This window comes from Schistocerca serialis, chromosome 1 (genome assembly GCF_023864345.2).
Source record: "Schistocerca serialis cubense isolate TAMUIC-IGC-003099 chromosome 1, iqSchSeri2.2, whole genome shotgun sequence".
In the NCBI taxonomy this organism is placed as follows: Eukaryota; Metazoa; Arthropoda; class Insecta; order Orthoptera; family Acrididae; genus Schistocerca; species Schistocerca serialis.
The window spans coordinates 527189899-528029652 of record NC_064638.1 but is presented as its reverse complement, the minus strand read 5'-3'; the positions used below and the strand labels follow the sequence as shown (position 1 = coordinate 528029652).

The window sequence follows — 839754 nt, the reverse complement described above, 5'->3', positions numbered from 1 at the left end:
AAGTAGTAGGTGAGTTTTGCTATTTGAGGAGCAAGATAATTGATGATGGTCGAAGTAGAGAGGATATAAAATGTAGACTGGCAATGGCAAGGAAAGTATTTCTGGAGAAGAAAAATTTGTTTACATCAAGTATAGATTTGTTAGGAAGTCTTTTCTGAAAGTATTTGTATGGAGTATAGTTATGTATGGAAGTGAAACATGGACAATAAGAAGTTTAGACAAGAAGAGAATGGACGCTTTCGAAATGTGCAGCATCAGAAGAATGCTGAAGATTAGATAGGTAGATCACACAACTAATGAGGAGGTACTGAATAGAATTGGGAAGAAGAGGAATTTGTGGCACAACGTGACTAAAAGAAGGGATCGGTTGGTAGGACACATTCTGAGGCATCAAGGGATCACCAATTTAGTATTGGAGGGCAGCGTGGAGGGTAAAAATCGTAGAGGGAGACCAAGAGATGAATAAACTAAGCAGATTCAGAAGGATGTAGGTTGCCTTAGTTACTCGGAGATGAAGAAGCTTGCACAGGATAGAGTAGCACGGAGAGCTGCATCAAACCAGACTCTGGACTGAAGACGACAACAACATCAACAACAGCTGGGTACGGAATGGATCGTCTTTTTGCCTCTGTACAATGACCAGCAAACAGTATTTTACAAATGCTCCACAGTACTCTGTCCCAATCGCTTCCATGTATTACCTTTTAATGAATAACTTACAGAACAGTTGCTGCATGGTGTTTAACTGTACTCTGCATTTTGTCTACTTGGGTGTAAGTCCTTAAGTATCGTTATGTGTTATGTGTAACCATTCATTGGAGTACTGATGGAAAATGTCGAAATCGAAACCATTTACTGCACTGAGGGACACACAAAGAAATCTACTTATAAAGCTCCATTCACATCTGGAGCTACTTAAAAAGCATGCCTATTTTGCGTCTAAATGTGGTACACTAGATTAGTACAGTTAGCAACATAAAATCCGTTTGCAAAATTTAAAACCTATGAAATAACGGCTTTAATTCGTCAGCAGAAAATTTGTTAATTTAAGGTTCTACATGGTCATATAGTGTTGGAAATGGAAGCAGTCCACAACAGCAGGTTTTAGTATGTGGTTTGATGTACACACCTGAATTCGAAAGTGTACTTTTTTTTCCTAGTCTCCATGCTCTGTGCTAGCAGATGCGAGCACATGCCACGTGTTTAACATGTGAGGTAATGGGCGAATTGTGGCGCCCCAAAAAAATATTCTAAGTTCAGAGTTTGCATGGTCGCACGGCTGCTCGGTGGCCGCGGGCCGCTCGGCAGGCGGACCACTTGCTGCCGGACGTTGGCCGAAGCAGGAGGGGCCCAGCTCGATCGCGTGGCTGGGAATTCTACGCTGACGCTGTGACGAGGACGGTGATTTGTGTCGATGAAGGAGATGTCTATGCCGGGAGTGCCAAAGATGGCGGACTTGTGAAACCATAATAGCAAACATTTCACAGTTTGTATAGAAATTAATGGTAACTGGATGAATGGAATGATGATACCTCAAAAAGAAACATGAACATTACCTTTAGCCGGCCGAAGTGGCCGTGTGGTTAAAGGCGCTGCAGTCTGGAACCGCAAGACCGCTACGGTCGCAGGTTCGAATCCTGCCTCGGGCATGGATGTTTGTGTTGTCCTTAGGTTAGTTAGGTTTAACTAGTTCTAAGTTCTAGGGGACTAATGACCTCAGCAGTTGAGTCCCATAGTGCTCAGAGCCATTACCTTTATTTGCACGACGATTCTGTAGGTGTAATAAGATTTTCTGTATCTTTATTAATTTAAAGTTTAATATCCGACTGTAAATTATACAAGTAACACGGAGCAACGAATTTCCAAAATCTAAACGCTTGATCCGATTTCGTCGATCGATGTGTCTTTAGAAAGCTATTAGTGTACACCAAAATAGGTATGAATTACAGGCACGTAACTTCAATAGTACATGAGTTATCGGATGTCAAAGTGGATGATTACTATCGATCGCGTCAGGCCATAAGTACTCCACAGCTACACGAAAAAGCGGTAGCAGCATGCTTATAAGTATATATACAGGATGTTACAAAAAGGTACGGCCAGACTTTCAGGAAACATTCCTCACACACAAATAAAGAAAAGATGTTATGTGGACATGTGTCCAGAAACGCTTAATTTCCATGTTAGAGCTCATTTTAGTTTCGTCAGTATGTACTGTACTTCCTCGATTCACCGCCAGTTGGCCCAGTTGAAGGAAGGTAATGTTGACTTCGGTGCTTGTGTTGACATGCGACTCATTGCTCTACAGTACTAGCATCAAGCACATCAGTACGTAGCATCAACAGGTTAGTGTTCATCACGAACGTGGTTTTGCAGTCAGTGCAATGTTTACAAATGCGGAGTTGGCAGATGCCCATTTGATGTATGGATTAGCACGGGGCAATAGCCGTGGCGCGGTACGTTTGTATCGAAACACATTTCCAGAACGAAGGTGTCCCGACAGGAAGACGTTCGAAGCAATTGATCGGCGTCTTAGGGAGCACGGAATATTCCAGCCTATGACTCACGACTGGGGAAGACCTAGAACGACGAGGACAGCTGCAATGGACGAGGCAATTCTTCGTGCAGTTGACGATAACCTTAATGTCAGCGTCAGAGAAGTTGCTGCTGTACAACGTAACGTTGACCACGTCACTGTATGGAGAGTGCTACGGGAGAACCAGTTGTTTCCGTACCATGTACAGCGTGTGCAGGCACTATCAGCAGCTGATTGGCCTCCACGGGTACACTTCTGCGAATGGTTCATCCAACAATGTGTCAATCCTGATTTAAATGCAAATGTTCTCTTTACGGATGAGGCTTCATTCCAACGTGATCAAACTGTAAATTTTCACAATCAACATGTGTGGGCTGACGAGAATCCGCACGCATTTGTGCAATCACATCATCAACACAGATTTTCTGTGAACGTTTGGGCAGGCATTGTTGGTAATGTCTTGATTGGGCCCCATGTTCTTCCACCTACGCTCAATGGAGCACGTTATCATGATTTCATACGGGATACTCTACTTGTGCTGCTAGAACATGTGCCTTTACAAGTACGACACAACATGTGGTTGATGCTCGATGGAGCTCCTGCACATTTCAGTCGAAGTGTTCGTACGCTTCTCAACAACAGATTCGGTGACCGATGGATTGGTAGAGGCGGACCAATTCCATGGCCTCCACACTCTCCTGACCTCAACCCTCTTGACTTTCATTTATGGGGGCATTTGAAAGCTCGTGTCTACGCAACCCCGGTACCAAATGTAGAGACTGTTCGTGCTCGTATTGTGGACGGCTGTGATACAATACGCCATTCTCCAGGGGTGCATCAGCGCATCAGGGATTCCATGCGACGGAGGGTGGATGCATGTATCCTCGCCAACGGAGGACATTTTGAACATTTCCTGTAACAAAGTGTTTGAAGTCACGCTGGTACGCTCTGTTGCTGTGTGTTTCCATTCCATGATTAATGTGATTTGAAGAGAAGTAATAAAATGAGCTCTAACATGGAAAGTAAGCGTTTCCAGACATATGTCCACATAACATATTTTCTTTCTTTGTGTGTGAGGAATGTATCCTGAAAGTTTGGCCGTACCTTTTTGTAACACCCTGTATTCATCTATGTCTTCGTTTATTATATCCGATATATGCTATTCATGAAGAAATTGGTCAGTTATTTACTGTGTTTTAGAAAGCACAGAGATATTAGGCTACTGACCTACTTTTGCTTGCTATTCCTTTGATATATGTCTATTTGATTTATTTATGTATTTAACAACGTATGTTAGAGCGTGTTTATGGTCCAGCAGTAGGAATATTTATTTAATTTCAAGTTTTTAAAATGTAAATCCAGCATCTGGTATATGTTTGTGAGTATGCTTTGGCTTGGAGACATGACGGAAGCGCTATCGCCAATCACAGCGCTCGTTACTAAGGGAGGCGACTACCAAAGTGAATGGAGGGGGAGTTCGGAGGAGTACGGCACAGGACACGGAGAGTGCTGGACGTGAAGGTGCGATGGACAGTCGCGGGAAAGACTTGGACAGTGGAGCAATTTGCGCGTGATCGCAGAAGGTAGAAATATTTCGGAGTGCCGACTTGTGCCGTTGTGATATTTCAGTGGCTTCTGCAGTTTGCTATGTAGTTGTTCATAACTAATTACGTGCAGTAGTAATCTATTGTTTGACTGTTATCCAACTTATATTTTATTTAATTTCTGGACCATCGACACCAATAAGTGTTTTGCAGAAATGTATGGCACTCTGAAAATTACTTCTGCTATCGTACTCATCATTTAAAGTCGTTAAGATAGTACCTGCAGATTTTATTTAACTGCAATCTTTCATTTATCAATTTATATGTTACTTTCATAGCTCGCAATTGCCGAGTGATAGAAACTTTCGACCATTCGATTCATGTGTGTATTCTTATCGTATACTGTAGACTCAGCAGTATTTGGCCTGTAATGCAGCAACTACACGTCCCAGCCCCCAGACAACGAAAGCTGCCAAAACTTTTAATATTTGCAACTCTGAGTCGGAGGGTACGTAGTTGGGGCCACCATCATTTCATTCTATTTTTGAAAGCCCGCAAGCATGAATGCTGATGACCGACTATGCCCAGGCCAGCTTTTGCACAATAATGTATATATTGTGAGAAGGCACATGCTAATGTTGTGGTGTGATTGAGTTCTGAAATTATGTGTATGCACGCTAGTGGCTGACTGGGTCCTCCAAAAAATACAACTGCATGATGGTGTTTCACAGAGTGGAAGCAGCCAGCCTGCCAGTAGAGCATATACACGTAATTTTGGGAACATGATCACGCCACAGTGTTCACACAAGCACTCTCACAATATATGAACAATGTATGTTGTGCAAAAGTGGGCCAGGGGATAGTCAACGATCGCCATTTGTGCTTAACACATTGCTTGTGCTTGCATTGCCAGCGCAGAACATGGAGGCCAGAAAAAAGGAGCATTCATTTCAGATGAGGTGCGCGCATCAAATCACATATCAAAATTTACAGCTGTGGACAGCTCCTTCTTCCAATTTTGTATGGTTGCATAGAATTTTAACTTAACAATTTTTCGTTAAACGAATTATCGATGAGAGCTGTTACTCTATACAGGCAGCGTGGACCAGTTTTAAACACTGAAAAGGGCTCTTATGTTGCCAAGAGTACAACATCTAGTCCGCCACATTTAAATACAATGTAGCTGCGCTTTTTAAGCAGATTCAGATGTGAATGGAGCTTTATAAAAACGTTTTCATCAGCTTCTTCGTAACACATTAATTGTGCTTAGGGATTATTACCCCAGCAGGCAAACTGCAGAACACTGTTACACAGCTCTCAGCAGCTGTTCCAAATACCAGTTATTAACTGATACTGGGTGGACTGATTGTCCTAATGTACATTGTTTGTCTTTGCACAAGGACAAACACACGATCCAGTTTGTTCCCAGCTACAAGATTTTATTTTGGGACAAACTGGTAGACCTCTATTCGCTTTCAAAACTGCTGCTACCATCCATAGGACTAGATATCCAGCACCTAGTCCGCCACATTTAGATGGAATCTAGCCATCCTTTTGAAGCAGATCCAGTTGCGAATGCACTTCATAAACAGACTTTTCGTGTGCCGCTTAACACAGTAAACTGTCTCCTTTCTGACGCTTTCGACCACTATTCCAATATATTGGTATTTGCGCCTACACCTGAGGTGACAAAACTCATGGTACAGCGATATGCAGATGTACAGATGGAAATAGTATCACGTGCACATGGTATAAAAGGGCAATGCATTTGCGGAGCTGTCATTTGTACTCAGGTGATTCATGTGACAAGGTTTTCGACTTGAGTTTGGTCACATGACAAGATTTAACAGACTATGAACATGGAACGGTAGTTAGCTCTAGATGCACGGGAATTCCATTTCGAAAATAACTGGGGATGGCTTGGTTCAAATGGCTCTGAGCACTATGGGACTCAACTGCTGTGGTCATCAGTCCCCTAGAACTTAGAACTACTTAAACCTAACTAACCTAAGGACATCACACACATCCATGCCCGAGGCAGGATTCGAACCTGCGACCGTAGCAGTCGCACGGTTCCGGACTGCGCGCCTAGAACCGCGAGACCACCGCGGCCGGCAATAACTGGGGAATTCAGCATTCCGAGATCCACAGTGCCAAGAGTGTGCGGAGAATACCAGGTTTTGGGCACTACCTCTCACTGTGAACAACACACTGACTTCACTTAATGACCGAGAACACCAGCGTTTGCATAGAGTTGTCAGTGCTAACAGACAAGCAGAACTACTTGAAATAATTGCAGAAATCTATATGGAATGTGCGACGAACGTATCCCTTAGGACAAAGCGGCGACATAATAAGCTATGGCAGCAGACTACTGACACCAGTGCCTGTGCTAACAGCGCAACATGGCCTGCACCTTGGCTTGTGAGCATATCAGTGATCCCCTAGACGAGTGGAAAACCATGGCCCGGTCGGACGAGTCCAGATTTCAGTTGTTAAGAGCCGATGGTAGGCTTTCAGTGTGGCGCAGACCCCAAGAAGCCACAAACCCAAGTAGTCGACAAGGCACTGTACAGGCTGGCGGTGGTCTACAATGGTATGGTCTGTATTTCCATGAATGGACTGGGTCTTCTGGTCCAAGTGAACCGATCGTTGACTGGAAATGGCTATGTTCGGCTACTTGATCATTTGCACCCATTTCGTGGACTTCATGTTTGCACGATGATGGACCATGTCTCTGACCCCAATTGTTCACAATTAGTTTGAAGAACACTGTATAGTCTGAGCGAATGGTTTTGGCACCCAAATAGCCAGACATGAATCCCATCGAACATTCGTGGGACATAACCGAGAGGCCAGTTCGTGTACAAAATCGCGCACTGGCAACACTTTCGCAATTATGTATCGCTATACAAGCAACGTGTACAATATTTCTACAGGGGACTTCCAACGACGTGTTGAGTACATTTCATGTCTAGTTGGGGGAAAAAGAAGGTCTGGTGTGATATTAGGAGGTGACTTGTGACTTTTGTCACCTCAGTTTATTATGGTTGGCAAAAACACCGGCTTCCCAGTGCTTTCCTTAGCCCGTATTAAGAAGGACAAACTATAGAAAAAATCAATATCTCCATGACAGTAACTATGGGAATGAAGAGAAGAGCTTTACATCTCTAGAAATCTGACTGTCTTGCTAACGAAGGTATATATACCTAAAGAGTCAATGAGCTGCACAGAGTTTACACATTACCTATTAAGAGCTTATGAACTGATGACATCAGCATGACATAGCTTTTCCGTGTGTTACGTTGGTGCCCATAACACTGCAACAGATAATACACTGAAGAGCCAAAGAAAGTGGTACACGTGCCTAATATCGTGTAGGGCCCCCGCAAGCATGTAGAAGTGCCGCAGCACGACGTAGCACGGACTCGACTAATGCCTGAAGTAGTGCTGGAGGGAACTGACACCATGAATTCTTCCGGGCTGCCCATAAATCCGTAAGAGTACGACGGGGTGTAGATCTCTTCTGAGCAGCGCGTTGCAAGGTATCCCAGATATGCTCAATGATGTTCATGTCTGGACAGTTTGGTGCGCAGCGGCAGTGTTTTACTCAGAAGATTGTTTTTGAAGCCACTCTGTGGCAATTCTGGATGTTTCGGGTGTTGCATTGTCCCACTGTAATTGCCAAAGTTCGTCGGAATGCACAATGGATATGAATGGATGCAGGTGATCAGACAGGATGCTCAAGTACGTGTCACTTGTCAGAGCCATATCTAAGAGTATCAGGGGTCCCATATCACTTCAACTGCACCATCATAGGGCCTCTACCAGACTGAACAGTCTCCTGCTGACATTCGAGGTCCACGGATTCATGAGGTTGTCTCCATGCCCGTACTCGTCAATCCACTCGATACAATTTGAAACGAGACTCGTCCGATTAGGCAACATGTTTCCAGTCATCAACAGTCCAATCTCGGTGTTGACGGGCCCAGGCGAGATGTAAAGCTTTGTGTCGTGCAGTTATCAAGGGTTCGGCTCCAAAAGCCCATATTGATGTTTTTTCGCTGAATTGTTCACACGCTAACACTTGTAAGTGGCCAAGCATTGAAATCTGCTGCAATTTGCGGAAGGGTTAGACTTCTGTCACGTTGAATGATTCTCTCCAGTCTTCATTGGTCTCGTTCTTGCAGGATCTTTTTCTGGCCGCAGCGGTGTCAGAGATTTGATGTTTTACTAGATTTCTGATATTTACAGTACACACGTGAAATGGTCGTATGCGAAATTCCCCACTTCATCGCTAGCTCGGAGACGCTGCGTCCCATCGCTCGTGCGCCGACTATAACACCACTTTCACACTCACTTAAACCTTGGTAAACTGCCATTGCAGGAGCAGTAACCGATCTAACAATGGCTCCCGACACTTGTTGTCTTATATAGGTGCTGCCGACCGCAACACCGAATTCTGCCTGTTTCCATATCTCCTTATTTCAATACGATGATGATGATGTTTGGTTTGTGCGGCGCTCAATTGCGCGGTCATCAGTGTCCGTATGAAGACCCAACTCTTACACAATCCAAGCTTGAAACAGTCCAATCTAGCCACTATCATGAATGATGATGATGATGAGGACAACACAAATACCCAGCCTCAAGCAGAGAAAATCCCCAACCCGGGCAGTAATCGAGCCTGGCACTCCGTGATCCAGAGGCAGCAACACTAGTATTTGAATATGCTTGCCTATACCAGTTTCTTTGGCGCTTCAGTGAATTATATGTGTAAATCTCCTACAGGTCAAAGATGCTACATTACTATCAATACTCTCTCGTAAAAGTACCCATGATTACCCATCATGTTCGATCTGATCTATAGTTAATAATCTTCGGCAGTATAGATTTCACATTTTTGTGGAGTGTTATTTGCAAAATACAGGATTTCATCTTCAGCCTGGGACAATTATCAGGTTGTACTAATAGATGTAAAGAGTAATTACCACAACAAAATATCATGAAAGCTCATTTTATGGTGGAGATGGTTACCAGTCAAATCGTTTACAATACATCTGTCCAAGTAGCTATCAGACTGAAACGCTAGCTAATTCTCCATACATACTGCAGATTCTTTTTGTTTTACTTGGATTGTGATGCAGCACAATCAGAACAGAAAACTGTGAACTACTATTCTGCACTTTGTGTGTATTTCAAACGCTTTCTAATTAGAGCAATAGATTTAGTTCTGATATACTGTAGATGTCTTGATACTTATAATTTATGTGATTTGCTTATATCTAAACTGGAATGAGAGTGCACTGCATCAAGGCACAAGCCAGCCATGCACGTTACCTGATGCACTTCATCAAGGGTAGTGACGTTTCTGTGTGCATGTGGTGCAGATGGCGAGCTGAGAAACAGGCTGGAGGAGTGGGGGGGAGGGGATGAAACGTCTCATGAAATGCATTCAGTGTAGAGCTGGCCTGCTGTGTGACACCCTGAGTATTGGAACAAGGCAAGCACCTGCCCAAACTACCGTTATCCAAGATGGCGGAGATGACGTCATCCAAAATGGAGCCGATGACGTCAATCAAGATGGCGGATTTTGGCGGGAAGTGCCACGCCCACTCGCCCAGAAAAATGTGGCGAAGTTCAAATTCCAACGGGATAATGCATCACACCATGCTTATCTTTACTAAGCAAAGAAAATGCCGGAAAAAAGTACTTTTTATTATTTAACCAATTTCAAGCACATGTGTTCTCCACTGGATCTGGACTCTAACTGGCTTAGTTCATATCATCACCACCAGAGGACGCCGCTGTGATGTCAGGTGATGATGCAAGTAGCATTATTCAAGATTGCCATACCCAGTGTGTTCACCACGAGCTCCAGAGCCCAACTGGCTTAGTTCATATCAGTGCCACCAGAGGGCGCTCTCCTGACGTCAGATCATGACGCAAGAACCGGTATTCATGATGATGGCACCCAGTGTGTTCACCGCAAGCTCCAGAGCCCAACTGACTTGTTCATATCGTGGCCACCAGAGGGCGTTACCATGAAGCCGGGTGATTTCAAGATCGTCTGATCTTTCTCTTGCGCGAATTATAACTGGACACGAGGCCCGTCAGCGGTCTGTGAGCGACCACTTACATCACAGCCTCAAGCCCACACCTTTATACTCACACCTGACATAGTCTTCTGTAAATATGATAACGAATTTAACTGAACACAAGTGACACCAACATCGCTCATCTAACCTAACAATTACCGAAGTACTTAATTCCATTTCAATTTTAATCATATTCAATAAGCCAATTTACAATTTCAATATTCAATGATCAAATGATAACTTCCAAATTTTCCCACTATCAGCACGGTGTTCATTCATGACCTAGCAACCCCCCCCCCCCCACCCCACCCCTAGAATGCTGCACTGCTATTGGCTACTGCATTAGTCAAGTGATTCGACTTCACAGAACCTAGGACTTGGAACCAATTTTCACCAATGCCGCACCCACTTCGACTTGGAATCAAATAGTTAAAGTCTCCACCACGATCCTCAACCCTGCAACACGATCTCTTATCGACCCATGTTGGCGGGCTAACATGTACAAACTTGCACTAATCTGTACTGACGTGTACCAATATGCACAGCACATGACGTCATCCAAGATGGTGGGGTGAAATGGGAAAACAGATCTGAACACAAGTCTTTATTTTGCAGGCAGTGTCACCACTACAAGATTTAATGTCCAACTGACCTAGTACACATTACTGCCATCAGGTCGTACTGTCAGCCCTCCTATGACCTAATCCCAAATGGTGGTCTGTAGGGGCGAGAATGGTGCCAAAAGGACAGGTTGCGCTGGGCTGCTGGGGAGAGTAAAGAAGGAGTGCACTCTATTTATTTTGGAACATCTTATTTAGGGATCGAATATGTTTATCACACTGAGGCAAAACACTCACCGCCCGGTGTGGCCGAGCGGTTCTTGGCGCTTCAGTCTGGAACCACGTGACCGCAACGGTCGCAGGTTCGAGTCCTGCCTCGGGCTTGGATGTATGTGACGTCCTTAGGTTAGTTAGGTTTACGTAGTTCTAAGTTCTAGGGGACTGATGACCTCAGATATTAAGTCCCATAGTGCTCAGAGCCATTTGAACCATTTGAACCAAAACACTCGGCATCTTATGCTTGCGCTCACAATACACAGTCATCAGACACCCAAACAACTTCTAATTTACGTAAATAATTTAATTACAGACATTTAGACTCCTCCTAAATAATGCTGCACAGTCAGGTGTAGACACGCTCAGTACTCATAAACTGTCCAAATAACGCATAGCACAGCCTACAGACCTCCTCGCACAATAATTCAATCAACTCACGCAAGCACAGTCCTCTGCCCCCTGTCCAGTAGAGTATACAGTATAGTATACAGGAGGTAGTGATGAGTGACGCATCCATCAGATGTCAAACCGCGCACAGGCCCCCGCTCATGTTCCGCAAGCGGCCACATTCCTTTCATACTTCACACGTGAGAAATTGCTATCGCCTAGTCGCAGACGATGACGCGATCAAACGGGAGCGCAGCCGCGAGCTGCAGCCGAACACAGGCGAAAGTTGTATGTAGGCACCGTTGATGACGCGATCGGACAGGGGGCTTATTTACAGAGCGCGCCCTCCAAGCCGAGCCGCCCGCATGGGGCGTTCCTCGCTACCCTCACTCTAACTGCGGCCCGACGAAGACGCTGCAGAATTCCATTCCACAATAGCAGAACCTGCTTTCTCCTTAGCGATTCTAACGGACCATGCGTCACGTTTGACTGAAGCTGCACCATGCATAGCTACATACCATCACAAACGCATCTTAGCAAGTATGTGTACAAGAATGTGTACAGTTATTTTGCAGGATGATTAATTTGTGTATTTTTTGTTCTTAGATGAAATGTCGCGATTCTAAGTTGATATTTAGCAGGATGAATAATCGGTAAAGTGAATGTAAAGGTAAGCCGATGGAGAGAGGTGCCAGAGTGAAAGGACGAATTCGGAGACTGGAATGCTATCTCCGAAACAACTTCATGTGTTATGTGGTTGAGTATAAGGGAGCAAATGCATGGTATGTTGTCGTGAGTGTGGTGGTGTTAAGGTTAGCTGACTTCTAGACCTATTCTGTTGGTGTATTAATGGATTGAATGAGAAGGAAAATGTGATGTCTGGTGAGTGAGAGTTGTAGAGTAGTGTGATCAATGCGCACACTCCTGTAAAGGGGATGCTACCGATCCATAACTAAAACATTATTGTGTTTTACCGTTTGATTTGGATGAACCTCGATGGCAGGTCAGGATATGACGTCATGTGGATGGTACATACATGTCCTAGAAATGTTGTAATATATAATAAAAGGTAAAATATATAAAGAGATACTATTTTCTGTCTGTCACAAGCACAAAGGTGCATTGTATGTTGTAGATTTAGACTCATCAGTTTCTAAAATGTTTATTGTGTTAGGATGTTAAAGTAGCTTACTATTTAACATTATGTGGTAGGTAATCGTGAGCTGTATAGATTGTTTCTTATTTTTTGTTAGAACACTTTCAAGGGGTATTAATTTCAGTCTGTCACAAGCACAAAGGTGCGTAGTATATTGTAGTTTTAGAATCAACAGTTTATAATATTTTCACTGTGATAGGGTATTAAAGCAGTTTACTATTTGATATTGTAATTATGAGCTGTGTAGATTGTTTCTTATTCCTTTTTTTAACACTTTCATGTTTTGTATGAGGGACGACAGGTACAATCAATAGCACAAGTGTGGGTTTTATATAGAAAAGGGATAAATGTTGATGTTGTATGTGTAGAAAACTAGGGTGTATGATTTTATGTTTTTTAGAGCAAAGATTCTTTTATTACCAATGTATCTAATAGATCATACATGTAATCAATGAGTATTTAAATACTGTAAGAATATCCTTTTGTCTGTAATGTTGCGAGATGCACGGAAGGGTCTGACTGATTGGATGTCGTAGCGCTGAGGTGCCCACGCAGAATGCACCTGTACCTACATAAAAATGGGGGAGGCCAAGCTGACGTCGCCATGGGAGAGGCGACAGAGCCGCTGCGCTCCCCACTCCACTGCCGGTCAGGGTACACTCCACGCGCCCACTACAACAGGTCAACGGCCTGGGGCGACACGCACTTACCACCGGCCATTCATAAGTTGCGCCATGCTTACGACTGGAGACAGTATCCCGCAGAGGCAACAGCGGGTGGTTTTCTGCTCAAAGGCTCGCGTGGCGGCGGCAGAATGAACGACGCGCGGTAGAGTCCGGTGGGCATTTTTTAACAGCAATTATTAACTAGTACTGGGCTGTGGAGCCGTGAAACAAGATGACTGCTCGTATGTCTCAATAAGGTGAAAGACTGGTGTTTCCACGTTGTGAGTGGTGGAAAAGATTTTGTCTTTAGCAGACAGGACGATTGTTTTGTTTTGTCTTGACCACTGAACAGTGGGATCCATAAACTTTTGGCAGTGACTTGTTAAGTGCGCTTTGTAAATTGCATGTGGGATGCTTGTTATACTTAAAGAGGACAGTTGTCGTATGGTGACTAATTATTGTATGAATGCAAGAAACTAAAATGGGACATTGACATTTGCATTTGTAGTAGGAGACATTTCTTTAATTGGTGTGAGAATAAGTGCTGTTTGTTGGAACTTAAGACTTAGTTACACCATGAACTGAAAGGGCAGGACCGTGGATAATAGTAGTTGCAGGGCCATTTCTGGGCGACCAGATTCGTGTGGGTGGTACGCTGAAAGTGACTATGACATTTGTGTTTAATGTGAGATGCACTTTACTGTTCAGTGCATGTTTAAAATGCCGATTTGAGTGACTTAAAGACTTTCGTCCGGGTAACTATGGGAGAGCTTTGACACCAAGACAGTGTTTCTAGGAAAACTATCAGCAACTTTTTGACCCCAAGAAAATCACAGAATGAAATGATTCCATGTGACTCGCAAGACAGGGAATAATGTATTTGTGTTTGTAATTGTGTACATTTTTTTTGTATGTTTTATTCCTGAAGGGACAGCAAGTGTAATTGTGTTTCATTAACGTATGTGTTTAGAATAGTTAGTGAGTTTTTTTTGTTTGTTCTGGGTTATCAAGTTCACGTAGCATGTCTATTAGAATATTTGGCACAAGGATGCTTTAATTATTAGCCAGTGGCGTAATACTACCATAGCAGCTCTTGTTGCATTGGTCAGTAAGGCTGTCACAGGGGACAAGAGTTTGCATTGCACAACAAATATCGGAATTAACTGAGGCATTTTGATGTCGTGTACAGTAATAATCTTGTTGGTGTGTTGACTGAAGCCACTTATTTTCATTATCACAGTGGTGATATTTCACATTAAAGTGTAACGGAGGCTAGTCGAAATGCAAGTTCTTGTCGTCTAAATATGTAACAACAGAGAAATGAGCAGTAGAGTAAAATACGAGAGCTACTGGTGGATTCAAGCACTTATTGCTAACTATTTACTGTGTGTATTGATCAAAGTTGATGGACTGACTAGCTCAGCAGCAGGTATTTGTACTGGTGGACAAGGATAAGGTTAAACTCACAGTCGAGTAGTGGTGGTAATTGGTTAAGTGATGATAGTTAATGAGGTATGACATGATGTCTTAGACAGACTATATTACGTAACCAGTATGTAACTTGCGGTATATTTAATTGTTTTTTTCTCAGTTTAATTTCTCAGTAGGTTTGACGTACATTTTAGAGTAATGATATGGAGCCTGACATTCTCCATGTAACTAGTGCACGCAATTTTTTTTCTTTTGTTGATTTTGTTTTGTATTCAGACATTGCCTTGTAAAGATTATTACAACGCAATTTATGAATGTCAGATTACTTGCTCTGTGTTTGGACGGTGAGCTATTTAAAATTTTATGAGTACGATTAGTATTTTTTTATTTTGTTATAGAATTAGTGAGCTTTGGATTACTCCTAAAAATAACGGAGATCCTGATAACTAAGCAAATTTTTATCTCACCATTATTTTGTATTTGTATGATGTAATGTTTTATTTGTCATTTGGATTGTTGTAAATTTGTATGTGTACATTACTCCGGATTGTGGAGAGTACAATACTACAACAAAAGTGTCAATAGTTTGGCAAAGTAACAGCATTTGGTCGTCTATTTGAGGTCACCAGGGGCTAAGGTCTCCTCCTAGTTATTATGATGACTTGCTATGTTTGCTCGAATACAGTTTTCTTAAAAAAATGTTTGGAACTACTCTCGCATTGCAAGGATAGTACCGTGCCGTTTTTTTCTGCATGGGTAGCCGGTGGTGAAAGGGTACAGTACCGCACGACATTGAAAATAGGTACAACATTCTTCGTTATTCCTGTCATAACAACATATTTTTTCTAATAACAACTCAATTTCAATTAATACAGTGAAACCGGATACCAGTGTAGGAAAGAATGACAATTTATTTATTTAACTGATTATATGTGCACTCACACAAAATAAATCCCTACATCCAATTTGGTGAGATCTGCGAAATGAATGAATGTATGGTCGTCTGCTAACCACAGATAGTGAATGTGCAATATATGATCATCTTTGAGATGGTCCTTTGGTCACCTTTGGTCAGTGTGCGATTTGCAGGGGGGGATGGGGGGGATTTCCCCCCCTCTGCATCAGACCATCCCCTCCTCTGGTTTTAGTTTATGCATCCCAACCTGGGATGTTTATTTCCCAAGCACTGGAGTAAAACTTTACATATAATTTAAATTTGTGGAGCCAAACACTGAAAGTTTTTAATAAGTCTTACTATTAATATTATTAATATGTTTCAGTTTTCTATCATCAGAATAAGTACAACTTTTCACAAATGTGCCTCTACATTTTGAATTCCCCTCGCATATCTGTACCTGTATGTAGATGATTTTGTAAATAAGCTTTACCTATAATGTACTTTTAAAGATATAACAAGGGATGGCTTTTCTGATAGTGCATACGCAGCAATAGTGAGTTTCGGCATTAACATCTATTTATAAATAGCTGTTTAACCATGCGTAACGCCACAGTCCAAGCTAGTAACATATTTAATTCTACTAACCCCTTAAGACATCCCCCCCCCCCCCCCCCCCCACTGGTAAATGCACAAATCGCACCTTGCCTTTGGTGGAACAAAAGAGATGAAATCTACCTGAACTTTGAGCCCCTGAAATGTGGCTGACCAATACGGTAACATGGTGCTCCCCCACCTCGACAGAGGTGCGAGATGACCTGAAGAACGGCCATGTTTCGGCACTCTGCCGCTGGATCTAGTGCTGGTAAGACCTGTCTTAGGTGTGCTCCATAAAGACAAAAGAGTGGAGACATGGTATGCATGTGAAATACTTAAGAGTAGTTTGAAATAATAATTTCTCTATTTCAGGAACTTTTGTGGGGAGAATTAAATGTCAGGCGGGTAATATTAAGGGGATCGTAGTAATCTTCGGAAGTGACCAACGGTCACAATGAAACCACGTGTAGCAATAAGTTGAAATACTTCCGAGTGCTTAAGTTAAGCTGAATTACTAGCGTGAGTACTATAAGTTGAAATATTTAAGAAATGGCGTGTGCAGGACTTGAAATTAGAGACGAGTACTTCCACGTGGTGAGTACTGTGTGAGTCTCAATCTGTGTATGAGACAAAGGATAAAGAGAAGTACTCGTCCATGGTATCAGTTGAGGACTCGCGTGTGTGATGAATATGTTCTTAATATTACTTTGCGTGTTATGTTTCCGTGTGACGCTTGATTCAAACTATAATACTCTGAGAGAGAAGCAAGGTGAGTCAGCCGTCTATCCAGCAACGCCACTTGGCTTGCATTGCACAGGAAGATGTGCATATATCCTCCAGAGTTCATAGTAGGAAAGAAAAGTTACGAAGTGGGGCAGTGTCGTGTGAAACTGGGATAAATACTAATTGAAGTGGGAAAGCTGAAAGTGATGTGATTATAACGTTGTGACTATTCTTTGTATTGTATGTTGCCAGTGTGATGTATTTAATGAAATTTAAGTATGTGTGGTTGGCATGGGCGAGCAACAAGATAGTTTCAGAGTTCAGAGGTTATGCATGTTCCTTTTTGTACCACTCGGTCTGGAGGAAATTTTCGTGATGATGGGTGTGAGAGTCGAAGTGTGAGATATAGCAAAAGATCCACCATCCTATCCAGAAAGTGTACTGTAGCGTTAAATAATTACGAGACCATAAGATAGAAAATCACCAATGTAAAGCCATGCCCACTGGGCGGAATTTCTCATGTGTTATTGTTGTAGGTTATAGAATTTGTGTGTTTAGGATATAGAATTTCTCAGAATAAATAGGATAGTGAAAAGTAAAAGACTGGTGGCCTTTTCCTTCGAATAGAACGTTGTCATGATACACAGAATTTATAATGTGTGCGCCATTCATATTCAGTGCGATGGCCACGTGTTGATCAAAGCCGTTACATAAGAAAGAAAATGTGTTATTGCCAGTGCGTAGTGAACAGTCAGAGTTGTGTAAATTACTAATAGTTAGATGTGCGTTTCCGTTTCCTTTGCGTAATATTCAAACTGGAGAATAACTTGTAACTTAATTGTGAGTACTAGAGCTCATGTTACTCGATAAATAAAAATGAATCCACTCGCTTGGCAGACCAGTAATCTTGCAGGCCTGACTGCTTGATGCCACAGTATGAGCAAGGCATGTGGGTGCCTCTCATCTTTTATAACTATACAGAACCCGAAAAATTATCGTACGCCTACACTCACACCGTCTATATGTTACGACCCCCCCGCCCAGTCCTAGAAAAGCACCGTCAGCCTTTTCTTTCTTTCTACAGACGCGACATTCAGCGGTAATAAACTACTTTACACTGATCACCTCACAAATATTGTCTACAGATCATCAAATACACAAGGCTCGCAAAAATATTGGAGCGTGAAACTGATCACCATCCCAGCAGTATATCACCGAGTAACGTGTCGATCTAGTAAACGTACAGTTCACATCCCCCACCATACAAAATCACCCCTTTTACATCAGCAATCCGAAGTCACTCTCAGAACTGCTCTACAAATTCGCGATCGTTTCCTCTCGACGCAAACGCGTTACTGTCTCTGCTTCCTTGCCTGCTCGCTTGTCTGTGCACATCTCCAGACTTGGGGATTACAAGAACACACGTATTTTCGCCATAATATTATACCATTTTCGCTATACTTCTCGATATCAAATACACAGCAGTAGCCTCCCGATCGCTAACGCAACATAATTCCCGACATATAGACTCGAAATCATTTCTCTACAAACACGAAACTTTAGCTACGTGGAACGTCCTCTAGACCACTGAGTAACTAGAAACAAACACATGAAAAATCATATTTCCACTCGCGAATACCGATCTCGCAGATCTAACATACTCCAAATCATCCCTATAATTTACAAGCCAACTAAGATATTTCCCATGTCTGGAGAACAGGCAAACGTATCTTCCACACACAACATTCGATCTTCTCTCAACTAAATAAAGACCCGAAATGTGCACAAACAGTCAACTGAACAATTTACATGGGAGTGAATAACACTCCACCGAAATCATACCATCTTCTCAAAGTTCCACTTGATCACGAAAGCGCTCAACACATACTAAGTATTAGTTCGCTATCTTGCCGTATAGACAAGGGCAAAGTTAACTCATATACACTACTGGCCATAAAAAATTCTACACCACGGAGATGATGTGCTACAGACGCGAAATTCAACCGACAGGAAGAAGATACTGTGATATGTAAATGATTAGATTTTCAGAGCATTCACACAATGTTTGGCGCCGGTGGAGACACCTACAACGTGCTGACATGAGGAAAGTTTCCAACCGATTTCTTATACACAAACAGCAGTTGACCGGCGTTGCCTAGTGAAACGTTGTTGTGATGCCTCGTGTAAGGACGGGAAATGCGTACCATCACGTTTCCGACCTTGATAAAGGTCGGATTGTAGCCTATCGCAATTGCGGTTTATCGTACCGCGACACTGCTGCTCGCGTTGGTCGAGATCCAATGACTGTTAGCACAATATGGAATCGGTGGGTTCAGGAGGCTAATACGGAACGCCGTGCTGGATCCCAACGGCCTCGTATCACTAGCAGTCGAGATGACAGGCATCTTATCTGCATGGCTGTAACGGGTCGTGCAGCCACGTATCGATCCCTGAGTCAACAGATGGGGACGTTTGCAAGACAACAACCATCTGCACGAACAGTTCGACGACGTTTGCAGCAGCATGGACTACCAGCTCGGAGACCAAGGGTGCGGTTACCCTTGACGCTGCATCACAGACAGGAGCGCCTGCGATGGTGTACTCAACGAAGAACCTGGGTTCACGAATGGCAAAACGTCATTTTTTGCATGAATCCAGGTTCTGTTTACAGCATCACGATGGTCGCATCCGTGTTTGGCGACATTGCGGTAAACGCACATTGGAAGCGTGTATTCGTCATCGCCGTACTGGCGTATCGCCCAGCGTGATGGTATGGGGTGCCATTGGTTACACGTCTCGGTCACCTCTTGTTCGTATTGACGGCTCTTTGAACAGTGGACGTTACATTTCAGATGTGTTACGACCCGTGGCTCTACCCTTCATTCGATCCCTGCGAAACCCTACATTTCAGCAGGATAATGCACTACCGCATGTTGCAGGTCCTGTACGGGCCTTTCTGGATACAGAAAATGTTCGACTGCTGCCCTGGCCAGCACATTTTCCAGGTCTCTCACCAATTGAAAAGTCTGGTCAATGGTGGCCGAGCAACTGGCTCGTCAAAATACGCCAGTCACTACTCTTGATGAACTGTGGTATCATGTTGAAGCTGCATGGCCAGCTGTATCTGTACATGCCATCCAAGCTCTGTTTGACTCAATGCCCAGGCGTATCAAGGCCGTTATTACGGCCAGAGGTGGTTGTTCTGGGTACCGATTTCTCGGGATCCTTGCACACAAATGGCGTGAAAATGTAATCAAATGTCAGTTCTAGTACAATATATTTGTCCAATGAATACCCATTCATCATCTGCATTTCTTCTTGGTGTAGCAATTTTAATGGCCAGTAGCGTACATTCATACAATCCAACAGGCCTCCGCATTCGCATGGATGCTGCTGTTAACAGGGGACGTGCATCATTACCACCATGGACTTTGCATACACGGTATCATTCCGGAAAACCGGTCGCATGTATGTTTATCATTATACTTACAATTAAATGTTACGATAGATCTCTCAATTGAACAGCATTCGAGAATGAGCGAAATATCGGAAATACACCCGCTTGTGGGCATTGGCTCTGGAAATAGCTGTACCTTCCTTACATCTGAACATACTCCCCCCATTGCTATCACAGTACTCCAAGTCATATCCTTATGTTCCCTGCAACATGGCGTAGTCATCTCCTTTCCACAAACACACATACTGTATAGACCTGATGCTCAAATGCGAACATATCACGCACCCACCAATGCTACTAAGGATATTACTTCGTCAATAACTCATTGCATACCATACCAAATGATTCTGATCGAAAATCAGCGTTGGGCATGCATGTCTCTTAAGTTCTTCTTTCGAGTCCTACCACTGTGTCCTAGATAGAGACACGTAATCGGTGAGATGTTAAAGAAAAAAACCGATGCCAGCGACTACCGCATGTTATTGTCACAGTCAGTCTTGGTTCTACAGGTGCGCACAAGTATCCATGTTAAAACCTATACCCGCATTACGAATCAAGGTACGACATTACTTCTGAATGAGGTAGTTTTTTCTGGACAAATACCGTGACGGTGATTGTAGGAATACGTATTATCAGCCAATGACGCAGCCTAGGGATAAAATCACTGAACTTTGAAAGTGATTCGAATACGGAACGTGGTATGTACGCGGTATTTGCGAATCCCTCACACTCCCCCCCCGCCCCGCCTGCCCCCAACTAGATAATTCTTTAGTATTTGTGACGCACTCTGTCTCGACATCATATCAGAGGTTCCGCGATGTATCCACCAAGTTATAGGCGATGATTGATTGAGAAGGAACACATATTAACAGTAGTAGTAGATGATGTGCTGACTGAGGTCGTAAGAAGAAAAATGTACACTAGCTTCTCAGATCTCTAGCGTGACGCTATATGTTCGAAATGATGTCAATCATTTGGAATCACCTCTCTCCATTCAAACACATACCTCCATCGGATTACAACCACTACTCAATCATATTTGCGGCACTCTCATATCTCGAAACGAGTCACCTTTCCCGAACCTAGCTTCTACAGTAAAATTCCAACGTTGTTTTAGTCACCCCGTACACATCGTGCAACTGATCCCATTTCTACAGCTCGCGCATGTGGTCGGTCTAATTTAAGTCTGAACTGAGCAGCAGTCGGAGAAAAACATATTTACAACCTTCAACAATCTCTATAGAAAGAGAACGACCTGAACTACGGCAACGGGACCGTGTTTTGACCATTCAGTGGAAATGCACGCAATGTGATACATCCCCAAACTAGATAAAGTACTAAAGATCCACGTACATTCAAATCAATCAGCCCAACAGATAAAACTTAAGAACTATTAAAAGTTCATACGAATTAGAAGTCACCACGGTACCGATGCAGGCGCAATGACGCATAGCTGCGGTCGGCCTCCAGCGCGGGAAAACGGATTTCACAATACTTCCCACAATAGTGTAGCGTGCAGCCATCCAAGCATTCCTAGCCATATAACCCCTTCCTCACCGTCTCTCATCTCCAACTGCTACTGCTACTGCAGCTATATGTATGACACGATTCTGTTACATATACAGACACCGCCAAGGCCACTTTAAAGTTTGGTCACCTATACTCTAGGCGAATTATCGTACGACACGCTCCCTCTGGTCCTGTCTAGTTGTCTCAAGCACTGATTTCTAACATGCTTTTGTACAACGCCAAACATTTCGTTTTTCTGCCACGAGTTCGATGCCTGCCTCATGTTCTAAACTAACATTAAGACGCCTGGATATATAGCCTCTCACAGAAAACTATACACCGCACCGTGTAAATCATTTTGTTATTGCAGCTACCATAACACGCCACACATCTGCTTATTTTAAATAAAAACCCACCTACAACATAACCAAAGTAGAAGACTTTTACGGCCTTGGTGTAGGTCTCCAAACTGATGTTCGAAAGCGAATGACGACCTATACATTTAGACTCGTCTCTCACACTGACGGAATAGCTGACGACTATGGGTTCCTCATATTGCACTCATGTACGCGATCACTGTTTCGCTGCTAGCAACCCCCAGAAGTTGCAATCCATCCACGAAAACTTTTCACCCAACTCAAAAAAGCCATATCAGTCAATCATTATCTGCTAACTAATGCAGGGATGGGATGTAAAAGACACCATCCATGTACTCTAATAATAAACATGAAACTTGATAGCGCAAACAATTTTACACTAACTCCAACACTGGCCAATGATGTGACAGCATGTTTCCCCAATTTCAGTATCACAGCTAAACCATTCCCTTTCCACATTGCGAGTATCATTGGGAACATGGATAGATGACTGAGCAGTACGTCCATTCAGTCTTAATTTTCGAACACATAAATCATCAAAGTATACCAGACAGCGCTACACATATTTCGACCACCTCGAGCATAGTGTTTAATTTACCATCTATCTCTCTGTGTGTGGGGGGCACAGAGCATTCTCGCTGTCTTAGGGTAAAATTAGAGAGTGAAAGACCGTCATCAAAATGTCACTGACCAACCAGCCCTGCAGCACAGGTAGCGAATTAATCTGCAACCGTCCAGAAGAAGACTGCTACACTCCACGTCTCGTGAATGAATTGAGCTTTCCGAGTCCTAACACGTCCAAGTGCACGAGATTTCTCGACATGTGGCCATGTCGAGGAGCTTAGGATCCTTCTTCACGGTTTCTCTACGCTGAACTATCTCATCGAATCGCAAAACGAAAAAACTACTTCCATAAAACATTTTCTTTGCATGATGCAAGCACAATATAGCTTTGCGGCGTTGTATAGTGTACACTGTTCACATCCAATCACGATTCAGAAATTATACGATGCTCGCGTCAGGTCTATATAAAATGATAGTTAGTAGTGGTGGATACCTCCTACAAGGAAACAAATAAACGTATAGCAGCAATGTGCGACATGTGAAAATTACAAGTCATTCCGTCACTAACTTTGTACACAGCACATCTGTCGGGCAAATGTGTACAAGGGGTTGCAGCGCCTCACAAGCTCCTACCGCTAACTTAGTTATTACGCTGAAGTTTCCCAAGATGCGACATGTGGGGGGGGAAATCACATAAATCAAAGTTCGTTATAGGAATGTGTCAAGCTTCATTACACATTAGATGGAAGTCCTCTGATGATAGACATGTTACACATGCCCCATGTTTCATTGAGGTTTCCTGACAGGGATACATCAATGAAATATCAATAACACCTATGTGGTGTCGAGCAGTCGAAAAAAAGTTTATTAATTCAACCTGAGTAGGTCATAAAAATGTCACAAAATACATTAAAATACAATATACTTTATACACATAATCATCAAAACAAGACATAAACATCAATATTCAATCCTTTTGTAACACATCGTCAAAGTTTTCTGGACTATATACTTCTCAAAAAAATGCTTCAAATGGTTCTGAGCACTATGGGACCTAATATCTTAGGTCATCAGTCCCCTAGAACTTAGAACTACTTAAACCTAACTAACCTAAGGACATCACACACAACCATGCCCGAGGCAGGATTTGAACCTGCGACCGTAGCAGTCCCGCGGTTCCGGACCGAAGCGCCTAGAACCGCACGGCCACCGCGGCCGGCATACTTCTCATTTAACAACTTTATTCAGACTTCGTGCCTCCATCCTTGTTATTCACAATAATTAGAGGGGTATTATATTCACTAGTACTCCTTTCTATAACCCCCCATTCGATCATTTTATCTATTTCGGCCTGCACGGCTTCTCTCTTAGCTAGTGGTGCTGGGTAAAGTCTCACGAAAAATGATTCATGTTCTACTGCATCAATATATTTATCAGTGTAACTACAATTAAATATTAGGATTGCTGCCACAGTCTGACACTGATCAGTGTACTGGAAAGGCCTCCTTTTGATGGCAAGGGTTCTGGAACGAATCTCAGTATCTATAACACACTTAATTTTCCATGTAAAAAAAAAAAAATCTTTCATCCCCCTTACAGCTATCGAAGGCTGTTGTACAAAGGCTGCATCGGTTCCCCTCAGCATAAAGGTATTACCGTTTCTGGTCCCAACCTACTTGCTTGCTTTCTACACCAATAACCAGACTCTGGGATTGCAAGAACAGATGTATTTTCGTATGGTTTGCCAGAAAATTATACCATTTACGCGATACTTCTCGATATCAAGCGCATAACAATATCGCTTGCATAGCAGTATTGCTCTCGCAACATAGTTCCAAAGATATAGACTGGAAATTATTTATCTATAAATCCGAAACTTTAGCGCGGTGGAGCGTGCTGTAAACCCCTCGGTAACTAGAAACTTATCCCGTCTGTGAAGACCTTTAGATGAAAACTCGAAAAAATAGAGGATACTGACATTTCCACTCGCGAATACCGATGTCGGTGATGTAACCGATCCCAAATCTTATCTATAATTTACAAAGTCGACTAAGGTGTTTCTCACGTCTAGAGAACCATCAAAAATGTCTTCCACCTATTTTTCAACTGCTAGATGCACACACCACATGTTCCCTCAACTAAATAAAGATGTAAAATGTGCAGAAGCAGTCAAACATGGTAGGGAATACTGGTCCAGCGCAAACACATTGTAAGTAGGCTGTTTAGGTTTTTTTATTGGTAACGCCACCTCTGTATGAAAATCACTGGCTGTGCTGTGGGCAGTCTGTGTCTGCTTTGCATTGTTGTAATACTCGCCATTGTAGTGTTAGGCAGCTGGCTGTGAACAGCGCGTAGCGTTGGGCAGTTGGAGATGAGCCGCCAGCAGTGGTGGATGTGGGGAGAGAGATGGCGGAGTTTTGAAATTTGTCATGAACTGCTATATTTATATATGATGATATCAAGGTAAATACATTGTTTGTTCTCTATTAATATCTTTCATTTGCTAACTATCCCTATCAGTAGTTAGTGCCTTCCATAGTTTGAATCTTTTATTTAGCTGGCAGTAGTGGCGCTCGCTGTATTGCAGTAGCTTGAGCAGCGAAGATTTTTGTGAGGTAAGTGATTTGTGAAAGGTATAGTTTAATGTTAGTCAGGGCCATTCTATTGTAGGGTTATTGAAAGTCAGATTGCGTTGCGCTAAAAATATTGTGCGTCAGGTTAAGGACAGTCTTGTATAAATTTTTCTAAGGGGACGTTTCATAACATGTCAATATTGAATCTTCTCAAATTTCCATGCGATCACGACAGATGTCCAACACATACTAGGTATTAGTTCGCTATTCGGCCGTCTAGAGGACGATATGGTTAAGTCATATACATTCCTGCATCCCAACAGGACTCTCCATTTGGACAGCTGCTACCATTAGCCAGAAACATGAATCATTCTGGCCACAGGTCACTGCCGGCCCGCCATGCACGCATAGGCAGTGTCATCATTCTAGGAAGCCGGCCACGTATATATATTTTATCATTTTAGTTACAATTAAATATTACGATCGCGGTCTCAATTGGACGACATTGGACAATGAGCAAAGCATCGGAAATACACCCTACTGACGGCTCTGGCTCTGGAAGTAGAAACATCTGTACCGTTCTTATTACTTGACATACTTTCCCCTTTGCTATCACAGTATTCCACGTCAAATCCATAGCTTCCTTACGACTCGGCATAGTCATTTCTTTTGCACGTGTCAGCCTGCTACTAAAAATAATACTCTGCCAATAACTGATTGCTGGGGTTACGAAATAATACTGACCCAAAATCAGCGATGGGTGGACATGTCTCATATGTTATCCAGCGAGTGTCTTAGAAAGAGAGGCCTAATCGCCTTACAAACCGCTATATGTTAAAAAAAACATGACAATATTACTATCTCAATCGGTCTTGGTTCTACAGGTGCACACAAGTATACATGTTAAAATCTGTATCCGCTTTATAAATCGACTCATGGCGTTACCTCCGAATTAATTGGTTTATGTAGACAAATACCACGACACTGAATATAGATGGTGATCACAGGAGTGTATATTATCAGACCAGGAGTGCAGTTACACGTAGCGCATGGTGCAACCTCGTGATAAAATCACTGAATTTTGAAAGGGATTCGGCTAAGGAACATGGTATGAAACTGGTATTTGCAACTCCCTCTTCCTGCCGCTAGATATTTCTCCAGTGTTTCTAATGAATTCTGTCTCGATGCCATGTCAGAGGTTCTGCAATATACAGGATGGTCCATTGATAGTGACTGGGCCAAATATCTCACGAAATAAGCATCAAACAAGGAACTACAAAGAATGAAACTCGTCTAGCTTGAAGGGGGAAACCAGATGGCGCTATGGTTGGCCCGCTAGATGGCGCTGCCATAGGTCAAACGGATATCAACTGCGTTTTTTAAAATAGGAACTCCCGTTTTTTATTACATATTCGTGTAGTACGTAAAGAAATATGAATGTTTTGGTTGGACCACCTTTTTCGCTTTGTGATCTTTGTGATAAATGGCGCTGTAATAGTCACAAACGTATAAGTACGTGGTATCACGTAACATTCCGCCAGTGCGGACCGTATTTGCTTGGTGATACATTACCCGTGTTAAAATGGACCGTTTACCAATTGCGGAAAAGGTCGATATCGTGCTGATGTATGGCTACTGTGATCAAAATGCCCAACGGGCGTGTGCTGTGTATGCTGCTCGGTATCCTGGACGACATCATCCAAGTGTCCGGACCGTTAGCCGGATAGTTACGTTATTTGAGGAAACAGGAAGTGTTCAGCCACATGTGAAACCTCAACCACGACCTGAAACAAATGAAGATGCCCAAGTAGGTGTTTTAGCTTCTGTCGCGGCTAATCCGCACATCAGTAGCAGACAAATTACGCGAGAATCGGAAATCTCAAAAACGTCGGTGTTGAGAATACTACATCAACATCGATTGCACCCGTACCATATTTCTATGCACCAGGAATTGCATGGCGACGACTTTGAACGTCGTGTACAGGCACAAGAGAAATTACGGGACGATGACAGATTTTTTGCACGCGTTCTACTTAGCGACGAAGCGTCATTCACCAACAGCGGTAACGTAAACCGGCATAATATGCACTATTGGGCAACGGAAAACCCACGATGGTTGCGACAAGTGGAACATCAGCAACCTTGGCGGGTTAGTGGTTCAAATGGCTCTGAGCACTATGGGACTTAACTTCTGAGGTCATCCGTCTCCTAGAACTTGGAGCTACTTAAACCTAACTAACCTAAGGACATCACACACATCCATGCCCGATGCAGGATTCAAACCTGCGACCGTAGCGGTCGCACGGTTCCAGACTGTAGCGCCTAGAGCCGGCCGGTGTGGCCGTGCGGTTCTAGGCGCTTCAGCCTGGAACCGCGTGACCGCTACGGTCGCAGGTTCGAATCCTGCCTCGGGCATGGATGTGTGTGATGTCCTTAGGTTAGTTAGGTTTAATTAGTTCTAAGTTCTAGGGGACTGATGACCACAGATGCTAAGTCCCATAGTGCTCAGAGCCATTTGAACCATTTGTAGCGCCTAGAACCGCTCGGGCACCCCGCTGGCTTGGCGGGTTAATGTATGGTGCGGCATTAAGCCAGGAAGGATAATTGGTCCCTATTTTATCGATGGCAATCTGAATGGTGCAATGTATGCTGATTTCCTACGTAATGTTCTACGGATGTTACTACAAGATGTTTCACTGCATGACAGAATGGCGATGTACTTCCAACATGATGGATGTCCGGCACATAGCTCGCGTGCGGTTGAAGCGCTACTGAATAGCATATTTCATGACAGGTGGATTGTTCGTCAAAGCACCATACCATGGCCCGCACGTTCACCGGATCTGACGTCCCCAGTTTCTTTCTGTGGGGAAAGTTGAAGGATATTTGCTATCGTGATCCACCAACAACGCCTGACAACATGCGTCAGCGCATTGTCAATGCATGTGCGAACATTACGGAAGGCGAACTACTCGCTGTTGAGAGGAATGTCGTTACACGTATCGCCAAATACATTGAGGTTGACGGACTTCATTTTGAGCATTTATTGTATTAATGTGGTATTTACAGATAATCACGCTGTAACAGCATGCGTTCTCAGAAATGATAAGTTCAAAAGAGGGACACGTATCACATTGGAACAACCGAAATAAAATGTTCAAATGTACCTACGTTCTGTATTTTAATTTAAAAAACCTACCTGTTACCAACTGTTCGTCTAAAATTGTGATCCATATGTTTGTGACTATTGCAGCGCCATCTATCACAAACCGAGAAAAGTGGTCCAACTAAAACATTCATATTTCTTTACGTACTACACGAATATGTAATAAAAATGGGGGTTCCTATTTAAAAAAAAAAAAAAACGCACTTGATATCCGTTTGACCTATGGCAGCGCCATCTAGCGGGCCAACCATAGCGCCATCTGGTTTCCCCCTTCAAGCTAGACAAGTTTCGTTCTTTGTAGTTTTTTCGTATGACTCTTATTTCGTGAGATATTTGGCCCAGTCACGATCAATGGACCACCCTGTATACACTGGGCTATAGGTGAAGGTTGATTGAGAAGGATCACAACAGAAGATGGTGTGCTGATTGAGGTCATAGGAAATGTACACTAGGTTTTCAGTTCTCTAGTGTTACGCTCTCTGGTAGAAATGCTGTGTGGGATCTGGAATCAAGTCTTTCCATTCAACTACATACCTGCGTTGGATCCTATGGAGAAGACCCTTAATGGTTACAGCCCCTAGTGAATCATGTTTCTGGCACTAGCATATCTCGAAACGAGTCAACTTTTTCGGACCTACCAGCTACAGAAAAAATTTAGATAGTCCCTTTGCCTTTTGAAACTGCTCCTATTTATGCAGCTTTGTGCATGTGATCGTTCAAATTTCAGCAGGAACTGAGCAGAAGTCGGGGAGAGCTGTATCTACCACCTTCTGCAACCAGTGTAAAAACAGAGTGACCTGAGTTAGTGCGACGGATCGTGTTTTGACCATTCGGTAGAAATGTGAACATGTTGTCGTAGCTCCGCCAACTGTGTACGTTGTGTGAGATCAGCGCCAAGCGAAGCCTGCTCCCGCACCACAACGTAGTATAAAAGACAGTATGGGAACTGGAGGAAGGACAAGGATTTTGCTACTGCACTGTGGTGCTCCCGCAAGCTACATACAAGCACTGTTGTCCGAAGCAGATCCGCATCCCTCAGGGCCCATTCATGTCTATCAGCCCAACATGCTATCTTCGCTATTCTGTACCATCCATCAGAGAAAAATTACGAACTATACAAGCTCCACTAACTTCATCCAATAGAGAACTCAGTAAGATTTTTACCGCATCTCTCTCCTCTCATATATCGGAAACAAATACCGTCTGTGTGCTGGCATCGATCACATGTGACGATCCTATTAAATTTAAAGCTATTGATCCAATGCGCGGACCAGTGTAAAGTTGCATCACTTGTACTCTAGGATATCCCACAAACTATACTATAAGTCGAAGAGTTGCTCCCTGTGACCCTGTGTCGTTGTTTGAAACATTGTTTTCTTTCTGCTGTAACACACTTCATACACTACCATACATTTTGTTTTTTCCGCCATGACTTCGAGGTCTGTGTCAGGTTCTAAACTGACATTAACGCGTTGTGATCCATTGCTTCGCACAGAAAACTAGACATTGCACGATATAAGTCACGTTGTTACTGCTACCATAACACACCACACACACTGTATGATTTTAAATAAAAGATACTGGAAGGGTTTCGTGGCGTTGTGGAGAGTTTCCAAAAAAAATGGTTCAAATGGCTCTGAGCACTATGGGACTCAACTGCTGAGGTCATTAGTCCCCTAGAACTTAGAACTAGTTAAACCTAACTAACCTAAGGACATCACAAACATCCATGCCCGAGGCAGGATTCGAACCTGCGACCGTAGCGGTCTTGCGGTTCCAGACTGCAGCGCCTTTAACCGCACGGCCACTTCGGCCGGCGAGAGTTTCCAAATTGCTGTCCAAAGGTGACTGACGACCTCTACATTTAAACTCATCTGTCACAGTGACGAATAGCTCTGCGTTCTTTTTCGACTGATTTCCCATATTGTCACCATGTACGCGATCACTGTTTCGGTGCTAGTCATCCCCAGGAGGTGTTGCCCCTCCACGAAAACTTTTTCTCCGTCTCAAACATGCAATGTCAGTCAATCACTATGTGGTAACCAACAGCGTACCAGTGGATGTATGAGATAGAAAAGACACCATGGATGTACTGTAGTAATAAGCATCACAGTTGATAGTGCGAACAATTTTAGCAATTTTATAGAAATTTCAACACCGACCAAGGATGCTATAGCATGCTTACCAATTACAGTGTCATTACTAAACCACCCCTCTTCTACTTTGCTAGTGCCATTGCGGATGTGGATAGATGTCTGTGTAGTACGTCCATTCATTGTTAATTCTCGAACACATACATCATCAAAGTTTACCAGACAGTGCTCTACATATTTCTAGCACCTCGAGCATAGTGCTTAATTTACGATCTATCTCTATGTAGATGGGAGCCACAGATCATTCTCGCAGTCTTAGGATAAAATTAGAGACTGGAAGACGCCCTCGCGCTCTCTTTGACCGACCTGCCCTGCAGCACCGTTACCTATTTCATCTGCAGCCAACCAGAAGTAGACTGCTACATTCCACGTCTCGTGAATGAATGGAGCTTGCTGAGTCCTCGCCCATTTAAGTGAACAAGATTTCTCTCGATGTGCCCATGTCGAGGAGGTTATCACCCCTTATCGATGTATAGTAACAGATTTGAAAGTGTTGTGATGTAATAGCAGACTGTTAAGAAGACCAAGAAACGGACGATTTTTACGCATGATGGAGCTCCACGCAGATGGAGTTCGAAGCATTTTACGTGAATCAACTTTGCTATCAATTTTAAAGTATTGTTCTAGTGTCTGTGATCAGTACCAGGAGGGCATTGGTAAGAGAGTACATAAACACACGCACTCCTAAGGCTACACGGTTCTGCATTAAAACAGGCTATAATGTTAGATCCCTTGAGTTTCCAACCAATCAGTCGTGTGGAATGCAGCGCTGTTAATATTCCAATGTAAGAAATATATTTCCAGCGCATGACATACATCCTTCTTGCAAGTTTCCCTACGATAAACTATGGTAACAGACTATAAAACGTAAAAACTATTTCCTTAAAAAAGATTCTCTGTGTGATACATGCGCAATATAGCTTTCCAGAGATGTACAAAGTCTACTGCTCACATCCGAACATGGTTCAGAAATTATAAAATGATAGTTAGTAACGGAGAATAGCTCTTACAAGGAAACAGATAAGCGTATAGCAGCAGTGTCTGACATGTGAAATTCTAAATGGTGCAAATGGCTCTGAGCACTATGGGACTTAACTGCTGAGGTCATCAGTCCCCTAGAACCTAGAACTACTGAAACCTAAATAACCTAAGGACATCACACACATCCATGCCCGAGGCAGGATTCGAACCTGCGACCGTAGCGGCCGCGCGGTTCCAGACTGTAGCGCTTAGAACCACTCGGCCACCTTGGCCGGCTGAAATTACAAGTCATGCCATCACAGCACATCTGTCAAGCGTATGTATACACAGGGATTGCAGTGTCTCACAAACACCTATCGCTGACTAGTTATGAAACTGAAGTATCGATTTTACACCCAAAATACGACAGGGAAATAGAGTACATCGCATAAATCTTCGTTCATTTAGAGGAATGTGTCACGTTTGATCACACATGAGACGGAAGTCCTCTGATGACCGAGAGGATTACTGTTAGCGATCGCAAATAGACAATGCTCTAAGAACCACACAGAACATGTGGTTTTATAAGAGTCGTACGCAAGCTATGTCACACAACTGATGCATCCTGACAGAACATGAGGAAAAAATTGTCTAATTACCTGCAGCAACTTCTTTCTCTCTCTCTCTCTCTCTCTCTCTAGAATGCATCATCAGTCTACCATTAAATCGTACCTCATTACAGCTCTATCACAACCAGCCACTACATCCACTCTATGACATCCTTTAACGTAGATGCAAGTAAGTTTATAGGCAGATGGTTCTTTGTCTTCCTGAAAAGCATCAAGTACAGTAATCAACTCGCATGTATCACTGTTACCTTAATTGACATACAGTAGAATGCAGCCTTGATGGAATAAAATGCCTCTTGATGTCTGTACATCAATGTACTGCATTATTTCGACAGTTTATGAGTAGTTTGCAGGTCTTCAGACTCTTTACTGCGACCCCAAGCACATCAGGGCGAGTGTTTTGTAACAGTGTAATAAATAAACTACATGAAGTTTGTCCTTAAATAAATTGTTCCAAAAATAAATAAAGTACACTCCTTCCTCTCTCTAGCAGCCTAGCACTGGCTGTGTCCTTTTCCCGCCATTCCCCCCCCCCCCCCCAGACCGCCATCTTGGATTACATCATGGGAGGGTCGATGGCGCCTGTGCTGACGGTACTGTGTATGAGGTTAGTTGGACTCCGGACGTTGTGGTGAACACACTGGATGGAGGCACTGCCTCTAATCGTTTAAATAAAGAATGCCTGCAAAATAAAGAGGAGGAGAGTGGGGAGGGTGCTAGGTTAGTGGAGGTCGCCCATTTGACCTATTTTCCCGTTAAAATTTGATCTTCCACCCATGACATCATTGCGATGTTGCCATATCTATCGCCGCCATCTTGGATCCTCCATCTTAAAGACATTTATTTGGCAACAATGGAGAGTGGGATCGCGCTGCCCTTGTTCTACTACTGTCAGAGGCCTATCCGCACTCTGGTTTCTCAGTTATGAACAGTTTTCTCCGCCTCTCCATTTCTCATCAGTAATATAACGCCTTGGAGTGGCGGAACTCGAAAATTGCATATTATTAATCCGTATTTTAGAGTTTTCAGAATGACGTTCTACATACTGTCATACTACACTGTTTGTGCTCCTAGTGATGTCTCTGCTCGCTCTGCTCACCCTAGAAACTTCATATACATGGCTTATATTTGGATATGTTTACATTTAGCAATTATTGTTTGACAACTCACGAGAGGAGGTTTTACTGCTCATTACCACTCTGTTCCTTAAAATGGAGCTTTAATCCCTAGTTGCCATAGCCCAATAAGAAGTATTACGATAACCAAGTCTAGTTCTTATTGTTTATAAATGGTGTCAAGCTGTTCTATGGAGGTCTGATGTGATGGTTAATCTGATGGACTGGCAGCTTAACACATCATGGGTAGGTAAAGCATAGTATTTTCTATGAGAAACACAGCTTTGCTAGCAGTAGAAACACAGGTGGTAGTAACATTCTGATGTTTTTTCTCGAAAATTTTGAATATGGCTGAACATCGGTTCTGTTGTAATACGTCCATTTTCTTCTGTGATTAGCTCATCGATGGAATGTAGGTGTACTGGATTCAAGGTGTCGTTAAGAAATGTTAGAGTCCGGGTACATAGGATACTCAAAGGTTTGTCTGACCAATACAATATCGGTGTTGACAACTTAATGAAGGTCGTACTAGTAATGGTTGCAGCTAAACGATAGTTATGCCCTGCTATATAATTTATCGTATCATTGATCAAGACCGCATTGTTCTGTAGTTCCATCCTTTCCATGCCACTAGGTTTCCTATCCTCACAAAAGTTGATTATTACAATTTCAGGTGAATGGCGTGATAGGCGGCTTCCTATTTTCTGAAAATGTAGTTTAGGTTACAACACTTCTCTGTGATACTGTGTGGCGTTATGTTCCCCTCTGAACAATTGTACCTCGCGAGAACGTGTGTCCATCCATACCACGCTATAAGGACACATAGTGACACACCTTGTTTTAGTCTCCTGCAAATCCTATCTTGTCATGAGAGTATGTGCATCGCCTCCTCATTCTGTTATTATTAATACTTCTTTTGTCTATAGCTGCACCCATTTACTGATGGTTTCCCGCTTTATCAGGTAAGGATGAATGGTGTGTCATTGCGAATGTGAATTTCGGTTTACTGCCGTAAATAGGATCGGTATGAGCAATCTCGCCTTATCTGTTGTAGCCTCGATGGTGGCTGTGCTAAATAATAATGCTAAATTCCTTTGAATCAATTCGATTTCATGCTGACGTTCTGCCGGATAAACTCTCTGCACTTGACGTAACCCTTCCAAAATTGTTGCAGTGGCATCAACGCCGCCGTACTGCATGATGTATGGCTTCTTGCATTCCTTCAACTTGCGTCGTTATTCTACCTACTAGAACCTGTAACAGCCTATAAATTGTCATATTCTCGTATAAGGTACTTAATCGTTTCTGAATGACTGCCAGGTTATTATTACCTATTGCTACTTATTGCGCACACATTCCGCGAGTCCTGCCGTATTGTTCAGTCCATTACGTTCCAAATCGCTGGTTGAGTGATACATCACTCTACCGTGGTTTGCACACTTTTTGCTGCATCCTGCACCTGACTTATCGTCATAGATAGTTATTGTACATATTCTTCGTTTACTGTCTCAAATAAATCAAATAAGGTTATTAACAAGGTCCCAGCTGCGTTGATCCATCTCCCCTCTCTACTTATAGCTGCCTGCGGTACCGTATCTGTCACTTGCGTCATACTACAGATCAAAGAGGGAAAAAATGACATGGAAAAGAACACTGTAAACTAGTTCCTCGAACTAAGTTCATACGATGTCCTATGTGTCGCACAAGTATCTGATGGCACATTCTTTTTAACCTTCCTCATTTTTTTACTTCACTGTGGTACTGTTACTGAAATTTGCGGTAAACCTTTTTTAGCTAGTTACATGTTCTGTACCTCATTTGAACGAATCTTTTATCGAAATGATGGGGAAAGTGTCAATTAACAGGATATGTATACATCAGTAGTGTTGATATTAATGAACTATTATTATTTTTAGCCCAATTCATGCAACTATTCTTAATTTCAATTTTTCCTACTGGCTACCAGTTTTTAACTAGAAATTTGTCAGTGGAATAGAAGGAGTTGTCCAGGAGAAATGATTTTAAGTTGGATTTAAAACTTCCTTCGCTACCTGTCAGACGTTTAATGATCACAAATTTTTGTTGCTGCATATTGAACTCCTTTCTGAGCCACTGACAGCTTTAACAATCGGTAATGAAGGTCGTTTTACCCTCTTGTGTTGTAAGTATGGATATCACTGTTATTTTCAACTTGTGATTGATTATTTATGATGAATTTCATTAGTGAATATGTGTTTTGTGATGGTGCAGTTAAAATGCCTTGCCCCTTGAAGATGTATCTACACAATGACTGTGGTGAGCACCATTACATGCTTTTGTGCAATCAATACTTTCTTTCTAACAGTAATGAGGCTACCTCAGAAAATTATTCCGTAAGCCATTATTGAGTAGAAACATGAAAATTATGTCAGGATGTTGATACGTTAGTTTCCAAGATTAGCAATTATACCAAGAGTAGAAGTAGCTGAACTTAATTTTTTTGAGGAGCTAGGTAACATGCTTCTTCCAATTCAGGTTTTCATCAGCATGTACTTCCAAACATTTGGTGCATCCTAACCTACTCCCTGACACCTGTTCATGTGCTAGATCGGTTGCTGGCGTGACTATTTGTTGACGAGAACTGCATGTAGTGTGTGTTGAAACGTTTGGAGGATTCCATGTTCAGAATTCTCAGGAAAATACCATCTGACAACTCTTTTGTTGCTTTCTCTGCAATGGGGTTTATTATAACACTAGTATCACCTGCAAAAAGCACCAATATTGCTTGTTGAATGTTAAGTGGAGGGTTATCCACATATATAAGGAATAAGATTGCGCCCAAAATTGAACCCTGTGGGACCCTGTTTGTATTTTCAACCCAGTTACTAAAATGTTCTATATTTTTTGACTTTATCTGTATTTTTCAGCACAGACTTTTGCATCCTGTTTGTTAAGTATGATTCAAACCAGCTGTTGTAAAACCATTGTTTCCACAAAACTTGAGTTTTTCTAAGAGAGTGATATGATGTACACACTCTAACACCTTGGATAAATCACAAAAATACCAATAGTGATATATTATTATTTAAGGCTTTTACTATGTGATGAGTGAAAGTATAAATAGCATTCTCAAATTCAAACTGTCATATGCTAAGTAAATTGTTTCTGCTTAAGTGTGCAACCACTCTTGAATGTGTTACTTTTGCAAATATTCTGGAAAAAGACATCAGTAAGGAAACTGGATGGTAGTTGGTTAAGTCTGTCTTGTCACCTTACTTATGAAGTGATTTAGTAATAACAAATTTTAATCTGTCTGGAAAAATTCCCTGTGCCTATGATGCATTGTATATATCACTAAGGACATTATTTAATACATTGGCACAACTCTTCAAAAATATGTTTCAAATTTCATCATCTCTGCAAGCGCTTTTATTTTTTGGAATTTTATTGTTGTGTTAATTTCTTTCAAGGACGCTGATGCTACTTTCAGTTGCTTAAAGTTTTGTGGAATGACGTTTTTAATATATTTTCTTGCTTCTTCCACTGAACCATTCAGTCCTACATTTGCTGATATGTTTGGAAAATGGTTGATGAAAGTACTTGCAGCTTGTGAATTATTAGCCACAACATTGTCCTTTAGTTTAATTGTTTTGAAATATCGTACACTGTCCTGTCTCTCTTTTCACAATGTTTAGTATAGTTTTAATCTTATTACCTGCTTTATTTCTGTCAGTACATGCATACTTCTGGACATTGTTAATAACTTTCCTTAAAATACTGCAGCATTTTTTGTAGTATGCAAGCAATGTCAAACCTTGACTTACTCTGGCCTTCACATAAGTTTTCCTCTTCCTGTGACATCTTAATTATCCACAGTTTCTTTATTTTTTAAATAGATATTCTGGATAATTTTTCTAGGGATGCAGATTTCAAGTATTTACAGAAATTTACTATGGAATAATTTGAATCTGACATTAGCATCTCTTCCTACATGTACCTTATCCCATACCACCCCTTTAACTTAGTCTTAAAACGTGGTATCCTGTTTTCATTAACAAAACTCATGGCTTTGTATGAACCTGTCTCAGGGTTGGCAACTGTTTATTTCCACTAACTGTGCACCATAACCAGGTAGTCCATTACCAATTGGGTACACATTAACTGTTTCAGCCTGACCAGTGTCTATATAAATATTGTCAATCAGCATCCTACTATTTTGCTGCACAAGAGTTGGAAAATTGAATACCAAAAGTAGATATAAACACCCAAATTCATTTTCTCTGTGTGTACATTTTAAGAAATCTACATTGAAATCCCCACAAACTACTATTTCTTCTTGTGTGACAGGCAACTAAATAATACACCTAGATTTCGAATAAATAGCTGAAAATTTGGTAGAGGATATCTGTAGACTGTTAAAATTATCACAGAAGTATTCTGCAGTAACAGTTCACAAGCACATTCTTCTACGTTCTGATCAACAAAAAAACTGTTCCATAAAATGTTGGGTGTGCAGCCGTATAAATTCAGCTTCTTCTTCTAATATTTAGCTGAATATCGTCCAGCCATCTTCAGAGTGATCCAAGGTGACATGCTCCAACACTTTCTCCGTCCTTTTTAAATTCGAGCACCGAACCACTGCGTATGTGGCCAAAGATATACAAGGCGCCAGAGACGTTGATAGGTGGCAAAGAGGTGTAAAATATGCATGGAAATTAATTTTGTGGCTGCACAGTCGATCCACAAGATTATATTGTATCGATGTGTCATGGAGAGTTGCACCATCACAACGTCTTTGTGATTTAATTACAGATATTGCCAGATTCCGTGTTGTGTCCAAGCTGAAGCCGCTGTCTCTATTGATTATATTCATCGCCAACCAAATATCAATTGCTTCTTTCACTACTGTCCCAGAAAGATGAATTTGAGGCTAAAATTTCGACATTATCAAACACAATAGAGTGTCCAGTGTCAACACAGTGCTCTGCCATCACAGGTTTATTAGGTTGTAAGACACGGGTGTACCTGCGGAGGTACATAAAAAGGATGGAGCAAGGGCTGGAGCGTTAGTCACCTAGGCTCACTCTGAAGATGGCTGGAACTATTAGAAGAAGAAGCTGAATTTATGCGGCTGCATGCCTGAAATCTTGTGGAACAGTCTTAACGCCTAGAAAATATGAAGAAACACAAAAACTATTTGTTTCGATATTTTTGACTTTTTGTACAACTTCTACATATGTGACAGCTCCTGCTTTTTCCATGTTAACTCTACACAAAAATGATGCATGTCTATAATCCCTGCAGTTATGCGCTGCTCAGAGAGGCACAGAACTTCTGTCACTTCACAATTTTCCACATCATCTAGGCATACAGTAAGCTCATCTGTCTTGTTTTTCAATCTTCTGATGAAACAAATTAATTTTATTTTCCTGAAAACTGTTACATGTATAATGAACTTGTACTGCTCTAATTTCATTCAATACTTTGTGTTTGTAACGCAACTCTAACCTAAAAAATATACCCCTTCGATTCCAGTAATCGCAGGGATTTTATCTTGTGTGCTTGTGGTCCCCTTACACATTTTATAAAATGCTCAGCTAAGCTTTCCTTCCACCTCCTATGCAGGCGCAGACCATGATTAGTGTATCCCCATCTACCAATTGCAGCGACAGGCACAGCAGAGATATGAGACTTTGTTTCAATCAAAAGCTATTCCCTCAGCTCTTTCTTAATATGGCCGACAGCCATGTTAACCCAGGGATGCTCATGTTGCAAAACCTCAACAAACTCCACACAGGTTTGTGATGTTGACGCTTCCATTTCCTACAGGTTACCTTTGATGTTATATTATAAGTTGCTAGATAGACTGCTTCCTGCTTCTCCTACTGTGAGTACCTTATCCTCACCATCAAAATCACTGCACAAGACCCCTACATTCTCTATTGCCTGGTTTAGCTTGGCGCTAGGACTCCTGATGCGTGTGAGCTGGTATTCTACACCTATCTTTTCCCGTAGCAATTGGCCTACATATCGCCTGTCACTGCTCTCTAGTAGCAAAACTCTTTTCTTCCTAGCCTTAAAGTAATTTCTACGAGTCTGCTACACCCTTAAAGCTCAAAAATTGGTTGAGACAATTCTCCTACATCATATAAAAAGTCAGACTGATTGCTAACCGGAATTTGAAATGCGATCTCTAAGGTTTCTCCTTTTGGCTATAACTTGTCATCTTCTCCCACCTCCCATTGTCCAGTTCCTCCTTCAACCTATCAAGTTCAAAATGTGCCATTTCTAATATTCTGCCTAGAGGGCAAAAATCTTTCTTCCCTGTTCCACTATTTTCTTGTCTCGACTACATGAACTATAACTCCATGGAAGAGTCTCATATGACACTTGTTTTATCTTCCCCACTGCATTCTCCACTGTGAAACACCAATCCACAGTCCTGAAATATTACTTCTATACCAGTTAACCCATGGCAACATTCACATTTGTCACACGTAATGCTACTATTACACTAAATCAAAAGCACTACAACGTTCTTAAGCTGTAATAAAGTAACAATCACTAAAACTCATCTTCAGGTGAGATGTGCAGCTAATTTCCAGTATCGAGCAGCTGTAGAATAACATGACTGAAGTTGGTTGAACGTAAGTAGTACAAGATATGATGTGAATGAAAACTGTAAAGGCATGATATTTTCTATCAACAGTCTAAAAGTATCACTATGAGGAAATTATGTAAGACGCTGTAATGGATCCAAAATAACATGTAACGATTAGACAGCGAGCAGAAGGTAACACTAGCCTGTAAACATACCACCGATTTTCAGTTAATGTAGATTTTAAATCACAGAAGGCATTAAACGAATGGAAACCCTAAAGAGCGCAATATATATGACAACAGTACTAACGAGACACAATCCAGAAATTGTGGAGACCACTGCACTACACTGAGAACAACTCGTAAAACTATGCCGCTGCTGTTGTTTATATTCAAGCACTTCACTGCCTATGTCCACCACAGATGCCAACTGCCAACTCTGTCATACCATTGAACGGCTTTACTCTACTGATATATACAGTGGAAGTTTTGGTAGGTAATTGAATCTTGAAATTGAAGAGGAGACCATCTCTACAACCTGATATGCACCTTCATACATCGTTAAAAATTCCTTGGTTTGCCCCTTTGGCCTGTATTGATTAGTAACCACCACTCGCTGGTCAACTCTGAAATGAGTAAGCTTATTTACGCACTGTCCCACACGTTCTTACCTTCTTCTTACCTTTCCAGTCACTCTGTATTGGCTCTTTGAACTTTTTGTAATACCTCATGTATTCTTTCAGTAAATTTTATTTGCTTCGATTTTAGCACATCACAGGAACATCGCATTCTTCATCTGTAGACTACCTCATAGGGCCAGAGACTAGTGTTAGTATGGACTTTAAAATTTTATGCACTGATGACATACCCAAGATTTGTTTCCCAATCTGCATGTTGTCTATTCGATATCGTTTGGTGAATGCGCTCCATACACCTACTTGCTTGCAGCTGAAATGGACTCATTCATAGCTTGTGTACATGCAGTACACACCATACATGTTTCATTAAACCAGATGAGAAGTTAGTACTGTGATTATTTAGTAATATTTCTGAACCTCTAATTTAAGAATCCGAGTATTCACTAATGCCCTGGTAACTGTAGCAGCTTGCTGGTTAGGAATAGCTGTCATAGATATAAACATTGAATAATGGTCAATTATTGTTAACATGTATTTATTTACCTGCCAGACTTCTGTTGAATGGAAAAAAATCAAGCCATATTATTTCAAAGTGTTTGGATGGCTCTGGCAACCTTTAAAGAGGAATTTTTATGCCTGAGATCTACCTGCTGTGCACTTGTACACATGTTGATCCATATAACATTTCCTTGTACACCGTCATAAGTTTTTGGCTACACTCCTCTCAGTCACTTTTCGGCCCCCATGACCTAAAAAAAACATTGTCATATGCCTGTTGTAACACTTTGTTCCTCTGTGAGAACAGAACCACTATGCACAGTCTGTATTTCACAGATCTGCAGAGTAAGCCTTCGTGGGTTCTGAATTGCAGCTGCGACCTGAAGTCTTGACAGTCCACATCAGCTGCCTATTCTCTTTGCCAGTAACTCACACTTTTCTCAAGCGTTTGCAAACATTACAATCTTGTGGCTCAAAGCATCCCCTTCTTTAACAAACGAGTTATTCGTTGAGAAATTTGTGTAAAGTTGTTGTGTACATAGTTCCGCATAGTCAGTGCTTACACAACTTTCCCACTAGAGCGCGCCCCACTAAGCACAACAGCGCAGCCACAGCGCTCATCTGTCTCCGCACTACGAGATGGCGCGGTCTTAGAGACGGACCAAACTCTGCTTCCGCCGATCCGCATATTAATATATCACGCAGCCAATGAGATTGCTGCTAACGTAGAACCTTTTCTCCTTGCGGATCACACTCGTGCAGTGATACCTGAACTCTCGAGGTATTATAACGAGTGTACAGACCTCCAATCAGTTAGTCTGCATTAGTCTGTAGTCAAGTTTCAGTCTGCGCCTAATAAGATTATCATATTCCTGTACATAGCCATGAAGAGAAATGTATAGACACTTTTGTCAAGTATCAGAGATATGTGAGAATAAGATTAACGTACCAAGACCAAAGGAACTTCAGATTGTCAATTGTAAACAGCATCCAGAACCAAGTTACGTAATGTCTATCCTTTTTATTATTTTAAAAAATGTGTGTGAAAATTAATCAAGTTCTGTTTAAAGTTGGTCACCGTCAATCTGCTACTCTAAGCGTGCAAGTGCCATTTCTATCGTCTGACCTAACGGCAGAAGGTAAACACGCCACTATAAGACCACGAGACATACTGCTGACACTCGCCTACTTCGTTAGAGCAACAAGTCAAATAATCTGATGGTGTGTGTACCGAAGGTCTTACAGTACACACACCACATTGGTGACGAGGTGCTAAGGAAACAGATGATTTCAGCACAATTCAGGATGACCATGTGTGAGCCCAAAATAAAATAGAATTACAGTGGACTTCGGGAAGATACATACTTGACTGTTAACCCGCTCTCTTGCAGCTAAAATATCATTATTGCAGTAATCTAGTCACACTTGGAATTTTCAGATAACCATGGACCTCACGGCGCAGATCGTAAATCTCATGGCACAAATACAACAGACGCAACAGGCGTTGCTTACAAGGGTGGAACGTTTGGAGTCGCAGCCTGCCGTAGCGTCTCCGCTACAAATTTAACTTCCGCCACCACCTTTCGCAGTTTACAACAACAAGGAAGAAGCACGGACTATGCACCACGCCTGGAACAGCACTTCCTCACACACCAGATATCAGGCGATGTAGAAAAAAGATCTTATTTTTTGGCGAATTGCGGCGTAGCTATCTACAATCTTCTCTTAAAACTGAGTCCAACTTGTGAACCGATAAATTTGTCATTCCCAGCTCTTAAAGACTTGCTCGAAAAATACTTCGACAAGCAAACGCATGTCGCTGCTGCAAGGCATAAATTTTACTTATGCAAGAAAAAGGCACAGCAGACATACACGGAATGGATTACACAGTTACAAGGATTAACTAGGAACTGCAAATTTATTTGTGAAAACGAAAAATATAAAAAGTCCTATGCAGATTCTTTAATGCGTGATATGCTCATAATGCATTCACCAGACGAGAAATGAAAGAAAGAGCTCCTTAGTTTCATCAATGCGTCCTTGCAAGATTGTTTACAAATCATTCGAGCACACGAGCAAAGCCAAGCTTCTGTGAGTGTGGCACAAGACGACGGCTGTGAAGTGTTCGCGACACAGGCACGCGAAACGGGGCAACGCGGCCCGCGTCCCGAAGGCCGTAAACACGACAGCAAGGCTAGGCTCACGCGATATAAGAACGGATCACACACCCAAACTAAAAGACTAAAGTTGAAATCATGTCTTAAATGTGAAATCAATCATCACAGAGACAATTGTTACTATCGTAACGCACATTGTGACTTTTGCCAACGTAAAGGGCACAAATCAGAAGTGTGTAATAAGAAAAGTGTACAGTCTAGAAATAAGTTTAGCAATAAGAAAGTGCTTAATTTTAAGAAGTATACCTCCAATGCGTGTGACGATATGGATAGGCAAGACTATATTCAGGTTTCAAAAGTTAAACATAAAGTTAATGCTATTGTACAAAACAGGAACAAATCTTTGAATGTCACATTACTGGTGAACAAAATACCCATCAAATTCCAGATTGACACAGGATCGTCGATCTCTATCATAAATCTGCACGCGCATAAACGGCTAGGTTCTCCTAAATTTCTAGTCAAAGGTGCACTGACGACGGAAGTAACTTACAAACAGTTTACCAAGACAGCTACTTTAGCAGTAGTTAACACCCATAAGGCATCAAACTTGCTGGGTCTGGATCTCTTTAACGAATTACGCTTCACATCCATGAAGCGAATCAGATCACACATGAAGTTCCGAAAGGGAAATTACAAACTGTGTTGAAGAAGTACGAAGATATTTTTTCCTCCGCGACAGGCAGTGTAACTGATTACCAGGCACACATTACGCTGACACCGAATGCAGTGCCGAAGTTTTGCAAAGCTAGAACTGTTCCTTACGCAATGACAGAACGCGTAAAGCAAGAACTTGACCATTTAGAAGGCAATGGTATTATCGAACCAGTCACCAGCAGAAAAACTGCATGGGCGACAACACAGGACTTTGATGTCTATCTTAAAAACCACAATGCATCCAGACAATGATCAACGAACGTCGAAAGGACGACGATTCCACGTAAACGACAAAGTCCTCGTAACTGTCTACAGCCGAGGAAAGCGTACTTGGACACAAGGAATCATTGTAGAATGAATTGGAAATGTCATGTATAGAATAAGACCGCAAAGCGGCATAGTTATTCGCCATACTAATCAATTACGGCAGCAAAGACAGCAGTCACATATAGGCAGAACTCCTAGGCTGTTTCATTTTGCAGACTCAGAAGCAGATGTCAACCCCGAGCAGCTCGCAGGATTCCAGACGCCGTCATCGGCAGCCGACACCGCCGCCGCCGCCGCAGCCAACGCAGCCACCGCTGCCGACGCCCACACAGAACCTTCAGGGGCAGCCGACTACACTAGCCATCCACAGCCGACAACCCCAGAAAAGATGGACGTCGAAGAAGAATTAGATTTAAGCTATGACCAAAGTACCGATGTTGAAATGCAATTATGCAACAAAATTTTTGCTTCTCCGGTTCCCTGTTCCGTAGGTTTTGAGTGGGTTTTCCTAGCGGACCGCAGGCGAATGCTACAGGGAACAACATGTGTGCACCCACAGACATACGCACGCCGGAAAGCAAGGAAGCAGAAAAAAAGGCTTTTCAAGCAAACTTCAAAAGCTTTCTTTCTTCCCCCGGAAGGGAGGGATGTTGTGTACATAGTTCCTCGTAGTCAGCGCGTACACAACTTTCCCACTAGAGAGCGCCCCACTAAGCACAACAGCGCAGGCGCAGCACTCGTCCATCTCCGCACTACGAGATGGCGTGGCCTTAGAGACGGACCGAATTCTGCTTCCGCCGATCCGCGTATTAATATATCACGCAGCCAATGAGATTGCCGCTAATGTAGAACCTTTTCTCCTTGCGGACCACACTCGCGCAGTGATACCTGAACGCTCGAGGTATTATAACGAATGTACAGACCTCCGATCAGTTAGTCTGCATTAGTCTGTAGTCAAGTTTCAGTCTGCGCCTAACAATATTATATTCTTGTACATAACCATGAAGAGAAATGTATAGACACTTTTGTCAAGTATCAGAGATATGTGAGAATAAGATTAACGTACCAAGACCAAAGGAACTTCAGATTGTCAATTGTAAACAGCATCCAGAACCAAGTTACGTAATGTCTATCCTTTTTATTATTTTAATAAATGTGTGTGAAAATTAATCAAGTTCTGTTTAAAGTTGGTCACCGTCAATCTGCTACTCTAAGCGTGCAAGTGCCATTTCTATCGTCTGACCTAACGACAGAAGATAAACACGCCACGATAAGACCACGAGACATATTGCTGACACTTGCCTACTTCGCTAGAGCGACAAGTCAAATAATCTGATGGTGTGTGTACCAAAGGTCTTTCAGTACGCACACCACAAGAGTCTTTAATAAATTTTCCGTAACACACACAAACACCCAAAAAATATTATCAATGTTTTGTTATTTGTGGAGCTGCAAATTCAGAAACTACTGATACTAAGTAGGAATCGCTTTGTACATCCTCCTCACTAATGAAATGGCCTAAGTACTTGACTTGAGGCTGTGCAAAATTACTTTTGCCAATAATTAGTTTAAGGAACACTTCTCTTGGTCTACCATGTACTTTTTCCAACTGTTTCACATGTTCGTTCACATCATCTAAAAAACTGTAATATCTCTGAGATATACCATGCACTTCCTATGTTTCAGACCAGGCTGAACTCCATCTAGCAATCTCTGAAATGTGGCTGGTGCAGAATGATGTCTGGCAATATTGAAAATGACCCCATCAGACCATAAATGCCATTTTAGGTCTATCTTCTGGTGGTCCTCTGACTTCTGGTACTTTCATCTGATAGTACCTACTAAGCACATCCCACTGTAAAAAAGCACTTACATCTGGCTAAATTGTCGAGCAGCTCTGTGATATTTGGTGTAGGATAGGTGTCAAAGATGGTTCGGACTTTCAGATATCTGTAGCCGTAAAAATTGCGATATTTCATGGTGGCCATCCATCGACCTTGCCGGAACGAGGGCCACAGGTGCTCCCCTCAGACTATCTGTTGTTTCTTCAGCCCTTCTGCGAGTTATTGGTGGATAAATTCTTCCATGAATGGTTGTAAGCAGTTGGGTATGCAATGTAGCTTCTGACGAACTGGACAATTACTCCTTGTGGGTGGACGATATTGGGTAATAGTAGCCACAATTAATGAACCCTGTGCATTAAACAAATCCTTAAGCTGTAACAATAGTGCTTCCATAAATTGCTGGGCAATGCCTTGCAGACAACTCTGCTTTGTAACACAGGATCACTTATGGTATGCTTGTGTTTGTGGTTGTATATGACCTATCTATATCCTCTTCCTCCAAAATATCTAATGTGGCGATCATTAAGCCCTTTGGTAGCTCCAGTTGTCAGTAACGAACTTACACAGCATAATTGTGACAATATGTTCTGCATTAATGTTACTTGAGTGCACTACACTTCTACATACAAAACAGGGCATTGTATCTAAATGTTCATTATTCTCCAGCGGTTCAACGATTCATAACATTTGCTTTCATAAGTCCGTACCCATGGATACCCAAACTAATTTCCTAGTGCTTGATGGCACATTATCATGAAAAACCATGTTCAACATGTGTGTATGCAATGTTGTTGGCAACATTTCCATGAGTGGTGTGCCTTGCGGCATTGCCTCGCTTATTGTGGTGTTATGTGGTGGAAACACAATTCCTCTATGCTCAACAGTATGCTATGAAAGACTGATTTTGGCATGATGTTTTAGTAAGAGAATTAAAAATCACAGAATACTCTTGCTGCACTTCATCCTCGCTCAGAAGCAGTATGCATGTTGTAATTGTCCCAGTTTCTTGTTGGAAGCAGTGCTACTAAAGATGTGGACCAACAGAATTTTTGAAAATGCAAATGGCACATTGTAATCTGATAACTGATTCATGCCATGTGATTATTGAAAATTCTCGGACCTCTTCCTTGAATGACTACAGTTTCAGGTTGTATAATGTTTCGTATTTCCTATGGCTTTTTGTATTTATGGATTCTCTGTATGAATCATTTTATCTACTAATTTTTATAACGAGTCACAAATTTTTACAGATTTCACTCTGCCTGTTATCGGTCTTTGAAATACCCTGCAGAATCTGGGTACAGCATTCGTATATTATGAAGTAAATATTGCATTTACTTATATACATATAAAAGTCAGACCAGAGAAAAATCACTACAACACACCACCATCTACAGTATGTGAGTGCAAAATAGAAAATTAACTATTGTTAGAAAAGATTCAAGTACAAAACAAACAGACACTCACCCAAAAAGAGCAGAGGAAAAACCTCCAGCTACAAGTTTCATGTCAGCAGTACACTACCATTGATGTTGCTTAGTAGTATTTTGTGTGAGTGCACCACTGATGTTTACTTTATGAACAGACAAGTACATTATGTCTTTGGATGTGACTGTGATGTATTCAGATAGTACATAGCAGATGGTACAGTGCATCTGTATGAAACTTTTCACTTATTCACAGGTCATCATGCTGTGGCACTTTACTACAGTTTTATAGGTTTATAACCATCTTTTACTCTCTTCACAAAATAAATGTCGTAGTGCTATAATACATTAAGAATAGCGGATATTCAGAAATGTGTAAGATTGAGTGCACCTCTGCCCTCAGAAAAAACCTTATACCTATACAGGTGGAAATACTTAGGATTATAATAACTTAGAGAAAACATAGATAAAAGTGAGTCAGTACTGTAGTACATCTTCCTCAAATTAATAGTTTTGTGTACATATACAAATAGATAAATATAATTTCAGTTAGTGTGGCTTCTGAATCACTGATACGAGTCCATACAGATGTTGTAAATATAATGCTCACCCCAAAACGAAGTCAGGATACATGAAGTTTCATGTGTTTTAGTTCATTTTGGTCGATCAGTATGTGGAATATTCTCTTACATTTCATAATGTTCATTTACTGGTTTTCTGTACGTTCAAACTTCTTCAGATCTTCGTGTGGGTACAATCCTTGAATTTTATAGTTTCTAGCATTTGTGAGCAAATAATAACCTGGATGTGGAATGCGTGTGTTTATATATGACGCTTCACAAAGTAACGCCCACTTGCTGTTTCTTCGTGAGCTCTTAGTAAAACATAATTTCCTACTTCATAATTCTGCATGTTTTTGAGATTCTTTTCATGTTGCAGTTTTCTAAGTCGCACTTGATGAGTGAGTGCAGTTAACAAAGATCTTATCTTTTCTTCATGAGATTCTGCTTGCCTTGGAAATTTCAGAAGAGGATCACCTACTCGTTTCTTTCTTTGGAACTTAAAATCAAATCTGCAGGAATGTACTGTGTGTCATAAATACGAAAATGGTTAAATATTGGTTCAAACAAATCAAGATACTGCGCCCAGAATGTGTGTTGAATATGAGTATAAGTGCGTTGAATCTGTTTAATTCGTGAAACACTCGTTTACACAGATTGACTTGCAGGTAGAAGTGTACTATTAGAATTATTTGTATACCATTTTGGCGCAAAAACTCTCTCCATTTGTACCCAGCGAAGTAAGACACATTGCCTGCTAGCAATGTAATGAGTTTTCCTACTGTGGGAATGTAATTATTTGAATTTTTTTCTAATTACTCCATCCATAGTGGACTTAGAGCCATATACCTTTACAGACTGGAAAACGTATAATATAACGCAATAAAGTATTTGATATCGCCTTGGACTGTCAACAGCTACGATTCCAGATCGTTCGCTAGGAAAAATAGAATGCAACTCGGTCTTACTTGGTTTGCGATGGATTTTGCTTTCTGGCGTATGGCACTAGTGCATAGTAATCGATGTACTTTTCGTTGCATATTGGGTAGTAACAGAATAAGTTAAGTTTTCTTACACACTCTGTGGTACCATAGTGCCCCTAGGCGTGATGTGTGTACCAAATAAATTTATCTGTGCTTTCTGACAGCATTCATACACACCAAGAGTTTGTGTTGGGACACCATCTATAAAACAATACGTTATTGTATAGAGTGTAACATAGTTCCAGTCTGCTTGCATTATCCAGTTACAGCTGTGTTCTCACTTTGTGCCATTGTGGATCTGCTTCTCATAATGTGCTTCCTGTGCATATCAACATAGTATTGTTGGTAGTGTTTGTCTTCCATGAGAAAAATGCAGTAGTATGTTACTTGTTTTAGCGTTCCTGCTGTTATATCCTAGCCAGTAATGCCACCCGAGCCCGCTGCCAAAAGGTTGGCAGCATCAAAGTCCGGACGCCGTCCGCATAAGCAGCGCCAGCGAGACCGGAAATCGCCGCAAGTCTGCGCGCGCCACCGCTGGCTTCTGGTTTCTTAAGCGCTGGAGTCGCGAGCGCTAGGACAGTTCTGTATTCGCCGCTCAGTTGTATACTCGCCACCGAATTGTGTACTTGCTAGTCAGTTGTGTGTTCATCGCAGCAGAGTTGTTGTTTGTCGTCAGCCGACGCTGACCTAGCCGCTCCGACTCGAACTAGACAGATTTCTGTAGACACCGAGTTCACTACTGTGTTACTGTATCTTCGTTAATAAAGATAAGTACCGACTTTTATTTAATCAGAGTGTTTGGGTTTTCATCTTTCTGTTCACTGTTCCAGCGGACCGGTCGGCCCGCTATTAAAAGTGTGGCGGTGACTTCGTAAGCCGTTTCCACAGCGAATTGTTTGTGGCTACGAACGCCGCCACAAAACCTGCATTTTCAGTTAAGCCTTGTGGCAGTCTAGACAATACATCAACTACAATGTTTTGTTTTCCTGTTGTATGAATTATTTCATTTGAATATTCCTGTAAGAACAATACCCATCACAATAGGCATGGGTGTAATAATCTACATAACATCAGAATACTCCAAGTTAGGTGATCAGTGTATACCTTTATGTTTCTAGCATAAATGTAGTAATTGAATTTTTTGAATGTCCATACAACTGCTAATGTTCCCACCTCTGTCACTGAATAAGAATGCTCGTATTCAGTGAGCGTTCTATATGTAAAGCTAATAACTTTTACTTCATACTTACTGTGTTCTTGATCAGTTTGGAACAGACACGAGCATAAAAGTATGTATGAGACGTCTGTAGCGACACAAAAATCTTTGCGCATCTCACGATTATATAAGATATCTGAATTAACTAATGCTTCTTTGATTGCGATAAAATGATTGGTGTGTTCCTATCCTCAAAGCTATAATGCGTTCTTCTGAAGCAAACCTAGTAATACTGTGCTATTTAGTAATTGGTTTCGTACACAACTGCCAAAAGTAAGAGCAGAGACCGAAAAATGCTTTTGACTGCTTCTTAGTTTTTGGATATGGGTTATTCTTGATTGCGCCAAGTTTATCAGGATCTGGTCATATTTTTTGTGAGGATATTATATGACCTAAAAACATTATCTCCTCTCTTGCAAACCTAGATTTTTGTGCATTTGCCGTTACTCCTGCTTGTAGAAACTTCTCTAGTTTTTTTTCTAGCATGTGTAGGTATTCTTCCCAAATATTTGTTGGCATCAAAATTTCCTCAGCGTGCAGTGTTATACTTTCTAGCAATTCTAGGCAAAGTACAATGTCTAAAACTGTTCTGAAAACTGCAGAACTAATATTATGCCACAAAGGTAGGATGCAAAACTGACAAATCCTACCACCAAAAAAAAAAAGACTGCATATTTTCTAGATTATGGAGTTAATTATACTTGCAATTGGAACTTTTTTATTCAGTTCTTGTAAGGTATTTGACACCATGAATTTTCTGTAATGGCTCATCGAGGTTTCCAGGTCTTGGCATACAGCTATAATTATTTTATTTATGGCTTGTGCAGCTAACACGAATTGAATACTTCCATTACTGTATACTGGGTAGCAACAGATTTTGGGTCTTTGTTCTTTCTTTCCTTATCAGGCAAATTCGGTCCATAGTTCTGAGGAGGCGGATTCGTGTTTGGCAGCTGATTTACCAATACTACTTAGTGTTACTTAACAAAGCTGCGCGAGTTAGGTTGGCTATACAGCTGCGGCTGTGTGTTGTGGGCTGTCTGTCCATTGTTATTTCCTGGATTAAGTTCAGTGATTTGATTACAGACATAAAGAATTCTATATCTATCTCTGGAACATGTACAAGTTGTCACACGAGTCAAATGGTAATTTTGCTTTTAGAAGCTGCAACACATCACGTCTGGAGACATGATCGTCCCAGTAGTACGTCATATTTAGATACTTTTCAAAATAGCTTCGCTACTTTGACGTGGATTAAAGAATTCTTGTTCGAAAATCTATTTTCTCAGCCTCTCTGAACCGAGCCTGACCAAAATTTGTTTAGAAAAGCATGTTCAAACTGTTTGCTGTCGGTACAGTTGAGCACAGTTTCTGTTGTCCATACAGTGACCTACCTCTGTATATAACTTACTATATAATTAATCTTTTGATAGTCAGTCGAGTCCTAGTCAAAGCCATTTTGAATTATTTAAGAAAAACGACAAAGTGTACACTCATTTTCTCTCGAATGTATACCTGGAATTGACGATGTTTTAGTAAATTCTACTCCAATAATACGGTTGACAAGTTAGATACTGCCCCAGATTATACAATAGATCTTTAGTGGGGAGCTGAGCACTCTACACATTTTCATTACCAAAACTTTGTGCAGTTTGCATGTGACTGAAACTTTCATGGATGGATGTAACTGTGGATGAGGACTGTGTTACAGTCTCCCATACTTGTTTTAGTTCCTTTTACAAATTAGGCAACTGTGTAGACACATTTTGTTTCCAAACCGGCACATCTTTGCGAAAAATTCAAATTCAGATGTGTGTGAATTCCTAAGGATGAAACTGCTGAGGTCATCAGTCTCTAGGGTCATGCACTACTTAAACTAACTTATACTAAGAACAATACACACACCCATGCCTGAGGAAGGACTCGAACCTCAGGCGATAGGGGGGGGGGGGGAGGGGGGGGGCTGGGGGCTGCCTTGTGAAAAGCTTAAGTTATTTAAACTTATGGATCTGGTTAAATTTTGAAATCTTATTGCTTGCAAAATATTCATTGAGTGACAGTTGCACCGCTTGTGGTAACTCTTCACTAATACATTTGTCAGTGTGCTTATTTTTGTTATCTATGTTACTGCTGAAAGTATGCCCGTTCATCGAACTGTACCTCTAAATTACTTTTTCTGTTCAATAGCGAAATGTGCTACTTAGGCTCAAATGTTTGTGTACCAACACTTATACTAAGAACATATTTTCACCACTGAGCATATCTATATTAGCAGACCAAGTCTGACAAACCTTTGATAGTTTTGTTATGCAGCTAGCTAACGTCTCTCGCTCTGTTCTCTTGGGACATCTAAAGAAATGTTACTAAACTGTGACTGCAAATAAGATACAGTCTATGAAAGTCCTTAAATTTTTATTGTAACATCAAACTTCAAGGTCGTTTTATCTAATATCATTGTAGCAAATTCTTTTTTAAATGTGGTCATTCCAGCTTTAATGGTCATATTAGTTAACATCTTTTGCAACTTTTGTTGTATATAGTGTTCACTAGAAGCTTGTACACGTGAGAACACAAGATCAGCTGAAGGTCAAATCAGTGCATTCACAAACTGTTGATCAAATATCTGACTGAAATGCGCCGCTTTCAGACTGCATATTGGTTCCACCTACAGCAGCATTAATATTCTCCATGTCTGTATTAATTTCTATTTAATTATTTTCTTCTTCTGCAGATACAGTACCAGGATTTATTTGTCTCATTTTTTGTTTCTTACCAATTTGGACCAAAATATATACGATTAATAAATCGCAATAAACCGTTTTTATAATAAATAACATCAACTGATAATGAAAATACTAACACAGTTGCTAAATGACCACAATACTGATTGTATTTACTTTTATAATGGAGTATGCCATTATGCACAACATCCCACAAGATCATCCATCTTGGACCAGCTAAGCTAGATATTGCTAGAATTGTTACTATCAACTGTATTGTACTGTATGAAAGTATGTGGCTAACTAAGACGGAAAAGTAATGTACTGCAGAGATATTTAAATAAATAGCAAAATGTCACAGTGTTGTTCTCACTATTCCAAATGATAAAGTGGAATAATGAATTCCATCTTACATTAAATATTTTCTTTCTGGTCTTCAGCTTGATAATTTTAGCATTACAGATTTCTTTCCTTATCGTATTTCATATTAAATCTTTCACACAGTTTTGGTTTCCATTTACTTTGTATGTCCATACAATAATGCTTTTAGAAATTGCTCTATCATGAAATAAAAACAGAAAATTAGAACAATCAACATAATTACAAATTTATACAGAGGACATTACTTAACAATCAATTGGTGCAGTCGCTAGTGTGAGTTTGCTTCCATCTCCACTCACTTTCTGAACTCTGAAGCAATTTAAGTATGCATGTTGTAATTGTCTCTGGTTGGTATTGGGAGCAGTGCAACTAAATATTGCAACTATGGAATTTTTGTAAACAAAAGTTGCATATCATGATCTAATAACAGCTCTTTGCGATGTGATAAGTGAAAATTCTTGGACTTCTTCTTTGAATGATTGCAGGTTGGTGTTGTATGGCAAGAGAAAAAGATATCGAAAATTAGTAACAAAGTTGTGCCAATGGCAGATCAGTGCATACTGAAGCATCGCATCCTTTCCACAAAAAAAATCTGTAATTCAAAATAGTAACAAAATGCTTCTTAATATAAATATGTGGACTAGTATTGTAATAAAGCATCTGAATACATTTCGAATGAAAATACGCTTAATATATTAGAAATTATTCAGAATTACAGACAATGATGCTTACATGACAAGATCAGGATTGTAAAAGACAAAATCTAACTGCAATTCATACCCAAAATGCCCTCGGAGAAAAAATTGAAAGCCACACTATCGCTTCCTTGTAGAGATAATATAGATATTACCATATTGATCCTTTGATCCCTAATCGATATATGAATCATACCTTCGCTTGCACAAGCATAAACAAAATTTTACAAACAAAAAGTGATTTACCGGAAAGGTCTCTTACAAATTACCAAAAGATGTGTCCCTGCAGCAGTTACTAATCTATGTTCCTCGTCATTAACTAAAAACCATAACCAGCATACCATCTTTGTATCTATCTGTGCAGTGTCGCATTTTATTGGGAACCTCTTCCAACAGCAGATATGTTAAACTGGAAATAGGTGGAAATTTAAAGAGATGGGATCTGGATAAACTGAATGAACTAGAGGTTGTAGAGAGTTTCAGAGAGAGCATTAAGACACAATTGACAAATATGAGGGAAAGAAATACAGTAGAAGAAGAATGGGCAGCTTTGAGAGATGAAATTGTGATGACAGCAGAGGATCAAGTAGGTAAAAAGGCGAGGTCTAATATAAATCCTTAGGTAACAGAAGAGATATTGAATTTAATTGATGAAAGGAGAAAATATAAAAATATGGTAAATGAAACTAGACTAGAGGACAAATGTAAGGATGTAGATGCATATATCACAAGGGGTAAGGTAGCTACTGCCTACAGGAAAATGAAAGAGAGGTTTGGAGAAAAGAGAACCACCTGTATGGATAACGAGAGCTCATATGGAAAACCAGTCGAATCAAAGAAGGGAAAGTAGAAAGGTGGAAGAAATATATAGAGGGTCTGTACAAGGACGACATTCTTGAGGTCAGTATTATGGAAATGGAAGAGAATGTAGATGAAGATGAAATGGGATATTTGATATTGCTTAAAGAGTTTTACAGAGCACTGAAAGACATTAAGGCCCCAGGAGTAGACAAGATTCCGTTAGAGCTACTGATAGCATTGGGAGAGCCAGCCCTGACAAAACTCTTCCATCTGAAGAGCAAGATGTATGAGACAGGTGAAATACCCTCAGACTTCAAGAAGAATATAATAATTCCAATCCCAAAGAAAGCAGGTGCCGACAGATGTGAAAATTACCGAACAATCAGTTTCATAAGTCACGGATGCAAAATACTAATACGAATTCTTAACAGACGAATGGAAAACTAGTAGAAGCCGACTTTGGGGAAGGTCAGTTTGGATTCCATAGAAATGTTGGAACACGCGAGGCAATACTGACCATACGACTTATCTTAGAAGATAGATTAAGGAAAGGTAAGTCTATGTTTCTAGCTTTGGTAGACTTAGAGAAAGCTTTTGACAATATTGGCTGGAATACTCTCTTTCAAATTCTGAAAGTGGCAGGAGTGAAACACAGGGAGCGAAAAGCTATTTACGATTTGTACAGAAACTAGATGGCAGTTATACATGTCGAGGAGCACGAAAGAGAAGCAGTGGTTGGGAAGGAAGTGAGACTGGGTTGTACCCTATCTCTGATGTTATTCAGTCCGTACGTTGAGTAAGCAGTAAATGAAACAAAAGAAAAATTTGGAGTAGGAATTAAGGTCCAGGGAGAAGAAATAAAAACTTTGAGGTTTGCGGATGACATTGTACTTCTGTCAGAGACAGCAAGGGACCTGGAAGAGCAGTTGAACAGAATGGATGGTGTCTTGAAAGGATATAAGACGAACATCTACAAAAGCAAAACAAGGATACTGGAACGTAGTCGAATTAAATCAGGTGATGCTGTGGGAATTAGATTAGGAAATGAGACACTTAAAGTAGTAGATGAGTTTTACTATTTGGAGAGCAAAATAACTGAAGATGGTGGAAGTAGAGAGGATATAAAATGTAGACTGGCAAATGAAAGGAAAGCGCTTTTGAAGAAGAGAAATTTGTTGACATTCGAGTGTAGATTTAACTGTCAGGAAGTCTTCTCTGAAAGTACTTGTATGGAGTGTAGCTCTGTATGGAAATGAAACATGTACGATAAATAGTTTAGACAAGAAGAAAATAGAAGCTTTCGAAATGTGGTGCTACAGTTGAATGCTGAAGTTTAGATGGATAAATCACGTAACTAATGAGGGGGTACTGAATAGAGTTGGGAAGAAGAGAAATTTGTGGCACAATTTGACTAGCAGAAGAGATCGGTTGATAGAACATGTTCTGAGGCATCAATGGATCACCAATTTAGTACTGGAGAAGAGCGTGGAGGGTAAAAATCTTAGAGGGAGACCAGGAGATGAATACACTATGCAGATTCAAAAGGATGTAAGTTGCAGTAGGTACTTGGAGATGAAGAAGCTTGCACAGGATTTAGTAGCATGAAGAGCTCCATCAAACCAGTCTCTGGACTGGAGACCACAACAGCAACATAGTTGCTATACAAGCAATATAAATTGTTTTGCTCGCTGATAGCTTCAGAGTTGCAAAGAGTGGGTTCCATTAAAAACCCAGATCTTTTAAATCTACAAAAGCTGTAAATGTGACTTTCTCTTTCTTAAGTCTGTCTTCTTAGGTCAGCTATAGGACCAATATTGACTCATGTCTTCCTTTATTTCTCTGGAACATACATTGATCTTCCTGCAGGTGAGCCTCTATCAGCCATTTCATTCTTCTATTCATTATTTGTGTTAATATACCTTAACATTGACATATTAAACTGATTGCTTGGTAATATTCATAGCTGTCAGCAATTACTTTCTTAGGAATTGTATTTATTTTGTTATTCTTCAGGTCGAAATTTCACTTCTCTCATATATTCTGCATACCAGATGGAACAGTTTTGTCATGTTTGGTTCTTCCAAGGACATTAATAATTCTGATAGGAATGTTGTCTACTCCAGATGCCTTGTTTCAACTGAATTATTTCAGTGCTTTATGAAATTTTTCTCACAATTTAACATGTCCTGTCTAAACCTCATCCAATTTTTCTTCCCTTCTCATACTGTGATCCTCAACTTACTTTATTTTATACAGCTCTGCAATATCTTCCTTTCATCTATCACTTTCAGCCTTTCTTTCTTTGCTTAGTACTGGATTTCCACCTGATCTCACGGTTTTCAAGCAGCCAGTTGCCTTTTTCTCCAAAAGCTTCTTTATGTTGACTATATGGAACATCCATTTTTTATAGTTGTTACAGTTCTTCAACTTTGAATTGTCCTCTGCCCGTCCCTGATATGCAACTTTGCAACTTCTATGAATCTCAGTTTTAGACTACAGTATTCTCTTATACCACTTTGTTAGCTACATTTTATATCTTCTCCTTTCAGTTAAATTTAGTATCTTGTGTGTTACCCAAATATTCCTAATTGGCCTTGTCTCTGTAGCCTTTATCACAAATTATCTCTTTCATTACTCATGGAGGTACTAGACACCTCCACTTATTGTCTATGATACATTTTATATCTTCTCCTTTCAGTTAAATTTAGTATCTTGTGTGTTACCCAAATATTCCTAATTGGCCTTGTCTCTGTAGCCTTTATCACAAATTATCTCTTTCATTACTCATGGAGGTACTAGACACCTCCACTTATTGTCTATGATGGCTACAAGAATGTATTTACTTTGTTGTTCATAGCAATTGTCCACATTCCTGTTTATTATTAGACCTACTTCTGTATTACACATACTTAATTTTGTGTTCATAACCATGTGTTGATCTGATGACAAATCTTGTTGACTCTACTGACACTACTTTCGAGTTGTCTATCCTACCCACCTGGTTAAGGTATCTAAAATTCCACATTCCAGCTCACAGGATACCAAATTTGGTTTTCTGGCAATATTGTCCCCAGCTGTAAATACAAATGCAAGACTATTTTATCTCTGAGATATTTCATCCAGAAAGATACCATCCTCGTTAAACCACACAGTAGAGCTTCGTGTCCCCAGCAGATATAATGGGTGTAGTTTCTCCTTGCTCCCAGTTGTCAGCAATACTACACTGGCTAATGTTATTGGTGATTTTCAGGAACCATATGTTGGTTTAGCTACACTTCATGAATTGGGTTGTCTCTGAAGTAATGTACAGGCACGCGATCTAAGCAACCCTAGAAAATTATCTTTAGTCTATTTCTATAATTTGCATTATAAGATATACTCACAAATACAAGGTTTGAAAAATAGAGCTGTGAAACAAATAAACTTATTTTACAAAAACTTTATGTTAGCTGAGACCTCCAATGGCTGAGAGGGAAAAAGGTGGATTCACACTTGACTGGCTGTCAAAACATCCCACATTTCATTCCCACATAGACTCAAAGAGGACTTGGATAGTTTTCCTATGAATCTTCTTCCACAAAAAGGCCAATACCTGAAAGTTAAAAATTATTGAGGCTTCACAGTATGTGTATGAAGAAAAGGTCTGAATTGTGCATAAACAACAACAGATTGAGAAAGTTTCTCCTTGACAATTCCTTCCTTTCCAAAGAAGAATTTCTGTCACCATAATGTGTAAAAAATGGTGGGTAGGACTCATTAACTCACAATGTCAGTATAAGTTTTTTTTCTTTTTGAAAAAAAACCTCAGAAATGTTCAGAATGTAACCCTATATACAAATTAATTTGCAATGTGAAAGTAAAATGAGTCATTCCATTTCATTACGATCGATGATGCAAGATGATCCATTGAACATGAAACTAACTAACAGCTAACACATATTGATGAAACAATTTTCATTAAATAACATTTTTTAACATTCATGAAGTCGACGTTATTGAAGGAGTCAAAATGGGTAGTTAATGACGTTAAGTGGTGCATAGAAATAAGGTGGATAAGGTAAAAAGTTTTATGTAGTGCCCTCTAAATATTATTTCATGTTTTGAAATGCTGGACGACCCTTTCCCTATCATTCACTTCACAGCAATTCATCACATAAATTTTTCGAAGAAGTACCATTCTGAATTCTACTATGGCCATTAATGATTGTTATCTTCGGTAGTTTCTTAAATTATGATAGTGTATTGCTACTTTGTATAACACTTTCGACATTGGGTATTGGGCTAAGCATAATGACGCTGTGATAACATTCAAGCTATTCCAAGTAAGCCCCATGGGGCATGGAAGCCTGCAGGTTCTCACGGTCTCACCAAGGTAGCAGGCACTAAAGGGTAGGCCACCAGGAAGAGTTGGGTTGTTGGGGGTTGTTTGGGGGAGGAGAACAAACAGTGAGGTCATCGGTCACATAGGATTAGGGAAGGATGGGAAAAGGAGTCGACCATGCCCTTTCAAAAGAACCATCCTGGCATTTGCCTGGAGCTATTTAGGGAAATCACGGAAAACCTAAATCAGGATGGCCGGATGTGGGATTGAGCCATCGGCCTCCCGAATGCAAGTCCAGTGTGCTAACCACTGCACCACCTCGCTCAGTCAGCAAGAGTCCATTGCAATGTACATCAACAGTGGTGAGTTACGTGCCTGTCGCTTAGTCATGTCTTGTGCTTTGTAGTGGATGTAGTGACGACAATGAGTTCTAGAAACAGTCTGTTGGCGTTTTCGCAAAGTTGAGAAGAACAGTTTTCATTTGTTGAGAAAGATGGGTTGCCTCAGTGTATTGCGTGTCATAAAGTTCTGAATAAGACAAAGAAGGGTCATATGCAGCATCTCGATGTGTCTCTTCATGTGACGCAGTACGATGAGCTGGACGGCAATGCAATAAATTAACTCATTGTCGCACTGAATGGCGAAGTTCAGCAACAGGTAAATCCAACTCAAAATAAATAAATAAATATAACCAACGAATATGTGCTTCTTCTACATGCTCTGTACACATATTAAACTAAAACTAAACTCCGTCCGAACAGGCCTTGGAAGGTCCAATTGTTCTGACAGGCCGCCATGTCATCCTCAGCCCACAGGCATCACTGCATGTGGCTATGGAGGGGCATGTGGTCAGCACACTGCTCTCGCGACCGTATGTTAGTTCATGAGACCGGAGTCACTACTTCTCAATCAAGCAGGTCCTCAGTTTGCCTCACAAGGACTAAGTGCACCCCGCTTGCCAACAGTGCTCGGCAGACTGGATGGTCACCCATCCAAGTGCTAGCCCGGCCCGACAGTGCTTAACTTCAGTGATCTGATGGGAACCGGTGTTACCACTGTGGCAAGGCCGTTGGCTCTGTACATATATTGATTTCGTTTATTACTTACGTTTTATGCAACTATTGTAGACTGCTGACGTCAACGAAGATTCAACTGATGCGGCACTTGGAGCATGCTAAAGCGGTACACACACCATTACAACAACTGGAGCACAGTTCTCATGGGATCCCATGGTGAAATCATTCCAGCTCGCTGTTGTCGAAGGAGCTTGCCTCTCCAACCAAATGGTATCTCGTTGGATCTGCCATATGGGCATAGATTTCGAAAATCATCTGAAGCAGAAGTGCCAGACTTTTGTAGCTTTTTCGTTAGACCTTCATGTCACAGACGTTTCTCAGCATGCTATGTTTGTGAGGGGCGTTAATTTGGAACTACAGGTTTTTAATGAGCTGCTAGACGTGATAATGATGGAGTACACAACTACATGTCACGTCATATTTGAGGTTATCTTGAGTCTGTAGAAAACATGTGCTTGCCATGGGCGGCCTTTGTTCTGTGGCAACAAACGGTGCACTGCAAATGGTTGGGAGCCAGGAAGGTTTTGTGAGTCGTTTGAAGGAAAAAATCAAGACGGAATTTCGGAAAGAAATATGAAGAATACACTGTTTGGATGAGCAGGAAACACTTTGTGCTAAGAGTGTGCAATGCACCACCATCATGAAGGTCGTGGTGAAGTGTGTAAATTTTGTAAGGCGCCATGATGCCAATCACCGCCAGTTCAAATGCGTTTTGCACTACTAGGAAGCAACCTATGGTGATATTCCATATCACTGTATAGCGCAGTGGCTTAGCAGAGGCAAGGTTCTCGATGTATTTTTCGCTGTTCAGGAAGAAATTGCACTGTTTGCAAAAATGAAAGGAGAGAGGCAACTATCACTCAGTGACGAGACTTGGGTAGCAGACCTGGCCTTCCTAACTGACATTGCAAGACATTTAAACAGCTTAAATACGTCATTTCCAGGAAATGATCTATTAATTGTTGATGTTGTACGATAAAAATAATATATATATTGACAAACTTCATCTATTGGAAAGGCAACTTGATAGCAGAAACTTAACTTTTTCGTGTTTTTTATCCCTTCAATTGCCTGAAGAAACAAGTTTTAGAGATAATCAGCAAATTATCATACTTTATCAAAGTTTTGAGGCGAGCTTGCAGAGTATGTGATGCCAACAAAACGAGTCAAAACTTTAGTTGCACCAGATACTGTTCCTTCAGAACTGGACCTAGAACTAATAGATTTATTAAACAGCCCACTGCTCAAGGCCAGATATTACAACACCACGAATTTGGCAATATGGTGTTGCGATCTTCACGCAGAAGACTTTCCATACTTTTTTTTATTTAATCGTGTCTGAGCTACATCTGTAATTAATTAATATGCTATATATACTAGATTACAAATACAAGTAAATGATAGTTATTCATTCATATATACATTCATGATCTTCACATATTGTAAGTCGTCATTATTGTCTAAAGCAAGGCTCATATCTCTCTCCAGTGTTCGGCACACTTCACTGCAGCGTCGTTGGCCAACCACAGGTCTTGGAAAGTGCATGGGGCCAGCAAAGATGGACAGGTCAGCAGGTATGTCATGGTTTGTTTTCCTCCACATTGGCAGGGCTCTTCTTCGGCGTATCCCCACTTGATCGGGTTATCCTGTGATCTTCCCATTTGACACCTAAGTCTATTTAGGCTCTTCCAGACTCTCCATTCCAATTGTGATCCAGCAGGAAGTTTTTCTTTCATGTTCCAACTTTTCAGACTGCCTTTATCCAATTTCTGTTTCGACACTGATTCTCTAGTTGTAGACTGACTTTCGATTAGTGGACGTTCAACTTTTATGAAGTCTTTCCTAGATTTAAGTCTTGCCTCCGCTGGCTGATGTGTGTACAGGGGATGTCTTCTATCTTCGGACTGCCTGCTTCGTTCGGCCATCGCCAACGTTTGCCGTCTGATCTGTGGGGGGGCTATTCCAGAACACATATAAAGGAGATCACAGTTTGTAGGCTTCAGGCATCCTGTCATTAATCGACATGAGGCATTCAGTGCTGCGTCTAGCTTCTGAGCATGTGTCGATCTTCTCCAGACGGGGCATGCATATTCAGCAAAGCACAATGCCGGGGATGATGCACGTAGAATTTCAGGGTTTGCTCCCCAGTGTGAGTTGGTAAGTTTACGGATTATGCCGTTCCGTGTGTTGACTTTCGCGCTAGTTTTCTCTACATGTTTCTTGTAAGACAATGTTCGATCTAATGTGACTCCAAGATAAACTGGGTTTGGGTAGTGTTGAAGTTTAACTGAGTTCCATTCCAATTGTAATTCCCTGTTTGCTTCTTTGTTGTTTAGATGAAATAAACAAGTCTGTGTCTTTGCTGGATTAGGTCGAAGCTGGTTCCCGTTGTAATATTCTGTTAGTTCTTCTAAGGCATCTGTTAGGTTTCTCTCAATCTGTTTGATTAATCTAGATTGGCATGCAGTGGCTACATCATCAGCATTGATAAAGCTTCTTGTCGTTGGTCCAACTGGTTGGTCATTTGTATACAGATTAAAAAGTAGGGGGGACAAAACACTACCTTGTGGAAGCCCGTTCTTCTGGTTCCTCCAGCGACTTCTTTGTTCTTGGAATTCCACATAGTATCTTCTGTTGGAGATCAGTGATCTCACAACTTCAGTAAGGTGGTAGTTTCCCGTCATTTTGAAAATTTTTTCCAGGAGGATTTTGTGGTTTATCGTGTCGTAAGCTGCTGATAAGTCGACAAACACCACGCCAGTTTTTTCTCCCTTCTCAAAACCGTCCTCTATGTATTGTGTTAGGCAGAGGACCTGGCCAGTGCAAGATTTACCTGGTCTGAATCCTGCTTATTGTGGAATGATTTGCCTTTCTAGTTTTGGTGCTATTTTATTCAAGATAAGACGTTCATATAGCTTGAAAGGGCAGCACAGCAGCGATATTGGACGATAGTTCTTAGCATCATATCTTGGTTTACCTGGCTGTGGGAGAGCTACTACCTTGGCCTTCAACCATAGCTTAGATATCGTCTTGTTTGACCAGCAGAGATTATAGAGTTCTAAAAGCCATTCCTTAGCTATGGGCCCTAGGTTCTGTATAAATTCATTAATGACGTCGTCGGGACCCGCGGTCTTCCAGGGTTTCAAGGAACTGATAGCAGCTTCCAGTTCTATTGAAGTGAAGTATGGCTCAGGTGGTATTTCAGTCACTTGTGGCCTCTTATATGAGGTGGCAGTCTTACTGTTCCTGGTTGGTTTACCATTCAAAAGGAGCTGATGTGCGATTTGGTTAGCTGTTACGGAAACCTGATCCTTGGGGGCTGCCGGGTCGCTGGACAATCGCTTTATGAGGTTCCAAGCTCTTCTGCTACTGTGCTTCATGTCAAGACTCTCCAACGTATGTTTCCAGGACTCTTGTCTGTCTTTGCTTATAGTTTCAATTAGCTGATCCCCAAGTTTTATGGTTTCTTCACTGAAAGGGTCCATGCTGTACTGCTCCAGGTATTCGTTATATATTTGTTTCATGTCGTTGGAAACTCCAGGAATGTAGAGTGTTCTCCAGCCTCTAGGTATGCTGAGCCCTGCTGATCTTTTAACAGCTTGGACGAACTTTCCGTAGTTTTCAGTGTTTGATGGTAAATTTACGATTTCCATGTCTAAGGTGTCCGCAAATTTTTTCCAGTTGGCCCTTTTGAAGTTAAAACGTCTTTTAAAGGGTACTTTTTGTGGCAGTATTACTGGTCTAAACTTTAGCATGAGTGGTCTGTGTTGAGTCTTTGGGATAGGGTTGAGAACGAATTTGTTGCATGACCCGGACAAGGTTTTGGAAGCAAATATGAGGTCTGAGTTATACCCTCTCTTCCATCTTGCACTGTTGAATGACGCTGGCTGTTTCTGATCATGGATGAGATTCAGCTCGTGTTCTTCTGCCCAGCTTTCCAGTAGTTCTCCATCCTCATTTGTGTCTTGATAGCCCCACACTCTATTGTGACAGTTAAAGTCTCCCATTATAGCTGTGGGTGACAGACATGTTGACTGAAAGCAAACCTTTCCCCTGACAGTTTATATATTGATGACACCATAATGCTTCCGATAGTAACAGAAATAATTCTCGTGTTGTTAACAGTGTAAACTTGAATGTTGGATACTTTGATTCCAGGCCGAATAAACAGAGCACTTCCATATTGGTCGTGAGGGCACTCCTTCACCAAGGTCATCCCAGGAATATTTGGACGGCGTTGTGATGGCCCTCTATGTGTCTCCTGGAGGCACAGGACGTCGCAGGAATGAAGTTTACATGTGTTGGATATAAGTTCTTTTTCAGATGATATGCCCTCGATGTTGAGAGATATGACTGTCAAACGTGGCTCTGAAAAGGGCCTTTCCTTCGTTTTAGATTCTGAATACATGTCGTTTTAGACGTAGCTCAGTGTGTGGAAGGATCTGCCGGTATTTACCGTTGCCCAGGGGACGCCCGACTGTACTTATACAATCTTCTGGGAGGTTCCTTCCTTGTCCCCCACTTTCCATACTTACACAGGAACACAGCTGACATCATATCTATGTTTGGCTCAGCATATGGTTGTGAACAATTGTTTTATGTAATGAAGAGAGTGAACTCGGCAGAAAGGTACCAGCTGCATGACCCAACACTTAAGAGTATTCTTCATCCTGTGGCAGCTCGAAGACAGACACCCAATATTTCATTACTCGAGAATAAATGGAAATGTATTTCTCAGACTACATAAAATGTTCGTATGAGTGGCTTATGTTAATGTTTTTTGTTAATTGTGAACAAGCACCGTGTTCTGTGCACAGTGCTGCATGTAAGCTGCTTGCCCAGCACTGTCCACCTGTGACATTGCGCACAAGCTGTTTACTCACACCTGCCCGTCTTTGCGCACCTGGTTGTCCACAGCTGAGCTCTCGAGCTAGAATAGCCTGTATGTGAATGCTGTTATGTGGTGTCAGGTACATAATACGAAAAGAACTGCCTCATTGTAGAGAAAAGACGTCTCATCCGCTACAGCAAACCAACAAACCAAAAACCTGACTCTGAATGCTTCTGTACAACGAAAAATGTTTTATAAAACTGAATTTCAGAAACCTGCAGAGAAAGAAAAACCAATATCTCAAGCAGCTGCCATCGTATCAGTCAGAAATTCAGGTGCCAGTGACGGAAAAAATGTGATAATCGCCACTAGTGATGATCAATGAATGTTATATGGATAGAAAAAGGCGTGGTTCCATTTAGGAAAAGTGAAAAATGCCACTACAACTGAAAATGTAATCAAAATCCTCAAGAAAACCTTTCCAAATTCAGAAACTAGAAATTAAGGGTGTAAAAAACAGCTTCAAGATTGTGTCAACTTTTTTCTAAAGGACAAGCTAATAGATACTGTGCCATATGGCCCAAGAATATAGTAATAAGGTGTTTTATGTTCTGGAGATAGAGCAATGCCCCAATAAAATAGAGTTTGAAAATATAAAATAGGACCACAAATTATCATACAGAAAGAACAATAGTGGTTACAGTGGTGTGCCTATTGTTATAGCAATTGTTAATGTCCAGTTTTTAAGAACCAAGGTGGACCTTTTGCCATTTCTTTCTAGAAGAAGTGAGACTGATGTTTATGTATCAGTGAGTCAGGTTGGCTGAAGCAGACGGTAACTATTACAGATCTACTGAGTATTTGGCTATGGTAAATGCATGATATCGAGCTACTACAATTCCTGGTCATGTATCTGTGTATGGAAACAAAAATCTCACTGCAAAGGAACCACTGTTATCACTGTGTGCAATTCACCAGATGGTAACTTTGAGAACTTTACTGTACAGATGGAAAACTGGTTCCTTACCTTACATGCCTTACATCTAAAATTGCATTGTGTTATAAGTTAAACATATTTATAGGTGATTGTAGTACTAAAGAGAGAGTCTTCATGAGCTTAATAAACAGCTATTGACTGTCTGTAGCAAACAAATTCCCAATAAGGGGTAATGCCTGTCTAGACACAATTACCACCAACCTCAGTATATGGGATTTTAATATCAGTATAATTGAACCACTGATTGCAGACCACAGTAATGGAACTCAGCGTGAAGAGTAAAAGTAATTGAAATGAAGCAAATGGCTTGCAAACTGTGCCTTCAGTAGAAGGGTTATTAAAAAAAGAGAGATTAACTGACTTTAAAGCAGCACTAGCTGGTGTGAATTGGCTGCATAAAATTGCAAAATGTGGGCCAGTGCCTCATTTGAATGTCTGTTTCAAACCCTGAACAGAAAATTTGATGACATATTCCCAAAAGTCCTGAAGAAATATCCTGCATGCAAATCACAAGGAAGGGAAAAACTTATTAAAGGGAAGATGTTGTATACAACTGAGCTAGATAAATTAAAATTCGTTGTATTAATGTTTAGGGACTGTATGATGGCAGCTTTTGATCTATGATCTTCCAACTAAAAACCTGCTTCATTGTAACGACTTAAGAGCCAAGAGGATCTATAGAAAGGGAGTGGAAGATGCAAAGAAGAAATACAGTGACCAGTTAATTATAGAGTCTCATAATCCTTGTAAAGCAGCTTGGAATCTGGTAAGTGAGCACAGGAGGAAGCCCATCTCTGCCTTAAATTCATGTAGTCCTGATGCCTTCAGCCAATATTTCGGAAGTATAGTGGGAAATACTGTAAATTAAATTCCAGGCTCAGACTTAGATCCCACAGCTAGCATAGTAAATGTAAGCTGCTACACTTTTAAATACTGGAAGGAAGTTTACCCTAAGGACATTATAAAAATAGTGAATACATATTAACATTCAGAGAGTGCACATATCTATGGCATATGTTGCACAGCCTTGAAGAAGAGTATTTCAGAGCTTGCTCAACCAGTAGCCATCGTAATCAACAAATGTGTATCCTTTTGTGTCTTCCCAGAGTCCCTAAACTGACACAGACAGTACCAGCCTACAAAACAGGTGATCCATTAGAAATGTCCTGTTTCAGACCAGTTTCTATAATCCCCGTCCTAACTAAAGTTATGGAGTTTTTAATGAAATACCAGTTACAAAATTACTTCAAAGACAATAAAATCTTTCAGGACACACAGCATGATTTTCACAAGGGAAAGTCAATGATTACAGCAACAATGGACTTAATTAGGGAGATAAGGGTAGGTTTTGAAGACAGGTAGAGTGTGGCACCGCCACTCTGTGACCTCAGCAAGGCATTTGACAGCATCTTGCATAAAATATTGCTTTGTTAATTAAAGTGTTATGGTATTTGAGATGTTATGATGGCTACTCTTCAAGCCTGTCTTGAAAACCGAAAGCAGGTAGTATCAGTTCATGGTGCAATCTGCCAAGAACAGAAACTGGAGTATGACTTATTCCAGGGTCTGTCATAGGACCTCTCCTATTCCTTATTTACATCAACGACCTGGGTTGTAGAGACCACATGAAACAGTTTGCTAATGACACCACTCTTTTGCGAAAGGAAAAGCTGCTGCACAAGCTCTGCAAGCAGCAAATGTGCTCTTTGAAAACGTCAAAGAATGGTTTATTGACAATCAAATGGAAATGAATGAAGAAAGAACGCAACATCTGACATGAAACCTTAGCAACGTTGCATACCACGATAAACTGCTAGGATTCATGACTGACACCAATCTATCAATGAATGAACACACAGTATATATGTGCTCCAAAGTCTCCCACGTTGAACACCTTCTGGGAAAATTAAAAAGGGTATTAACTGACCCATACCTTAAAATATAGTATTACGTACTATTTCTCAGACACATAAATTATAGCCTACTGTTATGGCAAGACTTTGCAGGTTGCATAGGTTTATTAATTCTATAAAAGAAAGCAGTCAGAGTCATTGCATCAAGTGAAAGACTAGAGCAGTGCAAGCCTATATTCAACTGGTTAGAAATAATGACAATCTTCAGAAAGTATATCCTTTTATTTTTTTATTTACTTATTCATTAATTCATCCACAGACAAATTTCTGTGTATGGATGTCGCCATTATACACACACACACACACACACACACACACACACACACACACACACACACATATATATATATATATATATATATATATACATATATATATATATATATATATACTCCTGGAAATGGAAAAAAGAACACATTGACACCGGTGTGTAAGACCCACCATACTTGCTCCGGACACTGCGAGAGGGCTGTACAAGCAATGATCACACGCACGACACGGCGGACGTACCAGGAACCGCGGTGTTGGCCGTCGAATGGCGCTAGCTGCGCAGCATTTCTGCACCGCCGCCGTCAGTGTCAGCCAGTTTGCCGTGGCATACAGAGCTCCATCGCAGTCTTTAACACTGGTAGCATGCCGCGACAGCGTGGACGTGAACTGTATGTGCAGTTGACGGACTTTGAGCGAGGGCGTATAGTGGGCATGCGGGAGGCCGGGTGGACGTACCGCCAAATTGCTCAACACGTGGGGCGTGAGGTCTCTACAGTACATCGATGTTGTCGCCAGTGGTCGGCGGAAGGTGCACGTGCCCGTCGACCTGGGACCGGACAGCAGCGACGCACGGATGCACGCCAAGACCGTAGGATCCTACGCAGTGCCATAGGGGACCACACCGCCACTTTCCAGCAAATTAGGGACACTGTTGCTCCTGGGGTATCGGCGAGGACCATTCGCAACCGTCTCCATGAAGCTGGGCTACGGTCCCACACACCGTTAGGCCGTCTTCCGCTCACGCCCCAACATCGTGCAGCCCGCCTCCAGTGGTGTCGCGACAGGCGTGAATGGAGGGACGAATGGAGACGTGTCGTCTTCAGCGATGAGAGTCACTTCTGCCTTAGTGCCAATGATGGTCGTATGCGTGTTTGGCGCCGTGCAGGTGAGCGCCACAATCAGGACTGCATACGACCGAGGCACACAGGGCCAACACCCGGCATCATGGTGTGGGGAGCGATCTCCTACACTGGCCGTACACCACTGGTGATCGTCGAGGGGACACTGAATAGTGCACGGTACATCCAAACCATCATCGAACCCTTCGTTCTACCATTCCTAGGCCGGCAAGGGAACTTGCTGTTCCAACAGGACAATGCACGTCCGCATGTATCCCGTGCCACCCAACATGCTCTAGAAGGTGTAAGTCAACTACCCTGGCCAGCAAGATCTCCGGATCTGTCCCCCATTGAGCATGTTTGGGACTGGATGAAGCGTCGTCTTACGCGGTCTGCACATCCAGCACGAACGCTGGTCCAACTGAGGCGCCAGGTGGAAATGGCATGGCAAGCCGTTCCACAGGACTACATCCAGCATCTCTACGATCGTCTCCATGGGAGAATAGCAGCCTGCATTGCTGCGAAAGGTGGATATACACTGTACTAGTGCCGACATTGTGCATGCCCTGTTGCCTGTGTCTATGTGCCTGTGGTTCTGTCAGTGTGATCATGTGATGTATCTGACCCCAGGAATGTGTCAATAAAGTTTCACCTTCCTGGGACAATGAATTCACGGTGTTCTTATTTCAATTTCCAGGAGTGTATATATATATATATATATATATATATATATATATATATATATATATATATATATAGTAGAGATACATGAATTAATGGAAAAACACAGTGTGCATAAGAAAATCATAATAGAAATATATACATACACAGTTTATCACTGCATTATGTAAGGCAGAAAATCTGGCTTCAAACAAGAGTAATGAATCATAAGACTCATCCTATAATACACCTTGGCTTTGTACTGTGTGGAATGAATTACAAACTACTATGTATCGTGTTGCTTACAAGTATACTCCATTCTCTTTATCTAATTTGTCATTGGTCAACCTGCCTATTTATTTCTAAAAATTTTGTCTTGCATGAACTATTTAATGAGTAAAATCTATTGTTTCACAAAAATTCTTCAAGATATGCTTTAAATTTATAAATTTCCTTTATGTTTTTGTTCTATGTTGGCAGTTCATTACATATTTTGACTCCTTTGGAAACCATAGTGGTTCGGGTCTTTGCTCTATTCATTCTATCCAGATACAAGTAATCACTGTATCTGGTTTGATGATCACTATTTGGAGCTGTTTGCTTTATATTGCTCAATTTTTTTTTGTATGAAAACTGCAGTTTGGAATATGTTTTCCCTTGGAACTGTCAGAATATCCCTCTTTTGAATAGCTCAATACAATGGGCCCTTTTGTGACTTTTAGTCATTATTCTGATAGCTCGTTTTTGCAGTTCGAAAACATTTTCAACATTCTCACATTTGCAACCCAGAATACTATGCCATAACTTAAAATTTCAGAAAGCATTCTGTAATTAGAGCAAAGCAGCGATCGGTATAAAATGGTAAAAATCAAATGAAAATAGTACCGACCCCATTTTCAGATTTTTATTCGTTAGCAACCGGCTTCAGCCCTTTCATCAGACAACCTACAGGCTTTTCCTCGCCATTGTGGCTGCTGATGGCAGCTGACAGAGATAGATCTGTAGAAGTAAGGAAGTCACTTCTCATGTGATTGAGAATGTTTTTGTTTGATTTGTATGCCATAACTGCTGTTAGAATGTATGTGTGCATAGTATATTGATTTTAGGCGTGAGCTATTACACACTGTGGTTAATATCCATAAGGAATAGCATGCTGTTTTCGTTTTTCATGTACCCTGATATGTCCATCCCATTTTAATCGTCAACAAATGTATGTAAAAATTTTTTGCTAGCCACATCGTCTATGGTTTCATTAAGTACTTTATATTTTGTTATATTAGGTTTTCTGTTTATTTAGAAGTTCATGTTATTAGGCTTTTCTACATTTACAGTTACTTTATTGTTAATTGACCAATTGTAGACTGCCATAAGTGCCTTTTCAAGTTTTACTACTAACATTTCTGGTGTCCTGTCCATAATTATTGTATTGCTGTCATCAGCAAATAACACAATTTCTGTAACCCACAGTGGAAAGTCATTAATGTAAATAAGAAACAGGATTGGGCTTAACACACTCCCTTGACGGATTCCAATGTTCAAATATTCTGGGTCTGTAACATGTTTCGTCATATAATTAGAGCCACCTGAAATTAGCAACATCTGTACTCTCTGTGCTCTGTCTGTTAGGTAAGACCTAAACCACTTATTTACCACCCCCTTATTCCTGATCTACAAGTTTAACTAAAAGTGTTCCTTGAATCAGCTGTGTCAGCTGCATTACTGAGATGTCGGAAAATTCCTGTTACTTGTTCTCCTTTACATATAGCTTGTGAAACTACTTTGTAAATTTTGCTATAGCGGCTTCTGTTCCCTTTCCAGACATGAAGGCAAATTGTTCTCTGCACAGAAGCTGGTAACTATTTAAATAATCCATAAGCCTGTTTTTCATAATAGTTTCTATTCTTTTTGAAAAGCAAGACAGTAATGGCACTGGTCTATAATTCTCTATATTTTCTTTATCACCTTGTTATGTATGGCAGAATTTTAGCCTGCTTTAGGTAATCAGAGAAGCAACCTGATGAGAATGACTTATTTATAATGTTTTTAGGGGTACTTTTATGTTTCTTGTGCATTGTTTTAGTAGCCACATTGGAACTTTATCTAGACCTATGTCCATTTTACTCTTAAATGTGTGGAAAATTGTTCTGATTTCCTCCCCTGTGATGGGTAGTAGCAACATTGTGAAAGGTACATAGTTAACTGCAGCTGTATCTTGTATTATTGGAAGCTTTTCTTGGAGTTTGGTAACTGCATTACTGAAGTAGCTGTTTGCAAACATTGCCAGGTCCTTAGAATTATTCATTAAACGACTTTCCTTTCTAATTTTCATAATCATCTGCTTTGGCCTTGCATTACCAGTTTCTTGTTTCAGTATGTTCCAAATGGCTTTGCTTTTACCGTCCGAGTGCTGCATGGTCACATCATTTTGGATTCTTTTTACTTCCTACAGCAGTTTTCTCTACGTTCTTTTGTATCTGAGAAAGAACTGTAAGAAGGCTGGATCACTCTTCTTTTCTTCAATGGAACTGAGATATTTGAGAGTTTCAGAAGATTTTCTGATCAATTTTATTACCCGGTTTTTTCTACTAAATTCTCTAACAGAATTTACTATCTTACAAAATGCCTCCTCAAATTTTAATTTTAATATGTTTGTGAATTTGTTAATTTTTTTATTTGCATGTGTTCCTGAATATACTTCTGATCATGTCTGGCTGTTCATCTGCATTGCAAATTCACACTCATTTGATTTCGGAAACACCCTTCTGTAGGTAACCACTTTTGCTTTTTTTTTTTGCAGGTGTTTTCAGTTCTGTAATTTGCCTAAGATGGTATGATATCCCAAAGTTTTTGACAGCTATATTACAATATTTGTGGTTGATATCTTTTAGAATATGGTCAATAACTGAGAGTGAATGATTTGTTATTGTTGTGACGTTTGTTCCCCATTGTGAGATACAATAGCTGTGCATGAGATTCAAGAATCTGTTGCTGACTTCATTCACTTTCTCATCACATAGATATTTAAATCTCTACAAATAACTATCTGTCCTTTAGGATTACATAATTTGTCCAAGACTTGTATTATTTAGTGAAAAATTTCGATATCACCATCAGGAGACGTATAGAAGCGCAGTAGACAGAGATTTTAAGTTTTTATGCTCTTTTAACTCTATCACTGCAAGATCAAAATGTTTTTCTTCACTTAAAGGAATCATATCACTTCTAACTGTGAATTAGAGTCCTCTTTTTACTTAAATACATGAGCCTCTGCCCCTCTTCAATGTTATGCTATAGTAAGAAGGTAATTCAAAAGAAGGTAAAACTATGTATTCAATTTCAGATCCTTTATGCCAGTGTTCAGTAATACAAACAACCAATCTGTCTATGACTTCCAGTTCACTTTACAATTATTGCATTTTGTTTCTTATTGACTGCCCGTTGTAGTGAAATACTGTTAAATAATTAAATTTACTCATCTTGGGAGCTTCTCCTTCCTTCCTACTCTTACGAAGTCTTTGAGATGAGAAGGAGTCATTGTCCTCCTTTTACTTGAACTGCTACATGTTGGTTCTCCAATTGCTGCTACTGCTACTGTTGATTCCTACCCTGCTTGTAGTAATGATTGTTCTTCTCCTTTTGTCTGCTTCACTGTATCCTAGATTTTCTGTTACTAGCTGTTTTACATACCTTGTTGTTACTGTTGTTGTTGAAACTGTAGATGCTGACACTAATTTCTCCTCTGCCAATGTCATCACAGCCGCTTCAGTTGCAACTGTTGTTTCTGTGTCATCTGCATGTACGAGGGAAGCCTGTTGCTGGCTCCATTCTTGAGTGGAACCGTTTCTGTCTGAGTATTGCTTTGTCTCCAATGGAACTGGTCCATATATCTCGCTATTTATGTATAGTTTTCAGTACCTCGCCAAGTTTTTTACCTAAATAGTATTTGTCTTTCTTGTTTAAGAGCATTTCATGTTTTGTGAATCCATGCCTTCAAAATCAATTGTATCAAGAAAGAAAACGTTATCCATCGATCTGCAGATTTTATGAAGGTCCTGTTGGTTTTCTGGATTTCCTCGTGTACACAAGATCATACCGTTAGATCATGCCTATGAGTTAAGCGTATTACAATAACTTTTTGATCTTTTATTCTCCCTCATTAGTGTAAAAGAGAACCAATAGTTTTCAGCATGAGGCAAGACTACATAATCATGAACCCACAATAAGAGGAACATTGATCTACCAAACTGTCGACTGGCTGGAACACAAAATAGTTTCCCAATGGTCGCTTTAGAAACGCTCATCTTTGTCCCGAGAAGAGCAATCCCTACTATCGTGACCATTCAAAAGGAAAATTGCACAGGACCTGAAATGAAATTTTGTAAAGAACTGGTATGTATGTACGTAAACTTGGCGCAGTCTGTCCAGTCAAGACTGGTAAGTGCCTCAGATCTAGCAATAAAGTAATACAATACTATTTGGTCATTGACGGCGCCTTCAATTCTTTTCCAGCCCTTTGATGTCCATTGGAATCGACTTTTAACAGTTATCTGTCTGCCATTTTGTTTTAATCTCCTCTGGCTCTGCATATAGAAGGCCACGCGTTGTTCTCCGAATTTCTCTGCATGACGTGGTTGTGACGTCAGAGTGTCGTAAAGTTCGTGTGACTGAGTGGTGTTTCAGCAAGTGGTGTGGAAAACTTGGGTCTAAAATTGCAGATATGGGGGTTTCACTGCAATTTAGGGACGTCGGATTAAAGAAGCTGCAGACAGAGGAACTTGTCGAGTGGATAAGTAAAGTCCGCTCTAAGAAATCTACAATGAAGAGAAAGCGTAGGAGGGATCTAAGAGTGGAGGCGATTTTGTCAAGCGCATTGCTTAGGGCGGAACACGAACTTAAAAGCAAGCAGCAAGAACGCTACAGGCGTTGGCAGCGAGTGAAAGTGGAGCTTTGCAAGAATTTGGAAACTTCTAGACAAAAGGTCACCAATTCAGATTGGGATTATCAGGCATGCGATGATATCAACAGCTTTAATAGTTTTATGTCTATGTTGAAAGAAGTGAAGATATCGCCGCAGAGATGATCATAGGTAAGGTTTGCAATATTTGAATGTTTTAATAGGGGAGACATTTCATGGTCACGGGTTCATGAAGCCATTTCCGTGTTGCAGGAGATTTCATCATGGCGTCTCGTGTGACAGACGGTCCTGTGGTCTGTCGTGGCGGTAGATCGCAACTTGAAGCAAATGGCGTTGCGGTTTGTAATGACGGGACTACTGTAATTTCATTGGTTGAAATACTATTGTGATTCATATTGAATTGTACATGCATTCTACGAATGTCTGTAACATCGGTTGCATATTGAGTTTTTGTTAACTCTTAAATGAATGTTCCTTCAAAATAAAATTTGTAAAAATTTTAATTTTTGTGTATGTAAATTATTCTTATTTATTAAAAAATGGTTCTTTTGTCAGATTACACAGGCCAACATGGTAAATGAAATGCGGGCAGTTCAGCTACTTATTGGCGGAAATGGTCGTGGAGTGTTTTTGCCGACGAAGTTTCAGCATAAATGGTTGGTTAATACGTTTAAACTTTAGAGTGAGTTTTATATTATTAACCAAATGTTAATGAAGTAGTATTTTGATGACGAGTGATACGTTGTCGGGGGGGAAGTGGCAGCTAGTGGTACTCACATTCGAATTTTTTATGCTCTGGCTTTCGTTGAGCAGAATTTGATATGCACAGTTCAGATGAGTTAAAGCTGCGTCTTGAGTGGTCTTCTGTGTAAAGTACTCTTCTACATAAATTGTATTAGTAGTGTACGTATTCATTTTACGTAAAAGAATCATTAAATGTACTTTTTCATGGTGTTAACATAGAACCAGAAATTTTAGTTCAGGTATGTGTAACTGAATTATTTTTAGTGTACAATAACCTGTTAGTTTCCAGGGTTGCTGTAATGTTCTGTTGTCAGAACTCGTGAAGAGGGGAGTCATTAAAAAATCCCTTTATCTGCCAGATATGGCTCTTAGATGAAAACACCATTTGAATTTAATTCCAGTGTTCAGCGATTAGGATTAATTTTTATAGATTTGTCTGTTATGGGTGGTTGATAATTTACTGACAACATTATGGTTTCTGTAAATTTTGTGGAAGTATTTTCTGTGTATTAACTAATAATTGAATTCACGGCACTGTCTCATCGCCTTAAAGTGCAATGAGATGTAGAATTTCAAGAAGATTGTCCCATGGAATGAGGTTGTGTGTGTTTGACTGTGTGCAAATTGAAATTGTTTAGGTTGAATTCCTGATATCTACTAGGATTCTATATTTTATCCAGCAAACAGCCACTTTGCTGTTTTTATGTATATCAATATGTTTTTTGTGTTACGCCAACTGAAGAAAAGCAAAAGCCCAAAACATGTATTGTTATAATAATTAAGAATACATTTCTTAAGGTAATACAGTCCACAGCCATGGAGCTAAACAATTAGTAAAATGGTGTAACGTAATATTCTGTGTTTATTTCTGAGGGCTGTTCTTGTAAATGATTTGGTGTTTGTTGTATAGTCTAGTCTTCAGCATTGCTGTCCATTGTAAACATTAATAAATTGTGTGGCTTGATCACAATACGACTGCAGTTCTGTGGGTGATTCTAATTGCAATTTCAAGTGGTAGAAAGTTTCAGAATTGGCAGGGTTGTGTAGTTTGTCCATATGTAAAGTTTAATTTACAGGTTAATTGATAAATGAAAGTATAAACTTTCTAACTTGTCATCCCAGCTATCATTGAAAATTTCTCTGACCATTCTACTCTACAGTGACATACTCTTTGCTCATTTGCAGATGTGTGACTAACCTGCATTTTAGTTTGCTCCGCAAGTGGCATCAGACTATGTGGCTTACTCCACCATTTCAATGTTTTGAGTTCCTTATCTGAAACTGTTTAGATGTGCTGGTGTGTCATTAGGTGTGGAAAAATGTTGCTTGTAGGGAGCAGGAAGGTGTGCCTGGTTATTGAAAACCAATTAAAAGTGGTTTATCACATGCTTAAGTTACTGTTGGAGTTATGGTAGCAGCTAAAAAGGCTGTCACTTGCATGATGAAAACTGTACTGCACTCCATAGAAATGACTTAATAGAATAAAATTTTTGTACACACACACACACACACACACACAAACAAATACATTTTGCTACCCTAAGGACAAGAACGTTGTCTAGCCAGCTATTCAATTCTGACAAATAGTGCTATTGCAATTTGGTTGTGAAATATTGTTAAAGAAATTTAAGTACTTTGCCAATCTGTTGCAGCTGTTAATTTTTGGTGGGTTTTCATGGTACACATGTCATTACTGATTGCTTGAAGACAAGCAACTGGACATTATCTTCCAAAGTTATTAACTAGTTGGTTGTTGGTAATGTAATTTTATTACATGTTGTGTTGTGAAAATGTTTACAAGATATTTCGAAAATGACAGATGTACTGTGGAATTTTGTTGCATCTTTTCTTTGTAACTTGATGCGTAAACTTTAAAGTTGATAACAAAGTTACATAATACCTTTTTCAATTGGCAAATAGTTTGTTTATCCTGTGGATTCATGTAAAATGGAATGTTTGAATGTGTAGTCTAATTCCTGTTTATGGTTGACAGTTAATCAGAGTTAAATGGCATCTTGACATCTTCTGTATGATGAAGACGTGCTCTATGGCCATTGCTCCTTAATGGGTATATATGACTTCTGGCAGTACTGGCTCACTGAAAGCAACGTTATTGGTGCCTTGTGGATGAAGTGAGGTGGAGTGTGAAACTGCACCAGCATCATGTACATCTACAAGCACAAATGTAAGATGATTTTTGAGTATTGTGCAAGTGTGTTGCTTGCAGAATCATTTAAAAATATAGGTTACTTAAGTTTTTATTTAAACATGCAGGAACAACCAATGTATGTTAACAAATGAGCTACTGATCATATTTGCCGCAATGGCTGCCATAATGTATTTAAATGTCAAATATTGGATTTAAATTACTACTGTCCAAACTGAAGTGCTGTTGGCAGTATTGGGTCAATCTGTGTGAGTAATTGTAGCAACAATAATTCTTAATTTATACTGGTGGGAATTTGTGCTTTCTTTATTTCCTCAGTTTAAAACTTTGAAAAGGTAGTCTTTAAGAAGACTTAATTTATCAGGACAGCTATATTGGTGTGAGATAATAGTATTGCATATTGTAAGAAATGTCAGATCATTAACTATAGGAATTTTCCCAGGCAAAGTATGTTTGAAGTACATCAAACAAGAATGAAGTACGTTAGTAGTGTCTTATGTGAAAAGTTGCATAACTTGTGTAACTGATGTCATTAGTGTGCCATATGCTTGATACATGAAATGGTGTAAAATCCCTTACACATCAGAATTGAAGCATAAAAATTAAGAATAACAGGAATTTGATAGTTTATAAAATTAGGGAAGTGGAAAAGGCATTCCATATTTGTCTTACAACTAAAATCTTTGCTAGTTTTAGTAAACATTGATTTGAAAGTATTAATTTCATAACACATTACTGTTCAAACGATATCAGAGGGTGTAAACTTTTTTTTTAGAGGTAACTCATAATTTACTTTGTTTGATGTGCAATCATAGATACACTCATGTCCATTACAGATTTAATGTACAGTAGTTTCTTCTGCCCCCCTGCTTTCCAGCATTTTTTTCTACATAGTTTGAGGGATTGTCCAAACATCTGAATAAATTATTTATTCCCATTTTCGTACATGGTGGTGAGGCTTTTAGTGATACTAAACATTATTGACAAAGGTTGTGTATAACATGATTATCAAAAGTTTCCATGCTAAAGCTGTGAGTGAAAACATTTAAGTTATTTAATAGCCAGATAAAATTCATCAGTCTGATAATTTATATTTGACATAAAGGCAGTGGGCAATTGTTCAACTGCAGGTGAACTTTGTATTCCAGTCAGGCAAAATTTAGTATTTGCTTTCTGTAAGCATATGTAGCTTTTATGGCTTTGTGTGAGATTGATCAGAGTAACTGGTTTAAAAATTACTTGAGCAAATGATAATTAATTAGTGTAATTGCTGTAACTTTGTGGTTTGTTTAGGGTATACATGCAGTATGTAACTGCTTAAAAAAAATTCAGCAGTAGTTGAGATATAATTACCATAATTCAAAGACTTACAGAACACTGATTTTGTTGTCAAATGGTCACTTGAAATAAATACTCAACATGGTTTTGGAAAGATGTAAAAAAGTTCTTGATTGTGTAATTATTGTGTTAATGGTTAGGCAATAGTTGTAACATTTGTGTTAATGCATTCCAGATTCTCCAGTTTGTGGATCGTTTATTGATGGCTATAGGATTTTTGTCACATTTTTTCCAGTGAATCGTGTAAGTATTATAGTTAACTTCAATGACTTATGATTAGTTTTCAGTTGGTTTTTGAGAAAGTTTTGCTTATTTCTTTTGTGGACCACTGAAGAAAACCCAGGCATGAGTTGGTAGTTAAAATACTTACTGGTACTGCTTAAGTGAATTGCTGCAGATTAAGCCTTATATGGCAGTGAAAAGTGAAACTGACTGGAAGAGAATAGAAATTTTTGAAATACGTTTCACATGCTGATATAGTATTTAAGAGGCATTGAATGGTTGTTGAGCAGAGCTTTGTGCCACAAATGCACTGAATCAATAGGATCCCACATGCTGTTGTCAAAGATGCAATTATTTGGTAATGGAGAGAAGTGAGGTGAGGGTAGGGAATTGTAAGACACAAAAATAATAAGGTTCAGATGAATAAGGGTTGCAGTAGTTAAACATGAAGACAATTACACAAGAGGTTAGTGGGAAGAGTTGCAGCAAACAAATCTTCAGGCTGGTGATCACAACTACTTTGGTAGAAATATTTTTAAAAAGATTACATGCATACTGCTTAAAGTTAGCTGAATAGTTAACACTTGTTTCTTTTCCCCGCTACATGTAGCAGCTGAAAAGGAAAGGAGGTCTTGAATTGGTTTTGCATAAATGCTGAACTTACAACTTGCCTTAATCAAAAATGTTAATAAAAAGATGCCTGTGTTTATAAAAATTGGTATATTTAACTGATGTTTAAAAACAGTTGATCAGATCTGTAAGTTTGCTGAGAAATATTTATATTGGTGAATTGAACTGATAAGGTTCAAATTGGGATTGTTGAGAGTTGATAAATATCCCAGTTGTTGTACCTGTTCATTTTCTACTCAAGAGGGTGTGAAATGTCCAGAAAATTTATTTAATGTATCATTTTCTGGTTTCTATGAATACATTGAGACAAAATTGCCTTAGATGTTTTGATTATGGAATTTGCTAAAAGTCACTGGAAGTTATTGCCAGCCATGTTTTAAAGTACAGTCCACATTTGATTTTCAAAAAGTCTGGCAAATCATGCATACAATGTTGTCTGATATAGCCTCATTAAAAGGAAGTTTCATATGCAAAGCCTCTGCATAAGGTGAAATTCCTCTTTTCCATGATAAATTTTTGCGGACTGATTCTTCGCGTTCACTGATCCCAACTTGCAGTCATCGTATTGTTAGCTGCATCTGGCCATTGCTAGGACCATATGTTAGTGGAGTGCAGGAGCCATCAACTTATTAAATAACCATTGGCTGGTGCAGACAATTTTAGAGTGATATTTGGACCACAAAATTGAAAATCACCTTCGGTCATTTATGGGCTTAGCTGGCAATACAGGATGTACCATACTCGGGCATTCACAGAGAAAAAGGAGCTGGAAGTACTTTCAGTAGTTATTAGGTAGTGCCACTGAGGGCACTGCTTTCCCCAGTCTGCATGTATAAATGGCAGGAAGAAAGTTTCCAAATAGTATGTAAATTGTGCACCTTTTCCTTATTATGAACCATTTATCTGATCTCCTGTGCCGATTTTAGAAAAATGTGGACAGCCTGCAGTCCATGGAGACAAAATTGCTCCAGTAAAAAAGTAATTTTAATGCTAAGTGTCACAGCTGTAAACCCCAAACAAATCAGCCAGCCAAGAGCTATCTGAACTCCAGACACAAAGTACATTTTGCTGAGAAATCAGTATACCCATCGTTTGTTAGACCTGCCGCACTTGTCGAGGAAAAGTTCACAAAGAGTTTTGCACGATTTGAAGCTTATGCCATTCAATGCATAGTGTATTCACACGTTGAATGAGGATGACTTCGACAGATGACTCAAATTTGCAGAGGTGAAGCTGGAAGGTTCTGACCTCATGTGGAATATTGTATGGTGACGGTCAAATTCAACCCAACTGTTTATTTGGGGTCCATAACATCCCCAGTGTCACCATTAAGATTAAGTCTCCAGGAGTGATGATTTGGGGTGTCATGATGCACAGAGGACTGATTGGCACTTTCTTCCTGGAAGGTTGCAGGATGGGGACTCTGACCATGTTAGGTCAGAACTTCAAAATAGATGAACTTTGAATTGTAGTGTCAGTGAGACGACGCTTTGCTACACTTTGCAAATAACTGTTCGGGCGTTGTTACATGAAGTGCTTCCTGAGCATTGGACTGGCTGGTGAGGACTTGTGAAGTGGCCAGCCTGATCTCTAGACTCCTCCTCTCCACTCCAACTGTTGCCCCCCCCCCCCCCCCCCCCCATTTCCCAGAACTTGAGGATAAGGTGTTTTCTAATCCCGTTACCCAAGAGCAACATCTGTGAGGTGATTATCCAGGAGTTCAACAACGTTCCAGGGGTCATGTGCAGGGAGGAGTGAAAAATGTTAATTTATAGACCTGTGTTTACATAGAATGTGGCTAGTTGACCACTACTTGAAAATTGATGACTGTCATAATAATTACTAACATGTATATGTTATCCCCGTTTTTTTGTAATCCTGGCTAGCATGTAGCAATAAAAATATTAAAAACTGAGTCTCTCCAGCCCTGATTATTAATTTTCAACATATTTTTAATGTTAGTGACCAGTGTTGAATCATTTTTACAGTAAGTAATATTTAACATTACCAAATAAGTGTTTTGCTTAATTGCTAGCCTCCCACTAAGGGGTAACTGACAGTTTATTCGGGATTTTCACTAACTGAAAGAATGTTCATATGTACAAAAACTTCTGCAATGTACAAAAACTTTTAATACTACAATGCTACTGCAGTTGTTAGACGTCTACTTATCCAGGTTTAACTAGTTTTTGCATAGGTTTTGTAATCACTGCTTCCTGCCTACGTATGAGGCATATCGCTAGACTTAAATGTTGTATTGTTCATATTTCATCTAGCACATACAGGTGTTGCAGTTATTTTTACAAAAGTCTTTCTTCTCACAGTAAAGTTGCAAATTTGAAGCAAGTTTTTAAAATTAGACCACATTTAAAAAATTGTCCAGTTTTTGGAATATGGACATTCTTCATGAACTTTGTAAGGCACTTCGTTTACCTTCCATTTAACTATTGATAAATTTGGGTTAGATGCTGCTAAAGTGCTTAAAATTGGGAGGAATGAGTTGGGACTCAGTGTCTAAAAAAACAGCTTCTGTTAAGTGCAATATTGCCTTGGAGTGGGCCATGTTGGGTTTTTCTTTGTTCAACTGATCTTGTGTAGATCATTCTGTTGGCAGGTCATTAAATTTGAAACTCCATTCCTTCTGGATCTGCATTTTATTTCTCAAGTGGCTTCATCTGATTTCTGATAATCCAATTCTTAAGCGGTATCACTCGTGGAAATAAACTTCATACAAATGTGCTTAACATTTACAATGTTGCTACAAAACTAAATTATGATCTGTGTGTTTTGTCATCTTGAGATCTTAGTGCTGAAATGAGTGGAAGGTAGATTTGCTCATGCAGCTGACATCAGTCCAAATGTGCAGTGTAACTCATGGTATTGGATGGGCAGGTTATTTTAGTATCTCATAAACTGGTAACAATATGTATGTTACATTAGACACACTTTGATATCAAGCCAATAGTGTGTTGATTAAAACGCCAAACTTATATTGGGAACACTTTTGCCCTTGTAAATTACAGTGGAAAGGATTTTGAACATCATAAGAGGGAAAATGTACTACTGAATAATATCTGTTTTGCTAATGATTTGATGTTTGCATCAGTCAAAATGTGGAATTACAGGCACCATACATGGGGTAATGCTGGGTCTCGTAATGTTATGCTTCCGGACATGTTGTGGCAATAAATTGGCGTTACGGAAGCACCTGATTCCACATGCTTGCTTTGACCCATGACGTCAATATGGCAAACAGCCAGTTCTAGCAAATACCATAGGTGACAATGATGCCACTACATACATAAGCCAACAAACGCAGTCAAAAGTAAGTGGCAATAGTGTTTCATTCCAAAAATAAAAGAAAACTAATGGAGCAGCTACAGGAAATTGGATGTTTACAGTGGGGCAAGCAAAATATAATGAAGAAACACTACACCACCCTAAAACAAATAATATCTAAAACAATTTAAATTACAACAAAACAGCAGGTATCTGACATTTCTCTTGACCTATATAGCTCAACCACAACTATCGATACCAAAAAGCCAGTACCAATAAGCCCGTAAAGTGGTATTGGACATTTCCTTTTACTTGTGTAGCTCAACTGCAGCTATTGATGTAAGAAAACAAACACCTACAACTCCAAAAAGGGAAACCAAAACAAAGATACCACGTATTCACTATGGCATACCATAAATATAAAACCGACAAATATCACAATTACTGTAGAATAAAACCAAAACAAAAATTACTTGCCAATAAAAGCCTCCAGCAATACCACTTGGGTTTGGTTCATTCTTGTCTTCACTGTCCTCATGTTCCTCAGCCATTTGTTTCTGCAACACTTCATCAGTTGTCATGGACTGACAACAGGGCAACACCTTCATCACAATCAACATGTTTATTGAAGCTGCAGTAATCAAGGTTTTCTTCTTGCTCTGTTTTTTTTCCTGTCATTATTCAGCTGCAGTTACTTCATTTCCTGCCAGGTTGTCTTCTGTAGGTACCAGGTATCCGATGGAAACAAGCTGCCTTGGAGCAGTTTGAGATTTTGCTTTTGTGCACAGAATCCCAGGCACTTCTTACAAAATGCGTAGCATCCAAGATGTAATCTTTCTCATTGTAGAATGAAGATGAGCCAGACTCCTCTATACAAGAATCGGGGGAATTATTTTTCTATTTCTAACGCCTAGTCTTGCATCCCAGGCATGCATGAATTTTATTCATAGTTGTCGCTACCCATGCACTTGCATTACACATATAAAACATGCATGAATAATGCTGTATGGCACATTTTGCAGTTTTCTGGAAATCAGTAAAAACTGTTAATTCCATAGAACTATTGCAAAATAATAATTTAATCAGATATGTATTGTGAGACCTGAGTTTCTCCTGGCGTATACAACTTTCAAATAACTTCCGGGAATTCAGCCAGGTAACACTTTCAGCGACCGCCGATATTTCGGCGGGAGAACACCCCGCCATTTTCAAGGCATCTCATGAATGGTCAGTTTTGAAGAATCTACAAAGTCCTTACCAATGACATGCTTTCATTTTGAAGGAATCATAACTTAGACACTTCCTTTCTTTTCTTTCTCAGTCAGTGCAGAGTCCTTATCACAAGATAGATAACTTCAACCTAAACATAAAAAAAAAATTGATATAGTTCTGTAAGTACTTGCAGCTGACCAGATGTAAGTTAATGTGCTACAACTCTTAAAAGTTACTGTTCTACCTGACAATGTTAAGACCATACAATCAGTTTGCATTCCATACCGTCAGGTGTATTGTAATTGTTTGTCACCTGTGTATTGTAATTGTTTGTCACAAATTTAAACAGACAGGAAACTACTTTAGGTGAACCTCTACTTGTGATTGTTTCATCACACAAATTTACTGTTATGTTCCCAGCACTAACATGAAGGCTGTGTCTGGTAGAAAACAATGGAATGCATCAAGGAAGGACAAAATAAAACCTGTTGTAGATCAACACACACGTCTTGTTTCTTTGAGCCATTTCTGTATTGCTATTTAGTGCTTTGTATGCTTGGTCTGCTTTTGCACGATGCAACTGACTCTAAAGTTTGATATTGTGCAGTTAATATTTCATCTGAAGCTGCATCCATTTTGTTAAACAACAAATCCCACTGTTTGGAAGTATCTGACGTAGGTATTCGGAAACAAATTAAAATCTGTCTGAAGCATACGTTGATAGTATGACCTGCATATTAATTTAGTGGTTAACTTTCCAGTAAGCAATAGATACATTCTGCAGAGGTTGAGGCTGGTGAGCACACGTTCTTGTGGGGGTTTGTCCCTGCTGTAATAGCTCATCTGCTTTGGGAAACTCATTTTCCTTGACTGTCTTTAGGAGTGGTCATTGCACCTTTTAGTTTACTTTGAAGGGTCTGTATTTGTCACTGGGTGATACAAAGTATGTCAATCAATGTCTTTTGGTGAACTTCTTTTGACAGGACGTTGTATTTTAAAGTAGCTTGTTTCTGTGAAGTGTGTCTTACCTTTCTTTTGTCTGTCCAGCACACCTGTTTCCATGGATTTTTCAAGTAAATGGACTGCTCATTGTACAGTAAGGCATGAAATTCTTTGTACAGCTTTAAATTAATTTCTGGGTTTATGTCCTTGCAGCATTCTTTTGAGCACACTTCTCCATTGCATACATGATCCTGTATCAAACTGCGAGTGTTACTGGCTTACATTCAGCTGGGTTATAATACTTCATTCTCTTTTAGTTGTATAAGTGTTCAGATTGTGTTTGTTGATACTTACAGAACTGTAGTTAGTTGTATTCATGTTACATTTTTACTGTAATGTTTTGAGGAAATGCACATAACATATGTTAGTGCCATGTACTATACGGGGCACATGGGCCTCTGTACAGGGCACATTTGATACTTTCTAGCTGTACACATACAGCATTATTCTGCTCACTGGTGTTGGAGGTTGTATGGCAGAACTACCTTCCCTTCTCTTGATTTATGTTCCAGTCCAGCTTCACAAAGCCTTTTCCTTGTAATATCTTCCCAGTTACAGATGTTAATTTTCCTTTTCTGTGCATTATTTGCATGTTTTAAGCCACTTGTGGTAAGCAGTACCTCTCTACAATCTGCCATTCTTAAAACATACAGCAGAGGTACAATAACTGCATAAGTCTCCTTGCTGTTTATTGCTGCCCACGGAAGGTAAACAGGTTAACTATTACAGCAGGTGATACAGACTGCCATATACAACATTATTCCACTCAATTCTACAAAAAGTCAAAATATGCCATACAGCATTGCTTGTGCACTTGCTTCATATAGTGACATGGTGGGAAGTGTCCACATATATTTGAAGCATTGTGGGCTCTTCATGCTTTAAGTAATAGTGGCACCAACTTTCCTGTTCTGATTTCATTACAACATAATAAAAAAAGTTGCCCTCTACTAAATTTTCTACTGTTGTATTCTTCTCCACTGAACTAGTTTTGTCAGGCAGAAGGTGGAAAAAAATAAGTCCATTTCATCTATCTTATAAATATCATTGGGACTATACTTTCTGAAGATTGATTGGAAGAGTGTTTTTTCCAGACTGTACAGTGTCAATGTTCACGCCTGCAGCCTTGCCTCGAACATATTTATATACTAAATTCAGTTCTTGAATCTTTTGTTCTATTGGATGCCTTGAAATCTGCAAATCCCAACTTCGGTGCCAAATAGCTTGGTTTAGCACAAACTACAATACCATCAGTTGGTGTGTTCAAAGCATGAACTTGCTTAATCCACTTTTGTAGCATGTTTTCCATTTCTGGACACTTATGCGTTCATTTTTGTTTGCCATTTCCTCCTTTCCAAACATGATGCTTCAATTTTTTTTTTTTTTTTTTTTTTTTTTTTTTTTTTTTTTTTTTTTTTTTTTTTTTTTTTGCCAATGTTGATTGAGGAATGTCTGGTTTTTCTGCGCTATTAGCATGCATAGTGTGTGGAGTTTTGCCCACTTCCTGAAAGTATCTTCTTGTTGTTTGTAAACTCTCAATGTCTTATGTATTACAAACCAGTACACTGTTTAACCTACAAAACACCATGGGCTGAGTGTCAGTCGAATGTCAAATGCTAACAAAAACCAATGACTGAATAACCTGCTACTCAGTTTGTTTGGCTGTTGCAGAAGTTATTGGAGGTGCTATCAGCCTAATTGACTTACTTCCGTGCATCTTTTCTGTCATAACGAATGATCTGTAGGATTTGGAAGAGTTGCTGACACTGAATAGCGCTGTCTCCTTGAATATTTCCACAGTGCTCTTCACAACTTGGGGCAGCAAAAATTGCAGCTGATAAACAGTATGAATACTTAGAAGTTTGAACACGCAAATGAGTTGATTTAACATGTGTTTAATGCAGGAACATGTGCTTTAAAAAATTGATGTGCTGTGTGGGGAAAATGTGGTTAATGAGATTCCACTGTACAGCATGTCTGTTCACATTGAACATGAGTTATTTATGGAGTAATGTAACTCTTACATGGCAGCAAATTTTAATAGTGAAGCATGTTTTTGATACAATAATGCAAGTTTCATAATGGTCTGAAACTCTGTAAAGTTTGTGGAAATTGCTAAGTGCTATCATTCTTAAGGATGAATATATTGTGTGGGGCAAGTTTTGCTGCCTCAAAACATACCACAGTTTCTAACTTTTATACTTGGCTTACTTTGTGAAAGCTTTAACATACTGTACCTCTGAATGAGTAGATTGACATCTCAAATATTTGTTGCGCCCCCCCCCCCCCTCCCCATGGAAGTTACAAGGCCTGCAATTGTACCTGGCACTGTGAACTATAAACTGAGAGAGCTGTTCAGTAACATAGATTGCTATAGTCTTAAATGTAATTCACAGTATTTGAAACATAAGGCAAAAACGTGTGCATGGTTAGTACAGTGGATGCAGTATTGAAAAAATAGCTACACTAGTAAGCCTATATTAAAATTTGTTAGGAAACTCGTGGGTCACACCTTGAAAACTCACAACCTTTACTAGTGCATTAAACTGGTTTATGCTGATAATGGGTTCAAATTTGACACTGGATTTGCTGTTGATGCACTCAGAAATGATAGTTTTTGCATCTGCAGTAAAAGTAATAAAATTTTTTAGTTTTAAGAAATATGTCAGATATGAGGCACAATTTAATTGCTGCAGTTTTGACAAGTGCTTTGACAAACCTTAATGTGTTTAGTCCTGTTCAGTGTGATTCTGTGAAGTGATGTACTCTCCAACTTGGTTCAGTTGTTGGTGGAATACAGGGGTGGTAGCAAGTGGGGGGGGGGGGGGCGGCTATAGACTCCCCCCCCCCCCCCCCCCCTTCATAGAGTATCATGTTGTTGTTGTGGTCTTCAGTCCTGAGACTGGTTTGATGCAGCTCTCCATGCTACCCTATCCTGTGCAAGCTTCATCATCACCCAGTACTTACTGCAACCCACATCCTTCTGAATCTGCTTAGTGTATTCATCCCTAGGTCTCCCTCTGATTTTTACCCTCCATGCTGCCCTCCAATGCTAAATTAGTGATCCCTTGATGCCTCAGATTATGTCCTACTAACCAGTCCCTTCTTTTTGTCAAGTTGTGCCTAAAACTCCTCTTCTCCCCAATTCTATTCAATACTTCATCATTAGTTATGTGGTCTACCCATCTAATCTTCAGCATTCTTCTGTAGCACCACATTTCGAAAGCTTCTATTCTCTTCTTGTCCAAACTAGTTATCGTCCATGTTTCACTTCCATACATGGCTACACTCCATACAAATACTTTCAGAGAAGACTTCCTGACATTTAAATCTATACTCGATGTTAACAAATTTCTCTTCTTCAGAAACACTTTCCTTGCCGTTGCCAGTCTACATTTTATATCTTCTCTACTTCGACCATCATCAGTTATTTTGCTCCCCAAATAGCAAAACTCCTTTTCTACTTAGTGTCTTATTTCCTAATCTAATTCCCTCAGCATCACCCGACTTAATTCGACTACATTCCATTATCCTCGTTTTGCTTTTGTTGATGTTCATCTTATATCCTCCTTTCAAGTCACTGTCCATTCCGTTCAACTGCTCTTCCAAGTCTTTTGCTATCTCTGACAGAATTACAGTGTCATCGGCGAACCTCAAAGTTTTTATTTCTTCTCCATGGATTTTAAACCTACTCCGAATTTTTCTTTTCTTTCCTTTACTGCTTGCTCAATATACCCCACTGCTTCCATTTCATGCCCCTCGACTCTTATAACTGCCATCTGGTTTTTGTACAAATTGTAAATAGCCTTTCGCTCCCTGTGTTTTACCCCTGCCACCTTCAGAATTTGAAAGTGAGTATTCCAGTCAACATTGTCATAAGCTTTCTCTAAGTCTACAAATGCTAGAAACGTAGGTTTTCCTTTCCTTAATCTTTCTTCTAAGATAAGTCGTAGGGTCAGTATTGCCTCACGTGTTCCAACATTTCTACGGAATCGAAACTGATCTTCCCCGAGGTCGGCTTCTACCAGTTTTTCCATTCGTCTGTAAAGAATTCGCGTTAGTATTTTGCAGCTGTGACTTATTAAACTGATAGTTCGGGAATTTTCACATCTGTCAACACCTGCTTTCTTTGGGAATGGAATTATTATATTATTCTTGAAGTCTGAGGGTATTTCGCTTGTCTCGTACATCTTGCTCACCAGATGGTACAGTTTTGTCAGGACTGGCTCTCCCAAGGCCATCAGTAGTTCTAATGGAATGTTGTTTACTCCCGGGGCCTTGTTTCGACTCAGGTCTTTCAGTGCTCTGTCAGACTCTTCACGCAGTCCCCCCTGCAGGTCCGGGGATTAGAATAGGCCCGAGGTATTCCTGCCTGTCGTAAGAGGCGACTAAAAGGAGTCCCTCCCCCTCAAGGGGGTAGTTACCGCCTGTGTCCGGAGACGGACGGTTCCACGACCTCTATTTGCGGTCATTTTGCTTTTTCACCTCTTGTTTCTTCCTTCCTTTGGTTGGTTCCTTTCTTTGCTCTTCTCCGTCTCACTGTCTTCCTCACTTTCCCTTGCTTGCCGAACATCTTGCCATTCACCGGCGGAGGGAGCTCCTCCTCCCGGCCATCTTAACGAGATGGCCGATGAACCTATAGAACCGATGGATGATGACTGTCCGCCTACTGATAGCGGCGGCAGTACTCGCTCGAAGCCAGGCCCTCAGCGGCCTTCGAGGTGACCCCTTCATTCATCTTCCTTTTCTTCTCACGATGGCACTTATTCACTGGAATATTCGCAGCATTCGCTCCAACCGAGAGGACTTGAAGTTGCTGCTCCGCTTGCACCGTCCGCTCGTCGTAGCCCTCCAGGAAACGGAGCTCCGCCCATGCGATCAAATTGCCTTGGCACACTACACCTCTGTGCGTTTTGACCTACCCCCTGTGGTAGGTATTCTGGCTCATGGAGGGGTTATGTTGCTGGTCCGGGATGATATTTACTACGATCCCATCACATTGCACACTGGCCTGCAGGCAGTTGCCATCCGAATTACATTTTCCATTTGTACCGTTTACACTCCATCCTCGTCTGCCGTTACCAGGGCAGACATGATGCAACTTATTGCTCAGCTACCTGCACCATTTTTGTTAACTGGAGACTTCAATGCCCACCATCCCCTTTGGGGCTCTCCAGCATCCTGCCCAAGGGGCTCCCTGTTAACAGACTTTTTCAACCAGCTCAATCTTGTCTGCCTCAATACTGGCGCCCCTACTTTTCTTTCGGACACATCTCACACCTATTCCCATTTAGACCTCTCTATATGTACTACCCAACTTGCATGCCGGTTTGAGTGGTATGCCCTTTCTGATACATATTCGAGCGACCACTTCCCGTGTGTCATCCATCTCCTGCATCATACCCCCTCTCCGTGCTCCACTAGTTGGAACATCTCCAAAGCCGAATGGGGGCTCTTCTCTTCCAGGGCGACCTTTCAGGATCAAACCTTCACAAGCTGCGTAGTCAGGTTGCACACCTCACGGAAGTCATTCTCACTGCTGCTGAATATTCCATCCCTCACACCACTTCTTCTCCACGTCGCGTACCAGTCCCCTGGTGGACCGCAGCATGTAGAGACGCTTTACGTGCTGGTCGATGTGCTTTACGCACCTTTAAACGCCACCCTACAGTGGCGAATTGTATCAATTATAAACGATTACGTGCGCAGTGCCGTCGTATTATTAAAGAAAGCAAGAAAGCCAGCTGGGCTGCTTTCACAAGCACCTTCAACAGTTTTACTCCTTCTTCTGTTATCTGGGGTAGCCTGCGCCGTCTATCTGGCACTAAGGTCCACTCACCAGTTTCTGGCTTGAAGGTCGCGAATGATGTCCTTGTGGCCCCTGAGGATATCTCCAATGCCTTCGGCCGCTTTTTCGCAGAGGTTTCGAGCTCCGCTCATTACCACCCTGCCTTCCTTCCCCGAAAACAGGCAGAGGAGGCTAGGCCACCTAAGTTCCACTCCTCGAATCGTGAAAGTTATAATGCCCCTTTCACCATGCGGGAACTCGAAAATGCACTTGCCCCGTCACGGTCCTCCGCTCCAGGGCCTGATTGTATTCATATTCAGATGCTGAAGAACCTTTCTCCTGCAGGTAAAAGTTTCCTTCTTCGTACTTATAATCGCATCTGGATTGAGGGACATGTTCCCGCATGCTGGCACGAGTCTATTGTTGTACCGATTCCTAAGCTGGGGAAGGACAAGCACTTGCCTTCCAGTTATCGACCCATCTCGCTTACCAGCTGTGTCTGTAAGGTGATGGAGCGCATGGTTCAATCTCGTTTGGTTTGGCTGCTCGAATCTCTGCGCCTACTTACCAATGTACAATGTGGATTTCGTAGGCGCCGCTCTGCTGTTGACCATCTGGTTACCTTGTCAACCTTCATTATGAATAACTTCTTGTGGAAGCGCCCAACCGCGGCTGTGTTCTTTGATTTGGAGAAGGCTTACGACACCCGTTAGAGGGCGGGCATTCTCCGCACCATGCATACATGGAGCCTTCGCGGTCGCCTCCCTCTTTTTATTCGTTCCTTTTTAATGGATCGACAGTTCAGGGTACGTGTGGGTTCTGTCCTGTCGGACACCTTTCGCCAGGAGAATGGGGTGCCACAGGGCTCAGTTTTGAGCGTCGCTCTCTTCGCCATAGCGATCAATCCAATAATGGATTGCCTCCCAGCTGATGTATCAGGCTCCCTTTTCGTGGACGATTTTACCATCTATTGCAGCGCGCAGCGTACATGTTTCCTGGAGCGCTGTCTTCAGCGTTCTCTTGACCATCTTTACTCCTGGAGTGTCGCCAATGGCTTCCGTTTTTCTGCCGAGGAGAGGGTCTGTATTAACTTCTGGCGCTACAAACAGTTTCTCCCACCGTCCTTACGACTCGGTCCCGTTGCTCTCCCATTCGTGGAGACAACAAAATTTTTAGGTCTTACATTTGACAGGAAACTTAGCTGGTCTCCACACGTGTCTTATTTGGCTGCCCGTTGTACCCGTTCTCTAAATGTCCTCCGTGTTCTCAGTGGTATATCGTGGGGAGCGGATCGAACCGTCCTACTTCGCCTATATCGGTCGATCGTCCGCTCCAAGCTGGATTATGGGAGCTTCGTATACTCCTCTGCACGGCCGTCCATCTTACGCCACCTCAACTCCATACAACATCGGGGTTTACGTCTTGCGATCGGAGCATTTTATACTAGTCCCGTCGAGAGTCTTCATGCTGAAGCCGGTGAATTGCCACTGCCCTACCGGCGCGATATACTGCTTTGTCGGTATGCCTGTCGGCTACTGTCAATGCCCGACCACCCGTCTTATCGTTCCTTTTTTTGACGACTCCCTCGATCGTCAATACGGGTTGTATGTCACTGCCCTGCTTCCCCCTGGAGTTTACTTTCGTCGCCTCCTTCAACACCTTGATTTTTCACTCCCTGCAACCTTTAGAGTTGGCGAGAGCCACACGCCACCTTGGCTACTGGCTCAGGTTCGCGTTTACCTTGACCTCAGCTCGCTCCCAAAGGAGGTTACCCCCGGTTCGGTATACCGCTCCCTTTTTGTCGAACCTTCATTTATACAGATGGCTCTAAGACCAATGACGGGGTCGGTTGTTCTTTTATTGTCGGGGCACAAAGTTTCAAATACCGGCTCCATGGCCATTGTTCGGTCTTCACAGCTGAGCTCTTTGCCCTCTACCAGGCTGTTCTTTACATCTGCCACCACCGACATTCTGCTTATGTCATCTGCTCTGATTCCCTGAGCGCCATCCAGAGCCTCAGTGATCCGTATCGGGTTCACCCTTTCGTGCACCGGATCCAACGCTCTCTTCAGCAGCTGGTGGTGGGAACGAAGCTGCAGATGCCGCGGCCAAGGCTGCGGTCCTCCAGCCTCGGACAGCTTCTTGTTGTGTCCCTTCATCAGATTGTAGCAGGGTCATTTGTTGGCGCAATTTATCGCTGTGGCATGCCGATTGGGCTGCACTTACGGACAACAAGCTTTGGGACTTGAAACCTCTTCCCACGGCTTGGACGTCCTCCTCACGCCCCTCTCGGCGGGAGGAGGTAGTTTTGGCCCGGTTACGAATTGGACACTGCCGGTTCAGCCATCGCCATCTGCTGACGGCTGCGCCGGCGCCGTTCTGCCCATGTGGGCACTTGCTGACAGTCCGCCACATTTTAACGTCCTGTCCGGATTTTACTCCACTGCGTCTTGATCTTGGCCTGCCATGTACTCTCGATGCCATTTTAGCGGATGACCCAGGAGCAGCTGCTCGCGTTCTTCATTTTATCAAATTGACCAACCTGTCTAAGGACATTTAATTATGCTGTTTTTTTAATCCTATGCCTGTCGATCTTTTATCGTGTTTTCCCTTTTAGTTGCTGTTTTAAACTTGTGCCTCGCGGTGCATTCCTAATGTAGTCTGGGCGCTGATGACCGTTGAAGTTGTGTGCCCTAAAACCACAAAAAAAAAAAATCTTCACGCAGTATTATATCTCTCATTTCATCTTCATCTACATCCTCTTCCATTTCCATAATATTGTCCTCAAGTACATCATCCTTGTATAGACCCTCTATATACTCCTTCCACCTTTCTGCTTTCCCTACTTTGCTTAGAACTGGGTTTCCATCTGAGCTCTTGATATTCATGTAAGTGGTTCTCCTTTCTCCAAAGGTCTCTCTAATTTTCCTGTAGGCAGTATCTATCTTACCCCTAGTGAGATAAGCCTCTACATCCTTACATTTGTCCTTTTTGCCTGCTTCATTTACCGCATTTTTATATTTTCTCCTTTCATAAATTAAATTCAATATTTCTTCTGTTACCCAAGGGTTTCTACTAGCCCTCATCTTTTTATCTACTTGATCCTCTGCTGCCTTCACAATTTCATTCCTCAAAGCTACACATTCTTCTTCTACTGTATTTCTTTCCCCCATTCCTGTCAATTGTTCCCTTATGCTTTCCCTGAAACTCTGTACAACCTCTGGTTTAGTCAGTTTATCCAGGCCCCATCTCCTTAAATTCCCACCTTTTTGCAGTTTCTTCAGTTTTAATCTACAGTTCATAACAAATTGTGGTCAGTCCACATCTGCCCCTGGAAATGTCTTACAATTTAAAACATGGTTCCTAAATCTGTCTTACCGTTATATAATCTACCATATTTACTCGAATCTAAGCCGCACTTTTTTTCCGGTTTTTGTAATCCAAAAAACCGCCTGCGGCTTAGAATCGAGTGCAAAGTAAGTGGAAGTTCTGAAAAATTTTGGTAGGTGCCGCCACAACTAACTTCTGCTGTCGAATATATATAGCGCTACACAGGCATGCTTTACAGGCACAAAGATAAATACTGGCATCAAAACCTCTGCGTCAGTAAATAAATTTAAAAAAAAAAGTGGAAGACAAGCTTTTTTTCTCCGCCCCGAGTTTCGACCACTACATTTTCATACATTATCCAACAAAGTAAATACAGATTCCGTATTGTTCATCTTCGAAAGTAGCAGCATTTCAATGTACTACGACTGGCAAGTCTGTTTGGGATGTGTGTCAATATGGCCAACTCTACGTTCTGAATTTTTTCCTACCTGTGAGAAGAGATGGTTGCTAATAGGAGCTTTTATGAATTGTGAAGCACATGCAGTATTCTCTTCACCATAAGAATAATACGAATATAAACATTTTGCCATGTATTCTTTGCTGTTGCTATCTCATTTAAATCCTGTCTGCCTAATAAACTACGAAACTAGAGTGAGACAACAGCAAATGCGGAAGAATATACATAGCATGTCATGTTTATATTCGTATTATTCTTATGCCTAATAGTGATACAGTCAGAAAGGAAGCACGGCAGTTGACGAGATTTTTTAATCTAAGATGACTCTAATTTCTGTGCAGAATGTAACGTACTAAAGAGGCGTCCGCAGAGATTCTCAAACAGAGAAATTTTTTCGCTAAACTCTCGTTCAGAACATCTTCTATCATACGCAGTATATTATTTGGTGCTTGTCAATCATTATCAGAGAAAGCATCAGTGCATGTAACAACAAATAGCAGTCTCTTGCCATTGTTTCGCTAATGAGACGATTCCTCTTTTTTTTATTGTAAGCAGCAGTAGCGCGCACAAAAACAAGCCATGCCGCGAGCGGCGACGGGTCGTAAACACTCATTATCAGAATGCAACAAACAATGCATGACACAGTACAGTAATGCATTTTCAGCTTAGAGCGACTCAAACACCTATAACAAAGAGAACGGCACTTATCAGAGCAAAGAAAAATAAGCAATCAATTCAAACCAGATGAAGCTCGTGAAAAAGGAAGGGTACCCTGTATCAATACGGATGGAGCGCCTGACCCATAGCAATGGCTACCTGGTAAAGCTTAACTGCTAAGCTTACGACTCGAACCAAACTACTGTAGCTGTATCGTCATTCATTCGACCTAAATTGTCTCGTATTACAATGGACCAACTTTGTTTCGATTTGGAGGTGCGGCCGAAAACTTTTCTCTCCCCTTGAATTTCGAGCCTCAAATTTCAGGTGCGGCTTAGATTCGGGAAAATTTTTTTCCCTTGATTTCGAGTCTCATTTTTCAGGTGCGGCTTAGATTCGAGTAAATACGGTATCTGATAACTTCTAGTATCTCCAGGATTCTTCCATGTATACAACCTTCTTTCATGATTCTTGAACCAAGTGTTAGCTATGATTGTCATGCTCTGTGCAAAACTCAACCAGGCGGCTTCCTCTTTCATTTCTTAGCCCCAATCCATATTCACCTACTATGTTTCCTTCTCTCCCTTTTCCTACTCTCGAATTTGTCACCCATGACTATTAAATTTTTGTCTCCCTTCACTATCTGAATAATTTCTTTTATCTCATCATACATTTCTTCAATTTCTTCGTCATCTGCAGAGCTAGTTGGCATATAAATTTGTACTACTGTAGTAGGCGTGGGCTTTGTGTCTATCTTGGCCACAATAATGCGTTCACTATGCTGTTTTTAGTAACTTACCCGCACTCCTATTTTTGTATTCATTATTAAACCTACTCCTGCATTACCCTTATTTGATTTTGTATTTATAACCCTGTATTCACTTGACCAGAAGTCTTGTTCCTCGTGCCACCGAACTTCACCAATTCCCACTATATCTAACTTTAACGTATCCATTTCCCTTTTTAAAGTTTCTAACCTACCTGCTCGATTAAGGGATCTGACATTCCACGCTCCAATCCGTAGAATGCCAGTTTTCTTTGTCCTGATAACGACGTCCTCTTGAGTAGTCCCTGCCCGGAGATCCGAATGGGGGAATATTTTACATCCGGAATATTTTACCCAAGAGGACGCCATCATCATTTAACCATACAGTAAAGTTGCATGCCCTCGGGAAAAATTACGACTGTAATTTCCCCTTGCTTTCAGCCGTTCGCAGTACCACAACAGCAAGGCCATTTTGGTTAGTGTTACAAGGCCATATCAGTCAATCATCCAGACTGTTGCCCCTGCAACTACTGAAAAGGCTGCTGCCCCTCTTCAGGAACCACACGTTTGTCTGGTCTCTCAACAGATACCTCTTCGTTGTGGTTGCACCTACGGTACGGCCATCTGTATCGCTGAGGCACGCAAGCCTCCCCACCAACGGCGAAGTCCATGGTTCATGGGGAAGGTAAGGAGTATCATATTACAGTGGGTAATATGATATTCAGAAATCAGTGAATATATTACTCCAACAGATTCAATCTTTTTTTTTATAATTATGTAACAACATGGGTTGCAATGCAATCCAAACACATTTTAACAAAAGAATAAGAGTGGCAAATAAGCTTACTACCTATACCAATAAATATCGTTTAACTTTAAAAGTAGGTATCTTATTTATTAATACACATTTTTTACCCCAAACTCCAAAACAGTTACCAAAAACTACTTTAAGCGACACCAAATTTTAACAGTTTGTCGGTAGAGGACCCCAACTCTCTCTCCTTTTGTGAAGCCATATTCCATTGCCCTAATTCCCTACCCCCCCCCCCCCCCCTCCCCTTGACTGTCTTCTAGAATTGCCCTGGGAGGAAATACAAACAGTGTAGGTTTGCTTTATAAAAGGTGTTTTATAAATGGAAGGGCAGTAGAAATAGCTCTGTGTTCTATAATTTGAAGCAAAATTAGGCAGAAGCTGGAAAGTCTCCTTTTTCCCCCCAGGACATTGCTTGCTGTTAATGGAAATATATTTAGAATGTTAGACTGTAAATAAATATTCATTATTTTTGGAATGGATATTGCATTATAATTAAAATATTGTCAATGCATTTAATGCTCTATAGGACAGCACGTGTAAATATTTTTTGTCTTGTTGTATGTAATGTTTTAGCTTTTCTTTTAGTTCACTGCACAGCTGGGACATTATCTTAGAGAATTTAGTTTGTTAGGAACATCAGTTTATATGTTTCATCTTGTCATGGGCAACAGAATGCTGATTGCTGTCAGACTTTTCATCAGATTAGTACTCCTGTGAAATTCGTACTGGTAAATGAAGTGAATGACAATAGTGTGCGTTTGTGCTCAGTTTGAGTCACTGCAGGCATTATTATTGAGACAGTTGTTACCTTTTACATACTAATTGCACCAAATTTTGCTGTCTGTAATTTGCCAGACAAACTTTACTACCTTCACAAACAGATACAATCATGCACACAGCCTACAGAGAATACTCCTTCACACAGGTGATTCTTTATACAGAATAACTTGTCATAAGCTTGTCACAGTGGCAACAGATAAATTGTGTACACTTGCAACATATGTTAGTGTTCTGATATTGTGTGCATTGTACAGATGGTAAGCGAGAAGTTCTGAGTGCTTTACTCGTGAAGCATAAAATAAACTTGCTTATGTCATGACATGGTGCACAAAATATTTTGCTATTCTCTAGCTGAGTTGGCATAAGAAGGTGTTAGATAGTAGCATTGGGCTGGAGCTGAAAGCTTCACGCGCCTGCGTCAACCGGTCACGTAATGTGATTTTGTACACATCTTTGACAATGTCTGTGTTGTAATTCTACAGACAGCTATTGGTTTTTGCCTGCAGTTGAAGTGATGAATGGCAACAGTGATGCCAGTTGACAGGGACCCATGTAACCTTCACTCAGTGTAGCCATTGGATCACAAACTCCTGTGTTGTCGCATACTCTTTTCTATTATCATCACATGGGTTGATGGCATGGATTCAAAATGTTTCACACAACCATCTCCACAGACTGCCATCAGCCAGTGGAATTGTCCTGGGCCTAGAGGAAGCTTGACAGTATGACAGGTTTTTGTGCCACCCTTCTATGCCCTTATGTGTATCTACTTTCTTTTTCATTCTTACCATTTTGAGCTGAATGAACTGCCTTCCGCTCTCCTGTAATGTGTGTGCGCTTGCAGATCTGTAATACCGTACACTGCACAAAAAAGAAATCATGTCACGTGGTTCCTTCCTAGACTGAAATTAGGAAAATTCTATACTGAATAGATAGTGCTTTATAGGTTTGTCCATTGTCAGTTGTTGCTAATGCTTCTGGGTGTTACACTAAGTAGTTTTTGGTGTTTAGTAGTTCTTTCCCTTTTGGGTATAAAATGGGAAAAAACCCTGCTGAACACCTAAAAGAATACCATTGATCACACTGAAAAAACCTGAGATATCTAAGGTTAAATTCCCAGTGACTGTCTTAAATTTTCTGGCCTGAGATAAATCTGGAGTGGAAAATACATCTAATACATATTTGATGTCTACTAAGAGGAAATTGCAGGCCTGGAAGCATGTTTCATGAAAGGAACTACAGTGTTTCAGCTAACAATCATTTATTCAAGCTTTAAATATTAATCTTCACATTATTAATTGCATTTGTGTGTAAACTTTGCCCTCCTAGTTACTTTATCAAGTACAGTAGAGACTCGATTAACTTGACTAATTGTTGTAACAAGTCATTTGGATAACTGAAAATCTAGATAACTGCCTGTATGAAGAAGAGAGATTTTTGTAGAATTACTTCTAGAAAGATAACGTATGCTGCGTGCATATGATTATTTTCAGGTGCATTGCTCTGATTCTTTCTAGGATTAGAACATATTTGTTGTTCATTGAAAACAACAAAAACAAATTAAACTTGTTAAAATAAACCAAAAAGAGAATTTATTAGGAGATTTAGACTCGCACTTCTGTACATACATACATGTTTTCTTAAAATTACTAATTCACAGCAACCTTTCTTATGAAATGCCCAAAAAGTCACATAGGACAGTCGCCGTAGTTCAATTTAGTTTAAATTATTTGGAAATGTCATTTGACGTATACATTTTTTCTCTACATTGCTGCTGCATCATCAGTTCATTTCAATTGTAGTAAACTCACTTATCACACTGTTTGTCAAACAATCTGAAAGTGATTTCTAGGGTTTAAAATGCTTCAAAATGAGTTGGCCCTGTATCGTTTTCTGCACCTACATTTTCTTCTGTTTCATTGTCTTGCATGTATTGCTGGTCCTTTGCTGCAATATGCCTTCAACAATGCCATCATTTCACATGTTTCAAAAACCTTGGTCTCAAGTTAGCCACTCTTTCATATCATTGGCATCACATTTCTGGCACATTTGTATGTTTGTCATTAATTCATCTATATCCTCCAAAACAAATTATCCATATTGGGTATTGAATTTTTGTTTTGAGCATTGTTTGGTCTTATTTTTAATCAAATACCTGCATCTACAACCATGTAACAACACTCCTTTAAATCATTTGACTCAAAAATGATAAAATGACTTCTTAATTTTCTTAAACAGATACCATATTTACTCGAATCAAAGCTGCACTTTTTTTTCTGGTTTTTGTAATCCAAAAAACCTCTTGCGGCTTATAATCGAGTGCAAAGTAAACAGAAGTTCTGAAAAATGTTGGTAGGTGCTGCCAAAACTAACTTCTGCCGTCGAACGTATGTAGCGCTACACAGGCATCACGAAGATAAATACTGACGCCAATACCTCTGCGTCATTAAATAAATTTTTAAAAAAAGTGGAAGAAGAGATTTTTTTTCTCCGCCCCGAGTTTCGACCACTGCATTTTCATACATTATCCAACGAAGTAAATACGAATTCCGTATTGTTCATCTTCGAATGTAGCAGCATTTCAGTGTACTACGAAAATTGGACAGGCAAGACTGTTTGGCGTGTTTGTCAATATGGCCAACTCTACGTTCTGAATTTCTTCCTACCTATGAGAAGAGATGGTTGCTAATAGGAACTTTTATGAATTGTGAAGCACATGCAGTATTCTCGTCACCATAAGAATAATACGAATATAAACATTTTGCCATGTATTTTTTCGTGTTTGCTGCTATCTCATTTAAATCCTGCCTGCCTAACAAACTACGGAACTAGAGTGAGACAACAGCAAATGTGGAAGAATATACATATCATGTCATGTTTATATTTGTATTATTCTTATGCGTAATAGTGATAGTCAGAAATGAAGCACGGCAATTGACTAGATTTTTAAATCTAAGATGACTAATTTCTGTGCAGAATGTAATGTACTAGAGATGTCTGCAAAGATTTTCAAAAGGAGAAAAATTTTCGCTAAACTCTCATTCAGAACATTTTCTATCATACGCAGTCTATTATTTGGTTCTTTTTGATCATTATCAAAGAAAGCAGCAGTGTAAGTAACAACAAATAGCAGTCTCTTGCCATTGTTTCGCTAGTAAGACTATTCCCCTCTCACAAAAGCAAGCCATGCCGCGAGCGGTAACAGGCTGTAAACACTTATTGTCAGAATGTGACAAACAATGCATGACACAGTACAGTAATGCATTTTCAGCTTAGAGTGACGTAAACACCTATAACAAAGAGAACGGCACTTATCAGATCAAGAAAAATAAGCAATCGATTAAACCGGACGGAGCGCCTGACACATAGCAATGGCTACCTGGTAAAGCTTAACTGCTAAGCTTAAGACTCGAACCAAACTACTGTAGCTGTATCGTCATTCATTCGACCTAAATTCTCGTATTACAATGGACCAACTTTGTTTCGATTTGGAAGTGCAGCCTAAAACTTTTATCTCTTCTTGAAATTAGTCTCAAATTTCAGGTGCGGGTTAGATTCGGGAAAATTTTTTTCCCTTGATTTAGTCTCATTTTTCAGGTGCGGCTAAGATTTGAGTGCGGGTTAGATTCGAGTAAATACAGTAATAATCAACATAAAAACTGTTTTCTATAGTTATTTTAATGTTTAAAAAATGTTTGATCCATTGGTTGTAGCAAGGATATGAGGTAATATTTTATTGTGAATAATCAATCTTCTCTATAACAGTTAAGCTGAAGAATGGATTGATGCATTATCTAGTAAAATTAGGACCTTCTCTTGTTTCATTTTGAAAATTTTCGTGCATCAGGGATAAGTTTTCATACCAATGAATGAATAAGCCAGTGAATATTTTGGACTTCAGCCATGTCTGTTTTTTGCTTTTTATAAATTAAGTGCATTGTTGTGATTTGTGTGTCTCAGGTTTTTGGATTTGCTGATGAGGAGCAAAGGGATTTAATGGGTCCCTCTTGCATTTGTGCAAACTAATATTGTCACTTGCTCTCTGCTTTATATCCTTTCTTGCTAAGAAGCTAAGGATTTTTCACAGTAATGATTTACAATGTACTCAAACCTTATCAGTACTTCTTTTCGAAAACCATCTTTAGAACAACTTACTGCCTCTGTCAGCTGACATGTTTTTCACCAAGTAGTTCCAGTTTGCGAATTCCATGACAGGGTTTAAATCTCTAAAACTATTTAAGTTGCCACAAAAGATTCATTGCCACCAAATTTTATAACTGTATGCCTTTTCACAGAGCAAAGGACCAGATATTGGTTGTTCTGGTGATCGTTTTTGTAAAAACCAACAATAGAAAACTTCTATCAAAAGTTGGTTTCTCAATTTCTTCACCACTTTTCAATGGTTATTCCCATGTTCACCATAAAGTTTGCAGGCACACTTCAAAATGAATCGGTATTCTTAATATTGTTGATTGTAGAAGTGCTTACACCATACTTATTGGCTAACTTATGAGCAGATTCTCCATTTTTGGCAGCCGTCTAACTCGTAAAATAATTAAATGCACGCTATCTAACTCAATCAAAAATGTGGAGCACAGATTGTTGGTGGAAAATGCCAGTGAGATGTCTGTGCATGAATGGACTAGACTACTTACTTACTCATGGTTGACAATGTGAATAATTGTGGATCTGTATCACTGAGATATGGATAACAATCTCCACTGTAGTTATAATTGAAAACGCAGGGATTAAAGTAAGATGAAAGTCAAAGAATTAGAAGGGAAAACTCATCACAACTACACTCAGTAAAAGTAATGCCTACTGCTTTTCCTGGTATTGAATATATTTTCTTGATTTTTTTTAATACAGGCATTTCTATTTATATTGGTTTAAGTGAAAGCAATTGTTTTGTGTGGGTGATAGTAAAGAAATGGAAAAATAGACATTTGAAATGATCCAATTGCTACACCCATTAGGCAATATTACTAATCACTGGTTACTGGTTGATTTGATTTGAATATTTTCTCAGAGAGAGCAGCATTATTTACTTGCTACAATGTTTCGAAAATTTTGATTTTTTTCTCGAGCAAGAAAAATTTCCACCTCGAGAAATTATGAAAAGATGTTACCTCTGAGTAGTAAGTATTTTGCCTGACCCTTCGTCTTTTGGCTCTCTTGTTCTGAATTATTAGAATTGGGAATATTTCAGATCAATGATTTTTATATGGAGCTGATAATTATAACCATTTTGGAACTTCATATAGCACTTCAGGAGCCATTAACATATAGATGTAGTGTATTACGGTCCATTTTTTTTTTAAATGAGTACTCAAGCAATTGAGTACTACCTCCAACTCATTGTAACAGCAGGTTATACTCTGTTCCTGTGCATGTGGGTTTTCATCCTTATCCAGCTGAGCTAGTGCTGTACCCCAAAAGACCTCATTATTATGTTATGACCCCGTTTTTATGTCTTGGACAGAGAATTCTGCGTGTTACTGCCGGTGAGATATAATTTGGTGTCATTGTTAAGTCATTGAGTTGTACTAAAGAACTTATATACATCACCTGGCATTTATTGATTCTGTTCCAGATATATTAAATAACTTTGTGGTGCACTTTTCTATTTGAACTCAAAATTCTAGGTGAGAGGCAGGGTTTTGTAATGATCCCATGGATTCTAATGCAGGAAGCCATAATTTCTGTGAAAACTGGTGGATGCTCATTGAATTCTGTAAGGAAACACACATGGTCCTGTTGATTGGCTATTTAAGAAGAATGAGGTAATGAAAACAGCAGCTTGTAGCTCAGATAAAATTTACTCTGTGATTGAATGTTGGTTGCAAGGGCAATGTTGCTGGCTGGTACACAGCATGCCATGTGTCAATGCATTTAATGTAAACCTGTTTGACTCCTTATTCTCTGCACTTTGTAATGTGTTTTGCCTGACAAGGTTTTTCATGTCTCTAAAATGGTGACACAGTGAGTGCACAAAGCACGAGAAAAAACTGAAATTGGCAGATAAGTGGTCCTTTCCATTCAACTTGCTGAAACATCAATCAGTTATTTTAATCGGTGCATAGAAGTTATACTTCTTTAAAGCTGGAGTATTTGTTAATGTAACAACAATAAATATTTATTTCGATAATTTCCTCCACAAGTTTTTATTGTCTTTATTTCTAATTTTCCCGCTGTATTTGAAAAATTTTGAATTGACTTTCATACTTGTGAACTGGCTTTTATTGCATAGTTTTTGTGAATCACTCATTCATTGTCAGGACACCTGTTATTACAAAGTAATCCTTAAAATTTGTGATTTGTAACACTGTTTAGTTGCTAGTGTTAAATCATTGGTGAAATTCTTTGATAACTGAATGACATCAAAATATAATAGCAAATACTTTTTTGCTGTTACCAAATGAAATAAAGAAACTTCATATAATGTAGTGTCTGTTGGAAAGTTAAGTTTAAGGAAACAAGCCATGATTTTTGTACTCTACACTACCCTTAGTAAAACCTTAGATCTTGAACAAGACTTTATTTCGTAGTTTGATAAAAACATATGGTGACAGATATGTTGAAAGCATCAAGATGCTGCTTGTGTTGGTTGTAAAAATTGGAGATGTAATGCATTCGTGGATGCAGCATCTTGTTGTTAGGTAAGTACTTAAAATTGTAATACTGACACTAGTTGGTGAGAGAATTTCAATTGAATAAAGCTTCTTGCAGCATCCCATTTTAAATGTAACAGATCAGCAAAAAATTCTCATTTGTGTTGAATAACTTGCACAAAATTTGCTGGGGAAAGTGAGAGATGGTACAACACAGGAGAGCATGCTATATATTAAAAATGTGAATGGATGAAATGAGGTAATATCTCAAAGCAATTGATGCTGTTCACTATTATGTGCAAAGATACCATCAATGTCACTACGAGGGGAATGATTTCCGTATATTGCTTATGTCTCCATATGCCTGCCGGAGTGCAACCTCATGCTTTTACCGGTAACATACTCTTTGATAAAACATTGGTCTGTTTCTCCATAAACTGATCACTGATGGCATTTGCACCATTAAGAAAGATTAACACATTTTTGTAATAAGTGCCTTCTGGAGAGTTTGGCAGCTGTAAAAGTTTGATCACCTCTTGACAGTTACCAGGGCAGCTAGGGAAATACATTAGGTTTGGCTGAGTCATCAGTAGGTTCTGAGTTCAGCAGCCCCTATTATTTAATTTCTTAGGCATATTGCAGTAATCATTGTTTAGTACCGGTGGAGCATTGGACACATGTGCATTTGGCAGCTTAATAAAAATTATAAAAAAGTTTAGTGAAATGATTTGTCTAAAATCAAGAAATGAAACATTTTATGTGAATTTGAATGATCCTTGAAATCGTGTAGAGCAATTCAAACACTGAACCAAAGATGTGGTTGATATTGCTTTGGAAAATCGTGTATTTCAATATTTAAAATCATAAACAAAGAACTGTAGCAGCTGGAATGTTCATACATTAGATCTTGTCACGTGTGTTCTTTTCTGATATTTGAAAAATTTTCTATTGAAAAATTTGAGAGACTGAGAAGTTGTTGAACTTCATTATTCCTTGGATAGTGATAGAAATGTCAGGGCCACTGAAGACCAGACTGCATAGTCTACATAATCCACCTGAAAATTATCGTTTAGTTCTCTTCAGAATTCTTTGATTCTACGTTGAACTTGGAAGCTTACGTTCTCAATCAGCACCTCATTTGCTGTTCAAGCTTCGTTTAAAGGTCTGATGTGTTTCTAATCTGTTTTATTTCTTACATTTTTGCAAATTATTTCACAGAACAGACTTATCAATTTTTTGCAATTTTTGTGTTTTGTTCAGAAAGCATGAAAAATAAAAAAAAAATTCTGTATAGATCAGTGCTGTATTATTAAAGAGTTTGTAGGTCGAGAGAAGGCAAATGAGGTATTAACTGAAATGTAAAGTTCAATTTTAAGCTTAGTTTTAAAGAGTACTGGAGGATTTTTGTCTGATGGATTTTTAATAATAGATGAAAAGTACCAGTTTGCTTTTGTTCTACAATATTATTTTTATTGCTAACCGGTTTTCGGCTTAAAAGGCCATCTTCAGACATTTACTGATTATTATCACCAAAGAAGTTAAATGTTAGCAGACAACATTGGAAGAGAAGTAACACATCTAGAGTGAAATAGAAACATACAGTGAGTAACATCTTTGCAATGAAATAGTAAAAACTGAACAATACATAAATAACAATGGAGTTTACAGGAAAACCTTTAGCACAAAATAGGAATAGCATGCCTACATAAGTTTCTATTAATAAACAAAACTAATAAAATTAGTACTAGACAAGGCTGCATCAAGAGGTATGAAACATGGAGAGTGATACACAACCAATTAAAAAAGAAGAGACAGTTGTCAATGTAAATACAGAATACATGAGGAACTTAAGCAATATCAATAAGATAAACAGAAATTAGTAAATGCAGGAAAATTGAGGTGTTTGAGGGAACCTACAGTTTGAGAGTGTGATGGTACTGCATTTTAACATTAACATTATAATCAAAGCAGTGGCTGTATACCAGTTTACATTAAATAAATGAGCAAAGTAAAATATGAACAGTGCTTGATGAGACAACTACAAGGGGAGTTAAACATGGACAGTAATACAAGTGCAAGTTAAAAGCAAACCCTTAACTATTGAAACTACAGCATATGTGGAATACAAAGACAACTGCAGTTTCCATTGACAAAGTTGGGCCTTGGTTTCAATGTCATACCCTTATACCCACAGTTAGTTACCTGCTGTAACCTTTAGAATACCGGGATTGTTGTTCACTTCATTCAGCAATACCTGAGTGATGTCTGCAGGGGAGATGTTTCTGGTCGACATATAAAAATTTTGGAACAAACTTTTCTTGCTGCATGTCCAGAACATCTGAAAACATAGCTTTGCATGAGCTGAAGCATATGCTGACATTTTCAGCAGCCTCTCTGATGGTCATTTGATGATTTTCCAGGACCATTATCTTTACTTCTTGCACATTGTAGTCAGTAATTGATTTGCTTCTCAATCACCTTTGAAACATTTGTACCACTGGAAAGCTTTTGTCTTGTAGTACATTCATTGAAAGCCAGTAACATTTCAACTGTGATGCTTAACTTCATTCTATTTTTCAAGCAAAATTTAATGCAAATTCTTTGCTCATTTTTCTAAAGTAAAAATTCAGTGGGCACTCACACACACAACCTTTTTGGCTATCTACAATTAACTAAATATTCAAAGCAGCTGATAATGCAGATATACATCAAGAACAGGTGCACCAACAAAATATTTTAAAAAAATCAAATGTATAAAGCCCGCAAAATTAGATTCCCGTCTCTTTGATCACACCTTGTTTATCTTTTCAGTTAACATGGCAATATATCTATAGATGGCAGTATATCTATAGATAAATAATGATATTCTCATCTTGAGGTTGAAGCTCTTTTGTCTGTGTTCACTTTAACAAAGGTGCTAAAGGTGGACCCCATACAAAAATGTGTCACCATATTCTGTTTGCAGAAAAAAATTGTGCCTTCTTGGAACAGATCTGGAATACTGACATAGTTTCCTGTAGTTTATGAAATTTTTGTGCTGTCAAGTGTACTACATGTCACTGTCAGGAATTCATACAAACCTTGTGTACCTTTTTGTATTGTCAGATTCTAAGATATTCCAATAATAGAACGTTATAAGTAGGAGGCAGATAAATCAATGGCATGTGTTATCAAGTGCCAGAGCAATGATGAAAACTTTCATGCATTCTTTCTGGCTGTAAATAAATATGTGAAAGAATACAACATGACAGAAAATTAAGCACATGTAAGAGGAGCGGGTAACAAAGAAACTTCACAGGTTGACAGGTTATTTGATGTTTCAGTGATTACAAAATCTTGGCAAAGAACTAAGTAGTATGAGCCCACTTATTAGTATGACATTGCACCTCTTCTGGTCTGGGCACATGCATTGATTTGGTTAGGAAAGGTGTCAGAAACAATTGTAACCTCTCCTGAGGTGAACTGATCATTTAATCTCAGATGCTGGCACTGGAAAGATTGATGTATGAGCTAGTCCCAACATAATGCAGACCATTCATAGAATCATGCTGTTGAACACTGGCACCTCATTACTATGGTGTGAGAGTCAGTAACACAGAAGACAGAAGATGGCAGTGATGTACTCTTGTACTGAGAGTTAACTCAGTCACTACCAGTGATGACCTGATGTCATACATAATGTGATGCCAGGAATAACACTGCTGTGCCTTTCCAAAACATTGGAAGAATAGGACTTCTCCACATGTCACCACCATGCTCCCAAATGGTCATCTGGGGTAGTGCAGAACCTCGAATCACCACCACGTCTGCCGAGCTGACTGGACGCTTTTCAGCCAACTGGCTGTTTTGGAACACCGTGCCAGTGTCGACGAATGGGTAGACCATGGTACAGCCGTGATCTCCCATGCTGCTGAATTGTCAATCCCACGGTCATCCCAAGAGGCGTCCTGTCCCTTGGTGGACCACTGAGTGAGTGCCGCTCAGCCATCCGAGCCCGCCGTGCAGCTCTGCGCCGCTTCAAGTGCCATCCCTCAGCTGACAATCTTGCGGCCTTTCGGGTGGCAAGGGCCAAAGCGCAGCGCATGATTAAAGAGAGCAAACGACGGTCATGGCATTCGTTCTTGAACTCCATCTCCCGCTCCACTAATTCTACGAAAGTATGGGAAGCCATCAGGAGGATTTCCGGGAAACGCAGCCAACTACCTGTCACGGCATTGCTGCATCAGGGAAGTCTTCTCACGGCGCCGAGAGACATTGCCCAGACACTGGCCATGCATTTTGCGGAATCTACCGCCACTATTACCTGTGATCCAGATTTCTGCCGCTACCGCACTGCCATCGAGAGGGGTCCCTTGGACTTCCGGTCTCCAAATTCTGAGCCCTACAACTGCCCCTTCACAATGTGGGAACTGGATTCGGCGCTGTCTGTGGCTCATGATACTGCGCCTGGTCATGATCAAATCCGGTACAGCATGCTGCAGCACTTGTTACTGCCTTCCAAGGAAGTTCTCCTGAATTGTTTTAATATGGTATGGTTATCTGGCACGTACCCTGACTCATGGCGGGAGGCGATTTTGATTCCCCTCCTCAAACCTGGGAAGGACCGAACGCATCCCAGTAGTTATCGGAGTATTGCTTTGACAAGCTGTGTCGGGAAGACGTTGGAACGCATGGTCAACCGTCGCCTGGTTTGGCTGCTCGAGACCAGGCAGCTCCTTAGCCCTTCTCAGTGTGGCTTTCGGAGATGTCATTCCACTATAGACAACTTGACCCTGCTTGAGGCGGCCATCCAACAGGCCTTCCTGCGTCACCAGCATTGTCTAGGTGTCTTCTTTGACATTCATAAGGCGTATGACACTACTTGGCGCCGCCATATCCTCAATCAACTCCATGAGTGGGGCTTTTGTGGCCGTCTCCCCATCTTCATTCGGTCCTTTCTTTCCCACCGCCTCTTTCGATATAGGGTTGGTAATGTGCAGGAGAATGGTGTTCCTCAGGGAAGCGTTTTAAGTGTCACCCTCTTTGCCGTCGCCATTAACAGTATCACGTCCACTATCCAGAGTCCTGCCCAATGCTCCTTGTTTGTGGACGATTTTGCTGTTTTCTGTTCTTCCTCCAGTCTTGTCACTGCTAGTCGGCAGTTGCAGCTTACGATACAGCGATTAGAGGCATGGACTGCGAAGACGGGCTTTACCTTTTCTGCAGACAAAAATGTGTGTGTTCATTTTAATCGTTCTCGACGTCTTTTTACCTCCCCTGAATTGCGTCTGAGGGACACCATTCTTCCTTTTAGCGACACTGTGCGGTTCCTGGGCCTCACTTTTGATTCCAAACTTTCGTGGTTGCCTCACCTTAAAGACCTCAAGGTGCGGGCCCTGAAGGCACTGAATATTTTGAAGTGTCTGAGCCATTGGTCCTGGGGAGCAGATCGGGCGCGTCTGCTGCAGTTTTGTAGGGCTTTCGTCCGATCGCGTCTTGAATATGGTTGCACCATGTATGGGTCAGCAAGGCCTTCGTATCTGAAGATACTTGACGCAGTACACCATGAGGGTATCAGGCTGGCCACTGGTGCCTTCCGTACCAATCCCATCCCCAGCCTGTGTGCTGAGGCAGGGGAACCGCCGCTCGCCATCCGGCGGAAACTCCTCATGGTGCGCCGGGTGTGTCAATTCCTTGCCTGTCCTACCTCCCCTGCGTACCCTACCGTTGCCCGACCGCCTATGGAACGTCTCTTTTTCCAGTCGTCCCAGGGCAACGAGACCGTTTGGGATTCGTGCCAAGCATTTCCTTGAGTCCCTTGGTGTGGAGCGTGTGGCCCCCCAACGACAAGGTTTTACTTGCCTGCCTCCCTGGTTGCTCCAAAGGCCCGGCGTCCTTTCAGACTTGTCGGAGTACCGGAGGAGCTGCACTCCTGCGTTTGTTTTTACCTCCTTATTTTATGATATTTTACACTAGCATCCCGACCATGTACCAGTATTTACGGATGGCTCTAAACAGGGGGACTCTGTTGGTTGTGCTGTTGTTTTCCCTGATCGAGTCGTCAAGTTACGGCTTCCTGCGGCGTTTACCATCTTTGATGCCGAATTGTTTGCGATCTTGCGGGCATTGGAGCAGATGAGATGTGTTCCCAGTCTTAAGTTCCTCATCTGTTCTGACTCCCTGAGTGCCCTTCAGACCAAGCAACACTTGTACCCAGCAGATACGGTCGTCCGGAACATCCATGGTGATGCCCTACTCCACCTGCAACAGCAGGGGAAGGAGGTTTCCTTCTGCTGGGTGCCGGGGCACGTGGGTATTAGGGGAAACGAACTGGCAGATGTGGCTGCCAAAGATGCGTGTTCCCTCCCTCACGTTGTTGCATGTGCGGTCCCCCTCCATGCTGTTACCTCCCTCCTGCGTTTTCGCGTTCTGCGTCGGTGGGAAGAGGAGTGGCTGGCAGTCGGTGAAAATAAGCTGCGTCTGGTCAAGGCCACCACGCGGCCATGGCGTACGTCCTACCAGTCATGCAGGGCGGGATGAGGTTCTCCTCACTCGCCTCCGCATCGGGCACAGTCCCTTCACACATGGTTTTTTACTCCGGTGGGAGGATCCCCCAATCTGCAGTGCTTGTGGTATCCAGATTACTGTCCGCCACATTTCACTTGACTGTCTTTTATTCTCTGACCAGACGGCAGTGGTTTCTTTGCCACCGGATTTGCCCTCTATTTTGAAAGACGACACAACGTCTGTGGTTAAGGTTTTACGGTTTTGTGTCCTGTCCAATTTGTTGCCACGGATTTTAGGGAGAGGGTTTTAATGTGCTGCTGGATGACTGGCTCACCCGCCAGTCACGAATACCTCCTTGTTTCCCTTCGGTTTCTGTCCTCCCTTTTTTGTTTCCTTTCCTTTTTTAGTGCACTCCTTCTCTTGTTTTGCCTCTGTATGTGAGGATTTGAAACTGCGTCAGGTCTGTGTCTTTTAGCTGTTCCCCTTGTTCGCTGTTCGTCTTAGCCCCTTCACTACCTGTGTTCCTGTTTTTATGCGTTTGGGCGCTGATGACCCCGCTGTTTAGCGCCCATAAACCTCAAACAAACACAAACACACACACACACACACACACACACACACACACACACACACACACACACACACCTCGAATCATCACAGAATACAGAACTGATGTTCATCAGCTGTCCAAACTTTCTGGTCATGACATCACTCCAAACACAGCCGTTTGTAATGTGGTATTAATGGTGGTATGTGCACGGGGCGAAAAATCTGTCAGACTGCTGCTGGTTTCCAACCAATGATGCAAGATGACACAGAATATTGCAAGGAGTCTATTACTTGTTCTTCGATGCCAGGTGCAAATGTGAAAAGTCAGGATTTGCTTGGTGCGCAATACGGCAATCCTCCTGTGTAATGGCCAGACATAATCAACTGGGTACTTGATAAGTACAGCTGATCACACTTTCCTATGTGGTCAGATATCAGGTCTCTATCACATCCAAATGCCCCAAAAATCTAGATATTGGAAGATTCAACCAGTCAGCCAAATGGAGATCCTTAATAATGACCACTTCACTGTCGAGTGCTGATAATGCTTGCCCACCAAAGTGTGCAGCATCTGTGTAGTTGTATTGATATCAGACCACATCCTGCAAATGCTTCAGTTTTTGTAATGCAGTGTATAATAAAGAGGAAATCTTAGAAGAAACAACAGATAACTAATTGAAGTTATACTTAGAAAATGTGTTCAAAAATTTAATTGTGCATATGTATCACCTATCATTGTTGTAAAAGGGGATATTGTTGTAAAGAAGTGAAAAGTAATTTATTGAAGCAATGTCATCTAGCCTGCTTGTGGTGATGCTTAAGAGGCATAGTTATGGTGTAGTTATATACATTTTCTGAATAATTTTAATGCATCTCCAAATTTGACTAAGCTGTTTAACACTGGTTATAGCCTCATTTACATCTCAATGTGATTTGCAGTTGTCTGATTGAATGAGTTGTGAAAATGCCAGCAAGCATACATGAGACTAAACTTGGGGGTATTGCTCATCCTTGCGTGCAAATCTCATACTTTTGTATCTGGGCTTTGGACCTAACTAGCACTGGCCAAGTTAGAAATACATATTTCTGTTGATAAGTTTGAACTTTTTGCTGCTGCTACTACTACTACTACTACTACTACTACTACTACTTTTATATTTCACAGGAAATCTCCAACCTGAAAATAAATATCCAGCGATGCTCAACAGTGGGCACCTGATTGGTATTCATTTTTTATTTTATATCTGTCATTACTTTATTGAAAGATCTGTACTTTGGTCATAAAGTGCCAGTCTAGAAAGTCAACATTTGACTGCAATTGATTGTGGTAATAAATGTGTGTTTATGTATGACTTCACTCAAAACACATTGTCGAAAATGAAAGAATGGAAATTGATTAGTTGAGTAAGATTTTATAATCCAGCATTTATAAGACTGAAAAGCTTACAAATTGTGGTATATTTTGGAGGGGAGCTCAGTGCACAGTCCTGCATCTTACTTTTTCCCATGGAAAGTAATACCTTTCCTAATTATTTAGTTTTGTACACACAGTGCATCTTCAATATCGTATTCACCATGTTTCTGTATTGAAAAAATTGGGAATTTTATATACCAAATGTTTTAGATCTCTATCACTCCATCTCAGAATACACTAAACATCCTGATTCATTTTGTTGTGTATATTCGTCCCTGCTGATTCTATGGACAACTTCCTCATTTTGTGTCTAATCAGTCTATATAATTTTCAGCATCATTTTATAGCACATCTCGCACTTTCATATCTTTTCTAGTTGTTCCAGAGTCCAAGATTCATACCCGTGCAATGCTGTGCTCTAGATGTACATTCTCGTAAATTGCTTCCTCAAATTAATGCCAGCATTTGATTTCTTTTGGTCAGGAATTCTCTCTTCGCCTATGGTAACTGCTTATGTCTACCTCATTTCTGGTGTTCGGCTTGCTTCCGAGCTAGCAGAACAGCTTTGCTTTATGGTCCCTAGTTTTAATGTTGTGTTTATCACTGATCTCATTTCTCCTACTCCTTGTTACTTTCTGCTTTCTTCAGTTTACTCTCAATCCATAATGCGTGCTCATTAGACTGTTCCAACAGATCCTGCAATTTTTCCACACTTTCACTGAGATTGCAGTGTCAGTGAATTTTATCATTGAATTCCTTTCACCCTGAATTTTAATGCCACTCTTGAGCTTCCCTTTTATTTTCGTATTTGCTTATTTGATGTACAGGTATGTTGATGCATTGCAGTTATTGGGAGGAAACCATTGCAGAGGGTAGTGTTGGAACTGAAAGGAGCCACACAGCTTAGAGGGGTGAAAATTAACAAACCAGAAACTAAATATATGAAATTACTTGGATAATTGGTCAGCAGCAGGTTTTAATTTAGGGCATGTAGCACATTTTGAATACCTAGGAGCTAATGCTAAAAAAGTGAATTCCATGTCAATTGAAATAAAAACTTGCATTTTGGTGTAAAAGGGCAGTGGAATGGCAAAGCTGCCATTTATACTCAGGTGATTCATGTGAAAAGGTTTCTGACATGACTGTGACTGCACAATGGGAATTAAGACTGGACACAGTATGGTAGTGGGAGCTAGACTCTTGGGACATACATTTTGGAAATAGTTTTAGGGAATTCAGTATTCAATGATCCACAGTGTCAAGAGTGTGCTGAGAATACCAAATTTCGGGCATTACCTCCCATCACAACTGAACACAGTGGCAAACAGCCTTCACTAAACAACCAATAGCAGTGGCATTTGCATAGAAATGTCAGTGCTATCAGACAAGCAACACTTCATGAAATAACTGTAGAAATCAGTGTGGGATATATGACGAACGTATCTGTTAGGACAGTGGTGTGAAATTTGGTGTGTATGGGCTATGGCAGCAGATGAGTGATGTGAATGCCTTTGCTAAAGCATGAAACCATCTACAGTGCGTCTTCTGGGCTCAAGACCATGTTGGTTGAACCTAGACAACTGGAAAACCAGGCCTGGTCAGACGAATCCAGATTTCAGCTGGTAAGAGCTGATGATGGGGTTCAAGTGTAGCATGGATCCAAGTAATCAATAAGGCACTGTGCGAGCTGGCAGTGGTTCCATAATGGTGTGGTCTGTGTTTACATTTAATGAACTGACCATTGATTGGAAATGGTTATGTTTGCCAACTTGGTCATTTGCAGCTATTCGTGGACTTCGTGTTCACAAACAATGAAGGAATTGTGGATGCCAGTGCACCACGTCACCAGACTATAGTAGTTCACGATTGGTTTGGAGATCACTGGACAATTCGAGCAAATGATTTGTACATATTGCCTGACACGAATCTCATCAAACATTTATGAGACATAAAAGAGGTGTCAGTTCATGCACAAAGTACTTCACTGGTGACACTTTCGCAGTTATAGGCAACTGTAAAGGCAGCATGGCTCAATATTTCTTCAAGGGACTTCAAACGATTTGTCGATGCCATGTCGAATTACTACACTACACTACACTACACCAGGGGAAAAGGAGGTCCAACATGATATTAGGAAGTATCCCATGGCTTCTGTCACCTCAGTGTATGAGGTTATGATTAGGCCACTTGTTACCTGTAGATGTGAAGCACAGATGCTAATTCAAAATATTAAAAGGAAGACCACAGAATGATGGGTGGATGACATGGGAGAAAACATCTGTCAAATAAGAAAAAACAAGAAAAATGGTATAGATAACCGGAGCATTGATCTTGCATAAGGTTGAGGTGTCCAAAGTTCTTTAGGAGAGTAAGATGGAATTTTGCTAATGAATGATTTCTTCTGATTTAAGTTCATGTATTATATGTGTATTTAAGACAATATCCAAAGCATGGAAAAAGTTTTTTACGCTGTTACCTTAGGATTATCCCTTTAACTGCTCTGGACATGTTAACGCGTACCTGTACCTGTACCTGTGTGCTCTGAACGTGTTTACGCGCGTCACCAGTCCTTCTACCTGGTACTCTGAACGTGTATGCGTAGTACCTGGTGGCGCATGTAAACACGTTCAGAGCACACAGGGACAGGTACAAAGAGGCGCGTATTAACATGTCCAGAGCAGTTTAAGGGTTATGTCAGATTTGTCCATTGCCCATGTACATTCTGTGCAGAATATTGGCAGGATCCAAATTTCTATTTATCGCACCAGTAGGTTGATAGCAAATACAAGACAACCCAAATTGTATGTCTCCTTTCTTCAGCTGTGTTTCATTGCTGGTTGTCACAGCTGTTGTTGCAGACTGTGCCACACACATTTGTGGCTTCCATGCCGCCTCATAATGTTCTATTGAAGTACTAATTGACCACAGGTCAAAGAGAGTAAGTGATCAGGAGGCAGAAAAACTGCAGAATGATCACTGCCCTAAGTGATCATTTAGTCAGTATTATTATGAGGGCATATTTAAAAGTGAGACATTTCTGAAATGGGATGCCTTTGGCATGAGCTAGAATGGCAACTTTGTTCCAGGCCCTGAGCATATAACATTATTACCTCCTCTGGTTTCTGATATTGATGAAGAAAGGACTGCCATTCCTATAGACATCTCATTGAAAGTGTACCCAGCAGAGTTCAGCCATCATAAAGGCAAAAGAATGGAAACACTGTGTATTGAAGTCCACTGATGTGTCCAGATAGTTCTGATCACATAGTGTACGTAAACCAAACCTGCTGGAGGCTTAAAGATTTATATATGAACCCATATTATTGCCTTGCCACAAACATTTGTCTGCTGTACGTGAATCAGCTGTTATCCATCTATATGCATTCCTTCAGATGGAATTTTCTAGAGTTGTAACAGTAGTGTTCAGTTTTATAACATCCAGTCAACAAGAGATCATATACTTGAAGCCCAGAGAAACCCACTTCAAAATTTGGTGGAAATCCAATGAAGCTAAAGCAAAATGGCTGCAGGAAAAATCAAAAGGGAATGGTATTTGCAAAATGGAGGCTCCAGAGCTTTGCTAGGCTTTTCAGACAAGTCAGGTAGCAGATAAATGGGAGGATCTGTTAGGTGACAATCAGTTTAGTACTAAGAAAGGTGAAGGGATGAGGAAGACAATTCTGACACTGCAGTTGATAGCATAGCCAAAATGTAACAAAAATAGACTTCTATAACATTTGCTGTCCGAATTTAAGCACTGACAATATAGTGTGGTGCAAGATATTTGAAATTTTCAAGAAAGTAGGTACATGATATAGTATTAGCTTGTACTCTTTTGGCCGCGTAATATCTCGTCTAAAGGCCTTCAAATTTAGTAATTGTGCATGGAAGGCAGCATGTGAGGTGAGCAATAGACCATTGTACTAAATCATCCTATTCTGCCCCCCAGGAGGCTCACAGTTCTTTTGTGAGTTCATGTGTGGCACACACAGGGCCCTGAGTTATTGCAGCCAATTCTTCCTTGGCTGGCTGCACGTCCTTCACCCTACCCTCCCTCCCTATCCTCGCTCCTTTCCCGTTGCCCCTCCATCCCCTCTCTCGGTGTTCTGATTTATGTCGACCTAGCTATCCATCTGGTTCCCTGTATTGGTTGCAATTTTGTTCCTTTTGCCTGTTCTTTCATCCTTTTTGGCATTTAGGTCCCCATTTGAGGTTTGATCTCCACTTCAAAATTTCCTGTTTTTTGTGTGAGCCATTTGGGGAAGAACTTCCCTGACATCTACAGTGTGTATTGCTCTCTCCCTTTCCTTCTCCTCTCTCCCTGTCCTCTTCTGCCCCCTTTCCTTTTCCTCTCCCTTCCCTGCTGTAGTCCCCTTCCACCTTGCTAGGTTCCAAGCACATGTAGCCAGTCTGTGTGGTGGTACCCATATGGCTGAGCCCTCTGACAACAAAGGGATCACACTACTGATATCTGAGCTGTTCCCTCCCCATGTATGCCAAGGAGTGGTTGCTTATCTTGGAGCATCTGAGCTCCTGCAACGGCCGCAGTGCCAGATGGCCCTTGGTGTGGCTGGGTAGCGCCCATGGGGAGAGCCACTGGTCTGATTGGGTGGTATCAGGACAGATACTTGGTGCAAGAAGTGTATCAAGCTGCAAAAATCAGACTGTTCTCAAACGTTTCTCTCTTTTAATGGTGAAGGATCATTGAATGCTGCTTCACGTGACCTGGCAACTTTCCTTTCTCTGGCTACACCATGGGCCAGGGTTGCTAGGCTCACCATCTTGGGATGAAACTTTCCCTGTTACCTCATCTGCACTTGGGCGGACAGGGACACATTCACCATCACAAACCCATTGTTCTTCGTGGAAAATATCGAGGACAAGTTTGGTGAAGTGGAGTCTCAGTAAGATGTGGTCGGGCTCCCTGTTGATGAAAGCTGCTTCTGCTACCCAATTCGCTGCTCTTCATGCCTGTGAACGTCTTGGCAGTGTCCCAGTTTCTATTACTCCTCATCAACCTCTGAATATGGTCCAGGGAGTGATTTTTTAGAGAGATCTCATCCTGCAAACTGATGAGTAATTCTGCGGTATTTTGGAGCAGTGTGGCGTTCATTTTGTTCGATATGTGCAGAAGGGTCGCAAAGACAACCGCACCGATACTTGTCTTCATTCTGGCTTTCAAGGGTGATACCCTCTCGAGAGAAGGTCAAGGTTATGTGCTACAGATGTGACATGTCCCTCCACCTATGCGGTGCTTTCAGTGGTTGCTTTTTGGGCCATATGTCTTTCCACTGTACTGTGGAGCCTCAGTGTGGTGACTGTGGACACCCACTCCATGAGGGAAGCCCCTGTGTTGTCACCTGTGTGTTTCAATTGTGCTGATCACTACTCCCCTTGCTCACCCGGCTTACAAGAGAGGAAAGGAGATCCAAGAATACAAGTCCCAAGATCACCTGTCTTATGCTGTGGCTTGCCAGAAGTGAGAGACTCCATCCAGTGTCACTATCTTCAACTTTTGCCTCTGTTATTTCACTTTCTCCTCCTACCTCTTCCTTAGCCCAGCTCCATCCCCCTCTCCCCTCCCCCTCCTCCTCTGCAGTTTCCACGACCTTCATTTGGGAGCTGCTCCCCGGCTGAAGTAGTGCCCCCCATCTTCGGCAATTGCCAGTGATTGTGCTCTCACCGGGACCCCTCTCCCAAGCATCTCTGAGGCCGGAAGACTCCTACCACCACTCGGCCACGAGACACACCGTCTGTGCGCCCCAAGGTTGCCTGCTCTTCTGGTTCCCTTGTTGCCCTGCCCTCTTCCACCACTGAAAGGGGAGGGGGAGGATGAGGAGAAGGAACATAAATCCCAAGACAAAGCACCCCTGGCGCCCCCCTGAGGTGCCATCTCTCCTTTCGCAACGTGAACCTGACGTTTTAGTTATAGATGTCACCCCATCCTTGTCAGTGACGACTACTGAGTGACATGACATCGTCTTGGCTTCTGTATGTCTAACTTGGACTCTCGCCATACAGTCATCCAGTGGAATTGCAACAGATACTGTCTTCACCTACCGGAAATGCAATGTCTTGTCTCCTCCTATTCTGCGTTCTTTCTTGCTCTTTAAGAAACGCGTTTTTGTGATAACCACTCGACAACATTTCATCGTTATCGGACATTCTGTTGGAACTGTGCGAGACCCGGGGTAGCATCTGGTGGGGTGTGCACTTTGGTTCGCTCCAATGTCATTAGTGACTGGATCCCCCTACGTACCAACTTGGAAGCAATAGTGGTTCAAGAGCAAACGACTCCAGCAATCATCATTTGCAATGTCTACCTCCCTCCAGGTAGGCTACTTCCTTACATTGAACTGTCAACCTTACTCCAGCAACTCTCGCCTCTGTTTCTCCTCCTTGGCGACTTCAGAGCCCACCATCCACTGTGCTTGAAATGTCACTTAAATGGGGAGGGGTCTCCTAACTGACCAACTTATCACAGACTCCGATTTGTGTCTCCTCAATGATTAAGTTCCCCCACCCCCGGCCCTTGAACCATGGACCTTGCTGTTGGTGGGGAGGCTTCTGTGCCTCAACGATGCAGATAGCCGTACCGTAGGTGCAACCACAACGGATGGGTATCTGTTGAGAGGCCAGACAAACATGTGGTTCCTGAAGAGGGGCAGCAGCTTTTTCAGTAGTTGCAGGAGCAACAGTCTGGATGATTGACTGATCTGGCCTTGTAACACTAACCAAAACGACCTTGCTGTTGTACTGCGAACGGCTGAAATCGAGGGGAAACTACAGCCGTAATTTTACCCTAGGGCATGCAGCTTTACTGTATGGTTAAATTATGATGGCGTCCTCTTGGGTAAAATATTCCGGAGGTAAAATAGTCCCCCATTCGGATCTCCGGGTGGGGACTACTCAAGAGGACACCGTTATCAGGAGAAAGAAAACTGGCATTCTATGGATCGGAGTGTGGAATGTCAGATCCCTTAATCGGGCAAGTAGGTTAGAAAATTTAAAAAGGGAAATGGATAGGTTAAAGTTATAGTTGGAATTAGTGAAGTTCAGTGGCAGGAGGAACAAGACTTCTGGTCAGGTGAATACAGGGTTATAAATACAAAATCAAATAGGGGTAATGCAGGAGTAGGTTTAATAATGAATAAAAAATAGGATTGCGGGTAAGCTACTACAAACAGCATAGTGAATGTATTATAGTGGCCAAGATAGACACGAAGCCCATGCCTACTACAGTAGTACAATTTTATATGCCAACTAGCTCTGCAGATGACGAAGAAATTGATGAAATGTATGATGAGATAAAAGAAATTATTCAGGTAGTGAAGGGAGATGAAAATTTTAGTCATGGGTAACTGGAATTCGAGAGTAGGAAGCGAGAGAGAAGGAAACATAGTGGGTGAATATGGATTGGGGCTAAGAAATGAAAGAGGAAGCCGCCTGGTAGAATTTTGCACAGAGCATAACTTAATCTTATCTAACACTTGGTTCAAGAATCATAAAAGAAGGTTGTATACATGGAAGAATCCTGGAGATACTATAAGGTATCAGATAGATTATATAATGGTAAGACAGAGATTTAGGAACCAGGTTTTAAATTGTAGGACATTTCCAGGGGCAGATGTGGACTGATCACAATTTATTGGTTATGAACTGTAGATCAAAACTGAAGAAACTGCAAAAAGGTGGGAATTTAAGGAGAAGGGATCTGGATAAACTGACTAAACCAGAGGTTGTACAGAGTTTCAGGGAGAGCGTAAGGGAACGAATGGCAGGAATGGGGGAAAGAAATACAGTAGAAGAAGAATGGGTAGCTCTGAGGGATGAAGTAGTGAAGGCTGCAGAGGACCAAGTAGGTAAAAAGACGAGGGCTAGTAGAAACCCTTGGGTAACAGAAGAAATATTGAATTTAATTGATGAAAGGAGAAAATATAAAAATGCATAAATGAAGCAGGCAAAAAGGAATACAAATGTCTCAAAAATGAGATTGACAGGAAGTGCAAAATGCTAAGCAGGCATGGCTAGAGGAGAAATGTAAGGATGTAGAAGCTTATCTCACTAGGGGTAAGATGGATACAGCCTACAGGAAAATTAGAGACCTTTGGAGAAAAGAGAGCCACTTGTATGAATATCAAGAGCTCAGATGGAAACCCAGTTCTAAGCAAAGAGGGGAAAGCAGAAAGATGGAAGGAGTATATAGAGTGTCTATACAGGGGCGATGTTCTTGAGGACAATATTATCGAAATGGAAGAGGAGGTAGATGAAGATGAAATGGGAGATATGATACTGCGTGAAGAGTTTGACAGAGCACTGAAAGACCTGAGTCGAAACAAGGCCCCGGAAGTAGACAACATTCCATTAGAACTACTGATGGCCTTGGGAGAGCCAGTCCTGACAAAACTGTCTCATCTGGTGAGCAAGATGTACGAGACAGGCGAAATACCCTCAGACTTCACGAATAATATAATAATTCCAATCCCAAAGAAAGCAGGTGTTGACAGATGTGAAAATTACCGAACTATCAGTTTAATAAACCACAGCTACAAAATACTAACGCGAATTATTTACAGACGAATGGAAAAACTGGTTGAAGCCGACCTCGGGGAAGATCAGTTTGGATTCCATAGAAATGTTGGAACACGTGAGGCAATACTGACCTTACGACTTATCTTAGAAGCTAGATTAAGGAAAGGCAAACCTATTTTTCTAGCATAGACTTAGAGAAAGCTTTTGACAATGTTGACTGGAATACTCTCTTTCAAATTCTAAAGGTGGCAGGGGTAAAACACAGGGAGTGAAAGGCTATTTACAATTTGTACAAAAACCAGATGGCAGTTATAAGAGTCAAGGGGCATGAAAGGGAAGCAGTGGTTGGGAAGGGAGTGAGACAGGGTTGTAGCCTCCCCCCAATGTTATTCAATCTGTATATTGAGCAAGCAGTAAAGGAAAGAAAAGAAAAATTCGGAGTAGGTTTAAAATCCATGGAGAAGAAATAAAAACTTTGAGGTTCGCCGATGACATTGTAATTCTGTCAGAGACAGCAAAGGACTTGGAAGAGCAGTTGAACGGAATGGACAGTGTCTTGAAAGGAGGATATAAGATGAACATCATCAAAAGAAAAACGAAGATAATGGAATGTAGTTGAATTAAGTCTGGTATCGAGTATTGATTTAACTGTCGGGAAGTCGTTTCTGAAAGTATTTATATGGAGTGTAGCCATGTATGGAAGTTAAATATGGACAATAAATAGTTTGGACAAGAAGAGAATAGAAGCTTTCGAAATGTGGTGCTACAGAAGAATGTTGAAGATTAGGTGGGTAGATCACATAACTAATGGGGAGGTATTGAGTAGGATTGGGGAGAAGAGAAGTTTGTGGCACGGCTTGACTAGAAGAAGGAATCTGTTGGTAGGAGATGTCCTTAGGCATCAAGGGATCACAAATTTAGCATTGGAGGACAGCGTGGAGGGTAAAAATCCTAGAGGGAGACCAAGAGATGAATACACTAAGCAGATTCAGAAGGATGTAGGTTGCAGTAGGTACTGGGAGATGAAGGAGCTTGCACAGGATAGATTAGCATGAGAGCTGCATCAAACCAGTCTCAGGACTGAAGACAACAACGACGAAGACGATTGGTTCCCCTAGGCACTTGATTACTGTTCTCGGCACCTTCTTCTCTATCGATCTCACAATCTTCTCGCCTGCCCTCTTGGTTTCCCTACATTTGTCAGCCAATGATGACCTTTGTGACAGTGGCCACTTTCCGGTGATTCTGTCATTCCCCTGCTGCCACCAGGCAGACGGGTCCCTATGTTGGGCATTCCGCAGAGCCAGTTGGCCTTTACGTAGTCTACTGTCCACTTTTACACCTCCCTCTCGAATTCCATTGATGTGGTCGCACAAGGCATCTCTGCCACTGTTCTTCATGCTGCTGGCACTGCTGTTCTATCCACAGGTCCCAGTCATCGACTGGTACCATGGTGGACCAAGAATGTCGCTGTCCAGGACCGCCAACAGGCACTGCAGCGATTTAAGCGACACCCTTCACAGACCAACCGCCTCGCTTTTAAGCAGAGGCTCATTAACCTATTAAGCAGAGTAAACAGAAATGCTGGGAGCACTATGTGTCCTCCCTGGGGACATATGCCTCTTCATCACAGGTTTGGTCCAAGCTCCGTAGCCTTCTGGGGTGCCAGCAACAGTCAATTTCCCAGGGTCTTGACCTCAAATGTGCTCGGTGCACTGATCCATTGGTGCTAATGGAACATCTCGCGACACACTTTGCGATGGCATTGGCATCCTCTTCCCATCCTACCACCTTTCTCCGACAGAAATGCAGGGTTGAATAGACATCCCTCTGTTTCACTCCGCACAACACTGAGCCCTATAATGCACCCTTCACTGAATAGGAATTCTTGCAGGCTCTTAGCTCTTAAAGAGACAGTCCGGATTCCAACAACAACCAAATGATCCAACACTTGGATGTTCCCCAGAGGCAACATCTGCTCTGGGTCTTCAACCGCATTTGGCTCGTGACTGCTTTCCTGTCACAAGCCCAGTAAGAACTCAATGTATCTCAACAGCTACCACCCAGTTAGCCTGATGAATGTACTTTGTAAACTGCTCGAGAGGATGGTCATCTTCAGATAATGTTGGGTTCTCGAATCTCGGGGCCTTTTGTCCCCGTATCAGTGAGACTTCCAGGCAGGACACTCTTCAACTGACCATTTACTCAGATTAGAATCAGCTGTCCAACAGGCTTTTACTCACCTCCAGCATCTGGTCACTGTTTTCTTTGAGCGACATGGCTTGGTGCCACCACATTTTAGATACCTTCCATGACTGGGACTTCCATGGTCTCCTTCAGATTTTTTCTGCGAGTTTTTGTCTCACCGGCTCTTCTGGATTCCCATTGGCATTTGTCAGCGCCCCCTGGATTCAGAACAGTATCTCTGTGTCAATACTCTATCTCATTGCCATCAATGGGCTTGTGACCACTGTTTGGCCTCTGGGCATTCTATGTCGGCAGATTTTTGCATCTGGTGCAGCTCCCACTCGTTAGCATCTGCTGAGTGCCGACTCGAACGACCACACATCTTGGCGTGCAGATCGTTCCACTCTTTTTCCATCTTTACCGTGCTCTGGTCTTGTCCAGACTAGATTATGGTAGTCAGGTTTATGGTTCAGCAGTTCCTCCACTTTGAAACTGCTTGACCCCTTCCATTATTGTGCAGAGCATCTGTCTATTGGAGGTGAGTAAAAGCCTTTCGCATCGGTAGTCTCCTCACAGAAGTGGGAATTCTCCCTCTATACATCCGACGTAGCCAACTCTTTGTTTCTTACGCAGCCACCATTTGCCAGTTTCCTGACCATCCTGTGTACTCTGTGCTCTTTGCCAGCAAGGGATGTCTCCCTCCTAACACCTGCCCACAGGTGGGATTGCCAGTTGGCATGCGTGTCATTTCCCCCCGTCGGGATATCTATCTCCATTCACTGGATTGCACCTTGTGTCTTTCCTTCCATACTCCCCTTGGATGGTGCCTAGACCACGGATTAGGACCGATGTATTCCAGGGTCTTGAGATCTATGGATTTCTGGCACCTTGTATGTGCCATCCTTACTGAGTTCCAGGGTGCCACCATCTTTTACACTGATGGTTCTAAGACAGTCGATAAGCTGGGATACTCTTTCACGTCTCCTTATGGCTTCGAACACCATTTATGCCAGGATAATGTAATGTGTTCACAGCAGAGCTAGCCATTCACAGGGCCCTCCTTTTTGTTTCTCAGGCCTTCCTCCACAGTGTTCTTAATTTGTTCAGACTAAATGAGCAACCTGCAGGCTATCAACTAATGCTACTTCCATCATCCTTCGGTCTCTGCTATCTATGACCTCCTCTCTACCCTTGAGCATGTCGGCTGTACAGTTATTTTTCTCTGGGTCCCAGTCATGTGGGCGTCCCAGCGCATGAACTGGCTGACAGTTTGGCAAGAGAAGCAGATACATACCCCCATTTCCTTTCGTGATTCCAGCTGCAGACATGCAGATCTACGTCAGATCTATCTTTGCCCAAAAGTGGAATGCCATCTGGAATGCTACTGCTCATAGTAATAAACTCGACATAGTCAGGGAGTCTACTGCAGATTGGCACTTTTCTTTCCACTTCTCTCAGAAGGAGTCCACTGTTTTATGCCATTTACGCGTTTCTCATACCCGGCTCGCCCATTGTTTCCTACTACGTAACGACCCATCCCTGCAATGTGGTTGTGGAGCCAGACTGATGATATCCCAAATACTGGTAGACTGTTCCCTTCTTTCAGCCCTTCATGTTAAGTATAGCCTTCCTGATTCCATATATTTAATATTAGCAGATGATCCATGGATGTTTAAACTGTTTCTCAGTTTCCTCCACGAAAGTGGTTTTTATTTCCAGATATAAGGTTCTACTGTAGTCTTGGAGCAGGGGCAGGTTGGTTGTGGTTGGGACTTCTTCTATAGTCTTCTCGATCTGTGACCCCATGAGGGCCACCCCCCTTTCCAGTTTTTAGATTTGGTCTCACATTTTATGCCATGTACTGTGTGTGTTTAATGTTCATTATTTTATAATTTGACTCCCCTGACTGAATCCAACCACTTTTAGCGGAACATCTTCCTTCTTTGACTAACTTCAGAATCGCTGGACTGATGACGTTGGCGTTTGGTCCCATAACTCACCTCAATCGATCAATCGTCCTATGCTGCCATGATGATGATCTGAAGATATCTCTAGTTCTTCTGTGGGGTTGAGGACTGGGGCAGTAGGAGACTAATAAGAAAAAAATTTTTTTTTTTCCTTTTTTCTACAAACCACCCATACACTTTAGTCGCTCAGAATGTATGTCTGATTCTCTCAGGTTCAGATAATTAGCCATTTTCTGTTAAGAGCTGAGCTCTGAAGCATTCAGAGTACACGAATTTCATCATAACACACGTGGCCACTATGAAGAGAATCTAGGAGAAATCTCTCTTAAGATGGCTGATGATGAATATGAATATTGATTGGGAAATGCTATTTTTGGCTTGGTGAAATTTACAGCCTTTGCAAATTCATTGCAGAGCCATTCTGTGACGACCATGTTTGCTTCGTAACTTGACCTGCCAAAGCTGGGACTGAATGATGTCCACCAATCTACTAATATAGAAGTGTGTTTCAGCTGCACTATGTTTAAAAAGGCCTCCTTTCCATTTCTTATTTGTCTGCAGGATCATCACTTTATCAGTATTGTACTCGCCACCAATGTGCACTATATGCCCATGAAGTGAAGAGACTTGGCTTTCCTTAAGAGCTCACAGCCAAAATCACAAACATAAACACATTTTGACGACAACTGCATTAAGGTATTTAAGCAGTTGTGTGTTTATGCTGTACAGTATTCTGTAAGGATGTAGCTATCTAGAGAAGCGTAAGGAGCATTCCACAGTGGGTTATTAGTAGAGACCTGAAAAATATAGCTGCAAATTCTGCCTCAAAATTTGAAAAGTTAATGTATCTAACAAGCTTTATTTAATAGGGAATTGTATCCAGGTGAACTATTTTATCAGAGATAGTTTGAAATAAGTTAATTTTCTACATGTAAATATCAGAAATGTAACCAATTCTCAGTTACTGGTATTGCACATCATCTAGTGAAGCCCAATTTGGATGATTTGTCTAGTAACTAGTTCAAAAGTTGGTGTAATGTGGATACTGTAATCTGGTAGTTTTAGGTATCTGATGTTTTGAGATTTTGATTGTGTGAAATACTGGTAGATGTTGGGGCCTGAAGTACATCATTTATAATACTGCCAGTATACCCCTGTCAACAAAGGAAAACTAAGATGGAAAAACAGATGCAGAGACAAACTTTGTACAGTGGTAGGGGTATGCCGTGAACAGCTCCTAATAATCTTGACCAGTGGGATGTGATTATGGGGATGAGGCATTTAAAGGTCAAATTCTATGGTTTTCTTAAATAATGCGAAAGCTGCAGCTTCTAATGAAAATGTTTACCAGTAAGAGAAATAAACTACATTAAATTACCAATTTCATTTTTGATCTAGGGCTAATAGTTCCAACATTGAAAGGGATTCAGAAATCAAAATTGTTATAAGTTCTGTTTCAATGGGAAAAAGTTGTTGTTCAGTGAAGTGGTGTAAGAAGAAAATGTGTACCACAGGCTTGTGCACTAGAGCCATATTGAGAGAAGATGTGAAATGAAATGGATTGGGTGGTGGACGCACATGTGACGGAGGGTAGGTCATGCAGTTCCTTCCTTAACAAGTACTCAATCTGAAGACTGAGCAGGCAATCTGCCCCTCCTCCTGGACCCCCGCCCCTCCTCCCGGTGCCCCCCCCCCCCCCCCCCCCCACGCCCATTACGTTCTCAATTTGTACTTCTGTTCATTTACAAACAAAATAAATTTAGATGCAAATTCTGCCATAAATACACAGGTGTCTCTAAAATTAAAGCAACAAACGAAAATTTTGCGGTAAAACATTATAGACTGCTCACAGTAAGTTAGAAATGATGTAAAGAAATCAAAACGTAAACAACTGCCTTACAGTAGATGAAAAGGTTTTTTGTTTTTTCCACCTTAACAGATTTGCACACACATCCCGACAACTGGTTAATGTGGTCACTATAGGATGTGACCACCTCTGGCAGGAATAGAGGCTAAATAGTGTCTGAGCATGCTGTGAATGTCATCAGTGTCATGTTGAGACAATGACGCCCATTTATTGTGCGGAGCTGCTTGCAAGTCTTGGAGAGTGGTTGGAGGATGTTTCATGTGATGCAACCTGTCTGTCTAGTGCATCCCAGACATGCTCAATGGGACTCCATTTGGGAGAGCTAGCAGGCCACACCATGAGTGCAGTATCTTCCATTTCCAAAAAAACCTCTCGTGCTTTATGATGTTGAGCATTATTGTCCATCAATACAAAGTCTGGACACACAGTACCTCTTAACATCTGTACATAAGGTCCCAAAAGCGTGTCACGGTACCAGACAGCGGTTAAACGTTTCTAATTCACCAGTACAACGGCATGAAGAGGTGTTACAATGGTCAACATAATCCCTGCCCACATTGTCAGCGATTCTCCTCAGTATTGCTCAGTTTCCACAGTGTTCGGGTCCCGAAATTGTGTTCCACATTCCATTCGGATGCGAATCTGTTGAGAATCACTCTCCAAACCAAATTGGGAAACATCTGTCAAAAGAACATTGGCCCATTCTTCGACTGTCCAGGTGGTATCTTGATGACTCCACACTTGACGTTTCCTTTGTGAAGATGTGTCAGAGGCACACATTCAGAAGTTCTCTGACAATAAAGGCCACAGTCAAAGCCTTCTCTACACTGTTTGCCTTCTACAACACATCCAGTGGATTCTGTGAGGTCCGATGCCAATTGCTATGCAGCACTAAGGTTGTACCATCATGCCTTTACAGCCAAATAATGGTCCATTCCATCTGATATCATGTGTGATTGGCCCAGCCCTGGTCTCTGTGATAGGTTTCTGGTCTCTCTAAACTGTCGCCATATCCAAGGGACATAACGGTTCATGTTAAGTCATCAGGCCACGTGAGTTTGCAACTGTCCTGCTTCCATTGTTCCTATCGCCCTTCACCACAGAGGATCTAGTAGGTGTCTTCTGTGTGCCATACTGCACCATCTGTGACTGAGAACACAGTGATAGTGGGTGTAGGATTACCCAACAATACTCTGTTTGATAGTGCCCAGATGTCATGGTTTTCTGTTGACAGTTTGTACGATTATATCATGAATTAAACACAGGATAGGGAAAAACCAGTTTGTTGCTTCAGTTTTGGACACGTGTAGTTTCTGTATTTTCTGATCTCTAGTTATATTAGCAGTTCCAAAGACGGTGGGTACCCCTCTATTCCAGTACTTTTTAATTACTCTTCATTTTATTGTGAAGCCTAAACATTACTGCATCTGTCTTGGGTGATTAATTGCACAATAAAATTGAGCAATGTGTGTAATTTTGTAATAGGGAAACTTTGCGTAAGGAAATCAGACATCAAATTGTTTCATCAGGAGAGATCACCAGCAAAAGCTCCCCTCACTCCCTTTTCCTACTTGTTTAGTTACTATATAGTGTATAATCAGAGACAAGGTACATGTTCAAAAGTACTTGTATTTTTGGAATAGTTCTGGACTAATTCCAACATCCTCAATATAAACCTACATGTTGCATTTGATGTAAACGGATGTGTTGCATTTCTTTTGGATTGTTGTTGTACGCTGCTTAAATGTTAGTTGTAACTTTTGCATTACTTCCAGTGCCGTGAAGTGTGCGAGACCGTTACGGATCTCCCGCTGAGGAAAATATTAATAGGGAATGTTATTGCTACATTAGCTTAAAAAATGAACCAAATTTTCAGTTGTAAACATGTAATGAATTAATGCTTGTTAATAGTTTGCAGTTAAAATTTTGGGAGACATCATTACAAGTTATTGACACAAGCCCTGGTGGCTGAATGGACATGACAGTCTGAGGAACCTCTGTGGAAATAACTGTTGTCCAAAAGGTATGTTTACTGAGTCTCTTACAAATTTGTTGCTGTTGTGTCACAGCCTCATTTTGAGACAAAAATCAGTACTTTTATCAGATTAATTTGTTTTTACTTTTGAATACATTGTGGGAGTGAACAATGATCAGTGTTGTTACAGATATTTAATATAAAAAAGTCTTGATCACAAATTATTTATTCTGATGACTGGTTACAACTGTGGTCATCTTCAGACCAATGAGTAAGAATCTCCTTCTGATGGTAAATCACTACTCTCTGATTTACCATCAGAAAGAGGTTCTTAATCATTGGTCTGAAGATGACCACAGTTGTGGTCGAAACCGGTCACCAGAATAAATAATTTGTGATCAAGACTGTTTTTGATAGTAAATAATTTGTTTTTGCCTGCTGCTTTGACAGTTTATTTCATAATTTTTCTGATGAACACATTATTTCGTTGTACTAAAGTGTGCCAATTAATTGGGAAAAGCTCATATTTTACAAGGAATTGAAGTTGGTTACCTGTAACAAAGTTTATCAGCCCAATTGTTGGACTCTTTGTGGACTATTGCTGCCTTGACTGTGAACAGTAGTTGTAGGTCCTCCCTCCAGTTCAGTTGAGTACATGTATGTGTAGCAACATTGTGTGCTATTTCTGTATTCTCGAGAGGAAAACTAAAATGGATATTTCACCCAATAAGTGGGCAAAAATACTTGCCCTTCATGAACAAGCATTTATGATTGTAGGAGTCATTGCTTCTGTTGTTGGTGTGGAGAAAGTCTAGTGTTTAAGGTGTTACTAGGTCATACAGTGGTAGTACCTAATTGTCTCCAAAGAGAAAAGGCAGATGTGGATGAAAACAAAAAACCATTTCTAGAACTGATAAAACTGTACTTGGAAACAGTAGAAGTCATCCTTACAAGACATTTAAGGACTTTCAGGGAGATTTACTGGCTACTGGGGTTGAAACTGAGTCTTTAATGGTACAGCGTAGGCTTCTTGATTGTGGGTCAAACGCGCAAAAGCCAGTAAAGTAGCAGTTGTTAAAACCATGAAGAAGACAATTTTGGCATGGGCCAAATTATAAAACTCTTGGACCTCCAGTAATTGGAAAGTGTAATTTCATTGTTGAACCCCACTTTGTTGAAGGATACAGAGCAAGGGTTGTCAGGTGAAGCACATGTGGGACAATAAGAGCTGAGCATCTGGAACAGACTAAAATACCCTCCCAAAAGAAATGTGTAGGGGTTTCTTCATGGCATGTGGCCCTGGGGCACTGGTTCCAGTTGATAGCATGCTGAAGTCATCCAGGTGCATGGAAATCCTTAGCACAGGATTGTACCATTCCTACTGACCTTCGCAGGTGGTTAAGGAAAATTTCAACATGAGCTAGTGCTGTGTCATACTTGTAAAGCACTCAGGACTTTCATGGAAGAAAACATTAATGGTGTTTCATTGACCTGGTAATTCACTGCACATCAGTCCCATCAACAAGCTGTGGAGTATTGTCAAAGGGCATCTTGGTAAAATAGACTGTACAGCAAAAGTATGCATATTAGTAAATGTAGTGAAAATGTAGTTTCTAGACAGTGTGTACAAAAAATGTACTCTAACCTAGTCAAATCCTTGCTTCAGCAGATTCAGAAGCTCATTAAAACAAAAGGAGCACAAATTAGTTATTAACATTCAGTAAGCTACTACTGCATTACACATATAGTATAAATGGGCACAATTAAGTTTTTCTTGTCCCAATTAATTTGCACACTGTTGTACACTGCCTGACAAGAGTGAACCACATAGAGGGAGAGGAGGAAACAAAATGATGCTTCATGGATTGAGAGGAAATGTGATGCTATTTCAGTGATTACAAAATAAAGTCAAATTTACAAAGAACTGGGCAGTATGAGCCCACCTATTAGTATTGTATTGCCTCTGGACTAGATGCATACACTATTTTGGTTGGGAAGAGTGTCATGAAGCTCCTGAGGCAAGCTGGCCCACAACTGTTGTAGCTGATCCCTGATATACTGGAAACCGGCACTGAGATGGAGGTGATGTCTGAGCTGGTCCAACACTTTTTCTATCGGGAGCAGGGTTGGAGATCTTGGTGGCCATGGGAGTATGTCAGCATCATGCACACAGTTCATGAAGATGTGTTGTGTGTGGATAAACATAGTCCCTTCAATAATGACACCACAATACTGTCCTGAGAGGTAATATGACAAACAAAGCAGGGCATCTCAAGATCACTGGATGAATGGCGCCTCTTTCTGGGATGCCGAGAAATATCATCCGGTTAGGGCACAACCACAATTCATCGCTGAACAGTGCAACACCATTTATCAGCAGTCTGTGCTGGCCAGTCATAACCCCGAGCTCAAATGTTGCCATTTGTGTTGTGTTACCAACAGGCTATACATGGAGTAATAATTCCCTAGTTCACCTGCTACTAGCCTCCGACCAATGGTGCAGGAAAACGTAGAATGTTGCAGGCAGACCACTACTTGTTTTCGTGGACAGGTGGCAAAGGGTTTATGATGTGCCTGGTTCACAATACAGCAGTCCTCCCTTGTGACAGATGTGGTAGATGGTAACTTTGATGACAAATATAGTTGGTCTTTTGTTCTTGTTTGGACATTATTGCACCACTGTCACATCTTGACGCCCCACAAATCTGGCCCAACAGAGACCTACAATGAACCCCTTTCAAACTCTGTCAGTTCTTGATAATGCTGTCTGACATTAGTGTGTGGCATCTGTGCCCTTCATAATGACTACTCAGCATCTGATGCTGTTCAGCTTATATAACCTACCAGGCATGGTAACAGCAGTAAAAATGAACAAAACTAATGCACTCTGAATGTTCTACCTCCCACAGAGAAATCAACTCAAGTCACTTAAATACACTACTGGCCATTAAAATTGGTACACCACGAAGGTGACATGCTACAGACGTGACATTTAACCGACAGGAAGATGATGCTGTGATACGCAAATGATTAGCTTTTCAGGGCATTCACACAAGGCTGACATGAAAGTTTCCAACTGACTTCTCATACAAAACCACCAGTTGACCGGCGTTGCCTGGTGAAACATTGTTGTGATGCCTCATGTAAAGAGGAGAAATTCGTACCATCACGTTTCCGACATTGATAAAGGTCGGATTGTAGCCTATCGTGATTGCGGTTTATCATATCAAGACGTTGCTGCTTGCGTTGGTCGAGATCCAATGACTGTTAGCGGAATATGGAATCGGTGGGTTCAGGAGGGTAATACGGGATGCCATGCTGGATCCCAACGGCCTCGTATCACTAGCAGTCAAGATGACGGGCATCTTATCTGCATGGCTGTAACGGATCGTGCAGCCACGTCTCGATCCCTGAGTCAACAGATGGGGATGTTTGCAAGACAACAGCCATCTGCAAAACAGTTAGATGACGTTTGCAGCAGCATGGACTATCAGCTCGGAGACCAAGGCTGCGGTTGCCCTTGATGCTGCATCACAGACAGGAGCACCTGCGATGGTGTACACGACGACGAACCTGGGTGCACGAATGGCAAAACGTCTATTTTTCCCCAGATAAATCCATGTTCTGTTTACAGCATCATGATGGTCGCATCAGTGTTTGGCGATATCGCGAAGAACACACATTGGAAGCGTTTATTCGTCATCGCCATACTGGCGTATCACCTGGCCTGATGGTATGACACGTCTCGGTCACCACTTGTTCGCATTGATGGCACTTTGAACAGGGGATGTTACATTTCAGATGGGTTAAGACCCATGGCTCTACCCTTCATTCGATCCCTGCGAAACCCTATATTTCAGCAGGATAATGCACGACCGCATGTTGCAGGTCCTGTACGGGCCTTTCTGGATACAGAAAATGTTCGACTGCTGCTCTGGCCAGCACATTTTCCAGATCTCTCACCAATTGAAAACGTCTGGTCAATGGTGGCCGAGCAACTGGCTCGTCACAATACGCCAGTAATTACTCTTGATGAACTGTGGTATGTTGTTGAAGCTGCATGGGCAGCTGTACCTGTACACGCCATCCAAGCTCTGTTTGACTCAATGCCCAGGCGTATCCAGGCCGTTATTACGGCCAGATGTGGTTGTTCTGGGTACTGATTTCTCAGGATCTATGCACCCAAATTGCGTGAAAATATAATCACATGTCAGTTCTAGTATAATATATTTGTCCAATGAATACCCGTTTATCATCTGCATTTCTTCTTGGTGTAGCAATTTTAATGGCCAGTAGTGTACTTGCTGATGATGTCTACATGCAGGAAGTTAGTGCCACTGACCAAGTCTTCCAAATGCTTTTGTTTCCCCTGGCATTGTATATACAAGACCCCATTTAGTCATATAATTATTTTTTATTGATGAGCAACAGCACTTTTGTTACATTTGCAATATGTATATTTGTACTGGTCAATGTTTTGTGATGAATAAAATCTCAATTGAAGAAACTGACGTTGTGTTGCTTTTTCCTCAGTGTCTCTTGTTGTCTAGTAATAATTAGTATTGTAAGTTTAGATAGACTGAAAAATGTCTTATTGAAGAAGAAACGTAAAATACTGAACGAGAAACAACAGTTTCTAGTAAACTGTAAAGCTTCTTTGCTGAGCATAACTTGGTAATGTCTTCACAGTTTGAATTGCATAAATGCTTATTTAGAAAGAACCATTTTTGTTCATGCTGAAATAAGAATAATTGCCTCATTGGTGTTACATGTAAGACGAATTTTGCTGTGGTCACTATTGATATGAAGACACAGTGCATGCTTGGGAGTCATATTCTGTAACAGAGGATTCTAGTACATGACAAATTATGCGAAAATAAAACTAAGAATGGAGGACATAATGCATGTCAGCAAGGATTTTTAAAACTAACTTTTTTCTTAAATGTGTAGTGCAGATGGGAATCCAAGACATTTTGAAAAAGCAGAGAGCTGATGTATTGTGGACAATTTCTTCGAACTACCAAAAAGTCAATTTTAGAATTCTTAGCAACTAAACAGAAATTACTTTCTTGAAATCTACTTCAGTGACTACACACAAAATGTGATGTTACGTTTAATACCTTGTTAATTAAATGGATAGCAAATAAAACTTCAATCAAATACTAAACAAACTGTTTAATAAATGTAGTTCGGTTTTCTGGAGGATTTTTGATTTAAAACACTTGGTCATATTGTTTTACAATCACAAAGTAATCCTCAAGGGAACACAGAAAAAACAGTTGAGCAATAAGAGTAAGCTTTGACTACACATCATACAGACTTCAAAAACCTTAGCATTCCTGATACTCTTGAGCTAATGCATGTACCACACTGTTCTTTTAAAATACAGGTTAACTGGTAGCTGGAAACTGAATGACCATTAATACAGATTAAAAGTATACCTTGTGAACAAGTCCTATGAATTGACGTGGGAGAAAAATGTGCAGGAAGTATTTTTTAATTGCTTTGATAAGTGTCAAACACATCCCTCGCATGAAAACGGATTGCATATAGGTTATAGAAGGTGGTTAAATTTTAACATGCTGGTACAGTGAACTACAGAAAGTAATAGTTTCAAATACTCTGCTGAATATTTTGTGTTTAAAACAGTTTTTAGTGCATTTGTTGCTTTACAAGTAATCAACCACTACAGGCAATGTCGCTAATGCACACTAGTCTGATGTCGGTGGTTTGAATCCTTTTGATGGTATCAAGTTCCCGGTCCTAAGTCTTTGCACTGATGTTTTGGATTAATTCCAAAACTTTGCAGTTCATTTCAGAATGAGTGCATGTAATATGACCCTTGAAAGGGGTGTTGACAATGGCAGCTGTTATGGCACTATTTGAAAGCAAGCACTGCTTTATATTTTCATAATCAACAACAACAATGTAAGCAAAATGCTGTTACGTACATGCAGCACTGCCACCACCAGTCTTGGACACTATATAATTACACATTATACCGTCACACTTCACTGGTTAAAAAATGTTCATGTTGGATGAAGCAGCTATCTTCAATTGTTGAAGCATTAGTGTGAATCTTAAGAAGTAAGTTTTCATTGGTGACAATACAGTTCACAATGCTGCTCAGTTTCAACAAAGACTACACACTTGTAATTTGGGGTAGGTGTTAATTTTGCATCAGCTTAGTGATTGAAATAAATGTTCAACAGTTCTCGATATAAATAAAAATTCTTAAACATATGTTTAGACAAAATAACTTCACCCAAGAACTGTATAAAAGAAATTTTAAATTAATGAATTAATATTAACTAATTGTTTTAGTGATATTAAAAATTACCCAGATGACTTATCACATTAATTGAAGGAGTGTAGTGAAAAATGTGCAATTTCCTCCATTGTACATCCTGAGTGCATACAACGCCATCTGTTTGGGTGAAAAAGTATGTGCAGACTTTCATATTGTAGCATGTCAGTTCTGGTGTAAAACACCCGTGGAAAAGGGACAGTTTATTGCAAACCTTAATAGCTGATTTCTAGTAAACCAGACACAATTAGAGCAGTTAGAAACTGCAGTTTTCATCAGATTAAGGTGTTAAATAATGGTTTTAGATCAAAAAGCGAAATTGAGCCAAAGATTAAGAATCTAAATCTATGAGGCAACATGTAGACTGTAAAATGGCCATTGCCAGCTGCAGCAGAGCTTCGTGCCTGTTGTGGCCTGGCAGTGAAACATGTCACTTTGTGTGCAGCAGTCGAGTTGATGTATACATCTGGAGCACATTCAGAGCTTTGGTCGTTGTGGATAACATACAGATAACTGATTGGGACTCTGATCATGGTGGCCAACACAAGCAAAGGAGTGAGCCAAAATATAAAACACTGGGCTTAAAATAAAATTAATGTCTTACGTATAGTTGGGCTTCAATGGAATCAGAATATTATGCAAAGCCAGGAGAATATTACCTAGCAGGAAGGCGCACAAATGACCGGATTAAATAACATTACAAACTGTACTGTAAAATTCTAAGCAAAGTCAATACAGCATCAAAATATACAAACATTTCAAGAAAAAAATAAGTCTCTAGCAATAAGAGAAATATAAGGAACATAATAAAAGATGAGACAGGAAACTAGAAACAACAGATGGTAAATTTATTTAAAAATAGATAACATGCTAATGAAGATACTACCAAAATGGCAGAAACTTTTAATACCTGCTTTTTTTATAATAGCGGATGATGTTCAAACTCTTAGTAGATAGCTTACAGTTTCTAAGAAAAGCTTCTCCGAGTGTATTGCATGAAGTGTAACTGAGGTGGAAAGTGGGTATCAGCCTCGCATTAAGTTTGATGTGAAAAAGTAGGGTGGTCACTCACCAGTCCTCGTCATTAATTCTAGATGTGGTTTTGGTCTGAGGCTGATATGTGCCTCACTACATCCTGGAAGTGCTGCCCTAGCACACTCAGCTACCTGGCTGAGTTACCTATGTAATGCATATAATCACGTTGATAGTTTCCCAGACATGTAGTTTCCCAGACATGCTTAACACTCATAATAACAAGGGACAAGGGGTTCCTTTATGCCTATCTTTTGAATACATTGTAATGTAATCAGTATATTGTAAAGTTTTGAAGAAGTACTTAAAATGTATTTTCAAGTTTCCAAGTGTGTTATAAAATTTTGAGTAAAACTCAACCAAAAAATGTAAGTCTCACAACTAGCAAGGATTCCAAATGAAAAAGACAAGAACAAAAAATGACTTAGAGAAAAAAGTAGCTACATTCTTTTAAACAACCTTTGATCCGTATGTAAGTGCTGAATGCCTAGCCTATATGCACAAAATTCTGCTGACTCCGTGGAGCTTTTGTTGGTGCCCGCAGCAGCTCTCATTGTGTGCCACGTCTGATATATCCTAAAAACGATGACAAATTTCACTGTTACTTTCTGATTCCTCCAGTCGCCTTTTGTAATGTCCTTTATTGCAGCCATAGTCACTTGTTGGAACGCTGTTGACATTGTTCGATGAAACTTTAAATTTCACATAAGTCCGATTGGATTCAGAACACAGTTGTAGGGTGAAAATTGTAACACTGTTAAGTCCTTTCTCGGATTCTTTTAGTACTCTATCTACTGTACAGTGTGGCTCAGGTTTGTAAGTCCCACAGCTTCCAAGAGCTCGTTGCGTGTTGTAAGGATTTTATTTTTATTTGCTTTCAAAAGTTACTTTATTCGCTTGTTATGATCAAGCCTTAGCCGGCAACGTCGGCTGCCTGTAATTTTCTCGTCCTACGGTCTGGCAACAGCAAGTCAGCAAGCATCTTGATCGCGCACTTCCCCCGTGTGCTGACGAGGTAACGCCGCCCAGGCGACGACGCTGACCAGGCCACGCTCTGGAAATTTTCATGCCGCCCCCGCTGGTTCCTCGGCTTCTGACCAATCAGGGCGGAGGAAGGTGCGTGGTCGTGTTGGATGTACCCGGCCGTCCGCCAATGGGCCGCTCTCTCTCTCTCTCTCTCTCTCTCTCTCTCTCTCTGCCGCGCGCCCTGTAGCTGTGAACACCACCCACCTCTGCCTGTGCTGCGGCACCGTGGACTTTGTTTTCAGTAGCCGCCACGCCGTTGGGACTTGTCCGAATGGTAGACACAAATTTCATGAACTATGTTTCGCCCGCCACTACGCTCTGGCTCACCTTCGCCTCCCTAGGCCTGACTATGTGACCCATTTCAGTGCATTTACTGCCGATAAATGGCCTTTTACCTAAAACTGTCCTAATGGTTTATTCCCATCCACCGCCTTCTTCTCCTAAGTTTGCTCATCCTGTGCAGTGTTAAATCCGTACGGAACGGAATTTTATGCCTAGTCATCCATGATTGTGAGAAGATGTGTTAGGCACTTTATTTTCGTGAACACAATGGTACGGTGCGTTGTCTAAGACCACAATACTTCTACCAGAAATATTGGGCATTAGGCGCTCTTGCATCCATTTTATACAATTTTCACAGTTCATTTCGTTGTGATCTTCCGATGTTGATCTCGAATCAAAGATGAGCTTGGCATCCTCAGTGAACCCCATTTCTCCTCCTGCATGAACCACTATTGCTCTTTGCCCAGATCTTTCATTTTTCCGCACATTTGGTACGTCACTATGCTGCCAACATTTGCTGACAGTATAGTGTTCATGTACCCATGTTTCATCAATATTCATGACTGATATCTCGTTTTCTTTCTAACAAGGGAACCTCCCCATCGCACCCCCCTCAGATTTAGTTATAAGGTGGCAAGGGATAGGCCATGAAGAACTGAACACAGATCAGTCGAGAAAACAGGAAGAAGTTGTGTGGAACTATGAAAAAATAAGCAAAATATACAAACTGAGTAGTCCATGCGCAACGTAGGCAACATCAAGAAGAGTGCCAGCCTACGAGCGCCGTGGTCCAGTGGTTAGCGTGAGCAGCTACGGAACGAGAGGTCCTCGGTTCAAATCTTCTCTCGAGAGAAAAGTTTAATTTTTTGTTTTCAGACAATTATCAATGTTCAGGCTCTCACACATAATCAACTTCGCTCTCCAAAATTCCAGGGCATGTTCAGATTTGCTTGGACATATGCACAATTTTACGGTCTACACACGGAAACATTTGAAAACGTAAAAAACATGTTTTGACAGAGCACAGGGAAAACTGTGCGACTGTGAAACCGTTGCATTCATTTGTTGCAGTTTATGTGACAAACTCTTGTGTTTTCATCACTTTTTTGGGAGTGATTATCACATCCACAAGAAAACCTAAATCGGGCAAGGTAGAAGAATCTTTTCACCCATTCGCCTAGTGTTCAAGTTAGGTGGGTCGACAACGTATTCCTGTCATGTGACGCACATGCCGTCACCAGTGCCGCATAGAATATATCAGACGTGTTTTCCTGTGGAGGAATCTGTTGACCTATGAACTTGCGATCAAATGTTTTCGGTTCCCATTGGAGAGGCACGTCCTTTCGTCTACTAATCGCACGGTTTTGCGGTGCGGTCGCAAAACACACAATAAACTTATTACAGTGAACAGACACGTCAATGAATGAACGGTCAGATCGTAACTTTGTGAAAATAAAGAAAGTAAAATTTTCGCTTGAGGGAGGACTCGAACCAAAGACCTCTCGTTCCGCAGTTGCTCACTCTAACCATGGGACCACGGCACTCTTCAGCTTACATTGTCCCTAATGTTGCATATCTTGCACATGGACTACTCAATTTGTATATTTTGCTTATTTTTTCATAGTTCCACAGAACTTTCTCCTGTTTTCTCGATTGATCTGTGTTCAGTTTTTCAAGGCCTATCCACTGTGTCAATTTATAACTAAATCTGAGGGGGGGGTGCGTTGGGGAGGTTCTCTTGTAAGAAAGCGCGCACGTCATGCAATGTGCCGTCCCTCTCAACCAGAAATGTTCGTCTGTTTCTACATTTTTTAAAACGAAACCTCATATCCTTCAAAATTGTTCCACCCAACTGTAAAGCTTTCGAAGAGTGGCTATTTCTCTTTTAACGTCGTAATATTCCAAGAACATTACTTTCAGTAAACGCTTCTCCAAGTCGTCGAGACACTTCGTTTCTTCCTTCGTCTCTTCTTCCTTGGTGGCACAATTTTATGACCACTCCGTCTGGCTTTCTTAACATCATTTACATTACGCAATGCCCTTAACACACTGCTGCTCTATTCAGAGCTGTTGCTAACGATATTAGCAAAACTTTTACGTTTTTCTTCTCGACAGAACTCATCTATCTAATAATCAATACTTTTCCGCCAGAGCGTATTCTTCGATAACATATATTTGCGCGATCACTGACCATCTCTGCAGATGCTAAGAATGCGCAGCAGTCGTAACGCACTATGACATTATGTGACTGTGCAATGCCGAGCCACAAGCGTCATTCATTTACTGTCGAGTACTGTCTGACACCTTCGGCCCCGTCGGTTCCGTGTTCTGGCGTCGGCAATTAGGAAATGAACAGATAATACCACTTTAAAAATTTTGTTGTCAAAGTAATTCAATAACAAGCAACGAATTTTGTTTTCTAAATTTTTAGGGTGAGCATAAAGCACCCTCCCCCCGTTTGGTAAATGCCATGGTACTGCAAGGATTTTACAGGCTACTGTTATGCCAGTTAGCAAAATAGGAAGCAAAGCATTAGTGAGTGAATTACTGTCATTTTTGTTAGTATTTTCAAAATTTTGTGGGTGGCCATGTGCATTAGAGTTTATAAATACTTTGTCCTCCCCCCATGAACCATGGACCTTGCTGTTGGTGGGGAGGGGGGGGGGGGGGGCTTGCGTGCCTCAACGATACGGATAGCCGTACCGTAGGTGCAACCACAACGGAGGGGTATCTGTTGAGAGACCAGACAAACGTGTGGTTCCTGAAGAGGGGCAGCAGCCTTTTCAGTAGTTGCAGGGGCAACAGTCTGGATGATTGACTGATCTGGCCTTGTAACACTAACCAAAACGGCCATGCTGTTGTGGTACTGCGAACGGCTGAAAGCAAGGGGAAACTACAGTCGTAATTTTTCCCGAGAGCATGCAACTTTACTGTATGGTTAAATGATGATGGCGTCCTCTTGGGTAAAATATTCCGGAGGTAAAATAGTCCCCTATTCGGATCTCCGGGCGGGGACTACGCAAGAGGACATCATTATCAGGAGAAAGAAAACTGGCATTCTACAGATTGGAGCGTGGAATTTCAGATCCCTTAATCGAGCAGGTAGGTTAGAAACTTCAAAAAGGGAAATGGATAGGTTAAAGTTGGATATAGTGGGAATTAGTGAAGTTCGGTGGCAGGAGGAACAAGACTTCTGGTCAGGTGAATACAGGGTTATAAATACAAAATCAAATAGGGGTAATGCAGGAGTAGGTTTAATAATGAATAAAAAAAATGGGAGTGCGGGTAAGCTACTACAAACAGCATAGTGAACGTATTATAGTGGCCAAGATTGACACGAAGCCCATGCCTACTACAGTAGTACAAGTTTATATGCAACTAGCTCTGCAGATGACGAAGAAATTGAAGAAATGTATGATAAGATAAAAGAAATTATTCAGGTAGTGAAGGGAAACGAAAATTTAATAGTCATGGGTGACTGGAATTCGACAGTAGGAAAAGGGAGAGAAGGAAACATAGTAGGTGAATATGGATTGGGGCTAAGAAATGAAAGAGGAAGCCGCCTGGTAGAATTTTGCACAGAGCATAACTTAATCTTATCTAACACTTGGTTCAAGAATCATAAAAGAAGGTTATATACATGGAAGAATCCTGGAGATACTAAAAGGTATCAGATCATATAATAGTAAGACAGATTTAGGAACCAGGTTTTAAATTGTAGGACATTTCCAGGGGCAGATGTGGACTCTGACCACAATCTGTTGGTTATGAACTGTAGATGAAAACTGAAGAAATTGCAAAAAGGTGGGAATTTAAGGAGATGGGACCTGGATAAACTGACTAAACCAGAGGTTGTACAGAGTTTCAAGGACAGCGTAAGGGAACAATTGACAGGAATGGGGGAAATAAATACAGTAGAAGACGAAAGGGTAGCTCTGAGGGATGAAGTAGTGAAGGCAGCAGAGGATCAAGTAGGTAAAAAGACGAGGGCTAGTAGAAATCCTTGGGTAACAGAAGAAATATTGAATTTAATCGATGAAAGGAGAAAATATAAAAATGCATAAATGAAGCAGGCAAAAAGGAATACAAACGTCTCAAAAATGAGATCGACAGGAAGTGCAAAATGGCTAAGCAGGCATGGCTAGAGGACAAATGTAAGGATGTAGAGGCTTATCTCACCAGGGGTAAGATGGATACTGCCTACAGGAAAATTAGAGAGACCTTTGGAGAAAAGAGAGCTACTTGTATGAATATCAAGAGCTTAGATGGAAACCCAGTTCTAAGCAAAGAGGGGAAAGCAGAAAGTTGGAAGGAGTATATAGAGTGTCTATACAAGGGCGATGTACTTGAGGACAATATTATGGAAATGGGAGAAGATGAAATGGGAGATACGATACTGCGTGAAGAGTTTGACAGAGCACTGAGTCGAAACAAGGCCCCGGGAGTAGACAACATTCCATTGGAACTACTGACGGCCTTGGGAGAGCCAGTCCTGACAAAACTCTACCATCTGGTGAGCGAGATGTACGAGACAGGCGAAATACCCTCAGACTTCAAGAAGAATATAATAATTCCAATCCCAAAGAAAGCAGGTGTTGACAGATGTGAAAATTACCGAACTATCAGTTTAATAAGTCACAGCTGCAAAATGCTAACGCTACAATTATTTACAGCCGAATGGAAAAACTGGTAGAAGCCGACCTCGGGGAAGATCAGTTTGGATTCTGTAGAAATGTTGGAACACGTGAGGCAATACTGACTCTATGACTTATCTTAGGAGAAAGATTAAGGAAAGGCAAACCTACGTTTCTAGCATTTGTAGACTTAGAGAAAACTTTTGACAATGTTGACTGGAATACTCTCTTTCAAATTCTAAAGGTGGCAGGGGTAAAATACATGGAGCGAAAGGCTATTTACAATTTGTACAGAAACCAGACTGCAGTTATAAGAGTTGAGGGGCATGAAAGGGAAGCAGTGGTGGGGAAGGTAGTGAGACAGGGTTGTAGCCTCTCCCCGATGTTATTCAATCTGTAGATTGAGCAAGCAATAAAGGAAACAAAAGAAAAATTTGGAGTAGATATTAAAATCCAGGGAGAAGAAATAAAAACTTTGAGGTTCGCCGATGACATTGTAATTCTGTCAGAGACAGCAAAGGGCTTGGAAGAGCAGTTGAACGGAATGGACAGTGTCTTGAAAGGAGGATATAAGATGAACATCAACAAAAGCAAAACGAGGATAATGGAATGTAGTCTAATTAAGTCGGGTGATGCTGAGGGAATTAGATTAGGAAATGAGACACATAAAGTAGTAAAGTGATTTTGCTATTTGGGGAGCAAAATAACTGATGCTGGTCGAAGCAGAGAGGATATAAAATGTAGATTGGCAATGGCAAGGAAAGCGTTTCTGAAGAAGAGAAATTTGTTAACATCAAGTATAGATTTAAATGTCAGGAAGTCGTTTCTGAAAGTATTTGTATGGAGTGTAGCCATGTATGGGAGTGAAACTTGGACAATAAATAGTTTGGACAAGAAGAGAATAGAAGCTTTCGAAATGTGGTGCTACAGAAGAATGTTGAAGGTTAGGTGGGTAGATCATGTAACTAATGAGGAGGTATTGAATAGGATTGGGGAGAAGAGAAGTTTGTGGCACTACTTGACTAGAAGAAGGGATCGGTTGGTAGGACATGTTCTGAGGCATCAAGGGATCACCAATTTAGTATTGGAGGGCAGCGTGGAGGGTAAAAATCGTAGAAGGGAGACCAAGAGATGAATACACTAAGCAGATTCAGAAGGATGTAGGTTGCAGTAGGTACTGGGAGATGAAGGAGCTTGCACAGGATAGATTAGCATGGAGAGCTGCATCAAACCAGTCTCAAGACTGAAGACCACAACAACAACAACAAATACTTTGTACAGGAAAACATACTATGTGGCAAACAGGATTTGAAAAAGGGCTGTCATTTGAGCAGGAGATACTTATCTTGAGATGTGATTTACTGCAATTAATTGCGACAATTTTTCACTTGGTTGGCGCATTTACTGTGGACTAGGATATCCACACACTAATAATATTGAATAATAGGTGCAGCAGGTTCATGGTTCTTATCTTATCTGAATGCCAGGAAACAGTATCGTTTCCATATCAATTTTATAACAAGAGACAAATTTCAACGATGAAACATTGTGATTTCTTAGATTATGTTTCTGGCCGTTCTTGGCTTCTGATATACATAAATGATCTTCCACTTGCAATGTCTCAAGATGCAGTTTTTGCAGATACGAGTATAGGAACAAAAATTAGTCGGCTTAACAGTCCCGTGATTGAAGAAGTATCTCTTGAAACATTTGAAAATATCAACCAATGGTTCAAAGCAGTCGAATTACCTTTTTTTTTTTTTTTTTTTTTTTTTTTTTTTTTTTTTTTTTTTTTTTTTTTTTTTTTTTTTACAAGCTCCAGTATAAACGGTTCAATATGTGCCATAGAACTTTGCAAGCTATAATAAATTTCTCAAACCATGAAGCACAAGAAGTAGAAGGTATTTAATTTTTAGGAACATTGGTAGATCACAGGCTTAATTGGACGACTGTCTACAACTAGTTCAGATATGCCATCTTGGAAAATCGGGTTTTCTGCCAGCCATAGTTGTTGCGACTGCTGTGCGCGTACTTTTTGCTGTTGTCAGTTAATAACTTTGTCGTCTGACAAGTTTTACTGGGCCTTCAATCTTCCGACTGCCGTCATTTAAGCTTTCCTGTGGACAATGCTGTTTTATTACCCTATCCGGCCACGTCAGGTGCTCCGTCTGATATCCGCGTCCACTAGTGGCGGCTATCGGATTACTTTCTGGCTGCTGGTGTTCAAATTGCCATTTGTTCTCGAAATGACCGTCCTTGATTTGCTTTCTGAAGTACCACCGGTCGTGCGCCCTGTGTTGATTGCGCTGGGTTACTTGCTCCGACACCATTTCCAAATCTATATCGCTCGGAGTCTTAAATGCGAATGTGCATGAGATTATAACGTCTCGTCTTGACAATATTTTTCAATATAGCAACTTTTCTTTATGTTCAACCCACGTGGGGTGTACTTTGAGAGACCAGTACCACGTGCTTATACAATTGTTTGACCCATCAGGTGAATAGTAAGACGATAGTAACCAGTTCGAGGTTTTTCTTTTGTAAATTGCGTTTTATGTAATTTATTTTAATAATCAAAATTATTGTGGAGTTACACTCTTTGTGTAAACCAAGTTGACCACGTGAAGCATGTGGTGTAAGCATCAAAGTAGCCCTCAGTTATTCTTTTCGGGAAGATTTCACAGAGAGTTAGTATGAATTTAGTATACCAGTGTATGGTAATTTCATGACGGACAGGATTGTGCTACGAACGTAACTTCTTTGGGTGAAAATTGAATAGGTTGGTTGTGGTTAATTTCCTCTTGGATATGTTTCAACGTTCTTTGTGTGTTATTTTATGAATGCAGCGTTGTGTGCAGTCTCCCAATCTTGGCTCCATATTTGATGTGTTCCGTAAGATTACAAACTCACATTTTCACAATCCTAAATAAGGCACTAGTTTAGTTATGAATCAAGTTTAATATGCTGAAATTTCAATGATCAATGTTAAAATAAATTTCCAAATATAAACTGATTTATTTCTTATTTATATATATATATATATAATCACCAGTTGTATGACTATCAAAAGATTATAATTAATGTTAGTCTTGTTGGGAATTTGGTAAGCTAGACTGGATACCTGGTGAAACAGTTGCGCAGTAATGCAAGGTTAACTTCCCCAGACAGCTCACAGCTTTTAACCCAATTTTATGGTCTTCAATGTTAGCACCGATATCAGAACAAATTAATGCAACAACATTACAGAAGCGGTAATTCCCACCTGCGGAATTGTGAGAAACTGGTGTCTGGGAGAAGAATCCAGATGGAGTGTGTGGTGAAACAGGCACTGAGGTCACGTTTGTCATGTTCTAGAGCATGTTCTGCCCAGGATATTGTGTGTTGCCAGTATACAAATTCTACCTATGCCCACTGATGATAACTGATAATTTAGTGGTAATCGTGGCGATGTAAAAGGCCGAATAGTGTTAACATAACAGCTGGTATATCTCGTGTCATTTCCCAGCTGGCTCTAACTCTGATAGTATAGATGGTGGTAGGAGGGTGCATGGGCAAGTCTTGAGACACCGACGGTCACTGGGGTAGTAGCCATAGGATAGGGAGATAGGTAGGTGCACGAGCAGCATAGGGTCTGCCAAGAATATTTGCGGAGATTGGGAGGGCAACGAAGTGCTATTATAGGAATGGTGGGCAAAATATCAGACAGAATGGAGCTCATTTCAGGGCATGATTTTAAGTTGTGGCCTTGTTGAAGTAGCTGATCAATACATTCCAGACCACGATAATACTGAGAGACTAGTGGTGTGCTCCGAAGATGTGTTTTAGAGGGATCAGCAGTACCAGAATTGGATGTGATGGTCTGGGAAATCTGAATTTGAACTAGGCTGGTGGTGTAATTATATCCAGTGAAGGCTGAGGTGAGAATGGAGGTGTATTGCTGTAAAGAGCGTGCATCCAAAAAGATAAGTTTGCTTCAACTGCCAAGGCTGTATGGGAGGCAATGTTTGACGTGGGTAGCATGGCAACTGTTAAACATAAATAGTGTAGTGTGTTAGTAGGTCTGATGTGGACACAAGTGTGTAGCTGGTGTGGCCTATCTGCTGCTGAACGTTTCTTCAGCCCCTGGTTTAGTTACATTGATGACATCTTTACCAAATGGACACATGGTGAGGATGACCTTTAAAAATTCCTGGAATCTCTGAATACCTTTTCCCAATTAAATTCCATGTGGTCCTATTCCGAATCGTGTGCTACTTTTCTTGCTGTTGAGCTCAACCTCACTGAAGGCCAGCTTCACACTTCCGCCCACATCAAAGTTACTAACATACAACACTACTTATATTTTAACAGTTGCCATCCTTTCCACGTCAAACATTCCCGCCCATACAGCCTTGGCAGTTTTAGCAAACTTACTTTTTCGGATTCAACCCATAGTACAAAGACCTCCCTCCTATATATCAAAGATACCAACCATTTTCTAGATTGTCTGAAACGTGTACCCCTCCAACGCCCACCACAGATCTTGCTTTTCACCATTGATCCCAGCTCCCTCTATGCCAACATCCTCCATGTAGATGGACTGTCTGCTGCTGAACATTTCATCAGTCAATGCCCACGTGATTCCAAGCCTATGACATCCTTTCTGCTCACATTAATCAACTTTATACTTGCAAACACCTACGTCACCTTAGAGGGACAGATATATAAACGGATCAGGGGTACTGCCATGGGAACCAGGATAGCTCCTTCCTATGCCAACCTTTTCGTGGGTGACTTGGAGGGGGCTATCCTGGGAGCCCTTAGCCTTCAGCCCGTGGTTTGGTTTAGGTACATTGATGACATCTTAACCATACGGACACACGGTGAGGCTGAGCTGTTACAATTCCTGGGATCTTCTCCCAATTAAATTTCATGTGATCCTGTTCCAAATCCCGAGCCACTTTCCTTGATGTTAATCACGTCCTTGCCAAAGGCCAGCTACCACTTCTATCCACAGTAAATCTTCTAACACACAACAATACTTACATTTTGACAGTTGCCTTCATATCCATGCCAAATATTCCGTCCCATACAGCCTTTGCATTTGAGGCAGTTCAGATGCAGACTCAGATGCAGACTCTTTACACCAGTACACCACCATTCTCACCTCAGCCTTCATTGGACGTAATTACCCCACTAGCCTAGGCAGATGTCACAGGCCATCACATGCAGTCCTGGTACAGCTGATCCCTCCAAAAAACAACTTTGGAGCACACCACTGGCCTCTCAGTATTATCACGGTCTGGAATGTATCAATCAGCTACTTCGACAAGGCCACGACTTCCTAAAATCATACCCTGAAATGAGATCCATTTTATCTGAGATTTTGCCCACCATACCTAGAATAGCTTTTCGTTGCCCTCCCAATCTGCGCAAATATTCTTGTCAGACCCTAAGATGCTCCTGCACCCAACTACCTACCCTATGGCTCCTACCTCTGTGACCGTCGCCATTGCAAGACTTGCCCCACGCACCCTCCTAGCACACCACCTATACCAGCTCTGTAACTGGCAAAACATATACTATCAAAGGGACCTGTGAAACAACACATCATACACCAGCTGTTATGTAAACACTATTCGGACTTTTACATCACCATGAATACCACCATTTATCAGTTAGGATGAATGGGCATAGGCAGGGGGTGTAGACTGGCAATACACAATATCCTGTTGCAGAGCATGCTCTACAACATGACAATCGTGACCTGGATGCTTGTTTCACCACACACACATCGCCAGGATTCTTCCCCCAGACAGTAGTTTCTCAGAATTCCACAGGTGGGAAGTTGTGCTACAACATGTCTTTGGTTCTCAGCACGTACCCGGCCTTAATTTACGTTAATTCCTTCCACCTCAGCATTTCTTCGCGAAACTACCCCTTTCTTTACTCCATTTTAATTTTAAACATCATTCATTTTCTTACCTATGTATCTTCCACTCTTCCCCTCCCACCTCTGTTATGATAACTTCTTTATAGACCAAGATAAGTTTAACCAGATAAATGCTCAGCCTGTTGAGAATGGTCTTTCTGATCATGGTGCACAGCTAGTTACAATATATGACATAGCTCCATTCAGCAATACTAAACAGTCCTTCAAAGTAGTACGTTCAGTCAGCAATTTAACAATTGCAAATTTCAGGGAAAGCCTACAGCAGTTAGACTGGGATGAGGTGTACCGTGAACCTGATGCCAATTTAAAATATAATTTATTTCATGACATTTTTGTAAATGCATTTGAAAACTGCTTCCCCAAGAAAATAGTTAAATATACTCGTAAGAAACCTTGTAACAAACCATGGCTTACTAAGGGTATAAAAATATCTTGTAACCGGAAAAGGGAAATGTATCTGACAGCAAGAAAGAGTAGTGACCCAGAAACTATCAAAAATTATAAAAACTACTGTGTTATATTAAGAAAAGTTATTAAAAAATCCAGGAGTATGTGTATCATGTCTGAAATCAGCAACTCTGATAATAAAATTAAAACAATTTGGAATATTATTAAAAGAGAAACAGGTCAACCAAGAGCAGAGGAAGACAGTATTACCATCAAATTGAATGAAAACTTTACAAACAAAAAGTCAGAAGTTGAAAATATTTTTAATAATCATTTTCTAAATGTTGTGGATATAGTAGGATCCAGGTGTTCATTAGAAGATGCTAGGCTGTTAATGGAAGAGGCCATACCTATGCAATTTGATACAATTGAAATCTCACCCACTTCTCCCTCTGAAATTAGGAAAATAATAAACTTGCTTAAAAGCAAAAACTCACATGGAATTGATGGCATTTCCAGCAAAATACTAAAAGCTTGTTCTCAACAGATAAGTAAGATTCTCAGCCACCTGTGTAATAGCTCTCTGGAACAGGGCATTTTCCCTGATAGACTGAAATACGCTATTGTTATACCTTTGCATAAAAAGGGGGATAGATCTGATGTCAACAATTACCGTCCAATCTCCCTTCTAACAGCTTTATCCAAAATTTTTGAGAAAGTAATGTATTCAAGAGTAGCTTCACATATCTGTAAAAATGAAGTACTAACAAAATGTCAGTTTGGTTTCCAGAAGGGTTTTTCAACAGAAAATGCCATATATGCTTTCACCAGTCAAATTTTGAATGATCTGAATAACCGAACACCACCCATTGGGATTTTTTGTGAACTCTCAAAGGATTTTGATTGTGTAAATCATGAAATTCTGCTAGACAAGCTCAAGTATTGTGGCATGAGTGGGGCAGTGCACAAATGGTTTAATTCGTACCTAACTGGAAGAGTGCAGAAAGTTGAAATAAGTAGTTCTCGTAACATGCAAAGATCAGCACATTCCTCAAACTGGGGAACTATCAAGAATGGGGTTCCACAAGGGTCAGTCTTGGGTCCTTTGTTGTTCTTATTATATATTAATGACTTGCCATTCTATATTCATGAAGAGGCAAAGTTAGTTCTCTTTGCTGATGATACAAGTATAGTAATCACACCTGAGAAACAAGAATTAACTGATGAAATTGTCAATACTGTCTTTCAGAAAATTACTAAGTGTTTCCTTGTAAACAGACTCTCACTGAATTTTGATAAGACACAGTACATACAATTCCGTACAGTGAATGGTATGACGCCATTAATAAATATAGACCTTAATCAGAAGCATATAGCTAAGGTAGAATATTCCAAATTTTTAGGTATGTCCATTGATGAGAGATTAAATTGGAAGAAACACATTGATGATCTGCTGAAACGTTTGAGTTCAGCTTCTTATGCAATAAGGGTCATTGCAAATTTTGGTGATAAACATCTTAGTAAATTAGCTTACTACGCCTATTTTCACTCATTACTTTCATATGGCATCATATTTTGGGGTAATTCATCACTGAGGAATAAAGTATTTATTGCACAAAAGCGTGTAATCAGAATAATAGCTGGAGTCCACCCAAGATTATCCTGCAGACATTTATTTAAGGATCTAGGGATATTCACAGTAGCTTCTCAGTATATATACTCTCTTATGAAATTTGTTATTAACAACCAAACCCAATTCAAAAGTAATAGGAGTGTGCATAACTACAATACTAGGAGAAAGGACGACCTTCACTATTCAAGATTAAATCTAACTTTGGCACAGAAAGGGGTGAATTATACTGGCACTAAAGTATTTGGTCACTTACCAAATAGTATCAAAAGTCTGACAGATAACCAACAAGTATTTAAGAAGAAATTAAAAGAATTTCTAAATGACAACTCCTTCTACTCCATAGAGGAATTTTTAGATATAAATTAAGAAAAAAAAGAAAAAAAACAAAAATATTAAAAAAAAATAAAAAAAAAAATAAAAATAAAAAATAAAGAAAAACAAAAAACACAAAAAATAAAGTTGTTATATTAACTTAAGTATGTTGTTAAATTAACCTAATTATGTCATGTATTGGAAAATTCGACTCGTTCCACATCATTACGAAATATCGTATTCATGATCCATGGAACTAGAATTAATCTAATCTAATCTAATCTAATCTAATCTAATGTACAAAGCGCTTAGCTTTTCAATCATATTAACTCGTACACAATGTTTTAGCAGTAATCTCTGTCTTGGATGTTACCCTGTCTTCCACCTTGAGGCTCTCAAGTTTCTGTGCGACACAGTGTAGTCCACCTACCATTAGACAGTGACACAGTTATCACTTTTAAGAAAACTGTGCAGAAATTTCGTCCAATGCAGTCTTCAACAATCAGGCTTTCCTTCTCATCCCGTCCAGTAAGTCTCCCCTGACCTACGGTACCGGGTGACTTTTTTAAAAATCTGTTACTACACCTCTCCAGTTCTTTTCCTTCACTCTTCTTCCTTTCCCTTAACTTCAACCTTTCTGCCCGACGAAGGAGACAATGGCACCGAAAACTTTCTTAATTATAACCTCCTTTTGTGTGTGTTCTGCCGCAATTTGGTGACTAGATTTTTTATCTATCCAATTACATTATGTTGCCAAAAACTGATTGTGTTCGTTGTTAAATAAAATATATTGTAATCTTGAACACCATCTTGAGCCTTCAAGGTGTGTGCCATAGGAAAAATTGTGTTCTACTCTAATTCATGAGTCAGTATAATGATCTCTACACCCATTTGAGGAAACATATGTCTGTGAAAGGAAAGTATGGGATGTGCTTTTTCGTTGTACCAGTGGAAGTTATCTTCTTTTGCTTGCAGAACGCGAGGAAGTCAAGCCTTTCCTCGGCTACACGCAGGATTTCAGAGGTACTGAGTAGGAAAACCTCTACTTCAAGAGAATCAACTACAGCGACCGGACTAAAAAGGAAAGTACATCAGGTATTATACCCGGTGACAAATATCATGAAGTGTTCTGGCTGAGCTTCAGTTACAAGAAGCAAGACAGCAGCTATGTAAAATCCTAAACCAACAAGAAAAACATTTCGTTTGGCGACGCGACAATGAGGGGGCGTGGAGCATTGAAGTAAAAGAAAGGAAAAAAGTAGCAAAATCTTGAAATTAAATGAGTGATAAACTATAGTGTTGCTAAGGGCAACAAGGACTAAACAAAAGGAGAAGCTATAAGTGAATGTATGTAGTTATGTTTTCTAAACTCAAGTAACGATCTGTTGGGAAGAAAACAAAAGTAAATATTGGAACACTTCATGAAATCTGAAGACACTGTCACAATTGTGGTACAAATATTACGACAACTTCAATTAAATGTACGTGTCAAGTAAATAACATTGCCACGTGCATAAAAGACTGTTTTAACTACGATGGAGTAATTTCTCGACAGATTCGGAGAAGAGGATTTTGTATCCTGTCATTGGCTGGGACACAGTAATAGCTGAGCAACGCTGCAGGATGTTTCTGTGCGACATAGTGCAGTCCACCTATCATTAAGACAGTGACACAGTGTTTCAGTGTTATCACTTTTAAGAAAACTGTGCAGAAACCCTTTATTAGCATAATAGAGGATACATAACAAAGAATATGTACGTTGTATTCCCGTCATTATTACGAAAATGGCCGCAGAGACTCCAGAATGGTTTAAATGTCAGTTGCAATAAATGTCTGACGAAATGAACTCTAATGTTAAGGAAGTATTTGAGAAAGTATAGTCTAAAAGTCTGTCAAAGTAGAAAATGCGAAAGAAGAACTAAAATTAGAGATAAAAGAACAAATCAGATAGGAAATAAAAACTAAATTAACTAAAACTTCAAATACTTGGACCAAGTTGCCTCAGAAGTAGAAGGATGAGATAAATAACCAGTGCGATTTAGTATGTGAGGAATTAAAAGAGGAGTTCAGAGAATCAGTTGTTAAAATTAACAAAGTAGATCAATTCGCTGTTAGTGTGTTGAACCAGGTTAAAGAGCAAATCTCAGAGGCGATGGGCATGTAACTGTTTTAGAAAATGCAAAGAATTTAGAAAATAGTTAATACACGTGAAATGATATCTAATTTGGAGAAACGATTACACCAATTTGTAAATTCTACTGGACAAGAGAAAGCAGAATCGGTTAATACTAACATTCTTTCTAAGGAAGGTGCTGAAGAACACAAAAAAGAATTAATGGTACTATGGGCGGCTAGGTACTGGGAGATGAAGAAGCTTGCACAGGATAGAGTAGCATGGAGAGCTGTGTCAAACCAGTCTCAGGACTGAAGACCACAACAAACAAACAATGGGCGGCTATTGATAGTGCTAAGCAGGAAGTTTGCAATAAGGCAGGCATAAATAACAGTGCAGTATCAAGTGGTTAGTTAGAGGAGTTACAATTGGGAAGTAATGCGAATTTATCAACGCAGTGTCCGAAATCCATACCTGATGGAGAAGTTAACGTCATCTATTGTCTGAGAGTATTTTCTAGATTTTTCCAAAAAGCTGAGAGGATAGTAGAAAGATTGATTTTGCCTCGAGTTATGTGATAGGAGATGTGGCAAAATGAGGTACTGCTCATTCTGAGGATTTATCGTTGCATGATTGAAATCATAGCGCGAATTTAAAAAATAAAACGATCATTTTTTTCAGTATGATAGTAGACCTTTTCAAGTTAAGAATATACCGTATCCAAAAGCAGTGTATCTAATAAATCCCGGTACAGGGCAAGATAAAGAATTATACAATGTAGGTACAATTAGATGATTTAAGGCCCTGGGAGAGTTCATACCCTTTGAAAATTCGGTGAATTGATGATTACCACTGGCCATCAGAGTTAAACTGTTCCCAAATTTCTATCTTTGTTTTCTCAGGGACAGTTTGTATCTTCTTTGACTATGCTGTTATATTTTATTAATATTATACCGTCTACTACCGCTTCGCCCAGAAATAGAACTATATAAAAAAAACTGGGCCCCAAGAACTGTACATCTAGTGTCTAGTGTTTATTTAAAAGTAATTGCATCAATAATTTTTACGAAGACAGCCAAGTGGTTAGTTCATAAACTCAACTATAAATAAACATTTCAAAGAAAATTTTGTAGATGTACAATACAACTTACATGTAGTAGTACGCGAAAAGCCAAGAATAAGAACAATTTTTGCTCTGTTATCGTATGATGGTAACAGAAAGTGGAAGAGGTTACAGCACTATGACACTTGCAGAGAAATGCTTTCACTCAGAAGGTCTTTGCATAAGTTATGAATATAGCAAGCTAAATATTCTGGAATTAAGAATAAGGAGTCACTGGTTTAGTATATTTTTTAAACATAAAGCAAAAAGTTGGGCTTGTATTTGAATATTTTTATCGGCGTTTAATCATGGGCAGTGATATCACCTCTATCGTTTATTGGCTGACGAATTACACAGACCATTGACGATGATTTATGTGAATATATTTGTATATTTCATTGCACTTCTTAGCAGTTTTTTAAGATCAAATTTTGGGGTGTATGTGATAGTGTAGCCGTGGCAAGCCTGCTCCGTAGGGAATGCCGAACAACTTCTCCCCTCGGCGCCACGTTGAAGTACTGTTTGTCCACGACAAGTTGACGACTGGCGCAGTGGCTGTTAGTAACGGGCATACCCCCGCAGTACGACTGCCGAGAGTGAGGAGCGGTGAGGGGAAGGCGGCGTCGGTTGCTTGCAGCAGTGCTGGCACAACTACCCACGTTTTGTGCTTAACACTAAATTGGAGGCGGCTCTCGCGGAAATATTGTCCTCTTAAGTCACACCTCCATCGGATCGGATATCACCTATAGTCTGTCGGTAAACTGAAGAGCGAGCGAGCGAGTCCCCACTCTGCCTACCCAGCTACTTCACAAGGCGTTTCTACAGGTTCTTTCACAACGTAGTACCGGCACTGCCGCTGCGCGCGCTTTAAATCTTTGGCGGCGCCGTGTGCAGTTACGTGCTGGCAGCGTTTATTTTTAGAGAAATGCGTTAAGATCACAAAGAATACAAAATACGATAGCTTCTTTCGAATCACATTGTAACTGAAACCTTCCCGTCTCCTCTATATCTCTTTTGTTACGCAACGTTCCCTTCTACAATAACCTATGAAACCTTCCCTTAGGATTTCTATCTCTTGCTTAATAATAACAAATGAAATCTTCCCTTTGAATTTAACTCTCTTTCTTAATAATAATAAGTGCAATCTTCGCATACATATTTAAATGCTGCTTATTAAAAGTGATTTGCTGATCATTTCGACGAAACATACAGTCGTTACCTGCAATAACACAAAACGGTTCCTTACCTTTTATGCTGTAACTGGATCGCCATCTGTCTGCTACATCGAACTGCGACATGAATACACCGGGTGATCAAAAAGTCAGTATAAATTTTAAAACTTAATAAACCATGGAATAATGTAGATAGAAAGGTAAAAATTGACGCACATGCTTGGAATGACATGGTCTTTTATTAGAACAAAAAAAAAAAAAGTTCACAGAATTCCGACGGATAGCGCTGGACGGCAAAACTGCTACCGTGACGGATGAGAGGTACGCCGATATGTTACAGAATCGCATCATCCCCAGCCTGGCTGATAAACACCTGCTGGAATGTACGATGTTTATGCAGGATGGCGCTCCACCCCCATATTGCTAGACGCGTGAAAGATCTCTTGCGCGCGTCGTTTGGTGATGATCGTGTGCTCAGCCGCCACTTTCGTCATGCTTGGCCTCCTGGTCCCCAGACCTCAGTCTGTGCGATTATTGGCTTTGGGGTTACCTGAAGTCGCAAGTGTATCGTGATCGACCGACTTCTCTAGGGATGCTGAAAGACAACATCCGACGCCAATGCCTCACCATAACTCCGGACATGCTTTACAGTGCTGTTCACAACATTATTCCTCGACTACAGCTTTTGTTGAGGAATGGTGGTAGACATACTGAGCATTTCCTGTAAAGAACATCATCTTTGCTTTGTCTTACTTTGTTATGCTAATTATTGCTATTCTGATCAGATGACGCACCATCTGTCGGACATTTTTTGAACTTTTGTATTTTTTTGGCTCTAATAAAACCGCATGTCATTCCAAGCATGTGTGTCAATTTGTACCTCTCTATATACATTATTCCGTGATTTATTCAGTTTTCAAATTATACTGACTTTTTGACCACCCGGTACTTCCTCTGGCTTACTATACTCTATTAGCTGCTGGTGGGCTGTCATAATAAGTGGCTGTATTTACTACCAAAGCTGACGTTATTCTTTAACTAATTTGACTGAAGTTACGTGATTCATAGTTAAACTTTTTATTGACAACAATAAAATTTTGCAAAGTTTTACGTTGATGGTTTTGAGATGGATTATAATCAGTAATGCAACATTGCTGGCAAAAATTAATTATATTCTGAAAACGTTTCTTCAAATATTTACTGCTGGTAATGAAATGATTTTTCAAACGTTCAAATGGGACTTACTTTTTATAATAATCTTACAACTAGCATTGCACAAACATACTTTCAGTAGTCTTGAGTTTCTCAAAATAAATAATTCAATAATATTAGTTCCTCTTATGATAATAGTTAGCTGATGTCTCTGTACATCCGTTTATAATCTCTTGTAAATCATAGCTGGTGGCTAGCAGAACACCGCTCCTCTCAACCTCTTGCTTCAGACCTGCTACCAACTCACTTCACATCTCGCTTACTACTGACTTCCTACGAATACTAAAGTGCGGTCTCTCTCGCCAACAATGCTTTCTGGTGCAGTATGTAGCGGGACTTTGAATTTCGCAGCGCTACACTCGTTCCCTCAGATAAAAAATATCCCGTCGCAGCGGTATGAGCGCTCGACGGCAGAGAAACTACTAAAATTGTAACTCTTTTTTTTTTTGTTTTCTATTCGTTTCTTAATTGTCTCTTGATAGCCGAAGCTGAAGGCAGACGTGATCTGATGAAGACGTAAAAAAAACTTATTAGCTAGTCATGATCTGATTTTAATGTGTAGACATATTGTGGAAGTTGTTAAGAAATTCGGAGGATTGAAGTAGCAAAGGAAATTAAATTGCATACAGTATCAAGATGATTTTAATTGGTATAAATTAGTGATCCCTGGACGATTGCAAGATTTCGGAGCAGACTTTTCACGCAGAAATGAAAGAGATTTTTGAAGACCTGGACGCCGCACGAAAGAAGACAAGTTTACCTGGTAAAGGATGAACTCTTATCTACGTCATTTCCCCCTGTCAGTTACATTTTGTTATTCTCTGTTCTTTTTCAATACTTTTTGTAGTGGAAATTGGTTTAACTTTTGTTCAAAAACGCCACAAGGACCACCCCAACAATAGCTTTTCTGTAATACGAAGTCCGATTTGCTTTTCATTCTTTCCCTTTTTTTTTCACGGTCATTTACGATTTTAAAACCCCCTTTTTATTCACGATTTCTTCCCACATTTTCAACCCTTTTCTTTTCTTCTCTCTTTTCTTTTTTTATTAACCACTACAAGGACCATTACAAAATGTATCAATGCTCGGCCTTTCCCGCTCTTTTCTTGAAATGTATCCATAAGCGGTCTCTCCCGCCCTTTTTAAAATTATATCAATGTGCGGTCTCTCCAGCCAACAATACTTTGGTGCAGTCATTCCCTGCTACCACAATTATTTCCAAAATGACAGATATTAATTATTCCTACTTAATCCTATTAATAAAATATAAACATCTTTCATAAATTGTGGTTTGACAATAGACAATAGAAATATACATGTCTTACATAGCATAAATAATATTAACATAAGAACGGAAGTCAGAATTCTACTACAAACATAGAACCGAATGGCTGTTAATGTGAATGTATGTTCGTCTACTGCTGTTCGCAAAACGAACCCCATATAGTGCAGCCAATCTGTAGAATTTAAGGCTTGTTCGTACTTTGCATTTCTACTAGAAAGCAGAAGTTTTCTTCGAAGGACTGCGTTGAAACTTAACAATCCTTGCAAGACGAAGAGTGTTTAAAAATTTACGAGAAATTTATAATTTCGTGTGTTGTGTTAGTCTGATTTTCACTGCTCTTTTTTTCACTGTCTTCGAAAACATGTCTGAAAGCTATCTTTACAGTGTTATGCATACTGGGTATTTATTCTAATGTCAGTTGTCAAAAAGGTAACGTGTTTTGGCAGCAGTAACGATTACTTGTTTTGTATAAAAAAATAGAGAGTTATATTACATTTTGTTACAAGAATGGAATAAAGTGTTTCAAATTTTAGTGGTGTTAAATATTGCTTTTGGTGATTCTGTTATGAGTAAAACAAGGGTATACAAGTGGTATAAGCATTTTAAAGCAGGCCTTAAAGAACAGCGGTTTTACAAGCATGGATGAGATTAAAAATGCACAGTAAGAGACCTATAAACTATCCCAAAGAAACAGTTCTTAAAGTGTTTCGGGAATTGGAAGAATCACTGGCAAAAGTGTATAGTATGTAAAGGGAAATATTTTAGAAAGGATGATATTGCTTTAGACTACCAAAGTTCTTACCAAAAAATAAAAATTAATATGTGAACGTTGCTCATATGTCAAGATTTTTACATAGATGTCCAGAATTGGTGTATGTGTTTCGAAGGAAATTTCAGCAGTTTTTGGAATAGGTATTGCGCACATGTTTTAAGCAATATGTTTTATAATCAGGTGGATAGTAACCGAAATAGAGATTTAGTTACAGAATACGTTCAGATGCTGCTGTTCCATAAGCAGCAAAGGTTTTATGTGATTGAATCACATTCTACTAGCGAAAAATTAATTGATTTTACCATGAAGTTCTTAAATTATGACTGATTTTGTACAATTAGTGATAAAGCTATTTATTGCTTTGGACCATATTTGTTTGTATTTATCTTGGAGAACTGTTTAACACGTTTACTACCATGTAGTATGTTTCTACCTAAAGAAACTTCATAGTATATGAGCAGAGTCAGGCTTGAAAGTACACACAAGGTTTTTTTTTTTAAGAAACTATTTGTTGCCTGTTTACACACATCGTATTTTAGAGGTCATCATCAAAAATGTCACTGTCATTACCGTCGTCGTCGTCACTTTCTAAATTAATAACTATGGCGTTTAGTGTCTTCAATAATCCCATCCTTGACCCAGTACTCTCTTTCAAGTTCCTCCACATGAAGGCAGTATGCACTCCAGTTGTCTTGAGTTATCGTTTCAAAACCTGTAACAATTGAGGCAAGTGTCTGTATATGCTTTTCTGGTTACTGCAAAATTTGGTTTGGAATAAGAAATGGAAGCTCACAAAATTTCTACATACATTCTTTCATCAACTGCAGCACTTCGTCATGCAAATGTCTCCAAGAATATTTCTTCCTCTGACGAAATTTTTGAGTTTTTCCCATACTATTTCAGGTGGATTTAAGTCACAGGTGGAACTCGCAGCACAATTTGTCCATGAGCTTCAATCATTTTATTAATTTCAAATACTTTGTCTTACAGCTTATGTTGTTTAATTAAATCAAATAATTTTGTTTTCTTGTTGACAAATCAGCCTCTATCTTATTTTTTAATAACCATTCAATCATTTCCCTTTTATTCGAGGACTTAGCTGGAGCTTTGTTATGCTCCTTGTTGTGATATGAAACATTGTCCATAATAATAACACAGTTCGGGAGTGGATTCAAAATTATTTTAGTTGGTATTCAATTTGAAAAATTTTCGTACTTCATTTCCCCATGGTAGTCTCCTGTTGCACATCCCGCTTTATAAATCAACTGTGCGTTGGGTAGAAACCCATCTTTTGACCCAATATTGACCACTATAATCTTATTACTTTCGCTAACATTGTCCATAAGTCCATAATACCATCAACGCCAGGGCCTTGCGAACATTTTCTGTAAGTAACGTTGTTCTCCACACAAGTTTCATCAATATAAAAGAATTTTTTGTCTAGCTCTCTTAATTTCCTCAGTTGGGTCAGGTACTTACATCGCCAGTCAATTATATTCGTTCTCTCTACCAGAATCTTTCGTTTACTTATAGATCTTTTCCAGGTAAATCCCATTTCACGCAGTATCTTGTGTAAAACATGTTTCTGCCTAGGAAAATTGATTTTTTTGTCTCGCGGAAGTAAGTAATTTGCGTAATGTCGGCACTAGCTAGTTTTTGGTTTATGTAAAAGTCCTCCATTGTTTGTCGAATGGCCGATTTTGTAAAACTGTCTATAACTATGGGATTCCTCCCAAGATTTTTAGTTTCCCTTCGTGGCGATTCCAGTAGACCATGCGGTTTATTTTCGTGTTCCTTCCTTATGCACCCTATTGTGGCGAGGCCGACGTTTGCATAAATTGCAGCCCTTTGATTGGGGCTGGTAATATTAGCCAATAGTTCTTTTTGTGTCGCTTCCATAACACACTCTGTAATAACAGTAGAAACGTTCGAACGCTCGTTACTACTTGTTGTGTTGTCCTAATCATCATCATTTCATCCCCATCGACGCGCAAGTCGCCGAAGTGGCGTCAAATCGAAAGACTTACACCCGGCGAACGGTCTACCCGACGGGAGGCCCTAGTCACACGACATTTCTTTTTTACTCCGCTAATACACGTCTTAGTATTCTGCACATTTTCCTGCACTGCAGGGCGATTATCCATCACTTCTGGATGCCGAACTGTATCATTGAGTATACAAAGTTAACTGACACTGGCAACTAGGATCCTACGAACAGAAATGGCATATCGTATATCACTACACGCTGATCTACACCGTTAGGCAGGTAAAGAACAACTGATTTTGGGTGTCCCTGCAGGCCAGCGGCAGGGTTCTTCCGGAAAAGACCTCGCTCTTGGGTTTACAGACAGATTATAATTCACTCGCAGTTCGTGGTCTAGTGGCTGCCAGCACGGTAGCTCGATGTGTTCGGTCAGAGGGTTATCTGCCCTCTGTAATAAAAAAACTGACTCAACGGCTCAACACTGAACTTGAACGGGTGTCACGGGACATCCGCACCGAAAAATGCAGCGAACAAAATCAGAACAAAACGCCACACGGTAGCTCAGCATGTTCGGTCAGAGGGTTTAGCTACCCTCTGAACGGGTGTCATCGGACGTCCGCCACGAACAAATTCAACGAACAATATAGAACAAAATAAGATCAACATAGGGTCCTAGGTTCGATTCCCGGCTGGGTTGGGGATTTTCTCTGCCTGGGAACTGGGTGTTTGTGTTGCCCTCATCATTTCATCATCGTTATTCGTGACAGTGACTAGATTGGACTGTATTGAACTGTATAAAAATTGGGACTTTTTATGGGCGCTGATGACCAAGCAGTTGAACGCCCTATTAAAAAAAATCAATAGTTTGTTGGCATTGTCATGCTCGAGCGATTTACCTACAACTTACATATTATTTTTTTATCAGAAATAATGAAAAATTAAAGTAGATGAATGTACAACTTACGACATTATGAATCGAAAGTCCAAACCCGATTTTTGGAAACTGTTTGCATACTGCATTTATTAAATGCAGTGTAGCAGTAATGCTTACAAAGTGTAATTAACTGTGCTGGAAAGAATTGCCAAAATAATGTTCACTAAAGATCACTGTAATTTGTGTTTGATTGAAGATCATCATATTCATCATCATCATCATCATCATCATCATCATCATCATCGTTGTCGTCGTCATCATAGCTTGAGGTCGTGATATTGATGATAACTTAATCGATTTCCGTTATTCAATCTCCTATCCAATACTCTTGCCCCAGCTGCTGCACTTACCTGCAGTAACCTTGACAGTCCTCTGCAGAAACTGAAAGGAAAGCAGTATTAACAAGTTTCTGCAATCTTTCCTTCAATGTGTTAACAGTGACATTGTTCTCCCTGAACTGTGTTTTGTTTTGGTCCATGCCAATTCTATAGGATGTAGGTCGGTAAATAGACTATTTTACGCGTTCTGCTCTCAGCGATTTGATCCACAATGTACACTTGTGAGGCTGGTTTGCTTTCCTTTTCAGGCGGCAGTTCAGTCTTCCTCATTGAGTCGTGTAGTTTACTTGTCTGTCTCGCAATTACTCCAACATCGTAATCCCGAAATAATGTTTATTAGGCTTTCTGTCGAACTTCCTGCTATGGTGTGGTACATTATTTATACAATCACAGAATTGGGTAGAATATAGGAACCACCATATCTGCAAACCTACCTCCCCCCTACCGTCGACACACAGTAGTTTCGCGAACTTCAAGAAATTTGCAAGGTAGTGAAAACAGGTTCTTGTATGAAACCTCCTGACAATCTAAAACTGTGTGTCAGACCGCGTTCACAGGTTCGAGACCCAGTCTGGTACACAGTTTTAATTTGGCAGGAAGTTTCCAACCATCGCACTCCGCTGCAGGATGAAAATTCGTTCTACTTTACAGCATCTTGATGTACGTATTTGCCGAATTTGTCATTTTGTGGAAGTTATTCTCAGACTTACAGAAGTTGTTGGTGTTCATTACCAGTGCGAAAATGTCAGTGTTGAAAATGAGAATGGCACAAAGTCAGATGGGCCTAAACAAACGCATCATTGAATCCCTTGGCACCACTAGTCGAAGAAGTGCGAAATGAGTTTCCTAACCAATTTGTTTCATTAGAAGGGAAAGCAGAAAGGCAGTAAATACGTCTTTAAATTTTAGCTGATTTTTTAAAATTACTGTAAATATAAACATTTATGATAAAATTAGCAAACACTGCTTGCAAAAATCGAAGAGTGATTTAAGGACAGTCTCTTGGTGAGATACCGTGCCGCATTTTTGTTTCCTGTTATCGAATATTGATAACACAATAGACAAGAGATGTTCGAAATTTGCATATGATATCCTCAAAGTTTTTAATCCAAGTGAATTGCTCTGATTTTAGTTAATAGTGTTTCTTGGTAACATCAATATGTACTCCTCTAACATTTTTTTCTAGTTTTTAATTTTTATGCTTTGTCACGATTTTCATTCATTAATAATTATGCAACATCAGTGAAGACTGCTTCGGTTTTTTTAGAATAGCTGCTCTTCTGCAACAAGTACTTGCAGAAAGTTCCTGAAATAAACTTGCCCCAGTGACTTAAACAGGAAAACTTGAGTAAGATTTAGTTCTAATGTTAACACTTCAGCAAGTGCTTACAAAAGTTACTTGCTAGTAAACACAAACCATTCATAAAACTTCACATCTAGGGGCAGCTCGGCGTTGGCAGCGCTGGGAGACAAATAAATCTCTTTCAAGTGGTGCCGATTTTCTCCACTTCTGGCAGCACTAGCGCAATCGTCAAGTTATCGCGGCCAAACAGTACATTAGCGGATGGGGTCCCTTAGGTAGCGGTGTTAAGGCATTCCATCTATTGAGTACTGTCTCCCTTTCTTCTTCGATCCAAACATACCTGTCTTAGTCCGTTTTCTTACTTCTCCATTAGGAATACTAAATCTGTCTTCCATCTTGCCCAAACGCAAATTTCCTGTTGCAGGATCTCTTCTTTCTACGTCTAGGTAGTAGAATTTACAACCTACAACAGTAGGATTGTACTGGAGCTTATTTCATGTATGCCGACGACAATAGATTAAAAGGATTTTTTAAGGGTTAAATCAGTGGCACATGTTACTCACACCATACATTGTACGGGAGAGGAGTACAGGTAGGATATGGCAGGCAAGACAACTGATGGCGTGCTAACATGCGTTGCCGAATAAGAAACACGATCTTAACAGTTAACAGGAGAACAAGAAGGTTGACAAGTGAAATTCAACAAGGAGGAATAAATTTTAATAACAGGAGTCGATGTGCTAATGTTATTCTAGTGTATTCACAAGAGATACATGGACAAAATCGTTTGTATTGTCTAAATCTAGTAATTAGAAGAAAGTAAAAGATAAGCTACAGTAAGTAAAGTAAGAGATATAAGTGTGAGAAGAATATGTAATGACATTATATGTGTTATAAACAAGAGCAAGGGAAAAACGAAGTTAGAAGAGAGGAGGTAAGATATTTAGATATAGAGCAGTAATGTTAGCAGAAAGTAATTATGGGAGAAACTTAATGTTTAGAGTGAGAAAAGATAATAAAAGAGGGCTATGAGCTGTGCATATTGATGAAGTTAAGATGGGTCGTACCCAAACAGTAGCTGAAGTGTAGGAGATGAAAAGGATAGGCAGATCCATAGGAGGAATGGCTTATACCATGGTCAGATGAACCTGTTGAAGGAATGACCTGTACCATTTAAAATAGATATGAGAGAGGTAAGGTTAGATGTACCCACAGAGGGGATGGTCTATATGTTGGTCAGGTGAATCCAGTGAGGGATTGACCTGTACCATCTCCTTTTTTTGTGGGGAAATAAGGGCACCCACATCTATACTTGTATAAAGGTTTGACACAGTGACTGCCCCTAGAAGGAGTGTAAGTGCAGTGCAGACAGAAGTATGGGGCTGAATAATGATAGACTTACCTGATAGTAGAGACGAAAATGGTTGGAGCAGGAATGTTCCACACTTGTTGGCTAAAGCCTCTTGAAATTTGACTCTAGAGAGCGAATAGTAGGCATATACCCAACAAGCAGCTCCTCAGGTAATAATAATGTGAGAAAGAGTAAAAGCCAATTAACTATGTTCATGTACAAGAAGTAAACAAGAATTCTCGAGTACACTGACTTGAAGGCAATGCATTGTTAACTAAATAAATAGATCTAAACACCATAAGTAAGTTGAACAAGATTATATAAGGTGGAATGTGTTACACATATATATTAAAGTGATATCCTGCTATATTGGAAGATTGGTCACTACAGGATAATTTCTTGCATCACAGAGGATGTGAAGTAAATCAGATGGACATACACATGTAGACCAACACTGTTACCAGCCGGAGTGGCCGTGCGGTTCTAGGTGCTACAGACTGGAACAACGCGACCGCTACGGTCGCAGGTTCGAATCCTGCCTCGGGCATGGATGTGTGTGATGTCTGTAGGTTAGTTAGATTTAATTAGTTCTAAGTTCTAGGCGACTGATGATCTCAGAAGTTAAGTCGCATAGTGCTCAGAGCCATTTGAACTAACACTGTTTAGCACAATTTAACTGAAATGAAACAACAAAATTGAAAAGACTTGTTATTAAAAATGAAGTTTTATCTCTTTTTAAGGAATGAAAACATATCGAGTGTTTTTAAGTAATTTGGTTGCTTATAGTTGTTTGTTAATGAGAAAGCAAACTTTCCTTTAAGTGGGGGAAAATGAAGTGTTACATTCCGTTTATGCAAATGAAATTTCTCACTCCTTGTGTAGTACACGGAAGAATAGTCGTGACAGAATAATATTAAGTAGGAAGTAAGTCGCTGGACATATATAGTGTGCGGGTGTTTGTTTTTGTATGTTCAGACATTAGACGGGAGGTGTTATGACAAGTAAATGGCTTCATCTGCTATGGGCGACGCCTTTTACGTTTAGGCGTCGCTGCTTGACCGTCAAGGAGCAACCACACTCTCCAAGAATGAAAACAAAGAGAAGATGGTTTTTTGACAAACGAAATATATTGTAATCAGGAATGTCATTTGAGCCTCTGAGGCGAATGTCGTATGAAAAGTTGTGTTCAACTCTAATTCACGAGTCACTCTAATGGTCTGTACATCCACTCAAGGAACCATTCGTATATGTCTGTAAAAGGAAAGTAATGGACGTGCTTTTTCGTGATATGAGTAGAAGTTATCTTCTCTTGCTCCAGTGACAGCTGCAGAACGTGAAGAAGTCAACCCTTTCCTCGGCTACATGAGGGATTTCAGAGATAGTGATTAGCATGTAACAACACCAACGCTGTACTATTGTACATATAATAAATTTTTCTTCTGATTTTCGGTAAATTAGTGTAATCGATGTTCTGATTTCATTTCTTTTTTTTTTTTGTTTCATGTCATTATGTTAAAGAAATTGTAAACAATTTTCGATGTGAATATTAATATTTTTGTCAAATTTCAAGCAACGTTATAACAGAATTGAAATGTAAGAAACGTTGAAACAATTGTAAGATGTCAAAGTTGTAATTGTGCATCTGGTCCATACGTAGGCAATGTATTAGGATATGTAGAATGCAAAACCTCGGGTGAATACCCTGTCTGTAGGGGAGCGGTAAAAGGTGGATGGCAGGCGAGCGCTGGAAAATGCACACGGGCGCTGCACGGCATAACGGGCTCAGCAGTAGTAGTCGGAATTGGGCATCGGTCTGAGAAACACGTTCTGGATCGAGGAGGCTCTCCTGGGAAACGTGATTTCGTTAAGCCTCGGATGTGCCGTTTCCGACGCCTATACAGCAGGGCAATATTCCATAGGCACTAAACGGAAAAGTATTGCGACGCTAAGAAGAAGCAAAGTGCCGATACATCAAGAGCCATTGCTGTGATTGTATGTGTGCTCTGTGCCTCGCCATCTCGCCGCCCGCCAACCGCCACATCGATACAAACAGGTTGAAACTTTTAGTACTGTATTCGTGTGGACCAGTGTTACTTTTGTTCCATACTGTTCAATAACACCTTAAACTTTACCAGAACTGTCCTATCAGTTAATTATCCTCACAACTAACCTAGACAGGGTCCTTTCCACATGTTGTGCAATCCGAGTGTCCCGAAATGAAGATTTAAAGTTTATGTTAATAATAATTACCTGCAGACCTATCCATGTTAGAATGATGTTTAAAGAACTTTGTTGTTAATGAATATATAGGTAAACAACAAAGGTCTGACAAAGTTGGAAGATAATTTTGAAATTGAATTAGTAATGAAGTTCAATTATTTTGAGGCAGAAATAATGGTAGTTAAATGAGCACTAAATAAGACAAAAAGAGTAGTAACTCATATATTGGAAATCTTGAGTGCTTAATGATGTCAATAATCAAAATTTTCAGTACAGTGATCATAACAGTTTCAGAGTCCCCCCCCCCTTTTTCTTTTCTATTCATTTGACTTCTGAAGTGTACTGAACTGATTTGATCAGCAAAGTTAAAGTCAATATAAAACCAAAATTTATCAGTGTTTTACCTTTTTCGAAATTGACATTGTATGTGTGTTTCGAAAGTGCTGTTTCTAGGGTAACCTATGCCCGATTTTAATCAGATCAATAGACAGTACGAAGTTTGTAGTAAACATTATAATGTTTTGTTGTGTATTTATGGCTTGTCCATGTTAGTACAGAAAGTGAAATTATTAGTTCAGTAGATTTTCTGGTTCTAAAATTTACCATATTATGCGGTGTTATTACGTGTTGTTTTGTATGAATGTACACCAACTTGTACAGGGAAGAAACTCAGTTAATGCCTAATTAGGCTGGCGACCATATTATTAACAATTTGGTAGCATCTGCTGTGTTGTTTCTTGTCCGTCCTAACGTGTGGTTGCACTCCGGAATTGCTTGACGTATCATTGTTATTACTGAGTGGGTGCACATCTGATTTGCCTCCATTCAGGTACACGCGGTCAAAATCTATACAAAAATCCTTTCTCTTAAGGTGAAGCCCGTCAACTTACCATAGTACAGGCTTTAAAGAGTATCGTGTGCATTAGCGCAGTGTTACAAGCAGGACCTCTGTTTCAAGAGAATCAACTACAGCGACCAGATAAACAAAAAAAAAAAAAAAAACTGTAAATGCGTCAGCTGTTGCGTCGGGTGACAGATCTCATGAAGTGTTCTGACTCAGCTTGAACTACAAGGAGCGAGCCAGCTGTTACACAAAACACTAAACTGTCAAGGGAAATACTTCACAGAGACCTACTGTGGTTGAGACTGCAGTGAGAGGTGACCAGACACCCCAGTCCAGGGACAAGCAAGATATTATGTTACCTTGAAGTTAGAGTATACAAGCCACACTGCTGATAAAGTGTAAAAGCAGTCTCAATTCTTGGACATCGTTAGCTCAAATTGAGAATAATGATTCAACTTACTTCAGTATTTATTGTGTTAAACATGGGGCACTCTGTGAAATGCGCTCTACAAATGGTGGAGCGACTTGTTGAAAAATGTATTCATTGGGAAGTCTAGTGTGGCCAATGCAAAGCCAGCAGAGAATTTTAAGTTGGGGGGGTGGGGAGACACATTCTGCATGAATGGTATGTAGCTTATTATGGGTAAGCACAATGTACTATTCTCTTTTCCATGACATTAGATGTTCTTGGAGTAGAGAGTTCCATAGGTCGTGGGCCAGGCCAACATTTTTGATAGTCTCCTTCGCCAAATAATATCCAAGTTCGTTTCATGGTATCCCTATGTTGCTAGGGGTCCATAGAAATACGATTGACCATCTGCTGTTTTAGTGATAAATTGTCAGTTCTTGGGCCATATTGATTTTGGGGTGCAGGTTGGACACCCCTCATGTAGGTTCTAGGATTTAGTTATGCATTGTAAACTGCTGAGTCACTGCAAAATAAGGAAGTCCCAGATGAGCACATGTGTATATATGTATCAGCTCACACAGTGGCTACTTGTTCTGCAGTAAAGAAACTATGTAGGAACTGTTCTTCACTGACACTTGTATATGTGAAGGCTTAGCCATTTTAATTATTGATACATGAGCCAGCTATGTAAATGGTTTCCTAACTCAAGAATTCGACGACCACTGGAGAATATGCAGTTGTGAAAGAGTATGTGATAAGTCTTTTGGCTTACAGCAGGATGAAGTCAATGCTGGACTCAATCATGTTGCAATTGATATGGGCTCCTTGGGGAAGGATCTTGGTAAGCAAGGCCTTATAATAATAATAATAATAATAATAGGTGGTGCTGGGAATAATTTAGATTACAACCACAACCACAGAGTTGAGAGAGACATCTCTAACATTGCTGATAAAGCAAGGTAGTTTCGATAGGCCATGGATGAAACATTCTATGAACCATGTCAATAAGGAGCTCAGCAGAGATTTGTGGAAACTAGGCCAGTTACACATTGAAATGGTTGATGCAATGCTGGTAAGCTGGTATCATCACACTCGCCATGGCTTACATTTAAATAGAGGAGGGAAAAAGCTTATTACAGATTTTATCACCAATAGCACTAGAAAGAACCAAGATGGCATACATCCAACCCCAATACATTCACCATAAATCTTTCTTAGGGTAAATGAAAAAGAAAGACAGAGTGTAAAAGTAGTTCGAGTTGATAATAATCTGACAGATACCAAAATTAGAAGTAAGAGCTCTGACATACATCATTACCTAAAAATATTCCATCAGAATATAAGAAATCTGATAAATAAAAGGGAAGACCTTTTGCTTTCAATTCAAGATTCGACATAATTAGATAAAACTGTTATTGATATACTTTGCTGAACAGAATATCATCTAGGAGCTGTAGAAATTGAGCAGATGCACTTACAAAATTAGATTTCAGTACTGTAGAACCAACATAAGAAAAGGAGTTGTAGCAATTTTTATTTACAGCACTCTTAGGTCTCAGGCCTATCTCTCTGCTGCAGTAAATACTGCACTGAACAAGATTTTGAGTGCTGTGCAGTCAAAAAGCGAACTAGAAAAGCAGTCCATCATAATTATAACTTCCTACAAGACACCAGTATAAAATACCCCAAAATAATTATTTAGGCTTTCCCAGTGATATTTTGACATGTTGAATAATTGGGTTTTCTGCCAGCTGTTCATGTCATTCCCACATTCGCTGTCTTCTCTGAGTGCTTCTGAAGAAGGAGCACCTGAAGAAGATAGCGAGTCACACCATCAAAATATCATGCGAGAACGATGCGAACAACTGGAAGAAGACCCAATTATTCAACAATCCTAAAGTTTCTTGCTCACTTAGAAACGTACTTATAAAATTATACAAGCGCAACAGCAAAATTATTTTATATGGAGATTTTAACGCTGACTTTCTATCAACCAACAGTAACCACAGACGATTTGAAACATCCAATAATCACATCCCCAACATCGGTATATGACTGCAGCAAAGCCAAGATCATGAATGTTTTTCTGAATGTCACAGAATATTATAATGTAAAAATATTGGCTGTAGAAAATTGCCTATCTGACCATGGAGGCCAAATAACAATCCTAAATCTCACTAACATAAAAACAATTAATGTACACACTCAGGTTAGGCATGTTATATTCATAAATGATGAATCAGTAGTGGGACAAAGTTCGTGTCACCCACTCTGCATTGTTGCCAAATTTACTCAAGATGGCAGATCCCAGATGGTGGCAGTAGATATGGCAACATCGCAATGGCGTCATGGCGGGAAGTTCAATTTTGGCAGGAAAAGAGGTCAATTGGGCTACCTCCACTAATCCAACCCACCCCCCTTCCTCCCTCCCCTCCCCAAGAAAATGGCGGGAAGTTCAAATTTTGGTGGAAAAAGGTCACTTGGGCTACCTCCACTAACCTAAGAAAATGGCAGTAAAGTAGCTCACTTGGGCTACATCCACTAACCTGTCATCAGACGGCGACCTCTTCCTTGGAATTGGTGGGCAAAGGACTCAGCATGTGCTGGGCTGCTGGGTGGGATGGACATATATCTTTATTTTGCATGCAGTCTGTATTTAAACAATTTGAGGCAGTAACTCCATCTAGTGTGTTCAGTATGAGGTCCGGAGTACAACTGACCTAGTACACAGTATTGCCACCAGAGGGCGCTGTCGTCCCATGGCGGTCTGGGGGAAAAATGGCAGGAAAAGGACTAAGGCTGTTCTGGGGTGCTGGATAGGAAAAACTGTACTTTGTCTATTTTGGAACAATTTATTTAGGGGTGGATTTCACGTAGTTTATTTGTTACAATGATACAAAACACTCAACCCTGGCGTACCTGGAGTGACACTATATAGCCTACAGACCTGCAAACTACTCCTAATTCACCGAAGTAATGCAGTGCACTGATGTGCAGACATGAAAACAACTCATAAATTGTTAAAATAACGTATGTAAAACGCCCTGCAGACATGCTCACTAATTCTCAACTGAATGCTGTACACTGATCTACAGACACGCAAACAGCTCGAAAATTACCGAAATGATGCAGTATACTGATGTACAGACACACAAACAACTCGTAATTTGTCTAAATAATGCATGTAAAAGGCTCTGCAAACACGCTCACAACGCTTCAAACAGCCGAAAATAATGCAGTGCACTAACACTCAGTGCACGTAAAAATCACTTTAGAACTATAGTCAAGTGCGACGTATCAGCGAACTCTTCCCTACAAAGGTCCCAACAGGTGCACGCACCGACGCCGCCGACTCCGGACGCGAGCCACCACCGAGGAGACGAACACAGAGACGCAAGCCATTGCTCTCAGGCCACTGCTCCTAACGGCAGAGCCCGTCCATCACGTCAACCCGTCACAGAAATCGTAAAGTTTCTTAGAAACAGCTAACGGTCGCTTTTGTAGGAGCTGAATGCATTCCTCCTGATAGTCCTACCGTGGCACCCGACCATCATGTGTTACCCTTCCTAGAAACCGTTAAGTCCTGCTTTCAACAAACATCTCCGAAACGCAAACGTTCTCACCGCTACGTAGAGTCTCCTGTATCCCAGCACAAAGGATGTCTTTGAATGAATGGAGCATTCTGCTTGGCACTCACTGAATTGCTGGTGTGGAAGCACTGTCCGCTTTTTTCTTTCTGCAGACGAGACATTCAGCAGCAAAACTATTTTGTACGGATCGCCATATTGCACTGACAGTTAAACCCTGCAAAAGTGGTCTACACATCATCAGATACGGAAAGACTCTTGCTCAATTACACTGCTCTGCTACTGAGGACAAAAGCTTGAATATTTCAGCGTGAAATATATCTCCAGCTACTATATCGATGTAGTAAACATACAGTTCTATCCTGCACCATACAGAATCGCCCATTTTGCACCATGCATATAGCTGTCGAAAGCCAGATACTCGTGCATATACTGTGAAGACAGACAGCATAAGCACATGCACTGAATATGCTCCTCGCAGCACTAGATATTTCCCGTGAGGTCGGTTGGTCATCCACACAGCCGAAGGTCACAAGTCATCCACTCCCAAGGCGTGACCAGAACGGCCTCAGCGGACCGAAGTGACTCCCCGACATGTTGTACAAAGTCGGCGTCGGTTCTCCTCGCCACAAAGGCGTTACTGTATCTGGCCCGGACCTGCTTGCTTGCTTGCTTTCTACACCCATCTCCAGACTCTGGGATTACAAGAACATATGTAATTTCACATGGTTTGCCAGAATATCATACCATTTACGCGATACTTCCCGATATCGAGTACATAGCAATATCACTTGCATAGCAGTATCGCTTGTACAGTATAATTCCGAAGATGTAGACTGGAAATTATTTCTCTAGAAATCCGTAACTTCAGCGAAATCGAGAGTGCTGTAAACCACTGAGTAACTAGAAACTTATCCTGTCTACGAAGACCTTTGCGTCAAAACTCGAAAAAAATAGAGGAAACTGATATTTCCACTCGCAAATACCAATGTCGGTGATGTAACAGATTCCAAATCATCCCTGTAATTTACAAAGTCAACTAAGGCGTTTCTCATGTCTAGAGAACCAGCAAACGTGTCTTCCACCGTCTTTTACCTGCTACATGCACACACCGCAATAGATGTTCTCTCAACTAAATAAAGGTGCGAAAAGGGCAGAAGCAGTCAACCAGACAATTTACATGGGAGGGAATAATGGCCAGCTCAAACAAACGTCCTTATTGAATCTTCTCAAATTTACACGCAATCATGAAAGCTGTGCAACACAAATTAAGTAACAGTTCACTATTCGGTCGTCTAGAGGATGACACGGTTAAGTCAGCTACATTCCTGCAGCCCAATACGCCTTTCCATTCGGATAACTCCTGTAGTTAGCAGGAAACGTCAATCATCCGCCCCACAGGCCACCGCCACTGCCACGCGCCATGCACTCCTAGACAGAATCGTCCTAGGAAACTTGCCACATACATATTTGATCACTATGCTTACAATTAAATATTACGATCGTGGTCTCAATTGGACAACATTCGATAATGAGCGAAGTATCGGAAATACGCTCTGCTGATGGCTGTGGCCCTGGAAACAGAAATATATATACCATTCTTATGACTTGACATACTTTTCTCTTTGCTATCACAGTACTCCATGTCAAATCCATACCTTACTTACGATTGGACATAGTCATTTCCTTTGCACATGTTGTAACACACACACATACTTTATAAGCCTGATGCTCAGGGTAAACCCATAACGCATCCCCCACTACTAAGTATAATACTTCGCCAATAACTGATTACTGGCGATACGAAATATTACTGACCAAAAATCAGCGATGTGTGGACATGTTTTTCTTGCTGGTGGTACCACTGTGTCTGCGAAAAAGAGGCGTCATCATTTTACAAACCGCCAGGTGTTAAAAAAAAAAAAAAAAAAAGACGCACGCAATGATCAAATTACTATCACAATTGGTCTTTGTTCTACAGTGCACACAAGTATCTATGTTAAAAGCTATACTAGCTTTATAAATCAAGGTATGCCATTACCTCCGAATGAAGTGGTTTTTCCAGACAAATACCACGACACTGAATTTATACAGTGATCGCTGGAGTGTGTATTATCAGACCAATAGCGCAGTTACACCTCGCTGACTATGCAACCTCATGACAAAATCACCAAATTTGGAAAGTGATTCGGCTAACAAACGTGATGTGAAACTGGTATTATCAACTCCTTCACACCGCCGCTAGATATTTCTCCAGTATTTATAATGCATTCTGTCTCATTGCCATGTCAGTGGTTCTGCATTATATCCACCGTGTTACAGGTGAAGGTTGATTGAGAAGGATCACAAACAGTACATGGTGTGCTGATTGAGGTCGTAAGAAATGTATACAGGCTTTTCAAATCTCTTGCGTTAAGCTATCCGGTAGAAATGCTGTCTGGGATTAGAAATCAAGTCTTTCCATTCAACCACATACCTTGGACCCCATGGAGAAGTCCTTTAATGATTACAGCCACTAGTGAATCATATTTCTGGCACCCCATATCTCGAAACAAGTCACCTTTCTCGAACCTATCTGCTACAGTAAAATTCCAATGTGGTTTTAAGTAGTCTCTATGCGTGTTTCAACTGCCCTCAGACTCTGTGCTACCATCCCTGCAGTTTTGCGCATGTGATCGTTCCAATTTAAGTCGGAACTGAGTAGAAGTCAGAGAAAGCTCTATCTACCACCTTCTGTAACTCGTTTAGAAACAGGCTAAACTGAGTTAGTGCAACAGGACTGTGTTTTGACCATTCGATGGAAACGGGAACATGTGGTAGCTCTGCCAACTGTGCATGATGCGTAAGGTAAGCGCCAAACAAAGGCTGCTCCTGCAGCATGACAGACAGTACGGGAACTGGGAGAGGGACGACGATTTTGCTACTGCATTCTGGTGCTTCTTCAAACTACATACAGGTACTGCAGTAAGAAGCAGATTTGGGTCCCTCAGGGCCCATTAACGTCTATCACCCCAACATTCTAACATCGTTATTTTGTACCATTCAACATACACTCCTGGAAATGGAAAAAAGAACACATTGACACCGGTGTGTCAGACCCACCATACTTGCTCCGGACACTGCGAGAGGGCTGTACAAGCAATGATCACACGCACGGCACAGCGGACACACCAGGAACCGCGGTGTTCGCCGTCGAATGGCGCTAGCTGCGCAGCATTTGTGCACCGCCGCCGTCAGTGTCAGCCAGTTTGCCGTGGCATACGGAGCTCCATCGCAGTCTTTAACACTGGTAGCATGCCGCGACAGCGTGGACGTGAACCGTATGTGCAGTTGACGGACTTTGAGCGAGGGCGTATAGTGGGCATGCGGGAGGCCGGGTGGACGTACCGCCGAATTGCTCAACACGTGGGGCGGGAGGTCTCCACAGTACATCGATGTTGTCGCCAGTGGTCGGCGGAAGGTGCACGTGCCCGTCGACCTGGGACCGGACCGCAGCGACGCACGGATGCACGCCAAGACCGTAGGATCCTACGCAGTGCCGTAGGGGACCGCACCGCCACTTCCCAGCAAATTAGGGACACTGTTGCTCCTGGGGTATCGGCGAGGACCATTCGCAACCGTCTCCATGAAGCTGGGCAACGGTCCCGCACACCGTTAGGCAGTCTTCCGCTCACGCCCCAACATCGTGCAGCCCGCCTCCAGTGGTGTCGCGACAGGCATGAATGGAGGGACGAATGGAGACGTGTCGTCTTCAGCGATGAGAGTCGCTTCTTCCTTGGTGCCAATGATGGTCGTATGCGTGTTTGGCGCCGTGCAGGTGAGTGCCACAATCAGGACTGCATACGACCGAGACACACAGGGCCAACACCCGGCATCATGGTGTGGGGAGCGATCTCCTACACTGACCGTACACCACTGGTGATCGTCGAGGGGACACTGAATAGTGCACGGTACATCCAAACCGTCATCGAACCCATCGTCCTACCATTCCTAGACCGGCAAGGGAACTTGCTGTTCCAACAGGACAATGCACGTCCGCATGTATCCCGTGCCACCCAACGTGCTCTAGAAGGTGTAGGTCAACTACCCTGGCCAGCAAGATCTCCGGATCTGTCCCCCATTGAGCATGTTTGGGACTGGATGAAGCGTCGTCTCACGCGGTCTGCACGTCCAGCACGAACTCTGGTCCAACTGAGGCGCCAGGTGGAAATGGCATGGCAAGCCGTTCCACAGGACTACATCCAGCATCTCTACGATCGTCTCCATGGGAGAATAGCAGCCTGCATTGCTGCGAAAGGTGGATATACACTGTACTAGTGCCGACATTGTGCATGCTCTGTTGCCAGTGTCTATGTGCCTGTGGTTCTGTCAGTGTGATCATGTGATGTATCTGACCCCAGGAATGTGTCAATAAAGTTTCCCCTTCCTGGGACAATGAATTCACGGTGTTCTTATTTCAATTTCCAGGAGTGTAGAAAAATTACAAGCTATGAAAGCTCCACTAACTTAATCCGATAGAGAACTCGATAAGATTTTTACCACATCTCTCTCCTCCCATATGTCGAAAACAAATACTGAGCACCTGTGGCGATCCTATTAAATATACAGGTATTGATCCACTGCACAGACCTGTTTAAAGTTTTATCACTTGTATTGTAGGAGGATAACCATTTCCACACCATAAGTCACAAGAGACGCTCCATGCAGCCCTGTGTCATTGTTTGAAACATTGCTTTTCTTCTACTGTAATACACTTTGTACAATGCCATACATTTTGTTTTCCACCATGACTTTGCGGTCTGTGTCAGGTTATAAACTGACATTAACACATTCTGATCTACTGCCTCTCACAGAAGACTAGATATCGCATGGTGTAAATCACACTCTCTGGTGTGACGTCATCAGTGTGTGACTGCGTGTGAGATCACTCTGTAAGTTTTCATATATTTTTAGGTTTCAGATACATATTTTAACGGTTTTTGTGATAATATTTACTATATAAGTGACTTATTAGTGGTTTCTTCATTCACCTCTGCCTTTCTTGTATTGTGACCTGATATTTGTGAGTGTTTCGTATCGAGCAACATAACCTCTTACCCGTGTTTACATTGCACGCTGACCAGTTGCAGGTGTAGCGGCGCATCGAAAGCTAAGTACTAATTAATTGTTTGTGTATAGTAGTTTTTTTAGGAACTTCAGTAGTCTTCCACCGGTGTTCTTGGAGTTTTCCGGTGAAATAACTTCAGAAGAAATTTTTGCGAACTGCTTCCAGTTTCGTTACTGTGTCATTAGACGTTTGATTTTCTTTCTGTGTTAGTATTTTGTTATATTCTCATTTGTTGTTGATTAATACTGTCAATAATACTAGTTACTTCCCTTGTAGAGCAAGTTTGTGATTATTGTAGTCAGTTTTTAACATCTTATTATGGTAGTAGCGGAACTTAGATAAAGTTGTTTTCTTGTTTCAATAACTGTAAAATTTTACCATGTGTGAGAAGTGTGGGCTTTGCCGTAGGTTCGTGAGTAGTGGATTGCGGTGTGAGACTTGTTCGAAGTATTTTCACTGGGGGGGGAATGCAGTGGGGAAGCCAGTGGGCATTCTGGTGAAATCCTCTCCTGGAACTGCAGGTTATGTAGTAAGTGTAAGTTGATAGAGGAGCAGGAGCGTAAGATTTGTGCCCTTCAGGTGCAGTTGAAAAACGCACAGGAGGAGCTAGATAGGATGAGGAGGGGGAAGGGGGTTGGGAAATGGGAGCTGGCTGTTGGCAAGAGATCTGCTAGGAGAAGGAGATTTTCAGATAGTTTTACTATTGGTGTTTGTAATACATATGACCAACTGTCAGAGTCTAGTGGAGAGGAATCTCTAGTAGCTGTAGAAGTAGGAAGTATGCAGCAGACCTCAGCAGTTACGGTGGCTAGGACAGTTGCAAAGTCTAAGAGAAAGAAGAAGGTTCTGCTGTTAGGTAGTTCTCATGGCAGAGGTGTAGGCCAGCAGTTGCAGGAAGTGTTGTGGAGTGAGTACCAGGTCACCAGCATTGTGAAGCCTAATGCAGGATTGGCACAGGTGACTGTTAACGTAGGGGGGTTATGTAGGGATTTTACTAAAGAGGATCAGGTAGTGATTGTGGGTGGGGCTGGTAATAGTATTGACAGTGATGGGGTGTATGACATAGATATTGACCTAGAAAAGATAGCCACTCAGACTGGCAACACGAATGTGCATTTCGTGGAACTGTTTCAGCGTCATGATCAGCCTCATCTTAATACAGCCATCAGGTGTAATAACATGAGACTTGGGGGTGCACTGATGACAGAAGGCATGAGTCACATTTCAGTGGTGTCGGTGGAGTCTATCAGCAGGGAGGGTTTCACTAGACATGGCCTGCACCCCAACAGGTATGGAAAGGGGAGGTTGGCAAAGCTTATAGGTGACAGCATAGGTGGGGGTGGTGGGATCACTCATGGGAAAATTCCGGTAGTTGTGGGTGTTAGAGCTGTACCTTTTTTAGATTGAAGTCAACTGATAGGTATTCCTGCTTAAGGGAAGTCTCTCTAACAAAGAAACCACTTTCGACAAAGCTTAGGTATCCGATTAATGAGGGAATTAGTATATTTCATCAAAATATAAAGGTATTAGAGATAAAGTTAGTGAACTGCTTATAGATGTTGACTCTGAAACTATTGGTATATCTAACACTTCTTAAACAAGGAGATAATTCAGAGGCTTCCTTTACCAGGGTACAGGTTGGCTGGCAGCTTTTCTAGGAGATCTTTGCGGTGTGGGGGAGTAGCCATGTATGTGAAAAATGGTATCCCATTTGAGTCAATTGATGTTTCAAAGTACTGCACTGAAAAGGTGTTTGAATGTTGTGCAGGTTTGGTTAAGTTTAATGGAGCTAAACTTCTTACTGTTGTTATTTATAGATCCCCAGACTCCAATTTCACAACATTTTTGCTAAAGCTAGAGGAGGTTCTTGGTTCACTTTATAGGAAATACAAAAAGTTAGTTATATGTGGTGACTTCAATATTAATTGTACAAGTGATTGTGCAAGGAAAAGGATGCTGGTAGATCTCCTTAATTCATATTCAAACTGTATGCAAACCGTATTCTTTCCAACGAGAGTGCAAGGGAACAATAGAACAACCATAGACAATATTTTTGTTCGTTCCTCATTACTAGAAGGGCTTTCTGTTAGCAAGAAGGTGAATGGCCTTTCAGATCATGATGCACAAATTTTACTTCTAAAGGATTTTTGTGCTGCAACACATGTTAAATATAGTTACCAACTTTTTAGTAAAGCTGATCCAGTTGCTGTAGAGACTTTTGTAAACCTTATCAAGGAACAAGAGTGGAAAGATGTTTATAGTGCAGATACAGTAGACGATAAATATAATGCTTTCCTCAAGACTTTTCTCGTGCTCTTTGAGAGTTGCTTACCGTTAGAACGTTTAAAACAGGGTACTAGCACAAACAGGCAGCCTGGGTGGCTGACTAAAGGAATAAGAATATCTTGTAGAACAAAGTAGCAATTATATCAAAACGTTAGAAACAGTCACAATCTAAATGCATCAGCCCATTACAAACAGTATTGTAAGGTGCTTAAAAAAGTTGTTAGGAAGGCAAAAAGTATGTGGTATGCAGATAGAATAGCTAAGTCTCAGGATAAAATTAAAACCATATGGTCAGTCGTAAAGGAAGTGGGTGGTCTGCAGAGACAGGTCGAGGATATAGAATCAGTGCGTAGTGGGAAGGTCCGTGTTACTGATAAGTCGCATATATGTACAGATTTAATAATCACTTTCTGAATATAGCAGGTGAACTAAATAGAAACCTAGTCCCAGCAGGGAATCATATAGCGCTCGTAGAAAAAAGTGTTCCAAGACTGTTACCTGAAATGCTCCTCCATGATACTGACAAGAGGGAGATTGAGTTAATAAATAAATCAATAAAGACCAAAAACTCTCATGGATATGACGGGGTATCTAGCAGAATACTGAAGTATTGTTCCATGTATGTTAGCCCAGTACTTAGCCATATCTGTAACTTTTCCTTTAGGAGTGGTCGGTTTCCTGACCGATTAAAGTACTCGGTAGTGAAGCCACTTTATAAAAAGGGAGACAGGGATAATGTTGACAATCATATACCTATTTCTATGGCATCGGTATTTGCTAAAGTTATCGAGAGGGTTGTGTATACAAGGTTATTGGAGTATTTAAATTCACGTAATTTGCTGTCAAATATACAGTTTTGACATTGTAATTCTGTCAGAGACAGAAAGGATTTGGAAGAGCAGTTGAACGGAATGGATATTGTCTTGAGAGGAGGATATAAGATGAACATCAACAAAAGCAAAACAAGGATCATGGAATGTAGTCGAATTAAGTCAGGTGATGCTGAGGGAATTAGATTAGGAAATGAGACACTTAAAGTAGTAAAGGAGTTTTGCTATTTGGGGAGCAAAATAACTGATGATGGTCGGGGTAGAGAGGATAAAAAGTGTAGACTGGCAATGGGAAGGAAAGCGTTTCTGAAGAAGAGAAATTTGTTAACATCAAGTATAGATTTAAATGTCAGGAAGTCGTTTCTGAAAGTATTTGTATGGGATGTAGCCATGTATGAAAGTGAAACATGGACGATAAATAGTTTGGACAAGAAGAGAATAGAAGCTTTTGAAATGTGGTGCTACAGAAGAATGCTGAAGATTAGATGGGTAGATCACATAACTAATGAGGAGGTATTGAGTAGGATTGGGGAGAAGAGAAATTTGTGGCACAACTTGACTAGAAGAAGGGATCAGTTGGTAGGACATGTTCTGAGGCATCAAGGGATCACCAATTTAGTATTGGAGGGCAGCGTGGAGGGTAAAAATCGTAGAGGCAGACCAAGAGATGAATACACTAAGCAGATTCAGAAGGATGTAGGTTGCAGTAGTTACTGGGAGATGAAGAAGCTTGCGCAGGATAGAGTAGCATGGAGAGCTGCATCAAACCAGTCTCAGGACTGAAGACCACAACAACAACATGTACAGTTTGGTTTTAGAAATGGCTTAACAACTGAAAATGCTATAGTCTCTTTTCTCTGTGAGGTTTTGGACGGATTAAATAAAAGGTTGCGAACGTTAGGTGTTTTCTTTGATTTTACGAAGGCTTTTGACTGTGTTGACCACAAAATACTACTGCAGAAGTTGGACCATTATGGAGTAAGGGGAGTAGCTTACAATTGGTTCGCCTCTTACTTTAAGAACAGAAAGCAGAAGGTAATTCTCCGCAATATTGATAGTGGTAGTGATGTTCAGTCCCAATGGGGCACTGTTAAATTGGGCGTTCCCCAAGGGTCGGTGCTGGGGCCACTGCTGTTTCTTATTTATATAAATGATATGCCTTCTAGTATTACAAGTGATTCAAAAATATTTCTCTTTGCTGATGACACCAGCTTGGTAGTGAAGGATCTTGTGTGTAATATTGAAACATTATCAAATAATGTAGTTCTTTGAAATAAGTTTGTGGCTTGTGGAAAATAATTTGATGCTAAATCACAGTAAGACTCAGTTTTTACAGTTTCTAACTCACAATTCAACAAAAACTGATATTTTGATCAGACAGAATGGGCATATTATAAGCGAGACGGAACAGTTCAAGTTCCTAGGCGTTCGGATAGACAGTAAGCTGTTGTGGAAAGCCCATGTTCAGGATCTTGTTCAGAAACTAAATGCCGCTTTATTTACCATTAGAACAGTATCTGAAATAAGTGACATTTCAACACGAAAAGTAGTCTACTTCGCATATTTTCATACGCGTATGTCATATGGTATTATTTTTTGGGGTAATTCTTATGATTCAAAAAGGGTATTTTTGGCTCAAAAACGAGCTGTTCGAGCTGTGTGTGGTGTAAGTTCGAAAACCTCTTGTCGACCCCTATTCAATAGTCTGGGAATTTTGACATTGCCCTCACAGTATATATTTTCTTTAATGTCATTTGTTGTTAGCAATATTAGCTTATTCCCAAAAGTTAGCAGCTTTCACTCAGTTAATACTAGGCAGAAATCAAATCTGCATGTGTAATGCACTTCCTTGACTCTTGTGCAGAAAGGAGTGCAGTATTCTGCTGCATCCGCTTTCAATAAGCTACCACAAGAACTCAGAAATCTTAGCAGTAGCCCAAACACTGAAGAGTTTCCTCGTGGCTCACTCCTTCTATTCTGTCGAGGAGCTCCTGGAAGAGCTAAAAAATTAAGCAAATTCCAGTGTTACATCGTTGATTTTCTTTATTTAAACTTACGACTTGTCGCCTGAATGTTTCTCATATTTCATTTTATCTGTTTCTACAATCTACAACTGAATATGTTTCTTATATTTCATTTTATCTGTTTCTACAATCGTGTTATAATTTCATGTATTGACTTGTTCCATTACCATGGAGACTTTTCCTTAATGTGGTCCCACGGAACAATAAATAAATAAATAAATAAATGTTGTTGCTGCTCCTACCATAGCACACACACTGGATGATTTTAAATAAGAGACAGTTTACAACATAAGGAAACTGGAAGAGTTTTGCGGTGTTGTGGAATGTTTCCAAACTGCTGTCCGAAGGTGACTGACAACCTCTACATTTAAACTCATCTGTCACAGTATGGGATAGCTGATGACTCTGTGTTCCATTTCGATTGATTCCAAATATTTTGGTCATGAACATGATCACTGTTTTGGTGCTAGCTGCCCCCAGAAGGTGTTGCCCCACCACCAAGACTCTTTCTCCATCTCAAACAAGCGATGTCAGTCAGTCATTATGTGGCAATCAACAGTGTACCAGTGGAAAGATGGGATGGAGAAGACACAGTCGATGTATTGTAATAATAAGCATCACAGTTGATAGTGCGAACAATTTTAGCGGTTTTACAGTAATTTCAACACTGACCAATGGTTTGACAGCATGCTTCCCAATTTCAGTATCATCTCTGAACCTTCCCTCCTCTACTTTTCGAGTACCATTGCGAATGTAGATAGATAACAGTGTAGTATGTCTGTTCATTGTTAATTCTCGGACATATACATCATCAAAGTACATCAGACAGTGCTCTACATATTTCTAGCATCTCGAGCATAATGCACAATTAACGTTCTGTCTCTACACAGATGGGTGTTACAGAGCTTTCTCGCAGTCTGAGGATAAAAAAAATGGTTCAAATGGCTCTGAGCGCTATGGGACTCAACTGCTGAGGTCATTAGTCCCCTAGAACTTAGAACTAGTTAAACCTAACTAACCTAAGGACATCACAAACATCCATGCCCAAGGCAGGATTCGAACCTGCGACCGTAGCGGCCTTGCGGTTCCAGACTGCAGCGCCTTTAACCGCACGGCCACTTCAGCCGGCTCGTCTGAGGATAAAATTAGAGACTGAAGGACCCCCTCACACTGTCTTTGACCAACCCAATCTGCAGCACTTTTACTGATTTAATCTGCAGCTGACCAGAATTTACCGCTACATTCCACATCTCGTGAATGAATGGAGCTTGCTGAGTCCTCTCCCATGCATGAACGCAAGATTTCTCCAGATGCACCCATGTTGAGGAGATTAGCACCCCGTATCGGTCTAGTATTAAATTTCAAAGTATTGTGATGTAATAGCAGAAAGTTAAGAAGAACAAGAAACAGTTGGTTTTTGTGCATGATGGAGCTCCAGACAGATGCCATCAATTCTAAAGTATTGTACTAATGTCTAGGTTCAGTACCAGGAGGATACTGGTAAGAGAGAACATAAACACACACACTCCTAAGGCTATACAGTTCTGCACTTAAAACAGGCTATAATGTTAGACTGCTTCAGTTTCCGACACATCAGTCATGTGGAATGCAGCACTGTTAATATGCCAATGTAAGAAATATATTTCCAGTTCGTGACATACATTCTTCTTGCACGTTTCTCTACGATAAACTATGGTAACAAACTGTAAAATGTAAAAACTACTTCAAAACAACGATCTATGTGATACATGCACAATATAGCTTTCCAGAGATGTATAGAGTCCACTGTTCACATCTGAACATGGTTCAGAAATTATACTATGCCCACATCAATCCTATATAAAATGATCGTTAGTCATGGAAATTCCCAGATAAACGCATAGCAGCGGCGTCCAACATGTGAAATTACACATGATGCCGCCACTAACTCTGTAAACAGCACATCTGTAAAACAGATGTATACACGGGGATTGCAGTGTCTCACAAACACCTATCGCTAACTTTGAATCATTTTAGTTATGAAACTGAGGTCTTGATTTTATACCCAAGATGCGACAGAGGAATGTCGTACATCGCATAAATCTTCGTTCGTTTAGAGGAATGTGTCGAAACAGGATGGTCAAGTTTCATTACACATGAGATGGAAGCCCTCTGGTGACCGAGAGGTTTGCTGTTATCGATCACAAGTAGACAGTGCTGTAAGCCACATACAGAACATGTTGTTGTATATGAGTCGAACACAGGCTATGTCACACGACTGATGCATCCCACAGAACAACGGAAAGAATGGTCAAATGACCTGCAACAACATCTCCCACTCTAGTCTTCATCATCAGTCTGCCATTAAATCGTACCTCATTACAGCTCCATCTCAATCGATCACCCTGTCCACTCTCTGCTATCCTTTAATGCAAATGCATGCAGATGGTTCTTTGTTTTCCTGAAAAGCGTCAAACACAGTAGTCAACTCGCGTGTATCACTGTTACCTCAATAGATATACAGTAGAATGCTGCCTTTATGGAAAAGAAAAAGTGACTGTTTCCCTGGTTCCCTTCGCTTCCATGTCGGCGTTTTCTCAGATACATCTTGCTGTCGTATACTTGTTCCCATGTACAAGAATTGTTCTGCGCCAACTAGAAGACACACAAGTACTTCCTCAATTTCCCCATATTTCAGTATATTTTCCCTCGAGTTGTGTGTGTTTTCCGTCATTTTCCCCAATTCTATGGATTTTTTAATGTCACTCCTACCCATGTGATCATGACATAACCTCTCGTTCCATGTTCTAAAATTGCTTGTATATGTAGTACAGCTGCCAACACCTACTGCAAATGCACTATTTTTCTGATCAGGAGGCATACTATAAGCACTGTTCTCGATTGCATCCAGTCATCTCCAACCACATATTACACATTTGCAGTGCGTTTACTCTGTAGGAACACAAAAGACTCAGCCACCCTCAGACGCCATAAAAATAATTGAATTCTACCCAACATATACCACTGATAATACTGCACTTCAGTCCACAACACCCAATCAAATTATAAAAAATCATCAGATCCATAAAAAACACAAGTTCTGGATTCAACCAGAGCACTAAAACATATTGTGCTATTTATGTAACCACCCATTAAAAACTGGGATATTCCTATCAGAGTAAAACATACTTCAGTAATACAAATACACAAAGGCGATGAGAGACATGTAATATATGACTATTGACCTATGTCTTTGCTGCCAATTCTTTCAGAAGTATTTGGGAGGTTCTCGTACATCAGGCTATATGAACACTTAACGCAAAATGGCTCACTGACAACCTCCCAGTTTAGATTTCACAGATGGTGTAATATTCAGTCTCACAAAAGAATTTCTAGATGAATTGAACCATAGAAGATTCCCTGTAGGTATTTTCTGTGATTTTGCTAAAGTTTTCAACTATGTAAAAGAGAACATAATAGCACAAAAACTCGCACACTGTGGCATTAAAAACCAGCCATCAGCTAGGCTAGACTGCTGCCTACACGACATGAAACAAAGAGTTGCTCCAACAGGTGCAGGTGAAACAATAAAATCAGAATGGGGAATTATTAAGTAAGATGTTTCCCAAGGCTTGATTCTTGGACCACTGATCTCGTTAATGAATATTAACGATCTACCATCATCAGTAAATAATAATGCAAATACAGTAATATTTGCTGATAGTACTAGTATCTAGATCAATGGCATGAAACCCTCAAGGCCAGTTACAACTGAAACAATAACACAACAAATATACAAATGGTTCACAGTAAATAGTCTTTCATCAAACCTCTAAAAACAAATTAATGCAGTCTCATACAGAAAATAACACGTTTCAAGCCCTTGATGTAGATATTAGTGATTAGAAAATAAATGAAAATTCACATATAAGATTTCTAGGAATATAAATGGATAATAAATTAGGATGGCATCAATATATTGATTACCTACTCAAGAAACTAAGCTCAGCATGCTTTGCAATAACAACTGTATTACCCATTGTTGACAGTGAAATAATAATGTTCTCATGTCTCCACTCCCTGATACCATACATGGTACAATAATCTCGGGAAATACTGTAAAAGTAGAAAAAGTTTTTAAAATACAAAAGCGAACTGCAAGATTTATCTGTGGCGCTACAAACTCGACATCCTGTTGGCCCCTATTCAGGACACTTGGAAGGTTAATACTCACAAGTCAGTGCATATACTTATTAGTGTTATTTTTAATAAACAATAAAAACTTTTATGAACTAACTGTGATATTCACAATCATGATGCAAGGCAGGAGCAAAGATTTTGCAGAGACTCAGTATTTTTCAAAGTAGAACAAAAACGACTTATCCAGGCTGGAATAAGAATTTTCAACAAGATCCAACTGAAAAGGGACACCGACAACTCTCGGCTATTCAAGAGGAAACTCAACACTTCCTTATAAATCGTACTCTACATAATTTAAATGACTCTCTGAAGCAAGAGGATTTCTATAATGTGTATTATATTATGAATAATGTAATTTGATCGCCAATGTTTGTACTATTGTGTATCCTGTATGTATGTTGTCTGCAGTACCATTGTTTGCTTTTATACCTTGAATACAATATTGTATATCGTGTATTTAAATTATTTACAGTACTGTATGATTTTATTCTATTTTTGCAAATCTAATAATCTATTCATTGACATGTCCTACATTACATTATAATCTTTGTACAGACATAATATTAAAGAACCACATAAAAATCAAATCAAATCATCAAAAGCTTCTAATTGAATGCCTCCCACTCCAAGCTCCTCAGTAGCATCACCACTCAGCACTTTCGTACATTGATTCAATTTACGCAGTTTATTTGCGAAACTCTTCAGAATGTCATGTATTTTGTGGTGCCTCAATCTTGATACCAATTGTTTTCTCATTTGTGTTGCAAATTTATGTCATTTATATGCCAGTAGATAAGCTGACAGTGGCTAGTGCTTTATATTTAAAATTTTTTAAATCTTTACAGTTGGGATTATCATTTGTCTCATTTCTGCCTAAAGTTGTATTTGGAATTCTCTTGGAGATTGACAATTATGTTTGCAGTTGTTACACATACAAGTCATACTTGGTATATGGTTTATTTCTGCCATGTTTCTTTACATGCCCATTTTTGATACATTTGGGACACTGAACTGTAGGCTTTTCCTGTTGACTTGCTTTGACAAAGTATTAATTTGGCTTGAAACGAAAACATTTTCCACATTGTTGACTGTTCTGCCTCATTCAGTCTTCCAGATGCAAACGTTCAAATGATGAGTCGAAATTTTTGTTGGCAGCTGCGACATTATCCCATGCAGTATGGAAGCGGTGAGGTTTGATGGTAACATTACAAGGATTCACAATATAATCCAACTGTCTTTCACACCTTCTGCATAGGCCAATATTCTTGAATCTGCATGTGATTTTCAACAGCCAACGTATTAGTATTGCTTATAAGTGAAGAAATTCCTTTGCAAATCTTCAATTGTTAAATATGATTTCTTTCCATAAAAGGTTTTAATGTTTTTAAGCATCTGACAAGTTAACTTGCAATTTACTATTTTCCTGGCTTTGTTCCTGATGATATTCAAATCTATAAAAATTTGCCCCTCGGGATCTTTGTTGCTCCAAATTCCTCTTCTTGGTTTAATTTCCAGTCTGGTTACTACTGAATACAGTTACTTTGCCTTCAGTTTTAGGTCTACTTTAAATCATCAAGAGATATAACTGACATTTCTGTAGTGATGCTCTGACAAAATTTCATGTCTTTCAATGTGAGTTCACTGATAACTGACAAAAATTTACTATTAGTGAAAGCATGTAACTGATCTTTCTGATTGCACTTTGACTGACGACTATGAAGGTATACCTCCTTGTTATTGACAAAATGATTCTGTGACTTTCATCTGCTGATGTTAACTTGCTAATTGGGACTATTTGCTGATTAGCAATGGTTCAATGGCCAGTTTGTCCACATTCTTACAAAAGGTGACAAGTACTTACATATCCAGCTTTCTATTTCCGTGTATGTAGGCCCATAAGCTCTTAAAAGATTCCATTTCATGATGTTTAACACAACATGTTCATGTATAACATTCTTGACAAGAATGGCTGGCAGATCAAAGAGTAATTATTGCAACATTATTTAAAAAAATGAAACATACATATAAACACCAAAAAGAAAAAGAGAGAACATTAACTCTGAACAAGATATCATCATATCTTCAGCGAATAATCAACAGTTGAGGAGCGATAACTAATTGAAATTTAAAATAAGGAGTCATAAGAATTTTGCAGCATATCTAGAATGTAAATATCCATCCACAGAGTACAATCTGTCTGCACAGATATCTATACGAATGTCTGTGCATGCAATAGATCGTTACAAATGTGATCTTGTACTGCCTGGATATTGAACTCCAGCTGCCAGCCATAGATGCTCATATTTCGTTTCTCGACAAACTACAACGTGGCTGTTACAAATGTCACTAGAACACGAAAAGAAAATACTTTTCGATTCCACTGTCACATCAGCCTATTGCATCGCATGTAGACATTAAAGTTCAAAACAAGAAATAAGTACGTAATTATTTGTCATGTGCAGACTGACGGGAATTTGTTTGTCAAACTACAACATGACTCACAATGCAAAGAACGTGAAACCGCTGGCATGCTGCAGTTCTGTACTCAAAGAGCAGTCTTCTACTTGTGTTCACAAAGCCATAGAGCAGAAATATCTCTGCTCTATGTACGTGACCGCAGACATACATTACTAGACTGGCAAAGACGTAGCTTTTACTGAAGCCTGCCGTTTATTATTCGAAGAATATCGTAAGTTCGTGAAAGCAGGTTAAAAGCACACCATTAAGCTACATCTGTCAATACTAGACTATTAAACTCCCTAAAAAGTACATAAATCATTTAAATACTGCCGGTACTTCGGATAAGTCGAAGTGGAATGGAATTATTTAGGCTTACAAACAGTGCAAAAACAAAAATGCGTAAGATGTTTCTGATAATGTTTGCGTTGAGACATGTTCCTTTCTTTGTATCTTCTGTCTGCTGTACGAAAAATAACAACTAAACACGACGCATTTATAGACCATTACGTCAAAACACTAACGGTAACGTAGTTGTATCAGTTTATTCCATTACTTGCGAGTGCTTTGTCAGTAAATAAACTGTTCACACGTCCTTTGCGCTGGTCGCCAAATTGCTATTCTAAACTGTGCGAGAAAGGAAACGACGGGAAACACTAGATTCACCTCGGTAACACTTATCCATGACATCGCAATGACCGCTGGTACATCCATCTAGGTTTGTGGCCATATTGAGTACTGAGAAATGGGAGAAATATTATTTGTAGGGCTATGTTTGAATACGACTTGAACTGTTCGAACAGTTTACGTCACGGTTCGGAAAATCTCTGTTTCAGTTCAATCTTCTGATCGGTCTGCGATCTAGTGACTTTTGTTAGTACTACCACACCAACCTGTCTCGTGTTTTTAATGCGCTATGTGTTTTAACAATAAAAACAACTTAGAAACAGGCACTGAATTATCTTCTAGGGCGCAATTCAGGCATAACAAAGGAAAGTATCAAAGAAATAAAGGACGGCAGTCATGACTCCGTATAATTCTCTAACTTTCGATCGTCCTCTATCTGGTGAGGCCTGATGGTACTCTCGCCAAGACAGGTCATTCCATTATAATTTATTCTCACGATAAAACTTACAGTCACTTCATTGCAATACAGCTCGTTTGTTCAGCATTTAATTCTTGATTAGTTTCCTTGATTGTTTCATCTGAATGTTGCGGTCGTATATTAAAACCAGTTAAAATCTCGTGAAGTTTTTATCTGTCATTGAACTATCTGAACAGTGACTGAATTACTCATTTGCAACCTACTTGTAAAGTCGTTACCATGTCTCATACTCAAATAACATACTGGGTCAGTCAAGCAATATTTTTTGCAGGCCAACATTTTCGTCTTTGTCAGTTACCTTTACTTAAAAATAGAATAAAAGTTTCTTATACTGCCCCATAAACATTGTATGAGTATACAAATTGTAAATGTGTTCACATCCGCCGGCCGTAGTGGCCGACAGGTTCTAGGCGCTACAAGCTGGAACCGCGCGACCGCTACGGTCGCAGGTTCGAATCCTGCCTCAGGCTAAATGTGTGTGGTGTCCTTAGGTCAGTTAGGTTTAAGTAGTTCTAAGTTCTAAGTTCTAGGGGACTGATGACCTCTGCTGTTAAGACCCATAGTGCTCAGAGCCATTTTGTTCACACACAATAGCAGTTTGTGCAGCAGTAGGATTTAATGCTGCCTTCTTCACTGATTCACGAAAGTGAAAAATACAGGGTTAAACTTTCAAAATGTTGTAGAAATAACACTGCTGGTCAGAATGACTCAAATTGCAACGCAATATTATCGGAGGAGGGGGAACATATATGGCAGAAGAAAAAAAATAGTGCGACAATTGATCAATAGATAGCGCTGTCTGTGTCAGAATACGTAAATGAAAACACGCCGGGTACACGAATTTCCCTCCTCTCGCGTCTGCAATGTTCGCCATGACTGCCTCAATGCAGGATCGCGCTCTGCTTATAAACCTGTTTTACGAGAATGATGACTGTGCACAAGTCGCTCTGCAGAAGTTCCGGAAACTGAAGGGTTTCAAAAATGTCATTGGTCTGATGACTCCCGTGATTCTGGAGAAAATGATTCGGAAATTCGAAAAAGCCAGGTTCTTTTGGTGTGCAACCTGGTAGAGGGAGGATACAAATTGATTCGTCATCAGTGGAAGCAGTGGACACAGTACAGCAGGAGACGTGTGGTCATGTGCAAACGTGTAGTGCACGCAGATTTGCCCGAACATTGGACATACCCGTGAACACGGTGCATAAAATCCTATGAAACACCCTTCTTCGCTATCCATTCAAAATTACCCTTGTGCATGATTTGCTTCCTGTTGACCTGCCAGTAACAAAGACCTTCGCATTAGAATTTCTTGCTCGCATGGAAGTGGACAATGATTGCCCACGGATGATTTTGTTTACAGACAAAGCCCCCTTCCATCTGACAGGATATGTCAATACACAGAATTGTCGGATATGGGCACAAGAAAATCCACACGCAAATCAACCAGTACCACTTCATCTGAAAAGGTCATTGTGTGCTGGAGGTTTACAGCATCGTTTATTCTGGTCCTGTTACCTGTACTGTCACTGGTACGCGCTATGAGTGTCTTTCGTGCAACCACGTCATTCTAGCTCTCCAACAGCGTATACATGTGGATAGGATCATTTTTATGCAAGATGGCGCACCTCCATAGATTGAAAATCCAGTTAAACAGCTAGTGAAGCGCCATTTCGGAAATGCTAGAATTATCTGCCGCCATTTACTTACAGTCTGGCCGTCCCGATCATCTAATTTTAATCTGTGTGACTGCTGGCTGGCTGTGGGGCTATCTGAAAGATGTGTTCAGAGTTCTGATTACAGACTTAGCTGCACTGAAGGCGCGCATTGCGCAACACATTCTGAGTGTGACCCCGGAACCACTTTGATGAGTTGTGGAACATGCTGTTTCCTGATTTAACTTGTTGCAGAAAACGATGGGTAGCATATTGAACATGTTTTGCACCAGTCACACGGAAATTAATAACCCGATTTGATTTTGATTGATGCTTTTTATGTGGTTTTTGGCCTCAGAACAATTACAACTGATGTGAGTGATGCTTTTTAACCGGTTTTTGGCCTCAGGACAATTAAAAACCGATTTTTCCCATCCAATGTGAGATGATCTTCCGTGGTGAATGGGCTTACGTAACTAACAGTATCACATCTGTACACCCATGCACACTAAGTAGTACAGTTTGTTTAATGTCAAAAGTACGCCTAAGGCATTGTTGTATGACCCATTTGTCATTTGTAGTTGGCCAGTATTAAATTATGATGCTTACAGCACCATCTATTGCTGCATTTTGTAACTATTTATTTTTCTTCTGCCTTATGTTTTCCTCCTTCTCCGATAATATACCATTGCAATTTGATGTCATTCTGACCAGTGGTTTTATTTCTACACCGGTTTGAAATTTTAAGTTTAATTATAATCACCTTGCATATGCAGATCCATAGCTTATTTTTGTGATTGATTTGTAGTTTCATGTGCATCCCTCGCACTCACGCTGTGCGAGTCAAATGTCACGTGATGGTCCGAACAAGCTTGATACTACATGCTACATTTTTATTTCTCCTTTCTTTTTTTTGTAAAAGATTCTGGGGTCTTATTAATTTAAGGAAAGCATGTTCCATAATATTTGATGTTATGTGCACACAAGAGTGCTATCTCCCAGCAGTCAGTTGCCATTGCCGAAAATTTACAAATTAAGCATGAAACACACAAATTCCGTTAAATGCTCGAAATATGTTGATCATCTGGCAGAACAAAGTAAGTACCACTCAAAATAAAAAGTATATAAAAGACTCATACTTTTCAAAAATAATTAAAACGTAATATAGTCTCAGCTGTCTATAAAGTATAAGAGAATATTTACAAGCTAGTTATTTTATAGGACTTCCAGACAAGAATGTTTTATATGTAGGTAGACGAAATGTAACGGTACAGGAATGTACCTGTAGCTGCTTTATCTCATTGTTTCATTTACTTTCAAAAGTAACTGAAGGATGAAGTTCATTTTTCTCGCAGTGAATATTAATTATTCATACACAGCCAACATACTTTTACCATTGGAGAAGATTATTATTATGGTAAGTACTTTTCACAACACATAATTGTGGTATGTAAATGACTAGTATGATGTCAGTGGGTTTTCACTTTCAAAGACAGAAAAGGCAAGAATAGTTTCAAAAACTGCAGTTGCAACGATATTCTTTATTTACAATCTTTTTACGGTTTCAGAAGAGTGTTATGGTAACAGTACATTTGTTACACTGGTGAGCAAAGCTCATTTAATTTTGTGTTTGTAACGAGACAAAATTACGTTACACATATGGTCCTCAAATGAATAACAAGATCATTTAAAACTAAGTCAATGAACAGGTCAAACCGGATAAGATGAAGGAAGGTATGACTTATTCACTGGTACACAGCCAATAAATCAGTTTCAGTTTTTTAATACTAATAAGGCACACTCACTGATCGGGTATTTGCAGACCATTTCTAAAGATAAAGTAGCTTTGTTATCCACACATTACTTTCATACCTGGAAATAATTAGGTTATAGTCCCAGCTCCCAAATGAAATAGTGATAGTGTACTCACTGCTGTGATGCCTCTCCATAAACACAAGATGGACGGCCATTCCACAGGAGGCTCACCGCACTCAGGCTCAATATGCCCCCAAACGTCGATAGACGTCCCCGGCGATCGAAACTGTTCCAGAACCACGAAATTTAAATGCATGTAAGCTCTCGATAGCACATGAGGTACTTAAGACCTTTAGTGGGTACTTTTTCAGTTACATAATAATTTTCCATAGGCCATACATGGAGCCAAGCTTTCGTGAACTGTGGCCGACAAGCTGGCTGGTGCTACACCACAAGTTCGTTGCAGGGCCCATGTATCTCGTTGGCCCATTTCAAGTCATAGTGACATCATGGAGAAGTGTTACCAAGGTGAATGTTGTGTCTCTCTGGAAAATGACAAAGAGTTTTGCATTATCCGTACCATGTCATCCCAGCTCTAACCAAGTGACCAATAAAAAATCAGGACTGCAAGACCAATTGGAAAGTGCATTGTTTCACCCACATGTATGTAAAAACAACTGATTTTTTGTTCAGCATCTATAGGACTGCTGCTACTTTGAAAATTTATCTACTTATTTGTGAAAAATGTTTCCTCTGAAAATTATATTTATTTCGATAATTATATTTGTTTGTGAAAACAGTGTTGTTTTCTTTGTATTCCTGTTTGAAATAGCGAAATTAGAAAAACGGTGTGTGTATCAAGTGAAATCTGAAGTTTCTAAAATTGTTTCTAGCAGGAGTGTTGGGTATCCTTTACAGAAACAAGCCATATATCGTGAATGGTATCAAATGGGCGCCAAATAAACTATATGAAGTGCAGTTATTTACACAGAGTGTAAATGCATATACGGAAAATTGGTATTTTACATTGTCATGAGTGATACATTATTCACACATAGTATATCTATTGTACTTTGGTGCATTTGTTGTATCAGACATTTTTACATTTTTATTGAGATGTTTAGTTAAAAAATTACTCCATGATGGACTGTAGGCTTTAGTCACGTAAACTGGACCTCATGAAGTTTCTAAAACTGGATTCCTTACTTTTTCATGTTTAAAGTCTTCCCATATTAGCCCACAATCCCATCGTAATTCTCTTATTGATTCCAAGAGGATAATAGGGAGGGTTGATCAAAGAAAGTGAAGTCTGTAAAAATGAGTACAGCAGGCCAGGTGTCCAATGTAAAGTTCAATACATCCAAGGATGCAGAAAAGCAAAATGATGCAGACCTATACTTTTGGGTAAAGATCTTGAAGAAGAGCTGGTTTAGTGTTGTGTTGTTATGGAATCTTCTTTCTTCATGCTTACTTACAATGACTTGTCAAGAATGACTACATAACTAGGAGAGAGAACTAAACTGAACAATCTTCCAAAGACAAAACTGATGGGAAAATGGTAGGGGGGGGGAGGGAGTTCTTAAATGACACAAAAGCAAACTGCCAGAAATAAATCCTACAGGAACAATCTATAGCAGGGCCATTGGGTACAGCAAAGAAAACGCACAGAAATTCTATAACTTTCCGGAATATGTTATATTATACCTACCTTGAAACTGGATTTTTTTCCAATTTAATACTTTCTTCTAATTTTGTTTAGCGTTATTTTGATTATTTGTGCATAGGATCTGATTGTGAGAGTTACTTTTTGGACTTGCCAAGTGTAAAGCCTTATAATTTTTTTCTCATAATAAATTTTCGTTTATTTCGTATCAATAAAATTTAAATGGTAAATAACATTATACAGTAAATATTACATGCTTTTAAAACACTTTTTTAAAATAAAAAAGAAATAGGAGTCCGCTTTCAGGTACTTTCAAAATGTCATTGCTGTACATTCACACAGCAATTTTAGCTGTAAGTCTTCCTGGACAGATACAGAAGCAGCAGTATTATTGTAAGTCAAATTCTCAGTGGTCTTAGATCATGATGGTCAGCTACTTACAGTAAATGATACCAAACTGTATGATAAACCGAAACACTCCTTTAAAACTGTCAGGCCAGTCAATAATGATAACTTATAAATCTGCACCCTACTCTTACAGCAGATCGACTGGATCCCTGTATTTCTGGAGAGGAATATTAATGAAAACTTTAATCTGTTATCTAATGAATTTGTGCGTTGTATGAAACTGTATTTCCAAAAATAATCTTGAGAAACAATCCTCAGGCCGCAAAACGGAAACCCTGGATTACTAAAGAGATCAGAATTTCCTGTAGAACAAAAAGAACCCTAAGGCTACCTAATGATCCCATCAGAAAGGAGGACTATAGACTGTACTGTAATATTTTAAAAAGAATAATAAAAACCAAAACTATGTACATAGCACCTGAAATTGATAACTCAAGCAACAAATCAAAAAATATCTGGCAAATTATAAAAAGGGAGTGTTAAAAAAGTAGAGTACATGACTGACATAGAGTTAATTCAAGATGGAAATATTGTAAAAAATTCTGAGGAAGTAGCTAGTATCTTCAATAAACATTTTTTAACAGCTGCAGGAAAAATTGGCTGTGAAAGCTCAGAGGATGATGAGACAGCTCTTCTGCATATAGCTAACAATGCCAGAGTTTGCCAGAGACAGATAACCCTCATAACAATTAGTGAGATCAAGAAGACACTTGGGGAGAAGAAGACAAAAAACTCTTGTGGGGTTGATAATATTTCAACTAAGATACTCAAGCACTGTCATGGCTATATAAATGCAGTCTTTTTTCACCTTTTTAATGAAGCCCTAAAACAAGATTAGATTAAAATATGCCTATGTGGAACCACTTTACAAGAATGGTGAAAACTGATGTAACAAACTACCACCCAATATACCTGCTCACAAGTTTTTCAAATGTCCTCGAGAAACTGGTATACAAGAGAAATGTTAATCACCTGAAGAGCCATGACATTCTAAGTCAAAGTCAGTTTGGTTTCTGGCAAGGCCTATCAATTACTGATACTAATTTCTCTTTCACTGGTCAAATTCTCGAATCTCTTAAAGGAAAATTGCCACCAATTGGAAACCTGTGTGACCTATCCAAAGCTTTTGACTGTTTCAACCACGAAATTCCGTTAAATAAAGCATACTTCTATGGGTTAAGTGGATTAGTGGGGACATGGATTAAATCTAGCCTTACACATAGGTAGCAAAGGGTAATAATTACTGACAGTAGTGGAATCCCAGCTTTATCCAAGTGGGGCACAGTCAACACTGCAGTGCCTCAAGGCTTGGTACTGGAACTCTTACTCCTTCTTATATTTATGAACGATCTCCCACACTGCACCATGTCAGTGAGTAGGTTTGCCCTATTTGCTGTTGATACTTCTCTTCTAGTTGACAAAGCAACAAGGACAACCGGGAAACATCTGTGAACAACGCATTTGATGACATTGTGAAATGGTTTAATTGTAATGGACTCTCTCTGAAAAAAAACTCATTATGTACAGTTTCACATGGCACATAAAGAACCAGGGGATATAAATATAGAACATAATGAACAACAAATAAACCAAGTCAACTCAGCTACGTTCCTGGGTGTGTACAATGAGTGGAAACTAAATTGTTCCAACCATATCCTAGATCTAGAAAAACGGCTACATTCTACAACATTTGCCTTACACTTAATTGCATCAAACACACATAAGGAAGCCACAAGAGCTGCTTATTTCAGATATTTAATGCACTTATGTCTTACAGAATCATCTTTTTGGGCAAACAGCCCTTGGCAAAAAAAGTTTTTATTGTTCAGAACAGAGTTGTATGTATCATGAGTGGTGTGCAACCAAGGCACTCATGCAGGAATCTGTTTAGGAATCTGCAGGTATTTATAATGACATCTCAGTACATATACTCCCTTGTACGTTTCATTAATAAAAACGACTCTCTCTTTAAAACCAATAGTGAATATCATGATCACAACAGAAGGTCGAAAGAAGACTTTCATAGTAACCAGTCAAACTATAACCTTGTACAGAAAGGCATAAATTATACAGGCATCAAAATTTACAGTACTCTTCCCAGTCTCAGCAAAAGTCTTGCTCCTGAAACACCAAAGTTCAAGAGCACACTGAAGGAATACCTAATATAAAAGTCATTCTATTCAATTAGTGAATTTCTTAATGCATAGGAGATGGAAACCCAGTTCTAAGCAAAGAACGGAAAGCAGAAAGGTGGAAGGAGTATATAGAGCGTCTATACAAGGACGATGTACTTGAGGACAATATTATGGAATGAAAGAGGATGTAGATGAAGATGAAATGGGAGATACGATACTGCGTGAAGAGTTTGACAGAGCACTGAAAGACCTGAGTCGAAACAAGGCCCCAGGAGTAGACAACATTCCATTAGAACTACTGACAGTCTTGGGAGAGCCAGTCCTGACAAAACTCTACCATCTGGTGAGCAAGATGTATGAAACAGGCGAAATACCCTCAGACTTCAAGAAGAATATAATAATACCAATCCCAAAGAAAGCAGGTGCTGACAGATGTGAAAATTACCGAACAATCAGTTTAATAAGCCACAGCTGCAAAATACTAACACGAATTCTTTACAGACGAATGGAAAAACTAGTAGAAGCCAACCTCGGGGAAGATCAGTTTGGATTCCGTAGAAATACTGGAAGACGTGAGGCAATACTGACCTTACGACTTATCTCAGAAGAAAGATTAAGGAAAGGCAAACCTACGTTTCTAGCATTTGTAGACTTAGAGAAAGCTTTTGACAATGTTGATTGGAATACTCTCTTTCAAATTCTAAAGGTGTCAGGGGTAAAATACAGGGAGCGAAAGGCTATTCACAATTTGTACAGAAACCAGATGGCAGTTATAAGAGTCGAGGGACATGAAAGGGAAGCAGTGGTTGGGAAGGGAGTAAGGCAGGGTTGTAGCCTCTCCCCGGTGTTATTCAATCTGTATATTGAGCAAGCAGTAAAGGAAACAAAAGGAAAATTCGGAGTAGGTATTAAAATCCATGGAGAAGAAATAAAAACTTTGAGGTTCGCCGATGACATTGTAATTCTGTCAGAGACAGCAAAGGACTTGGAAGAGCAGTTGAACGGAATGGACAGTGTCTTGAAGGGAGGATATAAGACGAACATCAACAAAAGCAAAACGAGGATAATGGAATGTAGTCGAATTAAGTCGGGTGATGTTGAGGGTATTAGATTAGGAAATGAGACACTTAAAATAGTAAAGGAGTTTTGCTATTTGGGGAGCAAAATAACTGATGATGGTCAAAGTAGAGAGGATATAAAATGTAGACTGGCAATGGCAAGGAAAGCGTTTCTGAAGAAGAGAAATTTGTTAACTTCGAGTATAGATTTAAGTGTCAGGAAGCCATTTCTGAAAGTATTTGTATGGAGTGTAGCCATGTATGGAAGTGAAACATCGACGGTAAATAGTTTGGACAAGAAGAGAATAGAAGCTTTCGAAATGTGGTGCTACAGAAGAATGCTGAATATTAGATGGGTAGATCACATAACTAATGAGGAAGTATTGAATAGGATTGGGGAGAAGAGAAGCTTGTGGCACAACTTGACCAGTAGAAGGGATCGGTTGGTAGGACATGTTCTGAGGCATCAAGGGATCACCAATTTAGTATTGGAGGGCAGTGTGGAGGGTAAAAATCGTAGGGGGAGACCAAGAGATGAATACACTAAGCAGATTCAGAAGGATGTAGGTTGCAGTAGGTACTGGGAGATGAAGAAGCTTGCACAGGATAGAGTAGCATGGAGAGCTGCATCAAACCAGTCTCAGGACTCAAGACCACAACAACAGGAGCAAGTTTCTATTATACAACCGAGTTAGCCACGGAGTGTAAGAATAATGTAAACTATTTGTTGCTGTAATGTTATATTGTTGCTCAAATAGTTTGATATTGTTAATCTGAATGTCTGCACTTAAGTGTTAATTCTGATGTTTGTAATATGTTTTTAATTCTTCTAGTGTCCCACGTTGTTACTGTGAGTCTTATCATGAATTAACCATATTGTGTGCTGTTGTATTTTTAACATTTTAAAAGTACTGACTCGTTCCACATCCTTGCAACTCCATTCCTATCAGGATCAACAGAACTCGCAATAAAATAAAATAAAATAGATTGATGTATAACCAGATGCATGAAAATCGCAACATAGTTTGAAAAACCGTAAAATATTTATAACAAGTAAGGACACAAATATTCAACTGATCTCAGTCAGAATCTGTCAAAAGCATGAAGATGAAAAAACAAGCTGTAAACCTGAGACCTTAGACACAGTAATTTGATACTTCTCACCACATGACCAAACTAAACGTTGGTCTGTATGTATAAAGTTAATTATCATGTTGCGATCTCCTGATGACTTTTTCCATCGAAGTGTCATTACTTGTTATTTAATGATAAGAAATCCTACTAAGGTTGACATTTTTGTGATAAATCGTCAGTAGACCAAAAAGAAATCTTGTAAGAAAACGAATATAAGTCTGCACAAGGGTGAAACGTAGTGCTTTCTAATGGGCCTTCCAGTTCTGGCATTTCGTTGGTCACATGGTTAGAGCTGGCACGACGTGGTGGAGATAGTGCAAGCCCCTGTGCCATTTCCATTCTCGCCTAAACTGCTGGCTTCAGTGACACTAGTGATACTCTATATGTTATTGCCAGTCACAGACATACATGCACGTCTGTGTTGCCAGTCTGGCAAGGATGTGTCCATGCACATGACACGAGTTCTGGTCTACTGCTCGCCTGCCATCCGTTGGTACAAAAAAGAACTTTCAGTGGCAAGCAACTAAATTCTCATACAGTAACCTCGAATCTTATTTCACTTCTTTAGAAAAAGAGGAAATTTCTTATGGTGTTTATTCTCAACTTGTGCTGCAAAGAAATAGAAAGCAAACAAAATGTGAGGAACAGAAAGACAGATAAAAATGGCTACACAGCAGTAGCTGCTTAAGCAAAGGTAGTTTTATTTATTTATTTACCGTACTTATTTATGTATTTGTCCTTGAGATCTTGTTGGTATATATTATATACATAAGATGTTGGAGAGCATTTAACACAATATTGTTTCTACCATTTTAACATCATTAATCCCTTATGGTTACACTACTTATTATTGCTACATTATTTGTGTTTGTTCTGTGATTACAATATTACTATGGTTTCAGTAGATAAGACTGGTGCATTAATAGTTAGCAAAATACTCTTTCAGACTATAGAAGCAGTGATGAATTACATACACCTTTGCTGCAGCTTTGAACTCTGCTATGTTTTTTATTGATTGTGTGTTACTTGGTTGTTTCCTGAATATCGTTTTTGTAAGGTTCAGAACTCCATTTTGGCAGAGCTTAGCTGTTGTATGGTGCATATGGAGATCAATTTTTCGCCTTGTGTTGTGAGGGTACAAATCTTCATTTTCGAAGAAGAGTGCAGGATTTTCAGTCGCTTACTGATATATAAATGCCTTCATATATATGAATGCATGGAAATGGGAGGATCTGCAGTTTTCTGAAGAGTGGCTTCCAAGATTTTCTATGTTTGCACCTTCTATGATTCTTAAAATTCCTCTTTTGGAGTGTAAATATCTTGATGGTGTTTGGAGAAGGTTCCCAGAAAATGACTCCATATTTCAGGATTGATTCGACACTTGCATAGTGCACAATTTTTTGGCAGTCTTTGCTACAGCAGCTTTGAAGGATCTTCGTCGCATAGCAAGATGTGTTCAATTTTTCGCTGAGATCGTCAATATGAGTTCCCCACCTGACATTATCCTTGTTCCAGTTCCTGAGAAACTTTGTCATACCAACTTTATTTACAGCTTTGTTTGACAACTAGATATTTAAATTTTATGGAACATTTTCCTTGACATTGTGGAAATTGATTGCTACAGTTTTTCCTTCATTTATGATTAATTTATTGTATGCTAAATATTCTGCAATTCTATCCATTGTCTTTGTTATATTTTCTTGCAGTAGGTTTTCTGATTTGCAGTAATGAGAAAGCTTGTGTTGTCAGCAAACTGGTGAGCATTTTGACACTGTAGGTTTGTTTGTAGGTCATTTACATACAGGAGGAACAGCACTGGTCCTGGTACTGATCCTAGGGGAACACCATATTTCTTGTCTTGGTAATCTGATTAATGGTTTGTGATAGTGTTGCAATCAGTGTGTTGCATTTGTACTGTATGGTTCCATATGCAAAGGTATGACCTGGTCCAGTCATTAGGTGTGCCTCTGATGCCTAGTTGATATAATTTCTGTAGGAGTGCTTCATGATCTATAACACTGACTGCTTTTGACAAATCAAGGCATACACCAGCATATTTGCTGCTGTCCACTTTCTGGTAAATTTCGCTTAGGAATTCATAGATTGCACTGTTGGTTCAGTGGTTCTTCCTAAACCTGTGTTGTGCTGTGGATAGGATTAAATATTTTTCCATAAAGGCTGTAAGTCTTTTGTGGAAGACTTTCTCTAGAAATTTTGAGCCCCCAGACAGTAATGCAATTGGCTTGTAATTGCCACCTTCTTCTGCATTTCCTTTTTTTGTAGATTGGCTTCAATTTTGAAATTTTTAGACAATAAGGGAAAGTTCCTGATGCCAGTGAACTATTGCATAAATATGTTAGTAGTTTCACTATGAGTTCACTAAATCTTTTTATTATTTTGTCGGGTATACCATCTACTCCTGAGGACTGTTTCGTTTTTAAGGTTTTTATGATGGTCAGAATTTCTTCATCATTCGTTGGGTACAGATAGAATGAGGTAGCAGAGCTGCTGATGTTAACTGTGATACTGTTGTAGTTTGGTTACTTGGAGTAATCTTACTCATTAGTTACCCACTTATGTTTGTAAAATAGCTGTTGAATGTATTCACTTCTTTCCTCTGCTCTGTTATTTTCGCCGGCCGGAGTGGCCGAGCGGTTCTAGGCGCTTCAGTTTGGAACCGCGCGACCGCTACAGTCGCAGCTTCGAATCCTGCCTCGGGCATGGATGTGTGTGATGTCCTTAGGTTAGTTAGGTTTAAGTAGTTCTAAGTTCTAGGGGACTGATGACCTCAGATGTTAGGTTCCATAGTTCTCAGAGCCATTTGAACCAAGCCATCTGTTATTTTCTCTCCATCTTTACATAGCATGATATTGGCATTTCTGGTACTATTATTATCTGTCTGTTGTTCCACAACTTTCCACATGCCTTTGATCTTGATTCTAGCAGACTGAATGTATAGATCATTTATTTTCATTTTTGCTTCCTTGAGAACTTATTTAAGTACTGTCTTGTATTTTATGTAACAACCATGAAATTCATCACCTAATTGCTGTGTCTTTATAAGATCTTATAGTTTTCACTTTTTCTTGCTTCAGATGTTTATTTCAGTTGTTACCCAAGATTTGTTTCTATTATTAGACCTCAGCCTATGTTTCTTTATTGGGAATGCAGTTTCATAGTAACTGCTAAATATTTCCATAAATCTTTTGAACTCTTCACGTAAACTTCCTTATGCATATACTGCATTCCATGTTTCTTTAGCCAGCAGTTCTTCGAAGTTGTCTATATTCTGTTTACTTAGGATTTGACGAATTCTGATGCATTGTGGTTTTAGGTATCCATTATGGTCACTAAACCCTGTTTTTATGGTTGCAGCCTGGAAGTCATTTTTTCTGCATATATGGATATTGAGTCAATAGTGGTTAGATGTAATTTGGGAATTCTAGTGGGAGAGTTTATAGTAGCCTGCAAATTATATGTTGAAAGAAAGGCCATGAGATTTTGTTTTTTGTTTGAGTTTTTCTGGAAATTTATGTTGAAGCCACCGCATAATATTGGTTTTTTCTTGTTAGCTTTAAGTTTGCTGAGTGCACTATCGAGTTTCTGTAGGAACATATGTAAGTTCCCATCTGGGCTTCTGTACAGTCAAATTATTATTATTTTTAATGATACTATTTCTGTAGCTGAAATTTCAAAGTGTTTCTCTTTTCCCAGTACCTCTAAGGATTTTAAGCAGCGATGTTCGGTGTTACATCTAACAAAATGCATATCCCACCATGGGCAGAAGATGTCCTATAGAATCATGAGGATAATGTTAATCTTGGTATGTTTGTGACCGCTAACACGTCACTACTCAACCGATGTTGACTTAAGCATGTAACAGAAGCTTCCTGACAAGAGTATTTCGAATTCATTAATTTTATTCAGAAAAGATTGAGCATTCTGCTAAAGAGCACGAATTTCGTTCTTCTTTCAAGTTCAGGTGTATGTAATTGATCACTGACCTTCTTTTTCACCTGTTCCTTTTCACCACTGGTGTCTGATTGGTCTTCTTTTTCTGGTGAGGCCATGAAAAATCCTCATTCCTTGTTGGTGGACATCTTTTTCAGTTAATTTGTTTTTATGATTGTGGATGTCTTTTCCTGTACCTTTGGATGTATGTCCCGACATTTTTGTTTCGTTGCCTATAGGTATCTCTTTTCTGTGTTTTTTTGTAGTTGCACAAGTTTCATCACAAACAATTCCCAAATTTGATGTTTCAGGTTTGCTCAGACAGTTACTCAGTACGGTTTTCGTAGAAACTGGTTCTATAACAGTTGGTTTTCTTGTAATGAAGTCAACATTCTGTGTTAATTTTGATAGAATTTTACCAGCATTGTTATAGTGTTGTCCATGTTTTGTAAACAGTTCTCTTGATATGGGAAGCTCGAAGAATGTCACATTATGATAGGACTTGAATATTTTTTGGAACTCTTTGTCTCCGAATTTATGACTGAGTTATCCTGCAGGTCGTAAAAGTGTGGAATGGTAGTAACTGTGATGTTGGGCTCTTTGACGTCATGTAATGTAGTTTTTAAGCACTGTGTAACATGTTTACTCTTATTATGGTAGACATTATTGCTTCCACTCATAATTATGATTGTATCATTCTTAGATAACTCTTTTAATATATCGTATTACTGTTTTTTGTTATCTCAATGAAAGATGCAATCGATTTTGTTATTACTCTTGCCGTAAGTGACACACTACAATCATTTATTCTTTTAGCAGCTCTTTTGGTGTGGCTGTCACCAAGCACCACAACTCGCTTTTTTTTAGCTCCACTTGTTTATTATGTACCTACATTATCATCTTAGCCATGTGCACTGAGATAGCTGTTTTTGCATATTTTGTAGATGAGGTTAGGTTTTTTTTTTCTTTTTTTTTTGAAAGTTTATTCTTTGGCTGACAGTTTCTTCTTCGACTAATACACTGCAATTTTTTCCTGTCACAACTGTTGACGATATATTGTCTGTGTTATTTCTGTTCGTTTACCAGTAATTGTTTTTGTGGGCCCATCAGAAGTTTTATGTTTTTCTCCAATCGTGTTTACATTTTCTTTTTCTTGTCCGACGCACACACTCCATTTTTACTATGTGTATTTGCTCTTAATAATTTTAGCTCGTCTTCTGGTCGCAAGGTATCGTTTCCGAGACGAATTTTTCAGTATTACACGCAGAAACGAAGCTGACACTCGGCGATATGGCTGATGGAGCGACCATAAGACATTTCCCGTTTACAGTAGCTTTCATCAGCCACCGCGCCGAGTGTAAACTTCGTTTGCGCGAGTAATATTTATATCGTAAGTTTTTAACATTTCGGCTGTGTGCATTCGCTGTTCACTGTCACAGTAACATAACGAATTTTGTATTGAGTCACTGGATGCAGAGAGAATGAATCCATAGTTGAGTTTCAGCACAAATTCGGAAATTTTTTTATCACTGTTTCACAACATACAGTACATGGCAAGAAACACCCGCATTTTTGTTCTTAGAATGGGAGACTATCCAACAAGCATCTTGATGTGATATCAAGTTTAAGCTATTATTTAAACTTTCAAGACAACATTGTTCTCACTATGAACCACTGGTACTTAGGTAGCTGTATGCGCTAGGATTTAATTTAACACTGTCTTATTCACTATAAATCAACACTTAATTAGGAACCACGTTATGACATGCCTAACACGGCAGCCATCTTTGATCTATCTAAATTTACTTTACGGTTTGAAGAACGATTTCGACGACTGGCGTGATTATTTGAGGATGGCTTTAGAAACGTATGATATCTTTTCACACTCGTAACTCGTAATGTAAGACGGAAAAAACTAGTATTAGGAGACCAGTTTCTCCAAATGAGTAGTTGACGGTGACGTCAAGATTCCTGGCAACAGGAGCTACAAGGGTCTAGAATTTGCTGCTGAATTTTGAAACAAGCATTGAGTAAAATCGTACCCAGAACATATCAATCTCTAATGAACTCGATGTCGGCAGGACGTTAAACCCGATCATCCTTTCTTCCTTCCCAACACACGAGCTATTTACACTGTCCTGAAGGACAAAGTCACGAAGGTAAGTAAACTACTGAACCTCACTTGAATGTGACAGGTTACATATTATATTTCAGTTTAAGACATGTTTGACGCACAGCATATTCTTAAAAGTTACGTACGTGGCCAGTGAGCTATAGTTCAGTTTTCAATCCTCTGCCTGAAATCTGACAGCAGCTTTGTACCAGAATATAAAATATCATTCTGAACTCTAAACAGGCATTCATAGCATATCTGTAAATTTTTACTAGTAGTATTGCGGTAGTGAAATCACTCTTATTATGAACCATATATTATATTAAGAAGTAAAAGACATGTAATAATAACTATGTCCCTTGAGGCACTGTTCTAAGGCCTTCTATTAGCTTAACACCTTATTCTGACTGTAGTCTTGTTTAGAACAAATAGGGCCTACATTTTTTGCTATGTGTTACAACTCACATTAGTTTATGGCATGGATCAGCACCGAGTGAAAGTGTCCAATCCCCTGGCAACAGATCGCATATATTTAGCTCCTTTGCTTAGCTCTTTGCGGTAATCAGTACTCAACGAACTTTTTAAAATAATTTACCGTTCCCTTGTTTGCGCAGGTCAATCGCTCATAATCTCGTTGATAAAGAATTACAAGCAGCTACCTCCTTATCACCATCACTGTGTTCTCTGTTTTTAATTTCCCACAACATGGATGACTCCTACAAATTTCGATAAATTTGGCAATGAACTATCTAGAATGCTGACGTTTACCTCCCATTTTAAAATTCACTCTGCGCACACAGACGAGAAATACCTGACTGAACAAACAGCTGACTCAGACACGTTTACCGTCAGATTTGCGGCGATCTCCTGTCCACACGCTGCAACTTGTATGCCCAGATATGATTTGAACCCACAGATTTGAGTAATTTCGCTTAAATCTCCAATTCCATCCTCTAGGTTTGAACACATCATGTACCCTCACAAATCACCTATTTACACGCAACGATCTGTCTGTACAGATGTGATGTGCGCGGACTTTTGCGCTGACAGATCGTTGCGTGTGGTCGGGCTTTAATGGACAGATACAGGCAGCAATGAAATAGCCTTCTAACATAAAAATGAATATCAGACAGTGTGCAAATTAAATTTAGCCTTGTTCAGTATATATGTAGGTCAGCCTCAATATTGGTCACTATCTATAAAATGTCTCAGTATTCTCTTAACTGACGTTACGGAATTGAGCTATGATTGAATGTAGCGCGTTGAACTTGATTGGCGCATTCATCTTGGTGCACGCCCTCTGTTACGAACCGACTTTGAACGACGTTTAAATTGCGTGGGCGTTGACGTAAAAGGCGGTTTGAGTGAACCGGTTTGAAACCTGTGGAGAGCAGGTACGTAGCGGCTTGTGCTACTTTCATTGGTTGGCATTTACTATGTATGTGTACACGTCAAATAACAAATAATATTTCTGTTTAGGACATAAAGAGGAAAGTTGGTGACATGACTGAGACGCACCATTCGGAGCAACTTCGCGGAGATGATGTGTTTGCCAACAGCAGCAACGAAACAGTTGTAGAAAATGTTGATTATTCGTTAGTATTGAAAGAAGCTGGAGAGTTCCTGAATACCCTATGTACTGGTGATGCATGCAGAAATTCGTTTCCTGTTGCTAGCCCAGTGAAAGATGAAACCGGCAAAGTGGAGTTAGAAACACACAACAGTTCAGTGAATAGATCGTTGTTTCCAGATTACGAGGGCCAGGTGGATGTTAGCTTTACTGTTAATCAACTTATTGTACATTCATCAAATCTACCTCGTCGTTTGTTTTGTCCATTCTGTACACAGCATTACGGCTTTGAATTCCTATTGAAAGAACATATAAAAAAATTTCATACTTTGGAAATTGAAACTTTTGTTATTAATAGCAAGAACTTACAGTTCCATCCATGTCCGATCTGCCAGGCAAAGTTCTACCTTACAGATTTACTGATGAAACACGTTATGTATAGACATCAGGAATGTGTTTTAAACATACTTAGGGAAGCTAGTCCTAATCAGTATGTTAACTGCAGATTTTGCCCGTTTAGAGTGTGGAAAAAGCAGGAGAAAGAACTGCTTATTCACGTCGAAAACAAGCACCTTAAAAGCTTTGAAACAATGTTTATAGAAAAATATTCAGACACTTTAGATCCTGAAAATGATTGTGACGAAAGTACTGCTAAAGAAATTTTTTACTATCCTAAGGCGAGACCTCCACCTACTACATTGCTAATGGATTCCCCATTTGAACACCAACAGGCAAAGAATGGTGTTCAGAAATCAATTTTGAAGAACAGGCTAACTTGTGAAGAAGGCGATCATTTGAAGAAAGGAACAGATGTTCAATATTTTACTGCAAGAAGTGAAGCAGTGAAACGTAGACTGCATTATGAAATAGATTCAGATGCTAAGAGAGAAAGCAATGATACCTGTGCTATAAAATCAATATTAGTTGGTCATCCACAAAAAAGATCAAGGTGGAAAGCTTTATTTAAGAAGATGAGGAGACCTCGCAGTATTCCAAAACGGTGTTTTGTTACAAGCACACCGTATGCCAACAGTGCAAGAAACCAGAGGAATTTTTTTGTAGATGGAGAAAGTGAGGCACATTGTGTATATTCCAGTGCCACGAGTCCTGTAAAAAGAGTTAAATTTAGTCTTATGGAAACAGATAAAAATTTGAATGAGGAACACGGAATTTTATTAAACACTTCCAAGAAACTTCAGTCTAGTAATGAAATAGAACCCATTCTAAAGCAGTTCAAGTGTGCACTTTGTTTGCAAGCATTTATCAGTAACAATGAGTTATTAAATCATACAAGACATAAACACAGTGGACCCTTTAATTTATTGCGGCCACGCTATAGATGTGGAGAATGTGAGGCAAAATTTTACAAAAACAGCTACTTATTGCGGCATTGCAAATTTCATCATACTCCCTTATGTCTGAGAAACAGAAAACATTAATGAACTTCAGCCACAAAAATAGATAGATCCTATGCATGTTACTAAACATAAAACTGCCTGTTTGAGAAAGGCTTTCTATTAATTTTCTGTCTTATTTGTTAGCAATACATATAAATAATATTGTAATTGGACTGTGAAAATATTATGTGCTATTAGAGGTCTTTATGTACCATATAAGCTGATTCTCCTGTAGTGTCTCTCTCACTCTCTACTCACTCCCTTTGATACTTCGGAATTGTCTGTTTCTGGTAACATATTACCATATTCTCACCAACACATATACATTCTCTGCTGTCCACCTTTCCATCAGCCTTTCTTATTCTTTACCCACTTTTTTAAATTTTGAGTTGTGTCGTATTTTCATCTAGTGATCATTACCATATTCAAACATCTGAGTATATTTTGCATACCATTAAAAATCTTCACCCGGTCAGCACTTCTCTTTTGTAGGTTTGCTATGGATCTTTTATTACCACTGTGGAATTGGTGTCCACCAATGAAAACAGTGGGAGGGCCACCTAAAGAGTAGATTGAGAGTGAACTGTATTATTTTTCCCCTGTAATGTTGGCTGACTGGCTGCACATAATTATCATAACTATACAGTTGTAATCTGTTGAAAATATTCATGTTAGCCCACATATTATTGAGGAAAGAACAAATTTACTGTCAGCAGCATGTCGATACAGTAATTTTTAAAATGTGTGTGTTCTTGTTTTCTAATCAGTAATAACTTTTTGGTTACATTTGATTTTAAAGTGTTGTCTGAAACTATTCTAGATCTGAATGAGTGAATTACACACAGATGTTCATCATTGTTGCAGATTTTTAGTTTGGTATGTGATTAAATTAGCATCACATTTTGAATCCATGTGGAAGGACAATAAGACATTCAGTGGAGATTTATGGTGTGCTAAGGAAAAGTTTGTGAAAACTTAAATTTATTTCTAGTGTTGGAATTCCTATTACAGATTAGATTCTTTCTTTTAACTTTGGCACTGGAGAATCCAAAAAGGAATATAAATACCTGTGTTGTGACAAGTGCGTGATCCCTCATTAAATAGGGAAAGTTGTGAGCAACAAGCAAGGATGTAAATGAAGTTGTATGATCAATTTTTTTGTTTTCATTGTTAATTTTTTACCTCTGTGTGGAATATGCCTATCTGTTCATCAGTTATTTGTTTGTTATTCTGAGTATGCATATTCCATTAACAGTTATTTGTTTGCTATTTTGAAACAATGAGCATTTGTTATTGCAACTAAATGCACTGCAGTTAAATATTTTTATCAAAGACAAAAGTTTATTTCTGTTGTTATCCATAAATAATTGTTAATAGTTAAATAAATTGCATGCATGTTTTGCAGGCATCGTAGTTTGTGCATTAGTTGAAATTGTAAATGTGGGAGTAGCTGAAGAATATTTTCAGGTGTAAATGTTTATTTCTGAGATTTTAAGTTAGAATATATTACAATTTTTGTAATGTTATATATATATTTTTTTTACATGTCTGTGAGTTGCAGTGAATGGAGAAAGTATAAATTATCTCTAAAATATTTGTATATAGGTTTGACTGCTGAAGAGGATGTTTTAACCATGGATGCTATTGAGACAGGTACAGTGGCAAAGCTCAAACTTTATGCATATACAAAACATTAGCTAGGCTTATACTAAAGGACTACAGTTCTCCTTAGTATGCTGGTGCTGTGTTAAAATATGTTGTTTGTCGTCAAAAGTTAACTTCCCCTCATTTGCTTTCTTTTGCACAGTGTTACTATAAAGGTACTACCTTAAAGATAACTACTGGTTTGAGTACTTAAATGTTTTCAAAATATTGCCAAATCTATTCATATTTTCACTCACATCAGTCTTTCACGAAGTAACACTCATTCTGTTGCATGTGAAAGTTCACTTTTCTTGAAACATGCACTTTACCTCATTGTCCTCTGAGCAAATTATTGTATCAAAACAGGAAATATATTGGCTAGCATTTCTCCTTCAAAGGATCCCTTTATTATTGGTATTCATTGTTGCTTCATTTACTTTTCCTGATCTCCCTTTTCCGCATATTAGAACTTATTTTCTCCTATTTATAAGACATGCCAATTTCGATTTTCATTATCTTTGTCTGCAAACATAGTTTTATATTTGTCCCATTGAGAAATAGTGAGAAACATTGATTCCAGATGTCAGTACTGGCTTTTAATATTATCATGAACCTCATAGCTGTCCTACACACACTCACATCTGTACATTAATTCAATTGTGTGCTCCTTCTCCTTAGTTAACATTTGTCTGTTAGCTCTGTGCACACTATAAGTTACTCACTTATGGTTTATGAGTCAATAAAAATAAGCAGCCAGAACAGCTATACAAAAGAGGGAAACCTGAAATGCATAATAGGAGAAATTAGTGGGTTACAGTGAAATCTGAGCGAAAAAATAAAGTGGTCCCTAGTGAGAACTCCTGCCAGGTGCTGAATGCTTTATATTAAGACTTGTGCTAGAAAACAGTTCGTCTTTGCAAAAAAATTGTACTTTTTGTGAATGTGCAAGATAAGGTGGCCGTTTTAGTATTACTGCTGTGTTATAACACTACCTTTTTTGTACAACACATCTGCTACTGAATTTCACATTCGGTCTCTACTGAATCTCTCACAAATGTGCCTTTTGCCTTTGAAGGGGAGAATTGAAGCTTCAATTCTCCCAACAAAGCAGTGTCCCAACTGCCCCCCCCCCCAACTCCACCCCCCCCCTCCCCCCTGCGCCCCACACACAAACCTGTACCTCATGTGTGTGACTGTGTGGTGGACTGGGACTGTGGTAGGTTATCTTCATATGACAGTGAAACAAAATTTTCTTCATTGAAATGACAGATAATGAATTTTCACTCAATGAACTAACATAGTCACATTATTGTGGAAAAGGTATGCCATAATGTGAAATTCTGTAAGTTACATTGTAGGAGAATTAGCTTTGCAGTTTGTATTGACAGCAGTTGGTCATAACTGTGTCAAAGGAAGTCATCACTTTTGTACCTCTGATTCAAAAATTTTGAACTTATTGTTGTGTTTGTTCACCCTGTACACAACTTCATTTCTATGTATTATAATTCAAATTAAAGTGCATGCTCTTCCATTCTTTCTTCAACATTTAAATGTTATATATGACCATTGCCTGCAGTCCATAAACCCTATTTTCATTGCTACCCAGCTGGCCTCATTTATCATTCCATTATTTCATATTTGACCTCACCTGTTCATTTGTAAACATTAATGTACTTTTCTTCTCCCCCTCTTCTGCAATTGTCACTGTGCTCTTCTCTTTTTTGACTGATCTGCACAAGGGCAATTGCCGAAGAGGGGAGGATTGACAGATCACCTGTTACAGAACATGCTTTGCAGCCAGGAGACCACTATATTCATTTTGATAGGACCCAAGTACTGGCAGCCACCAGTTGGTACCCTGAAAGGCTGTACAGAGGGGCCATAGAAATTGTAAATCCTCCCAGGTATTTCAATAGAAAGGAGGAGAGTGTGAAACCGAATGACATCCTCCCAGGTATTTCAATAGAAAGGAGGAGAGTGTGAAACCGAATGACATCTGGATGCCAGAGTGATAGCAAAAGCAGACGATGGCAGTCGACAATGGCCAATTGTGCTCAGGTTTTCAAAATATGTTTCATCATGCCACTGCACAGAAGCATGGGTAAGCAGAGTTTTGGTGCAATCAGTAGCGAGCCAGGGTGTGACTTGAACATTCAAAGAAGCTACAAGCCTCTCGAGAATGTTCTTCACAGATGGGGCATAATAGTCCAGAACATTTTATCAATTGTGACATTTCTGGCTGTGAAAGTTTACATTTTACAACTTCCCCATTATACACAAGGACAGCAAGTTCACTGATACTACATGCACTGTGCTTGTGGCTGACTATAGTCATTCCTCACCAGGTGATGCTGCTGTTGCTTGGATGGATTTATGTGGATAGTAGGTCGATGATCATATTGTTCTGGCTCATCAGTATATGCCTGCATTGACAATAATGTTTCAGCAGCATTTTTAAATCAAAGAAATTTTTGTATGCACTAGAGTTACGTGGAATGAGTTCATGGCTTGTGCTGAGTCAACAATCTGTAAATCTTGTGGAACCCTATGTTCCCTTCTTCTACTATGTGTCATCTAGTAATGAACATTTGGCAACAGAGTTCTGAGGACACAATAACACTGAAACGTGTTTTGTTTAAAAAATTGTACTTAGAACATTTCGCATTTCCACACTTTAATTGTGTGTGTGGAGTGCCACATGAGAACTGTGTCGGTAGCCTGCTGTTTAACAAGTTTGCTTTGTGATTATTGAAATGTGTTCATTTCTGTGATATTACTTTAAAAAAGATACATCAAATTTTGTTTACCGTCCTATTTTCCTTAATAGTAAATTTTTGATGTTGTGATTTTCTGTGATACTTGTTCTTGGGATTTTTAAGCAATTTATGATCAGCCTTGGGGGACTATGTCAGTTGATAGTATTTACTAGTTCCTATGTGGTGCTTACAATCTTTAGTTGTGGTACCTCATTCTGTCTGGTCTCAGCCGTTTTTCTTCATTTTCTGTACAAAGTTTCAATACGTTGCAGTTCATTCTTTAGATTATTGTCAGAAAGGTTAATTTTGTTTTTAATTTCTGTCACTACACTTATCACCATCATGTGCTGAATAACACAAATAATGTTGAGAGGGTGGTAAATTCTAGTGAATTGGGAGTTATCACAAAGGGAGTCCCACAGGGTTCAATTTTGGGTCCTCTGCTGTTCCTTATTCATGTGAATGACCTCTCACTTAACATTCAGCAAGCAGATGACACAAGTGTTATAATAAATCCCATTCCAGAAAAAGCAGCTGAAGATATTGTTAAGGATGTCTTCCAAAGAATTATTAAGTGGTTCTCAGAAAATGGACTTTCCCTTAATTTTGAAAAAAACTCACTGTATCTAGTTCTGTATACCGAATAGAGTCATACCGACAGGGCTCAGTTAACAGTGTAGATTTCTCCAAATTTTTGTGTGTTCGCATTGATGACAACTTGAACTGGAAGAAGCATATTACTGAGCTTCTCAAACAATTAAGTTCAGCTTCTTTCACTCTTCGTATAATCGTTAGTCTAGGTAATAAACAGATCAGCCTAACATACTTTGCATATTTCCACTCATTAATGTCATATATAATAGTTTTCTGGGGTAGCTCACCACTTAGACATAAAGTATTGATTGCACAAAAGAGAGCAGTGAGGATAATTAGTGATGTTCACCCAAGGACATCATGTAGGCACCTATTCAAGGAGTTAGGTATTTTAACTGCACCATCAGAGTACATACATTCGCCATTGAAATTCTTTATAAATAATCCATCTCAATTATTGAAAAACAGCGATGTTCATACGTGCAACACTAGAGGGAAAAATGACCTTTCCTATCCGTTATTGAAGCTGTCAGTTGCTCAAAAAGGAGTACATTATTCAGCAACAAAAATCTTTGTTCATTTGCCCAACAACATATAGTGTCTGGCAGGTAGCAGATCGAGTTTTAATTCTAGCTTAAAATCATTTCTTTTGGACAACTCATTCTATTCCATGGACGAGTTTCTGTTTCAGAACTGTTAATAAAATAAAATAAATTAAAAAATTGTACCTCTAAATGTAGTTGCATGTGTAGAACTAAAAATTTCAGTAATATTAATATTAGCACTATTCATGTGTGTGTGTGTGTGTGTGTGTGTGTGTGTGTGTGTGTGTGTGCGTGTACATCTTGTAATGTGACTTGTTCCACATCATATCGATAAAATAATCGTGAAAATGATCTACAGAACATAACTAAACTAAACTAAACCAACCAACCATATGACATCCACTGATCTGTAAAGCCTCTTCTAATCTTTTCCATGCATCACATTCTGGCGGTTTTCTGATATCATTGACACACCTTCCATGAGTTTGTTGTATTGGTCCTCTTATCTGTGAGAATCCACCAAAGAATTTCCTTGTCATATCTACCATCCATTCGCTTGGCTATATGTCTTGATCACATCTGTTTCATTTTCATTATGGTCAAATAACATGTTCCATTCCAATTTTGTCCCTGATCTATTTGTTTTCCTGTGTCTTGCAGTAAATCCCAACATGTATGGCTTCATTACTCTCTGAGTAACTGTCAGGTTTTGAACAGTTTTAGCCTTAAAATTATATGCCTCACTATCACAAGTAAAATTTGATAATAAACACTGGTTGTAAGTAAGCTTTCCCTTTCAGACTTGTCAAAAGTTTGTTTTTGAAGGTATAATTTAATTAATCACAAGCACTCCAACCATTTTAATCTATTGTTTATTTCTTTTGCCATGTGTGTACTTTTTCATCCATGCTCTGCTAAACACAGTGAAGTAGGTATCCAATTGTATCAATTATTAGGGCTTCTCCCCATTCCATTCACATATGGAGCAATGGAAGAATGACTGTTCAGATGCCTCTATGCATGCTATAAACGTAATCTTCTCTTCACAACCCTATGTTAGTGATATGTTGGGATTGTGGTATATTCCTGGAGTCGTTTAAAGCTGGTTCTTGAAACTTTGTAAATAGGCTTTCTTGGGATAGTTTGTATCTATCTTCAAGCACCTGCCAGTTCAGTTTCTTCAGCATCTCTGTGACACTCACCCAGGAGTCAAGTAAACCAGTGATCATTCATACTGCTCTTCTGTGTATACATTCAGTATCCCCTGTTAGTCTTATTTGGAACAGGTCCCACACAATATTCTAGAATGAGTCACATGAGTACTTTGTAAGTAAGTTCCTTTGCAGACTGATTGTATTTCCCAAATATTCTACCAGTAAACTGAAGTCTGCCACCTGCTTTACCTATAACTGAGCCTTTGTGGTCATTTGACTTAATATTTCTATGATGTGTTACATCCAGGTATTTGTGCGAGTTGACCAATTCGAGCTGTGACTCAATTCTGTAATCGTAGTTTGCTACATTTTTTTATTTTTGTATTGCATAGCTTTACTTTTCTGAACATTTAAAGCAAGTTGCCAATCTTTGCACCATTTTGAAATCTTATCAAAATCTGACTAAATATTTGTGCAGCTATTTTCAGACAGTACTTCATTATAGATGACACTGTCTGACGTAACTGTTATTATTGTCTGTAAGGTCATCATTATACAAAATGAACAGCAAGGATCACTATGCACTTTACTGGTGCATACCTGAAGTTGTCCTGTAGCTGACTCTCCATCCAAGATAACATGCCGCATCCTCCCTACCAAAAAATCCTGTCAAAAATTCTGCTTGATACCCTATATGATTGTAATTTTTATAATAAGTGTAGATGGGTTACTGACTTCCTTGACAAATTTTATAAAGTGAAATGAGCACAGGTAGCAGGCCTGTGCTCCTTTGAAGTGCTATAAGGACCAATTCAAGAAGAACCTAAAGAGTCCAAACATTGACCCAAGTAACTGGTGTGCCGCAGCAGAAGATCATTATCATTGGCACACAACTACTTAAATTGTTCTCTCACATTTTGAGTAGGACTGTGGGAGGCAGGAAATGTTTCATGCCAGGATTGGTCTGATAAACCTTCACAAGTATTTCAGCATCTCCATTCCTGAACTGCCATGCAATAATGGAAATGCAGGAGAAAAATGAAATCTCTGATACAAGTATCAGCTGCTGCTGCCGACAACGGTACTGAGTCAAATGCTTTTCGGAAATTGAGGAATGCTGCATTTACCTGACTGCTTTGATTATGGCGTTCAGGATGTCATTTGAAGAGAAGAAAAAAAAAAAAAAAAGATGCTAGTTGAGTTTCACATGATCAATATCTTTGAGATCCATGCTGGTTGGCATCTAGGACGTTCAGTATGAGACAATTTATTACTTTTGAGCTGAGAATATGTTCTGGGATTCTGTAACAAATGGATGTCAGCAGCGTTGGTTGAGTGGTAGTTTCGTGCATCACACTTGCTGCTCTTCTTGTAGATGAGTACAAGTTGCATTCTAACTACTGTACACAGTTTTTTGTTCGAAGGACCTATGGTACAATATATTTAAAAGTGGGGCTAACTCATCCACAAATTTGATACAGAATTAGATAAGTATTCCATGAATATCTGGAGATTTGTTCAGTTTTGGCGATTTCAGCTGTTTCTCTACACTAATGATACTCATATCTTTGTCACTCATCTTTGCAGGTGTGCAAGAATTAAACTGAGGCATACCCCTGAATTTCCATTTCAAAGTGAACATTTGGAAACAGAGTTCAGCATTTCTGTTTTTGCTTTGGTGTGCACGATTTCATTCCTTGTTTGGTTTGCGAATGTCCGAACACTAACTTTAGTACCTTTGTGTGTGACCAAGATTTCTTTTGGTTTTGTTAGAGATCCTTTATTAGTATTTTGTTGCAGCAGTTGTTGAAGACTTTATGCATTGCCCTCTTGACATTGAAATGTGTTACATTCAGCATCTCTCTGTCTCTAGGCCTATATTCTGTGTTACATCTAATATGCAGTAGTCTCCGTTTCTTTAGAAGTTTGTGTACAGTGACTGCATATCCCCCACCCATCATGAACAGCTGTCTTCATTTTCTCAAACTACAAATACTCAACATCCCTGACTTTGTAATTAACTTGTACTGTTTTATTCTTGTTGAGTTGGTTGTGCTTTATTATATTCTTATTATAATTAATTTTATGCCTACTTTCAAACTTACTCTATCTATCTTTCATTAGCTTTTTTTAAGTTTATCTGTACTAGAGGCATCAGCAGAATGATGGCGGTTGTTCATATATGTTATTAAAATATACTCTTTCTTTGTTTTCTCAGTTTAGGGATGTCACAACTTCACTTAGAACTGCTGAGAATAAGTTTGATGTTATGAAATGTCCTTGCCTGACTCCTCTTTCAATTCTAAATTTCTCTCAGAGCTTTTGAAGTCTGATGAAAATTGTACAATTTGGTTGTTCATATTTATTGGTCAGCTCTGTAACTTTGTCCACGACTTTCAAATGGCCCAGTGTGCTGTAAAAGTATAATGCCAGTTTGTTTCTTTGCTTGACTGCAATTCAGTATTTTTCTTGTGTGGTTGGTGACAGTTTCATTGAACATATAGTACCTGGTGATCCAAAAGGCTGGGAGGGGGAGGTATAGTAGTGTAGGGGTGGCACAGGGATGAGGTGGAAAGAGGGTCGGGCAGCTATATGCAGTTGGGAGGGTAGCGGAAAGGTGGGGGCGGGGGGGGGGGGGGGGAGAGAAGTAAGAAGACTGGGTGCGATGGAGGAATGAGGGCTGTGTAGTGCTGGAATGAGAACAGAGAATAGACTGGACAGGAGACGACAATGACTAATGAAGATCGAGGCCAGAAGAGTTCTGGGAACATAGGATATATTGCAGGGAAAGTTCCCACCTGTGCAGTTCAGAAAAGCTGGTATTGGTGGGAAGGATCCATATGGCACAGGCTGTGAAACAGTCATTTAACTGAAGGATGTCATGTTTGGCAGCATGCTCAGCAACAGGGTGGTCCATTTGTAGTCATTGTCCTCTCCCAGCCAGGCCTTTCTCTGTTCCCATCCCAGCACTACACAGCCCTGACTCCTCCATCACACACAGTCCTTCCTTTTCAGCTATCCCTCCCCCCCCCCCCCTCTCCCCACCTCTCTGCTGCCCTCCATCTAACCTCCCGATTGCACATAGCTGCCCTACCCTCTTTCCACGTCATCCTTGCGCGCCTCCCAACAGCACGTCACTGTCTGCCATCCATACCCCTACTATCCCTCCCCCTCCGTACCACAGTTTCCTCCTTACCCCCACCCAGTCGCCACTCTCATCATGCACTGGTGCTGCTGCTTGCAGTGTGGCCTCAGTTGCCTGAGACTTCAGTTGTGTGTGTGAGTTGCGTTTGTGAGAGTGTGTATGTGTGTCTATTTGTAGTCTAATTTTGATGAAGGCCTTACTGGCCAAAAGCATGTTTGTGACAGTCTTTTTGTTGTCCCTATCGCAACTCAGCATCTCCGCTATATGGTGAGTAGCAACTTTCCTTTTCACAATATTGTTACATTCCATCCTGGATTTTCCATAGTTTAAAATAGGATAAATGGACAGAGCAAACTCTGTCCTCCTGATTATGAGGTCATTGTCTTAACAACTGTTCTTCCTCATTTGGTTTTTCCCTATTGTACAATGATATTTGATTTACACACAACTTGTTCGAGATGACATGTAATATATAGTTTTGCATGTCATCACTGCACACACTAAGGACACCTGCTGGCGGCTCTGGATCAAGGACATGCTACTTATTCCCCTGTCTCTTCTGAAAAATGATTCCAGGCCTGTCAGTTTTTCAAAACTGAGTCAGCATCCTTTGATAATGTGTGAGATGTTGAGCTCAGGAGAACAAGAAGACATTACTATGACACACTATTGATCTTGACATATGATTTTCTTGCAGTAGCATTACACTGTGATCATGTATTGTAATGTGGTAGGCTGCTGTATTCATCTCCTTTAATTATTAACAACCACTCTGAGTCCTATAAGTAATCTTTAATTGTGTAGTTTGCATTACTTATGTTGCAATTAACATGTGAGGATATTTGTAAAAAATTATTTCATTCTCTGTAAGGATCAGATGTCAGGTGGTGCACCCAGAAAGCTTGTAGTTGACTCTTATATGGGTGGCAACATCATTTATTTTGGACCTGTAGAAACAGATTTTTATACTTTCAGAGAATCATTTTCAACAAAATGATAACTATCTCAACATAATGATTCTCTGTAACCAGTTTCTCTTCACCTAGCAATAATAGCTTAATTCTGCATTGAAAAAATAAATTGATTCTAAGGTAGAAGCAATGAAAATATATTCATTAATTTTCTTATCACTGACATTTTGCTGTTTGGTACCCCTTTTATATTAATACATGAGTTGTAATTGGTTTACTTGTGGCTAATTATTAGACCACTTTTGTCTTAAATAAATTTAATAGAATCCCTAAACATTTTTTAGATGATAAAAGTTTTCTTATAAATGATTTTTTATGATGATTTATTTTAACTGTTAAGTAATATTTCAGTATATTTGCTTTCAAATTTGATTTGGTAAATTATGAAATTGTGATACCATTTTTATCCTGTTGTTTCTGTCTGTCCATTTTTATAATGGTCTTCAATTACTTATAAACTAGATACGTGGCAACACTATAAAATTTGTAGTGAGTACATATTGTATGCAGCCTTCTAATACAGTATTTCTGTGCAATAACTTCCAGAAATAAAATACAGCTGTCATTGTTTCTGGTTTCCTGATTTAATAATGTTAACAGTACATTGCTTATTCAGTATGTCAAACTGTCACAGCCTACCCCTTTTTTATATAATACAGTATGTAATCATGATCATTTGTAGTGTTGTTTAAGGGACGTCAAATATGACATTGGTTTGTATATTGTAGTACATGTTATTTTAACAATAACTTAAGTTTCCCCTTTTTTGTAATTTAATTCCTTGCTGCATATCAACATTTCATTTTGTATGTGTATAAAATAATTTTTCTTTTTTTCCAGGCATTTACCAATGAAACGGATAAATGTGAAGAGAATTATAGAAGAAAGGAATTCTTCTAGTCATTCTAAAAAATAATTTCAGTAGCTTTAAGATTTGTTATACTTCATATAAAAGATATACTAGTGAAAGGTCATAAATGACACCACAGATTCATGTATAGTTACCGAACAAGATTAAAATCATTTTAACACACTTATATATTGGTTGTATTTCTTAACTGTGTGTAGTTTGATCAAAAACTGTGTTTCCATTTCATTTAGTTAACTATCAGTGAGACATTGAGTCTTATGTTTTTTGCATCTTTCTGGTCCATTGTAAGTAAAACTATTATCATCTCGGATGTTGTGCCGGAGACTGCTTATAACTGTCATTTGATTTCAATTACATGAGTTCAGAAGCATAATTCAGAAATACAAAACATGTTAATAACGAATAAAATTGTGATCTACACAGAATTTTTTTGCTATTTTACTTGTAAAACAAATACAAGAATGAATACAAACGATGTTGATTTTAGACTCATTCTATTTTTCAAAGTAAGTTGTTTCGTAGGAGCAATGAGCATTGTGATGTATAGTACATGGATAGTATATTTAAGACTTATAACCCTAGGTTCGGTGTGGGGTGGTGGAGGGGTGAAGTGGACTACGGTAGTCGTCGTGGGGTTGTGGACCACTGTGGCTGTGGCAGGGACGAAGCCTCTGTCGTTTCTAGGTCCCCGGCTAACATACAATACAATATTTTGGAAGTAGAAAACAAACTGCTACCAGTTTTTAGTTAGCTGTGAATCCGTAAAAGAATAGATACTAAAACAGCCATTGAAATATCTCTCCTGAAACTAATACCGTTTATTGTTCAAAGCAGTTTCTTTTTGCATATGTACTGTAGCAGATGCATACGTGCAAATAGTGTCCTTGCAATCTTGAACTGCAATTGGAATTCTTTTTCATTCCATAACTGTTTTGTGAACTGATTCCATTTTCAAACGCTAAACAATTTTTACGCTGCTTGTAAGATCTTGTGTAATACGTTAAAAACTTGTTGCTGTTTGACTGTATCATCACTGGAATCAAACGGTTTAATATGTGGTGTTTTCATCCAAAGCAGATTAAGGGAGAATGACCACATAAATATAGTTATGGCAAATGTGAATGTCAGACTGAGACCCACTGGAATAATATTAAGGAAGTATTATTCAATGTGAAAGAGATCACTCACAATCTTCTTACCCAACCAGTTCTTGAGTACTGCTTATTGTTCTAGAACTGTTACCAATTGGGACTAGAGGAACAGATAAAAGAGAGGGAGGAAAATCATGGGAACAAGTACAGCAGACAGGAATTAGCCAAATATGAAATAAAGATCAAGAGGGTTCCAGGACTAAGTACTGTGTAAGAGGAACTGTTCCCAACTGTGCAGTTCCAAGAAGGAACAATGGAGGTTGACGTCATTGTGCTGAGCTGCATGCTCTGCAGCTCTATAATCAAACTTACACTACACCAGAGCATGGCATGATGATGCCCGCTTATGATGACTGTGCAATGTTTGAAACATGTGGTGTGGCTGCTTTCATAAGCAGCTCTATCTCTGTTGTGGTACATTATGCTGGTAACAGGAGATGGCAGGTGGATGCATGAGACGAACCTGTATATTGTCCCTTTTGTTCCAAAACAGTGAACATGCATTATACTAGTTCTGAGATACAGGTGACTGAATGTTTTACACAGTCTTATATGTCAAATGTGGTAATTTAATAAATCAGTTTGCATCTGATGTATTGTTACCACATTTAAAAATGTTAGAGTATGAGATTTATAATCATATTTCTCTCCTGTTCTGTAAATACTAAGAAACTGAATTTTTGCAATGTACTAAAAGTAAATCAGATATATCTGACAACAATTCCACTTTTATTACTTTAAAATAAACAAGAGAAACTACAGACAAGAATGTAGTCAAATAATCTAAGCCACAGAAACCTTTAATCTTCATCAGATTCCTCTTCAATATCTCGGGTTCAGACAACATGTCATTTAGACCCTCATCACCTAACAAACTGCAGTAATATTCACAATATTCCTGCATGATTATCTGTTTTTCACATATTTTGAGCGGATCCTTGAGTTTTGTTGTTGCTGTCTGAATTTGACTTGTGTATGCCTTAGGAACAGACGTATTGGCAAAGGTCTTTCCTTTCTTTATAAGGTTTCGTTCCTGAAGGGCATTACAAATTCTGTATGGTAAAACACTGAAAAAGGTTCATTTCTTTCAGAGTGGGGTATCAGAAATTTTGCACTAGGATTCTGGGAATATCTTTTGGGTTGTTTTTAAAGTTTAGAAAATTGCCGTACAGCATGCTGTGGACAATGAAAGGATGAGGATTCTTCCTGCAACTTCAGATGATTTGTGCCCCTCCTTCAGGTTGGTTCTGTGGCACATACTTACTTTTCTTCTCTATCTTGGAATGAATAGAGTCACACTCCATTTATATGAGACATGTTTCAAAAGATTTGTGATCAGCTGACTTTAACTTGGATGGTTCTTACACTGAGTGATACACAGAGACACAAAGTAAAGTTCTCTTGACCCACACAACTATCTTTCACTCATACCATTCAGAGTTGTTACATGCCTTGAAAGAGTAGCAAATTATGTTCACACTTATTCTTGGCTACAGTACATTTTTGACCAGCAGTAACACTCTGTACAACAAACTGAGCTTGTACACGAACAGGTGAAGAGTAATCTGTTACATTGCTACATGTGAGTGATTTAAGTAATGACAAACTGTGTGTTTGTAATCACATGTTAGAAAATTTGTAAGGATGTCTAATAAATATATGTAACAGATTCATGTCTGCACAACACACTGAGGGCTTTTAACAGAGTGCCAAAATCATGAATGTGGTACATATGCTGTTGTGGCATTACAAAACATGCTCATTTTAACTTTTGTGATAATGGAATTTGCATTTTTGTCATACGTTAGCAAGGCAACTCATTTGAAGTTTTGCCATAGTGAAGTACATGAAAAATTAAATTTGCTAAAGCGTGTAAATCAGAATTGTCATTCTTCTACATTTTTAATTTTGGCATAACAAGGATAGTATAGACTATGAGGAAAGTATTATGTCATTGTTCCCTCTCGAAACCTTCTTCCATCATGTGGTGGTTTTATTCTTTTCCCTGCCTATTACTTCAGTTATATCTACAGTCTCATTTTGCACGTATCGCTATCATGCTTGCAGTCTTTCTGTCTCCCTCTCTGGAGCCTTTACACCACATTTTTCAAAATGGTCAACTGTAACTGTGCCTGCATCCTCCCATAGCTTCTGACTCCATATGGGCAATCTGCCATGTGTCCTGCTTTTATCTATGGGAAGTACTCCTTCTCTTCTATTCCTGTCACCTTCTGATGTTTGTCCTTGTCCCTACTTCTTGCCCTTTTGGTAATTATGGCTACCCACCGCACCAGGCTGAAGCTATAAATTTACAGAATCCAAATGAACGTGTGCGCACGCATGTGTGTGTGTGTGTGTGTGTGTGTGTGTGTGTGTGTGTGTGCTCGCGCGCGCACATCCATTTTGACAAAGAATGCAATTGGAAGGATGGCGGTTCAGATCCCCATCGGGCCATCTGGATGTAGGTTTTGTGTCTCCCTAAACCTATTAAGGCAAATACTGGGATGGCTTCTTTGAAAAGAACATGAACAATTTCCTTTCTCATAATTCTCCAATCCAGGGTCATGCTCATTTGTGGGATGTTAAATTCTAATTTTCTTTCCTTCTATGTAGGTTGCAAGTTGGAAAACTGATTGCTAGTTGTAAAGATAGTGATATTGTTACCCTGTGTTCAGTAATTTCTTTATACATTCAATTCTTGTGTTTCTAATGCTGTTGTATCTACTTTAGTTACAGTATTTGTTACAAGAATCATTTCAATATCTTGGTTCACAAGATTACATTTGGACCTACCGTTCACTTTTTTTTTTAGCACAGCAGTAGAGCATTTGCTGCATAACAATGTGATTATCTTTATTTTTCATTTCTGGCTTACCGTTTCCTTGCTTAGCACAGAGAAAGCACTCAGATCTATACTACACACAATTATTATGCATACCTCAGTAAGCAGCTCTCTCTGTAGCTGAGAACTAAGAAAATTAAGATAATTAATTGCGTTCTGTAGGGTGAGTGTTATTGCTTTTTCATTTATGCTGTGTAGACACTGTCTACTATTACTTGCTTAAGATTTTCAAATTTGCAATGGTAGTTGTTAAATGGCAATAATTACCCAAATACTTTGCTAAGGAAGCCTGTTTACAATGAGAATTATCTCTTATAGTCCTCTGAGGCATCAAGGGATCACCAATTTAGTATTGGAAGGCAGCATGGAGGGTAAAAATCGTAGAGGGAGACCAAGAGATGAATACACTAAGCAGATTCAGAAGGATGTAGGTTGCAATAGGCACTGAGAGATGAAGGAACTTGCACAGGATAGAGTAGCATGGAGAGCTGGATCAAACCAGTCTCAGGACTGAAGACCACAACAACATACTAAGTACACTTTACACACTTTATAATTTATATTCAGTCACTACAACAGTTTGACTACTCAGACTTCACTGTTTGTTTTTATCCACTCACTATACTACTTTTCAGTTCCTCCCGTCGTCATTGATGAGAAACTGACAGGTCTTGCTTTATATGCCCCTGCCAATGGGTAGTCCCAACAGAGGCAAATTCCAGCAAAAAGCCTTCGAATGGTCCACAATGTTTCTGAACATTCTACATTTGAGTGTGTTCTGGAATGCTCCACAATTTCTCATTTATAAATTAAATATGGCAGTGGAAGGTCAGGTTCTGGGTGGAATGTGATGAAATTTATATCATCACGGACACTGCTTCCAGGCAACAGACATGAGAAGACTGTAGGAGTGGTGTTGCAAGAAAGAAGTATAGTGGATCATTCTAACAAACTTGACCAGAGTTTAGGCAAAAACCGTGATATGGAGGATGTAGCAATGAATAAGCATATTTATTACTATTTAAAAACAAAATGAGTGCCTCATGTGCTTATTGATCTAGAACAGATTTGCTGAGTAATCACAGATACAGTCTCACTCAAAACATTAAAATGTTGAAATATTGAAAAATTTTCAATAGTTTTCAAAACGAGTGATTAAAGTAGGTAAATGTATGTATTTTGCTGTGCTTGAATAGCTTCTTTTTGGAGGTTTATGATTGAATGACTTACATATGCCTTCCATAATAAATTTTTGCATTGGTACTTGGCATCCCTTTTTGCATGTTTTTCTAACATAATTACATCTAAAATTCCTAGCTCTTCTCATTACTTATTTTCTCTTGAAGCTTTAAATGTTTTGTGATGATGTACATCATAAAGCATGAAGAGGAGAAGAATCGCAAGGTAGTCTAATGAGTCATCAGCACCCACAATGACACTTTTCCAAATGTACGCTACATATTTTGTTCTTACTTTGTGTGGAAAACTCTATCATGTTTGCTGAGAATCAACTTACAGGCCTTCAAAAGCTGACATAGTGTGGTGCACTGAGCCTTGTTTTAACCATAACCAACCAAGGAATAAGTACTAAATTCCAGTTTTATTCTAACTGTAATGATAATTACTCTCATTATGAGAGTTCATTTTCGTTCATACGCACGTGAAGCTACTTTTCTTCAAATACATTAATTTACTTCCCTAATCTTTAGTTTAGAAATACTCTTATAATATTTATCTAGTAAGACAGCAAACTATAAAAGGTCCACAGACAAATGTTTACATGATGATAGTTAAGAAATGAAGAGATCATTAAATGAAATGTAACTTTTAACAAAATTTTACCTGTAAGACAGGTCCCCCTTTCACTTACACTGACACAGGTTGACAGTTCACACAAATAAATAGGGCTAAATGAAAGTTGAGGAGCATAGGAAGAGAAAATCAAGCAGTGATACTATAAATAATCATATCAATATATATTATATAAGTAAGTGTACAATGTGTGTGCTGCTAAAACTCAGAAACAAGTCCCAGTACGATCCAGGGAGTTATATAGTGTGATAACCCTCTATCTCCCATCCATGAAGAAGGTTCCCTGATTTTATCTGAAGGGCATGCTTTCGAAGATATAAGGGCTGAAAAGTTTCATCCTCTAGAAATTTCTAGAACATTTGAGACTATTCGAGAACATACAAGACCATTCCAGGAAGTTCCACAATGATCCGGGATGTTCTGGAATGTTTGGGAATAATCTGGAACATCCAGGAAGATTCCAGGATGTGTGGGAATATCCCAGACCATTGTGGAGCATTCCAGAACACACTCAAATGTGGAATGTTCAGAAACATTGTGGACCATTCGAATGCTGGAATTTGCCTCTGGTGGGACTACGCATTGGCAGGGGCATATAAAGCAAGACCTGTCAGTTTCTCATCAGTGACGATGGGAGGAACTGAAAAATAGTATAGTGAGTGCATAAAAACAAACAGTGAAGTCTGAGTAGTCAAATTGTTGTAGTGACTGAATATAAATTATGAAGTGTGTAAAGTGTACTTAGTATGATGTTGTTGTGGTCTTCAGTCCTGAGACTCTCCATGCTACTCTATCCTGTGCAAGTTCCTTCATCTCCCAGTACCTACTGCAACCTACATCCTTCTGAATCTGCTTAGTGTATTCATCTCTTGGTCTCCCTCTACGATTTTTACCCTCCACGCTGCCCTCCAATACTAAATTGGTGATCCATTGATGCCTCAGAACATGTCCTACCAACTGATCCCTTCTTCTAGTCAAGTTGTGCCACAAACTCCTCTTCTCCCCAATTCTATTCAGTACCTCCTCATTAGTTATGTGATCTATCTATCTGATCTTCAGCATTCTTCTGTAGCACCACATTGCAAAAACTTCTATTCTCTTCTTGTCTATCGTCCATGTTTCACTTTCATACATGGCTACACACCATACAAATACTTTCAGAAACGGCTTCCTGACACTTAAATCTATACTCGATGTTAACAAATTTCTCTTCTTCAGAAACGCTTTCCTTGCCATTGCCAGCCTACATTTTATATTCTCTCTACTTTGACCATCATTAGTTATTTTGCTCCCCAAATAACAAAACTCCTTTACTATTTTAAGTGTCTCATTTCCTAATCTAATTCCCTCAGCATCATCCGACTTAATTCGACTACATTCCATTATCTTTGTTTTGCTTTTGTTGATGTTCATCTTATACCCTCCTTTCAAGACACTGTCCATTCCGTTCAACTGCTCTTCCTAGTCCTTTACTGTCTCTGACAGAATTACAATGTCATCGGCGAACCTCAAAGTTTTTATTTCTTCTCCATGGATTTTAATTCCCATGCCGAATTTTTGTTTTGTTTCCTTTACTGCTTGCTCAATATACAGATTGAATAACATCAGGGATAGGCTGAAAACCTGTCTCACTCCCTTCCCAACCACTGCTTCCCTTTCATGTCCCTCAACTCTTATAACTGCCATCTGGTTTCTGTACAAATTGTAAATAGCCTTTCGCTCCCTGTATTTTACCCCTGCCACCTTTAGAATTTGAAAGAGAGTATTCCAGTAAACATTGTCAAAAGCTTTCTCTAAGTCTACAAATGCTGGAAACGTAGATTTGCCTTTCCTTAATCTTTCTCCTAAGATAAGTCATAGGGTCAGTATTGCCTCACGTGTTCCAACATTTCTACGGTATCCAAACTAATCTTCCCCGAGGTCGGCTTCTACTAGTTTTTCCATTCGTCTGTAAAGAATTCGCGTTAGTATTTTGCAGCTGTGACTTATTAAACTGATAGTTCAGTAATTTTCACATCTGTCAACACCTGCTTTCTTTGGGATTGGAATTATTATATTCTTCTTGAAGTCTGAGGGAATTTCGTCTGTTTCATACATCTTGCTCACCAGATGGTAGAGTTTTGTCAGGACTAGCTCTCCCAAGACTGTCAGTAGTTCTAATGGAATGTTGTCTACTCCCGGGGCCTTGTTTCGACTCAGGTCTTTCAGTGCTCTGTCAAACTCTTCACGCATTACTATATCTCCCATTTCATCTTCATCAATGTCCTCTTCCATTTCCATAATATTGTCCTCAAGTACATCGCCCTTGTATAGACCCTCTATATACTCCTTCCACCTTTCTGCTTTCCCTTCTTTGCTTAGAACTGAGTTTCCATCTAAGCTCTTGATATTCGTACAAGTGGTTCTCTTTTCTCCAAAGGTCTCTTTAATTTTCCTGTAGGTAGTATCTACCTTAGCCCTAGCGAGATAAGCCTCTACATCCTTACATTTGTCCTCTAGCCATCCCTGCTTAGCCATTTTGCACTTCCTGTCGATCTCACTTTTGAGACGTTTGTATTCCTTTTTGCCTGCTTCACTTACTGCATTTTTATATTTTCTCCTTTCATCAATTTAATTCAATATTTCTTCTGTTACCCATGGATTTCTACTAGCCCTCGTCTTTTTACCTACTTGATCCTCTGCTGCCTTCATTACTTCATCTCTCAAAGCTACCCATCCTTCTTCTACTGTATTTCTGTCCCCCATTCCTGTCAATTGTTCCCTTATAGTCTCCCTGAAACTCTGTACAACCTCTGGTTTAGTCAGTTTATCCATCTCCAATCTCCTTAAATTCCCACCTTTTTGCAGTTTCTTCAGTTTTAATCAACAGTTCATAACCAATAGATTGTGGTCAGAGTCCACATCTGCCCCTGGAAATGTCTTACAATTTAAAACCTGGTTCCTAAATCTCTGTCTTACCATTATATAATCTATCTGGTACCTTATAGTATCTCCAGGCTTCTTGCATGTATACAACCTTCTTTTATGGTTCTTGAACCAAGTGTTAGCTACGATTAAGTTGTGCTCTGTGCAAAATCCTACCAGGCGGCTTCCTCTTTCATTTCTTAGCCCCAATCCATATTCACCTTCTACGTTTCCTTCTCTCCCTTTTCCTACTACCGATTTCCAGTCACCCATGACTATTAAATTTTCATCTCCCTTCACTATCTGAATAATTTCTTTTATTTCATCCTACATTTCTTCAATTTCTTCATCATCTGCAGAGCTATTTGGCATATAAACTTGTACTACTGTAGTAGGCTTGGGCTTCGTGTCTATCTGGGCCACAATAATGCATTTACTATACTGCTTGTAGTAGCTTACCCGCATTCCTATTTTTTTTATTCATTATTAAACCGACTCCTGCATTACCCCTTTTTGATTTTGTATTTATAACCCTGTATTCGCCTGACCAAAAGTCTTGTTCCTTCTGCCAGCGAACTTCACTAATTCCTACTATATCTAACTTTAAACTATCCATTTCTCTTTTTAAATTTTGTAACCTACCTGCTTGATTAAGGGATCTGACAATCCACGCTCTGATCCGTAGAACGCCAGTTTTCTTTCTCCTGATAACGACGTCCTCCTGAGTAGTCCCCGCCCAGAGATCCGAATGGGGGACTATTTTACCTCCGGAATATTTTACCCAAGAGGACATCATCATCATTAAACCATACAGTAAAGCTGCATGCCCTCGGGAAAAATTACGGCTGTAGTTTCCCCTTGCTTTCAGCCGTTCACAGTACCAGCACAGCAAGGCCATTTTGTTCTTAGTATATTTGTTAATAAAAAGGAAATTTCATTTATATTTTAGACAATGCCAAAACCTAAAAGAGGAGGATTTCAGACAATGTCTAAATGTGAAAGTGGAGAAGATCTTGCCAGTTCTGAAGCAAAATGGCAAAAACAAAACAGATGATCAATGTTGAAGAAAATATGAAATTCCCTATATTATTTCTAAACTCTTTGCAAGTACCAGGAATGCCATTACTGTTATAACTTCAAGTTCAACAAATATATTTCAAGGAAGAAGCAATACATGAAAGTCACAGATCAAGTTAACAGAGTAAGAAGTGTGTACAATTTAACTGTCAAATCATAACGGAGTCCGAGTCTAGCGGCCGTTGGCTGGCTGGCCGCTTAGGTGGCGCTGCTGCTGCATGGCTGGCAGACAGCGCCGCATGTAGAGGTTGCGCGTAATTGCATGGCGGCACTTTGAAAGATCAGCGAGGCACAACACTTTCCCCCCCTTTGAAGTTTTTGCACAGGTCTTGATGGAGGGGGCCTGTAGATTGCTATCGTCCATAGGTGTTGTTTCACTGGCCGTAAAGTCTCGAGGAGGAGGCTTCCCGTACAGACGGAAGTGTCCCCGACGATAACGGGTCGAGATGACAGGAGACATGGGGGTCGAATCTGCTGGGGCCCCGTGCACCAATCTGCCTGTTGCGGCAAGTCCGGTTGTTATAACAGGAGACGTGGGCGATGTGTCCGCGTCCGTAGGAGAAGGAGGCGAGTAGAGTTGCTCCAACAGATGATGGTCATCTGGTTCCTGCATGGGCACGTCTCCTGGTGGCGTCGGTTCTTGTGCTGGCACTGATATGATGGTGAGAGGCCTGCGTTGTGAGTAATGAGAGATTCCAGTATCCCGAGCGTCAGGTAGAGCCGAAGGTGGTGTAGTGGCATCCGGAACAGGCGTTGCCGGCACACGAGGACGAAACTGGTCCGAATGACGCACTGCAACACCCGTGTCCGTCTGGATTTCATACAGGCGTTGGCCACGGTGTCGTAAGATGCGACCAGGCACTACATTTTGGCCGCCTGCCATATCCCTGTACCCATACAAGGTCGTCGGCGGTGAACCGGCCAAGCGAAGACACCCGTAGCCGTGAGGTGGAAGGCCGCAGAAGATGAAGTAGCCTGCGGGGCTGTCGGCCATGTAATAGCTCAGCCGGGCTGTGGTCACCCATGGGGGGTGAAACGGTAAGAAGCCAGAAATTGGAGAAGTGCATCATCAGCAGCAGAAGAAGTCAGGAGTTTCCTCATCTGAGCCTTAAATGTGCGGACCAGTCGTTCAGCCTCACCATTTGACTGGATGGAACGGAGGGGCTGTGACATGCATGACGCTGTGACGAGCACAAAAATCTGCAAAATCAGAAGAGGCAGAAATTGCGGACCATTATCAGTAACAAGAGTAGAGGGAAGGCCTTCCAAAGAGAAAATGCGAGCTAGAGCATTGGTGGTTGCCGCGGTAGTGGGCGATGTGCGACGGACAATGAAAGGAAAGGTAGAGTAGGCGTCAATAACGAGAAGTCAATAAGTACCTAAAAAAGGTCCTGCAAAGTCAGCATGAGTACGCTCGCAGGGCTTCTCAGGCGAAGGCCCCGGTGACAAAGATGACTTCGGGGCGGCGGCCTGTGACGCATAAGGGCCACAGGCAGCGACCATATGTGTGATTTCAGAGTCAATGCCGGGCCAGTACACATGACAGCGCACCAGAGATTTCGTGCGAGAGACACCCCAGTGCCCTTGATGAAGGAGGCGCAAGACCGAAGCATGAAAAGACGCAGGTACCACAACACATGGCGGAGCATTTTCGGTGGAAAGGAGGATAACACCATCCCTAGCCGTGAAGTGGTAACACAAAGCGTAGTAGTTCCGCAACAGATCATAAGTCTTAGCGGAAGGACGATCTGCCCAACCCTTCTGAATACAGTGTAAAACCTGGGAGAGGGTAGGGTCAGAACCCATAGCAGCTGCCAGCCGGTCTCCGGTGATGGGGAACCTGTCCACAACCCGCTGCTCGGCAACATCCAGGTGGAAACACGAAAGTTCGTCCCTATCGAATGCCGGATCAGGACCCATGGTAAGGCGAGACAGTGCATCAGCATTCGCATGTTGAGCCATCGGCTGGAAATGAATCTCATAATTGAAACAAGACAAGTAAAGAGCCCAATGCTGGAGGCGGTGTGCAGCCTTGTCGGGAAGTGACGTTGATGGATGAAACAAGGAAACAAGTGGTTTGTGATCCGTAAGAAGTTGATATTTGGATCCATAGAGAAAAACACCAAACTTATGAAGAGCATAAATAATGGACAACGCTTCTTTTTTAATTTGAGAATACTTTTGTTGAGCATCCGTGAGTGTTTTGGAGGCATAACCAATGGGTTGTTCAGAACCGTCAGAAAAGTGGTGTGCAAAGACTGCACCGACCCAGTATTGAGAAACGTCCGTGGCAAGAACAAGATGTTGGCCAGGTCGATAAGAAGCCAGGCACGGGGCCTGTTTCAGCATAGTCTTCAATTTCTGTAAAGGCTGCATCACATGACGCGGACCAGTGAAAAGGCACGTTTTTATGCAACAGCTGAGCCGCCGAAGCAGCGGACGGTAAAAACTTGTGATAGTATGCTATTTTCCCCAAGAAGGCTTGCAGTTCCTTAACAGATGTGGGGCGAGGAAGGACATTGATCGCAGCGACAGTTTGCTGAAGCGGACGAATACCATCCCGAGAGAGTTGAAACCCCGAGTACGTGATAGATGCCTGAAAAAATTTTGATTTCTGAAGATTACACTTAAGACCGGCAGTCTGTAAGACATGAAAAAGTGTGCAGAGATTTTGAAGATGTTCGTCAGTGGTGGAGCCAGTGACAACAATGTCGTCCTGGTAATTTATACACCCAGGGACAGTGAGCAATAATTGTTCCAAGAATTGTTGAAAGAAAGCAGGGGCGCTGGCAACCCCGAATGGCAATGGTTGGTATTGATAGAAGCCGAAAGGCGTGTTAAGGACTAGAAACTGCCGGGAAGCAGCGTCGAGAGGAAGTTGATGATAAGTTTCTGACAGGTCAAGTTTAGAAAAATACTGGCCTCCAGCAAGTTTAGTGAACAATTCCTGAGGTCGAGGCATAGGGTAAGTGTTGATAAGGCATTGAGCATTTACAGTGGCTTTGAAATCGCCACAGAGACGAATATCACCATTTGGCTTTGCAACGACAACGACAGGAGAGGACCACTCACTGGAAGTGACAGGAAGCAAGACCGCCAGAGCAGTGAGATGATCCAGCTCCCGTTTGACCTGATCACAAAGGGCCACAGGAATGGGCCGAGCCCGAAAAAACTTAGGCCGAGCAGTGGGTTTGAGCGTGATATGAGCTTCAAAGTTGTTTGCACGGCCTAACCCAGGAGAAAAAAGGGACAAAAATGTCGTTGACAAGGAATCCAATTGAGCATAAGGAATAGCGTCAGAGACGATATTGACAGAGTCATCTATGGAGAACCCAAAAACGCGAAAGTCATTGAAACCAAAAAGATTCTCCACGTTACTATGGTCGACCACAAATATGGGAACAGTGCGAACGACAGATTTGTAAGATACCTCAGCATCAAATTGTCCCAAGAGAGAAATCTTCTGTTTATTGTTAGTCCGTAATTGCCTAGTGACATGTGACAGGTAACAGGATTGGAGAACCCAACTGATGATACGTCTGAGAATTGATGATAGTGGCAGCAGAAGCAGTATCCACCTGCAAGCGAACATCTCGACCAAGTATTTGGACAGTGAGGAATGACTTCCCTGAAAGGGAAGAAGTACAATTGACAGACAACACAGAATCAGCATCATGTTCATGAACATCATGAATGCGGTCGGATTTGCAAACGGATGACACATGATCCTTTTGTTTTTGCATTTGTGACACACGGCCCAACATTGTGGACAATCTTCTCGTGAATGTTTCGTAAAACACCGCGGACATGAAGGAATTTGCCGTGGGTTTTGCTGCAGTTTCTTAGAGGTTTGTTTACGGTTAGGCTCAGACTGCGCTTGGGAGCCTACTGCAGCCACGTCTGCCGGCGGAGACATGCCACACGCTTCGTCAACATCGCACAGAGGTTGTATTTCCCCGATGTCGTCCCATGCCTCTATTTGCGCTCCAGCGGCGCTAGAAATTTCAAAAGACTGAGTGATGGATAGGACTTCATCTAGAGTCAGATTTGCCAACTGAAGGGCACGTTTCCTAACTTCTTTGTCAGGTGCCGATCGGATAATAGCATCGGCGTAGGATTCTTTGTGAACTTCAGTAACAAATTGACACTTTCTACTGAGGCCATGAAGTTCAGCAGCCCAAGCGCGATAGGATTGATTCGGTTGTTTTTGACAATGATAAAAGGCAACATGAGAGGCTACCATATGCGTTTGCTTTTGAAAATAGAGGGACAGAAGTGAGCAGATTTCAGCAAAGAACAAAGATGCAGGATCTTTCAAAGGAGCCAATTGCGACAACAACCGATACATTTGAGGTGAAATCCATGAGAGGAACAGATTTACACGTTTGTTCGTCCGCGACATGAAATGCCAAGAAGTGCTGTTGAAGACGTTTTTTGTAATCATACCAGTCTTCCGCCGTCTCATCGTAAGGAGGTAGGGACAATGACGAGAGACGCCCTGCATTTGATGCCGCGACGAAATCACGAATTGCGTTTGTGAGAAGCGTTTGCTGTTCTATGAGACCTTGCAATAGTTGCTCTAAAGTAGCCAGGGAAACATGTGGTTCAACGATGGAAAAGAAAAATCCCATCCTCGTCGCCAATTGTTATAACTTCAAGTTGAACAAATATATTTCAAGGAAGACGCAATACATGAAAGTCACAGATCAAGTAAACAGAATAAAACATGTGTTCAGTTTAACAGTCAAATCATAACTGAGTCCAAGTCTAGCGGCCGCTGGCTGGCTGGCCGCTTAGGTGGCGCTGCTGCTGCATTGCTGGCAGACAGAGCTGCATGTAGAGGACGTGCGTAAGTGCGCGGTGGCGCTTTGAAAGATCGGTGAGTCACAACAATTACACTGCCTTCAGTTTAAAACTGGATTTTTGATCATACTACTCGCATTCGGGAGGACGACGGTTCAATCCCGCATCCGGCCATCCTGATTTAGGTTTTCCGTGATTTCCCTAAATCGCTCCAGGCAAATGCCAGGATGGTTCCTTTCAAAGGGCACGGCCGACTTCCTTCCCCATCCTTCCCTTTTCCAATGAGACCGAAGACCTCACTGTCTGGTCTTCTTCCCCAAAACAACCCCCCATACTACTAAGAAATCTCAACTCACCAGAGCTGTCTAGTGGAACAAGGATGATCATCAAACAGCTGTCAAATAACATCATTGAAGCCAAACTTATGACTGGAAAGTACGAAGAACACATATTATATATCCCCAGAATACCACTGATTTCTACTGAACTGCCATTCGAATTTAAAAGAGTGCATTTTCCAATCAAATTAACCAACAGTTTTACAGATCGATTATGTGTAGCTTGCTCTCAAGTAGGAAATTATATCTCCAGTTGCTTTCTACTTCACCTTTATCTCTCCCCATATATTTTTATTTTCATTTGAGCCTCATGTTACACTTTCCACAACATCCCCACAACGACCCCATTAAGTTTTATTTACATTCCCTCCACAAACATGCCTTCGCCCTAGCCAGATTGTGCTCCCATATTTTATTTACTCAGGCTTGTCTGACATTTGGCATTACTCCCAAAGGCCTCACACTTAAAGTTCCCATCTCTGGCTGTAACCCGTCTTTCCATCAATCCCTATACCAGTTCCAAACTGAACAATCCATAGCCCTCACCCGCCTAATCCTTCACCTACACATCAACTCAGCCAATGAACACACCCGTCAATTCCTATCCTTAATAAAAGTCCTCAATCTATCCTGTCCCACATCCACACTGGCTGTTCAGAGCATCCTCCTACAGGCCAACCACAAATTAGAACAGCATGCCACCCTACACCTCAAAAAACTATCCAATCTCCTGGTTTCCCACCTCCGGAAAGGCAACTCACTCACCCTCCACAATCTTTCCAGCAAACCTCAACTTCCTCTCATTGCACACAAACCCAGTCTCTCCCATCTACTCAATCTCCCACTTCCAGCTCCACTCCCCCCAAAACCTCAAAATTCTAATCAACACAATCTGGTCCCTTCCCTACAGCCTAGGTCTTCGTGGCAAACGAATCGGCTCCAGTCCCTGAATCCCTGAACCATTACACCAACAACCCGAAAACAGCTTTCGCATCCCGCAACTACCCTCCCGACCTGGTACAGAAGCAAATAACCAGAGCCACTTCCTCGTCCCCCCAAACCCAGAACCTCCCACAGAAGAATCCCAAAAGTGCCCCACTTGTGACAGGATACTTTCCAGGACTGGATCACACTCTGAATGTGGCTCTCCAGCAGGGATACGACTTCCTCAAATCCTGCCCTGAAATGAGATCCATCCTTCACGAAATCCTCCCCACTCCACCAAGAGTGTCTTTCCGCCGTCCACCTAACCTTCGTAACCCCTTGGTTCATCTCTATGAAATCCCCAAACCACCTTCCCTACCCTCTGGCTCCTACCGTTGTAACCGCCGCCTGTGTAAAACCTGTCCCATACACCCTCCCACCACCACCTACTCCAGTCCTGTAACCCGGAAGGTGTACACGATCAAAGGCAGAGCCATGTGTGACAGCACTCACGTGATTTACCAACTGACCTGCCTACACTGTGAAGCTTTCTATGTGGGAATGACCAGCAACAATCTGTCCATTCGCATGAATGGACACAGCCAGACAGTGTTTGTTGGTAATGAGGATCACCCTGTAGCTAAACATGCCTTGGTGCATGGCCAGCACATCTTGGCACAGTGTTACACCGTCTGGATTATCTGGATACTTCCCACTGACACCAACCTATCGGAACTCTGGAGATGGGAACTTGCCCTTCAATATATCCTCTCTTCATGCTACCCACCATGCCTCAACCTCCGCTAATTTCGAGTTTGCGCTGCTCATACCTCACCTGTCATTCAATAACATCTTTGCCTCTGTACTTCTGCCTCGACTGACATCTCTGCCCAAACTCTTTGCCTTTACATAGGTCTGCTTGTGTCTGTTATGTGCAGATGGATATGTGTGTGTGTGCGAGTGTATACCTGTCCCTTTTTTCCCCCCAAGGTAAGTCTTTCCGCTCCCGGGATTGGAATGACTCCTTACCCTTTCCCTTAAAACCCACATCCTTTCGTCTTTCCCTCTCTTTCCCTCTTTCCTGATGAAGCGACCTTGGGTTGCGAAAGCTCGAAATTTGTGTGTGTGTTTGTGTTTGTGTGTTAGAATATGTTTTCAATAAAAAATTTTACCTCAAAGGAGTATTCCATTGCCCACGCAACCTACACAATATCCTGCTCCATCTGTAATGCACTCCTCTCCCAACCCCTTGTCACAGGGGTCATATCTTGTGAAAGGCCCAAGAACAAGACCTGCCTGATTCACTTGCCCAGTACATCCCATTCCAGTTCTGTCAGGGCTTATCCTACACCATCAGAGTCAGGGTAACCTGTGAAAGCAGCCACGTCATACATCAGCTCTGCAGCTATTTCTTAATAACATTTTATGTGGGTAATATCACCAACCAGCTGTTCACCAGAATGAATGTCCACTGCCAAACTGTGGCTAAGAACTGCCTTACAGTCCATGCCATCTGGATCGTTCCCTCCAGCACCAGGTTTTCTAAACTACATACATGGACTTTATCCTTGCAAGACATCCTTCCCTCCTGCAATCCTGCTGACCTCAGTCTGCCTAATGCACTGGCCCCACACTCTTTACCTGACAGTTTCCCCTTCCTCTGTCTGTCACCCCCTGCCACTCCATGTCTCCACGTATTCATTGTGCACTGCTACTCAGTGGCTCATGTGCCTACGTGTCATTTGCCTAGCTGTGCACCTGCCACCCCTCCCTCCCACATTCCTGTCCTACGCACATGCTGCCTTCCTCCAAGCTGATAACTACCTGTCCCCAAAACCACCATCTGCTTCCAGCCTCTTTCTCCTTCCATCCATCCCACCCAACACATCACCATCCCAGACCACCTGCTGAATTACAGTCCCAGTATTGTGGGTGCAACTGGCATGGTGCACAGGGCTGTATGTGTTTGGGGGGAGGGGGGAGGGAATATGTGCATTATGATGTAAAAAATTATATTCAAGAACAGTTACAATGAAGTATTCATATATATGACAGTTTTGTTGTTAGGCGCCACCTTTCAGAAGTGTACACATGTAACCATTGCCAAAGTTTGTTGCTTGTAACTTGTGCATTCATTCACTCTGTTGTGCATTGTCCTCCATAAAGGGTGTTATGAAAGAAACTTCAGATGTGAGAAATGAGGCAAGTACACATTAACACCGAGAAGTAGCCCTAAGGAACTGCCCTGGTGGCTGTATACTGCAGGTCATTAAAACTGCAAGCAGCATGCAACAAATGTCGTATGAGCAGAAGTATACAGCATACTTGGATATGCCAAAGATTAGCATTTCAGTGCTACTGCACACAGTAGCTCAGAGTAACACTGTCTACATTCTGTAAATAAGCAGATATTACGCAAAAGGTTTCTCATTCATAAACTGAATTTTACTGTGATTTGTAGTCCACATGTCGCTGCTTGCATTGGTGGGGCTCTTATGACTGTCACACGAATACAGAATCAATGTGTGAAAGAGGAAGGACCACACTCAAAACAATGCCATGCAGGATCTCAATGGTCACCTGCAACTAGTGCCTGAGAGGACAAAAATATTGTTTGCTCAGTTGTCTGGGATTGTTCCACCAAAGCATGTCCCTTGAGTCAGAAAATAGGTTTTTATACAGCAAGACAAGTATCTCTGCAGATAGTGTACTGATGTTGGGGCACTACAGACAGTCAGCATGGTGATCAGTGCTGCGGCTTTGCGTGCTGCAGAAGTAATGAGCCTGCCAGTGGTAGAGAACTGAACAATAATGTTGGACCCATGATGGCCGCCATAATGTATTTTCAAACAAGTCTCCATTCTGCATACACCACCATGATGTGAGTATGTATGTAGAGGCTCTTGGTTGAACGAACATTGCCAGATTACATTTGTCACCATCACAGATGCCCAGAACCTTACATGATAGTATGGGGTGCCGCTGAATACAGAAAATGGTTGCCTCTGATCTGTATAGCTAGTAAGTTGGACAGTGGGCATTACAAGACCAGTAGCTTTGCCATATCATCGAGATTTCCGTAATGTTATTTTTCAGCAAAATAATTCAATACCATATGTTGCCCCTGCTGTCCTGACCCACCTCAGTCACAGGGTGTCCATCTATTGCCTTGGCCAGCATGCTCCATGTTCTCCAGACCTCTCACCCACTAAAAATAATTGATCATGGGTTGCTGAGAGACCAGCAAGCCATTACATGCCAGGAACCATGAGTGATGAAACGTGGCATGTAGCTGAAGTAGTGTGAAATAATATATCTGCATCTGCCAGCCAAGCTCAGTTCAAGTGATGCCCAGGCAGAGTAGCGCCATTGTTACTGCAAGAACTGTTCTCTGAAAACTGCCTGGAGCAGATAGTTTGGAATCCCACTCATGATGGAAACATATTGGATCCAGTGGCAACAAATAGATGTGACCTCTTTGAGGATGTCTGCATCAAAATTGGTATCAGGGACCATGACGTGATAGTGGCAAGAATAATTACCAAAATTCAAAGGAAGCCTGCTCAGCTAGCCGTGCGGTCTAACACGCTGCTTCCTGAGTGTGAAGGCGTGCCGGCCCCCGGCACGAGTTCGCTTGGCAGATTAGTGTCGGGGTCCGGTGTTCCAGTCAGCCTGTGGATGGTTTTTAAGGTGATTTTCCATCTGCCTCAGTGAGTGTGGGCTGTTTCCCCTTATTCTGCCTACACTATATTGGCGATTGCTGCACAAACACTGTCTCCACATACATGTACACTATAATTACTCTACCACACAAATATACGGGGTTATACTCATCTGGTGTGAGACATTCCTGGGGGAGGGGAGGGGGGGGGGGGTCGAACTGCATAATATTGCTGGGTTCAGTGTGGGGTGGCAGTGGGGTTGGTGGACTGCTGTGGCCTGTTGTGGGGTTATAAACCACTGAGGGCTACAGTGGGACAAAGCCCCTCTGTTGTTTCTAGGCCCCCGGTTTAATATACAATACACACAAAATACAGAGGACAACTAAAACTGGCAGAAAGGTACATATGCTCAGTAAACTAGATAAAATGTCAACAGTGTCATATCTCAGTGAGGAGCTTGAAACTTTCAGCACAGTTAAGGAGGCATTAGAGCAACTATGGTTCAAGTTTATAAGAATAATTGACTATGCTCTGGATAGATAGAACAGTTCCTAATGGGAAGAACCCTCCATGGTATAAAATCTCTGTAAAGAAACTTCTAGAGAAACAGAGATCACTTCATAATAAGTGTAAAACAAAGCTTAGAACTACAGATAGATGTAAAGGCTGTTAGTGGCACCAAAGTTAAGTCCAGTCCCTAACAAATGAGACAGGAACTGAAACTGAGGGTAGCAAAGCAAAAGCTGAAATTCTTAACTGTTTTAAAATGTTCGTTTGCAAAGGAAAACTGAGGAGAATTGCCTCTATTTAATCCTCATACCACAGGAAAGATGAGTGAAATCAGTGTTAGTGTCAGTGGTGTTGAAAAACAGCTGAAATCTTTAAAATTGAACAAAGCTCCTGAGTGCAATGGGATCCCTATCAGAATCTACACTGAATTTATAGCAGAGTTACCCTGTTTCTAACTATAATCTCTCATAGTTTCCTTGAACAGAAAACAGTGCCCAGTAGCTGGAAGAAAGCACAGATCACACCCTTCTAAAACAAAGGTAGTGGAAGTGATCCACAAAACTACTGTCCAATATCCTTGACACTGGTTTGTTGTTGAATCTTAGAAGATATTCTGAGCTCAAACATAGTGACGTATCTTGAATAGAATGACCTCCTCCATGCCAACCAACATGGATTCCAGAAACATCGATCATATGAAACTCAACTCGTACTTTTCTTACATGACATACTGAAAGCTTTGGATCAAGGCAGGCAGGTAGATCCAGTATTTCTTGATTTCTGAAAAGCATTTGCTTGGTACCATACCTACAATTATTGTCAAAAGTTTGATCATATAGGGTATCAAGTGAAATTTGTGGCTGGACTTTTTGGCAGGGAGGACACAGCATGTTATCGTGGATTGAGAACCATCATCAGATGTAGAAGTAAGTTTGGGTGTGCCCCAGAAAAGTGTGTTGGGTCCCTTGCTGTTCACGTTGTATGTTAATGACCTTGCTGGCAATATTAATAGTAACAGACTGCAGATGGTGCAGTTATCTATAATGAAGTACTGTCTGAATGAGGCTGCATAAATATTCAGTCAGATCTTGATAAGATTTCAAAGTGGTGCAAAGATTGGCAACTTGCTTTAAAGGTTCAGAAATGTAAAACTGTGTGCTTCACAAAATGAAAAAAATGGTGTAGTCTGTGACTATATCAGTGTGTCACTGTTGGAGTTGGCCAACTCATACAAATACCTGGTTGTAACACTTTGTAGAGATAGAAAATGGAATGATTACATAGGTTCAGTTGTGGGTAAAGCAGGTGGCAGACTTCAGTTTATTGGTAGACTACAGGGGAAGCGCAAGCAGTCTACAAAGAAGATTGCTTACAAATCACTTGTGTGACCTATTCTAGAATATTGTTCAAGTGTGTGGGACATATACCGAATAGGACTAACAGGGGATATGGAAATATACAGAGAAGGGCAGCATGAATGGTCACAGATTTTGTTACAGAGATGCTGAAATAATTGAACTGACAGACTCTTGCAGACAGACATAAACTATCTCGAGAAAGTCTACTGACAAAGTTTCGAGAATTGCATTTTAATGATGATTCTACAAATAGACTACAACCCCCTATGTACTGATCACACAGGGATCATGAGGACAAGATTAGAATAATTAACGCACGCACAGAGGCATTCAAACAATCATTCCTCCCACACTCCATACATGAATGGAATGGGATGAAACCCTAATAACTGGTACAATAGCTTGTACCCAGTGCCATGCACTTCATGGTGGTTTTCAGAGTATGGATGTAGATGTAGATGAAAAGCTAGCAGGCCTGAGTACAAAATATGACATCCTGCATACTGCCAAATCACCTACAAATTTAATCATGTATTCTTCATCCTATTAATAAAATTTATTTGCTGTCCTTCCTGTTGTCACAGCTTTAATGGCCCACAATGTATTTGTAATAATTAGTTAATGACTACAGCTGTTATCTGAAATTTAAAAAAATGGATATTTTATGCAGATGAAAATATTATATTATTAGCAAAAAATATGCCATATTTACATTAAGCATTGTTGCTCTGGTTCTGGTAACAGGAATTTCTAGTTTCCAAAACAAAATAATATGATTAGTCATAATAGCAGCAACTAATAAAAATTAGTCTTAACTTGATTTTTAATTTGGTAGATTTGCCAGCTTTTAGTCATGTCTAGAGGTAGTTATTACGGATCTCTGTATCCTAATTGCATCTGTCCCTATGGCAGCATTAGCAATTCTTGTGCCCCATTGGTGATAATATTCCAACACACCCCGCAGGAGAACCTCTGGATGTAGTGTTCATGATAGAAGGAACTGCCAATGACAATGAAAGGATTAAAAAGACCGATGGTTATGGCAGCTGCCTGCAGTGAGTAGAAATTCTGGGTTTGAATCCCAGTAGAAAACAAAGTTTCATTTGTAATGACTATGGCCTGGATTTGAAAGTTTTAACCTTGCAGAACCTAAAAATGGCTAAATCAAACAGTGGTAAGGACAGGATTGAATAAAAAATATTATCTTATTTAAATTGTAGGTGGAGGGGGAGAAAGGAACGAATGACATCAGCTGCATTTGGACTTCATGCAAAATCAGCGGTGAGTTAGAATGTGAGTTGGACTGGGACTAAGACCTGGGATCTCCTACTAACTAGGCAGATACATTACCACTGCAACATCCAGACACAGTGTTTATTGTAAATATGAAGACTGTCTCAGTGTGCTCTCCACCTGACCCACACTCCCACCTAGTGCTACCTATCCGCAGTCTCCTTCCAGTCCTCCATGCTCACTAATTTTAGATTCCTTCTGGAGGTTGAATGTAAATGTGAATCTGCACTGAAAGTTGTGAATTCATTGCCCATCAAGCCAAATCAATTATATGAACATGTGGTGTCAGCTCTTTTGGACACGATACATTCATATAAACAATATTATGAAAAGTATAGATTGCTACTCATCATGTAAAGGAGACAGTGATTCACAGACAGGTGCAGTCGAAAGACTTCTATACATTTTAGCTTTTGGCGAAAAGGCCTTCTTCTGAACTATAAAACACACATACATTCACACAAGCGCTGTTCATACACTAGGATTCAATCATTCTTAAAGGACTAAAATAGACTAAACAGGACTTCCATAGAAATACTAAAGTCTAAAGAGGACTTTTGCAGAAAAACAGGTTAGCTAAATAATTTTCTGAATTAGTGGTGAGGAAAATCAATAACGTGAAATCACGCATTTTAAGAAAAGACATAATAAATACATTTATACACTGCACTGAAATAAAAAATATGTATGATGCAAAGGCACTTGTCTTTATAACTCATTCTGTCAGCAAGTTGTTGCATTGGTGACACTTAAGTCCACATATTTTTGTATTTCAGAAAGTATAAGAAATATAATCCACTGTGAAATCAACACTTTACAATGAGAATAAATCAACACACCAATGCGTTGGAACAAACCCAGCCAGCCTTTACTTAAATGCCATCTGAAAATAAAGCTGCTACTCACCATATAGCAGAGATGCTGAGTCACAGATAGGCACAACAAAAAGACTGTCACAAATAAAGCGTTTGGCCAGTAAGGCCTTCATCAAAAATAGATGACACTATGACACACACACACACACACACACACACACACACACACACACACACAACTCACAACACACATGAGTGCAGTCTCAGGCAACTGAAACCACACTGTCAGTGTGGTTTCAGTTGCCTAAACTCCATTAAAAAGGACAATAGTGATCCAGTTTTTTTGCGCTACTACAAAAACTACAAAAGGATCTACAGGAAGGTACTCAACACTGCAAAAAAAAAAAAAAAAAACAACTAATGATAGGTTCATAAATTGAGCCAATAATACAAGTAAAGCTATAGGTTCATAAATTTAGCCAATAATACAAGTAAAGCTATATGGACTGTAGTGAAACAAGAAACAGGAACTGTGAAGCAGAGAGGTACAAACACACAAATCAAGAACAAGGAAAACTTAGAAAGTAACCCTAAAGAATTAGCAAATTATGTGAATACCTACTTTAGCAGCATTGCAATGAACTTACAGAAAATTTTTCCAAAATGTGCTAATCAACCAATACAGAAGCATATAGCAAATTCAATGGTATTGCTTCCAACTACCGAGGAGGAAGTATGCAATGTTGTAAGGCAATTAAAGAACAAAAACTCGGCAGGTTTAGATGAAATCCCAATATGTGTGCCGAAAAAATGCATAAACGGTATCAAAGCTCCACTAACAGAAATCATAAATGAATCCTTCAAAACTGGTTGCTTCCCTGACTATCGGAAGAATGCCAAAATTTTACCAGTTTACATCAAAAGTGATGTAGAAAACGTTGAGAACTACAGACCAATAGCCCTATTGTCATGCTTTTCCAAAGTGATAGAAACAATAATGAAAACGGGCTTTTGAGCTATCTAAGTAAATTCAACCTCCTCTGCAATGACCAGAATGGTTTCAGGCCTGGTAGAGGTACAGAATCTGCAATAGCACAATTTACAAAAACAGTTTTAGAAGCACTAAATGAGAACAGCTATGTAACTGGCCTTTTCCTAGACCTGTCAAAGGCATTTGATACAGTTGACCACCAGAAGCTGTCGCATAAATTAGAGGCACTGGGAGTAAGGGGAATGGTTCTCAAATGATTTCGTTCATATCTAGAAAACAGAGTACAGTCAGTAGAGATCACACATGTCTCCAGTGGATCAAAGTATATTGAGAAACATATATCTGATCCCCAATATATCAATATTGGGGTCCCTCAAGGAAGTGTACTTGGCCCTGTGTTATTTCTGGTGTATATAAATGATTTCCCGCAACATATCGGCCTTGGTGAGAAGATAATGTTTGTGGATGACAGCACCATAGTAATCACCAGGAAGACACCAGCACAAATGTTGGAAAATTGTACTGAAGTGCTGAGGGATGTTCACAAATGGTCTTAGGAAAACAAATTAACTCTCAACGTAAAGAAAACAAATACAATATGCTTTAGAATGGCCAGAAAACAGAGTCCCTTAAATTTAAAACTAGATAACATCTCCATAGATGATGTACCTACAACAAAATTCTTAGGGTTGCACATTGACAGCCAAATGAAGTGAAATGAACATGCTATGAAAGTCTCAAAAAAGATATCCACAATGTGTTATGCACTTAGAGTCCTTGTATCTGCATGCAGTAGTGAATGTTTGAGAACTGTATACTTTAGTTATGTTCATTCAGTAATCAGTTATGGTATTATTTTCTGGGGAAACAGTGCTCAGAATTTACAAACAGTATTTAAAATGCAAAAGAGAGCAGTAAGAATTACAACAAAAAGCAGTAAGTGGGCCCACTGCAGAGAACTTTTCAAAATGTTAGAAATTCTAACTGTTCCTTGTGAATTTATATTCCAAACCATAGTGTACATCAAGAAAAATATAGAAAATTATAGCACAAATAGCAGTTTTCATAACTATAGTACAAGAACAAGTCACTGTCTTCACCTAGGCAGGAATCATGAACATAAGACTCAAAATAGCTTCTTGTATGAAGGTGTAAAACTGTATAATAAACTGCTGCAGAAAATAAAAGAAGCAGGTAAAATGTACCGCTTTAGGAAAAATCTTAAATTGTTTTAGCAGGAACGCTGCTTTTATAAAATGATTGTAAATAGCTTTTGTTTCACAATATATTGATAAGGAGCAAAAATTATTGTAAATAACTTATATGTCACAATGTTTAACTACATGTAACAACAAACAGTATACATATATGAATGTACGCAACTAACAACATCCATACATTTTAAAATGTCCGCGGATGGCTAAATATATAAATCTACCAGTCTTCTAGCTAGTCCTCTTCCCTCAGATTTTCAAATTGAAATTTGAGATTAGTTTACTGACATGCATGTGCTATCCAAGTGAAGTTGAAATTTTACATGATCACGTTCATATTTTTTAGTTATTGCTATCTTCTATCTTGTTTGTTTTAATTTTAGGTAAGACATGAAAAAAAGTCACTTTTCCTTCAACACACAGATTCTGTAGCTTACATTACAAACATCACTAGGAAGAAAAACAAACAATAGATTTAACCAATAATTTGCTGTATGACAAGCAGTGCAGTGAACAGCTCTAACCTAGACTTGTGTGAAGCTTTAGTATCGACTAATATGCCAAGGAATGCATCAAAGGACCCTTCTTTCAAGGACCTTCTGGAGAGTATGAGTAGCCACAGTATACCAGATGAGTTGACCCTGTGCAAAAATTATTTGAAATAGCTGTATGAAAAGGCTATTGCTGATATTAAAACCGACATTGGTGACCACTACATCTGGCTTTTAGTCAACAAGGCCACTGACAGTTATGGCAGACTTATAGCTAATGTCATCATGTGGAATTAGATTCCAAAGCACCAGGAAAACCTTGCCCACTCCTGTGTAAAGAACTGGAGATGATGATGATGATGATGATGTGTGGTTTGTAGGGCACTCAACTGTGTGGTTATCAGTGCCCATACAAAGTCCTAATATTTACACAGTCCAATCTTGCCACGTTCATGAATGATGATGAAATGATGAGGACAGTACAAACACCCAGTCCCAAGTCAGAGAAAATCCCTGAACCGGCTGAGAATTGAACCTGGGACCCCATGATCCAGAGGCAGCAATGCTAGCCACTAGACCACGAGCTGCGGACAGTGGAGAAGGTGAATCACAATACTGTAGCCTACACTGTCAGGGTGCCCTGCATATCTTATGGCCAGGAGAAAAGGATGAGAAATTTTTGCTGTTAATGTCAGACTGTGCTGCCTATATGTTAAAATCAGAAGCATCATGGGAAGAATTCTATCCTAGGGTGATCCATTGCACTGGCCTTGCCCATAGCCCACATCAACTTGCCAAGGAAGTCATAAATAATTTTCCTGGGATTAACAATATCATTTCTTGTAAAGAAAGTGTTTCCGAAAGCATCTACCCAGATTTACTCCTTTAACATGTTGACAACCAGTGACCACAGTAGACCCACAAACCAGACACCGTGTTTTCGCTGGCAGCCAGAGCAGAGCCACATGTGTAACACCATGTGACTGATGTGGTCTGGCAGTGAAGCACCCATCACGAAGCATTTGACAGTCAATAGGTTAGAGAAATAGCTCCAAAAATTCCTTTCCCACTTGAACCCATGGTCACACGTTGGTGTGCTTGGATCTTGATAGCTTTATAGTATGCCAAACACTTAACTATAGTGAATCAATTTTTATTGAAAAGGCTGTGATACTCCTTAAGAATAACTAGAATATCACATCCTCAGCATTTCAGGATCTCACTTCCAACACCTACCTGTTGCAATTCAACATCTAGAGTCCACATCTCTGCCACTGAAAGATGCTGTAGACATGATGTCTGAGGAAATGTCTGGTTCAATGCATACAGCACCTGTTACTAAATTAAGGTATCTTCTTCTGAGGATTCCTGGATATGAAGAAAGCGTCCACCATTATTCGGGGGGAGAAGTTCAAAAGTGAATTGTATTGGGGCCATTAGTAATTGCATTGATAAAATATACACCATTAACCTCTTTTTGCTGTAGAGATATCTTTCTCAGCCTACAAAATGTACTATGAGACAATAGAAAAAGTTTCACTTTACAAAACTTAGTAATAAGGTTACTTGTGGTTTGCAATACCAAAATGTAATATAACATATCTTGTTAGTTGCAATGTTAGCACTGATTGTCATCATACGTAGGTAAACATCTCAAGTGTGTGTTTTTATGTGAGTGACACATGAAAAGAATTTTCAGTTTTCAGTGAGAGACTTCCATTACAATAATATAAAAAGAGAAGACTGTTGGAGCACAGGCAAATATCTCAATTGTTTATGACTTTCTTTGAATGCCAATATAAGGAGTAGTTAATTATTTATTTTCTGCAAAAAACTTGAATAACTGTGTCAAAATTATAATAAAATTATATATATTAATATTGTATTCTTCATTAAAAGTATAGCACTCCTCATTATCTATGTAATTAATTTTGATAAATAACTGTTTCAGGAAAGCTATAACTATATTTGAAAAAGGTGAATCAATTTCATACAAGGAGCAATGTTTTTTAGAAAACAAGGAATAAACAGTGGTCTCTGTTTTCTTCCATGAAAAAACAACATGCACTGTGCACTCAATCTGGTGATGGTGATTCCCGCACAGCCCCCCCTCTCCTCCCCCCTCCTACAGTAGAGCTTCAAGGACATAGGGGTACTTGTATGCTATGTGTCTGCCAGCTTTAGAATGTCTGAGAAGCATCTGCAGCTCCTCCACCAAGGATGCTGGATTTGTTGATGGTAGTGGGCCCTCTACTCACCTTGTCTCTTATTCCTGCCATTCCAGCAGTAGAGGGGCTGTCTCTGTCTGTCATTGCTGTCCTGCCTCTTCTTCAGGCAACAGCATATGGGCAGGTTTCACTCAGTCTGTGGAGATGGTTTGCTGCTTTCTGTGAAACTCTGTCTTCATTGTGTGGTTGTCTCTTGCTAATACCTTGTATGGCCCAGCGTAAGGTGGCTGCAGGTGTGATCGTATTGCATCTGTCCACAACCTCTGTGTGCAAACTGGGTGTCCTCTCCATGCCGAGAACCCAGTGCCAGATGTAGTTTGAAATGTATACTTGCACTTGCTGCAGAACGTAGGGCATGTCTCTCACTGATGGTTCCAATGGCGCAGCAAAAATATCTGCTGTCAGGTGCAGGGCTTTCCTATAAACCAACTCTGCTGTGGAATCTCTTAAATCTGGTTTGCAAGTGGTCCATAATCCCAACAACATCACTGGTAAGGCTGAATTCCAGCTCTCGGCATGGCACATCAATGCAGCCTTCAGGGTCCTGTGTCAACACTTGACCATGCCATTACTTTCAGGGTGGTAGGCTGTTGCTGTTAGTCCCATTGTTATCTTTCTTTTGACCAGGTGAGCTTTTCCTGTACTGCACTGACACTTTTTGTTGTAACATGTCAATTTGGCTTATAGTTTCATGCAGCTGTCTGGCCATATCCCCATACTGGCCCCGCTGTACAGCTGTGGTATCTTGTTGCTCACAACCTTCTGCAACCATGTCATAAATCCATATGTGTATCGTCCCTTGTTGCGTAAACTTTGTCTACTATCATTATCAAAGTCTGGGCATTGTCTTTTGTGCAGGTAAGTACTACCGCCCTGATTGCACCAGACATCTGTGTCAGCCAAATGTGCTGCAGTGTCCTGTCTGGTAGTCTTCTTCTCTGATGATGCCTTGTAGGTGTCTCCAATACTTGGAGGGGATCCTGTCACGCATCTGTTCATTCTTCAACACTTGCATGTGTTGTTCAAGTGGTTTAGACATTCTGATGATAACCAACTTCTTTAAAAATGTTTATTGCAATTCAGTTATGGGCTCAAGTATTATGCCCATGGCTATAGTAACAGCTTTGGCATCTAATGCTTTTACGGCAACCACAAACCTCATGTGTTCATTAGTTATTTCATTTGACCAGTTCAATCATCATGAACTAAAGTTCCAGTTTTTCTGGCAGGAATTGCAGCATTTGTATTTTCATCTGTGGCTTGCTTGTCATTGAACATTGCCACTAACTCTGTGAACTCATCGCTGGTCTATTTTGCTCTTCTATTGCTGATTGTAGCTCCCTGACTTGTCTTTGTAGCTTGTCTCCAATGCCTACTAACTGCTCTTACATATACATTCACATTGTCCTCAGACCCTACAATATCGATCAACTCTGTATTTTCACTTGCATATTTCCACTTGTTTGTGGGGTCACCACTTTATAGTGCTCTTCAGTATCTGTTTAATTAATTTCAAAGAATACTGTTCCAGGGAAGCTATAACTTTATTTGCAAAAGGCTGAATCAATTCCATACAAGTAGCAAAGTTTAAAAAAATGAAGGAACACATATACAACAAAGAAGACAGTCTCTATTCTCTTTCCTGGAATAAACAATAACATGCACTCTGTTCTCGATCTGGTGACAATGATTCCCATAAAAGACTGAAAAAGACTAAAATAGTTTGTTTAAACCTAAAAGGGCTATCCTAAGAAAACAGAGGGCTATAATACATTTTATAAAAACCTAAAAATCTGAGCCCTTGCAATGTCATACATATATATTACATTTCTTTTTCTACACTGCAATGGAAAGGATAGTTGCTTCACTCCATATAGGGGAGATAGCGGAGATGCTTCTGTGCCTATCTGCAACTCAACATCACCACTATATGGTAAGTAGCAATCCTTTACATAATATTGAGAGCATCTACGGAAGCCAGGAGGAAAGGCTCTCTCTCTCTCTCTCTCTCTCTCTCTCTCTCTCTCTCTCTCTCTCATCCCCTCCCTCCCTCACCCCCTTCAGCAGGTATTCTGCATCAACACTAGTAGACATGTGGAAGCAAAGTGAGAAGGATCTGTATTAATTATCATGCATTTTTATTATGTTAGCGCTTGCAGAATAGACACAGATGATAACTGTAAAAGTTGTATTCTTGCAGTCTCTATGTGTGAAAGGAATGGAAGTTTTTCTGTGCTTTTGTCAGAAGAGTGAGCTTTTTGATATTGCAAGTGCAGCACTGTAAGACCTTGTGCTTATTCATCAGTTTCTCTACAATAGTTTGCAACAAATTTTCTTGGTCATCTTCTCTCTGTTTCAGTGACTATCACTGAAATACTTTACTGATTTAAGATGTTTTAACCACAAGATTGTACCATGGTGGAAGCAAGACTGGTTGCTGTGAAATGAGTAACATTGCCACACAGATATGATCTAATGTATCACTCGTGTGTAAACAAAGAAATTCGTAAAACTAACATTAAAATAAAGCAGATATATTCTTTGTTTGGAAAATGTAGCGTCCTTGATATAGGCAAATTGGACAGATGCCAGCATACCAAACATGGAATGCATCTAAATTATAAATGAAAAAACTTTGTATGTAAAATGATAAATGAAATCATTGCGAACAGAAAAATTCCATGTACCGGTATGGGCAAAAGAAAAAGAAGCATCCTCAAAAGCAGCAGAATTGTCAGTGGCGGAACCAACAGCTAAAACAACATATTCAGTGGTAACTATTGCCTATCCTACACGCAACAGAAAACAAATTCAGCGTTTTTTATGGTGAGTAACATGAGAGATGAGGATTCAAAGTTGCCTGAAGCATCTCTCTCGTGTGTTCAATATGAGTTTTCCACACCTCAAGCAATACTATCAACTAATGTACTGAAAAAAGCCACTACTAGCAAACATCATGCGAATGCAGAGGTGAGAAAAAATCAAACTTTGTCTTTATTCCACCAAAATATATGTAGCCTCAAGAATAAAATAGACCAGTTGCTAATAAATTTAAAAGACGAGTGTGAAAGTAAGCCTGATATTCTGTGTTTCTCAGAACATCACGTTATGAATGGGACCCACATGCTACAGATTGAGAACTTTAGTTTAGCTACTCATTACTGTAGATCTGTTATGGAAAAAGGTGGTGTTGCAATATTTATAAAAAATAATATAGTGTATAAATTCCTAGATTTAAGCAAATACTGTGATGAACAACATTTTGAGGTGTTTGGCATTGAGTTAACAGCAGACAGGGCAATTGTTATTGGTCTGGCTGTTTACAGGGCACCTGCTGGAAATGTAAATGTATTTCTAAGACAAACTGAATCACTTCTGGCCCACCTATGTAGGAAAACTAAATCTATCACTGTTATGTGTGACTTCAATGTGGACCTTTTAACAGAAAATAGAAACAAGACAGACTTTAAACATTTAGTGTACTGTTACAATTTAGTACCAGTGGTGGACACTCCAACTAGAGTAACTGCCTGCTCTAGCACTTTAATAGATAATGTATTTGTAGATAAGGATATTTGCAATAATTTAACCATGAAAAATATTATAAATGGTCTCTCTGATCATGAAGGGCAATTCCTCACTCTAAACCAAATGAATGTTCAAAGAAAAGAAAATTTCATTTGGAAAACATTTAGGATTATAAACAGACACACCACTGAAACCTTTAATCAGCAGTTACGGCTTGTGGACTGGTCTCCTGTATATGCTACAGTTGATGTTAATTTAAAATTTAATATATTTATCAATGAAGTTTCAAGCCTTTTTGAAGAAGCATTTCCTAAAAAATCAGTAAGAGAAAACCTGTTCAAATCTGGTAACAAGCCTTGGATTACTAAAGGCACAAAAACTCTTGTAAAACAAGAAGAGAACTATATGCTGCAGCCAGGAGTTCAAATGATAACAGTAGGATTACACTCTATAAAATCTACAATAAAGTTCTGAATAAGACCATTCAGGTGGCAAAGAACATGTGCTTGAAGACAGAAATTGACAACTCGAGCAATAAAGTAAGAACTATCTGGAAATTTGTAAAGAAGGAAACAGGGAAAAATGAAGTTTGTAGCGAAAATATCCAAATCAAAAGTGAGGGTAATCTTGTTAGTGATCCAAAAACAGTTGCAGACACATTCAACAACAATTTTTTAACAGTAACAGAAAAAATAGGTTTACAAGGGTCCATGAAGCAAGCCATCAATCTTTTGAAAGCTAGAGTACCTGGTTCAGTACATCACATGAAGGTAAAAACAGTCACTGTTCAAGAAACTGAAAGAGTTATTAAATCCCTGAAAAATAAAAACTCTGCTGGAATTGACAACATTTCTAACAAATTATTAAAATACTGCTCCAGCCATGTAAGTAAAATCCTTTGCCACATTTTTTATGCGTCACTTAAGCAAGGAATAGTTCCTGAGAGGCTTAAGTATGCAGTTGTAAAACCACTGTATAAGAAGGGGGATAAGACGGATACTGCTGACTATAGGCCAATATCACTACTGACAAGCTTTTCAAAGGTTTTAGAGAAACTAATGCATGCCAGGATGTTGAGTGTTTATGGAAAAAGTTCAAGGCAATCGTAAAATGCGTTTTAGACAGGTACGTGCCGAGTAAAACTGTGAGGGATGGGAAAAACCCACCGTGGTACAACAACATAGTTAGGAAACTACTGCGAAAGCAAAGAGAGCTCCACTCCAAGTTTAAACGCAGCCAAAACCTCTCAGACAAACAGAAGCTAAACGATGTCAAAGTTAGCGTAAGGAGGGCTATGCGTGAAGTGTTCATTGAATTCGAAAGTAAAATTCTGTGTACCGACTTGACAGAAAATCCTAGGAAGTTCTGGTCTTACGTTAAATCAGTAAATGGCTCGAAACAGCATATCCAGACACTACGGGATGATGATGGCATTGAAACAGAGGATGACACGCGTAAAGCTGAAATACTAAACACCTTTTTCCAAAGCTGTTTCACAGAGGAAGACCGCACTGCAGTTCCTTCTCTAAATCCTCGCACAAACGAAAAAATGGCTGACATCGAAATAAGTGTCCAAGGAATAGAAAAGCAACTGGAATCACTCAATAGAGGAAAGTCCACTGGACCTGACGGGATACCAATTCGATTCTACACAGAGTACGCGAAAGAACTTGCCCCCCTTCTAACAGCCGTGTACTGCAAGTCTCTAGAGGAACGGAGAGTTCCAAATGATTGGAAAAGAGCACAGATAGTCCCAGTCTTCAAGAAGGGTCGTCGAGCAGATGCGCAAAACTATAGACCTATATCTCTGGCGTCGATCTCTTGTAGAATTTTAGAACATGTTTTTTGCTCGGGTATCATGTCATTTCTGGAAACCCAGAATCTACTATGTAGGAATCAACATGGATTCTGGAAACAGCGATCGTGTGAGACCCAACTCGCCTTATTTGTTCATGAGACCCAGAAAATATTAGATACAGGCTCCCAGGTAGATGCTATTTTTCTTGACTTCCGGAAGGCATTCGATACAGTTCCGCACTGTCGCCTGATTAACAAAGTAAGAGCCTACGGAATACCAGACCAGCTGTGTGGCTGGATTGAAGAGTTTTTAGCAAACAGAACACAGCATGTTGTTATCAATGGAGAGACGTCTACAGACGTTAAAGTAACGTCTGGCGTGCCACAGGGGAGTGTTATGGGACCATTGCTTTTCACAATATATATAAATGACTTAGTAGATAGTGTCGGAAGTTCCATGCGGCTTTTCGCGGATGATGCTTTAGTATACAGAGAAGTTGCAGCATTAGAAAATTGTAGCGAAATGCAGGAAGATCTGCAGTGGATAGGCACTTGGTGCAGGGAGTGGCAACTGACCCTTAACATAGACAAATGTAATGTATTGCGAATACATAGAAAGAAGGATCCTTTATTGTATAATTATATGATAGGGGAACAAACACTCGTAGCAGTTACGTCTGTAAAATATCTGGGAGTATGCGTGCGGAACGATTTGAAGTGGAATGATCATATAAAATTAATTGTTGGTAAGGCGGGTACCAGGTTGAGATTCATTGGGAGAGTGCTTAGAAAATGTAGTCCATCAACAAAGGAAGTGGCGTACAAAACACTCGTTCAACCTATACTTGAGTATTGCTCATCAGTGTGCGATCCGTACCAGGTCGGGTTGACGGAGGAGATAGAGAAGATCCAAAGAAGAGCGGCGCGTTTCGTCACCGGGTTATTTGGTAACTGTGATAGCGTTACGGAGATGTTTAATAAATTCAAGTGGCAGACTCTGCAAGAGAGGCGCTCTGCATCGCGGTGTAGCTTGCTCGCCAGGTTTCGAGAGGGTGCGTTTCTGGATGAAGTATCGAATATATTGCTTACCCCTACTTATACCTCTCGAGGAGATCACGAATGTAAAATTAGAGAGATTAGAGCGGGCACGGAGGCTTTCAGACAGTCGTTCTTCCCGCGAACCATACGCGACTGGAACAGGAAAGGGAGGTAATGACAGTGGCACGTAAAGTGCCCTCCGCCACACACCGTTGGGTGGCTTGCGGAGTATCAATGTAGATGTAGATGTAGATGTAGTTAAGCATCTCAGTGAACACAATAGCTTCAGCAAAAGTCAGTTTGGATTTCAGAAAGGTTTGCCAACAGGAGATGCAATATTTGCATTTACTGGCAAACTCTTGGAATCTGTCAACAAAAAACTGCAAGTGATCGACATATTTTGTGACCTAACAAAAGCATTTGACTGCGTAAATCACCAAATTCTTTTACAAAAAGCTACACATCTCGGTATAAGTGGTGTAGCAGGGAAATGGCTTGACTCATATCTGTCAAACAGGAAACAAAAAGTTGTAGTAGATAGTCAAGATGGTGTCCCAGTATCTTCAGAATGGGGTACCATCACATGTGGAGTGCTGCAGGGCTCAGTTCTGGGCCCCCTACTTTTTATTACATTTATAAATGATCTCCCTCTCTCTACAGAATATTGTAGATTCACCATTTTCGCAGATGACACTACACTACTTATTGATAATTCAGTAGATAAACTTGAGGTAACTGCAAATAAGGTTTTAAATGAAACGGTGAACTGGTTCAACATTAATGGTCTTTCTTTAAATTACTGTAAAACAAACTACGTTCAGTTCCACAAAACATCCAAAGATGAGGAAATAGTAGTAAAAATAGGTGAGCAGATAATAACCGGGGTAGATTCCTCAAAATACGTAGGCTTGCATATTGATAGCAAACTGAATTGGTCAAACCACATCGTGGATCTATGCAAAAGATTAAGTTCAGCAACATATGTATTGCGCATTGTTTCTTCTTATAGAAATATGGAAACCATGAAGTATTATGTATTATGGTTACTTTCTTGCAATTATGGCCTTTGGAATTATATTTTGGAGAAATCAGCCACTGGCTAAAAAAGTACTGTGTGTACAAAAAAGAGCCATAAGGATCATGTGTGGAGTCCATCCTATAGCCACATGCAGGAATCTTTTTAAGAAGCTTGAAATACTTACATCCACTGCACAATATATATTCTCTTTGATGTGCTTCATGAGGAAAGAAAAATCCATCTTTAAGCTGAATAGTGCACATCACAGTCACAAAACTAGAAGGAAACATGATATCCACTATGAACAGCCAAATCTAAGTATGGCGCAGAAAGGAGTCCATTTCAGTGGCTGCAAGATTTTTAATGCCCTCCCTTCAAGGATTAAGTGTTTGGTAGATGATGATCTCTTGTTTAAAAAAAACCTTAAGGCAGTTCCTATTGCAAGGATCATTTCATACAATAGAAGAGTTCCTGAACTACAGTATTTAACATTTCTTGTATTGTAAATTGCAAATGTTTGCCCAAATTTGTATTTGTAATACTGAATATTTTTATTGTAAATATATATTTTGCAATATTTATTTCTCTGTAACACTTATTATTTTGTAATCTTTATCTATCTCTAAAATGTATTTTTTGCAGTGGGACCTAAGTTATTGTTTACTGTTTTTTGTTTTGAAATCTCTATCTATCTTTAAAATGTATTTTTTGTAGTGGGATCTAAGTTACTGTTTACTGTTTTTGTTTTGTTTTATGTATTACCATAAATTCTGGCCAAGAGCTTGTAAAATTGACATGTTCCATATCCTGTGATAGTGTCACAACATGGATCACCGGAACAAGAGATAAATAAATAAATAAATAAATAAATGTAGCAAGAAACACTGTTTTACTTGCAGTTTCATAGAAAATATATATAATGTGTTATTTATTTTTGCAGTGATGGATTTTATTTGTTGTGTACAATATTTTTCTTCAATATAGCTTATTAATGGAAAATTTTCAATCTATACCAATCACAAGCCACTCGTCGACGGTATTTGTAGTCCAGCTAAAGACCTTCAGCCCAGGCATTTCTGCCATATGAACTACATCTGTTAGCACTCTTCCGATGCATGCTATATCTGTGGAGCAGAGAATGTTGAGGCAGCCTACCTTTCCCGCATCTGCATGCTAACTGCACTGTTGAATCTTGAGGAGCTCGTCTGACTAAAAGTCACCGATGACAATATACAGCAACTAAGATCAGACAATGTTTCTTCACTCTCTGTCCAGCCTCATATACTACCTGGTTCGGGGACCCTGTCCTTTGTGACACCTCTATTGGCACATTTCACCCCCTGGTCCCCGTCGCTCTTCGCAATTGGGTCCCTACCACCTTGCTTGGCTTAGCTCACCCTGGGATATGAACCACGATGTGGTTGGTTATGGAGCGCTTTGTCTGGCCTGGTGTCAAGCACGACTGTCACGCTTGACACTGTGCGTGCATTCTGTGCCAGCACAACAAAGTTGGCAGGCATGCCCAATCTCCTCTGGGAAGTTTCACATCCCTAAGGGGTGTTTCTGGCACATCCATATCGACACCGTTGGTCACCTTTTTCCATCCGAGGGCTACAGATATATCTTGTCAGTCATCAACCATGTGACCCACTTACTGACATCATGGCTGAGACAGTCACCTGTTCCTTCATCTTGCTCACTTTGGCTGTCCCCTATCTCTCAGCACTGAGCAAGGACACCAATTTCAGTCCACACTCTTCGCATGACTCTGTGAACTCTGGGGTGTCGCCATGTTTCATACCACAGCTTCTCACAATCAGTCAAACTGGCCTCGTCAAGCAGTGGCACCGCACACTCAATGCCGCCCTCTAATGTGCCACTGGAGGCCTATAGTCAGAGGCCCTCCTGCGGGTCCTGCTGGGTTTTCACTTGGTTCATAAGGAAGATCTTACTGCCTCGTTTGCCAAGGTTCTGTATGGCTAGCTACTCGTTCTCCCCACCAAATTCGTCAAAGATTCACCTCGCGCCACATCCAAGGATCTCCCCATTCTGGTCGAGCGTGTCCACACACAGGCCACGCACCTCCGCACCCCCCTGTCCTGCTCCATACTACCCTGCTGGCGTTCATGCACAAGGACCTAGCTACGTGTGACTTTGTTATGCTGTGGGACGACGCTGTGTGGGCCGCCCTTCAGCTGCTCTATTCAGGCCCTCACTGTGTGCTATGTCGCATTACCAACACGTTTGTCATCCACCTCCACAACAGCCCCAGACAGTCTCAGTTAGAGGACTTAAACCGGCGTGGTCCCTCAACAATGACCTTCCTCCTGATGCAGCCGCCCTGCCTTTGGCTGACTCATCTCCGCCCGCTGTCACCTCTCACATGCAGCCACTGGTACCACCGGGCTGCAGCACCTCTGACACCCCCCCCCACCCCCCTCCACTTCCCGCGCCCCGGCTGCTGCCTACACCTATCATATTGACACCAAGATTACGACTTCATCCCCACCCTATGAGTCTTCCTGAGTCTTCCGTCCAATTTTGTTTCAGATTCAGTGTTATGACGGACTGTATGTAGCAAGGCATAATAAAATTTTTGAGTAATCTGAAACGGAATCGTGTCATACATCTTCAGCCGCACACCATGTTCCCAGGATCCTAATCATCTCTCTGCGCTTATTTAGTACACAATTATTGATGTTTACAAATATGAGACAATGCAAATAATTTAAATCACTACATTATCATTTCCGTTAATATAGAAAAAAACCAAACATTCTAAAAATTTTGTTTAGGACAGTAGTCACCATATTTCAACTTCATATTAATCAGAGCTGCTTATGAAATTATAAATTTTCTAAAAGTGTATACAAACAAAATTTCAGGAAGATCATGTTAGGGGAGAAGAGAGGCACATAGAGACAATAAAAGATAAAGAAACGTTCTGCACATAATGGGGAAAGTGGGGTGGGAGTAGGGACAGCTTTGACTCTTCTGTCTCAGGGACACAGCATCACCTCAGATCAGTCCCCATTATTTATTTAATCTTGACTCACACACACACATATTGGAATAGAGTTTTATGTAACCCAGCAGAAATGACAGAGAGTTTAAATGAATTCTTCATAAATGTAATGAATGCAGATGTTGATGTAGCAGATTGTCAAAGTAAAGTAAATCTCTTTGGGCCTCATTGAGAAGCTGATCATCTCTCAGATAATAAAAAAAGTTTTAGTAAAGGATGTGGAAAATGTTTTATCATTATTAAAAAACAAAAATTCTGCTGGATAGAATGGGATACCTTCCAAAGTGATTGAAGTAGTATATCACATAATAGCACCTCCACTAATTCAAATAATCAACCAACTTTTGAATGAAGATGCTTTCCTGATAGGTTCAAGTGTGCAGAATCAGACTTCTGGTCAAGAAAGAGTCACGTGAAGACACAGGAAACTATCAACCTACTTTTATTCATCTAGTCCTTTTGAACATTTATTGCATATTTCAAAACCAAAAAATCAAAATGTATGGAGCTTAAAACATGGCATAATAATCAACTTGTGGAAGAAGATGACATGGTCAAATTTCTTGGACTAAATATGGATAACAACTTAAACCAGAATATGTATGCTGATTCCTAATCCCAAAACATTAAACACTTTTGAATTTGCAATTCAAATACTAGCAAATGCTGCTGACGTAAGTACATGAATATCATAGTTATTTTGAATCTTTCATCAGATATGGTATATGCAGTTTTCTGGGAGATAGCATATCTTGGATATTGAAGTTGCAGAAGAAAATTAACAGACATATGATATTGCACTCAAAATGAATCTTGTTTCCCATTATTTTGGAAATGATAGTTGTAAATGTTCCCTTTCAATACATTTACGAAATTATAATGCCATTACAGAGCACACAAAAACTGTTAGAGTAGAATCATTTTAGTAATACATACAACAAAAAAAATGAAGAATTTTATGCATCTCATATACTAGCTGAAATTACAGCAGTCTCCACAGTATGTGAGAATGAAAATATACAGGGTGAAGAAAATTCGTGCACTCGGGCTTCGCAGCGCAACTCCTCACATGCCAGCGATAAATAAATGTCTCTCACAAAATTTTGTTCAGCGAGTACATCCTGGTAGAAAATAGATGTTAAAGAGTTGCAGTCTGGCAACACTGTAACAACATGTATGCTAACTATCTCTGTCAGCACACAGCCTTTGTGCTGTACAGTTGGAGCAGGGGATAGAGTTTTGGGTTAGTATGCAGCAGGTCGATGGTTCGATCCTGGGTTGAGGCCTAGGTTTTTTATTTGGTAAATGTAGTGCAGGTGGTACAGTATCTGGCATCTTAATCATCAACAGTGATTGCATTGGGTCCTCTAGAAAATACTTGCACTTACATAATACAATCGTAGAAATGGAAAATTGGTCAGCTTTGAAAGAAACCCTTTTCATTTCATGGAATTTCACAATTACCTCATCCACTAGATGCGAAACCTGTTTTCTTTGTATCCTCCTCCAATGGTCCCAGAGATTAGTAGCAACTATTATTCTTGCCTCGTTCAGATCCATACATTTTGTTAGGGCCTTATGTTACCAATAAGACTACCAATGTGTTTTGTGAATAATGTCCAAACTCAATTACTATTTGTATGTGTTATCACCGTGGTCCCATGTCTTTCAACACTGAATCTGGTAACCACATGCTTTTTAGTACATATTTCAATGCATTATTATTATTATTCCATCAATGGGGCACAGAGAAATTCAAAACAGAACATTTCACAATTAGCGATGCTGGTATGAATCATGCAGACAGATAACTGTCAGAGAGGTAATTCATGTTACATGGAACAGCCGCATCGTTAGCATCTTGAAACTGATATTGTTTTTGTAGTTATTCTGTCCTATGAGAGGTCATTTGTTTCAACTGTCTATTTCTTATTTGTCTAACCATGTATTTGTTACGTTCAGAGATACAAAATGTTGTAAATTTAGGATACATGTGACCTAAGAAATGGTGTATATTACAGTATGAAGTGTCAGAATGAAATTAGCAAATAATAATAATAATAAAAATTAAGAAAATGCATTCCAACCCAGGATCGAATCCACGACCTCCTGCATGCTAATCCAAAACTCTATTCACTGCACCAACTGTACAGCACAAACAACATTTGCTGATATAGGTAGTTACCATACATGTGGTTACAATGTTGCCAGATTGCCACTCTTTAACATCCATTTTCTGCCAGATGCATGTGCCGGCCAAAATTTTGCAACAAACATTTTTTTTATTCTTGACACGTGAGGAGTTGCACTGCAAAGCCTGAGTGCATGAATTTTGCTTCACCCTGTATGACAAATTATAGTAAATGTGAAGCCAGAGCCTCTAAAAATAAGGTTGCAGAAGATTCTGTTTAAGAAATTCTACTCTTTAGCAGAACAGTTCATACAGAATGAACTAATAATTTGTCTATTTAAGAAATTCTACTCTTTAGTAGAACAGCTCATACAGAATGAACTAATAATTTGAGTGAGGTGAAACTTAATATTAGATTTTTTCTATAAAAAGAACTGTACCTGTACATTACTGTATCTTCACTGCCACTACTGCAGCATGCATCACAAAGTTTGATTAGTGTGCCATACAGCTACTTCAGGGCCCCACCAGAGGTTGCTGCTCATGGTGCAGTGTCTGAGCTTCCTGCAGCCAATAGCCTGATGCCCCTGGTGGGCAAATGCGCTTTACATTGCTGTGAACCGGGTCCAGCTGGCAGTCTGTACCCATCACCAAGCAGTCTGTACCAGTGCTGTACATGTCATTAAACTATATTGTATTAATTATATTTGTGATGTCATGCCAAGACCTAATAAATAGTTGTTGATACCTCACAACTGTGCCTTTTATTGTGTTCAGAGTCAGAATACAGCTACGATGAGTCAAACTTCTATGTCTTCAACTTCAGGACTTTCATGTGATCTACTTCAGAGACTCTTTTTTCATCTACTTCTCCATGGATGTGGTACTTCCATCACTTCTATGGCAATGGCAACTTTTTATGGCTATCTTAGACCTAATCATTGCTATGTTGACAGTATAGGCTCCACTCTCTCTTGGTATACCACTACAGCTTTCTGCCAACTGAAAACTCTATCACAGCTTATCAAGCTTCTGGCTAATGGCTCCACGAACACTTTGTCACATTTCAGGTAGCAGACACAGAAACTTGTCTGGCTTTGTTTTTGTCTTGGACTCCTCCTCACACCTACATTTTGTTCTGCTGAATAGACCCCTTTTCAGGCTCAGCTTCCATCTTTTTTTTGATGTCATGCATAATTTGTTGTCTTCTTATCATCACTTGCACACTCATGCCATTGCTGCTTGTGTCAAATTTTTCCCATGCCATGGGTAGCCGCATCAGTCGCAGTGTTGCTTTCTTTTTTAACCCCATAATGAATCCTAGGCAAATTTGTGGTCATAGATGCAATCCTGCCCCTTAGCACCTGACAGGGTAGCCTTTGCTGTGAGGATCCATCCTTGAATGTTGTTTATCAAATCAAAGTGGAAGGTGGGTGGGGGGATGGGGGGATGTTGATGTATAGCAACAGGCTTGCTAAGAAAAGAGACAGTCACTGCTGCTCACACCAGGAAACCTTGCCGCATTGGACAACTCTGCTGGCTACAACATGAAGGACCACTGAATGGCCCTTCCATCTTGCCACTCTTGTCGAGTGGAATGTGAAACATATGCTTGGCTAAGTTTTCCACCTTTGGCTCCCATCAAACATGATCTGGTAAGCTACAAAAAACAGCATGTTCCTGTTATTGATCAATTTGCCACTGCCATGCCTTACAAATCTGTAGTCCATCCTATCACATATTTGGTTGTTAACAATCCTCATATGGAGTATGGGTTAGACACTTTAGTTGCCTTTGGATTTTCTGCTGTTGCAACATTCTTTTGGTCTTTCTGTCCTACATCATAATATGCAAATACTGATGCATTGTCTCTGCTGCTCCTGGGGCTCAATCTGTTTTTTGCTCAGAGTGAACCATTTTGTTTTCCACTTATCATAGAAGCATGGCAGACTACTGATGGTTTCCCTATTGCTAGCATCAGGATTACATCCCCAACAGCTAAAGACTCAGGCCTTAAATGCACTGATCGCAAGGTGGAATGTTTGGCAGTTACCTGGCGTAAGTGTTCAAATCAACAGGTGGCACCATGTACTGTTTTCCCCCTTGACCAGTGCTCATGCTCCTTGGGAGAGACCTTCCTTAGGCAATTTTTGGTTGTTGGTTGTTGACACCTTTCTCAAATTTGCTGTATTGTTTATTGTCCATGTACCACAGCATATGTGACTAATATGGCACTATCTTCTGGCCTACCTTGTACAGTGTTTTTGGATGAAGTGTTACTACACCTTCACTGCCACAACTGCAGTGTGTGTCACAATTTGAGTAGCACACCATTTGGCTGCTCCAGATCCCACATGACAGTTCCAGTCGAGTTCTATTGGCTCAGCTGCCTGCAGCTCTGGCTGGCGGTCTGCACCTGTCACCAAGTAGTCTGTACCTGTCCTGTACCTGCCACTAAAAGTTTTTGTATTACTTATGTTTATGCTGTCACACCATGACATAATAAATAATTGTATGTTTTTCATTACTGTATCTTTTATGTGTTTGGACTTGGAACAAGGATATTATTATTAAGATCAGCTGGTATTTGGTTGTGGTGAAGTTTTACTACGAATTTTTAACAAATCTTCTTTACTGAAACCAAGTAAGTTTCATAATGTGTGTTATGAGACTAACAAATCACAATTCATAATTCTCACCTATTTATTTGGATCCAGTAATAGAAGATAATTGTTAGTTGTATGACAAACCAAAGTAGTCACTGTAAACAGGCTGCTGTGTTACGAACATTGGTAATTGTTTCCAAGATGAATCTTTCACTCTGCAACAGAGAAGTTTTGAAACTTCCTACCAGATTAAAACTGTTTGTCAGGGCAGGACTCAAACCTAAAACCTTGCTCGTAACCTGCCCTCATAGCTTCATTTATGCCTACTTTCTTAAGTGTTGTTCATCTTTGTAGCTGAGTGATCAGTGCAGCTGACTGCATGCAGGGGACCTGGGTTTGATTCTCAGCCAGGTTGGAGGTTTTCTCCACTTGGGGACTGGGTGTTATGTTCTCCTCATCATCATCTTATCATCATTGATGCACAAGTTACTAAAGTGGCATCAACTCAAAAGACTTGTGCTATGTGGCCAAACAACCCTGGATGGGGTGTCCTGGTCAAAAATGCCATATGATCATTCATTCATTCTAAACCATTATTACACAATAAGTATCAATGCAGTTTTGTTGGTCTTAAGGTAGTAATGGAAAAGAGACAGCATCTATTTATTGTAACAGGTTTTTTTCTTCCAGAGAAGTGATTTTATAATGTTAAACTTAGCTTGAGTAAACACAAGTAGTTAACAGCAATTTAATGATAGTTAATTATTAATGCACTTTCTAGCAACTGCTTGAGTTTTTTAAAATGTACCTTGGCTTGTTCCGCCTCCTTAAAGGTTGTCCTTCATGATGGAGTGTACAGAATACAATAAATAGCTGGCTGAATGAACACTGATATTTGTCATGCAGCTAGCAGAGATCTTCAACCCTTATGAGATGATTTGCAGACAGTGTGTCTGATAGGCAATGTTTTTAATTTTCCTTCGATTCTGTATGCTGAATCCTAGACAAGGAATCAAAGTCTACATGGAAATTAATTTTCTCTGCAATGCTGTTGCTATGAAAAACACAGTTAAACTGCAACTTATTTTTATTGTTATTAACAAATACCATTAATGGATTAACACGTTAGAAAGTGATTGTCAGGATTCCAAGATATTTGAAGATGTCTCTGCAGTATGTACAGTTATTTATTTGATATCATATTCTTACTGCTCACTGTCTCTGAATTGTGAATTTATTTACCTAAATTGTTTTGCCCCAGACAATAATTCCACATGATTAAGAGAGTGAAAATATGCAGTCAGCATCTTGGTTTTTAAGGCAACATATTGAAAGACAGTTCTATATGCAAAACTATGTGAGTGTGATGGAGGGTGGGGGGGGGGGGGGTATGGGAGGGGGGGGGGGGAGGAGAAGTAGGGGGGCTGGGCCATGGGCGCATGCGCGTACATGTGCTTGTCATAATAGAACAATATATAAGAAGCATATACGGCCTGACAGATTCTCAAATGATGCTATAAATCTTTGTAAAATGTGTAAACTCTATAATGAGAAGGGTGCACACATGTGCATGTGCGTGCTATAATAGAATAAAGTAGAGGCAAACATTCCACGTGGGAAAAATATATATAAAAAACAAAGATGCTGTAACTTACCAGACACCATATGTGCAGATGGATATGTGTGTGCGTGCGAGTGTATACCTGTCCTTTTTTCCCCCTGAGGTAAGTCTTTCTGCTCCCGGGATTGGAATGACTCCTTACCCTCTCCCTTAAAACCTACATCCTTTCGTCTTTCCCTCTCCTTCCCTCTTTCCTGATGAAGCAACCTTGGGTTGCAAAAACTTGAAATTTGTGTGTGTCTTTGTGTGTTTTTTATCGTGTCTATCTACCAGCGCTTTCTCATCTGGTAAACTATAATAGAATAATATATATATGAAGCATATATAGCCTGACAGATTTTCAAATGATGCTATAAACATTTGTCAAGTGTGTAAGCTCTGTAATGATATTTTCATTCTGATTTTGTTTATAAAACAGTTGCGGAGTCTTCGTCAGATTCCTGTAAAACCCTTTCCTGTAAGTGCTCTTTTTTGTTTGAACTGCTAGCAGAAGGCAATCATGTTTTTATCACTGTATCATGTAGACCAACAATATTTGCTTGAAAGTTACAATGTTTTTACTTAATATTGTCATTATTCCTTGGGCTAACTTTGATTCTTAAATGTTTTTGCAACCTCTTTGAATGATGAGCATCAAGTTAAGTTGGACTTTACTAGTGTGGTGATGTTACTGGTCGGCCACTATTGCTGCAGCTGTAAATGTGCATTGCATGGTCAGTAAAAGAACCTGCATTTATTCTTAATTCATGTTATGTAGTCCAATACTTTTTAAAGAATCATTGAAATGCAAAGCAAACACTGACTTTGAAATATTGATATTTCATATCAAAGCCATACATCACCCTGTTAGCAGCAGGCCAACCATTACTGATTACGCCGATTTCTGTATCAGCTCCTGTGCCATTAAAATAGTTCCACTTTCTCTACTTGATGTTAATCCTATACAGTAAAATGTAATATTCAGTTCAAGAGAAAGAGGAGTTATATTGTGTGTTGACTACATTTTAGCTTTTTATCAGGTTGGGCGTCATGAAATTTTATGCATAGTATTACATTTAGTGGATGACCCTTAATGTCTGTTCCTTGTCCAGTAGGTCATTTTTACTTGTTTTAAATTATCATCATAATGTGCAATCCCTGCATAATAAGATCGATGAAATTAATGTGCTATTAACACATGAACTTAATGATATCTCAGTGTTATGCATTTCTGAGCACTGGCTTAACCCAGAATTAATCCAGAATACGAAAATAAACAAATTTGTCTTGGCTGCTTACTACTGCAGGAAAAACAGCAAGCAGGGTGGGGTAGCAATTTACACAAAGGATAATGTAGATTTTATTACACTACCTGACTTAACTAGGGCAAATATCGAAAAGGATTATGAAATTGCAGCTATAAAAATTACTCAGTTCAACCTGGTTATTGCTACAGTTTATCGATCACCATCCGGGAATTTTGAACTTTTCTTAAACAAAATGGAGTCATTGCTAAATAAAGTAAATAAAATGGATTGTGAATTGATAATCTGTGGTGACTTCAATATCGACTTCCTCACGAATAGTGGAAATAGGGAGACCATTTTGAACCTTGCAACGTCTTACAATTTAAAAGCTGAAGTAAAAGCAGCTACCCGAGTATCAGAAACTTGCCAAACAGCTCTTGATCAGTTTCTAGTCAAGAAGAGTTTACACTACACCTCACTAAAAATTTTCAATGCAGGTTTTAGAGATCGTCTTGCTCAAATATTAAGCATAAAAGTACAAGGCAGTGTTATTAACAACATGTCTTTCAGAACAGCATATTGAAGTTATAATCAGCATGATGTAAACTACTTCAACAACTTATTACAGAAAGAAAAATGACTAGAAGTGTACAAAATGAACAATATAAATGAAAAATTCAACACTTTCATTGATACATTAACCCATTTCTTTGAACTTGCATTCCCACTGAAAACATTAACCATACGGGGGAACTCTAGAACAAACAGCTGTATCACAAAGGGAATAAGGGTTTCATGCCAGAAGAAAAGATACTTCATGGAATATGTAACTCAAAAAATTCCTCACCTGCAGTACACACATACTATAAAAAAAATACTCCAAAATATTAAGAAAAGTAAGAAAAGCAGCAAAAATAATGCATAATGATGAAATCATTTATAATTCAGCTAATAAATCAAAGGCTATGTGGAGTGTTGTAAAAAAAGAATGTGGAGAATACAGACAACCTTACAAAAATATAACACTATCACATAAAAATAAAAAAGTAACAAATCCCTTAGAAGTAGCCAACACATTTAACAACTTTTTCACAGGTGTTGCTGATAATATGTTACAATCAAACTTTAAGAGCACCCAGGCAAATGAATATAAAATAAGTGCATTTAGAGGATCGATGTACATCAGTTCTGTTTCACAAGATGAAGTAGCTAAGGCAATAAAAGGACTAAAAAATTCCAAATCAGCAGGTATTGATGGTATACCTGCAACAATGTTAAAGAAGAGCGCATCAAACCTAACTGAAGTACTCACACACTTGTGCGACTGCTCTCTTCAGGCAGGCACTTTCCCTGATGTGTTGTAAACATCAAAAGTTATTCCTGTATATAAAAAAGGGGATAAAGACAATGTAAATAACTACAGACCCATCACAATTTCCTCCTGCATCTCTAAAGTACTGGAAAAAGTTATGTATGAGAAACTTATGAAATTTATAAATAAAAACAGCTCCCTATGTAGATAACAACATGGATTCAGAAACAAGAGGTCAACGACAACTGCTGTCTATGAGTGCATCAATTCCATCATAAACCTGATGGACAAAAAACAGGAAACAATAGGAGTCTTTATTGACTTGTCAAAAGCTTTTGACATGGTGGACCATAAAATTCTGCTATCAAAGCTAGAAAGATATGGTATTCGAGGTCTGTCCAACAAGTGGATCAGTTCCTTCCTGACTAATTGTATGCAGGCAGTGTGCATCAAGCACACAAATATTGAACTAAAAACTGTATCTAATCACTTATCTGACTATAAACAAATTAAATGTGGTGTACCCCAAGGATCAGCATTGGGACCCCTTCTGTTTCTTCTGTACATAAATGATCTAAGCTTAAATGTTGATGCACACAAAACAATCATATTTGCAGATGACACCACAATTGTACTAAAAGGAGACGACAATGAACAGTTACAGCAGACAGTAAACACGGTCACGAAACAACTTAGCAGCTGGGCACAGAGTAACCACCTTGTAATAAACAGTAAGAAAACCATTGCTCTAAAATTCCACAATGTTCCTAACAAGGACATGTTTATCCCATCAGCCTCTATCAATGACGAACCAGTTGGTAACAATACTGAAACCAAATTCTTAGGACTTTGGCTGCAGAGTAACATCAGATGGAATAAGCATATTGAATATCTCAATGCAGAACTGAGCAAAACATGTTACCTTCTTTGTTCATTAAAATCATGCTGTAGTGAGAAAACAGTATTGAATGCATATCATGCGTGCTTTCATTCTCGTCTTAGATATGGGGTCACCTTCTGGGGAAACTCTAAAACAGCTAATAGCACTTTTAAACTACAAAAAAGGGCCATTAGAATCTTGTTTGGGTGCAAGCCTAGAGACTCTTGTAAACCCCTGTTTAAGAAATCTGGTATTCCTCCATTACCATGTGTATACATTATGGAAATCCTTTTGTTCTTTAAATTAAATGTAATAGGCAAGGACCGAGACTGCAAAAACACTGTGATATACATGAGCAATTTACCAGACAAAACAGAAACTTACATATGACTCAAATCAGTACAGCACTGTGCCAAAAAGGTACTTTTCACAAGGGGGTTAAGCTTTATGACAAACTTCCTGAAAACGTAAAAGCTATCACTGAGGTCAATACATTTGGAAAATCTCTTAAGTCATGTTTACAGCATTACTGCTTTTACTCCATTAAAGAATATTTAAATTTTGAAATGCGTTATATAAATACTTGTGTAAAGTGTATTATGGTAACCTTAAGTATGTATGCCTTGTAATGACTTTCAGCCTGTATATTTATAACTTGACTTGTCCAATGTCTTATGCATAAGCTGCTATGTAGACAACAGGACCAATAAAAAATACAAATACAATACAATACAATACAATACTCACATTTGTTTCACATTACTCTTACTAAATCGGCACTGCAGTAACAATTTCTTAAAGACTGAACTATGGGTGCCATATAATGGTAGAGATTTTCCCACTGTTCTTCCTGTATAAGTCTATAAATATTTCTAGTGTGTTCATTATTATCCAGTTTCTTCAACAATACTTTCTTTTCCTTCCAAAAACAAAATCAAACAGAATGTGTTAGTGTTTTATCTTGATAACAATGTGTTTGTTAATATGTTGGTATCCAATTCATTAACAATAGTTAGATCTATCTTGAGTTCTCAATGGCCGTTGCAATATGTTGTAGAAATGACTAGTGAAAACAGTAGATTTGAGAAAATAAATCTTGGAAGAAGGCTGTTACCGAAAACATTATGATCCAAGCTGTACTGCTTAGTTCAATCAAATTAAGATTGACAAATCAGTCTTATCCTTGTGAGACATCCCACCTTGTCAAATCTACAATATATTTATGCTTTTTCAGGTATGCTTTGTCCAGGGCTTCTCGTATCAATTAAAAAGTTAAAGCATTTTGAGACTATTGTGAATTGTGTTCTTAATAATGTTCACAATATCATTCTAGCATTAACTGCAGTTTCATTTCAGATTGTTGCTTTCACTTGTAAATATTACGTGATCACCTAAACCAAAATTTCTTTGTAAAGATGGGAGACATTACAGAACCTTACACTAGGCTTCAAGCTATCAGTATTTACTATAAGGATACCTTAGTGTTTTCAGTTTATTCATTTCTTTACCAAGATTATCACATTGCAGTAGAACCAGTGTTTTCTTCTTAATCTCCTGATTACTAACCCTGACTTTTACAGTTCCATCTGTAATGATGAACTGTCTATGAGCTTGATGAGTTGTACTCACAAATTCAGATGACATCATTTGCAAAAATCCTTATCCTAATTTAGCTGGTGTGACCATAATCATCAGGTCTATTCATAATTATATTGATGATATGAATATAATAGAGGGAAACATTCCACATGGGAAAAATATATCTAAAAACAAAGATGATGTAACTTACCAAACGAAAGCGTTGGTATGTTGATAGAGACACTATCAAACACAAACACACACAAACACACACATTTTGTGTGTGTGTTTGTGTTTGTTAGTGTCTCTATCAACATACAAACGCTTTCGTTTGGTAAGTTACATCATCTTTGTTTTTAGATATAATTATATTGATGGATACTCCTGATGTGAACTGCTCTAGTTCTTCAAATTAGCTTCAAGGTTTAAGGTTAGCTGTTCCTTCTGTAACCATGCAATAAAGTGAATAACTCCACAGTCATATTTCAAATACATTCCATCATAACATCCTGCATGGAAAAGCACCTACAAACTTCATATTGGAAACCATTTCATACTACTTTGTGACAATTTCAACACTCAACCAACCTGACAACATTTAATTCACCTAACAGTTCAGCTGATATTAGTCATTTAATGAACAAATTGTGTACATGATTTCCAAAAGCTTCTTACCATTTCAAACATATTTAGTTGAGGATATTTATAGCAAAATGCTCAGTCAATTTATGAATGTTTCACCATTCAGCTGCGTAATTTGGCTAACGAAAGATATTCAACAACAAATGTTATATGCAGCAGTTGGAATACCAAAGAAATAAAATCTTAATTTAGTGAATGTGAATTAGGATCATATGAGATGCTTTCTCAGTATCATTGACACTAGAAAAATTTTACAGTTGTATGTGATGAAATTTTATTATTTTCAGAAAAAGTTTACACATAATAATTTCATACTCAGATTATTGGTTTCCTTTATCATTTGTTCTTAATATTAAACATTATATACAAGATTATTTACAGCATTTAAATAACTCCCACAATTAAATACTGTACTGTAAATGTAGGATTAAAGATTACTTATTTGCTAGAATATTTTGATGAGAATGCAGTTATTCCCATACATTATATGACTTCCTGAATCACTTGTTCACTTTTCTTTGGATCAGCAAATGATGATGTAAAATATACATCAACATTAAAAAAGAAAGTGTACAAGTTTCTTTTACACACACACACACACACACACACACACACACACACACACACACACACACATACATACATACATACATACACACTTTCAGGCATTTGAAAAACAATGCAAAAATGTTCATTGTTAATTTGACTAAGTAATATTGTACTGAGGAATAGCATTTAATAAATGAATGTGATCACAGATATGACCATTAGCACTGAAGAATGCTGCCTATTCAATCAGTCTAAATCTTTGGTAGAGACACACCTCAAACTTTGGATTTTTTTATCACATCTTACAGAAAAGGAACATTCATTCATCCATTCAGACTATATAGTTTAGTATTCTCCTTCTGTTGACTGCTACAAGCAATTTTCATGTAGTTGCACAATAATTTTAATTACTATAATGAAGTCTTGCTCTAATTACATCAAAAACAACATGATTTTCTACTACTGGTCCACCACTTGTCTTTATTACACTGACAACTTTTTATTGTTTATGTACAATTTGAAAGATTACTACTTTTTTCGATGCTTGAGTATCACTTGCCTAATGGCTCTGTATGTCTGTCACAGCTTTTGTTTGTATGGAAAACAATAAGCATCCTAATGCTTAAAAAATAGTCTAAATTAACTTTGTAATGAATCAACAAGTCAACATAATAATGAATTTTGAATCATTCTTCATAAATATCACTTGCTGCAAAGAAAAAAGTATGCACACTGGGAAAACGCACAAGCAAATTGCCTTCTCCATTAAAGAACACACTGGCAGGGATCTTGTTAATGGTAAATCTTAAGTACTGTTTGCTATAGCATTTTCACTGACTTAAAAGCACAATTGAACATGACATTTTAACAGTCTAACATTTATAGGAAACGCTTATAGAAGACTCATCAATAAAGATGGAAATGTAAAGTGAGTACAAGAATGAGTCCTATTTTCTTCTGAATTATGGCCAGATTAACTATAGGCATTTTGCTGTACTGATGAAGTTTCAGTTTGCGAGTATCAACTGGAGCAGAATTAAATAGCAGGAAGTAGAGTTTTGGAAATTTTTAATATGAAAAACATGAAATTGTTTGCTATGCACATTAATGAAAATTGTTTTAGGTGTAGCTGAATGCTCATGACGACATTTTCTGTTTACTGTGAAAAACAAAATTTGGATTTTATTCGCAATCTGAACTTTCTTTTCTATCTGTCTGAATGAAACATGAATAAACATGCACAGCATCTTTCTGTGCCTTTATTATTTTCCTTTCATTTAGGGCATTTATCTGCACTCACTTATCGAACAACATGTTCTGTTATTTAGCTGTCTTATAGGAAAATGATGATATAAAAGCTTTTGCACATAAATTTGTGAAGTATGTTGTAAACTTCAGAAAACTGTAGCTTTAATTTATTCCTATAATTGGGCAGCTCTGTATTATTCTGCCTGAGGACACGCAGAAGACAAGGAAATAAGCCAATACATTTTAGACATCCTGAAAATATCTTATGATCAGATTAGTTTCATGCTAGTTGCCAGACATAAAGGTGCAGATCACAGTGTCCAATGTGCTTAAAATATGTTTTGATGATGCCGCAGAGAACTAGTTGGAGAAAGAACTCAACTTTGTTTCCTCAGCTTTTTACAGCTGATGCAAATAAGCTGACCTTTGCTTAAGTACAGTACAGATCATCTTTGAAGGCACCAAACAGTCTTTGTATTTCCAAATGAACTGGGTTAACACCAGATTTGAAGTTAGTCTACCTATGTTCCAAGTACAGTGCTTTACAAATATTATTTCAGTTAACAGTACATCATAAAATCTGACAAGAATGTACCTCTTCCTTTGTTCTTGTTTAATAAATTCACATAAAAATGAATTAGCTCGACACAAATAAAAATGAATATAGAGAGCTCCATGACTGGAGAGCCTCATGTCTGTTTTTACATCCCATTACCTATACACAAATCCTGCTTTGTGGACTGTTTCATATATGACTAGTATTGTTACAAAAAGAGATAAGCTGGTATGTGAGAAACATTTGTTTCAAACACATGGCTCATGTAGATATTGCCCCTTTTCTACATGAATATACAAACAATGGAGGGATATAATAAATAGTAATGTATTGTAAGCAGAACTATGAGATACCACATTGTCCTTTTGGCTGTGTATAATAGATTACACACTCAGACAGTTAACTTGTTTTGAATCTCATTCAAAAAGTTTCTCAAGTCCACTGAAATGTTTCTTTTCATTTAAAATAAGGGTAAATCCCAGTTTTTTTTTCAAAACAGCCTTTAGACCTCAGTCTGGCTGTTAACTTTTTGTCATAGGTGTGTGATTTCTGCCGTGTTCTCCTGTGGAGCTCGCTGATTGTCAGTCTGGCTGGCTTTGTTTTGTTGTTGTTGATAGACACTGTTCTGTAGCTGTTGTTGTTGTTGTTGTTGCTGCTGCTGCTGATGTTGATATGCTGCTCCTTGTTCCACTGCTGCAGTAGGTGTTGTACTAGGTGACAAACTAGGGAAAAAGCATGCACCACTTCCATCATTCACTGGTGATGTCACATCTAGACAATCACAGCTCAAGCTCGAGTCGGACAATGTGGGGTCTCCTGCATATTTGGGAAGCAAGAGAAGACTCTCCGTAGACTTAGTGGGCTGCACATATCTATGATGGTGGCTGTGATGGTTGTGGTGTTGGCTGTCGTGGCCGTAAGAAGTCTGTGTCATCCCTTGTGCTCGCCGGTCTCCACTGCGGCCCTGCTGTGATGAGCCACCTGCCTGGAACAGGGCAATGACTTGTAATAAGCTAATAACAGCTCCCTATGTTCTTCATTCTATCTGAACTATACGTAATGCAGACAAGCAGGAACCTTGCCAAATACAGAAAATTGAAGTACTTTTGAATCTGCTGTAACAAACAATATTGCAAATTAAGTTTTTGTTTTTAAGATAGGAATGTACATCAAGCACAGACTGAGTCTGCATGACAGATTAACAGTTAACTGCTGTGCATGTTGTTATGTTTGGGTGTGCTCTGCATTGAGGTCATCAGTATGACAAATTCACAGTCTTGCACACTATGCAGTGTACAAATAATCAAAGTTTTATGTCAATATTTAAATGAACATATAGATTTTGCCCTAGATACAGATTTTACATTTCTTTCAAAAAATGGTTCAAATGGCTCTGAGCACTATGGGACTTAACATCTGTGGTCATCAGTCCCCTAGAACTTAGAACTACTTAAACCTAACTAACCTAAGGACATCACACACATCCATGCGCGAGGCAGGATTCGAACCTGCCTAGAACCGCACGGCCACACCGGCTGGCTACATTTCTTTCATAATACATTTGTACCCTCTGCCAACCTACATTGCCCATTGTGATAGAATTCTGCCAAAAAATCAAAGATCAGCAGTTGGCTTTCAAGAGTTCTTTTACATTACGAGGGTGGTTTGAAAAGTTCTCAGAACAGAATAGAAAAAAAGTACTTACATCATTGAAACCTTTTTTATTTTTCAATGTAGTCTTCTTGTAGATTAATGCACTTGGTCCAATGACGTTCCAGTGCCTTGATCTCATCTCGAAAGTGAGTTTCCTCCAAGCCTGCAAAATAGTTGTCAACTCCGGCTATCAATTCTTCTTTTGAAGTGAATCTTCATCCAACAAGAAAAATTTTCAGTTTTGGGAAGAGATGGAAGTCTGACGGAGCCATATCAGGTGCATAAGGTGGGTGTGACAAAACTTCATTCCTTAGTTTGTGTGATATTGTCATGGCGGAGGCACATGTTTTTGATCCAGCGTCAAGAGTTGCAGAACCCATCTTGGAGATAATTTTTTCATTTCTAATTCTTCTGTTAAAATGTGATATACCCTTTCAGATGACATCTGGCAAGCATGAGCAATTTTATGCACTTTCAATCAGCGATCCTCCACGACCATTTTGTACACTTTTGCAATGATTTCTGGAGTAGTGAAACATCTTGGCTGACCACTGCACGGATCATCATCTAAGCTCTCCTGACCAAATTTAAATTCATTTATCCACTTGGCAACAGTTGAATATGTAGGAGCAGAGTCCCCCAGTGTATTGTGGAAATTAGCATGAATGTCCTTTGCTTTCATACCTTTCTTCATGAAATACTTAATCCCTGCTTGAATCTTGATTTTTTCCATCTTCACAAATCACTATGTGATAACAGCAACAGAGCCACATCACCACCACAGCTCTCTTCCAAGAGCACTGAGGTGGCACGTGTTTACTGGCAACAGTCCAATGAATATCACGTGAACAACTTCTTGCACTAGCACTGACCTCTCATGGTGATTCTGAGAACTTTTCAAACCACTCTCTTGCTTTAAATATTCTTCATAGGAATTAGTAATCATCCAGTGTAGGCAGGTTGCTTGATTGCAAATGTTATACGAGGGGCATTTGAAAAGTCCAAGAAAAAATAAAAACTACTTACGTGTTTGAGGTAAACCTTTTTCATTTTTCGACATAGTCTCCTTTTAGACTCATACACTTTGTCCAACACTGTTGGTTGATCCCTTCTGAATAATAGGAATTGTCCAAGTCTGCGAAATAGCTGTTAGTTGCTGCAATCACCTCCTTGTGTGAATAAAATCTTTGTCCCGCCAGACATTTCTTCAAATTGGGGAACAAACAGTAGTCCGAGGGAGCCAAGTCTGGAGAATATGGGGGATTTGAAACGAGTTGGAATCCTATTTCCATTAATTTTGTAACAACAACTGCTGAGGAATGTGCTGGTGCATTGTCATGATGGAAAATGACTTTTTTGCGGTCCAATCGGAGGCGTTTTTCTTGCAGCTCGGTTTTCAGATGGTCCAATAATGATGAATAATATTCACCTGTAATAGTTTTACCCTTTTCCGGATAGTCGATGAAGATTATCCCTTTCGAATCCCAAAAGACAGTCGCCATAACCTTTCCGGCTGAAGGAATGGTCTTCGCCTTTTTTGGTGCAGATTCTCCCTTGGTAACCCATTGTTTAGATTGTTGTTTGGTCTCAGGAGTATAGTAATGTATCCATGTTTCACCCACAGTGATGAAACAATGCTTAAAGTCCTGCAATTCTTCCTGAACAGCTGCAAACCATTCTTGCAACACTTCACACGATTCCATCTTTGTTCAAGCGTGAGCAATTGCGGAACCCATCTTGCAGATAGCTTTCTCATGTCCAACTGTTTATGCAAAATATTATGTACCTGTTCATTCGAGATGCCCACAGCACTAGCAATCTTACGCACCTTAACTTCTCTGTCATCCATCACCATATCGATGATTTCTGGAGTCGTAACCTCTACAGGGTGTCCAGAATGTTCAGCATCACTTGTGCCCATATGGCCATTATGAAATTTTTGAAACCACTTATAAACTGTTCTAATCAAAGGTGCAGAGTCACCACAATGTTTGTCAAGCTTCTCTTTGGTCTCCTGAGGCGTTTTGCCTTTCATAAAGTAATGTTTAATCACCATACGAAATTCTTTTTCGTCCATTTTTTGACAATCACTTGACTTCCTTGATTCACACGAATGCCAAACACAAAGAAATATACCAATATGGCTGAAACTTGGTGCGCGTTCTTTCCAAAGATGCTACTAACTAAACATGACCTTGATACGCTCCGGTGGTGCCATTTCTCAGACTCTGCATGGACTTTTCAAATGCCCCTTGTATAATAGTTCACATTGTTCTAAAGTATTTGCATTTTACATGCATATCAGGACTGAATAATATCTAAAAAAACAATATAACAATATTGAATGTTTGAAGTACTTTATATTCTGGCAACTGCTTAGATGTCAGATCAATGTGATTAAATATTTACAAATAAGCACACAACATTTAACGATACTGTTTAAGTACATGCTTCATACCTTGGTGCTCTGGGTCCTGCTGTGGCCTTTCCCACTACTCTTCACAGATGTAGTGTCTAGGTAACCATAACCAAAGCCATATCCACCAAAGGCTTTTGTTGTTAGGTTGTCCCAAGATTTGGCAGGTTTTGCTGGATTATAAGATGAAAAGTTAGAGTCTTGTTGCTGTGAACTTGATGGATGATGATGATGATGGTGATGGTGATGGTGATAAGAGTTAGATGTTCCTTGCTTACCAGATGCTGTTTTGGTTGAGTGATTTCGGCTTGATGTTCCCTGCTGCTGGAAAAGAAAAAAATGAGATAAAAATAAATTATTATATATTTTCTAAAACTGTCAGACCTGCACAGTTTATAGTGATATTAAATATTGTATTAGATCCATCCTTCATGAAATCCTCCCCACTCCACCAAGAGTGTCTTTCCACCGTCCACCTAACCTTTGTAACCTCTTGGTTCATCCCTATGAAATCCCCAAACCACCTTCCCTACCCTCTTGCTCCTACCCTCGTAACTGCCCCTGGTGTAAAACCTGTCCCACACACCCTCCCACCACCACCTACACCAGTCCTGTAACCCAGAAGGTGTACACGATCAAAGGCAGAGCCACGTGTGAAAGCACCCACGTGATTTACTAACTGACCTGCCTACACTGTGAAGCTTTCTATGTGGGAATGACCAGCAACAATCTGTCCATTCGCATGAATGGACACAGGCAGACAGTGTTTGTTGGTAATGAGGATCACCCTGTGGCTAAACATGCCTTGGTGCACGGCCAGCACATCTTGGCATAGTGTTACACTGTCCGGGTTATCTGGATACTTCCCACTAACACCAACCTATCCGAACTCTGGAGATGGGAACTCGCTCTTCAATATATCCTCTCTTCCCGTTATCCACCAGGCCTCAATCTCCGCTAATTTCAAGTTGCCGCCACTCATACCTCACCTGTCATTCAACAACATCTTTGGCTCTGCACTTCTGCCTCAACTGACATCTCTGCCCAAACTCTTTGTCTTTAAATATGTCTGCTTGTGTCTGTGTATGTGTGGATGGATATGTGTGTGTGTGTGTGTGTGTGCGCGAGTGTATACCTGTCCTTTTTTCCCCCTAAGGTAAGTCTTTCCGCTCTCGGGATTGGAATGACTCCTTACCCTCTCCCTTAAAACCCACATCCTTTCGTCTTTCCCTCTCCTTCCCTCTTTCCTGATGAAGCAACCGTTGGTTGCAAAAGCTTGAATTTTGTGTGTATGTTTGTATTTGTTTGTGTGTCTATCAATATGCCAGCGCTTTCGTTTGGTAAGTTACATCATCTTTGTTTTTAGATAAATATTGTATTAATATGATAAGGAAAGTTCTGACAGAATTCAGAACAGGGTTAGATGGGTTATTAAAGATAATTATTATAAAAAAGACATGCAAACATGGAAAAACACACACACAATTAACATGTAATTATGAATAAAAATACCATATTAAATGATTTTCAGAGTTAAAGAAACGTCACTATTAACTGGAAGGAAGGAGTATGTACTATAAGCAACTTAAGCAACAATTCAGATATGAGCAAATGTGTCATGAGATCTTTAATTTACTTGTGATCTGAACATGACAGGTTGTAAAAAATGCATGTTCATAATCCATTTGTTTTGTGTGCCATATAAAAACAACTGTTGACTTCTGTTAACAAACCTCTTGTGTTGGGGGATCCCAGTAGAGCGTATCTGTACTTAGAGATGTGGTATATGACGCTGCACTGCTCTCACCACCAGTAGCACCAGGCACTGTACAACTGATTTCACTTGATGTACATGAGTGTAGGCTGCACTGGCTGACCAGACCAGCTCCAAAGTTGAAATAGCGATGTGAACGTTGTGGTTGGGTAACTGTAGTTGTCACAGGAGCTGGCTGTGAGCCAGAACGCCCAGTTTTTTCTTTCCACCCTGGTGACAGAAATTAAATTAACTTCTGATTTTTTCCTACATTTGGAAATACTTCTCACAGATGTTTGAAAGCTAACTTGAAATTGATTTCAGATTATCTTTTAAACAGTGAAATTATAAGTAAACTTAATAAAAATGTAGTGACTAGGAAATCAACCTTGAAAGTATTTCACAATTATATACTTCATAAGCAACTGATAAAAATTGAACACAGAGAGAGCATCCTATTTAAGAAGCCTAATACAAAGTACACTATATTTCCAATTAAGTCAACACAATAGGAAAACTGTGCTGATATGAGGTAGCATATATGACGTAACAAACAGAGATACTATAGTGCCTGAATAACCAGTGAATGAATAACAGCTTGATTCATAAGCAACAGAACAAATAACCACTTTGAGAACCCCTCTTCTACCAGGGTGAGATATCTTGTGCACTGATGTTACTGAATGGTCCTAGCTCCCATTATTTTTCTGTTTTACCCTTGACTAGACCATCCCCATTTTTATATGAATGTAATATTTGCTAACATTTAACCCATAGACAATAATTACAACCACTTCTGAATTTCATTGTAGCCAGCTGCACTATACAGCAGAATATTTATTCGTGATCAGCTGCATCACTGAAAGACAGGAATGAGGCTGATCTTGCATGATGGTAGCTGCATTTTTTATGAATCTGGTCAGCAACAAATTGTTCATAAACTCCGTAGTTCAGAAGTATCACTTATGTGATTTCTGGTTGCCAGCTGTGTATGCCTTTATTGAACAACAAAGATTTATTCTTTATATAGACTTCTCAGCATAAATAACATGCTGAGAGCATATGTTTTCAATTTTGAGACATGTTCATTCACAGTATTTGTCACATGAAAAGATAAGAAGAGACTTACAAATACACACAAGGAAAGAAAAATAACAAATTCAAAATGAGAATTTCTGAAAGGGAACTGACACGTCACAGAAACTGCATATGAAGTTATTACAAATGTCATAAATATATACGCATGGGACAGTTCAATGAGAAACATACAGATACACTCTACCTTGTGGTCAATTCCAAAATCAAACAATTTAAGGTATTTATTTTCACTGTCATTTACATGTGTTTATTTGCTGAATAATCATCCACTGAAGTTCAGTTCTGGAGATGCAGTTCTGGAATGGCATTCAGCCAAATGACAGTCAATCTAAATCCAAACACTCAAAACATTTTTATTTTCAGTATTTCAGGAGGTAGCATAAAGTTTTTAGCCATGAGAAATTCATGTTTGACTGTGAAACTTGTATATGGTTAGGGCTCTTCCACAGAACTCAACTTCACACTATTAGTTGATCTGCCCTCCCCCCCCCCCCCCCCCTCCCTCCCAAACCAACTCCTTACTTCATCTGGTGTCTGCTGTCTGCTGTCCTGAATCAGAGATGCAAGGAGATACTTAGCATGTATTTGTCACTGTCACGCAATAAAGTCAAGCTTGAAATGTGTCGCACAGAGTTCAGAGGCCACTGAAAAATGTCATCAAAAGGATCTCATGCAATGTAACAGGGAACAAGACCCACATTGTGCCTCTATAATCATAGAGGCTCTGAGAAGTTTCATTACACATACTTTACCAGTAATCACCGAGTTATTACAATCTGATAAAGATTGTAATTCTGTGTTATATAGAGCATATTATGGAAGCTTACAAGTAATTCTTTGCACTATAGTTTTATAGGTTTTTAACTCACTACATTGATAGAAAAGTCTTGTACATACTGTGAAACAAAAGATACATCAACAATATCATTGCCAGTTTCATATCAGTTGTAAACATATTAGGACTCAGTGGCAGTATAAAGATATTATGTGGACATGAAACTAATCCATCTAAAATCAACATCTGTGGTATGCAAAATTTGTTGTGGATGGTACTTCTAAGTAACATACCAATATTTGGTTGTTTCCCCAATCTATTGTCATATTATGTATAACAAGGAGAAAATGATTACTTATGTTTATTATGTGTATAATCTAGTAATTGTAGTTCTTACATTATGATATCATCTAACATATAACAATGTACCTTTAGACTCAGGAACAGACTTTGAACTGCTCTTACTGCTATGCCCATTGTTTCTATGCTCTTTGTGATGCCGAGATCTTCTTCTTGATGATGGCACACAGTGAGGATCACAGCAAGGGCTGGCAAGATCATAAGCTTCAAGACTTGAGCTATCCTGGTTGCTTGCTTGCATGCATGGATTACACAGATGATGGGATGAATGATGAGTCTGTTGTTGAGCCTGTTGCTGCTGCTGTTGATGTTGTTGTTGTTGTTGTTGTTGTTGTTGTTGCTGCTGCTGCTGCTGTTGCTGTTGCTGTTGCTGTTGTTGCTGCTGCTGCTGCTGTTCCTGACCTTTGCTTGATGACTTCGATGCTTTGGTGCTGCCACCTGAACATTTAATACATATTTGCATCAAAATAAAGCATGAATGAATTACTGAGAGATTACTGGTGTGAAGAAAATAATTTCAATGTAAACAATGAAATTTTTGTAAAAACTTCCTAGTATGCACTAAGTAATTTCATAATCTGGTCTCAATACTACAAGTACAGCTAAGCTCCATAGAAATGTAATATATGATATAAAATTTGAGCTATGATTCAGTTGCACCAAAACTATGGAAAAAATCTTGCATCAACAAAAATGAGAGCATAACTGTTTTAATAAATTGTAAAAGAGACAATGAACCACAGACATTATTGAAATATCAGAGTTTTCTCAATGTTTTCTTGCTGTATTTATTATTTTAACAACACCTGTGACAGAAGAACAATGCCTGTACACCCAGCTTTTGTTGCAAACACTTATAATGTCTTAATGATCCATAGGATTTCAATAAGCAGTCCATAGGATCCCAGTTGTGCAGTTGTAGAAACTCCATTTCTGTCAATCATTCCAGCCATGAGTGAGCCAAGTGGGAGTTGGGCAGAAGATATATACAAAGACATCAATGAAAGAAATGGCACTGCTGCAGTTGCACACCTGATTTTTTTTTCCAATTTCCAGATTGATTTTCTGTATTTCCACATGATTTTTTTGTGCTAGATCTGAAGATGGGCAGCTTGCCCAAAATCAGTCATGTGAAAATAAAGAAAAGTGATCTGGAGACTGATTTTGGACAGTTATCTATACCCAATCCTTTTAAAAATGCACCACCAAATTCCTGCCCCATTGTTACCTAATCTGAGCCTGTGCTCCATCTCTTCCTCATTTGCTTATAATATATTACAGGGTAGATTAAATCTCATAGGAAATGTGCTATTGAAATTCCATTTCCAGTTAACCTATCCTTTTAGCCAACTGATGTGTGGTGCAGAGACACATGCAACAGACAACAGTATTTATTCTAGTTTCACCACAGCCACAGGCATGTGTGTTTAGGTGCCTGTGTGGTTGTGTGCATGAATGTGCACTTCTCCTGGAGAAAGAGCAAGAGCTCAAAAGCTAGTTAACTGCTATTCTGTTACATGTGTCTATGTGCTTCAAATCAGTCAGCTACAGGTGAGTGGTTACCTTTCCTTTATCTTACATATTATTTCATCCAGGTATTTTCATTATTGTTAACCTCAGTGGCATAGTGAGGGTGGGAGGTGGCAAGAGGGGCTGTTATGTCCTGGGCCCACTTGCAGAGGGGCACCAAATGGCCAAATGGGCATCAGGACAAACAAGATTTTCTAGAAAATATACTACTTTTTGAGGAAATTCTATATATTATATTACCGTATGTATTTCTGGGTGGGGGAGAGGGGGTGCCACTAAAGTGTAGTGTCATATTCTGGACGCCGACATGAAGGGGGGGGGGGGGGGTTACGTTAATAAAGTGTCGTACCCCAGGTGTCAGTTATATTCACTACACCACTAGTCAACCTATCTTTTTGATATTCATTTGGATTTATTTTAAGTATTTCTCTGCTACCAATTCCAGTATTTAGCCACATATTAATATGCAATACTTTACTTTCCAGAAGTGATTGCTCACTGGGGCTTAGTGTACTGTTGACACTATGACATCTACATCTCTCAGGGGCTAGTATGAATAGGTTGGGAGCCTTACAAGCTACTTTCGTCTGAAATACATAGACCTAATTCAAAAGAAAGCCTTGAGCACATTCCACACAAGATTAATATATAATTGGTTTAAAAATAATGCAGTACATGATCAATGCTACAGAAACTGAACAAAATTCTACAAATACAAACAGATTTATCCAACCTCAGTCAGTCATAGAAGGGAAAAAAGTCCCTTTGTGTTTTTCTGGCAATTCATCAGAAAGGAAGCTGGAATGATTTGACATTCAAAGCAGTGCTGAGCTCTTCCCCTAAAGGTTTTCAGTTCATTACAATCTTCATCATCATCATCTTCCTTTCAAGGACTGGGCTGTTTCCTGTTACAAACTCACAAACAAAATCACTCCCTTTGAGGTCTTCCAATATCTCTTTTTCGCATTCAGCATATAGTTCATGATCTTTGGAGAATCCTGTTATCTAGCATTCTCAGAAGGTATTGTCTCCAATCTTCATGATATTTTTTAATTTTTTTTTCAGTCATGTTGAAAATTTGTACTTCTGTTCTAATAGCTTCATTTGCAATTGTGTTTTTTCTTGTGAAGCTCTTCGTCCAGAATAACACGGGAACAACCATCACTAAATAAGACTTGTCCTATAACTGAGTCATCCAAAACAATTTTTGATCTGACTGGATATTTTCCTTTGAGTGCCATTATTTTTATTCCATTAGTAGAAATTTTAAAGTTGTATTTACTGCATATTTCATTTGGCTAGCATACTGATCTTTGGAGGGGTTTTTGCAAGGAGGCATCCCCGGGAGGGATCGTCAAATCTGAGTGAATATTTGGGTTTCATTGAACCTAGATTTCACATGTTAAACATGACTAAGAAACAACTCAGAAAATCTTTTGAACAGTGATGATGAATGTCATCTTACCTGGCCCAGCTGCAGCCACACCATTTGTCTGATGGTAACCTTTTGATGAACCATGCCTGACTGGCAATTGGTCTGATGTCTTATGATGATGATGTGACTGATGATGATGGTGGTGATGGTGATGATGATGACTGTGGTTGTGGTGGTGTCCAGAAATGGAACGTTGATGTGGACTAGGCACAGGACCAGGCCAGCTCACAAGGTATTCCCCGCTACTACTTGTTGATGGCTGCTGTAGCATGTAAGCTCGGTAACGGGGATCCAAGTACTGATATGCCATCATGAGTTGTTGTGTCTGTGGCTGCTGCTGCACCTGATTTGGTTGTAGAAGTACATACTTAGTAATATCACAGTGAATTTTGTTTAGAAGCTAAATAATCTCCAATTGTGTATTTTATTAGTCAAGTATCACTCTTATTTGTGTTACATAGAAATACTTTATTAACTCTATGAATGACTTTCACTTGTAGTCAGGTAGAAACATCCAATGTCATATTAACTGAAGTAACAAAATCAATTTAAATGTGTGTAAGAGAAACAATAGAATGAGTCTCCAGAATGGCATCAAGCTGTAACTTTTCAAATTTTACAATATAAGAATAACACTATCAGTAACAATGAAACTAGGAAGTAATGAGAACTACTTATACTTCATGTGTATTCCACATAGTCACAAAAAAGTAAAGGTCTGTAATTAGTAGCACTACAATAAATCTGTATGAAGCATCTAACATGGACTTGGGAAGATACTTGTACATATCATGGTTTTCATTGTGGTGGTGGTGGTCTTCAGTCCAAAGACTGGTTCACTGCTGCTCTCCATGCTAGTCCATCTTGTATAAGCCTCTTCAACCCTGAACAACAACTGCAATCTACACCCAATTGAACCAGCCTACTGTATTCAGACCTTGGTCTGCCTCTAAATTATTCCCCCCTCTCCACCACCACTTCCCACCATTAATGAACAGACTATTCTTTGATGCCCAATCTCTTATTTTAGTGGAGTTATGCCATAAATTTCTTTTTTCCTGAATTCAGTTCAGCACCTCATCATTAGTTATTTGATAGACCCCCCTAGTCTTTGGCATTTTTCTATAGCACCACATTTCAAAAGCTTTTATTCTCTTCTTGTCTGAACCATGTACCATTCACACTTCACTTCTGTACAAGGGTACACACTGTACAAACACCTTCATAAAAGACTTACTAACACTTAAATTTATATTAAATGTTAACAAATTCAGAAATGTTTTTTCTCACCATTGCTAGTCTGTATTTTATATCTTCCGTACTTTGGCCATCACCAGTTGTTCTGCTGTTCAAATATCAAAACTCATGTACTACTTTTGGCATCTCATTTCTTAATCTGATCCCCTCAGCATCACCCAACTTAATTCATTTCATTAACCTTGTTTTACCTTTGTTGATATTCACCTTTCAACCCCTTTTCAAGACTCTATGCATTCCATTCCAGTCTTCTTCCAAGTTCTTTGCTGTGCCTAACAGAACTACAGTGTTATTAGCAAACCTCAAAATTATTATTTCTTCTCCCTGAATTTTAATTCCATTTCCCAATTTCTCCTTCATTTCCTTTACTGCTTGCTCAGTGTACAGAATGAGATAACACTGGGGATAAGCCACAATCTTGACTCACTTTCTTCTCAACTTCTGATGTCTTATGTATCCAAAGTGAACAAGTGACAATAATTATATTATATCATATTTTCATATGAATATATTTGTTTAGTGAGGTAAGTAAAGACCTTAATTGGGTTTGAAATTTAGAGTTTATCATCAAGTACTTTGCATATTTTATTTCACTTCTCTTTACAGAATAAACTACTTCATAGTTTTCTTGTAAAAGCATAAAGAAAGAAAATACTCCAGAGCATGTAAAACTGTTTCTGATGCACTGAATTTCCATAAAATTTGTTGGTATTTATTTCATGACTCTATCCTCTTACTACCAATAATACAATAATAAAATAAAAATACATTTTTGGGTTATCTCTGCTCAATTCCTTTTATGCATAAGTACATCTGTGTCTTTATCTATTCTCTGCAAGCATCCTTTCCTGTTCACTTTATGAATGGTGTTTGGGAATAATGATTGCTGGTAAAGCTCCATATGACAACTAATGTCTCTAGTTTTGCCATAAAAACCATTTTGTGAAACATATGTGGGAGGAAGTTATATATATGTCGCCTGACTCTTCTTGGAACGTAAGGTCTCAGAATTTCAACAGTAAACCTCTCCATGATGCACAACACTCTCTTGTAGCATCTGTCCATGACAAAACACATTGCTCTGTCGCTTCTTTTAATCCTACTTGTTAAGGGTCCCAAATGATGAACAGTGCTGAATAATCAGTCAAATGAATGTTTTGTAAGCTACTCTTTTTTTCATTAATTACATTTCTGTAAGATCTTCCAAATGAATCTCAATACACCATCTGCTTTTCCTGCTGTTTATTGTACATGATCAATACACTTTAGGTTGCTCTAGGTGGTTGCTCCTAGGTATTTTGTTGCAGTTACTGTTTGATTTTTCACCTATAGTGTGATCGAACAGTAGTGGAACCTCTTTACCTGTTTGGGTGTAATACTTTATATTTATTTACATTTAGGGTCGACTACCAGACCCTGTGCATCGTTAATCATCTGTAGGTCTCCATGTATTTCACTACATTCTTTTGGTATTGCAGTCTTATGTAATACAACAGCAATGTATGCAAACACCTTATGGAGCTTTCAAAATTATCCACTAGGTCATTAACATAAATTCTGGTCTTATTCTTTGTTAGGTCATATTTTGTTGACTAAATGACAGTGTGGAACAATTTCGAATGTCTTGTGGAAATCAAGGAACATGGCATCAACTGAGCACCTTCATCTATGGCACTCTTGATCCTGTGGACAATCAGTGTGAGCTGAATTTTGCAAGGTCTCGGTATATGAAATCCATGTTAATTTTGCTCTTGATCTCATGGACAAACAGTGTGAGCTGACTTTAAAAGGTCTCTGTTTATGGGATCCATGTTGATTTTTGTAGAGGAGATTTTAATTTTCCAAGAATGTCATAATGTGTGAGCACAAAACATGTTTCACAATTCTACAACAAATTGGTGTCAGACAATATAGACTGTATTGCAGAATTATATCCACTGTGTAACATGAATGAGATACATTCGGTATGCAAACATATTGTGACTTTGTGTGTAAGCGGCAGAGCAAAAATACATTTGTATGGAGTGTAATTCCTGGTTATTTCTATGGTGTTTTTTTTTCTTTTTTTCACTCATGCAATGCTCTGTATGTACAAAGTAATGAAAAAGTTGTATTGTGGTTTTGATTTGCTGTTGACCTGTATGTTCCTCTATAGCTGTCTGAGTGACCCAGTAAACATGTTGCAAAGTTTGAAAAAGTGAAGGGTATGTCACTTACAGTCAAATGTAACTTCATGTTATTCAAACTAACTTTCACATTAATAACTGCTTTACTTGTAGATCTATTGCATGCCATTTTAGTATATAGAAGCAGAAGTGAAGCAACTTCTCCTTGATACACACTGCATTACGAAATAGTTGCATCGGTCAGGAAATAACTACGCTACCTATACAACTGTTATTGCATTTCAGTCAAATCATATACTTATTAACTGAACCCATTAAAGACAAAAATAAGAGAACAAACATTGAACAAACAGAAAAATATGGAAGTAATTGTGAAGAAGAGGGAGTGAGGAAGAAGCTGAGGAGAGGCAAGAGGGAGGGAATTAGTGGAGTAGGCAGAAACAAGATGGAAAAACACAGATGTAACTCACCCTTGCCACATCTTCAGTTGACACTGTTGGTCGACAGTATCCAAATTCTGAACCTTCAGTCTGTGTCGGTGTGGTAGCATCACCAGATCCAGATGCACTAGCTTTCTTTCTTGCAGGGAGGCTGTGTGTCTTCCATTTGCCCTGTAAGAGTTCTCGCTCTCGCAAGCACAGTCTCTCAAGTTCTGCCATTTTTCCCTGTAGGACACGCTGCAGCTGGATGTATCGCATATGAAGTTCCACCTGTCAACACATTATGGCCTGATCACAACAGTATATTCTCCTTAAGATTACCATTATATGAACAAAAGTAAACCATCAATGCCAATACAAAATAGCTATACATAATAATCTTTTAAAGCAATCAGGAAATAGCTAATATTCTGAACAATTATAGTACATTTATCTGAAAATCACGCTGTTGGTCTTTTAAATATGCAGAATAATAATATAGCTATACATAATAATCTTTTAAAGCAATCAGGAAATAGCTAATATTCTGAACAATTATAGTACATTTATCTGAAAATCACGCTGTTGGTCTTTTAAATATGCAGAATAATTATTTAAAGCATCTTCATAAAATATGAAATGAATTGTATTTAAAAATATATGTGAATATCATTAAACATTTCAGATGATATGTATGTTGGATCATAATTTATGTTACATTTTTATTGGCTGTTTTCTGCCTTTTATTGGTAACCCAAGAGATGTGAGTTCAAAAACAGTAAAAAAAGGATGTCAAACAGATCAAAAACAATACTCAAGTAGGGGAAGCAAATCAAGCCTGGAAGTAAGAACATTAATACTGAATTAGTTGAAAGGTTCCCTTAAAAATCTCTTCATAAGATAGTGAATGAAACTATTTATATAGAGAAGAGAGGGAAGGCTTTTAGTGCTGAAGGGAGGAGAGTCCAAGTGAAAATCTACAGTGACAATGTCCACTCCTTTTTTTTTTTTTTTTTTTAAAAAAAAGCCTTAAACAAAGGTGACATAAGCTGCAAAAATATGTACAGTAAATAATTAGAAAAGTGAAATTAGATGAGAAAATTTTCTTAATACAAGTTCAAAGACAGTTGCTTGATTCCAAACAAAAATTAGAATATGACAAAATACCTATTTGTCGCACCCTCCTGATTTTCATTCATTTGTCTTCTTTTGCCTATTTTTTGTATTTATATCTCTGCATTCACTTTTCTCTGTATTAGGTTTTACACACTTACATCACCATTCATAGTGACTAGTTTTCATTTTAAGTGTTCCTGTTTCATGAAGGTCAATTAAATTTAGCACGCAAGTAACAAGGAAGGAAGTTTACTGAACAAACTGAAATATGGGAGTAAACTGAGCATTACTTGTATAAAGATAAATAATTTTTGTCTGTCAGAACAAGATGATGAACAGGATATTTCCTCTCGCTCTGATAAGCAGGTATTTCATGTAATTTTACTTGACTTTTTAAGTTTCATTGTGGTACATTCTTTCTTGTATGTAGGAGACATACTAGACTGATTATCAAGTAATCAAATGATTAATAAGTAAGTCTGTAATAGACAATTAATGTCTTATTATATTTTAAGTATTACTTACTTTTCGGACACAGTCTTCAAACAGCACCACCATCCGCATCCTTGAATCACAGTTTTTAATGAAATTAACAAGTGTCTTATGGTCTGCTTTTTCCATATCATGCCCATTGATTGAGAGAATGACATCTCCTACAAAAATTACATTGGTAATTACACTTACAACACTGATCATTTATTTATTATTATTGTTTAATGTGTTCTTTAAGTGTTATTCTGTTAATGAGATTTGTTAGCTCAACTGTAATTGTATTAAAGTGCCATCAAATGCATGTTATGTTCTGTAACAAAACTGAAATCAGTAGTGATTTAAGTGTTACTATTGGTAAGCCTGCTCGAAAGGATAAGAAGCTAGAGTAAACATGTCTGAAATAGTGGGTAGAAATTGCCTAACCATAAAGGAACCAATGGCAAAAGGGGATGAAAATACCAAACTAAATTACATCTGCCTGTTGAAAAATTTAAGAAAGGCCTCAAACTGCACTAAAACGGGATTCATCTGAAAGAAAAAATTATGAAATTAATGAGGCTTACTCTACAAAAACTGATATCCAGTCTTGCTGACCGATTTACCCACTCAATGTAAGAATTGCAGTTACACAACATGGCCAAAATAAAGCTGCCTCAAAAAGTCAGACATCAAATAATTTACCCTACTTGATAAACAGGAGAACTGCTCTTTACAGAAGATGGTGGGAATTGTCTTTTTCTTAATTTCTAGTAATGTCTTTGCTGTTTCGATTCCACTGTAAAGAAGTGCTGGAAACACGTTTTGAGCCAGTTTTATTTTGACTACCTTTTCATTGGAGGGAAATAAAGAAAGGTGACTAACAAATTTATTAATGAAATAGCTGTTTACAGTTCAATTGGGCAGTAGCTTAATAAGGAAGGGCAACAAATTAAAAAACGTTTTCTTACATTTTTATGAGATTAAGCTGATGGATATGATCTCAGAGGAAAAAGAACTAATGTAATAGTGTCAAACTTTGACAGAGATATTGTAGATTATAAATGAGTTAAATATATAAATACAAACACAAGGGCTGAGGGCCACTTTGTTTATGAATGATAGAAACAATACATATGTGAATTATAAATAGTTGCATTCAATTCACAGACTCACCTTCTCGCATACCAGCTCGAAAGGCAGCGCCATCGAAATCGACATAATCAACATATGTGATCATTTCAATTTCTTGTTCCTTCTTGTAGTGTATTCCATAGCTCTGCAGACAATCACAAAAAAGGAGTACATCAGTTACAACATATTATTATTTCAGATATTAGTGGGAAACTAATTTTACAGTGACAGTTCTTTTCTGAATGAATGACAAACTATAATAAATTTATTAGGGGGCAGTAATACTAAATGAGCAAATGCCGACAACATTACATGTCGCCACAAACATAAGCTTGCTGTCAGATGATGCTACTTCTCACTCTTTCATATCACTTATTTTATTCCACCTCCCTATCAGTTTTATTTTGATGGGCTGATAGTTCAAAAGTTCAATGACTAAATTCATTTACAATTAAGAAATTTATTGCTATGAAGATCACAAACAATTTTTATGATAAGTTCTGGTTGTTCTTCTTTCTCTGCAAATGCATTAGAGTCCTAAGGCATATATTGTATAAGCACATTCAATGACATGATATGTCAAAACTAGTGTATAATTGAATATGGTTACAATACATGACTTCCAGGACTTTAAAAGAAAGATATGAAGATGATGTGTTGAATTTATCACAAATGGTTATTGCCAATATTTGTTTGCATAAAAAAAATCCTAACTGAAACTGGAGTGACGAAAATTCTCCCTATGAGGTGATGTCATATAATGTAAAATTCATGTATCCATTTCTACTTTCCAGTTTGTAAATGTGAGCTGGCAAAAACTAAATGACACTGTATGCAGAAATCAAACAAACAAGTTTCACATAGTAACTGTTACATGGGTTGGAGTGCACAACAGATTCAGCAGATGGGAGTTTATAAGAGGAACTGGACTGATCTCACCTTTATTTTGCCTATTGACTAATTAAAAAAAATTACAAGAAAGTTCAATGAGTATAGCTGCAAATTTTTATTCACATTGGCCAAGTTTTATTAGTTTCACTGCAGATTATATCAGTACTAATCTCAGATAATATTTTGTCTACTTTATTCATAAATTGGGGCAGGGGGATAAATGCAGAAAAAACCAAGTGCTCCTAATAATCACGTTATAAATTGTAGAGTGAGCATATTCGTGTATTCCTCTGATAGCCATTTGCTTAACTGCAAAATTTCAGCTTCATCACTAAACATTTTGTGACAGGATTTGATTGATGAGGTACACTTCACTATTAAGTATATATTTATGCTATAAATATTGTATTTACCTAGTTGTAATTTGTTCTATTACTATTATCAATTATATGTCATGCTGTTTAAGAAAACTATGAAGCAACATTGAACTGGGGGAAAATGGTTTGTTTTTTACACCAAATGTTATTGGGTGTAACATTATGGATTTTAAAATTTGCCCAAACCTTCCAAAGTAACATTTTATCAGAGGACAAACAGTTTGTTCAGTATAGGGCCAATGAGACAAATGTTCCGTGCAATGAACTTGTGACATAACACTAGTTGGCTTGTCCACCACACTTTGTGAATGTTTGGCTCTGGAATCAGTATTTAATTGAAAAGGTACCCACTAAAGCTCTTAATTTTGTCATGTGCTATCGAGAACTTGGATGACTTTAAACATACAGTCAAGAATTATGAAAACTCATCTGAAATAGTTACTCACTCCTTGCCAGAGATGGCTGCTGGTACTCATAAGACCTGCAGTGTCATGTGCTGTGACATACAAAACATGGCCTGTCTTTCTCCTGGGCCTTGGTTCAGAATGATGTTAAAAAATGATATGAAAAGGAATTTCTTGAAGATTTTGTAAGTGGTGTGTTGCTGTTACAGTGCAACAAGACAAGGTTTAGAGACAATTACTGAAGAATATTTTTACCTTTTGCTTAAAACACCACAGTTGAATAAATGTTGCTGAGACACTGCAGACGTATGTCAGAACAATGGAATATTGTTGTTGTTGTTGGGGTCTTCAGTCCTGAGACTGTTTTGATGCAGCTCTCCATGCTACTCTATCCTGTGCAAGCTTCTTCATCTCCCAGTACCTACTGCAACCTACATCCTTCTGAATCTGTTTAGTGTAGTCATCTCTTGGTCTCCCTCTACGATTTTTACCCTCCATGCTGCCCTCCAATGATAAATTTGTGATTCCTTGATGCCTCAGAACATGTCCTACCAACCGATCCCTTCTTCTAGTCAAGTTGTGCCACAAGCTCCTCTTCTCCCCAATTCTGTTCAATACCTCCTCATTAGTTATGTGATCAACCTATATAATCTTCAGCATTCTCCTGTAGCACCACATTTCGAAAGCTTCTATCCTCTTCATGCCCAAACTATTTATTGTCCATGTTTCATTTCCATACATGGCTACACTCCATACAAATACTTTCAGAAACGACTTCCTGACACTTAAATCTATACTCGATGTTAACAAATTTATCTTCTTCAGAAACACTTTCCTTGCCATTGCTAGTCTACATTTTATATCCTCTCTAATTCAACCATCATCAGTTATTTTGCTCCCCAAATAGCAAAACTCCTTTACTACTTTAAGTGTCTCATTTCCTAATCTAATTCCCTCAGCATCCCCCGACTTATATTCGACTACATTCTATGATCCTCATTTTGCTTTTGTTGATGTTCATCTTATATCCTCCTTTCAAGACACTGTCCATTCCATTCAACTGCTCTTCCAAGTCCTTTGCTGTCTCTGACAGAATTACAATGTCATTGGCGAACCTCAAAGTTTTTATTTCTTCTCCATGGATTTTAATACCTACTCCGAATTTTTCTTTTGTTTCCTTTACTGCTTGCTCACTATGCAGATTGAATAACATCGGGGAGAGGCTACAACCCTATCTCACTCCCTTCCCAACCACTGCTTCCCTTTCATGCCCCTCAACTCTTATAACTGCCATCTGGTTTCTGTACAAATTGTAAATAGCCTTTCGCTCCCTGTATTTTACTCCTGCCACCTTTAGAATTTGAAAGAGAGTATTCCAATCAACATTGTCAAAAGCTTTCTCTAAGTCTACAAATGCTAGAAATGTAGGTTTGCCTTTCCTTAATCTATTTTCTAAGATAAGTCGTAGGGTCAGTATTGCCTCACATGTTCCAACATTGCTACGGAATCCAAACTGATCTTCCCCGAGGTCAGCTTCTACCAGTTTTTCCATTTGTCTGTAAAAAATTCACATTTTGCAGCTGTGACTTATTAAACTGATAGTTTGGTAATTTTCACATCTGTCAACACCTGCTTTCTTTGGGATTGGAATTATTATATTCTTCTTGAAGTCTGAGGGTATTTCGCCTGTCTCATACATCTTGCTCACCAGATGGTAGAGTTTTGTCAGGACTGGCTCTCCCAAGGCCGTCAGTAGTTCCAATGGAATGTTGTCTACTCCTGGAGCCTTGTTTCGACTCAGGTCTTGCAGTGCTCTGTCAAACTCTTCACGCAGTATCGTATCTCCCATTTCATCTTCATCTACATCCTCTTCCATTTCCATAATATTGTCCTCAAGTACATCACCCTTGTATAGACCCTCTATATACTCCTTCCATCTTTCTGCTTTCCCTTCTTTGCTAAGAACTGGGTTTCCATCTGAGCTCTTGATATTCATGCAAGTGGCTCTCTTTTCTCCAAAGGTCTCTTTAATTTTCCTGTAGGCAGTATCTATCTTGCCCCTAGTGAGATAAGCCTCTACATCCTTACATTTGTCCTCTAGCCATCCCTGCTTAGCCATTTTGCACTTCCTGTCGATCTCATTTTTGAGATGTCTGCTTCATTTACTGTGTTTTTATATTTTCTCCTTTCATCAATTAAATTTAATATTTCTTCTGTTATCCCAGGATTTCTACTAGCCCTCGTCTTTTTACCTACTCGATCCTCTGCTGCCTTCACTACTTCATCCCTCAGAGCTACCCATTCTTCTTCTACTGTATTTCTTTCCCCCATTCCTGTCAATTGTTCCCTTATGCTCTCCTTGAAACTCTGTAGAACCTCTGGTTTAGTCAGTTTATCCAGGTCCCATCTCCTTAAATTCCCACCTTTTTGCAGTTTCTTCAGTTTTAATTTACAGTTCATAACCAATAGATTGTGGTCAGAGTCCACATCTGCCCCTGGAAATGTCTTAAAATTTAAAACCTGGTTCCTAAATCTCTGCCTTACCATTATATAGCCTATCTGATACATTCTAGTATCTCCAGGATTCTTCCATGTATACAACCTTCTTTTACGATTCTTGAACCAAATGTTAGCTATGATTAAGTTATGCTCTGTGCAAAATTTTACCAGATGACTTCCTCTTTCATTTCTCTCCCCCAAACCATATTCACCCACTATGTTTCCTTCTCTCCCTCTTCCTACTCTCGAATTCCAGTCACCCATGACTATTAAATTTTCATCTCCCTTCACTACCTGAATAATTTCTTTTATCTCATCATACATTTCATCAATTTCTTCATCATCTGCAGAGCTAGTTGGCATATAAACTTGTACTACTGTAGTAGGCATGGGCTTCATATCTATCTTGGCCACAATAATGCGTTCACTATGCTGTTTGTAGTAGCTTACCCACACTCCTATTTTTTATTCATTATTAAACCCACTCCTGCATTACCCCTACTTGATTTTGTTTTTATAACCCTGTATTCACCTGACCAAAAGTTTTGTTCCTCCTGCCACCGAACTTCACTAATTCCCACTATATCTAACTTTAACCTATCCATTTCCCTTTTTAAATTTTCTAACCTACATGCCCGATTAAGGGATCTGACATTCCACAGACCGATCCGTAGAATGCCAGTTTTCTTTCTCTTGATTACGACGTCCTCTTGAGTAGTCCCCGCCTGGGGATCTGAATGGGGGACTATTTTACCTCCGGAATTTTTTACCCAAGAGGACGCCATCATCATTTAACCATACAGTAAAGCTGCATGCCCTCGGGAAAAATTACGGCTGTAGTTTCCCCTTGCTTTCAGCCGTTCGCAGTACCAGCACAGCAAGGCCGTTTTGGTTAGTGTTACAAGGCCAGATCAGTCAATCATCCAGACTGTTGCCCCTGCAACTACTGAAAAGGCTGCTGCCCCTCTTCAGGAACCACATGTTTGTGTGCCCTCTCAACAGATACCCCTCCATTGTGGTTGCACCTACGGTACAGCCATCTGTATCGCTGAGGCACGCAAGCCTCCCCACCAACGGCAACGTCCATGCTTCATGGGGGGGGGGGGGGGGGGGGGGGAGGACAATGGAATAAGCCACAGTGAAATTGTTAATGTTGGACTAGGAACAATAAAGTGTTGGAAGTCCAGTAACCACAGACTGGATCCACATACCTGATTACCAACTGTCAATCTGGTTTACTGGCCAACAGCAGATTTAGGTGGGTATAAATAGTTGATGGCATACCATTTTGTACTTCAGTACACATCACACAAAAGTTAAAACATGAAAACATATGGAACAAAATTTACAAAGTTCACTGACAGATCATCAACATACTGGACTTGTGTGCCAGAAAACCATAGTTTCAATTCCCATCTAGAATCCTGATTTTCCTACATCATTGTATTAAAATGTAAGGAGGATCCTTTGGACAGGCCATGGCTGATATCTTTCCTCACCTTCCCCCTGCTTGCTCACCACTGTAGAAATGAGCACAAAAGGCTAAGCTAAGTGAGCAGACAGTGGTTTGTAATGCAGAAGAGGTGCAAACTGTGCACTCTCTTTCAAGGAATAACCATTAGTTCTGTTGTAACATTTAACACGAACAAATAAACTCACTCCACTTTGATTAAGGTGTAGATTTTCTTATTTTTATGTTTTGGACTATTTGCTTATTTACTGGAATGGGAACTTAATTGTGAAGGTCAGGCATTTCAGTGTCACTTTACAATACATGTGCAAGATTTGGCTATGTGAATGGAACATCATGATGTTTAACTTAATATATTTTGAGATTTTAAATGCCACGAACAAATTCTGATTTCACTGCCATTACAACACCTTCCAAATAGAAGATTCTGATCTCATAGGATGCAAAGAGCAAAAAGCAGAGTTACAAATATGAAAGAGAACTTTATTGAAAAAGGTCATTAATTTACAAGAAGTAGTCAAAGTCTTTAGAATGATATTATCACTCGGCACCAGAGTGTGCATTGATACGAAACTTCCTGACAAATTGAAACTGTTTGCCAGACTGAGATTCGAACTCGGGACCTTTGCCTTTCTCGGGCGAGTACTCTACCAACTGAGTTTTTCAAGCACAACTCACAATCCATCCTCACAGTCTTACCTCTGTTAGTACTTTATCCTCTATCTTCCAATTTCATAGAAGCTCTCCTGTGAAACTTGCAAAACTAGCACTCCTAGAAGTTATGCAGGATAACTTCTGTGAAGTTTTGAAGATGGGAGATGAGGTATTGGTGGAAGTAAAGCTGTGAGGATGGGTTGTGAGTCATGATGTGTAGCTCAGCTGGTAGAGCACTTGCCAATGAAATGCAAAGATCCCAAATCCCAGTCTGGCACACAGTTTTAATCTACCTGATGTCAGTCTTTCTTTACACATTCATCCTTCAATACGACACATTTTTCCCAAGAATGAATAATTTGGTGGTGACCTTGTTTGCTGACGTCTGCATTTCGGCTGTTCAAAAAATGTTCCATCTCAGAAATCACATCATAGTCATTTGGGAAATACCTGCCATTCACTGTTTTTTCATCTGAGGGAAGAGAAAGAAGCCACTGGGTTGCATACCAGCAGAGATGATGCAAAATTTGATTGCCCAAAGAAGCAACATGTATGAACCGGTTCTGTGTAGAATGTGTTGGGGCATTGTTGTGGAGCGAAAACAACCCCTTGAGCAACTTCCCACAACTCTTCTTGTTGACACCTTGCTGCAAGCTTGTCAGAAGATTTTTGTACTTATCTATTAGCACCACACCATGGCATTCCCAAAAATGTATCACCTTTTCTGATGATGGCTGGGTCCCTTATCTTCTTGGGGAGTGGTGAGCCCACATGTTTCCACCGCTTGCTTTGCTCCTTTGTCTACGAGGTCATAAAGATACACCTATCACTCTTCCATGGTGGTTAGGCAGCTAAAGAAGTCATCTATAGTGGCCTGACACAGTTACAATATTTTCTCTGTTGCCTCATTTTGGCGGGCTTTTGGAATGGGTGTGAGCAGTAGAGATTAGAAACGGAGTGAGTAGGGGTCTTATGTTGCAGGCTGCATACTTCACAAATGAAGACATGCTGTTAAATCAGTGCTAATGGGCTTCCTTCAGTTGTGCTGTACTTCTGTGATCACGACGAGTCTGAGAGCTGACGCACTGTGGTCGCTTCGTACTCGTTGACTCGCTCTCTCTTAGTGAAGCTGGGAAGCAAGCATTAGGGTGTAAGAATAGTGATGACTTATTGTTAATATGGAAGATGAGTACACGATCTTGCTGCTGTAATGTAGCAATGGCAAAGCGAAATGACTGATCGTGGGGATTAGATGGCCTTCAAAATAACTGTGTTTTGCAAGACTATGGTGGGTGTAAGACAAAACTTAACTGATGCAAAGTAGGCTACACTATTGCAAATGTGTTCCATTAGAGAAAGAGTGATAAGTTTGATACTATAGGTCACACTTCAAATGAAAAACATGCAAATTTAGCCCAATGCAAACAAAATGGTTGTGTTCTTGTTTATTCCACCTCCACCATGAGAAAATATATCTGTTGCGTCAAACAAAACCTGGACAAGCGCAACGACACTTTTACATCCCTGCAGCAACAGAGCGCACTATTTCTATATTCATCTAGTCGTGGCAACTTACATTTATGAGATGATAGAGAGTTGTGTAGATTATCATTCATTTCTGTAATTTATTTTAACAATTAATCGTCATTTACAGATTGCACCTCATCTTCACATCTTGTTTATTGGACTGGGTAATGCCTCGAATGTGTGTATGTGCCACTCTAATTGTTAGACGTTCTCTGAATAGATATTAAATATTAAAATAAATTTACAGCAGACTTCGAAACAGTTTATCTACATAAATGTACATATAAACAGAGCAATATTCACTGCTAACTGACTAGGTGTTATGTTGGCGTGTAACCTGCTTCAGTCATTTAGGCAAGTGTACATTTTGTGACATTTCAGCTTGCTTCTCCGCAATGTATGATCTACATGATAAATAAAATTACACTTGAGAATGGCTGCAAAGCCAAAATCATGACTGTATAGAATAAATGAATATTCATTTATAGTTCAATGGTGGAAATCTCTTTTAAAACGGTTTCGTATGCAGCGAGAATGACGCGAGCCTTTGGGTATACTTGCGAATTCGTTTTCTCGCTCTCCTTTCTAAGCGAGTCGGGACCACTCGTGCTCAATAGACTCAGGTGACGAGTGGACTGCAGCAGAGACAGGCAGGTCAAGTCTACGGGCACACGGAGACGGTGAGTTCGGAAATTATGTCACAGGATTCGCTGACGATTTTAAAGCGAGTATGGGAAGCTCATTTCTGATCTCTATTGAGCGGCCAGACAGCGAGAGAACTTTTTCACGTTCGAAATTTTATATAAAGTGTTGAAAATTGATCCACGACTGATTTTCAGTTTCCATCTGTAGTCTCATTTGTGATATGCCAGTCTTTGAGCACCAGGACCTCCAGTTCTCTTGTGATCCCAGTTCTTTGGACCTACCATATCATTCCTCACCATTCAGACATGTCTGACAACACTGGAAGCATCTGCGACAACTAACCACCGTGCGGTACACTGAGATGACAAAAGTCATGGGATAACGATATGCACATGTACAGATGGAGGTAGTATCGCATACAGAGGGTATAAAAGAGAAGTGCATTGGCGGAGCTGTCGTTTGCACGCAGGTGATTCGTGTGAAAAGGTTCCCGACGTGATTGTGGCCGCACGACGGGAATTAACAGACACTGAACGCGGAATGGTAGTTGGAGATTGGCGCAAGGGACAATCCATTTCAAAATGACTAGAGAATTCAATATTCCGAGATCAATAGCGTTATCGTGTGCCAAGCATACCACATTTCAGGCTGTGCGTTTCATTCATCATCTCTTCGTCACGAGTCCCGTGCTTTGTTTTGCATTTATTGTGCAGTAATTGCTGTTTCTTCCCAACTTGACGATGTCATGTCATACACAAAGGCTACACACAGGGTGTCCATAGTTAAAGCACCAGTTTCAATACGCTATAGCGTGAGGACCACTGTTCAGAATGACGTCAAATTTAACCAGCATATTAGTGGTGGAGTGGGAAACGTCATGGAACAAAAAAATTTAACGAAAATTTGACCAACAGCATGAGAATACGCACACTAACAGATGCTTGCACACGGCTGGCCCTCAAGTTTGCTTCCGAGACGCCCAAAATGACTCTCCATGAAGGATCGCTAGCTGTTAATGAAGCTCTTTTTCAAGAATGGTGACCGCGCACAGGTAGCCCAGCAGAAGTTCCGGACACTCAAGAGTATGAAAAAAGGCACTGATGCAATGTCTGCTATGGGTCTGGAGAAAAGATTACTAAATTCGAAAAGACAGAGGGAGGAAAGCAGTCGAACCGACGTCTGTTGAAAATGTGGCCACAGCATTGCAGGAGGGGCCGAGCAGTGGTGTGCAAACATGCGGTACACGGGGAGTTGCCCGAACGTTAAACACGCCTGCGAGCACAGTGCGTAAATTCCTACGAAACATCCTGCATTGCTACCATTCAAGACCACTCATGTTCAAGGAGCTGCTTCCTGCTGACCTGCCAGCAAGACAACGTTCACTTTGGAATACCTGCTCACACGGAAGTGGACAAATGAATGGCCATGGAACATCCTGTGGGCAGATGAAGTCTATTTCCATCTCCAAGAACATGCCAATGCGCAGAATTGCTGAAAATCCGCACGCACATCAACCGGCACTATTCCATCCTGGAAAAGTGATTCTGTGTGGTGCGGGTTAACGGCATCGTTTATCGTAGGGCTATGTATTTTCGAAGATGTGTGTCCTGCGGATTTCCGGACCAAAGTCATTCGGACCCTTCAGCAGCGTGGATGTGTGGGTAGGACCATTTTTATGCGGGATGGAACTCCTCGCCATATTGCACAGCCAGTGAAGCGGCTGCCGCAGAGGAACTTCGGAAGTGCTAGGATTATCAGCCGTCATTTCCCTACAGCCTAGCCATCCAGATCACTGAGCTCAGTCCGTGAGACTTCTGGGTAAGGGGTTGTTATGAGAAAGATATTGTGTTCAGTGCTCCAATTACGAACGTACCTGAATTGAAGGCATGCATTGCGCAACACGTTCTGAACGTGACCTCTGAGACACTATTGATTTAAACTTGTGGCAGAAGGCGGACCGCATAATGATCATGTCTTGCACCAGGCTCATGACAATTAAAACCCGATTTCATTGTTGCTTTTTATGCGGTTTTTGGCCCCAGGACAATTAAAAACCGAGTTTTCCAATCCGATGAGTACGACATTGCTGTGGTGGGTGGGCTTACCTAACTAACAGTGCCACAACTGTTGACTGCCAAAGTTGTGCAATCATGCACAGTGAACAGTACGGATGTTGTAATGTGCAACTCAAACCATAGCCGTCGTTTTGTGATTCACATGTCATTTGTAGCCGACCCTGTTTACGCTAAGACTCTTACACTGCCAGCTATTGCTAAGAATTTCGTGGAAATTTTTTTTTGTTCCATGACGTCTCCCCTTGTGTTAATAATATGCCGTTCAAATTTGACGTGATTCTGAGCAGTTCTGAAACTGGAACTTTAATTATGGACACCTTTGCGTATGGTATGTTATAGTCAAGTTGGGAAGAAATAGCTTCTGCATCATAATAAATGTAAAATAAACCATGGGGCTAAAGACGAAGAGATGCTGATGAAACGCATTTGGCTGTCACGAGCACAGTGCGTGAACCCTCAACTGACTACCGTACATTAATGTAAAATTGTGCACTTCACAAAATGCAGAACTGTTTTATTCTGTGGCTACAACATCAAATGCGTCACAAGTCAACTCACAGATATAGCTGGGTGCACAAATTTGTAGGGATATGAAATAGAATGATCGCATAGGTAAAACAGGTGGTTGACTTTGGTTCATGGGCAGGATACCGGGAAAATGCAATCTCCTACGTAAGAGACGCTTACAAACACTCGTGCGACCCATTCAAGAATACTGCTCAAGTGTATGGGACCTGTAGAATGTAGGACTAACAAGGGATGTTGAACATATACAGAGAAGGGCAGCACGAAAGCCACAGATTTGTCTGAGTCGCTGGAGAGCCTCACGGAAATGTTGAAAAAGCTGAATTGGCAAACCTTTGAAGACAGACGCCAATTATCCCCGTAAAGATTGCTTACAACGTCTCAAGAATCAGCATTAAACGAAGAATCTCGAGACATTCCTCAGTCGCCCACGTATCGCTTCCGTCTGGAGCACGGAGACAAGAGTGTCTTAATTACAGCATGCACCAAGGCACTTCTGCAGACATTCCTCCGGCATTTTACACGCATTTGGTACGGGAAGAAACTCTAACATGTGGTACAGTCTCCAATGTGCCTCTGCCACGAACTTCACGGTGGTTTGCAATGTATACAGGAGCAGACGGAGATCAGATATGATTTTCATGTTCAGACAAACAAATAATTACAATATAAGAATATTTATGAAGACAGTAACTGTTCTCGAAAGAACAGATACCAATGATGACCGTGCAGCTTCTCTAGAATAAATGATAATTAATTGAAACCCTTAGCTGCCGACAGGTGTTGTTGATATACCTCGATGGGGACAGCTGAAAATGTGTACCCCGACCGGGACTCGAACCCGGGATCTCCTGCTTACATGGCAGACGCTCTATCCATCTGAGCCACCGAGGACACATATGAATAGCGCGACTGCAGGGACTTATCCCTTGCACGCTTCCCGTGACACCCACATTCCCAACTGTCCACAATCTACATACGTAATGTACCCAATAGATATTTGCCCATTCACTCATTACTCGCGCACACTAAGGTGACGATTCCCGTAAGAGTTTGGGCAACCTGTGCGCATTCGCACAGACCAATGTCAATGGCTGGGTAGCCTTTAACTATATATATGAAGATAGTAACTGTTCTCGAAAGAACAGATACCATTGATGACCGTGCAGCTTCTCTAGAATAAATGATAATTAATTGAAAGCCTCAGCTACCGACAGGTGTTGTTGATGTACTTCTGTGGGGACAGCTGAAAATGTGTGCCCTGACCGAGACTCTAACCCGGGATCTCCTGCTTACATGGCAGACGCTCTATCCATCTGAGCCACCGAGGACAAAGATGAATAGCGCGACTGCAGTCCCGGTCGGGGCACACATTTTCAGCTGTCCCCATCGAGGTATATCAACAACACCTGTCGGCAGCTGAGGGTTTCAATTAATTATCATTTAATATAAGAATAATTGGGTATTTCATTAAAGAGACACATCTGCACAAATTGAGCAAGTCAATAATGCCTTTGTCCGCCTGTGGCCCTTATACAAGCAGTTATTCGGCTTGACATTGATTGATCGAGTTGTTGGATGTCTTCCTGAGGGATGTCGTCGCAAATTCTGTCCAATTGGCGCGTTAGACATCAAAATCCCGAGCTGGCTAGAGGGCCCCGCCATTAATGCTCCAAACATTCTCTATTGGGGGAGAAATCAGGTGATTTTGCTGGTCAAGGTAGAGTTTGGCAAGAAGGGAAACAAGCAGTAGAAACTCTCACCCTGTGTGTGCGGGCATTATCTTACTGAAATGTAAGTCCAGGTTGGCTTATCACGGAGGGTAACAAAGCGGGTCGTAGAATATCGTCGACGTACCGCTGTGCTGGTAAGTCAGGCTGGTATTCCACCACTGACACATCTTCGTTAGTCATCGGGGCTCAGTACTCCAGTCAACGACATTCCAGCCCCAAGACGTGTCTGGACACTCCCCGAACAGCTGTGAGATACCAACCCGACTGTCGCCGGCCATAAGGCCCGACAGCCAGGAGCGATATAGTCTGGAGGGTCGTTCCTTTCCATAGCAGGACCCCTTTAGTTGTCGTCCGCGGCACCCTTACAGCACAGCGGTACATCGACGATATTCTACGCCCAATTTCGTCGCCCTTGATGGCAAGCCAACCTGGGCTTACATTTCAGCAAGATAACGTCCGCCCGCGCACGGCGAGAGTTTCTACTGCTTGTCTTCGTGCTTACCAGACCCTACCTTGGCGAGTAAGACCGCCAGTCTTTCTCCAATTGAGAACATTTGCAGCATTAACTGCAGGACCCTCCAACCATCCCGAGATTTTGACGACCTAACGCCAAAACTGGACAGAATTTGACACGATGTGCCTCAGGAGGACACCCGACAACTCTGTCAATCAATGACAAACCGAATAACTGCTTGCATAAGAGGCAGAGGTGGACCAGCGGAGCCGGCCGGTGTGGCCGTGCGGTTCTAGGCGCTTCAGTCTGGAACCGCGTGACCGCTACGGTCGCAGGTTCGAATCCTGCCTCGGGCATGGATGTGTGTGATGCCCTTAGGTTAGTTAGGTTTAAGTAGTTCTAAGTCCCATAGTGCTCAGAGCCATTTGAACCATTTTTTTGGACCAGCGGTTATTGACTTGCTCAATTTGTGAAGCTCTATCTTTTGAATAAATCATTCAATTTTCCTGAAATTGCAATCATATGTTTGTCTGTACATGTGCATCATACCTCCCGGCTTACGGCCCATTCGGATAGCTATTCTGTGGAGCGTCCTATTTTTTCAAATGTTCAAATGTGTGTGAAATCTTGTGGGACTTAACTGCTAAGGTCATCAGACCCTAAGCTTACGCACTACTTAACCTAAATTATTCTAAGGACAAACACACACACCCATGCCCGAGGCAGGACTCGAACCTCCGCCAGGACCAGCCCTAGACCGCTCGGCTAATCCAGCGCGGCAATATTTTTTCCTTAGAGATATCTGTATGGTGCGAAAAGTTGTGATAAACGGGCTGTGATGTCATGCGCATTACACTTAAAAGGAATCTGCTACATTTCGGTTACAGGATAAAACACACGAATCTAAAAATGAAAATTCAACTAAATACAGTTACGAATAACTTCAGCTGGAACGATCAGAGATAATGTTGTGGGAAAAGCAAACGAAAGAATGCGATTAACTGGAGAACATTTAGAAAATGCAGCAGGTCTGCTAAAGAGACTACTTACACTACGCTTGTTCGCCCTCTTCTGGAATATTGCTGTGCGTTGTGGGATTCCCATCAGGTAGGATTGGCGGAGGTTCAAAAGGCTCTGAGCACTATGGGACTTAACATCTGTGGTCATCAGTCCCCCAGAACTTAGAACTACTTAAACCTAACTAACCTAAGGACATCACACACATCCATGCCCGTGACAGGATTCGAACCTGCGACCGTAGCGGTCACGCGGTTCCAGACTGAAGCGCCTAGAACCGCACGGCCACACCGGCCGGCGATTGGCGAAGGGCATCGAAAAAGTTCACACAAGGCTCTGAGCACTTTGGGACTTAACATCTGAGGCCATCAGTCCCCTAGAACTTAGAACTGCTTAAACCTAACTAACCTAAGGACATTACACACATCCATGCCCGAGACTGGATTCGAACCTGCGACCGTAGGAGCCGCGCAGTTGCAAACTGAAGCGCCTAGAACCGCTCGGCCACCGCGGGCGGCCGTCCAAACAAGAGCAGCTCCTTTTATACTATCGCGAAGTACGGCAGAGTTCTCCGGATATGATACGCGAATTGGGGTGACAATCATTAAAACTGAAGGCATTTTTCGTTGCGCCCGGATCTTCTCATGAAATTTGAACCTCCTGCTTTCTCCTCAGAGTGTGAAAATATTTTGTTCTATGAACCCTTTGCCAGGCACTTAATTGTGAATTTCATAGTAATGATGTAAATGTAGAGTGTATATTAAAGCCCAGTCTGAACTGAAATCGGGACCGAGTAGGCTACTGTTCGGTTTTTGGGGGACTTAGATTCACGTTCAGTTTCAGAACTGTCAGGTTCGGGTGGCTGAATTCTTCCTGTTTTTGGAGCGGTAAAAAAGTTTTACGGTGTCTGGTTGCTAACTCAGCGCCCAACTCTCCTCTTTTCTCGTCCGGGCTCGGAAAGAGCAGTAGAGGAAGATCTCCCAGCACGGACTTTCGTGAAGGATCTTCAATGCATGGCGAAGAACTGGCAGCCAATCGAGGTCTCTAGAGGAACTAAGCGAGTTTGGGGAACTGGCGAGAGGGCGTCCGAGCGCAGGCAGCAGGCAGCTGGCAGCGGGCGGTGCTGCGCGTTGCAGTCGCGATAGCGGCGGGCGGGCGGAAACAGCTGACGGCGACAGGCGGACAGCGGCCTTGGCGCGCGGCTCGTGTTCCGAGTCCAGGCTAAGCACGAGCGTCCAGCTGCCGTGCACGATCGGGTGTGGACAGACAACCTGATTAAAGAGATCCGTCAGATATCACGTTTTAGATCGCAGATCGACACCTTTTGCTGTGGGTCGGGTTCTTCATGCCTCAATAGTCGGCATATAAAACCGTAACGTAAATAAGAAACATCGGCATCTTTTGTACCTGTACTTGTACAACACAGACATACATTACTAGTCTGGCAAAGATGCAGCTGTTGCTGAAGTGTGACGGTCGGTGAGGTAACATGGCGGCGTCACGAAGTTTGTGAATGGTACTACTACGATTTTCTGAAACGAAATGACGTTGTAAACTTTACGAGGTGGTCTAAACAAGTTCTGCAGTTGAGCAAATATATACGTACTAGTTGAGTTTAACACATACATGTAGAAACGTGTTACGAGAAGTACATCATGTCACATACACACACGCTCAAAGCAGACTGACTATAGTTTTCGTAACACCATTCAAATGAATAAAGACACTTGTAATCAACCACAAATAGCACGTTCTACTTGTAGGAGCATTTTCACAGCGACTATACTATTCGAAGAAAAGCTGAAGTTGATCAAAACTGGTTAAAGGCACATCAATGAGCTACGTCTGTTAACACTATATTAATTAAACATCTTAAAATATACGCGAAGTATTTCAACACTACCGGTTTTTCAAATAAGACCAACTGCAATGTAAGTATTTAGGCCTACATTCAATACAAAATAAAAAACGCGTAAGATGTTTCTAGTTATGCTTGCATTGAGACATGTTTCTTTCCTTGAATCTTCCGTCTGCTGTGCGAAAAATTACAGCCACTCATGACGGATGTATTTACCATTAACTGTAAAAGTAAAGTAGCCATATCAGTGCATCCGCATTTATTGCGACTGTTTTATCGGTAAACAAATAGCTGTTTATACGCCCTTCGCGCTCGCCGCCTTATTACGATTTTAATGTCCTGGCTTCATTGATATCAGGATACCGTATATTTTACACGGTATTGCCAGTCTAGTAATCTATGTCTGTGTTGTACAACACTGTAATGTTCAGCTTATATTCTTACTATTAACGAACAAAATAATGATTTTTAAAGAACCGCAACTATAACGATGTTTTCAACAGGCAAATATTAATAGATGCGAAGCAATTTACGTAAGAATATTACTCGAGCTACTCTGATAATGACCACAGTATTTTTAAGAGACCGAAAAGCCATCGAAACTCTTACAGAATACAAGGTGATACGCAATTTAAGGAAATAGTTAATTTCCAGATTTGCATATTTACAAAAAGTAATTGCCTTTTGACAGTCTATAGTTCACCAGAAAGCTGAGAAGACGTCGCATCCGCAATATATATCATACTTTGTCAGACTCGTTGTATTGGGCCATTATCGAAACATGTAATATTAAAATTGCGTCATAAATCGAAATTCTAAATTTTCACAAAAGTTGATACTAGAATTCCATTCGCATTTGTATAATATTGAAGTAATATACGAAACTGAGATAGTCACTTTCAGAGAAAAGTAAATATTAAAATGTAACTTTTTATTAAAAAGTTTCAGTAAAACTACAAGGGTACATGTTCATTGTAGGCCTACCGTTAAACGAAGTAAGTACAAATTGTATTCTTGTAATTAATTATCATTACGTAAATTTAGCGTTACTAAATGAAAATCATCAACATCTGTTTAGGTTTCATGACAGCAATTTCCTTCATTTATTACCTGCGTAAGGATGCTACAACATAAACAGTGTATTGATACTGGACACTAATTCCGCCATTTTTAGCGCAGACAAGCCAGAGAGCACAATAAGTTGTTTGCACTTGCGGGAGAGCAGATGTAATTTTCGTCATGCGTGTTTATGTCATTGTATTGCACAATAGTGTAAATAAATGGTATATGACCTTGTGTTCATGCGAACCTGCTAATTAAATACACAACACATTTCATTTAGATTTACGGCCAGCGTTTCTATTTATGAGTCATCTTATTTCGAACTTGGAGCAGGAAACTACGCGATTTCAACGCCGACCAGAACATCGAGAACTAAGATAAATTACCCTGAAATTGCTTGGATTGTCTCGCAAAATATGGAATTCATTGTGCATGTCTCACGTAATGCATGACAGTACATGCTAATTCCTGTTGAGATTTCAGAATAAAGTTTCATAGAATAAGCCAATCCCTACCGCTACATCAAGTTACTAAAAAGATTCTTTCCTTAGAAAGGCTATACACATGTGCTCTTTCGGCTCATAATGACCCGGTTTATGGGCATAATATTCTAACATTATCAAAAGTTATAATTTTAAATTTAGGTTCAATTTGCTCATCTACAGCGGCATTAGTGGGAGGGTTTGCACCCACTTTCCCCAAAGAATTCTTATATGTGCTAATCTGAAATTTGCTCTTCGTATTTTTTGATCAGACTTTATCATTAAAGCGCAACACACGTCAGATGTAACAGAATAATTTCGGCGCTGTTATAGTGCGGAAGATGGTCCTACTTGTCTATGGATCCATTGACTCTTTGTTGATTAGCAGTACGATTTATACAAATCATTCAGTGATAATAAACCAACACAGGCTTCAAGTGCAATTTGGTCTAATTTTTCCCCAAGTGTCACCATTTCGACACATATTTTTCATTTCCATCACAGTACTCTGAATATTATAGTGCATTAGTATTTGGAAAGATGATTTTATTTCACCACTCAGGGCCTACAGTCAGTTTAATAAAGCTTGCTATGGATGGTCTTCCAATTTGTGGAAAATGTGCTAAGTTCCACATGATATGTTTCTCCTTTGATCGAACCACTTGTACTGCTTGCGCATTAAGGAGTGAGGTATCAATATCTGAAGAGTCTTTTGATTCAGTGCAGGATGAATGCTATCGTCACTGATGTGACTTTCATCTTCAGAAATATTCTCCTCACTTATCAGATGCGTTTACTTATGCTCCCAGCTGCTCACCAGAAAGAAATCGTTTTATCATGATAACCACACAGAAATTACTGTATTAGATACATGAACCATGTCTGCAACATACAGCCGATAAAACATTACTGGGAGCGATTACGCTTTGTTAATTTGAACGTGATAAGCGACCTGTATTATTGTGTAACTTGACACATTTCATGAATAAGCAAGGAAAGACCTCCCGTGCTATAAAACCTATTATGCATGTATCTCAGACATGTAGAAATAAAATTTTAATACCGACATTTGTACCTTTTGTGAATTTCAAATGCTCAACTCCCTAATCGCAGATCCAAATGACATATATGCAAACTAATTAAGCTACAACAAAGGGAAGAAAACTGTTTTTTTAGCTTTAGCTTTGCAGAATGTATAGAAAAAACAAAGTCACTAAATGTCGACCGTTAGCGTTTAAATGTAAAAAAACAACTTGTAGAAGAGCAAAGTACTTTCCGGGTCACATTGAGCCCAAGATAACAGCATGGTTACTCTTCAATTGACTGCGTTCAGGTCACGATCTTGGATGATCAGCACCGGCACGCTGAGCGGCCTGTGTTGTCCCTCTCGCTGTATATCCTCTCTGACAGTGATATTCCGAAGATGGAAGACATCATGTTGGCACGTTTCACAGACGATAAGATGTACTTCACCAGCGCCGACACCACGACGCAGATATAAACAAACTGAAAGAAACAACTCGATCGCATAGCGAAATGGTACCGTTGCAGCAAGATAAAGGCAAGCCCGTGGAATGTATGGCCACATAATTTGGTAAGAAAAATACCCGACCTACAAATAAGTCGCTGCCTACAAGACAGACGCATCCCCTGGATACCATCGGTTAAGTGCCTAAGAGCAACTCGGGACAAAGGGATGTTCCCCAACCACCACATTCAGGATCTGAGACGTAAGACGATAAGAATGACTAAATACCTGTTCCCCTTTGTCTCAAGTATGGAGCTCTATGTGGTCACTAAACTCAGCAACAGTTCTGGCACAACTACTCTACGGCAGCACCTTGTGGGGAATGGCGAGTGAAGCACATATCTCAAGTGGGTTTTCAGAGCCTTTATGCACACAAGGCTACTGGACTTACATCGTGAAGCCAACTCAGAGACAACAGCAGACGTGATCAAAAACAACAATCTTTATTTAGTGAGTGGCAGCATCTAAAACTTAAAAGACGGCACGACAGAAGTCGACCGGCCACCAATATAAGGTATCTAGGGCGCTAGTAATTGATATGGACAGGATGTAATCTAAATCGGTAGGGGTAAGCTTAAAGACCCTTAGGTCCTTATCAAGCCTCCCCAATGAGATACAAACTGTCCCAACCTAAAGCTCTTACGAGAATCCAAGAAGTACGGATCACCACTGGTGATGATACTTCAGCAGCACACAGACCAAAAAAAGAAAAAAAAGGAACTCCACCTTATGTAGCGCAGACTTCAGTCTCCTTACGAGAACCTGCTGTCATGAGTTTCAGAATGGAGGTTGGTCTACAATGCAACGTAGAGGACTAGACAGAGGTATCCTGAGTGCAGTTGTGCAACGGGGAAGAGCGATCAGATGAATTGGTTGGCATTGGACAGCTAGCGGGATGGTCTGCTTCCGCCATCAATACTCCTATGAGAGCCTGTCATTGTCGGCTCCCACCATGCTGTGAAATGTACTGTGCCTGACTTATCGAGTAAGGAACTTTTCTGAACGCGAAAATTTCGCGTATTCCAAATGGTTCAAATGGCTCTGAGCACTATGGGACTTAACTGCTGTGGTCATCAATCCCCTAGAACTTAGAACTACTTAAACCTAACTAACCTAAGGACATCACACACATCCATGCCCGAGGCAGGATTCGAACCTGCGACCGTGGCGGTCGCGCGGTTCCAGACTGTAGCGCCTAGAACCGCTCGGCCATCCCGGCCAGCTCGCGTATTCCAAGAACAGACATAACTCAGGACATAACTAAAATTAAGAACAGTGTTAAGACGCTTAGAGACATATTAATATCTATACTGTATGTGAATGTCATGTTATTTATTTTTTTGGGGGAGGTAGAAACTTTGAATTTCAGTATTTTATGGATAAACTAGAAAAAAATAAAAAGTTTTCCGAACCTCGTAGACACTAAATGCAATACGAAACGCAACTTCGGGAAGATATGTTTCCGAGAGAGGTAATTCCTTTTCAAGAGACCAATTTTTATTTAAAAACAAGGATGCTGTTATTTTTTTTTAAAGCCAACCTAGCTTTAAGTGTAATCGCAAAATAATATATTCGTTAATGTTAAATTTAGGCCTGTGTGCCATTTAAGAACCTATAACTGGCCAGCATGTAGCCATCGACTGATGTTATAAACAGCTTTATTACTGAGCGACTAATCCGCAACCCAGTATCATTTGGAAGGTTGGTATTCTGACGGCTTCCAGGGGCGACGGAAATTTGATTTTCAATACTTCGCGTAATTATTCACGGGATTCAAAAATTTTAAATGCTGACTTAATCTATTCATTAAGAGGTGTAATATGATGTTAAAAGTTTAACATAGTAAGACAAGTATTACAGTTAGAGACTATGTGTTTGTATTGAGGCAGCGTAATTGACGGCGCGCAAACATCCGGACTATATTAATTTAGTATTTGAGAATGAGAGCTCTTGCGACTTCCAACAAACTTCATACGTAAGTTCAAGTCTTTACGAAATTATTTCTCGCTGATAATCCTCGCAAAACAGTACATCGCTTGCTACATTTTCGCTGTTCGTGCAGAAAACTTCAGCATCAAGCGCGCCGTTTTAATTTATTAGCCTACTTCTTTACAACCAGATCTAGTCGCAACAGTTTGCAGACAGTGTCCACAGCCGGCCCCGGGGGCCGAGCGGTTCTAGACGCTTCAGTCCGGAACCGCGTGGCTGCTGCAATCGCAGGTTCGAATCCTGCCTCGGGCATGGATGCGTGTGATGTCCTTAGGTTAGTTAAGTTTAAGTAGTTCTAAGTTCTAGGGGACTGATGACCTCAGATGTTAAGTCCCATAGTGCTCAGAGCCATTTGAACCATTTTGAACAGTGTCCACATATACCAGTGAATGTATCTGCAAAATTATATCAATGTGCGAGACTTAGTTAAGGACATACGACGTCATGAACATTTAGATGCATTGAAAACTAGTTTTTGTTGAAAATGGAGCATAAATTTCCGAGAGTATATTCATCTAGCGTTTCGTAATGAGAGCACTTAGCAACTACCAACAAACTTTAAGCTTAATTTTAGACTTTTCTAAACCTTTTGTCTCTTATGTGTTTAACGCCAAATATTTAACGCATTTTTCATTTGTTAAGTAATCAGCGTTTGCAGCTAGAGCATAGATCTGAGCTCAATTCTTTTAAGAACCGAGTCTTGACTGGACTATACATATCCTGTAGCGTGACTCATTCCTGATCAGAGTACGGTGACCTTCGTCTATAGGCTCTAATACCACTGTTCCCATTCACTGATATAACTGCCGCGGCGAGGAGCTGCCGCCAAGGAATTCGGCTCCGCATCGTGCGCGAACAACGTAGCAGAAGCGCAGGCAGCAAGCCGGGATGAAAAGGAAGCCAGTGTGGGGGAGCGCGAGTGTGTGGCGCGGTGAGCAGGGCTCGGGGCGCAGGGAGTTCCCCGCACAGGACAGCAGGGCGTTTCAATGACGCAGCGCGATCCCATAGTTACGACCTGCGGCATCCCTGTTACACAAAGGCTGCGTAACTAGCTGTTCTCGATAGAAAGAAAAAGCGCAGATGTTTTGTTCACAGCTCTTTATAAGGGCGACGCTACCGAGCGGTATCTGCCGTGCTAAGCTTTCTACACCTTCGTCTATACTTACAAGCCACCTTACGGTGCGTGGCGGAGAGTACTTCGTGTATTACCGTCACTTCCCTCCTTTCCTGTTGCAATCGCGAATGTTACTTGGGACGAATGATTGTTGGTCTTCTCCGTATGATCTCAGATCTCTTTATTTATATTTTCCTAGTCTTTTCGTAACATATATTATGAGTGGCAGGAGGCAATATGGTGGTTGACTCTTCTAGGAATTTCGACTGTAAGCCACACCATGATGCAGAATGCCTTTTATCGTAGCGGCTGTCACCGGAGTTGGATGCACATCTCCGTGACGCTTTCGCGTTTACTAAACGAACCCATGATGAAGCGAGCAATTTTTCCGCGGGTCTTCTCTACTTTCTCTATCATTCCTGCAGGGATGGAATTCTGTACAGACGAGAAGTACTCCAGCGTCGGTCGCACTAGTGTCTCGCAATCCAGCTCCGTCATCCGTAGACTGCACCTCCTGAGGATTCTTCTACAGAATCTCACTCTGGCACCAGCGTTTCCTACTATTAGTTTTACGTGGTCGTTCCATTTTAAATCGCTCCTGATGCATAGTCCGAGACGTTTCGTGGATAAGACTGTTCCCGGTGAGTTTTCTTAAATTCTGTAACCCAAATACAACGCCTCACTCCACCTGTTAATACGCAATACGTTACATTTGCTTTCATTCATCCGTCACAGGACGTGTTGTACTTACAATTTATTTTATTTTATCGGGGCTCAGTGAGCATATGATATAGCCAGCACCATATTAGTAGCTCATCTGATGATCAAAACAAATTTATGTAAGTACATACGGGAAGCATTGTGTGCTTACATGACTATGAGCCTCCCGACACAATATATGGGCTATTCAGAAAGCAAGTTACGATGGGTCGCGAAATGGAAACCACTGTGAAAATGCAATAGTTTAGTTACACTTTACACACACTTCTCTACTCCGACTTGTACATTCATAGCACCCTTGTATCAACTTCCCAATACCCTCGTCATAAAATGCTGCCGCCTATGCTTTCCGCCAGTTCTCTACGTTCATCTACAGCTCGTTGTCTGTGGCAAAATGTTGTCTTCATAGACAGCGGTTCATGTGAGCAGGGATGAAACTCAGGACGAGCCAACTACAGGCTGTGTTGTGGGTGATCAAATACTTCCCATCGAAAACTCTGCAGGTGCATTCATTGTCCCTGCAGTTATGTTATGTGGGTTGCACGGCATCAGGCGAAATCTCTCACCAGGCTGCCGTACTTGGCGGGAGACGCAATTTCCTAGGCATCTTTAGGTGCCTACTTTGCGCACGGAATTGAAAAGAGCGACGTGACGCTATCGACGGCCATGCTAGCGACACTACCCGGCACATCTGTGAAAAACGTCATCGGATTTTCACAGTGATTTTCACTTCAAGACCGGCCGGAACTTACTTTCCGAATAGCCCTCCTATGTCTTAGCACAGGTCTGAGTAGAAAGTCGTCTGGAGTATGCGTACAATTTAACCTCTGTTCTGAGTGTATTAGCAATGTAGCTGTTTGCAGATTTTAAATCTGCAACTGAGAATTGGGAAAGCACATAAGCTGAAGCACAAAGCAAAATCACTGAGAAGCCACCAGCCGACTAACTCTTTATCGCCGCTAAATGTCAGGGAAGCGCATGGTCTACTTCGTGATGTCTGTGGCTCTTGAAAACAGTTGAGGTATTAGGAAGGTGCGGAACTGCAACTCACTAAGTTGCCTTCCTAGTGTGGTATGCGTCTGCAAGAGGGCATTAGTTGTAGTCATTACATACGCCATGCATCTCTCTCGAAGGGGCAGTCTGCAGAGTAACAAAAACATTCCTTTAGTCAGCACAATAGCTGCGACTTCCAAATACAAGTTATACGAAAACTGCACACGTGTAGAAGTTTTTTTCATGTTTCTTCTTCAAGTACGTAAAAGTAGTGTAGCACATGGGGACAGCCCATTTTTCGGGTTCAAAATCTGCTCAGTAAAGCCACACACCACTACCATAGATTCTACAGTTCTTTGATTTGTCACTTGCTACCTGTTTGGTTCAAGGTCTGTGCCCGCAATGAAATGGCTCAGCTTCCCTCATCAGAAATATTTTGCGGAATGAAATGAAATGGTCGTATGGCTTTCATGGCCGGGAGTCCCCACGTGGGGAAGTTCGGCCGCCGAATTGCAAGTCTTTTCAGTTGATGCCACAGTGGGCGACTCGCCCGTCGGTGGTGATGAGGACAACAGAACTCCCAGTTCCCGAGCGGAGAAAATCTCCGAGCCGGCTGGAGATCGAACCTGGGCTCGCTGCATGGCAGTCAGATGCGCTGACCACTCAACTAAGGAGGCGGACCATTTTGCGCAACTGAAAAAGGAAGACGTGGCCGCCGGGAAGCTGTAAAATGACTTTGCTTTGTTCAACGACTATTTTCCAATGAGGTATCATCAACTAGTCAAACGTGATTAAATGATACTGGTTAAGTATGGCGAACTAATGTCACCACTTACCACGAACCATTAAACATATGCAAACTCTTGTAATGTTTAATGATTCATGGCACATGATAACATTGGCTCTCCATATTTAGCTAGTGTGACTTAGTTACGTTCGATCAGGTAATTATAACACCAGCGAAACTACCCGATGGACAAGTTTTCCGTCGTCCATTTTGTCTTTTTTCAAATATCTGTGCCAGCTTTCCACTGTGGAAACGGTTGCATGTGACAGCTCTTGATGGAAGAATCACCACCCACATCCCTGCCCCATTAAGTTAACCGCTCGCTAAAGGCACGTCCGGGATCACAGTTTCTCACTGAGCATGAATACTTTGCTTTCTACAGAAGAAAGGTCGCTGACAATCTCGTTATGTTGCTTATTATGCACTTCTACTTGCAGGATCAAAATAAGGGCACTGTTACTACCATTACCCAGATTCGACTAATTGATAGTAAACGCTAAGAGTGCAGAATATGAAACGAGTTATCAATAACATGCTTGCTGATTGTAAAGAATTGGATATCGTGACGCGGCAGCCTTTGGAGCTATACTCGTCAAGGGACGTCCTTTCACTTCCGTCGGTCGGAGCTTTCGCTGTGTATGAAGCAGCAGGTGCATAGCTAAGAACCCCTTTTGCGTAGGTCTACGTTTCGCCTTACTATACTCATGCTCATAAATTAAGGATATTTGCAGAATGTGGTGCAACACAACGTGGCACTACACAAAACTGCGCTAATAGCATATGCACATGGGGAACACACACGACACAAATCTGTAAGTCCACGATATTGGTGATAAGTTGGGAAAACCGTCCCGAAACACATGTGCTACAAAACGCCACTGTTCCCTGCGCATGTACTCCTACGTCAATATGGGATATGATCACCACGCACTCGTACACAGGCCGTACAACGGGTTGGTATACTCTGTATCAGGTGGTCGAGCAGCTACTGGGGTATAGCCTCCCATTCTTGCACCAGTGCCTGTCGGAGCTCCTGAAGTGTCCTAGGGGTTTGAAGACGTGCAGCGATACGTCGACCGAGAGCATCCCAGACGTGCTCGATGGGGTTTAGGTCTGGCGATCAGGCAGGCCGCTCCATTCGCCTGATATCTTCTGTTTCAAGGTACTCCTCAACGATGGCAGCTCGGTGGGGCCGTGCGTTATCGTCCATCAGGAGGAAGGTGGAACCCACAGCACCCCTGAAAAGGCGGACATACTGGTGCAAAATGACGTCCCGATGCACCTGACCTGTTGTAGTTCCTCTATCAAAGACATGCAGGGGTGTAGGTGCACCAATTGTAATCCCACCCCACACCATCAAACCACGACCTCCATACAGGTCCCTTTAAAGGACATTAAGGGGTTGGTATCTCGTTCCTGGTTCACGCCAGATGAAAACCCGGCGAGAATTAGTGTTCAGACTATACCTGGACTCGTCCGTGAACATAACCTGGGACCACTGGTCCAATGACCATGTACTGTGTTCTTGACACCAGGTTTTACTGGCTCTCGTGTGACCAGGGGTCAGTGGAATGCACCTTGCAGGTCTCCGGGCGAATAAACCATGTCTGTTCAGTCGTCTGCAAACTGTGTGTCTCGAGACAACTGTTCCAGTGGCTGCGGTAAGGTCCCGAGCAAGGCTACCTCCATTGCTGCATGGCCGTCTGCGGGCACTGATGGGGAGATATCGGACTTCTTGTGGTGTTGCACACTGCGGACGTCCCGTACTGTAGCGCCTGGACACGTTTCCTGTCTGCTGGAATCGTTGCCATAATCTTGAGATCACACTTCGTGGCACACGGAGGGCCCGTGCTACGACCTGCTGTGTTTGACCAGCCTCCAGTCGCCCTAGTATTGTACCCGTCATAACGTCATCAATATGTGTTCTTTGAGCCATTTTCAACACACGGTCACCATTAGCACGTCTGAAAACGTCTGCACACTTACTCGCTGCACCGTACTCTGACATGCACCAACACATCTCCGCGTACGTGGACTGCTGCCAGCAGCACCGTTCGACGACCGCAGGTCAATTGCACCCGAGGTGATTTAAACCGCAAACCCCCCACCAGAGCGTTGTTTCACCATATCTCAGCATTATCCTTAATTTATGAGCCTGAGTGTAGAAGAAGGAAGGAAGATTGGAGTTTAACGTTTTGTCGGGAAAGAGGCCGTTGCAAACGGAGCTCAGGTGGGGAATGTGTAATGGTCCCGTTACATAAGTCGTTTTATTCCACTGTTAAGTAGTGTGGTATGCAGAACTTAAGCACAAAAGCAACTGTCGCATGATGTGTTCCTGCCAAGTAATATAACTCGATGAAACTTGGACCGTACATAGAAAGAACTGATACAGTATATTACAGAAGGTAGATGAAGAAAATGCGCGGTGAGACGAACAGAAATGAGAACTTTTATTCAAATAATTGCAATGAAGTCACTGCGATTCATGATGGTCTGCTGGACATTACAAAATGCGGGATATGGTCCCTAAGAGGATGTGTGATCATCACGGACTGGCAATGCGTGCTCTGCAACGTGCTGCCAGTCTGGCCACAATTTAGTGAGGAGTTTTTGTGGTCGGCTTCCATTCCTCCAACAGAGTGCCTGACAACTGTTGGATGGTCGGTGGTGCGTGTGGATGTGTTGCAATTGTCTTCCGACGCATCCTACATCTCCTCTATTGGAGCAGGCCAATCCGTTCGCCAAATATCCTCTGCTCCTCGCGTTCCAAGAGCTTCTCCCCTCCGCTGTTGGATGCGGAGTACAATTTTACAACAATGTTGACCGGTAGGCGTACCGTGTGTAACGATTTCGAGGTCAATAACGCCCACGAACATTGTGGCTTTGCACAACATAACACATGGACCACCGAAACCATCTTATTCGAAAATGGTCATCGATGCATTACGTGTTAGCCCCCTCTAGCCATAAAAGTGTACGTGATGCATCCAAGAATATTGCTGGACATGGTCTTTTTGGTGGTCGAAGTGGTCCAGATCTAGATGTGGGGAGGCGCATTGTTGCACGGCCGTACTGAGCTCCAAGTCTTTAACCCAGTATTCTCACCGGTCAACGTTTTTGTGACACTGTACTCCGTCACCATGTGCAGCTTTTCTGGGTTGTATTCGGCCATGACTTCACTTTTCTGGATGACAATGCGCGACCGCATCGAACAGCGCAGCCGGAGGAGAGCCTATGCGGCGAATGGACTGGCCTGCCCGCTCTCTCGACTTAAATCCCATCGAGCAGACGTAGAATTCGAGACACAGACCTACTGCATCTCGTCCACAGGCACCAACGACCGTCTAGGAGTTCTGAACCGCACTGATGTAGGAATGGAACGCCTTACCACAACAACACCTTACCAACATTGCTGCCAACACGGGAGCACGTTCCAGAGCATGTACTGCTGTCCCTGGTGATCGTACACCCCATTAGGAACCGTGTTCCGCCTTTTGTAATGTGCTGGGGACCGTTATAAACAGCAAGGACTTCAGTATAATGTCTGTGAATAAGTGTCACTTCAGTATAATGTCTTTGAATAAGTGTCATTTCTGTTCGTCTCATTGCGTATGTATTCTGTACTATACTTTAGCAGTTCTTTCTATGTACCGTTCTAGTTTCATAGAGCTACATTACTTTGTAGTGAAGGATCATGCGAAAGGTACTGTCAAAAATGGTTCAAATGGCTCTGAGCACTATGGGACTTAACATATGAGGTCATCAGTCCCCTATAACTTAGAACTACTTAAACCTAACTAACCTAAGGACATGACACACAGCCATGCCCGAGGCAGGATTCGAACCTGCGACCGAAGCGGTCGCGCGGTTCCAGCCTGAAGCGCCTAGAACTGCTCGGCCACACCGGCCGGCAAAGGTACGTCGTCCTTAAGTTTTGGACACCAGGGTAGTTATCCACTGTCTAGGGGTCGCTTTACCCTTCATCTGGGACTGGCAAGACTGTGCCTCTGCTGCGACAGTGTGATCTGTGCTCTCGAGAGGAACCTATAGCCTGCATGTGCATCACCGTTTACCACGTAAGTCTGACGCCGGCGGTACTGAGAGAGTGTACAACGGTACCTGAAGAAGGCGGCTGTTGGGAATATTTAAAAGACGCGGGGCCCTGGACTGAATGAGGGGAGCCACAATGTGGAGAGCCTGCGACAAAGACGGAGGCACCTGGCAGCGGCCAGCTGTCGCGCCGACCTGTTGCTGGGGTTGCAGGCGCAGCAGCTGCGCCGCTTCCGCACCAATCACGCTCACACTCCACGTGCCCTCCGTGTTACTCATCTCCTCTGCTTACTCCACATTTTGAACTTCACAGTGAGAGGTACTTCCTGACTTCTGAAAAGCGTTTGACTACGCGGTCCACAGCGCTGTAGATTTCGGTGCTCAGGTAGATGCCGTGATCCTGGACTGCAGCAAGGCATTTGATACAACCCCGCACGGTCGTTTAGTGGGAAAAATTACGAGGCTACCGATGATTGGACCAAATTTGGGACTGGATACAAAACTACACTGCAGATGGAGCTCTTAACGGAGCAAACTTTGCATATGTAAAGATAATTTCAGGAGTACTCTATGGAAGTGTGACACAACCGTTACTGTTTGCAGTGTATACACTGGTGCGACAAAAGTCACGAAAGTCATGGAATACCTCCTAATGTCCTGTTGGACCTCGATTTGCCTGGCGTAATGCAGCATCTCGACATGGCCTGAACTGCACAAATCGTTGGAAGTCCTCTGCAGAAATATTGACCCATTTTGCCTCTATAGTCCACCAACAGCGAAATTCGGAAGTGTTTCCGTTGCAGAATTTTGTGCACTCCTGATCTTTCGATTATGCCCCGTACATGTTCGATGGTATTCATGTCGGGCGATATGGATGACCAAATCATTATCTCGAATTGTACAGTATGTCCTTCAAACCAATCGCGAACCATTGGGGCCCGGTGACATGTTTGGGAATATGATATCCATCAATGGCTGCAACTGGTCTCCAAGTGACCGGACATAGTCATTTCCAGTCACTGATCGATTCAGTTGGGCCAGAGAATCCAATCCAATCCATTTCACTAAAACACAGCCCACACCAGTATAGAGCCTAGCACCAGCTTGCATAGGCTTTGTGGGGTCTGCACCACACTCGAGACCTACAATCAGCTCTTACCAACTGAAATCGGGACTCATCTGACCAGGCCGCGGTTTTCAAGCCAGCTAGGGTCCAACTGATATGGTCACGAGCCAGGAGAGGCGCTGCAGGCGATGTCGTCCTGTTACCAAAGGCACTGTCGTTGGCCCTTGGCTACCCTAGCCTATTAACACCAAATTTCGCCGCATTGTCCTAACAAATACGTTCGTCGTAGTCCCACAATGATTTCTGCTGTTATTTCACTAAGTAACATGTTGTTTTGTAGGGCAGGCAACCACAGCCAAACTTCGACAGCAGGCCGCGGTGGCCGTGCGGTTCTAGGCGCTTCAGTCTGAAACCGCGCGACCGCTACGGTCGCAGGTTCGAATCCTGCCTCGGGCATGGATGCGTGTGACGTCCTTATGTTAGTTAGGTTTAAGTAGTTCTAAGTTCTAGGGGACTGATGACCTCAGATGTTAAGTCCCATGGTGCTCAGAGCCATTTGAACCAAACTTCGACATTTTTCGAAAGAAAATTCCGCACTGGCTGTATCAATGATTTTTGTTAAATATGCGTCCGGTTTCGCACCACTTATCGGTGCATCCTCAGGCAATCTGCACAAAAAATAATATAATAAGAGCTGATACAAACTATTCGTTCCCCCAATTCTGAGGTATAAAATGAGCTTTTAAACAACCAGTTTTTTGAATGAGACAAGAAAGTACTCACATACGCTATTCATAACATGGTAACGTTGAACATTGCCCTGTAGCCACTCCCCACCATTCACCACACAAGAGTTCTGAAGAAATCCCCTCGCTCCTCACTTAATGCCCTGACCGATCTGAGGCACAAGGGTCTTTTAGAAAATTTTGATTACTTAAACAGGTAGCCTTACCCCTATAGCTTACTTGTCACTAAGTTCCATCCTATATATTTTTATGCGTACTCCGGGCCTTACGCATTCAGAACCACCACATTTATTATTCTTATGGTTTTAACTAACTGCCATATTTTATATTGGCCACCTAGCATTGTATTAGATTTTTTTAAAAAAAAGTAGACGTAAGGAATTGTTTATCAAGTGTTCAGCACCCCCACTCTTCACCCCTTGTACACGTCATCCGGCCCCTGGCGATCCTCGTGCCACTGCGTGGGCGCTTTCCGGCTTTCGGCCAGTCAGTCAGGCCGTGTCCGCTGCCGCGCGGCTCCTCTCAGCTTGCACGGTATGTTCTGATATGTTTACATGGCCCTAATTCCGCTGTTTGTTCGTGCTAATGTTCTGCTCTCCGTCGTTCGTGCTTAGGGGAGTTTTATCAACATCGTACTTCATTTTTATTTTCAAGGTCATTGCCGCTCCCATCATTTAAAAAATTTTAAAAAAGATTTTTAAATTTCAGCTACGGCTTTCACGAGATGACGGTATATTGGACGTGAAAGATGGGGAGTGGCTACAGGGCAACGTTCAACGTTATTATGTTCTAAACAGCGTATGTGAGTACTTTCTTGTCTCATTCAAAAAACTGGTTGTTTAAAAGTTCATTTTATACCTCAGAATTGGGGGAACGAATAGTTTGTATGAGCTCTTATTATATTATTCTTTGTATATATTGTCTGAGGATGCACCGATAAGTGGTGCGAAACCGGCCGCAGAATTAATAAAAATCATTGATACAGCCAGTGCGGAATTTTCTTTGGAAAAAAATTTCACTAAGTGTTGCGCGTCTGTTAGCACTGACAACGCCGCTGCTCTCGATCGTTATGATGGCCGTCGGCCACTGCGTTATCCTGGTGAGAAGTAATGCCTGAAATCTGGGATACTCGACACTCTCTTAACGCTGTGGATTTCGAAATACTGAATTCACTAATGATTTCCGAAACGGGAATGTCCCACGCGTCTAGCTCCGACTACCATTCCGCGTTCAAAGTCTGTTAACTCTCTTCGTGCGGTCATATCCGCCAATTCACTGCTCTTTTATACCTTGTGTGCGCGTCACTGCCACCATCTGAATTTCTGTATATTGATATCCCATGACTTTTGTCACCTCAGTGTAAATGATCTAGTCGACAACATCGGAAGCTTTGTGAGGCTGTTTCCAGATGATGCCGTTGTTTCTGGCTGGCTCTGAGCACTATGGGACTTAACATCTATGGTCATCAGTCCCTTAGAACTTAGAATTACTTAAACCTAACTAACCTAAGGACATCACACAACACCCAGCCATCACGAGGCAGAGAAAATCCCTGACCCCGCCGGGAATCGAACCCGGGAACCCGGGTGTGGGAAGCGAGAACGCTACCGCACGACCACGAGATGCGGGCCCGTTGTTTCTAAGAGGGTAACAACGTCAAAGGACTGTAGCGAACTTCAGGAAGACGCGCAGAGAATGATGAATGGTGCATGGATCGGCAGCTAATCTTCAACGTAAATAATGTATCGTATTGTGCATACATGGAAGAAGTCCACTACTGTGCAATTAAACTAGTAGTCACAAATTGCTGAAAATAGCAAGCACCGTAACATATGTCGGAGTAACCATCCAGAGCGACAATAACTGGAATGACTATATACAACAAACGTTAGGAAATGCTGATGCAAGACTGAGATGCATAGAAAGAATCTCAGGGAAATATAATTCATCCACGAATGAAGTGACCTACAAAACACTTGTTCGACAGATTATTGAGTATTGTCCGTCTGTCTGGGACTCTTACTAAGCTGTTATAACATCCAACGAAGAGTGGCACGTTTCGTCACGGGATCGTTTAGTCGGCGTGAGAGCATTACGGAGATGCTCAACGGATTCTAGTGCCAGACGCTAAAAGAGAGACGGTGTCCATCGTGAAGAGACTCCTTCTCAAAGTACAAGTCAGTATGTTTCGGGAAGAGTCGGGCAACGTGCTACTTCCATGATAAAGTGATAATGGGAGAAATAACAGCTAATACGGAGGTTCGCCGACAACCATTCTTCCCAAGCGCCTTTCATGGATGGAACAGGAAAGGGGACTGCCAAATAATAGAACCAGAAGTACCCTCCGCTACACACCATTACGTGGCTTGCGAAGTACAGATGTAGATGTAGACTCGGTGTCCTCCCTACCTTGAGTTTATAGCAAATACGAGGAAGTTAATATCAGTGAATGTGCAGGCAATGGATCAGTGTTTGAACTGTCAAACGTAAGGGACAATTCGGCCACACTCATTAACTTTATTCACATTAATGCGGGTTACCAAAAATATTTTCCCCTAAAACATAACACAATACGTGATAAAAGAGCAGTGGATAAGAGAGTGTCAACCACAATTATGTTCCTTCTTTAAGCTATTAACAACAGAAACTGAGTATAAAAATATTGCCATGACATCAACACAAGGCAATAGGGCCTCTTTGGTTGTTGTAAATACTATCACTGCGGATCCAGATGACAGTAGAAAATAATTGGTAAACTGTGTACAATTTTACAGTAACATTAATTTCCAGTACAAGGCAGACATGAATTTTTGAAAACACACAGTAATGTGTAGCTGTATTAGCGTGTATTTCAAGCGCCTTCAATTCAAACTTTGGATCTGTATCGCACCTTCAATTTCTTTAATCCTATTGTTCGTTACTGTGATGTCATCACATTACTTTTTTTTTAAAAGCAAACGTACTGTGCAGCAGTTCACGTAATACAGCACTTCAGCTAGTATTTATTTAATCACTGCACATTATAGCTTCAGACAAATATTTTAGAAAACATTTCTATAATTTGTATTGTCAGTAATTCGGACCAGGATTCACCCCAATTAACTAGCATAAGGGAGATTTCACTGTATTCGCAACTACACTGAGTGACAAAAATAGTGAAGCACCTATAAGACATAGTCGGATGTCAATATAATTTTGTACGCCTCCACAGCATCGGTGTGTGTGTGTGGTCAGAGCTGCAATTCTCTGTGACAGGTAGAACGGCCGCCAGAATGCATTAGTATTGTCCCTATGTAGAGTTGTTACCTGGCCTGGTAGGGTATAAAAGAAGCTTGAACAGCGTGATCACAATGCGGGACATGCATATGTCGCGTACTGGTATGAGACAGCGTTATCAGCACCTCATGGTTCGAAGGGGGGCTCCATTTGGACAGTTGGTCGAATCGTACAATATCCAGGTTTGTGAAGAATTGGGGAGTGACTGGAGCGATATTGGACTGTATGGAAGATAGAGCGCAGCATACTCGTCGTCAAGATTCCGGTCGATCACGTCTGACCACCACAAGGCAACATCGCCGTATAGTGCACCAAGCACATTGTAAGCCTTTCACATCTGCGTCTGCCATCCCAGAACAAGTACTGGGCTTCCTGCAACATTCTTATCATCCAACATCACAGCAGCAGCCGGATCAGGACTTAACCATTCCAAGTGTAAGCTGCCGCAAATATCGCAGCATGCGTTTGGAGTGGTGTCATGACTGGGAAGATGGACTGCGGATGAATGGGGTCACATTGTGTTCCGCAGCAATACTCCGTATGACAATCTTCGGCGAGTACGTCAGTGATCTGAGGAGAGGTTGCAGTTCCCCAACGTTTCGGAGAGGCGCAGCGTAGTAACTCCTGGCGTCTTGGTGTGGGGAACCAGTGGGTACGACTCCAGGTAACGGCCGCTAGTAATTGAAGGACCTCTGACTGCACAGTAGTTCATCTCAGATACACTACTAGCCATTAAAATTGCTACACCACGAAGATGACGTGCTACAGACGCGAAATTTAACCGACAGGAAGAAGATGCTGTGATATGCGAATGATTAGCTTTTCAGAGCATTCACACAAGGTTGGTGCCGGTGGCGACACCTACAACGTGCTGACATGAGGAAAGTTTCCAACCGATTTCTCATACACAAACAGCAGTTGACCGGCGTTGCCTGGTGAAACGTTGTTGTGATGCCTCGTGTAAGGAGGAGAAATGCGTACCGTCAAGCTTCCGACTTTGATAAAGGTCGGATTGTAGCCTATCGCGATTGCGGTTTATTGTATCGCGACATTGCTGCTCGCGTTGGTCGAAATCCAATGACTGTTAGCAGAATATGGAATCGGTGGGTTCAGGAGGATAATACGGAACGCAGTGCTGGATCCCAACGGCCTCGTATCACTAGCAGTCGAGATGACAGGCATCTTATCCGCATGGCTGTAACGGATCGTGCAGCCACGTCTCGATCCCTGAGTCAACAGATGGGGACGTTTGCAAGACAACAACCATCTGCACGAACAGTTCGACGACGTTAGCAGCAGCATGGACTATCAGCTCGGAGACCATGGCTGCGGTTACCCTTGACGCTGCATCACAGTCAGGAGCGCCTCCGATGGTGTACTCAAACGACGAACCTGGGTGCACGAATGGCAAAACGTCATTTTTTCGGATGAATCCAGGTTATGTGTACAGCATCATGATGGTCGCATCCGTGTTTGGCGACATCGCGGTCAACGCACATTGGAAGCGTGTATTCGTCATCGCCATACTGGCGTATCACCCTGAGTGATGGGATGGGGTGGTATTGGTTACACGTCTCGGTCACCCCTTGTTCGCATTGACGGCACTTTGAACAGTGGACGTTACATTTCAGATGTGTAACGACCCGTGGCTCTACCCTTCATTCGATACCTGCGAAACCCTACATTTCAGCAGGATAATGCACGATCGCATGTTGCATGTCCTGTACGGGCCTTTCTGGATACAGAAAATGTTCGACTGCCGCCCTGGCCAGCACATTCTCCAGATCTCTCACCAACTAAAACGTCTGTCAATGGTGGCCGAGCAACTGGCTCGTCACAATACGCCAGTCACTATTCTTGATGAACTGTGGTACCGTGTTGAAGCTGCATGGGCAGCTGTACCTGTACACGCCATCCAAACTCTGTTTGACCCAATGTCCAGGCGTATCAAGGCCGTTATTACGGCCAGAGGTGGTTCTTCTGGGTACTGATTTCTCAGGATCTATGCACGCAAATTGCGTGAAAATGTAATCACATGTCAGTTCTAGTATAATATATTTGTCCAATGGATACCCGTTTATCATCTGCATTTCTTCTTGATGTAGCAATTTTAATGGCCAGTAGTGTATCTTGCGTCCTCGAGAAATATCTCCCATCGTTGTGCCTTTTTCACCATGCAGCGCTGCTCCATACATGGTACGTGTCCCTTTGAACTGTCTGCGTGATGCTGAGATACCTGCGCGGCCATCCATATCCATCCCAGTGGTAGTATCCAGCTGCCACTGGGACATCAAGGAGAGGTTACAACAGTTCGCCAGCTTGCACAACCTGACACCGTTCGTAACCGAATCAGAGCATGAACGCAGGTCCGAGTGCGTGCAACGTCATGCTGATAAGTGGGGTGGTACTAGCATTTCCTTAAAAATTTGACTCGATTTTGTGATCACTGAAGTAACATTACGTACACTCTCAGTCCGTGAATTTTTCCTTTCTGGTTGCATCAGATTTTCTGCCAGGCGGTGTATTGTCCATTGTGCATTATCCGGCGTCGTACGAGACTAACGCGTGGCAGGATGGCGCCGCTGGATATCGCGGGCGGGGGCAGCTTCTCCGATCCGGCGGTGCTGTCCACAGTGGCTCACACTGTGTCGCCTGGAGGGCGACAATACTATCTGAGCAGGTGGTGGGACTGAGTACAGGCGGCGAGGGCGGCAGAGATAGGCTATCAGGCGCGTGGCCGCCCTGATTAGGCAGCAGCTGTCGCCCGAGTCTGCAGGACACGGTGCGGCCACCTGGCATGCCCCCCGTTGTTTGCTGGCGCCATTACCCCTACACGGCACTACCCTTTCTGCAGGTACTGTGGACTAGAAACCGAAGCCTGCCAAGCACGTTCTGAAATTGAAAACTTCATCGAGCGCCCGTAGTACCATTTCGGTCCTTTTTAGAGCTATGTAGCTCAATTGGTAAAAACTGAACCCTAGTAGGATAGCTTTGTTGTCAGTTCGTCTGTCTCTATGTCCAATTGTTAAGACCGCTTTTTCTCACGAGCGGGTAGCGGTATAAAGCTAAAATTTATATCCGCCCTTGGCCCTATTAAGTAAGATCGTGGTCGGGATAATTAGTAGAAAAATTTATTTGACAAAAGCTAAAACATATACACAAAATAAAAATGCAATTGCAATTAATACTACGTCCAGGAACCCGCGGAATCGATATTTGCTTGGCATTTCTGAGGCTGGCTTGAAACCAAGTTTTCCACGTATCCGCGTAAAAGAGACCTCCAAATGCCACGAATTTGCGTTGACAGCTGTTTCAAAGCGAAGATTTTTTTTCCTTGCAACTTATTTCTCACGTAAGACCATACATTTTCAGTAGGATTAGCGTCAGGCGATGGCGAGGGCCAATCCAGTACTTGCACAACCTTCTCCTCTTTCTAGTCGCTGCAAAGCCTGCTGCGGTACTTTGGATCTTTGTCCTCCTGCAGTGTCCAGTCTTCATTTTCTGTCTATGAACCAACGTTTGACAGTCGGCATCGAGCATCTTTGATAAATTTGTAACATCTTCTGTGCACTTAAATTGTCGGTGTTTACGTGCAAATCTCAGTTAAGAATTCAAAGTAAACTAATGCTTTATGAAACTTGCAGGAAGGACAAGATTCCCTCTAGTGCGTAGTGCCGTCCACGCTACTACTTAACAGTTTGCAATTTGGCCTTATAAGTCAATACAATCAAATGATTGTCACACATTTTGAAACTCTCACGCATCAAAACCTATTGATGAACTACCTATACCCTTTCCGGATTTTATGGTATAGCGGTCACCAATGAACATCGCTTCACGTGCGTGTACTCGTCTGACGTTTACCTTCGTGTCACACCTGACGTGACAGAACCTCGGACTCTCCTGTGTCCAGATGACCTCCCCTCGCAAAATATTATGCGCTTACATGGTTCGAGGGAATGACTATCGACTACGTCTTCGGAAAAGGAGTGAGAGTGGAGCTCGAGTACTGCAGGTACCTACAAAACGCTCACAACTCTCTTGAACGCACACTGAGGAACCGTACGCTCTTTGCTAATTATTTCCGCTGCGTTTTTGTTAACTCAGCCCCCCCCCCCCCCCCAAGTTGCGAAGTGCGAAGTGCCAGGCACAGTTTGCGGTTCCGCGCAGCATCACATAGAAGACAGAATTAACCGATTTGCAAGCAGCGAGGAAGGAAAGAAATCGGTTGACTCATGGAAAGCTATGGAGGCATTACTAAAGCAGCAGCATGAGGCTCTTGTAGGTATTTTAGATGACGTTGTTGTAGTTAGGAAACGCCAACTGCAGTGGACAAGAAAACTCCATGTGCACCTTTTCTTGAAGCAAGATTCTTTTAGCTGCAGTAGCACTATTATACAAAGCTGTTTTAGTTTATCCTTTGAATACTTTTTAATATTATGTTTTATAGAATTTTCATTTGTACACATTTACTAATTATAATCATGTAATAAAATAAATAAATGAATAAAAATAATAAAAAAGAAATAAAAAGTCATAGAACCGCGGATCCTGTCGCAATGGGAGAACTTTTGGGAGTCATTAGGGGCAACACCTGAAGAGAGATAGTTCATTTTTTTTATGGCAGGGTAAAAGTGGCGGTGCCAAGCAGGGGTCGATTTGAATTTTCCATTTTTTGGTGAGGATTAAACTTACTTACTTAAGGATACAGGCACAAAAAGAGAGGGAAAGCGCATGCCTGCAAACCGAGAGTTAGCCAGATCGGATCTCGGTCGGACCACAAGTTTTCCAACCTTCGTTTTAAGCTAACATTCATGTTTTATCGATGTGAGTCGTCGCCAGAAACAACACGTGGTTTGGATTCCACGTTAAACTGTAGGTCCCCTTTCTCCATCTCGGCAACTGGGGTAGGTTACGATCTCACCAAGTCATCGAAGTGGCGTCCAATTGAAGGACTTGCACCAGGCCATTCAGCCATGCCAGGAATAATAATAATAATAATAATAATAATAATAATAATAACCATATACATAATAAGTTTGTACGGAACCTTCAGGGAACAAATCCTACTCGGACTTGCGCGGTATTTTTTCCAATAATGCCTATTTTTCATACTACACCGACGAATGGCATTATCATTATCATCACCTAAAGAAAGTTAGCAACGATCTTCCTAAAGGAACCATCCTAGCAACATCTTCAGTCTGCATATCCCTGACAAGCCTGAAAAAACAGATCCTATAAAATTCTAGTACGTCGACAACTGAGCAATAGCTCTCCAACGTAAGTGCAGTGGAACATTGTTTACACGGCCCTCATCAATCCGAGTATTCGGTTACTCCGAACCAGTTCCTTTATTAAGTACACAAACTGTGCGGTATTTTATACTTCGGATTTTAATGGCGGCAACACTCCATGACGGGAATCATTAAATTTCAGTTTAGTCATCTGCCATACACAGATTCTGCCACTGAGCTGCACAGTATTGTATTCTTCTCGTTTGTTGCGAGCGTAAAACAATATCCAACAGAAATAAGCTGGTTGTGGCCATGGACAAAAAGTTAGAGGTTCTGTCTAGGACAGATAGAGGAAGATTGTGGTAAAACATTTCTGGCGAATCTGGTGCTGTGTGCACGCTCAGACACGTGTTATAGACATAAAATGATTGGCTCTGAAATGATAATGACGCTGGTTTCGGTATGCTTACTGATAGCGAAATTATCGCCATTTGTTCCTCTGCTGATATTCACGGTAGCTATGAGGTACTAGCTGAGATAACTGACAGTCAGCTGAAGACATTATGAAGCATACAGAGCCAACAACACAGCTGGACAAAATAATGGTTTATTTGGAACACCAGGCGAAAACGACTTCGGCCGTAGTATTGCTAGAGAAGCGCCTATATGATCGAGCTGCACATAAAAGGCGTACTAATCTGGCACCAATTTACTGGTTATTTCAGTGTATAAAACACTTGTTCAATATCTAGTCAAAATTTATGTGGAAGTCATGTAAATTTGGAGCTTTACGTGAAAGAAAACAAAACGTGTGTGTTTACAGCATTTAACCAATATCATTCTGCTTTTAATGGTTTTCCGGATGTTCGATTATGCGGATTAAAAAAAAAAATTCAAATGGTTCAAATGGCTCTGAGCACTATGGGACTTAATATCTGAGGTCATCAGTCTCCTAGAACTTAGAGCTACTTAAACCTAATTAACCTAAGGACATCACACACATCCATGCCCGAGGCAGGATTCGAACCTGCGATCGTAGCGATTGCGTGGTTCCAGGCTGAAGCGCCTAGAACCGCTCGGCCACTCCGAACGGCAAGGGATTCATAGAATGCAGGAGGGACGGATACTAATGAAGGTTGGTGGCGTTAGACTCTTACAACCGTGAAAGTGAATCTGTTAAGACGGAAGTTGGAGAAACCACTGTGGCGCCTGGAGCTTAAGGTAAGTACGTTTGTATCTTGGAGAATATGTCACACACAGGTGAGGTCTGTTATACATTTTAAGCGAGGCAACGATGGAAAATGGTAGTTTATTTAATCGTGAGAGCAGGAGGACAACTTCTTGGAGAGTGACTAATATGACGGCTGGCTTGATACTTTCCAAGTAATACGACGCAGAAAGATAAGCGAGGAAACCTTACCAGTAATCCAATATTTTGCAGTATTCAGTCATATATTACTAGTCAATGCTACGCCTTTAAAATTGTTACAAAGAAATAATAGTGTCAGTATTGCAGTCTTCAGTCCGAAGACTGGTTTGATGTAGCAATGCACACTATTTTCAAACAATTTCCTGGAATCCAGCAGGCTGACGTCTTCGACAACCTCCGATGTTTCGACATGTGAATATTCCGTCATTTTCAAGGTACAAATGCAACAGAGGACGCTGTGCGAGGAAATTTAAAACATCAGTAGGTGAGGCTATGCCGAACAAGAACAATAATACAGTATATACCTCCCCCCTCCCTCCCTCCCTCCCTCCCTCTCTCTTTCTCTCTCTCTCTCTCTCTCTCTCTCTCTCTCTCTCTCTCCCTCTCACGCACACACACACACACACACACACACACACACACACACACACACACACACACACACACGCTCGCCGTAAGTAACTAGCCCCGCCATACAACCAAGGATGACCAAAGTCAAAATTTATTGATAGTGAAAAGTTATTAGCAACAGATGAGGAAGTAGTATGAACACTGTCCCTTTGTTACGTCATCTGGTCGTATTTCCGTAAGTTTTTTGAACATTTTACATGCCAAAAGAAACTGAAGTTTAACTCTGCATACTATCTATTCTGTTCAGACCACTTCATCTTTGCACCACCAACGTCCATTTGGATCCGTTTACTGTAGTCAAGCCTTGATCTCTCAGTGAAACTTCCCCCACCCTCCTCGATGCTTCAGTATGTATCCTATCAATTAAGTGTGTCACTACTTGTTTATAACTTAATTAAAATACGTTAATCGCGCGGCTCTGTTATTGAGGACGGATTCCGGTACGAGTGTGGTCGCACGGCAGCCGTCGCAGCTTGAACTAAGTGAAGAATAATGGGAAGACGGTGTGGTGGGGAAACGCACAGTGGTCTCGAGGAACGGAAATCCGGTGGGCCGGCCCGGGGACGAGAGCCGTGCAAGGGCGGCTTGGCTTGTCTGCCCTGGTGTGGCGTGGCGTGGCGTGCAGTGCGCTGCAAATAGAACCTGTTTGCCAACCACCGATTCCATTGTGGCGCCTGCCTTGCCGGTATTCCGTTTCCCCAGGTGGACCTCCGCGGCGTGCAGTGGACGCGGGGGCTGCCAGTAATTCCCCCTGCCTCCCATTAGCTGACCCGTGCCTGAGTTACGACGATAGTGATATTCATCTCCGTAGCCGCGAGTGTGTGCCAAGGGATGGAACTCTGCTTAAGAAAGAAACTGTGTTAGCAGGACACACAGGTCTCTAGAGATTAATTCTAAAACAGTGTGTTTCGCAGTTCGCAGTGCACCTTAGTGAGATGAGAAACCTCGAAAGATATAGACAATGACTATACCACAACGTAGTATTCAAAGAAGTTCGGGCTTGCAGCACTGCACTTCACCGTATTTACGGCTGGGCACACGGCAGTTATACTCAGTTGAGCCATCAAAGACTGAACATTTTTTTTTGTTTACTGTTATTTTAGCTCCCTGTGAAAGAGCGGGCAGGCAGCGAATGAAAACCATTCCTCAGCCAAAGGTTACACACATCTAAAAGATTAAAAAAAAATACAGTGTGGATTTAACCAAACTTTCTCTTCCGTTGACGGAAACATATTTAACTTCATACGAATGATGTCCAGACTGTGTGCTGCAGAATTTGCGATGTTTGTAGTTTTAGTGTCTTGACTTGCCATTAGGCGTTGGTTCTGGTACGGCAATGGAGGGTTGAAACACAAGCACTAGTGTGCATTACAGTTGCAACAGTCAGAATAGGTCTGGACAAGATGAGCAGCTGTTTCATCAAACCAACAGCAATAGTGCAGCTGCTCTTCGTGAATATCGACGCATTAAATGGATACGGAGGAGTCCTCTTTCCGTAACGGGGCTGGAGAACATGATTCGGAAGTTCGAATTAACTAGCGATTTGGGAATTGTTCCTGGGAGAGGCCAACGGCCAATTGTTGAAGAACAAACTGTTGAAGAAGTTACTGTTGCGATGGCTTGGATTGCTCGATGAAATATGCGATCTCCAAGCAGTGCACGAACTGCGTCACGATCCCACGTTGAACAACGTTTGCAACCTGAAACGTAAACATGGTCCGCAGTTAACAAATGTTACCCCCTCAAGCGGAAATTGAAACGTGTTTCTTTCAATTTGTTATTTCTCTTCCGCGTGTCCTTAAAAATGTTTCTTCAAAATTTCATTGTCCTATGATCACTCCTTTTCCAAGGGGGCCCTCTCAAGTAGAGAAAGTTTAGTTATAATCACCCTGTACATAAAAAACTGATGAAAATAAACGATGTTTTTAAACACAATGGTGGACAATTCATGATTCAGAAAACTTTTTAGATGTCTTTTATAATACACTTCAAAATATAATCGCTGATGATAATATTAATGCCCGCATCTCGTGGTCGTGCGGTAGCGTTCTCGCTTCCCACGCCCGGGTTCCCGGGTTCGATTCCCGGCGGCGTCAGGGATTTTCTCTGCCTCGTGATGGCTGGGTGTTGTGTGCTGTCCTTAGGTTAGTTAGGTTTAAGTAGTTCTAAGTTCTAGGGGACTGATGACCATAGATGTTAAGAGCCATTTGAACCATTTGATAATATTAATGATGCTATGGTGTAAGTCATGATGGAGGATTAATGATGAGTGTGACTACTGGGGCCTGTGGAACCGTAGATAGCGACTATAATTCAGTTAGTAGGTCGAGGAAAAGGGAGAAAAAAACTAAAGGTTGATGTGTGGTAGAGCGTTGCGACCTGGGTTATAAAGAGGGTTACATATCGGGACGCCAAGCACTTAAGTGTGAATTGCAGAGTATCCATGTAGATGTACATGTAGATGTTTTCATCGTTGGAGAGTGGAAGTTGGCTGAAATTCTGGCGGTGCGGATAGATAAGGCATGAAGGAGCATTGGTGTTGCTTTACTGGTGTAGTTGCGCGGCAGGGCACCTGCAGTGAACTGATGAAAAGCGTGATGGCTTGCAACCCGTCTGTCCGCTGTTACCATCCGCGACAGCAAGCTGCAGCCACGACACCATTAACAACCTACATTAAAGCGGTATGGTTTGAATTCAGAGCGTCTTTTGTCGGACAATAGTGTCTTCATCTTATGGAACTCATTTTCAGCAAGGATTCAAGGAATAGTGTTGATAGTGTCTGGATTGTATTCTCTTCTGTCTTTTGAATACAAGCACCAGTTTCACTTTAAGGAACAACACGTAAGAGAAACTCAGATGCGAACGCTGTAAGCAGTCTCAGGGAGGCGGAGAGCTTGCCGAAAAAAGAATTGCGGAAGAGGGCTGTCTGGAACCTGGCCCAGTATGCATCGCCGACAACGGCGTGGGCGGAAGCCAGCAGTATCACGCTTCGTCCCTCGATTACAGTCTTAGCAGCATTTTGCCACCGAAAAGTAGCGATGAGTTCGATGTCACGTGTATGTCTGTTACACAGGGTGGTCCACTGATAGTGACCGGGCCAAATATCCCACGAAATAAGCGTCAAACGAAAACACTACAAAGAACGAACCTCGTCTAGCTTTAAGGGGGAAACCAGATGGCGCTATGGTTGGCCCGCTAGATGGCGCTGCCATAGGTCAAACGGATATCAACTGCGATTTAAAAATAGGAACCCCCATTTTTATTACATATTCGTGTAGTACGTAAAGAGATATGAATGTTGTAGTTGGACCACTTTTTTCGTTGTGTGATAGATGGCGCTGTAATAGTCACAAACATATGGCTCACAATTTTAGACGAACAGTTGGTAACAGGTAGGTTTTTTTAAATTAAAATACAGAACGTAGGTACGTTTGAACATTTTATTTCGGTTGTTCGAATGTGATACATGTACCTTTGTGAACTTATCATTTCCGAGAACGCATGCTGTTAGAGCGTGATTACCTGTAAATACCATATTAATGTAATACATGCTCAAAATGATGTCCGTCAACCTCAATGCATTTGGCAATACGTCTAACGACATTCCTCTCAACAGCGAGTAGTTCGCCTTCCGTAATGTTCGCACATGCATTGACAATGCGCTGACGCATGTTGTCAGGCGTTGTCGGTGGATCACGATATCAAATATCTTTCAACTTTCCCCACAGAAAGAAATCCGGGGACGTCAGATGCGGTGAACGTGCGGGCACGGTATGGTGCTTTGACGACCAATCCACCTGTCATGAAATATGCTATTCAGTACCGCTTCCACCGCACGCGATCCATGTGCCGGGCATCCATCATGTTGGAAGTACATCGCCATTCTGTCATGCAGTGAAACATCTTGTAGTAACATCGGTAGAACATTACGTAGGAAATCAGTATACATTGCACCATTTAGATTCCCATACATAAAATGGGGGCGAAATATCCTTCTCCCATAATGCCGCATCATACATTAACCAGCCGAGGTCGCTGATGTTACGCTTGTCGCAGCCATCGTGGATTTTCCGTTGCCCAACAGTGCATATTACGCAGGTTTACGTTACCGCTGTTGGTGAATGACGCTTCGTCGCTAAATAGAACGCGTGCAAAGAATCTGTCATCGCCCCGTAATTTCTCTTATGCCCAGTGGCAGAACTGTACACGACGTTCAAAGTCGTCGCCATGCAGTTCCTGGTGCATAGAAATATGGTATGGGTGCAATCGATGTTGATGTAGCATTCCCAACACGGACGTTTTTGAGATTCCCGGTTCTCGCGCAGTTTGTCTGCTACTGATGTGCGGATTAGCCGCGACAGCAGCTAAAACACCTACTTGGGCATCGTCATTTGTTGCAGGTCGTGATTGATTTTCACATGTGGCTGAACACTTCCTGTTTCCTTAAACAACGTAACTATCCGGCGAACGGTCCGGACACTTGGATGATGTCGTCCAGGATACCGAGCAGCATACATAGCACACGCCCGTTGGGCATTTTGATCACAATAGCCATACATCAACACGATATCGACCTTTTCCGCAATTGGTAAACGGTCCATTTTAACACGGGTAATGTATCACGAAGCAAATATCGTCCGCACTGGTGGAATGTTACGTGATACCACGTACTTATACGTTTGTGACTATTACAGCACCATCTATCAGAAAGCGAAAAAAGTGGTCGAACTAAAACATTCATATTTCTTTACGTACTAAAAAATGGGGGTTCCTATTTTTAAAAAAAGTCAGTTGATGTCCGTTTGACCTATGGCAGCGCCATCTAGCGGGCCAACCATAGCGCCATCTGGTTTCCCCCTTCAAGCTAGACGAGGTTCGTTCTGTGTAGTTTTTTCGTTTCATGCTTATTTCGTGGCCCGGTCACTATCAATGGACCACCCTGTATTTTGTTTGAAAAGCTTAAGGACGAGACAGATAAAATAACACAACATATTGACTACTCGGCGGAAATGAACAAAGTGTGTGAGAATGTTGTCGCAGGTCTCCTTGTCGTGCACAAGAAGTTGGACGTCACGTGGCGTGAGGCCAGCGTGACTGTAGCGCCAAATGTGGCTGGCTCCGAAACACGTGGCAGTTGAGAGAACTGGAAAAGACAGGGTGTGTCAATCAGCGACCTATTGCGGAACACTGAGGTGGTGGTCTTCGTTACAAAATGGCCGGAGACAAAATCTGGGTAACTTCACCAGGGGAAGAGTCATTGGGAGACTGGAAGACGGACAATGTGTGACGAGTGTAGCACACGAGTTTGGTATTGCCCACAGTGCATGAAGGGCGTTCTGAACCACAGGCAGTGCTGCCCAAAGGAGAGGAGGTGGTCGCCCACGGTCTACTATAGCAGCAGCTGGCCGACACATTATGCGACTGGCAAGAAGGGATCCACGTCAGACAGCGGCTGCAACTCCAACCACATTTAACAGGACTACAAGGTGCACAATTTGACGCTCCACGATGATTGCACGGGGGGTGGGTGGGTGAAGGATGGTCTGTTTGTACGTTGTGTTCCACTGACAGCCGCACATCGGCGTTAGTACCGAGAACATAGAGACTGGGCCAGTGACGCGTGGGGTGGCGTCGCCTTCTCGGATGAGAGCAGATTCAGTCTGCTAGTGATTCTGGACGAACCTTCAAACAGCGAGAGATGGGAACACACAATGCACCCAGGACCGTTCTCGAACATGACCGCTTTGTAGGTCCAGATATTATGGTGTAGGAGGCTTAATTGTTGCATGGGCGTACTGACCTCCAAATCTTTGAACACGATCCGCTCATCGGTCGCTGTTATTGTCACATTGTACTCCTTCCTCATGTGTATTCGGCCCTGCCTTCATTTCTATGGATGACATGCGCAACTGCATCGAACAACGCAGGAGGAGAAGCTGACGGAAAGAGAGGATGTTCGGCGAATGGACTGCCCTGCCCCTGCGCCATCGAACAGACGTACTGCTGCACGTCCACATACACCGACATCCATCCAGTAGCTGTGAACCACGCTGATGGTGTAATGGAACACCGCACCACAAGAACTCGTTGCCAGTGTTGTGGCCAATCGCAAAGCGTGCAGTGCTGTCCGTGGTAACAAGACACAGTATCAAGAACCACGTCCCGTATGTCGCAATGTCCAGGGCATCGCGATAAATCACGGATATTTCAACGTATTTATTGTCTTTGAATAAAGGCGTAATTTCTGTTTGTACTGTGGAGTCTCGTATACCCAACTACGGCCGCACCCTTTCAAAGGAACCATCCCGGCATTTGCCTGGAGCGACTTAGGGAAATCACGGAAAATCCAAATCTGGATGGCCGGACGCGGGTTTGAACCGTCGTCCTCCCGAATGCGAGGCTAGTGTGCTAACAACTGCGCCACGTCGCGCGGTCGATCACCTTCCAGTCACTGGCATAATTACTATTCACGATAGATATAAATACATTACAGCAGCTTTTGGTGGTTTCGTGGTTCCATTATTTAAATGAAATGGTTTAATTACCATGTAAATACACATTATGTTTATTTTAACGTAAACACACAAATCTACCATATTATTTTCACATGAACTTTGACTAAATATCGCAAAAATTCAATGAGTTTTGTGCTCTGAAGTAAATAGAAACTTCCTTGTGAGCCAGACCAGCGCATCGTCTATGTGCAACACGATCTCGCCAGCCTTTCACCAGCAATATTTGGCAGAAGTTGTTTCCTCCTGGACTTCCAAATAAGCCGTTATTTCGTCCAGCTGCGTTGTGGCCTCTGTGTCATAATGTCCTCAAATTGAACGCCAGCTTGGCGTCTAATCCATCATCACTATCGTCACAGTCTGTAAACGAAAAAATGTCGATAGTTTTGCAGTCAGTCATGCGACACTGTATAAGATCATCCTGCAGTGTTTCAGAAAACTCCAACAAAATTATTTCCAACAGTTCTCCTTTGCCCATCTGATGCAGTGTATTGAACTTTTCGTCCACGGCCCTCTACCATCAACTTTCTTACTGATGACATTTAACACTCGCAACAAACGGGAGCAATAAACACTGGAAATGAATGGTAACTCGTTAACTGATACCGTGCTACGATCGGAGAATGGCAGTTGCTTGTGTTTAAATGTAATGACTGTCGTCATCCATTGTTGCAGCTGTTAGTTCCGGAATATCAACAACTGCAAAGTTACTATATTGTACAAGATGCTGGAGACAGGCGAAATATCCTAGTACTTCAAGAAGTAATAATTCCAATTCCAAAGAACGCAGATGCTGACAGGTGTGAATGTTACCGGAATATCAGTTTAATAAGTCATGGTTGCAAGATACTACCACGAATTATTTACAGAAGAATGGAAAAACTGGTAGAAGCAGACATCGGAGGAGATCAGTTTACATTTCGCGTAAATGTAGACACACGCGAGGGAATACTGGACTTACGACTTATCAAGGAAAGGTAAACCCACTTTTATAGCAGGTGTAGACTTAGAGAAAGCTTTTGACAATGTTGACTGGAATACTCTCTTCGACATTCTGAAGGTAGCAGGGGTAAAATACAGATAGCAAAGACACAACTTGTACAGCATTCAGACGGTAGTTGTAAAAGCCGAGATGCATGAAGAGGAAGCAGTGGTTGAGAAGGGAATGAGACAATTGTAGCCTATCGCCGATGTTATTCAATCTGTACAATGAGCATGCAGAAAAGGAAACCAAAGAAAAATTTGGAATAGGAATGAAAGTTCAGGGAGAAGAAATAAAAACTTTGAGGTTTTCCGATGGCACTGTAATCCTGTAAGCAAAGGACTTGGAAGAACAGCTGAACGAAATGCACAATCTCTTGAAGGGAAGACATTAGATGAACGCCAAGAAAAGCAAAACAAGGATATTGGAATGTAGTCGAATTAAATCAGATGATGCTGGGGGAATTAGATCAGAAAAGGAGACACTTAAAGTAGTAGATGAGTTTTGTTATTTGGGGAGCAAAATGACTGATGATGGTCGAAGTAGAGAGGGTATAAAATGTAGACTGCCAAGAGCAATAAAAGCCTTTCTGAAGAAGACAAAGTCGTTAACACTGAATAGAGGTTTAAGTATTAGTGTGGGTTGTAGCCATGTAGGAAAGTAAAAGGCGGACGATAAACAGTTTAGACGAGACGACAATAGAAGCTATCGAAATGTGGCGCTAGAGAAGAATGCTGAAGATGAGATGGATCGATCACGTATCTAACGAACAGAATAGGGGAGACACGAAATTTGTGGCACAACTTGACCAAAAGAAGGGATCGGTCGATAGGTCACATTCTGAGACATCAAGGGATCCCCAATTTAGTATAAGAGTGAAGTATGGGAGGGAGGGGTAAAAATCGTAGAGGGAGACCAAGAAATGAATACAGTAAGCAGATTCGGAAGGGTGTAAGTTGCAGTAGTCATTCGGAGGTGAAGAGACTTGCACAGATAGAGTAGCATGGAGAGCTGCATCGGACGAGTCTTCGGACTGAAGACCACAACAGCGGCAACAACTACTACTACTGCACGGAGGTCCGGATTAATAAGGACCGGGTAAACGAGCTCCTACTGTGTTAGTAATGAACGCAGCTGTGTTTACAAACAAAATGACGGGGGCTGCCTGAAGCGCACACGAAGCTGTCTCTGTGGACACAGTCGGGACAGTAGATATCAGCAAATATTGGGAAAGCAGTGCCGTGCTCGTCTTCACCTCATTCGCTTATTTTTGTGCGAAGTATTCTTATTATGCGGGGGAGGGGGGGGGGGGTGGAGGGGAATGTGCTGACTAATTTTTGCATTGGAACAATGGTACTGTTTACACTTGTCCGCGTTTCCCTTCAATTGAAAGGCAGTGCTAATGAATACAAAATTAATGAGAACACGATTGCGACAGAGGAAATGACTCAACAGCGAGACTCCGCCGCGCTCGCCGATACGACACCTGAGCCAAGTTTCGTTCCCAGAGAGAGGTTGGAAGCTTTCCCGAGCGGGATTAGTACCCAAGATTTCTCGCGCTCTAGCCGCGACCTAATTGAGCCGATGACTGTGACTAATAATGCATTGTAATCGAATGTAAACTGTAATCTAAACACAAAAATTGTTTGTATTTGTCACTATTCTGCATTTTACACGAAAATTTGGGGGATCATCGGTGAGCTTTGCTATCCAGATTTGAGCATTATAATCTCTGGAAACTATGAGCACATCACAAGAATGCAGAGAGTAGAGGCCGCCCCATTGGCTGAATGGTCAACGAGTCCGACTGCCATGCCATGGGCCCGGGTTTGGTTTAAAAAAAGAAAAAAAGGTTCGATTCCCTGCCGGGTCGCAGAACTTCCCCCGGTGGGGGCTACCGGCCATCAATGCCATATGATCATTTCATTTTTCATTTCATAGAATAGAAGTTGTGTGGTGAAATCAGATCTACGGTTGCTTGGTGGCTTGATCAGTTAATTTAGGAATTTCTGGTGTAGTTGAGATGCAGTGCTTCCTGCAATTTTTTTTCACGCGATTTAACATTTAATTCTGTCCACCTCCGTGGCTGAGTGGTCAGGGCAGTGTAGACGGCTGCCAGTCAGAGGATCTGGGTCGGTTGACGCCCCTTGGCCCTTCGGGACCTGGACGAGGAGCTCGTTAAAAAAAAGGTCTGTGTAATCTCTCAAGTCACGAATAACAGCTGGCTCTAAAGCATACGCAGCATCGCAAAACGTCACTGCGCACTTGAGACTTGAAACTGAAGCTGCTAAGCTGAACTTATAAGCACTGAGGCTAATCCCGCAGTGGGGGATGAGAGGTTTTTGCATCCTTTAGGTAAGATGTATGGGTTATGTTCCTACGGAAACGAAAAGTGTCTAATGCTGACGCAATTACGGGTTAAACCGCTCCCGGACTATACCATAGGAGCTGGTACAAGACTGAAGGAAAGAAGATTTCGATTTAACGTCACGTCGAACACGAGATCTAATGGATGAATCTGAGAGGCTTGGACTGAGGAAGGAAATCGACCGTGACTTTCAAAAATGCCAAAGCGACATTCGCCTTCTGAGGTTTACAGAAGTCACGGAAAACCTAAATCTGAATGGCCAGACGGGGATTTCAACCTATATCCTCTAGAACACGCGGCGAAAGTCTTAGCATTGCGACTGTTATCTCTATCTGGAACAAGAGAACGGAGCAGCAACTGCAGTTTCTCAACAGTTTGAGACTAAGTTTCTCCCGGCGTATACAATGTTCGAATAACTTACGGAAAATGTCGTCGACAACCGCCGATGTTTCGGCAGTACAGCCTGCCATTTTCAAAGCAAAACTGTGGCAATTAAGCGCTGTGCAACCTCAGTTTTCAGAGAAACTCTTTAAAGACAACACACACACACACACACACGCACACGCACACACACACACACACACACACACACACACACACACACACACACACACACACACACCGTATACAATAGCGCCATCGCAAAACTAAGATGAAAGATGTCAGAAGTTACCGATAGTGACATTAATAGTCAACGGATTAGGAAGCACTAACTCTGTGCCTCCGTGTTTTGACAAGTAAGAGAGTAGGATTCCATGCAGAATTTAAACAATAACCACCATCTCTTTTATAAGGTTACTTGCTAATTTAATTCCAACAGCTCCCTAAACAGTACTGTCCCAATAGCTTGAAGTGCATGCAAGAATCTCCGCGTTGTTATATTCCATAGGATGACCGGTGTCAAGACAACCGTTTGCTCCGCGCGGTGCGCGTGCGTCTGTGTGTGTGTGTGTGTGTGTGTGTGTGTGTGTGTTTGAGAGAGAGAGAGAGAGATTATCTTGCTTGTTGGAAACTAGTTTATTGATGTACGAAGCAGATTTTTGGGCCATCGTACTTATTTAAATTAATGTCAGTTAAATGTCTATTTCTAATTACTTTGACATTTGTGAAGAGGCACCTATGTAAGTTTTAGCTGGCTCTATTGGTGTGCCCAATCAATAAAATAAAAAGTTTAGTCTACGGCCGAAACTGAAAAATTAACACACTTGAGTTACCGATAGTACTGATGCCTTAGCTGCTACCGAGCGAGGTGGCGCAGTGGTTAGCTCACTGGACTAGCATTCGGGAGGACGACGGTTCAATCCCGTCTCCGGCCATCCTGATTTAGGTTTTCCGTGATTTCCCTAAATCGCTTCAGGCTAATGCCGGGAGGGTTCCTGTGAAAGGGCACGGCCGATTTCCTTCCCCATCCTTCCCTCACCAGAGCTTGCGCTCCGTCTCTAATGACCTCGTTGCCGACGGGACGTTAAACACTAATCTCCTCCTCCTCCTTAGCTGCTGTTAACAGAACATCAAATCTTGATCGAAGATTTCACGTCATAAACATGACGAGTGGGTACGTTGCTATTACGCCTCTAGTAGTTTAGAAGATTTCACTATGGAATAATAGAACTGGATAGCAGTGGAGTCTACGGAAGACTTTAGGGGACTTCCATTAATTACGCAACCTCAGAATAGCGGCGGGGGGGGGGGGGGGGGGGGAGGCGTCCGGGAAAATCTCACTAAATCTCATTTAAAAACTAAAATTAAATAATAAAAATAAAAAATAAAAATTTAAAAGCGAAAATCTCACGTCAACTTCTTCACTAATTGAATATGTATTATTGTAACGAATAGCATTTTGTTTTGTGTAATTTATCTCCAGCACAGACAACATAAAAGTGCCCACCAGTGCGTATCTGAACTGAACTGAATGCTCTACACGTGTGCATGCCCGGGATTCCCCGCTTTGAAACAAGTGCCGCACAAATGACACATTTCATTCGGGGAATTCTCTGCCGCGATGATCGAAATCACTGCGTGACAGTCAGTGAGTCAGACGTGATTTTGCGAAGAACATAAAGCGGATGGTTTTGTATTCAACACGAATTTCTATAAAAATTTACAATGCCTATGTTAAACACCATGCCGACAAGTCGAAACACACGAGCCAGCCAGAAGTTTATGGAAGGAAGCTAAGCCGAAGTTCACCGACAAAAATTCTCTTAGCGATGATGTAAACATCAACAGATTGAAAAGCTACGCAGTCATACGGTTCAAAGAAAGGTGCAGAAGATGCCGTCTCATCTGCAAAGAATGTAAAGATTCAGTGCCACTTTATGTATGTAACATACCAATAAAAGGTAAATTTTTTAGGGATACGTCAAAACGATTAATACTGTTTCCGTGGAGCTTGTCTATGTCTCTCTGCCCGTCTGAATACTACTCGGGTTTGGCATATTTAAAATAAAAAGGTTTTTAATCAGGTGTGTGGAAACACTGTGTTTTAATCAGTTTTTAAAACTGGATAGCAGTGGAGTCTACGGAAGACTTTAGGGGACTTCCATTAATTACGCAGGATTCACAATCGTAGCAGTGGAAGTTCAAAAAAAAGTAACAAAATAATTTTTTTTACATGTGAAAGTTCATCATTTCTTCACTTCTATTGGCTGCGTTTGTTGCTGTAGGTACACGTTTCTTCATAAGTAAGAGAGATTCTTCGATGAATTTTGCACAGCATACAAACCATACTTACAGGTGTATGAAACCCTACAGATTATTTAATTTATGAAAAAATGAATGTGCTGTTACATTTTAAACTTTGTTTAGAAAAAACTCAAATATTATAATTAATTATCTCAATTTTTACCACAGTTTTTAATATATTTGGAAAATTCTAGAGTTTCATACACCTGCAAGTATGGTTGGTATGCTGTGCAAAATTAACATCCCTTACTTAAGAAGAAAAGTGTACCTATAGCAACAAATGCAGCCAATGGTAAGTGAAAAAAGGTGAAATACAAATGGAAAAAAATAAATCATTTTCTTATATTTTTGAACTTCCACTACTATAAGTGCAAATCCTGAATCCTTTCTGGTTATTCTGACAGAGTTTTATGAATTTATTTTTAAAAGCATAGACAGTGGAACTTAAAACTTCCTGTGGTGTCTTTCCCGCTCCAAGTCGTCCCGTTTGACGTCCTATCCTCCTTAAAGAAAACTCTGGACGTAATTAATGGAAGTGCCGTTGTTACTTAATAGCAAGATGAACACGCGCTCGCGAAACGACGGCAGCCTACCTGCAGCGTGAAGCCGAAGGAGCCGTTCTTCTTCTCGACGATGATGGTGCGGCGCCTGCGGTCCTCCTCGGGCTTGCTGGCGGTGACGCGGTCGGGCTTGACGCGCTCCAGGATCTGCGACTGCACACAGAGCCCGCCATCAGTCCACACGGCACACACGACACCCTCGCCGGCCGCGGGCATCGCAGCTTCTGCCTCTGCCTCTGCCTCTGCCTCTGCCACGGCCAGGTGTAGCAGACTAAGCCGGCCGGCACGCGCCCCAAGCTGGCGCGCACGCGCAATGCACACCTGGCGCGCCGGCGCCGGCAGCGGCAGCGGCAGAGGCAGGGGCAGATGCGCCGCGGCCGGCAGACCCGCCTTACCGCAGGGGCACGACGGGTCGGCAAAAAACACACACATCACACCGGGACACCACATCAGACGCACCCCCAAGAGAAGGTCACAATGACTCCCTCAAAGACAGAGAGAAAGGATAACATGCAAAAATGTTCGAAAACTACTTGTTGGTAATTCTTTCCTGTGTTTAGTGGACTTGAAAGACCTGAAAAGTATAAAGCGCAGGTTGTCACTTATAAGTGTTATTGAAATCACCAGCCAGTTTGGGAAATGAGCTCTGCAGCGAGCCAATAATTTTATCGGTATGTTTCAGGGCCGAATTTCTACAAAAGTACTTCACGGGAGATGCGGAATTGGAGACGGATCGAAGATGTGGCACTATAGCAGCAGTAACGCGTGATGTGCTTTCAATTTTCAAACAATGTTTCACGAACACAACGAGCTCATTTGTTTTTGAAGCATTTTTTGTAAGTTGAAATAAAGGACGCTTCTAAAACAATTCGACTTTTCATTTAAACCCAGATCCCAGCTTTTTATTTTTTTATTTTTTTTATTTTTTTTAAAAAGATCTGTCACTGAATGTGAACAAGTGAGATGCAATACTCACCCTATTAATGAAAAGAAGAGTTTGTTTCATTTTCATACTTTGTTCAACCACAGTCCAACTCTTTCGCATACTTCCTAACCAGGCGTAATTACAAGTTTCCTCAGGATTGAGAATGAAACTCGAGGGTGAAATTCGCTACAGGTGCAGACGAAATATGTCTACAAATGTGGGTGACATACCCCCGAAGAAGAAGAAGAAGAAGAAGAAGAAGAACCCACCACGAAAAAATTATCCGAAGGTCTTTAGAAAAAATTATCCAAAGCAAGCCGATGGTTTACTGTAGTATTTCTCGTTTTACCATCTGAGTGATGCGTACGGAAGATACAATCTCCCTTTCAGGCCTAACTTCGATTCCAAATACAACTCGCCTTCTGAAACGGCGACAAGGAGGTAGTACACTACAGGTATTTCCCTCCGTTCCCTCTCCGGTATCGAACTATTTCTCTCGCTCACGGCACATCGCATCCTTCCGTCCCGAACACGCATCAGCTAGTCCGCATGCTTTCGTTTGGCTGTCTGTAAGTACACTGAAATCATTTTATTCAAGAATTCAGATTTCAGCTCATTACGGAGTGCTTCGTAGATGGAAATGCCTCGAAACTGCTGTCTTCCGTACACCAACAAGGACTCGCAAACTGAACTTTCCAGTTGGAGGTGGTTACGTGTTTATGGCTTTGCAAAAAAATGGCTCTGTGCACTATGGGACTTAACATCTATGGTCATGAGTCCCCTAGAACTTAGAACTACTTAAACCTAACTAACCTAAGGACATCACACAACACCCAGCCATCACGAGGCAGAGAAAATCCCTGACCCCGCCGGGAATCGAACCCGGGAACCCGGCCGTGGGAAGCGAGAACGCTACCGCACGACCACGAGATGCGGGCTATGGCTTTGCAGCCACAGCTGGATTGCTCTTATCTTTGGATTGCATATAGATAATTTCGGTACGGACCATGTGCTGCCTGAAAGTACACGAGACCAATGGTTTGCCGAACGTGACTCATTCGGAGTCTGTCGCCAACTGGAGACGTTGCCTGATATTGGGAAGAATCGATAGATGTGATGTACCGGGTGATCAAAAAGTCAGTATAAATTTGAAAACTTAACAAACCACGGAATAATGTAGATAGAGAGGTAAAAATTGACACACATGCTTGCAATGACATGCGGTTTTATTAGAACCAAAAAAGTTGCGAGAAACGTGAAAGATCTCTTGCGCGCGTCGTTTGGTGATGATCGCGTGCTCAGCCGCCGCTTTCGTCATGCTTGGCCTCCCAGGTCCCCAGACCTCAGTCCGTGCGATTATTGGCTTTGGGGTTACCTGAAGTCGCAAGTGTATCGTGATCGACCGACATCTCTAGTGATGCTGAAAGACAACATCTGACGCCAATGCCTCACCATAACTCCGGACATACTTTACAGCGCTGTTCACAACAGTATTCCTCGACTACAGGTATTGTTGAGGAGTGATGGAGGAAATATTGAGCATTTCCTGTAAAGAACATCATCTTTGCTTTGTCTTACTTTGTTATGCTAATTATTGCTATTCTGATCAGATGAAGCACCATCTGTCGGACATTTTTTGAACTTAAAACCCCATGTCATCCCAAGCATGTGTGTCAATTTGTACCTCTCTAACTTCATTATTCCGCGATTTATTCAGTTTTCAAATTTATAATGACTTTTTGATCACCCGGTACATGCACAGACAAACAAATGATTACAATTTCAGAAAAATTGAATGGTTTACTCAAGAGATAAAGCTTTACAAAATGAACAAGTCAACAGCGCATTGGTCCGCCTCTGGCCTTTATGCAAGCAGTTATTCGGCTTGGCATTGATTGATAGAGTTGTCGAATGTCCACCTGAAGTATATCGTACCACATTCTGTTCAACTGGCACGTTAGATCGCCAAAACCCCGAGGTCGTTGGAGGGCCTCTCCAATAATGGTCCAAACGTTCTCAAATGCGGAGAGACCCAACGACCTTGCCGGACACGGTACATTTTTGCAAGCCCGAGGACAAGCAGTAGAAACTCTCGCCGTCTGAGGGCGGACATAATCTTGCTGGAATGTGATTCGAGGATTGCTTACCGTGAAGGGGAACGAAACGAGGCGTAGAACAGCGCCGACGTTTCGTTATGACGTGAGGGCGCCGCGGATGACAACCAAAGGGGCTGTGCTATGAAAAGAAATGGCACTCCTGACCATAACACGTGGTTGTCGGTCTGTATGGTGGGCGACAGTGAGGCTGGTATCCCACCGCTGTCCGGGGCGTTCCCAGACACGTCTTCGGCCAACAATCGGATTAGCTGGATTAGGATTGTCTTCAATGACAAGTCTCGCTTCGAACCGAGCCCCGATGACCAAGTTAGATTTTACATATAACAAATCCCGTTTATTTGGGTTAATGCGGAACCGAAAAACGCAAATGCAAATTATCCATGTTTTTACCGAAATCTGTCGTCTCCTGCTTTACAAACAAGAAGGTCACATTTACCTGCACTGTGCATTATTTACGCGTTAGTCACCGTTAACTCATGACTACTTATTTACAGAATCCACTTAAGACACACTGCATTTTATATAATTTGCTTTCAGTTCACTTTCATGAAACTAAGCCCAATTTTTCCACTTTCTATTTTTAGATCACATTTTTTATAATGACGTTTCACATTTTCCTGAGAGTCAAAACATGTTGTTGTTCTGGTATTCAGTCCTGAGACTGGTTTGATGCAGCTCTCCATGCTACTCTATCCTGTGCAAGCTTCTTCATCTCCCAGTACCTACTGCAACCTACATCTTTCTGAATTTGCTTGGTGTATTCATCTTTTGGTCTCCCTCTACGTGTTTTATCCTCCACGCCGCTCTCCAATACTAAATTCGTGATCCCTTGATGCCTCAGAACATGTCCTACCAACGGTTTACTTCTTCTAGTCCAGTTGTGCCACAAACTCCTCTTCTCACCAATTCTATTCAATACCTCCTCATTAGTTATGTGAACTACCCATCTAATCTTCAGCATTCTTCTGTAGCACCACATTTCGAAAGCTTCTATTCTCTTCCTGTCCAAACTACTTATCGTCCATGTTTCACTTCCATACATGGCTACACTCCATACAAATACTTTCAGAAACGACTTCCTGACAAATCTATACTCGATGTTAACAAATTTCTCTTCTTCAGAAACGCTTTCCTTGCCATTGCCAGTCTACATTTTATATCCTCTCTACTTCGACCATCATCGGTTATTTTGCTCCCCAAACAGCAAAACTCATTTACTACTTTAAGTGTCTCATTTCCTAATCTAATTCCCTCAGCATCACCCGACTTAATTCGACTACATTCTATGATCCTCGTTTTGCGTTTGTTGATGTTCATCTTATATCCTCCTTTCTAGGCACGGTCCATTCCGTTCAACTGCTCTTCCAAGTCCTTTGCTGTCTCTGACAGAATTACAATGTCATTGGCGAACCTCAAAGTTTTTATTTCTTCTCAATGGATTTTAATACCTACTCCGAATTTTTCTTTTGTTTCCTTTACTGCTTGCTCAATATACGCAAAAGAATTTTTTACCGGATGCGCTAATAACACATGAACGCACCTGAGTGCCTCGGTATGCATGATAACGGGCTACTAGATCACCTCGAATTCGCTCCCTTCCTCTACTGAACACAGCACACTACAGTCCATCAGTTAGTTACTCAAATTTCGGTTCATAATCGCAACTATTTCACCACTCGCAGATGTTTTCATCGTCTGCGTCTTCACAAGCCCAAATTTTCATTCTAACCGAACACACTTCTTTTAATTATAACGGAATATTTCAGGACTTCTTTTTAAAGAAGTGCACGGATAATCGGCATCAGGATAGTCGGGAGATGGCTGTAGATAAATTTCCAGATTTTTCAGCTAACTTTCGGAGAACAGAGTCGCATGAAAATGACAAGAAAGTCTTGAAAATTAAAAGCTGTGTTAAAGACAGGATACTTTTCAGTTTCTTAACCACATGGACTTCCAACCAGGTGACAGTGCTCATTCACGGGCTATCCGTACCTGTGGCCCATATCAAATCCGAGCGATTCGAGAGCCCACTGGTATTGTGAAGGGATTGGACTCTTCTGCCGCATAAGTCGACCATATTGCTTCTTCCCAATACCAGGCAACGTCTCCAGGCGGCGACAGACTCCGAATGAGTCACGTTCGACAAACCATTGGTCTCGTGTACTTTCAGGCAGCACATGGACCGTACCGAAATTATCTATATGCAATCCAAAGATACGAGCAATCCAGGTGTGGCTGCAAAGCCATAAACACGTAACCACCTCCAACTGGAAAGTTCAGTTTGCGAGTCCTTGTTGGTGTACGGAAGACAGCAGTTTCGAGGCATTTCCATCTACGAAGCACTCCGTAATGAGCTGAAATCTGAATTCTTGAATAAAATGATTTCAGTGTACTTACAGACAGCCAAACGATAGCATGCGGTCTAGCTGATGCGTGTTCGGGGCAGAAGGGTGCGACGTACTGTGAGCGAGGGTAATGATTCGATCCCGGAGAGGGAACGGAGGGAAATACCTGTAGCATACTACCTCCTTGTCGCCGTTTTCGAAGGCGAGTTGTATTTGGAATCGAAGTTAAGCCTGAAAGGGAGATTGTACCCTTCGTACCCATCACACAGGTGGTAAAACGGGAAATACTACAGTAAACCGTCGGCTTGCTTTGGAATCTATGAAACTTCTAAAGCTTGTTTCAAAAAGGAACTAGAGGTAGATAACCGTAGCCAGACGATTACCTAAGGATACTCAGCGTCACTCATAGTACTTGACACCTCCTCCACATACTATTATAATAATAACGAACACGTTCATTCTCTGTTTTTTTCTCTTTTATGTTGTTCTTTTCCTTTCCTCTCTCTAACTGCGTTCCAAGCAATGTGTTTTTCTCTATAACCTACAAAATAATAAGCGAAAGGAATTGTTTGTAGATCGATAAACGTAAGAAACATACGCTTTCTGCGGGGTTATATACATGATTTACTTAGTTATTTTCGATAATTACAGCATCTTCCATACACAAAGTTATTTTTTTCTGTCATGTAGCTGATGTTTTTAAATCAACTGTGTACAAATCAATTTAAATCAAGTTTCTATCAAATTTCTATCAATTTTACTTAAAGAGCTTTGATCAGAGTTTTAGGGGTATGCTGCACATAACTGACTGTGTTCAGCTGTATGTTCAGGTGTCGGACTTTCAGTTAATTTGAGTATTCAAATGAGTGCTCATTTTCGTGAATGCGCAACCAAAGGCGCCTTCTAAACGATTTGTGGACGAGTTGTAAAGTTGATGGATCACGGAGGGACAAACTTCCTCGATGCGCTGTTCGAAGTCTTATTTGGTCCGAGTGTTAAAGACTGTAGAACGTGTCCTTACAAGGCATAAATGCGCAAAAAAAAAAGAAAGTTTAGTCTGGCACGGAAGCTGATGTGCATGGCAACGAATACGTAGACATATTGCTGACGCCAATGCAATGAAGCAGCCATGGCCTACGCTGTGAGATATCCCGGGCGAAGAGCTCCTTCAGCCACTAAAACGGCTTCGAGAGACAAATATTTTGAGAAAACACGGCAGTTGTAGACGAACACCAACAAGAAGTGAGGCTAGGAAAGTTTTGTTTTAGCCGGAATAAACCACGATCCATATTTCAGCTTAAGATAAATTTCTGGTATCGGCCTTACATCTGTGTGGCGAATGGTACACTGTCACAAGTTTCATCGGTACCACCTGTCCCTGACATGTGAGCTATCGGAGAGTTACTTTTTCTGACTGGGCACTGAGTAATTCCTCTCTGAACGCCTTATAACGTGTTATGTTCTCTGGCAAATACGTGCTCACAAATTATGGTGCAGTGAATAGGCATAACGTACATTACTGGGCTACAGAAAGTCCTAGTTCGGCAGCTCACTTCGAACGTTAAAGTAGCTGGTTCATTAACGTGCGATATGAAATCCTTGGACATAGAAATCATCATTCCACTTTATTTCGCAGGTACTGACATGTAAGATGCGTCGGGCTTTTATTGTCAGCAATTTAGGTGCTCTCCTTGAAAATTTCTGTCTAAACATTAGAGGCAGTATGTGGAAAAATCACTGTGGTCACCCAGCCCATTCTGCGCATGATGTGTAAGAACTGAACAATGGATTTCCTAGAAGATGGTTAAGACATGATGATCCTCAGGAATGGTCAGCAGGGTTGCAACACCAGTAGATTTTGTTTTGTGGGGATATCTAAAGAATCGTGTTCATGTTACCGGACCGAAAACAAATCCAAATGGTTCAAATGGCTCTGAGCACTATGGACTTAACATCTGAGGTCAACAGTCCCCTAGAACTTAGAACTACTTAAACCTAACTAACCTAAGGACATCACACACATCCATGCCCGAGGTAGGATACGAACCTGCGACCGTAGCAGTCGTCCGGTTCCAGACTGAAGCGCCTGGAACCGCTCGACCACTCCGGCCGGCGAACCGAAAACCCCAAATGACTTTAAACAGTGCTCCGAGGAAGCTCGCCGCTCCGTGACATCAGCAACTTAGTCTCTCATCAGCAGGTCATTTAGATGGCACTCAGGAAAATGGACACTCTTTTGAGTATCTCTCTTGAATGGATATTCTGGCACTAGGACACCCACCTGAACACAGTCAGTAGTGTACAGTTTGTTGCATCCACATCAAAAACTTTTAATGTTCCGAGCTCTCTAGGTAAAATTGATAAAAAATTAATTTAAATTGATTTGTACACGATTTGTCTGCTACACGATAGAAATAAATATTGTTCCTTTTAAAAAACTATAACTCATTGTTGTAATTTTCTGGAAAGTAACGTAATAAACTATGCCCGTAACTCAGCAGAAAGAGTAACGTTTCTTACGTTTACATATCTAAATAAATATTCCTTTCACATATTTTGTAAGTTACAAAAGGAAAAACACCAAGATCTCTCTTTTTTATGTATAAAGGGTCCTCGGTGGTTGAGGCGCGTTAAACAAAATGTGGAGCCCGAGCTTTTGGTGACTACAGAAACCTGGCTACCATTTCCAAACTGACGCAACTAGGACAAGGAGAAGATTTTAGCCATTAAGTCCAGAGCGAAAAACTGCGATGATCTTTAGTGTTGGGAGCAGATGACTATGAAATATTTCACCCTATAACATTGCAGAAGTTACACGAATCCTCTATTTCGTACCTCTTGAAATTACTGTAGCTGAACCTTTAGTCTCACTGAACCATCTTACACCACTAACCGTGTCCTGTGATTCATTGTTACTCGCCTTGCAACTCCTCTTTCTCTCTACCTCAGCTTATATATATATTTTACAGCTGTCCTCAGCCAGAGACTTGGTTTAAATACCACAGTGCTTTTCTAGGAATAATCCAGTTGGAGGTGGTTGCCTTCCTCCGACCTTTGGACTGACTTACCCAGTCAGTTATAGGGGAAACCACAGTTTAACGTGAATTGCTAACAACGATGCAACTCATCGTTTCACACAATAACAAATCACTGTCAGAGATGAAAAAAGCGAAAAGTGCACAATTGATCCTTGTACATTGGGGATCGAGTCCAGAACATTTGGATTCACAGCATGCCAATTGCCGACCGTAGTTGCCGAGCGGTTCTAGACGCTTCAATCTGGACCTCTACGGTCGCAGATTCGAATCCAGCCTCGGGCATGGATGTGTGTGATGTCCTTAGGTTAGTTAGGTTTAAGGAGTTCTAAGGTCTAGGGGACTGATGGCCTCAGATGTTAAGTCCCATAGTGCTCAGAGCCATTTGAACCAAGCACGCCAGTTACCCACTGAACAACCCTGTCACATATTCTTCCACATATACTCCCACGTACTGCCTTAATGGCTTTAATTATCTAAAAATATGTTTGTGTCTGGTGTACTATGTGAGACGTCTTTTCTGAAGTAAGATGGGGCTCGACGTCCTACCCTGGCCAGTATATAAATACCGAATGAAGTTCGTCGCAGAGTTCCATTCCACCACTTTTTCTATGAGAATATGTGAGTATATAGCATAACTTAAGTCACTGACCTCCTTCTTTAGTGATCTTTTAATGTGAAACTTCTCGGCAGAGAAAATCGGGGGTTGTGAATCTGCCTATACAGTATTATAAATTAAGATTCCCCGCAGCGTTTCTCTGTATGTGAAAGCTCATCTGAGGAACTACTGTAGCAACATTGATTCTGTTTTCTCTAATAGGCAGATTGATTCGCGAAGCACGTTTGTCTGTATAATTTATTACCGCTACGCCAGATAAGGCGTGCGGTCATTGATACTTAGTTCTACCTATGCAAAGTTGGGGCGGGTGGCTAATATTTCGTATTTTAAGTGTCTAGCGAAGGATCAGAGCGAATAAAAAATATAAATATTAACGAATTGTGGCATATTTATGGCACAATGAATGATTTGGTCGTTCTCCTAAGTAATTTTGGTTTCAGATTCGATATCAACGCCGCCAGCAAATTACAGATAACACTTTCACAAAATTGAATAAATTTACACGTACAAACACTGTGTTCGATTATCCGAATTAGTCTTGACGATTTTCTTTTTGTTTTGAAACGGTCCTCGTATTTGGACAAGGCTCTTTCGGTTAAGTTTTTGGATCAGTGTTCTAGCGCGCAGATCCTGCACTTATGTCAGTATGCGCAAAAATTACGTTTCAGATGGTGTAAATAACCCTTGAGGTTACCATCTACACGTATTTTGCAGAGAATTTTTCGCATGTTATTCACACACACACACACACACACACACACACACACACACACACACAGAGAGAGAGAGAGAGAGAGAGAGAGAGAGAGAGAGAGAGAGAGAGAGAGAGAGGTAGGTTCAAAAAATGACTCTGAGCACTGTGGGACTTTACATCTGAGGTCATCAGTCCCCTAGACTTAGACCTACTCAAACCTAACTAACCTAAGGACATCTCACACATCCGTGCCCGAGGCAGGATTCGAACCTGCGACCTTAGCAGCAGCGCGGTTCCGGACTGAAGCTCCAAGAACCGCTCGGCCACAACGGCCGGTCAGAGAGAGAGGTGAACGTTGTTATGTCGCCTGGAACCTTGAGGTGGTTTTCTCATACAGTAGCAGTATGGATTATTTCCTCATTTGCTGTGCAAACTTTCGCCTCTTAATGTCAACATACAACCCGCAACACAGCTGGGTGTGACGGGTTGCATGAAACTCAGGCGTACGCTGTAGCGCCTACCACACGGAGAAGCCAACTGCTCGCACATACTCATACGGACATACGCTTTTGACACAATGACTGAAATACATCATGTCTGCCATGAGAAATAAAACCTAAGAGAAAAAGTAGAAACTGCGACATTACACAAGTTACACAATTCCTCAGTGCTGGATGTGTTGAAATAACTGTGGCTCAACCGTTACAACTCACTGTAAACCTCTAATTGCGACCTGTCACACACTATTATCCGTCTTACTTCTCTTTCCCTTGACCTATACATCATCTTTTGTAGCAGTAAACGAGTTGCTGCTGTAAAGACAACTGCTGAACGTCAAATACGTTAGTATACAAAGAAAACAGGAACACATCACAGATGATGTAATTTTTACAGTTCGGAAAAGAGTTTTGTGCGCTGCGTCCAGTCAGTCACAACACGACTGCCGGTGTTATCTCGCGCAGAAGACGAAACGAAGTGTGGCTCATTTACGACGGTGAAAGCCGATCCAAAGACTATTGGAGGTTCTACTGTAATGCAAATAATTAAAGATGATAGAAATGTTGAGTATCTATGTTACTGAACTGCATTTTCGCAAAGTCTGTATAAAGTGAAGATGTAATGGAATGGGTTATTCGACCCTGGTGGCTGTATTTATAGCCACTAAGCCGAGCATCCGGTATCTGCAGGCTCACAGGTCAGTGAGTATTTAAAATTCCTGTGCTTTGCCTAAATTATTTGTGTGAATATCTTTCGGTGCCATGTACACGTGATGCTGACCAAACAACAAGGAGCCCCGGCTATGTGGTTAGATTTGCAAATTTCCTCTTAAGAAGCTCTGTGACATTTATCTACATCAATTGTTCAGCGAGACGCGAATAAAACACACCCCAGTTACATACCCACAAAAGCAGAAGTTGGTAACACTTGTATACACGCACACACACACACACACACACACACACACACACACACACACACACACAGAGAGAGAGAGAGAGAGAGAGAGAGAGAGAGAGAGAGAGAGAAATGAAAACAGAAAAAAATCGAAAATGTGGGAACACAGATTAGTATGAAAAGGACGTACACGACAAAAAATTGAAAAATATAGAGTTTGAAACACATATAAAACGCGGCTAAAGATTATTTCCACATTAAAAGATGGAAGTGCGTGGGAGATAATAAGCAGGAAAGATAAACAAGATGTATATCAAGGATAAAAATGAACTTAAGTACCTATCTCTGGACAAACAAAAGCGATAGTAGCAAGGTCTTTTATCTGTCTAGTGTATTTCGCAATAACGAAACTTTTTCACAAGACGTAATTCGATTTATTGGTACAGCAACGTCAGTGGTAATTTTGCAATCATTTCGTGTACATAGTGCTTCTTTACATTTTGAGTCATGTAGATAACTATGCTTACGAATGTTGCGTGCTGTAGACGTCACGTGCGGCGGTTATTGGTTCAAATGGCTCTGAGCACTATGCGACTTAACTTCTGAGGTCATCAGTCGCCTAGAACTTAGAACTAATTAAACCTAACTAACCTAAGGACATCACAGACATCCATGCCCGAGGCAGGATTCGAACCTGCGACCTTAGCGGTAGCTCGGCTCCAGACTGTAGCGCCTAGAACCGCACGGCCACTCCGGCCGGCGGCGGTTATTGCTCCTTTCTATGTGTTTTGAAGACAACTGGTTATTCCTCTCGTTGTCAGCAGGGGTTGCAGTTGTAAAATGCTGGATCTTACTGTCACTGTCTGTCGAAATCAAAATATAAAAACATATACTCATAGAATACCTGTAGAGACAGAAATGTAATGATCACATAGATCCACTCGTAGGTAAAGGTAACTTCGGTCATTGGTCGGATACTGAGACAATTTAACCAAGTCTACAAAGAAGATTAATTTCAAAACATTTGTGTGAAACATTCTACACTGACGAAAAAAAGGCAACATCCTCAAGGACTGTGTTCAATGGCGCCGGCGTATAATATATGCATACTGAGGGGTTGTAGTGATTCATTTGTCACGGACATCGGCGATCAGGTGGCGTGGCGCTCGCGAGGCCTGTCTGTGCGCCATCTGTTTTGACTCTGCTGGCAGTAACTGTGCCGGGTAAACAGTGTTTGCAACCCTCCTTCTAGGGTCCAACAATGTGCCACTGACGGGTACGTACTTCGCTCGCCCGCCCCCCCCCCCCCCCCCCCCCATGGGAAACTGTACAGACGTATCGACAGACATGTTGGACACGATGTATCGGTGGTGCGTCGCTGTCGCTGTCGCTGTCGCTGCTTTCAGCAGTAGTCTGTGGAACATTTCACACCTGCAGACCTGGTTCTGGACGTCCGCGTAGTATAGACGCACGTCAAGATCGGCGCATTGTACGTGCACCGGTAGCTAACCGAACATCACCCAGGGACGGAATCCGGGCACATGTTGCACCTGCTGTGTTATTAGAGACAACTGGGAACCGTCTGCTTGCAGCAGGATTAAGATCCGTGTGCCTCTGGCCGGACTACTACTGATGCCACGCCCCCGCCAAGCGTGGCTACCCTGTTGTCGTAAAGAGTTGAGTGTAGAGTGAGATGGCACTCTGCTGCCTTTAGTGACGAGAGTAGTGCAGTCTGATTGTGAGTGATACACATATACGTATATGTATATGGCGCAGACCTGGTGAGCTGCCTATTGCAGAGAGCATTCTCCCACGACACACAGATCCCATTCAAGGTTTCATGGTATGATGGGTCATGAACTACGACTCATGGAGCATTTGATGTTCTGCGCGGTAAGACAATCAGTGCACAAGGCAACCGGTGCCCGCTACATTTCACAATTTTTTATCCCCCTTCTACTGCCATTTATTCGACAGGAAGGGGATGTGATTTTTCATCAGGACAACGCACGTCCACGTCCGGCTGCTGTGATGCTGTGGTGTACAGCAACTGCTCTGGCCAGCAAGATCACATCACTCGCCAATTGAACACGTATGGTACAGGATGAAGTGGGAACTTATCCTGCAGGGCCTGCGAGAGCCGGCCGCGGTGGTCTCGCGGTTCTAGGCGCTCAGTCCGGAACCGCGGGACTGCTACGGTCGCAGGTTCGAATCCTGCCTCGGGCATGGATGTGTGTGATGTCCTTAGGTTAGTTAGGTTTAAGTAGTTCTAAGTTCTAGGGGACTGATGACCGCATATGTTAAGTCCCATAGTGCTCAGAGCCAGCCAGCCTGCGAGAACCGTTGCACGTTGCAACAAAAGGCGCAAGATGCCTGGGACACTGTATTACAGGATGTCATTAGGCACCTTTACGATTTACGATTGTTTGCATGCGAGAATACACGCCTGCGTTGCCGCTGGGGGAGGGGGGGGGGGTAGGGAGGGGAGAGGTGTAAAACAGCGAACTGGTGCGCCTGTTTGAGAACACTTTAATATGACAGGTATGTTCTATTTCGTCTGAATTTATTATCACATACTCCTACATTGAGGAACTACGCCGGCCGGAGTGGCCGAGCGGTTCTCGGCGCTACAGTCTGGAACCGCGCGACCGCTACGGTCGCAGGTTCGAATCCTGCCTCGGGCATGGATGTGTGTGATGTCCTTAGGTTAGTTAGGTTTAAGTGGTTCTAAGTTCTAGGGGACTGATGACCTGAGAAGTTAAGTCTCATAGTGCTCACAGCCATTGTGTGTTGAAGTACTTGTCATCTCATTTGTCAATAAAATGATCTTGTCCTTGAAAGCGTCGCATTTTTTGCTGGCAATGTAGAATATTGCCCAATTGGCCTTACCAAATAAGACTAACAGGGTATATTGAACGTATAGAAACAAACTGATCACGAATGATCCCACGTAAGAGTGCCACACAAAAGCTGAAAAACTAAACCTTGTAGAAGTCTGAAGGTAGGTGGTAACTATCCCGCTAAAGTCTAGTTTTAGAGTTACACGAACCGGTATTGAGAAAGCTAGGAATATAACACGGCATCCTACGCACCGCTCTCGTAGTGATCCCGGAGGCAAGATTAGACTGATTACAGAGTGCACAGAGCCATTTATAAAAACAAGTCATTCTTTTCGCTCTCCATATGTGAATGGAAGAGAAGAGAGCCTAACTTTTGGTGCATTGGGAAGTACTCTCAGCCACGCACTTCACAACAGTTTCGGAAGTACGTATGTAGGCGTAGATGTAAATGTTGTGTACGTACAAAATGTTTATTGAATCAACAATGATGTTTCGTTACCAATAATGACGTTTCCTTACCAATAAAAATGCATCTAGTGGAAAACTTTAACAAATTTGTAGTAAGCAGTAAGTTTGGGAAAAACAGCAGCGGGAGGTGAATTTTGTATCTACCACAAGTAGTTGGTCATCTTGACCAGATATGTACTGAATTCTGCTCATGGGTACATCGTCGAATAGTAGGGAACCAGGCTACAAGTAGGTCATGGTTGTCTGTACAGAACCGAAATGCGGTGGTCTAAGCCTTAACCCGAACTGGTGCTGTGCGGAAGCTCAGCAGATACTGCAACATAATGTTAATGATCGCCATTTGTCTGTACAGAGAGGCACAATATTCTCCAATGGGTGAGAGTAAAAAATGAGTGGTAGTGTTTTGAACTGAGTCACCATTCCGCGAAAAAAAGTGATCGAACGTGAGAGAACCTGCAACGAGTGCGCATATCACTTGGATAAAGTCCAGACGTTCAGTACGTCGACATGTACAAACATTACAACTGGTCCGACGTTCATTGAGTCGCTTACTCAATGCTGTGAAGTTTCATCGGTATAAAACGCAGGTGGTTTAGGGCGATATCCTACTTTGGTCATGTGAAGTTGCCAACCCGTTTCCCACATGTAACAGCTCCGGATACGCGCCACCCTTTCCTTGTGGAAGAGTGCCATCTCTTTCGGTATGACTAGCAGCTTACATCGAAAGAAAAGCACGATGAAGAAAATGAAACAGGAATGAGGCGCGACTTGGGACAGAAGCGTGAGACGGCAAGATGGTTGTTAGAAACGGGAGGGGGTGGGGTGAGGGGGGGGGGCAACAGGGGAGAGCGCTCGTCTTATCGGCCCGACAGGACAGGAGCTGAGGGAGCGGCAGGTCGATACCCGAGCACTGTGCGCGCGCTGCCGCCGGCCGCGCGTGGCGTACCGCCACCCACCACGCTGCACGTGTTGACAACGCCGACAAGTGCTCAGCACACAGCGTCTCCGGGCCTGGGTGCCTCAGAGCCGGACTAAGAATCCAAACACACTGGGTGCCGCCCCCGATCTGCTTCACGTTTTTGTTTCGTAATATTTGCTTTCTGATAGAAAAAATACAACCTCGTATTACAGCTTCTTCAGTTACGCTACGCTGAGGTGACAAAAGTCATTGGACAGCGTTATGCAGATATACAGATGACAGTAGTATCGCGTGCGCAAGGTGTAAAAGGACAGACCTGCCATTTGGACTCAGGTGAAAAGATTTCCGACGTATTTATGGCCGCACGACGGCAATTGACAGACCTCGAATGCGAAATCGTTGTTACAGCTAGACGTATTTTGGAAATTGTTATGGAATTCTGTATTCGGACGTTCATAGTGTGCCGAGGACATAAACTTTCGGGCATTACCTCTCACCACGGAGAGAGCAGTGAGCGAAGGCCTTCATTTAACGACCGAGAACAGAGGCGTATGCGTAGAGTTGTCAGTGCTAGCAGACAAGCAACACTGCGTGAAATAACCAGGGAAATCAATGTGGGACGAACGACGAACGTATCCATTAGGTTAGTGTGGCGAAATCTGGCGTTAATGGAATACGGCAGCAGACGATTGACACGAGTGCCTTTGCTGACAGCACGATATCACGTGACCATATCGGTTAGATCCTAGGCGACTGGAAAACCGTGTCCTCGTCAGACGAGCCCCGGTTTCAGTTTGCACGAGCTGATGGAGTGTGGAGCAGACCCCACGAACCCATGGATCCAAGTTGTCAACATGGCACTGTGCAAGCTGGTGGTGGCTCCATAATGGTGTGGGCTGTGTTTACATGGAACTGACTGGGCTCTCTGGTCCAACTGAACCGGTGATTGAAGGAAATGGTTATGTTCGGATACTTGGAGGCCATTTGCAGCCATTCATGGACTTCATGTTAACCAAAAAAGCGATGGAATTTTAATGGATGACAATGTGTCACATGTCACCGGGCCACAATTGTTCGGGATTGGTTTGAAGATTATTCTGGACAGTTCGAGCGAGTGGTTTGACCACACAGATCACCCCACATGAATCCCATCTAGCATATGTGGGATATAATCGAGAGGTCAGTTCGTGCACAAAATCCTGTAACGGCAAAACTTTCGCAATTATGAACGGCCACAGAGGCATACGGCTCAATATTTCCGCAGGGGACCTCCGAGGACTTGCCGGCGTTTAAATAGGCACTCTCTCGTGTTGTGTGATATGGAGGAGGCGTGTTTTCGTTGAATGCTGGTGTCGGTTGCTGAGTTGTGTTGGTGTTGTTTGGGGGAAGAGATCAAACAGCGAGGTCATCGGTCTCATCGGATTAGGGAAGGATAGGGAAGGAAATCCGCCGTGCCCTTTCAAAGGAACCATCCCGACATTTGCCTGGAGCGATTTAGGGAAATCACCTAAATCAGGATGGCCGGACACGGGATTGAACCGTCGTCCTCCCGAATGTGAGTCCAGTGTGCTAACCACTGAGCCACCTCGCTCGGTAGTCGCTGAGTGTTGCTGTATTTTGACACGGTATCCTGTAATTGGATTGCGTATGGAAGTGCACATCTGCAATACGATTTCACTAATCACTCACGACGTGCATGTGTTATACGGTTAACGTTTCGTCGATTAGCGTTACGAAATTGCTAAGGCTTCGGCGTGCTGGATTTGTACCCTACATGTAGTTACTGGTTCTTTGTGTCTTTGTGAAGGTACTGAGTCACGGGTGCAATCAGAATAGTAGTATAGTCAATTTGATCACTTTTCCTATCAATGAAGTCCGCAGCTCGTGGTCGTGCGGTAGCGTTCTCACTTCCCACGCCCGGGTTCCCGGGTTCGTTTCCCGGCGGGGTCAGGGATTTTCTCTGCCTTGTGATGACTGGGTGTTGTGTGATGTCCTTAGGTTAGTTAGGTTTAAGTAGTTCTAAGTTCTAGGGGACTGATGACCATAGATGTTAAGTCCCATAGTGCTCAGAGCCAAGTGAACCTATCAATGAAGCTTTCTAAATGCATTGCGACTTGTACTGAACTCCGTTTATATGTTATTATTACGTACTGGGACTTTACGTGCTGCATGCTACCTATGCACTAACGGTTTGACTAATCTTGTTCTTGCTATTCAGTTTGTCCGGTCGCTTATTTGCTATTTAAACACGTTAACGTGACTTCTGCTCTGCAGCCAGTATACGATCGTACGATTTGAAACGTAATCTGTGGCTTCAGCAATTTATAACATTTTACAACTTTCTCACTGCATTGCATAGCATCTATTATTATGAATATTATACATCCCGTTCTTTGCATGGTTTTCAGCAGATACGGTAGGTCTCGACGCTGATGCAGATTTTAGAGACCCTGTGCTGTGTTCTAGAGCATTACTGCATTACACAGGACTACTGCAAATGATTCATTCGTTTTTTAAGTTCTATACTTTCTAAAGTACTGCATGTACAGACATGACTGATGCATCAAAAGAACATAAACTCACCAAGTTTGCATTGTGCCCACCAACGGTGTTAGGAGTGCACTACCATGACAAAATGGCGACAGAGCAAGAAAGAGCTTTTGAGTGTTGGAATATACGAAATGTGCCTCTGTTATAACGGTGCAGCGTGCATTTAGAAGGAGTCATGGAATAGAGCTGCCTTGTAAGCAGAGAATTGTGCGTTGGTATCGACAATTTAGAGCACAGGTTGTCTTTGAAAACAGGAAAGTACCAAAAGCACCGGTCGACCGTGTGTGCCGGATACAACTGTGGAGAGGGTGGGGGAAAATTTCCTACGCAATTAAAAATAAATAAGTAAACCAATAAAATAAAAGTACAAATAAAAAATAAAGAAATTTAAACAGTCCGCGCGAGACACGAGCTTGCACAGCAAACTTTGTGGAAGATTTTGCGACGGCGGTTACATCTCAAACCATACCGTCCGCAGCTCGTGCAACAATTAATACCTGTTAATACCTGAAGATTATGGCTGACGCCTTCAATTTTGCATCACACTTCAGGAAGAACTCGAGAATGAAAATTTCGCCTCCAAACTGATATTCAGCGACGAAGCAAGCTTCCACTTATCTGGTGAAGATAAACGCCACAATGTCAGAATATAGGTCGCTAAAAATCCTCATGAAATTTTAATGTTTTCTGTGTAATGTCACAACAAATCGATGGGTGTCTTTCTTCTGTGAGAAGGCTATGACAAGTGCCTGTCCCTCGTGTTGTAGTTGTGGTTGTTCCACAACTGATTGTTGATTTCGAGAATTTCATTTTCGAATAAGACGGGGGCACCGCCTATTGGACCATCGATGTTCGTCGCTACCTTAACGACGAACTTCCTCATCGCTGGACTGGGTGTAGTGGCTCTGTTCTTTTGCCCCCCCCCCCTCCCCCCCCCCCAGGTCGCCTGAGCTTACGCCACATGAGTTTTTCCTGTAGTGGTACATTAAGGAGTGTTTACGTGCCCCCACTGCCAAGAACCTTGGAACAGCTCAGAGAAAGCACTAATGCTGCTGCCATGAGCACTGGCAGGATACTGCTACGTAAGATATGAAACGAGATTCACTATTGGACGGATGGCGTCTGACCAGCGGAGCACTCTAGGAACATTTGTAGAGCGTAAAATGCAAACGTGTTGAGTTTACTGTTCAGTTTAGTCGTAATTCATATTTGTGCATGTAACACTTTAGAAAATACAGAGCTTTGAAGGTGAATGAATCGTTTATGGTAGTTCTATATTTGAGTGTTGTTGTCACAGCCTGGGCTTACATCTCCATTTGCACGGCAGTTGTCTACTACAAAGACACGTTGGTTAAACAGTTTCATACTTGTCGGGATACTAGATACGCCATCTCATATTCATTTACATTTAATTATTTCTTGCTATGCCTACTATTAATCGATGTGCTCTTAAGGTAAGTGGTAACTGCCCAGGCAAGTTTCTTTAACCCTCCTGAAGTCAGATAGCGTTCCTAAATTTGATGCATCGGTAAAAACTTTGCGTATGAAGCAGGGCAGTTTTTCCAAATCATGGCATATTGGGATTTACTTACACTGGTAATTCAAGATTAAAAAGAGCAGTAAACTTACAAAGTTACTGTTCCAAATTTTAAAAAAACTATAAACGTATGTCCGGAAGCAAAAACTTGTCGAGATGTTGGCCATTTCGTGCTATGATAGTCACCTGCCTGTCGACGTTACAGGAGCAGCTCGTTGCAACCAGACTTCATTGTTTGCCCTCCTTTTCAAAGAATCACGAACTCGTATCAACACACCTGACTGCTGTCGGAATTGTGGCTACGTGCTTAGGACAGACACTTCTGTGAAATGTCCACATTGTAAGTGCCTTAAAATATTGTCATATCCGTAAAATTTAAGGGATTAATGTCGGATGGATGGAGAGACCATGCTACTTGACCCCGTAGACCAACCCATCACTCATTTAAAGATACATAGCGTGAAATGTCTTACGAGGGATAGACAATGTGGTGGTGCCCTTGTCTTTCTGCAAGTAGGATGTTATTTAGAGATGCTGGTAATTTGACGCGAAGAAATTGGTGGTAAATGTATAGGGTACTTCGTTACCCAAAATATCTGCCCATGTAATGATGCTGTAGCGAAACTGATTTCTTGCTTCCATTATCACTCGAGAATTTACATGTGACCAAAAGTGGTTACTGTGTGTAACTTTTATCTCACTCTGTGTGTGAATCGCACCTGATCCGTAAATAAAATTTAAGCCTAGAACTATGGATCTTCATCACTCCATCTTCGAATCCATTGTCAGAACTGGACTACATAGTGATGGCCTTGCGGCCTGGGAGTTTGCACACGTCGTACGTGATAAACTAACTTTGTGCAGAACTGACCACGCATGAGCGTGATGTACTCATGCAGCAACTCCCATTGCTCGCACACTTGTTTCATGATTGCGGTATCTTCTACAAATCGCAACACCCGCGCTTCCAGATCCAGCGTGCGAGCTGTGAGATGTCTACTGCGGTCTCCTGTCGTCGTCAGGGTCGGAAAAAGAACTGTCATTTTCAGTACCGCTAGAATTTTGGTTTTCGAAAGCGTGTAAGCCCTGACCGTAACTAACTGAAAATAGCAGTTTTTGCTACTACTAAAATTTCAAGGATATAGACAGTACACGTGTTATAATAATTAAGAGAAAATGAAAATAAATCTAGAAATGTTAAACAATTGGCACGGATGTTGAAACAACGGCAGAGGTGCAGGAAGCGCCTTATACACACGTACGGATATAATCCATTTGAGTCGCCAGTAGGTACCAGCGTGGGAGAAGTTAGAATGGAGCCCGACAACGGGACAAGCCAACTGAGATACGCCACTTGGTCAAACGCCGTAGTTTCATCACTCACCGGTAGAGCTGCGATGGTCCAAGAGAAAATGTTGGACCTACTGCTGTTCCTACACTACAGTCTGTGAAAATTGCAACACCCAGAAGAAATGGTCTGAATCATTTCAACGTCAGTTTTTGACGGGGGTCAAGGAGGTTAGGTTAGTTTAGCTTAGGTTAGAATTTGATCTGTGTATGTAGTACGCTAGATTTTAACCTCCCACGGTGGGATAGATACCACAACGTCTCTGTGCTACGAGACGCGAGCTGCATTGCGGCTTTTGCTCTTAAAGAGACACCATATGCATGTGAATGAGCTATGTCTGTCTCTGAGGCAAGTACTGTACACTCTGTTCTCAACTGTCGGCGTAACCAGAGAACTTTTACTAATATATGACATAAAAGGAGACATGTTCTTTTGCTGTATTTATTCGAAGTTCTGCAGACATTACCCTTCAGTGACTTTCATTCAGCATACGTGTGAAAGACAAGCAAAAGCGTAAAATAAGATACTCTGAACACTTAATGCACTGAAAAGTGGAAACACATACACCACATTTGCAAACCACTTCATATAAAAGAATCATCACCCTTATGACATATAAAAATGTCAGTACGCAGTAATAATAATCTGCAGACAGCTTATACCCACCTACTACACTGCGGTAATTATAAGCATAAGATACATCACCCTTCTCACATTAACTAATTACTTTTTGAGGTTATAATTTCCGCCTCAAATTTCCGATAAAGATTTTGCCTGCTTGTGGTTCCCAATTAATCTGTGATTTCAGTCTATAGATTCCGAACTCTCTCCTGATTATGGACTAAACTTATCGGTTTCTCACAGTCTATATTTCGTCCCTGAGAACGTCGGTCGATTTGACCGAAGAAAACAGACTGAATTCCTCCGATCGCCGTCCGAAGTCTGTACATTCGGTCAATGAGATCGGCTACAGAGTATTCGCGTTCGCAGCGGCGTTCTGATTTGAAAAGATCAGCCGTCTGCGGCATGCGTCGGTCGCCGGTGGAATTCACCGACGTGGGTGCCATTATGTCTGCAGCGTGGGTGATTAAGGCTGCAGAGAGATGGCATGCACTCAGGCTCAGCAGCGCCCTCTTTCGTGTAGCCTGACAGGTCAAACGAAGTGGAAACGTACAGGCAAGCGCAAGCATGCATCGAAGGACGCCGTATCAGGATGTCAGTTCGAACAGGGTAGAACGACTGGTCTCTGGGAAACAGGTTTGCCGTAACGTGACATTGCGGCTTGTACAGGACACGCTGGCACTACAGTGATGCATACGAGGCGTGTTTTTTTAAGTAAGTACCGTTTTGAAATTTAAAAAAGACGTGCTAAGATATCGCAATAATTTTATTTTTACATGGAAGTCTGTACCTTAATCTACTTTTCTACGTAATTTCCGACAAAATTGAGGCACTTGTCATAACGTTGTACTAGTTTTGGAATATCCTCCTCATAGAAGTCTGCCGCCTGACTTGTTAACCACTGCGTCACCGCTGTTTTGACTTCGTTATCGTCGTGAAGACGCTGACCGCCCAGGTGTTTCTTCAAATGCAGGAACAGATGGTAGGCACTGGGCGCAAGATCGGGGCTGTACGGAGGTCAGATTCACCCAGAAAAGTGTAGTTCAAGCAAACAATTTCTGCCCGGAAAATCATGTGCACAGCTTTTTGGGACAGAAAAGGAGTATTGCTTGTGGAATTTCTGCCTCGTAATGAGACAATCAATGCAGCAGCTTACTGTAAGACATTGCACAATCTGCGCCTTTCAATTCAGAACAAAAGACTTGGCAAGTTGACCAAGGGCATCGTTTTGCTGCAAGACAATGCCCGTCCACATGTGGCGAATAAGACCAAAGATCTCATCACATCTTTTCGGTGGGAAACTCTAGATCATCTTCCGTACAGCCCCGGTCTTGCACCCAGAGACTACCATCTGTTCTTGCACTTGAAGAAACACCTGGGCGGTCAGCGTCTTCAAGACAATGACGAAGTCAAAACAGCGGTGATGCAGTGGTTAACAAGTCAGACGGCAGACTTCTATGAGAAGGGTATCCTAAAACTGGTACAACTTTATGACAAGTGCCTCAATATTGACGGGAATTATGTAGAAAAGTAGATTAAGGTACAGGCTTTCATGTAAAAATAAAATTATTGAGATATCTTAGCACGTCTTTTTTTAATTTCAAACCGGTACTTACTTAAAAAAACACGCCTCGTATATGGAACCAGTGGACTACACGATGTGACCACAGCACTGGATGACTGCCATTTTGTTCTCAAGGCCGGAACCGACAGGACAGCTTCGTTCACAGTGTTTGCTCGTCGGTCGTGGACTTCTTTGCGTCTTCTGAGCGCTGGAAAAAAATGTTCAAATGTGTGTGAAATCTTATGGGACTTAACTGCTAAGGTCATCAATCCCTAAGCTTACACACTACTTAACCTAAATTATCCTAAGGACAAACACACACACCCATGCCCGAGGGAGGACTCGAACCTCCGCCGTGACCAGCCGCACAGTCCATGACTGCAGCGCCTCAGACCGCACGGCTAACCCCGCGCGGCTGATCGCTGGACCGGTGTCACGCATGACACTGTGTCGCCTTCCATTGACCAGAAACCACCAACGCCTTAGACTGCAGTGGGCACGTAAACGCATTCGCTGGTATGCCTAGTGGCAAAACGTAGTGCTTTCGGACGAGTCTCTTCTACTTGTCCGACGGTGATAGCTGTGTGCGTGATAGACGCTACCGTGGTGGACTCAATCAGGCAAAACTGCATTGTTGAGCGGAATAGCGTACAAACGCCATATTTGATGGTTTGAGGAGCCACTGGCTTCGACATGCCACGTCGCCTTCTGCGTATTGAGGGCAATGTGAACAGCAACCGTTACATCAGGGAGGTTCGAGAGCTCGAGGCAGTGCTCCTCCTGCAGGCTGTTCCACATGCCACATTTCAGCAGGACTGGCCATCCACATGCAGCGATGAAAGTGCTAGCTTTCTTCGAAGAACGATACGGGTGCCACTGTTTCTGTGGCCTACACGATTGCCTGACATTTCGCTCACCGAACAGGTCTGGGGTACGGTTGGACAGTAACTTGTTCCTTTTGGTTCTCCTGCAATCATTGCCGTTGTGCCTGCAAACGGCGTGGCAGTGTGTTCCCACGCAGCATATCCAGGCCCTCCCTGTTTCCTTGCCGCGACGTCTAGAACCCCTCACTACAGCACGTGGCCGCTTCACACCGCACTGAATTCTCGCGTCGAGCTGCATGTACAATTTCGTAACTCTAATCATTTTTGTCTTCTCATGTCGATAATCTGTTAAGTAAATTCAATGTCACGTCTCGTCTCCTAGGTGTTGCAATGTATCCACAAGCCGGGCATGCAGAAGGGCTGCCAATTAATGTCAAGAGCTAGGAAACGCGCTGATTACTGCTGACTAGTGTTGCTCAGTCGAAGGAATTAAGTCCATACCAACTAGCAAGTAAGCCCCAGGAAGGATGACATCAGCGAGTGTCGCCCGCACAAGGCTTTGTGAAGGCGGTACGTATGCGAGGCCACGTGCGTACTGCTCACCGGTCATAGAGGAGGGACGGACTGCTTGCAGCGAGCAGGTCAACATCTATCATGCGCTGCGGATTTGTTAAACAGCAGCACGCTTTAGATTGTCGAGAAAAAAAGTTCGTGTAGGCAGGTTTACTGCTTTAAATTGCCTCTCATGCGCTAACGACTTCGTACTAATGGCGGAATAAGGGGTCAACCTAGAGAAGCGAAATTCTGGAGAAATCTTTTAAAGGCTGTGAATCGAAAATATCAGAGAGAAAAAACAAAAACTATGTTCTTTATTGGGTAAGGCTCTACAATAACAAAAAATTGTTAAGAGCCATCAAATAATAAAGTAAGTTAATCGTTTTATTTACTTGGACTGTGACATTACGTAGCTACTATAAACTTTTAATTACAAACCTAACGAAATTTGGGATTATATGAGGAACAATAACTAGATGCTTGAAAGACAAAATCCAGAAGGAATCAAGGCTGGATATTTACAAGACAATGGCAATACCTTGGTGTTACATGGTAACAAATCATAGATGTACGTCCAGACATTGGAAGTTACGTATCTGCGGACGCTCAAAGGATGTGAAAGGTCAGGCAAATGAATATATAGGGAGATTGGAGAGAGATTGATATCGATAACCTTAGAAATTAAACTCAAGATAAGGGACGAAAATAAACAGCCAGTATAATAAGAATGAAGAATTAAAGATTGCTCCTGGAAGTCACGAATCAGAAACAAAGAAGACGAAGAAATCTAGGCAGACGGAGAAAAAATTAGTATTGCACCAGGTATACGGCTGTAGTTGATGCGAAGAGGAAGAAGAAGCGGGAATGTTTACGCACGGAGTTGTTTTGTATGCGCGGGAGCGTTACGGAGATGCTCCATAAATTTCAGTCGCAGACGGCACAAGAGCAGTTGTGAATCACAGAGAGGTCTACTGTTCATAACTCCAAGAGCGTACATTCCAAGAAGAATAGAGCAGCACATTGCTTGCTCCCATATACTTCTCCTAAACTGATCACAAAAAGATAATCGGACAAATAAGAATCGCGCAAAACTTGGTTCTGTGTAGAGTATGGTAATTACAATAAAACTGTTTGTTCTGTGTTTTCTTTTATTTTAACTAAGATTTCGTCATATTTTCTGAAGACAAGATCGACGGCCAGCACAGCATTTGACTTAACGAACGTGGAAAACTTTCTATAGCCCTCACTCGGTCTGGCCACTGTAGCAGAGTAGCGATCGATAATATGCCGCGCGGATTCGATTCCGGTCTGTCCTTGTCTCGCAGACTAGCGTACTGTGTGTTAAGCTATACTGGCAAGTAGGTTTTTAGCTCTAACCATACGGAATCTTCCAATAAAATCTTCAGCCCTCGTAAGATTCCACCCCATGAGGTAACGAATTTACAGAAGGTGCGCTGTCGTTCTGTGACTTGACACGTGCATTTAATTAATTCTGCTTTACGGAACACCGTAACTTGTCTGTGAATGGATGGACTGACTACGATAGTTAACAACCAGTTTATCATAAACAGACGAGTGCGTCAATTACAAATACAACAGGGCTTCCACTTAGGCTCCTCGCATTTTGATGGAATGTTCAACTGTTAACTGTTCGTATGAACCGTGTTTCTAGTTGTTACATTTAACGACACTGGTCTTATAGTTATTGGCTCTCTCCTATGCTTCACCACTGGAACAGATCTGTAGGCTGGATGCTTTACAGATTCAGGCGTAAAATGTTTTATATTACGCTTCGTAAGCAGTGGAATACTGTTTCCTTTTCTTCTGTCTGTACTTCCTGTTACTCTGTGTATTCTGGTTTCACTTCTGCACTAGAAGTGCAATGACGCATATTTGGGCGGAGCGGAATGGGAATACCTGCTTCGCCTTCCAACTTAATTTTTCTTTATTACGGCGAATTCCGTAATGACTTCTTTGAAAAAGAAGTCCGTTCCAGACAGCATCTTCGTCGATGAGACAAGTCCAAATCTCTCTTCTTTCTTCCGCGTTTTAATGCTGTTCATTGGGCAGAAAAACCACCTGGTCCGAAGTCCGCTCTGCCGACTTCACTGACTGAAAACTTTTTTGTCCGCCTAACAAACAGGAAGCCATTATCTTGCAAGTGCCGAAGGACGCATATTGCGTAATGGCTTCTGTGGGAGTTTCCCATTCATAACAACTCCGTTTTCTTCTCTTTGCCTCCGAAGGGACATTTAAAAAAAAGAAGTATTGCATCCCGGAGTCTTCGCGAGTGTGCCGAAGACTCAAAGCGCTCTTGATTGGGCGTCAAATTCACTGGCCGCAGAGATGACGCTTTCGATACAAGTACTACGCCATTAAACGTGCTCTGTATTGCTCGGGTTTATACGTCGCCAATCTGAGCTATATAGAGTGAGAAATGTAAACACTGCTCCACAGAACTATACTGACCCAGTCGTAATGGGATTTATCAGACAATACGATTTTTCACATCTACCAAAACGTCGCTATCGAAAATAAACAATAAGCAAAGGCAATGCAAGACAATTATAGCAGACTTTTTAAACAGCTGTTTCCCGTTGGCGGCTCAGTTTTATTATGTCTATTACAAGTCTGTATATGTATTCGGCAAATGCGTGCTAATTACCATTATTCACGACAGGAAAATAAAGCATGTTGATTCTAGAATTGATTGGTTCCGACAGATTTATAGAGTGAGCGATTCGATCCACAGTACCACTTGGGATTTTTCCTTGGCGTCAGGATTAGAATGGGGTCCGTTGCGCATTATTAGGGTTTCTGAAAATCTACATGAGTGAGAAAGAGCAACTATAGTTTCTTTTTAAACCAGAAATATGGATATAAATTGTTTTCATATAACTAACTCACTGTGATTCGACTGAAAGTCGAAAACAAAACTTTATTTGCATCTAGTTTAATTAATTTGATTCCTAGCAGTAACTTCGTAGTAATTATTATATATGGGCTATTCCGTCGGTACTTGGATGAACATAGATATATTCAAAACTTAAGTACATAGTAATGATGTTCCACAATAATATTACTTTAATAGTTCGATATGAACCAGCTGTCAGCTCTCTAGGTCACCATCAGATAACTTAATTCTATACAGATAGTCCACACATCAGCGAGAGTTCATAACCGTACAAAGATTTTTTTCCAAAGAAATGTGACGTTTTACGACTACACATCGATACAAAAACAAAAGCCTGATGAAACTGACAAAGAAGCTGTAAACAAATCAATCTTATATTACTTGTACTCAAAGTGATACAAGATATGAGTATAAAGTAATGTAAAACTTATTTGTTCAGGGCTTCTTTGTGAATTTCATCATCCCTTTGTTTTAGTATCGATATATAGCCGTAAAATGTCACATATCTTTGAAAAACAATCTTTGTACGTCTATGAACTCTCGTTGATGCCGTGTGGCCTATCGGTTTAGTATTAAGGATGACCTAGAGGATATATAAGGATGACCTAAAAGTCGAAAGCCGTTTCATAACTAACTATTAAATAAATGTCATTTTAGAACATCAAAACTGCGTATTTACGTTTTTAGTTGTTAATACTGTCGTATTTCTCGTTAAACATTTTCGAAAGGTAAATATTATCGAAAGAGACTTATTAAAGCGAAATGACGGGTAGTTGAAATGATTAAACAAAAATGTGGTGTTTAGGACTGAACAAATTTAAAATACAGTTTTGCTTCAATACGATAAAATTCCTACGTATGGATGTTTTTAGTCGTGCTACTGAATATGGGCGTACTTCTAGACAGTAGACAACACTATAAATAAGTATTCACATTACGCAGCTTCAGTCAATGTAATACCAGGGGGAATTTCTTTAAGTGATGCAACATCTTTTCTCTGTAAGCTGGTTGGTTTTCTTCATGATTCCGATACATGATGTTATCTCCACTCCTTTGGTTATAAAACCCTTTTTTAAACATAAACTCAATATGAAGCTACGGTCTTACGCCTCGTTATTGAGAGGGCCCGTACGTCGTCATGGTATCACTCCACAGGCCGACGTCTGAGCCAACGCCTTGCTCCATCAGCAACGTCCCCGTCATCCGAGTACTGCTTTCCGCGGAGTGCATCTGTCGTTGGGCCAAACAGCTGGAATACGGAAGATGCGAGATCTGGGCCATGGGGTGGATGAGGAATAACAGTTTTGTGAGTTCCTCTAAGGTGCGCAGACTGGTGTGACGTGAAAAACTGGAACGATCAGACTCGTAGCGCGTGAGCAGTACCGCACAGATTCGTTGGTCTTTATGTTCTCTGTTAGGTGGCGAGCAACGCGGCGGGCGTTCACCTTAGAGTTCCCCAACTGGTGCGCGAGTGTATCAGCACTGCCCACAGAGACGTCCAGTTGACGAGCGAGGTGTTTATGATCCATCGATCACGTCGATTGAGAGTGTCCGCACGTTCCAACATTGCAAGAGTCACTGCTGTGTGCGGCTGGCAGGATAGGTTAGACCGATGATGACAGACGCTTCGGCCGACAACTCAGCGTGCTTTTGCTCATTGTTAGGCCACCGTAGACATTCCGCAAGCTCCCACTTAGTATGTAGATCTGCTATGCTCTGGTTTTCTGCCAGAAGAAAGTCAATGACAGTTCTCTGCTTGAAACGCTCCTCCATTACAGGCGTCATTTTGAAGGTTACGTAAAGCGCCGCCACCTATTGGAACTTCATGAAACTACAAGAGGCTCAGGTGGGAATATTCCACGATGTCTCATAACAAAGTCCGTTTTTTTTTTTTTTTTTTTTTTAAAGTATTGCATTACTTATTGGACGCCCCTTGTAGAATTAAAAATGTCTGAATGACTCTAAAAAAAAATGGCTCTGAGCACTATGTGACTTAACATCTGAGGTCATCAGTCCCCTAGAACTTAGAACTACTTAAACCCAACTAACCTAAAGACATCACACACATCCATGCCCCAGGCAGGATTCGAACCTGCGACCGTAGCAGTCGCGCGGTTCCGGACTGCAGCGCCTAGAACCGCACGGCCACACCGGCCGGCGAATGACTCTCGATTAAATGCAGTGATGTCGGATATGACAGATGCTATGCTTGATACTGTGATTAGACATCACCATCGTCGTATACATTTACAGATTGTTACTGCTCTCATGCCGAGTGTAAGTGTTTTCTTGGTTGTCTGCTCGGGCTTTCTGCAGGTACTAAAATCAAACTCGAGGAGGCTACCAACAATTATTGCGCCGGGAAAAGCTATGAAGTTGTGTAGACTAAGAGTTTTCATTATTTAATTCAAATTAACAAATAAGTGTGCTATTTGTTTCCTTAAATCATAAGACTGTGAATACTCTTTTAGTAGCAACAGCAGCGAACCCCATATCCACACTAATTTTCACTGTGTAAAACAGCAGTGTTAGAAGCCGCATCGTACGTAGAGGAATTTCAGTGGGGAAAACCATACATCCTTAGAAGAAGTTAGGTGGGCAGACATCTCTTCCAACAATCTGCACACCACCGAGTGCACATTGCTAGGATTTACTCTACAGTTTATCCAAAATGGCGAACAGCTTACGGAGTTAGCATATTTCGACGCAGAAATGGGCCGCGGCAGGGAACTTTGTTTTCGTCAGCAAGATAGGAATTGCTACAAGTTGAACAACGGTAACAGACATTTTAGGATTAACGTGACTTTAGTGAAGGTGGAGTTCGCTATAAGGACGGGGAAACTGTCAGTGACACGCGGAGTTGGTTAGGGAATGAGGTCGCCGCTGCGTGTATCTGTACAGCGCATCTGTGTTTGGAAAGTAGTGGCCCGCGTTATCAGGGGAATCGGTAGCCGAGGCGGGCAGCTGAAAGCCCTTATTGTACACAGCTTCCGGGAGCAGCCGTGCCCGTGACGTGTGCTGCGCTCGCTGCTGCAGAGGACGGAACTCCTGGTGCTCTTCGGCGCGACGCTTTTTGCAGCCAACTGCAGGTGGCGGAAAATGGACACGCGCTCTTCACGGAAGAAACGCGCCTCTACGGCCTATACTTTACAAAGGGCGCACTTGCACAGCGTTCGTTCACGTTACAAAGCAGTCCAGAGGTAAATGTTCGCAATGCGTCTCCGTGTCAAGCCGGAGGCAGGGAGGATACCATTTGGTAGTCAATGGTTCAAATGGCTCTGAGCACTATGGGACTTAACATGTGAGGTCATCAGTCCGCTAGAACTTAGAACTACTTAAACCTAACTAACCTAAGGACATTACACACATCCATGCCCGAGGCAGGATTCGAACCGGCGACCGTAGCGGACGCGCGGTTCCAGACTGAAGCGCCTAGAACCGCTCGGCCACACTGGTAGGCGGTAGTCAATGAACAGATGTTTTTACACCTTCATGCCACCAACATATGAATCCACTGCATTTTGTGAACGGTCTTTCCCTCAAATTCTACTTTTGCCGCATATAGACGTTTCCACATACTGGGTGTCTGTCCTAGGAGTCGTTCAGATGGATTTTCTCTGGTGTTTCGGTAGATATTTGCAAATTCGTTTTTGCAACGTATAACTGGAGTCAGCCCAAAAAAATCATGCTCATCACGTCTTTCTTGCGTCGGTTTGTTTCCCTTTACAAACGCAATGATTTTTAAAGTGGAATTTTACGTGCTCATTCGACAAAGCGGTCCTAAATTAGTCTAGTGTGATACTCGTTTCATCAATGATAATTAATTGAAACCCTCAGCTGCCGACAGATGTTGTTGATATACCTCGATGGGGACAGTTGAAAATGTGTGCCCCGACCGGGACATGAACCCGGGATCTCCTGCTTAGATGGCAGACGGGTTCGAGTCCCGGTCGGGGCACACATTTTCAGCTGTCCCCATGAAGGTATATCAACAACACCTGTCGGTAGCCGAGGGTTTCAATTAATTATCATTTATTCCAGAAAGATGCACGGTCATCAATGGTATCTGTTCTTCCGAGAACAGTTACTATCTTCATATACTCGTTTCGTCGAAGTGTATTAAAAAGGACAGTAAAACACGAAGAATAATCAGTGCTCCAGCTGCCACAGCGCCGTCCTGGCCCCCGCTGACTGCTACAGTCATGCTGCTGGAGTATTCATTATTCTTCGTGTTTTAGTAGTATATAATCTGGGACCACTATCTAATCGACACATAAAAGTCTGATTTAAAAATCGTCAAAAGTGGTTCGGCTGTAACCGGGAAAAACAGTACACTTGCTTTGAAAAAATACGTTTTCTAGAAAGTGCGGTGCAAAATCTACTACAGACATGGGCGAGAAACACATCGCGAATGAAGAAGAAAAGTTACTGTCGTCTGAAAGTAGTTCATCAAAAAGAGTACACTCAGCTGACGAAAGCCATGGGATACACCCTGATATCGTGCCGGATATCCTTTTGTCCGGGATAGTGTAGCAGCTCGGCGTGGCATGGACTCAGCAAGTCACTGGAAGTCCCCTGCGGAAATATTGAGCCGTTCTGCCTCAATAGCAGCCCATAATTGCGGAAGTGTTGCCGGTGTAGGGTTTTGTGTACGAACTACCCTCTCGATTACGTCCTATAAATATCCGATGGGATTCATGTCGGGCGATATGTTTGACAAAACTACTCACTCGATTGTCCAGAACGTTCTTCAAACCGACCGCGAACAATTGTGGCCTGATGACACGGCGCATTGTCGTCACAAAAATTCCACCGTTGTTTGGGAACATGAAGTATATGGATGGCTGCAAATGGTCTCCAAGTAGCCAAACATTCCTATTTGCAGTCACTGGTCGGTTTAGTTGAACTAGAGGACTCAGGTAATTCCATGTAAACACAGTCCACACCATTGTGGGGCCACCACTGGCATGCATACTGCCTAAAGACAGCTTGGGTCCACGGCTTCGTGGGGAGTGTGCCACACCCGAACGCTACCATCAGCTCTTACCGACTGAAATCGGGACTCATCTGACCAGGCCATGGTTTTCCAGTCGTCTGGGAGTCTACCGACATGATAACGAACCCAGACAGGCGCTGCAGGCGATGCCATGCTGTTGACCAAGGCACTCGAAATTTCGCCGCACTGTCCTACCGGATGCTTTCATTGTGCGCCCCACACTGATTTCTGCGGTTATTTCACGCAGTGCTGCTTGTCCGTTAGCACTGATAACTCTACGGAAACGCCGCTGCTGTCGGTCGTTAAGTGAAGGCCGTCCGAGGTGAGAGGTAATGCCTGAACGCTCTTGACAAAGTCGACCTCGCAATATTGAATTCCGTAACGGTTTCCGAAACTGAATGTTCCATGCGTCCAGGTTGAACTACCACTCAGTGTTCAGTGTCTGTTAATGTGACTCGTGCGGCCATAATGACGTCGGAAACATTTTAACGTGAATCACGGGAGTACAAATGACAGCCCCGCCAATGCACTGCTATTTTATATGTTTTGCACGAGATAGCACCGGAATCTGTATATATATGCATAAAGCTTTTTCATGCCTCGTCAGCGTATAGCACAACCCTTTATATTCTCGTAACGATAGCATAGGATGTACGTGCATCTTTCTCTCCCTTAGCCTTGTCCTTTTAATGGGAAGCACAAGGTGGAGCATAAATGTTCTCCTACTGCCCGACATGTTCCGAGTGTGGTGGCTGGACTGGCTGCGCTGCATGGCGGCCCAGTGTAACAGGGTCCGTATGATACAGGTGGCTGTCGACACTAGCCTGTCAGAAGCCAGCCTGTGGCGGCGTCACCGGCTACCCTAATCAAATAAACACTCTCCTTAACAATCAGTTCCTAACGACGAGGAGCGCCACAGTGGGGGACTACTGCAATAAAGGGCTTAGGTAATGCATAAAATTCCGGATTTCAGTGTTTCCGGGTAAAATATAGACTGATGAGCCAAAATACGAGTATTATGATCACTGCAGATCGATGGACTGAGTTCCGCTTGGTGGCGCTGCGGGGACGTGACGCTGTGAGTGCAGAACGTAAACGGAGCAGAGAAGAGTAGGGAATCATTCTAGCGATGTCACGGTCCGCAATTGCGAAAAAAACTTTCACATAAGGGCACATTGTTATGGCCAGTCTCCTAGGAACGAGTAACTCAGAAGAGGCGAAGCTGGTCGGTTGTTCGAGTACTATCGTTGTAAGCGTCCAAGAAAGTAGTTGAAGACCAGTGAAACCACCAACAGGAGACAAGATGATATAGTCGTACGCCTCATCATAGAACGTGGAGGCCGGACGCTTGTCCATTCTGTAAAGCAGGTTAGGCGGCGACCTGTGGTACATCTGACGACAAAGTACAATGCTGGTATAGGAATAAGTGTTGCGGATCGCACCGTCCAGTGCACATTGTTGTGTATAGAGCTGCACAGCGGACGACACACTTGTGTCCACTTTTCGGTCCGGCGATATCAACTGGTTCAAATGGCTCACAGCACTATGGGACTTAACTTCAGAGGTCATCAGTCCCCTAGAACTTAGAACTACTTAAACCTAACTAACCTAAGGACATCACACACATCCATGCCCGAGGCAGGATTCGAACCTGCGGTCGCGCGGTTCCAGACTGTAGCGCCTATAACCGCTCTACCACTCCGGCCGGCCCGGCGATATCGTCTGTTGTGATTTCTGTGGGAACGGGATCATCGTGATAGGATCGTGCATCAATGGAAACGCGTCACTTGGTCAGATGAATCAAAGTTTCTCTTTACGATAGGTCGATGGTCGCATCCACATCCTGCTGTCGAACGGCTACACGAAACATGCCTCGCTCCACGCACGCCGGCCTCTGGGGGCAGTGTAAATCTATGCTGAACATCTAACAGGGCTACCATGGAACCTTTAGTAGTGAGCGCAGACACCACAACGGCAGCGGCCTACGTGAACATTCTGTGCACCACCTGCATCCCTACACACTTGATGTCTTCCCCCGGAGGCGATGGCGTCTTCCGGCAAGATAACTCTTCATATCACAAAGCCTGACTCCTACTACAATGGTTTCAGAAGCGTGATAGTGAACTCACGTTAATGCCATGGCCACGTAATTCGCCTAATCTGAACGCAATGAAACACAGCTGGGGTGCTATCTGGAGCCATCTCCGCATCCTCAAACCAGCTGCCCGTAACATAAAGGAACGGCATGACCTGGGTGAAGACATCTGTTGCCGCATACCTCCAGAAACCTACCAAGCAATTACAGAATCCATTCCAAGCGTAATCGCTTGCAGTGCTTTCCAAAGGTGGACCAACACGCTATTATACAGGTATTCCAGAATGTGAATCTAAAACAATTGTTAACATGAGTAATTTAGAAGTACATATCCTCGGTGTAGCGAGGCAGCTTAAAACACTTAATAAAGGCAAGGTCTCCTGCCCAAACTGTATATCAGTCACGTTCGTTTCAGAGTATACTGATACAACAGCTGCTTACTTAGCAATCATATACAGCCGCTCGCTCGTTGAAAGATCCGAACCTGAAAATTGGAAACTTGCACTAGTCACAGCAATACACAAGAAAGGAAATGGGAGTAATCCACTGAATTACAGACCCACATGGCTAACTTCGATTTGCAGTAGGATTTTGGAACATATACTGTGCTCGAACGTTATGAATTACGTCGTGGAAAACGATTTATTGACAAACAGTCAGCTTGGATTCAGCAAACAACATTCTTGTGAAACACAACTATCTCTTCATTCTCACGAAGTAATGACTACTACCGTTGATTCCACCATTTCAGATTTCCAAAAGGCTTTTGACACTGATCGTCACAAGCGACTTCTAATCAAATTGCGCGCCTATGGAGTACTGTCTCGGTTGTGCCTCTGGATTCGTCAGCTCCTGTCAGAAATGTCACAGTTCGTAGTAATTGACAAGCCATCGAGCAAACCAGAAGTAACAGCTGGCGTCTCCCAAGGAAGTGATATGGTCCTCTATTGCTTCTGATCTACATTCACGACAGAGGAAACAATCTGAACAGTCTTCTTAGATTGTCTGCAAATGATGCTGTCATTTACCGTCTTGTAAAATCATCAGATGATTAAAACTAATTTCAAAATTATTCAGACAAGATATCTGTATGGTGCGGAAAAGTGGCAGTTGACTCTTAAATAACCAAAAGCGTGAAGTCATCCAAGTGAGTACTAAAACCACGGACATGATGCGTGAATTGAGTTGCTAATCATTAAAATGTAGACTTTTTCGGTACGGCAGGATCTTCTCATTAAATTTCTATTACCAACTTCCTTCTCCGATTGCGAAAACATTCTGTTGGTACCCAAAAGCATAGGGAAAAAGATGATATTAATAAAATAAGAGGAATCAGAGCTCGCACAGAAAGATTTAAGTGCTTGTTTTTCCTGCGCGCCTTTCGAGAGTGGAACGATACAGACAAGAGCTTGAAGGTGGTTCGTTGAACCCTCTGCCAGACACTTAATTGTGAATTGGAGTGTAATCACGTAAGTGTAGATGTAATAGTAATTTTTGGCTTATCAGTGCTGCTTTATGTTTTATATTACATGAAATAAGCAAAATTCGCAGGCATAGTAAATGTTTTAACAAAAGGCGGGCGATAGTACGCAGTAGCCAATCAGAATCGCTGACTCTAATGACTTGTTTCGCCATAATATACTAATTTACTACTTTTGTTTTCGACGTGGATAGTGCGAGCTTGACAGTTATTGATCTGGTTATAATGGATTGTAAAACTGCTCACTGGTATTCTTCCGTATTTCTTGCATTGTATGTTTCTAGTAATATGACAGAATTTCTTTGGAATACTGTTTCGAATTCTACTGTTATAATTTGGTTGTGAACTTGAGAAGCCAACGAGTGTGACCGAAGGAAAAGTGGCTGCAGTAGCGGATTGATCTGGAGCGTTAGGTTGAAGTGCTACAGTTTGATTGTGAGTTGGTGAACCAACGAATGTGAGTGCAAGAAAACCGATTGTGGTGACGAGCTGTTCTGTATAATAGCCCAAGGCATAGGTTAGCTTGAAATAATGCAGTTTGGTTGTGAGTTGACGAAGTCAACGAATGTGACTACAGGGAAACTGGTTGTGGTGACGAACTCATTTGTACCGTAGCCCAGTTATCTTTCTGAAAAATTTTGTGGTGAGTTCCCGACATGTCCCGATTTTCGACGTTGTTACGCCAGAACCTAAAAGTACGGTTTAAATTTTACGAAATATTCTGTTTTATAAAACATCATTCTGCACAATGTATTCCATTATGTCGTCACGTGATTTCAAACACTCCGCGTCGTGACGACGTTTTTAGAACATTGTCTTCTCATTGGTCCACCATCTTGTCTAATTATTTTCGCGTTCACTTCCCACCATTCGCCATGCACGCAGATATCAACTGCAGCACGGAAGGAAAAGCAACTGACACTGTAAGAGCACTTTACTCCCGAAGCCCTGATGTCATAGAATCATAACCCTCTCTGGAGTAAGCATTCAGATGCGCAGAATTGATTTTGAGTAGTCGTCATACAATACTGTCCACCGTGATCACGTGATCTTGGGACGGCGTAGGCCTGTCCGTCATGTGTCCTATAACTTTTGAACGTTATTATGTCTCTAGTACAGACAGATTCCCTTCATTGGTGCTGTAAATTTGGTATAGGCATTTTGTACACACCATAACAATTTGCACTTGGTACCTGAAGTAAGGTGGTCTCTTAGCTTTGAAGAGCAAAATAAAAGGGCCTCAAGTAACGGCACCGTCACATTAGTGTCCCCTGACACTGTACGTCACGTCACGTCATGTCATATCATGTCAGTTCGCTTAGCCGAGTACCGATCGGTGAAAGTGAGGTGTATTAATGGCCGAGTCAACTTCAGAACGTGTTTCCTTGATCAATTTTGTTTGTAGCACTTTTGAGATTTGGAACAACATTTGAAAAGATCGACATTTATTAGCTAGGAAAACAAAATACACACGAACACCTCAAACAATAGCTATAAAAAAAGGAAATGAGCCTATTTAGATTATTCATTACGTTTTTTTGTACGTAAGTAATACACGGCATACACATCTGTATAACGTCATAAACATCTGTATTTTTCTCCTTCATTAAAGCTGACCTTTTCACTTAAAATTTTGTGTAATGGAAATTGCTTCATCAACTTACATTCTTATTTCTATACATGTTGGGCGTCAGCTCTGTTCTGTTATTGTAAAACCTAAATAATTTTTCGCTTTTGGGTATCACAGCTCGCTTGTGTAAGAACACTGAATGAAAAAAATGTCCAAGTCTTCATGGAACATTTACAATTTGCAACGAAAACAAAGCATAATAATTAAATAAAGATAACGAAAAAATAAATGGACAAAATTCACAACTATAACACGAGTGAGCGCGGCGAAAACAGCGTAACTCAACGATTTTAGCAGATGAGGATACCTTCAAAACTTTCTTCCCGACAAACCTTGACGTCCCTTGACAAGATGTGAAGCGACGGATCGTTGACGACGTGTGTGGCTGCCGCAATTTGAAATGCAGTGTGGAATGTTGTGACGTGACGATGATGATTTTTGGTTTATGGAGCGCTCAACTGCGCGGTCATCAGCACCCGTACAAATTCCCAATTTTTACACAGTCCAAATTTTTTTTTTTTTACACAGTTCAATCGAGCCACTGTCACGAATGCTGATGATGCAATGATGAGGACAACACAAACATCCAGTCCACGGGAAGAATCCCCAACCTGGCTAGGAATCGAACCTGGAACCCCGTGATCCAAAGGCTCGGGGCAGCGCCTTGTCACGGTCCGCGCAGCTCCCCCCGTCGGAGGTTCGAGTCCTCCCTCGGGCATGGGTGTGTGTGTCGTCCTTAGTGTAAGTTAGTTTTAGATTAAGTAGTGGGTAAGCTTAGGGACCGATGACCTCAGCAGTTTGTTCCCACAAGACCTTACCACAAATTTTCAATAGCCACTAGACCACGAGTTGCGGACACGTGACGTGACGGCCAATGTGAATTGGTCTCAAACAGCGTCGTCCCAAGACCACGGACTGTTCCAGATTAATGTTGACAACATGCGCAGAACACAATGCTCATTCCAGAGACATTTCTACTCTATGCCTGATGCCGAGTTGTGCTTTGAAATGTACATTGACGAAGTATAAACGATCTTTAAAAACAGTAGACGGGTCCCATTATTACGTTTTCGATGGAGAATTTTATTGGTCTCGATCTAGTATTTTTATAACATCGTTTATACGTCAAATGCAGTGTTTGCTAATCACTTTCATGGGGTGATGCAAGGCACCAACGCTATTTCGTACAGCCGGCCGGAGTGGCCGAGCGGTTCTAGGCGCTACAGTCTGGAGCCGCGCGACCGCTACGGTCGCAGGTTCGAATCCTGCCTCGGGCATGGATGTGAGTGATGTCCTTAGGTTAGTTAGGTTTAAGTAGTTCTCAGTTCTAGGGGACTGATGACCTCAGAAGTTAAGTCCCATAGTGCTCAGAGCCATTTGGCTATTTCGTACAGAGAAAACAATAATCTCTGCCCAATCGTTAATTATCTATGCACGAACAGCGGAGAAGCGAAAACAAAGTCTTACGGTGTTATTAGACTGTGCGTCAACAGCTTCTCCTTAAAAGCAGGACAGATTTTACGCTCATCCGGGATGTCAAGACATTGGAGTTACCACCGGAGCTGCAGCTGCAGCACGGGGTGGTCTTTGCTGAATGACAATGGACGACGACGAAGGTTCTTACTGAGGTCAGTGGGAGTAGTCTCTGATAGTAAATTAGGTCCAATTCTGCATCTACTTTCCGTTTATAAGCACAATGCAGAGGAGAAGCGCGCTAAAAGCAGAATGGAAACTGTAACTATGTCCTTCATTTTCACCTCAAATTTTGTTTTATTGTATATTTTGCAATTTTACGACAGTCCTAGGGAAGTAATTCTTTTGGAGACATTAAAATTGTTGCTTCTACGACGACGCAGGGGGGGGGGGGGGGGGGGCCTCTAACCCCCACCCCCACCCTCCACCCCTCAATGTAAATTGTTCTCATCCCCACTTTTAGCACGAAATGTATGATTTTAATAATATAACAATAAAATGTTTAAATATTACAATAGTACTTTGTTTAGATCAGTTTTTAATACATCGCTTTAACACAGTTTCCACGATATTAACATACAGAGAAAAACATAATTTGTAAAGCATTGCTGAGAAATATGGAACTTCACATGTGTCACACAGCTTTTTTAAGAAGTATAATAGCAAACAAGTTTCACAACTTTAACATCTTCATAATTTACGCGATGTAAAATCGAAGTGTGCACTCAGCATTTCACTTAGCACTCGATTGTGAACGCATGTCGTTTCTTTCTTTGGTTTCCGCCTACGTTTGGGAAAGTCAAACTTCGACATTTTTTCCCTTTTTGTCATATTACTCATAATCCTACTTGTCGCCTTCTAGACTTCCTCGTCGAGCCGGCCGGAGTGGCCGAGCGGTTAAAGGCGCTACAGTCTGGAACCGCACGACCGCTACAGTCGCAGGTTCGAATCCTGCCTCGGGCATGGATGTGTGTGATGTCCTTAGGTTAGTTAGGTTTAAGTAGTTCTAAGTTCTAGGGGACTTATGACCACAGCAGTTGAGTCCCATAGTGCTCAGAGCCATTTGAACCATTCCTCGTCGGGGCCCACAGTTTCTATGTTACATTATTATTCTTCGAAAGGTGGCTGCAAAATTTGGGAATTAGTATAGGTAAAAATACAAATCCATTGACTACCGTTGTTCAGGGGAGGGGGTCAGGATCCTATAACCCAACCAACTCCCTCCTTTCCGTGGATGCACCGCTGTATCGATGTTGGGAGCAACCTGTATACATCATAAAAATAACTACGAAGAAAAAACACAATAATGCTGTGCGCTCGCTGAGAATAGCATTTTTTTTTTTTTTTTTTTTTTTTGCGGCTATATCTTCATAAAAACTGGCTTCACAGCAAAACCTCATTGAGAACCCGTCAGCAAGCGAGGGAAATTCCCGTGTCAGGGGACAATGGAGGACGCGCTGGACGGCACTTGCGAAGTGCTGTATGTTCTGGTGGAGGCGTTTCGCAACGCAGCTGATAACAGCCGCTCAAGGCGAACGGCTTTCAGGCCTTCGGCGGTCTCATGCGCAAAAAGCGATTGCTCCAGTTTTTTTGTTTCATTTGTTTCGTCCAGAACTTGCTTGTTAGAACTTCTCGTTAGTAACACACAGGTGTAACGAAAGCTCTGCAGACGCCATTTGAGATCCTAATTGGTAGCTTGCACAATTTTCACAGAGAGGATAGTCAACTCTGGAGAATCTGCCTTGAATTCACACCTTTTCAAGTACAGTGTGTACGAATACTTTGTTTAACTAGAACAGGACATAAGATAGAGCTGATTTGCTTCACGAAAAACAATTGTTAGTTAACAATCACTAAAATTTAATGCTATCCTTTACGCATTTTATGGAGTGTCTCACCTTTTCTATTTCGACTCTTGTACATTGATTGCAGCTTGCAGTCGACCAATGTTCCTCAGGAGGGCGTAAAATATCGTTCGAACGAAACATGTGTTTCCTGAATTTAATGATCTGTGATGAAAGTATAAGAGTAAAGAGTATAAGAAACACCAAATACAACTTGTGGAGTACTGTATAATTCCTCACATATTGCCTTTATCAACAATACTCGACGGTTCCTTGACATTGGTGTAATTTCAAAAAATGTTCGACGGTGTGCGAAATCTTATGGGACTTAACTGCTTTAACCTAAATTATCCTAAGGACAAACACACACACCCATGCCCGAGGGAGGACTCGAACCTCCGACGGGACCAGCCGCACAGTCCATGACTGCAGCGCCTCAGTGCTGTAATTTGCACGAACAGCAGTGTAGATATTCTTTTCCAAATCCATGTAAACTGAAATATCACATCTTTATCGGACTGGAAATAACTACAGGATAAAGAGTGATTTACGACCTAATAATTTTACACACACCAAAAACAGTTTTGCATCACCCCGGTTCCCAGTATACCTGAAAGTATACGTTGATTGTGGATACTGTATCACAGACACAGTCCCTTTGACTGTTCAGAGATGTCGCTAAACCCGCCCAAAGATGTAAACAACCATGCGTGCGTGAGCAGCGCCTATTAGACGGAGGGGGTCCGACAGCCGATCAGTTCCGCCCCGATAGCTGACAAGGGAAACTCCCCACGCAACCCCCTCAGATTTATTTATAAGTTGGCACAGTGGATAGGCCTTGAAAAACTGAACACAGATCAATCGAGAAAACAGGAAGAAGTTGTGTGGAACTATGAAAAAATATACAAACTGAGTAGTCCATGTGCAAGATAGGCAACATCAAAGATAATGTGAGCTCAGGAGCGCCGTGGTACCGTGGTTAGCGTGAGCAGCTGCGGAACGAGAGGTTCTTGGTTCAAGTCTTGCCTCGAGTGAAAAGTTTCTTTTCTTTATTTTCGCAAAGTTATGATCTGTCCGTTCGTTCATTGACGTCTCTGTTCACTGTAATAAGTTTAGTGTCTGTGTTTTGCGACCGCACCGCAAAACCGTGCGATTAGTAGACGAAAGCACGTGCCTCTCCATTGGGAACCGAAAACATTTGATCGCAAGGTCATAGGTCAACCGATTCCTCCACAGGAAAACACGTCTGATATATTCTATACGACACTGGTGACGGCATGTGCGTCACATGACAGGAATATGTTGTCGAGCCACGTAACTTGTACACTTGGCGAACGGGTAAAAAGATTCTTCTACCTTGCCCGATTTAGGTTTTCTTGTGGATGTGATAATCACTTCCAAAAAAGTGATGAAAACATAAGAGTTTGTCACATAAACTGCAACAAATGAATGCAACAGTTTCACAGTCGCACAGTTTTCCCTGTGCTCTGTCAAAACATATGTTTTTAACGTTTTCAAATTTTTCCGTGTGTAGACCGTCAAGTCCTGAATATATCCAAGCAAATCTGAACATGTCCTGGAAGTTTGATTACGTGTGAGTGCCTGAGCTTTGATAATTGTCTGAAAATAAAAAAATTAAACTTTTTCACTCGAGGGAAGACTTGAACCAAGGACCTTTCGCTCCGCAGCTGCTCACGCTAACCACGGGACCACGGCGCCCATGAGGTTACGTTATCCTTGATGTTGCGTATCTTGCGCATGAACTACTCAGTTTGTATATTTTGCTTATTTTTTCTATAGTTGTACACAACTTCTTCCTGTTTTCTCGATTGATCTGTGTTCAGTTTTTCAAGGCCTATCCACTGTGCCAACTTATAACTAAATCTGAGGGGGGTGCGATGGGGAGGTTCCCTTGTGAGTAGTTGTCGGCACGGTTGCTCAGCGTGTTCGGTCAGAGGGCTAGCTGCCCTCTGTAATAAAAAAAAAAACTGAGTCAATGCCTCAACACTGAACTTGAACGGGTGTCCTGGGACATCCGCACCGAACAAATGCAACGAACAATATCAAACAAAATGAGAACAATTAAAAAAAAAAAGGTGGTCAGCGTGACGGATTGCCGTCCTACGGGCCCGGATTCGATTCCGGGCTGGGTTGGGGATTTTCCCCGCTCAGGGACTAGGTGTTGTGTTGTCTTCTTCATCATTTCATCACCATCCGGCGTGCAGATCGCCTAATGTGACGTCGAATGTAATAACACCTGCACCAAGGCTGCCGGACCTGCCCAGTAAGGGGCCTCCCGGCCAATGACGCCAAACGATCATTTCCATTCCACCAGGAAAGAGGTACAAGGCTCGTGTTGTCTGTAGTTCAACCATGCCTAGACGGTCAATACCGCGGTTCGATCGCGTCCGCATTGATACTTTATGACAGGAACGGCTCTCAACAAGGGCAGTGTCTCGGAGTGAACCAAAGCGATGTTCTTCGGACATTGAAGAGAGACAGGAACCGTCGATGACATGCCTCCTCTATCAGGCTGCCCATGGGATACTACTGCAGCGGATGAACGCTACCTACGGATTATGGCTCGGAGGAGCCCTGACAGCAACGCCACTATGTTGAATAGTGCTTTTCGTGCAGCCACAGGACGCCACGTTACGACTCAAACTGTGTGCAATAGGTTGCATGATGGGTAACTTCACTCCAGACGTCCATGGCGAGATCCATTTTTTCAACCACGACACCATGCAGCGCGGTGCAGATGGGCCCAAAAACATGCTGAATGGACCGCTCAGTATTGACATCACGTTCTCTTCAAATGGTTCAAATGGCTCTGAGCACTATGGGACTTAACATCTCAGGTCATCAGTCCCCTAGAACTTAGAACTACTTAAACCTAACTAACCTAAGGACATCACACACATCCATGCCCGAGGCAGGATTCGAACCTGCGACCGTAATGGTCGCGCGGTTCCAAACTGTAGCGCCTAGAACCGCTCGGCCACTCCGGCCGGCTACGTTCTCTTCACCGATTGGTGTAAGTTATGCCTTCAACCAGACAATCGTCGGAGACGTGTTTTGAGGCAACTTGCTCAGACTGAACGCCTTATACACACAGTCTAACGAGTGCAGCAAGGTGGAGGTTCCCTGCTGTTTTGTGGTGGCATTATGTGGGGCTGACGTACGCCGCTGGTGGTCATGGAAGGCGCCATAACGGTTGTGCGATACGTGAATGCTCTCCTCCGACCGATAGTGCAACCATATGGGCAGCATACTGGCAAGGCATTCGTCTTCACGGACAACAATTCGCGCCCCCATCGTGCGCAACTTGTGAATGACTTCCTTCAGGATAACGACATCGCTCGACTAGAGTGGCCAGCATGTTCTCCAGACATGAACCCTATCGAACATGCCCGTGATAGATTGAAAGGTGCCGTTTATGGACGACGTGACGCACCAACCACTCTGAGGGATCTACGCCGAATCGCCGTTCAGGAGTGGGAGAATCTGGACCAACAGTGCCTTGATAAACATGTGGATAGTATGCCACTACGAGTAGTGGCATACATAAATGTAAGAGGACGTGCTACTGGGTATTAGAGGTAGCGGTGTGTGCAGCAATCTGGACCACCACCTCTGAAGGTCTCGCTGTATGGTGGTACAACATGTAATGTGTGGTTTTCATGAGCAATAAAAAGGGCGGAAATGATGTTTATGTTGATCTCTATTCCAGTTTTCTGTACAGGTCCCAGAACTCCTGGAACCGAGGTCATGCAAAACTTTTTTAGATGTGTATATTTTTATCACTAGTGGAGCACTAAATTAGTGAGAATAGGAAGGAATTTCGAGTAGTTTGGTTACAATATTTTGTTTATAATTACACGTACAATTTGATCTACACTTAATCGTTACAAGTACAGTAATTTCGCGTTAAAAGGCAAGAGGAGCAAAACGATTTAATTGTTTCCATTACACTGCTAAAATTCACGTGATTTTGAGGTAAAATTTACACAAAAAATTCAATTTTATGATTTCTGGGTACAAGAACAAGGTATGTTTAAAATTCAGTGACGATTCTAGCGATAAGAAGAAATGTGCTGGAAACAGTTTAACGCCGTAAAGACGGTGAACGGATATTTAAAATCTCCGGCGCGCGCTGTAGCTTAAATATCTGTTGTCGTGTAACTTTATGATGTTGACCAACTTGGTGGACCACCAGTGTCCTACAACAAATTGTTCGTCTCGAATGCCCCTACATCACTATGGTTCCTTGTCAAAAGTTATCGTTTACACCCTGTATAGTAACGGTTCACCCTTCGTAAAAAGTCTTTTTATTCCACGTAAACGTATATCTTATATATATATATCAACGCCGAGCTTGGTCTAAACCCTGCTGCCAAGACATTGCTAACTCCTATGTTTGTCATGTAAATTGCAGCATATCTCGCTCGATTAACATGTTATTGATAAAATTTTCCTTCATTACAAACTTGTAGCTTAAGCGACAGTCATACTAATCAAGTTTCGTCTGCAACATTGCTATTCACTACATGTCTTGTCCGCTTTGGTCGATAGTCACTACCTAGCCGCTGTTGCTATTCGTGCAGTCAATAACACTTAATTGCTGGCGGAAATTTTTATCGCTTTTTAAATATATATGTAGAGTATTTTCCATCGGTCACGATCTCGTCGTCAGAAAAACGACGTCGTAAGAAGGCATTTAATTCCCGGCGCCCGGCAATCGGAGTTACGTAAGCGCCTGCCGAGGGTCGCGCCGGAACAGGTTGGCGCTCTGGCGGTCTCTCCACCCTGCCTGCCTCTTAGCACTGCCCAACAGCCGCTCCGAGAACCTCGTCACCATTGCAGCGAGGATTCGCGATTCGTCTATACGGGCGACCTGTCTGAGGGGTACAATGTCACGTACACAGGGTGAATCGCTTAAAAACGTGCACCCGTTTTATTGCGTCAGCGTTTCAAGATGCCACACGAAACTGATTAAGTCACTGTTGCAGAACCACAGAAAAGAGCACGCCATATATAAAAGAACGCAAGATCTCCTAGACCCGCTGGGATGTACAGATACTCGAAACTTTTCGCGGACTTCATTGACACGTGGTTTTGATATGTTCCGAAACGAAACACTGTCTCGAAATCTGGCAGAAAATCCAAAGAGAGTCTAGTCTATGTAAAGTATACCAGCGGCAAGACGCAATCAGTACCTTAACCGCGTGGTGGCAACACCTCTGGAGTGGAGTTGCTAAACACAATATTCCGAAAGTCCTTCACCAAAGAAGGTACAGTAGGTTTTCCAGAATTCGAATCAAGTAACGACTCAACTTAAAACATTTGCTAAAGGCAAGACTTCCGATCCAGTAGTTTCCTTTCAGAGTAAGATGAAGAAATATCCCCATTTTTACAAACACACAAAACCAATTGCTCGGCGAAAAATCCGTACCACATAGGTCACACCAATACACAAGAAAGGAAATAGAAGTATTCCGCTAAGTTATTGACTTATATCATTAAGATCGATCTGTAGTAGCATACTGTTATCATATACTGTGTTACAACAACATTAAGTACCTCAAAGAAAACCACCGATTGAGACACGACAAGCACAGATTCAGAAAATATCGTTCTTGTCAAACATCACTAGCTAGTTATTAGAATGAAGTAATGAGTGCAATCTACAAGGGTCTCTAGTTGATTCCATGTTTCTAGATATCCAAAAGATTTTTGATAGCATTCCTCACAGACGGCTCCTAATCAGATTGCGTATGGAGAATCGTCTGAGTTGTGCGACCGTATTCGTGGTTTCCTGCCACAAAAGTCACAGTTCTTAGTAACTGAAGGGAAGCCATCTTGTCGAACCGAAGTGATACCTGGAGTTCGCAAGTATTATAGGCCATCTGGTGTTCTTAATGCATATACTCGTAAATGATTTAAGACAATATCTGAGCGGCACTCTTAGCTTGGTAGCAGATGATGCTGTCGTCAATCGCCTTGTTAAGTCATATATGAAGCTCAAAACGAAGTACAAAATGATTTAGAAAATATATCTGCGTGGTGTGGAAAGAGGAAACTGACTCTGCCGCGATGGATTAGCCGAGTGGTCTTAGGCGCTACAGTCATGGACTGTGCGGCTGGTCCCGGCGGAGGTTCGAGTCCTCCCTCGGGCATGGGTGTGTGTGTTTGTACTTAGGATACTTAAGGTTAAGTAGTGTGTAAGTTTAGGGACTGATGACCTTAGCAGTTAAGTCCCATAAGATTTCACACACATTTGAACATTTTGAAATTGACTCTGAAAACAAAAAAGCATGAGGTCAATCACATGAGTACTAAAACATTCAGTTAAATTTCGGTTACATTATAAATAACAAAAATTTAAAGACTGTCGAATAAACTAAGTACTTGGTGTTTACAATTACAAACACCTTAAATTCGAGTCATCGTATAGAAAGGGTTGTGTGGAAGGCAAAACAAAGACTGCGTTGTACTGGCGAAACACTTATGAGATTCAATGAATCTACTAAAGAGGCTGCGTACACTGTACGTATAGGTCCTTCTGTGGCACTGCTGTGCAGTAGGGATTCTGTACTAGATAGGGTTGACGGAGGACATCGAAAAAGTTCAAATATGGGTAGCTAGTTTCATATTATTGCGAATTAGGTGAGTGTATGTAACGGATATCATCATGGAGTTGCGATGATAATCATTTTAAAAAATGTATTTTTCGTTGCGGCGAGATCTGTTCTTGAAATTTCGATCACCAACTTCCTCCTCTGAATGCCAAAATATTTTGTTGACTCCCACCTACATACGAAGAAACGAACATTGTAGTAAAATGAGAAGGATCACAGTTTACACGAAGAAATGAAGGTGTGTTATTCGAGAAGGGAGAGGTCGAGAAATAATCTGCCCAAACACTCAAGTGTGAATTGCGGAATAATTATGTAGACGTAGTACAGATATCGAAACAATTGATAGAACGCAGACGGCGTACATAATTTTGTTGCGTGGATAATACCTTCTTAACTGCTGTAGTAATCGAAATATTGAAGAAAGCACGGTATTTTTAAATGCAGAGATGTCCTTTGCAACGTCATTCGAAAGCTCTTGAAAAGACAAGTACAGTGATGTAACTTTTGTTAATGTAGGCGTTGACAATGTTTGCAAAAATATCCGAGAAATGAGCTAAAAGAGAAAGAAAACGCGAAACACTAGAGGCAAAAAGGTATAAAATCGTGGATCGCTAATTCCTGACGTGTTTGTGTCTAACAAGAACTCAGTAAAGGGTTTCTACCGCTCTTCAAGGGTACTGACTGGCTTTACTAGAAGGACAGGGAGAGATACCGCACAACAAACTTACAGGGTGGCGCTCGAAATGATCCAACATTTGTTTCTATAAAAAGATATTCTGCAAATGACGTGTAAAATATGACATCATGTTTACCAACTTCTTCAACACGAACTTCTATGTTTTGAATTACTCGCCGACATGTACACTCGATTATCTCGTTCACCCCTCAGTTATCAGAACTTGCATTTCCATGACTGTACGAACTGGGTTATTTTGGGAATCAGCCTTATGCCAACACAATTAGTTTATTTTTATATTTCCCCAGCCATGTTTCGACACCAATGCCTCATCTTCTGTGGGTAAAATTTTTTATTTTCTGTTAAGTATAATATCACATTTGTAATAATTTAACTACTGCAGGCCTAAGAAATATAATATTTGCAATTTATACATATAGCCAACAAACAGCCAGTCGGTGCACTTAACCACTGACATCCAGACCTCCAGATGTCAGACGCTCAGGTCGGTACCAAACGTTGTATATCAACCAAAACTCCGATTTAGTTCGTACTGTGTGCTATCGTCCCGCAGAACGTGCGTATACATTAATTAAAAGTAACACTAGAACTACGGAGCACTATATTTAAACAGTTCATTTTACACGCGTAAAATTAATGTATTCAATTTAGTTACGATTTCGAGTCTTGTAAGTCAAAAGGTGCTGGTAAAAAAAGAGAGTATACGAGGAAATTTAGTATGAAAGTGTTCCAAAAGAGTTGGATCTGCAGATATGATGTTCAAATGGCACTTTTTCGCTTTCCATGTTTGTTATTCGGGAACGATGATGCACGGGGTACAGGGGGGAGTGAGAGATCTAGGACATATTTTGTGCATAAACAAAGTAACATATAAACAACATGATAAACCTTAGAGTACTAGGAAAAAATAATATTGGAACAATATTAAATCACGCCTATCTTGACCACATGGTGAAATACAGTCTGTTTACTTTGTAATATTGTAGCACATTGGTAAAATTTTGCACGAGCTGCCACTGGCACAGGCCACCACTTTTCTGGTATTTCTGTCGCCCATCCTATTCAAAAATTAGGCTACATACAGGGGAGGCAGTACTGTCAACTTTGACAACGTTCACTTGTGGGCTACGGAGAACCCCGAGACGTGGTGGCAGCGAACCATCAGCGCCAATTCAGCTTCAGTGTGTCGCGGGGAATCATTGGCAGCCGCCTCGTGGGACCAGTCATCCTTCCATAACGCTTCACATGCAAGGCATATCTGCCTCCCCTGCTGGAAGAAGTGCCCGTAGTGGTACGAAGGATAATGTGGCTACTACATTATGGTGCTCAATCTCATTGTAACCCACCACTTTCCTGGAATCTTATTGACTGAATTAGAATTGTCTTCAGTCTTTCGAACTGGGCTCCGCTGACTAGCAAAGACTTGTCTGGAGACGCACCGGACAGCGATCGGATACCAATGTCACCCGCCATACGGCCCGAAACCAGGAATAATGGTCTCGGATGCCATTTTATTTCATTTCAAACCAAGACCCCTTTGATTGGCATTCGCGGCACCTTTATAGCACAGCTGTACGTCGTTGATATTCTACGCTCAGTTATATTCCCCTTCATGGCAAGCCAACCTGGGCCTACATTTCAGCAAGATAACGCCCTCCGCAAACGGCGAGAGTTTCTACTACATGTCCTCTTGCTTGCGAAACCCTACCTTGGCCAACGAGGTCGCCATATCTCTCGCTAACTGCGAATGTTTGGAGCATTATGTGCAGGTCCCTCCAGCCAGCTCGCGATTCTGACAATCTAACGCGTCTGTTTGATATTATTCAGCACGATATCCCACAAGAGGACAGCCAACAACTCAATGGCAAGCCGAATAACTTTCTGCATAAGAGCCACAGGTGGAACAAAACGTTTTTGACTGGCTCAATTTGTGAAGCTCTTTGTCCTCAATAAATCATCCAGTTTTTCTGAAGTTGTAATCATTTGTTTGTATATGTACGTCACATCTACATATTTCCGTACGATTCGGATATTTCATTCGTGGTGCTTCTTTTTTTAAATCTTGGAATGTATTTTTGTTAATACGGCTCCATCAAGTCTACTTACTTCTGATGTCAAATGCTTGGTGGGAAATTTTGACAGCAATGAATACCAGAATGAATCTGTCACTTTCCAGCGGAGTATTCGCTGTTTTGAAATTTCCTGGCAGATTATAACTGAGTGCCGGACTGGGATTCAAACCTGATATTTTAGTTTTTTGTCGCCAGTTGCTCTACCGGCTGAGCTATCCGAGCACGTTTCACGACCCGACCTCACAGCTCTACTTTTGCCAACAGCTGTTCGTAATCCACAGAAACTTTCCTGCTTACCTTGCTGGTTCGGGTCCTACCCGAAAGTTTCAGTAGTTGCATTACCCGATACTTGCGGTTGTGTACAAGGGCTAATTGTTCCACTGAGAGGGACATAACTCTGGTATGAATTCAACGACACGGCGCTATCGTCGTTTAGTAGTTGGAACGTTAGTTCCGGCGTAGTTTGGCAGGCACCCCGGTTAGGCGCGCCGTGCCGTTGGTGTGTCGCAATTACGGAGGCCGCACGGCCGCTAGCGGGCCGCGCAGGTTTCACCGGAAGAGCGACAGATACGGCCTGCGAAACGCGACGCGTGTCCGCCGGCGGCGCATGTCGGCGCGGGCCGCTATCGCCGCGAGGTCGCCAGATAGCCCCGGCTCGACGCCGCCCCGTCGAACAACTGCGCCATCCAGTCCTGCAGGACAACTGCGCATTTCAGAACTACACTACTGGCCATTAAAATTGCTACACCAAGAAGAAATGCAGATGATAAACGGGTATTCATTGGACAAATATATTATACTAGAACTGACATGTGATCACATTTTCACGCAATTTGGGTGCATAGATCCTGAGAAATCAGTACCCAGAGCAACCACCTCTGGCCGTAATAACGGCCGTAATACGCCTGGACATTGAGTCAAACAGAGTTTGGATGGCGTGTACAGGTACAGCTGCCCATGCAGCTTCAACACGGTACCACAGTTCATCAAGAATAGTGACTGGCGTATTGTGACGAGCCAGTTGCTCGGCCGCCACTGACCAGACGTTTTCAGTTGGTGAGAGATCTGGATAATGAGCTGTCCAGGGCAGCAGTCGAACATTTTCTGTATCCAGAAAGGCCCGTACAGGACCTGCAACATGCGGTCGTGCATTATCCTGCTGAAATGTAGGTTTTCACAGGGATCAAATGAAGGGTAGAGCCACGGGTCGTAACACATCTGAAATGTAACGCCCACTGTTTAAAGTGCCGTCAGTGCGAACAAGAGGTGACCGAGACGTGTAACCAACGGCACCCCATACCATCACGCCGGGTGATACGCCAGTATGGCGATGACGAATACACGCTTCCAATGTGCGTTCACCGCGATGTCGCCAAACACCGATGCGCCCATCATGATGCTGTAAACAGAACCTGGATTCATCCGAAAAAATGACGTTTTGCCATTCGTGCACCCAGGTTCGTCCACGAGTACACCATCGTAGGCGCTTCTGTCTGTGAAGCAGCGTCAAGGGTAACTGCAGCCACGGTCTCCGAACTGTTCGTGCAGATGGTTGTTGTCTTGCAAACGTCCCCATCTGTTGACTCAGGGATCGAGACGTGGCTGCACGATCCGTTACAGCCATGCGGATAAGATGCCTGTCATCTCGACTGCTAGTGATACGAGGCCGTTGGGATCCAGCACGGCGTTTCGTATTACCCTCCTGAACCCACCGATTCCATATTCTGCTAACAGTCATTGGATCTCGACCAACGCGAGCAGCAATGTCGCGATACGATAAACCGCAATCGCGATAGGCTACAATCCGACCTTTATGAAAGTCAGAAACGTGATGGTACGCTTTTCTCCTCCTTACACGAGGCATCACAACAACGTTTCACCAGGCAACGCCGGTCAACTGCTGTTTGTGTATGAGAAATCGGTTGGAAACTTTCCTCATGTCACCACGTTGTAGGTGTCACCACCGTCGCCAATCTTGTGGTAATGCTCTGAAATGCTAATCATTTGCATATCACAGCATCTTCTTCCTGTCGGTTAAATTTCGCGTCTGTAGCACGTTATCTTCGTGGTCTAGCAATTTTAATGGCCGGTAGTGTACGTCAGCACCAGTACAGCTATCGACTCGCTGTTTCCTACTCCTTAGCACGCCTTGTCAAGAGAGGAGAGTGAGACCGTACAATATTTTACAAAACTAATATTTGTATCAGTCTTTGCTTGCAACGGTTTTCATATTTTCTTTGATTACTGGTTTCGATCAGTTTTGATCAGATTGGTCTGTGTTATTATAACGGTACATAAGACATAAAATTTTTTAGCCAGGGCTGGAGCATCGGGAAATATAAAACATTTTGAAACTGAGAGACAGGCGACTGTACGAATCCCGTACAATGAGGCAACGCCACGCTGAGGTTTATTAATACAGCTGATCTGAAGGTGGCCGTAATCGAGCAGAACTGATAATCAAATCTTATATATATTATAAATCGAAAGTTTATGTGTGTGTTTGTGTATGAGTATGTTTGTTACTCGTTCACGCTGAAAGGGCTGTACGGATTTGGATGAAATTTGAAACGCAGATAGCTTACAACCTGAATTATCACATAGGTACCTTACTTTTACCTATCTATTAAAGGGGTGGATGTGGGAAAGAAGTGTAGCTTACCGCGTGCGAATACTCATACTTCAGTCATCCCGTATTTGTGAATGAGAGCAGTTAGTGACTTACAACAAACTTTACACATAACATCAAACCTTTACAAAGCTTTTTCTCGCTGACAACCCCCACAAAATGATGAAAGGAAAGAAAATTTATCGCTTACTACATTTTCACTGTTCATGCAGTAAAACCGTCGCATGAAGCATGACGTTTTAATTTATTACTTCTAAATTATTAACTGTATTAGCGACACATTTTGTAGACAGTATTCACATCTACCATTAGGTGCACCAGCAAAATTATATCATTGTACGACACGTGGTTCAGAAGATATGACATCATAAACACTGAGATGTGTCAAAAACTGCCGCGCCATGTATGTCGTATAAATTTATTACTTTTGCTGCTAATTATATTCGCAGCACAAGCCGCAGACAGTATCCGCATTTGTCGCTGAATGTGCTCACAAAAACGTATCATTGTAAGACTCATAGTTCAGGAGATATGTCGTCAAATACACGATGCATGAAAAACTATCGCATCATGCATGATTTTTTTTATTTTGGTACTTCCTTACTACTAACTCTATTCACAACATATTTCGCAGACAATAGCCACGTGTACCACTGGAAGTACCTGCAAAATTACATCATTGTACGACACATAGTTCAGCTCCGCGAAAATGAAACTCCAGGGCCAAATTCGCTAGAGGTACACGTGAAATACGTGTACAAAAACGTGTGAAATATATTAAATACGAGGGCTATTCGGAAAGTAAGAACGATTGGTCCCGAAATGGAAACCACAGGAAAAATCAGAATTGCTTTATTTGCAACAGTTAGCTATGCCTTCCAGCTAGTCTACATAGTCGACGCTTCGACTTGGACATCTGTCGCAGCGCTGTACCAATTTTGCAATACCCTCGTGCCTCCTGTGCTTTCGACAATTTTCTACTCCGGACTGCAGTTCGTTGTCTGTGCGAAAATGTTGTCTTCTGAGCAGAGATGAAACTGGGAGGGAGCCAAGTCCGTACTGTAGGATGGGTGATGAAACAGTTCCCGTCGAAACCACTGCAGGAGCGTCCCCATTGCTTCTGCAGTGTGCAGCCAAGAACTATCATGAAGAAGGAACTGCATGACACTTACGTTATGTGGGGTTGCACGAAATCAGGCGAAATCTCTTGTCAGGCGCCCATACTTGGCGGGAGACGCTATTGTTCGAGGCATCTTTTATGCAGTCACCCTGTGCTCAGAACTGAGCAACAGGATGCTAATTATAGGCTTACTACAGACACTGCCCAACACACGTGTGCAAAGCGTCATCGGATTTTCACTGTGGTTTCCATTTCGCGACCGATCGTTCCTTACTTTCCGAATAACCGTCGTATAGGTGAAATATATTTGACAAGTGGGTTCGTGAGCAAAGCTATGGGTAAGAAGCTCATACTAAACCCCTGGAACGATTTCAACCAGATTAGGTACACATATTACTTACGATCTGGAAAGAAACAATGTGGGTGTAAGATCCACCATCCTCTTATTATAGAAGGGGCGGTAAGGTGGAGAGAGAAGCGGAGAGGAGGAGATAGAGAGGTTGAAGGAGGAGATGGACACAGCTACAGGGGAGGAGAAAATAGGCAGGGAGAGGGGCGAGGAGAAGATCGACAGAGATTGGGGATGGAGGAGATCGACAGATGGGGAAGGAAGATGAGCAGAAAGAGGGGAAAGGGGAGGTGGACAGAGAAACGTGAAGGTGGAGATGGACTAATGGAAGATTGGAATAAATACATACCGGGGCATTTAAAAAAAATAAATAACAGTTTAACCGCGGTTAACACAGCGGGGAGGAACTAGTAAAAAATAAACATTCTTGAGAGCAAAGACTGGTACACATCCTGGAATTTAAAATACTAGAGCGGTGTATTTTCATTGCGACCACGTGTATTTCATCACTGAAGAAGCTCTGTGTGTTGATTTTCTGTTACCATTACATACTTCGTTCTCTAGTTTAGTGTTCCGATCATGGGGCCTTTTATTAACTGTTAGCACACAGTAGACATATAGTTGGCCTAAGTGCGAAGTAACCGGCGGAGTAACCAGCGTACACAATATGTAATATACACGATTGTCGACGTAAGTACGATTGTGAAACCCGAGCCCGCAGTATGTCCAGCTATGTAAGGAATAGTATGTCCAACATTCATTTCCTGAATCTAAGCAGAATTCAGAGAAATTTCTAGTTCAAAATAAAGAACGTTGAATGAAAGCGCAACTGCTCGTGTGTGTGCACGAGAGCGCGCTCCTGTGTGTGTGTGTGTGTGTGTGTGTGTGTGTGTGTGTGTGTGTGTGTGTGTGTTCGTATGAGGAGGGTACTTCAAATTTCTGGATACATACGCTGTACCACAACTTTACCCCGTCAGTTCCTCCTTTACAATCTCCTACTTACGTTCTGACTCCAGTACAAGTGTCATTGTAAACCTGATAACCGCACAATTGCGTAAACACAGAAGTAAGCAAGTGGGCAGTTTTAAATTTTATTATCAACCACATTACCTTCCCCCAGTCGATTACACTGTTGTCTACTATGACGTAACTTAGCATCTATGAATTATCCAAAAACTGTATTTAGACGGCAATAGACGGGATTTTCGCCAGATGTAAGTAATTCAGGTTGGCAGAGTACGGCAGTACAGTCGATTCAATTCTGAAAAAGGACTTTGGCATTGCGTTTGATCTTAGAAGACCACAAAAGATGTAAGCAGATGTTTTATGGTAGTTGTTATTTGTTGTAACCAGTGTTCTATTTATTTGCCGTGAGTATACGGGTAGCTTCATCAGTTTCTTCCCAAGATGAAGCACAGCAAAGGGTGCGGTAGTAAGACACTGTATTCCCCGTCTGGGCATCCATGTTTAGGTTTTCCGTGGTTTCCTTAAATCGCTTAATATAAATGTCGGGATGTTTCTTTTGAAAAGGACACGGCCGATTTCCTTCACCGTCCCAAGCTTGTGCCCTGTCTGTAACGAGCCTCATCTTCCGTTCTTCCCGCTATTCACACGGCTTCGCCGCTTAAGCTTTGTTTAACAATAGATGACAGCGAGACACACCGAAGCAAGGCCTGCCTGTGGAGGTAGCACACTCTAATGAAATAGCTACTGTGAAGCTACGCATTTACCACTTCTTTGTTCTGTCTATCTCAATAACTTGTGTAGAGACTATGACGACAGAAGTCAGGCTCAAAATAATCTAGCAATGACTTTACCGGAAAGTGAGGTTTCACATGATTACCGTCGGAGTCTCCGGCTTTTTCTCGCAGAAAAGGACGTAACTTCAAATCGTCAGAGACAGAATATATTCAGTGTCGCTCTGTAAGAAGTCTCTAGGTACATTTGCGTGTAAGTGTTTTGATATAATTTCATGAATACACAGTCACGAAGAAGAGTGAAAGTGCTTAACTTTCGAATTCATGGGGATCGGGCCACGAAATTCCTGAAGGGGTCGTATGTAAAGAACTATCGTAATTTTTTCTGTGACTAAAGTGACTTTTATTATGTAAGAGACTGGAAAGGCCTGTTACCTCCGATCGAGACGGAAATAAGCTAACATTCATTTTAAGTGTGAAAACGACATATGAGTTGGGAAATGACAGACAGGAAAGAATTGGAGCTGTTGTGTACTACTGTAGGCGCTGGGTGTAGCACCAAGATGATTACCCTAATGCAGGGTTTCCCAAACTGTTTTCTGCAGTAGTCCGTGAAAACTATTAATAACACGGCGCTTTTTTCGACATTTTTTTCTATTTTTTTGAATTTTTTATGATTTCTGTGTTAATAGTTACAATTTAAAATTGTAGTAATCACTCAATAAAACAAGATTTCCCATTTTTTTTTAAAATTGTCTTGGTTTTATTAACCTTTAAAATAAAGTGTTCGATCGAAGTTACCTGGACTCTCGAACTGTTCCCTCAGACGAAAAGTGTGGTAACCCCTGCGTTAATGTTTCAGAAACTATTAAAAAGTAACTGGAAGCAAGGTTTTCCACAAGTTATAGTACACAGAGGTGCTAGTAATTTGGTAATGGTTAATGATTATAAAGTTTCTCGACCGAAATGCTTCCAGAATTCGGGCCGATATTTCGCATATTTACTATTTTTGCAAAACGTTTGACTCGAAAATTTAAGCTATTACACATTTCACGATATATCGAATACCATTCCAAGTCTAGATAACTCGTTGACAGTTCGTTTCGGTATACTGAACTGTTCGTTTTAAGGATGTCTTCGGGTTGTATACTTTTTGACGAACACAGAAAAAATAATTTTATTGCTTTTGTGAACAATATTAAACGATGAGTGTATCTTATCAACTGATTTCATTTTATTTAACGGAACTATCACTGTCGATATCAATGAAATCAGTGACCTGAAACTGTATCAATAAAATACATATAGGAACGCTGATCGTGCAACGTGTTGGGACAACTGAGGTTTTGTTCCGTACCAGGATTATAGGACGGATGACCTGCACCCAGTCTGATATATGCAGTATTTTTAATTGTAAAAACACATAAACTGTTACCGAGAGAAGGGAAACAATTGATAAGTAATCATCGTAAACAAAAAAAGAAATCTTTCTTGCTGGGTCAGGATGCAATGAGATCAACCTGCGTGATGGGGTTTGTAGTTCGTAGCGCTCATGTCCTCCAATCTCTCAAGACAGGAAAAAATATCTCTTCCAGCATTTTGACATATTAAAAAGTAAATTTGCTCATTAGAAGCATCGTAGTGTTCTCATCAAGAATTTTTCACACGGATAGGAACGAAGCTCTGCAAAATTGTACACAATTTCCCCGCCACGTGACGCCTCTCTGGTCCCCAGGAGTGGGGAAGATGTCCAGTGTTTCTGTATCAAATGGAACGCCGGTGAACTGTGGCCGCAGATGCTTCCGGTCAGCGATAATAATGGACTTCTCAGAAAACCACAGAATAGGCACTAGTCGGAAACTTCGGCGGTTACCCGCATCCGCATATCAGCGGTAACAACTTTGTAGCTTGGCAGAAGGTAGTATTCGGACCAGACGTTCCATCTTCGAACTTGTGTGGACGCATAAACGCAAAAAGATATATGCAGGCATGTTACTACGCCCGCGGGCATACCTTCGCAAAGTACCAGGAGAGCTGCCTTGATAAACGCCAGTAACAAGCAACGAGGACCGATTGATGCAATCGATAAGACAAAGTCTCTAACATGACACCAGACTCTAATACATTAACAACCAGGTGGGAGAGAAATCGGTTTCTAACTGATGTGGAAGGAAGAAGTCAGGGCAATAACGTGCAATCCGGAGCTCGCTTCCAACAGGCCAAGCTGCACACTGGTTTTCAGAGGTTTGCTGAGTCACGGCAGCAAGAGCATCGTGATCAGGGTCCCAAATGCAATTTCACACGAGGCCGTACGTTTTATACCAGGGAACAAAACAGTAAAATTATTGCTCGAGATTATTGTGACAAACATATCTTACACGACATACAGGTGTCATTTGCATATATAAACTACATTTGTCTATTTAAATACAAGTATTCTTCTCTTCCCCTCGGTTGTAATACGTGAAGTTTTACCTTAAGACTTCTGTATTAAAAACTAAACTATGGCCGAACAGGCCATGAAAACCCCACAGTATCAACTGTGTATTGCGGTATGACCTTGAACAGCATTGCCGCTGCGCTGAGCTGAATCCCGTCCGCGCGCGGTCTAGAGATCCTACCGCGCGCGGACGGGATAAGCCTCTGCCAGTTGCTGGCCAGCGTTCGGCGAGTGCAGACGCCAGTGTGTATCAGTCTAAGCCGGCGTCAGTCGGCGTGCAGCAGCGCGTGCAGCAGCACCGTACTATTATTTGAGATGCCACGTTACAGGACAAGATATAGACGTTCGCGTCTAACTGTTTATAAGGCCTTAGACGATCTGGAGATCAGAGTTGCTAACAAAGGAGCACAGGTCATTTTGCAAGGTCCATCTGTGTTTTGCGGTTGTGTTATTAATTTTACACTTACTCAATTAGACACACATCAAGCTGGTAATGGTTGGATTACTGTTGCTGTTGTTCGTTATAATGGTGATAAAGTGAAGAATATTACTGGTTTGGAAGGTTTTAATGCAAGAGATGTGATAGCCTACCGCACTTTTCATGTTGGAGAAGTGTTCAATAGAGATTTGGGTATATCATACTTCACATCTAACCAGGCATTTTGGTTTAGAACAAGGAATCACCGTAAAATAAGTGAACAGGAGAGTGTGTGTCTGTGGATTAAAGGTGCAGGAAGATGTGCTAAAATACAAGTTACTGGAGATGTAACACATTATTACAGAAATTAAAATAAAGAACTTCTTATCCTATCCTGAATTCCTTTAAAAAAAAAAAAAAAAAAAAAAAAACATTGACCGGCTAGATTCTGAACGCCAGACGTACGCTACATTGACCGGAGGCCATAGAGCGAGAAGATGTGCTAAAATACAAGTTACTGGAATAAGCCTCTGCCAGTTGCTGGCCAGCGTTCGGCGAGTGCAGACGCCAGTGTGTATCAGTCTAAGCCGGCGTCAGTCGGCGTGCAGCAGCGCGTGCAGCAGCACCGTACTATTATTTGAGATGCCACGTTACAGGACAAGATATAGACGTTCGCGTCTAACTGTTTATAAGGCCTTAGACGATCTGGAGATCAGAGTTGCTAACAAAGGAGCACAGGTCATTTTGCAAGGTCCATCTGTGTTTTGCGGTTGTGTTATTAATTTTACACTTACTCAATTAGACACACATCAAGCTGGTAATGGTTGGATTACTGTTGCTGTTGTTCGTTATAATGGTGATAAAGTGAAGAATATTACTGGTTTGGAAGGTTTTAATGCAAGAGATGTGATAGCCTACCGCACTTTTCATGTTGGAGAAGTGTTCAATAGAGATTTGGGTATATCATACTTCACATCTAACCAGGCATTTTGGTTTAGAACAAGGAATCACCGTAAAATAAGTGAACAGGAGAGTGTGTGTCTGTGGATTAAAGGTGCAGGAAGATGTGCTAAAATACAAGTTACTCCCGTACAATGAGGCAACGCCACGCTGAGGTTTATTAATACAGCTGATCTGAAGGTGGCCGTAATCGAGCAGAACTGATAATCAAATCTTATATATATTATAAATCGAAAGTTTATGTGTGTGTTTGTGTATGAGTATGTTTGTTACTCGTTCACGCTGAAAGGGCTGTACGGATTTGGATGAAATTTGAAACGCAGATAGCTTACAACCTGAATTATCACATAGGTACCTTACTTTTACCTATCTATTAAAGGGGTGGATGTGGGAAAGAAGTGTAGCTTACCGCGTGCGAATACTCATACTTCAGTCATCCCGTATTTGTGAATGAGAGCAGTTAGTGACTTACAACAAACTTTACACATAACATCAAACCTTTACAAAGCTTTTTCTCGCTGACAACCCCCACAAAATGATGAAAGGAAAGAAAATTTATCGCTTACTACATTTTCACTGTTCATGCAGTAAAACCGTCGCATGAAGCATGACGTTTTAATTTATTACTTCTAAATTATTAACTGTATTAGCGACACATTTTGTAGACAGTATTCACATCTACCATTAGGTGCACCAGCAAAATTATATCATTGTACGACACGTGGTTCAGAAGATATGACATCATAAACACTGAGATGTGTCAAAAACTGCCGCGCCATGTATGTCGTATAAATTTATTACTTTTGCTGCTAATTATATTCGCAGCACAAGCCGCAGACAGTATCCGCATTTGTCGCTGAATGTGCTCACAAAAACGTATCATTGTAAGACTCATAGTTCAGGAGATATGTCGTCAAATACACGATGCATGAAAAACTATCGCATCATGCATGATTTTTTTTATTTTGGTACTTCCTTACTACTAACTCTATTCACAACATATTTCGCAGACAATAGCCACGTGTACCACTGGAAGTACCTGCAAAATTACATCATTGTACGACACATAGTTCAGCTCCGCGAAAATGAAACTCCAGGGCCAAATTCGCTAGAGGTACACGTGAAATACGTGTACAAAAACGTGTGAAATATATTAAATACGAGGGCTATTCGGAAAGTAAGAACGATTGGTCCCGAAATGGAAACCACAGGAAAAATCAGAATTGCTTTATTTGCAACAGTTAGCTATGCCTTCCAGCTAGTCTACATAGTCGACGCTTCGACTTGGACATCTGTCGCAGCGCTGTACCAATTTTGCAATACCCTCGTGCCTCCTGTGCTTTCGACAATTTTCTACTCCGGACTGCAGTTCGTTGTCTGTGCGAAAATGTTGTCTTCTGAGCAGAGATGAAACTGGGAGGGAGCCAAGTCCGTACTGTAGGATGGGTGATGAAACAGTTCCCGTCGAAACCACTGCAGGAGCGTCCCCATTGCTTCTGCAGTGTGCAGCCAAGAACTATCATGAAGAAGGAACTGCATGACACTTACGTTATGTGGGGTTGCACGAAATCAGGCGAAATCTCTTGTCAGGCGCCCATACTTGGCGGGAGACGCTATTGTTCGAGGCATCTTTTATGCAGTCACCCTGTGCTCAGAACTGAGCAACAGGATGCTAATTATAGGCTTACTACAGACACTGCCCAACACACGTGTGCAAAGCGTCATCGGATTTTCACTGTGGTTTCCATTTCGCGACCGATCGTTCCTTACTTTCCGAATAACCGTCGTATAGGTGAAATATATTTGACAAGTGGGTTCGTGAGCAAAGCTATGGGTAAGAAGCTCATACTAAACCCCTGGAACGATTTCAACCAGATTAGGTACACATATTACTTACGATCTGGAAAGAAACAATGTGGGTGTAAGATCCACCATCCTCTTATTATAGAAGGGGCGGTAAGGTGGAGAGAGAAGCGGAGAGGAGGAGATAGAGAGGTTGAAGGAGGAGATGGACACAGCTACAGGGGAGGAGAAAATAGGCAGGGAGAGGGGCGAGGAGAAGATCGACAGAGATTGGGGATGGAGGAGATCGACAGATGGGGAAGGAAGATGAGCAGAAAGAGGGGAAAGGGGAGGTGGACAGAGAAACGTGAAGGTGGAGATGGACTAATGGAAGATTGGAATAAATACATACCGGGGCATTTAAAAAAAATAAATAACAGTTTAACCGCGGTTAACACAGCGGGGAGGAACTAGTAAAAAATAAACATTCTTGAGAGCAAAGACTGGTACACATCCTGGAATTTAAAATACTAGAGCGGTGTATTTTCATTGCGACCACGTGTATTTCATCACTGAAGAAGCTCTGTGTGTTGATTTTCTGTTACCATTACATACTTCGTTCTCTAGTTTAGTGTTCCGATCATGGGGCCTTTTATTAACTGTTAGCACACAGTAGACATATAGTTGGCCTAAGTGCGAAGTAACCGGCGGAGTAACCAGCGTACACAATATGTAATATACACGATTGTCGACGTAAGTACGATTGTGAAACCCGAGCCCGCAGTATGTCCAGCTATGTAAGGAATAGTATGTCCAACATTCATTTCCTGAATCTAAGCAGAATTCAGAGAAATTTCTAGTTCAAAATAAAGAACGTTGAATGAAAGCGCAACTGCTCGTGTGTGTGCACGAGAGCGCGCTCCTGTGTGTGTGTGTGTGTGTGTGTGTGTGTGTGTGTGTGTGTGTGTGTGTGTTCGTATGAGGAGGGTACTTCAAATTTCTGGATACATACGCTGTACCACAACTTTACCCCGTCAGTTCCTCCTTTACAATCTCCTACTTACGTTCTGACTCCAGTACAAGTGTCATTGTAAACCTGATAACCGCACAATTGCGTAAACACAGAAGTAAGCAAGTGGGCAGTTTTAAATTTTATTATCAACCACATTACCTTCCCCCAGTCGATTACACTGTTGTCTACTATGACGTAACTTAGCATCTATGAATTATCCAAAAACTGTATTTAGACGGCAATAGACGGGATTTTCGCCAGATGTAAGTAATTCAGGTTGGCAGAGTACGGCAGTACAGTCGATTCAATTCTGAAAAAGGACTTTGGCATTGCGTTTGATCTTAGAAGACCACAAAAGATGTAAGCAGATGTTTTATGGTAGTTGTTATTTGTTGTAACCAGTGTTCTATTTATTTGCCGTGAGTATACGGGTAGCTTCATCAGTTTCTTCCCAAGATGAAGCACAGCAAAGGGTGCGGTAGTAAGACACTGTATTCCCCGTCTGGGCATCCATGTTTAGGTTTTCCGTGGTTTCCTTAAATCGCTTAATATAAATGTCGGGATGTTTCTTTTGAAAAGGACACGGCCGATTTCCTTCACCGTCCCAAGCTTGTGCCCTGTCTGTAACGAGCCTCATCTTCCGTTCTTCCCGCTATTCACACGGCTTCGCCGCTTAAGCTTTGTTTAACAATAGATGACAGCGAGACACACCGAAGCAAGGCCTGCCTGTGGAGGTAGCACACTCTAATGAAATAGCTACTGTGAAGCTACGCATTTACCACTTCTTTGTTCTGTCTATCTCAATAACTTGTGTAGAGACTATGACGACAGAAGTCAGGCTCAAAATAATCTAGCAATGACTTTACCGGAAAGTGAGGTTTCACATGATTACCGTCGGAGTCTCCGGCTTTTTCTCGCAGAAAAGGACGTAACTTCAAATCGTCAGAGACAGAATATATTCAGTGTCGCTCTGTAAGAAGTCTCTAGGTACATTTGCGTGTAAGTGTTTTGATATAATTTCATGAATACACAGTCACGAAGAAGAGTGAAAGTGCTTAACTTTCGAATTCATGGGGATCGGGCCACGAAATTCCTGAAGGGGTCGTATGTAAAGAACTATCGTAATTTTTTCTGTGACTAAAGTGACTTTTATTATGTAAGAGACTGGAAAGGCCTGTTACCTCCGATCGAGACGGAAATAAGCTAACATTCATTTTAAGTGTGAAAACGACATATGAGTTGGGAAATGACAGACAGGAAAGAATTGGAGCTGTTGTGTACTACTGTAGGCGCTGGGTGTAGCACCAAGATGATTACCCTAATGCAGGGTTTCCCAAACTGTTTTCTGCAGTAGTCCGTGAAAACTATTAATAACACGGCGCTTTTTTCGACATTTTTTTCTATTTTTTTGAATTTTTTATGATTTCTGTGTTAATAGTTACAATTTAAAATTGTAGTAATCACTCAATAAAACAAGATTTCCCATTTTTTTTTAAAATTGTCTTGGTTTTATTAACCTTTAAAATAAAGTGTTCGATCGAAGTTACCTGGACTCTCGAACTGTTCCCTCAGACGAAAAGTGTGGTAACCCCTGCGTTAATGTTTCAGAAACTATTAAAAAGTAACTGGAAGCAAGGTTTTCCACAAGTTATAGTACACAGAGGTGCTAGTAATTTGGTAATGGTTAATGATTATAAAGTTTCTCGACCGAAATGCTTCCAGAATTCGGGCCGATATTTCGCATATTTACTATTTTTGCAAAACGTTTGACTCGAAAATTTAAGCTATTACACATTTCACGATATATCGAATACCATTCCAAGTCTAGATAACTCGTTGACAGTTCGTTTCGGTATACTGAACTGTTCGTTTTAAGGATGTCTTCGGGTTGTATACTTTTTGACGAACACAGAAAAAATAATTTTATTGCTTTTGTGAACAATATTAAACGATGAGTGTATCTTATCAACTGATTTCATTTTATTTAACGGAACTATCACTGTCGATATCAATGAAATCAGTGACCTGAAACTGTATCAATAAAATACATATAGGAACGCTGATCGTGCAACGTGTTGGGACAACTGAGGTTTTGTTCCGTACCAGGATTATAGGACGGATGACCTGCACCCAGTCTGATATATGCAGTATTTTTAATTGTAAAAACACATAAACTGTTACCGAGAGAAGGGAAACAATTGATAAGTAATCATCGTAAACAAAAAAAGAAATCTTTCTTGCTGGGTCAGGATGCAATGAGATCAACCTGCGTGATGGGGTTTGTAGTTCGTAGCGCTCATGTCCTCCAATCTCTCAAGACAGGAAAAAATATCTCTTCCAGCATTTTGACATATTAAAAAGTAAATTTGCTCATTAGAAGCATCGTAGTGTTCTCATCAAGAATTTTTCACACGGATAGGAACGAAGCTCTGCAAAATTGTACACAATTTCCCCGCCACGTGACGCCTCTCTGGTCCCCAGGAGTGGGGAAGATGTCCAGTGTTTCTGTATCAAATGGAACGCCGGTGAACTGTGGCCGCAGATGCTTCCGGTCAGCGATAATAATGGACTTCTCAGAAAACCACAGAATAGGCACTAGTCGGAAACTTCGGCGGTTACCCGCATCCGCATATCAGCGGTAACAACTTTGTAGCTTGGCAGAAGGTAGTATTCGGACCAGACGTTCCATCTTCGAACTTGTGTGGACGCATAAACGCAAAAAGATATATGCAGGCATGTTACTACGCCCGCGGGCATACCTTCGCAAAGTACCAGGAGAGCTGCCTTGATAAACGCCAGTAACAAGCAACGAGGACCGATTGATGCAATCGATAAGACAAAGTCTCTAACATGACACCAGACTCTAATACATTAACAACCAGGTGGGAGAGAAATCGGTTTCTAACTGATGTGGAAGGAAGAAGTCAGGGCAATAACGTGCAATCCGGAGCTCGCTTCCAACAGGCCAAGCTGCACACTGGTTTTCAGAGGTTTGCTGAGTCACGGCAGCAAGAGCATCGTGATCAGGGTCCCAAATGCAATTTCACACGAGGCCGTACGTTTTATACCAGGGAACAAAACAGTAAAATTATTGCTCGAGATTATTGTGACAAACATATCTTACACGACATACAGGTGTCATTTGCATATATAAACTACATTTGTCTATTTAAATACAAGTATTCTTCTCTTCCCCTCGGTTGTAATACGTGAAGTTTTACCTTAAGACTTCTGTATTAAAAACTAAACTATGGCCGAACAGGCCATGAAAACCCCACAGTATCAACTGGCCGCCGTGCAGTTCTCAGCCCACAGGCGTCTCTGGATTCGAGAATGGAGGAACATGTGGTCAGCACACCGCTCTCCCTGCCATATGTCAGTTTTCGTGACAGGAGCCACTATTTCTCAATCAACGAGCTCTTCCGTTTGCCTCCTAAGGGCTGAGTGCACCACACTTGCCTACGTTAAACTTCGGTGATCTGACGGGAACCGGTGTTGCCACTGCGGCAAGGCAGTTGTAAAACTGCTGTATTGCGTTACAATATGAATGTTATATCTGTAGAAATAATAACTCGTAAAGTAGGACCGTTGAGCAATTGTTGTCACCAAATTGAATATTTTACATTCTGACGTAGTGGTGACAACAGATAGACACCTGTTTAATAGGATTTTTATTTAAAGGTTCAATTACGGTAAGAACAAACTTCCAGTTTTATTCCATGACCCAACAAATTATGTTTCCATATTATACGATTATAAAGTAACTGTACTGATGATGTCGTAGAGAAATTACGCATGTCCCAAAGATGAACGACCAATAGTTGTGAAGAGTGAAGCCTTCTGAGTCGAATGCGGCACCTCTGGTATTTGTAGACAAATCGGTCTGGCCGTGGCCCTCGTTTGTGTAAGAGCTGTTATTTTGTTATGATAGGTGTAATAAGAGAACAGCGAAACGTCGTGAAGATTCATATGAAACTTGGAAAAACTGCAACCGAAACCTAACTTCTACTTAAAGAAGTGTGTAGCGAACACTACTTATCATGTATGCGAGTTTTTGAGTGCATCAAACGTTTCCATGGTGGCCGAGAAGACGTTGAAGATGACTCACGCCCTGGACGCAGTTCAACATCAAAAACTGTTGAAAATATCGAAAAAGTAAGTAATTTGATCCTATATTACCGACGGTTGGGTATTCGATAGATTGCTGAAACTGTAGGAATTGACGAAGAACGCGTTAGTCAAATTTCACATGTCCAACTTATCATGAGAGAAGTGTGTGCGAAACTGGTGCCAAAAATCCTCACGATCGAACAAAAAGCAGCTCGTGAAAATGTTTGTACTGAAACTGTGAATACCATTGCAAATGATCTTAATTTCTTGGAGAGCGTGATAACTTGTGACGAATCTTGGCTTTTCACTTATAATCCAGAAACAAAGCGCCAATCCACGCATTCGAGGGGCCCAACATTACCGAGAGCGAAAAAAGCCTGAAAGAGCAAATCAAGATTCGAAGCGATGATGATTGGTTTTTTTTCGAAATTCGGGGAATTGTGTATCTCCACTGGGTTCCTGAAGATTAAAGTTTTAATCAGCATTACTACTTCGAGATTCTTGCGCAACTCCTTGAGAAAATGAGAAACAACGAATCTAACTGCGGACGAACAAATCATGGGTTCTGCATTGCGTCAACGCGCCTGGTCATACCGCATCGTGTGTTAAGAGCCTCCTACCGAATTACAGTACCCCAGTGTTAGACCACACACCTTATTCGCCTGACCTATCGCCATGCGACTTTTTTGTATTCCGCAAGATCAAATCTGTTTTAAAAGAAACAAGATTTCAGTCCGTTGAAACAGTGAAACAAAAAGCGGCACGCTTCATCAAGGAGCTCCCAGAAGAAGACTTACATCATTGTTTTCATTAATGGAAAATTTGCGTGGAGCTTATTAGGGCTAGAGGGAGGGAGTACATTGAGGGTGATAATAATTAAATATGTATGTTTTTGAAATAAAATGTTTTACAGCATTAATCCCGTTATTTTATATCGACAACTTTTATTTATGTATCTTGGTACTTTGTGTACATACGCTACCCAGATTTCTTTAACAACGCCTCGAATATCTTGATGTGTGTATAATGGACGGCTATTTTTGACTTAACGCTAGGGCACTGCTTTGTAATTACTTACATGTTGGTTCGAGCATCATGTGTAATGTTTCAAATATTGCATGTTATGAAATAATTAACAATTATGGTTATTTTGCAGAAGCACTTTACACGGCCTAAGTACTGAATTTACAATCGTCTTTTTGGGGAGGGGGGGGGGGTATCGGTCCTCTTGACTGGCTTTATGCGGATGGCTAGTACTTTCTCTCCTGTGTCAACCTCGTCTTCTCAGAGTAGCACTTAGAAACAACGTTCTCAATTATTTGTTGTATATATTCCAATTTCTGCCTTCCACTACAGTTTCTATCCTCTACAACTCGCTCTAGCAACATGGAAATTATTGGTTCAAATGGCTCTGAGCACTATGGGACTCAACTGCTGAGGTCATTAGTCCCCTAGAACTTAGAACTAGTCAAACCTAACTAACTTAAGGACATCACAAACATCCATGGCCGAGGCAGGATTCGAACCTGCGACCGTAGCGGTCTTGCGGTTCCAGACTGCAACGCCTTTAACCGCACGGCCACTTCGGCCGGCCTGGAAATTATTCCTTGGTGTCATAAGATGTGTCCTATCATACTGTCTTCTTATTTTCAGTCCTTCCCACATATTTTCTTTCCTCGGTGATTGTCTCTCACATTTTATCAGTCCACCCAATTTTCATCTTTCCGTTGCACCACATCCCAAAAGTTTCGATTCCCTTCTCTTCCAGCTTTCCTATAGTCCATGCTTCACCTCCATACAACACTGTGCTGCAGACGTTCACTCTCGGATATTTATTCCTCAAATTATGGATAATATTTCATACCAGTAGTCTTGTTCTGACCCGGAATCCCAGTTATGCCTTTGCAAGTCTGCTTTTCTTGCTTTGTCCGTCATATGTTTTTACTTATAAGGTAGCAGAATTCCTTCACCTCGTCTACTTCATAGTCCCCAGTTTTGACTGTAAGTTTCTCACTAATCTAATTTCAGGTATTCCTCATTATTTCCACCTTTTTTCGCTTTACTCTCAGTCCATATCCTGTTCTCGGTATACTGTTCATTCCGTTCAGTATAACCAGTATTTCTTTGGGTCGGGTCGGTTGGTTGGTTGGTTGGTTGGTTTGTTTGGGGAAGGAGACCAGACAGCGAGGTCATCGGTCTCATCGGATTAGGGAAGGAAGTCGGCCGTGCCCTTTCAGAGGAACCATCCCGGCATTTGCCTCGAGTGATTTAGGGTAATCACGGAAAACCTAAATCAGGATGGCCGGACGCGGGATTGAACCGTCGTCCTCCCGAGTGCGAGTCCAGTGTCTAACCACTGCGCCACAGTATTTCTTTCCCGCTTTCATTGAGGATAGCTATATCATCAGGGAATCTTTTCATTGATATACTTTCACCCTGAATTTTAATTATATATTGCAAAATAGAACATTACACTCAACGACGGGATGATTATGTTCTAAAAAAGGTATTTAAGTGGAAGTTAGTCATTACCAGACACAAATATGTACTATACAGACAAGAACGTGTATGTAACACAACAGGGTATGGATTAAAAAACAACAAATATAGATTAATAGCTACACACATCTGCCATTCTGCAATATATTTTCGAATTGTAATGCGTACAACTGGGGAATCATAGTCAGAGACCTGTGACCGATTACATTCATCTCATTTGATCTTCCTGAGCAACTTATCTCATTCATTAACGAGGACTGCTAACTCAGTTTTTGAGACAGGCAAATAAGTAAACAGGCGAAAAGTATTGGAGTAGTTGTCTTCACGGTCCTGACGTCATCCATAAGAGTGTGTGTCGTGTGTGCTGTGGCTAGTAGCGGAATCGAAACGACTAATGTAACAGTACTTTTGGCATTATCAGACAACTTGTTTAGAAAAATCTATAAAAATCCACTGACATACAAGGGGCGTTCAATAAGTAATCCAATACCTTTTTTTTTTGAAAGCAGGTTTGTTTTATTCAGAATTTTAATACTCTATATTATTACCCACTCTTTTGGTCACGTGACCAACCAATAGTCACTATTCCTTGGCAGCAGAATTCGATATCTAAGGCAGGCTTAGCACGAGGAGAATGTTTCTAAAACAAGGATATTACGTATTTTCATTTATGGAACACTTTTTTAGGAAGCTTGCACGCTCTACTGGCCGAAGTCGCAGCCACCACCGTGCAGCATCAGCAACCTGCCCGCCATCCACGTACTGCTTACCGCGGACAGCATCCTACATTGGGCCAAACAGATGGAAGTCAAAAGGTGTGAGATCTGGCTGTAGGGTGCACGAAGAAGAACACTCCAATGAAGTTTTGGAGAAGGACAAGTTCGTTTGCATTTTTGTGGCGCAGAACACGCTGAAGTCGTTGCACATTGAGGGAGGACGTGAAACAGAATAACTCCGTCAGAGTCCCAGAAGACCGTCAGGATGACTTCGCTGGCTGAGGGTGCGGCTTTGAACTTTTTCTTCGGAGGAGAGGGGTGTGTCGCCACTCCATGAACTGCAATTTTGTTTCCGGTTCGCAACGTTGTTCGACAAAAACTTGTCACGATCAGCCTCTTAACGGGCAACAATTCCCCGTAGACGTCTTTCTTTATGCGGCGAGGACCGAGCGGGCGCGCATGTTCGAATTCCACAGTTGGTGGATAAGTGTGTCAGCACTACCAACAGAGACATCCAATTGAGCAGCGAGGTGTTTGATTGTGAATGCCCGCGCGTTCCAAGACTGCAGGAGTCACAGCTGTGTGCGGCTGCCCAGCACTCCGGAGATCGGACGGGTCTGGGCGTTGATGAAAGCTAGCCCAGAGACTCACCGTGCTTTTGTTTGTTCACTGCCAGGCCTCCGTAGACATTACGCAAGCGGTTATAAACATCTGCGATGCTCTGGTTTTTCGCCCAAAGAAACCCAATCACAGCTCTCCGCTTGAAACGCCTTTGCGTTGCGGACGCCATTTTGAATGCTACGCATGGCGCCCGACGTATCGGAACCTCTTGAAACTATAGGGCGTGAAGCGGAAATACTCCGTGATGTCCCAGAAAAAATTCCACATTTTTTTCATCCGAAAGTAGCTGAGAAAAAAATTTGTTGTACTACTTATTGAACGCTCCTCGTAAATATTTCTGAAACCAGACATTTACGAGGGTAATCCCAAAAGTAAGGTCTCCTATTTTTTTATAAGTACAGGACTCTGTTTGTGTAGCAGTTGGTCACACTGTTATGAAGAGTGCTTCACGCACTGTGCGTAAACATGCGCACGCCGCGCTGAGGCGCTCAGTCTTGGCTTGGCAGCCGTTGTGAGTGAAGCTCCCGTTGGATGTTACCGCCAAGTGCGAATTGCGCGCAGTTATTCGGTTTTTGGACGCAAAGGGCACTGCGCCGATTGCAATCCATCGCCAATTGACGGAAGTGTTTGGTGAGTCGTGCATAGATGTCAAAAATGTTCGTAAGTGGTGTAAAGAGTTTGCAGCTGACCGGACCGAGATGGAAAGAGGTATTGTTGGTCGACTTTATGCCCACTGGGACCACAGTTAACGCTGACAGGAACTATGAGACTCTGAAAAAACTCAAAGGGCAATTCAGAGCCGGAGAAGAGGAATGTTGAGCAAGGGCACACACATTCTCCATGACAACGCTCGCCCACACATCGCTCGGCAAACCGTTGCTCTCCTGCAACAGTTTCAGTGGAACATAATCACCCTCCCCGACTTGGCGCCCGGTGACTATCACCTGTTACCTAAGTTAAAAGAACATTTGGTCGGAAAGCGATTCAGCTCCGACGACGAGGTGAAAGAAAAGGTTCGTAACTTTCTGAACAGCATGACGGCGAGCTGGTATGACATGGGCATACAAAAACTGTCACAGCGTCTACAAAAATTCATCGACAGAAATGGTCATTATGGCGAAAAATAGCCAAATGTTCAAGCCGTAAACTGATGTAAACCATTGTAGAAATAAACAGGTCTATGTACTTATAAAAAAATAGGAGACCTTACTTTTGGGATTACCCTTGTATGTAGAGCTGTATGAATTGGTTGGTTTCTTACGTTGTATTTTAATGTTATGCTAACGTGACTAATAGCACAGAAAGTACGATATCTGGATGAATAAGTATGAATCACACAAATAACTAACAGGAAGGAAAGTCGGAGTTCACGTTATATAGTCGTCGAGAGCACATGATGCAATTTCTGATTTTGTGGATCTGTAAAACAAACTGAATACAGGAAGTAAAAAATATTCATTCCTATAGAATGTGCTATTCTTTACTAATATTTGTGTAGTGTTTGATGCGGCAATGTCAAAGTCATGAGAAAGCAGCGAGGACAATGTATTATAAGTATGCACAGTTTAAAGTTAGAACATTTAAGAGTGCGGACTGTAACCTGTAGCAAGACAGTGGTCTGTACGCTTGCTAAGTAGTGATTAAGATAAATAGCACACGGGGACTAAGTATTTTACTGTTGAGACTGGAATGAAGTGGAGTAGTTGAATCTAGAGCTCATTTCGTAAACTTCAAGTGCTAAGTTATAATTCACTATCTCAAACGTTATGGTAGCCTAAATAAGTCCTATAGAAAAGCGATCAAGACTATTTGAAGTTTTTTACTTCTGTTTTCATGTTTATCTAGTGCATATTGTACTTCACGATTTGAAGTACTTACGACTAGTTTATTATACTTAAATACCGCTGTAAAGTCATTGACACGTATCATAAAAATATTTCTTCAAATCCATCTTCCACCTTACGGCGATGATGTCTACGTACATCCTAAATAGTGTAGGTGACACAGGATTCCCTTATCTGTTTCGTTTTGTTAGCAGTAAGTTCATTAGTTTTCATTGCTATTGAATTACTTTTATACAGTGCCTTTATTGCATTAATAAGTTGTGCTGCTATGTATCGTCCTGTTAAAATACGAGTATCTTCCAGTCAGTCTCTTCATGTCGAAAGCCTTTTCGTACTTCATAAACAAATAATAAGTTATGAAGTTCAGCTCATTCGCTGTCGGTCATCTTGGTATCTGAAAATACAGTCTCTACAAGTTTTTTTCTTTTACAAGCTAAAAAAAGAACATTCCAAATTTTGTGTCATCTAGAGGAGCAGTTGGAATTCGCTCTTATCTGTCGTTGTGAAGAAAAAAAACAAAACAGATGCTTCTCTCTATTACCCGCCTACAACACCAAATGAAATGAAATGTCTTACGACTAGGGTCTCCAGTCGGATATACCGGTGTAAGTCTTTTCAGTTGACGCCGCGTTGGCGACTAGAGTGTCGATGAGGATGAAATGATGATGAAGGCAAACCAACACTCACACCGCGAGAGGAGAAAATCTTCGACTCAGCCGGGAATCGAACCCTGGCACCTCGGATGGTATTCTATCACGCGACCACTCAACTGTGGAGGCAGACTGAAAGCTCAAGCATCGTTGAGGTCTGCGTTGGTGGAAAATCCCACTAGCCGTTGTTTCCCTCAGGAGTTGCGATCACACGTTGAAAGGTGGCTACACTGAGTCACAGCGCCAGAGATTGCGCCAAAGATTATTATTCCGTCGCCTCCACTGGGTGGTAGTAGTAGTAGTAGTTCAGAGGATGTGAAGGGCAGTTGTTGTTCTGTTGGGTGAACGAGTAGACGCTGTTCGGTTGGTGTAATGTATAGATGGAAGAAGTTGCAATTGTCAGAATGTATTTGAGAAAGGAGATGGGCTTTTGATTTATGATGCTGGTGTAATGGAATATTTTCGTCAATATAATGAGGTAAAAAGGTATTACAGTTTTCTTTAATGACAATCCCTCTTGTTCACAGGTACAGTCAACAAAGCATCTGGCTCATGTTCATTTATTAGACTTGTAATTCTGGTTTCTATGTGCAATTATCGTATTTCTGGTTTTTCGATTAGTTCATTGTAAATGGTGTTTAAAATATTTGCGAGACTTCGTAACCGGTCACACAGCTACTAAAATTATTGCATTTAATTAAGCCCCCATGCAACGTCTATATTAGGAATGTAGGAGCGTGAATAAATTTTGTGGCGAGGGCGAGCAGGAGACGTGTATGCGTTACAAATGGAATATGCAGGTGTAGCAGTAGCTTCCTCGGGATCGATATCGCACAGCGTACGGACATTTCCACCTCGAGAAAAGAGAGCCGTGCCGCGCTTTTTGGCGGCGGCCGTTTGCAAAGCAGGCACCGCATACAGTACACAGCGGGCGCCGCGGTGGGACGCGCTTTGTCGCGAGAGATAAAATTCACGCCCACCCCCTGGAACAACCGCGCCGTACAATGTGCACAAAACCGTGCTGGTGCTTTTGTGGCGGCGGCAGACACAAACACGGGAGGGCTGGCTGGAATGGGACGCGACGGAAATAGCGCGCCAGCGGGCCGGCTGTCGCGACGCGCAGAGCCGGGCCGTGCGCCGCCTGCGATAGGAGCTCCAGCCGCGCCGCGCCGGCGCCCGCCGCACCTCCGTCCAAGCCGGGCAATCCACTCTCCAAACACAGACGTTTAATTCGTATACTGACGACTCAACACATTGTGACCACTGCTCACCGCCAGAATGAATGCCGCTTGTAGCATTGCGGGCACGTACACGGCAAAGATATACCGAGATGACGAAAGTCATGGGATAGCGCTGTGCACGTATACAGTTGGTGATAGTATAGCGAACACGAGGAATAAAAGGGCAGTGCATTGGTGGAGCCGTCATTTGTACTCAGATGATTCGTGTGGAAAGGTTTCCGACGTGACTATGGCCGGATGACGGGAATTGATAGACTTCGAACGTGGAATGGTAGTCGGGGCTAGTTCGGGAGTTCAATATCCCGAGATCCACAGTGTCACGAGTGCTCCGAGAATACCGAATTTCAGGCATTCCTTCTCACCGCAGACAACGCAGTGGCCGACGGCCTTCACTTAACGACCGAGAGCAGCGAAGCTTCCGTAGAGTTGTCAGTACTAACAGATAGGCTACACTGCTTCCAATAACACAGAAATCAATGTGGGACGTAAGACGAACGTATCAGTTAGGACAAAAAAATGGGCCTGAGCAATATGCGACTTAACTTCTCAGGTCATCAGTCGCCTAGAACTTAGAACTACTTAAACCTAACTAACCTAAGGACATCACACACATCCATGCCCGAGGCAGGATTCGAAACTGCGACCGTAGCGGTCGCGCTGTTCCAGACTGCAGCGCATTCGTTAGGACAGTGCGGCAAAATATGGCGTTAATGGACTTGCTTCACATCGCCTGCAGCGCCTCTCCTGTGCTCGTGACCGTATCGGTTGGACCCCAGACGACTGGAAAACCGCGGACTGCTCCTCTGGTCCAACCGAACCGATCATTCACTGGAAATGGTTATAATCGGCTACTTGGAGACCATTTGCAGACATTCGTGGACTTTGTGTCTCCTAACAACAATGGAACTTTTATGGATGACAATGCGCCATGTCACCGGGCCATAAGTGTTCGCAATTGGTTTGAAGAACATTCTGAAAAATTAGAGCAAATGTTTCAGCCACCCAGAAAGTTTGACACGAATCCCACTGAACATTTATGGGACACAATCGAGAGGTCAGTTCGTGCACAAAATCCTTCACCGGGAACACTTTCGCAATCACGGACGGCTGTAGAGGCAACATGGCTCAATATTTCCGCAGGGTTACCCAGCTCACTTAATCGGGCAGGTAGGTTAGAAAATTTAAAAAGGGAAATGGATAGGTTAAAGTTAGATATAGTGGGAATTAGTGAAGTTCGGTGGCAGGAGGAACAAGACTTCTGATCAGGTGACTACAGGGTTATAAACACAAAATCAAATAGAGGTCATGCAGAAGTAGGTCTAATAATGAATAGGAAAATAGGAATGCGGGTAAGCTACTACAAACAGCATAGTGAACGCATTATTGCGGCCAAGATAGATACGAAGCCCACACCTACTACAGTAGTACAAGTTTATATGCCAAATAGCTCTGCAGATGAAGAAGAAATTGAAGAAATGTATGATGAAATAAAAGAAATTATTCACATAGTGAAGGGCGACGAAAATTTAATAGTCATGGGTGACTGGAATTCGGTAGTAGGAAAAGGGAGAGAAGGAAACGTAGTAGGTGAATATGGATTGGGGCTAAGAAATGAAAGAGGAAGCCGTCTGTTAGAATTTTGAGCAGAGCTTAACTTAATCATCTCTAACACTTGGTTCAAGAATCATAAAAGAAGGTTGTATACATGGAAGAATACTAAAAGGTATCAGATAGATTATATAATGGTAAGACAGAGATTTAGGAACCAGGTTTTAAATTGTAAGACATTTCCAGGGGCAGATGTGGACTCTGACCACAATCTATTGGTTATGACCTGTAGATTAAAACTGAAGAAACTGCAAAAAGGTGGGAATTTAAGGAGATGGGACCTAGATAAACTGAAAGAACCAGAGGTTGTACAGAGTTTCAGGGAGAGCATAAGGGAACAATTGACAGGAATGGGGGAAAGAAATACGGTAGAAGAAGAATGGGTAGCTTTGAGGGATGAAGTAGTGAAGGCAGCAGAGGATCAAGTAGGTAAAAAGACGAGGGCTAGTAGAAATCCTTGGGTAACAGAAGAAATATTGAATTTAATTGATGAAAGGAGAAAATATAAAAATGCAGTAAATGAAGCAGGCAAAAAGGAATACAAACGTCTCAAAAATGAGATCGACAGGAAGTGCAAAATGGCTAAGCAGGGATGGCTAGAGGACAAATGTAAGGATGTAGAGGCCTATCTCACTAGGGGTAAGATAGATACTGCCTACAGGAAAATTAAAGAGACCTTTGGAGATAAGAGAACCACTCGTATGAACATCAAGAGCTCAGATGGAAACCCAATTCTAAGCAAAGATGGGAAAGCAGAAAGGTGGGAGGAGTATATAGAGGATCTATACAAGGGCGATGTACTTGAGGACAATATTATGGAAATGGTAGAGGATGTAGATGAATATGAAATGGGAGATACGATACTGCGTGAAGAGTTTGATAGAGCACTGAAAGACCTAAGTCGAAACAAGGCCCCGGGAGTAGACAACATTCCATTGGAACTACTGACGGCCTTGGGAGAGCCAGTCCTGACAAAACTCTACCATCTGGTGAGCAAGATGTATGAAACAGGCGAAATACCCTCAGACTTCAAGAAGAATATAATAATTCCAATCCCAAAGAAAGCAGGTGTTGACAAATGTGAAAATTACCGAACTATCAGTTTAATAAGTCACAGCTGCAAAACACTAACGCGAATTCTTTACAGACGAATGGAAAAACTGGTAGAAGCCGACCACGGGGAAGATCAGTTTGGATTCCGTAGAAATGTTGGAACACGTGAGGCAATACTGACCCTACGACTTATCTTAGAAGCTAGATTAAGGAAGGGCAAACCTACGTTTCTAGCATTTGTAGACTTAGAGAAAGCTTTTGACAATGTTGACTGGAATACTCTCTTTCAAATTCTGAAGGTGGCAGGGGTAAAATACAGGGATCGAAAGGCTATTTACAATTTGTACAGAAACCAGATGGCAGTTATAAGAGTCGAGGAACATGAAAGGGAAGCAGTGATTGGGAAGGGAGTGAGACAGGGTTGTAGTCTCTCCCCGATGTTATTCAATCTGTATATTGAGCAGCAGTGAAGGAAACAAAAGAAAAATTCGGAGCAGGTATTAAAATCCATGGAGAAGAAATAAAAACTTTGAGGTTCGCCGATGACATCGTAATTCTGTCAGAGACAGCAAAGGACTTGGAAGAGCAGTTGAACGGAATGGATAGTGTCTTGAAAGGAGGATATAAGATGAACATCAACAAAAGCAAAACGAGGATAATGGAATGCAGTCGAATTAAGTCAGGTGATGCTGAGGGAATTAGATTAGGAAATGAGACACTTAAGGTAGTAAAGGAGTTTTGCTGTTTGGGGAGCAAAATAACTGATGATGGTCGAAGTAGAGAGGATACAAAATGTAGACTGGCAATGGCAAGGAAAGCGTTTCTGAAGAAGAGAAATTTGTTAACATCGAGTATAGATTTAAGTGTCAGGAAGTCATTTCTGAAAGTATTTGAATGGAGTGTAGTCATGTATGGAAGTGAAACATGGACGATAAATAGTTTGGACAAGAAGAGAATAGAAGCTTTCGAAATGTGGTGCTACAGAAGAATGCTGAAGATTAGATGGGTAGATCACAAAACTAATGAGAAAGTATTGAATAGGATTGGGGACAAGAGAAGTTTGTGGCACAATTTGACCAGAAGAAGGGATCGGTTGGTAGGACATGTTCTGAGGCATCAAGGGATCACCAATTTAGTATTGGAGGGCAGCGTGGAGGGTAAAAATCGTAGAGGGAGACCAAGAGATGAATACACTAAGCAGATTCAGAAGGATGTATGTTGCAGTAGGTACTGGGAGATGAAGAAGCTTGCACAGGATAGAGTAGCATGGAGAGCTGCATCAAACCAGTCTCAGGACTGAAGACCACAACAACAACAACACCCAACCATTGACCTTCGTCTGTGCGAATGCGCACAGGTTGCCCGAACTCTTACGGGAATCGTCACCTTAGTGTGGGCGAGTAATGAGTGGATGGGCAAATATCTATTAGGTACATTACGTATGTAGATTGTGGACAGTTGGGAATGTGAGTCTCACGGGAAGCGTGCAAGGGATGTGTCCCTGCAGTCGCGCTATTCATCTGTGTCCTAGGTGGCTCAGATGAATAGAGCGTCTGCCATGTAAGCAGGAGATCCCGGATTCGAGTCCCGGTCGGGGCACACATTTTCAGCTGCCCCATCGAGGTATATCAACAACACCTGTCGGCAGCTGAGGGTTTCAATTAATTATAATTTCCGCAGGGGTCTTCCAACGGCATGTTGACTCCATGACACGTCTAGCTGCTGCAGTATGTCGGGTAAGAGGAGGTCCGACACAATGTTTGGAGGTAGGCCTATCCCATGACGTATCAGTGTATAAACGAAACAGAGACGTATCGAGATCATTCCAGTGACAGTTCGAGCCGCAAATTGGGGAATCTACTAACGTAAGCGACTTTGGAGAAAGGCAGATCGTTACGAGCCGGAGCCTGGAAACGAGCATATTGGAAACAGCGAACTTGGTCGATTCTGATGTGCTACTGTGGTCAGCATCTACGGATGGTTGTTGAAGGACGGTGAAACTACCAGCGGGCTACAAGGCGTAAGACGTCCACACCTAATTTCAGAACGCAGGCGGAGGCTTGCGCGCTATGTAAAGCAGTGCACCCAGCGATCTGAGGCGGGTCTGACGATAGAGTACAGTGATGGTGCAGGCGCAAGTGTTTATGAGAACATTGTTCAGCGTATATTGCTTCACATCGGCTCTTTCCATGCTGATCCGACGACTTCGTTAGTTACGGTTTCAAGGCGCACGGGATCATCGCGTTACGACGGTGGAATAAAGGAAAGTGGGCACCTCTTCGAATAATAGGTTTCTTATTTCACCAGGCCGTCACTCTGGCGAACAGATGATAGAAACATTCACCGCACCACGATCACATGCCAGTAACGGCAGCATTGTGCTTCGAGAGACATTCACACAGCCTTCCTTGGGACTTGTGTCAGTAATCGAAGGCATCGTGACACCTGAGGACTACGTGAACATTAGTGGGTCCACTGCATCCTTCTCTGACAGCGGTGGCATCTTCCAGCACGATAACTGTCCGTGTCACAAGACCAGAATCGTGCTACAGTGTTTTGAGTCTCGCTTCCCACGCCAGGGCTCCCGGGTTCGATTCCCGGTGGGGTCAGGGATTTTCTCTGCCTCGTGATGACTGGGTGTTGTGTGATATCCTTAGGTTAGTTAGGTTTAAGTAGTTCTATGTTCTAGGGGACTGATGACCATAGATCTTAAGACCCATAGTGCTCAGAGCCATTTGAACCATTTGAACCAAGTGTTTTGAGATATGTGAGAAAGAACTCACAATGATGTCTTGGCCACCAAATTTGCTCTATCTTAAGCTGACCGAATACATCTTGTACGTCGGTCAGTGCTATGTGCTCTCTCAAAAATCACCGGTCCGAATTTCCAAGAATTGCGGACCTGTACGAAGACATCTTGTGCCACATACCTCGTAAAAATCGACTTGTTGAATCCTTTCCACGCAGGATCGCTGCTGAATTGCGTTTCAAACCTGAACTGATACGTTATTAAGCCGGTGACCATAATGTTTTGCCTTACAGCGCGGCGAGTGGCCGCGCGGTTTGAGGCGCTATGTCATGGATGGTGCGGGCCCTTCCTCCGGAGGTCCGAGTCCTCCCTTGGGCACGGGTGTGTGTTGTTCTTAGCATAAGTTAGTTTAAGTAGTGTGTAAGTCTAAGGACCGAAGACCTCAGCAGTTCGGTCCCTTAGGAATTCACACACATTTATTTGTCATACCAGAATGTTCTATATGAGATTTGTTATACCCAAGAAAGGGAAACAGAAAAGGGCCGCACACTGGCGCATAATAAATACTATTTTTAGGGTATTGCTGTCCCCATCACGATTATTCGTTTGATTACCACAGTTTTTTACTTGACATCCTCCTGTTGGAGCTGCTGTGTCTGATACGGCCTTTGAAATTACTTACTCAACTAGTTACAATGGTACAGGTTAAAGTGGACTCCAAATCATCGTGCAAATCGCGTTTTTGAACGGTTAACAAAATATTGTGAGAGCTGAAAGGAGAGATGAATGGCAGAAAGTCCTTGGAGCGACTGTAGCTAGAATTGGGGAAGTTTGTATTTACGGTCCTTCACTTACCGACTGAGCCACCGAGTCACACACTCTTATAACACGGATCATAAAATACTCTCTTGCACCGCTGTTATCTAAAAGTAGGCTTGCGTCCATAGTAAAATGTAAAGTCCCTGGTCCGACTTAAGTGAGGCTTCAAGATCCAGGATATAAAAACGAATAAATAAATAAGCTCTTACAGTTCGTCACGGAGTTCTATTCAACCCCGCGCACTCTGACAGCATGTGGGCTACTGAGGTATTACGAGAGTAATTTTGAAAGTTCTGCACACTGTAAAATAGATTGAAAAAATTTTTTTTACAAAATACTTTTATAGGACTTCAATATAGCCTTCGTTCTTGCTTATGACAGCTTCCCAACGTTTTGGCAACTTCTGCATTCCGGATAGGGCACGTTCATTGTTGGACTGTCGGTTACTGGGGTCATCTCATTGGAGGCTTCACCAATTCTATCAAAACGTTTTTCATTGTGAAGACTGAGACTTCAGTTCTGGATCAAAATCTCGTATCCAGGTTTCATCAAGTGAAACAGTGCTTTTCAGAAACAGTTCTCCTTCTCTTCGATTACGTTGAAGCAATTGTTCTGCCATTATTTTGCAACATGCTGTTTGCTCTTCACTCAGATTATGCGGGATCCATCTGAGAGCAACTTTTCTCATCTTTAACTTTCCAGTCACGATTCTGTAAACTGAAGTGACAGACATTCTGGACTCATTTGCTATTTCCTCACATGTTTTTCGTCAAGCTCCTCTCAAAATGTCATTAACAATAACCTGAGAGGGGTAGTCTGTTGCAGCTGATGGCCTTCCACGTCCTGGGTTGCCCTCAGTGCTTACCCGACATTCACGGTGACGAGCAGACCACCGCACTGTGCGGCTGGTCCCGGCGGAGGCTCGAGTCCTTCTAGAGCACGTTGGGTGGCACGGGATACATGCGGACGTGCATTGTCCTGTTGGAACAGCAAGTTCCCTTGCCGGTCTAGGAATGGTTAAACGATGGGTTCGACGACGGTTTGGATGTACCGTGCACTATTCAGTGTCCCCTCGACGATCACCAGTGGTGTACGGCCAGTGTAGGAGATCGCTCCCCACACCATGATGCCGGGTGTTGGCCCTGTGTGCCTCGGTCGTATGCAGTCCTGATTGTGGCGCTCACCTGCACGGCGCCAAACACGCATACGACCATCATTGGCACCAAGGCAGAAGCGACTCTCATCGCTGAAGACGACACGTCTCCATTCGTCCCTCCATTCACGCCTGTCGCGACACCACTGGAGGCGGGCTGCACGATGTTGGGGCGTGAGCGGAAGACGGCCTAACGGTGTGCGAGACCGTAGCCCAGCTTCATGGAGACGGTTGCGAATGGTCCTCGCCGATACCCCAGGAGCAACAGTGTCCCTAATTTGCTGGGAAGTGGCGGTGCGGTCCCCTACGGCACTGCGTAGGATCCTACGGTCTTGGCGTGCATCCGTGCGTCGCTGCGGTCCGGTCCCAGGTCGACGGGCACGTGCACCTTCCGCCGACCACTGGCGACAACATCGATGTACTGTGGAGACCTCACGCCCCACGTGTTGAGCAATTCGGCGGTACGACCACCCGGCCTCCCGCATGCCCACTATACGCCCTCGCTCAAAGTCCGTCAACTGCACATACGGTTCACGTCCACGCTGTCGCGGCATGCTACCAGTGTTAAAGACTGCGATGGAGCTCCGTATGCCACGGCAAACTGGCTGACACTGACGGCGGCGGTGCACAAATGCTGCGCAGCTAGCGCCATTCGACGGCCAACACCGCGGTTCCTGGTGTGTCCGCTGTGCCGTGCGTGTGATCATTGCTTGTACAGCCCTCTCGCAGTGTCCGGAGCAAGTATGGTGGGTCTGACACACCGGTGTCAATGTGTTCTTTTTTCCATTTCCAGGAGTGTATTTAGTTAGGGATATGATAATCTGAGGGAGTCTGAACTTATACATATTCGTGCAGCTTTCGACTCACATAAAAACTTATACATCACTAAATGTTTCCACGAATAATTTCATAATAGTTTTGTGAGAAATGATTTTTTGACATCGTTGATTCTTTTGTTAACCCCGGAACATTTTATGTACAAGGGCGAAAGTTACGTTCCACAGGAAGTCCCATAAAAGCTGTTGAATACCAACAAAGACAAAGGAGTACTTTTCTTAGCGCGGTTTGACAATTCTTTGATCTTTCACAACGCGAAAACAGACGAAGAAACTCCGAGTATAGCTTTTAAGAGAATGCAGAAAACCTCCCCCAGCGCAATGATCAGGTAACACAGGTGTCGATAGCTGCCCCTCTCGTTCTCCCCTATATTCTGGTTACCCTACTGTTGCACTGTTTAGTAACCGGGGTGGAATAGAATAGGTGTATGGCAGAAGCAAACACTGAATGTGTCACTATTCAACATTTATAGCTACAGAACGCAGGGAAAGAGAGACAAAGAGCAACTCAGCTACTGAAAAGGCTATTGGTTGCAATGCTATAGAAGCCTAAATATATGAGCAATTTACCCATTTTGAGTACGTAATATAAATATGGAAGTCACGTAACAGCTTTCTCTTGTTTCATTAACCCTGCTGGTTGATGAATGTATTTTATAAGAACCGTGGTTGTTGTCCGTTCTTTGTTGGTGGTATATGAAGAATAACCTTCTTGGCAAATAATTTACGCACATCTTTATATGTCTGCTTCATGACAGTGGACGTCTGTGGATTACAAGAGAATAAAATTTAGACTCCATGCGAGGTAGTTTTTAATCCTGCGAGGTCTTTTTCAAAAGTAACAACTATTTGAATTTGCAGAAAGTATTAAGCTTTAATACGGTATATTTTATTTAACCCGACGGACTCTGGGAGGTTGACGGAAGACCAAGCCACTGAAGCGCCAAGAATTCAAAAATAGAGATATGTAAGCAGGCAGAATACGGCGCTGCGGTCGCCAACGCCTATGTAAGACAACAAGTGTATGGCGGAGTTGTTAGATCGGTTACTGCTGCTACAATGGCAAGTTATCAAGATTTAAGTGAGTTTGAGCGCGGTGTTATAGTCGGCGCACGAGCGATGGGACGCAGCATCTCCGAGATTGCGTAAAAGTGGGGATTTTCCCGTACGACCATTTCAGGAGTGTACCGTGAGTATCAGGAATCCGGTAAAACATCAAATCTCCCACATTGCTGCGGCCGCAAAAAGATCCTGCAAGAACAGGACCAACGACGACTGAAGAGAATCGTTCAACGTGACAGAAGTGCAACCCTTCCGTAAAATGCTGCAGATTCCAAAAAATGTCAGCATGTGAACCATTCAAATAAACAACATCGATATGGGGTTTCGGAAGCGAAGGCCCACTCGTGTACCCTTGATGACTGCACGACGCGAAGCTTTACGCCTCAGCTGGGTCCGTCAACACCGACATTGGACTGTTGATGACTGGAACCATGTTGCCTAGTCGGACGATGTGATGGATGTGTACGCTTATGGAGACAACCTCATGAATCCAAGGACCCTGCGTGTCACCAGGGGACCATTCAAGACGATGGAGGCTCTGTAATTGTGGGGGGTGTGTGCATTTGGAATGATATGGGACTCCTGATACGTCTAGATACGTCTCTGACAGGTGACACGTACGTAAACATCCTGTCTGATCACCTGCATCCATTTATGTCCATTGTGCATTCCGACAGACTTGGACAATTCCAGAAGGACAATGCGACTCCCCATACGTCCAGAATTGCCACAGAGCAGCTCCAGGAACACTCCTCTGAGTTTAAACACTTCCGCTGGCCACAAAACTCCCAAGACTTGGAAGTTATTGAGCATATCTGGGATACGTTGCAAACGTGCTGTTCAAAGAGATCTACACCGCCTCCTACTCTTACATATTTATGGACAGCCGTGCAGGATTCATGGTGTCAAGTTCCTCAAACACTACTTCAGACATTTTACGAGTCCATGCCACGTCGTGCTGCTGCACTTTCGCGTGCTCGCGGGGGCCCTACGCAATATTAAGCAAATGTACCAGTTTCTTTGGTTCTTCAGTGTATTTTCCAGTGAAGGAGTTTTTTCTAGATGAAAATTAATTAAACTATCAAACTTTTGGAGGTTACATGGGACAATGAAAACTTTTTCTAATGACCTTTTCTGTGAGGACAAAATGTAACATTAACAAACAAGCTTCTATTCTTTTTTATAAGGAGAAAACAGCATTAGCACAGCACAATTACTTCAGTTACAGTAGAGGTTGAAACATGCCTTCATTGACTTGTAAACAGAGGTTAACCCGGAGCGTCATATTCTGTTTAATAACATAATGATAGGCTGCAGGTGTATCCTTAAATCCTATTGCAGCTGCTGCTGCTATCCTGGTAACAGATAATCTTTTGTTTCAACAGGGGTTTCGTAAACAAGATTGCACGTCTCTCGTCACACAAAACGTCCAGAGGGGTGAAATCAGGGAATCGAGTTGGCCATGACTCAGGACGACCACTGCCAATCCAGTTTTCTGGTAACAATCGGTTCAACAATCGACGCTCAGAACGACTGAAACGTGCCGGCGCCCCATCATGTTACCTTGTGACACGTCATGCAATGTCTCTGGCAATGCTACGGCGAGGAAATTGTAATAACGGCTGCCATTTAAAGGTCTAGGTAGGAGATAAGGCCCAACTGAACAGTCTACCCGCACATTCACGTAGAACCCCACTTGATGAGCGTGAGTAAATATGGCATGTGGATTAACCTTACTTAAAACAAATTGTGGATGTTGAAGATATCATGAAGCCCGAACGTTGCTTCATCTGTAAACAGTACAGAGGGTACAAAGGACGGAAATGTAGAATGCATTTGACACTGTTCCAGATACCACTGCGAAAACTGTTCTCCGCGCCTATAATCATCGGGTCGGATTACAGGTTGTGTACACGCTAGAAGTGAAATCAAGTAACAGTTGCTTACATTCGTCTGATTCGTCACCATGTTGTGCACAAACGCGATTTCACCCTCTATCGCATAAAAATGCTCACAAATAATTATGATATTAGAGAGAAGTGTTTGCTTTGGTGTCCCATGCAACCACCCACAGTTTGTCGGTTTAAATAATTTTCACCGCGTATAGTTCAAAAGTGAAATTTAAAGTTGATGTAAATATTGAATTACATCTAGGATGAACACCAAATACTTTAGTTAAAGTATGTCTTCCGGATAGCAGTACCAAGAAACGGACTACATTTCAATGTTCACCTATTGCTACCACGAGAGGCGGATAGATGGTAAACTAAATAAGAAATAATGATTCTTGATTCTGAAAACTGACTTTTGGAGAAGAATTTTATCGAATGGGAAATGTGCGAAACACTACAGTGGGAGAAATAATTGTAGTTGAAGAGACAACAGAAACAAGGCAATTACGGTGATCGCTCATGAAGGGAGGGTGGATCTCTACAGATGGCGGTAGTGTTACTAGAAATAGTTACTCCAAACGATAAGAAAAGCGCAACTACCAAGAACGTGGATGTTATGAAGATTGTCGCTACCGCAATTGGCTCTTCCAGAACTAATATACTATATCTGGAGTCTACGTTCAGCTACACTATATACCAGTCCTACACAGAGTAGACAAATTGGTGCAGGCAGGAAAGGAAATCGGTATGTGACAAAACTGGAAGTTCAGAACATCGAGCACCTGTCCCTACGAAGGCAATCAGTCGGGAATTCTTATGACGTTTACAACTATTCATCTTGCTACTCTCCTTTGTGTTATGCGGATCAGTACTTCAAGGTCGTGTATCCCAGAAGCCCTCGTTGCTTGCCACACATTGCCCACAGAAATCAGGGAGAAATGCCTCCTCTTTCTTCGCGCGCCATCCGGCAACTGTTGACATCTTTGCGATAGAGGGAGGTCGCTGAAAATGTGGTCGCACGGAAAAGCGGCCCGGATATCAGACGCCGTTGAGTGAAACGGACATTCGATACGCGAGTGGCGGGTCGACAGTGGCAGCGCGCTGCGGTTTGCAAACCGCGCTGACGATTTGACCCACTTCACTCTAGAGCCGGGAACGTCGCGGAATCCGGCGACACGGATAGCTTTCCCTGCGGTGCCCGACACATCTTAGCAGCAAACAGGCGAATGTCACTTTCCGTCGCAGCGACGGACTCCAAAGCAACCGTTACGGCTGTACAAGTGGCGCTAAATGACGACGCGATAGCTTCGTTCATTGCCGCGCAGTTCAACCTGAAGTGACATCGTAGTTTTATATATATGGATTACTTTCTTGGGTAGGATATTATGGGAAGGTCTTGGCTGCGTAATTATCTAGCCTGAAGTAAACGTCAAATCATGGTGGCTGACATCGCCTTCTGGGGATCGGACTGCGACTTTGGTAACACTCCAGTGTGCTACTCACGCTTCCACTCACTCGCTCTTTCAAAACAACTTTCATATTTTTTCAGAAGTTTCAGACCATGGGTCGAGATTGTAGCAAGCTTACATGGTGGTGTTTCGCGGCGTATTCGCTGTAATATCTCGTATTCTGTACGACTGACAGCCTCGGAGCATACTTATGGGTACAAGTACAAGGTAATCTTAGTAATCGTTACTTGTGGAACAAATAGGCCAAGGTATGTTCTGAAGATGTGCTATAATGCTGGTCCTCGGACGGTGTATGTGTGTGTGTGTGTATTAGGTGATTTAGCTGCCCCGATCTATTGGTTTTAAGCAATCTGCAACGGCTTCAAATACCATGAGCAGTGTTTTCATATTCTCTTCCTCAGTATGCGCAAACTATTCAAAAATGTTCAAATGTGTGTGGATTTCCTAATGGGCCAAACTGCTGAGGTCATCAGTCCCATATACTTACACACTACTTAAGCTAACTTACGCTAAGAACAACACACACACACACACACACACACACACACACACACACACACACACACCCATGCCCAGGGGAGCACTCGAGCCTCCGGCGGGAGGGGCCGTGCAGTCCGCGACATGACGCCTCAAACTGCGCGGCCACTCTGCGCGGAAGCAAACTATTAGTCCTACAGAAAAAATGAACAAGATTTTTTGTAGAAAATTTAACGTAATTAAATTTTATACTGGGATATGTTCGCGCTAGAGAAGACCGTACAAAAGTGAACTTCAAATGCGTTGTTCTGTGGAACTAATAGTTTGTGCAGATGGAGTGCGAGAATATGAAAATCTTGAACGTGGCTTTTGAAGATGTTGCGTGTTGCATAAAACTCATAAGTAGGGGCGCCCGAATAACCTTATATTTATATATCGCACGGATATATGGCCGGAAACAAGGGAGATGCACCCACTTTTAAGGTGGAGGTACAAGGACTTTGCCAGTGTAGGTTCCAATGGTTGAAAGCACACATGAGAACACACCCAGCAAATGAGACTATTCTGTTTCCACTAATGATTTAGGGGTATTGTGACAGTGAACCATCAGCACAGTTTAGCGTCAGCGTATGGGCTGGGATTATTGGTGACCGCCTTGTGGAACCAGTCATCTTTCCACAACGCCTCACAGGCGGGGAAATCTCTGCACTTCTTGCAGGTGACGCCACCTCCGCTCTGGAAGACGTGCCTTTGGTGATGAGAAGGTTAATGTCACTGCTGCTTGTCTGTGTTTCAGCGCAGAAGCATCTTGACATCTAGTCCGACAAGTTTTCATTAATCTACTGTTCTGCCTCAATGATTCCACGTCCACAGCAGTTGTAATCGACGACTTCACTGGGTCAACATGGAATGCCTATGGGTTGTCCGCTGCAGAGCCCCGTATTCAAGAATGAGTGCTGGACAGTGTTCTGAAGGACATCAGTGCCTGCATTTGCCGCACATCGCTCCCTAACCTGCCTCCGACCTCGACATTCTATGTTGATTGGTGGGCACCCAACACCTTTTCCTCTACATGTGTTTCAACCACAATATATAAGTTCACGATAGTAGCGAGCCCACAGCCTACCAGCTTCGTCTCTTTTGGAGACGCCGTAACAATCTGCCATTTCTCAGAGTCGCTCATGTCAGTGGATTTCCCCACCTGCGGCCCGCGCCATCGCTAGAAAGATCACCTCTATTCCGCTTATACAGGTGATTCAGCTGCCCCTACAGATAAGTTTTATACAACCGGCAGTGCCTTCAAAAAACACGGGCAATCTGTTCATATTCTCTCTCTCTTTCCACATGCCAACTATTAGTCCTGCGGAAAAAATGAACAGGACTTTTTTTTGTAGAAAATGTAATGCAGTTTTTACTGGAGGCCTTGGTTTTCGAGTTTTTCAAGAAAAACACGTTTGAAGGTCACTTTTGAAGATTTTTCTTGAATGATTCGAAAACTATGGCCTCTAGCGAAAACATATCCCAGTACAAAATTTAAGAACTACATTAAATTCCCTCTCAAAAAATATTCTTTTCATTTTTTCTGTGGAACTAATACTTTGTGAGTAGCGAGCGAGAGAATACTAAAACCGCGTGCACGGTATTTGGAGGAGTTGTGGGTTGCATAAAACCCACAGGTAGGGGTAGCGGAATCACCGTGTGCTTTCCTTACCGCGTCATGTGGCTGCAATGCCATCAGGCGCCAGTCTCGCGGTGGGCGTCGGTCATAACGTTTTGGTTCCTCAGTGTATTTAACGGTGGAATTACTGAAGCGCGACTCCCTGCTGACAAGGGAACCTCCCCATCGCACCCCCCTCAGATTTAGTTGGCACAGTGGATAGGCCTTGAAAAACTGAACACAGATCAATCGATTAAACAGGAAGAAGTTGTGTGGAACTATGAAAAAAAAAAATATATACAAACTGAGTAGTCCATACGAAGATAGGCGAAATCAAGGAATGTCTGAGTTCACGAGAGCCGTGATCCCGTGGTTAGCGTGAGCAGCTGCGGAACGTGGGGTCCTTGGTTCAAGTCTTCCCTCGAGTGAAAATTTTATTTTCGCAAAGTTATGATCTGTCCGTTCGTTCATTGACGTCTCTGTTCACTGTAATAAGTTTAGTGTCTGTGGTTTGCGACCGCACCGCAAAACCGCGCGATTGGTAGACGAAAGGACGTGCCTCTCCAATGGGAACCGAAAACATTTGATCGCAAGGTCATGTCAACCGGTTCCTCCACAGGAAAACACATCTGATATATTCTATACGACACTGGTGACGGCATGTGCATCACATGACAGGAATATGTTGTCGACCCACTTAACTTGTACACTTGGCGAATGGGTAAAAAGATTCTTCTACCTTGCCAGATTTAGGTTTTCTTGTGGATGTGATAATCACTCCCAAAAAAGTGATGAAAACGTAAGACTTTGTCACATAAACTGAAAATAAAAAATTAAACTTTTCACTCGAGGGAAGACTTGAACCAAGGACCTCTCGTTCCGCAGCTGCTCACGCTAACCCCGAGACCACTGCGCTCCTTCATTCTCACTCTCCTTGATGTTGCCTATGTTACACATGGACTATTCAGTTAGTATATTTTGCTTATTTTTTCCATAGTTCCACACAACTTCTTCCTGTTTAATCGATTTATCTGTGTTCAGTTTTTCAAGGCCTATCCACTGTGCCAACATATAACTAAATCTGAGGGGGGTGCGATGGGGAGGTTCCCTTGTGAGGAAGGTCCGCCTCTAGCATAGGAGGCGACATAGAGTTTAGTGGGGCGCCTCGCATCGGGATAGACAGCGGCACGCAGCTGCGTACGATGTGGCGTGGCTGACCTTTGCGGCGTATAACCGCGGCCGCCTCCACAGCCTGCTGGCCGCGCTATCGAGCGCCGTCCCCGCCTCCACCACCCCCGCACTATCGCCTGCCAGACTCAGAATCCGCGGCGATTATACGCCGCCCACTTCACAAGAGCGAAGGTCCGCCATTCGCGTAATTACTTCCCCTCGCCAATGCTTTCTCCGTTATTAAGAAAACGTTTTGCACCTCCGTGTTGCGCTACCAGCGGCGGTGTTACTGTGCAGACGGCATTTTTCGCTCCTCACAGAACTCTTCCTGTCGCTCACATAATTCACATCTCCAGTACATGCACAGAAATAAACTTTGACTCGTCAGCTGTGTAATTGTGTGTGAAAAGGTAATGGGACATATGGAGGTTAGCATAGGTAACTGGACATATGGAGGTGAGCATATATTCGACGTGATACTTACTTGACATATGTTTCAACGACTGGATTAGTGATTTCCTGTCAGAAAGCTCACAGATTGTAGTAACTTGTAGTAAGTCATCTAGTGAAACCGAAGTTATATCTGCTGTTCCCCAGAAAGTCTTATAGGTCCTCTGCCGTTAATAATCCACACAAATAATTAGGAACAATTTCTTAGATTGTATGTCGATGACGTAATCGTTGACCATGTAACAACGTCTTCATCAGATCAAAACTAAATTCAAAATTATTCAGACAAGATATCTGTATGGTGCGAAAAGGGAAACTGACCCTGAGCAATAAGTGCAAGGTCCTCTACATGAATACCAAGAAACGTTAAGTTCCGTTTACATTACAGTATATGCAAACTGAAAGATTGTCGGTTCAACTAAATACTTGGGGACCCAATTATGAACAACCTATATTGAAACCATCAAATAGGAAACGCTGTCGGGAAAGCTAACAAAGGACTGCGTTTTATCGGCAGAACGTTTATAAGATTCAAGAAATCTACTAAAGGGACTGTCTGCACTACGCTTGTCTGCTCTCTTGTAGTATATTCCTGCGCGGAAAGGGCTCCTTGGCAGACGCGATTGACGGAGGACTTAGAAAAAGTTTAAAAGACACACAGCTCGTTTTGCACTATTGCGAAATAGAGGAGAGTGTGTCACGGTTATGATAAGCGAGTTAGGGCGACAATCATTAAAATATCGGCGTTTTTCACAAAATGATATTCTTCAACTTTCTGCCGATGCCAAACTATTTAGTAGACACCCTTCTACAAAGGTACAAATAACTACAGTGATAAAATAAGAGAAATCAGAGCTCCAACGGAAATATTTAGGTTTTCAGTTTTCGCTCGTGGTATTCGAGAGTAGGACGGTCGAGAAATAGTCTAAAAGTTATCCTATGCACTTCCTACCACAGACTTAATTACAAATAGCAGTTGTACGATGCAGATGTAGATACATAGCAAGCTGTGGATCCGAGACGGGTAACCGAAAAGCATGGTTTACCCAAAACACCAAAACTTTTACCGAAAACTGCCGTTTACTGTGTTTACAAAAGATGCTACGTTATGTAATCAGAGGTATATGTACACTTATTAGTGGCACGTAATATGGAATGTGCCCACGATTCATCTTTATGACGACTTTAACAATGCTGCGGGGACTGTCAATGAGCCGGCCGGAGTGACCGAGCGGTTCTAGGCGTTACAGTCTGGAACCGCGCGACCGCTACGGTCGCAGGTTCGAATCCTGCCTCGGGCATGGATGCGTGTGATGTCCTTAGGTTAGTTAGGTTTAAGTAGTTCTAAGTTCTAGGGGACTGATGACCTCAGAAGTTAAGTCCCATAGTTCTCAGAGCCATTTGAATTTTTTTTTTTTTACTGTCTATGAGGTGTCTGAATGTCTGTGGCTCAATGGAGACCCATTCTTCTTCAAGAGCAGTATGCACAAAATATAGTGATATTGGAAGATGGGATCTCCAGTGAAGTCGATGTCATGGGAAAGATGCTTCATTGGGTTCAGGTCGCGACTCAGGGCAGGCTAGTCCATTTCAGGAATGTTATTTTCCACAAACTATTGCATCACAGATACCGCGCTATAACAGGGCGCATTGTCGTGCTGATGCAATCATCGTCTCCGAACTGTTCCTCTACAATACGCTGTAAAATGTGTTCATATCCATATTTAGCGGAATAAGGGGACCACACTCTAACCTAGAAAAACACCGTCTCATAACGCTAGCTACTCCGTACTTCACTACTGGCACTTCATTTGGGGGACTGATGACCTTAGCTGTTTAGTCCCCCTTAAACATCCCAACAACCAACCAACCAACCACTTCATTTGATGGCTGTCAACTTGGGCAGCTTTAGAAAAACTGAAATGACCCTCACGAATCTATTACTCAGGTGACATTCAGTGACTAGTCCACGTTTGAAGCGGTGGTAATAGTGGTGGTACCTTGCTATGGGACCAATCTGCTAGGCTTGCACACTACTTAATCTAACTTACGCTAAGGACAACACACACACACCCATTCCCGAGGGGAGACTCGAACCTCCGACAGGTGGAACCGCGTGAACCGCGGCAAGGCTCCCCAGACCGCGCGGCTACCCAGCGCGGCAACGTTTGGGGTCACTCAGCTCTCCTGAAAGACCCATTTTGGTGTTAGTGCTTCTCTATCGACAATACAGTTCCCACCGCCTCCTTTTACATTGCGGGGTACGCCTCTCGTGCCACCTAGTGGTCAATTCCGCATTACATAGGGGTTCATGGATGCCTTTGATCAGTTAGTGTACATGTCATATTGAAATCCAGTGCATTACTTACGTGTTACTAGCCGGAAACTGAAAACTTATTAACAACATTACACTTAAAAAGACACTGTAAGCAGTGTCACTTTCTTTCAGTTCACTTTCGCGAAATAATCGACCTTTACCTCCTACGGAGAGGACTAAGAACTATTCAACGAGCCTACCTGCTTTACTCGCTTTAGTAGCACAAATCTTCGGGATTTTTAAAGAATTAAGAAATACGTAATCTTATATAGGATGTAGTTTTATAATACATACTGAAGCGAAATTTTTAAATAGTTCCCCAATGTTAATGGTTGCCTACGGAACGAACTCTTATGAACTGGCGTTAGAACGGAATCTAGAGAGAAAACTGGTGTTAGGACGGGATCTATACAGACAGAGCAATTAGTGGTTGTAAGTAGCGAGAACAGACGTGCTAGGCCATGGAGAGCGGCGCATATGAATTGCAGGCGGGCAAGTGGCAGGTTAGTTTGCGGGACCGGACAACGGCCAAATGGACGCCATAAATGCCGCCAATTGACGCCACACGCTGACGTCACCCTCGGCGGAGGACCGTCGCTTCGCTAATCAGGCCCTCCTTTTTCAGACTGACTCTTTCCGCGAACAAGACCTGCAGCGGATGTTGAAAGAATGGGGAGGGGGTAGGACATTGACCCCTGCGGCAGCTAATACACACATACAATTTCTGATAAGATGTTCGTCTGCAAAAAGTGCTTCATCAATCAATATGGCCACCAAATGGTTGAATTGTCGTTATTACCCAAATAGTTTTAATTTTACCAAAAAAACTGATGCATTTTGCTGTCTAATCTGGCACCTTATAAAATGGAACACTGTGAATATCTTTACCTGAAAGTTTGTTTGGTAACTTTAAAGTTCGCCCTATGCGACCAAAACTGTGAAGTGTTCACAGAGTTCTTATTTTCTTCGCAGAAACAGCTGGATGTAATATTACACACATCAAACAAAGTCCTGCTTCACCTCGGTTCCGAGAGTTCCGGAACCTGTATAGAAAATTGGAACAGAGATCAACATAAACGTCATTTCCGCCCTATTTATTGCTCACGAAAACCACACATTACATGTTGTACCACCACACAGCGAGACCTGCAGAGGTGGTGGTCCAGATTGCTGTATACACAGGTACCTCTAACACCCAGTAGAACGTCCTCTTGCATTGATGCATGCCTCTATTCGTCGTGGCATGCTATCCACAAGTTTATCAAAGCACTACTGGTCCAGATTGTCCCACTCCTCAACGGAGATTCGGCGCAGATCCCTGAGTGGTTGGTGGGTCACATCCTCCATAAACAGTCCTTTTGAATCTATCCCAGGCGTGTTCGATAGGGTTCATGTCTGGAGAACATACTGGCCACTCTAGCCGAGCGATGTTGTTATTCTGAAGGAAGTAATTCACAAGATGTTCACGGTGGGGCGCGAACTGTCGAACATGAAGACAAATGCCTCGCCAATGTGCTGCTAATATGGTTGCGCTACCGGTCGGAAGATAGCATACACGTATCGCACAGCCGTTACGGCGCCTTCCATGACCACCAGCGGCGTACATCGGCCCCACATAACGCCACCCCAAAACACCAGGAACCTCCACCTTGCTGCACTCGCTGGACAGTGTGTCTAAGGGGTTCAGCCTGACCGGGTTGTCTCCAAACACGTCTCCGACGATTGTCTGGTTGAAGGCATATGCGACACTCATCGGTGAAGAGAACGTGATGCCAATCCTGAGCGGTCTATTCGGCATGTTGTTGGGCCCATCTGTACCGCGCTGCATGGTGTCGTGGTTGCAAAGATGGATCTCGCCATGGACGTCGGGAGTGAAGTTGTGCATTGTGCAGCCTATTGCGCACAGTTTGAGTCGTAACACGACGTCCTGTGGCTGCACGAAAAGCGTTATTCAACATGGTGGCGTTGTTGTCAGAGTCCCTCCGAGCCATAATCCGTAAGTAGCGGTCATCCGCTGTAGTAGTAACCCTTGGGCGGCCTGAGCGAGGCACGTCATCGACAGTTCCTGTCTGTCTGTATCTCCCCCATGTCCGAACAATGTCACTTTGGTACACTCCGAGACACCTTGACACTTCCCTTGTTGAACAGTCACTTCTCCATCGGCACTTTCACTCTCTTCTTTAGTGGCTTTAATAAAATTTAGTTATCCCAGTCCACTAAAACATTTTTTTTCGCGCTCACATTCCATGCTCACGCTACGTGAACTGGAATGTGGTCGTACATAGCACGACCGAATTAGCTCCTGCTATTTTGTGTATTTCGTCGCAGAGCAAGATCGCTCAGCGTGTAAAGATCGTTCTTTTAGTCCATTTACTTCCTACTGTTGTGTAAGAGCGGAAGATACCGGAGTTAGTCTTCCAACGATTAGAACGTGTTGGACCGGTATACGTTACGCACGGATTCAGGGCATGGTAGTGTTCCACTTCCGACATTTATTATCATACGGTGTTTCAAAAGTAAAGCACTTAACAAAATCTGTAATTTAGATTGCATGTTTGCAAGGGAGTAAGGACTGTTTTCTTAGATCGGTTTTTGTGTTAATCATCTGAACGAATAACGAATTACATCTACATTTGCATCATACTCCGCAAGCTACCTAATGGTGTGTGGTGGAGGGTACTTTCGGTACCACTATCTGATCCCTCCAACCCTGTTCCACTCGTGAATAGTGCGTGGGAAGAATGATTGTCGGTAAGCCTCTCTATTGGCTCTAATTTCTCGAATTTTCTCCTCGTAGCCAATACGTTGTAATATGTTGTCTGACTCCTCCTGAAAAGTGCTGTCCCGAAATTTCAGTAATAAATCTCTTCGTGATGCACAATGTCTCTCTTGTAGCGTCTGCCAGCGGAGTTTGTTTAGCATCTTCGTAACGCGCTCTCGCCAGCTAAACGATCCCGTGACGAAACGCGCCGCTCTTCGTTGGATCTACTCTATCTCCTCTATCAGTCCTACCTGATAGGGATCCCAGATAGATGAACAATACTCAATACCGGCCGAACAAACTCATTATAAGCTACTTCTTTCGTGGATGAGTTACGTTTCCTTAAGATTCTTCCGATGAATCTGAATCTTGTATATGCTTTTCCCACTATTTTTTTATATGGTCATTCCACTTATAGTCGCTCTGCATAGTCACGCCTAGATATTTTACGGCAGACGTTGTCTCTACCTGTTTGTCATCAATAGTGTAGCTGTACAGTAGTGGATTTATTTTCCTACGAATGCGCCATGTGTTACATTTATTTACATTCAGGGTCAACTGCCAGAGTCTGCACCATTCATCAATTCTCTGCAGGTCGTTCTGCAAATTCTTGCTATCTTCTGGCGTTACTACTTTTATATAAACAACTCCATCATCTGCGAACAGCCTTAAAGAGCATCCAACACTTTCTACTGGATCATTTATATATACTGTGAACAGCAACGGTCCTATCACACTTCCCTGTGGTACTCCGGATATTACCTTTACATCTGTCAATTTAGTTCCGGTAAGAACGACGTGTTGAGTTCTCTCTGCAAGAATGTCTTGAATCCAATCGCAGGTCTGTTCCGATACGCCATACGCTCGTATATTTTTCATTAAACGGCAATGCGGGACGGTGTCAAATGTCTTACAGAAATCAAGGAACACGGCATCAGCCTGAGCGCCGTTTTCTACATTAACAATGCCGTATAATGTTATGAAGTCAAAAAAACATGCCAATGGTTGTGCCGGGCCACGAAATGCATCGGCAGTTTCCAAATGTGGTGAAAAACGAAAGATCAGATTCTGGTGCATTTAATTGAAGGACACCAGATGTGCAGTGCACCTTGCATATCAGTCAGTAGGCAACAATCAGTAAGACTTAAATGGAGAGATTATTTCAGATCTCACGGGGCACGAATACATAAGAGTACATTTAGCTGCGTGTGAATCATCTCCATCTCACTCTTACATGCTTTGGAGAGTTATATAAACCACTCGCTTTCCTATTCCATTAGCGTGTGGAACGAGGTAAAAACGACTGTGTATCTGCATATAAAAAAAAAATCCCAGTATGACACTTTAATGATTCCTACGTTTGACATATAATTAAGTGAATTCCTTCGACTTCCGCAGTCAGGCCTATTTGATAACGACCCCACATGTTGGTATCGTGCCACGGATTATGTCGGACTAGCTCCTTGTCTGAGATCTTCTGAATCTTGCACTACACTGAATCCTCCCAGCACCAATCTTAAGTTTTGCATTCCCTTTTTAAGTGTCGCGTACCAGCTACCACGTAACGGGCTCCATAAGGTAATCACTGATACAAGTAAAGCCGGCCGTTGTAGTAGAGTGGTTCTAGGCGCTTCGGTCCGGAACCGCGCGGCTGCCACGGTCGCAGGTTCGAATCCTGACTCGGGCATGGATGTGTGTGATGTCCTTCGGTGAGTTGGGTTTAAGTAGTTCTAAGTTCTAGGGGACTGATGACCTCAGATGTTAAGTCCCATAGTGCTCAGAGCCATTTGAACCATTTTTGAGCTGGCGAAAGTGGCCGTGCGGTTCTAGGCGCTGCAGTCTGGAACCGCAAGACCGCTACGGTCGCAGGTTCGAGTCCTGCCTCGGGCGTGGATGTGTGTGATGTCCTTAGGTTAGTTGGATTTAAGTAGTTCTAAGTTCTAGGGGACTAATGACCTCAGAAGTTGAGTCCCATAGTGCTCAGAGCCATTTGAACCATTTTTTTAACCATTTTTGTACCAATACAAGTAAAGGGCTGTTTATTATACAGGTAGTAAAATGTGTTTTTTGCAGTCGAAAGACCCTACTCATACAAACAAAAGATACAAATGTCGTAGTTTCTTTCCGCTTTATTAAGCTGACCAAGTAACGAGTTACTACGAAATTCCTGTTTACATCTGGCGAATTGTTGTTGCTCTCACGAATGAAATATTTAGAGTTTGGCGGCAAGTGTTCTATACGACAATGTGGCTGCAGCAGCCTCACAATCATCAGGTTGTCGCGAATGAGTCACAAGCCTGCAGCCCGGTGCAGGCACGCTCGCTTTGCCTCATGCTTGAGCCCTGGCGCCTGCGTTAAGTCGGCCCTGGCCTGAATGAGTTCCCTGCTAAACTGCGTTGCGCTCCGCGGTCGACTTGCACATGCTCAAGGTCTCTAGAACGCGTATTAGTTAAGTGTTTTGTCCACCAGAAAAAAAAGTCGTGTTACTAGGGCCTCCCGTCGTGTAGACCGTTCACCTGGTGGAAGTCTTTCGATTTGACGCCAGTTGGGCGACTTGCGCGTCGATGGGGATCAAATGATGATGGACAACACAACACCCAGTCCCCGAGCGGAGAAAATCTCCGACCCAGCCGGGAATCGAACCCGGACCCTTAGGACTGACATTCTGCCGCGCTGACCACTCAGCTACCGGGGGCGGTTTTGTCGTCTGCACATCCACAAAATTTAATTCGAGAAAATTTCTTGGCTAAAGACTGTACGAGACCTCCCACTGTAGATATATCTATAACTAACGTGATTAGTATGCGCTAAAAAGGTACCTCAGACTCCTCATGGACACTTCAAAATAGAGGACCACTGAGGCGCATTATCGATTCAGCAGAACCATGACCTATGTTGTCAGTCATGTCGAACGTCTCCAAGCGTCGAAGTCCTACAGAACGACTTTGTCATAACACATTGTGAGGAAGACACACTGGTCACTTCAGCGCTGATGCACACCGTGCTCGAGCCGTTACTGGAATCTGCGATGTGCCGCGAGCAGTGAGGATAATGGGTAAGGGACACTACATCAGTAGTGTGTGGACCGATGGTTCAAATGGCTCTAAGCACTACGGGACTTAACATCTGAGGTCATCAGTCCCCTAGAAGTTAGAACTACTTAAACTTAACTAACCTAAGGACATCACACACATCCATGCCCGAGGCAGGATTCGAACCTGCGACCGTAGCGATCAAGCGGTTCCGGACTGAAGCGCCTAGAACCGCTCAGCCACCATGGCCGGCTGAGTTAGTATGAAAACGTATCTTGTGTAATAATTACGTTTTTACGTTTTCCATTTCAGTTCCTGAAGATCCGGTCGTAAAAAAAAAAAGGTTATATCTCCTACAGAAAACAAAATATATTTGATCACTTTCGACTGTAAAAAATTTGGCATTACAGTCCTTGTTCGAGCACATACATTTGTCTTCATCAGTACATCACGTAACAATCCTTACCTCTTCTACCTGGCGGGTACGTAGCGGAGTTCAGACACGACGACTAGTGAACGTTTCTTCGGCCGTTTTTGGACGCAGATTTCACTGGGCGCTCTCTCGTTGATATGCGCCATATCGAGACGGTGGCAACAAAGCAAAAATGCCAGTCTGCGTTCTCTGTACCAACATTTGCTATTCAGTTGCAGCTGTGCGGTTTGTTTCGTCGAGAGTACACTATTGCACCTTCTACAGCTCAAAGCGTTGGAAGATGTCATCAACAGTTTCCAGACTGTGTGTGTTTACGTAAGGGTAAACACACAGATCGCCAAAGTCTGCTCATACAAAATTCTGCATTTATTACAGAAATGTACTCGTCGTACAACCGACTGTTAGTCATTCCTCGTGAGTCTCTCTGGTGTGTTTTGCGGCGACGTTTGTATTTCAAACCACGCAGGATTAAAGAGCTTTGCGCCGGTGATAAACTACGATGCGCAGAGTTTTGTGAATTAATTTTGAGCGTCAAGATGGGCGATAAACATTTCCTCTCACGTTTGTTATTTAGTGATATGCTAAGTTCTATTAAAGTGAAACAATGACCTGCCAGAACGCAAGAATTCGCGAATACAGTAAGCCATCAGATATTTTCCGCAGTTTCATGCATTTTGCTCCGTTTTCCGACAAAATATTTACGTTCCACTCTTGTTTGTGGAGAAGACGGTTACAGGAATGACGAACCAGGACATGTTACAGCTCTAGCTTTTTCCATAATTGCGAAAACGTGTTGAAAATTATATTTTCCGACAGGATAGACCGCAGCCACACTAGCACCTGCATATAAAAGCATTTCTTAACAAGAAGCTTCCTCAATGACAGATCGGCCGTAAGGGGCGCAGGGATCTCGCACTGAAGCACAAGCCTCCAAGGTCGCCCCACCCCACGTGACGCGATTCTTCTCGCGGGAGTTGCTGACAGATTATCACCTTTGGGTGGCCTGCGACGCCGCACAGTAGCATCAGTAAATGTAGGAACTCCAAACTTGCTCGCAAATGGGTGGGACGGGTTTCACGCCGTCTTGCTGTTGGTCGTGCGTGCGGTGGAGGATACATTAAATATTTGTGAAAGGTAAACTAAAACTTCGGTCTTAAAAGTAATTATAAAAAGCACCGCAACGTTGTATGTGCACGCATGCAAAGAATATACCTTGTAAAATCAGATAGTTCCTTTGAGATAATATTCACCTCAAGTCTCTATATCTCCATTCGTGTGTAATCAAATGACTCTTTTTGGAACACACTATACTTTAAATTCATTGCTTCCGGCGCCCCGCTGGGAAAAATTCTCTCGTAAGGCATCGCAGAGCCCTAGGCGAAGGGTTGTTTCCATTGTGGATCTTTCGTCACTGCAGTGGAGTGTGTTCTGCAGCGAAAATTTCTAACGGATTAAAATTACTAAATTACTGTTTGTAAAAAGTGAAACACTCAAAAGCAGTGATCTGCAACACGTCACGATAATAGGACATATATCAGCAAAACCATAATAAGTTATTGAAGTGGCAGAGAGGTGGCGTGCGCTTAGGTCTAGCAGTGCACTCTTTCGTGAGTGGACAGGTCAGTGTTAGGCAACGCTCTGTCGATGCGGATCCGTCATACGATTTGGAAACGTGTAACCGAGTGCTATACACCTCGCCGACATCACAGGGCGAAATATCGGCATTGCGAGTGCAATCGAACGGGGTGAAATGGTTTCCTCTTCATCGTCAGTTGAGGTGGCTTATTTGGGATGTCAAACAGTGTGGGTACTGTATTATTATCGTCTGCGCTCATGAATCGGTTTTGTTGGAAACGTAATGAACAAAAGCTAACATTATTATACAGGTAAACTCGGTCTTTTTTCATAAGGTCTTCTCGTCTGCTATTTACTAGTCATTTTCTGCTCCTAAAACGAAACATTAACCTTTACTACACATCTAGTTTGCAAGTGAATCCTGACGATACAGTTTAGTAACATGATGGTATATACCTCTCAGGATCCTTAGGAAACCTAAAAAAAGACAGCTGTGGTGTCTTCCTGTTGTTGCTGCAATTTATTGCGCTACAAACGCTCCCGCTTGTAAAAACCATTGTAGAAATCAAAATAAACAACCACTATTCGCTTTCACGATCGCGCCGAACTCACAGTTTAAGTTACTGGCCGCTTGGGGCGCTGCTGGCGCGGTAGGAAACAAAATCGAGGCGAAGTGTCTCGACTGTTATATTAGAATGTGTTGTAAGCGAGCAGCGATGTGGTAAGCTGTATCGCTGAAGTTAAGTTATAACTTTGAGTTGCGTGAGGGCGCAGGGGAGCAGTCGGAGTTTTAGCTCTGTTTCAGTAGAGCAGACAATGTTTAGCTCTGGTAGCGAGTGGAGTCGAAGTACAACTGTGTTGGAGTTAAGCTGATATTTTTAAGCAGTGTTAGTGAGGAAGCTATGGCGATATTATGATTTCAAATTAAAATTTATCTTTTGTTCAATCAACATGACTATGAAACGGGTACGTCATTCTGTGACACTGCACCTTGTACCGGACACGCTGCTTCAACAGTGAAGCGTACGTGGAAACAGTGCAGAGAAGAGGGCCGTACACAGCGCCAACAGGGTACTGGGCGACCAATGTGACTGCAGCGTGAAATGACCGCCTTCTTGTCCGTTTGGCCGTAACGGTGAGAACAGCTTCGTCCACAGTATTGGCGCGACGTTGGAGCATCGAAACGGGTGTGGACGTGTCTGCGCCACGCTTCGACGCCGACTTCTGCTGGCTGGACTGGTGGCACGCATGCCATTGCGTCCACTGACCAGAACCCATCGACGCCGCGGAGTGCAATGAGTGCGTGAACGCCGATACTAGTGTACTGAGTGGCAAAAAATGTAGTGTTTTCGACCGAGTCCCGCTTCAACTTCTCCTTCAGTGATGGCCGCATACGCGTTAGATGCCGCCGGGGTGAAAGTAATCGGGCAGACTATGTTGAGCGGCACAGCGGACTAATACCAGCTGTGATGGTTTGGCGCGCCGTTGCCTCCTTCTTGCGGGCAATCTGAGCATCTACCGCTACATCAGGGAGGAGTAACAAACCGAGGCAGTGCTGCTCCTGCAGGCCATTCCACACACCATATTTCAGCAGGACACTGCCCGGCCGCATGTGGCGAGGAATGTGCAAGCTTTCTTCGAAGAACGACGGGTACCACTGCTTCCCTGCCGTGCCCGTACGCCTGCCGTGTCGCCCATCGAACATGTCTGGGACACGGTTGGTAGGCAACTTGTTCGTTAAGGTCCTCCTGCTGTCACAGCCGATGCTTAGTGATTTCGCCTACATGCCAGATGGCAGAGTACTCCCCACCAGCACATTCAGGCACTCTTTGACTCCACGCCACGACGTCTAGTGGCTCCGATTGCAACACGTGGTAGCGCTATTCCGTACTGGATTTCCGCAGTGACTGTGCATGTGCAGGTCTGTAATTCTAATCATTTCTGTAGTGTCATGCCCCTATTCGGTGGAATACATTTCATTGTAATTACATCTCTCGGTCTTGGTGTATCACTTTCCCCAAATAGTAGTGTACATTATAGTGAACGCGTGGTTCCAGGAGATATTCTTTGGAATTTGCAAAAACAGGAAAAATGTTCTACAGGATGAAGCGCCGAATCGAAAAACGAGACGCGCTCGGATCGCTCGGTTGCCCGTCAGAGACCAGCATTCGGATTTGAGCCCCGGTTAGCAACGTCAGAAAGTTTCATTACAGCTTACACTGTGCCGCGAAGAGGAACATAATTATTCAGGAGATCCACAATCTTCAGCGCTACACGCTGTTACACATAGGGGAGCCAGCGGTCCGTGTGCCTGGGTTAATCAGAGCTTTCGCTGACAGAGATAGAAAGTGGTTTGGTGCCGCTGGCCGAGCGACGTCTTCCTGCCTCGTTCATCAGACTCTTTACGCTCTCTCGATATTTGTGTGAGTGAAAGTTGACATTTAGCCATAGCGAGTGAGCCATCTGCTTGTGGGGAAGTAATGCCGGGCTCGTTTAATCTCGTCGCGGTGAAGACGCGGTTTTCAGCCGTTCGCCATTTTGTCTCTGTGAAGTTTTCGCTGCATCAGTTGCGTGTACCAGAGAGCTGACCTTTCTCTGTACACATATTTCTTGTCATTCTATTACATACTGTTCTCCGCCAAACGCTAAGTGTATGTCAGGTTTAGCGAGACGACATATTCATCTCTCGTTAGACAGTACATGGTACTTCACAGCACAGAAGAACCTGTGCATACATGCCACAGTATTAACATAGGTGAGTGTGAGAAAAATTCTGTCTAAACTTCGAACACTGATAATAGATTTCCCTCGATCCGCATAAGGTGAGCCAGGTGCTCATTCAGGTATCGGAAAATCAAGATTTAACACGAGCCTTACGTTATGAACTCTCCTGGACGGTTGCTCCTGTTCCGTTTCCTTCCTGTCGGTAGTACTAGTCCACACAGCGAAGCTGTCATTGAGACATAATGCCTTTACGCATCTGTAGACACTAAAGTCTAGTTACGAGTAAGTCGTCGTTGTGAATAGCACTCTATATTTATTATTATTATTCTGTTATTATTATTGTTTGGGCCCTTTTGGACCACGCGATGTGTAACAAAGGGCAGTTAAAAATTTTATCTTAGTTTTACTTATGCCCATATTAATTTCACTCTTTCAGATTGCGCTCTTTTTCGCTCGTCAGGCCAAGTTGTTCCTGCCTTTTTGATTTTTCTGCTAGGCCAACTCTCCAGTCATGAATTTTTTGCTGATAGTTTTTCTGTCTGGAGTAGCTCTTCAGGTTTTATTCTACAGCTCTGATCCTTTTTATTGTTTCAATTTTAACTCTACTGCGGCTTTCGTGGAATTCCACCAACTGTTTAGTAGAATCCACAAACTGTCGAGTTAATCTGGTTGGTTCCATTTTTTAATATGACCATTAAATTTTAACCGGCGTTTTTCATAGTTGAATAGACTTTTTAATTTATTTATTTGCTCTGAATCTAAGTGTTCGTTCTTCGATATAATTTTGATCTGATTAATTTTCGCCCCCTCTGTTAGATTTCTGCAATCAACAATGTCTCTCTTTTTGAATAAAGTGTTTTAGTTCCATTAAGACACACTCGTTTCATGACAGTTCTGTAGTGTCTCAGTTTTGTGTTTTTGAGATCCATTTTTTGTTATAGATATCTTTTGTAAGTCCGGGGGTGATTTCCGTTTCGTACCAACGAATTTCGAAGCTAGCCTTGTTCACGCCAGTCTCCTGAATGGTTTCGCCTAAATATTTTAACTGAGAAATTTTCTTGACTTGTCCGTATTTAGTTTTTAGAATTTTATGTCTTGCTAGACAAATTATTTTTTTTTTTGTTTTTCCAAATAATATTTGGAAAGGTAAATCTTCTGCTATTTCTTTAAGAATTTCTACTTGTTTTTGTGTTGTTTGAATGTCCTGACAGAATCGCAAGGTCGTCTGCAAAACCTAAGCGGTCTATCGTAATACTAGTTCTTCCTCATTTTCTGGTTCGTCAATTTTAGGTTACGACTTCTGTTTTTGTCACTCTTGGTTAACTTTTTCTTTAGTCCAGATTAAAAGGAATGTGGAGAGTCCATCACCTCGTCTCACACGTGTTTTAATTTCGAAATGTTTGGAAATTTCTCCCCTGAATTTTACCTTAGACTTTGTACCATTCAGTGTTTCGGTAATAATTGCAGTGGTTTTTAGGTTCAGTACTTGTTATTTCAGAATTTGGGAAACAGACTTACAGTCTACTAAGAGCTTTTTGAAGATCTACAAAGGTACAAACTATTTTCCACTACAAATTTTGTAATATCTGAGAATTAATTTAAGAACTAAAATTAGTTCTGGGCAAGATCTACTTGGTCTGAAACTCGCTTAATATTCACCAATTTTGCATTCAATTTGTTGTTCTCGGTCCAGGACGTATTGGGGTAGAATTTTACTGCAGGAAGAAGGACAATGCTTCTGTATTTAGTAACATCAGTTCTGTCTCCCTTCACACGCACACTCAAGACGGCAATTATATTGCATAATGTTACCAACAATTAATTTTGCCAAAAAATAATGACGATTGCCATTCGCAGAAAGTAGTTACTTATAATGGTTGCAGAATATAAAGGCGATACTGAGCATTGTAACACAGTGTTATGAACACACATACGGCAGCTAACGAACCTCAAATTTGCCACAGGAAACAGAGCTGTAGTGTCAGCTTGTCGGCAAAGCGCACACTCTAGGTAGACGATGCACGACAACCTACGATATGCTGGAATGAACTTCTCCTCTGTGTTGGAGTGGGCGACCTTGCACAACTTTCTGATAACATGATACAGTGTGTCGGACTCGATAGTTGCCTATAGCAATGCTTTTATTGGCTGAGCCGTCCAGGCACAGGGATAGCTCATTCAGTAAGATCACTGCCCGTAAAAGGCAAGAATCGGGGTTCGAGTCTCGATCCAGAATACTTTCTCACATTGTCAGCAAGTTTCAGTCCACTATCCGATTCGCCATCACGGTAGGTGTACGTCTTCGTATTTGCGATTTTTGGAACATGTGTGAACACCTTACCGAATGTGCGTCACAAATGCTGGCGATATAACTGATGGTAAATCGGTTTAAGGATCACATTGCAGGGGACATTAAATCCACCTTCCAACTCTTTTATGATAACATATTGGGGATCAAGGAAGAACTGTTGAAAGGTGGCTACACTGTGCCACTGCGCCAGAGAGTGCGCCAAAGAGTACTATTAAGCCGCCTCCACAGTGCTTGTGAAGAGATCGTAGAGGTGAGTGCTAGTAGAGAGCTCGTAGAGGACAGTGTGTGTTAAGAGTTCGTGCCGAGATGTGCTAGTGGGCACTGCTTGTCGTGAAGTCGGAGTGAGATGTGGTAGTAAAGAGTGTTGTTCCATGTTTTATGCAGTTATTTGATGGGAGAGATAGCAGATGTTATTGTGTGCATTTCGTCAATATATATGAAGGTAAAAACTACAATGTTCTTTTATTAATTGTGTGTCTGAAATAATGCGTCACTACAGGTTCAGTCAACAAAGCATCTGGCTTGTGTTCTTGTATTAGAGTGAATTCTGGTTTTCTTGCGTAATTATAGTTTTTCTAATTTTCTTTTGTCACGTCAGCATAGTTGGTATTTAAAAATTCTTGTCTTGTTGAGAAGAACCGTGCCAGATGTGGACGTTGAGTCACACTCCCACATACAGAACAGTTACATTTGTGCTTGGATTTTGTAGGTTTTATAGTTGCTGGGGACTTAATTAATTAACTGTGTTTACGAAAATTTTCTTACATTGTTTGTTGCAGTCAGATAGCGTAAAAATACTAGTAAGGGCCAACCGATTACGAGTCACAGCGTAATCGGACATACAGCTACCTAAATCATTTTCAATCATATATTTAATTAAGCCCCCATGCACGTGGCGACCGCTGCTTCGGATCGTCCCTTGGAATTGTTCTGATTGTGAAAATAGTAGACCGTAGTATTGTTGTAGTAATTTGTAGTTTATTAATTGTAGTCTATTTTGCATGTGTAGATTTGGTAATTGGCATTCTTCTAATGGTATTTTTCAAAATTTAATTTTTATTGCCTTGTATACGCGTTTGACAAATTAGTGCAATTATTTCAATTGTTCGATTGATCGTGTTTGAGGGAGTCATTGCATTTGAATGGTATTGTTGGAGATAAAGAATCATTGTGTGTAATTTTCGTACAGTGACGAATCTTTTGTATATTTTGTAAATGATTACGCGATCAATGAAAAAGGCAAAAATGATGAATAGTGAGAATAACGAAATTGTTGACATGGCGAACTCGCCAACACAGGACAACAGTATGATGAATAATGGAGTTGAAAACAATGTAATAAGTCGGGAAAATAGTCCGGAACCATTTCAAAATTTTTCTCAATCAGAAAATTCACAGAATCCGAGATTAACGACAGAAGAGTCTGGAATAGTATCGAACACAGATAGCCTTATGGCTATGCAGAAGGAAGTTAGTTTTGCGGGAAATGTTAGGGGCGAAGAGAATTCTGAACAATTTAATATGGAGCAGTTGATGAGTGCTATATTAAATTTGGGAGCACGTATGGAAACACGGTTAGACTCACAAATGGGAACTTTACGATCTGAATTAAAAACAGATAGGGGAACAATGGAGCAGTTTCGATCTGAATTTAAAACAGAGATAGGAACAATTAAAACAGAGATGGGAACTTTGGAAACACGGTTAGATTCACGAATAGGGACATGTTTCAAAAATATGAAAGATGAATTAAAGAAAGAAATCAGGGAAGAAGTACAACCGATTCTGAATTCTCACAATAATAGATTAATTGCAGTAGAAATCAGACAAAGGGAACAGGATAGAGAACAGGAAGAAAGAGATCGCGTGATAGTACAGAATTTTTCAGAGTTAAATTTACAACGTGCAAAGGATAAGGAAGAAATATTTGAAAGAATCGAGGAATCCGTACCAAATGACAGAATAAATAACTTAACGCAACAGTGTGAACACTTAACTACTAAAAGTGACAACACCGACACCCGAGTCGCGACATTTACAGAAGACGTAAATAAAGTGAAAGAACAATTAAGTGACTCATCGGAAAGAGTTGAGGAGATCTCAGATAAATTGACAAGTGTTAGTTTAGCAGAAGGGTGTGAAGAAAGTAATTTGTTTCATTTACGGGATGCAACAAGAGAGCGCCAGGCGCGCGAACTTTACAATAATCGACATTCGGACTGGGACAGACGCGGTAGGTCTTTGTCGCCACGAGGCGAAAACTTTGACTATAAACACTTTTTGACTGTCCGGAAATTTAAGATCTTCCGCAATTCTAAGAATGACATACATCCATGTGCATGGTTAGATCAATTTATGTACGCACTTCCGCCAAAGTTGCCATTAAGTCACAAACTAGAAATTATGTGCAGCTATTAAAGTCCTCAGGGGATTCACTACTCTAAGTGAATATGTGCCGTAGCGAGCATAGGGCCCCGAGCTGTAGTGGTGCTATTTCTCTTTTAGTTTTCTGCACCGCTACCTACTCTTTTACTATTCTTTGTATCTGTCAAACCAACTCTTCGACTATCAATCTATCTAGACAGTAGATAAACAATAACCGGATATGACTGTTTTACCCAAAAGTGACTTTGGAAATTACCGATTGGACTTACTGTACCTATTGCAGCATTCATTCTTAGCTTAAATGAAATTTTACCTGTTTATCTTCGTGACAATATTATTTCATATGTTGACGACATTCTTATTGTTAAACGTTTTTGGAGTGAACACAACAAAATTTTGGACTCATTATTACGTATCTTTGTGAGAGTTGGCATTACAGTGAACTTAGAAAAATCTGAATTTGGTCGTTCACAGGTGAAAATTCTCGGTCACATTATTTCTACAGAAGGTATTCTTCCTGATCCAGAAAAATTAGATGCTATTCGTAATTATGCTGTTCCTACCACAAAACGTGAGGTTCGTAGTTTCCAAAATTTTTGTGGAACGATATACTTTTGAAAAATTTTTGTAGAATGACATACTTGTGAGAAACTAACAGCTACATGTAAACACGCAGAGTGTACAAGGATACCGCGCTGTGTTTTGGCGGCGGCACATACTCAAAGCAACAGTCAAGTCTGCGCGCCGCACAAGGCAGTCGTTGACCGAAAACAATTGCTTCCTACGTCACGCGCCTACAGCTGATCGAGCGCTCAGTGCGAATGCACTGACAGCCGTAAACAAACACACAGTTTAATTTCTCCGACTAAAAATTCAGTATAAAGCTATAGTGCCTTGATGAATTTTGTTATTAACATTCAGTATTTTTCAGGATACGGTTGTATAAAATATTTAAGAACTTCAGGTAAATTCTGTGCGTGTCCGACGTTAAGACGACTTGCTATCGAGAAATTTTCAGGAAGAATGTAATTTCGAAGAAGAAACTAATTAACTGAAAAAGGTAACTGTTAATTGAGTTCATTTTTCAGGTAACATATTTCCACTTAGGTACGTACTTTAGACGTAAATTGCTGCTCGCGATTACGTGATTCATACTTTGTGCTAATTTCATGTTCTATGAATTTACGTGTGAAGCGACGTGCTTGCGTACGTTAACTGAATTTGACAATGATTATTAATGAACTGGGTTGTAACTTGTGTATATTATGCATCGCTTGGCTGCACTGCTTTTTCACTGATGTCATATTTTTTAATTATGTGCCTGCTGTGCTTATTTATTTAAATTATAATTGTCACTTGATTTATTGTGCTGATGTGTTTAGGTATGTAAGTTATACTTTGTGATTTATCTGCTTGCGCCTCCATGTTTACTTGCTAAGATGACATATGAACATTTATTTGCTTATGCTGATATGATGCTAATGACCTGTTTATTACGTAAGATATATGTTTGCTGCTTTTTGTATGGATTACATATTTACACATTTCTGTTTTGTTGCCATAACTACTCTTTAATTTAGTAGATAGAAATGCTGATATAAGGTGTACAAACATAGAGTTTAGGTCACACTATGGTATTAATTATAGATTGTTCGCTTGGCGGAGCCTCGTTGTAGGGATTGTGCTGCATCCACTTGTTGACATTCTGTTCTCTACTGGTATATTTACTCGCTATTGCTTGTTTTGCGTACGCTCAGTGCCTTATATTTTTAAGATAAGAAAATGAACTGCCATAATTCGACGAACGACATTAGTACAAGAAAGTCATAGAAGTCACATGAGCTGAGGTTTTATGGAAGCTGTATAAATTTATGCTAATAGGAAGGAAGCTAACGACATGACATACCAAAAATAGGTTTAGACCATTGACAATTATTACACTGCATTTTTCGTGAGCAATTGAAATAGGAAGTGACACTTGACACAAGAAATACTCCACATGTTTGCTTCTGTCTGCCATAATTCTTGAAGTGGTGTACACACTGTGAAATATTATGATTATTCACACTCCGTAATCGTACTTAATTACTGAGAGTTATTCGAACTAAGTCTGTTAGAGGTCATGTATGCATTTCTTTGTTTATAATTTATAATGAGTAGAAAATTTGGGTCAGATGGATTACACAGAGGTTGTGTGTGGACACTGTGTCTTCGGATTGTATGGGATGCTGAATTGAAGTTGCATTAGGATTTTATCTGTACTTGTTCAAGGAGTCTGACTAGAGGAAAGAGTTGTTATGGAAGTGAAATGATATTGGTGCTGAGGTTTATATTTATCGACGTATTATTATAGGTATTGAGAGTATATGAAGTTGATGATTATTGGAGTTTTTGTGGACAAGAGGTAAGGTAAATGATATTGATGATAAGAGTTATATGTATCGACGTATTGAAGAAGTATTAGTGACGTATTGAGATTAAGTTGATGATTATTGGAGTTTTGGTGTATAAGAGGTAAAGTAAGTGAGGAGCATATTTTTTTGTTGGTCTTATGGAACAAGGAGGATGAAGAGAGCAGACTAGAACACTAAAATAGAAGGAAGATAGTCTATACACACACTTTGTTAAATCACTAAGCAGTATATACTTTTTTTTGGAGAGAGGAAGTAATTGCATATCTTGGCTCACTGACAGTTGTTCAACAACAGTACATTTTGATCTGGCTTGGCAAACATTGGTCTTGACATGATGACTATGACGTTGACTAACTATTATTGACTATTATACATTGCTGCCAGTACTACTTGATACACATGATGAACATCAGATTTAGACAGAATTTCATTTACACAATTAACACTATTCAATTACACAGTAGTACTTAATGTGGATGAAAGATGAGTGAGTGTGTTTTGTGTGTTTTCCTTTCCTAATCCTACCCACCTATCTCCTAAATATTATTTTATTTGTTTGTAGTGGCTTGCACTGACACCCATGAATATTATAGGTTTACTGGTATTTGTGTATTGTAATAGTTAATAGGACAATTATCTGACATCATTTGTGTGTTTGTTATGATTTGTATGTTACTGTAAAAGCATTTGTATGTGCATTCAAACTATTGTTCATGCCTGAACTGTCTGATTAGTGAAGATAAATATTCTGAACTGTTACCTGCACTTTTCAACATGATGTGTGACATTTGGTCGTGTTTAATTTCTGCTGATGAACTGTGTGATCAGTGATTGTAAAAAAAATTATGGACTGTTACTTGTACCTTTCCTTCATGATTGGTGCCACTAGGACATGTTTAATTTCTGCTCATAAACTCTGATGAACAGTGTGATCAGTGTTAGTGAATTTTGTGGAACTGCTTCTGCTGAGAAATGTGACTTTTTGGTGTCTGCACCTGCACTCAACATTGCTGGGTGCAACTGATGAACTGTTTCTACTGAAATAATGTCACTTGTTGCTGTTTGCACCTGCTCAACATTGCTGGGTGCAACTGATGAACTGTTTTTACTGAAATGAAGTCACTTGTTGCTGTCTGCACCTAGTCAACATTGCTGGGTGCCTCTGATGGACTGCTTCTACTGAACTAATGTGACTTGTTGCTGTGTGTACCTCTTGAACTTTACTGGGTGCCACAGATGGAACTGCTTCTACTGAAATGATGTCACTTGTTGGTGTCTGCACCTGCTCAACATTGCTGGGTGCCTCTGATGGACTGCTTCTACTGAAATAATGTCACTTGTTGCTGTCTGCACCTGCTCAACATTGCTGGGTGCAACTGATGGACTGCTTCTACTGAAATGGTGTCACTTGTTGCTGTCTGCACCTACTCAACATTGCTGGGTGCAACTGATGAACTGTTTTTACTGAAATGAAGTCACTGGTTGCTGTCTGCACCAACTCAACATTGCTGGGTGCCTCTGATGGACTGCTTCTACTGAAATGGTGTCACTTGTTGGTGTCTGCACCTGCTCTCAACATTGCTGGGTGCAACTGATTGACTGCTTCCACTGAAATGATGTCACTTGTTGCTGTCTGCACCAACTCAACGTTGCTGGGCGCAACTGATGGACTGTTTTTACTGAAATGGTGTCACTTGTTGGTGTCTGCACCTGCTCTCAACATTGCTGGGTGCAACTGATGAACTGTTTTAACTGAAATGAAGTCACTTGTTGCTGTCTGCACCTACTCAACATTGCTGGGTGCCACTGATGAACTGCTTCTACTGAATTAATGTGACTTGTTGCTGGGTGTACCTGCTAAACTTTACTGGGTGCAACTGATGGACTGCTTCTACTGAAAAGATGTCACCTGTTAGTATCTTTTTTTTTGTATAAACTAATCATTGAAAGCATTTTATGTGAACAGTTGTATGAACTGATTTTTTGTATATTGTGTAAACTATTATGTAAAGTCACATGTATGAAAAGAAGTTGTATTGCTTACTGTATTTCATATACTAGGTTAGTGAAAGGTCAGTGCAAAGCCAAAAATTTTAACTAATTATGTGATATTTAGGTATTAATATTATCTTTCATTTTTGTCTGTATTTTTCTGGACGAATTTGGTGGTATTTTCACCACCAATGCTGGCAAAAATACCATCAAATTCTGGCCTGTGGAGGAGGGGCATATGAAAGGTGGCTACACTGTGCCACTGCGCCAGAGAGTGCGCCAAAGAGTACTATTAAGCCGCCTCCACAGTGCTTGTGAAGAGATCGTAGAGGTGAGTGCTAGTAGAGAGCTCGTAGAGGACAGTGTGTGTTAAGAGTTCGTGCCGAGATGTGCTAGTGGGCACTGCTTGTCGTGAAGTCGGAGTGAGATGTGGTAGTAAAGAGTGTTGTTCCATGTTTTATGCAGTTATTTGATGCGAGAGATAGCAGATGTTATTGTGTGCATTTCGTCAATATATATGAAGGTAAAAACTACAATGTTCTTTTATTAATTGTGTGTCTGAAATAATGCGTCACTACAGGTTCAGTCAACAAAGCATCTGGCTTGTGTTCTTGTATTAGAGTGAATTCTGGTTTTCTTGCGTAATTATAGTTTTTCTAATTTTCTTTTGTCACGTCAGCATAGTTGGTATTTAAAAATTCTTGTCTTGTTGAGAAGAACCGTGCCAGATGTGGACGTTGAGTCACACTCCCACATACAGAACAGTTACATTTGTGCTTGGATTTTGTAGGTTTTATAGTTGCTGGGGACTTAATTAATTAACTGTGTTTACGAAAATTTTCTTACATTGTTTGTTGCAGTCAGATAGCGTAAAAATACTAGTAAGGGCCAACCGATTACGAGTCACAGCGTAATCGGACATACAGCTACCTAAATCATTTTCAATCATATATTTAATTAAGCCCCCATGCACTGTTCCATGGGGTTTTGAGATTGTAGCTGGATGATGTCGGATTTTTGCCACAATTCTCGTAATCTACAGAAAACTGGTCCGATCACCTACACGTGAACACGGTTTAGCTGCCTGGTTATCAGCCGAGGTATTACGAGAAGAAGTGAACAGCATATGGCTGCAATTCTGAAACCTTTGGGAATACTCATTACGCCGAAAAACTTAAATATTCATAAGAAAGAAATGCACTGCAATATGGGTACGCACAAAGCTTTCGCAATCAGTTACGTATAGATCCAGGACTCAATTCTGTCGGAGACGCGAAACTGAAGACAGAAGTTTTGCAACTGGGATACCACCTTAACTTCTGTTGAGGAACACGTGAACACTGACGTAAAGCCAGACATTGTTCCTCCGTTTTGCGGCTACCAGGTCGGAGTACAAAAGAATCGAGGACAGCCAATAGGCTATCTCGCCCTGCGTTAAGGTTCTTCAGTTGCTCAGTAGCACAGAATATACGCTATGCACTCGAATCACAGAACGAAGCATCAGTCTCAAGTCCATCACTGAAACAACAATAAACTTTCTCCACGTGCTTGCCTTCATGTTGTGTATATAAGGCACGTCATCCGATTCAAACGGCAGCAAGTGACGGAAACTGCAGCGCGCCGGTTACCATTACTGTTTTCCACATGTCATACCATGATGCTGAACTGCTTCTATTAGGGAATAGATACGCAGTGAGCTGAGAGAGACAGGTGAAATGAATGGATAGCTTCATATATTTTTATTTATTTATCACCTTCCGTGGAATAATACCAGTGAGTAAGGACTAGTTTACAGAATGCCGTTGAGAAAGTTTATGAAGAATGGAAACTGAAGAATTAAGAAAATGCGAACAAATTGAGGGTATAAGTGTAAGTAACATAGCACAGAGAAGATTCTCAACTACTGCGAGAAATAACAGAGGTGTTCCTTAAATAAACCTTTCGATATAGGAACTTCATCATGCAATACATAGCTGTACTCATTTTTTATTTTGATAATCGATTCGGTCACTTTCTCACCATGCCCGGGACGTAAAAAAAGTACTTTTCACTCCGCATTCCATGACTGCAATAACTAATGAAAATCTTCAAACGCTCTGTTATGGTATAACTTGGGTTATCACACGCTACAGAGTGTTGATATCTTGCACTGGAAGACAGAAGTGCTTATTGCAATTGTGGAATGCACATCTGAATACGTCTTTTATGTCGCGATGATGGACAGAATGTGACCGAAGTCGATTTTCAAAATAAAAATAAGTACAGCTGGGTACTGCATGATGCAGTTCCTAGCTTTTATAGGAGCTATTCAACTTCGCCTACACAAAACATTTATTTCATCTAAGATCTGAATATTTGTTTATCACTCATTATTTTTAGTTCTGTTGGGAGCCTAATAAATGAAAATGAAAGCTTGTGAATAGTAAGCACATTTATATATAGTTCTTAAGAAAGTGTTACCCAAGCGCAACAGTTTTTCTGTCTGATGTTGACTGCACTGAATTACATAGCACTTTCTTCTCCGCAGTTCAATATTGTGATTAATAAATTCCGTGTTGGAGTATACATTAAGGTTCACGTGTCTCTGAGCACTATGGGACTTAACATCTGAGGTCATCAGTCCCCTAGAACTTAGAACTACTTAAACCTGACTAACCTAAGGACATCACACACATCCATGCTCGAGGCAGGATTCGAACCTGCGACCGTAGCGGTCGCGCGGTTCCAGACTGAAGCGCCTAGAATCGCTCGTCCACACCGGCAGGCCAATTTAACACTGCGTGAAATAACCACGGAAATCAAGGTGGGACATACGATGAATGTATCCGTTAGTGCAGAGCGGTGGAATTTGGCGTCAATGGGCTATGTCAGCAGACGACCGACGCGAGTGAATCTGCAAAGAGCACGACATCGCCTGCAGCGCCTCTCCTGGGCTCGTGACATACCGATTGGACCCTAGACGACTGGAAAACCGTGGCCTGGTCAGATGAGACCCAGTGTCACTTGGTAAGAGTTGATGGCAGTGTTAGTGTGTAGCACAAACCCAACGCTAAATAAAAATAACAGACCCAACGAAGCCATGACCCAAGTTGTCAACACGGCACTGCGCAAGCTGGTGCTGGTTCCTTATTGATGTGGACTCTATTTACACGGAATGGACAGCGTCCTCTGGTCCAATTGAAGGGATCATTGACTGGAAATGGTTACGTTCGGCTGCTCGGAGACCAATTGCAGCCATTCATGGGCTTCATGTTCCGAAACAACGATTTAATTTTTATGGACGACAATGCGCCGTGTCGCCGAACCACAATTGCTCGCGATTGGACTGAAGAACGTTGTGGACAGTTCGATCGAATGATTTCGCCACCCATCGAACATTTATGGGACATAATCGAGAAATCAGTTCGTGCACAAAATTCTGCACCAGTCACACTTTCGCAATTACGGGCGGTTATAGATGCAGCATGGTTCAAAAATGGGTCAAATTATGCCAATTCGCAGCAAGGAATAATATGATTATTAAAAGTACCTGCTTTCCACATAAAAGGATCCATCTGGGAACTTGGAAGTCTGCAGCCAATGGAGTAGTCAATCAGATTGATCATATTTTAGTGATTGCACGCCACTCCACGTCAGTCACGGATGTACGGAGCTGCAGAGGACCAAACTGTGATTCAGACCACTTTCTGATAAAATCAGTCTTGAGAGAGAAACTGTCACTAACAAATGGCAACAGAATGGGAAAGATGGTGAAATGGAATACAGACAAACTGAACATCCCCGATGAAGCAAAAAAATACCAAGCAACACTAAGCAGAAAGTTGAGCAATGAAGAGACCACAGAAGGAGTAGATGGAAGGTGGAACAGGTTTGAAAAAGCCATTAAGGATGCTGCAGAGGAAATAATAGGCATAAGAAGGAACAGAAGAACCCAGGAGTGGTTTGATGAAGATTGCAGGTCAGCAATAGAGGAAAAGAACAGGGCAAGAACAAAAATGCTACAGAGAGAAACCAGAAATAATGTGGAACAATATAGAGAATTAAGGAGAAGAGCTAACAGACTGTGCAAGAGAAAGAAAAGAGAGTGGAATAAGAAGAAATTTCAAGAACTAGAAGAACTAAAGGAACAGAGTGAAATAAGAAAGTTCTATCATGCCATAGGCAAAATGAAGAATAGATTCCAACCAAAAACAATGGCCTGTTCCAGTAAAGATGGGAAAATGATAAGGGAGGAAGAACAGATAGTGGGAAGATGGGCAGAATATTTCAAAGATACACTAAGCAACAGCCTAGAAGATGAAGAGACAGCTGCACAGGAGGGAAGAGTGGAGCTGGAAGTAGACAATGAAACCAATGAGGCAAGAAAACCAACACTACAAGAGGTCTCCCAGGCTGTGCACAAGTCAAAAAACAATCGAGCCCCTGGGGAAGACAGCATAATTGCTGAATTAATAAAAACTGGTGGTGAGGCTGTAATAAAGGAACTGCACACATTAATATCAGATATATGGGAAACAGAAACTATGCCAGATAATTGGAAAATTGGAATAATAGTCCCCATTTATAAGAAAGGGGACAGAACAGCATGTGAAAACTTTTGAGGTGTAACACTCCTAAGTACAGCTTATAAGATCTTCACAAGTATATTAAACGAAAGGATACGGAAGTGTGCAGAAGGCATACTAGGGGAATATCAGTGTGGCTTTCGACCGGGCAGAGGAACAACTGATCAAATATTTGTGATAAGGCAAATGATGGAAAAGTTCTATGAATATGATATAGATCTGCATTTCTTATTCATCGATTTCAAACAAGCCTTTGACAGCATAATTCGGCAAGAACTATACAGAGTACTGAAAGAAGTTGGTATATGTGCTAAATTAATAAGACTAATCAGAATGACAATGACAGAGACAAGAGCAAAAGTAAAGGTCCTTAGCAGAACAAGTGAGAGCTTTGACTTTAATAAAGGTGTGAAGCAAGGGGATAGCCTCTCCACTGTCCTATTCAACATTGCCCTGCATAGTGCAGTAAATAAAATCAACAAAAGAGGCACCATATTTATGAAAACTAGCCAGATATGTGCATACGCTGATGACATTGCTATAGTAGGAAGAAATACCAATACACTCCTAGAAACATACCGGGCAATGGAAACAGAAGCCTTAAAAATTGGCCTCATAGTAAATGTAAACAAAACAAAATATATGGTAATGTCACAATCTGAGGCCAGAAGAACCCCTAAAAACCTAAACATCAATGGGAAATGCTTCAATGTAGTGTCCTCTTTTAACTATTTGGGAGCCCTAATAACAAATGATAACAGTATTGGAAAGGCTATAAGGGAAAGAATACAAGCAGGAAACAGAGCTTACTTTGCAAATATGCAGCTTTTCAAAAGTAGCCTTGTTACAAGAAAAACTAAATTGCTAATATATAATTCCCTAGTCCGCCCAGTTATCACATACGGCTCAGAGGTATGGACATTGACAGAACACGATAAAAATGCTCTAAGAAGCGTTGAGCGGAAAATACTACGCAAAATCTATGGGCCAATAAGGGAGGAAGAAGGCTGGAGAATACGCTACAATGCTGAATTACAGGAGTTAATACAAGGCAGGGACATAGTAAAATTTGTTAAATCACAGCGAATACGATGGCTAGGACACTTGGAGAGAATGGCAGAGGATAGAATGCCAAAGAAAATGATGAAAGGTATGATCCATTCAGTTAGGCGAAAAGGGAGACCTAGAAGAAGATGGATCGATGAGGTAATAATGGATATCAGCAATATGGGAGTCCGGGGGTGGAAAAGAGCAGCAAATAACCGAGAAGTGTGGAGGAAGATTGTTGAAGAAGCCAAGGCTCACCAAGGGCTGTAGAGCTACTGAAGAAGAAGATGGGCTTCATGTTCCGAAACAACGATTTAATTTTTATGGACGACAATGCGCCGTGTCGCCGAACCACAATTGCTCGCGATTGGACTGAAGAACGTTGTGGACAGTTCGATCGAATGATTTCGCCACCCATCGAACATTTATGGGACATAATCGAGAAATCAGTTCGTGCACAAAATTCTGCACCAGTCACACTTTCGCAATTACGGGCGGTTATAGATGCAGCATGGTTCAAAAATGGGTCAAATGGCTCTGATCACTATGGGACTTAACATTTGAGGTCATCAGTCCCGTAGACTGAGAACTACTTAAACCTAACTAACCTCAGGACATCACACACATCCATGCCCGAGGCAGCATTCGAACCTGCGACGGTAGCAGTCGCGCGGTTCCAAACTGAAGCGCCTAGAACCACTCGGCCACCGCTGCTGGTGATGCAGCATGGCTCAGTATATCTACATGGGGTTCCAACGACTTGAGTCCATGCCACATCGAGTTGCCGGAGAAAAGGAGGTCCGACAAGATGTTAGGAGATATCCCATGACTTTTGTCACCTCAGTGTCTGTTCGTTGATGGCAGAGTTACGACTCTGAGACACCAACACAACGGCCAACACAAAGTTCGCAAATTGGCACCTCATATCAGCCTGACTGCCTTTTTCTAAGCTAAGAATATCCTTAACGAGTGCACAGAGTTGCTGAATGTACACTCCTGGAAATGGAAAAAAGAACACATTGACACCGGTGTGTCAGACCCACCATACTTGCTCCGGACACTGCGAGAGGGCTGTACAAGCAATGATCACACGCACGGCACAGCGGACACACCAGGAACCGCGGTGTTGGCCGTTGAATGGCGCTAGCTGCGCAGCATTTGTGCACCGCCGCCGTCAGTGTCAGCCAGTTTGCCGTGGCATACGGAGCTCCATCGCAGTCTTTAACACTGGTAGCATGCCGCGACAGCGTGGACGTGAACCGTATGTGCAGCTGACGGACTTTGAGCGAGGGCGTATAGTGGGCATGCGGGAGGCCGGGTGGACGTACCGCCGAATTGCTCAACACGTGGGGCGTGAGGTCTCCACAGTACATCGATGTTGTCGCCAGTGGTCGGCGGAAGGTGCACGTGCCCGTCGACCTGGGACCGGACCGCAGCGACGCACGGATGCACGCCAAGACCGTAGGATCCTACGCAGTGCCGTAGGGGACCGCAGCGCCACTTCCCAGCAAATTAGGGACACTGTTGCTCCTGGGGTATCGGCGAGGACCATTCGCAACCGTCTCCATGAAGCTGGGCTACGGTCCCGCACACCGTTAGGCCGTCTTCCGCTCACGCCCCAACATCGTGCAGCCCGCCTCCAGTGGTGTCGCGACAGGCGTGAATGGAGGGACGAATGGAGACGTGTCGTCTTCAGCGATGATAGTCGCTTCTGCCTTGGTGCCAATGATGGTCGTATGCGTGTTTGGCGCCGTGCAGGTGAGCGCCACAATCAGGACTGCATACGACCGAGGCACACAGGGCCAACACCCGGCATCATGGTGTGGGGAGCGATCTCCTACACTGGCCGTACACCACTGGTGATCGTCGAGGGGACACTGAATAGTGCACGGTACATCCAAACCGTCATCGAACCCATCGTTCTACCATTCCTAGACCGGCAAGGGAACTTGCTGTTCCAACAGGACAATGCACGTAAATAAAGTTTCCTCTTCCTGGGACAATGAATTCACTGTGTTCTTATTTCAATTTCCAGGAGTGTATGTTAGTGTGGGTGCGTGGCAGTCCATCACGTAGGCCGCCCCCCGGGCCGTGCTGGTAACCCAGGCAGAACCTGTTCGGACAGTAGCCTGTGGAAACCGTGCAGTGTTATCACTAGGGAACTGGGAGCCTGTGTTCTGGAAACAGTAGCGGGCAGTGCAGTAGGCGCACTCCCGTTACAGGGGCGGAGACAATCAGCGCGGAGTGTTGCCGGTGCGGCCCGCTGACCGCCTTGCGCAGCCGACCGCCGCGCCTCGCCACCACGCGACGGAATGCGCAGGCGCGGGAGCAGGCTCGCTAAGTGTCGCCACTTCTCTTGCTCATCTCTTCCTTCTTACAAGGGAACCTCCCCATCGCAACCCCCTCAGATTTAGTTTTAAGTTGGCACAGTGGATAGGCCTCGAAAAACTGGACACAGATCAATCGAGAAAACAGGAAGAAGTTGTGTGGAACTATGGAAAAAATAAGCAAAATATACAAACTGAGTAGTCCATGCGCAACATAGGCAACATCAAGGATAGCGTGAGCTCAGGAGCGCAGTGGTCTCGGGGTTAGCGTGCGCAGCTGCGGAACGGGAGGTCCTCGGTTTGAGTCCTCCCTCGAGTGAAAAGTTTACTTTTTTATTTTCGCAAAGTTATGATCTGTCCGTTCGTTCATTGACGTCTCTGTTCACTGTAATAAGTTTAGTGTCTGTGTTTTGCGACCGCACCGCAAAACCGTGCGATTAGTAGACGAAAGGACGTGCCTCCCCAATGGGAACCGAAAACATTTGATCGCAAGGTCATAGGTCAACCGATTCCTCCACAGGAAACCACGTCTGATGTGTTCTATACGACACTGGTGACGGCATGTGCGTCACATGACAGGAATATGTTGTCGACCCACCCAACCTGTGCACTTGGCGAATGGGTAAAAAGATTCTTCTACCTTGCCCGATTTAGGTTTTCTTGTGGATGTGATAATCACTCCCAAAAAAGTGACGAAAACATAAGAGTTTGTCACATAAACTGCAACAAATGAATGCAACAGTTTCACAGTCGCACTGTTTTCCCTGTGCTCTGTCAAAACATATGTTTTTAACGTTTTCAAATTTTTCCGTGTGTAGACCGTCAAATCCTGCATATGTCCAAGCAAATCTGAACACGTCCTGGAATTTTCGAAAGCGAAGTTGATTATGTGTGAGTGCCTTGACTTTGATAATTGTCTGAAAATAAAAAATTAAACTTTTCACTCGAGGGAAGACTTGAACCACCGACCCCTCGTTCCTCAGCTGCTCACGCTAACCATGGGACCACGGCGTTCCTGAGCTGACCCTATCCTTGATGTTGCCTATGTTGCGCATGGACTACTCAGTTTGTATATTTTGCTTATTTTTTTCATAGTTCCACACAACTTCTTCCTGTTTTCTCGATTGATCTGTAATCAGTTTTTCAAGGCCTATCCACTGTGCCAACTTATAACTAAATCTGAGGGGGGTGCGATGGGGAGGTTCCCTTGTTAGTAGCCTCAGCAGCGACTCATTCCGGCTGAGACTTCTTCGAGAAGATGCCAACGAGAGAGGAGAAGTAGTTAGGATACTGAAGTGGTGAGGTTAGATAACAAGCGGCACGTGTCTTCATAACTGGCCGTACGACGCGCAATTTGAGCAAAAGTAAAGGGAGCACTGGATGTCAAACGCCATCCACCAATATAAAAGGAGGCGAGGAGTATCGTGTTATCAGCAGAGAAGCATGAATCGGACAAGTGAGCTCGGTGACTACGAAAGTGGACTTGTCATTGGATGTCATCTGAGTAACAAATACGTCAGTGACATTTCAACCCTTCTAAATCTGTCCAAGTAGACTGTTGGTAATGTGAAGTGGAAATGTGAAGAAACAACACAGCTAAACGAAGACCACACCGATTAGGACCGTCGAGCATTGCGGAAGTTTGAGTCTTCCTGGCAGACTAAAGCTGTGTGCCGGACCGAGACTCGAACTCGGGACCTTTGAATTTCGCGGCCAAGTACTCTACTGAGCTACCCAAACACAACTCACGACCCGTCCTCACGGCTTCAGTTCTGCCGGTACCTCGTCTCCTACCTTCCAAATTTCACAAAACTCTTCTGCGAACCTTGCAGAACTAGCACTCCTGGAAGAAAGGATATTGCGGAGACATGGCTTAGCTACAGCCTGGGGGATGTTTCCAGAATGAGATTTTCACTCTGAAGCGGAATGTGCGCTATTATGAAACTTCCTGGCAGATTAAAACTGTGTTCGCAGGAGAGCTTCTGTTAAGTTTGGAAATTAGGAGACGAGTTACTGGCAAAATGGAAGCCGTGAGGATGGGTCGTGATTCGTGCCTGTGTACCTAATTGAGTATTTACTCGCGAAAGGCAAAGGTCCCGAGTTCGAGTCTCGGTCAGGAACGAAGTTTTAATCTGCCAGGAAGTTTGGTATCAGCGCACACTCCGCTGTAGAATGAAAATCTCATGTTGTATTGCGGAGAGTGTTTTTAAAAAACCACGTGAAATCAGCGGAAGCAATCATTCCTGAGTTCCCAAGCAGTTCAGCTAGCACAATGACTGTGTGTAGGGCGTTAAAAAGAGTGGGGTACGATGGCCTCGCAGCTCTTCATAAGCCACACATTTCTACAGGCAACAGTAAGCGACGCTTGAGGTGGTGTAAATACCGACGGGCCCCTGCACAGTTGAAGACTGGAAACGAGTGATTTGGAATGGTGAATCTCGCTATACCCCGTGGCAATTTGGTGACAGCGTTTGGGGTTGGCGAATGCCTCGAGAACATTACTCACCATCATGTGTAGTGCCAATGGTAAAGTAAGGAGTAGGCGGTGTTATTGTAAGAAGGTGTTTTTTGCGGTTCCCTCATTGCGCTTAACAAATCGCTAAGGAACCTTAACACATTTTGTACAGCGTACAGTAGAGGAACGTTTCAGAGACGGGGATTGTACCAGCATGACAATGCACGTTGTCATAAAGCAGCGTCTGTGAGACAATGGTCTGTGGACAGTAGCATTCCTGATATGGACTGACCTCCCCAGACCCCCAATCTCAACCCACTGGCATACTTTGGGATAAGTTTGGACGTCGACTTAGTTCCAGACCCCAGAGTCCAACATCACTACCTTCTTTCGTTTCAGCTCTGTAGGAGGAACGGGCTGCCTTTCTTCCACAGGCGTTCAGACACCGCACTGAAAGTGTCCCCAGCAGATCTCAGGCCTTCATAAACGCAAGAGTGGGCACATACCGTTTTAACGTCCATTAACAGGTGCCGGATACTTTTGGGTAATGTGTGCAATGTGTGTTCAAAATCGGGAATTGTGTAATTTCGTATGGTGAATGAGTCCGATTTGCGCGTGTTTTTCGTTATTGCGTTAGTAATATGTTTGAAAAGTATCTGCACAGTTTTAGCCACACTTGATACAACTCTGTTTTCAGCTGTCAGACACTCGTGCTTTGGCAGCGTCGGCGATATTTTTTTTTATTTTGTATACAGATAGATCAGAGAAATTATAACAAATTTTGGTAGAGCAAAGTGATAAAATGCAACAAAGTTTCATCAATGTTAAATATTGCTTTTAGCAAGTCTGCTAAGTTAAAAACAAGGGTTTACGAGTGGTATAATCATTTCGAGGAAGGCCGTAAAGATGTTAAAAGTGACGAGCCACTGGACGCCAGAGCACATCACCACCTGAAGAAATCGTAAGAAAAGTGAAAGAAATTATTATGAACGATCGCCGAAGCACAATAACAGAAACTATTGATGATGATTATAGCACATCAGGAGGGCAAAGCGGTGGTTTTTCCGGGTATATTGGGCATGAAATGTGTGACGGCAAAATTTGTTACAATCTCGATGAATTTCAAACAAAAATAGTGGCGAATGCAAATTGCTCAGGTGTTGCTAGATGAAGTCAACAACAAGGCAGAACTATTGAAACGCGTCATACCACGTGATCAAACACGTGTTATGGCATGACGTCGAAAGTAAGGCTAAATCGTTCCAGTGGAAGCATTACGGGTTGCCAAGCCCGGAGAAAGCTCCTCGGTTACGGTGAAATTTGAAGGTTATGCCCACTGTGTTCTTCGATTTTAACGGCGTAGACCACCGAAATAGTACGGACACAAGCATTTGCTGGTTATGTTTAGATTTCTTTCTTCCCCTACAATTTTCACCCTCTACACTCTACAGCACCCGTAAGTAGCGAGAAAGTTATTCCCTGATGTCTTAAGACATGTCCTCTCTTCCTGTCAATGTTTTCCACATTTTCTCCTCACCGACTCCGCGACTTCCTCATTTATTATGTCTACCTAGTTTTCAACAACACTCTATAGCAACACGTCTCAAACACTTCAGTTCTGATCTGTTCTGGTTTTCCCACTGTCTACGATTGCTGTGCTCCAAATGTACATTCTCAGAAGCTTCTTCCTCAAACTGAGGCCTTTGTTTGATATCAATAGACTTGTTTTCACCAGGAACACTCTCTACCTGTTCCATTCAATTTTTTATGTCCTCCTTGCTTCGTCCGCGGTGCGTTCTTTTGCTTCCAAGACAGCAGAATTCCTTCACTACTTCTACTTCATAGTCACCAATTTTGACGTTACGTCTATCGCTAATCTTATTTCTGTTACCCCTCGTTACTTCCGTCTTTCTTCTGTTTACTCTCAATTCATATTCTGTGCTCGTTAGACTGTGCATTCCTTCAACAGACCTGTAATTCTTTTTCACTTTGAGGATAACGTTGCCATCTTATCACTGCTATTCTTTCACCATGAATTTTAGTACCACTCCCGGGCCCTTCTTTTATTTCCGTAGTAATTACTTCGTACAGCCTGAACAGTGTGGGTTGAAGACTATATCCCTATCTTGCATCCTTCCAAGTCCGAGAACTTCGTTCTTGGTCTTCCATTTTCTGTTGTTTCGTCTCGGTTCTTGTACATATTGTTTATTACTGTTTATTACCCTTCCTTCCCTAAAGCTTACAACTATTTCGCACAGAATGTCGAAAATATTGTATCATTTTACACGGTCAAACACTTTTTCTAGTCCAATAAGTGCTACGAAGGTGTCTCCATTTTTCTTAAGTCTTGCTTCTATTATCAAGCGCAATGTCAGAAACGTATCTCTGGTGCCTTTACATTTGCTAAAGTAAAACTGATTGTCATCTAACAGATCTTCAGTTTTACTGTTCCACTCTTCTGATACCGATATCCAAATGAGATTTCTCTCTGATTTATAAGGGTAATAAATGTCAAGATGAATTTTATGGTCAAGGAGACGGGGTTGGTTAATGTTGATACATATTTTTCTTTATTTATTATTTATTGTTATTAATTAATTCTTTCATATAGATTTTAAAGTGATAATCGTTATAATCAGTTACAGTTATTAATAAACCTTAACAGCCTAAGCAAACAGTTTCCCGGTATCCACTGTTTGAATTAACAGTGACTTCTTTGAAGATTGATGTAATCATTGTGAAATTCAGGCTACACATTCGGAGAGCAGATGACACAGTCTTCTGTCTGTCATTTCTAAATATATTTTCGATTGCCATGCACTTCTTTAATAACGTAACTATAAATATTGTAAACCAAATATTTGACTGAGACTGCCAAGAATCACCGAGATGGGTTGCTAAGCTGTCATTTTCTTGCGATATCGTTGTCGTGTGTTGGAGTGGTTCGTGTGCATGACGTGTAGCGGACGTTACGCAACGACTCTCGCTGCGAACTACCTGTCCACATGTGGGACACGGCGACTCCCACACACGACGTTTTTCTCTGGCACGATCGAATTTCCCTCTTATTTCAGAAGCAAGGAACACACTAATAAAAAAACCGTGCCGCACTGTGTCCACGCGTCTATCGATACAGGCCCACAGGATCGCTTCATACATGCCAGTAAACTCTCGATTCTTTAAAGATTCGAGCTCCCACGAATAGAACAAATAAGCTACTGTGCAAGTATTTGGCGTTAAGCATGTAAGCGAGGAAAAAATGTATAAGATTTAAAATTTTGTTTAGAGTTCGTTGGAAGGCGCTAAGTACGCCCATTCTCAAATATTGGATTAATGTAATCCCGCTATTTGCGAACCGTTTATTCCGCTGCCTTAAGACATATACACAGTTTCTCACTGTAAGACTTGTATGACTGTGTTAAACCTTTAGCATAAGATTATACGTCGTAATTAATGTATTATGACAGAATTTTAAATTCGTACATTCGGCCAATACTTATATGAAATATTGTAAATCACATTTTTGTTATCCCTCGAAGCCGTTAGATAGGCAACCTGTAACTCTGATCGTTCGCTACGAACCGGATTAGCTCTTTACTAATATACACTGAAGAAGAAGAAAAGAAACTGGTGTGGGCATGCATATTCAAATACAGAGAATCCAAACAGGCAGAATCTGGCGCTGCGGTCGGCAAAGCCTATATAAGACAAGTGTCGGGCGCAGTTGTTAGATCGGTTACTGCTGCTACAATGGCAGGCTATCACGATATAAGTGAATTTGAACGTGGTGTTATATCGGCGAACCATCGATGGGACACAGCATCTCCGAGGTAGTGGAGAAGTGGAGATTTTCCCGTACGACCGTTTCACGAGTGTATCGTGAATACCAGGAATCTGATAAATCATCAAATCTCCGACATCGCTGCGGCTGGGAAGAGATCCTGGATGAACGGGAACAACGACGACTGAAGAGAATCGTGCAACGTGACAGAACTGCAAAAAAATGTTCAAATGGCTCTAAGCACTATGGGACTTAACATCTGAGGTCATCAGTCCCCTAGACTTAGAAGTACTTAAACCTAACTAACCTAAGGACAACACACACATCCATGCCCGAGGCAGGATTCGAACCTGCGACCGTAGCAGCAACGCGGTTCCGGACTGAAGCGCCTATAACCACTCGGCCACAGCGGCCGGCGTGACAGAACTGTAACCCTTTCGCAGATTGCTGCAGAATTCAATGCTGGGCCATCAACAAGTGCCAGCGTGCGAACCGAACCATTCAACGAAACATCATCGATATGGGCTTTCGAAGCCGAGGGCCCACTCGTGTATCCTTGATGACTGCACGACACAAAGCTTTACGCCTCGCCTGGGCCCGTCATCACCGACATTGGACTGTTGATAACTGGAAACGTGTTGTTTGGTCGGTCGAGTCTCGTTTCAAGTTGTATCGAGCAAATGAACGTTTATGGGTATGGAGACAACCTCATGAATCCATGGACCTGCATGTCAGCAGGGGACTGTTCAAGCTGTGGTGGAGGTTCTGTAATGGTGTGGGGTGAATGCAGCAGGAGTGATATGGGACCCCTGATACGTCTAGATACGACTGTGGCAGGTGGCAGGTACGTAAGCATTCTGTCTGATCACCTGCATCCATTCATGTCCATTGTGCATTTCGACGGACTTAGGCAGTTGCGGCATGACAATTCGACACCCCACACATATCCATAATTGCTGCAGAGAGGCTCCAGGAACACTTTTCTGAGTTTTGCGACTTCCGCTGGCCACCAAACTCTTCAGACATGAACATTGTTGAGACAGTTTGGGATGCCATGGAACGTGATGTTCAGAAGAGATCTCCACCGCGTCGTACTCTTACATATTTATGGACAGCCCTGCAGGTTCCATGGTGTCAGTTGTCTCCAGCACTACTTTAGACCTTAGTCCAGCCCATGCCACGTCGTGTTACGGCACTTCTGCGTGCTCGCGGAGCCCTACACGATGTTAGGCAGGTGTACCAGTTACTTTGGTTCTTGAGTGTAGATAATACGTGAACATGTTCTGGGATTTTATTGAAAATCCCAAACTCAATACATTGTTATTATTGAAAATATTACTGGAGTAAGTCAGCGTTGAAAACAGAATATTTGAAATTAATTATAAAACAGTCTATATCGCAAAGGCCCGTTTATTACAAGGTGACCGGTTTCGATCATCTTAATACCTTCCAAACTGTAATATGGCGCAGGATATAAATTAAAGAGGTGCTTGAAAAGAACTTAGCTATAAAATTAGAGAAAACAGATATACCCATACTGATGGACAATGGAGGCGCCACCTACAGCTGACGGCTTGATGCCAGTGTTAGCCGGTTAGGTTAAGTTGAAAGAATTATGTACAAAAAATTGTACTTATTAGTAAATAAAACAACAAAATTACGTAGAATAATTTTTAAAGAAAGGAGAACAGCTTGTAAATGCATACTAAGAAATATAAAAAGGAAATAAATAAATATTGTATTCGTTGTATACAGGTTACCCTGTAGGGGCACGGAGAAAAAATAACTACAATTTCACTGGTTCCTATGGAGACGCTGGGGCCTTCCAAAGTTGTAGCAGGGAGGCGATTTCCAAAGAGATGGCGCTGGGTATCGATAGGTGGTATCCAGCAGACAACATTCCATAGATGTATAAAGTAATTGTTTACCATGGAGACGGCAGACGCTGATTTTAGGCATTTCCACTGAAGCAGCCACAATCATCGATAAATGAAGCGTAGTATAGAACGCAACATAGATGCAGTTCGAAGAAAATGATATGTAACAGATTTTTACAGTTATAAAATGAAAACATTGCAGTAAGAGTTCTGAAGCAGACCGTCAGAAAGTCCAAGGAAATGTTTGCCTTTGTGAAGTCTAGCTGTTCGTTTATAACTGATAAAGTTTTGTTTTTGTAATGTGAATGAATTTCGAATTTTTCTAATATATTAAGAAGTAGCCCTTTAGTGCATTATGTAAAGCTTTGATGTTGTCAGAAATACAACCCTCAGAGTGATTATGTTCATCAAGACGCTGATCAAACAACGATTTAGTACATGCAGAACCAGTTGTATCCTCTCTGAAACATATCAAAAAGTGTGGCCAGTTTGTCCGCTATATTGTTCATCGCAGTCGTCGCACTGTATTTACAATGCCAGAATTTTGGTATTTTCTTGGATTCACCCATTTTATACTTCAGTCTTCTTGCAGGAGGTTGTTAGTTGTAGGATAAGGTCGGGTAAGAGTAGAGTCCGCAGTGGCATTTTCTCTACATTGGAAACTCTGACAACTAAAAAACTAAATTCAGCTGTTGGTTCTATATTGACACCATCACCTGTAATCCTGGAGAGCTGCCCCAGATTTATTGTTTGTAGCAGGTAAATATAAGTTTCTGTTTCAAATTATGTAATCTTTAAGTTGCATATCATAAGCAGTAAGCAGTGTATGCAATAGAAAATAAAATTATTTGCCAAACGAATCACCGTTCTGTGAGGGACAAACCACGTCACGACAAATTGCGGAGCCAAGCAGAGACTGCCATTCGTACTATTTGTTTTGAACTGTGGTGCGCATCGATTAAGAGTAGGCTGTAACATAGCGGGAGAGACTACACGTGTGGTCTCAACCCCCCTCCCTCTTCGTTCCTAGCGATTACTAATCCAGGAAGACCCATCAGGCGTACAGATGTGAGTGCTTTGTTTCGAGCTGCATATTCTAAAGTAGCCGCAATCAAAACAGCTGAGAAATCCTTCGAGTGAAAGGAAATGTTCCCGTTCAATTCGGATGCCTTCATATCAAAAGACTTTGTTCCATCAGAAATCACTGAGAGAGCCGAATTTCCAACAACTCAAGAAGGCAAACGAGTTCAACAGGACCCCACGGACAAATGCTGCTCCTCAGTGACAGATGATTTGTCTGTGCAGTCATCAAGAAAAAGCCAAGAACGTAACACAAATGAAGTTCAGAGAGCTGATGTATGAACAGGCATAGGCCTATTCAGTGTTTATCCATTGCCAAAATATGATAGACCCACAACAAAGAAAAATATGTCAAAAAAAATCCGAGAAAAATACATTCTTAGACAAACAAGCTAAACCAGTCAAAACTAAGAAGCGACAAAATGCCAGTACCAACAATACAGAATCTCTTGGGCTAATCTTGACTTGACCGCGCCATGACCTTCAGGAACAACCAGGTCCAAATCCAAGAAGGGATCTGCTGTTTTGAATTGCCCAGTGTGTGTAAAGTCTACAAGGAACCTATTGCGGAAGACTAGGTGTGGTAACTGCTAGATTAGTTGTGGTAAATGCTCTCAGGAATGACATGAAGAATACACAAGTTATGAATGGCATGGTGAATTTTCTTGTAATTTATGTTGATGTGTACTCTTTGACTACATGTCGCGTATTCTTACCAGACGATGCGGCTACTAGTAGTAACGAGCAGTATCTTACATATGTTAACATTTAAGGTTTACGTTAAAAGTTAGGTAGCTATTGTTCCCAAATAGCCAGCAATAATCTGTTATAAGAAAAGTTTGTTTTAACCTTCTCATCTACTAGGTATTAGCGGTTAAATACTTAGTGCGTACTATTTCCCGACCCTTCCCTAATATCAAGAATTACAGTAAACAAATGACAGCATAATGTTTACTAAAATGTCTAATATGAGACTTACTTCAGACAAAATAAATTATTTAACAAAATAAATCCAACGATAGCCTTCACAACTAAGAAGCCACGAAAAAAAAAAGGTGAATCACAATAACAAAGCATATTACGATCAACAGCTATTTACTACAGACCGATACGTACATTACGGGATAACGGGTATTTGTATTCTTGGACTTTATCTATGAAGTCTTCTCTACTAAGCTTCATTTATCGATGTTTGTGGCCACTTCAATGGAAATCGCCCGAGATCAGCGTCTACCATTTCCGAAGTAACCAACTACCTAGTAATCCTATGGAATGTCGCCTGCTGGACATCAGCTATCGATACTGACCGACATCTCTTTGGAACTCGCCCTGCTGCTTCATCTTTGGAACGACGTCCACAATCTCCATAGAAACCAACAACATCATAATTATTTCCCGGCCTGCCCCTTGACGACAACAAAAATGGAATAAACGATAGATGTATGAACCACAACAGCAAGAAAGATGGCAACATACCTCATGTTCTGTTGGTTCCACAGTTGCATCCACATTTCTGCATCCTGTCTACCACCTCGTCACCATTGCAATGTGGCTTTCTTTGTTCATTGTGCTGATGTGAGGGACCTTTGGGAGCATTTGCGTCCTGCTTTTTCAATTTGTGACGATACATATTACTACTCGCCTATATAGTGCAGCATGTTTTACATAATTAACTATATTACAAGGTAGCAACTCCATGTTTGTTACATGTATATTACAATAAGACACTTCACGATGTTTACACGTGCACTTCAATAGTGGGCGTCCATATCATATACTGTAAACACTTATGTGCTAAGGCATGCGAAGATGATGTATTTATTACGGAAAAGAAACATATCAGCTACATTGTTCTCTAACACACCACAGATTGTATTGTGCAGACTATGATGTCTCTCGGGCGATCTTTGGAAGATCGTTCCATCTATGTCCATTCCAGAATGTTGCTCAGACACAATGTATGGCGCTTACCTGTTTACTCATTAGCAGTTTTGTATGACAGCTGTGTTATAGGTTCCTGAAATGAAAGTCTGCAACTTACTCAGGCGTTTTAGAGATGTCCTCACTTTTACTAATGCCAGATCTAGACTATATGTCCTATATATGCTTTTCTGACAAAGGATTGTATTTCATACCAGTCTGATGTCTTTTGACATTTAAATAAGGAAAGGAATCATGGTATTTATACACTATTTTTCATAGTTGCCTTGTTTCTCGCTGTTGTGACTTATACTTCAATGGTTTATTCCAGTTTTTGTACTTGACAATGGCCTACGGCCGAAATCTGGATTGTATAACAATAAAATAAAAATGATTACAGAAAAATGGCGGTAGCATCATTTAAAAAATTGACCGTGACTTTGCCTCCAGCCAAAATAAAAATTATCAATGCTATTTTTATTTGTTTCCTTTTTAAATTTCTTAGTATATTTATCTGACAATAGCTGCATTAACAATCCGTATCTTGTTTATTATAAAATTATTTTACGTAATTTTGACATTCTCTTTGCTAATAAATTCATCTTTTTGTAAATAATTCTTTTGACTTCTATCCGATTGGCTAACACTGACATCAGTCCGTCAGCTGTAGGCAAAGCTTCCAATATTTAAGAAATAGCTGCGCTGCTTTCGCCAGCAGTTGACTATCGTAATTCAGCGATTTCTGCTCCGTCTACAGCAATTGTCGATCAATACAGGTACATATGTTTTATAATATTACAGCTAATTTTAAGTTCTTATTATGCATCCCCCTGATTTATGTCCTCTACCATATTACAGTTTTGAAGGCCTGAATATGTTCGTGTGATGATAGATACTGGTCACCTTGTAATAAACGTGTGTTTGCGATATCTATTGTTTCGCAATTACTTTCAGGAAGTCCTTCCTAGAGAGGAAATGTCACGAGGAAACATCACCAGGAGCGACACAGTAGCGTCTGAAATACATCAAGGAAGTGTTACGTGAGCGTTATCTTCACTGGTTACTAATGGCCCCCAAAATTTATGACCACTGCCCACAGCGAGACTGAACACCGTTCGGTGGTACTGCGGCCACATAACGTATACGCAGGGGCAGATCAAGAACGTGGAAACACTGAAAACACAATGTTTAATATGGTGTAGCAAAACCGTTGGCGTTCAAAACAGCTTCCACTCGTCTCTGAATGAGTAGATACAGATTCTGTATGGTTTAAGGTTCAAATTGTTCAAATGGTTCTGAGCACTATGGGACTTAACTTCTGACGTCATCAGTCCCCTAGAACTTAGAACTACTTAAACCTAACTAACCTAAGAACATCACACACATCCATGCCCGAGGCAGGATTCGAACCTGCGACCGAAGCGGTCGCGCGGTTCCAGACTGTAGCGCCTATAACCGCTCGGCCACACCGGCCGGCTATGGTTTAAGGGAACCTTATTCTATTCTTCCTGTGAAACAGTGATAAGTTGAGGTAACAGTCACAGAGGCGGACAGCGATCATGCGCCATTCTCTCCAAACTAGACCGCAACGGCGCAATGATATTGAAATGTGACTGCTCTACCTAGAAGGATGAGTCAGTTCATCCTTGCTCTCACAAAACCATATCTGGGCGTGAGAGCTATTAGAACAGGGGCCCTACCTTCTCTGAACGCCTCATAACCATTGGGGACCAAACATTGTACCATGCGATGGACCTGACTAGTAGAAAGGCCACATAATTCTTGGGACTAATGTGACCTTGCAGAGTAACCATAGGGCCTACAGAATACAACAGTAGGGTTGCCAAATCATCACCGAACTTTCGCCGTGTTTCACTCTTCGAACTCGGCTAGAAGACAAAAAAAAAAAAAAAAAAAAAAAAAAAAAAAAAAAAAAAAAAAAAAAAAAAAAAAATGTTCAAATGTGTGTGAAATCTTATGGGACTTAACTGCTGTCATCAATCCCTAAGCTTACAGACTACTTAACCTAAATTATCCTAAGGACAAACACACACACCCATGCCCGAGGGAGGACTCGAACCTCCGCCGGGACCAGCCGCACAGTCGATGACTGCAGCGCCTAAGACCGCTCGGCTAATCCCGCGCGGCGTTGAAAACAATGTGAAGCAAGACCCATGTGGCCAGATGAATTCTTCCATTGTTCTATAGTATAGGTTTTACGGCCTCGGCACCACTTTTTCTTGTTATGGGCATCTGCGTCACTGATGTGTGGGTTTGGAATTGCAGCTCGCCCTGCATTGTCTTGCTTATGGAGCTCCCTTCGCCGTGTTGTTTTTTTGGCGTTGATATGATTCGTGAGTATGACGTTCAGTTCTGCAACGACTTTTGCAGCTGTCACAATCCTCTTCAGTTACCGTCCGTCACGATCACTCAACACACAGGTTCGTCCGCGCTGTGACTTAGAGGATGATGCTTTTGCGCTTTTCCTGTATACGGTACAAATCTCCGATACCGTGCTTCCTGCAAAGCCAAACACTTCGGCTCCTCGCTTAATGGAGCACCAACCGCACGAGCCCCAACAATTTTTCCACGTTCAGACTCACTTAGATCTGACATAAGACACTCACTGCTACACAGAACACTGTTCTGACCACTACTGATACTTCCGAGGTGTTGAGGACATTGCACTGGTGCCATTTCGTGGTCAACTACAACAGCGCAACCCGCAGGCTTCACTAGCATCTGCATTTATGTTCAAGCACGCATTTATCGCAGCTTTTCCATATTTTTTGAACAATCCCTGTAAGTGGAGCAGGCCGCAAATAGGTAAATACACTGATGTACGCGTTTGACAAAGGTCACGTTGTTGTGAACCGACACCTGGGAAAGAGAATCTCGAAAAAGGTGAAGATGTTCGGCAGTTCATGTGCTACTGTCGTGAGCATCTATGGAAAGCGGTTGAAGGACTGTGAAATCATGAGCTGGCGACGATGTGTTGGTCGTCCACTTCTCATCACATAACGTGGAGGCTGATGGCTTGTTCGCTCTGTAAAGCAAGACTGCAGCTACGTGTTCCCACGTTAAGTAAATTACGATTGCAGTGGGCACGCGATGACCGAGATCAATGGGAACGAGTCACCTCGTCGGATGATCACGTCTGTTGTTACACCATGTCGATGGCCATCTCTCGATTCGCCCTATCCAAGCGAACGACGGTTCGAAACATGCGCCGTGACACGGACACAGGCCAGTGAGGACAGTCTTATGCTATGGGGGACATTCACCTGCGCTTCCATGAGACCCGTTGCAGTAACTGAAGCCACCATAACACATGCTGACTCCGTGCGTATTTTTGCAAACCATCTCCGTTCGTCGATGCTTGATGTTTTCACCGACGGCGATGGCATATTGAAACAAAATAACTGTCCGTCACTAGGCCAGAATCGTGCTGCAGAGGTTAGGGAATCATGATAGGGAACTCACATTGATGTCCTGGCCACCAAATTCGCCTGATGCGAACCCGATGGTACACACTTGACTGGTGCAATCTCCTTGCCCACAAACCACCGGGCCGTAACTTACGGGAATTGCGTGACCTGTGCATAGAAGTATGGTGCCGCATACCACCACAAATATAATGAGGACTTGTCGAATCCACGCCATTCAGAATCGCCGCTGAATTGAGTTCCAGAGGTGAACGATCACGCTATTAAGCAGGGGTCGTAATGTTTTGCCTCATCAGGGCGTGTGTAATCGACGTAGCAGGTTGACTTTGCAGATTTCTCGGATTTCATAGACGTAGTTGTATGCATCGTTATTACATTGTTACAAAATTCTAATGTATTTCAGAAAGTCTTGAAGATGTTTAGCACTTTTAACGAGCCGCAGCAGAACCTCAAAGTCAATACAAATTATGTACTGAACGCAAGTGGACGAAAATAAACGTTAACGTTTGACTGCATCGCCGCAAATCATTAACTGGAATCAGTCACGACCGTTACGTCCCACGAGCGTCAGTCATTAACCAAGGAGCGTCTATTCGTATTGTTAAGGATGCAATGACTTCACCATATTTGGTAACAGAAAATGAAGTTACCAGACTGAGAAAAACCGAAGGGATACTAAGGAAGTGTATTTCTTCCTCCAACAAGGCCGCTGAAACATCTCTTCCTGGTAACCAACTACTCTTTGTGTATAATAAAACAATACATTCTCCGTTGTAGGCTGTATTGTGCTTTGTTAAAGTTGTGCTGTTAGCTCATTTCGGCCGAGAGCCATTATCAAGCATCTTTGTTATGTCATGTATTACATATCGCGCTCATCACATTCTTTAATGTCACATACATAAAACCAGAAGTTGTACTGCATGATAACATACTCGTAAGTGCACTCTGCAGCACTTAAGAGTATGTTATCATGCAGTACTACTTCTGGTTTTATGTATGTGACATTAAAGAATTACGATGGGAAATGCCCCTAAAAGGGGGAAGAATCAGATATGGTCAAACGCATTAGGTTGCAGAAGGCAATGAAAACCAGTGTTTTTAACACGTAGTGTGTATCCACATAGTCATGTGGCCTGTAACTGAAAAAGTGTCATGATGTTCTCTCCATTGGCGAAAGATCCCGGGAGTGGACTGTCAAAGGGGAGGTTATCATGAGAAAAAGATGGAATAACCAACGAAGATGTTGATGGTTATAGACACAACATTGCTTTATCAGTAATGTACGGAAGCCTGTTCATAGGTGTTGGTTACTGATGGGATAATGTACAGGGCTACTACAAATGATTGAAGCGATTTCATAAATTCACTGTAGCTCCATTCTTTGACATATGGTCACGACACACTACAGATACGTAGAAAAACTCATAAAGTTTTCTTCGGCTGAAGCCGCACTTCAGGTTTCTGCCGCCAGAGCGCTCGAGAGCGCAATGAGACAAAATGGCGACAGGAGCCGAGAAAGCGTATGTCGTGCTTGAAATGCACTCACATCAGTCAGTCATAACAGTGCAACGACACTTCAGGACGAAGTTCAACAAAGATCCACCAACTGCAACTCCATTCGGCGATGGTATGCGCAGTGTAAAGCTTCTGGATGCCTCTGTAAGGGGAAATCATCGGGTCGGCCTGCAGTGAGCGAAGAAACGGTTGAACGCGTGCGGACAAGTTTCACGCGTAGCCCGCGGAAGTCGACGAATAAAGCAAGCAGGGAGCTAAACGTACCACAGCCGACGGTTTGGAAAATCTTACGGAAAAGGCTAAAGCTGAAGCCTTACCTTTTATAATTGCTACAAGCCCTGACACCCGATGACAAAGTCAAACCCTTTGAATTTTCGGCGCGGTTGCAACAGCTCGTGGAAGAGGATGCGTTCAGTGCGAAACTTGTTTTCAGTGATGAAGCAACATTTTTTCTTAATGGTGAAGTGAACAGACACAATGTGCGAATCTGGGCGGTAGAGAATCCTCACGCATTCGTGCAGCAAATTCCCAATTCACCAACAGTTAACGTGTTTTGTGCAATATCACGGTTTAAAGTTTACGGCCCCTTTTTCTTCTGCGAAAAAAACGTTACAGGACACGTGTATCTGGACATGCTGGAAAATTGGCTCATGACACAACTGGAGACCGGCAGCGCCGACTTCATCTTTCAACAGGATGGTGCTCCACCGCACTTCCATCATGATGTTCGGCATTTCTTAAACAGGAGATTGGAAAACCGATGGATCGGTCGTGGTGGAGATCATGATCAGCAATTCATGTGACGGCCTCCACGCTCTCCCGACTTAACCCCATGCGATTTCTCTCTGTGGGGTTATGTGAAAGATTCAGTGGTTAAACCTCCTCCACCAAGAAACGTGCCAGAACTGCGAGCTCGTATCAACGATGCTTTCGAACTCATTGATGGGGACATGCTGCGCCGAGTGTGGGAGGAACTTGATTATCGGCTTGATGTCTGCCGAATCTCTAAAGGGGCACATATCGAACATTTGTGAATGCCTAAAAAAACTTTTAGAGTTTTTGTATGTGTGTGCAAAGCATTGTGAAAATATCTCAAATAATAAAGTTATTGTAGAGCTGTGAAATCGCTTCAATCATTTGTAATAACCCTGTATATCATTGGAGTTCACTCCCTCAGCGTCAGTTAAGATCTGAAGATAGTGTACTGAGTACTTAAACTGGTTGAAATACACTCCTGGAAATGGAAAAAAGAACACATTGACACCGGTGTGTCAGACCCACCATACTTGCTCCGGACACTGCGAGAGGGCTGTACAAGCAATGATCACACGCACGGCACAGCGGACACACCAGGAACCGCGGTGTTGGCCGTCGAATGGCGCTAGCTGCGCAGCATTTGTGCACCGCCGCCGTCAGTGTCACCCAGTTTGCCGTGGCATACGGAGCTCCATCGCAGTCTTTAACACTGGTAGCATGCCGCGACAGCGTGGGCGTGAACCGTATGTGCAGTTGACGGACTTTGAGCGAGGGCGTATAGTGGGCATGCGGGAGGCCGGGTGGACGTACCGCCGAATTGCTCAACACGTAGGGCGTGAGGTCTCCACAGTACATCGATGTTGTCGCCAGTGGTCGGCGGAAGGTGCACGTGCCCGTCGACCTGGGACCGGACCGCAGCGACGCACGGATGCACGCCAAGACCGTAGGATCCTACGCAGTGCCGTAGGGGACCGCACCGCCACTTCCCAGCAAATTAGGGATACTGTTGCCCCTGGGGTATCGGCGAGGACCATTCGAAACCGTCTCCATGAAGCTGGGCTACGGTCCCGCACACCGTTAGGCCGTCTTCCGCTCACGCCCCAACATCGTGCAGCCCGCCTCCAGTGGTGTCGCGACAGGCGTGAATGGAGGGACGAATGGAGACCTGTCGTCTTCAGCGATGAGAGTCGCTTCTGCCTTGGTGCCAATGATGGTCGTATGCGTGTTTGGCGCCGTGCAGGTGAGCGCCACAATCAGGACTGCATACGACCGGGGCACACAGGGCCAACACCCGGCATCATGGTGTGGGGAGCGATCTCCTACACTGGCCGTACACCACTGGTGATCGTCGAGGGGACACTGAATAGTGCACGGTACATCCAAACCGTCATCGAACCCATCGTTCTACCATTCCTAGACCGGCAAGGGAACTTGCTGTTCCAACAGGACAATGCACGTCCGCATGTATCCCGTGCCACCCAACGTGCTCTAGAAGGTGTAAGTCAACTACCCTGGCCAGCAAGATCTCCGGATCTGTCCCCCATTGAGCATGTTTGGGACTGGATGAAGCGTCGTCTCACGCGGTCTGCACGTCCAGCACGAACGCTGGTCCAACTGAGGCGCCAGGTGGAAATGGCATGGCAAGCCGTTCCACAGGACTACATCCAGCATCTCTACGATCGTCTCCATGGGAGAATAGCAGCCTGCATTGCTACGAAAGGTGGATATACATTGTACTAGTGCCGACATTGTGCATGCTCTGTTGCCTGTGTCTATGTGCCTGTGGTTCTGTCAGTGTGATCATGTGATGTATCTGACCCCAGGAATCTGTCAATAAAGTTTCCCCTTCCTGGGACAATGAATTCACGGTGTTCTTATTTCAATTTCCAGGAGTGTATAATAACAAATCAAAATGACGGCTGTAGGGGTCTCATTTTATTACACAGGAGAAAATGGTACGATTCGTTATGAAGAGGAAAATGAGGTAGAAGGTGAGTTACTGTAAACAGTTCATTGATAGGGTTGTTATCATATTCGATAGTAAACCAACGCCGACAACTGTAGTTCAGCTGTACGAACGTCGCAAGCAGAAGGTGAAAAGATAGAGGAAATCTATGAGGATACTGAGCTGTTAAGACAGTATATGAAAACCTAATAATAACGGGGGATTGGAACGCGGTTGTAGTGGAAGGAATAGAGGAAAAGGTTACGGGAGAATATGGGCTTGGCAGTATGAATGAGAGTGGAGAAAGACTGACTGAGTTTTTCAGTAAATTTCAGATGATAATAGTGAATACAATGTTCAAGAATCACAAGAGGAGGAGGTATACTTGGAAAAGAGCCGGGGACACGGGAAGATTCCAGTTGGCATCACGGTCAGACATATTCCGAAATCAGATATTGAATCGTAATGCGTATCCACGTGTAGATATAGATTCAGATAACAATTTAGTAATGATTAAGAGTGGACTGAGGTTTAAGGGAATCATCCGGAAGAATCAGTGTGGAAGCGGGGTACTGAAGTACTGAGCAATGATGAGACGCGTTTGAAGTTCGTAACGATATGGTTACTGTGATATGGAATACCAGGCGAGGAGTGGATATCTTTAAAAAAAGGCAATCACAGACGGTGGGCGTACAAACATAGTTACAAGGAAGGTAACTGCGAAGAAACCATGGCTAACAATGGCTAACAAAAGAAATACTTCAACCGATCGACGAAAGAAGGAAGTACAAAAATGTTCAGGAAAATTCAGGAATACAGAAATACAAATCAGTTAGGAATGAAATAAACAGGAAGTGAAGGGAAGCTAAGGCGAAATGGCTGCATGAAAAATATGAAGGCGTAGAAAAAGAAATAATTCTCGGAAGATCTGACTCAGCATACAGAAAAGTCAAAACAACCTTCGGTGAAATTAAATGAGAGGGTGGTAACATTAAGAGTGCAAGGGGAATTCCACTGTTAAACACAGAGGAAAGAGCAGATAGTGGAAAGAGTATAGTGAAGGCTTCTATGAGGTGAGGACTTGTCTGACGACGTGATAGACAAAGAAATTGGAATCCGTACGATAGACATAGGGGATCCAGTATTACAATAAGAATTTGAAAGAGCTCTGGAAGACTTAATGTCATATAAGGCTTAAGAGATAGATAACAACGGAATTTCTGAAATCAGTCGGGGAAGATGAAACCAAACTACAATTCAAACAGGCTTGTAGAATCTATAAGACTGGCAACGTACCATCAGAGTTTCGGACAAAACGTCATCCCCGCAATACCGAAGAAATCAACGGCAGATAAGTCGGAAAACTTTCGCACAGTTAGCTTAATAGCTCACGCATTCGAGTTGCTGACAAGAATAATATACAGAAAAATTTAAAAGGATATTGAGGATCTATTATAAGACTATCAGTTTGGCTTTAGGAAAGGTAAAGGCGCCAGAGAGGCAGTCCTGACGACGCGCTCGGTACTGGAAGCAAGAACTAAACTAAACTCCTTCCGAACAGGCCATGAAGGCAAAACGGTACCGACCGGCCGCCGTGTCATCCTCAGCCCACAAGCATCACTAGATGCCGATATGGAGGGGTATGTAGTCGGCACACCGCTCTCCCAACCGTATGTCAGTTTCCGAGACCGGAGCCGCTACTTCTCAGTCAAGTAGCTCCTCAGTCTGCGTCACAAGGGCTGAGTGCACCCCGCTTGCGAACAGCGCTCGGCACACCGGATGGCCACTTGTCCAAGTGCTAGCCTAGCACGGCAGCGCTTAATTTCGGTGTTACCACTGCGGCATGGCCGTTGGCCACTGGAAACAACTCTGAAGGAGCATCAAGAAAAGTTTATGGATTTGTCGGCCTGGAAAAAGCATTCGACAACGTCAAATGGTGCAAGGTGTTCGACATTCTGAGAAAAATAGGAGTAAGCTGTAGGGAAATACGGGTAATATACAACGTATATAAGAGCGAGGAGGGAACAACAGTAAGAGCTGAAGACCAAGAACGAAGTGCTCGGATTAAAAAGGGTGTAAGACAGGAGTGTAGGCTTTCGCCCCTTCTGTTTTATCTATACATCGAAGAAGCAATGATAGAAATACGAGGGTTGGAACTTTAATAGTGGCAACTATTTATTTACAGCTCGTACAAAATAGATACGTGTTTCAAAGTTTTACTGACCTTCAAAGTAGTCACCAGCATTGTGTATAACCCGTTAACAGCGATGCCAGCAGTGCCAGTTGTGTTGACAGTTCGAGCGGCGCCGTCTGTTGCCTCACGAATTTGTAGCAGTTCTGAAGCGAATGCCGAGAAGTGTTTCGTTCAGTTTAGAAATCAGGTTGAACTTACGAGGGCTTAAGTCAGCGTAGTGCAGTAGGTGGTATAGCACTTAGCAGCCCCATCAGTCAAACAAATCAGTAACAGCTTGCACTGTACGTGCTTGAGCATTGTGCTGCAAAATGATGGCCAGGTCCTGCAGAAAGTGTCATCACTTCTGTCTCTATGCTGTCCATTTTTGGAACTCAACCTACGACCAGCTTAGAGACCCACATACAAGTTATGCGACGTCTTAGAATTATGTGGGCGAGGTTAGGAATCATGTGGGCGTGTACCGTGGAAGACTATTTGCTTGGGTCCTATATGTTGCCTCCGCGACTCAGGTGGCCAATGTACAGACAGTTCTTGGAAGAGAACCTGGTAACATTATCGGCTTTGCAGAAACAGAAAGTGCGGCGTTGACCCACACTTCCGGCAATCGACAGATCGGCCGGAGGAACGTTTACATCGGCCTTCAAGATCCGCAGACATTATTCCACTAGACTTCTTTCTGTGGAGCTGTACGGAAACCTAAGTGTATTCTACCCCAGCGGACTCAGAAGAGGAGTCAGTTGCAAGACTACCTGAAGCGAACACACGCACACCGCGCCACACATTTCCCATCGAATACGGGACCCCTCGCTAAGGCGTCACTGGCTCGGCGCTAAAGTTAATAGTGTTCACTTTGAATAATTATTTTCACACTGATTAGAATCATAAAAGACTGAAACATTGTAAATATTGTTTTGTTCTCAGTCACAACGAATGACCTGGATTCAACAGCTGGTTGCATACCTAAATACGTTATTTGTTGTCCTCATAATCGTATCAGTTTACGCGTTAAATTTTTGAACACCCCTTATGTGAGAAACTTCGTCATTCTACGTAAATCAGAATACTTAATTTACCGTATTCCAGGTTCACTTGATGCACGAGTTGCACAATAAAGTATTATTAATAGCAGCTTTTTGGTGATGTACGAATATTTTCCTTGCATCGTCCCCAAGAGGCCGGGTGCGGCCGTTTCATTTGTTAAATCAAGGAAAAACCCTAGGCTGTTCCAGCGGGTCAACCTGAATACTTAGTGCGGTCGTCAGAAGCTATGGGGGCGGACGTATTAACGTCAGTACATTCCTCAGTTCTCCGTCGCACGCAACACGAGAGTCTTTATACACTGAACCTTCCCTGCGCAGGTAGGGTTAGCAGTGCACTACAGCCATGCAACAGATTTGATCACTTGCAGGAACTGCTCAAGGTCGACGTATGCATAAATTTGTTGCTTGTGTAGCTAAAGGATTCTGTTGCGGTGAACTTGTATTCTGCAAATACATATAATGCTTCGTGGAGTGTGTATTATTAGAAAACTAGCGATAATAGGGCTAAGCAGCAAATTTTAGAGAAGCAGCCGACGCCTTACTGTGACTGCTCGTAGTGGGAAAATAAACCAAGATTAATTGACAGAAAATATAACAGACATTCTTCTAAAACAGGCACGTCACGTCGCTTCGTTACAACACATCTCTCACAAAAGTGATAAAATTACGTCTTTCCGAATGCCTGATATAGGGCTTCCTTCGAAAGGAAAAGGACTTGTTCTTGAGTCTTAGGGAATTGTTTTTCGAAGAAACTCCACTGTATTTCCGAATGGATGTATTAGAAAAATGACAAATTGGCTGCTAAATTACGTGTGCGTACAAAGCGGAGCATTCAAGATTGCGCACCTTGAAATCAGTATCAATGAATGGTATGGGGCGAGCTAAATGAAATGCCTCGCTTTTGATCGATAGTTAAGTAAACAGCATAATAGTACACTACTGGCCATTAAAATTGTTACACCACGAAGATGACGTGCTACAGACGCGAAATTTAACCGAAAGGAAGCATATGCTGAGATATGCAAATGATTAGCTTTTCAGAGCATTCACGCAAAGTTGGCGCCGGTGGCGACACCTACAACGTGCTGACATGAGGAAAGTTTCCAACCGATTTCTCATACACAAACAGCAGTTGAGCGTCGTTGCCTGGTGAAACGTTGTTGTGATGCTTCGTGTGAGGAGGAGAAATGCTTACCATCACGTTTCAGACTTTGATAAAGGTCGGATTGCAGCCTATCGCAATTGCGGATTATCGTATCGCAACATTGCTGCTCGCGTTGATCGAGATCCAATGACTGTTAGCAGAATATGGAATCGGTGGGTTCAGGAGGGTAATACGGAACGCCGTGCTGGACCCCAACGGCCTCGTATCACTACTCACTAGCAGTCGAGATGACAGGCATCTTATCCGCATGGCTGTAACGGATCGTGGAGCCACGTCTCGATCCCTGAGTCAACAGATGGAGACGTTTGCAAGACAACAACCATCTGCACCAACAGTTCGACGACGTTTGCAGCAGTATGGACTATCAGCTCGGAGACCATGGCTGCGGTTACACTTGACGCTGCTTCACAGACAGGAGCGCCTGCGATGGTGTACTCAACGACGAACCTGGGTGCACGAATGGCAAAACGTCATTTTTTCAGATGAATCCAGGTTCTGTTTACAGCATCAGGATGGTCGCATCCGTGTTTGGTGACATCGCGGTGAACTCACATTGGCAGTGTGTATTCGTCATCACCACACTGCCGTCACCTCTTGTTCGCATTGACGGCACTTTGAGCAGTGGACGTTACATTTCAGATGTGTTACGACCCGTGGCTCTACCCTTCATTCGATCCCTGCAGAACCCTACATTTCAGCAGGATAATGCACGACCGCATGTTGCAGGTACTGTACGGGCCTTTCTGGATACAGAAAATGTTCGACTGATGCCCTGGCCAGCACATTCTCCAGATCTCTCACAAATTGAAAACGTCTGGTCAATGGTGGCCGAGCAACTGGCTCGTCAGAATACGCCAGTCACTACTCTTGATGAACTGTGGTATCGTATTGAAGCTGTACCTGTACACGCCATCCAAGCTCTGTTTGACTCAATGCCCTGGCGTCTCAAGGCCGTTATTACGGCCAGAGGTGGTTGTTCTGGGTACTGATTTCTCAGGACCTATGCACCCAAATCGCGTGATAATGTCAGTTCTAGTATAATGCATTTGTGCAACGAATACCCGTTTATCATCTGTATTTCTTCTTGGTGTAGCAATTTTAATGGCCAGTAGTGTATAATCATTAGGAACACACATAGAATTGTTTTCAAAAATTTTTGTGCTGTGTCTCTGCAGCAGTATTCTAAGCTGTCTGCGCTTCCTTAAAAGTAATATCCATCACCAACACTAGCAACCTAAAAGCGGTTATTTGTTATTAACCTGTGCGCTTAGTCTATTTCTCTAAGGTTAATTTGAACCCAGTGTTACGTTTGTGACTGCAACGGTTTTCTAAACTACGTTAGTATTTCACACAGGAGCACCCTTATCTATGTAGGCGGACTGACAAGAGCTAGCCGAGTCTACAAGGGTTACGGGGTTATTTACGCTACGACACCCAAGGCAGGGCGCGCTAGCAGGACCCAACCCACAGCCGTGGTTAATTGCGGCCCACACGAAGGACCGGCAGACAACTCACCCACGAGTCGTGGTTCTCCATGGCGCGCGGCTGTGGCGGCTGCGGCCACGGTCTCAACACGAGCCGCCGGCGCCGCCGCGCTCCTGCCACAGACGGAAACAGCCAACAGGTTACACTCGGGCACGCCTCAGCTCACAGCTCGGTTACCACACAATCGTAGTTATCTTCCTCACGTCCGTCGCATTTTCACACATAGAGAATGTAACTCGTTCACGCTCGTACAAGTGAATAAACACGTACATGTAAATGTTATATACAGCGTGATCAAGCTGCCCCTAGCGCTGGGTTTTATGCAGCTCGTAACACCTTAACATCAGTCCTACAGAAATATGAACAGAATCTTTCTGTGGGAAATGTAATTTATATAAATTTTGTACGGGGATACATTTTCACTAGAGGCCATGTTTTTCGAATTATTCAAGAAATACGTACAAAAGTGACCTTCAAACGTGTTTTTCTTGAATAACTTGAAAATTCCAGCGAAAACGTTCTCCAGTACAAAATTTAACGACAATAAACTTCCTACACAAAGATCCTGTTCTTTTCTTCTGTAGGATTAATAATTTGCACACTGCGAGCGAGCGAATACGAAAATCTTGCACGTGGTACTGGAAGACGTTACAGGCTAGATAAAACCATTTGTAGGAGCAGCTTTATCACCCTGTATGTAGCACAAGTTTACATAAGAGATACAGTAATGGCTACAACAGAATGACGTAGTTGCTGGCTGGTATGGATAAAATGTATAATGATGCAGGGTGATCACCCTGTATGTAGCACAAGTTTATATAATAGATACAGTAGTAGCTATAATAGAGTGACGTAGTTGCTGGCTCGTATGGATGAAATATGATGATGCAAGGTGACGTAATCATAGGCAGTCACAGCATACTAGTGACCACGAGAGTATAGGTTGACCTATTTTACGAAAATTACACTTTACAAAAACATTCCACAAATAGCTTAAAGTCCAGCTCCTCTATCTTAACGACGAGGGATAAACCTCTGGACTTCAGGACATGTAATAGCGAGCAATAAAAACCGAAGTAAATTATAAATTATAAAACAAATGCATGAAAGAAAACTTTAAAATCTGTAAGAAGCAAAAATGTAGAAGTGTATTTACAGAACGATCACTAGTGGTTTTTCCGTAAATAAAAGCGAAGTGCTTTTGGTGCAAAACACTCTTAAAATGGGGTACGCTTCAGAGAGAAAACTCAAACATCTCTCGAACGTAACAGCTACTGCAGCAGGTGGCCATGCAAGCAAATTTCTTGAAATTATTTTGATCTGACGAATTCTACAATCGCGACTTCAGCTGTTACATTTAATGCCAGTACAGCAATTTCGACTTCATCAGTGTGTTCGGAAAGGATATCCCACTTCAGCGGCGTATTCACGAGCACAGTTATGCCCAGAAGTTGAGAGACTCGCAAAAAAGTGTTTGTGAGTAATGGCTAAATCAGTAATGACGTTCAGTAAAGGAAGTAACCAGAAACGAATATATTGTAACTGGTGCTAGTCTGGACAAGACTGAATACACACGGTACGACACTGAGTCGTTACTTTTTTTTATTTCAATTTATTGGCTTTCCGGGCTTGCCCACTCAGGCGTTTCAGTAATGGAAAGGCGATGCGATAGCGTATAGGAGACTATTTTCTAGTCAGTTACGGCAATACGAACGTAAGGAAAACACAACACACAGTCCTCTAGCGGAGAAAATCTCCGACCCGGCCGGGAATCTAACCCGGGCCACGCCAGTTTGCGATGTAGCGCGCTGACCTCCCAGCTACCAAGGTGGACTAATCGATCCTTCCATAACCCTACGGCCGGCACGACACAGCTCCCTGTTGTTGAGTAAACATGGTGTAACGGGGCGGAACCTGTCATATCTAGCACTTCCACCGCTTGTTTTCGCGAAAAGGATGACTAATAACGATAACAGGAGTCATATCATTAAGGTCCTTTTTTCCAGTGGTTCTCGAATTCCAGTAGAAAACTACACATCTACGTTTTAAAAAATCCATAAATTCCTCACTACATCGGTACATAGCATTGTGAGCATTATTCATAAAACAAAATACGCTTACCTTACTATCACGTTTCGAAACACTCGATGTTTTCAGCTGCCGTGAAAAATATTACCGAGTAACGAAGAGGACGAGAACGGGCTATTTGGAAAGCAACGAGAGTAAAGTGAGCGAGGGTTTTGTAGACTGGCAATTAAAGCGCGCGGCAATTACAGTGGTAGCGAGCAGCGCAACAGCGAGATGGCCTGATGAGAGGAAAGTGGGAAGAGCACACGCCTGCCTGGTGCCACCTGTTACCACCACAGCCTTGTCGCTTGTCTGCATCTCAAGAGCGAGGAGACCGAAAGTCACCGATGAAGATGATCTCTCTTCAATTTTGTCATCTTCCAGTGCGAGCGGCAGAACTCCAGAGCAGCCGTGGTTGCATCTGTCTTGAGTCCGCCCTCACAGATTTGTCATCGAGGTTTACTCCTATATACACACTATGTGATCAAACGTATCCAGTCAAATGGCCGAAAATGACTTACAAGTTCGTAGCGCCCTCCATCGGTAATGCTGGAATTCAGTATGGCGTTGGCCCACCCTTAGCCCTGATAAGTTTTCACTCTCACAGGCATACGTTCAGTCAGGTGCTGGAAGGTTTCTTGAGGAATAGCAGCCCATTCTTCACGGAGTGTTGCACTGAGGAGAGGTATCGATATCGGTCGGTGAGGCCTGGCACGAAGTCGGCGTTCCAAAACATCCCGAAGGTGTTCTGTAGGATTCAGGTCAGGACTCTGTGCAGGCCAGTCCGTTACAGTGATGTTACTGTTGTGTAACCTCTCCGCCATAAGCCGTGCATTATGAGCAGGTGCTCGATCGTGTTGAAAGATGCAGTCGCCATCCACGAATTGCTCTTCAACAGTGGGAAGCAAGAAGGTGCTTAAAACATCATTGTAGGTCTGTGCTGTAATAGTGCCATGCAAAACAACAAAGGGTGGAAGCTCCCTTCATGAAAAACCCGATCACACCATAATACCACCGCCTCCAAATTGTACTGTTGGCACTACACATGCTGCCAGATGACGTTCACCGGGCATTCGCCATACCCACACCCTGCCATCGGTTCGCCAAATTGTGTACCGCGATTCGTCACTCCACACAACGTTTTTTTCACTGTTCAATCGTCCAATGTTTACGCTCCGTACACCAAGCGAGGCGTCGTTTGGCATTTACTGGCGTGATGTGTGGCTTATGAGCAACGGCTCGACCATGAAATCCAAGTTTTCTCACCTCCCACCCAACTGTCATAGTATTTGCAGTGGATCCTGATACAGTTTGGAATTCCTGTGTGATGGTCTGGATCGATGTCTGCCACTTACACATTACGATTCTTTCCAACAGTCGGCGGTCTCTGTCAATCAACAGACTGGGTCGGCCTGTACGCTTTTGTGCTGTGCGTGTCCCTTCACGTTTCCACTTCACTATCACATCGGAAACAGTGGACCTAGCGATGTTTAGGAGTGCGCAAATCTCGCCCACAGACGTATGACGCAAGTGACACCTGATCGCCTGACCACGTTCGAGGTCCGTGAGTTCTGCGGAGCGCCCCATTCTGGTCGCTCACGATATCTAATGACTACTGAGATCGCTGATGTGGAGTACCTGGGAGTTGGTGGCAGCACAATGCACCTAATATGAAATACGTATGTTTTTTGGGGTGTCCGGATACTTTTGATCACATAGTGTAGGTTGGTTTCAGTTCGCCTGTAGAGAATCTCCTACGGCTCTAGGTAGATCTAAGAGTAAGACACGCGTGGCCTATTTCTTCTCATTTTGAACAGTGAGTGAAGAACCAATAAGACTTGAACGGTCTAACACAGTATAAAGTAACCTCCCCCTTTTTAAAATATTGATCTACGTGTATATCATAGCTACATGCTACTTCAAATTTGTTATCAGGAGCTAATAAGATGAAAAGTAAAAGTACAACTGCGGCGATGGAGTGTAGTCGAATTATTTCAGTTGATAGCGTGGGGAATTGGATTAGAAAATGAGACGCTAAAAGTGATACACGAGCTTTTTCTATTTAGGCAGCAAGATAACTGACGACGGCGGAAGTAAAGAGAATATGAAATGTAGACTTGCAAGAACAAGAAAAGTATTCATGAGTAAGAGAAATGTAGTAACTGCTAACAGAAATTTACATGTTAGAAAACACTTTTAAAATTTTTTTAATGTATTCTTATACAGAAATGAAATATGGTCAAAAAACGATACAGCTATTACAATAACAGAAAATATTTTTAAACTTCCCATAGCTGATGGAGCTACAATTGCCTGAAACTGCAATTAAATTCTCTTAATTTTATTATACAATAGTCGATTTCAAGAGTCTAGCCTCATAGTCAGATGTACCTGATAAGTATAATGGAATTGATGCGCAGTATATTCATCTCAGGACCATCTCTTAGAGACATCAGTTGCCCAGTAACGCGCATTATCGAATCAGTTACTCGCAGCTGCACTGGGAGCCGCTGGTTCGACACTGCACATTACTGAAGGACGTGATTCTATGTTCTGAGACATAGTCCTAAAATGAATAAGACGCATATCGGTTCATTACATATGGAAAGGTCGGTTGGTATCGGACGGCGGATTATATCGGACAAGAGCTGTTTCTGAACTTTTCTGTTGCTCCACTGCCGTGTGAACTATGGAGGGACAACACCTCTAACGTGATTTTGAATCGAAATAACTGTGCATTTTAGGGTGTACCTAGTGAGTTTTTAGGTGTACAATTTAACTTTGGATTCTTGTGCTGTGTTTGCAAGTAAGTAATAATGCAGAGTGAAAATCTCATTCTGGAAGTAAGTAATATATTGCATTTTTTATTGTTAGCTGTGACAATATGTACCCGAACTAAGGACACTGGGGATTGTAAAGTGGCACAGCAGCACGTTAGGGTTGTGTCGGACAAGAAAGTAGCATGAACGAAAGCGTAGAAAACCTCGGGCTTCTTGAAATGACAATCAGGGAAGCGAGGGAGAAATGTTGAGTTCCAAGAAGTACATTAAGTGGTAGACTTAAAGCTTTACGGAAAAACGACGACGCAGCCGTGAAACCTGTTTTAGGAGATAATACATTCTTCTCGAGAATATTCAGTAATGAACAGGAAACAGTACAGAACGACCATGTTAAAAAGCCGAATTCTTAAATGTAGTGTACAAATATGCAGAGCAACTGAATATAAAGCATCTGTGCAATAAGACAAAAAAGAGAGCGGGAAAAGATATTTATAATAACTTTATGAAGACTTGAGACCGATGGGAGCAAATTCAAGGCTTTGCAGCGAGCAGCAGGTTTCAGTAATTCTTTGACAGACAAGGTGAATTTACGAAAAAGTTGAAGTTTATAAACATTTAAGATCCAATAAAAGTTTTGTGTAAGAAAAATTACTTTTTAAGCATTAAAATTTCGTGCCCGATACGACTTCAAAATATTCAAACGATCGAAATGCGAAGAGTGGAAAAATATAACAAAAGTCAACGATCGTATACACTTAACACACTGAGTTATTAATTCTATTAAGTAACATTTAATAATATAATTTAGTACGAAGAATTTTTGAATACAGCCTTCAGAAAAAAGTCTAATTTCGAAAAAGCTTACGTATCCGATCCTATCTGATCTTTTCCTGTGTATCCGATACATCTGATGATGAGGCAAGAAGCTTCAAAATCGACCATCGTGAAATAAAATGAAGAGTATTTAATTGCAATCTGAGGCAATCTCTTTTCTCACTCAAATGATGTAAGTTTTTTAACTGTCGTGTTGCACAATAATGCTCAAAATTAGGTGAGTGGACAGATTAATTAATGAAGAATCACGGAATCGAAATGGGGAGGAATGAGCTAGATGGCACAAATTGGCTAAAGGAGGGATACGTTCACAGGACAGATACTTATGCACAAAGCAATAATTCGGTAATGGAGGAAGGATGTGTGAGGAGCGGGCGTACGTAAGCGGAGAAAATAGTTTCAAATCGATGCAGTAATATGCAGATACGAAAAAAAAAGCTTACACAAGATTTGGCTCGCGTGGATACTGCATCAAACCAGTCTTGGGACTGATGCCGACGGCAAGTGGACTGGTATTGAGAAGCTTCTCTGGCTAATGAGAGGGGAGAGAAGGCGGTCCTCGGGCGGTGAGCCCGCCCCGGTAGCGCGCGGGTGAAACGGCTGAGTGGCGGCGCGGCGCGGCGTGTCGCTAGCGCCGGGCCTCCTCCGCCACTTTCGCCGCTAACCTGTTGCGTGGGCCGCGCCGCCCGACGGCTCCCAGCCTCCGCCGGTCACACCAGTCACGTCAGATCCACGCTCTGTCTCCACTCATCTGCTTGTTACCTCATGTCGTGCCCCGTACCGCTGTAACCGGAATCGGTATTCGGCAACGTCATTTCCATTTTCTGCTGTAGATCGACGGTGGTAACTATCTTCCCAAGTACAAATGTCAGAAACGTCCGAGATAATTCCTCTTCCGTCCCATGGAAAATACGGCATATCGCTATAAAAATCATAAACATTATGTTAAGCTTATCCATTATGAATGTTCTTGAACCCATGACTGCATATTAAATGTAAGTACAAAAAACTGCAGACAGTAACTTTTTGAAATATTTGTTTGTTTCCACCTTCTCACTGACCAGCCTGAACTGTAAAACAATTTTTTTTCCTAAGGAAATGCAATCCAAAAACAAAGGAAGTAGGTTACAGTACACTTGTTCGCCCACTGCTTGAATATTGCTCACCAATGTGGGATCCGTACCAGATGGGCTTGATAGAGGAGATAGAGAAGATCCAACGGAGAGCAGCGCGCTTCGCTACAGGATCATTTAGTAATCGCGAAAGCGTTACGGAGATGATAGATAAACTCCAGTGGAAGAGTCTGCAGGAGAGACGCTCAGTAGCTCGGTACGGGCTTTTGTTGAAGTTTCGAGAACATACCTTCACCGAGGAGTCAATCAGTATATTGCTCCCTCCTACGTATATCTCGCGAAGAGACCGTGAGGATAAAATCAGAGAGATTAGAGCCCACACAGAGGCATACCGACAATCTTTCTTTCCACGAACAATACGAGACTGGAATAGAAGGGAGAATCGATAGAGGTACTCAAAGTACCCTCCTTCACACACCGTCTGGTGGCTTGCGGAGTATGGATGTAGATGTAGGTCTACTGCACTGGGATGAACTAATCGACCAATCTCCTTCGCCCCCCCCCCCACTCAATCTTCGTAATTCTTAATTACAGTTATGTCTCTGTTGGCAGTCAGTAAGCTGCCAGTGAATAATTCTTGTGTTGTGTAGCTAAACAGCTAAGCTTTCTATTGTTAAGTGTATTTCTAAAGAAACGAGCAAGCTCCGTCCGAACAGGCCTTGAAGGTCGAACGGTACTGGCCGAATTCCATGTCATCCTCAGCCCACAGGCGCCACTACATGCCGATATGGAGGGTCATGTGGTCAGCACATCACTCTCCCGGCCGTTGTCAATTTTCGTGACCGGAGCCGCTATTGCTCAATCAAGTAGCGCCTCAATTGGCCTCAGAAGGGCTGAGTGCACACCGCTTGCCAACAGCGCCCGGCAACACGGACGGTCACTCATTCAGGTTCAAAAATGTGTGTGAAGTCTTATGGGACTTAACTGCCAAGGTAATCAGTCTCTAAGCTTACACACTACTTAACCTAAATTATCCTAAGGACAAACACGCACACCCATGCCCGAGGGAGGACTCGAACCTCCGCCAGGAGCAGCCGCACAGTCCACGACGGCAGCGCCCAAGACCGCTCGGCTAATCCCGCGCGGCCTCATTCAAGTGCCAGCAAATCCCGGCAGCGCATAACTTCGGTGATCTGACGGAAACCTGTGTTACCACAGCAGCAAGGCCCTCGACATTTCTTAAAAAAAGTCATGACGTCATGATAAAAAAAGTTCTGGCCATTAAATTTAAAGCTCATGTAAGAATATTATCACGATAGCTGCAATAAACTGCATCAGCGTTTACGTTATATATTAAGGGCGTTTCACAATTCCTATTACAGGTTGCAGGGGGAGCTTAGTAGATAAAATTTTGATACGGAACTCGTGTCCCGAAATGTGCAATTGAAATGTGAAATAAGTTTGAAAATCGGGCCACTCTCAAATCTCCCTCACAGAAACAGGACAAGTAATTAAAAACTGAATGACACAGTTTCTCTACAATATGAATAGACAGCCCCAGGATAAGGGACCGTCAATGCTGGCAGCACCTCATGTTAACATCAGCTTAAGTAAATGCATTTACCAATGTAACGATAGTATTGTATGCACAAAAAGCAAAAAATTATTTCTGAGGGAAATATTTTTATATGTTTGACTAAAGGTCATAGTAATATGTACCAATTGTACAGAACATACTGGATACTAGAGAATTTATCGCGACAGTTATTGTTCATGTTTGTACTGAAAAGTAATTAATATGTAGCCAATAGGTAATTCACAAGGAAGTTGTCATGTGGGTGAGAACTACACTGCCAAGCATACTGTCGCAGTACCCATTCGATACAACTCGCCATATAATTATCACTCAAGGCGATACATTAAAGATTTTTTATCTACATTCTTGTCGCAGAGGCAATACCTGGCATCACGTTACGGAAATGAAGATGTATATTGCTTTGAGGGAATAAACAAATATTTCAAGAAGTGACTGGCCTCGGTTTTCTGTACCTAAATACGGTCTTTATGACAACTCTTGCTTACACGGTAGGGTCAACTACAGTTTTCTTTTTATGCATATGGATCACTGGTACTAAAAACACTTTTTCATTGTTTCGTCAACTCCGACACGCCGACCCCTCCCACATAGACACAGGATAAGCAAATAAAAACAGAAGGTGGCCGAGCGGTTCTAGGCGCTACAGTCCGGAGCCGCGTGACCGCTACAGTCGCAGGTTCGAATCCTGCCTCGGGCATGGATGTGTGTGATGTCGTTAGGTTGGTTAGGTTTAAGTAGTTCTAAGTCTAGGGGACTGATGACCTCAGATGTTAAGTCCCATAGTGCTCAGAGTCATTTGAGCCAAAAACAGAAGGGCACATTCTCCCTACAACACGGACTGAAGACGCCACGGCGCGGTACCGTCAATATTTGCGACCCATCTCGCAAAACAGAAGGAAGGTTGAGGTTTAACTCCCAGTCGAAGACGAGGTCATTAGCGGCGGGGCACGAGCTCCAACTCGGGGAGGAAATCGGCTCTACCCTTTCGAAGGAATCATCTCGGTGTTCACCTTAATCGATTTGGAGAAATCACGAAAAACATAAATCTGGATGACCAGACGGAATTTGAATCGCCACCCTCGCTGGGTCAAACAGGAAACACGAGCTCAAATATGTGCTACCTACGGCTCAACAACTTCTCGAACAGCGAAACGTGCGTGGAAGAAAAGCCTGCTGGACCGTACCAGCAGACCATAAACTGTTCTATCACAGGTACACACTGAAGTGACAAAAGTCATGGGACTGCGACATGTACATACACAGACGGCGATAGTACCGCGCACATAAGGCATAAAAGGGTAGTGCGTTGGAGGAGCTGCATTTGTACTCTGGTGGTTCATGTGGAAAGGTCTCCCATGTGGTTATCGGCGCACGACGGCAATTAGTAGACTTTGAATACGGAAAAGTAGTTGGAGCCAGACCCATAGGTCATTCCACTTCGGAAAACGTTTGGCAATTCGGTATTCCGAGTTCGACAGTATCAAGAATTTGCCTAGAATACCAAATATGAAGCATTAGCTCTCACCATGGACAACGCAGTGGTCGAATGAGAACAGCGGCTTTTGCGTAGAGTTGCCAGTGTTAACAGACAAGCAACACTGCGTGAAATAACCGCAGAAATCAATGTGGGACGAACGACGAAAATTTCCGTTAGAACAGTGCGGCGAAATCTTGCGTCAGTGGGGTATGGAAGCAGACGACAGAAGCGAGAACCTTTGCGACATCGTCTACAGCGCCTTCCCTGGGCTTGTGACCGTATCGGGTGGACACTGGACGACTGGAAAACGGTGGTCTGCTCAGATGAGACCAGATTCCAGTTGGTGAGGGCTAATGGTAAGGTTCGAGTGTTGCGCAGACCCGACGATGCCATGGACCTACGTTGTCAACATGGAACTGTGCAAGCTGGTGATGGTCCCATAATGGTGCGGGCTGTGTTTACATGGAATGGTCTGGGTCCTCTGGTCCAACGGATCATTGACTGGAAATAGATATGTTCGGCTACTTGGAGACCATTTGCAGCCATTCATGGGCTTAATGTTCCCAACCAATGGCGGCATTTTCATAGATAACAATGTGCCATGTCACCGAGCCACAATTGTCCGCGATTGGCTTGAAGAATATTCTGGAGAGTTCTAGCGACTGATTTGGCCACCCATCGAACATTTATGGGACATAATCGAGAGATGAGCTCGTGCACAAAATCCTTCAGCGGCAACACTTTCGCAATTATGGAAGGCTAGAAAGGTAGCATGGTTCAATATTTCTGTTGAGGTCTTCCATCGACTTGTTGAGTCGGTCTCGCGTCGAGTTGCCGCGCTACGCCGGGCAAAATGAGGTCCGAGACGATATTAGGAGGTATTCCATGACTTTTGTATCTCAGTGTGTGCAGTGTATTCTTAAAAAAATAATCCTAAAAAGGATTTAGCGACGTCTTTGTCCGTGATTCCCGTAAAAAAATATTTGCAAGTAGCGAATAAACCTTCATTTATGAAGTGCATCTATCACAATTGCGTAGCAAGGCTCGCCACTTTCTTGGCAATAATCATCTCTACTCAGCAGCCTTTACTGTTTTACAGATGCATCCCGTTTCTGATTTCAGTAAGCAGTAGGTAATTTATATCCGGTACGAGCAATAATCCATTTCCTTATGAGACACTGTTCTTCTCATTTATTCAAATTTGCCAACAGCAAAGACGAGTGTATTTAACAATTTAGTTAATATTGCATGAAAAGTGTATTAAGAGAGGCTGGTAATTTTACGGCCGTTACCAATACATACGGGGCTACACAGACCACAGACCGCGTATAGAGAGTGTCTCAAAATGTATGCCGTAACTTCCGTTTCCTATAGCATCCACACTACGTAAGATATTTACACAATGTTTGGCTTTTGTTACAGACAAACTCACAAAGTGTTTTTGAAGTCAGTGATGCACAATGAAAATGGTTCAAGACAAGGCTCAGTGCGTAAAATGTTTTTTTTGGACCAAATCGGACTCGGAGTTTCAAACGAACTTCCAAAGACGTATAGGAAGCACCCACCCTTACGGACGTCGATACGCCGGTGGTACACGAACTTTACGCAGGCAGGAAGCGTTGATGTGAAGCATCACGCTGGATGAACTGGAACAAGTGAAGCCGACACAGAACGTATACGGTTAGCTTTTCAACATTCACCGCAGAACTCAGTTCGGAGAGGGCTGGAAACACCTAGGGCGACCTTGAAATGGGTCCTTCGGAAACGTTTGCGGATGTGATCGTACCGCTTGCAACTGTTGCACGCACTGAAACGAGACGACAAGCCACAGCGCATGCAGTTCTCTGTGGACGTTCTCGAAACAACCTAGTATCTTCTGACGAAGCAACATTCCACGTGTATGGTAAGATAAACAAACACACTTCGCATCCGAGACACAACCAATCCGCGTACTGTGACGGAAGAAGTAGGTGACAGCCCGAAAGCGAATGTGTGATAATATTTGTGGGACCATCTTTTTCTCAGATAAAACAGTTAATTCTAACTATTACCTTGATATGCTGGAGCTGATTGCGTCTCAACTGGCTGACCGCCAAGACGGAGTCGTTTTCAAACCAGAAGGCGCGCTGCCACGTTAGGCTCAGACAATGCGAGATGTTCCAGACCAGGAGTTCCCAGATCGCTGGACTGGCAGGGTAGTCCCATCCCCTGGCCTCCTACGTCGACTGATACAACACCGATGAACTTCTTTCTAAGGGCGTATGTCAAGGACAGAGTATACCACACGTCCGTCAATCACATCAAAGATTTAAAGAACCGAATCGTTGCTACCACTGCCACAGCTGATGCGGATATGTTGCGCCGAATGTGGATAGGGCTTGAACAAAGCACGGATGTTATGCCTGCCGCAAAAAGGTGCACTTGGAGAAATTGACTGAATGGCATAAAAACTTGGCGAGATAGTGTAATTATCACATAAATCAAACATGGTGTGAATATCATAATTAGTTTGGATGCTTTAGCACATTACAGTTGTACTGTACCTTTTCAGACAACCTGTATTATGATCAGAGCAGTCACCTCCAGGTGCTTCGGTAGGAAAATTACTGGATTGGCGGACATCGGTAACTCAACGGAGGAATAGCGAATATTTTTGTAGATGTTTTCAATTTGAGAATGGAGATACGCTTATATAGTCGAAATAAAACTTTGTGACGCAGCAGCACTGAAAACAGCTCAAAATATCTGCACCCTAATATGGTGCCGCGTGATAATTGACGAACTTTGAGCTCCAACAGATCTTACGGAATGTAGCTGCATTTTCAAACTGAGAAACTTATTTGCGTCTCACTATCACAATGTTAATACAGTCTTACTACAAAGTGACGTTAAAAAACAGAAACATGCCGAAGATGAAAGTATGGCTGTAAATCTTCCAGCATCAAACAATGACAGAACCTAACATATATTTCATTGCATCCTCTGCTATTACAAGAGGCTATTGTGTAGAAATGCAGTAAACAGAGAAAAGTAAGAATGTCAGTATGTTGACCAAGACTAAATGTACGGATTAAACGTGCAAGATACCTGGAGGACAGATTTTAAAGGTCAATAACTGTTGTGTCAAACAAATACTTCAACCTAGGAAAACCAGGCTCAACATTTGGGAATAATACTCAGTGACACGGAATAAATCTGTGTATGTTGGCATTGATGTGCCAGCGTTAATAAAAAAAAAAGTACTGAGGCGTTTTATCTTTCTATTGAAGTAAAGTGCCAACAACAAATGAGGAGTACCAATTAACATAACTTGCGATAAGGGACGGATCTAGGAAGTTTTTAAAGGGTGGGCAAGAAATCAACGAGAAAATTAACGAACAACATTCTTAAAATTAACATAAGAATATCACAAATAACGTCATTTACACAAGCAGATTGTCATGTCATGCCACGTGGCATCATTCGGAAGCAGTATGACATGGCATTTCCCGGCCTTCGCTGGCTTTCCAGACCTAGGAACTTCTCAGCTGCCATCACGAGGCTTCGTGGAGCCAGTTCCAGTCCTTCCTTCAAGGAAAAATCTCAGACAGTACCGGGAATCGAGTATGGCCCTTCCACATGGCAGTCACACTCGCCGACCACTCTGCTAGTTGAGGGATCTACGGAACAAAAAGTACATCCAGTCTTATTTAACGTAAATCATTCTTGCAAATTTCAATATTCGACTGAAACTGGAATAAATCCTAATTTATGGTACAACTGAAAGTGACATTTATCACGCCCTTTATTTATAGATGTAGACTGTCAGTCCCTGCCCACTCTGCCTTTCTTAAACACAAAGTCGTTCTCCTTTTCCTCGCTTGAAAAATTGTATGTTTGAGAACTAAAGTGAAAAATGACGAATGTTTTACTACTTCAAATAGATCTGGTAGTGGACACTAGCGAATCTTAGACATTTATGGGGGGACGCTGATGAAATTGACCAAAAATGTCAATTTTCGATTTATTTTTTATTTGTTAGTACAGCTCATGGACAATAAGTTCCCAAAGTTTCAATGTTGAAATCGCATCCGAAGTGCCTGAAAATTAATTAAAAGTGTGACGCGGCCTCCCTGCCACGCCAAGCTCAGAGGGTTAACAATCCCTACATTCACAAGGAGAGGCTTCCAAATTGTATCAAGCCCACTTACAGGTTTCTGGCCGATCCTGCACTTCTCAAAAAGTGTGTTCATGGCAGAATCCAAAATCCAGATGAGTCTCTAAATTCACTCATATGGAAACGATGCCCTAAAATCGTATTTGCATCTGTTACAGTTGTCATAATTGCAACTAATGATGCAGTTATTGTATTGGCTCTGAGCACTATGGGACTTAACATCTGTGGTCATCAGTTCCCTAGAACTTAGAACTACTTAAACCTAACTAACCTAAGGACATCACACACATCCATGCCCGAGGCAGGATTCGAACCTGCGACCGCAGCAGTCCCGCGGTTCCGGACTGAGCGCCTAGAACCGCTAGACCACCGCGGCTGGCTGCAGTTATTGTATTTAATGATGGGAACGTGGGGAGGATGAAGGTATTAGAAAGAATAGGCTTCAAGATAGGAAATTTTACTCAAGACATCCTGAGAAAAATAGATTTATAGCGCGTCTCTGCAGCTGAAAGGTCAGCTGAAGACCTAGTAAAGGAAAGAAGACAGACAGCAAGAAACCAGAAGAAAAGCCCTGAAGGGAAAGACGACCCAGAGTACAAATATGGTGCCTTCTGAAGAAGTGACATACGGAAAAAAGTTAGGTTGAACTTCAAATTGCTTTTCCTGAAAAGTTTCTTTTTTTGAAGTTTATGTACCTTTTCCTCAGATTCTATGACTGCTAGAATTATGAAATTCTGTACATATATTTCTGTAAACCTAATAAACGTTGTCTCAAGAGCAAATTTTGAAATTCTAATTGCAAGCTGACATATTGGGCACAGTGCTTGGAATTTTACATGAATTTAAAATTGTACTTGTGGAATTATAATTAAAAAATTGTAATATTTCTCCTATTTGACCTATTCCAAAAACCTCATGACAGAAGCTTACAACATATAAAGAGATGGAACGGAGAAATTTTTGTAGAAATTTCTTGAATACTTTCAGAGGAAAACGAACATATATTTTATTTAAATAAAACTTCAAATTTCATTCAAAAAACGTTGAAAATATATAATCAAAGGATTTTATATGTAAATGTGTTACTTTCATGCAAAGCGTGCTACAAAAATTCATTGTCATGTCTCCAAAACTGTGGATTTGGTGCATTTTTGAAATAGTGTGCTTTTCATCAACGTCCCCCCTTAAAGATCTGTCAGCCTACTGTTAGCGTTTGTGTTTACAGGATATGTTTTGTAAATTGTAATTTCAAGGTAGTGACTTGTGGCGAAAGCTAAGTTTTTCATCATTAAATAAAAGAGGTGAATGTGATGCAGTAGAAGAGAACACAACAGGGCCAATGCGAGGGTAGAACTATGGCACAGGATGTGCTGTGTAAGAGAGCGCGAAGAGGAGGGGAGGTGGTAGGCCAGGTAGCTTGTAGCTAGCTGGTAGCCGGTAGACAGCCAACTAGTAGTCTATAGCCAGATGGTAGCTAGTAGCCAAATGATAGCTTGCAGCCAGCTGGGAGCTCATAGTCAGCTGGTGGCTCGTAGCCACTCATAGCCAACTTGGTAGCTAGTAGCCATCTGGCAGCTGGTAACTGGTAGCCGGCTGGCGGCTTGTAGCCACCTGCCAGCTGGTAGCTGCAGTAGACGCTGGAGCCTGGAGCCAGTCCGGCTCGCGCCAGCCTTGGCGCCAAGGCGAGGCGAGGCCCGCTGCCCTTCACCAGCTGCTGCCTGCTGCCTGTCCCACTTGCCATCTCGCGGCTCCCCGCTCATATCCTGCCGCAGTCACATCGCTTGACACCAACAAGTCTGACAAGCCGCAACCTACTCTAACACCCACTTTTTAAAAAAAGGAAGACTGTGAACTTTGCTCGCCACGGGCGAACTACTTCGACATTACGGTCTCGAAGGAAAGGATTGCATCTACATGTACATCCATACTGTGCAAACCGCTGCGCTGGGTGTGGCAGAGCGTACATCCCATTGTAGCACTTATTAGGGCTTTGCCCCGTCCCATTCACGCACTGAGCGCAGGGAGACTAATATCTTAAACGCCACTGTGCGCGCTATAATTAACGTAATCTTCTCTTTGCAATCCCTACGGCAGCGATACGTAGCGGGTAGTACTATATTGCGAGATTTGTGACTTAAAGTTGATTCTTGAGACTTTGGCGAGACAATAGGCGTCTATCTGTAAGCGCTTACCAGTTCATTCCTTTCAGCATTTCCGTGGCGCGCTTGCAAGCGTTGAACAAACTTGTAAGCATTAATTGTCCCTGATTGTGTACGTCCAGTATCCTCTGTTAGTACTATCTGTTTCGGATCCTCCACTCTAGGATGAGTGGCACCAGTGTTTTATAAGCAACCTCCTTTATAGGGTGATTGCATATCCGTAGTATTCTATCAGTGAGCCGAAGTCTGTCACCTGCTTTACCTACGACCGAACCTATCTGCTCGTTCCATTTCCTATTCCTACAAATTGTTATACCCAGCTATTTGTATGAACTTCATAATTCCAGCTTTTTCTAGCTGATATTCTAGTCATAGGATACTATGTTTTCTCGTCTTGTGAAGTGCAGTATTAAACATTTTTAAATAAGGCAAACTGTCAGTCTTGCACCACTCTGACTGAATATTTAAGCAGCTCTTTCAGATATTACTTCATTATAGACAACTCTAGCATCTGCAATAAGTCGGCGGTGACCACTGATACTAATGCGAGTATACAGCATAATCAGCAAGAGTCCCGACACACTTCCCTGGGGCACACTTCATGTATTAACTTTCCGTACTCCATAATATGCTGCGTCCTCCCTACCAAGAAATCACGAATTTCACTTCATACCACATACGGTCATACTTTCTATAATAAACATAAGAAGGCTTGGGTGAGATTTGGCCACTCCGCCACACATAGATGATATTGATATCAATGAAATTTGGTTTTCGTTGTGTTGGTACATTCAAAGGTCAACCATATCTGTGGGTTAGCTCAGTTCGTGTGGTCTTTCAAGGCAGTCGTGTTGTAGGTGTTTGGTACAAATCTATGAATTGGAATTCCGAGCTGTACTGAACTCTTTTAATTTTGAAATAATGTCAGCTGGGACGAAGCGATGCTACAATATAAAGTCCCATTCCTTTCTTATTAATGCGTTACCGGGTTAGGTGCACTGACTGCCATCAGACTTCTAAGGAAGTTCTACCGTATCTTCCTTCGCCGTCGGCGTTGTCGTGGTTACCGTGAGACACCGTTATACCAAGAGGAAAGGCGCGTCGATCTTAGAGCATGAGATATGATGACCTTAAGCCATAGACAACACACAACGGTCACGGTAGCACCTGATTCCAGAATAGCTGCAGTAGTTAAGATCTACGAACTATCCCCTGTTGACCAGCTCCCCAAAACTTAACTCGTAACGAGATCCCTTCAAAGCAAATTGCCATAACGATCGTCTATAAAAGCTTCGTACAACGAGAATAAATGTTACGGTTTATGGAATAATAACAGATACGACCAAACTGTCTTGTCTCTTCTGCTTTATTTAACATAACTTCGTTCACAGTTTCATTTCGCATTCACCACTCATTCACCGAAACCCTTTGATGAACAGTTTTGGTTGCTTAACACCAACAGTCAATGATAATGATACAGCTTTTCTCCTTTTTATAAATTGAAGCCCGCTCTCCGTGATATAATAAAAAAAAACCTGTCTCAATACCGCGTCCCTCGTGAGACGCGAATAGACTTATCCTGGAATTGACCGCCCTGTAGGTGTACTCAATTTAATGACCACACTTCACTGTCGGCTACTTCGCGTAACTGAATGTCCATTTGTTAATCTGATTATACACTGTAGCTATTTGAAATTCGCCCCTATATTTTTCACAACGCACAATTAGCACTTCGTTACTTGTTTTCTTTTTTTTTTCTTCTAAGAGTAAACGAAAAAAAAGACGCCGTATCATCGGCTTAGTCGATATAAAGCAAAACACCTTAATATGCCCAATTTTACCTCTTCTTATAGGATCGGCTACCTTACTCATTAATTTATTACATATTATTTCCAATAACGCTAAACAGGTATCGCCGTTATATTTTAATTGTATTCAAAAGCATGTTACTACTATTATGACCGACCAAATCGTAACAAATCGCGCGGCGTGCGTTTTTAACGATAACTTTACGCGTTACAGCTGTCTTGACTCGTAATGTTACAAGGTAATAAAAGAAGAAATTCGATTTGGACTTCTGTTCCATTTAAATAAATTTGTTTCGAACAGATTTGATTTGAACAGTTCATCGATAACGGAAATTCGTGGAAATTTGGTGAAGGTTTAAAGGTTACATGCTTCTTCAGTTTCAATATGCCTTGCTTTGTTTATCATACTGTGTAGCGAACTGTATTATATATAGACATTATTATAAGTAAAACCAACCAGTAATTTAACTTTACGAAACTTGCGCTGCAAAAATTCGTTTAATACCTAAGAATGAGAGAATAATGAAAAACTGTATTCTGCTACTACATCGGGGAACATTATACAACATAATTGATATGTGCACCCAACAAATAGGTATTACAGGCGACTGAGAATGCTTCATAATTAAAAGAGAACGCAACATATAAGGCATGAAAAACAAACAGCCTTTTAAGTAGCGTAGTTGCATAGGCGGAACACAACTACAAGGAAATAATAATGATAATAATTAATAAGTATTATTATTATTATTATTCACTGTATCAAATCAGCGACAATCATGAAAGACACACTAACAAACACGAAATGCAAAATTAAATGTTTATTTGAAATCTCCAAGGCTTCTGAGATAAAAATTGCTATGAACAAGGACATGGACTGTTCCCACTGCTGTTCAATTATGTGTAAGAAAAGGCAATCAGGGGATGGAGGAAAATAACAGAAAAAGAAGGGATTCTAAATAATCGTAACTGGGAGAAAAGAGTGTTGTCGTTTGGCTTTTGCAGACGATCTCGCCATATTAGCTGAATCTACAGAATATGCAGCAATGCAGATAAATCTCCTGCAAGAGACAGCTTCAAAAGAAAGCCTGTGTACGTCTTTTAATAAATACGGTGTATGGTAGATGCGAAGGAGGCACCGAAATACATGGAAACTGATTATAGATGAATAAAAAAAGGCTAGAATGTTGAAGTATGTAAGTGAAATAAATAATACAAGCAAATGCTTTGGACTACGTAGCTGTCTTAGCAAGGGCAGTGCAAGGGGCTTTCCAGTTAACAAAAACTCTGTATAACAAGGAAAGGAAAATAATCAGAAAATGTTGGGACCAAAATATGAGAATAGGAAATCTAAATTAAGACGTAATAAAGAAGCTCATGAAAAAAACTAGAACGAGTACTAGATACAATGAGGAAGAGAAGATTTGTATTCGGTGGACGCCTAAAAAAAGTCTGTGAGAAATGGAAATAACAGAGGAAGAAATGGGATACGCAGAAAAGGTCAAGGAAAAAAAAGTTTCAAGGGCTTCTAGTAGGAAACAGATGAAGATAGGTGGACAAAAGAAAGAGGAGGAAAACATAGAGACAGAATGAAAAACTACTGGAAAGAAAGGAGAAAAAAAACGTCAGTTATTACATTCGGTCAATGTAGCCCAAACCAATTTTTTTAATGTATTGTGTATCACGAAGCATGGTAAACTTGTGTTCATCATTGTCCCTTGTTGCTGAAGTATTTTCTTTAGCTTAGGACGATACTTTTTGTGAATTTCATACAACATCTATCGGTGAGCTGATATCCTGAACCCGCCAAGGTGAACATTTTTGTAATAATTACTGAAAATAATATCAAAAGATTTCAATACCATACAAAGTATTAAAATCTTACAACTTACATTAACAGTCTATTGCCTAAATATTTTGAAACGCTATCTATCGCGGAATGCGAACTGGAAATCCAAGAGCGTGACTGTAACGGTGGCTACTTCCTGATACCGGGTTAATTTCGATGCAGCCTATTGGTTTACTCGCCTCCATTTCCCGCTGCAAATTATACTAATCGGCAAACACCTTGCGAAACAGGGTAACGCTTCTGACCACCATTCCATTAAATCCAAATGTCTGCGTAAGGACTCATGAAGGGAGGGAGAGGGAGGGAGGGAGGGAGAGAGGGAGAGAGAGAGAGAGAGAGAGAGAGAGAGAGAGAGAGAGAAGATAGTATGATGCTTTACGTCGTGATCGTACATCGGATTGGATGTTTAGATAGTGATCTGTCTGTCGGATGCAGATGATAACCCCGGCAGCAGTCTTGGGCCTGTTAGGCCGAGTGTAAGCACCGGGCTTCACCATCACAACAAAACCCTACATTGTACATAGACATCCACGTGGTACTGGTACATTCAAACAGGTAGGAGGAATGCGTCGGAAGGCCAGCCACCTAGGATCTTGCCTACGGAGCCTGTGATAACGACACTATTACTAGAACGACTTTGGAAAGCCTCGGTGGTACAAACGAGTATGGCTTTACCACAGAGCACAGGCGGTCTCAAGCGCGTCTAGCTGCGCAAGCGGAATAAGAATCCGCAGCGCTGTTAGTCCTGGCTGCCACCCAGCGGGGTCAGCCGGCCTCTTCCTGTGCTGCCTGCATAAGCAGGCCCACTCCACATCAGACTCGCTGTGCCCAAAAACTTCATAACCCAGTCGCTTAATTAACGTAACTGGACAGACCTAGATGATATACAGAGCGCTTATAATTAAACTTAAACTTTCAAAACGCTATATAAATAACACCACTGATCAGAATGATGTCAAATTGCAGCGGAATATTATCGGAGAATGGGGAATACGTATGACAGAAGAAAAAAAATAGTGTGAAAATTGATTAACAGATGGCGCTTTATGTGTCAGAATACGTAAATGAAAACACATGCGCACGGCTCATTGAAGCTGGTATACACACGCCGGGTACAGGGCTTTTCCTCCTTTCGCATCTGCGACATTCGCCAAGACTGTTTCAAACCAGGATCGTGCTCTGCTTGTAAAGCTATATTACGAGAATGATGACTGTGCACACGTCGCTCTGCAGAAGTTCCGGGCACTGAAGGGTTTGAAAAAAGGCGTTGGTCCGCTGACTGCCGTGGGTCTGGAGAAAATAATTCGGAAATTCGAAAAGACAGGTTCTTTTGGCGTGCAACATGGTAAAGCGAGGACACGAATTGATTCGACGTCATTTGAAGCAGTGGGCACAGCAGTGCAGGAGGAGACGAGAGGCGGTGTGCTGACGTGTAGTGCACGGGGAACTGCCCGAACATTGGACATACCTGTGAGCACCGTGCGTAAAACCCTACGAAACATCCTTTTTTTCCATTCAAAATTACCCATGTGCGCGAGTTGCTTCCTGTTGACCTGCCAGCGACAGAGACCTTCGCTTTAGAATTTCTTGTTCGCATGGAAGTGGACAATGACTGGCCATGGGAGATTTTGTGGACAGACGAAGCCCACTTCCATCTGACAGCATACGTCGATAGACAGGATTGTTGAAAATGGGCAACGGGAAATCCACACGCAAATGAACCAGTACCACTTCATCCTGAAAAGGTCACTGTGTTGCGCGGGTTACGGCATCATTTATCACAGGGCCATATTTTTTCGAACTGTACTGTTACTGGCAAGCGCTATGAGTGTCTTTTGTGCAAGCACGTCATTCCAGCCCTCCAACAGCGTGGATGTGAGGATGGGATCATTTTTATGCAAGATGGCGCACCTCCGCACATTGCAAATCCAGTTAAGCGCCGCGCGGGATAGCCGCGTGGTCTCGGCGCCTGGTCACGGTCCGTGCGGCTCTCCCCGTCGAAGGTTCGAGTCCTTCCTCGGGCAAGGGTGTATGTGTTGTCCACAGCGTAAATAAGTTTAAGCTAGGTTAAGTAGTGCGTAGGCTTAGGGACCGATGACCTTAGCAGTTTGGTCCCATTCGCCCTTACCACAAATTTCCAAAAATTTCCAGTTAAGCAGCTACTGAAGCGCCATTTCGGAAATGCTAGAATTATCAGCCGCCATTTCCCTACAGCCTGGCCATCCCGATCACCTGATCTTAATCCGTGTGACTTCTGGCTGGCTGTGGGTCTATCTGAAAGATGTTGTGTTCAGTGTTCCGATTGAAAATTTACCTGCATTGAAGGCACGCATTGCGCAGCACATTCTGAAAGTGACCGCGGAAACACTTCGATCAGTTGTGGAACATGCTGTTTCTCGATTTCAACTTATTGCAGAAAACGGTGGACGGCATACTGAACCTGTTTTGCGCCAGCCACACTGAAATTAATAATCGATTTGTTTTTGACTGATGCTTTTTATTCGGTTTTTGGCCTCAGGACAATTAAAAACGGATGTGACTGATGTTTTTATGTGGTTTTTGGCCTCAGGACAGTTAAAAACCGATGTGACTGACACTTTTTATGAGGTTTTTAGCCTCAGGACGAATAAAAACCGGTGTGAGTGATGCTTCTTATGCGATTTTTGGCCTCAGGATAATTAAAAACCGATATTTCTCACCCGATGTGATATGACCTTGCTGTGGTGGATGGGCTTATGTAACTAACCTTTACACCCATGCAAGCTGAATAGTACAGTTTGTTTAACGTCAAACGTACATCTTAGGCATTGTTGTATGATTCATTTCTCATTTGTAGACGACCATTATTAAATTATGAAGCTTACAGCGCCATCTATTGCTACATTTTGTAACTATTTATTTTTCTTTTGCCATATATTTTCCCCTTTCTCCGATAATATTTCGTTGCAATTTGACGTCATTCTGACCATTGGTCTTATTTCCACAGCGGTTTGAAAGTTTAACTTCAATTATAAGCACCCTGTACTTGTATAATCATCACTATGAAGACTGCAGCCTCAAGTGCGCTATACACGAGTAACTCTATGGAATTACTGTCAGTCTACGACTGATTGCAAGCTCTCGATCCACACATAACCGAATGCTTCAGGTGAGAACTCGTTTGTAAAGCTTTACATAAAATTTTACACCATAAAAGTTGGTTGTGATATAACGTAGCAGACACTTTCGGGCACTACATACAGTCGCTTGAAATAAATTATCAGTTCCTTTCCAGATCGACCTTTTTACTTGTATCTACTTTTCCAGTTTTCTTCGTAAGTTTCAAGTTTTGGTATTTGGTTTATTATGCCTATCGTTACTAACATATATTGGAAGTCAGAATCCACATACGCAGCTGTGTGGTAGCCGACGCAGTAGCTCAGCGTGTTCGGTCAGGGGACGGGCCACTCTCTGTAATAAAAAAGGCTGAAAGAAGTTCTCCTCGACGGTATTTCAGAGGTGTTACTGTGACATCCGCACAGAACTGCAGATGAAATAAGACGAAGAAACAAATAGGCAGAGGAGATAGGCTGGAGGACTGGAATGGGTTGCAGTCAGTCTCGTGATGCCAATCGAGGAGCTACCAGCTTCTTCACCGAGTAGTAGAGGCTCCAGGTCACGAAAACCGACAACAGCCGAGACGGTGGAGAGCTGATCTCGCGGCCTCTCTATACTACATTCAATGACGACATTGGCGGAGGATGACACGGCGGTCGGTCGGAGGCAATGGGCTCGCCGGTGCCTGTGAATGGAGTTTACGTATTGGAAGTCGGAGACAAATTTTATTCATACTGACAATAGGTTTTTTGGGAAATGGCTTTCACGAACTAAGCACTGCTCATCTTAATTTTGACTTTTGGAAAAGTCTTCTTGTAGCAGTTCAGGTTTTTTGATCGAAGCACTATGTCAAAATATCTCGATACTGATTAGTTTTAGTTAAAATACAACGGATGTATTACCATAATTAAGACATCGGCGACTAATCATTGATAACTCTGTTAATACTTTGACTAGATATAATCAGATTTCAGATTCGTAATTATAATCAAACTAAATCATTTTCAGTGATTTTTGTTTTTGCACGCTTATAGCTATTCCATTCCTTTTTCAGCCCGGTTCAATCAATAGTTATAAACACGACTGACATTCAAACAGAACCCGGCAACTTGTGATGAACTCCAAATTTCATATAGAATCATCCATACACTCGGCCATCGGCATAAATTAAAATTTTGTGAACATAATTTGCTACATAATACATGTCGTAATTGTGGCGTAGGGCTTGTTTGACGCCATGTAAATGACGTCACAAACCACAGACTAAAAGAAGCGGCCTCAGCTGAAGGTGGACAGTTGTAGTTGTGAGGAGTCTTGCGATATTGACAGGTGCAGCAAGCAGACGCTTCGACGGCTACATACGTCCTTATTTTTCAAAATGGCGTTGTACTGTTTTTGCCTAGCGAAAAGGTGTCGACACTGACACAGCGTGATATTCAGTGCATCTCGTTTGCTCTGTTATTTAAACCTGGATGGCTAAGATACAAACACTGTGTAAAGTTTTAATTGGTTATTTGTAAAGCGACGAATGAAAATTTATACCAAGATCGGCATTCGATTGGTACAAATTTTCATTCGTTGCTTCAGTCTGCATATATGCATCGTAGTGTTTGTGACTTGAAAAGGTCTCTGGACGCATATAGTTTCATTTGATTAAGTTTTGAAAGGATTTCAAACTAAAAATGGATCCGTGGACCAGCAATCCTGGACAACTAACTACCATGAGATAAGTATATCCACAGAAATTGTGGGCCTGCAGTACTACATCGTTAGTGAGAGCTCGTATTACTGCCATTTCAAATGAACTGTAGAAAGATCTGAAGTGACAGGGTAGGGAAAATATTCTTGTATCTGACAAGGAGACAACACAGTAATGAAATATTTGTTAATCTTATGTAGGTGATTGTTGAGCAATAACGTAAGTACCGTAACCTCATTTGTTTGGGATGGGTAACTTTCAGTGGAGATAGCCAAAGTTTTTCACAATTTATAGCGAGTCTGCAACTTCACGTACAGCAGTGTAGAAATCAGCTGCTCATACCCTACCTCATCAGTCCATCTACTTTTCAACGTTCTTCTGCAGCATCACGTCTAAAAGGCTGCGGCTCTCTGCAGAAGCGGTTTTCCCGTATGCCGTGTCTCACTGCCATAGATGCTGTGCTACGAACGTACAATCTCAGAAATTTCTTCCTCAAATTAAACCTATGTTTGACACTAGCAGATTTCTGTTGGCCAGGAATGCGCTTTTTGCCAGTGCTAGTCTGCTTTTTATGTCCTCCTTGCCCCGTCAGTCATGGGTTATTTTGCCGCCTAGGTAGCAGAATTCCTTGACTTCGTCTACTTCGCGATCCCCTATTCTAATCTTAAGTTTCCCGCTGTTCTAATTACTGTTATTTGTCATTACTTTCGTCTTTCTTTGATTTACTCTCAATCGATATTCTGTACTCATTCGCCTGTTCTTTCCATCCAACAAATCCTTTAACTCTTCTTCACCTTTACTGAGGATAGAAATACCGTCAGCGAATATTACAAATGATAAACTTTCGCCCTGAATTTTAACATACCTACAGACAAAGGTTGTTTTGGTAGCGGGATAACTGAGGAGTTTGAAGCATGAATTATCATAACATCCACAAAATTCAGCAGATTAGGCACCTCTGAGTTCTATTTATTCCCATACCTAAAGAAACTGTCAGCTGTAAAACTTTTTGAGTATGATTAAAAGAAAGATTACAGATTTAATTGGGGTTGAACTACATTGATGTTAGTTTTACACATAACATACATAGTCGATTTCGGAAGTACACATTCCATCATCGGATTTATCTGGTAACTAATCAGATCTAACTCGATTCAATGAAATACGTCCATGTGTGAATACCCGTTAACCACCGGTCCCTGCCACATGACCTGACCATATAGGTAGAAAAAGTGCACATCCAGCTCACACCCCCTCGTGTTGGTATGTCGAGCCAAGTTTTTAACCTTGAATGTGTTGCTTTCAGGAAAATGCATTTACGAAGATGCTCGCGCCTGGTAAGTGAAACCTGTGGCCGTTTATCTGTACATTAAATACTGACTTCCTGGCAGAAGTGACTTGCGGAAACTACCAGAAACCTGAATCAAGATAGTCAGATGAAAATGTGAGCGTCACTCATTCGAAACTGCTTCAAATGGTTCAAATGGCTCTGAGCACTATGGGACTTAACATCTGAGGTCATCAGTCCTCTAGAACTTAGAACTACTAAAACCTAACTAACCTAAGGACATCACACACATCCATGCCCGAGGCAGGATTCGAACCTGCGACCGTAGCGGTAGCGCGGTTCCAGACTGAAGCGTCTAGAACCGTTCTCCACAGCGGCCGGCTATACTGCTTATCCAGGTCTGCAATGTAATGTAGTGTAATTTACTGGGCTAATATCAAATAGATACTAAGTTAAGCGTGAGCTGTGTTTTATTTACGGAGGTGTGAGACCTATATCAAATAAGTCCAGTTTTTATACTTATGGTATGGTCTGCAGCGGAACGAAAACAGCATCGCTGGACACTGCGGTCCACCGCCATTACGCGGCACATTTAAATCATACATAATTATTTTACAAGCGAATTTTTCTTCTAGCAAATCTGGATCCAGTAACAGGCAGTTTAATGACGAATTTGCTAATCATTTTAAGGTATCGAGTGGAATTAGACCCTAGCCTGTACTACGTTTAAAGGGGACCACTTTCATTATAAAGAGTGTACATTATATTTCACCTAGCACGCTGCAAAACAAAGTAACAACTAAAAGTTTGTTATTTTCATGAGTAATTATCAAGGTGCATTTGGTTGTGTTATAATGTGTTCGTAAGATATCGATCTATGTGGCTTAGAGTTGGCATAGCGTTGCTAAATTGTTTTTACTGTTTTGTCACTTGCAGCAATTATACGCCACAGTTGCTCCTGGGAGCCGTTAGATGGGCAGCCTGCAACAGGGGCTGGGCGACTGGGTAACCGTTTGATGCCTTCCTTCAATAATACAGATCAGTCGGCCAGCTGAGAAGCAAGATCTACCATTTTCTTTTTAATCTTCGTTGATACATTATGGATCGTGGGGCGACGGCTGGCATGAACTTCTTGATGCAACAATTTACCAACAACCGTATGTATTGTAGAAATTTATTTTATTTTATGAACTTCTATGTGCTACCAGTTTCGGCATTACATTGATGCCGTCTTCATTACGACTGTGACGAGTGGGGCCTGAAGATGGCATCAATGTACTGCCGGAACTGGTAGCACATAGAAGTTCATAAAATAAAATAAATTTCTACAATACATACGGCTGTTGGTAAATTATTGCATCAAGATTTTCTTTTTAGAAGAGTCTTCCTCCGGACAAGTCCTGGGGTCTATAGTGTTTCGGAACGGACTCTTCGAATCCCCCGAACCGTAGCGTCGATGTTTAGGCTGCGAGTTCCGGGCTTCAGTAAGCTGTCGATGTCGTCGCCCGTGCAGCCAGCAGACGCTTTAGCCTTCTTCGCAGCCAAGCCATTTCCGCCCTCACAACAGCGCACCTCGGCTTGTGTACGCCACGCCGCCTGGCGGAGCCAAACAGTAAATAACAGGCTCGTTCCAGCGGGGGCCGGCCGAGCAAATAAACAGCCGTGTTGAGGCACTAAAGCTTTTAGCGGCAATCGTAACGCAGCGGCGCGCCACACCATTTCGGCCGTCCCACAACGAATCTCGTCGGCATCAGTCTTGGGCACTGTACACGCTATCAATCTATGATGGTTTGGCAGTGCCACGTTAGCAGTTCACGTTGCTTTGCCCGCCTGCTTGACACCGAGACAGCACTCCCTCGATTGGACGAGGCGTACACGAAATTGGAAATACTGTACAAGGCAACTGAGTGGCCAATGAGGCTCAGTGCCCTCCAAACAGACCAATTATCCTTAGAAAATGATCACCGGTCGCTAAGAAACACACCACTCTTCGAGGATCTTAGGCCTTGGAAAGATATCTCTGTGCTACTCCGTGTAGGTAGAACACAGTTTGACCACTCACACTGGTACTGACGCAGAGACCGGCGGAACAAACTGTTACAGTGGTCGACGACTGCACAGTTCACAAAGTCGACGGCTACAGAGAAGCAAAGTCCAAAGCATAGCGAATAAAAGTCGTCGTAAGCGTGCAGAAACATTCTAGCGAGCTATCCCCAACATGAACATGAGCAAAGGTCAATCAGTCTATTTCAATGGCGCTTATCGAAGGCATCAGAGAATAGCGAGGAACTAAGGGAGAAGTTGTAACCGGTACTCTCGTGTCAGTGGCCAGACTCAGCTGACATGGCGGCAGCGGCGGAGCCGTCCTCCGTAGGAGCGAGCTGCGGCCGTGCTTCCAGGTCAAGGTATTCTGACTTATTCTGTACATCTGTGCTCACGCTGGGCAGAGACTCTGAATCACTGTCCTATACTAAACAGAGTCATGTTCTTGGAACAAATTTTCATATAGGATGTACAATTTACAGCACAACCTGGCACGGGTGAGAGCACCCGAAAGTTAGTTAGTTATGTGCTCCATTGATCAATATCACGGAAAAACCGTTATGATGTGGAGCGTGTGAAATGCACAAGACATGCGCACAGGAAACAAGTTTTTTTGTTTACATTATAGTGTTATACCTAAATATTTCTATTATCTATCCCTTTCCCTTAAATGGCACAACATGCATATATTATAACTCCAGATTTATTTACTCATATTCAAGAATTCATCTATGCTATACAAGGAGTTGTCAAGAAGGTATGATTTCAATTTGTTTTTGAAACTATTACTGCTGTCTGTCAGACATTTTATTTCATCTGGTAATTTATCAAAAAGTTTTATAGCAGCATATTTCACCCCTTTATGTGCCAAAGATAGGTCAAGTAAAGGATAGTGTAAGTCATCCTTTTTTCTAGTATTGTAATCATGAATGTCCCTGTTGATTTTAGACTGGTCCGTGTTGTTGAGAAAAAATTTAATTACTGAGTAAATGTACTGTGAAGCAGTTGTAAGAATGCCTAACCTTTTAAACAGATGCCTACAAGATGTGCGACTACTTTCTTTTGAGCAGTGAATACCTTTTGCCTAAGTGTTGAGTTGCCCCAGAATATTATTCCGTATGACATCAGAGAGTGGAAATATGCAAAGTTTGTTAGCTTACTAATTTCTACATCCTCAAAATTGGTAACTATTCTGATTGCAAAAGTTGCTGAACCTAGTCGCTTTAGGAGATCCAAAATATGAATTTTCGAATTAAGGTTCTCATCTATACGCACAACCGAAAACTTAGTATGCTCTACCCTGGCTACTGACTTCTTTTGATGTGTTATGTTTATTGAAGGAATTATACTTCTTGCAGCAGAAAATTGGATGTACTGTGCTTTTTCAAAGTTTAGAACAACCCCATTCGCAGAAAACCGATTAATAACTTTTCCAAAGACCTTATTTGTATCATTTTCTATCGGACTTTCTTTTATTGGATTAATAATTATGCTTGTATCATCAGCAAACGGTGTCAGTTCAGCATATTGTTTCACATAAGAAGGGAGGTCATTCACATATATCAAGAACCGGAGGGGACCCATGATCGAACCTTGTGGAACACCTAATGTAATTTCACCCCAGTTAGATGAAGTGGCAAACTCCTTTGAATCACTTGAAGCATATAAAGAGACTTTTTGCTTCCTGTTCTGTAGATATGACTTAAACCACTCATATGCTGTTCGATTTATACCATAGAATTGTAATTTCTCTAACATAATGTCATAGTTCACACAATCAGATGCTTTGGGTAAGTCACGGAATATTCCTACTGGTGACATTTTACTATACAGAAGCAAAACCGTTCCTGTAAACAAGTGTCTGCAAACGAATCGTCGTGAGATTATTTCGAATATCTGGTTATGAGCTGTCACCAACTTCATAAGAGACAATAAGAAGGCCTGTACAGTCCAGAGTTGGTATGCAAAGCAGACAAAGTCGCCACGAACACTGAGGCAGCCGGCCGGAGTGGCCGTGCGGTTCTAGGCGCTACAGTCTGGAACCGAGATACCGCTACGGTCGCAGGTTCGAATCCTGCCTCGGGCATGGATGTGTGTGATGTCCTTAGGTTAGTTAGGTTTAAGTAGTTCTAAGTTCTAGGCGACTGATGACCTCAGAAGTTAAGCCGCATAATGCCCAGAGCCATTTGAACCAACACTGAGGCAATCGTCCCACCGATGCGCCAGGTTGGAGATACCTGTTTGGTAAAGCACCGAGTCCTGCTGCTTGAAGAAGCCCGTAACTGTCTGTCGCATATCCTCGTCCGACAGGAATCTTTCACCCTTAAAGACGTTGCTGAGGGACTGAAGGCGTGATAGTCGTCTGGCGAGAGATCAGGGCTATATGGCGAGTACTCTAGTGTCTTCCACTTGAATGGCACAACTTCTACGTTACTACATATGCGATATGGCGACGTGAGTTACCGTGAAGCACCAGCACCCGTTGTCTCAGTATTCATTCCACAACGGCGGCTTTCGACAGATATGCCGCCCCATACACACTCTTCATTCTCCGATGGGCATCTACCGGTGTTCGTCCTTCAGCAGCCAAGGAAAGAATAACAGCACATTGACCCTGTTTGGGCGCATGTCGCATTTGTTCACGTTTCCGCATTTGCCCGCACGCGTGTCGGAGACACACGAATGCCACATTAATTCCTTTCCTACATGTAGGTGCTTATATACCCGCATCACAGTCGCGATACGTTGCATATACGCTGTAGAAACGCATTCAAGCGGAAGCTTTTTCATCGCTCCTTATAGAATAATATCCTAGATAAGAAAATGTATTTGAAATTAAGCTTTCCGATTAAGTCGCAATCTAACTGGACTCAAAATTTCACCCTAGACCTCGTTTGCCACGAAATACAATGCTACGGATGCATATGATATTGCACAGTTTACTGTACATTTCCACCTGTTAAAGGCGGATTTCCATGTGTTTTCATCGAGTTTAGATATAAAACTGCACTTCTTTCCACATTGAGTTATGAAGTCTTGGCGATTGAGGTCTGGTGATCTTGAAGGCCAAAGTACAGGCTCTGTTCGACATATCTATCCTGGACCATAATGGCGCACTCGATGATAGCTTACACCAGCAGGAACATGTGCCTATGTATACACCACATACCCGAAAGTTACGCACGGGCATCATCCTCAAGCAGTCCCCTAAGATCCCGCCGTAACAATCGAAGATACACACGTCAACCAAGTTTTCTTGGAAGAATATGTGGTCGAAAGAGAGGACTACCTACTTCTCCACATCACACATTCAGTGAAGAACGTGGCAGATATTGTGACCTATGAAAAGCACGTGAAACTACGACAAATTTGAGCCCCATCACACGGGAAATTAATCGAAAATTTTTCAATTCAAATTAATTTGTAGCAGCTAGTGTGGTACTTCATAGCGAAGTCAATGACAGATCGTGACGACAGATTCGCAATTATCTCATAAACGAGAAACCGGTTCCACGTTTTCTTATATGCTTTTACTTCTATTATCTTACACTTTCATCTACGTCAGGTTTCGGTATTAATTATCACACTTCGTATGTAATGATAGTGTGAAGACACGGTGAGAAGATAAGGTCGCTGTATGTTCTCCGCAATGGCAGTTCTACACGACATCATTCCTGTTAACGCGATTAGCTCGCAAACTTATTAGGATCAAAGTAGATTACACCCCAGTTGATAAGACACGCTTTTTGAATCACAAGTATCATATGAAGCCTTTGATAGGAGCCTACTACGTTTGTGCAGTGAATAGGATGACAGTTCCATTCGAGAGATATGAAGTGTAGACACAGAGATTCTGATACCACAATGTAATCAATAGGCTCATCAGGTCTGTGTCACCTTAGTGCTAACATGTCAAAACCGAAAGAGCTGCTTTCTATTCAGGGAACAGGATAATCACTAAGAACAACTCGAAAAAGGTAGCCGTAATTAAACATCTCAAAAAAAAAAGTATAACTCGCAGCCTCGCAAACGGCTGCTACTTCATTATGTGTACAACACAACCACAATCACATTTTCTGCTATATCATTTTAGTCTAGAACTAGAGACAACGTTCCGGTATACGGACGATTTTACCACACCGTCTACAGTTTTAAACAAAATGATTTCGCTCGGAAGAACTGCTGGATCTCGGAACACCGATACTGGTCTACGCCCCAACTAAGACATCTAATCCTAAAAGCGTGGGGAAATTGGGAGTCACAAATCCACCCTAGATATTAAGACCGTTTAAGGAAACCACAGCTGCATGAAAGACCTTGCGAAGAGTTTCTAGAAAAAGAATCATTCTTCCTATGCAGACGACGTATTAGCCACACCAGGTGCTCCCATGATTTTATCCTCACCTCGATGTGAATGCGGTGCTCCCCTGACAGCGGCGCATATGCTTCTGGAATCCACCGCTCTGGCCAATATCAGAAGAGTACTGGTTGGACACCTTCCTGTATCTTCCACTCGCAGACGATGACATAGCCGTCAAACGATCCCTGTATTTTATAAGAACATGCAGTTATTGCAATAAGCTGTATAAGATGGAGGGTAACGCTGGCCGCAGTTTCAGCTCGGAGCTCCCTTACTCCCACACCGTACCACTAATACTAAACATCCGACAATCAACCACCCTAGACACGAGATCTGCTTCAACATCGCCACAACAGCTGCTCTTCTGGACTGGAAAAACTACCTTTTTCCTTCAAATCTTTGACAACTTTTTGAACATTTACTCATGACCGATCACCATGGAGTCTGATCCCGAAAGGCAACATTCACCACTATGATCAATTTGTGATAACGTTCTGCAAACACTTTCAGATATGATTGATGCATTCTGGAAAACAGAGTTTCAAATTCGTGCCCAGTTATCCATATTTAGGTTTCTCATGTTTTCCCTAATTCGCTTAAATGCTGGAACGGTTCCGTTAAAAATGATGGACCTGGTTTTCTTCGAGGTCCACGACCAGTCCTCTTCTGTTGATGTCGTCGTCGATAGGACGTTGATTTCTCAAATTCTTCCTCCCCTCCTCCCCATTCTCCTTAAATATGTGTTTCATTCATTTCATTCCTTTATTTCTGGATCTAGTTCTCTTGAGCAACTTACAAGCTGTACTACATTACGCGATGTATACCACACGTTAAAGTATCCTCACGAATGATAGAAAATCACACCACCTTTAAATGAATTAGCAGAAAAACAAAATTTCATACTTTATTTTCAGAACTCTTTTCTCTGATACATACAAATATCATTCTGTTAAGATTTCATTTCTGTAATTTAGATTTTTCTTCCCAAATTTTTACTTCCGTCTGAATGGTAATGGAGCACTCTAGAGCTAATATTTCACTGGACCTCATGTTTACATTTTCCGTCAACCATTGCACCACTCAATACTGCAAACCACGATCTTTACTTTTAAACTCGATACATGTGTACACGTTTCTCGTTCCAGCTCTTCTTCTGACAGCTAGAAGTAATGTCATGTATCTCCATTTGTGAGGCTACTTAGTGTAATAAACAGATTATCGCGCTTGGCCACCGAAAACTGCCAAGGTAATTTGTTTGAAAAAGAGTATGAATTCCGCTTCCTTGTTAGGAGAAGAATCCTTGTCAGACTGGGCATTTTTACTTTATGTACTGATTTCTCGATAGATCGATGTTCAGTCCCACAAAAAAAAACCTCGAGAAATCGAAGACATACTATGTGTACTGGTACCGTCGATTAATCGAAACGACTAGAAATCACCCACAAACACACTATAATTCGATGTCAAACGCTATCTAACAACCGGTGATTCAAATTAATGCGTCAATTGTTTCTTACTCAAATTTTAGTAGCTGTCCTTTGTTTACCCAAAAGATCGCTAACTTTTTGCAAAATAATAATAACGTTCTCTTACTCATTTTGGAAAATTTTATATGTTTTTGCTCTGGAAGCTAAATAATGAAAAATGTATGAATAATCAACTTTCTTTGAATTTGATTTCCAGTTAATAAATTGTGCTATCTTTTGTAAAGAAATACGAATGTTATTGAAACTACAGTACTATTTGTAATTTTATTTTTGCAGCCTTTACTCTTATTTCAACGTTTTCTTGATTCTACCGTGATATGTTAAACTGTCGTTAAATCGAACTCTCATTCAGTTTATATACCGCAAATAACCTTCTCGTCTGGAGTAGAATCTGGCGATTCAAATTTCTTTGTTTCTATTCGTCAGAAAGTTCTCCAACAAGTGTTGCGTCCGCTCAATCCATAAGACATTGAGGTGGTTTGGTACCAACCACAATGCATGGTAATATCTAAAATTAATCAGGAACTGTACCCTGTCACATCTCGTACCTTGTCGACCAAATGTTAGAAATAAAAGTTTTTTTTATTACAACGATTCGAACCAGCTACTTTCGGGTTAGGCACAGTTTCGTATCTCGAACACCGAGGATTTTAGTAGACTGTTCTTAAACTCAATTTTGTACCTAGAACGCGTGTTCGTCAGTCTGTCATTTTCGATATTCAAATTTGGAATATGAGGCATTATTATCGTAGTGTGGTAGGGCCGGGACAAACCTAACGGCAGGTGCTCCATGCTCTACATATGGTATCACTACTACACGACAGCAAGGAAAAGGCTGTGGTCAGGACAGTCTTCCTTCCACCGCTGCTTCTCCTACCGGCAAGCTGCTTGCAAGACAAGAGAATTTTGTGCCAGCCCTCCCATCAAGAAAATATTTTTCAGTAGTAGGGATATAATCTTGGTCAGCTAAATAACAGTCTAACAAGGAGGTCGCTCAACTATGTAGGCAGACTCGTTAATCACACGAAACAATTTAAGTCATATTCTAAAATCTCTCAAGTAGCGCACAGGCTTGCTTCTGTGTTTCTCTTCTCTCCTCGACGGTAATTTTGCACACTGTTGCAAATTTAGAGGGAAGTACCTAAAAGCATTTCTCTATTCGAATTATACTATTCCGAAACAGGAATTACATAAGACCCAGAAAAATTCTGCAACCGCCCAAATTTGGAGTAAAACGAAATACAGTTACTTATTGACAGCCAGGTCTTTAGCACTCGAACTAAAATCTCTCATAAGGAGAGTGTGGTTAAAAGTTTTAAAACAACGCAAAAACAAAAATTTTAAAATGTTGAAACTGCCTAAAACACACACACACACACACAAATACAACCACTCAGGCATACAGTTATGTTAAAATATTTAACTTCAATTCTAAAACCTTCGGCAAAAAAGAGAAATTACACGGAATAGCTGATGACTATGGCTGATTGACTACTGGTTTAAAAAAGGATGATGCGGCAATTCCACAGCGCACTAAAACGTCCAGTCTCAAAACTTAGTTTGATTCCACACGCTACTCAAAATTATAAAATTTTCAACATTCTAGTCTCGTCATCAGTCAAGGGAAGGCAGGTCACCACTTACAATCACATACAGATCGGCGATGTACGCTGTGTGCATATAAGCAATTGCTACGTTAATTGTGGTTATGCTATGAGAAAAATTTATATCAAAAAGAAGATCATGGTTTAACGTCCCGCCGATATGTTCGTTAGAGACGGAGAAAAAGCTTGGGTCGTTGAAGGAAATCGGCCGTGTTCTTTTCTAAGGAATCATCCCAGCACTTTCCTGAACTGTTTTTGGGGAACCACGGAAACCCAAAATTGTATGGCGCGAAGCAGATTTGAACCGTTGTCATCCCAAACGTAACTCCTGTACTTTACCACTACGCCTGTACCTTACCACTGCGCCTGTTCGGTCGGTATACGTTGCGTCTATCCCGCACGCTGACAATACTGAGGGATCGAAAGGCTCTCCAGCTCTGCTGACGTTTATCTGTGCGCGACTCCTGTACCGCCATCTGCTCGCGCCATGTTTACAGCTTCCCGGCTTGTTTACTTACGGTTCTCTGGCACTGAAAACGTTGTAACTCTGGGTTGTCATCACTCCCAGCCGCGCGCAAACGAACCGCAAGAACAACACAGCACCAACACTAGCTCGGGAGTTACGTACGTGTCAGTGGCGCCTGGGGTGAAGCTTGCAGAACAACTTTCCTTACCAACTACAGCTTCCTAGCAACAAACTGCACTAGTCAACGAACATTCTCAACTTATCCTACTAACGGGTGAAGCGAAACTTGTTCCACTACATGAAAGAAGGAAGACGGATAATCAACGTCTTGTCGACGATGAGATCATTAGCGACCTAGTCAAGTTCGGACTGCGGAAGTATAGTGAAGGCAATCGAACGTTCTTTTCAAATGAACCATCCTGGAATTTCCCTTAAGCAAAAACCTAATTTTGAATGGCGGACCATGGATTTGAAACCTCCTCTTCCTGAACGTGCAGTTATTATCGCTGTACCAGCAGTCTCGGTGCACGTCATGGTACGATGCAGTCACAAACCAGCTTTAGCCTTTTACTGAAGAAATTTGAAGCTTTTTGTGTTTTTCGACAGGACACCTTTGACATGTTTCAATCTTGAGACTTCTAGCTCAATTTCCCTTAGAAGTATGACGCAACGAGAGGTGTTTGCTAATCTTCGATATTTAGAAAATATTGGTATTAGGAGTTTAAAACATCAATGTTTTAATCTTAGAACACTAAAGGGGGAAAATGTTACATTGTTATTAAAACACAGTAAATTTTACTACCCCATATTTTATCCAAAGAGAATCATAATTTATAGTTAATGCACTAGTTAATTACATTTATAAAGTGTCCAATGATACGAAAAATACAAAATGTCTGTTTACAGACTATACCAGATTGGCGTGAACTGCAAATTGGTACCAACCGAACTCGTAAATTTTACGAGGGTTTCAGTCTTTGAAACATCGTAACATCTATGTTAAAGACAAAATATCGACTTTCCATGCCGGCAAAAAAACAAAAAAAAAAAAACAAAAAACAAAAAAAAAAAAAAAACGAGGGCAATTTTTACCAGCGTCTGTCGTTTTTTTACTGAAACTGTTGCATGGCAACACCAGTGCAACAAATCATTTGCGGCTTCTCAGATGTGTCCTTGGGGAGAGGGGGGGGGGGGTTCCTCGTTGACAAGCTGGGTCCTTGGTTGCGTAGGATCTCCGTCACACTCGAACACTACTATCAGCTCTTAAAAAAAGCTGGTCTCCTCCCGAACAAGCCAAGAAGGCACAACGGTACCGACCGGCCGTCGTATCATCCTCAGCCCACAAGCGTCACTGGATGTGGATATGGAGGGGCATGTGCTCAGCACACCGTTCTCCCGGCCGTATGTCAGTTTCCGAGACCGGAGCCGCTACTTCTCAATCAAGTAGCTCCTCAGTTTGCCTCACAAGGGCTGAGTGCACCCCGCTTGCCAACAGCGATCGGCAGACTGGATGGTCACCCATCCAAGTGCTAGCCCAGCCCGACAGCGCTTCGGCGATCTGACGGGAACCGGTGTACCACTGCGGCAAGCCCGTTGGCACTATCAACTCTTACCAACTGAAATCGGAACTCATCTGACCAAGCCACGGTTTTCCAGTTGTGTCGGGTCCAACCGATATGGTCACGAGTCCCGGAGAGACACTGCAGCGATGTCGTGCTGTTAACCAAGGCACTCGCGTTAGTCGTCTGCTGCCATAGTCCATTAACGCCTAATTTCACTGGGCTGTCCTAACGGATACGTTCGTCGTTCGTCACAATATTGATTACTGCGGTCATTTCACGCAGTGTAGATTTTCTGTTAGCACTGACAACTCCGCAAACGCCACTGCTCTCTGTCGTTAAGTGAAGGCCGACGGCTGCTGCGCTGTCCGTGGTGAGAGGGAAGTTAATGCCTGACATTTGGTATCCTCGGCATACTCTTGACATTGTGGGTTTCGAGATATTAACTTCCCTAACGATTTCCAAAATGGAATGTTATGCGCTTCTAGCTGCAACTACCATTCCGCCTTCAGAGTCTGTTAATTCCCGTCGTGCGGCCATAGTCACTTCGGAAACCGTTTCACATGAGTAACCTCAGTACAAATGGTAGCTCCGCCAATGCACTGCTCTTTTATCACTTGTGTACACGATACTACCGCTATAGGTTTATGTATGTATCGCTATTCCATGACTCGTCGCCTCAGTGTATGTTACTTACTGGCTGCACATGTGTGTACAGGATTGCAAATCCAGTGGTGCGCGTTCGATCCTCAGATCGTTCAATGAAATTTTTCCTTGAGTTCTGCCTCTGGCTTGTGTTTGCGAATGTAATAAAACGTTTAGACTGCGGTATGGTTCAGATTCCACGTTAATGTTACAGACCTTCGTGCAGGTGACTGCGTGGACCATCTCTCGGGTCAGTTGAGGGCTAGACCACAGCACTCCAGTAGGACCTGCTTAGCAAGGCAAATTGCTCTAGGGATTAAGGACAGCTTGATATACTTACGTAAACTGAAGGGGGGCGGGGGGGGGGGGGGGAGAAAGGAAAGAAAAGAGAAGGGTAGGAACTGACGCTATCAGCTGCATCGGGACTTTGTGCTGAATCGGTGGCGACAACTGAAAATGTGGGCCAGACTGGGACTCGAACCCGGGATATCCTGCTTACAAGACACCTACGTTAACCACTGCGCCCCCCGGACATAGTGTTCATCGCAAATGTGCGGACTGTAACTACACAGTCCCCGGCCGACCCACATTCCCACCTAGTGCCGCCTATCCACATGTCCGAAAGAACAGACACGATGCATTCATATAAGCGATTCGCCTCGATGGACAATGAATACACTAATCTCAGTGCCGATGCACACTTACGTTCGACCTCCATTGGGAATCTAAAATTACTGATCATGGAGGATACGGACGGGAGATGTGGATAGGCGGCAAGAGGTGGGAATGTGGGTCGGCCGGGAATAGTGCAGATACAGTCCGCGCATTTGCGATAAACACTGTGTCCGGGGTGCGCAGTGGTTAACGGAGGTGCCTTGTAAGCAGGATATCCCGGGTTCCAGTCCCAGTCTGGCACAGATTTTCACTCCTCGCCAGTGATTCCGCATAAAGCCCCGATGCAGCTGATATCATTAGTTCCTTCCTTTTCCTTTCCTTTCTCCGCGACGTGTGGTCAGGGGCACCTTGCCACAGTTCGCACGGCACCCCCGTCTGAGGTTCGAGTCCTCCCTCGGGCATGTGTGTGTGTGTGTGTGTGTGTGTGTGTGTGTGTGTGTTGTCCTTAGCGTAAGTTAGTTTATGTTAGATTAAGTAGTGTGTAATCCTAGGGACCGATGACCTCAGCAGTTTGGTCTCATAGGAACATACCACAAATTTCCAAATTTCCTTTTTCCCCACTCCCCCTTCAATTAACATAATATGTATCACAGCTGGGGAACCCACGTGGTGTGTGTTCTCTGGGACATGTCCGAAAGAACTGACACCACACATTCACGTAGCTTTATATTACTAGTTTCAACTACCCACAGGTTTCTGTATCAGTTGCTCCGTTTTCCCTCTATTAAGTTTAATCTGTGGGAATGAAATATATGAGGTCACCTGCAAGACCTTCCATAACGACAGTGGAACATCATTAGACACAACCACGCATTTGTTCCGTTCCTGTTAAGTAGTAAATGTTATGTAATTCTTCAGTTTTTCCCGGCGTACTTCACGACTAAAGAGTTCACGGGTAAACAGCCGGGTTTTAGTGTCCAACGGGCACAATATTTCGGCGAGTGACCACGTTGCCGTCATCATATTGTGCCCGTTGGACACTAACACCCGGCAGTTCACCCGCGAACTCCTTCGTCTCGTAGTAAATGTTAGTTCATTTACATCTACATCTACATCTTTGCAAATCACATTTAAGTGCTTAGCAGAGGGTTCATCGAACCACCTTCACAATTCTCTATTATTCCAGTCTCGTATAGCACGCAGAAAGAACGAACACCTACATCTTTCCGTACGAGCTATGATTCCCCTTATTTTATCGTGGTGATCGTTTCTCCCCATGTAGGTCGGTGTCAACAAAATATTTTCGCATTCGGAGGAGAAAGTTAATGATTGGAATTTCGTGAGAAGATTCCGTTTCAACAAAAAACGCCTTTCTTTTGATGATGTCCAGCCCAAATCCTTTATCATTTCAGTGACACTCTCTCCCATATTTCGCAATAATACAAAACGTGCTGCCTTTCTTTCAACCTTTTCGATGTACTCCGTCAGTCCTATCTGGTCGAAGTGGCCGTGCGGTTAAAGGCGCTGCAGTCTGGAACCGCAAGACCGCTACGGTCGCAGGTTCGAATCCTGCCTCGGGCATGGATGTTTGTGATGTCCTTAGGTTAGCTAGGTTTAACTAGTTCTAAGTTCTAGGGGACTAATGACCTCAGCAGTTGAGTCCCATAGTGCTCAGAGCCATTTGAACCATTTTTTTCCTATCTGGTAAGGTCCCACACCGCGCAGCATTATTCTAAAAGAGGACGGGCAAGCGTAGTGCAGGCAGTCTCCTCAATAGATCTGTTACATTTTCTAAGTGTCCTTCCAGTAAAACGCAGTCTTTGGTTAGCCTTCCCCACGTCATTTTATATGTGTACCTTCCATTTTAAGTTGTTCGTTACTGAATTTAAGGTTGATGTGTAGAGCGTTTGAACGATTGAGCTAATAGTTCGCACGTCATTTTTTCCGAAGTATGTTATTTTGTTTCTTCAAAGGAAACACAGTTGAATTTTTTTTCGCGTCTACCATTGTCCATAACAACACGATACTATATTGTAAGATGTGATAGGCATTGTTGACGTGGCACACATCTTCTTCTTGTCTTCGACTTTTATGTCTGCGGTGAGCAATAAATGTCTCGGAAAATTTGACGATGGTTGTCTTGCCGCGTGCCGGAACGTCCCGAGTGTCTTGCAGCTGGCGTTGCTCCTCACAGAGCCAGCGGGTGAGTTAGCAGCGGCTGCCCGTCCTGCAGCCATTGTGCTGGGCAGACGAGTCACGATGCTGCAGCTTCTTTATTCAGACAGCTCCCCTGCGAGGCCGGCTGGATGTCTTGCAGATTCCACATCCCGGGAAAAACCCGGAGAGCTACCAGATCGCACCCACGGCTCACGCTGCCCTTTATACCCTGGTGTTAGTCGCTGAAGAAATGCGAGAACGAAACTATTACGCTCGAGTATTTACTGTGATTTTTCCCAAGCCTTTAATAACACGCTCAGAGAAAGTGCTGCATGACGGGTATCCAGTACGAGCCGCGGGACGATTTTAAAAGACTGGACCGAGCGAGGTGACGCAACGAAAACACGCTGCACTCGCATCCGGGACGACGGCATGAACCCTTCAGGCTATCAGTGGCTTCCTTGAATCGCTCAGGGGAGTGGCCAGGGTAGATTCATTGGTAAGGGCTCCACCGATTTCCTTCTTCCCCAATCCGAGCATTCAGCTTCGACTCAATACCTCGTAGTGACAGCATTTTAAACCCGTTATCTTCTTTATTTTGATCGATGATTCAAAAATGGTTCAAATGGCTCTGAGCACTATGGGACTCAACTGCTGAGGTCATTAGTCCCCTAGAACTTAGAACTAGTTAAACCTAACTAACCTAAGGACATCACAAACATCCATGCCCGAGGCAGGATTCGAACCTGCGACCGTAGCGGTCTTGCGGTTCCAGACTGCAGCGCCTTTAACCGCACGGCCACTTCGGCCGGCCATTGATCGATGATTTCGAAAGGCATTTCAGTCGGTTATTTACACGTAATTTGGCGAATGAGAATTTGATTTACCGCTCTGACGTGGATTTTACTCTCTGTGAATACTTATAATGCGGTTGACAGACTGACAGGATCGACAAACAGGTGATGCTACGCAGTATTCCTGCCTCAGTGATAATGTCGAAGGATTAGTCAGCAGCGTGTGGAAATTTAGGTGCGATTCAAGTCCTGTTGAAGGGCACACAGTGTATCTGACATGAGAAGTTCATATTGGACCCGCAACAGTTCGTAAGCCCAGACTTTATTTCCTGTCTACACAACCACATCCAATATTTGCAGGCATAATAGTAGCTTTTGGAAATTCAACTGCGTCCGCCAACTTACGTTTTTAATATGAATTTAACTTGAAAATGATGGACTAATTCAGTGGTGACAGAAGGAACGGGCATCTGAATTTAACTACGCGTCTGGCGGCACTGTTCCCCCTTTCATACGTGTGTTACGCACCAGTCCCTTGTACATATTGCGGCGCGAGGAACGATGTTCCTGTCAAGTTCTGGGGTACCCCAGTGAAATTGAGCAGAATTTTTTCGCTGTCATAATGGTCATCATCTCAGTTAGAATAATAATTCATAAAAAATTGTTGACAGTAACTGCAGACGGCGTTCTACGGAAATGGCGCGGATCGCTGTTAACCGTTCGTAGCCCGTCACTAAACGAGCCAGAAAGTTTCCAGAACCAATCTTTTATTCTGCAGTGTAGCGCATGCGCTGAAATTTCCTGCCAGAAGACAACGATGGCGGATTCTTATCAGTCGCGTGTTTTAATCGAATGAGCCAACCAGGAAAGCTTCTCGTGTTGATTCAAACATTCAGTCCGACAATAGCCGTTCCTACATAACGAACACCACAGAGATTTGGCTGCATGCTGTGCTGCACTAACGGCCCGGCACTATGTATTAATTTGTGAGCAAGTTTCACAAGAACGCACTCTCCAGTGGAAAGTGAAAGGATCCTTTCGGAAGCAACACCTTCCCGGCTGTGGCAAAGCCATTCTCCAGGCGAATACTTTCTTCCTGGGAAGTATCCAGGACAGCCGCAGAAGAGTTTTGAAGGCAAGACAGCGGCAGGACAGAATCATGATGACTGTCTACGAGAGGCAAGATTCAGCTTTCTGCTTACAGCTTAGTACATAATTTTAGTACGTCAGAAAGTCCGGAAAGCTTTATAAGATTGCTATTTCCGAAGATTACTGCCATTACGTGTGTTTGTCGGATATTTTATGTGAAAATTGCTTTTTAAATAAAACAAACGTTATTAAGATTCTACACCTTTATTCTTCATGTGTACATATCTGCAGCCCTCTGTCGTTAGGGAGGGTTCGAACTGTAGCGTGCTACATGGCGGTGTGTGTGAAACAGCGTGCTTTAATCGAGTTTCGCATTCGAAGACTTCGTACACAGATAAGTTCCCTCTCCTTCATCACGACAACGCCAGATCACACATGAGCTCTGCGGATTTAAGAGTTTTCACATAAATAATTCGCAGCCATTACTTTATAGTATTCTCTCTAAGTATTCTCCCCCCCCCCCCTCCCCCAGCTTCAAAACAGCAAACAGGTCGCTTTGGAGCGCTGTAGATGTTGTGGAACTGATATGAGGCCATCATGTGATTCCCCCCCCCCCCCCCGCACTTCCCACCCACTCACCCACCCCTACCACCCATATATGACGTAAGTCATGGTGGTGAAGTGATGTTTCAAGTGCCGGTCGGTAGCATGGAATCTGCCGCATTAGATGAGGGGGAAGGAAGGAAGATTAGAGTTTAACATCCCGTCGACATCGAGGTCATTAGAGATGGAGTAGAAGCACGGAATATTTCAAGGATTGAGAAGGAAATCGACCGTGCCCCTTCAAAGGAACCATCCGAGTATTTGCCTGGAGTGATTAAGCAAACTCACGGAAAACCTAAATCCGGATTGTAAGACGCGGATTTGAACCGTCGTGCTCCCTACTGAGAGCCCAGTGAGCTGAAACACTGCGCCACCTCGTTCGGTAGATGGGTCGATGTGGAAACGTGGCAGAATGGCAGAAAAGAGCTGCTTATCTCCACGTGCCCATCGCCACACCGTTAAGTTGGCCGACTTATTGCTATATCGAGGAGGACTGTCTAATGTACGTACGATGAATGGTATTCCACTCACAGCCATGTAACGTGCTCGCAGAAAGATCCTAACCAACAGGGACTAGAGACGAGTACCACGCGTTGGCAATGACAGTCGGTTTCAGAATCGACATGAATCGCTGCTGTCAGTGAATGCGGGTTTCCGAGCGAACACGGCGAAGGGAGCAGCATGTAGTGGACATTTGAAATGGGGTAGCTCCAACAGGCCACTGCTCACAGCGGCAGAAATTAGTACGCTTCATTGCGCCAAAAAAGACAGAAACTGGATACCAGCTGACTGCAAGCGTGCAGCATCGTCCGACGAGTAGCTATTTTGTCTCTTTTTGAAATGCTGTAAGGCGTGCACTGTACAGACCGCACAATGTAGAGTTCAACCCACAATGAGTTGAGGGTGTAGTTCAGGAAAGTTTTGGGATGTTTTTTGTGCCATGACGTGGACCCATTCAGTCAGGTTGTTTATTTCAATATTCTCAGCGACAAAGTGTTGCTGTTTCTTCTTCACTTTCATGGTGCTGTGGACACCTCCGTCATCCAACAACAACTATGTTCGCAGTGATGCACACATAGATTCCTGGTTTGACGAACACTCGAGCACAGCGTCGCGACTATCGCTCTTCGACTGAGCCGCAAAAACCGCCTGATCTTAATCTCACATAACATGTCTGGGACTACTTGAAACAAAGGGTGAAGCGTAGCAGTCAACACCCCCACAGTACGAAACCTCTAATAGATCTAATCACCAGTGAGTGGCTTCAGCAGGATGTGGCATAGCTCACGATACTTGTGGACTCTCTGCCTTGTCGAAATGAGAGCTTGCCTACGCTAGAGGTACTGTTACGCAGCATCAGCGGGATGTCTCCTGGCAGTGAGCAGTTTTTTTTTCTTTGTCGCGTGTATTGATAACTACTTTCTTCCTTACTTCAACTTGCGCGCCCTACCATAATTTCGTTTTCGTTTCCAACCCCATTTTCACACACGCTCTCAAATGATTTCGAGTGAAAGTGTTACGGTCTGGGTTAAACACTCTAAAACTGTAAATAAATGTGAAACCGGTGGCAAAGACAACTTTTGGGAAATTCTGAAATGTGTTTTAGCAACAATTAAATTGCTATTATACTTCTAGCAATGATGAATTTTGCTCTTGTCATTACCATTCTTCTTCTTAGAACTTAGGATTCATGCAATCGGAAATTTGAAGCTGTAGGAAGACGGGCGGTGATAGAGGAGAGAGGGCGTACCGCTTTAGTTATCACACATCCAGTGCTGAAGAGCTCGCTTCAAACGTTTTCGCTGTGTTGTCGGTAGCTTAGGGGTCCTTTGCTAGCAGTCTGCAACGAGCTGCAGTTGCGATCCGCGCGACAGCGGAAGTTTGAGACAAAAGGTAGGAGAAAGTAGTGGATTAAGTCCCGTTCCGTGTTGTGCTTTCTCGAGCGTTTAGCCTCGCCGTGGCAAGCAGAACAGCGGGCCAAGACCGACTTGGTTGCTTTCTTGCGCGAGCAGTATATTATAATGAGACGCGACGTCTACCATGTTTCTTATCACTAAACTCCGTTTGCGTCCAGAGCGGAACAGCGAGGGAAGCTTCCAGAACGAACGACGCTCACAGCTCACGTTGACTCAAATTCTTTCGAGACGGAGAGGAAACTATCGATGCTGCGCCAGGCTAATGTTGACTGCCTTGCAGATACAGTCTTATAAACTAAGCAAAGAAATCTCGTATGGCTACCAAATTGTTGTTCTCTTTTCAGTTTGACACACCTTCGCGAATTACATATCAGTTTCACTGCTTACTTTTTTCAGGACGATACACAAATTACTGAAGTTTGAACACACACATATTCTAAACAAACCATTGTGGCACACAAATACTTTTCAATATTTCTCACGCCAGTTGCAGTCTCATACATTTGCTTTTTATGGAATGTTTTTGTTCATAACGCAAAGACTATCCATTAAGCGAGGTTATTCCTCATTTCCTAAAAATATGGTAGATCCATAAGATTACTTATTACAGCTTAAACATGTATGCCACACACACATATAAACGTATTTACTGATTATAGGACTTTGCTTTTAAAGTGTGTGTGTGTGTGATTTTAAAAGCTAGTACCAAAGTCGCACTGCACTATTACCTCTACGAACTTTCTGGGGACACTCGTAGACATCTAACATCAGTGCTTCGGTTCTGAAAGAAAGTTTCGCTGAAAGTTACCAGAAACTACAAACAGTTTGTGAAAAGAGTACTTTGGCTAACTGGGCTCACCTAGCAGACAAGTAACGGCATTTTAGTCGCGTCTAAATTTTTTGTTTTGTCAGTTTTAGAGGCACTTTTTGTGTAAATGAGGATGTTAACAACGTAGTATTATCAAGTTTTCAGTTCGGATGCGTTTAATTACGAGGTCTGCAGTTGTATGCAGTGAACTGCTATGCCATTATGAGCAATATAGTTTTGTATTATTGCCATTATGCTGTTTATGTATACGTAACTTCTTGCCGAGACTCACAGATGAAGCAAGCCCACTTTCTGGTAAGCTGAGCGTGGAATACCAGCGAAATATAAATCTGTACCTCACCAGCTGGCCGTCTCCGTTTAATAGTTTCGAAGCGAGTGCGGTTCGCCTCAACGGAAAATCGTAAGTTCAGTTTGGGAGTGTTTTAATGGAGTGCCATCTTTCGCAGCTTGTGCCGCGCCGACGCTATGACCAAGCCCCACTCTGGAACATGTGCGCCGGGGCCCCCTGCTGCCAGTGACTCATCACCAGATGCGATACGCGTGACCTGACCCTGGAGAAGGCAGCATAAACCAGCCAATACGTTCTGCTGTCAACCGTTGCAGACGTTTGGCCCTCTCCCGTGTCTGCATTTGCCCTTAATGTCAAGTGCCGACAGAGAATCAGCGTGGAGAGACGATTATGCAGATACAAATATATTTAAAAAAATGAACGGCTGGTGGGAAACAGACAGACACCAAATACAACGAAGAGAAAAAGGTTGACGGATAATGACATTATTAACTGGGAGGTGTTGGCAGCTGAGTAACCCTGAATGGAAAGGTTACTTAACCAGCCCTCACTGGTGCCTCTACTGCGATTGGGTCTTAAACGTGTTACGCGTAAAGCGAAGTGCTTCCTTTACAACTTCGTTGACGGCGTTGTGTGAAGGAAACGCCTACTCATTCCGCAAACCACGATGGAATCCATGAGATTTAACAGGGGACGAACAGATCACTATTCCGCTAATTATAATCTAGTTTCATAAACAATGAGAGAAGTTCTCGGATTTGCGTCGGGATATACTCACACGATATGCACATAATAACAATTCTGGCGAAAGCTTTCTTTAAACAAAAGTCTTAAAAGAACGATTTCAACTGGATAATTGTGATTTTGGGCACCATAAACAAGGCGCAATTAGTCAGCGCTTTTGCTGACGATGAAAATTTGCAGTACTGAGACGAAGAGAATAAATCTATGAAGAATTCTCCTTTGTTTTTTTGTTTCGATGAACTTGTACTGTCCAAGAACTAGTTCAACTTTCTAGTTCATCTTTCCTAAGATAACGTTTTCCTTTTCATCGGTGAAGGGGCATGAGACATCGACGGCCATTGCAGGTCCTATTAGCTTCGTGAATCAGTTCTGAAGTACTGTTCCAGTGCTGTCCTTACCAAGTAGGCATGTTAACAGACACCCAACGAATTCAGAGATGAGCCGCTAGTGTCGTAATAGATCGCAATAACAGGTTTTTAAAGTATAATTCTGTTTATCCTATTTGAGGAGTATTAATTTCACATTTTAGTGGAGTGTTTCTTTTGTTATTTTCTCAGTTGTTGTGACTTTTATTTTTATTTTAGATTTTTAAGTTCAATTGAAAACCTAACATTGTCGGTACATGAAAACATTTTTGCTTATGAATAACTCTTTGAATATCCCGGATTTAATCGTAAGAAGAAGATGTAAGCCTAATTTCAGATCGTTGATTCAATTTGTGGTATTTATATTCATACCAAAAACAAACACATGTACTTAGTTAGCCTATACTAATGAAATGTGCTAACCTTTTGTGTATCAGAGCAACATATCGGGAGATTATAATCAAAGTGCAACTATTCACAGAGGTTCTGAGTGGGCTGTAATTATCGTATGGCAGTGAAAATTGGTAGATGTTCTTAATTCCGAACCGATTTACGCTGAAAAAAATTTGTTTCAATTTCGGCCACCAGGTGCAAATCTGGCGCAGTGAATGCAAGAAAGACGTATAGAAATGTTTCCATATGTAAAGTATTAGGAACGAGATATAGGCAGAAAAAATCAAAGTAGTGAGAAAAACATCACGTTCATTTTTTTATCAACTCCCACTTACACAGTTTGTTCAATATGAGCACCGGAGACCTCGACGACATGCTGACCAGCGCCAGATTTGCACCTGGTGGCCAAAATTTGAACTATTTTTTCCTCCAGAGTAAATCTATTCTGCATTAACATATTAGCATATCTACCAAATTTCGGTGCCGTAAGATAATTACAGTCCACATACGGCCTCCCTGAGCAGCTGCACTTTAATTATTTTAATTGATTTATACGTAAAAAACGTTGGGCGGAAACCTGTCAATTGTTTTAAGATACAAATAGATTTGTGTAATTGCTGGCAAATTTAGATTTCGGGGCATTATATGTAGTAAAACTCGCCGAATCAGCTATATCGAACATCGTAATTTTAGAATCTTCTTCCCTCTTGTATAAATGTCTGCGGACGGCGGTGCTGTATAAACTCTCTGAATACTTTTCTACATTATCTTAAAAATATAAAATGTCTACTGAAACAACCTGCATTTAATTTTCAAGCGTTAAACCGTCCTTTAACAGTCTACCACGAACAAATACAGTCAAATTTAAAGTCGTGTATCCACACGCATGTAACTTTCTCGACTTACTAAATGTTGCTATACTCAGACATAATTCACGGAATTCAAAATCTTTTCTGCTTTAGCGGTCATTAATTATCTCATTTTAGTACTCATAAAATTAACTGAGGATTTAATAAGTACACAACATTTTACGCTACAGTTTTTAAGATAAAAGTCATTTAATATAGTACAGGTGAATGACATTTTGCAGGCCCTTTTCATTCTCGGATGTTTTTAGCGCTGCTTTTTTATACTCGTTTTTTAGATACACACAATGGTCGCTTTTCCCAGCTTCACTGAATGTCTCTCCTAATTCTCGGTCGGCGCAGTCGAGATCCACTTAACTGTTTCTTTTTTTTGTTAATTAGCGACTGCGCCCTGTATTATGCCACCTCCCACAGGGTACGTGTAAAGAGTGACCTGCGATTTCGACGCGAAGTTTCCGGCTACGTAGCAGTGTGTCGTAATGGGACATTAATGCGTGCGGCTGCGTCCTCCACGGGGATGGTGTGGAGCAGCCGACCTTGCGCCTGGTGACGACACGGGACAATGACGGCGCGATCATTAAAAGCGAGAGCGCCAGCCTTAACGAAGCGCAGCTCGCGAGTCCGGACAAAGCGGCGAATGTCCCGGGCCGCCGCTGCGTGCCGCGTGCCGCGTGCCGCGTGTCTGTGCGTGGAGTGCGTGCCGCGTATTGATCCCGTGGCGCGGCTTATCGCGCTGCGGGCGCCGGCATCTGGCCGGGGTAACTGCTCCGGCACTCGCCCACAGGGACCGCGGAACAGCTTCGCAGGCACTCGCGTCAACAGACCCAAGACTTCACGAGGATCTACGAGGCCGACCATTAAAACTGCACTACCGTAGGGATGGCATGCAACAAACATCGAAGTCGCACGAAGCCTACTATGTGCTTCGATGTGCTGATGTTAAATTTATATTCGCAGATAAAAATTTCTCTTTTTTAGAAACACTTTTCTTGATATTCCATGTCCTCAAATGCTGTTGTCACTTATTTTGCAGCCCAAATACTGGACCTCATCTACTTCTAACAGCATCTAATTGCCTTACCTAATATATTTAGCATCACCTGATTCAATTCGACTACATTTCATTACCTTTGTTGTTCGTCTTATCTACACTACTGGCCATTAAAATTGCTACACCAAGAAGAAATGCAGATGATAAACGGGTATTCATTGGACAAATATATTATACTAGAATTGACATGTGATTACACTTTCACGCAATTCGGGTGCATTGATCCGGAGAAATCAGTACCCAGAACAAACCACTCTGGCTGCAATAACGACCTTGATACGCCTGGGTATTGAGTCAAACAGACCTTGGATGGCGTGTACAGGTACGGTTGCCCATGCAGCTTCAGCACGATACCACAGTTCATCAAGAGTAGTGACTGGCGTATTGTAACGAACCAGTTGCTCGGCCACCACTGACCAGACGGGGTTTTCAATTGGTGAGAGATCTGGAGAATGTGCTGGCCAGGGCAGCAGTCGAACATTTTCTGTATCCATAAAGGCCCGTACAGGACCTGCAACATGCGGTCGTGCATTATGCTGCTGAATTGTACGGTTTCGCAGGGATCGAATGAAGGGTAGAGCCACGGGTCGTAACACATCTGAAACGTAACGTCCACTGTTCAAAGTGCCGTCAGTGCGAACAAGAGGTGGCCGAGACGCGAAACCAATGACACCCCATACCATCACGCCGGCTGATACGCCAGTATGGCGATGACGAATACACGCTTCCAATGTGCGTTCACCGCGCTGTCGCCAAACACGGATGCGATCCTCATAATGCTGTAAACAGAACCCGGATTCATTCGAGAAAAAATGACGTTTTGCCATTCGTGCACCCAGGTTCGTCGTTGAGTATACCATCGCAGGCGCTCCTGTCTGTGATGCAGCGTCAAGGGTAACCGCAGCCATAGTCTCTGAGCTGATAGTCCATGCTGCTGCAAACGTCGTCGAACTGTTCGTGCAGATGGTTGTTGTCTTGCAAACGTCCACATCTGTTGACTCAGGGATCGAGACGTGGCTGCACGATCCGTTACAGCCATGCGGATAAGATGCCTGTCATTTCGACTGCTTGTGAGTAGTGATACGAGGCCGTTGGGATCCAGCACGGCGTTCCGTATTACCCTCATGAACCCACCGATTCCATATTCTGCTAAGAGCCATTGGATCTCGATCAACGCGAGCAGCAATGTTGCGATACGATAAACCGCAATCGCGATAGGCTACAATCCGACCTTTATCAAAGTCGGAAACGTGATGGTACGCATTTCTCCTGCTTACACGAGGCATCACAACAAGGTTTCACCAGGCAACGCCGGTCAACTACTGTTTGTGTATGAGAAATCGGCTGGAAACTTTCCTCATGTCAGCACGTTGTAGGAGTCGCCACCGGCGCCAATCTTGTGTGAATGCGCTGAAAAGCTAATCATTTGCGTATCACAGCATCTTCTTCGTGTCGGTTAAATTTTGCGTCTGTAGCACGTCGTCTTCGTGGTGTAGCAATTTTAATGGCCAGTAGTGTATTTTTAAGACAGTATTCACTCCGTTCTACTGATATTCTATGTCCTTTGTTGTCTACGTCTGAATTAGAGTTTCATCGAGAAAATAATTTTTACTTCTTTCTCCGAAACTATGATTCCCTTTCTAAATTTCTCCATGCTTTCCATTACTGATTGCTCTATACACCACTTCAACAACATGGGGATATACAGCATCACCATAAATAAATTTTCAGTTTCATAACGCTGTAGGAAAAGAACCACAACCCAGAATGACGTCAAATTTGAACAGAATATTGTTGACGCAGGAAGAAACGTCAAGGAACAGAAAAAAATTGACCCATAGGTGGCGCTGTAAGCGTCAGAGTATACACATCGATAGATGTGCGGCACACGACTGTTCCTCAGTTTGCGTCCAGACGCCCAAGATGATTGTTTCCGTAAGTATCGTGTGCTGCTCGTAAAGTTCTTTTACAAAATTGGTGACTGTGCACCAATGGCCCTGAAAATTTCGGGCTATTCAAAAGAAGGCGCTGGTCCGATGTCTGCTAAGAACCTGGCGAAAACGGTTACAAAATTCAGAAGGACAGATTATTTTGAAGTGCAGTGTGGCAGAGAGAGGAAAAAAGTTGATCCGACGTCTCTCGGAGGTATGGCCACGTTACTGCAGGAGGGGTCGAACTGTGGCGTGCAGACGTGTCAGGGCCCGGGGGGTGGACACGCCTACGAGCACGCTGGCGTAAAATTATACCGAACATCCTGCATTGCTATCCATACAAAAACACCCGTGTTCAAGGGGTTGCTTCTTTCTGACTGCCAGCAAAACAGCCGTTCGCTCAGGAATTTCTTACTCGCGTGGAAATAGACAGTAATTGGCCACGAGACATTCTGTGGACAGACGAAGCACATTTCCATCTCCAACGACATGGTAATACGCGGAACTGCAGAATATGAGCAACGGAAAATCCGCGCACACATCAACCTCTACCACTTCACTCTGCAACGGTAACTACGTGGTGCGGGTTACGGCATCGTTTATCGTAGAGCCGTATTTTTTCGAGGAGATGAGTCCTGCAGGTTCTGTTACTTGAACCGTCATTGGCGAATGCTATCAGAGTCTTTTGCACAGCATTGTCATTCCAACCTTTCGATGCCGTAACTTGTGGGTAGGGTCATTTTTATGCTAAATGTCGTTCCTTCGCGCGGCCCCATCTAGTGAAGCGGCTGCTGTAAGGGCACTTCGGAAATGCTAGAATTGTCAGCCATCATTTCCCTACAGTCAGACCGCTCAGATCACTGATCTTAATCCGTGTGACTTCCGGGTGTGGCCGGCCGGTGTGGCCGTGTGGTTCTAGGCGCTTCAGTCCGGAACCGCGTGACCGCTACGGTCGCAGGTTCGAATCCTGCCTGGATGTGTGTGATGACCTTAGGTTAGCTAGGTTTAATTAGTTCTAAGTTCTAGGCGTCTGATGACCTCAGAAGCTAAGTCGCATAGTGCTCAGAGCCATTTGAACCTTCTGGGTGTTGGGGCTGCCTAACAATTGTGTTCGGTAGTCCAATTACGAACGCAGTTGAATTGAAGTCATGCATTCCGCAACGCATTCTTAAAGTGTCCCTGGCGACACTCCGATCTGTTGTGGAACATCCTGTTTCTTCTTTTGTGGCAGAAAACAGTGAACAATATGTTGCAAACGTCTGCGCCAGTCGCATGAAAATTGGAAACCGGTTTCACTGTTGCTTTTTATGAGGTTTCTGGCCTCAGGACAATTGAAAACCGATATTTGCCATCCGATGTGTTACGACCTTGCCGTGGTGGATTAGCTTACCTAACTGTGCCATGACTATTGACTGCCGAACTTGGGTGTAGCCGTGCTCGTTGAACAGTACGGATGGTGTAATGTGCAAATCAAACAGCGGTCGTCGCATTGCGATTCATCTGTCATTTGTAGCTGACCCCATTTCATGCTATTCAAATTTGACGTCATTCTGACCAGTGGTTCCCTTTCTACCGCGTTTGAAACTGGAACTTTAATTATGGACACCCTTTTATATTCATCGAGTCTCATAACTACCGTCTTGTTTCTTACAGGATATAGGTAACTGTTAGCTCGCAGTGTGTTTTAACCGTGATAATTTCAAAGAGGTACTACTAATAAAGAAAGTTGTTTCATGTTCAAACGCAATGTGAATTGCGAATAGAGGTTTCACGAATGCATAAGTGGCAGTAGGCGCACGGTCAGAAAACCACGTGTATTGTTTAGTGAGTGGTGTCGTGTGGACAGCAGGGGAAGTGAGCGCCGCTGCGGAAGCCCTAGAGCAGTGCGCCTGCGGCAGCCGGCAGCCGGCAGCCCCCTCACTCACTCTTAGCAATAAAGGCTGCAGACAGGGCACGTGCCCAGCGGGGCTGTCCTCGTGCACCTGACTTGCGGTGCCTCCGGCCGAATGAATGTGAAGAGTCTAGGGTGAATCTTTATACACGGTTATTACAGGTTATCTGTCTTGAGCTGACTGCAATGTAATCAAAAAGAAATACACCAGACACGTTTCGCTTTTATTTACAAATCATCTTCAGTGATATTCTGTAAATTGGATACACACGTTTGTACATTTATTTTTTGATTCTTTTAGGTTGAAAACAGCGTTTTCTTTATGAAGTTAGTCTGTAAGCTACTTACGGTGTTTCTTTACATAGTCTGCACCTTCCCCTCTTGCTAGCAGTGGTTGATGTCGACAGGCTTCATTTCACATCTGCGGTTTTTTGTTTGGAATTTTGCGTTATTTCCTGCGCTGCACTATTTATAATTGACTTTCATAACCGTTTTTCATTCATCACTGCTACAGTCTTTATTCCTACTCGTTTGTTTTCGTTCATGTTGTGTTGCCAACCTATGAAACTATTTTGTGTGCGTTTCATAGGTTGGCAACACTCACAACGTTGTTTTGTTGTACAAAAAAAAGAACGTATCACTGAAAGTTGTATTTCACGGGAACAACCAATAACTGTCGTCTTTCTGGTCTGGAGTGCCGCCGAAACCAACGAGCCGCATCGTCAGACGGTAGGTTTTGTCCTCGGGCGTGATATTCGTATGTTCGACGTCAGATCTCAAGAAATCTTTGGAATCGAGAACTTCTCAGTTCTCTGTTTTCGAAACGTCAGCACTAGTGGGCACTGAGATGAATGCTTGTGCGTAGTAGAGTTGTGTTTATGTTGTTATGGAAAAGCGCCGAAAATAAAAGGAAAAGAAAGAGCAGGTGTTGCAAACCGACGACACTACAATTCTCGAGAGTTTAACGTGTCCTTTCAGACTGATCACCACCAACAGTGTCAGGTCACCTCCACGACGTAAGACAATGATGCTGCCCAAGACACCGGCGCAAGGCTACATTTTCAGGAACATCACATCACCTCTCCTTCTCTTTCTATTCAAATTGTGGCGCTGAAAATTTCGTTTACCACCAAGCTTCGAAACTGCTGCCTCAGACTTGGCCGAGATCCTAGCCTGCGGAAGCGATTCAAAGTTAGTCGGGCGATAAAAGTGGAAAAATGACGACAGAAATGAGAAAATGACGATAGAAACGGAAAAATGACTTGAAGTAGGCGAATGCACCGAATTTCAATTGGAAATTCTTTCCGAGGTTTTTCAGTCGAGGGACAACCGTCTTAAAGCGACGTTACTTGAAATTTTTTACTCATCAGAAACCGAAACTTTGCTTGAGGCCGAAGTCGTTACCCCGCTGATAATACGTAAGGACTTTGTAATGGACGACATTTTCGATATGAATTTATTGTAAATGAAACAGAGATCATATGTTATACATATGAATCCCACAGCGGCACCACAAATTATACGAAGCTGTCGATAATGAGGAACATGAATGAGATTTTCACTCTTCAGCGAAGTGTGCGCTGATATGAAACTTCCTGACAGGTTAAAACTGCCTGCCGGACCGAGACTCGAACTCGGGACCTTTGCCTTTCGCGGGCAAATGCTCTTGCACTTGCCCGCGAAAGGCAAAGGTACCGAGTTCGAGTCTCGATCCGGCACACAGTTTTAATCTACCAGGAAGTTTCAATGAGGAACATGCTTGTCTCGGCAGGTTCCTTATAATGAGCATGTGTCACTTTTGTCAACACGGCATTACCTTTCGGAATTTTAGCTGAAGACGGCGCTACGTGCCAGACAATCTAAAACATCTTGTATTCGAAGTGTGTTTCACTCTCCTTGATTCGCACTGTCACTAGTATTCCAGAATTGTTGCAAACGAAAAATTACCCACCAGCACAGCTGAGTGGCAGGCTTTATGCGGTGGCCAGCTAGCCTTACCAAGGAGTATTCGAAGTAATTTTCAAATAACAGTGGATGTGATGAGATCAGTAGGAACTACAAGCTCAAATAGACACACAGCCTGCAAAACACGCGTCAGTTTGTTAGCATGGAATCCAGTATCTGTAGACTGTTAAGGTTAGAGAATAGAGTGCAGGCCCAGTGTTGTGATAATACGAGGATAAGAGATGAAACAGATGGCCTGCTTCTCTTAATAGCAGCAGCATTTGTTTCCGGCTGATAATCGGATTCCGATAAGGCTCTGATGACAGAAAGCCATCACCCCTCATAACAAAACAAAAAAGGCGCTTGAATGGTTGCCAGATTCCTATTTGTGCAGTGTGTGACTTTGGCTGAAATGAATTCGGGTTCAACACGTGTGGTGATCAGTACGTAAGTTTCCTTGGAGACCATTTAAACCCCTTCACGTAGGTCACGTACCATTAAAACGATGGGGGAATACCGAGAAGATGACGCACGCGCTTTTTGAGCAGATAACATTCAGACTTCGCTTGTTCAACATCTTTAAGAATTTCAAGTAATAGTCTACCCATTCTATCGCCTAATCGATTAATTATGTGATATGGCGGTGAGATCTGCTCGTACAGGCGTTACTCTTCCTGCCAAATATCAGAGTCATCATCAGTCATTCGAACAAAATGGCTTAATGATCATGTGTCCATTTTTGTTAGTCATGTTGTTGTCATGTTGAGATGCCACACTCAGGACAGTTGGACTACGAGACTAAAATTATGTAGCTGTCGCATGATAGATCTAGTGAGCGATTCTGAGGAGTGGGTACTGTAGAACTACCTTTCCTGTTCTCTGACGTAGTGTTGCGCCGCAAGGAACTGGAGGTAAAGTATGTGTCATGGACGCTGCGGAGTTCGTTCTTGCTTCCTGTTAAGTTTTTACTCTTTTCATCTTCGCTACGGCCTCCTTTCGTAAGAACCAGACCGATTATTTAGCAGATTAAGGCTTGAGGCCAGACATTTAGCTGTAAGAAAGAAACTACTTGATGGCGTCTTACGGTGAGACTCAGGGCTTCAATCAGTCACTGGCTTTCCTCGACATGTTCCTACAGCCGAACCGGAAAGCAACTGGGGTTGGACCCTGTTTCAGTTGTCATAGTAGAACACGTTTCGTTAAGGTTCACGTCTCGTTAGGGTGCAGCTGTTAGAGCCGGAGCACTGAGTCTGTTCTGAGAAGGAAGGAGGCAGAAGTGTCTCCTGGTGTTGTTAGTGAGGCATCTCGTCATTATTCTACAGGGATTTAGCTCTAAAATAAGATATTTGGGCGGGGATTTTTATGACATCCAAAAAATGAGTAAATCACTTTACAGCTACGCTATCTCGAGCGGATAAAAAGGTGAAGAAAAGACAGAGACGAGTATTCACGTATGGCAGCATGAAACCACCTCGCGCATTCTGGCCAGGTCTAGTTCACCTCCTTATCTCGTAAGGTAGCGTAATATGCGTTAAACTGTTGAAAAGGAAGTAAAATTAGGGTTTAAAGTCACGCTGACGTCGAGTTCGTTGGAGACGCCATACAAGCTCGGACTGAGCAAAAGTAGAGACAGAAACCGTACGAGTCTAAAATATGGGTAATCCAAGCACCTCTTACAACCACAGTCACGAATCACTGTACTCCTGTTGTACGGCGATACGAAAATCGTAATATAGTTGACAACGGAAGTCCATCAGCGACAGTCCCTACCGCATGTATGTACTGCGGGGGTGGCACAAGCTGGCTTTCCGTGTGTGGGCGCTGCACCGTGCAGCGGGATCAATACGAGTGGTCCAGCCCACCTGCAGGGGACACGTCTGCTCAAGGGCAGGCCGCGGAGGGCGGGGGGACTGGGGAACCAACTCCCGCCTCTTTCAAGGGGACATGTCGGAAGTTGCCCGAAAGAAGAAGGCGAACTTAAGACATTATCTTTGCATCGTTGGGGGCCAGTCATATATGGCTTATTAAGAGTCGTCATTGTAACTATTGTTAAAAATAATTATGTTAAAATAATTTCATTTACAAATTCCGGCTTGCAATTTCAGCCTTTGCACCAATTTCAGGATCAACAATGTCGTGCTTACTTCTTCTTCTTCTTCTTCTTAAGTCGCTGACTCCTTGTGAAGGTTGGCGATCCACCAGATCTTGATAGTACAGAATGGAAAGCTTTTTCTGGTGTCCAGGATGATCCCCAGATGTGTCCGCGGTAGAACGTGTGTGACCAGCTCGAGCATCAACCCCGCACCACTGCCAGTATCTGGGATGTAAAGGACCAGTTACAACAGTTATGTGGCGGCTTGCCTCAGGAGAGATAAAAGGGCTTTCTAACACCCTTCCCAACCGAATCAGTGCATGCTTCAAGTCCAGAGAGGCTGCAAGCCATGCTGGTAAGTGGACTCGTACTGCCAAGTTCTTTGTAAGTTTGACCCGATTTCGTAATCACTGATGTAACATCACGTACTCTCTCAAGTGAAGTTTCGTTTTGTTTCCTCCTCCACTTCTGTGTGCTTCGCTTTTTCTGTCAGTCGGTCTAATTGCGTCTACCGTGCCTGCCTCAGACGCGCACGGAGCTGGAATTTGTCTTTGGCAGCATTCCAGCACGTCCCATGTTCGGAAGTGCTGCTCTACGAAGCTGAGAATTTAACATTTCCGGGTCGATAGATACACAAGAAGTTTGATCTCGGCTGTACCTCGGGGCTGTGAAATGCAGTGGTTTTATCCTTGGGGGATTGCACGCTATCTCATTACATGTAGCTAGTTGTAAAGCCAACTCCCATAGCCGTTCATCCCTCAGCACCGCGGAAGAACTTCTGCAGTTATGGGAAGACGAGACCAGAAGTCAGTGTTAACTTTAAGCTTTGAGACGGTTAATGATTCCGATTCAGGTTGATCAGTTGTTGCAGCAGTGGCTGCGGAAGGCGGTACTAGCAAAGCAGACAGTTTTAACTCTTCTCATCAATGATATTTTGAGTAACGAAAAGGTAATTATTGCTTGTCACTGAGCTCGTTAACTCGAAGTACCATGTAAGTGGTTTAGCTTCTCTGCATACACATATACACTCGGCGAGCCACTTAGAGTGCATGGTGGAGAGTACAATGTACACGTATTATCGATGTTGTGTCCTGTACTGTTCGCAGACTGAACGTAGGAGAAGCTATAGTCTATACGCAACTGTACGAATCCTATTTTCTGTTATGAACAAAGTAAGAGCATATGGACTGTCAGATCAATTGTGTGATTGGATTGAAGAGTTCCTAGATAACAGCACGCAGCATGTCATTCTCAATGGAGAGAAGTCTTCAGAAGTAAGAGTGATTTCAGGTGTGCCGCAGGGGAGTGTCGTAGGACCGTTGCTGTTCACAATATATATAAATGACCTTGTGGATAACATCGGAAGTTCACTGATGCTTTTTGCGGATGATGCTGTGGTATATCGAGAGGTTGTAACAATGGAAAATTGTACTGAAATGCAGGAGGATCTGCAGCGAATTGACGCATGGTGCAGGGAATGGCAATTGAATCTCAATGTAGACAGGTGTAATGTGCTGCGAATACATAGAAAGGAAGATCCTTTATCATTTAGCTACAACGTAGCAGGTCAGCAACTGGAAGCAGTTAATTCCATAAATTGTCTGGGAGTAGGCATTAGGAGTGATTTAAAATGGAATGACCACATAAAATGAATCGTCGTTAAAGCAGATGCCAGACTGAGATTCATTGGAAGAATCCTAAGGAAATTCAATCCGAAAACGAAGGAAGTAGGTAACAGCACAATTGTTCGCCCACTGCTTGAATACTGCTCAGCAGTGTGGGATCCGTACCAGATAGGGTTGATAGAAGAGATAGGTCCAACGGAGAGCAGCGCGCTTCGTTACAGACTCATTTAGTAATCGCGAAAGCGTTACGGAGATGATAGGTAAACTCCAGTGGAAGACTCTGCAAGAGAGACGCTCACTAGCTCGGTACGGGCTTTTGTTGAAGTTTCGAGAACACACCTTCGCCGAGGAGTCAAGCAGTATAGTGCTCCCTCCTACGTATATCTCGCGAAGAGACCATGAGGATAAAATCAGAGAGATTAGAGCCCACACAGAGGATTACCGACAATCTTTCTTTCCACGAACAATACGAGACTGGAATAGAAGGGAGAACCGATAGAGGTACTCAAGGTACCCTCCGCCACACACCGTCAGATGGCTTGCCGAGTATGGATGTAGATGTTATTGCCACAATCCCGACGCGAGATACTATAACGGCTGCGCAGTCTTTTTCCAAAACAAATCCTCTAAATTTACTCAATACGGTTTCGCAGGAACTACACCTTTTTTCTTCCAAGAATTCTCATTTAAGTTCGCCAAACATATCTATCTGGAACGGAAGACACATTCTCAGTAGGTGGCACGATGAAAGTACCGTGTGGCATGCACTGGATAGTGCTTTGCAGTACAGGAGAGGCCGCAGCCAACCCTGTTCCCGGAGCGCGGGCGGCAGGCGGCTGTCCCCCTGCTATGCCTGCAAAGCGCCCACGCGCTCTGCTCTGCTCTGGCAGTAACGATCCGGCGCGCGACAACACGACGCGGCTGCAGCCCGCGAGCTCCAGCCGGCGAGAGCCTGTCGTCCTGCGCTGCCCTTACTCTGCTCCCGTGGCTGTCTGCCCACACGTCGATAACATCTCCAAGTCAGCCGACTTCTCGTTATTTCCCATAAATCGTTCTACGCTGAACTGTTCTCCCAACACTTGCGACGAACGTATCACAATTATACGAGGCAAGAGTTGTTGAAAATATTTGTGATCTTTCATCACCCCGACGAATAGTGACCGGGGGCTCATGAAACGAACACTAACATGTTTCTCCAACTTCGATGAAGTCTGATATCGCCAGACTGGATCACCCGATCTGCGTTGATAGAAAAAAAATGTCATCACCAAGATACGAAGGTAATCCCAAAAGTAAGGTCTCCTATTTTTTATAAGTACATAGATCTGTTTATTTCTACAATGGTTTACATCAGTTTACAGCTTGAACATTTAGCTATTTTTCGACATAATCACCATTTCTGTCGATGCATTTTTGTAGACGCTGTGTCAGTTTTTTGTATGCCCATGTCATACCAGCTCGCCGCCAGCTCCGCAGCTTTGGCGAAGAAGGATGCCGCCACTGGCGTGATTGTTGCTTGGTCTCAGGTGTAAAGTGGAATGCCCAGGTTTCGTCACCCGTGACAGTTGAGTCCAGAAAGTTGTCCTGTTCGGCTGCAAGGCGGTGAAGAAATGCGCGGGAAGCATCAACTCGTTGCCGCATGTGGTCCTCAGTCAGCATGTGTGGCACCCATCTTGTGGACACCTTCCGGTAGTTCAATGTTTCCGTTAAGATTCTGTGAGCGGTGCTTCGGGAAACCTCAGGTACCAACGTGCAGAGATCATGCAGGGTGATCAGCCGACCTTCACGCGTGCTTTGCTCGACCTTCAACTCTGTGTCCTCAGAAATTGACGGTCTCCCGCTCCTTTGCTCGTCGTGAATTTCGGTCCGACCAGCTGCAAACTCTCTACACCATTTACGAACATTTTTGACATCTATTCACAACTCACCATACACTTCCGTCAATTGGCGAGGGATCTCAATCGCCGCAGGACCCTTTGCGTTCAAAACCGAGTAACTGCGAGCAATTCGCACTTGGCGGTAACAGCCAACGGGAGCTCCATTCTCAATGGCTGCCAAGCCAAGACTGAGCGTCTCAGTGCGGCGTGCGCGTGTTTACACTCTGCGCGTGAAGCACTCTTCATAACAGTGTGACCAATTGCCACACAGAGTTCTGTACTTATAAAAAAATAGGAGACCTTACTTTGGGGATTACCCTCTTATAATTAATGGGGAGTAACGAAATTTCGAGAATATATCTGCTTAAGTAATCTATTTAACTGATGAACGTTGCAGGAGCGCAGGTTAATGTAAGCACGAGATGGAAAAAAAACAAACGTTCGAACAGGCTTGAAGGCCCACCGTACCGACCGACCGCCGTATCCTCCTCACTCATTATGCGTCATCGGATGGGAATACGGTGGTCAGCACACCGCTCTTCCGGCCGTTGTCAATTTTCAAATTTTCATGACAGGTGCCACTACTTCTCAATCAAATAGCTCCTCAGTTGCCCTGACAAGGGTTGAGTGCACCCAAGCGCGAGGTAAGCCATTGCAGATATGAAATGCTGACCTGTGTAATCGCTAGAATGTTGACTGCTAGCAAGCAAACTTGCATGCATTGTGGTGTACAGGTGCCGGATGTCAATTTGTGGGATGGAGATCCATGACTGTTGCACTTGGTCGGTCAATACAGGGACCTTAATGCTGCGTGGATGACGCTGAAGTTGTCGTGCAATGATATCCCGTAAGTACTTCATTGGAGGCAAATCTGGTGACCGAGTAGGTCAAGGCAACATCTCGACACTCTGTAGAGCAGTTGGGGCAAAACAGCAGATGTGAGCGAGCGCTAATCCGTTGGAAACCAACCCCTGGAATGCTCCCTATGAATGGCAGCACAGTAGGTCGGAACACCAGACCGACGTACAAATTTTCAGTCAGGGTGTCTGGGATAACCCACAAGAGTGATCCTGCTGTCATACGAAATCGCCCTCCAGGCGATTACGCCAGGTGTAGGTCCAGAGTGCCTAGCATGCAGACAGGTTAGTTGCAGGCCCTGAAATGGCTTCCTTCTAACGAACACACGGCCATGACTGGCACACAGGCAGAACCAGCTTTCACAAGAAAACACAACACATCTCCTCCCTGCCCTCCAATATCATCTCGCGTGACGCCACTGTAGTCGCAAACGGCGGTGATTTGGGGTCAGTGGACTGCACGCTGTCCTTGGAGTAACCAATTCGTAACAGTTCGTTGTCTCACTGTGACGCCAACTTCTGCTCAGATTGCTGCTGCGGGTGCAGTACGATGCACTAGAGCCATATGACGAACACGACGGCCTTCCCACTCGATAGTGGCCGTCGGCAGCCCGGTGTTCGTGCGACCGTGCCTTACCGTGACCGCCACTGCCCGCAATCGTGTACGGTGGCTACATTTCTGGGAAGTCTTTCTGCAGTGTCGCGGAAGGAACATCCAACTTCTCGTAGCGCCATTACACGGTCTCATTCCAACTTGAGGTGTCCGTAATGGTGTCTTTGTCGTCTTAAGGGCATTCTTGACTAACGTCAGCTCACTAAGTCCGATCTCAAAGCTAACTAACGCTCTCGACGGTTACAGCATATAATTAAAGCAAACCTGATTCACGTCATCACAGTGGCGCTACTGCCGCCCCTCATATGGAACTGGCGCAAAATTTGAATATTAGTCATCTTTCAGACGTACAAACACGCCTACCAACTTTCGTTTCCCTTGCAAACTCCTCCTTGGTGTTGGGATTTTTCCTGTCAGTGTACTTTGAAAAATACGTTTCCTGTATACAGTTTTCTTGATCGCTATGGTTGCGCTTTATACCACTTTACCGGTTTTTCCTCTCATGAGCCATCATCAGGACTTAAAACACAGAAGACTGAATACAAAATTTCTATTTAATATAACACATTAAGAAGTGTAAGATAAGGTATAATTTAATTTTCTCTCTTTACCTTGCACTCTGAGATCCTTTATATTTAATAGTAATTCTGCATTTTATCTTCTCTGACCAATGATGACTCATTAGAATTGAAACCAGTATAAGTTGTAAAATCTATGCAAAGCGATCAAGACAGTTGCTAGTAAAAAGTATTTTTCGCATCGTTATTAATCACCGAAACATAAGCATATACTTAAAAAATAAGCAGATCTGTATGAGATAACTTTTATGACATTACTGTCTCGCAAGTCTGAGAAGAAGTTACGGCGTAATATACATATATAATTTTTCCTGTCGTTGTTGCGGCAGTTTCAAAGACACAACATCTTACTCCAGACACTGTCAAGTTCGCGGTATGGCCTGCCTCGGCGGCTCTAGTTTCTGTGGGACCGACAAATTCCCCTCAAGCAAAGCAAGAAATGTTCACCACAGGTGTGATGTAATAACATTATTCCCTGGTCTGTAGAATATGGAACCCACCTGAGGTCTGCATTGGAAAAAAAGCTTATTTTATTATGGTCCACAGAGGCTTTTTTTCTACTAATTTTCCATAAAACTTTATGTGTTGTTACTTTATTTTCAATCGATTTCTAAACCTTTTACTGCTTCATCTTCAGGTACTTACACACAGTTATCAAAGACGTATACACACGAAAGTAAATCCTGCTGCTGTACCACAGCATCTTCTAATGTAGTAAATACATATTTAGCACATTAGAGGATGCTGTTGTTGTGCAACACACTTACCTGCAACTGTTATATAATTTCGATAACTGTTTCTAAGTGCCTGAAGATAAAGCTGTAAAAGGCTTCGAAATCGACTGCAAATAAACAACAGCAAAAAATTAGTACGAAAATAGCATTTGCGTCACATAACAAAATAATTCACAGCCGAAGTCTTCAATATACCCCGTCGCTGAAGCATCAAGAGAAAAAATTAAGGGCAATATAATTACGAAAATATGGTTCCGCCCTCAACAAACACATTTTTCTTCTTTCTTAACTATCATGTACTTTCTACATCTACATACATACTCCGCAGGGAACCGTGCGGTGCGTGGCGGAGGACACCATGTAGCACTGCTAGTTATTTCCTTTCCTGTCCCTTGAGCATAAGAGCGAGAGAAAAATGGCTCTGAGCACTATGGGACTTAACTTCTGAGGTCATCAGTTCCCTAGAACTTACAACTTCTTTAAAGGCCAATTCTCTTTCTCGGTAGTGTTCCTCGAAAATAACGTCGCCTTCCCTCCAGGGATTCCCTCTTGAGTTCCCGAAGCATCTCCGTAATAGTAGCGCGTTGTTCGAACCTACCGGTAACAAATTTAGCAGCCCGCCTCTGAATTGCTTTGATGTACTCCTTTAATTCGGCCCGGTGTGGATCTCAAACACTCGAACAGTATTCGAGAATAGGTCATACCAGCGTCCTACATGCGGTTTCCTTTACACATGAACCACACTTTCCCAAATTTCTCCCAACAAACTGAAGTCGACCATTCGACTTCCGTAACACAATCCTCACATGCTTGTTCCACGTCATACCACTTTGCAACGTTACGCCCGTATATCTATACGACGTGACTGTATCAAGCAGGACACTAAAATGCTGTATCCGAACATTACGGGTTTGTTTTTCCCTTCTGTATTAACTGACATTTTCTACATTTAGAGCTAGCTGCTATTCATCTCATCAACTAGAAATTTTGTCTAAGTCATCTTGTATCGCCGGCCGAAGTGGCCGTGCGGTTAAAGGCGCTGCAGTCTGGAACCGCAAGACCGCTACGGTCGCAGGTTCGAATCCTGCCTCGGGCGTGGATGTTTGTGATGTCCTTAGGTTAGTTAGGTTTAACTAGTTCTAAGTTCTAGGGGACTAATGACCTCAGCAGTTGAGTCCCATAGTGCTCAGAGCCATTTGAACCATTTTTTTCATCTTGTATCCTTCTAAAGTCACTCAATTTCGACGACTTGCCGTAGAACACAGCCCCACCAGCAAACAACAGCAGATTGCTGCCAACTATGTCCGCCAGATTATTTATGTATAGGCAAAATAATAGTGCTCCTATCACATCTCCCTTGGGCACCCCTGGCGATACCCCTGTCTCTGTCTCTGACGAACACTCGTCCTCGAGGAGATAATATACTGGTTTCTATTACTTGAGGAGTATTCGAGCCGCTCATACATCTGGGAACCTATTCCATATGCTCCTACCTTCGTTAACAGCCTGCAGTGGAGCACCGTGTCAAATGCTTTTCAGAAATCATGGAATATTAAATCTGCCAGTTGCTGTTATCGCACTATATCATGTGACAAAAGGGCAAGATGAGTATCGCAAGAGCGATATTTCTGAAAGATTCGTGGACGTAAGCTCTCAAGGAAATTCATTATATTCGAACTGAGAATATGTCCAAGAATGCTGCAGCAAACCGGTGTTGAAAAATCACGTTTCTCTTCTTCAATACCAATAAGCGTTTCGGTGAAGTTTCACCACGGTTAGTGGGTTTGTCTTATTTTTGAGAAATGCCTGGGAAAGCGTGAAGAGATGCATCTTGTTGGTGAAGTTCACTTTTTGACAGCTGTCAGGCATTGAAAAAGATAAACTAAATCCACTGACGATGGAAAAACTTCACCTAAAGCTGTGTGGATGTTGAAGAAGAACATCAAACACAGATAAAAAATAGGCTTAACCAGACGATGAATCAGAGACCAGTTACCCCCTTATAACATCTTTTAAGAAAACAGAAAAGTGTCTATGAGAGGACGTGCCTAAAACCTATCACCGTTCAGAACGTGAAAGCGTTGAACACTGGGATGATACATCAGGGAGGTGGCACTGCACCAGTTGTCCTCTGAACACCAAGCCCACGAGAAGTACCTTATTGATCCGAAGGCAAGCCGCACTTTTTATCCAGATTTCACCCTCGGAAAGTTAGGGTGCAGCTTATATCCGTTACCTTGTCTTCTTACAAACGACTGCTGTACAAAAAGTACGCTCGTTTGCAACAACACGACTAGTGTCTGTAACCGAAAATGGAGACAGGGTATTTTATTCCGCAACAGTGCAAACTTTTACCGGTGTTTTATTGGGGTTAACATGGTGTAGGACTACCAGTACATTTCTTTAACTTATAATACAGTTTTAGTTGCATACCGGTAAGAAAGCCTAATTTATGACGATATGAATGACCATTTAGAGCGAAAAGCATCCTCAAGCCAAGCAATTCGGCATAGCTACGACGCAAGCTTCGAACTTGCGTTATGTCGAAACCACAATCAGAGAGAGGCCGGAAGAAAGTATGCACTGAACGAATCTAATGTGCGACGTTGTGTTTCTTCAAAAGAAAATTGGGAGGTGGCAGCTTCGACGAGAAAATCGTTCACGGTAATGTGGCGAGTATTCGGAGCTTGAAGCTAAGATCCTTTCCTATTAGCAAAATAAGAGGAAAGATGAGATGACTGTCTCACGAGAAATTATTCAGCTAACGCCTTGGAAACCACACAAGTCTTAAACGTTGCTCAACGGGAATGTCGTGCAAGTATTGGTTGGTGACGTCGATTTATGCGGAGGTATCACCCAACTCCTACGAAGTGCTACAGAGTTTGCCAGCAGATTTCGAGGAGAAGCTGGTCAACTTCCAGCATTACGGAATCTAGCTGCGAAAGTGTCATTCACACCGTTTTCAGCAGACTGGCAGTGCTGACGAAACGCCAGTAGTTTTGACATGCCGAGCAGTACCACAGTAGACACGGAATGGGCAAAAGAGGAACGGGAAACGAAAAAAATAGAATAACTTTGATGTCAGCTGCTATAACGATGGAGGAAAATTACCCCCTCATATCATTCTGAAGAGAAAAACCACGCCCAAAGAAAACTTTCCTGATTCGCTCCCATGAAAAGGGCTGGATGACAACGTACTGACAGTTGACTTATTGTTTATTGTTTGAAATCGCACTGCTTGCTAAGAGAGCCTTACTAGTTTTGGATGCTTTTAGGAGACATCTGATTGCTGAAGTAAAAAATAAACTTGCCGTATTACCTGGAGCCGGCCGGAGTGGCCGAGCGGTTAAAGGCGCTACAGTCTGGAACCGCACGCCTGCTACGGTCGCAGGTTCGAATCCTGCCTCGGGCATGGATGTGTGTGATGTCCTTAGGTTAGTTAGGTTTAAGTAGTTCTAAGTTCTAGGGGACTGATGACCACAGATGTTAAGTCCCATAGTGCTCAGAGCCATTTTTTTCGTATTACCTGGAGGAATGACTTTTAAACTACAGGTACTAGATGTGACCATAAAGAAATTATGCTAGGACAATCTCCGACAAATACAGTGTGTTTCAAAAAAGAATATACGTATTTCGAGTGCATCTATTTGTTCAACTTTAAGATATACGAATATGAAACTTTATACACGTATTTACGAACCTCTCACGTTCAGAATACAGATGTTCAATATGTCCTCCATCAGCGACACGAACAATCTCACAGCGATACTCAAATTCCTCCCGTACTCGGGCAAGCATGTCCTTCGTCACTAATGTTATGGCAGTGCGGATCCGGTTCTTCAGCTCTTCCAGGTTCTGTGGGAGCGGTGGTACATAAACGTTGCCTTTAAGGAAACCCCACAGGCAGAAATCAGAGGGTGTCAAATCCGGTCACTGTGGGGCCCAGTTGAAACATGCTAACTCGCCAGCTCCCTGACGACCAATCCAACGGTTCGGTAGAGTTTCTTTCAGATATTCACGCACTTGCCGACTCCAGTGAGGGGGTGCCCTGTCTTGTTGAAAAATGAAGTTGTCTTCGTGCAGCCTCGGAAACAACCAGTTTTGTAACATAACGAGATACTGCTGAGCATTAACCGTGTTTCCATCAAAGGAGAACGGGCCGTAAACAGATGATTGGGATATCGCACGAAACACATTGACTTTGGACGAATCTCGTACATGTTCAATGGCTGAATGTCGTTTCTGTTGGCCCCAAATTCGAACATTGTGATTGTTTACCTGATCACTAACATGGAAAGTCGCTTCATCACTGAACACGTTGCGTCGTGCGAAAGCGTTATCATTGTCAATAGCATCAAGAATCTCGTTTTCAAAATGCTACACTTCTCGTTTGTCACCAGGACACAGAGCTTGTAACAGCTGTAGCTTGTACGGCTTCATAACCAACCGACGTCTCAAAACACGCCAAATTGTTGTTGTAGGCAGTTAAAACTCCCGACTGGCACGACAAGTTGATTTTGAAGGACTACGTTGGAAAGCAGTTTGAATTCGTGAAACATCTTCTTCAGGAACACGATGGCGACCAGGACTATTTCCTTTACACGTGTATCTAGAAACTGTCGACAGCATCTGCGAATGTTCCACCCATTCGGAGGATCAATTTGGTACCTCAACCTGAAACGTCTTTGTCCTGTAATCATGGAATTGCACTTCGCAAATTCGAGAACACAAAATGATTTCTACTGCGGAGTATCCATTTTAAATATATGACGGTTACCGAGCAAAACAGAAGACAACTGAGATCTGGCGGCTATTAATATAAACTAGACTGTGTTTTGGTTTCTCCAATAGATTTGCCGAGGCACAGCGATCGATAGTTTGGACACAATAATACTTTGTAATACGTATATTCTTTTTGAAACATCCCGTATATTCAGACTGGTTCCTGGAAGAAGTCTAAATCCTTTCACCGTTTGGTAAGGCTAAGAAACCTCCAGTCACCCCTTCGTGCGAGTGAATTCTTGCTTCATGGTCTTCAGTATCATCAAGGGGTTCAAGAAATGCTGTGTATCGAATGCAGTGGATGGCAGTGAGGATGACGTACAGTGAGAAGAAAATGGTACGAGACAGAGTGAGAGTGATGAAGTGAATGCCGGTACTGATAGTGATGAGAGTAAATAAGGCGAAATATGTTGCCAACGTGTTGTATCAAGTGTTAGAACAAATGTTTACCGTACATACCTACGTCTTATATGTAAGTACAAATAAATTTTTGGTAAATTTTCTTCTCCCAATCCAGTGTGCATCATAATGTTTTGGTAATATTTCTTCTTCCAACCAAGTGCGCAGCATATTTTCGCATAAAAGCTTTTTTTTTTTTTTAATTTCTTCTTTGAAATTCAGATGTGCTGCTCATATGTGGTAGCTGCTTATTTTCGGACTAATACGACACAACTGTGCCAACAACTGCAGAATCGTTCTCCGAAGGCGAAGCAGACTCGTCGACTGACTGGATGCACCGCGGTCGGCGCTGACCTGCCCGTGGCTGTGACGTGGGCCCGCTTCTCGCTATCCGCTTTCCTCGGTCTGCCACGGCGACGCGCGCGCCCCGCGCTGCCGCTAACGATTTAATCTCTCTGCCCCCCCCCCTCCCCCTCCCCCACGCTTCCCTCCCGCACGCGGCGCAAATTGATTTAGGCCGGGCGGGCGGCCAGCTTCAGCGGCAGCGGCGGACAGCTTCCTTCCGCTGCGGCGCGCTCCATTACCAGCTGTCTGGCCTGTCCTGTCCTGTCCGTCCACCCACACTCCGCTCTTCTGCTCTCGCTCGTCGCCAGCCGAGCAACGAGACAGGGTGCGACAGGTACAGTGGTGCCACTAGGCTACGCCAGTCAGGGAGCGTCTCACGGGTGCCGTTTCGTGACACGTGCAAAGAAAAGAGCAAGAGCAAAAGGAAAAGGAAATAGGGAGGACGAAGTAAAAAAATAGGGAAGAAGAAGATGAAGATGGAGATGGAGAAATAAGAGGAGGTGAAGAATAAGAAGAGTAATGCTTGAAGGGCACTAAGGTGGGAAGGGATGGTGAAGTACAAAAGGAAATCATGAGGAATAAAGGTGTGACATAAAGCCACGCAGGAGACTACTGACCATTCTAGTAAAAATGTCCAGATCTGCAATTAAGCTGGCTAGGTCGCGTAGAAAGTCAAAGATCAGGCGAAGAATGCCTCCATTAATCACAAAGTATGCAAGACGCGTTTCGAAATTATTTATGTTGTGCACGACTTCGTACACAACAGTAAGGAGACGTGGGTTACAGAATGGCGCAGCAACTGTCGTCGTAGGAAAGCTGATAGGAGCAGAAATGATTTGCGAAGAATTTAATACATTAAACAGAAGATTTACTTAACTTGTATTTCTCCAAGCGTACGAAGGCCTATTACAAAAAATGCAGCAAGAAATAGAGTCCAGCTACCAATGTCAACAACGACGGGTCTCCCTAAAGTAAGCACGAACGATGGAGTTGTAGCGAAGAGGCTCCAAGCACAAGTGGGGTGATCGGCTACCGCCGGTCATGCTGTACCGCAGCACCAGAGGGCACTTGGGTTACAGAGCCACTCGATGTGTGACTCAGCGGGCGCGCACCATTGGGTTCGCCAGATCTCGCGCGATCACTAACGACGTCAGACAGGACCTTTTAGTTCCGTAACGAACTTACAGTCGACGGTAGGGCGTATCGATATGTGACACCACAACTTCCATCTTCAGGAATCTATGTGCAAAGGAAGCACAAGCACAAGAGCATTACCAGTTGTGTACGTAATTTGAGATGTTTTAGAACTCTGCATTCAGCACAGTCATTTGATTGTTGACATCTCTCTCTTATTCGCGACTTGGTTGACAGCTGATTGACACGCGAACACATGATGCGCACCCACAACGAGTGGTCGACCAGAAGGTCAGTCGTGTAAAACGTGTATTATAACCGTAAATTAAGCAATTCTGAACATCCGTTTCGGAGATGTGAGTTAACAGGAAGGCTTAATAATGGGAGGAGTCCAAATTTACTCGTTTATTGAAATGTATTCTGCATTTAAGATTTAAATACAAATAGGAAGAAGAATATTAAGCACTGAAATCGGGAGGAAAGAGCTGACTAGTGTTCAGTATCAGCCTCCACATCGATCAAGCGTCAATTAAAAATTAAAGTTACAAAATGATACCAAGGAATTCACTATATGGTTGAGACGAAGAAATATGGTAACGAAGACCATCATTTGAGCACGATGGGATGTTGCTTAGCCTGTAGCTCGTAGCATTTCACCGCGTTATCCAGATGGCGGCCGATAGTCTTCCTGTCAAATAGATTAGCTACGTCTCGAACAGTAAACGCCGTACTCGCTTTTCAAAGACTCGCACTGCTCCTGTAAGTCTGAGACCGTGGAGTCAGACTTTCGCCAAGACGGCGCCTCCCACGACGCCCTCTGTGATGGACAATGACGGTATGTGTTGATTGCTCCAAGACACCGCCAACAGTGAAGCCGAGTGATCCTGCTGGATCAAGAAGAAAATAGACTGTCAGGATAGGCACTATGTATGTGTTGATTGCTCCAAGACACCGCTAACAGTTAAGCCGAGTGATCCTGCTGGATCTTACTGAAAAACTCGGTCCCATCAAGATGAAAATAGACTGTCAGAATAGTCACTATTTTCTGTTGCTATCCTAAACGATTTTACCTACAAAAATTTATGTCTGTATTACAAATGAGTTCAGTGGGCATCTCTTCATCTACCGGGATCTACACCTAAATCTACATACGTACGCAGCAGGTCACCGTACAGTGTGTGGCAGAGGGAACCAGGTACCACAACTAGTAATTTCGTTTTCTGTTCCGTTCGAAAATAGAGCTAGGTAAAAACGACTACCTATATGCCTCCGTATGAGTCCAGGTTTCTCGTATCTTATCTTCGTGATCCTTAGGCGAAATGCACGTTGGCGGCAGTAGAATCGTTCTGCAGTCGGCCTCAAATGCTCGTTCTCTAAATTTTCGCAGTAGTGCTTCGGGGAAAGAACTTCGTCGTCTTCACTCCAGGGATTCTCATTTGAGTTCACGAAACATCTCTGTAATACTTGCGTCTCTCTAACGGTCACCACCAATTACAGTTTGAAAGGCGTTGCATTAAAATTAATCTCACCTAAAATTATTCTTGTACAGAGGGAGTGATGATATGTCATTTCTGTCTCTCGTCTCGAAGACTCAAAATAAATGCGATATCACATAGTGTAACAGTGCGACAGCAGTGTGAAGAGTATTTTTGTGTTTGTTGTTTTGTTTGTTAAAGCGTTGCCTGCCTCTATAATGAAACGATGAAAAACGATTTTCCTTACTGTTTTAAGCAATGTGACTTTGGACTATGTTGTTCGTTGTTATTAATTGTGAAGTACAAAAAAAAGTAATGTTTGAAATGTGTACCTTTTCCTTAGTTACTTGTACCCGGTTCATTGCATTTTCATAACAATTTGCAGGTTTTGACGGCTTGGGTGGAATTGGATGCTTAGTGACTTCTAGTAAGAGTCCAGACTTCCAGACTAAAAATTACTCTCACCTAAAATACTGAGGACGGTTGAGAAGAGAGATGTGAGTGAGAATTAAACAAGAAATGGAAAGCGGTCGACAGAAAAGGACGGAAGAGGCGCAAAGTGTAGTTTCCCCTTGGCGCCAGTTAACCTAGTTACGCCACAAGACGGGAAGCTGAGCTCAGTGCAAAAACTATGGCTCCCTTACGTCAGAGACTTATTACTTGACAAAGGGAACCTTATATCCGGCCTTAAAGGAAAGTAGCTTCGCCGCTTTACTAGGTACAGTCACATCTCAGTCCAAACCAGTGTGTGATTTCTCCATCGAAGAGCAAGCTTGGAAAGTGATCGCGGAAACTCATTCCCGGATAGCTGCGACGGTTTGCTATTAACGTCATTAACTTTACTGACGATGAGACAGCTGTGACAACACTGACTGAGAACCATGACTAAATGAGCTAGCAAAATGTTAAAGTGGAGTTTGTTGATAGTGTCGCGTTCGTTATGCTGTTTAGTCTGACAGATGGTTGGATGCAGCTTTCCACCCTATTCTAACTTGTACTGCCTCTTCATCTCTGCATAGCTGTAGTTTACAGCTGTGTGAACCTACTTATTGTAGTCAGCTCTTGGTCTACAATTTTGATCCCTCCATTACCAAATTAACTATTCGTTCATGCCTCCTGATGTGTCTATGCACCCAACCTTTTCTTTTAGCCAGACTGCGACATAAAGCTCCCCACTTTGTTATCCATCGTACCTGTCCTGTCTTCAGGATTCTTCTGAAGCATATTTCAAAAGCTTTTTTCCTCTTCTTTGCTTCATTATTTATAGTCCCCATTTCATTTCCTAATAAGGCTACACTTACAGATGCCTTAAGAAATAAGTTACTAGCATTTCCATCTATATTAGATGTGAACATACTTCAGTAAAGCTTTGCTTTCTGTACGCAGTCTACATTTTATCATTAATTCCGCTGCCGTCAATTATTTTGCTCCCCAAATAGCAAAACTTGTCTACTACTTCTAGTGTTTCATTTCCTAATCCAATTCCCTCTACATCGCCTGATTCAATTATATTATACTCCATTACCCTAGCTTTACTTTTGTTGAGACTGATATTATAACATCTTTTCAAGGCGCCATCCATTCCATTCAGCTGATCTAAGTCATTTGCCATTTCTAACGAAATTATGTCATCAGTAAACCTCAAAGTTTTTATTTCTCCTCCCTCAACTTCACTTCCTTTCCCTCATTACTATCTATTGTCACAAGCCGAGATCAGATAAATTAAAAAGGCGAGGGTAAATCTCTCCATCTAGCAGTGATAAATGGGCGACTTAGCACGGACACTTATCGTTGTGAAATGCGTCCAGAACCTACCGCCACAATGCAGACATTGAAAAAGTACACCAAAGGTGTATGAAATACGTAGATGGTATCATAGGCATATCAGAGATAAAGAGTACTACACATTTTATTGAAAAATAAACTGTGAGAAAGAGGTGTACAAGACGCGTGGATTCGTTACGGTTTTGTTGAATACTGGCGACAAGTAAATGAGAATAAGAATTCAAACACAATACATAAGAGAATCTAGTTAACCTTGAGCGCAATTTGTAGATTTTAGCGATACGTGGCTCTATCACAGCACAGCAGAAGTGAGATGCCAATCAGAGCAGTGTGTAGGGAACGCTGGCCTGCACAAGAACATCTGAAGTGGACTTCATTTGCTGTAAAGGTGCATTCTGCGATGCAAAACGCGACTTTTACTGATTTTCTTGCATAGGTGTAACAATATGGTGGAAGGGTGAGAATGCTGCTCACAAGTAGTCTTACTTCTGTAAGTAGAACAGTGTCACAGGTCTAACCAGGCAGACAAAAAAAGAATGGTCTTAGCCCCTCCGTTGCCCGCACCGAAACTATGTTAACTGTGCGGTAAAGCAAGCATACATGTGATGCAACATTTATACCCTCTCCCACTAAAGATGCTTCTTAATAAAGTCATGCGAAATGCGGATGGTAAAACATAAATCGTATTTTTTTCAGCTGAACACACACATATCTCAGAATCATTAATATGCAACGAGCAAAACAATAATTCGCTAATACTACACAAGTCGTCTGTACCAATACATGAGAAGCCGTCTGGATTGCAAAATTATAAGCAAATCATCGCGCAAAGGACAAGTACCTGCCCAGAGGGGAGCTCTGGCGGTGGAATGCATCGCAGATTTAGAGTACTTATGACTGGAATATCCACAGCCCGGCAGGTTTGGCACCCTCTGACTTCATCCATTCTGCACAGCAAAGGGCATTTGTGACTCAGAATGAAGAGGTTACGGCAGCTGAAGATTAGTGGTTTGTAAACAAAGGAAAATTTAACCTGTAGAAAACTTAACAGTGCAATGACACACAGGAAACTACGTCAAAAATAAGTGCACTTTTTACTTAAAACAAAACAAGAAATACAAGTAATGTTATTTGTAGTTACGTCGAGAGTCGAAACGTACAATAAAGAAAAATTGTTGCGTCATCAAGATTATTTATTCATAATAAATGAGGTAGCGCCAAAAGTCACTGTCTTAGGCATATGTATAAAAATAACCCTCAGAAATTACTGACGGGCTTAAACAGGATTTGTATTCAGAAGTTATGTGAACTTTTGTTTTCCGTTCTATTCCTAATGCATGTGAGGTAATTGCCGAATTGGTCTGTCAAACAAAAGGCAGGACCGATTTTCCTTACCTCATGCTTTTTCAGTACGAGGTCGTGCTCCGTCTCTAATTTCTTCGACTTTGGTCGGGCGTGATTTCTAACCTGCCTCCTTTCTGAAAACGTATTTTTGAGACTGTTCAGTTATTGCCGGCGCGTACACAAAAACACGCATAATACAATTGACTAATTTAGTAGTACTTGGACAGCTTGCAGGATATTCCTTTCCGTAGTTAATTTATATTGTGGAATCTGATGAAACACAACCCCTAAGTTCACGATTACCAAAGACTTACAAAGCGCGGCCCGTACAGAACGGGAAAACGTGGCTGAAAGAGTTCTAGGGCGTAAGCGAAGAATCGTCGCAGCCGAACGAGCACAACATTGTGACAAGGAACCGCGATATCCTCAACAAGCGCTCTCATGCACTGATACTTAAGAAACAGCGAAGTCGATGACAAAAATGACGATCCACGGGAAACTGCAGAGTTCCTACCACAGGATGTTGTACGGATTGTGGTCAGTTTCCCGCTTCACCATGGTTCACATACACGCGCGCGCTCGCAACCACGCAGTCACACACACACACACACACACACACACACACACACACGGGCCAAAACATTACGAGCCCTACCCGCCGCGAAACTGAATGGCTCCTTGTTTCTTTGAGGGGGCTTGACGCCTTAAGGAAAGCGCCTTTGTCCGGCACACCAGCACAGCCCTACATTCCAATACAAATCGAAAACACATAACTTCCTTCAATACACGCATCATTTAATAATCGCGACGAAGCAGTAGGAGAAACTCGGGCGTGTAGAGACGGGTAACGTCGGTTGCTACTCACGCGTATCACACGCGAATGGAATGGTAAGGGGGGAGAGGCACAGGCCATTGGGGGACACATGCAATGTAGAAGTTGTGACACAGCCACATATAAATTCAGCTCTTGCTCGTAAATGATCACTTAATTCAGTTCGATGGAATGACAGCCTATTTGATTTAAACAGTGAATAGCTTTTCAACTATAATCTGTCCACTGTGGATAGATTGGAATCAGATGTTGTCGTACTACACTGGAACTTTATGGACATATCTGTTTATATAGACACTTTAGATTGACTCTCTAAAATTTTCCGGGCCTCCATATGCAGAAAGATAAAAAATATGTCAATCAAGGTATATAAAAAAATAATGACAATAATAGGACGAAAGTAGTGTAGAAGGTTATTGCTTTACTTTGTTTCTGACCACTAAGCCAGGAATAGAGGCGCCTGGGACTAATGTTCACGTAGAAAGTGCAACTAGGTGGACTTAGGGTAAGGCCCCGTATTCCTGCACGGGCTGGAATGGCCTCGTCTTCCAGTTCCGGGAGAACAGACAACGTGACGGCCGGGTTGCATTGCGCCGGCTCGGCAGGCGTACAGCTCGCGATAGTGAAGGTCTGAGACAGGTAAGAACTTACACTTATCCATGGTGCACAGAATTTGTTGAGATAAGCGAGTGTACTACAAAATTTAAATAATAATTTTTCAGCTTAAGTCACTTTTATTTAACAATATTTATCGGCAAGAGAAGTATCGGCAGCATGCTGCCATCATCAAGAACTAGACTGTTACATGTACATTAATTTTTACTCATAGATTTCTTGTGAGTGTGATGAAATCTATTTGCTGGATGTGCTAGTGCGACTGTGTACCGAAATTTGTCCCCTGTCGAGGGAGGTCCTATTTTCGAGTCCCGGTCCGGCGCACAGTTTTAATCTACTAGGAAGAATTATTCAGTGATCATGTAGCTACTTTATGCTTTGTAAAAGCTTGACACAGTTTTTGGCCTTACTACCAAACTGGAAAGAGCGTACCTTGAAACACTAGTTTATTTGTGATATATTTCATTTGGGAGAAAAGCCTAACCACAGAACTGAATGTGTTAGCACTACAAAAGAAACAGCTAGTACATTCAAATACGCTGATACGACCACTGAAACGAGTATCGCAGAGAGCGTGTTCCGCCTGTAGGGTCGAATCCGTTTAGTAAACAACAGCGTACGTTTTGTCGCTACTGAATACGGCCGCGGAAGCCTACTATAAACTTCAGAAATGCTTACAAGGTATTCTACACGCAGTCGATATATTTCAGATCTCGTAGCTACAAACAGACCTGACTTAGACATTGTCAGCAGAGAGAAAGGAATAGCAGTCACGGTATCATGGCCACAATGGTCGTGAATGTTGACAAAGCCATGGAAAAACTAGAAGAGTTTTTGTGATGGAAAGAAGATAAGTCGTTGTTAGCGTCCTACTAAGACCACAAATTGCCATCATTTAGTTTCAATATGATGGGCGTAGATGAATTATGGGCAAAGTTTAAACAGATTGTAAATTGCGCTCTGGAGAAGTACGTGAAGAGAAAGTGGATTAAGGTCGGAAGAGACACACCGTGGTTTAATAAAAGAATTCGGAAATGCCGAGAAAACTTGCGGTTCGAAAAAGAACGCAGAAATGTTGACAGGTAGAAGTTACTAGAAATTGATGTGTGTATAAAAAGATAGATGAACGAAATGTAAAACTTCTACCGTCATACGTTAACAAAAGATCTTACCGAGAATCCTAGAATATTCTGGTTCTGTAAAAATGGCTAAGCTTGTCAAAAGCTTCGATTCCGTCACTTGCTGGCCAGTCTAATACGACAACGAAGACAGCAAGAGGAAAGACGAGGTTTTAAATTTCGCGTTTAAAAAGATCATCCCCGTAGGAGGATCATACATACATCCGAGTACATTTTTCTGATCGTCGCGCAGACTCCCATATGGAGGAAATAGAAACAGGCATTCCTAATGTTGAAACGCAAGTGAAAGAGTTGCAAAGAAAAAAGCCACCGGGTCCAGATGGAATTCCATCTCGGATTTACAAGAGTATACGCCATTGGTCCCTTACTTTATCGAGAATTTCTCGCACAGCGGAAAGGTCCGAGAGACTGGGAAAAAGCGCAGCTGACTCCCGTAAATAAGAAGGGTAAAAGAACCCACCCGCAAAATTACGGATCACCGGTTTCCTGCAGAACGGATCATCGGTTTCCTGCAGAATTCGTGAACGTATTCTGAGATCGTATGTAATCAATTTTCTTGAAAGATAGCAGCTCCTGTCCACAAATCAGCACAGATTTAGGAAGCATAGCTAATGCTGAACTCAGCTTGCCCTTTTCACAGTATCCTGCGAATAATGTACGAAGGGCCTCAACAGATTCCATATTCTTAGATTTCCTGAGAGCGTTCGACAGAGTCACATTGTAGGCTTCTTACAAAAGTCTGAGGGCATGGAACAGTTTCTCTGCTGTGTATCTCAACGACGTTCTACGTAACAGAACCCAGTACGTTGTCCTGGACAGTTTGTGCTCATCGGTGACAAGGATATCGCCAGGGGTGCCCGAGGGAAGTGTGATCGCTGTTGCTGTCAATACACATTGTATTGCCACGAACGTGCATCTCACGTAAGGACCGTGAAGACGAGATAAATCAGGTTGCGTACGGAAGCATCTAGACAATTGTTTTTCCCTCGCTCCTTTTGCGAGTGGAACAGGAAAGATAATAATTAGCCGTGCTGCCCTCCGTCATGCACCGTCCGATGGCTTACACTATATGCATGTAGATGTAGAAGCAAAATTTGATATTTTCATTGTTTTGACATTCGTAAATGACTTATCTGAGCTTTTGCCAGAGTTATTTACGCCTCATCTAACTAACATTGCGTGTCCCATTAGGGCGCTAGTTAGCAGGAAGCCTGTATTGCACAAGGCTTAGGCACATGCCTCCTAATGATGTAGTAGTAGTAGTAGTAGTAGTAGTAGTGGTGTGTGTGGGGGGGGGGGGGGGGGGCGGAGAGGTGCCGTGAGGCGGCATGTGGCGCGTGGCTTGGCCCCACGGCACTCCCCGCGTTGTCCGCTGACTCACTGACAGCTCGCGGCGCAACCGCACGGCACCTCGAGCGCACGGTCGCCCAGTGCTGCAGTATGACGCAGTCCAAGGCTGCCGCTACTGACATGCGACCAGTTCTGACCTGCAGTCTGGGCAGTGGGACCTGCGGAGGCCTCATCGTGCCCTACAACTAGTTCTGGAGGCCCCTAAGAGGCTATTAAACAACACATTCGACAAAAGATCATTTGTTTTGTTACACAGCCATCATGGCAGAATAGAATAAAAAAACTGAACTACGCAAATTACATTACCAAAACTACATACAACAAAAAAAGCCTATCTATAGATGCAAAATTAAAACACTATAAAACAGTTACACAACCAGAAATAACGTATGCAGCTGAAACTATCTTCAAAACAACTAATACAGCAGACATTGACAGAATATTAAAAATAGAAAGAATAATAATTAGGGCATGTATAAATAAACAGTGTAAAATAAATGGACAGTGGAGAACAGCATCAAATGAAACAGTATATAAGAAAATAGAACCAGTCATGAGCACAATCAGGAAGAAACGCATCTCATTCTTTGGACATCTGATGAGAACTCCAGAAAACAGAATTAGTAAAAAAATGATACAAAAATTGTGGAATAGCAAGAGCGACATTAAATGGATCACAGAAATTAAAGAAGATATAAAAGAACTTCAAATTACAGTAGATGACCTAAAAAACAAGACAGAGAAAACCAGAATAGTGCAAGACCCGCAAACCAGACTACAAATGAAAATCAATAAAAGGAGTACAGGAAGAGTTGTCTCAGAAAAAGAAAGAAAGAAAATATCTGAAAGAATGAAGAAATATTGGGCAGACAGAAGAGCAAAACACCTTTCATCTAAGAATAGACTCTAATAATTATATTACCTAAATATCATATTAAGTTATTGTTGAACCAAATTGTATCCCTGTGTAACAACTTGTTTAGAACTTTGTATTTTTGACTAGAGTGGTCCAATGAAGGCCATAAAATAAATAATAATAATAATAAAAATAAAAACACAGTACACAAGAAACTCGTTTATCTGGAGTAGATGTTGGAACGGATGTAATCCAGATTACAGAAAATCAGGATCATCCGGAGATATTCTACTAAACGCAAAATCTCTAAGTTAAGTTTTCGAAGGAAATAACTTCTTGTAATTCTTTTCGGAAGTTTTCTGCAGACGCTGTATCCGCGGATAAACCTCCACCCGTCATTGGGAGCTGCGTTTGCCATGATCAACTTTCCATCAACCTTGGCTGGCTGTGTAGTTAGGATGGCCATCCGGTAGTTCACTGTTCAAGTTTAGCGCCTATTACTGCAGGATTGACCAGATATAGAAACACTGTGCTCTCTTTTCTCACTGAAACAAAACAATAGTTTCTTACTTTCTTTATTGTATCGCGATGGTAAAAACTGTGTTTAATCACCACTTTGAAACGGAAGTCTTCAATGTCTCTTCGGTTCTTCTTCCGGTCTGACACAGTTCATGTCCCTACGCTATGTTCTGCAGCTATGTTAACTGTTTGCTGTTTACTGTTTCCAACTTTTATCCATCAAAACAACCGCTTTCTTTCGCCTCAAAGCCATTTGCACATTAAAAACACGTGAACAGACTAACAATAACGGCACAGCTTCTTAACCCCATAAAAAACATATCTACGCTGACCATAGGAACGGTAGCTGGAAACGTGGGACCGGCGATCTCTATGCTACCTGCGGTGCCAAGTTAACAGCTGTACATTATCATGTATCGTGCTGCACAGACATTTTCGCGTGAAAAAAAGGAAAATGAAAAAAAATGAATCCGGGTAAAACGGATATTTGGATTAATGGCAGCCGGATAAACGATGTTCTTGCGTAGTCCTTTGAGTATAACAATACATGCAAAGCAAATAACTCACATTTGATTTTTAGCATGATTCCATGTGAGCTCGCAGCTGTACTCAACTTGAGAATTAAAATGAAGGCTGAGCCACACATAACACAAAAGCGTAAACTTACAGCTTTTCTACAGTCACGAATTCACCTTCTTCAACATGTACATCTACATCTACGTCTACACGATTACTTTACAGTTCACAATTAAGTGCCTGGCAGAGAGTTTATCGAACCACCTTCAAGTTATTTCTCTACCGTTTCGCTCTCGAACAGCACGAGGGAGAAACGAACACTTAAATCTTCCCGTGCGAGCTCTGATTTCTCCTATTTTGTGATGATGATCATTTCTCCCTATGTAAGTACGCGCCAACAAAATATTTTCACACTCTGAGGAGATAGTTGCTGACTGAAATTTCATGAGAGGTCCTGCCGCAAGGAAAAACACCTCTATTGTAATGATTGCTACCAAATTCGCATGTCATATCCGTGGCACTCTCTCCCCTATTTCGTGATAATACCAAACGAGCTCCCTTTCTTTGGACATTTTCGATGCTCTTCGTCAATCCTGTCTGATGCGAATTCCACGCCGCACAGCAGTGCTCCAGAAGAGGGCGGACAAACGTAGCGTAAGCAGTATCTTTAGTACACCTGTTGTATTTTCTAAATTTTCTGCCAATAAATCTCAGTCTTTGGTTTTCTTTCCCCACAACATTAACTATGTCATTGCTGCCCGCCCGGCTAGCCGTGCGGTCTAAGGAACTGCTTCCCGAGCGGGAAGGCGTGCCGGGCCGGTCCCCGGCACGAATCCGCCCGCTGGATTAGTGTCGAGGGCCGGTATTCCGGCCAGCCTGTGGATGCTTTTTATGGCGGTTTTCCATCTGCCTCGGCGAATGCGGGCTGGTTCCCCTTATTCCGCATCAGTTACACTATGTCATCGATTGCTGCGCAAACAGTGTCTCTACTTATGCGTACACCATAATTACTCTACCACGTAAACATAAAGGGTTAAACTCGTCTGGTGTGAGACGTTCCTGGGGGTGGGAGTGGGTATTGGGGGGGGGGGGGGCGAACTGCACAATAACCCTAGGTTCAGTGTGGGGCAGCGGTGGGGTTGGTGGACTGCTGTGGTCTGTTGTGTACCACTGAGGGCTACGGCGGGGACGAAGCCTCTCTATCGTTTCTAGGTCCCCAGTTCAATATACATACACATACACATGTGACTGGTCTAATTTAAGTTATTAGTAATTGTAATCCCTAAGTATTTAGTTGAATTTACAGCCTTTCGATTCGTATGACCTATCGTGTAACTGAAATTCAGCGGATTCCTTTTAGTACTTATGTGAATGACTTCACACTTTTCATAGTTTTGAGTCATTTCTACACTCCTGGAAACTGAAATAAGAACACCGTGAATTCATTGTCCCAGGAAGGGGAAACTTTATTGACACATTCCTGGGGTCAGATACATCACATGATCACACTGACAGAACCACAGGCACATAGACACAGGCAACAGAGCATGCACAATGTCGGCACTAGTACAGTGTATATCCACCTTTCGCAGCAATGCAGGCTGCTTTTCTCCCATGGAGACGATCGTAGAGATGCTGGATGTAGTCCTGTGGAACGGCTTGCCATGCCATTTCCACCTGGCGCCTCAGTTGGACCAGCGTTCGTGCTGGACGTGCAGACCGCGTGAGACGACGCTTCATCCAGTCCCAAACATGCTCAATGGGGGACAGATCCGGAGATCTTGCTGGCCAGGGTAGTTGACTTACACCTTTTAGAGCACGTTGGGTGGCACGGGATATATGCGGACGTGCATTGTCCTGTTGGAACAGCAAGTTCCCTTGCCGGTCTAGGAATGGTAGAACGATGGGTTCGATGACGGTTTGGATGTACCGTGCACTATTCAGTGTCCCCTCGACGATCACCTGTGGTGTACGGCCAGTGTAGGAGATCGCTCCCCACACCATGATGCCGGGTGTTGGCCCTGTGTGCCTCGGTCGTATGCAGTCCTGATTGTGGCGCTCACCTGCACGGCGCCAAACACGCATACGACCGTCATTGGCACCAAGGCAGAAGCGACTCTCATCGCTGAAGACGACACGTCTTCATTCGTCCCTCCATTCACGCCTGTCGCGACGCCACTGGAGGCGGGCTGCACGATGTTGGGGCGTGAGCGGAAGACGGCCTAAAGGTGTGCGGGACCGTAGCCCAGCTTCATTGAGACGGTTGCGAATGGTCCTCGCCGATACCCCAGGAGCAACAGTGTCCCTAATTTGCTGGGAAGTGGCGGTGCGGTCCCCTACGGCACTGCGTAGGATCCTACGGTCTTGGCGTGCATCCGTGCGTCGCTGCGGTCCGGTCCCAGGTCGACGGGCACGTGCGCCTTCCGCCGACCACTGGCGACAACATCGATGTACTGTGGAGACCTCACGCCCCACGTGTTGAGCAATTCGGCGGTACGTCCACCCGGCCTCCCGCATGCCCACTATACGCCCTCGCTCAAAGTCCGTCAACTGCACATACGGTTCACGTCCACGCTGTCGCGGCATGCTACCAGTGTTAAAGACTGCGATGGAGCTCCGTATGCCACGGCAAACTGGCTGACACTGACGGCGGCGGTGCACAAATGCTGCGCAGCTAGCGCCTTTCGACGGCCAACACCGCGGTTCCTGGTGTGTCCGCTGTGCCGTGCGTGTGATCATTGCTTGTACAGCCCTCTCGCAGTGTCCGGAGCAAGTATGGTGGGTCTGACACACCGGTGTCAATGTGTTCTTTTTTCCATTTCCAGGAGTGTATTTTTCGCAGCATACAGACATTTTGTCTAACTCAATTTGCAATTGGTTTGATCATTTGATGAATGTACAACGAGACAGCATCATCTGTAAACAATCTAGTAGGGCTGCTCAGATTGTCTCCTAAATCGTTTATATAGATTATGAAGAGCAGAGGGCCTATAATACTTCCTTGTGGAACTCCAGATATTAGTTCCGTTTAACCAATAACTTTCCATCAGTTTCTATGAACTGTGAGCTTTCTGACAAAAAAATCACGAATCCGGTTGAACAACTGAGGCAGTACTCCATAGGCACGCAATTTGATTAGAAATCTCTTGTCAAGAGCCGTGTCAAAAGTCTTTCAGAAATCTAAAAAAAATGGAATCAATTTGACATCCCCTGGCGATAGGACTCATTACATCCAAGAATATTCATTGAATAAAATACATTTACTGAAGTTTTTACCTGAAAAATCCTCACAGTAATGTACAATTATAAAAGGCAAAAGTCGTTTCTTTTCAGTCTTGTTACTGGTCTAATGCGGCCCGCCACGAATTCGTCACATGTGCTAGCCTCTTCATCTCAGAGTACTACTTACATTCAAAGTACCAATTACTTGTTGAATATATTTCACTCTCTGCCTTTCCCAACAGTTTTACGCTCTACAGCTTCTCCTGGTTCCATGGAAGTTATTCCCTCTTGTCACATCACCGAGCAAGGTGGCGCAGTGCTTAGCACACTGGACTCGCATCCGGGAGGACGACGGTTCAATATCACATCCGCCCATCCTGATGTAGGTTCTTCCGTGATTTCCCTAAATCGCTTCAGGTAAATGCCGGGATGGTTCCTTTGACAGGGCACGGTCGATTACCTTCCCCATCCTTCCCTATCCAACGATACCGATGACCTCGCTGTTTGGTCTCTTCCCCCAAATCAATCCGATCCATTTCCGCCCCGATAGCTGCGTGGTCAGCGTGACGGATTGCCATCCTACGGGCCCGGGCCTGGGTGTTGTGTTGTCTTCATCATCATTCCATCCCCATCCGGCGCGCAGGTCGCCCAACGTGGCGTCGAATGTAATAAGACCTGCGCCAAGGCGGCTGGGCCTGCACCGTAAGGGGCCTCCCGGCCAGTCACGGCAAACGCTCATTTCCATTTCCATTTCAATACAATCCATAACACATCATATGTCCTATCATCCTGCCCCTTCATCTTATCGATGTTTTCTTCATGTTAATGACTAATAAATACCACCTCAGTTATATTATTACAAATTTACTGTTTTCTTAAGAAACCGATCATAACACAGTAAATGTATAATAATACAGCTGAGGTGTTAGATGTGAACTCAACATGATCGAGATTTTTCCATATGTTCCTCTCCACACAGAGTCTGCGGAAAGAAAATTCTTTTCTTACCAGTTCACCTAATTTTCAACGTCCTTTGCGGCACCACACGGCACCACGTCTCCAAGATTCGATTCCAGTTTTTTCCAGTTTTCCTACTGTCCATGATTCCTCAGAAATTTCCTCGTCACGTAAAAAAATTATTTTGGTTAGGAATGTAATCTTAGCTTGCGCTTGTCTACTTTTCATGTCCTCCTTAGTTCGTCCGTCATGGGCTATTTTGCTCCCAATGCAGCAGTTTGCTTAATTTCGTCTCCTACGCGATCACCAGTTTTGATGTTAAGCTTCACGCTATTCTCATTTCTGCTACTTCTAATTACTTTCTTCTTTCTTTGGTTTACTCTCAGTCCGTATTCTGTACTCATTAGACTGTTCATTCCCTTGAAGAGATGCTGTAGCACTTCTTCACCTTCACGGAAGATAGCAATGCCATCGGTGAATTTTATCACTGATATTCTTCTTCCCTCTATTGTAATCCCACTCTTGAACCTTCCTTTTATTTTAGACATTACTTCTTCGACCCACAGATTGAGCAGTATGGGTGAAAGACTACATCCCTGTCATACACCCTTTCAAATACGAGCACTTCATTCTTTGTCTTCCATTCTTTTCTTTGCATCTAAGTTGTAGTGCAGATTTTATATTGCCCCTTTTCCCCGTATAGCTTACACTATTTTCCTGATAATCATGTACCGTTTTACATTCTCGAACACGTTTTCTACGTCGATAAATCCTATGAACAGGTCTTGATTTTCCTTAAATCTTGCCTCCATTTTCAAGCGGAACGTCAGAACTGCTCCTCTGGGGTCTTTACTTTTTCCTACAGCCAAACTGATCGTCATCTAACAGACCGACACTATGCTTTTCCGTTGGTATGTATACAATTCTTGCCAGCAGCTTGGATGCATGAGGTGTTGAGCTGATTGTGCGATAGTTCTCGCAGTTATCTGCCTTTGATATTTTCTGGATTGAGTGAAAGACATTTTTCCCGAAAGTCTGATAGTAAGTCTCCAGTCTCGAAGGATGTACAAACCAGTTAGTACGATCGTTTGGTTGCCACATCATGCAGTGACTTAAGAAATTGCGAAGGAATTGTATCTATGTCTTCCGTATTAATTGCTGAATAAGAGTTGCCTAACGGATGTGTTTTCCTATTGCAAAAACGTCAGTACACACGGCCTTCTAAGACTGGATGATTACTAACGAATTCGCTACGTATATATTCATTTATTTTTGCTTAAATATAGATGCTGATGGCTATATTTAAGAAGATGACAGGATTGAAAGGGAAACCAAGGAATTTTAATTGAATATTATGTGGTTTCATGTCTTTTTATCTTTTATACATTTGTGACACCGCTATGAGAACTTTGTGTAGATGTAAATGTACTCCATACAGTGAAGATTCTTGTCCGCAGATACTTCTGACAATGAAGGCATGTATTTTCGGAACGCGTTAAATAAATAATTTCGCATTGCGGTGGCCGAGCCTACATTTTAGCTTTCGAAGCAACTGACACACTAGAAAAACATGTAGAATGTAGTACCTACGCTTCACTCTGTGATATGATTTATCAATGTACTTTGTTATAAATGAATGTAACGAGCTATGTACACAAGAACATTATTCGGATAAAATAGCTATTCTCCCCGTTTTTTGGCAAGCTCTCATAAATCCGATAATCTGTTTTGCATCCTTGCCACCTTGAACTACATTCAGACAGTCATTTCTCACACTATGTAGTATGGCCGGCCGAAGTGGCCGTGCGGTTAAAGGCGCTGCAGTCTGGAACCGCAAGACCGCTACGGGCGCAGGTTGGAATCCTGCCTCGGGCATGGATGTTTGTGATGTCCTTAGGTTAGTTAGGTTTAACTAGTTCTAAGTTCTAGGGGACTAATAACCTCAGCAGTTGAGTCCCATAGTGCTCAGAGCCATTTGAACCATTTTTTATGTAGTATGACGCGCCACATTTAGAACTGTCGTTGGCCCTTCAATCTGGCTCTCTCTGGACAGACTAGGATACAGCCACAAGAGACTGAACTTGTCATTCGATCTTGTACAGCTTTGAAGCGATCAGTGAGACTGAATATAATTTAGTCCACAAGAAAGGCGTAATATACTGTTTGACTAACTTCAGGAGGGCGCCTTTCTCGCTATTTTCTAACACAAAAGATGGGATTTTTCTACCTATCAAATGAAATTTCTCCAAACTAAGCCCACTTTTCTTACATCCACAAATTAATAAACGTCATACGGATCCTTGGCAGCGCTGCTGGCCCTGTGATTCTCCCACTCCACCCCTTCCTCCAACCGCTGAAGACGGGAGTTTTCCGTCGTCGGCCGCGACGCCTGTCCTTGGACCTAGGCGCACGCGGGATCGCGCTTCACCTCCCGCGACCCGCATGCGGGTGCGACGTAGTTGTCTAAACGTGACCCTATCAATGCGGGTTCTCAGGTATATTCCCGGTATAATAACGGTGACTCGATTAAAGATATGCTGTTTTCAAAATACCGTCTCACTCTTCCAGAGAACTTTTCGACATTGCCCGTTTGACCATCTTAGATCTCTTTCAATGCTTCGTTTCAGAAACTAATCAGCTGGAAGCGTAATACTTCTGTGTTTTTCTTACGCATATCTATACGAAACCAACTTTGATGATCCTATTACTCTTCTCTACTCATCGGCGGGTGACCCTGTACGCTCCATTCACTGTCTTTTCCGCCTCGGAGCGCCGGCTGTGGCACCGAGCCGAGTGAGGCGGCGCACTTGTTAAGAAACTTTGCAGGGCAGTTACAAAGTCTATGAAACCTTTCTGAATATCGGTGCAGGTAAAAGTCCAAGAATAATGTAGCAAATCATTCGATTTGTGAAAGACAAATCCGCAAAGTCTTTTTGGCAACGTTTATAAATGTTATATGTGTCCACCCTTCAACACAAGGCACTCCTCTACTCGCTATCCCAATTCTGCCCGTACTTGACCCAGCATATTATACGAGGGACGTTCAGTAAGAAATGCAACATTTTCTTTCTGAAACCAGGTTGCTTTTACACTACTGGCCATTAAAATTGCTACACCAAGAAGAAATGCAGATGATAAACAGGTATTCAACGGATAAATATATTATACTAGAACAGACATGTGACTATATTTTCACGCAATTTGGGAGCATAGATCCTGAGAAATCAGTACCCAGAACAACCACCTCTGGCCGTAATAACGGCCTTGATACGCCTGGGCATTGAGTCAAACAGAGCTTGGATGGCGTGTACAGGTACAGCTACCCACTCTGCTTCAACACGATGCCACAGTTCATCAAGATTAGTGACTGGCGAATTGTGACGAGCCAGTTGCTCGGCCGCCATTGACCAGACTTTTCAGTTGGTGAGAGATCTGGAGAATGTGCTGGCCAGGGCAGCAGTCGAACACTTTCTGCATCCAGAAAGGCCCGTACAGGATCTGCAACATGCGGTCGTGCATTATCCTGCTGAAATGTAGGGTTCTGCAGGGATCGAATGAAGGGTAGAGCTACGGGTCGTAACACATCTGAAATGTAACGTCCACTGTTCAAAGTGCTGTCAATGAGAACAAGAGGTGACCGAGACGTGTAACCAATGGCACCCCATACCATCACGCCGGGTCATACGCCAGTATGGCTATGACGAATACACGCTTCCAATGTGCGTTCACCGCAATGTCGCCAAACACGGATGCGACCATCATGATGCTGTAAACAGAACCTGGATTCATCCGAAAAAATGACGTTTTGTCATTCGTGTACCCAGGTTCGTCGTTGAGTACACCAACGCAGGCGCTCCTGTCTGTGATGCAGCGTCAAGGGTAACCGCAGCCATGGTCTCCGAGCTGATAGTCCATGCTGCTGCAAACGTCGTCGAACTGTTCGTGCAGATGGTTGTTGTCTTGAAAACGTCCACATCTGTTGACTCAGGGATCGAGACGTGGCTGCACGATCCGTTACAGCCATGCGGATAAGATGGCTGTCATCTCGACTGCTTGTGAGTAGTGATACGAGGCCGTTGGGATCCAGCGCGGGCTTCCGTATTACCCACCTGAACCCACCGATTCCATATTCTGCTAAGAGCCATTGGATCTCGATCAATGCGAGCAGCAATGTTGCGATACGATAAACCGCAATCGCGATAGGCTACAATTCGACCATTATCAAAGTCTGAAACGTGATGGTAAGCATTTCTCCTCCTTACACGAGGCGTCACAACAACGTTTCACCAGGCAACGCCGGTCAACTGCTGTTTGTGTATGAGAAATCGGTTGGAAACTTTCCTCATGCCAGCACGTTTTAGGCGTCGCCACCGGTGCCAACCTTATGTGAATACTCTGATAAGCTAATCATCTGCATATCACAGCATCTTCTTCCTTTCGGTTAAATTTCGCGTCTGTAGCACGTCATCTTCGTGGTGTATCAATTTTAATGGGCAGTAGTATATTCATGATTTCAGTACACCATATTATTCCCCACTCTTCTGGGTACAAAACCCTGTTTTTCAACATAATCTCCGTCCAACTTGACGACCTTGCGCCACCTCACTGGGGGGCCTGTATGCCCGCATGGTGCCACTCCACTGGTCGACGTCGGTACCAACGTCTTGCTCCAGCAATAACCTCCCCATCATCTACGTACTGTTTCCCGAGTACTGCTTGCTTCCTTGGGCCAAACAAATGGAAGTTTGAAGGTGAGATCTGTATGGCGGACGCCGGCCTTGGTGGCCGAGCGGTTCTAGGCGCTACAGTCTGGAACCGCGCGACTGCTACGGTGTGTGATGTCCTTAGGTTAGTTAGGTTTAAGTAGTTCTAAGTTCTAGGGGACTGATGACCTCAGAATTTAAGTCCCATAGTGCTCAGAGCCATTTTTTTTGCAGGGCGGACGAGGAAGAACAGTCTAATGAAGTTTTGTGAGCGCCATTCGGTAGCGTATACTTGCGTGGCGGACACGCTAAAGTCGTTTCTTCAGTTTCCTGAGGGAAGCAAACCACACTTCGGAGTTGTTCGTTGCACCGTCAGAGAGGATACCAAATGGAATAACCCCATAATTTTACCGGCGGAGGGTGCGGCTTTGAACTCACTACTTTTTTTATTTTTTATTTTTTTAGGGGCAGGGGTGGTATGGCGCCACTCCATGGATTATCGATTTGTTTCCGGTTCGAACTGATAAACCCATGTGTCATCGCCTGTGACGATGCTCGACAAAAATCTGCCAGGATGAGCCTCGTAACACGCAAGCAACTCAGCACAGATGGTCCTGCGTTGCTCTTTACGGTCTTCTACTAGGCGGCGAGGAACACAGGGCGCACTCATCTTTGAGTACTCCAACTGGTATGTCACCAGTTGTGCAGCGAGATGTCTGATTCTGATACGTTGGTCATTCCGAACGACACGCACTCCAACACTACAGGAGTAGACATTCTGTGAGCACCTACGAAGACCTGCGATGTTCTGGTTTTTCGAGAAGAAAAGCTCACAGACATCTCTCTACTTGGAACACTAGTCCGTTACAAACGCCATTTTGAAGCTTACGTATAGCGCCCCACCTGTCGGAACTTCATGAAGCTACAGGGGCTGAAGCGGGAATATTCCACGATGTCCCACTACAAATTCCAAATTTTTCAAACGAAACTGGGCGAAAAACAGTGCTGCATTACTTAATGATTTCCGCTCGTAATAGAAGTTCCGGTAAGAATAGCTATGCGATGTCGCCAGTCTTGTTGTGACTCCATAAAAGAATCGCAAGGCGTCAAGTCTGTCGACCGTGGTGGCCAGATTAGCGAGTAACTAGCGACGTGGCCACCTCTCATTCAGGTAATCTTGTACGCAACTGTGGAAATGTGGTGGGGCGACACCTAGTTGACGGGAATACCCGTTAGAAACTTCTAGGGCTTAGAAGTGAGTACATAATATTCTGAATAGGAACCCATGCGCGGGAATGTCGTCCAACGACGTTACAGAGCGTCAAAGTTACAGACGCTGGTGCCTGTAAATGCGTGTAGATTCAGGATGATTCCGTGATGATGTTACAAACGTTCTAGGATGATGGAGAAGGATAAATGTATCAATTTGAGGCAAAGGTCCTTTGTACCTGAAACGAACGAGTCGAAAGTTATAATCGAAAACCTTCCTGACATATCTGACAGTGGAATACATGACTGGTACTGCTGTTGCTAGGACTGTGGGCGAGGAACTTCCAGCGGCGGGAGTGTGGACCAAAACAAGGAAAAATGTCCAGTAGACATAGGTTTTAAAAAGCGTACGTGAGGAGATATTAGCATTTGTTCATCTTCGCTACTGTGAAACACTTTCCTCTACTGAACAAATGCTCATAGCTCTTAAAGAGTGCATTTTGGAGCATACGTTTACTGAACACTTTTTCCTGGTTTAGGTCCATACTACGACTTCTGGAAGTTGTCTACTCTACAATCTTAGCAACCACAGTACCACTACATGTATATACTGCCAGAGGTAACAGAACGGTTTTCGCTTGTAACTTTCAACTCCTTCGTTTCCGGTACAGGGACTCTTACCTCAAATTGAAACATTTATACTTCTCCATCATCCTAGCAAGTCTGTAACGTCATCAGGGAATCGCTCCGTATTGCATACATTCACAGGCGCCGGCGCCCATAACTTTGACTCTCTGTAGCGTCGTTGGGTGACGTGTCCGGACATGAGTTCATAATCAAAATAGTATGTACTCGCACTCCTGTACAAGTCGTAGAGGTCTGCAAGGGGAATTTCCGAGCACCCTATATAAGAAAAGAAGCATACAGCGAATAAGTAATTTACTACCCACTGCCTCCCTTACAGCCTTCGACATTCCACTGTTGTTTCCCCAGACGTGCACCTAAGTTTACATGCAGTTGGAAATAACAGCAGAACATCATGTCCAGTTTGGAATTACAGTAATGAACAACTGAAGTGATTTTCATAATAACGCAAAAAAGCCGCTCTGTCCGTAGAAAGCTTATTATTATTATTATTATTATTACGACCAGTTTCATTCCAGTTTAGGCGTATCCTCAGGTGGTCCGGGCAGAAATTAGAAAGGAAATATTTAACAGTTCCTTTTCTTTTTACAATGGCTAGTATATGTGGAGTAGAATAGTCCTGTACATTAGGTACTTGCGCGAATTGTGTCTACAATGTTATTTTGCGATGTCCTGAAGCCTCAAATGGTTCAAATAGCTCTGAGCACTATGGGACTTAACTTCTGAGGTCATCAGTTCCCTAGAACTTAGAACTAGTTAAATCTAACTAGCCTAAGAACATCACATACATCCATGCCCGAGGCAGGATCGAACCTGCGACCGTAGCGGTACCGCGGTTCTAGACTGTAGCGCCTAGAACCGCTCGGCCACCCCGGCCGGCCCTGAAGCCTCTCTTCGTCCTTCACGTCACTGATAAATTAAAGCCCGCTAGAAGCGTTTGTCAAATTGTTACAAAGGGGATGATCTTAAAGCTGTTGTACTCCATATACCAATATTTCCCAAGCCTGTGCAAAAAGAAAAGAATGTAAAATATTTCCTTTCTAATTCCTGTTTAGATTACCTGAGGATGCTTCTGAATTGGCGTGAAACCTGTTGTGGTTTTAATAAAAGACTTTTTACAACCAGAGCGGTGTGCTTTGCCTTCTTATAAAAATATGGAGATTTGGCTGCGGTTGCCCACAATTCAAAATAAGCGGAGTGTCTTTCTCTGTCCTGCGGGGTGCGCGCAGTTTTGAAACTTCTTGACAGATTAAAACTGAGAGTCGGACCTGGACTCGAAGTTGAAACCTTGCATTTGGCGAGGACTGTTTTTACCGGGTCGGCAGATCCGGAAGGGAACAATTAATTCAGAGATAAACGGTGGTTTGGGGGCTAAAAATTGTAGAGGGAGATCAACGCTTGAATACTGTCTTTTAAAGTATCTAGGCTGCAGTAGTTATGCGGAAACATAGAACTTGCACGAGATAGACTAATGTTGACAACCGCATCAAACCAGCCTTCGGATTGATACTAATATCAACAACAGCTTAGCAGTTTGTCAACCGCTACTAAAGATTATTACGCACCTCGACACACTTCTTCCTGTGAAATGGCATGCACTGCCAGAGCGCCCACACGTAGCAGCCTGCGGCCCTACCAAGTAAATATGGCCAACATTAAACTCATTGTCGCTGTGGAAGACTTAATAGTCGTTACTTTAAACGTAACTGCTTATGCTGATTTCAGAATTTGTATGTTTAAGACAAATGTCTTGTGATTAAATTTTATCTTCGTCTGCCGCCGTTCTAGAGTGTAAGAAACCGAAGTTTCCAACAACGACGTCTTTGTACAAAAAATCATCAATTTACCCGTCGCGTCAAATCTGGGCAAAATTCGGAGCTTTCGACGAAACCCTCCATCGTCTCCGTCACGAAAAACTGACTGTCGTGGCTGTAGTTCGAGTGACCATAGCCCATAGACAGCTTTTTATCCCAGTGTGTAGTGTGTCGGACAAGGGTATTGCCCGCCATTAGTCGTAATGTAATGGTTCAAATGACTATGAGCACTATGGGACTTAACATCTGAGGTCATCAGTCCCCTAGACTTAGAACTACTTAAACCTAAACTAACCTAAGGACATCACACACATCCATGCCCGAGGCAGGATTCGAACCTGCGACCGTAGCAGCAGCGTGGTTCCGGACTGAAGCGCCTAGATCCGCTCGGCCACAACGGCCGGCGTAATATAATGTATAGAAGCTTTACTCTCCCACTGTATGCAAGACACAGATAAGGTGGCACGCATAATAAGAATATAAGAATAAAAATATAATGGGAAATTATTGTTCAAGGTCGCATACTAATGAACTGACGCCGGACAAAAAATGTGTAAGACATAGAAGGCAAATATCAAACTGTCTTCATTGTATCGTAAATTTCATTACTTAAGATATAAGTCTTTTGTTTGTAGACCTCTATCTTGGACGAAACAAATTGTTGATGACATCAAGACCTGAAGCAGAGAGAGAGAGAGAGAGAGAGAGAGAGAGAGAGAGAGAGAGAGAGTCAGATGGTCAAAGATAATATTTACTGGGACTCAATTAAGAGAAATTTTCTAAGAAATATAAGAATGTTGTGACGGCTGGTGGGCATCAAGTGCAACCAGGCGCCACAGGTGACGCTACACCCGACAAGCTAGACGTGGGGTGCTACCTAACAGCCGGCCTTGGCGTGCACGTTCCCGACCTCGCACAGCTGTCTCTTTCCGGCTCGCTGAAGTGGCCCTTGTCACGCGGGCACCCCACTCACTGCGTCGAAGCTTTTTTTCGCACGTGCCATGTATTAATACCCTTCAGTAAGAGCGTTGGGTTTTAATTTAAGACCTTGCAGTCAATACGAGCGCTGTTTATACCGTGTCAGCGAACTCGACGAGAAGGTCGTTGTCTCGTCGATCACTGGATGTACACTACTGGCCATTAAAATTTCTACACCAAGAAGAAACGCAGAGGATAAACCGGTGTTCATTGGACAAATATATTATACTAGAACTGACATGTGATCACATTTTCACGCAATTTGAGAGCATAGATCATGAGAAATCAGTACCCAGAACAATAACGGCCTTGATACGCCTGGGCATTGAGTCAAACAGAGCTTGGTTGGTTGGTTGGTTGTGTTGGGGAAGGAGACCAGACAGCGAGGTCATCGGTCTCATCGGATTAGGGAAGGACAGGGAAGGAAGTCGGCCGTGCCTTGTGAAAGGAACCATCCCGGCATTTGCCTGGAGCGATTTAGGGAAATCACGGAAAACCTAAATCAGGATGGCCGGACGCGGGATTGAACCGTCGTCCTCCCGAATGCGAGTCCAGTGTCTAACCACTGCGCCACCTCGCTCGGTGGTAACAGAGCTTGGATGGCGTGCACGAGTACAGATGCCCATGCAGCTTCAACACGATACCACAGTTCATCAAGAGTAGTGACTGGCGTATTGTAACGAGCCAGTTGCTTGGCCAGCATTGACCAGACGTTTTCAATTGGTGAGAGAATGTGCTGGCCAGGGCAGCAGTCGAACATTTCCTGTATCCAGAAAGACCCGTACAGGACCTGCAACAAACAGTAATGCATTATCCTGCTGAAATGTAGGGTTTCGCAGGGATCGAATGAAGGGTAGAGCCACCGGTCGTAACACATCTAAAATGTAACGGCCACTGTTCAAAGTGCCGTCAATGCGAATAAGAGGTGACTGAGACGTGTAACCAATGGCACGCCATACCATCACGCCGGCTGATACGCCCGTATGGGGATGACGAATACACGCTTCCAATGTGCGTTTACCGCGATGTCGCCAAACACGGATGCGACCATCATGATGCTGTAAACAGAACCTGGATTCATCCGAAAAAATGACGTTTTGCCATTCGTGCGCCCAGGTTCGTCGTTGAGTACACCATCGCAGGCGCTCCTGTCAGTGATGCAGCGTGAAGGGTAACCGCAGCCATGGTCTCCGAGCTCATAGTCCATGCCGCTGCAAGCGTCGTCGAAGAACTGTTCGTGCAGATGGTTGTTGTCTTGCAAACGTCCCCATCTGTTGACTCAGGGGACGATCCGTTACAGCCATCCGGATAAGATGCCTGTCATCTCGACTGCTAGTGATACGAGGCCGTTGGGATCCGGCACGGCGTTCCGTATTACCCTCCTGAATCCACCGATTCCATATTCTGCTAACAGTCATTGGATCTCGACCAACGCGAGCAGCAATGTCGCGATACGATAAACCGCGATCACGATAGGCTACAATCCGACCTTTACCAAAGTCGGAAAAGTGATGGTACACATTTCTTCTCCTTACACGAGGCATCACAACAACGTTTCACCAGGCAACGCCGGTCAACTGCTGTTTGTTTATGAGAAATCGGTTGGAAACTTTCCTAATGTCAGCACGTGGTAGGTGTCGCCACCTGCGCTAACCTTGTCTGAAGGCTCTGAAAAGCTAATCACTTGCATATCACAGCATTTTCTTCCTGTTGCAATTTTAATGGCCAGTAGTGTATTTGGTGATGGAGGAAGGCAGCTGTACTACGTAAAGTTTACACATAAATAAAGTAAACGTTCAAAACCATTTATCCTCTCTACATTGTGTTTCCGTGGACATCTGTATATAAATAGTTAACCAGAACGCCACAGACAAAATTTTGTTCATTCGCCAGGGTTATTTTACACTGAGGTGGCAAAATTCGTGGGATAGCGATATGTAAGTATACCGATGGGCGTAGCACCGCATACACAACGTATAAAAGGACCGTGCATTTGCGGAGCTGTGATTTGTACTCACGCGATTATGGCAGTACGACGAGAATTAACAGACTTTGAAAGCGGAATGATAATTGGAGATAGACGCATGGGACATCCCATTTCAAAATCGTTTGGGAATTCAATATTCCTATATTCACAGTATTAAGACCGAGAATACCAAATTTCAGGCGTTGCCCCTCACCATGTACAACACAGTGGCCGATGGCCTTCACTTAAAGACAGAGAGAAACGACGTTCGCATACAGTTGTCAGTGCTAACAGACAAGCAGCACTGCGTGAAATAACCGCAGAACGTATCCATTAGGACGGTGCGGCGTAATCTGGCGTCAGTGGGCTATGGTAGCAGGCGGCCGGCGCGAGTGCTTTTTCCAACGGCGCGACATCGCTGCAGCGCCTCTCCTGGGTTCGTGGACATATCGGTTGGACCATAGACAACTGGAAGACCGTGGTCTGGTCCAATGAGTCCCGATTTCAGTTGGTAAGAGCTGATGGTACCGTTCGATTGTGGCACGAACCCCACGAAGCCACGGACGCAAGTTGTCAACGAGGCACTGTGCAAGCTGGTGGTGCCTCCATAATGGTAGGAGCTGCGTTTACAAGGAATGGACTGGGGCCTCATTATGTTCGGATACTTGACGACCATTTGCAGCTATTCATTGTCTTCATGTTCGCAAATGACGATAATTTTTATGGATGACAATTCGCCGTAATTGTGAGATCAGTTCGAGAAAAAACTTGCACTGTCAACACTTTCGAGATTATGGACAGCTGTAGAGGCAGCGTGGCTCAATTTTCCTTCAGGGGACTTCTAACGACTTGTTGAGTAGAGTTGCTGCACTACGCCGTGCGAAAGGTCAGACACGATATTAGGAGGTGTCCCATGACTTTCGTCGCGTCAGTTATATATATTTTGGCGCAACTGACCTTCGGTCTCTGGTGGTTCATTACAGATTAGTAATGTAAGTATGTTTCATTGGGTTTGTTTCACAGTTACCTTCGTTTCTGTGAAAATATACCCATAAAAACGAAAAAACTAGTAATATGAGGTATGTCCACAAAGTAATTTCCGTTTGGTTATATACAACAAACGTGTACAAGTACAGAAAAAAAATATTTATTGTACCAAAATCTTCAACTGTTAAACTACTTTTCTACATAGCTTCCGAAACTTTGTAGGCACTTGCCATAGCGTGGCACAAGTTTTTGTATGCCTTCTTCATATAAGGTTGCCGTCTGTGCATTCAACCATATGGTAACATGTTCTTTCAGTTTGTCATCATCGTTGAAGTGTTGACCACCAAGGACAGATTTTAGTTGTAAGAAGAGATGAAAGTCGCTAGGAGCGAGGTCCGGGCTGAACGGAGGATGATCAAACGTGTCCCAGTGAAATTCCCGTAAGAGTTGTTTGGTCACATTCGCAGTGAGCCGTGAGCAGCATAGCATTATCATGAAAAAACAACACCTTTTGACAGTAATCCTCGGCGCTTTTTCTGTATCGCACGGTGCAATTTCTTAATGTCCTCGCAGCAACCATGTGCATTGATTGTTTGGCCTCGTGGTAAGAAATCAGTCAGCAAAATGCCTTTTCTGTCCCAAAAAACGGTGCACATGATTTTTCGAGGTGTCAAGATTTGCTTAGGCTTAACCTTCTTTGGGGATGAAGTGTGCCTCCATTCCATTGACTGCTGTTTTGTTTCAGGGGTGTCGTACGATAACCAAGTTTCATCCCCCGTGACTATCCGAGATGAAAACCATTGCCTTCTTCTCTGTAGCGTGTCAAAAATTGGAGTGCACTGCCCATCCGTTGTTTTTTGTGTTGTTAAGTAAGAATTTTGGGTACCCGACGTGAGCAAAGTTTTTGAAATTTCAGGTTTTCAGTGACAATTTCATGAATTAGTGATGTGAGATTTGCGGAACTTCCATATCAAGTACACTAAGTGTAAACTTACGGTTGTGCTTAATCTTTTCTTCAATTGTGTGAACCAGTTCATCAGAAACCACAGACAGGCGTCCACTTCGTTCTTCGTCGTGCACTTGATCACGTCCTTCATTGAACAGTCTGACCCATCTTCTAATCATTGAATCTCTCATAGAATTTTGTCCGTAAACCTCGCAGATTTGCCGACGAATTTCCTTTGGTTTAACTTTCTTTGCATTTAGAAAACGAATCACAGATCTGATTTCACACGCGGCGGCATTTTCAATTACGACTGACATTATAAAGAAGCACTACAAAGCACACGTCGGCCGCAGCGGTCTGAAAATGGCGCACATGTCTTCTCTTTGAGTCAGAGTAACTGCCGCGCATGCTCGGGACTGCGATCATAGCGTTGCCGCGGATAGAAATAGAAACGGAACTTACTTTGTGGACGATCCTCGTATGTAATCATCAAAATGTATAAAACAATACAGAGGTACTAAAGTTCCGTTATGCGGCGCAGTCGCTGCAGAAACAGCGCAGCGTAGTATCGTTGTGCCGATTTTCCACTCATTCAGTGAAACCATACACGAGGTGCACGACGGCCAACTCTTTCATCAATAAACCAATCCATAGTACTGGGTATCGCAGTTAACGTACAACTAACACTGCCGGAAAAACAATCTCAATACAGGAGCGAGCCGTATTGAATGTAAGCTTAAGGGCGAAGAGTAAAGTGAGCATTACTGTTGTCAACGGCAAAGACTGGGAATAAGTGAAACAAGTTTGTTTCCAAACAGGACACACAGCGCATGTGGTGCAGATAGTTTTAGTGCGACACAGATATTGAGATAAATGGGGGTACGAAATCAGATAAAATATAATCTCTGTAACGAACCACTGGAGACCACGAGCCCTTCATACTAAAATACTCAGAAAATATCACTGAACAACCCCTCGAAATGGAAATGCGGATGAGCTGAGCGTCTACCGTGAGAATTTTATGAACAACTAGCGACGCCCGACTTGACCTAGGTAGCACTAAGTGCTTACCGCCGGTCAGTTTGACTGGCGTAGCGCTAATTTTGTTTGCGGGACCTTGCCAAGAGTTATGATTAAAATTCAGAGAACATCTTTAGGTAACGAATATTAAGTCTTCACATACTTACAGATAAACGCGGCGGGTGACTAATTTATAATATGCAGTCATATACCGCGTGGTTATAATTAAAGTGCAGATACTCAAGGAGGTCCAGTGTGGGCTGTAATCACCGTAGGGCATCGAAACTTGGATATTTTGATGCATTGATGCGGAACTGATTTACGCTGGAAAAAAATTAGTTAGAATGTTCTCTAGTAGGCGGAAATCTGACCTTGTACAGTATCTCGTCGACGTCTCCGATGCTCATATTGAACAAAGTGTGTAAGCGGCGATTAATAATAAAATCAACCCTATGACTTTCTCACTTATTTGACCTTTTCTGCCCACTTAACACCTGAGGTCGTCAATCCCCTAGACTTAGAACTACTTAAACCTAACTAACGTAGGACATCACACACATCCATGCCCGAGGCAGGATTCGAGCCTGCGCCCGTAGCAGCAGCGCGGTTCCGGACTGAAGCGCCTAGAACCGCTCGCCCACAACGGCCGGCGGCTATTTATTAATTATTCATTATTTTGGAGGACTAAATATGCCGTTAGTGGATATTTTTTCTCGTTATGTGTACAGAGAGGTTAGACGGTGAAATTTTATGGAAATTTAAGCGATCTTGTTTAGTGCTTATGTCCCAGAAACTGGGACAGATATTCTCTCTATGTGTAAAGAACTGGTTATTTCATTGAATATGTGGCATATAAAACTATGAAATATTTGGATCTTAGCTCACATTAAATTTCTTTACAGAACCAAAGAACAGGCATCGTCGTCACCTAATCTCACTGCCACATACGATAAACCAGCGAAATCAACGCACAATGGCGTCATACAAATTAATAGACATGCGTCTAACGATCGCAACATGCAGCCGAAACGCGTCATGCCAAACTAAACAGCATTGTAAGCAGCAAAATGTACCGTTCATAAAATCGGAAGGTTGACCCGAATACCATAGGAATTTATTAATTATGCTCCTACTGGACGTCGTAACCTGTAACCTTTCGCCATCCCGAAAAACAGTTGGAGGAATAAGTTAATCCCAATCCCAAAAAAGGTATAATTCCCTGCGAGTTTACTGATACGTGAAAAACACAAAGGCCAGAGGTAAAAACAACCTGGAATTAGCAGTGATTCGAGACGCTAGCCTTGGAATTTCTAACGTGATACGCAGCCCAGTGAACGCCGAACCAGCGCGGCGAGTAATTGCCGCGATCCGGGAGACCGGCAGGTCCGGCCGGGCGAAACTACAGTTAGCGACAGAAGGCAGGGGAAAGGAACAATGGTCAGCCGAGCGAGGACAAAAGGAACGGGCGCCGAGCAGTGGCGAGAACGGCGACACCCCGGCTACGTTCTGCCGCCGTGTTTACAACGGCCGACACGCATCCGCGTCGCCGACCTCGAAAGTCGCTGCTGGCCCTGGAGAGCTCATCATTTGTCACGCTCATTGGCTCCGTCACGTTCGGTTTATTCGCGAAATGTTTCAAAAACTACACCGCTGGCCTTTAAAATGGAAACACCAGGAAGGACAGCAAGTAAACTAATTTTACTTATTATGAATACACAGGTAAAAAGGTCAAGTTCCGTGTTCGGAGAGGGATGTGGTCAGCACACCGTTCTCCCCGGTCGTTGTCGGGGTCGAATCGCTAACTACACTAAACCTCACGAGGCTGAATCCATCCCTTGCCCTTCTTCCCACCGAGGAAAAATCGCTAGTACTACCGGGAGTCAATCACTCCGCGCTGATCACATCCTTTTTCGCCGGCCGCTGTGACCGAGTCGTTGTAGGCGCTTGAGTCTGGAACCGCGCTGCTGCTACGGTCGCAGATTCGAATCCTGCCCCGGGCATGGATGTGTGTGATGTCCTTAGGTTAATTAGGTTTAAGTAGTTCTAAGTTCTAGGGGACTGATGACCTCAGATGTTAAGTCCCTTAGTGCTTAGAGCCATTTGAACCATTTGAACTTCCTTTTTATTTTTTTGACTGATCACAAAACTGTCGCGACGGGGAGGGCGGGGGGCGGGGGGTGGGGGGGGGAATCGGACATGCGGTCACAACCTTAGGGCTGGCCGCAACGTTTCCAGCCCCTTTTACAACAGATGTGACGGATGATGGGAAGCGAATTACATCGAAGTAACCGAGAAGAATGGCTATATATACGACTCGAGAGTGGATCGGCGTCATCAGGCCTTCCTGCGGGTGAGGTGGGTGAGGAGAGCCGTAATGGGCGAGGCAGACAAACATATGAAATAAAATTTAAACTCAGAAAAAGAATAAGCTGTTGACCGTGCATTTCCCTTTGCACACATTCACGTCGTCGGAATGGGCATGTCGATACGCCGAACAGTTCCGGTAAAGACCGTACACGTGTCACAAACGTAGGACTTTGGGTACTCCAACCACGCGGGGGATTGTTGATCACACTGCTCTAACAGTAGGCAAATATCCGACGAACCACTCAGATACTGAGGCGGACCGTGTACACACAGTCAAAGACAAAATACTCTCATATTCAGGGAATATGATGACGAAGTGGATGAATTTAAGGAATTCTGCTATCGAGGCAGGAAAGTAATTCACGACGGGCGGTGCAAGGAGGACATCAAAAGTAGATCAGTCTTGGGAAAAAAGGGCATTCCTGCGTAAGAGAAACATAGGCTATAACCTGAGAAGGAATTTCTGAGAACGTACGTTTGGAACACAATATTGTATGGTAGTGAAACATGGAATGTGGGAAAACAGGAATAGAAGAGAATTGAAGCATTTGAGATGTGGCGTTACAGAGGAATGCTGATAATTGGGTGGACCAATAAGGAAAGTAATGAGGAGCTTCTCCACAGAATGGAAGCTTTGGAAAACACTGACAATAAGAAGGGACAGGATGGTAGGATATTTATTGAGACATCAGGGTATAACTTCCATGGTATTAGAGGAAGCTGTACAAGGAAAAGCTGTAGAGGAAGACAGAGATCGGTTTGCATCCAGAAAATAATTGACGACGTAGATTGGAAGTGCTACTCTGAAATGAAGAAGTTGGCATCAAACCAGTCAGAAGACTGATGACTTAAAATAAAAAATCGGCAATAAGCTTAGGGGGCAGATGCAAGAATCCTGTGACGCCGTTCTAGGCAAGGTCTAGTGGAGGTAGTTTGCCGCTGCCGTCCCCCGACTTGTTATGAAGTGTCAGCTGTGCAGCTCTTGTGTGTGGATGACAGTGATGAGTGCTTTTACAGTGTATGCTCAAATCGTTCTAATGGCTCTGAGCACTATGGGACTTAACATCTGAGGTCATCAGTCCCCTAGAACTTAGAACTACTTAAACCCAACTAACCTGTGGACAACACACACATCCATGCCGGAGGCAGGATTCGAACCTGCGACCGCAGCAGCAGCGCGATTCCGGACTGTAGCGCCTAGAGCTGCTCGGCCACAGCGGCCGGCTTTACAGTGTAGAGTTGCATTTTTTGGACTGGATGAAGAGATCGGGGAGCGTGAAACTCGGTGCCAGCACTTAGCTACTCGTCTAGAAGAGCACCAATGAGTCACCGAGCTGAATGTCAGTAACTGGCGGACAGATCACCATCAACAGTGCCACATCATCTCATTTCACGAGACATGGAGGAGATGTTTGAAATTTAATCCCGGACATTGCCGCAAAGACTGGTGGTAGTGAATCTTAGGCCCCCATCTCTTCTCTCCTTACCAGCCAAATACTAGCAGTGAAAATTTATCACTGCCTGGATTCGAATCGACCTACCTCTCAGTCGAGCGCCACTGGTAGTCGCGCAGCAGTAACCTTGGCTGTGGATGCGGGTGTACAAACAGTATAGTAGGAAACATACGTGATTAAATTTGTAGGTGATTAGCTGCTACCTGCGACTGAATTCACATTTCAGTAATTTTGCTAAGATGGATGACTGAACGACTCTGAGTAAGTGAGCTGTTGTATGCGCGGTAACGTCAGCTACCCTCAAGTGCCTGCCTATTCAGGTAAGCATAGTTGGTAATATGCAGTCCCCCATCAGCGCCCCCCCCACACCTTCCCAAACTACCAAACGGATGAGGTGGCGGCACGTGCCATGTCGCTGCTGGCCAGTGTGTGACGGAGATCCATGGGCGGGAGCGTCGATATATTGAAGTTGCTATACATGATAGAGTCATAATGAATCTAGCTTCGTCTAACCTTTTGCATGTCAATTTAAATGTTAGCTTTGTATAAATGTTTTGTAAGACGGGTTAATTCTCATATTTAAATTATATATTTCTCATCAGTAGATATTTCTGGATATGTCTGATTGTCAAAAAACTCTTTCTCTGTCAATATATTTTTATTGCTTATATCGACATATTTCATAGTATCGATCTTGTACCATGAAAATTAGTAGTCACAATTATTAACTTAAATGTTCTGAAAATAAGGTAACATTAGAGCCAATATTTTTAGTCTTCAATTCTTATGCAAGAAAAATTTCTCCTCATTATCACTTTTCTACTTTTACTATCGATAGTGCAATTCATTTTGTAATACAATAGCAAACTCTTATTTTTCATATTATCAAAATTAATCCGGCGCCCGGGTTCCCGGTTGGTTGGTTGGTTGGTTGGTTGAGGTTTAAGGGACCAAACAGCAAGGTCATCAGTCCCTTGTTTCAAATATGCACCATTCCGCTAATGGGACAACTCAATAAAGTCAGAAAAATAAAACGGAAAAAGGGAAAAAACGTAAAAAGGCAGTCATGTTGTCATTGGTAAAAAACAAAATGAGGGAAGTCGGCAAGAGAACGAACCCAACACTATGCTGAAGCAGCATAGGCAAGACCACCTGTGACTTAAAAGGTACAACTGCTATAATGTAGAAAGTACGTATGGGAATAGAAAGACTAACCAAGCCTTAAAAAAAAGGGTAAAAACAGAGTAAAAGGGTAAGAAAAGAGGAATTCGGTCAGGGAGGTGAATCAGGAATCTCCGAACACTGCTTACAGTGGGAGACACCAGAGAGAGATTAAAAACCTTAAAACTGAGAATAAAAACCACTTTCCCGGAGGAAACCGAGAACCAGAGAGACCATCCGGGAATCGTCAGCCAACACCAAAGGTAAAGTGTGGGGGAGCCTGTACTTAGCACGCAGAGCCAAAAGAAGGGGGCATTCAACCAAAATGTGGGCTACTGACTGGAAGGCTCCACAACCACATAGTGGGGGTGGCTCATCACGCAAAAGAAAACCATGGGTCAACCGAGTATGGCCAGTACGGAGACGACACAGTGTGGTCGAGTCCTTTCGGGAGATGCGAAAGGAAGAACGCCGCGGGCCTGGTGTCACCTTAATTGCACGAAGTTTATTAGACAGGGGAGTAGCCTTCCAAGAATTGGCCCATGACTGTGCAAAGTGGGATTTGATGTGAAGCCGTAAATCCGCTGCAGGAGGGGCTACAGAAAACGGGGGGTAAGTAACTGCTCCCCCAGCCAAACGATCAGCGAGTTCATTACCCGGGATACCCACATGGCCAGGGACCCAAAGGAAGTCAATAGAACAAGCAGCATGGTGAATATCAGAGAGATGGTCATGGATGGCAGAGACCAAGGGATGGCGCGAAAAACACCGGTCAATAGCAAGAAGGCCACTCATCGAGTCCGTGCATAACAAAACGCGGTTGTGTTGGGACTGTTTAATAAAGGTAAGGGCCTGGAAAATTGCCATCAATTCCGCAGTAAACACCCCACATGTAGGTGGCAGCAGGTGACGTGAAGGCATACCCAACACGATCAGCAGATTTAGAGCCATCAGTGTAAAAAACAACAGCATCCCGAAACTCCCACAAAATTTGGCGGAAAAAGGAACGGAACACCACCGGGGGGATGGAATCTTTCGGACCGCGGCGGAGATCCATCCGAATTCGAGGCCGAGGAACTAACCAAGGAGGGGTGGAGGGGAGGGAGCGAGGAAGACAGGACAAAGAAGGAAGCTGAAAATCACGGCAAAGAGACGCAAGGCGCAGCCCAACCGGTAAACCCGCCCGAGGGCGGGAGTCGGGTGGGCGACGTCCATGGTCTGGGAACAGGATAGAATAGGAAGGATGAGTGGGAGAGGAACGGATAGTGAGTGCATAAGACACCAGAAGCTGGGACCGCCGAACAGAAAAGGGGGGGGGGGGATCCCAGCTTCAACCAGGAGACTATCAACAGGGCTAGTAGGGAAGGCACCGGTGGCCAAACGGATACCACGATGGTGGACTGGATCCAGCACATGCAGTGTGGAAGGAGCAGCTGAACCATAAACTTGACAACCATAGTCCAAGCGAGACAGAACTAGAGCATGATAAAGACGGAGGAGGAGGGAACGGTCCGCACCCCAAGAGGAGTGGGCAAGGAAGCGAAGAACATTGAGTTTACGGAAACATCCTACCTTCAGGAGTCTGATATGGGGCAGCCAAGTGAGCTTGATGTCGAAAAGAAGACCCAGGAAACGAAACTGTGGGACCACAGGCGATCGTCGTGCAGCGAGATAGAGCTCTGGATCAGGGTGGATCGTAGTACGGCGACAGAAGTGGACCACTCGCGATTTTAAAGGAGAGAATTGAAACCCGTGTGAGAGGGTTCATGCAGAGGCACGCCGTATAGGTACCTGGAGCTGCCGCTCTGCAGATGCCACCGAGGAGAAACTAACCCAAATGCAGAAATCATCCACATACAGGGCAGGGGCGACCAAGGGACCGACAGAGGCCACAAGTCCATCGATAGCAATGAGGAAAAGAAGGACACTCAAGACAGAACCCTGTGGGATGCCCGTCTCCTGGGTCCGTGGAGAACTAAAAGCAGTACCAACTCGAACTCTGAATGACCGATGGATCAGGAACTGGCGGATAAAAATCGGGAGTGGGCCCCGAAGACCCCACTGATGAAGGGTAAGCAAGATGTGATGGCGCCAGGCCGTGTCATAGGCCTTGCGAAGGTCAAAAAAACACTGCAACCAAATGGCGGCGCTGGGAAAAAGCCTGCCGAACTGCGGATTCCAAGCGAAGTAAATGATCGACTGAAGACCGTCCCTCTCGAAAGCCACACTGGTAAGGCGACAATAGATCCCGAGATTCGAGGACCCAATTGAGCCAACGGGCTACCATTCGTTCAAGTAACTTACAAACAACATTGGTCAAACTAATTGGCCGATAGCTGTCAACAGATAGGGGGTTCTTACCAGGCTTAAGGACAGGAACTACAATGCTATCCCTCCACTGAGAAGGGAAGTCACCCTGGAGCCAGATACGGTTAAACACCCGAAGAAGATGTTGCCGTTGTGGAGCACTGAGATGTTGAAGCAGTTGGTTATGAATGGAATCTGGGCCAGGGGCCGTATCATGAGAAGAAGATAGAGCATAAAGAAATTCCCATTCAGTAAAAGGTTCGTTGTAAGATTCTGACTCACAAGGGGTGAAACATAAGGTGGAAGCTTCAGCCAGCAGCTGGATAGGAGCCTGACGCTGACGCCACTGCAAAATGGGTTGCAAGATGTTCTGCAAGAACTAATGGGTCCGTACAAATGCCATCTGGGAGGTGAAGGCCTGGGAGGGTGGACTGCCGATGGCAACCTTGGAGAGAACGAAGTGTAGCCCATACCCGTGACAGAGGGACAGTAGAACCAAGGGAAGAAACGAATCGTTCCCAACATATCAGCTTACCCTGTTTCATTAAATAACGGGCTTTAGCACGGAGGCGTTTAAAGGTAGTAAGGCTGGCTACGGATGGGTGCCTCTTAAAGTGTTGCAAAGCTCGACGGCGATCACGGATGGCAATGGCAATGGCCGTACTCCACCACGGGACTTGCCGGCGACGAAATGGTCCAGATGAGCGTGGGACAGCAAGGCTAGCAGCGCGAACAATCGCGTCAGACACGTCACGTAGGACGTCATCAATACAACCCGACAAAGAGGGAGAAAACTCGACTTGTGCAGTGTATAGAGGCCAATCGGCGTGGTGGAAAGACCAACGAGGTAACCTGTCCATCGGGGAGCGGGAAGGGAGCGTGATAATCAACGGGAAATGGTCACTATCACAAAGGTCGTCGTGTGGCGACCAGTGTAATGAAGGGAGGAGAGAGGGAGAAGAAAGAAAGATCAATGGCAGAAAAGGTACCATGACCGGCACTGAAATGAGTAGGGGAGCCATCATTAAGAAGGCACAGGTCGTGGTCTGCAATAAATTGGTCTACAAGAAGACCTCGTCTAGATGGAAAGGCACTGTCCCACAAAGGATGATGAGCATTAAAATCCCCAAGGAGGAGGAAGGGAGGAGGAAGTTGCTGAAGAAGGGTGGTTAAGGCAGCAGGTGTAAGAGTCCTGTCAGGAGGGAGATAAAGATTGCAAACTGTGACTGCAGAGTCTAAGTGGACCCTAACAGCAACCGCTTCCAATGTAGTTTGGAGAGGAATCCACGTGCTAGCAATGTCTGTATGGACCAACGTACAAACGCCACCAGAAGCCCGCAAGGGTACGACCCGATTTCGACAGAAAACACGGAACCCACGGAGGGTCGGTGAGTGAGCATCAGTAAAATGAGATTCCTGGAGAACCACACAAGCTGCAGAGTAGGATGAAAGAAGGGATTTCAATTCCGGAAGGTGACGATAGTATCCATTACAATTCCATTGGAGAACCACAGAACGATGGTTTAAATGAGGGCTGAACACGCTAAATCCAGTCATACCGCCGGGTCCCCACCCGTCACCGACAAGGAGGGGGCGACATCCATGAGCGACAGGTCAGAATCCGGTTGTGATGTCGGGGAAGGGACCTCCGGTGACACCAGAGGCTCTTTGTCCCGGGACTTATGTTTCTTCTTCTTTTCAGGCTGAGATAGAGGAGGGCTGTGTGGCATAAAGGAGCCAGCTGCAGCAAGATCAGGAACAGAAACAGACAGGGCGACCTGGGGGCCGACAGACCGCGGCTCTCGCGGTCGCCGCGCGGCAGCAGACCTTTGACCTGGAAGGTGCCGGGAAGGGGCATCCCGGGAGAGGCGCCCTTGACCGGCAGACGCCGAAGGAGTGGGACACTTCTCCGGCTGGGGAGGGGGAGCAGCGCCCATAGGAGAAGGTGTGGGAGCCGCAGGGGAGGGGGGGGGGAGGAGAGGGGTCCGGGATGGGGGTAAGGAAGGGGGAGGAAGGGGTGAAGATGTAACCAAGGCGTAACTAGATGTCATGGACACAGGGTGCAGTCGTGCATATTTCTTACGGGCCTCTGTGTAGGTTAAACGATCGAGGGACTTATACTCCTGTATCTTTTTTTCTTTCTTATATACTGCGCAATCTGGTGAACGTGGAGAATGACTACCATGACAATTTACACATACAGGAGGGGGAACACAGGGACTCCCTTCATGGAGTGGACGTCCACAGTCACCACAGAGAGGGGCCTGGGGACAGCGAGAAGACATGTGGCCAAAACGCAAACACTTAAAACACCTCATAGGAGGTGGGATGTACGGCTTCACATCACAGCGATAGACCATAATCTTAACTTTCTCAGGAAGGGTATCCCCTTCAAAGGCCAGGATAAAGGCACCAGTATCAATACGATTATCTTTAGGACCCTTCTGAACACGCCGAACAAAGTGAACACCACGCCGTCCGAGATTGTCCCGAAGTTCCTCATCAGTTTGAAGGATGAGGTCCCTGTGAAAAATCACATCTTGTACCATATTTAGAGACTGGTGAGGGGTAATGGACACAGGAGTTGTGCCAAGATGGGTACAGGCACGAAGGGCCGCAGATAGGGCAGCTGAAGCAGTTTTTATCAGCAACGAATCCGACCGCATCTTGCTCAGGGAGTCCACTTCACCAAACTTGTCTTCAATGCGTTCCACAAAGAATAAAGGTTTGACACTGGTGAAAGTATCTCCATCAGTCCTGGTGCAAACTAGATAACGGGGGAAAGGTTTTGCCCCTAGACGACGGGCCTGACCCTCTTCCCCGGGGGGTAGCCATGGAAGGGAAGGCCGAAGGGGCAAGTGAAGCAGCACTTGAGGAATCAGTTCCACACAGAGAGACAGCCGCAGAAGAACGGCCAGAGTTTTGGACCCATATGCGTTTCATCTGCATAGCGTCCACCCTGATACCACCCACTCCGATCAGGGGCTCTCCTCACGGGCGCCACCCAGCCACAGCAAGGGCCGTCTGGCACGGCAGCCATTGCCGGGAGTTCCAATGCTCCAGGATGATGAGCAACCACTCCAAGGCATGCATGAGGAGGTCACAGCTCAGGTATCAGAAGTGTGATCCCTGTGTGATCAGGGGGGCTCAACCAAAAGGGTACATAGCGACCCCACCACACGGGCTGGCTACCGTGCTGGCTATGCACCCTAGCATCAGACAACGACGTGAAAGAAAAGGTGGAATGTACTAGGAGGGCGCACGTCGGAGCCACTAGGTAAGGTGCTCTTCCCCAAATGGCTCACACTACGGAGGAGAAATTTGGAATGGAGGTCAAACCCCAGAGGGGGACCAAGGAATGCCAAAAGGAGGAGATGATTACGCAACAAAGCCGGAGTGTAAAACCAACAGAACCAGGAGGATAGCGGGGGCCAACATAAGCAAGGACACCAATAGAGGGAGAGGAGAGGGCGAGGGGAAAGGAGCATGGAGGGGAAAGGAGGGGAAGGGAAAGGAAATGCAGCTCGGGAGAGAAAGAAGGCTGCAATGGCTTGGGGCCCCGTGCTCGCCACGCTCGTATCCACAAAAGAGTTGTGGACCCCCTGGGGGGCGGGTTCCCGGGTTCGATTCCCGACGGGGTCAGGGATTTTCTCTGCCTCGTGATGACTGGGTGTTGTGTGCTGTCTTTAGGTTAGATAGGTTTAAGTAGTTCTAAGTTCTAGGGGGATGATGACCATAGATGTTAAGTCCCATAGTGCTCAGAGCCATCAAAATTAGCAGCCTTTGCTGGTAATCATTAAGCCTATAAACCTTCGTACAAATATTATTTTTAGAAATCAAAGGAACGTAACAATATTATGAAAAGGAAAGTTGCTACTTACCATGTAGAGGAGATGCCGGGTCGCAGATAGGCACAACAAAAACAGAAGACACATACACACACACACACACACACACACACACACACACACACACACACACACACTACCTGTGTGGCTTCAGCTGTCAGAGATTGCAGTCATGTGTGTGTGTGTGTGTGTGTGTGTGTGTGTTTGTGTGTGTGTGTGTGTGTGTGTGTGTGTGTCGTCCATTTTTGACAAAGACCTTTTTGTCAGAAAGCTTATTATTTTTATTTCGCCAATCTGCGACTCAGCATCTTCGCTGTGTGGTGAATAGTAACTTTTCGTGATTTTCAGAAAACTGTATATAAATTGAAACTGAAACACCATTTCAATTAAGACAGTTATTTTAGCATCAATTTGGACTATTTCCTGCTCTCGAAGATTCTGGAAGCTGGAACTGTAATAAATATTCAACATTTTGGCCACAATCGCGTCAGAATTATATTAGAGTTGGACAGGTTTGTATCATATAGTATCAGAGCGGGATCAGAAATTGTAGATTGGTTCAAATGGCTCTGAGCACTTAGCGACTTAACTTCTGAGGTCATCAGTCGCCTAGAACTTAGAACTAATTAAACCTAACGAACCTAAGGACATCACACACATCCATGCCCGAGGCACGATTCGAACCTGCGACCGTAGCGGTCGCCCGGTTCCAACCTGTAGCGCCTAGAACCGCACGGCCACTTCGGCGGCAGAAATTGTAGAGTTTGGTACATGTTGCTCTCAGGTGGTGATCTTTGCATGATGTGAGCAAGTTTTATACTATGTGTATTTAAAGAAGCGTTTGTTTAAATATTAACAAAGGTGATGTTTGAAACAACCATGACTAAACTACGACGGAACACAGCAGCCTAACGTTCCAGCAACTTGGCATTTAAATTAAGCGTGGACAAAATCTTTTCAGTGGTTTACACAAGAATAAAGGAAGCAGCTCTGATACTGAGACCAACTTTACAAAATAAGTACTATTTATTTGCAAATATGGTGCACCTTCTCTTACAAAGTGACTTAAACGTTGTCTAAACTATTAGACAGTTCGTGGAACGTGACGATAAATATTCTGCGTAATATAGATACATTAAGTAAGGCATTGTACTATAATGTGCATCACGCAACAAGTTTAAACGTGGTTCATGTTGACTGACATAAAAAAAGAAGTTCCATTCCCTACCTCATCCTTTTACGGGTTGATGTTCATCGAAATCGGTTCAACGATTTAGACATGAAAACCCAACAGGTAGAGTTACTTTCGCGTTTATAACATTAGTGCTGTTTTGTGAACGTTCAATGTGCGGAATTTACACACAAAGGTGACAGGAACAATGGCTCTAAACCAGTTGGATACCGAGTTGAGCTGGGCTTGACTGACAGATACGGGAACGTCCTTCCAAGCTGCTTCAATTCTGCGCCTGAGTTCATCAGCCTGGTTAGTGGTACCAGTCTCTGGGAAACCCACGGCCAGATCTTTTCAGTGAGAGAGAGGTCGGTAGAAGGAGATGGCCAGGGAAACAGTCGAATATCCCCGTATAGAGGAAAGTCAAGATAAGGGCAACAGGCGGTCTTGCGTTATATTGTTGAAAGATGATGTCACAGTGACCTCAAAAACACGGCGCAGCCAACGGACTTGACGCGTCAGAAATGCGCCTACTGTCAAAATTATAAGCTATGCGATGAGGATGATCTTGTTGCATGCCGGCCGGTGTGGCCGAGCGGTTCTAGGCGCTTTAGTCTGGAACCGCGCGACCGCTACGGTAGCAGGTTCGAATCCTGCCTCGGGCGTGTATGTGTGTGATGTCCTTAGGTTAGTTAGGTTTAATTAGTTCTACGTTCTAGGGGACTGATGAGCTCAGATGTTGAGTCCCATAGCGCTCAGAGCCTTCTTGTTGCGTACCCGGTGGCAACCCATACCATGATGCCACGTGCCGGACCCGTATGACGATGACGAGTTCAGTCTGCCAAATTTCGTTCTCCTCAAACCTCCACAGACGTACAAGTCAATCGTCGTACAGTACGCAAATCAGAAAGTCAAGACGCCGTCGCACCACTCCTGTATGAAGTGACGTCGCTGGGCGCAACTCTCTCCTGCGTGTCAACCATGCTGACAGTCCGTGTCGCTTCAGACGGTGTCACGCCGTCCGTGGAGATGTCTCGCAGCAAGCAAAGCCATTCCTTGACTCAAGATATAGGATGAGACAACCCTGCACGGCCGATCGAACAGCACATCTGTCCTCCCGGACGCCATCTAAAGTATCGCAAAAACAAGGCCTACACATAACTCCTGACGATTGCAGCAGAGAAAGTCTGCGAAAGCTTGAATATACATACAAGTCTGACGCAGTAGGGAAGCAATGAAATATTTAACGAATAAAATGAAACGACATGGTTCGAGAGATCTTCTCAGTTCTCAGACATTTATGATGCATATATGCAGACTGAAGTAGCAGATGAAAATTTGTACCAAGGCTGGGATTCGAACCCGGATCTTCTGCTCAGCTCACTACCTCTCCTGGCAGCAAGCGCAAGCGCCACCGCTTCTGAGAAACCAGCAGAAGAGCAAAGCAAGCTGTCCACACGCTGCGACATATTCACGAATTCGAAAGAGCAGCTGCGCCGGCTGGCAAAGGCGACAAAATAAGCCTCGCGCGTCATCCTTATTTCTCGCAGCTCCGCCTTTGTGGCAGTTCGTCACCACGCGAACTCCTGCTCAAAGGAACGAGCGTTTTCGTGCCGGTGCATGGAGGTCGCGTGTAGAGCCTTGCAATAACAGATAACCTCGCCACTGTCTGGGAGGCACCTGTAGTCTCAGGTTCTGTTACTGGAAGATGGCGTACATCCTGTTTAAAGTCGGAGAACAGCCTCTTGTCTGTCTTATCACGCGTAAGTAGGCACTGAGGGCAAGTGACAGGCTCCCAAATTCTTCGTCACTCAGCACAGCTAACAAATTTCCTTTCTTATTGGCGAATTTTCTAGAATCTGCTTTGAAGCGCAGTCCTACTTCCTACAGAATCCTCAAGAGTATACAAGGTGGGGCTGGTAAGAAAGATCACTTGAAATATATCCGGGATGAATAAGTATACTGAGGTGCGTTTTCGCCAAGTCATAGCGGACAATGAGGCGAATTTCCTGACGTTGGTAAGTAATTTCTATCGCTTACAGTCGCCGATTTACGACATACACTTCGTTTTTATTTCCAATGGAAATATATAGTTTTTTTCTGTGGCATCTGAAAGAATCTTCTAAGAGAACGTCAGCGACGTAACGTGTACGGGACTCACCAAATAGCATCACGATAACAGCGCCGCAAACCACAGTTCCGCCGTCAGGAGAAGAGGTTCCACAAACATCTGCCCTCTTATATCAAATACAAGCAAACACGTTGATTCAGGTGTGGTTCTCGTGTTTACCCGTACGCTTGAAGCCCGTCGGCATGTATTCTGCTGTTGTCGCAATCAGATAACCTGCTACTGAGACATTCACAATGTACACGACACCCGAAAACGTGAATGTCGCTTATGGCGAATGCCGCCAAACTCTTCGAGCAACAGTGCAGCTGTGTGCTGAAGAGACTCCAGATCGTGCCAAGCGCTCACGATCTGTCTTTGCAAGAATCGTAAAAAAAGTTATAGAAACTAGAAATGTGGATAATTAAATATTCCACGGAAAAACAAGCGCAACTGATGAAATAAACGGAACTAACCCTTTTAGCAGCAGCCGCACTCTAAGCAAATGCCACTAAGAGGAATCTTGGAAGTACAAGAGCAATCAATATAACGAGCGGTCTACGAACACAACATTTCATCTTCCATTTAATCCTCTTCGCATTTTACTGCATCTACAGCTTCATGGTAATGACTTCCATAATCGATTACAGTTGTCCAAATGTTGTCTACGAAAAGTCCAAAGCGATGCAGCATACGTATGCAAAATTTTGTTTAACGAAGAAGCATCGTTTACAAACCACGGGCAACTCAAACTTCGCAATATACACTAATCGTCAGCTGAAAATCAACGCCGACTCAAAGAAGAGCTTAAAAGCAACGCACTTACTCTAGAAGCGTCTGGTGCGTGATTTTCAAACCCGCATCATTGGTCCTTGTTTTACTGATGGGAATCTAAATACGCTCAGATTCCTAAGATATGCTACTGCTGCAGTTATTAGAAAAAATCCCACTGGGCATAATAAGGCATCAGTGTGGTACCAACATGACGGATGCGCCTCACATTCCGCATGCGTAATGACAGAACCTCTTAAGAGAACATTGAAAGAGCATTGGAACGGTCGTTCAGGAAACGCAAAATGGTTTCCACACTCATCAAACTTAATACTTCTATACTCTTATCTGTGACGAAAATCAAAACGAGATGTCTATTGGGAAACAAAGATACGTTCCGAAAGCATGAAATGCCTTATACCTCGGGACTGTGCTGCTCCAGATGACATTCAACGTGCAATATTGTTTCTCCAGCGTCACTTTATAGCGTGCATCAATGCTCGAGGTCAACTTTTTGAGCACTTGGTATGACAGCCATGACAATAAACGCACGAACCGTACCTGAGTTACGTGCTTGCTGACATGTGCACAAAAGGCAGACGTTTGTGGAACCTCTTCTCCTGACGGCGGAACTGTGGTCTGCGGCGCTGTTTACGTGATACTATTTGATCAAGTCCCACGTATGTCATGTCGCTGAAGTTCTCTTAGAAACTTCTTTCAAATGCCACAGAAAAAGTATGTGGTTCCATTAGAAATAGAAATTACTTGCTAACGTCAGTAAATCCGCCATATTGTCCGCTACAACTTGCGAAAACCGCACGTCAGTATATTTATTCATTCTGGATGGGGTGGTCCATCTTATCTGCCTCACGCCGCATACAGTGACCGAAGAGCTCACTTCATTCTGATTTGACATCGCGCATCCAGCAAAGGCTTCAAGGAAACAGTGATATCAGTTGACTTGAAATTATAGTAGCTGTTGAGCCGGCCGTTGTGGCCGAGCGGTTCTAGGCACTTCAGTCTGGAACCACGCAACCGCTACGGTCGCAGGTTCGAATCCTGCCTCGGGCATGGATGTGTGTAGTGTCCTTAGGTTAGTTAGGTTTAAGTAGTTCCAAGTTCTAGCCGACTGATGACCTCAGATGTTAAGTCGCAGAGTCATTTTTATAGTAAGTGTTGCACCATTTGCTTGAAGTTTACTTTTTTTATTTTGTCACACGATTTAATATGGATTATCGTCCATGAAAATACAGGAACCAATGATGTGGGTCTTTAAAAAACATGCATCATATGATTTAATAAACTATCTGAATGAAACAAAAAGTGACATCTTATATTGAACAATGAAATGTGAGTTATTCCACACATACACTAAGCGAATTTTGATGTTCTGCTACATAATAAACGATACCAACATAAGGGTCGCTCACTAAACTAAATATCTAGGGATTACAGTTCTGAATAACTTGTATTAGAACAATTATACAGAAAATGTAATAGGGAAGGTGAACGAAAGAGTGACTTTTATTATGAGAACACACAGAACGTGCATGAAATCCACAGCGCTTATCCACCCCCTTCTAAACTGGTGCTGCCAAGTGTGATAGCATTACGATAGGACGGAAGACATCGATATAGTTCAAAGAATGGTGGATCGGTTTGTGTTTTCACAAATAGGGGATTCAGATTAAGGATGTGACAATCGATCTAGGATTGCAACCATTAAACCGAAGATGTTCTCCAATGTGGCGAAATCTTTTTGCGGAATTCAATGTTTCTCCTCCGAATACAAAAAAAATTTACTGTCTCCCACTAACATTGGGAGAAATTATCTTCACTATAAAATAAGAGAAATTAGAGCTCTTACGGAGAGATTTAGGTGCTAATTTTTGCCACGCGATATTCTAGAGTGGAATGATAGAGATAACTATTGAAAGTGGCCTGTCTCTCATATCCTTGGCGTCGACTGGACGTTAAACCCTCATCTTCTTTCCTTCCTTTCAAAAGTGGTGTCCTATCTCTTACGCCAATCATCCAAGTGTGAGCTATAGAGTAATCGTGTGGCTATAAATGTACAAAGATACACGTGTATATAAAATTTTTAGTAATTGGGTCCAGATTTTACTTCTAGAGCATTGTAGCGGAAGTAGTATCTGAGCCAAACTTTTTCGTTTTAGCTGTCGAGCTAGGTATTGCAATGCCTACTCCTGTGTGTCAAAAGTTACATTGTGAATCGACAAAGCCCCCTCTGTACAAAAGAAGTTGGTTCCTGTATGGTTAACACAATTCTTTGTCGCCTGTTGACGCCTTAGATATGATTGCCGGGGCGTAGAAACACCTCGGAGACACCACGCCAGAATAATCGGCTCTGGACTGAAGGAGCATCCAGTGGATTACGTGTGGAGTGCTGTGCAGGGCGGCTAGCCTGATAACCGGTTATTAGCGAAGCGGACATCGCTCATGCTCTCACTTTCTCCTAGACACTCCCGCTGCACCTACTATTTACCACTCCACTTTCTGAACGGTAAATTAATGACGTCAAAGCTTTTTTTCCTGCAAAGAAAATACTGAAGAAGCTTGGATTCCCATTTGTAACGCTCAAAAGGCAGATTTTAGCCGTATCATTAAAACGCATTAGAACTCCAGTGTCCCGGGTTCGATTCCCGGCGGGGTAGGAATTTTCTCTGCCTCGTGATGACTGGGTGTTGTGTGATGTCCTTAGGTTCGTTAAGTTCTAGGGGACTGGTGACCATAGATGTTAAGTCCCATAGTGCTCAGAGCCATTTGAACCATTTAGAACACCAGTGACAACCATAGCACAGACTGTCCGGCGTAACATGCGCACGTCTGACTCCTCATAAATTATTCGAGATTTTGGATAGTGGCAGGCGAGAATATTTTCCTGCGTAGTTGATCTTTCTACCTATCGAGATACGGATTCTTTTCAAACTGGGCTACGCTGTTTTTTAGCTGCGTTAGACAGACTGTACCTCTCTGTGGAGTCTCACGATGTGAGGGCGGAGGACACTGTTGGTGACACGTCCGCCGGTTGGAGACGTTACGTTCGACTGCTCCGCTGGTGCTATTCGAGACGAATTGGCTATGTGCTGGCACCGGTTTTCACCTTCTCCCTTCCCTTCATGGATAACGACAGAAATGCAACACTACACTGTACAAGCACTCCCTGCCATGTACATGCCACATACACTCCATGACAGATCGGAAGTAGGCAGTGGCAGATCGCCTCCAATAACATCTTTACATGAGCGGCAGTGCAGAATTCCTGCATCGATTCCCCTGCACTCATTCCCTGAATACGGGACGGCTCTAATTTCTTCTTGAGACAGACTGTGAAAAATAACTACTACGATAAACAGTTAATATCTTAAATGAAATATTTTAGCCAAAAATAATAGCCGTGGAATGAACGAAAAGTGAGAATGTAGTCGGCCTGCTAGCTAATGTGTCTGAAACTGCTATGAAGGCATACTTTGATACTGGATTTTTAAATTTCCTGGCTATTAATTTTTTGAGAAAATGTTTAATTGTAAACATTAACTTACGTCAAATTCCTCGTCTCGCGAACTGTGATCCGTTCTTATCCATTACAGCAAAATACTGTTCCCTTTACAGATTATCTTTTTTCGAAAACTTGCTGGACAGATAAAAACCATTTGTGAAATACAAAGCTGTTCGTGAAAATTGCAACAGCCAGAATGAACGGTCTGAATCACCCCACCGGAGCACGTGTAGAACAGTGGAACCATAACCACTGATTAAGAGTGCGGAGAGATGGGCTGGACATAAGTCCAGCAGAGTCCCCATTCATGTGACCGGACTGGTGAGTGTTACGCCTAGCTCAGTCGGTACAATGCCGTCAAACGAAGTGGAAACGTGCAAGCAAGTGTCGATATCCTTCGTCAAATTCAACGGACACAATAAAACCATCTGAGAGAGTCCTAGTAGGGGAGAGGGCTGACCTCCGGAAAATATGTTTGTCGTACCGTGACAGTGCAGCTTGTACCTGACCCGTTTCTACGACAGTGACAAGTGTGGGAAATTTGAGTATAAAGTGGGTCGTACACAGCGACAACCAGGTACTGGACCATATAGTGTGACCACTGCATGAGATAACCGCCGTCTGCTCCCACGACCGTAACCGACAGAACAGCTTCGCCCACAGTGTTGGCTCGACGTTGAATCCCTGCAACTGATGGGGAAGTCGCCTGCTCGGCGCCGACAGCCGTGGACTAGACTGCCATTGCGTCCGTTTCTGTTGACCAGAAAACACCAATGCCTCAAGCTGTAGTAGACACGTGAACATCGTAGTGGCATGCTGAGTGGCAAAATATAGTGTTTCTGGACCAGGCACGCTCCAACTTGTCCTACAGTGATGGCCTTGTATGTGATGGACGTTACCGTGAGGGACACAATCGAGCAGACTGCATTGCTGAGAAGTGTAATGGACAAACGCCTAATGTGATAGTTTGGGGCACCATGGGTTAAAACGTGTGATCTCGCACCCTATGTATTGACAGCTATCCTAACAATAATCCCTATACCAGGGAGATTTTTAGAGCCCAAAGCACTGTCGCCGCAGCAAGTAACTCCACGTGCCATATTTCAGTGACATAATTCTTGTAGATGAAGAGGCTTGCACAGGATGGAGTAGCATGGAGGGCTGCATCAACCAGCTTTGATCTGAAGACCACAACAACAACAATTCTCGGTCACATGTCGAGAGAAATGTGCAAGCTTTCAAAAAAATGTGTGTGAAATCTTATGCGACTTAACTGCTAAGGTCATCTGTCCCTAAGCTTACACACTATTTAACCTAAATTATCCTAAGGACAAACATACACACCCATGCCCGAGGGAGGATCCGAACCTGCGACCGTAGCTGTCGCGCGGTTCCGGACTGAGCGCCTAGAACCGCTAGACCACCGCGGCCGGTACAGCCCATGACTGCTGCGCCCTAGACAGCTCGGCTACTCCCGCACGGCGTGCAAGCTTTCTTTGAAGAACTACGTATTTCACTGCTTTTCTGGCGGACATGTTCGCCTAACATGTCTCCTGTAGAATATGTGTGGGATATGGTCGGTCCACTATTTATTTGGGTTGGTGTACTAACACTGCTTCATACCAAGTGCCTAAGATTGTCTAAAATTTGCCCTGTCCATGTTTGGATTTTGTGACATCCTAATTTAGAAAGACTTTAAATACACGTCCGTAGAAGCTTGGTCCCTGGACGACTATGCCGGTCTTGTTACTACAGGCGGTGCTCAGCGACAGCCGTCATGAGTGGATTCCTTGGACCTCTCCTCGAGTTCAAAATGTTCAAATGTGTGTGAAATCTTATTGGACTTAACTGCTAAGGTCATCAGTCCCTAAGCTTACACGCTACTTAACCTAAATTATCCTAAGGACAAACACATTTTCAGGTTTCCAATAGAGTTGGCGATTCCGTTCTGTCACATAAAATTTCGACGTTCGACTGGTGATCTAGTACCCTTGTACCAGAGGAGGACTCGAACCTCCGCCAGGACCAACCGCTCTCCTCGAATATTTAAAATTTCTGCTCCACACACAAAGCAGTCAGACACAACTATTATCCCGGACAATAGAAGGACAGTAGTTTGTTTACAAATATTTCAAATAATGTGGTGTGATGCGAAAGACAGTTACAACTTAATAAGAGGCACATTGTAACGCAAAGGTAAGTGGAGAAAGCGTTTTGCTTCTGCGAGACTTGTGAAGTTCTGTCGCTCGTTGAGGTTGCATAGCGTGCCCGACTGGTGTAACGACGTTCAAAGTTAAATAAATACCGAGAATGAAGCGAGATCGTGCTGTAAACCTAAAACAGCAGGCGTAGTGGCAGCAGTGGCGGGGAGGAGCAGATGGGAAAGCTGCCGAAAGCCACAGTTTTTGGATATTGTGAGGAAATAATGAAACTGCTCATCGTACGTGGTGACGTATTGATTAAGGCATTTGACTAATTCATGGCATGCGGTGTTCATATCCACGCCCTGCCATACACATTTAGATTTCATGACGAGTTTTATTAATTACGTATCTGCCACAGTTGCTGTACATATATTTTGACGACTACTTTCGAACCGAATGGTTCATCCATGACAGGCCTATAGAGGCTGCATTGAAAACGCCTAATCTTAATGACAACCATCTGGCATTGGCAATACATACATCACACAGTGATGGTAGATAAATATTACAATATACATATGATCGCTATGCAAATCAGAAGCATATATTATGTTTATCTAGTGTCACTGTGTGATGCGTGGATTGCCAGTCTGAGATGGTTGTGATTAAGATTAGGCACTTTCAGTGCAGTCTCAGTAGGTCTGGCTTGAGAATGAACCAGTCGGTTAGAAAATAGTCGCCAAAATATATGTACTGCAACTGTGGCACATTTGTAACAAACTCTTCGTGAAATAACGGTGTTGCTGGCCCTCCCTCAACGAAAATGCTGAAATTGCATAACATTTAGATTTTCTGCAGTTCTCCTGAATCGTGTAAGACTAAAGCAGACAGTACTAATAAAAGAATAATGTTAATAAGAACAGTAATAATAATAATAATAATAATGATAAAGTTTTAAAGTTCTGTGCCCTGTCAAATATTTTTACAAAGATTTTAGGGAGAGGATTTTAATTTGCTCACTGTGTGACAAGCTCGCCCATATTTTATGTAAATGGCCAGCCAATAACAATTTCCTGTGACATGCTTGTTGCTATGTTTCCCCTTTCCTTAGGTTTTACTTTCTTATGTAGCATTTTTCTTCTTTTCCTGCTTTCTTTGAGTGTGTGCTTTAGTTTTCTTAGGTCTGTCCATATTCGTTCCTTTTAATGTGTGTCAGGGCGCTGATGACCTCGATGTTGAGCGCCCATAAGCCCCAACACACCACCACCACCACCACCACCACCACCACCACCACAATAATAATAATAATAATAATAATAATAATAATAATAATAATAATAATAATAATAATAATAACAATAATAATTTCTTGTGGCTCAGTGGCCCGGTGCAAGTCTTTCTATTGGACGCCACTTTGACGACTAACGTGTTCCTAACATACCCCGGTTATCCGACCGAGGAAAGGGGACCTACAGTTTAACGTGGATTCGAACCACGTGTCGTTTCTGGCGAATCTTTGCATCGTTGGGGAGCGAAGACAGGGTTAAAAGCAGACTGAAAAACAACTCCGTGGTGTGAGCGCGATTCGAGCCCGCAGTCTTTCAGCTGCTAGGCACGCGCTTTTCCGCTCGGCCACGTGGCTCGACCGACTCAGGCACCCGAGGTGGCTTCCTTTCAGAGGACCGAAAACATGTTAGTCCAGGAACTGAATCTGAGTAGACCAATGACATGTTTTCTTAGAAGTCCGTAGAGCAATTACGTCGCACAGCGGGACAGAAACAGTCGGACATCGTTTGTACGGCGGCCGAGAAATGTTTCGTGTGGAGGAATGGAATATCCCACTGCCTCACCCAATAGCCCAACTGCTTTTGTGTAAGGAAAGGCAAAGTCTTGTTTGTCTAAACCAACCTACGTTTAATGACTAACTTCCCTTCGAATATTGCTTACATTCGATGTGACACGCGCTGTGGGTATTTTGCACACTTATCGTTGCAAATCATCACCGTCGTTCTTGGCTTTTATGCATTTACTGACAGGCAACACCGGCTTTTACTAGACAGACATTCCACTTCAGCGTGGAATTAGTGACAACTGGAGATTATCAGTTGATTCCCTCCGGGGCGCGACGCGTGGTCAACACGGCGCTGCTGGTCAATGGAGTTTCGTGTTTCCGCTTATTGACGCAGTTGTTTTTAGACCAGACCTCAGCTCTGTGGCCGTGCATTATTCGAGAACACACGCCACCGTGCCCGTGGCCGAGGTCGCTGGCTTGCGGCGGTGGGCCACGGAGGCAGTCGTGGTCTACGCCGGCGATGGAAAAAGTGGTCTTTTACCAGAATTTGACCAGTCACACAAGAAAAAAATTTCCTCTTGAGTTGGCAGAACATCGTACTGTGCGTCGACGTGCTGAGCTGAGCAGTAAATCTCTCTGTAGCGCCTTCCGAAAGCAGAGCAGCGAACACCGATGAGTTGTTAGCAAGAACTAGTCTGACGTTAATGCTACTATATTACGCCACGATAGGGTGCAGGAGATTGCAGGCATGTCATCTGGCGCTGGCGCAACATCCTGAGGTGCCTACACCGGCCGCTGGCCATCAGTGTTGCCAAATCAGCTTTCTTAAAGCTAAGTATGGTTTCTTAGTACCATTTAGCTGGTAAATAAGTGATTTAGCTGATGTCGGAAAATATGATTTTTTCGTAGGCATTGGGCTCTTTATCTAGCCTTCGTTTTTCCTTGGCAACAGGAAAGCATTAAAATCCATTTAATGAAAGGAAAATTATTTACGTTGAACTAATCTTCCAAAACTTGCTTCAATATTCCATGAAAATGTATTATTAGGCTGAATTAAAAAGCACAACACAGCAAGCTAAAGTTGTGTTGGTTTGTGTCCTGGGATCGTCAGCATACACATACACAAGACCAAAGGCAAAAGAACGAAAAATGAACAGCTGACAGCCTTACTGGAAACTCTGTTGCAGCATAGCATAGTATCGTAACTACACAATAATGAAGGAAGCTCTTCTAAGCAAAGCAGACTCCGATTTGCAGGATGAATCAGAAGACATGCGCTTCACTGCTGTAACAAAAAAATTGCCAGAGAATGAACTGAGGAGAGGAAGAGTGAACTCCCACTCGATGCAGCAGATTGCTGTGTGTAAGAAATCATGTAATACTGCAGTGCAGATCTTCTGAAGTCTGCCCTTGAAGTACCTACCAGAAACATTATTTATCCTTTTTGTGAGGAAAAGAAACTTATGCGAAAGACACGGGAAGATGTTTATTTAAATACATTTTTGCCTAAAAATATCGAGGTTTTGAAAATAGGCTGATATTTTATATGTACATCGTAGTAATAAAATCTTAAATTGTCTGCATTCGAAGTACTCGTGCATCCAGAATCATTTCTCTAATGAGATACACAAGGCACACCTCTAATTTTTTTATTGTGCTTTCTCTACGGCTATTAAAGGCATTAAAATAAAAAGTCGTACAAGCATTAAAGATAAGATGCGAAATCCTGTGCAACAGTTATTTCCTGAATTTGTTTTGAACTGAATTACATATCTGATATGAGGAAACATGAGGAAATTATTTTTTCAAGAACTTGATTCTAAAGAAAATAAATCCGTCAAAATCACATTTTGGTTTGTAATTGTATAAAATTTGACTAAATTGTTGTTCTTACAGTTGCAGCTATCTAACAATATCTACCTCGAAACTTCCTGGCAGATTAACAATGTGTGCCAGACCGAGACTCGAACTCGAGACCTGTGGCTTTCGCGAGCAAGTGCTCTAGCAACTGACCTACCCAAGCATGATTCACGAGCCGTCCTCACAGCTTTACTTCCGCCAGTACCTAGTCTCCTACCTTCCAAACCTCGCAGAAGCTCTTATGCGAAACTTGCAGAACTAACACTTCTGGAAGAAAGGATATTGCAGAGACATGGCTTTGCCACAGTCTGGGGGTTGTTTCCACAATGAAATTTTCACTCTGCAATGGAGTATGCGCTGATATGAAACTTCCTGGCAGATTAAAACTGTAGAGCACTTGCCTGCGAAAGGCAAAGCTCCCGAGTTCTAGTCTAGGTCCGACACAGTTTTAATCAGCCAGGAAGTTTCATATCAGCGCACACTCCACTGCAGAGTGAAGTTATCATTCTGGAAATATCTACCTTATTGGATTTTCGTATGCGTCCCTTCCACACTTAATACCTTACACAGTACAATTATTACAAAAGAAAACTGTATTATAGTACACTTTGTTTTAATTCAGCCTTATCCTGGATTTTTTCGTAAAGACATTTAGCTCATTTCGTTTTGCAGAGTTGGCAACACTGCTTGCCGCATTGCGGCCAATGGTTGCCGCCAGGACTTGTCTGTTCATGTTGCGCATGATCACTGGCCACTTTCCCCTTACCGTGCCCATCGCCCTAAGACAAATCGTGGCGCGATCATGGCACTCTCATTACGGTCGGCAACCGTCCCGTACAAAGAGGGACTTACCGTATTTGAGAGCTACAGAAATTATTCTGTCCCGTATTTAACACCTTTCCACTAAATTTTCTTGTTCGTGTAACTCATACGTCGAAATTATTTCACTGTTAGGCCTATATGTCGCCAATCAATATACTGAAATATGAATCTCACTTATTAACACGTTTGTCAGAATCACAATACGGAACATCACAACAATATATTACACAACTCATTTAGCCGCGTAGGGTAGCCGCGCCGTCCAAGGCGCCTTGTCACGGTCCGCACGGCTCCCCCCGTCGGAGGTCCGGGTCCTCCCTCGGGCATGAGTGTGTGTGTTGTCCTTAGTGTAAGTAAGATTACGTAGTGCGTAAGTTTAGGGACAACAGCGGTTTGGTCCCATAATACCTTACCACAAGTTTCCAAAAACAACGAATTTATGTTTGAATTTGTCTTACATGGTAGCCTATGCCAGTTCTCAAAGTAAATTTAACAATACAGTCTACATATTACTAAATGGTACTTTGAAGTTTGACAAGTTGATACAGCAACGAACGATCTTTTATTTGTTGTTGTGGTCTACAGTCAGAAGACAGGTTTGATGCAGCTCACCATGCTACTCTGTCTTTATCTCCAAATAACTACTGCATCCTACATCCTTCTGAATCTGCTTATTGTATTCATCTCTTTGACTCCGTCTACGATTTTTACCCCACACACTTCCCTCCAAAGCTAAACTGATGATTTTCGATGTCTCAGAATGTGCCCGTTCACTCGATCCCTTCTTTTAGTCAAGTTGTGCCACAAATTTCTTTCTTCCCAGTTATACTCAGTACGTTCTCATTAGTTACGTGATCTACCCGTCTAATCTTCAGCGTTCTTCTGTAGCTCCAAATTTCAAAAGCTTCTGTTCTCTCTGGTCTAAACTGCTTATCGCCCATGTTTCACTTCCATTCATGGAAACACCCCAAATAAATACTTTCAGAAAAGACTTCCTAACGCTTAAGTCAACATTCCATGTTAACAAATTTCACTTCTTCAGAATCTATGTTCTTGTTATTGCCAGTCTACATATTATATCTATTTACTTCGGCCATAATCAGTTATTTTGATGCCCAAATAGCAAAAATCATTTACTACTTTAAGTGTCTCGCTTCCTAATCTAATTCCTTCAACATCACCTGATTTAATTCGACTCCATTCTATTCTCGTTTGTTTTGTTTGAACAATCCAATACCAACTGCAGCTGAGAACCAACGACAATCATGCGTAGGCAACAGACTCAACGGTCGACATTAGTTGTTTGTTGCACGAATACGACAACGAAGTAACTATATCTAATTCACTTTCAAAACAATTTAAACGGCTATGTGTTTCTCTAGAGAGACAGCTGGCAGGCATCAATAACAATCCGTTCAAGTTGAAATGCGTAAGTTGTAATTTATAGCTACAGTTGTTGCATTTTTTTTTCATTAAAATGACAAGAAACTGTTGACTAAAGCAAAATAAATTGGTGAATACGGTTTCGTCAGACAGTAGCCTCACGATGGAACGATATTATGTTAATATTCAATGTTTAATATTTTGCTCTGCAGTATATACTTTGAAAGTTCTTAACACAGTGTCTTACGCTAAACTGATTAACAGAAGTTTTCTGGTTACTAAATTGCATACGTTCTTCCTCTTGGCAAAATAACAGCTGATCGGCGTATTATAGTAATCGGCAATCTAAACTTTCATCAACTACACAGTGTTGTTGTTGTTGTTGTTGAGGTCTTCAGTCCTGAGACTGGTTTGATGCAGCTCTCCATGCTACTCTATCCTGTGCAAGCTTTTTCATCTCCCAGTACCTACTGCAACCTACATCCTTCTGAATCTGCTTAGTGTATTCATCTCTTGGTCTCCCTCTACGATTTTTACCCTCCACGCTGCCCTCCAATACTAAATTGGTGATCCCTTGATGCCTCAGAACATGTCCTACCAACCGATCCCTTCTTCTGGTCAAGTTGTGCCACAAACTTCTCTCCTCCCCAATCCTATTCAATACTTCCTCATTAGTTATGTGATCTACCCATCTAATCTTCAGCATTCTTCTGTAGCAGCACATTTCGAAAGCTTCTATTCTCTTCTTGTCCAAACTATTTATCGTCCACGTTTCACTTCCATACATGGCTACACTCCATACGAATACTTTCAGAAATGACTTCCTGACACTTAAATCAATACTGGATGTTAACAAATTTCTCTTCTTCAGAAACGCTTTCCTTGCCATTCCCAGTCTACATTTTATATCCTCTCTACTTCGACCATCATCAGTTATTTTGCTCCCCAAATAGCAAAACTCCATTACTACTTTAAGTGTCTCATTTCCTAATCTAATTCCCTCAACATCACCCAACTTAATTCAACTACATTCCATTATCCTTGTTTTGCTTTTGTTGATGTTCATCTTATATCCTCTTTTCAAGACACTGTCCATTCCATTCAACTGCTCTTCCAAGTCCTTTGCTGTCTCTGACAGAATTACAATGTCATCAGCGAACCTCAAAGTTTTTATTTCTTCTCCATGAATTTTAATACCTACTCCGAATTTTTCTTTTGTTTCCTTTACTGCTTGCTCAATATACAGATTGAACAACATCGGGGAGAGGCTACAATCCTGTCTTACTCCCTTCCCAACCACTGCTTCCCTTTCATGTCCCTCGACTCTTATAACTGCCATCTGGTTTCTGTACAAATTGTAAATAGCCTTTCGCTCCCTGTATTTTACTCCTGCCACCTTTAGAATTTGAAAGAGAGTATTCCAGTCAACATTGTCAAAAGCTTTCTCTAAGTCTACAAATGCTAGAAACGTAGGTTTGCCTTTCCTTAATCTTTCTTCTAAGATAAGTCGTAAGGTCAGTATTGCCTCACGTGTTCCAGTGTTTCTACGGAATCCAAACTGATCTTCCCCGAGGTTGGCTTCTACTAGTTTTTCCATTCGTCTGTAAAGAATTCGTGTTAGTATTTTGCAGCTGTGACTTATTAAGCTGATAGTTCGGTAATTTTCACATCTGTCAACACCTGCTTTCTTTGGGATTGGAATTATTATATTCTTCTTGAAGTCTGAGGGTATTTCGCCTGTTTCATACATCTTGCTCACCAGATGGCAGAGTTTTGTCAGGACTGGCTCTCCCACGGCCGTCAGTAGTTCCAATGGAATATTGTCTACTCCGGGGGCCTTGTTTCGACTCAGGTCTTTCAGTGCTCTGTCAAACTCTTCACGCAGTATCATATCTCCCATTTCATCTTCATCTACATCCTCTTCCATTTCCACAATATTGTCCTCAAGTACATCGCCCTTGTATAGACCCTCTATATACTCCTTCCACCTTTCTGCTTTCCCTTCTTTGCTTAGAACTGGGTTTCCATCTGAGCTCTTGATATTCATACAAGTCGTTCTCTTATCTCCAAAGGTCTCTTTAATTTTCCTGTAGGCGCTATCTATCTTACCCCTAGTGAGATAGGCCTCTACATCCTTACATTTGTCCTCTAGCCATCCCTGCTTAGCCATTTTGCACTTCCTGTCGATCTCATTTTTGAGACGTTTGTATTCCTTTTTGCCTGTTTCACTTACTGCATTTTTATATTTTCTCCTTTCATCAATTAAATTCAATATTTCTTCTGTTACCCAAGGATTTCTACTAGTCGTCGTCTTTTTACCTACTTGATCCGCTGCTGCCTTCACTACTTCATCCCTCAAAGCTACCCATTCTTCTTCTACTGTATTTATTTCCCCCATTCCTGTCAATTGCTCCCTTATGCTCTCCCTGAAACTCTGTACAACGTCTGGTTCTTTCAGTTTATCCAGGTCCCATCTCCTCAAGTTCCCACCTTTTTGCAGTTTCTTCAGTTTTAATCTACAGGTCATAACCAATAGATTGTGGTCAGAGTCCACATCTGCCCCTGGAAATGTCTTACAATTTAAAACCTGGTTCCTAAATCTCTGTCTTACCATTATATAATCTATCTGATACCTTTTAGTATCTCCAGGGCTCTTCCATGTATACAACCTTCTTTCATGATTCTTAAACCAAGTGTTAGTTATGATTATGTTGTGCACTGTGCAAAATTCTACCAGGCGGCTTCCTCTTTCATTTCTGTCCCCCAATCCATATTCACCTACTATGTTTCCTTCTCTCCCTTTTCCTACACTCGAATTCCAGTCACCCATGACTATTAAATTTTCGTCTCCCTTCACAATCTGAATAATTTCTTTTATTTCATCATACATTTCTTCAATTTCTTCGTCATCTGCAGAGCTAGTTGGCATATAAACTTGTACTACTGTAGTAGGTGTGGGCTTCGTATCTATCTTGGCCACAATAATTCGTTCACTATGCTGTTTGTAGTAGCTTACCCGCATTCCTATTTTCCTATTCATTATTAAACCTACTCCTGCATTACCCCTATTTGATTTTGTGCTTATAACCCTGTAGTCACCTGACCAGAAGTCTTGTTCCTCCTGCCACCGAACTTCACTAATTCCCACTATATCTAACTTCAACCTATCCATTTCCCTTTTTAAATTTTCTAACCTACCTGCCCGATTAAGGGATCTGACATTCCACGCTCCGATCCGTAGAACGCCAGTTTTCTTTCTCCTGATAACGACATCCTCTTGAGTAGTCCCCGCCCGGAGATCCGAATGGGGGACTATTTTACCTCCGGAATATTTTACCCAAGAGGATGCCATCATCATGTAATCATACAGTAAAGCTGCATGCCCTCGGGAAAAATTACGGCTGTAGTTTCCCCTTGCTTTCAGCCGTTCGCAGTACCAGCACAGCAAGGCCGTTTTGGATATTGTTACAAGGCCAGATCAGTCAATCATCCAGACTGTTGCCCTTGCAACTACTGAAAAGGCTGCTGCCCCTCTTCAGGAACCACACGTTTGTCTGGCCTCTCAACAGATATCCCTCCGTTGTGGTTGCACCTATGGTACGGCTATCTGTATCGCTGAGGCACGCAAGCCTCCCCACCAACGGCAAGGTCCATGGTTCATGGGGGGGAACTACACAGTACACTGCGCTAATAGGAATGGAAGATACCGATTCGTAACTTATACCTCTAGTTGCCTGACGAATCCTATGCGTTAAACTACTTCCACTGAAGCCTTGCCAAGAAAGTAGTTTCGAAAGTAAGACTGGAGCTCTCAGTTAATAGTGAGAACAAGTGTTGTTTAGAATGTTATCTCCCGATGCAGCCGAGAGTACAGTTAACTCGGCAGCACACGCGCGGAGAGCAGCCGCCCACACAGCTGGTGTGCGAACGCGACACGCAACCAGCTCTGCACGACTCTCCGCTGCCGTGTGGCGTAACGAGGCGGCTCCGCCGAGTAGTTACTTGGGTCAGGGGGCTTCTCAACAAGCTCCGTTCGAAAAGCAGAAATACTCATCTTCTCTACATTTTGCCTCACGCTAGTAGGAAACTGCTTCTATAACTCTTCCGAGAAAAGCATCCTAAACTCCATGTGAGCACCATTTGCACAATTTCTTCATATACAGTTTCAGCGCGTGGCTGTTCGTCTTTTCGTTTCAATTAAAGATATTTAAGTTCCAATGGTAAATATTTCAGGAGGTGGTAGTAAGGACAATTTTGAATTAAAAAGTTAAACAATTTTCCTATTTTCAGTGGTTGTAGAATTACGGATGTTTGAATTTTATGTATGAAAAATGGCTCACAAAAATAATGTAAGACCACTGAAAATATTTTTCAATAGTTTAAGTTTTCAAAAATTTCAACAGAGACTTAATCATATTTCTCAACTTTAACAGGTATTGTCATAATTCACTTTTGCTTTATTTTACTTTATTCATTTGATTTCAGTTATATTTGGTCACTGTGTAGTAACTTGCACTATGACCCTTTGCCCTTTAGATGCATCAGCAAGACGACCACGGATTATAATTTGTATGTAGTCTTTCTCCCCTACTGTTCAATCTGTCCATTAAAGCAGCTTCTACAGAAACAAAAGAAAGTGTCAGGAGTAGGATTAAAACCCAGAGTGAAAGGACATCAGTGACAGGAATCGCTGATGACGGTGCTATCCTCAGTAAAAACAAGGAAGAATATCAACACCTATTTAATGGAATGAACAGCCTAATGTGCACGGAATAGGGGATTAAGAGTAAAAAGCAAAGAAAGACAAATGTAATGAGGAGTAGATGAAATGAGATTAGCGCTAAGCTTAACGTCAAAACAGGGGAACACGTTACAGACGAAGTGAAGGATTACCGCAACCTTCGAAGCAAAGTAGCGCATGACGCATTTGCCATAGAAAAGGAAGAAATTCTTCCCTAAAAGAAGTCCTCTAGTAACAAACATAGGTCTTACTTCGATGAAGAAATTTCTCAGAAGATACGTCTGGAGCACAGCGTTGTATACAAGTGAATCGTGGACTACGGAAATATTGAAAAGAAGGGAGACGTGGTGCTAAAGAAGGATATTAATAATTAGGTGGACTGATAAGACGAGAAATGAGGTCGTCCGCGTAACAGGCGAGGAAACTAATATATGGAAAACACTGTCAAGAAGAAGGGACATGGAACAATAACTTCCATGGTACTCTAGGGAACTGTAGAGGGTAAAAGGTGCAGGAGAAGAGATTGGAATATGACCAACAAATAAGGGCTCTGGGTCTGGATGCTGCTCGGAGATGAAGAATTTGTTATAGGATAGGAATTGCGTGACGAGTCGCATCAACCCTGCCGAAGGCTGATGATCCAGAAAGGAAATGTGTTCAGACGCCATCTTCCGGCTGCTCCATCAAGTGGTGCACCCACTGTATAGGACTGCTTAAATTTGGGCTAGACCCATGACTAAACAACTAAATCAATTAAGTGACTAACGTACTCAACGGCGCTATTATCGACAAAGCAAGTGAGTTTTTAAACGGCGTCGCCTAGGTGTCTCAAGCTATGAAATCGATTATGAAGCCAAGAGGAAGGCTGGTAACTGAACTACCTAACAGTAATACAGTCCCCGACTTCGACGCCCGTCATCGTAACTCAGACTGATTGATGTGTTATTTGTCAAATTCAGTGTAATGACAGAGCTCGTAAGGCTACTCCTGCAACGATAAATCATTATTAACTTCGATAATACTTTTATTTTTCCAGGAATATCAACTACCATGGTCGAGATCCTGGCATGCATACAGACGTGTAGGCCGTCATTGTCGAATTTCTACAATCTTGTCTGCTAACACCGTTGGTAGCTCTCAAAAAAAAAAATCACCGACGTGATCGGACAACAGTAAAACGCGGCGTCACAGTACCGCCGATTGCTCACAAACTGTCCAGGCGGCTCAAACTGTCCTTCGGCATCTCCCAGCCATTCATACCATACGACTTCATTTTACTTTACAACAATACGTGTAACTCTTCTACGTTTACGGCGTAAGTCCTATTATTCGTACAAACAACTAATTCATCCCTTGTACTTACTTTTTCTCTGTGGATGCAGCTTTCGTACCATCTCCACTTACAAAAATTCACTGCTCCAAGGTCCAACGATTTCGGTGGCCGACGAACCTTACCGGTATGAATGATTCATCGATTTTCGAAAGTAGCTACAATGTTCGTGGGGCTGCATCAGTCTGAAAGAACTTGTCCAGGCCTGTAACTAAAGGAACCTTTTCTAGAAATAGTGGCAATTCATTATTCCGTAAGTCTCAAAGTATGCGCTCTGTTTGACGATTCGGTAAGGCAACAAGTCATGACAAAGCGTCTCTTGAACTGTTAAACTAGATCCGAGCATACGGAATAGGTTCTCAGATACAAATGGATAGAAATAGGAAAACATTGAAAACACAACACATTACCATGCCTAATACGGTGTTAAGAAACCCGTAGGTATACAAAACATTTTCCAGTCGTCTAGGAATGGATAAATGCAGTTACTATACGGTTTTCAACTAATTTTATGTCATACTTCCTGCAAAACATAGGCAAGTTCAAGTAACAATGATGCAGGTGGACAGCAATCAGGCACCCTTCTCTCCAAAGTACCCTCTAAAGGCTCAATAATACGGAGATCTGGTGATTCTTGCGGTCAGAGGAGATACAATTCATCCTCGTGCTCACCAAATCAGTCCTGGACGATGCTAGCTGCGTGAATGTGGGCCCTGTCGTGTTGGAACACAGCATCACTACTGGGAAACAAACATGGAAGTTCTCAGTCGTAATGGTCACATAATCCTTGGCAGTAATTCGACCGCCAGAGTTATAAAGGGGCCTGCGGAATACCACGATGTGGCTGCCAAAATCATCACCGAAACCCCGCCTTATTTCACTCTTGGGACGTAAATTTTCCCAGAAGTTGGAAACAGTATGCAACAATATTCATTCGATCAAATGATTATCTTCAATTGTTCCAAAGCCCAGGTTTTTTGGCTTCGGCACCCACGTTTTCCTGTTACGGGCGCTTGCTTCGTTGAAGTGTGGTTTCGAAATTCCAGCCTGCCCTGAAATTCCCAGTTTATGAAGTTACCTTCGAGATGTTTTCGTGCTGACAGGATTCTTAAGGGCACATTCAGTTCTGCAGTCACTTTTGCAGCTGTCGTCCTCTTATTTTTCGTTACAATCCTCTTCAATGAACGACACTCGGCATACACTTTCGACCGCGTTGTGACTTAGCGGATGATTTTCTTCCGCTTCCCGTGTCCGTGGTATAAATCTCCGATCGGTGCCTCTTGAACGCCAAATACTTCGTTTAATTTGGTAACAATACTGTCATACACGTTTACTGAGACATAACACTTTCTTGGGAAAATATCGTCGTACCTGATATCAGCGTGGGTGTATCATAAGTCTCGATACAGTTTAAACATTCCAGTTCAGTTTTACATTACTGGTAAACAGCAGGATGAGTTTATAGAATCGAGAGACTTCATGTGATTTCAGCGTAAAATATACAGCCATATTTCAGGGAGAATCGTCAGATAAGGTTCAAGTCAATCGAAATATGTACGAGAATGATCCAAATAAGCACGATGCGTGGTGAAAGTAGTGACCAAGATCAATTTTCATAACGTTGACAACAGCAAGACAAGCATTATATACTAACATCTAATACAAATTTAAGTGTTAGGATGTCATTTATGAAGTATTCGTATCGAGTGTAGTCTTGTACGAAAGTAAAAAATGGGCGATAGGTAGTTCAGACAATAACAGAACAGAGGTTTTTGAAATGAGCTACAGAAGAATGCTGAAGATTACCTACAGGAGAATGCTGAAGCGTAGATGGGTAAATGGCCGGCCGTTGTGGCCGAGTGGTTCTAGGCGCTTCAGTACGGAACCGCGCGACCGCTGCGGTCGCAGGTTCGAATCTTGCCTCGGGCATGTATGTGTGTTACGTCCTTAGGTTCGTTAGGTTTAAGTAGTTCTAAGTTCTAGGGGACTGATGACTTCAGATGTTAAGTCCCATGGTGCTCAGAGCCATTTGAACCATTTTAGGTGGGTAAATCAAATAACTATAGGCGGTACTGGTTCGAATTCGGGAAAACGGAAATTTGTTACAACTTGAGTAAAAGAAGTCATCGTTTGACAAGACACACCCTGAGGCTCAAGGAATAGTCAACTTGGTAATGGAGGGAAATATAGAGAATAAAAATTCTAGAGGGAGACCTAGGCACGAATACAGTAAGCAGATTCAAACAGGTGTAGATTTCTCAAAGATCGAAACACTTGCAAAAGATAGACTATGGTGGTTAGCTGCATTAAGCCACAACAACACAATAACAAAAACAACAAAAGTTTAAGTCACTTCGTAAAGATCTCTAGATAGGACATAGACTACATACAACAAAACTGCACTGAAAATGTAGATGGAAAATAAAACCAATTAGATAAATATTTCAAAAACTATTTTAAAGATATAATATAAAGCAAGAACATTTCCAAAACGTTTCTCTGCGTACTATAAATGCTATAGTTCGATAATTAGTTGAAGGTTATTAAAACATTACGAAATAAGTGTTAGGTTGGTGCATTATTTATTAGTGTTTTGTTTTGCATGTTGCTTCTCCTGTTGCTATGGGTTTATTTAGCGATTGTCATTTTTTATTTGTAGTTCACTGTTGCAATTTCAGTTTATAGATTGTCATTTTGTCATTTGGAGATAGTGGGTGGAGCTGTGGACGCTAGAAAAGAGTACGAAGTGGAGAAATCGGAACATTTCCGACATATTCTTCTGTTCGGGTTCAGTAGTGGGGTGACAGCAGCAGAGGCAGCCACAAACATTTGCGCCGCAAATGGAAATAATGCCATTGGACAGAGCACGGCAAGAAAATGGTTTCCTCGTTTTAAGGAGGATCATTTGACAATAGTTACTTTCCACGTTCAGGAAGACCTTCGGTATTTGATGAAGACCATTATACGCATTAATCCACATTGATCTACGTCAGTGTACCCGAGAACTGCCAAATGTGATAAACTATGATCATTCCACCGTCGTGTGACGTTTGCATGCAGTGGGGATGTGGTGTGCGTACTGTAAGACCTTCGGTACACACACCATCAGATTAATTGACTTGCCGCTCTAACAAAGTAGGCGAGTGTCAGCAATATGTCTCGTGGTCTTATCGTGGCGTGTTTATCTTCTGCCGTTAGGTCAGACGATAGAAATGCCACTTGCACGCTTAGAGTAGCAGATTGACGGTGACCAACTTTAAACAGAACTTGATTAATTTTCACACACATTTATTAAAATAATAAAAAACATAGATCTTACGTAACTGGATTCCGGATGTTGTTTACAATTGACAATCTGATGCTCCTTTGATCTTGGTATGTTAATCTTATTCTCACATATCTCTGATACTTGACAAAGTGTCTATTCATTTATCTTCCTGGCTATGTACAGGAATATGATAATCTTATTACGCGCAGACTGAAACTTGACTATAGACTGGTACAGACTAATGCAGACTGACTAATCGGAGGTTTGTACACTCGTTATAATACCTCGAGCGTTCAGGTATCACTGCGCGAGTGTGATCCGCGAGGAGAAAAGGTTCTACGTTAGCAGCAATCTCACTGGCTGCGAGACATATTAATACGCGGATCGGCGGAAGCAGAATTTGGCCGTCTCTAAGACAGCGCCATCTCGCAGTGCGGAGACGGACGAGCGCTGCGCCTGCGCTGTTGTGCTCAGCGGGGCGCGCTCTAGTGGGAAAGTTGTGTACGCGCTGACTACGCGGAACTATGTACACAACAGGGGATGATTCAAAATTCGAGTGTATGGGTACCGCATGCTCTAAGCCGCAATCACAAAAATCTTCTTGTGGCCGTACGTGCGTCTCTAGTTGCTCGTCTTCAGTTTGTTCGTGAACTACACCTACCATTCATATCTTGTATTGTTACTGGTGGCGAGAAAGGAATTGTTGAACGGAAACAAAGCAGCAACAAAGCCCTGCGCGCATCCATAAAAGATGATGTGATGCATCTGGTGGAAAGCGGTGGTGTGGTGTGCTATGAATTGCTCCCATGAGACGTAACCGTCGCTGGTGACATTTATTGCAGAAGCAATCCAGGAATAGCGACAAGGAAGACTACGCGAAGTGATGCTACACCACGATAACGCCTGGCCGCATGCTGTCTGTTAGCCTGACAAAAAGCACTATACAGAAGTCGCGATGGGAATTCATTTCGCACTCACCTTTTTCACCTGATCTTGCGCCCTCAGTTTTCACCTTTCCAGCTCTCTTTCGAACGACCTTCACGGAATATCCTTTCCGGATGAAAATGAGCTCCGAAGATATCGCGAAATCGAAAAGTTACCTCATCGTCGGCAGACCGTTGTAAACAGTGATGGCGAATGTACAGTATTATTGATGCCTAAAGTCTCTGTTATGTTTGTCTGTTGTGTTTATTAAACTTACGGAAAAACACTGCAAACCAGTGTATTAACGCAATGTCCACAAAGAAAATATTCGGAAATAAGTTCTTTACGTGACCGCTTCGCCGTGTTTCCCCTGGGGGCAGGCCCACACACAAATAAAGTCCCGAAACATGAAGCCCGCAGTCTTCGCGTGACACAAGAGTGGAGCACGCACATCGGCTGCGCCCGGTTTCTGCGCAACTTAAGACCAAGTCTGCCTCCGTCTGGGACAGGTACCCACTCATACTGCGGCTGTTTCTAGTGCTAGGCGCCGAGTAAAGTACTTTTAGAGCTCCTTCTCCTTAAGCGGTATCTTTTTCACGCTCTCTGTGCCCTGAGATAAATGTCCAGTTGCGATGAATGTCTGTAATGGTTGCTCTTGTTTTGGAGGTGGGAGGAAGAGAGTGCCGGAATAAGAGCTATATCCCTGGAAATGGATCGAAACCCACTTGCCTGGATTAGATTCACCTTCCGATGATTGGATACCATCAAGACTATCGTATGTCTTACGTTCACAAATCTCCAGATATGCATGATCACTGGGCATACAATATATTGATCAGAAATATTTCTCATTATTGGTGATATCTCAGAGACGAAATACTTTCTACAGCTAGGATTCGAAACAGATACCAGCGTAATTGACTCGTAGGTGATTCCGTATTTCTCTCTCTTATGCGTAAAATTCAATCTGGTATAGGTAGTGCGGTATGTGCAAGTTGTATGATAACGGCAAAATACCGCAAGATTCAAGAAGAATATCAACATCACCATCATTTAAGACTGATTATGCCTTTCAGCATTCAGTCTGGAACATAGTCCCCCTTATAAAATTCCTCCATGATCCCCTATTCAGTGCTAACATTGGTGCCTCTTCTGATGTTAAGCCTATTACTTCAAAATCATTCTTAACCGAATACAGGTACCTTCTCCTTGGTCTACCCCGACTCCTCCTACCCTCTACTGCTGAACCCATGAGTCTCTTGGGTGACCTTGCTTCTCCCAAGCGTGTAACATGACCCCACCATCTAAGCCTGTTCGCCCTGACTGCTACATCTATAGAGTTCATTCCCAGTTTTTCTTTAATTTCCTCATTGTGGACACCCTCCTGCCATTGTTCCCATCTACTAGTACCTGCAATCATCCTAGCTACTTTCATATCCGTAACTTCAACCTTATTGATAAGGTAACCTGAATCCACCCAGCTTTCGCTCCCATACAACAGAGTTGGTCGAAAGATTGAACGGTGCACAGATAACTTACTCTTGGTACTGACTTCCATCTTGCAGAATAGAGTAGATCGTAGCTGAGCGCTCACTGCATAAGCTTTGCTACACCTCGCTTCCAGTTCTTTCACTATGTTGCCATCCTGTGAGAATATGCATCCTAAGTACTTGAAACCGTCCACCTGTTCTAACTTTGTTCCTCCTATTTGGCACTCAATCCGTTTATATCTCTTTCCCACTGACGTTACTTTCGTTTTGGAGATGCTAATCTTCATACCATAGTCCTTACATTTCTGATCTAGCTCTGAAATATTACTTTGCCAACTTTCAATCGAACCTGCCATCACAGCTACGTCATCCGCATATGCGAGACTGCTTATTTTGTGTTCACATATCTTGATCTGACCCAGCCAGTCTATTGTTTTCAACATATGATCCATAAATAATATGAACAACAGTGGAGACAGGTTGCAGCCTTGTCTTACCCCTGAAATTACTCTGAACCATGAACTCAATTTACCGTCAACTCTAACTGCTGCCTGACTATCTATGTAAAGCCTTTTAATTGCTTGCAAAAGTTTCCCTCCTATTCCATAATCTCGTAGAACAGACAATAACTTCCTCCTAGGAACCCGGTCATATGCCTTTTCTAGATCTATAAAGCATAGATACAATTCCCTGTTCCTCTCGTAACACTTCCCCATTATTTGCCGTAAGCTAAAGATCTGGTCCTGACAACCTCTAAGAGGCCTAAACCCACACTGATTTTCATCCAATTTGTCCTCAACTAATACTCGCACTTTCCTTTCAACAATACCTGAGAAGATTTTACCCACAACGCTGCTTAAATAGATACCTCTGTAGTTGTTACAATCTTTTCTGTTTCCAGAAGAATATAATAATTCAAATTCCAAAGAAAAAAGATGCTGACAGGTGTGAATATTGCTGAACTATGAGGTTAATAAGTCAGGGCTGCAAAATTCTAACACGGTTTGTTTACAGAAGAATGGAAAAACTTCTCGGGGGAGATCGGTTTGGTTTCGGACAAAAACAGGAGCGAAGCAATACTGAGACTACGACTTCTCTTATAATACAGGTTAAGGAAAGACCTACCTGTGTCTATAGCAATAGTAGATTTAGAGAAAGCATTTGACAATCTTGACTGGAATACTCTCTTTGAAATTCTGAAAGTAACAGCAGTAAAATACAGGGGCTGAAAGGCTATCTGCAACTTGTACAGAAACCAGACGGCAGTTATACAAGAAAATGGTTCAAATGGCTCTGAGCACTATGCGACTCAACTGCTGAGGTCATCAGTCGCCTAGAACTTAGAATTAATTAAACCTAACTAACCTAAGGACATCACACACATCCATGCCCGAGGCAGGATTCGAACCTGCGACCGTAGCGGTCACGCGATTCCAGACTGAAGCGCCTATAACCGCACGGCCACACCGGCCGGCAGTTATACAAGAGTTGAGGGACATGAAAGGGAAGCGTTGGTTGAGAAGGGAATGAGATATGATTGTAGCCTATCTCCAATGTTGTGCAATCTGTATATTGAGCAAGCAGCAAAGCAATCCAAAGAAAAAACTGGAGTAGGAATTAAAGTTCAGGAAGAAGAGATAAAAACTTTGAAGTTTGCCGATGACATCGTAATTCTGTCGGAGACAGCAAAGGACTCGGAAGAGCAGTTGAACGGAATGGACTGTCTTGAGAGGAGGTTATAAGACGAACATCAACAAAAGCAAAACAAGGATAATGGAATGCAGTCCAATTAAATCCGGTGATGCTGAGGGAATTAGATTAGGAAACAGGACATTTAAAGTAGTAGATAACTTTTGCTATTTGGACAGCAAAGTAACTAATGATGATCGAAGCAGAAAGAATAAAAAATGTAAACCGATAGTGACAAGAAAAGCGTTTCCGAAGAAGAGAAAATTGTGAATATCGAATACATATTTAAATGATAGAAAATCTTTTCTGAAGGTATTTGTAGGGAGTGTAGCCATGTACGGAAGTGAATCATAGACGGTTTAGAGAAGACGAGAATATAGGCTTTTGAAGTGCGGCGCTACGGAAGAATGCTGAAGATTGGATGGGTAGTTCACCTGACTAATCAGGAGGTACAGCCTGACTGGAAGAAGGGATCTGGTGTGTGTGTGTGTGTGTGTGTGTGTGTGTGTGTGTGTGTGTGTGTGTGTGTGTGTGTATGTAGAGGGTGAAGTGTAAAAACCGTAGAGAGAGACCAAGATATGAATGCTGTAAGGAGATTCAGAAGTATATAGAGTGCAGTAGTTATTCAGAGATGAAGAGACTTGCACACGTTAGAGTAGCATGAAGAGCTGCATCAAACCAGTCTTCTGACCGAAGACCACAACAACTGTAGTACATAAAATTATACTCGAATATGCTGAATGTGAACCTTCGTCTTAAATCTTGGACAAGGCACAGAAAAAGAAAGGAAGAAACATTAATGTTCAGCCACCCGCTGAAGACGAGGCCACTTTGAACGATGCACAAGCTCGAATAAGGGGATGGGAAGGGAAGTCAAACGTATCCTTTCGAAGGTACCCTACCAGTATTTTCCTTGATTGATTGAAGGAAAGCAAGGAAAAGTCTTGAAGGCGGGATTGAGATTTGAACTACTGCCCGCTCTTATGGGTAGAAATATGAAGCTTAGGTAAGGCAGGTTCGCTAGATAATGCCCAACATTTATAATGAAAAGAAGCTGGTCTCGTTTGAATTGGCTTGATGTGAACGGTCGTAGGTTAGTGGTGTGTTACAACAGTGTATTACCGTAGAAATTGTTAATTGTTTGTGATTCATGTATATGTGCTTGTAGGAATTCGCTGAAACTACAGGAAATTGCCAGAGAGACAGCATAAAACTCAAAATTCGCCTGCTGCAGAATACGAAACTAGTTTTGTATTGCAACGCTTGCTGTCACGCACGCAATACAGCGAGGAAAGTGACAGAAAAAAGAATACCTGAACAACTACTTACGGAAACAGAAAGAGGCCGTCAGGTATACGTGAGCACCCCACAAGGCACTTCAGTTCCAGGCGCAAAACTACGTTGTGATAGCAAGAAAATTCTCCTTTTTTGGAGGTTGCTATTTGTGTCATGCCCAGTATACGTCGTGAAACACCGTGGAGTGAAGGATATATACATACATGTACCAGTAGGTGGGATGAATAACACATTGTGAAGATGAAAAGATTTTGAATATACTGAAGAGCAATGGTTTCATTGTTGTTTCATTTCTGGAGTGAAGTGATGAATTCTCACCTCATTCACAGTTACCAAGGGGCACAGTAAATCAGATAGAGACTTTTTATGTAGCCCAGACATTTCTGAAAAAATACATTTTCGCATTTGCTTTTGGTCGGCATTCATCAAACGCGGTACACATATTTCAGGAAACATTCTCACAGTTCATTCTTCACGAACATCATAGTGCACACCCTCCACTATTACGCCACACACCTTTAATCGGCGATCGTCTACCGTCTTGTGTGCTTCATATTTTCAGCGTGTGGTTGCAGTGTTTGGATGTCTTCCATATGGAACATTTTTCAGTTTTTTGACAGCAGAATATGAAGAAGCATGCTCTTAGTAAATCTGCACCAATTCACGATGAATTGCCGTTGGCGGCTAATTGTCCAAAAAGACAAAGATTATGACGGTGCAGCACTTTCAGGGTGAACTGTGTACTGTTGAAGCAGCAGCCTTGATCACGGAGGCAGCTGACAAAAACCGAGGTGAGAGCAGCAACTCTCACCGACAGGAAAGCATCTTGGCGGTTTCTTCTCGCTTTGTACCGTGCAGGAAGTGACGCAGCAGCGCCAGCCAAGCCACGCCCACCTCTTCACCTGCCAGCTTCCGCTAATAGCAAAGATTACCATCTCATTTTGTGTCCACGGTACAAGACCGAAAGCTCCCTCATCAGCTACTCTCGTCAGTGTTATACTACAACGACTTAAAACGTTATTTAACTTTACCAAATCGTAAATTACATTAAAGCATACGCTAACCCATTATGAGTTTAATGACGCTCGTAGCCGTGGAAATCGAATAAGCTGGGATAACCTCTACGGGACCTGCAAAACCGTTGCCAGGAGCAGTTGTCTGTGAACATTCCAGGTGCAGTAACGTTAACCGACAAATGAAGGCTCGAAATGGAAAAGCGTAGCCAAATCTAAGAGTCAATAATACAGCTGTTACAAATCGAGTTTTGCAAAGAAGAAAAAAGCGACCAGCCACTGGCAAGAATGGTATTTATTTACACAAATAGCGCCGTTAGTGGTTTCTACCCGAAGGCTTCATTTTCAGACGGCTGTTCAGGCTATATATCACATTTATGATTGTTTATATTAGTTGCTGGAAATAAACAAGTAACAACTAAAGTGAACAACAACAAAATTAATAAAAATGCGAACAGCCGTCTGAAGATGAAACTGTCCTTTCGAGATATATATCGGCGCTGTTTATGTAAATAAACAGCATTATTACCAGCGGCTGATCGCGGCTTCCTCCTATGCAAAAATCAACCTGTATTTTATATATTTGAATTTGAGAAGGGGCTAGTTTTAGCTGTAATATGCAGCCATCTTCAAATCAGCGTTGCGGCACAAGAAACCTCGTATCACAAAGGCTAATGAAAGAGAGAAAGAACAGAATTATTGTAGTCTTATTGAGTGTCCAACTGTGACAAATCTTTATGACTGATAAGCAAATTGCAGTCAGCTGTCACATGAAAATAGCAACATGAAACTAGGATTATCCTTGACTTGCCATCAACATTATTCATAAAGAAAGGAAAGAAGGTGTATGGAAATCTCGCTGTTGTAGAGGTCAGTAGACTGGCTGAAGGTAACCGTTCGTACATTCGCCTTAAGTAAGACAAGTCATTTCTGTTACTATTTCGGGACTGCAGACAAGAGAAAAGAGAGACAGTAAAACAAACGCTTTAGAGTCCGTCAGTGATGGGTTTCGGGTAGTGCGGCTGCTAGAACAATTACCATTGGGAAGCACATGTCGTATTGTTTTGCCCGTCTGGGGCATTGATTAATCTGATTCGGACCACCTACATCTACGTGATTACTCTGCTATTCACAATTAAGTGCCTGGTAGAGGGTTCAATGAACCACCTTCAAGCTGTCTCTCTACCGTTCCACTCTCGAACAGCGCGCGGGAAAAACGAGCACTTAAATTTTTCTGTGCGAGCCCTGACTTCTCTTATTTTATCGTGATGATCATTTCTCCCTATGCAGGTGGGTGCCAACAGAATGTTTTCGCAATCGGAGGAAAAAACTAGTCATTGAAATTTCATGAGAAGATCCCGTCGCAGCGAAAAACACCTTTGTTTTAATGATTACCACTCCAATTCACGTATCAAGTCTGTGCCCTCCCCTATTTCGCGATGATACAAAACAAGCTGCACTTCTTTGAACTTTTTCATTATCATCCGTTAGTCCCACCTGATACGGATCCCACACCGCACAGCAACACTCCAGAATAGTGTGGACAAGTGTAGCGTAAGCAGTCTCTTTAGTAGGTCTGTTGCACCTTCTAAGTGTTCCGCCACTGAATCGCAGTCTTTGGTTTGCTCTACCCACAACATTATCCATGTGATATTTCTAATTTAGATTATTTGTAATTGTAATCCCTAAGTAGTTGAATTTACAGCCTTCAGATGTGTGTGGCTTATCGCGTATTCGAAATTTAGCGGATTTCTTTTAGTACTCATGTGAATAACTTCACCCTTTTCTTTATTCAGGGTCAATTGCCACTTTTCGCACCACACAGACATCTTACCTAAGTCATTTTGCAATTCGTTTTGGTCATCTGATGACTCTACAAGACGGTAAATGACAGCATCATCTGCTAATAACCTAAGAGGGCTACTTAGATTGTGTCTTACGTCGTTAATATAGGAACAATAGAGCGCCTGTAACACTTCCTTGGGGAACGCCGGATATTAATTCTGTTTTACTCGACGTCTTTCCGTCTATTATTACGAACTGTGACCTACCTGACAGTAAATCACGAATCCAGACGCACAACTGAGGCGATATTCCATAGGCACACAGTTTTGTTAGAAGACGCTTGTGAGGAACGGTGTCGAAAGCCTTCTGAACATCTAAAAATATGGAGCCAATTTGACATCCCCTGTCGATACTCATTACTTTATGAGTATAAAGAGCTAGTTGTGTTTCGCAAGAGTGATGTTTTCTGAATCCGTGCTGACTACGTGTCAGTAAATGGTTTTCGTCGGGGTACTTCAAAATGTTGGAATACAGTATATGTTCCTAAACCCTACTGCAAATCGACGTTAGTAATGTGGACCTGTAATTCAGCGGATTACTCCTATTTCCATTTTTGGGTATTGGTGTGACTTGAGAAACTTTCCAGTCTTTAGGTACGGAATTTTCTGTGAGCGAGCGATTGTATATAATTGCTAAATATGGAGCTATTGCATCTGCATACTCTGAAAGGAACCTGACTGGTATACAATCTGGATCGGAGGCCTTGGCTTTGTTAAGTGATTTAAGCTGCTTTGCTACACCGAGGATATCTATTTCTATGTTTCTAATCTTTGCATTTGTTCTTGATTGGAGTTCGGGAATACACTACTAGCCATTAAAATTGCTACACCACGAAGATGACGTGCTAAAGACGCATAATTTAACCGACAGGAAGAAGATGCTGTGATATGCAAATGATTAGCTTTTCAGAGCATTCACACAAGGTTGGCGCCGGTGGCGACACCTACAACGTGCTGACATGAGGAAAGTTTCCAACCGCAGTTGACCGGCGTTGATTGGTGAAACGTTGTTTTGATGCCTCGTGTAAGGAGGAGAAATGCGTTCCATCACGTTTCCAACTTTGATAAAGGTCGGATTGTAGCCTATCGCGATTGCGGTTTATCGTATCGCGACTTTGCTGCTCGCGTTGGTCGACATCCAATGACTGTTAGCAGAATATGGAATCGGTGGGTTGAGGAGGGTAATAAGAAACGCCGTGCTGGATCCCAACGGCCTCGTATCACTAGCAGTCGAGATGACAGGGATCTCATCCGCATGGCTGTAACGGATCATGCAACCACGTCTCGATCCCTGAGTCAACAGATGGGGACGTTTGCAAGACAACAACCATCTGCACGAACAGTTCGACGACGTTTGCAGCAGCATGGGCTATCAGCTCGGAGACAATGGCTGCGGTTACCCTTGACGCTGCGTCACAGACAGGAGCGCCAGCGATGGTGTGTACTCAACGACGAACCTGGGTGCACGAATGGCAAAACGTCAATTTTTCGGATGAATCCAGGTTCTGTTTACAGCATCACGATGGTCGCAACCGTGGTTGGCGACATAGCGGTGAACGCATTTTGGAAGCGTGTATTCGTCATCGCCATACTGGAGTATCACCCGGCGTGATGGTATGGGGTGCCATTGGTTACACGTCTCGGTCACCTCTTGTTCGCATTGACGGCACTTTGAACAGTGGACGTTACATTTCAGATGTGTTACTACATTTCAGATGTGTTACGACCCGTGGCTCTACCCTTCATTCGATCCCTGCGAAGCCCTACATTTCAGAAGGATAATGCACGACCGCATGTTGCAGGTCCTGTACGGGCCTTTCTGGATACAGAAAATGTTCGACTGCTGCCCTGGCCAGCACATTCTCAAGATCTCTCACCAATTGAAAACGTCTGGTCAATGGTGGCCGAACAACTGGCTCGTCACAATGCGCCAGTCACTACTCTTGATGAATTGTGGTATCGTGTGGGAGCTGCATGGGCAGCTGCACCTGTACACGCCATCCAAGCTCTGTTTGCTCAATGCTCAGGAGTATCAAGGCCGTTATTACGGCCAGAGGTGGTTGTTCTGGGTACTGATTTCTCAGGACCTATGCACCCAAATTGCGTGAAAATGTAATCACATGTCAGTTCTAGTGTAATATATTTGTCCAATGAATACCCGTTTATCATCTGCATTTCTTCTTGGTGTAGAAATTTTAATGGCCAGTAGTGTATTTACTTCGTCTGCTTTGGTGAAGGAGTTTCGGAAATCCGAGTTTAATAACTCTGCTTTAGTGGCACTGTCGTCAATGACTTCACTGTTGTTATCGCGCATTGAAGGTCTTGCCACTGGGTACTTTATGTATGACCAGAACTGGGACTGAATTAAACGAAATTTAGAACGAAATATAAGTAGGAATGTCATGGTAATTATTTTTCAGGGCTGGCTGGTTATTCGTGCGAGCTAGGAACTTCTTAGACGGCATCTGTGCCGGCGACTGCAGAACGCGGTCGTCGACCCACGTGGGCGGCGAGGGCGGTGGCCGCCAAGTACGCCCCCGCACCATGAAGGCTACACTCCAGACACAATGCGAACAGGTCACTTTTCCATGGAAGAGCAAATTTTGTGAGAGACTGAAATACCGCGCTATAAAGAAGCAAATGAGAGTATGAATCTGCTGATAGGACGCATCAAGAACTTAGCAGCAAAAAACCTGCCTTGGAGGGTACAACACTAATGTTCTTATCATTTGTTTTACGGTGCGCTATCCCGTCGTGTCGAATTTAATATCAAACGAATTCGAGATAAAGAGAGCAAACTCCGCCGGCCGGAGTGGCCGAGCGGTTCTAGGCGCTACAGTCTGGAATTGCGCGACCGCTACGGTCGCAGGTTCGAATCCTGCCTCGGGCATGGATGTGTGTGATGTCCTTAGGTTAGTTAGGTTTAAGTAGTTTTAAGTTCTAGGGGACTGATGTCCTCAGTTGTTAAGTGCCATAGAGCTCAGAGCCATTTGAACCATTTTTTCGTTGAACATAAGGCACTCGGCCTGGGGTTTGCATCGAGTATTTTAGAATCTATTACTGCGGCGAAAAATCTGGATTGTTAGTAGATCAATGGGAATACAAAGGAAATGAAACTCTAGAAAATCGAGCAGAGCAATATTTCGGAAACTTATCCGAATCTTTAGAACATATGGTTCGGACTCAAGAGAAAATTTTTTCTGATTACTCCAAATCAAAGCAGATAACAGGATGACACGATTTCAAAAAACCACGGCCGATTTCCTGCCCCATCCTTGTTTAGTCCGAACGTGTGGTCTGTTAATAATGACTTTGAGCTAACGCCGACAGTATAATCTTATCTCCCTTTTTGTTTCCTTCTGTCTTCTGACGTACAAAAACAAATTGCGACACGAGTGTCATGGAACTTTGGATCAATACTGTAGGAGCTCCATAACTTAAGCTGTTTTCCATTCTGCTACTGACAGCAACAGACTGACCTAACATATCACGTTAAAATTTTTTTGGCTAGTATCAAAATACTTTTTTTCCGACGCATATTCCCCTCGGGTTAAATAGCTAATGACAATGAATTATCATTATTGTTGACGAATTCCTAAATAAATAATTCCTAACAGATTTTATTGCCCGGCAGTGAAAAGACAATCAAAAGTCGGCCACTTTTTGTCATACACGCCTGAAGTATTTTAAAGTATTTGCTCTTAGTCGAATAATGCCACACACTTTTAAGTTGCAAGGATATCAGGCGAAAACTGAAACCAATTTTACTATGCATTGGCACATGTGTTTCTGTTCAGTAGAAATTCGAATCAACCTATCTGGAGGTTTTCGATGGACGCCGAATCTGAATTATCACAACGAAAAATCACAACTTTTATTACTCATGCAAAGGTATTGTGCAACAAAAATTCACAAACAGCTGAAATATACTAGAGTGGCAGGTCCTACATAGACCTTGCCTATGTCTCCGATATTATACATACTCAAGGAGCGTTTTGATTGCGACAAGGGCCCACGGTCAGCAAACCTCATCAATTTGGATAGTTCATGGTGCTACTTTAAAAGATATTCGAAGGTTAACGAAAGCTGGATGCCGTTTAGAAGCCACATTCGGTTTCCTCGATATTACGTTGAAATGACCAATTCTAATTTGTTCGAATTTGTGCAGATTATGTTATCAGATATAGGAAAGTTTTAAGAACATGCGCTGTGGTGTATTGGTCCCTATAGTTCCCTACTGTGTTTTGCCTTCCATTTTCCATTTGCATTGCGTGTGATGAACACCAAGTCACCGGGATATCGCAGCGTCTGGGTATCGAATTTTTCGATTTCCGGCGTCACCGAGGAAATTATTGGATACAGACATGCTTTTTGAAAGAATAAGCAAGTAAACGTAATGCCTGCTGACTTTTTATCGAGCTGAATATTACGAAAGTTGGAACTACCGTTGTCGCGCACTAGGTAAGATACTTCATTCCTTGGAAACAGCGTGGTTCAAATGCACGAACGGTTATCCTCAACTGGATTTTCCGCGGTTTCCCTAAACTACTTTAGGTGAATGCCGAAATAATTCCTTTGAAAAGGCAGCGGCCTTGCTGTCTTTGTCCTCTGCCTGCTTGTGCTCTGTCTCTAGTGACTTCTACACTGAAGTCTCGTTGAACCCTAATATTCAAAAATGGCTCTGAGCACTATGGGACTTAACATCTGAGGTCATCAGTCCCCTAGAACTTAGAACTACTTAAACCTAACCAACCTAAGGACATCACACACATCCATGCCCGAGGCGGGATTCGAACCTGCGACAGTAGCGGTCGCGCGGTTCCAGACTGAAGCGCCTAGAACCCCTAGGCCACACCGCCGTAATATTTATTTTTAAGTATAACTTAGATAGCCACAATTCTCCATACGACAGAAAACCCATATAATGAAGATACCTTCCTTTCTCTTTTTTTTGCGATCAGTCTTCTGGCTGATTTGTTGCGGCCCGCCACGAATACATCCCCTGCGCCAACCTATTCGTCACAGAGCTTCACATGCACTCAATTACGAGCTTCACATGCACTCAGTTACCTGTTGGCTGTATTCTATTCTCTGTCTTCCCCTGCAGTTCCTTCGAGTACCGTGGAAGTTCTTCCTTGCTGTCTTACCACACGTCCTACAATCCTGTCCCTTCTTCTTGTCAGTATTATCCACATGCTCCTATTCTCGCCGACTGTGCGGAGAACCTCGGCGTTTCTTTTCTTGTAACGAATGAAGATTTGACGAAGCCAGGAGTCGAACCCGGATCCTCTTTCTTATCAAGAAGAATATCAGGCTCGAATCCCGGTATAGCACAAATTTTCCTTTATTTTTAATTTTTATTTTCTTTTTTGTTTTGTATGTCCACCCTTGGCACCGGAGGTTTGGGGGACTTCAGCCGTTCACTTCTGTAAGAAAATCAAACACCTACGGCATTTATTGAACGGCTGCGGTTCACAGTTGGAGAGACAACACTGCGGTTAAAGGTAATCTGGAAAAATCAGTTATAGATGTTGACCTTTGATACATCGTGTATACGGATGGTGCTAACCATCTCGACATCAGCTAAGGCCTGAAGATGGTGCACTGAAGCACCGAAACTGGCAGCCGTACAATAAACTACATCTTAAAGTCGGCTGTAGGTGTTTCATTTCCTTACACAAATTTTCATTTCTCATAACACCTTCAGCAGATGGAATAGTTAAAATGGTAATGGATGGAAGTCTTGAGGGGAAGATGTTGCGCCGCGCAGGATTAGCCGAGCGGTCTGGGGCGGCGCAGTCACGCACTGTGCGGCTGGTCCCGGCGGAGGTTCGAGTCCTCCCTTGGGCATGTGTTTGTCCTTAGGATAATTTAGGTGAAGTAGTGTGTAAGCTTAGGGACTGATGACCTTAGCAGTTAAGTCCCATACGATTTCACACACATCTGAACATTTTTGAAGATGTTACAAGTAGAATAGATAGGCCAAAGTTTGTCTTTAGTAAACAGGTTTAAGGAGATGCAGATTGTAGTAGTTACGCAGAAACGAAGAAACTTGCATAGGACAGGCTAGCGCCGACAGTTGAATTACTTCAGTATTACGACTGACGGCCACAACGTTCATTATATAACAGGATCAGCATTTTTGAACGGAGTTCACTTACGTTATTACATGCCGACGTAACTGCTTTTCATTGATGTCTTCCTATTGATTCTGTAATTTAATTTAAGTGAATGTACAGTCATATTAATGTGACGATGTGTCAAAAGCCTGAATAACCATCTTTTGCAGTACGGACATGCTGGAAGAGGGTCAGGGAGGTTCTGGAAGGTGCGGAAGGGGATGTGGATCCACGCCGACTCCAGTGCCGCAGACAGCTGTGCTGTGTTTCAGGTTGAGGAGCCGTGGCGCGAATAGCCCGATCGAGGTGGTCCTACAGATTCTCAAGTGGGTTCAGATACGGGGACGTTGGTGAGCAGTGGAGAGCGGAAAATTCATCCTCGTGCTCTTGGTACCACATACGCACACTGTGAGCTGTGTGCATTGCCCTGCTAGTAGATTCTAAAGTGCAGTGGAAAACAAACTGCATATAGCGGTGGATACGGTCCCCTAGGATAGATGCATACTTGTGTTTATCCATGACGAGAAAACCCAGGCAATGCCAAGAAAAGCCGGCCAGAGTGGCCGAGCGGTTCTAGGCGCTACAGTCTGGAACCGCGCGACCGCTACAGTCGCAGGTTCGAATCCTGCCTCGGGCATGGATGTGTGTGATGTCCTTAGGTTAGTTAGGTTTAAGTAGTTCTAAGTTCTAGGCGACTGATGACCTCAGAAGTTAAGTCGTACAGTGCTCAGAGCCATTTGAGCCAGCCAATGCCAAGAAAATATACCCTAGACCTTAACGCTCCCACCTCCGACCTGACCCTTCCGACGATTGTTGCACGGTGTTTGCTTCTTGTCCGATGGTGTGTAAAAGCGATTCATCCGAAAAAGCCACCTGTCACCACTCTGTGGACGTCCGATTGCGGTATTCGTCGCCGATGAACAGCAGTCAACTTAGATAAAAAGAGCACTTGCCCGCGAAAGGCAAAGGTCCCGAGTTCGAGTCTTGGCCGGGCACACAGTTTTAATCTGCCAGGAAGTGTCATATCAGCGCACACTCCGCTGCAGAGTGAAAATCTCATTCAGTCAACATAGATGCATGAGAGAGGCGACTGCTACGGAGGCCCATACGTAGCAACGTGCAGTGAGCGGTCGTTGAGGACACGCTGTTGGTAGCGCCCTTGTTCGTCTCGGTGGACAGTTGCTCACAAGTTGCACGTCTGTTCTCCCGTACACATCTACACAGTTGTCGTTCAACCCTGTCATCTACGACCTGTGGTTCACCACAGCTGCCTTGGCGTCGGTTTTGTATAGCGCCTATGCCATGCATGGTGGTATACTTAAACCATGGGGGCACGCGAACATCACAAACTTAGCTAAAATTAAAATTTAAAACAGTCTTGATCGCTAGCTTGTTAAATTTTTTTTTTTTTTATTGGAGTGAGTGACCGGTTTCGACTCTATGAAAGAGTCATCTTCAGACTCCAGAACGGTAGATGGACACTGCTAGGTGAGTTCCGTCGACCCTCGACGCTCGTGTAACCTCGTGAGCAGTTACGCGAACGTCAAGGATCGACGGAACTCATCTAGCAGTGTCCATCTACCGCTCTGGAGTCTGAAGATAACTCTTTCATAGAGTCGAAACCGGTCACTCACTCCAGTAAAAAAAATATTTTAACAAGATTGCGATCAAGACTGTTTTAAATTTTAATTTTAGCTACTTTTAAGATCGCTATGTTTTCAAAAATCTTACAAACTTAGCTGCTTCGAAAATGTTTCCACTCTTGCCGCGAAGGCCATGACCTTGTCCTTTGGGACGTCAGATAAATCCCTTCGTTTCCTTATTACGACAAAGACTGCAATGTTTTCCGTGACCCCTCGACACGCTTTATATACCCTCCATTGTTAGTGCTGCCTACGGCCATCTTTGAGTGGTTATTGCACGTGGACCTGTGACATAGATGGTCGCCACATTAATGTGACTGGATTGGGTTATTCCAAGGCCTGTCTCGTTTATTACGTATCGCTTGAAATGGCGAAACACGCTAAAGTCTCACGGGTCCGGAAACTTCCCAAACGTAGAGCTGCCATCGCAGCGCGGTTCACGCTCTCATTAGCAGAGACGTATTCGTCCGCCGCCACTACACGACCGGTATCTCCGCTTCATTAGGCCGTGTCTACTTGCTTTACAGATACGACAGGTTCCACGCTCTGAAAACCGCCAAGCGCTTTGCATCCCTGCGTTACCTCCTAAGCACGTGTAAATATCTGCTACCGAATCTCGGCTGGCTTCTGTCGTATTGAAAGAAGCGCTAAGTATCACAGCAGCTCCTGTCGACGGCAACGTAGTACCACACAGTGCCCTCCACATAGTGTACTGTCGCGGGAAGGTAGCACGTTGCATTGACGTTCAAAAGACAGCCTGCAAGCTTTCTGGATACACAACCAGGCAGAAAAAAGGCTCTGAGCTAGGCTAATTTACAGTATACATAAGCGAAGCCCGCCCGGCTTTCCGGATTGGGAAGGAGCGACTAGTTTTGGCACGAATCCGCCCGGCGGACTTGTGTCTAGGTCCGGTGAGCTGGCCAGTCTGTGGATGATTTTTAAGCGGTTTTCCATCTGCCTCAGCGAATGCTGCTGGTCCCCCTTATTCTGCCTCAGCTACACTATGTCGGAGATTGCTGCGCAAACAAGTTCTTCACGTACGCGTACACCACCATTACTCTACCATGCAAACATAGGGGTTACACTCATCTGGTGTGAGACGTTGACACTTGACCTATGTTACATATGCAACACTCGTCACCACTGAAAAAAAAATTAGTTTACTGATATGAACGGCATCTCTATGACGGCGCAATTTTCTCTTTGCCGTACGCTATGAAATTAGTAGTTGATGTAGGGAGCTGGTATTTTGCAGGTAACCGTAAATGTGGAACCATCAAAAGTAACGTTTATAAACAAATGTTACTAACGAGCACTGTTCGAGAATAACATTACTGCCAAACTGTCATTGATGCCGCCATAGCTTAAACGCTTCTGCATGTCCTATACAGTTATTTAATGCGAAACAACGACCGCCAAAACTTACCGGCTGCGGTTCATCCCAACAGTAGCAATAAAACCTCATGACACCCGAAAGGTGGTCCTTTGAGTAAAATCCTCGTGCTTGACATTCTTAGCAAACTCAGTATGTTTGATGAGCCTGAAAAATATCAAGGAATCCGCAACACGATTTTAGGTGGTTTCCTCAATCAACACGCGTACATTTCTGAGATTCCACCGTCATCTTACTTTTTATGTGCGAGATTAACTTTTCACAATTCAGGATTCTGTCTTCACGGAGGATTGTAAGAAAAAATATGTCTTAGTAGAAATCCACTAAGCTAAATACTGAGGCATGGAGATAATCTTCAATAAGGATAGAAACTGAAGTGACGAATTACAATTTGTGCCAAAGCCAGGACTTGGACCCAGGTCTCCTGCTTACTACACAGATGTGCTATCCAATACAACACCCTGGCACTGTGCCTAACACAGTTGCACAGAATACTGTAGTGTATTGCCCACCCTAAAACAAATTTCAATTCACACCTCATCCTATCTTGATTTTTCCCTTCTTATATCGTTATTATCGCCAGGACTCTCTAGTAACAGAATAGCAACCCAGTTTTGTACGTAATAGGGAACTTTACCTATACCTTTGGCGTAGCTGATCTGTTGATCTCATGTAATTACATTTTCCTGGAGACATATTCAGTCTCAACTTTGTCTTCGACAAGGATAGAAGGTGTTGAAATTTGTGCCAAGGCCAGGACTTGAACCTGAGTCTCCTACTTACTAGGCCGTGTGCTATCCAATACTGAACATTTAAGAAGGGCAAAATCAAGATGGGCAGATTGTGCATTGAAATTTGTGTTAGGGAGGGCATTGAAATACAGTATTCCGTGCAGCTATTTAGCCACGATGGCAGTGTGGTGTAGTGGATAGCACATGTGCCTAGTAAGCAGGGACCTCGGTTGAAGTCCCGGCATTGGCACGCATATTAATTCATTACTTCAGCTTCTATCCTCATCGAATATACAGTTGGGACTCAGTATGGCTCCAGGTAAATGTAGTTACATCAGATCAACAGAGATGATCGTACTCTTCGCTGTAGGGCGAACAGTGATTATTGTGCGTAAATTCCAAGTGTCAAGGAGAACAGTTGATACGCATTTATGGCATAATTTGACTGTCTACAATGGACCATCATCACTGTCATATTTGAGACTCATATTAAAACGTTATTCCTCTCTTGACAAATGTGATGTTCCTAAATGCGGCCGGCCGGTGTGGCCGTGCGGTTCTAAGCGCGTCAGTTTGGAACCGCGTGACCGCTACGGTCGCAGGTTCGAATCCTGCCTCGGGCATGGATGTGTGTGATGTCCTTAGGTTAGTTAGGTTTAAGTAGTTCTAAGTTCTAGGGGACTGATGACCTCAGTAGTTAAGTCCCATAGTGCTCAGAGCCAGCCTAAATGCGGTCTACAGAACTATTCATTCTAGTTGTAATGTCACTAAGAAATTGCTTTGCTCCATATCGATTATAGATTACACAGGGCTCATATTCGAAAGAAGCGCGACTCTAATCTCTCTTCGGCTATCCAGATTTCGATTTTCTGTGGTTTCGCTTAATTGATTAAGGCGAATGCATTACCTTTTAAATGGGTCCCTTCTAAGTTCCTTCCTCATCTATGTCCTGTCCCAGCTTGGCACTAATAACCTCGTCGTCGACGGAGCTTTGCAGCCCGATTTTCCTTTCTCGATTAAAGCTACACCTTTGTTCATCTTTAATCGCTTCCGCCAGAATGGTGTCACTGTTACCACTAAAATACGAAAGTTTTCAAGAAGATCCCGGAAACTGGTTTCAGGAACTCCGCAAGAGACATGAAAGGAAGAAAGCGGGCAGTGAGACAGGAAGACTATCGCGGCTCCATTTCGTAAGAGTAATTGCAGAGGCAGGCGTCACCCGGCGGGGCGGCGAGCTGCGCAGGCCAGCGGCTGCTGCGCTACCGCAGTGCGTGTTGTGTGCAGAGCACTCTACTTAATCGCGCACGTCGCCGACACGGACGTCATCAGACTGGCGGTTGCGCATGCGCACTACACTGACCTGCAGGCGCCACTCTCTCTGTTTTTCGCTTCGGATGCTTAACTCAACTCTTCCCACACAACTCTCGCGTCATCGGCTCGTGGGTACCGGCAACAACTACCATATTTCTTACTGCTGAAACCATTGTGCGAGTGTCACCAGCGTATTTAGGTGCGGAGGGCGGGAGCGCAGTCCTTTTCGTTTCATTTTCTCACGCTTGTCCGGAGCTGTGGGAAGCGCAGTATTATTCTAGAATTCCACCAGTGCTTCAGCTAGACGTGAAACTCAAGATTACCAAAAATGAAGGCAAAAAACTGGCCAGATGCGACTAGGACTCGCGCACTGAGGGCGCCGAACAAACTCAATTTTGTATTCACACATTGCGTCGATCCTGGAAATCGAGAACGCCGACGATCTTTTCCTGTTATCAAAAAAAAAAAATGGTTCAATTGGCTCTGAGCACTATGGGACTTAACATCTGGGGTCATCAGTCCCCTAGAACATAGAACTACTTAAACCTAACTAACATAAGGACATCACACACATCCATGCCCGAGGCAGATGGCTGGTTCAAATGGCTCTGAGCACTATGGGACTTGACAGCTATGGTCATCAGTCCCCTAGAACTTAGAACTACTTAAACCTAACTAACCTAAGGACATCACACAACACCCAGGCATCACGAGGCAGAGAAAATCCCTGACCACGCCGGGAATCGAACCCGGGAACCCGGGCGCGGGAAGCGAGAACGCTACCGCACGACCACGAGCTGCGGCCGCCCGAGGCAGGATTCGAACCTGCGAACGTAGTGGTCGCGCGGTTCCAGACTGAAGCTCCTAGAACCGCTAGGTCACAACGTCTGGCTTTCCTGTTATCGAAGTTGAAAATTGGCAGGTGTCGGTCCCGGAAATTCTAAGACTTTCGACAAGGGTTTAATTTTAATTTTGAAGTCGAACGACACAAGAAATTTCTTTTTTCGTGTGATATAATTGTAAATTAACAATTTTCTGATTTTTCCTTTACGTGTACTGTGAAACCTCGTTCTTGCCAAATTTCATGATTCAACAGGAGGTATGCTGTAGGTTTTAATGAGTGAGTTTACGAGCATCAAAATAAGTGACATAAATATCTTCTGATTGCACTGACTTAGAAGCCGTACACCACCACAGGCCCATAGACATTAGTATGTTACATAAATTTCAACTTGATACGTCCGCTCGTTCGTGAGAGAAAGAAGTTCTTAACAGACAGACAGTCGGGCAACAAATGACAAATTAAATACTTTTTCGTGTGATTTAAGTACAAATTAAAAATTTTCGGATTTTTTTCATTTAGTTGTACTGTAAAACCTTGATTCTAGCTAAATTTCATGAGTCTAGGTCAACGGGAAGTATCTCATAAGTTTTGATGAGTGATTATGCGAGTATCAAAATATGTGACATAAAAGGCAGCATAATTTGGTTGCATTGAGTTCGAAGCTCAACATTTATTACACTGTCAAGTGCCTAGAGACCTTACTACGATATATAGATTTTAACTTGGTACGTCTACCCAATCCTCATGAAAAGGGAACACAGTGTCAGATAAGAAACGGCAAAAATATTTTCGTGTGATATAATTACAAATTAAAGCGTGAAATCTTGCTTGTAGTCAAACTTCAGTATTAAAGGCCAGCGGGAAATACTCTTCAGATTTTCATAAGTGAGTTTGCGAGTATCAACATGTGTAACATAAATTGGCCGTATCTTTTAACTGCATTGACTCAGAAGCTTCAGTTTTCTGCATCGTTAAGGGACCGTAGATATTAGTATGTTCCATAAAGTTCAAGGTGATAAATCTACCCGTTCTTGAGAAAACTGGTTTTTAACAGCCAGACATACAGACAGGCAGGCAGCAACAAAGTGATTCTATAATAAGGGTTCCGTTTTTATCGACTGACGAAGAGAACTCTAAAATCAGGACAATGTCGAGTTATGTAAGTACAATGTCTTTCTTACTTCAGCTCTGCACCACTTACAAAATTCGGAGGAACTCTGTCGATGACTAGGTCATTAAAGGTAATCACGGCTTGGGGAAGGAAATCATCTATGTGCTTTTCATACCAACCATTTGCCACAAGCTATTTAGCGACATCTTTTTTTCACATCTTATCCATCTGTCACATCTGTTTTCGATTGTCCCAGACAAAAATTAAAATTTCGCGTATCCGTATGTATGTATGTGTGTGAAACGTGTTTTGCGTGTCTGTAGTAGAGGAATCTTTGTGATTTAGGGACAACAATACAAGTGTATGGCCGCTAAAATTAGGTATGCGAGATCCCATTGTCTAATCACCGAGTTACCTCGCTCAGTGTAGCGACATAGAGATGCAGTATCCAGTCTAGCTGTACAAGAGGACGTTGATGACTCCATTTTGTGGCAAACAGCCTAGGTGGAGCAATGCTTATGACACTCGACTCTTGTTCAGGATGAGTGCGTTCAAATCCCCGCAAGGTCATCCAGATGTCCTGCTTCAGTGACTTTCTTAAAGTACTACATGTAAATGCTGGGCTGGTTCCTTAAATAGATCTCGAGCGCCATCTCGCACACATTTCATAATGGTGTGATTGTATGATGTTCTTTTTCTCAGAATGGCCGATATTCTGACCTCTAGATAGACGTACGTATTTTCCTGACACACACTGCATATGATTGCGTGACTATTTCCCACAATTTTACTTTCCCTAAATTAGATACTCTTTTTACCACAGATTTAATTCAACAGCTAAGTTAGTTGACTATGTGTCTCTCCTGGAACAAAGAACCACAGTGATTCTGTACGACTTCTTGATTAAAGAAGAACTTACTCATTTACTACTCACGAGAAATTTAATGTTAAGTTAAAGTTAGTCCTTTGTATCGTAAATCTATGCAAAATACTGAAAAATGACATTTCCGAGTAATATAAAATTTCATCTTTTATCATTGGCGTACCTTTCGTCTCTGTGGTATTGTCACCCCCTTCTATTTCAGTTTTCTTTTTTCCATATAGCTTGTTAATCTTGCCTCACTGTTTCTCGCTCTCTCTCTGCCTAGTCGACTTCCTGTCCATGCTGTTTCCTTAGCCACTGTTTTCAGACATTCCTATTACATTTTACTACTTCGGCAAGGACGTAATTACGAAATTGCTTAACATTAATAAGACAGACATATCTTAAATTCCATGTATGCATTGCTATACATACTATTATATTATTATTAAACTGGTCAGGCATCATTCAAACCGGAAGATTTACTGTCTGAGGAAAATATGGTTAGAAGCAAGAGAAGGCCTGAAGATCCTAATATTGCCAGGTGAAATAAGTTCATAAAATAAATAAATAAATAAATATTCTTGTAAATGAGAAATGACGACCAACAGCATCGCCAGGAGTTCACTTCTTTCGTCATCACTCCTCTGACTGGTTCGATGCGGCCCACTACGACTTGTTGTCTTGCGCCAACCTACTAACATCAGAGTAACACTTGAATCCGGAGTCCTCAATTATATGTCGGGTGTATTCCAAACTCTCTCTTTCCCTACAATTTTTGACCTCTACGGCTCCCGCTAGTACCGTGGAAGTTATTCCCTGATGCCTCAACATTTGTCCTATCATCCTGTCCATTCTTCCTGTCCGTGTTTTCCGCGTATTCCTTTCCTCGTCGAATCTACACAGGACTTTCCTTATTTATTTTATCAATCGACTTAATTCAGCATCCATTTGTGTCACAGCGTCTCAAACGCTTCCATTGTCTTACTTTCCGATTTTCGTACCTTGCATAATTTACCCCCATAAACTGCTACGCTCCAGACGTTTGAGTACATTCTTATAAATCTCTTCCTCAGACTAAGGTTTATGTGCGATAAAATAGACTGCTGCCATCTTTTCCCGTGCTAGTCTGTCTTTTTGTCCTCTTAATCTGTCATGCGTTAGCCGGCCAGTGTGGCCGAGCGGTTCTAGGCGCTTCAGTCTGGAACCGCGCGACCGCTACGGTCGCAGGTTCTAATCCTGCCTCAGGCATGGATGTGTGTGATGTCTTTAGGTTAGTTAGGTTTAAGTAGTTCTAAGTTCTAGGGGACTCATGACCTCAGATGTTAAGTCCCATAGTGCTCAGAGCCATTTGAACCATTTGTCATGCGTTACTTTGTTTCCTTCACGTACATGCATCGTATTTGTCGTCAGAAGTTTTGATCTAAGAGGGCTAGATTATGAACCACGACAGCAGGTTCATCGTTTATTAACAAAGTGGCGCTGATCACCCCGGAGACTGCCGCCAACCACAGCCGGTTAATCTGCGACACCGGCTCCCGGCACAGTGTTGCTCGACATGTCACGACACGACATCAAGCGTCGACAGATACCATTGTACAGTGAGTAAATGAAAAGCGTTGATCAGCTCACTGACTAGTGTGTTGTTCTTCCTCCTCTGACATTCACTTTCTTGAATGTAGATACGTCAAGAATCCCGTTATGCCGCAAGAGTGGAAAAATCAAAATTCTTGACAGCACTTTGACAGCGTTTGAGTCCATTGAATGAGTATGTCTATGTGTCCACAGACGAAACATCGTTAATAGTTTTCTCGGTCTAAATGTCATCGTCTGCTAGTGTTTGTTGTCAGCCTATAATGCAATAAACGTTGTCTTACAGAAACTACGCAGTTGTTTAATAGCTCCGACAGCAGAGAAATTCGATCATGTTAAGGCGACGCTTCTGTTAAATAAGTTTATCAGCTTCCTTATTTTTAAAAAATATAACGTTTTTATCTTCTCCGTACCCAAGTACACTTGGCAGATACAAACCTACAACGCTAATTATTGTCTACATGATATTCAGCTCTAAGAACAAAAATCCCTCCCAACATCTGTTTATCGTTCTAATAAATACGATGTAGAAGGTAAAGCAATTTTATTTACCACTCGGTGTAAAGTATATTACCGTACTCGATAAGCGTTCACTTACATCTGGTAAAGCAGCCGCGTAGGATTCGTCCTGAAAGAGAGAACGAATCAGCATGAGAACGAATCAGCATGAGGTCTCCAAGAACGAACGTATACAATGCAACTTTAAATATACAAAATATAATACTCATTCTTTACAATATTCTACTAGCGAAGGCGTTTTGTAATGCATGTTGTGAGAAATCACACGCATATTTCATATGTTATAAAGACGCAAATAATGAATTTATATTAAAGATGTGTCGTTTATATTTAATTTATAAAGCTACTAGAATACAGTTGATCTTTAAAAAATATTTGTCTGTCTAGATAGAAGGGGACATTATTCCATATAGAAACTACGAGCACTTGGTATGTGGCGATAGTGCGAAATTTAGGACATCCAGTTTACCGTTAGGAGCCCTGCAACGTGTGAAGCATAGAGATAAACGATCAATCATAATTGTACTATTTACGAGGCAAAACAAGGACTGGAGACTTTCCTCAACAAAAGTGCAAAAAAAATCCAAGAGGCGACCTGTGGAACCCAAGGATTCTCTAAGATTGATGACTCTGCCGTAAAACTAACGAGAGAAAAGAACTTACATAAACTGCGTGGCATTCCTTCTTCATGGAGCCGATTGTTAAGGTTACGTTTTATTGGTATTTACTTGCGGTTTCTCCACATAATGCGTTAAATATTTTCACAACGCTCATACAGTCCCATAAGCGACATGTCTATAAATTTTGTGTTGAATTGCAACTCGGTCTATATTTAGTACTGCACTCGCACGAGTTAGTCTCTCGCGTATTCATTGAAAATGTACGGCCTGTTGTAACATTCTAGCCAGATTTTTCTTTAAATCTAACGTTCCTTACGGCAGTTCTGCAAGTCGTTTCTGATTAAACTCTTGCTGCTACTACAGGCAGCAAGTACTTCTTCGAGTTAAGGATAGGTATTTTTTCATTTGAATTAATCTAAATCTAAAACCGATAAGATAGAAATAAGAATCCTGGAGATCATTTCAGAGGTGGAAATGTGTTTTCCGCCATCATTACGCAGCTGCCATTTTATCATCTGTGGTACTACCTGCACACCTACCGCGCTAGATGTAGCGCTAATGCAGTCAGTAAATTCTGAAAGAGTGAAAAACAATCTTACAGGAAATTAAGGCAATGTTGAGTGTTTATGGAAAAAGTTCAAGGCAATCGTAAAATGCGTTTTAGACAGGTACGTGCCGATTAAAACTGTGAGGGACGGGAAAAACCCACCGTGGTACAACAACAAAGTTAGGAAGCTACTGCGAAAGCAAAGAGAGCTCCACTCCAAGTTTAAACGCAGCCAAACCCTCTCAGACAAACAGAAGCTAAACGATGTCAAAGTTAGCGTAAGGAGGGCTATGCGTGAAGCGTTCATTGAATTCGAAAGTAAAATTCTATGTACCGACTTGACAGAAAATCCTAGGAAGTTCTGGTCTTACGTTAAATCAGTAAGTGGCTCGAAACAGCATATCCAGACACTACGGGATGATGATGGCATTGAAACAGAGGATGACACGCGTAAAGCTGAAATACTAAACACCTTTTTCCAAAGCTGTTTCACAGAGGAAGACCGCACTGCAGTTCCTTCTCTAAATCCTCGCACAAACGAAAAAATGGCTGACATCGAAATAAGTGTCCAAGGAATAGAAAAGCAACTGGAATCACTCAATAGAGGAAAGTCCACTGGACCTGACGGGATACCAATTCGATTCTACACAGAGTACGCGAAAGAACTTGCCCCCCTTCTAATAGCCGTGTACCGCAAGTCTCTAGAGGAACGGAGGGTTCCAAATGATTGGAAAAGAGCACAGATAGTCCCAGTCTTCAAGAAGGGTCGTCGAGCAGATGCGCAAAACTATAGACCTATATCTCTTACGTCGATCTCTTGTAGAATTTTAGAACATGTTTTTTGCTCGCGTATCATGTCATTTCTGGAAACCCAGAATCTACTATGTACGAATCAACATGGATTCCGGAAACAGCGATCGTGTGAGACCCAACTCGCCTTATTTGTTCATGAGACCCAGAAAATATTAGATACAGGCTCCCAGGTAGATGCTATTTTTCTTGACTTCCGGAAGGCGTTCGATACAGTTCCGCACTGTCGCCTGATAAACAAAGTAAGAGCCTACGGAATATCAGACCAGCTGTGTGGCTGGATTGAAGAGTTTTTAGCAAACAGAACACAGCATGTTGTTATCAATGGAGAGACGTCTACAGACGTTAAAGTAACCTCTGGCGTGCCACAGGGGACTGTTATGGGACCATTGCTTTTCACAATATATATAAATGACTTAGTAGATAGTGTCGGAAGTTCCATGCGGCTTTTCGCGGATGATGCTGTAGTATACAGAGAAGTTGCTGCATTAGAAAATTGTAGCGAAATACAGGAAGATCTGCAGCAGATAGGCACTTGGTGCAGGGAGTGGCAACTGACCCTTAACATAGACAAATGTAATGTATTGCGAATACATAGAAAGAAGGATCCTTTATTGTATGATTATATGATAGCGGAACAAACACTGGTAGCAGTTACTTCTGTAAAATATCTGGGAGTATGCGTACGGAACGATTTGAAGTGGAATGATCATATAAAACTAATTGTTGGTAAGGCGGGTACCAGGTTGAGATTCATTGGGAGAGTGCTTAGAAAATGTAGTCCATCAACAAAGGAGGTGGCTTACAAAACACTCGTTCGACCTATACTTGAGTATTGCTCATCAGTGTGGGATCCGTACCAGGTCGGGTTGACGGAGGAGATAGAGAAGATCCAAAGAAGAGCGGCGCGTTTCGTCACTGGGTTATTTGGTAACCGTGATAGCGTTACGGAGATGTTTAATAAACTCAAGTGGCAGACTCTGCAAGAGAGGCGCTCTGCATCGCGGTGTAGCTTGCTCGCCAGGTTTCGAGAGGGTGCGTTTCTGGATGAGGTATCGAATATATTGCTTCCCCCTACTTATACTTCCCGAGGAGATCACGAATGTAAAATTAGAGAGATTAGAGCGCGCACGGAGGCTTTCAGACAGTCGTTCTTCCCGCGAACCATACGCGACTGGAACAGGAAAGGGAGGTAATGACAGTGGCACGTAAAGTGCCCTCCGCCACACACCGTTGGGTGGCTTGCGGAGTATCAATGTAGATGTAGATGTAGATGTCATGACAAAGCGGTATCGATTGGTAATATGATGTTACACTGACGATCACACTGCATAATTTGCATACAATATACTGGTGTTTAGAGTGTCGCTCTCAAGATTTTTCTGCAGGACCAACACCACCTTTAAAAACTAAGCAGATCGATAAAGGCTTCAGTACGTAACTTTTGTCCACAATGTAGTGCACCTATTTCGTGGGCTATCGTTGGGCATGTGAAAAAATGAAGTAGACTGCTCTCATTACAGTGAAGTAATGCTACTGTTTATTGTAGCAGTTTGGTTATTATGAAGCAGGTTATCATAACTATCTGGCACACACGATGAAAGTCTGTTATTCTGTAATGTTGTCTTCAAAAAGCGGCAAAAAGAACTGCCGTATAATGGAAAGAACTGAAATTGCTGATGTTTTGGGATACGTTTTGCGGTACGGCGTGTAATCTGGCAAGAAGCTCCAGAAACTGTGCATACTAGGCATCACATTAACCTGGCCTGCGAAATATCTTCAAACTTTTATAAAAGAGTAATAATGCCACTGGGAAAGAAAGCAGGTGTTGATAGGTGTGAATGTTATTATCAATTTAATTAGTCATGCTTGCAAAATACTGATAAGAATAATTTTTAGAGAGCTAGAAGAACTAGTAGAAGCCAATCAGGGGGAAAATCAGTTTGAAATCCGGAGAAATGTAGGAACACACGAGACAATACTGACCCTGAAAGGCACACCTGCGTTTACAGTATTTATAGATTTAGAGAAAAATTTATACACTGTTGACTGGAATACAATCCTTGAAATTCTGAAGGTAGCAGAAGTAAGCGGAAGGTTATTTACAAAAAAATGGCTCTGAGCACTATGGGACTCAACTGCTGAGGTCGGTCCCCTAGAACTTAGAACTAGTTAAACCTAACTAACCTAAGGACATCACAAACATCCATGCCCGAGGCAGGATTCGAACCTGCGACCGTAGCGGTCTTGTGGTTCCAGACTGCAGCGCCTTTAACCGCACGGCCACTTCGGCCGGCTGGTTATTTACAACTTGAACAGAAACCAGTTGGCAGTTATAAGAGCCGAAGAACATGAAAGGGAAACAATGGTTGAGAAGGGAGTGAGACAGGGTTGTAGCCTATCCCCGATGTTATTCAGTCCGTGCATTCTGCAAAAAGTGAAGCAAATCAAAGAAAATTTTAGAATGGAATTGAAGTTCTGCGAGAAGAAATAAAAAAAGTTGACCGATGACATATTAATTGTACAAGAGATGGCAAAGGACCTGGAAGACTATTTAAACGTACTGGATAGTGCCTTTGAAAAAGTTTATAAAAGGAACATCCATAAAAGTAAAACAAAGCTAATGTATTCAAATTACATCGGGCAATAGTGATTGAATTGGTTTAGGTTATAGCAGTATATGAGTTTTCTTGCTTGGACGGCAAAATAAATGATGGCATATAAAATGTATAAAATGTAGACTGGCAATGACAAGAAAAGCGTTCCTGAGGAAGACCAATTTGTTAACATCGATATAAATGTAAGTGTTAAGAAGTATTTTTTCTTACTGAGTATACCCTTGTACAGAAATTAAGCGTGAACGCTAAATAGGTCAGGCAAAAAGAGAATGGAAGCTTTCAAAATGCGGTGCTATGGAATAATGCTAAATACTGGCTTGGTAGATATTGTAACTAACGAGGAACTACTGAATAGACATGAGGAGAAAAGAAATTTGTGGACCGAGTTGACTAAAAGAAAGGATCGGTTGATAGGACACATTCTGAGACATCAAGGAATCACAAATTTATTATTAAAGGGAAGTGTGAGAGGCTAATGGATGAGTAGAGTAGGCAGATCTAATAGATGTAGGTTTCAGTAATTTAGGGTTGATGAGCTTTCACAGGAGCGATGTGAATGAAGAGCTGCATCAGTATTTTGACTGAAAACCACAAAAACAATAACAGCCGGTAAGTTGCACACATAGAAGGAGAATCGTTCACTCGGGAGTGCAGCGTGCGCGTTTCAGAAATTTCCTGACAGGTTAAGTCCGTGCGACTGCATTTTGGAACTCCCTTTGGCAGACGACGCTCTGACCGACTGCCCTATTCATAGCCAGCAGCGCTCGTGCAGTCTTGATCTCGCAGTTAATTTCAAAGTGTCTATCAACATCGGAGGTGTATACAGGGACTTAAGAAAGTCAGTTACGCATGCTGCCCCACGCTAAGACCGTTGCATAACAAGTGTGGCCCGTTGTCCTGGTTTCCTTCAGACATTGTTCAGCCGCGGTAGGGATAACAGGTGCAAAACAGTCTGCGAAGTAAGTGCCCCGGCAACTGGATACGTGCTCCACAGATGAAATTCGCGATACAGTACAATTCATGTGGATAGAGCCTCTAAACTGTACACGGATTCAGTGTGAAATTCTAGCGGTGTGTGGACCAAATGCAATGTCGCACATCATCGAGGAACTGAACGAGAAGTAGAACCATCTGATCGTGGTTTACAACGTCTTGGTGAATACGCTGAAGAACAGTATCTTGAAGTATACTGCAACATTCAATAAAAATTGCTTGGTCTGTCATATTAACGTGCAAACTACCATTTGAAGTTCCCTCGTAGGTTTCTGACTGGAAATGGAGGTGCTCGATAGAGCTGCCAACGTGCATATAAAGTATCCCTAAACATTGCCAACGGACGATTTCTGATTCAGCTTTTACCTGTATCGCAATAGCTACATACAGACTCGACATAATGCTTGCAGTATTTTTGAAAAGACGTCTATTCCTCGCTAAGAAATCCATATACAGGGATGCATATAGACTCGTACTTGAAAACGTTTTCTAGATACACGTCTTTAGTATGCTTTGCATTCCTCTACATAGTGCATAGCATAGCATAAGTCTGCCAACAGAAGCTACGCTCCGAGTGAGCCTCAGTCCCTGTAATATTATTCTTGTGGACCGTACTAGATACACGATGAAGGAACTAGATCTTTTACACAGTCTACCAGTAATACCAATTCCTTAAATTGTCTTAACTTTTTTATTTTCCTTGTGTGGGATCCACTGTTACATAAAACTTTTTAAAACACATCATTGGCGCCTTGAATTGGCGACTTTACTTTTATTGTCGCCTTGGATTGGCGACATTACTTATAAAATATGCGCCTGCAACTTCGGTCCTTAGCCAAGGTGGAAATACAATGTCAGGCAGCAGACTCGTTTACCAGTGCAGATTACAGCTGTTTCTCCTCAACAATTTCTTTTGTACCATACACGAACTCGTTAATGTAACTAACTATCGAACAAGTATGTACCTCAGGAGAACAGAGCTCTAAAGAAAAGACAGATACAGCAATCTACATGTCTACATCTGTACTCCGTAAACTACATTAGAATGTGTGGCGGAGTGTACGACTATCGTACACCCTCCTCCCCTCCCCCTCCCCCCAACGACTCCTTCCCCGTACCATTCGAGAATGGTGGGTGGGAAAAATCTCCGTACGAACTCCAATTTTTCTGATTTTTTTCTGTTTTGGTCATTTCGTGAGACGTAAGCAGGAGAAAGTTATATTTTGTCTCGTTCTTCTTGGAACTTATGCTCTCGGGATTTCAACAGTAAATCTCTCCATGAAGCACAATGTCTGTCTGTCACCGTCTACGTATGGAGTATGTGGAGCAACTCCGTAAAGCTCTGGAGCCGACTAAATGATGTCCTGACGAAAAGATCGGTAGGTTTTTGTTAGATCTTTTGTACCTGATCTCTTATTCCATCTTGATAAGTTGAAAGGTGGCTACACTGAGCCACAGCGCCAGAGATTGCGCCAAAGGGTATTATTCAGCCGCCTCCACTGGCAGTGCTTGGGGAGAACTCGTAGTAGTCAGTGCTTGTTGAGATGTGCTAGTGAAAAGTGCTTGTAGAGAACTAGTAGCAGGCAGTGCTTGCTGAGATGTGATACTGAAAAGTTCTTGTTGAGATGTGGTAGTGGTGAGTCGGTGTGGAGATATATTGTAATGATTAGAGTGCTTTTCGTCAATATATGAAGGTAAAGAAAAAAAATTTTTTCCTTTTCTTTTTATTATCTCAATGTCTTAAATAATGTGTCATTACAGGTTCAGTCAACAAAGCATCTGGCTTGTGTTCTTGTATTAGAGTGTAATTCTGGGTTTCTTGCGCAATTATAGTATTTCTACTTTTTTTTTATCACGTCAGTATAAATGATATTTAAAATTTCTTGTCTTATTGAAGAAGAACCGTGCCAGATGTGTACGTTGAGTCATACTTCCACACACAGAACAGTTATACTTGTGCTTTCGTTTCGTAGGGTTTATAGTTGCTGGGGACTTAACTAATTAATTGTATTAACGGAAATTTTCATTTCATTCTTTGTTGTTGTTCTATGCAGTCAGATTGCGTAATAATACTAGTCAGGGCCAACCGTTTACGAGACACAGCGTAATCGGATGTACAGCTACAAAAAAATTTAAATTATTTTCATTTATTCAAATAAGCCCCCATGCAAAGTGTCACAGACTGAGGAGCTATATTGAATAAGTGTTTTGTTAGCCATTTCTTTTGTGGATGAATTCCTTAGGATTCTTCCAATGAATCTCAGAGTGGCACATACTCTGTTTTATGTCCACACGACACTTTAGGTCGCTCCGGATGGTTATTCCTAGATTTTTATAGGTGTCTTGTTTAAAGCGCTTTATTGTCAATAGTTTATTCGGACAGTAGTGCATACCTTCGCATATTTGTGCGTAATATGTTACATTTGTATACGTTCGGAGTCTCCTTGCACGAATCGTCCCCCTCAGGAGGTCTCCCTGTATTTCGCTACAGTCATCCGTTATGCAAGCTCCCTATAGATAACGGCATCGTACGCGAACAGCCTCAAGTTACATATTAGATCACAAACACGTTTTGAACAGTTACAGCCCAATAACACTCGTCTGGAATACTCCTGAAATTACCTTTATATCCCCCCATGAACCATGGACCTTGCCGTTGGTGGGGAGGCTTGCGTGCCTCAACGATACAGATAGCCGTACCGTAGGTGCAACCACAACGGAGGGGTATCTGTTGAGAGGCCAGACAAACGTGTGGTTCCTGAAGAGGGGCAGCAGCCTTTTCAGTAGTTGCAGGGGCAACAGTCTGGATGATTGACTGATCTGGCCTTGTAACACTAACCAAAACGGCTTTGCTGTTGTGGTACTGCGAACAGCTGAAAGCAAGGGGAAACTACGGCCGTAATTTTTCCCGAGGGCATGCAGCTTTACTGTATGGTTAAATGATGATGGCGTCGTCTTGGGTAAAATATTCCGGAGGTAAAACAGTCCCCCATTCGGATCTCCGGGCGGGGACTACTCAAGAGGACGTCGTTATCAGGACAAAGAAAACTGGCGTTCTACGGATCGGAGTGTGGAATGACAGATCCCTTAATAGGGCAGGTAGGTTAGAAAATTTAAAAAGGGAAATGGATAGGGTAAAGTAAGATATAGTGGGAATTAGTGAAGTTCGGTGGCAGGAGGAACAAGACTTCTGGTCAGGTGAATACAGGGTTATAAATACAAAATCAAATAGTGGTAATGCAGGAGTAGGTTTAATAATGAATAAAAAAATTGGAGTGCGGGTAAGCTATTACAAACAGCATAGTGAACGTATTATAGTGGCCAAGATAGACACGAAGCCCATGCCTACTACAGTAGTACAAGTTTATATGCCAACTAGATCTGCAGATGACGAAGAAATTGAAGAAATGTATGATGAGATAAAAGAAATTATTCAGGTAGTGAAGGGAGACGAAAATTTAATAGTCATGGGTGACTGGAATTCGACAGTAGGAAAAAGGAGAGAAGGAAACATAGTAGGTGAATATGGATTGGGGCTAAGAAATGAAAGAGGAAGCCGTCTGTTAGAATTTTGAGCAGAGCATAACTTAATAATAGCTAACACTTGGTTCAAGAATCATAAAAGAAGGTTGTATACATGGAAGAATACTAAAAGGTATCAGATTATATAATGGTAAGACAGAGGTTTAGGAACCAGGTTTTAAATTGTAGGACATTTCCAGGGGCAGATGTGGACTCTGACCACAATCTATTGGTTATGAACTGTAGATTAAAACTGAAGAAATTGCAAAAAGGTGGGAATTTAAGGAGATGGGACCTGGATAAACTGACTAAACCAGAGGTTGTACAGAGTTTCAGGGACAGCATAAGGGAACAATTGACAGGAATGGGGGAAAGAAATACAGTAGAAGAAGAATGGGTAGCTCTGAGGGATGAAGTAGTGAAGGCAGCTGAGGATCAAGTAGGTAAAAAGGCGATGGCTAGTAGAAATCCTTGGGTAACAGAAGAAATATTGAATTTAATTGATGAAAGGAGAAAATATAAAAACGCAGTAAATGAAGCAGGCAAAAAGGAATACAAACGTCTCAAAAATGAGATCGACAGGAAGTGCAAAATGGCTAAGCAGGCATGGCTAAAGGACAAATGTAAGGATGTAGAGGCTTATCTCACAAGGGGTAAGATAGATACTGCCTACAGGTAAATTAAAAGAGACCTTTGGAGAAAGAGAGCCACTTCATGAATATCAAGAGCTCAGATGGAAACCCAGTTCTAAGCAAAGAGGGGAAAGCAGAAAGGTGTAAGGAGTATACAGAGGGTCTATACAAGGGCGATGTACTTGAGGACAATATTATGGAAATGGAAGAGGCTGTAGATGAAGATGAAATGGGAGATACGTTACTGCGTGAAGAGTTTGATAGAGCACTGAAAGACCTGAGTCGAAACAAGGCCCCGGGAGTAGACAACATTCCATTAGAACTACTGGCGGCCTTGGGAGAGCCAGTCCTGACAAAACTCTACCGTCTGGTGAGCAAGATGTACGAGACAGGCGAAATACCCTCAGACTTCAAGAAGAATATAATAATTCCAGTCCCAAAGAAAGCAGGTGTTGACAGATGTGAAAATTACCGAACTATCAGTTTAATAAGTCACAGCTGCAAAATACTAACGCGAATTATTTACAGACGAATGGAAAAACTGGTAGGAACCGACCTCGAGGAAGATCAGTTTGGATTCCGTAGAAATGTTGGAACACGTGAGGCAACACTGACCTTACGACTTATCTTAGAAGAAAGATTAAGGAAAGGCAAACCTACGTTTCTAGCATTTGTAGACTTAGAGAAAGCTTTTGACAATGTTAACTGGAACACTCTCTTTCAAATTCTAAAGGTGGCACGGGTAAAATACAGGGAGCGAAAGGCTATTTATAATTTGTACAGAAACCAGATGGCAGTTATAAGAGTCGAGGGGCATGAAAGGGAAGCAGTGGTTGGGAAGGGAGTGAGACAGGGTGTTAGCCTCTCCCCGATGTTATTCAATCTGTATATTGAGCAAGCAGTAAAGGAAACAAAAGAAAAATTTGGAGTAGGTATTAAAATCCAGGGAGAAGAAATAAAAACTTTGAGGTTCGCCGATGACATTGTAATTCTGTCAGAGACAGCAAAGGACTTGGAAGAGCAGTTGAACGGAATGGACAGTGTCTTGAAAGGAGGGTATAAGATGAACATCAATAAAAGCAAAACGAGGATAATGGAATGTAGTCGAATTAAGTCGGGTGATGTTGAGGGAATTAGATTAGGAAATGAGACACTTAAAGTAGTAAAGGAGTTTTGCTATTTGGGGAGCAAAATAACTGATGATGGTCGAAGTAGAGAGGATATAAAATGTAGACTGGGAATGGCAAGGAAAGCGTTTCTGAAGAAGAGAAATTTGTTAACATCGAGTATAGATTTAAATGTCAGGAAGTCGTTTCTGAAAGTATTTGTATGGAGTGTAGCCATGTATGGAAGTGAAACATGGACAATAAATAGTTTGGACAAGAAGAGAATAGAAGCTTTCGAAATGTGGTGCTACAGAAGAATGTTGAAGATTAGGTGGGTAGATCACGTAACTAATGAGGAGGTATTGAATAGGATTGTGGCACAACTTGACTAGAAGAAGGGATCGGTTGGTAGGACATGTCCTGAGGCCTCAAGGGATCACAAATTTAGCATTGGAGGGCAGCGTGGAAGGTAAAAATCGTAGAGGGAGACCAAGATATGAATACACTAAGCAGATTCAGAAGGATGTAGGTTGCAGTAGGTACTGAGAGATGAAGGAGCTTGCACAGGATAGATTAGCATGGAGAGCTGCATCAAACCAGTCCCAGGACCGAAGACCACAACAACAACAACATCTGTAGATTTTGTTCCGTTAAGAACTTGCTGAGTTGTGTCCGCTAGGAAGTCCTGGATCCAGTCACAAATCTGGTTCGATACACAGTGGGCTCGTATTTTGTTCAGCAAACGAGACTGAGGAACGGGGCACGAACGAGGGCGCCTTTGTCAACAGCGTGCTGGACCCCATACGAGAACAGAGCGAGACGAATTTCTCAAGATCTCTGTTTGTGGAGTAGGAGGAAGAGATTAGTGTTTACTGTCCCGTCGACAACGAGGTCATCAGAGATGGAGCACGAGCTCGGGCTAGCGAAGGATGGGGAAGGGAATCGGCCGTGCCTCTTCAAAGGAACCAACCCGGCATTTGCCCGAAACGATTTAGGTAAATCACGGAAAACCTAAATCAGGTTTGCCGGAGACAGGTTTGAACAGTCGTCCACACGAATGCGAGTGTAGTGCGCTAAATTTCTGTAATCCATGCTGATTTTTATAGAGTAGACTTTTTTTCGGTTTGTGGGGCCCTCAACTGCTCGGTTATCAGCGCCCGTACAAATTCCCAACCGTTGCTCAGTCCAATCTCGCCACTTTCGTGAATGATGATGAAATGATGAGGACAACACAAACACCCAGTCATCTCGAGGCAGGTGAAAATCCCTGACCCCGCCGGGAATCGAACCCAGGACCCCGTGCTCGGGATGCGAGAACGCGACCGCGAGACGACGAGCTGCGGACGAGTAGATTTTCTTTCCCCAAAAAAGGCAACGCGTCAGCGTAAAATGATGTACCATAACTTTACAAAAGACTGACGTCAACGGTATAGACCTATAAGTATGTGTACCCGTCAGGCCATCCTTCTTAAAAACGAAAATGACCTGCGCTGTCTTCCAATAGGAAGCTACTCTTCGTTGCTCCAGTGACGTCCAGTAAACTACTGCTAAAAGGGGAGCATACGTCCGGCCACCGAACTGCATTTCAATAATATATGACCAACGTACGTTTTGCATGCAACCCTGATACGTTAATCACATTAATAGGATATCCTAATCGAAGCTACAACATCCAATGCAGCAGACTGTCATACAATAAATTACATACACACGTGTATGTGTTTTTCACATATCATCCAAAACTACTGCATAGATTTGAACTAAACTTGGTGCATATGCTGCTTACTGTCTGGGAAGAAGTATTGTAGTGGTACGTACCACCTAGCCCACATAGGGATGCGGCACGGCTGAGCATAGAGAGGGGGGAAGGGGAGGTGGCTTGTGTTGGGTTGATTTGGGGGACGAGACCAAACACCGAGGTCATCGGTCTCATGGAGTTAGGGAAGGAAGTCGGCCGTGCCCTTTCAAAGGAACCATCCCGGCATTTGCCTGGAGTGATTTAGGGAAATCATGGAAAATCTAAATCAGGATGGCCGGGCGCGGGATTGAACCGTCGCTCTCCCGAAGGCGAGTCCAATGTGGGGAGGTGGACAGAGAGAGGGGAAGGAGGGTACGGACAGAGAGAATAGCAGAGAAAAGGGACAAAGAATAGGAGGAGGAAGAGACAGAGAATGGGAGGGAGAGGGGAGACAGGCAGAGTGAGGGGGAGGAAGAGATGGATAGAGATGGGGAGGAGAAGGAGATGGAAAGAGAGAGAGGGTGAAAGAGAGAGGTGGAGATGGACAGAAAGAGAGGGGTTGAGAAGATGTGAGTATTGTATGTGCCGTGTGCACTGTGAGTAATAGCATAACACTCAGCCTTCAGGCCACAAGTGGCCCACCGGGACCATCCGACCGCCGTGTCATCCTCAGTTGAGGATGTGGATAGGAGGAGCGTGTGGTCAGCACACCACTCTCCCGGTCGTTATGATGGTTTTCTTTGACCGGAGCCGCTACTATTCGGTCGAGTAGCTCATCAATTGGCATCACGAGGCTGAGTGCACCCCGAAAAATGGCAACAGCGAATGGCGGCCCGGATGGTCACCCTTCCAAGTGCTGGCCACGCCCGACAGCGCTTAACTTCGGTGATCTGACGGGAACCGGTGTATCCACTGCGGCAAGGCCGTTGCCTACTGTGAGTAATAGGACAGTAAATAAATAAACGTGGTGGTTTTTATTTCCGAATGGCGGTATAACCAGTGGGATGTAGCAGTATTAGTGACATAGTTTTTTTTGTCTCAGTCACGAAGTATTTTTATTAACGTGGGAGTAGTTTCAATGAGATACCCCGTCAAGCCATGAAGTTTCGAGACTTGATTAGTAAAAAAAGTCGTCCCCCCAACTTGAGTATAACGCACAGAACGTTCACACAATCATGTGTAACTGTCCTCCTTTGGGATGTTGTTCGTCTCACACGTCACATTATCTCGAACGTCGATTACGTCGTCCAAACGTTGACTTTTCATGTGAATTTCTGCACTCTGTCGTAGGTTTGTATTGATAGTACCATATCTTATCACCCGTGATGATTTTTTTCCCATAAAAGAATTGTTCGGGTTTGGAATTTCAATCAAGTCGCAGCAGGTGTCCACGTGAATTTATTTTTAATCAGATGTCAAGGTTTGCGGGACAAACTTTGCACGCATTTTCCTCTTTTTCAAAACATTTTGGAGCATGTCTTCAGCACATGATTTAGAGGTGTTGCTTCATTGCAGTTCGTCACACAACAAAGTTGACACACTACATCCTGTTCACAAACGGTTAGTGAAGTGCCCATCTGTTGTTTACAGAGTGCAAGCTGCTAGTTACTGGCCTAATGCTGACTGATGTCGCTTATGCGTCAGGAATAAATCAGTCTCGGAACTTTTTGGACGGATCGTGTACGCACCATTGTAAGACTGGGCTACTAATAGCACGCCACTGTGAATGCAAGAGGCTGAGGTGTTGTTGCAGTGCATGTCGCAGGGCGGCGTTTTTGGTCTCGCCCGGGCGGACGAGCTCGAGGTGCGGCGGGCGAGAAGTGCGGCCAGGCGAGACGGAGGCGCGACAGCAGCGCCACACCCACACCTAGCGGCCCAGCCGAGCGACACGGCTCCGGCCAGCGAGCGAAAGTCACAACACAGCCGAGCACAGCACACTTTCTCCCGCGACTGCCGTGCCTTACCGGCCCTCTTCTCTGTCCTCTTCTGCTCTGACCGCAGGGACTCTCGTACTGCACTGTAATCTACAGCAACAATTTACCCATTTTACTGGTTGTTAAGCTCCGTGGCTGCAAATCGTATTACTTTAAGAAATACATCAACCAGCCACTTTATTATGTATTATTTTTTTTTTCACTCATCTTCCACTCATCTTCAGTTGGAGTAAAACAAAATAAAATATCGTCTGCATTTTGGATGCTACATCTGACCTGTACAAAATAACAGTTTTGTTCATCTATTACGCTTTGCGAGTAGTGTATCCATACATAGTATAAAAATGGATGTAAGTATCTGTGAGTGAGTGAGTGAGTGTGTGTGTGTGTGTGTGTGTGTGTGTGTGTATGTTTCCTTAACCACTGGAACAATTTCAACCAAACTTGGTGCGCATATATCTTAGTGTCAGGCAGAACCACCTACCTATCAAAGATGTGGAGTGGAGATGAAAAAGAAGCGTAGCCCGCGATGCGTCAACTGTCAGTCTTTATTCATCCGGTATTTGAGAAAGAGAGCACTTAGAGACTTGCAACAAACTTCAGACACAATTTCAAACCTGTAAGAAATTTCTTTCTGCCGACAACCCATAAAAATGATGAAAGGAAAGATGTTTATCGCTTACTACTTTTCCGCTGTTCATGCAATAAAGGCACCACATTAGGCATGACGTTATAATGTGTCACTTCTTTACTAAAAACCGTATTCGCGACTCATTTTAGAGACAGTATGCATATACACCACTGAATGTAGCTGCAAAATTACATCATTGTTCAACATGTGGCTCAGAAGATGTGATGTCATAAACTATGAGAAGCATAAAAATTGCCGCATCAGGCATGACTTTTAAATTTATTACGTCTTTGCTACTAACTCTGTTCTCAATCAGTTTCGCAGATAACATCTACATACTCCGCTGGATGTACAACAATATTATATCTTTGTACGACACACTGTTCAGGGGATATGGCGTCTTGAATATTAAGAACAAGGCCAGATGCTGCATGGCACGGGCGTTGAAGCACAGCTATAAATAAATAACAGGGCAGCGCGGGTTTTTTCCGCTAGTTTACTATAAATTATTCTTTAGATGCACTTAATTTCTATTTTCCTTGTTGTTCCTCCTATGTTCCGTATTTGTAAGCCTGGCGTAAACCATTTTTCTTTGTGTGATGCATAACAATAGCACACATTCATCATATCGCCGACTGACGTGTTGTTCTGAAAGTACTGTTGAAGTCAGTTGCGTAAATTCATTAAATATTTTGTTTTAAGCTTGTGAATGATTAAAAAGTAAAACTTTAACTTGCAAGCAGACTGTAACTTTGTCTGTAGAAATAATTTTATGATGTAAACAAGTATGTCAGTCGGCAAAATGGTGAATAACGCGCTCTTGTTGTGCATCATACAAAGATGGAGTGCTATTCCATGCTTTTAAATGCGGAAAATAGCTGCAACAACAAACAAAATAGAAAGTAAGTGCATCTAACGATTAATGCATTGTAAATATACAACTCGCAAAGTGCAGCAGTTAAACAAAACTGTTATTTTGTACCAGGCAGCTGTAGCATCCAAAGTGCAGTGGATGTTTCTAACTATGTGGTAACTGAGGAGGTGAATATGGTTCTGCGCCAATTGACGATGGGCGAAAGTCCGAAACGTGTAGTGGTACAAATACAAGTAAATAAAAGGTGGATGGTTGCTGCATATAATCAAATAATTTAATCTAGAAGCCCCACTGACGAACTGCTGCATTAAGCCTCCCACCAACACGTCATGAAGTGAAGAAAGTAGTAATCAAAAATACGATGTTATGACTATCGTGCTAGGCGCAACGACGCAATATGCCCACTGTATGGAACCGTGAAGTTATGTAAAAAATGGTTCAAATGGCTCTAAGCACTATGGGACTCAACATCTGAGGTCATCAGTCCCCTAGACTTAGAACTACTTAAACCTAATTAACCGAAGGACATAACACACATCCATGCCCGAGGCAGGATTCGAACCTGCGACCGCAGCAGCAGCGCGGTTCCGGACTGAAGCGCCTAGAACCGCTCGGCCACAGCGGCCGCCGAAGTTATGTAACTGCCAAACTATTTTACAGGACACAGCGCTTGCGGAAAAGCAGATATGAAAAGGGCGCATATTTGACATTAGTGGACGTGTGATGTTGCAACGGGGCCATCTTGATAAAGCACATTGGTCGCCTTGGAGCCCCGCAAATTGTGTAGAACTGGTATCAGGCGCTCATGTGACCACTGCTGACGTAACTATGGGAGTGAACGTATGTACGGAACTAGCTTAGTAAGATGAGTAAATGCGGAAATGTGACAAAATGTCAGGAAGGAGCTATCTTGCCCATGACCACACTGTGAATGAAGTTGCCCGATTTGCTGGTAGACCAGTGCGGAGTGCCCAACTTGTCCACAAGGAATGGTGTCCCAACTGACATACACCCGTGACGAATGTCATTCCTTGTCAGTGACAAAAGGAAATGCTGCTATCCGTGAATGCATGTCTGTCTCTACCAGTTTCCGAGCGCACGTTGTGGAAGGAACTGCATGAAATTGACGCTTGGAGGAGGGTACTTCGTTAAAGGCCATTGCTCACAGTAACACATGAAAAACATGAAGCAGAAACTGAACAGCAGCTAAGTGGGGGCTTGTAAAGTAGTCCGATTGCTGCTGTCAATATTACTCTCTGTTCTCTCATAATTTCTTACCTACTTTCCACTTCACTTCACTGATCCCCAACATATCTAGATTCAATCTTTCTATTTCCCTCTTCAAATTATCTAGCTTCCCTACCATGTTGAAACTTATCACTTTCTACGTTCCCCTCTTGAATGTTGCCCTCTCGTCCGTTGTTCAAAATTTCTCTCGTCGTCACCTTGGCAGATCCCTCCCGTGGCGGGAATGAATCCGGAAACTTTTGTCAGTGGACTTTTTCACTTCACTTAAAGTCTACAGACCGCTACGGCCCCAGGTTCGACTCCTGCCTCGGGCATGGATGTGTGAGATGTCCTTAGGTTAGTTAGGTTTAAGTAGTTCTAAGTTATAGGGAACTGATGACCTCATAAGTTAAGTCCCATTGTGCTCAGAGCCATTTGAACTTAAAGTCTACATGTCTTGTCAAATGGTTCAAATGGCTCTAAGCACTATGGGACTTAACATCTGAGGTCATCAGTCCCCTAGACTTAGAACTATTTAAATCCGATTAACCTAAGGACATCACACAAATTCATGCGCTAGGCAGGATTCGAACCTGTGACCGCAGCAGCAGCGCGGTTCCGGACTGAAGCGACTAGAACAGCTCGGCCATAGCGGCCGGCACATGTCTTGTCGATAAACGTTGTGTATAATAAATGCAGTCATTTCTATTGCCTTCTGTTTCCTCTTGCCGTTGACCTTCGCTATTTTTTCCACCTGTTACGGACCGTTTCCCGACGTCATGAGCAACAAGTTATCCTTAAACTTCCTCTGCTCCTCCGCCCTCTTTGACAAGGCCGTTGGCAGAACAAAGGTCACTGCTTGTACCGGGAAATCTTCGATCACCACTGGTGATGATTTTTATTCAAAATTTAAGCAGTGGCTGAGTTCGAACCCGAGACCCAGGAAGATCAGTTAATCATCAAAGAAGCTACCCCTAAACCAAGGATCTTTGCTTTATTTCGTGCTTTCGGAAAGGTAAAGGCAACTGAGAGTCCGTTCTGATGTTTCATTTGATAATGAAAGATTGACTTAAGAAAAATCGAGACACGTTTCCCGCATTCGTCGACGTAGAAGCAGCATTAGACAATGTAAAATGGTGCAAGATGTTTGAAATTCTCAGAAAAAGTAGGTGTAAGCTATAGTGATGGACTGGTAAACTGCAATATGTCGCCTTCCCCCCATCCAAAAAAAATTGAGATTTGGTGAGAGTTTACCAAAGCCCTCCCTCCCAAGCCGCTATTTTGAGCTCACGTAATTAATAGACGTACGCTAACCAGTATTTCTTCCAAATATGTCACGGAGCGGCTGACGGTACAGCATCAAAAGCGTACACATTTTCTAATGTCGACTGAATGGGCACACCAAACTTGAACTATAGATAAACAATTTTCCGAAGGAAACATACGTGAGAAAGAGGCGGTGTTAAATCAACCACGCACACAACGACATTTGCCGCTCACAGAATATCCCTTTTATCAACCGAATACAGCGCTTTTTCCCGCGCTGCCACAGAAGCAGCAGTCAGCGCCAAACAGAAGCACAGAGGACCAACCTGCCGGCCCTGACACGGCTGGCTGCGACGGCGCGTGGAGGCTCGCGGCAGCGTAAGCGACCCGGGCGCCGCTACGAAGAACGGCCCGGACAGCTCCGGCTGGTAGCCGTCACCCATGCTGCACACAACGGCGGCCGGTGCTCTGCTGTCGCCACGGCACGGCGGACGTCGCGGCAGCAGGAAGCGCGATAAGCTACCGCCCGCTCTGGTACTTTTTTTTTTCTAACACAACGCGCTGCGCATGCGTGCCACGGATTCATTCCGAGACATTTCGGGAACCCGTGCACGACACCTCTTAAGGTGGCGCAGCGGTAAGACTGGACAACGCGCAGATCCAACGAGGCAGAGAGGGGAGACAGGCCATGGAGGTCTCGATCCCCAGTAAGATTTTCAATAGAATTGTTTATATCTGATAAAAAGGTTGTGTCTCCCCTTCACCTGTATAACGGTTTGAACTTCGCTAGAGGCACTTTCAATAAGATGTCTGAATGTCTGAAGAGGAATGGCAGCCCAGTCTTCCCCAAGAACCGAAACCAGAGACAGTAATGATGTTGGACGCTGAGGTCAGGAGCAAAGTTGACGTTCTAACTCATTCCAAAGGTGTTCCTTTGAGTTCAGGTCGTGGCTCTGGGCAGGCCTGTCCATTCCAGGAACCTTACTGCCCAGAAAGCATTGTCTTCAAGAGATGCTGCTCTATGTCATACGACTCTGAACTGGTCCTCTATTGTACGCAATACCATAGAATGTGTTCATATCTCTGTGCATTTAGCGCTTTCTTAAGCTTAATAAAGGGACCGTAACCTAACGACGACAATCACCATGCTACAACAGTACCTCCTCCGTACTTCACTGCCGGCACAACACATGATGGCAGGTAACGGACTCCAGGCATTCGCCAAACCTAAACCGTTGCATCCGATTGTCACTATTAACAGTTATGCTATTTTTGAAATAGTAAACAGTTCACTTACTTTTTTACATGTGATTCGTTTCCATTTCATTGGTCGTTATGTGACAGACAGTGAATCCCAGCCAAGGGGAATTTTTTAAAAACTAATCAAGAAAGTTTAGGGAACCTTTATTACTGATAGACTGAGCAACAGATCTCGTTCCTCCGTCTCGTATCTAGTATGGACCATCAGAATAAGATCAGAGAGAGTGGACTGTTTCAGACAATCACTTTTCGTTTGCTCCATGCACGAATGGAACAAAAACAGAGAGTAGCTACTACTAGTAAGTGTTATCCTGTGCAATGCACTGTATGGAGGAATACGGAATATATCGGATAAACGAGCGTCCATTCTCAGAAAACTTCCGTTATTCACTTGTTCCACTTGCCCTCAAGTCTCTTCGTAAATTTTCACACGTCTGTCTTTCTCTCTTCCTATAACTCTCCTCTATCCGTCTACTCATTTTCTTTGTGCGAGCGCAAGGTCAGCCATAGAGCCGGATTACAGCTGCCGTACATATCCGCCACTTTTGCACCTCGCCGATTTCAAACGAATTTGCGCAATATCACCTCGCTGTCTGCAGACAACCGTAAATTTATTGAACACTATTATTGCCCGGTATTATTGACAGTGTAGGAACTGCTTAGACGTATAGTCGCCAGCTCAGAACAGCTGATGGTTGCGACGGCGTCGCACCGGCGCCAAGTGCGGCTCGCGTGACGGAGTATTTACCGCCTGCGCCTGCCGCTGCTCCGCGCCCCATATTCAGTTACCGCAGTAGCTACAGCAGCCGCACTCACACGCGCACGGCAGGAAGTATTCGTCTGGAGCTCACTGCACCGTCGCCGCGAAGCTGGCTTACCCTACCCTACACGCACCACTCCGTCGTGTGCTGAGTGTGTCCGCACCCTAAGGCGTGCTCTTTGGATAGGCAGTCCCCCAGGCTAGCCCTCATTTCCCTCCCCACAATCCTGCTCCATCCCCAGGCACATTAAGCAAGCTGATATTATTCTGCTGACGTAGCCAATCTGTTGCAGATATTCTAAGTAGTTCTTCTGAAGTACGGCTCTCCAGAAGGGTAAACAAACCTACTAATTCCCCTGGAACTCATAGCTGTATTCACCAAAGACACCACTCGGAAGGCGTGATCTAATCGTCTGGCATATACCAGAGGAAAGTCTCGGAACAAGCAAACAATTGGCTGGATTGTAGCCGAGAGCTGATCGACGTCGCCCCTCCATTCCGAACCCCACATACGATCCGCCACCGCCCAGCCCCTAAGAAACTGGTATATGCATGGGTATTCAAATACAGAGGTATGTGAACAGGCAGAATACGGCGCTTCGGTCGGCAACGCCTATATAAGACAACAAGCGTCTGGCGCTGTTGTTAGATCGGTTACTGCTGCTGCAATGGCAGGTGATCAAGATTTAAGTGAGTGTGAACATGCTGTTATAGTCGGCGCACGAGCGATGGGACACAGCATCTCCGAGGTAACGATGAAATGGGGATTTTCCCAAACGACCATTTCACGAGTGTACTGTGAATATCAGGCATCCAGTAAAACATCAAATCACCGACATTGCTGCAGCCGGAAAAATATTCTGCGAGAACGGGGCCAACGACGACTTAAGAGAATCGTTCAAAGCGACAGAAGGGCAACCCTTCCGCAAATTGTTGCAGATTTCAACGCTGGGCCATCAACAAGTGTCAGAGAGCGAATCATTCAATGAAACATCATCGATATGGGCTTTCGGAGCCGAAGGGCCACTCGTGCACCCTTGATGACCGCACGACACAAAGCTTTACGCCTCGCGTGGGCCCGCCAACACCGACACTGTACTGTTGATGACTGGAAACATGTTGCCTGGTCGGACGAGTCTCGTGTCAAATTGTATCGAGCGGATGGACGTGTACGAGTATGGAGACAACCTCATGAATCCATGGACGTTGCATGTCAGCAGGGGACTGTTCAAGCTGGTGGAGGCTCTGTAATGGTGTGGGGCGTGTGCAGTTAGAGTGGTATGGGACCCTTGATACGTCTAGACACGACTCTGGCAGGAAACACGTACATAAGCATCCTGTCTGATCACCTGCATCCATTCATGTCCACTGTGAATACCGACAGACTTCGGCAATTCCAGCAGGACAATGCGACACCCCACACGTCCAAATTGCTACAGAATGGTTCCAGGAACACTGTTCTGAGTTTAAACACTTCCACTGACCACCGAACTTCCCAGACGTGAACATTATTGAGCATATCTGGGATGCCTTGCAACGTGTTGTGCAGAAGAGATCTCCACTCCCTGGTACACTTACGGATTTATGGACAGCCCTTCAGAATTCATGGTGTCGATTCCCTCCAGCAATATTTCATACATTATTCGAGTCCATGCCATGTCGTGTTGCGGCACTTCGGCGTGCTCGCGGGGGCCCTACACGATATTAGACAGGTGTACCTGATTCTTTGGCTCTTCAGGGTAAATGAGGCTCTACTGCATACATATTTTTGCTTCTCCTTGGAGCACGGCGCTTGTAACAGTATATTCCCACCGAGAACTTCTGTTCCACACCATGAATAGTTTCTCTGACGATAGTGGCAAATCGACGTATTGCGATCGAGCGAGGTGGTGCAGTGTTTACGACACTTGACTCACATTCGGAATGACGACGATCCAAGCCCGAGTCCGGTGTCCTCATTTAGGGTTTCCATAATTTCCTTAAATTGCTTCAGGAAAATGCCAGGATGGTTCCTATGAGAGGGCATGGCCGATTTTCTTCCCCATCCTTCCCTAATCCGAGCTTGTGCTCCGTCTGTAACGACTTCGTTGTCGATGGGACGTTAAATACTAAAATATTCCTCCTCCTCCTCCATGTATTGCTTAATCTTTACCAACTGAAAATCATCGCATAACCAGAAGTATGGTGCATTGTTGTTGTGATCTTCAGTCCTGAGACTGGTTTGATGCAGCTCTCCATGCTACTCTATCCTGTGCAAGCTTCTTCATCTCCCAATACGTACTGCAGCCTACATCCTTCTGAATCTGTTTAGTGTATTCATCTCTTCGTCTCCCTCTACGATTTTTACCCTCCACGCTGCCCTCCAATACTAAATTGGTGATCCCTTGATGCCTCAGAACATGTCCTACCAACCGATCCCTTCTTCTAGTCAAGTTGGGCCACAAATTTCTCTTCTCCCCAATTCTATTAAGTACCTCCTCATTAGCTACATGATCTGCCCATCTAATCTTCAGCATTCTTCTGTAGCACCACATTTCGAAAGCTTCTATTTTGTTCTTGTCTAAACTATTTATCGTCCATGTTTCAGTTCCATAGATGGCTACACTCCTTACAAATACTTTCAGAAACGACATCCTGACACTTAAATCTATACCCGATGTTAACAAATTTCTTGTCTTCAGAAACGCTTTCCTATGTTGCATTATGACTGCGAAAAAATGAGTGTATTTATACCCTCTGATAAACTCTCTGTTTCTTCAATAATAAAAATAATTAGAGGGTTGTAACTTCAGTAACTGCAACTCTTTATTTACGACGCACACAAAATAGATACATGTTTCAAAGTTTTATGCCCTTCAAAGTAGTCATCAGTATTGTGTGTCATCCGTTGTCAGCGATGTGTAAGTTGTAGGGTACCCTTAGCAGCACCATTAGCATCACCACATGCGTTAATGGTTCCATTGCAGCGGCCTATTGGCTGACATGAAGTACTTCCTTCAGCCGGGAATCAAGATGTAATCACGAGGGCTTACGTCCGCGGAGTGTTGTGTGTGGTACAACACTCCCAAGCCCCACCTTCCGAGAAATCGGTCATGACTTGCGTCGTATTCATCCGAGAATTGTCCTGCAAAATGATGGCTGGCCCCTGCAGAAGGTTTCACCGCTTCTAATCTGGTCGCAGGCTGTGTTCCAAAAACAAACAACTTAGAGAAAGAAGCAGCGACACTTTTTGCAGGACCCGCCTATTATTTCGTGGGACAATGCTCGGACGCATATAGCGCAACTTGTGACCGATTTACGAATACTAGATCTATCGCGATAGGAAGTGCTGTACCATCCACAACGCTCCCCAGACGTAAGCGCTTGTGTCTCATCTTTATTTTTAAATTGAAGGAAGCGCTTTAAGTTATGCACTTCAAAAGCGTTATAGAGATTCGTCGGGCAATAGAAGCTTCATTCGAACTATCAGCACAATTGATTTCAACATCGCTGGCTACTGGTTATACAGAATGCTGGTTACTACTTCGAAGGACAGTAAAACTTTCAAAGATGCACATCCATTTTGTATGTTGCAAATAAATAGTTGTCACCATTGAAGTTCTAACCCTCGTACATTTCTTACTCGTTACCATTGTGTGGTATTGCAATCACTACTATGTGCTTTGTGTGGAATACATGTTAATTTTTATAGTCGAGATTTTCGTGCTTCGAAAACGTCATAATGCGTGAGCATAATACATATTTCATAATTGTCAAACAGACTGATCTTAGCAATATTGGAGTATCTTTGTGTGTATCTTTCCTATGAACCATCTTAAAAACGAGAATGCTTTGCGCTTTTATTCAATCGATATTTACCCTTCGTTACTCCAGCGACTTGCGATAAACTACTGTTACAAGAGGAGCACGTTATTTCGCATAACATCTACGGAACCTTGCAGGTATTTTATCCTGTCTAGATGCCTTTCCACTGTTGAACGCGGTATAGGAAAGTCAACAAAAACTGCTCACTTACCTCAGTATTTGTCATTTCGCAGTTCGTGCGATGATTGAAAGTAGAAGCCGTGTTATAGCCTGCCATGGAGAAACAATTTCAGAAGACTGGATTCAGTATTTCGGCCTAACCTCGGACACATACCATTTAGATGCATTTATAATCACTGAGCGACTGAATGAATCATTTCGATCAGCTTTTAAGTTTTAAGTAAGACCAACGTGCCTTAGATTTTTATGGCTCTGAGCACTATGCGACTTAACTTCTGAGGTCATCAGTCGCCTAGAACTTAGAACTAATTAAACCTAACTAACCTAAGGGCATCACACAACACCCAGCCATCACGAGGCAGAGAAAATCCCCTTAGATTTTTAAATTTCATTTAGAATTCTAATAAGATTTCTTAACGTCTCCACAATTTAGCTCAGCGGACACTGCAAATGGTCGAAAAGGTTGATCTATGGTCCAAACACTGTCCAAGAGTTTCCCTGTGACAGCAGTCCACTGGAAGAGCGGCTGACGCTGTGCAGAAGAAGCGCTCGGCGCGTTTGTCTGCTTTCCGGGAAGAGCCTGTGTCGCAGACGAGTTCACGGAAAGGTATTTAAGACGCCACCCGGCACGCAGTAATTAGCCTCGGGGCTCTCTGCCTCGGGGGGCAGCTGCCGACTAGCGGCGACATGTCCCGTCTCTCATCAAAGCGGTCATCTCCTTCTGTGTAATTCCCGATATAGAAACACTTGGAATTCTTCCCAAGTCAGCGAATACCGAATACATTTTTAAAAAATATTTCACTGCAGCATTTTTGAAAAGCTGCTCTTGGCGTTTTATAGACTTGCACGAGTATTTATGCCCTGGTTGAACGACCTCTAAAGGCAGAATCATCCTTTTGTAAGTTTGTTACATAGTGCAACAAACGTTTCCTCATAATTATTGAGATCCTTGGGAGAGCAGACACGACAAAACTGTTTCACCTACTGTGCAAAATATGGGCCTATGAGACAGGCGAAATGCTCTCAGACTTCAAGAACAATTGTAAGGGTAAAATATCGATCCTGTACTTGACACATCAAAACTACCCTTAACGCTTCTTTGCTACAGTGCTGCGGCATCGTTGATGGGGATGCCGCGTAGTTCTAGAAGGACAGGTTGACGCCTTATCGGGAGATCGTCATATAATGAAAAGGCAAAAGGCGATCGTAAGGTAAGAAATCAGCGATAATAAATTCATATAAGCTCGTGACAGATTAGTGACTGTAATTGCACTGCGAGTGCGATCAGAAGAAGCAGGAAGGCAGTATTTGAATTTAAAGTGAATTAAATTAATTGTGTCTTACAAAAGCGTTCACATACTGCAACCTCTTCATTATTATTAGAATTTTTGGAAGGGAATGAGTTATAGAACAATGTGGGCTCACGGTCAGAACTTTAGTTTTCGGAGCATGTATCTTTGGAGTAAGTTCGCACTCCAAAACTGGCTACTTATTGAATTTCCGATGCCTAATTTTCCCAGTTCTAGGCGCTCCAGTCCGGAACCGCGCGACTGCTACGGTCGCAGGTTCGAATCCTGCCTCGGGCATGGATGTGTGTGATGTCCTTAGGTTAGTTAGGTTTAAGTAGTTCTAGGTTCTAGGGGACTGATGACCTCAGATGTTAAGTCCCATAATGCTCAGAGCCATTTGAACCTAATTTTCCAGCCAGCCATAATACAGCAGGTAATAATCAAATATAAATCAATAAATAACACGGAATGGCGGCTTACTCAATGTATTACAGTAATTCCAAATCTAAAGAAGACAGGTGTGGATGTTACCGGCTGCGCGGGATTAGCCGAGCGGTCTAAGGCGCTGCAGTCATGGACTGTGCGGCTGGTTCGGCGGAGGTTCGAGTCCTCCCTCGGGCATGGGTGTGTGTGTTTGTCCTTAGGATAATTTAGGTTAAGTAGTGTGTAAGCTTAGGGACTGATGACCTTAGCAGTTAAGTCCCATAAGGTTTCACACACATTTGAACTTTTTTTTTTGTTACTGAAGTGCATCAGTTTAATAAGAAAAATGGAAGAACGGCCAGAAGCTGACCTCCGGACAGATAAGCTTGGATTTCAAAGAAATGTAGGAACAGGTAAGGTAATACTATCCCTACAACGTATCGTATAAAATAAATTAAAGAAAAGCGAATCGATGTTTGTAGCATTTGTAGATTTAGACAAAGCTTTTGACGTTATGGATTGGAATACAGTCTTGTAATTTCTGAAGATATCAGGAATAAGATACCGAAACCAAAAGGCTATTTATAGCTTGTGCAGTAACGAGACTAATCTTATAAGAATCAAAAGACATAGAAGCAGTGGTTGAGAAGGTAGTGAGATAGGGTTGTAACCTGTCCATGATGGTTTCAGTCTGTACGTTGTGGAAGCAGTAAAGGAAACAAGAGGAAATTTGGAAAGAGAATTAAAGTTCAGGAAGAAGAAATAAAAATTTGAATAAAATTATTTTGTGTAGTAGATTGCGTCATTAAGAAACACAAAAACAACTAAAATGTCATGAAGAGAACGGCTGCAAAGTCAGTCTAAACGTCGGCATTTAAAAAAAATGGCACATTACCGCCTTGAGCCGCTGATTCCGCATAAAGTCCCGATGCAGCTGACATAAGTAGTTCTTTTCCTTTCCTTTCTCCCCCTCCACCTTAAATTTACGTAACAATTCAGATCACGCGCGGTGCTTCGCATGTGGATTAAATAGGGCGCTTGTAATACGTAACAGTGTTTCGCACGAGCACAGCCACCTGTGGAGTCTTCCTCAAGCTCGTATTGGCCTTTTCAAACCGAACCGTCCCAACTTTCATCTGAAATGATTTAGAGAAATCAGGATAACCATAAAGTTAGATGTTAGAGTGCACCATAACCACTGGTGTACTCTGAAATTCACGAACATAATGGTATATCTGAGAACGGCATCCAAAAGAAGAGGAACAGAATGCTACAGAATCTCGAGAATACTGGGTTATAAGTATAAATCAAATAAATAACTTCCGGTGAAAACGGGGTCGTAGTGCTTAATTTACGAGTATATGATACCACCATACAGGATGTATCATTATTAATAATGAAATTATACGAAAACAGAAGCAAAAACGATCGAGTAAAACGAGTCGTTTGTGTGGTTACGAGCAGCATTTACTTCCGAATGAAATACTGTTCTGGTTAGTACAAATATATTTGAAATTTCAATTTTTCTATTAAATTCGCTTCTACATGAGTTGAGTAAAAAAATGGTTCAAATGGTTCTGAGCGCTATGGGACTCAACTGCTGAGGTCATTAGTCCCCTATAACTGAGAACTAGTTAAACCTAACTAACCTAAGGACATCACAAACATCCATGCCCGAGGCAGGATTGGAACCTGCGACCGTAGCGGTCTTGCGGTTCGAGACTGCAGCGCCTTTAACCGCACGGCCACTTCGGCCGGTGAGTTGAGTAAAAAGTAGTGGTACCACTGCTATTATTCATACCAGACTTCATTGACAGACGTTCACCGTATTACATGCCCTCAACATAATCGGCCTCTATCTCGATCACCTTCACAGAGATGCAAGGCGTCGTACACCGTCAACGCGTCCATCTCTGTCGACGTCTCGCAGTGAGTGCCCTATGGTGCGGATAAAATCGTTTGTTCTGTTGTAGCGAACGCCACGAGGTGTTTCCTTCATTTTGCCGAATAGGTCGTAACCTCACGGAAACATTCCGGGTGAATACGATGGATGTTCCAGTATCTCCCACGCCTTCGTACACAGGAGGTCCAGCACGGGTTCACCGTGTGCCGTCGTGCATTGTCATGAAGGATGATGGGATACTGTCCATCGGCTATCCACATACAGCAAGCAGGCAAGGAGCCCAGTTGTCCACCTGTCCATAAGGGATCGTCCCCAACGGGGCCGATCTTTAATGACATCTTTACCCTCCCGAAACACTTTCACCCGTACTGCCATCGTACCATACAGCAATCCATATCACGATACTCCTCACGCACTCCCTGAAAACATAGTGCGCTCCGGCCAAATCCCACTTCAATCTTGACCCACATACGTTGTTCATGTTTCCAAACATACTGTTAGGGCGCTTGAACTGGCCTCCTGCATTTTCAGATAGTACACACAGCAGCTGACTGAAACACAGTCGTTGCCTCTGACTGCACTACTTCAACTGACCTTCTGCTATCAGCTACAGAGGGCGCGCGTACCATTAGATGCAGAGCCTTCATGTTATGACAGCGTTACCAATACTTTTTGTCCAACCCCAGTAACTAGTTTCAAATTTCAGCGCAGCCCTTGTGCAGCATTGGGGAATGTGGTGCAGCCATGATGGGGCGCTGGCAAATTTTGATGCTGATGTAGAATAACATGTAACGCGATAATACAGCTCAAAGCGGATAAGCCGATCAGGGCCTCTACCTCAGCGTGGATCAGTCTTCTGGATTTTTCTGTCTGCGGGACATCTCAAAAGTGAAAAGTACAGAACTTCTGTTGATAGGTCGACTATCTGGAGCAGCGAATGGTACGTTCTTGTCAAGCTCTACGATATGAATCGGAGGTGCTTGATAGAAATCGTACCTCACGGTAAAGTGTTGTATCGCACCCAAACGCGAGGAGGACGCGTGGAACACCACGTTTAAAATGTAACGTACCGAAGTACTTTTGAATTTCTTGTTAAGATAGGCGATGGGTGAAATTTGAGCCCAGTGAGATCAGGACATATATTTCAAATACACCTGCATGCTTAAAACGACATTTGATTCTGAAATCAGTGGTGACTCGTAACTGAACATTCGAAATCATCTCGCAGAAGACTCTCTTACGAACCCATGTTTTCTGGAGCGTTTTTGCTTCCGTTATCGTATACTCACACCCTTCTCAGTTTCCGCTACTAATTATGACGCGTCATGTACAGAAAAATTAATCAGACAGCTAGACTGATCGAATAATGAGCTCAAAACTAGCGTAGTTTTTAATGAGCTTCGTGTTTCCGCTCGCAGAGAACCAGAGAGCGGGCGACGCCAGGGCCTTCCGGAGTGGGTGGATGGGAAGCTGCGAGGGGCGACAGGGCACGCAGCCAATTGCCGGTCTGCCAGCGATCAATGCAGCGGGCGCAGCCACGGCGCGGTGACGTCACCCGCGGCTGCGGCTGCACGCGGAACCTATCATCTCTCAGCATCCCGCGCGCCCGCCGAACGCTTCCTGTCAATTAACACCGGCTGCTGGCCACAGCCAGCACACGCGCGCCCACTTGTCCTGCGCAGCCTGTCCTACTGACGTCACACCGAAGGCATTACGTTGTCCAGATCGTTGCTGGGTTTGTTCCTACGCCACGTGTAGGTAACACGCAAATTTTAAGAAAAGCCTTTCTACTTTTTTTATTTATTTCTGGCTTATCAGCCTTCTGACAGGTATGATGCGACCCGCCATGAATTCTTCACCTGTGCCAACCTGTTCACCTCAGGGCAGAGCTTGCACCCACCCTCAAATGGTTCAAACGGCTCTGAGCACTATGGGACTCAACTGATGTGGTCATCAGTCCCCTAGAACTTAGAACTACTTAAACCTAACTAACCTAAGGACATCACACACACCCATGCCCGAAGCAGGATTCGAACCTGCGACCGTAGCAGCAGCGCGGCTCCGGACTGGAGCGCCTAGAACCGCACAGGCACCACGGCCGGCGCACCCACCCTCCTCAGTTACGTCCCCAGCTCGTGGTCTAGTGGTTAGCATTGCTGCTTCTGGCGCACAGGGTCCCGGGTTCGATTTCTGGCCGGGTTGGGGGTTTTCTCTACCTGAGGACTGGGTGTTTGTGTTGTCCTCATCATTTCATCATCATCATCATTCGTGACAGTGGTTATATTGGATTGTGTAAACAAGTCGGACTGTATAAAAAATTGGACCTTCGTACGGGCGCTGATGACCGCGCGGTTGAGCGCCCCATAAGCAAAACTATGCGCATACTTACAGTGGACATTCATATGGGACGCGTCCGCCCTTCGTCTTTATAACTACTTCATCTCTACTGGCGACGCTTTTAATTATGTGGACGAATGTATGTAGAAAAATGGCAGTCCCTTCTTCTTGAGTAGTCGAAACCAGAGAAAGTAGCACACATTTATATCTACATGTGCATCTTCTTGTATACTCTCTACACGCTGCAAACCGCCGTGAAGTGCACGACAGAGTGTACGTCCCACTGTACCAGTTATTAAGGTTTCTTCCCGTTCGATTCACATATAGAGCAGGGGAAGAATGATTGTTTGAATGCCTCTGTGTTTGCAGTAATTATTCTAATCTTATCCTCAAGATACCTATGTGAGCGATACATAGGTAATTGTAGTATACTCCTAGAGTCATTATTTGAAGCCGGTTCTTGAAACTTTGTTAGTTGACTTTCTGCGGATAGTTTACGTCTATCTTCAAGAGTCAGCCAGTTCAGTTTATTCATTATCTCTGTGACACTGTCCCACAGATCAAACAAACCTGTAACCATTCGTGCTGCTCTTCTCTGTATACGTTCAGTATCCGCTGTTAGTCCTATCTGGTACGGCTCCCATACACTTGAGTAATATTCTAGAACCGGTCGCACGAGTGTTTTATAAGCAATTTCCTTCGTAGAATGACTGCACTTAGTATTCTACGAATAAACATAAGTCTACCATCTGCTTTACCCACGACTGAGCCTAAGTGAACATTCCATTTCATATCCATACGAAGAGTCACATCACGGTATTTGTATGACTTGGCCGATTTCAACAGTGACTCATTGATATTATAGTCACAGGATACTACGGTTTTTCCGTTTTGTGAAGTGCACAATTTTACATTTTCGAACGTTTAAAGCAAGTTGGCAATCTTTGCACCATTTTGAAGTCTTATCAAGATCTGACTGAATGTTTATGCAGCTTGTTTCAGACGTAACTGCTTTATCCGCAAAAGGTCCGAGTTTACCACTGACATTGTCTGCGAGGTCATCAATACACAACGTGAACAGCAAGGGTCCCAACACACTTCTCTGGGGCACACCCAAACTTACTTCTACATCTGACGATGACACTCTACCCAAATACCATCTTGTGTCGTCCGCACCAAAAAATCCTCAGTCCAAATTTCACTTGATACCCCGTTTGGCAATAAGCGTAGGTGCGGTACTGAGTCAAACTCTTTGTGGAAATCAAGAAACACCGCAGCTACCTGCCTGCGTTGATCCAAAGCTTTCCGTATGTCATGTGAGAAAAGTGCGAGTTCACATAATCGATGTTTTCGAAATCCACGCTGGTGGGCTTGGAGGAGGTCATTCTCTTCGAGATACCACATTATGTTAGTGCTCAGAATATTTTCTAAGAGTCTGAGAAATCGATATAAAGGATATTGGACGGAAGTATTGTGGATCAATTCTGTACACGGGTGTGACATGTGCTTTTCTCCGAGAACTCGACACGTTTTTTTGTTTGAGGGATCTACAATAGATCATAGTTAGAAGAGGGAGTAATACAGCTGTAAATTCAGTATAGAATCTTACAGGGATTCCATCGGCCCTAAAACTTTGTCCAGTTTTAACGAATTCAGCTGTTTCTCGACACCACTTCTTTCACTCATCTTTTTGAGTGGTACGAGGATTAAATTGGGGCAGTTCTCCACGAGTGGTCGCTGGAGTCAAGACAAAAGTCGAAGTTCTAATTCAACCTAGTTATATTCCATTGGGTTAAGGTCGGAACCCTGGTCAGGCCAATCAAAATGTTCAGATGTGTGTGAATTCCTAAGGGACCAAACTGCCGAGGTCATCGGTCCCTAGACTTACACAATACTTAAAACAACTTATGCTAAGAGTAACAGACACACACACACACACACACACACACACACACACACACACACACACACATGCCCGAGGGAGGACTCGAACCTCCGGCGGGAGAGGCCGTTCAATCCGTGACATGGTGCCTCGAACCACGAGGCCTCTCCGCACGGCTGGCCAATCCTTTTCAAAGACGTTACCGTCCACAAACCATTGCCTCACTATGCTGCTTTATGACTGCGTGCATTTTCATGCTAACACAATCATTGTCTCCGAACTGTTCCTCTACTGTACGTAGTACAAAGCTGTAAAACGAATCCTTCAGTATGCAGCGTGTTCTGAGCAGCAATAAGGGGACCAAATCAAAACCATTATAAAGACCCGCATACTGCAGCACAAACTTCATCAAACTTCACTGTTGGCACAAAACGTGATGGCACGTAACGTTCTCCAGGCTTTCGCCAAAGTCAAACCGAAACCTCTTTCGTCGAGTTGCCACAGGATGCAGCGCAATTCATCACTCGAAACCACCGGTTTTCAGTTGTACACTGTGCACTGGCGTCGCCCCTGCACCACCTCAAGCGTCCCTCAACACTTGGTTCAGAAACCTGTGGCTTACGAGAAGCTGCTCGTCCACTCCACCCCGCTCTTTTTAACTTCATAAGCGCCGTCATTGCTCTAGCTGAACTGCTGGTAGCTCTTTCATGCGGTTTTTTACAGCCACCCTCCACAATGCTCCAAAGACCCTGTTCGTCAGTAGATGAGGTCTTCCTGGGCTTGATTTAGCTGAAGTTGTTTCTTCACAATTACTTATACATCATTAACAGTGGACATGGGCTGCATTAAGAGGACTGAGATGTCCCCGATGGACTTGTTACTCTGGTGACATCCAATGACTAGTCGATGTGCTCAGCCACTGTGCTCTCCTGTCCGAGCCATTTTACTGTTCTTCAATGCTAGCGGCTACACCTCTTGTGACGTCTAGTGGTCAATTCCGCAGTACACGGCAGTGTCCGGATAATTCTGATCAGTGTATTTGTTGAATTCATTCCGATCTTCGTCCTTGTACAGCTTCATCTAGTACCACGAAAGTTATTCCTTGACGTCTTAGCACATTTCTTATCATCCTGTCCCTTCTTCTTGTCAGTGTTTTCTGCATGTTCCTCTCCTCCGATTATGCAGAGAACCTCCTCATGTCTTATGTTAGGAGTCTACAGCCTTCTACAGCCCCACGATTCTCTTTTTTTCCAGTTTCCTCACAGTTCATGCTTCACTTCCATACAATTCTGCTCTCAGAATTTCCTTCCTCAAATTAAGGCCGATGTTTTATACTAAATTACTTCTTTTGGGCAGGATTCCCCTCTTTGCATGTGCTAGGCTGTTTTTTATGTCCTCCTCCTTTCATCCGCCATGCGTTAGTTTGCTTCGAAAGCAACAGACTTCCTTTACTGCCTCTACTTCGTGGTCACCAATTCCGGTTTTAAGTTTATCTCCTGTCTGCAGCTCCTCATTGGTTTCGTCTTTATTCGGCTTACTCTCAGCCAATAGTGTGTGGTCATTAGACTGTTCAACCCTTCAACACGACTTGCAGTTCTTTCTCACTTTCACTGACGATAGGAGTGTCCTCAGCGCATCTTATCCCATCACTCGTGGAATTTATTTTATTAATGTCAAGGCTTCTTACATGTAGATGTTGAAAGTAGGAGCGAAATACTACCTCCCTGTCTTACACCCTTTGTAACCTGAGCACTTCCTTTCTAGTCTTTCTGCTACCTAATTCTTAAAAACGTAATCTGTTGCTCTATATCTCTAATGGCTGATATTTAAACCCGTGCTACTTTAAATGGTTGTGTATTGCAAATTGACAGATCGTACAAGATTATTACATATTGCGTATGTAAATTACAGAGCAGTTAGCCGACGTATACTTCCTGTTTTATGATGTTTATATTTTTAGTGGGTTACATGTGGCCCTAATTACCGTGCAGCGTGGGAACTTAATGCTTTAAATCGAGATTCTAATCAGATACAAAAAGATTAAGAACAGGAAAGTTGTCAGCGGCTAGCCCCTCATCATATCGTGACTGTTATTTAGCCGACTGCCACTACATCAAATGTTGATTGTATTCTTCGGCGACATTTAAACGAAGCACAAGTGAAATAGTTTATTCAGAAATATACTCCGATTTCAGTTTTTTCATATGCTGCTTTGTTCATTGTTCATTTAGTTTCGTATGGATGTTGTATATCAGAGAAATCTATGTAATTTTTATGTCACTTGTCTACAAATTCAAAGTTACTGCTTGTTTCCAAATTTATTTCTTGTTAGATTATGTTTTTACGGCAACTAGCCAGTGTCAATTTATGTGGATGTTGATGTATTATGCTGCAGGAAAATGTACTTACATAGTTTGTTGAGCATTGCATAATTCAAAGGTATTGCAAGTTCATAACTCCACTGTTTCCTCTGCCACTGAAAGTGGAACCCACGATCAAACTAAGCATACGTCTCAACGCAGCAACATGTAGAGATGCACATCTAATTCTCCTTTCGCACGATAATTAATTAGATAATTATGTATATCTCAAGAAGTTTCAAGAATCGAACACTCATTATACGCCTGAAAGTGCGACAATCCCAAACGCAGTGCTACAGGATATACTATATACTCGTATTCGGTTATTGGTCGACGTCCAGCATTTTCTGTCCGTCAATCGATGACACACGTCGAATTTTTCCCAACTCTGTCGACTTTATCTAAGCTTACATTTGCTCAAGCTCTTGTCTAGTTCTCAAGAACACCTCTGCAGACATACAACAAAAATAATTGCTGAGGAGAATCTCTTAAGAAATAACTAGTCTGAGTCAAGCATCTTTCTTGAAATTCACTCTGAAATCTACAACAAATGGTGTGAACAAGTAGGAAGAAGGCTTTCAACAATTATATCTAAAACCCAAGCTTGTAAATCCCAATAATAGACCTTAGCAGAGAATATATAATTGAGAATAAAAGGCAAGGAGCGTATATTTGTAGAAGTGCTTAGTCACGTGCCCAGTAATACCAAGCTTCACTGCCTTTACTGGCAACTACACAAATTTTGTGGACTTGTAATTGCATCCTTGCGCAGAATCTTTACCAAAATGGAGAAAAAAGATCGGTAGTGTTGGACTGGACTGGACTGTTACTTGTTTCTCTTGTGCCTCACGTATGAATGGGTACTTTCCCTGTTGAATGTTTTCTCTTGGCTGCCTTCACAACTGACGAGCTTTGTTTTCACTTCTGTTCATGTGTTACTGCGTTACGGGCTTGCCAAATGCCAATGACTTCAGCGGGCTAAAGGTTACAGTTGGTGAATTAAACAACATGCAAAATATACGGTTCTTTCAGTTTAGATAAATAACGATAAAAATACATACAGCATGTTCCTTAAATCCCCGAGGACTAACAGTATCTAGTGCCGGGTCACTGATCTTATAGTTGTCATACTTCTTGCATATGGAACATACCACACATCAAGTGATGTGGTACCAAAAGTCATCGATTATTGCAGTTATGCAGTGACCCATAAAATCCCTTTACACGCCTACTAAAGCATAAAATGGTTAGGTATTTAAGATGTGAACGCCGATGATGGTCACTGATGTGACGACAGTCCTCCTCACGTGAATTGCAACGAGATTGGCGCATAACTGCCACGTGGCTGCCAAGGGAGGAGAACATATTCTGTGCGCCTGACGGTTCATCGTTCGCCTTTCCGTGTTTGATGAAAAACTATAGCAGATTGCAGTGAATTTACGTTGGAAAAACGCTTAGTGACAGGTGCGTGGGTCCATGAAGGGAAACACGTCAAAAAATATGAAACTGGCGATGTAAAGGTTTCGTGAACGGTTTTGCAAGGAGCTACCAGGTCGTCAGACTTTGATCACGTGACAGAAGAAAGATTTTCGCCTGAGAAGTTTTTTGGATGCCCCCCGCTCTAATCGTCCATCAGCCCGAAGGTAAATGTGTGCTGGAGTTAGTGCATCAGTGATGCGTTCATCCCGGAAGTCGATCGGAAAATATGCTGCACAACTTGGAATTAGAAGGAGCACACTGTAGCTCCACATGAAAATAATCTTAGCTGCTAAAGCGGATGAGCAGGAGGAGATAGCGGCATATCAAGCTGCTCAGGGACAGTTATAGCGCATACACGGACGTTTTGGACAAATAACTGTGTTATTAAAAGTACAAAGAAATAACTGCATGTATAAAGGGACTTTACGGCCACCCTGTAATACTAGAGCAGAACGCAGACGATCAATGGAAGGAAAGGTACTTAACGAAAAAGTGCATTGACCTACGAGAGTGCTATCTCACAAAGTATGTTCGTAAACACAGGGGCAGACTGTAAATTTCCTGTTTGCACTCGCAGAGACGTGGCACGAGCTCACGTGAGCAAGAACGGGGAAAGAACTGAACCCTGTGGCCACGCTGAAGGAACCATCCCGGTTCCGCCAAACTGGTTTACGAAAATCAAGGAAAGCCTTAACAAGCAGGACCGCATGAGGATCTGAATCCGTGCTAGGTCAGTACGTGTTCATCTCCGGAAGTCGATAGAGAGACGCCTTTGGTATCGAACGAAAAGAGACATCGCTATAGTCTCATGGCTCTACGCCAGTAGGTCTTTCAGGTGTGTGAGAACTGAAGATGTGCAAATTTTAGAGGCAAAACATTATGTTTCTCTTTCCGCATGCAAACAAAGACTAACAGGATGCCGCTGCCTAATTGTAATCATGAATACAAACTACCCCTAAGTGTCTGCTACAAGACTCTCTGACGGAAACGCAGGGGAACTCGCTGATGGCCGTTGACAGAAGTGAAGAGCACAAGCGCACACTGCTACAACACGCACGTGCTTACAAATCCCATGCAGCGCACGTAGCACGGCCGTCTTCCGTCTTGAAAAGAAGGAAAAGTCACTATAGCTGTCTGCCGGAAACCCACGCCTATACACTATGCGATCAGAAGTATCCGGACACCCCCAAAAACATACATTTCCCATATTAGGTGCATTGTGCTGGTCCTCCATATCAGCGACCTCAGTAGTCATTAGACATCGTGAGAGAGCAGAAAGGGGCGCTCCGCGGAACTCACGGACTTCGAACGTGATCGGGTGATTGGGTGTCACTTGTTTCATACGTTTGTACGCGAGATTTCCACATTCCTAAACATCCCTAGGTCCACGGTTTTCGATGTATAGTGAAGTGGAAATGTGGAGGGACACGTACAGCAGAAAAGTTTACAGGCTGACCTCGTCTGTCGACTCACAGAGGCCGCCGACAGTTGAATAGGTTCGTAATGTGTAATAGGCAGACATCTATCCAGACCATCACACAGGAATTCCAAACTGCACCAGGATCCACTGCAAGTACTATGGCAGTCAGGCGGCGAGAAAACTTGGATTTCATGGTCGAGCGGCTGCTCATAAGCTACACAACATGCCGGTAAATGCCAAACGACGCCTCGCTTGGTGTACGGAGCGTAAACATTGGACGTTTGAACAGTGGAAAAATGTTTTGTGGAGTGACAAGTCACGGTACACAATGTGGGGATCCGATGGCAGGGTGTGGGTATGGCGAATGCCAGCGTGTGTAGTGCCAAAAGTAAAATTCGGAGGCGGTGGTATTATGGTGTGGTCGTGTTTCTCATGGAGGGGGCTTGCTCCCTTTGTTGTTTTCCGTGGCACTATCACAGCACAGGCCTACATTGATGTTTTAAGCATCTTCTTGCTGCCCACTGTTGGAGAGCAATTCGGGGATGGCGATTGCATCTTTCAACACGATCGAGCACCTGTTCACAACGCACGGCCTGTGGCGGAGTGGTTACACGACAATAATATCCCTGTAATGGACTGCACTGTACAGAGTCCTGACCTGAATCCTATAGAACACCTTTGGGATGTTTTGGAACGCCGACTTTGTGCCAGACCTCACCGACCGACATCGATACCTCTCCTCAGTGCAGCACTCCGTGAAGATTGAGCTGCCATTCCCCAAGAAACATCCAGCACCTTACTGAACGTATGCCTGCGAGAGTGGAAGGTGTCAAAGTCTAAGGGAGGGCCAACACCATATTGAATTCCATCATTAGCGATGGAGAGCGCCACGAATTTGTAAGATATTTCAGCCAGGTGTCTGGATGCTTTTGATAACATGATGTATTTTCCGTGGATAACTTAGACTCGTTCTCGCTACGCAAAACTACAGGTAAAGACCAGGCAGCTAATTTTCCGAGGACTAGTCCAAGTTGTCCACTGGGAATAAAGGCAGTGGTTTCTGGCCGATACTCATAGCGACAAGACGGAAACGGTCGTGTGATAAGTCGGTGGTTCAAACCCGAGCGTTGCGACCCATTCTGAACGAGCTTCCGTAGAACTCTCTACACTTCCTTCCTCGGCGCAGTGCGTCGAGTGTTAATAGGCGTGCTGTGTGTGGTTCTGATTGGCGCTTGTGCAGAGTAGCGCTGACTGTGCAACGGGGAAAAGGGCGAGTGTCAAACATACAGTCCACGTCTGTCGTGTAGTGCCAAAGGGGCGGCCGAGCGGCCCTATGAGATGGATGGATTCGCGTTAACTGTCTCACATGACTTCACTGTGAAGAGGTTCTGGTTTTAAGCCAGCGTATCGACTCGCGGTATAGTAATCAGGATTTTCGATGTTTGCCATTTTCAAACACTAGCAACGAAAACTTTTTCTACTATTATGCTACAGCATTATCGTGAGTTAGTGACCTGTATATTAATCATGCGCTGATGTTCGGCAGCTCATTATCGCAAATGCAGTAAAAAACCGTCAAATAGTTCCGTGGGAAGAAATTAGCGTCTAGCATATTCCTTGAACAAAACTGTGGCGCATAATGGGTTTGAGTATCTGATTGCTTATATCGTTTCATCTTTTGTCTGCTTTCGCCGTAAATTCCGCTTCGCAAGTAGTGCTTGTCAGTTTGGCGGTTCAAGTACCATGCGAAATCATTCCAACACCAGCACCATCAGTAAGACACCAAAAATAAAAATACATATACTCGGCCAGAACAGTAACACATGACACAGCTCACAGCACTACAACAACACACAGAGAAATCGAAACACACCACCACACTTACACACACGCGAGTAGCTCGGCTGGAAAGCGCCCAACCAACCAGACATCAAAGAAAAACTAGTCACAAATACACCCTACAAAGATAACAAGTGCCATAAAAAACGTTGCATAAAAACACGCGCTCCAAGAAGTGCTCTTCCTTAATTTAACCCCAAACTCCCCGATTCCCACAGTCTCCTAACTACATGTTTAATAACCATTCCCCTACCAGTACATCAAATAATTTTGCCTTGAACATCTCTCTTTGTCTGTACCAGTAGATCCATCCATATTCTGTTTTTTGGCGTAAATTTGGTCCTGTTCATGCACGTGTGTTTGTTTGGACATGCCGAGAAAGTATCTCTCCTCCGTCACCCCAACATTCATTCACTCATTAGTCACACAATATTCTACAAAACCTTACACACACACAAATATAGCTTACCTATATACTATATGTTTTAATGCATTCAAGTTACAAATTCACTTCTAAAAATACTAATGCAAATAAATTCAGATGTTTAAAGTAAGTAACTATTATCAATAACAAAATTTTAAAAATAATATTGTCAACTAGACAAAGAACCAAAACTGAATTAACTTAGAAAAACCAACCTGCGCTTTAATCGAAACAAAAAAAGATACTAAAGAAAATTATAGGATCATATATGGTTGCAAGGGCACACTGAAAGCCCTCAGCATACACGCCTTCTTCCACAAGGGAGACAACTGGACGTAAGAAACCTCCTTAACGCGTTTCATATTCATCTCAAGGCAAAACTCTTTTTCTCGAGTACATATATGACAGCTCTTGCAATAACCCGTTTTGAGACTCACCATGGCTTGCTAGCTGCTTCAGACGATTTCCGTTAGATGTAGTTGGCCTGTACAAAAGTGATCCCTTCGGTTGATGAGAGTTAAATACCTTGACAACTTTGGTACCAGTACCGTTCATCTGGCCCCATTGATGCCGTCAAGCTACATGCAGCCAAAATTTAGAGAACTTCTGCACACCTTCACGCAGACAGTTAAGGTGCATACATTCCGTCCCGGAAAAGGGGAGGGGGTGGAGGGGGGGACAGAGTAAGGACAAGGGGGGCACATTCATCCTCCCCTTAAAATAACAATAACAAATCCATCACAAACAATGCCAACCCTATGCAGGTGCGGGAGGAAGACACAAGAAAAAGAAGAGTATTACCGTTTCAAACTCGCAGCTTTACACTTTTCGGCGTCCTTTCCCTGATGTTCTCTGCACAGTTTCAGACGTTCAAAGCTCTTGGTAAAGGCTTCGCGGTAGATTTTTCTTGATAAGTCCTTATGGTGCTCAATACCTGTGGAGACATCTGATTCTCCAGAATCAGACTGGCGACTGCGGATGGTTTCTTTCGCTTGGTCGTTATTAGGTAATCGCACACAGCAAGATCTTGTCTTTTGGGTAGTTCTCAAGCAGTGACTTCGTTTCTGCCGCATAGTAAGCTGCTGCGATGAAATGATAGAGTCATTTATTCATTTATTTTATTTATTCATTTATTACCGGGAAGCCACTAGTAAATTAAAGGTGGTCTACTCAGTGGTTGAATTGCGATAGTGGTCACAATACCTACGAAACGGTACTCGACAGATCTTTTACATAAAAGATGCACGAACACTCAGTTCAAAGTTTCCACGAGGAACAATCTCCTTAGAGAACTGGCTGTTTCACAGTTAGTCTAGTCGAAATAACAGGAATTTCTGAAATGGAGCTGTGTTATTCCGCTGCAGAGTACGCCTGCCCTGTTTGGTATAACTCCGGTCACGCAAAACGGGTGGATGTAGCCCTCAACGACAAAGCAGGCTGTTTCAAACAAACGCCAAACGTCCGGCTTCGCCGTCTAGTATGAACAGCTCCACCTTATTTTCGAAGAAAAATAACTACGAACAAGAAAAGAAAGAAACTGGAGCAGAAGGTAACTCATCCATTACACGGGCATGAAATGCATGCTCAAAAGGCTGAAATCCAGGAAGAAGTTTCTCAGAACGTCAAACTTTGAATACTAAGGATCACTTTTTCGCCCGGGTGGATAAGAGTATCCGAAGCTCAACCACAAGCAATGCTGACGCGGAATTCGTTGAATAAATTGAGGTCAGGAGTCGGCATATCCAGGGTTAACGCAGCAAAACGTGCCTACGACGAAGAAGACAACGTCAGGTCCGACTGTGGAGATCAGAAATTTAAACACGTGCTTCAGTGTCGACTGGGTCAAAACTCCTGCACGAAAGATGACTTGACTTTTATCAGGCCTCGGAAAATGCACTAGAAGTGACCAAGTTTTGTTCAAATTTTATAAGACGTAATGCATGTTAACCGTGTTTCTTGGTCACAATTTACTCTTTTACTAACAAAGCGTTTCGCTTTCGTGAGGCATCTTCAGTTAGTCTTAAAATTTCACTTTTAAAACATTTTAAAAACCTTAAAATGTTGTCAAAGGAAAATTTTGAGATAGTCTGAACATGCCGCAATAAGGCGAAACGCGTTGTTAGTAAAAGAGTGAAATGGAACCAAGATTGTTTTTATTCAAATATTCTAGATATGGTTGCTGTAACAGATTGGCTAAAGGAGTGGAAGACATTTTATAAATAGTTCATTTATTATATAATTAAATATTTGTTACCTAGTATTTTAAAACATGTCGTACATTTTGCAAATTTCATCGTCGTCCCATATTACAAGTAAATATTGTTTCCAAAACAGCAATAATGATTTACAAAGAAAATTAACCAAGATATGAGATGTGAATTAGTTAAATGACACGAAAGATGTTAAGTCAAAACGTTAGTCCTTTAGTAGAACATAGAAGAAAGGACAGATAAGATGGCTGCCCGCGACCGTCAAAAATCGGAAGGGAAAGCCTGGGAATTGCATCTAACCGAATTCCGAGGCACTGGTGGTCCACTGGTTAAGACACTGTGCCCACATTCGGGAAGTCAGGATTTCGAATCCCCGTCGGGTCATCCAGATTGGCTTTTTCTAAATCGATCAAGGTAAATGACTGGCTGATTCCTTTGAAAATCCCACGGCCGACTTCCTTAACCAAATTCAGTTCTCAGTCCCTATTGACTGATGTTACACCCTAATCTTCGCTCATTTCTTCCCATGCAGACCTGATTTTGGAGGTTGTCCCTCGACGGATACGTAATACAAACATGAAGTTTCTGCCTCGTCTTCATTCAGAAGAAAAGCAGCGCTGTGACCAGTCGCCGCAAAGATTTTGCGCCATGTTTCGCTTTTACTGGATAGATCTCTTTTGAAACAATTCTACCAAATGATTGAAACTTAGTTTTAAAGTGTTTCTCTCACGTCTGAATTCATTACACAAGTGACAAATGGTTGGTCTGGAAGGCAAGAAACTTGCTGCTCGCATTACAAACACAGAATTTCATTGTACTACCTTAAAACCGTTTAAAAACAACGTTACGTAGAAATACTCCCATTTCGGCTCCAATCAAAGTGGCGCGTGTAGGGTAAAGGAAGGACTAGCGCTGTAGCAAATTGATAACTGCGCTACTTACTAACGGCGTATGCCACCATCGACAGCCTTTCCTGGAAATGAATCAAGTGAACAGTAGGCCCGTAAACTTGCAAAGTTTCATGGCGACCCTCGTATATTCGGTGCAGCCGTTTTACTGCGGTCTGTCTCAGAACCCGACCTTGCAGATGTGAAACTTGTCACGTGCCCTACTTGACTCTGAGGCAACCAAAAGGCTAAAAAGTTCTTGCTTTCCTAGCGAGGACGCTCCTGTCGTAAAACTGTGTGAGTTAGTAGCACTGACATAGTGAAGAGCATTCCAGGACGGCGACACGGTTCTCTCCTTTACTGCAGGCCGCGGGCACCTGCGGGATGAGCAGTGGCGTACCTAATCTACATAACTCTACTTGTAGGTCGGAGGCGGGACTACACAAACACTCCTCCTCGAGTTCTCTTGAACGTTCCGCTTCTCAGTCGGTCCTAATGCCTATTTCGTGAAACAGAGTGCATTAGTTGCTCGTGACCTTCAGTAGCAAACTGAACTCGCATGCTGAAAATATTTGCATGGTGCAAGATATAGTACCACATCAAGAGTGCCGCTGTATTTTGAACACAAAACAATATTTTCCTTTTCTTCTATTGAAAGTCACGCCACCAACGTTCTTTTTTTTCTGGCGGAATGATAGCTAAGTAATTGAGACACTGGACTAGTATACGCGAGGCTCGTGTGGTCATTCTTTGTTATGTTAACTGCCTCTTCAGCCTAAGCCAATTCAATCAAACAATACGCGGAAAATAGGGCCATTTATGTCTTTTCTCGGTACTCTCAAACTCACTCATTATAATCTACAGGGTACTTCCGGTCGACATAGGATCATAACGTTTGGCAAGAAGTACGGCTTCACAGCAAAAGTGTAAGTAGGCTGTTTAGGTTTTTATATTGGTAACGCCATTTAGCGCTCTGTATGAAAATCACTGGCTGTGCTGTGTGCAGTCTGTGGCTGGTTGGCATTGTTGAAATATTCGCTATTGTAGTGTTGGGCAGTTGGCTGTTAACAGCGCGTGGCGTTGCGCAGTTGGAGGTGAACCGCTAGCAGTGGTGGATGTGGGGAGAGAAATGGCAGAATTTTGACAGCGGACGATCTGGACGTAAAGAGTAAATTTGTAATATTGGATATCATGAACTGATATATCTGATGACTTTGGAACATTACTAAGGTAAATACATTGTTTGTTCTCTATCAAAATCTTTCATTTGCTGACTATGCCTATCAGTAGTTAGTGCCTTCAGTAGTTAGAATCTTTTATTTAGCTGACAGTAGTGGCGCTCGCTGTATTGCAGTATTTCGAGTAACGAAGATTTTTGTGAGGTAAGTGATTCATGAAAGGTGTAGGTTATTGTTAGTCAGGGCCATTCTTTTGTAGGGATTATTGAAAGTCAGACTGCGTTGCGCTAAAAATATTGTGTCGGTTTAGTGTTGATCAGAATAAGTAAAGAGAGAAATGTCTGAGTACGTTCAGTTCTGCTCAGCTGTTTGAAAATCAAATAACGTAAGAGGTTTATCAGCCCAGTAATTCATAAATTTTTCTAAGGGGACGTTTCAAAAGTAAAGGGAAAAAACACAAAAATTGTTCATTTGTTATCATGTCACTGTTTTTGTCATTTGTTGCCCGTCTTTCTGACTGTCCGTCTGATATGACCACTTCCTTTCTGGAACGGATGGAGGTATGAAGCTGAAATTTATATAAAATTCTTCAGTCCCTTGAAGGTGTAAAAAATTTAAGCTTCGAAGTCACAATCAAAAGATACGGCCGTCTGTACAGATCCTTTTTCTCAGGTAGAGGTATCAAATTGAAATTTATGTCAAGTACTAAGGTCTACGGTCCCTTGGCGATGCGAATAATTTAAGTTTTTAAGTCAACGCGTTCAAAACAGACGGCCATATACGTCACATATCTTAATACTCACTACCTGACCCATCAAAGCCTGTGTATGAAGTGCCTACATACATGTCGAGCCTGGTGGTTTAAGGTGAAGCGCATGCCTGGAAATCGAGGCGTCGCGGGAATGAATCTCGGATTTTTCAGTCTTCGTTTCAGCCTTGCATTCGAATCTCAACGACATGAAAAGTCGCCAGAAAAAACACGATTCCACGTTGATCTGTAAGTTCCCTTCCCTGGTTGGATAACGGGGGCAGGTTAGGGGCACGCAATTCGGCGAAGTGGCGTCCAATAGGAAGACTTGCACCAAACCATTGAGGCACGCGATATTATTATTATTATTATTATTATTATTATTATTATATAAATTTAATTTACAGAGAACCCACAGAGCGGACCCTACGCGCGTTTGACCATTTTTCTGATTAATCCGACGTATTTTACGGTAACAATCCATTCAGGAAAAGCAGACCTCGTAGCCCTCCAAGCATGTCTGTCCTACAGACAGCCTTATCGCTACTACTCTAGTGCCTTAAAACGATATAATTTTTAATAAAGATTACGCACTTTCTCAGCAGATGGAACCGTCCCCATGTTACTCTGCTGAGATCGCTATGAATATCTATTTGTGTTTGGATCTCCTTGGTGGCTGCATAACAAAGACAACGAAAATCTGTGGAGAAGAATGAAAAAGAACAATTACGACACCAAAACTCGATAACAGATGTTGAGGCATTTTAGTGAATCAGACCAGCGACGAGAAGATTTGAAACGCACCAAGACTAACCACCTTGAAGCGTTGGGTCATGTTCTTCAGTGTATTTTACCGTCATTTTTCTTCATGTTGAAAATAATAGGGCAGGAACAACAATTATGGGAATGTTACATAAATTTTAGTAACTTTATTCAAAACAGATCTCTCTGCTACAAATGTTAACTGTTAACTCTTCGTAAGGTAGTATCTGTTTACGTATTGTTAACCCACAGACATACTTTACTAGACTGAAAAACACGTAGCTTTCCGAAGCCTGACGTTTGGCAAGATAAGATGGCGGCGTCAGAAAGTTCATGAATGGTACTACTATGATTTTCTTACATGAAATGACGTTGTAAACTTTACGAGGTGGTCTAAACAAATTCTGCAGCTGAATGAATATTTGTGTACTAGTTACGTTTAACACATACATTGTAGAATTGTAAGACGAACATCAGGTTACATTTACACACGTTTAAAGCAGACTGTAGTTTTCGTAATAACACTCAAAAGAATTAAGACACTTATCAGTCACAAATAGCAAGTTCTACTTGTACGAATACTTTCATAAAGACTATACTATTCGAAGAAATGCCGAAGTTGATAACAACTGGTTAAAAGCACATCACTGGGCTACGTCTGTTAATACTTCATTGATTAAACCCTTAAAATATACGAGAACTATTTAAACACTGCCGGCTTTTCAGGTAAGAGGAAGTGTAATGTAAGTATTTAGGCTTGCTTCTAAAACAAAAGCAAAAGCACGTAAGATGTTTCTAGACATGCTCGCATTGAGACGTGTTCCTTTCCTTGTGTCTTCCGTCTTCTGCACAAACAATTGCAGCAAAACACGACGCATGTATTTATCATTATGTCGAAACTCTAAAAGTAACGTAGCTAAATCAGTTTATTCCCATTTCTTACGACTGTGTTATTAGTAAACAAACAGCTGTTTATGCGTCCTTTGCGCTCGCCGCCGTATTACGATTCTAAAGTGCCGACTTTAGTAACACCAACGACACTGTATACGGTGTTGCTAGTATAGTAATGCAGGTCTATGTGTTACCCTCGGTCTTACTATGCTGCTGTTGTACCGTGAACCTCGTTTTCGTTTTTTGTTCTTATGCTCCATTAACTGTTAATGCTAAGCGCAACGTTATTGCAGTTCATTTATGTTTATTACGTCTGAAACGAGAGTGTCATCAAGAAACGAGAAAATAAAGTTTCTCTGACTGCACTATTGGTTATGTGTAAGAGTTTGATTTACCTGGAAGCTGAAACCGTTGTTGCTAAAGCGCAGTCACATTTGTTATCGATAAAACTGAAGAACTATCAGCAGACAAGCATTCTACAAATAGTTACCAATTGCCGACATTCGCGGTAAGTATTTTTCGCTTTTTTTTATTTCATTCGCGTGGCAAAAAGTTAGTTGTAGAATCGTTATTACTAAAGCCGTAATGTCTCTGGTTGAAAATGAAATAACGAGCAAGAAAGGGGGCATTTTCCTCCTAATTAAATTTAAGAAAATCCGATAGGGTCCATAGTTGGAGCAAATACACAGGAGAAAGTTTCTGGATGACATGTAAAGAAGGAACAAAATAATCCAAAAAAAATTACTCTCTTCAACTGTTCTTCTTGACAGTGGTGGCTGATGAAAAGCGAAGGATTCAGTATATAAATAGCAGGTAACTTCAGTGCAAGGCCTTCACCGAATGCTCCTCTTCCATTTCGTTTACGTTTATGCGATCTGAAAGTCAGTGCTTCGAAAACCATTTCCTAAAGTAATAAGACTCAATTTCCAAAAATCTCTTAGACCACCTGTGGAGATCAGAAGACACTAGAGGGCGTTTAAGTATAAAAAGATTACACCGTATTAACATGTCGCTGGCAACTGAATAAGTAGCGTAAAAGTCTCTTAACTATAAAGTCGCTGCTATTAACATTTTTTACTTTCATTTGGATGCCATTTTTATTAACGAATGGAAATACAGATCATATTTTTAATAAAAATAACATTTTTTTAATTTTTAATTGGTAAACGCTTGAAAATACGAGTATTCACATAAACCAAAATTTGGTAGAAAAATGCGAAAAATCAGATAGAAAATGAAATACATTTTCATCTTCTTAGATTGAACAAAGTTATTGAAGTACATAATTTCTTCATTTAGAAAACGACGTTTCGTAAGTCTCTATCAAATTTGAATTTATTTATAGGCCATGAGTAATTAAAAATAAGGGGTTATTTTTATTAAAAAAACAAGCTGCACCCCACGGTGTTATCCGCGGTTAAACAGTTATCAATAAGGAAAACTTAGTGCCGAAACGCACTATCTAGGTGTATGCGCCATCATAAAAGTTCTCTCTTGGAATTATTGAGGCGGGAACCACTTGGGGCCCAGTAAACTGCGCGACATCGGAAGGAAACACCAACTTTCGAGACGTTGGGAGAAGATGGAATATATGTCGCTCACAACTCACGGTTACTTAGGGAAAGAACGTCCATCTATGCTAAACGTGATTCATCCATTTGGCAGTTCACTTTCATGGACGACTTATTAGTGTCGTTTCACATCCCATGGGAACAGTAGTCACGTTGACCATCCCTTGGGAACAGTGATTCTTTACGAAATAAAAGGTATATTAGGGGTACAGGCTACACCTATCCCAGATTTTATCCAAATCCGTACAGTTGCTTCAGCGTGAAGGAGTAACAAACGTACTAGCTCGACGAAGAAAGAAAATAAGCAATTTCTAGTTCGGTGGAGAGCAAATTTTATTATATTTATACGTCCGACAACGTCATCTGCCCTCATGTGCATGCCTCTTAGCAGCAGATACGCTCAGCCGGCCGAAGTGGCCGTGCGGTTAAAGGCGCTGCAGTCTGGAACCGCAAGACCGCTACGGTCGCAGGTTCGAATCCTGCCTCGGGCATGGATGTTTGTGATGTCCTTAGGTTAGTTAGGTTTAACTAGTTCTAAGTTCTCGGGGACTAATGACCTCAGCAGTTGAGTCCCATAGTGCTCAGAGCCATTTGAACCATTTTGAGCAGATACGCTCGCTTATCACAGTAGAATTCAGTCTCACTAAAGGCCTGCCACGTTCTACACCCAAGGGCACGACGTCTCTCGTGTCGTTCAGTATTTAAATGACACCGTCATTGTGAGTCTTCAAGCTTCCCAGAAGCTCTAAGGCACTCCTGACGCTCAGAGGCTACAATGCAACGGGCTTCTGTGGAAGTATGGATCAAACACTCTGAGAAGCATCGTATTCATTGCATTGAATCGTATAAAAACATTTTCACAAGTACACACATCAAAAAAAGTTTTGCGTCACCTCGGTTCCGAGAGTTCCGGAACCTGTACAGAAATTGAAATAGAGATCAACATGAACATCATTTCTTCCCTTTTTATTGCTCATGAAAACCACACATTGCACGTTGTACCACCATACAGTCTTCAGAGGTGGTGGTCCAGATTGCTGTACACACCGGTACCTCTAATACCCAGTGGCACGTCCTCTTGCATTGATGTGTACCTGTATTCGTCGTGACATATTATCCACGAGTTCATCAAGCCAGATTGTCCCACTCCTCAACGGCGATTCAGCGTAGATCCCTCAGAGTGGTTGGTGGGTCACGCCGTCCGTAAACAGCCTTTTTCAATCCATCCCAGGCATGTTCGATACGGTTCATGTCTGAAGAACATCCGGGCCACTAGTCGAACGATGTCGTTACCCTGAAGGAAGTCATTCACAAGATGCACACGATGGGGGCGCGAAATGTCGTCCATGAAGACGAATGCCTCGGCAATATGCTGCCGATATGGTTGCACTATCGGTCGGAGGATGACATTCACGTATCATACAGCCGTTACGGCACCTTCCATGACCACCAGCGGCGTACGTCGGCCCCACATAATGCCACTGCAAAACATCAGGGAACCTCCTCCTTGCTGCACTCGCTCGACAGTGCGTCTAAGGCGTTCAACGTGACCGAGTTGCCACCAAACACGTCTGCGACGATTGTCTGGTTGAAGGCAAATGCGACATTCATCAGTGAAGAGAACGTGATGCCAATCCTGAGTGGTCCATTCGGCATGTTGTTGGGCCCATCTGTACCGCGCTACTTGGTGTCGTGGTTACAAAGATGGACTTCGCCATAGACGACAGGAGTAAAGTTGCGCATCGTGCAGGCTATTGTGCACAGTTTAAGCCGTAACACGACGTCCTGTGGCTGCACGAAAAGTGTTATTCAACACGATGGTGTTGTTATCAGGGTTCCTCCGAGACATAATCCGTAGCTAGCGGTCATCCACTACTGTAGTAGCCCTTGGACGGCCTGAGCGAGGCATGTCATCAACAGTTCCTGTCTCTCTGTATCTCCTCCATGTCCGAACAACATCGCTTTGATTCACTCCGAGACGCCTGGACACTTTCCTTGTTGTGAGCCCTTCTTGGCACAAAGTAACAATGCGGACGTGATCGAACGACGGTACTGACCGTCTAGGCATGGTTGAACTACAAACAACACGAGCCGTGTTCATCCTTTCTGGTGGAATGTCTGGAACTGATCAGCTGTCGGACCCCCTCCGTCTAATAGGCACTGCTCATGCATGGTCGTTTACATCTTTGGGCGGGTTTAGTAACGTTACTGAACAGTCAAAGGGACTGTGTCTGTGATACAATATCCACAGTCAACGTTTATCTTCAGGAGCTCTGGAAACCGGGGTGATGCAAAACTTTTTTGGTGTGTGTACGATACATTTCAAAAGTCAAAGAGTAAATAACTTTCTCAAGGACTAAATATTGTTATTTCACCTTATATCCTTCAAATAGATAAATATCATGTAGTACACTTTTTTAAAAGTAGCCTATGTGTTAATCCAGGGTATAAGCTATCTCTATGTCAAATTTCATCCAAATCCGTCCAGCCGTTTTAGCGTGATTCAGTAACAAACATATCCACAAACTTCCTCATTTATAATATATCTCGAATTATTCTTCAATATTTGTTAGTATTTCAATTTTTATAATAAATATACAATTTTCATTAAAAGTTAAAAAAGAGTCGCTATTTACGACTCGAACAAAAGACTTCGTCATATACGTAAAGACGTATATGCTATGCACTAACCTGCCGGCGACTATCTTGATGAAATACCAATATTTTGTACTTAATAGCGCACTTCTAATCTTCAAAGACTGTTTTTGCAATGACAAAAGTAACACAGATTACGGGCGTTGGGAGGTTGGAGGGGGGGGGGGGGGAGGGGTCGTTGCCATATGCCAATTACAGCAAGCTATTGCTATTCCTACATTGCCGGAGTTGGCCAGCAGCAGGCTCTGAGCACTTAACATCTACGGTCATCAGTCCCCTAGAACTTAGAACTACTTAAACATAACTAACCTAAGGACAGCACACAACACCCAGCCATCACGAGACAGAGAAAATCCCTGACCCCGCCGGGAATCGAACCCGGGAACCCGGTCAGCAGCAGGAGGAGTGAGGTGTGTGGACAGGCCTCCCAAGCACACAGTTATCTTACACGGCGCGCCGTGCTTCGGATCCCTACATCTGTGAACGCTCACAGATGCTGGCCGGTTTCTCCTGCGTATTCGGCTGCGAAGGCCTGGAATGCTGATCAGCTTCCCACCAGTAAGAAGGAAGCGCCTTCACACGGATTCAAAAAGCGCAGGATAAGGTCTCTACAACGCAACTTGTGACAATATTAGTATATTATTCTTATCCGGATCACCACAAACTACATTGAAATCATTTTAGCGTAACTGCAAATCACGAGGATACTGTCTAAATTCTGTCAAAGAGGCACGGCTTGCCTTATTTGTAGACTGAAGACGGGACTCAGTACCTGACATCTATCTTAACAAATACATTTCTTTCTAAATATAGACACAGGAACATGATCAATCGCTTGGGGTTATTTCGCAATATTTTAGAAAGCTGAGAAAACTCCAACATACGTTTTATTATTCACTGTTTTACACTTTTCCGTGCTGTTACGGATACTTCCTGATTTAGGGGCAGCAATATATGAATATTTTTGTCTTTTCTTAACGAATATCATTTAATGCATCTTGCTTCAAATTATGTATTCTGATTCACTATACGAAGTCTTCTTACGATTCGATTTCTCTGATTTGACCTTCCTTCTATGGTCACACGAAAATTTTGCTTTTATTGGGTGAAATTACTACTTTACACAGAAGGTGTCAAACTTGTTTGCGAATCTTCAAATAAAAGGACGATTTATTTTATTCACGTCATAAATTTCTGCCGATGACGGACGAGTACAGTTTTGGACTGGAGTGTCTCGGGGCCCACCTTCGGACGATGCTTCTATGGTGTATCTTTGCCGCACAGAAAAAGTAACGCTGAGATGAAAGAGACTTATGCTGAAACTTATGCAATAACAGTTCCTTGGAAGTGAATGCCTTCCATTCTTCGCAGTGGATTTCCTTTGTTTGCTTCCTCGACATCCTGAGAAATCTTCAGTAGTCTGCAAAAGAAGTATACGCAATGTATGCTAGTTATTTTTGAGATTACTTGTCGTGATACGCCGCTAAAGTATACCGTTTCTTTCCAAGATGAGTATTCATTAATCAGCTGTTAATTACTCTTTGTTTCCAGTATGAAGCGATGAATGCTAAAAGAGTGCTAAATAGACATAAAACTTGATGTTATCGCTAATAGTTCCCGCTTGTGTATTTTCATGCTACTTCAGAAACGTAAACATGCTTATTTACACCTCTTGAGGGATGACGGAAAATGTTGACCATGTAAGAAAGTGGAGGGACCGATAGAAAAAGTTTATAGAAAACCTTGCTCTTATCTTGTTTCTGATTCTTTTCGTGATATGGGCAAATCTCATTTTTTTGCTGAGATTGCACCTCAGTACGACAACAATTACTATGGTTGTATCGAATGAAACTGTTATGAAATCTTTGCGTAACCATATCTCCGAGTACATCTCGGTCCATTTTCTCGAAACGACAATCAGTTACTGGCAGAATTACAAGATCCCTCAGAATTTAGATAAAACTGCAGAGCTAAAGTCACTCGAAATGCGGATGAAATATGTGTACAAATATGTGTGAAATATATGTATATCTGTAAAATATAGCCGGCCGGAGTGGCCGAGTGGTTCTAGGCACTACAGTCTGGAACCGCGCGACCGCTACGGCCGCAGGTTCGAATCCTGCCTGGGGCATGGATGTGTGTGATGTCCCTAGGTTAGTTAGGTTTAAGTAGTTCTAAGTTCTGGGGGCTTGATGACCTCAGAAGTTAAGTCCCATAGTGCTCAGAGCCACTTGAACCATTTTAATGATGTTCCAGGGTGGCATTATAAGGGGCCACCGTATATCTCTTGTGGCAATCTCACTTTTCTACGGCACAGGAACGTTTCGCCAACATTTTGGTGCTGTTCTCGAGAAAAGATTCCTTCAGTGTGCTAGGATCACCAGAATAGAGAGAACAGCCTCTTCCCCGGACAGGAACCCAGCTGAATTTGTGGGATCGATTGAAACGAGCTGCCCGCATCTCGTGGTCGTGCGGTAGCGTTCTCGCTTCCCACGCCCGGGTTCCCGGGTTCGATTCCCGGCGGGGTCAGGGATTTTCTCTGCCTCGTGATGGCTGGGTGTTGTGTGCTGTCCTTAGGTTAGTTAGGTTTAAGTAGTTCTAAGTTCCAGGGGACTGATGACCATAGATGTTAAGTCCCATAGTGCTCAGAGCCATTTTATTTTTGAAACGAGCTATTTTTGAACATCGAACTCGACCACATACTCTGCATCAGCTACACGAAATCGCCGTTTAGTGGGACAATCTGGACGATCTCATGGACGGTATGCCACGATGGATTCAACCAAGGCCGGCCGGTGTGGCCGTGCGGTTAAAGGCGCTTCAGTTTGGAACCGCGTGACCGCATCGGTCGCAGGTTCGAATCCTGCCTCGGGCATGGATGTGTGTGATGTCCTTAGGTTAGTTAGGTTTAATTAGTTCTAAGTTCTAGGCGACTGATGACCTCAGAAGTTAAGTCGCATAGTGCTCAGAGCCATTTGAACCATTTTTTTGATTCAACCAAGCAACCGAGCAAGGGGCCGTCCTACCACGTATTGCGTTGGTTGGGAGCACTGGAAAAAAAAAAGGAAAGGAAAGTAGAAGATTTTGTCGTTACACAAATTTACGTGTGCGTGGGAGCCAATTTTTATTTTCTGTTCCATGAATTTCGAAATAAAGGGGTGATGTAATACATTTTCGAAGTGCGTATGTTAGAGAGCATAGCAACGTTCTGCTCACTAGGGCTCAGACAAGACAAGGCGAGCAAGCAGCAAAGGAACCAACTCGACAATTTATTTAACAATATAGTCTGATTAAAGATGACGGAGAGTTCAGTACTTGTTGGAGGGGAGGTGGGAGGCTGTGGCATTTCAGCTATGGCGACGGGTGTCTGACCCTCGAGCTGGTGTACCGAATGACCGAGAGCGGCGGCAGGCGTTGCGGGCCGTCCCCGGCGCCCGCATCCTGACAGCGGGTTTCCCTCGCAGGGCGGGACGGGCGGGCGCCGTGTTTTTCCGCAGCAGCCGGCAGCGGGCAGCGGGCAGCGGGCAGCAGGCAGGCGCGCGCCGACTATTTCTGGCGCCGCGCCGCCTCCCGCAGAGCACAGAGCGGGGAGCGCGTGCCGGCCCGCCGGCGCCTCGCCTCGCCTCGCCTCCAGGCGGCGAGGCTCACGAACCCTCCTTCAATCTCACTGTCCACCTCAGAAACTGTTTTGCGCCGCCCGGAAGGGACTGTCGGCTTAAATTCGAGGGGAGCAGCTGTAACATACGACGCACAGTCAAATGAGAACCGAACACCCACAACAACGGGACCAAAAAATGGTTCCACTCGAAGTAATCAACACATGAGTTACGACATCTACCTCACTGGGAGACGAGACGATCAGTTCCTATTTTGTAAGAACGCGGTCACCCGCTGACAGCTCCACAACCACACCCACTCTTCCACGTCCTCGTCCGACTGAAACCGATGTCCAGGCACGGCTTTGTTCAGATCGCCAAAGATGTGAAAATCGTACGGTGAGACATCCGTGTTGTACGGAGCATGTTGCAGTGTTTTCCAACCAAATCGCTGAAGGGCAGCCTGCGTGCGATTCGTAGTGTTAGGGCGAGCATTATCGCGCAACGGGACAATTCCGTCCGACAGCATTCCGACAGGCCGACGGTAGAAACATCCCACATCTCCCCCGCCAAAGAAATCCAAAAATGTTCTTCCGAGTTCCAGTAAGGACACGATGACATCCTCCATCTGCGGGGACCCTCTGTTCATAGAGTTCAAAATGGTTCAAATGGCTCTGAGCACTATGGGACTCAACTGCTGTGGTCATAAGTCCCCTAGAACTTAGAACTACTTAAACCTAACTAAACTAAGGACATCACACACATCCATGCCCGAGGCAGGATTCGAACCTGCGATCGTAGCTGTCGTGCGGTTTCAGACTGTAGCGCCTTTAACCGCTCGGCCACTCCGGCCGGCCGGCCGGCAGCACACACGGGTTCAGAGAAAGTACTGTGAAATATGTTTCTGAAGTATGCGCCTATAGTAACCAACTAAGTTATTTTTGTAGTACGTGAAGTGTACAAGAATCAAGATTGCGTTGAGCCTGTAGCTAGCTGGACGGTGGTGCTTAGTGAGGTAGAAGGACTTGGGAGAGTTTTCATTCAAGCCACGAAATTATATTCGTTTCCTTGGGAATCTGAGTATGGTATTTTTGTAGGCCCTTGTCCCTATTGGCTTTACAATGTATTCCTGTTGCGTTGTCGTTGAAATTATCGGCTGGAGTTGTTAGGAGAAAGTTGGAGGTGGAATACGGACTGTTGGCGGTGAACGTGCAGCAGTGCAGTGACCGGATCTCGGCATTTTTCTGATTATAGCTGGAGCGCTACAGAGCATAAACCATCGCACAAGTTTAACTCCGTCTCGCGGGTAAAGACTCTTATTTAGAGTGTTTTTACAAATGTAGCAGTGAAGGGGAATAATGTGGGTGCGCCGATCAATATTCCCGAGTGCGTCGCGCAGTGTCTCGTGCGCCGCGCAACGTCAGCAGCGGGTGGATTCTGGCAGCGGCTGCCAGCGTGATTTCGCGCGACGCCACCGAAGCTCCGACGCACGGACGAAAAGAACAATTTACAGGTAAGTACAGAACTATAACAAATAAGTGTACAATTCTTCCCACTCCATGGCGTATCAGCTACAGCAACCGAAGGCACTATTTCGAAAGAAAAACAGTCTCGGTTGCAACTGATGGGTAAGATTCAATAGTATGTTGCTCCGTTTCGCCCATTGTACTATATTTGGTTCTTCCTTGGCAAGGTGTCTGTAAGATGGTGGAGAAGTTGCTGCTCTAGCTTGTCCATTCTCTAATTGCGTCATCCTCTTGTCGTGTCGTGAGTTTCATGCAACGATGCACTACTGGCACGACTGGTCCCTAGTTCATGTACCGCAGGCTCTTCCATTCGAATCATTCGTCCCTCCCGAAAGAAGATCCTCGCGGTGTACCCGTGAATCGGAGCAGACGTCACATGTCATTCGAACACGCTGAGCTACAGAGGCGGTCTGAGCCCCTCCAATGAGTAATAAAACATTACACTGATTTTCTGTTACAGGATAAGTTCCGCAAATTTAAAGGTATTACAATTACGAACAACTTAAATTGGCACCATCACATAGAAAATATTGTGGGAAAGGCGAACCAAAGACTGTGCTTTATCGACAGAACTCTTAGAAGGGGCGACAAATCTACTAAACTCACTTACAGTACTCTTGTCTATCCTCTTTTGGAATATTCCTCCGCAGTATGCGATCCTTACCACGTGTGACTGAAGAAAGAGTTCGAAAATAACGAGCTGCAGCTATTTTTGTATTATAACGAAATAGGGAAGAGAGTACCACGGATATAAGCGCATTGGTTTGGCAATCATTTAAAAAAATAAAAATAAAAAGTATATTTCGTTGCGGCGAGATCTCTCCACGACATTTCAATCACCAGATTTCCCCTCCGAATGGTGAAATATAATGTTGAGTTACACCTATAAAGAGCGAAATGACCGTCACGATAAAATACTAGAAATCACAGCTAGCAGGGAAAGATTTAGATGCTCATTTTTTCCACATGCTAATCGAGAGTGGAGCAGCAGATGAAGTCTGAAAGTGGTTGTACGTGTCCCTTGCCAAAGACTCAAGTGTGAGCTGTAGCGTACGGATGTAGATATAGGTGAGGATGTTTCCCGATGTTGCACAGTCCTCAAACTACCGTTGGCAGCGGTGAGTGGCGTCGTACATTAATCCACGATAACGACCCAAAACATGGATGACCCACCTCCCAATCTGACGCCTGGGACTGCATGCCCAAGAGACTTGCATTGGTACCCAGCTGACTCCAAACATTTCTACGACGAAGATCAGGCTTCAGGCAACTCCAGCAGTCGTCGGTGAAGAGAATTTGACGCCTATGGTCCGCGTTCCATTCCATGCCTTGCCTTGTTCACCTTCTTCGTACGCCGCAATGTCGGCTGTTTGTATTGCTGTTCGCAATGGACGCCTAGAGACCAAATTCATCGGTGAAGATGGTTACGTGTTCTCTACGTCGATACAGCCATACCTGTCGCCACCGCAGAAGGTGTCTCGAAGTACCTCCGATCCATAATTTGTAGATAGTGTTCACCAGCTGTTGTTGTTAACTGCGGGCGGCCACTACAAGGTAGATCTTGAATACTTTGTGTATCACGATAGCGATTGAATGCTTGCGTGAGGTCCCTTTGGCGTAGGCCAATTCGGTGGGCAACTTGGCTGTGCTGACACACTTCTCGGCCTAAAGCGACATTTCGGCCATGGCTTGAACTCGAAATGACCGTTCGAGACATGCTGACAGGCTAAACACCATACATAAGCCAAATGTCCCATTCTTGACTGGAGAAACAATATGTAATGTAATCAAGCGCGAGACATATAGTAAACGCTAAGATGCCAGTGGGTATATCGATCTCGTGATTTACAACAATGAAAACTTAAATAAAAACGATTTTCATAAAAATTAATTATTTCACGCCTACATATTTGTATTATATGATGTATTAATTAATTTTTTAAACTCAATTTTATTAATTTTGCTAAATATGTATCAGTGACTGCCTCTGACGAAGATGTAAACTCCTTGTTTGTATAATATCTCTGTTCTTCACGTGAACAGACCTGGCCGAAAGTTGTTTGGAATTATGGTAAGATCGTTTTGTGAGCCTGCCGAAAGCAAACGTATTATTTTAAATGTTAGTTAAAATTTTGTCATCGTAATATGTGAGAAGTTGCAGCTTACAAACGTTTAGAAGTTCAAATACTGTACTGATTAAGTGAATTGAGATTTACCCGATTTTCACAGTCTTTTCATCAGTTTATTTTCTACGTACTAGAAAACACCGCGGACATTATCACGCCTCTAAGGAAGACCACGAAGCCAACATGTGGACAGTCATCTACGTAAAACTTTATATTTTCGTGCGTGCGTAATGCCCTTCGATGCAACTCACTTTATAACAATGACTAACGTCCTGTCTGAGGACAAGTCATTGAATATGCAGTACTGATGAGATACGTATGCTGCATTGATGAGATACATTATGCAGTACCGATGAGATATATTATGCAACTCTGATGAGCTATATTATGCAGCAATGGAGAGACAGATTACAATTTCAGTCTGCTAAACTGCACTGAGAACGCAGCTTTACTCTTGCATCCATTACACAGGATGTTGTACATAACGATTCTCTGTTGTCAAAAGGTTTTGAAAGAGATGTTTCAGTTTAGATGTAACGGTCGCCATCAGCAGACAGGTTAGGGTTACTCACTTTACGGATAGCTATGGTTGCGAAGACAGTGCCGACGGCTTTGCTATTGCGTTGATGCGACAGAAACGTTCCCTAATGTGCTCTTTAGATTTGTATTCATTAGCCACCATGTGGTTCGGAGCCTCGGCTCCATCTTCAGGCGACGAAAGCACTGCACCTAAACCTGTAATTTCTTAACTGTGTTTTTGTTGCTTTAATGGTAGGCTAGGCCCACTAATTTGATAAAGTGTAGTGACCACGTAGACTTCCCCGGCGTTTCAACTGACGATATTCCTGTCGGATATGCAGCCCGATCATGCGACCATCTACACACAATATTTCAGCGATCCATCTGGCCGCCATCTTCATGAGAGAATGGTGTTTGCTAATCTCACCGGAATTGATTCATAACGTGAACGGCGGCCCTTCTATATGCCGCGGAAAGCCAACAGCATGTAGGCCTGAAATCGTCGCTGTTGCCCCTTACACGCTACGCCCCAGTGGTGAAAGCTGTCAAAAACAACGAATCGCTATGGAGCAGCACTGTCAACATTCTTCTGGCGGCCTAGTCACCGACCGTCGTTTTTTAATGTCAGATAAAACCACATTCAAAATATTATTTGAAGGGTCACCCTTCCCTTTATTTGTAATGTTGCCTGCCAGTCTAATTTCGATTGATCCCTTTAAAACACAGTCCCAATGGCGAGAAGCAGAGCGAACCGTTTGTGTCTGACCATATAATATTATGTGTCCCTCCGTAGCGCGGTGGTCCGCCACCGCAGATTTCACAAGTTGTAATGGAAATGGAAATGAGCGTTTGGCGTCATTGGCCCCTTACGGGGCAAGTCCGGCCGCCTTGGTGCAGATTACATTTGACACCACATTTGGCGACCTTCGCACTGGATGGGGATGAAATGATGAAGACAACATAACACCCAATCCCTGAGTGGAGAAAATCCCCGACCCAGCCGGGAATCGAACCCCGGGCCCCTTAGGACGGCAATCCGTCACGCTGACCATTCAGCTATCGGGGCGGACTACCGGAATAATAGCGTGTGGCTATCGCGCCCAACACGCTCGCTGCGGAGACTTTAGTAACTGGCCAGCACTGCCTTCCACGCCCACGCTCACACTGAATCACAGGCGGCAGAATCCGGACGTGAGGTAGCCCAGGCCGCGCCAGACAGCGCGTGGGCGGACTCTGTTATCGATCCCTGCTCGCACGCACTGCATGCGCCCTCCGACAGCTCGCGCCGAGTTCTCCACTCAGGGGTCACGTGACTCTTCATCTGCGGGGGCAGTTCCGGTACGTAGAGAACGTGGCGGCGACCGCCTTTGTCAAGCTGTGCATATAAAGATCGTGTTGAGGCAGCACTGTCCCCCTAGGGGAAAAATACACTACTGGCCATTAAAATTGCTACACCAAGAAGAAATGCAGATGTTAAATTCATTGTATTCATTGGACAAATATATTATACTAGAACTGACATGTGATTACAATTTCACGCAATTTGGGTGCTTAGATCCTGAGAAATCAGTACCCAGAACAACCACCTCTGGCCGTAATAATGGCATTTATACGCCTGGGCATTGAGTCAAACAGAGCTTGGATGGCGCGTACAGGTACAGTTGCCCATGCAGCTTCAACACGATACCACAGTTCATCAAGAGTAGTGGCTGGCGTATTGTGATGAGCCACTTGCTCGGCCACCATTGACCAGACGTTTTCAATTGGTGAGAGATCTGGAGAATGTGCTGGCCAGGGCAGCAGTCGAACATTTTCTGTATCCAGAAAGGACCGTACAGGACCTGCAACATGCGGTCGTGCTTTATCCTGCTGAAATGTAGAGTTTCGCAGGGATCGGATGAAGGGTAGAGCCACGGGTTGTAGCATATCTGAAATGTAACGTCCACTGTTCAAAGTGCCGTCAATGAGAACAAGAGGTGACCGAGACGTGTAACCAATGGCACCCCCATACCATCACGCCGCGTGATACGCCAGTAAGGCGATGACGAATACACGCTTCCAATGTGCGTTCACCACGATGTCGCCAAACACGGATGCGACCATCATGATGCTGTAAACAGAACCTGGATTCATCCGAAAAAATGACGTTTTGCCATTCGTGCACCCAGGTTCGTCGTTGAGTACACCATCGCAAGCACTCCTGTCTGTGGTGCAGCGTCAAGGGTAACCGCAGCCATGGTCTCCGAGCTGATAGTCCATTCTGCTGCAAACGTCGTCGAACTGTTGGTGCAGATGGTTGTTGTCTTGCAAACGTCCCCATCTGTTGACTCAGGGATCGAGACGTGGCTGCACGATCCGTTACAGTCATGCGGATAAGATGCCTGTCATCTCGACTGCTAGTGATACGAGGCCGTTGGGATCCAGCATGGCGATCCGTATTATCCTCCTGAACCCACCGATTCCATATTCTGCTAACAGTCATTGGATCTCGACCAACGCGAGCAGCAATGTTGCGATACGATAAACCGCAATCGCGATAGGCTACAATCCGACCTTTATCAAAGTCGGAAACGTGATGGTACGTATTTCTCCTCCTTACACGAGGCATCACAACAAAGTTTCACCAGGCAACGCCGGTCAACTGCTGTTTGTGTATGAGAAATCGGTTGGAAATTTTCCTCATGTCAGCATGTTGTAGGTGTCGCCACCGGCGCCAACCTTGTGTGAATGCTCTGAAAATCTAATAATTTGCATATCACAGCAGTTTCTTCCTGTCGGTTACATTTCGTGTGTGTAGCACGTCATCTTCGTTTTGTAGCAATTTTAATGGCCAGTAGTGTAGGAAGGGCAGTAAAATGAAAATCAAACACGCGCCAAAAAAGGGACCATGGAAAGGTTCCATTCGAAAGTAATCACCATACGAGTCAAGACCTTTATCCCTCTGGGAGACGATACGGTAAGTGATCGGTCGTTGACGGATCCGCGATTACATCCATTCTAGCACTTGATAATGCGACTGAAACCGACGTCCACGCGTGTCTTATAGGTCGCCGGAGCTTTGAAAATCACATAGTGAAAGACCCGGGTTGTACGGAGGATGCTGCCGTGTTTCCCAACCAAATCGATGAAGCATACCCTTCGTCCGATTGGCAGTGTGGGGGCGAGAGCGTTATCGTGCAACAGGACGATTCCGCTCGCCAGCATTCAAACAGCCCGAGGGCAAACGGCAACGCCAGCAGTGGAAATATTCCATATCTGCTCTACCAAAGAAATCCAAAGCTGTTCACACAAGTTCCAGTAAGATCACCACGACCTTCTTCTTCAACTGCAGGAGCCCTCTGCTCGTCGAGTTCCTCGAGCGTGGAACCACAATCAGTGTGCAGCGCTACGAAGACACTTAACAGAAACTGCAACAAATCATAAAGTCAAAACGCCCAGCAATGCTGTCGGTCTGGATCATCCTGTTGTACGATAACTCCCGGGACCACAATGCGAATCGGACGATGACTACTCTCACCTATTTGGTTTGAAAACATTGCAACATCCTCCGTGCAGCCCGGATCTTTCACCGTGTGAGTCTCACATATTTGGCGACCTGAAGAAAGCCTGTGTGGACGTCGGTTTCAATTGGACGAGGAACTGCAAGAGTGGGCGAGAAGGTTGACCTATAAGCGACCGTTCGCCTTGTACGGAACAGGAACTGATCGTCTCGTCTCCGAGTGGGATAAATGTCTTAAAGCGTATGTAATTACTTCTGAGTGGAACCATTCCATGGACCCATTGTGGCGAGTGTCCCGTTTTCAATTGACTGTCCCTTACAGACCCAGGGAGTCACATTCCTCGCTTAAAACTGAATTTGATAGCGCCACTCTTCCTGTTATATGCATGCGCTAGATGAATAAACCGAACCGAAATAAACAGAAATTCCCGCCCTCAAAAGAGAAAACACATAAGCAAAATTCAGTAGAAGCATTTATTTTTACATATATCAGTTTTCCAATTTAAGAATTAACTTTCGGAGAGTGAAATACCATGAAAACTAAAAGTTATGAAATGGGCGAGGAATTCTATAAATTACAACCTACATTTATCATAGGAGTTGGGACCCTCCCGCACGGATGACAGGTAATATCCTAGCCGAAGTCTAAATACTTGTAAAGAGTGACATTTCTACGGAGACTGTGCCTTTTCCTGGGGATAAGTGGCTTTTCGCAGGTGGCATACAGGCACACTTAGAAAACGTGGTTCTGGGGACAGAGTGGTCGGTAGCTCAGCCCGAGACCCAGGTTGTGACACTTTGGTTGGCAGAGTTGAGAACCGTGTCATATCGCGATTTGTGTTGCTTACTCTACAAGAAGAAAATAATCACCATATAATTACTATCCATAAACAACAGCAGGGGAGAAGCTGGACTACGGCGTCCTAGGATAAGGTGTTCCTGTCGTCCGCAGGAAAGAAAGGAAAGATACGAACAAAAATTAAAATGAGTAGGAAAAGGGGGGAAATTGGTAAAATCGATCAGTCAAGACATCTATTTTGCTGTGTTAAAAGAATAATCAAAGACTCTCTTTGAAATTATTCTGAGATTAAAATACCGTCTTTACCCTCGTCAATCTCGATCATCAGTTAATTAAATCTACTTGTGAAAGGGACAAGATGTGGGTAAGTGTTTTGACAAAGACTATTACGGAGCATTCATTACGACTAGCGTATATAATTATGTATAAACAAGAATCGAATCACAATTTGCATGTAGTCCTTAAAAGCGCTACAAAGGATGAGAGACTAATCAAAAAGCAGCCATGCATTTCGAAACTGTTGAGAACAACGAAACTTTCTTTTTCTCAGCTGCTCCAGAGGTGAGAAACGATATAGGAGGGTCGTTTCGTTAAGTTGAGAATGAGATGGGCCTTCAGGATGGAGAGGGAACTCACTTTAGGTACTGGCCCCCGTGCGCTCAAGGCGGTAGTTACGCTCCTGCCGACCCGACCCGACCCGACCCGACCCTCGCCTCTTTCCCACGCAGAAGTTTCGCTGGGAACCCTTACACATCCTCTAAACAACCCCGATCTCTCCCCACGTGATGTCCATAGTTCTGAGGCCGTGAAGAAAGACACTTGTGACCTTCTGCAGGCAACTGTAAACAGTTTCCATGAAGACACTGACCGTCTTGTCACACAGTGGGGTAAATGTATTAACAGATATGACGATTACTTTTGAAATAATACACAGTTTTCTTACTTTTTTAACGTCTGTATCGCTCTCATTTGACTGACCCTTATATAACCAACAGCTTCAGACGAGGAACTCTTTATTCATCATAACCTGAATTTTCGCGTGACAAATGTTAGCTGTGCTGTTGTATAAAACACTTTTGACAAAATTTTAAATTGCTTGAAATGACCCGTCTCTTTTCATATCAAACTTTTTTTCTTTTATTTACTTCGTCGTCTTTTTTCGTGTAGTTCTACATTTCACATTTCGTTTTCCTTTTGCAAATCATCTCCAGCATTACTAACAAATACTGGCACTCAGAATGACTGTCAGTCAGAACGACCCCATATTTGCAGTGATATAACAGATTTAGTAGCGGATAGCTTCCGTAAAGCCTCATATGTGAACACTGCTCAATTTTCTTTTCGACATTTTCTTTAATAAAACAAAAAAAATTCTGGAGCAATGGCGGTATTCTAGTCAATGTTCAAGGTCAAGGACCTCGATACAGGTAGCTTGTGTCATCTAATATATGTTGTATTTGATGTCGATTAATTAAAACATCGATAACTCTCGAAATGGTTCAAATGGCTCTGAGCACTATGCGACTTAACTGCTGAGGTCATCAATCCCATAGAACTTAGAACTACTTAAACCTAACTAACCTAAGGACATCACACACATCCATGCCCGAGGCAGGATTCGAACCTGCGACCGTAGCGGTCGCGCGGTTCCAGACTGTAGCGCCTAGAACCGCTCTTCCACCTCGGCCGGCAACTTTCCAAATGCTTTGCCTTTGTAAAACCCAGTGTAATCTATGACATAAATGCAAATTTTTGTATATGTATATCAACTACATTCCGTTTCGTTTGTGTTTTAAACCTTTGATGCGGCTTTCCTTTTTGCATATTTGTGACCTGTCTATCCCCATGTCAGCATGGTTTCAGTCAATACCTTGTAAACATGATTTGCATGTGAACACAATCGGCAATCAGAATTATTTGTCCCACTGAATCACACTGAAAACTGGCCTTCAGTGTCGTGTGAAATTATACTTGTTATAACTTGATTCGTAAGACACTTTGTAATTCTGACGCAGGCCTTGGTTGACACCATAAGAACGACGCCACAAACCACTTCAGTAAAAGAAGCAGGCTCAGCTCACAGTGGACAAGTCTGGAGTTACTAGAAGACTGACGGCAGCAACAGCTTCAGATGGCAATGAGCGTCGTCACTCTGATAAACAGATAGCACTAACACTGACGACTGTCACATTTAAGTCGAGCAATATATTTTTACTTAGTGCTAAATAATAGTAAACAAACATTACCCAAACTTAATTTGGCACTAAAACAGTTCAAATCAACTCATACTAAGTCGTGGAACTGCAATATTGGGAAAAAGGACTACAAGAAACTGAACTGTAGATTTGAGAGACTATCGAATGGAGGTTCAACTTCATACCAACAACTAAAGACAGACAGATCTCAGCATTACTTTCTGCTTAGAATTAATTTCGTTATCTTTAAGTTTATTCGCATCACTGGGTAAGTGGTCAAATATTTTCAATGACGAATGCCACACTCCTTTCTGTACAACACTATCACTGAGTGATGGACTGTGTATGTTATATATTCTTTTGAAAGTTACTACTGTTTTCGAATTGTGATTCATTGCTGATAACAAATTTCACGCAGTATTAAATGGACTTCGAGGCTGTTACCAGTATTCCTAACTGTCTACAAAAGGTGCAACAGTAGATACCCCATATTATCCTTACTAAACGCTTCTCTGCAACAAGCGCTTTTTCAAAAATGGTTCAAATGGCTCTGAGCACTATGGGACTTAACATCTGTGGTCATCAGTCCCCTAGAACTTAGAACTACTTAAACCTAACTAACCTAAGGACATCACACACATCCATGCCCGAGGCAGGATTCGAACCTGCGACCGTAGTAGTCGCGCGGTTCCGGACTGAGCGCCTAGAACCGCTAGACCACCGCGGCCGGCCAAGCACTTTTTCACTCAATGACGAGTGACCCCACGATATGACGCCGTAGGACATTAGACAATGCCAAGAGGTAAAGTCAAATGGTTCAAATGGCTCTGAGCACTGTGGGACTTAACTTCTGAGGTCATCAGTCCCCTAGAACTTAGAACTACTTAAACCTAACTAACCTAAGGACATCACACACATTCATGCCCGAGGAAGGATTCGAACCTGCGACCGTAGCGGTCGCTCGGTTCCAGACTGTAGCGCCTAGAACCGCTCGGCCACCCCGGCCGGCGAAAAGTCAACTTTTGTCATTTTGATCTCCAAAGTGTGTTGTTATGTGAAATTCAAACTATGCAGAGCTTAGACTTTTACAGACATCCATAACATATGACGTCGTTTTTAGAGTCTTATCAATATAAACTGGTAAAAATTTAGAATTTTCATTTTCCCACAACTTATTTTCCGCTCAAGCGCTATTTCTAACGGCATCGTCAGCCTCGTGAAGTAAGAAAACGCATGCATTTTGTTTTAATTAAGTTCAGCTACAATCCATTTATAGAGAATCAGATAATAATTGCCGAAAAATTTTATTTTCATTTTCAAATGCTGGAGTTTCTCCATTAGACCTTATTCACATTGTCAACAAAGAGAAATTTCAGCTTCTTTGTTGATCACTTACATACAAGGGGGGCAATATTGAGCCCTGTGACACAGTGTGGAACAAAATTTTTACATAGGCGATGAGATGGATTACTCTGTTTAATAGGTTTCGCTATGTTCTCAAACTTCTTGTGAAGATCGCTTTCAGGTGTGGATCAGAGGTGTTGGGAGACACAGGTTCGGTGTCGTGGCGGCCTGTGCTCTGCCAGATCTGTCTCAGTAGGTCGCCTCGCCCCGCCGTCGCAGTTACTGCACGCCGCCACGAGCGAACGCAGACCAGCATTGGCCCTGTTCCCTGAAGGCTACCCGCCGCCAGTTGTTGCCTAAGGGGGCACTCCACGGGCAGTTGCAAGCAGCAGCATGTCAGCGAAAGACGGAGCAAGCACGAGTTTACGTGCTATGAACGCCGCTACGAATTTTCCGTACATCAGAGGTCTCCCTGGGGCACGCACCAATGGTGAACCAGTAAGCAAAAGCGGTAACATTAAGAGTGGAATGAGAATCCCACTGTTAAATGCAGAGGAGAGGGAGGATAGATGGAACGAGGGGAAGGGCTTATCTGATTACGTGACAGGAGAAACAGAAGTCGATAGGTAAGAGATAGACGATCCAGTATTTGACTCAGAATTTAAAAGAGCTTTGGATGACTTAAAACCAAATAAGGAAGAAGAGATTGATAACATTCCATTGGAACTTCTAAAATCATTGGGGGAAGTGGCAACAAAACGATTATTCACGTTGATGTGTAGAATGTATGAGGCTTTTGGAAAAACGTCAGCCACACAATGCCCAAGACTGAAAGAGCCGACAAGTGCGTGGATTATAGCACAATCAGCTTAACAGCTCATGCATCCAAGTTTCTGACAAGAACAATACATAGAAATTGGTTTTTTTTTTAGAATCAGCCTTACGCAAACACAATTAGTTTATTGTCATGTTGGGATCTGAGAAGACACTTCTGGCAAATAGTTAGTGAGAGGAGTTATGAACATAATACCTCTCACTGAGTGTGTTCTCAGAAGTGTCGCTTTTCGCCACATTTTGCGAAAGTGCATGTGAGGTGAAGCAGTAAGCGAAAATTTGTGAAAAACTGAGTGAAAACAATGCACTAAACAGCAGTTGATCGAAACACCAACCAGAGACACGAAACAGGACGAATAATTTTGCAGATGACATGCTGTCAAAAACGATGAAAACTAGCACTAAATCCGATGCATAATAATGCAGTTCAATTACCGATGTAATTTTAAGAAATAAAAAAAATTGACCCACAGAAGATGACACATAGGTGTAGAAACATGTCTGGGTAAACATAAAAATAAAAAAAATTATGTTTGCATAAGGCTGGTTTTCAAAACAACCCAATTTTTAAATCGCAGACACGGAAGAACATCAAGAGGAGCTTCAAATCCTAGTAAAATGAGAATAATATATAGAATAATGGAACAGAAAAGTGAGGATGTATTACAAGACGGTTTGGATTTAGGAAAGATAAAGGCACCAGCGAAGCAGTTCCGACTTTGGGGGTTGGTAACTGAAGCAAGACTGAGGAAAAATCAAGACACTTCCACAGTATTTGTCGACCTGGAATAAGCGCTAGACAATGTAAAATGGTGAAAGACGTTAGAAATACTGAGAAAAATAGGTGTAAACTATTGGGGAAGACGGATAATATAGAATATGTACAAGAACCAAGAGCGAACAATAAGACTAGAAGGCCATGAAGTCCACGGATTAAAAAGTGTGTAAGAAAGTGATGTAGGCTTTCGCCCCTGCTGTTCAAACTATATGTGGAAGAAGCAATGACGGAAATAAAAGAAACGTTCAAGAATGGGATTTCAATTCACGGTGAAAGGATATCAGTTGTAAGTACCGCTGATGACACTGCTTCCTCAGTGAAAGTGAAGAAGTACAGTATTTGTTGAATACAAAGTAAATCGAAGGAAGACAAAAGTAATGGGAAGCAGCAGAAATGAGAACAGCGACAATTTAACATGGGAATTGGTGATACGAAGTAGATGAAGCTAAGGAATTCTGCTACATAGGAAGCAAACCAACCCATGATGGACGGAGCACGGATGACATCAAAAGCGGACTAACACTGGAGAAATGGGTATTCCTGGCCAGGAGAAGTATACTAGAATCAAACATAGGCCTTAATTTCAGGAAGAAATTTCTGAGAATGTACGTTCGGAGCACAGTATGGCAGTGAGACATGGACTGTGGAAAAACTACAACAGAAGAGAATCGAAGCATTTGAGATGTGCTGCTACAGAAGAATGTCGAAAATTTGGTGGACTGATAAAGATGAAAAATGAAGTTCTCCGCAAAATTGACAAGAAAAGTAAAATGTGGAAAGGACCGGCGAGAAAAAGTGACAGGATGACCGGACATCTTATGAGATCAGGGGATAACTTCCGTGGTACTAGAGAGAGCTGCAGAGAGTAAAAGAGAGGTAGAGAATGACAGAGATTGGGATATGCGCAGCAGCTAATTGAAGACCTGCCACTCTGAGATGAAGAGGTGCCACAGGAGAGGAATTCGTGGCGGGCCACGCCAAACCAATCAGAAGACTATAACAAAACAAAAATAAGAAAAATTGTCAGTGCTACAGCTACAGCTGCTGCTCCGAAGATTAATGGGATACAGCTGATGGGAGTAGTTGAATCGTCTCAGAAAGAATGCAGTCGACAACACTATGTTTAGTGCATCTTCATCTACGATAACAGAAGGACCACAGTTAACGATTGCTGAAATGTTTATATTACATCTACATCTACGTGCAAACTACCTTATGGAATGTGGCAGAGGGTAGTTCGTGTACCATCGTCACTTTCCACCTTTCCTGTCCCAGTCGCGAATAGTTCGTGGGAAGAACGACTGTTGGTAAGCTTTCGTGCGAGCTCGAGTCTCTTTAATTTCACGTTCCTACTAATTTCTCGAGATAAACGTAGGACGAAACAATGTGTTGGTTGACTACTCTAGGAAAGTACGATCTTGAACTTTCAACTGTAAACCGTATCGTGATGCAGAACGCCTCTCTTGCACTATCTGCCACTGTAGTTGGCTGAGCATCTCTGCGATGCTTTACCGCTCACTAAATGAATCTGTAACGAAACGCGCTGCTCTTCTTCCGATCTTCTCTGTTTTCTCTATCAATGTTATTGGTACGGTTCCCAGACTGACGAGCAATATTGACGTACTAGTCGAAAGCGGATGCGGCAAGCTACCTCCTCTGTGGCTGGAATACTTCCTTACGGTTCTTCCAATGAATCAGAGTCTGGCATCTGCCTTAACTGCTATTAGTTTTATGCGGTCGCTCTACTATAAAACGCTCCGTGTACGTACTCCCGGATATTTCACGGATATGACTTTTTCCAGTGATTGTTCAGCAGTAGTGTAATCATACCATAATGAGTCTCTCTGCATATTTATGCACATTACGCTATATCTGTTTACGTTGAATATGAACTGCCAGTCCCCACACCAAGTGTCCACCCTCTGCAGGTCTTCCTGCATTTCGGTACAATTTTTCAGCGTTGTGACTTCTCTGCTTACAACAGCATCACCCGCGAAAACCCCATGGTATTTTCGACGTTATCTACTAGGTCATTTTTATATATTTTGAAAAGTAATAGTCCTCCAACAATCCCCTGGGTTACATTCGGAGCCAATTTTTCGTCCGAAGATTTATCGTTGAGAATGACATACTGCGTCCTGTTTGCTAGAAACTCTTCAATCCAATTACACGGGTGGTTTGATATTCCGCACGTTCACATGTTGGTCATTACACAGCAGTGCGGAACTGTATTGAATGCCTTCTGCAAATCAAGGAATAAGGCATCAACCTGGGCTCTGGCATCAACTAGTTTCCGAGCATCGTGGACGAACAGAGCGGGTAGGGTTTTACACAATCGTTGCTTTCGAACCCGTGCTGATTCCTACAGAAGAGATTTTCGGTCTCCAGAAATGTCATGATACGTGAGCACAAAATATATTCCAAAATTCTACGACAGATCATCGTCATAGATATATAGGCCCAAATTTTGTGTGTCTGTTCGACGGCCCTTCTTGAAAACAAGAATGACTTTTAAATTTTTCAAAGAACGCTTTGCCCCTCCAGAAGCCTACGGTACACTGGCGATAGCAAAGGTGCAAGTTCTTTCGCATACTGCACATAAAATCGTATTGGTATCCCATCAGGTCGAGTGGTCTTTCCTCGTTTGAGCGGTTTCAGCTACTCTTCTATCCCGTGGTCACGTATTTCATTATTTGATTTTGAGATTATGTTAGACCCATTGTACACAGTGTTGTCTGCCACGTAAACTTGGTAGTGCGCAGAAGGGAATCAATACAGATCAACGGCATCCGATTCCTACCGATACAGTTACTCCCATTAGCATTCTGGAGGACGACGGTTCAATCCCGCGTCCGACCTTTATGATTTAGGTTTTCCGTGATTTCCCTAAATCGCTCCAGGCAAATGTCGGGATGGTTCCTTTGAAAGGGCACGGCCGACTTCCTTCCCCGTCCTTCCCTAATCCGATGAGACCGATGACCTCGCTGCCTGGTCTCCTCCCCCAACCAAGCCACCCACTCCCATCAGCAATCTCCCTGAGAGTCCTAGAATGCGCCTACAGTATAACTGTGAATGACAGCTCGGAGCTTCTTTCCCCGAATACAGAGATAAAAAAATGAGAAATGCCTCCCTTACAGCACATAGCACCAACTTCGTGCCGATAACGATGGTACTCCACCAAGGCTTGTACTGCCCAAAACTCGAGAAACATAGGAGACTCAAACTCATTTTCCTTTGCTCAACAGATGACCATAACTCAAGGTAATTTAGTTGCTGGTGAATTTCTGGATTGTATTGTCGTCAATATCCACGGCTATACATGAGGACAGTTTCAACAGAAAAGAAGAAGCTATGACACTTGGTGATAAGTGGACAGCAGCTCTAGACAGTTTATGGATAGTTTTATCTTTGAGAGACGACAGTTATAGTTCGTTTTTATCTTTGACAAGGATTGTCCCTGCCGATCACGTGTACACTTTCACCATGCACACGCCCCGTTTTCACGGTATTTATGTCGCTGTCCGACGTCCGACCTGTCAGTCGACAAGACTGACCGGAAGGAGGGGCACACAACGCAGCTCTGGAGGGAACTTCAGCACCAAAAATGTTACACGGACTGCGACCATACAACCCGGAAGATTCATCAGCAGCTACGGTAACTTGTCGTGAAAGCTTTCATTGCAGGCTCACGGTAATTTTTCACAACAGAGTTCAGAGCACAGACACACAACCCATAAGACTGACCTCACGAAACAAACACCCTCGCCCTACTAGCAGCCATCGACCTACTCTCACAATCAGGAACCAGACAGTCTTGCTTAACGTACAGATCTCCAGCGAGATAGTACAGATGAGCAGGCAAATAATACGTCAGAAGATCCCAGTATTGTTCCGCTATCAGGGTCAGACACAATACAGAAAAAAAGAGGATAAAGAAGTGGCCGTATCGAATTAAGCTGAACCTCGAACACAGCTGTCCTCACTCAGAGACTTAACAGCTCGCGACACGAAGTGCGATGTTTCAGTCGGTCTTTAACGACAAAACATTCTTTTCAAAAGCTGTTAATTTTCTATAGGCTCCTTCTTGGTGTAGTGTCCGCAAAACTGAAATTCAAAGAAGAGAAACTGCTAGCGTTCCGAGTTTATTCGTCATACGTGGTCCCATAAAGATAACATTTTAATGGATATGTCGAGACAATTGGGAATTTGCACCAGATCAGGATTCGAAATCGAATTTCACGCTTTTCACGAGCAGATCATATGCCACATGGGTCTTGCTATGTGCTTCACCACGTAAGCTACTATGCGCTCTACGTACTCCGATTTCATAGTTGGATTTAACATGTTGGTTTATGGCATGACGCTTGGTAATAGTTATGAGCTGTCATGCGTTTGGTTAACTGATGTCATAACACACCTGAGGATGCCTCATTTCCTGCCAAAATTGGTAGGTTAATGTAGTGACAACACAGCTGTTTGCAAATCACGATCCTCCAAAACTTTACGAGACTGTTGAACGTAACACGAGTCAGCCTTCGGGCAGTGGCGTCTGCGCAACTGGCTGCTTGTCATCCTACTTCTGCACTTAAAGTATTAGGTCTCTGCTCTTCCGATGCCAATTTCTTCCTTCGCCTTTCCGCTATGCGGTTTATCGGATTACAGTTCCTGTCTTCGTTAAGTAGTCTGTCACTGTTAATTCTGTCGACATATTTACTCCATTTTCTCCTGGTGCCTCCAATTTTGTCTCTGACGTTACATGTGTTTGATAACTTCCTAATGTCAGTATTTCTGAATCTGCCTCCTCTAGTACAGTCTTACACAGCCGCACGATACATTTCAGCTGCCTAGATCTTACTCACTTGTCGTTTCTAAATGAGGCACGACTCTATTCCGACGAATATCGTGTTGAAGGCCATTAATTTACAAAACTTTTGTGCCGTGTTGCTAAAGTACCTGTTTGTTGTTCCACATATTTTTCGTCAAGATCTTCGTTACATACGTGTATTGTATTACAGCCCAGACAATTAAAATGGCTGACTTCGTCATTTGATATTATTATCGTTCCGTATGGTCACAGCGAAACGCGTACGAATGCGTCGATAAATAAATATTCATTGGAGGAAAGAAAGCTATCGTCCACGGAACCCATCGTTTTATTACACCAGATCTGGATTTCAATTAGTATGTAGTCGTCTTCAGCGCATATAACACCAGCTGACACTAGTCCAGAGTGTCACGTAGTAAACAATATTGGTTAATGTGTGTAGAACATACAGGAGTCTAATATGAGCCATGTTAGGTTCTGTGTATTTTATACGAACTAATATTGTCTACTAAAAATGGTTCAAATGGCTCTGAGCACTGTGGGACTCAACATCTGTGGTCATAAGTCCCCTAGAACTTAGAACTACTTAAACCTGACTAACCGAAGGACATCACACACATCCATGCCCGAGGCAGGATTCGAACCTGCGATCGTAGCAGTCGCGCGGTTCCTGACTGAGCACCTAGAACCGTTAGACCACCGCGGCCGGCTATTGTCTACTAGGTGACACTTTGGATTAATGTCATCTGTTGTTATATGCGGTGAAGACAACTATGTAACAGTTGAAATCTAGATCTGCTCTAATAAAACGAAGGATTTCGCGATCGATAGCTATTCTTTTCTCCACTGTCTATATCCAATTATCGCTGCGTACAATGGAATCATACAGATTTCCATCTAATTTAAATAAAAGTTCATTACATCACGATTCTTTATTATACTTCGATTATACCTCACAACGAATATCCTATTACGATTTCTTGCATCGATTAAAGGGTTTTCTGGAACACTATAAAAAAAAAAAATACCAATACGCAGTGCGGGCAGACTGTTAGTCCGACGTCTTATCCGGCTGCACTAATTTTTTGAACTAAATCTTTTATTGAGCTGAAATACTGCTACGGTTGCAGGTTCGAATCCTGCCTTCGGCATGGATGTGTGTGATGTCCTTAGGTTAGTTAGGTTTAAGTAGTTCTATGTCTAGGGGACTGATGACCTCAGATGTTAAGTCCCATAGTGCTTAGAGCCATTTTTTTGAACTGAACTACTCGAATTACAAGGTTTTAGAAATGCCGATGCATAGCTTTACCATCACCAGTAAATCTTTGGATTTATTTACATTAAACAAAGAATTAATATTAACAGTAAGTAATATGATGATAAGAAGGTAGACTACACCAGTGAACATTTTTAGCCCCAGGAACATACTTTTTTAAACAACACAATTTTTTATTTCTTATTACAGAACGTTTTTAATGCCATGTTATACACCTACGGAAAAATATCTCAGCACTAAAAAATAATTAATGTAGAGTAAAGAAATTTCGGGAAGAGATTTGGTTAGGCAATACATTTAACTGATTAAATTTGCAAGATCACAGGTTAGTTTAAGAGCGAGATAAGCCATTGCAAATGTCAAATGCTGGTACATAAATAATCGGCGTAGCCGCGAGAATGTAGAATGCAAGCATGCAAACGCGCGTTCATTGTGAGCAGGTACCAGATAACAGTTTATGAGATGGAGTTCCAAGTCTGTTGCAGTTGGTCGGTCAAACAGGGACGGTTAATACTGGCTGTGGATGACGGTGGAGTCCGAAGATGTCCCATATGTGCTCGATTGGAGACAGATGTGGTGATAGAGAAGGCCAGGGCAATATGTCGACACTCTAGAGAGCATGTTGGGTTACAACAGCGTTATGTGGTCGAGCATTATCGTATAGGGTAGCGCCCTTGGAATTCTGTTCATGAGTAGCAGCACAGCAGGTCGAATCACGAGACTGACGTGCAATTTGCAAACAGAGTGCGTGGCAAAACCACGAGAGTGTTCCTGCTGTCATACGAAGTCGCACCCCAGGCCGTAACTCCAGCTGTAGGCCCACTGTGTCTACCACCCACACAGGTGGATTGGGGGTCCTCAACTGGCCTGCTCCCAACCAACACACAGCCATCGCTAGCGTCGAGACTGAACCATCTTTCATCTGAAAACACAACAGACCTCCACCCTGACATCCAAAGAGCTCTCGCTTAACTTCACTGAAGTCGCAAACGGCCAGGGTGGGGGTCGACGGAACGCACAGTACAGGGCGTCTGGCTCGGATCTGTCCTAGAAGTAATCTATTTATAAGAGTTCCTCGTGTCACGGTGGTGCCAACTGTTGCTCATACTGCTGTTGCATATGCAGTACGATGTGCCAGAGCCGTACACCGAACACCGTGGTCTACCCTCTCGGTAGTGCCACGTGGCCGTCTGGAGCCCGGGCTTCTTGCGACCGAATATTCTCGTGACCACCGCTGCCAGCAGTCAAGTACAGTGGCTACATTCATGCCAAGCCTTTCTGCAGTATCGCTGAAGGAACGTCCAGCTACTCGTATCCCTATTACACGACCTCGTTCGAACTCAGTGAGGTGCTGATAATGGCATCTTTGTCGCCTTAAAGGCATTCTTGACTAACATCAACTCACCACGTCAATCTCAAAGGCAACTGACGCTCACGACCGTTACAGCGTGTTTAAAGCAAATCTGATTTGCATCCTCATAGTGGCGCTACTGGCGCCACTCTTATGCGACTGGCGCGAAACTGGGATACACAGCATTTTTCAGAATTAGAAATACGTTTACCAACTTTCATTACTGTCGCGCAACTCCTTGTGGTGCTGAGAACTTTTTCTGTTACTTTGTGCTGTAATGGACTACTATTAGGTGAAATGTCGAGGTATTAAACAGCAGAATTGCACCAATTACTACAGGTTTTAAGTTTTTCCAAAAAAAAAAAAAAAATCACTTGTATTATGGGAATAAACAAGCGGTATCTACATCAATGACACGAATGATCTGTTCTAAATTTTTTTTTGTAATTGAAGCTGTATACATACGAAATTAGGCGTGAGATGCAAAAAGCATATCATTACCTCATCTTGATTCAATAAAAGCACTCTGTCTTCAGGCCACGAGTGGCCTACCGGGACCATCCGACCGCCGTGTCATCCTCGATGGAGGATGCGGATAGGAGGGGCGTGAGGTTAGCACACCGCTCTCCCGGTCGTGAGATGGTATTCTGGACCGAAGCCGCTACTATTCGGTCGAGTAGCTCCTCAATTGGCATCACGAGGCTGAGTGCACCCCGATCTTAATTCGATAATGATAATAATAGTAATAATAATGAGTAACACAGAACACTGATTTGTCTCTGTTGCATTCTCATACGTTGTCTCAAACCAGTCTGTATTTTAAGTCTATTTCTTTGCAACGTATTATAAATTTCTCCACTGTCTTATTCCACCAGGTAACTTTGTTACAGAGTAATGCGTACTCTTCATTGACATCATCTTTTCTTAATCTGTATCGAGCAACACTCGCACATAATAATCGTGCACTGACGACTCGTATCTAGTTCCTAGGCGAGATTTAAGACTCCAATATTGCAATGACAAATAGACGATAAAATCCTGCTTGGCGAGATGCGCTGTCCAACAAACTGGTGAAAGCTGAGCCCCTGAGAAGTACATCACATTGCGCTGGGTGACAAAAATCATGATATGCCTCCTAATATCGTGTCGGACCTCATTTCGCTCAGCGCAGTGCAGAAACTCGACGTGGCAGGGGCTCAACAAGTCGTCGGAAGTCCCCTGCAGAAGTATTGAGCCATACTGTCTATATAGCCGTCCATAATTGCGAAACGGTTGCCAGTGCAGGATTTCGAGCACGAACTAACCTCTCGATAATGTCCCATAAAAGTTCGATAGGATTCATGTCGGGCGATCTGAGTGGACAAATAATTGGAATGTTCTTCAAGCCAGTAGCGAACAATTGTGGCCCGGTGACGAGACATCGTTTTGTGGGAGCTTGAAGTCCATGAATGGCTACAAATGGTCTCCAAGTAGTTCAGTTTGACCAGATGACCCAGTCCATTCCACACACACACAGCCCTTACCATCATGGAGACCATCAACTTGCCTGGGGCCTCGTTGACAACTTGGGCCCATTGGGTCCACACCGGACCTCTACCATCAGCTCTTACCAACTGACATGGGGGCTCATCGGACCAGGTCTCGGTTTTCTAGTCGTCTAGGGTCCAACCGATAGGGTCACGAGCCCAGGACAGGCGCTGCGGGCGATGTCGTGCTGCCAGCAAATGCACTCGCTCTGGTCATCTGCTGTCATAGCGCTTTAACACCAGATTTCGCCGCTTTCCTGACGGATACGTTCGTCGTACGTCCCACATTGATTTCCACGATTATTTCACGCAATTCTGCTTGTCTGTTAGCACTAAAAACGCTACGCAACAGCCGCCTGCTCTGGGCCGTTAAGTGAAGGCCTTTGGCCACTGCGTTGCCCGTGGTGAGAGGTAATGCCTGAAATTTGGTACTCTTGGCACACTCTTGACACTGTGGATCCTGGGATATTGAATTACCTAATGCTTTCCGAAATTGAATGTCCCATTCGTCTAGCTTCACCTACCATTCCGCGTTCAGTGTCTATTAATCCCGTCGTGCGGCTGTAACCACGTCGGAAACCTTTTCTCACGATTTACCAGAGAAAACGTGACAGCTCTGTCAATGCCCTGCTCTTTTGTATCTTGTGTACGCGGTACTATCGCTATTTGTGTTGGTGCATATCGCTATTCCACGGCTTCTGTCACCTCATTTGTTTACATGTACCACGCAGTACTAGTATGAATTGCAATCGACCAATACGATGGGCAATATCGGTGACCCGTTGGCTGTAAGTTTTCCTTGTGAGAGACGTACCACTGAGACGCGGTCGGCAGACTGCGGCGGTGAGTGGTACAGAAATGACGGCGTCGGGCAGTGTGAGAGGAACGCTGCAGCCGCTGACGGCTGGCCGCTAGCCCCGCTGCAGGTGGATCAAGCGGCGAGTGCAAGCAGGTTTAGCGTTGCGAAACGGCAGCGGCCGGGGCACACCAGAAGAAACCTTGTTTGTCTTACCTGCGCCAAGGCACGGCGCGCGCCCGTCCCAACAGGATCTAAACATAACTCCAAGGACGCGGAACTGCGTGCACCGAGGCTCGTGCGAAAATCCACCACGGGAGCTCTTACGTTCTGAGACGGTAAGGACTACCAAGTGAGTACACTTGCCCCCGTACCTCGGTGTCAGACCCGTGCCACCCGCTACATCCTCCACACCCACAAGTACCTGGAGATACGCCGTATGCAGCAGCCAAAAAGTGAGGAACATACGATTGTTGGCAGTTGTAAGATGTTTGAGCTATTTCATTGAATGTGCAACATTTGCATTTAGTTATTATTTATTATTCAGCAAGTGATTTCGATCTAGACTGTAAAGTCTTCAAGGTGTATAAAACATAATCAGCATTGCACGGTACGAAGCTTATTTTTATGTAAAATGTCACATGTAATTACAAAAGGAAATATAAGATGAACATCATCAACAAAGATAAAAATAAATGTCGTGTGACTAGGGCCTCCCATCGGGTACACCGTTCGACGGGTGCAAGTCTTTCGATTTGACGGCACCTCGGCGACTTGCGCGTCGATGGGGATGAAATGATGATTGATTAGGACAACACAGCACAACACACAGTCCCTGAGCGGAGAAAATCTCCGACACAGGTGGGACTCGAACCCGGACCCTTAGGTTTGATATTCTGTCGCGCTGACCACTTTTGTTTTCAAATGGTTCAAATGGCTCTAACCACTACGGGACTTAACATCTCAGGTCATCAGTCCCCTAGACTTAGAACTACTTAAATTTAAATAACCTGCGACCGTAGCAGCAGCGCGGTTCCGGACTGAAGCGCCTAGAACCGCTCGGCGACAACGACCGGCTTTTGTTTTCATTTTGTTCCTTGTTGACCGTTGTGTTTGGTCGTTGCGGACGTCGCAATGACATCCGTTCAAGTTCGTTTGTTGATCCTTCCCCTCACTTTTTTATTACAGAGGCCAACCGGCTCTCTGACCGAACACGCTGAGCTACCGTGCCGGCTGGCACTCACCTACCGGGGGCGGACAACAACAAAGGTAAAAGTACAGGAGACATTCCTACATAATTTTGTTTTGTGGCAACGTTTTGATAACGTTGTGCATATGCTGTCCAATAACCGTAGTTATAAGCGACATTTGTCAAATTTTTCTGTACCATGAAGTGGTCACATTGTATGAACATGTTTTGTACGAATATCATCCTCAGTTCATCATGTTGAAGATGGTTATACGCTATCGTATAGTATTAAACTTGGGACCTAGAAACGATGGAGAGGCTTCGTCCCCGCCGTAGCCTCAGTGGTACACAACCCCACAACAGGCTACAGCTGTCCACTCACCCCACCGCCGCCCCTCACCGAACCCAGGGTTATTGTGCGGTTCGCCCCCCCCCCCCCCCCCTCCCACACACACACACCGGACGAGTGTAACCCCAGTGTTTGCGTCGTAGAGTAATGATGGTGTACGCGTACATGGAGAAAGTGTTTGCGCAGCAATCGCCGACATAGTGTAACTGAGGCGAAATAAGGGGAACCAGCCCGCATTCGCCAAGACAGATGGAAAACCGACTGAAAACCATCCATAGACTGGCCGGCACACCGGACCTCGACATTAATCCGCCGGGTGGATTCGTGCCGGGGACCGGCTCGCCTTCCCGCCCGGAAAGCAGTGCTGTAGACCGCAGGGCTAACCGGGCGGGCTGGTTATCCCCTAAGGCAGGGCTTCCCAACAGAATTTTCTCGAAGACCCCCTCATCGAGCATGATTGGTACCTTGTCATATCACAGTATCAAGTACCTAAGAAAGCCAAATTAAGAGTCTTTTTATATGTTTTCTATTTTTGGTACTTAGAAAAAACATTGACATATTCATTATTGAAAAAATATTGAGCTTAAAACTTTTCCAATTTAGCCATCATTATTATTGTTAAATTTTTGGTTATTGCTCAAAATCTGCTAGACGCAGAAGTTAGCTTCGCTAAAGCTCTGCTCATGCAGGAAGCGGCCAAAACAAAAAAACAAAAATCAGTTATCATACGAAATATATTTAATATATTTTTTATTCTAATACCATCTTGCGGACCCCTCTGGCATAGCTTGCGGACCCCTGAGGGTCCGCGGACCACCTGTTGGGAACCACCGCTCTAAGGCGTACTGTATATAGGTGCCAACAGCCAGATTTCTTGTTGACTACCATCGACGCTTTCCGTTGCAGCTCAGGTACCAATGTCAGTAAAGGAAAGACGCGTCGAAAGATGAAAGAACTACGTTTTCACGGTCGTGCTACTGCCTAGAAGTCACTGATCGCAAGCACGATTGCGTGACGTCGATTGGAACCGTTACTCAAAATACAGATGTAGAGAGATATTAATTAAGTGTGTTGCAAAATGCCACACATTTTAGTGTCCAGCACAATTAACTAGGACGAGGAAATAAAAGAATTTTAAAGTGAAATCCTGAACTCTACAAACATTAACCAAGAACGTTAGCGTTACTCTCAGAAATCATTTCATCGAGTCTTCTTTTCGACAAGTGACAGCCAAAGCAAAACCAGTCGATATGAAACAACTATGCAGCGACCAGCGACGTTAAGAGTCGCCCCGCTACGGAACTCAATAATGATGTATGGAAGGAGCAAAGGAAGAAAGATTAGAGTTTGACATCGTGTCGATATCTAGATCATTAGAGGCGGAACACAAACTCAGATTGAGGAAAGATGGGAGGAAAAGTGGTCGTGCCCTTTCAAAGGAACCATCCCGACATTTGCCTTAAGCGATATAGGGAAATCACGGGAAACATAGGTCAGGACCGCCGGGCGAGAATCTGAAACTTCGTCCTCCCGAATGCGAGTCCAGTGTGCTAACGACTGCACTATCCTGGTGGCGTAACAAGAATGAACTGCAACTGTCTAGCTGTCCGAGAAAGCAGGTTTCCTGGACACCCCATATTCGACGACTAGGCAGGATTCATCATATACACATTATTTTGGGTTAGATAGAGCAGCAATCAGTCGTAGAATTAAGTTGCTTTAATGTGACATTTATAGTCACAACGCAGATCAGATCTATAAATGACATATTAAAGCAACTTAATTCTACGACTGATTGCTGCTCTATCTAACCAAAACATAACCACAGTCGTTGCGTGCACCCACCCCATGGAGGGCAACCTGATGTATTTATTATTACTGCTTATTGACTTCTTATGCTAGTAGGGTGGTGATTCTGTTACATAAAGTGGTTTACAAAAAAATGGCTCTGAGCACTATGGGACTCAACTGCTGAGGTCATTAGTCCCCTAGAACTTAGAACTAGTTAAACCTAACTAACCTAAGGACATCACAAGCAACCATGCCCGAGGCAGGATTCGAACCTGCGACCGTAGCGGTCTTGCGAGTGGTTTACAAATGTGGTGTATGTTTTTTCCACTTTTCAGTGCTTCAGGTGTTCCGAGTATCTTGTTCTAAACTTTATGTCTGTCTTTCACACGTATGCTGAATGACAGTTCAAAAATGGTTCAAATGGCTCTGAGCACTATGGGACTCAACTGCTGAGGTCATTAGTCCCCTAGAACATAGAACTAGTTAAACCTAACTAACCTAAGGACATCACAAACATCCATGCCCGAGGCAGGATTCGAACCTGCGACCGTAGCGGTCTTGCGGTTCCAGACTGCAGCGCCTTTAACCGCACGGCCACTTCGGCCGGCCTGAATGACAGTCATTGAAGGTTAACTGACGTACGTCTGCGCAACTTCAAATAAATTCAGCAACACAGTGTTTGTAGTCTCGCTTTTCATGGTCGCTACGCGTCATCATAGATCGCTCACAAGCATTCTGCATATTTTTAATAGCAAAGTCCGCGTTGTAGCGCTCGTCTTCAAGCACTAAGGCGTTGTGGTATCCACCCCACTCTTGAAAGTTACTACTACTTCGTACATAGAATAACCCAACCTTACAAACCTTCCTGCCACCACCAAAAACTGACGGAGGAGATCGGATGCATTGTGACCAAGCTGTCGGCCGATTTTATTGGGCGACCTCTAGCCACTGTGAACGCAGCCTTACAGTAAGTGTTCATGTGCTCACTTCTACTGAGAAGAGAAGCGTCGATCGAGGTCTCTCGACGTTCCCCTTGTTGTCGCCACCTTAGGCCCAGGCCCATCTAGACCAGGGGCTCCCAACAAAATTTTATCGAGGACCCCCTCATCGAGCATGATAAGTACCTTGTCATATCACAGTATCAAGTGTCTAAAACAGCCAAATTAGGAGTCTTTTTATACGTTTTCTATTTTTGGTACTTAGAAAAAACATTGACATATCCGTTATTGAAAAAATATTGAGCGGCCAAAACAAAACAACCTGTTATCGTACGAAATATATTTAATAAATTTTTTATTCTAATAGCATCTTGCAGACCCCTCTGGTATAGCTCGCGGACCCCTGGGGGTCCGCGTACCACCTGTTGGGAACCACTGATCTACACCACACATTCCGGTCCTGAGAGGAAGAAGAAGGAGATGATGATGATGATGATGATAAGGAGGAGGGGGAGGAGGCTTGAGGACTTCTGTAAGGGTGCGGTGTGAAGCACACTTGGGTGAGGTGCGCCGTGCCGGCTCGGCGCGGCGCTTACGTGGCCGGGGCGAACAGCTGTTGGTGGGCTGGGCGCAGGGCCGCTACGCTAGCGCTCAAGGTCCCCGCCACAGCTGATGGCGCTGCTCACTTTCGCCTCGTCACGTGGCGGGGCGGGCGGCCTCTGCTGCTCCACACCGTTTCACACCGCCCAGCCGCGTAAATTCACACCAAACTACACCGGGGGCACAAAATAAACACATCACCCTGACACAAACACCACAATTACGGAGCTTGTATCCTCACCAAACTGTAATGAAATTACGTATTGTATTTCCGCATTACATTATATCATCTCTGGAAATGTCCCAAACATAAGACAGTCTTTTAATCTTTGTAGTGTCGTATTACCGTAATATTATACCCACGGGGTGAAACTCATACAGGGACTTCCGGTAACACGACTCTGGTTGGCTGCCGAACCATTCGGAGCGCTGCATGCTTATCGAGCCATCGTATCGTATTTTTGTTGGCTGATTTTTAGTCTTCCATGTTTGTTTTCGTTTCATAGTTAAGACAAGTTGGTTTCATCACCTTGTGCTTCTGATTATGACTTCTCGTATGTACTGCACACTTTGAATTGCATCGTAAATATGTTGTTCGTATTCTAAATGCGTCCTTCTCGCATCCGTAATATTCCCAGAATGAGATTTGCACTCTGCATCGGAGTGTGCGCTGATATGAAACTTCCTGGCAGATTAAAACTGAGTGCAGGACCGAGACTCGAGCTGGGTGACGGCGTGGGTCGTGCTTGGGTAGCTCTGACGATAGAACACTTGCCCGCGAAAGGCAGAGATCCCGAGCTCGAATCTCGGTCCGGCACACACTTTTAATCTGTCAGGGAGTTTCATCCGTAATATTAGGTGGGATAAATGTTCCTTATTTGTTTTTGCTTCATATGAAAGAAAGAAGTAATAGGTTTAACATCAGAGGAGGCACCAATGTTAGCACTGAATAGGGGATCATGGAGGAATTTTATAAGGGGGCTATGCTCCAGACTGAACGCTGAAAGGCATAATCAGTCTTAAATGATGATGATGAAAGAAAAGGTGCTTTCGTTGCCTGGTGTACTTACGAATCTGTGTGTGAACTACTCGATTTAAATATATTGTAACCGCTTGGCCACCTCGACCGGCTTAAAATTCAAGGTGAAATGATATCAATGATACGATTCACTGATGACATTGTTATCCTGAGTGGAAGTGAAGAAGAATTACATGATCTGCTGAATAGGATGAACAATCTAATGAGTACAGAATGTAGTAAACTGAAGAAAGACGAAAGTAAATGAGAACAGCGAGAAACTTAACATCTGGATTAATGGTCACGAAGTAGATGAAGCTAAGGAATTCTACTACCTAGGCAGCAAAATAACCAAAGACGGACGGAGCAAGGAGGACATCAAAAGCGACTAGCACTGGCAAAAAGAGCTCTCCTGACGAAGAGAAGTCTACTAGTCTCAAATATACGCCTTAATTTGAGGAAGAAATGTACGCCTGAAGCACAGCATTGTACGGTAGAGAAACATGGAGTGCGGGAAAACCGGAACAGAAGAGAATCGAAGCATCTGAGATGTGGTGCTACAGACGAACGTTGAAAATTAGATAGACTGATAAGGTAAGGAATGATGAGGTCGTGCGCAGAACCGGAGAGGAAAGGAGCATGTGGAAAACACTTACAAGGATAAGGGACAGGATGACAGGACATCTGTTAAGACATTAGGGAGTGAGTCCCATAATACTAGAGGGAGCTGTAGAGCTGCTGAAGATAATAAAGGGAACATGAGCAACTAATGAGGTGCTCTGAATCGAATTGGGGAGAAAAAGAGTTGTGGTACAGTTTGACTAAAGAAAGGTACAGTTTGACGGGACACATCCTGAAACACTTTACTACTGAAAGAACGTGTAAATTGAGTGGGAGGGGTTGGGAGGATGGAGGGGGGGGGATAATAATTGTAGAGGTAGAGTAAACAAGTTAAAATGGATTTACGGTGCAGTAGTTAGACAGATATGAAAATTGCACAAGATAGACTAGTGTGGGGAGCTTCAGCAAATCAGTATTCATACTGATAATCATGACAACAAAAATAACACAGTTCATCTCTTGTGTGTGTGTGTGTGTGTGTGTGTGTGTGTGTGTGTGTGTGTGACCAAACTGCTGAGGTCATCGGTCGTTAAACTTACTCACTACTTAAACTAACATAAACTAAGAACAACACACACACGCACACACACACACACACACACACACACACACACACACACACACGTGCCTGAGGTAGGACTCGGACCTCAGGTGGGAGGGGCCGCGCAATCTAAGCGTGCGGCCACTCCGCGCGGCGTTTAGGCTTGTTCTGCACTCCTATGTCACGCATTCTCCGAAAGCCAATAAGCATTCAGTAGTTTTCTATGCGGTCTGCTGTGAATATCGTAGCTAGTGGGAACATTAAACGTGGTCGCAGCGAGCTATTTAGTGAAGTTTTGTTCCATTTGTTGCGAGTTGTCATCGCTGCTGATGGTGGTAAGAGATAAAGTCTCCATAAGCATGCGAGACATGATTTGCATGATACACGCTTTCTTCAAGCGCAAATCCCGTGCCGCAACTGTCCCACAATGCAATCCAGATCCATGCCTCGACATGCGCGAACAGCCATCGTCCGGGAATCGGACTAATAGCACGTATGTGTGTCAGCTATTTATGAACATAACCAATAATAAATGCATTTTCCTTATGGAACTCTTACGGGTTTTTTACTTTATTGATAGAAATCCGTGTATATTCGGTTTCAGAGCTGTCATACTTGTAGAGGACGTATAAGGGAAAGGTGCGGTTAAGGTGAGGAAGCGGCTAAGAAGACGAACACGGTATTTCTCCGACGCATTAATAGATATCAGCACCTCTCCAAGCAGATTCTGATACTCAGGCGATGAGTTACGAAGTTCACCGAACCGGATTCGGGGCTTATTGTTCGGTGAGCAGTAGCAACAACTCGCAGCGTAAGGTATTACTCGACCGTGGTAAGCTGTTTATGCTCTTCCACGAACTATTCTCAAGATACAACTCGTAATTAAAGAACAATACATGGTTTAGGTATTCGACGATAAACGAGGCTAATAATAAAGTTCAAAACCGAAATGGTGGCGTGGAGTAAGATGACGATTGGCAGGGTGGATAAGATGACGAGAAGTTAGCTAGTTTGTCATCTTACCCGACATATTTTGGAGAAGCCACTTTTTTCCACTGATTCTGTCGTTATTTATTAACTGAATTTTAGATGCAGCATTATTTTTAAGATTTTAAATCCTAATGTAGTATGACTGTTCATCTACTAATGTTTTAGATTTTATAAACGTAATGCGAAGAAATTACACCAGGAAAAGTGACAGGGGTAACTGGGATAAGAAAGCTGCTGTTGCCGAAGTAAGATATAAAACCTCTAATGTAAATGCAGCAGCAAAGAAACATAACGTACCATAGCCAACACTACGGAGGCATTTGAAACAGAGATGTGACCTCAACGGGAAAGTCGTAAGTGGGCTATTGCAGCAAAATTTTTTAAAGAAATGCCTCAAAAAATAATTCCGTTTTTTAAGTTATGGATGAAACTTTATTTGTTTTAGGGGTATCCTCGTAACTAAGGAAGATTTGAACACTCATTTAATGACCATCAGATAGAATTGAGACGATATGTAATTGATTTGGACAAAAGAGCATTCGGGATAACATAACAGTTTGGGAAACTGTTTTTCTCGTATGCAGAAAAACTAGTAGGAGTAAGCCATAGTTTCACTAAAGATAAGAAAGCTGGAAAATACTTTATTAAGTCTTTTCCAAACATCTGCAAACTAAATCTGAGAGATCCAGATGCAATGTATCTCGTCTCATGACTGTCAGACGAGCTAATACAGCGAAATTATGTGAAACACTTAAAGAACTTAGTCCGAAGTATTTGTTCGAAGCCCAGCATATCTACAACATCGATGAAACGCCATTGGTTCCCGCCGTGTGATTAAAGTTTCTTCTGCTGAAAGAGAAGTAACAGTCACAACTTCGTGCGGTATGTGTGCTACTGGAACTTAAATTCCACCTTTTCTTGTCTTTCCCAGGGCAAGGATGAATCCTGACTTTTTTTTATATGGGACAACCCCCAGACACCATTGGAGTGTCTCCTGAACCAGGATAGATGGCTGATCAAAATTTTCTTTAGTTCTTGGAACATTTTTACCAATCATGCTCAACCAAGATCACGCTCAACCAAGCAAACAAAATCCAGTCCTAATTATAATGGACAATCACGCATCACATGTCACTTTAGAGTCCACTGACTTTTGTAGGAATAATGGGATATACCTACTAGGATTTCCATCTCATACAAGCCACTCGATGTGTCTTTTTGTGGTCCACTGAAGACTGCCTGTTGTCAAGGCTGCGAAGATTACTTAATGTCTAACGCAGGAGCCGTGATTACAGTCCGAGAGATAGCCGGAATATTTGGCAAAGCATACCTCAGAGTGAATACTATACAGACTGCTGTGCTGCTGTGAACGGGGTCAGAGCCAGTGACATTGGGCCTCTAGACAGATGAAGACTTTCAAGCCACATACACCACTGATCATAATAAAAACAATCAACAGGTTGCTCCTGTCGCTGTCCAGCGGCTCCACAGTCCTCCTCCTAGACCCACAACGCCAGCAACCTCACCTCCACAGCCTATCACTTCCTGAGCTGTTCCTCCACAGCCATCAAATTCCTCGACACTTCCTCCGCAGCTCCCCAGTTGCTCAGCTGTTCCTCCACTTCCGAGGCCCAGCAAAAAAATAGCCAGGAAACTACCTTCTTACCTTATTTCTGCAAGTCCTGTGAAACTAGTTCTTGAAGACAAGAAGGAATAAAAAGAGCTGCTAGAACTGAGAAGACAGGACAGGTTGAAAATAAAATCTGAAACATTAGTTTCAAAGAAATCCAAGTGTTCTAAGGGATTGAAAACACCTAAAAAAGTAAAGAAAACTGAAAAGTACCAACTGGACTATTCATCATCTGATGAGTCATCGCAAGAGATTCCTTATTGAGGACGACACCTCCGATATTGAATCAATACTTGAAGGAGATGGAAAAGACTACATTATTCTCGGAGAAATGGAAAGGGGTAGTTGTGGTATCAGTGTTTCACATGCATAACTTGGGCAAATAGTGCGTGTTCTAGCTGGGATGGTGGCGAAACGAAAGACACAGCTGCAAATTTCTACCTGATTAATGTTATTCTAAATTTTTGTTGTGACTGATATTTCAAAATTGAGATTCATTATGAGCAATCCGTCATTGTATTTTTAGTGTTTCATCTTTGACTTTTATGCCTCACCCCAGAGGCTAGTGAGTGAAACTGTTTCTCGTTCAGAGATAATAAAATTTTTCTCTCTTAATGTGAACATTTATACAGGGTGGTCCATTGATAGTAACCGGGCCAAATATCTCACGAAACAAGCATCAAACGAAAAAACTACAAATAACGAAACTCATTTAGCTTGAAGGGGGAAACCAGACGACGCTATGGCCCGCTAGATGGCGCTGCCATAGGTCAAACGGATATCAACTGCTTTTTTAAAAATAGGAACCCCCATTTTTTATTACATATTCGTGTAGTACGTAAAGAAATATTAATGTTTTAGTTGGACCACTTTTTTCGCTTTGTGATAGATGGCGCTGTAATAGTCATAAACCTATAAGTACGTGGTATCACGTAACATTCCACCAGTGCGGACGATATTTGCTTCGTGATACATTACCCGTGTTAAAATGGACCGTTTACCAATTGCGGAGAAGGTCGATATCGTGTTGATGTATGGCTATTGTGATCAAAATGCCCAACGGACATCCTGGACGACATCATCCAAGTGTCCGGACCGTTTGCCGGATCGTTAGGTTATTTAAGGAAATAGGAAGTGTTCAGCCACATGTGAAACGTAAACCACGACCTGCAACAAATGATGACGCCCAAGTAGGTGTTTTAGCTGCTGTCGCGGCTATTCCGCACACCAGTAGCAGACAAATTGCGCGAGACTCGAGAATCTCAAAAACGTCGGTGTTGAGAATGCTACATCAACATCGACTGCACCCGTACCATATTTCTATGCACCAGGAATTGCATGGCGACGACTTTCAAGTTCTGCCACTGGGCACAAGAGAAATTACGGGACGATGACAGATTTTTTGCGCGCGTTCTATTTAACGACGAAGCGTCATTCACCAACAGCGGTAACGTAAACCATCATAATATGCACCACTGGGCAACGGAAAATCCACGATGGCTGCGACAAGTGGAACATCAGCGACCTTGGTGGGTTAATGTATGGAGCGGCATTATGGGATGAAGGATAATTGGTCCCATTTTATCGATGGCAATATAAATAGTGCAATGTATGCTGATTTCCTACGTAATGCTCTACCGATGTTACTACAAGGGTTTCACTGCATGACAGAATGGCGATGTACTTCCAACATGATGGATGTCCGGCACATAGCTCGCGTGCGGTTGAAGCGGTATTGAAGAGCATATTTCATGACAGGTGGATTGGTCGTCGAAGCCCCATACCACGGCCCGCACGTTCACCGGATCTGACGCCCCCGGATTTCTTTCTGTGAGGAAAGTTGAAGGATATTTGCTATCGTGATCCACCGACAACGCCTGACAACATGCGTCAGTGCATTGTCAATGCATATGCGAACATTACGGAAGGCGAACCATTCGGTGCTGAGAGGAATGTCGTTACACTTATTGCCAAATGCATTGAGGTTGACGGACATCATTTTGAGCATTTATTGCACTAATGTGGTATTTACAAGTAATCACGCTGTGACAGCATGCGTTCTCAGAAATGATAAGTTCACAAATGTACATGTATCACATTGGAACAACCGAAATAAAATGTTCAAACGTACCTACGTTCTGTATTTTAATTTAAAAAAACCTAACTGTTACCTACTGTTCGTCTAAAATTGTGAGCCATATGTTTGTGACTATTACAGCGCCATCTATGACAAAGCGAAAATAGTGGTCCAACTAAAACACTTATATTTCTTTACGTACTAGACGAATATGTAATAAAAATCGGGGTTCTTATTTAAAAAACGCAGTTGATATCCGTTTCCCCTTCAAGCTAGACAAGTTTAGTTCTTTGTAGTTTTTTCGTTTGACGCTTATTTGATGAGATATTTGGCCCGGTCACGATCAATGGACCTCCCTGTACATTCGTCATCTTACACTTTAGGTGAGGTAAGATGAAGAAAATTACACTTTTATTGGAAAAATATTTTTCATACCTCGAGAAGGGATAAAAGCATTTAAATATTTTTTATTGAACATAAAAGGTTAACATAACTGTCCCTTTAAATTTTAGGTTGTTAAACCACTTACTAAACCGCGGGAAAAATTCTGAAGCTTAAGTTCGTTACCTGAGCCCACATTCCCCTACACGGATCCGCAAATGAGCCATTTGTGAGATAACGGCGAATACGTGCCTACGAGGCGCCGCTGACTACAATATGAAATACTGTCCTGATGAGCTCAGATGAACTGGAAATGACACTTAACTTACTGATCAAGTTCCCATCTAATTATGCGAAAATTTTAGTTCAGAGGGAACAGACGAAAACGAACTATTGGATTACGCTTTTGGCCACCAGCATAACACTGGTGGCACTCTTTGTAACCAAGTATTCGCTGGAAGAGTGCAGTAGGTTGTCCGGAAGTGTCTCGGATCTCTCTAGCAGCCAGATAGTGCCGCGTCTTTTTTTTTAACTTTTTTTTTTATTTTTTTTTTACGAGTCTGATGTTGCTGCGCTAACGGCGGTAAGCAGTAACGCTTGGTCCGGAGCAGCTGTGACTCTACAGCAAGGCTGGTGGCCAGCGAACAGGTTCAGTTACCTCACAGCGGGCGCTACCAAAACAGGAGCCGTGCGGGCTCGCCTGTCACACCGCTAACGAGCTCTCCTGCAGCCCTCGCCGCTTCTTGACCTTCTAGCGACACAAACTGCTCGCCCGTCCCCTTGTCTCTACTTTCAGCCAGGACACATTTTGTGCGTATTTTGTACTTCAACGGTGTGCCAGTTGCTCGGTCGTGGAGTAACTCGCTTACATTTTACAGAAATAACTACCGATTACTGGTAACTGAAATTACTCTTTGCTAATCTATATCAGCCTACAGTACAGACGATAAGAAATGCGCCTTGCTCCGCAACTGATTAGTACCACACTGGAACCAGGCGAGACGAAGTAAAAAGTGAGTTCTCTGATCCTAGACGCTGCACGGCTGGGACTCTTTTTCCTGTTACTGAGCGAAGTGACCGAGTGGTCGAGACCCAAGAGTCGTACTCCGGAAGAGTGGAGTGTAAATCCTAGTCCGCGAACAAGGTGGCTGTTTCAGCCAGGCTACTGCAATTTCCTTCCCCCTCTTCCTGAAAATGAGCTGCTGCTCTATCCGTAAGGCCAGTAAGGCGATGAACTGCAACCTTGGCATGTGTGCGAAGCGTCACAGGCTCTCACGTATCATGTTGTTTTGTAGGGCGGGCAACCACAGCGAAACTTCGACAATTTTTCAAAGAAAATTCCGCACTGGCTGTATGAATCATTTTTATTAAATCTGCGACCGGTTTCGCACCACTTATCGGTGAATCCTCCGGCAATATACGCTATTTATAACATAGTAATGTTGAACATTGCCCTGTAGCCACTCCCCACCATTCACCTCCAATATACCATCATCTGGTGAAAGCGGTACTTAAAATTTGAAAATCTTTTTTAAAAATTTTTCAAATGATGCGAGCGGCAATGACCGTGCAAGTCAACGTGAGCGCTTTCCGGGTTTCGGCCAGTCAGTCAAGCCGTGTCCGCTGCCGCGCGGATCCTCTCAACTTGCACGGCCATTGACGCTCCCATCATTTAAAAATTTTTTTAAAAAGATTTTTAAATTTTAACTACCGCTTTCACCAGATGACGGTATATTGGACGTGAATGGTGGGGAGTGGCTACAGGGCAGTGTTCAACGTTACTATGTTATAAATAGCGTATATTGCCTGAGGATGCACCGATAAGTGGTGCGAAACCGGTCGCAGATCCAATAAAAATCATTCATACAGCCAGTGCGGAATTTTCTTTGAAAGAATCTCACGTATCTCTTCGCTTCTCTCCCCCCCCCCCCCCCTCCCCCCCGCCCCCTTCACACTTCACAAGTACGGGGACAAACGTGTCCGGTTTGAGTGAATCTTCCTCTATTTAAAATATGTTTTTTCTTTGCGAATAGGAAATATTAAAGATATGAAAAGAAATTCTACGGGGATTGTTCAATAACTAAGGCAATACATTTTTCTTTCTGCCAATTTCGATCGAAAAAATGTGGAATACTCCAGCTTCAGCCCCTACGGTTTCATGAAGTTCCCATAGGTGGCTGCGCTGTAAGTAGCCTTCAAGACGGCGTCAGTAACGTAGGTGCATTCCAAGCAGAGGGTTGCCACTGAGTTTCTTTTGGCGGGAAACCAGAGCATCGCTGACGTTCATAGGCACTTGCAGTGTGCCTACGGAGACCTGGTAGTGAAAACAAGCAGGGCGAGGCGTCTGCCATCATCCCAACAATGTCGTGCAAACCTGTCCGATCTCCCGCGTGCTGGCCGGCCGCACACAGCTGTGACTCCTGCAGTGTTGGAAGGTGCGGACATTCTCGATCGAGGCGATCGACAGATCACAATCAAACACCTCGCTACACAACTGGTCGTCTCTGTCGGTAGTGCTGACACGCTCGTCCACCGGTTGAGGTACTCAGAGGTGTGTGCCCGCCGGGTTCCTCGCTGCCCAAAAGACAATCACAAAGAGCAACGACGATCACAGCTACGGTAATCTGGGACCCTGAGGGGCTTATTCTGTTTGATGTTCTCCCCTGTGGTGCAATGATCAATTCGGAAGAGTAGTGGGCTACCCTCAGGTAATTGAAAAAATGACTTCAGCGTGTTCGTTGTCACAAAAATGCAAATGAACTCCTTGAGAATTCAAAGCCGCACACAAGTCTGCGCACCCTAGAGGATCTCACAAAACGTCACTGTCTGTTCTTCCTGGCCCACCCAACAGCCCGGATTTCGCACCTTCCAACTTCCATCTGTTTGGTCCAATGAAGGATGCACTCCGCCGGAAGGAGTACGTGGGTGATGGGAGCGGGGGCGGGGGGGGGGGATTGGGGTTACTCATGCAGATGCAGCAAGACTTTGCCTCCGACGTCGAGCAATAGAGTGGTATCGTGTGGTCGTACAGATCCTCCTAAGATGGCGTAAGGCCGTCGCATTGAACGGAGAGGTTTTTTAGCCAAAAGGGTGAGTAATAATATGGTGATTGGAATCTTGAATAAAACCAACCCCCTTTCAGAAAAAATATGGTGCATTACTTATTGAACACCCCTCGTATTAATACAATGACAATTATCTATGGATGCCTGTGACACCGCTACGGTCGCAGGTTCGAATCCTGCCTCGGGCATGGATGTTTGTGATGTCCTTAGGTTAGTTAGGTTTAACTAGTTCTAAGTTCTAGGGGACTAATGACCTCAGCAGTTGAGTCCCATAGTGCTCAGAGCCATTTGAACCATTTGCCTGTGACACAGAGGTGAAATAGAAACGTAAAGAGAGACATAATTTTTTTACTCCAATATTTACTCTGCAGGACACTGTAATCCGCCTAACAAGTCATGGTGAACTTATGTTTGAATCAGTTATTAACTAGGAATGATTAAAATATTTCAAACACTCGAGAGGAAATTAAAGCGCAATTCGTCATCCCCTTGTAGCAAACGCTCATTTGATATAGATGCTAGTGCAGGCCTAGGAATCATTGGATAGCAACAACTAATATAACAACAATACTAATAGTAAATTGCGAGATAATGTGCTATGTCACTGCACGACCCTTCTTGTAATACAAAATAATTTAATATTAATAACAAATTGTTACTATTATTATTCCTTTTATTATTATCAATGGGATTCGTATTACAAGAAGCGCTGTGCAATCTGGTGACACATCGCAACATCTCGTATGTGCTTCTCATATGAAACTCAGAATGTTGAATGAAGCTAATCTTCATGCATAAAGTACGGCACTAGCGTGTATAGTAATTGACTTCTGTATGGTGTCTGAATGCAGTTACCGTGAAAATGCAGATGTAGGCAAATACTAGTTATGTGTCTTCGGAACAGAAGGTAGTTTTGCGAATACCTGGATGTGGCCCAGATATTTTACTGCAGCGTTGAAAGTCTTACGAAAAGGATTGTTTGTCTGTCCGTCAGCTGCTCTGTCCAGTTCACGACTAGAGACACAGCTCGCTCTACTCTACAATACAGGTTTACTTTCACGTTTGTTGATCCAGTGGCTGTATATAGCCCTTCCTGTGGAAAAACGTGTATTGGAAAAGGGGTTTTAAAAAATTAGAACTATGAAAATCATGAAGGTGGACCAAATTTTTTGAGCGATTTATATACCACGATCTCACAGCATCCATATTACAAATAATATTGTTCACAAAACTTTATTCGGTGTCTAATCAGTTTCAGAATTTTTCCATGTCTCTTCAAATCCTCCTCGTTAAAAATTTATCTGAAAGACGTTAATAAAATTTCTCGTACCCTTATGCTAAAAAAAAAGGTCGCTCCTTAGGGCGACCAGCGTTCGGCTGCTGAAGGCCATAGTATTTACTGAAGCCTACTGACGCCAGCCTGCCTCGGGATTTTCCTTAACAAAATTGTCACGGCACAAGATCCCCATCGCACACATTATTTTCGTAGGTTGTTTCGTTGACTCCATAGGTAAATGCCACACTACAAATCCACGTGTGTTATGTTATAAAGGCCCGCGCGGCTCCCCCCGTCGGAGGGTCGAGTCCTCCCTCGGGCATGGGTGTGTGTGTGTGTGTGTGTTGTCCATAGCGTACGCTAGATCAAGTAGTGCATAACCTTAGCGACCGATGACCTCAGCAGTTTGGTCTCATAAGACCTTACCAAAAAAGTATATTATAAATCCAGAAGTCCGTGATTCAGATTTCAAGTTAAACTACGCTGTTATTTTTTGCCACTCTCCACGTTAGTCTATACTATGCATGCCTTTTCATCCCTGCATAGCTACTGCGCCACACTCCACCTCTTTCCGTCTCTGCATAGCAGCTGCACCATACTCCAACTAGACCCATTCACAGTAATCGAGTCTTAGTCTTTTTCTACAGCACCCCCTCTCCCACCTCCCCCTTCACCCATTACATACAACACTTGCTTCCGTCCAGTACCACATGAACTATTCACTGACGCTTCGCCGGCCGGGGTGGCCGAGCGGTTCTAGGCGCTACAGTCTGGAACCGCGCGACCGCTACGGTCGCAGGTTCGAACCCTGCATCGGACATGGATGTGTGTGATGTCCTTAGTTAGGTTTAAGTAGTTCTAAGTTCTAGAGGACTGAAGACCTCAGAAGTTAAGTCCCATGGTGCTCAGAGCCATTTGAACCATTTTGAACTGACGCCTCAGAATGTATGTCACATCAACTGATCTATTGTGTTACTCAAGTTGTGCCATAATTTTCTTTTCTCCCTGATTCGATTCAGTACCTCATCATTGGTTATGTGCTCTACCAATATTACGTATTGCACTCCTCTGTAGATCCATACTGAAAAACAGGGGTAGCCAAGACTTCGGCTCGCGCGCCGTGCCCAGGCCCTAGTGCCAAAGCAGTGTCTCGCTTCACATTTCCCCGACTGTCATGCCGTGCTGTCTGAGCACGAGGAGGGGGACGAGGGGAAAACGGCGAACGCGCCACATTTAAATGACAGACAGTACTACTGCATGTGACTTGGTATTATACGTCACGTTTCTCGAACGCGTAGATCATAAACAAAGCAAGGTTTCAGTATTAATTAATTATTTTTGCCACGCTGGAGACATAACATAATTTTTATCTGGTACAAACTGTCGGCATACGGACAGAGATAGATAATTTCAAAGAGTTTCTCACTCTAGTTGCCACGACATAAATGATTTATTTAGTTTCGCAATCTGAAAAAGGTCTTTCGCACAAATATGTCGATAGAAGTATACAACACTTTTGCAACCTCATTATGAAGACTTGGAAAGTCTACCTGAGAAAATCAATGTAGACTTCCTGGACAGTTTTAACGTAAAAAGATTTGTAATTAAAACTGGAATTACCTTGCATGTCACTCAGTTACATCTGCACATACACGGGAGCGCTTTCAATTGAAACAGCAAATGTTGTCGAAAACACTTTGCCACAAGTTGTCGCTTCTACAACGCGATTCTCTTTTTAAATGCATCCCATCAAATCAGAAAGAAGTTGCCTTGCAGTGTCTTACTGTGGGCACTTGCAGGCAATCCAGTTAAAATGTGAAGTCTGTAATCCATTCCGGATCTTCTAATTTTCGTTCCTATCATTCTTTTTCCTTCATAAATTCGACAATACCGAGATTTAATTCTAAAAATCGTAGCAAGGAGGTGACTTGACTTAACCAGTGCACTTCGCAGTAATATATGAAAACTCCACACTACTCGTTCGTTTCCACTGAAAACTGTTGCAACTGAAACTAGAATAATGGGTGCCACTTCACAAATTTTATTACTCGTAGCACCAATTTCTTCAAAAAAGTGCTTCATGCCTTCAGATTTAGCACAAAATGCTTCCTGATGTACAGAAAAACGAATCCCGTCTGTCGATAGTTGTAATTTTTTGCTCTTTCGACGTCATCTAAAAGCTTAAATTCTTTCTGGGCGGTATTATAATGTCGTTTCGTAGCAAATGAGGAGCACCCGTCGCTTATGCTAATTGAGAATTGTCATCCCTCTCTTCCGTCGTTCCCATTCATTTTAAAGGTCTGTGACGATAGATCGCTAGACTGCTTCTTTTTGTGCAAACAGCCACTGGACCTGTGAACGTCCTTCGTGCCACCAACAAGCAGTGGACGGTAAACAGCGCTGACACCACGATTCTGCTGAACTCGCAGAGTCGTACCGAGCACAAGACGCCGCACCGCAATGCTAAATGAACTGTCACGTTGTTCCCGTCCACAGCTCGCGGTGTAGTGGCTAGCGTTGCTGCCTGTGGATCACGGGATCCCGGGTTCGATTCCCGGCCGAGTCGGGGATTTTCTCCGGCCGGGGACTGGGTGTTTGTGTTGTCATCATCATTCGAGCCGTGGCGAGACTGGAAATGGAAAAATTGGGAACTTGTACGTGCACTGATGACCACGATGTTGAGCGCTCTACAAACCATCATCATCATCATCATCATCATCATCACGCTGTTCCGGGTCTTCCGAGATGGACCGAGTATAGCCGTGTGACAGGCTGGGCCTTTGGCCCGCGCACGCTGTACGCCTCAAGTCTGCCACGCCGTGGCCGGCCCTAGTCTAAAAGCTTCAATTCGCCTTTCGTCTGTACTGCCTATCGTCCACATTTCACATCCAAATAAGGCTACACTTCACACAAATACCTTCATAAAAGATTTCCGGATATTTAAATTCATTTTCCTCTTTTCATAAATGCCTTTAGTGCTATAGCCAGTCTGCATCTTATACTTTGGCCATCATCAAATGGTTCAAATGGCTCTGAGCACTATGGGACTTAACATCTATGGTCATCAGTCCCCTAGAACTTAGAACTACTTAAACCTAACTGACCTAAGGACATGACGCAACACCCAGTCATCACGAGGCAGAGACAATCCCTGACCCCGTTGGGAATCGAACCCGAGAACCCGGGCGTGGGAAGCGAGAACGCTACCGCACGACCACGAGCTGCGGACTTGGCCATCATCATTGAACTTGCTGTCCAAATAGCAAAACTCATCTACTAAATTTACTTTCTCATTTCCTTATCTAATTCCTTCTGCATCTCTTGATTTAATTCAACTAGATTCCACTATCGTTGTTTCACTTGTAGTTAATGATCATCTTATACCCTCTTTTCAAGACACTATCCATTTCATTCAACTGCTCTTCCAAGCCTTTTAGTACCTCTGACAATTACAATGTCATCAGCAAACCTTATACGAGGGCTCTTCAATAAGTAAAGCAACATATTTTTCTTTCTGGATGCAGGTTGGTTTTATTCAGGATTCGAACATACCATATTATTCTTTTGGTTGCAGAACCGTATTTTTCAATATAATCTCCGTTCAATGCGACGGCCTTACGCCACCTTACTGGGAGGTCCTCTGTATCCATGTGGTACCGCTCTATTAGTCGATGTGGGAGCCATCGTATTGCTACGTCAGTAACCCTCTCCCCCCCCCCCCTCTCCCCTCCAGCGAAGAGCGTGTTTTATTGGACAAAACAGATGGAAGTCGGAGGCTGCGAGATCTGGTTTGTAGGGTAGATGTGAAAGAATAGTGCAATAAAGTTTTGTTGGCTCCTTTCGGGTGCGTAGACTTGTGTGAGGCCTTTGGTTGTCACGGAGAAGGAGAAGTGTCGTTTGCGGCGACGAAAACGCTGAAGTCGTTTCTCCAGTGTCCTGAGGGTAGCACAACACACTTTCGAGATGATCACTGCATTACGAGGGAAGACTTCAAACAGAATAAACCCTTCAGTCACAGAAAACCGACGCCATGACTTCTCCCGGCTGAGGGTGCTGGTTTAAACTTTTTCTTCGGAGGAGAAGTGATGTGACGCCACTCCATGGATTGCATTTTTGTTTCTGGTTCGAAGTGATGACAATGTTCTAGAAAAAATTATCACGACCAGCCTCGTAACACGTACGCAATTCCGCACAGATGGTCGTTCTTTGCTCTTAATGGTCTTATCTTAGGCGGCGAGGAAGCCAATGAGCACGCAGCTTTGTGTACCCCAACTGGGGGACGAGTGTGTCAGCACTACGAATGACTCACCGTGCTTTTGTTCACTGCCAGGTCTCCGCATACATACTGCAACCGCCTATGAACGTCTGCGATGGTCTGGTTTTCTGTTAAAAGAAGCTTAATGAAAGCTCTCTGCTTGGAACTCACCTTCAATACAGGACCCATTTTGAAGGCAACGCATAGCACCGCCACATATCGTAACTTCATGAAACTACAGGCTCTGAAGCGGGAATATTCCACAATGTTCCACAATAAATTAATCGTTTTTTCTACCGAAACTGATCGAGAAAAAAGTGTGTTGCATTACTCATTGAACGCTCCTCTAGTTTTTATTTCTTCTTCCTCAGTTTTAATTCCCTTTTCAAATTTCTCCTTGTTTTTCTTTACATACTGATCAATGTACAGATTGAATAACAACCCGTCTCACTACCTTCTCAACCACTGCTTCACCTTCATGTCCTTCAACTCTTATAACTGCAATCTGGTTTCTGCACAAGTTGTAAATAACCCTTCGCTCTCTGTATTTCCACCCTGCTGCCTACAGAATTTCAAAGAGCGTACTGCTGTCGACACTGTGAAAAGCTTCCTCTAAATGTACAAGTGCCACGAGCGTAAGTTTGTCTTTCTTCAGTCTATCTGCTAAGACACATCATAGTGTTTGTATGGACTTGCGTGTTCCTACATTTATTCGGAATTCAAACTGATCTTCCCATGGGATGTTTTATTCGAATAAGTCTTTACTACCAACTCCTAAATATATTTACTATTTCCCCCGAAATACCCTGCACTTGCCTGAGAGAAATTGATTACCATGGCAGCAACAATAGAACCGTACCTGAAACTTCCTGGCAGATTAAAACTGTGTGCTGGACCGAGACTCGAACTCGGGACCTTTGCTTTTCGGTGGTAAATGCTCTATCAACTTTTTTTTACTCATTTTGTTCTATATTGTTCGTTGAATTTGTTCGTGGCGGACATCCGATGACACCAGTTCAAGTTGTTCGTTCACTCAGTTTTTTTATTACAGAGGGTAGCTAAACCCTCTGACCGAAGACGCTGAGCTGCCGTGCCGGCATCAACTGAGTGAGCTACCCACGTATGACTCACGAGCCCCCTCGCAATTTTACTTCCGTCAGTACCTCGTCTCCTACCTTCCAAACATCGCAGAAGTTCTCCTGCAAAACTTGCAGGTCTAGCACTGGTGAAAGAAAGAATATAACCACAGCCTGGGGGGGGGGGGGGGGGGGGGGGATTCCCAAAATGAAATTTTCACTCTGCAGCGAAGTGTGCACTCTTATCAAGTCCCGGTCCGGCACACAGTTTTAATCTGCCAGAAAGTTTCATAACAGCCCACACTCCGTTGCACAGTGATAATTTCATTTAGGACCGTACCTATTTAAACGTTTCGATGTTCACACCAATCTTCGGGTTGAGATCAGCATTCCTTGCCCTTTTTATGCAAGAGAAACGGAATCTCTGGCGTGGATGAACGCAGTAAAAAGGACCAGTGTTTCTGACAGGGCAGCGCCTGTGTGAGACGCTGCGGAAGCAGAGCACAGTGTGTTGTCACTTTGTACGGCAGCCAACGCGTGCCGCAACCGTGGCTGGTGAAATCGCGAAGCGGCACAGGAAGGAAACGCGCAGAGTGCCGTGGGGAACGGAAAGGAGACAGCCAGCAGCCTGGACTCTTCACACGGCAGTGGCTTTCGCCCTACCGCGGCCCACTTTGTCGTAATGAGCGCCGAGTGATGTAACGCCACACGCCGAACACTATGTCGGGTGACATCCCAGCAGAGCGACTGCCATGTATCCGGGGCCCTGTTCTGAAGAGGGTTACATTTTGCAACTACCGCTCACACCCAATATGCACTATCTGATCGAAAGTATCCAGACACCTACTGCTACTTTATGACGACTTGAACTCTGCTGGGGACACTTTCAATGAGGTGTCTTAGTGTCTGTGTAGAGATGGAAGCCCATTCATCCTCAAGAGCCGAAAACAGAGAAGGAACTGATCTCTGACACTGGGGTCTGAAGCGGTCAACGTTCTAACTCATCGCAAAGGTGTTCCATTTTGTTCATGTCGAGGCCAGTCCATTGCAGGAACGTTATTGTCCACAAACCATTGCCTCACAGGCGCTGTTTTATAACAGTCATCGTCTCCGAGTGTTTCTCTTCTGTAAGCAGTACACAAAGCTTTAAAATGTGTTCCTATCCTTCCACATTTAGCGTTTTCTTAAGCGTAACGAGGGGACCACACCGCAACACGATATCTTCCATACTTCACTTTTGTTACTACGCAAGACGCCAGGTAACGTTGTCCAGACATTAGCCACACCCAAACCCTTCCGTCGGATTGCCATATAGCATAGAGTGATACATCGTTTCAAATTGCTCGTTTCCAGGCTTCCATTGTCCAGTGGAGCCGCTCTTTACTCCACCTCAGGCATCGCCTTATACTGACTACAAAACTGTGCGGCTTTTTAGTAGCTGCTCGACAGTCGTACCCCCTTCTTTTTAACTCCCTATGCACAGTCACTGTAGTAGGTAGGTTGCTGGTAGCTCGAGTGATTTCTTCCGCTGATTTGATGCTATTTTTTTACAACCACCCTCCGCAATATTCGATGCTCCCTGTACGTCAGTGGTCCTGCACGAATTACGCCTGATCTTGGTTTACCAGTGATTGTTTCTTCACGTTTCCATTCCCACAATCACTTCGCTGACAGTCGACCTGGACAACTTTAGAAGAATTTAAGTGTACCTGATGCATGAGTAACTTTGGTGACATCCAATGACGTGTCCATGTTCGAAGTCACCGTACTCTTCTGACGCAAAATTCTGGTGTAACAACACAATATTCCACGCCTCTAGGGACACCTAGTTGCATTACATACTGTTGTTCGGATACTTTTGAACAGATAGTGTATTTTTGCCTGCCTCATCAGCTTCTAACAGCATAAAGTGGCAAATACCTTTAATGCAGGTCATAGTATTTACAGTGTACACTATGAAAAAGATAATGAACTCCTTTCGTAATGCAGACTCCTAAGATACGATCCTGAGTGAACGGCGTCTGAAAATCCGTAGCTAAGGACGCGCGGTCCGCGTCGGTAGCTGCGCTGTCACCACTGCGGATTGCTAACCATAGGGGCGCGGGTTCGATTTGCGGTCGGGTTGGAGATTTTTGTCCGCTCTGGGAATGGGTGTTGTGTTGTCCTTACGTTCGTATCGTCATAACTGACATTCCACTGTCGAGATGGCTATATGGACACGACCTAAAAGCCAACGAATTAAACAAATAACTAAAAACTAAGGACGCATTGGTCAGGTTAGCAAATGTGTGTGAATGACAGGGACTAATCGAGACGCACAGTTCTCTCTTCCAGCTGTAGGACAAATCTGAATATAGGTAGCGCCAACTGAATGCTGTCAAAGGCAGGCTGTTACTAGCGCTGGAAGCTCAGTAAAAACACGGGGCCAGCTGAATACAGGATATGATGCATTAGCAGTTCTACGTGCCGTCTATGTCTCAGACACGCGATGTGATCGTGAAAATCCCCGAAACTAAGCCAGTGGTAGGATTCAGGCATGACGGAGAGATTCACGAAACCTCTGTCTCGAATCTGAGTCAATTTCGTTTTGAAATGACATGCTTATCATTAACACACAGCCAGCTATTAGTCAACAACCGCGCACATGCTGTAGGAGTGTCTTTGTGCGACAGTTACCGTAACAACAAGATTAGATATCCAGAATGAATCTTTCAGTCTGCAGCACAGAGTTTGTTGTTTCGAATCTTCCTGTCCGATTAAAATATCCTTTGTTTCAGGATCGATAGTCGCATATAGTATGCGGGAGAACTCCTGTGGAGTTGAGAAATTAGGTGAGAGGCGCTGGCGGAAGTAAAGCAGTCAAGGAGGATCTTGGGTTGTGTCTTGATAACTAAATCGCTAAGAGCATAAACCGTGTGTGTGAAGGGACCAAACTGCTGGGGTCATCGGTCCCTAGTCTTACACACTAACTTAGGGGTAAGAACAACACACACACCCATGCCCGTGGGAGGGCTCGAACCTCTGGCGGGAGGGGCGGCGCCATCAGTGACATGGCGCCTCCAACCGCGCGGCCACTCCGCGCGGCCGCTAAAGGCAAAGTTCCGGGTTTGTGCCCCCCTCCGGCACATAGTGTTAATTTGCGAGGAAGTTTCAAGATTGCAGATGAACAGCTGCAAGCAAAGTGACGTTGAGGAAATTATCTCGTGAAAAGAGTTTTTTTTAGCAGATGTACGCAACTTGGACAGTTCATCACATAGTGCCACATTTCTGAGGGCTCGTGGGATGGCGTAGGTGGGGAGAAAGGTGACTGTTTCACATCTCATTACATCGAGGTCATTAGAGACGGGCAGCTTCTTCAGACGCGAAAGGCTGGAATACATAGCGAACTATCTATGGCCCGTCGGAACAACCAACGTGGCATCCGCCAGAAGAAAATAAGGAGAACCGCGGAAAAATTAAGTTTGGCCCGACGGGAATTTAAACAGCACTCTTTCTACATACGAACTCAGAATATTAATCATTCTGCCATTCTATCCGATAGTTTCAAAAGTACGGGAGAGTTGCGTAATGAATATTTTGAACTTTTTTCTCGGAGAAGCGCGTTTACGCGTGTCTGTTCTTTAATACACAGTACTTCTATTTTACCCTTACTACCTTCTGCTAGATATTCTGTAGTGACAAATACTATTTTGTGAATTATGGCATTTCATAGTGATGCGGAACGCTAAGAAATACACAGATTTTCATTAAGTGTTTTGTAGCACGTACGTGGTAGGCAAAATTTTCTTGGAATACAAATGGAACGCTAAGGAAATCAATATTTCATTGTGACTCATCGCCGGCCGTTGTAGCCGAGCGGTTCGAGGCGCTTCAGTCCGGAACCGCGCTGCTTCTACGGTCGCAGGTTCGAATCCTGCCTCGGGCATGGATGTGTGTGATGTCCTTAGGTCAGTTAGGATTAAGTAGTTCTAAGTCTAGGGGACTGATGACCTCAGATGTTAAGTCCCATAGTGCTCAGAGCCATTTGAGCCAGTTTTCTCCTCCGATTGCGAAAACATTCTGATGGCACCCACATGCATAGGGAGAAATGATCATCACGATAAAACGAGAGAAATCAGGGCTCGCACAGAAAAATTTAAGTGCTCGTTTTTCCCGCGCGCCTTTTCGAGAGTGGAATGGTAAAGAGACAGACAGGTGGTTCATTGTACCCTCTGCCAGGCACTTTATTGTGAATAGCAGAGTAATCACGTAGATGTTGATGAATAAGGATGCCTTGTTACTTCCATAACAGCGATTTGACGAAAGGAAATCCTGCTAATTCTGAAAAAACGTTACTGAAATATTTATGATTTATTCTTTTTTAACAATAAACGAAAAATCCAGGTACTTTCCCGAGAGATTAACAATTTTTTTTGTAAAAGGTACAAAGACTAATACAATTTTGATCGACCAGCGAAACTGTGGGAGAATACTGTAGAATGCATCGAAATTAGTAGTTAAGGAAGGCGGGACATTTGAATTATATAGGGTCGTTTGGTTTAGCGACGAAGCCCACATGGGTTCGTTAATAAGCAAAATTGGCGCATTTGGGGAACTGAGAATCCATATTTCGCGATCGAGGAGTCTGTTCACTCTCTGCGGGTGTGTCCAGTCACGGAATGATCTATGCGATATTCCTTGATGCCACGGGGACTACCAAACGCTACGTGAAGGTTTTGGAAGATGATTTCATCCCCATTATCCAAAGTAACTGATTTCGACAAGATGTGGTTCATGCAAGACGGAGCTCCACCCGTGGACCGCAATCTGGCTCTGGGGTACCCAGAGGCCACTGGCCGGCATATTCTCCGGATCTGAACATATCCGACTCCTTTTTGTGGGGCTATATTAAAGACAAGGTATACAGCAATAACCCCAAAACCATTGCTGAGCTGAAAACAGCCATTCGGGAGGTCATCGACAGCATCGATGTTCCTATACTTCAGGGGGTCTTGCAGAATTTCGCTATTCGCCTACGCCACATCATCGCCAATGACGGCAGGCACATCGAACATATCATAACCTAAATCCGAATATCTGTAGTGACCGTTACATGTTGAACAAAGTGTGTGCACGCCGTAGTTTGTAACTAATTTACGTCTTTTTTCGTGTAGTTCAGTAACTGTCACCCTGTACCTGGTTTACCACCACCAATAAAATAAAAGAATCACTTGTGGATGGCGCACGTGTTTACGGAACCGACTTTTTCAGTAGCCACGGTACACGGGAGATCCCGAAGCGAGCACCCATCTTGTGCTATAGGATACAGCTGCCCTTAATAGGTCGGTTTGAACACCCCACTATTTCACTGGGCATGGTCCTCATAGAGATAGAATGTCCTGGCATTCCTCTAACCGTTGCCCATCTTTCACAGAAAGTTATTCGACACCACCGATTTAACGTGGATTTGGAACGATGGGAAACTTGGCATTTTTCAGACGTACATATTATTGCTAGACGTGAAAGAAACTGTGAGTGACAGGAGAATCCCAGTATCGAATGTAGACAGGACCAGGACGTTCGGGTTTATGCTCTGCGCAGCACTGAAAAGTTCTTTTGATAAAAGGTTCAAATGGCTCTGAGCACTATGGGACTCAACTGCTGAGGTCATTAGTCCCCTAGAACTTAGAACTAGTTAAACCTAACTAACCTAAGGACATCACAAACATCCATGCCCGAGGCAGGATTCGAACCTGCGACCGTAGCGGTCTTGCGGTTCCAGACTGCAGCGCCTTTTAACCGCACGGCCACTTCGGCCGGCTCTTTTGATAAAAGGATCGAAGTGAAACTGACGACACTATAAACATCATTATTGGTGGTAGAGAATAGCCTGTTAAAACGGGAATACACGCTCAATCTTCCTCTGTCTTCAGCATTGGCACAGTTCTTAGCAGTGCCTCGGCTCCTAAGAAGCTAATATTAACCGTCTTGAGTCATCAGTCTTTTGACTGGTTTGATGCGGTCCGCCAGGAATTATTCTCTTGTGCAACCGCTTCATCTCAGAGTAGAACTTGGAGCCTATGTCCCCAATTATTTGTTGGATGTATTCAAATCTCTTTCTTCCCCTACAGTTTTTACATTTTACAGCTTCCTCTAAAAGCATAGGAGTTATTCCCTGATATCTTACAATACGTCCTATCAGCCCGTTCCTTCTTCTTGTCACCGTTTTCTATATGTTCATTTTTTCGCCGATTCTAGGGACACCCTCATTTCTTATCTTATCACTCCAATTAATTTTCAACATCCTTATGTAGCACCACTTCTCAAACGCTTTGGCTCTCTTCTTTTCCGGTTTTCCCAGAATCAATCATGAAGCTACGGAACTCAAAACAATGAACGTCTGATTTATATAGCAAAGGAACAGAAAACTGACAAACCTTTTTAAGTAGGCCTATCGATGTAAAATGAGCGACACAATGAAAACAGTAAAGAAAAGCTAAATGACACTTCATTTTACACTTATACAATTAAGAGAAGGCTTTCCACGTGCGGCCGTACTAAGAATGGTTCAAATGGCTCTGAGCACTATGGGACTCAACTGCTGAGGTCATTAGTCCCCTAGAACTTAGAACTAGTTAAACCTAACTAACCTAAGGACATCACAAACATCCATGCCCGAGGCAGGATTCGAACCTGCGACCGTAGCGGTCTTGCGGTTCCAGACTGCAGCGCCTTTAACCGCACGGCCACTTCGGCCGGCCGCCGTACTAAGAGCCACTCAAAATTTTTAAAGAGTAAAAGCTGTAAAAGCTTTCGGAGAAACTTTGGATAGAAGGAGGATACACCGGAGTTTAGCACTTCGTGAACACCGAGATCAACACAGCGTTGACACAATCTGAAAAATTTCATGCAGATGCAAAGGGCAAATACAAAAGTTACAGGTAAACTTGTGGGTTGATACGTCGACCCCACGCTCTCCTACGGTTCGTTACACATATAACTTGATGCTGCTATGTTTAACGTATAAAACATCAGCGACGGTGATACGTGGATTTCTATATTACAACTTAAGAAACGACGTAGTAAGTTACGACGAGTGAAATACAGTATTTTTATGGAAACGACTAACCAAAATTTACAGAGGATCCACGCAATCACTTCTACGTGAAATCGCTTTGTGATTAGTCAAACTAAGTTTTGCATAAAACGCTAGAACATTGGTGAGTAAGCTGGCTGTGAAGCAGGACGACGACCACCACCACAACAACAACAACAACAAAATTAATATGCAGAGTGCTTTCTCCAGACACTCTGTAGTACACCAACAAATACACCTTACAATGAAGGGGAAAAAAACGGGAACTACCAAGATGCCATTAAGGTCAAATTTTATCTCAGCAGCGTGTGAAAACTGCGTCATCTTCAAACTTGTTTCATATTACATTTCAGTGAGACATAATGATACTTCCATCAATGTACACAGTAGTAATGCCATCCAGAAAACGTGCACTGCTTTTCCGAATGTGTCGACGGGACAAAATTAGGAAGCTGCATGAAGTCCACAGCACAGAGTGCTAATGCGTTATGTTGCAATACAGCGCAGCTCGAAATCGGCCTTAAATAGATTGAACGACGTACTTGGTGCGTCTCAAGCGTCTGCTTATAGCAACACTGGTCACCCAGTGCTCTGCGCAAATATGTACCAAGAGCGACGCGATGGTGTTGAACTTTTTGACCTGATGAAACACGAAAAAGAGCTTCATCTGTACACAGGTCACTGGATGCGTATGTGAGATGAGCGGGGCTTCGCAACCCCGCCAGTCAACCCGATTAAGAAATTTCGCGATTTCTGAGAAATCACGAACACCGGAATCGTCCCTTTGAATACACCACGACCAACGTCCTCCGCCATCATTGTCCATCTGAGTTATTTTAAGCATGTTGAAGACAGTACTGTGTACTTGCCGTGATGGCTGTATTATAAAAGGTCAGAAATATTAGAGGTAAAGTAGTAGTTAGAGATTTAGTTCCAGTGGATGTTATCGTACCCGCTTGCTTCGAATACATTAATATTGTTACAACTGGTAAACATATCTTTGGCCAAGAGTCTTCGCCGGCTTTTCGGTGAATATGCGGAATGATGAGATTTTCTGCAGTTTCCATATGCTGTTTTTATATTAGCGGTCCCTTCAAGACCTCGTTATATTTTTTACATTAAATAAAAGTTGACGCAAGAGGGTATAAAGGAAACAAGAAAAAACAAGTATCGTCATATCACATACTACATTGAAACATATTGGCAGGAACTGGCAAACACAGTTTAGCACGGTATTAGGAGAAGAAACATCCGCAGTCACAGTCCTTGAAGACTTGTGGAACATGACAATGTGTAGCGAGGGAGACAGCTAATTCACGGAAGAAAGACGGCCACACTGCGCGTGAGCTGCGCCCATGCTGTTGCTCCGCGGCATCGATTTTCCGTGTGGGTCGCGAAGTTAACGTAGGGGTGCAAACGCCACTGACGCACGCGCCTGTCACGTACCGGGAACGTATCAACATGGCGAATTGTTGCGAGGCACATCCGTAAACCCGTCGCGCCCACAAAGACTACGGTAACCCGAAAAACATGTGCGTTCTTCCGCAGCATTAACGAGCCTTTGCCAAAACGATATGAAACCACGATCTCAATAAAGCTAAGAGATCATTTGTTAGCGTGAACTCAGCGGTGTAACTCGCTATAGGTCTGGAACAATTCAATGAGTTGCTTACTTGCAGACAAAAACGTGACAGTAATGGTGCACCTTCTGATGGCAGTTATAAAGGATGCGAAATGCAATTCATGGACATCGTAGGCAGACACTCGGCGTCCGCATCCGTGACCAAGGGGTGGGCACTCAGCTACTCAGTATTCCAGTGAGAGCCTCTACGCACTTCCAGGCTACCATAAAAGGCGGCGGCACAACCTGGACAGAGCTTCCGCTGACCGTACCTCTTCGTCGTGTGCTTTATCCGCAGGACAGCCCCACTGTGTATCTCATTAAAGATGTACGCACACACTGACGTTGATCGGTCGCCGATCCTTGCTTGCATGGAATTATTCTGTTGACTGGGAAACACCTGCGTTTCACTGCAGTCGCTGAAAATCTGGAGGAGCACTGACATTGCGTGGTACACAATCATAATACCTAAAATTTCGTTCTAATTTATACACCACAGAACACTTTTTGGATAGTAAGTGTAGTATCAACACAATCTTTAGTAACGAAGCAACGGACGACCGCCACTGACAAAGCATTACTTCTCAACCTCCTGATACCACGAACTAGCAGCTATGGTTATTTCTGAAATTGTGTTTTTAACAAAACATACACTGAGAACAGCAAGAATCATATGTATAGTTTCTCTGCTTTAAAATGATGTAAGAAGTAACTGCTATGCCAACTAAGCCAAACCGTTGATAGCAAATTAATTTGGCAGTCTTACCGGTGACAATTCTGCCTCCCCCTCACTATGCTCGATCTGCGATGACTGTTGCTTTGATCGCTTCGCCTGAGCTCTCGGAATTTTGTCGGCCAGCTTTGGCGAGTTCATAACGAATCTAACTTATTAAAAAGGCATCAAGACAGACCACGTCGCATCTACACTGCAACCACACACACTATCAACAGATATTTCTGTAGCTGTCACGAGCACTTCACACCATACCGACGTTTGCAGCCAAACTACCCACACCACCTTACGCACGCCTCTGCTACACCAGCACGACTGTCGTCTGCTACGCTTTCCTGCCAGCTGACATCGCCTTCTAGCGCCACTCACTTGCTACGGCGCTCCGCGTAACTACGATCGTTGTAGCTGCTGAACTGCAAGCTTGTCACTTCCCCGCAATGCAGCTGTAGTATGACATACATGAACGAAAGACAAGACAAACCAAACCAGGCCCAGCTTAGGTTATTGCTGCTGCTTCTTCATGTTATTTTATCGGGCGTATTAAACTTATTGAAATATTTTGAACGTTTCGTCATTAGTTGCAAATGATTGCTTTTCGAAACCGTCTGCTATAACGAGGGCGCTTCATTTGTTTTACTAATGCGCCAGTAGGCATAAGTTTTGTTCATATCATGAAGGTGTCAATTTTTATGTATAGTATATCATGTAACAACTGTTGCACGAAAATGTTAAAAAAAACAGTTTTTCCTTTAAAAATTTACACTTTTCCGCCCATCAAAACACAATTTATACCTTTCATGTTGTATTTCCCTTGAACATAGTGTTCCAAACATCTTAGAGGAAGAATCTAGTGAATATTATTCCGCTACAGTACCATTTATTACGTCACCATGGTATTATTTTATTGCACCTACCTCCAAGTAGGCATAAACAATACACACACAATGTATTTGAATTCAATGTTTCTCCTTTTGTGGAAATAAACTTTATTTCACTAATTGACAGTGCAGATCGCTGATATAGTGGTTAATTGTAATTCTAAGATATCTTCTGTGACATAAGATGCCTAAGTGATTTAATCTTGGTGCTTGTCCAACACATCAGAATGCGAAAACAAAATATTCCTGACAGTTTTATTGGACATGCTTCATATTGTTACAAAATGAGTAACAAGAAACCACATTATTTCTGCATGCACACAAGTCTTACACCTTCCTTTAATAGTTAGCATCACGTTAATAAATTAAGCAGTTGTCCTCTTTCAAAAGGGTGTACAAAATCCAAGTTATGTTAATATCAAACAGTGTAAACCACCACCACCTTACACACACCCAGGCGGCAGCAGCACAACTGTTGTCTACTGCTTTTCCTACCAGCCAATATGGCAAACAAGAAATAGCATTTTTTGTTTTTGTTCAGTTAAGACACGGTCAACATAATCTGACATTCTGTGGCAGCAAGCAACAGTTGTGTTCTACAGTCTGTGACTGTACTTCTTAAACAATATTATCCTTTCATTGTTAAGTGCTGTAGATACATGCATTGAGAAGTGTTTCATGGAACAAGCAGATATAAACTGTACAACCAGGGTTCTGCCACACTAAAAAATATATGTTGATAACCATACTGTAAACAACCCTTCTGGATAAAATTTGCAATGAAAAGTGTAATGAACTTAGGTATGTCCAACAAATTGATTTTTAAAAAAAATATAGTTTAGAAATGTAAATGATGAAATAGTTTCTAAGTTTTCTTAAATTGGTGGTATTGGGCTTAGGGGTCTGGGAGTACATTAAAAATTCAGTCTTTCGCAATTTATGAGGGTAAAGCTAGTAAACAGTAAGTAAGAGGCGTATATTCACCTCACACCTTAATCCAGTCATCTGTGTGAGAATTATTCAATCTTCACAAATATCAGATCAAGTAGTAGTGTAGGTCTTTTCAAAACTTAAAAGATACCTACAAGTAATGGGTATTGCCTGTGTAAGGTCAGGTTATAAAGGAGGAGTCCTCTCGCAAACTTTCATTGAAAGCCATTAAGGATGTGATCAGGCAATGGTTCGGCATGGTACTTGAGAATCTTCCCTGTGTAGATGGCAAGGTCTACACTATAACAACAACCAGGACAAATGTTCTTCCCTGGTTTCTAAAGTGGGGAGAGGGGATTAATTTTCTTTTGTCTCTACAATTCAGGGAAGTGTTCTTTACCAAAATTGGAAATGTAAAGTATGAATTTCATGATCAGGTCTTAAATTACAGGCCACAAAATGCATACTCTAGTTATTATCTGGAGGTGTAAGCAGTTTTAAGCATAAAAGAAGGAACTTCAGAGCTGCCTATCCTTTTCAGTGATTTACCCTGTAGTATAGGATAGTCAGTGGTTAATGCTAGCAAATTGCAGGAATACCTATGTCTGTGTACTTTTGGAAATGATCTTAAATATTTAGGTTCATCCATGTTGGAGGTGTATGAAACAAAACTCTAGTAGAAGTTATAAAACTTATAGCTGGTTCCTTAAACTTCGTATGTAAGCTGTCTCATGACAGCATCTATCTTCAAGTTTTGCCAGTTCCGTTTCTCTTCAGCATCTCTATGACACTCCCACAGTCAAACTAAATTGCAACCACAGTTAGGCCTTTTTAGTACAGGTGCCACACACTTGAATATTGTAGGATGTAAATTCCTGGATGGAACAATATTGTAACTAAGGTAAATGCAACCACTCACTTATAGTAGATTGATGTGGAGCATAGAAACACATAACAGAAAAAAAATTGAGTTCTTGCTCTTTTTCTAGTTCACCTCTCCCCCCCCCCCCCCCCCCTCCACTCCCATAAACACATTTCAAACAAACCCTCCTGCTGTACTCACATTATTTGTAAGCAATCAGTTTTGTAGACTAGTTGCATTTCTCTAGCATTCTCCCAATGAACCAAAGTATGCTACCTGTTTACCTACTGCTGAACTTGAGTGAGCATTCAATTTCATATCACAGAAAACTGCCATACCCACGAATTGTACAAGTGAACAGATTCAAATTGTGACTCACAAATATTGTGGTAATAATGCATTAAGTTTTTCATTTTATAAACTGAAAAATTTTACATTTCTGAATATTTAAAGCAAGTTGTCACCCTATGCACCACTTTGAAATGTCGTAAAGATCTGCAGCATTTTTTCAGACATTTTTTTTATTATAGATAAATGCATCATCTGCAAAAAGTTAATTCTACATCTGTCAGTGGCATCCCAGATATTATGTTGTGACCTCCCTACCAAGAAATCCTCAGTCCAGTCACAAATTTAACTCGATACTCCCATGCAATCCCACTTTCGACAATAAATGTAGGTGCGGTACGAGTCAAATGCTTGTCAGAAAACAAGAAATATTGCATCTACTGCAGAGCCTTAATTCATGGCTTCCAGGATGTCATGTGAGAAAAGTGAAAGTTGGCAATCACATGACCAATGTTTTTGGAATCCATGACAGTCACATGGAGGAAGTCATTCTGTTTGAAGTACCTAATGTTTGAGGTCAAAATATGTTCTAGGACTCTACAAGTGGTTGTCAAGGATCAAGGATAATGAAAAATAGTTGCTTGAATCTCTTCTGCTATTCTTCTTGTAGACAGGTGTGACTGATGCTTTCTTCCAATAACTGGGCACGACAGGATATGCGATAGATTATAGTTAAATTGGGCCTATTTCACTTGAAAATTCAGTATGCAATCTGATAGGGATTACACCAGGCCTTGGTGCTTTGTTCATATTTAGCAATTTCAGTTGTTTCTGAACACCTGTGGCACAAATATTTATACAAGGGTTGGAACTTTAATAGTGACAACTATTTATTTAGAGCTCATACAAAATAAACGTGTTTCAAAGTTTTACTGACCTTCAAAGTAGTCACCAGCATTGTGTATAACCCATTGCCAGTGATGTGGAACTTGCAGGATACTCTTAGCAGTGCCAGTTGTCTCTATGCTGTTCATTTTTGGAACACAACCTATGACCAGCTTAGAGACAGAAGTGATGACACTTTCTGCAGGACTTGACCATCATTTTGCAGGACAATGCTCAAGCACATACAGTGCAAGCTGTTACTGATTTGTTAGACTGATGGGGTTGCTAAGTGTTATACCACCTATTGCACTCCCCTGACTTAAGCCCTTGTGAGTTCATTTTGCAGGACAATGCTCAAGCACATAAGCCCTTGTGAGTTCAATTCGATTTCTAAACTGAAGGAAACACTTCACGGCATTCTCTTCAGAATTGCTACAAATACGTTGGGCAATAGACCGTGCCGCTCAAACTGTCAACACAACTGGCACTGCTACGAGTATCCTATGACTTCCACATTGCTGGCAATGGGTTATACACAATGATGATGACTACTTTGAAGGTCAGTAAAACTTTGAAACATGTATCTATTTTGTACAAGCTGTAAATAAATAGTTGCCACTATTAAAGTTCCAACCATTGTATCACTAACTTTTGCAGAGCTGTGAAAATTAAACTGAGGCTATCTCCTGAATTTGTAAAGGAACAGAGCTCAGCATTTCTGCTTTTACTTTGCTACCCTCAATTTCAGTATATGTCTCACCTATGACTGTCTGAACATGAACGTTGGTACCACATCCTTCACAAATGACCAGAATTTCTTTGGGTTTTGTGCAAGATCCTTCAATAATAATCTGCTATGATAGTTGCAGACAGTTCCATGCATTGCTCCCTTGACAGTCAAAACATATTACATTCTTCAATGGCAGTTAATTTTTATGCTTCAGCAACTGTAATGAAAGATGTATATGCAGGGCCAATAACTAAATTCCTACACACACACAAACAAAATCTCGAAAATGTAATGTCAGGTTCATTAGTTGCTTACCTATGTTGCTCCAGGCCAGTTTATATTAAGGAACAAAATCATGCATGATCAATTTTTTAATTTTGTTACAAATAACTGGGGTGACTTTCCATAATATCACACCAAGTGAGTACAAAGATCATATGCCTTAACATAGGGTGGACTGTGCGAGTTGATCACAGTAAGCAGAAATTCATTGCAAGGTCAACTTATATATTAAAGCACATACTGGAGGTTATTGGGTATGGTGTCTTCACTCTACACAGAATCCGTCAAATAATCATCTTGATATTTCCATGTCTGATGAATTTTCTGGACCAGAAAATACGAGGATAGTCTTGAAGGTTCAGGTATCAACATGAAGACAGCAGCACTTGTCAATTAAAGTCAGGGAATTTGTTTGCACTTGCCTAAACTTCAGCCATTCTGGATGTGCAGTAGTTGTTTGACAGTAATTTTGATGTGTTGACGTGTGTGTTTATGTGAAATGGACAAAAATCGGGTAGCACATTGTCATTGCCTGTGCAATTTGAACACTACCTGCACACCATTTACAGGGACTCTGCACTATCATTTACCACTGTGTAATTTTGAGCAGCTGAATTAAAATGTGGCCATACTACATTGAAGCTCCAAAGACACTGGTATAGGCATGCGTATTCAAATATAGAGATATGTAAACAGGCAGAGTACAGCAATACCTATACGAGACGAAAAGTGTCTGGTGCAGTTGTTAGATCAGATACCGTTGTCACAATGGCAGATTATCAAGATTTAAATGAGTTTGAACTTGGCGTTATAGTTGGTGCACGAGTGATGGGACACAGCGTCTCCGATGTAGTCGGGATTTTCCCATTCGACCATTTCACGAGTGTGCAGTGAATATCAGGAACCGGGAAAACATCAAATTTCCGACACTGCTTCAGCTGTAAAAAGATCCTGCAAGAACGGAACCAACGACAACTGAAGAGAATCGTTCAAATTGACAGAAGTGCAACCCTTCCGCAAATTGCTGCATATTTCAATGCTGGGCCATCAACAAGAGTCAGTGGGCAAACCATTCAACAAAACATCACTGATCTGGGCTTTCAGGGCCGAAGGCTCACTCGTGTACCCTTGATGACTGCACAACACAAAGCTTTACGCCTCACCTGGGCCCGTCAACACCGACATTCGACTGTTGATGACTGGAAACATGTTGCCTGGTCAGACAAATCTTGTTTCAGATTGTATCTAGCGAATGTATTTGCACAGGTATGGAGACAACCTCGTAAATCCATGGGCCCTGCATGTCAGCAGGGGACTGTTCAAGCTGGTGGAGGCTCTGTAATGGTGTGATATGAGATCAATGATACATCTAGATACGACTGACAGGTGACATGTACGTAAGCATCCTGTCTGATCACCTGCATCCATTCATATCCATTGTGCATTCCGATGGACTAGGGCAATTCCAGCAGGACAATGTGACACCCCACACATCCAGAATTGCTACAAATACTTCCGCTGACCACCAGACTCCCCAGATGGAAACATTGTTACATTGTTGAGCATATCTGGGATGCCTTGCAACATTCTGTTCAGAAGGGATCCCCACCCCCTCGTACTCTTACAGATTTGTGGACAGCCCTGCAGGATTCATGGTGTCAATTCCCTCCAGCACTAGTTCAGACATTAATCAAGTCCATGCCATGTCGTGTTGCGCCACTTCTGTGTGCTCATGGATGCCCTATAAAATATTAGGCAAGTGTACCAGTTTCTTTGGCTCTATGAGCATATCTACAGAATGTGTTTGTCATATATTGATTGGAAACCGAGGGTTTAGGAAGCCGACTGCACACTGGCTACCATGACTGCTCACTCTGTACTGTTTCACATCTCAGCGGTTGCCATGCCAAAAATCTTACGAATTGTTGTTCCGACTGCTCGACCACCATTGTCACTCAGCAGATCTAGCCCCAAGCAACATTTTTTGTTTCTAGGCAAAGTTGAGCTCTGAGGACAAATTTTCATCAAATGAAGAGGCCATCACCTTAATAAAAAAAAAAGTGTTTTCCAGAGAAAGACACTAAGTATTATGTGGACAGATTAAACAGATGGTAGTGTGTAGAAGTGCATAGACTTCCGAGAACAATAAATTTGACGATAAAATGTTTTGTTTCTTTTTCAAGTTAGAAACTTTTCTATCACCATAACTGAACTCACAAAGTAAACCGTGTTGGTAAAAAGCAGGCGAGAACATACTGATGTACCTGATTCAGTCCTCTTTTTTTGTCCACATCACTTTCAACAGCCATAATCTAATCTTCTTAAATAGAAGACTGTCATGTAGAGAGATCAGTAGTAGTTCTGCAATACATTTCAGCTAGTAATGCTCCAGAATCACAAGAGGAGGCCGTATACTTGGAAAAGAGGACAGTAGATACAAATTAATGTAAAACCACTTCAGATGCTCTGCAGAACTTTATTTAGTCTATTACTGGTTTCGGCAGAAAATGAGGAGAGAGAGAGAGAGAGAGAGAGAGAGAGAACGATATGAGGATACTGAAAGGGTAAATTGGTATACAAAGGATGATGACACAGGCCAACGATGGAAAAACTTTTTGCTGAAAATACCTTATTCTCATTTTTTTTAGGGTGGGAAATCCAAATATGATACCTAAAAAACTGGATCACTCACCATTTCTTCAAATTTCACAGTTAAATTTATTAAATTAAGTGATTTTTTAAAGAATTTAACAGCTTTTATATAGTTAAAATAATTTAAAAAGGAGGTGTAATGAATGTCGATGTCGTTGGTAGCACTGCTGAAAAACATTTGCTGGCAAAAAAAAAGGTCAATTCTGTTTTTGTGTTAACAAATGGTGTTTTGTTTACTGTCAACCTAACTTCACTTCCCAATTTCCTGTACATATGCTCAGTACAATGTCTAATAATGGTTGTAAAAACTCTGCTGACAGTTTTTGTTATATCTGTGGTGAAAACACATCAAAGAAACATTACAGACGTTGTGAGAAAAGTTTATCTATCATACTTTGGTTCTAAACTTGGTGATCAAGATAAATCTTTGACGCTGTGTAAGGTATGTTGTGAGTGTGTTGAACTGAGAAAATGGTCCAAAAAGGAGAAAAAAGCCTTTAGATATGCTCTTCCTACGATATGGAGGGAGCCAAGAAATCATTCCGATGATTGCTACTTTTGCAGTGTTGATATTACGGGTCATAATTCGAAAAACAAGAAGGTAATAAGCTACCCATCTGACCAGTTGGGCATGGTGTAGATCTGCCGGTTCCTTAACCACCAGATGATTTAAATTCTATTCCAACAGAAGTATTTTCAGATGTACAATCTGATTTACATGAACCAGATGATGATGAATTCCATTGTAATATGCAAAGTCTAGAGCCCAAATTATTTACTCAGACCAAACTTAACTATTTGGTTAGGAATCTGGCCTTACACAATGGTAACATGTGTGCATCTATACCTGTTGGACATTCTGTACATATGAAAGAAAGCTATGAAAACCTAGAAATACTGCTAAACAAAATAGGCTATTCTGCTCATGGTTGGATGATATGTGGTGATCTAAATGTAAAATGCACACTCCTTGGTCAGCAAGGTGGCTTTACCAAATTTCCATGTTTCTTGTGTGAATGGGGCAGTAGGGCTAGGGATCAACACTGGTGCAGAAAGAACTGGCCTGTGAGGGAGTCTTTAAAACCTTGTAGAGCCAAAAAACGTACTCCTACCACCTCTACATATAAAGTTAGGCCTAATGAAACAGTTTGTAAAGGCTTTGCCTAAAGATGGACCATGTTTTAAGTATCTCTGCTAAAAGTTTCTACACCTTTCAGAAGCTAAACTAAAAGAGGGCGTCTTTGTCGGACCTGACATTAGAAAATTGATATTTGATGTTAAATTTGAATCCACAATGACCGTAAATGAGAAAGAAGCATGGGTATCATTCAAGCCATTTGTTGCAAAGTTCTCAGGACATGAAAAAGACCCAGAATATGTTTCTATTATGGCTACAATGTTAAACAAGCTTAAAACTTTGGGATGTTTAATGAGCCTGGAAGGTCACTTTTTGAACAATCACCTTGATTACTTCCCGGACGATATGGGAGATGTTTGTGAGGAGCGAGGAGAGCGTTTTCACCAGGACATTAAAGTGATGGGAAAATGCTAACAAGGCTGCTGGAACACCAACATGATGGGGAACTATTGTTGGTCACTTCACCAAGAAGTTCAGCAAGCGACTCAATGTAGAAAAAGCTACACAAGAAGCTTCAAAGAAAAAAGAGAAAGAAAATACAAACCAATTCCAGCTGACAAGTGAAACCTCTACTATCACATGTCATTGTTTTAAGTAGCTTACTGTAAATACAAACCATGCTTATGTTGTAAGAAAGTGTTTCATTAATTTCCCCATTTACCGTATAGCATAGGATTTTTAAACTATATAATAAAAATCATATTGCTCGAAAACTATGCGTGACACAAAAAAACTAAGGCTAGATTTGGATTCAGCTCTTAAAAGTCTATAAAGATCAGCTATCAAAGTGAAAACAGTTTTTAATAAAAAAAATTTTTGTTGGACTGTGTAATTTAATAATCATGAGGTATTTGGAATGCAGTTGTATGGGAGGGAGTAGACAAAGAGTGACAGAAAAATATGGGGTTGGTAGAAATGGGAGGGGATGAAATACTGAGTTCTGCAATACATTTCAGCTAGTAATAGTGAATACTATGCTCCAGAATCACAAGAGGAGGCAGAATACTTGGAAAAGACCTAGACATGCTGGAAGATTCCAGCCACATTACATCATGGTTAGACAAATTCTGCAATCAGATGCTGGACAGTACAGTGTATCCAGGAGCAGACTCTTATCAAAATTTAGGAATACAGCAACATATATCCCTAAGCAATGAAATAAATAGAAATTGCATGACAGCCAAGGCAAAATGATATCAGAAAAAGAGTGAAGAAATAAAAAAAGATATCGTCAGACAGACTGAATCAGCATATAAAAAAGTAAAAACTAATTTTGGGAAATAAAAATCAAGTGTGGCGACATTAAAAGTACAATGGAAATCCCATTGTTAAACACAGAGGAGAGAGCAGATGGGTGGGAAGAGTACACTGAAGGCCTATTTGAGGTGCCTGGAATTGTCTGATGACATGCCAGAAGAAGAAACTGGAGCTGATACATAAGACACATCATTTAGCATCAGAATCAAAATTTAAAAGCACTTTCTATGGTGTATGTTTCTCTGTTTCTCTTTTGCTAATGAAGGCTGTGGCAAAATTTGTGTAAGTGTCTTAATTGTGTCTTCTGCAACTTCACACATGTTCTTTACCGTAAGTAGCAATCCACCTTTTCCTACATTGTTGGTATTCCTATGTGGTGTTTCCATTGTTTAAGATCAAATAACGCAGGAGATACAGAAAACATTCCATCAAAATTTTAAAAATCAGGATCAACTATTCATGTTGGTGCATGGGACATACAAGACCTGTGACATACAACCAGAGTTTTGTAAAAATATCATCTACACAATTTAAAAAAACCAAGCAGTCAAGTATGAGAACTATTGCACAATCAGCTTAAGAGCTCATGCAAGAATGATGTAGAGAAGAAAGGAAAAGAAAACTGAGGATGTTAAATGATTATCAGCTTCGCTTTTGGAAAAGTAAAGGCGCCAGAGTGGCAGTCCTGACATTGCCCTAGATACGGGTATTATGAGAAAAGAAATACTAATAATAATAATAATAACAATAACAATAATAATAGCTCCACATTCAGTGGTAGTGCCCAACAGTGTCTGTTCCATATGTCAGTGGTGGCTGAGTCATGTTTCAAGGCTCCACAACCTTGATCCTATCAACTGCCACATGCCAGACAAAACTATGAGTTACAAGTAAAATCATGGTTCGTGTACGTAATAAAAAATTACCCCAGGGGGTAATATCCACCCGCCTAGTGAAAAGGTGGCAACGGGTCGTTTGGATTCTGGGGAGACCAGGCCTATGTGATTTGTGAGTGAGTTGGAACACTCTGGAAAACTTCCCAAAAACAAAAATTACATTGGAACAATAAACATACAGACACTGATACAACCAGGAAAATTACATATAGTAACAGAAGAACTAGAGAGACTGAAAACCTAAATCCTGACAGTACAAGAGACAGGGTTCCTGGATGATCAAATCACTGATTACAATGGCTTCAGAATCTTCCAATTGGAACTGATAGGAAAATTAGCAGAGGGGTAAACATGTTTGGTATGGCCTTTACTATTGAAAAATCCGCTGTTAAATCTGTAAAGTCTGTAAGAATCATTAACAATAGACTAACGTTTCTTCGGTTTAAAAATAAGAATAAAAACTACACTCTAATTAATGTTCATGCACCTTGCAGCATTGAAATTAGGAATAACTGAGAAGATGTAACTCAATTCTGGGAATGATTAGAACTTGAAATCTCTTAAGTATCAAGAAATGACAACAAAATACTTCTTGGAGATTTCAACATACATATTGGCAAAGAAAAAAAAAAATACGAAGGTAGTTGGCCTGTACCCAGCAGAATGACCAAGAAAAACGGTATGACTAATCCAACTCTGCCAACATTTTAACATGAAAATCAGTTCAACTTCTTTCAACAAGAAACCTAGTAAACAGAAAACGTGGAGATCCCGTATAAGCCAACTTTGAGAATTTCAGATAGAGAATGTAGCCATCTCTTATGACTTCCAAAAAGAGATCAGAGATATCCAAGTTAAGAAACACACAAATCTCGTCTCTGATCACTACCTCATGAGGGTTCGAGTACAATTCACCCCAAGACGAAAAACACCATGAACACCACCAGTAGTTACAAAATTTAATCAACAAAAACAGAATCAGAAACAATAGAAAAATGGGAAAATCCTCCTTCCAACAACTGGCAAAAATTCAAGGCAAAAATCACGGAAATAGCCAAGGAACAAATATCGTTACAGACAAAACCCAAACATATAGAATGTGAAAAGGCAGTTGAACAATGCAAAAAAAGCCTTCGCAAAATACAGCTTGAATAAGAATGAGGTGAATAACCGAAACTTTCTAGGAACATGAAAGGTTTCGAATAAAATTATCAGACAAGAGAAGAGAAAATATGTAATCCAGAAACTAGAATCAGTAGAAAAAGATTTTCAAAATTATAGTACACATGGATTCTACAAGACCTTCGCAAACCAAATTAATGGGTATAACCCTCAAAATGTCTACTTCCGAAAACCCGATGGGAATTTAGCACTAAGTAATGAAGAAAATTGTGACGTAAAAACTACTAAACAGTCCAGAACCAACAGAAACCCTCCCAATATCAAACACCAAAGTCCCGCAACAAAATGATTCTACACCACCAACAGAAAAAGAAATTATCAAACACATAAGGAAACTCAAAAATAACAAAGCCTCTGAGGAGGATGGAATTGTAGCCAAATTTCTCAAAAGTCTAGGGCCTAGTTCAAGAAAGGAGCTAGTAAGAATTATTCAAAATATATGAGTCACCGAAGAAATCCCAGAAAACTGGAAGTGTGCCTTAATACACCCATTACATAAAAAAGGGGACGAACATGATGTGTATAATTACAGAGGAATTTCTCTACTCCCTGTCATATATAGCTTGTATTCCTGAAAGAGCACAACAACTGCTAGAATCCAACATCTCAGATTTCCAAGCTGGTTTCGTGCCAAACAAATCATGATAAGAGCAAATTTTAAACATAAAATTAATCACAAGAATAAGGAAGATACGACGCAAGCCTACAGTATATGCCTTTGTCGACTTCAAAAAGGCCTATGCCTCAGTCCACAGACCCACACCATTTAGGATTCTTGAAGAAAAAGGATTGGATCGTAAAATACAGAAAATCATTCAGCAGACATTAACAAACACAACACCCAAAGTGAAATTTATGGGAAAACTTTCAAAATCATTCAAGCTTTAAATTGGGGTTACACAAGGTGATGGTTTGTTGTTCAATGTTGTTTTAGATAGAGTAATGGTAGGATGGGAAAATAAACTTTAAGGAAATTGCTGGAAACCAATATCATTAGGGGAAAAAATAAATAAATAAAAAAAGTAAATAAAAAAATAAAAAACCTACAAATCCCCTACTTAGTCTTTGCAGACGATCTCTCAATAATGGCAGATTCTTGTGAGATGGTTATAAAACAGATAGAAACTAAAGGAATGCACAGAGAAAGGCGGCCTGCAGATTTCATTTGAAAAGACAGTTTTTACAACAGCATATGTAGCAACACACACACACACACACACACACACACACACACACACACACACACACACACACACAAAAACTGCAGTCTCCAGCAACTGAAACCACACTGCAAGCAGCAGTGGGAGTGGTGACTGGATGGGGGGAAAGGAGGACGCTGGGGTGGGGAGGGAGATGGACAATATGGTGGGGATGACAGACAGTGAAGTGCTGCAGGTTGGGCGGCAGGCAGGGGAGAGGTGGGGGGGGGGGGGGGGGGGGGGGGGGGGAGTAGCGGAAAGAGAGACACTGTTTTATCTGCCAGGAAGTTTCATATCAGCGCACACTCCGCTGCAGAGTGAAAATTTCATTCTGGAAACATCCCCCAGGCTGTGGCTAAGCCATGTCTCCACAATATCCTTTCTTTCAGGAGTGCTAGTTCTGCAAGGTTCGCAGGAGAGCTTCTGTAAAGTTTGGAAGGTAGGAGACGAGATACTGGCAGAAGTGGAGCTGTGAGGACCGGGCGTGAGTCGTGCTTCGGTAGCTCAGTTGGTAGAGCACTTGCCCGCGAAAGGCAAAGGTCCCGAGTTCGAGTCTCGGTCGGGCACACAGTTTTAATCTGCCAGGAAGTTTCATATCAGCGCACACTCCGCTGCAGAGTGAAAATTTCATTCTGCCTAAAATATGTTTATCAGTTTTGTTTTCTGGTTGTTATAAGTGTACACACCAATATAGCTGTCAGCCCTGATGATAAACTATAATTTCCACCAGTAGTGGGGAAAGGAGCAGTTTAGGGGTTCGAACACTGTCTCCCCCTTGAAGGGCAGCCAACCTACATCTGTTTTCCTGTGGGGTGAACTGACAGAGGGATTGCTGACCCTTTCTAGTGTTGCGAGTTGTACCCTAAATAAGAAAAAGAAATAATGAACAACCCAAAACCCAAACTAAAACAAAGTGCACAATGTATTTGGTCACAGCTACCTCACAACTGTTTGTAGAGGTTAGCAGCATCATAAATGAGGTAGTTCAGGCCCAACCTCTACCGGTATCTTACACAACCATAGTTCAATACACCCTCCCCCCCACCCCCCAAACTAAAACTGCCACATTTTTCTGTATACAGACAATAATACATACTTCTTTGTTCTAAAATGTTAGGTACGACAGCTGCATCCTACGCAGCCTTACATGACATGTGTCTCACAGACCATTCAACGCCTCAGAGTTGATGTGGCACCAGACCGTTAACTTTTGACTCCACAGATACGTCATTACATTCGTGCACAGGTGCACACTACCTTGCAGTCATTTTCTTATGCACAATCTTTTTCCAAAGTGGGCTTCACCAAATGTGCAATACCAATAACCAAAAACTTGTCACAGTTTTGATATTTAGACTCAGAGAATAAAGTTATTTAAAATCATCTCTGATGAAATAATTCATCTGGATACAATTCGCTATGATATAGCATTTATTCGGTAAATTCACATTTCAAGGCATAATTCTTATCTATATTTGGATTTATCACAAATGCAAATTTTTTCAGGTCCCTACTTAAAGCAGAAGCAGGCAAACAGCTACATTCAGGTCTTCCTCAATTTCTCAGAACACTGTTCCACACCATCAACTAATACTCCTGGTACTATTATCAGCAAAGTTCAATAAATTAAAATAACACACCTAGGATGAATAATAGGGCTTCTTGTTAATATGCATGAATGATTTATAAGATGTCAGTAGCAGCATTACACAGATGGTTATCTATCAGAAATGCTCTTCACAGGAAAATATAATCTGATGTGTGCTGAAATGCAGATTCCCACAAGGTGAAATAAGTTACAACCCTTTAAATGTCGATACATACAAGATAATGACCAGAAAGAAACCAATATTAACTTATAAGCTGATAAGAAGATTAGTGTTATCTTCTAGAGGCCATGGCAATGTTTAAGTATTTGAAGATAATACTAAAAGGAGATATAAAATGGGAGAAAACCATCTTTCTTGGGCTCTTATGTTTGCTACATTCACCACATTAGTTTCTCCCCACTTCTGTGTTATCATAATTTTCATGGAGGGGAGCACAAAGAAAGAAAAAAAGGAGGGAGGGAGAGGTGGAAAAAGGGGAAAAAAAGGTGTAACTGACAAAATGACAATAGCAAGGCATTGGCTTTCAAGTACTGTTTACAAGTCAAGACAGATGAAAATTTGGCAACACCACAGAAATGGTACCTCTTGAAAAATATTTGTGAAATACATGGGAACTTTTAGCGTATCGTTTCATAATGCAAAATGGAATAACTGATTCACATGGAAACATTATGAAGTGGTTATGGCATATGTTTTTGAGTATCCAGTGATTTCCGAGGTGGTGGCTAGGTTGGGACCGGATAGCATGGCTAACATTTAACCGCGCATTCCAGTCTGTATCATGTCCTATAGATGTATACTTCATTATGCCAACATATCACACAGTTAACATAGTGTCAATATGGAACTCTCATTGGGTCCTCCACAATATGTAATCAGTCATCATCATCTATTAACTGCTATCTGTATTCCATATATTTTTCTTAAAAAAACTCTTTATTTAGAATATGATGCAGCACATTTTATACTTCAAAGTTAAAATACCTATTGTCTGGAGTTTGTGTCATATGCATGTAACATATGTACACAGCCAGTAATTGCTTTCAGACTTTTGCTAAATTTTTGATGTGTACATCAAAATTTTTGTATATACAGGGTTTCCCACACAAAACCGGCATGCTTCATGCTTGAGATTCAAGTAGCAGTGAAGTAACTAACAAACAACAGACAATAATAATGTCAAAAAATTGTAGTTGCGTGCTTATAAGAGAAGCTAGAAGTGGTGGCCATGGGCATCTAGACATCACTCATTTCTGCAGGTACGATATTGTTAATTTCTCTAGTAATGTTCCATCTAAGATCATGTATTGTGCAAGGATTGTCAGCTTCCAATTTGTTGTTTTTTTTTGTGCCTCATAAATAAAAATCACACAATTTTAAATCTTGGGGCCTTGGGGGCCAGAGAACTCTAGTGACACATCTGTCTTCAGGGAACACATTGGTGATGTGGGACACACTTTGGTTGGATGTGTGAGCAGTTGCTCAATCTTGCTGGAATACTACATACAACTCCTCTGCATCTGTTAACTGAGCATTGAAGAAGTCAAAGATCTCTAGATATCTGGTATTGTTTAAGATGTAATTAACAATTATGGGGCCGATAATGTGCATGCTGGACAACACACACCAAACACCTATTCCTGCGACCAAGATCTGCAATTATGGGAATTTACATAATCTGACCAATAAAACCACATCTCATCTGAAATGAAGTAAAGCAAGGGGTCCAAGTAACTGTTAACAATTGATGTTAACAGCCAGTTACAATAATGAACTCTTTCTTCCTGATCCTCAAATTTCAACTCCTGCACCACACTCACACGATAGGCTTTTAATTTCATATCTTTTAGTACACAACTGCATGATGTATAAGATACATCACAATCTGCTTCAATAACTTCCTTAAGGACTTCTTGTAATGTTATGTAAATTCCACCTGTGGTTTCAGGGGTCCTCACTGTCTGTAGCCTGTTCCTCTGCACATTCTAAACAAATCCTACAGCCCTCCATTTCTTGTACAAATCTTTAATAGGGCTGGCTGTGGGGAGTTTTCTACCAAGATACTTCGCTCAAAACCTTTCTTTAAATTCCTTGATGGAGCCTGTTTTCATGTAACACCTAACAATATCAATTTGCTGTTCTAATGCAAACTGCCCCATTTCTGTAACAACTCAACAACACGAGTTTCTCACACTGGCTGAAGCTTGTACACACAGATCCACTCAACTTTTCAATAAAATGCAGTGTAGCCAATTTCCGAGATAGTGCTGCCTCTTCAGAAGCAATTCTATTAGAGGCGATTGATTGGTACATGAGCCGTACTGGTTTTATGGGGGACACACTGTATCTTGAATAAGAAAACCAGATAAAGTCCACCAGAATAAACTGAAACAAACTACAATGATAGATATTTTGGTGAAGAAATATGTACTATTGACATGTTCTTGAACAGTAAAACTTAAGACCCAAAGATTTAAAATTAAAGGAGGGTACAATTAATAAAGTTACTTATTCATGTTTTATAACATATGCTTAAAAAGCAATTTCCCACTGTTCACAATTTCCCATAATTCACACCACTTTTTAAAGTTCCTTTTACAGTGTAAAATCAGGGTTTTGTTGGAGTAAGACAAGCCAATGAAAAATTTGTTGCAAGAGTTCTAGAAATGTTTAATGCACTTGTAAATGGAAACTATTGTTGTAAGTCCTTTTTGAAACACATGTATAAAGATGTGACAAGATGGTCAAGGGTAGTCTGAGCAGCGACAGACAACAGTTGCAAAATGTTAGGGAACCCCTCAGATGTCCAGTAACACACAGTTCTGTAACAACTAAGCCACAATCTTTCTGTAACACACAGCTGATTTTGGCATTTCCTATTTGATTTATTAGAACATTATAATTAACAGCCACATTTTTTGTCATGAAAAGGAGTCATACTTACAGAGAGAGAAATATCTGATGGATTCTTGCTCAAAAATAAGTGATAAAATGTAACAACGAACAAGGTGTCTATTTCTACGCAAAAAAATACAGTATTAAATCTGATGTTTCTACTGACTGCCCCAAGAGAGGGATGCAGGTGAAAAAGGACATTACCTAATCCCTGCTGAAAATGGTTCAAATGGCTCTGAACACTATGGGACTTAACATCTGAGGTCATCAGTTCCCTAGAACTACTTAAACCTAACTAACCTAAGGACATCACACACATCCATGCCCGAGGCTGGATTCGAACCTGCGGCCATAGCAATTGAGCGGTTCGGGACTGAAGCGCCTAGAACCACTCTTCCACAGCGGCCGGCTAATCCCTGCTGAATTGTTTTAAAAATAGAGAACAGTTAATCTTCAAGCACTGTATAGAGTGCAAGGCAAAGAAATACTAGAAAATGTGGGCCAGAAGATGTAATTTTCCCAAAACAATTCAATCATTCATTGGCCACAGCTCCTAACAGTAAGAGTTAATTAACTCCATACATAACAGATATGGAAATATTCAAGGCTACTGCTTGCCCCGACATGTTCACATACGGCAGAACATAATTAAGTGCCACATTTATGTAAAACAGAACTACCTACCTTATGGTTACATCCTTCAAAAAACCATAGGGGTTAAGTTACACCCTAATACAAGGAATTTCTACCTCATGGCTTTCTTCAACCCAAAGGTTGAGTTGAACACCACAATGCTTTTTTGGAAACAATCCTCATTTTTGGTTAATACAAAAAGCTAACTTATCACTTTACAGCATGTTAAGTTCATTCATCCCCAACAACAACACAGTATGAAAAACTGCAAACATTTCAGGAAAAAGTCCTCAAACTGACTGTCTTGTGTAAGACTCACATATCTAACTTTCTAAATTCATGTTTTGCTGCACTTAATATCCTTCCAATCTATGAAATTAACTGTAGTTATAATCAGCAAATCCTCTCACTCTTATTACAGTAACAGCAAGTGGTCCTAATATACATATATGGTAAACTGAAATACCTAAAAACCAATATTTTTCAGTAATAAGCTGCATAACTGATTCTATTATCTCTATCCTAAGCAGGAATTTTGGTGCCACATTTAAGAAACTAGAATTTACAATTTTGTATACAGTTAGAGAGGAAATTGTTACTATCAGTTGATCAGGAAAATAAAATGTAGACTTTATAAAATGTGGAAAATTTTAGATGAAAAAAGTATTTACTTGACAAAATTTATTTAGTATATGATACACCTTAATATAAGATTCAACAATCAAAAGTAAAATCAAAGTATGATTGATCAAAGCTTTGAATGCGGACATAACCATCCTCTCCGCCTGTACTGAAACTTCTCCCATCAGGGTGAAATGCAACGCTATTGATAGGACCGAAATGACCTTTCACACGTGCAAATTCCTCTTCAAATATAAGATGGAAGAATCTAGATTCAAATTTTCCAGATCTTGTTGATGTGGTTGTTACATCCATTGCTTCCTGACCACCACCAAGCACAACCTGGAATATCGTTTCACAATTATAATGTAACAAAGACATATCAACAAATAAAAGAAGAAATAATCTTAAAGGTTTCTTTACATATAAGACAAAAAATATATTGAACACTAAGCAGAACCTACCATATACTTTCAAAAGAAGAGCTTTTCGAAAAATGACTTTAAACTCATGACACATTTGAACACACCACCCTATAGCTTTGTAGCTTCATTGGCAAGAGGCTAAAAATTTGAATATTTCAGGCTCCATATACAATCAAATGAAGTTGATCGAACATGAGTTACCCAGAAAGTTAAAGGAGCCAGCAGAGGGAAAAATTATAGCAATAACACCTTTACTGACTGGTAACCTTCATGCCAGCTTGTATCTTACACACTAGACCGGTTCTTGCCCTCTATGTACCAATATCTTAGAATTTACTCTTAATATAGTGAGGTTATTAGCTGAGGAATCAACATTGAAGTGTTAAATATGGAAATTGACTTACATGGTGCTTTATAGGTGAAATTGCAGCACTATTGCAAGGTCGATCTGTTTTGTAGCACTTCAGACACATCAGTGTATCCGTATCAAATAATTTTGAAGTGTGGTCCTTTGATGCAGTTATAAACATTGTTCCATCCTTGCTCAACTGCATATCATTAATTGACCTAGTGTGGTCAGAGACAGAGGCCCTTTCTTTGCAGGACTGGGGAAAAAAAATCAGTGCTAGTACACTTACATTTTATAACAGAAAAAATAAACACTTCACTAATCATTTCACTTTGAACCAAGGAGAATTCTTGATATGCACTCTAATGTGTGTACAAACATTGTTACACTGAATATAAATAGCTCACAAACCCACTTATTACATGACAGATCCCAACTGCATTACAACAACTGCCACCAAAACCATACCCTTTAATAAATTCATGCTTTCACCATGTGCGTGCGGCTTTTAGTGAGTAACGCTCTTTGAAAACTAGTTTCAGCAGGAAATATTTTCAAACCTACATAAAAATACATTATAATAAAAATGTCTTGGTGGGATATGTTAACATGTAATGCATTATATTCAAGTTAACAGTTGCCTTGGCCAAGAAAATTAACATCAGACCCTTCTGTACTGCTGTCACACATTCTCCACATTACATAACACACAGATCTGTCACAATAATTGGATAGATAAGAAATCTACTCACCAAACGGCAGCAGGAGAGAACACTTACAAAAAAAGAATTTACATATGCAAGCTATCAGAGACAGTGGCTCCTCCCTCTGGCAGAAGGGCTGAAGGGGAAGAAAGAGGTGTGAAAGAAAAGGACTGCAGAGGTTTAAGAAAAGGGATAGTGTTCGGAAAAGTCACCCTGGGTCATGTGAGACTTACCGGATGGCTGGTATACACCCTACACCCTCTGCCTATGCCCAGCAACAAACACTATTCTGTTGCAGAGCATGCTCTACAACATGATAGTTGTGGGCTCGGTGCCTGTTTCAACACATGCACTTTCCGGATCCTTGCCCCAGACACCAGTTTCTCCAAACTCCGCAGGTAGAAACTAGCGCTACAACATGTCCTTGGTTCTCACCACCCTCCTGGCATCTGGCTTTAATTTATATTAATTTCTTCCTGATCAGCATTTGTTTCTTCACAGTAACTACTCCTTTCTTCACTCCATTTTAGTTTTTTTACATCTTTCACTTCCTGGACTATTCATTTTTGCCATCTCCCTCCTAACTCTTATGTACAACACACTTACATTTTCCCTCTCATTCCTCAAGCATGATGTTTTTGCAGTAATCTGTCTTGCATATCACCCTGTCTTCCACCTTTAAGCTCTCAGGTTTTCAAATCTCATTCAGTGCAGACCCCAACAACCAGTCTTTTCTTTTCATTCCGTCCAGTAAGTCTGCCCTGATCCAGGGTTTTTGGGTGACTTTTTCAAACTCTGCTCCTTTTCCTAAACCTCTCCAGTCCTTTTCATTCATCCCTCTTCCTTCCTCTTCAGCCCTTGTACCAGAAGGAGCCACTGGCTATGAAAGCTTGCACTCAAACCATTTTTTATATGTGTGTTCTCCTGCCGCCACTTGGTGAGTAGATTTTTTTATCTAGCCAATTACCTTATACTGTCAAAAATTTATTATTTTTGTTGTTAGATCTGTCACAATAGTATGACATGCACCAATAGATCTAATATCTGCAAATGGGGATTCTACTGTCCACATGACAGCAGAAGACCCATTTGCAAATGTTAGACTTATTAATGTATGTTGTATAACTGTGACAGGCCTGTGTTGCATGATATGGAGAACATCTGACATAAAAAAGAAGAAGGTTTAAACATTAATTTTCTTGACGAAGACAACTGTAAATTGGCAATGGGTGTAGGTCTTTGTATTAGCATGATATTTTTATTATAATATACTTCTATGTAAACCTGAAAATGGTGCTCCCTACTGAAACTTGTTTTCAGTGAGGCATTATTCACTGAAAGCATATGTTTGAACTGTTGACAACATTAAAAAAAAAAAATACATAAAAAATTATATATATGATTGAGTAATCACTTCATTTACAACCTGCAGCAAAATAGGCATGCTAAAGACGACAATGAGTGATCAGTTCTGTTATAAAACATATCACAATCTACACAATTTTAAATCAGTACTTTCACTGCAATGAAACTCAGAAAACAAAAGAAGCATTAAAATACATTCACAGTATAAAAATAAAAAAGTACTAAATCAGCCCAACATTTTTTTTCGAACTGAAAAAACTTTAATGAAGGCAAACACAAAAGTAGTAAAGAATCTGGAGTTTTTCGAATTTGATGACCTCAAATGCAAGGGTAGAAATTTAAGTACTTTAGACGGTATTCAGGAAATACAGTAAAACAGCTTAGGGGGTACTAACAAAGTCTGATTACAGATCTTTTTTATACCTTAATCTAAAATAACTTTGGGTTACCTCACCAATTAAGCTACTGAGTTACTCCATCCTCCCTAAAGAACAGTAATATTACCTGCACTTGGTTGGTTCTTCTATTCAAGTATAGACCACTGGTATAGAATGAGTAGTTAAGGAGAAACATCTTTAATCTACTTTTGAAAAGACTTCTGCCTTCTCATTTTATTTCCATTGGTAGATTATCTAAAAGTTTTACAGCTGTATATTTCACCCCTTTCTGTGCCAATGTCAGATTGATTCATTACAGGGTAATACAAAACTTTTCCCTCTAGTGTTGTATTGTTGAATATCTCTGTCACTGTCAAACTCAGGTCGTACATAAATTTCGCAAGCTAGGCTGTGGTTAGTATTTCCAGCTGCTTAAAGAGATACTTGCAAGAAGTACGAGTATCAGGTACACACACTTCTCTAATTACTTTCTTCTGCGCTATACATACATTTTGCCTAATCTCATATGGCATCAGTGAATGAAAATGTGCAAAATACGTTAAGTTACTTTTATATCACCAAATTCGGCAATTATTCTTACGGTATAAGTCACTTAACCTAAATATTTTACAAGTCAACTGTACAGTTTCCAGTTTAAGCTTTAATCAATATGTGCGCCTAAGCCATTAGAATTTTTCTGCCTTGTTTATTACTTCTTGTTGGTATATTACTTTAATAGGAGTTGGGAAATTTCTGACAGTATGAAACTGGATGAGCTGCGATTTTTCAATGTTTAAAAGTAGCCCAATTGTGTGAAATCATTAACTTTTAAAAATTCATTTACTATTCTCTCTGTTGTATCTTAGCTCGGCTCCACAACAATATTTATCATCAGTAAACAGGCCTAATTCTGCCTCCTGATTAAAATACAATGGCCAATAATTAAGATAAAGTAAAATGGTAAAGAGCCCATGATTGGTCCTTGAGGGGCTTCCTCTATAATTTCTCCCCATTCATCCTACTTAGCCGGAATACCAAGTGACTTTATTCTTCACAACAACTCATCCAGAACAGCGGCAGCATATACGACAGTTGGAACTTTAATAGTGGAAACTATTTATTTACAGCTCGTACAAAATAGATACATATTTCAAAGTTTTACTGACCTTCAAAGTAGTCACCAGCATTGTGTATAACCCATTGCCAGCGATGTGGAAGTCATAGGATAGTCTTAGCAGTGCTAGCTGTGTTGACAGTTCGAGTGGTGCGGTCTATTGCCCGATGAATTTTTAACATTTCTGAAATGAATGCCATGGAGTGTTTCCTTCAGTTTGGAAATCGAGCTGAACTTACAAGGGCTTAAGTTAGGGGAGTGCAGTAGGTGGTGTAGCACTTAGCAGCCCAATCAGTCAAACAAATCAGTAACAGCTTCCACTGTATGTGCTTGAGCATTGTCCTGCAAAATGATGGTCAGGTCCTGCAGAAAGTGTCATCACTTCTGTCTCTATGCTGTTCATTTTCGGAACACAACCTACGACCAGCTTAGAGACAGAAGTGATGACACTTTCTGCAGAATCTGACCATCATTTTGCAGGACGATGCTCAAGCACGTACAGTGCAAGCTGTTACCGATTTGTTTGACTGACGGGGCTGCTAAGTGCTATACCACCTACTGCACTCCCCTGACTTAAGCCCTCGTGAGTTCAGTTCGCTTTCTAAACTGAAGGAAATACTTCACGGCATTCGCTTCAGAGCTGCTACAAATTCGTCAGACAATACAGTGCTGCTCGAACTGTCAACACAACTGGCACTGCTAAGAGTATCCTATAGCTTCTACATCACTGGCAACAGGTTATACACAATGCTGGTGACTACTTTGAAGGTCAGTAAAACTTTGAAGTATGTATCTATTTTGTATTAGCTGTAAATAAATAGTTTCCACTATTAAAGTTCCAACCCTCGTATATGAAATGCATGTAACTAAGGACACAAAATATGTGCTTAGCAGGACACAGTTTTGGCTTATATTTGAGCTTTTGACTTCTAATTCTATAAGTATAAAAAACTATAAAATTCCAACTGCTGTGAGGTCTTCTCCTTGGGTGAACTGGAGCAGATCCAATTCATTTACACCTTGAGCTGTGATTGAGAAATTTCAGTACAGTGAATGTATAGCCCTACAGATCAGAAATATCCCACAGTTTTTAAAACTGAGAGCAGAATCTCCGCTTTGGACTTAACTGAAGTTGAAAATACCATAGAATTTGGCAGTTTCTAATAATACTTTAAAACTCTGTCCATCTACACATTCAATCAACCTCTAACAGATGCAAATTTAGCACTCGCTCACAATGAGAAATGCATTACAAACTGAACCATTTATGTAATTGCTACAATCAATTTGTTAACACTTAAAACATATCCTTGAGGAACAACCTCATACCTGTCTTGACAACTAGAATTTTTTAGGACAAAGTAACGTACACACCACAGATCTGCAGAGCGAGGACTGTCATGAATAATTTAACGCAAATCCAGTGTTTGACAGAATATAAAGTGTGTATCAAAAAATAGTAACTATTGTTTTATTTGAGATATGTGTGTGAAAAATGTACTGTTGCAAAGAGTGAACACTCAAGTTTTACATGGTTTAAGTGCTGGCATTTTAAACCAAAGGGTTACTGAACAATGGATTGGTCGCACTGAAACAAATGATTCAGCCCTACATTACAGGTCAACGCACCCGACTAAGTGATTATTTCTTGTGGGGGTTTATAAAAGACTATATATGTACCTCCATTACCAACAACAATGAGTGAACTGAGACACATTAATACTTACAGCAAATAGCAAAACTCTATCGCATTTAATTCTTATGCATTACTGAAAGTCTTTTCAAATGGCCCTCTTCTTAGAACTAACAAGGGAACCTCCCCATCGCACCCCCCTCAGATTTAATTATAAATCGGCACAGTGGATAGGCCTTGAAAAACTAAACACAGATCAGTCGAGAAAACAGGAAGAAGTTGTGTGGAACTATGAAAAAAATAAGCAAAATATACAAACTGAGTAGTCCATGCATAAGATAGGCAACATCAAGGAGAGTACAAGCTGAGGAGCGCTGTGGTCCCGTGGTTAGCGTGAGCACCTGTGGAACGAGAGGTCCTGGGTTCAAGTCTTCCCTCGAGTGAAAAGTTTACTGTCTTTATTTTCGCAAAGTTATGATCTGTCCGTTCGTTCATTGACGTCTCTGTTCACTGTAATAAGTTTAGTGTCTGTGTTTTGCGACCGCACCGCAAAACCGTGCGATTAGTAGACGAAAGGACGCGCCTCTCCAATGGGAACCGAAAACATTTGATCGCATGGTCATAGGTCAACCGATTCCTCCACAGGAAAACACGTCTGATATATTCTATACGACACTAGTGACGGCATGTGCGTCACATGACAGGAAAATGTTGTCGACCCACATAACTTGTACACTTGGCGAATGGGTAAAAAGATTCTTCTACCTTTCGATGTTTGTTTAGGTGTAGCATCCCCATACTAGGGCGCAGTTACCTCGCATCGGACAGTCTGACGGACAGATAATTATTGTCCGAAAATAAAAAATTAAACTTTTCACTCGAGGGAAGACTCGAACCAAGAACCTCTTGTTCTGCAGCTGCTCACGCTAACCACGGGACCACAGCGCCCCTCAGCTCACATTATCCTTGATGTTGCCTATCTTATGCATGGACTACTCAGTTTGTATATTTTTCTTATTTTTTTCATAGTTCCACACAACTTCTTCCTGTTTTCTCGACTGATCTGTGTTCAGTTTTTCAAGGCCTATCCACTGTGCCAACTTATAATTAAATCTGAGGGGGGGGGGGGGGGGTGTGATGGGGAGATTCCCTTGTAAGTAATTTATCTGATCAATTCTGCATAGCAGCATTTCATATGCCACAGACTTCATCAAACAGAAATAAAAAATAAACTCACTCTCAAGTCCCACAAGCGAAGAACTCCATCTTCATGCCCTGTTATTACAGTCTCATCTAGTATTCCCCAAACTGCTGACGTCACTCTTGGTCCAGTAACAGGTAACTTCAATATGGGTTCCTGCTGGCCTGATTTGTAAATTAAGTCATTTTATGATTTTGATACATAAAGATTGACAAGCAAATAATTTAAAATCACAATCAGTTTGAATGATGTGTAAAATGTTTCAACATTTTTCGAAGTTTAGTAGAAAGATGTGAAACTAAATCCACATATTTCACATTAAGTTAAACTATGCAACTTACATTATTACACATTGTACATAAGAAACTTTCAAGTTGCCATATCTTTGAATAAATAATAGCTTACCAATTGAATTGTCAGCATTTCTCACATCTATAACATGTATTTCACAGTTAAATCCATAGTGTTTATCTGTTGAGTACACTGCCATTGTAGCACTGTAACTAAAGGCACAGGTTCGAACAGAGGAATTGGCAGGGACTGTTCCAATATTAACACCTGAAAATAAAATTAAAAATTTATTGGATGCTCGAACTGCTGCAAATAAGTCAGGGGGGACTTGTTCCTTGGCAGAAAATCATTGTGGTGGTGATGGTGGTGCGAACTGGAGCTCCTCTAAAAATCAGAGAATGATCAGTGATAAGAATGAGCAAGGAGAAATTCACAAAAGAAGAATCAGGCAAGTAATCTAATTGGTGATACCTGGCAAGAAGAGCTGCCTTGAGAGCAGGGTCACAAATCTCTACTCTTTTCAGGAAGATATGATTCATCATAAAATATATGCATATTACTGAAGGAAGAAGTGTGACACTTAAATAGCTACATGCCACTCTTGTAGCAGTGGATCTGTTTCAAAGTAGTAAGTCGTCCTTCCTAAAAGTAATGAAAAAGTTGCGATTTCATCATATTTGTGGCAACAAGTTATTAACGGAACGCCAAGACATTACAGGCTGGCAGTGCTGTTTTCTCAAGGAATTAGTAGGTACACATTTTGGTATCATTTGGCTTGACGAAACATGGGTGGATGCAGAACACAGCTTAGGAAAAGTTTACTTTTTCACATTCATACAGGATGAATAGCTATTGGCTGGAAAAACGGTCTTGTATCTCAGGAGAAAGAAAATGCAAACCTGTTTAATACAAGAAATTAAAAAAGATTAAGAAATATACAACATACCAACTGAAGAAGCAACAGAACAATATATTTTTGGAAGGAAAGTGTTAACTTTAGGATTCCACAGCAGGAGCAGTAAGCGGAAAGGTGTGGAGTGGTCTCTGTTACATGTTCTGCAGATAATTTGAATAATTCTCTTCTTCAAATATTGTGGAATAAGGCAGCATACATGACATGTATATGTGCCTACTGCTAACATTAATACACATTAAATTTTTTTAGTCATAATCATACAACTACATTTAAAAACTAAGTGCTTTTTTATCTCTCCCAGGAAAGCTGCTGTCTCATCATCAATATTATAAGCTGGTGTGTATTCCTATCGCTAACTTAATATTTGATCATATTACAAGCTAGTGTTTATTCCTATCGCTAACTTAATATTTGATCATAAATGCATTAGAGGCCACATACACTCTGCACACACTTTGAATCTCTAAGAGAATTAAAAAAAAAAAAAAAAGGAAAAGAAAGAAAACTGGGTGGTACTTAGCCTTACAGTGTGAAATATTTAGTACAACTGGCAGGCAATGCACACGTGCTCTCCTAGCTTTTGAAAACATAGGTTTCTTTCTCAGAGAAGAGAGCAGCGTAAGTTGTGGAAAGTTGAAAAGAGAGTAGGTCTGTTGTGGGCACCTTGGAGTCTGAGTGACCCTGCTACTCACCTCAGAGGTTTTGAGTGGCACTTAAGAGAAACAAAGACTGCTTGATATTATTTAGCGGCTGGTTGAAGCCTTCTCAGACAGACGAAACACACAAACTTATATAACACACAGAATCGGTCCTGAGGAGTTCCAAAAATTAGAACTCTAGTGAATGAAAATTATATATAAAAACAAAGATGAGGTGACTTACCGAACGAAAGCGCTGGCAGGTCGATAGACACACAAACACAAACATACACACAAAATTCAAGCTTTCGCAACAAACTGTTGCCTCATCAGGAAAGAGGGAAGGAGAGGGGAAGACGAAAGGAAGTGGGTTTTAAGGGAGAGGGTAAGGAGCCATTCCAATCCCGGGAGCGGAAAGACTTACCTTAGGGGGAAAAAAGGACAGGTATACACTCGCACACACGCACATATCCATCCACACATACAGACATATATGTATCCTCAGTATTATTTCTAATGGCCATTTTGTAATAATGCTGTAGTTCATCAATCATTTTGCCTGTCAGCCTGCCTCTTATGGTTTTACCATCAGAAAGTTTCTTGTCCCTCCAACTTTGTTTCAACTTTCTCAACCTGGTGCCATCCTCTTCTGGACATGACCAACACATTACAGTTCTGTGATAACCTACACACCATAAGGCTGAGCAGCTACTACACTGTTATATGCTTTTGAGTCTCCATCGCCTACAAGCACATTCCTCTTTTGTTCACAGATCGACTAAAAATTTCAATAGCTGCAGAGGCCTCCATACCACCACTTGTTCTGTCATAATTTCTGTCACAGATATGCCCTTGTTCATTCCCTGATTTACACTTATAACAATGTTTGGTTAAAATCTGTAAATATATTACCCTTCCAGTATCCACACTGTTCACCATAGCAAGAGAATTCTTAGAACTGTAGCATCACTTCTGCCAAGTGCCAGCAAAAGCTACAGGTATGTCAGTCATACCATCATTTTACGAAATGACACCTATCGTCACACAAATCTTTGAAATTTTAGGCAGTGGAAGTTTACCTAGATATATTCACATTTCCAAAATGTAACTGTTGCAGGTCAACTACTTTTTCACTTATGATAAAAAGAAGTTGTATAGATTCAGGAATTCATAGACGAGCTCCTTTATAATTTAAAAATGCAGTAGTTCCTAGAGTTTTTGCAGTGGAAGCTTGATTCTTTTTTTTTTTTTTTTTTTTTTTTTTTTTTTTTTTTTTTTAGGTGAAGAGGAAAGTTTTTATTTTTATAGCCATGCTTCCTGTACTGAATATCCATCTAAGAAAAAATTGTAAATAATTTCTTTTAAACAAAAACCATGCAAGGATATAATTTTTTTAAGGTATTGCCCCCTCATAGATACTTTTGAAAAATTTACAATATTATTTAAAATATTCCACATGTCACAAAAATGAATCAGTTTGTAGAAATAATCGGAAGTGTGGAAAACAATGTTATTGTAAAAGAAATATTGAAGTTGCTAATTAATGACTACCATGTCACCACTAAATTGCAGAAGTTGGCTACACTGGATTTCTTTAGGAACACATCATATCTGAGACCACTGTTTTATTGCCACTACTAATTAAAAGTTAAATTGTTGCAGTTCGTAACTATTCATTACAAAACAAAAAGAAGTCCCCTAATATTACAATAATAATATGAAATACTTTTGTAACGAAACAATGGGATAGAATGATTTTTCATTATTTAATTACTTTTTAGGTTAAACCAATCATCTTTTGAATTCTTTATGACAAATATTGGTTATATGACTGAAGCAGTATGGAAAGTACAAGTGGACAGTGTTTTCTTGAACAGTATCTGCAAGATATATATGGTAACGCCCTGACTTGTGTGAATGAACTGACCAGTGAAGAACAAGAACTTTTATTATGGCGAAGCAACAGTCATTCATACTGTGATTTAAGTGTTTCATATGTGTGTGTTAAACTCAAGTACCTGCGCAGAGTCTCTCTGCATACGAAAATTTGCTGTAATCCCCTCAAGTGTCACAAACGATCTTTTTCATCTGGACTGCGTGTAATTAGTTTAGAAAAGGCAAATACATTCAAAATGACAGGCTTTAGCATTATTCCTAGGGAGAAAATGTGCCCAACCTGTATCAAACTTATTAATGAAAAACAAGCAAGTGATGACTCATCACCAGACTATATAAATGACAGTAATGCGAAGGTGCAGACTCCTGAAAAATCTGGGCTCAATACTAGCTTAGGAGTATCTCCTGCAAAGCTGCATTCAGTTGCTTGGCATAGTTGGTATACAGCAGCCAAACCAAAATTGTAATCAGCAGCTGGGGCTCTGAAAACTAAAATTTCACATACATATCAAGATGAGTTGGCTGATGATACAAGCACTGTCCCTGACAGTGATTTAACACAACTGGAAGAAAAGGCAAAACAACATGAACAACTCACGAACAAAATCAAACAGAAAATTGAATATGCAAATAATAGTGAAAAAATTTAGGTACTTACTCTTGTGCCGCCAACTTGGTCTCGACAGAAAGTCAGTTCCAAATTTCAGGTTTCTGAATATTTGGTGCGACAATCAAGAGCTCTTTTAATGGAGAAGGGTATTTCATTGATGGCTGAGCAGAAAAGAGGAAAGACATTGCCACATGATACAGTGCAAAAAGTAAAGAGTTTCTATTTGGATGATGAAAACACACGAATAATGCCTGGGAAAAATGGCAAAGTGAGCACCAGCAAAATACCTAATAACAAAAGTGTCTTGCTTTAAGTAATTTAACTGAACTGTATTCTCTCTATAAAAAAAAGTACCCTGAAGAGAGAGGAGGATTCTCAAAATTTGCTTCTCTTTGACCAAAACCGTATACTTGCAGGATCATCAGGAACACATACCGTATGTGTGTGCATTTACACCAAAACGTTAAATTGCTTCTAAATTCCATTTCTATTAAAGAAACATACCAAGATCTAATTAAAATAATAACATGTGATACATGTGAAAAATGCCCCACCGGTTCATTGCTTCAAACCCACTTAGAAAATGAAATAGAAAATTATGATCCTGATGAGATGATTCAGTACAGTCAATGGGCATCAACTGATAGAATGACTAACTGTTCAAATCACTTCTCCATCAGAATTCTGTGACACCCTTATTAAGAAAATTGAAAACTTACTCCTCACTCTTGTTTCTCAATCACATATTATCTGAAAATGAAGAAGGAAACACTTGACGAAGGATCAGTGTTAATTTTAATGGATTTCAGTGAAACTCTCAATTTTGTTGTTAAAGATGGAACAATGGCAGCTGCACTCTTCACACTGCCCATATATATTACAAAAAGGACAAACAGTTGCATGCAAAAAGAATTTGTATTGTTTCTGACTATCTACAACATGATATTGCCTTGGTGTAAGAGACTCAGAAGACTCTATTGAATTTCCAGAAATTCATCTTGCGTATGTTTAATATTTCACTGATGGTTGTGCTGCACAATATAAAAACTGTAATAATTTCAGAAATATCTGCTACCATGAACATGACTGCAACATAAAGTGCAGCTGGTCCTTTTTTACTACCAGCAATGGCAAATCTCCCTGTGATGGTATTGGTGGCCACTATTAAAAGACTTGTCACAAAAGCAACTTTGCAAAGAGTTTATAAAGTTAAAAAACTTACAGCTTCACAGGTATTTGAATTATGTCGCAAGAACCTGCAAGGCATTTCAGTTCTCTTTGTTTCAAAAGATGAAATGGTACAAGTCAGACATTACCTTTCCCAGCGCTTCATAGGGTGCAAAAACAATTCGTGGAACATGATCTATGCATCACATTGTATCAGTATCACCAACCAAGATTGGAGCAAAAAGGCAAAGCTGTGATACAGATTTTACTATCGTACATGATTTCTCAGAACCACTTCCGCCACTAATTCCAGAATACAATGTGCAACCCAACTGCTATGCTGCATGTGCTATGACTCTTCTTGGTATTTGGGAATTGTTGAGAAGGTGAATCGGGAAGAAGGAGATGTTACAGTAAGGTTCATGCATCCTCATGGACCATCCCAGTCCTATTGGCCTGATAATGATGTTTCTTTCTCTCATATTCTGTCTGAAGTTGATATCATCACAGCAACAGGTCATATTTATTCTCTGAACAAAGAGTCCTCAAAGTTGGTGGAAGAAAAGTTGTTCTCACACAAAAAATATTATCTAAGCATCAAAGTGTCTCGTCCTATGTGTAGTTCTGAATCAACTTGAATGAAGATTGAAGCACCAACATTTTGTGCAGTGTTGACAATATTGACTTTTGACAAAATGCTTAAATATTATAAACAAAATGCTATATATTTTTTACACTGAGTTAATTTGGTTATGACAGAGGTAAGAAAGTGTTCATATGTCATGTAACATACAAGTTGCCCTATTTTATAATGTGTAATTTTATTTCATCTATTGTCATTTTTGTGCAATTTGGATATTGTTATGTGTACTTATGTTGTTAATGTCTATTGGGTAGTAATTGTATTTCTCTCCGTGTGTGTGTGTGTGTGTGTGTGTGTGTGTGTGTGTGCGTGCATTTTTTGTGACGAAACCTTATTGTTTGTAGACAACTTTCTAATTTTTTCAGTTTTCCAGAGGGGAGGCAATTGTCCAAAATATTTTTCTAATTTAACAATAAAAGTAAGTAAAATTTACAAATATTTAATTGGACAATTCTAACATGTTTTCAGTAACTGCATGTCTGAAAGGATATTCAGAGAAAAAACTGTCAGCATACCATTTTTTGTTTAAAAACTGCAGCCAATTTTCAAATTTTTACAGTCTGCTTTGAAGTAACACACTGCATCAAACTTTCCGCAATTGCTACCAACAGAATGTACATAAAGCAATAAAAAATGGCAAAAGTTCATGATATGAGATACAAAGGCAGTACACAAAATCTCAGTTCACAACTAGATAATGGGTGTCATAGCCTGAATGACTTGACATGGAATAACCCACAGAACATTTATTTTTCAAAGTTTTAATGATTTTCCTTATTTCACAAGAGGTTGTTAGATGAAAATTGATCTGACTAGGATTTCTCAAAACAGACTCTTTCATGTACCACATGGCTTTTTCTTTCGAACTATTCTAATCAATTTCTTCACTTACAGTTAAGACATGGTTGTTAAATATGAGGGCGAGTCAAATGAAGACATATAACACTTTGCTCAGTGATGTACAGTTACACCGTAAAAAGCACAGACAAATTAGAAGTTTTCAACCATGGAATTTGGTAATTTTAGACCATGCAATTCAATATGGGCACAGCATAGCCACTTGAGAATATATATGATATGAAAGTTAATGTAAGGAAAACAAAACAAGAGGAAATGGAATCTGAAAATAATGAAGAATGGGACAACATAACATTTTATGAACGAACAGAATATATAAGCCCAATTTGGAACTAAACTCTACATGTATCTGACTAAATTTAAGATTACTTTTTTTTTCACTTCAAGTTCTGTAGGACCAAATTGAGGAGCAAATCTCCAATATCATGGAACATGTCAGTACATGAAATTACAACATAAAAGTAATAACAGATGAAAATAAAATGTTTGTGAACCCGAAAAAAGTAACTTAATAAATTTAAGGAAACGCAATCAACAATACAACAAGAATCAGTTTAATTTTTCAAGGAACTTCTCAACAGAATAGGAGTTACCCATGAGGAAATTCTTCAGTTTTGATTTGAAAGTGCACGGATTACTGCTAAAATTTTTGAATTCAAGTGGTATCTTATTGAAAATGGATGCAGCAGTATACTGCACAAAAATATCCTTTTAGAATGGGAAGAGTTACACCAAAATATAATACTAAAAATTACAGCGTTAAATCTTTGAACAAGATCCTGAAAGGGGGCTTTCCACAACAGTTTACTATATCTGAACACCTAGAAATTTGAACTGTTCAGTTTCACTAATCATATGCCCATTCTGTGAGATTAAAACGTCAGGTTTTGTTGAATTGTGTGTTAGAAACTGTAAAAACTGAGTCTTATTGTGATTTAGTGTTAGTTTATTTTCAACAAGCCATGAACTGCACTATTTGAAATCAAGCCAATGTTGCACACAACATCCCTTGCCACCATCATCATCATCAGCAAAAAGAAATATTTTAAGAGTTACTTGTAATACAAGAAGGTATATCATTTATATAAATAAGGAACATGAGTGGCCCCAACTGATCCCTGTGGCACCCCCCACTTGACCGTAGCCCACTCAGACTCCACATCATAGCCACATCGTGAATAATGACCTTTTGCTGTCTGTTGCTACAGTAAGAGGTGAACCAATTGTGAGCTACTCCCTTTATTCCATTATGGTCCAACTTCTGGAGCAATATTTTGTAATCAATACAATCAAACTCCTTAGGTAAATCAAAAAATATGCCTATCGTTCGAAACCTTTTGTTTAACCCATTCAGTACCTCACAAAGAAAAGAGAATATAGCATTTTTAGTTCTTAAATGAGATCTAAAGGCAAACTGTACATGCAATACAAAATGATCAATTATCTTTACATACACAGCCTTTTCAATAACTTTAGCAAACACTGATGGCATAGAAATAGGTCTAAAATTATCAACATTATCCCTTTCTTCCTTTTTATAAAGTGGCTTTACTGCCCAGTACTTTAACAGTCCAGGAAACTGATCATTCCTAAAGGAAAAAATACAAATATGGCTAAATACAGGGCTAACATGTGCAGCACAGTACTTTAATATTCTGCTAGGCACTCCATCATAACCATGAGAGTCCTTAGTCTTCAGTCATTTAATTATTGGCTCAATCTCCCCCTTGTTTGTATCACATAGGAGTATTTCAGACATCAATCAGAGGAGTATTTCAGACATCAGTCTTGGAAAGGCATTTGTCAAGAAAGTTATATGATTCCCTGAAGAAACTAAATTTTTATTTAATTCACCAGCAATGCTCTGAAAATGATTGTTAAATACTGTACATATATCTGATTCATCAGTAACAGAAATATTTTTACTACGAACTGACGTTATATCGTCGACCTTGTGCTGCTGACCAGACACTTCCTTCGCAACTAACCAAATGGTTTTAATTTTATCATGTGAATTAGCTATTCTATTTGCATACCACATACTCTTTGCCTTCATAACAACAATTTTCAGCACCTTACAGTACTGTTTTTAATGGGCTACTATAGCTTAATTGTGACTACTTCTAACATTTTGATATAATTCCCACTTTGTTCTACATAACGTACTTGCCCCACTTGTTAGCCACTTGTGCCGCCTACTACTGCTAGTACCCTGTTTAGGAAGTTGTAATCGAAAGCAACTCTCAAAGAGCATGAGAAATGTTTTAAGGAAAGCAGTATTTATAATCTATGTTGTCGGCAGTATAAACACCCTGCCACTCTTGTTCCTTGAAAAGGTTTAAAAACACTATTGCTGTTGGATTAACTTTCCTATATAGTTTGTGCATCATGATCTGAAAGGCCATTCACCCTTTTACTAACAGAATGCCCATCTAGTAATGAAGAATGAATAAAAATACTGTCTATCGCTGTGTTACTCTTCCCCTGCAAACTAGATGGAAAAAACACAGTCTGCATCAGATCATATGAATTTAGGAGATCTACCAACATCCTTTATCTTGCACAATCATATACAAAATTAATATTGAAGTCACCACATATAGCTAATTTCTAGTACTTCCTACAAAGTGAATCAAGAACCCTCTCAAGCTTGAGCAGAAATGCTCTGAAGTCAAGAGCGTCTGATCCCACCCATCGGCTTTGACCCATGACGTAAGGCTGTTGTGGTGTGTGACGCCACGATGGCGGGGAATTTAGTTCGTGAGAGTGGTGTGTTTGTAGGTGTCGCTTTGATGCGATCGGTGGTGCTCTCTGGTGGTGTGTTAGGTGATATTTTTGGTTTAGTTTGCGAGTGTGGCGTCGTGTGTGAATTTTGGTAAATTGCTTTTTTTATGTCTTTGGTAGGTATGGATATGACTGACAGGGTCAACAGTTTTCGGTTGTCAGCTATGATGGGGGACAGTGCATTGTCTCTAATAAAATTTCCTCAACTATTCGGACTTTTGGATGAAGTCGTGAAGTGTTCAGTATGTTGTGAAGAAATGAGGCTTACTTAAAGTTCCGGCGTCTCAGACCACGTACAGCTGTATGTGGAGATGTCGTAAGGATAAGAGGTCAAGGGAAGTGTTCGATCCCAATGTGTGGCTGTGAATGTTGGTACTGATATCGGGAGATGTTTTTGAGCTATGTAGGTCAAGGGAAGGGTTAGGTCCTAATTTATGGGATCGGGAGCTGCTGTTGAGCTATATAGGTCAAGGGAAGTGTCAGATTCCAGATGATATTGTGTTTAGTGGTATTTGGGGAGATTTGTAATGTCAGTTTTTTTCGTCGTTTTGTGTGGTTTTGTATGGGGGTGGGTATCTAAATTTGTTTATATTTAGTTTGTCCCCACCCAAAAACCCCCTATTTCCCACGCTTGTCCCGTTAGTGTCATTAGGCTTTTTGTGGAAGGTGTGTGTGTTTGTTTTTCCATGTATTTTCGTTGTCATAATGTGTATGTAATAACTTTATATGTGCCATATTGGAATCGTTGTTTATGGTCATTTCTGCAATAATTGTGATGTCATGGGTCAAAGCAGACGGGCAGGATCGGACGCTTCCGTATTTCCAGTGACCTAATATAAACAACAACAAATACAAGTTTAGTTTCATTAAATTTAACTGCCCCTGCAGAACATTCAAGTATCTGTTCAGTGCAGTGCCATGATACATCTATGGACTCAAATGGAATACTGGTTTTTACATACACACCCACTCCCCTATTCCAAAAGGAACTCCTTGAAAAACAGCCAGCTAATCTGTATCCTGGTAAAAGAAGCCTCTGAATTGTCAAATTATTTAAGTGGTGCTCCGACATAGGCATACCAATATTTTCGTATGTACCTATATGCTTCAACAAGGATGCACCCACTGGCATGATGTATTTGCATATTTCTGCATGCATTTTTTTCATATTTTAGTTCTTTTTAAGAAACAAGGAAGCAGTTATAATTTGCCTTCTTCATTCCTTCCACATACCTGAATTCTCTTCTGGACAATAGGATTTAAAGAACACTGTGAATGAATGATAACCCCACTAGCGCTCAAACTTCTGCTGCCAGCTGCTGTACAGAAGAGACTTGCACAGAAAATCAGAGCAGCATGGATGATGGTGAAACATACTAACATAGATGATATGCCTAATGCACTGTAAATAAAATAATTTCCCCTGTGTTTGAGATACTAACATTCCAGTGGACCATAAGTAACATGTTTACACATTAGTGGGGAATGTCAACAGAACAAAATGAATGACACACAAAAATTACAACAAGAGAAATAACATAAAAGGGCAAAGGCAAGAGAAATGAAATAAAATGGTAAATAAAACAGTCTATGAATTCTAAAATACTAGGGATATGACAAAAGAGAAGCGTATGTTGGCAGCAATAGGCCAACATCTAATAGGCAGTATGTCAACAAGTGGACACGGAAGGCTTGACAATTTTGTAATGAGAACTGTAGTCTGCAATAAGCAGGGAATTGCAAAAATCCATATAGACTCCTCAGGCATTCAACGATCCCAAGAAGATTAGCATCATAAACTTGTCGGAAGTGAAATACAATGAATTAAAGAGTGACGAGAGAACAAATCCAATAGCAAAGGCATTTAAAATGAGTACGTTATTTCATGGCTTCATCCTGACGATAACTACTTACCTGTTTCACAGTCCCATAGTTTAACTGTATTGTCAGCAGCCCCCGACATAAAACGTGTGGTATCCCAGTTGACATCTATCGTCCATACTGCTCCCGAGTGACCATTGAAAGTGCCGAGCCGTTCTCCATTCACAGAATACCAAACGTTCGGTTCTTGGCCCTTAGATGCTGAGAACAGTAGATCCCCTTCCCTGTTATACTTAATTTGTGTGATGGGACGATCATGTCCGTGGAGCAATAAGGGTTTCTGAAATAGGTTCATAATAAAACGTGTTAAATATCCAAACACAAAGTCCACATTTGCAACAATCAAAGGTAAATCAGCTCTTACAGGTGAATAACAATAATAATAATAATAAATACACTACCATATTTACAAGCCTTGCGAATACAAGTGTCTCGTACCCAATACCCACATGCAGCAGAAACTGTCAAATACTCTAATCGTAAAGATATTTCATTACAAAGATCGTATTTAGGAACGTGGAGCAGTTTAGTCTGTGGAGTGTCTCGCGCCAGTAAAACGCCTGGCTGCCCTGACGTTTCGGACCGGAAATTGAAGTCACATGACCATACCCGCACGGCTTCAGAGACCACCTGTATGCGCCTGTTTAACCATTTTGAAAGTAGCTGTTGAGATGTGTGCGACGCTTGTCTACTCCCATATCGCTTGCTTATCATCATTCCGTCTGCTTTCTTTGTTATTTTTTGGATTTGTTTCTGTTGTTCAATATTTGCTCTTGGACTTTCCTTTTTTTAAATATTTAGTTGATGCTATCAAAGAGATGAATACAGGAAGCGGGTTCAAAGTCATGTGGTCTGTAATAGTTAAGTTACTCAGAGATGAAGAGGCTCGCTCATGATAGAGCAAAGTGGAGAGCTGATTCAAACTAGTCTTCAGACTGAAGATAACAGCAACTACAACAACAACAATGTTACGGTGATGATTGTCCTTGTTTAAACAGTCTGCCCCTAACGTTAGTTTTAATAAACGAGTCTCCTTAATGTAGATACCCGGTAAATGCAGAGAACTTGAGCTCTTAAGCAGGGTCTTCACAGGGGTTTCTAGGCTAGGTAGGTTTCTCTATGATTCTAATGGCCTTTTTTTATATTCTGAAATTCGCTTAATTGCTGCCAAATTATCTCAGAATATGACACCATATTTAAGGTGGGAAAGACAGTAGGGATAGTAGGTACTCTGAATTGTTTTTTCACTAGACATCCAAATTTTAAATCACATTGAAGGTGAAGCTATTTACGTATTTCATCACAAACGCAGTGATGGAGTTAATAAATATGCTTAATCAGACAGCTAGTCACACAACTAAATCTCAAATTGGGATAGTAGGCACACACACAGCGCGTATATAGCAAGCTATTAAAAGTGATTTCATCGTTCACAAATTAGCAACCATTGTATGAAAAACACTTACTTACTTACTACACTTTCTTCTGTTAACATTTTTGTCTTTGTATTAGTCTTTGTGGAAAATATACTTTACACTAATCGTATTTCTGTGGCAAAGGAAAACAGCATAAAGCTTTCAAAGGAATACTGAATATGTGATTGAAACATATACACCACCCTTCTAGTGATTTACAGCAATAATTGTATTACTATTGTATGCTAAAAATGTCTTATTCCGAAAGCAAACAAAATTTGGGTGAGTCATTATCACAAGGATGTTCTGTACACATTCATGACACTACATATGATAGCAAGCTAGACTTCAATTTTCGAATGAATAAATCTTAGTAGTTTTACCTTTGTTGGGATAAAGGTGACAATCAATTACCTTTACCAGTGACACAGATACCTAGAAAATGTAAGTGTTTCATATCAAACACCAAATGCTTACAGCGAAATGTTTATGAAATTAATGTAATTTATAGACACACTGTAAAAGGTACATTTAAGATAGTTGTATAAATATGTTTAAAGTGATCGTCAATGTGCCAGTAGTATGTGATGTGTCCTTGATGTATTAATTTTGGGAGAAAAGCCTCAATAACGTAATATATTTCTCAATATGTAATGCACAATGATAACTTAACCACACACATTATAAGAAATGTTGACTAGTGTTTAATCCTGGATCTACTTCTGCTATGGGGCAACACACATGTGCTACGAAAATAATAACCAAACGCTTTTTTTTCTGCCTGGCAAAAGTTCTTAAGCACACTGAAATGTAATTCGTACCATATTTTTACCCTTTAATAACAGTCAGCCATTTTAGTATACTTGCAAATTTATTTAGTGAATATAAATAACTGACAGATCAACATGAGCAAAAGCACACAACTTTTATAGCTATGAATATACAATCACATTCCACTCGACCACAAGGTTCTGCATCATCCGTTCATCTGCTTTGCAGCTGGGCATGTACACTGAACGGCAGCTAGTCATATGAAGCTTGTTGCAGGTCTGAAACGTCAAAGTGACCAGGCGTTTTACTGGAGCAAGACACACCCATCTAGACTGTGGTCACAGTGGCACCAACATGGGTGGATTCCACTGCCAAACAACGTCAGCTGGGGATGGCCGACATTTTCGGATCAGTATACCACTACAAGAATGGTTATACTGTAACTGATAGTTTGAATCTATGGACTGAAATCGCAGGTCATGTTTACTCCAAAGCACAGTAAAATTTTTATTGGAAACTTTAGGTGTAAATTATAAACTTAAAAAAATCATTTCTTAAAGTGAGAAGGATCTCATATCTTATGCTTATGATTATTGTTGTGGTTCTTTTTTGGGTTGTGCTAGGTGGACATTAGCTGCCTTCTTTATGCCAGGAGGGTAATGATTCTGTTACATGAAGTGGTCTGCAACTGTGGTGTATTTGTCTCCATTTTTTAGTGTTTCAGGTGTTCAGAGTGTCTTAGTCTAAACTTCGTATTTATCTTTCACATATATTCTGAATGACTGTCATTGAAGGTTACCTGACATATATCTGCACAACTTGAAATAAATTGAGCAAAACATAGCGTTTGTAATCATGATTTTCGGGGTCACCACCAATCATCCCAGCTATGTAAGCCCGAACACTCACAGGTGAAACACTTTCGGATAATGAAAGCTAATTTCGACTACCCATATTTCTAGAGGTTTGGTTCAAGCTCTATTGAAAATCCCATACTCACATTAAAGATGCAGTTCTCCCATAAGTAAAACTAGAAATGACAGTTCAGTGCGTGATATCTGACAATTACATCTTCCCAATAGTTAGACATATACAAAGTTCTGAAAAATACAGTTTCAAAATTTATGTGTGATATGTAGGACACTGTTTACGATGTCCTAAAGATTAATTTAAAATTCACTCTTGCACCCCAAATACTGCCAAATATATTTATTCTATATCGAGTTCTGGAACTATGCTTTTTGCAAATACACTAAAAACACTGTAATATAGTTGATTTCCTGTATTAAAATCTGCACTAAATCTGAAATAATTCTGTCACGAGAAAGCTTCCTTTCTTAAATCCACTGGACAAGTGTTTAAAGAGTATTGAAGTTCCCAGTAGCAGAATCTGATTATCTGAATATGCTGCCAGTGCCAAAATAATTCTCACCATTTTTAGAATAAAGTGAGCTGCTGTGAAACCAGAAGCTACCTTCCATTCATTAAATAATACTTGCTCACTCACATGCCAGTTTTATCCATGCATCATATAATGGAAGCATCATCTGCTTTCAGCATGTAACTTGACCATTATGTGCTCACAGCCTCATTCACAACACATTTATATAACAAGGTTGCACTTCCTACCACTATAGCATAATAAACCAGACTTGGTACAATGTGTTTTGGAGAGACCCTAAATGTGGTGTATCATTCAAATTGCATTTTCATAATACGCACATATAAATACGAAAAACATCGAGAATTGCATGCTAGATTCAAAGACGCTTATTGGTGGTAGGAGAAGGAAAGTGGCGTCACTAAGTTAAAGTATTTTTAGCTTTTTTGGCATGATATTTTTCCATTCATCTCATACATTCCTAAAAATTGTTTGTAATTTCAATAATTGATGACAGAGTTTACAGTATTCATCAAATTCTTTTTAGACACTTTTAGATCATTTACAAGCATTCAGCATCTTCTTAGAGCTAATGCCACATCACAGCACTCATCTCCAAGCACAGAGGCTTCATAGTATCCATCCTACACTTGGAGGTTAAAATCTGACCTGTTTCCTGCACAGAATAGATTCTATCCTCGCTTAATCTCCTCGACCCCACCAAAAACGTACTATTGGGCTCACTGGTCGCAACATGCTGCCTCGTAGTTGTCACCCCTTGCAATAGCAGCACAGCAAATGGCCAGCAAGCTACACCTCTGAATATGTACCCAACAATGCGAAGCTTTGTTCATGACACTTCCTGGCAAAGCAGCAAATGAAAAATGTAGGAGGCTTGTATGGAAGTTAATACCTGCATTATTTAATGTACCAAACAAGTCATGATACCTGTGGTGGAAGGTAAAACAACACAGATATGATAATGGAACGTTGAAAGTAGTAAAACTACTCATATTTCCTGACACAGAAAAAATATTCGCTTTCAAAGCAAATTTACAAAAATATTTGGGAATTTGAAATTTGAGTGAAGTGTAAGAACAGGCAAATCATTACTCTATACGAAATGTTTACATATGAAGGAAAATGCCTATGATAATAAAACAAACAAGAATATAAATATATGCTTCTTATGTGTGAAATACGTATTTATATTCCCTTGCTTACAGCAGAGTAAGTTGCAGTTATGAACATATCGACGGTATTTCTTCATGAGTAAGCTACAGCTAATGCATTGAATCAGTGAGATTCAGGTGGTTTTACATTTATCTGATGATAATTCACATCTTTTGATAATTTACCACCACATGGAATATAAAAATGTAATAGCTATTTTCTCAATCAAGTAGAAAAGTAATTAAAAACGAACATTAACCTTATGATGCATGTAACTGTTTGCTCTCTCAGCAATTGGAATGCTAGTGTTGCTTCAGTTGGAAAAGGGTAACAACTTTCGCAGCAGAGAGTATCACAACTGTACATGTTGATTGTGGAAGAAAGGAACATTTATCGCCAACATAAATCCACTCCAACAATTATATTGTGATAAGATTTTTCCAGTGTAGGGGTTGACCAATCACAAATGAAGGGGCCAAAGGAACAGTTCGCTATAGTGACAGAATGAGCAAGGAACGACTTATAACTTCTAAGGAATGCACATTCACCGTTCACTTTCATCACTGTCAGTCTCTTTTTCTGTACTGGAACTTTACGGTGATATTCAGACACAACCTGAAGTATATCCCAATATTTTTAAAATTATTTATAACAGTATTCCATGAGCTTGACATCTGTCTCAAGTGGCAGTTTCAAATTTTTATTAAGAGCATTGATGACACCTTTATATTCATTCCACTGGGAAGAATCTGTCTTAATGAACTTGTCACTCAAGTCAAATCTGTTTAGAGATACACCAATTATTTAGTAACAAAGTGTTCAATTCCATTATCAACAATTTTTGGGACTTAACGATGCTTAATTGACCCTTATTTAGTTTCATCTGTTGATTCTGATTCATGATTCAGCGTAATTTTCATTTTTTATTCAGAGGATTAGGGCAACAGAACAGGGGAATAGGAACCATAAATGATTTTTCAATTACTGTAAAGCCAGATTTGGGATATCATTATCAACGACTTTATTTGAAGGCATTCTGAAATCCAGATATGGTGCTTTGGCTTCTGAAGCAGCATAGGCTCATATGTCAACATACATGTTGTAAGGAAAAACAAATATAACAAATTACCAGCTGTCCTTGTGGTTGTAATTCAACTTCATCATGCAACTGGAAACTGTGACAAGATCTTCAACACGAAAACGCAGACCTCCGGCCTACAGCCAGGATTTTTTATGGGCAAGAACACCAGTAGCTCCCTGCTAGCAGCAAACCAAAGGAAAACCGGTGCAGAGCAAAATCTTCATGAACCAAAACTACAAGAAAACCCGGTGAGTGGTGTCAAAAATCGTTCCATTGGGAAACAGTCACTATTATCCTTTAAAATATTACACCATAATGTGCAGTCAATGTTTAATAAGTTACTAGAAATAGATCTCTTCCTAAAAACAAAACCACACTTAGATGTTCTCTGTATTACTGAACACTGGTTAGCAGAAGACAAAATTAAAAAAACGCCACTTGGCGAATTTACTCTAGCTGGTTATTCTTGTCAGAACAAAAGTAAGGGAGGTGGTACAGCAATCTATGTCAAAAAATATTTAAGATACAAAAGCCTCAAAAAGTACAATAATATGCAAATAGAAACAGACTTTGAATTCTCCTTAATTATCTTAACAAACTATAACCTATTGGTACTGAATGTATATAGAGCCCCTGATGGGAACATCCAAACCTTCATACACTCCCTCGAAGCACTACTCACAAAAATTCTCTCACTAAACGAAAATCTATTAATAAGTGGAGACTTTAATATTGACTTCCTCACACCTGGAAAAAACAAAGATGAATTGTTGAATATTACAAATTCATTCAACCTATCCCCAACTGTAAACACACCAACCAGGATCACAAAAAATTCAAAAACAGCTCTAGATCAGATTTTCATAAACACAGACAAACTACACCACTCAATCAAAGTCATCAGCACAGGTTACGGTGACCATGAACCCCAAATACTAACAGCGAATTTAAATTACGTAGGACAATATCCCACAAAAACCAAAATGCAAAGGCAATTTAATGATGATAATATAAGGCTTTTTAACTATCTGTTAATCGCTGAAAACTGGGCAGAGGTCTATAAAGAAAATGATGTAAACTACATATTTAATTCCTTCCATGAAGCATTTCTCCACCACTTCAATACTGCATTTCCATTGAAATCCAGGAAAATCGGAAACAAACACACAAACTCATGGATAACAAAAGGGATAAGGATTTCCACCCAAAAAAAAGCGTGACTTAAAAAATCACGTGAAACACCATGACGTCGATGATCAGTTTAGGTCATATTGTAAGACCTATTTTGCAGTCTACAGAAAAGTTATCCAACAAGCAAAAAAAATATACAATGATAAATTTATAAAGGAATCTAACAATAAAATGAAAGGCTTGTGGACAGTTGTAAAAAATGAAACAAACAGTAAGCAGCAGGTTATACACAAAACATTAAAACTAAACCTAAATGATGAAGTCACATCAGATCCCCAAAAAATAGTAAATGGTTTTAGTGACTATTTTAGCAAAATAGCAGAAAACCTGATAAAGAACAACTGCTACAGACCAAATACTCAACACCAAACACTAATAGAAACCATACCAGTACAGGCATCAATGTTTCTTCACAAAGTCTCCAATACTGAAGTTCTTACAGCTATAAAAGGACTAAAGAATAAGTACTCCAGTGGTAGTGACAACATTCCTGATTTAATTGTAAAGAAATGTGGAGAATCCTTTGTAGAACCCCTAACCCACATAATAAATGGATCCTTTACAAATGGAGTTTTCCCTGACCTACTAAAGACTTCTAAAATTACCCCACTTCACAAAAAGGGCTCTAAAAATGATGTAGCCAATTACAGGCCGATAGCACAACTCAGCTCATTCTCAAAAATATTTGAAAAATTATATTACACCAGATTGGAAGACTTTACTAATAAACTATCCTTATTGACAAAACACCAGCATGGTTTTAGAAAGCAAAAGACAACTACCACAGCTATTTATGAGTATCTCAACAAAACCTTAAAAGTACTACTGGTATCTTTTTAGATTTATCCAAAGCCTTTGATGTAATTGACCATACCATACTCCTTAAGAAGTTAGCAAATAAAGGTATAAGAGGAATTGCAAACAAATGGTTAGAATCTTACCTGTCAAACAGATTTCAAAAAGGTGAAATTAATTTTGAAAAAAAGAATACAACCACCCATCGATCTACTGCCCACTCCTCTGACACAATGCCCATTAGATATGGTGTGCCACAAGGCTCAATCCTGGGACCCATACTGTTTCTGCTATACATTGATGATATAAGCACGAAGCTTGCTACAGGACATACCACACTATTTGCCGATGACACAAGTACTGATACAGATGACCACAACCAAAAAATTAAACCGCTTATGTCGTCACTCAGCAAATGGTTCAACGAGGACAAACTGATTATAAATATACATAAAACAACGTACATCAACTTCAGACTCTCATCCCAAAAACAAGAAATGCTTGATGTGATTCTAAATAACAAAGAACTTATGTGTGTGGACTCTGTCAAGTTTCTTGGCATATGGCTTGAAGAAAATCTTAAGTGGGAGACTCACACAAATTATATCTCAAAAAAGCTCTCAACTGTGTGTTACATTTTAAGGATACTCAAAAAATCAGTCACAAAATCTGTTCTCATACATGTATATTATGCTTACTTCCATTCTACATTACAGTATGGAATCATATTTTGGGGGAACTCACCTGGAGGTAGATATATTTTCCAAATGCAAAAACAGGCAATACGCATAATATGTAATCTAAGACATAACGAATCATGCAGACAACATTTCAAAACAAATGGCATTATGACACTGCCCTCTGCTTACATTTATAATATCGTCTCATTTGTCAAGTCATACCTGTTAAACAATGACTGCACACTAAAATTCAATGGAGATAGTCATAACTATGCAACAAGGCAGCAATCTAACCTACATATGATTCAGTCCAGAACTACCTGCTACCAAAAAAGTGTTTTAAATGTTGGGATACTAATGTATAATAATTTACCCAATGAAATCAAAGCAACAAAGAACCCAAGAGCCTTCTCACATAAGTTAAAAAATTATCTCTTGGACCATTGTTTTTATGCAGTTGATCATTTTTTGAAAGGGGTTAAAAATGTAAACAATATGATAAATGTTCAATTAGGTCTGAAAATTATATACTGTGCGTGTCTATGAAATATACTGGATTATTATATACTGTGCATGTCTATGAAATACACTGGACTACTTTACTATTACATTTGCATTGGCTGTTTGTATTTTACCATACAACATTTGTATTTACTGTTTTGTTAAAGATAGCTATCTTCCTCATTGCAAAATAATGTAAAATCAATTTATTAAATATTACTTGTAAATATGTTCCCTTGACCTGTTCAATATCGTATGTACAGCCTTACAATTCTATGATTTGTATTAACTGTTTTGTTTAAGATAGATAATTTCCTTGCTACAAAATAATGTAAAAATCAATTTGTAAAAATTACTTGTAGATAGCTCTCTTGACCTATCCAATATCATATGTACAGCTGTACAATACTATGATTGCCTGGATCAATAAAAATACAATACAATACAATACAACATAAACTTTGTAAATAAACAAATAATTTCTGCCATCCACCTTATCTCCTTATAGCATGGAAAGATATTCCATGAGATGACTCTTTGAGAAAACACTTCACAGCTAGTTAAAAAGTTCATATATCTTAAGCCTGAATAATAAATACGAGAGATCTTTTTCCAAAATATTTTCAGTCAAAATACATTCACATTTACTATTCCATAGTAAGTTAAACGACAGAAACATGTGTGCACTTACCAGCACTGAACTACTACTGATTTTTCTTTAATTGTCAAATACGTTTGTGTGCAAGTTTTGTAAATTTTATGTTTTTAATAACTAATATATAACTTACTGAATTGCTGAATTTCATATTCGTTCCACTCTCATCTTTTACACACACACACACACACGCACACACACACACACACACACACACACACACACACACACACACACACACACACACAGAGACAGATATAAACTGAAGATCCAAAGAAACTGGTACACCTGCCTAACATCATGTAGACCCCAGCAAGCACACAGAAACACTGTAACATGACGTGGCATAGACATGACTAATGTCTGAGGTAATTCCAGAGGGAATTGACACCAGCACAGCTGTAGGACTGCCCATAAATGTGTAAGCGTATGAGGGGGTGGAGATCTATTCTGAACAGCATGCTGCAAGGCATCCGAGATATGCTCAATAATGTTCATGTGTGAGGAGTTTGAAGGCCAGCCGAAGTCTTCAAACTCAGAATAGTGCTCCTGGAACCATCCTGTAGCAATTCTGGACGTTTTGGGATGTTTCAGTGTCCTGGTGGAATTGCCCAAATCTGTCAGAATGCACAATGGACATGAATGGATGCAGGTGATCAGACAGGGTGCTTATGTACGTGTCACCTGTCAGATCTAGACACATCAGAAATCCTATATACTCCAACTGCACGTGCCTCACGTCATTACAGAGTCTCCACCAGCTTGAACAGTCCCCTGCTGACATGCAGGGCCCATGGATTCATGTGGTTGTATCCATACCCATATATGTCCATGTGCTTGATACAATTTGAAACGAGACTTGTCTGACGAGGAGACATTTTTCCAGCTAGCGACAGTCCAATGTCAGTGTTGATGGGCCCAGGTGAGATGTAAAGCCTTTTCTCGTGCAGTCACCAAAGGTACATGAGTGAACCTTTGGCTCTGAAAACCCATATCAATAACGTTTCATTGAATGCTTAGCACACTGACACTTATTGACTTATCAAAAACTGGTTATCATTTTTGATTCTAATACTCTTCAACAGAATCACGTGAGGTGTATTGTCAGGGTTTTCATAAAAAGTCTTGTTTCTTTTCACATATTAAGTTTTGCCGATCTTTCAGCATATTATGTAGTTCCCACCGTTACTGATAGAAAACTTCTGATTTTAATATGCAGTTTCCCATCTTCTTTGTCAGAGCTCATGATTTTTCCAAATTAATCCTCACTTCACACACAGTTAGTATGGAACTCCGATAAATACTTAATTTACACACCTACAAATTGTAAAAGGAAACAATGTTGGTTTGACAGATGACAGTTTATTTCCAGTTATTTTATGTTAGTAATGCCTGTACAGATAGACATTATTTTCTGTAAACGAAGTGAAAATGAAGACATTGTACTTGCTTCGACAAGCAATTTCTGTGGTAAGTAAGTGATGACTTGAGTGGCCCACACTGTCATACACAGGTTCTTTGATCAGTACTTCCATTCAGTATGAAATTTTCACTCTGCAGCGGATTGTCCAGTGGTATGAAACTTCCTGGCTGATTACAGCTGTGTGCCAGACCGAGACTCGAACTCAGGACCTTAGTTTTTTGCAGTCTAGAGCTCTACCCTCTGAGCTACCCAAGCACAACTCACGCACCATCATAACAGCTTTACTTCTGCCACTAACTCGTCTCCTACCTTCCTGCTCAGTTAACATATTTTCTCCACACTCACTCATCATACAGTAGGAGACTCTGTGCTTTTGTTTTTTCTTCATCTTTGTTTCAGTATTGTCTTTTTTTCATGGCCACCTGCAAATGTTCATGGTGACTTGTATATTTTTTCCATTGAATGTTCTCTCAAAAGAAGGTTAAGATAACTGGCAATTGAATCTCAATGTAGACAAGTGCTGTGAATACATAGAAAGAAAGATCCTTTATCATTTAGCTACAATATAGCAGGTCAGCAACTGGAAGCAGTTACTTCCATAAATTATCTGGGAGTAGGCATTAGGAGTGATCTAAAATGGAATGACCATATAAAATTAATCGTCGGTAAAGCAGATGCCAGACTGAGATTCATTGGAAGAATCCTAAGGAAATGCAATCCGAAAACAACGGAAGTAGGTTACAGCACACTTGTTCGCCCACTGCTTGAATACTGCTCACCAGTGTGGGATCCATACCAGATAGGGTTGGTAGAAGAGATTGAGAAGATCCAACAGAGAGCAGCAAAAACTTCATTACAGGATCATTTAGTAATCGCAAAAGCGTTACGGAGATGATAGATAAACTCCAGTGAAAGACTCTGCAAGAGAGACTTTCAGTAGCTCGGTACGGGCTTTTGTTAAAGTTTCGAGAACATACCTCTACCGAGGAGTCAAGCAGTATGTTGTTCTCTCCTACGTATACCTCGTGAAGAGCCGATCAGGATAAAATCAGAGAGATTAGTGCCTACAAAGAGGCATACCGATAATCTTTCTTTCCACGAACAATACGAGACTGGAATAGAAGGGAGAACCGATAGAGGTACACAAGGTACCCTCCGCCACGCACCGTCAGGTGGCTTGCGGAATATTGATGTAGATGTAGATGTAGATGTAGAAAGCGAAAAATTATTTAGGTTTTACAAAAAGAGAACAGAGCTGATGCCCACACTGGATATAAATAAGAGCAAAAGTTGATGAAGCAACTTTCACTGAAGAACAAAGTGAAAAAGTAAGCTGTAATGAAGGAGAAACATGCAGTTGTTTATGATGTTATTAGTTACATAAGGGGAAAGAAAGTAATGAGTAAGGTAAACAGGCTGTGTTTGTTCCCTTATGAATATTGTTTGATTTCTTTGTGAGTATATATTTTTGCTAGCAAATAAATGTCGATTTTTTGAAATGTTTTTCACTTCTCAGCATTTTACCACATAAAATTATGAAGGGCATATATTATGAATTTTGCTTCGAGTATTAAAAAAGTTTATTGTTATTAGATCTTCAATTTCAGTGCTATATCCAGGTTTTTTTTCAATCACAGAAGGTAACTCACTTTCACCTTTCAGTGCTGGGCTAAGCAAATTGACATGATGTGAGATGATGGACACTGTGAATACACCATGATGTGTCAGTGCTGTGATGTGACATAATGTGATGGCCAGTGTGAACTGACCTTTAAGAGTCATTAGAATGAAAAGGTAATTTCTTGCATTGGATGTTCAAGATCTCTTGAGAAGAAGAAAGTGAACTGTTTCAAAACTAGTGCCAAAAACTCTAGTGTCAAACTTCCTGGCAGATTAAAACTGTGTGCCGGACCGAGACCCGAACTCGGGACCTTTGCCTTTCGCGGGCAAGTGCTCTACCAACTGAACTACCCTAGCACGACCCACGCCCCGTCCCCATAGCTTTACTTCTGCCAGTACCTCGTCTTCTACCTTCCAAACTTTACAGAAGCTCTCCTGTGAACCTTGCAGAACTAGCACTCCTGAAAGAAAGGATATTACAGAGACATGGCTTATCCACAGCCTGGGGGATGTTTCCAGAATGATATTTTCACTCTGCAGCGGAGTGTGCGCTGTTATGAAACTTCCTCATTCTGGAAACAACCCCCAAGCTGTGGCTAAACCATGTCTCTGCAATGTCCTTTCTTTCAGGAGTGCTAATTCTGCAAGATACGCAGGAGAACATCTGTAAGGTTTGGACGGTAGGAGACGAGGTACTGGCAGAAATAAAGATGTGAGGATGGGGCGTGAATCGTGTTTGGGTAGCTCAGTTGGCTGAGCACTTGCCCACAAAAGGCAAAGGTCCCGAGTTCAAGTCTCGGTCCAGCAGACAGTTTTAATCTGCCAGGAAGTTTCATATCAGCACACACTCCGCTGCAGAGTGAAAATCTCATGCTGGGAACTCAAGTGTCGCTTGGATACTGATAGTCTGTTCAGAAGACATACTCTGTCTAATTTAACTGATGAATTGTGTATACATTCTGTTGTCATACAAAACAAAGGCATCAGGTGCTTTATAAATCGATAAATTACGTATTACATTAACCAAACTTTGAATTCGTAAAATGAGGTGTCGTAAGTAATGTGGAATCCTCTTGAACAAATCTAACTCCACTTCCTCAGACTGTAATTACAAACAACGAAAGTTACGAGTGAACTAGGCCATTACATGTTAAGCACAAACTGACATTAAAAAGCTCTAAGGCACTTACTTCTTAATCTACAGCAAAATGTATTTCCACATAATTGATATTTGCAGTCATGAATTTCCTACCAACAATCGTGTTGCCACTCATTGTCTGAACATATAACACTAACACGAACTAGTGTTATCCTCTGGTGCCTCCATTCCTTGTACCAACCTCTCGCTCTAAAATTCCTACGTGCGCACCTTGCACGGAGCTAACTACACTCCTGGAAATTGAAATAAGAACACCGTGAATTCATTGTCCCAGGAAGGGGAAACTTTATTGACACATTCCTGGGGTCAGATACATCACATGATCACACTGACAGAACCACAGGCACATAGACACAGGCAACAGAGCATGCACAATGTCGGCACTAGTACAGTGTATATCCACCTTTCGCAGCAATGCAGGCTGCTATTCTCCCATGGAGACGATCGTAGAGATGCTGGATGTAGTCCTGTGGAACGGCTTGCCATGCCATTTCCACCTGGCGCCTCAGTTGGACCAGCGTTCGTGCTGGACGTGCAGACCGCGTGAGACGACGCTTCTTCCAGTCCCAAACATGCTCAATGGGGGACAGATCCTGAGATCGTGCTGGCCAGGGTAGTTGACTTACACCTTCTAGAGCACGATGGGTGACACGGGATACATGCGGACGTGCATTGTCCTGTTGGAACAGCAAGTTCCCTTGCCGGTCTAGGAATGGTAGAACGATGGGTTCGATGACGGTTTGGATGTACCGTGCACTATTCAGCGTCCCCTCGACAATCACCAGTGGTGTACGGCCAGTGTAGGAGATCGCTCCCCACACCATGATGCCAGGTGTTGGCCCTGTGTGCCTCGGTCGTATGCAGTCCTGATTGTGGCGCTCACCTGCACGGCGCCAAACACGCATACGACCATCATTGGCACCAAGGCAGAAGCGACTCTCATCGCTGAAGACGACACGTCTCCATTAGTCCCTCCATTCACGCCTGTCGCGACACCACTGGAGGCGGGCTGCACGATGTTGGGGCGTGAGCGGAAGACGGCCTAACGGTGTGCGGGACCGTAGCCCAGCTTCATGGAGACGGTTGCGAATGGTCCTCGCCGATACCCCAGGAGCAACAGTGTCCCTAATTTGCTGGGAAGTGGCGGTGCGGTCCCCTACGGCACTGCGTAGGATCCTACGGTCTTGGCGTGCATCCGTGCGTAGCTGCGGTCCGGTCCCAGGTCGACGGGCACGTGCACCTTCCGCCGACCACTGGCGACAACATCGATGTACTGTGGAGACCTCACGCCCCACGTATTGAGCAATTCGGCGGTACGTCCACCCGGCCTCCCGCATGCCCACTATGCGCCCTCGCTCAAAGTCCGTCAACTGCACATACGGTTCACGTCCACGCTGTCGCGGCATGCTACCAGTGTTACAGACTGCGATGGAGCTCCGTATGCCACGGCAAACTGGCTGACACTGACGGCGGCGGTGCACAAATGCTGCGCAGCTAGCGCCATTCGACGGCCAACACCGCGGTTCCTGGTGTGTCCGCTGTGCCGTGCGTGTGATCATTGCTTGTACAGCCCTCTCGCAGTGTCCGGAGCAAGTATGGTGGGTCTGACACACCGGTGTCAATGTGTTCTTTTTTCCATTTCCAGGAGTGTACTTCCACCTCATCCTCATTTTGGGCCAACGTCTTCTTTCCGACGTTTCCGCTTCCGTTTCTCCCCTTTGTTAAATTTATGGCTGTGTAACCTTTTTCAGAATTTTCCCACTCATATTGCTTTATATTGTGAATCAAATCATCACGCGCTTTTCGATCCCAGACGACTCCCCTTCGTACAAATTATCTGTCTTTTCACTTTTGCTTGATAACTTATCCGCTTCTCTTTTCATTTTGGCCATATACCTCACTGAAACAGGTCCACTGGATTCCTTTGCAACATCCTCTCTTCTTACTACCACTACTGCAGCCTCAAGGTGGCCAGCCAATCGCTCCGGCAAGTTTAATGCACTCGGTGGCTTAGTTTGCATGCTACTGCCTGCCGCATTTTCTTCCGTACATGACTCATACATGTCAGCACCTGTCGTTCTGTGAAACCTGCCTTGTGGCGCGGCACTGCCATCTGCCTGTGTCTTAATTTACTTTGCTTTATCTTGTATGGTTTCTTTACTTTGGGCCCGTAATACTTGTCGGCGCGAATTTGAGCCATAAAACAAGTGGGCCTTAGTTTTCCGCGTCATTTCGGTTTTGAAAGTTTCGCAGTACAAACCCCCTACCGTGAAATGACATGTTACTGCAAATTCTGCCTCTGTGTCTTTGTATCATATTAATGCAGTAATGTTCGTTCTCCATTTGTTCATTATGCTCGCGATTTTCCCTACTCCGGATGTTATTGTCTTGATGATAATCACGATTTCCTCTCCAGTGATCCTCGTCTTCTACTCGTTCCAAAAACGACGAGAAACTTTTGTGATTGCTTCCCACGTAACGTTTGGAATCCTCCAGGAGATTTTTCCATAGTTCTCACACTATTTCGGATTCCGATCGTCTGTTTCTCAAATGTGTCAATTTTCGATACCACATTTCGCTAAATTCTTTCATTGAGCTCTTGCATCTAATGTCATACAACCCTCCGATAAGAAATTCTCGCCATGGGTAGTCCTGCTTTTGTTCTGACCAGTATTCCTCTATAAAAAAATTTTAAACTCGTCAAATGACATTTGATCCGTATCTAAATTTAATCCTCATCTTTTTGCATAGCCTGCTAAGGTGCTAACGACCACATTGATTTTTTCCTGATCGATTACATAATCAGGTAAATTCCTTTCACAATTTTTCAAAAAATCTAAGGGGGGGGGGGGGCAGGACATCCATGATGCTTTTTAGTTGGATCAAATCGTTCTTCGCCTTCCAGCAATTTGCTACAAATTATTCTATCAGTGGCATAGTTTGGTTTTTCTCTCATTTTACTTTCAAGATCGCTCATTTTACCTTGAATCTGTGAAGTGTTCTGTTCACACTTCTTTTCGCAAGTTGCCACTTGTTTACTCAGTTCATGTTCGGAATCATTTACCGTTTGTCTCAGAAATTTTAGTGTTAAATTTGTTTATTAATTCGGTTTTGAGGCCGAAAACTTTTTCGTCAACTTTTGTTACTACCAAAGGCTCTACAGTGTCTTGGATTTTCATTATTTCTGTATCAAATTTATCATTGATATCATTTATCTGCCTCTGTATATTGTCAACATTGTTATTGACAGTGTTTATTTCAATTTTTGTTCCTGATTTCATTGCTCACAACGCCTACTTTCGCGTCTACTTTTTCGAGCTGTTTACTGATTTTAACACCTCGCATTTCAATTTGATGACTTTGTGCTTTAATTTGGTTATTAATATTTTACTGTGTGCTGCAACTTGTTTTAAAATTTGGTTGTTTATATAAATACCTTGTGATTTAATTTGATGACCTTGTCCTCTAATTTATGCAGACAACATTTTTAACAATTCGGTGGTATCCAGTGGTTTTTCGCTTTCTTGCTCTAAGGTGTTCTCATATTCAGATTCTGCACCTCGCGCTTCGCTAGGTTCACCTTCGTCTTTCTATGAACTGAACATATCCATCGAGTCGTTGACATAACCACTGTCTCCAGTCGTGTCATCTTTCCCGCCTAGTTTTGTTTGCGACTATTTCATCATATGAATGTGATCGTTTACGTGCGTATGGCACTCCATATAAGCCTCTTGCCGTCCCGTGACGTCATCTGTGTTCTTTTCTAATGAACTACTGCCACATTGTACACTAGCTACTCTTTCATCCCGCTCACCCTGACCTACTGTCATCTTTGTATCCATATTAATTTTGTTGCTACTTTATATTTTGTCTTTCATATATTTGGGAAGCTTTCTATTAATTATTTTGCCTGATGTATTGCAAGTTCGCGCCGCTGGACATTCAATACTCGTCTTAGAATTGTTTTGCGCCAATAATTTATGTTCTGAACTGTATTTTTGTGAGTAAAACTTATGTACGTCCCGTCATGCAGCGCCAAGTCTAACACTAACACAAACTAGTGTTGCCCTCTGGAAGGATTTTTGAGTTTTGACCATGTGTTTGTCTAATGGAGAAATGGGTATCATACAGTAATTTTGTATCTATCGCAATTCATAGAAAAACTAAACAGGCTTTACTTTAGGGATAATGAAAGTAGAAAAGTTCGTATGAATGAAACAATAAACGGCCACCAGCCTAATTAGGCATATTAATTTGAACATTATGTTTAAGGAAATTGAATATTATTTGTCATAGTGACTTTCATTAAAACTCCCATTCAATAGCACAGCAGATACACACGAATACAGGGCGACCTAAGTTGTGGTTGCAGTACTTACCTATCAGTGCACAAACCATTATAGAAAGCCAAATAATATTCCACTCATAATATTAACAGTGACAATCACTATCATCACTTGATTCAGTACATACAAATACCACAAATAAAATTAAATAATACTAAAGTTACACTGTTTATATTCTCATTTATGGAAACATGCCTCTGTATGAGCCAAATTTCTCGTATCTTACCTTCATGATTCTTACACTGAAATGTACGTTGGGGGCAGCAGAATCGTTTAACAATCAACCACAAATGACAGTTCTCTACATTTTCTCAACAGTGTTCCTAGAAAAGAATGTTGCCCTTCCTCGAAGATTCCTATTTGAGTTCCTAAAATATGTCTGTAATTCTTGCATGTTGTTCATACTTAAAGGTAATAAATTCAGCAATATATCTCTGAATTGCTCTGATGTCTTCCTTTAATCTGTCTAGGTATGGATCCCAAACATTCGAGCGCTAAAGAATAGGTCACACTAGCATCCTGTATGTGATCACCTTTACAGGAGAACCACATATTCCCAAAATTCTCCCAACAAATAGAAGTCCACTATTCCCTTCCCTACCACAGTCCTCACTCGCTCTTTCCATTTTGCAACGTTACACCCAGGTATTTAAATGACCAACTGTGTCAAGCACAACACTACTAATGCTGTATTCGAACATTACTTGCTTAATTTTACTACCAATCCATATTAACATACATTTTTCTAAATTTAAAGCAAGCTGCCATTCATCACACCCACAAGAAATTTTGTTTAAGTTGTCTTCTATCCTCCTACAGTGACGCAACTTCGACACCTACTAGAATGTCATTATCTGACAATCTGACATTATTGCATCAGATTTCAACATTTTTAAAATAATGTGAGCTGCTGTGAAATAACAAATCACCTTTCTCTAATTAAATAACACTCGCTTACTTACACACTTAATCCATGCAGCATATAATAATCACATCGTCCTCTTTTATCATGCAAATTAATCACCAGTTTGCTCATAACTGCATTGGCAAAACCGTTGTACAGCAGTCACACATCCTATCACTGTAGCATAGTAAACCATATTTAAAACAATGCACCTGGTGTACAGTTCTGAATTATTTATTTCATAGCCACATGTAAAGCACTGGACAAGGACAAAATCCCAAATTTGTAGTTCCTTTAAGCTGATTCCTTCATTTGTACCTTCATCTCTAACTATGACACCAGCTTTCTCTTCAGAATTTCGGTCTTTCAAACCAACATCATTAATGGAGTCTCTTGAATCCTGGGACACCAATGTATTGATAGTGGTACTGGTATCCACCTCCATTCCAGAGTTAGAATCTGTACTGAAACAAACAGCTTTACTTGGAGCCAGTACAACAAGTTCCAGTGATGGAGTTTTTTTCTCTGTTTCTCCAAACCACAGATTCTCAAGAATGGCTTTGAAAGATTTTGACCATGTGATGTTGCTATTGCTATCAATAAGTGTTTTCAGGTAATTTTAAAACCTTTTTCTGGACCTTCTCTCAATTAAGAAGAATTGTTCTTGTAGAATAAAATCCAATGACATGTTTTGTTTTCATTTTTCTACCAGTGGCCAGAGGTTCCTTCGGCAAGGAGGAGAAAGCTCCTTTTCATACGAAAATCTAAATGCACATCTTCCATGGCTCTGAGACGCTCCTCTGTGTAATCTTTGAAGGCCAAAAGAAGGAAACATTTAAGCCAGACAAAGTTAGTAAGTAGCAGGGAAAAGCGAATGTCAAGATTATTGTATTCTTGAGTTACATTCAGAGAGATATGACCCAACAAGCTATACTCGAAAAGAATTTTCCATTCATGTAATTTTCTGAAATGTGCAACCGCTATTTTGGAGAACCAATACTCGAAAATGTACTTTTTTTTCTGTCCTATACTGTAAGATCTTATATTTACATAGTCATCTTCAAGTCTTCAGCGATATGTGACATTGTCACACTATATATCTATACAAATGGAGTTTTACTGGTTTGGTAGAGCTAATACGATTACTGGAAAGAACTTCTTTATCGACTTGTTCCTCAGAATATCTAAATTAATAGTTTGGACAAGTTTGTTTGCAATATCATATTTATAAGAATAAAATGTTAGTCCTACGACAGTAGCAGCATACTTACTGTAGGAAATAAGACCTACATCTACACCTGTACTTTTCAAACCCCTTTGAATTGTGTGACAGAGGGTGAACATGTGTTCCTGTGAAGTAATACGTTGCAGCAGCTTATAAAATATTAATCTGTTTAAGCTGACTTTGTATCACATCAATGTCCACAAAACCATTAATTCTATGTAATGTAATTGATAATTTTGATCGTGTAACAGTTTTGAAACACCCCCATGTCATCTATAGAGTGATGTGCATTAATTAACTCGTTACAGCTAATAAGCTTCCCTTAAAAATCATGTGAACATTATGTATTGTAAATAAAGATATCTCTCATATACAATTTTCTTCTGCAAGTTAATTTCATTATTTAGCATATTTAAGTTTAAAAGTCAACTTAAAATAGGATATCACAGGTGCTGACCACATTAGAAGCAGCACCAGGGAACAGATCGTTTGTTTGTTCATAATATATGAGCTTCTGTATAGAAGTAAATTACTTATCTAGCTTTACCTGGGTGCTTTTGTAGTTTAATCTTAAATTTCTACCTTGTTTGTATATTTACAGTGCATATTCTTGCATTTTACTAACTACACTACTGGCCATTAAAATTGCTACTCCACGAAGATGACGTGCTGCAGACGCAAAATTTAACCAACAGGAAGAAGTTGCTGTGATATGCAAATGATTAGCTTTACAGAGCATTCACACAAGGTTGGCGCTGGTGGCGACACCTTCAACGTGCTGACATGAGGAAAGTTTCCAACCGATTTCTCATACACAAACAGCAGTTGACCGGCGTTGCCTGGTGAAACGTTATTGTGATGCCTCGTGTAAGGAAGAGAAATGCGTACTACAAAATAGGTCGGATTGTGGCCTATCGCGATTGCGAGTTATCCTATCGCGACATTGCTGCTCGCATTGGTCGAGATCCAATGACTGCTAGCAGAATATGGAATCACTGAGTTCAGGAGGGTAATATGGAACGCCGTGCTGGATCCTAACAGCCTCGTATCACTAGCAGTTGAGATGACAGGCATCTTATCTGCATAGCTGTAACGGATCGTGCAGCCACGTTTCGATCCCTCAGTCAATAGATGGGGATGTTTGCAAGATAACAACCATCTGCACGAACAGTTCGACGACGTTTGCAGCAGCATGGACTATCAGCTCAGAGACCATGGCTGCGGTTACCCTTGATGCTGCATCACAGACAGGAGCGCCTGCGATGGTGTACTCAATGACGAACCTGGATGCACGAATGGCAAAACATCATTTTTCGGATGAATCCAGGTTCTATTTACAGCATCATGATGGTCGTATCTGTGATTGGCGACATTGCGGTGAATGCACATTGGAAGCGTGTATTCGTCATCGCCATACTGGCGTATCACCTAGCATGATGGTATGGGGTGCCATTGGTTACACGTCTCGGTCACCTCTTGTTCACACTGACGGCACTTTGAACAGTGGACGTTATATTTCAGATGTGTTACGACCCGTGGCTCTACCCTTCATTCGATCCCTGCGAAACCCTACATTTCAGCACGATAATGCACGACCGCATGTTGCAGGTCCTGTACGGGTCTTTGTGGATACAGAAAATGTTTGATTGCTGCCCTGGCCAGCACATCCTCCAGATCTCTCGCTAATCGGAAACATCAGATCAATGGTGGCCGAGCAACTGGCTCGTCACAATACGCCAGTCACTACTCTTGATGAACTGTGGTATCGCGTTGAAGCTGCATGGGCAGCTGTAGCTGTACACGCCATCCAAGCTCTGTTTGACTGAATGCCCAGGAGTATCAAGGTCGTTATTACGGCCAGAGGTGGTTGTTCTGGGTACTGATTTTTCAGGATCTATGCACCCAAATTGCGTGAAAATGTTATCACAAGTCAGTTCTAATATAACATATTTGTCCAATGAATACCCATTTATCATCTGCATTTCTTCTTGGAGTAGCAATTTTAATGGCCAGTAGTGTATATAGTTTAGATTTACACTTTCTATATCGCCATTGGCTTTTGTTTTGGTTTTAAAAGGCAGTGATCATTGTAGACAGATCAGTTGATCACCAACTTCTGTACAAGCAGCACCAGTAGAGTACATCATTTGTTTGTCCATTATATTAGGAGCTCCTAAGTCAAAGTAAGTTATTTATTTAGCTTTATCTATGTGCTTTTGTACTTCCAACATAAATTTATCATGTGTTAGTGCAATACATATCCAAGAACCCAATGCCTTCACCATGACGTACCTGCAGCTAACCACTGCAGCATTTCACCATAAAGCCTGTGCCCTCAATCCCAGCCCAGTTTTCAGGGCACTGACAGTCCTCCAGGAAATTGAAACTGAACCTGCAAGTTCCACGTGTGACCAATTAATTTAAATTTTTAAGTGCATGAACTGCACATAAGTAACTTTTTAATGTTTTTAATAGGGAAAGAATTTTTATTAACTACTAAACTAGCAGTCATAAACTAATAGTGTTAACTGTGTTTGCAAAGTTATTAAATTTGGTGCAGAATATGATCATTTAGTTACTGGAAAGCCCATGTTCCAGCGACCAGACACTACAACACAGTGTGTGGTATTACCCTTTTACACATCAAAATCGTGCGTGACCCTGCTACTTCTTTGTGTAGCCAGAAAAAAATCATTTGACATAACATCCAATCTCTTCACAGAAAAACTGACTGCTTTTGTAACCCACCTGAGCGTTGGCCTTTGTTTTGCACTTTAAAACTGTTACCATTCTGCTGACTCTAAACATGTTTAATTAACTTGTTGACCACATGTAACCTAATGGAATATAGTTTTAATTTTTAAGAAGTTAAGTTTTTCATTGGCCTCTCTCAAAATATGTATCACGAGATTCCATTTGCAATAATTTTGGCATACAGTAAAAGATATTTCCCTGAATGGTCACCTTCCCACCTGGTACTTTTATCCTCACCACAACTGTGAACAGATTGTAGACTGATATAATCTTATCATACGACTGTCCCTGTGTAACCGATACTAATTCTATTAAGATTATTGGTCGCCATCTGTGAAGGAGCAATGTAACTTAAATACTTCAGAATCAGTTTTATTCTCGCTGAAATGTAGTTATTTTGTTATTCATTATTTTGAACATTCTTCTTGTAATCAAGATAGATACAAATTCTAAGACTGCATCATAGCTATAGAGATACCTTCTTAAAATCTGCAGTTAACAATTAATGAAAATTAAATAACTGGCAAAATTATGAAATTAATCTCAAGGCTCATATCAGTGATTAAATTAGCAATGTGACTGGTAAATTTCAGAGAAATACAAATAGATTTAAAGCTGTCTTTTCCAGCAAAATTAACATTAGATGAATTTACAACAGTCTTCCATTGTCATGATATTTAACAGTTACATAAAATCATAAAGAACTGTACAATGAAATAAGATAATGCTCATGATTTTAGAAGAATGGAATTAAGAAAGAATTTTAAATAACATAATCTATTCCATAGTGGAATTTGAAGTTTGGTGTGTAATATTCGATAGAGTTTCATCCACTTAGAATTAGTAAAAGTTCTTGCCTTGTTTGTAGTAACTATTGTGGTGATGTAGTTGAAAGTTTCAGAATTACAATTGGCTAACCTCTTCACATCTCCTTTTACAGAAGAAGTAATTCAGTACAACCACACTGCTTGAAGAAGCCATTTGTATTGATGTAGCATTGGCTCAGATACTGTCAAAGATTAGTGATAGATAATCCCACTTTCAAACTCTACAATTTCTGGATATGAATTTGCAATATGAATACCACTGTCACACAAACTATTACTCGAATCTACATAGCTTTATTATGTACAAAAATATTAACATTGACAGACGTGATACAGCTATATCAGAACACAAGACTACCCTGCCTGTGATTGGCCATCTCTTTTTTCTTTCCACGCCATTTGGTGCAAAGATCATCCACAGAAAATTGATTGAAAACTCATATTCGATCCCTGCCTTTTATATCAGTTTACACAAAAGCTTAAAATATTTTCAAGTAACCTCTGAATATTACAGTCATTATACTTACTATAATCATTCATTATTACATTCTTAGCTTCCTTAACAAATAATTACTCATTCATTTCCTTTTAATAGGTAGTCAGACACATTTAAATTTATTCAGAACATGGGTGCCTGAAGTATCGATTATTATGGTTACAGTATATGTGAAAAATTTTAATACATGTTTAGTCAAACTTAAACTGTTAAATTACATATGCACCATGTTTCATTGAATTATCTGGATTAAATCGCTTCAAGGAGATGTATCTTGACATAAAATAACTCTAATTACTTCAAAAATTATTACATTTTTCACCAGGGTAATTAAGAGAGATCAATATTTTTCAAATCACATATGTATCATAGTTAAAAAATTACTAACTAACATATTTCTTCAGCCTTCTGTGTTTTTATTATTACACAGTGTAACATTTTATAAATATAAATCGTGTGTGTGTGTGTGTGTGTGTGTGTGTGTGTGTGTGTGTGTGTGTGTGTGCGTGTGTGTGTGTGTGTGTTTTTTAATGATAAAAGGACTATATCTAAATATGGTTTTTCAAGATTAAAATGATTGTATCATATAAAATGTGATATATACAAAATATTGCTTTCTTGAAATATTAATTAACAAGAGACAAAAAACACAAATTAATAAAATAATTGGTGTTTCTCATTTTTCTCTTTTCTCTAATATAATTTAGTACATATTTATTCCAGACTAATTTTTACATCTGTAAATTATTATTTTGTACTCCTGGCTCATATTTCTTTAAATCTACTATGTTTCTTCCTCCTAGACACTTACCACATGTTGAAAATTCCAAGAAGTAAACATTAGCATGAGATATATTTAAAGCCTTGTATGGTCCAGTATAAATGAATCTGAACTTGACAATCTTATGATTCATTTTGGACTTTGGAACTTTCAGGTACTTCTCATGCTGACAAATCCTACCTTTGTTTTTAAGCAGTTGTTTTTTCTTGTCTATCGTAATTTCTTTATAAGGACAGAAATCCAGTAAATCTTCCACTACACTTTTTGATTTCTCCCTTTCTAATACTTCTTCTGGAGTAAAACCCATATTTTTGTGGTTTAACATGTTCATTATTTGCTCAAAGTCTGTTACTTGCCCCAACATCTGTGGCTTTGAAGGTACTAAGCTCAACATTGTCACATGTCTCACATATGTCCCACAGCCAGGTTACTTGACAAGTGGTAAGTGGATGCTTGCACAATCTGTACTTAGTTGTCTACTGTGCCGTATTTCCATTGCTTTGCGCAATCAGCTAACACTCTTTGGTTTACCTACATTCACAAAACAACCAAGGATCATTTTATTAAAGATTTCTCTGGCAGTCTCTTCATTCACAAACTGTGATTGCCAAAATACCTCAGTCTTTCCTGGTTAACTGCTTTCTGTAAATGCAATACCCCTTTGTATGTTTTATAAAATTATTGTCAGCATCACTATCATAAAATTTGACCTTCACTGATATCAAATCATCATGTTCATTCTGATAATGTCTCATATTTTTGCAAATAGCTTTTATTACATCTTTACCTTCTATGGCTTTAAAATAACTAAGCTGGATTATTCCATCATTTTCCTCAAATCTATTCAAGATATCAGCATTTTTGTATAATCTCGACAGTGCATCAGGAACATACTTTTCCATAATCGTAATGTATCTAAAGTCCATTCCATACTGCTGAAGGAACAGCCCCTATCTTGTGAGCCTATTACATAACAGTCAACAATCCTTTAGAAAAATCAATGCCCAGTGGTCCATGTGTATTAAAGTTTTATTTCCCAAAAACAATTCTAGAAGTTCTTGAACTCCCAGACAATGGCTAACACCTTCTTCTCTTACAGAGTATAGTTTTTCTCAAACTTACTCAGGGTATGGTTGACAAAAGCGATAGTTATTGTACTATTTTGCTGTCTGTTTCTATCTCCTGCCCAACAGACACCCCTAACACATAATTCAAACTATCTGTGGCCATGCAAAATGATACAGTTCAGTTTGGGTGACATAAGTCAATTTCTCAAGCCAAACTCTCTTTTAAATTATAGAGTGTTTGGCTTCTATTGAGCACTGTAGATGTTTTAGGTATGCATATAAACATGTAAGTACTTCTTGTGATTCTCACCTAGTAATTCCTCTGATCTGCATATGTCTGTGTTACTATCTTTAGAGTTATGGACAATTGTCTGAAATAAAATGTGACATTTTAATGTATGTGTGGAATTGGTAGGCTTTGCTGCATATCAAATGCTATTGTGAAAAGTGTTTCTCTCCCAGTACAATTCTTAGAATGGTTTTTCAATTTCATTTGGGCTTGTGTACCTTTCAAAAGGTGCAGTTCATTGTCTCTTAGGTCCCTCCTTTCCTCTGTTTCTGATTTAGTACTTCTTAGAGTCATTTCTGGCAAGTCACACTGTTTATATATGTCCAGTCTGGGTTTGCCAAAATGTTAGTTAAATTCTGTTCTGAAAATGTGTGTGAAGAAGGTAAATGTTGTTGGTTCTTGAGCATCACCAGTACAATTTTTTATGTATAAGTCAATTCCTAAAGGTTATAAGGTTTTTGCACTAGAGAATGCTTAGTTACAAATACATACAACCACTAGTGATCTCTGTGGGGTGAGAATGAAACAGATATAAATTACACTATTAAGCAAATGATAACAGATGGCATTAACAATCATTCAGTTGCATTTATTTCTTTTTTAAAATCTGGTTTCTCAGGTTCATGCAACAGGTCACAGAATTAGTTAACCAAATTGAAATGGTACCTTTTAATTGTTTAAATATGTAAGGCAAATAATTCATATTGTCATATGCTGCAAACTATAAGTTAACAATAAGTGACAAATACAAATAAAATAAGCAAATCTTATAAAAGGAACCTTAAAATGAATAGAATTTAAAATAATGTTAACCACATACATGTGCTCTGCAAAGACAATTATCAAACTGGAGAGGGGAAAAGTTCCTCTTTTATGTTGTAATGAAAGTTTCTCTTTTTGCTTGAAGATTTATTAGGAAAAACAAGTGCTAAAATTTATTTGTTATGTTAAATGGCATGAAAAGAATTAAAACTTATTACTAGGTATTTAACCTTCTACATCTTTCGTCTCAAAGGGGGCTGTAAGGTGTAACACATCATTCTAGGGAAACTGTTAGGTTACATTCTCAGTTCTTATAACCGATAAAAGACGATTGTGACATTTAATAAACGTGTTTATTACTAGTAAAGTTTTGACATCATGGAGCCAGAGAAATGGTTTGCTATTATGAGCAGGTATCGTAAGTCACATGGATGCAACATACCTGCGAGATGGGACAATGATTTTCGCATGTCCACCTGCTGTGGACCACTTGTTCTTACACTTCCCCATGTATAAAGAAGCTTAAACAGACTGTCATTGAAAGAGGAAATACTGTTGGTCAATATGCAAGAAAGAGCAGGATTTCAGGTTTCTTTCAGTCTCTAGCGCTGAAGAGCTGCACAAGAGAAGAAGTCCCCTAGCATGAGCAGAATCACAGTTATTCGGATTTTAGTAGCTCTTCTGGGTAGTAGTTTTTTTTGTGAAATAGCCAACCATGGAGAGTGAGTAAAAGCGAAATAAATAAATTAAACACCCTATTTTGGCCAGTTCCACGACAGGACTGATTAACAACAAATAACCACTCCAGAGGACAGCTTAAATTTCTGTTGCAAATGAACATATGGTACTCAAAACATGTGGTGAGATGAACTGAGAGGAAAAGGCTGTTTTAAGGAACGCGTTCTAATTGGCGGAAAATATTTTTGTGACGTTAAGGTCTAGTCAGTAGATAATTATTTGTTGTTTGCAGTAATTCTTCCAGTTTTAGTGTAACTGTAACGTACACATAGAAGCGCTTTTTCAGTTTTTGTTTCAAAAGCACTTTATAATAAATTCAAATTCTGTACTAAAAATATTTGAACAAAACATAGGAGGCATGCCACATCTTCTTCCTTAAAATAGTTCTCATGCACCTGGTGTATCAGACCCATTAGCAACATTCACTGCAGCAGGAGACGTAGCTGCGCTATTTCGGTCTGGGAGTAGGTTTTAAGGAAGATTTCTGTATCCCACATAGCAACGTTCTTCATCTGTGTTGTGAAGTATGCTTATGTATGACTGCAATGGGAGACCAGGAAAACGTTGTGAGGAAATTGAAGAACGACAGTTTCCACGTTCTCCAACTGGCCATTGTCCTGAAAGTGCATTATTGTAAGCATGAGGGGTGTTCAATAACTAAGGCATTATGTGGAGGTACTATATGCATCCTTCCAAATGACCTCAGTAACAGATGTGCATTCTGAGCAGAGAGATGTCACTGACTTCCTTTCAGCTTAAAGCCATAGCATTGTAAATATTCATAGGCGCTTGCAGAATGTCTATCGAGACTTGATGGTAAACAAAAGCATGGTGAGTAATTGGGAATGGCGTCTGCCATCATTGCATCAAAGTGATGCAAATCTGTCTGATCTGCCACATGCTGGCTGACCACATATATTTGCAATGTTGGAACATGTGGACACTCCCATTCAAGGTGATTGATGAATTACAATCAAACAACTCGTTGCACAACTGGACACCTGTATTGGTAGTGCTGACCCACTCATGGATCAGTTGGGGTACTCGAAGATGTCTGTCCAATGGATTCCTCGACGCCTAAAGGAAGACCATAAAGAGCAAAGAAGGATCACCTGTGCGGAATTGATTGTACGTTACAAGGCTGATTGTGACAATTTTTTATCGAATGTCTTCACAGGGGATGAAGCATGGATTTGTAACTCTGAACAAAACGGCAATCCATGGGGTCTAAAGCCTTAGCCTCAGCTGTTTTAAAGTCATGGGACTCTGAAGGTATTATTCTGTTTGAGTACTCCCTTCACAGTGCAATGATCAACTCGGAAGCGTATTTTGCCATCCTCAGGAAATTGAAAAAACGACTTTAGTGTGTTCGTCACCACAAAAATGCAAATTAGCCTGTATTCCTCCATGACAACAGAAGGCCTCATGCAAGTCTGTGCAGCCGAGAGGAGCTCACAATACTGCATTGGACTGTTCTTCCTCATCCACCCTACAACTGGGATTTCGCACCTTTCAATTTCCGTTTGTTTGACCTGATGAAGTACAAACTCCATGGGAAGCAGTACATGGATGATGGGGACGTTATTAATGCAGCAAAACGTCGTCTTCAACGTCGACCAGTAGACAGGTAACAAGCTGGCATACAGGCCCTCCCAGTAAGATGGCGCAAGGCCATCACACTGAACAGAGGTTATGTTAGAAAATAAGTTTCTGTAGCCAAAAGAGTGGGATATAATATGGTGCATTGTAATCCTGAATAAAACCAAGCTACATTACATATTAAACACCTCTCGTAGTTTGAATGTGACTCTAGCGGGGAAGGGGCGTATTTAAACTAAGCTTCATTGATGATGCTTAGGATTCTAATTTTAGAGGTCATTTTCTATTTTTTAGGAATTATTTCAAGGGGGCTCACTAGAGAAAACAAAAACATTTTGTCTTCATCCTGTTCTGCTTGCTGCTCATAGTTTTCATTTGCTGGATACCTGCATTAAGCGCCTTAATTAATGGATCATCATCATTTTCTTTCTGGATTTTTTATTTTTTCGTAATGCGTTGCGCAAGATATGGCTGTTTTTTAATCTAACAATAAGCGCACATTCTCGATGTGTAGTTGTTCTCTTATTTTGGCCATGGGCTAGGGAAGCAGCACCCATTTGAAACACATACGAGTATATGAACTCTTCCTCGCCCTGACTTTATGGATTTCCTGAGGTGCAGTACACTACCAAAACAACCCCCGAGATTCTTCCTTTCCTGTAATGAATAATGAATGATATAGGTGGCATGTGGTTATAATTATAGTGCAGCTACTCACAGAGGTCCAGTGTGTACTGTAATTACTGTGTGGCAGCAAAACTTGGTAGATATTCTAATGCAGTAATTTGGAACTGATTTGCACTGCAAAAAAATTAGTTCCGATTTTGGCTATCAAGTGTAACTCTGGCTTTGTGACTGCAAGAAAGACATATAGAAATATTTCCACATCTAATGGATTACGATGGGGATGTGGGCAGAAAAGGACAAACAAGTGAGAAAGGCACAATGTTGATTTTATTATTAACCACTGCTTAGGTAGTTTGTTCAATACAAGCACTGCAGACGTCCACGAGATGCTGCATCCATTACATGACATAATCAACAGCTATGCATAGCAGTTCAAGTGGAATCTGAGCAAAAGGTATCCTCAGAGCCAAAAGTCATATGGATTCAGATTAGGTGATCTTCCAGGCCATGCATCTGGAAAATTTCTGGAGATAACACATTCATTGAAGGTTGTGTTAGGCAGATCCTTCACTGGGCAAGCGACACGTAATGTGCCCCATCTTGCATGAAAACAGTGATTTCTACACACTTTCACCCTTCTTCCAAAGAAAAATCACTTGGCTGTACAAGGAGGCCTTCATAATGTGCAGACGTCATTGCATACCTGACAGGCGCTCAAGAACGGACCGATAGTAAAGGTGCTTGTGGATCCACTCCACACAGTCACATACAGCGAGTGCAATGGCTTTTCGTGCAAAGCATACGGTTTAAAATTACCACAAATGCAGCAGTTCTTTACTCGATGCACCCTCTAATGTAAACCGTGCCTCACCATTCCATACAGTATTGTCTAGCCATGCGTCATCAGCTTCTATCCATGCCAAAAACTGAGAAGCAATGCTATTATGAATCACGAGGCTTCAGTCGCTCCACTGTCTGTGTCTTGTACAAGAACCAGTGTAAAATAGACCACAAAACTTTCCGTACTGTTGACCATGACATAGACAATTCTTGTGACATTGGACAAGCACAAGCACTTCCCAGGACACATGCTGCATGGCCAGTAACAGGAACAGCAGCCTCATCAATAACTTCCACCGGGATAGGACGCCTTCCTCTTTCAGGTGCCACACCAATCTCACTCATGTTTGTGACTTTCATTATCAACTTCTTTAGACTATTTAATGACACAGGGCGTCTCTTTGGACTGTGCAGTCGGCGATATTCTCTCATTGTGACACTGTACTAGTTGTCATTCACATAAAACAGTTTCACCAACTGCACAGTCTCTCTTCTCGATAGCCATACTGTTCACTCATGTTATGGCTTGTCAAATGATGGCATGGTTGCCATACCGTCATACAAACAGTGTACAGCACAGATTTCCATCTGGTGGCCAAACTTGGAACTAACTTTTTTCCAGTTAAATCGATTATGCAGTAACACATTAAGACATACACGAAGTTTCGCTGCCATACGATAATTACAACACATACTGGATCTCTGTGGGTAGCTGCACTTTAATTATAAGCACATTGTGATCCTTTGTGAAATCTTCGATGCGGAGACAACTCTTTTCCACATAAGTGGCCCAGGGAATTTATTTCATCTCGTCGCTCTCACTTACTCAGTGGGGACACCAGCCGTACATCCGACATCCGTCGACTTACTCAGTGGGGACACCAGCCGTACATCCGACATCCGTCGACGAAGAAAGTTTCTTGCCGCTTTTTACGACGTTGCCGAGCTAAATTCATGTTACACGAAGTATTGCCATCTTTAGTTTATAACGCGCACACCCTCGTATATCACACGCACACTTAACACTTTGCAGCCAGTTTTCGTATGTTTTTGCACTTTGTTTTTGAGCGTCTTTCATACAGTTGCATTACATTAAGTTTCTGTAGTGTCCCTTCCGCCTACTATACAAATAACATAAAAATACAAATACAAGATACACTCATCCTATTTATTAGCTGACATGCCATTATCGTCGCTTATATACATTATAGTCTGCGTGTCGTTTTGTTTTAGTACATTTTGTTAAATTACAATTTCGTTACATTGTTCGACTCCAATTGTATGAGTATACATTTTACTCTCATTTTGTTATACATTCTTCATGTAATGTTCATACAATAATAGATTCCGTTTTCCTTTATGGCATAAATTGACATACATTTCATTTCAATTTACAATGATCTCTTGTTGGAGCATATTTATTAATTCCAAAGAATTAAAGAAGTAAACAATAGTCGCTACAATAAATACTACGCGCCGCTCAGATAACTACATATGGCCCCGCCTCTCTAGCATTCTCCAGGTAGGATCTACACATTAGAGGATTGAGTAAATTCCACAGAAAGACATTTATGTGCTCGATTATGTCTCGTTACTAGACTAACTGTGATCCCAAGAAGAAAATAGTTTGGTTATAAACACAGATCAAATCTGACGATACCGATCATATCAAATGCTTATTAAGTACTTAAAGGTGCAGCTCATTATTTATGTTCATTTTATAAAGGATAACCATTTCATGTGCTGAGGTATACAGAGTTGTATCATCAATTCGATATGTTATCTATAATGAGCGTGAAACAGTGTTTACATAAGTAACAAACGTGCATAAAAGCTTCAATGCAAATGAAGTTTTTGACGCTTTCATGGCTAGTCGACACTCACAACAGCTTGGTTTCGACCCCTTGGTTATTTGGTAGTGCTCAACTTTAGTTCAGCAAGTTGATTCGTGACGTTCTGCAACTGTTTTCCTCTTCACATACTTTCACATTATCACATTCATACGTATCCTCAACTTATAACTATTTATATCTTACGGTACAGTTCTTTCTTATTTTTATATGGTACACTATGTGATCAAAAGTATCCGGACACCCCCTAAAACATACGATTTTCATATTAGGTGCCACCTACTGCCAGGTATTCCATATCAGCGACCTCAGTAGTCATTAGACAACGTGAGAGAGTAGAATGGGGCGCTCCGCGGAACTCAAGGACTTCGAACGTGGTCAGGTGGTTGGGTGTCACTTGTTTCATACATCTGTTCACGAGATTTCCACGCTCCTAAATCCATAGGTCCATTGTTTCTGATGTGATAGTGAAGTGGAATTGTGAAGGGACACGTACAGCACAAATGTGTACAGGTTGACCTCGTCTGTTGACTAACAGAGATCGCCGACAGTTGAAGAGGGTCGTAATGTGTAATAGACAGACATCTATCCAGACCGTCATAAAGGAATTCCACACTACATCAGGATCCTCTGCAACAACTAGGACAGTTAGGCGGGAGGTGACAAAACTTGGATTTGATGGTCGAGCGGCTGCTCATAAGTCACACATCACGCCGGTAAATGCCAAACGACGCCTCGCTTGGTGTAAGAAGCGTAAACATTGGAAACCTGAACAGTGGAAAAACGTTGTGGAGTGACGAATAACGGTACACAATGTGGCAATCCGATGGCAGGGTGTGGATATGGCGAATGCCCAGTGAACGTCATCTGACTGCGTGTGTAGTGTCAACTGTAAAATTTGGAGGCGGTGGTGTGGTCGTGTTTTTCATGGAGGGGGCTTGCACCCCTTGGTGGTTTGCATGGCACTATCACAGCACAGGCCTACATTGATGTTTTAAGCACCTTCTTGCTTCCCACTGTTGAAGTGCAATTGGGAGATGGCGATTGCATCTTTCAACACTATCGAACACCTGTTCACAGTGCACGGCCTGTGGCTGAGTGGTTACACGACAATAACATCCCTGTAATGGACTGGCCTGCACAGAATCCTGATCTGAATCCTAATAGAAAACATTGGGGATGTTTTGGAACGCCGAGTTCGTGCCAGACCTCACCGACCGACGTCGATACCTCTCCTCAGTGCAGCACTCCGTGAATAATGGGCTGCCATTCCTGAAGAAACCTTCGAGCACCTGACTGAACGTATGCCTGCGAGAGTGGAAGCTGTCATCAAGGCTAAGGGTGGGCCAACATCATATTGAATTCAAGCATTACCGATGGAGGGCGTTACGAACTAGTAAGTCATTTCCAGCCAGGTGTCCGGATACTTTTGACCGCATAGTGCACCTAGCACTCTGTGTTGGGTAAGGTTGCCGTCCGTGTTGCACTACGAATCAGTTGTTTACTGGTTGTCAGTAAATCTTTGTGGCGCTATCTGCGTATTAACATGCTTGGGTCATACTGGTCTCTCTTCGTATATCAAATCTATTGAGTACAGTACAGATAGAAAGTATTCTATGTCGTGTTCCGGAATGGTAATGAGTTTGTCTCTATTGTGGGCAGGAAGACGTCTCTTTAAAATTTTCAGCACGTCTACTTGAGATACCGAGTTCGTCCAGTGTCTGGTTTTATTAAAATATTTTTCAAAATAGCCTCTGAAGCTTCCATATTTGCTATTGAATGGAGATGGGTTGAATAATTTACGTCTGAACCTCTCTTGTAAGGTCTCAGACCATTATTCATCCAGAAAGGCTCTCCCATACTGTTCATAGTAGTGACAACGTTCCGCCATGTCCATAGCCCAAAGCAGAACGTCATCTTGTGTGTATCCAACAATAAATATAATTTTCTGGGCTTTGGTCAAGGTATCCAGAAAAAACATTTCGAAATGTTCTGATAAAGACCATGGGGTGTGTTCTGTTCCCTTCAGAGGTATATATAGGAAATTGACGATGCCTAAGTAATCCCTCATTTGCACGTGATGTTGACAAACATGCCGTTCTGTCACCGACAGACGTGATCATGTTCGCTTGTGGCGTAGCGCATGGCAACTGCGCTTGAGTGACAGACGTGTTCATGTTCGCTTGTAGCGTAGCGTATGGCAACTGCGCTTGCTCAACAGTTACAGTTACTGGCAAGTGTTGCTGCATTCTGCCACCTTCGCTGTTTTCCTTCGACGGGCAACCCACATATTATAGATAACCAGTGAAGGTATCTAGCTGTTCTAAAAGCATGGGTTTGTTTTCTGTCAAAAAGGTGTTTTGAACTGTCAGTAGTTTCAGCAACACTCCCTCATAACCTTTCCTCTGCACCCTTTAAACCTGAATCTATTTCAGCTAGAAGTTGCCTTTTTTTTCTTTTAGAGCTTCTTCTAGAGTATCTATACACGGTGTTACAAAAGGGTACGGCCAAACTTTCAGGAAACATTCCTCACACACAAATAAAGAGAAGATGTTGTGTGGACATGTGTCCGGAAACGCTTAATTTCCCTGTTAGAGCTCATTTTAGTTTCGTCAGTATGTACTGTACTTCCTCGATTCACCGCCAGTTGGCCCAGTTGAAGGAAGGTAATGTTGACTTCGGTGCTTGTGTTGACATGCGACCCATTGCTCTACAGTACTAGCATCAAGCACATCAGTATGTAGCATCAACAGGTTAGCGTTCATCACGAACGTGGTTTTGCAGTCAGTGCAATGTTCACAAATGCGGAGTTGGCAGATGCCCATTTGATGTATGGATTAGCACGGGGCAATAGCCGTGGCGCGGTACGTGTGTATTGAGACAGATTTCCAGAACGAAGGCGTCCCGACAGGAAGACGTTCAAAGCAATTGACCGGCGTCTTAGGGAGCACGGAACATTCCAGCCTATGACTCGCGACTGGGGAAGACCTAGAACGACGAGGACACCTGCAATGGACGAGGCAATTCTTCGTGCAATTGACGATAACCCTAATGTCAGCGTCAGAGTTGCTGCTGTACAAGGTAACGTTGACCACGTCACTGTGTGGAGAGTGCTACGGGAGAACCAGTTGTTTCCGTACCATGTACAGCGTGTGCAGGCACTATCAGCAGCTGATTGGCCTCCACGGGTACACTTCTGCGAATGGTTCATCCAGCAATGTGTCAATCCTCATTTCGGTGCAAATGTTCTCTTTACGGATGAGGTTTCCTTCCAACGCGATCAAATTGTAAATTTTCACAATCAACATGTGTGGGCTGACGAGAATCCGCACGCAATTGTGCAATCATGTCATCAACACAGATTTTCTGTGAACGTTTGGGCGGGTATTGTTGGTGATGTCTTGATTGGGCCCCACGTTCTTCCACCTATGCTCAATGGAGAACATTATCATGATTTCATACGGGATACTCTACCTGTGCTGCTAGATCATGTGCCTTTACAAGTACGACACAACATGTGGTTGAACCACGATGGAGCGCCTGCACATTTCAGTCAAAGTGCTTGTACACTTCTCAACAACAGATCCGGTGACCGATGGATTGGTAGAGGCGGACCAATACCATGGCCTCCACGCTCTCCTGACTTCAACCCTCTTGACTTTCATTTATGGGGCATTTGAAAGCTCTTGTCTACGCAACCCCGGTACCAAATGTAGCGACTCTTCGTGCTCGTATTGTGGACGGCTGTGATACAATATGCCATTCTCCAGGGCTGCATCAGCGCATCAGGGATTCCATGTGACGGAGGGTGGATGCATGTATCCTCGCTAACGGAGGACATTTTGAACATTTCCTGTAACAAAGTGTTTGAAGTTGCGCTGGTACGTTCTGTTGCTGTGTGTTTTCATTCCATGATTAATATGATTTGAAGAGAAGTAATAAAATGAGCTCTAACATGGAAAGTAAGCGTTTCCAGACACATGCCCACATAACATATTTTCTTTCTTTACGTGTGAGGAATGTTTCCTGAAAGTTTGGCCATACCTTTTTGTAACACCCTGTATAAATTTTGTACTCTGACTCCACTTTTTCAGCAAGGGTGCTGCCCTTACCCAGCATCCCGGCTTCAGCTTTTTCGGTTATTTCCTTTACATCTTGCACATAACTTATATCTCTGTTCTTTGGAAAATTTTGACTCTAAACTTAACTGGTCTACTCTTAGACTTAACATTCGTACTTCTGTAGGTAAATTTTTGCATACGTCTTGCGGATCACTGACTGCATTTGTTACATCAGTTACCGACGCATCCACTTGGGATTGCGTCTCCTGAATGTGAGAACATGCTTCACTGAGGTTTCTTATCTCACCTGTAAGTTGTTTCTGTTTATAGTCTACGGATGATACTCTTTCCGTTAACGTGTAATATATTGCGGGACATATCGGTGATTATTTCTTGTTTCAGTTGTTTACCTAGCTCTGTCAACTTCCCAGATAGTTCGTCCGATAATTAAGTGCATATAGTTTTGCTCACCTTACTGAACTTTTGACTAATACTATTCTTGAAAACGTTAAATTCCTGATTTTAGTGTGTAAGCTGTTGTCCTATACTCTTAAGTTGTTGCGTTACACTTTTCTAAATTCCTGTTGTTTTGTGAACTGTTGTGTTACACTTTACTGAAATACATTTGTTTTATGCACTGTTTCCTGTTCTTCTGTTCGTGAATTCGTGAGCAAATAATCAAAAGGAGTTTCGCTGTCGCGCCCTGCGGTTTCACTATTTGAGAAAATGTTTGCCGATGAGAACTGAGAAACTGTCTCATCGAGCATCATAAAAGTGACATAATGATTAGTTATTCTACCAGTGTCATCAGTTTTTGATAGTGGGACGCCAGCCTCGTTGTTTTGGTGGCCATTGGCCAGTTTCACGAGTTGCCGCATTACTTTCAACTGTTGCCAAGCTCGGATTTCCGACATCTTGGCATATCTCAATTTGTAATGAATTTCTTACAATGGCCACTTCCATTGACCCCATTGTGTATAGTGTTTAACAAAATTACATAAAAAAATTCAAAAATGAAATTTTGTCTGTATCGGTACTTTTCAATTAAAGTAGATTTATCAGCATATACACTTATAATTCTGATTATTCTCTGACACAGTGTTATAGAATCTGATGACTTACCTTGCACGTTACTTTTGACTTTATATAAAATTTCGTTTTTTATTTAGAAATGCACTTTCTGTAAAGGATATTAATTGGAGGGATAAGTGGAGGAATAAGAGATTATCTACTGCCAGTGAGACAGGGCGAAGCATGGCCACATAAGCATACAGCGTAGCAGCTTCCTACCTTTATCACTGAAATCAGCATTCCCGGCGCGTCTCGTTTGCAGGCAAAATTTAATTTTAATTTGCTCCTTCAATGTCTTTCTTATTTGCAATCTCACGGACATGTAACAAATTCAACAACGGTTTAATTAGTTTCTTGTGACAATAAAATGGGTCATTTATCTCACAAAATTTTTATCTCTGCAGTTGAAAGATCTGTTCATATTCTGCTCGGCGCCGCTTTGTAAACGATCGCCATTGAGTAGTGTCATATCAGTTGGAGGGGGGGGGGAGGACGAAATATAATGGAAACTGATTAATAATTGCTGCTTGAATAATTAAAAAATAATTGGAAAGAATAGTTGAAAGGAATTGGAAGGTACACATATCCTGGTTGAACTTTAATTGGTACTAATATCAACAGAGCTTCAATTTCAATACATTTAAGATCAATATTCATCATTTAAATTTACGTAATTCTTCACAGTAATTCCATTGTACGTAGCGCTGTGTGTGATAGTGCTGATATATGGTCGCCCATCCACTGCTCATGCAGATTCCTCTTGTCTGCTTCGATCCTCTTGATGCAGGATTCTCGCTGCGGGCGAAATGATGAAAGGATGGGTGTGAGTATACATGTAAATAAACTCGGTCTTCCTAATAACTTTTATAACGCTTTTCAATATACGGTTGTAATACACATTTTTAGAAAATACTGGGACAACGGAGCTAGTTATACGTCTGCCTGCTACCGGTCATATAAACAAATAGATGAAGATAAAGAAATTAATCAGTTGAAGAGCGCATCTCTTCTCTTTTTTGTATGAAAACATTATCTTAGGCACAAAGCAATTCTTTAATTAACGTTTAGTTTTACATTTATAAAAAGAAAAGAAAGAAGAAAAAGTAATATGACCCATTATATAATTCTATCATTATCATGCGAGATAGAACAACTAAAAATTAAAACGTTGAATCTGCTCTAAAATTTTGTCATCCAAAACAATCTTTGATATTATTCGGTGTTTGCCCTGGAATGAGATGGTTACTGATTTTGAGGCGGAAATTTTAAAATTATATTCTTTACAAATGTTATGTAGTAAGGAGATAGCTATTTGAAGATTATCTTCAGTGTTTTGAATAATCACTAACTCATCAACATGTGCTAGGACATTTAAAGAGGTACTTCCTATCACAATTCCATGTGGTGCCTGATCCTTCTATATGTGTATGATATCGTCCATATAAATGATAAAAAGTGTGGGTGATAATATACACCCTTGTCTTATCCCCAATTAATAACTATGTTTCCCACACTGTAACTAGATAAATTGAGTCTGAAGCAGGTGCCTTTACATAAAGTTTTTATACACATTATTATGTGTTAGTGGTAGCCTCGTTTAGCCATTACATTCCATGACTCATGCCTGTCTACCTTACCGAAGGCCTCTCTAGATCTACAAATGTCTAATAGGTGGACAAACTGTGTTTCTTTCTTTTCTCTATTGACTGTTTCATACTCAATACATTGTCAATACCATTCTATTCTTCTTCTTGCATGAATGACTCTACTGTTAGTTTTTATCAGTTATTTAATATACTAGTGTATAATTTATAGGACGAATTTAATATAATTACACCTCTGTAGTTTGTGAGTTGAATTTATCACCCTTTTTAAATGTAGAGGAGGAAGTGGCTGTTAATCATGTATCAGGGAACCTCATTTAAACCATCAGATGTTTAATATATGAAGGAGTTTGAGTAATAATCCTCCATTCTTTATGCACTCAATGTATACAGTCTCTGATCCCAGTTACTTTCTATTCTTTTGTATTTTATTGCTGCCTCTAACTGTCTTAAAGTAAGCAAGTCAATTCTTTTACTGATTCCCTGGTCCTATCTTCAGAATAGGGATAAACAATATGTTGTACAGGGTGTCCCACACAAAAGTGATATTCCTCATGTACCGGTTAATCATCTGTAGTCGAACTGCCTGTGAAATGGCGACATTGTCTCGAAAGTTGACTACACTACATTTTATCGGAAAGCTGAGTGCAGCAGTCTATTAATGCGTCAGTTGTTGTGAGTAACTCATATGGTGGAGTTGTTATAGAAATGGGGCAGTTCGCATTAGAACAGTGAATTGATATCATGGAGTGTTACTTAAAGATAGGCGCAATCAAGGAATGCAAAGAAATATTTAAAGCGAAGTATTTTGGCAGGAAACTACCTATAACCAGCACTATTCAAGGTCTGTACAAGAAATGGAGGGCTGTAGGATCCATTCAGAATGTGAAGAGGAATAGGCGACTGACAGTGAGGACCCCTGAAACTAAAGAGAGAATTTGTGTGGATATTACCCAGCAGTCCCCACACTTGGGTAAGGGGGTTATCACAGCACATTGATGTACCTCGTACTTCGTGTCAATGTGTGCTAAAAGACATGAAATTAAAAGCCTCTCTCGTAAATGTGATGAAAGAGTTGAAATTTGAGGATCAGGATAAAAGAGTTCATTATTGTAATGGACTATTAAAATTAATTGCTAACTGTTGTTTGGACTTTTTGCTTTACTTCATGTGAAATGCAACCAGGTTTCATTTGTCAGATTATGTAAACTCCCAGAATTTCAGATACTGATCGCAGGACAAGCCACATATTATGCATGAAGATCCTCTCCACTCAGAGAGGCTAGGTGTTTGGTGTACGTTGTCGAGCATATGCATTATTGGTCCCATATATGTCGATTACTCCTTAAACAGTGCTAGGTATCTAGAGATCTTTGAATCTTTCTGTACACAATTAACGGATGCAGAGAATCTGTATGTAGTATTCCAACAAGACAGAGCGACTGCTCACACATCCAAACAGAGTACAGCACACATTACCAATGTGTTCGCTGAAGACAGACTTGCCAGTAGAAGACTCCAGCCCACAAGGTAACCAGACTTAACGTCATGTGATTTTTGTTTTCGGGCACACTAAAATACAAAGTGTATGCTAACAAACGTTGCACAATAGACGATCTTAAACGGAACATTACTAGAGACATGAACAACATCACACCTGCAGAATTACAGCATAGTGCTGGTAGCATCAGTACACGAAGTCAGCAATGCCTGGATGCCCATGGCCACCATTTTCAGCATCTCTTATAAACAGGTAGCTACATGTTTTTAACGTTACTGTTATCTATTCTTTTAAAGTTTGTTCATTGCTACTTGAGTCTCTGGCGTGAGTCTTATTGGTTTAATGTTGAACATTCTGTATAATGTTCAACTATTCATCATGTGTTATCACATGAACCATAGACCTTGCCGTTGATGGGGAGGCTTGCGTGCGTCAGCGACACAGATAGCCGTACCGTAGGTGCAACCACAACGGAGGGGCATCTGTTGAGAGGCCAGACAAATGTATGGTTCCTGAAGAGGGGCAGCAGCCTTTTCAGTAGTTGCAGTGGCAACAGTCTGGATGATTGACTGATCTGGCCTTGTAACACTAACCAAAACGGCCTTGCTGTGCTGGTGCTGCAAACGGCTGAAAGAAAGGGGAAACTGCGGTCCTAATTTTTCCCCGAGGGCATGCAGCTTTACTGTATGGATAAATGATGATGGCGTCCTCTTGGGTAAAATATTCCGGAGGTAAAATAGTCCCCCATTCGGATCTCCGGGCGGGGACTACTCAAGAGGACGTCATTATCAGGAGAAAGAAAACTGGCGTTCTACGGATCGGAGCGTGGAATGTCAGATCCCTTAATCGGGCAGGTAGGTTAGAAAATTTAAAAAGGGAAATGGATAGGTTAAAGTTGGATATAGTGGGAATTAGTGAAGTTCGGTGGCACGAGGAACAAGACTTTTGGTCAGGTGAATACAGGGTTACAAATACAAAATCAAATAGGGGTAATGCAGGAGTAGGTTTAATAATGAATAAAGCAATAGGAATGCGGGTAAGCTACTACAAACAGCACAGTGAATGCATTGTTGTGGCCAAGATAGACACGAAGCCCATGCCTACGACAGTAGTACAAGTCTATATGCCTACTAGCTCTGCAGATGACAAAGAAATTGAAGAAATGTATGATGACACAAAAAGAAATTATTCAGATAGTGAAGGGAGACGAAAATTTAATAGTCATGGGTGACTGGAATTCGACAGTAGGAAAAGGAAGAGAAGGAAACGTAGTAGGTGAATATGGATTGGGGCTAAGAAATGAAAGAGGAAGCCGCCTGATAGAATTTTGCACAGAGCGCAACTTAATCATAGCTAACATTTGGTTCAAGAATCATGAAAGAAGGTTGTATACATGGAAGAGCCCTGGAGATACTAAAAGGTTTCAGATAGATTATATAATGGTAAGACAGAGATGTAGGAACCAGGTTTTTAATTGTAAGACATTTCCAGGGGCAGATGTGGACTCTGACCACGATCTATTGGTTATGAACTGCAGATTAAAACTGAAGAAACTGCAAAAAGGTGGGAATTTAAGGAGATGGGACCTGGATAAACTGAAAGAACCAGAGGTTGTACAGAGTTTCAGGGAGAGCATAAGGGAACAATTGACAAGAATGGGGGAAAGAAATACAGTAGAAGAAGGGATGGGTAGCTTTGAGGGATGGAGTACTGAAGGCAATAGAGAATCAAGTAGGTAAAAAGACGAGGGCTAGTAGAAATCCTTGGGTGACAGA

At 42.0% G+C, this 839754-nt stretch overlaps 3 protein-coding genes, 1 long non-coding RNA gene, 1 other non-coding gene and 2 pseudogenes across 12 annotated transcripts; 2 read left to right on the top strand and 5 right to left on the bottom strand.

Annotated features, from left to right (window-relative positions):
• Positions 1-60091: 60091 nt before the first annotated feature.
• On the bottom strand, positions 60092-60209 carry LOC126428254 (5S ribosomal RNA; annotated as a pseudogene).
• Positions 60210-74892: 14683 nt separating this feature from the next.
• On the top strand, positions 74893-104094 carry LOC126474867 (uncharacterized). Its single transcript, XR_007586590.1, has 4 exons — positions 74893-75292; positions 77374-77565; positions 79061-79128; positions 103468-104094. It is a non-coding gene; the product is annotated as an uncharacterized LOC126474867 (long non-coding RNA).
• A 102407-nt stretch (positions 104095-206501) lies between these two features.
• Positions 206502-220251, top strand: LOC126474857 (uncharacterized). The gene is made up of 3 exons (XM_050102340.1): positions 206502-206832; positions 206918-210058; positions 220055-220251. The coding sequence occupies exon 2, from the start codon at positions 206942-206944 to the stop codon at positions 208445-208447; it is 1506 nt and encodes a 501-aa protein (XP_049958297.1). The 5' UTR covers positions 206502-206832; positions 206918-206941; the 3' UTR covers positions 208448-210058; positions 220055-220251.
• A 50938-nt stretch (positions 220252-271189) lies between these two features.
• LOC126474800 (AF4/FMR2 family member lilli-like) lies at positions 271190-759308 on the bottom strand. Of its 8 annotated transcripts, none has more exons than XM_050102307.1 (12): positions 759036-759308; positions 650086-650115; positions 344954-345073; positions 290836-290938; positions 289717-289844; positions 288127-288366; positions 284304-284616; positions 281378-281746; positions 279056-279306; positions 277601-277643; positions 277365-277495; positions 271190-274238 (listed from the first exon to the last, which is right to left on the bottom strand). In XM_050102307.1, the coding sequence occupies exons 1-12, from the start codon at positions 759141-759143 to the stop codon at positions 273786-273788; spliced, it is 2289 nt and encodes a 762-aa protein (XP_049958264.1). In that variant the 5' UTR covers positions 759144-759308; the 3' UTR covers positions 271190-273785. The 8 variants fall into 8 exon arrangements, with proteins under 8 accessions (XP_049958264.1, XP_049958240.1, XP_049958255.1 ...); XM_050102298.1 differs by having other exon boundaries at positions 271191-274238; positions 277601-277646; XM_050102315.1 differs by adding an exon at positions 490171-490253 and having other exon boundaries at positions 271191-274238; positions 277365-277646; positions 759036-759134.
• Trnat-ugu (transfer RNA threonine (anticodon UGU)) lies at positions 302682-302755 on the bottom strand. The gene has a single exon. It is a non-coding gene; the product is annotated as a tRNA-Thr (tRNA).
• LOC126427598 (5S ribosomal RNA) lies at positions 663406-663523 on the bottom strand (annotated as a pseudogene).
• Positions 759309-777985: 18677 nt separating the features above from the next.
• LOC126474787 (eukaryotic translation initiation factor 3 subunit I) lies at positions 777986-797347 on the bottom strand. Its single transcript, XM_050102266.1, has 6 exons — positions 797194-797347; positions 796826-797072; positions 785514-785666; positions 785145-785272; positions 778770-778970; positions 777986-778282 (listed from the first exon to the last, which is right to left on the bottom strand). The coding sequence occupies exons 1-6, from the start codon at positions 797194-797196 to the stop codon at positions 778034-778036; spliced, it is 981 nt and encodes a 326-aa protein (XP_049958223.1). The 5' UTR covers positions 797197-797347; the 3' UTR covers positions 777986-778033.
• Positions 797348-839754: the final 42407 nt, after the last annotated feature.

Bases quoted from the DNA above. Each gene is read 5' to 3' on its own strand.
- LOC126474787 (XM_050102266.1), bottom strand. The intron at 778,971-785,144 runs GTGAGTTTATTT...TTTTTTCCCCAG, and splicing joins TTCGCTTGTGGGACTTGAGA to TCCTGCAAAGAAAGGGCCTC. The intron at 778,283-778,769 runs GTAAGTCAATTT...ACGATATTCCAG, and splicing joins TTTCACCTATAAAGCACCAT to GTTGTGCTTGGTGGTGGTCA.
- LOC126474800 (XM_050102275.1), bottom strand. From the start codon at position 759,143: ATGAACTCGCCAAAGCTGGCCGACAAAATTCCGAGAGCTCAGGCGAAG. The intron at 288,367-289,716 runs GTAAGTAATACT...ATGTGTTGACAG, and splicing joins TTGAAGACTGTGTCCGAAAA to GTGGAACTTCATATGCGATA. The intron at 279,307-281,377 runs GTACATTGTTAT...TTCTGTCACCAG, and splicing joins GTCTGTTCCTGAGTCTAAAG to GGTGGAAAGAAAAAACTGGG.
- LOC126474857 (XM_050102340.1), top strand. From the start codon at position 206,942: ATGACTGAGACGCACCATTCGGAGCAACTTCGCGGAGATGATGTGTTT.